General features: G+C 39.8%; 3 protein-coding genes, 2 non-coding genes and 5 pseudogenes across 5 annotated transcripts; 4 read left to right on the top strand and 6 right to left on the bottom strand.

Moving 5' to 3' along the window:
• Window positions 1-4085: 4085 nt before the first annotated feature.
• On the bottom strand, window positions 4086-342948 carry DNAH8 (dynein axonemal heavy chain 8). Its single transcript, XM_064360442.1, has 92 exons — window positions 342556-342948; window positions 342284-342418; window positions 326227-326311; window positions 321647-321798; window positions 319003-319192; window positions 317996-318159; window positions 305363-305539; window positions 300113-300226; window positions 293010-293117; window positions 290157-290258; window positions 281424-281570; window positions 275917-276114; window positions 273442-273518; window positions 271870-271969; window positions 270608-270727; window positions 268858-268993; window positions 264973-265160; window positions 256097-256177; window positions 255575-255691; window positions 254572-254691; window positions 238251-238386; window positions 235962-236077; window positions 233986-234092; window positions 227632-227707; window positions 226082-226271; window positions 214788-214984; window positions 214144-214270; window positions 211436-211671; window positions 209575-209679; window positions 205645-205758; window positions 203113-203175; window positions 199961-200061; window positions 188334-188471; window positions 187936-188176; window positions 185098-185297; window positions 182080-182233; window positions 180484-180647; window positions 179254-179356; window positions 178170-178274; window positions 177627-177788; window positions 174754-174978; window positions 171864-172036; window positions 170328-170506; window positions 168983-169170; window positions 166078-166164; window positions 165875-165982; window positions 164925-165059; window positions 162612-162773; window positions 160408-160654; window positions 160045-160286; window positions 159816-159956; window positions 157160-157397; window positions 150326-150468; window positions 149747-149881; window positions 149204-149326; window positions 146300-146513; window positions 142843-142952; window positions 138475-138638; window positions 137135-137327; window positions 134682-134804; window positions 132898-133028; window positions 127375-127528; window positions 125641-125805; window positions 124016-124242; window positions 121861-121979; window positions 119516-119619; window positions 118011-118187; window positions 115973-116140; window positions 115239-115454; window positions 111827-111964; window positions 110579-110706; window positions 109587-109758; window positions 107382-107537; window positions 103135-103290; window positions 100888-101070; window positions 97247-97352; window positions 95360-95612; window positions 94596-94786; window positions 87872-87993; window positions 84811-84929; window positions 83188-83390; window positions 68765-68838; window positions 66344-66496; window positions 65626-65781; window positions 54053-54169; window positions 52184-52285; window positions 46247-46407; window positions 26860-27016; window positions 23188-23340; window positions 22918-23107; window positions 8124-8245; window positions 4086-4373 (listed from the first exon to the last, which is right to left on the bottom strand). The coding sequence occupies exons 1-92, from the start codon at window positions 342946-342948 to the stop codon at window positions 4086-4088; spliced, it is 14130 nt and encodes a 4709-aa protein (XP_064216512.1).
• LOC135268577 (small nucleolar RNA SNORA8) lies at window positions 215716-215813 on the top strand. The gene has a single exon (XR_010336881.1). It is a non-coding gene; the product is annotated as a small nucleolar RNA SNORA8 (small nucleolar RNA).
• LOC105725308 (exportin-4-like) lies at window positions 219055-222769 on the bottom strand (annotated as a pseudogene).
• Window positions 287424-289951, bottom strand: LOC105725306 (dnaJ homolog subfamily C member 2-like; annotated as a pseudogene).
• Window positions 329911-330856, top strand: LOC105725305 (N-lysine methyltransferase KMT5A-like; annotated as a pseudogene).
• Window positions 342949-364284: 21336 nt separating the features above from the next.
• GLO1 (glyoxalase I) lies at window positions 364285-388934 on the top strand. Its single transcript, XM_021665519.2, has 6 exons — window positions 364285-364456; window positions 377926-378008; window positions 380170-380310; window positions 381485-381552; window positions 382533-382622; window positions 387448-388934. Exons 1-6 carry the CDS (start codon window positions 364373-364375, stop codon window positions 387534-387536), a joined length of 555 nt encoding a protein of 184 aa, XP_021521194.2. The 5' UTR covers window positions 364285-364372; the 3' UTR covers window positions 387537-388934.
• Window positions 388935-423743: 34809 nt separating this feature from the next.
• BTBD9 (BTB domain containing 9) lies at window positions 423744-900300 on the top strand. The gene is made up of 11 exons (XM_012464347.2): window positions 423744-423839; window positions 460771-460982; window positions 471072-471435; window positions 472561-472825; window positions 484582-484801; window positions 487549-487668; window positions 724766-724875; window positions 780599-780788; window positions 809750-809857; window positions 881893-881971; window positions 900080-900300. The coding sequence occupies exons 2-11, from the start codon at window positions 460798-460800 to the stop codon at window positions 900275-900277; spliced, it is 1839 nt and encodes a 612-aa protein (XP_012319770.2). The 5' UTR covers window positions 423744-423839; window positions 460771-460797; the 3' UTR covers window positions 900278-900300.
• LOC105725343 (protein TFG-like) lies at window positions 476827-478010 on the bottom strand (annotated as a pseudogene).
• On the bottom strand, window positions 609945-626577 carry LOC105725304 (small ribosomal subunit protein eS26-like; annotated as a pseudogene).
• On the bottom strand, window positions 867115-867187 carry LOC135268572 (small nucleolar RNA SNORD45). Its single transcript, XR_010336876.1, has one exon. It is a non-coding gene; the product is annotated as a small nucleolar RNA SNORD45 (small nucleolar RNA).
• Window positions 900301-925870: the final 25570 nt, after the last annotated feature.

The following is a 925870-nucleotide window of genomic DNA, read 5'->3' on the forward strand; positions in this document are numbered from 1 at the left end:
TGGTGAGCACACAGATCTTTAAGTCTCTCTTCAGAGACCCTGGTGGCTATTTATAAGCACAGGGCTAGCAAAATAGCTCCTTCCCCAAATGTTAATGATACAGGAAGCATCCAGCTGGACTCCCCAGTCTATAAACTTCTTTATCTTTAGACTCTGACTATTCTTCATCTCAGCTCAGTTTCTGAGTCCCCAGATTTTACTTTCACGCTGTCTTTTAAATGACTTGCTTTGCTTCTATTCTAATGATCATCTCTATAGTTCCAACACTCATTTTCTCAATTTTGTTCTAGAAGTCTTCTAGCTGACCTACTCACTTCCATTCCTTTAGCAGTCCAGAACCACCAATGACTCCCCACTGTCCTTCGTGGCACTCTAGACCCTCCCAACATGGCTCACACCTGGTGTTGCCTCCTTCCCCATCATTTCCCTACATTTACCAGTCAAATCGGGTTACCTGCTGTCCATTTATTCTTTCATTCAGTCTACACTTCCTAGAGTACTTTCCAAAATTTGCTATAGAGTGGAGAAACAGACGCATGTCATTACATCCTTGCATTAAAATTCTAGGATTGCAACCCAGATTACTAAACACAGTGCAGAAAGTGCAATGAATCTTGCCTGGAAGAGCAGTGAGGGGTCGTGGAAATCAAGAAGGGTGAGGAAAGGATCAGGTGCCATGGGAAGAGGTTTTCTTTACAGCTTTATTGATGTATAATTGAAGTACGATAAACTGCACACATTTAAAGTGTGCAAGTTGATAAGTTTTGACACCCATGAAATTATGACCACTATCAAGAGAATGAATGCATCTATCACCTTCCAACATTTTGTCCTGCCCCTGCTCCCTCCCTTCCCAGGCAACTTCTCATCTGCTTTCTGTCACTGGTGGTTAATTTGCATTTTCTAGAATTTTATATAAACAAAATTATACATTGTGCACTCTTTTCTGACTTCTTTCACTCAGCGTAATGAGATTCATCCAGTTTTAGTATGTATTAACAGTTTGTTCCTTTTTCTTGCAGAGAAGTATTCAATTGCAGGTATATACCATATTGTTTTTTCATTCATTAACTTGTTGATGGGCATTTGGATTGTTTCCAATTGTTGGCTATTCCAGTAAAGCTTCTATGAGCACAGGAATGTATGTCTTTGTGTGGACAAACACTTTCTCTAGGGTAATACCTAAGAGCGAAATGTCTGGGTCATATAGTAACCATATGTTTTACACCTAAGAAACTGCCCAACTGTTTTCCAAAATGGTCGTATCATTTGACAGTGCCTCCACAGTCATGCATGAAACTCCCAGTTGTTCCACACAACAGGGTTTTCTTTGATAAGGTAATTGCAGGATGTTAAACAGTATGTGTGATTTTTCAGAGAACATCAAGAACATCAGTCAGAGTGGCAGAAGCAGTTGAGCAAGTTGAGAGACAGGATGGATGATAAAGGAGAAATTTTGTTCTGGGCCAGCTTCTAGAGGGCTTTGGTATTTGGAGAGTTATTCCAGGCAATGGAAACTCATTGAAGGCTACATCTTCTGTCTCTGGACATTCCATGAGGTTTTCCACCTTTAGACTGTTCTCTTCCTCATGCCGCTCCCTTCCTTTGAACATATCCATCTATTGTGTTGGTAATAGCTACGAAAAGTTCAAGACCCAACTGAAATGCTACTTTGTCTTCCAGTTCATCCTCAACCATGAGTTTCCTTCACCATTCCTTTGAACTTCACCCATGGCCCTGAGTCACCTTGTGCCTCCAATCACAAGGAAGTGCCCTATTCATCCGGGGTCTCCGGTGGCAGAGATGGTGGCTCGTTCATGCAACATCACCCACAAGACCAATCCCTTTAGGAAGATGTATCTCTATACAAGTTTCTTTTGGTCTTATTTTTATGCAAAGTCCTAACTAAAGGAACATTTTGAATCAAGGAAGGTATAAATCTCATTGCTCATTTTGCCAAGACCAAAATGAGAAGATGTGGACTGATTCCAAGGAACAAGAACGATTACTTTGCCTCTCTCCCAGCTTCATTGGCTTAACCATTTCATGCTCTATCCTTTGCTCTTTTATGCACACCAGGTCTCCCTCACTCAAGTGGGGCAAATTATGTGATTAGTGAAAGAGCAACAATTTTGCAGAGAAAATGGTTATGTGCTTATGGAAGTTCAATAGCTTAAAACGTCCAAGGAAACCATTTACTGGGCCTAGAGAAAGAAAGCAGAACTGGACCCTGGCAAAGTTAGGGATAGCTGGGAAGTACTCACCAGAAAGAAGACCATTCTGAGGGACTGCCCCGGTGCCTGGTGCCCATCCTTGCTGGGTCTTAATGCCCATCTCTCTCTCTTCTGTGTTGACGTAGCGCAAAGTAACCAGCAACAGCAGAGAGTTCCCAGGAAATGGCACATGTGTGACGTTAACTGGTCTGATCAATGATCTTTACCAGATTTACATCTTCTTCACCTCTTTTCCCAGTTTTCCACAAGACATTCAAGTCATTAGAGAACACTGAACATAATTGTTATTCTTGGAAAATCTGTCATGATATCCAGGGGTCTCAACTATGCATTTGCCTTCAATTGTTTTAGCAACTGGACAGGGCTATCAATAAAACATGTGTGTTTTATTTTGGAACATGTAGTTTGGTTTGCTATGATGTCATGGTGCTTAAATTTCTCTGTGTCCACCCATACTGGCAGGTGCTTCTAAATTCTAGTCTCAGTTCAGGAGGACATTCTTTCTCGAGAATGCCATCCTTACTTTAGTGTATGTGTTGGCCAGGGAAAGTGCTAAAACACTTGGGTCAGGGGCTTGGCTACTTTATTTTTCAAACTGCCTTTATTTTTTTAAAGTTCTATGGTTTTGACATTGAATCAATATCAGGAAAATACCAGAGGCCACTGCTACAATTTGCATTTCATAATGTGTTTTCTACTCTTTGAAAGTACACTAGACTGTGGCAAAGTTTTCTCTGGGGTCTTTTCTACAAACCTTACCTGGGCTATTGCTTGGCTGCCTGGTTTTGTTTGTCATCAGCATTCCTGATCAAGGTGGCAGAAGGATGAGAGGGAAACAAGGCAACTTGAAACATTCCCTCCTTCAGAAGAGTCAGAAGGAATGAAGCTCATGCATTTAGCTGTGGGCAGGCACGAGGATTCTAGATGAGAAGACTGGTAGAGACACTTCTTCACTGTCCTGAAGCTGCGTGAGCATTCAATATAGGACCCCATCTGTTTTGTTAAATTGACAATTTCCTTTAGCAGGAAATCAAGGTTCAAACTGAGTTTCAGACTAGCTACAGAGTAAGAAATAGCTTCACTTTTTAAAGACTTTGCTTTTTAAGACATTCAGCATGTAACCTAATTTCATTTGATAGGGTTTGTTTTTCCCTTCTCCATTTGCTGCCTAGAAATGTGTTTCATTATCCCCTGCAGACCTGGAGTTGGGAGGGAGAGCAGGAGAGTTTAAGTTCTCTGGGCCTTAAAAGCAGTAAAAATTAAAATAAAACAAGATAAAATAAAATTAAAATAAATCACAAGAAAAGCCATCCCAGTGATTTTCTGTCTTAAGCACGTCATACTCAACAGCTGTACTACTGAGGCATACTGGCTGGATCTCTTCAGCTTCCATTTCAGAAACACAGAGAGAATACTAAACTCAAAAGAACAAAAGATAACACATTAGCACAAACATAGACATGGCTAGATTTTATTCAAGGGAAATTGGTACCTACTTGAGGGAAAAGTTGTCAACTACTAGGCTCTTTTTAGGATGAAACATATCAACACTCAGATTTTTAAAATTCAAAGCTTCCAAAGTGTTGTAACATTCAGACAGGGTTTTATCTTTAAAAAGTAATTATAATGAAATACGGTTTCCTGGAATAAAAAGCATTCGTTTAGAGTCATCTTTTTGAATATTGATATGTAAGGAAAACACACACACTAGCAAGTTTAGAACATCAACTTTTTAATTTAGAAGGAGTAACTAAGCAATTATTGGGAAGAAAAGACACACACATCACTGAGTCCCTCAATAGCACAGGCTGTCCACGTGGCTTCTGCTGCCCTCAGCAGATGGAACTGAACTTACTTGATGTCACACAAAAGGGCCACTCCTCTCAGGATCCAGTGATCCGGGGACAACACTGTTCGCAAATATACCACAGTGATGAAGGTCAAGTCAGTTCGCCTGGGTTTCTTGTAAATAGGACATACATACAGCTTGGGGTCCTTGGGTGCCGTGGAGTTAATGGCAAAGATGTGCAGCACAGGTAACTGTGTGAAGAGCACCTTGGGGGTGGATTCCGTGAGCTTCGCATTCCGTCTGTCCCAGGCTGCTCCATCCATGTACAGCCCATAAATATACACGCCTTCCTGGAAGGGTCAAGCATAAGGTAAGAGGATTTATTTTTTAAACTAGGTGCTACAAAATGGGTATGAGTGTAATAAAGGCTGTCAGTTTGGAAATAAAACACACACCAGTCTTAAAACACTACCAGAGGGAGAAAGCACCACTGGGCACATTGCATTAGTGAAATACTGAACCCAGTTTTCTCCTGCAGCCTGTGTTGAGGCTATGAGTGCTATAGAAATGTTCCTGTGTGTTATTAGTTATTTAAGTGTGAGGGTGGCGTGCCTAAGCAACAGACTTAGCCAGCAGCACCAAATCACCTCTACAGGGAGGTGAAAGTCTCTGAGAGGTCTGGATTGAGTTGGTGGAAGGTGGGACCATGGAACAGGATCTGGAGCTGGTGTCATGTGGGATCTCAGCCTGCCACTGGTCAAGTCAACCTGTGTCTCTACTTCATCTCAGTCACGGATGAAGTGAGGTTTTCACAGCCAGGCCCAGCTAGTAGGAGAGTCAGAGCGCCCCCAGAGGCCAGGCATGGTAGAGCCAGGGTAAGTATGGCAGGGGCATGGGTGGGGAGTGCTGCTTAGCAGCCAGCATCTGGCCACCCTCCCCAGTGTCTCCCTCATACAATAGGCCCTGCCCTGGGGGTCCTCACCATTAAATCGGGAAGATAAGATGCAAAGGTGCAGAAAAATTTTTTAAAGTTATGAATTGAATACACTTGTTACTGGGAGTGCCCGGTGAACTGTTCTGAGGGTGAGGGCAGTGACTTCTGAGGCAAGGTCTCTGTGGCTGGACTGCTTAGGGGCCTCTGTAGAAGGGATGGCCTTATTTGAGACGGAGTCTTGCTCTGTCACCTAGGCTGGAGTGCAGTGGCGGGATCTCAGTTCACTGCAACCTCCGCCTGCCGAGTTCAACCAATCTTCCCACCTAAGCCTCCCAAATAGCATGGATTATAGGTGCCTGCCACAACATCCAGCTAATTTTTGCATTTTTAGTAGAGATGGGTTTCACCATGTTGGCCAGGCTGGTTTCGAACTCCTGACCTCAAGTAATCCTCCCAAAGTGCTGAGATTACAGGCATGAGCCACTGTGCCTGGCCACAACTACCTTTAGTAAGGTTGAATTATCATGCTAATTTTGCAGATGGGCCTTGATGGCCTTGAAGCAGGGGGCTCTGTTTGGAAAGAGGAGAGAGCATAGGTATCACAAGCAGGAATAACACTACAAAGAAAGGCAGGGCAGCTGGAAAAGCTCCAGTATCTCCTTTATCAGAGGACTCAATGGTTGTAAAATAAGATAGGGCTTGACTGTGGAAGGATCTGGGTGCTAAGCTGAAAAGTTTAAACTGGATCCAGTAGGCAGTGGGTAGCCACAGAACATGTATTCACTAAAAAAAGAGAGGCTGAAGAAGAATCACAGGGGAGGCTCCAACAATCATGCCAGCTCACCAAATAGTTAAATGTAGAAGATGGTGACCATGTTTCCATTTCCAGGTTCGGATCAGGGGAACTAAATGTTCATTAGAAAAAAAGACAGTGAGATTCTCTTAGAGTGTTTTCTGGAATCCCTCCGGTGTGGGCTAACAGTGTAAGGACAATATTTTTTTGGAACCCAAAACTGAGGCAGTAAAACCATGGGCAGTCTCAGAAAATCAGGACATATGGTTACCATCATTAACTCAGTGGGTGACAATGAACTACATGAATAATGGAGCCACTTAAAAGCCATCGTATGGTAAATTATATCCCTCTCCAGGATGCGTTCAGCCTCTGAACCTTAAAAAGTCAGTGAGAAGGTATGGTAGATAGAATAGTGCCACCCAAAAATTCATGTCCACCCGGAACCTTGGAATGTAATTATTTGGAAATAGGGACTTTGCACACATTGTTTAGGTAAGGACATAGTGAATTAAGGTAGGTTCTAAATCCCATGTGACTGGTAACTTTATAAGAAGAGGAGAGGACACAGATATATATATAAATATATATATACACCTATAGAGACGAATGTGAGAATGGAGGTGGAGATTGGAATGAAGGAAAGCCAAAGATCCTCAGTAACCACCAGCAGCCAGGAGAGAGGCTTAGAACAAGATTCTGCCTTGGGGCCTCCAGTAGAATCCAGCCCTACCCTGATTTGACTTCTGGCCTCCTAAGCAGTGAGAGAATAGACCTCTGTTGTTTTTAGCCACCCAGGGTAATGCTACTTTGTTATGACAGCCTTTGGAACGGAACACGGATTTTGATTCCAGGGAGCAGGATGCTGCGGTCACAAATGCCTAAAGACGTGGAAGGGATTCTGATGTTACATAATGGAGAGAGGCTGGAGGAATTTTGAAATTGCCTTGAAGAGATTGTTGGTAGGAATCTGGAGGTTAAGGTGCTTCTGGTGAGGCCTCAGCCAGGAATGAGGAAGACAATATGGGAAACTGAAGGAAAGGCGGCCCTCGTTATGAGGTGACAGGGAACTTGGCTAGAACTTGGAAATCATCTGGTATAGCCCCCTTACTTGGCAAATGAGGGAATGAAAATCAGAGAAAGGGAAAGAGAGATGATTTATTGAGAGTCTACGTGGGGTCCAGCACCACGTGTAAATGATCACATTTAAATCCTCACAACTCCCTTTTTAAACTATTTATTTGTTTGTTTATTTATGTATTTGAGGCAGAGTCTCTCTCTCTGTCACCCAGGCTGGAATGCAGTGGCAGGATCTCCGTTCACTGCAACCTACACCTCCTGAGTTCAAGCAATCCTCTCACCTCAGCATCCCGAGTAGCTGGGATTATAGGCAGGCACCACCACACCTGGCTAATTTTTGTATTTTTAGTAGAGACGGGCTTTCACCATGTTGGCCAGGCTGGTCTGGAACTCCTGACCTCAAGTGATCACTCAGCCTCAGCCTCCCAAAGTGCTGGGATTACAGGTGTGAGCCACAATGCCTGGCCACAACTACCTTTAATAAGGTTGAATTATTATGCTCATTTTGCAGATAAAGACATTAGGGCTCAAAAAAGCCACAGAATTTGCCCACATTCATTGAGCAGATCAGTGTCCAGGCAGTGGGGGCTCTTCCCCCAGCCAGGTGCCTTTCCACTTGAAGCTTGAAGGGGACACCCCTGGAACTGTCCCTCGGCTCCAGCCTGCTAGTCCCCTTCGTCTCTGCTGCCCTCAGCACTGCTCGGAGATGTGTAGAAAAAGCCTTATTTATTTACTTATTTATTCATTCATTCATTCATTTATTGAGACAGAGTCTCACTTTGTCACCCAGGCTGGAGTCTGGTGGTGTGATTACTACTTACTGCAGCCTCAACCTCCTGGGCTCAAGCAATCGTCCCACCTCAGTCTCCCAAGTAGGTGGGACTACAGATGCATGCCACCAGTACTGGCTAATATTTTTTTTGGTAGAGACAGGATCTCCCTGTGTTGTCTAGACTGATCTTGAACTCCTCGACTCAAGTGATCCTCCTGCCTCAGTCTCCCAAGGTGCTAGGATTATAGGCATGAGCCACCACACCTGGCCAAAAAGCCTTTTTAGCAAGCACGAGTATAACTTGTAATGTTGTGGAAATGTGGTTTGAGTAGTTGCAAGAGCTTGTTAGACCTTGTCATTTATCTGGGCTTTGGCACTAAGGTCTCCTGGTTATAACGGAGGGAATCCTCGCTGCAAAGCAAATGGACCTAACCAAGGCACTCATAGCTCAGTTTTAAGCAGAACTTGAAACTTCAGCTCTGGCTCCAGAATGGTCCCTGATATTGTCCAGTAATGCCTACCCCAGGGGGTGATGTGATCTCCTCCTTGGTCTGTCGCAGAACTTCATTGTGGATGGTCACAGTGTCCAGTGCCCAGCCTTTGTGGGCACGGGTCACTTCTTGCCTCATTGCTGTGAGGAAGCCTTAAAGAAAAAAAGGAGATGTTGACACCTTGTTGCAATCCACTTTAAAAACAAGGAGGAAGCAATGTTAAGTGTTATTTGCTTATCAATCTCCAAACTACAGGCCCATCTCAAAAGGAGTTGAGGCCAAACCCCAGGGGAGACATTTCTCTCAGCATTTCGTTTGTTTCATTTCTGTGGGGACCTGCAATGAGCTAAATCTTTCTCGGCTGCTGACAGCAGGAAAGCAGCACCCTTTATGCTTCAGGCTGGGCCTTGGTTTGAAACTCTCTGGGATTTCAGCTGCTCAAGTCTTAAAGGCTTTTAACCCAGTTCTAGCTCATAGTATCTATTTGAAAATACAATATCCAGGAATAAGATCGGAATGGTGAAATATTCTGAGAACAGCGTTCCAATTAGACTTGAATCAAACCATTAACAAGCTTCTATTTGCTATAATGGAACAATTTCATTTAGTCTAGAGAAATAAGGCACAATGCCAAAATAGAAAACCTGACTTTCAATTCGACCAGACAAAGCAATCACCCTGGGGAAAAAAGCTACATGTTTTAATGTGCATAATACAGTGATTTTAAGACAATCTGCAGTTCCGTACATTGTTGCTTTTCTTTAAAGCTAATACTTGCAAACCATGCCATTCAATTCAATAAGATAAGCCTTTCTTGGAGAGTAACAATCGATGTTAGAAAAAAGTACCCTAAACTTCAAAATGGACTTCAAAACCTTAAGAAAACATATTTGTGACCTACATATTTTATTTTGACCTTCCTGTAAATATTAAAAATCATAAAGTTCTCCAGTGAGAAAAATTTTGGAATGTGCATGTTCCTGCAGATTAGTGAGTTCGGAGAACCAAACCAGCACATACCAACGTATGCACAAAACAACACAAAGGTAATAACATTTTACTGGGTTTGAATGGGAGTCGGGGGAGGGGAGAGTTGCAAGGCATAATTATAAGCACTGAGTTGAGATCTCTTGGAGTTGGAAAGAAAGAACAGGTCCTACCCTGGCTTTACTGAGAGTCAAGTTCTCCCCATTATTAAATGAGACACTTGGAGAGGCACTCATATGGTCATGCTTTCATTCATCTCTCAAATCTTGCTGAAGTGGCCACCATATACCAAGTCCTGCACCCTGTGGGATGACCACAAAGATGAAGAAGCCTTCCATGGGCCCCACATTCAAGAAGCTCAGTGACTGGGTGTGATGGCTCATGCCTGTAATCCCAGCACACTGGGAGGCTGAGGTGGGCACATCACAAGGTCAAGAGATCGAGATCATCCTGGCGAACATGTTGAAACCCCCCCATCTCTACTAAAAATACAAAAATTAGCTGAGCATTGTGGCAGGCACCTGTAGTCCCAGCCACTCAAGAAGCTGAGGCAGGAGAATCACTTGAACCCGGGAGGCAGAGGTTGCAGTGAGTGGAGATCGTGCCACTGCACTCCAGCCTGGCAACGGAAATAAGAAGCTAAGTCTAGAGGGAATGTGGAGGGATGCTGGACATTGACACAACATTGCCATTATGAACAAAGGCGCGAACAACGTTAACTACTCAGGAATCAACTCAGGGAAAGCGCAATTGAGAAAATGACTTCGAAGGTGACTCTTGAGAGCTATATAGGAGTTTGCCAGATGGGGCAATTCCAGGTAAGGAACAGCACATGCACCTACACGCATGGCTGGGAGAGGGTGGAGGTGGTGACAGCAGATAAGGTTAGAACAAAGACAGAGGAGTGATTTTTCAGGGTCAGAGTTTGGACTTGATTCTGTAGATAGACAGAAGCCACTGAAAACTCAAATAAAAGTTCACATGGTTTGGCTGTATTTGCATCTTGAAAAGCTTACTCAGAGCGCCCCCTAAAATAGAATTTGAGGTGGCAAAGAAGGGCTTTTGCATTAACCCAAAAGAAGAGTCGACCAACCAACCAAAGCAGCTGAGTGAAGGACTTTCATAGAAGATTCCTAAAAAGCTATCATTTCATGAAGCCGAGAGTGCCTAGTAGGAAAGACTGGTGTTATGATACCAAATGTTAAGCACAGGAGGCAGGAAATGTAGTAGAAGTTTGCCTGGCAGCAATTGCTGGTCAATGCCTGTGCTATATGTGGAGTCACTTGAGGGGATTGGATCAGCATGCGATTACGTTGACTTCCTTTTTTAAATTATTTTAGAGACAGGGTCTTGCTATGTTACTGAGGCTAGTCTCAAACTCTTGGGCTCAAGTGATCCTCCCGCCTCAGCCTCTTGAGTAGCTGGGATTACAGACGTGAGCCACTGTGCCAGGCAACTTCCATTTTAAACATCGAGGCTCCCATACTTTAGCAGTAAAACATTTTGTGTGTTTTTCAGTCAATGGTATATATGGCCAAAATAGTAAAACCAATTCTCCATTCTAAGGCACTCCATGAAAATATCATTTTCACCATTTAATTTAAGTATGCATCCATGTATTAAACACTGTATATCCTAGTAGGGTTATGTGAACTTGGAATTAAATCAGCCCTATTTTATGATACTTTAAGATTCATTACTGATCTATGAATCTACAAGGTCATAATATACAAGGCATGAATCCTGGTCTTAACCATTCATTTGCACAAGTTGAATAATTGAATTTTTCTATAACATTTAAAGTTCCAGCTAAACTGCAAATTTGACCTCACTCCTTGTGGCACTCAAGACAATGTCATAGGTGCCAGAGAAGAATAGAGATGGATTCTAGCTTATGTGGCACATCTACTTCAAAGACTTCAGCCATCATCAGAGCTCTGAAAATCTCTAGTGTGAATAAGGAGAGACTATTTCTTATCTTCTCTCTAATGGGGAGAGGCACTCCCTAATGGGAATGATGTTGGCCAGCTGACTTCAACCATAAACCTCCTAATGCTTAGGAATGCCAGGAGGTGGACTCTAGAATATAATTATGTTACCTTGTACTATTAGGAAAGGAAAACGTTAAATATATTTGCAGCCTGAGAGTGGAGGATTGGAAACGTTAATGGGCCATTCCCATGTTCAGAGAACATAGAGAAGATACATATTTTTCAAGTCTTGATGGTTTTGTTTCTGCTTCTTAAAGAGAGCATGATCCTTGTGGCATGCAAAGGGTAGAAAATCCAATGAGTTGTTCATTACTGAGTTTAAAAAAATGAATGGCCATCTTTCTTGTAGACTGATAACAAGTCTAATGGAATGAAAAAATGGTTTTTTGAAGCCTCTATAATTTTTAAAGACTATTGATACATTTTTCTTTATAAGAGCTTGAAATCACTACTTTTTTTTTGGCACAATTTAGTTTTAATAATTCCTAAACCAAATTTTAATCATCAGTGGTGAAAAAAAATGATTCATATGTTTGACTCCAAAGGGAGAAACAAAACGTTGGCGAAAGTCTTCAACAATAGTAACCTCTATTCTTCATGAGATTAAACCACCCTCATGAAAATAGGCAAGTTGATTATTTAAACATCTGAGTTACACGTGGTCTAAGTCAGATGCTTAAAAAAATTCTTCCCCCTCAAGCCGGTAAAGCATAATGAATTCTTAAAACATTTGTCAAGCTTGTTCCTTTTTAAAAAATCACAAGTTTAAAACACGCATCTAAAATACAATTTATAAAATGCTTACTCTGCCGATTTCGGAGTCCACAGTGCAGGGTGGCGTGGGGGTTGGCAGCTGCCCACTACATCAGCAGAGCAGGACTGCAGGGGTGTGGCCCTCCCTCCCATGCCCTTCTGTTCAGACACCCAAGGGGAACGTGTGTGTCTCTGGGATCACACGACCAGAAAATAAGACCCCAGAGGTTTCTTGAGTCTATGCTTACCAGAGAAGATGAGTGCAGCCATGCCAGCCCATGGATGGCATGGGACAAGGCTGGGTATGGCTGAACTGGGCAGGGCCCGGCTAGGCAGGGTGGGGCAGGCAGGTGGGCTCTGGAAGGGGCTGATGGTAGCAGACAGGGTATTGCCTCCTCCTGCCTGCAGGTAGGAAACACTCTGATTGAGTGGGCTGAGAAGGGTTGGTCACCAAGCCTGGACCCCCAGCTCCCTCAGTTATAGGCTGATATCAGAGTAGTGGCTCATGGGAAGCAGTTAGCTGAAAGGTCTGAGGCCTGGTCCATGGGGTCAGAGAGGAGCTGGGGGAAGAGGACAGTACTGTGAAGGCAGATAAAAAGGTAGCAGCGTCAGGTTTCTGGCCCCCACGCCCCTGGGGTTTTTCAACCCAAAGCCTGCAGTCTACTTTAAAAAGAGAAGAAAAGCACTTAATGAAAGTTATAGACAACTACCCCCCACTACCTCCTACACACAAAATCCAAATTGTTTTCTCATCTCCCCTCTGGCTTCCTCCCAATACAATAGTTTCCTGTTTTCTTTTCTTTCTTTCTAAAAATTCCCTTTTAAGCTAGGACTATACTTTAGAAACTCAGGTCTAAAGTAACACTTGTTCTGTGTTCATTCCTATAATAGTAGAAATCCAACAGTTCGACACACTCATGGCTGTTGTTTGACTTGTGCAATCAGTTGGCTTAAGGAAAGCTGAAGGGTGCTTTAAATATCATTTCGTACAAGTTCTTAGAAAAGAAGAAAGAAATAGCTCATCAGGAAGATTGCTCTTCTCAAATTTATAAGGAGTTGTTTGGTATTCTGCAATGATTTATACTAAAAATAAGCAACGTTTTCTTTTCTTTAATAAATGAACTGGTCCTTATGCAATAGGCCTTAGGCTGCGCAGTATTTCCTGTCTAATCAGTTACTAAGCTTGCCAGTAGCATCTTTGAAGATGAGGAGAAATGATGTTCCTGCCACGAGTTTACGACAGGCAGTTTTTCCCCCAAATGAGAAGCAAATGTAGTTCATTGGTAAATTAAACCAAAGGTCAGAAATCATTAAGCGAAGATAGGGTTGGTCAACCCAGTTGAATAAAAATGCAACAAGCACCTTTCCTGGTTCTTTGCTGTAAGGCAGGGACCTTAAACTGCTGAAAATCAGAGACAACCAGGAATCGTCTAAAATTCCCAATTCCCAAGTCACACAGCTCAGATAATAAAGTCAGAATCTCTGGAGGTGGAACCCAGGTACCAGCTTCATTTTAAGGCAGGGCTTCTCAGACCTTCATGTTCATGGGAATCACCTGGGGAGGGGGATGTACTAAAAGTGCACATTCGGATTCAGTGGGTAGGTCAAGGGTGGAGCCTGAGATTCTGCATTTCAATCAAGCTCCCAGGTGATACTGTTGCTGCTGGCTGGTGGACCACATACTGGGTAGCAAAGGTCCAAGGTCAAGGTTCTTCACTCATTAGAATGACCAAGGGAGCTTTTAAGAAAATTTATTGCTACCAAAAGTGTAATAATGGCTATTTCTCCATAGCCATTGTGAAGGACAGTGTGGCACTTCCTCAAGGATGTAGAACCAGAAATACCATTTGACCCAGCAATCCCATTACTAGGTATGTACCCAAAGGAATATTAATCACTCTGCTATAAAGACACACGCACATGTATGTTTACTGCAAGCAAAGACATGGAACCAACCCAAATGTCCATCAATGACAGACTGGAAAAAGAAAATGTGGTACATATACACCAGGGAATGCTAAGCAGTCATAAAAAGGAATGAGATCGTGTCCTCTGCAGGGACATGGATGAAGCTGGAAGCCATTATCCTCAGCAAACTAACACAGGAATAGAAAACCAAACACCACATGTTCTCACTCACAAGTGGGAGTTGAACAATGAGAACACATGGACACAGGAAGGTGAACACACACCAGGGCCTATCAGGGGGTTGGGAGGGCGAGGGGAGGGAGAGCATTAGGACAAATAGCTGATGCCTGCACGGCTTAAAACCTAGATGACAGATGCAGCAAACCACCATGGCACACGTATACCTATGTAACAAACCTTCATGTTCTGCACATGAACCCCGGAACTTAAAGTAAAATAAAGAAAAAAGAAATTTGATTGTGTGGACTCTAGAGGGCTTGTCCCCAGAGATTCTGATATACTTGTTCTGGGGCCCCAGGCAGTAGCATGCGTTAAAAGCTCCCCAGGTGATGTTACTGTGGAGGCAGGTGTGAGAACCACTTCTCTGTAAAGAGCTCTGCAGACAAATCATTGACAGTGACAATCACTGATCCACAGTTGTTTTAAGAACAAGTTTGACAAGTGGGAAGAGTACAAGCACAATATTAAGAAGACTGTCATAATACAAACTGACTCTTTCCAGTGCCCCTTGAGACACACACCTTCTCTGAAATGACTCTAATCTAGGACATAATTGGCCCCAGTAAAACTTCAGTATACAACTAACAAAGGATGTAAAGGATCTCTTTAAGGAAAACTACAAAGCACTGCTCAAGGAAATAAGAGAGGACACAAACAGATGGAAAACATCCCATGCTCATGGTTGGGAAGAATCAACATCATGAAAATGGTCATACTGCCCAAAGTGATTTATAGATTCGATACAATCCCCATCAAGCTACCAATGACCTTCTTCACAGAACTGGAAAAAAACCACTTCAAATTTCATATGGAACCAAAAGAGAGCCCGCACAGCCAAAACAGTCCTAAGCAAAAAGAACAAAGCTGGAAGCATCATGCTGCCTGACTTCAAACCATACAAGCCACAGTAATCAAAACACCATGGTACTGGTACCAAAACAGAGACATAGACCAATGGAACAGAACAGAGGCCTCAGAAGCAACACCACACATCTACAACCATCTGATCTTAAACAAACCTGACAAAAACAAGCAATGGGGAAATGATTCCCTGTTTAATAAATGGTGTTGGGAAAACTGGCTAGCCATGTGCAAAAAGCAGAAACTGGACCCCTTCCTGACACTTTACACTAAAATTAACTCCAGATGGATTAAAGACTTAAACATAACACCTAACACCATAAAAACCCTAGAAGAAAACCCTAGGTAATACCATTCAGGACATAGGCATAGGCAAGGACATGCACAATTATGTTCATTGCAGCACTGTTTACAATAGCAAAGACCTGGAACCAACCCAAATGTCCATCATCGATAGACTGGATAAAGAAAATGTGGCACATATACACCATGGAATACTACACAGCCATAAAAAACGATGAGTTTGTGTCCTTCATGGGGACATGGATGAATCTGGAAACCATCATTCTCAGCAAACTGACACAAGAACAGAAAACCAAACACTGTGTTACCACTCATAGGCAGGTGTTGAACAATTAGAACACGTGGACACAGGGAGGGAAGCATCACATGCTGTGGTCAGTAGGGGGCAGCTAGAGGAGGGGCAGCAGGGGTGGGGAGGGTGGGGAGGGATAATGAAGGGAGAAATACCAGATACAGGTGATGAGAGGATGAAGGCAGCAAACCACCTTGCCATGTATGTACCTATGCAACAATCCTGCATTATCTGCACATGTACCCCAGAACCTAAAGTAAAAAAAAACCCACAAAATTTCAGTATAAATGGGAGAGTTGGGACTACCTGTCTTAGCAAGGTTGGGATCAGCTAAACCCACCATGTCCCACATTTAAAAATGTAATTCCCTGCACTGAACTACCTTTTCCTTAAGCTAGTTTATTCTTCCTTTCCCTTTAACCAATCTCCCACTTCTCCTCTCTCTTCCAAACCTTTCCACTGTTCCCTCTGTTAACAAACTCTCAGATTTTCCACCTTTTCACAGGACATTCTTTCCACCTTCCACCAGGCTGCCCTGGCTCAACCTTAAAGACCTGGCCTTCCCAACTGTACGTCCACACTTTATGGGAATTTCTGCTGCATTGACAACCACAGCCTCTGGCAACATGCCCCTCCTCTCACTGTCCTTGCCATATACACAGCTGCTCCCACCCATTAAGCACTCTGACAATACCTGGGTCTCTCCAGTACCCCATTCAGCATTCTGACCTCTCAGACCCTTGGCCTCATCATTTTTTATGACCTTCTCCTCAACCCCACCCCTTTACTTCACTTCCTTCCCAGTTTAGTTCAGATCCATCCTTTTCACCTGGCAAAACTGCAATCCCAGATGAATCCAAATGTCCCCTCTCTCACATCTATACCAGGCTGCTGAATAAAACCAGAAATCGTCACACAGCCACCATTAGCACAGTTCACCATCGAGAGCCTCAACAGAATTCTCAAAGCCACTCCCTGTCCCCCTCATCGGCCCTCTTTCTCAAACTTCTGCCACTCTTTTAAAATCTCTCCACCAACACCTTCTTGCTCTCAAGAGGACCTCGCCTCCTTCTTCAGACAGAAAGTAGAAAGCATCAGATGGGAATGCCCTTAACTTCCTGCCAGCAAGCCTACCTATGCTCCATCACCATGAGCATCTATGCCCCTTCCTTCCTTATTACTCTTGTTACAACATGCAAGGTGTCGCCTGCCTAGAGCACTTCTCTCCACTTGTGAGTGCTGTGTCCACCCACTCCTGCCTCTTTTACCTCCTCCCTCAGATTGTTGGGCTCTCTCTCCCTCCCTCCATCCCTCCCCCAATCCTCTTTCTATCTTTCTTTCTCCTTCCCACCAGTATTTGAACAAGTTCAAGCCTCTCCTATCACTAAAAGAGAAAGAAAGAAAACACTTTATTCTTATACCTACTCCGCCAACTTGCTTGTCCCCTTCACAGCCAAATGTTTTGAGGGAATTATCCATGTTATCCATACTCACCCCATCCCCATTTCCTCATTTCACTCACGCACCCCAAAATCAGACTCCTGCACCTCTCTACCTATTCCACTGAGACTTCTGCCAGTGGTCTTATTGAAAATTCATCTGGCCATTTTTGACCATACTTGCTCTCTTGGAGCACCTGCCACTACTTACTTACTACTCTCCCTCTCCTTGCCTTCCACGACACCATGCTGTCCTGGTTTCCCTCTTTCACACTGTTTGACGTGAAGAGACCACTCACAAGAGTCCAGGTGACCTGAAGGATGGTACACAAGCACATTCAGCACAATCCTGGCAAGGATGGCTTGGGAAGAAGATGGGCAGATCATAGCTCTGGTGACATTCACAGGAGGATGAAATTCCTACCTTGGCAGCTGCAAGTGAGGAATGAGCATGCCACAGTGGGACACTGGTTGAGTCAGTCATAGGCTGAGGTCATCAACAAGGGGGTGGAGACCAAGGACAGAACTTGCCGAGAAGAGCACACAAAGTGAGCTCTGAGGGGTAGGAAGAGATCCAAGGAGGGGCATGGATGGAAACCAAGGCATGAGAGTTGCCAGAATCGGTATTCTAGCTCTAGTCAAGGGTAATGGTATCATCAGGGAGGTTTTTAGATATGAGGGCTGTGGAGAGAGCAGTTTCAGTACAGTGATGGATCCTGGCCAGATTATAAGGAACTGAGTGGTTGGTAAGCCAGGTAAACACATTCAGAGACTGGAATTACAAGAGATGTGATTGTGTCTAAGGCCAGTGCACAAAAGCCGCTTACACAAAAAGTCAAGGAGGACAGGTTGTTATTCACTCAGAGGCATTTCTATAGTTCTGTGATTTGGAGACAGGGCAGGTTAGTGCTATCACTCACGTTGAAGTTTAAGACCTTGAGGTCCACTCAACTAGATTTCCCAAGATGTTAAGGGTAGCTCTCATTCATCAAACAGCAGCACTGAGACATGCTTAGACTCACTACTAGATTAGAAGCTATCCCCCAGTCCCTTCCAATCCTAAAGTTCCATTAGTCCTTGGCAAAATTTTCCAGCTCCACAAACAGCAGGCTTTTATAACTCTTGAAGACAACCATTCAGATATTGTAGCTAGTTGATGATGTTTCCCTGAAAACACACACACAGGCAAGAGGTTGTAGATTATTTTTACAGAAATGCAAGATAACAAGACAAAAATGATCCATCTCTTTGATCCAGCAAAATTGCCTCTAACTGAAAAATCTTGATTTGCATTATGGAAGAAATTGTCATGGACATCTGCCACAACAGACTGTCATGGCTTGTCAAGACACTGAGAAAAAATAACAGAAAAAAGTGGGCACAGTTTGGCATCTAAATGGCATCAAGCTCCAGATCAAGCTGAAAATTCGGAAAATAACAAGACTGCATGGTTCAATCCATTACAGAGGTGTGAGACCTGGGGAACACACTCAGCCTCTGCGTCCATTTCATTGGCAGCCCCTGTGAGTCATACGTAACATCAAATGGCAAAGCATCGCTATCAATTAAGATGTTCTGAAAGGCAGTCAATACCTTGGCTTGAAGTCTGGCTTATTGCCAACTCATATTCTTTGAGTTTAAACACATCCCCACACACAGCACAGACATGTGCACACACCTGCAAGCTCATGCACCAGAATCTAAATCATGTTACGTGATGCACTGAAAAGGGACACCTATGAGAAAAAGAGACCAAGGCCGTCCTTTGTGACCCCTGAGAAAAACGATTTTAAATAACATGGGAAGATGTCCACTGACAACTGCTAGGAAAACTCAGTGAAGGACAAAGATTCCCCTGGCCTGAAGAACCCACTGAGAGACAAATCCACACACAGAAAAAAGCTGCACATTGAAAAAAACTGTCACAGGGTCACAGATATAGAGAGTTTGACTATTCTAATCATCCAATCTAATTGCCACAGGCTTGAGCTCATCAATTGTTACAGAAATGATTGTGAGGGGTGCTGAAAATGCCAGGTGAGCTCCACGGTGGCTGACTCAGCCTCTTCAAATATGACAGACAAAATATCAGGCCACCCATAAGGCAAACAGCAGTGCTACAAACAGCAGAAGCTCGGGTGCTGACCAGGGGCAAACGAAGCATGTCACTTGTCCTTGAGGTAGCACGGACCTCAAAGTCACTTAGGGCTGTGGAGCAGCCACCAGAGGGACAATGAAGGACACACACTAAACGGTATCAGATGCCACATTACATTATAAAATTATAAACTTTAGCAGTCATACATGAATAAAACCTTTGCAGGTGTTCTATAGTCTTTCTGGTCCAGGAGATTTTGATTACTGTAAATATGTTTGTGATCAAACTATGGCCTTTATGCAAACTGCATTGTGTTTTACTTAAATGTGTAAGGGTTTTTTTGGTTTTTTTTTAAGCCATTTACTTAAATGTTCTGAACCAAAGGAAGAAATTATTTCATTAGGGAGGACTGGGTAAAAGAACATAAAACCCAGGAGATACATTCATGTTGGGAAATCAATTGCTGATGTCACATAGTGTCCAGCAAGGCTTCCAGTTGGAAAAGACATTCTATCTGTTTGCACACTGCCTGGGAACATGTATGGAGTTGCTGTAATCTTTATTTGCCAGATTTGGCCAAGTGAGGTGGAACAGAAAGTAATTTTCTGTTCTCATGTCAAGAGAACGAAAGAGAGCAGAGAAGTGATAAGCACGTAGGAAGAGTTGACTTCCAGTCTTTTGTGCAACTAACAGAAAGCAGTCATGGATAATGGTATGTGTGTGCTTGTGTGTAAAGGGTAGGATGTGTGAATAAGTTAGGGCTTTCCAAGACATGGAGAGACCTGAGAGAAAGAATCAAAATCTAACTTGAAAGCAGAACTGAAGAAAAAAGATTAGTAATATTAACAAATGAAGGGAAGTAAGGCATTAACTAAAATGTGATGTATTAATCCCTTTTCACACTGCTATAAAGACATACCTGAAACTGGGTGGTTTATGATGGAAAGAGGTTTAAATTGACTCAGTTCTGCATGGCTGGGGATGCCTCAAGAAACTTATAATCATGGCAGAAGGGGAAGCAGGCACATCTTACATGGAGGCAGGAGAGAGAGAGTGAAGGAGGAACTGCCAAACACTATTAAACCATCAGATCTCGTGAGAACTCACTCACTATCATGAAAGCAGCATAGGGAAAACCACCAGGATTGCAATTTGAGATGAGTTTTGGGTGGAGACATAGAGCCTAACCATACCGTGCGAATCTACATTTGTATTTCTTTAAGTATTGTTCTGGTTTGTAACATTTTTAACAAATATTAACAATTAAAGATTAGTTCATATTAACGCTTTGCTTTTTTAAGTTACATTTTGAATGAAAAAGAAAAAATATCACTGAAAAAAATTATGTGCGTTCGTGTCTATGGAAAGCCAGGGATGAACCAACCCCACTCCCTTGGTTTCTAAATATCAAAAATACACTCAATAACCTCACACTTTTGAAAATCATTGGTCCTTACACCTCTCCCAACTCCAAGTCTTCCAACACACCTTTCCAGTGCTCCCTGCCTCTCTGCCCTACCTGTTCCTCTTCTCCCTCTTCGAACGCTCCGTCTTGTACCTTGCCTTCAGCCTACATTGTTCTCCTTGCTTTCTCAGGGAATCCTATTTAATCACTCCATCAAATCTGTTCCCTCCTCAGCACGTGGTTAAGGTCCCAGGCCCTCTTCCCTGAACCTAGCAAGAATCTCATTGCACTGGGCCTCCATATTCCAGTCTTTCATTTGCCTTCTCTGGGGATTACCTTCTGATATACAGCCCCAATCCCTGAGGCCCTGGAAGACTTTTCATACTACAGCCTCACTCTCCACTACCCTCAGCCCTGCTCCTGAGCCCTGGCCACACTGGTCTCCCTGTTCCCCTGAACAAGCCTTGTTTTTGCTCAGACCTCTGCCTGGAAAGCCCCTGCTCTTTTTTTGGCATCCTTGCTTCTGCAAACCCTACTCACTGCTTCCTGTGTGAAGCTCTTGGCAGAATTTATCTCTCTCCTCTGGGCTACCGTGGTACTTAGTTCTCATACAGTGGGGCACTTATCACATTACATTAAGGTTGCTGATGTGTCTGTCTTTACCAACCAGATTATAGGCTCCTTTAGGGCAGGAACCAGGTCTCAAATCTCTCTCTACTGAAAGTACCTAGCAGAGGGGCTGGCAAATGGAAGGTGGTCAAACAACCCTTATTAAGTTAAATGCTATTTCTTCAGGCTCCCCAGCCAGAAATAACCTGGTGACAACTTACTCAAATTGAGGCTCATACGGAGGAAAGAGACTCATAAGTAGACACACAAAATCTGAGAACCATAATAAAAAAATATTCCTACCCCAGTTCAATGGAAATTCTGGGAGAAAAATAGATAAGTGAAATCTGGGGGCTGCCCTTTACAATTTTAAAGTTACAGCTTTATAAAATATTATGTATAATTTGATATGTTCATAGAAATCACCATGGTTAGTGTTACAAATTTAAATATTTTTAAGGTATTGGAAAATGCATAAAGTGAATGAATGTACATACACAGAGGATAATTAAATGCATATTTTTCATGTATAATATTGATCAAAGTATGCTTTATACAAAAAAAAAAACCCTGAACAAATCATCAATATAGAGCAAACTCAAGGAATTTTCACCAAGGCAATGCAGCCACATAACCAGTATCCAGAGCAAGAAATGAAACATTCCTGGGCCCCAGAAGTCCCCTGTGTCTGTCTGTCTGTCTGTCTCTCTCTCTCTTTTTTTTTTAGATAGAGTCTCATTCTGTTGCCTAGGCTGGAGTGCAGTGGCATGATCACGGTTCACTGCAACCTTGATCTCCCATGATCAGGTGATCCTCCCACCACAGCCTCCCAAGTAGCTGGGACTGCAGGTACATGCCACCACACCCAGCTAATTTTGATTTTTGTAGAAATAAGTTTTCACCATGTTGTCTGGGCTGGTCTTAAACTCTTGGGCTTAGCAATTTGCCCACCTTGGCCTCCCAAAGTGCTGGGATTACAGGCATGAGCCACCGCCCCAGGCCCTTTGTGCCTTTTTCTAATCACTGCCCTCCTTCTATAGTCATTATCCTGACTTTGAACACTATAGAGCCATTGTGCCTATTCTTACTCTCTGTATAAATGGAACCATACCTCATCAAATGTTTTCTGTTTGGTTTCCTTTGCCCAACATTATTTTATGAGATGCATCCATATTGCTACAAGAAGCAATAATTCATCCTAAATCTGTAAGTGTGAATGTCTCTAAAATTTTATTACAAATGTAGCCATAAGCTGCTGAACCATAAGGAATTCAATATTTCTTCATTTTCACCAAGAATTACTTGAAGTAAATCTATCCATATTTTAGTAAGACAAAAAAGGTGTCATGTTTCTGAACCTTACAAACTCGATGACATCAAGCCATTAACTTTCTCAGTAAACATTTCTAGAAGGAAGGAATAAAGGAAGTGGAATTATAAAGCACTCTTTCAGGAAAAATGAAAAAGAAAACCAGAAAACTGAGTGGGTGTGGGGAAGACCCCCTGACATTCTCCGAATACTTTTGTCACAGTCATTTTTGAAATCAGTCTAGTTTTCTGAACCCTGGGAACAATTTTTGCCCTTTTGGTGCTTCATTTTTGACATTTCACAAACATTTAAAAGCTATAAGTTAGAGAGAAACTTGTTTTTACTCTTTCATGTGTCCTAACTCCAGAATGATGGTTTGCTGAAGTTGGTGAAAATAAAAAGGAAAGGTTTTGCCACCACATTGAAAGAACTGATAGGAAGAGTTTCAGATTGAATCTGTAAAACAAATGCAGAAGAATTACTTGTGTTCTTTTCCCTGTGGAAGGCTGTGTGCAGCACCCAGCAAGCTATGCTTTCATGTTATTTTATATCATATACATCTATCACACAATGCTACTATCCAACAACACACAAATTCCAAGTGTGCCGAAGCGCCTATGAGCACATACCTTGGGGATTAAAGAAACCAGTCATCCAAAACACATTAGGTCTTCCTTCAAATATCCACGCAGAAAACTGAGCATTTCTTTCCAAAAGCTCAGTGAACCAGAAGCCCAGTGTGGAGGAATCCCAAGACACTCTTTTCCAGAGCTGAGGTATACGAGCATCATACATGTTGTCCAGAGCATCTCTCAGGTTCTGGAGAAGAAAAAGTAAAAACACATGAATAAGAAACATCAACAAAGAAGAAAATGCCTACTGATGTAATAACAGCTCACCTCACTCATAATGATTGTTCCTTCAATGGCCAATTTTAGATCACTCAGGCTACTGCGGAGTATTGAAATGACTCTTTGCATTCTGTCAATTTCTTGTCTAAGAAATATGTTCATTGAATTAAGATGTCCCATCTTTATCAAACGAGATTTCACCTAAAACAAAGTAAACAATGTGATGAAGGAGATTTTATCATCTGCCATTTCTCTTCCAATGACCTCTTCTTTCTCAATTTTTTCTCTTTCTCTGGATGTATCTCTACCAACCCAAATGAACTCTAAAATATCTCTTGCAGAACCAAACTTGCCATTAAATTTCCCATTTCCTGGGTTTCAAAAACTACTGTTCAACTAAAGTGATTTTTATTTCCTACTGATTGTACTCAGCTGATAACTGAAAATGTACTTCAAAGAGCTGAAATAAAATTGTACCTTTTTTCCCTTTCACATGATTAAGTAATGGGTGTCAGTTAAATATTCTTTTTGCAATTTAACCTTCATAGGAATATAGTGGAATTTTTTCTTCATTATGCTTGCAGAGTTAATAGAAATGTCACAGAAAGTTAATATAGCAAAAATCTTCACGGAGCAGTTACCAATAAATAGGATTAGCTATAGTTTTCAAAGATCATTGTTGCCTTAGCTATGATGGCTAAAGAGAGAGTTCCTAATCTAATCAATGAGAATATTTGATTTTGTGGAAAAGCCAGTTAAATACCCGTCATTTTTTCCTTTTGATGTAGCACTTATTGACCATTTTGAAGAGATCAATACAAAAGCCTCTGGTTGTGGGAACAATAAAATACGACGATTACTGGAAAACAAGCCAATACCATATACGCATTTCAACTTGGTGACATATGCCCAAGAAAAGATTGACTACAAATACTGGCAGGAACTCATAAAGGGATTTGAACTTTCTGCTAGCCACAATCAAAGAGATGCCAGAATTGAAGGAAGAGGATGGGACATGTGGAGTGGGAGAGAACTTCAAGTGAGGTATCCACCCAAAGGATCACAGGAGGCCAGGAACTGCAGGGTTCTCTGCCAGAGACACCCACTGCCCCCTCGTAAGGCCTGGAATGTTAGAGACAGATGGGCTTCAGAGTCATCTGAACCATCCTCCTTTTATAGAACAGGCCTCTAGCGTGGTGCAGAAGTTTCCTTCCAGCAAGGGACACCTCTGTTTACTGCAATTGGGTTGTTTCTAGTCAGCAAGAGAGGAAGAGGGAAAACGCAAAAAGGAAGGAGATATAACACTGAGCTCAGATATAAAATAAGCGGCCTGAATAGGACTACCTATGCAGGTGGGAGAAATTATATTAAAATCACAATCAAATGTGCCAGTGGAGGTCCCTAAACCAGTCTGTAGCAACCTTCAGATACTCTCCCGAATGCTTGGTTCTAGAGCCTACATTTTTGCAGTTTCTAGTGCCTCGTTCTCAGCTGCATCCCAAGTCCTTCAACCTCCAGTGGCTGAATAACATATATATATTATATTTATACACACACACGCGCGCGCACACACACATATATATGTAATGACATATATATATATATATATATATATATATATATATATATATAATTCCCTTTAAATCAATCCATCTCAAAAGTGGAAATTCACTCTTAGGGAAAAGGAAAATTATAGAAATACTTTCACAATCCCATGAGTAGAAAATAAAGCGCAGGTATTGACTACAATATCAATTCAATAGCCCAGGTATCTCTAGTATATTAACAGTTTCAAACAAATCCCCTTGACCTGTTTAGAGTTTTAAAAGGAAAACTTTACTTGAGATAGAGACATGCTTAGGAAAATCTTAAACCCTAGAAAATGTAATTCTAATCCTGATTTTGAGTATAATTATTGCTCCAGCCTAAAATTGTCTTTTTATTAATAAAATTTAAGACTTACTATAGTCTTGTATAGCATTTTCATTATGTTTCTGGGGCCAGGTAGTTTTTTCTACAATAATGTAGCTTCATTTTTACTATAGAAGTCAATGGTATAATTATATTTTGATTTACAAAATTCACTTTACAGCCACACATTCAAGAGCAGATCTCTTCTATAAAATAAGGCACTAAAAAGTAAGTGATTTTGGAACAGCAAGTTTTAGATGTTTCTTAGTACAAACTCTTTCCCATATAGGAATACGTTTAATTACATCCCTGATGCTCAGTTTCTGCTGAAATAATTGCCAAGACAGAGGTCATGTTGGTGAAGTGGCCCCAACCAAGACTGGACAGCTTGAATTATCACAAGGTCTTAAACCTTTCCCCTGGCAACAGTAGCCCTGTGGTATAGTCACACAGAGTAAGTTTTATCTCACTTTCACATGCCAGTATTAAAAATCTTTGGAGGCAAGTATGCTGCCTTGTTTTTTTTTTAAATCACATCAATAAAAATATCGAAAGTATATACTTACAATATTTATCCATTTAAAAATAATTTTCTTGCCTGGGCGCAGTGGCTCACACCTGTAATCCCAGCACTTTGGGAGGCCAAGGCAGCAGGATCACGAGGTCAAGAGTTCGAGACCAACCTGGCCAATGTGGTGAAACCCCATCTCTACTAAAAATAAAAAAAATTAGCTGGGTGTGGTGGTATGCACCTGTAATCCCAGCTTCTTAGGAGGCTGAGGCAGGAAAATCACTTGAACCTGGGAGGCAGAGGTTGCAGTGAGCCAAGATCACACCACTGCCCTCCAGCCTGGGTGACAGAGCAAGACTCTGTCTGAAAAAAAAAAAAATTCTTCCCTTACTATAACTAACCCTACATGAAGCTATTGATTTCAATATATTTACCAAAGGTCTTGGTACCTATCTGTACAATGGAAACAAGAATTATTTTAAGAGGCAACAAAACACTTTTTATTGTTGGGACACTCGTTGCATGCTAAAACTAGTTAAGACTGCAGGTTCTAGAGTCAGATCACTATGTGTTCAAATTCTTGCTCTGACACTTAGCTTGGTTTCTGCTGGTGCTGTCCTGGGCACTGAGTGTCATAATGTGTATGGAGCACTCAGGACAGGACCTGGCTTGTAAGGAGTGCTCGAAAACACAGCTACTGTCCCATGCGACCCCATTCTAATGAAGCAATAAGTGTGGTTCTTAGAAAGCTTCAGATTGGTAATGGGGTGCTTATATGAATAATAATATCTCCAATAGTTATAATGTTATACCCTATTCAATGAGTTTCAGAAGTGATTAAAAATCAATGGAGTAAACGGGTGGGTCATCTACCTACAGTTAAAACACTTGGAACATCGCAAAGAATACCAAATCACCAACACCATTGCTTTTTGGCCATAAAGATTTTTTTAGTTGTTTTTTTAGCACAGCTTAAGGCATTGTAGAAATTGATACATAACTGGGTCACTGGGAAAACTTTGATTGAGGAGGAATTAACTTGTGAAGGAATTTTTAAAAGAATGCAACAAAAACACATCATGGAAAATGTTTTCTTCTGATGTTTTTAAGTTTTGAGAGAAAACTAGGTTACGTGAACAATGAGAGATGCAGAGGTTGGTAATATAGTTAAAATTTATCACACAGGTAATCTACCACATAGTCACTAACAGGTAGATTCTTGCTTTTCATGGTAATCAGACTTATTGTTTAAATGTACAAATAACCCTGCACACCAGTGGGAAAGCAGCAAGGCTTACCTCATGAGGAACATAATCAGGAGGCAGTTTACTCAGCATATCTTCAGATAATCTATAAACAATGGCTTCCCGGGTTTCTCCCACACCACCTCCACTCTCTTTGGGTTGAATGTTGGTAATTGTTTCAAGAACAGCAGAAGCAGTGTTACTCTGATACCTAGCAAAATGAGTGAACTGTTCAGAATGTAACAGGGAAATACATACGAGATAATTGTCAAAGCTAAAATGAACTGATAGAATCACTTAAATCAAAGCAAGTTACAAAAACGAAAAAAAGGGGGAGAAGAAAAGTTAACTACCATTAACCTAGAGGAATGAAAAAAACTAGAGATCCATTCTGCTGCCTCCTAATAGGACATCAAGAACATCAGTGAAATGAAACACTCTCCATCTTCAAGGAAAGAGATCTCAAAACATCCCTGGCTATCCAAATCAGTGCTTCACCATCTTGGTTGTAGCTAACCTAACCACCTCATGCTGAACAATGAGCACATCTCCTTTCATTCTTCCCTGCTATAGACTGGTCATGAGAGTCTATCATTATAGGACAGTTTGTTGGTTCAAAGAGGACCACTCAGATTTCCTCATGGTGTTATCAACTATTAAAAGTTTTTGGTCTTTTTTGTTTTGTTTTCTCATTTTTCTACTAGTTTTATGATTTCCAGGGAAATCTACTGGCATGCATCAGCTCCACTTGTTCAAATGCAGCCATGCATCTTTAAATCCATTTATTCAATAAAGATTTACTATGTTCCTGGCACTGAACTAAGTTCTAGAATATGGCAGGGAAGAGATATTGTTCTGTTTTCTAGTGGAGGGAAATAACAGGATGCTTTCATAGCGTTTTGATTCTCTCATTCTCACTGTCTAGCTTGCTTTCAGGTTGACCAGATACTCTGAGATGCATGACTTAGTCTCTGTCCCTGAGATCCTGGGTTGACCAGTTATCTGGACATTTGGGTAGGAATGCATGTGTGTGTATGGGAGCGGGGGTGGAGTGTGTGTGTGTGTGTGTTGGAGGAAATTTACACTAGAAGATCAGTGAAAGTTTAAAAGTCACATGTAAGCTGAGACCAGAAGGATGAACAGGTCAGCCAGAAAGTAGGGTCGGTTGGGAGGCAGAAAAGGACATTCAGATAAGAAGTAAGGGTAGGGGTGAAAAGGATTTCAGTGTATTTGAGGAACAGAGATAAGGCCAGTGAGATTGGAGCCAGTGAGTTAGGAGGAGTGATGAGGATGGAAAAGAGGCAGGGGCCAGACCGTGAAAAGTTATATGGGAATTTGCAGGATTCTGAATACCACCCTAAAGGCGATGGGCAGCTACTGAATATTTCCCTAACCAGGTGTGACATAGTCAGATTTAAAATTTTCAGCCTTTTCTGAACTCCTAATTTGCCATCTATAAACTTCACATAATTTTATTTTGGAGGGTTATTATTATTTTTTTTTGCTAATTTTGTCTCTTGTCTAGATGTCAACCACATTCATAGTTCCTTTTGTAGATGTGAGAGGCAAATCTAAAAGGGATTCAGAAAATACTTGAGATTAGTGACTTGTTTTTCTGTTCTTTTTTCTTGAACAGAAAACAAGCCATTGTAATATGGAAATATATACCTGAATTTCATACTTGCATACCTTTTAATGTAGCAATTCTATACCTAAGAATTCATCCGTAAAAAGAATGAGACATTTGACATTTCCATTTCTGACAGTATGGTGCAAATGTTACTGTGAACCACCCTTCTGAAACAACTAAAAATTCTGGAGCAGATATGAAAAACATCCTTTTAAAAACATTGCTGAACTGGAAGGCAATAAAAAAAATCCTCAGAGTCAAGTAAAATACAGAGTGAATGCTGGAAGCCAGAGAGATAAAGCCAGATTTTACCCTGGGGTAATAACTAACTCTGGTGTTTTTGAGTTTCTGTTTAGATAGTACAATGAGACAGGGGAGAAGCCCTCATACCTGAGGTGGAAAGTATAATAGAAAATTCCTACATAAATCTGAGACCCCACAGTGCTACAACCTCAGTATAAGGGTAAACTAGAAAGTAACCTCCACCTGTCAGAAGAAGAAGATAGGTAACTTGTTCTACCTAGTTTGGCACTAGGTGGGGAGAAAATCTTTTCTGAAAATTCTTAATTCACCATGTTTGTGACATTAGTTAACATTTATTCATATTACTTGTGCAATTTGGAAATGCTCAACCCAATAATTTATTTTAAGATGGTCCCAAGAAGTCTTAGGTGGCACCTGATGGAACCAAATGCAACTCTTTCCTGGAACCATATACCTTTGACTCAGGTCTCAAATAAGCCAACAGTTAATTTCCAATAGACATAAGTTCAAAGTCAAAAGTTAAAAACGTTATAAGGAAACGAGACACTGTGAGAAAAAGCCAGAAGAAACAACAGAAAGCAGAATCAGACCTGTAGAGATCTTAGTGACTTTTCAGATGCGTATCACAAAGTACTGTATTTGTGATATTGAAGAGTTTTAAAAGGGGACTGAAAATATAAATATTAAAGAGGAAACTATAAACATGAATAGCATATTTGAAAAGGAGCCAAAAAGAACTTCTAGAAATAAAACATAACTAAAATGTAAAACCTATACTGTGTATTGCTGCTGTAACAAATTGCCACAAAATCATCAGCTTAAAACAAGACAAATTTATTATTTTACAGTTCTGTAGGTGCTAAATATGACACAGGTCTCACTGGGCTAAAATCAACACATCAGCAAGGTTGGCTTCCTTTCCGTAGGATGTAGAAGATCCATTTCCTTGCTCATTTGGGTTGTTGGCAGAATTAACTTCCTTGAGGTTGCAGGGCTGAGGTACCCGATTCCTTGCTGGCTGTCAGCTGAAGGCCCTTCCCAGCTTCTAGAGGCCACCTGCACTTCTTGGCTTGTGGCTCACTTTCTATATTTCCAAAGCCAGTAATGGCAAGCCAAACCCCTCTCACACTTGGACTCTTTCCTCCTCCTGCTTCCATTTCATCTTCTCACCCGTTCTTCTGCTTCCCTCTCCCACTTTTAGGGGTCTTGTTATTATGTTGGGACTCCATGGATAGTCTAGGATTACACCCCTATTTCAAGGTCCTTAACCTAAATTACACCTATAAAGAAAGTCCTTTTTGCCACATAATGTCACATATTCAGAGGTTCTTTGGATTAGGATGTGGACATCTTTGGGATCCATGATGCTGCCTACCATAACAGCTTATGATGGGTTGAACAAAAGATTAGATACAGCCAAAGAGAGAAGAGGAAAACTGGAAAATAGATCTGAAGACTTTATATAGAACAATGCAGAGGATAAATAAATGGAAAATATGAAAGACAGATTAAGAGACATGTAGTCTAAGGTGAGAGGCTCTAATATACATCTTAGCAAAGTTTCAGAAAGATGGAGAATAAAAAAGAGAAAAATAAGTGATGAAATAATGACTAGGAATTGATGAAAGACTTGAATTCTCAAGTTCAGCAAAATCAATGAGTCAAAAATAGGACAAATAAACAAACAAAAAATAGAAATCTACATGTAGATGCATCACAGTAAAACTGTAGAATACCAAAAACAAAAAGAACATCTTAAAAGCAGCGAGAGAGAAAGAATAGATTATCTGGAAAGAAATAACAATTACACTGGTAGTCACTTCCTCAACAGCAGCAGTGAAATCCACACGAAAATGTCATAATGTCTTCTATGTGTTAGGATAAAATAACTATATACCTATAATTATGTGCCAAACAAAACTCTCTTTCAAAAATGAAGACAAGAAAAAATATTTAAATAAACATTTAACCAAAGAAGTAATACAGATGGTCAATAAGCACATGAAAAGATGTTCAGTCTCATTATTTATTAGGAAAAAGCAAATTAAAACCACAATGTAATATCACTTCACACTTACAAAGAATGATTAAGATCAAAAGATAGACAATAACAAATATTGGCAAGGATGTGGAGAAACTTGAACCTTTGTAATTGCCAGAGGGATTGTTTTGTTTTGTTTTTGAGACAGAGTCTTATTCTGTAGTGCAATAGTGCTCACTATAACCTCCATCTCCCCAGTTCAGGCAATTCTCATGCCTCAGTGTCCTAAGTAATGGGGACCAAAGGTGGGCACTACCACAAACAGCTAATTTTTTGTATTTTAGTAGAGGGGTTTTCACCATTTTTCCCAGGCTGGTCTTGAACTCCTAAGCTCAGGCAATTCACCCACCTTGGCCTCCCAAAGTGCTGGGATTACAGGCATGAACTGCTGCTCCCAGACTGGTGCAGTCACTTTGGAAAGCAGTTTTGCACTTTCTTAAAATGTTAAGAAGAGATTATGACCCAATGACCCAATAACCACATTCCTAGTTATCAACACAAGAGAAATGAAAAGACATGTCCACACAAAGCCTCGCACATGAATGTTCACAGCAGTATTGTTATTAATAGCCCCAAAGTAGAACACACCCAACTATTCATCAACTGGTGAACACATAAACAAAATGTGGTATATTTATGCACTGGAAAACTATTTGGCAATAAAAACCGAGGAAGTATTAATATATGCTACAACATGGATGAACTTCCAAAACATTATGTTAAGTGAAAGAATCCAGACATAAAAGACCACATAGTGTATAATTCTACTTATGCAAAATCTCCAGAAAAGGCAAATTTACAGAGACAGAAAGTAGAGTAGCAGTTGCCTGAGGCTGGGGATGACAGTTGGGCACAAATGAGCCCAACATTTCTTTTTAGAGTGATGGAAATGTTCTAACATTATATTGCAGTGGTAAACTTACTAGAAATCATTTATTTTCCACTTAAAATGAGACAATTTAAGATAGGCAGATTATATCTTCTAAAAGCTGTTTTTTAAAAAAGGAGGGCAAAATAAGGTATTTTCATACAAGAATAAAAGAGTTTATCTTCAATAAAAGAATGTCCCCCTCATGGGGGAAATTCTAAAGGATATACTTTAGAAAGGAGGAAAGTTATTTTACTGGAAGGTTTGAAGTATAGAAAAGAATGGGTCAATGCATAGGTAAGTCTAAGCATTATAGTATAAAACAATAATTATATATCCAATTATGAGATTATAAAAGAGAAAATTAAAATGCTAAAATGTCAGAAGGAGAGTGACTAAAGATAAAGTTATCTAAGATAAAGGAAAGTAAACATATTCATTATATTTATTATTTATTTATTTTAAAGAGACGGGTTCTCGCTATGTTGCCTAGGCTGGACTTACACGCCTAGTCAAGCAATTCTACTTCAGCCTCCCAAGGAGCTGGGACTACAAGTACATGCCACCATGCCCAGCATAAATATATTAATTTTAAGCCTAAATAAGAACTGATGTTAAGATTTCTAGGGTAACTAATAAAAGAATAGAAACAAAGTACATAAATTCCAAACTAGCAGAAGAGAAAAAAAAATGAAATGAAGAAAGTCTTATCTAGTAAAAGGCCAAAAAGGAAGAGGAAAAAGCAAAACATAGAAAGATTGGCACAAAAAAGTGAACATTTTCTATTTATCCTTTACATTTTATGTACATTATACATATTCTTTTGTATTTATTCAATGTTTAACAAAGCTGTTTTAGAAGCAATAATCAAACAAGTGTACAAAGATGTATGTATATGACTTTATAACAGTGTTTGTAATAACAAATCCTAGTAAAGCTCTATAAAAGTCTATATAGCCAATAAAAATGGTGATGTAGCTGTATATTCATTGATAACGTGAGGTGTCATTGGGGGATTATAGAATAAAATAACATGGCACCAAACCCAGTTATGGTATTATCTAATTTTGTTGTTAAGATTGTGCTTATAGGCACAGAAAAAATATTTTGCAGTAGGATTTTTATATGATAAACTCTTTCTGTAATAAGTTTCTTTTTGCTTTTTATTTTTCTGTATTGTTTATGTTTCTCAATAAGAATGTAGGACTTTTAGAATAAAGATAGGAAAAATCATTTTCATTTTGAAAAACAGAGAAAAATAAACCCCCATAGGCAAAGCCCATCACAGTTGTCAATAAGTTAACAGACATAAATCAGAGACAAATGTCTCAGGTTCACTGAGACACATCTTACAACTTACTCTTTTATGCCCCACCAGAAAGCGCCCTCTTCTGCCTTTTCTCTGCAGCACATGGAAAGAGAGAAGTACACCCTTCTCTCTCCTCCTTCCCTGGTGTGAGTTCCGCAGCCTTTTGTGGAACTTACCACATGAATTGGCAGAATCCTAAGAAGCCGCTGGGAAAGTTATCCAGGCTTCTTTGTTTATGAAAAAGCTGTGCTTGTGGAGACTACAGGGAATCCTATATGGCAGCCATTGGATTCATTTAGGAATAAAGCTGAAGAATGAAGGAGATGCTCTGTCTTCAGCATTTTTATTTGATTAGCAGCTAGAATATCATATCTGGACCCAAACATGCATACCTGAACACCAGCATTCTTTCCAAAAGTCATGCCGGGATAAATGCATAAGGTGTCAAGCTTCACATACTGAACTTCCAGTCAGATACAGTGATATGAGGGTCTAGTAAGTGTTTGTAACTCCATCCAGAGTTAGGGTATTAACTCCTTATTACCTTTAAATACATGAATTTCCCAGTAAGGATCAATAAAGTAAAAGCTTATTTTTAAAGAATGAAAATTGACTGTATAGTATATTTTAGACATAATTTAAAATTATTTTATTATTTTTGTGAACAACCTCTATTCAGATGTTGGGGATTTGGATATCCCAAAAGACATTTATTTTAAAAGTGGAAACATGCATGCAGTTGAATACAAGAAGACAGAACACAATATTCTAGTAAAATGACATAAAAGGCATTTGCAAACCATTCCTAAATTTTGAAATATGGCACAATCCCAATTTTAAAAAGTCATATAAAGTACTGTATAAGAAAAATACAAATAAGTCTGAAAGTTCAATGAAAATAGCTGATGAGACAACAAAATGAAATTAACAAAAGTCAAGGATCCACATGTTGCTATATACATTTTCAGAAATTTAAATCTGTATGTGATTCATATTACCCCATGAGTTCTCTCTAGCATTAGGTACACTACAGATAGAATATGTGGATGAATTGCTATGTTAGGAAAGACAGAGGTGTCACTATGGCTGACATCTTACAGAGAGCCATGAAATACCAGGTAAGCCTGGGTAACATTAAACCTCCGACTTCATCGTGAACTCTGCATCCACATTTCCCTGGAGCCCCAGAGCTCTTTGTTTCCTGTATCAAACAAATCCCAAACCTAATTAATTATTTTAGCTCTCCCTTATCCCTCACCTGGACTGTTCCTTGCCCCATCTACTTGAGTGACATCAATGTCTGCCCAGTTGTCCAACAGAGAACCCCCAGAGATGGCTTCCTCCTTATTCTGACTCCCCAGACCTTCTTCGTTTCCAAGCCCTCATTCCAAAACATTTTCAGCAGCCTTCATCACTGTCATCCCCCCTGCCTTCCATTCTGCCCCTAACTTCCTGATCATCCTCTCTGTGCGGCACTACCATCCCTTCTTAACACATCCTCCTGCCTCCATCCACTGTTCCAAGGTAAGTTTTGACATTTCAAAAAGTGATTATTAAATTTATGCAAAGATTCCCCATAACCTTCAGGATGAAATGTGAAGTTCTTCATGTGGCATACAAACCCTTTCATCACTAAGTCTTTTTCTATCTCCAGCTTCTGCTCTTGCTTCTTTCTTTCCACACTCTACCCTATGCTGTGAGCTACATGAAGCTAATCAAACATTCCATGACTCCCCTCGTACTTCTTTGACTATTCCCAAGCTACCTCCACTGCCTAGAATGCTCCACTCCCATTTATTCATCTGTTATAGCTCATTCCTAACAAGTTATTAATATTAAGCTCAGCTTAGATGTTTTCACCTCTAGACAGCCTTCCCTAGACATTTTCCCTATGTGTGCACATAGCTCTCAGTGCTTGCTTTTATTGTTGTACTTGTCATTCTGAATATGATGACATGCTTGTTTAGCTTTATTCCAACTTCAGCCTGAATCACTTGATGGCAGGAAAAGGTTTGAACTTCTGTATGCAAAATTACCATTCCCACCACCTCATGCAAGCAGAAATTGCCATGTAGAAGGTAGAGTGTGCTAGGTAGATTTAAATAAATGATTAAATAACCGTATTCCAATTTAAAAAATTGTCCCAAACTCTTTCAGCAAAACCTTCAAAAGCCGTACTCTGCATCGGCCCCTCCTCTCTTTAAGCACCCTGCCTCCGTCGTGCTTTAGGCATACTGGACCTGGTTCCTAGAACACCCCACACACTTTCACGTTTGCATTCACTTCCTTGCATTGTTCTTCGGTGTGTGCACCCCAGTCTCAGTCTTACTGCTCGTTATGTTCCTCTTACTTGCATTCTGTCCTTCTTGACCAGGTCCTGCACTCACTTCCTGCCCACCTCATCTCCAATCTGAGAAACTCCTGCACATCCTTTAAGACAGTGGCCCCCAACCTTTTTGGCACCAGGGACTGGTTTTGCTGAAGACATTTTTCCATGGACTGGAGGGGAGGGAGCGGGAAGGTTTTGGGATGATTCAAGTGCATTACTTTTATTGTACACTTTATTTCTATTATTATTACATTGTAATATATAATGAAATAATTATACAACTCACCAGCATGTAAAATCTGTGGCAGCCCTGAGCTCATTTTCCTGCAACTAGATGGTCCCATCTGGGGGTGATGGGAGACAGTGACAGATCATCAGGCATTAGATTCTCATAAGGAGCGTGCAACCTAGATCCCTCACATGCACAGCTCACAATAGGGTTCTTGCTCCTGTGAGAATCTAATGTTGCCACTGATTTGACAGGAGGCAGAGCTCAGGTGGTAGTGCTCACTCACCTGCCACTCACCTCCTGCTGTGTGGCCCAGTTTCAAACAGGCCATGGACTGGTACTGGTTTGTGGCCCAGGGTTGTGGACCCCTGCTTTAAGGCACAACTTAAATGGAGCCTCTCTCACTAGCTTTGTTTGATTTCTAAGTTGGAATTTATTGCCCCTTAACCTGTGTTATCATCGCAACGCATACATACCCTAATTTTAGAGTTTGCCATATTGTATGTCGTCAGCATTTGCCATTCATCATCTTCCCCAATAGATGATGTGCTCCAAGAGCAAGGACTGTCTCTTACTCATCTTTGTATCCCTGTGTTGGCCAGACAGCAGGTTCTCAGTCAATGTTTGTTTGTTGAATTTAGGCCAATTGGCTTTCATTTTATTAAACCAAAAGACAGCAATTCGTCAATATTTAAAGGGCATGAAAATTTATTCCTTCTTATAGTAAAAATGTAGTATATTGTTATTATTATTTTATTTCCTGGCACCTTTCCAGGAAATAAAATAATAATAAAATAATATTTTATTTACTATTTTATAAGGTATTTATATACACATTTATAAAAGTATATATAAATGTCTAGTTACAACTTTTGTATTCACTTCTAATAATGAATTAGAAGTATTCATTTCTAGTTACTACATATTTATTATATAACATAATAATATAATAAATGTATCTATAGATATTAGAAATATCTATCTATCTATCCATCTATCTGTCTCCTTGAGTCCTTGACAATCTCCTTGAGTCGTTGAAAATTGATAACTTTTGTTTTCATAGGTTATTTTCATAGGATTTCCCCCTCAGAGTTATTGGCATTTTTCTTATACTTTATATGACTTAAAAACTGGGATTGCATGCTACTTCAAAATTCAGGAATGGATTGCAAATGCCTTTTGTGCCATATATACATGGTCCTCAAAACACAGGAAAATCAGAAAGATATAATTTGAGAGTGAAGTAAAGCTATTCTTCTAATGTTATTTTATCAGTGCAGATCTTTAATGATTAAAGACAGGAAAACCACAGTAAATTTCTTTCATGCTAAGAAAAGCAGAGTTCATTCTTCCTACCTGTTCTAGCTACAAACAAAAAATAGAAAGCCCCCATATCCGAATTCTTGGGTGTTCTCTCGGTCACCTTCAGCTTTAGCCCTCTGTGGAAGCATGCTCAGCACCAGGAGCTAGGTGCCAACAGTGCACTGCAGAGATGACCATTTTGCTCTCTGCTGACTCCAGCTAAGTTCACTGGTGCTCCAAGGAGAGGCTGATGGAGATGCTGCTGCTGCTGCTGCTAGATCCCACCTAATAAATAACTTTCATGGTGGGTGATTAAATTTTTTGTGAGATGATCTGAACACAGGCCTCAAAACATAGATGCTGGGAAGCAGCTCTGGAAAGCTGATCCACTATGAATAAGAGCTAGCCAAGCTCTCCCCAACACACATTTTATTATGCACAGAATGTCATTCCCTGGTATTCCAGAACTCAACAACTCACATTTCTTTTTCCACAATGTGATTTTACGTTTGCAAAGATATGAAAGGCAGAAGCCTAGCTAGCTAGCTATAACAGAGAATTGCAAATCTCTCTATATGCCACAAAAGCCCAAGGGCTTTCAGGAGAACAGTCCTCATAAATGTTCTGAGATGAAGAACAAGAACTGTAAGAATCCTTGAGGTTTGGTTCTAAGTTATTTCTTGAAGAAAATTTCTCTTTAGAGTAAATATGGGAAGAAGCTCAGATTGCCCTTGTAGCTTGGTGGTTGTGGGAAGTCAGAGTCATAGATAATAGAAATGTGAAACAACTGAAAAACAGAGCTGTCTATGAAATAAACAACTACCTAATGAGATATTAGTGCACTGTAATATCCAAATCAGCCGGGATTTACATACATCTTTGCACATGAAATATCAATGAGCATACATTTTTTAAAAAATCTAAATCTCAAAAGTGTCAGCAAATACTCAAAAGATATATGTCAGTTTGTACTGCATAGAAATGAATATAAAAGTTGTAATAAGGCATTTGATAAATTTCAGAAGGTAAAGAAACATGTATAACCACTGACGAGAAAAAGAGTGAAAGTAAGCAATCCTTTTGACATTGAGAGAGTTAATTTGCAGAGTCTTTGGTACCTTATAAATCTACATTATAAAATGTGCATAAACTGTGTGTTTTCATGGTTCCTATCACTATGATATCTAAACTCTTGGGAGAGATTTTACTCATTTTAAAGCATTTATTCACCTTGATTTCCCCCTCCACTTCAGAGATTCTACATTCTTAAGCAAGGACTGAGGAGAGAGACTTGTGGTTCCCTATTCCCAAATTTCCCTCTTCTCTAAAATCATGGATGCTAACTTCAGAGTGAAGATTCCAATAAACAGGGGGCATTGAGTTCTCCATCATGGCCCAATTATAGCCTATCCTCGATGGCCAGGCATAGTGGCTCACGTCCGTAATCCCAGCACTTTGGGAAGCCGAGGCGGGTGGATCACTTGAGGACTAGCCTGGCCAACATGGCGAAACTCTGACTCTCCTAAAAATACAAAAATTAGCCAGGCACGATGGCATGTGCCTGTAATAGCTACTCAGGAGGCTGAGGCAGGAGAAACACTTGAGCCTGGGAGGTGGAAGTTGCAGTGAGCCAAGATCGCACCACTGCACTCCAGCCTGGGCAACAGAGTGAGACTGACTTAAGTAAAAAAAAAGAAAGAAGAATCAAGAATACTGTTGAACAGCATGGATGGTCAGATAAAGTAATGATTCCTCTGGCTAGGGACATTCACACACTTAGCCAGCATATCTTAGAGAGTCCTCTCTCATGGCTGAGGCTGTTATCTCTGCACACAGGCATTCAAATCTTTCACCTGGGCTCCGGTCCATATTTCTCACCCCATTCAGATACATCCCATGTTCTTTCCCAGCTCAACACACCCCCAACATGGCTCTGTAACTTCTCCTCTAACATACTCCTGTTCCCAACTCCTCCACTACCTCAGCTCCCAGACAAGCAATGTCAGGGGCATCTTTGACTACTTCTTTCATTTCACTCAAGAGGTTGGAAAGTTACATCTTGCTGGAGCTGGGTGGGTTTCAGCTGGGATGCTGCATCTGTTACGGCTTACTGCTTCCTGGTGGCTGGTGGGGGAACAGCAAGGGGCATAGCGAAGCCCTCCAAGAAGGCAAGCTCACTTGCCAGGATTCCATCCACCAGATATTTCAGAGCCAGAGGAAAGAATAATCAAACCTAGGACAAGGCTTACTCAGAGACCAAGAAAATTACCAAACACAAAGTTGCAGAACAGAGCCGACTGCCTGAGCAGGAACCAGAAATGGGCTAAGACATACTGGGGAAAGGGGAGCAGGGGTAGGTGGGAGAGACCCAAGGCCAAACCATATGGGAAGTTGAGGATGAAGAGCAATCAGAGGAGGATCACAGGTCTTACAAGTCTGCCAGTTGCCTCTAGTGGATATAATCCCCCATTGTAGGCAAGGGTCCAGGGCTTTCTACTTGACCTCACTAGTGTGGTGAAAGATTGCAAGATCCTGGCACTATTTTGGGAGACACTCGCTTATGGCATCCCACAGCATGCATGCCAGAGATGCCATGTGGGCATCTGGACAGAGCTGTAAAGAGATACTTGAGAAAACACAGAAGGCTTTCTGTGCCCTCTCTAAGCCACCAGTTCACAGCAAGAAACAGATAACAGCTACAGGAGAAGGTTCTCAGCCATTGCTCTGCATTCACTAAGTCCTATCAGTCCCCACTTGAGACCTGTCCTGCAGCTTCGCTCCCCACCATGATCATCTCTATTCTAGGCCTGCATCCTCACACACCTGGACTTACCCACAGGGTACCTAGGTGTTGATTAGTCACCACCACAGGTGCTTTACATGAGGTGGAGAGATAAGCCTTGTCAGTGATGGCAGAGAGCTTATCTTTTATTCTAAGCGCTGGGGGAAGCCATTGAGATGGAGGAGAAGCAGAGGGAATAAGGGATTCAGCTTGGGGCTTTTAAAGGTCAAGCTGTCTGAAAGACATGCTAGTAGATGTGAAATAGAAATTGTATAAATGACTGTGGAGCACAGAGGAAAGGTCTAGACAACATATATGTGGCATGCTGATTTTCGTTTTTTTGAGATGGAGTTTCGCTCTTGTTGCCCAGGCTAGAGTGCAATGACACAATCTCAGCTCACCACTTCTGCCTCCCAGGTTCAAGCGATTCTCCTGTCTCAACCTTCCAAGTAGCTGGGATTATAGCCATGCACCACCATGCCCCGCTAATTTTTAGGTGATCTGCCCACCTCAGCCTCCCAAAGTGCTGGGATTACAGGCATGAGCCACTGCGCCCAGCTGGCATACTGATGTTTTAAAGGCCATTGGCACAGATGAGCTCTACTCAGGAGTGAAGGTGGAAATGACTATTAAAGAAGTTAAAATGTGAGTAGAATATAGGCCATAGATTTATAGGCATGGGAAGGGGAGGCTCTTTAAAGCATGAGAGATACTAGATCACACTGCAATCTGGACCGTACACTGAAGGCTGATGCTATTAAAGTCATGCTTTGCAGCCATTTGCATTTTGTAACATATTTTGTTACTCTGTCACAATGTGATTTTGCCACTGATGACTGAGAACCTGCTGAGCCTGACAGCAGGAAAACCCTTTGAAGAGGAGCCCCTGGCTCTGGTGTGGTGTTCATCTGTGTCAATACTAAGTTCCTTCTTAGTATTAAGTAAGTATAATCATCATATAACAGTATAACCACTGTTTCTCAGTGGTTCCTCTGGGATGTGTTGGCAACACCATAGTGAAGCAGTTGAACGGAGCTGCCCTGATAGATTATATTAAGAAGGCTAGTACATTTCTTTTGGAGAGGCACCGGAGTGGCTTCAAGCTGTCATCAGATTTCAGACCAAGGTCTACAGAGCTAGAGTTACATCCATCCTTCTATAACAATTTTATTGAATATGTTGGACTCAGTATAGGGTAAGGAAAAAGTGATTTTACTCTTTACCACATTGTACTGAGTCCAGCTCATTAGAGCAGATTGAAGACTATTTTACATGCCTTTGTGAAAATAAATATGAAAACCTAGATGAAACAAATTCCTAGGAGAACACAACTGACAAAATATTGACTGCAGTGGTGACAGAGAAATATGAAAGATATCAAAGAGCTAGCACTGAGCCCAGACGGTTTCATGGGAGAATTCTACCAAACTTTAAAGTATCCAGTATTATATAAATTGTTCCAGAGCTTAGAAAAAATTCCAATTTTTTGTTTTGTTTTGTTTCCAAGATGGAGTCTCACTCTGTCACCCACGCTGGAGTGCAATGGAGCAGTCTCATCTCACTGCAACCTCCGCCTCCTGGGTTCAAGCAATTCTGGTGCCTCAGTCTCTGGAGTAGCTGGGACTACAGGTGCACACCACCATGCTGGCTAATTTTTTTTATTATTATTATCTTTTTTTGTCAAGACGGGGGTTTCACTATGTTGGCCAGGCTGTTCTCGAACTCCTGACCTCAGGTAATCTGCCCACTTCGGCCTCCCAAAGTGCTGGGATTACAGGCATAAGCCACCATGCCTGGCAAAACTTCCAAATTTTTACAAAGCAAATATAACATTGATTAGTAATTAAACTTGATAAAGATGCCACAAAAAACTCTAGGCCACCCTTATTTATGAATATCAATGCAAAATTCCCCAATGAACCATTAATAGAGTCTATCACTATATTAAGAGAGGAATAATACATCAGAACCAAGTGGTATTAATCTCAGATTATCTGTAGAAAATTTGAGTTAGGAAATCTATTAATATAATTCACCAACTTTTTAGGTGTTTGGGGAAAATCATGTGATTATTTCCATAAATGTTGAAAGGTATTCAACAAAATTCAACACCAATTTCCGACAACAATAGAAAAATACACATGCAACAATAGCTAGGACAAGCTTAGAAAAAAAAGAGCAATGAGGGGAGACTATAAAACTACCAGACAGAGCTCAATCTAAAACAGATTGCTACAAAGTAGAAAGGAAAATAGAATAGAAAGCCCAGAAATGGACCAAGTACCTATGAAGGAAATTCTATGTTAAAGGAAGCAGGAGGTCAAGGCTGGTAGATCACCTGAGGTCAAGAGTTCAAGAGCAGCCTGGCCAACATGGTGAAACCCTGTCACTACTAAAAATACAAAAATTAGCTGGGCATGGTGATGTGTGCCTGTAATCCCAGCTGCTCAGGAGGCTGAGGCAGGAGAATCACTTGAATCCAGGAGCTGGAGGTTGCAGTGAGCTCAGATCATGCCACAGCACTCCAGCCTGGGCAACAGAAGATGACTCCATCTCAAAATAATAATAGTAATAAAATCACTGGTGATAGGATAACTGGATTGCTACTTGGAAAAATAATTTCATCCCTATTTATACCACAATAAATTCCTAAAGGGTAAAAGAACTAAACGTAAAAAAGAAACTACACAAGCACTAAAATAAAATGTAGATAATTCCTTTATACCCTTATGTGAGAAAAAGCTTTCTTACTATTACTAAAATTCCAGATGTAACAACAGCAAGAAAAGAATTTATGTAGGCATAGATTTGACTGCATAAAAATAAAACAACAATAACACTTCTACCTGATCAATAGGGGGAAAATCACAAGCAAAGCTAAATAAACTGAGAAACATATTTGTAATGCACATCGCAAACAAAGGGTTGCTATCCCTAACGTATAAATGAGTCCTAAAATTAAATAAAAAGAATAAAAACCCTATTGGAAAGGAATGGACACACTACATATAAATACCTCTTAAGTATATGAAAATTTTCTAAATTTCACTCAAGAGAAGTGACCTAAAACTATGCTGAGATAACATTTGTCACTGTCATATTGGTGAATATTCAAATGCCTCATCAGTGCTCTGTTGATGAAATTCTGAAGAAACAGGCACTCTCACAAACTGCAAGTAAAAGTACAAAACAGTATAACCCTATATAAGGGAATTTGGCAATATTCACTAAATCTTGATCCAGCAATCTCACCCATAACAATTAACCCTGAAAATACATGTCTAATAATATGAGAGTCCAAAAGCATAAAGTTATTAACTGAAGAATTATTTGACATAGCAAAATATTAGAAGCAACCTAAATGCCCATCCAGAGGCAAATGGTTGCACAAGCGGCATGCAGCTGCAGAAAATAATGAGGAAGACATATCTATGACCGGATGTGAAGTGATTTACAGGATACATTGTTAAGTGAAAAAAGCAAGACAAATATAATAGATATAATATGGCAACCTTGTATAAGAAAGAAAGAGTAATAAGAATATGTATATATGTATGTACATGCAAAAATAAACACAAGGACAATAAACCAGAAACTGTACTTGGCTACCCATAAAAGAAGGGGGAAATGGGTTGAAAGGGTCTGAGACTTCTCGAAGAACAACTTGCTATTGAGGTGTAACTTTGGAACCATGTTCATATTTTACATTACTCAAAACTATAGCAAATATGGGGAGGAAACCCTTAAATGTAATACAAACAGAAACAAATAAACACAACTATATATCAATTGATAGCATAACCACACAGGAAATCATCATTAATCCAACTCACTTTTGAACACAGTACTCTGTATACTTAGTGGAATATATCCTACAGACAAAAAGAACTGCAAAGAAATCTTGACCTCTACTTAACAGGTTTGTTGCTGTTAGTGGTATTGGCATAGTAATTGCAAATAAAGGAATACACATATTGAAGTTGCTGGGAACCAGAGTTTTTACAGTGGGAGGAAAGAGATATCAATATGAAATGGGGAAGACAAAGAAGAACCCTGAGGTATGCAATTGGAATTGGAGTTATTTGTATTAACTCATGATGTTTTAAAAAAATACATGCTTCCTAGCTCTATCCACTGAGAGGGCATACAAGCACTCATACACAGAAATATATGTGATTATAGATAGATACAGCTGTAGATACATAAACATACAGAGATATGAATAGAGAAGGAGAAAAGCAAATGGATCAAAACGTTAACAATTGTTGGATCTCGGTGGAGGGTGTGGATGTTTACTGTACATGCAAGTTTTCTGAGAGTTTGTAATCATTCCAAATAAAAAGTCAAGGAAAAAATAGTTTGTCTTTGTCTCCAATCTCATTTGCATTTGAGTTGTACTTCTCTGGACCTTTTCTAGCCCTGGTTCATCTTTCTTTTGAGCTAGTGAGTGAAAAAGCCTACAGTGAACAAGGCATAGGCGCACCGTCACTCTGGGTGAGGGTGAGATGGTTTCATCTTAGTGGAATCCTCCAGGAACCAGCTCTCACAACTCCTCAGTCTCTTGCCAAGGATGGAATCAAAGTTCAGAGCCCTCATATGAGAACATTTTCAGTCACAAACTTTAAAGTGGATTAAGACTTATCAGTTGTTTCTCTGCCCACTCAAGTGAGCCTGTGGCATCTTTCTATGGACTCTCCTCATTGATCACATCCTTCACACTCTAGGAGAATTTAGCAGCACTGATTCGGTCCACAAATACTTCCCGAGCACCAGGCACTGCTGTAGCACAAGGGATGCAGCAGTGAAAACACATAAAAGTTTCAGATCTAGTGAAACTTATGGCTTAGGGGTGGTTGCTGGACAATAACAAATCAATAATTAAAGTGTAGAGTATGTCAGTGGGTGATACAAACTATAGAGAAGAGCAGGCCAGGAGGACAGGGTCTTGGGCAGGGTTTGGGGAATGGATTGCAGTCTTTAAATAGCACAGCCAGGGAAGGGATCATTGAAAAGGTAACATCTAAGCAAAGACCAGAAGAGGTAAAAGGGTGAGCCACAATGACATCTAGAGGGTGAGAGGTTCCAGGAAGTGCAAGCATCCTGTGACAGGCAGTCTGGCCTGTCTGAGTAACAGGAAGCTGTCTGGCCTAAGTAACAGGAGCTGAGAGGGCATGAAGGAGGGAGAGGACTGAAAGAGCCAGGGTGGGGAGGTAGAGGGCAGTGGCATCATTTAGTTTTGTAGGTCATCTATGTAGGTCACTGTCAGTCTTTGACCTTGACTCAGAGTGACATGGGAACCTTGGGAGGATTCTGCACAGAGGGTTGATATGGTCTGACTCACATTTTAAAAGTCTCAGCTAAAGCAAAACTCCTTTCCTGTGCTCCCTCTTTCATAGAATGTAAGAGTTGACTGTCAACCCAATCCCTGAGGAATCCTTTTTATTTCTTCACTTCTTTCCTGTCCCCAGAAAGCCTCCTTAAATAACAGCAAGAACTACCACCAACGAGCTTTCGCGGTTCCATCACAGAGGCAGAATGAAGCATTGGCATTTGTAGGTATTTTCAATCATGTCCAAATCTTTGAGGTTGAAAAGCAGCATGGATGGGATGAGAGGATACAGAGAAGGTGGAATCAATACAGGTGTGGGCCAAAAGTGCATGCCTCATGCTGGGAGCTAGAAGGGTGGTCAGAGGTGGGAAGACAATGTAATTGGCAGCAAACTTGGACTCCTGAGACATCTGGCAAGGCCAGGAAAATGTCCATGTCCAAACCCAGAGAATTATTAAAGTTACAACAGTAGGCCAGGGACTAGGAGAGAGGAATGCCCCATTCTTAGGGTATTCTTAGCTTAGAATCTGCCAGAGAAGCCCTGGTTTCTTCCATTTCCTGAAACCATTTTCCCAAATGTAAACCTTGTAGCTTTTCATCAGTGGGCTGCAGAGGAAATGTAGTCCATTCCAAAGGATTCCAGTTCAGGTGCTTGGGTTTCTCAAACCCTCCCTGTGGGCAGTCTTATTTTCTGGTAGGGATCTCTAAAGAGAGAAGGAGTGATACCTCATCCCAAGGGACTTGGGACTGGGGAGCATTTCTTCTCTAGGTGATGAGCAGCGACCTCATGAAGAGCTGAGTCCCTCCACTCTTTCCTCCCAGGGCTGTGCATCTGTTTTGGGTGCTAAGTGCTTACTGCACTGTGCCCACCATGAGCAGTGCATGACAGATGGATGCAGATGAGCAAGTGAGGGAGAGGGGCCATGAGAGAGAGGATCAGGCAGAAATATGACTCTTCACCCTCCCATCTGTTCTTGCCTGGCTTTTTAGATTCTATTTATGAGCATTATATTCTTAATGAGTTTTTGAAGAAAGACAGGAGGAGCTGGCAGACCACTCTCCTGTTGGTGGAGATCACCGCTACCACTAACACCAACCAGTTTTACGACATGACAGAGGAGAAATAATCAATGCATAAATTAGAGTTTAACATTGTCATAAACACTGGAGCATCAGGATTTAGTGAGACGAGAGCAGCCTAAGATATGACAAAGTTGTAATTGGGAGACAGGAAGCGACACTATTTTTCACAGTAAAGTAAAAAAAGGAGAGAGATTAGGAGAGAAAATGAAATGCACTGTCTTTGCCAGACTGAGTTACAAATGACCCCTTCAAATTAAAAAATGCCAGTGACTTACGTGATATCAGCATTAGGGTGAAGCCCAAAGACTTCAGGGTTATCTAACGAAGGCAGTGACTGGATGTATTCAAAATACTGGTCTAAGGTTTTGCACACAGGGATTTTATATCCAGTATAAAAGCAGAATGATGGTTCAAACATCTTCTCACTGAACCAGACCTGTATGTGAGAGAAAATAAAAGAAATAAAATTGATGAGCATCTAAATGAAAACTGCTACAAGAAAGGAGAGGGAGGCCACCTTATTTCCATTTTAATAGAGTTTTCAATATTGATTTTGAGAGTGCCTTAACAATACCACTGATAGAATAATTAGCACATATATGGAGAAAAGAGAGAGGTCAGAACACAATCCGACCTGGCCTCTGTTGAACACCAAAGAAGGCATTCGCTAAGAGTAAGGACAGGAGAGCGACTCCGCAAGCCCATTCTCTACTTGAGTCATTCGACAACCCTCAATTCCACTTTAGAAGAGGAGTAGGAACATACCACAAAGTCTGTGAGGCAATACCCACCCACACAAGAGAACATCTGCGCATTTTTTCACCCCACTTCTCCCCCATGTGGGGCTCATACCAGGAGACTGTGTTTGTGAACAGTTTCACTCACAGCACTGAGCACCAGCACATGGCCAGGAGAAATCAATGCTAACATCTCCCCTCCCACGCGGAGCTAAAGAGCTTCCTTTGCTAATTATGTCCCTGTCCACAAGAAGTAAATGTATTCAACTGCCTTGCTGTTCGCCTTAAGACATCCCTTTCTTATTCCATATGAATTGATTATCTTTAACAAAACAGTGAGAGAACAAATATATGGTTGGTGTGAATAGATTTACTCTGAGAAAGGAAAAAAAAATGATGCTGAATGCCTATGAGCCAGATTTGAGGCAAAGCAATTTTCCTAGTGGGGAAGGAAATAATAGCAAGACAGGAAGAGTTGAAATGCAAGCATGACGTCTGAATTACTAGGAGCAGTTGACGTGAAAGAGGGATGGTGCCTTACTCTGGTTGGTCACATGTTCTCTAGTACCTTCCCTCTATCTCCTTCCTCCAGCTCTTTTTAGATCCAGGGGTTGCTCTGAAATACCATGTGTACTGATTCTCTCTCTGTTTTATCCTATTCAACTCCTATGCACGAGCAGGCTGAGCTTAGAACCAGAACAGAATGCAAAGATAAGAGACACACAGTCCTTTCTTTCAAGGAGCTTGTAACCCAGTGGAGGGCTAAGCCATTTACTTAATAATCACAATACAAAGTGCACTAAGGCAAGAGCCAGAAGGAAATAAAAATAAGCAAAATACTAAGGAGGTTTACAGCAGGAACAAAGAACAGCCAGGTGGATGTCAGATGAGGCCTTCTCAAGGAGTTGATTTTTGGAGATAGGAGGTAAGCCTTGAAGGAGAAAGTTTTGACAGGAGAACTTGGAATGGGGAGGTCACATAAGCAAAGGTATAGAACAACTGATGCAAAAATGAGAAGCAAGTTAAGGGAATAATAAACTCTAGGGTGGACACAAGGTAGTCATAAGAGATAGGACAGGAAAGGTGAGGTGAGGTCATATCATGGATGACTGTTGATGTCAGGGTGAGGACTGGTGATTAATTTAAGAAATGGAGAGTAGTTGAAAGTTATTAAAGAGAACAGAGTTATGAGCATGGTCATTACTTAGAAATATTAGATTTTTCACAATGTGAATGACTTAAATTGCAGGAAGACACCCTAAGGGGACAAAGGCCATGGGTCCAGAGCACACAGACAGCAAATGACCACACTGAATTTTGTGTTGCCAGATGACATGCATGTGTAAAAGCAAAATGAAGTTTCTTCCTATTTTCCCAGCACTTTATACATACACAAATAGCTGAGATTCACCAAATTTGGAGGCTATTTTGGGGCAAAGTCAAAATATGAAATCTACATGGAACTACTTTGTGAGCCGTCATCCTCCACGAACACCCAATATAGTTCTGCAATTGTTGGTTTTAGCAGAGAGACTCCGTACGATGCTGAGAACGGAGAAAACAAGGTTCAAGGACAAGCCCTAAATTGAAAGTCAGAGGGACAGAGGATGCCATGTGCAGGCACGAGTTTACAGTGGAACTGCTTCTCCCATGGGCAACTCTGGATAACATGGTTGGGATAAAATGGAGGCAGTGCAGGCAGGTAGCTGGTCAGAAGGCAAGCCTAGGGCTGAGGACAAGATCAAACAGATGAAGGCAGGGTGTGGGGGTTGTGGGGGTTTTGTGCAGCCTTTCTCAAGAGGGTTGCTGCAGCCAGGTTCATGTGGTAAGCTCATGTCTTTAGGGCCAAAGATCCAAACTCACCTCTGGTTTTTGACGACCATCTGCAACAGGTCCAAGCTAGACAGAGAAATGAGTGAGGGAAAGCAACAAGTGAGACAGGAGGTTGGAGAGGATGTAGGGCAAAGAGAAGATTCAGTGGGATAAGGAAGTGGGGTGGTCAACAGTCAGAGAATTGAAGCCACTGAACGTTGTGCTACTCTTAGGGAAGTCCTGAGAGACAGGGAGGGAATGAGCCCACGGAAGCTACTCAGGGGCAAATGAACGGAAAAATGGTAGGATGAACTTTTGACTTCAGGCACCAATTGCTGAGAATGGAGTCCAGAGAAACCAGAATCAGATGATAGAAGGGAGTAACATAACTCAGGTGGGGAGAGAGCTGCTGTTCTTTGGGAACAGCTCCAATGAACTGGGGCCTGAATATGGAACCCTGTGCTTTCAGATCAGGAAGTCTGCACAACCCAGGCCCAGAGGACAGAGAATCTTGGGCTTCTAGGAGGGGGTTGTGGTCAGCTGACTAGTCCTCTGTGGTCCGAAATGCCAAATGTCAGGGTATAGGGAAGAAGTAGAAGAGGAAAAAAGGCAGGAGAGAGGTCAGAGAGAGGAATCCCCCTGCTTGATATCTTGAAGGTGGAGCAGGTTGAGAGCCGCACTTCTTCCTCCCCGTCCCCGGGCTCCTGGCTCAGACATCTCCCTGGAGGCTCTGGACCAACACAACAACTTTCCATTGTCACTATCTACATGCTGAAGAATTCCAGATCCTTATCTCCATGCTTGAGCTCCACCAAGACCTCTGAATCTGTAAATCCAGCTGCTTTGTTCACCTGCATTTATGCATTTGTTCTTTTATTCAACAAATTTTTATTGAGCACTGACAAGTGCTGGGCTCTGTTTCTGGTGCTCAGTTTGGCACTGATATAACAAGACAAAGTCCCTGCACTCAAGGCAGTTACAGTATTAGACAACTTGATTTGGATGTCTAATAGAAATCTCAAATGTTATGTGATCAAAACTGAACTCTTAATTTCCAGCCCTAGCCACTAAAACTCATTTCTGCTGCAGTCCTTCCTCTTCTCTGTAAATAGTCCTATTTTGCATCCAGTGGCTTAAGTCAAAACTAGGGGTAACCCTGACTCCCCTCTTCTTTCACCCATGCACTCGATCCCATCAGCATTCTACGGGTACTCTTGGTGAACTAATTCTGAAGCTAACCACATCTTAGACTCCACTGCTAAAACTCCAATTTTAGGTACTTTTACAATTATTCTAACAAAGTATACTTATTAACACATTGTTCTTTTCTCCTTTGAATCTCAAATACAGAGGTGAGTTTCTCATACTCCTGAGTTTATTATGTTTATGAATCTAGCCCCCTTTTATTTTTTATTGTTTATTTTTATTTTTATTTTTTTGAGACGGAGTTTCACTCTTGTTGCCCAGGCTGGAGTGCAATGGCGCAATCTCAGTTCACCACAACCTCCGCCTCCTGGGTTCAAGCAATTCTCCTGCCTCAGCCTCCTGAGTAGCTGGAACTACAGGCGCACACCACCAGGTCCAGCTATTTTTGTATTTTTAGTAGAGACGGGGTTTCACCATGTTGACCAGGATGGTCTCAATCTCTTGACCTTGTGATCCACCTGCCTTGGCCTCCCAAAGTGCTGGAATTATAGGCGTGAGCCACTGCGCCCGGCCAAGGTCCCTCTTATTTTAATTTTCCCCCATTCTGTTCTGATATCCACTCACTGTCTCCTTTTCCCTCTGAGGGCATCTATTTAAGTGTCCTTGAACATATTTTATCCTTGTGAACTAGGCATATATTCCTTGATAGATGTCATTTTATTTTTTTAAAGTTCTACATTCACCACTGTTTGTAAGACCTGTGCATGATGTCATATAGATCAATCCTTCCGAGTGCTGCATCGTAAACCACCATAGGCCTCTACAATAGGTAACTTCTCTATTTCCCCATGATGGATACCTAAGTTGCCTTCAACTTCCCACTACCACCAACAATGCTATGAATAATCTCTTTGTACATTCTGAGAATTTCTCTGGGACATATACTCAGGAGGAGGATTCTGGTTCAGAAGATAGTCATATCACACACTTAATGTGACTATGGCTACCAGGCTGCACCCCATAGGGGTGAGCAATAGTATGCCGTGGTGCTTACCCACCACATCTTACCTATTCTTTTAGGAGTCTTAGGTTTTTGTAGTGAATGCTGTGATGTCCCACCTAAATCCTCATTCAGGAGCAGGTACTCACTCACTCTCTCTGCTGTCTGGAGTATTGGCTACTGTGGGCTTATGGCGTTGTCCCTCCCCAGGAACTGCCCTAGCGGGAGGGAGCTGCCTCAGCGTAGGTCATGTCTGGGAGGAAGGGAGGGGAGGAGGCACTTGATGCAAATCACCACCTCTGTTTCCAGGAAGACAATCTATGATGCTTGCCTTCAGCTCCACATACAATGTTGCCATGAATATTTTTGTACATGTCCATTTATGGACTCTTTCTAGAAATGTTCTGGGACATACCTACCTGGGATACCTAATTTCAGTAAGTATTACTGGACTGCTTTCCAGGAGGTCTGTGTCCATTTGACCTCCCAGCAGCAGGGCTCCTACCTCCACACAACCTCATCAACCCTTATTATTTTCCACAGTTCTCCATATATAGCATCAAGAAAAACTTGCTAGAACATGTAAAGGTTAAAAATCAGTTTTCTGGTCAACCCCCAGCTTATCGAAATACTCCCAAAGCTTGTGCTTTGTTGTTGAGGCTTTAATTTTATCAAGAAAAAAAGATCATTTAAGCAGAGAATTACTGGTATAGGTCCCAACATAAAGAATTTAATAACCATAAAATACATCTGATTTTTTTCTACTCATGTGTTGTCTATTATTTCTCCAAAATGTAAAAAATTTTAAGAAGAGTTTGAGTCTGATAGGTGTTATTTATTATATTCATCCTTGATGTGAAAGCCACAATTGCTAAGAAATAATTTTCTCTAGAAAATGTTTATCAGCAGGTTACATGTGGATTTCACTTGGCACAGAGAAAAAGCGAACACTTCCTCAATTTTCAGTTGTCCAATCTAATAGAAGAGATGAGAAACTCAAATTATTATTAATCCCCCAATCATTTATTTGGGGGCCTGAAGTCACAATGAGACTTTCACTCAGAGGAAGAGGCATAGAAATGATGGCCAATGTTTTCCTCACAAGTGAGGTGCACAGGAATGGGGAATATGGAGGAGGGGCGGGGGGGGGGGGGAGAGGCCCTGGGCACTAGCAGTTTCATCTATACGGGAATAATATTGTTCTTTTATTCCCGTATAGATGAATACACGGGAATAAAAGTTCTAGACCAAAGATCTACGGGAAAGGAGTTCTAGACCAAAGAGAACTGACCACTGCTCTGCTCTGCACCACAAGTGATTGCTGGTTGTTTTGTGTGTGTGTTTGCGTGTGTGTGTGTGTGCGTGTGTGTGCATGTGCACACATGCGTTTGTTTCTTGGCTAATTCTTTGCAGCAGCTCTGCTGTATGCTTAAGTTTCGCAGACCTAGTCCAAACAATAAAATTGGAAAACACCGTGAAATGTGTTTCCAACCTTTATTTTTTCTAAATTGACTTACTCTGGCAAAGCAATTAAGTAGACGTTTATCAAAGTCGTCTGTCACTCTGCCTCCATATTGTACTTCTCCGATCATGTACCGAACCGTATTCCATGATACACCCTTTATTAAAAGTAAAGAAGTATTATTCACTGTCAACCCAAAAGCATCATTATAAACATTTCAGGTCTTTCCCTAGAGGAAAGGTCTGGAAAAGGAAGCACTCAATAGACTCGCATTTAAAATTATTCATCATCTTATATTAATAACTCTTTCACTATTACATGGCTGGAACCACTACAGTTTGTTCACCAAGGGAAAATCTACAATACTAAACACTGGTAAGTATATTGTACATACATTATTTAAAATAGGGAAAAAAGACTATTTTTCACTCTGGGGATGTAATTACCTATAATACTCATTGTAGTAATGCCAAGCTGTTACAGAGGGGAAAAGTGGTGTTTAGTGAAGAAAGAAGGAAAATCAAGTAATCATTGCTTTAATATGCTTTCTTAGTGATATATTTTCTGGAATCATTACAAGAATAACAAGAAAATTATTTATCCACAAGATTTTTCTACAATGCAATCCTCTGCCATCCTCTGCATCTCATTCTGTGTGCTAAAACTACATCAAAATATTTATTCATTTCTATAGCAATTTGTGAACTAGCAATATATTGCAGATATTAGTAGTTTTTTTTTTTAAACCCTTGATACATTTGGGATAGGAGAAAGAAGGATCTTTGCTTTTCGTTTACTTTTTCTTGGTTAAAATTTTATTTTTCAGCTTGGTTTCCTTTCAAAGCAACTATTTCAAGGTAAATAGTATTTGTATGTACCAAAACGATAAATGACTACAGAATATGAATACATAGAACACAACTTTTCATCAGACTGCCATACTTTTAACTTAATATCCCTTTGTCATTTCGAGGAAAAATGATAGTTTGGTTCTAGAGTAAACACTCATCATGGCTTACCATCTCCATCCTGAGGTTGCAGAATCTCTAATTACCTTGAAGCCCTACTCTGGAAAGGAAGACCAGACAGTAGAGAGTCATATTTAATGAGCCCTTATTATGCATTGTGCACTATGTTTTCACAAACACTAATTCATTTGTTCCTCACAGAAACAATGGCCATTTTATAGATAAGAAAACAGGATCCAAGGCTCATTAACAAGTCTCGTTAACTTGTTTTTCGTTATAGAATAAACAACTTCCAACCCTTTATATGTGTGAAAGGACAACAGAGTTGACGTTCCTCTGTGACCTTGAGGAAGTCTCTTAGTCTCTCTTCTCTGTTACCTCATCAGTAAAACGGGTAATACATAAATAAATAGTAATTCCTTTTTTTATTGCTCTCACAGAGTTGTGAAGGTAAAAATGAGATCCTGCATATATGAGAACTTTGAAAACTGCAAAGTGTCATATGATGATTAGTGACCATTACTAGAAAGTATTGTTATTCATATGCATAAGCTGAGCAGTTAAGAATTGACTTAAGGTGAAAAAGAACTTTCACGTGGGCTGGCAGATACCATCTTCACTTCTGAGGAGGCAGGAGTAGGACCAGTGAGGAGAAGCTTGGCCTAAGGCACACCTTCTCCAGAAGTGCATCGTGGCCCCTGAGTGTAATATGAGGAAGACTGCAGTATTTTGCAACGCACTGAGTCTCATCACAGATAGATTAGCTTCCGTGGTATGTGAGTACTGGGGGCAGGGACAGGCTGCACCAGCAGGTACCTGATTAGAACAACAAGTGCCTTCAAAGGGGGCTCCCTGGGGCTCAGCAAATTCACACCATATCATAGACTTAAAATGACTGTAGAACCCTGATTTAACAAGAGCAATAAAAATAGGAAAAAAGGCCCAATTTCACTCACTTTTTTAATATCGCATTCATCAAGGTGATTCTGAATAAACTGAACACTGGCTGAAAAGTCAGCAGAATTGAATTCGTATGGAATATTCCATCCTAAGGGGCCAAACTTTCGTCGCTCCTTAAAAACACCAAAAAAAAAAAAAAAAAAAACTTTTGAGTTTAAAAATTGTACGTACCTGATTACATTTTTATTACTATCAAAATACAGTAAAATTAAGGATATATTATCAAAATAAATTGACATTAGTTTAAAAGACTAGTATATACAATTTTGGATATACAGTCATGTTGCTTAACGATGGGCTTACCTTCTGAGAAATCATTAAGCAATTTCCCTATGCAAACATCTTAGAGGGTACTTACACAAACCTAAATGGCGCAGCCTACACACACCTAGGCTACATGATCTAGCCTATTGCTCCCAGGCTACAAACCTGTTCAGCATATTACTATACTGAATATTGTAGGCAACTGTAACACAATGGTAGGTATTTGTATCTAAACATATCTAACCACAGAAAAGATACAGTAAAAATACATCACAGTTTTATAGGACCACCACTATATTGATTGAAATGTTATGTGGCATATAGCCATATTAGAAATATTACTTCATGGCTCTATAGCTAAATGGTTTATAGAAACAAATCTCCAAAGATTTACCAAGTTAAAGTCTTTGGGTTTAAAAAAAAGTCCAGGAGACTGACAACTCAAAAAAATGCAGTAGATGCTCAACAAATACCTGTTGAAAAAACTGTTATTCTACACTGGACTCTTGAAAGTTTGAAATGTCAAATGCAAGGGTTTGATTTTTTTCAGTTGGATTACCTAAACCTCTCTCTAGAGCACTTCGATTCCATGATGGCTTCACTTTGCAATCTTGCCATTTCAGATTTTGAAAACTAAAAATTTCTGTCTTGAAACTTTCACATGACCTTCATTTGTTTCCCTCTACTTAATCAAAGAGGGCCTAAGAGACTCCTATGGAATAGTGGCTATTTACAACTGCCAAATCATTCATAAATAATCAAACTGGACTCAGAGCAAATGATTCAATTGCTTTGATGTTCCAGAGAGCATTTAAAAGTATGGCAAGTATTAGACCTGATAGCTCCGAGAACTGATCATCCAACAAACCACATAGATGAGTCCAAATGTTTCCATGCCACCAGCTTTTCCTATCCCAACACATAAACAGTCTCTAACGAGGGTCCAATGATGTATTAGATTAGTTCCTAGAACCTAATTCTAGTGCGTAAGGTGAGGACCCATGTGGAGAGTAGAATCCCTTATATGGGAATGTTTAATTCTGCTCTTTTACCTCTAAATATATAGTAACTTTTCTTTTTCTTTTCTGCCTTCCTTAACTACACACACACACACACACACACACACACACACACACAAACTGCCATTTTCAAAAGCCATTTGAATCTTTCTTGCTGCAGCTGTTCCATGCTTCAGATCCTAAATAATCCCACCATTTAAAAAAAATCTAAATAATTTTTTGCTTAGACAAGTTCACGAATAGGTCAGAGAAGGAATTCAGAAAATTCAAAGGTTTTAATTACTGAGTTTCAGGGTATGTTTTTAAAGTATTTAGTAAATTATTCACATTAATTTGGGTCTAGATATTCTGACCCTGGGAAATCAGACTAAGGGCAATAATAATAATAATAATAATAATAATAGGAGTAGTTCCTAAAAACATAAAATACTACTGTTACTTCTAGATCTAAGCTTCTTTAGTTTAGGTTGTCAGGCATTAGAGATTTGTACTATGTGACACCCACTCCTATCCGTTAGCTAATCTGATCTAAGGTCGACAGCCAGCCCAAAAGGAAATGACCAGATTCCTTCTCCCAGGAATTTGGACTTAGGGTTTGTAATTGCTATCTGGGGCTTATACTAGGAAAACTTGTAAACTCAGGAGCTGTGACGAACCATCTTCCCCCTTGTACTTAGAGGAGGTGAGGAGGAGCAGAGGCCACAGCCTTGAAGGGAGGAGAGACTGTGTTGTCCCAGGCACAGGGTGGGAGCCTTGTTCCCTAACACTGCTTCTCTTGACCTCTTTCTGCTTCCTACTCCCAGCATTCATGTTGCGATGGTTTTTAGTGTGTGTGTGTTTTCTTTTTAAATGTTTCATATTGAAATATGTGGTCCTGTAACCAGATTTTGAGCCTTGACAGTGAAAAAACATGTCTTCTATTTTTGTCTCCCCTTTTGCACCTTGGGGAAAGATTCATGTTTGCCTTATAAACACTGGTTGATTATCACCACAGCAAAAGGAACTCTTCCTCTGTGACAGATCAATGCCGAGGCTGACCCAGGGTTTGGAATTTCTGAAGTAGACCTCAGAAACATTCAGGTGAGCGTCTTCCAGATTATTCTAGGAGCAAGGGTGGGTTGAGAGGGTTGTGGGATATTAACATGAAAATTCATACAGCTAACCCTTTTAGTTCCTGGAATTTCTTCCATCTTGAGGACTTTGAAGAGGAGAACGCTAATCACTTATTAGTGAAATGTGAATGCTTTCCCATTTTTGAAAAAGAGGATCAAAATTTACACCATGAGTTTTGCCTATGTGTTTGACTGAATTTTTTAATTATAATGTTCAGGTAGATGGATGGCTGAATGAAAAATAACTCCAATTACTAAAGCTGATCAAATTGGCTCCATGGAAACACTCCTATTTATTATTTTTATTTGTATTTTTTTATTGTACTTCAGGTTCTGGGGTACATGTGCAGATCATGCAGGACTGTTGCATAGGTACACACATGGCAATGTGGTTTGCTGCCTCCATCCCCCTGTCACCTACATCTGGCATTTCTCCCCATGTAATCCTTCCCCAACCTCGCCATCCACTCGCTGTCCCTCCCTTGCCCTACCAACAGACTCCAGTGTGTGATGCTCCCCTTCCTGTGTCCATGTGTTCTCATTGTTCATCACCCACCTATGAGTGAGAACATGCAGTGTTTGACTTTCTGTTCTTGTGTCAGTTTGCTGAGAATTATGGTTTCCAGATTCATCCATGTCCCTACAAAGGACACAAACTCACCATTTTTTATGGCTGCATAGTATTCCATGGTGTAAATGTACCACATTTTCCTTGTCCAGTCTACCATCGATGGGCATTTGGGTTGGTTCCAGGTCTTTGCTATTGTAAACAGTGTCACAATGAACATTTGTGTGCATGTGTCTTTATAATAGAATAATTTGTAATCCTTTGGGTATATACTCAAATGGAATTTCTATTTCTAGGTCCTTGAGGAAGCGCCATACTGTCTTCCACAATGGTTGAACTAACTTACACTCCCACCAACAGTGTAAAAGTGTTCCTATTTCTCCACATCCTCTAGAGACAGCATCTGTCTCCAGATTTTTTAATGATTGCCATTCTAACTGGCGTGAGGTGGTATCTCAATGTGGTTTTGATTTATATTTCTCTAATAATCAGTGATGATGAGCATTTTTTCATATGTTTCTTGGCCTCATATATGTCTTTTTTTACCTTTTTATGTTTTATTATTATTATTTATTTATTTTTTATTATATATATATATATGTCTTCTTTTGAAAAGTGTCTGTTCATATCCTTCACCCACTTTTGAATGGGTTTGTTTGTTTTTTCTTGTAAATCTGTTTTAGTTCTTTGTAGATTCTGGATATTAGCCCTTTGTCAGATAGGTAGATTGCAAAAATTTTTTTCCATTCTGTTGGTTGCCGGTTCACGCTAATGATTGTTTCTTTTGCTGTACAGAAGCTGTGGAGTTTAATTAGGTCCCATTTGTCTATTTTGGCTTTTGTTGCCAGTGCTTTTGGTGTTTAGTCATGGAGTCCTTGCCTATGCCTATGTCCTGAATGGTTTTGCCTAGGTTTTCTTCTAGGGTTTTTATGGTGTTAGGTCTTATGTTTAAGTCTTTAATCCATCTGGAGTTAATTTTAGTGTAAGGTGTCAGGAAGGGGTCCAGTTTCTGCTTTCTGCACATTGCTAACCAGTTTTCCCCAATACCATTTATTAAACAGGGAATCCTTTCACCATGGCTTGTTTTTGTCAGGTTTGTCAAAGATCAGATGGTTGCAGATGTGGTAGATGTGTAGTACCCCTCCAGGGCCTCTGTTCCGTTCCATTGGTCTATATCTCTGTTTTGGTCTCAGTACCATGCTGTTTTGATTACTGTAGCCTTGTAGTATAGTTTGAAGTCCAGTAGTGTGATGCCTCCAGCTTTGTACTTTTTGCTTAGAATTGACTTGGCTATGCGGGGTCTCTTTTGATTCCATATGAAGTTTGAGGTGTTTTTTTCCAGTTCTGTGAAGAAGGTCATTGGTAGCTTGATGAGGATAGTGTTGAATCTGTAAATTACTTTGGGCAGTATGGCCATTTTCACGATATTGGTTCTTCCTAACCATGAACATGGAATGTTTCTCCATCTGTTTGTGTCCTCTCTTATTTCATTGAGCAGTGGTTTGTAGTTCTCCTTGAAGAGGTCCTTTACTTTCCTTGTTAGTTGTATTCCTAGGTATTTCATTCTCTTTGTAGCAATTGTGAATGGCAGTTCGTTCTTGATTTGGCTGTCCTTACGTCTGTTATTGGTATATAGGAATGCTTGTGATTTCTGCACATTGATTTCATATCCTGAGACTTTGCTGAAGTTGCTTATCAGTTTCAGGAGATTTTGGGCTGAGACAATGGGGTCTTCTAAATATACAATCATGTCATCTGCAAATAGAGACAATTTGACTTCCTGCTTTCCTAATTGAATACTCTTTAATTTTTTTTTCTTGCCTGATTGCTCTGGCTAGAACTTCCAATACTATATTGAATAGGAGTGGTGAGAGAGGGCATCCTTGTCTAGTGCCAGATTTCAAAGGGAATGCTTTCAGTTTTTGCCCATTCAGTATGATATTGGCTGTAGGTTTGTCATAAGTAGCTTTTATTGTTTTGAGATATGTTCTTTCAATATCTAGTTTATTGAGAGTTTTTATCATAAAGGCTGTTGAATTTTGTCGAAGGCCTTCTCTGCATCTATTGAGATAATCATGTGGTTTTTGCCTTTGATTCTCTTTGTGTGGTGGATTACATTTATAGACTTGTGTATGTTGAACCAGCCTTGCATCCCTGGAATGAAGCCTACTTGATCATGGTGGATAAGCTTTTTGATGTGCTGTTGCAATTGGTTTGCCAGTATTTTATTGAAGATTTCTGCATCTATGTTCATCATGGATATTGGCCTGAAGTTTTCTTTTCTTGTTGAGTTTCTTCCAGGTTTTGGTATCAGGATGATGTTGGTCTCATAAAATGATTTGGGAAGGATTCCCTCGTTTTGGATTGTTTGGAATGGTTTCAGAAGGAATAGTACCAGCTCCTCTTTGTATGTCTGGTAGAATTCAGCTGTGAAACCATCTGGACCTGGACTTTTTTTGGTTGGTAGGCTATTAATTGCTACCTCAACTTCAGCCCTTGTTATCGGTCTATTCAAGGTTTCAACTTCTTCCTGGTTTAGGCTTGGGAGTGTGCAAGTTTCCAGGAATTTATCCTTTTCTTCCAGGTTTACTGGTTTATGTGCATAGAGTTGTTTGTAGTAATCTCCGATTGTAGTTTGTATTTCTGTGGAATCAGTGGTGATATCCTCTTTATTGTTCTTTTTTGCAACTATTTGATTCTTCTCCCTTTTCTTTTTTATTAATCTGGCTAGTGGTCTGCCTATTTTGTTGATCTTTTCAAAAAACCAGCGTGTGGATTTATTGATTTTTTGAAGGTTTTTTTTGTGTCTCTTTCTCCTTCATTTCTGCTCTGATCTTAGTTATTTCTTGTCTTCTGCTAGCTTTTGAGATTTTTTGATCTTGCTCCTCTAGCTCTTTCAATTTTGATGATAGGGTGTCCATTTTAGATCTTTCCTCGCTTCTCATGTGAGCATTTTTTGCTATAAATTTCCCTCTAGACACTGCTTTAAATGTGTCCCAGAGATTCTGGTATGTTGTGTCTTCTTTCTCATTGGTTTCAAAGAACATCTTTATTTCTGCCTTCATTTCATTGTATATCCAGTAGACATTCAGGAGCCAGTTGTTTAGTTTCCATGAAGCTGTGCAGTTCTGAGTTAGTTTCTTAATTCTGAGTTCTAATTTGATTGCCCTCTAGTCTGAGCGACTGTTTGTTATGATTTCCGTTCTTTTGCATTTGCTGAGGAGTGATTTACTTCCAATTAGGTGGTCAATTTTAGAGTAGGTGCAATGTGGTGCTGAGAGGAATGTGTATTCTGTGGATTTGGGATGGAGTGTAGATGTCTATTAGGTCTGCTTGGTCCAGATCTGAGTTCAAGTCCTGGATATCCTTGTTAATTTTCTGTCTCATTGATCTGTCTAATATTGACAGTGGAGAAAAACTCCTATTTATATGCACTGAGCAATTGCAATTTAGTTGTTCCTTAAAATGTGTTTTGAAAATTGCCCTAATCCTAAGATTTGCTTCATGTTTATATTTCTTACTACCAATTTTCACCTAAAGCATTTACTTTTTAAGTTGATTCACTAAGGTTATAAACTGATTAGCTCATCTTGAGAAAAGAAAAGCCCAAAATCTTAGTGGGTGCCTTTTCTTTCACAAATAAAGTCATTTCATCTTCTTGATATATATTTTTAATCACCTTGGAATACTATCAGGAGAGACTCAAATAACTAGAACCTAATGACTCATTTGGAAGACCAAAGCAAGGGGCTTTGCTAGACTTATTTGGAATATTGAACTTCTTCAACTTAATTAACATTTTTGAAACCATGGGATGTGTCCTATGCAATACAATAAAAAATATTAAAAAGGATGCATTTTCAAGAAGTTTTAATCTGTTGCAAAAATAAGACTCAGAGACAAGAAAAGAACAATGTGATAGTGAATATAATTAACTGTAAAAATTCAATAGATGATAAGCCTGAAGGAGACGTTCAATCAGAGGCTTCTGGGAAGAATGAAACTGAAGCTGATCTTTGCAAACAGAGAGAAGAGACTTCCAGGCTTGGCAAAGGCCACGAGCAAAACTAGGAACACAAAGCCTATGACTCATGGCAAAGGCTGCAGACAGAAGGTTCTGCTGCAGTAGAGGACTAGCTCCGGTGAGTAGCAGCAACTATGTATTCACAGGCTTCAAGGCATGGAGTGCAGACAGATTTGAATGTTAAAACATCATTCGACAGAAGGGAGTTACTATACATCATTAAGCTGGTGAGTGATGATTTTGGCAAAACCAGTCCATTCCTCACTTAATTTGACTAATAACAGTTTCTTATTTTTATTTCGCAAAATATACAAAACTCTGAACTACCAGAGAAATATGGAAAACTTGGAAACATGAAAAAGTCCCTAGAACACTGATGAAAAGTTGCTCAATGGAGTCATCATTTTAATGATGTCAGAGCCATTTCCAATTTTATGGTAGGGTCTACCTCAGCAGTTCTCAAAGACCTGCAGAATCATTTCACATCTTCAAAACAAGACAACTGGAGTTAACTAACACCAATAACTGGAGCTTGTTATACAATGAAAAATACAAGCCTCACTAGACAACATAAGGGAAACTTTTCTAGGTAAAAATAGTTAACAGAAACAGCCAGAATCTCTGGGAAACACTATGGGGCAGAGTGTAAAAGATAAACCTGTATCATATTATCATATGGGGAATTTTACAATCATGTCTCCCCAAAGCAAGAACTTTACATACACTGATAAATTTGAAAGGAATGTTTATCAAGGCTGAAACTTGAGAAACAAAACAAAATGTAGGGGAAGTAAACACTTTTCTGAATGAAGAACTGTTAATAGTGAGATTCCTTGGGCCCTGTTGATAGGGCCCCTTTTATTTAATATCTAAATAATTTTTAAGGGCCATGATAAAATTACCAAGTTTGCAACTGCCACTACAAGCCCTTAGAGAGCCTAATCAATAAATTTAGTTATAAAAGGAAAATGAAAAACAAAAGAATGCCTTACCTCACAGAGTTATATATATGCTCTTTGAAAAGTCAGAAAGATATATACAGTTCAATATGGACAAAACAAGGTGATGGGGAGAAAAACCTCCAGACTATGGAATGGATGTAAAAATGATTTAAGACTCTTCCCTTAAGGGTTGTGGTCGTTTGGCCATCATTTTCAATTCTTGCTGCGTATTAGGATCACTTGGAAGTTTTTAAAAAGCCTGATCTCCTTCCTTTTGGCCTTCCAGGGATTCTGACTGAAGTGTCATGTCCTGGGGCCCAGGCATTGGCTGAGAAGACCATTGCTTAAGACATTTACTTGGTCCAATGCAAACCTCAAAGAATGCCACATTGACAATCAATAGGAAAAAAATAACCCATAGAACATTATTCTGATCTGCAGGAGCTGTTAGGAGGTGGCTAAAAATTTAATGATTGAGCTTCAAAAGACCAAGATTTTGGAGGAGAATGTGCTTAAAAATAATAATAAAATCCCAAAGGGTGAATGTGGGCTTGCTCTGAAATCCAGAACAATGCTATACTGAAGTGCCCAGGAAAGTGTAGAGACAGACTACTGAGGCCAGACAGAAGCTTCCCTCCTAGGTAATCTTCAAAAGGAGGCTGAACCGTTCTCAGGGAGTGGCAGCCAAACTGAGCCCAGGCACACACCAGGGTCCTTGGAGTAAAAGGCTCCCATGGGGAGAGCAGAAGGGCCACTGGCAAAGGCAGAGACATCACTGGACTGCAGCAGGGGTGGGGGCTTCAGCAGAAACTTCCCCTCTCAGGGTAGCTGCTAGTGCCCTATGTGGATAGTAAGTTGCTGGAGGAGAGGACGAGTGTAGGGGGAGCAGAGCTTAGTGCAGAGTTGCCTTGTACATCTATGCATGTTCCCATGGTAGCACCCAGGGCACCCTCCTCCTGGGATAGCCTGCTCCCACCTCAAGAATAAAGCAAACCACGCCCTCCTCTACAACTCTTCTGGCCCAAGTTATCCTTGACCAGCCAAATCTACTTCCCCTTCTCCCAGGAAAGGAGAGGTGCTCATTTTGCTCCCTACAACGGAAGTAGAATCCACATATCATGCCTATGAATTGGGGTAAGCTGATGGCATAATGCCACCCAAACCAGGATTCAATGGGAGAAATTACATTTTTTACTGGAGAGCAGGCAGGGAGTTGGCTGTTTTACTACTGGGTTCTGCATTGTCATGTGGGATGAACTCCAGCGTGAACGCCTCTGGAGCTTCAGATTCTGTGCCTACTTCTTTTTTCAATCTCTGCAAGAACAAAAGTACATATAACATGTTTGTCTAAAGCAAGGGATACCTGCTTTAATTTGGAGGACTCAATTAATTAATTAATAAATCAGATGTTTGGCTCTTATACTCATCACTAGAAAGAGAAAGAAACGTTAAGTCACAAACTACCTAATCCACAACATTCCTTTCTATAGCAGTTGAGTCTCAGATGTTCAGGTGCAGACAAATCACATAGGTGTCTTGGTACAATGCAGACTGATTCAGGAGAGTCTGAGGTGGGATCTGAGATCCACCTCCAACAAGGTACCAAGTGATGTTAATGCTTCTGGCCCAAGACAGCAAGTCTCTAAAGAATTTTGGATTTGTCTATCAAGCTGGCCCTATTCTAACCAAGGAAAAGAAAACATATTTAGACAAAATCACAGCAAACATTTCTGTGAAATTTCTGAAACACAGTTCTAAAATTCCTGGGAGATTTTGGAAATATCACAGTAAACACTTCTGAAATTGATGAAAAAGAATTACCTATACTCAATGTATTATCACAGAACTGGATGACAGAATTGTAGAAACTGAGAAAACCTTGAAAGCTTACCTACTTCTGCCTCTAACTGCGCAGATGGGGAAACAGAGGACCTGAGAGAGACATCACTTGATCAACTGACTTCAGCTAACTGATTTCATAGCAAGCACGAAAGTCCAGGCCTCCTGACTCTCAGTGAAGTGTTATTTCTAGCCTTCTATTATTTGATTTTGAGAAATATTCAGCCTTTTATTCTTGGACACTCCACTAGCAACTTTACCGCCCTAGCAGTGAAAATATTTTCTCTCCATTTTAACCCAAACACATGTGGTGTTAAGTGCAAGGGCACTTTAGCCCCATGACTGGACCATGGTCCTGTTGCTCTTCTTCCCCTTAGCACTTGGATAATGGCCACTAAAAACACAGGGCACTACATTAACCCTATGGAAAATACCCTCAACCAGCTCTCCATGATAAGCATAGTGGAAGAGTTGAATCATCACTACTGCGAAGAGAATCATAAAATACATTATTTATGAATTGGGAATGAAATAACAGAGTTAAAGCAATATTTGCATTACAGTGTGATAAAGTCTAGCAAAGCGAACAGTTCCCAGATAAGAATGTATGAAATAGGCTCCAGTGACTTGAAAGCTGTAATTGACAATCCAAAGGCCACAATGGAACTTAGTAAAGATAACCACCAGCAAAGCATTTAATTGGATTTTAACTCTCTCAGGGTTAGGAGAGGAACACCACAGCCCATTCTGTTGGGTAGCCAGGAACCTAGTAAAGTGGTAGGGATCATGAATCAGGGGTAAATGCACACAGTATTTTCTTGGGTGAGCAATAAGTTCCCCTCCATCTTTGGATAGGGCAGGGAGAGGTAATGTGAAGTCCTGCACATCACTGTGCACAGCTAGAAGCATGACTCCTGGGATATGCCAACTGATTTATTTTGTCCTTCATCCCAGCCTCATGAAAGAAAGAAATTCAGGAAGGGGTTAAAGGAATCTCTTCAATTCTCTGTGAAATAAAGGAATAAATCAAGTGCATTGAAAGTATATAGTTTTTGAATTACAGAACAAAATGTAAAATTCAGATGCAGAACAAAACACTAACAATAATTTTAAAAATCGTAACAGACAAGTTGCTTGGTAACCATAAAATTATTAAATTACCACATCAGTACTAAGACTGTAAAAGCAAACAGCAAATGACTTAAGAAAGACAAGGAGCTGCTGTTAATTCTCCTCCTCCAACATCACCACCACTTTTACTATCAGGTAATACAGAGTCACAACATACGTAAGTCAGAGCCAGCCACCCCTAGTTCAGCCAATCCTAGTCAACCACATTTAGAGAGTACTTAACATCTTTGAGATGGTGATAATCCTATCTTGAAATGTGGTTGTTAGTGTTACAGGAGATGGTGCACATAAAATTCTTGGCCAGCACAGACACTTTCAAAACCAAGCTCCTATCTTTATAATCCATTTGCTCATTCTACAAATATTTATTGGGCTCTGACCATCCCCTGTGTGCTGTTGTGACAGTGGGAGAGTCAGCAGTTACAAAAAAAGACAGTCTTCATCCTGGAGAATTTCACATTCCAATAGTCAGGTTTGGGGGTTGGGGCAGGGGGCACACACAAAATAAATAAACAAATATACATGATGCCAGGTGGGGAAAGTGCTATGAGGGAAAATACAGTAAGGAGAGAGAGTGGCAATGGATAGCAGCTTCCTGGAAGGCCTCTCCAATGAGGCCACAGCACATCACCAGCCATCCCCTGACTGTGAAAACTTCTTTTCTTAGTTACCTGCACAGTGGAGTGTAAAAATGCTACCGTGTAAAGCATCGGCTTCCACATGGGTAAATTGCTGATGTCCAGAAGGTCTTGATTAATTCCAGCAAATGTCCTTTTCAAACCTGCACGTACACCTTGGGGTGGCTCATTAGTGAATTTGAGAGAGGTCTGTCATGGAAAGAAAATGGTTGTTTTGTTTCTACAAATTACTATAAAGAATAAAATAGAAATTGCAATATTAGGCTGAGTATCTTTTATCTGACATGCTTGAGACTAGAAGTGTTTTGGATTTCAGATTTTTCTCAGATTTTGGAATATTAGCATTAAATTATTATATGGGCATTTCCTTTGAGCATTATGTTGGCACTGAGAATGTTTCAGATTTTGGAGCATTTCAGGTTTTGTGATCAGATTTAGGATGCTCAATCTGTACATCAGAAAACAATATGCTTATGGTACATGAAGTGCAGGCAAAGTTTAGCACTGTATAAACTAAGTACATCGATCAGGGCTGAAACTCAATAAATTGGTACTGAGTCTTAGAGCTCTTCTGTGGAAATAATTATTATAGTCTAACTTTGACGTCAAGAGTTTGACAGTTATAGTATAAGATTTTGCAGTCCAGATTCTACAGGACCAAAAAGCCCTGTTGTGTTCCCATCTTCCAACAGTGTCAATTATGCCATCTTTATTTCTATAACTCTCAATGAAAAGACATTTAGTAACAAACCTGAAGCAGTGTAATTGGAAATCTATCGTGGGGCTCTGTAGTTATCCATACTCGGAAAGAATCATCACTGACTTCAGTGGTAATTAGCGTCTCCAGTAACTCCTCCATGAATTCCAGGCCAAGGTGGCAATTTTGCAGTAATACCCAACCACCCTGTATCCAAAAACGAGTTCATATTTATTTCTTATAACTTTTTTGCTATGATTTTAATAAAACAAAATGCACAAATCTTTCTAAAAGCCATGTGAATAATCTTGAACACATTTTTTTAAATTATATGTTAATACAATCACTTCTGCTGTTGGTACAAGCTAATTACTTAGAATCAAGTGGGTTCAAAATGATTGTATTCTGCCACCCCTGATTCATAAAGGAACAGAAATTAAAACTTGAAGGCAGACTTGTGTGTAAGTACAGTGTGTGCACCATCTAATGGTGGGAACGGGTATTTTGGAATCAGTAACTTAAGTTGACCTGCCTAAGGTAAGTTAGAACTGACTCACTCCCAAAACCAAGAAGACTGGTTCATAGTCATTCATAGTTACAAAGAAAGATACACATAATCTCATGAAAGTTGGAGACAATACATTTGGTGACATTTACCACCATAATGCTAAGCTTTATTCTTTACCATCACTCTTCTCACACATTCCTGAAACCACAAAGCTTATTAAGCACTTTCTTACTTGATAAAACTACCTTAAACAGTATGTCACAAAACCATCACTGCCCTGGGAGAACATAGGTTCTTCCCCAGACACTTTAATACCCTTATATGAGAATCACCTGGCCGGGCGCGGTGGCTCACGCCTGTAATCCCAGCACGTGATCCCAGCCGAGGAGGGCGGCTCACGAGATCAACAGATCAAGACCATCCTGGCCAGCTTGGTGAAACCCCGTCTCTACTAAAAATACAAAAATTAGCTGGGCGTGGTAGCATGTGCCTGCAGTCCCAGCCACTCAGGAGGCTGAGGCAAGAGAATTGCTTGAACCTGGGAAGAGGAGGTTGCAGTGAGCCAAGATCACGCCACTGCACTCCAGCCTAGCGACAGAGTGAGACTCTGTCTAAAAAAAAAAAAGAATCAGCTATATTGAACGACATAAACTACAAAATAGCATGATAAATATGTAGCAAAGTGTATATACTTGTGTATCAAATGTAAGAGAAAATACAACTCACACCGGCTTAACTAGCAAAGGAGATGTGCTGTCTATACAACCAGGGTTTCAGAGGAAGATGGCATTCCAGATTCGTCTGTGTCATTATGGACCCACTTGCTTTCTGGTTTCCCACTGTGCGTTCCACAATGCTGGCTTTATCCTAAACGTGGTGTCCCTCAAGGCAGCAGCATGACTGCAACTGCTCATGTTTGGTTTTCTTTTCTGATTATGTCGTATTATGAATACTTACCCCATTTTGACAAACAGAGCATGGAAGTTATAAAGGCTAGTATTCCAAAGACGGTTAATGTGAACACAGTGTTTAAATTAAAAAGTTTTACAGTCACAGAAACTACAGAAATTTAAGGACCAAAATTAAACTGTCAAATCACTCAATAGAGTAAAAGAGTTGATCCAAGTAAAAATAATTATGTATAATTGCTTTGAGATATACAAGTATAAATTAAATAAATTATTGAATGTAATTAAGTGATAAAGATTAAGGCTTAGGGCATTTGGGAATTAATGACTAGCTGAAAAATTTGATGACCCAAGCAGAGTTTTAGCCCATTAACCCTCTCTGGTCATTAATTCCCGGGGAAAGGCTGCACCAAAGTTTGCACAGACATTCTGAGATCAAAAGCTTAAAAGTAAACCAAGATCTTATTTTATCTTTATAAATGGTATAATTTCTTATTACAGCTGAAATGGCTATCTACAGAGCATTTCTAGAAAATTAACAACCTGTGTATTTATTAGGTGTGATGGGAAATATTTCTCAACACTCCATTCAGCTTGCAATTTTCAGTGAAAACCATTATCAATATTTAAACATAACATCCTTAAATATTTCTTATTTGCCTGAAACTATCCATTAATGAAAAATGAAAGTCTGCCTTTAACTGAAAATGGAGATTTAACTGTCTCAATCTGTCACTTCTTAAGTACTACCTATTACTATTGATCATGAAATTCCAAGACCGCTAGAGCTGCGTTCTTAGAGACCAGAAGGTGCGTCTCCCAAATTATAAAACAAACAAAAAATCAGTGAAGATAAAACGGAGCATATACTACAGAAAATGGAATAAGCTTTCCACGGGAATATCAGGAGGAAACTAGATTGAGCTTTAAAATTCACAGGTATGATAAGCAAAAATGGAAAATCAGGATTGAGCATCATGGAAGAATGTGGTAGCATCCATTACTGTGGGGTTTCTCGCAATAATGTTGTGGCAGGAGCAGTTGTTTCTTGTCACACACCTGCTGCATTGACATCTGAATCAGCTTTCGGGCATGTACTTCTTGTCCTTGCCCCATGGAGATAGTTCTACATTCTGTAACATAGGAGAAAGTTCACTATGATCAAACATAAATCTTATAGCAGCATTAGAATGAAAAATTAATTTCTGAATGATTATAGACTCCTTCTATTGTTTCTAAGAAAAAAATATTTGCTGTTCAAACAGGCCTGGCCTTTGGTTTTGTGGATCAGAGAAATGCATGAAGCAGAAACCTGGAAAGGTGAGGGTAGGGGGCAGTCAGGAATGTTTTTTGGTAAACATACTTTTTTATGTACAAATTCATGTCACAATCATAGAGGCTATTTACTTCTTCCTTTCCAATACTGATGATTTTATTTTGTTGTCTGGTCTGATTGCCCTATCTACAACCTCCAATACAATGCTGAATACAAGTGGTGAGAGTAGACATATTCGTCTTTCTCCTGATCGTTGGGAGAAGGCATTCAGTCTTTTACCATTAAGTGTGATGTTAACTATGAGTTTTTTTTGTAGGTGCCTTTTATCAGGTTGAGAAAATTTCCTCTTTTCCTAGTTTTCTAAGCATATTTATCAATGTTTTCAATGCTTTTTTTTTTTTCATCTGCAATGGGGTAAATGTTTATGCTCCCCTAAACTTCTTATGTTGAAACCTAAATCCCAAGGTGATGGTACTAGGAATCAGTATTAAGAGTGGGATTAGTGACCTTATAAAAGATGCCCAAGAGAGGCCTCTTGTTCCTTCCACCGTGTAAAGACACAACGAGAAGGCATCTATGAAATAGGAAACAGGCCCTTATCAGATACTGAATCTGCCAGGGTCTTGATCTTGGACTCTCAACCTCCAGAACGTTGAGAAATAAATTTCTGTGGCTTATAAGCTACCCAGTCTATGGTATTTTGTTATAGCAGCTCAAACATACTAAGACAGCATCTAATGATATGATCATGTGGTTTTGGTGTGTTATTCTACTAATACGGTATATTACATTGATTGATATCCACATGTTTAACAAATCTTATACTCCTGGGATTATTCACTTTGTCATAGTGTGTAATGTTTTTATATGGTACTGCATTTGATTTGATGGTATTTTGTTGAGGATTTTGCTTCTTTGTTCCTAAGGAATAATGGTCTGTAGTTTTTTTGTGTGTGTGATGTCTTTGTCTGCATTTGGTATCATGGTAATATTGGTTTCAGAATGACTTAAAATGTGTTCCTTCCTCTTTTATTTTTCTAGAAAAGCTTGAGAAAAACTAGTGCTATTCTTTAAAAATTTGCTAGAATTCACCAATGAAGCCATCTGGGACTGAGATTCCTTTTGTGGAAATTTTTTGATTAATGAATCAAAAATCCATACTTCTTATGGCTCTATTCAGATTTTCTACTTCTTCTTGAGCCAGTTTCAATAGTTATCTCTTTCTAATAATTTTTCCATTTCATCAAGGTTATCTAATTTGTTGGCATAATTGTTCACAGTATTCCCTTAGGATTGTTTTAATTTTGGTGAGGTTAATATTACATCCCTCTTTCATTGCTGATTTTAGTAATCTTCACTTTCTCTTCTTCATTCTTGGTTAGTTTAGCTAAATATTTGTCAATTTTGTTGATTTTTCAAAAAAAGATACTTTTGGCTTCTTGATTCTTTATTTTTCTATTATCTGGCTTTTTTCACTCAAATATTTATTATTTCCTTTCTTTTGACTACTTTGAGTTTAGTTTGCTCTTCTTTTCTAAGTTTCTTAAGGTAGAAAGTTGTTATTAATTTGTAATCTTTCTTCATTTAATATAAGGTAATGAATATTTGATATCTTTTCTGAATGGCCTGGGGGGAAAAAAAGATTGATCGGCATTGAAAAAGTGAGAAATCTTCCCAACTCAAGTAAGGAAAGGGGCCAATGAGACAAGGCAGAATAGGCTGAGTTTTTAGAGGTGGGGAGCAAGAACTGCCAAGACATCATAAGAGGGACACTCCAGAGAAGCACGTCTGCAGGGAGCATTGGAGGAAGTGTTGCAGGTGATACAGTGTGATTAAACTTTGGTGGTTTGGGTTTGGTTTTAATTGTTTGTATTTGAAAGACTTTAGTAAAATTTTGACTGGTTTTATATTCCTTTCCAAAATTAGGCTTGTGTCCTTCTACATTTCTTCCTTTTTTGGACTTTTTATTTCTAATTAAATAATGTATGTTCACATTAAAAGGTTTGAAAAAATACAGGAGAGTATAAAGAAGGAAATGAAAATCAGCAGTATCCTTCCCTAGAGATCTTTATTCTAATCCTTTAACATGCATAATCCACAATCCCTTAACTTCATTTCAAAATTCAGAAAGGTCTGAAAATGGAAAATCAGCTTTTGGAGACAAAAGCTGACCCGAACAGACGTGAGGCTATGTGTAGTCTTTATTTATCCCTATCTTCCTGAATATTTATGTTCTTACCTGCAGTGTGTTACATAATACATGGAAAATCACCTTTCTAAAAATCAGAAAATTCTGATTTCTGAAACATATCTGGCCCCAAGAGTTTTGAATAAGGGTTTGTAGACTTATCTATATTAAATTTTATATACGTATATATGTATTATACATTATTTTATTTTATTTTATTTTGAGACAGAATCTTGCTCTGTCACCCAGGCTGGAGTGCAATGGTGCAATACGAGTTCACTGAAACCTCCACCTCCTGGGTTCAAGAGATTCTCATGCCTCAGCCTCCTGAGTAGCTGGGATTACAGTCATTCACCACCACACCCAGCTAATTTTGTATTTTTAGTAGAGATGGGGTTTCTCCATGTTGGTCAGTCTAGTCTCAACCTCCTGACCTCCGATGATCCACCCACCTAGGCCTCCCAAAGTGCAGGGATTAAAGGCGTGCGCCAGCGTGCCTGGCCCCAGTGTGTAGTCTTTTATTCCTCACCCCCCTCACACCTTTTCTCCTGAGTTCCCCAAGTCCATTGTATCATTCTTATGTTTTTGTGTCCTCATAGCTTAGTTCCCACTTATGAGTGAGAAGATATGATGTTTGGGTTTCCATTCCTGAGTTACTTCACTTAGAATAATGGTGTCCAATTCTATCAAGGTTGCTGCAAATGCCATTATTTCATTTCTTTTTCTACCATACAGATGTTTTAAAATTCATCCAGTTACAGTATGTATCTTGTCCCTTTGGTTTTAGACTCAGGTATTATGATTTTAAAAATCTTAGCCACTCAATAATATATAACTAATTGAGTATATTCTTTTCTTCTTTTATAGTTTAATTTAAAGCACTTAATGCCTTAATCAACCTAGAATTTATTTTAGAGTTTAATGTGAGGTAAAACTTTTATGTTTTCTAAAGTTAACCTGTTATCTCAACACTGTTTACTGTCTAACCCATTTTTCCTCCACTGACTGGAAATGCAAATCTTATCACATATTAAGCTATTGTATATACAGGAATCTAATTTTGGCACTTTCATTTTGCTCCATTGATTTGTTTATCTACTCTACACCAGTTACATGCTGATTAAATTATTGCCATTTGATAGATAACATTTAAAAAATGTGGTGGTGCTGGTTCCCCATTATTCTTCCCCCCCCCATTTCAAGCTTTCTTAGCTATTCTTGTCCATTTACAATTCTAGAAGATCTAATATCCCTCTACTATCCAACTAGAAAACAGTGCTGTTTGAGCTTCAATTAGAATCGCTTTCGATTTATAGATTAATTTAGGGAATTTTGACATCTTTACAATATTGAATCTCTGTACTGGGAATGCGGCTTACCTCTCCATTTGTTCTAACTACCTTTATGTCTCTAAGAAAGCTTTATAGTTTTCTTTAAATGAGTATTTTAAGAATTATTCCTCAGTTTTATTTTTTATTGCTATAATGAAGAGGAGTTTTACATCTTATTTTACAAGAAAGCATCATTTTTTATATATTTATTTTGTAAACAGTCACCTCACTGAACTATTAGACTATTAAGTCTAATAGTTTTTTCATTGATTCATTTGTTTTTCGTTAGACAATTATGTTGTCTAAGAATAATGTTGATTTTGTCCCTCCTTTCCAGTAGTTATATCTGTTATTTATGATTCTTTCAATACGTTAGCTATATCTTCTACAACACAATGCTAAATAACAGTGGCAATAGCAGACATCCATATCTGACTTTAATGGATATGTCTTTAGTTGTTCACCAATAAGTATGATATTGATATTTGGGGTTCACAATCATTACCATATAAATAAAATATCCTTCTGTTCCTACATTTCAAAAGTCAAATATAAGTGTTGAATTTCTATAAAATGCTTTCATAGCACCCATCAAGATAACAGTATGACAGCTTAAGGAAAATTCTTTCTCTTATTGTTGTGATGAGATTTCTTAATACTACATCTTCTTATATTTGTCCATGTGTTTGAACTTGGATAAGGCACGTTATTATTTGCAAGTTATTTTTTGATGTTCTACTGAATTATTTTTCAAAATCATATTCTGTTTTTCATTAACACATAATGATTGTACATATTTATGGGGTACAGTGTGATGTTTCAATACATGTATACATTGTGTAATGATCAAATTAGTTAATTAAGATATCCATCACAAAAATTTTCATTTCCCTGTGTTGAGAGCATTCAATATTCTGTCTTCTAGCTATTTTGAGCTATATAATACATTTTTTTACAATAAATTGTTGTTAACTATTCACTTTACTGTGCAATAAAACACCAGAAATCGTTCCTCCTCCCTACTACCCTCCCTCAGTTTCTGGTAGCCACTATTCTATTCTAATTCTAAGAGATCAAATGCGTTAGATTTCCAAGAGTGAGATCATGTGGTATTTGTCATTCTATGCTCAGCTTATTTCATTTAGCATAATGCCCTCCATATTCATCCATGTTATCACAAATGACCTAGTGCCATTCTTTTTTATGGCTGAATATTATTCCATTGTATATATGTACCACGTGTTTTAATCCATTCATTTGGTAATAGATACTTAGGTTGATTCTACATCTTGGCTATTATGAATAGTGCTGCAGTAAACATGGGAGTATAGATAGATACCTCTTCAACATACTGATTTCACTTCCTTTGTTTTTTTAAATTTTATATTTAAAACAAAAAAAAATCCTGTCAAAGTTTTCTTAATGATTCCATTTCTTTTGGATATATACTTAGTAGTAGGACTGCTGAATCATAGTGTAGTTCTATTTTTAGTTTTTTGAGGAACCTGTATAATACTCTCCAAAGTACTAATTTACATTTCCACCAATGCTATATGAGGGTTCATCTTTCTCCACATCATTGCCAGCATGTGTTACTGTTTTTTTTTCATACAAGCCATTTAAATTGGGGTGAGATGATATCTCACTGTAGTTTTGATTTGTATTTCTCTGATGACCAATTATGTTGAGCCCCTTTTCATTTATCTCTTTGCCATTTGTGTGTCTTCTTTTGAAGTGGTGAAAGTGGGCATCATTGTTGTATTCCTAATTTTAGAAGAAAAGTTTTCAACTTTTCCCAGTTTAATATGATGTTAGCTACAGGTTTGTCATGTATGACCTTTATTGTGTTGAGGTACATGCCTTCAATACCTAATGAGTTTAGGATTTTTCTCACAAAGGAATGCTGAATGCTTTTCTGTGTCTATTGAGATGATCATATGTTTTTTTCCTTCATTCTGTTACTGTGATGTATCACATTTATTGATTTACATATGTTGAAACATCCATGCATCCCATTTGATCAATGTGAATGATCTTTCTGATGTGCTGTTTGATTTGATTTGCTAGTATTTTGTTGATGATTTTACATCTATGTTCATCAGGGATATTGGCCTGTAGTTTTCTTTCCTTGCTGTGTCTTTGTGTTTTGATATTAGAGTAATGCTAGTCTCATAGAATGAGTTTGAAAAAAATTCCTAGCTACGTCAATTGTTTGGAATAATTTGAGAAGAATAGGTGTTATTTCTTTCTTAAATATTTGACAGAATTCCACAGTGAAGCCATCAGTTCCTGGATTTTTTTTGTTGTTGTTGTTATTGTTGTTTTGTTTTTGGATGGGAGACTTAAATTACTGATTAAATCTCATTCCTCATTATTGGCCGTTCAGGTTTTCTAATTCTTCATGATTCAATCTTGGTGGGTTATATTTGTCTGGAAATGTATCCATTTCTTCTAAGTTTTTCAATTTGGTGGCACGTAATTTTTTATAACAATCTTTAATCTTTAATGGTCTTTTGCATTTCTGTGGTATCAGTTATGTTGTTTCCTTTTTTTATCTCTCTTTGTTTTTTTAGTCATATCTCTTTTTTTCTTAGTCTGGCCAAAGATGTATTGATTTTATCATTTCAAAAATCATCGCTTCATTTTGTTGATCATTTGTATTTTTTAAAGTTTCTATTTCATTTATTTCTATTCCGATCTTTATTATTTCTTTCCTTCAAATTTTGAGTTGAATAATTCCTTGAAATGCAACATTAGGTTGTTCACTTGTGATCTTGTTACTTTTTGGTGAAGGCATTTATTGTTCTAAAATTCTTTCTTTGAAGTACTTTTGTTGAATTCTGTAGATTCTGGTGTGTTGTATTTCCATTTCCATTTGTCTCAAGAAATTGTTAAATCTCCTTTTAAATTTCTTCTTTGACTTACTTGTTATTCATGAACATACTGTTTAATTTCCTTGTATTTGTACAGTTTCCAAAGTTCCTATTGTTATTTTTAGTTTCATTCCATTGTGGTCAAGAAAGATACTTGGTAGGTTTCCAGTTGTTGTTTTTTTTTTATTTGTTAAGACTTGTTTTGTGGATTTACATATGATCTATCCTGGAGAATGTTCCATGTGCTGTTAAGAAAAATGTATATTTTACAGCTATTGGATGGAATGTTCTATAAATGTCTGTTAGGTCCCTTTGATTTAGAGCATGGCTTAACACTGTTTCTTTGTTGATTTTCTGTCTGGGTGATTTGTCCATTGCTGAAAGTGGGATGTTGAAGTCACCTACTATTATTGTACTGCAGTCTATCTCTCCCTTTAGGTCTATTAATACTGCTTTATATACTTAGGTGCTCTGATGTTGGGTGTGTGTGTGTGTGCAATGTGCACACACCCGTGTTGTATTTACCCTTAGTCACTTTATAATGGCCTTGTCTCTTTTACAGTATTTGGCTTATAGTATATTTCATCTGACAGAAGCATAGTTACTCCTGTTCTTTTTTTGGTGCCCATTTGCATAGAATATCTTTTTCCATCCCTTCGTTTTCAGTCTGTGTGTATCCTTACAGGTAAAATGAGTATCTTGTAGGCAGCATGTAGTTGGGTCTTTTTAAAAAAATCCATTAAGCCACTCTGTGTCTCTTAATGGTAGATTTTAATGCATTTACCTTCAATGCAATTATTGATAGGTAGGGACTTACTGCTGCCATTTTGTTACTTGTTTTCTAGTTGATTTGTAGATCCTTTCTTCTTCCATTCTTCCTCTCTTGCAGGCTTCCCTTGGTTGGGGTTAAGTGATTTTCTTTAGTAGTATGTTTTGATTTCTTACCCTTTAATTTTAGTGTATCTAATATAGGTTTTTGCTTTGTAGTTACCACGAGGCTTACCAAAAAATCTGATATTTATAACAAGTTTTATTTTGTTTTGTTTTGTTTTGTTTTTAGGGACATAGTCTCCCAGACTGAAATGCAGTGGCATGATCATGGCTCACTGCAGCATTAACCTCTGGGGCTCAAGCAGTCTTCCTGCCTCAGCCTCCTGAGGAGCTAAGACTACAGTCACACTCCACCATGCCTGGCTAATTTTTGTATTTTTTGTAGAGATGAGGTTTTGCCATGTTACACAGGCTGGTCTTGAACTTCTGGACTAAACTGATCTGCCTACCTTGGCCTCCCAAAGTGCTGGGATTACAGGTGTGAGTCACTGTGCCTGGCCAATTGTTATAAACTGATAACAATTTAACTTTGATTACAAAGAAGAAAAAAAGCTACATACCTTGACTTTATTCCCCTCACACATTTTGAATTTTTGATATTACAATTTACATTTCTATATTTCCTATTTCTTAACAAATTATTGTAGGTACTATTAATTTTAGTAGTTTTGCTTTTAGTCTTCATACTAAAGATATAAGTGGTTTACATGCCACAATTTCAGTATTGGAGTAAAAAATTATGTTAGCATTCTTTTCATTGGTTTGGAGAACTCCCTTTAGCACTTCCTGTAGGACAAGCCTGATAATAATAAAGTCCCTCAGCTTTGTTTGTCTGGGAAAGTCTATATCTGTCCTTCATTTCTGAATGATAGTTTTGCTGGGCATAGTATTCTTGGTTGGTGCTTTTTTTTCCTGTTAGCACTCTGAGTATATTGTTCCACTCCCTCTTGATCGGCAAGCTCTCTGCTGAGAAGTCCAATGACAGGTGTATTGAATCTCCCTTATATGTTATTTGATTTTCTTTCTCTCACTGCTTTCAGAATCCTCTAATTGTCTTTGATCTTTAAGAGTTATAATTATATAATCTTGTGGTATCCTTATTTGGGTTGAATCTGATGGATGACCTTTGACCTTCTTGTATCTGGATATTTGTATCTTTCTCCAGTTTTGGAAAGTTTTCTGTTATTATTTCTTTGAATCAACTTTCTACCCCTTTGCTTTTCTCAACTTCCCCTTGGGCTTCAATAACCTAAATATTTGCTCTTTTGCTGTGTCTCATAGATCCTATAGCTTTCTTGTTCCTTTTCTTTGTTTTTATTTCTCCTTTACTGTGTATTTTCAAATAGTGTATCTTTGAGCTCGCTGATTCTTCTGTTTGATCAGTTCTGCTGTTAATGCTTGCTATTGCATTTTTCATTTCATTCATCATATTTTTCACCTCCAGAATTCCTGGGTTTTTAGAAATATTTCAATCTGTTAAGTTTCTGAATTGTTTCTGTGTGCTTCCTTGAAATTTATTCAGCTTCCTCAAAACAGTCATTTTAATTTCTTTGAGAGGTCACATATCCCCCTCACTTTAGGGTTGGTTTCTATTGCCTTAGTTTGTCTGTTTGGTGGAACTGTATTTCCCTGCATATTCTCGATGCTTCTGAGTGTACAACAATGTCTGTGCATTGACAGATTAGGTATTTATTCCAGTCTTCACAATCTTGCTTTGTTGGTGCCTGCTCTTCTTAAAAACAGAAAAAAATTCTAATCAGAATGACTGTTGTGTTCCCTGAGCCTATGACTACTATAGTTGTCTTAGCACTGGAGGTTGCCCTAAGTCCGGGTTTGCCACAAGTCTCATGAGAGCTCAAAATTTGATGCAGCTCTCTGGCTCAGACAGACGTTAAGAATACCCAAGGAGGTTGCCTGAACTGTGTGAGAAAGTTGGTCAGGGACACAGGCCCAGAAGCCCATCCCAGTGGCCCAGATGGGTTGTTTTCCAGCAGGTCTCTGCACAGATGGAATAGTTTCCAATTGCAGCAGGAGGGGCCAGAGTTGAGACTGGACCCCTTCAGGACTTGATGTGGGGCAGCAGCTGGCAAACCCACCTCACTGGTTCAAATAGGAGTGTCTCCCAGCAGGTCTCTGCACAAATTGGATAGTTTCCTGACTACAGCAGGAGGGACTGGTGCTGAGACTGGGCCCTTTTGGGATCTGCTGGTGGATGATAGCAGAAGAGCTTATCTCATCGGCTCAGAAGAGCATGTATCTCCCAGTTGATCCCTGCACAGCTAGGACAGTTTATTGACTGCAGCAGGAGGGGCCAGAGCTGACAGCGGGCACATTTAGTATCTGCTGTGGTACAGAGGTTGATAAGCCTTTCTTGGAAGCTAAGATTCCCAGGCTGTTAGATATGAGCAAGCCTCCTTCTGGGCTCTTGCACATTTAGCTCTGAGTTGGGACCTCAGCAGAGGGGAGCTGGAGACAAGCCACAGGGCAACTTTCAGGTTCACTGCCAAGATTGATGTTGGCAGGCAGATAAGCCTCTCCACTGAGGCACTAGTGTGCCTGATTCCACCTACAACCCCTGGCAGTTGATTTTAGTTGCAGGCTTAAGGCCAAAAAGGGCTGTAGCCAAGCTCCTTGGCAAGCAGGGCCATTTCTAGACTTCAACCTGGAAGCATAATTGGCAGAGCTGCCATTTGGATGTCAGTTTGTACTCTCAAAACAACCCTCCTTAGAATTGGAGGATTCTAATATGGTTTCACAACCTTCTACCTATATCCCGAGGCTCTGAGAGACTGTCTGTAGATGGATACAGAATTCCTGATGTGGTGGTGGGATATTAGGGAGGGATATATAGAGGGATATGAGACATCTTGCTGATGTCACTATAAATTTATCTTGCTTGTGATTTGGTTAAGATCCTTACATTTATATTAAGTAGGACTAATCTGTGGTTTTCTTTTCTTTTCTTTTCTTTTTGAGACGGAGTTCCACTCAGTAGCCCAGGCTGGAGCGCAATGGCACGATCATGGCTCACTGCAACCTCTGCCTCTTGGGTTCAAGCTATTCTCATGTCTCGGCCTCCAGAGTAGCTGGATTACATGCACCCACCACCATGTCCAGCTAATTTTTGTATTTTTAGTAGAGATAGGTTTCACCATGTTGGTCAGGTTGGGCTCAAATTCCTAACCTCAGATGATCCACCCACTTCAGCTTCCCTCCCAAAGTGCTGGGATTATAGGCGTAAGCCACCACACCAGTACAATTTCTTTATTTTACATAGTTACTATCTGGGTCAGTTTACTATTTCAGAATAATGCAAATAAAGAAGAAAATGGGCCACATGAAGTGGTTCACATCTGTAATCCCAGCACTTTAGGAGGCCAAGGAGGGAGGATCACTTGAGCTAAGGAGTTCAAGACCAGCCTGGGCAACATAATGAGATCTCATTTCTACACACACACAAAAAATTGTTAGGAGTAGTGGTGTGTGCCTGTAGTCCCAACTACTCGGAAGGCTGAGGTGGGAGGATCACTTGAGCCTGGGAGGTCGAGGCTGTAGAGAGCCATGATTGCACCACCATACTCCAGTGAGACCCTGTCTCAAAAAAAAAAAAAAAAAAGGAAAATGTATTCTCTTTTTCCATCTTTTGGAACCGAATATACCATGTGAGCGTTCTTGAAAGTTTTAAAGGACTTATCAGAAAATTACCCAAGCCTAGAGCCTTTGCTGAGATAATAATTTTAAAACTTCTACTTTTTCTCTCCTTGATTATTGGTTTATTCAGGGTTTTCTACCTTTTCTGGGGAAATTTTCTAAATTCGTATGTTTCTATAAATTTGTCAATTTTAATGAGATGCTCTAATTTATTACCATAATTACAAACCATTCTCTCATTATTTAAAATATCAAAATATTTCATCTGTACACATTGTCATATCAGTTTTCCCACTTCTACTTTTGTGTACTTGTGGGTTTTTATGTATTTGTTCTCTTTTGTTTGTTTTCAGATGTTCTTTTTAAGCCCATCCTTCTTCTGAGACCTCCTTCCTCCCATATTCAGGTTCCTAGAAGGGCTCTCATGCTAAATCCATCTGCTTTCTCCACTTTGCCCAGGTACCCAGTACTTTGTGCAGTTTATCTGCTCCAAATTTCTCACTACAGATCTTGACCAGTACAAGACAATATCCATAACCTGAAGTTTTCCTTCTCCTCTTTTCCTACAAAAACGTATTTGATTCTGTCCCATCCTCATGTTACTTTCAGGTAATTGGTTAATTCATTCAATGAAAACAATGAGAAAAAATGAAAAAGAAAGACCAATGAGATCACTGAAGTGGGGTTCCTGAGATAAGTCCTGAACCAGATCTGCCACCAACTAGATCTGGGGCCTTATCTCCAGACCACAGTTTTTCCCAACTGTTAAAAAAAAAAAAAAAAAAAGTTGAATTTCAAGATTTCCAGTCTCATTCACCTTAAGCATTCTGCAATTATTTATTATCTGGATTTTCAAATAAAATATTTTTTATTATACTTTAGGTTCTGGAGTACATGTGCAGATCATGCAGGACTGTTACATAGGTATACACATGCCTTGGTGGTTTGCTGCATCCATCCCCCTGTCATCTACATTAGGTATTTCTCCTAATATTATCCCTCCCCAATTCCCCCAACCCCTGCTATCCCTCCTCTACCCACCCCCAACAGGCCCCGTGTGTGATGTTCCCCTCCCTGTGTCCATGTGTTCTGACTAAATTAACATGTTGCTCTGTCTGTGTAATAGTTCCATTTTAACAGCTGTCTTTGGGACTTTCAATCCAAAGCAGCAAGCAGCATGAGATTTCCTAATACTGCTAAAAATGATTTGGCAATAGGATTCATTTAATCCTTCAGTGTTAAAATCAAATCTATGCTGTTTCAGTATCCTAATAATCAATTAGGATTATTTGGGTGCCATTGCACTCCAGTCTGGGTGACAGAGTGAGACTCTGTCTTAAAAAAAAAAAAAGAATTGTTGTTGAAAAAGTAAAGTAGTAACAACAAATGGAAATCAGCAAATTGCCAAGCAAAGCAGTATGATAACACTAAAGGAGTAAAGGAGATAGTACGAGTCTGCCCTTTTGTATTCATTGAACGTCAGTTATAACTTTTCCCAAATGAGACCTTGAATTTCTTAATTATGTTCTTAAATGACAACATTTGGAATGGCAACTCTAGTTGAATACTCCTTCTTCTAGGAATTGTATCTTCTAAGAAATGCCCCCCATATCAGCTCCATACATAAGGTTTCTACTATGAACCTATCTCCAGAGCAACAGTTCATTGATTGGCCCAGAAAGGAGTGAATGACCAAAGCTAAGCCAAAGAGTTATTTCCCTGGATATTGGGACTTGGGACCAAGACAATAAGAGGAGTTTCCCTGAGAGTGCTGAACATTCTGAGCACGTAAGCAATGAAGCCCATGAGCCACCAGAAACCACACATTCTGCCATGTGGAGTAGAATGGTAAGTGGCAAGAGAGAAAAAAGACACCTGTGTGCAGAGAGAACTGAAGCACAGAGGCAGCTGGATAAACACTTATAGAGAAACAGATTTGAGAGAGATTTGCAAGCTATAAGGCTACTAGAGGGGCATCAATCTTAGATAAACTCAGACACCTGGTGTGCTACAGTAAATACTAGAGAAAAACTGCCTACTTTGAAGATAGCTAATGATACTCAACCATGAGCAATTGCCTATAGAACCTGGGAGCTCTTTGCATTGGTATCAGTGTTCAGATAGAAGACCATGGCCATTGAACACTGATCCACTGAGAACATAGAACAGTGTAGTGACAACAAATAGAGCAAAGTCAAGATGAGAAAAGATGACCTGAACATGGACCATGCTACCATAAGCTTATGATTTGTGCAGAGGGGCATGCGACTAGTACATGGACATGACTGAACTGACTTTATATCATGCTCATGTTGACTATGTAATAAATTCAATGTAATTTAACTTCACAGGATAGATTGAGTGATTCATAATCAATCACTTAAATACTCAAAAGGCATGAGTGGATTAACCCTACAAGGTATAGTTACAGATATCTGAACCTAGAAGATTGCAAATGGCAATGTCAACAACATTCAGATTTTTCAGAGTATGAATGAAACAAGAGATGAACAGTCCTTACACAATGGCTCAGTCCTGTCAAGATGTGCTCTGCATTCCTGTCCTTTAGTCCTACTGACTCAGTCACACTTATAAATACTTTTATGTTTGTAACTTCTTGCCCTGTCTCCTTCCCCTGGAGTAATTTTCTATCTCCCACCATCGCACCCTATCTATTTTTTAAGTTCCTACTCAAATATCATCAGTGTGATGTTTTCCCCTATACCCCAGGCAATCTGAGTAGCTTTGAATCCTGTGATCAGCCACTTCTATGAAACAATTTCTACAGTTGTCACATTGCCTTAAATTACATGTTTACATGCCTATCTTTCCCAACTATGTCGTATTCATCGCTGTACTTCTCAAATCTAGCACACTGCCCGTACTGAATGGTTACTGAGTGAAAGCATGAAATAATTAATCCCTAATTACTATGCATTATAATAATGATTATAGTTTCTCAATTTGTGACAAAATTAACTCTGCTGTAATTTTATATAGACATGGCAATAACATAAACTTTGGTTATTGTGTGTTCATTCTTGTTAGTCAGCTATCCATGCAATACAGCTATCTCTTTAGAACCTTAGAACTTAAAAACACAACCAATCAAAAAAACAGTATATGGTAGATGAGCACGTTCTTCTCTGAACAGATACCTATATCATACCCTCACTTTAGGGGGTATGAAAGAATGAAAGAGGAATACATTTGATATTTTTTGAATTCTGTTGTAAATATATTTCTAAGAATCAGCTATGAAATTACAAAAGGCAACATTTGGGGCAAAAAATATGGAAGTGTTGCTAAATTTTGTAGATTGCTAATCCTACCCAGTTTCAGTTTCTTGGCCAATGCATCAATTTGATTGGTGGGGTCAGATCCCATGGACAGCAAACATATCAGAGGTGTCCGGGTATCACTTTCTTCCCAAGTTTTCTCCAGATTTAAGATAACTGGTTCTGTGTACTTCTCCTCCAAAGAATCTGCAATATACTTTCTTGCTTGAAAAACAGTACGGTCTGGGCACCAAGACCTAAAAATGAATACAAGTTAGCCAAAATAAAGTAAATATGTTCTTTTTTAATTCTATCTAATTCTGAGTAAGTAAAAACACACATTTAATTAGCAAAAGGGCAATGAGCTAATTCTCACTTTTCCACATCTGTGTAAGAGGAATGGCAAGATTTCCTATCCATGGAGGAACACAAATTTAATTGCATGGTTTTGGTGCCAGCCAGGCATTGGCAAGAAGTAGGACAGAGCCCATAACAACACAGTGTCCTCTATCAGCTCCAATACATAGTAGGGGCTGACCTGCCACACACTCTGAAGCTCCACAACCTTCAGGGGAAGAACCAACGTGCCAAAAATGCCAAGAGTAAGTTGGTCAGCAAGCATTTGTGGCATACCATTTCTGTAGTGCACACCATAGTAAGTTCTACACACTTGGACACATTGGATAAGAGTCATTTAATACTGACATGATAAAGCACAGATTAGTCCCACAGACTCCTTTTTTTTTTTGCTACTAGATTGCACTATTTGACATAGATCTAATTTTAAAATGATGGATTAAATATAGACACATTTGGTCCAATAAAATCAAGTAGCCCTTTTATTCTCTGCAGACTGTGAGGTCGACATTAGTGTTGTTCTGGCCACTCTTGAAGGTGACAAGAGCTACAAAACAACTTTTCCTAAGAAGTGCAAACTTTAGTGTATAACATTAGGAAAGAAAAAAATGGCTTCACAATAACCCTACCTCTCTTCATTTTTCATTTGGGGGCCTCGTCTCCCCTGCTTTACTCTTCTGCCTTACCCACCCGTCATACACACACACACACACACACACACACACACACACACACACACAGCTTTTTTTCCAATGTGGAATGTCTCCTTGAGTTATAGGGTACTGAGAAAAGGTAAAAAGTGAAAAGAGAGGAGGATTTTCTTCTTTAATGTCAATTTCAAATTTTTGTTTCCATTTTAATAGCCAAAAATAGGATTATATATATTTCAAATTCAGTGCAATATTGGTTTTTTTTCTCAAATACAATTTAACTTTAGCTTATAAACTAATTGTCTTGTAACTGTGTGAGGTCTGTTTTTTTTAAAGAAGTAAATTTAATGATAAATGATTAACATTCAATGGTAAATCATGAACAAAGTGAATAATAAAAGCATATTTTTCACACTTTTTGCTAAAAACACTATCATTAATACATTGTCAAAATACAACATTCCCTGCCATCATCACCATTTTATTTAAGAACTGCCATCTAAAACCATAATCTGGAAGTACATACATTTCTTACAATATTAGATTTGTGCAAAAAGAATTGTGGTTTTTGCCATTACTTTCAATGACAGCAATATAGTGAAGTAAACTCAGTGAGATAAAATCTGTAATTTAGCGATATTTTGAGTGATGCTTCTAGGTCTACTCTCACCTGATAAGTAAAAGTTTATGGCAGGTATCTAGTGAATCGTTATATCCATCTGGGATAATTTCCTCCTCTGGAGCATCTTTATCAAACCAGCTTTTCCACCCCTTCTCATTACGAGATATCTAAAAGAAGCAAGCCAATTAGCAAGTCACAGAACTATATGTAATTGGAATATATTAGAAAGGATTCTAAATCACCTTAGAGGGTCATTCTTTACAGGCAGATAATTTTTCAAGCGTAACAACACAGTTTAAACCTTTCTTCAGGATCAATGACTTGAATAATGTGGATATTACTATTCTCTTTCAGTTCTTCTTCCATTATTTTCTACATTATTTGCTATGATTAGGATCATGTGTCGACTGCACCAAATGATTGGGCCAGAAGAAACACGAATCAAGGTTTCTCAAGCTTGGTATTATTGTCATTTGGATCTGAATATTTTTATGTCGGAGGGGCTGTCCTGGGCATTGTAGGATGTTTAGCAGTGTCCCTATCCACTAGATACCAGTAGCACCCTCCACCCAGGTCCCAACAATTGAAAATGTCTCCAGACATGGCCAAATGCCCCTGAGGGTGGGTAGATTATCCTCAGTTGAGTGCCGCTAACAGACCATTCTCATAACCCAGACTCTACATGTTGATCTCTACTTAAAAAATAGTGATAGGTGACAAAATCAAAACTTTTATTTTCCTAGTGATCCCCCACCTTGAGACCTAAAACTTAATAATGAAAGGAGTTTCTCCAAGAGCTGGTCTCAAATATTGTTCAGAAGCATGAAATAAGGTTTTAGAGCATGAAATCAGGTTTTTAGAGGCATTAAAATGTGTTCCCTGCAGCCCAAGTACCATCAAGACTAATTACAAAAACTACAGATTATTGAGCCAATCCCTGCTCTTCAGCAACAATCAGGCTGGGTTATTTAGACAGTGTTTGTAAGTGTGCTTTTAAAAAAGCCATGGCAAGCAATAATAGCAAATAGCAAAGGCTCATATAGCAGATACCATGTGCCAGACTTGAGGATTACACTTTTTCCTCTATTACCCCTACTTTTTATTGAGGCATAGAGAGGTCAGATAACTGTTCAAAGTCTCTTATCTATGATGTGAACAATTCATCATACAGGATACAGATAGAATATAAATTAATAACACAACAGTTACTCTATAACTCAGTTGTTCCCACTTTGTCCCTGGGTCACTAAAAGATGAAGGGGATTTCTGAAATATTTCACAACTGCCATCTATCTCCTGAAGATTGCAGCAGCTCTCTCTGGTTGGCTGCCCTCAAAGAAACTGCCTGCATGGCAGGGCCTGAATGTCGTCAGCCCTACCTTGCTGCACATGCACCTGTGCACTGCTGCCCACAGTGCCCCCCGCAGGCCTCCTCCACAACTGCAGCTGGAGAGAAGGAGGCACAGGAAGAAAAGTGGATGACTATTCTTCATCTACTGACCTTCCACCTGCTAATTTTGACTTGACCACACTAGAGCTTCTAGGGTGAGCTGCAGCCACGATGGGTGATAAGATGACTTCCAGCCCCTGGATGTCCACCTCCATTTCTCATTCATTTTCCTGGCCCTTGCCCTGGGATGCCAAGGTCAGGGCAGCTGCTCTTTGGGTTATTTTGTTTCAGTTCCTGACACTCACTCAACTGGGAGACTGATCTTCTGCTTCCTCCTTTCCTTCCCACAGGCAGGCCAGATTAATGGCTACCTGACTGCAGGTCTCCGCTGAACTTTTGCAACCTTCCTGAGAACTGCTCCTCACCCCACTTCTGGCCTGTCTGGTGGTGGAAGAGGAGTTGGATAGAAATAACTCATGATGCCATGGGAAAAGGATGAGCTTTGCCACTTATTGACGATGAGGTCTTGGGCAAGTACTTAACCTCTTTGTATCTCCATTTTCTCATCTACAAATTAGGGTTAATAACCCTGCCCTTCCATGGCAGGGTTGTAGTTGCGAAGTACCTATCCCATAGTAAGCAGTAATAGCTACTAGATTCTACATCATGGGTACTTAAAATCTAGTTGGCAGAGGCAAACAATAATAAATATCCTTGTATCAATATAAACCATCAGTAGAGGACATGGGTTTGAGTGATTTTTCTGATGGTTCTTGATGATCTCCATTCCCAATCTCTGACCAGGCCGAGATCACTTTCTTTTTCCAAGCATTTGTTTGTGCTTGGAGAACTCATCTGTGGTTGTACTACAAAGCTCACTATTCATCCACAGTTGGAACCCAGAGAGTTTAACCAATTGACTCTGGCCCGACCAGTCTGAATATGTAGAGTCTACACAATGTTTCAGAAATGCCACTGAACAAACAGAGGCAGCTAACACAGTACATTGGGTGAGGGGTTGGTGATTACAGTGTGAGGCTCTGCCAACCTGCAGTCTACCTATCGCCCTATCAGTCACTAGCAGCCACAGAAAAAAAATGATTATTGTCATTTGACACTGGGAAACTGCAGACTCCATCAGTAACAGGCAGTTGTAGCCAACAGACCCCAATAAGAAACAGCTATCTTTATTCTGAGTTGCATGATTGTTTTCTGGTGACAACTGACTCAACAATTGATCCACAGTAATCAGTGCACATTTTCAAATAAGAAAAAAGTCAACAGGTAAATCAGTACCTATTTCTCCATTTTCACCATTATATTTCACCACTAAAATAATTTTTTAGAGGGACTTCAACCTCTTAATTTGACTCACATTCAAATCCACATAAATTACTTAATCATAGGCAGAAGCATGAATTGTCTATAATAAAAGGATCCATCCACTGGTTCTGATTCCAGCAGCAACTCAAACAGGCACACAAAATGGCCCAAGCCCACCACACAGGAGGAAAACATAGTTGGCTGCACCTATGAAGAGGTTAATCCTGAGGTCCATCTGCCCAAGATCTCTCCCAGACAGCCAAAGAGCCTCAAATCCAAACATTGGGTAGAGTTTTTTAGGGTGAAGGAATTGCTGCCAGGAAGCCCTAGTTTAAGTGGCCCGGGTGTGTTTGGGTTTGCAGATCTGCACTTTTAACCAGCCCTTTATTGCATTACCTGGTTCATAATTTCTGCAAATTGTGGAAGTTTACTCAGCTCCACAAGATTCAGCCAAGTCATGTCAAGGATCCAGCGGAAGGGTTTGGGAGGGCAGGCTTTCAGATCCAGAGCTGCTCCCCCTGCAGAAGAGCATCAGACGGGGTAAATTAGGTGAGCCCGTACTTCATTTTTTCAAATTTATTTTCCAAATAATAAAAGCAAGATAGCCACATTACTGAAAATGTGGAAAATTAGAAAATAATATTACAGAAAATATGGGTTTTTTTAGTACATTTCCTTGAAGTCTTATTGTTTTATTTACTGATTTATACCATCTTATAAGGTACAAATAACAACTCTGTCATTTTTCCCTGCAAAGAATTTTTCTCAAGTGGTTATAACTGCTTGCTTTTTAATTTATTTTAAACAATATAAAATTTACAATTTTGATATAAATGAATATTTTCATGTGTGAGATTTTTAAATATCACTTGTTAGTCATTACTCCTCCAGAAGCTTGCCATTAAACACCACTTGTCACCAGGTCAAACAGACAGATAGATAAACAGATGGATGGGTTAGGGTTAGGGTTAGGGTTAGAGTTAGGGTTAGGGTTAGGGTTAGGGTTGGAGTTGTCATTAGGGAAGAAGGGTAGGAGAAAGGGAAGCTAGAGATAGAAAGAAAGAAGGAGGAAAGAAAGAAGTGAAGGAGGAAATGATGTAACAGATCTATGGGCTTTTAGTGGATGACTAATATTTAAATAATTTATCTATTCATTGATTGAACAAATATTTATTGAGCACCCTCTAGGTGTTTGGCATGTTCCAGGTACTGGGGGCACAGCAGAGAAAACCCAACCATGCCCTCGCATTTACAGAACTTGAATCCAGTAGACAATGAGTTATAACATTGGATCATATTCTGAAGCAAATCACAGGTCAAATGAGTATGGCCAGCATTATCCAATGAAATACATAATTATATTTACAATTACAAAATTCCTCTACTGCATGTCTTTAGGAATGTATTATAATAATTCCAGCTCCACTGTTGTTTAATTCAGATGTATGCAAAATAGTGATTCTTGAACTTATAAATCTTATCATCTTCCTTAGGAACTCATCATTCCTTCTAGTTCACAAATCAACTCATGGACCAAAAAAGAAGGATGAGGGAACTACACGTCTTTGCTCTCCCTATTTAGCATTGTCCTGAGTAGCTGTATGAACTAAAGTCCTTTTTTAATGTAAACCCTTTGCTCCACCACAGAGCACTTGGGAATCTGTGGCTCTGCGTGCAACACATTTACAACAACATGTAAACCTTCTTCTCACCGTCTGTCCTGCTGCAACCTGGAGACAGAGGAGGTCTCTCTGGAGCACCAGTATTGCTAATGTAAGAGTCACTCGTGTGAGAAGCAACCACTAGAGAGAGCCATCTGCAGCCCTAACAGATTCTGTTGCTCTAACACAGAGACAAACTCACCCCTTTTCTTCTTGGTTGTTTCCAAAGAAATGGTTTCATGTAATCCTGAGCCTTAGAGACAGAAGAAATCTAAGCTACCTTTGTGTTTCCAAACATATTGATCACCTAAACTAACCCAGAACAATGACAGCCCTTCCTATTCCCCAAATATCCTGGCTCTGTCACTTACTAGCTACATAAACTTGGACAAAAAACATGAATCCCTCTCAGTTTCCTCATCTGACAAATGGATGTCTAATAGAATCTACCAGATTGGTTGCTGTGACGGTTAAATATATTAATGTATCTAGAACAGTATAGAACCATAATAAAAGCTATGTAATCATTAGCTGTTGTTCTGACATTCCTTCCCTCTCTCTCTCTTTCCCTGCTTGGAAGGTCCAGGTCCAGTCCAATTTGGAAGGCAAGAAAAGAACCCCTAAGGTGTCTTTTTGTTCATAGTCCATGACAAAAAAAAAGATAATATCTTTCTAAAATAACCAGCCAGGGAAGAAAGGTGCATCCATTGCTCTATAATGCAGGATTGCCCCTGGTATCCATTTAATTTTTCAAAGTGTTCTGACATTTTTGGTTGAAGAAGAAAGTCAAAGGCACATTCCAAATATTGCAGAAAGCAAGTAGTAATTGAAACAAAAAAAAAATTGTCACTCTTGGAAAATCAAACATTTCTGCTACTCTTCCACTCTCCCCATTAAGTATTGAGTTCAAAATGATTTTTAAAAGTATCTATGATCTAAGGACCATATTTGTTAACTTTGTAAAAAGCATTAAAAACAAAGTCATACCATCTTTTAAAAAATAATTCAGTCAAAATGTAAGCTAGTTCAAAACTAAACCAAATTTTATAATAAACCTTTTTGCTTAAAAGGAAAAACTCTTATTGCTGAGCCAATTGTACTGCTGTCAATCAATCTAATATACGATCCCAAACTAATCTTTTTAAAGCACTGTTCTGTTCATGCCACATCCCTGCTCATAAAATGTTCGATGGCTCCCTACTGACAACTAAATTAAATCCAAACTCCTCTCACTTGCTCTCCTGGCCCTATACAATATAGTTCTCTCTGACTCCAGTTTTATGAAATGCGGTCACAAATGTGCTCACACCACAACCCATGTGTTCAGCCTTATTTTTCTGTAACAAATCTAACCCTCCCCAATGAATTCCCTCCCCACTGTGTTGCCATGTTTCTCAGTCTCCTCTGATTTACCCATCCTCTTTCAATAACCCAGTCTCTTTTGGGTAGCAGCTCTGGTCTGGCAGGTTGGTGGGTGGGAGAGGAGAGACAGGGCGGGATTCTGTCTTAGTGGAACCATGCCTCAGGTCTACAGGCTACTCTCCAGGCTCCACATGCCTCAGTTGCAAGCTGGGTCCCTGTACTGTATCCTCTGAGCTACGACAAGTGTTATCTGACCTGTCGGGGCCCTGGGCTGCAATCCACTGCCCCAGCACCTGGCTTTGGTCCTTTGTCTCCAGCTACAAAGTTCTTTTTCTCTGCAGCTTTTTGTTTGAACTCCAGTCTCTGCTGCATGCCAGCCCTCTCAACACTTGAATGTCACCACATTCCTACTTGCCAAACCTCAGGCTCACCAGTCCAGCCACTCCCCCGCTTCCATGGTGGGCATGGCACTGGGCAGAATGCAAGAGCATCTCCTATGTGGAAGTTTCTCCAGCACTCTCCTCTACTCACATCCCTCAAGAGGCAAGGAAGACATGAGATCTTGCACCCGAGCTCCTCTTTCTATCTCTGACCTCCTTTTTTCTTCCCACCATCCATTGTGGACCAAGGCACCAGGTTTCCCACTTCTTTCTATGTCATATGTGCCTCCTTCCCAGCAGATGGCATTCAGGAAGCAAAGTCAGCTCACCAGTAAGGAAAGCTTCAAAAGTATACTTCGCCTCCACTCGTATTGCACAGTATCTTAGTCCATTCAGCCGCTATCACAAAATACCATAGGCTGGGTGGTTTATAAATCATAGAAATTTATTTTCCACAGCTCTGGAGGCTGGGGAAACTAAGATCAAGACCCTGGCAAATTCACTGTCTGGTGAGGACCCATTTAGTGGTGCATAGATGGGTCCTTTCACTGAGTCCTGACGTGGTGGAAGGGGGAATCAGCTCTCTGGGGCCTCTTTCCTAAAGGCACCAATCCCATCCATGAGAGTTCTACACTCATGACCTAATCACCTTAGGCCTCATAATATCACCACCTTGGGAGATGAGACTTCAACAGATGAGTTTTGAGGGGACACAAACATTCAGACCGTAGTGCATAGATAGAAGGCTCCCCAAATTGTGGGGGCCATTTTGCTGCCACTGCTGCCTGGATTCCAATGTGCTTCAATGCCCCCCTACCCCTCTGCCCAGTGTCCTACAACACCAGGGCTGTAGCCCAAGTCCAAATGAGGGCTTAAAGATTTTTGAAACGAGGTAAAGTAGGTTTCTAGATTGGGTAAATTCATTTGTTTTACTTAAACATCCCCAAGACCAAAACCTCATACATCTGGACACTCGGGAGTGCCTCCTCCCCACCCCAGATAGTGCTCCTTGTACCGTACCACACTGCCTTAAGACACCAACTTCTCCAAGTGCATTAGACCTGCCAAAAAGTATGAACGAGATGATACATTTAAATGTCCTTTGAACTACCAGAAATAAAACCTGTGTTCACGAAAAAGGCACAAAGAAGAAATTTCAGAGACCATGAAAAATAGTTTGTAAAGTTTCCACAGTGGGTAATCTAACCTGAATCTGAGGAAGGAATTAAATGAAGTAGAGAAAGAGTAAGAAGTTACAGGTGACTGCCTGTTTATTATAAATAGGATGCAGAGGACAAAAGTGTAGCAGGTTCTATCACCTTGTAGGGTGGAAATACTCCACATTTTCCCCCTAGATTATCTTTCATTCCCATGGCTTTGGTTGTTATTTCAGTGCCCCATCTTTGTAACTGCCTGACTTCTCTCAGACCATCTAGGTTATCTTTTCTAATTGTTTTCTGGATAGCTCAAATTTCACATGTCTGTAGTCATCACAGCTGGTCACAAACCTGTTTCCTCGCCTTTCAAACACATGGGGAATTGCATTTCCCTGCTCTTTCTGAAGTTAGATGTGGCTGCGTGTCTTGCTTGGCTAAGAAAATAGGAGCGTGAGTGACATGTGTCACTCATGGGGTAACTTTTTTTTTTTTTTTTTTTTTAATAGAGAAAGGTTTCACCATGTTGGCCAGGATGGTCTCGATCTCTTGACCTCATGATCCGCCCGCCTCGGCCTCCCAAAGTGCTGGGATTCCAGGCGTGAGCCACTGCGCCCGGCCATCATGGGGTAACTTTTAAGGGCCAGTGTACAGTCTGCCACATTCTTGCCCCTCTGCCATAGTAGTTATGGAAGCAATTTGGATTTCAGCATGTTGGAGAGGTAACATGAATGAGAAGTACACCTTGGTTGTGTTAAGCCACTGAAATTTTGGGAATGTTTTTATAGCAGCAAAACCTGGCCTATTCTGCCTAAATAGGTCCTAAAATCACATCCAGCAATCCCCTACTCCATCCCTCCTCAATCCAGCTCCTTTTCCAACCAACCAGACCAGAAATCTCTGTATAGACTAGAAATCTTAGACTCATTTCTGCCTGCTCTCTTAGCTCTTGTATGCATCGGTTTTGCCATTTTACCTCCCTAATCTCTCATATCCTTATCTCCCTGTGTATTCCCATTGCCTTTACCCTAGGTTGGGAATGCATTCCTGCAGTTGGAAAGATTAAAAGAGACTCCCTTGAACCTCTTTTCTTTGATCCTTACACGTGTGCCAAGTTCATCTTCCTAAATGACCATAATGACACATCACCACCTTACACAATTCCGTTTCTTACCGGATCTAGAAAATCCTTCCTATAGGAATCCAAGCTCTCCACAGTACGTCACCAGTTTACATGTCCAGCTCTATTTCTCAGTATGCCTCCATATCCACCTTTCATTTTAACAAAACCAGATTGTTTCCTACAACTTAGATGTACTCCACTCATTCCCTTTTTCATACTGTTCCATTTCACTAGGGAATGTTTTCCTCATTTCTACCTCTTCAGGGTATGTTTTCCTCATTTCTACCACTTCAAATGCCACTTTCTTTTTGGGGTATGGGGAGCCAGAAGATAATTGCTTAAATCATATAGAGCAAAAAACACAAGAAAAAGATTGAAACATTTTATCATGTATCAGATAGTTCCCCAATTCATGGCTTAACCACAAAGGTATATTTTCTAAGAAACTTTTTTATTTCACCAACTACATGTAATCCCTCCCTCCTTTGCATCTTAGCTCTTATAGCAGGTGATTCTGCCTTACTTTGGAGTGGTTTTGTTTGTTTGTTTTGAGAAGGAGTCTCGCTCTGTTGCCTGGCTGGAATGCAGTGGCAAGATCTCGGCTCGCTGCAACCTCCGTCTCCTAGGTTCAAGCAATTCTCCTGTCTCAGCCTCCCGAGTAGCTGAGAATACAGGCACACCACCACAACCGGCTAATTTTTGTATTTTTAGTAGAGACAGGGTTTCACCATGTTGGCCAGGATAGTCTCTATCTCTTGACCCCATGATCTGCCCACCTCAGCCTCCCAAAAGGCTAGGATTACAGACATGAGCCACTGCACCCGGCCACTTTGGAGTGATTTTTAAATTATCTTTATCCCCATTATGAGGCTATTAATTCTTTGCAAGCAATATCTGGTTTATTCTTATATCCCCAAAGCTAGCGTGGTGGGTTTGCATAGCATGTGCTCAGTAAATACTTGTGTAACTAAACTGAAATGAAAATTCCATTCTTTTGTCTTCGTAATTATACTTTTAACATGGAGATATGCAATGAATAGGATTAACTTCAAATATGAAACACAAGCGAGCCTTTTCTTGCAGTCGGAAAAATCATTATACTCCCTTGCTGAAGGAGTGGCTCTCCTGCTAAAGAAAGCCATCACAGGCATCACTTTTCCTCACTCTGGCAATCGATTCTCCTAGGCATGGGCAGCAGTGAATAAACTGAATGAAATTATATCACTAAAAATCACAGAGTTGGTGCAGACCTGAATCTTAAGTAACCAGGGAAAAATGAATGAAAAACAGAAAAGGGGTATTAAAAATAATAAAACTTCATTAAATTTTTATTGGAACATCATTTCCCTACGGTATCACAGAAATGGGTTTACAGTATATCAAAGAGCATATCAAAAGCAACAACCTCCACACACCACATCTGTATCCCACACACTTTACCTTTAATCAGAGCTTGAAATTCTCTGTGCTTAACTGTCCCTCTCTGAAGGTCAATCTTTAAGGTCATAAGGAGTACAAACAGGAATTTGTGGTTTTCATATAGGCCTCTGACAGAGTATGTAAAAACTTCATATGTCAGATACTCAATAATATTTGTAATTCTCTTTTGAGGTAGTGGTGACTTTTCAGATCTGCAATACATTTTAAAAATCAAAGAAGCAAAGGGGAATTTCTTTTTTAAAAAAAACTTTTATGTTCAGGGGTATACGTGCAGGTTTGTTACATAGGTAAACCTATGTCATGGGGATTTGTTGCACAGATTATTTCATCACCCAGGTATTAAGCCTAGTACCCATTAGCTATTTTTCTTGATTCTCTCCCTCCTCCCAACCTCCACCCTCTGAGAGGCTACAATGTCTGTTGTTTCCCTCTATGTGTTCATGTGTTCTGAGCATTTAGTTCCCACTTATAAGCGAGAGCATGTGGTATTTGGTTTTTTGTTCCTGTGTTAGTTTGCTAGGGATAATGGCCCTCAGCTCCATCCATGTTTCTGCAAAGGACATGAGCTCATTCCTTTTTAGGGCTGCATAGTATCCCATGTTGTATAAGCACCACCTTTTCTCTATCCACTCTACTCTTCATGGGCATTTAGGTTGATTCCATGTCTTTGCTATTGTGAATAGTGAGAAAGCAATTTCTAAAAGAGTAGAAATACAAGCAAACTTCTAAGTTACCACTTTTGGGTGAAGGTAGTGAGGACTCACCTGGCCATGGACTGGTCAAATAACTTCAAGAACTGGGCCAGTGACGTCTGATACATGATGTTGACCATGCTCATCTCTGTGATGAGGAAGTAGAGGATACTTCCACGGGTGGCTGCAGGCCGGAACTCCTCCTGAGCCGTGTTGATCTTGATCTCAGTTTCTGCAGCCACATGTAACTTTTCACTTACCTCAGCTGCTGTCTGCTTGGTAGTTCGAAGGACACCAATGAGAGATTCGTCATCTACCAATGAGCCTAAAATTCAAAACAGGAAAACTGTAGTACACAGATGGAAAAGTTGCAAAGAAAGATACATCTCTTCTGAAAAAAAATACTGTTAGTTTTCAATTTGATGCCTCCAAAGTCAGGAAGACTACTGGTACAGTAGAATCTTAAGACACCAAAAAGCTTCTAGTCCAACTACCACCCAATGCCTGAATCCTTCTAAACATGCCCACTGACACACTATCCCCTGCTCTGCTTAAACATCTGCAAAAAAGCAAAAGACCCATTTGATTGGGTCTTTGCATGTCTCAAGACAATGATCATGTGGTCTCTGCTGTTCCCTGTGTGATAGGCTTTTCCCCCATTGTCATCTTGGTGGCTTGCCTCAAAGTGTCACAGCTTGTCCACCCCACTTTTCTCAGAGTGTGAGTTGACCTGAACGCTTCACACATGGGCTGACTTGCTGGTAGTGGAATGGTACACTCTTTCCTCACACTGATTTAGTAGAATAGTCATTGCTACAGAAAACTCTTATCCCTCTGTCCCTAACAAGAGCAAATCGAGGTATAGTGAAAATGTCTCACCAGGAAGAGAAACCCAAATTTTTAGTTTTGCCTTTCATTATTGTTTTTAATAGAAATAGTGGACGTTTATGACAATGAAGTTGGCTTTAAAATTAAAATCTAAGGAGACACTGGATGTACTAAGCTAACAGTCCCCGTATCTGCAAACAGCAGCACTGTGGCCTACCCTGGAGTTCTGGATGGCAGGCAAGTGCTGCAGGAAGGGCTGAGTTACTCTAATGGGCATGCTGTGTCTAAGGTGGAAGTCCAACTTGGGATTAACCTCACGGAAAGAGGTCTTCATCCAGACACCTTCACTAGCAGGAGCAGTGCAAGTCGGCAGATAAAAGGACTTTTCACTGAGCTCACCATAAAGGTACAGTTTTTCTGGAGGGTCAAACTTGTTTAAAAAACATTCTGGGATTAAGGTGCAGTTGGGAAGTATTCATTCACTGCTAATAAGGTACCAGAATTCAGGTTGCTGTGGTTTGCCTGCTACAGAACAATATGATATTTGTTTATTTTAATTTTCTTTGGATAAAATTTTCTTTTTATATACTGCAGAGAGAATACATCCTCAAATTGGGGTGTGACGTGATTATTTGGCTGCCCAGAGGAGAACCTATCTTTGCCATTGAAAGTGGGAGGTCAAGCCAAGTCAAGGGTAAGCTGGGCCATTGGTACCCAAGCTCCTCTGATGCAGATTACATGTGTCATAACCCATTGCAGTAACTGCATTTCAATGTCAAATGAAAGAGTCAATCTAAAAAAAAAAATAGATTGAGCACATTAGTTTCTTTGGGGCAAGCAAATTAACCTATAACGAGTTACCTAGCTCTATCAGGAGCCTTTATTTTTCTCAGGAGAGAGCAATTATATCAAGAAAACTGTTATTCTCAGATGTTCAGTCTCTATTTGCTAATTCAAAAATCAGATTCTCTGCCTCCCCTCTTTAATGTCCAGATGGAAATTGCCTTGCTTGTTTTTGTATTGATAACATGACTATTTCCTAACATCTATAGTCATGAGGGCATTGAAAAGAGCGTAAATGAAATCCTTATTCAGAATCCATTATTTTATTACTTCTTAATAACACAATACCTTTTGTGGCACTTAATTTATAGAGTAGATTATCTTCAAGTTCTTTCATCTTCCGCTTATTAAAAGTAACATCCTCCAAAAGTTTAACCCTTTCAGACTCTAACTCCTGTCATTAAAAAACAAAAAATAACATTGGAACTATAATTACAAGTTATTACAGCAAATCCAGCTCACTAGTGTTTATTAACAATTTTAAAAGTTCAAAGCAAAGTACCTTTTGACTGACAGAAGAAATTACTATCATTAACTAAATCTATATCCATATTTTTGTTTCTGTGGAAATTGTTTTTAAATTATGCCCACTGTCATTAAGGTTTCACTGTACTTATACTGGCAGGCATGAGATAAATCTACTAAATAATTTTGCCCAATTACCCCAAGCTCTCTTGCCAGCTTTAAGTTTATAAATAGCATGTCCTGTTCTCTTGGCCCTGTTTCCATACTGCTTCTGTAAGAAATGCTATCTTTATTTGCATTCAGAACAAGTAGAAACAAAAAGGCACTGATACCAAAAAACCAAGGGGTTACCCAGATTAAATGTGAGCTCTTGGCCTGGGACCTGCCTACGGGAACACCAGGTACCTGGTTTGGCACAGCCAGTTGTCAATACAAACCGATTTTCCATTTTATTTGTATCTCCTTCTACAGAGGGGCAAACTTGAATGTTTACAGGGTATTTTTTTCTTGCATAAAATGATATACTTTGAAAATTATATTTTGAAAAAAACTCAAGCATTCAAAAAATTTGCCAGACTAGTACAAGGAACTTTCATATAGCCTTCACCTAGATTCACCAAATAACATTTTGCTTTATCACTCTCTCTCTATAGAATACTTAATATTGTCATTATTGTTGTTATTATTATTATTTCTGCTGAATCACTTGTGGATGTCATGTCCTTTTACCCCTAAACACTTCGGCAAATCTCTGAAGAACCAGGTCACTCTCTTACACAAGCATAGTCCAGTATTCAAATTCAGGAAAATTAACAGTGATACCGATCTCGATAATATTCCCTACAATAGCTTTTTTCTGATCCTATACAGAATCACATGTTGCACTTTGAATTATGTTAAAAGAAGCTGTTTTAAAACTTCTTATTTGGGAAAGTTTCTGGGAAAACTGCTTCAGAAATTTCACCATTTTCAGAAAGTCTTCCTGGACCAGTCAATCAAAATCCATAGCACAGCCTTTATCTGTACATCTAATATGGTTTGTTTTGTTTTGTTAGGTTTTTTGTTTATTTGTTTGTTTGTTTGTTTTGAGACGGAGTTTCCCTCTGCTGCCCAGGCTGGAGTGCAGTGGCATGATCTGTGCTCACTGCAATCTCCGGTTCCCAGGTTCAAGCAATTCTCCTGCCTCTGCCTAATGGGTAGCTTGGACGATAGGCATGAACCACCATGCCAATTTTTGTATTTTTAGTAGACAGGGTTTCACCGTGTTGGCCAGTCTGGTTTTGAACTCTTGACTTCAGATAATTCACCCACCTCAGCCTCCCAAAGTGCTGGGATTACAGGCGTGAGCCACCACATCCATCCTCTAATATAGTTTGCATCACAATCTATCAGTAGGTTATTTCCCTCCAATTACAGTTTATGCATCTAGAAGGCAGATGCATAAACTTGTCCTATTTATTTTTGTATTACTGACAGTACTTATCTTGAGGCTTTGTAGAGAAGAAACTCAACCCAATAAATAATTGTCAAATTGAAATGTACTGAATTTAGTCCAATTTCTTTATTTTACAGTTGGGAAAACTAAGGGACCCAGAAATAGGAACTGTGAATAACAAGGGTATTAGGCTGGTCTCTGCCAGTAACTAGCTTAGCTGTATGTTATAACAGCCTACTACTTTTGTCCTCCAACTCCAAGACTAGTGTTATTGCCATTGTACTTACAGGGTGGCAGGATTTGATGGGGTAATGAAGAGTGTGGCTCTATTTGCAAGGAAATAACGAGTTAATCATTTTCATTAAAATGGTCACCCCTGGGTGGCAGTATAGGAATACATGGACAAAATGAAATCATGTTAGCTTCCTTTTTTGTATAATATGGAAAAATAGCTATCATAGCATAGTGGACTCTTGCTAAACTTCATAGCAGGACCTGTAAAGTTTATCTAGGAAGCTTGACAGGCTGCAAAGTCCATGTGCTATTATAGATGAAGACCCTTATTTTCTTTGGTCTATTTGCTCATCTGTAAAAATGTGGGTGTAATAGTAGGAGTGTTATGCGGGTTAATATAATGTTTAGAAGACCCTCCTGTGTATTAAATGTGCATTTTTTTTTTTCTTCAGCAAGGTTGCTATGTATATCTTAGCACACCTCTTGAAGAGGAAGCTAGGGAATAAGAAGAGTGGGTATGGGGAGCTCTGGGGACCTTTAGACAGTGGAGTTACTTGACTTCTGGAGGTTAGTGCAGCCTGCATGGAGATCTAGACCAGAGAGGAATCATCTCAAAATAAACCAACAGCACCAATTACACCACAAAGGACTAACTGTCAATAGTTAGCAGCATGTGATCCTGAGAGATGATGGGAACAGTGAATTGCCAGGCCAGGGACATCCTGCCTGGCTGTGGAAGAGGAACAGATTCCCTTCCTGGACTGCATAAGCCCCAGGTTTGTTGGAAACTAAGATCAAACAACTAAGAGAGTCAAAGCTAGGACTGTGCCCTTTTCACTCCACCAGATCGGCCACCTTTCAAGGGCCTGTGCGTAAGTGAACTGTCTATGAGCCAGGTAGGATGTTGCCTTTCACTGAGTCTGTTTCTTTGGTGTCTGTGTTATTTCCCTCTCCTTTCTTGGATGTCTTTCCTGTGTGTAGAACCCTGGACTCACACCTCCTCCTTTCTCTCCTCTGTTTACCTCTCGTCATTCTTTTTCTCACCCATCCACTTCATGCCTCGCCGCTCTTATTATTTCTAACCTTGCCTTTGCCTTGAATCTTTAATTATAAAATTAATTACCTTTAAACAGATACAAACTTTCTCATATTTTATGCAAATGGACTTTATAATGCAGATACATAAAATTATATTTTTAGGCAATTATATTTTATGCCTAAAACTTAAAGTTTTCTGAGCTTCAACTTAAAAATTAGCTTAATCTTATATCAGTCTCTTAAAATCTTCCAGTGCTAAGTTGTTCTTCATTTTATTAGAACCTGCAGTTAGACTTAATTTCTTGCTTTAGTGCAAATTTCATTTAACTAAAAATAAAGGTATGGCTCCCTATATTATTAGATTATTGGATTGTAGTAGTTGAATCTACTACAGTGGAAATAAGAGCCATTCAGAGCAATTTCTTTTTCTCTAAATCACTGTTTTATTGAATTTTTCAGGTGTCCCCAAGACAAGGGCTATAGATATGAGAGTCAGTATGCCTAAAGGTTTAAAGACAGAAGTAGAAAGAGGGGTGTGTGTGTGTGTGTGTGTGTGTGTGTGTGTGTGTTTGGTTGTAGGAGAGAAGATGAGTAAAATGATTTCCTGACAAGAATTAAGACTGCAAAAGAAATATTTATGTTAACAAGCGTGAATATAATTTTAAAATTTTTTTCTTTTTCACATACTTAGCAATTTCTCAATACATTTTAGGCATTTATTAGAAGCAGAAATTCTTTACCTTGAGAGAGAGATTACCTGTTTCTCTGTTAGAATGACTCTTCTTAGTAACTGATTCTCAAGTCCTTTTATTGTAACAGTGAAATCAATGACTGAAGTTTTAGCATTAATCTCTGGGGTAAAGGCAGGGTTTGGTAACTTTGTAGTAATGTAAAGTTTAAATGTATCCATGATATCACATTCCTTATCACCAACTTTCACCTATATAAATTCACATATAAAATTAAAAACAGCTTAAAGGACAGGGAAAGGAACTTAGGTTCAGTTTAGGAAAAAAATTGCCTGTCAGTGCTGTGAAGCTTGAATAAATTGGGAAAGAAAGTTATAAAATTTTAATCACTGATCTCAAATAACAAAGCCTATTCAATTTAGAAGAATTTAGAGTTGTAGTCCTGCCTGGAGATGTTTTTAGCAATGATACCAAGCAAATCAAATGAAAAAGTTATCCAAAACAAGTGGTGAATAAAGGAAAACTTAGATACAGCTAAGATTTGACTTTAAAATTTTAGCAAGTACTTATCACTCCCATCAATTATTTGTAGTATAGCTATTTTTCCCCCAGTTAAGAAAATTGGTTCCTACTGTGGAAATTTGCTGTGTTTCTAGGAAATTTTATTTTTTGAGTTTCATAGATATAGCTGAGGCATATTTGACAACAGAAAAAGTTAATGTAATTTTCAAAGAAAAATTCCAACTTTTTTCAAAAAGGTAACACTTACCTTCAACACTACTATTTGCAGTATGTCGAAAAAAAATTGGTTTTTGCTATCTAAAAATCAGGTGGCATCATAGAATTTTTAAATGACTTAAATCTCTGATTAATCTTAATTCTACATGTGATTGAAAACATCACTAAGGCCACCATCACATTGTAAGGCATTATGCCTTCATATTGCAGATAAAAATCTAGGATCTTTTAAAAGATCTTCAAGAATAGTGATTCTACAACCTCCTTTGGCATACTAAATATGGCATATAAGATAAGCCAGACACAGTAAATACTATATGATCTCACATGTGGAACTGAAAAAGTCAAACTCATACAAGCAGAGAATAGAACAGTAGTTGCCAGAGGGATAGGGGATGGGAGAAATGGGGAGACATTGGTCAAAGGGTACAAACTTTCCATTATAAGATGAGCAAATTCCAGGCATCTAAGGTACAGCATGCATGGTGATGGATGTGTTAATTAATTTGATTGTGGTAATCATCATACAATGTATATGTATACCAAATTATCATATTGTACAGTTTATACACATTCTTTACTTATAGTGTAAATATTTTTTAAATGCAGTTCAAAATTGTGAATGAGTCCATAATATCCAAGCAAATCACCAAAATTTTGTGCTTAGCTTCTTTTTATGAAAAAGAGAAATTCTACTCTCTAATCTCATAGACTAATGCTAACCTTCAGAACACTAACTGGGTTTTATTCATTTTTCCCCCTATAAACTCATAAAGGCTTAAGTATATATTGGATGCTCCATAAACCTTGGCTGAATGAATTATTTAAAATGTGGCATATAAAAGATTTCCATTATGAAAGAAAATTTTTCTGAATAAATCTGTCTTAGTCTAATGAGAAAATATTCATTCTTTACTTACTCAATGATATTCATGAAATTAAGTTGTCCAAAGTGAAAAACACCCAATCAGAAATGCTGCTATAAAACCAAAGAAGCCAAAAGGTAGAGAATGACACCAATTAAAAATGAAACCCTTACACATATTGAAAACAATTCACATTATCACCAACAATTGAGAACAATATTCCATAGCTTACAACAAAGTCAATGAGTTTAGACTGAAAATAAAGAGATAAATGAACAAATCAATCTCTATGGAGTTAATTAAAATATCATTTTCTCCAGGGAAGAACCCAGGTTATTTTGTTAAAATGTATACATATGTGGCTTGCAAAACCGGTATCAAGAGTTGCTTAAACATATATATATTGTGTGTTGTACTAATATATTAAAACCAGACAATGTGTTTCCTTAATATTACTTAGTTTGAGCCAAATGACTACTTTTATCAAAATATTGCCCCCCACCAGTAATTTTTATATACTATAAAAATTAAAGGAAACACTGACATATCAGTTTGGAAATAGTTTTTTCCAATGTACAAGTACTACTGCCTAAAGGAAATTGCATTTGCTGCTATGCTCAAAAAGATAAGTAGATGTCACCATTGTTCTTTTCTTTCTTAATTTTTTTTTTTTTTTTTTTTTTTTTTTTTTTTTTTTTTTACAAAGCTTACCTTGAAAGTGGTGCCAGATTTAATAAAATTCTTTTCTAATACATTATCCAAGGCTGGATCCAGCTCTTCATGAATGTCCTCAATGAGAAGGGGTCGGCCCAAGGAAAGGCTGTCCTCCAAGTGTGTGCGGAAATATTTATGGTTCAGAGATGTCACCTAAACAGAAAGAACCCTCGTTGGTTTACCAGTGTTACAAAGAATGTGCCCATCGCTAAGGGAAACCAAGAGATTTATTGGACAGGTAACTGTAAGGTCGGTTGCCTCACTAGGAGCTCGGACGCACACCCCCCTACCCTTTTGTCCGAAAGCTAGGACATGCTCAGGCATGTTTCCTTCTCCCTTTCTCGCACAGCCTGGCTTTCCCTTAAAGAATCAAGTATGCAAGCGGGGTCTTGTGATTCTAGCCAATAGTAGCCAAGTCTTTCTAGCCAATAGCAGCTGAGTCTTTCTAGCCAATAGCAGCCAAGTCCTGTATGCAAACAAAGGCTTGTAACCTTATCCAATAGTAGTCCTGCTCTCCCACAACCAATAGAGCTCCTTCACTCCCTGTAAAACCCCACGTCTAAGAGGAGTCCGTGCGACTTCTCCGGCCCCTCCTGTCGGACTGCAGAACCTCGCCTGGGAGCCTGAATAAATTCCTTCATATTGGATCTTCTTGTGTTGGCCTCAGTTTCTTCTTTTTAAACTCGGCAAGAACCCAAGAACAAACCTTACAGTAACCAAGAATTTTAAGGGTAATATAGGAACCCTTACCTTAAAAAATTAAAGCAACACACAAAAATTAATTTCTGAAACATGGTGAGTTATGATTTTGTTGAATGGAGTCTGGATGTGTAATGGGGTCTCTCCAATCAAAAGAAGAGCATCAAGGGGCATTGCTCTTATGGAATGTCAGGGTTCTGCTCCTGACAGATGGAAGAGAACAGTCAAGGATTAATCCTTTCAAACTTACATAGCTATAATTGCTCAGAGAAAGCAAAGCAACTTGCATATTTGGATATTCATTTATTTTCTCAAGACCCCTATGAGATGAATAAGTAACAAAAAGGAAATGTAAGAATATCAGAAACGATATATTGAGTCATACTGAGGGTCTGTCCATGTATTCTGTCTCCTATTGGCACTGGGAAGATTTTAATACTTAAAAGATTTAATACTTAAAAAAATTTAATACCTAAAGTCACCCTAAAAGACTATACATTCACTTTATATATGCTTACATTTTTTAAAGCTAAAACTCTGAATTCCTGGTTGGGTCCTCCATGTTTAAATTGATGTGTTTGTTATTAGTTAAAATAGACACACTATACTGGTTAATCTCTGCATGAACCAATTGGATTTAAACTCTTACTTCGCCTAGGATCCCTTCTTGCCCTCTGCCTAATTGTGAAGATTCCCAAAGGCTCATTTCTCAACTCTTTGTATCCTATCTTCTGAATCCAACTAATGCCTTATGCTATTGTGGGTGCAGGCCATAAGACACAAGGAAGAATCCACTGGGATAACAGGTTATTAGGAGAATAGAATTAAATATAGCTCTCTCAATTACTAAGATAAAAAAGAAGATATAAAATATAAAAACTAAATCAGCCTACTTTTGTCCTGTTTTGATTAAAAAGGAAATAACTAAAAAAAAAAAAAAAAAAATTTGGCCAGGTATGGTGGCTCACACATGTAATCTCAGTACTTTGGGAGGCCAAGGTGGTGGATCACCACCTTGGTGGTGAGTTTGAGACCAGGAGTTTGAGACCAGCCTGACCAATATGGTGAAACCCTCTCTCTACTAAAAATACAAAAATTAGCCAGACATGGTAGCACATGCCTGTAATCCCAGCTACTCAGGAGGCTGAGGTTCAATCGCTTGAACCTGGAAGGCAGGGTTGCAGTGAGCCAAAATTGCGCCATTGCATTCCAGCCTGGACAACAGAGCAAGACTCCATCTAAAAAATAAAAAATAAATAAATAAGATTCACACATGAAGGAAGTTGTTTCCCTGGATGGATAGCTTTCTTTATACAAATAATGTGCTGTAAAGGCCTTCCAATAAGTTAATAAAGTAAATGAATCTAAACAAAGAGCTTTAACAAACTGAATAAACAAGGTGAAGAAAAGCACCAGTAAGACTAAATTTGCTTATATCCTGTTTTATTTCTCAAGGGGTAAATTCTATTTTTGTGATTTCTTTCCCAAGTAAGGAGATAATTATCTTCAATCATCCTCAATGTCTTTTATAAACTTGAAAATAATATTTTGGAATCATAATTTTGAGTTTGTTTCACTTGATTTTTCTTGTGAAACACTTTGTGGTAGCCACCACCAGAGCCTGATTCACCTGCACAAAGACTGGTATTGGATCTTTACAAGATGGCCAATGAATTCCTCATAGGGAGGCTTGGTAAATGCATTCTCATTCCACAAGTCAGAGCTGTAAGTCCTGGACATGGCACTGAAGGTAGCCTTGGCAAAGCTGTCAAGATTGAGCACAGCCCTGGGCATATAAAGCATGCTTTGTTTTTCATTTGCATGTGTTTGTACATGTGCTTGTCCACATACTCAGAAAATAATGCTATCTGAGTAAGGAGAATACAATTCGGTCTATTTCCATCTCAGCAGTAGATGGTTTTTAAAATAAGCAAGTGTCTCAGGCATATTTCTGTTCCTTCAAGAAGGTTCCTAGGACTGGGTTCCATCAGGAAGGACATTACTGAAAACCATCAGTGAATGTAATCCTGAAATGGAGAGACAAAGCTATGATCAGAAAAAATAGCAGCATTCATGGCCAAGTGATACAGGAGATTGCATTGAGCTAAGGATGTCTAGGCAAGGTTCCAGGAATAAGATGAGCAGGGAGATTAACAGCCAGGGCAGCCAAGGGGAATGGGGCCAGGGACAAGTTATAGTTGACCTGGCTACAGAAACTAAGAACAGAAGTGTTCTGGTATACCACATTTGTGCACTCCTGAAAATGTGGCTCCTAAGAAGCTCTGTGGAAATGAACACTACTTCTTTTAACTCTTCTCTTCTGTTTATACTGCCTAGTCTATTCTAGGATTTCCCTGGGTTTTCTCAGTAAACATAGACTGACATATTGTGTTCTGGAGTATTGATGAGGTAGGGTACTTAGGTATGCTTCCCAGCACTAGGCTGTATCCACTTGCATGAGAAGCACTGATCTCAGGAGGAAATCTTTCAATATTCCACCACTAAATATGATGTTTGTTTCTAATTAAGGAAGATCCCTCCCAGTTTGCTGGAAATGTTATCATGAACGGGCATCGAATTTTACCAAGTGCTTTTTTTTTTTTCAATCTATCAAGATAACCAAAAGATTTTCCTGGCTCTTTTTTTCCATAATGGTGACATACTTTGATTAATACACTTAAATTCAATAAATATCAGAATTCCTACTCAAAAAGAGCAGTGCAGAACATGTAAAGATGAATAAAACTTGGCCAAAAAGGAGTTCATGGTACAACAGAAGTAAAAGATAAATGTGCAAAGAACAGTAATTTAAGACAGATTCTAAATCCACAACAGAAGTGCAAACAAGACATTGTGAGGATTCAGGACAGGCTATATTGAGCTGGGCACACAGAAAAGTCTTGATGGAGGTAGTGTTGGATGTGGACTTTGAAGAAGAGCTGAGATTTTTATCTGGGATATAAGTAGAGGTTGGAGAAAGACATTTGGTTAGTAGAAATAGTATAAGCAAGTAGGTTAACTCTGGGAACACTGAATATCCCACCTTGGTTGTTGAATTAAAATATCAATAACAACAGAATCCCTAAGGGAATCAGGAATGTTAGAGTCCTGCCCTTGTCTACCCCTACCTTAAAATTAACACCTTATTAGATGCCAGTTCCAAAGACGGATTCAGTAAGCTACATAGCACCAAGAGCCTGAGCAAGGTTGACATGAATGCTCTTGAACTGAGGGATCACAATGTTCTGTTTGCCACTTTCCGATAAGCCCAAACCCAAAGCCCAGAACAAAAGCCACATTCAACATTAGCAAAAGCAATGGTCTCAGGGGAGTGTACAAAGAGAGGGGGAGGGAGGATCCAAAGAGAGTAGAAAAGAGGAAAGAATCAGAGCTGTCGCCCCAAACTGCTGTTACAAAACTCAGGAGTGTGAATTAGCAAATATTTTGTCATGGAGATGACAACTTTATGACTGCAGATTCAACTGAAATTTTGAAAAAGTTTCATGATTTCAAGATTACTTTCCCATGCACCAAATGCTACATACCTGCAAATCATTTTCTTTTTCCTTTGATTTAATCCAAGTTTTGCCTTGAGTTTGTGGGTCTATGAGGAGTGGGTATCTGGTGGCCTTTGTCACAATAATGCCATTCTGAATTGAGAGATCATCTCCTGGTAATCCCTGCAGCCCCCACTCAACAATCTAAACAGGAAATTAATATCACCATTCAAAGGAGAACAGGAATGCTCTCAATAATTAAAAGTACCGTAAAGTAAAATAATTTAAAATTTGGACTTTTTTCCCTTTGAGACTATGCAACTTGTACTTTGAAAAAAGCAAACTTGTAAATGTGAACCCAATAACATTCACTTTAAAAAAACAAATTTATAATCTAATGAATACCTTCTATAATGACCTAAGACAAGGTTTATCCCTTTACATTGTATTTTCATACTTAGGGGAAACATAGTAAATTGATTGCATATTAAACCTGATTTGGAGTTAATGGGCATAGTAAATATAATGAGATGTCAGAGAAGAAGATAAGTCCCAAGCAATTAGCTCCTGATTGCTTCCTTTTCCTGCCCTTTGGTTCTGCCTACATGGTGTATGGGTAATTGCATAGTTGGAGATAAATTAGATGAGTTATTATATTGGCAAGAGCTCATCAATGACACTTTTGTGAATATTTCCTTCTGCAAATTTAACATGGATTGCCAGCCTCCTGTCACGTGATCAGTAAAATCACCAGGCTGGGCACAATGTTTCATGCCTATAATCCCAGCATTTGGGGAGGCCTGGGGGTTCATCTGAGCCCAGGAATTTAAGGCTGCAGTGAGCTATGATCATACCACTGCACTCCAGTCTGGGCTACAGAGTAAGACTTTGCCTCTAAAATAAAATAAAATAATCAGAGATCCAATGAGCCAACCAGCCTCCACCTTTGTTAAATTATCCCAGGACCTCCAAAGGCCATAATCAATAAAGAATATTCTGGCCCACTTTGCTTCACTAGTGTCCAGTGAGGGCGAATTCAACAATGTTTGAATTGGAAAAGATTAGTTTTTAACTTTTAAATACAGATAACATGAAATTAATAGCCTGGCATCCCCTAAGGAAACAGCAACTGGAGAGCAGATTTGCAAATCAAAAAAGCAACTCATGAATACAAATTGGCTGGAAAGCATTTATTACCACAGAAGCTCTGTAAGATATACTGGAAATTGACAGTGGCATCAAATTCCCAGCAAGGAAGGTTAGTATGAAAGGACTTGCTATTACTTAGGGTCACCAGAACATGCTATTGTGTTATGTTATTAGACACTAAAAAGGATAGCAAACAAAAATAAGGTTAATACAAGCATTGATCATGCCTACATTTGCCTAAAATGTTTGAAAGAGAATATGACTTCACAAGAGTGGTGTAAATAATGAAGAGTTATAAGAAGAGCCCAGCATTAGCAAGCCTATAACTCTCAAATGATCTTTCAGTTCATAGCTGTTAAGAAATGCTGAGTGTATGATTGCTGAGAAATGCTGAGTGTATGATAAAATATATTGTTTGCTAAGAATAGTGGCAAGGAAAACCTAGCCACTGACCCCGCCACCACTCCCACAAGTAGAAAACTACTTGGGGCGTTCTAAAGTGGCTAGGACAATACATAAATATTATACACTGGTTAAAACAATTCTTTAAACGTAGGACACCTGACCCTGTCCCCGTGGCTGCCTCATGAAGAATACTTTTTAGTTTGTCTGTGATCAGTGGTAAGCAGGCACCAGCTGCCTACTTGGTATATTTTTGTGTTATGAGAAAATACCAAACATCTGTTTGTTAATAATCATCACCTGTTCAGAGAGAATAAATGTGTGGGTCAGAGTCTGCTTGAGGCTTTCAGCCTGGAATGCTGTCAGCATCCTGAGGCTCTCAGCTTGGAAGGCTGTTGGTCCCCTGGTTTGCTGTTCTATCTGGGTGTCTGCTACTTAATTCCTTCAGTGCTGCCTGGGTGGGGGTCTCTACGGCCAACCTGGTTCTCGGTAAATTGGTCTTAATTTGGAAGCAAGATTACTTAAAACGCAAAGGAATGTTTATACCACAAAGAAAATTCTTTTTTAAAAACTCTTAAGCACTTTCAAAACAATCTTTCCAGTTAAATGAAAAAAGAAAAACTTAGGTGAACCTGGGTTTCTTAGTAAGTAAGAAATAAAGTGAGATTGAAATTCAAATATTATGGGGAAGGTAAAACTTACAGTTGGAGGATCCACCAACATTGAAATAAGATTCAGGTTTTCTGTGAAAGGAATTTTCCGTGCTCTCAACTCCATCTCCCACTGATCTTTAAGCAAATAGTTCCTAAATATCTGATTGAAAGGACCAAGGTAGGAAAGGAATCCCGTGCACAGCAGAATATCACCTACAAGTCTGTAAAGAAAAAACACACAGCCCCCTCGCCAAAGTGAGTCACCTGACATGTTTTAAGCTCTTCCATTAAGTTGTTTGAGAGGTCACAGTGCAGTTTTGCTTTGTTACTGGGTGAAATCCTTCTTTGCCCCTGCTTAATGCTTTGTTGCCAGGCGTGGAAAAGACCCATGCAAAGTAGAGCCCAAAAACCGAAAAGTGGGTGGGGGTGGCCACCTGTAGGGTGGTCAGGAAGCAAGAAAGAAGGTGTCCTCCTGAAGCCTACAGGTTCTGAGCATTGGTACCATGAGAGAAATATCTTCCCCCCATCCTGTGCCTTGGTCTTGTTCAGATTTCAGTCTTGTGTTAAACCATTTTTTCCTCCCCATCTCTTTTTATTTATTTTGCCATTTTCTTGCTCCTCTCTCGTTCCCCTCTCTGTTAAGTTTTCTAGGGACACCAACACATACCAGCAGAAGCTAGCCTTGCATTTAAGACAAACCACTGATCCACACTTTCAAAATCATTCAGGTGAAGCATAGAGAACTGGAGTGAGCATCTAGATGACTCTGGCAAATCCAAACAATATCAAAAGCACTCTCCTACCGAAAACCCACAATGCTGAACCACAGCTGAGATGTAAAATATTTCACAAAATTTTCTTCACTCTCTAGAGTATTTCACATGAGAGTGCATGTTTTAAGTTGTAAGCATTGTCATAGATGATGGGATTCAGAGATGAATATATGGAAACGAAGGAGAAAGAATTTAACCATGGAAATGGACTTTACGGTCTCTAATGTCACAAAGAAAGAGTGATTATGAAGAAGACCCAAATTCCCACCTATTAATGTGAGCTTTGAATTCTTTACTTTGCTGGGTCCATCGGACTTTTTCTCCACTCAGCCCATCGATGAGAGTGGAAGCTGCCTGCATCTTTTTCCGGCACATATCAGCATCATTAAGCAAATCCTGCAGCCATAATGGGAGAATGTCTCAAAAAACCTTTTTAAGTGCTTAACACAAATATCCATTTTATTCACACATAAAAATGGGGGATTTCTTAATTTGCAAAATAATCTAAAAATACAGTGTGCATGAAACTTCACATATTAAATCTTGATCATTCATAGTATAGTGATTTTACCTTGTGAAATTTCAAGGAAAGCAATTTTGTAAGACAGAATCCAAATCACATAATTTATCTTTTAATCAGATACATTAAAATTGTACTTCTATTGAATATTTTCAAAACAGAATCAAATCAATAAGATTTGCCATTTTGATGTCCTGAATTCAATAATAATCCTGAGTTCTTTTGCCATTTACAAAGTATTTTCTCCTGGAAAAATCCCAGACAACAGTAGCATGCAGCAGCCGGCTTGTACTAACACGTAAGAGCCAATTGTTAAATTTTTAGAGTATTTGTGAGCTGATGTTAAACACAGGCTTTATTAAAAATTAAACTAAGCTTACAATTAGGTTATATTAAAAGCAAAGGTAATAAATAACAGAAGCTTACTTCCTAATTATTCATATGTTAATATTCTCTATGCTCTTGAGGTTAAATCCTTTGTATCTGCATGGTGGAAATAGTATACAATGGTGTGTTGCCATGCACCTTCTCCCAAATTTGTGCTCAGTGGTGTTACATTGGCAGTTTAAAATTGCCAGTGATGAAAGTATTTACACCACAGAAATCAGCCAATATTACAAATCCAGGCTTTCCTCTCCCCGAATGGCACACTAGATTATTGAACATTTACCAGACCACCACTGCTTACAACCTAACTCAAGAGGTCATATTAGGATTCCCATTTTACAGACAGAGCTAGGTAGATTGCCCCAAACCACACAATTAACAAATGTCTGTGCTGGATCTTAAACTCAGTTTTCTAACCCTCAAATCAGTGACAGTACAACTTGAGCAGTGAAAACACAAAGAAGAATTTTTAGCGCCAAAGATCCAGAACAGGTAAGCATATTGGCCAACATTTTTTCATCATAACCATTTGCCTGGTTTCTAAACATAGAATGTACTTGTGTAAAGTTTCAGTACATTGTTTGGGGAATATTGTATATGTAATCTCACCATTTTCTCATTCATTGCTGCATCAAATTTTGCCTGTACTTTATCCAGCTCAGCTTGTTTCTCATCCAGCAGGGCTTGTGCCTTCCCTAACTCAGCATTAGCAACGGCTAACCGGCCTTCCTGCTTGGCCAGGTTTGCCTAAAAAGAAGATGTGGTTAGTGTACTAGCTGCACGAAACAGACATGATTGTAATTGGTAGGTAACACAAATTACATAATTTCTGCACTAGATGGGACTTTCAAGCTCATGTGTTTCGTTTTGAGCTCATCTGTTTCTAGCTCATCTGTTTCCAGCCTTCAGCTGGGAAAGCAGGGAGTCTTGGATATTATTTCATTATTTTTAAATGCTTAATTACTGGCCAGGTGTGGTGACTTATGCCTGTAATCCCAGAACTTTGGGAGGTTAAGGATCACTTGAGCCCAGTTCAAGACCAGCCTGGGCAAAATAATGAGATTTTGTTTCTACAAAAAAAATGTAAAAATTAGCTGGATGTGGTGGCATGCACCTGTAGTCCAAGCTACTCTGGAGGCTGAAGCAGAAGGATCGCTTGAGCTCTAGAGGTCGAGGCCTCAGTGAGCTGTGATCATAACACTGCACTCCAGCCCGGGTGACAGAGTGAAACTCTGTCTCAAAAAAATTTTTTTTAATTATTAATGCTCAATAAGAAAACACGGAAAATGCAGCAACGTATAGGAGGGAGAACAAAAGTTACCCTGATTTTACTCAGACATAACCTGTGAATATTGTGTTAGGAAGTTGATAATTGGCATTTTGATTTTTTCATTTCATTTAATTTCATGAAGTTCCCGTGTCCTTCAATATTTTTTCATGAACACTAGTTGTGTGACTGCATGATATTCTACATGTTGAATGTATCATAATTAACCTTTTTCCTGCTTGTATACATTTCTCCACCCCCCCATTTTTAATTATTGCAAATAATGTTATGATAAATACTATTGGATATGTAAATATTTAGGATTGTTACTTTGGTAACAATCCAATTTCAAAGATTCTTCGAAGTGAAATTACTGTAACAGTAGTTTTTCATATTTTTCTAAGTTCTCCAACATGGTAATGATCTGTGTCTTGTAAATTTCAAATAATCAGTAAAGTAATCTAGACCCAAAGCCCCTCTGGGGTAGAAGTTCTTTGATACCGTTCTTATTTTCTTTCTTAACGTTCATTTGAACTTAGCTCCTTTTCCCAGAAAACTTTTATTCATTTAGATTTTCTAATATATTGACATATAACTATGTAATATTTGCCGCCTGGCACAGTGGCTCACAGCTGTAATCCTGGCACTTTGGGAGACAAAAATAGGAGAATTGCTTACACCCAGGAATTCCAGGCTACAGTAAGATATGATTGCATCACTGCACTCCAACCTGGGGAACAGAGTGAAATCCAGTCTCCTAAAAAAAATGCTTTATATTATTTAAATCTTCACATCTAGAATTATATGAGTTTATCTTTCTATTTTCATTTGTTTTTCTTTTCTTCTTGATTAAATTTTCCAGGAAAATTTCTTAGAGTTTGTTTTTTGTTGTTGTTGTTACGTTTTGTTTTGTTTGCAAAGCATAGTTTCTTAGATTTGCTCATTAATTCTGCTACTTTTCTCTAATTTTTAATGTTATTTTTATTAGCTCTATTCTGTTTTCCTTAAATTTTGTGTGTATGTATGCTTATGAGTGAGTATATACTTTAACTCTTAAGTGGAATGTTTAGTTTCTTTGATCCATTTGAGGGCTAAGAATGTACCATTTTGTCCATATCACGAAAGCTTTGGTAACTAGCTTATTTTCATCATTTTCTATTAGGAATGATGGACTTCTTTTTCATGTAAACTTTCCAATATTATTGCTTATAATCAGAGAATGAGGCCCCAGGAATTTTTTTTTCTTTTGAGAATTTAATCAAGGTCTTCTTTTAGCATTGAATATAATCAATTTTTGTAAATGTTTCTTGTACTCAAGAAATAACTTCATATTCTTGGTTTACATTGAAGAAAGTTCAATGTAAAAGTTCAACCTGAAAAATAATATCATGTAAAATTTCTATATAATTATTAATTTATGCCTACTCAGGACTGGCTCTATAATTTACAGGGCCCAGTACAAAACAAAAATGTGAGACCCCTTGTCAAAAAAATTATTAAGAATCTGAGGAGGGCAACGGCAGAGCATTAACACAAGGCCCTGTGTGCACACCTAAGAAGCTGCCCCATGCCTACCAGGGTAGCCACAATCTCAAATTACAATGTTCTTTTTGTTAATTTGATAGTGTCTGCCACAATCTCAAATTACAAATATTCTTTTTGTTAATTTCTACTGAAAATACTAATGGATTTGGTTTATATAATTTGATACTATCTTATTTATTGCATGACACATTATTTTAATCATAATTTTTATCAATAAAGAATAGTCGTACTCTAATGTGTGTGTATGTTTTCTTTTTCTTAAATTCTACATTTATTGTAAGATTCTTCCCTTAGAATCTTTTTGAGTGTGTTTTCTGTATTTTTCCTATCATTTCTGTTTGTTAAAACTTTGTATTTTAAATTGATTTTCTATTTTTCTCAAAGTTTCTCATGCACAGATTTTAAAGAGGCAGCCATTTCTCTAAGTCTTATTATGAAAAACAGTAACCTCCTGCCCACCTGCTCATCATTATCCAATCCACAGAGCAACCACTTATAATACTTTTAGCTTTGTAGGGGTCGGGGATTGGGATGGGTCCCTGGAGGCAGTGTATATCTGAGTAATACATTTCACGAATCCTTGCACTCCTAAGAATATCGTTCTGTTCCCTCATACATGAAGATCAGCTTTCCCCATTACTGAGTGCTTGGACCTCAGCATTTTCCTTCTAAAAACTCTGCATATGTTTTTTTCATTATCTTCTAGCATTTAGGGTTGTGGGAAATCTGCAACATCTTATTTTGTCCTTTGTAAACAACCTTTTAGGTTTTGTTTGATTGTTTCTTAGATTGCACGTAAGGTTCTCTTTCTGTCTTTGAAATTTAAAACATTTCTAGGTGTCGAACCTAGTTTTTATAAGTTTTGTTTGAAATACAATAATCAAATTCAACCTCCAAACCTAATCTGCAAACTTCAAAAAGATGGCAAGTTTTTCTTCTTATGACAGTTTGATTATTATTCCCAAGAAATTCATTTCCTGTGTAAGTTAACACATCGGTTTCAGTTGCTTGTCTGCATTGTCAAGAAACATGTTGACAGATACAAAAAAGAAGGAGAAACTTTAAAGGACATAGAGAAAAAAGAAAAATTCGGTAACAGGGACATCTACCTTTATTGGTCTAAACTATGCATTGTCTTTTAATAGCAGTAATACTGATGACTGATTTTATGAAACATTGATTTACTGGGAGAAGAAGGGAAACTTTTACCTTCAGAGGCAACACTTCTCTATTGATGCCATAAAATGTTGCCATCGCAAGTGTCCAAGACAGGAGACCAGCCACATTCCCACATACTTTTTTGGCACTTTCAAAAGTATAATCGTCCATATTAAAATATGGCTGTAGTAACTCAACAGTCTCTTCATTTATAGTGTCTTTAGGGAACTGCTGAAGGCTCCACAGGAATCCTGTTGCACTCATCAACTGAAAAATAGCATTATAACCTGTAAGTTCTGGCAGAAAATAAGCACTTCCTTCTAAATATGTACTTCTAAATTGAATTTTCTCAAAGAAGTAACAGTCGATTTGCTCTAAATATACAAATTGAGACTATTGGCAGTAACCAGCCTAAATTTGTAAATCACAAATTGTCTTCCGGATTCCATGTGGAAAGAGTAAAGAAGAAAAGCTATGCAAGTTTTCTTTCTGGTAAGTGCATCTGAATGCCACCAACCACACAGGCCTCTTTTTGAAGACTGGGCTGGATTGACACCAAGGCTGTACCCATACTAGACACTGATTCTGGACAGATTTCATGAAAAGAAGGCATTCGGCTTTAACATCTATCCCTCTTTACATTTCAGGTGACGCAGTGTAAGATAAACTTTTCAATACACAGTGATCAGTTATTGTCTGCCAGTTTGTCTGGTCTATATGAAGCAGATTGCTATGAGCTGGTCTACATACAGCTCATAGGATTTACAAAGATAGATTTTACTTACCTTTAATGACTCTCCCCATGATGGCTTGCAGCAAGGTTTTTCTGGATCCATAGTAACAGGGTCAATTTTCTTTTGAAATAGTAACAGAACACAGTCCATGATTCTCATAATAAGATGTGGTGGTTTTGCAAGTTTCCTGACTGTGGCAATATCATTTGGCTTGATAGTCTATATTTGGGATCAGGAATCAATATTTTTTTTGTTGAGTGGTATTAATAGTTATATGGAAATCTAATACTTTTAAATAATTAAGATAGAAAACTTTAAAACATATTTTCTCCCAGTTCCAAGATTTTTGCTTAGTGGCTCTTTCATAGTTATTTTGGTATTTCTGTTTGTCTGTTTGTTTGTTTGTTTATTTGTATGTATTCTTTTTTTCCTCATTGCTCCCAACAAATTGGTTTAAATTATCACTGCCAGGCACTGCCATTGCAGACCTCTGTTAATAAGTCCCATTGATATGCAACATTTAGCTAACTTGCATCTTCAAAGCTAAGGGTCTATATTATGTGCAGATACTGAGAGAGGATACAAAGCCCTAAATATCAGAAACCTCACATTCAGCCTTCATTTCAAGGGCTTCCCTGTCTCTGGCAGGGGAGGAATTAGAAGGAGACATGAGAAGTTACTATAATATATGGCTCATAAAAATATTTTTGAAAGTTTCTATCCACCAGCTGGGTTTGGATTAAGATGCTGCCTGACCATCAAGGCAAAGTCTGGGAAACCATATGATCAATAACATATTCTAAGGCTCCTTTGATTCGATGATCTCTCCCTTTTGTACATTATAGTAAGACCCATAAAGGAAGTAGGGGTGCAGAATATGTCCTGGTCATTGTGAAAATTTTATTAAATGATTATCATAGATGTGTTCATTCATTTAACAATTGCAGGCATTCTCCCATATAAAACAAAACAAACAAATACAGTCTTGTTCTCATAACTCCTAAAAATGGCAAAGAAAATACAATTACTCTACCTAAGGATTTCTGCCATGACAGAAGCTTGTGAGTGATGGGAAAACAAAGGAAGGCCTAGAAGAACTGAAAACTTTCTGAGAGGAGTGAGGTCTGGGCCCAGATTTCAAGAACGACTCTAATTAGGCAATGAAAGTTAGGAAAAGCATTCTCGGCAGAGGAGGAGGCATGTTTAAAGGTAACAGACCTTGACCATTCTTCCAGAATCCTATACATGTTTCTGTATGACCAGATCACATTGTGTGTAGGGACAAAATGATCAGTGATCAAGTTCAAGAGATAGTCAGGGGCCAGGTCATCAGCAGGAACAGAAGCACTAATATTTATTGAGCACTTTCTATGTACCTAGCATTTCATATTAATTACTTTTAATGCTCACATTGATTCTTTAAGGATCAATGAGAAATTATAATCCCCATAGAAACCCAAGAAAGTTAATATACTCCAGATCATATACATGTGTACCTACATACGTATATGTGCGTATATTAGCAGCATGTATATATACACGCGTATATATGTGTGTATATATCCATACATATGTATACATGCACATATATGTGTTTGTGTGTGTGTGTGTGTGTGTGTGTGTATGTATGTATGTTATACATAGAGGTGAATGGCAGGTCTGCCTGTCTCCAAAGCTGTGCTCCTTTTGCCTCACAGCTGTGGATGTATAACTCAGGACATTATCCTAAGAGCAGTGGGAGCCACAGGAAGATTTTTAAAGGGGTCATGGCATAATCTGGAAGGGATGCTGGAGAAACTGAGCAGGCTCTCTATGTAATCTGAATTTCTCATAGTTTAGGCCATTAACCACTAGTGTTATTTCTCAGTTTTCACAGAAGGCTAATTTGTGGGATGAAAATAATGTAAGAGGTGAGGACTTTAAAAAATTTTAGAACTTAGAAAACTGAATAAATTGACATATTTGTTTCCAGACTTAGATTATCAATCACATTAAGAATTCAATTCAGTTTTCTGGTTATTTAATTTCATACAATGAAACATGATGCCTTCCAGACTCGTGTTGGAAAGGATAACAATCCACTGCTCACATTCAGGGCTGCTTCTGCTTCTTCCAATGCAGGTTTAGCTGCCTCGAGTTTGCTCTCAGCTTTTACTTTTTCACTATCAATTTCATCCACAATTTTTTGGGCTTTGTCTTTTACCTCCTGTACTTCATTTTTAATTTTGGCTGAAGCCTGAGCACTTACTGTGACTTCCGCTAATACCTGTTAAGTTGAGGAAACACATGAAAGCGAATAGAAACCTTTCAAGCATGTATAGATTTGAATAGTGAGAGAATATTTATTCAATATAATAGAAAACACAAATAAGAACAAATTTATTTCCCATCTAAGTTGTCTCTATTTTAAGGTTTATTAAAGTAAATTCCTTTGAGCAGTTCCTTGCAGTCTTCCATTTTCTAAGCTTTCCTTAGGCTTAGAATATATAAATAAATATTTAAAGCTTTCAGAAGAAATAGTATTTCCACTCTACAAATTTCTAGAAATTAAAACAATTCAAGTAAGTATAATAGAATGAGGGCAAAAAAATCATATTAAGCCTTGTGTAATAACAATAAAAGTAGCTAATTTTTATTGAGTGCTTACCATATGTGTTAGGACTATGCTTAAGTGCCTCCCCTATGTTAGCTCACTCATTTCAGTAACTGGCTAAGGATCAAGACTTAAGTATCTATTCTTAAGTGACTCTTGGTAACTGGAAGCTGAAAGTCTGAGATTGGAAGGTTGTATAATAGATTAAAAAAAAAAAAAGCAATACACATAATATCCCTGTCTCCTTGAGAGGACTATGATCTCTGTCCTTCCTTCCTTCCTTCTTTCCCTCCTTTCTTTCTTTCTCTTTCCTTTTTTTTCTAAAAAAGGGCCAGGGACGGTGGCTCACACCTGTAATCCCAGCATCTTGGGAGGCCAAAGCAGGCAAATCACAAGATCAGGAGATCAAGACCATACTGGCCAACATGGTGAAACCTGTCTCTACTAAAATACAAAAAATTAGCTGGGCATGGTGGTGCACGTCTGTAATCCCAGCTACTCAGGAGGCTGAGGCAGGAGAATCGTTTGAACCCAAGAGGCAGAGGTGGCAGTGAGCCGAGATCCCGCCATTGCACTCCAGCCCAGGAGACAGTACGAGACTCTATTAAAAAAAAAACTCCATCTTATTTTTTTCCCTCCTTGACACAAACTGTAAGTGAAATTTGGGCCATCCCAGAAACCTGGAACATACAGGGACCTTAAAGAGAAGACCAAATATAACTCATAGTCAAGCAGAAATTTCATAAACTAATGAAAAAGAACAAGAGAGACAGGCAGAGTGAGAGAAGAAATAATAATCTTAGGCCAAGTAGTGAAACTAATAGTTTAGATATACATGCTGGTATAAGTTAAACAAAAATATCTAATGGCTTTTGTGAACATTATCTTACCAGGAATTGCCCATAGGTTTATACCTTGCTTGTTTTTTATACCATTTTAAAATAATGCATTTTAATATGGAAAAATATTCCTCATCAGTGACAAAATAAATGCAAACTCACTTCATCTGCTTTTACGGAAGCCACTGCCAATTCCTTCTCCTTTACTGCAAGATCCTGAGAGAGTTTAGCAACAGATTCGCTTGCCTCCATTAGCTTATCAAGACCTTTACAAATACACATATATATACTTTTGCTGAGTATATATATATCCCTTCTTCAAATATTTATTCAACATTTACTATTTATAAGGCACTGTACATGTAATATAGCAAACACAAGACAGTATTTGTAGACAAAAGCTTTAAAAATATACATATCTTTTTTCCCAAAATATACATATCTTAAGAGCAACAATACTGACCATATTTCTGAGTTTCAACAGGATGGCAGAGAAAATAGCTCTGACTGAAGAATATCATGTAGCTACATTTAAGGGAAAGTCACAGTATCATATTGAATAAGATTAGTTTAGCTAGGAAATTTATTTGACAAATTTATGCTCTCTTTGGCTTTGTTAACCGTTTGTAGCTATCATTTTTTGCCTTTAAATCATATTGCAGCTGAGGTGGCAAATGAGATAGAAAACATATTAACATTGCAGAGGTTCTCTTTGCTATAAAAATGAAAGTAACTGTGAAAACTTATGTAACAGACTGCAACTTTTAGTACCATACAGAAAAAGAACTGGTTAACTGAATTGCTCACATTCCATTGGGCTCTAGGTAGTGGTATGTTGGTAAATATTTAACATCTGGGTCACTGGGGGAAGGGGAAGCCCTCATTTGTATATTGTCCAATTTCTGTAGTGTAAACACTCCAACCATGGCTGATTTCAAGCTACCATGAGATTCCCAGTAGCACACTGATACATAATATTCCTATCGTACAGACAGAAGTAAATAACCTCAAGAACATTGATATAAAAAAACAGAGTAGGCCAGATGCGGTGGCTCACCCCTGTAATTTCAGCATTCCTGATGTCCAGAATTTGAAACCAGCCTGACCAACATGGCAAAACCCCATCTCCACCAAAAATACAAAATAAACTGGGCGTGGTGCTGCATGCCTGTAATCCCAGCTACTTGGGAGGCTGAGGCAGGAGAACTGCTTGAACCTGGGAGGCAGAAGTTGCAGTGAGCCAAGATCGCACCATTGCACTCCAGCCTGGGTGACAGAACAAAACTTTGTCTCAAAGAAAAAAAAAAGTAAAACTAAGAAGGGATGAGTTTGAGCATTTATTGCCTGTATTTAAAATATAATTTATTTAATTGTAAGTATACATGAGTTAATTTTTAATAAAGGTTATGTTTAACAAGCAGATCACAAAATTACTAAAAATTTAACATTATGCTCTCAAAAGCCAATATGAATCGGTTTCAGCACACTACTGATCTAAAGTATCACATAGGAAAGCTACAAGAGGCTGAATCATGAGCAAATCACAGAAGATTTCTTTCACAGTCTTCTATCATCACTATGACTTCACAGATCTTGGCGCTCGGTTATGCTATGTGACGAGTGTTTTTTGTTTTGTTTTTTGCTGGAGACAGGGTCCCACTCTGTCACCTAGGCTGGAGTGTAGTGGTACAATCTCTGATCACTGCAGCCTTGATCTCCTGGGCTCAAGTGATTCTCCCACCTCAACCTCCCAAGTAGCTGGAACTACAAGCATGTGCCATCACCATGCCTGACTAATTTTTATACTTTTGTAGAGATAGGGTTTCACTATGTTGCCCAGGCTGGTCTTGAACTCCTGGGCTCAAGTGATCTGCTTGCCTTGGCCTCCCAAAGTGCTAAAATGAAAGGCATGAGCCACCATACCCAGCCCCTCAAGTTTTATTTAGAACTTGGAAAATAAGAACTAAGGTGTTTTAGATTGTTTGGGCCACATGTTTTCTGGACATAAAATCTGTTCCAGTGTTTACTTTTGCTAGTTATACTACACATACCAGACACTTGGAAGACTCTTGCTTAGGTACACACACTCTTTTTGTTTTTATTTGTTTTTGTTTCTATTTTGCCTTTTCCTTTATTAGAAATGTAGGGAACATTAACATGGCAAAGTTTACACAAATCAAGGCAAATCAAAATAAAACCAAAAACTGAAATTGTCATCCATTCCCAAAAGCTGGCTTTTCCGCATCTGCCAGCCATGCCTCAGTGACTCAGCACGGAGCACTCAGAGTTGAAAGAACCAAAAGAAATGGTTCTCCAGGGAAAATGGGCCACCTCTGTTTAGATTTTCTTCTGTTCAGAGTTTCTTGACAGGTCAAAATACCCACAAGGGCATCCTTTAAAATTACTAACAAAGTGAGCATTTTATTTTCACACAAAATGTCCACCAAACAAAATATTGAGATCCCTATCAAACAAATCCTAAAAAGATAAGATTCCATTTCTCTTACCAACATTCATACGTTCAGCTTGTTCATTAATGAATTTCACCTTTTCAGCATAGATGTTTTTATAGCCATTTACAAATGAAAGGTAAGATTTGGGAGTCACATGTGCTCTTCGGCGGTATCTGAAAGTAGAACATTAAAAGGACCATTTGGATCATCGTGGGTACTCCCATAAAATGGCACCTTTCCTAAGGTGAAACCAGTGTAATCATGTAGAGTGATTCACTAGCAGGAAGACAGGACTTGAACATGGTTTCCCAGAGATCTAAATTTGTCTGATGTTTCAACCCTGAGGGGTCTTTGACTTCACCCTTAACTCCAACTCTGTTTTCTCATCTGGAAAACTGAGAAAAAAATGTCTGCTCTACCCCTCCCAGAATTTTGTGAAGATCAAATAAAATCACGTATATGAATATATTATGTGAAAGCTGGTGTCAGCAGTGCAAAACTTTAGGGTTCTGGACAAATATTAGGGATAAGTGGTTGAAATGAATTTGTGTTGTGATCCACTGCTGGATATCAGTTGGATGGGTTTACAAAAGCAAAAACCAATGTCTCCCCATTTCACTGAATTGGCCTTGAAATCAAGGCAACTACACTTGATTCAAATTTCCACTTTATTGTGGGCTTTATTACAAAAGGTATAGTTTTATACAAAAGAAGCTCAAGTCAAAAAAAGAGCTCTTCACGTACTATAAAATTATTTAACCTTTTGTATTAATTTGAACTTTTGGAGTTTTGAAAATTTTTAATGTTTTTAAGGTTTTTTTTTTTTAAAGATCTTGGGCATATAGGTGATTTTCATTGAAGTGTTATAAAATATTACATTCAGAATAAATTTCAACAACCTAAGAAGATATAAAAAATTTAAAAAATATACCAAATTTTTCAAAGTAAAGAAATAATAGGTTTTTGTAGCTGTACAAAGGTAAAAGTTTATTTCCACAGATGACATTAGCAGGAGGAGTTCAAATAGAAAGAAAATCTTCTTAACAGTAAGAATTAATACACACTGATTCACCAAGAGAATTTGGGAGATCTTACCCAGAATTATTTAAAAGGGTAGTCTGAGGATGTTTGTGTTTTTTTTTTGTTTTGTTTTGTTTTGGTTTGGTTTTTGAGATGGAGTTTTTGCTCTGGCACCCAGGCTTGAGCACAATGGTGCAATCTCAGCTCACTGCAACCTCCCCTTCCTGGGCTCAAGTAATTCTTCTGCCTCAGCCTCCCGAGTAGCTGAGATTACAGGTGTCCGACACCACGCCTAGCTAATTTTTCTATATTTAATAGAGAAGGGGTCACACCATGTTGACCAGGTTGGTCTTGAACTCCTGACCTCAGGTGATCCACCCGCATCAGCCTCCCAAAGTGCTGGGATTATAGGCGTGAGCCACTGCACCCGGCCCCAGGGAATGGTTTTAAGTAAAGGAAAAGGTCTGGAATAAATATACTTTTGTGAAGCAGGAATCTCACTGAAAATCAATGAAAGTGTTACCCAAACTCTCTATGCAGAAAAACAGGATAGCTTTTCTGGGGATCCACGTTGGCCCATTTGTCAGTCTTATACAGTGACTGTCATGCTTTGGGGGAAAAAGCTGTGTTTTTGCACTGCTGATACCAGCTTTCACATAATGAACATACTATTGCTGCTTTTAGTGAGTGGTTTTCCTACAGTCAATATTTTGTTTCATAGTTACCTGGCATAGAAACATTGGTAAGACTAACACAAATATAAATTCTAAATACTCCCTTAACATAAGGCAATAAAGAAAAATTAGAAATAGTGTACTTCTTTAATCAAAATAAATAATGCATTTGAATAAGAAACTAATTTTAAACAGTTGATGATGAATTAGTTAAGTCATTTTCAAAACAAAATTAAGCAGATGAATTAAAACAATTCATTAAGTTATCTGTTATGATGAGGCTTGGAGGATAAAAAGGTATTTATGTGTGGACACTGGTTCATCTTTAAATCTTGTTTACTTGCCATATCTTCATACATAATCACTAGAAAATCAAAGCAAGAAAGATCTAAAAACACAGCTAGGACCTCGTGCTCAATCAATAGGAAGAGTCTTCTGTTGGATGTTACAATGCATTCCTCTTGGGAGTGCATGCTGTGGTTCCATAGCTACAGTGCTTATGTAATACCACTTACCTTTGGAAATAACTTTCACAGTTCTCTGAAACCATGTCATGAAACAGGCCCATTGTTTCTACAACTTGTCTTTTAATTTCACTAGAGCAGACAATACTATAGTCAGAAAGGAAGTAGGAGGCCACTGCAATCAGAGCCTCCCTCGGCCAGCGGCTGAACCAGTCCATAGTGCAACCTGATATCAAGCCAGGAAATTTCAAAGAACGGGCACGGAACTTCTCACCAACCTATTGACAGCAAAGTCAACAAACATTAGAAACACAGAGGGGTTATAAGTCAGCCAGAGAGAGATTTATGCACTCTGACCCAACAGTGTGACATCACAAATTTGAAAATGAATCTTCTTGGGCTGCAATCATATATAAATGTAATGGTCCAGTCAAGGGAGGAAATATACTCCACACTCTTCCCTGTCCTAGGACTACATCTACATTATTGCATTCAATTCTAGGAACTATCTTTTAAGAGAAAACTGACAAACTAGAACTCTTTTAGAGAGAGGGCCGGACAGTGAAAGGCCTGGACACTGGGACAAACAAGAACAGATGTTTGGTCTAAAAAGAAAACAATTTAGACAGATTTGCAAAAACTTTCTCCAAACAGCTAAAAAAAGTTTCAGTGGAAGAGGGATTGGGTTTGTTTTACAGTGCAGAATTGGAAAAGTACAGAGAGACAAAATTCAATTGGCTATAAATAAGAGCTTTTTGGCAATTAGACTATCCAAGAACGAAGCAGGCTGCCTTATAAATTAGTGAGACTCCCCAGAGCAGAGCTATCAGTAGAACTTTAAGTGATAATAAAAATGTTTTATATGTATGCATTCCAGTGTGGTAGCTATTAACCACACATGACTACTAAGCACTAGGAATGGAGCTAAGCAAGGCGCAGGAGCTCACGCCTGTAATCCCAGCACTTCGGGAAGCCTAGTCGGGTGAATTGCCTGAGTTCAGGAGTTCCAGACCAGCCTGGGCAACATGGCAAAACCCAATCTCTACAAAAAATACAAAAGTTAACTGGGCATGGTGGCACGTGCTTGTAGTCCCAGCTACTCGAGAGTCTAAGTTGAGAGCATGGCTTGAGCCTGGGAGGTTGACACTGCAGTGAACCATGATCATGCCACTGCACTCCAGTCTGGGCAACAGAGCAAGACCCTGTATCAAAAATAAACAAATAATAAGTAGAAATGGGGCTAGTGGGACTGGGGAATTAAATTTTTGTTTTTACTTAATTTTAATTAAAATTTAAGTGGCCGTATATGCCTAATGGCTACTATATTGGGCAGGACAATGAGATAGAGATTTTCAAACCCACATCAGGGACATTATGGTAAAGTTGATATGTCTACATTGGAGGTGGAGCTGGATGAGATTACATCACCAAGTCCCTTACAATTCAAACAACCCATGTCTCTAGGTAATTAATGAAAATTGCAGGTTATGTAATATTTTTAATGATATGAATATTTTAAATTATACTGGAAATGAGAATTTGGAGATTGGTGGTACAAAAGCATTAGGTTAATTCAGTGTAAAAATATTAATTTTTAAGATCATCATCTAATCAGAGAAGGTAAACTAAGTACTTTTAAATAAGGAACTCTTTCTACAGAGATATAAATAACTCACTGGAGAAAAGCAGAGAACAACATGTAAGTTCTTCTTTGATCTTGAAATGAAGTATTCATACAGATTATCAAAAGTAGGAGGATGGCGAGGCAGCTCCCTCTTCATCACTGAAATCAGACCTTGGGTGATTTCATCCATCTCATCTCGTGCAAACAAATTGGAGATCTTTAAGGAAGGGACAAGGAAGTGTTCTATATTTTAAGAGTTCTCCACAATGAATTCACTGCTAAAGTCCAGTCCCTTTTTTCTTTGCATGTCATCTTGTTTTACATTTTCTTTCTGCATCTCTACAGTCAAATCCCTGATTTGCCAGAGATTATCAAGACTGCAACTTTTTATTGAGCAGCTCAGTGAAGAACAAATTGTGTTTTCCTGTGTTCAAATAGCTTTCACCAAAAGCTATCTCCTCCACCACTTCAATCACCTCTTTAAAATGTCCAGGAGTGCCCTCTGTTTTTTGTTTTTTTGACCGAGTCAGTCTAATCAATTCTGGCTCCAAAATACTTAACTAATTTTTGCACCATTAAGCCTCTGGATACCATGGTGCAGGGAAGAGTTAACATAGCAGGCCTTATCTTGAGAAGGGTAAATTGCAGAGCTGACCCTTGGCTGTTATCAGGGAACTTGGCTTCTGGAAAGTCTCCTCCATTAGTAATTGATAAGGTTGCTTTGCAGTGCCAACTAGACTGTTTACACAAACCTTGTGATGTATGGTGAACATCTATGTGCTTTTCTTCTAGGAATCTGGAACTTTGGTAGTGTAGCTAGGCAGGAAGTGACTACCATGACCAGCCCTAAAAAAACCACTGAACTCTGAGTCTCAAATGTGCTTCCCTGAATGGAAACACAGTGTATGTGTTCCTGCCCTTCATACTGAAGGGAGAGGACTTTCTGTCTGGCCCCTTGGCAAAAGCATAGGAAGCTGGAACATCGATCCCATGTTCCTGGAACATCAATTACTCCACAAAATGAGTATTTTTCTCTACTGATCTGACTCGGTATCCTTACTGTGTCACCGCAATAAATCTCAGCCATGAGAATAACTATAGGTTGAGCATCCCTTATTCAAAATGCTTGGTGCCACAGTGTTTCAGATTTCAGGTTTTTTTCAGATTTTGGAATGTTTGCATTTAATTACTGGTTGAGCACCCCAAATCCAAAAATCTGAAATCTGAAATGCTCCAATAATGAGCATGGCCTTTGAGCATCATGTCAGTACTCAAAAAGTTTCAGAGTTTGGAGCATTTTGGATTCCAGATTTTTGGATTTGAGATGCTCAACCTGTATATACTGAGTCTGGTGAATCCTTCTACTGGAGTACTAAAGATGTGAGTGCTCATGGAAGTGCTGATACAAGTGGTATCAGAAGTGGTTGTGCAGACATCCATTTGCAACTAACAGAATTCTTTCAACCATTCTATACTCCTGACTAGTATGTAGATAGATGGACAGATACTTCACTTCTCCTAAAATAAATTATAAGACCAAAGTGAAGATTGAAGAGGCAAGTAAGGAACCATGTTCAAAAATTTTAAAAAAGCATATAAAGCATCTGGAGACGGGCAGCATTAATTTCACAAGAACGTCAGAAAATCTACTAAATCTCATACATAAACTATGTCTAAAATCAAAAATGTACTAAATAGCCTCACTTTTGAAAGGTTGCTACTTTTTCTATTCCAGTATAATTCATATTTTTACAACATGAGCTTTTTCTATACTTTTGAGACCTACCTCCCCTGAAGATAGCAAGTTGTTAAGGTATTCTAGAAATGCCTCATCTTTTATTTCATTGTCAGTAAAGATGAAGGTGATGCCTTTTCCATCAGCACCAGCAACTTTGTACAAAGCTTTTAAATCATCTGTTAGATTATTCACATTGTAAGACCTAAGAAGAAAAGTGATAGAAAATCTTAGATTAAAGAATCCATAGTCATAATTTACCCCAAAACACAATAGCCCATGATAATTAGAGCATAATCTGTACCTGCTCCAATAGATACTAAGTAATGGTGCCTGCTAGAAAATACAGAGGTTAGAGCTAAAGAGTGATTTGCTACCATTCAAAACAAATACGTTTTGTTTAAGTTGAGAACTGAGAAACAGAGAACTTACCAAAAGTGATCCATGAAGCATAATTGGGAATAGAGAAACGAACTTTTATTCCCTACACTCTGACAGCCCTCAGCAACAGATTTTGTCCGAGTAAATACATGTACAATATTACAATATCTAAAACTCATCTGAACTTTGGGTGAGTTTGGTTTGGTGAAAAAGTCACAATAAGTTATGAATAAAATTAGTGATAAATTGTATATAGTGGCAATTTGCCCAGCTCATTAAGTGGCTAGATACAAAAAAACCCCACAGAAAAGGGTGCATTATGCAATATGATATAAAAAATAAAAATGTTAGATGGTTACAGATTATGGAATGAAAAAATTTTGGTCTTCGTTTTTCTGTTTACTCTGTTTCTGGTTAAATGTATGTGCTACCAGAGGTGATGAGATGTGTAAAAATAAAGCAGACACTATCTGAAATGTTAATCTTCATGAGTAAATTAATGACAAGGATGAAAAGATAATCCTCCTGGAAGGAGGTGTTACAGTGCAAGTAATAGGGAGTAGGCCATGGGCTCTCACAGAAAGACTATGGGCACTGGAACCAGAAAGATCTACTGGACTGATGCTGTCAGAGTAATCCTCTCACTGACTGGCCAGTCTCTGAACTGATCAGCCAAAGATGTCAATTTGGCTGATTTTTTAAAGAATTAGAAGGACTGTTATGTATTGCTTTTGCAATACATAGAGACAGTCACAACACACCCCTTGTCCAGGTCCTGATCTCTCTTGTTTCTTTCTTTCAAGTTTTCTAAAAGTATTCTCTGTGCTTCTTCTCTTCCTAATGCAATGTGGCTTCTGCACCCATCCACTCCACTGAAAGTTTTATCATGTTGACTATCAGTTACCACTTTTCATGTCTTAACATTTTCAGATTAATTCCCTACCTGCTTAGTTTCTGGAAACCACTCTGGATTTCCTCCTCTCTGTATTGCCTCTTCTTCTCACTCTCCATCGCAAACCCTCTTTCTCTATGTTGGGAGACCCCAGAGTTCTTTCCACAGCCATCTTTTTTCCCAAGACACACCCTATTCATACACCCCATGATCATAAACGGGTTCTCTCTACTGAGACTTCTATATTGCTGTCTCCATAACCAGAACCCTCTCCTGAACTCCACATTCATGAGTCTTATCGTCAATGGAAACTGTTCTGCAGACACTGCAGGCTCAAATATACTGAACTAAATTCTCACTTTACCCTTCAAAGATGGCCATGTATTTATTTATTCAACACATCCTTTTATAGAATTGATTAAAAGAAAGCATTTAATAATAAAAATAAAGACAAAGATTAAAGTGGCCCATTCTCAGGGAGCTTACAGCTTAGTGAAGGAGATAGAAATAAGCACTTTTTTTTAATGCAGTGTGATAAGTACAGTCATGCATTGCTTAACGATGGGGACACATTCTGATAAATGCATCCTTAGAAAATATCATCACGTGCAAACATGATACAGTTTGGATGCTTGTCCCCTCCAACTCTCACGTTGAAATATAATCCCCAATGTTGGAGGTGGGGCTTGGTGGGAGGTCCCCACCTCCATGAATGGCTTAGCACCATCCCCTTAGTAATGAGTGAATTCTCACTCTGAGTTCATGTGAAATCTGGTTGTTTAAAGAAGTCTGAGACCTGCCCCCTCACTCTTTCAATTCAGCTCTCACAATATGACCACCTGCTTTCCCTTTGCCTCCCGCCATGATTGGAAGCTTCCCGAGACCCTCACCAGAAGCGGGTACCAGCACCACACTTCCTATACAGTCTGCAGAACGTTGAGCCAATGTAATTTATGTTTTTAAATAAATTACACAGCCTCAGGTATTCATAGCAATGCAAAAACTGACTGATACAGAACAGCATAGAGTATAGCTACACACACCTAGGCTATATGGAATGGCCTATTGCTCCTAAGCTGCAAACCTGAACAGCATGTTATTGCACTGAATACTATAGGAAATTCTAATGCAATGGTCCATATTTATGTATCTATCTAAACATAGAAAAGGTACAGTTAAAATACAGTTTAAAAGATTTTTAAAATGCTACTCCTGTATAGGGCAGTTCCATTACAATTTCATGGGACCACCATCATATATGCTGTCTGTTGTTGACCGAAATGTCAAAATGTCCTTATGGGGCACACAACTATACCACTAAAGAAATTAGAGTTTCATCCTGATCTTCTTGTTCTTGCCTCCTCTTCCTCCATATTGGGTCAGTTACTAAGTCCTATCAATCCTGCATACTTTAAACTGTCTCCACTGAGTCTTCCTCTCTATTCCCAGTTTGTCTGCTGTTATAAAATGTATCCAGAATTTTTTGTAATCAAGTTTGGTAAGACACGAAGACACAGGAATGACTGTCATGAAGGAAGATGTTTATACTCAAGGATCCCTAGAAACAGGAGGGGGCCTGTCATGCTAGGTAGGGTGACATGGGGAAACACCAGGGTCAATCAGGAGGCAAAAGGAGTGATGGGAAAACCCTGGTGAGAGTCTTTATTGTGGTTTCCATGAGAAAGGCAAGCAGGTAAGCAGATTTAGCATTCGCTAGTTTGAACAATTTCAGCAGGCTCTGGGGCATGTGGCCCTGGGGTGATTAGGGCAGAGGAATATCCTAATCCACCATGAGATCTCACTGGACACCCACCAGATAGAGGAGATGGTTGGGAGTAAGGACTCTGGATTGCTTGGTTTGCATATGAAAGGTGCTGTCCTGGAGGAGTTGTTTTAATCTCTAAGAATTGGCTACCCTGGAAGGGTCAGTCTCTCCCCAGTCAGCAGGGTCTCAGATGCCAGAGTATCAAGAATACAGAAATTAAGAAAATATAGTGAATAAATTTGCCTTCATTTAAGCCTCTGTCATTCCTGACTATAATCAGTGCAACACCACTTATCTCAGGATCACAAATGTAGATGCCTACAGGAATCAGAGAGATAATGCCAGTGGTGAAGCAGCGCTGGTGGGGTCTGTGAACTGGAGGATTGCATGCCCCATCCAAGGAGGCAGCTGCTACTGAGCTCTGCCACCTGGGAGTGTAGGCCCTAGGTTGCCAGATCTTTCAATTATTTCAAAAAAAGTCAGAAACATGCTTTTTTAAAATATGAAACCTCTCGATTTTTAAATGTTGACAACTAATTTACTTTTTTGAAGTAAAATTAAATTAATATCTACTTATTTGATGTTTTATGTCTTTAAAATACAATAAATTGTATCTCATTAAATATTTATTTTTCATTTGTTTGGCAGATGAAAATTTAGATCACTTTGCTAATTTATAAACAAACACACAGAATGATTTGTGTGTTTGTTTATAAATTAGCAAAGAGATCTGAATTTTATATGGGAATAAAAGGCCAAATGGACAAGATACTTCGAAGAACAACAGCAAAGTTAGAGATCTGACACTACCAAATATACATATGTTAAATTTAAATATATATTAAAGAACTACAGCAATTAATACAGCGGGTAATGATACAAAGATAGATAAGAAAGCCAGTGGAGGAGACTAAATAGTCACATATATGATCAGATGACTTAAGACAAAAAAATGACACTGTGATGTGACAGGAAAAAGATGACCTTTTTAATAAATGGAGCTGGATCAACTGGATATCAGTATTGAAAATAATCATCACAACTCCTGTATCAGACATTATAAGATAATTAATTTTAGGTCTGTTATAGTACTAAATGTGAAAGTAGTAAATTTTATGTGTAAATGTGAAGAAAATCATAAGAAAATATCTATGTGCCCTTAGGCCAAACAAAGATTTTTTAATAGAATACAAAGAGCACTGAATAGAAAGAAAAAAAAAATGGATGTTTCATTAAAATTAAGATCCGCTAAGAGAATGAAATGGCAAATCAATAACTGAGAGAAGATATTTGCAATATGCACTCTTTATATCCAAAACACATATAGAATTCCTTACAATCAATAAGGAAGAATCACAACCAAATTGAACAAAAATGGAGAAAGGACTTAAATAATTCACAAAAGAGCCTATCCAAATGGCCACTGAGAGATGAAAAGGTGCTCAACATCATTAGCCATTCAGGAAATGCAAACTGAAACCACAGTCAGCTATCACTCCACACCTCTTAGAATTGCTAAAATCGGCTGGTAAGGTGACTCATGCCTGTAATTTTGGGAGGCCGAGGCGGGTCGATCACTTGAGGTCAGGAGTTCAAGACCAACCTGGCCAACATGGTGAAACCCCGTCTCTACTAAAAATACAAAAGTTGACTGGGCATAGCAGCACACTCCTGTGATCCCAGCTACTCGGGAGGCTAAGGCAAGAGAATCGCTTGAACCTGGGAGGCGGAGGTTGCAGTGAGCCGAGATCGCACCACTGCACTCCAGCCTAGGTGGCAGAGCAAAACTCCATCTCAAAAAAAAAAAAATATAGCTAAAATGAAAAAGACACACAATGCCAAGAGGGGGCAAGGATGCGGAGTAAACAGAACTCTCATGACATGTTGGTGGAAGTGTAAACTGGTACAACTACATGAGAAAACTACTACGCAGATCAACTAAAGCTAAATACATGGATACCCTACATCCAGCAATTTTAATTCTAGGTGTATACTCAGACATATACAAGAATATTTACAGTAGCTCTATTTGCCCCAAACCAAATGTTTATCAAGAGTACCATGGATAAATTGTGCTAGTATCTGATAAAGTGGAAGATCATGCGGCAAAAAGAATGAACAACTCTTGCTACATGTAGCATCATGGATGAATCTCATAAACAATGCAATAATAGAAATGGGTTGCAAGGAGCAAATCCTGTATGATTCAACTGATACAAAATTCAAAACTAGGCAAAACGAATCAATGGGCTTACCCTTTGAATATGGTTACCTTAAGGAGGGTAATGACTGCAATGTAACATGGGGGTGCTTCTGGGGTACAAGTTGTGTTTTATTTCTTCATCTGTAGACTGGCTACATAGGTGTATTTACTTTGTGATACTCATGACTTGTGTAAACATCCTTACATATGTAATACTTAAAGTTTACTTTAAAAAGAAATACAGAAAAGTGTTGTTTCCTTTTGTCTAAAGCAAACATTTAACCTCAGAGAAATTAACTATAGAAAAACATACCGTGTTTTATTTCATCCTACCTGGTTAACGTTATCTGGAATATTTGATAGCCAGCAATAAAAGAGGCCAATCTTGAAAGACTTTGTTTTCCGGAACCACCAACACCCACCAGCAATGCATTTCCACAGGATGTTCGAATTATTCGTGAAATCTGTTTTGAGATTTAAAAAGTGCTTATTTGAAAAAAAAAAAAAGGATGCAGATGCTTACGAAATGAGTCCAAATTTTGATCATAAGTTTCTAGGCAATATTAGACTTTTTGCTTATTAATGGTCTATCTCAGAATCTTTAAAATTAAAGTTTAATATTGATTTGTTCAGCTGGAATCTTTCCTTTACCATCTATATTTACATCATGAAGAACAGAACAAACTGAATCTACTTCCATTTTAAAACTATTCTGTGTGTGTGTTCATGTGTGTGCCTGCATGTATAATTTTATTATTTTTAGAGCCAATGGGTAGTGGAGTTGCTCTTCCCAATCTGAAGAAGACATAAGAAATGTTTAGAATTGTTTTTGATTATTCATCAGCCTAACACACTGAACCATGTAGACATCAAACTCAACAATGAATACTAACTCTATCATATCTCTGCCAACAACTTTTTTCTTTTAGTACCACAATTCTATTTATAGTGGGGAAAGGGGGACATTTCTAGAAGCCAACTTGGAGAGACAGCCTTTCATCTGGGTTGCTTTTCTATGGTTGATTTCCTCAGTGAAGATAAGACTCAAATTGTGGTAAATTGAGGCAGGCAGATTGAAGACATTGCTAAAAAGCTGTCTTTTATATTACTGTCACTGATTAGGGAGAAAGTCTAGATGGATCACTAAATTCACTATCATCACTAAAAATAAAATTTTTAAAAGACAAATTTTATAGATGATGGATCAATAATGACACCCTGGTATATGTAAATTCTATCAGTATATTTTAAAATATATTAATCACTTATGGTTTTGCACTCAGAATAGCATCTCAGAACCCCAAGATCTAGCTATGGTGAATGCTGAATAATTACTTGTTGAATAGATGAGTGTGAAAACAGCCCTTTTTGGTGTTATCTCTAACTGGCTTCTAGTCTATTCTCTCACCAGTCCTGTATACCAACATTACCCCTGTCCCATCACCAGTAAGCCAGTCACAACACTAATACTTTTTAAAAAACAGAATCCCCATAATATCAAAATATAATTTGAGGGAAGTATATTTTTTCACAAGGTTCTCCATACTTTATTTTTTGAGATGGAGTGTCACTCTGTCACTCAGGCTGGAGTGCAGTGGTGCAATCTCAGCTCACTGAAACCACTGTCTCATGAGTTCAAGCAATTCTCTGCCTCAGCCTCCTGAGTAGCTGGGATTACAGGCACCTGCTACCATGATCAGCTAATTTTTGAATTTTTGGTAGAGATGGAGTTTCACCATGTTGGCCAGGCTGGTCTTGAACTCCTGACCTCGTGATCTACCTGCCTCACCTTCCCAAAATGTTGGGATTGCAGGGGTGAGACACTACACCTAACATACTTTCTAAACGTTCTCTGTACTTTCTTGTAGACTCAGTGTGCCAAAAGCTCTGAACCCAAAACCATCTATTTGCCCTTGAAAGACATTCGCTGTCATGTAGGTGGATTCAAATAAAGGGTTTCTTATTAAGCCTTTGTTTTCTGGACTGTGAACTGACCCAACCTATGTACACTCTTCTGTACGATACCTGACAGTATATTCTCTCAAAAAAATTATCTATGAAATATACTAAGCTTTTACATGATCTATATATATCAGTAAATAGGGAATAGTTAGAACCTTAATAAGATGAGTCATTGCATCTTTAAAAAACACCAGATCAAGAGATGTTCCTCTAATGAGTTCATTGAAGTGTCTCTGGTAAAACTGGAGTTTCTCAGACAGAAAGTCAAAGGATGGCACCTATGGGTGAGGAGAAAGAGAAAAACATAATATTTAAGATCCAAATATGTATTAAAGTAGCAATTGTAAAGACACTCAAAAGTAATTTTAAAATGTATACATCTTTTCTAAACTTTATGGATTTCCAGAGGTGTCTCACATATTAGTCTACTTTTAGTTATTTTCATTTTCTAAGGCCTGAAACTTAACTGCATTAGTTGGTTTCTAGTGCAAAATCATTTCTGACCCTTCCCTACCAACTCCTATCCATGGTAATTAACACATTCATATAAGAGATATTGGCCGGGCGCGGTGGCTCAAGCCTGTAATCCCAGCACTTTGGGAGGCCGAGGCGGGTGGATCACGAGGTCGAGAGATCGAGACCATCCTGGTCAACATTGCGAAACCCCGTCTCTATTAATACAAAAAAATTAGCTGGGCACGGTGGCGCGTGCCTGTAATCCCAGCTACTCAGGAGGCTGAGGCAGGAGAATTGCCTGAACCCAGGAGGCGGAGGTTGCGGTGAGCCGAGATCGTGCCATTGCACTCCAGCCTGGGTAACAAGAGTGAAACTCCGTCTCAAAAAAAAAAAAAAAAAAAAAAAAAAAAAAAAAAAAAAAAGAGATATTATTCTTATTTTTTATTTGCTTTTTAATATTGTTTGTGGCTTTCAAAAATATAAAGAAATTTTACATTATTTATGGAGTCAAATCCACAAGTCTTTGTTGTTCTGAAATAAATCCATACCCATTTTCTTTGTTTTGCAAATTGTTCCTCCCCATCTAATTCTTTGATCTACATACAACTTTATTTTTATTTTTTAGAGTCAAGGTCTCACTCTGTCACCCAGGCTGGAGTGCAGTGGCCCGATCATAGCTTACTGCAGCCTTGACTTCCCTGGCTCTGCGATCCTCCTACCTCAACTCCTCCACATTGCAGGAATTACAGGCATAAACCACTTCACCCGGTTCTACACACACTTCAGAATTACTTTGTTACTTATATATAACCTCGTTTTTAAAAGTCCTTCGAAATCTTGTTTCAAATTTCATTAAACCTATATATTAATTTAGAAAGAATGGTATATTGCTATTTAAGTTTTATCGTGTTCATTCCTAGATGTTTAATATTGTTGTTGCTGTTAAATGAAATATTTATGTTATATTTTCTGTCTTGTGATTGTTGGCAAGTGTTGGTAAATTTTTTCTGTACAGGACAAGATAGTAAATATTTTAGGCTTTGTGACCCATTCAGTCTCTACTCACCCCTGACATTGTAGTGCAAAAGCAGCTATGGCCAATATTTAAACCAATGGGTGCCTCAATAAAACCTTGTTAATGAACACTGAAATTTGAATTCTACATAATTTTTACATGTCACACAACATTATTTTATTTATTTATTTTTTGGTAACTATTTAAAAATGAAAAATCAGCCAAGCACAGTGGCTCACGCCTGTAATTCTAGCACTTTAGGAGGCTGAGATGGGTGGATCACTTGAGGTCAGGAGTTTGAAACCAGCCTGACCAACATGATGAAACCTTGTCTCTACTAAAAACACAAAAAATTAGCCAAATGTGATGGCAGACACCTGTAATCCCAGGACCAACATGGTGAAACCATGTCTCTGCTAAAAATACAAAAAATTAGCCAGGCGTGGTGGCAGGCACTTGTAATCCCAGCTACTAGGGAGGCTGAGGGAGGAGAAGCACTTAAACCCAGGAGGCAGAGGTTGCAGTGAGCCAAGATCACACCACTGCACTCCAGCCTGGGTAACAGAAAGAGACTCCATCTCATAAATAAATTAATAAAATCCTTCTCAGCTAATAAGTCTGATGAAAACAGGCCAGTGGGCTGGATCTGGCCTAGAAACTGTAATTTGCCAACCCCTGGTTTAGGTATAGAAGATAGTTATTTCATATTTATATAATGTGTGGTCACCTTGCTGAACTCTCCCTCTTTCTCTCTCTCTTCCTTTTTTTTTTTTTTTTTTTTTTTTTGAGACAGGTCTTATTCTGTCACCAGGCTAGAGTGCAGTGGCACAATCTCAGGTCATTGCAACCTCAAACTTCTGGGCTCAAGTGATCCTCCCACCTCCACCTGCTGAGTAATTGGGAGTACAGGAGCACGCCATCACACCCAGCTAATTTTTTTAATTTTTTTGTAGACACAGGGTCTCACTATGTTGTCCAGGCTGGTCTCAAACTCCTGGGCTCAAGAAATCCACCCACATCAGCCCCCTAAAGTGCTGGAATTATAGCAACTCCATGGTGGGGCTCTGGTACAAAGAGATAAATATCTAGTTAGGTGAGTGATCTGAAAACTTCTTTTTAAGAGATGAAAATAAATACCAATTCATATATTTTGGGTACTTCAAACACAGTGTCTTCAGATTCATCACCAGTTGGTTCTGGCATGTCACGGAGAAAATCCACAAAGTATGGTTCAGGAGGAATACACGATGCTGCATCAGAGCCAATATTTTCTTCAACTGCACGAATAAGATGGGCATTGAACCACTGCTCATCTTCAGGAGTTATAAATCTGAAAGGAAAATGTAGTAGTAAGAATGTGAAATATGAAAGCATCTTTTCTAACTGAACATGTCCCTTCATGTCTTCTCAGCCCCACCCTGCACCTTCTTAATTCAGGAAAGGGAAACAATATGTTCTGCTTTTTCATAAGAAGGGCATAACCCCATCCAAGAAAGTTATACCATTAATAGCATTACTTATAGGAAATACAGATGAATCACTTAGGTGGATCAAAAGTCCCTAAAACTTGCGATAGGAGTGCAGAAGTGACAGTCGGTAGTGGACGAGCGTCCTCTTTCTGGGTTGGTGGGTTCAGTGCACAAAGGTCCTTTTCGGGTTTACAATACCACAGGGGGAAGAAAGGACAAAGAGGGGTAACATTTGACAAGTATCACCCTTGTGTGAGACATGGTAGATACTTTACAACTTTGTGAAATTAGTATTATCATCCATGGTTTATAGATGAGGAAATGGAGGCCCAGAAAGATGACTAAATTTAACTTTAACGGGATTGCTTAACTTCAAAGGGAAGAAATCAGGTTTCCCCACATAAAACCTACAAACAGCTCACAATTTGTCGAAAATATGCACAACAAAAATGTGCCTCTGAATGTTAACTCTGATGATCTGGTGATTTATAAAGATGTATTGTTGAAGTCATACTCGAGTAAATTGGCAGAGCATTGTTTTAAGGCGGTGGGCGGGTGAGAGATGCCGTTAATGCTTCACAAGCCCCACAGCAAATTATGACAATGCTCCTTGCTCTACTTATCTGAGTAGACAACGCAAGAATTAACCAGCCAGGCACGGTGGCTCACGCCTGTAATCCCAACACTTAGGGAGGCCAAGGCAGGCGGATCACCTGAGGTCGAGAGTTTGAGACCAGCCTGAGCAACATGGAGAAACCCTGTCTCTACTAAAAATACAAAAAAAATTAGCTAAGCGTGGTGGTGCATGCCTGTAATCCCAGCTACTTGGGAGGCTGAGGCAGGAGAATCGCTTGAACTCAGGAGGCAGAAGTTGCAGTGAGCCGAGATCACGCCATTGAACTCCAGCCTGGGCAACAAGAGCAAAACTCCATCTCAAAAAAAAAGAATTAACTGAGTAGTATAAATTTCTCAGGTCGTACATTTAAACTCAAATGCCACAATACGCACCTGTCTGCAATTACTCTGTTGCACTCATGTTTGAAAAGTGACAAGAGAGTAGGGATTGAAGCGCACTCCTCAGCTTTTATGGTCAACATTCCTTGCCAAATTCTGGAAAGATCTCGAAGATTGAAGATGTAATGAAATTTAGAAGGAGTTGGCAGCATCTTCACCTAGAGACGAAAAAATGTAACACTCTCAACTAGTTTTCAGATACAACTAAAAGTAGAATTACTTTTAGAACCGTCTCACAAATCCTATTTTAGATAAAATCTGCTGAGTAAATAAATCAAGGTTAAGTTCATATTTTGTGACAACACTGACAGAAAAAACCTCATAAATAAACCAACTTGGGATTTAAAAGCCATAAGCTCTTGGATAGGATGGACTCAAGACCAATGCACTGGATGCAGATTCCAACGCCTTGTTCTACCACCATCAGTTGGCTTTGAAAAGTCACTTTCCCCAAGTTCTTAAAAACTATATGAATTGTGGGAATAATTATCCCTAATCATTGGTAGTGTATACGTGGAAATAGGTCATAACAAAAAACTGAATGTGAGTTGGTTGTCATCCAGGTAAGAACAATGAATGTTCACTTTTAAAGTTAATAATGACTGTCTTCTATAAATTGCTTTGATTAGGGTCCTTAATGTGTTAGGAGTTCCATAAATATATCTGCATATCATAACCTGGATTTTACTGTGTGGATCCAAACTCAGTTAACAGTCTTTCGTATATCTGTATATCCATAGTAAGTGGACAGGCAAGTCTGACATGCAGCTGTAAGTATAGTAATAGATGTTTTTTCTGTTAGAGCACAAAGACTGTATTCAGCTATGCTAACTTACTTTCTACCAACTTCTAGAATATAAAAAGGCAAAGCTGTAACAATAGCACATTTTTACCCAGAGAGATACCCGTTAAGGGGTAAACTTGAGGTACTCTAGATATGGAAGGCATTGATGGCCATGTATAAAGATCATAATTGATATCATTAGCATCATTTTTAAAAGTAAAAATAATGATAATTCTGGTGATACAAATTCCCCACACAACTATTTCACTAAAGCAAATGCTTTCTTTAGCATCTGTTCATAAATGAAGTTCTTTCTATACTGAAAAATTAGCCTATTGAGTATGTAATTTTTACAGGCTAATTCACAGTGCTAGTTAAAACAGCAAGTAGCATGGGGAGATGAAAAGAAAAGAAGTGTATTTTATCAACCACCTATCAACTTCCCTCTTTACTCAGTTCCATTGCAAGCTAAAATATTCATCCTACCCACTCAAATATAAAACATAGTTATATTACCAATATGCAAAAACATTCAAAGAGTAAGGTTATGTAAATATTGCTTTTTTTTTTAATGGGGTCTTGCTCTGTCGTCCAGGCTGGAGTGCAGTGGCGCAATCTCTGCTGACCGCAACCTCCGCCTCCTGGGTTCAAGCAATTCTCCTGCTTCAGTCCCTGAGTAGCTGGGATTACAGGCACGTGCCACCATGCCCAGCTAATTTTTGTATTTTTAGCAGAGATTGGGTTTCACCATGTTGGTCAGGCTGGTCTCAAACTCCTGACTTCGTGATCTTCCCGCCTTGGCCTCCTAAAGTGTTTGGATTATAGGCGTGAGCCACTGCACCCAGGTGAATATTGCTTTTTTTTTTTTTTTTAATGATAAAACACTACAACCATGATGGCAGCCATTGGCAATTTAAGCAGTCATTAAAGAGAATCGGTAAAAAATTATTTTCTTTCCTTCTTCTCATTATTTGTTAACCTGCTTCTTTTCTTCTCTTCTATTTCCCTCTACTTTTCATCACCTTCTTTCTTTTCTCACCTGCTTCTGCTTTAAAGCTATATAAAGTAATATGAAGTTGGGCTGATAGACAAGGCATGAATGGATTAAAAGATAGAGGGCTTTGTGAAGGTGAGAGATTTGAAGAAAAGATGCAAAGAAAGCTGCTTATGTAGAGGTGGGCAGAGGAGGAAGATTCATTCATTTTTCAATGACTAAGCACCTCCCCAGTACTTAAGAAGACACAGTGGTAAACAGAGGACAGCTAACTCTGCTGCATCAAGGAGGGTTTTATTTTAGTTGGGGGAGCCTGAGAATGAACAGGAAACAAATATATATGTAAAACAAATAATGATAGAAGCCATGGTTAAAAATCAGGGTCAGGAGACAGATAATGACTAGGAGAGGGACACAGGCAGTCACTTTAGAGGACAATCGAGGACAGTCCCTCTGAAGGCAAGAATGATGAGCATCAGCTAAAGTATGGCAGCCTAGCAGTGCAATAATCTTGGGGTGCTCAAGGAAATGTGAGCAGGGTGACTCAGCTGGAGCAGGATGATAGAGGGCAAGGGAAGTAAGCAGAGCCTGCTGATGTTGTAAGTGGAACTGGGAATCTACTGGTGGTTTTAAGAGGGTGTAAAGATCTCTGGTTTACTTTTTAAAAAGTATCATCTAGGACCGTGAAAAGAACAGACTCCAAGACAGCAAGAAGAAAGCAAGGAGACTGGTTGGGAAGTTACTGAAGGGACAGGGGACAGGTGATAGGAGCACTTATCAGGGTGGTCACAGGGGGATGGTGAGAAGGACTCAGCTTTGGGGTAGATTTTCAAGGGAAGGTACTGAGATTTACTGATGGACCGGATGTAAGCCATGAGAAAGACATAAATTAAGGATGATGCCCAGTATTTTTAGCCTAAGAAGCAGAATAATTGGTTTTGCTACTAAGATGCCAAAGTCTGAGGGAGGATTGTATTTAAGGACATTTAAGAGTTCTGTCTGGACATGGTAACTTTGAGATGAGTATCCGACATCAAACACTGATGTCTATTAAGCAGTTAGAAATCAGCCTGAAGGCAGGCAGAGAGGGCTGCGATGTAGATATCCATTTTGAAGTCATCGCCACAGGGATGGTGTTTAAAGCGCTGAAGCTGGATGAGGCCACCTAGGGAAAGAATGTAGATAGACAAGAGGGCCCAGCATCAAAACCAGGTACATTTCAGGATTTAGAGGAGGGGAAGAAGAAGGGGGACCTTAATGAAGCCGGTGAGCTAGGAAGAAAACCAAGAATATGGGGACCCTCTGAAGCCAAATGAAGAAAATATCTAGAGGGATTATTTAGGTCAAATGCTGCTAAAAAGTCAAGTAAGAGGAGGAAGAAAATTAACCTTGAGATGTGGCAAGATTGAGGTCTTTGGTGACCTTGACAAGAACATTGGGAATGAAAGCTTGTACAGAATGGGTCAAAGAGGTAAAAAAAAGACACAGGATGTGGAGCCAGGAAACATCCAAATAACAAAAGAAACTGATGGAGAGACACCTGGCAGGGCAAAGCCTTTCAGAAAACTACATATATAAGCACATTAAATTGAGCAACAGTCCTATTGGAAACCACATACATCTTACCACAGAAAACTATCTCAGACGCTCAGTCCTTGCCACTCATTTTGGAGTTTCTTTAAAAGAGGCACAATGGCACATGCAAAGGCCCTGTGTTGGCAAGGAGCAGGGCCCCACACTCATCACTGAAGGTGGCCACGTGGAAGAGCATCTCATAAAAAGCTCCAAATTCCTCTTCTAATAATTCTGTATCTAGAAACCCCCAAGTCTACCCAGGAATCTGAAAGGCTGGCACACTCCAGGTTTCCCAGGAGACAAGCACCTGCCCACATGTGTGTAATTGGCCTAATGGATGTGTAGTGAATTATGACAACTAATCCCTATCTCCTTCATGACTTTTTGTCAAATATATCAACCTCGTTTTTATCTCAGACCTATACCTAATTGCCTTTTAATGAGTACTGCCTTAAGTCATCTGGGGAAAGCTGCAGGTTTGCTGAGCTTTACTTAAGACACTGACTTGTGTATGCAAATCTAGCCAATTTTTGTTAAGAACACTTCCATCCATTTACTAACTCACGCTCCAGCTCAGAGAAACACACAAGTTAGACTTCAAGTCCTAGTTGGCTGAGAATATATGGAAATTCATGTATTCAGTCAGTCAATAAGCATTTGAGTGTCTGACATAGTTTGGTGGAGCGAGACAGATAATACAAACAAAGATTTACAAATCAGAATAGCAAGTGGAAATGCAGTGTTCTCATTTCAGCAAAATTCTACTTTGTCTTGGATGTCATGTCTGGTTTCCAGTAACATCTCATACATATGGAAAGCATCATTTAGTCAGAACATTTGCTCCCTGGAAGGAAAAGGTGTCATAAATCTATTTGAGCACCTAATTTGTCTTTTCCAAAAAAACACCACTACATATGATATTATGATAACTTAATGAGCCACAAGGTGAGAACTAGTGCTGAATAATAGTTGCCTTCTTAAAAGTTATTGACAACAAACCATTCTGTACCTTAGTCCATTGCCACAGCACTCTGCCCACTGAGACTAAATTCGCAATCATCGCACATATTTGAGGCTTGAAACTTCTACAAGGATCAAAGTATCCACATCCAATAATTCCTGAAAGATAAGCAGGATTGAAGGTATAAGCTTAGTAAAAGATTTCAAAGTATATGTTTATCCCAGTGAACAAATCATTACAAGGCTGACTGAGCTGGGTGTTGTTCAGAATCTCTCTCAAGGGATCAACTAAGACTGGGAATCAGTAGTGGATCCAGCCAAGCTTAGTATGCAGTGATAAGTGTTTTACATGTATTGACTCATTTAATCCCCCACCCAGCACCCTACAAGAAAGAATACAAGGTAGATATTATTATTACTAGTCCCATTTTAATATGAGCTTAGTAACTTGCTCAAGGTTACACAGCTTGCATGCACACAAATTTGAGATGTGAACCCAAGCAACCTGGCCCTAGAGTCTGGAAATCAGTATTCACCCTGAAGCATATGTGAGCTTAGAGATATCTCCCTCATCTTACAGAGAAGGAGACCAGACCCAGACAGGCGAAGTCGATTGTTCAAGATCACACGGATTAGTATTGGCAGAACTGGAATCAGGACCACTTTTTCCAGCCTACAGTCAGTCACCACCCTGGCCTGGGCTAGACATGTAACATTCCTAGGGAACACCCAACACAGTGATGGTCTGACTGTTATCATCTCTCTCAGAAAGACTGGGGTGTAGGTTTATAGACTCTTGTTAAAGTCTTAAAATATCTTTTAGACTGTAGAAAGATTTATTCTGCTTCACTCCAGTGAGACTACATGCTGCATAGTGCGTTCAGTTCTGAGCATGGTATTTTCAGAGAAATATAAATATGATTATCTCCTTAGAGATGCAGAACAGGTTTATGAAGAGTGGAGACTAAAGAACCTGGGGTTTGTTCACACTGATTGAAGAATCACCCTGGGGAAACGTGACGTTTTCCTCCAAATCATGATTGATTGTGCTAAATGCCTGTAAGGCCCTTTTGCTTCTTGAAATCCTATATTCTAGATTTTCAGCTTCCTGTGGGACAAACATGTTATAAGAAGCATGAGATGGGGATTAGCACCACCCCTCTGCCATGCACTAGCTAAAAGGCCTTGACTGGGCAGTTATTTCAATTCTCTGAGGCTCAGCTTCTGGTTGGTTTATTTTCCATATTTGTTTAAATGTATCAGTCATACCGAAGAGTATGTCAAATAAGCTTAACAAATAAGCAAACCCTCATGTACAGGCCACCAGACTGATAAATACAACCTTGCCCAGCACATTAGAAGCTCCTTTACGTTCATCCTTGCTCACAACTACTCCCTTCCACCAGAGGTCACCACTTCTTCAACTTGATTCTAATCAGTAACTAACTTGCTTTCCTTTATAGCTTCACCACTTAGGTTTTTGAACTTTTGAACTTTTTAAAAAAACTTTTGAACTTTTGAACTTTTTTAAAAAAAACTTTTGAAATAATAGTGGAATTATATTTTCCTGTGATTTGCTTCTTCCATTCAGCATTGTATTTCTGGGCTTCATCCATGGTGAAGCATGTAACTGTATTCATTCATTTTCACTGCTGCATAGCAGGCCACTGTGTGCCTGTGATGGAATGCATTTACCCAGTTTCACTGGTGATAAATAGCTGGATTATTTCACGTTTTTGCCATCATGCATACTGCACTATGAACATTCTTGTGTAAGTCTGCTGGCAGGCATGTGCAAAATCAACTACAAATGGATTGAGGCCCCAGATATGGAAGGCAAAACTATACAACGTCTGGAAGAAAACATAAGAGAATACTTGTATGATGTCTGGATAGAAAAGAACTTCTTGAGACTCAGAAAGCCCAAACCATTAAAAAAGTGATAATTTGGTATAAACCTAGAAGTGGAACCGCTAGGGATGGGCACGTGCCCTATTTTACCAGCAGTAATGCCAAATTGTTATCCAAAGGGTGTGTAGCAATTGACACTCCCACCAGCAGGCAATGAGAGTCTCAGTTGCTTCACATTCTCACCAATGCTTTATTTTGTCAGAATTTTTTATTTTTGCAAATCTAGTGGGTATGAAATGGTATTGCTTGGTGTTTCTCAACTGTATTTTCCTGAATACTAATGATGTTTACCAGTTTTACTTTGTTTATTGGCTATTTAGTTTCCTCTTTTTAAAGTGCCTTGTTTGCCCATTTTTTATATCAGGTTGTTCGCTTTTCTTGATTGATTTATAGGATTTCTCTAAATATTCAGAATATGAATTTTGTGTTAGTATATATGTTAAAATTTTTCTTCTACTTTGAGGCTTGTCTTTTCACTCTCTTAATGTTATTTTTTAATGTAGAGAAGTTTTACATTTCAATCTATTAACACTGTATATTTTTTCTTTATTTTTGTGCTTTCTGAGTCTCATTTATGAAGTCCTTTCTTACTTAGAGGTTACTCAGCTATTTCTGTATATTTTCTTCCAAATGTTTTATAGCCTTGCCGTCCATATTTAGGTCCTTAATCCATCTCTAGTTGATCTTGTTCTTGGCATGAGGTAGCTGTCTAAATTCAATTATTTCCCTATAAGAATTACTATGTATCCCAGAACTACTTATTAAAAATCTGCCCTTTCCCTTCTGACTACAGTACTTGCTGTATCAAATAATTAATATTCTTATATGCATGGGTCTGTTTCTCATGTATGTACGTAAGAGGTTTTGGGGGCCTGGGGGTTTGTTTCTTGGTTTTTTAGACAGGATCTTACTCTGCTACCCAGGCTGGAATATAGCAATATGATCATACCTCACTGCAGCCTTGACCTCCTAGGCTCAAGCAATCCTCCAGCCTCAGCCTCCCACGTAGCTAGGACTACAGACGTGTGCCACCACGCCCAGCTAATCTTTTAAACTTTCTGTAGAAATCAAGTCTCTCTATGTGCCCAGGCTGGTTGTGAACTCCTGACCTCCAGAAATCCTCCCACCTTGGTCTTCCAAAGTGCTAAGATTATAGGAGTGGCCTGGTCTATGCATAAGTTGTGATGGTACAATTTATGTGATTTGATATCACATTTGATGTCAAGAATCTAATTTTCATTAACATATCAAAGTGCTATATTTGACTTTGTATAATACAGCATTAATTTGTGATCTTTGTGCTGTCATTCATCAGCCCAAATTTCTCTGATTAACCATATCCTGAAAACCAAAACACGAAGGTTTCTTACGTCTAATGCTAACTTCAACAAGCCTATTTCTAAATATCTCTGAGGCTTAGAATAGGTTATAAAAATGGATCATCTTAGTATTTAGTCCCTCTTTCCTGGTATTTAGCTCTCCATTTCACATACCTAACCCACTTTAGACAGAGCCTGTCTCTTAAATGAAGTTCTGTGTGGTTTATTTCCATTATGTAATGCAATAAAATAATTAAACACTAAGAATATTCATACCAAAAATTTTGTCTATTGAAGCATTTGAAGGCAATGTACAATTAAACACAGTAAATTGTCTTTTTAAACGTTGTGGAATATCATTTCGACCACCTCCAGGGTGGATCATTGCTGCTATGAGCTGCACATCAACAATAGCAGTGAAGTCTCCAGGCTTGTCCAAGCTGTACATTCCTTCCATTTCCATCATCTGTCGCACAATCTCATTAGTTATCTGAAATTTCACACAGCAATATTTTTGTGACATATCACTATCATATTCCTCCATAACTTCAATAAAACAGTACAAATGAGATTAGAAGAAAACATTCAATTCTTATCAATGAAGTGTTTGTGAATGTCGATGATCACCTTCAAGGTAATTTAACTTACATGATGCCACCCATGAACTCTAGATTGTAAGTTAAACATGCACAGTTCAAGTCCAGGTGCCCTTCACCACACTGATCAAACTAATTTCCAAATAAATTTAGATATGTGAGTTATATTTGGTTAAACTACATTAGTAGTCTAAGTTACAGCAAGTTTTGCTGCATACATCTTTCATACTCAAAATTCAATACTTAAAAACCTTTAGATCAGAATGTAGGATGGTTTCAGTCCTGAGCTTTCAATATCATATTACTGACTCTTGGTTTTTGGTTCTATGTTCTCATCTTATCTTCTCTGCAGCCTCCAACACTGCCAACACCCCTCCTTGAAAATGATGCCTTTCTTGTTTTTAGAGAGTTGTTTCTTTCCAGGTCCATCTCAGGACTCCAGGATCACTTCCTAAGCCACTCTTTGTCCACCCATCCCTCACATGTAATGGTTCTCCGGGGTTCCATCCTGGGCTCTCTCCTCTTCTCATTATTCCAGGGAATGCCATCTCAACCCTACATTCTAAAGAATCTCAAATCTGTAACTCTAGCTTCAGATTCCTTTCTAAGCTCTACACCTGTATATTCAAGTCTCTATTGAGCATCTCTTAGTGAATATCACACAAGCACCTCAAATGTAACAATCATTCATTCAACCAACATTTCATGAATGACTACTGTGTGCCAGCCTCTCACTGTAGCATAAACAAAATTTTCTGTCTTCATGAAGCACACATTCTAATGGTGAGAGGCAAGATGTAGCGATGCATGTTGATATGTAAATAAAATGGTATACCCTCAGACCTCTGTAGAATATAGGAGGTGCTCAAGGATGTGACTCAAGGAGAGCAGGGGAGGCTTCACCTTACATGACATATAAGCCAAGACCTGAAGAAGGTGAGAAAACAGGCCAGTTCAATACCTAGGGGAAGAGCATTCTAGGCAGAGGAAACCGCAAATGCAGAGGTGCTTAGTGAACATCATATCCAGTGTATACAAAGATCAGCAAATGTGGTATAAGCAAAGAGTCATGGGAAGAGTGAGATGAGGTCAAAATGTGTAGGGTCTTGGGTCATGATAAGGATTTTGGTATTTATATTTTACAAGTCTCTTTGGAGGATGTCGAGCAGAAGAGTGTGTGGTGATCTGACTCTGATTTTAATTGGTTGATGATGTGAGAACAAGCTGAGAGGGGTAAGGGAAACAGGAGGCAGAGAGGAGGCATTTGCAATGATCAAGAAGAGAGCTGGTGGTTGCTGGCACCAGGTGGTAGCAATGGAGGTGATAAGCAGTGGTCAAATTTTAGATACAGTGTGAAGACAGAGTCAACATGATTTTCCCACACAGTGAATGTGGAGGTGCTATTTGCTGAGAGAGAGAAGACTGTTGGAGGGGCAGGTGTTGGAGGTGTTAAGTTTGCGATCCAACCAGACATCCCTAGTTGGATATGTGAGTTTGGAATTCAGGAGCACTTCAGCTTACAGAAGATAAGCCTGAACCTGATCTAAACATGCCTCCACCCTCCTTGCCTTCCAGGAACTGCTGAGGTCTATCTGCCTTGGAGCAGACAAAGGCCATACAGAACTGTTTGGTTTTTTGCCTCAGGATGAGTACTAAGCTTCTACAGTGTCTGAGGTGAACAGGGATAAAGAGCAGAATGGGATCCATCCTGGTAGAACTAAAGTAGATGGTGTCAATGAGGCAGTGTAGGTCAGTGGGAGGGAGGTATTGGGGATTCCACCAGGAGCATGAGAACTTCTGGCAACATAGGTGAGGTCTTCTAATGGGGAGTGACCTAGGTTAATAGATGATCACAACTAGGACCATGGTGTGTGGCACAGTTAAATAAATAAATAGTCGTTTGGTTTTCATTTTTTGTTTTTGTTTTTTTGAACATCAGGTGCTCCTCAGAGATTATGCAGAGGAAGAGGTTAGAGCAATGATAAAACCCTGGGGAAAGGCAGAAGAGAGGAGCTAAGATAAGATACTGAAGTCAAGTAGCCAAAGAGACAGGAGTCATTTGTTGCAGAAAAACACGTAGGAGCTGAGCATGCATGCATGGTGGCTCACGCCTGAAATCCCAGCACTTTGGGAGGCCCAGGCGGGAGGATCACCTGAAGTCAGGAGTTCGAGACCAGCTTGGCCAACATGATGAAACCCTGTCTCTACTAAAAATACAAAAATTAGCCAGGCGTGGTGGTGGGCACCTGTGATCCCAGTTACTCGGAAGGCTGAAGCAGGGAGAACTGTTTGAGCCCGGGAGGCAGAGGTTGCAGTGAGATGAGATCATGCCACTGCACTTGAGCCTGGACAACAGAGCAAGACTCTGTATCAAAAAAAAAAAAAAAAAAAGCATGCAGACATTTCAAGAAGGGAGAAAGTCAGCTAAAACAGAAAAGTCAAAAAAAGACTGAGGATTGACAGTAGACTTAAAAACATGACGTTTTCAACCACGTTATTAACATTTACATATATATATATATATATACACACACACATAAAAATACTAATTCGGGATCATCTATATAAGATATTTCGGTCATACCTGATCTCCCCACTCATTAATCACAGGCATATTAATATCATCAATAAATACAGTCATTTTTCTCCCTCCTGGTGGCCCATATGTGCTTCCCATTCGCTTATCCACATAGCTTTCAATTGTTCTCTAGAGAGAAGGAAATGGTTTGTCTTATGTGTTAGGTTTTAATCCATATTTCTAAAAATATTGAGTATTCTTGTCAAAGTAGAATATAATTTACTTATGCATTTAATAAGTATACATATAATTATTAAAATATATGTTGTTAAGTTTTTAAAAAATAAAGCATTGGAGTGTTATCCTTCATTTACATTACAATAGATATGCTCCAACATTCAGCTCCAGTCTCAATATTAGGTCAAACTAGGCTATTTGGATTTGGCTTCAACCTTAGCCTTAGGAAAGCTAAATAGCTGAATGCCAAGTGCAGCATGATTTCTTTTGAATATATAATACTGTTACATTTTATATGTGTACACATTTTATTGTAACCACTAATTTAAAATGTATTATGTTTATAATATTACAGCAAAGGATGGATTTTACCTGAAACATCATTGGTTCTGTGGCAGATGAAAAGTTTAAACTTTTAGATAGCTGTATTTCAGGATCGTATTTTTTCAAATAGGCCTTAACCATGACAGTTTTTGCAGTTCCCTGCTCTCCTGTGAGCAAAACAGCCTGAAATCATAGGATAATCGTGTTGAAATGTGTTACGTGTTTAGTTTCAAGTATCTTGTGATTCTGCGGTAGTCTTCTGTAAATTAACATAACTAATTTTTAATAACTTTTTAGAATTACATCTACATCAAAGTAAGTCCCAGTTGTATTATGGATTAAGCGTAAAACATGTACGATAAAAGTGCTGGAAGAAAACATGGTTGCATATTCCCATGGTCTCAGGAATATGAAAGAGACTTTGTAAGCAGACACCCACTTTCCTTAGCAACCTGGAGTCAGCAGTTCAGAGGCTATTAAGTTGGAGTGTCTCTTTGGTGTTTCCCTCAAATGACACCACCTACAGGCCCTTGTGTTGAAATTTGATTTTTCTATCTGTAATGTGTGAAAAGGGTTGTGTTTCTTATGTGGTTTGTGATCATTTAAGCAACTATCTATTAAACTTACTTTATGTTGTTTTGCAATGGTGTCTATCAAAAAATTTGTTCTAACATTGTCAACATTTGGAACCAAAATTGATGCATATTCTGGAACACTGTCAGTTGGATAATAATACGGCTGAAGTTTCTTATTCCAGTGCTCCCAATCACCTATAGAATAAGTAAAATTTCATCTTAATAGAACTATCTTCTGCAAACGTTATCTCATAATACAAAAATATTAAGTGCTATAAACAATCAATAGAATCATATAAACATTTAAAACGCTTTTCCTAAAACATGTTAACATATCTGCTTCTCTTATGTCTATGGCATTTGATAATTTTTTTCCCATTTTATAAAGTCAGCTTTTTAAAAAAAACTTTTAGGTTCAGTGATACACATGCAGGTTTGTTACATAGGCAAATTGCTTGTCACAGGGGTTTGGTGTACAGATTATTTCATCACCAGGTAATAAGCATAGTATCCAATAGGTAGTGTTTTGATCCTCACCCTCCTCCCACCCCCAACCCTCAAGTAGGCCCCAGTGTCTGTTGTTTCTTTCTTTGCATCCCCATGTACTCAATATTTAGCTCCCACTTGTAAGTGAAAATATGCGGTATTTGATTTTCTATTCCTGAGTTAGTCAGTTTAGGTTAATGGCTTCCAGCTTCACCCACGTTTCTTCAAAGGACATAATATACTTTTTATGGCTGCATAGTATTCCACGATGTATATATATCACATTTTCTTTATCCAGTCTACCACTGATGGGCATTTAAGTTGATTCCATGTCTTTTCTATTGTGAATAGTGCTGCAAAGAACAATTTACATTCCTTTGAGTATATGCCCAATAATGAGATTGGTGTGTCAGATGGTAGGTCTGGTTTAATCACCAAACTGCTTTCCACAATGGCTGAACTAATTTACATTCACACTAGCAGTGTAGAAGCATTCCTTTTTCTCTACAACCTCCCCAGCATCTGTTATATTTTGTAAAGTTGACTTTTAAATTGCTAAGTCACCCATCTAGAGAAATCCAGCCTGAAATGGAATTAAAATCAGCTGGTAGTAAAACCAATAATGTAATGGATACCTAGCAGAAAAGCCACATGAACTGAAAAGATGGGAAAGACCAAAAAAGAGTCAATCGTTTACTAGATAGCTATAGAATATTTGCCATAAGAAATTGATTTCAAAATTTATTTACATTTTAGCATCTCTGGATGTTCCTTACAATCTACAGTACCATACCATTGCTGTTGCTAGACAAATTGTATTAGTGTTATTCCTACCACTGTCATTCAGATTGAATTACTTTCATTGATAAGTTTAGCCTCTATTTTAAATGTCTTCAAAAAGAATATACAATGATTCAGAATTATGCCAAAAAGTTACTGTGTACACAGAATGCATGGAAAGAGAGCACACACTTGATATTGGCAAACCAAATATTCATCATTGGAGTAATAACCTCAATTTCATGTTTTCTTGATAAAGTAAGCAAAAATAAGTATGTTTAACTTCTAAAACTCTGCCAAACTCTTTTCCAAAGTGGCTGTGCCATTTTATAGCATATGAGAGCTCTGGATGCTCTATTACCTCGCCAATATTTGGCATTATTAACCTAAAAAGGTTAATAATACAGTTAAAAAACTGTAGACATTCCAGTGGCTGTGTGATGATATCCTATTGTGCGGATTTTTTGTTTTTGTTTTTGTTTTTTTGAGACAAGGTCTGGCTCTGCGGCCCAGGCTGGAGTGTAGTGGTGCCATCTCGGCTTACTGCAGTCTCTGCCTCCGGGTTCAAGTGATTTTCCTGCCTCAACCTCCCGAGTAGATGGGATTATAGGCACCCGCCACCATGCCTGGCTAGTTTTTGTGTTTTTAGTAGAGACAAGGTTTCACCATGTTGACCAGACTGGTGTCAAACTGCTGACTTCAAGTGATCTGTCCACCTTGGCCTCCCAAGGTGCTGGGATTACAGGAGTGAGTCACTGCACCAGGCCTCCATTATGGTTTTAATTTGCATTTCCCTGATGACCAATGATGTTGAATATCTTTCACATGCTTTCTTCACCTTTTATATATCTTATTTAGTGAAGTATCATTTGAAATTTCCCACCCATTTTAAAATTTAGATTGGTTGCCTATTGATAGTTATTGGATTATAAGAGTTCTTAACATATTCTGGATAACTTTTTTTTTTATCAGATATATATGTTTCAAATAGTTCTTTACAGTCTGTGGTTGGACTTTTCAATTTCTTAAGAGTGACTTTTAAATAGAAAAAGAGATATTTCCCCCATTGTACTGGCTAGATTTTGCTATTTAAAATAGCAAAACAATCTTTAAATAATGTTTAAATAAGATCTGTCCCCTTATTTAGGCCTTCTTTAATTTCTCTCAGTGTAGTTTTACAGTTTTAGTGTATGGATCGTACACATATTTTATTAAATTTACTCCTAAGTATTCTCTTTTAGATTCTATTTTTATTTATTTTTAAGACAGAGTCTCACTCTGCCTCCCAGGCTGGAGTGCAGTGGCACACTCTCAGCTCACTGCAACCTCCACCTCCTGGTTCAAGCAATTCTCGTGCCTCAGCCTCCTGAGTAGCTGGGATTACAGGAGTGCACCACAATGCCTAGCTAATTCTTTTATGTTTTTTTTAGCAGAGATGGGGTTTTACCATGTTGGCCAGATTGGTCTTAAACTCCTGACCTCAGGTGAGCCGCCCCCCTTGGCATCCCAAAGTTCTGGGATTATAGGTATAAACCACCATGCCTAGCCTTGGATTCTATTTTAACTGATGTTTTTAAACTTCAATTTTCAATTTTTGTTGTGAGCATATAGAAATATAACTTATCATACTATATGGCCCTTTTGTCCGGTGACCTTCTAAACTCCTTTAGTGGTTCTAATAACTTTTTGAAGATTCCACAGATGGTCATGTCATCTGCAAATAAAGAGAACTTTACTTGTTCTTTTCTAATCTATAGACACTTAATTTTTCCCCCCATTGCACTGTTGAATTTCTAGTAAGTGTTGAATAGAAATGAAGTTGAATAGAGGTAAGAAAGACAACCTTGTTTTGTTCCTGATCTTGGGAAGGATGTATTCAGTGGTTTACCATTATGTATAACATTAGCCTTAGGTTTTTTGCAGATGTTCTTTGTCCCAATAACAAAGTTCCTATTTTATCGCAAAAGAGAGTTAAATTTTGCCAAATGCTTTTCTTCATTCATTAAGGTGATTGTTTATAGCTTATTTAGTTTTTAGTCTAATATAGAAGATTAAATTGATCAGTTTTTGAATGTTGATCTTCCATTTCTAGAATAAAAGCCACAGTTGGACTTCATATGTTAGCCTTTTTGTATAGTACTAGATTTCTTATAATTTTATTTAAAAATTTGTGTCAATGTTCCTGAGGAATATTGGTCTGTGTTTTTTTTTCTTGGAATATCTTTCTCTGGTTTTGGTATCAGGGTAACACTGTCCATATGCAATGGGTTGGGAAGTGTTTCTTCCTAGTGTATGTTTTATATCTTTTGGAAGAGTTTGTGCACAGTTCGTATTATTTCTTCCTTAAATATTTGGTAGAATTCACCGATAAAATCATCTGAGCCTGGAGTTTTTCTTTGTGGGAAGGTTTTTTAACTACAAATTCAATTTCTTTAGTAGATATAGGGCTATTTAGGATATATATTTCTTCTTTTTAAATTTTATTGTAAATTGAAAAATTATAATTATATATATTTAGGAGGAGCAAAATAATGTTATGGTTTATGGATACAACGTGGAATTATTACAAGCAAATCAACATATCGATCACCTCAAATGCTTGTCATCTTTTGTGTTGAAAATATTTGAAATTTACTCTCTTAGCAATTTTGAAATGTACAACACATTGTTATTAACTTTATTCACCATGCTGCACAATATCTAGTTCTTCTTGATAATGTTTGGTAGTTTATATCTTTCAAGGAATGTGTCCATTTCATCTACATTGTCAAATATGTTTTTGTAAAGTTGTTTCTAATACTCACTTCATGTTTTTAATGTTTGTGGGGTCTGTAGTGATGTTCTCTCTTTCATCCTAGACTATGGTTGTGTATGTCTTCTCTTTGGTCTGATGTCTCTAATAAGAGATTTATTTGATTGATCTTTTCAGATCCATGTTTTGGTTTCACTGATTTTTTTCTGTTGCTGTTCTATTTTCTGTTTCATTGATTTCTGCTTTGATCATTGTTCTTTCTTCTGCTTACTTGGGTTTAATTTGCTCTTCTTTTTTTAACTTATTAAGGAAGAAGTTGAAATCATTGTTTTGAGACCTTTCTTCTTTTCTAATACAGACATAAAGTGCTGTAAATTCTCCCTATTGAAAATTATTATATGACCCAGAATATTTTGGTAACTGTTTAATGTGTACTTGAAAAGAATGTATATTCTGCTATTTTGGGCTGGAGCATTCTATAATTTTGAATTAGGGGTATTGATAGTGTCATTAAAATCTTGCATATACTACTAATTTTGTCTACTTGCTCTATCAGTTATTCAGAATATTGACACCTTTACTATAATTGTGGATTTGTCTCTCCATTTCTGTTGTTCTCTGAAGCTTCCTCTCTATGCAGATTCCTCCTCTCTCTGGTGCTCTGCCCTGAAAATTCCAGCCACCTTGGCCTCAAATCAACCTCTGCCTCCAAATTTTGGTGAGACAGCCAATTCTGTTTGATCTTCTTCCCCTCCCTGAGCTGCTGCTTCAAACTGCATCCATGCAGTAAACTAGCGCAATCATCTTGTTACACTTCCCCCCAAGATTTCAGTCCTGTGCTGCCTCTTGTCCAATGTCTGAAAAAAAATGTTTTACACATTCTGTCTAGTTTTCTATCTTTCTAATATAAGAGGTTGAACCCAGTCCTTATTATGCCATCTTGTCTGGAAGTATAAGTCTCCTTATTTAATTTTAAATCTAAAATAACATCTTCTCCAAAGATGTTAACATCCATGAAAAAATAAAAAGGATGGATGAAGAATGAGCTAAGAAAGGATTGGCTAGAAGTCATCTGGAGTGGACACGTTAGAGCCCTAAATAACCACTAAGTATGTACTATCTTAGTTCATTTCATGGCCACAAATGCTCAGGCAAATGAATTTCATCAGAAGTAGTTATCTAGAGTGGCAAGATTGAATGCCTACAACCCCGCAATATTTTAGTCAACAAAACATTACAGGACCATCCTGAAGAAGGAATATGAGTCTAGATTGTTATCAACCTTTTGTTAACACCGCCATTAAATATAAGAAAACACCATTGTCTAAACTTATGGAACCAGTTCTAGCTACTTGGAAGAAAATGCCACAAACATCAGTGGACTGCTCTTTAAGAAATGTAGCAGTGTATATTTTTGATGGCACAGAGAAAGGTAATTATCTTATTGGCATCCTTATTAGATGCCATCTCAATCCCCTAACCATTTTTCCAACCACGGTTGGAAAATTGCTGTTGATGGATTTCACTCTCTGTAACTTGGGGCCTGGGCTCTAAATAAGGACAAGGTGCTCAGAGGGAGGCAATCTGGGCCTTCAAACAGGATACAACTCTGTGCTGCTCAGAAGGCAGCTCTGTGGAGAGCTTGGCTCTGGATTCTAAGGGAGCGCATAACTAGATTTAAAGATTCCTTTAAGTTAGTTTGCATTTTGAGTTGGAGTTCCCGTTTGCCATCTCAAAGCTTTAGCAGCATCTAACACATGTAATAAAATTATTGGCCATTCTGGTTAAAGATGACCTGCTGAAAAAGTTTATTTATTTCAGTCCCTTTCAAACACAAATTTCCACTTAATCCCCAGTTTTAGTATGACTCTCCCACCCTTAAATGTGCTTGGTGTCCCCCAAGTCTAGGAAACCCTCTATTTTATACTATTCAAACAGTAACTCTTTATTTAGTCTTGCCAGTGTGGGGAAGGCCAATTGTCTGGCAGCAGGGCTTTGGAAAGCGGCCCAGGGGGTCTTTTTCTTCAACAGACTTACAACCAGCCCTGTGGTTTTTAGCTCAACCTTCACCCCAGTTTCCACTTCCGGAGCCCTTTGAAGGTCCTGTGATGTGCACTTCTCAGTTGTTTCTCAACTCTTCCCACTGCCAGTGTGCTAAATCGACTGCCACTTACCTTTCTGCTTTCTTGCTTTCAAAATTTTGTTATTGCTGTCTACTCTCCTGCTCTATTTATCCTTCAGTTTATTCATTAAAACAAACAAACAACCATTGCTGTTTTTGAGTTTTTAGGAAGAACCAGAGGTAATTATAGTTTTTAGGAAACATATTTTTTCCTCTTTGGAACTTAGAAGAATTGGGGCCTGGGCTCTGGACAAAAGCACCAAATTCAAGGGCATTGCTTTTAAGGAGCAGTGAACTGGGCTCGGCCATGCGTGGAAGGCTGGGGGGCTAAGGTGACAGCGCTGGACCTTGACGAATCTGCTACGTTCATGTCTACTCATTCCAGCATTTCCAACAGGGAAGGGTGGGGCTGATCTGCTCTGTATATTAGCATGCTTTGGATCATGAAGAATCTGTGTTCTCCATGCTGCTACCTTTCCTCTTCCAACATTAGAAAGTAGATGATGTACAAGGTATGACTAATTTATTTATGCCAGATTTTACCGAGGCTACTCCAAAAGGAGAAGTCAAGAGTCTCAATACCAGTTTCTGGCACAACTAACATGCAAAATTCCACTCTCTTTCAAATGCAAGCCTTTTTCTTAATTATTTTAATATCCCCTCACAGAACAGTTTATGAAAGCTTATATTTTTCTCATTTGAAAAAAAAAATTCATTTCATTTAAGGTATAATTCAGTGGGCTTACCATAATCAGTAACATAAAACTCATACATGGTTTGATTTGAGCCTTTAGGTATTTCTGGTAAGTCCAACTTGCTTTCATGCTGCCGTAAGAAGGCTTCCAGCTTTTCTCTGCTTTCCAGTTCCAGAAGGGCTCCTAAACTCCACATCAGGCCAAACACAAATAATTTATGAAGATGCTCAACACAGGAAACACCACCTTCTTCTTTAGAGGGAATTAACCCTTCCAGAAGATTGAGAGACTGAAAATGTTTTAAACAAAATAAATTTTTTAATTAAAATTTTGAAAATAAAAAATTGTAAATAATAATTAAATTAAAAAGGAGAAAGGAAGACAGAAGAAAACAGATATGTCTCAGGCTATTGCTTGATCACTGTCCTCAGCCAACAGCATATAAAAAAAGGCTATCCTGCATTAGACAGTCAGCATGGTCTAGCAGAAAGGAGGGTGAACTGGAAATCTGCTAGTGTGATTTCTACCCCCAGCTCATGCCACTGACCTGAGTCTCAGTTTCCTACTGGGAAAGCAAAAGGCCTAGACTGGATGTTAGCAGCTAAGGTAGCTACTGGTTCTTCTAAAGTTTGGTTATCCAAATTTTCGAGATCGAAGATTCTATTTCTTTGTAACATTTTGCAGGACTTAGCAAAATGTTTGGTAAATGAAGTTTTATTGCAGTACAGTCACACTCATTCAAAATGTTTGGTCAATAAAGTTTTATTGATGCACAGTCACACTCATTCACCTACGCATTGTCTCTAGCTGCTTTTGTGCCTGAGACAAAGAGTTGTACAAAATATTTATTAATACTATCTGGCCCTTAAAGAAAAAGTGTGCCAATGCCCTACAGCATCAGAAAGAAAACTACAGTAAGACATGCTTGGTCTTTGGAAACAAAATTATTTCAAAATAAAATATTTTCTTATGCATTTTAAAGTAATTACTATATAATTCACTGATTTGGGCCTTATATATTGTTCCTAATCTACCCACAAATGACTGACATCTCTTAACTGAGAATCAAAGCTCTAGAATGTCTAAGGAGAGATCACCTATAGACCAGGATTAGGAGAGCCCTTGAAGAGCTATGATTAGTTCTATTTTAACCCAAAGACTAACAAGGAAAACTGAATAGGAAAAAAAAGGAATGCTGGCTGGGCATGGTGGCTCATGCCTACAATCCTAGCACTTTGAGAGGCTGAGGCAGAAGGACTGCCTGAGTCCAGGAGCCTAGACCAACCTGGGCAACATAGGGAGACCCTGTCTCTACAAAAAAAATCCAAAAATTAGCTGGGCATGGAGGTGTGTGCCTGTAGCCCCAGCAACTGCAAAGGCTGAGGCAGAAGGATAGCTTGAGCCCAGGACTTCAAGGTTGCAATGAGTTATGATTGATTGCACCACTGAACTCCAGCCTGGGCAACAGAGCAAGACCTTGTCAAAAGAAGAGAAAGAAAGAAAAAGAGAGAGAGAAAGAAAAAAAGAGGGAGAGAGAGAGGGAGGGAGGAAGGCAGGAAGGAAGTGGAGGAAAGAAAAGGAAGGAAGGAAAGAAAGAAAGAGAAAGAAAGAGAGAGAAAGAGGGAGAGGAAGAAAGGAGGGAGAGAGGAGAAGAAAGAAAGAAGGGAGGGAAGAAAATAAAGAGAGGAAGGGAAGGGAGGAAGGAAGGAAGAAAGGAACAGATAGAAAGAAAAAGAGGACAGAAGGGAGAAAGAGAGGAAAGAAGGAAGGAGAAAGGAAGGAAGGGGAAAATAATGCTACAAATTACTTGTCAGATAAATTTTATGTAAAGGTTTTCCTTATCTGTTATATGCTAAATATGCAAAGCCAAGATTGCCTCCCAAGTTTTCTTGATTGCAACAGGCCTTGCTGTTCTTTTTCATGAAGCTATCTAATTTTATTTTATTTTATTTTATTTTATTTTTTAAGACAGGGTCTCACTCTGTCACCCCTGCTGGAATGCAGTGGTATGATCTTGGCTTATTGCAAACTTGAACTTCCAGGTTCAAGTGATCCTCCCACCTCAGCCTCCCGAGTAGCTGGGAGTACAGGCACTCACCACTACACCCGGCTGAATTTTGTAGAAACAGGGTTTCTCTGCATTGCTCATAGCTGATCTTGAACTCCTGAGCTCAATCAATCCACCCATCTTGGCCTCCCAAAGTGCTGGGATTACAGTTGTGAGCCATCACACCCAGCCAATGAAATCATTTTCTACTGTTGGGATGGAACCAGTATTCCAGTGTGTATGTGTGTGTGTGTGTGTGTGTCTGTGTGTGTGTGTGTATTTTAAAATTTACTTTAAACCAGTATTCCAGTATTTGTGTGTGCGTGTTGTTTTTTATTTAAAAATTTACTTTAATTAATTATTTCATTGACTGTCATTATTAGACCCACCCTCTGGGACAGGTCACTAAACCTGACAGTGGGAAAGACAGTTCATTCCCCTTCCTCTGACAACATCCCTCTGGGAAGTGAAAATAATAGTGAAAACAGTAAGATCATTAAGAAGATCTTTAATAGGAATCAAAATTCTCAGAGCTTTAACAGCCACATTATCAAATGATTCTTAGGGACTATCTGAACTTCCTATTTCAGATGGCTGTAAACTGCAACTGAGTGAAAAAAAAATCAAAATCTAGTAAAAAAAAAAAAAAAAAGATCTTACTTGCACAATATAGTTGCACTCCAAGAGCTGCATTTTGGGATTGAGACTTAGTTTCATGTATGTGTATGTATCTTCAAAGGCTTTCTCATACAGTGTGTGGAATACAGCAGCTTCCTGTGCAGTGCGTTTCTTCAACCATGCCTGCAGCGAAGAAACAGAATCTCTGTTTATTAAGAAAGTGAAACACGGAGAGACCCTGAAGGTTCTTCTACCCATCTCTCTGCCCCACCTGTAATATTGGCCTCCAGCTGAGAGCAGAGCTGCTGATATAGACCATGCCCATCCTAGAAACTGTGGCAGGAGACGCGTTCTCAATATTGTGGACTTCAAACAGAAGCTTACAACTAGGGGCCATGGGAATTCGATCACCATTAGCTAACGTCAGAGTTTTATTATCATCCAACACAGAATTTAAGTTCTCAATCCAGATGGCATCCACAGGACCATCTAAAATGAGGAAAATGTTTTCACCTGCAAATAATTGAAACAATCACTTTTCATCTGCAAATGATTAAAACGAAGCAATCAACAAATACTGTCTTCATAAGCTGGCAGGGAAAAAAAAAGATCACAAAGGAGGGTTTGTGCACACCTTTTTTAGCTTTTAGTGTTTTTCTCCACAGAGTAGAAAAAATTCCATCTGTCCAGTCATTGGTAGCCGCGTCCAGTCTGCCAAACATCTGAGGCGCAGTAATGGCTTTTGGATTCATTCGCATTTCTCTATGAGGCCTTCCGCATTCCGTTTGCGCCTTCATCAGAATCGTTATTACAGTTGTCTTTCCAGAACCACTGGGCCCCAGAGTCATCAAGCCATGCCGTACCAGAGATGTCTCATATAACTATACAATTAACCAGTAAATTAACAAATGTAATTTATGAGTCTGTTGTTGATATTCATAGCAGTTACCTGAAGTTTAAAGGCTTTAAATAAGCTCTTCATTAAAGTAACTAGTTCACTATTTTTAAGTTGTAAAAAGTGTTCTTTGTTTTACTAGAGGTGCATAGCAAATTAGCACCACGTTATAAAATGATATAAGTGATAAAGTAATGACAATGTAGAGCCTGAATTACATTTTGGAAATAATTAATTCAGGGTCTAGTTTTTGCTTCTTGCGTGATGATGATTTCCTGTGGTTTTGGTATGCTGGTCTATAACCAGCAGTTTTTCCATGCGCAAACTTTCTCGGCATCCAATGTGATGATATCGCCCCTTAGTGATGGAAAGCAGCAACGCAGAGCATCACAGTGAAGATCCCAGTTTCACAGGGGCCTTCTAATTCCCCAGAAGTACATCTTGAATGAGGATTCCCGTGCGCGTGCGTGCTCCCAGGAGAAACCAATAAGAGAAGAGGAAAGCAGGACAGGAATGGGAAGAAGGTGTGATTGAGGACAAAGCCCTGTAGAGGGCAGACTTGAGCCTGATCCCACGGGAGACTGGAGTGTAACTTACTCCTCAAAGATTGCTCCACCTGGAACAAGGCGAGCTTGACTTTCCTACTCCATCACCCAACAACTCTTAGAGAGGCTGATTTGGGGTGGGTGTGAAATAAACTCCCTTGCAGCACCTACTCTTTGTGCCTGCCAACAAAGTGGCTCCAGTCCTCCTTTTGCTGTGAGAAGCAAAACCACACAGAAGCTGGGCAAGGGACACGTGGAAATGGTAAAAGAGACTCAAGGAGACATTCTAAGAGCATGGACAGCTGCTGTTATACATCCTGTCTGTAGTTTTCTTGATAAAAAATAAGAAGTTGAAGGTCTGACAGCTGATCAGAGAGATAGAATGAGTAATTCTCCTAACATTTTGAATAGAAATGTATTACCATTGTAAACTAGAGTTTAAAAGCAACAGAGGCACCGTTCCTGACGTGTTCAAGAGCAATGTTATTGACATCAACAAAGAACCCAAAATTCTAGTCACCACCCATTGAGATGGCAAGAATTTTAGAACTCAGTATACTGTATGCATATCACATATAAAATCATGTTTCCCAGAATTTTTTTTTAACACTTAGTTTCTAGTACATGAATGATGAAAAAGACTTCTCCCATGCACATATTTCTTTGTCAGATTTGGATGTGTCTCAGATATGCGTACATCTTATAATCTGGCAAGAACAACAAGTTAAAATAAGAATTGTTAGATTAATATTTCATATGCAGTTTTTAACAATGTCCACAATTTCAGCTCCTTAATTTTCCAAAAGCCCTGGAAAATACTCCCAAATCATCAAGCTCATAGAGATTTAATCCTGTGTCTCTGCTACAAGTTCTTGATTCTCCTGGTAATCCAATCAAGTGGTTGGATGGTTGTCACAGGGGTGAAATGTAATCAACAGAAAGACACCAACGTATACAGTCAAAAGGCTCAGGTTTTAGTATAGGTGAAGGATATAGCATGTCCACCCAAAGCAGGAGCAAAGTAGCACTCCCGGATTCCTCAGGCTCTGCGCCCCACTGAGGCACCCAGCTGTGGTCAATACTGCCAGATTGGCACAAGAAGCCAGCTAAGTTGTTCCATTCCCTTAGAGTTTTCATAACCGTTCATTCCAACATTGTCAGCAGGTGTAAGTAACAACTGCAGTAAATTACTGCTTGATTACTGCGAGGCAGGGTAAATCCATACTATCTTCCTAGGACCACCACATCCCCCTGAGTATTCTTTTTTGCAATGATGTATATGTGGTGTTTTAATTTAACATTTACATCAAGTAAGACTAACCATTAGTTCTTCTCTTCAGATAGAAATATTTAACACATACTTGTCATTTTACTGATAATAGATTAAAATGTCTTTACCTGTACAAGTTTCAGGTTCCAGGGTGGATGGTTAATCAAACCTTCTATCTGAACTTGGTTAGCTACTGCGGCTTGCAGTTCCTCATAAGTACTACTATCCAGTTGCAGTCCTGGAAACAGGTCATTGATTAAGCTGAGGAATAGGGGTTCATCTTCATCAACCTAAGGTGGCATAGTTTAAAATAAATTTACTCATTCAGTCAATAAACATTTATCAACTAGCTGAAATGTGCATAGCACTTATCACTTCATGCCCAGAGAACCATTTATTACTCCCCTAATCAGGCTTGTATTCTCTAGTACTTTCTCTGGAATATCACTGATATGGTTTGGCTGTGTGCCCACCCAAATATCATCTTGAATTGTAGCCCTCATAACTCCCACCTGTCTTGGGAGGGACCCAGTGAGGCTTAATTGAATCATGTGGGCGGGTCTTTCCAGGCTCTTCACATGATAGTAAATAAGTCTCACAAGATCTGATGGTTTTATAAAGGGGAGTTACCCCGAATATGTTCTCTTGCCTGCCACCATGTAAGATGTGACTTTGCTTTTCATTCGCCTTCTGGCATGATTGTGAGGCCTCCCAAGGGATGTGGAACTGTGAGTCCATTAAAACTTTTTCCTTCATAAATTATGTCTTTATTAGCAGCATGAGAACAGACTAATACAATCACCACTGAATCCACATTGTACCCAAAGTTCCTTCCCATTCAATGTGTTCTACAATCTTGTCCCAGTCTATTGTTCCAAAGTACGACCTCATTACTTTATCACATAAATGCTCTGCTTCTCACAGAGTGGCATTTGCATTAACCTTAAAAATGATAATTTGTAGTTCCAACCCTATGAGATTAAATTACCAATATTTTATTTAAATTGGGAAAATACCCATAACCCTACATGATTTCATCCAACAATGGCTGGAGAACTCCATCAGGGCAGTCTTCTGAGCCTTTCTTATAAGCAGTAGGTTTGAGTACACTGACTCCAACCCTTATTTGCAATGTCTTTAATACATAGATTGCCCTGTTCCCAACATCTGGCCCCTTATGACTTCTCTTTACTCTCCAGGGATTTGTGATGCTTTCCTGAATACTTGTCTAGGAATTTCAAAAATACTGTCCCTACAGTCCATGTTGGTCATACAGGCAGTGAGGTATACTGCCAGGATCAGTGGATTTGGCATCAGAAAATCTTACACATTTTTGTCCCAGCTTCTCAGCTGATGGTGATTATGGGGGAATCCTACAACCTCTCAGTCTCCGTTCCCAGCAAGTGAAATGACAATAAGCAGACTAGGCATCCAGATGCCAGAGAATTGCTGTGAGGTTCAAACAAGAATACACCTGGAAAGACTTTGTAATAGTAACGAACTCCACAGATGTTACTTTTGTAATGAGAATGTAGCTTCCCAAGAACCATTTCTTCTTTAACCTTGTACACCCATGGCATGGGCACAATATCTGGCATGCAGAAATCCTTACATGCGACATGAACCTGTTCATCAGCTAGTTCAAAACAACCTGGCTGGGCTGGGCGTGGTGGCTCATGCCTGTAATCTCAGCACTTTGGGAGGCTGATGGGGGTGTGGATCATTTGCATCCAGGAGTTGGAGATCAGCCTGGGTGACATGTCAAAACCCTATCTCTACAAAACAGTACAAAAATTAGCCAGGCATGGTGGTGCACACTGGTAGTCCCAGCTACTCGGGAGGCTGAGACAGGAGTATAGCTTGAGCCTGGAAGGTGGAGGTTGCAGTGAGCCAAGATTGTACCACTGCACTCCAGCCTGGGAGACAAAGTGAGACTCTGTTTCAAAGAAAAAAAAAAAACCAACCGGGCTGTAACTGTGACAAGCATGAAAGTAGCATGCTCTCCGCAGCAAATTTTCAATGTGGTTTTGGAAAACAGAAACGGAGTTTATGTTTTGGGAGAGATATATCTGAGATAAGCTAGTCACATACAGAGAAAGCAAAAAGTTCTCATGGTTCCCTGGGAATCCAGATTCTTATGCTAAGAATTTGTGTCACTTTGTGAATAATGGTAGAGAACTAGGTTGAATCTTGGAGCTGGGGCCCACTGATGACCTGGTTCACCTGCACACAACTGATAAAAGGAGGCCCTTATAGTCCCTGTTGGTCACACAGAGTCATGGGGTCTTTTGCCTTCTTCTGGAAGCACAGTGGTAGCTTTGCCCATTATCCCTGTAATTATTAGTGCTCATAGCTCAACGTCAGCCTACCCCCACTTGTCCACCAAATAGAAAGAAACCACGTCAAAATTTTTGGAAAAGTAGAGAATTCAAAGAAGATACCAGTTTAGAAAGGTTCATATCTCTTAGTCCTCTCATGACAGTGCTTAATTCACTATCTTCTGGTCTGGCTCTTTTTTGAGATCCAAGAGTCCTTAATACAGATAGAATATTTCTCAACCCAAAGTCATAATGAACCTAAGATGGGAGAAGAGGGCAAAAAGATGGTTTAATTGAAAAACTAAACATAGACTCACAGCTCACTCTAGGCATGTAGGTCGATTCTGGTACTTTTATGCCATAGTTTTGGGGTGGCTAAGCTGCAAAGGTTTATTAGCTCAACTTTCCTCTGACTGAAATATGATCATTCCATGGGAAAATCCAAGCTGTATGATCAAATATTGACACCTTAAATATCTTTTGAGAATAATACAGTCCGATACAGTCCAAGCAACAAACAATACGTTTTAAATGCATAACCAAGAGGTTACACACTATGTGATTATGTTTACATAACATTCTTGTAATGAAATTCTAGACATGGAGAAAAGGTGAATGGGTTAGGGATTTGGGAGAGAGGTGGGTGTGGCTATAAAGACATAGCATGCGGGAACCTCATGGTGATGGAACAGAGCCGTATCTTACATATTCCATACAACTACATATACACACCAGTGCATGTATAACTGGTGAAACCGTAACAAACTCTGTGGACTGCTTCAGTGTCCATTTCTGATTTTGTTATTGTGCTGTAGTTACAAGATGTCAACAGCGGGCAAGGCAAGATGAAGGGTGCACACCTCCCTGTACATTCCTTTGCAACTTCCTGTGAATCTACAATTATTTCAAAATAAAAAGGCTTTAAAAATACACAACCAATAGGTCAAATTCTAAAACATTCTAGGAAAGAGTCAATGAGATTTTAACTCACCGATGAGCATTTATCAAGGGAAAATTACAAAGCAAAAAACCAAATTCTATTGCTGGTGGGGAAAGAAGACCTATAAAGTTACCTGTTTAGTAAGTTGCTCTTCACAGAGTTTGTAAAGAACATAAAATTTTTGAGCCAAGATAACATTTTCAAGAAAACCACAGCTTGCAAGTTTAACTCGCATAATGATCTGAAAATTAATAGAGTGAGATTTTTTTCAACAACTTTAGTGAAAAACAAGTAAAGAACATAAAATACATTATGCTTTTAAATCCTGGTACATACCTGTCTATCAGGAACCATCATAGCAACAGTTCTAAACTGGATTTTTAAGTTTTCTGGTAGTTCCTGGCGCCCAGCATATCCAGGGTTCTAAAAGTTAAAATATGTTTAATTTTTAATTGTTGATACAATAATCATTTCTGAATACAAATATATTTCAAACCCCTAATTCAGATTTTAAGATGGTATTGAAAAATATTAGATTCATAAAATCTTCTTGTTTTCTCAAAACAATGTGTATTGGACCATACATATTTATTAATATTCATATGCCCTTTTATACATTTCCATTTTCATTATATTAATACAGTCACACACAATTTTGTGTGGCAAAAATTAAGTATCTGTGTGTCTACTGGCTTAAAAAATAGAAAAGAACATGAAATAATCAAAGAGATAACTGAATAAATACCTGATTATGGTCTAAAGTGTGTTAATGAAAGAAGGGAAAAAAACTCAGGATTTTATACTGATAAGCTTACTTGGGCACTTTTCGTATTCCATCTCTTCAATTATTCTTTGCAGTTATAGTTATAGAGCTCTTTGGCTAACAAAAAACCATGAAAGTGAGGGGAAATAAAGATGGGAATGCTGGGAAAAACACTGAAAAGGACAAAAGTAGAGGCTGACAGGAAATGAAGGCCTCCTAAGAAGCAACAGGTTGAAGATAGGTCAGACTCAAGTCTCAAAGGGAAAGGTGGGGATTCAAAGACAAGTAAGGCCAACAGGGATGAGTTATTTTAGGCAAGTTTGTTAAAAACCTTCAGTCCCTGACCATTTACTGGGCACTGTCAATAGGCCAGGTACCTTGCTAGGGGCTGGAAATACAGAGATTGGTGCTACCTCTCAATATTCCGCTTATCCTTCCTTAGACACAGAAGCCCACTTGCAAGCTGGGTACATCAACACCTAGATTAAAAACTACATTTCCCAGCCTGCCTTGCAGCTTAAATTTTACACTGAGAGATGCAAAGGGGCACACACTGTATTGAAATATCCTTGTTGTTTGTTTGAAGGGAGTTGACTCAGTCAGTTGGCTGCAACACAAGAGAGATGCTTTCTGTAGCGTCTTGGGTCAAAAGTTGACCTTGAAGATGAAATTCACATGGAGTAGAACCATAAAAGGATCTTAGAGAATAAATCCTTATATGTTAAACTACAACATTTTTTAGGTTTCAGTTATTTACAGCTTAATGCAATATCTAATTGCTATTTCCAATATTACTCTTAATCCAGGGAGCATGTTAAGCTTTTTTTCTAAATTCTAGACCATAGTTTCACACTGAGTACATTTCTTCATCCTACTTCCTGAGTTATAACCAATACTTCCAGATTATTCGTATTTCCCCCTAACTGCTTTACTGGATGTTTGCTTATAATAAAGCATATCAGAATTCTTTCTGATTTTGCTTCCTATAATTTATCATCTCTATCCATGGGGACATTTAAAAATTCAGAGTGCTTTGTGTTATCTTGCAACTTCGAGATTTAACTTTATGGAAAACACATAAAAGCTTTAAAACTGGTAACACATAAAAGCAAAAAAACTCCTGTTTATTCATGCCCTTGGTTTTCTATCTTTACAACACTGAATCTCAAAGCTCACCCTTCATCACATAGTAACTGAATTTGTTACAGTTCTTTGGTATAGGACCTTGTTAAATTATTATAGAAATTTTAAGTCATTTCCTTTTATTCGTGTCAAAGAAAAACCAAGTGTGGAGGTTAAGCAGTCAGATTTTGATGTTAGAGAGACAATAACTTCTTTATCTTACTGGCTGGGTGACCTAGGAAGTTTTTAAGTCTCACTGAGCCTCAAGTAAGTCAGCTATATAACACCCACTTCAGAGAGCTATTGTAGCTATAAGATACAGTGTACATGTGAGAGAATATTTCAGGTCCTTTCTCTTTCTAGTTACATAATAGGACTGCACGTTTTCCCCCACCCCACCACTCCATGAAGTTAGGTCATGAAACTTGCTTTAGCCAATGACTCAGGACTTGTGGCACTTCTGGAAAGAAACTCGAAGAGTCAGAGCACAATTCTTCATGTTCTCTTTCTCCTTTGCTATAGCAAAGAGCAATGATTGAGAGAGTAGGTACCCTGTAAGGCCGAGTACCTGAGTAAGGGTATACAAAGCAGCCCTGGCCTCACACCCCTACTCTAGTCAACCCCGCAGTGGACATGTGGCATGACAGAGAGATACATCTTGTGGTTTTAAGCAATTAAGATTTAGAGATTGTTTGTTACTGCAGAATCACATGAGTTATGCCAACAGATACAGCACATAGAACATTTAGCCTGCACCTTACACATATTATACTAAGTGGTCAATAAACAGTAGCTATTATTATCATTAGCATATTAACCTCTGTAGATCTGGATCTGAATTTTTTTTAATTAAAAAAAATGTAGCTGGGCACAGTGGCTCACGCCTGTTATCCCAGCACTTTGGGAGGCCACAGTGGGTGGATCACGAGATAAGGAGTTTGAGACCCACCTGACCAACACGGTGAAACTCCGTCTCTACTAAAAATACAAAAAAAAAAAAAAATAGCCAGGTGTGGTAGCACACACCTGTAATCCCAGCTACTCAGGAGGCTGAGGCAGAAGAATCGCTTGAACCCTGGAGGTGAAGGTTGCAGTGAGCCAAAATCTCGCCACTGTACTTCAGCCTGGGCGACAGAGCAAAACTCCATCTCAAAAAAAAAGGAAAAAAATTTTACTATTTTATCTTCTGTCTGGGCTTCTATCTACTGACTACTCAAAAAAAAAAAATTATACAATAAGAGAGAACAGCTCATGACTCTTGGATAGTCGGTCATTTACCCACTAACACATTCTTTGTTTCATTTACATCTATAATAATTAAACTAATTAAATTGCATGTAAAGCCTTTTTTCTCACCATTGTTAAGAAGATTCCAAATTCTGGATTTAAATCAACACAATCACCATCAGAAAAAATGAACTGTTTCTTTCTCTCTTTTCTTGCTGTCAAAACAATATAAATTTGTTGTGCTGCCACTGATAATACAGGTAATTCAATTCTGTTAAACTCATCAAAACAGCCCCAGGAACCTGACTGTGCAAGACCTGGCATGAAAAACAGTCAATTTGTAAAGTTTTACTCTATAATATGCCTTCTTGATAACAATCATTTCTCCAGTATTCTCAAACCATTATACACTGAAACGTGATTATGTAAAGTTTCTTATCTGGCTGTTTGTAAATAAATATTTAATTCCAGTGATAAAGAGAGGTTTAATTGTTTGTATATTATCATCAAAACAATGGAAATAGTACACTGCCAAAATGAAAGTACAAATTTGGGGTGGATTTTGAAAATAGAACCCATGGTGTTTGCTGAAAGACTGGATCTGAGTATGAAAGAAAGGAGTAAAGGACAGGTCGAAGTTGTTTTGGGGGTGGTGGTTTTGTTCGTTTGTTGTTGTTGTTGTTGTTGTTGTTGTTGTGTCCGTGCACCTAGAAGACGGAAGTGACTGTTTAGTGGGATGGAGAAGGCTGAGGGAGGAGTAGATACAGGAAGAGAGATTGAGAGTTTGGTTTTAAACATAGTGAATCTAAACCTCTTAGACGTTTAAGTGGACATGCTCAATTAACAGTTGTACGTAATGCATCTAAAGTTTTAAGGAGAAGTCTGAGCTAGAGATATAATTTTGGAGTCATCATACAGATGGTATTTAAAGCTTGGGCTTACATAAGATCACCAAGGGAATGCATGTAGATTGAAAAGAGACTACCAAGGACTGAGCTCAGAGGCTGATGTGTCTTCAAATATTGTTTTTCTCTGTCCATCTGAAAACACCTTCTACCTACCTTTCAGGATTTTCTCAAAATTTTCCATCTTCTGATGGCTACCCACTACTTATTTTCCAGTGTTGCTACACTTTTTAAAAATCTTTCATTTCAGTGGGAGGGAGGCCACATGTGTCCCCCGTTTGCTATCTTGATCTTCTCTACTATTATTTCAGGCAACTATACATTGATTCCATGTTCATAATCTAACACACATTCAATGCATAGACTATAACACTAGCAATAGTATTGAACCATATGAGATTGTTATCTCCAGCCATTTTCGACCTAGAAGAATGGCAATATCATATGGATCAACCCATACTAATGTTGATTATGTGAGATAGTGTCACTTTAGATTTATATAAGAAAATAACATTAAAGGGCAATTAAAATAAATTCACCAAAAATAATCTATATTATTTGACACTTGCCTTTGAAAATCCTTCCTAGGCCTCTGAAATCCATTTGATCTGAGCAGTTAAACACAACCACATATTTTCCCAGACACCTTCCCATGTCTTTTGTGGTTTCTGTTTTGCCAGTGCCGGCAGGTCCTGCGGGAGCACCTCCCATGTTCATGCCCAAGGCCTGCGCTAACGTGATGTAGCATCTGTAAATGTCCATCCAGTAAAGCATTGTGAGCATGGGATGACACATGACAGGATGGCACAAACAAAAGTCTAATGTGATTGGAATGGGCCTGTTTATTTTAGAGTTTGCATAGCTTACATAAAAGAGGCAACCAAATAAGGCTGGGGTACTTGATATAAAAGTACTACAGTGAATACAAAGATTTCTTGAGACAAATTTCAAAACCCTTCGATCCTGACTTAAAACCTTCAGACCTTCCTCCCATTATGGTCAGGAGAACCAAATGGGCAGTGTTGTGTTGGCAGATGTTTAACAACCGGCTCTCCAGAAAAAAAATAATAAACCTGGTTTTCATGTTTGCCAATTTCTATTGTATAAATACCTCCACTCTGGTCAATGACAAGCTATCAGCATGATATCACAAAGTTAGGACAAAATGCACATAGACAGACACAGGGTAAGCACCACAGGTTGACACAAGTCAGCTCCGGCACACCACTGTAAATAGTCTCACTATGAAATAATTCACTAATTTAGAAAAGTGCAAAGAATAATAATATAATCTCTTTGTATCCATGTTCCAGCTTCTGTTGTATTTGTTTTGTATCTAAGTAAAACTTAAGATTAGTAAAGAGATTAGTAAAGCTTCATGAGACATGATGCTTAATATGTAAACACCAATAGAAGAGAAAACACACTGACAAATTTATGTTGCTATGGCACTGAGAATATGAAAGGGATTCAATAAATCAAAAGGAGGCTGAAGATGTAATTTGATTGTGTCATCATTTCACCTGGAGGCAGCCCTACTTAAAGTAACAGCAGAACTAAATATTAACCCAATTTAAGTCAATTCTAATAACATTTATTGAATGTTTTCCATGAGCAGCATATTTAACTGGGTGTCGTGGGATAAAAAAGACCCGGTAATTGCCTAGTGTCATATAATGGCAAGAACTGTGATGGGATCTGCCACTGACTAATTATTCATATTGGCCATGAAAATTCACTTTAGGTATCAATTTCCACATCTGAAAATCCAAAGAATTACATGCTCTCCAAGGTACCTTCCTTCTTTGCAATTTTAACTACTTTTGGGATTCTAGGAACATTTTTCCATTTTGCAATCTAAAATTAACCATTAAATTACTTACAGTCAACATTCAAACTTGCTTTTATTCTTTTATCTTTTTCTACTTCATAAAAATTCAATGCACATGTATGTTTAAGTGGTTATTTCATTGTTAGGCTGACTTTAATGAGCTAGCATATACCCAGCACAACAGCAATCTGCTTTTGTTAATATTTCAAATGCAACCTTAAATAATGTTAAGCACATTATTACAAAATGAAAAAACGAAAATTGGGTTTCCTACCTATCTGTTAATGGAGTGATAACGAGGCGATCAGTACATCCCAGAAATTCATTTTGGTAAATAAAATCAACATCTGTAATAGACACCACAGTCTGATCCAAATCTTCCTTAAAATAAAATCTACTCTGTTTTAGCCATTCAAAATCAGTAGCTGATTTGATATGCATTTTTACCTTAAAAACATAAGATACAAAAAAGTTATATACTGCATTGCAATAGCATAAAACACAAGCATGTGGGCAGTTTTCATTTCACTCATTGATGAACTGATTCTTTTTCGCTTAACAAATATTTATTGAGTTCCTTCCTGTGCTTCACACTGGGCTAGGCGAACAAAGATAGACATGGTTTCAGGCTTCCAGAGCTTACAGAAAAGGGAAAAAGGCAAACAGTGAAACACATCATTGCAATAAAGCACAAAAACCACCGCCAGAGAAATTTGGGGCTCATGAATATATGCAGCAGGAGGACCTAACTACCCCAAGGTATCTGAGAGGGGTACTCAGAGGAATAAAACATCTCAACTAAAACTCAGATAAATAGTAGAAATTGCCAGGCCCAGAAGGAGCAGGGAAAAAAATGGGTAATGAGGGAGTGGGAAGAGTAAGTGTTATAGGCAAATGCCCAGAAGATCTGGTTGGCATCTTCAAGGAACTGAAAAAAGGTCAGTATAGCTGGGGCATCCCGGGATCTGGAGAAAGAATGAGCATTGAGGCTTCACAGGGCCATGGGAAGGGGTTTAGGAATTGTCCTCATGGCAGTTGGAAGCCACTGAAGGGATTAAGCAGGGAAACATGTGATTATACATGCACATGTCTCCCTGCACCAGCACTATAGCCAAGCCACACAACCTGCCTGGTCATCAGCATATACAACTGAGGCAAGAGGTACTGGGCTCCCATCGCCATGGATGCAAGCTCTAGTACCCGGTCCATTCGAAGAGACAGAAACCAGGTAAGTGCCCTTAGAAACTCCATCCCACCACAACCACATTCTGAGGAGCTTCATGACTTTCTGGTGAAACTGGAAAAACCCCAGTCCTGCCCATTCAGAGGAATCAACACAGGAAGTGGCAGGTGGTCCCCTTCACTCTTCTTACACCCAATAGGCCCACTTCCAGGTCAATTGACACTAAAAAAATGGACTTACAGCTACTATACAACGTTCAGATCTCCATCTGACCAGGCCTACATACTCCTTGCTGTTTATAGTCTTGCTTTTTGTTATTGTTGTTTCTTGCTTTAGTTATGACCTTGTTTCCTCCTCTAGTTAAGGACTTGCTTCCCACCTAAAGCACAGTTTGTATTCATCACCTTGAGTTACTTTCAGGTAACAGTCTGGCACCACCCCCAGGGACTGCTCTGTAACACCGGACTCAAGGCCATGGGGATGCTCTCAGCCAGCTACTTTCAACCATCTGTTAAGTTGGTAAGGAGGAGGTGGAGAAGAAAAGAATAGTTAATGGATTTATTGAGTTCTTGCTGTGCATCAGGCTGTTCTAAGCATTGTACATGGAAAACTAAAATGCATATATGTTGGCCATGAGATCTGACTTAGTTGGGATGCAAACACTTCAACGGTGATTAAGATAAAAGAAAACAGTTTCATACTTTTCTTTGTGTACAGCGTTTTTTTTTTTTAAATCCATTCTAGATGTAAAGTAAAGCTTTGCTTGGCACTTAATTTTAAAAGAAACATCTTTTACAGGACTTCAGATTTAGGAGTCAGTGAGAGATGTATAGAAAACATCCTCAAAAGCATGCTTATAGTAGATATAAAATGAACTCCATACTAGCGTTTCTTGAGGTGGATGTCAATGAAAGTCAAAGTATAATAGTAATTGCAATTAGTAAAAGCAAGTCAGTGGAAGGCCAACACAATATAAGTGTGCAGCTTTCTGATATTAGCTTGATCCAGAGAAAAATTTTAGAGCATTATTTCTCAAGCTTCAATATGTGTATCAATCTCCTAAGAATCTTGTTAAAATGCAGATTCTGATTCAGTTGGTCTTGGATGGGAGGAGGGAGGCTGGAGAGTCTGCTCTTCTCACCAACTTCCAGGTGTTACCAAGGCACTGTTCACCATGTAATACTTTGAGAAGCAAGGATCTTGGTTGCAGGGGAATGGATGGACTGACTGCATGTCCTTCAACTAATCTTCAATAAATATAACTTATCTTATCATAACTTTTGATAGAAGTTTAAAACAGGTAGTCTATGATCATATTCCCTAAAACAGAACCCAACCTGCATGAATTATGTGTCTCTGATGAAGGAAAGAGATACCTTTAAGGTGTATCAAATCAAGTAGACTAAAGCAATGGGAGTTAAATGGTAGGTAAAGATTGTCAAATAGTGGCATTTCAAAACCACCTGGGGCTCCTAGCCTGTAACAGAAAATCCTTGCTTTAGGAGAACTTGGCCTTCGTCAAGGCCACTGGTTAGAGTCCTATTTCTAAAGGAATTCAAACACTTACCCTTCTTAGTCCTGCCCTAAAGAACTTTGCCCAGATCAAGCCCATGATCACCATCAACTGGATGAACAGCCACGAGAGTGCCCTGAAGCCTGATTCCATTCAATCTGTGTTCCTTTTACAATCAACCCAACAGAGCTTACGACCTAAATTATATCATGTTCCTGTTTATTTGGTTTAATGAAACAACTTGTTGACTCATATCACATCAGTTGGTTCCAGACTTTCAGAGTGCCAAATGAATATATATCATTGTTTAAACCACCCAATACAGGTATACAATATTGTGGACAAGATATTGATGGACACAGTTACATAAAAGGACCAAGTAAATGGAAATTTCACGTAAATTAGGCAATATATACAATTCTTAACTGTCCATTATTAGTACCCCTAATTAAGAAAAAAATACCTTACCAAGTCATCAAAAATGTCTCTCTGATGCACATGGATGGTAATTAGAGTTTCGAATTTCACTCTATCAAACTTGCTGAGATCATGTGTTGTCTGACTAATGAGAGTATTTAGAATATCCAGGAATTTCTGATTGGTCACTTGCATGATTTTCCTGTCATCTTTTGCATTATGTAAAGCCTCTTCTGAATCGTGTGTCCACAACATCTGAATTCCCAGAAGTCCAACCTACAGAGATCCAGCAGACAAATATTGAAATTTGCCAAATATTTAAAGTACATCTGCAATAAAATCTGGTGGTCACTTGTTCACATTTTAAAATAAAAATGAGATAGACTTGCATTTCTTCACTCCCAAAGGAGGGAAACAGTTAAAGTTTTAACAATTAATATTTAATTATTTCAAAGTAGATAGATTAATGATCATTAAAATACTGGCTACCATTTGTTGAATTATATGTGTGTTACTGAAGATGTTTAGGAAATTTTTCTACAGAGGGCCTGAGACTATTGTATACTTCCATGCAATGATTTTTCTTTCTCAAGAAAAGCAAATGAATTTATTTACTTGTTCTTGAGTATGGCTTTCTGAAGGTCTCTTTGTTCTTCTAAAAACAATATGCTGCCTAGCTCCTTTCTTGACTGCTCCCTCTCTCTGATATCCACGTCTTTATCAATGCCTACTTTTCTGTTTCTATATTTATCTATAGAAGAGAGAGGGAGACAGAAAGTGAGAAGAGGAGAAGCTTGTATTCTTTGTATCCTGATGAAGGCATAAAGACATTGTGGGAAGATGCCACCTTAAACTCCAATTTCTGCCCCAGAAAAGGTAATAAAAGTGTCTGAGCATGCCCCACCCTCATCCCTTCACTATTCATCAAGAGTCGAATAACAGATCCAACATCATTTGGACCAAAAAAGAGGACTGAAAGCAAGGTGGGCAGTATGTAGATACTGCTTGCCATGGGCTCAACAATGAGAAAAGGAAGACTAAAGCCCTCTTTCTGTCCCTGCCTTATCAGAGACTTTGATACTTTTCCTGCTAGAGCAGTGGCCAATCCTGGGGACTGAAGCTACAGATAAATGAAACTACCTGGTGAAAGTGAGCAATCGGATCTGGAGAAAATAGCCAGTGTCAGGAAGCCCCCAAAAGCAAGCAGATTCTGGCTCTGACAGCAGCAGATGATGGTCTAAGCGGGGAAAGACAAAGAGAAAAACTACAAAAGCATAGCAGCATAAGACTGCCTCACTTAAAGACAAATAGACCAGCAGACCCCAACATACACTGCATAATGGTGTCTATCCAAAAGCAAGTCTTTACAATCATTATCCTGAGTCACCAAGAACAACTTAAAATTATGTTATATACTCAGTCTAAAAAGGCATGCGACTTAAACAGTGAAAAACAGAGGATGTTTCATTAAAAAAAAAAAAAAAAAAAAAAAACAGAAAATAAGAATGCCCATTCTCATCAATATTATTCGACACCTATAATAAACACATTAAACAATACGAGAAGGCACCACATGTTCTCACGCACACATGGAAGCTAAAATAAAGCTGACCTCAGAAAAGTGAAAGCAGAATGAAGGCTACTAGAGGCTGGGAAAGGTAAGGAAAAGAGGAGGACAGGGACGGATTTGCTAAAGGTTACAAAATCACAGCTAGGTAGGAGGACTAAGTTTTAGTGATCTATACCAGTGATCCCCAGCCTTTTTGACACTAGGGACCGGTTTCGTGGAAGACAATTTTTCCATGGACAGGGATCGGGGGACGGTTTAGATTCTCATAAGGAGCATACAACCTAGATCCCTCACATGCACAGTTCACAACAGGGTTCCCTCTCCCAAGAGAATCTAAAGCTGCCGCTGATCTGACAGGAGGTAGAGCTGAGGCAGTAATACTCACTTGCCCGCCACTCACCTCCTGCTGTGCGGCCTAGTTCCTAATAGGCCCAGTTCTATACCACTGTAGGATAACTATAGTTAAGAATAACATATAGTTTCAAATAGCTAGGAGGAGGATATTGATTGTTCCCAACACAAAGAAATGATGTGTTTGAGATGATGAATATGCTAACTACTCTCACCCGATCATGAGACATGTGTATCAAAACATCACTATGCACCCCATAAATATGTACAATTGTTATATGTCAATTTAAAAAAAGAAAGGGAAAAACTGCAATAAACACATAAATATTAGAAGGGAATACACTAAAATATTAATATAGTCATGACTTTTAGGTGGTAGTAATATGGGAAATTCTTATTTCCACTTTTATTTTTATTTTATTTACGTTTTGGGATACATGTGCAGAACGTGCAGGTTTATTACATAGGTAAATGTGTGCCATGGTGGTTTGCTGCACCTATCAACCCATCACCCAAGTATTCCACTTTTATAATTTTTGCATTTTTCCAATTTTTGCAAGGATCCATTGCATTCAAATCTTTAAAACATATTTTAAAAGAAAGCAGAAGTGGAATTTTAAACAATTTCAGATAAAAATGTTAAATTAACTTGATAGTAAGTAAATGTCAGTCATTTAAAAAACCTTAAAAATAATGAATATATATATATGTATATACACACACACACATACACATTCATATGTATCTATTAGACTCAATGTACATATCCTTAATGAAGAGGATAGTAACATATCCTCTTCTGGCAGATGGGATGGGTTGGTCTAGAATGGTGTAGGTTGACAAGCAGGTGGCTGGGAGCTGAGGTTTAAATGAGCCTGGGTAGGCCACTCTAACTAGTTCAAAACTACAATTGCCTCACACCATCAGCCCAACAACCTCCTAAGCATCCTTCCCCTTTACTTCCATGTCTTTTCACAATTACTTAAGGATTGTGTATTCTCACCTGTGCTGGAAAGTGGTTGAGGAATGGTAAGAGTTGAAATCCTGTATCACTGATTTGATAGAAAGCGGATCTAATTATATTATGTAATGATGACATCTGCATTTTTAACAATTCCAGAAGCCAAATCTCCACAGGACCTTTGGCTATAACAGAATTATCCAACTAAAACAAAATTACAAATATATTATAAATTGATAATAATTTGGCATTTTTACAGATGTCCCATGCATACTTAATAAATCACAGTGCCCTATGACAAGCAAACAGTTTCATATTTTATACAAAATATTTTAAATATGGGTAAAATCATATAATACTATAGCTGGAAGGAACTATAGAGATCACCTAGTCTAAAACTTTCACTTTATAAATTACAAAATGAGTCTCAAGAGAAGTTAAAGGATTTATCTAAACTAGTTTTTAACAAAGCTATAGAACGAGAACTATCTCTCCTCCTGTTTTTTTCCATAAGAGAATTGCATTCTCCTCAACCTAAGTTTTTAAAGAAATTCTAGTAACAAAATTTAAAGCAAGGTAAATTACAACAATTTTTTCTCCTTCTCTTGATACGACGGCCATGATGCAATCGTAGTCTTTTGCATGAAATGTCACCTCATTGATGTTGTCAGATACTGCAGGGAGATGCGGCTGTAAGGCAGAGGAAAACATCACACATGAAGCTGAACACAAAAGCCTGAATATTTTGTATCTTTTTAAAAGGTTAAGAATTGAATTCATTGTCTCAAAAAATAGAGAGACTTGCTTTGACCCTTGACTGGCTTGGAGACCTACTTTGTAAAATCAAGCCCTACAGAATCTTTTATCCAAGTCTGCATATGGCTCCTTCTCATGCTATGCAGATTAGACTAAGGACTGCCACCTTCCTCCAGATGGAGACTGGACCATACCGCCTCACCCCTCCTCCCCCACAAGATACAGCTCACTCCTTCCCTCTCTCCACCTTTCACAGAGCCATTCCATTCTCTCTTCTCATCATTACAAGTCCCTGGAAACCAACAAGGAAATAACATTAGCCGTTTCCCAGATCCCCAAACAAGAATTGGCCCCAGGATGGGCCCTTCCGTGCCTCCCACTCTCAGTTCACTACGGTTTTTCTTTTCCTCTTCCAAAATATTGCTCTGAGAAATGGCTAAAAGCATTTGAGAAGTATCCTGGAAGAAAAAAAGGACAAATCCAAAATACAACCCCTATTTGGTTTAAGAATATTTAGAATAAAATACTCATAATGATAAATTCGATTTAATAAACACATACTGTGTGCTAGAGACTTTGCTATGCATGGTCTCATGTAACCCTCATGACAGTTTTGTGAGGTGAGAACCATCAATATCCTGATTTTACAGATGTGGAAATTGAGGCATGGGGAAATTAGGAAGCTTGACAAAGTCACACAGCTAGGAGTGGCGTAGTCAGTGACTTGCTTAACATGGCTGGACTGCTTCAGGATAACAGGCTCCAAATACACAGAAAATACATATTTTATGATCAATGTAATTTGTAGTACTCCTCTTTCCTGCCTGCATTTTTAATATTTTAACTTCACTTTTATTCTTGATTGTGTATGCTGTGGAAAAAGCAATTTAGATCACAGATTCTTGGATTATACCTGTATGGTGTGGGAATCACTGGCTTGTCCAAGAATTTCCAAGAGAACTGGATCAGATACAAAGAAGAACCTTGGAAATAGTAATCTTTTCTTCTCCAAATACCTACAAATAAAGTTGATAGTATGTTACCAAGTGGCTTTTCCCCCTAAATTATTATTTTTCTAGCCAAGACATAATTGCTAACATCTTTGCTAAGATAATAGCAAACACCTAAAGTCATTTATCACTTACCCCTGCATGTTTGGTGAAAACCAAAGTCCATGCTCTACCATGGATGGCACTTGGGAAAACATGAGAATCAGAGCAAGTCTGCCCCATCATCTGCTGTCCTCTCCTTTCTCAACAGATGCCCTCCTATGACTTTTCTAAGACTGTTGGAAACCTCATGGCTTAAACCAAGGGGAAACACAAACCTTATCTCCAAACCAACACATTTTGAGAGTGAAAGTGGGGACAACTAACCATTAAGCCAGGACAGAGGCATAAACTTGGACAAACCAGGATGTATTATCACCCTATTTCAAATAGAAATTGAAAATGAACTCCCTTAAAAAAATTATCCTGACAGCTATCCTCTTATGATGGTAAAAATAAAAATAAAATAAATAAAAATAAAAGTGAACGTGTCTGGTGAATTGTTCTCTTAGTGCACATGTCCATGTCTTTCCTATTCCCTGAATCTGTGAATGTGACCTTATTTGGAAAAAGGACTTTTGCAAAGGGGATGAAGGATCTTGAGATTAAGGATCTTGAAGAGCCCTGAATCCAATGACAAATATCATAAGAGACACACAGGAAGAAGAGGAGGAGGCCAGGTGAAGACAGCGAGAGATTGAAGTTATGTAGCCATGAGCCAAGAAACTCTTAGAGCCACAAGAAGCCAAAAGAGGCAACGGAAGATCCTCTCTTACAGTCTTCAGAGGGAGCCAACACCTTGATTTCAGACTTCTTGTCGCCACAAGTGTGAGAGAATGAATTTCTGTTGCTTTAAGCCAACCAGTCTGGGAAATTTGTTGCAGCAGCCCTCAGGAACTAATACAATGCCTTCACCCACCCACCCCTAAGTCAAAGATGTCTTCCTTGCAGAAAAGTTAAATCTATGTGAAATTTTAAGTTTCTATCCATACTTTAACGATCACTATCAAACCAGAAGTAGTCAATACTAGTAAGTTTGGGATAAAACACGGTCACATACAAAATGATATGTGATTTAAAAATTAAACTCTTACCCTGTCAGTGACTTCTGACATACTTCCAACTGCTCATGTAAATGAGGTAAAAGTTGTCCCATGGTCTCATCTCCAACACAGCAATTAATCACATTGGGATTCTCATGAGCTCGCTGCATTATTTTCATCCATGACTTGTCAATATTCTGAAAACGTTTTGCTTCCTGAAAACGAATCCATAGCCAGTAAAGATTAGTATTTGGATAACTGAAAAAAAGCAAAGCCTTCACCCTGGAATTTTCTATAGTTCTTCAAACCAGCTTCTATTAGTCTCAGGCTGCATAATTTAAACAGACAATTATTTTTTCATTTGAATTCATTCTGAATGACACAAACCCAAAGTTATAAAACTGCATATTAAAATGCTACCTTATCACAATAGGGCTTATTGCTTATTTGTTTCATTGCATTTAATATGTTTTTCAAAGTACCGTATGATTAATTTGCAGAGCTATCAACTTAAGTTTCCAGTCTAGTGTTTCAGCACCCCAGGTGTCTTGGTTTGATGAGCAAACTGAAGAAGCATGAAAATAATTTGATCTCAGGATTCTTGGAATAATTACAGCTCAATAGTACCCCAGGGCAGGGGGAAAAAAGAAAAAAACACAGTAAAACCACAAAACAAAGTTTCATTTACATTTTTGCAAGTGAAAATTTTCTATTTACTGTGAATGATATTAAACTTTGCACTCAATTGCAAAAATGCCTCTAGAAATTGGCATAATCTTGCCTCTTTTAAAAATACAGCCTTCTGATTAAAAAACAAAAATGATATATTTCAGTTTAATGCTTTAAAAATGTGCTATAGTACAAAGGAATTCGGCCATTTTCAAAAAAACTCTTTTATCTTTAATTTTTAACCTATATAGGTCCTATTTATAAATATAGAAGTTTAGGAAGAGCAGGATTGATTCTCTATGAGGAAAGTTACCTTCATAGACCAAAACTATCAGTTATTATAGTTAATGGAATTTATTTAAAGAACCCCAATAGAGCTGTTTTGAAGGTTTTTTACAGCCTCCCAAGGCTGTTTTCTTGCTCCACACTATGTTTCTGATCTGCTAGTAGTAGACTTACTAATCATTAAAGTTAATCTATGCTTACAGAATATAGGTTAATTTTAATGCTACTCTCAGAGGACTATTATGGGGTTAACTCTTAGAAGAGATGAGCTACTATAATTTTATAGTACTGTATTTGAATGTACTTCACATCCTCAAACAACCTCATGATTATTCGCTGTTTAAAACTATGTGAGTTTCTTCTTTCTGCTAATCAGAGGTCAGCACTTAAAAAAAAAAATTCCGTAAGGGGCCAGATAATAAAGTTTTTAGACATTTTGGGCCATATAATCTCAGTTATAACTACTCGGCTCTGCTGTTGTGGTGCTAAAGCAACCACAGACAATATATAAAGGAATGGATGTGGCTGTGTTCCAATAAAACTTTATTTACAAAAACAGGCAAGTCGGCCATAGTTTGCCAAACCTGGGCATAGCCAAGCCCTGACCATATATGTCTTTGTGAAGACTTTTACGGAGACCTAAAGGCAACATACACCAAATTATTTTATCAGTAATTACAACAGCGTATTTACCTGAGGCAGCTGTTTGGCAATATCTCCACCTACAAAGACGGCTTCAAGATAAACCCAAAGGTTCTGTACTACAAGCCACTCTTCAATTATATCTGAGGAAGTGGACAATTTATACACCCAATTCTGGATAGTTTTTTTAAATGGAGCATTGTATCTAAAAGGTAAGAACAGAAAAGATCACGTTTCAAAGATTCAGAAAATAGTACCGCCTTAGCGAAGTAAATTACAAAAGAAATACTACTTTTGGAATGAATGTTTTGTCCTAACAGGGCAGTTCCTACTAGCTCTCATACAGCTTATAAAAACTGTTGCTTTTTATGAATAAAACTCATATAATTCTGTGATTTTACTTATTGTTCCCATGTGTCAGTCATAGAATAGGAGAATGGGCCTAGTTTTATGGTACTTAGGTCCAGCAAAGGAGCTGTGCTAGTTGCTTCTGGGAGTAAATGGCAAACAAGGAATAAGATGGTTTTCCAAAACTTCTGTGAACCAAATCCAAGTGGGGACTGCCTGTGAGAGTAACACCTAAGACACTGTTATTGGTCCATGGAACTATTGAATCTAGGGAAAGAGACCACTATCCAGGGATTTTCCTTTTATGAATGGTCTTGAAGGTTTCATCCAGCAAGAGACAGACTATCTCTAAAAGGACAAGACAAATCAGATCCCTAAAGATCAGGAAAGGATTAGCTATCACCAGGTTCACCTGGAGAAAGATGACCACAAAGCCAAGGTCAAGCTTGAGGTCTGATGTTCACTTACAGGTGTGCTCTTCCCACCCACAGACAGCAAATTACACCAGGTATTGCAACTAAATTCTGCAGTGCTAGAGACCCAGGATTGCTGCCCCACAATAGCATGGCTCCTGTTTTCTGATTATTAGGGCTTGTTGAAGTGTTTATGAGAATACAAGGGGTCCAAAAAGCTGAGCACAACAGAGGAAGACAAGAAATAGAATGAATGTCTTGGAGGTAGCAATGAGAGGCTACAGGGTAAAAACCCCAACTACCTACAGTTAGAGCAAGAAGCTGACTGCTGTGTGTGCCAAGGGCAAGTAGTTTCAATGTGGTGCAGTGACATTTGCTGGTGAGAGGCACTTGTTGACTAGGATCTTCAAACTTGTCTTGATCTAGGACAGAGTGATTTGAAGATATTCATACATAGAATGAGTTTTTTCTGGGTACAGATTGATGCCTGAATACAACACATAACTTCCCTGAAAGCCTATGTTATACATGAAGTAACAGATGGAGTTGTACACAAATTGCTCCAAGGAGGTAGGTAATCCAGTTGTTCAGGCAGTAAGAGGCATTTTTCCCAACACTCAATTTATACTGTTTACCTGGCCACTGGTCTAGAGCTGAAAGGCAGTCAATATGCCAAAAACATCTTCCAAATAAAGACATGTAAACTAACATGGCATGGGCAGGCAGTTTAGCGAGATGAAGCAACTAGACAGACCAAAAATGATTCTGCACAGAGAATAAAAAAAGTCATCCTTGATGGTGCATAACTTCTAAAGATGGAAACGGGAGATCTGAAATAAAATCTAGCATAGCTAGTTTCTGTCCTTTGGCCAGATACCTGCATCATACAACTTTGTGTGGTCAAACCCACCAGGACCCATGAAGTCCCATGGAATCAGGGATCCACCAGGGAAGTGTCACAATCCAGGCAATATCTACAGTCAAGTCTCACCAAGAAGACATATAACTTCCTTCTGAAGTCACATCAAAGTAGTCTTAGAGATCCAGCAGGCACTACTCAGTACTAGGGCAGTCTGTGGTTAGTTCTGAAACATGCTTTCCAGACCTACTTGGCACTGCAAAGTTCTCTAGGAGGAGACTCTCCCAGAATGTGATGACTTCTTAGCAATCCTTATACTCTTTCTGGCAGGGCCTAGAAGTTTGTAAACATTGAGTTTACTAATACACAAATAGGTATTATACTAATCAGGTTATGTCCAAGTAAGTATGAATTTAAGAAAGCCTTCAAATCCTGAATTCCTTGGCTGCAGACACTGGCCAGGTGAATCTACAGCCCTCCTCTGACAGGCAGTCAGATGGCAAAATTTGCAATGAACCACAGGGAAGCAGTAGCCCATGAAGTCTAGGAACCACTGAATATCCTATGGTCACCTTTGCCTGAATTCCCTGAATGCAGAGGATGCATCTGAGGACCTTAACCTTTATAAATTCAACCCAGAACTCCCTGGACTGGCAGCTTTGTCATTATGCAAATACAAGACTGCCCCTGGGGGCAGAAGTCATGCAGGATGCCACTCACTAACCAGTGATCCCAACCTGAAGAAGGGATATTAAATATTTCTTAGGTGTGTTCAGGTGAAGAATCGTTGAGAACTACTGCACAGTCAGTGAGAGGAATGGAGGTTGCCAATGTCCAGATCAAAGACCTGACAGAATATTTAATTTAACTGAGTCCTATAGGAATTTCCTAAAGCTACACTTAAGATCATAGGCACCTTTGAGCTGGTCCATAGTTCAATGATGAACAGGTGACCTCATCAGGTCATAATGGTCTCAGCCTCTTTTCACCATAAAAAATGAAAGTCTCTAGGTAAGTGTCAAGCCCCTAATGGTAGATTGCTTTCACCTGTGGCCAGCAGGCTTTTCCCGGGCCATTGGGTGACTGCTTGAACAGGGTAAGCCAAGAGGTCAATGATGTCAAATCAGAGGAACAAAGAAGAGAAAAGATAAAATGAAGAGGTCATCTAAGTGGGGAGCCAAGACCTGCAAAGGACAAGCTGCCAGTTTGGGAAGGAATAATTAGGATGGGGCCCATCAGAAAAAATAGGGAAGGGTAGATGAGTAGCATCAAAGAAGAGATGGAGGCCATGTTTATTAGGGAAAACAGACAGTTCATATACGGACAGACAAGATCTAACAGTGTAGGGCAGAATCCTATCCAATGCCATAGCTTTAAAACTGAGCCTTTACTTAGAATTTTATAACCCTAAATATCCAATTTAAACCTCTCCCCAAATTATAAAATTACCTGTTGCTGAGTAAGGACCCTAAGACCATTAAACTATCCTCCATCAAAGTGATAATTTCTCCCGATTCGGTTCCTTTGAGCAGGAGCTCTCCTTTTCCCTTAAATGCTGCAAAACTCAGATTTTGGTTGGTCCAGTTCTCAATCACCTGAGTCAGCTTGGCTTCGATATCCTTCTCCTTAATGGCAGATATGCAAATATCCTTTGGAGGAAAAGCAAAGGATATGTCATGATGTTTTCAGCTACAAGTTAAGTACATCATAAAAATCATAGCATTTTTTTTAGCTTGAAAGGAACCTGGAAGTCACCCAGTTCATTAGTCACTTTACAGCCAAGAAAACCAAGGCTTCAAATCACTGTGCTGCATCTTGACACTAGAGCCCTGTGATTCGCTGACTACTAATTATTTTTCTGTACTATATACATGAAACAATGTAATTTAAATCATCATTTTTTATTATGTTTTCAATTGGAGGTTTTGGCTAAAATGGGGATAATGACAGCTGCCCTGTCTGTCCCAGATGTTAGCTATGAGAATCAAATGAGAATATACATGAGAGTCTTTTAAACTCTTTCAAGTAACATATAAATATTACTATATTCCTGCCTATTCTGGTCCTAATATGAATATCTCATTTGCTTAAACATCAATTATTTTTTTCTTATGGGTTTTTCTAATTTGTTTTGAGAATACTTAATAAGAAAGACTCACAAAAGAAAATAAAAGTAACATATTTTCCCCACAATGCCTCAACTTGTGTTCACAGTTAGAATCACAGAGATGAAAAAGAATTTAAATGTGTGAAATATTTGCACAAATGATCATGAAACAAATTAGGGTATAATAAATGTCCTAAGAATAATGTGAACCATGGTGATTTCTAAGGAGGGAGGCCTGTGCTGAGGAGGAAAGGATTTACAGATGGGGAGGTGGGATTCCAGCAGAGGCTGTCCAGAAGGAAGAGGAAATTCCGTACTGAAGGGAAGGCTTCCTTTAGAGGCAGTGAGTCCAGTAACAGCAGGAATCTAATTTAGCTAATGGTAGAGTATGTGTGGCTGAGCAACTAGACGTATCTGGGGTAGACTCTGTTTTGTGTACCAAGAGTCATTAACAGAATCCTGGAATTACTTGAAATTGTATAATAAAGCATAGCCTATGAATGGCTATATTATTAACTATAAAAACCTACTTATAAGAAGGAGATGGTCATCAAAGTGTTTCTAATTCTTTGTTTCTTAGTGACATTTACAAACAGGACAAAAATGCTTTGAAAGAAAAGCTTTCTGTGTACACATGTTATTAAAAAGAGGTTAGAGGAAAGCAGAAAACCCAAACCATATATTTGGGAGATTTATGGTTACATGGTACATTTTCTCAACTCCAAAAACATGGAATAATGGATAAAATAAATTTTTTTAAGTCAGTAAAAAAAGCAGAGCCAGGCTTAAAAACAAGATAAACATGTCCATGAACTGAAAGTGGAAAAGCTATGCAAACCAGTTGGTGGAGCTAAAACACAGGCCTGAGAGCCTGGGCCACGGGGGCCAGGCCTTTGGTTCCCATGGGGTGAAGAAGAGTAAAAGTCATCTATAGGAGAAGGAGCACCTGGCTGGGATCTAGAGCCCTCCATTCACAGAACTGTGAACACTGCCTCTAGCTGCCATCTAGGCCACCAGGTTAACTGGAACTATGGACCTGGGGGATGGGGTAACACAAAACCAGCCCTACAACCAGGACCTGAAACAGGTCAGCACGTGCCTGGATCCTCACACCATAGCACAGTAGGGGATGGCGACTCTTGTTACAACACCTGGCTCTGGACTTGGGGCTGAGGAGACATGGGCAGTGGAGGAGGCAACCACAAGGCCACTAGACAAGGCCACTTACAAGGAAAAGTAAGACACGAACTAAGATATAACACATTATATAAGCCAGATTTTTTGAAAGCCTTCCATTCAAAATGAGCCCTCCAACCTCAATAAAAATTACAAAACCCATGAAAAAAATATAAGGCTCAGAAGATAGCCAACATAAAAAACAATCACAGCAAAAATTCAGTCCAGATTAAATTAATCTTAAAGAAGAATCTGAAAAAAACTTTATGTTTAATTTAGAGTTGTTGAAGTACAGGAGGTACAGATTAAATAATATTGGCCATGAGTTGATAAATGTTAGAGCAAGGAGATCTTTACTTTCGTGTATGTTTAAAATTTTCCATAATTAAAAATTTTTGAATAATTATGTTTAATGTGCTCAAAGAGATAAGCAGAGATATCTATAAATCTATACATTTGAAACTTACAGGTCTAGGAATATATATAGATTTAAGACTCTGTAGACCTAATAATCTACAAAAAGGACAGAAAAAATTTTAATGTAAAAATTTTTTAAAAAGGTGGCCACAGAAAAAGAACCAATGAAAAATCTTAGAAAGGAAACATGTAATAACAGAAAATTCTAGAAACTTAATAGATTGAATAGGAAAAAGTATAAAATTAGAAATTTGGAAAATAGTTCAGAGATATCCACCAAGAATACAATATATAAATAAACAGGTATGTTTTTAAGTGGAAGTGCATTTTGGGGACAAGGAAGATGTATTGAAGAGCTCTAAAGCAAATGTATTTCAAATAATGTATTTCAAATAATCACATAATCTCACTGAGTCACAAGATTATTTCATAAGAAACCAAGAATGTTCAGGATCATTCCAAATTTTGAGGGCGCATTATAGAGGGCAATTAATCCAACCTCTCATAAAATATCTGTACAACTCTCAGAAAAGGAAAAGGAGGCATTCTTTAATGGATCACTGATAAGAATACATATACTTATGTACCTCAATATCATCCTTGTTTTTAAGGAGTGGTGCTTCCATGATATTTCTAAGGCAAAAAGAATCAGATTCCACATCAAATGGGGTTCCAGTTAACTCGGAGATTCTATCCCAGTGTCTCTGTTTCATGGCCTTATTGGTCATCATTTTCAGTAGAGGACATGACTCACTGAAATAATCAATTCTCTTTTTGAGATCCAAAAAAGCTTGCCAATCTTTAAGTCCTTTTGGAAGTTTACGACATCTTTCAGGAAAAAAAGGAGAAAAAAAATGCCACCTTTGCATTTCTTTGAAGAAGGTTTTATATATATACAGTGGTATATTAGGGAATAAATTAGCTTCTGAAATACCTATAGGATCCTAAGAAGATAGGCATTATAAAAAATTCCACTGAAACTCACCTGTTTTGAAATTCCTGCAGTTCTGCATTAATTTTTTCAATATCTACATCTCCCCAAAGTATTTCATAATAACCACTAATACCGCCCATTACGGTGTCATACAATCCATACAGCTTTTGCAGCAAGTTGAGTTCTTTTCTGGAAAACAAAGTAATTAAGTTATCACATCATGGATAATATTTAATAAATTCCATTATTGGAATGGCAGAGTTCATCCAATCAAATATTTTATACATTGTGTGTCTTTTAGATACCAAATGCATACAACTATATCCATTTCGATACAAAGATTTTGTTAAAGATCTGCCAGTAAGGTCAAGTTTATAGCTCCAAATATTTCAAATCATACTATACTTGACATTAGTAAATGGTTTGATTAATTTTTAAAGGAAAAAATCTTGCTATTTTTTCATGAGAAGGTTACTATACCAATCATTGCAAACAATGTGACCAACACTTGATGATAAGATCATAGCTATGGCTAAGGTTTTATTTGACTTTTTTTTCTTTCAAATACAAGTTGGATTTTATGAGAACATTTCCCTTGATTAAGTTCTGGTCTGCCTTTATGTCTGAGCTTAAACATCCTATTTCTACCAGAAGTTTTCCCTCATGTGGCCAGGTGTGGTGGCATGAGCCTGTAGTCCCAGCTACTTGGGAGGCTGATGTGAAAGGTCTGCTTGAGCCCAGTTCAAGGCTGCAGTGAGCTATGATTGCACCACTGCACTCCAGCCTGGGCAACAGAACAAGACCCTCTCTTAAAAAAAAAAAAAAAATCCCACATGTGCCCAGAAGAAGTAACTGTATTTAAAACAAGAATAAAAAATCTAAGTAAAGGAAACTTCTTAAATGCATAAAACACCAAATTAATCACTCAACAGAATTTGTGGATTCTCCCAGAAATTCCTCAGCTAAGGCATGCCATACCATAAGGTTCTACTAGATTCAATTTTAGTTTTCAAGTCTATTCATAAGAATTGATATTCACAACTTTTACTCTTTACTACAGATACTTCAAAAACCAAAACTAAAATTTACATTAATTTTTTAATGAAGTAAAAGTCGTGCTATCTTTTTTTTTTTTTTGAAACAGACTCTCGTTCTGTCACCCAGGTTGAAGTTCAGTGGTGTGATCTCAGCTCACCACAACCTCTGCCTCCTGGATTCAAGCAATTATCCTGCCTCAGCCTCCTAGGTAGCTGGGATTACAGGCAGGTACCACCCCGCCCAGCTAATTTTTGTATTTTTAGAAGAGACAGGGTTTCACCATGTTAGCCAGGCTGGTCTTGAACTCCTGACCTCAGATGATCCACTCACCTCGGCCTCCCAAAGTGCTGAGATTACATGCATGAGCCACTGAGCCCAGCCCATTCTATCTTCTAATTACCATGTAAGCATAGTGGACCCTTTTATAAATCTAAGATATATTCTGAAATCTTAGTTGTCTTCTTTTTCCAATTCTTGATTCATTTTTCATCATTAGAATAATTTCATTACTACTTACTGTTATTCTCAACTATGCTAAAAATGACTTAAAAAAATAAGAAAAGAGAATGATGACATTGCCTAAATGCAACATTGAAAAAAATGACTATTGCGTCATCCTCCAGGTTTCCTATTGTGTTACATAAAGTACTGCAAAATATTTTTTTAAGGTATACAAAAAGAATGCCAAAGACACCATTTTTGTAGTCTTTTAATTTTTGCTTGTTTGGCTTTTACTTAAAGCAGTTAAGAATTCAGAATTTTTTGATTAAGCAAAGATGGGCAAATAGGAACAGCTCTGGAGTACAGTTCCCAGTGAGAACACAGAGAGTGAGTGATCACTGCATTTCCAAACAAATTTTTACTGCCCACAGACCAGGAGATTCCTGGGCAGAAAAGTGCCATGAGTCTCCAGCACAGATATTTCAACTGGCGCCTGGAATGCCTGGGAGACAGAGTCACCCATTCGACTGAAAAAAAGGGGGCTGAAACGCAGCCAGGTGATCTGGCTCAGAGGGTCCCACCCCCACAAAGACCAGCAATCTGAAACACTCTGGATTGAGAGTTTCACAGCAAGCACAGCTGGACCTGGACAGTCCAGCTCTGTGGGGGGAAGGGTGTCTGTCATTACTGAGGCAGTCCACCATTACCAAGGCAGACTGCCATCACCAAGGCAGTTCTAACCACACCTCCATAAACAAAACCACAAGGAAGTTCACACAGTAGCTGGGCAGAGCCCATGGCAGCTCAGCAATGCCTCTGCTGGCAGACCATGACTAGGCTACCTCCTCTCTGGGCAGGGCATCTCCGAAAAAAGGCAGCAGCACATCAGGAACTTATAAATAAAGCCCCACCTTCCCAAGACAGAGCATCAAGGAAAAAAAGGTGGTTATGAGTTCCACTGCAGTATACTTAAACGTACCTGCCCAGCAGCTCTGAATGGAACAATGGAGCTCATAGCTCAGTACTTGAGAACCTATAAGGGACAGACTGTCTCCTCAAGCAGCTCCCCGACCCGCATATATCCAAAGAGACACCTTGTAAAGGAGAGCTCGGGCTGACATCTGGCAGGTATCCTTCTGAGACAAAGAATAGAGAAAAAGAAACTGGCAGCAACCCTTACTGTTCTGCAGCCACCGCAGGTGATCCCCAGGCAAGCAGGGTCTGGTGTGGACCTCCAGCAGGCCTACAGCAGAGGGGCCTGACTTTTAGAAGGAAAACTAAGAAACAGAAAGAAATAACCTCATCATCAACAAAAAGGACATCCACTCAGAGACCTCATCTGAAAGTCACCAACTACAAAGACCACAGGTAGATAAATCCACAAAGATGGGAAGAAATCAGTGCAAAAAGGATGAAAACACCCAAAACCAGAATGCCTCTCCTCTTCCAAGGGATCACAACTCCTCACCAGCAAGGGAAGAAGGCTGGATGGAGAATGAGTCTGATGAATTGACAGAAACAGGCTTCAGAAAGTGGGTAATAACTTCTCTGAGCTAAAAGAGCATGTTCTAACCCAATGCAAAGAAACTAAGAACGTTGACAAAAGGTTTGATGAAATGCTAATGAGAATGAACAGCTTAGAGAAGAATATAAATGAACTAATAGAGCTGAAAAACACAGCACGAGAACTTGGCAAAGCATACACAAGCTTCAACAGCCAAATCGACCAAGCAGAAGAAAGGATATCAGAGACTGAAGATCAACTCAATGAAATAAAATGAGAAGGCAAGATTAGAGAAAAAAGAGTAAAAAGAAAAGAACAAAGCCTCCAAGAAATACAGAAAAAACCTAATCTATGTTTGATAGGTGTAGCTGAATATGATGGAGAGAATGAATCCAAGCTGGAAAACACTCTTCGGGATATTATCCAGGAGAACTTCCCCAATCTAGCAAGGCAGGCCAATATTCAAGTCCAGGAAATACAGAGAACACCACAAAGATATTCCTCAAGAAAAGCAACCCCAAGGCACGTAATCATCAGATTCACCAGGGTTGAAATGAAGAAAAAAATGCTAAGGACAGCCAGAGAGAAAGGTCAGGTTACCCACAAAGGGAAGCCCATCAGATTCAAAGCAGATCTCTCAGCAGAAACCCTACAAGTCAGAAGAGAGTGAGGGCCAATATTCAACATCCTTAAAGAAAAGAATGTTCGGGCCGGGCATGGTGGCTCATGCCTGTAATCCCAGCACTTTGGGAGGCCGAGGCGGATGGATCATGAGGTCAAGAGATTGAGATCATCCTGGTCAACATGGTGAAACCCCGTCTCTACTAAAACTACAAAAAATTAGCTAGGCATGGTGGTGCATGCCTGTAATCCCATCTACTCAGGAGGCTGAGGCAGGAGAATTGCCTGAAACCAGGAGGCGGAGGTTGCGGTGAGCCAAGATCGCGCCATTGCACTCCAGCCTGCGTAACAAGAGCGAAACTCCGTCTCAAAAAAAAAAAGAAAAGAATGTTCAACCTAGAATTTCATATAAGCTTCACAAGCAAAGGAGAAATAAAATCCTTTATGAACAAGTAATTGCTCAAAGATTTCATCACCACCAGGCCTGCCTTGCAAGAGCTCCTGAAAGAAGCACTAGACATAGGAAGGAACAACCAGTACCAGCCACTCCAAAAACATACCAAATGGTAAAGAGCATCAGCACAATGAAGAAACTGCATCAATTAACGGGCAAAACAGCCAGCTAGCATCAAAATGGCAGGATCAAATTCACACATAGCAATATTAACCCTAAATGTAAATAGGCTAAATGCCCCAATCAAAAGACACAGACTGGCAAATTGGATAAAAAGTCAAAACCCATTGGTGTGCTGTATCCAGGAAACCCATTTCACATGCAAGGATACACATAGGCACAAAATAAAGGGATGGAGGAAGATTTACCAAACAAATGGAGAGCAAAAAAAAAGCAGGAGTTGCAATCCTAGTCTCTGATAAAATAGAATTTAAACCAACAAAGATCAAAAGAGACAAAGAAGGGTATTATATAATGGTAAAAGGATCAATGCAACAAGAAGAGCTAACGATCCTAAATATATACACACCCAATACAGGAGCACCCAGATACACAAAGCAAGTTCTTAATGACCTACAAAGAGACTTAGACTCCCACACAGTAATAGTGGGAGACTTTAACACTCCACTGTCAATATTAGACAGATCAACTAGACAGAAAATTAACAAGGATATCCAGGACTTGAACTCAGATCTGGACCAAGCAAACCTAATAGATATTTACAGAACTCTCCATCCCAAATCCACAGAATATACATTCTTCTCAGCACCACATCACACCTACTCTAAAACTGACCACGTAATTGGAAGTAAATCACTCCTCAGCAAATGCAAAGGAACAGAAATCATAACAAAGAGTCTCTCAGACCACAGTGCAATAAAATTAGAACTCGGGATTAAGAAACTAACTCAGAACCACACAACATTATGGAAACTGAAGAACTGGCTCTTGAATGTTGACTGGATAAACAATGAAATGAAGGCAGAAATAAAGATGTTCTTCAAAAGCAATGAGAGCAAACACACAATGTACCAGAATCTCTGGGACACATTTAAAGCAGTGTCTACAGGAAAATTTATAGCAATAAAGGCCCACATGAGAAGCAAGAAAAGATCTAAAATCGATACTCTATCATCAAAATTGAAAGAGCTGGAGGGGCAAGATCAAAAAAAATCAAAAGCTAGCAGTAGACAAGAAATAACTAAGATCAGAGCAGAACTGAAGGAGATAGAGACACAAAAAACCCTTCAAAAAATCAATAAATCCAGGAGCTGTTTTTTTGAAAAGATCAACAAAATAGACCACTAGCCAGATTAATAAAAAAGAAAAGAGAGAAGAACCAAATAGATGCAATAAAAAATGATAAAGGGGATGTCACCACAGATTCCACAGAAATACAAACTACCATCAGAGATTACTACAAACAACTCTATGCACATAAACCAGTAAACCTGGAAGAAATGGATAAATTCCTGGACACTTGCACCCTCCCAAGCCTAAACCAAGAAGAAGTCGAAACCCTGAATAGACCAATAACAAGGGCAGAAGTTGAGGCAGCAATTAAGAGTCTACTAACCAAAAAAAGCCCAGGTCCAGATGGGTTCACAGCCGAATTCTACCAGACATACAAAGAGGAGCTGGTATCACTCCTTCTGAACCTATTCCAACCAACCCAAAAAGAGGGAATCCTTCCCAAATCATTTTATGAGACCAACTTCATCCTGATACCAAAACCCAGCGGAGACTCAATAAGAAAAGAAAACTTCAGGACAATATCCATGATGAACACAAACGCAAAAATATTCAATAAAATACTGGCAAGCTGATTGCAACAGCACATCAAAAAGCTTATCCACCAACATCAAGTAGGATTCATCCCGGGGATGCAAGGCTGGTTCAACATACGAAAGTCTATAAACGTAATTCACCACATAAACAGAACCAAAGACAAAAACCACATGATTATTGCAATTGATGCAGAGAAGGCCTTCAACAAAATTCAACAGCCCTTTATGCTAAAAACCCTCAATAAACTAGGTATTGATGGAACATATCTCAAAATAATAAAAGCTATTTACAACAAACCAACAGCCAATATCATACTGAATGGGCAAAAACTGCAAGCATTCCCTATGAAATCTGGCATTAGACAAGGATGCCCTCTCTCGCCACTCCTATTCACTATAGTACTGGAAGTTCTAGCCAGAGCAATCAGGCAAGAAAAAGAAATAAAGGGTATTCAAATAGGAAAGGAGGAAGTCAAATTGTCTCTATTTGCAGACGACAGGATTGTATATCTAGAAGACCCCATCGTCTCAGCCCAAACTCTCCTGAAACTGATAAGCAATTTCAGCAAAGTCTCAGGATACAGAATCAATGTACAAAAATCACAAGCATTCCTATACACCAATAACAGACTTAAAGAGAGCCAAATCAAGAATGAACTGCCATTCACAATTGCTACAAAGAGAATAAAATACCTAGGAATACAACTAACAAGGAAAGTGAAGGACCTCTTCAAGGAGAGCTACAAACCACTGCTCAACGAAATAAGAGAGGACACAAACAGATGGAGAAACATTCCATGTTCATGGTTAGGAAGAACCAATATCGTGAAAATGGCCATACTGCCCAAAGTAATTTACAGATTCAATGCTATCACCATCAAGCTACCAATGACCTTCTTCACAGAACTGGAAAAAAGCACCTTAAACTTCATATGGAACCAAAAGCAAGCCCACATAGTCAAGTCAATTCTAAGCAAAAAGAACAAAGCGGGAGGCATCACACTACCAGACTTCAGACTATACTACAAGGCTACAGTAATCAAAACAGCATGGTACTGATACCAAAACAGAGGTATAGACCAATGGAACAGAACAGAGGACTCAGAGGCAACACAACATATCTACAACCATCCGATCTTTGACAAACCTGACAAAAACAAGCAATGGGGAAAGGATATCCTGTTTAATAAATGGTGTTGGGAAAACTAGCTAGCCATATGCAGAAAGCAGAAACTGGACCCCTTCCTGACAGCTTACACTAAAATTAACTCCAGATGGATTAAAGACTTAAACATAAGACCTAGCACCATAAACACCCTAGAAGAAAATCTAGGCAAAACCATTCAGGACATAGGCGTAGGCAAGGACTTCATGACCAAAACACCAAAAGCATTGGCAACAAAAGCCAAAATAGACAAATGGGACCTAATCAAAATCCACAGCTTCTGCACGGCAAAAGAAACAGTCATTAGAGTGAATCGGCAACCAACAGAATGGGAAAAAATTTTTGCAGCTTACCCATCTGACAAAGGGCTGATATCCAGAATTTACAAAGAACTAAAACAGATTTACAAGATAAAAACAAACAAGCCCATTCAAAAGTGGGCAAAGGATATGAACAGATACTTTACAAAAGAAGACATACGTGAGGCCAACAAACATATGAAAAAATGTTCATCATCACTGATCATTAGAGAAATGCAAATCTAAACTATATTGAGATACCATCTCACGCCAGTTAGAATGGCAATCATTAAAAAATCTGGAGACAACAGATGCTGGAGAGGATGTGGAGAAACAGGAACACTTTTACACTGTTGGTGAGAGTGTAAATTAGTTCAACCATTGTGGAAGACAGTGTGGCGATTCCTCAAGGACCTAGAAATAGAAATTCCATTTGACCCAGCAATCCCATTACTGGGTATAAATCCAAAGGATTATAAATCATTCTACTATAAGGACACATGCACATGAATGTTCATTGCAGCACAGTTTACAATAGCAAAGACCTGGAACCAACCCAAATGCCCATTGATGATAGACTGGACAGGGAAAATGTGGCACATATACACCATGGAATATTAAGCAGCCATCAAAAGCGATGAGTTCGTGTCCTTTGTAGGGACATGGATGAACCTAGAAACCATCATTCTCAGCGAACGGACACAAGAACACAAAATCAAACACCGCATGTTCTCACTCATAGGCGGGTGTTGAACAATGAGAACACATGGACACAGGGAGGGGAGTATCACACACTAGGATTTGTCGGGGGGAAATAGGGGAGGGACAGCGGGGGGTGGGGAGTTGGGGATAGATAGCATAAGGAGAAATGCCAGATATAGGTGATGGGAAGGAAGGCAGCAAATCACACTGCCATGTGTGTACCTATGCAACAATCTTGCATGTTCTTCACATGTACCCTAAAACCGAAAATGCAATAAAAAAATAAAAGATAATAAAAAAAAGAAAAAGTGAAACACAAAAAAAAAACAGCATAGTACCCAATCTGATAGGCAGTTTTTTGATCCTCACCCTCCTTAAAAAAAATAAAAAAATAAATGCTTATCATCATTGGTCATTAGAGAAATGCAAATCAAAACCACATTGAGATACAATCTCATGCCAGTTAGAATGGTGATCATTAAAAAATCTAGAGACAACAGATACTGGAGAGGATGTGGAGAAATAGGAACACTTTTACACTGTTGGTGGGATGTAAATTAGTTCAACCATTGTAGAAGACAGTCTGGTGATTCCTGAAGGATCTAGAAATAGAAATTCCATTTGACCCAGCAATCCTATTACTGGATATCTATCCAAAGGATTATAAATTGCTCTATTATAAAGACACATGCACAAGTATGCTCATTGCAGCCCTGTGTACAATAGCAAAGACATGAAACCAACCCAAATGCCCATCGATGATAGATTGGACAGGGAAAATGTGGCACATATACACCATGGAATACTATGCAGCCATAAAAAACGATGAGTTCATGTCCTTTGTAGGGACATGGATGAATTGGAAACCATCATTCTCAACAAACTGACACAAGAACAGAAAATCAAACACTGCATATTCTCACTCATAGGTGGGTGTTGAACAATGAGAACACATGGACACAGGGAGGAGAGCATCACACACTGGGGTCTGTTGGGGAGGACTAGAGGAGGGACAGCAGCAGGTAGAGAGTTGGGGAGGGATAATATGGGGAGAAATACCAGATATAGGTGATGGGGATGGAGGCAGCAAATCACATTGCCATGTATGTACCTATGCAACAACCCTTTATGTTCTTCACATGTACCCCAGAACCTAAAGTGCAATAATATATATATATATATATGTATATAAAAGAATTCAGAATTTTTCATTTTCTACCTAAAAGGGTAAAGAGAAAAAATTTGACAAAGGAATATGTTTTCCAAGTATTAAACAGAAAAGAGAAGCAGCACTCCCTTTTGATGATCAATTTCTTGGCTCACTGTAACCTCTACCTCCTGGGTTCAAGCGATTCACCTGTCTCACTCTCCCAAGCAGCTGGGATTACAATTTTGTGAAATTGATCAATATGCAAAATCTCATACTATGTCTTCAGATGATAACCTAGATGAATTTTATAAACTCCAGTAATTTATAAGTAAACAATATATTTCCAGAGACTTCAATAAAAGTAAGGCCCTTATCATGCAATATTTTGCAACAAGAACATAAGCTACCCCATTTTGTTAAAAAGATAAGTGACAGTGTTCCTTCATTATTTATGATATTTACATAAGTTTTATTTGACACATTTCATAAGTGGACAAATGTTGAAGTCAGATGTGTAATTAAGGAAATAGATGATTTAGAAATGTAAAGTTTCTTGGAATTGATCATTCAAATCTAAAAGTAAAGTCTTCCATATTTATAGAGCAAAAAAGATGATAGTCTTCTCTTAAAAAAAAAACTGAGTTTTCAACAGTTTTGAGTCTTGACAATGCAAGTGCAAGAAAAATCAGAAGTAATGATAAGCTAGAGATCCATTGGAGATTATTTAAAACATGAAATCCTTATTTACAACATGGGTATGCTCCAGGTTCACACATGACAGCTGATGAGAAATTAGTTTCATTCAATGCTGGTCCCCATTTTGCATACATATATCTTTAAATCAGGATATTACAAAATAAAATTTTGAGTTTACTCTGCTTAAATTCATATTAGATCTTCTAATAAAAGTGCTTCTCAGCCGGGCGTGGTGGCTCACGCCTGTAATACCAACATTTTGGGAGGCCAAGGCAGGCAGATCACCTGAGGTCAGGAGTTTGAGACCAGCCTGACCAACATGATGAAACCCTGCCTGTACTAAAAATACAAAATTAGACTGGTGTGGCAGTGCATGCCTGTAATCCCAGCTACTTGGGAGAGTGAGACAGCTGAATCGCTTGAACTCAGGAGGTAGAGGTTACAGTGAGCCGAGATCGTGCCATTGCACTCCAGCCTGGGCAACAAGAGTGAAACTCCGTCTCAAAAAAAAAAAAGTGTTTCTCAGACTGGTGCAGGGGCTCACACCTGAAATCCCAACACACTGGGAGGCTGAGGTGGGAGGATCACTTGAGTCTCAAAGTTTAAGACCAGCCTGAGCAACATAAGGAGACCCCTGTCTCTGTACAAATTTTTTAAAAACTAGCTGGGCCCAGTGGCAAGCCCCTGTAATCCCAGCTACCTGGGAGGCTGAGGCAGGAGGATCACTTGAACTCTGGAGGTCAAGTGATTCCACCACTGCACTCCAGTATTAGCAACAGAGCGAGATCCTGTGTCAAAAAATAAATAAATAAAAAAGCTTCAAAGCTTCTCGTCATTCTCACCACTTCGTAAATTATTCATAAAATTTAAAATATCAAAATGAAAATGATTCATTGGTCCAGTTGGTGAATGGTGATAACTATTTCTCCTGCTATCCTGAGGTTTTATGCATTGGATCTCAGACTGAGTGTGCATCACAATCACCTGGAGAGTGTGTAAAATGCAGACTTCCTAGGACCAAATCCTAAAGGTTTTAATTCAGCAAATCAGAAATGAGGACCAGACATCCGCAATTCTAACACAATTGGCTAATGGATTAAGTTTGGAGAATGACTGTTTTAGAAAGGAAATACAAACCACCTACTCTAAATGGCTAAAGCATTCATTTCTCTTCAGAAAATTTCATGTCTATTTTCATGAAATTTTCATGCTGTGGCTTTGAAGGAGGTCAACATAAAGTTATTTTCTAAAACCAAGACTCTAATGAGCTCACTGTATTAATGCTGCTCTTAAGGAAAGTTATATTTTAAATTATTTGAGAATATTCTAAAATTCTAAAATTCGATTGAAATACACTTGTTTATATCTGTGGTTTATAATCAATTAGGTTATTTGGCCTTCAATCTCAATAAATTCTATGTCTACCCAATGGGGAAGAGCATTTTACCATAAATGGAGTAAGAAGGCAATGGGATCCAGGAGGGTTATTCCTCTAAATAAACATAAGTTATTCAAAATTGCAGTGCTTCTGCATAATCGCTGACACTATGCAAAAATAGTCAAAAGAAAAAGCAAAGCATAGGCAAAATATAAACCATGCTCAAAATTTTAGCAACATATTTTCTACTCCTCTGGAACATTTCTTTTGTATAGGAGACTGTGTGTCCAATTTGTTACGAATAGCTGGAATAAGGAAAATATTCAGTTGTGCTCCAAGCCATGGTGTTCTTTGCATAATAAAGGATTTGATGGTGACATGATTCGTTTAATAGATAGTATTTAATTATTTGCATGTAATACTTGCCTATTTTCTGAACTCACCTGGTTTTGTGTAAAACCTCATAGTCAGTCACAGGCAATCCAAAAAGCTGTTCACCAGATGAATATGTAACAAATTTCCTCCACAGATCATCGAAATTGGCCTGTAAGAAAGGTTTTTAAATTGTACTAACATATAATTAATTCAGTAGAATTAAAGTAGACTTTATTATAATTGGGATAAAAGCAAGGCTGAGGTTTATTAAGTAATATCTATAAAATAAGGATTTGTGAAGCAAATTTATGCTGATACCAAGTTATCAGAGAAAAAGTTAAACACTTAGGAGAGTTAGCTTTCAAGCATTCTAAAAGCATTCATGTTATATAAAATTATTTCTTCTTCTCCCGAAGGCCTATATTTCGAGTTGCCATAAGTACATCTAAAAGTAATAAAGCTGCATTTTAAAAACTCTACAATTCAGAATTTTTCACTAATTTAGACTAGCCATCTCTATCCTACAGGGTTCAAATGAGCAAAGTGTTAGTCTAATCCATTCAGTGCTGTTTCCTTGACATGCAATGAAGTTTCTATAAAAAAGAAGATCCAATTTTAACACCATTTGAAATAATTCTAACAACTTAAATCAGCAAAGCTAATGCACATGTCTTTTAATTCTTCCTTTTGAACTGGAATTTGCATATCCTATATTTGGGTTGCTAAATATTAGCAATGTTCAAAGCACAAATGCCAACAGCAGTAACCCATCTGTGATGACATATGAGCTCTCTGTATAAGTGGTACAGCATATCCCTAGAACCCTAAAATCCCAGCCCTGGAGAATATCGAGCATCAGAGCTCACAAGGCTTAGACAAAAATACAGATCTGACAGATACATGACTGTATTTCACAAGACCCAGATCAGGAAGGCACAAAGATACTGGGGGAACTCGAATGAACTCTTAGTTCCTAGAGGGCAAGGGCCAGATTTTGTACTTTGTGTATTCCTTGGTGGTTGGCATGGTGATTACTCGATAAATGTACTGAATGAAGAGTCCATGGGACTATGTAAACACTAGGGAAGGCAAAATAATAATGTCAAAGTTAGAATGCCTTAAAATAATGGTGTTTAAAATCTTATCAATGTGTAAGGATTACTGATGGATGCCAATCACTCATCCCTCTTTTCCGTCAGGTTCCAAGTAATATAAAAAAACCCACAGCATTAGCCGAACAGGAACAAAGATCAGCTTTGTTAATAGGCCAGCAGGGTGCCCAAGAACTCCTCAAAACACATCTAAATTTGCATGAGAGAGCACCGTCAGGACCCAGGGCCCAACATAAGGCACCTCTACCTCCGCGGATCCAGACTTTGGCACCTGCTTTTTTTTTTTTTAGGGGGTTGGAGTACACCTGCTTTTGAAAAGTGTTGTGTCTACAAATCTGACCTAAAGTCACATATCCAACAAAGTGCATGGCAAACAGCCTGTTTGGCTCACACCCCAAGACACAGGCAGAATGGAAGGTACAGAAAGGCAAAAGATGTGCCCTACACTGTCTTTTCAATGAAGCAGCCACACTCCTGGGTAAAAGCTTGGCACATAATGTCCCAGTTGCTGACTAATCAATTGGTTTCCATCACATACTCTAAATTTTCTCTGTAAATTTGAAGACAAGGCATCCGCTCAAACAAATCCCAAAGCCACTCTTCCTACCACATTCCCTACTTCAATAAATAGCTCTACCTTTATCTAGTTGGCCAAGTTGGAAACCTTGGACTTTTTCCCTCAAACCAGGTTTCAGGCCTGTCAATTCTGCCTAAGAAACTCATGATCCATCCAGTTTTCTTCATTCTACAGGTGTCACTTGCTTGGTCTCAGTCTTTGCAATTTCTTGCTTATACTACCAAAACTGTTCTCAGTTTGATCATCATCTCCAAACCAGTCTTCATACTAATACCACTAAAATCTTTTAAAAACACAACTATTTTAAAAATTCAAGTATAATCATATCACTCCCTGCTTAGAACACTTCAACCCTCAAGATAGGATGCAGACTTCTTCTTATAGCCTACCGGGCCCTCCACTTGTGCTCACTGCCCACTCTGTTGCCTCATTCCTCATCACTATCCTCTTTGGTCTTGCATCCCAAAGGTGCACCACCCTACACTACACTCCTTACATCTCCCCAAATCACCCTAATACTTTCCTCTCTGCTGGGCCTTGGTATGAGTTGCAAATTCTGCCGAACTTGTTTTTTCTCCTCCTTCCCCTGGCTAAGTCTAATTGGTCCTTCAAAATGCAGCTTAGATTCTTACTCTTTCAGGAAGCCTTCTCCATCTGCCCCAACAGCCCATCTGGGTTGGGAGCCCCTTAAACCAGTTTCCATTACACAACTTCACATACCTAGGTCACAGCTCTCATCACACTTGCAATTCTTTCTAGCTTGCTATCTCGCTATCAGATTTTAGCAGCTTAGAGGTAAGAACCACTTCTTAATCAAATTTCTCCTGAGCAAGCCATATAGTAGGCATCTGATCATTTTTTTAATTATTAAGAATACAGATGAGAAAGAGGACATAAAGAGAACGTAACCAACATATTCAGCAACACTGGGAAATAGCAAAAAGAGCAGGAGCAAAGAACAGAATTGCCTGATGCTCCTGAGGAGTAAGTTTACATAGGAATCCATGAATTTGCAAAGTATTAATCCATGTGGATGTGCTCAGCAATCTGAGTGCAGAAAAAGATGGTGAATGGTTGGCCTGATCCAATGAGTATTGTACAGGCAGAGGAGATAGGACAAAGAAGTAGGGAAGTTTAAAGCAATGGATGCAAAAGGAAGACAAAATAATAAATACAGAGGAAAAGCAGAGGAAATATTTGCCAATATTTAAAATATTTTTTGATAAATGTTACTATACTATGATATTTAATTACTTTACGTATCAAATGTGATGCTTAGAACTAAAATAAGTTATATACTTAAGTTCAAAATCGGTCAGATTCTCTAAAAATGCAAAGAGCTATTCTGTGGAGAGGAGCATGGAGGGCTATAAAGGAGTCAATTGCACCATTTAGCAGATTAGAATGCAATTAAGGTCTAATGTACTTGAAACACAAACTTTTCTATTATAAAGCAAAACATACATCTTTCCCTAAAATCGTTTTTTAAAATTACACATTGTCAACGTAACAAAAAAAAATGTGGTTTCACCTGAAATATCTGTAGCCTGTTGCTAGCTTCTTGGGGTGGTATATTTGGAACCATGGGTCCTTCCTGTAAGGAAGAATATAATCTCCATTTTCATTCTTAATCATATGTCAGTTTGTTGGGTTTATCTATTATTTCCATTTAAATAAACAAACATTGTTTTTAATTTAAATGATCTAATTTTGTCCTGTACTTGAAGCTTTCATTTGTTTCTTTCTAACAGCTTTATTGAGAAGGAATTCACATACCATACAATTTATTCATTTAAAGTGTACAAGTCAATGATTTTTAGTACATTCACAGAGTTGTGCAACCATGACCACAATCATTTAGAACATTTTCATCACTCCATCTTCCATTCATTTTTAAAGGACCTTGACACCGCTAATAAAAAATGTGACAAAATTATATTCTGCATGGAGTGTATACCACAAGGGCTCTGCCAAATTTCATTTATGATTACAAATGATGATGTGTTTGTGCATTAGAATAACTGATATAGAGTTCTGAGAACGGCCTCCTTTTACTAATTGTTCAGCCCAATATGGAAATAAGGACACACGTAAGTTGGATATTTGGAAGAAGCAGAAAGCAGTCTCTGGTGGCTATGAACCAGAACACAGTTGCAAAATAATCCCCAAAAACAGTCCCCAAAACAGGAAAAGAAATAAAATAATATTTTATGTAGTCACAAATTAAAATAACAGGAGCTATTCCCAATGGAAAAATGAACGCTACTAAGCACATTAACATGGTCAATTATGATATGATGGATATAATAAATAATAGACCAGATTCCCAATATAATAGTGTTTAAAAGGTAAACTGAGGCACAATAATTTTTTTTTAGTTTTTCTGAGCACACAGCAATTCATAACTTGGGTCATTCCAGACTAGAATTGGTTTAGGGTCTCCACTGTAGAAGGCTTTTACAGAGTAAGCACAGAAGTAATATAAAGAAAATATTTGATTGATTTCAGTTATAAAGTTGTCTTCTTTGGTCTGTCCTGCTGGAAAGTCTCCAGTTATATAATTACAGGTTTGTTTGCTGCTTCTGATTAGTTGGGCTATTCTTAATATACACATTTATAAGAAATAGTATTCAGATTTGCTTATGTCTGCAAATTGTGCAAGGGTAAGGTAACTTAAGAAGCCTGACTGGCTGTGTCTGTTCAGGGATTCTTCAGACCTGGTCTCCCTTTTAAATGTACTTTAACAATAGAATGAGGGGGTGTATCAACAGATATATTTAGTACATGTTAAAAAAAAAGGTATTATATAAGTGACTGGCTGTGTCTGTTCAGAGATTCTTTAGACCTGGTCTCCATTTTAAATTTACTTTAATAGAATGAGCGGGCAAATCAGCAGTATGTTTAGTACATGTTGTTTAAAAAGCATTATATAAGTAGCACCAAGGGCTTAAATCATCTTATGAGTACAGATCCACTGTGACCACTAAAAGAAAGAATATTTCAAGGGAACATACTCAGTTTTGAGTTTAATTTCAAGGTCAACATTATTAGTCAGAATACCAGGTTGAGTTGCATACGAGACTGACCCAGTACGACATCTATTATTTATTCTCAGGGACCTTTTTGGTTCTCTAAGAGTTAGTGAGAATGCAAAGTCAATGGCCTAATATCCTGGTATTAGGCATTTATAGTTTCTCACAGCCTTCCAACAACTATATTACATTTTCTACCATGAGAATTCAGGCCCCGAGAAAGGACAAAACCAGACCCTTTCTTCCTTCTACAATCTCCAAAGTTGTTTCTCCTTTTAACAGCAAAGTCTGCTTTGTTTCTCTGTAAAATTTGCTTAAACCAAGCTTGTCCAACTCACAGCCCACAGGCCACATGAAGCCCAGGTCAGCTTTGAATGCAGCCCAACACAAATTCATAAACTTTCTTTCTTTTTTTTTTTTTTTTTTTTTTTTTGGAGACAGAGTCTCACTCCATCACCAGGCACCAGGCTGGAGTGCAGTGGCGCAATCTTGGCTCACTGCAACCTCCACCTCCTGGGTTCAAGCAATTCTCCTGCCTCAGTCTTCCGAGTAGCTGGGACTACAGGCATGTGCCACCATGACCAGCTAATTTTTATATTTTTCGTAGAGACAGGGTTTCACCATGTTGGCCAAGATGGTCTCGATCTCTTGACCTCGTGATCCACCCGCCTCAGCCTCCCAAAGTGCTGGGATTACAGGCGTGAGCCACCACGCCCGGTCAAATTCATAAACTTTCTTAAAACAATATGAGATTTTTCTGCAATTTTTTTACTGCTAATCAGCTATCATTAGTGTTAGGGTGTTTTATGTGTGACCCAGAACAATTCTTTTTCTTCCAATATGGCCAGGGAAGCCAAAAGATTGGACATCCCTGGTTTAAAAGATTAGCTCTCCCCTTTTTCTGATAGCTGCAAATATGCAAATATAGCCACTTACATGCAACATATCTATTTCTCAGGGTTCATCACTTTCATTTCATATAAACACATCACAGAACATTTTAACATACAGCAAGAAAATACTTAAATTACCAACTCATATTCATTTGCAAAGTTTATCACGTCCTCACGAAAAACTTCCACAGCCTCAAGTAAATTACTTTTAAACTTTGGCTGCACTTGAACTAGATCATCTTGTACAGAAACCTAGAATAAAAACAAATATTCAAGCTCAGAGTGAAAGTAACATATTAAAAACAAAAATTACAATTCTATTCCAACAAGTTTCTTATCTCACAGATATTCCATATGAACAAGGAAGTCTCTGATTGCTTGTAATAAAATATATTAACAACCCAAATGTACCTCTAAGAGTTAGTGAGAATGCAAAATCAATGGCATAATATCCTGGTATTAGGTGTTTATAGTTTCTCACAGCCTTCCAACAACTATATTACATTTTCTACCATGAGAATTCAGGCCCCGAATTCAATATAGAAGATTCAAATCATTCTAGTCTGTGACTCAAGAGGCAAAGTCATTTTCTCTGTAACTGCTTCTGGTTGATCCAGTTCAGGCCATCGCCGTGGCCTGGGAAAGTTACTGTTATTGCACAGTCTGGGTCACATATTGTCTGTGGGGCCAGGCCAAGATCTGGGATTAGCAATCTCTAATAAGTTCACATGCCTGCAGTGGTTGAAGTAATTTCCTAAAAGAAAGTGACATTATTCCAGGTATTAAAAAAATAGCAAATATCCCACACAATGGTCTTGAAAGCTTCTGCTTAAACCTTCAATAATAATAGCCAGCACTTAAATAATGCTTGCCATCTCCCATGCTCTTTACATATGTTAACTCTTTTAATCTTCGTAACAACCCTATGCAGAAAATTGTACTATGCTGATATGATATCCATTTTATAGGTGAGAAAACTGACGCGGAGAAAGGCTAAGTAACTTCCCCAAAGTCCCAGTGCCAGTATCAAAGTCAAGTTTCAAAACCTGGTTGTGTAGTTCCAAGGCCCCTGTTCTTATCTGCTCTCAACTGCTCTCAACAATAGCAGCTATCTTTAGATTGGAACATATACTACCTCAAGTTTAATGGTGATTATAGAATAGGACAGTCTATCTCTACTAAAGGATAGGTTAGTGGGTTTAACATTAGCCATTAAAGAGACAGAGGAACAACCTAAGTGAATCCTTTTTTCAGAGATAGGGTCTTACTCTGTCACCCAGACCAGAGACTGAAGTGCCAGTGGTGCAATCTCAGCTCACTGCAATCTCAACTGCCTGGGCTCAAGTGATCCTCTCACCTCAGCCTCCCAAGTAACCAGAAGTACAGGTGTGTGCTGCCATGTCCAGCCAATTTTTGTATTTTTTGTAGAGACAAGGTTTTGTCATGTTGCCCAGGCTGGTCTTGAACTCCTGGGCTCAAGTGATCCACCTATCTCAGCCTCTCAAAGTGCTGAGATTACAGGTGTTAGCCACCATGTTCAGCCATGAATCTTTTCCATTGAGTAACAGCAGAATATTGGGTTTCACTAAACCTCAATAGAGATTTCCTATTTCTTTTCTAAGACTCACTACTCTGACTAAACCAGCAAGCATTTTGTCAAAATAAACTATTAGTTAATATTGGATATGAATTTAAATAAACATGAGTTTATTTCTTTACAAAAAATATTTTATATACATTACTTCAAGTGAACCTCACAGACACATAAAAAAATTAGCCTTCCTAAATGACCCCAAGAAGAAATTGAAAAACAAATGTTATTAAATTGCATAAAATTATCCAATTGACTGGTGATAGAGCTGCAGTCACAAGCTGTGACCTCAACTTCAGTTTTGTGTCTCCTTGCTGTTGTGTCTTGCTTCAGTATAAGTGACAAGTATTTTCATAAACAAGAAATGTTAAAGCCAATAACCAATTTAATTAATATTCAGTAAAATTCAGCATAATTAAATAATAGAGGTCATCCTTTGGAGTTCATTTTTAATGTCTAACTTTTGGTGTACAAATGTTTATCAACTTCAAAAATGCTTAGAGAAATGTATAGCTATCAGGTTCTATATTAAAAGAAAAAAATCTCAAATTAGTAACCTCAACAAACTAAACGAAGAACAAATTAAACCCAGAGCAAAAAGAAATTATAAAAACTAGAGCACAAAAAATTGGTAAAGAAAATAGAAAATAGAGAAAATCAACAAACCAAAAGTTTTTTATTTGAAAAGACTGACAAAATTGACTATCTTTAACACAAACTAATCAAGAATAAAGGAGAGAAGATGCAAATTACTAAAATTAGAAATGAAAAAGGGGACATCACTACCAGCCTAACAGAAATAAAAAAGGACTATAAAGACACAATCAGCAGAGTGAACCTAGAAACGGGAGGGGAAAATGGAGAGTTGTTGTTTAATGGAGAGTTGTTGTCTAAATAGAGTTTAAGTTTTGCAAGATTTTTGCAAGTTCTGGAGAGTGGTTGTAAAACAATATGAATATACTTAACACTACTAAAATGGTTAAGATGGTAAATTTTATGTTAGCACAAAACTACCATAATCAAGACAATGTGGTACTGGCATAAGGATAGACATATAGATAAAAAGAATAGAACTGAGACTCTGAAATAAAGCCTATGTCTATGATCAATTGATTTTCAGCAAGGCTACCAAGACAATTTGTTGGTGAAAGGATAGTTTTTTTAGTAAACAATGTTGAGGCAATTGGATTATCTACACGCTTTTGTAGGAAGTTGGACTTCATACTTATGCCATATGCACAAATTAACTCAAAATGTATCAGAAACCAAAATGTAAGTACTAAAGTTATAAAACTCTCATAAGAAAACATGGGAATAAATCTTCATAACTCTAGATTGGACAACGGTTTCCCAGATAACATACCAAAAACACCACCAACAACAACAAAAAGATGAACTCGACTTCACCAAAGTAAAAACTTTGTGCATCAAAAGACACCATCAATAAAGTAAAAAGATAACCCACAGAAAAGGAGAAAGTATTTACAAATCATATATCTGATAAGAAACTTGTATCCATAATATATAAAGAATTCTTACAACTCAAAAATAAAAAGACAAAATTTCTTTTTAAAATCAAGCAAAGGATTTAAATTCACGTTTCTCCAAATAAGATATACAAATCACCAATAAAATGGCCACATGAAAACATGCTCTATCTCATTAGGCATAGGAAAATTAATTCCTGGCACATGGACAATATGGATCACTTTGAAAAATTACGCTAAGTGAAAGAATCAAGTTACAAAAGATCATATATTGTATGATTTAGTCTATATTAAATGTCCAGAAAAGGAAAATTCACAGAAACAGAAAGTAGATTAGTGGTTGCCAGGGCTGGGGCAGGAGATAGAATCAAGAGTGATTGCTAATGGGCATAGGGTTTCTTTTTGCGGGGGTGATAATGTTTTAAAATTAGATAATGATGGTGGTTATGCAACTATGTGAATATACTAAAAAACACTGAATTGTATACTTTAAAATAGTAAATTTTATGGTATGCATATTAATAAAACCATTAAATAAATTTATAGTCAGTAAAACCATTAAAATAATTTATAGTCTCACATTGCTTAATTATGGGGATAGATTGAGAAATGCGTCATTAGGTGATTTTGTCATTGTGTGACCATCATTGAGTGTACTTACACAAACATAGATGCGATAGCCTACTGCATCCCTAGGCTTTATGGTATGGCCTATTGCTCCTAGGCTACAAACCTGTACAGCATGTTGCTATACTGAATACTGAAGGCAGTTCTAGACAATGGTAAGCATTTGTGTATCTAAACATAGAAAAGGGTCAGTAAAAACACAGTATCATAATCTTATGAGACCACCATCGTATATGCAGTCTGTTGTTGACTGAAATGTTGTTAACTGGCACATGACTGTATATTAAGCTTTAAAAAGGTATAAAATACTTTTTTTTCGGAGATAGTGACTTAAAAAAATAAAGTAACTAAATTCGTACTTACAGCTTTGCTCTGCAATTTGTTGAAAGAATATCTTAAGGTATCAACTGTTTCTGATTCTTCTTTGGTTACTTCAACTTCAAATCTGTTTAAAATAGCATAGGCTTCCTGCAGAATGAAGGTGGAGTTTAGAAATATCAAAAGCCATTGCCAAATGATTTAGATGCCTTCTAGAAACACATTCCTATGTCTTAGAAGAAGACAGCATGTTCTAGAAGAGTGGTTTCCAAAATTAAAAGTGTATAAAAAGCACCTTTAGATTCTGACTTCCAGATACTAACTCTAGATCACAGGCTCTGAAATCTGCATTTAATAAGCACCTAGGTGATTCTGATGGAGATGTATATGTCTCTTTTTTCCTCCTTGACCTTGTGTCAACACAACATAAGATAATTTCTCAGACTGTATTAAAACAGGGGCTGACTATACAAGGAATGGAATGAAATGATGTGGGAGATACTTCAAAGAAAAGAAACTTGAATGATCCAAGGGATAACCGGTAATTATTTTCACCAAAAAAAAGTATGGTAAAGAATTAAGCTTCTGCAACCAGGAGAAAAAAATGATATGATAATTTATTATATCTTTAATACTGGCTGGCCAGCATCCAAAATCCCCAAATATCAAGATTTTTAAGGCAGTAAAAGTATAAAGTTCATTAGCTACCAAAGAGTATAAACTCTCAATGGGTTCAAGAAAGCATAAAATAGTCATAAATATTGGGTACCATAAGGAGGCAGTGGTGGTGTCAATTACCTAGATATTGCAGGCAATGAGGCAGTGCATTGTTTATAGAGAACAAAACAATAATGAAAAGAATCAAAAGCCTAATTTTTATCATAATGTATCAGAAATTCTAAATAATATTAGTTCTAAAACATTCTAAACACTAGTAATAGACAAAATAATAGCCTCACCAAGGTTATTCAAGTACTGATCCCCAAAGTCTGTGAATGTATTACCTTATATGGCAAAAGGGACTTTGCAGATATAATTATGTTAAGGATCTTGCTGTGGAGAGATTAGCCCGAATTAACCAGGTGGGCCCGATGTAATCAAAGAAGTCTACATAAAAGAAAGAGTGTGGAAGGAAAGTCGGCGTGAGAGAAGACATGACAGAAACAGGGTAAAAGTGATGGCATCACTGGAAGGGAACCATGAGTCAAAGCACATGGGCAGCCCCTAGAAGCTGGAAAAAGGAAGGAATGGATTCTCCCCTAGAGCCTCCAGGAGCAACACGGTCCTGCTGACATCTTGAGTTAGCCACATAAGACCCATTTTTGGACTTCTGATGTCTAGAACTGTAAAACAAGCTGTGTTGTTTGAAGCCATTAAGTTGGTGGTGATTTGTTACAGCAGCAATAGGAAACTCATACTGTTTCCTAAAAACGTCTTTCATTGATCTAAGTTTCAGCAATTTACTATTGAGCCTAGGGGAACTGTTTCTGCCATACTGCCCGTGGTACATCACCGGTCATGAGTGAAATCTATAATTGGTTTCTAAGGCAAGCCACAGATACCAGGAGAACTTGCCTAACATGTTGGGATTGACATGACAAGGGGCAATTATTCCTTTCCACAAAACGTTGGTGCCCGTATCAAAAATTAAACACTACCTACTCAGTATAGCATAATAAATATATTAATATTCCTTTGTATTACAACAGTGTCTTTTGTATAGTGTTTACTGTTGATAATTGCCAAAATTCTCCCAAAGACATCAACATCAGAGAGGAGAAACAGGCAGACTGTGCCACATAATAGATGAAGGAATATGTTAAAGAATCACTTTCTTAGCGTGCCTCTATTTCTTTTTGTTGTTGTTGTTGAAGAATTCCAAGAAAAAAATGCAATAATTTCTTACTTCAATTGGTCCCAATGTCATGTCCATTTGAATTTCATTATCACGGATGCAAGACAAGGCTTCCATTGCAAATCTGACATCATCTAAATCACGAATAGGTCTAGATAACTTTTTCAAGTATTCATTAATAAATGCTATCATGTCTGACATTTTCTTTTTGTATTCCTCATTCAAATATCGACAGAGTAACATCTTCCATGCCTTAGCCTCAATGGATAAGGCCAATTTCATGGGCTCTGGTGAAGACAAGAAGAGATTAAATTAGAATATAACTGTCATTCTGAAACTATAAGGGCATCTATAACTGCTCTGTCCAATTCAGGAGTCACTAACCACATGTGGCTTTCGGACACTTGAAATGTGGTTAATCTGAATTACATGTGATATAAGGTTACTAGATTTTGAAGACTTAATTCCTGTCCCCACAGAGCATGTAACCCCGTGGAGATGTGCATGAGTTCAACACCACAGTCCATGGGGGAGCATTTCTAAAATCAGTTCTATCACTGCTCTGTGTGACCCTTGCGCTTCTTCTGACCATCCCACTGGCAGCCCTCATTCATTCCCGCATTTTTCTCTAGGGACCCATGAGGTGGAGTGAAATCTATTGTTTGGTCTGTCAAGCCATGACTTTACAGGTTTCTTGTTTCTCTACTCCCCACATCATCCACATGGTCAGAGTATCTGTCTACCCTGACCCTGGACCCTGGACCTAGCCAGTTGTCCCTGGTCAACATGACCTCTATTATGGACCAATCAGAGTCCTTTCTTGAGAGTGGGAAATGAGGCTTGAGGAGGAGCCAAGTAGTCTGGGAAGCAGAAAAACTCATGCACAGAGGGAAGAAGAAATGAGAAGCAGAGAGAAAGAACTTCTTCAGTTTCCTACACTGTCCCTGCTTCGGGTCCATTCTGAAGGCCCAGTTGCACCTTGGATTCTGGGATAAATCTTCTCTCCCTTAACATAGCTCAAATGTGTTTCTGTTTCTTGAAAACAAAACAGCTCTAACTAGTCAACTCTGCCTTATCAATCCTTCCCCTTTTTCCTCTCAGTACCCCTCCACTCCCCAACTCTGCCAAACTTGAAACATGGCTGTTTCACTCTTACCTTCCAACCATTAAACCTAGAGGCCTGTGGAGCTGAAAAGAAAGTGTGGCCTGAGAACAACCATGCAGCCAGCTTGGAGATTGAGGCTGTGAGACCATGTCTTATGAGGTCCCCTGGGGGGTCTCTTTTCTTCAGACCTTACGGATTCAGCCCACCCTCTCTTTCTTTGTAACTACTGTCACCTCTTCATTTTTAGATTCCTCTCTCCAAAAACAAGCACGCCAGCCCAATCTATCAGTATACTACAGTTGCTTTTTATATTGTGGATCATAGTGCTAACCATTATGAGGAGACAAATGTGAACTTTTGAAAAATAATAGAGTACAGTTTCCAAAACACTACAGAAGTTCTTGTAATTATTGCCACTGATGCATAGTTTCTGATTTCCAGCTAACTAATCCCCCTCAAGTACTTGTGATTATTTGGTACTTGTGATTCTTCCTCACAGAATCTCAAGTACTTCCTTGGTAGATATAATAATAATATTTAATATTTATTCAACATCAATCATGCACCAGGTACCATGCTAAGCTTCTCATATAAAGCACTTCATGAGGTGGATACTGTCACTGTCATCAGCAGAGGAAATAGAGGTTAAAGAGGTCAAGTAACCCAAGTGGTCAAATTCAAGAGCCACAGTTACACTAACTTCTTGATAACGGACCTGAAAATCTACTTAAGGTAGATAATGAATGTAAAAAAGCTCATTCAAATATTATCTGAGAATAAAATCTTCCCACAAACTTAGGATAAGACTGATTGTTGTGGAACCATGGTAATAATGAGCTGCCACAACCAGCTTTAAACCCAAACCATAGACCAACTCAACATCAGTTCTCATACGTGTGCAACCTAATCAGTGCCAGGCCCTTTCCTCTGAATGTCAACTAGTCAAGAAAGACTTATTCCAATAAACCTGCCTCTGAGTGCCAACCACCCTACCAGCCTACACAGTCTCACCTGAGTAAGCACTCTTCTACAGTTATGTCAACCTGTCTGCATGCACAGTCCTTCAACTCCATGCTCCCCAGACACCCTGTATGAGACCAGCAGTCTGCCCTGCCAAGGACACTGTTGCCTGACCAATATAGCTCTCTGTCACCACAGCAAGAAATAAAGTCATCTTTGTATTTCAAACATTAATGATTGTCTCATCATCCTTTGATACTTTAATCCCAAATGGATCAACTTCTTGGCAGACTTCAAACTGTTTGATTCCCACCTCACGTTTACAAGCCCCTCCTCACTGTACGCTATGAGAGAATTTCACTTATAGTTTTAGTTGTTTGACTGCCAGTGGAGGAACTGGCCTGTGTAGTGTGTCTATGTATGTGTGTACAAAGACTATCAATGGCTCAGAACTATTTAACATTTATATTAGGTTCGTGCAAAAGTAATTGCAGTTTTTGCCATTACTTTTAATGGTATAGTAATAGTATAATGTATCTTGGTATAATACTATTATTATACCTTGATATATTATATTATTATTATATCTTGGTATAATATTATTATACCAAGATAGCTTAATACTGCTTGCTAAATAAAGTAACACTTCATGTGGAAATGTAGATACTTTACATAATAAATACTTTTTAAATACCTGTATGTAATTCAAGGGCTCCTACAACAACAATAGGCTTCAACTCATCAATCTCCTGTTCAAAAGTAGCATAGTGTAGAATTTCTGATCTGATTTCAGTCAGAGAGGGGTTGTTAGCCAAAAATTCCTGCAGTAAGAAAATAGTCAATATTTTCTTTGATTTTTTAGCAGTGTAAATCTTGCAATAGTTACAATAGAAAGCTGCATTTGCTCATATACTTTTACACTTGTGTGTGCAATGGGGCAAGTGGCTAAGTAAGAAATGGGGTGTCCACTGGGAGGCAAGGAATTTCACAGTCTGCCAGGCGTGGTTAGTCAGAGCTCTAAAGTTTCCTTGAGTCTCTAACTGAAATACAGCTGAGTCTACAGAAGTGTGACGCACCCTTGAGTACCTGGCAGTGGTGGCACATAATTGATACTCAATTGTTTAAGGAAATTGAACAAAATCTGTCTGATATCAGTAATATCAGTTGCCTCAGTGTATCCATGTGAGAATTACACCAGTTAGAAGGTGACAGGTACTTGGTATTTATAGGTTCTTGACCTCTGCTCATGAGTTCCTATCATTATCCCTGATACTCTCCTGGTCCACCCTCCAGAGTTAGACACAAAACCCAAACAACATCACAATAGTGGAAAGACACCTTCACTTTCACGTCGCGGTCCTCTGTCCAGAGAGTCTTGTACTTCTGAAAGTCCTGCAGGGCCTCATGAGCCGCCTTTCTTAGGGAATTTACAGAGGAAGAAAGGAGCAGGACCAACTTAGAAATATCCTTGTGCTCCGCTACACCTGGGTAAAAATTCTTGAGCTTCCTCGCAGGAATAACGTCTTCAAAAGATTCTGAAAACAGATGTTTTTACACTATAAATAACTTCTATATTCAACTTTAAATATGATCAGTTTTAATATTTGTGATTCTTTTTTCAAACTGTATTTTCTTTTTTTTTTTTTTTTTTTTTGAGATGGAATTTCACTCTTGTTACCCAAGCTGGAGTGCAATGGCACGATCTTGGCTCACCGCAACCTCCGCCTCCTGGGTTCAGGCAATTCTCCTGCCTCAGCCTCCTGAGTAGCTGGGATTACAGGCACGCACCACCATGCCCAGCTAATTTTTTGTATTTTTAGTAGAGACGGGGTTTCACCATGTTGACCAGGATGGTCTTGATCTCTTGACCTTGTGATCCACCTGCCTCGGCCTCCCAAAGTGCTGGGATTACAGGCATGAGCCACCACGCCTGGCTTAAACTGTATTTTCTTAAAGACTCTCCTTCCAAGTAACTAAGAGCTAGTCTCTTGCTATCTTCATGTATTCTCATTAAACTATGGTGTCAGATTTTGAGCTGTAGATTTCTTTAATCTAGAAGCACTGTTATTCAGAGGGGATAACTGGAAGACACTGGTTAAAATCCCCCAAAATGTTAAAGTCCTTTAGGAAAAGGTTAGAAGCATTGAAATTTCCACCCTGAGAAATAGCACAGTGGTTCAAGGAGAGACATTACATTTATTACCCAAATGACCTTGGGCCAGACATTTAGTCTTCATGGATATACTTGTGAGGATTAAAAGAGACAACCTCTGCTGGGGTATTTAAAGGTCAGTGCTGTAGATACTCAGCATCTGGCATCTTGGCTTCCTGCTTGTTAAACCTGATATTTCTACTGATACATTATTTGTGTAATTTTCTTAGATCGTTCAGTTTGATACAGTCTTCAATAGTCACCAATGCTTTTATTTTTCTAGGGTGTCAAGTTGAAAACTAGGCAAATCTACTTACTCTAAAAATCACCCTAAAACAAACTAGTTGAAGAAATTAGATCCCAAAGATACTTGGTGGAGAATTTCAAAGTTTTTATCAGTATATGCATATTCAAATAGAGATATAAAAGAAGCCAAAAATAAAAGAATCGTGGCAAGGCCAACAGGAGAACTGTGGACTAAGCATCAATTCTAATCATGGGGGCCAACTTGAAGATACATCTTTTGAAGATAAATTTTGACTCCAGCTGGCTGGGTACAGTTGCTCATTCCTGGAATCCCAGCACTTTGAGAGTCTGAGGCGGGCAGATCATTTGAATCCAGAAGTCCGCAACCAGCCTGGGCAACATGGCAAAACCTTCTCTCTACAGTAATACAAAAATTAGCTGAGCATGGTGGTGTGTGCCTGCAGTCCCATCTACTCAGGAGGCTGAGAGGGAAGGATTGCTTCAGCCGAGAAGGCAGAGGCTGCAGTGAGCTGAGACTGCGTCACCTCACTCCAGCCTGGGCAACAGAGTGGGACCTCATCTCTAAAAAAATAAGTAAATTAATAAGTAAAATCAAGGAGTGGTAGTCCTCCAGCTTTGTTCTTTTTCAAAATTTTTTGGTCATTATAGGTCCTCTGAATTCCCCTATTCTCTATTCAAATTTTAGGATCAACTTGTCAATTTCTGAAAAAAAAAAAAAACAAAAAAAAACCCCTCTGGGATTTTGATAGAGATTATATAAAATCCATAGATCAATTTGGGGAGAATTGCCAGCTTAATAATATTGGATCTTCCAACCCATAACCATGTTGTATCTCTTCATGGTATAAATTTAAGCAATGTTTTGCAGTTCCAGTGTACAGACCTTATACTTCTGTTAAATGTATTTCATTCTTCCTTTTGTGAATTTTTAAATTGTTTTATTTCATTTTCAGATGGTTCATTGCTAATATTTAGAAATACAGTTATCTGTATATTGATCTTGTATCCTGCAGTCTTACTGAATTCATTTATTAGTTCTAATAGTTTTTTGTGTGTGTGGGTGAGGGTTGATTCCTTAGGTTATTTTTATACACAAGACCATGTCATCTGCTAATAAAGACAGTTTAACTTTTTCCTTTCTAATCTGTATATCTTCAATTTAGTTCACTTCTCCTAATCCACTTGATAGAACCTCCAGGATAATGTTGAGTACATGTGGTGAGAGCTAGTATTCTTGACTTGTTCCTAATCTTAGGGAGAAAGAATTCAGGCTTTCAACATTCAGTATGATGCCTTTTATGAGGTTGAAGAAGTTCATTCTATTCTCAGATTGTTGAGCAGGTTTATCATGAAAGGGTGTTGGATTTTGTCAAATGTTTTTTCTATGTCTATTGAGATGATCATGAGTTTTTGTCCTTTATTCTATTCATATGGTGTACTTTAGGATGTTAAACCAAGCTTGCTTTTGTGGGATAAACTTCATTTGGTCACACTATACAATCCTTTTTACATACTGCTGGATTCAGTTTGCTAACATTTTCTAAAGGATTCCAGCATGGTTATTTAAATTTAAGGGTCCTTTAAAGATGTTTTAAATATAAAAAAGTCAAATTTAAACATCTTTTCTTCTACAGTTTGAGCTTTATATGTCTTGAGAATCCTTCCCTATATTGATGTTTTAAATATATTTGCTGTTTTATTCCAAAAGTGTTGTAAAATAGAATAATGTCATAGGATATAGAATAGTGGGTGTGATATGTATCTAACTTAAGATACTACTGTAAGTTTTTCCCATATGGAAAAACTCCTTAGCAACATTTATTAATAGTACATTCTTTCTCCACTGATTCATAAATCCACCTATATCATGTATTTTCATATATATGAGTGCTTCTGCACCCTCTGCCCTGTTCTGCTGTATGTTATCTATCTTTGGACCATTAAAAGACTGTCTTCATTAGTCTAGCATTGTAATACTCCTTGCTATTTGACAGGGCAGGGCCCCCTACTTTGCTTTTCTTCACTACCAATTTTTCTTGGCTATTTTTAACTCTTTTTATTTCCATATAATTTTACAATCAAATTTATAAATCAAGTTGACTTTGGAATTGTATTGAATTTATAGATTAATCGAAGAATTGACTTCTTCATGATGTGGACTTATTCTTGTCTTCCATTATCTCATTCAGTAATATTTTCTCCAAAAATGCTGTGCAATTTTTTTTTTACATTTATTTAATACATTATGGTTTGTGGCTAACAAAAAATATCTGTTTCTATCATATATTAATTGAATTACTGGTAAACGTAGAAATGCTGGAGTTTCTGTATGTTGATCTTTTATACATAAACATTGTTGAACATATTGGTTGTAACGATTCTTTGTAGATTTCCTGGATTTTCTATATATAATCTTTAAATAAGACCAATCTCAGTCTTTCTTTTCTTCTCTTTCTTCTTATTTCATGATGAAGATCTCTAGTAAACTAGCAAATAAAAAAAATTGTGGGCTTCCTTCTTTATTCTTCATTTTACTGATAATGGAATACTACTAAATATTTTTACAGATACCACTATTTGAAAATCTGTCATATTCCTAGTTTGCCAGGAGGTTGTATACTAAGCACCAGCTTGGCCGAGAGACCCCCACTCAGGCGGTGCTGAAGGCAATGAGAGGCAGACACCCAGAGAGAACAGCAAAGTGGGTCTATCCTGGGGGCCAGCAGCCTACGGAACTGAGAGCCTCAGAAGAGGCTCAGAAACTAAGAACCTCAGAAACTGACAGCATTCCAGGCTGAAGGCCCCAAGCAGATTCTGATCCATGCATTTATTCTTTTAACAGGTGATTATTATTAATAAACAGGTGTTCTGTATTTACTCATAACTCAGAAATATACCAAGTAGGCAGCTGTTACCTGACCACCACTAACTGCCAACTAAATGGTATTCTCCACAAGGGAGCCACGGCGGCAAGGCAAACTTAATGTTTCTCAACAGTTGTATTTATGTCTGTGTGTGGGTAACTGAAATATACTTACAAAAACATACATAAAACACATTGTTCAAGAAGAATAAGAAATAAATGTATATTAAAGAAGAAGAAAAAATGAATTCCAATGTACTCAACACCAAGTTAAGAATAGAATGTTAACAATATTCTAGTCCTCTCTAGGCCCCTGTCTAATCTCATTCCCTTTCCTTATTTTTATTTTTCATAAATTCTTCTAAGCTCTTTGAGAAGGCCATCTTCTGCTTCCGATCCAGCATAGGAGGAGTGCTGCTTGCAGTGAGCTTGTCAAAGGCATCTGCTGATCTCTGGTAAATAACTGGGCTTTGCTGACTTGACATTAATGTTTCAACCAGTTCAGAATATTCAGCCTGGTGCAAACACACCAATGTGTAGAAAGCTTCACCAGCCACAGTGGTCACCTCTGTGTTGTGCTTTTGCAAAACCAGCATATCAAAAACCAGCTTAAGAAAGCGCCATGTTGCTAGAAAAAGTGGTGAGTCTGTTTCTTGCGCTTTTGCACAGAGTTCAGCTAATGGTGTCAAGGCATCCAGGCAAGGCTGGCAAACCTCTGAACTCGTTGATGTCATTCCTAATTTTAGGGAGTACATCAGACTTTTAAACAGATCCTCAGGAAGCTGTGGTATTTTTTCAGGAAAAATCTCACAGATAAATGTGATTAATCTGTAGTATTGATTAAAAAGGGTTTGAAACTTCAAGCGATCCTGTGACATCATGGGCAGAATTAGTTTTACTCCATACAAACCAACATCTGCTGCTGACACAGATCTGTTCGTTGCTTGACCTGGCTCATGTCCTCTAAACACTTCACCTGTATCACTGAAATCTATGAATTCTTTTGACAGCAGGTTAGTAAGAAGTTCCATAATGAGAAGCAGGTCTTGGTATTGCTCTTCTTCCGCTGTAACATCTATTCTTTGCCACCCTAAATTATTCTTAGAATGTACTTGCATCAAAGTAAGGCAGGCTTCATATAAGTTCATAGCTTTGGACTCTTCAAGATAGCATATCTGTTTATGTGTAACGTCAATAAAAACTATAATGAGATTGACAGTCTCTGGGGTATTTTTGTAAACTTTCATCAACCCAATGCAATTGAGTAAGGAAGTCCAATAAAAAAATCAAACAGGATCGCTATGTTGTCTATCTGGGTAGCCTCAGCAATGCCACACAGGGCCTCCAGTGTGACAGTGATTTCCTGCTTGACTTCCTTGCTGTCACATCTGCTAGAAGTTTTCTTGGTTTGTCACTCTTAAGAATCACTGCTGAAGTGGCTGAAGAACCTCTGTCCAATACTGCTGTTTGGTTTCCGTGTCCATATGTGCTCTAGTCTAGACCTAAGACTAGAGCCTTCATCAATGTCCTCTGCACAGGACTTGACAAGAAATTAAGAGGTGGGCTTCAGCTTGCTTAGCTAAATTCCACCAGTTTTCACACTGGATTATTAAGATTGCCCTTCCTCTTCTTTCCATCAAAGTGACAAGGAGTTGCACAATGTCATTCACAAGGTCCTGCTTGCTACTCCAGACCGAAAACTTCAGATGACTTTTTGTAAGAGGTAGCCAATTATCCACTGAGAACCCTCTGTACCTGCTCTGAATGCTGTACTGAATGGCAGACTTATCCAATCATACAGTTTTTCATCTACCAGGAGATAAGTCTTTGGCCAGCGTTTTAAAAACAAAACAATATCTTTGCCCATTTGGGGACTTAGAAGATGAGTGAGATCTGCTCTTATTGCTTGAGATTCAACTTTTGAAACTCTGAGAAAGGCAGACAACAGCCTAATCACCGAATCTGTTCTGTTGTACCCTGGGATGGAAGAAGCCTTTTCTCCTGGAGATCCCAAAATTTGAAGTGTTATATTAATGTCAACTTCAAATGAATGCTTAATGGAATATTCCATTATTTCTGGAGGTATTAGCAGAGTCTCTCCCTGAGTATCATCAGTTAAGAGGTAGCCTGTAACTAAAATAAGCCAGTGAATATCCTTACAGTTATCATCAAGCATTTTGTTGTCAATAGTGGTTGAACCCGGTGAAGCAAGTAATCATTGCTGATGTTGTTGTAATTGACCATGGAGCCTTGTTACTCTTTCTTCTAATAAACTTGTCAGAAGAGGTATACAGTGTTCTGCAGCAATTCTTCCTAGCATTCCTACACTGGCCAGTTGATCAGAAAACTGGCCTTGCTAATCCTCTTGAAGTTCACTTATTTCTTCCTCCTCACAAGAGGCCACACCATTGGCAGTCAAATTCCTTGTGCCATCTGGAGCAGCTAGGTGGCATTGAATGTAGGAATTGAAAACTTAAACTGCACGTTGGGTAAAAAAGCCTTTGTGGAAATGTTTGTCATCTTGTACCAAAGTTAGCCAGGACTCCAACAATTTATCATATGCTTCCAAGTAAACCATGTCATCTTTATCAAGTACTTCTTCCAATGTAGCACTTCACCCAAAAGAACAAGTGAGGTGTTTGAGGCAGTTAAAGGAGGAGAAATGTTCACTTGGAATGGCAGTTAAAACATTTTGTCGGAACATGGTTATGAGGTTGCTGATAATGCTAGAGATCCCCACAGTTTCAGAATTTTCTATGTCAATTCCATTGATAATATTCAGTAATCCCTCAATGAAGTGTGCTAATCAACTGTGATCCTTCATCAGGGAAGATGAGTCCATGAAGAGAAGCTAAATGGGCAAGGTGCTGAAGAGAATCTTATGCCACATCTGAATTTTCTCTAATTTTTCAAAGTACTGTGAAGAAAAGCTCCATAACTCTGCTGTCCAGAAGAGTCTCCTGCCAGGACTCTGTTGGCTTCAACAGCACATTTTGCAAGGATTCAAACATAGCTATATAATGCCTGCCCAAATTTGGAGGAAGAAAGTTCCAGCTCAAGACTTGATTGGTGAGTGCAAGGAATGCTGAAATACTGAAGACATCTGAGCATTGAGGTTTTCCCACCTGCTGAACTCCTGCAGAACTTCAACAGTTAACATGAAGATCTAACAAGATCTTCTTCCTGAAAAACTCTTTTGCAGTTCCATGCTCAATCCAATGTTGCTAGTTTTACTTGAACTTGAAAATTCACTCAATAGTGTAGTCAGAATAGAACAGGCCTGAGTTTGCACAGTGGCATTGCCACTATTTATCAACTGGCTGACTTCATGAAAAATGCTTTTGCAGTCAAATGATTTATCTAATGATCCTCCATTTACAATTACTGCTACTGCTAGTAGAATCTGTTCTCGAACATGCTTTTGAAGGTTGGGCCTTTGTAAGACATAGGTTAAAAGGAATGTTCGCCAGGTGCAGTGGCTCACGCCTGCAATCCTAGCACTTTGGGAGGCCAAGGTGGGTGGATCACCTAGGTCAGGAGTTCAAGACCAGCCTGGCCATCATGATGAAACCCCACCTTAACAAAAAAAAAGAAAAGGAATGTTCACAGAGACTCCGTGCTACATTTTTCCAGGATAATCCTCTCTCAGACAACTGCTTCCATTATGGCTGTGGCAGCTTGCAAAAGGACATAGTCCACTTTACTAGTTTCTGATCTTTTTTTTAATTGAGTGACCTTGCTCTAGCACTACAAAGAGATTAGTTTCTATCAGAAGACACCTCAGGCAGGTGGCAGCTAATCACCAATCACAGTTTTCACAAACTTTCCTTACCTCTCTTCAACTGTTACTTCCAAAGCATGAAGAACTAAAATACGCTTGCACACTGCAAACGATGATTTTGGTTTCCTAAATGATAAGAATATGTGCTCTGCATGCTGGTGTTGTTCATTATTGACCATGGAAGGTGGTGCCATCAGAACGTTAGCCGCGTTCTCCAGCTGAGCGATTACTTCTGGAGGCCCCAGCACCGCCGCCATCATGGTCTTTCTTCAATGACGCGCCACGCGCTGCATTGTGGGAGCGAGCACAAATGGCCGCAGCTGCGACCCGGAAACCTCACGCGCTCCCAGGGCCGTCGCAGCCGATGTCGACGCCGGCGTCGCGGCCTTGGCAGGTCTGGCCCGACTGCCGGTTCCGGGCGGTGGGGAGCGGACTAGTGTTGAGCCAGGCCGCGCGCTGGGGCGAGGTCAGCCGTAGCAGGCGCCGGGCCAGGCAGGGGCAGTCTACCCAGACGCCGACAGCCGCGCCACCCAGCTCAGAATAGAATTCTTTTATGCAGGATTGTTGGTAAGTCCAAAAAGATTTTTGCACCTAACAATTTATAGTTTTACGTTTCACCTGCTGCAATAATAGAAAAATATATGGAATGGACTAGGGAGACAATAAAGAATAATGGCAAACGTTACACTAAAAGTAAGACAATTGAATACTAATCTTTGTATATGAATTCATTTCCAGCCCTCTCATTAGATTTGTGACTTCGGAAAAATTATTTAACCTCTCAGAAGAAAGACCTGGGTTTGATTCATAATCTCAGAAAACACAATCCCAAACACCGTAATCTCAAATGTTGAAATCCCAAAAGCTCAAAATCCCTAAAATCTAAATCCCAAAAGTATAAAATTCATGTCTAAACTTCCGAAAATCAAATCTCAAAATTAAATGTAAATAAACATATTTAAAAGAATTGTTTATTATTTTTTCCAGAATTATATTTTTGGGATTTTGATCTTTTGGGATTTCAGCATTTGAGATTATGGCACTGAATTGTGTCTTTCAGGATTATGATGAACCCCTGATGGAACTATTATTTCTCTTGCCAGGTATTTTATGTAAATTCATCAATGCATCCATGTGCTTTTTTCCTAACTCTTCTTGTCTCTGATTTTACAAAGTTGCTCTTTCTAGGTCCTGAACTAGGTCCCAAGAGTCCATGTATCTTTGTTTCTGACCATGGCTCCTTCCTTAAAAAGTTTATACTGCCTGAAGCTCTGCCCACTGTGGGGAATGTCCCTTAGTGCCACTCCTAAGTGAGCTGTAGTGCAATAGAAGTCCATTTCCAGCTGATACCAACATATTAAGCCATCGGATAGACCAGTCCTGAGATTTTTTCATCCTTTATTAGCTGATTATAGGAAACATCCCATGAGATAATAGATGTAAGCTGAGAAGGCAATGTTAGTACAACATAGAAAGGTGCCATAGGGGTCTAAGCCACCTGGTCATGTAACTTACCTGGTATCTTGGGGTTTGGGGTTTTTTTCTGTTTTTTATTTTTTTGAGACAGAGTCTCCCTCTGTCACCCAGGCAGGAGTGCAGTGGTGCAATCTCAGCTCACTGCAACCTCCCCACCTCTGCATTAGCTAGGATTACAGGTGCCCACTACCATGCTCTGCTAATTTTTTTGTATTTTTAGTAGAGACAGGGTTTCACTATGTTGGCCAGGCTGATCTCAAACACCCGACCTCAGGTGATCCACCCGCCTCAGCCTCCCAAAGCATTGGGATTACAGGTGTGAGCCACCACACTGGGCCTTACCTGGTATCTTGTTTTCAATTTGCCTTTCCCTGCTTCACAGTGGAAGCAACATAGTTTTGAGACCAGTTTCTCAACCCCATCAAAAAGTTAAAGAGACCAATTAAAGAGACCAGTTCCTTAACCCCATTAGAAAATGGACAAAGGACATGACTAGACACTTCACAAAAGAAGACATTTATGTGGCCAACCAACATGTGAAAAAAAGCTTAACATCAGTGATCATTAGAGAAATGCAAATCAAGACCACAATAAGATACCGTCTCATGCCAGTCAGAATGGCAATTAACAACAGATGCTGGCAAGGCTGCAGAGAAATAGAAATGCTTTTACACTGTTGGTGGGAATGTAAATTAGTTCAACCATTGTGGAAGACAGTGTGGTGATTCCTCAAAGACCTAGAATCAGAAATACCATTTGACCCAGCAATCCCATTACTGGATATATACCCAAAAGAATATAAATCATTCTGTTATAAAGATACATGCATGCCTATGTTCATTGCAGCACTATTCACAATAGCAGAGACTTGGAATCAACCCAAATGCCCATCAATGATAAACTGGATAAAGAAAATGTGGTACATATATACCATGAAATACTACACAGCCATAAAAAAGAATGAGATCATGTCCTTTGCAAGGACATGGCTGGAGCTGGAAGACCTTATCCTCAGCAAACTATTGCGGGAACAGAAAACCAAACACTGCATGTGGGAGCTGAACAATGTGAACTCATAGCCATAGAGAGGGGAACATCACACACTGGAGCCTGTTGGTGGGGGAGGCAGATAAGGGGAGGGAGAGCATCAGAAAAAATAGCTCATGCATGCTGGCTTAACACCTAGGTGATGGGTTGATAGGCTTAACACCTAGGTGATGGGTTGATGGCACATGTTTACCTATGTAACAAGCCTGCACATCCTGCACATGTACCCTGGAACTAAACTAAAATAAAGTAAAATAAAGTAAGAAACCAGTTTCTTTCTATACAGGAAGTATCAATGAAATTTTGGATCCCTTTCATATCATATTCATAATTACTTAAGGGACTAATTTATGTTTACCTTATATACAAAGAACACATGACTTAGTTCTTCTAAGAACCATGTTGTAACAAACTAAGTTTATCCAGCCTAATATAATGCTGAAAGTAAAATTAGTGCTAAGGCTTATTTTAATTTTTAACTTAAGAACATCATAGTAGAAAAGTGACAAAAATCCTTTTCACCCACCACCCCAAACTAGGAAAATACACCTGCATGTTATGTATAAGATGAAACATAAAACACTAGTTTTTAATGCAAAATGTATCAAACATATAAAATAATTTTAAAAGGATGAGTTCATGTCCTTTGCAGGTACATGGATGAAGCTGGAAACCATCATTCTCAGCAAACTAACACAAAAACAGAAAACCAAACTCTGCATGTTCTCACTTATAAGTGGGGGTTGAGCAATGAGAACACATGGACAGAACATATGGACACAGAGAGGGAGACATCACACATGGGAGCCTGTCGGGAGTGGGGGGCAAGGGGAGGGAGAGCATTAGGAGAAATACCTAATGTAGATGACGGGTTGATGGGTGCTGCAAACCACTATGGCACATGTATATCTATGTAACAAACCTGCACGTTCTGCTCATGTATCATAGAACTTAAAGAAATTAAAAAAATTAAAAAATTTAAAAATCTACATGCTATCAAATCCAAGAAGGATCAATAAGATCATTTACTAATTTTACATTCTTACTTTCTTCCTTCTTCAGCGGTTTCCCTGTGCTTTGATGGGTCAGGTCAGTAGTGGTGGGACTGGGAATGACAGACTTGATGGGGCGGATTTGCTGTTGCCCCCAGTGAGCCACTCCTCTGCTGACCTCCAGGGTTAACTGGATCATACGGTTAATGGCTTGTTGAATGTCATCCAAACTAGGAATCATTACCTGTGGAAAGAAGAAACAAATGTTAATACTGCCAGGGCATACAGTCCATCCCTCGATTTTCATCACCTCCATTCCCCACTGAGTGGGCCAAGCCTCGGCTGGCCCAGTAGAAGGCTGATTTGAGGGGAGGAGTGATAGAGGAGGATGTGGGGGGTGCAGATTTTCTCTATCCTGAAGTTTTCCTGTTCTGTCAATTCCTGCAGGCCTCATTACACCATGAGCTAATGCAGAAGTAACTTTTTAATAACAGATACAAATGACATTTTGATTTTATTAAAAAGGTCACACTAGTACTTGTACTTGTCATCCTTTTCCCAATGAGGGTGGCAGAATGCAGTGGGAAATTACAGACTACTGTTAGAGATCCGTGAAACAAAGTAACTGAAGAAACTACATCACCAAGATTCTTGGAAATGTGCCAAATTGTTGGCCTCAGTTCTTTGAAATGTGCCAAATAAGCTAAAAAGCTATCCTTCAGTAGGTCAGACCATGTAAAGGTGGTTTTAGGTGAGTCACAGGCCATTTCTGCCTGGCCTTATTCTTTGACCCATCACAGAATGCAGCTCAGCCATCCCATGTGGCTTGGAGTTCCAGATGCCCATCAGCAGCTGGGGTAGTTGTAGAGATAAGTGTCATGGGAAGACACGGGTGATTCAGATGCTCAGAGAACAGGCTCTTTCTGTCTTTATCTTCTGCCATCCTTAGTGGTTTGCCTCAGTCACGTGTTTGGGGTAGGGATCAGGACACCTGTGATGATTTTATTTAGATAATTTAATGTCTGAAGTAAGAAAAAGCAAGGCAATTTGTAGGGTACTTGCTAATTGTTGGCAGTACAGATGCCTAACTCAACTCTTATACTAGCCCTTGAATACGCCATGAGCTAATACAAAGTAACCCTTTTTTTTTTTTCTGAGACAGAGTCTCACTCTAACACCCAGGCTGGAGTGCAGTGGCATGATCTCGGCTCACTGCAACCTCCAACTCCTGGGTTCAGTCAGTTCTCCTGCCTCAGCCTCCTGAGTAGCTGGGATTACAGTGCCCACTACCAAGCCCAGCTAATTTTTGTATTTTTAGTAGAGACAGGGTTTTAACCATGTTGGCCAGGCAGGTCTCAAATTCTGGACCTCAGGTGATATGCCTGCCTCAGCCTGCCAAAGTGCTGGGATTACAGACATGAGCCACCACGTCAGCCCAGAAGTAACTTTAATAACAGATAGTAATGACATTTCCATTTTGTTAAACAGTGAGGGAAAGTAAAAAAATACATAGGACCGAAACATTACTCTAAATGAAAGCTCAGTTCTAATACCATACTTCTTAAGTACCTTACCAAAATATCAGTGTATTTAATAATACCTACCACATTAGGAATTGCAAGATGTACTTCACTTTTTATAAAGGAAATAGTATCTTCTGACCGCTTTCGTCCATAATGGCTGCAATGAGATGGACATTTAGCTGATGAACCTTAACCTAAAATTTCATTAATAGTTTATTATGCTACAAAATTCAATCTTAACAATAAGACCATTTTTAAAGGGCTAAATTACACAAAGAGAATATTACTTCTAATAGAACCCTAAATTGCAGAGAACTAAGAAAATACAATGACCTAATAGTTTTAGAAGTAAAATACTAATCTCATATACATTGTCTGCTATTTTAATGTTGTGCTTTCTCAGTAATAACCTTTAACGATGTTTACTAAAGGCATCCTTTGTTCACAGCCCTCCAAGAGATACAGGACAAGATTACCAACAAAAAGCATATACCTATCGAGACCATCCTGGTCAACATGGTGAAACCCTGTCTCTACTAATACAAAAAATTAGCTGGGCACGGTGGTGCGTGCCTGTAATCCCAGCTACTCAGGAGGCTGAGGCAGGAGAATTGCCTGAACCCAGGAGGCGGAGGTTGCGGTGAGTCAAGATCGCGCCATTGCACTCCAGCCTGGGTAACGAGCGAAACTCCGTCTCAAAAAAAAAGCATATACCTTTACATGCTTTTTAATCTATATTTTTACAAGATTAAACAGGAAGTTTCTGGTCCATGCCTTCCAAAAACTGCTTTGTTAAACAATATCACTCATGCACAGACAGCAGCACAGACGCCTGAGTCCAGTTATGAAGGACACACACAGAGCTGCAGATTAGTCTGGCTAGCATAGCTCCCTCTGTCTTAACCTCTACCCCTATCCCAGAGAAAATTACAATAAATGCAAACTCTCCATTCTCTTTTTCTCTGCGAGTGCAAGAAATACTGTCATTACTGAAAACCTTCATCTCCACTTCTAAATACAAGCAGATGGGAGTGGGAGGGGATCACAAGAAACATAGAGACCACAGGTCAAAAGTGAAGACCCAACATTTAGCACTCAGGGCCAGTGGTTCCCAGGTAAGCATATTATTGGAAAGGACTCTGAACAAAAAGCAAGCAAGCAGACAGAACCCCTCAATTCATAGTTTCCCAGTGAAATCCAAGATGTCACAATAAAATTGGTGTAGGCATTGATTAAAAGTGTGTAATTTGAGAATAAGAGTTTTCATAAAATATAAAGGAACAGATGAATAATAGAGGTAGTGAACAGCACATTAGATCTTTTGGTACTTTACACAGCAAATTAGAGAATCACCTTAAGGTATTCTCCAAAATTTCAGGTGCAAAATACAAAGAGAAGGTAAGAATAAGTAACATTTATTGAATGCTTAACGTATGCCAGGCAGTTTCCATAATTACCAGTTTATGTTCACAACAATTCTGTAAGGCAGATCCTATGATTACTGTTATTTCCACATTGTAGATAAGAAAATCAAGGTAGGGAGAGGTTAAGTAATTTCCAGAGGGTCGCTCCGCTCAGAGATGCTTACTACCTAGATACAGCATGTGAATACTGTGTAGATATGGGAAATTAAAGCAAAGCACTCCTTTCACCTTAAGAATAGGCTTGTTTTTTTCATCTTGAAAAGATTCTCTGTGTGCCTAAGATTCTCTGTGTGCCTGACAGGATTAATGAGGGAAGAAAATCAGCTACATCTAAATATACAATTTGTGAATTTCAAGAATAAAAGAGAAATCCTGTAAGCATCAAAACAAATACAGGTTGTTAGTTGGAAAGAAAAATTAGATCAGCAGAGAACTTTCCTCTAAAAATGGAAACCAAAGAAGCCAATGGAACAGCCTCTGTAGAGTATGAGGGAAAGGGATTATGATCCCAGAAGACAAAACTAGCATTCGTGTATGGGGATAAGAGAAAGACATTTTAGACAAGTAAGGATTTTGAGTATTATCCTCATGTATGGCTCCTCAAAAAATGCTGAATTTCCACAGAACTTGTAAGTCAACATGGCATAGTGAGTTCATCCCTCAAAAAGGCTTCTTTTTGTCAAACCCATCACAATCACAGATGGGAGATAAAGATGTGAGAATGCTCAAATACAAGGTAAATATCTCCATGGAGTAGAAAAGTAGAGAGACACAAGACAGCCTGGCCAGGGTTCTGGGCTAGAAAGAGGCAGCGACCATGGGGAGGTTGGCTCTAATGGAATGTAGAGGAGGAACAAGACTCCATGCAGGATGGGGGCTCAGCCAGCCTCACTACTTGAGGCCAAAAACTAAGATGATGCTCTCCTACCTGTCTTGCAGATGATGCTGCAAGACAAGGGCTGTCAACCTACTACCTGTAGCTAAGGCTTTTCCAGAAGATGTGGACGTGGGGCAAAAGAAGCACATCCACAGCTTCCCTGATAAGCACCTAAGTCAGGCCACCCGTGTGCTCCCTGGCCAAACCTGCCATACCCCCAGTATGTCTTCCAGGGGCCAGTAACTGTGAAGAAATAAGACCTGGTTCTGCACTCAGGATTCCAAGTGTTATTTGGAGGCAAAAGTAAAACTCCTAGATAGGGAGGGAGAGAAGGAAAAAGAAACACAAAAACAAAGCTCTCACTCAAAGAGAGCCTGCACATTAAATCCAAGAATGCATGTATACGTCTAAGGGTAAGAAAGAGAGCTAATGAAATCCAAAATTGAAACAGAAACTCACTCCAGATAAAAATTATTGTCCAGATAACAAGCTCTAAAGTAAGGATATTGAAAATGTTCAAAGAGATGTATGAAGACAATCTTCCAAAAAAATTTTAAAAAATTGCTTAACTAAAAAGGCAGAAATAATACCATATCTGAAGGATAAGGAAAAAGTATTTTTTCTTGAAATATTTAAGATGTCACAGATGATAAAATCCTTAGAATAGATACAGAGATACTTGCCCATAATGTATTTCAGAAAGGCAAGAAGATAACATAGGTGACAGAATCATTAGGTGACAAGGAGAAGAGACTGAGAAGCCCCAACGTATGAAATGACCACACGTCCAGTGTGCCCAGGACAGTTCCAGATTCACCGTGTCCTGGCACCTCATCTGAACAATGCCCCTTCACTCACAGAAGTGTCAAAGTTGGAACAATAAATTATGTGGTTGCTCTGTTCAACATTCCATTAATAGGAGTTCCAGAAGAAGACAATGAAAGAATATCCTAGAAGCAATAACTAAAGGGGAAATTGCTGAGGTTTTTTCCAGTGTTAAGGAAAGCTATAAATCCTCAAATAGAAAGTATACTCTGAGAACAAAGCAGGATTAAATAAAGACAAATCCACATGGGGTCAGAAAACTGCAGAAACATTAAGGATTAAAAGAGAATATTCAGTTAGACTCATGCAGACTTCTCATCAGCAGCAACATAGCTCAGAAAAAAATGAATATTTACCAAATGCTAAAAGACAAAGAAAAATTTTATATCCAGCCAAAATATTAGAAAGTATGAGGGAAAAACATTTTCAGACTTACAAAGAAGGATAAGAGTGTATACTTCTCACAAATCCTCACTAAAGAACCAATGGAATACAAAAGAAGTAAATGAGAACCTGGAGATTTTAATAAAATATGCCAGTAAATAAATTATTTTAATATATTATGTTTGAGTGTTCACACAAAGGTAAAACTAAAACATCAAACAGCAATAAGGTACGTATGGTTCAGTGAGTAAAGCCTGCCAAGGCCCTTGTAGTCAGAAATAAGACTAGGAACTGCAAAACTAAGGACAGTACTTTTTTTTTGTTTTTTTATTTGAGACAAAGTCTCACTCTGTCACCCAGGCTAGAGTGCAGTGGTGCAATTTCAGCTCACTGCAACCTTTGCCTCCCAGGTTCAAGCAATTCTCCTGCCTCAGCCTCCCTAGTAGCTGGGACTACAAGTGTGCATCCCCACATCTGGCTAATTTTTGATGTTTCACCATGTTGGCCAGGCTGGTCTCAAACTTCTGACCTCAGTGATTCACCTGCCTTGGCCTCCCAGAGTGCTGGGATTACAAGCCTGAGCCACTGCGCCTGGCCAGTACTTTTTTTAGTTGGAGCAAAACATGTGCATTCTAAAGTTAAGGGTAATCACTTAAAGAACTAAAGTACAGAAAAGAGAATAAATGGTGAAAATTATCTACCCCAAAGACAACAGTCATAATAAAATGAACAGATACTGAGATAGATACACAGAAAAAGGATACTGAGAAGAAAACACAAACTAAGATGTCATAAATTAAGTGCAACTATATCAAAAATCACAATAAGTGCAAATAGATTAAACTCACTAAGACAGAGATAATGAGATTGAAGGAAAATGATCACATATACAATGTTTTCAAAAGGTAAAACTAAAAAATATAGAGAAAGGTTTAAGTAAAGAGACTGAAACAATTATACAAAAAAGTTGGGAAAGTAAATTAATGACAAACTAAGGAGAATTGTGAGGAATCAGGATTAATGTAGATAAAGGGATTCATCAAACAAAAATAAAAGGAATAGTCCTCTTAAGCAGATTTAACTACTATAATCTTGTATGCACCTAACAACACAGCCATAAAATACATAAAACGAACTGACCAAAACAAGGAAAATTTAATAAATTCACAATCACACTGGGAGAGTTGAACAGGACAAAATCAGCAATGAATAGCCAAGGAATAAATCTTAAAAACGTGCAGAACCGGCCGGGCGCGGTGGCTTATGCCTGTAATCCCAGCACTTTGGGAGGCTGAGGCAGGTGGATCACTAGGTCAAGAGATCAAGACCATCCTGGTCAACATGGTGAAACCCCGTCTCTACTAAAAATACAAAAAAAATAGCTGGGCGTGGTGGTGTGTGCCTGTAATCCCAGCTACTCAGGAGGCTGAGGCAGGAGAATTGCCTGAACCCAGGAGGCAGAGGTTGCGGTGAGCTGAGATCGCACCATTGCACTCCAGCCTGGGTAACAAGAGCAAAACTCCGTCTCAAAAAAAAAAAAAAAAAAAGACGTGCAGAACCTTTACACAGAGAATTATAAAACATCACAGATAGATATTAAAGAAGACTTATACCAATGCAGAGATAATACATAATTCTGAATAGAAGATTCAATATTTGTAAGGATGCTAATTCACTCCAAATTGATCTATAGATTCAATGAAGCTTAAATAACTCCCCCACCCGACCTCACAACTAAGTTGATTTTTCAATGACTTTTGCTTAGTCAACTAATTAACCATATGGAAAAAATATATATTAATTTGCTGCCTCACACTAAGCATAAAAATCAATACCATGTAAATTAAATCCCTAAATATAAAGGTCAAAGCTACAAAACTTTTGGAAGACATTATGAAGTAGGAAAGAGTTGGTTTCTTTAAAAAGACCACAAATCACTAAGATTGATAAACTTGAATATTTTTAAAACTCAGCAATGGAAAACGAAAATAAGGAAAATGAAAAGATAAGGCAAAACTGATAAAAGACATTTGTTATGTTATCATCAATAATGGTGGATAAATATATATATTAAAAATACTTATTAATTAATCCAATTCAATAGAAAAACAGGCCAAAAAAGGAACACAAATTTTAAGGAAGAGAAACAACAAATGACCCATAAACACAAGAAACTATATTTAATCTCATCAGTAACCAGGAAAATGCAAGCTAATCCCGATGAGATGCCATTTCACACCCTCTATGTTGGCAACAATATTTTAATCTAATAATACTGTCTGAAGGGATTGGGGCCGTGGGCACTCTCACTAGGCACTGCCTGATAAAATGAGGCATGCAGATACCCTAGGACCCAGCAAACCCACTCTTAGCAGGTGCAGCAGGAGACAGGTACAAGATGCTCACAGAGGCTTTATTCATGATAGCACAAACTGAAGCAGCCCAAATCACCATCACCAGTAGAATGGATAAACAGACTGTGTATACTCCAACTACACAGAAGTGTAAAAAACTATACCCCATGGATTAATCTCAAAAACATTATATTGAGCACAGTTCAAATACAAGCAAACTTAACTGATACATGGGTTGGGAACACAAAAACGTAGTAAACCATGAGGAAAACCAAGACAATGATAAATGCCAAGTTCAGGATAGTGGTTACCTTTGAGTGAGAAGGAAGAGGACCCATTAAAGGGACTAGTAGCCTTTTTTTTAATCTCAGGCAGGGTGTTGGGAACATGAGTGTTCATTTGACCACAGTTCTTGCAGTATTACGCAAGTATTTTCATACAGGTTTTTAATGAATGCTAATATTTTAAATTTTATAGTTTTTTAAAAATTAATAAATTTGTAAGAGGTGCTATTCACATTTTAGTATGATAAGTATAATTACCAGACATAATTAGCATATTTTCAACTTACCTTGCAACAAATATTCTTCTTTTCATTGTGTCCAGAGATAACCGTGTAGCTTTTTGAAGACTGTCTAGTAATTGATGAGAGAAAAAAGCAAAGACCTCTTTACACTCCTGTAATAAGAAATCAGATTAAATTTGGTATCTCTCCTCCAAAAACACCTTGAGCATCCCCAAAACAATGATACAATATCAGAAGTGACATGTGAAAGGCAAAAAATAATAAACTATACAATTTCAATCCTAAATTATTTGTCTGGTGTTTTTAGACAAATAAGAATATATGAAAACTGTGTTTGCATAAACACCCTAACAAACCAGAGGGACTTACTCAAAAGCCAAAATTCACAAACAGTATGTTCAGAATAATCCCGGTTTGCTCAACACTCAATTTTCACCTAACAAAACTGAAACACTTTAAATGTGATACATTTCTCAATGATTAAGGGTGTGGGCACAAGAAGATAACTGGTCTCCATTGCAAAAAGCTCAGCTTAGTGGATAAATGTATTTTAAAATGTACAATACCCAAATACATGAGATAAAAATTCCACCCTCTGGGACCATACTTTGACCCTCTCTTCACACCCTTCCTTCCCTTGGAAGAAGTAACCAAGTTTACCGATCAAAGCACAGGACAGGTTTTGAGCCTGGTAGGCAAAGATGTGGGCCCATGTCTTGCTTATACAATGAGTCACACATCGAGGCAAGGCTCTGACCATACTGCTCCTCACTGCTCTAGAACCCAACGCCTCTGAAACTGGGTTGGTGAGGCAAGTTGATTGGGATCATAAGAGAGAGCAATAAGGCATGAACAAAGAGGAATATCAAGCTTTTCCGTGTGGCAATGAGGTACAGTCAGGGCTGGTGAATTATCAAGCTAAAGATATGACATAATCAGATTTTTATGTTGGACCATTCTGGCACCAATGTGGGAGATGAATTTGAGAGGCAGAGGCTATTTAGGAAGTGACCACTAATGCAGCTCCAGTGATTTCCCAACTGGAGAATTTCTGTATGTACTCGGTGATGCTCTAAGGACTTCAGCCAGTGTCAAAAGGGAATGCAAACAGAAGACAAGGACTTCTGAGAAGGGAGTACTCCAGCTGACACCCACTGGTTGCTAACAGCTGCCTGGTGCATGGTACTGAGAAGAAGCCTAAACTCTGCAGAAATCTAGATGCTGCAGAAAAGTGTTTCCCAATTATCTGGCAATATCATCCTTGAGCAAGAAGGTGAAAGTGGAATAAATGTGTGCCATTTATTTATAAAACTGTATCAGAGTGTGTAAAAGTGGGTAAAATAGAGAAAGAATGAAAAGAAGGTGGGTATGAAGGATTAAAAGAAAACTACTTGAGGAAGAGAAAGCAGGAATGGGTGTAAATGTGGGAGTGACATTCAGAGTTCATGCATGACCAGATGCATGACCAGAAGGGTAAGGCCTCAGAAGGAAAAAGAAACCCGAAGACACCTTCTGAAACTTTATTCTCAACACATTTCAACACAGTGTGAAAATCTACCTATCTAGGGCTTCTCCTGGGGGAGAGTCCAGAGTGGTCATCCGTAGTGCTAATTTAAAATGCAAATCCTGGGCCCCAAGTGAACCACAATTGGACTTGCAGTACAGATAGCCATTAAACACAGTAACTGAGAACAGAGTTCTCCATTCTGAGTCAAACTGATTGCTGCTCCAATCCCTGAAGTCACATTTACTATACGAGAAAACATGGTCAATCACAATAAGGGGAGCTGACTACATAAACTGTAACTGACAGAATCACATCAAAAGCTATAATATTTGGGAAAGCTTAAAGGATTGCCTGATTCTACAGTATAAAATTGAAAAATATACTTCCTGAATTTTATTATAAATTAGATACAGATTGGTTGCAGAACTGCCTGGAAGAAGCACTATATGGGGTTATCTATAATCCTATAAGTCATAATTCTGTGAATTGCAAGAAGTTGTTCCACAATAAATACCTTTTTAAATTCATCTTCTTTATCATTAGTATCAACCTCATTCACAATATTAGCTTCATAGTCAGTGCTTTCGCCTTCTTCTGTTTCACTCCCAAAAACAACGTGTTTCCGCTGTTCTACAGACAAAAGACAAAACAAAAATATAACATTTGACTTTTTAGCATGATGTGTATTCTCCACAGCCAAATCCTCTTAGGAAGCTCCTTTTTAAAAAGCTCTTACTTTAAAAATTGTATTATGAAAAATGGTTTTTTGCATTTGTTCCTGTAGGAGTCATCCTTGATTTCAATTTAAATTATCCACCTCAATAGAATCATCATTGTACTGAGAAATAACTCTGTAAATATTACAATCTAGATTTTAGAAAAGTTTTAAGAAAGTTTTATCTATTATCCTTCTAAATTATCTGTTTACCTTTTGAGTTCTCTAACTTGAATGAAATGATATTTTTGTGTTTTTTGACACTTGTAATGAAAACTAATTAAACTAAGTGGAAAAACTCTAAGAGGAAAGATGTGATGTGTATACTCATTCTAAGCTCAGACTTTCTCATCCTCAGCACTACTGACATCTTGGGTGCAACAATTCTTTGTTGCTGGGGGCTGTCCTGTAGAATGTTTAACAGCATCCCTGGCCTGTATCCACCAGAAGTCAGTAGCAAACCCCCTCCCCATACTGTGTGACAACCAAAAATATATCCAGACCTTGCCAGATATTCCTTTAGGGGAAAAATCCCTTCCAGCCCCATTGAGAACCACTGTGCCAGGCACAGATTTATCTCTTTCTCTCTCTCTCTCTCTCTCTCTCTCTCTCTCCCCCTCCCTCGCTCCCTCCCTCCCTCCTTGCTATGTCACTTCCATGGGATCTCTGCTTGACTAGAATGTTCTCTCACTCCAAAAAGTCAACTTCACACAGATTGCCTACTTCAAGTATGTTGGTAATTAGCTAATTAACTTCCTCCCTGTTAGGCAGAGCCATCTCTCAGGTCTCCTTGGAGAGTCTAGGTGGCACACTCTGTGTCAGTGACCCTCTCCTGGTGCACTCAGTGGCTTCCCTTGCTTGAAGCCAGCCTCACCCTACTTCCCTGAGCAGCAGTTGGAGAGAAGAGCAGGTATGTAGCAAACAGGAATTGTGATTGACAGGCACATCCCCTTACAATACTAACAAGTAAAACCTCCAACTACAAAGTTTTACCTAATAAGTTCTTATTTAGAGCTTGAAAACAAAACTTTAAAATGACATACATCTTTCTCTTCCAATTTATCTAAAGATTTGAGATCTCTAGGACAGGACAAGCTGAGCAAAGCTAAAAGTCCCATGTTCTTAAACCATAATCCAGGAAGCGAAACACTCCCATACTAGGGAATCTTTTCCTAAAATTCCCTGCCTCTGATAAAGAGGATTCAAATTCAATAGCTTCTCTCTCGGGCTTATTAATAAAACTGAAACTATTAGAACCTATTGAGAGAACAGGAAATTCAATAGGGTAAAAATTATTTCATCCACTTGAAATAATCCAGGCACCTTGTCATACAAATTTGCCTGAACAGATGTGAAGAAGTAAGGAAGTTTCTCTTGGTCCCAGTGAGGAAAACTGAATGAAGGTTATAAGGGCATGCATAGAATCAAAAGTTAGAGTTATGACACAGCCTTTTAGGCCATTCTTTAAATCATGGGAGGAGGAATGGATGGTGGAAAATACATGCTTCAGGATAATGCTTTCTTCCTTGGTAGTGCACTCTTCAACTAGGCACCATTTATCTGTACCGAAACCCCAAAGACGGTTCTAAGTAGGAATACACAGCTTACTCTACACAGAGAAAAACCTAGGAAAAGAAAAAAAAGTCTTAAAAAGTGGTCTCACTCAAATTAAGTTTTCCAGATTCAAGAAAATTATAGAATTAACCTTTTCCTGGTTCATTTTTCCCCCCAAAAGAAGGAAAATAAATCAAATAGTCAAAGTGACTTGATTAGAACACTGCACCAGAAAAAATAATAATAATAATAGAGTTAGCATAGCTGGCCTAAGACTGCTATCCATAGAAAGGCCAACTTGCAAGGATGGTCCTGGGTTGGAAACTTGGATTTGAGAGGGGTTCCCACCATTCCCTAACTAACAAAAAGAACTCTCTGGGCTTAAACTCTTTGTACAATGTGATTTATGCTGAACTCCTTCTTTACTTCTGGGGAAGGGAGAGTCTGGAATTCAGCACCTGCTAAGCAGAAGGTGCATACATAAGAACATATCTGTAGATCTTGTAATTCAAACATAATAACAAGAAAAGTTACCTGTTGGCTGTTTTGCTGCTTTCCCAGTGTATTTCACTTCATAAATTTGCTCAAATATTGATATAAGTTCTCTGACAGCTTCTTCCACATGCTTGCTTTTGTGGTTTAGAATGTCAGCCCATTCTTTTGTGTATGTCTGTTAAGTAAAGAAATGACTATTATTTTCCAGATACTTAAAAGTAACACTGTGAAAATTAGTTCTATTACTTTAATTTATAAAACTGTAATTAACTTTACTTGAAAACAAAGTTGGAGATAGTTGAAAATGGCATAATGTTTCAGATCCAAAATTGTCAATGGCTAAAAGCACAGCTGCTAAGGCCTAAAGAACAGCAAAAAGATGAAAAAGTCCATCTTTGACCTACCTATACCTGACTCAATCACACATAGAAATCTACCTTGACATATGGGTGAAAAGAAAGAAGGCTGAAGGAGTAGAGAGAAGATGATGTCAGAAATTGAAAATGCAATGTGGTTTTAAAAGAAGACAATCCAGAGTATTGGTTTGGAGAGTTAAATTAGATAAAGCTTTTACCTGAGCATGGTGTTGCGTGACAGGCATCAATTTAAGAGCTTTACACATATTAACTCATGTAACTAAACACTGATCTTGGGATGAGTAATATTATGGTCCCCATTTCACAGCAGAGAAAACTGAGGCTCAGAAAGAATAAGAAATTTTCCCAGGTCACACAGTAGTTGGAAAGAACTTGATTTGAAACCAGTTTTGTCTGGTTCGAAACACCTGTGCTTTGTCTTTCTAAATTCTTCTAATAGCAAATGCTTTACAAAGAAGTTGAGAACTAGTCAAATTCAGAAAAGAAAACTGGTTTATAAAGTTCAGTAAGTCTTTTGACATGTCCACAAAATATACTCATTTTAGGAAAAGGAAAAGTAGTTGGATGCAGTGGCTTGTGCCTGTAATCCTAGCTGGGAGGCTGAAGCAAGAGGATCGCTCATGCCCAGGAGTTCAAGGCAGCAGTGAGCCATGATCATACCACTGCACTCCAGCCTAGGTGACAGCACAAGATCTCATCTCTGAAAAGAAAGAAAAAAAAAAAGTAAAAGTAAATCAGGGCCAGGTGCAGTGGCTCCTACCTGTAATCACAGCACTTTGGGAGGCTGAAGAGGGAAGATTGCTTGAGCCCAGGAATTTGAGACCAGCCTGGGCAACATAGCAAGAACCCCATCTCTACAATACATTTTTTAGAAATTAGCCAGGCATGGTGGTGTGTGTCTGTGGTCCCACCTACTCAGGAGGTTGAGGCAAGAGGATTGCTTGAGCCCAGGAGGCAGCAGTGAGCCATGTTTGCACCACTGCATTCTGGCCTGGGCAACAGAGCAAGACCCTGTCTCAAAAAAAAAAATGGAAATATGAGCAGCCACTTTGAGCCTTCAAGAATACATATGCAGGGAGAAGATCCAAGATAGCTAATTAGGAACAGCTCAGGATTGCAGCTCCCAGTGAAAGCGCAGAGGGCGAGTGGACGCCGCATTTCCAGACAGATTTTTATTGCCTACAGACCAGGAGATTCCCATGCAGAGGAGCCCCATGGGTCGCCAGCATGGCTGTTTTGCTGGCGCCCCGGCGCAGCAGTTCTCCATACAAAATACACTGGTCTAGGTGCCCTTTTAGCTGGTGAGTAGAGCTCCGGGAAGGCAGAGTCGCCCATTCATCTGATTTTAAAAAAGGGGACTGAAACAGGGAGCCAGGCCAGGAGATTCCCAGGCAAAAAAGTGCCACGAATCTCAGCGCTGCTGTTTCAGCTGGTGCAATGAGTCGCCACACAGGAAATCACACCGATCCCCGTGCCTTTTCAACAGGTGACTGTAACACCTGGGTGAGAATCGACCATTCAACTGAAAAAAAAAGGCTCTGAGGCAGGAAACCAGGTGATCAGGCTTGGCTGATCCCACCCCCACAAAAAAAAAAAAAAAAAAAAAACAGCAATTGGAAACACTCTGGGTTGAGAGTTTCACAGCAAGCACAGCTGAACCCGGGACGGTCCAGCTCTGTGGGGGAGGGGCGTCTGCCATTACCGAGGCACTCCACCACCATGGAGGTAGTCCGCCATTGCTGAGGCAGCCTGCCATTGCCGAGGCAACCTGCCATTACAAAGAGAGTCTGCTATTACAGAGGTGGGCCACCATTGCCGAGGCAGTTCTAACTACACCCATATAAACAGGACTGCAGGGAAGTTCACACGGCAGCTGGGCGGAGCCCACAGCAGCTCAGCAAAGCCTCTGCAGGCAGACAGTGACTAGGCTGCCTCCTTGCTGGGCAGGGCAGCCCTGAAAAAAAAGGCAACAGCACAATGGAAACTCATAAATACAGCCCTAACTCCCCGGGACAAAACACCTGGGGAAAAAAAAAGGATTTATGAGTTCTGCTGCAGCAGACTTAAATGTACCTGCCCAGCAGCTCTGAATGAACAACAGAGCTCACAACTCAGCACTTGAGCTCCTATAAAGGACAGACTGCCTCCTCAAGCAGCTCCCTGATCCCCATATATCCAAAGAGTCACCTCATAAAGGAGAGCTCAGACTGACATTTGGTGGGTATCCTTCTGGGACAAAGACAGCAGAAGAAGAAACTGGTAGCAACCCTTACTGTTCTGCAGCTGCTGCAGGTGATCCCCAGGCAAGCAGGACCTGGAGTGGACCTCAGCAGTCCTACAGCAGAGGGGCCAGACTATTAGAAGGAAAACTAAGAAACAGAAATAACTTCATCATCAACAAACTGGACATCCACTCAGAGACCCAATCTGAAAGCAACTACAAAGACGACAGGTGGATAAATCCACAAAGATGGGAAGAAACCAGTGCAAAAAGGATGAAAACACCCGAAACCAGAACACCTCTCCTCCTACAAGGGAACACAAGTCCTCATCAACAAGGGAACAAGACTGGATGGAGAATGAGTGTGATGAAATGACAGAATCAGGCTTCAGAAGGTGGGTAATAAGAAACTTGTGAGAGCTAAAAGAACATGTTCTAACCCAGTGCAAAGAAACTAAGAACTTTGAAAAAAGATTTGACAAAATGCTAATGAGAATGGACAACTTATAGAGGAATATAAGTGAATTGATGGAGCTGAAAAACACAACACGAGAACTTCGCGAAGCACGCACAAGTTTCAACAGCTGAATTGACCAAGCAGAAGAAAGGATATCAGAGGTCGAAGATCAATTCAATGAAATAAAATGAGAAGGCAAGATTAGAGAAAAAGGGTAAAAACGAATGAACAAAGTCAACAAGAAATATGGGACTATGTGAAAAGACCTAATCTATGTTTGATAGGTGTACCTGAATGTGACGAAGAAAATGAATCCAAGCTGGAAAATACTCTTCAGGATATTATCCAGGAAAACTTCCCCAACCTAGCAAGGCAGGCCAATATTCAAGTCCAGGAAATACAGAGAACACTACAAAGATATTCCTCAAGAAGAGCAACCCCAAGGCACATAATCATCAGATTCACCAGGGTTGAAATGAAGCAGACAATGCTAAGGGCAGCCAGAGAGAAGGGTCAGGTTACCCACAAAGGAAAGCCCATCAGACTCACAGCAGATCTCTCAGCAGAAACCCTACAAGCCAGAAGAGAGTGGAGGCCAATATTCGACAACCTTAAAGAAAAGAACTTTCAACCCAGAACTTCATATCCAGCCAAACTAAGCTTCATAAGTGAAGGAAAAATAAAATCCTTTGTGAACAAGCAAGTACTCAGAGATTTCATCACCACCAGGCCTTCTTTACAAGAGCTCCTGAAAGAGGCACTACACATAGAAAGGAACAACCAGTACCAGCCACTCCAAAAACATACCAAATGGTAAAGAGCATCAACACGATGAAGAATCTGCATCAACTAATGGGCAAAACAGCCAGCTAGCATTAAAATGGCAGTATCAAATTCACACATAACAATATTAACCCTAAATGTAAATGGACTAAATGCCCCAATCAAAAGACACAGACTGGCAAATTGGATAAAAAGCAAAACCCATCAGTGAGCTGTATCCAGGAAACCCATCTCACGTGCAAGGATACACAAAGGCTCAAAATAAATGGATGGAGGAAGATTTACCAAGCAAATGGAGAGCAAAAAAAAGCAGGAGTTGCAATTCTCATCTCTGATAAAATAGACTTTAAAGCAACAAAGATCAAAAGAGACAAACAAGGACATTACATAATGGTAAAAGGATCAATGCAACAAGAAGAGCTGACAATCCTAAATATATATGCGCCCAATACAGGAGCATCCAGATACATAAGGCAAGTTCTTAATGAATCACAAAGAGACGTAGACTCCCACACCATACTAGTGGGAGACTTTAACACCCCATTGTCAATATTAGACAGATCAACTAGACAGAAAATTAACAAGGGTATCCAGCACTTGAACTCAGACCTGGAACAAGCAAACCTAATAGACATTTACAGAACTCTCCACCCCAAATCCACAAAATATACATTCTTCTCAGCACCACATCACACCTACTCTAAAATTGACCATGTAATTGGAAGTAAATCACTCCTCAGCAAATGCAAAAGAACAGAAATCATAACAAACAATCTCTCAGACCACAGTGCAATCAAGTTAGAACTCAGAATTCAGAAACTAACTCAGAACCACACAGCTTCATGGAAACTGAACAACTGGCTCTTGAATGTTGACTGGATAGACAATGAAATGAAGGCAGAAATAAAAATGTTCTTCGAAACCAATGAGAACGAAGATACAACATACCAGAATCTCTGGGATACATTTAAAGCAGTCTGTAGAGGAAAATATATAGCAATAAGTGCCCACATGAGAAGCAAGGAGAGATCTAAAATTGGCACCCTGTCATCAAAATTGAAAGAGCTAGAGGAGCAAGATCAAAAAAACTCAAAACCTAGCAGAAGACAAGAAATAACTAAGATCAGAGCAGAACTGAAGGATACAGAGACACAAAAAAACCCTTCAAAAAATCAATAAATCCACACGCTGGTTTTTTGAAAAGATCAAAAAAATAGGCAGACCACTAGCCAGATTAATAAAAAAGAAAAGAGAGAATAACCAAATAGATGCAATAAAAAACGATAAAGGGGATATAACCACAGATTCCACAGAAATTCAAACCATCATCAGAGATTATTACAAACAACTCTATGCACATAAACCAGTAAACCTGAAAGAAATGGATAAATTCCTGGACAGTTGCTTCCTCCCAAGCCTGAACCAGGAAGAAGTCGAAACCCTGAATAGACCAATAACAAGGTCTGAAGTTGAGGCAATTCAATTAACAGCCTACCACCCAAAAAAAGCCCAGGTCCAGATGGGTTCACAGACAAATTCTACCAGACATACAAAGAGGAGCTGGTACCATTCCTTCTGAAACTATTCCAAATAATCCAAAAAGAGGGAATCCTTCCCAAATCATTTTATGAGACCAACATCATCCTGATACCAAAACCCGGCAGAGACTCAACAAGAAAAGAAAATTACAGGCCAATATCCATGATGAACATAGATGCAAAAATCTTCAATAAAATACTGGCAAGCCAATTGCAACAGCACATCAAAAAGCTTATCCACCATGATCAAGTAGGATTCATCCCGGGAATGCAAGGCTGGTTCAACATAGGCAAGTCTGTAAACGTAATTCACCACATAAACAGAACCAAAGACAAAAACCACATGATTATCTCAATTGATGCAGAGAAGGCCTCTAACAAAATTCAACAGCCCTTTATGCTAAAAACCCTCAATAAACTAGGTATCGACAGAACGTATCTCAAAATAATGAAAGCTATTTATGACAAACCAACAGCAAATATCATACTGAATGGGCAAAAACTGGGCAAAACCTGGAAGCATTCCCTTTGAAATCTGGCATTAGATAAGGATGCCCTCTCTCACCACTCCTATTCAATATAGTACTGGAAGTTCTAGTCAGAGCAATCAGGCAAGAAAAAGAAATAAAGGGTATTCAAATAGGAAAGGAGGCAGTCAAATTGTCTCTATTTGCAGATGACATGATTGTATATCTAGAAGACCCCATCGTCTCAGCCCAAACTCTCCTGAAACTGATAAGCAACTTCAGCAAAGTCTCAGGATACAGAATCAATGTGCAAAAATCACAAGCATTCCTATACACCAATAACAGACTTAAAGAGAGCCAAATCAAGAACGAACTGCCATTCACAACTGCTACAAAGAGAATAAAATATCTAGGAATACAACTAACAAGGAATGTAAAGGACCTCTTCAAGGAGAACTACAAACCACTGCTCAATGAAATAAGAGAGGACACAAACAGATGGAGAAACATCCCATGTTCATGGTTAGGAAGAATCAATATCGTGAAAATGACCATACTGCCAGAAGTAATTTACAGATTCAATGCTATCACCATCAAGCTACCAATGACCTTCTTCACAGAACTGGAAAAAACCACCTTAAACTTCATATGGAACCAAAAGAGAGCCCGCATAGCCAAGTCAATTCTAAGCAAAAAGAACAAAGCGGGAGGCATCACACTACTGGACTTCAAACTCTACTACAAGGCTACAGTAATCAAAACAGCATGGTACTGGTACCAAAACAGAGATATAGACCAACGGAACAGAACAGAGGCCTCGGAGGCCATCCGATCTTTGTCAAACCTGACAAAAACAAGCAATGGGGAAAGGATATCCTGTTTAATAAATGGTGTTGGAAAACTGGCTAGCCATGTGCAGAAAGCAGAAACTGGACCCCTTCCTGACTCCTTACACTAAAATTAATTCCAGATGGATTAAAGACTTAAACATAAGACCTAACAGCATAAAGAACCCTAGAAGAAAATCTAGGCAAAACCATTCAGGACATAGGTATAGGCAAGGACTTCATGACCAAAACACTGAAAGCATTGGCAACAAAAGCCACAATAGACAAATGGGACCTAATCAAACTCCACAGCTTCTGCACAGCAAAAGAAACAGCCATTAGAGTGAATCGGCAACCAACAGAATGTGAAAAACATTTTGCAGCTTACCCATCTGACAAAAGGCTGATATCCAGAATTTACAAAGAACTAAAACAGATTTACAAGAAAAAAACCAAACAAGCCCATTCAAAAGTGGGTGAAGGATATGAACAGACACTTTACAAAAGAAGACATACATGAGGCCAACAAACATATGAAAAAATGCTCATCATTACTGGTCATTAGAGAAATGCGAATCAAAACTACATTGAGATACCATCTCACGGCAGTTAGAATGACAACCATTAAAAAATCTGGAGACAACAGATGCTGGAGAGGATGTGGAGAAATAGGAACACTTTTACACTGTTGGTGGGAGTGTAAATTAGTTCAACCATTGTGGAAGACAGTGTGGTGATTCCTCAAGGACCTAGAAATTGAAATTCCATTTGACCCAGCAATCCCATTACTGGGTATACATCCAAAGGATTATAAATCATTCTACTATAAGGACACATGCACACGGATGTTCATTGCAGCACAGTTTACAATAGCAAAGACATGGAACCAACCCAAATGCCCATCGATGATGGACTGGACAAGGAAAATGTGGCACATATACACCATGGAATATTATGCAGCCATCAAAAACGATGAGTTTGTGTCCTTTGTAAGGACATGGATGAATTGGAAACCATCATTCTCAGCAAACTGACACGAGAACAGAAAATCAAACACTGCATGTTCTCACTCATAGGCGGGTGTTGAACAATGAGAACACATGGACACAGGGAGGGGAGCACTACACACTGGGATCTGTTGGGGGGATATAGGGGAGGGAGTGCAGGGGGTGGGGAGTTGGGGAGAGATAGCATGGGGAGAAATGCCAGATATAGGTGAAGGGGAGGAAGACAGCAAATCACACTGCCACATGTGTACCTATGCAACAATCTTGCATGTTTTTCACATGTACCCCAAAACCTAAAATGCAATTTAAAAAAAAAAAAGAATACATATGCAGAGGATCCTAAGTCTGTCCATGCAAACTCCTCTCCAGAAAAGCTTTGGGAAGTTCCATATTCCCATGTTCTGCCCCCATGTATTCCTTTCTTGACCATCTAATCTGTATCTGAATGCATTCTCATCATTTTTTGGTCCCAAGGGACATAGTGTTCCTCCTTCTATCCAAAGACTTGCTCTGATCCCCTCCATGCCCACCAACCCTTCTGACCTTGCTCCATCATTCATTCACTTTGTCCTTTTTAATTTATTCAGTGCAGTGCTAAACATTGGAATGGTAATGGAGGCTGGAAGCCACTTCAGTCTAACAGGGAAAATGAATGTGAAACAAGTAAACAATTCCAGTTGATTATGGCAGATTGGACATATGTGTTTATATATCCAAGCCTCGAAATCCCCTCAGGAACCAGACACTGTAGTTAACTTGGCAGATTGAACACATTTATCTTGGCATCCCCATGATATATCCAGAAACCTTGACAAAATAACATATAGTAATCTTTTGAAAAGAATATACCCACAAGAACAAATGGGAGAATGTCATATAAGTTCTTCCATATGTCTCCAATACCATATAATAGTAACGTTAATGGGATTCAACAACTGGTGCTGGGACAACTGAATATCCACTTGCAAAAGAATGAAATGGGACCTTCTCCTTACACCATACGAACAGATCAACTCAAAATGGATCATAGACCTAAAATTTCAGAACTAAAACTAAAAAAAACTCTGAGAGGAAAATATAGGCATAAATCTTCATGACCTTGGATTAGGCAAAGGTATCTTAGATATGACACCAAAAGCGGAACAAAAAAAGAAAAATTTGATAAATTGGACTGCATCAAAATTAAACACTTCTGTGTCAAAGAACACTATAAAGAAATTGAAAAGACAACCGAAGGAGTGGGAGAAAGAAATGTAAATCATATATCTGATAAGGAACTAGTATCTATAAAACATTATCACAACCCAAAAATAAGACGAATATCCAATTTAAAAATGAGCAAAGGATCTGAATACAGCTTCTGAAGGAAAGCATATAAAAGGTTAATAAGCACATGAGATTGTGGACAGTGGCTCATGCTTGTAATCCTGGCACTTTAGGAGGCCTAGGCTGGTGGATGATTTGAGATCAGGGGTTTGAGACCAGTCTGGCCAGCATGGCAAAACCTCATCTCTACTGAAAATACAAACATTAGCGGGTGTGGTGGCATGCGTCTGTAATTCCAGCTACTTGGGAGGCTGGCCCCAAGCTGATTTTGTTGACAGAATTTTTAATATCCTTTAATTATTTAACAGTGTTTTCTTATCATAACTTGGATCACAACATTTCCCTGATTTTCTATTCCATTGGTACATCTGTTGAGACACAAGTATCAGTTGGCTCCAGTGAGGAAAACAGAAGAGACATCAGCTATTGTAACAAATAGAATTGGAGAATTTAATATGGAGAATGGGTTAAACACAGTTAAAGGACCCAAAATGCTAACAGGGACACTGACAGCACACAGAGATATAATAGTAACAGTAGGAAACAGCAAGCATCCCTAGACTTAGGAGGAGGATGGAGTTATTAAAACCTGGAGAGAGAAGTGAGGGGGCTGCCCAGCTGGCACTGCTACCTCAGGAGCTCAGAGAGGGACCTCATGATGCTGGCACCATGAAGGGCCCATGGAGCTAGTTCTGGAAGGGCTGGGAAAGTCAGCACTGGGGCTAAGTGCTGTTGCCAGAGTGAAGAACTGTTGTGGGTGCAATAGTCAGGAACAGGAGGCAAATCAGGAAAGAGCAAGTCCCTTCTCTCTCCTCCAACATTCTTCTAGACACCCACTGGCAGCCTAAAAGGGAGCCAGCTGGCCAAGGAGAAAAGTCCTGTCGGCCCTAGGATCACAGGACAGAAGGAATAATTGGAAATTAACAGAAGAAAGCTTGTTAATAATTCACATAATCTGTCTTAAACCACCCTTGTATGCTCCAAGACAAGGAACACTGCCCTGACTGCAAATAGCCCTGGTCCCCAAGTATTATCTTCAGATAATGACAATCAACTTTGTCTCAAAAAATTAGTGTTATGTATGTTGTGTTTCCAAAACTGATTGCTGTCCGGAGGGCGATCGACTTGCTCTGTCATGACAAATCATACTCTGCCTTCACTATCATGGCCACCTGATGGTAAGTTTGTGAGAAGACAGCCCAACTGTTACTAGATCTTAGATCACTCCAGGGTACGTGACTGGGCATACTGCTTGGCAAGCATGCTCTTCAGAATTCTGCCTCCTGCATCTTGACTCACACTATTGAGACTTAGCACTACCACTAGAGAATTATTGTATAATTGGTAGAGAGTTTTAGTTTGAGATGATGAAAAAGTTTGGGAAATAGGTAATTGTAATGGTTATACAACATTGTGAATGTAACTAATGCCACTAAATTGTACAGTTAAAATGGTAAATTTTATATTAGTATATTTTATCACAGTAAAAAAGTTTCCAGCCAAAACGAAGAGTGGGGAATGGGAAATGATTTTTAAAACTTAAAGAGACATATCAATCAAATGTAATGCATGAACTTGTCTGGCCCCTAGTTCAGAGACAAACTCTAAAAACACAATTTCTATTAAAGATAAATAGGAGAGAGATCCAAGATGGCTGATCACTGGCAGCTCGGGCTCGTAGTTCCCAGTGAAAGTGCAGAGAATGAGAGGACGCCACACTTTCAGACGAATATTTGTTGCTCACGGACCAGGAGATTCCCAGCAGAGGAGCCCCACGGGTCACCAGGGCGACTCTTGTGGCCAGCGCGGTGGTTTTGCTGGTGCCTTAGCGCGGCAGTTTTTGGTGCAGAGTCCAGAGATTCCCGGGCAGAAAAGCACCATCCATCTTAACACCACTGTTTTGGCCGGCGCAGTGGATTGCTCAGATTTCGGCACTGGGAATCAACAAGTTGGACGTCTGCTCAGAGACCTAGTTAGAAAGTCAGTAATTAGAAAGACAACAGATGGATAAACATATAATGAAGGGAAGAAATCAGCGTAAAAAGGCAGAGAATACTCAAAATCAGAATGCCTCTCCCTCTACAGGGGATCACAATTCCTCATCAGTAATGGAACAAGGCTTAATGGAGAATGAGTGTGTTCCAATAACAGAAGCAGGTTTCAAAACGTGGGTGATAAGAAACTTCTGTGAATTAAAAGAACTTGTTCTAACCCAATGCAAAGAAACTAAGAACCTTGAAAAAAGGTTTGACGAAATGTTAACGAGAATGGACAATTTAGAGAGGAATATAAGTGAATTGATGGAGCTGAAAAACACAACACGAGAACTTCATGAAGCATGCACAAGTTTAAACAGTCGAATGGATCAAGTAGAAGAAAGGATATTAGAAGTCGAGAACCAGCTCAGTGAAATGAAATGAGAAGACAAGATTGGAGAAAAAAGGATGAAAAGGAATGAGCAAAGTCTCCAGGAAATATGGGACTATGTGAAAAGACCTAATTTACGTTTGATAGGTGTACCTGAATGTGACGAAGAGAATGAATCCAAGTTGGAAAATACTCTTCAGGATATCATTTAGGAAAACTTTCCCAACCTGGCAAGGCAGGGTAATATTCAACTCCAGGTAATACAGAGAACACCACAAAGATATTCTTCAAGAAGACCAACCCCAAGGCACATAATTGCCAGATTTATTAGGGTTGAAATGAAGGAGAAAACACTAAGGGCAGCCAGAGAGAAAGGTCAGGTTACCCATAAAGGGAAACCTATCAGACTTACAGCAGATCTCTCAGCAGAAACTCTACAAGGCAGAAAAGAGTGGGAACCAATATTTAACATCCTTAAAGAAAAGAACTTTCAACCCAGAATTTCCTATCCAGCCAAACTAAGCTTTATAATCGAAGGAAAAATTAAATCTTTTGTGAACAAACAAGTACTTAGAGAGTTCACCACCACCAGGCCTGCTTTACAAGAGCTTCTGCAAGAAGCACTATACATATAAAGGAACAACCAATATCAGCCTTTCCAAAAATATATCAAAAAGAAAAGAACATTAACACAACGAAAAATTTACACTAACTAATGGGCAAAACAGCCAGCTAGCATCAAATGCCAGTATTAAAGTTATATATATTCTAATCGGATAAAAAGCCAAAACCCATTGGTATGCTGCATCCAGACCCATCTCACATGCAACGATACACAAAGACTCAAAACAAAGAGAAGGAGGAAGATTTATCAACCAATCAGAGAGTAAAAATAAACAAATAAACAAAAAGCAGGAGATGCAATTCTCACCTCTGATAAAGTAGACTTTAAAGCAACAAAGAGCAAAAGAGACAAAGAAGGACATTACATAATGGCAAAAGGATCAATGTAACAAGAAGAGCTAATGATTCTATAGATCAATGAGACAGAAAATTAACAAGGACATTCAGGACTTGAACTCAGACCCGGAACAAGTAAACTTAATAAACATTTATAGAACTCTCCACTTCAAATACATAAAACATACATTACCACCTCACACCTATTCCATAAGTGACTACATAATTGGAAGTAAATCACTCCTCAGTAATCGCATAGCATTTCATAGGTTTAAATGAAATATTGGTTGGCTGCTCATTTGTTATTTTCTTCCCTTATTCCTTCCTGTTTACATCAAGTATAATTATTGGTATAAAAGAGGTTTTCAATACCCATTACTAAACTGCATTCTAGCCTGGGCAAGAAAGCAATACTCCCATTCTCTCTCTCTCTTTCTCTTCCTTTTTCTTCCTCTTCTTTATTCTTTTTCTTTCTTTTTTTCTTTCTTTCTTTCTTTCAAAAAAAAAAAAAAAGATGGCCATAATGATGCTATTTATAACAGAATGTTGATGTATGCCTTAAAAAATTTCTGAAGGGATATATATTTCAAATATTTTTCTTTGGTGACAGAGGTCAGGAAAGAAAATATGGGTAATTTTCACTATTTTAACAGATCTTAAATATTTGAATTTTTTAAATTAGCAGGCAATATCCTATAGTCCCTCATCAATGACATAAAGATACACACACAAAAAAAAAAGATAAATAAATTCATAATCTATGACTCAGCAATTTCCCTTTGGGGTATATACCCACCAAATTAGTGCTTAAGCCCACACAAAAAAATTTACAAGAATGCTTAGTGTATAACCAAAAGCTGTAAACAATCTAAATGCTCTCAATGGTAGAATGAATAAATAAATTATACTAAATCCATATTATGGAATACTACACAGCAATGAGAAGTTGAAATGAAAGAACGAATAGGTCACAACTGCAAAGATGAATCTCATAAATATAACACATTCCATTTATATGAAGTTCAAAAACAGGCAAAACTAATATACATTGATAGAAGTCAAATGGTGATGACTTTTAGGGGCGAGAAGGAGGTGTTACTGGCTGGAATAAAACACAAAGGAATCATTTGGGACAAAGAAAGTGTTCCATATCTTGATCATGGAGATAGTTACAAGGGTGTATTATATGTAAACATTCATTGAATGGTGCACTTAAGATTTGTGTACTTTTCTGAGTATATATGTTAATTTTTTAAGTATAGAAACTAAAATAAAAAGCAAGCTGAAACCATAGCTTCTATGGAGCTTTTTTTTTTTCATAACCAAAAAAAAAAAAAAACCAAATAAGGTCTTGGATCTCTCACAAGGGTGAGAGGCTGGAACTGAGACCTACCCCATTATCATCCTCGCTTAATATCAGGTGAATCAAGGGCTATTCCCTCAGATAAAGAGTGGACTAGAAAGGAAAGTCAGCTACCTTGGTTGAGGCGTGGGCTAGGGGAACAAATTCTCCCCTGAGAATTTACAACTAGCTTACCCTTACATAGTTTTGGGGCTTGAGTTTATACAATATATGAAGTTTTGGAAATTCTATCCTCTGAGAAACTAACATAAAGTTGTCCCAAGTTGGTAAAATTCCTAGGCACCACATAGGAATAAATAAAAAGAAACAGGTTCTCAACCAAGGCTGTCCAGCATTCCCAGAAATAGATGTGTGTGCATTAGCTCACAATCCAAAAATGTAAAAAACACGAAGAAAGAAACCACTCTGGGCAAGAGTTGGTAGAAACAGCACAGAGCAGAATTAGACTCCCCCAGTTTTTTCAGATAATGAAGTTATGTTGTAAAATATAGAATATTTTTTAATTTCTAAAGAAAATTAGAATAAAGACATGAGAAAAAGATTAAATAAAAATATCAGACATATTTGAAAAAGAATTCAAAATAACTTCTAGAAATAGATAAGTAAATGGAGTAAATTTTAAAAAGAGGGCAAGGAATAGAAGTATATCCAAAAATATTGAGAGTTAAAATTAATGTAAATAGGTCAAAATTACCAGTTTTTAAAAACAGACTTTCAGAATAGATTTAAAAGAAGACATAGTTAAATGTTCTTTATAAGAACAAAACCTAAAATAGGAAAACCCAAAAAGGATGAAAGTAATGAAATGGAAAAAGACACATCTGAAAAATAGTAACCTGAAAAAAGCTGATATAATTACATCAATATCAAACAAAATAAAATGTCAGGATAAAAAGCTTAATCAATAATGATGGAGGAACAACCATTCAGGAAGATATAATCATCTTAAACTTGGACACACCAAGAACAGGGTATTAAAATGGGTAATCTGTTGGGCAAGGTGGCTTATACTTACAATCCCAGCACTTTGGGAGGATGAGGTAGAATGGCATAAGCCCAGGAATTCTAGTCTGCAGTGAGCCATGATCTTGCCACTGAACTCCAGGCTGGGTTGCAGACTCCATCTCAATAAACTAATTAATTAATTTAATTTAATGGGTTGTTTAGTGTTGTCTCGGTTACAGCCAAAACCCCAAAACTGAGAACACATAATTTTAAGGCTGGGCATGGTGGCTCACACCTGTAATCCCAGCACTTTGGGAGGCCAAAGTGGGTGGATTGCTTGAGCTCAGGAGTTCAAGACCAGCCTGGGCAACATGGTGAAACCCTGTCTTCCCCCACCTCCAAAATTTTTTTAATTAGCAAGGTGTGGTAGTATGCACCTATAATTTCAGCTACTTGAAAGACTGAAATGGGAGGATCACTTGAGCCCAGCATGTCAAGGCTGCAGTGAGCCATGGCCACACCACTGCAAAACAGCCTGGGCGACAGAGCAAGACCCTGTCTCAAAAAAAGAAGAAAGAAAAGTTCAGTTCAAGACATAAATTTAGTGCTCTTGAGAGAGGTTGCATTATGTGCTGGGCCTTGAAAATGATTAGACAGGGTTCCTGTCTTTGTGCCTTTGAATCACTGGAGGATGAATAGGTATCCAAATAGTTACAATATAATACAGTGCTGAAGAGGTTAGATTTTATCCTGCAAGGACGAGGTGCCACTACCAACAAGGATTTAAGCTGGGGCGTTTCACAATCAGATTTAATGGCAATGCGGATGGATGTGTTTGTGCAAACATGGAAGCAGACAGACCAGTTAGATCACCACATGAATTGCTAAAGTCAAAATGCTCAGTAAGGGCCTGACCTAGAAAGGGAAAAGAACAGGCTGAAATTCAAGCAAAATCTGAGTAAGAAAACAATCCTAGGCCGGGTGCAGTGGCTCATGCCTGTAATCCCAGCACTTTGGGAGGCCAAGGTGGTGGATCACCTGAGGTCAGGAGTTAGAGACCAGCCTGACCAACATGGCAAAACCCTGTCTCTACTGAAAATACAAAAATTAGCCGGGTGTGGTGGTGTGTGCCTGTAATCCCAGCTACTCCAGAGGCTGAGGCAGGAGAATCGCTTGAATCTGGGAGGCAGAGGTTGCAGTGAGCCAAGATTGCATCATTGCACACCAGCCTGAGTAGTAAGAGTGAAACCTCATCTCAAAAAAAAAAAAAAAAAAAAAAAAAAAAAAATCCTTAAGCCTCTCAGGACTGGCTGGATATAGGAAATGAACGTGAGGAAAGGAGTCCAGATGATTCCCAGTTTCTGAGTGACTTACAGGGAAAGTATGTTGTAGTTAAAGCCATGAAAGAGATGATATGGCCCTGGTAGCCAAGTGCAGTGGAAGAAGAGCCGTGAACCACTTACAGAGCCCCAGGAAATGCCAGCATTAGGTTGAGGATATCGAGGATATCAACAAAATGTTAGTCTAGGGTGTGGCCGGGGCTTTTGCTGTTGAAGCCGTGAAAGTCCTTAGAGTAGCGAAAGGAAAAAAAAAAAAAAAAAAAAAAAAATGCGAAGATGTCTAAATGCTACTGACCAAATTTCTACTGTTAGACAGAAATTTCACATTTTAGGTTTATAAGCCAATATTTTTGTGATTACAATTTAGTGAACAAATGCATACCTCATTGAGGGTCAACATATCTTCTACTTTGGTAGCACCACTTTCAGGCAGAGAAATCAACACAGTTTTGGCTATCTCTTTTAGAACTGTATCAATACGCATTTCACACAAGTCACTGATCTACAAGGAAGAAAAATGTAAGGAAAAAAAAAACCTTGTTTCCTTTAAAGCGGGTTTTCATCCAAAAGAAGCTTGAGTTATAAATTAATTTAGGAGGCTAAATCTAGAAACTTTAATCTTGAGCCAAGCATAATTTGGTGAACATTTTAGGAGGACATCTGCAAAGAAAGCTTGACATAAAACTAAATTTTTCTTGAGCACTAACATGTGCCATAACCTTATATGTGTTATCTCCTTTAATCCTGATTCCAGCACAGGAGGCATTGATATCCCAGTTTTACAGCTAAAGACACCAAGGCTCTGAGAAGTAAAGTAACCTGGGAAGGAACACATAGTTAGTAAAAGGCAGAGAATCCTACCCAGGTTTGTCTAACTCCAAAGCCTCTGACTTTGTCTGTTACACCATGCTGCCATCACAGACTAGCACATCTAAAATGACAGGCATGTTCTATGTAAACAACATGTCAGAAATCAATAGACAATCTTCAATTTGATGATCCTCTCATCTAGTTTATAGTAAATGCATTAATATTAATATTTAAGTACTCTCCTCTGCCACCTTTGACAGTCTACAATTATCCCATATTCTAAGCTACAGTGTGAAGTTGAACTGTCATTTTAATATATTAAAGGCAAGGTAATTCAGGGATAAGAACAAAGCAACCTTAAATGAAGACACTGATCCAGTAAAAGAAACATAAAGCATTATATTTTAAACCTAGTGGATGTCCTTTTGGTTAAAAGTCACACCCTTTAAATAATAATCAAACTATTACTTATATCCTGAGTATTCATAATAATCAATATTACTTTCATAATAATCAAAATATTACTTATATCCTGAGTATTAATGTTGATAGCTTTTTAAATGTATAGATCATACCTTCTTTAAAAGTTGATTGAACATATCCAAAACTGATTCAACTTCTCGAAAGAAGCTTTCCAGTGTTAAAGACGACCATGTTAACACTGTGAGTCCTTGCCTCAACACAGATTCCACCTAGAAACGGCACAAACACAACAGCTTCTATTATTAACAGGAGCATCTGCACTTATAGAAAAGGATTTATCACCTGCAAATATTACATGTTCTGTTTTTTACATATATTTTCCCTCTATCACACCTAATAAAGATGACTTTTTATTTTTAACCATCTTTCGCTGTCCGGGAAACAATCATGAATTTTCAGAAAAAGTGTTCATGATTTAAATTTAGTTGTTTTTTCAAAGGCAACTAAACTTTGACAAGAAACTCTTTAGAAAAAAAAAAAACAGAGCTATAAAATTGAACTAGAAAGATAGAGAGCCTAAAGAAGAATAGATGTTCCAAAATCTGTAGATTTATAGAACCAAAATCTAATTTTAAATAACAGGAAAATCAATATAAACCTTCAGCAATACCAACCTTTTTCATTTTAGGGGTCATCAGATTGACAAACACAGAAGGGACTTCCTGACATAACTCATCATAATTTTGCAGAAGACCCTGTAAGAAGTTGAAATAGCATGTTTTATTTTAATTCATTTAAAGTAGCAGTCACATTTTGATTCATGCCAGGAAGGTTTCATTATCCCTGTTTCCTCATAGTCCTGCCATCGTGACAGCTGCCTACTTAAACTTATGCTGATTTACCATACTTTGGCTGTGCCTATAAATTACCTGAGCATCTCTTTTAAACAAGTCAATAGCAATCTCTAGATCTTCATTTTTCATATTTACTATTTGTCTTTCTATATGTATATTAAGTAATTTGAATGATTTTTTGTGATATCTGTCATTATACATTTCTCCTTTCTGTTTCTTATCTTCTGACACATTAAAATATACTCATCATTGATGCCACACTTGATTTCTTGAATCAAAATAAATTAGCTTCTCTACACAAACAGAATAAGCTTTTATATTATCTCTTAGATTTTTTTTAGAGCTAATCTATGATTAACAATTTTTAGCTATTTTGTAATTTACTACATTCTGGGGTGGGAAATGCGGATTCAAGTTACTTTACTTCCAAATTAATAATCCTAAAACTGTTTCAATTTTTACCTAATAGCTTCAAAGCTCTTGATTACTCTTTCCTCTTTATATGTTACTTGTAGTTGGAAGTTTTATTTATACTTGACACTTGCTAAAGAACTTTGACCTTCTTGACATTGTTCAATACTAACTAAAATCCTATAAAACAGAATGTAAACTATACTAGCTTCAATTTATAACAGTACTTTTAAACCCAATCCTCCAAAGTCACAGCTAGCCAGTACAAAAGCCCATGCCTGGCTTTTGATGCCAAATCCAGTTTCCACAATGCCAATGTCACTCCAGTGTTTTTTAAAAAAAATAATTAAATACTATTTTGGTAAGAGCTAAAGCTATTAAACTGTTGGAAGACAACATGGCATAAATCTTCATGACTTTGGATTCGAGAAAGGATTCTTAGATACGACACCAAAAACACAAAAGACAAAGTAGATCAATTGGACTTCAGCAAAATTTAAAATATTCATACTTCAAAGAACACCATCAAGAAAATGAGAATACAATCCAAAAATGGGAGAAAAAATTTGCAAATCATATATCTGATACAGGACTAGTATTAAAACCAAAAATGAACTTTATAATGAAAAAAATAGACAAATACTCAATTTAAAAATGAGCAAACGATCTGAATAGATGCTGCTGAAGGAAAGTATGCAAAGGGTTAGTAAGCACATGAAAAGATGCTCAACCATCACTAGCCATTAGAGAAACAAAAACAAAATCAAAAGGAGATACCACTCACACTCACTAGGATGGCTATCATAAAAATGACAACTAATAACAAGTGTCAGCAAGGATGGAGAGAAATTGGAACTCTCATACACTGCTGGCAGGAATGTAAAATGATAGTCACTTTGGAAAACAGTCTGGCAGTGCTTCAAAAGGTTAAACATGGAGTTACCAAGTTATTGAAGCCCTCCTTTCAGTATATATCCAAGAGAATGAAAACATACATTCACACAAAAACTTGTATATAAATGCTGACAACAGCATTACTAATAATAGCCAAAAATTATCTAATAGAAACAACTCAAATGACAATCAACTGATAGAATAGGTAACTAAAATGTGGTACACTATAACCATACAATCAAATATTATTCAGTCATAAAAAGGAATAAAGTATTGAGACATAAAATGGTATGAATAAACTTAGAAAATACTAAGTGAAAGAAGCCAGTCACAAAAGACATAAATTTTTTGATTCTATTTGTATGAAATGTCCAAAATAGGCAAATTCATAGAGACAGAAAGGAGATTAGTGGTTGCCAGGGACTGGGTGTGGGGACAATTGAGGGAAAATGGGGAATTAATGCTAATGGGTTAGGGAGCTTCTTTCTGGGGTGATGAAAATGTTCTGATTGTGGTGATGGTTATGCAACTTCATGAACATAGGCAGACCCAGAAATATTGCAGGTTCAGTTCTGGACCATCACAATAAATCAAATACCACAATAAAGTCAGTCACACAAATGTTTTGTTCGCCAGGGCATATAAAAGTTATGTTGAAAAAGATGTAAAGGACCTCTTCAAGGAGAACTACAAACCACTGCTCAAGGAAGTAAGAGAGGACATAAACAGATGGAAAAACATTTCATGCTAATGGTTAGGAAGAATCAGTATCGTGAAAATGGCCATACTGCCCAAAGTAATTTACAGATTCAACAGTATCCCCATCAAGCTACCAATGACCTTCTTCACAGAACTGGAAAAAAACACCTTAAACTTCATATGGAACCAAAAGAGAACCCACATAGACAAGACAATCCTAAGTAAAAAGAACAAAGCTGGAGGCATCACGCAACCTGACTTCACACTATACTACAAGACTACAGTAATCAAAACAGCATGGTACTGGTACCAAAACAGAAATATAGACCAATGGAACAGAACAGAGGCCTTGGAGGCAATGCCACACATCTACAACCAGCTAATCTTTGACAAACCTCACAAAAACAAGCAATGGAGAAAGGATTCCCTGTTTAGTAAATGGTGTTGGGAAAACCAGCTAGCCATGGGCAGAAAGCAGAAACTGGACACCTTCCTGACACCTTACACTAAAATTAACTCCAGATGTATTAAAGACAAATATAATACCTAACACCATAAAAACCCTAGAAGAAAGCTTAAGCAAAACCATTCAGGGCATAGGCATAGGCAAGGACTTCATGACTAAAACACCAAAAGCATTGGCAATAAAAGCCAAAATAGGCAAATGGGATCTAATAAACTCCAGAGCTTCTGTGCAGCAAAAGAAACAATCATTAGAGCGAACCGAAAATCAACAGAATGGGAAAAACTTTTGCAATCTACCCATCTGACAAAGGACTAGTATCCAGAATCTAAAAAGAACTACAACAGATTTACAAGAAAAAAACAAACAACCCCATTCAAAAGTGGCCAAAGGATATGAACAGACACTTTTCAAAAGAAGACATATATAGGACCAACAAATATATTTTAAAATGCTCATCATCACTGGTCATTAGATAAATGCAAATCAAAACCACATTGAGACATCATCTCATGCCAGTTAGAATGGTGATCATTAAAAAATCTAGAGACAACAGATGCTGGAGAGGATGTGGAGAAATAGGAACGCTTTTACACTGTTGGTTGGGGTGTAAATTAGTTCAACCATTGTGGAAGACAGTGTGGCAATTCCTCAAGAATCTAGAAATAGAAATTCCATTTGACCCAGCAATCCCATTACTGGGTATATACCCAAAGGATCATAAATCGTTCCATTATAAAGACACATGCACACATATATTCATTGTGGCACTGTTTACAATAGCAAAGACCTGGAACCAACCCAAATGCCCATCAATGATAGATTGGACAAGGAAAATGTAGCACATATACACCATGGAATACTATGCAGCCATAAAAAATGATGAGTTTGTGTCCTTGGTAGGGACATGGATGAATCTGGAAACCATCATTCTCAGCAAACTGACACAAGAACAGAAAATCAAACACTGCATGTTCTCGCTCATAGGTGGATGATGAACAATGAGAACACATGGACACAGGAAGGGGAGCATCACACACTGGGGTCTGTTGGGGGGGGCTAGGGGAGGGACAGTGGGGTTGGGGAGGCTGGGGAGGGATAACTGGGGGAGAAATGCCAGATATAGGTGACGGGGGATGGAGACAGCAAACCACCTTGCCATGTAAGTACCTATGCAACAACCCAGCATGATCTGCACATGTACCCCAGAACCTAAAGTACAATTAAAAAAAAAAAAGAAAAAAGGCATATTGATACTGTAATGTAGCCTATTAAGTGTGCAATAGTATTATTTCTTTAAAAAATGTACACACCTAGGCTGGGCGTGGTGGCTCACACCTGTAATCCCAGCACTTTTGGAGGCCAAGGCAGGTGGATCATGAGGTCCGGAGTTCAAGACCAGCCTGGCCAAGATGGTGAAACCCTGTCTCTACTAAAAATACAAAAATTAGCTGGGTGTGGTGGCATGTGCCTGTAATCCCAGCTACTCAGGAGGCTGAGGCAGAGAAATGCTTGAACCTGGGAGGCGGAGGTTGCAGTGAGCTGAGATCACTCCACTGCACTCTAGCCTGGGCAACAGAGCAAGACTCCATCTCAAAAAAAAATGTACATACCTTAATTTAAAAATACTTTATTGCTGAAATATGCTAACAATCATCTGAGCCTTCAGTGAGTTGTAATCTTTTTGCTGATGGAGGGTCTTCCTTCAATGTTGATGGCTGCTGACTAATCAGGATGGTGGCTGCTTAAGGGTGAAGTGGCTAAACGAGAACAATGACATTTGCTGTATCAATTGACTCTTCCTTTCACAAAAGATGATTCTGCAAGCATGCCATGGTGTTTGATAGCATTTTACCTACAGTCGAACTTTCAAAATTGGAATCTCTCATCTCAAACCATGCCCCTACTTTATCAACTAAGTTTATGGAATATTCAAAATCCTTTGTTGTCATTTGACAAGGTTCACAACATCTTCACCAACAGTAAATTCCACCTCAAGAAACAACTTTCTTTCCATGTTTAACTCCTGGCTGGCAAAAAATCAAAATGAAAAACCACTTTGCTTATCCATAAGAAGCAACTCTTCCTTTGTTCAAGTTGTATCATGAGATTGCAGCAATCCAGTCACATGTTCAGGCTCTACCTTTAATTCTAGTTCTCTTGCTGTTTCCACCACACCTGCCATTACATGGAAGTCTTGAACCCCTCAAAATCATCCGTAAGTTTAGGAATCAACTTTTTCCAAACTCCTGTTAATGTTGATATTTTGACCTCTTTGCATAAATTACTGTTTTTAATGACATCTAGAATAGTGAATCCTTTCCAGAAAGTTTTCAATTTGCTTTGCCCGAACCATAAGAGAAATCATTATCTATGGCTGCTATAGCCTTATAAATTTATTTCTTAACTAATAAGACTGGAAAGTCAAAATTACTTCCTGATTCATGGGCTGCAGAATAGATGTGTTTGTAGGCATGAAAACAACATTCATCTCCTTGCACAGCTCCATCAAAGCTCTTGAATAACCAGGTGCATTGTGGATGAGCAGTAATATTTTGAAAGGAATTTTTTCTTTCTCAGCTAAAGGTCTCAACAGTGGGCTTAAAATATTCAGTACACTATACTGTAAACAGATGGGCTGTCATCCAGGCTTTGTTGTTCTACTTATAAAGCACAGGCAGAGTAGATTTAACATAATTCTTAAAGGCGCTAGGATTTTCAGAATGGTAAATGTGCACAGGTTTCAACTTCAGGTCAGCAGTTGCATAAGTCTCTAACAAAAGAGTCAGCCTGTCCTTCATAGCTTTGAAGCTAGGCATTGACTTTTCCTCTCTAGCTATGAAAGTCCTAGATGGCATCTTCCTTCAATAGAAGGCTGTTCTATCTACCTTGAAAATCTGCTGTTTAGTGTGGTCACCTTCATCAATGATCTTAGCTAGGTCATTGGATAACTTGCTGGAGCTTCTACATCAGCACTTGCTGCCTCACCTTGCATTTTTATGTTGTGGAGATGACTTCTTTCGTTAAACCGTTAAACTCTTCTTCTGCAACTTCCTCACTTTTCGCAGCCTTTATAGAATTGAAGAGAATTAGAGCCTTGCTCTGGATTAGGCTCTGGCTTAAGGGAATGTTGTGGCTGGTTTGATCTTCTATTCAGAACACACAAACTTTCTCCACATGAACAATAAGACCATCTTTCAGTTTTGGGGTTTTTGTGGGGCAGGGGGTTGAGGCAGGGTCTCATTTTGTCACCCAGGCTGGAAGGTAGTGGATGGTTCACTGCAGCCTCGACCTCCTGGGCTCAAGTGATCCTCTCACCTTAGCCTCTTCCAAGTAGCTGGGACTACAGGCATGCACCACCACCTGGCTAATTTTCATATTTTTTATAGAGACAGGGTCTCATCATGTTGCCCAGGCTAGTCTCAAACTCCCGAACTCAAGCGATTCACCCGCCTGGGCCTCCCAAAGTGCTGGGGTTATAGGTGTGAGTCACCATTCCCAGCCTTGTTTTACTATCATATCACTCATATGTTCACTGGAGTAACACTTCTAATATCCTTCAAGAACTTTTCTTTGTATTCATAACTTGGTTAACAGTTTGGCACAAGAGGTTGAGCTTTTGTCTGTCTTGGCTTTCAACATGCCTTCCTCACTAAGCGTAATCACTTATAGCTCTTTATTTCAAATGAAAGATGAGATTCTTCCTTTCACTTGTACATTTAGAGGCCAATGTAGGGTTATTAATTAGCCCAATTTCAATATTGTTGTGTCTCAGGGAGTAAGGAGGCCAAAGAGAGAGCAAGAGATGGGGGAATGGCTGGTCAGTGAGCCAGTCAGAACACACAACATTCACCAGTTAAGTTTGTGGTCTTATGGGGGCATGGTTCATGGCATCCTAAAAGATTATGAAAGTAACATCAAAGATCATGATCACAGATCACCATAACAAAACCATAATAAATTTTAAAATTGAAATATTGTGAGAATTACCAAAATGTAATAGATGTGAAAAGAGCACATGTTGTTGGGAAAATGGTGCCAACAGACTTGCTCCACACTGAGTTGCCACCAACCATCTATTTGTAAAGAAAGAATGAAATAACCACAAACGGCAACAAAGCAAAGTGCAGTAAAATGAGTTGTCCCTGCATACTAAGACCATTGAATTGTATACTTTAACTGGGTGAATTGTACAGCATGTGAATTATAGTCAATAAAGCTGTTCCTTTTAAAAACTGTTTTGGATGTGTATACGTGGATAAAGACAGTGGAATGATGACAGCGGAGACTCAGAAGAGAGAGTGGGTGGGAGGCAGGTGGATGATGAGAAATTAATGGATACAATGTAAATTATTCATACATTGACTTCTCCTCTCTAGCTATAAAAGTCCTAGATGGATACCCTAAAAGCCCTGACTCCACCACTGTACAATCTACATATGTAACAAAATTGCACATGCACCTCATAAATTTGTACACATAAATTTTGTTGCTAAAATTTTTTTAAACTCTTCAGAGCATCTCTATTCTAATACTTTTACCTTTTTTTACTATTGCTCTTAATGTTAAATATTAATATAATTGTCATTTTAAGTATAACTTCTTGTGGGAAAATTTTTTGAAATATTCTTTGATATTCTTCTTAGATTAGTTTCCAGAAGAACTTCAATATCAAGCTGTCCATATGTTCAGACATGGACTTTTACTAAACCAAGAGAATTAAATATAATGACTATTAAAATGGCAGATTAATATTACTCTTCCCATCAAGAACCAGGAAAAGTCCACAATTTATTTATTATATTATTGATTATAAAAGTAGATTATAAAATTATACATTTTGTACCACAGGAATAGAGTTCATTTTCTCATTGAATAATCAATTGTTCCATTAATTATCTTATAACCGATATTTAATCAGTTCTCTATTATTAGAAGACTCCAGTCCTTTACTATTACCAATTGTACTGAGAAAAAAAGTCCTTGCATTTATATTTTTCTCTGCATTCCCAAAATACACGTCCACAGCCTTCCAAGAAAAGAAGAGTTAGTACAGCTTGCTGTTTTAACTGGCTTTCTAAAGAAATTCTCATGTTACTTAACTCTTGTTAAACATTTTTAGAAACTGTGTGTTAGGATTTGAATAGACTTTGATTCCACCTTTTTTTTTTTTAATGGAGGCGGAGTCTCATTCTGTCATGCAGGCTGGAATGCAGTGGCACAATCTCGGCTCACTGCAACCTCCACCTCTCAGGTCCAAGTGATTCTCCTGCCTCAGCCTCTCAAGTAGCTGGATTTACAGGTTCACGCCACCACACCTGGGTAATTTTTCTATTTTTAGTAGAGACCATGTTGGCCAGGCTGGCCTCGAACTCCTGACCTCGAGTGATCCACCCACCTTGGCCTCCCAAAGTTCTGGGATTACAGGCGTGAGCCACCATGGCCAGCAGCACATTTTAATGTCAGTTTTTGCCTGCTGTTTTCATTTTGTTAGATTTTAATTTGCCACACTATTGAACTTTAATTGAAATAATGCTCCTTTTTACCCCACAATGTTGAGAATCATCACTACTTATATAGTCACCCCACTTTATTAATTTATATCTTATAAGTACTCTAGGATAAGTATATTATAAAATTTAATGCATAAGGTCTATAAAATCACATTAAGAATATTTTTTAAAACTTGCTATTTCATCACTGTCATTATCTGGAAACCTAAATCTGATTTCTGATAATTTTCTCACTTTTTGCTTTCCATTTTCAATCTTTTCTTTGGTTTGCAAGTCAGTGTTTTATTTCTATCAAGAATCAACATATTAACAAATTTTCCCTCAATGCCATGAAGCATAACTTCAGGGATATATTTTTCTTTTCTTTTTTTCCTCTTGAGATGGAGTCTCGCTCTGTTACCCAGGCTGGAGTGCAGTGGTGTGATCTTGGCTCAATGCAACCTCCGCCTCCTGGGTTCAAGCGATTCTCCTGCCTCAGCCTCATTAGTAGTTGGCACTACAGGCGCATGCCACCACGCCCAGCTAATTTTCATTTTTTGTATTTTTAGTAGAGACAGGGTGTTTCACTGTGTTAGCCAGGATGGTCTCGATCTCCTGACCTCGTGATCTGCCCGCTTCAGCCTCCTAAAGTGCTGGGTGAGCCACTGTGCCCAGCCAATTTTTATTTTACCAAAAAAATTCCTTCAAAAATAATTCCAAAACATAATCTATCTTACCTGCAAATACAGTTTATCGGCTTTCAATTTGCTTTCCAACTTTAGCAATCTCTTTGCCTTTTCTGGTACATCCAACTTCATTTTTATCATGCACTTAGTTTCCTGAACAACTTCCAAAATTTTGGGATCAAAATTAACCAGCAACTTTCCTGTTTCTGGATGTCGCACAAAAAGTGTGGCTTGTAAAGCTACAAATAAATAATGATTGACATTACTCATTCTGGATTTCCTTTCTGCTTCCAGCTCTGTTTATATTTCTGTCTTGCCCTCTGGACTAACTTCTTGAGGGCAAAGGAAACATTTTGGATGCCCCAGGTGCTAAGGCACAGTGTCTGGCACATACTGAGTACTCAAAACTTAGATAAATGAATGAAGAGTGTCTGCAAAGCCATAAAATCAGATTCAGGGAGAGAAAAATTGACCAGGAATGGTGCTTTGTGCTGTGAACTGCAATATTTTTCTGAGTGGGTCGAAGAGATCTATAACACAATGTTAGTTTATCTTCTGGAATATGACTTGACCCCTGGGAAAGAACCAGAAGATGGTTAGAATCACAAAAGATGCCACACCTCATTTCAAACCCTTTCCCACTCAGACTCCAAACTGGCTTCTTTAAAGAGGTTTATTTAAATTAAATCTCCATCCTGAATTTCTGATAATTAGACTCAATATCAGTAAGAAATATTTATTTAACACCATTGAGTTGTGAACTCCTAGAATGGAGGGGAAGATGTTTTACACTACATCTCACATAAACATCATTAATAAAAATAGGCATTTTCAGATACGCATTTTATTATAAATTGAAATACATAAGCCCAAGCAGTTCTTAGTGGGTAGCCTTCCATTATTTGTTAGCCTAACACGAAGAACTTCTTCGGACATAATAATAAAACACTTATAGATGAGTATGTGCTAGCTTGAATTACATCTTGTATTAATAAACACTACTAACATGAGAATTTTATCACGATCACCGAATCTTCCAAACCTCACATTGTTTTGTTGAATATGGTCACATCAACAAAACAAGGTGAGGTTTGGAAGATTCGGTGATCGTGATAAAATTCTCTAGTAAAATAAAATAGTCTGTATATCTCTTTGAAGTTAGTTGAGTTTTGCTCATCAGATAAACTCAGTCTTGACATGGCTCTTAATGATGCAGGTTTCATGACAATTTCAACTAAAAATGTTACCCAACTCATATGGAATCTTTCTAAGATGGGTTAGAAATCACTTATCCTAACAGAAAACGAAGCACTGCATGTTCTCACTCATAAGTAGGAGTTGAACAATGAGAACAGATGGACACAGGGAGGGGAACAGCACACATCAGGGCCTGAGGAGGCAAGGGGAGGGAGCGCATTAGGACAAATTTGTAATGCATGCAGGGCTTAAAACCTAGATAACAGGTTGGATAGGTGCAGCAAATCACCATGGTACATGTAACAAACCTGCACGTTCATACATATATCCCAGAAATCCCAGAACTTAAAGTTATTATAAAAACAAAGAAGTCACTTGTCCTCCCCTAAAAATTCCAAAAGAACTTTAAACATTGAAATCTGTCTTCCTTAAAACTGTAATGAACTTGCTTGAAAAGGCAAAAAGGTCAACAAGACAACTAAAACAGACCAATATTGACAGCCGGGAAGTCTGCTCCGGGCACGAAAGACGAGCATTTCATCCTGTGTGAATCACCATCAGGGAAACTACAGAGCAACCAACTAAAGGAGGCTGATGCTACGTATCCAGTTATTACTACAAGCTCCTATGTGGCTGAGTACAGTCACATCAATAGAGCAAAGGAAGCCTTCCAGAACAATTCATTTCTGAAATGAAATGAAAGAAATTAAGAATTCTACTGACTGTTTTGCTGGTGAAAAGAAATATGAAAAAATTTCACTTTGTATTGAAAGTGTGAAAGACTTCTACTTCATATTGTTCATACGTAACCACTTCTCCTGGGCATCAACTCATTGCAGTGAGTATACTGCACCCAATAGGGGCCAACCAAGGTTCTCAAGGGGAACAAACTCTTCAGAAAACTTGATAAAATTATTATTCATCAAAATTATCTCATCTCTACTTACTGGACATTTTAAAAATATTTTAAGAGCCGTAAGCATGCCTGGCACCATTCTTGTCACTGTTAGAAACAGTACGATATAATGGTTACGAGAACGGATTTGGGAGCCAGACTATCTGAATTTGAATCTTGTCTCTGCCATTTACTAGCTGTGTGATCTTGGGCAAGCCACTTAACGTGTCTGTGCCTCAGTTTTCTCATCTGTAAAACAAGGCTAATAATAGTTCCTTGTAGGGTTGCTGTTAGGATTAAAGGAATTTGCATAATACCTGTAACGTGCTGAGACAAAGCCTGGCACACAGTGAGCACTGTATAAATGTTACCTGTGACCATTATTCAAAGGATATAAGATGAAACAGACATACAGGATAAGCTTGGAATGTGTAAGGGAGACAAGATAGATCTATAAAGCAGTAAGAGTATGAGAAAGAGTTACAGAAAAAGTGTGTGGAGGACTCTGAAGGAACAAATTATTTTCTGCCAGGAAGAATAAGGAAAAGCTGTATGAAACAGGTGACTGTTGAGCTTCTTTTTGAATATGTGCAGATAAGCGAAAGGGCATCAGGGGCAGAAAAACCAGCAGGAGAATAAATTTTTAAGTGCACAGCATTGCAGAACTAAAAAACAGCATATCCTTCAGTTGTTAAAATTCTCTTTTACCTTTTCCCATAGTGTGAGTTTTAAGCTCCTCTCGAAGCTCCTTTGAGAGTGTTGCTCCATAAACAAGCTTTCTTTAGAATCCACAGGGTCCTACCATACAGCACAGCACCCAGAAACAGCTGGCCTGATAAAAGTGGCTTATTAAAGGCTTAACTGTGGTTCCCGTTAGGGACCACACCCTACAGGGCTGGGACACTGTCCTCGAGGATGCAGGTATGCTCTGAATCAATGGCCTGTAGATAACTGCCATGTCTCCACACAGCAAAAATACATGAGTTGGAACCAAGAGGCAGAAGTAGGAGTGACTCCTCTCACCATCATTCCAGTAACCCACCTACAGAGCTTATGCTTCCTGTGCCTGCATGCTGTGCTCTGCTGAGGTGGAGATCCTGGTTTGGAAGGGAGAAACCTTTCTACAGGGGACACAGTAAGCGTTCCACCATGGTCACAGGTTAGAGTTTACAGTTGAGATTATGACTAAGAACTTAAGGTTAAGATGAGAAAAGCAGGAATCTGAACTGACCAACCACTGAGACCACACAAAAACAACATCTCTGATGGCTGGATGGTGGCTAGAACCATTCCCTGTCTCACATTTAACTCTGCCTAAAGCCTTGGCAACACGTAAATCCTCCCCTCAGAGGCACTCAGACACAGTGCACTAAAACTCTTCACATCCTGGAGCTCAAATCTGAAATTAAATTCAGTTATTAAAAAAGGGAGAAAGGAAAGGAGGGACACAGGAAGGAAGGGAAACAGGGAGAGAGGAAGGAAAGTAGGATACAATTTTTTCTCCCCAGAATGGGACTGAGATTTGAATCTATAACATGATACAACTAAATAGTAACACCTTCATAAACGATGGAGAAATATCCCTAAAGATATTTTTACTTTCAGATACTGTTTTTCAGTGGAAAGTCATCAGTTAAGTATGTCAACTTCAAGGTCATGATCATTTTCACTTATAAAATCAGCATATTATTAACAGCTGTAAATAAACCAGTGTAGCATCCCTAAATCTAAATTGTACTATCCTAAGATTATGTGGAAGGGATGGAAAAAGTTCTCCAGAACTATGAGCTCCTTCAAAATCACCTAATCCCTACTTTGTAGGTTCACTGCAGTCTTATACACACCGTAATGTAACTGTGAAATCTCTCTGATCCAGGCTGTGTGATAGACCACTTCGAATTCCACCAGCACATAAGCGATCTTGTTATACTGACGGATGACAGCTTTACCTTCTGGACTTGACAAAATGTCTGAGTTTTTCTGTTTTTTTAAGGGAAAAGAAAGATTTACTTTAAAAGATTGCTTCATTTTTTTTCTATTCAAATAATGAAAGTATTTATATGTAAAATGATATCACATAATTATGCTACCAGTTTAGATTCTGCCTCAGAGTAAAGCAGACATGAGGAAGGCCATATCAGCAAGAGGCAGAAAACATTATCAGTATATAGAGGGAAGACTGGAAAAGGAAAGAAAAGGTTTAAAAAGAGAGAGGTCTCGAGCCCCACAGCCTGCCCCAGGCATTCAGAGTCTCTACCTCCTTTTCTAATCCCATCCCACTGTTCAGGACAAGATATAATTGACTGATGTTCCTTGAACCCTGACTATCAGGGCAAATTCCTAAATTCCAGCACACAAAAAAAGGTAGCCATGTATCAAAGGATAAAAATAAAATTTCTTGGCCAGGTGCAGTGGCTTATGCCTGTAATCCCAGCACTTTGGGAGGCCAAGGTGGATGGTCACGTGAGGTCAGGAGTCGGAGACCAGCCTGGCCAACATGGAGAAACCCCGTCTCTACTAAAAATACAAAAAATTAACCAAGCATGGTGGCGGGTGCCTGTAATCCCAGCTACTCCAGAGGCTGAGGCAGGAGAATTGCTTGAACCCAGGAGGCAGAGGTTGCAGTGAGCTGAGATTGTGCCACTGCACTCCAGCCTGGGCAACAAGAGCGAGACTCTGTCTCAAAATAAATATTTAAAAAATAAATAGAATTTCTTTATGTAAAAATCAAAAGATATAGGTTTTGATTCACAGGTCAAACAGGGCAATCTCTGCCCTCCCACTACAAAGTCAATCAGCAACTGAGTCCCCCGAGTAGGGACTCAAGGTTTTAATTTTTCTTAACTACTCAGAACAATGACATAAATGATGGCAGCAAAAGAGAAACAACAGCATCTTCATATTTAATAATGCTTAAATAATACAATTATTTGCAAAACTACTGTTCTGTAGTTATGTTGTTGTATATCTAGGCAAAAGACATAAGATCAAGCAAACCAACTCCACCTTGCAACTCTATCTCTTAAATAAAATTTAAGAAAATAACAAGGACAAAGAAAAGACAAACTGGCAGTTTCAGAATGCCAACAGGGCCCAAGACTGTCCTGTTTTTCAGAAATCTAATAATCTCAAGGACATAGAGAATGAATCAACTGTATTATACTTCGCTCTCAGTGGCAGTTCTTCATACAGGAATACACTCTTTGGGTTTATCTTCACCTTCATTGCGTACATATCAGTGACTTATCTGCCCATACACAGAAGTAAGCTTCCATGCTACGCCTGTACTTTATTGTGTTTTCAGATTTTTTATTTTTTAAAAGGTTTTTACAAAGTGTCCTGTGTTATTAAAAGGCATAAAGTTATAAGATTCACTGACTTTGAGACAACTGTAATTAGACTGGCTTATCTACTGAACCTGAAAGAATTGACTTTGTCTCTCTCAAGTATATTTATGCACTAAATTTTCCTTGCCTGGTAAAATAATTGGCTCTTCGTTGGCTACTTTAGTGGACACAAATAATAGAGGAGAAAATATATTTGTTATATTAAAACCACCAAAATCCACATACTAAAATTTAATTATTGGCTTACAAAGAAGTAATTGATGGGCTCACTTATCCGGCGGTAGAGCTGCCTCACCCAGAGGATTTTCCCTGCTATAGGGGGCATGTTGCGAGCAAGTGGGGGGTCATCTTTCTGAGAATGATAAAGCTGTAATTAAAAATCTGGTGTTAATGTTTGAATTCAACACAAGGGAGAAGGCAAAGTATATATGCAGCTATATATGTATACAGTAGGTAATATATATGTAAATGTACATCAGAGATAACCTGCGACTTTGAAACAATGATGTTGATCATATATGACACTTAATTTTCTCCTCACCTTTATTTCCTATTACATGTATTTTTTTTCTGCCCTTATCCCAAATTTCAAGGAGTTATTCAAAAGGAGCACATAGCTACATAATATTAATATCTGCCCTAATAGTATCTAAAGCCCATATTTCTAGAGGCAAAAATACTAACTTAAATGGGCTTTGCTATACTCACACCAGAAAACAGTGGCAATAAGACAGTTTTTTTTAACTTTTATTTTAAGTTCAGGAGTACATGTTTTTGTAAGTTTGTTATATAGGTAAACTCATGTCATGGGGATTTGTTGTACAGATTTTTTCATCACCCAGGTGTTAAGCCTAGTGTCCATTGGTGTTTTTCCTGATCCTCTCCCTCCTCCTGCCCTCCAGTAGGCCCTAGTGTCTGTTGTTCCCTTCTTTGTGTCCATGTGTACTCAACGTTTAGCTCCCACTTATACGTGAGAAAATGTGGTATTTGGTTTTCTGTTCCTGCATTAGCTGGCTTAGGATAATAGCCTCCAGCTTCCTCCATGTTCCTGAAAAGGACATGATCTCGTTCTTGTTCTGGCTGCGTAATATTCCATGGTGTATATGTACCACTTTTTCTTTATCCAGTCTACCACGATGGGCATTTGGGTTGATTCCATGTCTCTGCTATTGTGAATAGTGCTGCAGTGAACATACGCATGCGTGTGTCTTTATGACAGAACTATTTATATTCTTTTGGGTGTACTTAGTAATAACAAAAACAAGCAATGAGGAAAGGACTTCCTAATCAATAAATGATGGTGGGATAACTGGCAAGACAGTTCAGAGGAAAAAGGTGTAAATCTGGTTGTCCAGCAATATACACTGTCAAGCACCTTCCCACACAGAAGGGAGCATCAGCACTCCTTAGCAGTGAAATGATCACTCCGAAAAGCTTGACATGAGACAATGATGGCAAATACTTTCAGAATTTTTTTCTTTTTATTTTATTTATGAACATGACACTTACCTTCTTAATAGCATCAAGTTCAGCCACATAGTACTGAAGAATAAGCTCAATTGTATGGTTTATTTCCAGTTGAAGACAGGGAATCTTCAGCTTCTGAAATCTAAAAGTTATTGAAGCTGAATAATTAAAAACTAAATGGAAATATACTTAAGAATTGCTGTCATAATAAACATCCATTCACTCATTTGACATATATTCATATCAGGCCTCATGCATTGTCCTAGGATAAAGCAATGAACAAGATAGGAGGTACAGTCCTAGCTCTCCTGGAACCTACAGTTATCTTGTGGAAAAGAGACATCCGCATGAGTTACAAAAATAATTATTTAAATTACAAATGAATCAAAAATACCTATAACAGGGAGACCTAGACAAATCTGGGGATTCAAATAAGACATCCTGAGAAAATGACAAACAGATTACAAGATGAGTGAGTAGATGACTTAGCAAAGATGGAAGAGAACACATTGACTGTCCCTCTGCTAGTGATAATGCTCACATAATTCCAAATAGCCATAATCATAATTACGACTTTGTCAACCAAGTGTCACTTCCTCTCAGAGACTGAATGACACACAGGAAATACTAAAAACTGCAACATTCGGGTAATAAAACCAATGGAAACCAGCATACTACAGGTGAAAAGAGAGAGACAGAGAGAGAGAAAGAGAGCCAGAGCCCGAAGTCGCCGAGAAAATGGTACCTGCCATCTATGCAGTACTGTCACATGTCACAATCAAGTTATTTCTGTTTTGACTTTATTTACAAAGATCTTACCAGGTCTCCATCATTACAGTCATGGAATTATGCAAAGCCAGACCCAAACCCAGTTCTGCTGGCTCTCAGGGAAGAGTTCCACAAGTGTCCCTGACACGGGTCTTGACCCTTTCCTGTGCTGAAAGGGAAAGGCTTCTAGTCCAGCTCAGCCCTCTGATCTGGGATTCCCCACCCTTTGAGAGTAGTGCTGTTAGCATAGAGGGAAAAGAAGCTAAAGGAGAGAAGATTCCAGGTGCTAATACCACAAAAAATGTGGGGGACAGATAACTGGATGAGATGATGAATGTGTTATTTGAATTGGTTGTAGCAACCATTTCACTACATATATAAAAATATCATGTTGTACACCTTAAATATACACAATTTTTTTTTAAGGTGCAGGAGCCCTCAGGAAGGAAAATGGAAAGTTTTGTTATCTATTACTCTTAGATAATCTCACTTTTAGAAATTCTTTCAGCATGTAGAAGTAAACATTATTTGTTCCCTTTCCAATAATACCTATAAAATTAACCGCAAACATATTACATGGCTGGGGTCAGGGAGGGGAAACATGAAATAATTTCATTTTCTTGCCGAAAGACTTTCAGCTACCAAAAAAAAAAAAAAAATGCAATTAAAACATATCATTCTTTATTTCAAATTTTTATCAGTCTATTTAGTGATAAGTGAAAGGTTTCTGTTTGTAGGTTTTAAGGTTTATGTAGGAGAGATTTCCAACATCTTAATTTGAAATTGTATTTTCAGACTTAAAGTTATCCCACCTAGAAACTACACTGTTTGAAGTGTTATGAATACCTTTGAAGCAGCTGAAGAGCTTGCTGAGAAGATAAGATTTTCCCAAAAGTACTGTTCATAAATGCCTGTATTTGTACCTAAAATGAAATATTAATATTTAAATGATTTTTGGTGTTAAAGAGACTTTTTTAGCAACAATTAATGACTTTTCTACAGAATTAAGATAGCCTCAAGCCTCAAACACATCTACCTTCTAAGCATTGACAGCTGCATTGTCCAGTATGATGGCCTTTGGCCACTTGAAATGTCACTACTTAGAAGCAAGATGTCTGTAAATGTAAAATCATGCCAGATTTCAAAGACTTAGTACAAAAAAGAGAATGCAATATATCTCATTAATGATTTTATATTAATGACATGTTAAAATATTTAATATATTGGGTTGAATAGAGTCCTTATTAAAATTAATTTCACCTGCTTCTTTTTACTTTTATTCGTGTGGCTACTAGAAAAATTAAAGTGACATATGTGGTTTCCCTTTGCAGCTCATTATCAATTGGATATTTCTGATCTAGAGAATTTATGAAAGGAGTGAAGATCCCTTACAAGCATTTTTCTTTGGGGATATATAGAATGCCTGGTAGAGTAGTGTAATGACACTGTAGACACCAGGGCGAGCGGGTGTCATTTTCTAACACTGCTGCTCTCAGAAATCTCTGTGCTGCTATTAAGGAGGTGCAAGAAGTAGAAAATGTTCTTTCAAGAGTCCCACCACTGGCCAAGAGTGGTGATTCATGCCTGTAGTCTCAGCACTTTTGAGGCGCGAGATGGGAGGATCACTTGGGGCCAGGAGTTCAAGACCAGCCTGGGCAACATAGCAAGACCCCATTTGCTATAAAAATAAAAATAAATATTCCCACCATCCCTAGCAGTGAACTCCAAACTCCTGGTACCCCAAAGATGGAACTAAATCATTCTTTGCAAATTATTTATATGAGTAGATCATATTGGTATGGTCTACTAATATATACCACACCCATAAATCAAATATTGGAAAAAGAAGAAAAATTAAAACACTAATGCCTAAATTATTTAACTATTAAAAGGTTAATATTGCTCTAAATTTACTAAAAGCTAAAATTTGTATCTAAAAGCCTTAATAACATATAATCTTTCTTAATAAATTATAAAAATAATTTAATAGATAGCGAGTTTTTCAAAAATTTCCATTGCCATAAAGATTTAATTTTCAAAGCATTTTGGAAGCAAACTCCACCCTACCTAACCAGACAAACACTAAAAGTAATAACTAAAATATATCTTAGTATCAGAGAATCTAAGTTTCAAAAACTGAAAGGAAATCTATGCCAAAAAATGAAACGTGTTATCGTTAGAGTGGTAGAATTTTAGAATATTTCTTGGGTATTTATACTGCCCAGGTTACATATAATGTCGTTTTCAAAGAATTTTTTAAATACATGAGAAAAACATCTGATTTTCCTCACTTTCATGGCAAGGATGTCAGACTCAAAAAGTGTACAGAGTAAATTCATATCCCTGCTTGTGTCTCCAGGAAATTCTGCAGCAAAGAGGAGACCATTCACTTGGGCTAAACATAGGTTAACAGTAGTTTCAGTTAACAGTAGAGAGTAACTGAGGTCATATAGCCCAAAAGGTGAGAGAAAAACTTCTTGCAGTCTCATCTGACATGCTTTCTGACTACCCTTCATCCCTCTTGTGTTCCTTAATCTATTGCACACAGGATCTGAGTGTCTCTTCAGAGCTGCCCTTTATAACTGCAGAGAGAATGCAAGCATAAAGTATAGAGCCACAGGGAGAGTGACCCATCTTCCTAATCAGTTCTCAAATCTTTTCACACTTGATAAAGAATAACATTTACAAATTCTCTCTTGAGCTGGAAAAATGATATTGGTTCCCTGGCACAACAAGAATCGAATACAAATTTTAACATAAATTAAAAATGAGGCCGGCTCAGTGCCTCAAGCCTATAATCCCAGCAGTTTGGGAGGCTGAGGTGGGTGGATCACCTGAGGTTAGGAGTTCAAGACAAGCCTGGCCAACATGGTGAAACCCCATCTCTACTAAAATACAAAAATCAGGTGGGCACCTGTAATCCCAGTTACTTGGGATGCTGAGGCAGGAGAATCACTTGAACTCAGGAGGTGGAGGTGGCAGTGAGCCGAGATCGTTCCACTGCACCACTCCAGCCTGGGCAACAGAGTGAGACTCTGTCTCAAAAAAAAAAAGAAAGAAGTAAAAAGAAAAAAGAATCCTACCTATAAAAAGCCCTTTGGGCTTCTAGTTATTCTCTGATGTCTTTTATTGGATATCCTCATTATTCATTTAAAAAAAAAAAAACCTTTAGGGGAGTAGTTTAAAAGTTACTCACACTGCAAATATGTTTGATCAATGTGAAAGAGGCACTTAAATAGTAAATATAGAAACACTAGATGTGAATATTTACTACTGACTACTTTTTAGTTTTACTAAGTAAAAGTAGGTATAATTACTTACCTCTAAACCATTGATTTTTGTCATGAAATCTAAGAAATCTGTGTCAAATTCTGTCCTTCTTGGATCCAGAATGTCATATTGCTTTTTCTTAACCCCTTGGTATATATTTCGGAATTTTATTGCCATAATGTCTATTCCTTCTATGGTAGAATTACTCAAGGATGAATATGTTTGCACAACAGTTATCATTTCTGTAATCTTAAAAAGAGAAATGTTATTTTGTCTTTTTAAATGAGATAGTAGGAAACTTCCTACTTACTTCTTCCTGAGAAATAAGTTCTTAATGAATCATTGATATAAAACACAAACCATTAAACAGGACCTAGAATAATTTAGCTAAAACCAAACAGAGGAGATAAAACAGAAAACAAATCTCTGTCACCCGTCGTTATTACTCTTAGACTAAGACGTTATTACTCTTAGACTTAGACTAAGAGAAGACATTATTACTCTTAGAAGACTAAGACAAATTTTATTGCCACAATATCTATTCCTTCTATGGTAGAATTACTCAAGGATGAATATGTTTGCACAACAGTTATCATTTCTGTAATCTTAAAAAGAGAAATGTTATTTTTTTTTAAATGAAAGAGTAAGAAAATTCCTACTTATTTCTTCCTAAGAAATAAGTTCTTAATGAATCATTGATATAAAACACAAACCATTAAACGGGACCTAGAATAATTTAGCTAAAACCAAACAGAGGAGATAAAACAGAAAACAAATCTCTGTCACCCATCATTATTACTCTTAGACTAAGACAGAAGACATTATTACTCTTAGACTAAGTTTTATCATATCCAGAGGAAGTTCATCACCTTTTTCAGTTTAATCACCTTGTCTTTCAAGAGTAGCAGGGAACTTGATGACATAGCTTCATCCTGTGGTCTCTTGAGGATTTTCTGAAAATCATTTCCTGGATTACTGGACTCAACAGCTCTACCATTCTTTTTGGCCCTCACTATAGTTCTGATAACTAACATTAGCATATATCCATTTGTGTTCCCTCTTTGACACCTGCGTTCAGGTAAAAGACTAGACCAAGAAGCCTGAACAATGGCAGCAATCATTCCTGACCCCTGAAGAGACCTGGGAAACCCTCACAATGGACTTTATTTCAGCAACCTAACACCACTTACTTCACCAAAACAAACAAATAAAACACTACTGTTCACAGGCTACTCCTTCCTTAATCTTCATCAGTGAGTCCCCATTTTCACTTCTGCTCCAGAGAACAATCCTCAGGACTCTCCAGTGCTGACCCCTTTGTCCAATAGCGAGAAAGGGAATCAACATGTTTTCAGAGAATCTTCCAAATACCACACACATCGTCATGAAGACAACACTACAGATCCACCTACACAGCCAGCAGAATTCCCATCAATCCCTGTGTATGGCAACCCAGAAGAACTATTTTGAAAGCAACTGTTGCTCTTACTCCACTATTTCCATATACTTTCAAAAACTATTATCATCCTAGAAGCCACTCTAAACCTAAAGGAAATATGGGCCACTGGGATTTACAGCATGCTGAGCATGCTCTATATAAACACAGAAACTATCTAGGTCCCATCCTAACACATATGCTCCACTCACCTACTTTTAAGAGCAAAAGCAAACTACTGCTGGCTTGCTCTGTTATTCTAACCTGCTAAGACTGTTTCCTTTACCCCTTAACTCATTACTCTACCACCTGGCTCCAACAGCCAGAGACTAGGACAAAATTCCTGTCACTAACACGTCCTCTATTTTGTTGATGGGTTGGATGAGGGGTCATCTGAGGTAGCCATGGTGGTCAGTCCCATGCTTGCCCTTCAAACTTAGCCAGTGTATCCTGCCCCCATACCGCATAGAGGAACATAAAGCCAGTTGTGGGAATCAACCAAGACCATGCTCCTGCTAGTTAGTCCTGGCCCTGGATCTTTCAATATCTTTATCAATTTTCAATCCCTCAGTTTACCACCAATTTATAGTCTCTCCTCCAGCTCACTAACCTTGTACCCTTTCCAGTTCTTGACTTGCTGTGATCCCTCATCTCAGCGTCACCATAAGTGAAGACCGTATCTCATCTATTTGCTCCAGATCCTCAAATCTCCCCCAGCAATAACAGCTCTCCACCTTTTCTCTTCTCTCCCACAAATGTTCAGAATGAGAAGAAAACAAAACTGAAGGTAGGGCTCTTGGAAACACCAATATTCACCAAAATTTACATGGCAGGAAGAGGAAGAAGCAAAGACTATTGCACACATTTAATTCTGGCTCTTTAGGACTCAATGCACCATCAAGTCTCTACCTGCCATAAAAAGTGTGTTTCAGGCATCCTAACACTGGCACACTAGAACCTTCTTCACTTACTCCTCAAAGGACCCCAACATGTCTGTCTAACTCTGAAATCTTAGCTCTCCAACTCCAGCCTCAGCCTTGTCTGCCCATTGACTTTATCACTTGGTCATGCCGACTTTGAATCTCAGCTTTCCATAATAGGCTCTGACATAGTGCACCCTTCTGGCTCTCCTCTTCATCTATGTAAGAGTTCACAAGGGTAGTCAAACAGTGGCCCTTTCTGTACCCCATTCATCAGAGGAAGCCCAACTAGGCAGCTCAGTAACCACCTCTTGTGGGTTATGTAAAATCCTGGACACACTTCAGTGTTAAGTTTGACAGCCCCACCTTTGAGAGTCTGGACACCAATACCCACCAATTATCCAATGAAATAGATGCCAGTAGGTCAAGGGGTTCTTAGTACAGAGGAGTTGAGATAACCTAGCAATCAGGCTGCATTTCAGATAAGGCCTCTAGGGGGTGCTATCTTAGCTCTGGTCGCCAAACACTTGTGGCTTAAATTATATTCTTCAAACCAGAGGCAGGGCTTCTCCAGAGACCAGAGTGGGTGCAGCTGCAGCTGGTCATTATAGTCCACTTTCTCTAGCGTCAGAGGAATTCCTGGGCTGCTATTTCACAGATAGATGACCGTCTACTCAGCATTAGACCCTCCCCCAAAGATCTTTACCACTAACAAGGTAACCACTAAAGTTTAGTCCTGAAACTACCAATTTCAAAATAGCACCCAAGTTGGCAAGGGTTCTGGCTCCTAGAAAATAAGGGTAATTGAGACCCACCTCCAGATCTATGCTCTAGTGGAGTCAGAGCATTAAGCATCTTTGTCCTGACCAATGTGGCCTGTTTATTAATTTGACTTGTGCTAATAGCCTTCTAATTGAACATTTGCCCCCCACCAAAAAAAATCCCTACTGGCTGAGCACAGTGGCTCATGCCTATAATTCCAGCACTTTGGGAGGCCAAAGCAGGAGGATTGCTTGAGGCCAGGAGTTCAAGACCAGCTCATCAACATAGCAAGACCCCATCTCTTCCAGAAAAAAAAAAAAAAAAGTTTAATTAGCTAGGCTTGGTGGTACATGCCTGTAGTCCCAGTTACTCAGGGGGCTGAAGAGTTCAAGGCTAGAGTGAGCTATGATCATGCCACTACACACCAGCCTGAGTAATACAACAAGATCTCATCTCAATTTTTTTAATTTAAAAAATAAAAATAAAATGTTAAAAAAAACTCTATTGCTCATAAAACAGCCCCATACAACAGATTTTCAGAAACACAGGAAAACAAAATAAAAATGTGATAAATTGAACTTCATTAAAATTTAAAACTATTGTACTTCAAATGACACCATCAAGAAAGTGAAAAGATAACCCACAAATAAGAGAAAATACTTGTAAATCATATATCTGATAAGGAAGTTATACCCAGAATATATAAAGAACTCCTACAACTCAACAACAAAAAGACAAATAACTCAGTTAAATATATGCAAAGAATTTGAATAGATGTTTTTTCAAAGAAGATATACAAATGGGCAATAGCACATGAAAAGATGCTCCACATCATTAGCCATCAGGGAAATGCCAATCAAAACCTTAACGAGATGCCATTTCACACCCAGTAGTATGGCTAAATTCAAAACGACAGGTAATAACAAGTGTTGGCAAGGATGTGAAGAAATCATAAACCTCATATTTTGCTGGTTAGAATGTAAAATGATGCAGCTACTTTGATAAATAGGGTTATCATCAAAAAGTTAAACATGGAGTTGCCATATGACCTAGCAATTCTGCTGCATATATACCCAAGAGAAATGACAACATATGCCCACACAAACTCTTGCACACAAATGTTCATAGCAACATTATTCATAATAGCCAAAAAGAGGAAATAATCCTAATGTCAATCAACTGATGAGTAGAAAAATAAACTGTGATAGTATCCATGCAATGGAATATTATCCAATGATGAATGGAATGAAGTTCTGAAAAATGGTATAACATAGATGAGCTTTGAAAACATCATGCTAAGTGAAATAGCCACAAAAGACCACATATTGTGTGATTCCACTTATATAAAGTGTCCAGAATAAGCACATCTATAGAGACATAAAGTAGATCAGTGGTTGCTTAAAACTGGGGCGAGCAGAGAATGGGGTATGACTGCTAATGGGTGTAAGGTTTCTTTTAGTGGGAATGAAAATGTTCTAAAATTAGATTGTGGTAATGATTGCACAGCCCTGTGAATATACTAGAAAACACTGACTTGTACACTTTAAGTGGGTAAATAGTATAGTATATGGATTGTGTCTCAATAAAGCTGTTAAAGAAACAAATTTAAAAAAAAAAAAAAAAAAAAAAAACAGCATCAAAGAAGTATGTATGAAGGACCCCAGTCAGCAACTTGTTTCTCTTCATTACCCATACTTTCCTGTCCTGGCTGGACCAGAAAGTTACTAATAAAAATAGGTTTCCAAACATGTCTAGGAAATGCTCTTCAACCTATGTAATGTCCTGCACTACTTTTCAACAAATGATGAACAAGATTCTAAATACTAGCAGGATCCAAGGAACTGGTGAAGTTGGGGGAGGAATTTCTAGATGATATCTTTATAGACTTGTCAAAGGATGACTCCAAGAAGTCTCTGGTATGGGCTGGGCCTATATCCCCCCAAAAAAAAATCACTCCTTCCCAACCAGTCCTAATAAAGGAATCAAACCCACGTCTGTCCAGCAAAGCTGTCACCCACACAGTATTTATATATACACCACATACACTGGCTCAGAAAGAGCCATGTGCTTTTACATCCAGATATTCCACAACTACTGAGTTCTACCAGGCATTGCAGGTATTTCATCTCATACTTTTTCTCAGCCTAATATAATGGTTAAGAGCAGAGCCTTTTAAGTTCAAGTTCCATAGGTAGGTAAATTGAGGTCTTAAGAGATGTGAAAGTTGGCCATACCTTTTGTGTTACTGGCAGAAGGCAGTAACCAGGAATGAAAAAAATTAGTTATAATAAAATGCAGTGATCTGTAAGTAATATTAGATGACTCATAACAATAGTGAGACAAGAGATCAGAAACAATAATTCCCAGTGGCACAACATAAAGTACAAAAACACCAAAAAGGTGTAGTGTGGAGGAGGGTACTGTGACTGCATAATGCTTACCTTCTCCAGTCTTTTACAAAAAGCTTCAAATTTTCCAAATATATACATTTCTGAAACTTCAAAAGATTTTTCCCCTGAGGAGTCTAAAATCTGTCTCCTTGTTTTGTGAAAAGATGTCTGATATTCCTTAAACAGAAAAATGCAGTCCTATGAGAAAAGTAAAAGAAGCAGGGAAAAGAAAGTGAGACATTTGTTCAGGAATCAAAAATTCAAAAACTCTACCCTTACACAGAACTGATCAAACTGTGAAAATCTGTACAGTTTTTTTAAATTTATAATGTATTTTCATCCTCATTTCAACCTCACTTTTCTTCATCCTCTCTGTTTTCCTTTAAATCTTATCCTACATCAAAGCATACCATATGCTGTTTTGTTTTGTTTTGCTTTGTTTTTTTTGAGATGGAGTCTCAGTCTGTCACCCAGGTTGGAGTGCAGTAGCATGATCTCAGCTCATTGCAACCTCCGCCTCCCGTGTTCAAGCGATTCTCCTTCCTCAGCCTCCCCAGTAGCTGGGACTACAGACGTATGCCACCACGCCCATCTAATTTTCTGTATTTTTAGTAGAGATAGAATTTCACCATGTTGGGCAGGATGGTCTTGATCTCCTGACCTTGTGATCTGCCCACCTCGGCCTCCCAAAGTGCTGGGATTACAGGCGTGAGCCACCACACTTGGCCTACTATTTGTTTTTACATTTTCATGACTAATTAGAACTCCCAAGAGGTCCAGAAATAATCTATCAAGACACCTCTATTCAGTTTGCATCCATCTTTGAATCAGCATTCTTTATGCACAGGTATATAGAATATGAAGTTTCTGTCATACAGAGCTATCATCTGACAATCATTTTGCCAAAAGAAGATCATGAAGTCTTTGATGAGTACATTGCTGAAATCCAAATATTTGACTACAGATATACTGGTCTGGTTTGTGAATGTAATAGAATTAAAAAAGAGAATATGGTTGCTGGGTACAGTAGGAATTAACTATCGTGTCAAGCTAACATTTCCTAAACACCAAATCTTTTTTTTAATGTTAAACTTTTTTGAAACCATCAATCAATAGCCAGTCAAATGGTTCTGACTCTTCTGCCTCTCTCTTGCCCATATTAGGAGCCTTAAACATTGGGCTCACTTGGGTAATTCCCATATCAGCTGATCAGCACTTTCATTCCATTTGCAACCTTAATTACCCCTTGCCATATGTAACCTATGGATAGGTTCTGAGGATAAGCACACAGACATCTTTGGGGGCCGTTATTCTGCCCACCATAGCCACTAAATCAGAATTTCTGCAAGTGGGACCCAGAAATCTATGTTTTTTCTCCTATAGTAATTCCTATAAATCTTCACGTTTGATAATAACTGGTCTCATTCCCTCCTCTACAAAACAATTATCATTGCTCTCTTTGAGGGCCCTGATTATTTTTCACTCATTCAACAAAAATGAGTTAGCTCTGAATAACAGTTGTTCTCAGATAAGATTCTGAATAACAATTCTCATTGTTTCCTCCAACTCATCCAAAAACTATTCCTACAAAGTATGCACTGAAAGTTTTCTGAAAACATTTCAGATGTGATAAAAACATTGAACTAGAATTCAGAAAACCAAGCTTCCATTTCTAATTGAGTCAGTAAATGGCTAGTAATCTTGAGGATCTTAAAAGAATAATGAGACTACATTGCTAAATTCTATGTAAACAGTGATGGTTCCTGACAATTGGCAAATCTGGGGTAATTTCTGATTTCTATTTCCAAAAATAACAAGAGAAACTCTAGAGGGAAACATGGAATCCTGCAAGTAATAATAAAAACAACAGACATAAGAAACTCATTCAAAACAAGTTGTTTTGACTCTGGGAATGAGGGGAACAAGAATGATTAGGAAAACAGAAAGAAGATAAATAATATTCGTAAATAAGGGGACATGTTATATAGTAAGACAAATATTAGTAAGAGAAAATTATGAATATTTAGTCAATAAATTACAAATTTTAGAAAAGTTGGGGAAATTACCCAAGAATATCAACTTACAAAAACTGACTCAAGAAGAAAAAGAAAGTATAGCCAAATAGTTTTTTTAAATAAACAGGCTGGGTGTGGTGGCTTATGACTGTAATCCCAACACTTTGGGAGGTCAAGGCAGGATGATTGCTTAAGCTCAGAAGTTCGAGACCAACTGAGCAACATAGCAAAACGTTGTCTCTACAAAAATACAAAAATTACCTGGGTGTGGTGGCATGCACCTGTGGTCCCAGCTACGTAGGAGGCAGAGGTGGGAAGATCTCTTGAGCCCAGGACTTCAAGCATGCAGTGAGCTTGATCATGCTACTGCACTAGAGCCTGGGTGACAGAGTGAGACTTGGTCTCAAAACCAACAAGCAAAATAAATAAACAATAGTATATCTGCAAAGCATATATATGATAAGGAATTAATATCCAGAATATATAAAGAAATCCTACAACTTAATAATAAAAAAAAATTCAAAATGGACCTGAGTAAATATTTCTCCAGAGGTATACGAAGGGCCAATAAGCATATAAAAAAATGCTCAGCCATCACTAGCCACTAGAGAAATGAAAATCAAAACAACAATGAGACATCGCTGTACTCCATACACATTAGGATGGCTTTTATCAAAATAATAGAAAATAAAAAGTGTTGGCAAGGAAATGAAGAAATGTAAAATGGTACAGCCACTGTGGTAAACTGTTTGGCAAGAACTCAAAAAGTTGAACGCAGAACTACCATACGACCCAACAATTTCCCTTCTAGGTATACACCCAGCAGAATTGAAAGCAGGGACTCCAACAGATACTTACCCACCAGTGTTCATAGCCACATTATTCACAATAGCCAAAAGGTAGTAACAAACCAAATGTGCATCAGTAGAGGAATGGATAAAAATATATGGGCTATACAAACAATGGAATATCACTCAGCCATGAAAGGGAATGAAATTCTGATACATGCTACAACATAGATGAAAATATTACGCTAAGTGAAACAAACCAGACAAAAAAGAACAAATATTGTTTAATTCCACTTATATGAGGTACTTAGAATAGGCAAATTCATAAAGACAATTAATACAAGTTACTAGGGGCTGGGGTAGAGAGTTTGGGGAATTTTTTTTTCCAAGACAGAGTTTTGCTCTTTTTCACCCAGGCTGGAGTGCAATGATGTAATCTCAGCTCACTGCAACCTCTGCCTCCCAGGTTCGAGTGATTCTCCTGCCTCAGCCTCCTGAGTAGCTGGGACTACAGGCGCCCTCCACCATACCCAGCTAATATTTGTATTTTTAGTAGAGACAGGATTTCACCATGTTGCCCAGGCTGGTCTCAAACTCTTAACCTCAGGTGATCCCGCCCACCTCAGCCTCCCAAAGTGTTGGGATTACAGGCGTGAGCCATCGTGCCCAGCCTGAGTTTGGGGAATTATTTAATGGCTACAGAATTTCAGTTTAGAATGATGAAAAAGTTCTGAAATGGACAGCGGTGATGGTTGCAAAACAATGTGAATGTATTTAATGCCACTGAACTGTATGGTTTAAATGGTAAATTTTATGCTATTTTTATCTTAATTTAAAATGTTTAATTATAAAATAAAAGAGAAGCAGGCAATTAAAAATCTCACAAAGAACACGTCAACCCTAGATGAATAACAGATGAGTTCTATCAGACTTGCTTTTTGTACAGTATTTCCAGTTTATTTTTTTCCAGCTTTATTGAGATATAATTGACCCAAAAAATTGCATATATTTAAGGTACACAATATGATGTCTTGAAAGATTTTTACATTGTGAATATTTACCAAAATGAAGCTAATTAGCATATCCTCAGCTCACATAGTTACTTTGTGGGGTGGAGGGTGTGAGAACACTTAAGATCTACTGTCTTAGCAAATGTCAAGTATACAATACATGGTGTATGCCTGTAGTCCCAGCTACTAGGGAGGCGGAGGTGGGAGGATGGCTGGAGCCGAGGAAGTGGAGTTTGCATTAAGCTGAGATGGCATCACTGCACTCCAGCCTGGGAAATAGAGCCATACCTTGTCTCAAAAAACAAAAACAAAATAGTATTGTGAACCATAGTCACCATACAGTACGTTAGATCTCCAGAATTTATTTATCCTGCCTAACTGAAAATTTGTACTCTTCCACCAACATCTCATCATTGTGCCATCCCTCTCCAGCCCTGGTAACCACCATTCTACTCTCTGCTTCTAAGAATTTGACTTTTTTAGATTCCACATGTAAGTTTTAAAATGCAGTATTTGTCTTTCTGTTTCTGGCTTATTTCACTTAGCATAATGAAATAAAGGACAGCCACATTGTCAAAAATGACAATATTTCCTTCTTTGTAAAGACTGAATAATATTCCATTATATATGTATCCATACACACACATACAAACACATACATATACACATACATACCCTGTATACCACATTTTCTTTATCCATTCATGTGTCAACAGGCACTTAGGTTGTTTCCATATCCTGGCTATTGTGAATAATGTTGCAATGAATGTGAGAATGCAGATATCTCTTTGAGATAGTTACATCATTTCCTTTAAATATTTATCCAGAAATTAGATTGCTGGATCAAATGGTAGTTCTATTTTTAATTTTAGGGGAGCCTCTATACCATGTTTCATAACAGCTACACGAATTTACATTCCTACCAAGAGCATGCACATCCTCACTCCCAACACGATATCATTTGTCTTTTTTTTGTAGTAGGCATTCTAACAGGTGTGAGCTGATACTTCATTGTGGTTTTAAATTTGCAAAGCTAGAGGTATCACACTGCTTGATTTTATACTGTAGTATATTTTGATACACTACAAAGCTATAGTAATCAAAACAGTATGGTACTGACATTAAAAACAGATACATAGACCAATGAAACAGAATAGAGAACCCAGAAATAAATCCATGCATTATGGTCGATTTATCTTTGACAAAAGTGCCAAGAACACACAATGAGGAAAGGGCAGTCTCTTCAATAATGGTCTTGGGAAAACCAGATATCCACATGCAAAAGAATAAAATTGGACCCTCATTTCACATGTCATGCAAAAGTCAACTTAAAGTGGATTAAAGATGTAAAGATAAGACCTGAAACTGTAAAATTACTAGAAGAAAATGTCAGGGCAAAGCTACTTGGCAATAATTTTTGTGAATGTAACCCCAAAAGTACAGGCAACAAAAGCAAAAATAACAAATGAGATTGTATCAAACTAAAAAGCTTCTACACAGAAAACAGAGTGAAGAGACAACCTATAGATTGGAAGACAATATTTGCAAACCATATATCCAGTAAGAGGTTTATTCTCAAAATATGTGAGGAACTCCAACAACTCAATAGGAAAAAAATAAATAACCTGATTTTAAAATGGGCAAATAAGGCCGAGCACAGTGGCTCACGTCTGTAATACCAGAACTTGGGAGGCCGAGGTGAGAGGATCTCTTGAGGTCAGGAGTTCAAGACCAGCCTGGCCAATATGGTGAAACCGTGTCTCTACTAAAAATACAAAAATTAGCTGAGTGTGATGGCAGACGTCTGTAATCCCAGCTACTCAGGAGGCTGAGACAGGAGAATTGCTTGAACCTGAGAGGTGGAGGTTGCAGTGAGCCAAGATTGCACCCCTGCACTCCAGCCTAGACGACAGAGCCAGACTCCATCTCAAAAAAAATATATTTTTAAATGGCCAAAGGAACTGAAAAGACATTTCTCAAAAGAAAACATACAAATGGCCAGGAGGCATTCCAGCATCTCCAATTGTCAGTTTTATTTTTTAAGTGTACACTCAACAAAGACAGTCAGTAAGTCATTTCTCAGCTCCATTTGCATTCAGCAGTTACTCCCGGGCATTTCATTGCCTTTACCATCTCATCAACTTCCTTATATCGTTTCTTGAGGTCCTCTTTTGTCCTGCCAAGCACCGCTCCCTCTATTTTTCCTCATGTTTCAGGTGCATTTGAAGGAGACCTACTTCATGTACTTGAGGGACTACTCCATGTTCTTTTAAAAATTATCCACAAGCTTTTTGTCATTCTTTTTTTATGAGGGTCAAGTTTTTGGAGGCTCAATTTTCTTTGCCGATAAGTTCTCTTGACTCCAAAAAAAGAATGTACACCCATATAATTGGTAATAACTTCCCATATTGAATTTATTCAAGCAGAAAAGGGGCTTATGGCTTTAATTAGTAACTGTAGACCAATCCTCTTCTGACCAATTTTTACTGCCATTTTCACCTTTGACAGTTGATTCCTCTGCATTCTTAGATGCTTGTTACACCCAAGCCTCCCCCACTTCTTCCTCTTTCTCTGTTCTAATTGGCTCATTTATTTCTTCCCTTTTTACCAGAGCAGCCATTCCGAGTTTTGTAGATGAGGTATTTCACTCAAGTGCTGTAAACTTGCTAGTTCAGACCTATCACAAAGTTTTTCCATTTCTTCCGCCTTTTTAAGCTGCTCCACTTAGTGTCAGAAAAAGTGATTTCAGATCTTCCTTGAATTTTGAAGGTTTGTCTTCTCCTTTTAATGACTCTTTTCTGGATATCTTTTCCCCTTCTTTGCTAGCAATGCTTGTTATTTAACTTCCTCTTCTTTCTCCTTAGCTATTTAGGCAGCTTCCAATTCAGCTTGTCTTTGTTTTTCTTTAGCCTCTTGCTTCTTCCATCTTGCTCCTTTCTTGGCTTTCTCTTTTTTTTATGTTGAGACAGAGTCTTGCTCTGTCACCCAAACTGGAGTGCAGTGGCGTGATCACGGCTCACCTCACTGCAATCTCAGCCTCCCAGGCTCAAACAATTCTCCCAGCTCAGCCTCCCAAGTCGCTGGGACTACAGGCGCACACCAACACACCTGGCTAATTTTTTGTAGAGACAGGGTTTCATCATGTTGCCCATGCTGGTCTCAAACTCCTGGGCTCAAGCGATCCACTCGCCTTAGCCTCCCAAAGTGCCGGAATCACAGGCATGCGCCTGGCCTTGGCTTTTTCTTCTTTGAATTTTTTATCCTTGTATCACAGCTATGTGCATTATTATCCACTAATGTTCTTTTCAATTCATTTCTTCTTTCTTTCTTTGTGCTCTTGTTGCTCTGTTCTCCTTTTCAATCCCTCTCTTGTCACAATATTCTGTTTTTCTTTTTTCTTCCATATTTAAATAAAAAAAAACTGTCCAAGCACAAAAATTATACCAGAAGGAAGAAAATGATAAATTCATATCACCAGGTTTAGAAACTTTTTTTTTGGACCATCCATAATTATTTTTGAATAGTGGGAAAAACACTTCAAAGAAATTATCCCTTGCTTCACTTTGAGAAGGAACTGAGTTACCAAATGTATGATCTACACTGTTAAATGCTCCTCTTTTCACTGGGTCATACATTTTGTAATTTTCATGATGCAAGTGAAGTAGTTGTTATCCCTTTCTTATATTGGTTCACTGGCTGTTTTCCATGATGTTTTCAAACCACTGCTTTATGAGCTGCTTCAATCTGTCTCTGTGTAGCTTGTATCTTACATGGCTAAGTCCAAGAACTGCATAATGATCCTGGTTCTTCCAGTCCTTGGGATCAACTGTTTTCAGCATGAGAAACACTAACTGCAATTCTTCCTCTGCTTATCCTCCATTTCAGAGGTCAGAGCAAGGGTGATAGCAGTGCCCTGTCCAGGATAGCGGTCAGCACCAGGCCTGCAGGAATAGTGGTTCCCACCCTGGATAGAGGGCACTGGGTCAATTTTCAAATGTGACCTCCCAGTTCAAGCCACATACCTTGGCTCAAGACCAAGGAGCCTGCGCACAGGGATGACCAATAACCACTTCCAGATGGAGCCTTCCTGCTGTGGCCATTTCTTTCAAACTTTCAAAAAACAGGTCACTTTAATTTTATACAGACTTTTTCACAAAATAGAAAAAGGAGGAATACGTTCCCCCACCCTCCATTCATTCTGAGACATTGAGGCCATAAACATAGACAAGGTCAGTATAAGAAAAATTACATGATCTCTCCCTACCAATACAGTTTCCAAAATCCTAAACAAAATTGTAGCAAACCGAACTTGAGGGTTTTTAAAAAGATAATTACACCATGACCAAGTTGAGTTTACCCCAGAAACGTTAAGACACTTTTAGAAAGTCTAAAAATGTCATCTATCACATTAACAGACTGAGGAGCAAAATTCTATAAGCATCTCAATAAATATATGCAGAAGAAAATTTTTCAAAACCCATTCATAACTTAAAAAAATATCTCTTGGTACTAAACTAATCTGATCAAAGATATATTTAAAACTTACAAAAGCATCCAACTAAATGGGGGAAATGTTAGAAACATTGTCTTCTAAACCAGGATCAAAATTAGGATGCCAACTACCACCGTGTCTATTTAAGGATACATGGTAATCCCAACCAATGCAGAAAAAGGCAAAACAAAATTTAATTATAACAGGGGCTTGAATGAGATGTAAGGGCCAGAGCATATGAAATGGCATATAGGAATCTAACACAGGCAGCCATGTAGAATCTTCATCAGAATTAAATTATACCTTAAAAGAAGCACTAAATATAAAGAGAAATAGATCATAAGAATTGCATTCTTTTTCTAGTCTCAACACTACTCAGTAGGAAGTTTTTCAGTTAACGTATTTTGTGAATAAACAAAGTAAAATTGGGCAGGATGGGAAAAGATTTAGTTTATGAAAATAAAAGTACTTCTACAAACCTGAATTTTCTTTAGCACAACTGGTGTTTCCTGATCCCATACATGATTTAATCCTCCATCAGTGATATATGCTTTACATGCTGTCACCATCTGATTAGTTACCTAAAATAAATATAGGTACAAAATAATTATATGTAAAAAGAGAAATAACATTTATGTAAAAATTTCAACCACAAGCATAAACATATGATAAAGAATAAACTTAAGGCCAAGTGCAGTGTGGCTCATGCCTGTAATCCCAGCACTTTGGAAGGCCAAGGTGGGAGGATCACTTGAGACCAGGAGTTCAAGGCCAGCCTGGGAAACAGAATGAGACTCTGTCTTTAAAAATAAAAAATAATAAAAATAAAATTAAAAAATAACTAGAGAACTTGGAAATTGGAATTTTCATTGTCGAAATTTTAAAAGAAATTCTTTTGATGAACTGACCATCAACTGGTACAAAAATGAAGAGCAAATGAGTGAGCCAGAAAAGGGCAAAGATGGAAGAAAAAAATTAAAAGAAATGGAAGTTAGATTCAAGGGAAGAGGATAAATTGAATGGGTAGGTGAGTTAGTCCATTTACATTGCTATCAAGGAATACCTGAGAATGGGTAATTTATAAAGAAAAGAGTTTATTTGGCTCACAGCTCTGTAGGCTGTACACGGACAGCCCCAGGAAGCTTACAGTCATGGTTGAAGGCAAAGTGGGAACTCCTATGAAAGCAAGCAAAAGAGAGATGCCAGGATCTTTTAAACAATCAGCTGTCACATGAACTCATTACCACAAGGAGGGCACCAAATCATTCATGAGGGATCCACCCCCATGACCCAGACACTTCCTGCCAGCCCCCACCTCCAACACTGAGTATCACATTTCAACATGAGATTTGGAAGGGGACAAATACCCAAACCATATCAGTGAGCTAAGAATAATCCAAGGCAAAAGAGGAATGTTTCCCACGAATAAAGAGAAAGGAAATTCTTTGGATTGGGACAACTAAGCAAGTGTAGAACAAGATAAATGTTAAAAAAAAAAAAAAAAAAAGGTTGAGATTTTAGAAATTCAAACATAAAAAAAAATCCTAAAAACTTCCTGGGAGAATAAAACCAGTTACCTAAAAAGGAAACAAGAATCAGATTGGCACCAAGCTTCTCATCAACAATATTGAATGATTGAGCAATATCTCCAACATCTCAGGAGAAAATGATGTTGAATTTAAAATCCAACTCACACTAGCATTTGAGTGATCAGACAAAATGAAAATGATTTTCAGACATGTAGAAATTCAGGAAGTTCACCAGCCTGAAACCCTCCCTGAAAGAATTTTTTTCACCAAAAGAAATAATGAATCTAAGAAAGAGAAAGATGTGGGAATTACAAAACAGTGGTGATAAATTAACTAGCAATATTTGGATTTTAGTCTGAATAATTGTTGATTCACAATGTTGAAAAAATGTTAACAGTAATATGGAACTGTTAAAGAAAAAATTATTCGGTGATACTTGCACAGCAAGGGACTTTATTCAGGACCATTGTGGTAGGTGTCAGGACCACTGCAATGGGATCTTGCAGCAGGAAAGAGAGATGGGGCTCAACTCTGAACACAGCATGGGCAAGTAGGAATGTATAGCCAAGGGGCAGGACGGGGATCAGTGCGTGGAAAATTATTAAGAGGAAACATCAGAGAGGTAAGGGAGGTTTTGGCTAAACTGACCTACAGGATTCCTGCTGAAGATAGGCCAAAGTGATCAGACAACATCTAGGGGATTGATGGGGTTGAAAACCTGATCAGATATCTAGAGTCATCAGATATTGAGAATGGGGGATTCTTGCTCAACTGGCTTAGCAAGGTTCTTTGCTCAAACTAGATTTTACTAGAAAGTGAACAGATGGGCCTACCAGAAGATTCAGAAGCCAAGCAAAGAATCTTCATCAGAACTAAAACTGATCTCAATATGGGACATATATGGCAAGAATGAGAGAGTCAGGTAAAGAGGAAGGATTCTGAGAGTCTTGTCTTATTTAGGACACAGTGATCAAACCTATACTTTGCTTTATTTAAAAAGTTAAAATGTGACTGTGACTTTAGATATTTAGTTATGCTTGAATAATTTACAAATAAATTCTGTTCATGTGGGTGTTGTGTGTGTGTGTGTGTGTGTGTGTGTTTTTAGACAGGGTCTTACTCTCTTACCAGGCTGAGAGGCCATGGTGTGATCACAGCTCACCACATTCTCGAACTCCCAGGCTCAAGGGATCCTCCTGCCTCAGACTTTGGAATAGCTGGGACTACAGGCACATACCACCATGCCCAGCTAACTTTTAAAAATTTTTTTGTAGAGCCAGGGTCTCACTATGTTGCCCAAGCTAGTCTCAAACTCGTGAGCTCCAGCGATCCTCCCACCTTGGCCTCCCAAAGTGCTGGGATTACAGCCTGAGCCACCATGCTTGGCCTCATATGTTGCTTGAGTAAATCTTCAAATTATTTTAAATAATTAGCCATGTGGTGCTACACAGGAAGAGCTTACACCAACTATAGTGCTGATGGGAATAGCTACAGAAGCACTGTTAATAGTAGACACACTCCTATCTCTTGGGTAGAATCAAACTATTTGAAATGAATAAATTAGAAAACCACCAGGCACATTTTCTTTAAGTATTGGGCCTTACATACGATAAATAGAAAAGTGCCAGTCACTCCCTTCAATTAAATACAACTGAGTCCAGTCAACACCCTTCTCTTCTTGCCCACTGGAAGTATTAAAACTCTAAGAGGTACTCAGGCTTCCCAATTCCCTTCCTAGAGCTCAGAAGGAAAGTCTTAACTTTTTCACAGGATGACATGCAATTTCCTCTCATAGAAACTTACCTTAATAAACAATGAGGTCATTCTCTCTGAGGTATTATAATACTTCGACACACCGTGAATCATTCTGATGGCATTAATCAAATTTTGTATCCCATGTGCCATGGAAACCTAACATTGAAACAAATTAAGTGAATTCCATCATATGCTTATAGGTTTAATAACCAATAGTCTTTAATACTCACGACTCTAAATGTACACAAAATAGTAGAGCATTTTTATCTTAAAGTCAAATTTTACTAAATGCAGTATTCTAGACTAGACCCTGGAACAGAAAATAGGACATTAGTTTTGACAAACAAAGATAATACAAGATGTTAACAGGAGAAACTGGGTGAAAAGAATTCTGCACTATCATTGCAACTTTTCTGTAAATCTGAATTAAAAGTTATCTAAAAATTAAATTTTAGAGGTGAGACCGATTTTAAGGTTAATAGTTTATCCTGCTCTTTTTTAAAGATAAAGAAACTGATACCTTGAGGGGTAAATTGACTTACTTATGGTCAGAAGACCAGCTAAAATAGAAATCAGACTAGCATTCATTTTCTTTTATGCAATTCACTTCACCTTTTAGCAATCCTACTAAGTGCCAGTAGGTTCTGAAGATATTGGGAGAAATCCAGACCTATTCCCGAGTAGCTCACAGCAGAGCGGAGGAGATAAACACAAACAAGTAAAACAAGTAGGACAAGGTAGAGCAAAGCAGAACAATTACAACAAGGACATAAAACAACCGCTAACGTAAACTGAACGCTTACTGTATTCCAGGCTTTAGGCTAAACGCGTTAGCATATTATCCTAACATATGCTGACAACAACCGTTTAAGGTAGGTTTGATTACAACAGATATAAAACATCACTGATTGTAAGATTGCACCATTGTTTCCTGTGCTATTGAGGAGGAAAAAAGACACCCAAGGTGAGGAATGTAACTCCTACATAATACTAGGCCACCAGTGGGCCCCCCCTGTCAAGGTAAACATGAAATAAACCAACCTTGGAGAAAAAGAGAGAAATAAAATTTACATGCTAGTAGGAGAACGAAGAAAACCAAACTTCTTTGAGAATGTGTGCACAGGTACTCAACTGCAGTCTGAATTCATGAATGATACCAAAATCAAAAGCAAAACCAACAAGCCAACAAAAACACCCTCAAGGAGAGAACTAATAATTTAAGGCAATGTCAAGTCGCGTCCACAATCATTCATTAAACCCGACTGACTAAAGTATGTCCTGAGTACAGAGATATTAAAATGTGAAAAAATGTCTTAGGATCTATAAAATAAAGTATTATCATTATTCCCATTTTGCCAATGAGAAAACAGAGAGATAGAGAAGTTAAGTCCCTTGCCTAAGACTCAACAGCTGTTATGTAGCAGAGATGCTGAGACCCTGCTTGTAACCATAATGCAAATCACTATGGAAGAACAGATAAAGCCAATGGCATCCTTGTCTTCAAGGAACTTTCCTTTTAATTGATGGGACAAGATAAAATATATAAAACATCTTTTTAATGGTGATGGAAGAAATACAGCCAAGAAAAACAACTACTGATTAGTGTATGGTATGTCCTAGGTGTGGGGTGTAACTATGGAATAATTAAATCAATTTTATGTGGCTTATGGAAATTAACATTATTACTTTATAGTTAACGTTGTATGTCAGAATTTATATTATATATGGTATCTGTAGATCAAAAAGATCCTAATAAAAATATGCCTAGAAGGAGCCCCTTTCACCCTTGCTAAGTCATGTCTACAAAGTACCACTAAACTTCAATAAAGAGGGTTCAGGGATGGCATCAAATGGGTCCTTCAGAAAAATGTCCTTCATCTGAACTTTAAACATCATTATTTATAATAGTAGCTCCTTGAGTGCACTGTTCTTGTCCATCTATATATAATAGTAAGCTATGCCTAAAGCACAATACCAGGGTGATTTTAAAAAAATGAAACTTACGTAAACTTAAGAGTCAGAAATGGAAGCACAAATCCCCTGCACTTTTCCTACCCAAATGACAGTTATAAACTAAACAACAATTGCTGGTTACTTTTAACCAGAATAAAGAAATGAGGGGGAAAAAAGGAATTTTTGAAAGTACAGATATAGTGGGTGTATGAGTGGGAAGCAATTATATGACTCGATACTATTAGCACTTCTGTCGTTTCAAAAGGTAATGCTTGAAACCTTCCTACATAAGAGAATATAAAAAGCTCAACAACAACAAAATAACAATAATAAGGCACATCCATGGTTAGAATAATTGAACAAAGTTTTTTAAAATTACTAGGATGTAAAAAACATCAGAACTAAATGATTTTTAAATTATATGAATTAAAACAAGTCTTTTGAATCAAGAAGTTGAAATCAGTATTCCTTAAAATTTGGAGTCTTGATAGCAATAAAGTATTCCATCTTTCTTTCCAGTTTACTTTTTATGATAAAAAGCTTTAAATATATAGAAAAGTACAGCGAATAGTTTAATGACCAACTACTCCCATCACTAGATTTGACAAATGTGAACATTGTGCTGTATTCACTTCATCTATTATTTTTCACATCAAGAGCTACTTTTGGTAGCCTGGGAGTAGGCTTTAGGTATTATATGTATTTCATATTTGCATCTTAAAATCTGTGAGCAACCCAAAATGCTTGTGACATGTAATAATTTTAACTTTTCTTGGATAGAAATTTTAATTGCTCATATTGTAAAGGAATTAAGCCATTGAGCTACCAAGTAAGCCAAGCAATGGCCCTATTTCTCCAACACCATACACTTTGATTTTCTTTACTTGGGGTCATTGCATAGAAATACCTAAGAAATGATATAAATGTTCTTATATTAAACAAATTTTACAAAGGTTCCCGACAGAAATCCAGCTACTAGTAGTAGGGGTACAAGTGAGAAGAATGAAGTTGAAGAAAGTCATAATTCTTGGTGGGGAGGAAGGGAAAGAGGTGTGAGCTGAAAAACTTCCTATTGTGTACTGGACTCACCACCTGGGTGACAGGATCCATACCCCAAACCTCAGCATCATGTCATATACCCATGTAACAAACCTGTACATGTACCCCCGAATCTAAAATAAAGCTGGAATTATTTTAGAAGTCATAACTCTTTGCAAATAGCACAAATAAGTTTTAAATAAAATCTAACATGTCTTGGTGGAATCGATTAAAAGACTCTGCTTCTAAAGACTTCCTGTCCCCTCTCATGGTACTCCCTGATGGATGATGGATTACTCATGGCAGTAAGAAATGCGCTTGCCCAATACTCTCAGCCAAGATTTTCCCTCCCCTTCCATATTAAACTTCTTGACTACTAATGCTCCTTTGGGATGTTTATGAACTGCCTCTACACCTCCTTCTTCTTCAAATCTAAGTGATATAGCCTTAACCTCTTTCCCTCTCCCTGCCTCTAGAAAGAAACCTGCACTGACCCAAGAAGATTGGTCAACAAAACCACGTGGCCAGTGCTGCCACCTGTATGGAAGATTTGACTACCTCTTCAAAAATTAGAATGAGGAATACCGAACAAAGATACCAGACACAAACTAAATTAATTTGAAAGCACTGGGCCGAGCATGGTGGTTCATGCCTATATTCCCAGCACTTTGGGAGGCTGAGGTGGGCGGATCACTTGAGGTCAGCAGTGTGAGACCAGCCTGGTCAACATGGTAAAACCTCGTCTCTACTAAAAATACAAAAATTTGCCAGGTGTGGTAGCGCGCACCTGTAATCACAGCTACTCAGGAGGTTGAGTCAGGAGAATTGCTTGAACCCAGGAGGCGAAGGTTGCAGTGAGTGGATATCGCGCCACCACACTCCAGCCTGGGCGACAGAGAGAGAGTCCGTACCAGGGGTGGGGGGGAGAAGCATTTTAACTTAGGGGTACGGGGGAGAAGCATTTTAACTTAGAGAATACCTTGAAGAAGCAACGTGGTAAAGTGGAAAAATAATACAACCCATAATGCTAGAGATAGCTAGATTCAGATTTGGTCCCACCATGGATCATTGTAGAAATGCTCAAACTCAGTTTCCTAATCTTTGAAATGAGGATCAATGTACATACAGAATGAAAACATATGTAAAGCATGTACTACAATGCCTATAACAAAAGGTCAAGGATGCTCAAGCCTGGAAACATCTTTAAAAATGCAGTTGTCTGGGCAGCCCTCCTGCCTATAAGTGATTTACAAAAGAAGTAACACTCAGGCAAAATGGGGAAATACTGCCCTAAGCTCTCAACAAGTACTAGCTTCCTCGATTTCTCCTTCTATTAAATAAAGGATAGTCCTTTTAATTTTCATATTTTATATGAAATATGAAATACCAGATTATTAATTTGATGTTAATATAAACTTTAAAAAAATAAAAGCAAATGGTAGTGCTAACATGTTCTTTAAAGGATCTCTATGGAAATATAATGAGTAGGCTAGAAATTAGAAGATGGGTTCTGTTCGCATCCCTGATTAGCTGAGTGATGGTGGCAAAGTCACTACACTATGATGAGTTTTGGCTTCCTAATCTGTAGACTGGGAATAGGCAGCCCAGAAGATGGCCCCAGTGATGCTCACCCACATGGTAATCACACCCTTGTATACTCCCCTACCTGCCCAGAGTGAACCAGACCCACTTGCTTCTAGCCAGTAGAATACAATAGAAATAATGGGCTGTCACTTCAGAAATTAGGTTACAAAAAGATCACTTCCAACTTGGGTGTTCTCTCACTCTCTTGCTCACTCTTGGATCACTCACCCCAAGGGAAGCAAGTTGCCAGGGGGAGAGGCCCACGTGGCTAGAGACTGGGGCCTGCCAATAACCACATGAGGGAGCTAAGAAAAGGACTCTCCCCAGTCAGCCTCCTCCACTTCAGAAGAGACCACAGCCCCACTTAGCCTGTGGGCAACCTTATGAGAGACCTTGAAGCAGAAGCACTTAGCTATGCCTTGCCCAGATTCCTGAGCCACAGAAACTCTGACATAATGAATGCTCATTGTTTGTTTTTTTATATATACTTTAAGTTCTGGGGTACATGTGCAGATCTTGCAGGATTGTTACATAGGTTTACTATGCCATGTTGGTTTGCTGCGTCCACCACCATCAGGTATTTCTCCTAATGTTATCCCTCCCCTATCTCTGTACCGACCTATCCCTCCCCTAGCCCTCCACCCCACAACAGACCCCAGTGTGTGATGTTCCCCTCCCTGTGTCCATGTGTTCTCATTGTTCAACACCCACTTATGAGTGAGAACATGAGGTGTTTGGTTTTCTGTTCTTTTGTCAGTTTGCTGAGAATGATGGTTTCCAGATTCATCCATGTCCCTGCAAAGGACATGAGCTCATCCTTTTTTATGGCTACATAGTAATCCATGGTGTATGTGTGCCACATTTTCTTTATCCAGTCTATCCTTGATGGGCATTTGGGTTGGTTCCAGGTCTTTGCTATTGTAAACAGTGCCGCAATTAACATACATGTGCATGTGTCTTTATAATAGAACAATTTATAATCTTTTGGGTATATACCCAGTGATGGGATTACTGGGTCAAATGGAATTTCTATTTCTAGGTCCTTGAGGAATCACCATACTGTCTTTCACAATGGTTGCACTAATTTATGCTCTCACCAACAGTAAAAGCATTCCAATTTCTCCACATCCTCTCCAGCATCTGTTGTCTCGATTTTTTGATGATTACCATTCTAACTGGCATGAGATGGTATCTCAATGTGGTTTTGATTTGCATTTTTCTAATGACCAGTGATGATGAGCATTTTTTTCATATGTTTGTTGACCGCATAAATGTCTTCTTTTGAAAAGTGCCTGTTCATATCCTTTGCTCACTTTTTGATGGAGTTGTTTTTCTCTTGTAAATCTGTTTTAGTTCTTTGTAGATTCTGGATATTAGCCCTTTGTCATATGGATAGCTTGCAAAAATTTTTTCCCATCCTGTTGGTTGCCAGTTCACTCTAATGATTGTTTCTTTTGCTGTGCAGAAACTCTTAAGTTTAATTAGATCCCATCTGTCTATTTTGGCTTTTGTTGCCAATGCTTTTGGTGTTTTAGTCATGAAGTCCTTGCCTATGCCTATGTCCTGAATGGTATTGCCTAGGTTTTCTTCTAGGGTTTTTCTGGTGTTAAGTCTTATGTTTAAATCTTTAATCCATCAGGAGCTATTTTTTGTATAAGATTTAAGGAAGGGGTTCAGTTTCAGCTTTCTGCACATGGCTAGCCAGTTTCTTGGCACCATTTATTAAACAGGGAATCCTTTCCCCATTGCTTATTTTTGTCAGGTTTGTCAAAGATCAGATGGTTGTAGATGTGTGGCATTACTTCCAAGGCCTCTGTTCTGTTCCATTGGTCTATATGTCTGTTTTGGTACCGGTACCATGCTGTTTTGATTACTATAGCCTTGTAGTATAGTTTGCAGTCGGGGAGCATGATGCCTCCAGCTTTGTTCTTTTTGCTTAGGATTGCCTTGGCTATGTGGGCTCTCTTTTGGTTCCATATGAAGTTTAAGGTGTTTTTTTCCAGTTCTGTGAAGAAGGTCACTGGTAGCTTGATGGGGATAGCGTTGAATCTATAAATTACTTTGGACAGTATGGTCATTTTCATGATATTGATTCTTCCTAACCATGTGAATGCTAACCGTTTTTAAGCCACTCAGTTCTGGGGTAATTTGTTAGGCAGCAAAGGATAAATCATATATTAATATTTATCTTGCTTAATTCACAAATGAAGGCATACTAATGATATGCTACATGTTTAAATATGGGTTAAAATATTAAATATAATTTATCATTCTTCATAAATATGTAATAGGAAAATATATATTTTAAGTAACTTTTGGCAGGATGTTTTCCCCAATATACACATATTAAAGATTTTTAATGCATTAATTATATGAGTCAATTTCTTGAATTGTACTTTTTTTTTTTAGAGATGGCATCTTGCTCTGTCACCCAGGCTGGAATGCAGTGGCACAACTCACTGCAGCCTTGCGCTCCTGGGCTCAAGCAATCCTTCCACCTCAGTCTTCTGAGTAGCTAGAATTACAGGTGCAAGCCAATGCACTCAGTTTAAAACTGTACTTTAAAGCATACTTACTAGGTCATGGTTATAGAGAGGCTGACACACTTTTTCCAAAGTATATAAATATCTGACATTATCTTTTGATTCATTTGCTGTATCAGTGATTCTTGCATCCAAATCACGCCAATTCTAAGAAAAAAATGTATAAGAATTCTATGAAACATCCAGCTATATCAGTGTGCTAAAGTTTACTCAAGAAATTCAGTCTTCCCTAATCATACATATACTAAAATCATAGATATTTAAGTGTAATTAATATATATTTTTCTTATAATATTTAAGACAAAGTTATTGCAAGCACCTTAAATGATTTACTAAAACTGAAGACTCATTCTGTTTGTAATTAAAATCCTGTCTGTAGGCTTGAACTACACTTGCTTCTATCAGGAATGACTTTTCCAGGTTAATTATTTGTGACATTATATTACTCTGGGTCTTCAAGAATGGGTCAAGTTATTAAGACAGAACATTATTAAAAAAAAAAAAAAACCCTACTAGCAAAGTGAAGTCAATCTGAACTCAACACTTTCTTGTAAGTGATCATCAAATATTGCCTGCTTAGATAACTGATTATGAGAAAGATCTTCCTTATATTGAGAAGAAAAATCTATCTTCCTATAATCTCTGCTCACTTGGTATAGTTTTGCCTAATGGAACCTTAGCAAACACACAGCATCCCTTCAAATATTTGAAGACATTTACCATATCATCACTAAGTCTTTTTTTTTCCTTCTTCCTCAATTCAGAAATTACTAAGGCTTTTATTCAAAGATGAACACTCTGTGTGCCTTTAGTCATTTAATAAGACGTCTTTTTTTTTAACTCTAAATTTCGGAATACAAGCGCAGAATGCGTAGGTTTGTTATGCAGGTATACACGTGCCATGGTGGTTTGTTGCCCCTATCAACCCATCATCTAAGTTTTAAGCCCTGCATGTATTAGCTATTTGTCCTAATGCTCTCCCTCCCTCACACCACCCCCCAAGAGGCTCCAGCATGTGCTGTTCCTCTCCCTGTGTCCATGTGTTCTCATTGTTCAACTCCCACTTGTGAGTGAGAACATGCAGTTTGGCTTTCTGTTCCTGTGTTAGTTTGCTGAGAATTATGGCTTCCAGCTTCATCCATGTCCCTGCAAAGGACATGATCTCATTCCTTTTTACAGCTGCATAGTATTCTATGGTGTATATGTACCACATTTTCTTTATCCAGTCTATCATTGATGGATATTTGGGTTGGTTCGAAGGACATGGTCTTAATAGCTTCAACTTCTTGGCCTTTCTACTCTGGATACACACAACATCACTCTAAACACATGTACCTCAGAAATGAAAGGAAACCTTCAGAGTGATCTGGCCAATGCTGAGAAGAGCCAAAACATCACCTTCCTTTTTTTCTGAAAATTATACCTCTCATAAAGCAGCCTAGGATCAAGTTGACTCGTATCAGTAATATTCTACCAAATGATTCAACTAAAACTGTTAAGTCTTCATCCAAACTTTACTTGATCAATTTCTCTCCTTCGAATTCTTTCAGGATTTTTAAACTATTCTTAATAAATGTTATCTTATTATTAACTGACCACTCTTACATATGAGGGATGATAAAATCAAGTGCCTGCTTGAGAATTGGTCAGAGATTAAGAGAACATAGAATGGAGAGGTCTACCAGCAAAAACAGAAATAACATGCTCTGGACAAAACCATTTTAAAAAATAATGGGAGCCAAACAGTTTGTCTACAAACCCATCCAACAAAGAGGTGGGGCTATCAGTATGGCACCGCACTCTTACCACTGAAGACCTTCTTGGATCTTTATGTTATCATCCTATATATTTTTTTCCCTCCGTCCTCAATGTCGTTCATAGATTTGCTACCACATTTGCTTTGCATCCTTTCTAAAGACTACAGGTTAGTATTTTTAACATGAAAAAAAGTCTGAAGGTCACTATGGCAGATCATTAAAGATCTTTCTCCAAGAGTTTAAATTGTATATCACCTTTGATCCACAAATTCATAAATTCTCTCCTAGAAAAATGCCTTAGAGAAATTCTCACACATGTACACCAAGAGACATGAACAAGAATATTCACTGAATCATTGCTTGCAATAACCCCAAACTAGAAACAATCCAAATGTCCATTCTGGGATGATAGATTAAAAAATTGTGGTGCATCCATGCCACAGAATATGATACAAAAATAAAAACAAAGGAAGCAAATGAATAATAATGCATACATTAATATGATGAATTCTCACAAATAATGTTGAGTAAAAGTTGGTTGCAGAATATATGATACGACTCCATTTATATACATTTCAAAAATATATAAAGCTAAGTATCAAAATTTGGTATTTTGGAAAAAAAAAAATGGCATAAGCTTATTTGAAAATATATACCAAAGGATGAAAATACATGAATTGTTAAGACAAATCAGGAAAAGAAGAACAAAGAATAGATGTACAAAAATTAATTATGATTAAAAGAAAATGACAAACAGTGCTGGGAAAATTAGCCAGCCATTTGGGAAAAAGAGGTAAGAGCATGACCTTATATCCTGCTTCCCCTCTTACTAACTCTGTAATCTTGAACAAGAAACTTAATCTCCCACTGTTCTCTATACAAAATGGGGAAGAGAATAATAAGATCCATTTGATCCAGCTGATGTGAGGATTAAATGAAATGTTATAGATAAGATACTAAACATAATCCTTGGCACATAGTAAGCACACAATAAATGTTAGCTGCTATTATTATCATTATTATTAAATCTGACATGATTTACACAAATTCCAAGTTAACTGAGGAATGAAGTACAAAGAAATAAAATCCTAGAAATAGAAGAAAAGGGTAATTCTATTTTAAATTTAGGTTAACCTTGACTTATTCTTCTTAAGAGGGTCTTTTTAAACAATACATTAAGGACAAAAGCAATAAAAGACTGAAAAAATGTAATTCATTTAAATATAAAAAATTAATTATAAATGATTCCTTTTTAAAAAATTAAAATACAAGCAACAAATAAGCACATCTAGTATCCAGATTTAGTTTCTAAATACTACTCTCCAAAAAAATAAACCTAGGCTCCTCGGAGAAGTGTTGATCCCAGGACTAGGGCAGGACAAATGCAAAATGAGCCTTGAGCATTTATCTAGTGGTAGAGAGTAAATAAGTGCTCCAAACAGAGTAGGGGGATCAGAAGGAAATAGGAGCCAACCTGAAAGATTTCCTGATGGCCAAAGAGGAAACAATTTGAGCAACAAATTAAATCATGAAAGTATTCAGCTATAACCCAAACCATGAAATAAATACCTATCAGGCTATATTAATGTAAATAAATGATCAAATACATAACTAAAATGAGAGAAGAGACAACTTTTTCTTACATAAGAATTCTGATTCATAAACATGGATCCAGAAAATCAAGGAAACTAGAAAACACCATTAGCATAACCACAGTAATAACTGCCACAGTCAAGATTCACCTATGAAAGCTACTCATGTAGTTTAAAGTTGTCTTCCACAAGATGCAATATGTGTACAGCACAGAGACCTAACAAATCCCAACCTAACTAAATTATCCATTTTAGGTCAACAGTAACAAGGTTCATCAATATAATGTACCCCCGATAAGTCACACTGGGAAGAGCACATCAAGTCTGGCGTTCTGACCAAAGGTACATAACCTCAGTGTATTCAAGAGAAACCATCAGACAAACCCAAATTGAAAACATTCTTCTAAATAACTGACCATTACTATGCAAAAGTATCAAGGTCTTGAAATAGAAGTATAGACTAAGGAACTGTTATACTGGAGGAGACTAAAGACACATGACAATCAAATGTAACATAGGATCCTGGATTGGATCCCAGAACAGATCAGAATATATAAGTGGAGGCTGGGCGTGGTGGCTCAGGCCTGTAATTCCAGCACTTTGGGAGCCCAAGGCTGGCGGACAACTTGAGGTCAGGAGTTCGAAACCAGCCTGGCCAACATGGTGAAACCCTGTCTCTATTAACAAAATTTTAAAAACCTGGGGAAATATAAATTGTGTGTAGCATCATTGATAGTATTGTACCAATGTTACCCCTTCATTTTGATCATTGTACAATACAGTTTTAACAGGTTAACATTAAGAGAAGCTAGATGAAGAGCAGGCAGGAACTCTCTGTACTATACTGGTTGACTCTTCTGTAAGTCTAAAATGATTTCAAGTTTTCAAGTTTTAAAAAATGTAAGCCACAGACTAGGAAAAAGTTTGCACTGTAATTGTCAAGGTCCTTACAGGGTCTGGGATTTTACCCTGCTTAGAAGTTAATGCATCATCCTTTTGCTGTTTTACGGATGATGGGAGAAAACATGAGATTTTGAGTGAGAGACAAGGATTTTATTGTATCACAGCAAATGGCATGAGCATTATGTTGCATTTGTTCCCCCATGACCCTAAATATCCACAAACTGATGCTTGCACCTGCAATAGGTTGTGTTACAGGTGAAGAACACTGAGTTTAGGGGAATTTATCCTTTCTACAGTAAGTGTTAAGTCTGCTCTTTGTCTGGGTGACACAGTAAGTGGTAAGTCTGCTCTTTGTCTGGGGGTCACATTAACTGACCCCTCAAGGTTACTCACTGAAAACACAACTCTGAGAGATATTCGGGTAAAGAGCAGTATGGACCTTGCATTCTTTTCACATATAGTGAAAATGTGCAGAGATGCTCAGGATGGGAGGGGAGGGGACGGGAGGGGAGGGGAGGGGAGGGGAAGGAAAGGGAGTGGAGGGGAGGGAAGGGAAGGGAAGAAGGGAAGGGAAGGGGAGAGAAGAAGGGGAGGGAAGAAGAGAAGGGGAGGGGAGGGGAGGGTCTAGAATAAAGCCATATTGTAAATAAAGATGACCTCTAGGAAAGGAGATAGAATTGTAGGGATGAGATGTATTTTGCTTTTGACTCTATATGCAGTTGTTTACCTCAATGACCCTATATTGATTTCTTCATTGATTTATAATTTCAAAAACAATTTAAAAATAAAAAATGATCACTTCCCTACAAATCACCCCATAGCAGTATGGTCAAAATTGGTCTGTGAAATACTGAGAAATAAATCTTCATTTCTTCTTCTGGAAATAACTGTGATATATGTAAAAGCCTTACTCAAAGGTTGACACTTCTAAACATGATTCTAGTATATTACACTAAGAAGTAGTTCAAGAAGGATAATTTTCTACTTGCTTGTTCTGAAGTATACCAAACTTTAAATAAAAGGCCTTTTACCTTTAGAATTTTGGAGTGTGCAACATTTAGCACATTTATGACAGCCTTACAACTTGGCCCTTTAATCTGTTCAATGATATAGTTGAACTTGGCCGACATGCGTTTCCAGTGTTCCAGTTCAGTGAGTGGACCTGAATCATCAGCTTCTTTTCTCATCTGCTCACTCTCAATAAGTATCTGAAATAAAAAATATATACAAAATATAGAAATGTTACATTCTTCTTTGTTAAAATCGGATTGCCTGGATTCAAAGGGTGCTAAAAGTATAAATAATGTTCAACACCAAATAATATTTAAAAATTCTTAATAAATGAAGACCAGAGGAGAACTTCTTCAAATGGATAAATACTCTCTACCAAGATTCTCCAGCAAGCATAATACTTAAAGGTGACAGTTAATCTGATTTATTTTGGGGTTTTTTGCAGGTGGGGTGTTTTTTTGTTTTTTGGATCTTGGGGTTTTTTTGAGACCGAGTCTTCCTCTGTTGCCTACGCTGGAGTTCAGTGGCACAATCACAGTGCACTGCAGCCTCAACCTCCTGGGCTCAAGCAATCCTCCTGCCTCAGCTTCCCAAAGTGTTGGGATTACAAGCATGAGTCACCATACCTGGCCAAAGGTGATATTTTAGAAAATATCACTTTCAAACCAAAGACATGAAAAGTTTGCCACAATCACCACCCACTTCTATTCCACCTGGTAGTAGAAGTCTCAGAACAAGATAACTAAAGAAATAGAAGGTATAAGAATTGGAAATTTAAAAAAAGCAAAAATGGCATAATCACAGATGACATAGTTTGCTACATTTTTAAAATTCAGGCATATCTAAGGCCAGGCACAGTGGCTCGCACCTGTAATCCCAGCACTTTGGAAGGCTGAGGTGGAGGATCAGTTGAGCCCAGGAGTTCAAGACCAGCCTGGGCAACAAAGCAAGACCTCTTCTCTACAGAATTTTTTTAAATTAGTTGGATGTGGTGGCACATGCCTGTAGTCCCAGCTACTCAGGAGGCTGAGGTGGGAGGATCACTTAAGCCTAGAAGTTGGAGACTGCAGTGAGCTATGAACATGCCACTTCACTACAGCCTGGGTGACAGAATGAGACCCTGTCTCTTAAGAAAAAAAGACTAAAGACAAACTTTTTACAATTAATAAACGTGAACAATTTAGTAAAGTTGCCAGATCTATACATAAAAATTAGTACCACTTCCTTAACAAGCTATTTTGTAATCTGAAAATGTAATTTTCAAAAAGATACAATTTGCAACAGCAAAGAAAAACAGTAATAAGATAAGTAGAAATTAATCTAATGAAAGATGCGCAAGACCTTTTTGGAGAGAATTTTAAAACTTATTCTACACACACAAAAGATCTACTAAATGGGGAGGTATATCATGTTCATGGATGGAAAATTCAATAATATAAAGATGGCAGTTTTCTTTAAATTAATGTACACATTCAGTGAAATTCTAATAAAATCTCAATAGAGTTTTTCATAATACTTTAAAAATTAGTCTTAAAATTAATTTTGAAAAACAATTATCCAGAAATAGTCAACATAATTTTGAGGAAAAACAAAGAAAGGGCTTGGCATGCCAAATGTTGGTTTAGTAAAAAGCTACAGAAATTAAAGCAGCTCAGCATAGTATAAAAAATAAATAAATAGACCAGTGAGATAAACGAAGGCGTCTAACAACTTTATGTATGACAGAGGTGATATTACAAATTTGTTAGGAGAAAATGGACTATTAAACAATTTAACAGAGAACATTAAATTGAGACAATTAGCTAATTACAGATACACAAAAAACACAAAATTAGATTTCTACCTCACATCACACACACACACACTTCCAGATGGAGTAAAAACCTAAATGTTAAAAATAAAATGGTAATATTTCTAAAAGAAAATGTAGGAGATGGGATAAAACTAGAAAGAAAAGCATGGAACTGAATAGCATAATTGTCAAGGTAATAGTTACCACTAGGGGGAAGAAAAGGTGTTTAAAACTGAGAAGAGAAATGCAAAGGCATGTTAAGGCACTGATAATGTTCTATTTTCTTTCTTTTCTTTCTTTCTTTCTTTCTTCCTTCCTTCCTTCCTTTCTTTCTTTCCTTCTTTCTTTCTTTCTTTCAGGCCGAGTCTGGCCATGTTGCCCAGGCTGGTCCTGTACTCCTGAGCTCATGCGATCCTCTTGCCTTGAGCTCCCAAAGTGTTGGGATTACAGGTGCCAGCCATGTTCTATTTCTTAACTTGTGCAAAGGTTACACAGGTGTTCATTTTACAGTTTGTTCCTTTCATCGTATTGATTTTGTGTTATATTCCCTATTTAGAATAAATAATTTAAGAGAATGTCTTCATAACACTGGAGTAGGAAAGGGTTTCATAAGTAAAATACAAAAAGCACAGAGTTTGTAGTCACTAGGGATAGCTAGGTTGAGACTGGATTAATATTTGTAATTAATATATTTATCTGCATTAAAAACTTAAATTTCCACATGACTAGCAACACCATACCAAATGAAACATGACACAGTGGGGACCAACATAGGATTAATATCTGGAAAATATTATTTAACCTCCAACAATGTAGTCAGATAGCATCAAGGCATCCAAATGAAGGAGTGGATGATATGGGTAGATGATATGAACAGGCAGTGATATGGGTAAATGATATTAACAGGCAATTCAACACAGAGGAAAACAAAATAGCCATTAAATATGCTCAATAGTATTTAGGGTAATGCAAAGTAAACCAAGATATCATTTCACACTCAACTGGCAACAATTAAAAATCTGGCAATTCCAAGTATAACCAAAGATTTAAAAAAAAAAAAAAATAGGAAGTCTTGGCGGGGCACAGTGGCTCACACCTGTAATCCTAGCACTTTGGGAGGCCGAAGTAGATGGATCACTTGAGCCCAGGAGGTCGAGACCAGCCTGAGCAACATGGCAAAACCCTATCTCCACAAAAAAATACAAAAATCAGCCTGGCATTCTGGTATGCCGGTAGTCTCAACTACTCAGAAGACTAAGAAGTGGGAGGATGATTCGAGCCTGGGAGGTCAAGGCTGCAGTGAGCCATAATCATGCCACTGCATTCCAGTCTGGGTGACAGAGCAAGACCAAGAAAAGAGGAGAGGAAAGGAGAAAGGGGAAGGGAGGCAAGGGGAGGGGAGGGGAGGGGAGGGGAGGGGAGCGGAGGCGAGGGGAGGGGAGGGGAGAAAGAAAAAGAAGGAAGGAAGGAAGAAAGGGAGGGAAGAAAAGGAAGAAAGAAAGAAAGAAAGAGAAAGAAAGGGAGAGAAAGAAAGAAAGGGAGAGAAAGAAAAAGAAAGAAAGAGAAAGAAAGAAAGGGAGAGAAAGAGGAAAGAGAAAGAATGAATGAAAGAAAGAAAGAAAGAAGGAAAGAAAGAAAGAAAGTCTCATGTGCTCCTTTTAAAACTATAGATTAATATAACCACTATTTGGAGGGCTTGGTAAAATCCAATGTAAGATTCATATCCTATTGCTCCCAGCAATTCCATTGAGAAACTCTGGAGCATGTGCAAAGGTGTCTGGGACAAAGAAGTTTTCATATATATAGGTTATATATATGCAAATGCAATAGAAGTGCAAAACATTCAAGGGAACAGGAGACAATAACATCAGGATAGTACTAATATTGAGGAAGGGAGAAGAAAGTGATGGAGGCTTTAGCTAAAATAAAAGAGATTTAAAGAAAACATAGAAAATGATTAGCATCTGTTTCACCTCAGTGGTAGTTACATGGGTGAGTGTTATTTTCCATACTTTTTAATGTACAAAAATGCTTATGTACAGTTAAATTTATAACTCCTCATAATTTAAATCATGACGGAATTTTTAAGACTATAATTGCAGTTAAATATACCATGAATTTTTTAAACCCCTGAAGGTTCTATCTTAAGTCCATGAAATACTTTTAATTTTAACCATGGTTTATGAAGTTCTTTCTCTTTTTTTTCCAATACAAATGACTTATTTATTTATTTATCTATTTTTATTTCCATAGATTTTGGGGGAACAAGTGGTATTTTGTTACATGAATAAGTTCTTCAGTGGTGATTTCTGAGATTTTGGTGCACCCACCACCCAAGCCATATACACTGTACCCAATTTGTAGTCTTTTATCCTTCACCCACTCCCACCATTCCCAACTTACCAACCCTCAGAGTCCCCAAAGCTTACTGTATCATTCTTACGCCTTTGCATCCTCATAGCTTAGCTTCCACTTATGAGTGAGATCATATAATGTCTGGTTTTCCATTCCTGAGTTACTTCACTTAGAATAATGGTCACCAGTGCCATCCAGGTCACTATGAATGCCATTATTTTGTTCCTTTTTATAGCTGAGTAGTATTCCATGGTATACCACAATTTCTTTATCCACTTGTGGATTGATGGGCCTTTGGGCTAGTTCTATATTTTTGCAATTGCGAGTTATGCTGCTGTAAACATGTGTGTGCCAGTATCTTTTTCTAATGAATGACTTCTTTTCCTCTGGGTAGATATCGAGTAGTGGGATTGCTGAATCAAATGGTAGTTCTACTTTTAGTTCTTTAAGTAATCTCCATACTGTTTTCCATAGTGGTTGTACTAGTTTACATTCCCACCAGCAGTGTAAAATGCTCCCTTTTTACCACATCTACGCCAAACATCTATTATATTTTTATTATGGCCATTCTTGCAGGAGTAAAGTGGTACTGCATTGTGGTTTTGATTTGCATTTCCCTGATCATTAGTGATGTTGAACATTTTTTCATGTTCGTTGACCATTTGTATACATTCTTTTGCAAACTGTCTATTCATGTCCTTAGCCTACTTTTTTTTATTGGATTGTTTACTTTTTCTTTTCTTTTCTTTTCTTTTTTTTGCTAATTTGTTTGAGTTCCTTGTAGATTCTGGATATTAGTCCTTTGGCAGATGTATAGATTGTGAAGATTTTCTCCCACTCTGCTGATTGTTTCTTTTGCTGAGCAGATGCTTTTTAGTTTAAGTCTCATCTATTTATCTTTGTTGCATTTGCTTTTGGGTTCTTGGTCATGAAGTCTTTGCCCAAGCCGATGTCTAGAAGGGTTTTTCTAATGGTATCTTCTAGAAGTTTTATGGTTTTAGGTCTTAGATTCAAGTCCTTCCTCCATCTTGGGTTGATTTTTTGTATAAGGTGAGCGATGAGGATCCAGTTTCATTCTCCTGCCAATTATCCCAGCACCATTTGTTGAATAGGGTGTCCTTTCTCCACTTTATGTTTTTGTCTGCTTTGTTGAAGATCAGTTAACTGTAAGTATTTGGCTTTATTTCTGGATTCTCTGTTCTGTTCCATTAATCTATGTGCCTATTTTTATACCAGTACCATGATGTTTTGGTGACTATGGCCTTATTGCATAGCTTGAAGTTGGGTAATGTGTTGCCTCCAGATTTGTTCTTTTTGAGTTAGTCTTGCTTTGGTCATCCAGGCTCCTTTTTTTGGTTCCATATGAATTTTAGGATTTTTTTTTTCTAGTTCTGTGAAGAATTATGGTGGTATTTTGATGGGAATTGCATTGAATTTGTAGATTGCTTTTGGCAGTATGGTCATTTTCAATATATTGATTCCACCCATCCATAGCATGGGATGTGTTTCCATTTGTTTGTGTTGTCTACAATTTCTTTCAGCAGTGTTTTGTAGTTTTCCTTTTAGAGGTCTTTCACTGGCGTGATTAGGTGTATTCCTAAATATTTTACTTCTTTTCCAGCTACTATAAAAGGGGTTAAGTTCTTGATTTGATTCTCAGCTTGGTCATTCTTGGTGTATAGCAGAACTATTGATTTGTGTATGTTAATTTTGTATCCTGAAACTTTGCTGAATTCATTAATAAGTTCTAGGAGCTTTTTGGAGGAGTCTTTAGGGTTTTTGAGTTATACAATCGTATCATCAGCAAACAGCAACAGTTTGACTTCCTTTTTACTAATTTGGATGCCCTTTATTTCTTCCTCTTGTCAATTATGGAGCTCTTAATCAATTTACATGTTCCTCTCCCTCCTTAGAGGATCCTAGACATAATTTAAACTTTTCCTAAATGTCTAAAAGTCTGTATAATTTGGGGAATTAAAAATTTTAAATGCACTTTGAAATTAACTAAATCTTGCCGAGCACAGTGGCTCATGCCTGTAATCCCAACACTTTGGGAGGCAGGGGTGGGAGGATTGCTTGAGCCTAGGAGTTAGAAGCTGTAGTGACCTATGACTGCACCACCACTGTACTCCAGCCTGGGCAACAGAGTGAGCCCCTGTTTCCAAGAAAAAAAAATCTACAAACATTAACTAAATCCAAACATCTTTTGATGTGTTAATTCCTGTTATAACATTATGCATAGATGGTAATCTAGGCTTAAATTGGTACTTTCAAGGATGCTGCATTTTCCATTTTCAAGGGTAGGGGACTGGGAAACACTGTGAGAAAGTTATCCCAATTTCATAATAAAATATCTCTCCTTATAACCATCACAGTCTGTCTGGTCTTACTTCTGCCTTTTCAGAACGTACCGTACATGTTTAATTTCTTATAAAATGCCATCAAGTATTTGAGAATATGAACTTCTAAATCCACTTTTCCACCAGATCAAAAATCTACATCTACATTCCTTGAATAGCATCGTTCATATACTTGGCCTATTTTTCTCTGAATCATTCATTTCCCATTGGTTTATAGAAGCTCTTTCTATGTTATGGAAACTAGCTCTTTGTTATATATGCTGATAAAATTTTCTTCCAAAAGGTCATTTATCTTTTAACTTTGTTTATGTGGGCAGGGAAGGGTTGCCATATGGAAATTACTAATTTTTTTTTATGTAGTCAAATCTGTTGGTTTTTCTTTTGTGGCTTCTGGGTTTGGCATCTTGCGTAAGAAGATATTAAAACAGTCATACAGTGTATTATGATTCACTTATAGTTTTTGTTTTGTTTTCCACAAATTTTTTTAAACAAGCTTCTTTTTTTTTTAATTGCATTTTAGGTTTGGGGGTACATGTGAAGAACATGCAAGCTTGTTGCATAGGTACACACATGGCAGTGTGATTTGCTGCCTTCCTCCCCTTCACCTATATCTGGCATTTCTCCCCATGCTATCTCTCCCCAACTCCTCATGCCCCACTGTCGCTCCCCTATTTCCCCCCAACAGACCCTTTGAAACCAACGAGAATGAAGACACAACATACCAGAATCACTGGGACACATTTAAAGCAGTCTCTAGAGGAAAATATATAGCAATAAGTGCCCACATGAGAAGCAAGGAGAGATCTAAAATGGACACCCTATCATCAAAATTGAAAGAGCTAGAGGAGCAAGATCAAAAAAACTCAAAACCTAGCAGAAGACAAGAAATAACTAAGATCAGAGCAGAACTGAAGGAGATAGAGACACAAAAAAACCCTCAAAAATCAATAAATCCAGGAGCTGGTTTTTCAAAAAGATTAACAAAATAGACCACTAGCCAGATTAATAAAAAGAAAAGAGAGAATAACCAAATAGATGCAATAAAAAACAATAAAGGGGATATCACCACAGATGCCACAGAAATTCAAACCATCATCAGAGATTATTATGAACAACTCTATGCACAAAAACTAGGAAACCTGGAAGAAATGGATAAATTCCTGGACACTTGCATCCTCCCAAGCCTAAACCAGGAAGAAGTTGAAACCCTGAATAGACCAATAACAAGGTCTGAAGTTGAGGCAGGAATTAAGAGCCTACCACCCAAAAAAAGCCCAGGTCCAGATGGGTTCACAGCCGAATTCCACCAGACATACAAAAAGGAGCTGGTACCATTCCTTCTGAAACTATTCCAAATAATTCAAAAAGAGGGAATCCTTCCCAAATCATTTTATGAGACCAACATCATCCTGATACCAAAACCCGGCAGAGACTCAACAAGAAAAGAAAACTTCAGGCCAATATCCATGATGAACATAGATGCAAAAATCTTCAATAAAATACTGGCAAGCTGATTGCAACAGCACATCAAAAAGCTTATTCACCATGATCAAGTAGGATTCATCCCGGGGATGTAAGGCTGGTTCAACATATGCAAGTCTATAAACGTAATTCACCATATAAACAGAACCAAAGACAAAAACCACATGATTATCTCAATTGATGCAGAGAAGTCCTTTGACAAAATTCAACAGCCCTTTATGCTAAAAACCCTCAATAAACTAGGTATTTACGGAATGTATCTCAAAATAATAAAAGCTATTTATGACAAACCAACAGTCAATATCATACTGAATGGGCAAAAACTGAAAGCATTCCCTTTGAAATCTGGCACTAGACAAGGATGCCCTGTCTCGCCACTCCTATTCAATATAGTATTGGCAGTTCTAGCCAGAGCAATTAGGCAAGAAAAACAAATAAAGGGTATTCAAATAGGAAAGGAGGAAGTCAAATTGTCTCTATTTGCAGACGACAGGATTGTATATCTAGAAGACCCCATCGTCTCAGCCCAAACTCTCCTGAAACTGATAAGCAACTTCAGCAAAGTCTCAGGATACAGAATCAATGTACAAAAATCACAAGCATTCCTATACACCAATAACAGACTTAAAGAGAGCCAAATCAAGAATGAACTGCCATTCACAATTACTACAAAGAGAATAAAATACCTAGGAATACAACTAACAAGGAATGTAAAGGACCTCTTCAAGGAGAACTACAAACCACAGCTCAACGAAATAAGAGAGGACACAAACAGATGGAGAAACATTCCATGCTCATGGTTAGGAAGAATCAATATTGTGAAAATGGCCATACTGCCCAAAGTAATTTACAGATTCAACGTTATCCCCATCAAGCTACCAATGACCTTCACGGAACTGGAAAATAACACCTTAAACTTCATATGGAACCAAAAGAGAGCCCACATAGCCAAGTCAATTCTAAGCAAAAAGAACAAAGCGGGAGGCATCACACTACCAGACTTCAAACTATACTACAAGGCTACAGTAATCAAAACAGCATGGTACTGGTACCAAAACAGAGATATAGACCAATGGAACAGAACAGAGGCCTCGGAGGCAACACAACATATCTACAACCATCCGATCCTTGACAAACCTGACAAAAATAAGCAATGGGGAAAGGATTCCCTGTTTAATAAATGGTGTTGGGAAAACTAGCTAGCCATATGCAGAAAGCAGAAACTGGACCCCTTCCTGACAGCTTACACTAAAATTAACTCCAAATGGATTAAAGATTTAAACATAAGACCTAACACCATAAAAACCCTAGAAGAAAATCTAGGCAAAACCATTCAGGACATAGGTGTAGGCAAGGACCTCATGACCGAAACACCAAAAGCATTGGCAACAAAAGCCAAAATAGACAAATGGGACCTAATCAAAATCCACAGCTTCTGCACGGCGAAAGAAACAGTCATTAGAGTGAATTGGCAACCAACAGAATGGGAAAAAAAATTTGCAGTTTATTCATCTGACAAAGGACTGATATCCACAATTTACAAAGAACTAACACAGATTTACAAGAAAAAAGCCCATTCAAAAGTGGGTGAAGGATATGAACAGACACTTTATGAAAGAAGACATACATGAGGCCAACAAACATATGAAAAAATGCTCATCATCACTGGTCATTAGAGAAATGCAAATCAAAACTACATTGAGATACCATCTCATGCCAGTCAGAATGGCGATCATTAAAAAATCTGGAGACAACAGATGCTGGAGAGGATGTGGAGAAATAGGAACACTTTTACACTGTTGGTGGGAGTGTAAATTAGTTCAACCATTGTGGAAGACAGTGTGGTGATTCCTCAAGGATGTAGAAATAGAAATTCTATTTGACCCAACAATCCTATTACTGGGTATGTATCCAAAGGATTATAAATCGTTCTACTATAAGGACACATGCACACGAGTGTTCATTGCAGCACAGTTTACAATAGCAAAGACCTGGAACCAACCCAAATGCCCATCGATGATAGACTGGACAGGGAAAATGTGGCACATATACACCATGGAATATTATGCAGCCATCAAAAACAATGAGTTCGTGTCCTTTGTAGGGACATGGATGAACCTGGAAACCATCATTCTCAGCAAACTGACACAAGAACAGAAAATCAAACTCCGCATGTTCTCACTCATAGGTGGGTGTTAAACAATAAGAACACATGGACACAGGGAGGGGAGCACCACATACCAGGAAAGAAGCTTCTTTTACTCAACAGGTTTTTAAGATCCACCCATGTCATTGCATGTATCAACAGTAATACTCCAGTTACATTCCACTGTATGAGTGTCCCACAAATTTTTTATTTTCCATTTTGATTAATCCAGCATTTGGTGATTACTATTAAGGCCACTGTAAACATACTTATATAAGTCTTTTTCAGGGATATGTTATTCATTTTTCTCAGATGTATACAGAGGAGTGGAAATGCTGGCTACCACAAGGTAGCTAGCTATATACTTCATTTTATAAGAAGTCGCTAAATGGTTTTCTAAATTTCTACCATGTTACACTCCCACCAGGATAGTATGAGAGCATCAATTCTCTGCAACTTCATTTTAATGTTAAAAAGTCTTTTTAAATGTTAGCCATTTAGTGAGTGAGCAGTAATACCTCACTGTGGTTTTATCTTACATTTCCCTGGTATTAATAACTAGTGATGTGAAATATGTGAAATGCCTCCTCACATGCTTATTTCGATCATCTTTGTAATGTTGATATGATTTGTCTCTGTGTTCCCACACAAATCTCATCTTGAATTGTAGCTCCCATAATTCGTACATGTTGTGGGAGGGACCTGGTGGGAGATCATTTGAATCATGGGGGCGGTTTCCCCCATACTGTTCTCGTGGTAGTGAATAAGTCTCAGGAGATCTGATGGTTTTATCAGGGGTTTCCACTTTTCATCTTCCTCATTTTCTCTTGCCTCTGCCATGTAAGAAGGGCCTTTTGCCTCCTGCCGTGATTCTGAGGCCTCCCCAGCCATGTGAAATTGTAAGTCCAATTAAACCTCTTTTTCTTCCCAGTCTCGGATATGTCTTTATCAGCAGCGTAAAAACAGACTAATACACTTGTCCAAATTTTTGGCACATTTTTAAAAATTGAGTTATCTTTTTATTACTTATTTGCTGGAAGTCTTTATATATTCCAGGTACAAGTTATTTGATACATGTTCTGCAAATATTGTCTCCCAGTCTGTAGCTCGCCTTTTCATTTTTCTTAGGGTGTCTTTTCAAATGAAGATATTTTAAATGTTTCTGAACTTTAGTTTGTCAAATTTTCTTTTATGATTAATTATTTTTGCATCACATCTAAGAACTCTTCGCCTATACAGAGATTACGAAGACAGTCTCCTATGGTTTCTCGAAGAAACTTTTTAGTTCTAGCTTTTGTATATATGTCTACAATTCATCTCGGATTAACTTTTATGTATGACAAGAGGTCAAGATTAAGATATATTTTAGACGTAATGTTTTAAGATCTCTCCCGTTTCCTGCATTGATTCTCTTTAATTAGAGGTTATTTGCTGCAATTGCTGAACTTCGTTTCCTTCTTTCAGATGGTTAAATCCCTTTATATCAAATTATTTTCCTTTGTTTGCTCATTTTTATGAAAGATCTATATTCTTTGACATAATAATTGGAAAGGGTCTCCCCAGCCACTGTGTAGGACAGGGCTTGACTCCCTCAGTGGGTTACAACCTCCCTTCCTTTACCATAGTGGGTAGCTACAAGAGTTATCCGGTGGGCAATTACCCATTTCAGTCCTCTAGTGACACCTGGAAGCAAACTCTGTGGCCTGCACTTTAGACCCTAGGGGAGTCCTCCAATTTTTACCACTCCAACTGCACAGCCCTCCTCCTGACATAGTTCTAAAAAGGTAAAACTGAAAACGCTTTTCTGCACCTCCTGCCTGGTCAAGATTTTTTCCCCTCATCCTCACACAACTGAAGATTTTCTTGTCTAGTTCTGCCGTCCTGTGCTGATGAACTAGAGATCTAGGGGGTGGTTCGTAGACTCCTCTTTCTGTTTAGGGCAATTATGTAATATCTGATTTTCTTTCACAGTGTTTATAGTGTATGTTGGAGCCCCGCATAATTTTAACATATGTTATTTTCCTATCACTGCTTTTCTTACTGCCAGAAAAAAATTGACTGTAGAGCTGAAGGCTTGCCACTGTGATACTGATATGAAAAAGCCTAGTCTGAACTTCTTTGACAGCACAGACAACTCCATTGATCGACCACGAGGTACTTATTTAGTGTCTAGCACTCTGGCTCTTTACTGTGTCTTTTCCCTCTCTCTTTTATGAAAAGTATCAACAATTTAAACACTGGGGATAAATGATGGCTATTCCTGATTCTTCATTCTTTCATTCTCACCTCATATTGTTACGGTTTCTTCCTTGAAGTGAGAAATACCTTAAAATTGATTTTAAGTGATCCACAAAGAAGAATGATTTTTCTCTAGAGCCAAAAATAGGCTGAGTTTCAAACCAGATTCAGGAAGAAAGTCAAAGGAGACTCTTCTTCCCTTTACTTTTAGAGACAAAATACAATGGCTAGGATGCACGTGAAACTACTAGTCCAGATGCAATTGTTCGAGTCAATTCACCTGTTCGATCTGTTTGTACCATATCATCAACACGTCCTCTAGCTGATGAACAGTTTCTGAATTGCTGGCTGCAGCAGTCACTTCTTCAAAGGTGCACAGTTTGGAAAAATCAATATTGTCTATTGTCTTTAGCTTCACTGTTCCCTCAATACTTATTCTAGCACCTAAAAAGGAAACAAAATCAAGACATTTAATACTAATTTACATATTAAATATTTTAAATATTAATAAATATTAAAAATATTTAATATTAAGTGTTTAATGTCAATGTGTTAAATGTCAATGTACTTTTAAGGTCTAATTGCTTAAATGTTAAAGATCTAATACTTTACATAAATATAATTCTAATTAATCATTAGATTATGAGTTAATTTATTGATAAAATTATACATTTTAATAATATGAAAAAATTAAAGTATCAATTTTAAAGAGTTCATAATAAAGTATATATATTTTAATATGGTAAAAATTTTCATTAAGATTATAGGAAGAGATTCCTCATGCTATAATATAAAATTTAAAAGAAAATATATCTGCCAGGCGCGGTGGCTCACGCCTGTAATCCCAGCACTTTGGGAGGCCAAGGCGGGCAAATCACGAGGTCAAGAGATCAAGACCATCCTGGCCAACATGGTGAAACCCTGTCTACTAAAAATACAAAAATTAGCTGGACATGGTGGCACGCACCTGTAGGCCCAGCTACTCGGGAGGCTGAGGCAGGAGAATTGCTTGAACCCGGTAGGCAGAGGTTGCAGTGGGCCGAATCACGCCACTGCACTCCAGCCTGGTGCCTGGTGACGGAGTGAGACTCCGTCTCAAAAAAAAAAGAAAATATATCTTACTCCAGCAAAGATCCCCAAAAATGAGTTCTAGTGATTTCATTTCTTACTTCTAAGTCTCATAATTACTTTGATTAACATCTTTTTAGAAACTTTTTCTCTAATGTTTATAAAATATCTTAATTTGCTCCTTTTTGCAATTTGCTAAACATTAAATTTTATACTTACCATCTAAAAATGAAAGGTATCTGTTGATGGTTTCAGTGAAAATATGTTTTTCAGATTCTCCCTGGTTGGACTGGTTTAAAGCACCCCAGTTGTTTGTTGCAAGAACAGCTGGTAGAAATATATTTGCCAACATATCCCTAATTCCATTTAAGAGTCCTTTCGATGCATCCAGAACAGTAAATAGCACTTCCTGAAAGAGTGGAGTTTAAATGTTATTTTACATGCTAATCCCACTAAAGAACTGAAAATCATAACCTATTTTATATTGCAATAAACATAAACAACTAATACATTTTATATAACTATTAGGGAATCTTAAGTGGATGAACCTTAGAGTTCTAAAGTCAACAAACTTATATTCTGCCCCCACTTTAGTTATTCCCATATTTGCTCATTAAAGTGATGCTTTATTCGGTGCTTTTATTTCTGCATAGGAAAGGAGCAATAGCCTGGAGCCTATTCAAGGTGAGGTACATGGAACCAAACCTCCGTAAAGAAAATCTCAGTGGAAAGTTGCCCTGTCCATGAATTGTATTTTTTTCTGTTGAAAAGCCCTTGCCCAGAAGTTTGGTGGAATAAATCACCAGCCATAAGAAACCAAAAGCCCACCAGCCATGCATGACATTTCAATTAATACATCTTAAGTGACTTGGAAATCCCAAGCCAAAAAAATTTAGATTAAAAAATTTGTCTAAGGCCACAAAAAATTGACTGCTGGTTTTTTAACTGCGAATGTGTGGCAATAAAGTATACAATGACTCATACAGTTTGGTGTCATTGTCTTGATTTGTGTTAAAGAATCAGTAGTTTTTCCAACCATTGCTTCTGCACCATCAGTCAAATGTCAACATGGTGAAAAGGGCAACTAGCATCTTAGTATTAAGATGAAAATAGGCTTGGCTTTAAGAACCACAGGTATATTACATGGCTCACCTGTGATTACATTTACTTCATTATAATGATGTAAACAAATATTTAGCTAAGTGAAATAGAATATAACTATGTTGGAAGAATAGACAGATGGATAAACAAGGGTCGGAGGGTAAAAACAGCACTAAATTATCACCTTCCAGAGAGAAGAGAGAAAAGTCCTCAGAAAATGTCTTTTTTTTTTTTTCTTTGAGACGAAGTCTCACTCTGTAGCCCAAGCTGAAGTGCAGGGGCGTGTTCTCGGCTCACTGCAACCTCTGCCTCGGGGGCTCAAGCAATTCTCATGCCTCAGCCTCCTGAGTAGCTGGGACCTCAGGAGCATGCCATCATACCCCGCCAATTTTTTGTATTTTAGTAGAGACAGGGTTTCACCCTGTTTCCCTGGGTGGTCTCGAACTCCTGAGCTCAGGCAATCTGCCCACCTCAGCCTCCCAAAGTGCTGGGATTACAGGTGTAAGCGACCGCACCTGGCCACAGATAATGTCTAAACTGACAAAAAGGGCAATCAGAGCATATTGTTTAGAGATATACAGGTAAATAAAAGAATCCATTAAAAGGGCTTTATAGCTGCTTCTGGAGAATAGGATAGAAGTCAGTTTTTCAGTTATGAAAGGCTTATACTATTTCATAAAAGGACCTTTTCTCCTTTTATATGCACATATAACTGAGCTAAAACAAAAGCTAAATTATAAAAATAAATGGATTAAATCATGGATAAGTTGAAGAAAGAATTAATGAAATGGAAGATACGTTGAGGAAACATCCATACATAGAGGCATCATGGTGAAACTACAGGATTTTGAAGACAAAGAGCAAAAGCAAACAAAGAAAAAAAGACAGATTACCTATGAATTACACTAACAGGAGTGCTCTCATCATCCACAAGAAATACCATGAAATATTTACAAGGGGTGAGGGAAAAATAACTGCCAACCTAGAATCTTAAACCAATCTAAACAAGCTCTCTTCAAGCAGTCTCTTATCGTGTACAGAAAAGGAACAAGATTAGACTTCAGTTCCCTTTCCTATTGTAAAAGGTATTAAGACTCTCTAAGAATAACAAAGAGAACTAATATTTGTTGAGAGCCTACTGTATGTCAGGCAATATAATAATAATTTACTTATAATTTAGTGTCACTACAGTCCTTCCAGGTGTTTATTATTATTCCCAATTTAAGAATGTAGAGACCTAAGTCTCGGAAAGAATGAGCAACTTTCCAGAGGATACACTTAAATGATTAGTCAGTGGAGAAGCTAAGAAGCAAATTTGGGTCTATCTGGCTAAAATTCTTGCTTTTCCTATTCCATCATCTTCCCTTCCCAGAGCTAGGTTAGCGATGTCCAGGCTCTAGGACAACTCTCCCTTCTTTTAAAACCATAAAAGAGTTAAAATATTGAGTGAAGAGGAAGTTGAATAAAGTAACTAATACTTTGTATCAACAAAATTAAATGTGTTCCTAGTGAATGGGAGGATAAAAATTATTTGCGCACCATCAAGAAATGAAATTTTCATGAAATTAAAAGCAGTATCTAAAGTATCAATATAACTAAGGTCTGTTATAGTCAATCCCTCAGTTTCTTTGAATATATGAATACGTTTATTTTCTTGAACTCAATTCAGTCCTATATTTAAAAGAGGGAAGCAAGTAAAGCCTAAGTACAACTATGAAAATACATTCAATGTTTATCCATTTGGGGACATTTTTAAACATACCTCTTGAATAGTTTTAACATTTATGGCAACATCATTACGACAACGAACAAAAAATATACACAGTCCTTTTAGTTTATCTGGGGCTGCATTGTCTATATACAATTTCATCATTTTTGCCCCTTTAGTTGCTCCAGGAATAGTTCGACCACATTCTGAAAACAAAAGTCAAGAACTTAGCATATGATCACATAACTAATCAAATGAGATAAACTACTGTGGCTCTTACACTAGTGTTTCCTGTTTTACTTTGTTGTAAGAAGTTTCCAATATGATCATAGAATAGTTTTTTGGGGGGTCTACTAGAAGATGTCAATAACTGCATCTTTTTTTTTTTTTAAGATGGAGTCTTGCTCTGTTGCCCAGGCTGGAGTGCAGTGGTGTGATCTCAGCTCACTGCAACCTTCACCTCCCTGGTTCAAGCCATTCTCCTGCCTCAGCCTCCCGAGTAGCTGGGACTACAGGCACACACCATCACACCGGGCTAATTTTTGCATTTTTTTAGTAGAGATGGGGTTTCACTATGTTGACCAGGCTGGCCTCAAACTCCTGACCTCAGGTGATTCACCCGCCTCGGCCTCCCAAAGCGCGGGGATTACAGGTGTAAGCCACTATACCCAGCATCTTTTTTTACTTTGTTGAGACAGAGTCTCGCTGTATCTCCCAGCCTTGACTGCAGTGGCACAATCTCGGCTCACTGCAACCTCTGCCTCCCAGGTTCAAGCAATTCTCATGCCTCAGCCTCCCAAGTAGCTGGGATTACAAGCATGTACCACCATGCCTGGCTAATTTTTGTATTTTTAGTAGAAACGGGGTTTTACCATGTTGGCCAGCCTGGTCTCGAACTTCTGACCTAGTGATCTGCCCGCCTCAGCCTCCCACTGTGCTGGGATTACAGGCATGAGCTACAAGCCTGGCCAATAATTGCATTATAAATTGCAGCCTCCTCTGGGTACCTTTCCCAGAACTCTGCATTTCACTTTTTTTGGTCTGGTCTCAGGGCCTTATACAAGCTGTTCTCCTATCCCATCCCCAACCTTTTACCTACCAAATTCCTACTCACCTTTCAGATCTCAGCTGAAATGCCACCATCTCAGGAAACCTTCACTGACTCCCCAAGAAGGTCCAGTTCCTGTACTAAATACACTCATTGTATCTACCTCATATTAAATCCTTCCTTGAACTAATTTCAGTGAAAATTAAACATTTAATTATCAATCTTGCTTTGGTTAGAAAAACTATTAAAAATATGAGAATTATGTTAGATAGTGGTTGCAATATAAATTTGCAAAAATCAACAGCCTTCTATTTGCAACAATAACCAATTTAAAATGTAATAAAAGAAATAGAAAATCTTCCAGGTACAGTAACTCACGCCTATAATCCCAGCACTTTGGGAGGCCAGGGCGGGAGGATTGCCTGAACCCAGGAGTTTGAGACCTACCTGGGCAACATAGTAAGACCTTATCTCTACAAATAATGTTTAAACATTAGCCTGGTGTGGTGGTGTGTGCCTATAGTCCCAAGTACTCTGGAAGCTGAGGCGGGAGAATCACTTGAGCCTGGAAGATAGAGACTGCAATAAGCCATGATCATACTACTGCACTCCAGCCTAGGCAACCTAGTGAGACCCCATCAAAAGAAAGAGAGAAAAAGAGAGAAAGAGAGAAGACAGAGAGCGAGAGCAGGTGGGAAAATCCACATCACAAAGCCACAGAAATATTTTGTCTGCCTAGCCTTTCTTTTTGGGAGGTTGGGAGAGTCCTCCTGCCCTGTGATTCTGGAGAATACCAGTGCCAAGTCTCTGTAGAAGTGGGCATGTAGAATTAGACTGATTAGACTCTGCGAGAATGAATGGAGACACACAAAGAAAAAAAGGGATTTGAGAGATGGAAATCTACTGATGAATCTTAAAGAAACTGCCTGAAATCTGTGGAAATGCTCCATTCTTGTCCTTCCCAAGGCCTGATTGTTCAACTAGTTCTAAATTTTGTTATCCAACTTTCCCCTCCCAAAAGAGGGTTCTTTTGCTTGTAGCCAAAGAACCCCGATACATGGTATGTAGCAGTATAAGAGCCCAAATGCCCATGCATAGAGGCTGCACAGGTTTTACTACCCTCCCCTTTTTCCTTGGTAAGAGAACTTGACTTTGTCCCATTGTGTACATCCCTAGAAAGAAAACTGCACTCTCAGCCTCCCTGGCCCCCAGGGTAGCCATGTGACACAGTTCTGGCTGGTAAGACATAAGACAAGCTTGAGTTTTCCTGATGAAGAGGAAAGATGTGGCCATCAATAGGGAATGATTTCTAAAAATCACACTGCAAGCTGTATAATGGAATGTTATACTATTCAGAATTATTTGAATGAAGTAAATCTTTATGGGATGACATAGAAAAATGTCTAGGCTACACTGTCAAATGCAAACATCAAGTCAATAATAAAATGTATTATCAAACTACATTTTTAACTGATAATAAGCATTTGTATGTTAACACATGCATATAAGAAAGAAATGTGTCCGGATGTGGTGGTTCATGCCTATAATCCCAGCACTTTGGGAGGCCGAGGTGGGCAGATCACCTGAGGTCAGGAGTTCAAGACCAGCCTGGCAAACATGCTGAAACCCCGTCCTTACTAAAAATGCAAAACATTAGCCAGACGTGGTGGTGTGTGCCTGTAATCCCAGCTACTGGGTAGGCTGAAGCAGGAGAATCATTTGAACCTGGGAGGTGGAGGCTGCAGTGGGCCGAAATCACACCATTGCACTCCAGCCTGGGTGACAGAGTAAGATGCTGCCTCAACAACAACAACAAAAAGAGAAAGAAAGAAAAGAAGGAAGAAAGGAAAGAAATGTAGATGAATATTTACCAAACTGATAAATGTACTACCTTTGTAAGTAGCAAAAATAATGATTAAAAATATGTGTACCCTCTGCTCTGACAATTCCCCTTCTGAGAATTCTTCCTAAAATTTATTCCTAATCCACATAGATTTGTATTCAGTGATATTCACTAAAGCATTGTTTCAGAAAGCAAGAAGTTGTAAACAACCTAAATTCTACTGAGAGATCAGTTTTGAAAATTATAGTTAATCAGCCTAACAAAATAAAATGCAAATGTTAACATTTTAATTGGATAAATGTATTTATTGGCATAAAGAAGACGATATTATCAAATTTAAACAGCCACTATAGAATGATATGTAGAATTGGATCCCATTTTTGTAAAATATATATATAAACCAGTTATAGAGAAATATTCATTAAGGAGTTAACAGTCCTTTCTTCAACTGAGTGGAACTGTGAATCATTTGTATTTTGCTTCTAATTATAGATATTTTATCTTTCTATAATTTTCAGCTATTGTTTTAATTTTTAACAAGTTATAAAAATGTAGACTACACAATAATCCTCCCACAATAAGAACTGTGAGAGACAGAAAATCCATGAAGCCAACCTAGTCACTAATTGCGAGTTTACATATTTTGTCCAAGAATCAAGACTTTATATTAAACAATTAGAGGAAGGTAGAAGAACACAATCAAGAGCTATATATACAATGGATGATGTAAACGAGACAGGAATCTGAGAACAGTGATGGATGTGGATTGGAACACCCTGGGAAGGACTCTGCAGGAGGTGTTGTGAGGGAGGGATAGGGTATGCTGAGTGGAGAGAAGAAAGGCAATCTGAAAGAGCCAGGAGACCAGAGAAGGGCAAAGAAATAACTCTGGTATACAGAAAACAATGAAAAGGGGCTTGAAGGGAGCAGCAAATTTACATCTGGAAGAGTGGAAGATCAAACTAGACAAGTACTGTGTATCCAGATGACAGCAGGCCTTGAATAAATGAGATCTGGACCCAATCCAATAAATATCAGAACAATAAAAGATATACTTGGCAGGAATAAACAGTACAAATTTCAGAGGGAGAATCTGATTACAGAGATACTGGTTTTCAATCTGAAACACCAGGGAAGGCCTAGCCTAAGGCAGCATCGGAACAAAGTGAGAAAGAACCAACGGGAGGGATGTGTTGAAGGTAAGTCCACAGGACTTTGATGATGAGTAGTCTAAGACCAAATGGGTAACCTACATATCTAGTCATTAAAACAAAGGTTTAACAAGCTGGTAGCGTGTTAATTATTTCAGGCAGAATATGCACCATAGGGAAAACCAGCGATTCCAAATGACAGCTGCAGCAGGCACAAGATGCTGAGACAGGACCACGGCGGGCAGCAGCTGCGGGGCTCTGGAGTGGTTTCACAACCACTTATAATTATCTGGACAAAATGGCTCCACCTGTTTCGGGAACAATGCAATTAAATTCTAATGAAAATGTGTATTCCCAGTAGAGGTCAATGATTTCTACAAGGATGTTTTCTCCTTAAGACATTATAGCAAGGCCTGAAATATATATTTGGGCTGAGAATGTATTGTTCTTAAGACACTGCATTTCTTATATGTAAACTTCTGGTAAAATTTTCTTTATAAATGAAGGATTATCTATGTATAAGAGAAAAAATATGCTGCACTTTAACGTTCATTAACTAATTACTGGCATATTGCCTTCATAAAATTCTTACCAATACCAGGTACATCTCCTTCTTGGTACAAAAATTTCAGTGTCTTACAACCATCTTTCACAAAAAACTTAGCAAATGCTTCCAGCTGTTAAATAAAAGAGAAAATGAGAATCAATAAAATGACTAAGGAAAAATCCTCAGTGTTTTGTAGATGCAGAAGATGAAGCTCAAAGAATTTATTCAAGGTACACAGAGGCAAGATTAGAACCCAAACTAATTTAACTCCAAAATCACTGTGCAATATAGGTTGAATTCTATTTCTGAACCTACATTAATGACCTACATATATAGTTTTGGGCAGCCACTTACCTGACCCTGCCCCACAGAATCACAGAGAGGTAAATAGGTGAGTCCAACTGGAGGTAAATATTTAATAAAAGATATATTATTAACATAAACACTTCTTAAAAGATTACTTGGGGAACAGAAAACTTGCCTTATTGTCTGTTTTATTGATAAATTATTTGAGCGATTATGTTTTTAGCTGTTGTAATTTGACCCATATTATAGTAAAACTAAAGTAAAAACAAATTATTATATTGAGATTCTTCCATATTTATGAGCATGAAGTTTTTATTCAATTACTTAGGAGTCAGTGTAATATCTTAGTAAATAGAAAACTAAATAGATCACATAAACAAAAGCCCGGAAATATCCTATGGGAAATACAAAGTCATATACCCACTCACCTAATGCCACTGATTCCCATACAGGAGGCTTTCTCTTGGGTAGTGGTGTCTTTGTTTGTTTGCTTGTTTGTTTGTTGTTTGTTTTTTTTGAGATGGAGTCTTGCTCTGTCACCCAGGTGGGTGTGCAATGGCGCTATCTCGGCTCACTGCAACCTCTGCCTCCCAGGCTCAACAGATTCTCCTGCATCAGCCACCCAAGTAGCTGAGATTACAGGCATCTGCCACCACACCTAGCTAATTTTTGTATTTTTAGTAAAGATGGGATTTCACCATATTGGCCAGAAGGGTCTTGAACCCCTGACCTCAAGTAATGCTCCCACCTCGGGCTCCCAAAATGCCGGGATTACAGGTGTTAGCCACCACACCTGGCAGTGAGTATCTCTTAATTTACTGACTGCCTAGGGGAAGTATCCCAAGTGTAGCAAACCCACTCCTCTTAGAACAGTGGTTCTCAAAAGTTAGTGTGCATCAGAGAATCACACAGAGGGCTTTTTAAAAACACAAAATGATTTACATTCCTAACAAGTTCTAGGTGATTCTGATGCAGCTGGTCCTGGGACCATATTTGAGAACCTCCACCCTGGGAGATGAAACAGAGCCACTGAGATGTGCGTAACTCTAGCCCTTAGTTCTCTGCTCTTCCACCTCCCGTATATACTTGGGTGTCACATAATTACCACCTAAAAGGGACAAAAGCTGTCAGCATAGTTCTTCTGGCACAGCTCCATCAATACTTTCTTGCTGACCCTTAGGCTTTGAAAGCATACAAATTCTCAAAAGTAGAGCACATGACTGGGATAAAAAGACATCAAAATGCCAAATGCAATGAATCCTTGCATTTTAGATACATCGTACTCATGAGACTAGCAAAGTAAATGTGACATTATGGGCCAAAATCATGACTGTGAATTTAAAATTCACTTATATTACATAACCTTTTACCAACTGCTCATCTGAGCATCACCTAGGTAAAGTGGCATTATTTATACCCTTCTTGTGGAAGAGAAAATTAAGCTAAAAATAATTTAAATAGGCCAGGCTCAGTGGCTCACACCTAATTCCAGCACTTTTGGAGGCCCAGGCGGGCAGATTGCTTGAGCCCAAGAGTTCAAGACTAGCCTGAGAAACATGGAAAAAATCTCCTCTTTATTAAAAATACCAAAAAATTAGCTGGGTGTGGTGGTATGTGCCAGTGGTCCCAGCTACATGGGATGATAAAGTGGAAGGATGGCCTGAGCCCTGGAAGTTGAGGCTGCAGTGAGCTATAATCACACCACTGCACTCCAGCCAGGCTCAAAAGAAAAAAAAATTTAAGTGAAGGACCCAAAACACACAAGCACAGCACAGAACCTAGGATTGGACCTCAGCCTTGGGTCTCCAAACCTGTGCTCCTTCCACAGTACCACACCCCTGCCACCCAATCACTGGAAAACATTGCCAGTAAGCCAGAAAAGAGATTATCTTGAGCAGTGCTGAATGAAGGGGGCAGGAAAGGCGGAAGGGGCAAAAGTGCCAGTGTTGCAGAAACATCGGTATTGGTCAGGGTCCTAACAAGAAAAGGAGTCACATCCAAAGGGGTTTTTGAAAAAACTTTATAAATTAAAAGGCTATTTTATTTATAAAATAAAAGGCTATTTCTAGAGGCCTGAGGGTTAAGGGAAGCTGTGGCACTAGCAGCAACAATGGGACTAGCAACAAAGGAAAATCATGATCCTCCCATGGCCTAAAGAGTTGAGGGCTAGGAAGAATAGAATGACTTTGGCCGGGTTGAGAACTGGAGATACGGGCTGCTCAGGGGGCTGTAATTTTGGGAGCAACAACCACAGTCAGGAACATGGCCAAGTGGGGAGCTTCTCTCCCCTTCTGCCCTCACATCTCCTGCTGTGCCTCCCCATGGCTGAACCAAGTGGAAGCCAGAGAGCAATGGAGCTCAGGTCATACATTCCATAGAGTTCAGCTTTCTAGGCCACAGAGCAGGGCAGATACAGAGAATGGATCCAGAGGCAAACAAAGTAACCATCATACCCTCTGTTGTCCATTTTTTTGTGATGCCTTTACTGAGCTGCTTTCATCCTGGATTGCATACCAGGCTTCACGTTAAAAGAATACTTTTCAGCTGGGCACAGCAGCTCATGCATGTAATCCCAGCACTTTGGGAGGCCGAGGTGGGTGGATTATGAGGTCAGGAGTTCGAGACCAACCTGACCAACATGGTGAAACCCCATCTCTGCTAAAAATAGAAAAATTAGCCAGGCATTGTGGTGTGCACCTATAATCCCAGCTACTCAGGAGGCTGGGGCAGGAGAATAGCTTGAACCTGGGAGGCAGAGGTTGCAGTGAGCTGAGATCATGCCACTGCACTCCAGTCTGGGGGACAAAGCAAGACTCTGTCTTAAAAAAATAATAATAATACTTTCCCAGGCCCAGCATGGTGGCTCACACCTATAATCCCAGCACTTTGGGAGGTCAAGGCTGGTGGATCACTTGAGGTCAAGAGTTCAAGACCAGCCTGGCCAAGATGGTAAAACTCTGTCTCTACAAAAAATACAAAAATTACCCAGGCATGGTGGTGCATACCCGTAGTCCCAGCTACTCAAGAGGCTGATGCAGGAGAATTGTTTGAGCCTAGGAGATGGAGGTTACAGTGAGCTGAGATCACCCCACTGCACTCCAGCCTGGGTAACAGAGGAAGACTCCTCAAAAAAAAAAATACTTTTCCGAGGACGGTGGGCGGCGGCGAGCGAGTGGGCCTGCGGGCGGGCCGCGGAGGACGCGCCGCCTGCGCCTTCCTCCCTGCTTGCCTCGCTCCCGGCAGCCCGGGGTTGCCGCGGTGCGCCGGTGCCGGGCCCTGTCTCGCCGGCCACGGGGGAAGGGGGCGCCGCGGCGGCGCTGGTGGCGGGGGCGGAGGCGGCGGCAGCAGCAGCAGCAGCAGCGGCAGCGGCAGCGGTGGTGGCCAAGCCGCGGCGATGGCGGCGAGGGCACAGGGTGCACCGCCATGGGCCTGGCGGGGCTGCAGGAGAATGTATTTATCGGGCAGTCAAAGATCTATTCCTACATGAGCCTGAACAAATGCTCTGGAATGCGTTTCCCCCTTCAGGAAGAGAACTCAGTTACACATCATGAAGTCAAATGCCAGGGGAAACCATTAGCTGGAATCTATAGGAAACGAGAAGAGAAAAGAAATGCTGGGCACGCCGTACGGAGGGCCATGAAGTCCGAGGAACAGAAGATCAAAGATGCCAGGAGAGGTCCCCTGGCACCTTTTCCAAACCAAAAATCTGAAGCAGCAGAATCTCCAAAAACTCCGCCCTCGTCTTGTGATTCCGCCAATGCAGCCGTCGCCAAGCAAGCCCTGAAAAAGCTGATTAAGGGCAAACAGGCCCCCGGAAATAAGCTCAAGGAAAAACGCAACAGAATCGCAAACTTAACGGATTTCTACCCTGTCCAAAGGAGCTCCAGGAAGAGCAAAGCTGAACTGCAGTCTGAAGAAAGGAAAAGAATAGATGAATTGGTTGAAAGTGGGAAAGAAGAAGGAATGAACATTGACCTCATCGATGGCAAAGGCAGGGGTGTGATTGCCACCAAGCAGTTCTCCCGCGGTAACTTTGTGGTGGAATACCACGGGGACCTCATTGAGATCACTGACGCCAAGAAGCGAGAGGCTCTGTATGCACAGGACCCTTCCACGGGCTGCTACATATACTATTTTCAGTATCTGAGCAAAACCTACTGCGTGGATGCAACTAGAGAGACAAATCGCCTAGGAAGACTGATCAATCACAGCAAATGTGGGAACTGCCAAACCAAACCACGACATCGAAGGTGTATCTCACCTCATCCTCATCGCCTCCCGAGACATCGCGGCTGGGGAGGATCTCCTGTATGACTATGGGGTCCGCAGCAAGGCTTCCATGGAAGCCCACCCATGGCTGAAGTATTAACCGGCCAGCCCTGCGCCCTCCCACCCCACCTTCCCTTCTTCAAAGGACAAAGTGCCCTCAAAGGGAATTGATTTTTTTTGTTTACACACTTAATCTTAGCAGAATACTTCAGATGTTTTTAAAAAGTATATTAAGATGCCTTTTCACTATAGTATTTAAATATCTGTTACAGGTTTCCAAGGTGGACTTGAACAGATGGCCTTATATTACCGAAACTTTTATATTCTAATTGTTTTTGTACATTTTTTGCATACAAGTCGAATGTTTGTGCTTCCCGTGCATGCAGTCCAAGATTCAGCACAGGTTTTAGAGGAAAGAGTCAGACATGAACTAGGAAGCCAGGCGAGTCTCCTTTCTCCAGTGGAAGAGCCAGGACCGTCCCCCTGCACCCCGACGACCAGGGACTGGGTGCGAGGAAGACGCTGCCTCCCAATGGCCTGGACGGGATGTTTCCAAGCTCTTGTTCTCCTAACGTCTCAACAGGCGCTCACTGAAGTGTATGGATATTTTTTTAAAAGGTTTCGCAGTAAGCTAGTCTTCCCCTCTGCTTTCTCAAAAGCTTCCTGAGCCCCAGGCCCTGAGCACAGGCCAGGATAGATTTCCTCTTCCATAAGCTGCTGCTTTTCTGGGCACCTTGAAGCATCAGGGTGTGAAATCAAACTAGATGTGGACAAGGAGAGTGTTGCTTACCTGCCCTGCCGGGGCAGGGTTTCCTGAAACTGGGTTAATTCTTTATAGAAATGTGAACACTGAATTTATTTTTTAAAAATAATAAAAATTTTAAAAAATCAAAAAGAAAAAAGATTTTTTAAAGAAAACACAGAAAACAACTTAAATGTATATAGATCTTGAAGTGACTGAAGTGGCTGCTTTTTTTTTTTTTTTTTTTTTTTTTTTTTTTGGCTTTTTGTAGAAGAGATTGAGAATGGTACTCTATTCAAAAATAAAGTTTTGGAGGAATGATCCAAGATGGCCACTTAGGAGGAAGTCAGGATTGCAGCTCCGAGAGAAGGCGCAGAGGGTGAGTGGACGCTGCATTTCCAGACGGATTTTTACTGCCCAGAGACCAGGAGATTCACAGGAGGAGAAGCCCCACGGGTCGCCAGTGCCGCTGGTTTGAGCGGTGTGGCCACTCAGCCTACGCCCTGGGGCAGGGGGCAGTGGCTTCTTATGCAGAGCGAGACAGACAGAGTTCCCTCTGAGCCAGCAAGGGGAGCTGAAGCAGGGAGTCAAGCCCAGAGAGCCCCGGGCAAGGGCGTGCCATGAATCTCAGAGCCGCTTCGGCTGACGCAGCAGCACACAGGGCAGCGGATTTTAACTGCCCACAGACCAGGAGATTCACAGGCAGAGAAGCTCCACAGGTTCTCAGCACCGCTGGTTGGACCGGAGCAGCCGCTCGGCCTGCACCAGGGGCAGGGAGCAGCAGCTCCTTGAGCAAAGTGAACGAGACTGTGTCCCCTCTGGGCCAGCAAGGGGAGCTGAGGCAAGGAGGCAAGCCAAGAGATTCCCGGGCAAAGAGGGCACCACTGGAAACACGGCTGAACTCGGGAAGGTCCAGCACTGTGGGGGAGGGGCGTCCTCCATAGGGAAACACCCTGCAGTTCCTGGGGCAATTTGCCATAACCAAGACAACCCGCCACTACAGAGACTCCATCACTACAGGGGCGGGCCAGCATAGTGGAAGCAGTTCTAACTACACCCATATAAACAGGACTGCAGGGAAGCTCACATGGAAGCTGGGCGGAGCCCACAGCAGCTCAGCGAAGCCTCTGCAGGCTGAGTGTGACTAGACTGCCACCTTGTGGGCAGGGAAAACGGTAGCAACACAGCTGAAAAGCATAAAGCCCTAACTCCCTGGGACAGAACACCTGGGAGGAAGAAAAGGGGGTTTATGAGTTCAGCTGCTGCAGACTTAAAATTACCAAAATCAGAAAGACAGCAACTACAAAGTCAATAGGTGGATAAATCCACAAAGATGGGAAGAAACCAGGGCAAAAAGGATGAAAACACCCAAAACCAGAACACCTCTCCTCCTACAAGGGAGCATAACTCCTCACCAGCACGGGAACAAGACTGGACGGAGAATGAGTGTGATGAAATGACAGAATCAGCTTTCAGAAAATGGATAATAAGAAACTTCTGTGAGCTAAAAGAACACGTTCTAACCCAATGCAAAGAAACTAAGAACCTTGAAAAAAGACTTGATGAAATGCTAACGAGAATGGACAACTTAGAGAGGAATATAAGTGAATTGATGGAGCTGAAAAACACAACACGAGAACTTCGCGAAGCATGCACAAGTTTCAACAGCAGAATTGACCAAGCAGAAGAAAGGATATCAGAGGTCGAAGATCAACTCAATGAAATAAAACGAGAAGGGAAGATTAGAGAAAACAAGGTAAAAAGGAATGAACAGAGTCAACAAGAAATATGGGACTACGTGAAAAGACCTAATCTACGTTTGATAGGTGTACCTGAATTTGACGAAGAGAATGCATCCAAGCTGGAAAATACTCTTCAGGATATTATCCAGGAAAACTTCCCCAACCTAGCAAGGCAGGCCAATATTCAAGTCCAGGAAATACAGAGAACACCACAAAGATATTCCTCTAGAAGAGCAACCCCAAGGCACATAATCATCAGATTCACCAGGGTTGAAATGAAGGAGAAAATACTAAGGGCAGCCAGAGAGAAAGGTCGGGTTACCCACAAAGGGAAACCCATCAGACTCACAGCAGATCTCTCAGCAGAAACCCTACAGGCCAGAAGAGAGTGGGGGCCGATATTCAACATCCTTAAAGAAAAGAACTTTCAACCCAGAATTTCATATCCAGCCAAACTAAGCTTCATAAGTGAAGGAAAAATAAAATCCTTTGTGAACAAGCAAGTACTCACAGATTTCATCACCACCAGACCAGCTTTACAAGAGCTCCTGAAGGACACACTACACATAGAAAAAAACAACCAGCACCAGCCACTCCAAAAACGCACGAAATGGTAAAGAGCAGCAACACAATGAAGAATCTGCATCAACCAATGGGCAAAACAGCCAGCTAGCATCAAAATGACAGGATCAAATTCACACATAACAATATTAACCCTAAATGTAAATGGACTAAATGCCCCAATCAAAAGACACAGACTGGCATATTGGATAAAAAGCCAAAACCCATCAGTGTGCTGTATCCAGGAAACCCACCTCACATGCAAGGATACACAAAGGCTCAAAATAAAGGGATGGAGGAAGATTTACCAAGCAAACGGAGAGCAAAAAAAAGCAGGAGTTGCAATTCTCATCTCTGATAAAATAGACTTTAAAGCAACAAAGATCAAAAGAGACAAAGAAGGACATTACATAATGGTAAAAGGATCAATGCAACAAGAAGAGCTAACGATCCTAAATATATATGCACCTAATACAGGAGCACCAAGATACATAAGGCAAGTTCTTAAATACTTGAAAAGAGACTTAGACTCCCACACATTAATAGTGGGAGACTTCAACACACCATTGTCAATATTAGACAGATCAACGAGACAGAAAATCAATAAGGATATCCAGGACTTGAACTCAGACCTGGAACAAGCAAACCTAATAGACATTTACAGAACTCTCCACCCCAAATCCACAGAATATACATTCTTCTCAGCACCACATCACACTTACTCTAAAATTGACCACATAATTGGAAGTAAATCACCCCTCAGCAAATGCAAAAGAACGGAAACCATAACAAACAGTCTCTCAGACCACAGTGCAATCAAGTTAGAACTCAGAATTCAGAAGCCAACCCAGAACCGCACAGCCTCATGGAAATTGAACAACTTTCTCCTGAATGTTGACTGGATAAACACTGAAATGAAGGCAGAAATAAAAATGTTCTTCGAAACCAACAAGAACGAAGACACCACATACCAGAATCTCTGGGACACATTTAAAGCAGTCTCTAGAGGAAAATATATAGCAATAAGTGCCCACATGAGAAGAAAGGAGAGAACTAAAATTGACACCCTATCATCAAAATTGAAAGAGCTAGAGGAGCAAGATCAAAAAAGCTCAAACCCTAGCAGAAGACAAGAAATAACTAAGATCAAAGCAGAATTGAAGGAGATAGAGACACGAAAAACCCTACAAAAAATCAATAAATCCAGGAGCTGGTTTTTTGAAAAGATCAACAAAATAGACAGACCACTAGCCAGACTAATAAAAAAGAAAAGAGAGAATAACCAAATAGATGCAATAAAAAATGATAAAGGGGATATCACCACAGATGCCACAGAAATTCAAACCATCATCAGAGATTATTACAAACAACTCTATGCACATAAATTAGAAAACCTGGAAGCAATGGATAAATTCCTGGACAGTAGCCTCCTCCCATGCCTAAACCAGGAAGAAGTCGAAACCCTGAATAGACCAATAACAAGGTCTGAAGTCGAGGCAGCAATTAAGAGCCTACCACCCAAAAAAAGCCCAGGCCCAGATGGTTTCACAGCTGAATTCTACCAGACATACAAAGAGGAACTGGTATCATTCCTACTGAAACTATTCCAAATAATCCAAAAAGAGGGAATCCTTCCCAAATCATTTTATGAGACCAACATCATCCTAATACCAAAACCTGGCAGAGACTCAACAAGAAAAGAAAACTACAGGCCAATATCCATGATGAACATAGATGCAAAAATCTTTAATAAAATACTGGCAAGCTGATTACAACAGCACATCAAAAAGCTTATCCACCATGATCAAGTAGGATTCATCCTGGGGATGCAAGGCTGGTTCAATATACGCAAGTCTATAAATGTAATTCACCACATAAACAGAACCAAAGACAAAAACCACATGATTATCTCAATTGATGCGGAGAAGGCCTTCGACAAAATTCAACAGCCCTTTATGCTAAAAACTCTCAATAAACTAGATATCGACAGAACGTATCTCAAAATAATAAAAGCTATTTATGACAAACTGACAGCCAATATCATACTGAATGGGCAAAAACTGAAAGCATTCCCTTTGAAATCTGGCACTAGACAAGGATGCCCTCTCTCACCACTCCTATTCAATATAGTACTGGAAGTTCTAGCCAGAGCAATCAGGCAAGAAAAAGAAATAAAGGGTATTCAATTAGGAAAGGAGGAAGTCAAATTGTCTCTATTTGCAGACGATATGATTGTATATCTAGAAGACCCCATCGTCTCAGCCCAAACTCTCCTGAAACTGATAAGCAACTTCAGCAAAGTCTCAGGATACAAAATCAATGTGCAAACATCACAAGCATTCCTATACACCAATAACAGACTTAAAGAGAGCCAAATCAAGAATGAACTGCCATTCACAATTGCTACAAAGAGAATAAAATACCTAGGAATACAACTAACAAGGAACGTAAAGGACCTCTTCAAGGAGAACTACAAATCACTGCTCAACGAAATAAGAGAGGACACAAACAGATGGAGAAACATTCCATGTTCATGGTTAGGAAGAATTAATATCATGAAAATGGCCATACTGCCCAAAGTAATTTACAGATTCAACGCTATCTCCATCAAGCTACCAATGACCTTCCTCACAGAACTGGAGAAAACCACCTTAAACTTCATATGGAACCAAAAGAGAGCCCGCATAGCCAAGTCAATTCTAAGCAAAAAGAACAAAGCGGGAGGCATCACACTACCGGACATCAAACTCTACTACAAGGCTACAGTAATCAAAACAGCATGGTACTGGTACCAAAACAGAGATATAGACCAATGGAACAGAACAGAGGCATCGGAGGCAACACAACATATCTACAACCACCCAATCTTTGACAAACCTGAAAAAAACAAGCAATCGGGAAAGGATTCCCTGTTTAATAAATGGTGTTGGGAAAACTGGCTAGCCATATGCAGAAAGCAGAAACTGGACCCCTTCCTGACACCTTACACTAAAATTGACTCCAGATGGATTAAAGACTTAAACATAAGACGTAACACCATAAAAACCCTAGAAGAAAACCTAGGCAAAACCATTCAGGACATAGGCATAGGCAAGGACTTTATGACCAAAACACCAAAAGCATTGGCAACAAAAGCCAAAATAGACAAATGGGACCTAATCAAACTCCACAGCTTCTGCACGGCAAAAGAAACAGTCAATAGAGTGAATCGGCAACCAACAGAATGGGAAAAAATTTTTGCAGCCTACCCATCTGACAAAGGGCTGATATCCAGAATTTACAACGAGCTAAAAAAGATTTACAAGAAAAAAACAAACAAGCCCATTCAAAAATGGGCGAAGGATATGAACAGGTACTTTACAAAAGAAGACATACATGAGGCCAAGAAGCATATGAAAAAATGCTCACCATCACTGGTCATTAGAGAAATGCAAATCAAAACTACATTGAGATACCATCTCACGCCAGTTAGAATGGCGATCATTAAAAAATCTGGAGAAAACAGATGCTGGAGAGGATGTGGAGAAATAGGAACACTTTTACACTGTTGGTGGGAGTGTAAATTAGTTCAACCACTGTGGAAAACAGTGTGGCAATTCCTCAAGGACCTAGAAATAGAAATTCTATTTGACCCAGCAATCCTATTACTGGGCATATATCCAAAGGATTGTAAATCGTTCTACTATAAGGACATATGCACACGAATGTTCACTGCAGCACAGTTTACAATAGCAAAGACCTGGAACCAGCCCAAATGCCCATCGATGATAGACTGGACAGGAAAAATGTGGCACATATACACCATGGAATATTGTGAAGCCATTAACAACGAGGAGTTCACGTCCTTTGTAGGGACATGGATGAACCTGGAAAACATCATTCTCAGCAAACTAACACAAGAACACAAAATGAAACACCACATGTTCTCACTCATAGGTGGATGTTGAACAAGGAGAACACATGGACACAGGGAGGGGAGCACTATACACGGGGGTCTGTTGGGGTGGAGGGGGGGACAACAGGGGGGTGGGGAGTTGGGGAGGGATAGCATGGGGAGAAATGCCAGATATAGGTGAAGGGGAGGGAGGCAGCAAATCATACTGCCACGTATGCACCTATGCAACAACCTTGCATGTTTTTCACATGTACCCCAAAACCTAAAATGCAATAAAAAAAAATAAAATAAAGTTTTGTAGTGGGACCAGAAATTACCTAACATCTACCCCCATTTCCCCGCGTCCTACTGAGGTTGAAAGTTCCAGACCTCCTGTCGAAGCCTTGTGTTTGACAGACACCTGGCGGCCCTCCTGTAAGGCTGCAGCCATGAGCTGAGGTGTGAGCCTAGGAGCCCAGGACCCCTGACCCCAGCCACTTTCTGCCAGCTTCAGAAAGGCACCCAGGTGTGCAGGGGAGTACATAGGGCCCGGCAGCTCCCAGGAATCAATGATAGGGCTAAGGTTTTCACCTTGACTATGAGGGTAGGAGGAATAAGTGGCTGCCTCCTCCCTCCCTTCACAGAACTGATTCTCACTCACTGTTCCTTCAGTCCAGGAGGCCGGGGCTCAGGAGCCATGACCTGGTGTCTCCTGCCCACCCTGGTCCCAAGTAAATGTGAATGGAGACAGGTATGAGAGCCTGTCCTCATCTTTGATTCCCCCCAACCTCACCCCAGGCCTCACGACGGTGCTACCTAAGAAAGTCTTCCCTCCCACCCACCCCACCGCTAGCCTGGTCAGTGGTCAGCGAATTGGACGAGGATCCGACAGGAGTGTAAATGTGAGATACAATGTCTTGATTGTACCTGTTTGTGGTTTAGCTTTGTATTTAAACAAACAAGGAAATAAACTTGAAAATTATTTGTCATCATAAAAATGAAGCAAAAATTAAAATATTTATTGCCAGGCAAGAAAAAAAAAGATACTTTTCCATATGCCTCTAATTTCCTAAGTTGCACCACACCAAACCATGCCACCCCTTATGCCTTGTTCCATCTTCTTACTCACCTGGTCACCAACCTTGATGCGAACTTATCATGTGTCCTTACCTTTTCCCTTCAACCAAATAAGCATTCTAATCTTTCAGATTTTGACACTGGTTTCCCTACTGGGTCCACAATTTTCCCTCCACCATGGTTTTGCACACTCACAAGCAACTCTTAAGGAAATACCTTTTCCAGCTTGATTCTTCCCTAAATGCCTGCATTTCCCATTCCTTGCAGCCTAAGCAGTGTCTGGCCCAGACCATAATGGTCTTAAAGGTAGAATCTAACCACATGGACCCAAAGTCTGAGACGTACCCCAGGAATAGCAAATAGAAGGGTTTGCAGACACATAGCACTTCTACTGCCTGACTAGCATGCTAGCCAGTAAGAATTCCTCCAAACAGAGAATACCAACCCAGAAATCCAGATGGCAAATACTTAAAGTGGAATTACCAGTTCTGCAGGTGCCCACCACCCCATCTTAGTTCTAGCAGTTACCATTTCATGAAGACAGGATCTGGCCACAATGCCTTGCCTATACCATTTGCAGAGGGTATAGGGATTTCAGCTGTGGTGTTATCCAAATTTGTGGCCCAGCAATTTTCAGGTGAAACAAGATTGATCATTTTTCTGGCTTCCTCCCTAACCAAATGCAGGAATGATCCTCGGGACAGGCCTGAAGCCTGGTCCTATAAGAAATGACTTTTTAGAAATTGGTCTTCCCTTCATCTCATTGTCATCATCTCAGAGATACCTATAAGATTGCTTTGCACCAATTGCTTAGAGAGACTAGAAAGACATGTAGTAGCCAGAGTCACCACAGTAACTAGAATAGTCATTGGGGAAGGGACAAACAAACTAACCAACCCAATTTGAGAATGGCAAAGAAAATCCTCTTACTATTTGGTTGGTATTGTCCACAGTCAAGACCAGTTATAGAATTTGATGAACTCAGTGCAAAATGAAAATGCAAGACATTTACTAAAAAATTATCAAGAACTTCAAAATGGTGACAAAAGATCATCAAACCAAGCACAGTGCCATTCTAAGCAGAGAGGCCTCTGTAACTACACAGCCCATATGTCCATGAAGCCAGCCTTGATCACAGCAGAAAATTCCAACAGGAAACTTTGGTGACCTGGGAAACCACAGCCTACTTCCAGTTGCTTGCTATGGCACCTCTTGTTTTATATACACATCTCCATGCACTCTCTATGCTTTGTCATTATTATGATGTCTTTGCATCAGTCACATCCCCCATCTCACTGTTACAACTACACACCAGGACCAGGAAAATAAGCAATCCCCTTCATACTGTCAGAGAACTGCCAGGACCACATTCTTAGAAGGATACTGGACAACATGAAGTGCAGACAGTTTTGCAGAACTTAGCAACGCACTGTATCAGGCAAGAGAGTAGCTCTTTTTTTTTTTTAATTTGAGTCTAAGTCTCACTTTATCACCCAGTGTGAAGTGTAGTGGCCCAATCTCAGCTTACTGCAACCTCTGCCTCCCAAGTCCAAGCGATCTTCCTGCCTCAGTCTCCGTAGTAGCTGGGATTACAGGTGCATGCCACCGCACCCGGCTAATTTTTGTATTTTTAGTAGAGACGAGGTCTCACCATTTTGGTCAGGCTGTTCTCGAACTTCCAACCTCAGGTGATCCACCCGCCTCGGCCTCCCAAAGTGCTGGGATTACAGGCGTGAGCCACCGTGCCCAGCCGTTAGTAGCTCTTTTAGGCACTATTCCATAGAACCCTGGCTCCTAGAGCAAGCTAAAGAATTTTGCCCATGTTTCATGACCCCTAGAAAAAAGCAGGGGATATGGCCCTCATAGTGACGACCTCACTACAACCCCACCTCACCCCAACACTCTCACCAGTGCATTCAGTGAGACAATCAGCTCAGCAGCAGTCTGCACCTGCTCACTGGTCTTTCTGGGATACCAGCCCCATTCACTCCCAGGGTTGAGAAAAAGCCCAAGAAGCTAATGGTAGTTTTATTGAAAATTATCTTGTAACCAGAGCTATCAGGAGGGAAGCTATAACAAGTGCATCATATGTTTTTGCAATTAGAGTGACCATATCAATTTATCCAAAATTTTTAGTAGTGTCAGGAGGCACTGTTAATGATGCCAGGAAAATAAGCATAATCCAGAACTGTCCCCGGCACCCTGAGATATATGGTAACCTGACCTGCAGTCACATCACTATTTTTTGCCCCACCTTCATTTTCTATCCCCTCCCATCCTGCCCAACTACACATCACTATTTTCTACTACTGTATACTCATACAATAGTCACTGTTCCCTGACTTATTTTTGCAGTTTTTCTCTACAAGTGATTGGCATTTGTAGTTCATATAACCTATACTTGTAAAATATTACCCTACCGTCACTCAACAAGCCCTCTAACTTCTGACATCATTTTGAGTTAGAAGTTTAGCCCAAATTCTAGTTGCTAACTCTTCTCTTCTTCCTCCACAACAGTAGACCCGACTAGAAATACCATTCAACTGACTATAATTATATAAAATAAAGCTTCTTCTCTGGTTAGTAAAATGCCAACCTTTGTCTTTTTCTTTTTTCTTTCTTTCACTTTTTTTTTCAGACAGAATCTTACTCTGTTAGCCAGGCTGGAGTACTTACTGCATCCTCCACTGCCCAGACTCAAGGGATCCTCCCACCCCAGCCTCCTGAGTAGCTGGGACTACAGGTTTGGACCACCATGCCCAGCTAATTTTTGTATTTTTTGAGAGACAGGAGTTTTCCCATGTTGTCCAGGCTAGTCTCAAACTCCTGGCCTCAAGCAATCCTCAAGCCTCAGCCTCCCAAAGTGCTAGGATTACAGGCGTGAGCCACTGTGCCCTGCCCCAACTTTGTCTTTCTAAATGATTTTTGGGTGGGGCGCCAGTGGTTCACTACTGTAATCCCAGCACTTTGGGAGGCCAAGGAGGGGTGAATCACAAGGTCAGGAGTTCCAGACCAGCCTGGCCAATATGGTGAAATCCCATCTCTACTAAAAATGCAAGAAAACTAGCCGGGCATGATGGCACATGCCTGTAGTCCCAGCTACTTGGGAGGCTGAGGCAGAGGAATTGCTTGAACCTGGGAGGCAGACGTTGCAGTGAGCCGAGATCGCACCACTGCACTCCAGCCTGCGCAATAGAGGGATACTCCGTCTCAAAAAAAATGAATAAATAAATGATTTTTTGTTGTTGTTGTTGTTTATGACAAGTCTATTTTCTTAAGTTAATCTCTTTCTCAAAGTCTGTTGGGGGTAAGGGGCTAGGGGAGGGATAGCAGGGGGTGGGGAGATTGAGGAGGGCTAACACTAGGAGAAATACCTAATGTAGATGACGGGGGCTGGAGGGGGAACGGATGGATACAGCAGCAAAACACCATGGCATGTGTATACCTATGTAACAATTCTGCAAGATCTGCACATGTACCCCATAACTTAAAACGTATATATATGTATAAAATGATAAGACTTAAACTTACAGATGGGCAATCCAAAATTAATTCTTCAACAGTTACTATGTCCAGGCCAAGATTTTCTGCTAGAATTTCAAACATATATTTGTATGAAGGGTCAATTTTCAGTCTTCGGCTTTCCCTTGCTTCTCTAAATCTTGCCTAAGGAACGAAAACCAAGTGTAAAAATTGCAATTCTGAAGAAAAAACATCAAACTATTTCATATTTTGTAAAGTAAAAGTATTTCGCATTTGTAAAGGAAAAGTCGTAGGCATGAAAAATCTTATTAGAAGCAAACCTGTTTCTCTTTTAATGTTTCCTGTAGATTTTGAATGCCACTCATGCTCCGACGGTATCGGGAGGACCGCCGGGAAGACGGAGAGGACAGCACTTCTGAAATCACTGACTGAACCGATCGCGGTCCAAGCCTCGGTCGAACTCTATTCAGAACCGGCTCATGATCATCTGGAAGAACTATCCCTTCTTCAGAAGAAATGAGATCCTGATAATCCTCCGCAGGAGGAACAGCATCTTCTGGGGAAAGAGAGAAATTATCTTCTGCCGGAGCCTCCACTGTTGAAGGGCGCGCAGCCTCGTCCTCTTCTGAACGGGGAGGGGCAGCCTCTTCTGTAGAGGGAGAAGCCTCTGCTCCCGCAGGAGGGGCGCCATCTTCTTCAGCATCCTTCTCCATCCTCCGTCGTGCAGAACGCCTTATACTTCAAAACCTAGAATTATAACATAGGTTCATTTAAAACTACAGTAAATGGAGTGTTGTATGTTTTTATTCCTCCCCTTTTAGCTAGACAAGTAGCAAAATCATCAAGTTTTCCCTTGCCATATTATCTGAGGAAGCTTAGTTTATGGGGCTGGAGAGGTGATATTTTTAGGGGGAACAGCACACACACACACCTGGGAGCTTTTTCACATTTTAAATGCTACTCCTGATAATGCTATGGCCCTAGAGGACTGTCCCTCCACCCACATCCCATCCCTGCCATAGTCACCACAGCAATTCGTTGGAGGGCACGTGTCCTCAGGTGTCTTAAAAAAGATTGAGAGCCACTGCATTAGAGGACCGACTGGAGATCACTGCCAAGATACTCACCGTGCAAGAGACTGAGCAAAGAACTTCGTGGACTCTAAATGTTCTTTGCTTCAAGGAACTCTGTGATAAAATACAGTTCATCAATCAGACATTGTACTGTCTGCCATCTCATCTATATGGGCATAGCCTCAAACCCATAAAAGCATCCTCTTAGCAGCCAAAATAAGTAACTCCAAGTCTAAACAGAAAGTTCACACTGAAAAGTGATTGTGACTATTTACTGAGGCAACAATACTACAGAAAGCATAAATCTAGCCTACCTAATCAGAAAAGCTCTAATAATAAAAAAGTGTAGAAGTTATGAGCACATAACCATGAAAATTAGGGGACACCAGTGGAACAGGAGATGTCAGTTACAGACAAAAATCATATTGTAGGACAATAATGATGCGTCCAGCAAAATATACATGTTTTTAGGATGTGGTTAAAATCCAGAAACCAGAATAATAGTAAATACTTGGAGAAGAAAAGGATACATTCCCAAACACATTAAGACAGAGGAAGAGGCTTTCTAGTGAGAAATTCTGAAGACACAGATGCAGACCTGGCCTAAGTAAGATGAAGCCTCTTAGGATGGATCACCGGCAGACACAACACAGAGGCAGCCCGTCACCTATGCCCCACAATGGCCCTCTCCAAGTTTTCCAGAGAACTCATAAACAGCTATCATTGTTTTGTTTGATACCCTTAGTTGGCCTACTGAAGGACAAACTGATCTATCTTTCAGCTGCCAGCTAACCAGCTAACCCACCTGCCTCTAGATGTGTCAACATGAACCATTGTTCCCAGACTATCACCAGGGTTTTTAAATCTTCCCTCTCCCTACCCTCTTCTCTCTCTCTTTCTCTCTCTCTCTCTCTCTCATTCTCATTCTCTCTCTTTCTCCCTCTTTCTCTCACTCTCTCTTTTGTAACAGTGCCTCATTTTGCCACCCAGGCTAGACTGCAATGGCATGATCATATCTCACTGCAGCTTTGACCTCCCAGGCTTAAGTGACCCTCCCACCTCAGCACTCCAAGTAGCTAAGACTACAGGTGCATGCCACCAGCCTGGCTTGCTTATTTATTTATTTATTTATTTATTTATTTATTTATTTATAGAGACAAGGTCTCACTATGTTGCTAAGGCTGGTCTCAAGCTCCTGGGCTCAGGCACTCTTCCCACCTCAGCCTTCTGAATAGCTGGGACAACAGGAATGCACCACCATGCATGTCTGTTGGGGTTTACACAGGATGGTGGCAGAAATATTAAAGGAAAGTTATAGAATATAGTCACAAATCCTTTTGGAAGGCCTAAGGGTTATTACTTGGCTGAAGGCAGCTTTGTCCCTTTAGTTAAATAATTAAACTCCCCACATTTCGTTGTCTCTAACTAGCTTGTTGACTCATGTAAACTTTGAGCCAAATGGTCCTCTCAGGAGTAGGTTGACCAGGAAAATTGTCCTTTATGGTGTTTGCTCTGGGCATTGGTACCTGAGCTTTAATCTTCCAAAGAACTACTCTCTTAACCATGTTAATTATCCACAAGTATATTTACTCAAAGCCTTTGTTGTTAAAGCTATACTGAATAAATTCGAGGAGGGAGAACTAGTGGGTGTCATGTAGCTGCGATCTCACTCTGTGGGATGGGCACAATCCCCTAGTCCACTCATTCACTGTGCTCTGTGTTTCAGTGTATTTATTCATCCGTCATGGAATCATGATCTGCAGGACAGACCCCCACAGGTGGTGACCCTGATGTGACCAATGTCACACATGGATAATATTTTTATATTTTATTTTTACAGACAGGGTCTGACTCTGTTGCTCAGGCTGGTCACAAACGCAATAATTCTTAAATTTGATCTTTTGAGGTAATTTTCTATATCTTTGTTCCCCTTCATTGTTTTTCCTTTTGTCTCCTCTGTACATTTTCAAATAACCTGTCTGAGTTAGTGATTCTTTCTTTGTTTGATCTGCTGTTGAGAACCTCTAATAAGTTTTTTAGTTCAGCAAAGGTATTTAATTCCAACATTTAATTCCAATCTCAATCTTTTTGTTAATCTTCTCTGATAAATTTCTGAATTTTTTTGTGTGTGCTATCTTGGAGATCACTGAGTTCTAAAACTGCTATTTTGAACTCTTGGTCAGAGGGTTCCCAATATTGCCTTTGGTTAGTCACTGCTTTCCTGCTTTGTCCTTTTGAAGAGGTCGCGTTCCCCTGTTTGCTATTGTTTCTTCTGAATATATGTCTATGTCTTTGTGTTGAAGGATTATTTACTCCAGTCTTCTCTGTCTGGCTGGCTTTGGTTTTTATTGGATGTGTCTCCTTAGAGTCTTTATAACTTACCTGTAGATTTTCTTTTCTTTTTCACCAAGTCACTGGCTCATTTCCAGCACTAGATGTCAGCCTAAGCCCAAGTTTGCCTCCGTTCTGGTAAACAATCTGATTGCTGCCCATCCAAAATGGGGGAAGTCCTAAAGGGATTATTCCCGCAATGCAGGAATGCTGGCTAGGGGTTCATGCCTAGGGGACTTGTGGGATAAGTGTCCTACAGCATGGTACTGCCAAACAGCAACTCTGATTTGGTGTATTAAGTTACAGAGCAGAGTTTCCAGGGCTGGGGATGGTAGTCCTACCTCCCTCCTTTGTCTCTGGCTGTCCTCAGGGATATTTCTCCCTTTAGCACTGCCGATGCTTCCTGTGGATCAAGGTAATAACAGGTCTCCTGCCACATAACCCAAGATGATAAGAAAGTTGGTTGTCTACTTCATTCTCACTTTTCCCATTAGAGAAACCATAAGTCTGGGAGAAATTTTCCATTTGCCTGGTGCCAGGCGGAATGGAGTAAGGAGTGCCATTATATGGAAGTCCAATCTCTTACCATCCTCTTAGAGGTTTTTGCCCTTCTCTGTGGTACTGGGAATGATCTCATCCTTATATCTGAGTTTTGGGATATTGCTCGTGATAATCTTAACATTGAGTATTTGTTTCCATTTTCTGGTAGTAAGGGAGAAGCAGCAACCAGCTTGTTTATATGCCACCATTTTGAAACATAATGTCAGGGTGCATTTTTGATCTTGGTAGGTCTTTATGGCTGCACCTTAATGGTTAGCCCTTTCGAAGTAAAAATCTTTGGTGGCAAGTCTAATGCTGAGCAGAATAAGCATCCATCTGTGAAACGGCAGCCCAGGCATTCCTCTATCGCTAGAGGGGGTGGGCTGTAATGATCAGCTGCATTAGCTACATCCTCTCCTGGTCTCTGGAGAAGCCCTGCCTCTTGTCTTAAAAATACAATTTCACAGTGGATTGGATAAAAAATATACACCATGGAATGCTATGCAGCCATAAAAAAATAATGTCCTCTGAAGCAACATGAATGCAGCTAGAGGCCATCATCCTAAGTGAACTAGCACAGAAACAGAAAACCAAATACCGCATGTTCACACTTATAAGTAGGGACTAAACACTGGCTATCCATGGACATAAAGATGGAAATAATACACACTGGGTGTACAAGAGGGGAAAGGGAAGAATGAGGGTAGGATTGAAAAACTACCTATTGAGTACTATGCTCACTATTTTGGTGACAGATTTAATCATACTCCAAACCTCAGCTTCATGCAATATACCTTTGTAAGAAATCTTCACATGTATCCTCTGAATCCAAAATAAAAGTTGAAAAACAAAAGGCTACTTCAAGCCACAAGTGCTCAGCAACCAGAGCTAATGTAGCACCTTAGATGCCTGAAATGCAGCTAAGACAAGAAGTCCTGAAGAATTCCGTCTCATTTAGGAGATAAAGTAACCTATATGAATCAATCAAGAATGTGAAATTGTGAGGTTCTGCTGGAATTTTTAAAAGGAAGAGATAAATGTGGACAAAATAGACAAAGAGGATTTCATGGAGGATCTGAACATTAGTTGGCCTTAAAGGATGAGTAGGAGTCAGTAAAAGCAGAGGGAAGAAATTTAAACAGTGAGGTAAAGAGGTAAGCTATAAAAAGCTATGAACAGGTCAAATTAGCGAGAATTTAGTTGGGAAAAAAAAGTTCAGAACTACATCATATCATATTCATTCTTCCAGAAGACCACAAACAGCAAGGATTCAAAATCAGTTAAAATAAATAAATAATAAGTGTGGTTTTTATACAAGCAGACTTTTGTGACTATGAGCACTGACATACAGACTTGTTTCTGTGAATACTGAAAATTGATAATCAGGGATTAATCCCTTTTGTGACTAAGAAAAAAATAAATTATAAATAATTTGGTATAGTTTGAATTTTGTTAAAATAGATCATATACCTAAGATATCCAAAATAAATATATAAATACATGATCACTGCCATTTTAGAGAGATGTTGCTTAAGGAAGTTGTAGGATTTTCCCTCTAATAAAATACTGTAATTTGAGATGCATTTTCTACATGGTTTTTGAGTGTCAGATCTTACTTGGCATGTAACAAACTCTAAATACTAAAAGATAAACTTACGACTTCCAAAGAGTGATGCAATTATGTGATTTTAAGTTAGAAAATATATGCAATTACTTTATATAGAGGAATTCCTAAAAACTATAACAAAAATGAAAAAATCTTACCAACTATATATATAGATACATATACATATACTATATATATACACATACACATACACACTAGGTTGGCAGTTCACTGCGACATGTTTGTAATAGCAAAAACAAGCAAGAAAACACACAGACACACACACACCTTAGAAACAACCAAGATGTCCCTTAATGAAGGGCCCACTAGTTGTACTATACTACCCTTGTTCAATAAAATTTTAATGCATCATTATTGATACGAAGAATGAGGTAGGGCTATATATGCAGATATGTTAAACTCTCCAAGAGACATATCGTTACATAAAAAAGCAAGATACATTACATAATAGCACCACCTGTATATATTTTGTGAAGTATGTATATGCATATATGCAGTATTTCATCAATTCTAAGATGAACACTTTAAAAAGGTTTAATCAGCAGAATTTTTTGTTTCTCACCATTTTTTTCTTCAGAAATTTTATTAGAGGTGACATCACTAATACTTTCTATATGTCTAATGTCTTTCACTTTTTTTAAAGAAAGTCTGATTTACTAAAGTAAAATTTACATAAATTAAATTCACCAATTTTAAGTGTACATTCTATGAGTTTTGACAAATGTATATAGTCTGATCACCACTCACCACATCAGATCTTTTTTTTTTTTTTTAAAGAAAGAAAGAGGAAGAGAAAGGGGGAGAGAGAAGAGGAGTTTTGCTCTATTGCCCAGGCTGGAATGCAATCTAAAAATAGGTATTAAAAACCTCTTTTATGCCGATAATTGTGCTTAACAGCGAAGAAAGAAAGGAATAAGGGAAGAAAATAACAAACAAACAGCCAACCAATATTTCATTTAAGTCTGTGAAATGCTACGCAAATGCTGAAGAGTGATTTACTTCCAATTATATGATCACTTTCAAAATAAGTGTAATGTGATACTGAGAAAAATGTATGTTCTGTGGACCTGGGGTGAAAAATTCTATAAATATTCACTGAGTTTACTTGTTCCAGGTCTGAATTCTAATCATAGATGTCTCTGTTAATTTTCTATCTCATTGACCTGTCGAATATTAACAATGTGGTATCAAAGTCTCCCACTATTATTGTGTGGGAGTCCAAGTCTCTTTATAAGTCATTAAGAACTTGTCTTATGTATCTGGGTACTCCTATATTGGGTGCATATATATTTATGATCATTGACTCCTGTTCTTGCATTGATACTTTTACCATTATGTAAGGTCCTTCTTTGTTTCTTTTAGTCTTTGTTACTATTAAAGCCTATTTTGTCAGAGACGAAAGTTACAACTCTTGTTTTGTTTTGTTTTGTTTTGTTTTTTCTCTCCATTTGATTGGTGAGTCTTCCTCCAATCCTTTATTTGAAGTCTTTGTGTGTCCTTGCTTATGAGATGGATCTGGATACAGCGTACCGATGGGTTTTGACTTTCTATTCAATTTGCCTGTCTGTGTCTTTGATTGGGGCATTTAATCCATTTAAATTTAGGATTAATATTGATATTTGTGAGTTTAATATTGTCATTTAATGCTATCTGGCTATTTTGCCCATTAGTTGATATAGATTCTTCATTATGGAGATACTCTTTACCTTTTGTTAAGTTTTTGGGATGACTGTTTGTTTCTTTCTGTGTGTAATGCTTCTTTCAGAAGCTCTTGTAAAGCAGGCCTGGTGGTGATGAAATCTCTGAATGCTTGCTTGTTCATGAAAAGTTTTATTTTTCCTTCATTTATGAAGCGTAGTTTGGCTGGATATGAGATTCTGGGTTGAAAATTCTTTTCTTTGAGGATATTGAATATTGACCCTCACTCTCTTCTAGTTTGTAGGGTTTCCACTGAGAGATCTGCTGTGAGTCTGATATGCTTCCCTTTATGGGTAACCTGACCTTTCTCTCTAGCTGCCCTTAGAATTTTCTCCTTTATTTCAACCATAGTGAATCTAACAATTATGTGTCTTGGGGTTGCTCTACTTGAGGACTATCTCTGTGGTGTTCTCTGTATTACCTGGAGTTGAGTATTGTCCTGTCTTACTAGATTAGGAAAGTTTTCCTGAATAATATCCTGAAGAATATTTTCTAGCTTGGATTCATTCTCTTCATGACATTCAGGTACGCCTATCAAATGTAAATTAGGTCTTTTCACATAGTCCCATATTTCTTGGAGACTTTGCTCATTCGTTTTTACTCTTTCTTCTCTAATCTTGTCTTCTCATTTCGTTTCATTAAGTTGGTCTTCGACCTCTGATATCCTTTCTTCTGCTTGATCAATTGGACTGTTAAAACCTGTGCATACTTCATGGAGTTCTCGTATTGTATTCTTCAGTTCCATTAATTCACTTATATTCCTCTCTAAATTGTCTATTCTCTTTAGGATTTCATCAAACCTTTTTTCAAGGTTCTTAGTTTCTTTATGTTGGGCTAGCACATGTTCTTTTAACTCATAGAAGTTTCTTATTATCCACCTTCTGAAGCCTAATCCTGTTAATGGAACGCACTCATTCTCCATCAGGCCTTGTTCCCCTGTTGATGAGGAACTGTGATCCCCTGCAGAGGGAGAGGCATTCTGATTTTGGGTATTCTCAGCCTTTTTACACTGGTTTCTTCCATCATTGTAAATTTATCCACCTGTCGTCTTTGTAATTACCGACTTTTGAATTAGGTCTCTGAGTGGACATCAAACTTGTTGATTGCCAGCACCGGAAACTGAGCCACTGCGCCAGCTAAAACAGCTGCATTAAGATTCATAGTGCTTTTCTGCCCAGGAATCTCTTGTCTGGCTTCCCTCTTGAGTCCCTTTTTCAATCAGCTGAATGGGTGACTCTGCCTTCCCGGAGCTCCAAACGTCGACCAGAAGGGGACCCAGTCCCATTTACTCTGCACCGAGAACTGCTGTCCCAGCCACAAGAGTCGCGCTGGCGACCCGTGGGGCTCCTCCGCTGGGAATCTCCTGGTCCATGAGCAACAAAAATTCATCTGAAAGTGTGGCGTCCTCTCGTTCTCTGCACTTTTACTGGGAGCTACAATCCTGAGCTGCTAGTAATCAGCCATCTTGGATCTCTCTCCTCACCATTTTTAATGCAATTACGTAAAATACCTAATTTGCATGTATAGAATTTCAAAAAAATTGTAATCAGTAATAGTTCAGATTTGATAAAGTACATTATAAGCTTTCCAGAGAGAATACACAATAATTATTCACAAGAATCACTTTGGGTGAAAGAGATTGCAGAAGGGAAGTAGAAGAATTTTTACTTTCTAATTTTCTAACTTTCTGTATGGTTCTTTTCTAAAAAAAATCATGTGTATATTTTAGTTGTATTATATGTGTGCATATCATATACGGTAACATACAATATGTGTGTGGTTTTTTTTCTTTTTGTAAGGTTTGAATGAAGCAAGCGAGGTTTGAATGAGGCAACTGAGGCCAGTTATTGGAATAAAGAAATTTAATTGGCTCCTGGGCGAGGTTCTGCAGTCCGACAGGAGGGGCCGGAGAAGTCGCACGGACTCCTCTCAGATGTGGGGTTTTATAGGGAGTGGAAGAGCTCGATTGGTTGTGGGATAGCAAGACTACTATTGGATAAGGTTACAAGCCTTTGTTTGCATACAGGACTTGGCTGCTATTGGTTAGAATTACTCAGCTGCTATTGGCTAGAAAGACTTGGCTACTATTGGCTAGAATCACAAGACCCCGCTTGCATACTGGGTTCTTTAAGGGAAAGCCAGGCTGTACAAGAAGGGGAAAAGGGAACAACCCGAGCATGTTCGAGCTTTCGGGAAAAAGGGCGGGGGGTGTGTCCGAGCTCCCAGCGAGGCAACCGGCCTTACACTTTTGTCAATATATCTTAGGAGTTAAAAATTTAGGACCTAAGGTTAGGCACGGTGGCTCATACCTGTAATCCCACCACTTTGGGAAGCCAAGGAGGGCAGCTTGCTTGAGCTCAGGAGTTTGAGACCAGCCTGGACAACATGGAGAAACCCAGCCCTGACAACAAATGCAAGAAATTAGATGGGCATGGTGGTGTGCACCTGTAGTCCCAGCTACTTGGAGGGCTGAGGAAGGAGGATAGCTTGAGCCTAGGAATTCGAGGCTGCAGTGAGTCGAGATGGCATCACTGCACTCCAGCCTGGGTAACAAAGTAAGAACCTGTCTTTTAAAAAATAAACATTAAAAAATTAGGACCTAAAATTCCCTATGAATCTATCCCCAAGCATTCACATTCTGCTGGCCCAAAGGACACAGAGTGACTGTGGCATCAACACTTGTTCACTTTCTCTGGGTCCTTGTCTCCGTCACTGACAACTTGCTCTGTTGCACAAGCTGGAGCACAGTCATGCAAGCACAGTTCACTGCAGTCCTCACCTCCTGGGCTCAAACGATCCTCCTACCTCAGCCTCCTGAGCAGCTAGGACTAAAGGTGTATACTGTCACACTTGGCTGTTCTTTTTTGGTTTTGGTTTTGGTTTTTCTGTATAGACAGAGTCTCACTATGCTGCCCAGGTTGGATGCAATCATTTTCAATTCCCACCATCCCATCTCCTTAAGTTCAATTTTAAGGATTCAGTGAACTTCCACAAAGTCATCCCTGGTTATTTTCAGGAGCATTTCTAGGTGTTGGACTCCTCCACACCTAGGAATACTACAGTAAGTGAGCAAGTTGCACACCTGTGTGCTGGGTACAGCCAATTCAACCACACCCTTTTCTCTTGTACCCATTTCTGTAACCCCATCCCTGAATGCATTAGTTCATTAAATATCTGTAACCCTATCCCTGAATGCATTAGTTCATTCAACATTATTGAGTGTCTTCTGCATGCCTGGCCACTGTGGCTACGTAAAAGATTGAGGACTTCTTCAACGCAAAATGCAGAATCAAACTGGTGTTTGCTTCTATTGGCTATTGAATACAACACAAGATGGTCAATGTCAATAATAGGTGAATTAACGAAGGGCTAAGGGAGTTTAGCAGGCAGCAAAACTTCCTTTAAAGAAGCTTGACAGTGAAGGTGTCACCTGAATCAAGTCTAAAGAAGAGCTGTCAGGAGAGGATGGGAGAGAGAAACATTCTAGGCAGAAGATGGAGACAGTGAGGAGGTACAAAAGCAGAGAAGCAAAAACAGCCACAACTAGTTTGGGAAAAGTGGTAAATTCAGTGATGAGACTTTTGGGCTAGAGGGGAATGAGAAAGGTAGAAGAATGGAAAATAAGCCTGGAGGAATTAGGTATTTTTTTCTGTTTTACTTTTTAATTTTTGAAAATATATAGGTATATCTTTTTTATTTTAATAGCTTTTGGGGTGCAGGTGGCTTTTGGCTACATGGATGCATTAGATAGTGGTGAAGTCTGAAATTTCAGGGTCACCCAGGTAGTCTACATTGCATGCGACACGTAGTTTTTGTTTTGTTTTGTTTTTGAGACGAAGTCTCACTCTGTCACCTAGGCAATGGCAAGATCTCAGTTCACTGCAACCTCCACCTCCCGGGTTCAAGCCATTCTTCTGCCTCAGCCTTCTGAGTAGCTGGGACTACAGGTGTCTGCCACCATGCCCGGCTAATTGTTGTATTTTTATCAGAGATGGGGGTTTCTCCATGTTGGTCAGGCTGGTCTCGAACTCCTGATCTCGTGATTCTCCCGCCTCCGCCTCCCAAAGTGCTGGGATTACAGGCGTGAGCTTCCGCGCCCGGCTGCGATATGTCGTTGTTTTGTTTTAATCCCTCACCCCTTCCCATCTTTTCTCTTCTGAGTCTCCAAATTCCACTATACCCCTCTGCATGCCTTTGCATAGCAATAGCTTAGCTCCCACTCATAGGTGAGAGCATGAGGTATTTGGTTTTCCATTCTCAAAACGGGGAGTGGGTGTGAAGTCACTTAGATGTCCAGCGAAGAGACTGACCAAGGGCAGTGACTCAGCTGAGGTTTTGAAGCAGGAGACCCTGGGTTCAACTAACAGAGGCGGGGGACTGACTTGTAGCGTGGATTCCAGTCCCCCAAAAGAAGGAAAGTGGGCGGGGAACCCGGCTGCTGCAGGGCCTCCGGGGCAAGGGCCGGCCGCTCCCAGCGCTCCCCGACCTCGCACTCACCAGCCGCGCCCCGGGTCCCGACCAACCGACCACTCAGCACACCGAGGCCGGGCCGGCGGCTGCGCTGCCCCAGGGGAGCTGCTCTGGCCTCCGCGGCCCCGAGCGAGGCTGGCGGTTGGGAATCCGAGACAGGCTCGCTCCGGGGCGCCCCGCGAGGGCTCCGCAACACGCCGCTCCCTTCGGCTGGAGGGGCACGGGCAGCCTCCGCGCTCCCTAATAAAGGACGCACCCACCCCACGGAGCCCGAGGACTGAAACATTGTTTAGGGGACCCCGGGCACTGAAGGGCTGCTTCCTGGAGATTTGGGGTGCGGTGTCAGGGGCTTGGGAGGATTCCCGCGTATTCGTGGAAATACGTAAATATATAAAATAATGTTTTCTGTGACCTTTACAGTTTCTGAAGTTACTGAGTATTTTCCTTGAGAAAATAAAAAATGTTTCCTGGTGAGTCAGTGTGTTCAGAAACCTGACTGATGCGAGAGAAAGATTCTGGGGGAAATGTGACTTCTTTCCCAAGTCCACCCCTCCCCTCTCCAGTATGTTTCTGCTTTTGCTATAACTGCCTGACATGGTGTGAGCGGTCAGTTTCTAGTTGGGTGTCTTTAAAGAAAAAAATTCAGTCTTTCAAATAATTAAAATTAGTTTTATTCAGCTGTCTTACTGAGGATTGCAATTCGGGAGAGTCTCTCAGAGAGTTTCTTTGAGAGTGCTTAAGCTTAGGTGCAGGGGGTGGCATGTGATGGGAAGTGGCATCAGATGTGCTCAGCAGTTACATCAAATGAGCTCAGAAGTTACATTAGAGCAAAAATCTCATCAAGGTTGGGGTTCGAGGGTACATCCAGTTATAGATTATAGAAGCATAATCATTAATCCTATCAGCTATTATCTTATGTACAGGAAGAGACATGAGTTGGGATCTTTGAACTTTGGCAAGAAAAGATTCATGCAACAGATGTTATCATCTTCAGGGGCATTCCTCTGGGGGGCCGCACTTAGTCACTGAGTTAGGGGATTTGTGAAATTTGGCTGGCAAAGGATTCTCTGACATTCTGCTGGTAAGCAGAATGAGCAAACATAGCTTCTTACATAAACTATTTTGTCTGGCAGTTGTTTAAAGTCAGTCTTTGAATGTAGAGCAGATCAATGTGGAATGAAGACTGAAAGGTCTGTCAACTGGAAAAAAAAAAGCAATAAATATAAAAAATCACAACTTAAACTGGTTCATCCATATTAACAGACATTACTCAGTGATTATACCATATGAGCTTATGGGGCAGGCAGTTCCTGCACATCCTTGCCGAGTATGCCAAAATGCAAGACCTACCTGGCCTCTAACCCTGAGCCGCTTCTTAGCTAATCTGTAAGCAACTAAGGAGGCCACAGCGACCATGCATGACAAGGCACAATTCCTCACTTCCCAGGGGAGAGGGACTAGCTTGTTTACTGCTCGATACAAAAGATGCTGAGAACTTAGTCCTAGATTCTTTACCTGACTCCCAGTCCACTGCCTGCATCTGAGCCCATGGGTTGCCCAGTGGGACTTGGGGTTGGAGGAACTGGCCTCCTACGTGATACTCCTACCATTTGTTGGCCTGTAAGGAAAAAGTGCTCTCTCTCATCCATCGAATCTTGTTTACTTTTGGCACTGAAGGAGCTGGGGCAGGTTTTATACTTGCCGTCTTTTCCTGTCTCTATTATCTCTCTATTCTCACAGTAAGAAACAAAACAGAATATCATATCCCTTAATAAAGAGCCTTAAATATACTCATTCATTTGCTTTAACCTACAAATGCCTCTTCTGAAAATATATACTAAATATGGGACAGAGCTTTGGTTCTAAAAACATGTGTTGCTGTATTCGGTTTGTAGCACTGTGATCCATGCAATAGATTCATTAACTCTGGCAGAAAACTAGCTTCTGGAATACTGCCAAATGATAGCACCCCTGAGAATCCCTGAGATACAGGAAAAGTGTACCTTCCACAGAGTTCTCTTAAGGCTTAATAGAAAGTAAACCCCATGCAGCACTTACATAAGACATTAAGTGCCCATGATCCTGAGAATTAAGTGTCCCTGAAAATACAAGGAAGGAACACACTTAAAAACACTTAGCACAGTAGTACATGGTAATGACTAAATCAATGCTAGCTGTTATTTGTAGTCATTTAGCATTAGTGTGTGCAGTAAAGAAGAGCACTGAACTGGTAATCAGGGAAACTGAGTTAGTCCTGTGACTGTGCTACCCAATAAATAACTGGTTGACCAACCCTTGGATGTGAAACTGCTCTATGACTGGATGTCCTCATTTGTAAAAAAAAAAAAAATGGAGGAGTTGAGATAATCTCTAAGTTTCCTTCCAGTTCCAAAAATGTCTAACTCTATGATGAGTTTGGTTTCAAGCCTCATCGATTGAGAGAAAGAGGATACTATTGACAGAAATAAAAATGTCAAAACAACCAACTGGAAATGTCTCGGTGTTGTAGGGAAGATGCAATTAAGGTGCACAGATTATCAATATTTGTTATGTTATAATTGTCCGAAAGTACCACATGATCATATTATCAAATAACAATTTAAGTAGCCAGTTATTCAAGTAAAACATATACAAATATTGAATAACTATCCACGGCTCATTCCCTTGAGGTTTTCTTGAAGGATTGTCTGTTTGTGGCTATAATGGCACATTTATATCTTATTTATTGGTCCATTTTACTTGCAAACAAAAAGCTCTGCCAATGCAGAAACCCAAAACACCTGACAACAAGAACCTAAACAACTGTGAACCCAAAAGTATCTGAGACACGTAGCAATCAATTTAGAAAGTTTATTTTGGAAATATTTTGCCAAGGTTAAGTATGCACCCATGACACAGCCTCAGGAAGTCCTGACAACATGTGCCCAAGATGGCCAGGGGACAGCTTGCTTTATACGTTTTAGGGAGATATAATACATGGGGGTGGGCCTTCTAGGCCATAGGTAGATTTTAAAATTTTCTGATTAGCAATTGGTTGAAAGAGTTATTATCAATGGAAAGAAATGTGTGCATTACAATAAGGGGTTGTGGAGACCAAGGTTTTATTATGCAGTTGAAATCTCCAGGTATAGTAGGCTTCAGAGAAAACAGATTGTAAATGTTTCTTATCAGACTTAAAGAGTGTCCTAGGGCCGGGCGCGGTGGCTCACGCCTGTAATCCCAGCACTTTGGGAGGCCGAGGCGGGTGGATCACGAGGTCAAGAGATCAAGACCATCCTGGTCAACACGGTGAAACCCCGTCTCTACTAAAAATACAAAAATTAGCTGGGCACGGTGGCGCGTGCCTGTAATCCCAGCTACTCAGGAGGCTGAGGCAGGAGAATTGCCTGAACCCAGGAGGCGGAGGTTGTGGTGAGCCGAGATCGCGCCATTGCACTCCAGCCTGGGTAACAAGAGCAAAACTCCGTCTCAAAAAAAAAAAAAAAAAAAAAAAAAGAGTGTCCTATCAGTAATTCCAAGAGGGAGGAGGGTATAATGAGGCATGTCCAACCTCTCTTTCCATCATGGCCTGTGCTAGTTTTCAATCTGTCTATTTTCCTACAGTTGGACATTTGGGCTTTATCATTTTTTTCTTTTTTCTTTTTTCTTTTCTTTTTTTTTTTTTTTTGCTGTTCAAACCATGTCTCTTATATGTGTCTCATGGAGTGCAGACACAATAACCCTTTTCATGCCCTTGGCCAAGAGGAGGGGTCCATTCAGATGGTTGGCAGGGGGAGCAGGGGCTTACAATTTTATTTTTGGTTTACACAACTAATATAATGATGTTCATTAAGGAAAATAAATGTAATCATAAAAGTATTTTAAACATATTCTCAGATTTCCTAATCTTAAATCATTACCAACAAAAAAAAGCCATGTATATATCTCTTGTAATGGGTTGAATTGTGTAACCCCCAAAAAATATGTCCAAGGCTTAACTTCCATGACCTGTGAATGTGCCCTTATTTGGGGAAAAAAAAAATCTTGGCTGATGTAATTAAGTCAAAAATCTCAAGGTGAAATCATCCTGATTTAGGGTAGATCCTAAATCTATGACTAGAGTCCTTATCAAAGAAAGCGGAGAGAAATTATAGACATCAAGACAGGGAGGAAGGCCATGTGAAGATGAAGGCAGAGATTAGAGATACATTTCCACAAACTAGGGAACTCCAGGAGCCACCACAAGCTGGAAGAGGCAAGGAAGGATTATCTGCAGAGCCTGTAAGTGGAGATGGCCCAGCTAACACCTTGATTTCACACTTTTTGCCTCCAGAATTGTGAGAAAATAAGTTTCTGCTGTCACCAAGTTTGCAGTAATGTGTTACATTGTCCCTGGGAAAATTAACACACCCCTTCTACCAAAAAGGAGAATGTGAAAGTTTTCATGTCAGTGTGAAGTGTTTTATAAAAATCCTAAAATCTAGAGTTGAGAAGGCCTGTGAAAAAAGGGTATCATGCTTGTATGCCTGATAACAAAACTATCACAGAAGACTCTGTGAAACTACAACCTTGTACAAAGGCCAACACAACCTGATGCAAAAAAATACTTCTGCAAGGACATCTGCCCAGGAACTCTGTCCTTCCTTAGACGGACATCACCTTTACCGTTGATCATTGTAGCCAAGAATAATTAAATCAATTACATAATCTTCCTTATTTTTCATTTAAAAACTTTTATTTTCTTTTATCTCCCTGAGTATGCACGTAGTTTAATATGGCACACATATTCCCATTGTGATGCCCTACGTTCAAATACCCCCTTTTTTTTTTAGAGAGAACCTCTCTCTGTTTTTGTTTGTTTGTTTGAGATAGAGTCTCACTCTGTTGCCCAGGCTGGAGTGCAGTGGTGTGGTCTTGGCTTACTGCAACCTCTGCCTCCCAGGTTCAAGCAATTCTCCTGCCTCAGCCACCCAAGTAGCAGGGATTACAGGTGTGTGCCACCACACCCAGCTAATTTTGTATTTTTAGTAGAGATGGGTTTTCACTATGTTGGCCAGGCTGGTCTTGAACTCCTGACCTTGTGATCCACCCGCCTCGCCTCTCCAAGTGCTAGGATTACAGGTGTGAGCTACCATGCCCAGCCTCTCTCCATTTTTTAGTTTGACAAAGCACTTCTAAACTCTTTGGAATTTGTGTCTTCTCAAACAAGACCATTTCTAAACTTTTCCTTCCCCACTATCACTGTCTTCCCTTTTGTTTCTATATGTGGTGCCTGTTACTTTTTAGTTCTTAAAAAATGTGCGATAAAATATTTAAAATATACAGAGAGTTATAAAGAATAATACAACTCTCCATTTGCTCAACATCCAGCTTAAGTTATAAGACATTGTAAACACAGTGAAATCCATGGTACATCCCTCCCCTATGTCTTCCTCTGCTGCCCCTTAGAGGAAATCATGTTTCTGAATTTGTTTATTCCCAGGCACTTCCTGTACCATTATTAGATGTGTATTTAGCCCTAGGGAATACATTATGTCATTCTGCATATTTTTAAACTTTACAAAAATGGCATTGTGCTATGTGTATTCTTCTGCAACTTGTAATTTTTTTTCTTTTCTATTATGAGATTTATCTGTGTTGGAATAGTACCTCTGGTTCATTCATTTTTACTTATGTGTAGTAGTCCACTCAATGAAAATAACACAATCTATTTTCCTACAGTTAGACATTTAGGCTTTATCATTTTTTTTTCTTTTTTTTTTTTTTTTTTGCTATTCAAACCATGTCTCTTATACATGTCTGATGGAGTGCAGACACAATAACCCTCTAGGATACATACTTAGCAGCGGATCCCAGGATGTACTCGCTTCAACTTCACTCGATACTGTCAAATTACTTTCCAACGTGTGTCAAGCAGTAAGTGTTTATGCACTTCAGTTGTTCTACATCCACACCAACTCTTGATAGTGACAGGTTTTTAATTTTTTAATTTCTGTCCCTCTCAAGAGCATTAAAAACCCTCATTTTTATATTAAATTGCGTTTCCCTATTTACCAGAAAATTAGAGCGATTTTTTTTTTTTTGATGGAGTCTCACTCTGTCGCCCAGACTGGAGTGCAGTGGCACGATCTCGGCTCACTGCAACCTCCACCTCCTGGGTTCAAGTGTTTCTCCTGCCTCAGCATCCTGAGTAGCTGGGATTATAGGTGCACACCACCATGCCTGGCTAATTTTTGTATTTTTAGTAGAGATGGGGTTTCGCCATGTTGGTCAGGCTGGTCTCGAACTCCTGACCTCATGATCTACCCGCCTTGGCCTCCCAAAGTGCTGGGATTACAGGTGTGAGCCATCACAGCTGGCTGTCTTTTTATTTGTTTCTTTTTTTCTTTTCTTTTCTTTTTTTTTCTTGAGACAAGGTCTCATTCTGTTGCCCAGGCTGGAGTGCAGTGGCATGATTTCACCTCATTGCAACATCCACCAGGTTCAAGTGATTCTCCCATCTTAGCCTCCTGAGTAGCTGGGATTACAGGCATGTGCCACCATACCCAACTAATTTTTGTACTTTTAGTAGAGATGGGGTTGGGCAGGCTTGGAGCAATTTTTCATGTGCCTATATGTTATTTCTGTTCTCTCTTTTGTAAACTGCCTATTCTTCTCTTTGCCATTTTTTTCTATTGAGTTGTGTGTCTTTTTCTCATTGATTTCTAACAGTTTTTACATATTCTGGATACTGAACCTTCGTTGGCCATGTATGTTGCCCATACTTTCTCCTGGTCTGTGGTTTAATTTTTACCTTTTAGGATGTGTTTTAGCTTTCTTTTATACTTTGTGCTTTTACATCTCATTAAGAAACTTCTACCACGAATTCACAAAGGCATTTTCTAGTATTTTATTCTTCAAGGTTTTAAGTTTTGCCTTTTCACATTTATGTCTGTAATCCTCTTGGACTTCTGTTTTCCTTTATAGTATGAAATGGAGATCTTTTTATCATATACATAATCAATTGTCCTTAACCCATTCATTGAAAAATTATTAATCTTTTCCCCACTAGCACTAACATAACATATATCAAGTTTATGTGTGTGCGTGTATATATATATACACACACACACACACACACAGAGACACAAACATGGTGTCTGTGTGTATATTGGTTGCCTATTAATGCACAACGAATTATTCCAAAACTTAGCAGCTGAAAACAATAAACATTTATTATCTCACAGTTTCTGTGGTTTAAGAATCTGGGAATGGTCTAGCTAGGTAGTTCTGGATCAGGGTCTCTCATAAGACAGTGATTAAGGGGTTGACCAAAGCAGCAGTCATTTCGAAGCTCTACTGAAAAAAGGATCCACTTGCAATTTCACTGTGTAGCTGATGGCAGGCGTGTGGCCCTCACTGGCTGTTGACCAGAGACGTTGGTTCCTTGCCACATGCATCTCTCCTTAGTGTAGATCACAATGTGACAACTTGCTTACCCTCCAAGTGAGAGATCAAAGAAAGTGACAGAGCTCCCAAAAGAAGAATCACAGCTTTTCATTCTCTAATCTCAGAAGTGACACAAAGTGACACCTTATCATGTCTGTCATGCTGTTTGTATAAGAAGTGAGCCACTAAATCCAGCCCATATTCAAGGTTAGGGAAGTCGACAAGACTGTCAGTACCCAGAGGTGGGGATCATTGGGGTTATCTTAGAGCTGTCTACTGCAGTTTCCATGTGTTGATCTACACCAGGATCCCCACCATACTGTCTTTTTTTCATACTGTCTTCATTTCTGTAGCTTGTACAAAGTCTTGTTATCTGGTAGAGAATGTTCCCTACTTAATTATTATTCAGTATGTCTTGCCTATTTGGGACCCTAAAAATAGAATCTAGAATCTGTGTGTTCATTTTAATTGAAAATCCCTGGGCCAGGCACTATGGCTCATACCTGTAATTCCATTTTGGGAGGCCAAGGTGGGAGGATCACTTAAGCTCAGGAGTTCAAGAGCAGTCTGGGCAACATAGCGAGATACTGTCTCCACAAAAAATAAAATAAAATAAATTATCTGGGTGTGGTGGTGCATGCCTATAGTCTCAGCTACTTGGGAGGCTGAGGTGGGTGGATGGCTTGAGCCTGAGAGGTCAAGGCTGCAGTAAGCTGAGACTGCACCACTGCACTCCAGACTGGGCAACAGAGTGAGACCCTATCTCAAAAAAAAAAAAAGAAAGAAAGAAAGAAAAGAGAAAAAGAAAAACTCTGTTGATATTTTTATTGGAATTTCAGTACATGAACAGATTAGTAAATGAATTTATAATTTATGATATTGAGTCTTCCTATTCATTTACATGCTTTATATCTCACATATTCTGAGAAACTCACCAGAAAGATTAATGCAAAAGAGCTGGGCACAGTGTCTCATGCCTGTAATCCCAGTACTTTGGGAGCCCAAGGTGGATGGATCACGTGAGGTCAAGTTCAAGACCAGCCTGGCCAACATGGTGAAACTTTGTCTCTACTAAAAATACAAAAATTAGCCAGGCGTGGTGGCACGTGCCTGTAATCCCACTACTCAGGAGGCTGAGGCAGGAGAATCGCTTGAACCCGGGAGGCGGAGGTTGCAGCAAGCCAAGATCATACCACTGCACTCCAGCCTGGGTGACAGAGGAAGACTCCATCTAAAAAAAAAAAAAAGATTAATGCAAAAGAAGACAATTTGAGTGTCTTTTCAATAATTCAGTGGTAAAGTACAGTATATGGAGAGTTTGTCTATTGCCCCAGTTCATAGGTTTAAAAGGTTTAAGGTCTAGGTCCATATAGAAGTTCTGTAGTTCTAATAGACTGTGTTTTGATGAAATACCCTCAATAAGTTTGAGGTATGCACAACATTTCTGCTGAAATCCGTAATCCTGCCTATCCTTTTGCAGTGGACATCTCTGGTCCAGTTTGCCCAGCAATTCTCCCTTCTTATAAAAATATAATTCCTCTTCTTTTGGGGAACGGATCTTCCCCAAACTCCAACCAAGTGGTTCTAATCCAGGTTTCCAATCACAGTGCTCCAATCACAGGAGTAAGCACAGGTCCTAGGCCAGGCCAATCACAGCTCCTTCCTGGATTTTCCAACTCGATAAAATCCAGGCTGACTGGATAAAATCCAGAGGAAGAATTTACTCCCTCTCCTAGTGAGAGGATAGCTGCCAAATTTCTAGTCTCATGAAGTTCGTGTCTGACAAAATGAAGCTGAGATGCAGAAAAAAGCTGAGATGAGAGACACAGACATCTTGGCAGTGGCCAGGTGGTTAGTGCCACACACATCCCTGCCCAACCTCATTTTGGTTAGGTGAGCACTAGTCATTCTCATTTATTCTTTTCACAGCAGGAAGTATTTAATGAGCATCTACTATGAGCCAGTCATTGAAGACACAGTGATGACTAAGCCTTCCAGTGAACACAAAATATGTTAATGTAAAAAGTATTGCAAGTCGTGGACTTTTGGAACCTAAGTAGGCAAACCATGACTTATATCTCGTTTAGGCTGGGCCCAGTGGCTACACCTGTAATCCTAGCACTTTGGGAGGCTAAGGTGGGAGGATCACTTGCGCCCAGGAGTTAGCAGCCTGGGCAGCATGGTGAAACCCCAACTCTACAAAAAATACAAAAATTAACTGGGCGTGGTTTTGCAGCCTGTATTCCCAGCTAATTAGGAGAGTGAGGCAGGAGGATTGCTTAAGCCCAGGAAGTCGAGGCTGCAGTGACTGCAGTAAGCTGAGATCACACCACTGCACTCTAGTCTGGGTGACAGAGCCAGACACTGTCTTAAAAAAAAAGAAGAAGAAAAAGAAAACTAATTTAGTTCTCACTAAATCCTGTTAGGAAGCTCAGAGAGGGTCAGTAATTATTGCAAGCTTCTAGCGCTAATACATAGCAGAACCAAGACTTGAACATATGTTTTTGACTCAATTGTTTTAATTACTCTGTCCTGCTTAAACTGAGAAGCCTCTGAATCCTTACAATTTTAGAAGAACAACTCACACTCACTTTCCATCAGATTCTAATTTTCTACCAAACTGCAGCCCTGAGGTATGAATGGTTACCAAACTTCAGTTAAACAAACACAATTAGGTCATCAAGAAACAGAAAAACCACTCTTCCCAGCCTGCCTTTTTTCGTTTGTTTAACGAGTTTGCCTTTTTAAGGGCAAGGCTCCTTGGGAGTTGTAGTCTGAGACATAGTCCTGTGGGTGGAGGCGCTAACTCACTGGGACCCAATGAGCAGAGAGTCAACTTGCTCTCCGCTCGGCGATTGGCTAGAAGTCAGCGGTCGCCCGCCCCGCGGCGCCGACGCGCATTCCCTAGTTAAGGTGGCACAGGGCCGAAGCGGAGTGTGGGAAGCTGCTCCGTTCTTTGGGTCGGGTCGTCTGTGATACTGCAGCGCAGCCATGGCAGAACCGCAGCCCGCGTCCGGCGGCCTCACCGACGAGGCTGCTCTCAGTTGCTGCTCCGACGCGGACCCCAGTACCAAGGTGGGCACAGGACGGAAGGGAACGGCTCCCCGAACTCCGCTGGGCCGGGACCGGGCCGTATTCTATCCACCTCCATCCCGCCGCCGCTGCAGGTCCGCCGGCCTCTGGCGGATCGGGAGTGTGCTGGGAAGAGGGATAATGGTGTTCGATGGGGGGATCCGTGGGGCCCTCGAAGTGTGGAGGGGATCCGTTGCCTTAGCCAGTTTCAAAGACTGCGACCCTCTTTTGAATTAACTTACATTGCGACGCCAGGCCAACCCAGAGTCAGGTTTCCCAAATCAATCGCCAAGGCCCACAACAGCGGTTTCAAAACTCCCAGAAAGAGGTTCAAAGGTCCCTGCCCTGTGCCAGCCCTGCCCAGCCTTGTCCAGCCTTGTTTTTCCTTACCACCCTGACTCCAGTCTTAACTCCTGCAAACTGATTTGATCTAAGTTTAACCGCGCCCAGAATTTCACATTTGCTTGCTTGGCCTTTGCTATCGCTCGCAGCCGCGCTTCTTGCCTTCCTTGCCGTCGTGGGGCCCAGGAGAGAGTACAGAATCATAGAGTCTGGATCTGAAAGGAATCTTAGAAATTCCTTCTCTTACCGTCTCGTTCTACAATAATAGACCAGTAAGAGAAATGACCTGTTGCATATGAAGGCTTTCACTTACCGAACATGTCTTTACTGAGTAACAGTAACTCACTCAGGTGTGGTGTCTCCGTTGCATTATGATCAGACACCGTAACTGCTGTTTATTCCAGTGAAATCAGTATCTGTAAATGCCTTTGTATTTATTCATTTGACAGCATCATTTGTAAATTCCTTGAAGATTGAATGTGTGCTTCCTGCAGACCTCTAAAAGGGATAGGTAGATAAGTGGTCCATGACTCGGGCCCCTGCTTGTTCTTTACCTTTAGGGCAAAGAGTCAGACACCTCTCATTGCTAAAACTTGACTAGCACCTGGTACTTGGCTTAGGAAGAATGTTAGTCATTGCAAAATTAAGGGGGGAAGGTAAAAAAATTCCCTGTCACACTCATCTGACTTGTATATACCTTAATATTAATACCTGGTTATTTCATATAAATTGAGTGACTCAGTGTAAAATAATTTCTTAGATACCTGGGGATTTTATGTAATAGGTTATTTCAAATAAACAAGAAAGATTCCTGGGAGATTTTTAGAAAATATACTAAGCAAATGTCCTTGCATCTTAATTTACATTCTATAGTATCTAAATTTCTCTTGATGATTTGGAGTAATTTTTGAGATCAGTAATTTTTGGCCACGGAAATACCACGTGGAGACATAAAATGGAATACATAATAATAGCTGGTATCTATTGAGTATGGCAGGCCCTGGCTTGGTGTTTTAAGTACATTGTTTAATCCTAACAACAACCCTATGAAGAAAGCATAATTATGATCTCCATTTTACAAATAAGGACACTCAGGTGCATAGAGGTGTTGAGTGATTCGCCCAGGGAGGAGCCCTCACTTCAGCCTCCACCCTGTTCTGCTTCTGGGGTGCTGACTCCAGCAGTAATTTTGGAGTTTCCCATGAAGGAAAATAAAAAACCTCAATGAAGGCCGGATGTGGTGGCTCACACCTGTAATCCCAGCACTTTGGGAGGCCAAGGCGGGTGGATCACCTGAGGTCAGGAGTTCGAGACCAGCCTGGCCAACGTGGCAAAACTCTGTCTTTACTGAAAATACAAAAATTAGCCGGGTGTAGTAGTGGGCGCCTGTAATCCCAGCTACTCTGGAGGCTGAGGCAGGAGAATCACTTGAACCTGGGAGGCAGAGGTTTCAGGGAGCCAAGATCATGCCACTGCACTCCAGCCTGGGCAACAAAATAAGACTCTGAATTTAAAAAAAAAAAAAAAACCCTAAATGAATTCAATTCAGTTTGATCACTTGATACATTTACACTATATGTAAAGAAGATAGTAAGTACTTCGTGGATACTGGGATAAGCAAGATGAGGTCCCCTCCCTTCACCTACTTATATCAACTCAAATACACAATGCACCTGGGATTAGTGTGCTATTGAAATTATAAATCACCCTGGGAGCACAGAAGAGGTAGAGGTTTTTAAAGGTAGCATCAGTGGTATGGTGTATGCACAGGGTATTTGGAGCCTGAAGACCTGCATTTGAATCCCCACTTCTGTCATTGGCTGCAGTGACCTTGGCAGGGCAGTTGGGCTGAGTTTGTAGAAGGAGCATAAAGATATCTTAGAGAGCAGCTATGAGGATAAAAATGACATGTATTATGTTCTCTAAACTATGAAGAGTGATACAGACAATTCAAGGTTGTATTTCAGCTGTGTATTTCAGGAAAAATGTGGTTTTAGGATGGCAGAATTGCAATGCAGGGCAGGTCCTGGAGGGTTATTGGTGTTATGGTTGCAGTTATTATGTTATTGGTTGCAGTTCAGGTAATCCAGGCAGTGGTGGGAAAGGCTAACATGGTAGGTTGGGGCCAGATACTGGAGACAGCTTTGGGTATCACATCTAAGGAAGTTAGATTTTCTACAGATACTAGGGAATGAGACAGGATTTTGAAGCATTCTATATAGTAGATTGGAGGGATCCAAGTCTGGAGGTGATTAGGCCATTTAAAAAGCTCTTCCGGAAGGTGAGTTAAGTGTTGAGGGTCTCGTTTGTAAAGAAGAGAGTAGCAGTGGCACAGAGTTAACTTGGTTTTTGATCATTTGCGTCTTCATTAAGTCCAAAGAATGTATGGCTATACCACATTTTAGGCAATCTTTCTTGGCTAACTTTCTTCAAAAGGTCAGATTCTCCTTCCAAATGGTGATCTACTGGAGATCTTTTATTTTTTACTATCTGTATCAGTGTCCACTGATACAGTAGACAATGTCCTCAGTGTTGACATTATTTCTACCACCACTACCAATGTCTGCTTTCACATGATTCCATATATATGTATGAATGATGGGGCCCCTGTCCCATTGAAGTAGCTGGTAGAATTGAATGCAGAAGAAGGGAGAATAGGGAATGGAAAAGAGGAAGAAGGACAGTGGCCAGATAAATGGCTGACTATTCTAGGCACTATTCTATCTAGACATAGAGAATCATAATATATATAAAGGCATAGTGACATCAGAGGACTGAGGCAGGGACTTATAGGTAACACAGTGAATGAAGTTATAAGCAGGGGGACTTGAGAAAAGGGCGAGCAAAACAATCATTGGGGTACTCAAAGAAAAAATGAGAACTCCCATTATATTCATTTGTTTTTCTCACCCTGTAATGATTTCTATTTAAATGATAAGGGTATGAAATGGAAAATGTTTGAGATGACCAGTTGAGGGGAGTGGTGATAACTGTTGGTGTTAGAGAAGTATACAGCTACATATGTGCCTGCTTTTGGGACTGTCTCTCAAACATATTGAGGAACCTCTGAGGTATTGATTTTTAACCCAGAAAAGACATGACAGGGTTTCTTTATAGAAAGATCACTCAAAATTGCCTGTAGATAAGCCTATGAAAAGCAAAGAGATAATAGTCTAGGCAGGAAGTAGTGAGGACTTCTTGCTTTCCTCAAGATATACTGAAAGCAGTTGAAAAGCTCACTTTTAAAAGTCTGGAGAACAATTTTGTTCATTTTTGTTTTGTGGAAGATATGACACCTAGTAATAAAGAGTTAACCCTTTCGCCTTTTATGAAAATTTGACTTTTTGTTAACTCCCTAGTTTTCCAAGAAACAATGACAAAATGTGTTTATTGCTTGTGGTAAAAATAACCCAGTCGGTAAATTGCATCTGGAGAGGGAGAATTGTCAATACTTGACAGGGAGAATTGTCAATACCTGACAGGAAGTCATAGCTTTGGACTTCCTTGCATGTAGTGACTTTTTTGTTTTTTTTTTTTGTTTTTTTTTTTTTTAGACGGAGTCTTGCTCTGTCGCTAGGCTGGAGTGGTGCAGTAGCGTGACCTCGGCTCACTGCAACCGCTGCTTCCCGGGTTCAAGTGATTCTCCTGCCTCAGCCTCCTAAGTAGCTGGCACTACAGGTGCGCACCACCATGCCCAGCTAATTTTTGTTTTATTAGAGATGGGGTTTTACCACATTGGCCAGGATGGTCTTGATCTCTTGACCTCATGATCCGCCTGCCTTGGCCTCCCAGAGTATTGGGATTATAGGCGTGAGCCACTACACCCAGCCTGTAGTGACTCTTATAACTGTCCCTTATGGAGATTCTGGAAGCTGTGCCTATGGAGTTGCTACTAGAGATACTAGCTCCTGTGGTACATGGGGCCTTCTGCCTTAGGGTGATTCTCGTTCATACCCAGTGTGAATCTTCTTTCATACCTGATTTGTGTAGACTCCTGTAAGGAGTCCCACTGAAGAGGAACACCTGATACTTCTTTGTTGGCAGTCTATGTTTTCCTAATTGATACCCTTTTGAGTAAACTGGCACCATGTATGGCCTATGGCTATGGTTGTCTTGTAAGTCTGGATGTTTAATTGAGCCTTAAGAAGACTTTCTGTTGGGGACAATGTAACACCTTTAAAAGTTCTTTGAGAGACAGAGTAGATGGTCTCTAAAAGGAATTGGGTCAGTCTTATTAAGGCCAAAACACAACACTTTTTAAACCAGAGAAATTTTTGAATTTCTGAAAATATGGCTAATGCAAGTGTGGAACTTCTCCTTTCTGAAGACTGAAGGTAATAGAGGTGCTATGGTCTGAATGTTTGTGTCCCCTCAGAATTCATATGTTGAAATCCTAATCCCTGAGGCAATGGTATTAAGAGGTGGGGCCTTTTTGAAAGTGATTAGGTAGGACATGTGGACAAAGTCTTCAGGATTAGGATTAGTACCCTAGAAAAGAGACTGTAAAGAATGATCAAGCCCTTCTGCTATGTGAGGTCACAGTGCAATCTATGATGACAGACACTAAATCTGCAACTGCCTTGATCTTGGACTTTCCAGCCTTCAAACCTGTGAGAAATAAATGTTTGTTGTTTATAAGCCCCCAGTTTATGGAATTTAGTTACAGCAGCATAAATGGACTAAGATACGAAGCAATGAAGTTTTTAACTTTGAGTAAGATGTAACCTCTTACAAAGCTCTTTAGTAATACTCCTAGAGAAATAATCTTCATCACTAGAAGAGAACTTGAGATTTCCTAGGTAGAAAACACAACGTCAAACAACGTTTTTTATCATTGTTATGGCTTTTTGACCAGTTTTTATTCATCCTGAAAATAGACATATAGTAACCAAACACACTCATATCCCATTGTGGAAGGCAATTGTATAAAATTTATTTAGGGACTCTGCTTCTGGCAAAATGAAATAGACATACTTTTCCTTATTCCTCCTGCTAAGTGCACCTAAAAACTCTGGACATGATATATAAGACAAACATTGGAAGACTCTGAAAGGTAGTGAGAAGAAGGTAGACTGGCTAGGGACCTTGAGACCCTAGGAACAACATGGTGATGAGTTTCCTGTTTTCTTTTGGCCTCATACAGCCCAAACTTGAAGCTGAAGAAGCTAGCAACCTGGAAATGCCAATGGACACAGACCAAAAAAAGCCTAATGAAAGCCTGCTCTCTAGCCACAGGACCTGGAAATGGGCAGTATTTCCTGGCAAGACAAAACTTTTAGACAATAACTGCTCTACTCCAACTAAACACCATAGAAAAAACTGTGGCCTCAGTCCCGCCCATACCAGCAAAAGCTGAGTGGGAAGGCTAGATTTTCACCCAACAAGATGTAATGAGCTGCCCAGTCTTCCCTTGCCAAATTGATGCTGGGGAAGACTGAGTAGGGAGCCAGGACTTTCATCCTGCCAGGCTTTCTCCTCTTGACATATCAGTGGAGACACATGAGGAACCTAAAATTCCACCCCAACCCAGCAGTGGAAATATTTAAGACAATTGTAAGTGGGAGAGGGTACATGGATGTTAAGAGATGTGAGGTTTCTGTACCTTGTTCAAACTAATAAATTGATGTCACCAAATGACTGTGATAAGTTATATTTGTGTGTATATACATATACACATGTATATGTATATAGATATATACATGTATGTCTGTATGTATATGTGTATTTATGTATATATACACCATATGTATATATATACATAGTAACACCTAGAGCCACCACTAAAAAAGCAAAGAGATACATATAAAAATACTGTAGTTAAATCAAAATTGAATTTTAGAAATGTTCCAGTGACCCAGAGAAAGGCAAAAAAAGAAAGAAAACATTAAAAAAGAAAGAACAAACAGAAAACAAACATGAATAAAATGGCCAACTTAAGCCCTAACATTGCAGTAATTATAGTAGATATAAATACGTTAATTAAGAGACAGTGATTGATAGAGTGGATTAAAAAACATGCCCCAGCTGTATGCTGTCTACATGAAACTCACTTCCAATATGATAGAGACAAGTTAAAAGTGAAGATAGAAAAGATACGTCATTCAGATATTCATCAAAAGAAAGCAGGAGTGGCTATCTTGATATCAGATAAAGTAGACTTTGGAGCAAAGAAAATTACCGGAGATAAGAAGTACATTACATAGTGTTAAAAGAGTTGTGATTGACCAAGAAGACACAGCAATCATAAATGTATGTTACTAAACAACAGAGCTATGAAATACATGAAGCAAAACTGATATAATGGAAAGGAGAAACAGAAAAATCTAAAATTATAGTTGGAGACTTCAACACTACTCTTTCTTTTTTTGAGAAAGGGTGTCACTCCTGTCACCCAGGCTGGAGTGCAGTGGTGCATTCGGCTCACTACAACCTCTGCTTCCCAGGTACAAGGGCTCCTCCTACCTCAGCCTCCTAAGAAGCTGGGGCTACATGTGTGCACCACCACACCCAGCTAATTTTTGTATTTTTTGTAGAAATGGAGTCTCACTATATTGCCCAGGCTGGTCTTGAACTCCTAGGCTCAAGCAGTCCACCCACCTCGACCTCCCAAAGTCCTGGGATTACAAGCATGAGCCACAATGCCCGACCAACACTCCTCTTTCAACAACTGATAGAACTAGACAGAAAATTAACAAGGAAACAGAAGAACTCAACAATACCATCAACAAATAAGATTTAATTGGTATTTATAGAATGTTCCACCCAGCAACAACAACAGAATTCCCCTTTTTTTTCAAATGTCCATACAACATATACCAAAGTAGACCATGACCTGGGTCCTAAAGCCAACTTCAGCAAATTTAAAAGAATTGAATCATGTATGCTTTAGCCACAATAGAATCAAACTAGAAATCAGTAGCAGAAACCTAACAGGAAAATCTTTAAGCACTGGGAAACTAAATAGCACACTTCTAAATACATAATCCATGGATCAAAAAGGAAGTCTTGGGAAATTTTTTTAAATGTTTTGAGCTGAATGAAAATGAAAAAGGGATCTTAGATAACAGTGCAAAGGCGGAAATTTATAGCACTGACTGCATACATTATAAAAGAATAAAGGATCTCAAATTAATAACTTAAGCTTCCTCCTAAGAAACTAGGAAAAGAAGAGCAAAATAAACCCAAAGGAAGGAAATAAAGAGCAGAAATTAATGAAATTAAAAACAAAATCAGTGAAACAGAGCTGGTTCTTTGAAAAGACCAGTAGAATTGACAAACCTGCAGCAAGACTGACAATGAACAAAAGAAGACACAAACTACCAATATCAGGAATGAAATGGGATACACCACAGAACTTTCTGACATAAGAAATATTAAAAACAACTTTGTATACATAAATTTGACAACTTAACCTGAATCGGACCAATTCCTTGAAAAACTACCACAACTCGCCCAATATGAACTAATATGATGAGTCTTATAACTTTTTTCCTTTCCTTCATTTTCTTTCTTTCTTTTTTTTTTTTTTTTTTCCTGAGATGGAGTTTTTGCTCTTGTTGCCCAGGCTGGAGTGCAGTGGCACAATCTCAACTCACTGCAACCTCCGCATCCTGGGTTCAAGCGATTCTCCTGCCTCAGCCTCCTGAGTAGCTGGGATTACAGGCACACGTCACCACACCCAGCTACTTTTTTTGTATTTTTAGTAGAGACGGGGTTTTATTATGTTGGCCAGGCTGTTCTCAAACTCCTGACCTCAGATGATCCACCCACTTTGGCCTCCCAAGGTGCAGGGATTACAGGCGTGAACCACCACACCTGGCTGAGTCCTATAACTTAAGGCAATTGAATTTATGATTAACAAACTTCCAAAGAAGAGCTCTCCAGACCCAGGTGATTTCACTGGAGAATTCTACCAAATGTAAAAGAAGAATTAACATCAGATACACAATCACTTCCAGAAAACTGAAAAGGAGAGAACACTTCCCAATTCATTTTATAAAGCTAATATTGCCCTGATACCAAAAACAAATGAAGACAGTACAAGAAAACTACATACCAATATCTCTAATGAATATAAATGTAAAAAGCCTTGACAAAATATTAATAAACAGAATTCAACAATATATATAGAAAGAATTTACATCTTGACCAAGTGGGGTTTATATCTAGGATGCTAGGCTGGTTCAGTATACAGAAATCAGTCCGTATAATCCACTCTATTAAGAGGGTAAAGAAGAATCACATGATCATATCAGTTGATACAGAAAAGGCTTGACAAAATTCAAGACTCATTCATTATTTTTTTAAGTTCAGAAAAAATAGGAATAGAAGGGCATTTCTTTAACTTGATGAATGCTTCTCTTAAAAAGTTAGAGCTAATATTACACTCAATGGTGATGCTTTCTCCCTAATTTTGGTAATAAGACAAGGATGTCTGCTGTTATCACTCTTATTTGACAAAGTGCTGAAAGTTGTAGCCAGTGCAGTAAGGCAAGAAAAGGAAATAAGAGACACATAGGTTGGAAAGGAAGAAATCAAACTGCCCTTATTTGAAGATGACATGACTGTCTACATAGGGATTAATAAGTAATTTACAGGAAGCTCCCAGAATTCATATGTGAGTTCAGCAAGGTTGCAGGGTATAAAATACACAGTCGCAGAATCAGTCACATTTCTATGCACTAGCAAAGAACACACAGTCACCAAAAATTAAAGAATGCAGTACCATCTACAATTGCCCAATAAAATGAAATACTTAGATGTAATTCTAATAAACATTTACTGAAAACAGCAATGGCGATGCAAGAAGTCATAAATCTAAGTAAATGGAGAGATCTATTGTGTACATGATTGGAAGACTCAGCATAGTAAAGATGTCGTTTCTCCCCAAATCAATATACATATTTAACACACTCCTTATCAAACTTTTTTTGGATAGTGACAAGGTTAGAGACTGAGAAGCAAAAGCAAACAAACAACAACAAAAAAAACTAGAATAACAATTTTGGAAAAGAATAAAATGGGAAGAATTTGTCTACCTGATTTTAAGATTTACATAGCTACAGTAATCACTAATCTGTGGTATTGGCAGAGAGATAGACACATAGAACATTGAAGCAGAATAGAGAACCCCAAAATACACCCACACTAGTATGCCCAACAGCTTTTTGACAAAGATGAAAAAGCAGTTCACTGGAGGAAGTGTAACCTCAACAAATGGTGCTGACACAATTGGACATCCTTAGGTTAAAAATGAAACTCTACCCAATTCTCATTCCTTATACCAAAAAAATCCATTTACTGGTGCTTAAAGGGGCCTTTGTCCTTTGGTTCACATCCCTGCTTCATTTTTACAGTTTTGTAAGGATTGTATTGTAGGCATGTTGGACAGGCACTAGAAACATCCTTGATTGTACCTTTAAAGTTTTCTTACAGTAGTTTTGTTAATTAAATTTGGAGAATGACACTTCCCCCACCCCACCCCCCAAAAATCTCTTATTATTTCTATTATCCCACTTTTTGATAAGACACAGGAGCAAATCTTTGTCACCTAGTATCCATCCCAGTAAAACCAAAGATAGTTTAGGCATAAAAGATGTCTTATTTTTATTGTTCTAAATTTAGAGCATGATAAGGGAAACACAAAGTTAAGGATTATCAGGTGAGACAAGTCTTACTTTTTAAAACAGGAGATACATGTATTTTAAACAATATTTTAGAACCATAATACACAGCAATAATTTTTAGGAGTTTTTTAAAATGAACTTTTTCTCAAGATCACACAAGTGTTTACAAGAGGTACAGGGAGTTAACAGAATCTTTTGGTGATAAAAATAAAACTCTGTTATCTGAGCATAGAATAAGTTGATCTTTTTTTTTTTTAAAAAAAAAGCCCTACTTGTTTTTATATCATCCATATAACAATTTGTGGCAAAAGATTTGTAAGCCTCTATTTTAGATAAATTCACTAACATTGACTATATCTTACTTTTTTGGCCATGGATAGACTTTTTAAAGTTAAATTTAATATTCTTTTATGTATATGTATTTAAGCAGATATACATAGCTCTCTTAATAATAAAGGCTGTAACATTAATTTTAAGATATAATTCATCTCAATAGCATATTAAGTGATATTTTCATATGCATGTGTGTATATATATATTCTGTTTTTTAAAATTCAATATACTGTTGTGTAAATTCCCATGCCATTAGATTTAATATACCATCTGTATGTATCTCCATGCCATTTAATATACCCTAAGCAGCATTTTAAATATTTTTCATAATATTCTATTATGCCTGTGTCATACTATCTAACGATTCCTTTGTTGTTAGAGGAAACTAGTGGTTAAAAGCAGACTTTGGAATCAGATTGCTTGGGCTGGAATTTTTTCTCTGCCACTTACTTTCTCAGCAGTAAAATTGGGATGATAATAATATGCATCTCAAGGGGTTGTCGTGAAGATGACATGAATTAGCTTTTGTAACTCTTAGAACAGCATCTGGCACATAGTTATTGTGTAAGTGTTGTGATGGATGCCTTTGTACATAAATCTTTATCAGAGTAATTATTTCCTTAGAATTTTAGAAAGAGAACATCTTGGTCAAAGAATATGAATTCTTGAATACTCTTGAGATTCTAGTTGTTTTCCAGAAAGATTGTAAGATAAGGATATGATAGACTATGGGATAGAATAGCTAGGGTTGTCCAACTTTGGCACGTACTTGGCATGGCATCTATACCAAAAAATAAATTCTTTGCCTAAGATATATGGATTTGAGTATAGCCTGTATGGCCTGGACGGAAGTAATGATAAAGTCATTATCTCTTAATTCCATAGGTTAGAGGTCCGACGTGGGTCTGTCCCACTGTATTGACAGGACTGAGTTCCTTACTTAGAGGCTCTGGAGAAGAATCTGCATGTAAATCCATTTAAATTGTTCCCAGAATTCAGTTTCTTGACATTGTAGGATAGGGGTCTCAGTTTCCTTGCTGGCTGTCAGCTGTAGGTGGGTGTGGTGGGGCGGGAGCAGAGGGGCATCTGCCTTTAACCCCTGGCACATATGCCCATATGTCTCAGAGCCAGTACCTGCAGGTTGGCTCCTTCTCACACTCAGAATCTGTCCAACTTCCCCGTATGCCACACGCCTCTTCTACTTTCTTTGCCATCTCTCTCTCTCTCTGTCTTCTGCTTTTAAGGTTTCGTGTGATTACATTGAATCCACCTCACTAATCCAGGCTAATCCCATTTTAAGGTCCTCTGATTAGTGACCTTAATTCCATCTCAGAGTTTCTCACAGCAACACCTAGGTTAGTGTTTGAGAGAATAAGGAGGGACATCTTTAGAATTTAGTCCTTCCCTGCAAGGATTGCAGTGCACTGGCTGATTACCAGTGCTGGGAGGACAGCTTTCCCCCATGAGGCCTTCCAGCTAAAGTTTGTGTGATTGTGTGTGATCAGGCCCGAAAGATCATACATGTGACTTTGCCCTGCAGATGGCTTCCTCAAGCAAACATTGTAACCAATAGAGAAGCAGCTACCACTCATATTAGCTGGGGAAAAAAAGGATGTTTGTTATTTTTGTAGTGTTCACAGTGCCTTGTTTTAACATATGCTTAGACCAGAATGTGAAGTGGATGTGGTCTTGCTGCTTTAAGATTTTTTTTTTTTTAATTTTGGTATCACTTCATGGCAGCCACAGAGTGACTTTATGTATGTTCAACAGGAGAAAACCAAGGCCCAGCTGGGAGTATCAGGCCAGCACCTGGATGTACAGAGTTACTTTTCTCTTTCTCAGCTGCTTGATAAAACTGAGACCTTTAGGACTGTAGCATCTGACTGAGAAAAGCAACTCAAATGTTCTAGAAACATGTAACCTGCCTGGTATGTGATGATAATCTGTGAATAAAGAATTTAATTATTATATTCACTAAGATCAGTTTTAATAAGATAAAGTAGTTTTTAGGCTACCTTTGTTTTAAGTGAGAATTTTAACGCTTAAGAATATATTTCAGTTATTTAAAATTTAGCAAAAGGGAAAAATGTAATTTCCTAATGATGCTCAATGAATTATATTTTGTATTTTATATGATATAAGTTATATAGGAGAAAGATACCATGTGGCTGCAAACGAAGTGGTCAGAATTTTCAGGCCTGTTTTGTCAAGCCATGGGTATAACAGAAAAATCAGTTAGGAAGCACCAGTGAGGTTCACAGACTCATGGTCTAGAAGGTACATACCAACAGTAAAGGGAGACCGAAACTTAGAGGCCTTGGACAGTTACTCAGCGTCAGCTTCTCATCTGTAAAATAGGGTATGAATATCTATCAATAGTAATACCTCACAGAGTTATTGTACCTGGTTAAGTCCTAAGTAGAATTATTAATACTATTGATAATCTTAACCCCATGAATTTACATACTTTCTACCCTTTTCTCAGTCAAGCCCTCTGTTTCCTGATAAGTTAGTTGAACAGTTTCCCAAAGGTGTTAGCAACAGTGACTTTTTACCCTTTTAGTTGTTTAGGAGTCTAGGATCTTGTGAGTAACTCTTTGCTCATTTGCATGGTTACCAGTAAATGGTTCTGAAAGGGCATTTATGCCTTCATTCGACAAATATTACAGTGAACAAACTCTTTATGTGTAAAATCAGTGTCTTAGTTTGGGTAGCCTCAAAGCAGACTAGAGATATAGGTATGGTTTTAAGTAGTTTATATGAGAGGTGGTCACAGAGAGCTCTGTGGAGTTGGGGAGAGAGGGTGGTAATAGGTGTACACAAGTGGGTTACCACTGTGGGCAACTGAGGTTCAATCCTGCTGGGGATTCTCTGAGGGACTTTGTGGTACTTGCCTCCGAATTGTCCCACCAAGGGACAAGGATGCCAGGTTTTTTATCCACCATTGGTTGAAGGTCTCCTGGGGTGGAAACTTCCTGACACTTTGGACTTGCCCCACCCAGGGGCCTGCAACCAGAAAACACCGCTTGGCAGAGAGCCCTACCAAGTTGCAGGCGGTAGGTTAACAATTGGGTTGTAATGGTGGACTGTTTTTGTATCTTGTTACAGAAAGCACAATTAATGCTGGTAATACGTGGTAAAAGTTAAAGATGTTTAAATATTTTTCCTTAGGATTTCCTATTGCAGCAGACCATGCTACGAGTTAAGGATCCCAAGAAGTCGCTGGATTTTTATACTAGAGTTCTTGGAATGACGTAAGTACTTATTGGCACCTGAATGTTTAAATATATAGCTTTGCAAATGTAGAGAATGTTTTCAGATACATCTTAAAGTTTGTTTCAGAAGTAGCAAAAGTTCTTTGGCCAGGAGTCTGTGATTAGGCCTGACGAGGCAGGGCTTATCCCTATCCCTTAAGTTGTTTTTCTTCTCTATCCCAGACAGCCTCAAAGGGCAAAACAAGACACAAATACTTGGATTTTCTCCAATCTCCCTTCTCTCTGAGAGCTCCCAGCTAAATCCTTAACATGTTTAGACCCCTTTTGATGTTCTGGCCACTTTTAGCCTCTTGTTTACTTCAGAAAAGTTATAGATAATAAGGACTTATTACTCAGAAAACGAATGAGTTTACTTAAAAAGTGACCATCTGTTCCATTTTTCTAGGCTGTGTTTTCTTCTGCTGAACAGTTAATATCCACTGATCTTGCAATCCTAAAGCATATTTATTTGTTTGTTTTCCTTTTTTTCCTCCAGCTTTATTGAGGTATATTGAGAAATAATGTTGTTATATTGTTGATTCGTTTCCCTAAGTTATATGAGCATTTTGTTTGTTTTTGATCATATAGATATATGAATAATAAAATAATCTTCAAATTTGGTGCCTAGATAACTTCCTTCACATTGAGAGAAAGATTTAAGTAATATATGTCAATATTGAGAAAATTTGACCAGTTCAGGAAAATACAAAATGAAAAATGATGGCTTCTCTCCCCAAGTTCTTCTCTCAGAATTAACTGCTGTTCAGTTTCTTGTGATTTTTTTCCATTCATTGTCTGATCCGCTCTAATGCTGACTTTGTGTTCAGGTCCCCAAATAGGGTACAAGTTGACAATAAACTGGAAGATAGGCACAGCTGAGAAAAGCCAGTTGCAACAGTTCCACTTCCTTCGGTCCCATCCGATTGGTCCATAAAGTTTGTGTAGTCTGCTTTAGTAGATGCAGAGATTGTTTTTCACGATTGGAGTATTTGAGGTGTTTGATACTTTATTATAAACATATTAGAGTAAATCTTATTTATGATAAGTCAATGCATGGATCTAAGTGGGCCAAGGCATATTATATAGCAGTGATCATGAAATAAAAGATTTGAAGCAGAATTCTAGAAACTTTCCATTTGTTATCTGCTTCAGCCATTTGCTCTTATTGATTATGAACAAGGTCATCTTAGAGCATTTAATCCTGAATAATCTAAAGAAAATCATATTATATGCATTCTCATTCCACCTTGCTCCTTGCAGAATAATCCTACTCCATTTAAAGTCACTTAAAGTTAATTACTTCGGTTATCTTTTTTAAAACCTCAGGATTCATAATTCATTCACTTTTTCTCTCATATCAGTTTCTTCTTTTCCACAGTCTCTTTCCCCTCAGAGAAGCTTGAGTCTTCTCTGTTCTGGAATATTTCTTGCACTCTGCTCACTTGCCCATCTCCCCACTGTCAGCGACCATGCTTGCTGCTGTTTTACCTGCTCACCTGCCGTTCTCTCCCTAGTACAACACAGGCCAGCTTATGCTTCCCCACGCTGCTGACATTGCTGTCACGGGACCTTTCCATATCTCATGACCTTTTCTCAGGCTTAATACTGTTTGACCTTTATGTAGTGTCTGATACCCTTAGCCACCTTAATTGACATTCACCTCTTCTGTGATATTAGTCTGTCCTTCTTCCTGCTTTCTTACCACCTATCCTTAACTTCCTTTCCTAGATGTTTTGGCATAGTAAGAACTCAATAAATGTGTTTATTTAACTGAGTGACATATTTATAAATGTGTTTGTATGTGTGTATGTATATGAAATAACAAGGTCCTTTATATTTTTTCACTACAAATAAACAAAATTCTCTTTTGGAGATAGCTGTTCCTATATATAAACAAGTACCATAATTTCAGCTAAATTTTATTATATTTAAATAATTTATGAATTACAGAAGTTTTTAGTTTTTTTATTTAGAATATTTACAGATATATTTTTTAAATGATATTTTTTCACTGATTTTTTTTCTCCTGCTTATCCCATTAAAATAGGCTTACTACATATAGCTCTTCTTTTTAGTAAAACTTGAATATTAGGTTATGTTGATTTTAGTATGAGTAAGCCTTTCCTGTTAATGATTTAGGATTTTTTTTTTTTCATTGCAGGCTAATCCAAAAATGTGATTTTCCTTCTATGAAGTTTTCACTCTATTTCTTAGCTTACGAGGATAAAAATGACATCCCTAAAGATAAAGATGAAAAAAGAGCCTGGGCATTCTCTAGAAAAGCTACACTTGAGCTGACACAGTGAGTATGAGTTTCTGTATTTGTATATATTCTAGATTTTGTAAGGTAGTTTTTAAAAATCTTTTTCGTTTTGTTTACTTACCAGTATAATTCAAACCAGGTCTGCCTAATCACCTCACATTTGTAATAATATATTGAAGTGTTTTTTATGCATCTTTCGATCTTTGTATTGTTCTTGAGAAAATGAGATTCTTTTCTTAGAGACAGGTTCTCTGAAGCCTGTTAACTTCTAGCAATCTTCCTGCCTCAGCCTTCTGAGCAGCTTGGACTACAAGTGTGTGCCACCACACTCAGCTTACTTTGTTTGTTTGTTTTTGGTAGAGGCATAGAGGCAAAGTCTCACTATGTTGCCCAGGCTGGTCTCATACTCCTGGCTTCAAGTGATCTGCCCACCTTGGCCTCCCAGACTGCTGGGATTATAGGTATGAGCCACCAAGCCTGGCCCATTTGTCTTTTAGATAGAGAATATAAGACCCTGAAATTGTAAGATATTTGCCATATTGTCACTAACTAATGTTTAGGTACTGTAATTAGTCTTTTAGCATCCAAAATTTTGTTCTTTTATTATTTTGCTACATTTTTGATCCAGAAATGTGATATCATATGTTCCTTTAAAAACTCTTCAAACCATTTTGTAATAATTAACATTCAAATTTGGTATTTTTATAACTTGAGCATTTTAAAATGTAGGCAATTTCATTATGTTGTTTATCTGCACACTTTAACAACTACCAAAAGAGCATTTCTTTCAGAGTGTGTGATTTTGTGTGTCCCTGGATTCAAAATAAAGCTTTGGAATCAGGCAGACTTAGATATGAGTCTGTGACTCTAAACAAGTAAGTGGTAGTTTCATCAATAAAATGGAGATATTCACATCTAGCCCATGGAGCTGTTTTAAGGGTTTAAGTTAAATATGAAGTACTTACCACAACACATGAGTATTATTATTCTCATTATTGTTCTTATCCAGTACCTGTATTTACTGACTCCGTAGTCTAATTAAAAATCATACTTTGCCCATTTACGCCTTCTATAGTTGAAAACTTAATATTTTTGTAGCAAGGGTTAGGCTAATTATGTAAAGTAGCATATAAACATGGTAAGATTTCAAAGATGTTACTTTCTTTTCAGAATATCTATTCCATAGGACATTATGTTTTCTTTCCTTTTGTAGCAATTGGGGCACTGAAGATGATGAGACCCAGAGTTACCACAATGGCAATTCAGACCCTCGAGGATTTGGTAAGTTTGTCTGTTTGTATGTGATATATGTAGATTTGTGTGATTTTGTATTATGTATATAATTTTGATTTTTATAAACCTAAAACATTAATGACCTAATTAAGTATGATCAATTTATTAGAAATATGATTATTTTTATTTTCCACAAATAATCTTATTTAGGAGTTAATTTCAGAGTCTCAATCTAAACATTACATTTACTCTCTCATGATGATTTACTTTTAAGTCTCAGAATTAATTTCCAGTAGACTTTTAAAAAAAAAAACTATAGTTAATACTAATCCCAGTTTGTGCTAGCACATACACTTCTGCCTTATCTCCAATCTCTCAATCAAAATGACAGTATTCCAGGCTTCAGCTGGCTGCTACAGTCAATGCCAACCACAAACCTATTAAGTATGAGTAAATGATTACTGTTTTTTGGTGTAGATTATTCTTTTTTTTTTTTTTTTGAGATAGAATCTTGCTCTGTTGCCAGGCTGGAGTGCAGTGGCATGATCTCGGCTCACTGCAACCTCTGCCTCCTGGGTTCAAGTGATTCTCCTGCCTCAGCCTCCCAAGTAGATGGGACTACAGGCACGTGCCACCACACCCAGCTAATTTTTGTATTTTTAGTAGAGACAGGGTTTCACCATGTTGGCCAGGATGGTCTCAATCTCTTGACCTTGTGATCTCTCCACCTCGGACTCCCAAAGTGCTGGGATTACAGGCATGAGCCACCACACCCAGCCTGGTATAGATTATTCTTAACTAATTGTATTGTGTATGAGCTGATATTGGTTAATTTTACATAAGTTATAATTAAGGGCAACTAATTAACTTATTATACCCAGCTCATTAGACCTATATTTGTTCTTTAATGTATTATAGATTTTGAACCTACCTAAGTCTGTTGTTCTGGAAGCTACTTGTGGTACTTGGACACCCTGTTGTAATTCTTTCTTCCTTCTTTGTGCTTTTTTCGGGGGATATCATGTAAGGTCACATTGGAATTGCTGTTCCTGATGTACACAGTGCTTGTAAAAGATTTGAAGAACTGGGAGTCAAATTTGTGAAGAAACCTGATGATGGTGAGTCTACTACTTACTGTGTTCAGGCCTGTCTCTAGTCAGTATTTACTAAGCACCCACAGAGGGCACTGTTGTAGTAAAACCCTTTTGGCTACAAGTAACAGAAGTCTACACTTCAACCAGATTTTTAAAAAAGAGGGTGCCTTTAAAAAAGGCCGGGTGCAGTGACTCATGCCTGCAATCCCAGCACTTTTGGAAGCCAAGACGGGCAGATCATGATCTCGGGAGATTGAGACCATTCTGGCCAACATGGTGAAACCCCATCTTTCCTAAAAATACAAAAATTAGCTGGGTGTGGTGGCGGGCACCTGTAGTCCCAGCTACTCAGGAGGCTGAGGCAGGAGAATCATTTGAACCCGGGGGCAGAGGTTGCAGTGGGCAGAGATCATGCCACTGCACTCCAGCCTGGGGACAGAGTGAGACTCTGTCTCAAAAAAAAAAAAAAAAAGAAAGAGAGAAATGACTGGAAAACTATCTGAGTATCCAAGGGACTAGACATAGAACCGGGAGAGCCATCAAAACCCTGGGCTCCCTCTCCCACTCCCCAAACCTGCCACTTTCTTCATTGGCCACCAGCTTTCACTATTTCAGGGTTTATCTTTCCACCCAAAAATAAGTTCCTTAAAGTCCATTTTATCTGATATTCATGTAACAACACCAGCATTCTTTAGTTTATAATTACATGGTATTTCTTTTTCATCTTTTACAACCTTTGTATGTCCTAATGTTTTAAGTAGGTTTTTTGAAATAGCATATATATGGATTTTGCTGGGATTACATGTATTGTAATTATTTTACTTAGATCTCTTTCTGAAATATTTCAAATTAAAATTGAAATATTAAATATTTCAGAGTCTCAATTTAAAAATTTGAAATATTTCGCTGTTTCATTTTAATCTTTTTTTTTAATTGAGATATTTAATATCTGGCCAGGTGCAGTGGCTCACGCCTGTAATCCCAGCACTTTGGGAGGCCAAGGCAGGCAGGCAGATCACGAGGTCAAGAGATCAAGACCATCCTGGCCAACATGGTGAAACCCCATCTCTACTAAAAAATACAAAAATTAGCTAGATGTGGTGATGCGCACCTGTAGTCCCAGCTACTCAAGAGGCTGAGGCAGGAGAATTGCTTGAACCTGGGAGGTGGAGGTTGCAGTGAGCCAAGATCATGCCACTGCACTCCAACCTGGCACCTGGTGACAGAGCAAGACTCTGTCTCAAAAAAATAATAATAATAAATAAAATAAAATATTTAATATCCAGATCTTCTCCCCAAAAAGGAAGAAACTTGCTCTACTCTACCCTCATTGTGTCACTATTACCTAGACTGGGATAGTATTGATTTTATTTTTTAAAGATAATAATAAATATATCAAGGTGTTTGATCACCTTTTCTTCATATATCTCTTGTAGTGTCTCCTTTGAGACAGGATCTCACTCACATCCAGGCTGGGCTGCTGCAGTGGCACTGTCATAGCTCACTGCAGCCTTGAACTCCTGGGCTCAAACAATCCTCCTGCCATAGACTCCTCCTAAGTAGCTAAGACCACAGGCACGTGCCACCACACCCAGCTAATTGTTTTATTTTTTTTTTGTAGAGATGAGGTCCTGCCATGTCCAGGCATGTCTCAAACTCCTGAGCTCAAGCAATTCTCCCACCTTGGCCTCCCAAAGCATTAGGATTATAGGTGTGAGCCACTACACCCAGCCTCTTGTAGCATCTTTTGGAGTTTTCTGTCCTTTTATTTAAATACCTCAACCAAAATGGTCTTTAAGGAGTTTGTTTGTTTGTTTGTTTGTTTGTTTGTTTGTTTGTTTTTGAGACACAGTTTTGCCCTTGTCCAGGCTAGAGTGCAATGGCGTGATCTCGGCTCATTGCAACTTCCACCTCCTGGGTTCAAGCGATTTTCCTGCCTCAGCCTCCCGAGTAGCTGGGATTACAGGCATAGGCCACCACGCCCAGCTAATTTTGTATTTGTAGTAGAGATGGGGTTTCTCTGTGTTGGTCAGGCTGGTCTCTAAATCTCAACCTCAGGTGATCTGCCCACCCCGGCCTCCCAAACGGCCCTTTAAAGGGTTTTTAAGGCAAAACTTTTGAGACTGTATAACTGAGAACAGTGCCTTTATGTGTGAAGGACAGTTTTAAGGAAAAGCCTACATTTAATTTCCTTCAATCTTGAAAATACTCTTCCATTTTCTTTTTGCATGTGATGTTGCTGTTGAAAAATCTGTCAATCTCCATTCCTTTGTATATTCTTCTGTTTTGTTCTAGAAGCTTTTTATATTATTTCTTTGTCCTTGCCTGCGTTCTAGGAGATTTCCTCAAACTGGAATACCAGTTAGCTAATTTTCTCCCAAATGTGTCTGTTCTGATATTTAATTCATCTTTTTGTTTTTAAACGCTTGTTATAATTTTGATCTCTAATTTGTGCTTAGTTTCCTTATTATGTTCTTGTTCTTTTTTTCATATTGTTAATATTTCATATTGCTTATTTTATTTATTTATTTTTTTGAGATGGAGTCTTGCCCTGTTGCCCAGGCTGGAGTGCAGTGGTGTGATAGCTCACTGCAACCTCAAACTCCTGGGCTCAGGCAGTAATCCACGTCAGCCTCTTGAGTAGCTGGGACTAGAGGCAAATGCCACTATGTATGGCTAATTTTTTATTTTTTGTAGAGACAGGGTCTCACTATGTATCTCAGGCTGGTCTCAAACTCCTGCACTCAAGTGATTCTTTTGCCTCAGCCTCCCAAAGTGTTAGGATTACAGATAAGAACCACCACACCAGGCCAGTCATTACTTTTACATGTATAGATAGTCCTTGGGGCTGGGCCTGTAATTGCAGCACTTTGGGAGGCTGAGGCAGGAAGATTGGGAGAATCACTTGAGACTAGCAGTTCAAGGCTGCAGTGAGCTATGATTGTGCCATTGCATTCCAGCCTGGGTGACACAGCAAGACTTTGTCTCTACAAAAAGGTTTTTTAAAAATTATCGGAGCATGGTGGCACATGCCTGTAGTCTGCATGCCTAGCTACTCCGGAGGCTGAGGTGGGAGAATGCTTGAGCCCAGGAGTTGGAGGCTGCAGTGAGCTATGATCACACCACTGTACTTCATTCCAGTATGAGTGACAGAGCAAGACCTTGTCTCCAGAAAAAAAAACAAATAGTTCTTGGTCCGTTATTCTAATATTTCTTCTGTTTGAATCTATAATCCTTTGCCTTGGAGTTTTTTTTATGGTTGTTTCTCAAATTCTTACTATGTTGGCCTCTGAGCTTTTTTCCCTTGCAGCTGTTAGTTATTCTAACACATCAAGCAGTGTGAATAGGAGAATGGCCAGATCCCTGTCCTTAGCAACCCACATGATCTCAGGACGATGGGCTAGATAAGCCTAGGCCAGAGATCCCTAGGCACCTAGAAATGGGACTTAAACATTTCACCTTCCACAAAACAACTCTTCAGGTCAGATCTTCCCACTTCATCTCTCAGGGAAGCAGTATTAGTAGGAGACACTTCTGATAGTGTCATTCCCTAGCCCTGGGTGTGGAGAGAGGGCTGGGGAGATCATTCGGCCCCTACCCATTTTTCTCGTTTTTTTACAAGCACAAGCCTCCTGTACTGCCCTTGTTTACTGCTAAGGACATCTGAACAAGCGAGAGGTCAGGTGCTGATGCACTCGGCAGTGAGGGAGGAGCAAGAGCAAAACTGTCTTTATTCTCCCACAGCGATTATGCACTGCCTTCTGGTCCAGGCCAGAACTACCACCTCCCACACAGCCCAAGTTAAAACTGTCACCCCACCCCATCCTCACTCATTCTTCTCCCCAGCCATCATCAGCAGGGTTTCTTTTTTTTCTTTTTTTTTCCTCGCATTTTCCATCTGTGTTCCTCTCGGATTGATGTTGGGGAAAGGAGCCAGAGATAGAGTCAAACCAATTCAACATACTGGTCCCCAAATAAATTTCTGAGGCCACATTTTTCCAAGCAATGTGTTTGCTTCCAAGCAAGCTGTTTGCTTGTTTGTCAAGCAAATCGCTCTGACATACTAGACTCTCAGTCCCAGTTATGAATTCCTGAGAGAAAGATTCTTGCAGAGCTTGAGTTGCCTAGGATAGTGTTTAAAAGGGTTTATATGACCCAAGCATCTGGGTCTTTTGTTCATGGGGGTAAGCCATGCTACCAGCTTCCTTCAGCACCTACCTATTTTCTTTTTCTTCTTTAAAATACGACAATTTCTGTAACTACTGAACTGGTAGCATGGTATCATGAAGGTGAGGCAAATGCCTGAAACCTAAAAGATGCAGCCAGTCCCACAGTTTATTTCAGGAGGGCTGGTAAGAAATATTCACAATGTGTGCAAGATAACATTTTAGTCATGAAAAGTATGCATTTGGGTGACACTGACAGTAAGAATTTTAAAACATTAAAACAATAAAGTAATATACTTCATTAAAATGCAAAGTACAATTTTAATTAATAAAAGTTTTTAAGGCCAGGTACAGTAGTTTGTGCTTGTTATCCCAGCACTTTGGGAGGCAAGGCAAGAGGATTGCTTAAGGACAGGAGTTCGATACCAGCCTGGGCAGTACATTGAGATCCTGCCTCTACAAAATCAAAAGATTGGCCAGGCCTGGTGTTGTCGCCCCGGCTACTTGGCAGGCTGAGGCAGGAGGATCACTTGAGCCCAGGAGGTCAAGCCTGCCTTGAGCCATGATCATCCCATGCACTGCAGCCTGACATTCAGAGCAAGACCCTGTCTCAAAGAAAGGAAAACATTTTTAAGGTGTTTTCTTTTCTAGTCTTTTCAATAACAAAAAATTTCATTTTACAGGTAAAATGAAAGGCCTGGCATTTATTCAAGATCCTGATGGCTACTGGATTGAAATTTTGAATCCTAACAAAATGGCAACTATAATTTAGTGCTGTGAGAATTCTTCTTTGAGATTTCAGAGAAAAGGAAACAATGTGATTCAAGATATTTACATACCAGAAGGCAGAAGCATCTAGGACTGATGGATCACTGTCCCAATTCAAATTATTCTTCAGTCCATTTCCCCTTCCTATTTCTCCTGTTCTTTTCACCTAACTGTTAAGTCGTTCTGGTTTTCAAGTAGTGCTTTATCTTATGTCCTTGAATATAGTTGTATGACTTTACTTTTTAGGCAATAATTAGAACAGTTCCCTTCAGAGGCTGCATTTATCTTCTTCTGCCTCCCAAATATTACTTCTCTTCAAGTCTGCCTTTGAATTATCATTTTCAAAAAAAAAACATTTAACATATTTTTGTTGTGGTTATCTTCTGGGGTTTCAATTCCTTAGAAACAACTTTTTTCACTATGGAAAGTAAAGAACACTGAAAGTGTTCTTTCAGTAAAGTACAAAGTATTTATTTTACAAAAGAGAAGGTACTCTTGAGAACAATTCAGAATCATGCTGACAAGTATGCTGATAGAAAAGTATACTGATAGAAAAAGTAATTTCTTCTTATTTGTAAAGTACATTTAAAGTTCAAGGACTGACCTCATTTATTTGGGAAAGGGGAGGAGGAAGGAAATGATACGGTGCCCAGACACTGGGCTAGGCTGCAGCTTTATCTCATTTACTCCTCGCAGCTGTCGTGTGAGGAAGAAAGCAGGCTAGACATGCGAAATAGCGTTCATGGATAATTAATGGATTTAAGATAGCATAAATCGGCTCAACTCCTCAAGATTTCATCATCATTTTTAGTATTTAGACTGTGCCTCAAAGTTGTAGTACCTCACAAGACCTCCTTTACTGGTTTCTTGTTGTAAAAACCTTCAGTGAGTTTGACCCTTGTGCTCTTGGCTCTTGGGCCTGAGTACCATGGCGAGGGAATAAACATTACAACTCCTTAGTACAGAACTGTTCTACGGACACCTGGTGATTCCTACATAAGTGATGTTTATATTTCTCATAAAGAGGCTTCCCACCCCAAGGTCTTCATGATGCCAGTAGCCATATTTGATAAATTATGTTCAGTAATAACTTAGTTATCAGAAATCAGCTCAGTGGTCTTCCCTGCCATGATTGACTTTTGATGGGTTTTTAAAAATCAAAATCAAAGTGAGTTTTGAAACTCTCTTTAATGACACAGAAAATGAAAACATCCAGTTTGTGGTTGACTATATTTAGATTTTCTCTAGACTCTAGTGGAAAACCTTTGGAAAGGCCATGCCAACCGTGCTTGTACTGCTAGAAGCACTTTACGTTTCCTTTTTGGGTGAAATGGATTTATGTGAGTGCTTTAAACAAATAACAATACTTATAGACTGAAATAAAATGAAACTTCAAATAAGACTATGTATAATTTGTAAACCTTTGTCCATCATGTTCTTTCTTTAAAAAAAAGAAAAAGAGCTGCCCTTAGGGAGTACTGAAAGGAGTTGAAAAGGCCTGTAGGCTCATTCTGAGCAGAGAACAAATGTGATTCTGCACAGCCTGTAAAACCGTACATACTTTATGAAAAGTATGCATTTGGGTGACACAATAAGAATTTTTAAAAATTCAAACTATAAACAAGATAATGTACTTTATTAAAATGAAGTACAAGAAGTAAGCTGTAGTGTCTGGATAAGGAAGGGTGGGAAGAAGAAAGTGAATAAGGAATAGAGGATTGAAACTACAGACAGAAGAAAGGCCAAATATCAAAAGGCAAGTAACTTATGAAGACCAATTTCACATGTTGAATACTAGAACTGACAAATAGGAGGGCTAATACATTCACAAATTCAGTAATTTAAGCTGTATTTCCAGGGAAAGAAGCCTTCTCCTTTGCTTAGTAAAACTTGCCAAAAGATAGCCCTTCTCATGCTTTAAATTCACTCCTATATGCATTTTTTTTTAAATGTGCAGTTGGCCCTTGAACAACATGGGTTTGAACTCCACTGGTTTATTTATACAAGGATTTTTTGTCATACAAATATGGGTTGAAAATACAGTACACAGAGCTCCGACTTTTCATATGCCCACTGTGGGACTTACTTAAGTATGCACAGATTTTGGTATCCATGGGCAGTCCTGGAACCAAAGGACAACTGTATATGATAACACTACACCTTGTTAGGGAAAAGAACATTCATTTCCAAATTCACTTACCTGAGAAGTTGTATGAAAGTACAGCGTGGGTCACAAGAAGTAAGTTTTCTTATTTTCTGTGATCATGGTCAATGTAAAACAAGTCAGTCTCCTGTGAGCCCTACATACTCAGGCTAGAACTGTTACAGTACAGGTGATTTGAATGAAGAGCAGATGGCTGAAAGGGAATCACTTGTGGCTTTCCTACACAGTATTTCGACCAGGATTGCATGGAGTGTGTCTTAGTTAAGGCAATTGTAACAAAAATGCCATAGACTGGGTGGTATAAACAAACATCTATGACTCACAGTTCTGGAGGCTGGGAAGTCCAAGATCAAGGCACCAGCAGATCCAGTGTCTGGTGAGGACCCACTTCCTGACTTGTAGACAGGCACCTTTTCACTGTGTTCTCACACATGCAAGAGAAATCATCTCTTAAAGAGGCACTAATTCCATTCATGAGGGTTCTACCCTCATGACATAACCTTCCAAAGCCCTCACCTCCAACTACCATCACATTGAGGATTAGCCTTAAACATATGTATGGGAGGGAGCCACAGGACACAGTCAGTCTATAGTACACACATATAAATAATCCTCAGCCATACAACTGCTTATGAAGAGTGTTATATCAGTAAGGGTGCTTGCTATTGGCAATAAGAAAAAAAGCAAGCTCTCTGATGTAGCAGGCACTTAAGAGATTCTAAAATGGGTTGGTGAGGCAGGCACAGTGGCTCATTCCTGTAATTCCAGCACTTTGGGAAGCTGAGGCAGGTGGATCACTTGAGGTCAGGAGTTTGAGACCAGCCTGACCAACATGATGAAACCCCGCCTCTACTAAAAATACAAAATTAGCCGGGCATGGTGGTGGGCGTTTGCAATCCCAGCTACTTGTGAGGCTGAGGCAGGAGAATCACTTGAACCCAGGAGGTGAGCCAAGATCGTGCCATTGCACTCCAGCCTGGACAACAAGGGCAAAACTCTGTCTCAAAAAATAAATAAACAAAATGGGATAGTAGAAGGTTCAAAGATAACAAGAACCCCAGAATCTTTCCGTCTTTCCCATCCTGTCATTTTTAGCATTTTTCTTGCTGGACCAATAATACAATCAAAGATGCTTACCATGATTCCAGGTGTCATGTGTAGACCAACAATGTTTAAATAGAGTTTGGCTGTGTTCCCACCCAAATCTCATCTTGAATTGTAGTTCCCATAATCCCGCACATTGCTGGAAGGACCCGGTAGGAGGTAATTGAATCATGGGCGTGATTTCCCCCATGCTATTCTCGTGACAGTAAGTTCTCATGAGATCTGATGGTTTGATAAGGGGCTTCCCCCTTCTCCTTCCTGCCACCCTGTGAAGAATGATGTATTTGCTTCCCCTTCCACCATGATTGTAAGTTTCCTGAAACTTTTCCAGCCCTGCAGAACTGTGAGTCAATTAAACCTCTTTCCTTTATAAATTACCCAGTCTCGGGTATGTCTTTATAGCAGCGTGAGAATGAACTAACAAAAATGTCCAGTGAAAGAAAATAATCTTTTATTCCTCATGTGCCTTTAATGAGTGAGGAACCTTACTCTGAGCTCCTCAGCAAAATTCCCCTCATATCTCAACCTGTACTGGGTCACTTGCTTGTCTAATCACTGGCAAAGGGGGTGAGAAGACTCTGACTTAGATGGATCATATTTACCCAAGTTGGCTGCATGGTAGTGGACAGTGAATCAAAATTGAGACTGCCAGAATGGAGGAGCAAATAGGGGCTTCTGGGTAGATGTAAACAGAAACTGCACCCAGAGTCAAATTAGATATCGAGAAAGAGATATTAGGTGCAGACTGCTGTAAGAAATGAAACATTTCTTGCCCTCAGAGCTGAGGTCTAAGATTGTGGTTCTCAATTATATTAGATTTAGCTGACCCTGTTTATAATAACATTGTAACGTAATATCTATCACACCCACTATCCTGCAATGGCATTCACATGACATAACCTACTTATTGACACCATATCAAGAAAGGTCAGTCAATACCTTTATGGTAATATGAAGGAGAAATATCAGGTTGTAATAAAATTGTGCATTTTAGTATTTCAGTGCTCACATACTCTTTCACTAGAAGACAATGGAGTAGTCAGGTGCTTGCACTTATGTATGGAAGAAGAAAAATTTCAAAGAGTAATGTTAACACTCTTCAATATTTTAAATAAAGACTGATTTATGATTCATGAAGAGCTACAGTTTTGCAACTCTAAATACATATTCATAACAGGTGTGTTTTACTGATAACTCAAAAACATGATTGATTTGCTACTGTTGGAAACATTCTCCAAAATGTTGATCAATTCTTGCTAAAGTTTTGAATAAAAGAGTAACTTTTTTGTTTATAGAATAGTTTTGTCCCTAGCAAATATTCAAATTATAAATGCAAATAAAATAAAGTTCTATGTTTAGATAATAAAAAGTAGGCTTCAATTTTTTTAAATTTTAGAATAGTTTTAGATTTACAGAAATGGTGCAAAGATAGTGCAGAATTCACATATACCTCATACCTAGTTTCCCCTATTTTTAAAATGTTAACATTAATATGGGACATTTGTCACAATTAATGAACCTATATTGATGTTATTAACTAAAGTCCATATTTCTTCAGATTTCCTTCATTTTTACCTGCTTTTTCCTTACAGGATGCCATCCAGAAAACCACATTCCACTTAGTCACCATGTATCCTTAGATTCCTCTAGACTGTGAGTTTTTCAGAACTTTCCTTGTTTTTGATTACTTTGAGCGCTTTGAGCAGTACTAACTAGGTATTTTCCAAAACGTTTTTCAACTGGGATTTTCTGATTTATTATTATTATTTTTTTTTGTCATGATAAAACTGGGGTAATTGCTTTTTGGAGGAATACCACAAAGACAAAGTGCTCACACATCAAGGGGACGTACTATCAACATGACGTGTCACTGATCTAACTAGGTTAACCTTAAGCACCCAGGGTAGTGATGAGGAAGAAACTTATTGTGTGAAGCCCACACTGGCTGGGGAGTTATGCTCCACCTCCTTGAAGGGAAAAGTAGGCTTTTTATCTATTTGAATACTTTCCAAAGTTATACAGGTCATTACACATGTCTAACATCCCTGCTCACCGTCCACTGAATAACTACCAGAAGTGGAACGCAAACAAAAATGCCCCTCAAATCTCTAAAGTAACCCCTAGGGGTCAGTACTGCTCTATTGAGAACCACTAGTCTAAGATTTCCCATTCAGACTTCCTTAGAGTGTGAACTTAAAGCATTTATAAAGAAATTTGAGTACAGAATTCCTAATTTTATGCTTTCCTCCTTATTTACAGATGCTTTTTTCCTGCCTCTAATTCTATTTTCCTTTGAGTGCTCTTCTTTTACATAACTTTATTTTTTAAAAACCTCATATTTTACATAAACTCATTTTCTTTTTACATGAACTCATATTCTGTTGCTTTATATAATATTTCACTAAATTATATATTCAAAATTACAAGGATGATTGGATTGAGCATGTTGGTAATAGACACGATTGACTTGACAAGTAACTCTTCTGAGGAAGTAGAAATGCACAGAGTGGCCAACTGGTTATAGTTACTCAACCTGCCAGGGCAACAGTTCTTTACTGAGGAAATGGTGAGTCAGGTTAATCCAATAACAGGTTAAGTGGAAATTGGTTAAGAGAATTTCTATTGTAAATATATCGATCTGAGTCCCATTGATATTAACAAAGAAAGGCTGAATGCGGGGTGTCTCATGCCTGTAATCGTAACACTTTGGGAAGCCAAGGCGGGTGGATCACTTGAGCCCAGCATTTCAAGACCAGCCTGGGAAACACAGGGAGGCCCTCATCTCTAGAAAACACACAAAAAATTAGCCGGGTGTGGTGGTGTGCATCTGTGGTCTGAGCTATTTGGTAGCTGAGGTGAGAGGATCTCTTGAGCCCAGGAGATCAAGGCTGCAGTGAGCTATGATTGCCACTGCACTACAGTTTGGGTGACAGAGTGAGACTCTGTCTCTGAACATATATAGATATAAGAAAATATGACAAGAGATTGTTTAAATGCCAGTACCTAGGATTGCTGTAGTTGTAATGAAATAGGCACTTTTATAGACTTCATCCAAACCACACATCAATTTTATAATAGGTTTCAAGAGTTATAAAGACTTAAAAGGTTCATATCTTATCTGGAAATATTATGATATTCTGGGAATTCTGTATCCTAAAAAAAAATCAGAGAGAGTTTAGTTTTTAAACTATGTACAATTTATTGCTTGTGTCACTTTTCATAATTGCAAAAAATAAACAACTTAAATGTCCAAAACTGAGGAAATTGTTAACTTTTACAGTACCCACAATGATACAATATTATCTATTCTGCTTAAACACCATTAAATTGTGTCTTCAAAGAACACTTAAAGATGTAGAAAAATGCTCATGAGATATTAAGTGGGAAAAGCAAGCTTATGCACATTATGCTTTTGTTAGAAAAAATACATGTACATGGCTGGGCGCAGTGGCTCACGCCTGTAATCCCAGTGCTTTGGGAGGCCAAGGTGGGCAGATCACAAGGTCAGGAGATGGAGACCATCCTGGCCAACATGGTGAAACCCCATCTCTACTAAAATACAAAAAATTAGCCAGGCATGGTGGCGCATACCTGTAGTTCCAGCTACTGGGGAGGCTGAGGCAGGGGAATTGCTTGAACCTGGGAGGTAGAGGTTGCAGTGAGCTGAGATTGTGCCACTGAACTCCAGCCTGGTGACAGAGTGAGACTGTCTCAAAAAAAAAAAAAAAAAAAAAAAAAAAAAAAAAAAATACCTGTACACATAGAAATGACTAGAAGAAAATATAGAAATTTTGATTATTGCTGGCTGCTGGGGTTACCAATGATTTTATTTCCTTCATTATATTTTTCTGTATTTTCCAAATTCTCTAAAATGAACAAGTGTCACTTTTATAATATGGATTAATTAAGTAATATTGCTTAATTTGCTAACATTTACTTTTTTACCTTTTAAGTAAAATGAGGTATTTTAACAAACATGTGTTGTCTGCTACCCAAACTTCTATTCAGGATGGTAGCATAGTCAAGATTAGTTCGAGATTCAAAATATAACTTTTATATATTAAGTTATTTAAAACTCTGTATGGTTAAAATGACTTATAACTCAAAATGATCAAGTTCAATTTAGTGACATTCAAAATTTCTTTAATCATTTAAGAATAATGTTTAGTTAGTTTTTTTTTAAGTTGACACAGGTAAGTAAAAGTTCATGAAGGAAGTTAGCATTGTATTTTTATCTACACTGCCTTCTCTTAGCTGATTCTGAAGGAACTTTCTTTGTTACTTTATATTCATTGTGTATTTTAAAACTGTAGTCTAAAGTTGTACCATAAACCTATGATATAATTTGGCACAAGTACCACCCTGTGTTTATGCCAGTGCATGTTGAAACCCAGCACAGTATAGTTACCTTATCAGTATTTTGAACAGCCTTGCTACTCCAAGGGTGGCCCCTGTACCAGCAGCATTGGCGTCACCTGGGAGCTGGTGAAAAATTAAGAATTTCGGGCTCCATCTCAGACCTCTGAATCAGAATTTGTATTTTCAAAGGATCCGCAGGCGATCTGTATGCACAATAAGGTTTGAGAAGCACTGTGGTAGACTCCTTTTTAGAAGTCACTAGCATCAGCAGAGAAGCACATTTATGTCCAAAATATGATTTTTTTTCTTCCCACTCTTTAAATATAGTAAAACTCTTGTTATTTGTGGTAATAAATGTAAGGGTTTTATGTATATAATCCAGAAACACAAGAATGTAACAAGTGGAATTTTTATTTTATTCTAATTCTAATTTTAAAGCCCCCTCCCTCCCCATTTTCTGAGAGGTTAGAAATTGAATCTCAAGAAAGTCAGGATTTCTCCTGCTGCTTTTCTTTGGGGTAAAGTTTTGTTTGTTTGTTTGAGACAGGTTCTCATTCTGCTGCCCAGGCTGCTGGAGTGCAGTGGTGCAATCTCGGCTCACTGCAGCTTCCGCCTCCTGGGTTCAAGCAATTCTCCCACCTCAGCCTCCCAGTAGCTGGGATTACAGGGGATGTGCCACCACACCTGGCTAATTTTTGTATTTTTAGTAGAGACGGGGTTTCACTGTGTTGGCCAGGCTGGTCTTGAACTCCTGACCTCAGGTGATCCTCCTGCCTCGGCCTCCCAAAATGCTGGGATTACAGACATGCGCCACTGTGCCCAGCCTTAATTTAAAGTCTTAAATTCCTGTAATGTCTAGATGGTTGGAGGGAGATGAGCATCTAGTCTTCCAAAGGTGACCCCAATGTCAAATATCCCATTTGGTCCTTTGTTGTCAGTCTATATAGATTGCTGTTATACCATCATTCATTCTTATTGTTGAGGTTATCTCAAGTCTCCCTTGCTATTTGATTCTGCTATTTCCATGCTATGTCAACATACAGAGAAATCTTTGGGGCTTAGATTTCTTCTCTACAACATTCACCCACAGAGCACTGAATCGGTTGCTCTAACAGCAAACAAGACCATGGGAAACTAACTCTATGAGATTTATAAAAGGTCTTGCTTAACAGACACATTTCATAGCCATTCTCAGGGATCTTGCTGAGTTCCAAGGGTTCTACCTGGGAAGTCACATATGAGGCCCCTCTTCTTTTATTTTTATGTATTTATCTATTTATTTTTAGAGATAGGGTCTCACTCTGTCACCCAGGGTTGGAGTGCAGTGGCATCACCTTAGCTGACTGCAGCCTCAGATTCCTAGTCTTAAGTGATCCTTCCACCCCAGCTTCCCAAGTAGCTGGGACTACAGGTGTGTGCCACCGTGCTTGGTTAATTTTTAATTTTTTTTTTGTAGAGACGAGGTCTCACTGTGTTGTCCAGGCTTGTCCTGGACTCCTGGGTTCAAGTGATCCTCCTACCTCAGCCTCCCAAAGTGCTGTTATTAGTCATGAGCCACTGCTCCTGACCACCCCCTCCTTTTAGATCCCCAGACACTTATGTCTCCAGACTCCATGATTTCTCTTATTTTAAACCACAGGTGCAGACGAAGGTAACATCTCTTCATAGGAACTCATTGGACCTAGGGGCTCTACCCACTGACTCACCTCCCTACAACTCAGAGCTTGAAGGTTTAGATTTAGATTTTTGGAAGTCAAAGGCTTTTTTTTTCCCTTTGGTAACGTCCTTGGACCCATGGTCTAGCTGCCTGAATGGGGATGGGCCTTGTGTTACAAAGAAATGCAGGAAGAAAATATTTTAAAATATCCTATCATGCGAATAATAGGATAAAGGACTTAGTGGACTACGCACAGCATGATTGAGAGCACACAATCACATGAAATGTTCTTATAGAGCCAGAGGGCTGCAAGTATGAGACGTGGATTCTATACTGAGAATATCATAATCTACAGAAGCAAACTGCATAAAACAAAGACACATCCGCAAAATATAAACAAGAATAAAGTAGGTTTAAAAGCAATACTAACTACCCTATTTGAGACTCTTCATGAGGCTCTTGGTGGCAAGTTATAGCACCTGAAGGAATAGTTTGAGGCGTTTACTCCTAAATCGACAGTTCTCAAAATTTGGCATGCATCAGAATCCCCTGGAGGGTGTGCCTAAATACAGGTGTCTGGGTCCCACTCTGATTCCGTGGCTCTGAGATGGGCTCTAGAATTCACATTTCTAACAAGTTCCCAGGTGATGCTGATGCTTGTATGTACCACACTGAGAAAAACTGCACTGAATATCAACATTTTCTATAGATTTGTGGGTTCCACTCTACAAACTCACTATAAAATCATCTATTCAGCAGCCCTTCCTGATATCCCTCATCCTTTCACCTGCAGACCCACCCAACATCATTAAAATGTGTCCTTCAGTTAGTCCCAATTCCCCTTCTAAAAATGGCATAAATGAAATCGCTATTCTTTTTTTTTTTTTTTTTAACGAGACAGTCTTGCTAGGTTGCCCCAGGTGGAGTGCAATGGCTGTTCACAGGTGCAATCACAGTGCATTACAGCCTGGCTTTAAACAATTCTCTGCCTCAGCCTCCTGAGTAGCTGGGACTACAGGTGTGTACCACCGTGCCCATCTGAAGTCTATTCTTGATAGCTCCTCTTCTATGCATTGCTTTAACGTTAAGAAACATCTCCTTGCTCTGTTGTTTTTCCTCCGTTTCCTGTTTGTTCCTCCCAGCATACCCCATGGAAACTTTGTTCCACTGTAAACATATTTTCCCACATTCTCAGCATTTCATTTCTACCTGCTCTCCTTGTTCAATAAGATTTCCAGAATCTGCTTCAAGAGATCTACCTCAATATGATGCTTGTTAATAGACTGGAGACCAGAGGATGAGGAATGAATAAGTGAATTTAGCAAGATTGCTGGATATAGACTCAATATATAAAAATCTGTTGCATTTCTTCTTTTTTTCTCTTGAGATGGAGTCTTGCTCTGTTGCCCAGGCTGGAGTGCAATGGCGTGATCTTGGCTCACTGCAACCACTGCCTCCTAGGTTTAAGCAATTCTGCCTCAGCCTCCCAAGTAACTGGGACTACAGGCGCGTGCCACCATGTCTGGCTAATTTTTGTATTTTTAGTAGAAACAGGGTTTTGCCATTTTGGCCAGGCTGGTCTCGAACTCCTGACTTCAGATGATCTGTCCAGCCTTGGCCTTCCAAAGTGCTGGGATTACAGGCATGAGTCACTGCTCTGGCCAAAAATCTATTGCATTTCAATAAAACAATGATAAACAATTAGGCAATAACAGTTTAAAAATAATTTCTGGCTGGGTGCAGTGGCTCACACGGGTAATCCCAGCACTTTGGGAGGATCACCTGAGGTCAGGAGTTTGAGACCAGCCTGGCCAACATGGTGAAACCCCATCTCTACTAAAAATACAAAACTTAACTGGGCATGGTGGCGCATGCCTGTAATCCCAGCTACACGAGAGGCTGAGATAGGAGAATCGCTTGAACTCAGGAGGTGGAGGTTGCAGTGAGCCAAGATGGCACCACTGCACTCCAGCCTGGGCAACAGGGCAAGACTCCCTCTCAAAGTAAAAAATAAAATAAATAATAATTTTATGTCCAGGCACGGTGGCTCACACCTATAATCCCAGCACTTTGGGAGGCCAAGGCAGGTGGATCACTTTATGTCAGGAGTTTGAAACCAGCCTGGCCAACATGGTGAAACCCCATCTCTACTAAAAATACAAAAATTAACCAGGTGTGGTGCCATGTGTCTATAATCCCAACCACTCACAGGCTGAGGCAGGAGAATCTCTTGAACCCAGGAGGCAGAGGTTGCAGTGATCTAAGATTGCACCACTGTACTCCAGACTGGACAACACAGTGAGACTCTATCTCAAAAAAAATTTATTTAAAACAATATCTAAATGTCAAATACCTAGGGATAAATCTAACAAGATATGCAAGACCTCTATAAACCACAGAACTGTAAAACTGTAATGACAGAAATTAAAGACATAAAGGAATGGATGGATATATCATTTTTATAAATTGGAAGTTAACAAGAAGTAAATTCTTCTGAAATCTAGCTTTAGATTGAATGAAATTCCAATCAAACTTACAGAAAGATTTTTATGGAAATTAACAAGCTGATTCTAAAGTGTATATGGAAATGCAAAGGACCAAAATAGTCCTTTTGGTCTGATCAAAGCAAATTGGATCACATCTGATCTGAAATTGGAACTGATCAAGCAAATTGGATAACTTTCTCTGCCAGATATCAAGACTTATGACATTATAATAATTGAGGCAGGGTGGTATTGACAAATCAAAGGGACAGAATAGAAAGTCTAGGAACAGATCTTCATGTAATCTATGTACAACAAAGATTTAAAACAAAGCAGGCCGGCATGGCAGCCTGTAATCCCAGCATTTTGGGAGGCTAAGGTAGGTGGATCACTTGAAGCCAGGAGTTTGAGACCTGCCTGGCCAACATGGTGAAACTGTCTCCACTAAAAATACAAAAAGTAGCTGGAGTGGTGACACACGCCTGGATTCTCAGCTACTCGGAAGGCTAAGGTTCGAGAATCGCTTGAACTTGGGAGGTGCAGGCTGCAGTGAGCCAAGATCACGACACTGCATCTGGGTGACAGAGTGAGACCCTATCTCAAAATTAATTAATTTAATCTAATTAAAACAAAGGTAGCACTGCAGAGATATAGGTAAAGGACAATGCTATAGGCAGGTTCCCAGGAAACAGGCTTCAAGATGGAGACTCACATGCAGATGTTTTATGGGGGAGTGCTTTCAGGAACAACACCTGTAAGGAAATAAAGCACAATTGAGCAGGAAAGATTTAACTGTAATGCAGTTGCATCAGAGGCCTCAGCCAATCCCAGTGACCTCGTAGAGAGACTACAGTTTGAGACAAGGGGACCATCCTTGGTCTTTGTACCCCTACACGATCCAGTCATTGGATGCAAGCAAGGGAACTTAACTTTGGATGATGCAGCTCCCTTCTACCAGGGAAAATTCCTGGGGAAAGACTCAGTTATAAGCTATCAGCAGGCAACACTTCCAGTAGTTGGAGGAATGGGTATCTTGGTCCTGAAACAGGGATCTGGGAAGCTCACCACAGCCAACAATAAGTATACCCCTTGTACCACTCGGATCCTCCCTTTATATAATAAATTTCATCTATCTGGAAGCCATTACTCTAGGATTCTGATTGTTTTTTTCTAGAGAAACTTACTATAAGAGAAAGATTAAGTGGAATTAACTACTGATCCTACTTCTGCAGCTGATTTTGTGACCACAACTGATACTCATCATATCTCTCTTCTACTGCCACTGTAGATTCTCTTCATCCTTGGCTAACATCTACACTAGTCTGTGTAGCTCACCTGATGGTAACCCAGACTGTCATTTCTGGAGGGTCAAGCCCATGGTCACCATATCTCTCTGGGGCAAGCCAGGGTTCCTACATTTGTCCATTTGCTATCAAAATTAAGCATGGGAATACCACGACCTAGGTGGATACCAAGACCAAGGAATGCTAAGCATATTACTTACTAACTGCTCCATTGTTCATCTACCATAGAAGATGCATTAAACAACCAAGTTTATACCAGCTAGCCTCTGTCATAGCCATCGGTTTTGGACAACACAAATGAACTGGTCTCAGGGGCAGAGATGAAAGCCATTCATGGGTTCCATAGCATTGGCGCTCACTTTCCAAGCTGATGTAGTTACTGCCACTTAACTCTGCAGACCTGTCAGCAGCAGAGACCAGTGCTGAGCCCCTGATATGACACCGTACCTTGAGGAAAACAATCAGCTACTTGGTGGCAAGTTGATTTCATTAAGCCATCTCCATCTGTTAGGGGCAGTAATGCATCTTGACTGGAATCAGCATGTATTCTGGGTATGTTCTCACCTTTCTGACCACAGGACCTCGGCCAGCATGAGTGTCCAAGGGCCTAGAGAGTGTTTGATTTAGCAACACAAGATTTTACATAATGTTTCATTAGACTGAGAGGCCCATTTTACAAAAAGATGTATGAGGTTGTTGCAAAGGTAATCATGGTTTTTGTCATTACTTTCAATGGAAAAAACTGCAATTACTTTTGCACCAACTTAATAGTAACGGGTACATGACCATGGGATCTACTGGGCCTACCACATACTGCACTACCCAGAAGCTGCTGGTCTTTTCAAGGTACAGTTGAGGTACCATCTTGGAGACCATACTCTGTGATGATGAGGTGCTATCTTCCAGGACACATTAAATACCCTAAATAAATGATCATTATTAGTGCTGTATTCCCAACAGGTATTATACATGGGTTTAGAAATATGAGTAGCCCCCTTATCACCATTGCCCCTAGTTATCCACTCAGGGCCTTTGTGCCTCCCAGCCCCACAACTCTGGGCTCTGCTTGTCTAGATGTCCTGGTTCCCAACAGGGACCAATATGATGAGTACTATTCATTTTTAAGCTATGATTGCTGCCCTTCTACTTCAGGCAAAAAGAATAATCACCATTCTGGCAGAAGTAAGTGATCCTAATCCTTAGGAAGAAGTGGAGCTGCTGCCCTTACCTGCTGCACTGCCTATTCCTACTTTGGGCTCAACTCAGCTGGCAGCCTTGTGAGGTACTCAATAAATGAGTCTGGGCAATATTCACAAGTATGGGATATGCTGCCCTCATACTCCAAAGAGGCTTTCCTGATGTTGTGCTTTGGTTTTTTTGGTTATTGTTGTTTTTTGTTAGTTTGTTTTTGAGACAGGGTCTCATTCTGTCACCCAAGCTGGAGTGCCGTGGTGCAATCATGGCTCACTGCAGCCTTGATCTCACAGGCTCAAGTGATCCTCCCAGCTCAGCCTCCTAAGTAGCTGGGACTACAGGTGCACGCCACCACACCCGGCTAATTTTTGTATTTTTTGAAGAGACGGGGTCTCACCATGTTGCCCAGGCTGGTCTTAAACTCCTGGGCTCAAGCAATCTGCCCACCGCAGCCTCCCAAAGTGTTGGGATTACAGGTGTGAGCCACTGTGCCCAGCCTGTTCTCTGCTTTGGAGTGGATGACCTGTCATACCATAGACCCTGGAATTCCTAAAAACATCAGTGATATGTTGGGCTCCTGAATCTTTGTATGGTTTATTCATGCTTTTTGGAGTTCCTGTGTCTTACAAAGACCTTAAATATATTTGTCATTTCTTGCTCATCCAATTCAGTGAACATAGTGTCATTGATAAAGTGAACTAATGTGGTGTTCTACAGAACGTCCAGGTGGTCCAGGTCACTTCAAATTATGACACAGGGTGAAAGTCGCCATAGCCTTAGAACAAGATAGTAAACGTATTATCTTGTCCATCCCATGAAAATGTAAACTTGCATCTAGTCCTCCGGAAAAATACATCCAGATCAAATGGCTTCATACTGTCTAACTGAAGCTGTGTTAATCTGCCTAAACAAAGATTCCACATCTGGTAGAGCATCCATAATTGGGCTACTGCTTGTTGAACTTACGTTACAACACAGTTATCCTACAGGATGGACTTGGTGTTTACATAGGCCAGACTGCTGAATTATATGATAAGATGGGGTTTACCACCCTTGCATCCCTTAGATCTTTAAGGCTGGCGTAAAGTTTTGCCATTCCTCCCAGGATGTGATATTGTTTTTTTATTTACTATTTTGGCCAGAGTGGGGTATGTTGCAGAAATTTCTACATGGCCTACCCCACTAGGATAGCTCTTACCCCACAGTTCAAGGAAATAATGTGGGCGTTCTGTCAAATATAAAGTGTGTTCCAATTACATAGCCAGAGATTTTTTCATTATCTTTGATTTCTTTTAATTGTATAAATTAATACATTTTTTTTGTTCTGCTTGACATAATTCTTTTAATTACATTAATAGATTGAGCAACACTTTTGTTTGCTGCCCGTCTATTTTCCTTCTAGGGAGTCCATATTCTATTAATCTTCTCCATAGCTCTCTCCAGATGATCCTCCTCTCCTCACACTTTCACCCTGACCTCACTGCTCATTACGATAATTGCACCCACCTTGTTTCTGAAGGCTAAGTGCATGACCTCTATTATTATGAGACCTTTCATCCCCATTATTGTCAGACAGCTCAGTTCTGCAACAGCATGTTTTGCCATCAGCTTTACAGAGTACAGTGACCACTGAGTTTTCAATGACACCAGTGTCATCACTGGCACTCTTTATTGTTTTGGTAAGTGGAATGTATCACAGGCATTTCTGTGGGGCACACTCAACTGATAGGTTTTCTGGCCATACATAGACCATTCACTCTGGCATGCCCTCTTCTCAAAATAATCCATTATATTAGAAGTCAGGAAAATGGTTATTTTTGGGGAAGAGGGAAAGATAGTCACTGGAAGAGAGAGAATAGGGGTTTTCTGGAGTGATGGTAATGTTCTATTTCTTGATCTGGATTGCAAAAATCCAACAAGCTATATGGTTATTTGTGTACCTCACTCTATGTCTGTCAGACTTCAATTAAAAACGAAAGTGCTAAGAGGAACACTTTGTAGGTTAGAACCAAGACAAAGCATGTTCTTCCCAGGTTATTCACGTGGATACCCCTTTACTACAGAGTATGATGGGTCACTCAATAAAGAACACACTGTTTTCATTAAAAGAATTTTTTTTTTTTAATTCAATGGAACAAATGAGATGGCCTTCCTTGAAACACTCCTTCCTTTGCTTCCATGAAACTGTACCCACCTCATTCTGATCCTTCCTTCCTGATTGTCCCTTCTGTCTCTAGTTCTCCCTCTCCCCTTTGAATACAGATAAGAAATACTGAGTAGAGAAGAAACCTTGACTCAATCACTCAACATGACACCCTGAGCAAATTACATTCCTGTGAGGAATCACGTCTTAACTATGGAGTCCAGATAGCGATATTCATTTTACTTCCTAACAGGGTTATGGCTAGATTCAAGGGAGGAAGTGCATATGAACCATTTTGAAAACTGCAGCATAGGAAAGGGAGATATTCCCCAATATTCTATCCTCAGCAATAGCCTTTTATTTTCTGTAATATCTTCCTCCTTGGACAGTCTCACCTACTTTCGTGGCTTTAACTATCATCTGTTTGATCATTATTTAAGGAGATAAAAGATTAAAGCTATAATATAGGCAGATCAAAACATAAATATAACATGTAGTTATATTTGGCCTCAGCGTTGGTCTTCCTGGACATTGGGAACAAAGCTGGTAACTTATTTTCCCACATGGAAAAAACTGCCTTTCACCTTTTGCTGTTAATGTCCTTCTGGTGTCACTGCTTTTCTCTATCTCATGACTGGGGGCATTCTGGTTTTTCATGCTCTCTCTGACTACTTCCTTTCCATTTCTACCCTAGGACAGCCGTTCTCATATTTTAGCAGATCAGAATTTACAGAGAAAAACATTATGCTTAGTGAAAGATGCCACAGAGGACTGCATGGTGTATGATTCCATTTCTATGAAATGTCTAGAATAGAAAAATCTGTAGAGATAGAAAGCAGATTAGGTGTTGCCTGGGGCTGGGGATGGTGGTTTGGGGGATGAGGAATTACTGACAGCAGGAATGAGATTGCTTTTTGTGGTTATGTTTGCACAACTCTGTGAAATACTAAAAACCACTAAGCTGCACATTTTAAACAGGCGACTTACATCTCACAGTTGTTAGGAAAAAAAAAAAAAATCACAGGAAGGGTTTGTTAAAACACAGATTCCTGGGCCTCACCCCAAAGTTTCTCATTCAGCAGGCATGATTCAGTAGATCTCTAATTCAGAGTTTCTGATTTAGTAGAAATTTGCATTTCCAACAAGTTCCTAATTGATGCTGATGCTGCTGGTCCAGACCACACTGTGAGAACCACCACAGTGGAGTAGCACTGTCCAATAGAAAGGTAACACAAGCTATATGTAGAATTAAACATCTTTTCTAGGAGCCAGATAAAAATACACAAAGAAACAAATAGACCGAGCATGGTAGCTCCTGCCTGTAATCCCAGCACTCTGAGAGGCCAAGGTGAGAGGATCACTTGAGGCTGAGAGTTTGTGACCAGCATAGGCAACATAGCAAGACCTTGTCTCGACATTAAAAATTTAAAAAAATTATCCAGGAGTGGTGCTGCACACCTGCAGTCCCAGTTATGTAGGAGACTGAGGTGGGAGGATCACTGGAGCCCAAGGGGTCAAGGCCGCAGTGAGCTATGATTGTGCCACTGTACTTCAGCTGGGAGGCCTGATGAGACCCTGTCTCTTAAAAGAAAAAAGTAAAATTAATTTAATATGCTTTTACGGAATATATAAAAAATATTTTCAATAGGCTAGGCACAGTGGCTCACACCTGTAATCCCAGCATTTTGGGAGGCTGAGGTGGGCAGATCACTGAGGTCAGGAGTTCAAGACCTGTGTGGCCGACATGGTGAAGCCCCATCTCTAACTAAAAATACAAAAATTAGTTGGGTGTCCTGGTGCATTCCTATAATCCCAGCTACTCGGGAGGCTGAGGCAGGAGAATTGCTTGAACCCGGGAGGTGAAGGTTGCACTGAGCCAAGATCGCACCACTGCACTCCAGCCTGGGCAACAGAGAGAGATTCTGTCTCAAAAAAAAAAAAAGATTATATACATATATATATAGAACATTTATATATATATTCAATAGTCAACATGATATACTTATTAATGAGATATTTTGTATTCTTTTATTTGTACAAAGTCTTTGAAATCTGCTGTGTATAGCACTACAGTTAGACCACATTTCACTTCAAGTGCTCAGAAGCCACAGTTGGTGGCTAGTGGATGCTGTACTGTAATATATTATTCTCATATTTTCCTTTCTTGAAATGGGCTGGGGTTAAACCTCATCTGTAGGAGAGAGATCCAAGATGGCTGATCACTAGCAGCTCGGGCTCCTAGCTCCCAGTGAAAGCGCAGAGAACGAGAGGACGCCACACTTTCAGATGAATATTTGTTGCTCACAGACCAAGAGATTCCCAGCGGAGGAGCCCCATGGGTCACCAGGGCGACTCTTGTGGCCGGCGCGGCGGTTTTGCTGGCGCCTTAGTGTGGCAGTTCTTGGTGCAGAGTCCGGAGATTCCCGGGCAGAAAAGCACCATCAATCTTAACACCGCTGTTTTGGCCGGCGCAGTGGATTGCTCAGATTTCGGCGCTGGGAATCAAAAGTTGGACATCAACTCAGAGACCTAGTTAGAAAGTCGGTAATTACAAAGACGACAGAGGGATAAATATATAATGAAGGGAAGAAACCAGCCTAAAAAGGCAGAGAATACTCAAAATGAGAATGCCTCTCCCTCTACAGGGGATCGCAATTCCTCATCAGTAATGGAACAAGGCTTAATGGAGAATGAGTGTGTTCCAATAACAGAAGCAGGTTTCAAAAGGTGGGTGATAAGAAACTTCTGTGAATTAAAACAACTTGTTCTAACCCAATGCAAAGAAACTAAGAACCTTGAAAAAAGGTTTGATGAAATGTTAACGAGAATGGACAATTTAGAGAGGAATATAAGTGAATTGATGGAGCTGAAAAACACAACACAAGAACTTCGTGAAGTATGCACAAGTTTAAACAGTCGAATTGATCAAGCAGAAGAAAGGATATCAGAAGTTGTGGACCAGCTCAGTGAAATGAAACGAGAAGACAAGATTGGAGAAAAAAGAATAAAAAGGAATGAGCAAAGTCTCCAGGAAATATGGGACTATGTGAAAAGACCTAATTTACGTTTGATAGGTGTACCTGAATGTGATGAAGAGAATGAATCCAAGTTGGAAAATACTCTTCAGGATATCATTCAGGAAAACTTTCCCAACCTAGCAAGGCAGGGTAATATTCAACTCCAGGTAATACAGAGAACACCACAAAGATATTCCTCAAGAAGACCAACCCCAAGGCACATAATCGCCAGATTTATTAGGGTTGAAATGAAGGAGAAAATACTAAGGGCAGCCAGAGAGAAAGGTCAGGTTACCCATAAAGGGAAACCTATCAGACTTACAGTAGATCTCTCAGCAGAAATCCTACAAGCCAGAAAAGAGTGGGGACCAATATTTAACATCCTTAAAGAAAAGAACTTTCAACCCAGAATTTCCTAACCAGCCAAACTAAGCTTTATAAGCAAAGGAAAAATTAAATCTTTTGCAAATAAACAAATACTTAGAGACTTCACCACCACCAGGCCTGCTTTACAAGAGCTTTTGAAAGAAGCACTATACATATAAAGGAACAACCAATATCAGCCTTTCCAAAAATATATCAAAAAGCAAAGAGCATTAACACAATGAAAAATTTACACCAACTAATGGGCAAAACAGCCAGCTAGCATCAAATGGCAGTATTAAACTTATATATATCCTAATTGGATAAAAAGCGAAAACCTATCGGTATGCTGCATCCAGACCCATCTCACATGCAACGATACACAAAGATTCAAAACAAAGAGAAGGAGGAAGATTTACCAACCAAACAGAGAGTAAAAATAAACAAATAAACAAAAAGCAGGAGATGCAATTCTCGCCTCTGATAAAGTAGACTTTAAAGCAACAAAGATCAAAAGAGGCAAAGAAGGACATTACATAATGGCAAAAGGATCAATGTAACAAGAAGAGCTAACGATTCTATAGATCAACGAGACAGAAAATTAACAAGGACATCCAGGACTTGAACTCAGACCCGGAACAAGTAAACTTAATAAACATTTATAGAACTCTCCACTTCAGATACACAAAACACACATTACCACCTCACACCTATTCCAAAAGTGACTACATAATTGGAAGTAAATCACTCCTCAGTAATCGCATAGCATTTCATAGGTTTAAATGAAATATTGGTTGGCTGCTTGTTTGTTATTTTCTTCCCTTATTCCTTCCTGTCTGCATCATTAAGTATAATTATTGGTATAAAAGAGGTTTCCAATACCCATTACTAAACTGCATTCTAGCCTAGGCAAGAAAGCAATACTCCCATTCTCTCTCTCTCTTTCTCTTCCTTTTTCTTCCTCTTCTTCATTCTTTTTTTTTCTTTCTTTCTTTCTAAAAAAAAAAAAAACCTCATCTGTAAAATGGTGATTAATAATATCCTATATCTCATGGGATTGTTGAAGATGTGAAATGAGTTAATAGATGTAAAAATGCTGAAAATAGTTTCAGGCATGTAATAAACAGCATTATCTATTATTATTTCTTTAATAATAGTCATCAAATGAAAGAAAATAATATCTGGCTTGGTGAATTTTGAATAAAATTAAAAAAAAAAGACATGTTAGCTATTTCAAGTTCTGACCTAAATCACTGAAATAAAATAATGATAGATTTTAACCTGTTTGTATCAGATTGAATGTTTTTGCCTCAAGAAACAGAAAAATCAATTAAATCAGATTTAATAATGAAGAAACTAAAAGCTCATGTAATTGGGGTACAGAGGGAAAGTACATTTCAGTTTTCGTTAACACAGTTTAAACAATAATGTAATCAAAAGGTGTCAGGCTCTTTCTCTTTACTCTGAACTCCAGTATTGTTTTTTTACATTCTACAGCTGGTATTACCCTTGGTTTGAGGATGGGTGTTAAATGCAACTAGGATTAAATGCTTCTTGATTTTCATCTGGCAGGAGACACAGAGAGAATGAATCTCCTCCAACGACTGAACAAAATCCTTTTCTTCAGTATCATAGGGGCTACCTGGTAAGGCCAGGTGCAGTGGCTCATGCCTATAATCTCAGCACTTCGGAAGGCCGAGGCAGGAGAATCCCATGAGCCCAGGAGTTGGAGATCAGCCTGGGAAACAAAGTGAGACCCCATCTCTACAAAAAAATTCAAAAATTAGCCAAACTCAGTGGTGCATGCCTGTGGTTCTAGCTACTTGGGAGGCCGCAATGGGAGAATCACTTGGGCCTGAGAGGTTAAGCCTGCAGTGCCATGATCACATCAGTGCACTCCAGCCTGGGTGACATAGGAAGACCCTGTCTCAACAAGTAAAAATAAAAATAAAATAATAATAATAGGGCTATCTGGGGTGCTGGCGATGTTCTGTTTCTTGACCTGTGCTTGCTTTGTGAAAATCCAATAAGCTGCATAATAATTATTTGTACATTTTACTCTATATATGTTAGACTTCAATTAAAAAAAAAAGGTTAACCAGGTGCGGTGGTCCATGCCTGTAATCCCAGCACTTTGGGAGGCTGAGGTGGGTGGATCATTTGAGGTCAGGGGTTCAAGACCAGCCCAGCCAACATGGTGAAACCCTGTCTCTACTAAAATTACAAGAATTAGCTGAATGGCAGTGGGGCACACCTGTAATCCCAGCTACTCGGAAGTCTGAGACAGGAGAATCGCTTGAGCCTCAGAGGTGGAGGTTGCAGTGAGCTGAGATTATGCCACAACAGTCCAGTGTGGGTGACAGAGTGAGACCCTATCTCAAAAAAAAAAAAAGTTTGTTTTTGAAAGAAAACAATTATAAATGGGGAAAAAATGAGCAAGAGAAACACTTTCATTTTGTTTTGTTTTTTGAGACAGGGTCTCACTCTGGTCACCCAGGCTGGAGTGCAGTGGTGTAGTCTCAGTTTACTGCAGCGGGTTATCTCAGCTCTCTGCAGGCTTGACTTCCCAAATTTGGGTGATCCTCTCACCTCAGCCTCCTAAGTATTTGGGAGTACAGGCACATGACACCATACCTGGCTAATGTTTTGTCTTCTTAGTAAAGATGGGGTTTCACCATATTGCCCAGGCTGGTCTCAAACTCCTGGACTCAAGTGATCAGCCCACCTCAGCCTCCCGAAATGCTAGGATTATAGGCTTGAGCCACAGCACACAGCCAATAGGAACACTTTTGGTTAGGAGCAAGATGAAGAGTGTTCTGTTCTTAGCAATCTATAATATTATTTTGCTTTTTAAAAAACGTATGTGGCCAGGCCCAGTGGCTCACGCCTGTAATCCCAGGACTTTGGGAGGCCGAGGCGGGCGGATCACGAGGTCAAGAGATCGAGACTATCCTGGCCAAAAATAATAAAAAATAAAATAAAATAAAATAAAATAAAATAAAATAAAATTAGCCGGGCGTGGTGGCTGAGGCAGAAGAATCGCTTGAACCCGGGAGGCGGAGGTTGCAGTGAGCCGAAATTGCACCACTGTGCTCCAGCCTAGTTACAGAGCAAGACACCGTCTCAAAAAAAAAAGTATGCAAAATATATGCTTGCTTCTTAAAACTCATTATACTGAAGTTAATCTATGTTGATATGTATATGCTAGATAATTCATATTCCCTGTTGTATACTGTTTTATTTTGTAAAATATCACGATTTATTCATTCTTCTGTTTCTAGATATTAAAGACTTCATATTTTTCTTATTGAAGCAACACTACTATGAACATGCTTGTACATGTCTCCATAAATAGATATGGGGGAACTATTTCTTTTTCTTTCTTTCTTTTCTTTTCTTTTTTTTTTTCCTGAGACTGAGTTTCACTCTTGTTGCCCTGGCTGGAGTGCAATGGCGCGAGCTCAGTTGACGCCGCAACCTCCTCCTCCCAGGTTCAAGCGATTCTTCCGCCTCAGCCTTCCGAGTAGCTGGGATTACAGGCATGCACCACCACGCCTGACTCATTTTGTATTTTGTATTTTTAGTAGAGACAAGGTTTCTCCATGTTGGTCTCCCATATCAATAGATAAGGGAGAACTGTTTCTTTTTCTTTTCTTTCTTTTTTTTTTTTTTTTTGAGACGGTGTTTCGCTCTTGTTGCTCAGGCTGGAGTGCAATGGCACATCTCAGCTCACGCTGCAACCTTCGCCTCTCAGGTTCAAGCGATTTTTCTGCCTCAACCTCCCAAATAGCTGGGATACAGGCATGTGCCACTGCACCTGGCTGATGTTTTTTTTGTGTGTTTTCAGTATAGACAGGGTTTCACCATGTTGGCCAGGCTGATCTCGAACTCCTGACTTCAGGTAATCCACCCACCTCAGCCTCCCAAAGGGCTGGAATTACAAGCATGAGCCACTGCGCCTGGTCTCAAAAGTTCATTTATTATTTTTTTTCTCTAATTGTTTTGGTTACACAAGACAGCTTTTGATATATAAAGTGCCCATTCTTTTTTAATTAAAAAAATAGGATCTTCAGAAAAGATAACGATTGAGTGACGGGCTTAATATCTGGGTGATGAAATAATCTGTACAACAAACCCCTGTGATATGAGTTTACCTATGTACAAACCTTTACATGTACCCCTAAACCTAAAAGTTAAAAGAAAATAATTGCAGTTTATATTTCCTCTATCTCAAAAAGATAATTTTTATTTTACAATTTTTTAATATTCTAATTTAACTGTGGCTAGAGAACTGTATCATTTCTTCTCTTTGAAATGTACTGTTTTAAAATTTTCTTTGTGAACAAGCATATGATTGACTTTTGTGAATGTTCCTGGGAAAAGAATAGTTGTATTTTCTATTACAGGATACTAAGTTCTATTTAAAACTATTATATCAAGATCATTGAGGATTTAATTAAAATCCTCCATAGCCTTGTTACTATTATTAGTTTATTTGGTACATCAAATTTTAAGAAACACATATTAAAGCCTCCTAAGAAAATTATAGTTTTATGAAAATCTTGCATTTTAAAAAAGTTTTTGCCTTATGTAGTTTGCTACTAAACTGCTTGATGTATCAAGATTTGTAACAATTATATCTTCTTCTTCTTCTTTTTGTTTTTTGAGACTTGTTTCACTCTTGTTGCCCAGGCTGGAGTGCAATCTCGGCTCACTGTGACCTCCACCTCCTGGGTTCAAGTGATTCTCCTGCCTCAGCCTCCCAAGTAGCTGGGATTACAGGCACGTGCCACCACGCCTGGCTAATTTTTGTAGAGACGGAATTTCCCCATGTTGGCCAGGCTGGTCTCGAACTCCTGACCTCAGGTGATGCACCCGCTTTGGCCTCCCAAAATGCTGGGATTACAGGTGTGAGCCACTGTGCCCAGCCCAATTATGTCTTTTTCATTTGGCTTTTTATCATTATAAAACAGTATCTGGGAACATACATTTCTCCCTTATCTTTCATTCTAATCTACCATTGCCTGATAGATCTCAATGGCCTAATCTGCACAGATAGTGACAGAATCCACGTAATATCAGTTAGTATGGGCTAGGTTATGCTACAGTAACAATGATCCCCCAAATCAGTGGCTTACAACAATAGAGATGTATTTCTCCTCACACCACACAGGCCACTGAGGGTCTCAGCAACAACCAATGGCACAGTCTTTCTCTGGAACACTGTTGCTTATCTTGGCAGAGGAACAGAGAGCATAAAAACTTCAGCTAGAACTAATACACATTAGTTTCATTCAGATTTCACTGGCCAAAATTAGTGTTCACATGATCTTGCTTCACTAGAGCAAGAGAGTGAAATCCTTTTACAAGGTGAGTTACTGAATATTTATGAGTTATACAATTTATGATACACACACTGATGTATGCAGACAATAGAAAAATTATAGTTATATAGGGGTATTCAATAGCTTGAAGAAAGTAAACCAAGACCCCGCCCCCCAACAAAAAAAACCAGAACAGCTGACTCTTACTATCAGTGGAATTAAATGGCTTCTCCTGGAGCTACTCTTCTCCTTCTACATCAGGGTCTACTGCCCTGGGCCCTTCAGGTAGCATTGCACTGAACATTCTTCTCCCCAGATTAGACAGAAGTAGGACTCTTTTGAGACTGCTGGCTCTTTGATCCTTCTCTGACATAGTACTGCAGGCTTACAGATGTGTCCCTTTGCCTGTATCGTAATATTTTACATCATCCACTCAAGAAACCAAAGCTTCAGGCTGGACATTGTGGCTCATGCCTGTAATCTCAGCACTTAGGGAGGCAGAGGCAGGAGGACTGCTTGTGCCCAGGAGTTCCAGACCAGGCTGGGCAACATAGCGAGACCTCACCTCTGCAAATAACAATTTAAAAGACATTAGCTGGGCACAGTAGCACACGCCTGCAGTTCCAGCTACTCAGGAGGCTGAGACAGGAGGACTGCTTGAGCCCAGAGGGTTGAGGTTGCAGTGAGCTGTGACTGAGCTACTGCACTTCAACTTAGGTGACACAGCGAGACCCTGTCTCAAAACAAAACAAAACCCAAAACCTTAGATTAAGATCCCTCTCAGGATCAAGCCTTTCTCTTAAAGAGAGAGGTAGTCAAGGGTGTTTGTCTACAAAACACTCTAACTCAACCTTCAGTTCTTCATCATTTTGTCTTGGCTTCTTTCTCTAAGCAAGAATTTCTCTAAAACTCATCCTAGCCTTCACATCTCTGGCATTCACCACCACTATGTGTGTCTGGAGGTCTCATCTGTCTTGCAGCATGATCACCATATTTCCTTTACCATCATTTTTGTAATCATTGGTGCTGCTCACCTTTATCTGGTTCTGTTTCTCTTTTGGACACATGGTAGGACTGCACTTTCTGGCTTCCTTAAGGTTGGTTCTGTGTTGAGTTCTGACATGTATTGTGAGTAGAAGTGATGTCTGTTTTTTCTGGACTATTGTTAGTGTGAGATCCTTTAGAGTTCTCTCTTTCCCTTTTGGAAAAATACATTGATGTTTTTGGATTTTTAACGTTGCATAACTAGCCTATCGTGAATGAAACATATCCTTTTTAAGTATCCAAAATGTACATGACAGATTAAAGACACTTATAATCTTTGATATGCCATTAAACACTTAAAAGAGTACAAAATGCTCCACAACACTTGAGGTACAAATGTACTCAAAGCACTCTTATCTTGCTAAGTCAAAATTAAATTGGCTCAAGCACCAGATGCCATTTAAGTGGAAGTTCAGAATCATTCTACTAGGTGATTGCCACTTACCCTACCTGATTTTTCTGTGTAGTCCACACACCTTCTGCATCAGAATCACCTGGGATATTTGTTAAAAACACAGTCTCTCCTGGTACCTCTTATGTGAGAATATCTGGCAGCAGAAATCAACATACCAACCCCCCCAGTCATTCTTATGCATACTTCACACACCATCTTTCTGTCTGAAATTGCCTTGCCCTACTTTGTGTGTCTGATTCTTATATGACTTTTAGACAACACAATTCAGAAGTACTTTCTGCAATAATAGAAATGCTGTACACATGCACTGTCCAATAAAGTAACTATTGTGGCTATTGACAATTTTTTTTTTGAGATGGGGTCTCCTCTGTTGGTTGGGCTGGAGTGCAGCGGTGAGATCTTCGCTTACTGCAGCCTCAAACTCCTGGGCTCAAGTGATTCTTCTACCTCAGCCTCCCAAGTAGCTTAGACTAGAGGCACACACTACTGCACCCTGCTATTTTTTTTTTTTTAATGTACTTTTTCAGACATGCGGTCTCACTATTTTGCCAGGCTGGTCTCAAACTCCTGGGCTCAAACAATCCTACGGCCTCGGATTCTCAAAGTGCTGGGATTACAGGTGTGAGCCACAGTGCCTGCCCACTATTGACTTCTTGAAATGTGGCTAGTGTGACCAAGAAACTGAATTTCTAATTAAATTAAAATAGCCTAAAGTGGCATGTTCTGAGGTGGTATACTGACCACCTAAAAAATAAAAATAAAATAAAAAATAAAATAAATAAAATAGCCACATGTGACTAAAGGCTACCATACTGGACAGTGCAGTTCTACATGGTTAGTTCCTTTATATTATAAACTATATCTTCAATCTCTGTATCTCCTCTGTGCCTGGCACAAAGTAACCAAGTAAATGAAAATTGAAGTAGGAAATAGCCTTGGCTATTTTTATTGTTGTTGTTTCTTTTGTTTTGGTTTGGTTCAGGGTATATTAAACAAAAAACACAAAAATAGGACTACAAAACTTCTAGTATATTTGAAATGTTTATATTTACAAAACAGCTTAACTGTACGATTCTCAAGATAATTACAGTATTAAAATATTAAATCAGACACATTGGTGTTGATGACAATGCCTAAGAATACTCATAGTACTCAGCTACCTTTCTGCCTTCAGTTTAGCAAATATAAAAGATGTATTAAGACAACAATGAATCTGCTTTAGAATCTTCCATGTGCCTTCAGTTAAAGTACGTGGAAATGGATACACTAGTGAATACTATCAGATCATTAATATTTGAAATAAAAGAGTTTAAAACAAGGAATAGGATTTAGATTAGATATATAGAGAGCTAATCCTTCAAATTCCAGCCTATTAGAAGAGAATACTGAGTGAGATTATGAGAAAATGATTTGATTAGAAAATCTGGGACTTGAAGCTTCCCACTTAACGCTTGTCAACCATTATTTCACCTATCCATCTCCCTCAGCGGGGGGAAAAAAGCAAAGTTAAAAGAATGACATGCTGCAGCGTTGCAATAACATTAAAAGACAATTCATTGTTTTAGCTCTATTTATTTTATGTAAAATGCTGGAGAACTCATAAACAAGGTATATTCTTATCAGCATAGAAGGGTGTATAAGTTGTTTTTTGAGAAGAGTCTTGCTGTCTCCCAGGCTGGAATGCTGTGGCACAATCTCAGCTCACTGCAACATCTGTCTCCCAGGCTCAAACAATTCTCATGCCTCAGCCTCCCGAGTAGTTGGGATTACAGATACACACCATCATGTCTGGCTAATTTTTGTACTTTTAGTAGAGAAGGAGTTTTACCCTGTTGGCCAGGCTGGTCTCAAGCTCTTGGTCTCGAGTTGATCTGCCTGCCTTGGCCACCCAAAGTGCTGCAATTACAGGTGTGAGTCACTGTGCCTGGCCAGGTGTATAAGATTTAAGTCTTGCCTGAAGTGAGGGCAAGGGACTAGGAATAAGACAGTCATCATAAACATATTTACCATTCATTTTTCTAGTTTTTTCACAAACAACTTGAAGTGGCTAGTGAAATTATAAATAGAATGTAGAAAATTATAGACAAAGCAGAGAAGAAGAAAACCCAAATTAAGTACAAGATTCAGTAAAAGTAGAAAACAAATTAGAGTGCAGATATACAGAACACAGGTTTCTACTTGGACACTAAAATTGAGCCACACATTAGACTCAGAGCTTCATGGCAGCTAAGGCGAAAAGGAACACATATCCAGTTACACAATTCACTTACCGTAAGCAAGACACATCAGTTATTCAAGAGTAGCCAAGCATTTAATGATATCTGGCTCTGAAAAAAAATTCCTGTGTGATCAAGTACATAATAACAATCCTATAGTAAATACTGTAGGAGCTTAGAAAATGATACCCCAATATATTGCACTTTGAAGTACTAAAGCAGCAGCTTCAAAGTCTGACACCCCTTCACCCACACCCCATTTCTAATCTTCTCTCTCCTAAAGCTCAGGATGAGGTTCTTCTCTAAAGTTCCCTTATATACCTATAAATTGGACCCACCAAAGAGGAACACAATTACCTTTGATCCCCTCTCTGAAATTTCATTAACTAGAGATTAAACCTCATATCAGAGGAAGAGACTGAAAATTAAATGGCACATGCAGAGCCCCAAACTTTGTCCCTTCTTCCATCCTACCCAATTCCCAAACAGAATCATTTACTAACCATTGCCTGAGCTTTGGGCCCATTTATTCCTCCTAAAAACAACTTACTGTCCCTTAAAATTACCACATCTCCCCCATCTCTCCTTCTCTTGTGAAGAAGGGAATATAAGTATCTGGACCTCATTTTGTTACTGGATAATCATTCTCCTGTGATTCCTCTGTGCTTATGCATATTAATAAATTTGTATACCCTTTTCTCCTAATCTGCATATTGTCAGTTTATTTTCAGCAAATCTTCAGAGGGCAGAGGGGAAGCTCTGCCTGTTTGCCCACACAATTGCACTGGTGGGCTCTGTGGAGTTGTGTCTTTCAGGATTGCTTAACATATGCAGAAAACACAATACTCAAAATACAAGCCATGAAAACACTCCTGGTGGTGGATGAGGAAGGTTTGTGTGTGTGCTCAGGACAATATGGTCATGTATGCAATGTCCTGACAGACCAGCTAATATTGTGTGGCTGACTAAAGGCAGATATATATTGTTTAGAATTCAGTAATCTAATCAGCAGATGGTAGAGGGCTGACAGCCTTTTGTGAAGAGTGAGTCACCCTATTAAGATTCTCACCTAAATAGGAACATTCCTCTCCATATGGTACTGAATAGAAGGAGCCCCTGCAGGCAATCCAGAATTTTCCTTAAAAAACAACTCTTCAAAAATAAGAAAAAAATAAGTGTTCAAGACCATCAAATTCCACCCAATAGAGCAAGAGGTCTGCAAACTCACAGACAACTCATGTTTTTCTTTCTTTTAAAAAAATTCCCATTAGTTACCATTATTTAGAGGTCAACAGATTTTAAATCTGGCAACTTTGGATGCTCATACCACATGGCAAATCTGCTGGGCTGAGTACAGAGTACTTACCCACCTGCCTGGATCGTTTAGCATTAGAACGTTCTGTTGGAGAATGATCATAATTTGGACTGAAATTTTTCAAAGGAATGATCAGTTGCTCACTTGACCAAAGGAAAATATGACTAATGCTCCCATAAAATGTATGGCTTTTAGTAAAGTGGCTGGCCATTAAATCTACCTGGAAGAATTACTTGCAAAACATACCCTTAGGTAAATAAATCAATCTGGTATTTAGTTACTGGATCTAAGCCAGTTAAATTTGAGGACATGTGCCGAAAAAATTATTTTAGTTTTGGAACAGGTGATCTTGATCTATTCTTTCGACAAATGGTGAGCAACAAGATCAGCTTTGAAGTTTATTATAATAAGATATCATCAGCATATAGGAAGATAATAAGGTTTCTTATTTCTAAAGCAAGGGAGAATGTGTCCAAATAACCTAAAAGTGGTTTCAAATTACTTAGACATAAGTTAAAAACAAGAAGGGCTACAACTATTTTATACTACTTAAAATACTTTTTGATCCATTTGAACAATTCTACTGATCTGGACTTTCAAGATCACATAGAAGTCTTGGTTTTATATGAAGCTGGATTCTATATTTAACTCTTGCAACTTAACCTGAAACCAGCTCTTATTCAGAGTCAAAGCGTGAGAAATCATTTGAAGCTGCAAACATTCTTTTAAGAGCAAAATTTATTTTTCTAATTATAAAAATTATCATTGTACATTGTCAACAATTTGGAAAATAAAGAAAAATTTACATAATTTTTCTCCCAACTATTTCTTAAAATTTCAAAGCAACAGAATACAGATATGCAAGCCAATCCACCCACTTACAAACACCAAGCCAACAAATTTACTCAGAGCTTCTTGGCAGTCAAAGTGAAAAGGGAAAAACAGGCAGTTATATAATTCACATTGCCTAAAAAGAGAAAAACACATCAGTTACTCAAGGGTAGCCAAATATTTAATGACTCGTGGCTCAGGGAGAAAGTTCTCTTGTGTTCTTATGAGGAACACAGAGTGATATCACACACAACAACTTGTAAGCTATGCCTTCTAGAATCCCCCAGTGTAAGGGAAAGGGTACATAGTATGAAGCCTGGGGGTTAAAAGCATGGACTTGAATCCTTGCTTTATCACTTATTAATTGTACCTTGAGTAATTACTTAACCTTTCTATACCTTAGCTTCCTGTTTTATAAATTATTGTGAATAATATCACCTACTTCAAAGGGCAGTTATGAGGCTTAAATGAACTAATGCCTACAAAACACTGGAACAGAGGTAACATAGGTACAGGTACTATGTACCTGGCACACTGTAAACATCCTTATTATTAAAGCAAATGCTAAAATGAATGTGTGCATATGTTAACAGTACAGAGAGAGGGCACTTAAACCAACTAAGGGCCAGTTTCCTGGAAAGAGGATGCTTGTGCTGGGTCTAAATCTTGGTCTACTATGACCTCGGCGAAATTATTTAAACTTTGTACTCCATCTGCTAAAACAGATATTTTGTCAGTGGGCTATACAATAAACTAATGTTTACAAAATTAAGTGAGATAACATGAAGATTAGATAAGCAAATGTATCAAAGCATGGCATTAGTGACAATAAATGTTTCCTCTTGGATCTACTGAGATAAATTATTCTTGCATTTAACTTTTGTGTTCATTTTAACAATTAAATGATTTTAGTTTAGAAACAGTTGTATGTAAATATTCATTTAGATCACAACAAAACTACCTAGAAGGAATGTTAGGTGACATCACTGGTTTTGCACAATTCTCCTGGTCTTTTTTTATCTCCATGGAAATGCCTTAATGTATTAGTGTCCATTTTTGAGGCATACTGTGCCTACCTGACAGTGTAGGTAAGTACAATACCCTTGACTTCCATTACATAGAACTGACTGCTCCCTTATCTGTATCACTTTATATAGCTCTCATTTTACTTCATATAGATTCTATTATAGTATATTGTATTATAATTACAATATTTATATCTAGTTTTTAAACTTACTTTATTTTTTGAGACAGGGTCTTGTTCTGTTGCCCAGGCTGAAGTGCACTGGCAAAGTCGTAGCTCACTGTAACCTCAAACTCCTGGGGTCACACAATCCTCCTGCCTCAGCCTCCCAAGTAGTTAGGACTGCAGGTGCCTGCCACCACACCTGCTAATTTTTAGAACATTTTTGTAGAGATCGGTGTCTGGCTATGTTGCCCAAGCTGGTCTCAAACTCCTGGCCTCAGATGATCTTCCCATCTTGGCCTTCCAAAGTGCTGGGATTACAGGCATCAGCCACCACAACCAGGTCTATCTTATTCTTTCTTTCTTTATTTTTTTGAGACAGAGTTTAACCCTTGTTGCCCAGGCTGGAGTGCAATGGCGCGATCTCAGCTCACTGCAACCTCTGCCTCCTGGGTTCAAGCCATTCTCCTGTCTCAACCTCTGAGTAGCTGGGATTACAGGCGCATGCCACCATGCCTGGATAATTTTTGTATTTTTAGTAGAGATGGGGTTCCATCATGTTGGTCAGGCTGGTCTCCAACTCCTGACCTCAAGTGATCCGCCTGCCCTGGCCTCCCAAAGTGCTGGGACTACGTCACTGCTCCCGGCTTTATGTGTATATGTATATGTATATGTATATATATATATATATATATATATATATATATATATATATATATATATTTTTTTTTTTTCCCTTAAAAAGAACTACAACAACTAGTTATATACTTAGTATTTTTTTCTCTCTCTCTCCAAATTGTGAGTTCCTTGAAAACTGTGTCATAGCCATAGTATCTAGGACAGAAGCTGGCATGTAATACTGGTTCTTACTGGTTGGTAAAATGATATGAGAAGGATTTGAAGTGTGCTGTTACAAGCAAGTGAGTCTGATATAAATTGGGGGGATTATTTAGGAATTAATGTGAAAATTACAGACTCAGCTTGATCCCATCCTTTGCCAGATGAGAAAACTAAAGCCTGGAATAGTTGAGGGATTTGTTCAGTTACCTAGCTAATCAATGGCCAGAATCAAGACTAAAATCTCAAAACTGCAATCAACCCAGTCCAGAGGCCAATCCACTATGTTGGTCTGCCTTTCAGACCTCAGTGATTTGGTATCTATCTCCACTATCCCACTGAAGTTTGCTATTGTTGGTTACCAATCAATCACTTTTCTGTTGCTAAATCCAGTGAATGGTTTCCAGTTCTTGACATACTTGACCTATCTGTGGTCTCTGAGTCTGCTGACCCCTCTCCACCTTGTGTGCAGGGCTTCAGAGGCATTAGGCTCACCTATTCTCCTTTTCTCTCTCTGGCCATTCCTCCTCAGACTTCTTTTTGGGTTTCTGATCATCTGTACCTCCTTCTAAAGTTAGTGCTCCCCAGGTGCCCTATCCTTGGTTCTCATTATTTCTTCTGTATTTTCTCATGTATTCATCTCATCCATGCCTTGGGCTTAAATTACCAATTATAAATTTATTTCTTCCAAACCTGTTTTAACTCAACCTCTTTCCTCATTCATAGACCTGTATAGTTTGACTGTTTACTGGACATTTTTCTCTAGATTTGGAGGTTCCCTCCATCAGGGCACAGTCATATTGCTACAGTCTCTGAGGGGACCTACTGAATTGTACCCTTCTTTTCCAGATAAAGGAGAAAGCTGCAGGAAACCAACTATTGTCTTTATTACTGACTTATTAGTTTCCTATTGCTGCTGTAACAAGTTACCACAAACTTGGTAGCTTAAAACATACAAGTTTATTATCTTACAGTTCAAGAAGTCAGAAGTCCTAAAATCAAGATGTTGGCAGGGCTGTATTCCCAGGGTGCTAGAGAAGAATCCATTTCCTTGCCTTCTCCAGCTTCTACAATTTGCTTGCATTTCTTGGGTCCATCTTCAAAGCCAACAGTACAGCATCTTCAGATTTCTCTGTCTGACCCCTGCTTCCATCATCACATCTCCTTCTCTGACTCTGACCCTCCTGCCTCCAGCCAAGTCAGACAATCCAGTATAATCTCCCTAGATGCATCATTTAATCATATCTGCAAAGTACCCTTTACCATATAACAAATTCACAGGTTCTGGGTATTAGGATGTGGTCATGTTTTTTTGGGGGGGATCATTATTAGTGTAACACAGCTGATAAAGCTGGTATTAAATATTACCTGTTGACAGACAGCTTCCTAATGCCAAACTCTGGAATTAAACACATTTACTCTCTTTGTAGCCCTGGACTAGGCACCCTTGTCCCCACCCATAGGCCCTGCTCCAGGAGAAACGGAAGAGAACACCAGGACAGTTCCCTGAAGATAGCTCTCTTTTAAGAGAAAAAGAATGGGATAGATGTCACATGCCCAGTTTATTCACCAATCAGGAAGTCACTCCTTTAGGGAAGAGTGAGTTGGGGACAGGTACAGTGAGAAGCCAGGAGAGTATTACACTAATGGATGTCATTCCATACAGGAGACATTGTTGAGTGGAGAGGAAATGTTTCCCCAACAAACATATCCATATTTGAAATCATCATCATACTCCACATATCCAATCATCCTCCTAAGGAATGTCACCATCACTATCTATAATAGTAACTTAGACACCTGTGGATAACTAACACTCATGTAGCTTGCCATCTTGCTAAATGTTACCACTATCTCCCTTAGGACTTATACTAGAAAGCTGGCCTACTCAAACCTGGCTGTGAATTCTAACACCTTAACGGCGCCAACATCTATCCCCTCTTCTATTCCCACTGCCAATGTCTTGTTCAATGTTCTTACCGCTTGTCTGGAGTACTGCAATATGACTTAAAAATAGGTCTCCCTACCCCAAGCCTTGCTTTTCCTGACCATTTTTAATTCCTACTTTTACTCATGAAGTTTCCTTTGCCTGGAATTAAGTCCTTGCCAATTTGTCTCCTCCAACACCCGCCCGGGGGGAGGGGTCCCCTAGCTTGCCCCAGCGCCAAGGGTAATTGACTCTCCCACATCAGCTAGTCAGTTCTGACTAGCTGCACCGGATTTCTAGGACTCTTATCTATCTGAATAGATACTTTTTTTTTTACACGGAGTCTTGCTCTGTCGCCAAGCTGGAGGGCAGTGGCGCGATCTCGGCTCACAGTAACCCCCACCTCCCGGGTTCAAGTGATTCCCCTGCCTCAGAGATACATTTTTTTTTGACAGTGTCTTGCTCTCATCGCAGAGGCTGGAGTGCAGCGACACTATCACGGTTCACTGCAATCTCGAACTATCCAGTTCCGAGCGATCATCCCACCTCAGCCTCCAGAGTATCTGTGACTACAGGCGCGCTCGCGCCACCATACCCGTCTAGTTTTTGTCTTTTTTGTACAGTCGGGGTTTCACTATGTTGCCCCAGGCTGATCTCGAACTCCCGAGCTCAAGCGATCCACCCAACTCGGCCTCCCAAAAGTGCTGGGATTACAGGCGTGAGCCACCAAGTCAAATGGGCTTTATACTTACAAAGTACCTTTACAGACTTATTTCATTTTCACCTCACAACTCTCCAGCGTAGGCTGGACCGGTATTATTATGTATGCCCTTTTACTGAAAGAGGAAACTGAGAGTCAAGGTTGGGGCAGTTAACGAGCGTCACTTAGCAGCCTCGACATTAACCACGCTCTCAGCCCTTTCTGGTCCTACTCCTAGGAGAAGCTTCCTGCACCTCCAAGAACTTGCCGATGGGGTCTGCGGCGGTCTGGACGAGGTCACTCCACAGGCGCCCAGGACCTTCCCATCCGTAGTGACGCGCGCCGGTGACGCCATACAGTGACGTATGGTGACGCGACTTACCGGGAGCCAGGTGCCGGCAGGACAGCCACACCCTGGGGCCCCCTGTCTCGAGGCGCAGAGGGTCGGGCCGGTGCGGAAAAGCCGCAGAAGCCGCTTCTGGCGACCTTCCGGGCCTGCACCCCCGGACCCAGCGGCCGGCTGTCGATCGATTGCTAAGTGACGCCAGCGCGCACTGGCGCGTGCGCGGCCACCGCGGAGTGCGTGAGGGCGGACGCGCGCCGCGGCGGCGGCGAGGACGGCGGCCACGGCAGCGGCCAAGGGGGCGGTGGCAAAGAGAGGGGTGCGGAGCAGGCGGAAGAGGCGTCTGTGCCGGCGGCTAGGTCGCAGAGGAACATCGTTGGGGTGAGTAGCCGGGGCCTCGCAGGGGAGGTGGGGCCTAGCCGCACCTGCTGCGCGGGCCCGGGGCGCGGGGAGGCGCGCCCCCGCGGTATCCGCGCGCGCCGCTCCCCGCCCCTCCGCCGCTTTTTCCGGGGGCGGGGAAGGAGCGGGGACGGGGACTGACGAGGGTCAGTCTCTGGGCCCGGTGCTTTGGGAAGCGGTAGCCGGGGGTTGGGGAGGGCTTGCAGTCCACGAAGGTGTAGTGGGAAGTAGATGTCTCGGGGATTCGGGGTGACTCTCCTAGCCTCCCAAAGAAAGGAGTTCGAATCAGGACAGCCCAGATTCCCTAGTAGCCTCGCATCTTGTCTGAGACGACGTTGCCCGGGACCGAGAGGAGGCGAAACCCCGGCCTCCGGGGTGGGGGTTCGGAAAGTTTGGGACTGATGGTCCCTCATCTCCCCTGCCATGGCCAGCCTCTGAGTAGGAGCTGGTTGTTATGGAGAGAGTTGTGAATCAGTGCTTGCGTGCAGCGTCAGACACACCCACGACCTAGAGAGGCTGACCTGTCAGTGTAGATCCGGGGCAGCCAACCTGTTGCCTAAAGTTTCCAACTTCACATGCATGTGCATCTGTTTCCTTGGCGTTTTAGTGTATTGTTGCTACAGATTTTTAGACCAAGGTGCTGATAGGCATCCTCGTTTGTTACTTCCTCTTAGACTCAAATCTCTTGCTAAATTTCCCAGAACCGTGTCATTATTAGTAGGGCCAAGGAAGTATGGAAGCATGTTTTGTTTGTTTGTTTGTTTTCCCTAAAGGTAGTACAGGCTGCCATTTTCTGGGCAGAAAATACGGATTCTGTTCACTGTGTGGGCTGGAAACTGTTGATGATGGGAGAACCAGAGTGTAAAGGTGCAGCACATCATCAGCCCGGTGCTCTCTTCTTAGTGCTCCGGACTCTATCATGGGTAGATGTATGGTGGTTGTAGTACCATACTTGGGAGCAAGGAGTATTGGAGATAGGGAAGAAGCCAATCTTTTCTTTCTGTTGATTAAGGCAATTAGAACCAGTGAAAAGATAGACTGTACTGAAATCTAATGTTTTGTGCAAGAGGATTGAGGAAAATAAGTTCAAGGTTCTCATGTAGGTATAAAATTGTATGATTCAGTTTCGTAACTGAGAATCTGTAAAATATGTTGCCTCTTGGAACCAGTAATAACCTTGCTTTGTAACACTTAGTACTCGAAATTCAAAGTGTCTTCCTCCTTGCACTATAATAGCTTTAGGACAGAAGTCACCTGTGTTTTCTTCCTTGCCCTATGTCCAACATATAGGAAAAAGGTGCTTGCCACAGAGTAGGCATGCAATGGCTATTTGTTATATATCACACTGTGCTCAAGTGGTGTATCTATTTATAGAAAGCATTTAGTTCAGTCCATCAAGTACTTAATACAAGTGCCTCCCTCTGCCCAGTATCATGATAGATGTGGGAAGAGGATTATGGAGTTACAAATAACATAGAAGATCAGTCTTTTTCTTTTTTCCTTTGAGAGCAGTAGTCTATCTAGGAGATATATATAAAATAATTATAAAACCAAGTTAAGTAGCCTGTAACCAGTGCTGTTTGAGGACTATAAATGTGGTAGAAAAATCAGAAAAGATAGGATGTGTACGCTGAGTTAGGGAACTCTTTGAAAGGGGTAAGATTTGAGTTGGTCTCTGAAAGAAGTGTAAAATTTGAATTAGAAAAGAAATAAACCAGGGTCTGAGAAAATAATAATGTGAATTTGGTTGTTGGAGGATATACCAAAAAGACTTTTGTGTCTGGTATCTGGAGCAGAAGGTCTCTTATAGCAGAATACTGGAGAGAGATGGCTTAGCAGGTTGGGAAGGCAAAGTGTTAAGGACTAAGGCAGGCTTATTAGGATCCCACTGTTAACAAGATAGAGCCTTCTTGTAAGGTGGGATAAAGGTTGTATTAATCAGAGTATAGTCTTTGACAAGAGTAAGTGTTATCCTTACTTGAAAGTAAAGGATATTACACTTGAACCAATATCAGGGTGTTAATATACTTTTGATTTCAGTTACTAATTGGGATAAATATCTCGCTAATATGCATGTATTTTAGGTAGTCAGTGATGCATGTCTCAGTTTCTAAAATCTACCTGATGTACTTGGACTGTTCTATTGGAAATTTACTGAAATGATGTACCAGTAATCATCCAGTCACACTCAGTGACATAGTTTTACTTGGGTTTATCTCTCTGAGGTTTGTCATTACTGCTGATCCTGTAAAAAATACAAATGTTAGTTGGGAAGGAGTCTTTCTGATGAAGGATACCTAAAAATACTGACAAAAGAGTTTTCCGAATAATTAAAGACGCTGATGCTGAATGTTGAACCCTTGGTCTTTATTCATAACATCTTCTGTTAAGTGAAAGTTCTTTTGAGTGGTGTGTAAACCTGAAGTTGAATTGCCAACCAAGGTGTGTAAAATTACAGCTGCAAATGTTGCATTATTTAACAACTCAGCAAATATTTACTGGGTGCTGGCTATGGCTTGCTACTCTATTGGGTGCTGGGAAGACAAAAAGAGGTTAAGACACAGTATATCCTCAACATACTAAGTGTTCTTTAGAAGAGATAAACCACTAACCATTATATGTTGTGATAAACTAATCACTTTTGGAATGAATAATGTGTTGAGGGAGCAGAGCACTTGGGCTGGAGAAAAATTGATGGGGAACACATTGAGAAGAAGGGGATGGCGCTTAGCTCTGAGGGTTAAATAGAGTTTTGCCACATGTAGAGGGGGAAGAGAGCATCCCAGGCAGAGGGGCCAGCATAAGCAAAGTTGCTGAATATTAAAATTAAATGGCACTTTTGGAAATATCTTGAGTTGTTTTTTGTAAGCAAGAGAGAGGGGAGAGGGCTAAACTCAAGAACCCATTCCTGAGATAATGAACCCATTCCTGCTATAATGACATTAATCCATTCATGAGGGCCTAATCACTTCTTATTGCATGGGAGAAGTGATGAGGCATGAAGTTATTTTTGGAGCCAAATTGTGAGGGGGTCTTCTACTCCATCCTAAAAAGTCTAGACTCCTCCCATCCGTTGGCAATGGAGAGCCAACAAGAGCCATAATCAGAAAGTTGACAGTTTGTGGGAGAGGCAGGGAGACTAGAATGTAGATGAGAAACATTGGACAATAGGATTGGATAGATTTTGGAGACATTTTTAGATGTTAAAATCTCTAAATTTGTGACCAGCTAGAGGTGAGGAAGAGTGAGAAGTCGTTTGAGCAGCTGTTTGCTTATGATGACATTAAGTTAGAAAACACAGGAAGAGGAACGGGTTTGAAGTGAAGAGAAGAAATAATGGCAGTGTTAATTTTGAGGTTTCTATGGGGTGTTTAAATAGAGAGATACACTAAGTAACTGGAAATTCTACTTCAGAGTTTATGAGATGGTTAGGGACAATCGTAATATAAATGACAGCTGAGGTTATGGGAGTAGCAACCTTGTAGGAGGCATGTTAGTATAGTAGTTAACTTAGTGTACTTTGCGGTTAGGAAGATGGCAGGTCAAATCTGTTATGCTGTTTATTGGTTGGCTGTCCTTGGGCAAGTTATTTAACATCTCTAAACCTAGGTTTCCTATTTGAATTAAATAATTGTTGTAGAGATTAAGAAAGGTACTATGTGCACAGTGATTAACACAATGCCTGTCTTATAAATGCTTATGATAAATGGCAGCTGTTGCTGTTATTGTTAGCAGTAGTAATAGATGTAGAGATAGTAGGAGAGGGCCCAACTACCCAGAATAATGGAGAATGAGAACTGAAAAAGATGGTGTATGGAACTTTTGGACACTTAAATCAGTATTTAAACTTAGATCAGTTCTTGTCTTAGTTTGTTTTGTGCTATTTCATATTTCGTAATAGCATCACAAAACAAACTAAGACAAGAACTGATCTAAGTTTAATTTATAAAGAACAGACTGGTTAATTTATAAAGAACAGAAATTTATTTCCTGATGGTTCTGGAGGCTAGGAAGTCCAAGATCAATGCACCAGTATCTGGTGAGGGCCTTCTTGCTGCGTCATAACATGGCAGAAGGCATCACGTGGGTAAGAGAGAGAGGGAAGGGGGCTGAACTCATCTTGTGAACCTATTCCCACTCTAATGGCATTAATTTATTTGTGAGAGTGGAACCTTCATGATCTAATCACTAAAGATCCCACTGCTCACTGCTGTTGCATTGGGGATCGAATCTCCTCCAACACATGGACTTTGCAGGATACATGCAAACCATAGCATTTCTAAAACTTGAAAATGCATTAGAAAGAGCTGGAGGTGGCCAGGCATGGTGGCTCCTGCCTGTAATCTCAGCACTTTGGGAGGCTGAGGTGGGTGGATCACTTGAGGTCAGGATTTGAGACTAGCCTGACCAATATGGTGAAATGCCATCTCTACCAAAAATACAAAAATTAATTGGGTATGGTGGTGCCCGCCTGTAATCCCAGCTACTCAGAAGGCTGAAGCAGGAGAATCACTTGAACCCAGGAGGCGGATGTTGCAGTGAGCCGTGATCAGGCCACTGCACTCCAGCTTGGGCGACAGAGCGAGACTCCATCTCAAAAAAAAAAAAAAAGAAAGAAAGAAAGAAAAGAAAGAAATGGCTGATGGCCTTGGTAAAGCACAGATTTCTGGGTCCCGCCGCCATAGTTTCTGATTAAGTAGGTGTGGACTGGGGCTTGAAAATTTGTGTTTTGAACAAGTTCCCAGATAATGCTGATGCTGCTGTTCCTGGGGCCACACTTTGAGAACCACTGTCTTAGAGGATAGATGAAAGAAAAGGAACCAACACTAACAAAGTGGTTGGAGTTTATGGAGAACCAGGAGATAGTTTAGAGAAGAATAGGAATTTAACAGCCTCCAGACTCTCTAGGTCCACCAGTGTGATTTCCAATTCCATAGACCTTATCTCATTCTTATTTTTGTTTTCTCCAGAATCTTTTATAATGCCTGATACATAGCAATAACCTTTGAAGCTGCTTAATACTGTCCTGGTGCATGATTGCATGTACCTAACACACAGATTTCATTTATCCTCTTTTATCTCTGATGAGTCATGAGGAGGATATGATTTCTAATTTTACACACACAAAATACAGAGTATTTCTTTCATATATCTGATGTGCAGCTATGTGCATTTGACTTTGTGTTAGATGCCCTCTCCCTTCTTTTTTTAAAAAAATGACAATCCAGTTTGCAAAATAATTGTTAATAATGTGTGCCAGGATTCCAGTCTGTGTCCTGTGTTAGGCACCTTGAGTCTTACAAGGGAAGCAAATAATATATTCCCTGTTCCTGGGAAGTTTACAAATAAGATGGGTGAAATGAGCAAAACCCACAGGAAAGAAACAGGAAAAGGTATAATCACAGAAATGTGGATGTAGAAGAATCTGAATCTAAGGGCATATTCCTTGCTTGCCAATATTCTTTGGGTTTTACATGTTGCATGTACTGAAGACTTTTGTCATATAGCACACATATTAGTCCTAGTTTCTAAGAGGAAGTTATAAAGAGTTCCACCATATAAGGAAGTAAAACAGTAACTGTGCAAAATTATAAACACATTTGTAAAAGGAGTGAAATTGGAGTCAAATTGGAGCTTCATGACTGACAGGTTAGCTACTCACTATTCTGCCTAGATGCTTGTTCTCTTTCATTTATCTCTCAGCTAACATTCATTAAACATTTACAATGTGCCAGAAATCGTGTGAAGTGCTGAGCATAGAGAAAATGATAATTGCCTTGCGCACCTAAGACTGGTTTTAGTTGGGGAAATGAGTGTGCACACATGTATGCATATTGTCAGGGCAAAGATGCCTGACTTTTAAAATCTTAAGATTATATTGAAAGAAGAGACATTGAGGACTTGAAGTTGAGTTCATTCAGCCTTATGTATTCAAGGAGCCATGAAGACTATAGAGATGTATCTTTTTTTTTTTTTAGCCATCAAATTTGTAATTTGATAGAAGAGAAAGAACACATTTGGAGTAATACAAAGACTATGATAAGTGCTGCATAAATATTGATTACAAACTAGGTATTCCTGCTTCTTAAGTAGCTAAGTGTTCGGTTTTAATGGCAACTCATAAGCTGTTGTAATGTTTCAGAAATTATAACATGTCGTAAGTCCACATTAACCTCCTGGGCTGCCTTTGCATCTGCATATGAGACACAAAAATATTCTGGCAGTCTGTGTCTCTGTTTTCTTCACTTGGGAAGTATATTCATAATGCATATAAGTAAAAGAGTCATTAAAGACAAGCTGCTATTTATCTGATGGCTGTATTATGCAAGGCCCTTTCTATATACTGTTTAATCCTTATAATGACAACCTTGTAAATCTGACATTATCTCCATTTTTTTTCTGTTTTTGAGATGGAGTCTTGCTCTGTTGCTCAGGCTGGAGTGCATTAGCGCAATCTCAGCTCACTGCAGCCTCCCCCTCCCAGGTTCAAGTGATCCTCTTGCCTCAGCCTCCCGAGTAGCTGGGACTACAGGTGCGTGCCACCACACCCAGCTAATTTTTTGTATTTTTAGTAGAGATGGGGTTTCACTGTGTTAGCTAGGATGGTCTCTATCTCCTGTCCTTGTGATCCACCTGCGTTGGCCTCCCAAAGTGCTGGGATTACAGGCATGAGCCACCATGTCTGGTCCATTATCTCCACTTTGCTAATAAGGTAACTGAATTCCAGAATGGGAACTGTTTGTCTGTAGTTTGTGGCCAGTGAGAGGTGGGACGAGGCTCCAGTCCAGACCCAGGTGTGGAGTCTGCAGCCTATGCTTTTTTTATTTCATATCAATTCCTTATGTCACCATGGGTCTTCAGCATGTCAGTGTCCTAATGAAGTCCAGTCTCATTTCTGCTGTTTTAGGAAAAGTTACTGGAGGAAGTTAGAGTTTTAGTAACTGTCTAAATGTTTGAAGACAATTTGATAATGTTGTTAGGGATGGAAGGGAATAGTGGCTGGACAATTAAAGGCCCCAGTGCTGATTCTCCTGTGAAGACATGCTGTATTTGACCCCAATTTTTTTTTAGTTGACTCACAGGAGATCTTACATAAATATTTAGATTTCCCACTCTTTTTATTTATCCTTATTTTTTTTTTTTAGAGACAGGATCTGACTCTCTTGCCCAGGCTAGAGTACAATGGTGTGGTCCTAGCTCACTGTAACCGTGATCTCTTGGGCTCAAGCAATTCTCCCTTCTCAGACTCCTGAGTAGCTGGGATGACAGATGCATGCCACCATAGCTGACTAATTTGTTTTTATTTCTATGTAGACAGGGTCTCACTACTTGCCTAGGCTGGTCTTGAACTCCTGGGCTCAAGGGATCCTCCCACCTTGGCTTCCCAAAGCACTGGGATTACAGGCATGAGTCACTGCACCCAGCCCCACTTCTTTAAGTATAGGTGCAAAGTTTTCTAGAGAAAGAATTGTACTTTTTCAAGCTAATGACGTTTATAGCAAAGTCAACTCTTTTTAAAAAATCTGTTAAAACCTCACTCCAAACAATGTATACCTGAAATTTCCCAACTAATCTCCCTTCTCTCCACACTACTTATTCCCTCCACTTAGGTGTTTATTTTTAAATCTATTTACAAAATTAATACATTCTATGTATGGTTCAGTGTAGTTATTCTGACTTGCAAGGTTTTCATTCCTTGCATTTTGACTGAGTCCCTCTTTGGTCCTATTTTATACATTCCTGGAAATATAGACTGTAATTATCTTTGTAAATGGTAGTTAATTTCAGTTAATTTTACAGTAAATATTTTTATAAATTTATAATTCTGCAAATGGAATAACTGTTAAGTCAAATTGTCTGTTATCTATTGCTATGTAACAAATCATCCCAAAATTTAGCTGCTTAAGACAACATTTTTTAATCTCATGATTTCTGTGGGTCAGGAATTCAGGACCAGCTTAGCTAGGTGGTTCTGGCTGAGTCACTAATGAGATGCAATCAAGCTTTTGACCAGCGCTACAGCAGTCATCTGAAGGCTTGACTGGGGCTGGGACTGGGGCTGGGGCTGGAGCTGGAAGATCTGCTTTCGAAATGGTGCACTCACATGGCTGTTGATGTGCATTCACAAGGAGGCTTCAGTTCCTTGCTGGCTATTGGCAGGGGACCTCAGAACTTTCATAGAGTTCCATGAGTATCCTTACAACATGTCAGCTAGCTTATCAGAGCAAGTGATGCAAGAGAGAGCAAGGAGGAAACCATGTGCTTTTTATGTCTGTTTTGAATATATACACTGTTACTTCTTCTATATTCCATTTGTTATAAGGAGGCACTAAGTCCAACCCATACTCAAGGAGGAAGGCAGTTAGATTCCACCTTTTTTGAGGGGAAAGTCAAATAATTTGTGGGCATATTTTAAAACAACCATAAATCCTTTTTCCCATGGAGCCATTTCTTCGGTTGAAGTTGATTGTCTCTGTTTTAGCACATGCTATAATTTTTCTGACTTGTATATTCACAGTATTTTCTGGAAATGCCCTGAAGAAAAGGTAGTGGTTTTTAAATTTTAAGGAAAGTTTTCATAAATTACAGATTTGCTGTGGATTCCTTGAAGTTTTATATCCATCCCATTAGCTTTAGTACTAATGCAGCCAGAATGTTTTCATTTTTATCCTATTCTATACATTTATTCTTATACAATTGTATTCATACTTAATGATTTTAAATTAATCTAAAATAGAACCAAACATTTCTAAGTAAGGTAATTCACTTTCCACACTTTTAGAAGAAAAATGCTTGCTCAACCACTGTCTGAAGGCACATTTCCATTTCCAGATGGTACAGTGACATTGGGTTACACGGCTTAGATGAATCTGCTGATTTATAATCCAGTCCTTTGGGTACTTTACTAACTTTTCTCCTTGAGTAAGCTCCTAAGTAGATCCATTTTATTTCAAATCTCATTCTTTAGAAGGTGTATGTAGGACATAATTGTTTTAGTCAGACAACCTTTTCAGAACATACTGCAGTTAGGTTTATATTTTGGCACTTTATGTCAGATGTTAACTTCACTATTCTTACCCCTAACAAGTATAAATTACCTGCTTATCTCTTCTAGCTTTGTATTTTAGTCTAATTTTAGACATACAGAAAAATGGCAGGAATAGTACAAAGAATTCTTTTATAACCTTCACCATATCTCCCAAATGTTAACATTTTACGACATTTGTTTTATCCTTCTCTCTCTCTCCTTTTCCCCCACTGAACTGTTCAAGAGAAAGTTGCAGATATATACCCAGTCCTTCAGTGTGCATTTCCTGAAAACAAGGATATTCTCTTATTAACTCTTATAATCATTAATACTACCATTGTAGCTAACCTACAGGTTTTATTCATATTTCATCAATTATCCCAATTGAGTTATCCATGAATACCCTTTACAGCAACAAAAACAATAAAAATCCAACACACAAGAACAAAATGAAACAAAAAACCAGGCATGTGGTACATTCAGTTTTTCCTTTTCTTTTGGCCTCCTTTTTTTTTTTTGAGACACAATTTCACTCTTGTCACCCAGGAGTGCAGTGGCACCATCTTGGCTCATTGCAACCTGTCTCCCAGGTTTAAGTGATTCTCCTGCCTCAGCCTCCCAAATAGCTGGGATTACAGGCATGTGCCACCATGGTCAGCTAATTTTGTATTTTTAGTAGAGACAGGGTTTTCACCATGTGGCCAGGCTGGTCTCGAACTCTTGACCTCAGGTGATCCACCCGCCTCGGCCTCCCAAAGTGCTGGGATTACAGGCATGAACCACCACGCCCAGCCTGGTCTCCTTTAATCTAGAATAGTGCCTCAATTTTTGTCTTTATAACACTGACATTTTATAAGGGTTTAGGCCAGTATTGTTTTTATTTGTTCATTTTAATAGTTTGTCTCTCACTTGAGGTTTATCTGGTTATGATTAGATCCACATTATGCATTTTTGGCAGTAATATCATAGATGTGATGTATTTTTTTCAGTGCTTCATTTCAAGAGGCTAATGTTGATTTGTTCTGTTATTGGTGATGTTAATTTTGATCACTTAGTTAAGATGGATTATGCCTGGTTTCTCCAGTGTCAAGTTTCTGCCTTTCCTTTGTATATAGTATCTTCTGGGAGATACTTTGAGAGTATGTAAATATTTTGTTACTCCTAAAACTTTCACCCACTGGCTTTGGGCTCCATTGATGACTGTTTCCTGAATCCTTTATTGTCATGATTGTTGCCACATGAAGATTTTCTAATTCCATCACTCCTTTTACATTTATTAGTTGGCTTGCTCCCATTAATTAACTAGTTAATTAATATCTCAATGATCTCATGGGTTCTTCTTCTTCTTTTTTTTTTTTTTAAGACAGAGTATTGCTCTGTTGCCCAGGCTGAAGTGCAGTGGCTCCATCTTGGCTCACTGCAAACTCCTGAGGAGCTTGGATTACAGGCACATGCCACCACGCCTGGCTACTTTTTGTATTTTTAGTAGAGACGGTGTTTCACCGTATTGGCCAGGCTGATCTCGAGCTCCTGACCTCGTGATCTGCCCACCTCGGCCTCCCAAAGTGCTGGGATTACAGGCATGAGCCACTGCACCTGGCCTGATCTCGTGGATTTTATGTTATTCAATGGGTGTACTTTTTTACTATTTTTTTTTTAACTCACATTGTCTCATATTTGACCAGTGGGAACCCTTTCAAGCTGGCTCTGTGCCTTTCTGTCATGTCCCCTTGATTCTTTGATCACTTTCTTATTTTCTGCCACAACAAGATAGTCCATGTTTATCTCATATTTTCCCCATCCCTGCCCTGGAATTAGCTATTTCTCCAAGGAACACTTGGTGGAAAATTTTATTTAGAAACAAGGTCTCAGTGCTAGGAATGCTCACAGCTACGAGGGTATCATTGCTTCTAGGCCCTCTTAGCAAATAGATGTTACGGGTTGCACATGCATATGTGTGTGTATATTCCACACATTTCTATATTTTCGTATATCTGCATTAAAAACCATGAGTTCATACTGACACCTCCAGTTTCAATGTGTATATTCCATACATTTCTATATTTTTGTGTATCTATGTTAAAAACCATGACTTCATACTGACACTTCCAGTTTCAACCCTACACTACAGAGTTTGTTAAATCCAATCGCCTTTTCATATTTGTAACACCTTTGTCCAACAGTGAGAACCTGACTCCCTTTGTTGACAACATATTTACTTATTTGCATACTCCTAATGTGCCCAGAAAGTAGGTTCAATATTGTTAGTCCATACCTTTGTGAAAAAGAAACCCACTAACTAGAGTTTAGCATTTTAAAAAACGTTAGCGTCAGGGCCTGTATTCAAAGTTATAGGAGTTAGTACTTCCCTCCTCCCCCACTTTCTTCTGTGTGGTTATGTTATTCATTTGAAATACAGTTTGGTTCATTTGATTCTTTTTTGTGTTTCATGTTAGGCTCCCCTCTCTCCATTTCAAATTTTATTTATTGTCCTTTTCTGAGTATGTGAAATGTTAACATGGTTCCAAAAAAATCAAAGTTATTCTGAGGAGTGTCACTCCCATTTCTTCTGTCCCTTCTACCTTGCTCCTAGCCACTCCCAGGTAGATAATATGTTTATCAATAAAAAAGTTATGACCTTTTTGCACATGCCTCACAAACACACCTTACTGTAGGATATATGGAGCAGTTCTACAATTGCTTAGTCATATGATAGGCAGAGCTTCAATTTTAGTAAATAGTAGCAAACTGTTTTCTAAGGTGGCTAAACCAGTTAAAATTTTCTAGTTATTATTGATCCTTTTTATTAACAGCATGTGCATCACTCCTATCAAGCCTGCTAATACTCATGCTGCAGTTTTTAGTTAGTACCTTGATAAAGTCCTGGAGATGAAAGTTCAACCTAATAAATCTTTGTAACATCTCATCTAACAACTTATTTGTTTAAAAAATGACTTTTTAAGGAGATGATTCATAAACATGGCACAGAATTTTAAAATATGAAACTGTTTACGTGGAGATTAAGTCCCTCTCCCGTCCTGACTTCACAGAGGTCCAGTTCCTCCTCTTTGAAACAGCTAAACATTGGTTCACTGCCAACTCTGGTGCTGTTCTAGTGTTTGAGGATGCAGGGGTGAACAAAATAGGCCAAGGTCTGCCTTAATGGAGCTTCCATTGTACTGGGGGAGATTGAAAATAATAAAGTTTCTTGCATATCTATTCAGAAATATGCCACATATATATGGCTTATTCTAATGTTTATTCTTAAGCACATATGTATTGTACTGCATCTTGCTTTTCTCTCATTATATCTTGAAGGCTGTTCCATATCAGTACCTTAATGCCTACAGAGTTCCATGTCATGGATTTCTTAATACAAGCTTGTCTAAAAATGAGCTAGTTTGGATTATGAGAATTTTATTTTACTAGTTTTATGTGACACTCCAAATCTGGCTTATCAGCACCTCACTTCATGAGTGCCACCTTTATTTTCCAACCTGCATTACAAGCACCATTGTGAAGTCGTCTTTGCCATGGTGTAATTGGTGGGTTGGTGAAGTTCTGTCAGATAATTCATTTGCTGCCTTAAAGTAGTAATAACCCTGTATGCATTTGCATTGTTTTCATTGATTTCTTTGCTTTCTTTACTGTTCTGTCACTCCTAGATTAAAGGTTTAATTACCTAAACATTAAAATCTGTACACTTTACTGAAGTAATTGTGTGCCATTTATTTCAGTGGTAATTAAATTCTTTTGATGTGGAGAAATCACCAGCTGAGTTTTTTAAGGAAGGTTAATTCTCCCAAGGTGGGATGTCTATGTTCTACTACCTCTGTAGCTCTTTGTGGTCAGTGCTGCTTTAGGTCCTTCAATTAATTCCTCACTTGTTTACCAGCAATAGAGAAACTTCTAAAATCACTTACACCTTTAGTTTTAGGCTTGATTACAGCAAGGAGCTTGTAGTCACTGAGTGGAGTGTTGAGTAGCTCCCACTGTTTCTAACTTCTTCCATATAAATAGTTAAATTCATATAAGTTGAATTCGAGTATGGTTTGGCTCCTTGATGATAAGAATTGACCTAATTCAGGTAGAACTAGGAAGGAGATGCCCAGGCAGCTTCTCTTTCATCCATGCAAACATGTGTTGACCTGTTGCTCGGTAATATTAGGTGCTTTGGATCCAAATAAGAATAACTTGTGGTTCCTGCCCACAAAATCTTGTAATCTAGTGGGAGATGGTTAATGGGTACAAACAAACAAAAAATAGAATATGACTTAGTATTTGAAAACAAAACAGGATGACTGTAGCCAATAATAATTTAATTGTACATTTAAAAATAACTAAAAAGAGTATAATTGGATTGTTTGTAACACAAAGGATAAATGCTTGGGGTGATGAATACCCCGTTTTCCATGATGTGAATATTATGCATTGCATGCTTGTATCAAAACATCTCATGTACCCCATAAATGTATATACCTATATGTACCCACAAAGATTAAAAAATTGTTTAAAAAGTATGTGTGGAGCACAGGGTTGAGCAGTTGGCTCTAAACTTGCATACTCTCAACCCTGGGGAAGTTGGCTTGGGCTCAGTCCAACAAATTGAAAGTCCTTAAAACTTCTGGGGAGTATAGACTTAAGAGAGTTGGGGTCAGGTGCTTCCTCTGTAGCCTTCAGGTGACTCCTATTCCTGAATGGAGTATAATTTGTTGTCAATGCAATATACATGTCAGAAAATCATCACCAAAGTGCATCATCCTAAATTATATTTTGGCCAAAACAAAAACAAAAAAAATGACCGACCCATGATTGGGGGGATTGTGGAGGAAACTGTGAGGAGGAAAATGACAGTATGAAATGACTGTTGCATGTGAAGCACTGTACTATGTCCCTCATGTGATTGATTGATTGATTGTTTGGTTGATTGAGACAGATTCTTGCTCTTGTCACCCAGGGTGGAGTGCAGTGATACAATCTCAGCTCACTGCAGCCTCCACCTCCCTGGTTCTAGCGATTCTCCTTCCTCAGCCTCCCAAGTGACTGAGATTACAGGCGCCTGCCACCACGCCCAGCTAATTTTTGTATTTTTAGTAAAGATGGGGTTTCGCCATATTGGCCAAGGTGGTCTTGAACTCCTGACCTTGTGATCTGCCCGCCTCGGCCTCCCAAAGTGCTGGGATTACAGGCATGAGCTACCACGGCCAGCCATGTGTTTTATTTTACCTTCATAGTTACCCTGTGGGGGCAGCTGGTTATGCCCATTTTCTAAATGAGGAAGTTGAGATGCGGTATCTCTCCTTATCTTATCCCAGGTTCTGCCTTTGAATGGCTGTGACTTTGAACAAGTCCCTCAGTTTTCTCATCTGTAAAAGGTCCTAGTTATGATGCTCAAGTTCTTTCCAGCTCTAGGTTCTAGGACTCTGTGAACATTTACTAATAGTGTTCTTATTTGGGCTGGCAAAGGGCTATTCAGGGAATTACTCCCCCTTAGTGAATTAATAACTTAATAGTAATACTGTCAGGTTGTCCAGACCAAATAATTTATTTTCCCATCACAAAGTGAGTACACATTATGTATGTGGCCTTAGAAGGCTACTGTAAAATAAATCAAGTAAATAGGCTTGGTGACAGGCTCTCCATCAATTGTTACTAGCCCTGGGCACATGGGCAAATAGCTACCTGCAAGATTGTGTGGTGATTTTAAAGTGTGTTATAGGTTAAGTGCTAAGTATTTTTATTAATTTAGGAAGTACTTTGGCATGTGGCCTTTAAAATTACATTATTATATTATCATAAATCTTAACTAAGGCAACAAAATATATTTACTATGGCCAACTTCACAGCTGGGGTGAAATATTTTATAGCATGTATAATGAGCCACTAGATGATGATGATTTTCTCTTCATATCTGAAAAACGTGAGTTGGGAAATGAATTAGAAGTTTTAAAGGTCTACTTAATTGTGAGAATTAATTTCAAGGAATAGTGTCATGTACTCAGTGAGTACTTAATAATTGCGGAGGAGAAGGACAAAAGGGAAATTATGAAGCTTTCAAACCCAAGTCCATTTTGGAAAAAGGTTAGAATAAAAATACAATACTAATGTAACTATCAAAATTGCCTTACAACATGATATAAAAGAAACAAACTTAGCAAATACTAGACATTTTAAGATTAAATATTCTCCTCAATTGAAGTCCATGTATTCTAGGTACACTACCCCTTGAAACCAGTTCTTATTAGACATGGAATCTCCCCTCATAGGGTGTTATGAAAATTTATGGGAGCATCTTTGTCTTCTAATGTAATTTTATGAGAAAACATTATTTCATTATAAATGATTTTCTTTTATTTTTGCCTTATAGTTAGTGTTTTTTTTAGGAGGGGTTAGGATTTTGTGTACCATTCTGTTGCATACTTAGTGTATTTTGTTTTTATTTTTACTATACTTGATTTTAGCCAAAAGGCTGAGAAGCAAGTTTTAATTTTTTTAAAGATGGGAGTCTCACTATGTTGCCCAAGTGAGTCTCAAACTCTTGGGCTCAAGCAATCCTCCCACCTCAGCATTCCGAATAGCTGGAACTATTAGACATATGCCTGGCTTGCTAGTGCATTTTTTAAAAAAGTGTTTAGTAGGTTATATATCTCTGAATCTTATTTCAGAATAATAGGTCGGTATAATAAAATATTTGTTATAAAAAGGGGGCATTGGGTCTGATAGCACTGATGGCCATTATATAAGTAAAAGTCCAAGCGTGACACAACTGGCTTCTCTGCTCAGGATCTCACTAGGCCAAAATCAAAGTGTCAGCAGGGCTGTGATCTCATCTGAGGCTCAGGGTTCTCTATTAAGCTCAGTGGTTGGTAGCAGAATTTGGTTCTGATTATACCACTGAGATCCACATTTTCTTGCTGCTGTCAGCTAGAGGTTGCTTTCAGCTCCTAGAGGCCACCCCCAAGTCCTAGTCAATGGGCCTCTCACAACATGGCAGCTTGCTTCTTAAAGGCTATTTGGAGAATCTCCTTCTGGTCAGCTACAAGAATTTATATAAAGTAAATGGAGTAACTATCCCATATTTCCAAGTCCTGCTCACTCTCAAGGGGAGGGGATTATATAGGTGGTATGTGTACCAGGAAGCAGGGATCTTGGGAGCCATCTTACATTTCTGCCTACCATGGTCAATATTATCTCATCTTCATATCTGTAACTCTTCACTGTCAGTGGAGTTCAGTTATTTGAAAAAGGACAGCAATAATTAGGCATTCACACAGGTATTGAGTACCTACTCTCTATGCCAGGTACTTTTCTCGGCACTGAGGTGAATAGGGCAGAACCCTTGCTCTCATGGAGGTTATCTTCTAGGGCTGAGAGCAGTGAAGAAATTCAACTGGAGTAGAATGTTAGAAACAGTATGAGAGTGAAGGATGTAGTAGGGTATGTAGGGTGGTCAGGGAGCCAAGACCTGAATGGTGAGTGGCCAGTAGTGTGAAGCTTTGGGAACAAAACATTCTGGTAGAGGGAAGGTAATGAGTAATAAGCTTTGACTGTGTTTAAGGAACAGGAAGGCCAGTGTGGCTGGAGCAGAATGTGCAGGGAGAGGAGTTGGAAATGAGTTCAGGGAGGTGTTTGGTTTGCAGAGCTGTAGATCTTGGTGGAATATGATTTTTTATTCAGCATGAGATAGGAAGGCATTGAAGTGTTTTAAGCAATGGAGTGACTGACCTGATTTATATTTTCAAAAGATTTGGGTGGAGAAATGGCATGTAAGGGTGGAAATGTATAAATACAGAAGAGATACAATTTGTGAAGGAAAAGAACAGCCTTATAATGCAGAGGACAAGAGCACTGGCTAGACCGGGGTCAAGAAAGGCTGCCTGAGGAAATGGCAGCGGAGTTGCACTTGATAATGGAAGATGAAAAGAGGAAGGGTGGTCCCAACACAAGATCAACTTCGGCCAAGGCCCTGTGGCATAAAGGAGCATGTCAGTGCTAGGGAACATCAGGGGAATGATTAGAGTTAGGCAAGGCCCAGATTCCACAGGCCTTGCAGGCCCAGTTAAGTGTTTTTTTCTGTGGTTCTTTTAAGAGCCTTGGGATACCACTGAAGGGTTTTAAATAGGGACAGGAGTGCTGGAGGGAGAGGCTAAGGAAAAAAGTTCATAGTTTTGTAATTTAAGAAATTCTGTCTGCTGCATGGAGGACAGTTTAGAGGAGGTCTGAGTGGAAGGCGGTTGATCACGTAGGAGCTACATGAGGGTCCAAGTGAGAGGTGAAGGCGGAGTGAACTAGAATGGTAGCATGGAAGTTGCAAAGAAGTAACTCAATTTGAGAGCTATCTTAGGAGGTAAAAACAAAAGACTTGCTGATGGATTCAGTTGGGGGGTGAGATGGAAGGCTTCCACAGCTGGATTCACTGAGCTAGGGAACATTGCATAAGAATAGGCTTTTACTGGGGTGGGGCATAGAGAGTGTGAATTGCGTTTTGAAGTACCTTTGAGAAAAGTAAGTGCAAATGTAAAAGTAGGCAGTGGTATATAGGGGTCTGGAATTCGGAAAAGTGGTCTGTTAATATCTATATGGCCTCTTTTGTTAATTTTGAGGACTTCAATATGCCAGTCACTGTAAGGTATTGGGGATGTAAAGATGAGTAAGATGTTATTCAGCATTAGTTGAGTGCCTACAGTCTCTCTGGTTATTGTCCTCTGGGAGCTTACTTACCAACAAGACAGGTCAGTAACAAAATCATAGCAAGGTATGATAGGGCAGTGCTGGTGGAAACAATCTGACTGGAGAGCTGACCTAGATTGGCAGCATCAGCAAAGGCTTCTGCTGAAGGGCTTGAAGCCTGTTATGAGGCTTAAAAGAGGCAGAATTAGCCAGATGAGCAGCATACAAAAAGTTCCAATAGTAAAAGACATGGAGGTATGAGAGGAGAGACTTGACAACTCAGAAGAGCCAGCAGCTCCATATCCCTGGCTCTCACTAACCGGCAGTGAGCAAACAGGAGGGCTCCTCACCAGCAGAATCTACTTAAGTTGGATGTTTTTATGGTGGTAAGGGTTGTGGTGAGACTTGACATAGCTGTTTGGAAGGAGAGGAAAAGAATATTCATAGCTGGAAGGGACTTCAGAGAACTTTTAGCCCTGTTTTCTAATTTACAAATGAGATTACCAAAAGCCAAAGAGGACAGCTGTTTTGCTGAGAGGAAAGGTAGGGCCCACATCTCCCAGAGTCGAGGTTCTTTACATTGCTACAGGAATGTCAGTACCCCTTAATCGTTTATTCCCTTGCTTTCTCTGACATATAGAAACAAAATGTGCAGGAAATACACAGAATGGTGTCATTGAGTAATGCATGTGTCTATATGAGCTGTGTTTTCTGGATCTGATGTCAGCTATATATTCTTCATGTATATGTTGAATGGACCTGTTCTTTAATGGGTCCCCTTCGATTTAAATGGAGTGTTCTCTCTGAGCTGCCAATATTTGGGCCCTCTCTGCATCAGACTTCCAGCTATTTGTACCTTTGTCTTTTTCTTCATCATATACTAGTAGTGAACAATAATCTTAGTTGTTGTAATAGTGACAATAGTGGTAATTCCTGAGTGTTTATTATATTCCAGGTACAATATTAATTGCTTTACTTTGCCTCATTTAATTCTACCAACAGCCCTCTGAGGTAGCATTTTATCATTATCCACATTTTATAGAAGAGAAAAGTGAGTCTAGAAAGAAGCTAAATAATGTATCAAAGGTTGCAGAGTAGTAAGTGGTGGTGCCAAGGTTTTGTTTTGTTTTGTTTTGTTTTTTAAGATAGGGTCTTACTCTGTTGCCAGGCTGGAGTGCTGCACGATGTTGGCTCACTGCAGCCTCCACCTCCGGGTTCAAGCAATTTCCATGCCTCAGCCTCCCGAGTAGCTGAGATTACAAGGGGCTCGCCACCATGTCTAGCTAATTTTTGTATTTTTAGTAGGGACGGGGTTTCACCATGTTGGCCAAACTGGTCTCAAACTCCTGACCTCAGGTGATCCACCTGCCTTGGCCTCCCAAAGTTCTGAGATTACAAGTGTGAGTCACCCACCACGCCTGGCCTGAGATTTTAGTTCTGGCAGTGTGACTTTGGATACCCTTTACTGCCTTTCCTAAGACAATCTCTAAAGCAGTGCTGTCCAACAGCACTATAACGTGAGATACAAATGCAAACCTTGTATATAATTTTAAAACTTCTAATAGCTACTCTGGAGAAAAAAGTAGAAAGGACCAGTTGAAATTCATTTAATATATTTCATGAAGCCTAATATATTACCATTTTGACAACTACTTAATTAAAAAAAAATTTTAAGTAAGTCTGAAATACAATTTGTATTTTACACTTACAGCTCATCTCAGTTTGGACTTGCCATATTTCAGTGCTTAGTACCCACATGTGGCAAGTGGCCACCATTGTGGCCATTGCAGCTCCAAAGGGACAGGAGAGTAGATGAAAAGTCAGACCCTGCATTTCTATTGCCTCATGAGCCCGAGAGAGCAAACTTTGCTGAAAATCGGCAGATGAGGCAATTGAAAGGAAAGAAGGTAAGAGTGGTAATTTCTGGGTCTGATACAGTGACTGCCCCCAGGTCCCTTTGTCTCAGACTTGAAGGGATTTGGGGGTGGGGAGAGTGTGGAGAGTGGAAAAGAGTTTGCCCTTTTATTGCAGGGAGGCTAGTAAGGTTTTTCTCTTTCTAAATTGAGACTCTGCATTTCCCCACATTGTTACTCATCATGGTTAATTTCCATAGTACTCCATTCCTTAAGTCACCTTGGAAATAAATAGGCATTTGTGGGCTGGCCACCAGATGTTGCAACATTGCTTCAAAGGAAAAGACTTACGAATTCTAAGGCTTATATAGAATTTGTTTTTGGAATGTCATCTTTTATTGATCGTGGAGGGAGTGTTTGAAGAAGGAATCATAGTTATCTTTTGCCTTATGATCTCTAAGTTACAGCACAAGAGAAGGATAATAAACTTTGTTAGTTGGTATCTGGGGTATCACCTGCTCTTTATGCCACTGTGGCCAGGCTGGGCTTGGCTCAGAGTAGGCCTTTACCAATTGTTGGCTTGAATATTAGTTGAAAAGCAGACATTCTTGGAACTCAGCTATGTGAATCATTTACTTCATGAACTTCCATTCTTAAACACTTGCTTTTCATAGATTCCTACTCATTGTAACTAAACTAACATAGCAGTATAGAAAGAACAGAGTCCTAGCCTTCCTGTGTTCTGAAAATGCATATGTGTGCACTGTCTAGAAACACCTGACCATGAGTTTTATATTTTTGTGAATGGAAAAATTGAATAATAATATGTCAGAGATTTTAAGGTGTTGATTTTCAGGATAATATCATTATTAAGGTTTGTTTACATTACACTCAAAGTATGTATAAACTTAACAGTTGAAAAACAAAAACTAATGTAATCGCTAGAGACTTTGAGAGAAAGGTGTGGTATGATAATTAAGTGGTTTTGTAAGTTTAAATACATTTGGGAAAAAATGAGAAACATAAAAAGTGTGATAAGAGAGTAAAGTAGAAATGAGGAAACTAAATACCCACTGAATACGAGGGGAATGGTGAACTTCGTAATGAAAATATTTGATGATAAATAGTTGAGAGATATTTTTAAGATGGACACATATATTTTATAATCAACTTGAGACTCACATGGAGTCTCACTTTTGTGTTTAGTGTCACAAACTTGTTTATTACATCCTTGTGGGACACCAGGAATAAAGACCTAGTCACTGCCCTCCAGGATTTGCATTTGGGCACATATTTAGCTAATTCTAAAAAGTCTCTTGTTAACTAGAATTCTGTCTGCATCAGTGTTTGCTCATGTCTCATTGCATTGTTTCTTGGCACAAGTAGGAGGTCACCTATATTTTTAAGAAAATGCATTTTTAAAAATGCATCCTTTTGATCCTCTTTTAATAATTTCCACTGTTTAAATTTTTCAAAATGTCATTTATGTAAAACAAATCCATTCTTGTTCTAAAAGAAGGAAACACTTCAGAAATACATTAAGTTTAATCATAAAACTTCCCAATTATTCCCTGTCTTACCACATTCCCACTTCCCCCTCAGGAGGTTACTGCTGTAAATAGTATGATGTATGTACTTGCAGTTCTTTTTTCTAAGTATGCTTGCTTAATACTTAATAAATATTTAGGTACCTTCTAGATGCCAGGCATGTACATATACATATATGTATTTAGATACACGTATATCCTCCCATGTATTCCATATATTTAAATAAATGGATCCTATTGTACTGAGATCTGCTTGCTCATGTCACTTACCATGCTTTGGCGCTCAAGTTAGAACGTACAGATCTATTCCATTCTTATTGATGGCTGTACTGTGTGGATGCATTGTAATATATTTTCCATTCACTGTATTGATGAACATTTAGTCCCCCCAGCTTTTTGCAGTTACAAGCAATGCTGTAATTAATAACCTTATGTATTTTTAGAAACACAATTGCTGGGCCATAGGAAATGTATATTTACAATTTTGATAGACTGTGCCAAACTGACCTCCAAAAAGCTGAACTAGTTTATACTTACAGCAGTATACAAGAACATTGTTTCCTACATACATGATTTTGTTACAGTTTTAGAGCTTGAAGGACTACAGGATGTGGCTTAACCTTCCTTTCCCTTTTTTAAGGGGCTTAAAATGATATCCCCAGATCTTACCCCCACAGAACTATGAGTACTTCTCCATTTCTGATCTTTGTTCCTATGAAGACATGATAGTTTAGGCACATTTTATATTGCAGGGTTCTACCACAGTGTTTATTTGTTTTTGTCTCTTCTCTGTTGTTACTCAAAGCAAACTTCCTTTTCAGTCTCACATTTTCCATTAGTGCCACTGAGTGTCTCCTCCCCTGGCTGTGTTGTCTGCATAGAACATCTTTCATTTAATATCCTTAAAAAGCTACCTTCTTTAATTATTTAAACCTCACTTTATCCACAGGGCGTATGGGTTGCTTTAGAATTACCGTGGCTACAGCAAAGAGAGAATTTTATGAATCTTATTTCGTCATTAGCAGCTGATTCCTGTTAGCCAAGTAAAATATAAACTTCTTGGTTTATATAAACTCTGAGAAGTTGGCATTTGTCTGTTACAACATTTCTGCTGGCATTTGTCTTTTACAACATTTCTGCTACACTTGATAGCTTTATGTTTGTCAAATAGTGTGATGCCATTTCAACTAATGAAATCTAACATTTAAAAAATTTATTAACCACATTTTATTTTTTCTTTTACAAATGACCTTCAGAAAGTATTCTGCTTATGAAGTATAAATAGGTTCTCTTCTTCTTGTGTCAGTATATTTATTTGTAAGGTGCCTATATTGTAAGCTTCTGTTATAAATCCATAGTTCCAGTATCTTCTTTTGATGGGCTGTGAGAATTTGTGTCAGTGACATCCCAAGTTGGTGCTTTAGCTGAGTTGGTCACGTACCAAGATTATGACTTCAGGTAAAGAATCAACTGATGAAATTCTAAGGAACAGAGATCAGCCTTGATGCATATTTCAATCATGATAAAAGAAAGAGAATTCAATATTAGATGTGAATTAAATTTTGTCCATGAATGTTGTTCAAAACTGAGGATAGCAGTCTAATCATAAGCTCATCAATTATTCATTAGTGTCTTGAGGGTATTAGTGCACAGAATACAGAAGAACCATCTACTACCCTTTAGCATTTTTGTTCTAAAACAGAAGGAAAAAAAATATTATTCTCTCTTTTTTTAAATTGGATTTTATCCTCCCACACTGTAGGTGAAGTGTATGTGTGGACAGAAGGCGGCGAAAGGCAGGCCACAAATTTGCTTATTCGTGGGGGTTTGTGGAAGTTTAGTGGAAAAATTAAGTTTGAAACATGAAAGGCTGACAGTTTTATAGGAAAAGTCTATTTTCCTAATACTAGGAGAGACATAGACTTCTTGGACTTAAACTCTTTTTTTATTTTTATTTTTTTGGGACAAGGTCTTGCTTGGTCACCCAGGCTGGGGTGCAGTGGAATGATGTGCAGTGGAGTAATTATGGCTCACTGCAGCCTTGACTTCCAGGGCTCATGTGAACCTCCTGCTTCAGCCTCCAGTGTAGCTAGGACCACAGGTGTGCACTACCACGCTTAGCTAATATTTTCTTCGTTTGTTTTGAAGAGACGAGGTTTCACTTTGTTGCCCATGCTGTAAACTCTTTTTGCCTAAGCTTTTTTGTTCCTAAGATGGAAGTTGTTGGCTTGAGTTGTGCTTGTTCATTACTTTATTCTTACATACACACTATAGATTTGGATTTGGAAGCATTCTTGGTCAATTTGGTGGCCCCTTAGTTCAGCCAGTCAATAGCTATAATTTTTGGACAGCCAGTAACTGGCTCCTAAACTGTCATTTTGGACTCCTAGACTGCATGGGGATACTTGTTTCTGAATTTCTTTTTCTTCTGCTGCTGCTTTTTTTTAAAATCACAGTAGAGAATGTTATGTTGGAGTTGGCATAAAGTCAACGTTCATAAAACAAATGGGGAAGAGGTTATATGGGGGAAAAAGAGCAAAATACTAGTATAATTTGTGGAACATTTCCTTTGGATTATATTCTAGAATGGCACAAATACACTTATAAATCAAGATTTTATGTTGTACAAATTTCTGAGTTGATCTTTTTTTATTTTACGATTCCACGGAAAATAGCCAAGATACCGGGTTTAACAAACAGTAGTCAAAGTAGGCACAGTAGAACATTTTTACAACATTCTACAAATGAAAAGCCAATTTCCTTTACACAGACAGTAATGCAAATGTTCACAGTAGCTTTGCTACAAAGAAATTATATTGCTGCAATTGATGATTCCACTGCTTTAATGGGAGTTCATGCTATAATAACCTTTATTAATTAGGAAAATATCATATAATTTAAATCTGAGCAAGAATATTACAGACCCATAAGTTGCCACTGAAGAAATTAAACAGAAATGGCTTGTCTTGTGTTTTCAAATATTATTACAACTAATAACCTTTGCACTCATCATGACTTTTTCATTGCTTTTTGGCTGTAGGTGCATATATTTTTCTGTTCCCAGAATACAGATCATGCAGTTTTTCAGTGACTCGGGACCAATAAGGCTGAGAGTATGAAAAAGGATAGTTATATAATCTCTGAAATACATAAGTGATAGCAACTTCTTAGAGTTGCAATCTATGACTTGTCATTCCTAAAAGTCATCTTATTTTATGGGAGATTGCCTTATAAGGAGTCACATACTAGAGCAAATGAGAAGTAAAAGACAGGAGAATGTTTGGTGGCTGAATGAGGTAGGTTATAGGTAAACATTTAGAACTTAGATTATGAAAAGCTGATCAGTTTTTGCACCTGATCATTTCTGAAGGGAAGGAAGAAGAAAGCTTCAGGATTTTAGTGGGGCTTAAAAGCAGAATGAAGCTCAGTTGGGTCATTTGATATTTATTTTGTTGGAAGATACCTGATTTGAATGATTTTGTTGTTTTTTTTCACAGTTACTTGGGAAAGGTTAAACATAAGAGATTGAATCCAGAGAGACTGAAAAAGGCTTGAATTTAATAGAAAATAAAAATAATTTGGCAAATTATAAATTGGGCCTTTTTTTTTTTTTGCCTTGGGAGTCTTGATATTTTGTGATTAAATAATAAATAATAAAGGAGTAGCTTCTCCCAGCCACCACAGAGTTAGTTATTATACAAAGTGAGCCTGGAGCATTTCATAGTCCAGAAGAACACGTCTCAAAAGATGGCCCAAGGCCACTGGTCCAAAACACATTGGCAAATAGCAGGAAATCTCATAGTCTTTCATTTATGTATATCCTTTAGCAACTTACTGATAACCAATCAAGTGAAGCATTAAGAGTATGCAAAATGTGGCATACATAAACCTACATTAGCATAATATTACAGTTTATAAAGGATTCTAATTTAAGTTTTCCACTAAGAAGTTTGGATACTGTGCAATGCGTAGCAACTTTGCAAAGCTTCACATACAAACCTATGAACATGCATAAGTTGGAATTACTTTACATTTTAGAAAGACATATACCATCAGTATATGTTGAGTTGAGTTTTTCATTGGTTTCAGTTATTTTTTCATTTAAATTACTGTTTAGTTTTCATTTAAGTTTCTTATAGGTTGTTCACTTAACCCTGTAGTATATATTGATGCATATATATATCAAAGGTATTCTTATTCTGTAACTTTTAAGTAACTAGATTGTATATTGCAGTTCCAATATGAATTATTCTCCTTGTATTAGCGAGGCACATCTATATGTAATCTTCCCAAAGTGGAGTGAAAAATAGCATTTCTTTTTTTTTTTTGAAGAAAAAAAAGGAAGAAAGAAAGAGAGAAAGAAAAAAAGAATGAAGAAGAGGAAGAAAAAGGAAGAGAAAGAGGGAGAGAGGATGGGAATATTGCTTTATTGCCCAGGCCAGAATGCAGTCTAAAAATGGGAATTGAAAACCTCTTTTATGCCAATAATTGTGCTTAACAATGGAAACAGGAAGGAATAAGGGAAGAAAATAACAAACAAGCAGTCAACCAATATTTCATTTAAACCCTTGAAATGCTATGCAATTATTGAGAAGTGATTTACTTCCAATTATATAGTCACTTTTGGAATAGCTGTGATATGGTACTGATAAGAATGTGTGTTTTGTGTATTTGAAGTGGAGAGTTCTATAAATGTTTATTAAGTTTACTTGTTCCGGATCTGAGTTCAAGTCCTGGATGTCCTTGTTAATTTTCTATCTCGTTGATCAGTCGTGTATATTTAGGATCGTTAGCTCTTCTTGTTGCATTGATCCTTTTACCATTATGTAATGTCCTTCTTTGCCTCTTTTTATCTTTGTTGCTTTAAAGTCTATTTTATCAGAGGTGAGAATTGCAACTCCTGCTTTTTATTTATTTACTAATTTTTGCTCTCCGTTTTGTTGGTAAATCTTCCTCCGTCCCTTTGTTTTGAGTCTTTGTGTATCGTTGCATGTGAGATGGGTCTGGATACAGCATAGCGATGGGTTTTGGCTTTTTATCCAGTTAATAATATATGTGAGTTTAATACTGCCATTTGATGCTAGCTGGCTGTTTTGCCCATTAGTTGATGTAAGTTCTTCATTATGTTAATGCTCTTTACTTTTTGATATATTTTTGGAAAGGCTGATACTGGTTGTTCCTTTATATGTGTAGTGTTTCTTTCAGAAGCTCTTGTAAAGCAGGCCTGGTGATGGTGAAATCTCTAAGTACTTGCTTGTTCGCAAAAGATTTTATTTTTCCTTCGCTTGTGAAGCTTAGTTTGGCTGGATATAAAATTCTGGGTTGAAAGTTCTTTTCTTTAAGGATGTTGAATAGTGGCCCCCACTCTTTTCTGGCTTGTAGGGTTTCTGCTGAGAGATCTACTGTAAGTCTGATAGGCTTCCCTTTGTGGGTAACCTGACCTTTCTCTCTGGTTGCTCTTAGTATTTTCTCCTTCATTTCAACCCTAATGAATCTGATGATTATGTGCCTTGGGGTTGGTCTTCTTGAGGAATATCTTTGTGGTGTTCTCTGTATTACCTGGAGTTGAATATTGTCCTGCCTTACCAGGTTGGAAAAGTTTTCCTGAATAATCTCCTGAAGAGTATTTTCCAACTTGGATTCATTCTCTTCGTCACATTCAGGTACACCTATCAAATGTAGATTAGGTCTTTTCACATAGTCCCATATTTCTTGGAGACTTTGCTCATTCGTTTTTATCCTTTTTTCTCTAATCTTGACTTCTTGTTTTATTTCATTAAGTTGGTCTTCGACCTCTGATATCCTTTCTTCTGCTTGATCAATTTGACTGTTAAAACTTGTGCATACTTCGCGAAGTTCTTGTGTTGTGTTTTTCAGCTCCATTAATTCACTTATATTCCTCTCTCAATTGTCTATTCTCGTTAGCATTTAGTCAAACCTTTTTTCAAAGTTCTAAGTTTCTTTGCATTGGGTTAGAACAAGTTCTTTTAATTCACAGAAGTTTCTTATCATCCACCTTCTGAAGCCTACTTCTGTTAATGGAATGCACTCGTTCTCCATCAGGGCTTGTTCCATTGCTGATGAGGAACTGTGATCCACTGTAGAGGGAGAGGCATTCTGATTTTGGGTATTCTTAGCCTTTTTACACTGGTTTCTTCCCATCATTGTAAATTTATCCACCTGTAGTCTTTGTGATTACCGACTTTCAAATTAGACCTCTGAGTGGACGCTCAACTTGTTGATTCCCAGTGCCAAAATCCGAGCAATCAACTGCGCTGGCCAAAACAGCAGCGTTAAGATTGGTGGTGCTTTTCTGCCCGGGAATCTCTGGTCTAGCTCCCCTCTTGAGTCCGTCCTTCAATCAGCTGAATAGGCGACTCTGTCTTCCTGGAGCTTCAAACAACATCGGCCAAAAGGGGACCCAGTCCCGCTCACTCTGCACCAAGAACCGCTGCGCTGGCCACAAGAGTCGCGCTGGCAACCCGTGGGCCTCCTCCGCTGGGAATCCCCTGGTCCGTGAGCAACAAAAATTCATCTGAAAATGTGGCGTCCTCTCGTTCTCTGCACTTTCACTGAGAGCTACAATCCCGAGCTGCTAGTGATCAGCCATTTTGGATCTCTCTCCGAAAAATAGCATTTCATTCTTATCACCCTTGGCATATTTTACCTGCTCTGAAGATGGTATGTTAAAGTTTGAGAAGTGCTGCTCTGAGGAGTTAGCTGGCAGATCTAGAAGTCAGAGTCAGAATCATTTCTGATATCTTACATTCACTGTAGAAAGGTCTTTTAAGTTCAGGACCTTGACAAACCCTTTCTGAATCCACTTCTTACTGGGTATGGACAAGTTGAATATTAAGTAAGATGATACATATAAAATGCTAGGACAGTGTCTGGCTTATAGTAAGTATTCAATAAATAGTAGCCATTATTGTTAGATAAGAAATCCTTTCAGTGTCTCTACTGTAAAATGGTCCATTTGTTACCAGATTCTAATTTTGTTTTAAGCTTGTTTTCAGATTAAAACACCCAACAAATATATATTTTTTCAAGAAATATTTTAACGCTTTTTGTGTGGAAGTTCATTGTTCATTATATTGTATGTTTCAAATGATTTATTTAATCATTTAAAATAATCAAGTGTCACTTTCTTATAAAATCTTTACTACTGATAAGTAGTAAAGTTGTCATATTGGCCATTTTCTTATTATTTGCTTATGTTGACAATGTTACCTTCAATCATTGGTTTCGTTGTGGGAAACTTTTTCATTTTTTAAGATAGGGTGCATTAGGGTTCTCTAGAGGGACAGGACTAATAGGATAGATGTATATATGAAGGGGCGTTTATTTGGGAGTATTGACCCACAAGATCACAATGCAAAGTTCCACATTAGGCCATCTGCAAGCTGAGGAGCAAGGAAGCCAGTCCGAGTCTCAAAACTTCAAAAGTAGGGAACCTGACAGTGCAGCCTTTTGTCTGTGGCCAAAGGCTGGAGAGCCCCTGGCAAACCACTGATGTAGGTTCAAGAGTACAAAACCTGATGAACTTGGGGTCTGATGTTCAAGGGCAGTAAGTATCCAGAGTGGGAGAAAGATGGAGGCCAGAAGACTCAGCAAGTTGGCTGTTTGCATTCCTGCTTTTATGCCGGCAGCTGATTAGATGGTGCCCACCCAGATTGAGGGTAGGTCTGCCTCTCTTAGTCCGCTGACTCAAATGTTAATCTCCTTTGGCAACATGCTCCCAAACACACCCAGGAACAATACTTGCATCTTTCAATCCAATCAAATTGACACTCAATATTAACCATCACACAGGGTCTTGTTCTGTCACCCATGCTGGATTGTAGTGGCATGAAACATGGCTCACTGCTGCCTCAACTTCTTGGGCTCAACCAATCCTCCTGCTTCAGCTCTCTAGTAGCTGGGACCACATGTCCACACCATCATGCCACGCTAATTTCAAAACAAAAAGTTTTGTAGAGAAAGGGTCTTGCTGTGTTGCCCAGACTGTGGAAACCTTTTTATAATTCACTTGCCATTTTGTGAGAAAGAATTTATTAAAACCAGGTAACGTTTAGAAAATTCATTTAAGCAAGCACATGTTAACTTAATACTTCCCATGAACTACTTTTAGCCCTGCCTCTTTAAGGAATTCTCACTCTTTTCTCAAGTCACCTATTTATGACACAAATGACTGTTTTTCACATGTAGATTATGAGATGGAGGCAGTACTATCCATTTATTCAGAATTAGTAAAGCTGGCTGAGTGTGGTGGCTCACACCTGTAATCCCAAGCACTTGGGAGGCCGAGGCGGGCCAATCACCTGAGGTCCGGAGTTTGAGACCAGCCTGGCCAACATGGTGAAACCTCGTCTCTACTAAAAATACAAAAATTAACCAGGCATAGTGGTGTGTGCCTGTAATCCCAGCTACCTGGGAGGCTGAGGCAGGAGAACGGAGGTTGTAGTGAGCCGAGATTGCACCACTGCAGTGCAGCCTGGGTGACAAAGCAAGATTCCCTCAGAAGAAGAAGAAGAAAGAAGAAGAAGAAAGAAGGAGAAAGAGAAGAAGAAGAAGAAGGGGAGGAAGAGGAAGAAAGAGGAAGAAGAAGAAAGAAGAAGAAGAAGGGGAGGAAGAGGAAGAAAGAGGAAGAAGAAAGAAGAAGAAGAGGAAGAAGAAAAGAATTAGCAAAGTTGATTTTTATTCTCATTTTTCTAGGTTAAAAATTAATATCACTCCAGGTATGGTTGTGTGCACCTGTAGTCCCACCTACTTGAAAGGCTAAGGCAGGAAGAGAACTTGAGCCTAGGAGTCTAGCCTGGGCAGCATAGCATGACCTCATCTCTGAAATACATACGTACAAACACATCAATATAAGTGTTAATATTTTCTTTCTAAATTCCTGTGGTTTGTCTCCCTGGAATATGAGCAGCGCACTTTGGAGAGCATGTAGGCAATTATTTGAATATTCACGCTTACTCTCATATAAGAATATAATTGGTAATTTCTGAGTTCCTGTTCATTTAATATTCTACTTAGCATCTTTGTGGTTGTTTTGGTATGGTACTTACGGAAGTATTTGACTTTCTAAATCTCATAAAATCATGGCCTGGCCTACGAGTTTTGGAATTTACATTATTTGTTATCTAGTCCTACTTTCCTTAGTAGACAATGGGTTCTTCAAAGGTAGAGACTTTCATTGATCTTTGTGTTTCTGTCACCTAGCACTGAGCCTGTATTGTAGAGAGAGCTTAAGTCTTTTATTGAACGAATTATATACATATTCAGAAACTAGTTTGTCCATTGTCAATGAAGTGGAGAATCAATGTGGTAACTGGTAATTGGAATTACATGCATGCTCAATAAAATAATCTTGTGAAATATTTTTTATGATACAATTCTTTAGTGGTCAAACCTGATCATATCTGTAAACATTTATTTACAAACATAAAATTATAGAATGACAAGACTTTGGAGCTGAACTGGACACTCAGTCTTTCCCAGAGAAAAAGATATGTCAGGAATCCTGTCACGTGAACTCCAGTCATGTCTTTACTGTAGCACTTTACTGAATGATCATTCTCTTCTGCAAGGTTTCGAATTGGTTTGCAAAATATCAGAGCCAAGGTTATGTCTAGCAGTATGGTCAGTCTTCACTTGTTTCCTTAGACTTTTGGATGACAAGGGCAGAGTATATATCAAAAGAAGTGAAGTACCCTTCCTGTGAGAAGTAGAATGTGATTTTTTTTTTTTTTGAGGGGGAGAGTGTTTAAGATGCAGACAGGACATCATTTATCTCCCCAAGCGATATTAATTTGAAGTTTAAGGAATACTACTTCAAATTACACACCACATGGGTACCAAGAGCAGAAAGAAATTGCTAAACCATATGCTTGTAAATGCCATCTCTTTCCTCAAGAGAAAGATCATTTATATTTTGCAATTAAAGAGCAGAAGGTCTTTTTTCCCATAAAGGCTTTTCAGTCAGGAAATACACCAGGCAAAGAGGGCTTCCCAGGGGAGATTTATACAGTGTTCAAGGACTCTTTGGCGTTTCCGCCTTGCGGAACTTTGCTCTTTGACTATTTCCTTCTTAAACACTGGAGAATAAACTTTAATTCTAAAAAATGTAGTTAGCCCTGGTTAAAGTAAAGTTTGTAAACAGATAAGTGAGCTTTAGTAAAGAAATTGTGTTTGGGTGAACTTGGTTTTTTCCTCTTTAAGGGGCATTTATAACATTACAGCATTATGTACTACATATGGTACTCTCAGTTTACTGATGGACATTGTTTATTATTTTGGTTAGAACGAATGAGTGTTGGTTTCTTACTGCATAATAAGCAGACAATAACCCTCAGGATTTTAGTATTGCTGCTTTAGTCATTTTTGATTTTTAATGCATTTGAATTCATGAAAGTTAACTAGACAAGAAAAATAGTATAGTTTCTATACCACCATCCCTAATAAATAAATTCATATGAGGTCCCAGAATCCAAAACTAATAATTGTATATGGTACCATGAAAGGCACCATTTCCTGGTTCAGATACTTATGTCCTCTCTAAGTCCCTTGTCCCCCTGCCTTTCCACTGTTCTTCCCCCCACCTTGAAGGAACAGTTTGAGTAAATAGATTACCCTTGCTTTATGCTGTGAGGATAAGCAAGTTTAGACTTCAGGACTGTCAGTCAGTAGGAGCAAATTGAAGAACATTTTGCATCTGAGAAAGTCTGCCTTAAGTCTAGAAAAAGTCACACTGAAACTCTCTTAGGTGAAGATCTTTAGTTGGCATATGTCAGATGGAGTGTCCTAGTAGGCCATGCTGCCCAGGTATCTGATTTACCTGTCTTAGTGTAATGAACTTTTTTTTCCTTGCCGATTTTAGTGTAATGAACTCTATGTCCTTGCCTTCAAGTTGTTAATTAATTTTTCTCTGTGCAGATAATATATAGTCCCTCTGCTTGCCATTTCTGTCTTAGTCACTAAATCAGGTTCTATTGCTTGTGTCAAATCCAAACACTTGTTATCTTGTACACAAACCAATTTATTTTGTAATTTTAGTGGCCAAACTTACTGAAATATTTGTTTACAGTTTTACTACAAATAAACACTTTAAAATTTGTAAACATTACAGAAGTATGTAGCACACTATGTAAAATTTTCCCACAGCCCCAATCTAGTTAACCCTTGGTTAATAATTTGATGTATATTCTTGCTTTTTCAGTGTTTTTTTTTAAACAAAATATTTTACTATTGTTTTGTCTTTTGCATGTAAATGCACATACTTAAGATTTTTTCAGTTCATTAGTATCTAACTTTATTCTTTTTAAATCATATATAATATTTCATTATATAGATGTACCATTATTTGTTTAACCAGTTCTCTTTAAATGAGCCTTCAGGGCTTTTTTTCCAGTTTTTTTTTTTTTTTTTTGCTGTTACAGAAAGTGCTGAAGCTGACATCCATGTATATTTCATTTTGTACTTTAATGTGAATATTCAGCTTACTTTTTTCCAAATGGCTAGCCAATACCTTTTATTGAAAAAATTCATATTTTCTCCCATTCAATTGAAATGCCACATTTATATAAATGATGCTCCTAGACTTACAATACCGTTACTTCCTGATAAACCCATGGTAAGTTGAAAATATGGATCTCTTTATCATATTGGATCATTCTGTCCCCAAACAACTTATGTCTCTCTATTTTTCTTAAATCTTTCAGTAGAGTTTTATGATTTCCTTACATGTCCTATGAGTTTATTGCTATGTGTTACATGTGTTTTACAGTTACAAATTGCAGATCTTTTTACTAATATTTTCTGGCTGGTTGTTTTTGGCATGGAAGAATGCTATATATTTTTAGATAATTATTTTATGTGGTCACTTTAGTGAACCACTCTTATTTTGTCTAATACCTTTTTAGTTGATTCTCATGGATTTTTCATGTCAGCAGTCATTATCTGCAAATATTGATTATTTTGCCTCTTTGTTTCCTAATCCATTTAACTTTAATTTGGTTTTCTTTTCTTTTCTTTCTTTTGTTTTTCTTTTTTGAGACAGGGTCTTGCCCTGTTGCCCAGGATGGAGTGCAATGGCACAATCATAGCTCACTGCAGCCTTTAACTCCTGGGCTCAAGTAATCCTCCTGACTCAGCCTCCAGTTAGCTAAGATTACAGCCTCATGCCACCATGCCTGGCTAATTTGTAAATTTTTTTGCTGAGATGGGGTCCTGAACTCCTGGCATGAAACAATCTTCGCATCTTAGCCTCCTAAAGTGCTGGGATTACAGACATGGGCTACTGTGCCTAGCAAGCATACTTTTAAAAATACATATAGGTAGACTGAAACTATCACTTTGTAGATAAACTATCCCATTAGTGAAAAAAATACTCATTTTCTGTATAAAGTTGTGGTATTGGTAACTTTGTCTGTACCATTTGCATCTTTGCAATAAGATTCAAATTAAATTATATCCTAAATGAATTTTTTCTGTGTTTTTTTTTTGTATACTTGCACACCTGAGCAAGAGATGGAAACCTACAACAATAGGAGTCTAAATCAGTGGCTATTTTTCTGAGTTGCTTAGTTGAAGCACTTTAGAACGGTGATTCCAGTGCCTTGGCCCCATTCTAGACTAGTTAAATACAAGTCTCTGAGGAGTGGGACTCAAACATCTTTTTTTTTTTTATTTTGTGCTTTTGAAAGTCACTGTTTTATAGACAATGAGAGTGCAGCTTAGAGAATAACTTGCCCAAGTCATGCAGCTACTAGTAAGTGAAAAAGGCAGGATCTGACTCTAGCCTGTTCCACTCCAAAACTGTGCCCTTAATTGGTGCTTTGAACTTTTTGGTACATACAAATCACTTTGAAAACCTTGCTAAAATGTAAGCTCCCCATGTGATTTTTTTTTTAAGCTCCCCATGTGATTCCAATGTTTGGCAAGCTTATTGAGAATCACTAGTCTAATTAAAATTCCATACGCCAATAAAATTGTGTTTATTTTATCCTAAGTGGCTATTTTCTGTACACGAAACAGTTTCATGTCTCCATTTGGAAAAACATAATTAAAATCAAATGAAATTAGATATATTGAGAAGTAAAGATCTGGAGAACTTATTGTGGTAGATACATACATATATAATATTGTTTATGATATATCAGTTTAAGAATTATAAATTTCCCTTCTGAGCTGGTTAACCAAAAAACAATCATTGTTCATCAAGAGTCATTTAGTAAGTAATTTGAGTATTAGCTATGACATGGATAAAATATTAAGAAAGTATTATACCAGAGAATATATTTACTGGGTATATACATTGCGCCTTTTCAGACAGGGAAAGTGTTTTGTTTAGAGTCATGCACAATCATTGAAATGTTGGATAGTGATGTGAGAGTTTGTATTGAAGGGGAATGAGGTTTTGAAGTCAGGTACCAGTAGCTTTCTGAATTTCCTGATCAACATAGGAAATGATCATAGGAACATCAATTGGGTAACCTAGCAAAAAACAAACAAACAAAATTCCAAGTCTGATCGTTTGCCTGAAGTACAGTCGGTCCTTGAGGTCAGTCCTTGATCACGGGTTATACCAGGTGTTAGCAAACTATGACCTGTGAGTCTAATCTAGATCTTTTCTAGAAATAGTTTTACTGGACATAGCCATCGTTTATTCATTTTCTTATTGTCTATGGCTGCCTTTAGGCTCCTACCATAGAGCTGAATCATTTGACATAGATTGTATAACCTGCAAAGCTTTATGTACTGTCTGACCCTTTATAGAATGTTTGCCAACTCCTGTATTACACTGTTGTTGTATATACACATTAAGACTATTGTATCACACATTACTTGCTCATACTCTCAAATAGATTCTCTTAAGTTGAATTTGGTCTTTCATACACAAGTGACTAGAGATCTTTCTGTTTTTAGAGCTTTCAAATGAAGGCTGCAGTTGAGGGAGAGGGATTCCGTAGTTAGGGGATTATACTGCTAGTTCTCTGATGTTCCTACTGTAGGTAATCAGGACTTTGCTCACTTACCTGGGGCAGGTGTCTTATTGCCTAGCTCATTTTCCACGTTCTTCTGCATCACTGCTGTTGCTCCCTCTTTTGAGGGTCGGTGTATGGTAGTAGGTTAACTGAAGCAGGCAGATTTGGAACCTGGTCCATGAAGATCTTCTGTTGCAGTCACAGGAGAAAAAGACCATTTTGTACACACCTTGCTAATAATGGAACTGGATGTGGAAGATTAAAGATTAGGAGCTGTTCAACCTTTAATTGTGGCTCAAGTGGAGAGTTAAAAAAGATGTGGCGGTCTAGTAGAGGAAACATATCTGCCTCAATTTCTCTAGTCTTGGATGCAGCAGAGGAGTAGCTGGCTACCTCTGAGCTATCAGCCACCTCTTCACCTGGGGCATATGAATGCTAGCCAAGGCTCTGATGTACTTGCCCGTTACTTACACTTATCAAAGCAGTACCTTCAATTAGCTGGCCATGATGGCACACACCTTTTAGTCCCAGCTATTTGGTGGGCTGAGGTGGGAGGATCACTTGAGCTGAGGAGTTCAAGGTTACAGTAAGCAGCGATTGCACTACTGCACTACAGCCTGGGCAACAGAGCAAACAGAGTAAGACCAACTTTTTTTTGAGACGGAATCTCACTCTGTCGCCAGGCTGGAGTGCAGTGGTGCGATCTCTGCTCACTACAGACTCCGTCTCCTGGGTTCAAGTGGTTCTCCTGCCTCAGTCTCCCAAGTAGCTGGGACTAAAGGTGCACGCCACCAGACCCAGTTCATTTTTGCATTTTTATTAGAGATGGGTTTCACTATGTTAGCCAGGATAGTCTTGATCTCCTGACCTTGTGATCTACCCGCCTCAGCCTCCCAGAGTGCTGGGATTACAGGCGTGAGCCACTGCACCTGGCCAACTTTTTTTTTTTAAAAACAGTACCTGCAAGTACATTCAGTATTAAAAAATATAAACATTTTTAGCTTTCTAAGAATATACCCCACCCCTTCTTACATGTAAAGCTGTTAATAATGTTTTAGCCCTTTGATTTTCAGGTACTTTTGTAGAAAGGCATTGCATACAAAAGCAAGGAAGGTGCCTGTAAATGAGACAAAATATAATGATGTGCTGGTAAACACTGGCAGACTGATCATCAGAGCAACAAGTTTGGAATAGAAGCTATAGTCTTGAGAAAAATGTTGGAGTTATTCTTTTGTTGAATGTGAGAAGCTTAGGACGCTACTGCAAACGTTCATTAATAAATGTCAAGTTATTTTTGTGACTCGAGAAGATTGTTATTTTTTTAAATAAAATATTTGAGATGGTTTCAGACCAAAACTTCTTATTTGAAATCTCATTATTTCATCTATTCTGTTTGTAATTTAGGCCTAGATCTGTGCCTGAATGACTTTTCTATTGGGTATAATTGTACCCAACCTTACTCAATATATCTATGTAAAAGAGAAGTTATTCTGATTGTTGGTTTTTCTTTTCCTGAGGTACTGTAAGGAATATGGGACCTGTGTTTGGGCTCAGTTTTCTAGACTGTGATGGTGCCAAGTGCTGTTAGTGTTTGGAGACCCTGGCATTTTTGCTTTCCTAGTGTGATAAGGCAATGAAGGGAGTACATTTAAGGGAAGCAGGCCGAATTGCTTCTTAGAATAATTGAGTTAATAAAGATACCACTGATTAACTCTCTCTCATGTGAATTTTTCTAAGCACTTTAAATTTTTACTTAGCTATGTTTATGGTATGTGATTTTCTAAGTGTACTCCCCTCCCCCACTAACTCTCTTCCTTCTTTATATGATAGATCAACGGCTATCGTCTATTCCACAAGATGAGTAACAGCCACCCTCTTCGCCCCTTTACTGCAGTGGGGGAAATTGATCATGTGCACATTTTGTCTGAACATATTGGTGCCTTGTTGATTGGGGAAGAATATGGCGATGTCACATTTGTTGTGGAAAAGAAACGTTTTCCTGCCCACAGGGTGATTTTAGCAGCCAGGTGCCAATATTTTCGGTAAGTGTGTAATACTTTTTTGAAAATTCAGTTCACCTGTAGAAAACACTGGTATTTTCTGCTCTGTGAAAAATATGTAACCAAGCATAATGACAAATTCTTGCATCCTTCAATTGAATATCTATAAAGATTTCATCTTTGTAGACTTTGTTATTTTTTGAGAATTGCCTTTTCCTTTAGGAGCCACCTTAAAATTAAAGGGTTGGAAGATTTCCCAGACCAGATAGTGCCCAATCAACCATTTTTCAAGGTCTCAAGAATGTTTCTCAGGCTGAGTCTTTGTTGTCCTCACCTTCTCCTCACAGTAGATGGCTAATGGGACTTAAGCTTCTTTTTGTATAGGTAGACTGACCTCTGGACCTGCTAATAGGCACATATACCCCCTTGGTTTGAGACTGCTGAGGTCTAGGACCTGTTAGTAACCCAGCAGGTCTAAGAGGTGTACTTATCTGTAGCTATTGTTTGTTACTTGAGTCCTTAATTTCCAGGGTTATACATCTTAAGCTGATCTTTAACTACTCTACATTTTACCTAATATTTGTCAAAATTGAGTCATCACTGAATTACTGAGTTATAATTTATGCTTGATAATGGATCTTCTATTTGTAAGGACAAAGATAGTCCACAGAGTTAGAGATTTATCTGGGAAACTTGGTACCTGAAATGGAGATGCCATTGGCTTAGAGAACATTTTAGTTACCTTCTAGTGATAACCGCAGTCTAGCTTTTATCATCAGAATTAAGAGAGACAGCAACACCTAGAGTCAGACATGTTGTGGTAAAGTGTGTCTCCTGGAAATATTTACTCTATAGCTAGAGCTCTTATGGTTTTTCATAAACTTCTTATCTTATACATGTAAAATGCCACTGTAGGTAAAACTAGGAGCTTAGAAAAATGAGGAGTCTGTTAAAACTTCTAACACTCTCCTCTTCTTCCTAGTAGTCAACTCTACCAAGGCATCTGACCTTGGTCTAGCCATTATTTCTTACCAGCCTCTGTCCTCTGCACACTTTTCCTTTTGTGTTTATTTCCCTTTTAAAATGTTTGGTCCAGTCATTACTATTAAAGTGTTTTACAAGAGTCCACTTTTTATTAAGTCAGAACTTCTCAGCCTGTGGTGTTTTTTTTTGTTTGTTTGTTTTTTATTGCATTTTAGGTTTTGGGGTACCTGTGAAAAACATGCAAGATTGTTGCATAGGTGCATACGTGGCAGTATGGTTTACTGCCTTCCTCCCCTTCAGCTATATGTGGCATTTCTCCCCTTACTCTCTCTCCCCAACTCCCCACCCCCCACTGTCCCCCCCACTCCCCCCCAACAGACCCCAGTGTATAGTGCTCTCCTCCCTGTGTTCATGCGTTCCCATTGTTCAACACCTGTCTATGAGTGAGAACATGTGATGTTTGATTTTGTGTTCTTGTGTCAGTTTGCTGAGAATGATGGTTTCCAGGTTCATCCATGTCCCTACAAAGGACGCGAACTCATCATTTTTGATGGCTGCATAATATTCCATGGTGTATATGTGCCACATTTTTCCTGTCCAGTCTATCATTGATGGACATTTGGGTTGGTTCCAGGTCTTTGCTATTGTAAACTGTGCTGCAATGAACATTCGTGTGCATGTGTCCTTATAGTAGAACGATTTATAATCCTTTGGATATATACTCAGTAATGGGATTGCTGGGTCAAATGGAATTTCTATTTCTAGGTCCTTGAGGAATCACCACACTGTCTTCCACAATGGTTGAACTAATTTACACTCCCACCAACAGTGTAAAAGTGTTCCTATTTCTCCACATCCTCTCCAGCATCTGTTGTCTCTAGATTTTTTAATGATTGCCGTTCCAACTCAGCCTGTGTTTATTATTTATTAATACTGTATACCTTGCCCTCTTTCAAAAATAAATTGAAACAACTCTATGTGGGTATCGTTTCAGTGATTAGTATATTCTTAAAAGAAACTCAAATACTTTTAGAAAGTTGAAGATCGTACTGAGTGAATGGAATATACTACCCCCACTTACTGACCTTGTTCTTGATGTCTTTGTAGATATTTAACCTTTGTAATATTTGATGGCTCACTAAGCTAAGCTTAGAGTCTACCTTCGACTACCTTAGAGCTAAGCTTTACCTCTAAGTCTACCTTAGAGCTAAGCTCAATGCTGCCTTACTTAGATTCTCAATGCTGACAGTATTCATATGCAAAGGAATGTTAACTGTCAGCTGTCAGAAGACGCCTGAGTACTGTCATAATAGCCTGTCAATTCCCAGATGAGGAACTGTATAGGAGGAAACTTTTCATAATAAACATCGAACCTCTGTGCTTGTCTTGGGGGTTCATATTTATTGTTCCAAGGGAGCCTCATCAAAACCACTTTTAAAGCATTGAGAATCCAGATAAATACCACAGATCATACAGGACTAGAGTTAAGTCTTGTTGAGGTCTCCCCAAAAAGGAGAAGTTATTTAATTTGGTAATTTTAGAGTAATGATTGGATGCTCTCTGGATTAATGGAAACCTTCAAGGGTATTTTTAGGCAGAGTATAACCCAGTGAAGAGGTGTGCTCAGAATATTCATGAATCTTTGCTGGATGGTTTCAGCTATTTTCCTGGGGCAAGCAAGAATGCTAGGTTCTTGGGGAGTGTGGGACAAGTTCCAGATAGGTGACCCTGAAATGCTAGTCCTACTCTGAGAATTTTAGGAACAGAGAGAATATCTTTCTTGCTTCCAGTCTCTTCCTGTCACTTTTGCATCTTTTCTTACTCATTCTGTATTCTTCTTTCCCTTTTCTGCACTTCTCCCTTATCCTGTTCCTCCTTTCTTACCTGATAGGTTGGAAGTTTAATTGGTTCATATTATTCCTGCTTGATTAATAGAGGTAGAAATTCAACACTTGATCTTAGCCAAAAGGCCGAGAAGCGGTAATAGAGGTAGAAATTCAAATTCATTATCTGACTGAATTGTCTAGTTTTCATTTTTTTAAATAAGCAATAATGTAGGGCTTTTTGTTTAATCTGAAAGGAAAAAAATAAAAAATCACCCTAATCCTATCAGTAATTTCATTTTTAATTTATAAAGTAACAAATGAAAGTCTTTGTCTCTCCACCATCTAATACCATTTCCCAGAGATGTGATGTTAACAGTTTAATATGAATTTCCTCTGATTTTAAAAAAATCTTTAAATCGGAGAGAGATCCAAGATGGCCGCTTAGGAGGAACTCGGGAATGCAGCTCCAAGAGAAAGCACAGAGGGTGAGTGGACGCCGTATTTCCAGACTGATTTTTACTGCCCACAGACCAGGAGATTCACACGCAGAGAAGCCACACGGGTCGCCAGCGCCGCTGGTGCCGCTGGCTTGAACGGCGCAGCCGCTGGGCCGGCACCCTGAGGCAACGGCTCACTGTACAAAGTGAGAGAGTCTGAGTCCCCTATAAGCCAGCAAGGGGAGCTGAAACGGGGAGCCAGGCCAGCGCCACGAATCTCAGAGCCGCGGCTTTAGCCAACGCAGCGGCTCCGGAGGCAGATCAGATGAGACGGTGTCCCCTCTTACCCAGCAAGAAGACCTGAAACACAACTGAAACCGGGACGGTCCAGCTCTGTGGAGGAGGGGCATTCTCCATAGGCACCCTGCTGTTCCCAGGGCAATCTAACAAGGCAATCCGCCACTACAGAGACTCCGTCACTACAGGGGCGGGCCAACATCGCGGAAGCAGTTCTAACTACACCCAGAAGTTCACACGGAAGCTGGGTGGAGCCCACAGCAGCTTAGCGAAGCCTCTGCAAACTGAGTGTGACTAGGCTGCCACCTTGTGGGCAGGGAAAACAGCAACCGCACAGGGGAACACCATAAAACCGTAACTCCCTGGGACAGAACACCTGGGGGGAAGAGCAGGGGGTTTATGAGTTCTGCCACAGCAGACTTAAAATTACCAAAATCAGAAAGACAACAACTACAAAGTCAACAGGTGGATAAATCCACAAAGATGGGAAGAAACCAGCGCAAAAAGGATGAAAACACCCAAAACCAGAACACTTCTCCTCCTACAAGGGATCACAACTCCTCACCAGCAAGGGAACAAGACTGGATGGAGAATGAGTGTGATGAAATGACAGAATCAGCTTTCAGAAAGTGGATAATAAGAAACTTCCGTGAGCTAAAAGAACATGTTCTAACCCAATGCAAAGAAACTAAGAACCTTGAAAAAAGACTTGACGAAATGCTAACAAGAATGGACAACTTAGAGAGGAATATGAGCGAATTGATGGAGCTGAAAAACACAACACGAGAACTTCGTGAAGCATGCACAAGTTTCAACAGCCGAATTGACCAAGCAGAAGAAAGGATATCAGAGGTCGAAGATCAACTGAATGAAATAAAACGAGAAGGGAAGATCAGAGAAAACAAGGTAAAAAGGAATGAACAAAGTCAACAAGAAATATGGGACTATGTGAAAAGACCTAATCTACGTTTGATAGGTGTACCTGAATGTGACGAAGAGAATGCATCCAAGCTGGAAAATACTCTTCAGGATATTATCCAGGAAAACTTCCCCAACCTAACAAGGCAGGCCAAGATTCAAGTCCAGGAAATACAGAGAACACCACAAAGATACTCCTCTAGAAGAGCAACCCCAAGACACATAATCATCAGATTCACCAGGGTTGAAATGAAGGAGAAAATACTAAGGGCAGCCAGAGAGAAAGGTCGGGTTACCCACAAAGGGAAGCCCATCAGACTCACTGCAGATCTCTCAGCAGAAACCCTACAGGCCAGAAGAGAGTGGGGGCTGATATTCAACATCCTTAAGGAAAAGAACTTTCAACCCAGAATTTCGTATCCAGCCAAACTAAGCTTCATAAGTGAAGGAAAAATAAAATCCTTTGTGAACAAGCAAGAACTCAGAGAGTTCATCACCACCAGACCAGCTCTACAAGAGCTCCTGAAGGAGGCACTACACATAGAAAAGAACAACCAGTACCAGCCACTCCAAAAACACACGAAAAGGTAAAGAGCATCAACACAATGAAGAATCTGCATCAACCAAAGGGCAAAACAGCCACCTAGCACCAAAATGACAGGATCGAATTCACACATAACAATATTAACCCTAAATGTAAACGGACTAAATGCCCCAATCAAAAGACACAGACTGGCAAATTGGATAAAAAGCCAAAACCCATCAGTGTGCTGTATCCAGGAAACCCATCTCGCATGCAAGGATACACAAAGGCTCAAAATAAAGGGATGGAGGAAGATTTACCAAGCAAATGGAGAGCAAAAAAAAGCAGGAGTTGCAATTCTCATCTCTGATAAAATAGACTTTAAAGCAACAAAGATCAAAAGAGACAAAGAAGGACATTACATAATGGTAAAAGGATCAATGCAGCAAGAAGAGCTAACGATCCTAAATATATATGCACCTAATACAGGAGCACCCAGATACATAAGGCAAGTTCTTAAAGACTTACAAAGAGACTTAGACTCCCACACAATAATAGTGGGAGACTTCAACACACCATTGTCAATATTAGACAGATCAACGAGACAGAAAATTAACAAGGATATCCAGGACTTGAACTCAGACCTGGAACAAGCAAACCTAATAGACATTTACAGAACTCTCCACCCCAAATCCACAGAATATACATTCTTCTCAGCACCACATCACACCTACTCTAAAATTGACCACATAATTGGAAGTAAATCACTCCTCAGCAAATGCAAAAGAACGGAAACCATAACAAACAGTCTCTCAGACCACAGTGCAATCAAGTTAGAACTCAGAATTCAGAAACCAACCCAGAACCGCACAGCCTCATGGAAAATGAACAACTTTCTCCTGAATGTTGACTGGATAAACAATGAAATGAAGGCAGAAATAAAGACGTTCTTCGAAACCAACGAGAATGAAGACACCACATACCAGAATCTCTGGGACACATTTAAAGCAGTCTCTAGAGGAAAATATATAGCAATAAGTGCCCACATGAGAAGAAGGGAGAGATCTAAAATTGACACCCTATCGTCAAAATTGAAAGAGCTAGAGGAGCAAGATCAAAAAAACTCAAAACCTAGCAGAAGACAAGAAATAACTAAGATCAAAGCAGAATTGAAGGAGATAGAGACACGAAAAACCCTTCAAAAAATCAAGAAATCCAGGAGCTGGTTTTTTGAAAAGATCAACAAAATAGACAGACCACTAGCCAGACTAATAAAAAAGAAAAGAGAGAATAATCAAATAGATGCAATAAAAAATGACAAAGGGGATATCACCACAGATTCCACAGAAATTCAAACCATCATCAGAGATTATTACAAACAACTCTATGCACATAAATTAGAAAACCTGGAGGAAATGGATAAATTCCTGGACAGCTGCCTGCTCCCAAGCCTAAACCAGGAAGAAGCCGAAACCCTGAATAGACCAATAACAAGGTCTGAAGTCGAGGCAGCAATTAAGAGCCTACCACCCAAAAAAAGCCCAGGTCCAGATGGGTTCACAGCCGAATTCTACCAGACATACAAAGAGGAACTGGTACCATTCCTACTGAAACTATTCCAAATAATCCAAAAAGAGGGAATCCTTCCCAAATCATTTTATGAGACCAACATCATCCTAATACCAAAACCTGGCAGAGACTCAACAAGAAAAGAAAACTACAGGCCAATATCCATGATGAACATAGATGCAAAAATCTTCAATAAAATAATGGCAAGCCGATTACAACAGCACATCAAAAAGCTTATCCACCATGATCAAGTAGGATTCATCCCGGGGATGCAAGGCTGGTTCAATATACGCAAGTCTATAAATGTAATTCACCACATAAACAGAACCAAAGACAAAAACCACATGATTATCTCAATCGATGCAGAGAAGGCCTTCGACAAAATTCAACAGCCCTTTATGCTAAAAACCCTCAATAAACTAGGTATCGATGGAACGTATCTCAAAATAATAAAAGCTATTTATGACAAACCAACAGCCAATATCATACTGAACGGGCAAAAACTGGAAGCATTCCCTTTGAAATCTGGCACTAGACAAGGATGCCCTCTCTCACCACTCCTATTCAATATAGTACTGGAAGTTCTAGGCAGAGCAATCAGGCAAGAAAAAGAAATAAAGGGTATTCAATTAGGAAAGGAGGAAGTCAAATTGTCTCTATTTGCAGACGACATGATTGTATATCTAGAAGACCCCCTCATCTCAGCCCAAAAGCTCCTGAAACTGATAAGCAACTTCAGCAAAGTCTCAGGATACAAAATCAATGTGCAAAAATCACAGGCATTCCTATACACCAATAACAGACTTAAAGAGAGCCAAATCAAGAACGAACTGCCATTCACAATTGCTACAAAGAGAATAAAATACCTAGGAATACAACTAACAAGGAATGTAAAGGACCTCTTCAAGGAGAACTACAAATCACTGCTCAACGAAATAAGAGAGGACACAAACAGATGGAGAAACATTCCATGTTCATGGTTAGGAAGAATTAATATCGTGAAAATGGCCATACTGCCCAAAGTAATATACAGATTCAATGCTATCCCCATCAAGCTACCAATGACCTTCTTCACAGAACTGGAAAAAACCACCTTAAACTTCATATGGAACCAAAAGAGAGCCCGCATAGCCAAGTCAATTCTAAGCAAAAAGAACAAAGCAGGAGGCATCACACTACCAGACATCAAACTCTACTACAAGGCTACAGTAATCAAAACAGCATGGTACTGGTACCAAAACAGAGATATAGACCAATGGAACAGAACAGAGGCGTCGGAGGCAACACAACATATCTACAACCACCCGATCTTTGACAAACCTGATAAAAACAAGCAATGGGGAAAGGATTCCCTGTTCAATAAGTGGTGTTGGGAAAACTGGCTAGCCATATGCAGAAAGCAGAAACTCTACCCCTTCCTGACACCTTACACTAAAATTGACTCCAGATGGATTAAAGACTTAAACATAAGGCCTAACACCATAAAAACACTAGAAGGAAACCTAGGCAAAACCATTCAGGACATAGGCGTAGGCAAGGACTTCATGACCAAAACACCAAAAGCATTGGCAACAAAAGCCAAAATAGACAAATGGGACCTAATCAAACTCCACAGCTTCTGCACAGCAAAAGAAACAGTCAATAGAGTGAATCGGCAACCAACAGAATGGGAAAAAATTTTTGCAGCCTACCCATCTGACAAAGGGCTGATATCCAGAATTTACAACGAGCTAAAAAAGATTTACAAGAAAAAAACAAACAAGCCCATTCAAAAGTGGGCGAAGGATATGAACAGATACTTTACAAAAGAAGACATACATGAGGCCAACAAGCATATGAAAAAATGCTCATCATCACTGGCCATTAGAGAAATGCAAATCAAAACTACATTGAGATACCATCTCACACCAGTTAGAATGGCAATCATTAAAAAATCTGGAGACAACAGATGCTGGAGAGGATGTGGAGAAATAGGAACACTTTTACACTGTTGGTGGGAGTGTAAATTAGTTCAACCATTGTGGAAAACAGTGTGGCGATTCCTCAAGGACCTAGAAATAGAAATTCCATTTGACCCAGCAATCCCATTACTGGGCATATATCCAAAGGATTATAAATCGTTCTACTATAAGGACACATGCACACGAATGTTCATAGCAGCACAGTTTACAATAGCAAAGACCTGGAACCAACCCAAATGCCCATCGATGATAGACTGGACAGGAAAAATGTGGCACATATACACCATGGAATATTATGCAGCCATTAAAAACGAGGAGTTCGCGTCCTTTGTAGGGACATGGATGAACCTGGAAACCATCATTCTCAGCAAACTGACACAAGAACACAAAATCAAACACCACATGTTCTCACTCATAGGCGGGTGTTGAACAAGGAGAACATATGGACACAGGGAGGGGAGCACTATACATGGGGGTCTGTTGTGGGGGAGTGGGGGGGGACAGCGGGGGGGTGGGGAATTGGGGAGGGACAGCATGGGGAGAAACGCCAGATATGGGTGAAGGGGAGGAAGGCAGCAAATCACACTGCCACGTATGCACCTATGCAACAACCTTGCATGTTTTTCACATGTACCCCAAAACCTAAAATGCAATAAATAAATAAAAAAAAAAAAAAAATCTTTAAATCTAATCTGATTTCCTCTGATTTAATTTAAAGAAATATCTGTACAGACGTATGTGCATAAACATGTAAATATGTGGTAATATACTTTTTTCATGCAGTACATATGGATCTGCAATTTTACTTACTCAACTACCATACCCTGGACATCTTTTCAAAACAGTACATGTTGATCTCTGTTGATCTTTCTAAAGGCTGCATAGAATGTGTATATCACAGTTTTTTTTAACCATGTTGCTGTTGATGGACATTTAGATTTGTTCCATTGTTTCAGTGTGCATTCTTACACATTTTTCTTTACTGTATTATTTCTCTAGAAATGAGTCCTAAAAGAGATTACTGAGTTGAAGGGTATGCACATTTTAGATTTGACTGTATGCTACTAAATTTCTTTCCATAAAGGGCTGCACATTTGTACTCTCAAAGCAGTGCATCAAACAACCTGTTCAACCTGTTTTTCCATTGCTTTTGCAGCACTGATATTAACAAGCCTTTTAATTTCTGCCACTCTTACAGGGGAGAATGATATCATATTAGTGTTCGTCTTTATCTGGTTATATCTTTTCCTATAGAGTTTTACTTTTTAAATTGCTTTATTGACCTTTAACATCTTTTTATCAACTTCATTGTGCCTCTCAAAAGATCACACTCATCTTTCTATTTAATACCTATCACATATCTTGAGCTTTCAGAATATCTCAGAAAAAATTTCAGAATATTTCAGTGGTTTATAGAATTAACTCAGATAGTTTTAAAATCATTCCTCTTGCTTCCTTTAAAGAACTATTTTATATGATTACTTTGCTTTTTTTCATTTGATCTTTGTGTCATTAAGCAAATTTATATTTGCATAATGTTGATAACTGTTATTTCCAATATTTTGTAGCAAATCCTATTTGAAGGTTTCTTCATGTGTTTCTTCCCTGATGTGCAGAGCATTATTGTATGGTGGAATGCGAGAGTCTCAGCCTGAAGCAGAAATTCCTCTCCAAGACACCACTGCAGAAGCATTCACAATGCTACTCAAGTATATCTACACAGGGCGGGCAACGCTGACTGATGAGAAGGAGGAGGTGCTGCTGGACTTTTTAAGCCTGGCTCATAAATATGGATTTCCAGAGCTAGAGGATTCTACTTCTGAGTATCTCTGCACCATACTTAACATTCAGAATGTCTGTATGACTTTTGATGTTGCCAGTCTGTACTCACTTCCCAAGTTAACTTGTATGTGCTGCATGTTTATGGACAGGAATGCTCAGGAGGTGCTCTCAAGTGAAGGTTTCCTCTCTCTTTCTAAGGTGTGTGTCATTTGTCTACAAGTAATTTATAGGCATGCATTGTTTTATTTATACCTATAAAGCAGAAGTATAGCAATGGACTAAGAATAGAAAAATAAAAATCATTGGTATCAAAGAGGTTATCTGGTCCAGCCACTTGCCTCCAGCTACTAGGACTCTAGATCATAAAAGAGAGGGGCTGGTTGTTTATGTTTTCTTTTAAGGTTCTTCTGGTAAGTTTTATGTGTAAAAGAGACTGTGCTGCTGAGTAGTTGTTTTCAGTGTAGTAACAACCAAATAGGATCCTTTGTGGTCTTGCATACTACCTTTTGGTTTTGTTTCTCTCTGACAGAGAGTGTGACTAATACTTCCTTAGAGCAAACAGGCAAATTCATAAAAGAGATCTAATGCATCATTTGATGTCTTTAAGTCACTGCTTTTTTTTGCTGGCTTAAAATTCAGTATTATAGCTAGAGTAAAACTGATTTGCTCAAATCTTCCTTTGAACTCGGGTAGTGATTATCTCTCCATTTCTCTTGTTGTGTTCCTTCTAGAACCTGGATATTTCTAATGAGAAAACCTATTGAAAAGCTACATATCTTGATTTGAGTGTAGATTAAGATTTGTGTTATCCTATTTCTTTTTTTCTACTTGATTTTTAAAGACAATGATCTTTGAGGGTTGCACCATTATTGCTGGAGGTCAGTTTGGAGATCTGAGAGCCAAAAATATGGTAGTGAAGTAATACTGTAAAACAAAACACTTTGAATTTTAAATGCCAGATGTATCTTTCTAACTTAACAATGTACAGTTTCTTGAAGAATTTGTATGTATTGACAGCTTTTCACTTTGGCATTTTTCTTTTTGCTGTTTTAAAAAAGATGGATGCAGATATGTTTGGAAAGACTAGATGTTTGTTGTAGTGGTACAAGATAGCTGAGCATAAAAGAAAGGTGCTACCATCCTTGTTATTTACACAGCCATAATGAGCAGGAGAATATGTGGCACAAAGCATAAGGGAAGAAGGGGGTCAAAAAGAGTTAATTGGCTAAATATAAGTTATACTTGTTCTGTAAGCTTTTACTGATTGATCATGCAATGGTTGAACTTCATATGACTGGAATTTTACCTTTCTATCCTTTTCAGACAGCACTTTTAAGTATCGTGTTAAGAGATTCATTTGCAGCTCCCGAAAAAGATATTTTCCTAGCCTTACTAAACTGGTGTAAGCACAATTCAAAGGAGAATCATGCTGAAATCATGCAGGCTGTGCGTTTACCTCTCATGAGCCTCACTGAACTTCTGAATGTTGTGAGGCCTTCAGGACTGTTGTCTCCTGATGCCATTCTGGATGCCATTAAAGTGCGATCTGAGAGCCGGGATATGGACCTCAATTACAGAGGCATGCTCAGTAAGTACCTGTCTATCCTAAACTCACCAAGAAACTTTACATGCCTGTTACGCTGTTCACAACTACAGAGCTACTACAGAACTGTATAATGCAGGTGTACATGAAATATGTACATTTATAAACAGCTAGCTTTGCTTCCTGTGAAATGTCTTTCCTTGTCATTTTCCTGTCAATTCCTCCTGAGATTGATTAGCCTTTATAGACCCTAAAATAGATACTTCTTTCCATTCCTGGACAGATTTCTCAACTGCTCCCCCAGAATGTCAGAAATAGACACTTTGCTAAAAAGCTGCTTCTCATGTTAAGACCTTTTCTTCCTTCCTCCATCAAGTAAATACTGAGTACATGATGCGTTCTTATTATTTTGGGTACCATGAACATGGAGATTCTTTTTTTTTTTTTTGAGACGGAGTTTCACTCTTGTTACCCAGGCTGGAGTGCAATGGTGCAATCTTGGCTCACTGCAACCTCCAGGTTCAAGCAATTCTCCTGCCTCAGCCTCCCAAGTAGCTGGGATTACGGGTGCCTGCCACCATGCTCGGCTATTTTTTGAGTCTGGCTTGTAAATATGGATTTCCAGAGCTAGGGGATTCTACCTCTGAGTGTCTCTGCACCATACTTAATATTCGGAATGTCTGTATGACATTTGTATAATAGCTTTTGTCTGCATAATAGCTAACACTTATGTAGTATTTCCAATACTTAACCACCACTTAAGTGGTAATTTTTCTTATTAACAAATTCATAGCAATTAACACTTACAGAGTGCATAGTATGTATCAAGAACAGGTCCTACATGACCATTTAATTCTTACAACTCTTTGAGGTATATACTGTCATTGACTCCATTTTACAAAATGAAACAGAGAAATTAAGTAACTGCTCAAGGTCACACAGAATTATGGCAGAGATGAGAGTCAAACCTATGTAGTTTGGCCCCAGAAGCTGTGTAATTAACCGCTGAACTATGCTGCATAGTTGTTACATATAGTCTCTGCTTTTGATCCTTTTAATTTCATTGTGGAAATAAGACATAAACTCCCATGAAAAGTTAAATACAACAATATTCAAGGGAGTACATGTTATAGAACTTCAGAAGAAGAAGAAATGGCTTGGCATGATTGAGGGAGATTTCATGGAGGTTACGAAGCTTGAGTTGAGCCTTGACATTTGATTCAAATAGTGTAAGAGTTGGGTGAATTTCAGTTGGAAAGAATCATGAAGTTAATAGACAGAGGTTAGAGTATTTGAAGAGACCATGAATAGAAGAGCTTGATTAGAGTAGAAGGCTTTTATTGATTAATAGCAGAAAAACTATGTGAAGGTCAGCTTAGGCTAGTTTATGGAAGTCTTTGAAACTAGATTGGAATCTCCCTTATATGCAGTGTGGAACCAATTTGAGAGAGGAAGAGTGGTATGCATACAGTGGTGGTTTTGAAAAACTGATTCATAGTGCTGTATTTGAGGATTTAGAATAGGTAGGGGGAAACTGATTCAGGGAGACCAGTGAGGAGGGTATTTAATCTGTGCACAATTGATACTACCTTAAACTAGATTGGTGGCAGGGAAATTGAAAATAATGGATGATTAGAATGGATATTATGGAAAAAAATAGAACTTGGTGATTCAAGTGATTTAAATTTGGGAATTAAATTTAGGAGAGAGTCACCATTTGTTATCACATCTAAGAAGTCGGAAATTCTCAGGCACCATTATCTTATGTTCCACTAAGGAAAGAAACAATACTGCCAATTAACCGTGACACACTATGATGTCTACATCGCAATTTCAGAAATTTTAAAATTGATCACCAAGCGTGTCTTAGTAATGAAATACAGTACAGTACTTCTTTGAAGAAGATGCTGAGCTTGTTTTAGATTGAGTTTGAGGGTTTGAGGGACATGCAAGTTGTAAGTTCTGTCCTGTGCTAGTCATTTTCCTGAGTGTTCTCTTCTTGACTATGCCTTTGAGCACTCTCTGGAAATACTTATTGATCTTAAATAGATGTCCTTAACAGACCTCTCTCCTGACTTATCAGGTCTAGATTTCTTTTCACTGATTATAGAAGAAAAAACATAAGTTTTGGCTCAGACACATTTGACCTCAAATCCTGAATTAGTCACTTACTAGTTGTACGATCTGGTATTAAATTATTTAAAGAGTTTTACCTTTTACTTCCTAGTATTGTTATGAGACTTAATTGAAATAATGTGTGCAAATAATGTGTATTAGCTCCGTATAGGAACCCATTGTTACCATATATCATTTCGATGTGTTTTTTTCTTTTCTCTGTACATCTGTGTGAGAATTATCACATTGATCACATTGTTTTAAACATTTTTGTTTACTTGTCTTTGATCCTTGAAGGCAGAGGTGATCTTTGTAGGCCTTATTGATCTCTATATCCTCAACATTTAACACACTTAATAGCATATAACTGGTACTTGGTGAATGCTTAGGGAATGAATGCAGGGAGAAATGTCTAATACGAAGTAGGAACACATTACTGTTTAGGAAGCGGTCAGATCTGGTGATAAAAGACTTGAAACCTGAGCCAGAGTATAGAGAAAGAAGTAAAAATCTAAGTCTGAGACTTGGAAAAAACCTATAGCTAGGGCACTTAAGGTAGAGAAGAAAGAAGGAAGACATTTGGGACTGAAGAGAGTTACAGAGGACAACCACAGGAGAGAGCTTTCATATGGATTCAGTGGTCAGTGGTCTCATGATGGGGAGGTCAAGAAAATTCAGAGACAACTTTTGGATCTAAATCATGATTAGTTGGTAAGTAATCTGGACAGAAGACTGGCTTCCAGGGAATTAGGCCATGGATGTTTGAAAACGTAATAGAGATAGCATACTGCCTCTCTGATTTGTGAATTGGATTGAAAGGTAGTAAAAAAATAGTATGGTAGCTAGAGAGATCAGGCTGGGAGAGTCCAGAAAGAAATCAGAGGTGCTAGAGAATGGTATGAGTTAAGGGTCAGCTTTGGATAAAGTGTGGGAGGATGGCAAGTGAAGAGGTAGTAAGATGAGTCATTAGTGTTAGGCTTTTCAAATTCTCATGTTGAATCCTGTCTTATATCAGTTCATTTCCCTTACTTGCCCTAGATTTGATTTGAAGTGCTGAAAAGGCCCTAGAACTGGATTCACAATAGGGACAGTCTTGGAACATGTTTGCAGGAGTGAGGATTTGTTTTGGACATTTCACATGGTTACTGGTAGCTTGGAATGATCAACTGGTCAGTATAAGGGTAGTACCTGGGTTATAAGAAACTCATGAGATTAGTTGCGAAAGGGAGTACTTAGCCAGATGAGGCACCCAGTTCTGGAATGATACATACACTGAGATTGTTGTTCATCAATGTTAAATTCTTCACTTTGGAGTAAATGAGGGGAAGCTCAAGGAAGAGGTTATGTAAATATTTGGGAATCCTTTATCTCACTTCTAAACTTGAGTAATGATTAAGTAACAGTCTGTTTTTCCCGACTTTTAAAGCATATGAATAATAAAATCAATAATATAAATACAAGAAAGCATAACACTTTCCTGTCAGACCTGAAAAAAGTTTTTTTTTAAATTCAACCATCTTTATTAATCTATCAGTGTTACATTTTATACGTAACATCTAGTTGTATTCTCAAAGGACTTACTTTAGTACAGCATCTTAATAGCAGAAAGCCAAGTAAGATGGCCAAACCTCACACTAGCATTTTGATATCCTCTGGACAAGGGAAGCTAGAAAGTCAGTCACTTTACAGATATGTAAGAGTAGTGTTCCAAAATAAGTAAGAAGCTGCTGCATTTTTAAGCAGGGAGGAAAAAACTTTCATTTTGGTCTTTGTGTTCCAGCAAATTATACTTTCAATTAACAGCAACAAAGATACCATAAAAAATGCTTTGCTTTTAAAATTTCTGAACTTTAGTACAAATTAAAATAGTCCTAGAGTCTTTTGGGAGGCCAATAGCTAGCAGCTACATTAACTGGTGTAGATGAGCCTTCTTATCGATAACCAGATCCAGATTGGGTATAGCCCCTGACAAAGAGATTAGGATTAGGAAAGGATAAGGATTAGGCCTGCTTGGAGGAAAGGTCATGGTACTTACAGGATGTGAAGTAAAACCTGGTCTTGGTCGATAGACCCCGAGGTTGGCTTGGAGCCATTCCAGGTTTAGAGGCGGGGAGGTGGGGAGCCCAGTATAATTAGTAGGCTGAGAAGTTTGGATAGTATAAATTTGTGCAGGATAATTGCTCTCTTGGTATTGCTGTGGCGGCTGAGCAGGCAATTGTTGAGGCTGACCAGAAAGGCAGGAGCTGGTGCCTGGGTAGTTGGTTGCTGGCCATATTTCTGGAACTGCTGAGGTTGTTGGGGTCCAGTCTGCTAACTATGGCTTGTTGAATACTGAATACCGTACTGTTGAGGCTGCTGAGGTGGAGCCTGCAGCTGCTGCGCACCATTGCTGACCTGTTACTGGTACTGTTGGTATAGGACTTTCAGTCTGACCTGCTTGTATCTCAGCTCCTGTATATGGTGGTTGCTGTGGCTGAACTCCTGGTGGGTGAGCTGCTGCTGCTGAGGAGGAGGTGGCGATGCTGTCAGGTGTTCCTGAACAGTCTTCTGCAGGAGCACTGGGTTGCCCTGAAACCTGATCATCTGTTAAGCCAAACGACAACGTAACATTATTATTGATTTCATCTTGGTTTTTTAAAAGGATCAAAAACTGACATACTTGCTGCCATAACCTGAGTAGACTGTTTTCCAGAAGAATCTGAAGAAGCAGTCTTTTCTTCCTTGCCATCCACAGTGTCGTTTTCAGGAATATTGGTGAAAGGTCCTGGTTCTTTATTTCAAAGTTCTGTTAGTTCTCGACAGAGATACTTCACCTGACTTGATTCAAGGGATCTTTGTTGGCCATTAACAAATAATGTCAGTTTCAGTATCCTACCACACTGAATTGCAAAGGGGAAGGTCAGAACTATCAAAAATTGTTATAAGATCTTTATCTTTATACTTTCGTTACTTCATCATTACTCAGAAGCTTTCCCCTGAAAACTCATTGCATCATTAGCACTAATTCATCATAAGTAATATTAATGTCTTCATTATGAATAGGAATTTGTGGAATATGCTCCCCAAGTTGAGCTTTCATGATTAGCTTCCCACTTAGGTCCAACTGTCCATTCATGGTGGACTCCGGGATGTTCTATATATTCAGCTCTAGAGAAAGAGGGCTTGTGGAGGTCACTGCCACCACCTTTCTACAGGTCTCCACTGACTGGGCCAACACCAGGCCGCCAGGCTAGGGTGTTGCGGGGAGACTGTGGTCACCGCCCACTCAGTTGCCCTCCATGGCTGCCGCACCTTGCTTGTAGGCTCATGTGGGCCCACCCGATTGCCACAAATAGGTTATTTTCTAAGTAAATGTTATCTTACCATTCCTATTATTATTTTCTTTTATCAGAGTTCTTCACTACTAGGGGAGAAAAAGGATATAAAATTTCAGAACTATTCCTGGACTGATGACTTGAAAAGATAGGTCTGTTTATTTTGAAATTATTGATAGAATTTGGTTTTGAGGTGGTTGTTCTTCTTCCCTGGATATAGATTCTGTGTCTTTGGGGACTTTTCATGAAATGTAGAGAGGTTTTATCTTGGGACAGGGATATAAAGACTAATACTTTTTCTTTGAGTTCATTATCATTGGTTACTGTAAAGTTTAATTCTTAGAGCTGCATGTCCTAAGGCTTTTTACCAAATTACAGGGATTTTTTTCCCCCTTAAAAAAAAAAAGAGGATCCAAAGGGTATTTTAAACTTAACTCTGATGGTCTTTCTGGAAAGTAGTTTAGACTAGTTTTATGCATATATAATGATGAACATTTTTCTATACAGCTGGGGAAAGAGAATTAACTTTTTAATGAAAAATTTTTTTCTTGGGGTATTTGAACTACCTATACCTCTGCCTGACATTTAGCTTTGTCTTAGCTTGTGGAGATATTTCTATCTGTCCTAAAAGTTAGTGCTTTTTTTAAGTTAAGGCTGAGTTATATTTTACTTTGTATATCTCAGGTTTAATTTGGGGAAATTAAATTACATTTAGATTTGGGGAAAGAGTAATTTCTTGTTTCTGTATGTTTATAGTAGGGAACATATCACAAATTCTATCCTCAAGCTTTCTTTATTGAATAAAAAGTTAATCTGTTCATAGGACTGCTAAGTTACACTATTAGTTAGTACATAAATGTGTGTGTGTGTGTGTGTGTGTGTGTGTGAGAAGTCTGTCCTGTTTACATAAATGTGTGTGTGTGTGTGAAGTCTGTCCTCTTTACCCTGTACCTGCCTGTCTCTGTAGTTTTCATTCCTCAGACTGAGGGAGCTTGCTACTGTGGTATTATAATTCTTGGTTTATTTGCCTAGACTTCTACTAGGTTGAGCTTGTTGAGCAATATAATTACGCCATTTTGCCTTTGTTTTTCCAGCACATCCCTAGCACAGTGCCTGAATCTAGACCTTTTTTTTAAGTGATAAATGAGTGGCTGAATTAATCCATCCCTTGCTTCTAAACTAGAATTTAAAATTGTCTCATCTATCACATAAAGACAGTAATACAACAGTGAACCTGTAATACTTTCAAAACTCTTTGAGCTAGGTGCAGTGACTCACACCTGTAATGCCAGCACTTTGGGAGGACAAGGCAGGAGGACCACTTGAGGCAAGGGGTTGGAGATCAGCCTGGTCAATATAGTGAGATGCAGTCTCTAAAAATTTTTTTTTTAATTAGCTTGGTGTGATGGGCCATGCCTGTAGTCCCAGCTGTTCGGGAAGCTGAGACAGAAGAATTGCTTGAGCCCAGTAGTTTGAGACTGCAATGAGCTATAATTGTGCCACTGCACTCCAGTCTAGGTGACAGAGCAAGCCCCTGTCTCTAAAAAAATACAAATAAATAAAACTCGTTGACTTTGTATCTTCAAAGATAGAAGATACTATTTTTATCTTCCCAACTCTGGTTTATTGTGACAGAGAAAGTCTCATCTGTAAATAGGGTGTGTATAAATGATCTCTAATGAGTATTCCTCCATGGGAGTGTGTAGTATCTGTGTATGTGCTCTTGTCTCCTGAGATGGTGAGCTACGGAGGGCTTAGTCTAGTACAGAGAGCAGCACATAGGAAGCACCTTAGGATTTTTTTCTTTAATAGGATTAAGGTCCCTTTCAGCTCTGTGTTCTAAGTAACTTGCTTAAATTACCAAGTGAATTCAGTGCCAGAATTGGAAGCAAAGTGCTGGTCTTCTGACTCACCAGGCAAATGGTCTTCCATAGATTCTTCTGCCTGGGTTATTTTTTATTTCAATTTTGTGGAGTGTTTGAGTACCAGTACTGTCAAATGTGGAAAGGAGGCCTGCAGAGAGTGGGAAAAAGCGGGAGATAAAGTTAAGGTAAGACAGGAATTGTCAAGAAAGTCATTTGTAATGCTGCAGTTCTTGGGGATTATTCATAGGAAGGGAGCATCCATCCATTTCCTGGGGAAGTTGGGATGGGAAGTAGAAAATGATTTAGGTGAGAGAATTGGGTAAGTAGATTGCATTGGGCAGAAAACTAAGTCTGGATCCAGATGTTCCACTGGGGTGAACGACCATGTCAACCTACATGTAATAGAGAGTTCGATAAAAGATAATTAAGAACATAAAGCAATGAAAGAAAAGCACAAGGTAATTAACCCAGCACTCCTCTCAGATCTTGGCACTGTTAGCTAGGGGTAGGTCCTGCTTCATTTCTCTTTATTTTTCTTTCTAATAATTAGCTAATTTCTAACTGGCTGTAGAACTTTAAAGCGTAATATTTTTCTTGATGCTTGTAAAATGCATTAAAATTGTGTGTAAAACATTATGATTATCTACTATGTTGTTTATTCTCTACCACCTTGTTTTTTTTGACAGTCTTACCCTGTCGCCCAGGCTGGAGTGCATTGGCACAATCTTGGCTCATTGCAACCTCCACCTCCTAGGTTCAAGTGATTCTCATGCCTCAGCCACCTAGATGGCTGGGATTACAGGCATGTAGCACCACGCTCAGCTAATTTTTTGTATTTTTAGTAGAGATGAGGTTTTGCCATGTTTGCCAGGATGGTCTCAAACTCCTGTACTCAAGTGATCCACCTGCCTTGGCCTCCCAAAGTGCTGGGGTTACAGGCGTGAGCCACCATGCCTGGCCAGCACTTTGTATTTTTTCAAGAGCTTTTTCTCTACTGATAGACAGATATAGAGGCACTAAGAATATTTATGGTTTGATTTATTTTATTATGATTTGAATTTTCTCATGATCATTCTTCCTATTAAATTCATCACTTAATTATAGATTTTGCAGAAAAATTCTTGGAGTTATATTTTTATACTATGAGATACTCACATTATTGTTACCATGAGAGAATTTCCACTTGTGTAGATGTTCTCTGTTTTGAAGTGAAAAATATTCTCAGGAATGAATCTGTATCAAGAGTGGTTAGGAAAGTTTTCAAGTACCCTTGAAATAAACTTCGAAAGAAGACTTAGATTTGTGGTAGAAATTTCATTTCCATTTTAGACTTTAGTCACAGTCACTTGAAACTGTTGTGCCTGGTATGTTATCCCTAGCTTGATAAGTTTTAGTGTTGAAGAAGCTTATGTTTAGAGAAAATCCAGAGGTGGCATATTAGGTGGCATTAGTTTCTAAATCTGAGAGCTTGATGTTCCTGTCTTGGGCTTGGTTTTTTTATTTTTTATTTTGAGATGGAATCTCAGCTCTGTCACCCAGGCTGGAGTGCAGTGGCACAATCTCAGCTCATTGCAACCTCTGCCACCCAGGTTCAAGTGATTCTCCTGTCTCACCCTCCCAAGTAGCAGGATTGCAGGCTCATGCCACCACACCTGGCTAATTTTGTATTTTTAGTAGAGACAGGGTTTCATCGTGTTGGTCAGGTTGGTGTCGAACTCCTGACCTCAGGTGATCCACCTGCCTCAGCCTCCCAAAGTGCTGAGATTACAGTTGTGAGCCACTGTGACCAGCCTTTGGCTTAGTTTTGACTTGTGGTGTCAGGACTGCAGGAGATGGTTCTAGGGATCAGCAGCAACAGACTTTGCACCTCCACATTTTATACCTAGCAAGAAGGGAAAACATGTTTATTTTTACCAAGTAATTATGTATCACTGATTTCTGAAAAGCGTGGATTTGAAGGTTTTGTTTGCCTGCTTGCTTATAAAGTGCTTCATCTCTATATTGGAGGTGTCAGGAGGGCAGGACCTATCTCTCTGGAGTTCACTAATTACTCCCAATACCTTGCACATGGTACCTGGTACAGAATGAGTCCTCAGAAAAATGCTTTTTGATTGAATGAATGCTTTATGTTACTTTAGCATATATTATCTGTAGTGTAATTTTTATGGTACCCTTATGAGGTTGATTGGACAAAGTATTCTTTTTAGATGAGAGACAGATTCAGAGAGACTAACATGCCTTACTCAAGGGGAGTTAATGATAGAGCCTGAATCTTAAGCTTAGGTTTTTTCACTTTAACATTTTTTTTCTCTGTCAGACTATTTGTTTCTTTCCTCTGGGTCTAAGGCAATCTTAGAGGGAAGTGGGGATTAGAAGGAGGGGGAAGATATGGCCATCCATCAGAAACCCTTCAAGAGGGAAGGAGCAGAATATTCTGTTAAAAACAGGGACCCTGCAGGCAGCCTGCTTGGATTCTGATCTCAGCTCTGCTACTTGCTGGCCCTGTGACCTGGGGCAAGTAAGTCAGTCTAATTTTTCTCTGCCTCTACTTCTTATCTGTGAAATGGAAGTGATAGTAGTATTGTACTCAAAGGATTATTGTTAGGAATAAATCAAAGGAGTTAATATTTGCTAAGTGCTTAGAACAGTGTCTAGCACATCATGTATTATAGAAGATTTGTTAAATAGGAAGAAGGATGATTATCACACACTACTAGAATTTAGAAAGTTATAAATTGGTAACAGTTAAACTTCTGATGGTAAGAAGTTACTGGGATATTTTCTATATTTTTGCTGGGTTGCCACAGACTTTTGCTTCCATTTTAAACTTCCATTTTTCAGCTGCAATTTATTGTCCTCTTCTGGTGCCACTCTCATCTTTATTTGAAATTTAAAAAAAAAACCAAATTTTCAAGAAATCTCAATGATGAATTACTATCTTTTTACCAAGAACCTGATTATAGCCCACACTTTCCGCTATTCAAATCACACAGCCAAGATATATGTGTACTGTGAGAATTTGGCATTTTTTTTACAGTCTGTAAATTTGCATATTTCTCTTATGTGCTTTTTAATATGTTTTCTTAATAGTAATGGCTATATATTTTGAAAAGCTTATATGTATGAGCAGAGCTCATAATATGCTTTACAAACATCATCTCATTTAATTCTTTTTTTTTTTTTTTTTTTTTGAGACGGAGTTTCGCTCTTGTTACCCAGGCTGGAGTGCAATGGCGCAATCGCGGCTCACTGCAACCTCCGCCTCCTGGGTTCAGGCAATTCTCCCGCCTCAGCCTCCTGAGTAGCTGGGATTACAGGCACGTGCCACCATGCCCAGCTAATTTTTTGTATTTATAGTAGAGATGGGGTTTCACCATGTTGACCAGGATGGTCTCGATCTCTTGACCTCTTGATCCACCCGCCTCAGCCTCCCAAAGTGTCATTTAATTCTTAAAGAGAAACACTTGGTGGATAGACTTGGCCCTATTGAGAGATGGAAGTTGAGAGAGGGAAACTTCTCCAAAGTGATGCACCTGGCTGAAGGTGGAGCCAGTGTTTAATCTCTGACTCTTCAAGCTCTTAACATCTTTCTGTAGCCTCTTGTCTTTCCATGGAGAGTGTCAGTATTAGAATGTTAGTACCTGGAAGATAGGTTCCAGATCTGTGAAGCATAATTTACATAGAGGACTTCAGAGTCCCAGGCACGATTGGTACTTAATAAATGTAATGTTGGTGAGGGAGGGGATTTAATAATAACCATAATACTGATTTTCATGACAGACTATCAGTTTTCATTTTTAAAAATTCTCAAGTGAAGAAAAAATATATCTTCCTTTAAACAAGCTTGTTTTATAAGCTAGATTAATTGATTCAGCATATTCATGTATGACTAACAGCTATGCTATATGGAACCTTTCTTTTTCTGTTGTTTTATCAGATATCTGACCTGTTTGCTTTGCTTTTATACATTGTCCTCAGTCCAGATGGCAGGCACAGGTCATCTTACATGCTATTTTTATTTAGTAGATATTAAAGTTACTAATAGAATGAACTCAGCAGAGCTGATTTATTTGTCCTGTTACATGCCTTTTCTAGTTTTATTAACTTTTGAAAAATAACATTAGTCTCAAGCACTTTGTGGTTGTAATACTAATACTAAATTTAAACTCTGAACAGTGTTCTGTTTTGTTTTGTTTTGTTGTGAAAAGGGACAGGGTCTTCCCATGTTGCCCAGGCTGCTCTCAAACTCCTGGGCTCAAGCAGTCTACCTGCCTCGGCCTCCCAAAGTGCTGGGATTACAGGCCTCAACCACTGCACCTGGCCTCTGAATGGTGTCTTAATCCTCATAGATGTTCTGTATTTTCTATCCTCATAAACTTGCCTGTCCTGTTCTTAAATGCAGATGCTAGAATAAACTGGAATGCTAGAATTGTATCTTTTTTCAAAAAATATAGAATAATTTATTAAATAGTCACTAACCTTGGGTTTTTTCTATTTTTAACTGTAGTACCAGAAGAAAACATTGCAACTATGAAGTATGGAGCCCAGGTTGTAAAGGGGGAATTGAAATCGGCCTTATTAGATGGTGATACTCAAAATTATGATTTGGATCATGGATTTTCGAGGCACCCAATTGATGATGATTGCCGTTCCGGCATTGAGATTAAGCTAGGTCAGCCATCCATTATCAATCACATACGGATACTCCTGTGGGACCGAGATAGCCGGTAAGTGATTAGCATGATTTAGAGAGAAAATGACATTACGTTTGACTGAGATGACCTAACTTTGTGGTCATCTACTTTGGTTTTACATATATGATGGTTTATTTCTTTGTGATCATTCTGCCATCTCTTGAAGGTTAGTTTTGGGGAAAGAGTTAAAGGGTATATTTCTTTAAAAGAAATATGCTTTTTAAATTATTATTGTAAAAATAATATGTGTTTATTTTAGAAACTGTAGAAAATATAGAAAAGCACATAGAAGAAAATAAAAATTGCTAGTAATCTCATTACCCATTATCTTCATATGTATCTACCTAGTGTTTTTTTCAGTTACGTGTGGACATACAGACAAAACAGAAACCTGCACATAGTTTTATAAAATGGAGATTAGACATACAAAAAGTTAATTTTACTTTTAAATTAATACATTGTAAACATTCTACCCTTTAAAAAAATTCCTCTAAAATGTATTTTTAATAGTTATTTGGTATTCTACCATGAGTTAATATTATTTACTTGATTCATTACTTTTGGCTATTACAACCTTTTAAGTGCATTTTACCCTATGGTGAAGGGAAACATTGTCTTTTAGTGTATAGATAAGTATTATCCTCAAAACAAAAGAAATTTGTGAAAAAATCCAGTGAACTCCAGTTTGGAAACCCACTCAGTTTCTCAGGGGCATCAGGATTCTGCCTTTCTTCCAGCCACTGTGATGCTTCCACCCACTGTTGCCTGTGGGTTCATCCTTAGTGGCAAAAGTACCAGAGCAGTATGGGCGACAAGGACTGAACTGTTTTCCTCATTGCGTTACTGTTTATCATAAACCTAAAACCTGCATACCCAGAAACTGTGTCCCACATATACCTCTTTAGATCTGGGCATGAAGGGCTTAAATAGTAATCGTGGTGATGCCCTGAAAACCTTACAATATGGTAGTGTGTTTCTTCTGTTAGCACCACTGCCACCACACTGGCCTTTTGGGCCATTTGAGCCAAGTATGAGGGGAAGTGTTATGAAGTGTGAATCAGCATTTTCCGTGTGTGTGGGTGTGTGAGATCCCCAGGTTATCTTTTCCTGTTTCCTTTTTATTAAGAATATATTTTCTGATATGTATCTTATTGGATATAATTTGATGTTTTTAATTGGCAAAATGGAGCCAATCCACATATCTCATTTCCAAGAGTCTCTGATTAATAACTGCATAATCATAATACATATATTGCAATAGTTTCATTATGTATTATGTGGTAGACACTGTTCTAAAAGCTTTACATATTTCACTCATTTAATAGTGAAATTATTTAGTATGTTTGAAACAAAGTGGTTGTCATCATTTCTGTGACGTTAAATATTTATAGGCCACTTTGTTTTAGTATGTGCGTTACATTCACAGGGGATTTAACTTTACCACCTAACTGTTCTTTCCTTACACAAGTTGTTATCATTCTAAACAAAGGTGAAAAATTCAGAATCTGAAGCCAAAAAGATTCTGACGTGTTGTAAAATTATATCCTGCGTTACTGATAACCCAGAGAGGTTCAATGAAAGGTTATAACCAGTTTGAGACTGAGCAATAAAATGAATGGGAGTGAGGGGACAGCAAAGAAAATGAGGGGATGACACAAAATAAGCTGACCTTTTCTGGTCACTACTGTGGGTTGCAGGCTGACATTTATGGTTACCTAAATCTTCCAAGATTGTTCCTGTTGATATTACAGTACAAGTAATAACTGCATCTCAAATTTAAATTTGGCTTATGACAGGGGAATATAGATTTGTTCAGGATGGGACCTGCATGTAATGGCTCAGAGTGGCTGACTAGGGGAGGATGATAGGCTGTTTTCATTACTGCCAGATTATCAGCTGGCAAGTTTTAAGTTGTACCCACGCATTATCTCTTGATCGGTGTCATTTATGTTTTTTTTTTTTTGCAGGTAGCTTGTATGTGTGGGAGGGTAGGAGACTGGGAGGCAGCAGGAGATAAGCTGCCTTCTGTGGGGGAACCATTCCAAGTTGGCTTTCTTCCTTAGGAGGGTGGCTGAACACCGTGGCCAGGGAAGGTAGAGAGAGAAGTTATACCTTCTGCTTCTCTATTTTCTGTTCTTTCTCTCTCTCCTGGCTTCATTAATCTTCAAATATGGTATAGGTGAGGCATCCTGACCATGTTTGAAAAGGAGTAAATATCTTGCTTGACTGATGTGCCAAGCATTGTGTGGAACCCTGGGAATATGAATATAAATACAGTATGGCCTTTGTTCTTAAGCAGCTTATGATTTGAGAAGGCAGACAGACCACCTGAGAGATAATTTCAGTGCACTGTAGGTGAAGGCTATAATAACATTCTCTTGTTATTAGAATTTGATTATGTAGAAAATGTAATTAGTGAATTCTGTATTTTTTGTACCCTTTAACATTTTATTTTATTTGTTAACCACTAACCTAGAGAAAAAACAGATAATCAGAACATGCATACTGGCATTCAAAAATCTCCTTCATTCCTGGCCATTGCCAGGGAAGACTTCAGAAATATGTCTCATGGCCTGCATAAGAAGAATGCAGCCTCTAACAATAATTCTACTTTCAGTGTATCACAATGAATATATTACCATTCACTGTATAGCCCAGAGTTTAAAAAGCATTCCACTTCTCAAATGTTCCCTGTCCCTTCTCATTCATTCAGTATAGCTTTGTATTGTGATTTTAATGTGGTATTTTTTTTTTTTCTGCTTTCTCCTTTTGATTCACAGGTCTTATTCATACTTCATTGAAGTGTCAATGGATGAACTTGATTGGGTCAGAGTGATAGATCATTCACAATATCTGTGTCGTTCTTGGCAGAAATTATATTTTCCAGCCCGTGTCTGCAGGTTAGTTCTCAGTGGTTAATACATGATTTTTATTTTTATATAAGGAGATTTGTACTTTGAGAAGCAGAACTGCATTTTTCATCTTGAAAAAAGAGTTTTTCAGGATGTCAACTAATAAACATATCCTAAGTAAAAAAAAAACTTAAGAATGTGGAAAATGATGCATCTTAGTATTTACAGTGTGTTGTGGAACTATTTATATAGCATGTCTTGTATGACATATATATGTAGTACACACATGAATGAATGAGAAGGGACAGGGAACATTTGAGAAGTGGAATGCTTTTTAAACTCTGGGCTATACAGTGAATGGTAATATTCATTGTGATACTTTGAAAGCATAATTATTGTTAGAGGCTGCATTCTTCTTATTAAGGCCGTGAGACATATTTCTGGAGTCTTCCCTGGCAGTGGCCAGGACTGGAGGAGATTTTTGAATGCCAGTGTGCATGTTCTGGATATCTGTTTTTTCTCTGTGTTAGTGGTTAACAAATGGGGTTTGACAGAAGAGGTGTTTCAAGTGGGGTTGCATTTGGGGCAAATGATGCTTAGCTAGTGGGGCTCTAGGCTCAGACTGTCTCTTCAGCCAGAGCACCTCTGCTTTTATTGTTGTTATGTGTTGTAGCCCTCGGTATGGTTGTCTTTTAAAAGTATCAAAAAGCTACTGTTTTAATATTTTATCTTCTCCCTTTAGGTATAATACATCATTTAAAATTTCTGAAATTTTATAAAGCCTATACAAATTAGTGAATTTGTTTAGGTGATTAAAGGCCCCCGAAGTTCTGTTGTTTTTTTCTGTTGTAGTTTTCTCACTGGAAATTGCCCTTAGATATTCTTTACCTTAAAATCAAAAGATTAAAGGTAGAAAGTGATTGTTTGCTCAGGTGTGGCAGGAAGATAAGGGAAGGGATATGGTGAGTTTAAACCAGGGAGAATGTGGGGCTGGCCCCTCACCCAGTGCCCTCCCCACCCTCACCCATGACCCCATCTGATCTCCCACTGTGGCTGATTGGGAGCAGATGGGAAGGCACCATAGCACTTAGTCTCTTGGTCAAAGTTACTCTTACACTGGTGAAACTTATGGTCTAACAGCAAGAGGCTGAATTTTTTTCCTCCACTTAGGAACCTCACAAAACTGTTCAGCCTCTGGTACAGCAAAGAATGTTGCCTACATTTTTTTTTTATTGGTATGACTGGACACAATATTGTTATCCAGGGATCCTCTTGTGTGAAAATGAAGAAAATCAATTTTGTTTCCCCAAAGACAGACTAAAGTGTCTCAGGTCTGGCAGGTGCTCTTTTATCAGAGGAGTTTTGAATGGGTTAAAATAAGAGGGACAAGAAATTGAGTGAAGATTCCATATCTCAGAGCTGCCTAGGGATACTTCCGGAGTGATGGAGGGATCCCCACGTGGAGGAGGAGATTGAGTCTGCATTGACTCAGGTTATTACCATTGTATCTGATTAAAACACAGGCAGCATAACAAAGTGTCTGATATGGATTGAAGGACTGTGTGTTTGCATTTAATTTGAAGCAACAGGAACATGACTCCTACAAAAAATCATCATGAATATAATAACACCAGCCATGACAGTCTATGTGCTTTACCCACCTGAAAGCTCATTGTATGTATGAAAACATGTGCCTTCGATCATGATCTCTGGCTTTTAGAAAATATACTTTACCTTTATATATTAGTAAGCATTATGATACTCTTCTTTCCTTAGTTTGTCTTTCCTGTATGGCCTTGACTTTGTTTAGGGGGTTGACTGTATTCATGATACTCGTTTTTGTCTTGGTATAGCCAGCTCCCTATTCTGGTTGAAAAAAACTGAGCCACGGTGATGTTAGAGATGAAGATGACTAGAAAAGTAAGGAGTCTTGATATCCATGTTAATGTTTAAAAATTATAACCACTTTATTATATTAATTACTATTTTCTTTAGTAAACTACCTTTTTTACTAGATTATAGTTTTGATAGTATTTAAAAATAAACCTAAGAATATGTCTCTATTGATTATCTGAGGATGTCTTGGTGTTTCTTACCTTCACAATTATTTATTGTCTACCTAAACAATGTACTAACTACACTTCTTCCAAGAACTTCTCTGGGCAAATACATTCTTTACTTTATCTCCTTAGCACGTAAGTGTTCAATTTGCATTATGTTAGTTAATTTGCATGTTTGTATGTCAGCTTTGTTCTTTAGTGTCCTTTGCGTGTTTGTCTTGCCTCTGATACTAAAATTACAGCTCCTGGAGGCCAGGAGTATGGATTCTAATCTTTTAGTATTCTTGCACAGTGCTCAGACTGTGACCTCGTATGCAGTAGGTACTCGATAAATGTTAGCACAGGTTTCATGGTGCCAAGGCAATGACTGTGCAATGAAGAGAGATTGATTGAACATTAATATGTACATTATTCATTGGGACTTTTTATCAATGTATTCATTAATACATATATGAGTGCTGAAAAATTCTCTGTAATAGTAAATGGATCTGAACTGTTTGCAAAGGTTACTTTGTTTTTTACTTCACGAAACCGAATTTGGAGGTTAATCCTGAAGGATGTTAGTGTCATGTGTTGATGAAAGATTACATCTAATACATTCACAAAAATGATAACTTATGAATGGGAAATCTGAGATTACCCCGTCCTCTCTCTGAGTTAGGCTAAACTGCATGTAAATCAGAATCATGTAGTAGAAAAACAATGGACTATGGAGTTAGGTAGAGCTCTTCTCAAATTCTTGTTTAAAACAATAAACTGTGGAGTTAGGTAGAGCTCCTGTCAAATCTTTGTTTCACCTCATCATTTGTGTTATGATAAGATTGTGCCTCTCTGAGCCCCGGTATTTGCATCTATAAAGAACAGGAATAACAACACCTCTTCATGGGGTTTGATGTGAGAATTAGATGACAGCGTATTGACATCTACGGGGCACAGTTCCTGGTAGAAAGGAGGGGCTTAATAAGTTGCAGTCATTTTTATTATTTTTACTAATTTTAGAAACTCCCTGGTGTTTGACCTTCAAAGAGAGTCATCCCTGCCATCCTTGTTGGTCATAGTGGCTCTCATTGTGGGGTGACTCTCACCTCAGGAGCCTAGCCTTTTTGGTACTTTGTATTGCCAATCCATATGTACAATCCCAAACATGCCTTAAACAGTTTTATCTTAACAAGCTGCCCATCTTAGTATGTGTCTAGCAGTTTTCATGTATTTTGGTTGGTAAAACATATATAACATAAGATTTGCCATTCATCTATCTTCTGGAATGTAATTTAGTCAGCATTCACCTCACCAAGACAGTCGTTGTTATCAAATGGCAGATAACGTCAGGCTTCAAAGCCAGTGTGATCCTGCCCAGCCATGGTAATGAATGCAGGGAAATGGTCTGCTTTGCCTTTCTGGACTCTTTAGGAATGTTTGTGGGTTAAGTGGGGATTGTTCTGTGTAGCCAGAAGCTTAGACCAGTTACTCCCTTCAGCCTTTAACTGGAGATGGAGAAAAGGGACTCATCAATTCATGTTCAATCTTTCATATGCTTTGAGAACCAAGTTATGTCTTATCAGTCTTTTCTTTCTCAGGAAATGCAATTTCCACTTTACCCATAATCTGTAACCTTCAAATTGCCTTCTTGGCTATTGGTAAACTCTCTCCCAGTCCTTTCCACAGCTTTCTTAGATGATCGAGCCTAGTATTCAAAAGAAAGCACTAGTAAGGAATGGTGAATATTGAGTACCCTGTGGGTGCTTTTAAAATTTGGAGCTGTTCCTCAACATGGTGCTGTTAATTTGCAGCCATGCAATATTGCTGAAAAATGAGAAAACTTGAAAACATGAGTGTGAATGGATAGAAGTAGAGTTCAAAGTGTGCATGTGACTGGTGGCTGGAATTGCAAGTGGGATCTTGGTCTAAAACCTGGGAGTTGGGAGAGAAGAAAGCAGGGCTGAAAGCAAAGTTCTCAAGGTTATGTCTATTGAGAGAGGGAAGAAGAGAGTAGGTGGGAGAGGTATTTACCTCAGGGGCTGGTCAGAGATTAGAGGAGGAGTAGGAGCATTGTTTACTGGAGAAAAGGCCAGACAGGATGTTGAGATGGGTGTAAATTGACAATTTAGAGCATGGCATCAGAGAGATGAACTTGGTTAATACAAAACTGGGTTTCTTTATTTCCTTTTTTAAAAAAATTATCAAAATGGAAATATCTCTCATTATAAAGTTATAATGTAGTATATATTTTAAATATTGATAAAACTTGCCCTCTGGAAATGTTGTACCCAATTTTTATCAATTGCATGTAAAAATGCCCCTGTCTGTGAACCTTCACCAGTGCAGACACTGTCACCATTTTACCAATGTAATATATAATTTGTTTAAAACAAAAGTCCTGTTTTACTTTGAATTTATTTATTGGTGAGTTAAAGTATCTTTTAATACTGGCCATTTGTTTATTTGTTATTTATGAAAAGCCTGTTTTTGTCTTCTGCATATTTTTCTTCTGAGATAGTTATCTTTTTCTTTTTGTCTTGTGAGAAATTTCTATCAATACATACATATGACATCCTTTTGCTTGTCGTATGTGAAGTTTGTCATTCATTTTTAGTGTTTTATTGGTACTTTTTGCTATGTAAAATTTTACTTTTTAAAAAATACATTCAAATCTGTCATCTTTTTAATGATTTCTGGCTTGGTATGATTAGAAGACTATTCCTCACTCTAATATTAAAGAATGTTAAATATATGTATATTTTTTCCACTACTTATTTTTTTTAAAAGCTTTATGTCTAAGTATTTAATACAGTCAGGATATTTTGTATATATCTTTTCAGGTAAGGATAATGAGTTGACTAAAATCATTTATTTAATAATCATTTCTTCTTATCCTAATGTGATCATCCATATTTATCATGAGCTGGATTCTAGCATGTATTTTACTTAGTTCCGCTAATTTATTTGATTCTTGCTGAAAGCATTTTAGTTATTGTAGTTGCTTTCCCTCCTTTTTCTTCTTTTCTTAGAATGAGAAATTGTAGTGTGCCATATGTATCATAGAAAAAAGAAGGGTATCATAGAGCATCTGCTAGCCTGTCTTCTGGTTGCAGTGGTCACATTAGAGGCCATAAGTGATGATAAACATCTCACCAGAATGGTTCTACTTTCACTAACAACAAGAAATTTAGGCATGCTTCACCAGCTAAGGAAATAGATTTCTCTTTATTTATTCACTTGTCACCTATTCAACAAATAAGTGCCTACTTTGTGCTATTGGTGTACTTGATATTGAGGCCACAGCACTGAAGAGGACTGCCAAGGTTTCTATGCTCTTGGACTTTGGGAGAAACAGATACAAACAAACAAATGATAAGAGCACATCAGGTAATTTTAAGTGTTGCGAAGATGGTACTGTGATAGTAATGGAGGTCAGCAGCGAAGGGTTATTTTAAATAGGGTGGTTAGGGAAGGCCAGAGACAGGGGGTAGGTGTTTTAAGCTGAGATGAAGGAGGTGATATTTTCTGGTCATTGGTTTATTTATTTATTTTTGTTTGTTTGTTTTTTAGATGAGCTTGCCCTGTCACCCAGGTTGGAGTGTAGTAGTAAAATCTTGGCTCACTGCAACCTCTGCCTCCTGGGCTCAAGTGATTCTTCCACCTCAGCCTCCTGAGTGGCTGGGACTACAGGCATGTGGTACCACACCCAAATAGTTTTTTGTATTTTTAGTGGAGATGGGGTCTTTCCATGTTGCCCAGGTTGGTCGTCAACTCCTGGACTCAAGCGATCTGCCTGCTTCAGCCTCCCAAAGTGCTAGGATTACAGGTGTTAGCCACCATGCCTGGCCCATTGTATTAAATATTTACACAGTATGTGAATATTTTCTTTGGTGTACACTTAATGTTATTTGGAAGCAGCTGGTCTACTGTAGGAGACCTCATTAGATGAATACCCTAAGTTTACTGTGTGTTGGTATATGGCATTTTAATCTCATTTATTGCTACTATACATTCTTCTAGGCCCCCCTCATTCCTGCTGTCAATAGATACAGCATATTTTTTTTCATCTGTTCTCATTAGATTATAGTACCTACACAGTGCGATAGATCTACATAAAACAAGTGAGAAAACAAGCATTGCTGTTTATGGAAGCATTCTTTCCCTACCATATTAACACTTGTATAATGTGTGTCTTCTTTCATTTCTCTTTTGTTCCCTACATCTCCACCCATAAGTGGGCATTGATATATTTATTTACTTTTAAAGGCAGACACTCTTACATTATTCATTATTCACTAGGTTGCTTTAGAATCCTAGCGAGAATAACACTGAGCCTTTACTTGCTTCTTGTGACTGGAGAGCTTCACAATTCAAGAAATGCCTTATTCAGATGTAAAAGAAACAGGAATAGTTTCATTTTTTAAAAAATAATCGTTTTAGTTCATACTTAGTTTGAATTGCCCATCTGCCTACAACCTTGATATTATAATTGAACTAGCAAGTGCAACCCTGAATAGAGGAACATTTTTCTTCTAAGAATGCAAAGCAAAATGTAGCCACATGGTGTCACTAAATTATAACACTTTTACTCTAAGCTAAAGAGAATTTAAAAATTGCTTTTTTACACCATCATATTTAAATATAAATTGTTCTGAAGGTCTGTGATTTGTGAAATAACATGTGAAACTATTTGTACTATTTAAGTCTTCCTGCTGATGTGGAGCATTAATTATGCCCAAAGTCTAGAGGTATATATTTAGGTGCTTGCTAGCTAGCTCTTGAGTTGTCATCTGCAAGGCATAGGAGAAATGTGGGCTTCTGTAGTCCAGTTGTTCAGTTTCATGCAAATAAGTTTTTTTTAACCTTCCTTTGGAATTTTGAAATAGAGGAGTAACTCAAAGGAGATAGGAGATAGATGATCTAAATATTTAAAAGGAATCAGAAAACAGAAGAAAGGAGGAATAAGGATAGAGAGAAACAAGATTACAGGACCTCAGAAAAGGGATAGGAAGGGAACAGTGTAACATTTATTGAACATCGTGTATGGGTCAGGCACATCTCATTACCTTGTGTAATTCTTAAAATAGCCCTGTAGAAGAAAAATCACTACCTTAATTTTACAGATGAGGAAATTGAACCTTAGAAAAGCTAAATTTGTAACCAGGTCTGTCTGACTCCACATTACATTGCTGCTTCAAGAATCATGGCAAAGAAATAGCTCTACCTTAGAGTCGGAGAAGAAGACATTGAGCCCAGATGAAGCTCTCTTGCTGCCTCTTTGGAAGGAACAGTTTCCAGCAGTCCTATAGGGGAGGGCCTGCTGTGGCCAAATTCTGCTAGGGCAGGTCACAGCCACCCAGACTACACACACACGTGTACTAGTAATGATGACGAACAACCTCTGGGGATGTTTTCTGTTTTAAAATGCTCCAAAGGGAGTGCAGCAATCCTTTATCTAGGTATGTTTTGTCAGTTTGGCTGTAGAGCTTTGAATTTTCCTGCCCCTTAGTTCTCCATAAGATCATTTAAAAATATTATTACAGAGTGAACCTAATGTTCTTAAATCCTGGCTTGTTTTGATTCAGCCGTTTAGAAACAAATTGCACATATTTTGAAATTTTTCTTTACAAGATCTCTTCACATCTCAAATTGCTTTTTTCTTCAGTTGGGAAATTTTCTGTTTATTATTTTTACCTAGAACCCTTTTATTAGGGGGGAAAACACAATAATAACAACAAAAAATAAAAAAACCCACCATGTTTTATATTTAGTAAGACCTTTGAGAAATGACTGTTTGTCCTTAAGTTATTCAGTTGAATCCAAGCTTTTTTGTTTTGTTTTGTTTAAAGGATAATAGCATGTTAAGCTTCTTTTATATGAGAAAATAGAACGGGGTTGCCCTTTTCCCTTGCGTTGTATAATTTTAGAATATAAATTAATGTCTTAATAAGCTTATTGCATGAGATGATGTTACTAACACTAATAACCTGTTGTTATTACCACAAATAACCATTGTCTATTTTTCATTCTGAAAAGGCAAAAACTATATTTGCTTCTGCTAACAGTTGCTTCCCAAGCAGTTAGGCCCAGGATTAAGTTTAGGTAGCACCTTCCATGTTGACCATCAAACATCTTTTTTCTCAAATTTTTCTTCTTCTCAATACTCCTTTATTACTTATGAGACTTATTCATTCAGTCATTCATGCAAGAAACCTTTATTGAGCACATGCTGTATTGCAGGCACCTTGTTTAGGTGCCAGGCATAAAAAGATAAGCAAGACACAGTGGCTGTTCTCAAGAATTTTATGATATAGTTTTTGCCCTTCTAGGCAACATAGTGAATAAAGACTGTTCTGTGTATTCAGGACACTTAACCTAAGGTAGACTCTGCACTGGACTTGGTCAAATCTAAACCCTTTTCTCAAAGCTCTCCATCATTAGGTCCTTCTGCTTCTATAGTGTCATACTTGGTTCTTACAAAAATACCTTTTTTGTCTCACTAATCAAAACTGTCTATTTACTATGTAAATACTCAGAGAATGTATGTAAATGACAACCTTCTCTTTCTGTGTTACCTTGTATAACTGTGTCAGGTATCTAGGAGTTACTTGGTTTTATTTAAAGCTATCCCTTTTAAGACTTCTTTCTACAAGATTAAAAGACTCCCTGTGAAGAACTGTAAATTAGGTTGTCACGTAAAATAGTAAAAATTCCCAAGAAGTAAATAAAGTCCCCCACTTTGGAGCCAGGACTTGAGCTACTGTCTTTTGCTTAGAAAAATAATACATTTCATAGATATTTCATTGTTGGGTACATGCTGCAATGTGAGGAAATGAATGTGAGTCTATCAGGTTTCCTATGCGAAATCTCCTTTAGGAGTCCGTTTTGGTGTACTGCAACTCTCCCCACACTTATTTATGAAACTTAGGAAATCCTGAAGCAAGGAAGGAATAGAATGCAAAGCCATCTAGGACTTGGCAGCTTTTAAATATGAGCCGAGAGCCTCCAGCACAAGGAACACAGACAAGAGTGAGCTATGGATCTGGGAATGGAACCCAGGAATTAATGAAACTGGTGAGGAAGTTTCCAGGACCTTCAATCCAGCTTCTGAAGTGAGTAAGAAAAGGCAGTCCATGAAATAAAACTTCATTGATTGCTTTTTGGATAACCAAGAAGATGGAAGGACAATTAAATCTTGTAGATAAACAAACTTAGATACAGATTTTGTGTGTGTGAATTACATTGTCATTTTTCTATCCTGCTCACTTTGGAAATGGTACTCTTAAAAAGATATTGTTGAGTAAGTAGTAATTCTCTCAGTGGAGAGTTAAATCTCGTACATTCAAATTTCACCCCATACTACTTAACAATGATTGCTCTGACCTTTCATAGTATTTATAGCTTGAATCACCCAATTAGCCATTAATTATATATCTTGTATACTGTTAAAATCATTTTGCAGTTCCTGGACCTTGCTTTATATTCCTTTGATAGTAGTGGCTCATTAGATAACTCGTTGAATTTCTTTAGCTCTCTGAAATCCCTGAACACAAGTGCGTGGATAATAATCTATTTTTCTGGAAAATATCCTTTTAACACTGCTATTTTTTGCCAGTGTGAGAAGAAAATAATAGGAAACAACATTTTATATTTTTTTCCACAGAAAATATGTTTAAAGAAAACTGTGTGTACAAATACCATGGTTAATAAAATCATCAGAGCTTTCTCAGTTATCGTTATAAATGGTAGACGTTCCCTAGATCAGGGTGCTGTCTATGGATACAAGGTTAGCTCAGGGGAGAGTAGACCAGAAGTAAAACCAGATTGCTTGTCGGCTGCCAGAAAATCTGGGCAGAGTGCCAGGCCTAGTTCACCTTCTAAAAATTCATCTCCCATTATGAAAATAGAGGACTCAATCCCTGCAAGGAATGGTGGTAGCATGAACACTTGGACTTCCTTCAGCCCAAAGCACTTTATAGATGCGAAGAACGGTGTAGGGAATGGATTGGAGTGGACTGTTGGCGTTGACCTCATTTAAGAGCTGTAATATTTTCTTTAGTGGCCTTACTTAATTATGTTTTAAATTATAATTTCATAAGTTAATAATCGTTCTTCCAAATAATGTGGGTCATATGTACACATGAATATGTTCTTCTTGATAGGAAGCTATAGGTTTAATTTCTAATAGTCATAGAAATTCTGTGCACATTATGAAGCTATTAGAATGTAACAGCTGTTTTAGTTCATCTCATCCTGCAAAAGAAATGTGATGCACACTAAAATGATCAGTAATTATGTATTTTGAAAGTTAAACCTTCAGTTATAGAAAGAACTAATTTACACATTAGTTACTGATAAAACTACAGTATGCTGTGAGTTTCAAAGTTAGTGTTACCTCCTGCCTAAGACTATGAAAGTGAAATCTGTGCCAAAAGACGTTTTTCCTTCTTTGAAATCCTCTTTTGTATTGCCCATTGTAATTTTGGACTTGCAAATCAACAGTAACGAAAAACTGCTTGATATTTTTCTAAGGAAAAAATTAGAAGACTGTTAGAGGGAGTAGGATTTAGAAGGACTTTATTTTATGTCTGTTGATCATTGGCTACCATCTGCCTTCCATTTAATGTTGTAGAAGCATGCATGCGTTTCCCAGTTCTGAACAGATGATGTGCATGGTTTGTTGAGATATATGTGTATTCTGGATGTGTGTGTGTATGTACACCTACAGTGCTTAAAATCACACTTGAAGTGTAAAACAGATAATGAGTCTCCATTTTGGGCTCATTTGCATATTCAGCTCTTGTACACAAAAGACTACAATGACACTGATTTTCTTTTTTACTTGAGAATCAGCACTAACCAGCTGTCAACACATATTTTGATTAAACACTTTTCTTTATTGGGGAACTTTGGGGCACATTCTTTGTATAAACATATTGTTTTCTTTGATTTCAAGGGACATATTTTCAGTATGATTCATGGGTACATCACACCGGTAAGCTGTCATGCACAAAAATATATTTTTCTCTGTAAACTTCCTTTTAACTATTGATTTCTCTAGGGCAAAAGTATGGTTAGGAAAAAAATTTCAACTGAAGATATTTGCCTGAAATAAAAGTGGAGAATATACCTGCTTTAAGTAAACTGAAGATTTTAAAGTATAGATTCATAAACTTGACTTCTCTAAGATTTTTCAAGAAGATTTAGCAGTTCTTTTAATACTTAAAATATGATTTGACTATAGAAACTTTGTTAATATTTTGATATATATTCTAGCCTTCTATGTGTAATCATGCATAAACATGTTGTTTACAAAAATGGTATTATGCAGTACATGTTATTTTGAACCGTTACATATATATCTTTATATATATTGTGGTTGTCATTCTATATCAGTAAAATCTACTTTCTCTTTAAAATTTTTTTATCTTTAATTTTTTTTTTAGTCAAGTGCAGTACTGAGAAGTGGAGAAAGAGTAGAATAAGGATTTCAATCTGTAACTGACTGTGAACAATCAATTGAGATAATTCACTACCTTCAGACCAGCCTGCTTTATCCTTTTAAACAATAGCACAGTATTTTAAATGTATTGTTGCTTGTTGCTTACCAAACCAGTCCCCTATTAAGGGACCTTCAGGATGTTTCCAGTTTTGCAATTGCAGAACAACGTAGTCTTTGCCCATTTGTCTGATCTAAACAAGCAGAGTCAAAGTATTATAATCCTCTCAAAGTGTGAAACATTTTACTAAATGCTATCTACAAATATTGTGCCAGTATATTTCTCTCCACCAATGATAGTTTCTATTTTCCTACATCCTTATCAACAATGGGCATTATCATTATTTTTAATCTTTGTTTGGACTGATAAGCACATCATGGTCTCGTTTGTTTTATTATGCAGATTTTTGATTATTTGTAAAAATTAACTGTGCACTTGTTGTTGGTAGACATCAGAATTTCACAGAAAAGGTGAAAGTTGAGTTAGCTTCAAAGGATATTTGAGTTTTGATCAGATGGTTTTATAGGGCTTTCCCCATGAGGTGTCATCTCATAGGAACAGTGGTTCTCAACTGGGGGTGAATTTGCTCCCCAAAGGTATATTTGGCAATATCTGGAGACAGTTTTGAGGGGGTGCATACTACTGGTATCTAGTAAATAGAAACCAGAGATACTGTTAAACGTCTTACAATGTCCTGTGTATTGTAAGATGTTTAACAGCATCTCTGGTTTCTACTCACTAGAAACCATCTGTGGTTTTTCCCTACAACAAAGAATTATCCATCTGTAAATGTCAGTAGTGTCAAGGTTGAGAAACTCTGTTTAGGAAATGTTTACAGTAATGTGATTAGTGAAGGGGGCTTGAATTAGAGTGTCTTTGGTTAAAGTGGTGAAAGTAAATAGTTGTGTAAGATAGTTCAGAAGAAAAGCCATTCAAACTTTACGACTGATTGAATATGGAGAAAAAAATCAAGAAGTTGAGCCCAAGAGAATTTTGAAGTTTCTAAGTGGTTAGGAAATGGGATGACATAGGTAGACAGAAATTGTGAAGGAGTCAGTTTAAGCTAGTTGCAGAATTATTATTTAAGAAAAAAAATGGTGACATTTGCTATTTTGTCTGCTTTGTTTTTATATATAGTGAGATTCTTATTTTATGCTTGGTGCCAGGATTGAGTTGGATCTTGGATTACAAAATCTCTAACTAGTACCAAACATGTGGTCTCAGTTCCTCTTTCTGAAATGTTCTCTCATCTCCACTCCTGAAATCCCATCTATTGATTTAGCAAGCTGAAATGCCACTTCTTCCAGGGAATTTTTGATCTCCCAAATGAAATAAAGTTATTTTTTCCTCATTTATTCAACAAATACATACTGAGTGCCTGCTACATGACAGGAACTGTACTGCTACTGGAACTACAGTGGGGAATTTCAAACACACATCCCCTACCCTTATAGCTAACAGCTTAGTAGAAGAGTCAGATGTTAAACAAAATAATTACAAGTAAAGAAAGAATTATAATATGTGGCCGGGTGCGGTGGCTCACGCCTGTAATCCCAGAACTTTGGGAGGCCAAGGCGGGTGGATCACGAGGTCAAGAGATCGAGACCATCCTGGTCAACATGGTGAAATCCCGTCTCTACTAAAAAAAATACAAAAAATTAGCTGGACATAGTGGTGCGTGCCTGTAATCCCAGCTACTCAGGAGACTGAGGCAGGAGAATTGCCTGAACCCAGGAGGCGGAGGTTGCGATGAGCCGAGATCGCGCCATTGCACTCCAGCCTGGGTAACAAGTGCGAAACTCCGTCTCCAAAAAAAAAAAAAAATGTGATAAATGTGGAGAGAGAAAAGCACAAGTGGGCAGTAAAGGTATAATACCAATACTTTTTTTTTTTTTGAGATGGAGTCTTGCTCTGTTGCCCAGGCTGGAGTGCAGTGGTGCAATCTTAGCTCACTGCAACCTCTGCCTCCTGGGTTCAAGCAATTCTCTTACCTCATCCTACCTAGTAGCTGGGACTACAGCGCCTGCCACCATGCCCAGCTAATTTTTGTATTTTTAATAGAGATGGGGTTTCACCATATTGTCCAGGCTGGTCTTGAACTCCTGACATTGTGATCCGCCTGCCTCAGCCTCCCAAAGTGCTAGGATTACAGGCGTGAGCCACTGTGCCTCACCAACAGGAATACAATTGAAACTGGGGAGTCAGGGGAGGTTCTTTAGGGAAGAGCTCTTTGAGACCTCAGTGATGATTAAGAGTTAGATAGGCAAAGACAAAAGGAGAAAGCATCTGGAGCAGGGACAGGTAGGAAAATCTTGAGGGAGGAAAGAACTTGGCTTGCTTAAGGAAATGAAAAGAAATCAGTGTGCTAGGAGTGGCAGCGAGGTAGAGGGAGAAGGGTGGGTATTGACTGGGTTGTTCAGGTTTGCACGTGTGTCAGGGGCACATTAAAGCGCTTGTAGTAATCTATCAAAAGTGCAGCCCCTGGGAAGGTATTGAGGGATATCACATGATCTGACTTTAGTTTTTTAAAGACTTCTTGTGGGGAATGGATTGAGGTGGGTGGGAATGGAAGGGAGGAGACCAGTTCGGAGACCTCTGTTGTAGTGTAAGAGAGATGTGGTGGTCTTGTGTAAGGATGGTGTCAGTGGAGTCAGAGAAACAAGTGGATTTGAGATGTGTTCTTCAGCTTATGCGACTTCTAGGTAGCACTGTTAGATACAGGCTTGAAGATGAAAAAGGAGGTCTGGGCTAGAAATAGAGACTTAAGGGTTGTTGTCATAGAGGATGATACTTGAAGCCATTGGAGCCAATTAGATCCAAAAGAAATAGAATGTAGGAAAGTGTAGAAGAAAAAGAAAAGAGGACATAGGACTGAGTCTGAAATGCATCAAAATTTGCTCAAGTAGAAGAGGAAAAGTTGTAAAATGAAATGGGGAGGAAATAGCTAGCAAGAAAAGGACAGTCAAGAGTGTGTGGCTTCAAGAAGGAGGGACAGGTCATCAATGCCAGGTGTTGCTGAGAGATCAAGTAGATGAGGAATGGGAAGTATCCATTGGCCCTGACAACACAGAGCACTGTTCACCTTGGCAGGAGCAGTTTTACTGATACAGGAGTGATGGAAGTCAGATTAGAGTGGATTAAAGAAGTAAATGTATACTTTATAATAAAATTAAACATAAATACACCCATTGAGCCAGAAATCCCCTGTTTGCAAAATTCATTCAAAGAAACTGTGTATGTAAGCATGCTTATTGTAGCATTGCTTATAGCTTCAGAAAACTGAAAACTACCAAAATGCCCATCAACAAGGGAATTAATTAAAATTAGAAAGAATTAATTGTATCCATATGAATCAACCTAGAAGGATTTTAACAAAAATTGTTAAATGAAAAACTCATATTAGAGATACTTGTCAGTGAAAAAACAACTATATATATATGTAAATGTTTATTTGGATTTATATGAGAATAGAGAATGGTGTGGAAGGATATACACCAAACTTTAATATTGATTAAGCAAGTAATATTAGATTTTTATTTGTCTTTTGTTAAACTTGCTATACTATTGTTTTTAAAAATAAATAGGGTGTTGAAGTTACTTTTTGAAAGTTCTGAGAGATGAGGAAATGAAGAAAAAAAGAAAAGATAACTTTTTTTGAGAAACTTTACCATGAAGGTAAATAAAGGTACCTGGTGGACACTAGAAATGTATATGCTTTTGAAAGATGAGAGGTGCTAAAGCGTGTTTAAATACTGATTAAATGGATCCAGGAGGAAGAAACTGAAGAGGGAGGGAGAAAGACAGTCAGTGGAATAAGAAACACCTCCATTTTGTGTAACAGAAAGAAAGAAAGAATGTTATATTTTTTTATTATGATGACTTCTGTTTCCCTATGCAATCTTCAAGACTGCAAGGCACATGTTTTTAAATGTATCCTACAGAATCTGGGTCTGAAGGAGTCCAAATCACAACTTGATCTTTGCAGATTTTGGCTTTTTCAGAAAAATACAAATTATTACATATCTTGTTTTGAAAATGGCGTTATATGTGGGGTATTGGTAATAAGGATAGATGCCTTATAGTACTGGGTGCGGTTGCATGCTCTCTCTTCCTCTCTCTCTCTAATGTCAACTTTTATTTTACATTCAGAGGGCACATAGGCATGTTTGTTACATGGGCATATTGTGTTTTGCTGAGGTTTAGGTTACAAATGGTCCTGTCACCCAGGTAGTGAGCATAGTACCCAATAAGTAGTTTTTCAGCCCTTGCCCCCCGCCACCAGTAGTCCCCAGTGTCTGTTGTTCTCATCTTTATGTACATATGCACCCACACTTTAGCTCCCACTCATGAGTTAAGAACATGTGGTATTTAGTTTTCTGTTCCTGCATTAATTCACTTAGGAGGATGACCTCTAGCTGCATTCATGTTGCTGCAAAGGACATGATTTCATTCCTTTTTATGACTGTGTATTATTCCATGGTGTATATGTACTACATTTTCTTTATCCAGTCCACTGTTGACTGACACCTAGATTGAGTCTACATCTTTGCTATTGTGAATAGTGCTGTAGTGCACATGTGAGTGCGTGTATCTATTTTGTAAAACAATTTCTTTTTCTTTGGGTATATAACAAATAAAAGGATTCCTGGATTGAATGGTAGTTCTAAGTTCCTTGAGAAATTTCCAAACCACTTTCCACAGTGGCTGAACTAATTTACATTCCCATGAACAGTATGTAATCCTTCCCTGTTTTTCCACAGCCTCACCAGCATCTGTTATTTTTACTAATGGCCATTCTGTATTAAAAAGTAAAAAAGTAACAGATGCTGGTGAGATTGTGGAGAAAAGGGGACACTTATACACTGCTAGTGGGAGTGTAAATTAGTTCAACCACTGTGCAAAGCAGTGTGGCAATTTCTCAAAGAAGTAAAAACAGAATTACCATTCAACCCAGCAATCCCATTACTGAGTATATACCCAAAGGATTATAAATTGCTCTACCACAAAGACATATGTATGCATATGTTCATTGCAGCATTATTTACAATAGCAAAGACATGGAATCAGTCTAACTGCCCATCAGTGGTAGACTTGATAAAGAAAATGTGGTACATATACAGCATGGACTACTATGCAGCCATAAAAAAGAATGAGATCGTGTCCCTTGTAGGAACATGGATGGAGCTGGAGGCCATTATCTTTAACAAACTAACCCAGTAGCAGAAAACCAAATGTTGCGTGTTCTCACTTATAAGTGGGAGCTAAATAACGGACACAAAGAGGGGAATAGCAGACACTGGGGTCTACCTGAGTGGGGAGGGTGGGAAGAGGGAGAGGATCAGAAAAATAACTATTGGATACTATGCTTAGTACCAGAGTGATAATCTGTGCATCCAACCCCTGTAACATGAATTTACCTATATAAAGAAACCTGCACGTGTATCCCTGAACCTAAATTAAAAGTTAAAAAAAATAAAAAATAAATTTCAAAAAAGGGAAAGCAAAATATTGTGTAGTTTTCCTTTAAGGTCCTTTAATCATTTAAAGGATTATATTTAGCAGGAATGTTATGTTTTTATTAATTTGCAAATATTTTGTGTACAAAAAGATTTTGGCTTTGCATATATACAAATAAAACATTTTATTGATTTCTCACGTTAAAAATAATAGTAATAGCTATTATGACTAATGTGAGAGATGGTATCATATTGTGGTTTTGATTTGCATTTCTCTCATTATTAGTGATGTTCAACATTTTTATCATATGTTTTTTGGCCACTTGCAGGTCTTTTGAGAGTGTCTGTTCATGTCCTTTGCCTACTCTTTAATGGAGCTATTTGTTTTTTGCTTGTTGTGTTATTTAATTTCCTTATAGATTCCGGGTATTAGACCTTTGTCAGATGCATAGTTTGCAAATATTTTTACCCATTCTGTGGATTATTTGTTTACTCTGTTGATAGTTTTTTTTGTTGTGCAAAAGCTCGTTAGGTCCTGCATGTCAGTTTTTGTTGCTATTGCTTTTGAGGACTTAGTCATAAATTCTTTGCCAAGGCTGATGTATTGATAAATGGTATTTCCTAGGTTTTCTCTTATGCTTTTTCTAGTTTGAGATCTTACATTTAAGTCATTAATTCATCTTTAGTTAATTTTTGTATATAATGAAGGGGAGAAGTCTCGTTTCATTTTTCTGCATATGGCCAGCCAGTTATCCCAGCACTGTTTATTGAATAGGGAGTTCTTTCCTCTTTGTTTGTTTTTCTCGATTTCTTTGAAGATCAGATGGTTGTAGGTGTGTGGCTTTATTTCTGGTTTCTCAGTTCTGTTCCATTGATCTACATGTCTGTTTTTGTACTAGCACCATGCTGTTTTAGTTACTGTAACCTTATAGTGTTGTTTGAAGTCAGGTAATGTGATGCCTCCAGCTTTGTTCTTTTTGCTTAGGATTGCTTTAGCTATTCAGCCTCTTTTTTGGTTCCATATGAATTTTAGAACAGTTTTTTTATAATTCTGTGAAAGTGATGTTGATAGTTTGATAGAAATAGTATCGAATCTGTAGATTGCATGGGTCAGTATGGTTATTTTCACAATAGTAATTCTTCTAGTCCATGAGCATGAAATGTTTTTCCATTCATTTATGTCATCTCTAACTTCTTTCAGCAGTGTTTTATAGTTATCTTTCACCTCCTTATTTAGATGTATTCCTAGTGGTGTTTTTGTTTTTGTTTTTGCCTCTGTATGTGTGTGACTATTATAAATGGGATTGCATTCTTGGTTTGGCTCTCAGCCTGAGTGTTATCATTGTCTGGAAATGCCACTGATTTTCGTACATGGATTTTGTATGCTGAAACTATGATGAACACCTCTATGCACACAAACTAGAAAATCCAGAAGAAACGGATAAATTTCTTGGAAACACACAACTTCCCAAGATTGAATCAGATAGAAATTGAAACCCTGAAAAAAAATCATTATCAAGTTTTGAAATGGAATCAGTAATAGTAAACTTAGCAACCAACCAAAAAAAACAAAACAAACCCAAAAAACAAAAAACCCTGGACCAGATGGATTCACAGCCAAATTCTACCAGTCATACAGAAAAGAGCTGGTGGTACCCATTCTACTGAAATGATTCCAAACAGTGGAAGAGGGGAGACTCCTCCCTACCTCATTCTCTGAAGTTAGCATCACCCTAATATCCTGGCAAAGACACAGGAAAAAAGAAAACTGCAGGCCAATATCCTTGGTGAACATAGATGCAAAAATCTTCAACAAAATACTAGCAAACCAAATACAGCACCACATCAAAAAGTTAATTCCCCATGATCAAGTAGGCTTTATTCCTGGGATGCATGGTTGGTTCAACATATGCAAATCATTAAATGTGATTTACCACATAAGCAGAATTTAAAACATATGATCATCTTAATAGATGCATAGAAAGCTTCTGATAAAATCCAACATCTCTTTATGATAAAAACCCTCAACAAACTAGGCATCAAAGGAACATACCTCAAAATAATACAGGCCATTTATGACAAACCCATAGCCAGCATCATACTGAATGGGCAAAAGCTGGAAGAATTCTCCTTGACAACAGTAAAAGACAGATGTCCACTCTCACCACTCCTATTCAACGTAGTACTGAAGTCCTAGCCAGAGCAGTCAAGCAAGAGAAATAAATAATAGGCATTCAAATAGGAAGAGAGGAAGTCAAATTATCTCTTTTCATTGACAATGATTCTATACCTAGAAAACCCTACAGACTCCACCAAAAAGTTCCTTAGACCTGATAGTTTTTTTTGTTTTGTTTTGTTTTGTTTTAAGAAAGTCAGGGTCTCATTCTGTCGTTCAGGCTGGAGTACAGTGGCAAAATCATGCTCCACTTTACTCTGGAACTCTTATTCTCAAGTTATCCTCCAACCTCTGGAGTAGCTAGGACTGCAGGCACACACCATCACACTTGACTGGTTTTCTTTTTTCCTTTTTCTAGAGACAGGGTCTCACTCTGTTGCCCAGGCTGGTCTCAAACTCCTGGGCTAAAGTGATTGTCCTGCCTTGACCTCCCAGAGTTCTGGGATTATAGGCATGAGCCACCAAGAGTTCTTAAAACAACTCTTGGAGGCAGTCTTTATTTATTTTCTTCATTTCACACAGCCTCAGAAAGGTTAAGTAATTTCTCTAAGATCTCAAAATCAGAAAGTTTAGGATTCTAACTTGCCTTTGTCCAGCTTTGTAATTGGTTATGTTATACATTGTCACTGAGAAGGAACCTACTCTCATATCTAAATAACTTTCCCCCCTCATTTGTAAGCCTTAGAAGATATATGCCTTGCCTGGAACCTCTTTGTTTTTTGGGAAGCTTTGTTTTTAATATTGGCATTATTAGGGGATTCTGACAAAGTCCTCATGGTGATATTCTTTTTTTTTTTTTTAATTGCATTTTAGGTTTTGGGGTACATGTGAAAATCATGCAAGGTTGTTGCATAGGTGCATATGTGGCAGTGTGATTTGCTGCCTTCCTCCCCTTCACCTATATCTGGCATTTCTCCCCATGCTATCCCTCCCCAACTCCCCACCCCCCTCTGTCCCCCCCACTCCCCCACAACAGACCCCAGTGTATAGTGCTCCCCTCCCTGTGTCCATGTGTTCTCATTGTTCAACACCCACTTATGAGTGAGAACATGTGGTGTTTGATTTTGTGTTCTTGTGTCAGTTTGCTGAGAATGATGGTTTCCAGGTTCATCCATGTCCCTACAAAGGACGCAAACTCATCGTTTTTGATGGCTGCATAATATTCCATGGTGTGTATGTGCCACATTTTTCCTGTCCAGTCTATCATTGATGGACATTTGGGTTGGTTCCAGGTCTTTGATATTGTAAACTGTGCTGCAATGAACATTCGTGTGCATGTGTCCTTATAGTAGAACGATTTATAATCCTTTGGATATATACCCAGTAATGGGATTGCTGGGTCAAATGGAATTTCTATTTCTAGGTCCTTGAGGAATCGCCACACTGTTTTCCACAATGGTTGAACTAATTTACACTCCCACCAACAGTGTAAAAGTGTTCCTATTTCTCCACATCCTCTCCAGCATCTGTTGTCTCCAGATTTTTTAATGATCGCCATTCTAACTGGTGTGAGATGGTATCTCAATGTAGTTTTGATTTGCATTTCCCTAATGACCAGTGATGATGAGCATTTTTTCATATGCTTGTTGGCCTCATGTATGTCTTCTTTTGTAAAGTACCTGTTCATATCCTTCGCCCATTTTTGAATGGGCTTGTTTGTTTTTTTCTTGTAAATCTTTTTTAGCTCGTTGTAAATTCTGGATATCAGCCCTTTGTCAGACAGGTAGGCTGCAAAAATTTTTTCCCATTCTGTTGGTTGCCGATTCACTCTATTGACTGTTTCTTTTGCCGTGCAGAAGCTGTGGAGTTTGATCAGGTCCCATTTGTCTATTTTGGCTTTTGTTGCCAATGCTTTTGGTGTTTTGGTCATAAAGTCCTTGCCTACGCCTATGTCCTGAATGGTTTTGCCTAGGTTTCCTTCTAGTGTTTTTATGGTGTTACGTCTTATGTTTAAGTCTTTAATCCATCTGTAGTCAATTTTAGTGTAAGGTGTCAGGAAGGGGTCGAGTTTCTGCTTTCTGCATATGGCTAGCCGGTTTTCCCAACACCACTTATTGAACAGGGATTCCTTTCCCCATTGCTTGTTTTTGTCGGGTTTGTCAAAAATCAGGTGGTTGTAGATATGTTGTGTCGCCTCTGGCGCCTCTGTTCTGTTTCTTTGGTCTATATCTCTGTTTTGGTACCAGTACCATGCTGTTTTGATTACTGTAGCCTTGTAGTATAGTTTGATATCCGGTAGTGTGATGCCTCCCACTTTGTTCTTTTTGCTTAGAATTGACTTGGCTATGCGGGCTCTCTTTTGGTTCCATATGAAGTTTAAGGTGGCTTTCTCCAGTTCTGTGAAGAAAGTCATTGGTAGCCTGATGGGGATAGCTTTGAATCTGTAAATTACTTTGGGCACTATGGCCATTTTCACGATATTGATTCTTCCTAACCATGAACATGGAATGTTTCTCCATCTGTTTGTGTCCTCTCTTATTTCGTTGAGCAGTGATTTGTAGTTCTCCTTGAAGAGGTCCTTTACGTTCCTTGTTAGTTGTATTACTAGATATTTTATTCTCTTTGTAGCAATTGTGAATGGCAGTTCGTTCTTGATTTGGCTCTCTTTAAGTCTGTTATTGGTGTGTAGAAATGCTTGTGATTTTTGCACATTGATTTTGTATCCTGAGACTTTGCTGAAGTTGCTTATCAGTTTCAGGAGATTTTGGGCTGAGATGATTGGGTCTTCTAGATATACAATCATGTCTGCAAATAGAGACAATTTGACTTCCTCCTTTCCTAATTGAATACCCTTTATTTCCTTTTCTTGCCTGATTGCTCTGGCTAGAACTTCCAGTACTATATTGAATAGGAGTGGTGAGAGAGGGCATCCTTGTCCAGTGCCAGATTTCAAAGGGAATGCTTCCAGTTTTTGCCCATTCAGTATGATATTGGCTGTCGGTTTGTCGTAAATAGCTTTTATTATTTTGAGGTACGTTCCGTCGATACCTAGTTTATTGAGAGTTTTTAGCATAAAGGGCTGTTGAATTTTGTCGAAGGCCTTCTCCGCATCAATTGAGATAATCATGTGGTTTTTGTCTTTGGTTCTGTTTATGTGGTGAATTACATTTATAGACTTGCGTATATTGAACCAGCCTTGCATCCCCGGGGTGAATCCTACTTGATCATGGTGGATAAGCTTTTTGATGTGCTGTTGCAATTGGCTTGCCAGTATTTTATTGAAGATTTTTGCATCTATGTTCATCATGGATATTGGCCTGTAGTTTTCTTTTCTTGTTGAGTCTCTGCCGGGTTTTGGTATTAGGATGATGTTGGTCTCATAAAATGATTTGGGAAGGATTCCCTCTTTTTGGATTATTTGGAATAGTTTCAGTAGGAATGGTACCAGTTCCTCTTTGTATGTCTGGTAGAATTCAGCTGTGAACCCATCTGGACCTGGGCTTTTTTTGGGTGGTAGGCTCTTAATTGCTGCCTCGACTTCAGACCTTGTTATTGGTCTATTCAGGGTTTCGACTTCTTTCTGGTTTAGGCTTGGGAGGAGGCAACTGTTCAGGAATTTATCCATTTTTTCCCAGTTTTCTAGTTTATGTGCATAGAGTTGCTTGTAATAATCTCTGATGATGGTTTGAATTTCTGTGGAATCTGTGGTGATATCCCCTTTATCATTTTTTATTGCATCTATTTGGTTATTCTCTCTTTTCTTTTTTATTAGTCTGGCTAGTGGTCTATTTTGTTGATCTTTTCAAAAAACCAGCTCCTGGATTTATTGATTTTTTGTAGGGTTTTTCGTGTCTCTATCTCCTTCAATTCTGCTTTGATCTTAGTTATTTCTTGTCTTCTGCTAGGTTTTGAGTTTTTTTGATCTTGCTCCTCTAGCTCTTTCAATTTTGACGATAGGGTGTCAATTTTAGATCTCTCCTTTCTTCTCATGTGGGCACTTACTGCTATATATTTTCCTCTAGAGACTGCTTTAAATGTGTCCCAGAGATTCTGGTATGTGGTGTCTTCGTTCTCTTTGGTTTCGAAGAACATCTTTATTTCTGCCTTCATTTCAGTGTTTATCCAGTCTACATTCAGGGGAAAGTTGTTCATTTTACATGAAGCTGTGCGGTTCCGGGGTGGTTTCTGAATTCTGAGTTCTAACTTGATTGCACTGTGGTCTGAGAGACTGTTTGTTATGGTTTCCGTTCTTTTGCATTTTCTGAGGAGTGATTTACTTCCAATTATGTGGTCAATTTTAGAGTAGGTGTGATGTGGTGCTGAGAAGAATGTATATTCTGTGGATTTGGGGTGGAGAGTTCTATAAATGTCTATTAGGTTTGCTTGTTCCAGGTCCGAGTTCAAGTCCTGGATATCCTTGTTAGTTTTCTGTCTCTATCTGTCTAATATTGACAATGGGGTGTTGAAGTCTCCCACTATTATTGTGTGGGAGTCTAGGTCTCTTTGTAATTCTTTAAGAACTTGCCTTATGTATTTGGGTGCTCCTGTATTAGGTGCATATGTATTTAGGATCGTTAGCTTTTCTTGTTGCATTGATCCCTTTACCATTATGTAATGTCCTTCTTTGTCTCTTTTGATCTTTGTTGCTTTAAAGGCTATTTTATCAGAGATGAGAATTGCAACTCCTGCTTTTTTTTTCTCTCCGTTTGCTTGGTAAATCTTCCTCCATCCCTTTATTTTGAGCCTTTGTGTATCCTTGCATGTGAGGTGGGTTTCCTGGATACAGCACACTGATGGGTTTTGGCTTTTTATCCAATTTGCCAGTCTGTGTCTTTTGATTGGGGCATTTAATCCGTTTACATTTAGGGTTAATATTGTTATTTGTGAATTTGATCCTGTCATTTTGATGCTAGCTGGCTGTTTTGCCCATTGGTTGATGCAGATTCTTCATTGTGTTGATGCTCTTTACCATTTCGTGTGTTTTTGGAGTGGCTGGTTCTGGTTGTTCTTTTCTATGTGTAGCGCCTCCTTCAGGAGCTCTTGTAAAGCTGGTCTGGTGGTGATGAAATCTCTGAGTTCTTGCTTGTTCACAAAGGATTTTATTTTTCCTTCACTTATGAAGCTTAGTTTGGCTGGATATGAAATTCTGGGTTGAAAGTTCTTTTCTTTAAGGATGTTGAATATCGGCCCCCACTCTCTTCTGGCCTGTAAGGTTTCTGCTGAGAGATCTGCTGTGAGTCTGATGGGCTTCCCTTTGTGGGTAACCCGACCTTTCTCTCTGGCTGCCCTTAGTATTTTCTCCTTCATTTCAACTCTGATGAATCTGATGATTATGTGCCTTGGGGTTGCTCTTCTAGAGGAATGTCTTTGTGGTCTTCTCTGTATTTCCTGGACTTGAATATTGGCCTGCCTTGCTAGGTTGGGGAAGTTTTCCTGGATAATATCCTAGAGAGTATTTTCCAGCTTGGATGCATTCTCTTCATCACATTCAGGTACCCCTATCAAACGTAGATTAGGTCTTTTCACATAGTCCCATATTTCTTGTTGGCTTTGTTTATTCCTTTTTACCCTGTTTTCTCTAATCTTGCCTTCTCGTTTTATTTCATTGAGTTTATCTTCTACCTCTGATATCCTTTCTTCTGCTTGGTCAATTCGGCTGTTGAAACTTGTGCATGCTTCGCGAAGTTCTCGTGTTGTGTTTTTCAGCTCCATCAATTCACTCATATTCCTCTCTAAGTTGTCCATTCTCGTTAGCATTTCATCAAGTCTTTTTTCAAGGTTCTTAGTTTCTTTGCATTGGGTTAGAGCATGTTCTTTTAGCTCACGAAAGTTTCTTATTATCCACTTTCTGAAAGCTGATTCTGTCATTTCATCACACTCATTCTCCATCCAGTCTTGTTCCCTTGCTGGTGGGGAGTTGTGCTCCCTTGTAGGAGGAGAAGTGTTCTGATTTTGGGTGTTTTCATCCTTTTTGCGCTGGTTTCTTCCCATCTTTGTGGATTTATCTGCCTGTCGACTTTGTAGTTGCTGTCTTTCTGATTTTGGTAATTTTAAGTCTGTAGCAGCAGAACTCATAAACCCCCTTTTTCTTCCCTCCTGGTGTTCTGTCCCAGGGAGTTAGGGCTTTATGATTTTCCACTGTCTTGCTGTTGCTTTCCCTGCCCACAAGGTGGCAGCCTAGTCGCACTCAGCCTGCAGAGGCTTCGCTGAGCTGCTGTGGGCTCCGCCCAGCTTCCTTGTGAACTTCCATGCAGTCCTATTTATATGGGTGTAGTTAGAACTACTTCTGCTATGTTGGCCCGCCCCTGTAGTGATGGAGTCTCTGTAGTGGCGGGTTGCCTTGGTTACGGCAAATTGCCCTGGGAACTGCAGGGTGTGTCCTAATGGAGGACGCCCCTCCCCCACAGAGCTGGACCGACCCGGGTTCAGTTGTGTTTCCTGTGGCGCTTTCTTTGCCCAGGAATCTCCTGGCTTGACTCCCTGTTTCAGCTCCCCTTGCTGGCTTACAGGGGACTTGGTCACACTCACTCTGCAGAAGGAGCCGCTGCTCCCTGCCTCAGGGTGAAGGCCTAGCGGCCGCGCCACTCAAGCCAACAACACTGGCGACCTGTGGTGCTCTTCCGCCTGTGAATCTCCTGGTCTGTGGGCAGTAAAAATCCGTCTGGAAAAGCAGCGTCCACTCACCCTCTGCGCTTTCTCTCGGAGCTGCAATCCCGAGTTCCTCCTATTCGGCCATCTTGGATCCTCTCCCTCATGGTGATATTCTAATACCTTATTTTTCTAAACAGGTAGAAGGCTTACATTGTTGTCATAATGCCTGGAGGAAGGAGGAAAATTATTGTTTATTAGCTAAGATATGGTTTATTAAGTAATGCCCACAATTCTCCAGACACTGAGTATTTCATTTGGTCTTACCCAGGAGATACATATTATTGTCCAACTTTTGTGTTTCACAAATGAGGAAACTGAGGCTTAGAGAGCATATTGAACTTAAAATCACACAGCTAGAACATAACAGCTGGGATTGAAGCTGAGGTCTCTGTGACTCTAGAGGTCTTTTTAAACATACAATACTGTCTTTTCCATCTCTGTTTATCATCTTGTGGCAATATCTTTGTTTTTTGTGAGGCTTCAAATATTTTTTAAAATGTTTTATTTTGGACTTTGGATTCTGAAGCAATAGCTTTTACTCCAGGACGATCAAATCTCTCTCTTTCAACTCTGTCTCTCTTTCTCTAACACACACACACACACACACACACACAGACACACACACACTCTTCATAGGACAAAAATAATATCCATATGCTTGCTGTTTATCTCTTAATGTTCCAAAAGCATTTGCCATTTGACTTTCCAGACCCTTAGTAGGTCTGGAATCTGAGAGTTGTCAGATATACATTTGGATGCTTAAATTAATAAGTCAGAATTTTAATTTTGCTGTTATAGTTAGTAAATGGTGCCAGATTGAAAACATTTTCATGATCAAAGAGTGGGATGCATACTAGTTATCATTGTATTTAGTCTATTTATACTGCGATGATAGGCCATGCAGACAGGAAATATTAAAATGTAGAATGTTAGGATGTATCTCTGGGATGTGAATCTAGTCCCCTGAGAAACTTTTCTAGTTCCCAGAGACAGAGGCATTTCCATGATGACCATGGCCTTTTGTATATGATGCCCTTGTTAGCTGAATATTCATTACCTCAAGCCTTGCAATTTTGAAGGTTGCATAGGGAAACAGAAGTAATCATAGTATAAAAATGTTCACTAATGAACTGTCCACGTGTAAAATTAGTTCCCACTCAAACATTCATCCCTGATGAATTCTATTCCTGCCTATCCCATTAGTTATAGTGTTTTACTGATTGTTGGAAAGATGTAAAATCAGTGTACTCAATTGCAAAGTCAAATGGAAGATTTTGCAAAAATGTGAGAAATAAAGATTTCATGAAATAGAGAAAAGTGAGGTTGAAGAGCTGCCAGACTGACATACGAAGCCATTGGCAAATAAAATTCTGGCATTATTAGACCAGTGAATAATTGAAAAAGAGAAAATACAACAAAATGATGACATGGTAGGCATTTCAAAAGAAGAATCTGACAATTAAAAATTGAGGGAATGTTGGTGATGTCCAGGTATTTTTGGAGGAATATTCTTCACTATAATTGTGCTGGGAAAGTTAGTAAATGCTAGAAAAACTAAAAGATATCTAACAACTGTTTATCACTGCTGCTACTACTATTACTATTTTGGTTAGCACATAGTTACATTTATTAATACATTTTGTTAAGCATAAAATTTAATATATACTTACATTTAATCTCAATTTTTAATGTAATGAAACCCCTTTTCCACATTCACTATGGAATTTTGGTCCTTATTTTAAGTGAATTCACTTTAAATGTCCATTTTCAGATAACTGTTGTTCTGGAGTAATGAGAACCTCCTGTAATGGGTTATATATTTGTCTTTATGTGTCTATATGCCTTCCCTCTCCAGTTTTGTTGGTAATGAACAGCAGCAACAAACACTGGCAAGGAGAGTTAGAGAAGGGGTGAGTCATCCTTAATAAAATTTTCTTTTAACCAGTGAGGCAAAGAAACAGAACCTTGTTGAGCAATAATCTTTTCTGAAGAATAGCTAACCAGCAGATTATACTTTTATATTGGAGAAAGGACTCCAGGTCATTCATTAAATCAAAAGGCATTGCATAAATAAAGATTTCCAGTTTGGGGGTACTTCAGGAGACTGTAGCACTATTGTTTTTGAAGTCTTTGTTTCTCTTTAGTAGCATCATACATAGCTTTGATGTTACTCAGACTCTAAGATGAATACATTTTGGAGCTTCTAATCCATTTGAAAAGGAAAATGTGTTTGTAACTTTACCAGCCCTAATTTGGCCTGCTGGTAGATTTGGCAGGCTCCGCTGCAACAGCAAGAGTGGAGTCTGATGTACCCTGCTGGCTGCTTTCACTGCAGCCAAGGTTCTGGAAGCCCATTATTTCTGAGGATAACATTCCTTTTTGGACTTTTTTTTTTTTTTTAAAGTTAAAGTCTGGGGAATACCCCAAGGTTGTGATAGTATCCAAGTATTCAGTATTTTGGGGATTTTGAAATCTGTGAAAAGAACATATATTACTTGAAACTGTAATGCACAGTTGATTTTCTGGTAACTTCCAAACAGTATGCAAGCCTCGACCTAATAAAATCAGAAGATTATTTTTGGGGGACTTGAAAAGTAAATGTATACCTTAAAGCCATTCTCTAAATAGAGCTCATTCATTATGACCCACATTTGCATTCATGCCTCCCTTGAACTTAGGCCAGAATATTTATCTGCAATTTAACTAGCAACACGTTAGCTAAGTGCTTGATTTAAAGTAGTTGGCATTTCCATTTATTTTTCTTTTATTGGAAAAGTTCATACCTCTGAGAGGGCTTGAATTAGTCATTATGAAGTTTAGATAAGTCCCTTGATCTGGAGACAAAACATTCACAGGATTTGTTTGGCTGTCTATATAGCACCTGTGTGAAGGGCACATCATCAATCTCTTAATAGTTGTGAGATTGCTTTTCACTGAAAAGTATGATGTGTGACTGACTCCTTCTCCTCCACTTTATGGCAAATCATGTAGCTTGTATATCATGCTAACTGTAAATCTTAATTTATGTTTGTCAGAGGATTTGACACTGAGATTTACCTTCTTAGAAGCTGAAAAGATTCAATACCATATGGTTTCTTTTATTAGTATGATCAAGAATATGTTTTCATCAAAATGTTGAAAAGTTGACACTGAGACGGCTAAACTAGTAACTAGTATATTTTGTTTAATGTCTTTCATGTGCCCAGTATGAAAAAAATATATAGAAATTCATTGAACCCAGAACTTCCTGTTCCCAATGGTTTAGTAATCAGTGTTAGAATTTTTGTTTTTTTTTAAGAGATAAGGTTTTGCTCTGTCATCCAGACTGGAGTGCAGTGGCATGGTCATAGCTCACTGTAGCCTTGAACTACTGAGCTCAAGTGATCTTCCCACCTCAGCCTCCCAAGTAGCTGGGACTACACATGTCACAATGCTTAGCTAGTAAAAGATCTTTAAAATTCTATCATTTAGCTAGATTATTAATGGAAAGTCTTACCATTATCTCTTTTTTCTAAGGATGGAAGGATTATTTCTGTTGGCTCTGGCTCTTATAGCAGAGAATATCCTACATTGTCTAGAATCTTTTAAAAAGGCTTTTTAGGGAGGTCTCCCCTCAACAAGTATTAGGGACTGTAATGTAAGGAATAACCAGTTTGTTCTTTCCCAACACTCAAACCTTCAGGCTTAAAGATGCTAGAATTAAGTTAAGCTGGCTGAGATGACAGCTTTGTGTTGAATCTGTTTTAGTGACCAGCGTGTCCCATCTAAATCTAATCAATTTCAAGTGAAATTATATTCCCTCACCACTATCTTGGCATTAATTTGACTTTCAGATTGACCCATCATGGTGTGGTAATCCAGTTTGTCTTCTGCTCCCTTCATCTCGTCATACTTAGAGTCTGATGGCTTTTTCTAATACAGTCAGCCCTGTATATCCACACATAGAACCAACTGCAGATCAAAAATATTTGGGAAAAACAAAATTAAAATAACAATACAGTTAAAAATACATATTTAAAAATATATAGGGCAACAACTATATACATAGCATTTAGATTGTATTAGGTGTAAGTCATCTAGAGGTGATTTAAAGTATACAGGATTTGACTGATGTGGGTTGAAGAAAAAATGTATACAGGAGGTCGCGTGTAGGTTATACTGTACAAATACTGTGTCGATTGATGTAAGGGACTTGAGTGTTTGTGAATTTTGATATCCTCAGTGGCAGTATAGGGGTCCTGGAACCAATCCCCCAAGCATGCAAAGAGATGAACGTATATTAACAATATGCTCATCTAGTCAGAGTCCAGGATACTGATCTGGCTGTATTTACCATGCAGCCATTGCTGCCCGCTCTTGCTGCCTTCTTCCTTCCTTCCTTCCTTCCTTCCGTCCCTCCCTCCCTCCCTCCCTTTTTTAAATTTTTTTTTTAAACGGAGTTTTTGCTGTTGTTGCTCATGTTGGAGTACAATGGTATGACCTTGGCTCACTGCAACCTCCGCCTCCCAGGTTCAAGCAATTCTCCTGCGTCAGCCTCCTGAGTAGCTGAGATTACAGGCTCCCACCACCACACCCAGCTAATTTTGGATTTTTAGTAGAGATGGGGTTTCACTGTGTTGGCTAGCCTGGTCTCAAACTCCTGACCTCAGGTGATCCACCTGCCTCGGCCTCCCAAAGTGCTGGGATTACAGGAGTGAGCCACTGCGCCCAGCCCATTTTTTTGTTTTGTTTTGTTTTAATCCTTGGGATTGGCCCAACTTTGCCATCTTGTTCTTCTCAAGAGTATCTTGCCTTCATGAGGTAGTCCTGCCATTACTTCCTCTTTCTGGACTACTTTTTACTTTTTCTTTCCATATAGTCAGTGTAGTAAGTTCAACCAGAACACTTTGTGCAACCCAGGCATTCATCTCGTTGATCTCATTCTTGTTCTGTCTTTGCATGAAGCCTACGTATGCTGGACACCGCTTCCGATTTCTGTACTGTGTGGTTGACTCGAAGATAGGAAAATTCCAAGATACAGAATTGGACTTAAGCAAAGATGCCCTTAATTGCATCTTGATCCTAAGCCAAATGCTCCAGTCCAGCTTTACTATATTCCTGCTATTTGGATGATATTTAGATCCTATTCCTGATGTTTGGATGCTGAGCCACCTTATAGAATCACACTTTGATTTTCATTCAGCTTATGATTTCTTATTCTTTTCTGTAAATGTAAATGCCTATGGAGTGAATGGTAAATGGCAGAGTAGGAATTCCTGGGTCTTCGGCCACCACACTGAAAATCCCTAATAATTTCTACATTCTGGGTGTTTGTAAAATCTTCCTTCCTGGGTATTTGTAAAGTCTTCGTTTCTTTATACCCCCTGCCTTAAACCCTGCCTTCAACATCTCTAGCTTGGACCCTGCAAGTCTCTTTACCCTTTTCTAGTCCATTCTCCACATTGCCGTGACCCTAAAATGTGGACTAAACCTGTTGTTCACCAGTGTAAAACCTTTGAGTGGCTCCTCCTTGTCTACCATGAAACCCAAAATTCATAGCACAGAGGCAATATAGTACATTGGTTAAGGGTGCAGTTCTAGAGTCAGTCTGCCTGGCTTTGAATTTGGCTTTCATTTAGTAGCTGAGTGATTTTGGCCAAGTTACTTACCCTCTCTGTCATCAGTTTGCACACCTGTAAAATGGAGATAACAGTAGTGGCTTCTTTGTAGGAGAAGGTTTGCTATAATGAATAAATTGCATAAAAATAGTATAAAGGAATTAAAACAATGCCTGGCATAGAGTAACGCTTACTAAGTGTTAGATGCCAGCTTACTTTACTAGTCTCTTTTCCTGCTGAAACATTAAGCTCCAACCAAACCAAACTGCTTCTAGATTCCAAGTGCACAGTATGCTAGTCCATTGTTCGGTATCTTTAAACATGATAATGCCCTTTGCCGGAATGACCCTTGCCCTGCCTGATGCCTGAGCATTGTGTTCCCTCTGAAGATTTCCCAGACCAGTCTGAATAACCTGAGTACTGTAGGTATTGAGGATTCAGTGAAATACAGATTGTACATGTCTGTCTTCATGGAAATTGTGTTCTAATGAGGAGAGAGAGAGAGACAACAAAATAAATAAATAAATCAGGGAAGAGGATGTTTACAGGGTGGGTTTGCAATTTCAAATAGACAAGGCCTCATTATAAAGGTGATATCTGAGTAAAGACCTGAAGATTAATGAACAAGCCAATGTGGACAAAGAGTGTTCCTGGCTGAGGGGACAGCAACTGGCCCTGATGTGAGAACATGCCTGCTATGCTCCTGGAATAGTAAGGAGGCCACTAGGGGTGAAGCTGAAGAGAACGTAGTATAAGACGGTGTCAGAAAAGAAATGGGGTCAGATTGCATAGCACTTGATTGAGTGAGATTGACAGCCATTGGGGGGTATTGAGCCAAGGAATCTTGTGATTTGATTGTTCTAACTGCTAGGTAGACCATAGGTTGTATAAGGGCAGACACATTCTAACAAGAATAATTTAGACAAAAGATAGTGGTGGCTTGGATGAGGGTAGAAGCAGTGGAGGTAGAGATTGCTTTAGATTCTGATATATTTTGAAGGTAGAGCCAATGGCTTAGCCAATAGATTTGATATGGGTAAGAAAAAAAGAAAGGAGTCAAGGATTATATCAAGATCTTTGGCCTGAACAACTGAAAGGACAGAACTATAGTAGACTGAGATAAGAAGGACAGTGAAGAATAGGTTTTGGAGTGGCTCATTTTGGACATTTTAGATACGAGATGCCTTTTAGATGTCCAGGTGGAGATGTTGATGAGGAAGTTGAATATATGTCTAACGTCCAAGGGAGAAGTCTACACTGGTTACATAAATTTAGGAGTTATTAAGCAATGAGAGGTTCAGGACTGGAGGAAGATGCAGTATGCAAGATTGAGAAAGAGCTGCCTGTGAGGCAGGGGCAAAGTGGTGGCTTGGTGAGGATAGTTTTTGAAAGCCAAGGAGGGAAGTGTTTTCACAGAGGGTGGAGTGATCAACTGTGTCGGGTGCCAAGGTCATGTAAGATGAAAATTGATGATTGATGACTGAATTTGGCAAAATGGAGATCCTGAATGCCCTTGAGAAGCAGTTTTAGAGGAGTGGTGGGAGGAAAGCTGAATAGGAGTGGGTTCAAAATGGAGAGAGGAACTGGGAACAGCATGTATAGACAACTATTTTGAGAAATTTACCTGTGAAAGAAAGGAAAGCAGGGTGGTGGTTCCCTACTTTCCGAAGGCTTAGCTGTGCAGTCACTTCTGGTATCAACTGTCTGGGAAAAGTTATTTTTGTAGAAACCTTGTTATTACCATTAAGTTTTTTTTTTTTTTTTTCTCCTGACAGCTGTCATTTTGGATTGCTTTTCTCCTTTAGTTTGACAGTTCCTAAGTCAGGACCTACTGAAATCTCACTTTCTTCTTGAAAAATACTGAGCCCAGCCTGTTTGGGGACAAACATACTACCCTCCAAAGCAGGTTGCCAGGGCTCTCAGTTTAGAGACATCACATTTCCTAAGACTTGGGGCAATGCCATATGAACAAAGGATAACTAATATATATTGAGATGCTTCTGTGTTAGTGCAGTGTTGGGTGTTTTATATCCATTATCTATTTAACCATTATAGCTGTTTGGGTGATAGAGATTCATAAACAGAATCTTACAGGTAAATAACTGGAATTTAGCATCATGTTTTATCTTACCAGATTTGATAGCTAATTGGAATACTGATGGATGTTTTATGAATGTCTCTGAGTGCGAGGGACATTTATGAAACTGGGCATTAAAAGGAGTCACATTATAGGTTACTTTTAAAAAATATTATGAACTTCTGATTAAGAATATAGTCTTCACTTGTTTACACTGAAATGCTGGATTTGGGAAAAAACAGCCCAATCCAATGGAAACCCTCCAAAAGATCTTAAATCCTTAGAATTTACAAGTCAGCTTTACCCATGGGTTCTGTTGTCCCTTTCTGCAGTTATTGATTTTTCCTGGTGCCTTTTCTATAATGTCTGCCTGGCTGTATCCATTTCCTTATGGATTTATTGCTCATCTTTTTACATTGCTCTCTTCAGAGGAATACTATGTCAAACTTTTATCCCTTTTATCAGGTTACAACAATTTAAAAGTACATTGTGCTCTTGGCCTAAACATATTGACAATGACCCTTAACAATATTTGAATTATAGTGCGGTTTTCAGATAAACATCTTAGTACATTGTTTCTTTTTATGTATGGGCCTCACTTCTTTACCTATTTACATATCTCTAGGGAAAGATTAATGTGTGAGTTGGGAAAAAAAAAGATGTTTTACTTTGAAATTGCTCTATTCTTTCTTCCAAGATGCCATCTAGGAATGCACTATTTTGAACTTTGTAGGCACATTTTCATTTTAAAAGGAGAGGAAAAATGACTTGAAAAAATGTGTTGGCGAAACCTGAAAAGAAAGCTCTACAAAAAAAGAACTCTAGCCCTACAAGAGAACAGGAAGAAATGATTACTGATGATTTCAATTTTCAGTAAATTACAAAGCATACGTAATAGACTTCGAAGAGAGATGATTCGTATGGCGTACTTCATGCTGCCTTCACAGATAAGTGTGTAAATGAAAGCGAAATGAATTGTTTCAGCCTGGCAAATCTATACCATTTTGGTGGAGTGAAAATGAGTGAAATTGAAATAATTCTATTACTTCTTACTGAAAATATAACATATAAATGTTTTTGATGTATTTCTAGAGAATGGTATACTTATAGATGTGCTGCAAAGAAACATAATTTTGAATCAGAGATAACTAAATGAATATAAAAAATAAAGATATATTTATGTAATTTACACTGCAAAATTTGAAAATTTGAAATATTTCTGTGTAGGCAGGAATGCTTTTCTTTTTAACTCCTTAGAAATTAGCAAAATTTTCACAATAGAAAAGAAACTCATTCATGTATTCATTTAACACATAATTACTGAGAGCCTACAGTGTGCCAGATAAGTCCCTGCCACCAAGGAACTTATATTTTAGAAGTAAAGATGGATAATAAATAAGCAATTATATAGCTGATTCTACTTTTTCACTTATCATGTGATATGTGCTGTGAAGTTTAGGATTCTTTGAGGGTTCCTCCCTGAGGAAATGATGTTTAAGCTGAGACCTGAGGAAAGACAGGAGGTAACCAGGTGAAGGGGAGGGAGAGGTGGCGCAGGAAGAAGGAACAGCATGCACAGAGACCCTGAGATGAGAAGGAACTTGATGGGTTCAAAGAACTGAATGTGGATGGAGCAAGTGAACAAGGGTAGAGAAGCTGAAAGTGCTGTGGATTTTGAACTTTATTATGAGAACAAGGAAAAGCTATTAAAGGATTTTTTAGAGCAGGTTTATATTTATTTTACCTTATTATTATTATTATTATTATTTGAGACAGGGTCTTGTTCTGTCACTCAGGTTGGAGTGCAGAATCATGATCATGGCTCACTGCAGCCTCCACCTCCTGGGCTTAAGTGAGCCTCCCACCTCAGCTTCCTGCGTAGCTGGGACTGCTGGCATGTGCCACCACACCCAGCTAATTATTTGTATTTTTTTGTAGAGAGGAGGTTTTGCCATATTGCTCAGTGAGAGATGTATCACTCTTCCTTTCACTTGAACACTTAGAGGGCATTGTCACATTATTAATTGGCCTAGTTTCAATATTGTCATGTTTCAGGGAATAGGGAGGCCCGAGGAGAGAGAGGGACGTGGAGAAACAGCCAATTGATGGAGGAATCAGATAAATGGAGTAACATTTATCCTTTGAGTTCACCATTTTATATGGGTGAGGCTCGTGACGCTCCAAATACAATTACAGTGGTAACATCAAAGATCACTGATAATAGATCGCCATAACAGATATAATAATAATGAAAAGGTTTGAAATATTGCAAGAATTACCAAAACATGAGAGAGATATGAAGCGAGCATACTCTGTTGAAAATACGGTGCTAACAGACTTGCTCAACATAGAGTTGCTACAAACCTTCAATTTTTGAAAATCACAGTATCTACAAAGTGTCATAAATCAAAGAGAAATAGAACGAAGTATATTTGCATTAAAAACATCACCATGTATATCAGTTAGGGATACATTTTAGTACAAATCACAGGAAATTTTGGCTTAAATAATTGGGGTGTTTTTTCTTATCAGATAATAGGTTGGTATAGGAGTTCCACAGTACCTTCAGAAGCCAGACTACTTCTGTCTTTCCAATCTGATATTCTTGGTATGTTGGCATTTGTCCTCATTCTTGTCTTTGTAGATCCACCCCTAGCCCCTTGTCAGTTTCCCAGGCAGTAAGAACAAGAAAGTCTAGCAGGAAGGGGCAAGACCTGTTTCAGGAAAGAGAAAGCTCCTTGAATAGAACCTTTGTGTCATCCTACATCCCTTTTTCTCATGTACCACCTCTAATCCATCAGCAAATCCTAGGGCCCTACCTTCAGAATATATAGAGAATTGTAACCACTTTTTGCCATATCCATTACTACTATCTTATCCAAGGCATCACCTTCTCTGTTAGATTATTGCCGTGGCTTGATACCTTGTCTGCCTGTTTCCATTCTCACATTCTGAGAGTCTTTACTCAATCCCTGGAGCATTTTGTGTTTTTTTAAAAAACATTAAGACATAATTCACATGTAAAATTCATCCTTTTAAAGTGTGCAATTCAGTGTTTCTTAGTATATTCCCAAAGTTGTGCAGCCATCGCCACTATCTAAACCCAGAGATTGTTCCTTTCTGAACATAAGTCAAAACCTTCTTAAAACTGTCCAATCATGGCCAGGCATGGTGGCTTATGCCTGTAATCCCAGCACTCTGGTAGGCCGAGGCAGGTGGATCACCAGAGGTCAAGAGGTCAAGACCAGCCTGGCCAACATGGTGAAACCTGTCTCTACTAAAAACACAAAATTTAGTTGGGTGTGGTGGCACATGCCTGTAATCCCAGCTATTTGGGTGTAGGCTGAGGCAGGAGAATTGCTTGAGCCTGGGAGGCGGAGGTTGCAGTGAGCCGAGATTGCACCACTGCATTTCAGCCTGGGAGACAGAGCAAGATTCTGTCTCAGAAAACAAACAAACAAACAAAAAACCTGTCCAATCATTCTTCATCTCAGAGTAAAAACCAAACTTCTTGAATGGTCTGCAGTGCCCTACATGATCTGGCTTCCTCTTACCTCTCAAACTTCATCTCCTACAACTGTCTCCCCTTATCACTCTTCTTTTTCTTTTTTTTTTTTTGAGATGGAGTCTTGCTCTGTTGCCCAGGCTAAAGTGCAATGGTATAGTCTTCAGCTCACTGCAACCTCCATCTCCTGGGTTCAAGTGATTATCCTGACTCAACCTCCCTTGCAGCTGGGATTATAGGTGCTCGGCACCACTCCTGACTAATTTTTGTATTTTTAATAGAGGCGGGATTTCACCATGTTGGCCAGGCTGGTCTCGAACTCCTGACCTCAGATGATCCACCTGCCTCGGCCTCCCAAAGTGCTGGGATTACAGGAGCAAGCCACCATGCTGGGCCCACCCCCTCAGCACTCTTCAACTGCATTGGCCTCCTTGCTGTCCCACACCAGATGAGCTCCTGCGTTGGATCCTCTACACTTGCTGTTTCCTCCACCTGGAATGCTTCCTTTCTCACCTCCTTCTAGTTTTCCTCAGATGACACCCTTTCAGTGGGCCCTTTCCTGACCACTCTATTTAAAATTGTAGCACCCTTCCCGTATACATACATACACACACATACACACTGACTGACACACATTCACAGCACTCCCTCTTTCCCCTTATATTTTTATTCAGTTTTTATCAGCTTATAATATATAGTTGTATCACATGGATACTAAAATCCACAGATACTCAAGTCTCTTATATAAAATGGTATAATATTTGCCCTTAACCTATGCGTATCCTCCTGTATACTTAAAGTCATCTCAAGAATACTTATAATACTTAATATGATGTGCATACTATGTAAATAGCTGTTATACTGTAATGGTTTTTAGGTTTGTACAATTTTTATTGTTATTTTTTAAAAATATTTTTGATCTACAGTTGGTTGGTTGAATCCATGGATGTGGAATCTATGGATGTGCAGGGCTGACTTACTATATATAATTTACTAACTTTTTTGTTTATCATCCATCCCTCCCTATTAGATTATGAATTCCTTCAGGGCAAGGTTTTTGGTTGTTTGATCTGAGTACCTTGAACAAGTGCAATGTATAGTTTCTGAATGAGTAAATGAACTCTGTCATGGCACCCCAACCTGCAAAAAAGGCTAGCCTATAGATTAGAAAAAATGAGAAATGAATTGTAAATGGGTATTGACTGAGCCCATTGGAAATTGTAAGAGTGGTTATCGTAGTGCATTGTTTATTTGACAAACATTTATTACTAAGTGCCAATCACTGGAATTACAATGGCAAGTAAGACATTCATGGTCCCTGCATCATTTACATTCTAGAGGGGTGATATATACAATAGGTAAATAAATCAGTAAGCAAGGTAATGTTAAAGAACAATGATTGCTATGAAGAAAATAAGACAAGGTGATAGAAAGTGAACATGTTGAGGGTGGGTTATAAGCTTTGGTGGGGAAGTAGGAAAATACCTTTGTAGTCAGAGGAGACGTTTTTAGAGGGTCATATTTGAGCTAACACCTGAATGACAAGGAAGAGTCACCCATGTGGATATCTGTGAGAAGAGCCTTCCTAGTTTGGTAACAAGGACAAGAAAGAAGGCTTGTACAGATGGAGCATGGTGTGTCAGGGGAGGGGCAGGAGATGAGACTGGATAGGTCAGATTATACAGGGCCTTTTAGGTAAGAGTTTAGATTTTTATTTTAAGACAATATGAAGTCATTAGAGGATTTAATCAGGGGAGTAATATGATCTGGTTCACATTTTAAAGAATTAAAGAAGTAAAATAGAATGTAGTTCACAAACTCATTTGCTTTCAGTGGCCAGGTAGCATAAAAGCATAAAATAGATCTTTATAAGCAAAATAATATTGCAACTGCATTGATAATAGCAACTTCTTTTGGCCTAAGTGTTAGGAGACAATAGAGAGCATAGACCCTGCGTTAAGAAGTGTAACCTCTCCTGAGTCCCACCCAGATTAGGCCAAGTGGAATCATATGCCCAGTGTTGCCAGCTTTTTAAATTTTCCAAGAAAAGGAATCTAGAGTGTTTTTGTTAAACTCTTCAATTTATAAATATTATCATTTAATTTAAGTAGTTTATAAAAATACTCTGGGCCAGATGGATAGCCTTGCCGGTCAGATAGTATCTCGTAGATGGTACTTTGCAATCTCTGGATTAGAGTGATGGCAGTGGAAATGCAGGGGGAAAATGAGATTGAGGTATATTTTGAGGGTGATAATGACAAACATGATGGATAGAGTGGCTGTGGAAGAGAATGGGTAAAGGAGAGAGTGAGAGAGGGAGACATCCTTGACACTGGGATTTTGGCATGAACAACTGGATGAATGGGGTACCTTTTACTGAGATAGGGAAACATGGAAAAAAGACATATTGTGGGTGTGGGAAGACCAAACATTTAGTTGAGACTTACCAAGTTTGAGATGCATATAAGTCATCAAATGGAAGTTTCCAGAGAGAGTTGGATACACAAGACTTGTTCTTAGAAAACAGGTCTTGTGTATATGCATGAGATAACAGATTGAGAGCTACTGACATATAGTTTGGTTGAAGCTGTTGGGGTAGATGAAATCAGTTAGGGAGAGAGTAGAGAAGGCCATATGTCCAGCTGTAGAGGCATAACTGTACTCTCTTGATAACCATCTCTGCTCTCTCCTCTCTGTGTATTCTCTGTATAAATTTATGGGTTAATTATGTAGTCAAGTTCATATAAGTTTCCTATTTCAGCAATACCTTTTTAGGTAAGCATGACAGAGATCCTAGGAATCTTAGAATTTCTACTCATATACAAATGGAAGAGATGGCTGGCTTTATATTAAGCTTTCTAGAAGCAGAGGAAGAAAGCAGCTCTGACTAATTCTTAGTAGAGATTTCAGTGTGGGTCAATCCCAGAATGAAAGTTTTATAATTGGCTTCTATGTCCATCTTCCAGTTATAATACCCTCCTATTTGAATTCTTCCCTCTTCCTGTTCTTATTCCCATATTCTCTTCCCTTCTTTCCTCAAATATTTTGAGTACCTTCTCTATGTAGGGCATTGTATATGCATAGGTAATATACTAGTAAAACAAAAAACAAAACCATTGGTCTTATTGTCTGTTGTCAGTAATAACATGTTCAAATATTCTATTATTCTGACATTCTTTTTTTTCATGCTTTTTATATGGGGGAGGCTTAAAAACAAACATTTGAATAAATATGAATCATATGTACTTTAGGAGTCTTTCATCTGAGTTGACCAGAAATATTGTCTTTAAGTTTCTATTCATCGTTATACCTGTGTCCAGCATTAAGACAGCTACTGTGTTTTCCTGACTTGACGTCCTAATCATCAAGCTGTGAATGTATGTGAAAGAGAAGGTCCTTGTTTAGTACAGACCACGGGAAGGAAATGCTGTGTATAAAGTATTGCCACTCTAGCATGTAGCATCATAGAACGCAGCATGAGATACTTCACAGCTCTACTTTGCTTTGGACTTAAATTCAGAGTAGTGATTTTATGTTGTTAAAAAATTTATACTTAAACCCTTAGGTATCTTAACATTCGCTTCCAGTGAGGCACTGCTGAAGCTCTCCTGCTAGTCAGCACAAGTCTTTGCTGTCCAGGGATAGCAGTGTTTTCTTGAGATAGACTTTTTATTCTATAAATCCTTATAAGGTTTGCACTTTGGATTGACCTTCAGGTATAAGACATACTGCCTTTGTTTAGTGCTTAAAAAAGAACAAAAAGTAAATCTGAACAGAGCCAGCCTTTTCTTTTTCTTAGAATTTTGTATCTGCTTTTATACCATATAAGTGCCCAGAGGCATCTTAAGATGGACATGATTTTATCAATCTTAAATAAAAAATAAATGCTTTATAGGTTTGGGATTTGCAAGTCTGTAATATGCTGTAAGCCACCAGAATCTGTTGTAATACAATAAAGTTTATTGTAACATAAACCAATTTATCAAAAATATGGCTCATGGATTACTAGCCTAATCCATAAAATTGGAGCCCCTATGGAGCATTTCATATAAATTTATTATACCTCCACCATTTGTATTATTACTTAACACTTATTACATGCCAGTGATTTCTTAGGCACTGAACAAAATCAAAAGATGGAACTTGACCCAGGCCAAAAAGTTGTTTGATCTTTGGCACAGTAGCAAGGTAGAAGAAGAAAAGTCCTACTTTTCTATATGCCCCCTTTTGGTGCCTGTGCCCCTAGTATGCTTTTGAGTCCTAAACTATTTCAGTCCCATTTTAAAATTTGGAGTACATATAGAAATGCTTATGACTCACATGTTCCATTCATTTTAGGTATTGATAAAGAGCCTTGACTTTTAAGGAAAAAGCACTAATAACATCAACATCCCTACTCTGTGAGAAACCTTTAAGATTGGCAGTCCAACCATCTGGAAGTTTCTAGAAATATTTATTTCTCTTAGCCTGTGAACTCTAATAGAGCACTATTTTTCTTTAGTTGAACACCTATGAGCCTAACACAGAATCACGTTTTAAAATATTTTAATGCCTACAGTCAAATCTCATTTATCCTTACAATTGGTTTACTTTCTATTTTATTTGTGGTGGGTTTTTGCACCCAAATTGAATTGGTTTAACCACTAGTTTTGCTTTCATCATTTGGCTTGTACCCAAGGAATATAGGTCATTTTTCATATTATCCTGAGAAAAATATAATCAAATAAATCTCTTTTAAAAATTAATAGACCATTTAAAGCCAACTAGTAGTGATTTGCAAATTATTTTTGATCATCTGTGTATCTGCCTTTGGTTAATATCAAAAGTTGGCTGTGGCACAATATAATTCTTGAGTAGAACAGTGGTCTTCTGGTTATAAATACTTGTAACATCAGCCACCTGGCCTACATGAATTCAGACACCAGTGTCTCAGATTCTTTACTGAATGTCCAGCCATATTTGAGATTAGTATTAACCCCAAGTTCGTTTGGTTAGAGGAATAAATATACTTAATAAGACTGAAGTTGGTATTAGTGGGTTGAACCAAGATACAGTCATTATTGTTTACATTAAATATTGCAAATGTTATTAAAAATTTGGTAAACAGGTCTGGGTGCAGTGTCTCATGCCTGTAATCCTAGCGCTTTGAGATGCCATGACGGGAGGATTGCTTGAGGCTAGGAGTTTGAGAGTTTGCCCAGGCAACATAGTGAAACTCTGTCTCTATGAAATACTTAAAAATTAGTTAGGTTTGCTTTAATCCCAGCACTTTGGGAGGTCAAGGTTGGTGAATCACTTGAGCTCAGGAGTTCAAAACCATCCTGGGCAACATGGTCAAGACCCTGTCTCAAAACAAAAAAAACAAAACAACCCCCCACCAAATTAGCTGGGTGTGGTGTTATGTACCTATAGTCCCAGCTACTCAGGAGGCTGAGGTGTAGAGAACACATGAGCCTGGGAGGCAGAGGTTGCAGTGAGCTGAGATTGCGTTGGTGCACTCTGGCCTTGGCAACAGAGCAAGACTCTGCCTCAAAAGAAAAAAAAAAAAAAGAAAAAGAAAGAAAGAAAAAAGAATTAGCTAGCTATGGTGGCACATGGCTGTAGTCCCAGCTCCTCTGGAGTCTAAGGTGGAAGGGTGGCTCAAGTCAAAGTGTTTGAGGTGACTTTGAACTATGATTGAGCCACTGCACCCAGGCTGGGTGTTTCTTTAAAGAAAAAAAAAAAAAAGATAAACAAAGGCTATTTACTAAGGTAAATTTTGATGAAAAACTAATCTAGATAATAATTTGGGAGTATTGAAATCACTCCTGCTTATGAATAAGAAATGTTAAAAGAAATTGCTTCTGCTTATATATAAGAATGTTAAAATATTATGTAGATAATACCTGTCAGTCCCAGAATGTACTTGGGTTGCAGAATTAAAATCACAATGAATACTTTTTGTGTCTCCCACTCCTCCCACTCCCATTTGCCTTTTATTGTTAGTGTTGACAATGCATGTGTTCCTCAGAAACCCCTTAATTTCCCCAAAGTAATTTGCAATTCTGTCTCTCGGGTTTAACACTATGGACTTAACCATTACTTTTTTCTCTTAAAAAACGAATGAACTCCTAGGCATCAAGTGTGTAGGAATAGATTTATACTGAGATATTCTTTCTGACAAATTAGTACTTCAGTACTACAAATTTGCAAAGAGTGGTTTTGGATTCTAACATATGGGTCTGATGTTTAATTTTATCAGTAACTATTAGTAAAAGTACAGATTAATCAATTGCATCAAAGAGACCCAAGGACTTTGATAAGAGTAGAAGGCTATTTTTCTTTCACTTAACAGTCCAGGGCTGGTAGGCAGGCTCTTTTTCATGACCTCATGGTACTCAGGCTGGTAGGTTGGCTCTGCCATCCTTCAGGGTGACTTCTATGGTTCCTTTGGTGGACTCTATGATAGCAGAGGAGAGTGTGCCCAGTGTATTAAGACTAAGGCTTGAAAGTGTTATATATCACTACCACTCGTGTTTCTTTGGTGAGAACTTAGCTACTGGCTGTACTTACTGGCAAAGGAAAATGGAAAGTGTAGTCTTAAGTTCCGTAGCCATGTGCCAGCTAAAATTTGCTGTAGAACAAGAGAGGACAAGTTTTAAACGTCTACCATTCAGTCTTTTATCCAATGTTTTCTTTGTGCAGATCATAAAATTCCATGTCATGTTGTCAATACCTGGGAACCAAAGTGAAGCACTTTCCCTAACTCCCCATTCTCACCTCTCAAAATTAAATAAAAATTAAAGAGAAACACTTGCCTTGTGTTAAAATGGAAGATTAACCAGACACATTAGTTTGCAAAATCTGCAGAAATTGATAGAATTCTGTCCTGCCCTGCCGGAGTCTTTGATAATCTGTGTATATTTACATATCCACAAAAATACATCCATCAGAAGGCCTGCTGGCCATTTGTGGAAGATAATAAAAGGAAATTCAAACTGAAATAAATTCTGAGAGAGTATAGCTAAGCACTTTATAGGGGAGTCTGAGGTTAAGAGTATGGCCATTGTAGTCTGATGCCTTTGTTCATTTGGATCATTTAACTCGGTTTTTTGGAGTACAGACTTATCAAGCACCGCCTTAATTCCTGTGTAATTCTCTATACACAAAACAATGCAACAATTCTACAGTCTATAAGTATTTCCAGTTAAATTTTTAAAAAAATTTTTGTGGGTATGTAGTATATGTATATGTTTGTGAGTTACATAAGATATTTGATACAGGCATACAATGTGTAACAATCATGTCAGGGTAAATGGGATATCCATCATCTCAAGCATTTGTTCTTTTCTCTGTGTTACAAACAATCCAGTGATACTCTTTTAGCTATTTTAACATGTGTAATAAATTATTGTTGACTGTAGTCACCCTATTGTGCTGTCAAATGCTACATTTTATTCATTCTGTCTAACTAGATTTTTGTACCTATTAACCATCCCCACTTTCCTCCACTCCACCACTCTTCTCAGCCTCTGGTAACCATGACTCTACTTTCTATCTCCATGAATTCAATTGTTTTCATTTTTTTAGCTCTCATAAATAAGTGAGCACATGTGAGGTTTGTCTTTTTGTGCCTGGCTTATTTACTTAACATAGTAACTTCATCCATGTTGTGCAAATGATAGATCTTACTCTTTTTTATGGCTGAATATTACTCCACCGTGTACCTCATTTTCTTTATCCATTTGTCAGCTGAGGGACATTTCAGTTGCTTCCAAATCTCTGCTATTGTGAATAGTGCTATAGTAAATATAGGAGGGCAGATAAATTTTTGGTATACTGATTTCCTTTCTTTTGGGTATATACCTAGCAGTAGAGTTGCTGAATCATGTGGTAGTTTTATGTTTAGTTTTATGAAGAACCTCCAAACTGGTCTCTATAGTGGTTTGTACTAATGTACGTTTCCACCAACAGTGTACAGGGGTTCCCTTTTCTCCATGTCCTTGACAACATTTATTATTGCCTGTCTTTTGGATAAAAGCCATTTTAACTAGGATGAGATGATACCTCATTTCAATTTTTATTAGCATTTCTCTGATGATCAATGATGTTGAACACCTTTCCATAAACCTGTTTGCCATTTGTATGTCTTCTTTTGAGACATGTCTATTCAATGAATTATTAGATTTTTTTCTTATAGAGTGTTTGAGGTTCCTATTTATTCTAGTTATTAATTGCTTGTCAGATGGATAGTTTGCAAATATTTTTACCCATTATGTGGGTTGTTTCTTCACTTTGTTGGTTGTTTCTTTTGCTGTGCAGAAATTTTTTAATTTGGTGTGATCCCATTTATCCATTTTTGCTTTGCTTGCCTATGCTTTTAGAGTATTACTCAAGAAATCTTTGCCCACTTCAATGTCCTGGAGAGTTTCCTCAGTGTTTTCTTTTAGTAGTTTCAAAGTTTGAGATAGTATATTTAAGTCTTTAATCCATTTTGATTTGGTTTTTGATGTGGACAGATTTTCATTTTCTGCATATGGATATTCAGTTTTCCCAGTACCATTTGTTGAAGATACTATCCTTTTCCCAGTGTATGTTTTTGGCATCTTTGTTGAAAAGGCTTTCACTGTAGATGTGTTGATTTGTTTCTGGGTTCTCAGTTCTGTTCCATTGGTCTGTGTATCTTTTGTTTTATGCCAGTAACATGCTGTTTTGGTTACTATAGCTTTGTCATATAATTTGAAGTCAGGTAATGTGATTCCCTTCAGTTTTGTCCTCTTTGGTTAGGATAGCTTTGGCTTCTGTGAGTCTCTTATGGTTCCATATTAACTTTAGGATTGCTATTTCTATTTCTGTAAAGAATGTCATTGGTATTTTGATAGTGATTGCATTGAATCTGTAGATTGTTTTGGGTAATGTGGACATTTTAACAATATTGATTATTCTATTCTATGAACATGAAATATCTTTGCATTTTTTGTGTCCTCTTCAATTTCTTGCATCATTGTTTTATAGTTTTCATTGTAGATATCTTTTACTTCCTTGGTTAAGTTAATTCCTAGATATTTAATTTTATGTGTAGCTGTTATAAATGGGATTACTTTCTTGTTTTCTTTTTCAGATTGTTTGCCGTTGATGTATAGAAATGCTACTGATTCTTGTATGTTGATTTTTCTGTCTTGCAAGTCTACTGAATTGATCAGTTCTAATAGGTTTTTTTTGGTGGAGTCTTTAGATTTTTCCAAGTATAAGATCATACCCTCTTCAAACAAGGATAATTTGATTTCTTCATTTCCAAATTGGATGTTCTTTTTTTCTTTCTCTTGTCTGATTGCTCTGGCTAGGGCTTCCACTACTACATTGAATAACAGTGGTGAAAGTGAGCATCCTTGTCATGTTCCAGATCTTCGAAGAAATGATTTCAGTTTTTCCCCATTTAGTATGATACTAGCTGCAGGTCTGTCTTATTTGGCTTTTGTTATGTTGAAGTCTCTTCCTTCTGCAACCAATTTCTTGAGGATTTTTCTCATGAAGGGATATTGAATTTTATCAAATGCTTTTTCAGCTTCAATTGAAATGATGATATGGTTTTTGTCCTTCATTCTGTTGAAGTGATGTTCACATTGATTGATTTGCATATGGCAAATCAGCTCATCCCTGGGATAAGCTTCAGACTTCAGTCATGATGAATGACATTTTTAATGTGGTGTTCTATTCATTTTGCTAGTATTTTGTTGTGTATTTTTGCATCAGTGTTCACCAGGGATATTGACTTGTAGTTTTATTTTTTTGATTTGTCTTTGTCTGGTTTTGGTATCAGGGTAATACTGGTCTTGTACAATGAGTTTGGAAGTATTCCCTCCTCCTTTTTTTGGTGGGGGGAATAGTTTGAGTAGAATTGGTATCAGTTAAGCCATTGAGTCCCAGGCTATTCTTTGCTAAGAGAATTTTGTTTTGTTTTGTTTTGTTTTTGAGGCAGAGTCTCACTCTTGTCACCCAGATCGGAGTGCAGTGGTGCCATCTTGGCTCACTGCAACCTCCGCCTCCCAAGTTCAAGAGATTCTCCTGCCTCAGCCTCCTGAGTAGCTGGGATTACAGTTGCCTGCCACTATGCATGGCTAATTTTTATACTTTTAGTAGATACAGGGTTTTGTCATGTTGGTCAGGCTGGTCTCAAATTTCTGACCTCAGGTGGTCCACCTGCCTCAGCCTCCCAAAGTGCTGGGATTACAGGGATGAGCCACTGTACCCGGCCTGCTGGGAGAATTTTTAATGGATTTGATCGCATTACTTCTTATTGGTCTGTTTAAGTTTTGGATTTCTTCATGGTTCAATCTTGGTAGGTTTTATGTGTCTAGGGATTGATGCATTTCTTCTAGGTTTTCCAATTTATTGGCATATGATTGATTGCTCATAGCAGCCTCTAATGATCCTTTGAATTTCTGCGATATCAGTTGTAAAGTCTCATTTTTCATCTCTGATTTGTAAAACAAATTTTATCTTTTCTCTTTTTTTCTTAGGTTAAAGGTCTGTCAATTTTCTTTTTGAAAAACTAACTCTTTGTTTAATCTTTCATCAATCTTTCCAATTAGTTTGTTTGTGTCAATTTCATTTATTTCTGTTATGATCTTTATTATTTCTTTTCTTCCACTCATTTTTGGTTTGATTTGCTCTTACTTTTCTAATTCTTTAAGATGCATCATTAGGTTGTTTATTTGAAGTTTTTCTTTTTTGATGTAGGCACTTATATCTGTAAACTTTCCTCTTACTACTGCTTTCATCAAATGCCGTAGGTTTTGGTATTTTCATTATCATTTGTTTGAAGAAGTTTTTCAATTTCCTTTTTTCATTTCTTCATTGACTCACTGGTCATTCGGGAGCATATTGTTTAATTTGTATATGTTTGTATAGTTTCCAAAATTCTTTTGTTACTGATTTATTACATCGTGATCAGAAAAGATGATTGATATTATTTCAGTTTTTTAAATGTTTTAAGACTTGTGACTTAACATATGGTCTATCCTTGATAACGTTCCATATGCTGTGGAAAAGAATGTGTATTCTGCAGCCATTAGATGATATTTTGTGTAAGTATCTATTAGATCATTTGGTCATAAGTACAGATTGAGCCTGACATTTCTTTGTTGATTTTCTATTTGGAAGATCTGTTCAGTGTTGGATGTGGGGTGTTAAAGTCTCCAGCTATTATTCTGTTAGAGTATCTCTCTTTAATATTTGTTTTATATATCTGGGTACTCCAGTGTTTGGTGCATATCTATTTACAATTGTTATATTCTTTTACTGAATTGACCCCTTTATCATATATAGTGACCTCTTTGTGTCTTAATAGTTTTCGTTTTGAAATATCCTTTGTCTGATATAATTATAGCTACTTCTGTTCTTTTTGGTTTCCATTAGCAGGGAATGTCTTTTTCCATCCCTTTATTTTCAGTCTCTGTGTGTTTTTATAGGTGAAGTATGTTTCTTGTAGGTTACAGATTGTTGGATCTTGTTTTTTTGTTTGTTTGTTTTTTGATTTGTTTTGTTTTAATCCAGTCATTCTGTGTCTTGATTGGAGAGTTTAGTCCATTTACATTCAGTGTTATCATTGATAAGTAATTACTTACTCCTGCCATTTTGTTATTTGTTTCCTGGGTGTTCTGTGTTCTTCTCTTCATTCCTGTCTTCCTTTTAGTGAAGGTGCTCGCTTGGTGCTCTACTCCCCTGTGGCCAAGGTGGTACCTAAAGTGCAAGACAAAGCCCCTCTTACTTTTCCTTTCACTTTTCTCAAGCAGAAGGAGACTCTCCCTATAGCCACCACAGCTGGGGATATGCTGATGGTATACTGCCTGGGTATTGCTGCTGGTTGTTCAGGGCCCAAGGACTCTTTAGTCAGCAGGTGATGGATCCTGTGAGAACTGTGTCCTTCCCTTCAAGGCAGCAGGTTACCTTCTTGGCCAGGGTACGTCTAGAAATATCATTGGAGAGCTAGGGCCTGGAAAAGGGGCCTGAGGACTCTGACTGGTGTCCTTTGCTACTGCGACTGAGCTGGTATCCAAGATGCAAGACACAGTCCTCTTTATGGTGCCCTCTCCTCAGTTCAAGTGGAAGGAAGGGGTCTCTTTGGAGCAATAAGCTGTGCAGCCTGTGGTTGGGGAAGGGATGGCAAAAACACTCCCTTAGCTGCCCTGGCTAGTGTCTCAGTAGGTCACTTGACCCCTCAGTCCCTTGGCTCTGAGTCTGGTTCAGCACTAGAACTCACCTAGGAGTATAGTCTCTTATGGCCTAGACCGCCTTTCAATTTATTTAGGATCCCAGAGAACTTAAGCCCACATTGGTGAGACTTGCTGAAACTCAAGTTCTGACTGCTGGGATTGGCAATTTCCCTCTGGCTAGGGCTTGTCTAAATGTTCCTCACTGTAGGTGGGCATCAGCTGATTTCAGCCGAGTTTTGCTTTCTGCTATGACAGGACACCACTGAGTTTAATATAATGCCTTGCCGCTGCTGCTCTCCTTCTCCTAAGTGCACAGATTCTTTCTCTGAATCATGTGGCTACTGCCAGGGGATGGGGAGTGGGTGGTGTTGGCCATTCAAGACTTCCTCCTATCCTCTTTGTACCTCTTTCAATTATAGGAAGTTAAAACCAGGTACTGTGAATGCTCACCTGAGTTTTGGTTCTTAGGAAAGTCCTTTTTCTGTGTAGATAGTTGTTAAACTGATATCCTTGCAGGAGCAAGGGTGGAGATGATCAGTGGAGCCTTTTATTCATCCATCTAGCTCTGCCTTCTCCCTACCTCTCCCTGTTGTAGGTTTTTTGATTTGAGGTTGTCATGAGGCTTAAAAATAATATAACCCATTATTTTAAACTGAGGACAACTTAGTAGTGATTGCATAATTGCATAAACAAATACACAGACATAGAAAAAACTCATAAAAACTTTACCTCCTTACTTTTTTTTAAACTTTGTTTTTTCTATTTATATCTTCTTATACTGTCTGTCTTCAAAAGTTGTTGTAGTTTCTATTTTTGATCAGTTCATCTTTTAGTCTTTCTACTCAAGATGTGAATAGTTTACATACCACAATTACAGTGTTATAGTATTCTATTTTTCTGTGTGCTCTCTATCAGTGAGTTTTGTACCTTCAGATGATTTCTTGTTGCTCATTAACATTTTTTTCTTTCAAATTGAAGAACTTCCTTTGGCATTTCTTGTAGGAAAGTTCAGGTGTTGATTAAATCCTTCAGCTTTTGTTTTCTGTAAATGTCTATTTATCCTTTATGTTTGAATGATATTTTTGCTGAGTATACTATTTTAGGATAGACGTTTTTCTCCTTCAGTACTTTAAATGTGTCATGCCACTCTCTCCTGGCCTGTGAGGTTTCTTCTGAGAAGTCTTCTGCCAGACCTATTGGAACTCCTTTGTATGTTGTTTCTTTCTTTATCCTTGACCTTTGAAAGTTTCATTATTAAATGTGTTAAGGTAATCTCCTTTGGGTTAAATCTGCTTGGTGTTCTATAACCGTCTTGTTCTTGAATATTCCTGTCTTTCTGTAGGTTTGGAAAGTTCAGTTATTAATCCCTTTGAATAAATCTTCTACCCCTCCCCCCCCACCCCTGCCCCTTAAAGCTTGTAACTCTTAGATTTTCCCTTTTGAGGCTGTTTTCTAGATCTTGTAGGTGTGCTTCATTCTTTCTGAATTATTTTTCATTTGTTTCCTCTGATTGTATATTTTCAAATAGTCTGTTTTCAAGCTCACCAATTCTTCTGCTTGATCAGTTCTGTTAAGAGACTCTGATGCATTCTTCAGTATGTCAGTTGTACTTTTCAACTTCAGAATTTCTGCTTGATTCTTTTGGTTTCAATGTCTTCGTTAAATTTATCTGGTAGAATTCTGAATTCCTTCTGTTTCATCTGGGATTTCACTGAGCTTCCTCAAAACAGCTATTTTGAATTCTCTTTTTGAAAGGTCACCTATTTCTGTCTCTCCAGGATTGGCTTCTGGTGCCTCATTTAGTTTGTTTTATGAGGTCATGTTTTTCTGGATAGTCTTAATGCTTGTGGGTGTTCACCAGTGTCTGGACACTGAAACTAGTTATTTGTTGTAGTCTTTATAGTCTGGGCTTGTTTGTATCTGTCCTTCTTGGGAAGGCTTCCAAGATAGTCAGCGGGATCTACGTCTTTGATCACTGCAGCTATATCTGCTTTAGGGGGTACCTCAAGCGCAGTAACACTGTGGCTCTTGCAGACTCATAGAGGTACCACTTTGGTGGTCTTGGGTAATATCCAGGAGAATTTCTTGGATTACCAGGCAGAGACTCTTCTTTTCTTTCCCCAAAACAAATGGAGTCTCTCTGTGCTGAAATGCCTGGAACTGGAGGAGGGGTGATACAGGCATCCCTGTGGCCACCACCTGGACTAGATCAGACCTGAAGCCAGCTTAGCAATTGGTCTTGCCCAAGGCCCACAGTAACCACTGCCTGGCTATGGCTGATGTTCACTCAAGGCCCAAGGGCTTGTCAGTAAACTTGTGGTGAATGCTGCCAGTCCTGAGTCTCTTCCTTCAGGGCAGTGAGCTCCCTTCAGGCCCAACACAGTTCCAGAAATGCCACCCAGTAGTCAAGGCCTAGAACTGGGGGCTCCAGGTGCCTGCTTGATCTTCTATCCCATTGTGGTCAAGCCAGCACCCAAGCTGCAAGACAAAGTCACCTTTACTCTTCTGTCTTTTTCTTAAGCAGAAAGAATCTCTTCCTGTAGCCACCATAGCTGGGAATGTGGTAGGTCACACACCTGAAGCCAGCACAGTTCTTACTCTTACCTAAGGCCCACAAAGAGTACTACCTGCCTGGCTATTCCTGTTGTTTATGCAGGGCCCAAGGGCTCCTTAGTCAGCAGATGATGAATTCTGCCAGGACTGGGTCCTTCCCTTCAAGGGAACAGTTCCTTTCCGGCTCAAGATGTGTTTAGAAGTATCTTCTGGGTGCTGGCACCTGTAATGGGGGCCTCAGGATTCTGCATGGTGCCATATTCTACTATGGCTACGCTGGTATTCATGTTGCAAGATAAAATACTCTCCCTTTTCCTCTCCTCAAACAGAGGGAAGAAGTCTCTCTCAGAGCTGCAAGCTGTGCTGGTTGGGACTGGGGGAGGGTTGTTGCAAGCACTCCCTTGGCCACCCTGGCTGGTGTCTCACTGAGTTATGTGCCCCGCCAGGTCCACTGGCTTCAAGCCCAGCACAGCACCAGGACTTGCATAGAAATTGCAGTCCTTGTGGTCTAGACTGCCTTTCCAGTTCATTGAAGGCCCCGGAACACTTTAGCCTATAGTGGCAGGGCTTGCCAGGACTTAGGTTCTGAGCCCTGGGGTAGGCAATTTCTATCTGGCTAGGGCTAGTCTAAATGCTCCCTCTATAGGTGCCAACTGAGTTCTGCCCAGTGCTGCTTTCCATTGTGACAGAATAGCACTGAGTTCCAATGCAAGTCCCATAGTCACTATACTCTGCCTCCCTCCAAGTGCACAGATTCTCACTTTGTGCAACATGGCCACTATTGGAGAATTGGGGAGGGGTGTTGTAGGCAATTCAAGACTGTGTTTCCTATCCTCTTCAGTGCCTCTTTACTTAATATAATGTTATTATAAAACGAGATATTGTGATCTCTTACCTGATTTTTTTATCTTATGAAGGTACTTTTTTATGTGGATAGTTGTTCAATATAGTGTTCTTGCTGGAGGGACAATCACTGGAGGCTTCTATTCAGCAATTTAATTCTACCTCCCTATTTCTGATTTTCACGAGAGTGATTTGTCATGATTAAAAAAAAGTGGGATTCATGGTGCTACAGTGTGTCCCTTCCTGGGAAATTAGTTTCTGATTATGATTCTGACTTATATTGATGTGGTTTAACTACAAGGTAGAATGTGCTTGTATTAGTCCCTTTCATACTGCTATAAAGATACTACCCAAGACTGGGTAATTTATAAGGGAAAGAGATATAATTGACTCATAGTTCTGCATGGCTGGGAGGCCTCAGGAAATGTACAGTCATGACAGAAAGGGAAACAGGCACCTTCTTCATAAGGTTACAGGAGAGAGAGCAAGCAAGAGCAGGGAAAACTGCCTTATAAAACCATCAACTCTCGTGAGAACTCACTAGCATGAGAACAGCATGGGGGATACTGCCCCTGTGATCCAGTCACCTCTCTCCCTCAACACCTGGGGATTACAGTTCCCTCCCTTGACACATGGGAATTACAATTAGAAATGAGATTTGGGTGAGAACACAGAGCCAAATCATATCATTCTGCCCCTGCCTCTCCACCACAAATCACGTCTTTTTTTTTTTTTTGAGGTGGGAGTCTTGCTCTGTCACCCAGGCTGTAGTGCAGTGGCATGATCTTGGCTCACTGCATGTCTGCCTCCTGGGTTCCTGCAATTCTCTTGCCTCAGCCTCCTGAGTAGCTGGGATTATAGACATGTGCTACCATGCCCAGCTAATGTTTATATTTTTAGTAGAGACACGGTTTCACCATGTTGGCTAGGCTGGTATCAAACTCCTGACCTCAGATGATCCACCCTCTTTTGCCTCCCAAAGTGCTAGGATTACAGGCGTGAGCCACCATGCCCAGCCATCTTTTCACATTTCAAAACCAATCATGCCTTCTCCACAGTCCCCCAAAGTCTTATTTCAGTGTTAATTGAAAAGTCCATAGTTTATAATCCAAAGTCTCATCTGAAACAGGGCACACCCTTCTGCTTATGTGCCTATAAAGTCAGAAGCAAGTTAGTTACTTCCTAGATACAATGGGAATATAGGCATTGGGTAAAGACACCTATTCCAAATGGGAGAAATTGGCCAAAACATAGGGGTTACAGGCTCCATGCAAGTCCAAAATCCAGTGGGGCAGTCATTAAATCTTAAAGCTCTGAAATGATCTTTAACTCCTCATCTGGGGCATGTTTATGGAAGGGGTGCATTCCCACAGCCTTGGGCAGCTCCTTCATGGGCTGGCATAGAGTATCTGTGGCTTTTCCAGGTGCATGGTGCAAGCTGTCAGTGCATCTACCCTACTGGGGTCTGGAGGACAGTGGCCCTCTTCTCACAACTCCAGTAGGTAGTGCCCCAGTGAGGACTTTGTGTGTGGGGAGGTCCAACCCCACATTTCCTTTATACATTGCCCTAGTACAGGTTCTCCATGAGCGCTGTGCCCCTGTAGCAGACTTCTACCTGGACATCCAGATATTTCCATACATCCTGTGAAATCTAGGTGCGGGTTCCCAGGCCTCAACTCTTGCCCTCTGCACACCCACAGGCTTAACACCACTTGGAAGCTGCCAATGCTTGGGGCTTGCATCCTCTGAAGCAACCAAGCTGTATCTTGGCCCCTTTTAGCCATCGCTGGAGCTGGAGTAATTGCAGTGCAGGGCACCGTGTCCCAAGGCTGCACAGAGCAACAGGGCCCCAGACCTGGCTCACAAAACGGTTCTCTCCCAGGTCTCCAGGTCTGTGATGGGAGGTTTGCTGTGACGGTCTCTGAAATGCCTTGGAGGCTTTTTCCCCATTGTTTTTGCTATTAACATTTGCTCTTCTTTACTTATGCACATTTCTGCAGCCAGCTTTTATATCTCACTAGAAAATGGGTTTTTCTTTTCTACCACATGGCCAGGCTGCAAATTTTCCAAACCTTTATGCTATTCTCTTTTAAATATTAGTTCCAGTTTCAGATAATCTCTTTGTTCATGCATATGAGCATACATGATTAGAAGCAGCCAGGCCATATCTTGAATGCTTTGCTGCTTAGAAATTTCTTCCTCCAGAAGAAATAATCTCTCTCAAGTTCAAAGTTCAATAGATCCCTAAAGCAGGGGCACAGTGCTGTCAGTCTCTTTGCTAAAGCATAGCAAGAGTGACCTGTACTCCAGTTCCCAATAAGTTCTTCATCTCTATCTGAGACCACCTCAGCCTGTACTTTATTGTCCATATCACTATTAGCAATTTGGTGGAAACCATTTAACAAGTCTCTAGGAAGTTCCAAACTTGCCCTCATCTTCCTGTCTTCTTCTGAGCCCTCCAGATTGTTCTAGCCTCTGCCCATTACCCAGTTCCAAAGTCACTTCCACATTTTCTGTATCTTTATACCAGTACCCCACTACCTTGGTACCAATTAACTGTATTAAGTTCATTTTCACACTGCTATGAAGATACTACAGGACAGAGGTTTAATTGACTCATAGTTCTGCATGACTAGGGAGGCCTCAGGAAACTTACAATCATGGCAGAAGGGGAAGCAGGCACCTTCTTCACAAGGTGGCAGAAGAGAGAGTAAGCAAGAGCAGGGAAAACTGTCTTATAAAACCATCAGATCTCTTTAGAATTCACTCACTATCATTAGAACAGCATGGGGGAAACTACCCCTGTGTTCTAATCAACCCTCTCCCTCGACATGTGGGGATTACAATTCAAGATGAGGTTTGGGTGGGGACACGGCCATCCATATCAGTGCTGATCATGCCATCATGACATCCCCCATGTGACAAAATTTTAAATTAATAAATCATTCTAGTGCCTATGTCAGTCTTAAATGAATTTTACTAAGGGTGAGTCGTATCAAAGGGACTGATCACCCAGACACTAACCAGCTAGCCAGATTTTCCTGGCTTTCCTTTGTATGACACTACCACCTATTCCAGATACAGAGAGATAAAGGGAGGGAGGAAGGAAAGGAAGGAAGGACCAGAGAAGGGAAGAGTGTTTCTGATCTCTGTTGACTCCTTCATTGTGAGTCTTGAAAAATTTAGCTAGAGGGCAGAGTTCAGAACTCTTTATGGGTTTATTTTATAATGTTTATCAAGCAAGGGTGGCTTCAAGAAATAACTGAATTTGTTACTTAAATATTGCCAAAATGAATATCAGCTATGACAAAACTAAAACCAGTTTCTAAATGAATGGAACTAGATAACCCCATGTTATTTAGTCATTGTGTACATTTTTCAGAAGACTCATAATGTTGGACTTACTGGACTGCAGTTCTGCATTAAAATCATGTTCTGTAAGAGACGACAGATAATTTTGTGGTCAAGGTAGCTCATTCATTTATTAAATAAACATTGATTTAATTCTTGCTATGTGCTTACTTTTCTAATACTAATCTATTTCTCTACAGGCAAGACTACTCAATTTTTTCTAGGCTTTTTTTTAACTTCTTAGGATTGCTAAGGAGAAGACAATTTTTTTTTACTATATCTTATACTTCATAATATATAATCATTAAATAGTTTTTTCTTGATATTTTTCTATCATTTGGAAATGGAAACTCAGCTAAAATCAGCTTTCCTTTAATTAGACCTTCTACATACTTAAAAAATGGTTTGAAGTCACCTCTCAGATTTTAAAATCTTGGCTAGTTACTCTTATTTCTGTCACTTTCTTAAATTTTTTATTTAATCTATAAATTAATATTTATTGATAGTGATTAGTAACTGTGGAGGAATCAAAATAATTAAAGGTTTACCCTCTGCTTTCTAAGAAATTTTTCAAGTTGGGGAGAAAAGGCATAAGTATGTCTTGTAACCTAATAATTGAAGAGATGTCTCAAAGCAGCTTATTGACAAATGAACAGCATAGTCAAAAATGCCAAAGGATTCAGTATAGGCAGCAGAACACAGTGGTTTAAGAACACAGACTTTGGAACCACACTGGTGGGTGTGAACTGTGAATCTGCCATTCATCAGCTCTATGTCTGAGCAGTTGCTTAGCTTTTCTGTGCCTCTATTTCCCTATCTGTTAAATATAGATAATGATAGTACCTAACTTATAGCATTTTTGTGAGATTTAAATAAAGTTAGCTACTATCTATAAAGAGCTTAGAACAGTGCCTGCTAATCATGATGATTGAAAAAAAAATACTATAGGCTAAAATGTTGTTGGGAGAACTTACGGTGGGATTAAGCAGAAATCTGAAGAACAGATAGCATTTGAATTGTCTTAGAGGAGGGGAGAGACCTGTCCATGCAAGGCAGGGAGACTACAGGGTGTGTAGAGGGCACTGGGTGGATTGGTTTGGTTGGGACAGGGTTCTCTGAAACATGAGGGTTTGAAGGCAGGGCACAAAGGTAGTAGGCTTTGACCCAAATCTCAAAGACTTCCTGACAGTCCAAACTGTCTGGAGTTAATCTTTGTAAGTGGTACAGTACAAGCAGTATTTAATTTTGATATAAGATAGATTGCTAGATTGGGGAGATGGGTGGTGAATGGTGACAGGGTGGCCAGTTAGGATGTTATAGTACAGAGCTAGACCGGGATGGTACAGTAAAAATGGAGAAGAAGAGGTGTCTGCAAGAGGCATCATCATGGAAAATTCAAAGGATTTTGCCTGCCTCTATATTTTTTTAAGTGAGACGAAGTCCCACTCTGTCACTCAGGCTGGAGTACAGTGGGCGCAATCTTGGCTCACTGTAATCTCCATCTCCCGGGTTCAGGTAATTCTCCTGCCTTAGCCTCCCAAGTAGCTGAGATTACAGGCACGTGCCACCATGCCTCGCTAATTTGTATTTTTAGTAGAAAGAGGGTTTCATCATGTTGTCTAGGCTGGTCTTGAACTCCTAACCTCAGGTTATCCACTTGCCTCAGCCTCCCAAAGTGCTGGGATTACAGGCATGAGCCACTGTACCTTGCCCTGACTCTATTTTTTGAGCAGATTTCTCCTGCCTAGTATGCAATCTCCCCCCACTTGGTATCTTTCACTACAGAAGGACAATCAGAATAGGGTACTGTCTGTGGGTGGAATATCAGACTTTTCAGACACTGTTAGATTGAAAGACCAATTGTAAATGCCTGACCAGTAGTTGGAAATGAATGGCTAAAGCTTAAGAAGAAGGACTGAAACTGAGAAATCAGGACTGGACTTAGATATATGGTCATCTCCTTAGAGCTAATATTTGAAGCCATAGATAGGAAGCCTTAATATCTCCAAGAGAGGGAATAGGAAGAGCTGGGCTTATTTGTTGAAAAGCATCTGGTTTGAAAGAATGTGACAAAGCAGCCAAAGAACTGGAAGAAGACCCAGATGATGTCAAAGAAGCATTTGCAAACAGAGCAGTGTCAGAGGCTGCAGAACAAACAGAATACGCCTAAAATAGTTATTGAATCTGGCAATAAGAAGGCCATTAGTAGTCTTGTTAAGTGAAGTATGAATAGAGTATAGGGAACCAGGTTGTGAGACGTTAATTTGAGAAGTATAAATGTGAAAGGAAGAAGAAATACAGGATGGCTCTAATAGGTTCAATTTTTTTTTTTCCCAAAAAATGGCACATATGTACATTTTCAGCCAGAAAGAGAAAAGCCAATAGAAAACAAAGCCTTAGCAGGCACTGTTCTAAGCACTTTAAAGATTGCGGAGAGGGAGGTGGAATGAACTGGCAGGGAACTGGAGCAGATGGGAAGGATAAGACGGAGCCTGCGAGCTTAGCTTCAGAAAGGAGGAGGCCCACATTCGGATGATGGGATGATATCTTGTGCCTAGGACAAGGCATGACTAAAGGAGGGAATAAGCCTGATGTAAAAACTGATACTTAGAAATAGAGAGGAGGGGCTGGGCACAGTGGCTCATGACTGTAATCCCAGCACTTTGGGAGGCCAAGGTGGTCAGATCACCTGAGGTCAGGAGTTCGAGACCAGCCTGGCCAACGTGGTGAAACCCCATCTCTACTAAACATACAAAAATTAGCTGAGCATGGTGGCAGGCACCTATTATCCCAGCTACTTGGGAGGCTGAGGCAGGAGAATTGCTTGAACCCAGGAGGCGGAGATTGCAGTGAGCCGAAATCGCACCATTGCACTCCAGAATGACAAGAGCAAAACTCTGTCTCAAAAAAAAAAAAAAAAAAAAAAGGAAGTAGAGAGGAGGTAGAAATGAGTGAATTTGTAATGCCTGAGGAGTTAAATTCTGTTACAGGTAAGCCTCTCACATCTGAAATTCTAAAATCTGAATGCTCCCTAATCTGAAACTTTTGAACACTAAAGCTTTTTGATGCTCAAAGGAAATGCTTATTGGAGCATTTGAGATTTCAGATTTTTTAATTTGGGATGTTCATCCAGTAAGTATCATGTATATATTCTAAAATCTGAAAAAAATCTTAAATCTGAATCACCTCTGGTCTCAAGCATTTCAGATAAGGGATCCCCAGCCTGTATTAAAGTAGGAAAGCTGTTAATAAGAATGATAATAATGATGGTTAACATCTGCTGTGCTTCAAGCATCGTTTTAAATGTCTGTATGTATTGCCTCATTTATTTCTCAAACTTGATAATAGTAAGGTACTATTTCCCCATTTTGTAGATAGAGAAATTAAGGCAAAAAAGATTAATTGATTTTCCCTAAACCATACATTTAGTAAAGGGCAGAGTGGGGATTTGAACTGAGGTACTGTGACTTCACAAGTCATGATCTTTTTTTAAAAAAATGATTTTCAATTTTCATGGATACATAGTGGAGGTAAGGTCATGATTTTAGCTCCTGCATCCCCAGCCCTGGGAAATAAATGGGAGATTTAAGACATATATGAATATTTAGATCATTTATGGTGGGAATGGTGCCTAGGAATCAACCCATAAAATAAATCTTTAAACATCTTTTTTTTTTTTTTTTTGAGACAAGGTTTCACTCTGTCACCCAGGCTGGAGTGCAGTGATGCATTTATGGCACCCTGCAGCCTCTTTCTCCTGAGCTCAAGCAATTCTCAGCTTCCCAAGTAGCAGGGACTACAAGCATGCACCACCAGGCCTGGCTTTTATATATATATATATATTTAGTAGAGATGAGGTTTCTCTATGTTGCCCAGACTGGTCTCGAACTCCTGAGCTCAAGCAGTCCTCCCACCTGAACCTTACAAAGTGCTGGGATTATAGGGGTGAGCCACCATGCCTGGCCTTTTAAATATGTAATGGCAGTAAATTTTTTTAAAAACTTTCTTTTTGGTTATTCTAAAAGTAATATATGGTTATTGAAGAAAATTTAGTAAGTAAAGTATAAATTTAAACAAAATCATCCTAAACCCAGAGATAACCAAAGTTGACAATTTTGTTTCTTTTCTTTTCTTTCTTTTTTTTTTTTTTTTGAGATGGAGTCTTGCTCTGTCGCTCAGGCTAGAGTGCAGTGGTGTGATCTTGGCTCACTGCAGCTTCTGCCTCCTGGGTTCAAGTGATTCTCCTGCCTCAGCCTTCTGAGTAGCTGGGACTACAGATGTGTGTCACTACACCCAGCTAATTTCATTTTATTTTGTATATTTAGTAGAAATGGGGTTTCACAGTGTTGGCCAGGCTGGTCACGAACTCCTGACCTCAGGTTACCCACCCACCTTGACCTCCCAGATGCCTAGGATTACAGGCATGAGCCACTGTACCTGGCTGATAATTTTGTGTATTTTCATGTGACTTTTTTTCTGTCAGTTTTTTTCTTTTGCAAAATTGGATCATAATGTATATGTATGTGTGTATGCATATGTGTGCATATGTATATAGTTTTATACATATAGTTTTGTGAGATTTTCATTTAATACTGTATCCAGGGTGTTATATAATATCATCAAAAACACCATAAAGTTTTCACCATCTTTCTTTTATTCAATGATCAGGTAATTTATGTGTTTTGTTTTTATAAGTAATGCTACAGTGGTCATCTTTCTTTGTCTGCAATGCTTATTATTACCTTAGGCTAGTATATTAGTCAAGACTGTGATTGTAAGCAGTAGGAACTCACCTTGATGTAGCTTAGGTGCAAACCAGAAGTTCTTGGCTTCCATAACAGCCGAAATGGCAGGGATGCAACTAGGCCTCAAGGGTAGCTGGAGCTGGAGACAACTTAGACAACTCAAAACTCTTCCTCTCCTTGTTTCTGATTCTTTCTGCATGCTTGTTTACTGAAACAAGTTACTTCCATACCCTGGAAAACATGACCAGAGAGAGCTCCTGCGCTACTGCTCACAGCATTGCCAGCAGAGTGGGACTGCAGCTTGAGTTCCTCCCACACCCAAATTTTATTAGGAAGTTTTTCAAATGAAAAAGCAATGTTGAAAGGATTTTAAAATGACACTTTACTATACATTACAGTACAGGTATGTATAAATACAAGTATGTTACTCTGCTTGCTGTTTCATATATCTATCAATCAGTCCCTCATCTGTCACTGCATCTTTAAAAAATATGCTTCAAAATAAATTGCAGCTATCAGTATGCTTTCTCCTAAATACTTCAGCATCAGTATTATAGAGAGTTCAATACTTACTTACCTTTTTCTTTTGATACAAAATGTACAGAGAAATACACAAGTCTTAGGACAAGTCCATACAACTGTGTAACCCAAATCCTTATGAGCCCTTTTCATCCCAAGTTTTTAAAAGTCTAAGGAAATGACTCCGACGAGCTCACCTTGGGTCTGGTGCCCATCCCTGAGCTCAAAAAGAATAAAAGAAGTCACATTTCCCACATGCAAGAGAATGCTGTGCTCAAGTGATAGAACTATAGATATCTGGAGCAGAAAGCTTCCTGGAAGTTGAATTATACTAATTGAATGTAGTGCTACACAAGAAGCGTATGTATTGGTTTTATCTCTTTTAGAAAACTGCCTCTAATGTCCCTCACTGATGATTTCTTTATTCTTTGTACCTGTTGCTCCTTTATTTTTTCTTTAATTGACCTATCACTTTTTCCCAATTTGTTTTATATCTCTTTTAAAAAATAGATTGTAAGCTCTTGAGAGTGAAGACCAGTTCTTTTCAAATCTAACCTTATCCCTTGTATAGTGGCACGTTATAGTAGCTATTCACATGCCTCTCCAACCAGCCAGGTGCTTTATGCAGTTAGTGAAGGTGCTTGTAGCTACAAAGAAGAGGAAACTGACTCAAAGAGCCTTAAATAATAAGGAAGTATTTTACATATCCTTATGTAAAAGCACAGAGATTGGCCAGCTCAGGGCTAGTTAATTTGGTGGTTTAATGATATTGTCAAGGATCTGGGCTTTTCTATTCTTTAGACCCTGCCATCATCATTATGTAAGCTTTGTGCTCAAACTGGATCCTTTCATGATCACAGTGTGACTGTTACAGGTCCAGGCATAAGGTCCAAATGCAATAACATCTCTTCCCCTTATTGAAAGAGCTAAGAAACCTTTCCCAGAATCTCCCTAGAGATCTCCATATATAATTGGCTAGAGCTAGTTGTAATTATCAGTCCCATATCAATCATTGGTGAAGATAATTCAACCATGGTGATTATGATTCAAGATCTATGCTTGGAAAGGGCATTCCTTTCTTTTCACATTGGGAGGAGAGAATACTGTACAATTAAGATTGATACAATTAGTAAGACAATTCTGTAGGCAACATCTGTTACTCAGCAGTATTCCTTAATGAAAATGCCTGAACTGGTCCTCTGAAGTTGGTTCGGGGGGCACATTAAAGAAATTCTATATGTAATTCTTGCTGCTGCCTCAATGGTTTCTCAGTGACATTTGCTAGGGTATTGGCCCTGGTCTTTTAGGTTTTTAGGTGTTTAATATTTTTTACTTCTTTTTAGTATTTGTCATTCTTTGACTCTTAATATATTTTGAAAATGTGCATTTTAATGATTTCTTCTTAATTGCTTCTGGAATTAATGCCTATAAGCCTAGTGGCTAAGCCTTGGGTTCTCTGGAAAACAGAACCTGAGGCAAGTGTTAAGGTGTTAATGCTTTCTTGGAGGGTTGCAGGTATAGTTCTATAAGGGTAAGGGCAAAAAGAAGCAAGGAAAGATGCAAAGAAATGGATTTGGTATGTTATTAGAGCCAGCTAGCTTTTGCTTTACAACAAGCTATGAAGAGACACGGCAGGTAACAAAGCAGCCATGCAGCTTTTCTCCGAAAAGTTTGCAAGGAGGAACTCAGAGTAGTCCTTGGAAAAGAAAAAGAAGGGGAGGGGTTAGAATTTATCTGCCTGATTTCTTCCTGTCTCCTGTTCCTAGTTAATAGGAGTTTACTGCATAGGAAGCTAACTCCTGTGCATGACCAAGCTGTGTCGTTCTGATTCTCTATGGCTACTCAGGATACTAGATCCCATGTATTACAGTGTGGTTTTTCATACAAGTCCAAAAGTGACTTGGATGGGGCACCAACTAAGAGAAGGAGAGGGGAAGGTGGCCAGGCAAAGGGTGGGGGAGGCAGAGAAGGAGTTGGCTACAGGTAGCTGAGAAGATATACAAGGTTTGTGTCCCAATATACCTAAGAAGGTTGAAGTCAAACTTTTTTTTGCTCTAGCATTACTTTGATATTTAATTACTCAGAAGCATAATTTCAAAGTAAGCCAGATACTGCTTTTGTTATCCAAAGCTCTAAAGTTTAATGTAATCACCTTATGGACTGGTTTACTTTCTCTGATCTGGAAATCTCTTATAAGAAGTGTTGGCAGTGTTCCAGAGCTTACAATTCATCTTGGTTGTTGTGGTCAACACTGACTTCTTTGTAGTCATTCTGAAATATGACCGAGGTAGAATGGAGTGGCTTTGTGTACCCTTAGATTGTCCAGTCTCTCCAAGTGTATCAGGATTGATGGGCTCTTTGGAGCTCTGGACACTTGGAAAGCCTCTGAATATTAGCTTTGAATTCTGTAAGTTCTTACAAGGCCAACTTCATTTTAAAGAGAGCAATTTTCACATTTTATTCAGAGTGCAGTGAGACAATTGTGTTGAGTTGGTGGCAGAAGAGGCACAATTTGATGGAATGAAGGAAAGAATGTCTATTCTTGGTTAGTCTGGTCTTGCATTCCTCTATGTGTCTTCCATTTTTCTTTGGTTAAATATCTCTTTATTTCTTCAATTGATATACCTTACTGAGACTACTGTGACTGCTTAATAGATATTACAGAGTAATAGTAGCTGTTTTTGTGTGGGAGATAAAAGGATGAACTTATCAGAGATGAATGTTAATTGGGTGCACCTAATTAGCCTGAGATTTCCTGCTTCTGTGTCATCATGGGAACCGGGGCAGAGCATTTGGATCTTTCCAGCATGTCACTGGCTGAATGCTCTTTACTTGTTCTAAATTGCCTACACTGGGGAGCACAGGCATGACAGAGTCTCGGACCATGTAGACCTTCAAGCAGCATTGGAAGTGTGGAAATTCTTTGCTAGTCTCTAGTTTGTGCCATCCAGATTTTTTAAAGTGTTCTGAAGGGATCTGTGTTCTTTCACCTGATTTTCGTTCCTGGCCTTAATTTAGGGACATAAAGTCACATTGGCTCTATTGGTGTTTAAACACATAGCTCTACATGTATCTGGTTAGTTGAACACTTCTATTTTTTTTTTTAATTCATGGAATGACTGACTTATTTATTTCATTTAATGTAACTTTGAAAATACAGAGTTTTCTCCTTCCTATTTTCTAGTCCAATGAGGTGATCACTTTTCTCTTTCATTTACCTTGGTACTCGTTTTCTTCCCTGAGGTATGAGGCTACTTGTAGGGCTGATTAAGGTGAGATATTTTCTCCTTTTTGAGGCTCTACTTATGAGCTAGAATCATAAAAATTCAAGAATTGTGCCAAACTTTTTTTTGTTGATGACTGTGATTTAGTCTGTTATGTAACTACAATGTATAATTTACACATCCTGAAGATCATCAGTCTCTGTACAGAGCGACTATATTTAACCCTCACTTCTTTGGAAAAAGAGAACATTACCAATTATCTTCAAAACTGTGTTTGTGAGACAATGCACATCGATCCACCCTCTGTCTCCATTTTTAATTTTTGGTGCATCAAGTAGTGCTTTATGATTTATTCTGTGCTTTTCATGTATAAAGGCTAAAAAGAGAGAGAGCTTAGTAGCTAGTGACTCTATATTGAGGCCTCCCATTGCTTATTTTGTCTAAACCAAGAATAATAGACATAATATCTCTGTCATCTCTCTTAATATGCAGGTCCAGAGAGAACAAAAGAGTAAATCTCTTCCCACTATTATCTTTTAGTTGTGGGAGAGGAGTGTGGAGAGAGGATATTGAAATAAATTATTTAATGCTGGACAGTTCTATGCTTAGTAGAAGAAAATAACACTTCTTTTTTCTATGTCATGCTGCCATTAGTTCCTGTGTGATTTGAGGAGTTTTTGAGATAGAAAATAGTATTTTCTTTCTGGTAGCCTTTTAAAGTCTAGTCCAGTTTTAAGCTCAAATTCCATAGTGATATCTTTTAAGCAAATTCACTTATTTACCACCCAGCATTTTGCTTCATTGCCTTGCCCCAGGCTCTGTTTGTATGAAGTTGTCATGATGTAAGAGGAAATGTTGACTGTTTTCATATAGGACTATGTTCCCTTAAGAAAGCAAGCCTTGAATAAGAAAATGATGTTCTCATTAAATCAGCTCTTTAAGAGTAGGTGGGAGGAATTGCTATCGATCTAATGGATTTAATAGTTCATATAGAAAGTCTGTGGAATAGAAGTAATATTCTGCAGCTGAGTAACTGTAGATTAATCCGTCTTCAGACAGAATTCTGGAAGCATCTGTAAAACTGGAAAATTGCTTTTTTTTTTCCCAGGCACAACTGGACTAAATGTATTTCCCAAATACTTTGGAATTAAATTATATCCACATAAGTAGATCTACTAAAAATTATATGAAAAATTAAAATAAAATCATAAAATATAAATAATGTTAGGTTCTTCTTGGCTACATTTACTCTTGTGCCAGTCTGTTTAGAAGGGCTGCGGTGTTGAAGGGTAACCAGAGGTCACTTGTAAAAATTCTTTCTTTGTTAGATGGTTCTCTAATAGCTAGTGATGGTCCATTTTAGTTTCTAGTTGGATGAAGTAGTCCTTTTAAGGTGGGTGGTGAAGTCAGACATTTAATGTTCTCTTCAAGCTCTTCCTCTGACCCTTTTAAAACCTTTTTATTTTATTCCACTCACTGAGAGCACATCACCAAGCCCTCCTTCTTTGTCAAGAAAGGGCAGCTGTTTCTTTTCCCCTTCCTACCCTAACCTTTAATGAGTGGCTGGTTCTGTGAAGATATGGGGACTCCCAGGACATATGAGAATTTTAATAGGTATGAGTGACATTTTATGAACATGTTTGTAAGACATGAAAGGGGGTGGACTTTGTTCATGTTTCATTCTGATATAAATTACATATTTCATTCATACTTTATACCTATAAGATATTCAATTTAAGCAGCATATATTATTTGAAGTTTCTTGAAGAAATAAAGTAAAATAACAATGGTATTGACAATTACTTCTCTTTATTGGAAATGAAAAAATGAACAAAGAATTGGGACTTTAAAAAATAAGTTTACAATTAAAGGAAAAATAGATGTATATTAGGAATAATAGCAGTAGGATGTATTTCTGTAGAGCATTGTAGTTTACAAAGCAGTTTCACATACAATGTCTGAGTTTAGTTATACAATAACAGGGGTGCATTGGTTGGACCCCCATGGTTTCTTTAGCCTTCAGTTCTCTAGATCTGCATCCTTACACCAGCCATTTAATTGGTATTCTTACTGCACCATAAGACTGGTCAAATTGTTGGATAGTCTGCTGTTGATAGCAGCTGTTCTTCATGTTTAATCCTTTCCCTCTTCTGCTTCTCTCATCACTGTCACTTTCTGGTTTGAAAACTAGAGCATATGTAGCCATCTTTATTTACTTTTGTTCTGTGCTAGCATTTGCCTTCTACTAAATGAGGTTGTCCTTTATGTGACAGCTGGCAATTTGTTTCTACAGTCAAGACTCATATCCTACATTTTGGAACCTGGAATATGTTAGTAAGGCTACAGAAATAAAAATATCTGAGTGAGCCTGCACTGGTGCACACAGACAGCCTTCCTCTCACCTGATTCCCCAAAAAAGCCACCACTGAGGTGTGTCTAGTCACGGCATTGGTACTTTTGCTTGTCTACCCCACCTCTGCTGGTAGTTTTACAATTAATAATAGACTCTGAAAATAGCTATAAATGATGTGTGTATGTGTGTGTGTCTTCATATTAATCTTTTTCTCCAAAGCAGAATCATTGCTTGGGTTCATTTTCATGAGTAGTAGTCCTAATTTGATTTTACTATTAACCCAAGGAACATCTCTTTCATTTACTTTGGAGTTGTTGGAAGTGCTGTGGGATTCTCTGTAACCAAGATGGGAGGACTTCGTTTTTTTTTTTTTTTTGAGATGGAGTCTCGCTCTGTTGCCCAGGCTGGATGCAGTGGCTCGTTCTCAGCTCACTGAAATTTTCACCTCCCAGGTTCAAGCGATTCTCCTGCCTCAGCCTCCCAAGTAAGTGGGACTACAGGCATACGCCACCACGCCCGGCTAATTTTTTTGTATTTTTAGTAGAGACGGGGTTTCACCATGTTGGTCAGGCTCGTCTCGGGCTCTTGACCTCAGTGATCTGCCTGCCTTGGCCTCCCAAAGTGCTGGGATTACAGACATGAGCCACTGTGCCCAGCTGGGAGCACTTCTTAAAATGAGCTTTTGTTAAATGAACCTTATAAGAAAAATTTTGTAAGCCAAGTAAACCTTATGATTGCCTGGACATTAATGAGTTTTATGGTTAGGGATTGGGGTAAGGGTGGGGCACTAAGAACTCCTTGGAATTTATACTAGGAGTGTGTGGTCCAACCCATTTAAGAACCACTGTACTTGTTAGCATAGCTTCTTTACCAGCTTATTGTTATACTTTTGCTAACTTCAGTATTTTCAGGCTATACCTATCTTAATGCCTTATTTTTACATTACATATACCATAATGTTAAACTTTAGCATTAAGCCTTATGGAAATACTTAGATCTCAACTGCAAAATTCTATCAATATAATAGTTAAACACATTTATATAAAGAACAGTTTATAATACATATGAATTTATTAAGAATCTGCCCCTTCAGAGTTAAAAAGTCACTTCTTAAAGGTAATGAAGATAGTTGGTGAAATTTATTAAACTAGTGATGGCTGCCTCTAAAAGAATTATTTGTGTGTTTGTTTTTGTGTGTCTGAAAGGGCCGTCAAAATGGTTTACCTCCCAGCACAGTCCTCCTTGTTGTGGAAGCTGGTAATGCTTTTGCAGGGCATGTTACTTAAAGGTGTGAAAGAATTCAGTTCAGTTCAGTCAGCAAGCTCCCACACTTTTCTTGGCATTGGAGATAATACAGTGGTGAATGAGCCTGCATCCTTATTGTTAAATAGCTCATAGTTTACTGGAAGAGTGAATTTTACATGAGTCATTTAAATGTTGACACCTAATTAATAGTCACCATATGGTGTTTGGTATGCACATGTTCCACAGGAATTCTCTGATTAAATGAGTGATGCAAACTATAGTATCCCTTTCCTTTTTTAAAACATAGTGGTAGGTTTTCATTGCTCTATGGATGAAACTCAAAATTCCCACTCTGAGCTTTCAAGAGGGCCCTAGATTATTTCATTCCCTTTCCTCACATGTATATGTGTAAGGTTAAGTCCTTCCTAGAAGTGCACTGTATGTGTGAAATGCCCTTCCTGTCATCTATCCAAGCAAATCTTTACCCTCTGCCCTTCCATGTGAAACTTTTCCATATCTGTAAGAAAAAAATGACCCAAATATATGGTTTCCCCTCATTCTTTGAATTGTTCCTGAATATGAAGTTAATCGTCGTAATTTAGATAAGTTTCAAGCTACATCAAAGGTATTTGCAGCCAGGAGCAGTGGCTCACGCCTGTAATTTCAACACTTTGGGAGGCCAAGGCGGGCAGTTCGCTTGCGCCCAGGAGTTCAAGACCACCCTGGGTAACATAGGGATATCTTGTCTGTACAAAAAACAAAATAATTAGCCAGCCGTGGTGGCAGTGCCTGTCATCCCAGCTACTCGGGAGGCTGAGGCAGAGGGATCACTTGAGCCCAGGAGGTCAAGGTTGCAGTGAGCCACAATCATGCTGCTGCACTCCAGCCTGGGTGACAGAGTGAGACCCTGTCTCAAAAAAAAAAAAAAGGTATTTCCAAAATACTATGGGAATATGGGAACGGGCACAGAGGAGGAAATGATTATGTCTGGGGAATTGAGACAATGTTTTGTAAAGAAGATGACATTTTTCTAGGTCTTGAAGGATAAGTCGGAGTTTTTCAGGTAAGAAGGTTATTTGGGGCAGAGAGAACAGTAACAATTATGTGCTGCATAATAATCTTTCCATCAACAACAAGCCACATATAAAACAGTGATCCCATAAGATTATAATGGAACTGAGAAATTTCTACTTCCTGGTGATGTCATAGCCATTACAACATTGTAGTACAACACATTACTCATGTGTTTGTGGTGATGCTGGTGTAAACCCTATATATAAAAGTATAGCATATATAATTCACTAATATATAATTTTTAGAGTTATTTTAGAGCATACTCCTTCTACTTATATTTAAAAAAATAGCTGGAAAATGGCCTCAGGCAGTTCCTTCAGGAGGTATTTCAGAAGAAGGCATTGTTGGCTGGGCTTGGTGGCTCATGCCTATAATCCCAGCACTTTGAGAGGCTGAGGCAAATGGATCATGAGATCAGGAGTTCGAGGCCAGCCTGGCCAAGATGGTGAAACCCTGTCTCTACTAAAAATACAAAAACTAGTTGGGCACAGTGGCAGGCGCCTGTAATCCCGGCTACTTGGGAGGCTGAGGCAGAAGGATCGCTTGAACACAGACAGGTGGAAGTTGCAGTGAACGGAGATCACACCACTGCACTCTAGCCTGGGCGACAGAGCAAGACTCCGTCTCACATTAAAAAAAGAAAAAGAAAGAAAAAGAAGAAGGAGAAGGAGAAGGAGGCATTGTTACCACAGGAGATGACAGCTCCATGCATGTTTCTGCCCCTGGAGGCCTTCCAGTGGGACAAGATGGGGAGGTGGAAGACACAGATATTGATAATCCTGACCCTGTATAGGCCTAGGCTAATATATATGTTTATGTCCTAGTATTTAACAAAAAAGTTGAAAAAGTTAAAAAAATGTAAATAGAAAAAAACTTATAGAATAAGGATATAATTTTTTTGTATAGCCATGCAGTGTGTTTATGTGTTAAACTATTATTTTTAAAGATTCAAAAAGTTAAAATATTAAAAGTTTATAAAGTATTAAAGTTTCAGTAAGCTAAGGTTAATTTACTACTGAAGAAAGAAAATTTTAAAAATGAATTAAGTGTAGCCTAAGTGTATAATATTTATAAAGTCAGTTGTAGTGTTCAGTAATGTCCTAGGCCTTCACATTCACTCACCACTCACTCGCTAACTCACCTAGAACAACTTCCATTCCTACGAGCTCTGTGCATGTTAAGTGCTGATTGTATTTTTACTATCCTCTTCTATGTTGAGATATACAAATACTATTGTGTTACAGTTACCTGCAGTCTTCAGTACAGTTACATGCTGTACTGGTTTGTAGGCTAGAAGCAATAGGCTAGACCATCTAGCCTAGGTATATAGTAGGCTATAGCATCCAGGTTTGTGTAAGTATACTCCATGATGTTCGTGCCATGATGAAATTGCATTTCTCAGAATGTATGCCAGTTGTTAAGCATGAGTATATATGAAAACTGATGGCATCATGAAAGAACATGGTATGTTTAGGGAATGTGGCTAGACTATAGAACGTATGTGCTTATTTGTGGTGCTAGTGCTGGGAGACAAAGCCAACAGTAGGATTTGTATAATAATCTTGGAAATGCAAAAGCCAAGCTTATTTGGTTCTTTTGGTATGCTGCGTGCTAGCACATTACCAGGTAGGTTTAGGCACTTGGTAAATATTTTTTTGATGAAACATGAAGCTGGGGGTAACTGGCTTTTTGATCAGGATAGGAAAATGTGAGTAATCCTTTCAGAACTCTTGTTTATTTATCATTTATCAAGCATTCATTCAGCAAATATATATTGAGGCTGCTGTGTTCAGGGCAACGAGGGAGATATAAAGATGTTTTTTCCCTGTTTGTGCAATGCCTCTTCCCTGAGTTCAGTTTTATTAGATTTTTCTTTTTGGAAGTGTTAATTCTATGCCATTTTATTATATTTCATACATGCTTGCTACTAAAGTACTGTGTTATTGCTGTCTCTGAAAGGTTCAGAACCATTTTAACTCACTTCACTGCTTTGTTTCAGGAGTTCTCACTGTGTTTTGAGGAAAGTACAGATGCTCAAATAGCTGGTGTTTTTCTGTGGCTTGTGCCTTTCCAGCCAGTATTTATAAGATCAAGAAGGCAAAGTATGCAGAATTATAGATGTGAAAGTTGGTTTTTACTGAACCTTTTAGGCCTAACATATCTTAGCTGCCATTCTTATGATGCAAAGAGAACACTGTTTAGCAGTAGCAAAGAAAAACTGTAACACTGAAAGCAAAATAGAAATTTCATTCTTAAAAACTGCATACCTGGTAGTATGTTCTTTTACCCTTGTGCTGAAGAACATGGAAATCTGTTCTTGAGGATTATTTTAAACGTATAGTCATTTCCCCCTTTCTCCTATTAAGTAACCTCCATGTGTCAGCACCATGGTCGGTATTGGGTTACGACAGTAAACACCACACTTCCTGTCTTCAGGGAAGTAAAACAGTTATCCTCAATGCTGGCTGTGCATTAGCTATACAGATAAGTCTTTAAAAAGTACAGATGCTGTAGTCCCTATCCTGGAGACTCTGACTCACTGGGGTTCTAAGGTGTGTAGGTAAGATTACTGACAAGTTAATAGGAAATTACAGTTCTCTGAAATAGGGCTCCGAGATAGTTCATGAGCACAGAACAGGATTGCCTAGCTTAGTCTTAGAAGGTTAGGGTTGATAGAGGGGTGGGGAGGGTATGAATACAGAATGTAAGTCAAAAGCCTGTCTTGGATTTTGGGGAATAACATGTATGAACTGCAAGAAGAAAAAGCATGGGAAATTGGTAGTTGTTTGTGAGTGGAACGTAGAAGAGGAGGTAAGGAGTAGTGAGAAGGGAGACTGGAGAAGCAAGCAAGTCCAAGTCATTCAGGGCTTTGTCCGCCAGGCCAGGAAATCTGAATTTTATCTTGTAGACATTTGTAGCCATTGGTGGGTTTTAAGTAGTGGGGTGATGTGATAAGATTTATTATGCTTTCATATAATCACTCCTGCTGCTCCGTGAAAAATGGCTTTGAGAGGAATATGAAGAGAATTTCAAGACTTGCAAAAGTCTAGGCAAGAAGTGCCAGTGGCAAGGGAAATGAAGAGAAGTGGACAAATTTAAGAAATACTTTGTTAGTAGAACATACTAAACTTGGTTAAAAGTAAATGTGTCTGTCTGGGGGAGGGGTTGAGGATATGAAGAATCAAAGACTGGGTTCTTAGCCTGGGTTCATGGGAGGGATGGAGGTACTATTCACTAAGATGGGAACACAAGAAAAGGCAAATTTGACAGAGGAAGGCGATACATTCACTTTTAAATATGTTGAGTTGGTAATGGCAAAAAGACATCTAAATAGAGCTGTCAGCTAGATATTTGAGCAAATGATCTGAAGCATGGAAGCAGCATCTGGGCTAAAGATTTGGGAGACATGTTCATATTGATAGTAACTGAAACTCTACAAGTACTTGAAATAATTTAGCATGTATATAGACAGAAGCTCTAGGATAGAACCCTTAGAAGCACTAACATTTCAGTAAAAGAGAAGAGGGGGCCTTACAAGACTGAGAAGGAGTGGGAAAGGTAAGAGGAACATCAAGAGAGTGAATTGTTATTTAACTCAAGAACTTTTCAAGAAGGAAAGAGTGATGAACAGGGATTAAATGTCACAGAGAGGTCAGTAGGACATTTCCATTTGCTTTAACAACAAGCATGTCGTGTCAGACGGGAGAGCAGTTGCATGGTATGGCGAGAAGAGGGTTGAAGAGTGTGAAGTAAAATAATCATGAATAGGCAATTGTTTCAAAAAGTTTCAGAAAACAGAACAGATGGATAGTTGGTAGCTGGGGGTGGAGGGGTTGAAGAATTGCTGAGATGGGAGAAATTTGATCATTCTGTTCATTTCTTCCTGGAGTAATCTTTTAGTAAAAGTCCTCTGTGAGACACACTCTGTGTTACATGCTGAGAATAGATCCCAGTCCACATGGATCTTAATTTTAGGGGAGTAGCTACCCAATAAAAGAATAGCAAACAAATAAAGAATAAGAAGGGCTCTGAAGGAAGTAAGCAGCATGCTGTGGTCAGGAATAACAGTGAGGCCCCACTTAAGATTGTGTGGGGCCGGGCACGGTGGCTTACACTTGTCATCCCAGTACTTCGGGAGGCTGAGGTGGGCAGATCACTTGAGGTCAGGAGTTTGAGACCAGCCTAGCCAACAGAGTGAAACCACATCTCTACTAAAATACAAAAATTAGCCAGGTGTGGTGGTGCATGCCTGTAATCCCATCTACTCAGGAGGCTAAGGCAAGAGAATCACTTGAACCTGGGAGGCAAAGGTTGCAGTGAACTGAGATCGTGCCACTGCACTCCAGCCTGGGCGACAGAGTGACACTCTGCCTCAAAAAAGAAAAAAAAAATTGTATGGTCAGAAAAGGCCTTTTTGAGGAGGTGTCATTTTAAAATGAGATCGGAAGAATGCAAAGGAGACAAGTGTGAAGCACCTAGGAAAGAGTATTTCATGCAGAGAGAGCATCAGTGCATTAGCTCTGGGATGGGAAAGAGCTTGGGGTATTCTAGAAGCCAGCAGGAACAGAAGATTTTTATGACCATAGTGAGGTGAGTTAGGGAAAAATAGTATGAATTAGATGGTGCTGAAGAGATAGGCAATTATGAGACCAATTGGGTCATTTATGCCATAGTATTAGTTTGTATTTTATTCAGGAAAAATGGAAAGCCTTTGGAAGGTTTTAAGCAGAGTGACACAGTCTGATATACATTCTAAAAAAAGTCACAATGACTTTTTGGAGAATGGATTATAAATGGAGATGGGTCAAGAACAGAAGCAGAGAGATGGTGGCAATGGAGGTGGAGAGAGGCTGGCTAGTAAAATACAGATAGTCTCCAGTTTACAATGGTTCAACTTAAGATTTTTTGGCATTACAATGATGTGAAAGCAGTATGTGTTTAGTGGAAACTGTCTTTGACTTTTGAATTTTCATCTTTTACCAGGTTAGTGATACATGATATAATATTCTCTCATGCTGCTGGGCAGTGGCAGCAAGCCCCGCAGCTCAGCCAGCACGGGATCACAAGGCTAACAGCCGATACTCTGCAGTTTACTTTGTTCAGTAAATTACATGAGATATCCAACACTGTTTATAGAACAGGCTTTGTGTTAGATGACTTTGCCCACTGTAGGCTAATATAACTATTCTGAACACATTTAGGGTAGGATAGATAGGCTAAGCTATGATGTTTGGTAAGTTAGGTGTATTAAACACATTTTTGACTTATGATATTTTCAACTTATGATGGGTTTATTGGAACGTAACTCATTGTAAATCAAGGATCATCTGTCTAATGTATAGAATCAAGATGATTTGGCTAATGTCTGAGGGATCAAGAGACAGGGAGGAAGGAATACTTTCATGTCTAGTTTTAGTGTCAGCAGAAATGGTGGCACCATTTACTAAGGCAGGAAAAATGAGAGGGACCCAGAGTTTCAGCGCAGGTTAGAGCTAGGTGGAAATACAGAATTAAGAGTTCCCATTTTATATATACTGAAATTCAGTTGCATGGGGATTTTTTTTTTTTTTGTCATCCAGGCTAGAGTGCAGTGGTGTGATCTCGGCTCACTGCAACCTCTGCCTCCCAGGTTCAAGTGATTCTCCTGACTCAGCCTCCCGAGTAGCTGGGATTACAGGTGCCCACCACCACACCCAGCTAATTTTTGCATTTTTAGTAGAGATGAGGTTTCACCATGCTGGCCAGGCTGATTTCAAACTCCTGACCTCAAGTGAGCCACCTGCCTTGGCCTTGGCCTCCAAAGTGCTAGGATTACCGGTGTAAGCCACCACACCTGGCCTGCAAAGGGGATTTTAAGTTGGCAACTGAATGTAGACATGTGGAATGTAGACATGGGGAAATTAGAGGAGAGGTTTGGTCTATGGATAGATACTTAAAATTTGTTGGCATGTAGATTTGCTTAAAGCCATGAAAATGAATGAGATCACCTGAGAAGAGGATACAGGACTAAGCCCTGAGGAATTTAGAGGTCAAACAAAGGAGATATAACTTTTAAGAAAAAAATTGAGAAAGCAGCTTATGAAGGAGGAAGAAACTCAGGAGAAGGTGGTATTGTGGAAGCTGAGTGGGGGTCCTTCAGGAATCTACACTAGTATAGACCTAATTCATTCTTTTAAAGGCTGTATGATGGTTCATAGATGGTTCTACCATAATTTATTCAACCTTTCACTATTGATGAACATTTACTTTGTTTTTATTTTTGTCACTGAAAATAATACTACAGTGAACATTCTTGTCTCTCTGTTCATCCTTACACACTGGTACATGTATTTATATAGGAAATATTCTAGGAATGGGCTTCCTGTGTTGAAAGATACATGTATTTTATGTAATCTTAACTGGTATTGTTAATAACTTTTCCACAAGTCTAAAACAATTCACATTTCACCAGCAGTTTATGAGAGATTGATGATACAGGAGAAGAGGGATCTAACTGACCAATGACAGTGCAAAGTCCTCAAAGGGTGAGAGGAGACGTGGTCTAAAGTTCAGTGGAGGGATTGGACTTTCATAGGGAAAGGGAGAAAGGAAAATTATAGATGCCCATAATTTTGTAGTTTGGGTGGTAGTAACATGAGGAAGTTCTGTAATCTCAGTAAAAGAAGATATGGCAAATCATCAGTTGAAGAGGAAGTTACTTAGAAGGCTCAAAGTATAAAAGAGTTCCTAGAAAGTAGGAGCGGGAGTGTAGTAGGATTGCTGAGCAGTGTTGCATTTGAAATGAGGTTCAATTGTGTGGTTTTTCTCTAGCTGTGTGCAGTTACTTGGGCTTGTGCCCAGAGAAGATGGATACTTGAGATCATCTAGGGCTGGAGTTTGCCAGGAGAGTGTGATGGAAAGAGATGGACAGGGAAGTGAGGGTACACCACAAGGAAATGATTATGTATAGACCATAGAATCTAAGCTGAACAGAAGAGGGAAATGAGGGCAGAAAGGGGTTGTTAGACCATGATGAGATCAGTGAATTAGAAGGTTCAGTGAGGGGCAAGAATTTTTAGCAGTGGGGACACTAAAGCAAGTGAATAGGAAGGATGGGGAAGGGATGTTAAGTGTAGTATGTTTGCATTTAGATTTTGGCAGAGTTACGAATTTTCTTGACCAACTGAAGGAGTTGTCCATGCATTTGAATCACTGAGGTATAGTGGAAGAACGCGTTCCTGTAGCTGAGGAAATGAAGAAGCTGGGAGGCCAGTATATTTTTTGCATAGTGTACATTATTGTTGGCGTGTGATGCCAGCAGTAGGAGTGGAGGAAAAGTGAGCCATGAGTATAAGTTTGGTGGGATGAGTGTGAAGTTGATAGGTAATGGAGACAGGTGTGGGTGGGGCTAGGGCTGTGAATGGCAGGGAGAATTGCAAGCAAAGGGAAAGTGGTTTGAGAGTAGTAAGCAGGAACAAAGACAGCTGCCTCCCCATCTCCTGGCCCTGAGATTTATGCGGCATTAAGAGAAAAAAATAGTAACTTGAGAGGGCTGTTAGGGAAGCATGTTTAACTGCTAGTGATAAGAAATCAGGAGAGACAGAGGTTGGAGATGGAGAGATTGAAGAGCAGAGGTGCCTAAAAAGGGAGAACAGGTAGATGGGCTGTAAAGTCTTGCTGGAGAGATTAGCCTAAGCCTTCTCCTGGAGTGAAGGGGGAGGGCAGCAGCCCTGTTTGTGGATTGTTGGCTAGACGCTGCCGCTCCTCTTTCATTTCTGCAGAAGGCAGCGGGAACAGCAGCTGAAAGTTGGGCAATAGGGGATTGGGTAGGAGACATGAGAGGCATGGAGGAGGTCTGATGTAGCAGCTGTGGAGCATGGGATAATAGAAGTGACACGTAGAAAGAGCATCAGGAGATAGCAAGAGCTCAGCTGAGATTGGAGAATGAATTAGGCATGAACTCACTTCCCTCCCTTTCATTACACATATAATGTCAGTTCCCCCCGTTTCCACCAGACTGAATTAATTGCTTTCTCATCAGTTTCCATAGTATGGAGCACCTACTTTTATATAACTTATCACATTGTGTTACAGTGATTTACCTGTTTTCCCTTTCAGAGTGTGAGTTCTTGGACAGTAAGGCTTATTTATCCTCTCTTCATGATCACCTAGAATAATGACTAGAATATAACAGACACTCAGTTAACGTTCATTCAATTGAATCAAATTGCACAAGTATGGTCATTTTATTTTCCTAATAGCTCTTTCCCTTCATGAATCTGATGCCATATATTCTAAACAACTTACTCATTTCCATGGGCACAGTGTGCTCATTAAGGATAAGCCATCCTATTTCTGTGTTACGCAAGAGTAAGACCTGTGTAGAAGATGAAGATATCCCACTCATCTCTGCAGGTTTGGTATTAATGTATTTGCCTTAGGGATTTCTGTCAGCGGAATGTTTGCCTCGTTATTGACCTTGGTCAATAGGACATTCTCGGAGTCCTCTTCCCTTAGCATTCTTTCCCTTCAGAGCAAATGATACTGGTCTTTGTTATTTGAACGTTATAGGAGGCTGGACATGAAAGAGAGAGCTTTTCTTGTAATAAAAACCCAACAAGCAAAATTTTAAAATCACCTATCTTCCAAAATGTTGACATATTGTACCAACATGAAGAGAATATACCATGGGAAAAACATTAATTTGCCCATAATGTGCTCATATTGTTTCGTGGGTAGGAAAATGAAGATAAATTAAGTGTTATTCATATTCCATGTCAGTAGCCAAAGCTCTGAAAGGCTTCTTTAGGTTCTTTCTCAGACAGAATTATAGAATCTTATGTTAGAATGGACCATGGTGAGCAGCTGGCCCAGCCACCCAAGCCAACACTTGAATCCCCTTTGCAACATCCGCATCTGGCAGTGTCCAGCATCAACATCTCTAGGGATTAGCAGAGTTTTTGACAATAGAAACCAGCTTCTGCATTGACACCAGAATACTGCAGATTGCTGTCTTATAACAGTAGTTTTCAAACTCTTGTTCCCAGGAGACCTTTATATTCTCAAAATTTTTTGAGGACCCCAAAGAGCTTTTGTTTATGCAGGGTATATCAGTATTTATTTATTTGTTTTCTTAAACCCACAGTAAACCCATTACATGTCAATATATATATCATTTTTGATGGAAAATAACTATATTTAAAAAATAAATTTAGTGGAGAGAGTGGCCTTGCAAATCTCCTTAATGTCTGGCATAATAAATAGAAAACTGCTGGATTCTCTGTTTCTCGTTCAGTCTGTTGTGATAGAACAGGTGATGGAGCCTGTGGAAAGCCCAACTGCACAGATGTGGGAGGCAAATAGTTTCTTCAAATTAAGAAGTTTTGACCTCACAGACTTCCCAGAAGGGGAACTCCCTGGACTCCCAGGAGTCCACAAACCACATTTTGAGAACTGTTGCTCTCTTATATACCAAGAGATGGGATGAACTGGTGATGTAAATTGATAGGGACTGCAGTGAAAGAAAACCTACATGTAAAAAGAGGCCAAGAAAAATATACTTACATCTGTGATAACAAGTACTGGGTGTTTACTTGTGCCCGAGTGCAAAGCACTGAAGATACAGGTTGAGTATCCCTTCTCTGAAATGCTTGGGACCAGAAGTGTTAAGGATTTTGAACTTTTTTGGATTTTGGAATATTTGTATTATACCTACTGGTTGAGCATTCCTAATCTGGAAATTTTAAATCTGAAATGCTCTAGTGAGCATTTTCTTTGAGCATCATGTTGGCACTCAAGAAGTTTCAGATTCTGGAGGATCTTAGATGTTTGGATCAGGGACACTCGCATCAGTTGTTCTCTGTCTTCAATGTGAAGACTCATTTTGACCTAAAAAAAATTTCAGAACTGTAAGTTAACTCTTTTACTTACAGGATCCATTGAGAAAGTAACAAAAAGCAACTGTGAATTTAGTTCTGGTTTTAATAAATTTCTGTTTTATTCATCACAGCAATATATATGAACATTAGATAAAAAATTAATTAGAAGATGAATACTCTGTCTGTGTTTTATACATTATACCTTTGGTCTTCAGCCAGTGCTTTGTACCCATGGGGATTGCAGAACCTTTGCAGATATATCTGTGTTTGACCTAGGTACCTGCCATGCCACCTATGACCCACAGGTTGCGAACTGAATTCACTCATCTGTTCTTGTCACCAGCATTAAAGGCGTTGAGTGATGGATTTGTTTTGGGGTTACTTTTAAGCCATTAAGACTTTTGATGCCTTCAGTTAAGATGGCCAGGTATCATACAGAAAAGCCAAAGATGAATGTGTGTGCTTCCAGGGCTTCTGGTCTCTTCACTTATCCTTATCTCTCTGAGAGCAATGGATAGGCATTTGAAGATCAGGCACTCTCACCTGCCCTGTAAGATGTTGCTCAGGGTTAATGGAAGAGACTTGTGTTGAGAGAGTTAATACTGAGTTAGAGAAAAGTGGAAGTGTGGCAATAGTGCAAAGGGAGGAGTGAGAAATTAAATGGTATCTTTTTAGAAGTCTGCCTTATTGCAGTCTGCATTGCTCCTTGGGGATTTTTCTACTGAGTACAAGAAAATCAGCAAGCACTTTTTGAAAAACCCAGATGAAATTACTGCCATAAATTTTTATTTTTTTTATCATGGTATAAAACCCTTAATTTAGATGGGGAGGGTTTATTACAAGTGTTTTCTTGGCATGGCTAAGTTCAATTAATTTCAGATGACAAGCTCCAGGTCCCCCCTACTACCACCCCTCTGCTGCCTTTTCCTCCCCTCTCCAAGCCCCCAATACGTGGAAAATGCAATTTGTTATTGGTTTGCCTTTGGCTCTGGAGACCTCATTAAGGGCCAGAGAAAGAGATTCTATCTCTCTCTCTTTGACACCTTTCTATTTTCTGCTGGATTCAGACCATTTGCATTGCCACATGGAAAGTATGTGTGGTGTATGTGAGGGGAAGGTTAGCAGACAAATAGTAATGATTATACCTTTTAAATATTGATTTGAAATGCCTATTGCAAGTTAAGAAATTGTTAACCACAGTATTCAACTACGATATGGAGCTCAGCTGAAGATGATGTCTCTGAAAAGAATGTGGGCACATTTATATCATAAAACTTGCTCAGCTGCTGTGACAGTTCATATGTAACCTACCTGGTTGTTTGAAAGCAGGAACAAGATGTCAACAGAATCTCACATTTACTCACAGTCCTAAGACATAGCATGCTGCACCTTCAAGTTCTTGTTCCTATCAGAATAGTGTGAGCAAACAAGGGAAGTAATCTATGGTGTTTTGTTTTGTTTTTCTCTGCATGGTAATACAGAATCTATTGCAGTGTGAATAAAAGGAGTCACAAGAGATTCATTACTGTTTAAGAAGTGTACTGTCTGGGTCTTTCTGCATGGGATTCTTTATTTTACTTACAAAGCAGATATAAAAATTAGAATTGAGATGATAGAGAATATATATTGCATAAATAAGCAATTTAAACATAAGTTTTACCATTATAACATATAAATAACGCTGCTTCAGAGGCTGGAGATTAGAATCCTGTTACATTAAACGCTTGACAATAGCTATTGTCTATAAAGTTCCCAAGATGACAAGTTACTTAAACACTATTATTAGGAGTAGCTGGATTAGTAATAATAATGTTCAAGTGCCATGAGCAACAATGAGGAGATTTTAAAAATAAAGAGAAATGCGTGTGATCACAGTCAGAGTGATTTGTGTGCTGAATGCCGAGCGGGCGGTCCCTGTGAGCAGGGTTTTCTTACACTGCAGTGTGCAATGGGCAGTACTTGGCAGTGTGCTGAGGAGGATGAGACCAAAGTGCTTAACTTGTTAATATTTTTTCTCTGGTTTTTTGTGTACTGCTTAACCTCTTGTCAAAATAGTGTTCACTTAGCAAAATTAAAGAGAAAATAAGAAAGCTGACAGAAAATAGGCTCAGCAAAAGACCAAGTATAAAAGATGAACCTCTAGCGGTTGCTGACAGGCATTGTTTAGACTCCAGTTATGTTAGATCATTCATTACTGTGGCTTTTTCTCTTTTAAATGGCACATAATTGATGTGGATAAAAATGTGTGAGGATTTAACTTGATTGTACAGGTTTTTGTTCTGTGGAATTTGTATATCTTTAGGGCTCCATTTGTTTTGAATGTAATTTGGTGAGAAAATCAACATGGAACTGAGGTCTGGCTCAGTATCAGTTGGGGTCGGGCGAGGGGGATTACTGAAGTAGAGGATACACACATCCTTGGTATGGATAGTGAAGCTTACAAGAGGAATGGAATGAGACTCCTTGGTTTCTAGAATCAAATACTTTTGAAATTGGATGGTGTGTAGAAGAAGTGGTGCTCACCACATATTTCATGTGTCCCCTTACATTACCCAGCCTTTGTTACTGTTAGGTTTGGGCTTTGTGACTTGCCCAGGCCAATAAGCTGTGAGTGGAAGGGACATAAGGCACTTCTGAGCCAAGGCATTTAAAAGCTAGTGTTCCTCTTCCATCCCTTTCAGAGTTACTTCTTGCTTTGTTTTTTATTTTTATTTTTATTTTTATTTCAGTGCTAGGTAGAAAAAGATAGAACCATGCAAATTTTGAAATATATGTGTCTCTAAATAATGAAAGAAATTTAGCTTATGTTATGTAGAGCTGTTTAGTACAGTCTGTTTAGAAATGTGCATAACATTCCCTTGCCCATGAACACCAGACTCCAGCTCTGGTGTTGTGACTCGTCCTTGATACCTCACCAGTCCTGGAACAACCTAGTTGTGGAAAAACTGGGATAGGTTGGATTTGGGTTTAGATGTTATAGACATGTGCCTCAGGCAGCTGAATTTGTACAGTAAACCACTTTTGTAAATGATCAGATTCTGTGTCTGATAATTTGTTGGGAATCACTTGAATGTTGGTCATGTTAGAAATTCTTATTAATGTGAAAGACACTTTATAGTTATTGTTTCCAAAACGCCAACAAAATTCAAACAAAACAGAGCATCTCAGCCTTAAATCCATTTGTTTTCAGCACGCCTAACACACATTATTCTTATAAATGCCTCTTTCTATAAACCTAGCTATTGCTACCTCAGTGGGTTGCTTGCAGTTTGACTCTAGCCTAGCTTACTTAATTAAGACTTAAAATAATACCTTCAGTTCTGCCTGGGACCTGAGAGAATAGCCAGCTCTGAAGCCTTTGCTTGCTGAATGGTTATTCAGTAGTTGGAGTTTTGTAGCAACAAGGTTTGGAAATCCTCTAGTATACAATGGTTTTATTGTTAATAGGTCTAGTTGTAAGTAGTCATCCTGATTGACATTAGTTCCTTCTTGCTGTATACTTTATTCTTAATTTTCTTTTCCTCTCCATCTTTTCTGCTCTGTCCTTTCCTCTCCATTCCTCCCCTTTCCTCCCCTTCACTCCCTTTCTCATTCTCTTTCTTTCCATATAATGAACTGGCAAATTTGCAAAAAGGAACTCCGTACTGCTGCCATCTGTAGGGTCCGAGAAACCTGATCATTTTGAAGAGCTAGCCCATTCTAACCCTGTAGTTAGCAAACATCTTACTGAATGTTGCATCTTTTGTGATGGGTGAAATGACAGAGGGAATAGTTTTGGGGGAAAAATATAATCTTGGGTCCTGCATTAGAGAATATACATCACAGATCAAGATAAAGTTCAGATAATACTAGATCATATACAGTAACTGCATATGACAGCAATAGGAGGTAGGAAAAATCCCCTCCATGTGTGCATTTTGAGAAATACACTGTTTTTATTTGGTACAGTTGCATATTCATTTCTAACAGACTGCATCCTAAAAGAATTGGACTTTTATAGATTTCGTGAATATTCAGAGAGTCACCAAAACCAATTTTGTCCTTTACCTTATGTGTCTAGACCCATCTGTCATTTGCTTGCTAGATGGTTGTAGTTCTCTATTGTGACATTTGCCTTTTGATAAAAAGGTATTTTCTGTGTTGATAAGGGGACATGCTGGTACCTTTGCTTCCCTGCTTGCAAGTTTCCACCCTCAGGGTAGATCTTGGAGAGAGCATGTGTGTGTAGCCAGGCCCTGGCTACTTGGCTGTCTGGCACCAGCTCTCTTAAGCTTTTAGGGCATTGTTTTAGACACTGATGGAGCAAGGGAAGGCATGATGGCTGTTGCCACTAGTAAGTCATCAGGGTACTTGGCAAGCTGGCAAAAGCTAGAAGCCTTATTCATTTGCATTTTAATTGGAAGGACCATTAGCCAAAAGCCCGAATTTTAAAAATTGTCCCACGAGTCCTTTTTCCCTTTCCCCTTTCATTTTCCTGCAGCTGATTTCCATCTGTTTTTTTAAGAGACAGGGTCTTGCTCTGTCACCCAGGCTACAGTGCAGTGCAGTGGTATGATCACGGCTTGCTGCAGCCTCAACCTCCTGGGCTCAAGCAATCCTCCTGCCCCAGCCTCCTGAGGAGTTGGGACTACATGTGTGTGCCATCATGCCCAGCTAATTTTAAAAAAATTATTTTTTTTTGGTAGATACAGAGTCTCACTGTGTTACCCAGGCTGGTCTTGAACTCCTGGGCTCAAGCAGCCCTCTTACCTCGGCCTCCCAAAGTACTGAGGTTACAGGTGTGAACCACTGCGCCTGGCTGATTTGCATCGTTAGAAAAATGTGTTTCTCAACATTAAAAAACTCATCTCTTGTATAAACTTAGAAATCTTACATCTCCTTTAATATTATTTAAAATATTATAAAAAGTAAGAACTGTAATAAAAGAAGGCAGTGATGGCCTTAGAAGGATGCCCTTTCTTTTCTTCAGTCATGTGAGTCATGTGTGAAAGTGGGGCTGGCTTGCTTGCCCCAAGTGTTTTTCCTGTTCTTGCCAGTGGCAGAGCAGAGAGGAAGTCACTTTCACATCAAGCCTCTAAAACTGCTTTGTTTTTATGGTCACAATGGGAAGAAAGCCTGCCTTGCAAATGTTGTGTATTGTATTATAATTTTGAAAATGCTTTTTCAGATGACATATGTGCTCATCTCTTCCCTCCAAAAGATTCTGATAGGACTTCCATACCATTTCTCATCACCTCACTGCCCTTAATACTTAAATATGAAGAGAGAAACAGATGAAAGTAATTAAGATGGATAAGTAAGATGTTCTTATTCATGAGCATATTGTCTCTCTGCCACCATCCCCATGGGGCTGTGCTATTGCACTTCCTCTTCACTGTCTTACCCTCCTCCAGATATACCTGCATGGTCATTTGGGCCCTGTCCTCCAGTCTTGAATAAGAGGAAGCCAGCCTCACTGGTTCCCATCACAGTTGTAACTGCTCTGTAGAGTCCTGTGGTGCCTTAAGTAATACGATTATGTATAGAAAGGCTGGGTGCATGAAACATGTAACAAATTCCGGTTCTGTTCCTTTTCCTCCCCTTTCCAGAATTCAGTGTTTTTGCTTCCAGAACGATCTTTGGATCTTCTAATGTGTAATAAAGGAGGATGGGCTTTTCCTAGATGAAATTTTGAGTGAGTTTTATTGATTTACCCATGTTACTCCATACCTACTAACTCTGGTTCCAGTCCTTTTTCTGGTGAGAATAGATCTGGTTTCTTTTGTTGGTAAGAATGGATGAAGAAGAGAACTAACATTCTTTGAAGATCTCCTATGTGAGTTTCAGGCAGTCAGGCTTAGTATTTCACTTGTATCATTACAATGAATCCTCATCACATTCATTTCATAGACGAAGAAACTAAGCACAGAGATGTTATTTGCCTCTCTTGGTCTGTAACAGTGGAAACAAGATGCAAGGCCAAAGCCATTGTTCTTGACATTATGTAGAGTTGCTTTGTCAGTTTCAGGGAAAGGAAAGATTCTTTCAAACGTGCTTAAACTTTTCTATTCTTTGGGTAGGCAGAAGATGGAAAAAATAGCTAATCATTATTATCCTTTTGACAATAAACTCCCTCATTCTACCTAGTAACTATTTGGTATAGGATCTGGGGCAGTGCTTGTACACCCCCAGATGCCTTGCAGTTTTTACTTGGCAGACCAAGGATATTATAAGCGTTTACTCTATTGCAGTAGTTATTTGAAGTGGAATTTTGATCTCTTTTCATGTGAGAAATCAGTGTCTTTTCAAGAATAGAAGTATTTTAAATTGGCCTAAGGGAACTTTTCTGGTAACTTGCAAAGGTAACCAAAGGGTTATCTTTTCCTACCTCTACAGAAAAGTATTTGGAGCTCTTTACTTTGGATTCATTTTAATAGACGTTGTAATAGTGAAAGAATGTGCATACAATGAAATCTTCTACACTGTTATCTAAAAACAGAAATGTTCACATGTAGAAAAAAATGAGTAAAAGATATACTTACAACTTTGAACTCACCCTATGTGCTCATCATGATGTAGATCAGGCAAAGTAACTGTATAATCTTACTCTGTAGTTTGGATTTTAACATTTAAAAATTTATTATTACTACTCTAGTGCTGGCATTTGCCATTATCTGGGGCTTATAGAGAATTCACTCTCATTGCAATTGTCCGAGTCCACGTTAGGATTGTTTTGTTTTGTTTTGCTTTGATTTCTTTTTTACTTTTCAGAATATTTCTGAGGAAAAACAAATCAGATTTGAATAGAATAATTTAAATTTGGTGAAGGAAATTTTGCAATACAAAGATGGTTTGATATTGAAAATATGTGCTGAAATAAACAATTATATTAAAAGAGAAAATAAAAGAAAAAGGAGCTAATGTTATCAGCTAACACCATTGAGCAGGAAAAGATTTGCTCCGTTTGTCCACTGCATTTTGAAAATTTGGCCACTGGAGGGTGCTGTGCTACTGCAAACCACTTAAGTCAGAAGTCATCAAATCTCTTCATTTTTTCTTAGTAAAAAGATAAAGGATTTATATTCTTGTAATGCCAAATCAGTTCATACTTAACATTCAGCCTTTACTGTGGAAACTTGTTTGAATGACAGTAATGACTTCATTTCAAGTTATTTAAATGTTTAATGCTGTGTAATTTACTCAAATGTGTGTAATCCTTTATTTAACTAGATGAAAATAATACACTGTTAACATTGTTTTTAGCATTAATTAATGCGACCAATTAAAGTTAAAAACACTAAAACCAATTTCCCTGTTTTGTTGCATGATGAGACTAGAGAGTTTTCCTCTGGCCCAGGCTGATTTGGGTTCAGTGCTCATCTCCCCACAGCCTGCTCTATCCCCACACCTATCCCTGATGTTTTTGTAGTTAATTCAATTTCAGTGTATCAACGGCTACTGTTGGTAGCAAAACTGATTAACTGTAGATGCCTTTCTTCCTAAAACTTGTCTTCATAATGACAGGAATCTCTCAACATGACTTTGTTATTCCAAAATGAATGTAGCAGTGATTGAAATCACTAAATTACTACCAGCACTTAAACAGAGAGAAAACAGACCAACACATGTGCTGACATCATTAGTCTTGGCAAATAGGAGATGGATGAGAACTCATTTTCCTCAGGAAAAGGTAGAACCTCAGTATTTCTGCCCGAAGACGCTGTCAGCACAAATATTGTTGCCATCCACTGTCAATAATAAGGAAAAACAAAACCAAAAGCCCCTGCTGTTTTCAAAGCCTTAGTCTAGTCTTGGAAATTGAGTATAAGTCAAAACCAGGTAACACGTTTCTGGCTGCCTGTGTGTACTACTGTGATGTGTTACATTAAAACTACCCATTACGTTCTGTGTTTGTAGGCATAAATAATTCTTTCTCATTAAACATTGCTCCTCCAGGGTTTCGGACAAAGGAACATTTTTACTCAGTGTAATTGTTGATAAATATCCTTTACTCAAAGTAATTGGTAGGTTATAGCACACTTTCTTATTATTTTAAACTCTGTGGAGTTTTTGTCTTTAAGTTGGATAATTTTTTTTTCTTTATTGCATAGCATTGAATGGGCAATTTTTTAAGGGTTAAAAATGCAGAAGTATCTCATTTTTAGATCAAATTCTAGATTAGAATTGTCTAAGTTTAAAGAACAGCTATAAACATAATTTGCCAACTCCACGTAATATTTTATATCATCATGTAATTTTTTAATGCAGTGGTACTATTTTATTTTGTGAATAAAATCTTAAATCGAAAATATACATTTAATTTAGAGCAAAATGCAATTTTATTATTATTTGGCATATCGACACTGTTTTTTGGTTTATCAACAATTTTAAAAAAGAATTTATATGCTATTTGTGCCACATCATAATTTCCCTTACCATAAAATTTAAATATTATACATACATACAAAATACTTCTCTCAGTTGATTCAAACAAATAATTGAAACAAAAAATTATGCTTATTCTTACATGTATGCCATGTAGCATTTTTAGGAGATGAGGTTATGAAATTCATGAATGAGAGAGTAATGTAAGTTTAAAAATCATTATCTTCGTTGTTTTATTCTTCTCTTTTAAATTCATAAATAACATGAGTGGCCTGTACTTGAAAAGAGCTGGTTTCTCCATTTGAACTTTATAAACAGTGTGTTAGGTATAGGTATAAATATTATTTCCATTTTATATTGATGGAAATGGAGGCATAGGAATATGAAAATTACTTTCCCGAGATCGTAGAAATAGGTTACAATGGGCTAAGCTAGGGCTGAGCTTCAGTTACCTGCACCTGGTCAGTGTTCTTTCCTGCACTCCTCCCTCCTTTGAAAACTTAGGGGACAGTCCTGAAGGGGTGCTGCTGAACCCTGAATGGACACTATGAACCGAGATCCTAGGAGAGGCCTTTGGATGGGAAGGCTGCCTTTGCTTCTCTGTGTATTACAGACTGACTTAGGCTGTTTCTGTGGGCCCATTTTCTCATCTCTAAAGTGGGACCCAGTTAATCTTTTTTCAGTTTTATCCACAGCAAAGTAAACAATAATGGAGTTTTAATTTACCGAGAAATTTGAGCCTGAGGGTAAAAGCTATTTGGAGTGTAGTTTTTGCCCTTTTGTGTTTTTTGGAAAAGGAAAGTTACTCTTTTTATTTACATGAAAGTCATATTTTCAGCAAGCTTGAAAAAAGAAAGTATTGGAAGTGAACAGTTAGATGAGGCATCCTTCGTCACAGAAACACAAAGAAATATTACTTTAATAATTCTTAATACACTCCTTAATTATTCTTAATACACCCTGTTGGGCCAGGTGAAAAACTCAGGATTTGTTTTTCTTCCTTCATTGACTCCTTACTTTGTGATTTTTTTCTCATTTGAGCATGAGTTTTATTAAAGAATTATATTTTATATAATATTTTATATTATATATTAAAGAATATATTTATTGGTGTGATAATAGGCTAATTTTTTAAAGAGATGCAATGTCTTCAGTGTTTGACTGCTAAGATTAAATTAAGCCATAAATTAGGACATAACATTTCCTAAAGACATTTTATGTTTTAATCGGTGCTAAAATGGAAAAGATAAATAACTACTAAAGTAACAATAAAGTGAAGAAAACGAACAGGTGTTATTAATTAATTTATGCAAAAAAAATAATGAATTGTTAAATACACATAAATAAATACTAGTTAGTTAACAATCATTAATGTGATTTCTCATGACCCTGTGTCACCTGGACTCAGGGTTTTGTTAGTGGCACCCACAACACGATGCCACTTTTATGTAACTATCACCTTGCCTTTCTTGCCAGCACCTTAATACTTCAAAGCACATATTATTATTTAACAATATTGTGTTTGCAGGTATTTCCAGGGGACAGAGGACATCCCTTTCATCTCTCCTACAAACCTACAAACCTGCCAAACTGTCTTGAGACCATTTCTTCCCCATGCTTGAGTTTCGTTGTCTTTTGTCGTTTTTGTTTTTATGATCTGATAAATATCTGCCCTCAAAGAGATGTCTCTCAACATGATGACCCTCACGAACAGCTTTTCCCTTTTACCTCAAAACCTGCACCACTTTTGTCATCCACATCCCTTTTGGATCTTTTCATTCTGGCTTTTATGCCCATATCCAACATTTATAGTCCCCCAACTGGCTTAGTTGATTGGCACAGTCAGATTACCTAGTGCCTTTTCCGGGGAAAGTCTGTGCACTAGAAGTAAGCCCTTTTTCAGTTTTAGTTCTCTGCTGCCTTTCACCTTCCAGATCATGCTGATTTACTTGAAATAAATTCTATAAGCTGAATGTCAAAAAGGCTGCAAGTTTTCTCCTGTCAGACATTCGTTTTTACTGTCTCTCACCTTCGTCCCTCTTCTCGTTGACAGGTCTCTCTGGGGTTGTGGATTCTGACTAGCCTGGAACATCTAGCACTGAGTTCCCTTCTTTCACATGTCAAATAAGAATGAGCATTAGAACTGGAAGTGTCAGCCAGGTGCAGTGGCTCATGCCTGTAATCCCAGCACTATGGGAGGCTGAGGCAGGTGGATCACCTGAGGTCAGGAGTTTGAGACCAGCCTGGTCAACATGGTGAAACCTGGTCTCTACTAAAAATACAAAAATTAGCCAGGCCTGGTGGTACACACGTGTAATCTCAGCTACTTGGGAGGCTGAGGCAGGAGGATCGTTTGAACCTGAGTGGCAGAGGTTGCAGTGAGCCAAGACCGCACCATTGCACTCCAGCCTGGGCAACAGAGCAAAACTCTGTCTTAAAAAAAAGAAAACCAGAAAAGGTTGTGTCCCTTGAGATTGCAGCGTCCACACTTTTCATTTTGTTGATAGAGGGATATGGTACCCAGAGAGACTGGGAGATTTGCCTAAGGACTTGCAGCAACCAAGTAGCAAACCCAGGACTAGCATCTGGGCCTCCTGACTCGTAGCCCATCTGGCAGCGTTTCTACTCCACATTCTTCCATCTGGCCACCATTGAGTGGAACCTCTGTGGGCTGTACAGATTTGGGGGCTTTACTCTGGCTGTTTATTTTGAGACTAGTAGGTCATTAGCTAGCTTCAGTAGATTGTTCCTTACATGTCATTACAAAGGACAAATGCAGGGGATTTGACTAGCCTAAAATGCTACATTTCTGGATTAAAACAGCAACAAATTAAAAAGACAAAAGGCAAATGGCAAAGTGGGAAACATACAATATTTATGATAGAAAAAAAGGTTAAAATCTTTTCTGTTTGGCTCTTATCATCGAAAAGAAGATGAACGCCTCAGAAGAAAAATGGGAATAGGACATGTGACATTGGGAACAAAAAATTTATAAAAGATGGGATATAAATGCCATGTGAAGAAAGGATCAATGTCAGTGTGAAACAAAGAGAAACCATTTTGTGCTTATCAAATGGAAAAATACTTTGAATAATACTCAGAGTCAGTGTTGCTGAGGGTGAGGTAAAACATTCTTTTTATAAGCTGGTCCTGGAAGTTACAGAAATTATTATACATATACACAATGCAATTGTATAATGTTAAAAGGTTTTAGGAAAATTTACATGATGCAAAAATGCTGATGTTAAGTGAAAAAAAAAATACTATAGTTATTTATTTATTTATTTTTGAGACAGGGTCTCCTCACTCTTGTCACCCAGGCTGGAGTGCAGTGGCACAGTTGTAGCTTATTGCAATTTTGAACTATTGGGCTTAAGCTATCCTCCCACCTGAGCTTCTCTAGTAGCTGGGACTACAGGCATGTGCCACCATGCCCAACTAATTTTTAAACTTTTTGGAGGGATGGAGTCTTGTTATATTTCCCAAGCTGGTCTCAAACTTCTGGGAATATTCTAATTTTTCAAATGGCATATGTATATCTGTATTTTTAAAAAAGCTGTAAGGGCTAGGCACAGTGGTTCACGCCTATAATTCCATTTCTTTGGGAAGCAAAGGCAGGCGGATCACTTGAGCACAGGAATTCAAGACCAGCCTGGAAAACATGGTGAAACCCCATTTCTACAAAAATACAAAAATTAATCAGGCATAGTGGAGCATGCCTGTAGTCCCAGCTACTTGGGAAGCTGAGGCAGGAGGATCACGTGCCTGGGAGGTCGAGGCTGCAGTGAGCCCTGATCATGCTATTGTACTCCAGTCTGGGTGACAGAGTGAGACTCTTATCTCAAAAAAAAAAAAAAAAAAGCTGTAAGGAAATAATAAAATGTTGAAAATATTTTATTATTGTATTGAGAGATTATGAATAATTATTCTCTTTAAATTTTTTGCATTTTCTTGAAAAATAATTTTCTTAATGAAAATTCTATAATGAATGTGTACCACTTTGGAAATTCAAAAAAGCATTATAAAAAAAGAAACATTAATTTTTCTTAATAAAATGGGTTGGGACTTCACCTTCAGATCACACATTCTTTGCAGAGCTGCTGGTTTTTGTTTGACCTTTTAAAAAGCTGTCCACCACACCTTGGTTTGCAGAGCATGTCTCTGTAATAAGGTAAAGGCCTCCTGGCACAGTGAGAATAGACCTGGCCCAGGAGCCTGGAGACAGGACTGTGCTATGCCAACACAGCGCAGCCTGAAGTCACTGCCCTGTCCCTGGGTGTTTCTTCATTTACAGAGCTAGAGGACACTGGTCCATAGTTTCCATATGGTTCCTCGCAGCTCTAAAACTGGATAATTCTGATTCTTACTCAAGCTTCTCAGCATCTTCTTTTTCTTTTTTTGGCCCCTGCTATCTCATTGATGCTAAGTTGGGAGGCCAGATTGATTTTAAAATCTGAGTCTGGGAATCTTCGTTGTTGATATTTTAAAAAAATCCCTTGGACACTTTGAAAACCTACAGGGGCTGGGCATGGTGGCTCACACCTTTGGGAGGCCAAGGTGGGAGAATTGCTTGAAGCCGGGAGTTCAAGACCAACAGCACAGCAAGACGCTATCTCTATGGAAAGGATAAAAATTAGCCAGGGGTGATGGCATGCACCTATAGTCCCAGCCCCTCAGGAGGCTGAAGTGGGAGAATTGCTTGATCCCTTGCCTCAAAAAAAAAAAAAAGCAACCTTTAGGGAATTGCTTTTTCTAACTAGGGACTTCATTCTCTATTACACCTATTTCATACTTTGCGTACCCATTTTTAAGATCTAGACCAGAGGTCAACAAACTTTTTTGGTAAAAGACCAGATAATATTAAAATTTCAGGCTTTGTGGGGCACATAAAGTCTCTGTTTCATATTCTTCCTTTTCTAAACAATACTTTAAAAGTGTAAAATTTATTTGTGGCTCGCAGGCCATAGTTTTCTGACCTGTGTTCAGAACCTTAAAGGAGCAAGTAATTGTTTGAGTTATGCCTGGTGATACTTGCAAACTTGATTTTTCCCCCACCTACCTACCTTCCTACCTTTTCTTTCCTTCCTTCCTTCCTTCCTTCCTTCCTTCCTTCCTTCTTTGTTTCCCTTTCCTTCCCTGCCTCCCTCCCTCCCTCTTTCCTTCCTTCCTTCCTTCCGTCCTTCCGTCCTTCCATCCTTCCGTCCTTCCGTCCTTCCATCCTTCCTTGGTCTGGCTCTTTCACGCAGGCTGGAGTGCAGTGGCGCAATCTCGGCTTATGCAGCCTTGACCTCCCTGGACTCTGGTGATCCTCCCACCTCAGCCTCCAGAGTAGCTGGGATTACAGGCGTTTGCCACCATGCCCAGCTAATTTTTGCATTTTTTTTGTAGAGATGGGGTTTCACCACATTGCCCAAGCTCGTCTTGAATTCTAGTGATCTGCCCTCCTCAGTCTCCCAAAGTGCTGGTATTATAGGCGTGAGCCGCCACACCCAGCCTCCCCCCACAAATAGACCCTAAGATAGGTCTTCAGATTAATATAAATAAAATAATCCTTCAGAATGACAGAAGATAATTTATATAATGGATAACCACAAGCACATAAATTTTTCTCATTCCTCAAATGTCTTTATAACCAAAAGCTCAAAGATGGAATCAAAATTGTTCTTCATGTTGTATCCTTTGTACTGTTCCTGAAAATATGTTAGAATCCTAGATTCGGGTACAAGTTCAGATGGTTAACTCTCCTGCTCTCAGCAGGGCCCATCTAAACTCTCTCTTGTAAGCATAAGTGTAAGCACAGATTTTAGAGTTAAATGGACTGAATTAGGTCCCAAGTTGGTCATTTATCAACTGTGTGACCATTCGAAGTTAAAATGAGAACAGTAGTGCTACAAGCATACCCCTTTTTGTTACACTTTGCAGATACTGTGGTGTTTTGTTTTGTTTTGTTCTGACCAACCGAAGGTTGTGGCAACCCTGTATTCAACAAGTCTGTTGGCCCTATTTTTCCAACAGCGTGTGCTTACTTAATGTGTCTGTGTCACATTTCGGTAATTCTCACAATATTTCAAACCTTTTCATTGTTATTACATCTGTTGTAGTGATCTGAAATTGATGATTTTTGATGTTACTGTTGTAATCGTTTCAGACTGTCACAAGCCACACTCATATAAGACAATTTGATAGATAAATGTGTGTATTCTGACTGCTCCACCAACTGGTTGTTCCTCCATCTCTCACCTCCAGCCTCCCTATTCCCTGAGACACAACAATATTGAAAGTAGGCTAACTATTAACCCTACAGTAGACTCTTAAGTGTTCAAGTGAAAGGAAGAGCCACATCTCTCTCGCTTTAACTCAAAAGCTAGAAATGATTAAGCTTTAGTGAAGAAGGCATGTTGAGAGCTGAGACAGGCTGAAGGCTAAGCCTCTTAAGACAGTTTGGCAAGCCACGAAGGCAAAAGAAACGTTCTTAAAGGAAAGTCCAGGCACTCTAGTGAACACAGGAATGATAAGAAAGCAAAGCAGCCATTGCTGATACAGAGAAGGTTTGAGTGGTCTGGATGGAAGAGCAAACCAGCCCTAAAGCCATTCCCTAAAGCCAAAGCCTGATTCAGAGCAAGGCCCTAACTCTTCAGTTCTGTGAAGACTGAGAGAGGTGAGGAAGGTGTGGAAGAAAAGCTTGGAACTAGCAGAGGTTGATTCATAAGAGAAAGAAGCCATCTCCATAACGTAAAAACGCAAGGCGAAGCGGCAACTGCTGATGTGGAAGCTGCAGCAAGTCACCCAGAAGACCTAGCTAAGGTTATTGATGAAGGTGGCTTACGTTATAATGCAGCTTACATTATAGTAGGAGAGATGGAAAAAACGAGATGTGAAGAAATAAATATGATACTGACTAGTCATGTTTTGACGAAATTGGAATGGGGGAATAAGCCAGCCAGTGGTTGAATCTGGGGAAGGAGCACTTGAGCAGAATGGTCAGGGAAGGCCTCTCTGAGGAAGTCAGTTGAGCCAAAATTTGAATTACAAGAAGTTGGCGATGCAGTAATCTAAGGGAAAAGTGTGAACAGCAAGAGTAAAGACTGTGAAGTGGGAACTAGCTTAGGGTGCTTGAGGAACAGAAAGAAGGCCCTGCGTGTCTGAAGTCTGGTGGATAGTCTGTAGGGTATTGGGAGGAAGGTATGTTTAGCAATGAGGGCAGACAAGTAGACAGGAGCCATGTCCTACAGGGACTTGATAGTGTGGAATTCTAAGGGTGATGGGAAACCATAGAAAGGTTTAAACCAGGTGTTGAAATAACTTAGTTTAGATTTTTGAAAGATAACTCGAGTGTGATCTAGTGTGAGAATGGACTGTAGGGAAGACTAGGTGGCAGGTGGGCAAGGAAACGTGAATATAAGAGACTGGGAAGGAGCTGCCAGTGAGGCAGGAAGAAAGCAAGGACAGAATTTGCATGCAAGTCTCAAAAAGTCAGTCTTTCAGTAAGGGCAGAGGGAGGATGGGAGTGGGCAGTAGGTAACAGAAAATCGACTCGTGGATGTAGCAGGAGAGAGCTTAGTGGTGTCCTTTAAGAGCCATTTCAGTGGAGTCAAGGGAGACGGGAATGGAGGCTGAGGAAGTAGGGGTAGCAATACCTGTAGAAGATAAAGTATCACTGAAAGGGGAAGCAGAGAATGATGAAGAGGATGAGGGGGACTTAGGGTCAAGGGAGGATTATGTAAAGGTATGTGTGTGGATTGAAATGATACCACAGGGAGGGATGATTTGATAATGCAGGAGAGTGGATCTTTGCAGGGGCTGTTACCTGATTATGGGAGAGGGGCTGGATCCCTAACTCAAGTAGAAGATTGGCTTTAGGTAGAAGTGAGGTTCCTTCTTTTCCTATAACACAGGGAAAGGCAGAGTATATAGAATAAATGTGCACAGATTGAAAGAGGCAAAAATGGAAGCCTTACCTTCATGTTGACAGTGCTTGTGTCTTGCTGATTCATTGTGGTATGTCATGGCCTCAAGTTCTGTTTTTCAGGTCCAACGAGTTATTTGTGCTGTATGTATTCTTTTCCTACCCAGGCCATCTATCTCAGATACAGATCTGTTTACATGTCTGTCTCCCCCCCTAAACTGGCATCTCTTCAACAAGTGTAGTTATTTGTTTCTCTAGACATAGCTCAGTGTTTGGCAAGAACTGAGTTGAAGGAATGACAGCTACATCAGTAGAAAGGACTCATATAACAGCTACACAAATGTGGTAGAAAGCACAGTAATTCAAGAGCAGGAATAAAGTTAAGTATTTGTATCTTAGAATAATTAATATGATTTCTCTTTCTTACATGGAATAAATTGTTACTGATCACCAGAATTGAGATGTAGCTAAAAGGAAAAAAAAGAAAAAGGATCACTTGACTACCATTTGGAAGAAGATGGGCTTTTAACAGCCCCTTTCAGTAGGAATGAGTTAGTTCCTGGCATGCTTTGGTGGGAAGCACAGTTCTAGGTTCAGGAGAAAGTGAGAACCAACCGTGTATGGGAAAAGCAAATCCCAGTGTGATCAGCTTGCTTGTGGAAGATTAGCGGGCGTGGTCGGGGGGACTAGAGGGCTTAGAGCAAGAGTAAATGTTAGTGAGAGATGGCCTAGGCAGCCTTGTGCCAAAACGAGTGAGAACAATTTGACAGGAAGTTCAGTTGAACGTACGTAGCTCTTCTCCAAATGCTTAAGAAACACAATGAAAAAAAATAGTTACTTTCCCCTTCAACATTATACAGCACATCCTAAATGAAACATTACTTTCTGAGTTACAAGCTGCCCCTGGCAAAGAGGCTGGTTGTAATCTCAATGCGTGCCCTGAAATTAATGTTCCGTGGGCACTCCAGATTTGTGTGACGTACTGTAAGTTATATCTAACCGAACTGTTCTTTTAACTGCCTGCATTAAGCATCGTGAAATGAGTTGCACTGAAAGGAACCACCTGAATAAAAGAGCTTTTATACCTTTATAAGTCCTCACTGCATGACCCCAGGTCACTGCTGTTGAACTTGGGAGCTTTCTCTCCCACTTTTCACTCTCTTGCCTTTAATGGATGGAGGTCTCCACACCAGGTTTTATTTCTCTCTTAGCTGCCAGGTGCTAGCAAATGGTGCTACCAGCCTCATTAGGGGAGGGAGGGGGGATGGTGTGGAGGCAGGCACCGGCCCCTCCGTCATGTGCCCCGCTTTCCAGAGGCCTATGGGATACCAACTGAAAAGAGGTCGCTAGCAGAGCTGCTCACCCCGGAGTTCATTTTCTCTAGACTCATTAAAATGCCGTCTTCATATTTCCCTTGGATTTTTACTTTTCAAAACACTTGACGATGTGCAGCCTCATTTTATTTTACATTAAGCTGACAACCTAACATCTCACCAAGTATCAACTGGGAATACAATTTTGCACTGACTGTGCTGTGCCATCTTGCCAAGTTTTGTCTTTGTTACTCAGCTCCATTCAGAAAGGAATTAATTTGAATTGTATGATGCTATGGTTGTCTCCTTGAAGAAGGGCTAGAATCTTGCACACCTTGGGAAAGTATCTATCTGTGAATGTACTTGAATCTTCCAGGTTATATGCCATTCTTCTCTCATCTTTCCCTTTCACATCATCATGGGTTCCTCTCACGTTAGAATAAATCTTTCCATTTTGCCTCTCCCTACTCAGTGGGATTTTCAAGGGTCTATTGTTTCTGTCTTCACTTCCTTTTACCTGGGAGAAGCTGATACTGATGGAAAGGCATTTTTGAGTCTACATATAAAGCTCTTTGTTTAAAGGGCATTTTTAAAAGAAGAGAATTTTTACATTGCCAAAAGTACCCAGGTGTTGCCTTCCTTCCCCATGAGGATTTTGAACAGAGCACACATTTATACCCATTATCTCTTAATGTCCACCTGTGTGATGGCTATATGCTGTCTACCAACAGTATAATCTGTTCAGGAAGTGCCAAATCTTGGATGGGCACTGGGTCTAAAACTGGCACTGGAGTCATCCACTCAGAGGAAGAAAGATTGAGGACAGGTGGGGAGTCAAACAGGCAAGTTGTCAGGCTTCTTTTCAGATGGTTCTCAGGGTACACTTCCATTACGTAGAACAGTGGATTTGGTGGGGAGTTTTGGCATGTTCTATAGTGGAGCAGCAAGCAAAATTAGAGCTTTTTACTTGTATACTTCTTTGCACGGAGATAGTCTCAGGGTCCCAGTTAAAGCACTGATTTCTTGAAAAGAGTTTGATGTTCTGGCCCATGCATCATTTAAATGAGAGGATAAAAGCAGATTGTGTAACCCACCAATGCCCCTGTGATAGGACTTGCACCCATCTCCTCTACACTTTCATAAAAGCTCCTAAGCAGAGTGCTGTAAGAGTATTATTTATGGGTCTTCTGCCTTAACTCTAGGTGTAGCAGAGATAAGCTACTGTTTATTGAGCACCAACAAAGGGCAGGTACTCTAAGTGTTGAATGCATGCTGTCTTTCAGCCCACAAGAGCCCTGCAAAGGAAGTGCATCACTCCCTGTATTTATGGATGAGGAAGCTGAGTATCAAGAAACTTGCCCAGAGTCATGCAGCTAGCAAGAAGCAAGGCAGGATTTCAGAGCTACTTTTATCTGCTTCTAAAGAGTATACTCTCCCCTCAATTCCCAGTGGTGCTTCTGAAGTACTGTATTGCTTTTTTTCCCTTCTGTTCCTCTTAGCAGTCTTTTGAAAAGAGCATTTATTTAAAGATTTTAGTGCTCAGCTGGGTACAGTGACTCATGCCTGTAATCTCAGCACCTTGGGAGGCTGAGGTGGGAGGATCGCTCGAGCCCAGGAGTTCCAGACCAGCCTGGGCAACATGACCTAACCCCTTCTCTTCCAAAAATGTAAAAGTTAGCTGGGCATGGTGGTGTGCACCTGTAGTCCCAGCTACTCAGGAGGCTGAGGCAGGAGGATCACTTGAGCCTGGGAGGTGGAGGTTGCAGTGAGCTGAGATTGCGCCACTGCACTCCAGCCTGGGCAACAGAGCCAGGTCCTGTCTTAAAAACAAAAAGAAAAAGATTTTAGTGCCCCCTATAACCTCAGGCTTGGGTTCTGAAATGAAAGCTGCTGTTCTGAGATGTTTTGATTGAGCAGTAGTAATACAACTACATCAATGTGACTTGGTGGCCCAGTCACACAGAATTGGTCAGAAAGGGAGTGTTACCTCATACAGCAGTGATTCAAGCCTGGGCTTGGATTTTAAAATGTTGGAAAGTTTTGAAGAAATGGGATTTTTTTTTTCTTCCAAAGATTGTAATAACTTTGCCATCGTACCATTAACGTAATCACCACCTCCTGTTTGTCATGTAACCAATTTATGTTTTTACTAACGTTGAGGAAAGAAATTTTTTTATGCTTCCTCCTCTCTGTCTTTCAGTTCTTTCCCATGTACACTGTGTGGATCATTGATAAACTTAAGCAGGAAGGTCAGTGCTTGCTTCCCTGGGGTTTGGACGGTGCTCAGTGAGTGGGAAGCCATCATGAGAGGAGCCGGGCAGGTTGTGTGTCTGAACCCTTGTCATTTTGCTGTGCTCCTCATTGGGTCATGTCAGCTTCCACTGACTTTTCATTGCATGTTTGGAAACTCTCATAACCAGGGCAAAGCCCAGGGAAATCTCCACTCTTATGGTGTTGGTCTCGTTCTTGTAGTTTCCATGTGATAGCAGCATAGTTTACAGATAACTTTTTGAGCTTTTGGAGAACTCCTGAGACTTATTTTGTCTTTGCCTGCAGCCAAAATAATTGAAGCTTTGTCAGTCTATTTCAGCAGCACTTCTTCAGGTAGAATGTGATACTATTTGGGATGTTCAGACAGACCAAAGAGAACACAGATTGTAGCTCCTCCTGGAGCTATAATCCTGGTTTTATATATGATAAAAGTGAAATGGAATTTTAGTTCACAAGACATACCAAGGCAACTTGGTCATTATATAGTAGCAGCCTCGCTTATAATTTCCAAAGTTTCCTCTGAGTTTTAATCTGACGTTTGTTTATTCCATTCTCCAAGGAAAACAGGATTTCTCAGCTCTTCCCTGTAGCTGCTGAAATAAATTTAAACAGAATTTGAAGGCAAGTGAAGTAGGTCAGAATCCATCCAGAAGCCAAGAACCCACCTCTCTTCCCTCCTCTAGTTTTCTGCTTTGTCTGCCCATCCGCATTTCCTCTTAAGTCCTCTAAGGAGAGTATGGGAAGAAAGAGAGTCAAATTCAATGATGCAGAAAGTTTCAGAGAAAGTGGTTGTAGATGACTGATGAAATTTGATGCCATCCTCACTGCTGGCCCTGTAATTCTCTAAAAAAAATAGGAGACACGATAGACATAGTCAAATCATACTAATAAACTATTTTTCAAGCATCCACATGCCCAGAGATGCTTAAAAGACCAGTAAATGGACGTGTCAGATGATATATGTGAGTAAACTAATATGATACTCAAATCAATAAAATAAAAACAAAATATTTTAAAGGTGGCAAACCTCATGAGAGCACAGTACTCACAAGTATATAACCTTCTTTTGCACATATTTCTCCTCACATATATATGCACATAATCAGATAGTGGTAGGAAAATTTTTGAACCTCTGACCCCCTCCCCCTTCCTAGTAGGAAGCATTTGAGGGAAAAGAGAGGAAACAGCATGTATTGACCACATGCTACTTCCTCTTAGGCACTCACACATGCTTTTTGTCTTACCTAATCCTGTATAACATCCCTGTACAGCAGGGGTATTCTCATTTTTACAGATGAAGAAATTGAAGCTCAGAGAGGTCACACAGTTTTAAAAAGTGATGGGACCAGATTTCAAAAACAGGTTCACCTGACTCTAAAGACCTTGTGTGAATTCTCTTTCCACTAAACCCTGCTGCCTCACCAGAGAGCCACTGATGTCTTTACTTGATGCGTTCATGGCATCTTTGCTCGGTTTGAGTTAAGTGAGTAATTCTTAAATGACTGTAGGATAAGAAGACCTCCCGTAGAGGCTTTACAAAAAACAAATATCCCCAGTCGTATTGCTTTCATCCTCGCTCTCTTAACTATAATCAGCATTGATTCTTTCCTATTCCCTGATACCATTAAGTTATGATAACATTAGGGTGACGGAAAATAAAATCAGCAAATATGGATACTGCTCATTAGCTCAGTAAAATGTGAGAATTGGCAGTAAAGTAGGTCTTATCTAAAAGGTAGGGACATAAATACAAAGCACAGGTTTAAAAGCATTTCAGATAAAGATAACTCTGCTAAACAAGCTTTTTTAGGTGTAAAGGAAAAGACAGTCTTGCTTCTGAGCATCCTATTGTAAGCATGATTCTGCCCCTATGGATGAGAGTGTTCTTATAAAATAAGCCATGTCTGTTCAATTGTATTCAGATGTTACATCTAGTACATAGTAGGTACTGGGTAACAGTTGAAGTGAATCACTCTTAGTCTCTAATAAAATGTCTTTTAACTGCTTCATTTTGCTTCTGTTCCTTGTACATCTGGATTACTTTACTCTCTTCTAATTTTGACTGTCATCCCCAGCGATTAGAGAAAGAAAGCACAGATTAAGCTTTCTCATTTCATTTCCCCAACTTCTGCCTCAGTGGAATTCATGCCATTTCAGGAACTCTTCCTTTTTAGGAAAGACATCTGTCTTTGTCATGCATCCCCTGGTCCTCAGTCCTTATTAATCTTCGAAATCCCACCCATCCCAGGTGTCACCTCACTGAAGCCTGAATGTCACTGTCAGGGCCCCACGAAGTGTTATTGCTCTCCTCACTCCCTGTGCATATTTTAAAAATCACTTAACAAAAAATTTAAAAGCTCCAAGGGAAAATTAGGTATAGTAATAACATTTTCATATTATTATTTGCCATATTGGCATTGAGGCAGAGAAATCTGTTAGAAAAACTGTTTGCTCTTTTCCCATGTGTCTATATTGAATAATATAAAGCTGGATATGCTCTCTCTATTCTGAAGCTGTCATGTGTTATAACAACTGGTTTGACACTTATTATCTTTTTTAATGCAAAGAGGAAATTGTCAGAGTTCACAACAGTAAAATAGATCTTTTGTTATTTGTACTATTTTCACTTGAAAGTATTTTTTACTATCTTTGCCTTGATAAAACTGAAGTTTATATGGTAAAAGACGATTGTGTGACGTGAAATGCCAGAATTTGGACAGTATCAGAGCAAAGCAGGATTCAAATGAATCATTAATTGGTATTTTTTAGAACCAATGTTTATAAGCAAAGCTGTCAACTCAGATCACAGCCTAACCTCATAGAATCTGAGTTTTTTATCAGAATAATTATTCATCAGTGACTTTAATATGTCTTCCTGACATTGTTAAATGTGTACTTTTCATGCTGGTTCATAAGCATATATTATGCACCCTGGCTTCACTCAGGTCTGCATTCATTCATTCCAGGGGTATGAAAAGGGAAGAGAAAGCCTCACAAATACACTGAATTATGCTTTTAATTTTATATCCCTGGGAGGAATTTGTGATCAGATGATTCTGGCCTTTGTGCTGTGCTGCCTTGAAAACAATTTTTAAAGTACTTAACAGTTAAGCTTAAAAACTACTTTCATCTACTTTCAATGAACCTTTGATATTTAATAGTGAAATTATACAGAGTGAGAAACACAATGACAGCCCCAAATTAATTTTTTCCAGCCTGCCAAATGGACATTCAGGAAATGAATGGACATTTCCAGACTTAATTTGCCAGTTTACATTCTTTGAAGAGTTAGGGAGAAGAACTCTCAGAGTGAGCTGCCATAGAACAGACTGGGAATGAGACCATTGAATCTAGAGCCATCATGTTTCCAGGCCTGGCTCTGCTGCTGCCACTTCCTCCCCTAGAGACCCTCAGAGAGTCTCTCTGCACCTTCAGAACTCAATGTTAATTTCAGGGGTCAAGCTAGACCTCACTTCATCTCCAGTCTCTTCCCTGCCCTAACAGTCTGTGATTCAAACTGAGAAGTATGACAGCAGCTTTCGGCCTTTTAAAAAACAGCAGAGACCCAAGAGATTCTGGGTATGCTGTTTTTCTCAGAACCAAGTAGTGGCCCTTATATTGGAATAACTTGTTCATTCTGGACAGTCAAGAAATATTACATGCCTGTATAGGAGATGCTCTGCTTGGTGCTGTTGGGAAGGACAAAAATCAGAAAACAGTGAATTGGACAGAGAAGATGAGAGTAAAGGCAGCATATGTCCTGTCAGATTAGTGCTTTCTGTAGTAAATGTTGAGAGCAGACTTTGGGATGCTAAGGGAAGCCTCACAGATCCATAGCTGCAGAGCAGGAGTATGCTATGTGCAGGCAATGGTAGAAGTGGGGCTGTAGGAAACACAGCCACAGGTTTGAACAAAGATGGGTACGGCAATATGGATCTAGCTAAATACTTTTTTTCCTATTAAATGTAACTGTTACTAGGAGATTTTCTGAGAATAAAAGTATTACTATTGCAGAAAATTTGGAAAATAGAAAAACATATTGAGATGGTAAAAATCACCCATAATCTTACAGTCAGTAGATCACTAATTCAGTAGTACTTTATTTGATTTCTTTTTGGCCATGTGTATGTGTGTGTATTCTTTTTAAAATTGAACTTCAGATCATATTATGTATGTTTTATATTCTGCTTATTTCATTTAACATTGTTTTACTTTTCCCTACATTATTAAATGTTCCTTGAAAACATTTTCAAGGGGTGTGTAGTATTTCATTATATAGAGGTACCATAATTTGACTTTTTCTGTATTGAAGCACATATTGATTGTTTCTGTTTTGCTGTTGCAAATAACACTCTGATGAATATTCTTGTATAGAAATTTTTGCTTACTTATCTGATGGAGATTTTTTTAAAGCATACTTTACTTTCATATGGAGTTTAATGTGGCAGTTGAGTTTGAACTTTAAATTATAGGCATTAGAAATCACTTAATTTTTTATCATGATATGGACTAAAACTTTGGCTCTAGAAATGAATGTAATTATATCTAAGAGACTGGAGGATATCTCTATGCTGGGACAAGTAGGAATACTATGAAAAAAGAGCTTTGAGAACTGATGCTGGTATTGATTCATTTATTTATATGAACCAGGAGCTCTGCTAGGCCCTGGGAATTGAAGATGACTTTGATTAGTTCAGGTCACTCTCAGCTATTTCCTCTTTCTCTTTTCTTTTCTGTTCTGTTTCTTTCTTTCTTTTTTTTATTTTTGGCAGAATCTCACTTTGTTGCCTAGGCTGGAGTAATGGTGCGATCTCAGCCCCCTACAATTTCTGCCTCCCGGGTTCCAGCGATTCTCCTGCCTCAGCCACCCGAGTAGCTGGGATTATAGTGATGCACCACCTTGCCTGGCTAATTTCGTATTTTTAGTAGAGACGGGGTTTCACCATGTTGGCCAGGATAGTCTCAAACTCTTGACCTCAGTTGATCCACCCACCTCAATCTCCCAAAGTGCTGGGATTACAGGTGTGACCTACCACGACTGGCCTCATCTCTTTCCATAACTACTGCAGTTCTACTCATAACTAGTTTTCCTGTTTCTACCCTTTCTTCTCTCTGTTTTCTACCCAGCCGTTAGAGTGTTCTTTTTAAGACATAAATCAGACTATGTACATAACATCCGTTAGCTTCTCGTTATATGGAAGTATGGAATAAAACCCAGCTTCTTAATATGGTCTGCAAAGGCCAGTGTACTGCCCATTTATTACCTCCAGCTTTACTGGCGTTTTGTGCATTTCCTAAAATGTGCCAAGCTCTTTCCTATCCTAGGGTTTCCCCATACATTGCCTTTCTTCCTGAATACTCTTCCCCCAGTCTTCACCTAGCTATCTCATGCTTACTGTTTAGTCTCAGGTCAGTTTTCACTATCAGAGAGAAGCCTTTTTGACTACCATCACCCCTTAATTAATTCCCCCATACCAAGTATTTTTCTTTCAAGTACTTATCACAATTTATTATTATATCTTTATTTAATGTATGACTTCTCCACTAGACTGTAAGCTCGATGAAGGCAGGGATCATGACTGTCTTGTTCACTTTTACCCGGTACCTATCACTGTCATTGTCATATGGTAGGGGTGAAAGAATGAATTAAAGGTGAATAAGAGACACCATCCCAGTGTACTTAGGATTTATACTCTTATTGAGCTTCCATGTTGGTTGAATGAATAAGAGAAGAGTATGAATCAGAAGTGATGAATGATGGCTTTAGTTTAGATGGTTGGTAGAATAAAAATAGCATTGACAGAAATGGTTAGGCAAAGAGATAAGTCAGATTGGGAAAGAAATGAATCTGGTGTTAGGCATGTAGAATTTAAGGATGAAAACTGGATAATTCACTGGAAAAATTCATCATGCCAGTACCAGTCTCTTGCCTTCATAAAACAAAGCCATAACCCAAAACTATTGTTTGTTTCTTATTTGGGGACATTATTCATGAATCAGAGAACTCATTTATTTTTATTGAGGTTCTGGAACCCAAATTTTAAAAAGAATATTGCATTTGTCCTACTGAATTGCAGATGGATAAACAGAAGAGAGAAAGCTATCATTTTATTTTCACTTGAAGACATGGCATTCTGCCATCTCTATTACAGAATTCCTGATGACTTCTTATTCTGTTTGGAAGAGAAACAGAAGTTGGACCTTTCCTTCCTTCCTCACCTCCCTGGCCAATCCTCACTTCCCATCAACTCTCACTTTATTATTTTGGAAAAATATCTAAATTATTAATTTGAGGAGCTTCCATGGTGTTTTCACATACTTCATAGGATCCAACCATAGTATCAGGGTTACAGTATTAGATTTTTGAATACAGTGTTAAAATCTTGGTATTTTTCAGAATTGCAAAGATACATTTAAATTAGAAGCTTATTTTCCCCAAGGAATAGTAGAAATAGTCTTTGCTCTGTGAAATGTGAGTAATGCAAGAGTGGGCTTGATTATGACTTGAGCAGGATTATAGATCTTAGAAAGGCCTACCTAGATATAAGCTCATCTTTTCGCATTATAGGCCAAGCATATTTTTAGAAAACGAATAAAGATAGGAACCAAAATCCCATCTCCGGTAGGTGCCTTTTGGCCTTTTGTCTGTAGAAGTTGCAAACTTTTATTGCTGGACTGGTTGGTTGTTTTATTTGTTTTCAACAAGTAAATCTGGGTTTCAAATATAATTTTTTTTAAGTTATGTAAAAGACTGAGGAATTATCTTGCTGCTTGAGCACCTTTCTATGACAGTGCCCAACTCTCCTTTTCAGTAACCAACTCAGCCTGACACAGTTATACTCTGCTTAACAGTCTGTAAAATGTTATTTAAATATTTCTAACTTATTGTTTCATGCTGGGTTTTATGGAACATAAATTTCTATTTAGGCCACTAATTTACAGTAGAAGTTTGTTACTAATATCACTGCAGGCTCCATCCATCTAAAAATATTGCTCATAACCTATGCTAAAAATATGTTATATATTTGCACTGTATGTAAACATTGTTGTGTTTTATTAGTGTGCAGTGCTTTGTCTATGGAAATGTTGGTATTGCAGCATATATTTAGCGGGATAGGATATAAGTGTGGTGGAAAGGCTACAGAAAAGTGAAATCCCTGCAGGATGGGATTTATGGAATTTTCAGAGCACTTTGCAGAAAATCTACATGTAATACCCACATTTTCTACAGAAGCAAAGTGGAATCTTGCAGAATGTTCAGAGAAGCCCTGTTATTTCATGTATTCTCTGTATTTCTAACTGGCTAATGGAAGACTGAAATTGCAAATATATTCAACTCAAAAGAGGCAATCATTATTGCTTCAATGACCATGTTTTTACCTTCAAAAAATATATTTTAAATAGGCCAGAAATAACATAAGTTGGATCTTCTTTTTGGTAATGAAGAGACATAATTCCAAGTAATGACATTTTGGTTTATTTCTCTGAGTGACCTTGAGCTGGAAAAGATGATTCAGGGATGGAAAGTGTAAGACTTTGGAAGAATTTCCTTGGATCATTTTGAGTAAACTTCAGTCACAGCTGGGGCACTATGGCTCATACCTGTAATCCCAGCACTCTGGGAGGCTGAGGTGGAGGATCTCTTGAGGCCAGGAGTTTCAGACCAGCCTGGGCAACATAGTGAGACCTCATCTGTACTTGACAACAACAACGAAAAACCTTTAGTGACTACAAGTCACTTAGACTTGTTACCTTTATTTATTCTGAGCTCTAAATCTGCCTTTTATTAGTAAAAATGAGGGAAAGAGTGGATTAATTGTGGGTTAATCCTAGTTTATAAAAGTTAGTTTTGTTCTTGAGGTCCTGGCAGGTTGGATTCCTTGCGTGAGGCAAACTGTGCACTGATATGATCTTCCTTGCTTTGACAGAAGCATCACTGCTGTGTACCACCTGGTAAACCCAAAGTTGCTACTTGTTGGCCAGTTGAAAAGATTATTGTGCTTTAAAAATAGACTGATTTAAGTTGCCAATTAGGTCACCCAAAGCTGAGCTTTTATCACTTTTCAAGGGTATGTTAAGATTTGATAACCATTTTTATAAATGGAGTATCTTACAACTTGTTTAACATTTGCAGAAAATTAAGGCCACTGGTTCTTCCCCTAAAATAGTGATGCAATGGTAAGTTTACCATCCTATATTTACATGTTCCCTAGAGCTCCAAAAGTCATCATCTTGTGATGAAGATTTTTTTATAAACAACTCCCAAGGAATTTTAATGTAGCAAATGAATCTTGGAAAACTGTTCTTTTCTAATTTACTACTTCATTCAGTGCATGTTAAAGAAGCAGCAGTGAATCGTATAATTAAATATGATTTTAAAGGCTTCTGAGGTGGCACTTGCCAGTTGATACTCATGGCATTTTGCTTGGCCTGTTGGACTGAGGCAGGAGGGCTTCTAATGCTCTTCTCTTCTTAAGGCAGACTAAGTGTAAAGGATGCTTTATTGGCAGAGTGCTGGTCACCATGCCTTTAGACGTCTCATGCTATCATCACCTGCTCTGCAGAGGCACACACTCTTTTCTTGCTGAGAAGAAGGCCAGTTCTTCTCCTGTTGGTTGTTTTACTTAGAAACCAAAAATGTTCCCATTCAAACGCTAAAGCATTTTCTGAAAGCTAACCAGTAGATCACTAGGATAAATGGGATGCAATCTGAGTGATAAAGGATTTCTACAAAGGTCCTTTATTCTGAGTTCACAATAAAACCAACCCTCCCTAACCAGCCTTTATATCCACAGACAGGGCATTGCGTGCAATTCCTTTAACTGTAATCCAGTCCATCTTCAACCTATGCTTCCATTTTCAAGACCAAGACATCTTTTGACTAGATAAACTTCTGTGGCCAGGATCATGGTTGTCCTCCCATCTCAGCTTGGCCAGTGCATACACAGGCCTGTACCAGCCTGGATGATAAATGTGAAGACTGGACTGCATTTCATGGCTAGGTTCTCCTCTTTGTTATTTTCTCTCCTCCTGTGGTTATTTTTTCTGTTCTTGTAGAAAAGAGAACAAAGCCCATTTAACAACTGCAAAGCACATAGTCTGCAGAGACCTTAAGGATTACTGGCAACAAAACATATTTATGTCTTTAATAAGGAATTGAAATTTACCACTCACTAAAAATTTTCCTTCTCTTTGCTTTCTCTGTTTTCTCTTTGGAAATTGTTGGAAATTTAGGAGGATAAGTTTGGTCTCCAGGATGTTATTTTGATGTCTTTTGTTTTCTGAGGAAGTATTTTATAGTATTTTCTGACAGTGATACAATTTTGAGGTAATTCTAAATTCATGTGTACACGCTCAATTTTGAATTAAGTATTAAAATACTTTGTATGGCTTCCAACTATCTCAAGTCTGAAATAGTATGTGGCATATAATAAATGAAAGTAAGAGTGAGAGTTTATTGAAAGGGCAAAATATGTGGCTGTGGAATAGAGGTGCTGTATTTCAAGGTGAAAATTAAGTGATATTTGTACAATTCAAATTAAAACTACTCAGATGACAAAATCCTGGTGTCTGTGTAATGGTCCTCTAACAAAGTCTCTTAAAAGACAGGGAGACTTTGATGCCACGAATCATGCAGGGTATTTTAAGAGTGGGTTCCTAAAGTGCCCTGATCCCCCTTTTTGTACTCCTCAGGACACATGGTTAAGGAAGTTCCTAGAGACTTGTATTTGGAGCTGAGGGATATAAAAGCACTATTGAAAGTCAGTGAAATATGGTGAGGTAGGTCATCCACGCTTTCGCCTCATTCAAATTATTTACTTGTTCATCATTTATACGTTTCTAAATAAGCCTTTTTTTGATGCAACTTTAGATTTTTACAAACATCCCACCAAGATTAGTAGAACTGACATATGATATCTTATTTCCTTCTTAGGGATTGGAATTCTTTTCATTGTTTTTTCAAAATGTTTTAATAGTCCTCTGAGTCCCAAATCTATCCTCTGGGGATTTTCCCTACATAGTTGAAGTTAACTATTTTGGTTGGGGAGTGAGGCTGAGAGAAGCTTTGCTCAGAGAGAGGTAAAGCAAACTTTGAGGAGGGATATAGAAACTGTATTTCTATCTGTACATGCTATTTTATTTAAAAAGTTTTATATTCTAAGGCTATGATATTCATTCATCGGTTCATTCACCAAATGTTTGAGTATCTTTTCTGGGTGTACTGTGTATAGTAGATGATTTGATCTCTTTTGAGTTGAATTTTAAAGGATTATCCTAGGGAAACTTGAGAGTTACAGAGGAGACTAAAACATGATTTCTGCCTTCAAGGGGCTTACACTTTGATAGATGTAAAATAACAAAGCAGTATGAATTAAGTGAGGTAACAGAAATACAAATGCCATAGGAGTTTAGAGGAAGGAAGCCCCTATTGCAGGTACGGTTTCCTAACATTATTTGTACTAGACCTTGAAAGATGCATGGGATTTCTTTAGACAGGTGAGGCAGAGAAATATATTTCTGGAAAAAGTGATAGGAGTAAGAAAGGACATATTTAGGAAATGGCAAGTGCTTCAGTTTGGCTGCAATATAAGGTGCATGTGAGGTATGCAGGGAAGAGTAGGAAATAAGGTTGATATATAGGTTGGGGTCAGAATAGAACTTTGAATGTGCCACACAAGAGGGATTGAATTTATGTGATAGCTGATCTTGAAGATTGAAAACTAGGAAATTACCCAGTCAGACTGTGCTTTAGAAGGATGTGCTGTGGGGCTGGGCATAGTGTACACCTGTAATCTTAGCACTTTGGGAGGCCGAGGTGGGAAAATTGAGGCCAAGAGTTTAAGAAAGATGTACTGGAAAGCCATGAATAAAACAGGTTAGAATGAAGGATAAAGGGCACAGAGAAACTGGAATTCAGAAATTCTATTGGAATTACCTATAAAAAACAAAGGTAGAGCCACTTTAAATATGTACAGTTTATATATGCCAGTAACAGCTAAATAAAGCTGTTTAAAGAAAAAAAATGTAAGGTATTATAATGAGGCCCTGAACTTGGAAATATGGAGGAAAGTTCAGATTTGAATGACATTTTGGAAATAGAACCTACAGAGGAGGAAGGAAAGAGTGAAGAAGTTGGAGTGGAGTCAAAGATGATGAAGTTTTTAAGCTTGGGTAATTTAGGAAAATTTTGGAGCCAGAATAGAAATAGAGAAGTCAAGAGGAGGGAGGAGAAAGCATTCTGATGAATCTCTTGGACATATTGTAACTGAAGTATCCACAAGATATCAGTGATTTTGTCCAGGAGGCAGGTAAGAATGTGGAGTGGTGGTGCATGGCATAGGTCACCTTCTCAGCTGATGCTGTGCAAGCTGAAGCTATGGATATGGATGGAATAAATTGCTTAGCAATTTCTTGTAACTCTAACTTTCTGTGACCTGAGTTAAACTATCTCTAGTGTACTTGAATAGTATCTAAGTTGGTATTGTGGCCTAATATGGGGGGAGGTAATTTCTGTGATTTTTACATTGGTTTTATTACTAAGGTATTTGTATACATAGACTGTAACAGAACATAAATTCCAAAACAGATAAATAGTTTTTATATTTGTTCACATGAAAATGACAAGCATCCTCTCTCCTAGGTGTAGGGGGAGAAACTTTGAGAAAAAGAAGGGTCTGGGGGTTTCTGAAAACCAAAGCTAAAAGGGACAAAAATAGAATGAGATCCTTTTCTATAGCATTCTTTCTCTGTGATTTTAGGAAATCATCTTAAAAATTTCTTTTAATTCTGTAATTCTTTTTGTTTGTTTTAATTCAGGACCACAAATAGGAAAATCTGCCATTTGTATTTTTTGTTTAATCAGTTCTCTCATTAGCACATTCTAATGTCAGTATTCCCTGATTTATTGACTGAAGTTTAGTGGATTCTCCATGTATGTTTGGTTATTTGTTGCTGTTAATTGCTCTTGAATTTTGGGATTTTTAATTTATCAATAATAGAGCTCCTCTAGGCATGAGTGATGTTCCAGATATCTAGTTGTCTTGAAAATGTAATTGAGGAAGGGCACGGTGGCTCACACCTGTAATTCCAGCACTTTGGCAGATCACTTGAGATCAGGACTTCGAGACCAGCCTGGCCAACATGGTATAAAACCCCTTCTCTACTAAAAATACAAAAATCAGCCGGGCATGGTGGCAGGTACCTGAGATCCCAACTACTCAGGAGGCTGAGGCAGGAGAATCTCTTAAACCCAGGAGACAGAGCTTGAAGTGAGCTGAGATTGCACCACTGCACTCCAACCTGGGCAGCAGAACAAAACTTCATCTCAAAAAAAATAAAAAAGGTGATTGAAAAATGCCAGATTTTTCAATGAGTGGCAGGTATTTATTTCTGCTCTATTCATTCAAGGTGACTATTCATTCTTTGGGGTTAGCACTATTCCACCCCACAACTCTACCTATTTGGCTTTTCTACCTTGATTTTTGTATTTTTTAAATATTAGACCATTACAGTTTAGTACATAAATTATGTGCATATTCTAAAATATTTTATCCAGTTTTGTAACAGAATTGTACCTATAGAGAAATACTTTGAAGTTTTAGTTCAAGACCATAAACCAACAAAAGGGGCCAGGTGTGGTGGCTTATGCCTGTAATCCCAGCAGTTTGGAAGGCTGAGGAGGGCGGATCACCTGAGGTCATGAGTTTGAGACCAGCCCCGCTAACATGGTGAAACCCTGTCTCTACTAAAAAAATATAAATTAGTTGGGCTTAAATGATGCATGCCTGTAGTCCCAGCTACTCGGGAAGCTGAGGCAGGAGAATCACTTGAATCTGGGAGGTGGAAGCTGCAGTGAGCCAACATGGTTTCATCGCACTCCAGCCTGGGTGACAAGAGTAAAACTCTGTCTCAAAAAAAAAAAAAAAAAAGGAAAAGGAAGTGTGGAGCTCAGATTTTCAGTCAACTTTAGAGATTTTGACATTAGTACAGATTCCATAGATATTAAAAGACTACTAAAGAGTAATTTGAACAACTTTATGCTAATAAATTAGACATCGTAGTTATAATGGAGAGATTTATTAAAAGATAAAAATTATTGTATGGGCATAGTGGGTGACATGCATGTAGTCCAGCACTTTGGGAATATGAGACAGGAGGATCACTTGAAACCAGGAGCTCAAGACCAGCCTGGACAGCATAGTGAGACCCCCATCTTAGCCGGGCATGGTGACATGTACCTATAGTCCCAGCTACTCTGGAGGCTGAGATGGGAGGATTGCTTGAGCCTGGGAGGTTGAAGCTGCAGTGAGCCATGATCACGCCACTGCACTCTGACCTGGACAACAGAGTGAGATTCTGTCTCAAAAAAAAAAAAAAAAAAAAGGAAGAGAAAGAAATAAAAATTACATAAATCACTCAGGAAGAAATAAATAACTGAAATAACCACATATGTTAAAGAAATTGGGCCAGGCCCAGTGGTGCACGCCTGTAATCTCAGCACTTTGGGAGGCCAAGGCAGGTAGATCACAAGGACAAGAGATAGAGACCATCCTGGCCAACATGCTGAAACCCCGTCTCTACTAAAAATTCAAAAATTAGCTGGGCATGATGGCACGTCCCTGTAGTCCCAGCTACTCGGGAGGCTGAGGCAGGAGAATTTCTTGAAGCCAGGAGGCGGAGGTTGCAGTGAGCCAAGATTGCACCACTGCACTCCAGCCTGGCGACAGAGCAAGACTCTGTCCAAAAAAAAAAAAATTGACTTTTTGTGTTTTTGAGACAGAGTCTCTGTCTGTTGCCCAGACTGAGTGCAGTAGCACAACGAGGGCTCACTGAGCCTCAACCTCCCAGGCTCAAGTTGTCCCTCTGCCTCAGCCTCCCAAGTAGCTGGGACTACAGGCACACACCACTACACCCAGCTATTTTTTTTATTTTTAAGCAGAGATGAGGTCTCACTATGTTGCCTAGGCTAGTCTGGACCTGCTGAATTCAAACCTTGACCTCCCAAAGTGCTGGGATTATAGGCATGAGCCACCACACATGGACAAGAAATTGAATTTAAAGCTATAAGATTTTCCACCGAGAAACACCAGGCTTAGATGGCTTTACTGATGAATTCTGCTAAACATTTAAGGAAGAAATGATATTAATTCTACATAAACTCTTCCAGAAAAATTGAACAGAAGGCAATATTTCCCAGTTCAGCCTCTGAGCCCAGCATTACCCTACTTCCAAAACTAGACAAAGATATTACACAAAAAGAAAATTATAGGTCAGGCGAGGTGGCTGATGTTCAAGACTGGCCTGACTAACATGGCAAAACCCCATCACTACTAAAAATACAAAAATTAGCCAGGCATGGTGGCGGGCATCTGTAATCCAAGATCGTGCCACTGCATTCCAGCCTGGGCTACAGAGTGAGACTCTATCTTAAAAAAAAAAAAAAAAAGAAAGAAAAGAAAAGAAAAGAAAAAGAAAATTATAGACCAGTATTCCTCATGGAACACAGAATTTTAAAATTTTAACAAATTGAATCCAACAATCCATAAAAAGGACAACTCTTTCAAGTGTTGTTTTTTTTTTTTTTCATGGAATGCAAAGCTGGTTTAACAACCAGTGTAACTTAATATATTTAAAAAAAAACTGTTAGTTTGCCATGGCTACCATAACAATAAATCATAAATTAGATAGATACAACAACAGAAATTTATTTTCTCACAACTCTGGAGTTTAGAAGTCCAAAATTAAGGCATTGGCAAGTTTGATCTCTTCTGTGTTCTCTCTCCTTGGCTTGCAAGTGGCTGCCTTCCTCCTGTACTCTCACATGGTCACTCCTGTGTGTGTGACTTTCTGTGTCTTAATTGCTTCTTATAAGGACACTTCTCATATTAGATTAGAGGCCACCCTAACGAGGTCATTTTAAGTTAATTACTTTTATTTTTTTTTTGAGACAAGGTCTCACTCTGTTCCCTAGGCTGGAGTTCAGTAGTACAATCTTGGCTCACTGCAACCCCTGAATCCCTGGCTCAGATGATCCTTCTGCCTCAACCTCCCAAGTAGTTGGGACTACAGGAATACACCACCATGCCTGGCTAATTTTTGTATTTTTTGTAGAGATGGGATTTTGCCATGTTGGCCAGGCTGGTCTCCAACTCTTGGACTCAAGTGACCTGCCTTCCTCGGCCTCCTAAAGTGCTGGGATTGTAGGCATGAGCCACCATGCCCAGCCTAGTTACCTTTTAAAGTCTGTCACAAATACAGTCACTTTCTCAGGTACCAGGGTTTAAGACTATAACGAATGAATGAGGGGGTAGAAGGAACACAGTTTAACTTATTTGTAACATAAACTAAACATTGTGTGATCTTCTTAATAGAAGCAAAAAAATAATTTTGTAAAATCTAATACCTACTCCTGATAAATACCAGCAAATGAGAAACATAAGAAAACTTCCTAAAACTGATAAAGGGCTCTATAAAAATCCAGCAGTTAACTTAATGGCAAAAGACTGAATACTCTGCTCCTAATGTCAGGACTATGTTAGGGATATCCACTTTCATGTCTTCCATTCAGCATTGTACTGGAATAGAATTTCTAGCTAATGCAGTGAGGCAAGGAAGAGAAGTAAAAGGCATCCAAATTGAAAAGGAAGAAATAAAACTGTTTTTAATTCTTAGACATCATCATCTATGCAGAAAATCCAGTGGAATCCACAAAATTAATAAGTGAATTTAGCAAGTGGCAGGATACAAATCATTGTACAAAAATCAGTTGTATTTCTGTATACTATCCACAAACAATCAACAATTATAATTGTTAAAAACTACGATAGCATCAAAAGATTTGAAATACTTAGGGGAAAAATCTGATAAAAGATGTGCAAGTCCAGGCGCATTGGCTCATGCCTGTAATCCCAGCACTTTGGGAGGCTGTGGCAAGCAGATCACTTGAGCTTAGGAGTTAGAGACCAGCCTTGACGACATAGCACAACCCTGTTTCTGCAAAAGATAAAAAAACTAGCTGGTTGTGGTGGCATGCGCCTGTAGTCCTAACTGCTCAGGAGTCTGAGGTGGGAGAATAGCTTGAGTCTGGGAGGTAGAGGTTACAGTGAGCTGAGATAGCGCCACTGCACTCCAGCCTGAGTGACAGAGTGAGACCGTGTCTCAGGGAAAACAAACAAACAAACAAAAAAACGACCAGGCACAGTGGCTCACGCTTGTAATCCTAGCACTTTGGGAGGCTGAGGCAGGTAGATCACAAGGTCAAGAGTTGGAGATCATCCTGGCCATCATGGTGAAACCCCATCTCTACTAAAAATACAAAAATTAGCTGGGCGTGGTGGCGGGCGCCTATAGTCCCAGCTACTCGGGAGGTTGAGGCAGGAGAATTGCCTGAACCCAGGAGGTGGAGGTTGCAGTGAGCCGAGATCACCCTATTGCACTCCAGCCTGGTAACAAAGCAAGACTCCATCTCAAAAAAAAAAAAAAATACTTGGAGAAATAAAGAGATTGTGTATGGGTCAGAAGATTCAATATTATAAAGTTTTTGGCTCTCCCGGTATTTATCCATAGATTCAATATGATTCCAGTTAAATCCCAGCAGGCATTGTTGAAGAAAATGATAAGCTTATTTTCAAATTTATATGGAAATGCAAAGAAGTCAGATTAGTCAAAATGAATTTGAAAAAAACAAACTAGTGACCTAACATTTACCTGACTTGAAGATTTATTGTAAACCTACCTTACTCAAAACACTATAGTATTCATATAAAAGGTAATGGAACAGAATAGAGAGCCTAGAGGTAGACCTGCACAATTATGGACAACTGATTTTCAACAAAGGTACAAAGGCAGTGGAAAAAAGAAAATCTTTTCAACAAATGGATATTCATATGTAAAAATGAACTTCAAATTCATGCCTTGTACTATAGACGAAAGTTGACCCCAACTGGATTATTGATCTAAATGTAAAACCTAAAATTATAAACTTTCTTTAGGAAAAAGAAAATGTAAGAGAAAACCTTTGTTTTCTCTTACTTAGGCAAACATATTTAAGATATAGCATCAAAAGAACAATTCATAAAAGAAAAAAATTGAAAAATTGAACTTCATCAAATGTAAAAGCTTTTGCTCCTCCAAAGACACTTTTAAGAGAATGAAAAGATAAGTTACAAACTGGGGGAAAACATTTGCAAATCATAAATGAACATTGATAACATCATAAGTTACAAACTGAGGGAAAACATTTGCAAATCTAATAGAGAACATATGAAGAATGCTTACATTCAACAACATAAACACCTCGGGAAAAAAAGGCAAAATGTTTGAACTGATTCTTCACCCAAAAGGATATATAAGTGGCAAATAAACAGATAAAAAGGTATTCAACATCATTAGATGTTAGGGAAATGCAAATTAAGGCTAAAATATGATACCACTATGTACCTATTAGTGTTTTTTAAACTGAGCATGCTAAATGTTGGAGAGGATATGAAGGAACTGTAACTGTTAACACTCTGCTGCTCTGTTGATGGGAATCTAAAATGATATAGCTGCATTGGAAAACAGTTTGGCAGTTTCCTAAAAAGTTAAACATATGCCTACATATGATTCAGCCATTTCACTCTTATGTATTTAGAAAGAGAAAGCATATACCCATACAGAGACTTACATATAAATGTTCATAGCAGCTTCATTTTTAACAGGCAAAACTAGAACCAACCCAAAATGTTCATCAACAGATAAATGGAAAAATGAATTGTGTTATAATTTTATCGAGTATAATAAAATACTAAATGATAAAAAAGAATGAACTATTGATTCATGCAACAGTATGGATGAACCTCAAAATAATTATATTGAGCGAAATAAGCCAAACAAAAAATAATACATACTGTATGATTCATTTATATAACATTTTAGAAACCTCACAATAACCTATAGTGTCAGAAAGCACTACAGATTGGAAACAGAGGTAGGGAGTGGCGAGATATGAGAAGGGAGCATTACAGAATGGCACAAGGAAGCTTCTAGGGGTGGTGGATATATTCATTATCCTGATTGTGGTGATGGTTTTACTTGTCAAAAAGTAACAAATTGTTCACCTCAAATATGTGCAGTTTACTTCCTTTAATCCTTAATAAAGTTGTTAAAAGCAAACAAAAACTTCACTTTCCTTAAGAAGGGAATATGAGATCTATAACAATAAAACATACTGTGCCATTCCCTTTACCCCAAGAGGGTAAACGGAGTGAGCATGAAATGTCTGGTTAGAACCAGGGACTCAATTTCTTGAAGAACCAAATTTAATTACTTTCATAGTTAGATGACAAACATTAAAGATTTCATTAATTATTAAAGTTATCCAGCCTTTAAAAACCCTGACTGTGAAATGATCAGTAACACATTCGGTGGGTTGGCTGAGTGTCTATATGGTATATGAAGAAACATTTCTTTTTGTTTATTATAAATTCACTAGCTATTAGTTTAGAGTGTCCTATTGTTCTTATATTACACTAGTAAATTCTTTTTTCTCTTGGAAGGGGAAATAAATACACAACTGCAGTGTGCATAATGATGTTCAGACTAATGTTGTTACTAATCAGAAAACAAACAGGAATGTGTTGTCAGATTCCTGGGTAGAAATGACATAAGGGGCAGACTGGGTTTATCATTTCTCGGATCCAGCCGTTTGATGATTGCTGTGATATTGCTAAATTGGAAAGGAAGAAAACACAGAACTTAAATATGCAGTACAGAGAAACTCATGTATTATAGAAATATGATTGTTTACCTTTTCTTACTGCCTAAGATTTAGATGCAGATACTTGGAAGTTTAGTGTTGTAACAGAGAAGTCTGTTAACTTATGTGTTAAAATACAAATAGATTATCTCCCTGAAATAGTTGTGTTAGCATTGACTTCCCACTCTATTAAATAGACTGTTTTGCTAGGATTTTCTAATTGAAATTTATATCATAAGCTAGCTTGAGATGATCCTCTAAGATGATGAAACAAATGAAGTAATATAAAGCTCAAACTCTATCCACTTAATGTTGTAAATGACAATAGGCAAATCAATTTTGGAGATCACAATAAGAAATAAAATGACTCTTTTAAAATCAAAGACTACATATTGACTTCTTTAAAAGAAATAGTCTTTGTAAATAATTATACTTGCAAATTAAATGTACGTGTGTAGTGTGAAGTGGGTTTTTTGACCAAATTATGAACATAGTTTTCAACTATGAAGGTATGTTGGTAAGGATAGACTAAGCTGTGTTGTAATAACAGCAGCAAAAACAAAATCTCAGTAACTTAGCATAACAAAAGTCTTTCTTGTTGACACTACACATCTGCCATAGGTCAAGGATTCTGTTCCTCATAGTCTCTCAGGGACCCAGGCTGATGGAGGCTCTACCCTCTTATAGCTGTAGCAACTAGAACATGTAGCTTCCTTCAGCACTGCAGCATGGGAAGCCAGAGTTGATGATTTGTACACCAGCATTTAAATTTTTCAGCATGAAAGTGACATGTTCTTTAACTCGCAGCCCATTGGCCAGAACCAGTAACGGCTTCACCTAACTGCAAGCTAGCTGGAGAATTGTGGGAGAGCTCATGGATTTTCACGGATAAATTTCTTTGTTATAAAAGGATGGTCATGGCCAGGCACATGGCTCACGCCTGTAATCCGAGCACTTTGGGAGTCTGAGGCGGGGAATCACTGAGGTCAGAAGTTTGAGACCAGCCCGGCCAACATGGTGAAACACCATCTCTACTAAAAATACTAAATTAGCCGGGTGTGATGGTGGGTGCCTATTATCCCAGCTACTTGGGAGGCTGAGGCAGGAGAATCACTTGAACCCAGGAGACAGAGGTTGCAGTGAGCCGAGATCGTGCCATTGAACCAACTCCAGCCTGGGCAACAGAGTGAGACTCTGTCTTCCAAAAATAAAAATAAATGAAAAATAAAACCATGGTCAGACTTTTACATAATATGAATTCCACTTTGCCTGGCATCTTTGAAATAATACCTTAAATAGGACATTTAATGTCATATAATTAAAGTATTCGACTGGTAAAGATGCTCATAAAATGGCCTTTTTATGTCATAAATTTTTTGTGTATTCTCATTTGTTATAAAGAGGGGGAAAAGAGAATCAGTATATTCTTCAATTTACCATTATTCATGTAAGAGGTAAATTGCCATTTTCCATTTTTCAAATAATCAAGATGGCCTTGCTTCTGATCACAAAGTGAGATTTTTTGTGTGTGTTGTTTGTATAGAAATATGTTGCTACAATGAAAACTCACAGTATATTTTGAAAACTGCTAGAATGATTTCAGTTATTTTGGTTAGGAGTTTCTCCTGTTAGGGATCTATTTTATTTTTTGCTGAGTTATTATGTTACATTTTTCCTTCCAGTAAAGCTAAACTGTTGAGGAGGGGAATCTTACATCATGATAGGATTATCCTGAGCTTTTGTTTAGGCTATTTTCTAAGCCTTTTAGGGAAGGCTATTTCCTGAGTCTTTTGAGAGGACAAATCAAATGTGAAAGGAATGCAGGGTAGCAGTGCAGGGACTACTGGGTCCTTTTGTATTCTTAGGAACACGAGAGGCTGTTCATACTCAGATCATCAAATCGAAGACATTCAGTCTCAATTTAGCCCAGTTATCTGACCTATTAGCTTGTAAACTCTAGTAAAAGAACTCATTTTGCAGGTAGTAATTTAAAATTAGTAGAAAAGAGAACCCTCAGAATAGTTCTAGGTGAAAAGTGATTTGTTTTACTTGCAAACAAATATTTTAATCTGTTTTTTTTTTCCAATCGTGTTATAGGAAACAATAATCTGCTGTTTTGAAGGGTTCCTTTTAGCTTGAGAGACTAGTTGCCCATCATGGATATGGCATGTAAAGCTTGCTCTCTGGGACTACAGTCTCCTTAGGGTTGCTTGTCTTCACCGATCCTTATACACCACATACATGATGATGCCACCTTCCCTATCATGCCTCTGTGAGTTCCATAACACTTAATAATTACTTGTTAAGTATCAGGCAACAGGATTCATTAATTACAGATATGAAAAAGACATGATCTGTGCATCGGAAGAACTAACAGACCAGTTGGGGGAGAGACATGTAAACCGATATTTCAGTATGATGTTGGAGTGCTTAAGGGCTTGACTAAACTCCCTATTTTCTCTACTTATATTCTCCTTTCTTATACTTGTATATGCTTCCAGCTGTCAAATTTAATCTCTCCAGCCAGGCCTCTCTCCATTGTGTTCTAACCATTGACTTAAAATCTCTACTATGCTATCTCTTAGGCATCCAAAACTTCCCAAATGGAAGTCTTGATTTTTTCACTCCTCCAATCAGTTATTCTCCATCCCACTAAATGTCACTATTATTTATCCTATATTTTGGTCCCTGAGCCTAGGACTCATGATTGATTGATCCTACCTTTAAAGAAAAAAAAAGGCCGGCACGGTGGCCCGTGCCTGTAATCCCAGCACTTTGGGAAGCCAAGGCAGGTGGATCATGAGGTCAGGAGTTTTTAAGACCAGCTGGCCAACATGGTGAAACACCATGTGTACTAAAAATATCAAAATTAGCGGGGCATGGTGGTGCATACCTGTAATCCCAGTTACTTGGGAGGCTGAGGCAGGAGAATCGCTTGAACCTGGGAGGCAGAGGTTGCGGTGAGCCGAGATTGTGCCGTTGCACTCAAGCCCAGCCAACATGTGAAACTGTGTCTCTACTAAAGATACCAAAATTAGCCAGGCGCAGTGGTGGGTGCCTGTAATCCCAGCTACTCAGGAGGCTGAGACAGGAGAATTGCTTGATCCTTGGTGGTGGAGGCTGGAGTGTGCCTAGATTGTGCCACTGCACTCCAGTCTGGGCTACAGAGCGAGATTTTGTCTCAAAAAAAAAAAAAAAGAAAAAAGAAAAAAGGGCCAGGCATGGTGGCTCACGCTTGTAATCCCAGCACACTTTGAGAGGCCGAAGTGGTGGATCACATGAGGTCAAGTGTTCAAAATCAGCCTGGCCAACATGGCAAAACCCTGTCTCTATTAAAAATATAAATATTAGCCGGGCATGGTTGTGGGTGCCTGTAATCCCAGGTATTCGGGAGGCTGAGGCAGGAGAATTGCTTGAACACAGAAAGCGGAGGTTGCAGTGAGCTGAGATTGCACTATTATACTCTAGCCTGGGTGACAAGAGTGAGACTTCATCTTGAGAAAAAAAAAAAAAAAAAAAAAGTTGACAAAAACTGGATATAACCTAAATACCCTTTCAATTGATAAATGGATGAACAATCTCAATAATTGGATAAACAATCTGTGGTATATCCCTATTATGGAATACTACTCACAATAAAAAGGAATGAGCAGCCACAACAGCATGGATGAATCTAAGTGAAAAAAGCAAGATTCAAAAGGCTACATACCATATGATTCCATTTATATATCATTCTATACAAGGCAAAATAAGGCCAGGCTCGGTGGCTCACACCTGTAATCCCAATGCTTCCAGAGGCTGAGTTAGGAAGATCACCTGAGCACAACAGTTCAAGACCAGCTTGGGCAATAAAGCAAGACCCCATCTCAAAAGAAAAAAAATGAGGCAAAATGATAGCAATGGAAAGCAGATCAGTGTTTGCCAGAGTTAAGGGTGAGGTGAGAATTTCACTACCAAAAGGCAGCACAAGTTTTGGGGTAATAGAGCAGTATTGTGATTGTTGTGGTGGTAAGTATATGAGTCTGTGCATTTTTTAAACTCATAGAATAGTACACCAAAAGGAGGACTTTTGCTATCTGTAAATTTTAAAATAAACTTAAAACAAAAGCAAAAAGATCATGGACAATCCTCTTTACATATTGAGTAAATCTTAATTTTTGTTTGTTTGTTTGTTTCATTATAATGCTTGTTGTGCTGGCAGGCCAACAAAAATCAGTTTTATTCTTCTTTCCAAAAAAGAGGTGTCTTGTTATAGGAAGTGTTGGTTCTTCTTGGACAGTCCAGATGACAATGACATTCTTTAAGCTGATAATGTGTGAATTCTCTTCATTTATATTAGCTTTTGTTAAATGAGGTTTCATTTTATCATGAACTTGAATTATTATTTCCAATATTTAATTTAATTTAATTTTTTTAAAGAGACAATCTTGCTCTGTCTTCTAGGCTGGAATGCAGTGGCATGATCATTCATAACTCACTGCAGCCTCAAACCTCTGGGTTCAAGTGGTTCTCCTGTCTTAGCCTCCCAGGTAGCCAGGACAACAGGCACACACCACCATGCCCCACTAGTTTTTAAAATTTTTTGTAGAGATGAGGTTTTGCTGTTTTGCCCGGGCTGGTCTCGAACTTGTGGCCTCAAGCGAGCCTCATGTGTCCTCCTCCTAAGTGCTAGGATTACAGGCATGAGCCACCACATATAATATATTTAATTATGGTAATGATACTTCTTAAAAACCACTGTGAATATATATATTTATTTTTTTTTTTAAGTACAATTTCCATTTTATTTTTCTCTAGGTAATAGTCCATCTTCAGTCTTTCAAGGACTCAGCTCCTTACATGGGTTTTGGTGGGGCTCGTGGGGCAGCACCTGCAGGTCCAATTTGGGGTTGGGATGTTTGGTCCTTGCGGGCTTCACGAAATCGATTCCTGACGACTTTGCTGTGAATTGCACAACTCACACAGTAATGTAGCTTCACTTACAACTTGGGAAGTGCATAGGCATCAAAGACGCTCGCTTCAGAAATGTTCCTGACTGCTTTGGCCTCCACTATGTTTCGAATGACGAATTTCTTAATGACCTTGTCCTTGGGCACGCATCAGGCACAGTTCATGCAGCGAATAGGCTGCACGTGGGCACCGCCCTTTTTGGCACGACCATTTTACTTCTTTTCTTTGTCATCTTGGAGGCAGGAACTGGAGAGAGCAAAAGATGTCTTTAAAGGTGAATTTTCTTAAGAGTGGGACAATTTTCTGTGCTTTATGATTCAGCATTCCATATGTAAACTTTAAGCTCTTTAGCCTTAAAAATAATTCAACTATTAAGGTATATAATAAAATATTTCTCCCGTTTTTTAAGAATTTGTCCTCATATGCAATCAATAAAATATCTGTGTCCACTAGAGGACATAAACATTGAGTTAACATTTATAAAACAGTGTTTTATACTTCATTATATTTTGTGACAATCCATTGTTCAAGTGTTAGGTTAATTACTTAAAACCCAGACCTACTTGCTTGAAGAATTTTCATTTTGAAGTACATCAGAGTCATTAATCACTGCACCTTTTGATCTCCTTTGAAAAACTTCCTAGCATTTATTTTTCTATTATCTCCCTCAACAAAAAGGAACCACTTTTGTCCTGATGCATGACCTGGTGTATATGGCTCTATTTCTTGAATATATAGAATACAAGTTTGGATTTGGAATGTTTCTTCAACATTCTTGCACTATTTGAAACTTATTCCATTTTTTTGTTTGTTTGTTTGTTTGTTTTTTGAGACGGAGTTTCACTCTTGTTACCCAGGCTGGAGTGCAATAAGGCGATCTCGGCTCAGCTCACCGCAACCTCCGCCTCCTGGGTTCAAGCAATTCTCCTACCTCAGCCTCCCGAGTAGCTGGGACTACAGGCGCGCACCACCATGCCCAGCTAATTTTTGTATTTTTAGTAGAGACGGGATTTCACCATGTTGACCAGGATGGTCTCGATCTCTCGACCTCATGATCCACCCGCCTCGACCTCCCAAAGTGCTGGGATTATAGGCCTGAGCCACCGCGCCTGGCCGGCAGTTGTAGCACTTTAATTCCTTCTATCATCTTCTCTCTCCATTTGGGATGATATGCAGAGGGACATTTGATGTTCCAGTGGATATCATAAGAGAATGTTGAAGAGCTAAGTAACTAAGGGGCATTCTTCCCATAGAATCTATCCAGTCATCAGCCTGTCCTCGGTCAGAGGGGTGTTGCCGTAGCTACATCCTCAACTACATCATAGCATTTTTTTTTTAAACTTGTCATTTAAAAACGATAAAACCAAATACTTAAAAGCACTCTGGATGTTTACTTTGCTGAGCCTTACTGGTGATTTTGTTGTTTTATGGAATGCCGTAGAGGAGTCCATTGTTAATCACTTCCTAACCCTATAAAATATGTAACAAGCTGCTAAGCAGAATGATGACAACAGAGAACAGAGCTTCATTTGAATTCATGCAAATATAGAGGTTTCCCAGAAAGCCTTTTTAAAAGTATGAGCCACATTTTGAAAATAAAACAAAGAATAATGCCTTAGAATAGAAATCCATAATGAAACCCATAATAGCTGAAAGATGACGATAAATTCTACGGGGAGAGCTTTCTATTTTCTGTTCCTTTTCAAATTCTAATACTAAACTCTATTAGTGGTCTGTATAAAATAATGAGACATGAAGCCCTGCTGGTGTAAAACTATTACTAATCTGTTACTTTGCATAAATTTTCACTCAAACTATTGTCTGTGGTCTTCTTATGAAGGACCTGTTACACGCTTTCTAGCTAAACAGATGAGACCTATTAGCTATCTCTTTTGAATGAATGGTGTTGGAATTTGCAGGCATTGCACTTTTTACAAGTTAGGAAGAGAAAGGGACTGCATACAAGGAAAACAGTAGTATTTGCTCCAGTCAGAGATCTGTGTTCTTAGGTGAATTGGTATCCTTTTCCTCACTTTCAGCATCATATTAAGGAAAAGGCAGAACAGTGTTTTTACTCTTATTTTAAAGATAGATGTATTGTAAAGGGATCACCTTCCTACATCTAAGTCATATCATTGTTTTACTTTCAATAATAGTAATAAGAAATTTATCACTTTTCTCCCCCATAAACTCTGATCTTATCCTTGTTTTACTGATTTCACTTCATGGCACTCCTTTTGTTTCTTAGTCACACAGACTTATAATTTAAATCAGCTTTGATTCCTTTCCTCTCTTCATGTGTTTAAGCAGTTGCCAAGTTCTTTTGATTCATCTCTCATAATTTCTCCTATATCCATCTTTTTTTTTTTCCATTCTCATTGCCAGCATCCTAGTGTAGACCATTATGGACTCATGCCTAAATTATTACATCTTTAATTGGTTTTCCAACCTCCAGTTAATTTCCTTCCGATCCATCTTGAACATCACCACTAGATTTATCTTACTAAAACATGGCTTTTGTTAAACTTAGCAATTTCAAAGTTTCAAAATGATTACAATAGTAATTAAAGTTATTAATGTTATTAAGAGACAGCATAGTATAGTGGTATACTGTATTGGCTTTGGAACTAAATAGATATGGGTTGGAATCCCAGATTAATCCCTTAGTAAAGGTGTACTTTTGGGGACTGAGTTACCTGACCTTTTGGGGTCATAAGAATCCTCATTTGAAAATAGGGAGAATAGAGAGAGATCCAAGATGGCTGATGATTAGCAGCTCGGGCACGTACCTCCCAGTGAAAGCACAAAGAACGAGAGGACGCCACACTTTCAGACGAATATTAGTTGTTCACGGACCAGGAGATTCCCAGTGGAGGAGCCCCACGGGTCGCCAGGGCGACTCTTGTGGCTGGCGTGGCGGTTTTGCTGGTGCCTTAGCACGCCAGTTCTTGGTGCAGAGTCCGGAGATTCCCGGGCAGAAAAGCACCATCAATCTTAACACCGCTGTTTTGGCCGGCTCAGTGGATTGCTCAGATCTCGGCGCAGGGAATCAACAAGTTGGACGTCAGAGACCCAGTTAGAAAGCCGGTAATTATAAAGACGACAGACGGACAAATATATAATGAAGGGAAGAAACCAGCGTAAAAAGGTAGAGAATACTCAAAATCAGAATGCCTCTCCCTCTACAGGGGATTGCAATTCCTCATCAGTAACGGAACAAGGCTTAATAGATTACACGTGTGTTCCAATAACAGCAGCAGGTTTCAAAACGTGGGTGATAAGAAACTTCTGTGAATTAAAAGAACTTGTTCTAACCCAATGCAAAGAAACTAAGAACCTTGAAAAAAGGTTTGACGAAATGTTAACGAGAATGGACAATTTAGAGAAGAATATAAGTGAATTGATGGAGCTGAAAAACACAACACGAGAACTTCGCGAAGCATGCACAAGTTTAAACAGTCGAATTGATCAAGCAGAAGGAAGGATATCAGAAGTCGAGGACCAGCTCAGTGAAATGAAACGAGAAGACAAGAATGCAGAAAAAAGGATGAAAAGGAATGAGCAAAGTCTCCAGGAAATATGGGACTATGTGAAAAGACCTAATTTACGTTTGATAGGTGTACCTGAATGTGATGAAGAGGATGAATCCAAGTTGGAAAATACTCTTCAGGATATCATTCAGGAAAATTTTCCCAACCTGGCAAGGCAGGGTAATATTCAACTCCAGGTAATACAGAGAACACCACAAAGATATTCCTCAAGAAGACCAACCCCAAGGCACATAATCGCCAGATTTATTAGGGTTGAAATGAAGGAGAAAATACTAAGGGCAGCCAGAGAGAAAGGTCAGGTTACCCATAAAGGGAAACCTATCAGACTTACAGCAGATCTCTCAGCAGAAACCCTACAAGCCAGAAAAGAGTGGGGACCAATATTTAACATCCTTAAAGAAAAGAACTTTCAACCCAGAATTTCCTATCCAGCCAAACTAAGCTTTATGAGCGAAGGAAAAATTAAATCTTTTGTGAACAAACAAGTACTTAGAGAGTTCACCACCACCAGGCCTGCTTTACAAGAGCTTCTGAAAGAAGCACTATACATATAAAGGAACAACCAATATCAGTCTTTCCAAAAGTATATAAAAAAGCAAAGAACTTTAACACAATAAAAAATTTACATCAACTAATGGGCAAAACAGCCAGCTAGCATCAAACACCGGTATTAAACTTATATATATTTTAATTGGATAAAAAGCCAAAACCCATCGGTATGCTGCATCTGGGCCCATCTTACATGCAACAATACACAAAGACTCAGAGGGAAGGAGGAAGATTTACCAATCAAACAGAGAGTAAAAATAAACTAATAAACAAAAAGCAGGAGATGCAATTCTCGCCTCTGATAAAGTAGACTTTAAAGCAACAAAGATCAAAAGAGGCGAGGAATGACATTACATAATGGCAAAAGGATCAATGCAACAAGAAGAGCTAACGATTCTATAGATCAACGAGATGGAAAATTAACAAGGATATTCAGAACTTGAACTCAGACCCGGAACAAATAAACTTAATAAACATTTATAGAACTCTCCACTTCAAATACACAAAACATACATTACCACCTCACACCTATTCCAAGGGTGACTATATAATTGGAGGTGGATCACTCCTCGGTAATCGCATGGCATTTCATGGGTTTGAATTGAATATTGGTTGGCTGTTTGTTTGTTATCTTCTTCCCTTATTCCTTCCTGACTACATCGTTGGGTATAATTGTCGGTATGGAAGAGGTTTTCGATGCCCATTACTAAATTGCATTCTAGCCTGGGCAAGAAAGCAATGCTCCCATTCTCTCTCCCTCTTTCTTTTCCTTCTCCCTCCTCCCCATTCTCTCTCTCTCTTTCTCTTCCTTTTTCCTCCTTCCTATTCTCTCTTTCTCTTTCTCTTTAAAAAAAAAAAAAAAAAAGAAAAGAAAATAGGGAGAATAATACGATAGTCTTATAAAAAATTAACCAGTTTGTAAAATACGTAGTTTAGTGATATCAATTAATGATAGTTATTATTAGTGGAAGTATTGTTCCTGTTATTGTTATCTGTAAGGACAAAATGGAGTAAGGGAACAGAGAGTAGAGGATGGAACCGGATAGAATGGTTCCAATTAAAAGCATAAGGTAAAAGAGCCCTTCTACATTGGAAGGGCTGAGGACTTTTTAAGGTTTTGAAAGAATGAAGACTTTTTAAATTTTTAGTTCTTAAGATACGTACATTGTAAAATACATCTAGGTCTTCTCTCCTCAAGGACACTACAGGCAATATTTTTCAGGTACGTGAACTAAAACTTCTTTGCAAGCCCAAGGATCAATGACCACTGGTTTTGATTATTAGAAACTTGATGGTGACTTTCCAGAGTGCAGGTCATAGAACAGTCAGTGTCAGATGAGAATGAAAAAGGTGGATAGAAAATAAATTATCAAGGATGAATCAAGACTTGGCAACAAATACCAGTAGTAGAGTAAACATGGCACTTGGGCCCTATCATTGTCTTCATATGTGGTCACCACCATCCTTGTTCTATAGAAAGGAGTCTTTACTCTTTTGCCTCTCTTCTGCAACAGTGTTTGCCATTTTCAAACAGTATTAAGGTACGCATTTAAGGCTAGTGGGAGTTATAAGAGGTAATAGTGGGTACTATCTGAGACAACTGTTTGTAAAAACTGTTTATTACCTGAGAACCCCAAAAGAAAATGTCAGTTACTCATCAGTTAGTTTAAGTCAAGGTTTATCAGACCTTCTTGTCTATCTATGCACTGTGCTAGGACCACAGTGATAGAGATGAGCACCTGTCTTCAAATAACTTACACTTTAGTAAGAACAAAATATCTACAAGACATTTATTCATTGAGCAAATATTTGTCAAGTTATGTTTATAACAAAGTATGTGGCTAGGCAATGACAATAAAATGGGGAATGAGACAGAGATCCTTCCCTCAAAGTATTTATAGTGATGGGTGAGTATTATTAACTTCATTGTGCAGTAAGAAGTTCCGTTGATGTAGTACAAAGTAGTGATACACAGGTTTAGAGTCATCGGGGATCATATGTGATTGGAAAAGCAGAAAAGAATCACTTATTCATTTTAGCTCATCTTGAAGGAGTGGGTAGACTTTCAATAGACAGAGAAGAAGTTAGTGAAACCTGAGTTAGGGTAAGTTTCTCCCAGAAGCCACAAATAAAATGATCAAAGCAGAGAAACTATTGGACAGCTTAGTGATATTAGAGGATAAGTGATAGATGAAGCTTCAAAGGTCAACTAGTCTAGTTATTAATCTTGGGTGTACGTTAGAATCACCTGGCAAACTTGTTAAAATGCACATTCTCAAGTATTGTCCCCTTCTGAGTCACAGAACCCAGAGAGTGATTCCGGAACTTGCATTATTTTCTGAACTTCTAAGCCAGCGGTTCTAATTTAGTTTGTCCTTAAACGATACTTAGAGAAGCACTAACCTGATCCCAGACATTCAGTTAGTACTTAAACCTCTCTCTAAGCACCTCTGCACTTTGTCATCATCGTCTTTTTTTATTTATTTTTGGTTGACCCATAAAATTGTGTGTATTTATCATGCACAGCATGATATTTTGAAGTATTATACCTAATGGAATAGTAAATCGAGCTAACTAATGCATTATCTTACATAGTTATCATTTTTGTGGTGAGAACACATGACATCCACTCTCTCGACATTTTTCAAGAATGCCATAAATCATCATTAACTGTAGTTATGCTATGCAGTAGATCTCTTGACCTTTTTCTGTTTGTCTAACTGTAAATATGTATTCTTTGATCAACATTTCCCCATCTCCTCTTCCCTGCTAAACACCCCAGCCTCTGGTAGTCACCATTTTACTCCATACTTCTATAAGATCACTTTTTTAGATTCCACATGAGTGAGATCCTGCAGTATTTGTCTTTTTGCCTGGCTTATTTCACTTAACATAATGTCCTTCAGACTCATCCAAATACTAGGATTTCCTTCTTTTTATGGGTGAATACTATTCCATTTATTTATCTATCTATCTATCTATCTATCTATCTATCTATGTCTATATCTATCTATCTATCTATATATATATGTCTATATCTATCTATCTATCTATATATATGTCTATATATATATGTCTATATATATATGTCTATATATATATATGTCTACATATATATGTCTATATATATATATGTCTACATATATATGTATAGATATATCACATTTTTTATCCATTCATTTGTTGATGGACGCTTAGGTTAATTCCATATCTTGGCTATTATGAATAGTGCTGGAATGAACACAGGAGTGGAGAAGGAGCTTTTTAGTTTGATGCAGTCCCATTTGTCTATATTTATTTACCTTTGTCGGCTGTGGTTTTGAGGTCATATCTAGAAAATCATTGCCCAGACTGATGTCATGGAGCTTTGCCCTTATGTTTTCTTCTAGTAGTTTTATCATTTCAGGTCCTACATTTAAATCTTCAATCCATTTTGAGTTGATCTTTGTCTGTTTTTTTCTTTTTTAAAAAAATAGAGACAAGGTCTCACTATGTTGCCCAGGCTGGTCTCAAACTCCTAGGCTCAAGCGATCCTCCCACCTTGTCCTCTCAAAGTGTTGTGATTACATGCATAAGCTACTGCATCCAGCTGAGTTTATTTTTATATGTGGTGAGAAATAAGGGTCTAATTTCATTGTTCTGTGTGTGGATATCTAGTTTTCTCAGCATCATTTTTTTTTAAAGAGACTGCCCTTTCCCCAATATATATTCTTGCCACTTTAGTCAAAAATTTGTTGGCTGTAAATGCGTGGATTTATTTCTGGGGTCTCTATTCTGTTCCACTGGTCTATGTGTCTATTTTTATGCCAGTATCATGCTGTTTTGGTTACTGTAGCTTTGTAGTATATTTTGAAGTCAGGTAGTGTGATGCCTCCAGTGTTGTTTTTTTTGCTCAAGATTGCTTTGGCTATTCTAGGTGAGAATCTGTCTTTTGAGGCATCCTATTCTTTCTTTGAGTAGACTTCCTGCTTAGAAAGCTTTTTCCTTTTATTGAGCTGAAACTTGTCTTTCTCTTCTACCTGTGATTTTAGCTCTCCCACCCTTGAGGATACAGAAAACAGTAACCAGGTTATTCTTTTATGAGAGCCCTTCAAGTGTTGGAGGGCCTCTTTTCTCCTCTTTTCTCCAAGTGAACATATTCGGGTCCTCACTTGTTTTGGTTTTGAGTTCTTTTCCTGTCCTCAACATTTGCCTCTTGAGTATATTCCAGTTTTTTTTTATGACCTTTGTAAAGTGTAGCACCCAGAAGTGAACACTATTACTGGATGGTCTCTGAGTTGTAAGTGAATAGTGCCCAGATGGGCCATGTGGTTATATCAATTATTTTCTCATATGGTCCTCATAAATACTGTAATGGAAATCTGGGGACAAGGGGCTAAATGAAATAATCTTTATTAAGAGATTATATGCCGCCAAAAAGGACCGGGTGTGGTGGCTCATGCCTGTAATCCCAGCACTTTGGGAGGCCAAGGCTGGTGGATCACTTGAGGCCAGGAGTTCGAGACCAGCCTGGCCAACATGGCGAAACCCTGTCTCTACTAAAAATACAAAAATTAGCAGAGCATGATGGTGCACACCTATAATCCCAGCTACTCAGGAGGCTGCCGCGTGAGAATCGCTCGAACCCAAGAGGCAGAGGTTGCAGTGAGCTAAGATCGCACCACTGCACTCCAGCCTGTTGTACAGAGACAGAACAAGACTCTGTCTCCAAAAAAAGAAAAGTTTATATGCCTGCAAAAAAAAGAATGGGATAGAAACTGGCCTTTAGTGTGCTTGGTAGTTGTCAGGTACTAAATTTTAGAATGGAATATAATGAGCTAGAATACTGTCTTTGTCCTTTTTCCTTCCACATTTAACTTTACTCTGTATGTTGGCTTATAAAAATATTTATCTACCACCTTCATCTTCCCTCTTACATTGTATTCTTTCTCCCTTCTCCTTCTCTTCCCCCCCCCTTTTCTCATTTGATAAGGATTTTGCATGTGTCAGGTTAGAGAGGTTATCTGTGCTTTCCCCTCATTCTAGGTGCTTTCAAGTGGGACAAAATGATGCACTATTCTGGAGAACTTTGGTTGCAGAAGAGGGGCTTTGGATGGGAATGAAGCAAAGTTTGCCATTTCCATCCCTTTGGTTCCTCCCGTGTGACCCTTGACACACCCTGATTACTGTAACAAAGCTTGAGCTCTGCAGTTAACCAGAGCTGCAACTGAACAAGCTGAATTTAAATCATAAACTACCTTTTGGAGAGTTACGTGAATATAGGTCCAGAGGTCCATTTTAAAGCTATTGAACAAGGACTAAAGAATGTTCACGTATCTTCCTTCAGTCGTCACTCATCCTGTGACTAAAACTTTAATTTACTTTTTGTATCCCACCAGCTTCCTTAATTTCACCTGGAAAAGCTTAAATATCAATCGTGTCAAGATGGGATGTTTTTCTGACATAATAAACTATATTGTACAGCCTTCTTCCAATAAAGAGGCTGGTGAATAGGGCAAAAGAAGGAAGAGATACAGGGTTTTTTCTTTTTCCTGAGGCATGCAGCTCCATATTTTTTATTGCTTTGTAATCTTAATTATTGAGAAAAGATGTCTAGTAATTAGCTCTTTTGTGTCAAAGTTCAGTATGATTGCACAGTCTATACTGTAACATCCTTGGATTTTTCCACTTTCTCGCTCTTTAGCAACATGGTAATTTGTTGATGACTGTTAGAGCTCTTGTTTCTTCTCCTACTGGTGGTTTTCTTCTAGAATACGAATGTCAGTGGGCTTAACATGAACTCAGTCATAGTTGCCAAATATTACTAATGTTTAAGGTTCTTTTTGACTTTGCTGAATTATGTCTTTTGTTTGTTGCTTGTTATATCAGGTGATTGAAAAGTCCCTTGAGCCTCTTCTCATTTTTCTCATCCCAAAATTGACAGCCAAATTGTAACAAATTGCTATATATACTGACCTAAATTCTGTATCTGTAATTGATGGGTCATGTATGTTTCCATGTTGACAAACCAGCAGGATTTTTCTGAGTCTTCACCCTACTGAAGCATTTTCCTTCAGTACTAGTCAACATTTACAGATCTTGATATAAAAAACTGTGGTCAAGTACTCTTGGCAAAAATCCAGGCAATGACAATTGTTTGATGAGTTATAAAATGCTATTAAAGAAGAAAAATATGAATGGTGCATTGAAGAATTATTACTATTGATTTTTTTAAAACCAGGGAGTTTTTGAGGATCATTTAGACTTTCTAATTAGCCATGTGCACAGGAATTTTGCCTGCCCTGGTTTAATTTGTCTAGATTTTTATGCAGGCTTTCACTTTAGGACTTTGCAGTACATGCTAGAGAGATTGATCTCACTCTCCCTAACTATTTAGTGCAGTATAGTGAGCATTTGCTTTGACGTCCAACAAACCGGGTTCAAGTTCAACTCTGTAACCTTAGGTAAGCTACTTGTTTAAGCCTCAGTTTCCCTGTCTATAAAATATGGCTAAAGCTGGACCCTGCCTCATAATTATTGCCAGGATTAGGTGAAATCATAAATGTAAAAGTTTATAACAATGCTTGACATAGAGTTACCACTCAATAAATGAAGTGTCAGTGGTGAGTAGGATTGTTCCATGAAACAACGGGAAATACGAGTGGACATGCTGAAATAAGGGGAGAGAGAGAAAGGGGCAGGGCATGCCTCGCGAAATGAATGTGAAAACACATGACCGAAACAAAAGTGAACAGCTACCTCACATTCCACTGCTAGAGACAGACTCTCAACAAATCCTTATAAAACTAGTTGTTTAGTTATGATTACCTGTGCTACATGGCAGAAGTACAGGGTGCATCTAAAAAGGCTGCCTTTCTGTGATCAGTCTCTTGTGATGGTTTACACTGACTGAATGTACTGTGTCTTCAGCTGGCCACATACTTCTGCTAGAAAGTGGCAAGTCCTCAGTTATCTGAGCCATGTGACTGGAGCTCTCACTACTCACGTGTCTCACTTATTATTTTGCTCTAATGTTTTACCCTTGGGTTTAGTGAGAACTTTCCTCAGAGGATCAGCAAGGCCTCTGTCTAGGGGCATAGAAATTGCATTAAAAACATTTAATATACTCTTTCAACTACCATCTAAATTGTGTGCTTCTAGAAATAAGTTTTCTAATTTTTTTTCCTTTTCAGCAGTACTTGGCTCGATAGGCTATATTTAGCCTCTCAGTAACTTATATTAGTCAAAAGATAAGCATGTAGCCTTTTGTCCCTCCCACCATACTCATCTTACTAGATTGTATGGTAACAGTATCAATACAAATGTCTTCTGGAATTGTAAATTCCACATATTCATTTTTAATATCTGATGATGCCATTTTTTATTTCAATATGTAGTCATTTAGACATTTTTCTTTTTCAATTCATGTCTGTATTTAATGAAAAAACTGCGATGAGACAGATACCCCAAAATAAGGTTTTTTTTTAACAAGTCTATTTTAGGATTGTCTTTCATAAACAGATAGAATCTCCCATATTCTTTGAATATGTAATACTTAAGAATAATAATGATAATACTAGACAGTATGACTTGGAGGAGACTTTGCTGGATCACACTAACTCTCTTTCAGGCTGACACATCTTACCTTACCTTGATAGCCACTGGTTGGTGAGTACCCTTCCTGGTAGACTTTGACTTTCTCCAGCCTTTTATTAAACTCTTCAGCTTGACTCTGGTCAAGTATGAGGGCAGTCAACGGAAAAATTGTTAAGACCAAAGAATCCTATCCAGGTTTCCTCTCCTATGGATTAAGAAAGTAATCACCTGCAGATGTTATTATATCAGTCAGAATAGGCCAGGTTATATGGTAGTTACATACAATTCTAAAATCTTAGTGCCATATTTCTCAGTCATGCAACATAGAATTGGTAGGGTCTTTGCTCATTGTAGTTACTCAGGGACCCATGCTGATAGAGACTCAATACATGCTTCCATGATCACAGAGCTAGGGGAAGAAGAGCTCTGGAGGATCTCACTCTGGCAATTAAATATTCCAGCTCAGACATGACTCCCGCCCCCTCCTACTCACAATTTACATGGCCCTAGCCAGCCAAAGAGGAATAGGAAATTCAGTCTTCCTTGTGTCCAAAGGGAAGAGAACTAGATGTAGATATCAGTAAGTAGAAATAATGAGTCTAATTATGTATGAATAAATGAATGAATTTTCTTTTAGTTAGTGAAAAGTTACTATGGGGGGCAAGTAACTTTTTAGCACTGTATTTGACAAGATAGCCCATTTCCATAAAGCTCTTTTAACATGTAAATTGTGGCATACACATAATATAAAACCAAGTAATAATAATAGTAGCTAACACCAACATAACAGTCTATATAATCCTCTTGGCAGCCCTATGAAAAAGGTACCATTTTATCCCCATTTTACAGATGTGGAATTTGAAGCACAGAGGGGTTAAGTAAGAAACCCAAAATCACATAACTAGTAAGTAGAAAAGTCAGGATTTTAACTCAGGTGGTCTGGCTCCAGAGTCCAAGCTCATAATCACTAAGCTATAGGGTACTTTACATTTTTTTATAGCAGACCATTTTCTTTATTACTATTTGTTAACTAATTATTCTGTATGCTATAAGAAAGACTCCAATTCTGTAGAGGAGGAGGATTGAAGTATCTATCAGCAAAGGGCTAGACTAAGTAACCAAGAAATTTCCATCCAGCCATATGATTCTTTTATGATTCTGGAATAAGCTCACAAAATATCTATCAGGCATGCCAGGCACCATGCTGACTCTAGGTATTTACCGTAGTGAGTAAGACAGACATGACTGATCCCTGTTCTCAGAGTTTTTGTTCCCATGAAATAGACAGTCATTGAAGGACAGCACAAAACGTCCAATGGAGGCATATGGCCAGGTGATTTAACCTCTTCTAGATGGTTAATGCTGGCTCTTTGTCATTAGAGCTGAGATAGACAAAGAAGGGCGAAAGGTACGGACAAAGAAGGCCTGGCACTTAGTGAGCAGGTACCCCGTGTGAAGAACTGGGAGAAGCCTGTTAAGAACAGAGCACAGAGACCAAAGGCAAGAGCAGATGAGGTCACATTGATGCAACCGGTAGAGGCAGGAAACCACATTAAGCAGGGGAATGACACAAGCAGATTTGTGTCTTTCAAAACCACTCTGTTTTGAAGAATTATGCCTCTGGGCAGAGGTGTGGAGTGGATGAGAGAGAACTAGGAGTGGATCGGGGAGACCAGTAAGGAGAATGCTGAGTAATTTTGGTGAGAGAAGAGGTGCTAGCTAGGGGACTAACTAAGGTGGTAGCAATAGAGGCAGGAGATGTAAATAGATTTGAGAGATTTAGAAGGAAGCCAGTTTAGGACTTGGTAATTAATTGGATGTGTGCATGTGGGTAAGAGGTGGAAATGAGAGCGGGTGCACGCGCGAGCGAGCGAGAGAGAGAGACAGACAGATAGACAGACAGACAGACAAAGAGAGACAGAGTGTGTTCAGGGCCAATTTCCTGATTTTTGGCTTGAGCAGCTGAATGCTTGCTAATTCCTATGAGAGAGAATGGTGGAGAAGCTGTGTTGGAGGAGAGAGGAAGAGGTAGCACTGTATAGTGGGAAGTTGGGAAATATGAGTGGATATGCCAGAATAAGGGTAGAGTGAGAACAGCGGCAGGGTATGCATTGTGAAATAAACATGAAAACACATGACAGAAACAAAAGTGAACAGTTAGGTGGTAACACATCTCTAGGCAGTGAGGTGTGGAAAGTTGATCCAGGGAAAACATATTCTCACCCCCTTTACCTAGAAGCAGGACCATTCTAAACTAATTTTAAGTGTGTTATATATTTGCTTTTCTGTTTACAAAGAACATTTGTCTGTCAATGTCAGGGTTTCAGGCTCTGTTGATTCCCCTCACAGCAGCCTGAATTTTTCTTCTTCTCTGATAAAGTTAGTATAGAATTCCAGTTTTGTTTGTTAAATTGTTCATGTGGTCCATTGTGTTACAAAGTCATACCACCACAACTCATTTGCCTGCTAAGTCAATATTTGCTTCACAAACACAGCAGAAATTAAGATGATTCTGTCTAGCTTAAGTTTCTTACAATTTTTTTTTTAATCCTTGATCCTTTTATGTTTAAGAGCACAAATGGGCTGGGCTCGGTGGCTCACGCCTATAATCCCAGCACTTTGGGAGGCCAAGGTGAGCGGATCACCTGAGGTCAGGAGTTCAAGACCAGCCTGACCAACATGGAGAAACCCCATCTCTACTAAAAATACAAAATTAGCCAGGCGTGGTGGCATGCACCTGTAACCCCGGCTGCTCTGGAGGCTGAGGCAGGAGAATCACTTGAACCCTGGAAGCGGAGGTTGTGTGAGCCGAGATTGTGCCATTGCCTTCCAGCCTGGGCAACAAGAGCAAAACTCTGTCTCAAAAAACAAAACAAAACAAAAAAAACAAGCCAGGCACAGTGGCTCACACCTGGCACTTTGGGAGGCCGAGGTGGGCGGATCACCTGAGGTTGGGAGTTTGAGACTAGCCTGACCAACGTGGAGAAACCCTGTCTCTACTAAAAATACAAAATTAGCTGAGCATGGTGGTGCATGCCTATAATCCCAGTTACTCGGGAAGGTGAGGAAAGAGAATCGCTTGAACCCGGGAGGCAGAGGTTGCAGTGAGCTGAGATGGCGCTGTTGCACTCCAGCCTGGGCAACAAGAGTGAAACTCCATCAAAAAAAAAAAAGCAGCACAAATGAGACTGTTCTATATGACTTCCAACTTTCCTTCTTCACAGGAGAGACATTTGTTGTTGAACAATGTGGACTGGCTGAAGCTTCTGGGGGCATCATATTAACATCATTGGGTGTATTCTTCCTCTTCATGTACTTACTACTTCAGTTTTTATTTTAAATATATATAGTAAGACTCAATGGTTTTTTTGGTTTTTTTGTTTTTCTGAGATGGCGCCTCACTCTGTTGCCCAGGCTAGAGTATAGTGGTGGGATTTCAGCTCATTGCAACCTCTGCCTCCTAGGTTCAAGCAATTCTCCTGCCTCAGCTTCCCATGTAGCTGGGACCACAGGCATGCACCACCATGCCCGGCTAATTTTTGCATTTTTAGTAGAGATGGGGTTTCACTCTGTTGGCCAGGCTGGCATGAACTCCTGACCTAGTGATCTGCCTGCCTTGGCCTCCCAAAGTGTAGGGATTACAGGTGTGAGCCACTACACCCTGCCAAGACTCTGTTATATGAGTTCACAGACTAAACGTAGTCCCCACAATATAGCGATGGAGTCTAACAAAAACCATCTCACCAACATCAGCATCATGAAGACACTGTGATTTTGTGTATGTATTTCTACGCATTCAGGTACTGGGAAGCTATTCTCTCTTGCTATGGTTTTGTCTGGTCCCTTTAAATAGGAACTTGTACCGTCTCAGGAATTTTCAGAGGAAGGCTTCATGCATAAAAGAGGGCTGTAGAACCAGACTGGGTTATCTCTCAGCTCTGTACTATCTTGTTGTTTACCTTTAGGTATAACTATATGACTTTAACTTTTGTTTGTGCCATATGTAAAATTGGACTATTGATAACATCTCCTTCATAGGTTGTTGTCAGGAATAATGAGGTAATATGTGTAAAGCACTTAGAATAGTATCTGGCACACAGTAAAAGCTCAATAAATGCCAACTATTATTGCTTTCTTAATATCTCCCAGAGGCCGGGTGTGGTGGCTCATACCTTTAATCCCAATGCTTTTGGAGACCAAGGTGGGAGGATCACTTGAGACCAGGAGTTTAAGACCAGCCTGAGCAACAAAGTGAGATCCGTTTCTATGAAAAAAATTTTTTTTTTTAACGAGCCAGGCATTAGCATGTGCCTGTAGTCCTAGCTACTCCTGAAGCTGAGGTGGGAGGATCTCTAGTACCCAGATGTTCAAGGCTGCGGTGAGCCATGATTGGCTCGTGTTGTCCAGCTCAGGTGACAGAGCAAGACCCCGTCTGTAAAACAAAAAATTCTCCCAGGACAAGGTGATAAGTTTTCTTCTCTGTAACTCTCTATAGCATCTCGTATAGGATTCTGTATTCATAAGCCTCCTGCAGCCATCTCCCGACCCACAAAATTGTAGGAATCAGCAAACAAGTGGGGAGGGGCTAGGTCCCTCCAGAGGATCTACTGCCACCCAAGAGAACACATTCTTACCCATTCACCTAGAAGCAGGACCTCTAACGTGACCCTTTTGGGGTCACAGGCTACCTTGGCCAGCAGCCCCATAACACTTTAGGCCTGGAATTGGGTCATCCAGTGTTTCTGTGCTCATTAGAAGGTTTCTCTTTTACCTTAGTGTTGGCTCTAAGTTCTATGGAATTTACCCTCGAGGTTGTGATTCTGTTTATGGCCAGCTTCTCCATTTCTCCACAGGGTGTTTCTGGGAAGCATATGATAAAATGGATTATGTTTTCCTAGAGGAAAAAATAAGTGCAAATTACTTTGCTAACTTAGTACTCAATATCAAAAAAATTCTAGATTTGACCAATGCTGTATTAGAAAACCCAGATCTCCTGGCTCCCTGACCAATGTTATATCTACTATTGCTCATTATCTGTGCCTTAAAAGTTTTATAAAATATCCATAAATCTTTAATTAGTATTGTGGTACAGAAGGCCCTAATGCACTATAAAGTAGACGTTCAACACATTAAAATATGTCTGTTATGCCATAAATTTGACCTACCTAAAAGTAATATGTTACTATAATATACACTAAACATTTAATTAATATTAATGTTGCTTGCTTTTTACAATTTGTAAGGGACTTGATGGAAGAATTTAAAAAGCTTATCTAAGAATGTTTGAAAAAGAAAGTTGTCCAGAAATTGTCATGTTCTCTCTGAAACCTATTTCAAACAGGCCTCCCCTCATCTTACGCCTTTACACTGCCCTTGTCAAGGTCACCAATTATTATTACAGTGCTGAGCCCAGTAGTCTGTTCCGCGTCCTTGTCCTGCTTCACTTAGCAGCAGCACAGGATTCAGTTGTTAACACCCTGCTCCTTGAAAGATGTCATTTACCTGACTTCCAGGACACCAGTCTTCCCTGGTTTCCTCCTACCCCACTGGCTGTTCCTACATAGTCTGTTTTGCCAGTTCCTCCTTCTCCCGAGACCTCTAAAACTGTAAGTGCCCTGGCCTTCATCTGTGACCCTCTTTTCTTCTCTATATACACTTGCTCAAATTTGGTGATCTCAATCAAGTCTCAAGGCCTTTAAACCATTTCTATGCTGAACACTCCCAAATCTATATATCCAGCTCGGACTTCTCCCTTGAACTCCAGCTTCATAAATTCAGCAGCCTATTTGACACTTTTACTTGAATGTTTAATAGGAATCTGAAACTTAACATAAACAAGGCCATACTCCTGAGCTAGTCTCTACAATCCCCTATCTTCTGCAGTCTTCAGGAGTTTGCTAGATAGTAATTCCAATGTCTTACTTGGGCCATCATTCTGTCATATCCCTCATCTAATCTGCCAGCAAGTCCTGTTAGTTCTCACCTTCAGAATATTTCCAGAACATGTCACAGTAGCATGTGCCTATAGTACCAGCTACTCAGGAGGTTGAAGAGAGAGGATCCCTTGAGCCCAGGAGTTTGAGGCTGCAATGAGCTGTTAAAATTGAAGCCCAAATTAAAAGTCACAGTTGCGGCCAAGCACAATAGCTCACACCTATAATCCCAGCACTTTGGGAGACTGAGGCAGCGGATCATTTGAGGTCAGGAGTTCGAAACCAGCCTGGCCAACGTGATGAAACCCCATCCGTACTAAAAATACAAAAATTAGATGGGCGTGGTCGTGGGTGCCTGTAATCCCAGCTACTTGGAAGACTGAGGCAGGAGAATCGCTTGAGCCCAGGAGGCAGAGGTTGCAGTGAACAGAGATTGTGTCACTGCCTTCCAGCCTAGGCAGCAGAGCGAGACTGTCTCAAAAACAAAACAAAACAAAACAGGCTGGGCGTAGTGGCTCACACTTGTAATCCCAGCACTCTGGGAGGCTGAGACAGGCGCATCACTGGAGGTCAGGAGTTCGACACCAGTCTGACCAACATGGTGAAACCCCGTTTCTACTAAAAATACAAAAAAAAAAAATTAGCCGGGAGTGGTGGCATGCACCTGTAATCCCAGCTACTTGGGAGACTGAGGCAGGAGAATCGCTTGAACCTGGGAGGTGGAGGTTGCAGTGAGCCGAGATTGCACCATTCCACTCCAGCCTGGGCGACAAAAGCAAAACTCAGTCTCAAAAAAACAAAATAAACAAAATAAAAGTCACAGTTGCTACATGAGCCTACAAGACCCCACATTATCAGGTACGCTGTCTTCTCTTACACTGTCCTACTCCACTCTCTTCCTTGTTTTCTTCACTCCAGGACATGCTTTGCTGTTCCTGAACACACAAGGAATAGAGTTTTGCCGCAGGACCTTTGAACGTGCTGTTCCCTCTGTTGGCAGCTTTTTTCTCCAGATATCTTCATGGCTTGTTTCCTCACTTCCTTCAGGTCTCTACTTCTATTCTGTGTTCTCAGTGAGGCCTTAGTAAGGCCAAGCACCTGTCTTCCTTCAGTTTTGTTTTTCTTCATAATATTAATCACCACATACCAAATATATTTTACTAATTTATTTTGTCTTTTTAATCTATTGTCTCTATCTTTCCCCACTAAAATGAAGTTCTCTAGCACCTAGAACTGTACCTGGTACATAGTGAATGCTCATTAAATATACTTGTAAGATTGAAAGAATAAACTTTCACCCTTCCTCGTAGTTTCCAAAGGAAAGGAATCTATTCATATAATTGAGACCTGAATGACTAAAAGGTTTATTTTCTAGTAGTGTTTATATTTGAAAGTGTTGCCTTGTTGGTAGAAACAGGAGATGTTTTGATTAGTGCTTTTTATTTCTTCCTCCACTGAACTCATGCGCTCGCTGTCCCATCACTCACATGCTCCTGCCAGAGAATTAGAATTATCTGCTTGCCATCTTAGCTCTGAAAGACTATCAGCTACAGTCTACACCTTGTACCATGTCTCCTCTTCAACGGTTTTTCTGCTGCCCGGGCTTATGCTGAGGATCAAAAGTATGTGAAAGCAGTTTTTTATGTACGAAATTGCCATATTGCTTTTTCTTTCTTTCTCTTTCCTCCTTCCTTCCTTCCTTCCTTCCTTCCTTCCTTCCTTCCTCCCTCCCTCCCTCCCTCCCTCCCTCCCTCTCTCCCCCCTCTCCCATTTCCTTCCTTCCTTCCCTCCTTCCTTCCTTCCTTCCTCCTTTCTCTTCTTCTCTCTCTCTTTTCTTCTTTCCTGTTTGTCCTTACTGAATCAAGTAGTAGTATTCTTCAAGTTAGATCCTTTCTGCAAATTTTTTCAAGCTTTAGTAAGTGCTGTTGATGTGGATGAAAATGTCCTCCCTTCGTATCCTAGGAGATCCCTGGGTTTTGAAACTAGTAGGCTTTGTTTAAATTAGAATTCCATCTTCAGCACTTATATAGCTCTATGTGACCTTGAAAAGATTTCTTAAAATCTGAGACTGAGTCTGACATGTCACCTTTCAACATAGGTTAGTTTCCTTTTCCTTTCCTTCCCCTTTTCTTTTTGTTTTCCCATTCCCCACCCAGAAAAGAGACTTGACCACTGGATTTTTCAAAACCTAAATACAGAGATCCTATTTCAGTGCTGTCCTCTGCTTAAAAATTGTATTTTAGTTTACTCTTGAATATTTCATATAATCTTCAACCTTAATTATCATTAATGAAACGTTCTTCTCTATGTGAACTCTGTACTAAGTAGAAAGCCTGGAATCTTTACAAGCATTACAGAGTAAGACAGATATGTCTTGGGTATAAGATTAAAGATGAAACACATCAGAAAACTTGTAGGAAGGGTATTACAGTTTTCACAGTCTTTCTCAAAATGTCTTTCCTTTTCAGAGAAATAACAATAAACCCAGAAAAAGATATATATTATTTTCACGTCTTCTTTTCAGTGAATAGAAGTAAAAATTAATAATAATGGGAAAGAACATGAATCTAAATAAGGTATTTGCATCATTCTGTATTTCTTCCTCTGAAAACTGTTGTGAGCTGACAAATCCTGTAGTTAATAAACTCCAGAGCCATGGGGGACAGGGGTAAGATACTGATTAAGACCACCCCCCTTCTCTATTGTCAGGAGTTACCAGCTGCTGTGACCCTCCCATGGCTACCCTGAGGCAGTGCGGCACATCCAAGGGAGCTTTGTCATTAGCATCTTTGGTTTCCCTCTGTCTTTTTATCACATTGACCTTTCAATCTTAAACATATACACATAGTCATAGTTTACTCTGATTTATGTATTCATACTCTTTAAGCCTTGGATTTATTGTAATTTGTATTAATTAGAAAAATGCTTAATATGCATTATCACCAACCCACCCCTTTTTGTTACTGTGTTTGATTCTGCATCTTTATGAGGATAAGGAAAAACTGACTTGCTTTAGATATCACAGAAAGCCACAAGAAAGCTGAGTGATTGAAGAGTGGTGCACATATACATATTCCGATGACTACAACTATCATCATTGTAGACTTGTAATTTATAGCACTTTCTGTTTACAGATACTGAGAGAGGATCACTCTGTGACTTGAATAATGCCGACAACCATCAGTCAGAGATGCTGTTCTTACTGATGGTAAAGCTGAGGGGTGGAGAGCGCAAGCAAGGCATTCAAACCTGTCTGCTCCCTTCTTTTTATAAAAAACTCCTTGAATGAGAATGTTAATGTCAACATGTATTCAAATTAGAATTGGGGCCAAGTATGGTGGCTCATGCCTGTAATCCCAGCACTTTGGTAGGCCAAGGCAGGCAGATCACCTGAGGTCGGGAGTTTGAGACCAGCCTGGCCAACATAGTGAAGCCACGTCTCTACTAAAAATACAAAAATTAGCTGGTCATAGTGGCACACACTTGTAATCCCAACTACTCAGGAGGCCGAGGCAGGAGAATCGCTTGAACCTGGGAGGCAGAGGTTGCTGTCAGCCAAGATTGTGCTGTTGCAGTGAGCCAAGACTGTGTCATTGCGTTCCAGCCTGGACAACAAGACTGAAACTCGGTCTCAAAAAGGAAAAAAAAAAAGAATAGGGATAGATATTTATTGCTTCATTAGTTTCACATACAGAAGATTCTATAGCTTTTCTTCTTAGTGTTGGACAATAAAGTATTTATAGGAGGTGAAGTGGGAGATTTGGATTTAAGACAGGAAATTGGAATGTGTCTATTTAGGTGTTCCTCATTCTACTGCTTATGTTGACTATAGACGGGAATCTTTACTTCTCAACCTCATTTTTTACATTTGATGAAATGGTACTTTCTATTTATCTATTTATCAGTACTGGGCAGATTCTGTATAACTTTCAGTTTCAAGATACTTAAGAAATTTATGATATTTAATGATTTTGCTCCAAATTGTTAACTTTGTACTTAGAATGTTAATATTGAATGTCCCCATAGCCTGTGGTTATACCAGGATACTCTCTGGGCCAGGTGCAGTGGCTCACGCCTGTAATCCCAGTACTTTGGGAGGCCAAGAAAGGCAGATCACGAGGTCAGGAGTTCAAGACCAGCCTGGCCAACGTGGTGAAACCCTGTCTCTACTAAAAATACAAAAATGAGCCTGGCGTGGTGGCAGGCACCTGTAATCCCAGCTACTCAGGAGGCTGAGGCAGGAGAATCGCTTGAACCTGGAAGGTAGAGGTTGCAGTGAGCCAAGATCACACCACTGCACTCTGGCCTGGGTGACAGAGTGAGATTCAGTCTCCAAGAAAAAAAGAAAGAAAGGTCTATGTGTTTTTTTGGTGTAAAAGTTGGCTGTATTTTCTTTTCTAGTGTGTTCTAGATTTTTTTAGGAACAAAACTTTAACCATGCTTTATATATATATATTTTTTTTGACATGGAGTCTCGCTGTGATGCCCAGGCTGGAGTGCAATGGTGCAGTCTCAGCTCACTGCAACCTCTGCTTCCCAGGTTCAAGTGATTCTCCTACCTCAGCCTCCCAAGCAGCTGGGATTACAGGCACCTGCCACCACACCTGGCTAATTTTTGTATTTTTAGTAGAGACAGAGTTTCACCATATTGGCCAGGCTGGTCTGAATTCCTGACCTCAAGTGATCTGCCCACCTCGGCTTCCCAAAGTGCTGGGATTATAGGTGTGAGCCTCCACGCGTGGACTTACCATGCTTTTTCTAGGTTTAAATTTAATAGTCTTCTGTGTCTCATGCTTTTAAAAGGCTGGGAGGAAAAGTGTGTGTACATGAGGCTGATAGCATTACTCTGGACTCACAGTGAGTGGTGACAAAAGAAGTCAAACCTATATTAAACATTGTATGTGTTCCTAGAACTTTTGGGATACAGAAGAAGTAAAACATATTTCCTATTCTCTGAAAGTTTCTACATTGAGAGATAGATATAGATATAAAGCTAGCCCTCTGTATCTGTGTATTCTGCATCTATGGATTCAACCAACTATGGCTCAAAAATATTTGGGAAAGAAAATCTATACAACAGTAAAATTAACACAAATCAAAAACAATACAGTAAAATTATTTAGAGAGCATTTTACATTGTATTAGATATTATAAGTAATCTAGAGATTATTTAAAATATACAAGAAGATATGCATAAGTTATATACAAATACACCATTTTATTTATTTATTTATTTATTTTGAGACAGTTTCGCTCTTGTTGCCCAGGCTGGAGTACAATGGCGCAATCTCGACTCACCGCAGTCTCCACCTCTCAGGTTCAAGGGATTCTCCTGCCTCAGTCTCCCAAGTAGCTGAGATTATAGGCGTGCGCCACCACACCCAGCTAATTTTGTATTTTTAGTAGAGACAAGGTTTCTCCATGTTGGTCAGGCTGGTCTTGAACTCCTGACCTCAGGTGATCCGCCTGTCTTGGCCTCCCAAAGTGCTGGGATTACAGGTGTGAGCCAGCCAACCCGGCCAGATACACCATATTATATAAGGGACTTCAACATCTGCAGATTTTGTTATCTGCAGGGGTCCTGAAACCAATCTCCAATGGATACCGAAGGACTACAATATACATACCTCTGTCTCTATAAAACAACTAAAACAAAATTTAGTGTATAGTCACAAATTTTCTGAATGATAGACTACTACTAGGGAGAGCATGTGAGAGAAGGCTATTTGGATTTCAGTTTAGCCTTTTCTTGACAAAGAGTCAAACGATGTAAAATATTTTGAAGAGATTTATTTTGAGCCAAATATGAGTGACCATGGCCCGTGACACAGCCCTTAGGAGATCCTGAGAACATATGCCCAAGGTGGTTGGGGTGCAGCTTGGTTTTATACATTTTAGGGAGGCATGAGACGTCAATCAAATATGTTTAAGAAATACATCAGTTTGGTCCAGAAAGGCGGGACAACTCAAAGCGGGGCTATAGGTACATTTAAACATTTTCTGGTTGACAATTGGTTGAGTTTGTCTAAAGACCTGGGATCAATAGAAAGAAATGTTCAGGTTACAATAAAAGATTGTAGACACCAGGGTTCCTTTGAAGTCTTATAGTGGCTGCCATTAGAGACAATAGATTACAAATGTTTTCTATTCAAACCTTTAAAAGATGCTAGACTGTCTGTTAATCTCTTCGGGATTGGGAGAGCCTAGAAAAAGATCTAGCTATGTTAATAGAGATTCTTTACAGAAGCACATTTTGCCCCACAAAAGATGGCTTTGCAGGGCCATTTCAAAATATGGCAGAGAAACATGTTTTGGGGTAAAATATTTTGATTTTCTTCTTTGTCACATAATGTTATACCAGAGTCATATTGGAAAGTAAGCCACAATATATAGGGTTAAGTAAAATGCATCTGGTGAGAAAATATGGTTTGTAGGACATGAATGCCCAGACCCCTTAGAGAAGAATTTGTCCAGGGTGAGAAAAATCAGAGCTTAGTTCTCATTTTCAACAAATATTGATTGAGTGTCAGGCACTGTTCGTCACTGAGTATGCAGCAGTGAACGCAACAGACATGGTCTCTGTTGTTGTGGAACTTACATATTGTGGTGGAGGAAGGGAAGACAGTAAATAAACAAATAAACATGGCAGTTTCAGATATGATGAATGCTAGAAGAAAATAAAACATGGTAGAGGGATGAGAAACTTTTGAGTTGGTTCATCATAAAAGGTAAAGTTTGAGCTGAATGTTAAATGACAGGAAGGAATCAGGCAAGTAAAAATCTCAAGGGGAAGTATTCCAAGCAAAGGGAGAACTTGCAGAATCCTCAAGGATGGAATGAACTTGGAACAATCAAGGCATAGAGGAAGGCCTGTTTGTGCAAGAGGACAAACAAGTGGTGGTATGTGAGGCTGAAGATGTGGTTGAGAGCCTGATCATATAGGGCTATCTTATTCAGGTGTCTGTTGCTATAACAGAATACCTGAGACTGGGTAATTTATAAAGAAAAGAAGTGTAATCACCTAATGGGTTCTTCCTGCCTGCTGCACAGAGAAAACCAATTCACTGAGACTGTTCTATTGTAGTAGAGAACGAGTTTCATTAACATGAGGCTGGCCATGCAACAGAACTGGAGGTACCACTCAAAGCAGAAGTTAGGGTTTTTCAAGGATAGTTTGGTGGGCAGGGGGACTAGGGAATGGATGCTGCTGATTGGGGATGTAATCATAGGAGTGTGGAAAATGTTCCTCATACACTGAATCTGCCTCTAGGTGGGGAGGGTGGGTGCCACAAGACCTGTTGAATCATAAGTCATGAGTCCTGCGGTCAGTGGGTTGCCAGAATGCAAAAGTCAGAAAAACATCTCAGAAGACCAATCTTAGATTCTGCAATAGTGATGTTATATATAGGATCAATTGTAGAATTCACAAATCTTATGACCTCTGTCCACATGATTCCTGGGCAGTAAGGAGATTATAGAAACTATGCCTACATTTTAGCAGAATTCAGGACCCTCCCATAATCCCAATCTTGTGGCCTTTCATTAGTCTTACAGAGGCTGTCTTAGCCTCAAATAAGAAGGGGTTGTTTTAGGGAAGGGCTGCTATCATACTTGATTCCAAATTCCTCCCATGGTTAGCTTGACCTATGCTCAGGAATGAGTGAGGACAGCCAACCTGTGAGGCTAGAGGCAAGATGAAGTCAGCAATACTAGATTTTTCTCACAGTCATGATCTTTGCAAAGGCAGTTTCACAACTGTATTTGACTTAGAGTGCTGGAGGCTGGGAAATCCAAGGGTATGGTAGCAGCTTCTGGCAAGGGCTTTTTACTACATCATAACATGGTGAAAAACAGAAGGGCAAGAAAGTTTGTGCAAAAGAGACAAAACATGATAGCCTCTCCTCAAAACAACCTACTCTTGAGGTAGCTAATCCATTCCCATGAGAGGAAGAATTCACTGCCTTCCACAAGAGTTAACCCAGGCCCAGAGAGCAACATTAGTCCCTCTTAAAGATCTAATCATCTCTTAAAGGCCTCATCTCCCAACACCACCATACCAGGCACCAGATTTCCGACACATGAATTCTGAGGGACACACTCAAACCATAGCAAGACCCCTGTAGGCCATGTCACAGGGTTGAATTTTATTCCAAATTAGATGGGATGCTATTAGATTTTAAGCAGCTTTTTAAAAACTAAAAAAGGGTTTCACTTTTGCTGTAATATGGATATAGACACACAAGAGTAGAAGCAGAGAGACCAGTAAGGAGGTACACTATTCTTTTATCGCTCTAGAGAAGAAGTGTTAAGGGATGTGCATTGGGTGCTAGCAGTAGAAATAAAGAGCTGTGGTCAAAGTCAGGTCATGTTCAGAATTTGCTGACACAGTAGATAGAGATTAGGAGAGAAACTTTTTTGTTTGAGCAAGGGTGTGAACCATGGTAGGTAAGACAATGGGGAGGAGCAGATTTGAGGGATGGGAATCTAGGGGTTTTTTAGGCTATCTTAGTTTTTAAGTGCATGGTTCTAGCATTTATTACTTGTAGAATATTGAACAAATTGTTACAACTTCCTCATCTGTGAAACGGGGTTGGTAATAGTATGTATGCTGTATGGTTGACATGAAAAGTAAATGAATTAATGCCCTGAAGCATTTAAAACACAATTGGACACGTATTATGTGTTCAGTAAATGTTAGCTATTGTTGCTGCTACTGTTATTATTAATATTATTACTATTACCCATAATCATAGTATTAGTGTATATCCAAATGAAATATTGAAGAGGCAGTAGGATTTATGATTCTGGAACTCAGGAGAGAAGTCAGGACTGGAGACAAACTTTGAGAGTTATTAAGATACAGATGAGTATTTAAAACCATAGGATTGGATGAGATTTCCTATGGAGAGAGGAAAGAAGAGAAGAGAGACAAGGACTGAGGAATGGGGCCCTCCACCTTTATATATCAAGACAAAGAGGCAGAGTCAACAACAAAATGAGAAGGAGCTGTCAAGAGACAGGAGGTAAACTTGAAGGATGCGGCATCGTGGAAGCAAAGTATAGAAGGCATTAAAAGACAGAAGTCAACCATGTCAAATGATGCTGAGAAGAGTAAGACCAGGACAGACCTGACCATCGAGTTGGCAAAGGGTTAACTGATGGCATCCTTGACAGGAACCATTTCAGTGGAGTAATGGGAATGAAAACCCCATTGGAGTAGTTCACACTGTAATCCCAGCGCTTTGAAAGACAGGCCTGAGGATCACTTGAGGCTAGGAATTAGATACCAGCCTGGTCAACATAGGGAGACCCTGTCTCTACAAACAATTAAAAAACAAAATTAGCCAGGACTACTTAGGATAGTCCCAGCTACTCAGGAGGCCTAGGCAGGAGGATCACTTGAGCCCAGAAGTTGAAGGCTGCAATGAGCTGTGATCATGCATCTGCACTCCAGCCTGGGCAGCAGAGCAAGACTCTGTCTCAAAAAAAATTTTTTTTGTTAATTGGTCAGCTGTGGTGGGTCACACCTAGCTCTTTGTGAGACCAAAGTGGGAGAACTGCTTGAGGATGGGTGTTTAAAATGATCCTGGGCGGCATAGTGAGACCCTGTCTCTAAACAAAACTCTTAAAAAATGAGCTGGGTGTGGTCATGGCACAAGCCTGTGGTCCCAGCTAGTTGGGAAGCTGAAGCAGGAGGATCCCTTGAGCCCAGGTGTTCAAAGCTGCAGTGAGCTGTGATCATGCCACTGCACTCCAGCCTGGACAACAGAGTGAGGCCCTATTTCTAGAAAAATAAAATAATTAAAAAAAAATTAAAGCCATATTTTGAATAATAAGGGGGAAAAAATAAGGAAAAGGATAGTCCCCACCTAGGAAAAATCATCTGATATTTTTTGCTATCAATGACAAAGCAGAATTATAATCTCCTATCTTACTTTACTTTTCTTCAGTAAGGAGTTTGGCCTTCAAACAGGAAAGGCAAAAACAAACATGTTTGAGAAGGTATTTGGAGCCCAGGGTGGGTAAGAGAGTCAAAGGGAGAGTAAATGAGTATCTGCCACTTTAAATTATTTCTCATATCTAAGTTCTGCTGAATTACATCCCAGGGAGCTCAGAGAACTTTCAAATCTGATTTTGGAATTTTCATTCAGCATTATTTCTAGCAAGATGGCTAATATTATAGGTGATTTTTCCCCCCAAAAGGAGAAATTCTCTATGCAAAGAGTAATAGACTTAGCTTTTATCCCTGGCAGTCATTCTAGAACCAGTGATTAACCTGATGGTTTGAGCATTTGAGGAAAAATGCATAACACTAGTAACCAGTTTGAATTTTCTAAAAATAAGTCATTCCCAAGTAGATTTTCCTTTAGTGTTTTGTTGTTGAAAAATTAGAACAACACTGTAGATACAGTGTATCTTCATTTTAGCCAAGTATTTGATGGAGTTTCTTAGGACATTTTGCAGATAAGAGGAAGGATACGTTAACATTTAAGTACCTATATGTGCAGAATGCTCAATAAGATGGTAAAATTATATTCGTAGTCATTGGATTTTTTTTTTTTTTTTATTTGTGACAGAATCTCGCTCTTGTCACTCAGGCTGGAGTGCAGTGGAGCGATCTCGGCTCATTGCAACCTCTGCCTCCTGGGTTCGAGCGATTCTCCTGCCTCAGCCTCCTAAGTAGCTGGGATTACAGGCACCTGCCACCATGCCTGGCTAATGTTTGTATTTTTAGTAGAGACAGGGTTTTGGGGTTTCACCATGTTGGCCAGGCTGGTCTCAAACTCCTGATCTCAAATATCCACCCATCTCAGCCTCCCAAAGTGCTGGTATTACAGGCGTGAGCCACTGTACCCGGCCCAGTTGTTGGTTCTTGAATCAGTGACACCCATGAGGTATCTAATGGGGTATCATGGGTATCTAATGGGGTATCATTTGCTCTTGGCTCTCTCCTGACCAGAAACGAAGAAGAAAACATAATAGGCAAGTGGAAAGAACTAATGCAGTATGAGGCAGGAGAATCCATTGAACAGGGGAAGCGGAGGTTGCAGTGAGCCAAGATTGCACCACTGCACTCCAGCCTGGGCGATAGAGTGAGACTCCGTCTCAAAAATAAATAAATAAATAAATAGAACAAATGCAGTAGATGACAGAGTCAAATGAAAAATCATTTCAATGCCTCAATAAGCTGTATTATTTTGTTTGGGAACTGTTCATTGGTTCATTCATTTACTCATTTTTACTGAGAGCTTTGTGTTAAATACTGTTCTTGGTATTGAGAATACATGAGAAAACAGAAAGAAGTCATGGACTCTGTGTCTTCAAGGATCTTACAGAGTGTGCCAAAAAAATGTGTTAATATGGATCAAGAGAGCCCAGGAGTTCGAGGCTGCAGTGAGCCACAATCATGCCACTCACTCCACCCTGGGCAACAGAGACCATAGTTTTAGTGGGGAGTGGAGGGAGGGCATTAATAGAGCAAGAGCTAATATGCTAACATAGAGTTATGTACAAAGGTTTTGGGGGTCCTAAAGATGGAGTGGTCAGTTCAACCAGGGTGTTATTCTACTGCATGCTGCTTTTCCTTACAAGTGCCTGACTCCTGAAGGAGTGTGAGTTACCACTTCAAACTTATCAGTCCCCTTTTAGAAAGTCCTTCATGAAGCACCTCTTGATGTTTTAAATGTCAGGGATGTATCTCATTAATTTTTGGTGCCGGTTATGCCCCATTGTTAACCCTATCACCCAAGAAGCTCCCTTCCTAGAAACTCCAGCCCTCAGAGTAGCTGCTCCTTTTGTTCCTCATTCCTTTGAAGGGGTCTGCTTACCTCTTTCTATGCAAATATAGAAAAGTACCTTCACTTATGCAAATGTTGAACATTAACACTTCCTTGTGCCCAGGAGCAATGTTACCTCAAACATTACACTGTTCAGGAGTAACAAACTATGAAGGTTAAGCGCACAGGAACAGTTTAATCTTGTAATCAAATAAAACTTACTCTAGTTAACGCAGCACAGGTAATAACATACCTCATCGTTATTGTGCTGCATTGTAATTAGTCAAGTAGAGAATGGTTGACCTAAGAGAATGCAATTAGTATTTCTTTAATACAGTGAAAGCAGATCTTTGTGAGTTTTCTCTTCTTTTTGTTAGTTCTCCATTATCTATAATTATCTTTACTGTTGACAGTTTTTTTTTTTTTTGAGACCACTATAATTTAATCTTTTTGGTTCACTGATAAACACACACGAAAATACTTTGACACACAGGTTAGAAAAACAAAACTCCAGCATTTCTAGCTGCAGGGATTTCCTCTTTTCCTTTCTAGGGAGTTTTCTTTTCTGTGCATGGCTAGCCCATGCAGTATATGGTTGCTTTTGCTCCCTGATACGTACTTTTCTCAGCTTCAGCTGTGTACTGGAATCATTTGGGGAGCTTTTATAAAAGCCCAGTGCCTAGAGCTCACCTCACAGAGAACCTAATGAAACTGGTCTTGGGTGGATCTGCAATCAGTATTTCTTTTTCTTTTTTGAAATGGAGGTCTTGCTATGTTGCCCAGGCTGGTCTCAAACTCCTGGGCTCAAGCAATCTTCCTGCCTCAGCCTCCTGAGTAGCTGAGATTATAGGTGGGAGCCACCGTACTCAACATGGCATCAGTTTTTTGTTTTTTTTTTTAAAACCCCTCAAATGATTTAAATATTCAGCTAGGGTTGAATTGCACTGCCACAAAGGGATACAGACAGGTACAGTGGTTTCTTGGTAAATTGTCCACGAGAATGGACGTGGATAGCAGGGTGCTGTGGAGGGCAGAGAGGTGGTAAAGCCCTAGAATGTAAGATACAGAACATAGAGTCCCTACCTGGGAATCTGGGGAGATGGGGAATTGAAGCTTCATTCAGGCATTTCAGGGGGCACTGGAGGCTGGATGGTGTCTCTCTCTTAGTCCAGACATGACACCACATCAAACATTCTTCATTAATTACTGCATCCCCTGGGAACAGGCTTGAAGCAGCTCAGGACAGCCCCTCCTCACCATCTGGAGATCCATCCTGATCCTGCTTTTTGTAAAGACATCAAGAATTATATCACAGTGAGCTTCTGGACTGGACTTGCTTTTGTTTTTGTTTTTGTTTTTGTTTGAGAGGGGTCTCACTCTATCACCCAAGTTGGAGGGCAATGGCTGAATTATGTCTTGCTGCAGCCTCAACCTCCCAGGCTGAAGCAATCCTCCCACTTCCACTTCCTGAGTAGCTGAGACTACAGGTACACACCACCAAGCCCTGCAATTTTTTTTTTTTTTTTAATTTTTGGTAGAGATGGGGTCTCACTATGTTGTCCCCAAACTGATTTCAAACTCCTGTGCCCAAATGATCCTTCCACCTCAGCCTCCCAAAGTGCTGGGATTACAAGTGTAAGCTATCATGTCCAACCTGGGTTTATCGTAATATGTGATTGTAAGGGACAAACTAGAACTCTGTCTCCTACTCCCTCTCCCTGTGTGTACCTTACATGTAGAATCTCAGAGCTTAAAATGAAGCCCACATAATTCCTTTCATTTTTAGGTGAGATACTGAAACTGGTAGAATTAAATGTGCTGCCTACTGTCACATTAGTGTTATAAGTGTTAGACCTAGGACTGGGCACAGTGGCTTACAGTGCCTGAATAGCTGAGATCCCAGCACTTTGGGAGGCTGAGATGGGCAAATCATGAGGTCAGGAGTTTGAGATCAGCCTGGCCAAAATAGCGAAACCCCATCTCTACTAAAAATACAAAATTTAACTGGGCGTGGTGGCATTCATCTGTTATTCCAGCTACTCAGGAGGTTGAGGCAGGAGAATCACTTGAACTTGAGAGGTGGAGGTTGCAGTGAGCCGAGATCGTGCCACTGCACTCCAGCCTGGATGACAGAGCAACACTTCATCTCAAAAAAAAAAAAAAAAAAAAAAAAAAAAAATAGGCTGGGCACAGTGGCTCACGCCTGTAATCCCAGCACTTTGGGAGGCTGAGGTGAGTGGATCACCATGACCAGCCTGGCCAACATGGTGAAACCTTATCTCTACTAAGAATACAAAATTAGCCAGGTATGGTGATGTGTGCCTGTAATCCCAGCTATAGGAGGCTAAGGGAGGAGAATCGCTTGAACCCGAGAGGTGGAGGTGGCAGTGAGTCGAGATCGTGCCACTGTACTCCAGCCTGGGCAGCAAAGTGAGACTCTGTCTCAAAATAATAATAATAAAAAAATAAAAACATAATTAAAAAGTAGGCTGGGTGTGGTAGTACACACATGTAATCACAGCACTTTGGGAAGCCAAGGTGGGTGGATCACCTTAGGTCAGGAGTTCAAGATCAGCCTGACCAACATGGTGAAACCCCATCTCTACTAAATATACAAAAATTAGCCAGGCGTGGTACCACACACCTGTAATCCCACCTACTTGGGAGGCTGAGGCAGCAGACTCACTTGAACCCAGGAGGCAGAGGTTGCAGTGAACCAAGATTGCACCACTGTACTCCAGCCTGGGCAACAGAGCAAAGATTTTCTATCTGACAGAGACGCCATCTCTAAAAGAATAAAAAATAAAAATTTACATATATTAGCTGGGCATGGTGGCAAGCACCTGTAGCCCAGCTACTCTGGAGGCTGAGACATAAGGATTGCTTGAAACTGGGAGGCAGAGGTTGCAGTGAGCTGAGATTGCACCACTGCACCCCAGCCTGGGCGACAGAGTAAGACAATGTCTCAAGAAAAAAGGCTATTTATAGCTTTTATAACTCATTCAGATTCAAGCCTAGTAGGCTGAGAGATCTACCTAATATTTGTGGCCCATAATTAATTAAAAATTTACAGTGAGCTGGATCATTGTCATTGAGCCAATTGTTAGGTGGTATTATATTTTTTCTGTATCACAGAGAATTTCTCAATTGCTTTCAGATTTCTTCCTTATAAACTGAATGGACCATATGACCTTGTGAGATGAATTTTCAATGAACTGTGCTATCTGCTTGCTGATACCTGAAGTTTCTTTTAAGGAGACAGAAATTTGTATTCCGAAATGAGAAGTAAAAGGCTAAAATGCAAATGCCTTGGAGATATAATCCATGTGAAACTCATTCAGTCATTCACAAGTTTTCCTTAGTCAATGAATGAGTATAAAATTCATGCTAATAGCCATCACTTCTTTAGTTCCTTTTGGGTACTTAGCTCCTAGATGTGTTGAATATTACATATCTCCAATAATTCATACAAAAGGTTGAATGCCATATTATTTTCATTTTGCAGAGAAGGAAACCAGGCCTCTGAAAGGTCAAGTAACTTGCCCATAGTCCTGTAGCCAGGAAGTGAAAAAGCTGAACATGGCATGGGCCCTGTCATGAACTACTTAAAAATATAGTCATTTATTCATCTTAGACCACCAAGACTGAATTGAATTTTTAATTCTGAAGGCATTCTTTTAATCCATTTTATCTGACTTGCCATTTTTTATTGTATGATTTAACTACAAAATCCCAATACTAACTTTTATGCTTTGACCTGGTGGATTTCAAGTTTCGTTAATTATTTTGGTTCTAATTCCCAAGATGAAGGATTTACTCATAATAACCTATTTGGCATTAATATTTGTGTCCTTTGATCATTTTATGATAACTTGTAAAAAAGATGGTCAGGTATAGTTGTTCACACCTGTAATCCCAGCACTTTGGGAGGCCAAGGTGGAGGATTGCTTGAGCCCATGAGTTTAGACCACTCTGGGCAATATAGTGAGACCTCATCGCTACAAAAAATCAAAAAATTAGCCAAGCATGGTGGCAAGTGCCTGTAGTCCCAATTTTGTGGGAGGCTTAGGTGGGAGGATCACTTGAGCCTGGGAAGCGAAGGTTGCAGTGAGCGAGATTGTGCCACTGCACTGCAGCCTGGGTGACATAACAAGACCTTATTTCAGAAAAAAAGGTTTTTATATATTTTGTTTTGTTTATTTTTTGAGACACAGTCTGTCTCTGTTGCCCAAGGTGGAGTGCACTGGAGAAATCTTAGCTCACTGCAACCTCCACCTCCCAGGTTCAAGCAATTCTCATGCCTCAGTCTCCTTAGTAGCTGGGATTACAGACATGCACCACCAAGCCTGGTTAATTTTTGTGTTTTTAGTAGCAATGAGGTTTTATCATGTTTGCCAGGCTGGTCTTGAACTCCTAGCCACATGTGATCTGCCCACCTCAGCCGCCCAAAGTGCTGGGATTACAGGCATGAGCCACCACACCCCACCTATTTTTTAAAAATATATAAATAGAGATGGAGTCTCACTATGTTGACCAGGCTGATCACGAACTCCTGGCCTCAAGCAGTCCTCCCATCTCGGTCTCCCAAAGTGCTGAGATTACAAGTATGAGCCACCATGCCCGGTCAAAAAGAAGATTTATAAAGGGATTAAAGGATTTTGATAAAGGACATCAAAATATAACCTATGCCCAGAAAACCCTGTGTAAAATAATTAGGGAGGCAAATCATGACATCCGAGAAAGGTTTTTAAATAGAGATTTTCTTAGTGATCATCTTGAGTTTTATTTTTCATAGAAGATACAGTCTTAGAATGTTAGATCCCTATTCTGTAGGGATCCCTATTTACATTTTCATTTCATTGGTTCTTATCCCTATCAGCACCAGTATTCCCTTTTTAAAAGAAATATTATCCCATGCCCTTTACTGTCCTGAAATAAAATTTATAGAAAATATAACCTGCCCACACACGTAAACTTTTTTTAAAAAATCAATATAACCCCAACTATTTTTAGTGGAATTTAATAGTCTTATTCTAAAATGTATAAAATACAAAGATTAAAAGTAGCCAAGTTACCCATGAAGGAAAATAACAGGGTACAGGAAGGGGCACATGAGGGGTTCTGAGATGCTGGGTAGGAGTTCATTTTACAGTAGCTTGCTAACTTATACCTTTATGCTTTATCCATTTTTGTGTATATTGGTTGTATCACAGAAAGGGTGTTTGAATGAATCAATATTATGTTCTAGCTATGCCATAAAGGAGAAATGAAAGGAAATAATTAGACTAGAAGGGTACAGTGCTCCAACAGATTTCAGAATGCTCCCCAGAATGATACTACTCCCAATGAAAACCTCTGATTTAGAAAATTAACTTGGTATGGAGGTTTACAATTGCATTTGAAGGCACTGGCTTTTTGTTTAACAAATTGAAAATCTGTTTTTAATTAGTTATCCTAAATCCCTCATGCTTCATTCTGAACCTGTTATCAGTGAATTTAATGGAATCTAAGAGCAGCTGATCATTACTTTCAGTCAGAGACATGCATATATTTTGCCAAGTTTTATGCATTTCATATTTGTAGTCTCTATTTACTTTTCTTTCTTTGCTTCTTTTGCATTACTGATGTACCCTGTACTTGTCATTAATAAGCTTAATGATTTCATTGATAATTTAACTTTGATCATATCTTCTACTGTCTGGCTAATGCCTAACTCTTTGTTGTCATCTCAAAATTCAGTGGAGTCTACCTCTCATCCATTTATCTGGTCATGGATGAAATGTTAGACATACAGCATGATTATGACTAACTGTATTACTATGAACCACTGAAATCCGCCGCTCCATACCCTTTTATCCTGAGGCCAACATACAGAAGCAGGCATCTTTGAGATGGGCTGTTACCAGTCTTAGACATATACATACAAAGGAAGACTGAAATCAGGCTTAAAAATTATTAAATTATTAGTATATAAAAATTGTGAAACTAAAATGTATGTTCAAAAACAAATGAATCAAATAATATTGTCTACTAAATAATCTTGCTTCCTATAACTGTTTCCTTTTTTGTTTGTTTGAGATGGAGTCTTACTGTCTCCCAGGCTGGAGTGCAGTGGCACTATATTAGCTCACTGCAACCTCTGCTTCCTGGGTTCAAGTGATTCTCATGTCTAAGCCTCCCTAGTAGCTGGGATTACTGGCTCCCACCACCATGCCTGACTAATTTATTTTTGTTTTTAGTGGAGATGGGGTTTCACCATGTTGTCTAGGCTGATTTTGAATTCCTGACCTCAGGTGATACACTTGCCTCAACCTTGCAAAGTGTTGGGATTACAGGCATGAGCCACTGTGCCCGGCCCTATAATTGTTTTCTAAAACATTTTTATTATTACATACCCTTTAAAACATTATAAAATAAAAGAATCTTACAAGCTTTAGACAATCTTATCTCTGTAACATTTTAATTTTTTACTGTATTTGACAGTTATAAAATGCACGTTATAAAATGCGTAAATTTTTTTTAAATGTGCTTTTATTTTTCTTTTATAACATTATTTATTGATTGTGTTATTCTAGGCTGTTATTTTTTTAAGCCTTCTCTGTGTAGCCATCACAGGTACCAGTTTTAATGGTTGTATGATATTCCATTGTTTTTAAACTCGACTGTTGGATTTGGATTTAACAAGTGGGAAACATTCACAAAGGTCCATGACCCAGGGATTTTATTGATGCACAGGTTTGAGTCACTGCTGGTATTGCCCCATGTGTGCCAAATGCATTTCTCAGCTTGTGAGTGTAGTTTCTTGCCCAGTAAAAGCGTTTCAGTGCCCCTCTGTTGTTTTCTACTGGTCTTTAATATGCACAATAACTCTTTATAAAGTTATTAAAGAAAAATATCTTCAGAGAGTTATATAAGTTCCTGGATATCAGTCATAGTAATGATGCAGAACAGTGTTCATTTTAGTGGCAAAATTGGCATTATTAGTATTATAAATTGTTGTAGTCTTTTACTTATAGAATAATTAAAAGCTTAGAAGGATTGATTTTTTTTTATTACTGATTTGTCAGGAAATGAGATGTTGTCAGTGTTTTTTTCAGAATTTGTAGATTTATGAGTACCTTGGGATGAATCAGTTTTGACTATTTCAGATGTAGTATCATTTATTTATATTCCCTTGTTGTTAAACATTTAGTCTGTTGAAAGGAAGGTTGTTTTGAATGCCTTAAAAAAAATGTTAAAATAGTTTCCCTTAGTATTTTTAAGCAAGTATTTTAGAGTCTTTCTAAATTAGCATTTTCCCTTCTTTTTCAAATAGATCATATCCTGATTCTTTTAATTACAATGAATTTTAAGTTTCAGATCAAGTAAGAGATTGACAGGTCTCATAAATGAAATGTACAAATATTTTTAAATTATAAGTACTATTTTTTTGTAACAGTTTTATTGAGATATAGTTTATATACCATACAACTCACTTGTTTAAAGCATACAGTTCAGTGGTTTACAGTGCCATAGTAAATTTTAGAACATTTTCATCCCCTCAGAAAGCAACCTCAGAGGTTTAATGTAATAGTGGCCCATGTCCTCTGGGCAGTATTTCAATAGACCTTAAGAAAAGAGACAGAGTCAACACCTAGAAAGATTATAAAATATGTGCATTAAAATAGTGAACTATTAATAGCAGTATTCTAAATAAAGGTAATCCTATACTATAATTTCATCTGCTTTTATTTTCCTTAAATACAAACGCACAGCTCTTTACTGATCTTTAGCCTGCCTATCTTGCTGTTTTGTAAGAATGGGCTGGCCGGGCATGGTGGCTCACGCCTGTAATCCAAGCACTTTGGAGGCCAAGGTGGGTGGATCACCTGAGGTTGGAAGTTCAAGACCAGCCTAACCAACGTTGTGAAACCTCGTCTTTAAAAGAAAAATAATAAAATTAAAAAAATTTAAAAAAGAATGGGCTTAGTGATCTTTGGCGTACCTTGCTTTGGAACAGTGGTTGTCATAGTTATATCCTCTAGTCCATACATTCCCTTTTCATTTATTTTTATTTTTAGAGACAGGGTCTCACTTGTTATCCAGGTTGGACCCAAACTCCTGGGCATAAGCAATCCTTCTGCCTTAGCCTCCCCAATAGCTGCTGGGATGATAGGCACACGCCACTGTGCCCAGTTACTCTTCTAGTCCATGCATTCTCATCCAAGGCGCTATCACTCCAAGGAAGTAAAAATTCATTCCTGAGGTCTAAAAGAATTTATTCTTTTTATGTATAAAATACAGATATATATATAGTACATAAACGGATATACAATATAGCTGTGGGACTAAAATTTCTTGGGGGGTAGGGAGCAATTGGGGAAAAAATGTTTTAAAAAAACTCCTTAGGGTGGTCATAATTAAAAACAGGTTGAATAATACTGCTCTAGGGAGAAAACTCATTACTTTAGAGGAACCTGAGAAATTTCAGGTTCCATTAGAAGATTTTCCTAAGGTTCTCCTATAGCAACCAGCAAAGTCACTCACGTACTCACTCACTCATTCATATTGGTACACACATACATTCTCTTCTCCTCTCTGCATCCTTTTTTTCTCTTTGGTTGGGGAGGAGCAGAGTGGAAGTGGTAGAGACAAAGAGGAAAAATGTCCAGTGTACACTTGGTAGATAAGTCCAGACTGTCTGATTTGTAAATGGACAGGCTTATATACAATTAGGCCAATTTCTGCATCTGAGCCTTAACACGTTTACATGGTAGTTGTGCAACCCTAAACATATTTATCCTTGTATTTAGAGTCAGAAAAAATGATTTCGTGTAATTTATTTCTCTTGGAAGGCTCATCTCATACCAACGCTTTTGTTTCATCAAGATCTTTTATATTTTTCCCTTAAATTTCCAATGCAGTTAAATCTGACTGACTTTTTATGGGCCATAAGCAAGACATAAATGATAATAGAAAAAAGCATTCTTCAGTTTTAGGAGGCAAGAGTTCTAGGGTACATTGTTCAGCTGCTTTCTTTCCCATGGTACAAAGCTGATAAATGAATGACTTTTAAAAGGTGTGCCTTTTAAAAAATCTTCCCCTTTGTTAGCCATGATGATTGGTTATCCAAAACAAAGACTGCTTCATATTACGGGAAAATGAAAGTCAACTTTCATTAATATTCATATACTTGTTTATTTGAAAAATACCAGTTATATGTCAATACTTTTTTTTTCTTCCCTTGAGACAGGGTGTTGCTCTGTTGCCCAGGCTGGAATGCAGTGGTGCAATCAGGGCCCACTGTAACCTCAACCTCCCAGGCTCCTGTGATCCTCCTACCTCAGCCCCGCAAGTAGCTGAGACTATAGGCACATGCTACCATACCCAGCTTATTTTTGTATTTTTTTATAGAGATGTGGTTTTGCCATGTTTCCCAGGCTAGTCTTGAACTCCCAGACTCAAGTGATCCACTAAGCTCCATCTCCCAAAGTTCTAGGATTACAGATGTGAGCCACTGCACTGACCTATGTGTCAACACTTTATTAGGTGGTAGGGCACAGAGTAAGACACCTCTTTAGTAGCCTTACCCTTTAGGAGATTGCATTCTAGGCAGAGGATATGGATTTAAAAACAATTAACTGTTACATGCAAATTAGGTAAGTACAATATTAGAGCATGTCCCAGGTGATGTAAGAGTACAAAGGGGGACACCTGACTTGTCTACAGAACTAACTACAGCACTATTTCTTAGGAGCTACCCTTACAAATAGAAGAGGTCAGGGTGGGCAGGGTAACTCAAGCCTGTAATCCTAGTGCTTTGGGAGGCCAAGGATCACTTGAGGCCAAAAGTTTAAGACTAGCCTGTGCAGCATAATGAGACCCTGTCTCCACAAAAAAATTTAAAAAGAATAATTAGCAAGGTGTGGTGGCATGTGCTATAGTCCTAGCTACTTGGGAGGCTGAGGCACAGAGCATCTTGTTTGAGCCCAGGAGATCAAGGTTTCAGAGAGCTGTGATTGCACACCTGCACTGCAGCCTGGGCAACAGAGTGTGACTTGGTCTCAAAACAAAAAACAAAACAAAAACCACAAGGTTTGTGGGAAAAGGATGGGACCTGCACGTCACACATAGAGCAATGTAGTTTCCAGATCTTGGACAGACCAGTAATTTGGCACCCATTCTGGAAATGTTATTTAATAGTACTTAAGAGATACTGAGGGCTGGAAAGGACAAGGACTGAGCCCTTTGGTGACTGCGTCCCAAAGTGTAGAGCCTCCTCAGCCATGTTTTGTAGTTAAGTACAGAGACTGAAAGATGTGAGTAAGATAAGTGTGACATTAGAGAGTGGCCCCAGGCAATGTAACAGTACAGAGGGGGACACCTGACTCCTCCACAGAGCTGACTACAGCACTACCTCTTAGGAGCTACCCTTACAAATAAAGAGGTTAGGGTAGGTAGAGTAGCTCATGCCTGTTATCCCAGCTATCTACAACTCAACACTCGACATCTATCTGTGCCATTGAAGACTCTCTCTGGGGCTTTCATTCCACCCTACCCTACCCCACCCACCTCCCAGTGGCTAATTAGAAGTGTTTTCCTCCAGTCTCATGGAGTACTTGGTACTATGGAATTCTGCTAAGTGTAATTTTCCTCTCTTTCTTTACATTTCTAGCAATGTATAGTGCCTCAGCAATGTTTTGGTGCTACATCTAGCCAATCTGTCTGGTTCTAGCCAACTTCTCTGGCTCTGTTAGGACTTGATAGGCTCCGTTAGGGTGTTTGAACTTGATTCTGAAGTCAGTGAGGAGTCATTTAAAGGAGTAAGAGTGGGGCAGAATTATTTTTTTAAGGATTCCAGCCTGGGCAGCCTAGCAAGAATAGACGATCAATGGATAGGAATGGAGCTAGACGGGAGTGCCAAACTAAAGACAACCAGTAGGAGGTTGTGATAGTCTAAATAAAATAGTGCCACGTTGCAGTAATGGGGATGAAAAAGAAGAAGAGGAATTGGATTTGAAAGTTATTTCAGTAATAACTGCCACAATGCTTAGAGAGGGGTGATTGAATAGAAGTAGAGGATAACTCTCCACCTTCTGCCTTGGTTGCTGTATTAGTTTCCTATTGCTGCTGTAACAAATTACCACAAACTTAGTGGCTTAAAACAACATGAAATAATTATCTTGGAGTTCTGGAAGTCAGAATTCCAAAATGGGTCTCACTGGGCTAAAATCAAGGTGTCAGGACTGCATTCCTTTCTGGAGGCTCTAAGGGAGAAACCATTTTCTCTCCATTTCCAAATTCTAGAGGCTGTCCATGTTCCTTGATTCATGGCTCCCTTCCCTCTTCAAAGCTAGCAATCTCTGCTGTCCTCTTCCACTTTTAAAGTCCTTTGTGATTACATTGTTCCCACCTAGATAATCCAGGCTAAAAAATCTCCTAAAAGTCAACTGATTAGCAACTTTAATTCCATCTGCAACTTTAATTCTCTTTACCGTATAATCTGATATACTCACAGATTCTGGGGAGTAGGACATGGACATGTTTGGGGAGGGTCATTATGCTTCCTACACAAGGTATGCCTTCATAAGCTATGCCTATGTTGATAATGATGCCATTTGCTAAGTTAGAAAGGGAAAAAAAAGCAATTTAGAGTGGGAGCATTGAGATGATAACTTTTATTTTAAATGTTTAGGGTTTAAAGTACCTGTAGAACCTTTTAGGGGAAGTGTCTAGTAGGCAATTGAAAATGTGGTTCTGGAGCTTAGTAATTACGTAATAATTTGGGTGTTAGTAGCTTAAGGAGAGTAGCTAAAATCATGATATAGACGAGATACCTAGGTCAGGTATATAAAGTAAAAGGAGAAAGCCAGGCATGACTCTTAAATAGCACCCATGTTTATGGGACAGCATAAAGGGAGAGGACCATGCATAAAAGAGAGGTATACTGATGAAGAGCATAGGAGAGGCAGGAAGGAAAAAAAAGAAAGAGTGATGTCACAGGAGAAAGGTGTAGTCAGTCACATTAAGAGTGCACAGCAGCCAGCAGGGCTGAAAAATATCTGAACAGATCCCATGGAGTAGTGGAGGTGGAAGACCAATGACAGCATGCTGAGGAATAAATGGGAAGAAAGAAAGTGGAGATTGATGCGAAGGAAAAAAAAAAAGAGAGAGAGAGAGAGAGAAGGGGCAGTAGCCAGAGGGAGAAAAGGGTCATTTTGGTGGTTGTTTTTAAAAAGTAATATATGATTTGGGGAAAAATGATGAATTCAAATCATCAGGGCCTTGCGACTTACATCCTTCATTATTCAAAGAATGAGAAATTTATTGGGAGAGCTACTATTAGCTATTGTGTTTGAGATGCCATGGAACACAAAAGACAGCTGTAAGAATGAGAGAATACCTTCTAATGACCCCAGTAGTTATGGATGTCTTCCTAGTCCTGGTAGCAGGGAGAGTATTACAACATATTATCAAGTAATCCACTTAAAATAAGCACTTTGACAAGCACAAGGCACTGAATAGCAATGAGTTTGTTTTTGCAAATGGCGAATTTTGCCAGTGCTGTCTCTTTTAGTGATAGACGTCCGCAAACATAAAGATAAGGTAATAAATGTAACACCTAAACTTCTGTGAAACTTTTGGGGGTTCTCCAAACTGTGTTAAATGTGCATATTGCTGCATAATAGCTACAATAATAGCACTTGTCACTTTGCGGGTGCCAGGCATTGTGCAGAATACTTTACACATAACAAATCATTCAATCTTCACAAAAAACCCATCAATAGACACGTTATTACAACCATTTATGGATTATTATTATTATATATATATTTTTTCGAGACAGAGTCTCGCTCTGTTGCCAGGTACCAGGCTGAGTGCAGTGGCACAATCTCGGCTCACTGCAACCTCCGCCGCCCCAGTTCAAGCAATTCTCCTGCCTCAGCCTCCTGCGTAGCTGGAACTACAGATGCATGCCACCATGCCCAGCTAATTTTTGTATTTTTTAGTAGAGATGGGGTTTCACCTTGTTGGTTTCATCCCAGGATGGTCTCGATCTCTTGACCTCATGAGCCACCCTCCTTGGCCTCCCAAAGTGCTGGGATTACAGGCGTGAGCCACCATGCCCAGCCATGGATTATTATTATTCTCATTTCATGGATGGGGAACTTGAAGGTTACACAGTAGGTCAGTGAGACAGAAGGACTGAACCAGGCATCAAAGGAATTGCTTTCTAATTAGAATGCTGTTTTTAAAAAATAATAATTGTGTGAACCGTGGGCAAGTTCCAGCATAGGATGGGATATACTACTCTAAAAAAAGCATGAGGTCCCAGAATGCTTGTACAGGAAGGTGACATGTGAAACAGAGATGTCATACTGTGCACCAGTCACATCACATTCTTAGAAAATTTTGTCCCTTTTGATCTCTGTGTTTTGAAAGTGATGAGTAATGGCTGGTCAACCAGTTACTGAAGAGCAACCTAGATGATTAATTGGTTAAAAATAAGCCTGCTGAGAAAAGATTTAAAACAGGCCTTACAACCTAGAGGTCTAAACAGTGGCATTTTTGTTTGGCCTATACAGTGTAAGGAAATCAAAATTGGATGTCAGCTCTTAAAAATTGGGAAATTTCTCATAAAAATATCCAAATCACCAGCTGCTCTTGGAAAATAGGAAACTTTCTCAACGTCAGATCTACAGCCCCCGCTGCCTCACTGTACTGAGTATAAGCATATGTTCTCCAGTCTGTCCTTTTCCAGTTCCCATGCCACCTACGTGGACATTTCAGTTTGTCTTTCCTAGTTTAAGCCACGCTACTGAAGAGGAGTCTAGGTTTGGGAAAGAATACTTTTTAAAAGAGGGATGCTATTGTCCTCCCCGAGGGCATAGTTAAGAAAAAAGAAGGAAGGCAGGAGAGAAGGAAAGGATGGAGACGGAGGACTAAACTTAATTTCAATCAAAAAAAAGAGTTTGGTAGGAAGGAAATATTTCCTAAGGATAGGCACTTGGTAGCAGGGCAACACATTGAACAGTTCCAATAAGTACCACTTTATGTAGTCCATGTGAAAGTCACCCTCGGGGTTGCACCTACTCATCATACTTGACTATATACAGTAGGTTAGACTGGGAATTTCTAAGGCAGTTTACAAATTTTGCAACTGTGATTTTTTTTTTTTTTTTAAGACAGTCTTGCTCTGTCGCCCAGTCTGGAATGCAGTGGCCTGATCTCGGCTCACTGCAACCTCTACCTCCTGGGTTTAGGCGATTCTCATGTCTCGGCCTCCTGAATAGCTGGGATTACAGGCACATGCCACTACAGCTGGCTAATTTTTGTATTTTTAGTAGAGATGGGGTTTTACCATGTTGGCCAGGCTGGTGTCGAACTCCTGACCTCAGGTGATCCACCTGCCTCAACCTCTCAAAGTGCTGGGATTACAGGTGTGAGCCGCCATGCCTGGCTTACATTATTTTTTATAGAGTCAAGGTTTCACTATGTTACCCAGGCTAGTCTTGAATTCCCGGACTCAAGTGATCCTCCCACCTCAACCTCCCAAAATGTTGAGATTATAGGTATTAGCCACTGTGCCCAGCCCTCATGACTTCACATTTTCACTGTTGTACACTGTTGCATCGTTAATCATTCAATATTATTCTCTAAGGAACTTCCTCACTGAAATGTTTAATTCATAGTTGATATATGACCATGGAACATTTTCATGTTTTCTTATAAATGAAGGTAATTTTAGAGCTGCTCATTTAAAAATCTTGCATTGCACAATTCTTTCATTTCATGGAATAAAAAAATGCTAAGTTTTTGAGATTGTTCTATTGACATTTTTTTCCTTTTTTTTTTTGTTTTTTTGTTTTTTTTTTTTTTTTTGAGACAAGGTCTCACTCGGTTGCCCAGGCTTGAGTGCAGTGGTGTGATCATGGCTCACTGCAGCCTCAGCCTCCTGGGCTCAAGTGATCTTCCCACCTCAGCCTCCTGAGTAGCAGAGACTACAGGTACATGCCACCATGCTTGGCTAATTTTTAATTTTTTTGTAGATGTGAGGGTCTCACTCAGTTGCCCAGGCTGGTCTCAAATTCCTGGGCTCAAGTGATCCTGCCACCTCAGCCTCCCAAAGTCCTGGAATTACAGGTGTGAGGCCCTCATGCCTGGCCAACTAGATTTTTATTTCTAATTCTAAGAAAAAAAGGTAGATGTTTTGGATTTTCTCAACTATGTAAAAATATTCAAGTAAAAACCCTTGATATTGTTTAAGTCTTTAATTTCTTTGAGCAAGTGGAGTGATGATTTTTTTAAATAAAAACTCATTGATATGCTATAACCCAGAAAATTTAATGATTTAACTCTAGAAAATGATTACAGAATTGGGTTCATGCTAGGGAGATGACTGACTGGATGAATGTTTGAATTATGCCATGTTTTTGGTTTTATACTCAGAAAATTACACATATGTACAACCACCCATAAGGTCACATATTTTAGAATGGCCTTTTCAAGAAATCCTTAATCAGTTAACAGGAGTTTATAAACATGTGTTCTCTTGAATTTTGGACATGTAAATTAGAAATAAGTATTTTAAAAACTGCAGGCTACTCTATCTTACATCTTATCTTCCATTTCAAAACTAATGAACACTTATTAAGCCCTTATAGAATATCTCAGAAAAGTATGCAGATTAAGCTTGCTTAAGAAATTAATATACATTATGTTCTAGGCTACAAATTACTTCTCTTGGATTTTGTTTTGTTTTGAGATGGAGTCTCTGTCACCTAGGCTGGACTACAGCGATGTGATGTTGGCTCACTGCAACCTCCACCTCCCTAATTCAGGCAATTCTCCTGCCTCTGCCTCCCAAGTAGCTGGGATCACAGGCACCTGCCACCACGCCCTGACTAATTTTTGTATTTTTAGTAGAGACAGGGTTTCACCATGTTGGCCTGGCTGGTCTCAAACTCCTGGCCTCATGTGATCTGCCCTGCCTGGACCTCCCAAAGTGCTAGGATTACAGGCGTGAGCCACTATGCCTGGCCCACCAATCATTTTTCTTTGGTCTTTTTCTATAGCACTGGTACCTAAAGTAGTACCTAAGCATTAGAATTTCATATCACTTTGCCTTTGGATACTTCCTATGGGCTCTGTGTTTCCTGAGAATGGACTAGGTGAAGGAGGGGTGGTAGAAATACTACTGCTTTCAGCTTTAGTTTTTCAGACAAAGAGGGGTAAAGACAAAATTAATTTGGAAGCCTATTGTTGGTAAGACTTGGGAAATAATAAAAGGTGCTCCCTCTTTGCATACATCTCTTTCTTTTTCTGTTGATTTTACACAGCAGCTGTTTACTTTGGAGTATTTATAGTTTGCATGTTGAATGGTTTTTTGGGGATTTTTCTTGTTAAGCCAACATGCAAATGTAGTGACCCTTACACCTATATCTCTTGATGTAGGGCTAAGGTGTCAGTGTGGCAGTCTGGGAATTATTTCAGCCCCGCCAAAGGAAAAAAAAACATTGGTGGGTTCATCCCCTCTCCATATCACAAAGCTTTGGATTCTTTTTGGATTCTCTTCAGTGTATTTAACCTTTGAACATCAGAATAGTGGGCAAAGGGAGTAAGAGAATGTGAGAACTGTTTTTTTGTTTTGTTTGTTTTGTTTAGAGACAGGGTCTTGCTCTGTTGCTGGAATGCAGTGGCACGATTCTAGCCTTGAACTTGTGGGTTCAAGTGATCCTCCTGCCTCAGCTTCCCAAGTAACTGGGACTGCAGGTGCATGCCACTACACCTGGCTAATTTTTCTATTTTATTTTGAGATACGGTCTCACTATGTTGCCCAAGCTAATCTCGAACTCCAGGCCTCATGTGATCCTCCTGCCTCAGTTTCTCAAAGTATTGAGATTACAGGCATCCACCACGCTTTGTCAATGCCATGATTTTAAATCATGTCTATCAAGTGTTAGTAAAATGGCTTAATTTTAGGTTATATATCAGCTGTTTCATTGGGATTCCATTTTTAGGAAAAATAAATACATGATCTCCAGAAAGAAAGCAAAAAACAGCTTTCTTTTGATCTGATTATATATCAGAATTGGTCCATTGAGGAACCTTAAATGCAGGAATTCTTTAATTTATCTGGATGGGAAGGCAAGCATGATAGATTTTGTTAGTCTTCTAATTAATTCCAGTTTTGATAATTATTTCCATAGCTATTTCAGGATTTAGTATTGATCATGTTTATAGTCATGAATATAGGAAAACATTGTGAAAAATACCCTTGGAAAATGAAATAGTTTGGTTTTGTTGAAAGCAGTCACTTAACTGATTTTATCTTGCATATTTCCCCACATTTAACTTTTTTTTTTTTTTGAGGCAAAGTTTCGCTCTTGTTGCCCAGGCTGGAGCACAGTGGCACTCTGTCTCAGCTCACTGTAACCTCTGCCTCCTGAGTTCAAGCGATTCTCCTGCCTCAGCCTCCCAAGTAGCTGGGATTACAGGCACCCACCACCAGGCCCAGCTAATTTTTGTATATTTAGTAGAGATGGGGCTTCACCATGTTGACCAGGCTAGTCTTGAACTCCTGACCTCAGGTGATCCACCTGCCTCGGCCTCCCAAAGTGCTGGTATCATAGGCGTGAGCCACAATGCCCAGCCTTCCCCTCATTTAACTTTACCCAACTTAGCTCCCTTTTTCTAAGTTAGAACTGAAGTCTAGCACATTGGGAAAATGACTTTTATTAAATGCATGACTAGAATTCTTCAGAACCCCAGCCAAACTCTGCAAGGGGCTGCTGCAGGTTGCATACAGGAAGAACTGTGGCTAATCTGCTTCTCATCCTGATCTGGGCATAGCCAGGTTTGTGCACAAGCGTACTGGATAATTAATTGGTCTTGAACATAACATTTCAAAGAACCAAAACTCAAAAGTGATTCCCTACTGAAAGAGCTTCCTCTTTTATTTCTCTGAAATGGTCTTTAAATTTGTGCTCATTCTGAAAGCTGCCATTTGAATTGGACTGGGAACAAAAGTTGGAATTTATTGAAAACAACTCATTGCTTAATCTCTGGAAATTTCATTTTCTATGTTATCAACAGATGTGCTGCAAGTTGGAATTGAAAGGAAAATAAAAGTTTAAACAGTTAAAATGTGGTCATCAAATACTTTTCCAAACCTGTAGGAAAATAAAATTAAAGTCTATTTGAGAAATACTCAGGTGCAACATAGATTTTTATTCTGCTTTCTTCTTGTTCACTCCCATCTCTGCCTCCCATTCTTCTTCTGCTTGCATGTTTGTTTACAAAAGACAGCCAGGTAGTGGAAACAGAACAAGGAATTTGAACTCTAAAGACTTCACTTCCAGACCTGGTTCTGCTGCTTACTAACCATGTGAATCCTTCTTCGCAGACTGGTCATTGAGCTTCCCTGAGCATGGTTTTAATTCTAGTCAGGCATAGTGGCACTCACTTACCGTTCCAGCTACTTAGGAGGCTGAAGCAGCAGGATTGCTAGAGCCCAGGAGTTTGAGGGGAGTTTGAGGCTGTGGTGTACTGTGATCATGTCTGTGAATAGGGACTGCACTCCAGCCTGGGCAGTAAAGCGTGATCCCCATTAAAAAATCATAATAGCCTGGGCATGGTGGCTCATGCCCATAATCCCAGCACTTTGGGAGGCCGAGGCAGGCAGGAGTTCAAGACCAGCCTGGCCAATGTGGTGAAACCCCATCTCTAAAAAGAAAAGAAATCATAATAGTAAAGTACTTTGTCCTACCTTCCTCACCAATGCAATTATTGATTTCAGATGATATGATACCTGTAGAAACTGTAATTTCCCCCAGTGTAATTCTTTGTATTGAGATTGCACATCCAGGACTAGTCTTTTAATCTTCTGACATTGTTTTTGAGAGTAAGAGTATCAAAATATTTTTCCAATTCTTCTAGTACTTCCACTGGGAATTGGGAATGCCAAGTCCTTACTGTAAATGAAAATGTAATTCCCTAATCTAAGAGGTCTTTTCCAAGTACTAATTCTGACAAGAAATTTGATGGAATGGTAATGTATGTATATTCCTATACAGTGTGATGTGGGGCTTGCTTAAACTTGCTGATAGTCAGTAGAATTTGGAGACTTAAAAAAAAAACAACAATCAATTCTCAGGCTGTAGATCAAAATCTCAACAGCACTTACAGCTTGGCAAAGAATTTTGCCTTTGGCCTATGCTGATGCTCCTTATGGTTACTCTTTTCTGAGACTCTAAAATGTTAGATCTGTGTAGGAGCCAATGATTTATAAGAAGGTGCTAGTTCCCTCTCCCACAGAGTTGTGAAGAATATCTTTCCTTATCTTCCCCTGCCTTTCACCTAAGGACGCAGGAATGTGTGTTGGATCTAAGCTCAGGTTTTGGGTTTAGAGGCCTAAAATTGAGCCCACTTGAATGGTAGCTTACCAATACATGTCTCTGCTGACACCTTAGCTCTTTACCATTCTCTCCACTATTGTTGATCTCTGAAACACCTACATTCACTGCCCCTCCCCACAGCATCTTCACAAAGATTTCTTCAAAATTTACTCCCCCAGAGAATTTTTCAAAATTTCATTTGTAACTGTTGTGCACAGCTGACATGAAGAATTATTCTAAGTGCTGAGTTGTTTATAACTAGAATATTTAGACCACTAGAATATCTGTGATTAGTATGGAAACTCAAATAGGCTTTATGGCTACTTTTCCTAATTGCATTGACTTCTACTTGTTTGAGAATAGTTTAAAAAAATTATAGAACACATCTGGATAAAATAATTTGAAGTTTTGCCATCAAAAAACTACATAGCATTTGCACTGAGAATGTAACACTAGCTGTGTGTTATTGGAGTTTTTTTTAACAACAGAACCAATAAAATGATTAATATGTGTTTTTGCAGGAGCTTATTTCTCATTATAGCTTCAATATTGAGGAGAGATTAAATTTCTGAATATGAATCTGATTTTTCAGACTTCCAACTTTCTATAAGGTTTTATGTGCTGATGCAGAGTTGCTGTTTTTAGGTCATAGCAATTTGGCTTTTCTAGAAGCTATTCTTTTTCTAAGTGACTGGCAGGAATCATTACTCTCTATGGCAAGAAACCAGAAGTTGGCAGAAGCCTTACAATGACTGTCCAGTTGATTTTTTTTTTTTAACTGTTCTGCCAGTTTCCAAATTTTCTTCATATGTCTTACAGGGTATCAGGTTCAAAGCGAGTAATACACATGTAGTTACGGACCTGCCCAGGTCAGTTGTGAGGGTCAGGCCCTTCCTCAGATAGATTGTCTATTTAGCACTCTGGACAGAAGCCAGAGATCATGGTACGTTCCCAGAATTGCACACCTCAAAGCCACAACCATCAGGCAAGTTTTATATTTGTTCCTGAAACTCTTACATTGTGACTTTGATTTCTCCTGATTGTTTAGAGGTATGACTCAGACAAGGATTGCTTCGTAATGATTGACAATAAGCACTAAAAGCCTCAGTGATTACAGTAATATTTCCTACCTCAGCCTCTTCCCAGTATTAATTTTACAACACTGAAAAGGGCTAGGGCTCTTACCTGAAGAGATTTCTGAATTTGCCTCTTTTCTGACAATTAATTGAAGTAGTAAGTATTTCAAGGGAGCCACTCTGGAACTGAGCTCTACCATTTTAAACTGTCCTAATTTTATCCTCCTCTGTCCAGGGCCAATTTGATAATAACAAGCCCAGAATGAAACACAGCTGTTTATCCCTTATCTGTAGTAACAACTAGAAGTGCTTTGCCCTCCCTAGAATCTTGGTATTTGTTTTGAATTTGGTTTTTGGCAGAATGAGATCCCATGCATGCCAGGCAGGCTCAGGGATGTATAGTTAGCAGTTTGAGGCTTTGTTTTTTTATTGACTTGCTCTGGGCAGAATGTTTCAGTTTTTAAATGTGTGATTCTTCTATTGTCCTAGCTGTGCTGTCAGTAATGAATGCATCCTCTATTTTGGAACTGAGCCAGATAAAGTGCAAATTTGTCTATTCTACTTCTTTATCAAGTAAGGTTACCTAACTGGGTCTACTACTGCTTTAAGATATTAGACTCACAAAATCATGCTATGGTAAATGAAGAGTACTGTTTTCTAAGACTGTTGAGGAAATAAAATGGGCTAGTGTGCTGAAGAAATGGTTTCATACTAGCTACTTGTTTTGGAATTTTAAACATTGAGATATAGTTAATATGTCATAAATTCACTAAGGTGTACAATTAAGTGGTCTTTAGAATATTCAGAAGGTTGTGCATCTGTCACCACTAACAGTTATATCACCCCAAAAAGAAACCCTGTACCCATAAGCAGTCACTTCCCAATTCCTTCTCCCCCCATCCCCTGGCCACCACTAACTAATGTACTCTGTGTCTTTATGGATTTATGTATTCTGGACATTTCATGTAAATAGAGTCATACAGGATGTGGCTTTTTGTGTCTGGCTTATTTTACTTCACATAATCTTCTCAAAGTTCATTTGTGTTATAGCATATATAAGTACTTCATTTCATATGATGTTCCATTGTATGAATATACAATATTTTATGTATCCATCATCAGTCGATGGATATTTGGCCCATTTTAATCTTTTGGCTGCTATGAATAATACTACACATTTATGTACATGGCCTTGTATGGACATATGTTTTCAGATTTGTTGCGTACATAACTAGGAGTAGAATTGCTGGGCCATATGGAAATTCTATTAACTTTTTGAGGATCTGCCACATTGTTTTCCATAGAAACTGTACCATTTTACATTCCCACTAGCAGTATGGAATGGTTCTAATTTCTCAACATCCTTATCAACACTCATTGTTGTTATCAGGCATTTTTGATTATAGCCATCCTTGTGAATATATCAGTTGTGGTTTTGATTTATATTACCTGATGGCTAATGACACTGAGTGTCTTTTTATGTGCTTATTGGGTATTTATGTTTTTTTTTTTTTTTTGGAAAATGTCTTATCCAGATGCTTTACCCCTTTTTAAATTGAATTGGTTTTTCTTTGTGTGCCCATAGTTTAATTGGATTATTTGTTTCTTTAATTGTTGGGTTTTAAGATATATCTATATATTTATATATAGATATAATTTATATATCTATTTATATGTTTATATATTATAGAAGATATCTATATATATTTATATTTATATATATATATTTCCCCTTTCCCCTTTCCTTTCCTTTTTTGAGACAGGGTTTCACTCTATTACCCAGGTTGGAATGCAGTGGTACCATGATAGCTCACTGCAGTCTCTGTGTCCCAGGCTTAAGTGATTCTCCCACCTTAACCGGCAGAGTAGCTGGGATGACAGGTACACACCACCATGTCCAGCTAATGTTTTTTTCTAATTTTAGTGGAGATGGAATCTCACTATGGTACCCGCACTGGTGGCGAACTCCTGAGCTCAAGCAATCCTCCTTCCTTGGCCTCCCAAAGTGCTGGGATGATAGGCATGAGCCACCAAGTCTTGTCGATTTATGTTTCATTGCTAAGAAACTATTGCTTAATCTAAGGTTATAATAATATACACTTATATTTTCTTCTAAACGTTTTATGGTTTTAGCTCTTAGGTTTAGGTCTTTGGTCTATTATGAGTTACTTTTTATATATGGTATGAGGTAAGTCTAAATTCATTCTTTTGTATGTGGACATCCAGTTGTCCCAGGAACATTTGTTGAAAAGACTATTTTCCCCTCTGAATTGTCTTGGCAGCTTTGTTAAAAATCAGTTGATCATAGATATTTGGGTTTATTTCTGTACTCTCAATTTTATTCTATTGGTTTATATGTCTATCCTTATGCAGTGTTACACTATCTTGATTACTGTGATTTGTCATACGTTTTCTAATCAGGAAATGTGAGTCTTCTAATTATTTTGAGGATGGGGGATTGTTTTAGCTATTCTGGGTTCTTTCCATATGAATTTTAGGATCAGGTTATCAGTTTCTACAAATAAGTGTGTTGGGATTTTTTTTTTTTTTTTGAGACAGAGTCTTGCTCTGTCGCCCAGGCTGGAGTGCAATGGCATGATCTTGGCTCACTGCAACCTCTACCTCACGGGTTCAAGCGATTCTCCTCCCTCAGCCTCCCAAGTAGCTGGGATTACAGGCGCATACTACCACGCCTGTCTAATTTTTGTATTTTTAGTAGAGACAGGGTTTCATCATGTTGGTCAGACTGGTCTCAAACTCCTGACCTCGTTATCCGCCCACCTCAGTCTCCCGAAGTGCTGGGATTACAGGCATGTGCCACTGCGCCCAGCAAGTGTGTTGGGATTTTGAAATAGATTGCATTGAATCTATAGATCACTTTGGGAAGTATTGCCACCTTAACATATTAAATCTTTTAATTCATGAAAACAGAATGTCTTTCCATTTATTTAGGATTTCTTTCAACAATACTTTATAGTTTTCAAGGTACTAGTCTTACATATTTGCTAAATATATTTCTAAATATTTAATTCTTTTTATATTTTTGAGATGCAGTCTCACTCTGTCACCCAGGCTGGAGTGCAGTGGCGTGATCTCGACTCACTGCAACCTCCGACTCCCAGGTTCAAGCGATTCTCCTGCCTCAGCCTCTTGAGTAGCTGGGACTATAAGCACGCACCACCATGCCTAACTAATTTTTGTATTTTTAGTAGAGACAGGGTTTCACCACGTTGGCCAGGATGGTCTTGATCTCTTGACCTTGTGATCTACCCACCTCGGACTCCCAAAGTGCTGGGATTACAGGCATGAGCCACTGTGCCCTCGCATTTTATTCTTTTTGATGTTATTGTCAATGAAAATGTTTTCTTATTTGTATTTTTATTTTTTCATTGCTCATATAGAGAAATACAATTGATTTTTATATATTGATTATATTAGCAATTTTAAAGAACATCTTCTTGTTATAATTTCAAATATATTGGAACCAATATGCAAAGCCAATCGTAGTCTTCCTTGGGATTCTTTTAAAGAAAATAATATGTATAGTTAACATTTGCTGAACACTTATTAGGTGACAGGCATTAAACTACTATGTATGTTACAACGAATTATTCTCATTTAATGCTAACTTCTATCTTCATTTTACAATGACGAATCCTTGTTGGTGAACCTATATAGGGAATTCATTTATTATTTACTGGTAACCTCATTTTATTGACAGGTAAACTGACACTTACAAAGGAAGGTTAAGTAAGCTGTGACAATTCATACAATGAGTAGAAAACAGCAGAAACAAAAGTCTTCATACTCCCAAGTCCAGCATTCTTTCACTTGCACTGTTGCCTTTCTTTTTTTTTTTTTGAGACGGAGTTTCGCTCTTGTTACCCAGGCTGGAGTGCAATGGCGCGATCTCGGCTCACCGCAACCTCCGCCTCCTGGGTTCAGGCAATTCTCCTGCCTCAGCCTCCTGAGTAGCTGGGATTACAGGCACGCGCCACCATGCCCAGCTAATTTTTTATATTTTTAGTGGAGACGGGGTTTCACCATGTTGACCAGGATGATCTCGATCTCTTGACCTCGTGATCCACCCGCCTCGGCCTCCCAAAGTGCTGGAATTACAGGCGTGAGCCACCGCGCACGGCTGTTGCCTTTCATGTGATTATACATGTATAGCATTTATAGTTAAACTAGTAGACAGTTTTAAGATTTAGAGATTTACTTCCAGATATCGTAAATATTCTAAATCTAAGTAGTATTAGGTGCATTATATTAAAGTCTAGAAAGATTAAGAAGTCAGTGGGATTTAGATGTAGTCCATTGAAAAGCTTTTCATAATGGATTTAATTTAGTTTTTGTTCAAAAACTCATTTGGCTGTTGAGACACAGTCATTTCTCAGTGTTTTTGCAAGGTATTTGCAAATTCTTCTCACCATAGGACCTGCTATTATATCATAAGGAACACTGTTGAAAGCTATTCCTGAACACCATTTATTTTAAAAACAAACCTTTTCTAGTAAAACAAATGTTTCCCCCTCTTAGTGTTATGAAATGTTTCATCTTAGAAAACCCAGGATGAAATGAAAGTAGTGTGATAGCAAAAGGCTCTGAACTGAGGGCAGGGAGTGTGTATCTCCACAAGTTACTTCTTCTGGCCACAAATTAAATAATTACATTTTTAAATGAGTGTGAGAATAATTTAGGAAAAAATAGTAAGTGCTTTGTTGAAATAAAGTTGGAACCAACGGCTAATGTTAAACTCTGTTTCAGCCATTAGCTAATTTTCTTATCCTTTGTTGTCATAGCTAACTTCTTTGGGTGTTTCCTTCTTTTCTGGACCTGTGTGCCTATGAGGGGAGGGTGAGTGGGCAATGGAATCATTAAGAGTGAATGAACAGGTAGACAGAGGATGGTGAAGGGGCCTGGATGAGGCCATTGCAGAATAATCAGGCTGTGACTTGTATTGTCTCTTTTTAGTTTGGATGGTTTTTAGTTTGGATGGTTTGTATTGTCTCTTTTTAGTTTGGATGCCCTCAGGAGGGTATTTACTTCCTCCTTCCCATGTATTTTTGTCTGAATATGTGACATTAATTCCTTGGTAGGGCCTCATATTCCTAATATTCAGGCTTGCTCTGTACTCAGTTATCTGAGTGTGAATGAGGGGAGGATTGGGAGGGACCGAGAAGAGAGACTTGTGAACCTAGCACAAGTACAATTTAATTTTATTTTATTAATTAATTTTTTGAGATGGAGTTTTGCTCTTGTCACCCAGAGTGTAGTGCAATGGCGCAATATTGGTGCACTGCAACCTCCACTTCCCGGGCTCAAGCGATTCTCCTGCCTCAGCCTCCCTAGAAGCTGGGATTACAGGTATGCGCCACCATGCCCGGCTAATTTTGTATTTTTAGTAGAGATGTTGGTCAGGCTGGTCTCAAACTCCTAACCTCAGGTGATCCACCCGCCTCCACCTCCCAAAGTGCTGGGATTACAGGCATGAGCCACCGCGCCCAGCCACAAGTACAATTTTATATTTCTCTCACTGATCTTTTAACCGTAGACTGTTTAGGTTTAAAGCCTAGAGAAGTCATTTAATGTAGTGTTTTTAAAATTGTCCTCCATGGAACCCAGTGATATGTAAGAACCAAGTGGATGAGGTTCCTTGTAGTTAAGAACATGTACCTTGAAGAAAGTTGTAAAAATCGAATGAAGTCATGTCACTCCTCTACTAAAACTTCTCAGGGCTCCTCTTTGTCTATGGCAAAGTCCAGATCCACAGCTTAAAATGCAGAGCCTTTTGCGATCTGCCCACTCTGTGCCCATGCAGTTTTTCTCCTGTTCCATGCCTCCTACTCTGTTATGTATTCCAATAGAACCAGACTCCTGCTCCTTCCATAAACCTGTCAGGCTGTTTATAATTTTTGGCATTTGCACTTGATGTTTCCTCCACAAAGAATCTGCTTTCTGTCCAGTGTACTTCCTTGCTCCCATCTCATTTATTCCCAAATTTAACCACTCGGCCCTATCCCATCACTCACTATCTTGAGATTCTGCTCTGTTTTCTGTGTAACACCTATCACAATCTAAAACGATATTTTTAATGTGTTTATGTCCTCCACTTTTCTTATTCTGCACACCCTTTCTTAGCAATTTCATGGGCTCACGTGGCATCTGTTAAGAACACATCTTCATCTCCTGCCTAGTTCTCTCTCCTGTGCTTGTGATTAGCATGCTGAAATATGGCCACTGCATAGCTTCACCAGAGTGATGCACAGGCACCCGAAATTCACAACAGAATGCCTTAAGATAACTAATCCTGCCTTCCAACATGTTCGTCTTCCGAAGTTCTCATTTCAGTGAGTTGTCCCATACACAAAGCTGGGCATCATGTTTCATTCCTCCCCTCTTCCACAGCCAGTCATTTCTATTTGGCAGTGCTTTGTCCTTAAATTCTTTTTCAGTCTTCTTTTCTACATCTACATTGCAATAACTAGTTGCCCTTTTCTGGCTTAACTTGTATACTGTCTTATTCTAGGTCCTCTAGAACAGTGCTATTTAATAGAAATATTGTGTTATTTTAAATTTTCTAGTAGCCATTGAGGTGGTGCAGAGGCTCACACCTGTAATCCCGGCACTTTGGGAAGCCAAGGTGGGCAAATCACTTGAGGCCAGGAGTTCAAGACCAGCCTGGCCAACATGGCCAAACCCCATCTCTACTAAAAATACAAAAATTAGCTGAGTGTGGTGGTGCATGCCTATAATCTTAGCTACTTGGGAAGCTGGGGCACGAGAATCACTTGCACCCAGGTGGCAGAGGTTGCAGTGAGCCAAGATCGTGCCGCTACACTCCAGCCTGGATGACAGAGTGAGACCTTGTCTCAAAAAAAAAAAGGGGGGGTGAAATTAATTTAATAATGTATTTTATTTAAACCAATGTGTTCAGAGTATCAATTCAACATTGAATCAACATAAAAGCGATGTGTTTAAAATTTCATTTTAAATACTAGTCTTCAAAATCCACTTTACACTTACAGCTCATCTTAATTTAGATTAACCACATTTCTTTCTTTCTTTCTTTCTTCTTTTCTTTTCTGTTTTTTTTTTTTTTTTTTTTTTTGAGACAGAGTGATACTCTGTCTCCAGGCTGGAGTACTATGCTATGATCTCAGCTCACTGCAACTTCCGACTCCCTGGTTCAAGCAATTCTCCTGCCTTAGGCTCCTGAGTAGCTGGGATTACAGGCACGTGCCACGACACCCAGCTAATTTTTGTATTTTTAGTAGAGACGGTTTCACCATGTTGGCCAGGATGGTCCCGATCTCCTGGCCTCGTGATCCGCCCACATCGGCCTCCCAAAGTGCTGGGATTACAGGCATGAGCCACCACACCCAGCTAGATTAACCACATTTCTACCTCTAAATAGGTAACTGTGGCCAGTGACTACTACAGGTGACATCGCAGCTGTAGGACATAGAGCTGAAGCAAGAATTAAAGTGCTGTCATTTCCTTTGGTAACCTCCAGCCCAAGGTGGTGAGGGTAAAGGATAAAGGAAAATCAAGGAGGGAAAAGTATAATATAGCACCTTACCTTGCTGGCCATGGCAAGACACACAGCAGGGTGTTCAGACATGGCTTTCTCCTAATTTTCTGTTTCCCATTGACTTCCTCCAACCCCTTTGCAACTGTTCAGAAAGCAGTATGACATTTTATCCAAGTTCACAGATAGAAGGGTGACTTAACATACAATAAAGGGAAAGTTGGTGGAGGTTGAGGGATTCTTAGAGACGTAGTAAGTTCACCTTCAGTACACTGACTCAGCTTTTTGGTTTTAGTTTTATCTTTCTTCAATTCAGTTCCCAAACAAGAACAATGTAGCCAGATATTTTTGCTAATTGTAGATCTGTCATTTCACTCTTTTAAAACCTCCAGTGACTCCCCGTTGTTTTCATGATAAAGACCAATATTCTTTCATTAAAATTTTTACTTGATCTGACCCTATCTTTTTAGCTTCTTACCTCAGTCACCTTCCTTCCTCTCATCTTAAATGCTGTGTGTATTAGTTATATTTAGCTGTGTAACAGATTGCCCCAAGCATAGTGACTTAAAACAACAGTCAGCATTTGTTATCTCACAGTTTCTAGGGATTAGGAATTTGAGAGTAGTTTAGCTGAGTGCTTTTGGCTTAAGGTCGCTGTCTTAGTCTGTTCAGGCTGTTACTAACAAATATTATCAACTGGGCAGCTTATAAACAACAGAAATTTATTTCTCACAGTTATGGAGGCTAAGAAGTCCAAATTCAACTTCAAGGTGCCAACAATTTTGGTATCTGGTGAGGGCTGTTTACTGATTTATAGGTGGCGCTTTTTAGCAGTGGCCTCACATGATAGAAGGGACAAAGAAGCTTTCTCTGGCTTATTTTTTTTTTTTTTTTTTTGAGACAGGCTAACACGATCATGGCTCATTGTAGCCTTGAACCTCCCAAGTCTAAGCAATCTTTCCACCTCAGCCACCTGAGTAGCTGACACTACAAGTGCAAACCAACACGCCCTGTTAACTTAAACAATTTTTTTTTGTAGAGGCAGAGTCCCACTATATTGCTCAGGCTAGTCTCTAACTTTTGGGCTCAAGTATTCCTCCCGCCTCAACCTCCGAAAGTATTAGGATTACAGGTGTGAACCACCACACCTGGCTCTCTGGCAACTAATCTCATTCATGACCTCCTAACTCATGACCTAATCACCTCCCCAAAGGCCCCACCTCCTAATTCTGTCCCGTTGGGGGTTAGTATTTCAAGGTATGAATTTTAGGGGCGAGAAACAAACATTCAGATCTTCATAGTTTCTTTTTCTTTTGTTTTTTTCTTCTTCTCTCTCTCTTTTTTTGTTATATCATCTGTCAGCTCATACCTACATCACAGTCTCTCATAGGATTAAAGTCAAGATGTCAGCCAAAGCTATAGTCATCTGAAGTTATGAATAGGCTTTTCATTTTTCAAGGTGGCCCATTTGCATGGTTGTCAAGTTGACACTGGCCGTTGGCAGAGGCCTTAAGGTCTTTCCACATTGTCCTATACAGAGGGTTGCTGGAGTGTCCCCTGCAGCATGGTGGCTGCTGTCCTCCAGAGAAAGTGATCCAAGAGAAAGCAAAGCAGAAACTGCAGTGTTTTGGTTTTTTTTTTCCTAGACTTGAAAGTCAGATATTGTCATTTTGGACTGACCTTTGTAACCAATAGGATATTAGTATGAGAAGGAACCACATGAAGGATGAATAACAGAAAGCAACCATTGGGTGCCATTTTGGAGGCTGACTACCACTGTACGATGCACCTGTAGAATTCCTTTTTAGCCCCTCTGGCGTGCCCTGACTTGTCTCTGGACATTCCTACATATTGTTCTGTCTTACCACAAAAAACTTCTCTTCTGTTTCTCTTCTTCTATTTATCCCTCAAGTTTCAATCTGGATATGTCTTACTGTGAGAAGCATTTTTTTTTTTTTTTTGAGACAGAGTTTCGCTCTTGTTACCCAGGCTGGAGTGCGATGGCGTGATCTCGGCTCACCGCAACCTCCGCCTCCTGGGTTCAGGCAATTCTCCTGCCTCAGCCTCCTGAGTAGCTGGGATTACAGGTAGCATTTTTTTTTTTTTAACCAGGACAGCCCCACCCCATCACCACCCTCAACACCAATGACCTGCTTATTCTATGCTATTAGAATGCCCTGTATTTCTCCTCTCAAACAGGCAAGTATGATAAAATGTATTACATTTTATCATAAATTTATTTATTACATTTTATCATACTTGCCTGTTTTCTGGCCTGACTTCCCCACTGGACTCTTAATTTCATGAGGAAAGGTTTATTGTTATATTCCCAGTACCCAGCATAGTGCTTGATAACACATCATAGGTTCTCAGTAAATAGTTGTTGGTTGGAAAAATGAAGGAAGGGACGGATGGGTGAATGGATGGATGGATGAATGACCAGACATCTGTCTTTTCTACTAAACTCTGAACTCTTAGAGAACTGTGTCCTCATCTTTTCGTTTTGGTGTCCCCAGGATATTATATAGTGCCAGCACATAATAGGCCTCTATTAAACAACCCTTTCTCCTTTCTTCTCTTTCTCCCAATTCTTTTTAATAGAATGAAGATTTTGAGAGGCTCCACATCTCCATCTGTCTGTCATTAGTGGTACATCTGATTATGTCAAAAATTCACCTTTCAGTTATTTTTGTTTTCAAATATTGCAGACATTCCCCTGTAAGTCAACATGTACTACTATTTCAGATAATTTGTACTTATAATGAGAGGCTTTAATAACCCTAGCAGTGTTTATTCAGACTTAAGCAAGTACCTTGATCATGAAAGGAGTTTTGTGAATGATTGGTGAATACATTCAATATACTGCTAAGTGCTTTTTATTAAATAACTATGATTACTCCAGAAACTCAGAGCTGGGATGTGGCTTAATATGAGAAGTAAAAAGTTTTTCATAGATTTTTGTTGTTGTTGTTGTTAAACCAAGGAATTACTTACTGGCATAGAAGTTGAGTAAGTTCTTTCTGTTTCTGAATTTGAAATTTAAGAGAAAATTGACGTACTATTGTGACTTTGGTTGTTTCTAAGACCAGCTCTCTTCTAGTTCTGCTAGCTATGTGGAAAGGCAGCAAGCAAAAGGGAGACTTGTTGGCAATGTTGGCCCTGCCTCCTCCCCTCAGAATGTGTGAACCCAGAGTTAATTTGCAGGAACCCTTAGAATGAAAGCAATAATCTTAAATATGGCTATATGTTCCTCCTACTCTGTTTATTCTCATTAAAAATTATTGTCTTGGCTCAGCACGGTGGCTCACGCCTATAATCCCAGCACTTTGGGAGGCTGAGGCAGGCAGATCACCTGAGGTCAAGAGTTCAGAACCAGGCTAGCCAACATGGCGAAACCTTGTCTCTACTAAAAAATACAAAAATTAGCTGGGCATGGTGGTGTGTGCCTGTAATCCAAGCTACTTGGGAGGCTGAGGCAGGAGAATCGCTTGAACCTGGAGGCAGAAGTTGTAGTGAGCCGAGATTGTGCCACTGCACTCCAGCCTGGGCAATAGAGCAAGACTCCGTCTCAAAAAAAACAATTGTTGTCTTAAGGATGAGCAAAATAAATAAATTTTTAAAAATTATCTTATTTTATTTTTTTTTATTTTTTGTGCTTTATAAATTAATTCTGTATTTTGGGGGTTTTTTTGTTTTCAATTTCCTTCCTAGAAGTTCATTAAAAGGGCAGGGTCTTTGGAATTAATCAGAACTATATTTAGATTCTGACTGCCATTTCTTGCTATGTGTTATTGGACAGGTTACTTTATATCTCTGAACCTAATTTTTCTTTTTAATATGGCAAATGAGGATAAAATTAACTCCTTCATAAGATTGTCATCAGATTCAGTGAGATAGCTTATACAAACTACCTAACAAGGTCCTTGGTAGATAGTAGATGCCCAGTCAAGATTGGGTAGTACCCCCTTTTCCTAGGCTGCATTCCCTAGCTTGAAAAGAAGTTGCTGTGTTTCTAGTGGTGTCGTTGTTGCCCCAGGAATGAGGGACTCACCCATTCTAGCAGAGAGGCAGTTCCTAGGCCTTCTGACAAAACTCCTAGTCTATTCTCTTTCTTGGGTCATTTCCCAACTAACCAAAGTAACACAGTCTGAATATATTGTGTTTTTTCTGTGAGTTTTTTCTCTTTTTTTGCATTCCCTTTTCCTCTTTGACTCTGTTTTTCCCTGTTTCTGTCTGATGATGATTGATATTTTTAACCCTCTTTGCTTCCTCTTGCTGGTCTGTGCCATAGAATCTAGACTCTGGGAGGAGGACTCTCCTCTTGGAAGCCTTTATTCCAGAAACTCAGAGCTGGGATTAGCCATTCTGGACTTTACTTGGTGTCTTGCCAGAAAGTGGTCTTTCGTATGATGTGTACACATTTTTTTCTCCATAACATCTTCAGAGACATCTGTCTGGGAAGAATGTGATGAACCCCACAAATAGACTGTCTGGGGTATCCAAACCTTGAGTTGTGTGGCCTGTTAAAACAGGTCTGTGTCAAAAGTGATAAATAGTTTTTGTGGATTTTGAGCAAGTTGCCAATCGATCAGCTACTGTTTAATGAGAGCGAGGCCCTGTCAGAGGAGCAAAAGCCCAGCTGCCTGTTCAGGAGCCACCTGCCTTTTCTCTTCACTTCATTTTCTTGCTAATGAAGGAACCAATTGGTTTAGAGCGATCAATGCTGACCTATTAGGATCAGACATTGTTTTGGCATTGCCAAGGCAATTAAATTCAGCAGGGTAAGGATTAGAGAGAGAATGGCTATGAAAAAGAAAGAGAAACAAGCAACTTTTTATTCAGAAACAACCACTCTGATGTTTGAGGTATCACAAAGATTAGTTAAAAGAGAATTAATCATTACAGCATTTTCTTTCTTGGTAAAATAATCAGAAGATTTGTTGACATTAGTTCTTAGATTTAAGAAGATAGGAAGCTCTGCTTCCCTGATCTGACTTAAGGTACAACCTTTATTATTGCCTTCTTTCCTATTTAAAGCTGTGACTCATCCAGAAAGCCTTCTCTAAGAGACTATGTATCGTGTAATGGGTACTGTAACCTGTATGTGCTAGATTTTCCAGAGCAGCTGTGATTTAAAATAGTCTGGCCCCTCATCATTCTATTAACAGATGATGTGATTAGGAAATTGTTAACCAGTCTATAACTGAAGACTTGATAAAGAAGATAGTATGTAAAACCCTTGAGAGTAAAGTTCATGAGCTAATCATCTTGACATACATTCCTCTCCTTAATTCTGTTCCCCTCAGCGTGATGCCTTCCACTTAGATACTCAGTAAATATTTGAGTAAACTGACTAACTGAATGAATAAGACATGAAGTCTTTAAAAATTGGTAAGATTTGAAGCTTTGATATTCCAGGATTAGGGAGACAATAAATATAAGCATATAAAAGCAGGAATGATAGAGTAAATTAGGGAGACCTAAGGTCTTTCCTAGAGTGGAAGGTGTGTACTAAAGGAGGAGTTCCCAGACTTTTGGATTTCACAGACCAGTGCAATTTCCAAAAGGAATTTTGCTAAGTAAATATGTTGACTGTCACTGTTGTTCTGTAACGTCAAAAAGGACAGTTATTTAAATTGCTTATGATTGTATTAAGGAAGTGACTAAAGCATCACCATCTATCTCTTTGTAATGAGAGTGGAGCCATGTATCAGTTTAAGCAGTGGTGACAATGTAGGTGATACTGTATATGTTTCTTAGAGTTGTTTTAATCTCCTGAATTTGGAGGTATTGTCTAGACATCCATGTCTGGTTGATCTTTGGTCCTCCACTGGTTTCCCATGCTTTTTGTCTTAATTTCACCTATCAGTGTTCTTTTTTATTGTTCATGAAGATTTCAGTATCTTGAATATTAGCTATTATTGTTTCTTCAGAATGCTCTCTGGGGTTTATATTGGATAACTGTTGCTGAAATTGCTAGAGAACTTTATGCTAGTGGTCTCACACCTTTTTTGCATTGTGTACCCATTAGTAAAAAAATTTACATGTGGGCCAGGCAAGGTGGCTCATGCCTATAATGCCAGCACTTTGGGAGGCTGAGGTGGGTGGATCACTTGACGTTAGGAGTTCAAGACCAGCCTGGCCAACATGGTGAAACCTTGTCTCTACTAAAAATGCAAAAATTAGTTGAGCATGGTGGCATGTGCCTGTAATTCCAGCTACTCAGGAGGCTGAGGCAGGAGAATTGCTTGAGCATGAGAGGCAGAGGTTGCAGTCAGCTGAGATCGTGCCACTGCACTCTAGCCTGGGTGACAGAGTGAGACTCCATTAAAAAAAAAAAATCTACACATGAAGAAGTGATCAACATCATTAGTCATGAGAAAAATGTAAATCAGAATTTGTGAGATACCACTTCAACCCAGGAGGATGGTTAGAATCAAAAAGTCTGATAACAAGTGTCGGCAAGGATATGGAGAAATTAGAACCCCCATAAACTGCAGGTTAGAATGAAAAAAATGGTACAGCTACTTTGGAAATAGTCTGACAGTTCCTCAAAATTTAAATATAGAGTTATTTGACTCAGCAGTTCCACCTCTAGCTGTATACTTGAGAAATAAAAACACATATCCACATAAAAACTCGACATAAATGTTTATAGCAACACTATAGTAATTACCAAAAAATGGAAACAATCCAAATGTCCACCAATTGATGAATAAATAAAATGCGGTATATCCATCCAATGGAATATTATTTGGCAATTAAAATGAATGAAGTACTGATACATGCTACAATGTAGGTAAACCTTGAAAGGTTTATGCTAAGTGAAAGAAGTCAGTTACAGAAGATCACACATTACATGATTTCATTTATATGAAATGTCTAGAATAGGTAATCTAGAGGGACAGAAAATAGATTAGTGGTTACTTAGGTCTGAAAGAATGAGGAAGTGACAGCTAAAGGATACAGGTCTTTCTGAGATAATTAAAATGTTCTAAATTGTGGTGATAGTTGTCCAACTCTGTGAATATACTATAAACCATTGAATTGTATACTTAAGTGGGTGAATTGTATAGTATATAAATTGTATCTTACAAAAACTGTTACAGAAAAGATTTTTGAATGGGGTCTGCTGATGTATTTATTCATTTATAAATTATATATGTGTACTCCTAAACTAACATGTACATTATAAAACATTTTTTAAAAGGCATTTTAAAAGTATACAATAGAAGTAATGATAAGAGAAATTCTGGTATTTTCTTTTTATAACCAGTGAATCAGAATCTTACAAACCCCTGGAGTGTATGCACCCCACTTTGGAAACCATTCTCTTTGACCGTGTGATAGAGATTAGTCTGTATGAAACAAGCCCTTCTAGGTAAGCTAGGTTTGCCAAGTCCAAAGAGCCTGATGTGTTGGTACTCTGAAAATCTTTTAGTGGCTCATGCTTGTAATCCCAGAACTTTGGAAGGCCGAGGTAGGTGGATCACCTGGGGTCAGGAGTTCAAGACCAGCCTGGTCAACGTGGTGAAACCCCATCTCTACTAAAAATACAAAAATTAGCTGGGCATGGTGGCAGGTGCCTACTCAGGAGGCTGAGGAAGACTCAAAAAAAAAGGAAAGAAAATCTTCGAAAGTGTTTCTACATCTTGAGGAGAATGAAAGCTTCCTATGTTGTAGCCTAGCACACTCTGAGGTATGTGATGGCACCAGCAGAAAGGTATTTTCAATCACTTCATCTACCATCAGGAAGAAGTTTGAGTGGCATATGATGACAATCAGTGATGGCCCTATAACCTCGTATTTCATAATTACCACTAGAATATATTCAGTATGTATGTGGGACTCTATGGAGAGAGAAAGGAAAAAATTCTATTCCCAGCTGCATAACATAAAGCTGTATTTTCATTAAGAGCTTTGACTGACAATATAAATCATAAATCACTAACATAAAGCTTAAGGCACCAGAAGCCAGAGAGAAAATATAACCTTTAAAATGTACAATATTGGTATAGTTTAATATCCACAGCACCCAGGATTTTAAAACAATTACATACCAAATTAAGACAGCTAATTTTTTTTTTATTCCATATTTCCTTTTTTCAGGTAAGCTAGTCTTCTTGATCCTTTGTGCCAGTTGTGTCATGTCAGCTGACAACAATCAATTTGGATATATACGCGTTTGAGTAATTCATTCTTGAAAAATGGTGGTAAAAAAATTACAGCACATGGCCAGGCACTGTGGCTCACGCCTGGAATCCCAGCACTTTGGGAGGCCTAGGCGGGCGGATCACGAGGTCAAGAGATCGAGACCATCCTGGCCAACATGGTGAAACCCCGTCTCTACTAAAAGTACAAAAAATTAGCTGGGCATGGTGGTGCGTGCCTCTAGTCCCAGCTACTTGGGAGGCTGAGGCAGGAGAATTGCTTGAAACTGAAAAACGGAACTTGCGGTGAGCCGGGAGCGCACCACTGCACTCCAGCCTGACGATAGAGCGAGACTCTGTCAAAAAAAAAAAAAATTACAACACATTTGCTGTGAAATCTTTATATACCATGAAGTAACTGTAAGGCATAGTCAGTTGTGAATGAAAGTGAATGCCCAACACCATCCAGCATGGGGCTGTATGTGTGGTACAGGTGTTTCAGACGTGTTTACTACTGGCGACTTTGATGTTGAAGGGTTAAAGGGAGAGTATTTTGAAATTTCCTCGTTCCTTTTGGAATGTACAAAGAAGATGGTATTGCATTTGCCTGTTTTTTGATGCAGTAAGGTATCATTAACAATTTATTGTGGTGTATCAAGCCATGAAACAGACCACATCTGAGCATATTTCTCTGACAGACAAAGGTGCTGATTTTATGAGTTCAGTTAAAGGAAATGAAACTTTCCCAGCAAGGGTAAGTAGAAAGAAATTTGGCCGTAGATATAATATATGTCTTTAAAATGTGGTGAAAATAAGTTTAAAAGATTCTTTGTTAAATCCTCACCTCTATTAATTAATCTCTATACTATAAATTATCACAGATTTCCTGCCAGTTAAAGACAGTTAAAAGATCTAGTGGAAAGTTGGGTACATTACATAGTGCTAAAAATAAATTATTATTGTACTGTTGTCATTTTACCCCTTTATTTAAAAAGCTCTCTTGTTAGTATAAAACCTGTGGTATAACAAAACTCAGATTTCTTTCTTGAGAAAAGGTAAGATGACACATCATAAAACACAATTTATTAACCTATTTTAAAAAGTAGCTTTTACAATTACATTTTAATGTTTCAGAAGCCCTGAAAGTTTAACCTTAGGTTTCAGTTAAATGACCCTCAGGTTTTTGGTATTAGTATTTCAAGGTTAAAGTTTAGAAACAGAATAGATGTGTTTGTACATATACAAAAAACTACTGGCCAAAGGATTGATGGACACTGTCATTTTCAACATACTTCATTTGAAAATGGCTATATTGAATCTATAAACACACTAAATTCAGTTGATATATTTCCTTTCAGTCAATATGAACTCTGGTAATACAGTGAGGCAATAGGAAAATCTAATATACCATGTGCAGAAAATATACAAATAGCTCCCTATTCCAAAGCATTTTAGTTCCCTTCTCTTCAGTGGAACACGTAAAGCTGAAAACAAATCATTAGAAAAGTCTAAGTGGACTGTAATTCTAACAGCTAATACAGGTACTAAGTTATACCATCTTTTTTTCTTTCTTTTGAAAACAGAGCAAAACAGCTATTAATGTTAGAGAGGTGATGCTGCTGTTGGTGTACAAGTCAAATAGGAGACGGGCCATAGTTACCAACAACATGGTCTGGCTGCAGCCAATTAGACTGTGAACCTCGAAGCTGTTGTAATAAAGTGGACTTTTTTGTCAGGGGCAGTTATACCAGAAGCATTTTCTTGGAACAAAGTGCGCATCTGAACATTTAAATCCAGATATGTTAACAGATGTCTCTTGAGGAAGAGCATCATAAAACCAGATTTCACTTGAGTAAGGAAAATACTTTTTCCATCATTTTTTAATTTTTCACTTGGAGATTACATTTCACTCTAGACTACAGTCCTAGGAACTGTGATTAGAAAGGGTATCTGAGAAGGTAGAATTGGTGTCTCCTATCAGTGTGAGGTGAGTACATGCATTTCAAATTGATGCTACCTAGTTCTGAGAACATGGAATGCTAATGAAACGGGCCATTATTTTTCTCTTGGTTTTCAAGCCTCTTTACCACAAAGGTCTGACACCCTGTGAATTAGCTCTTCTCCTTTATGATTCTACATGGATCTGTTTGGCATCTGGGCAAGTCCCTTTCCCAAGAATTTATCTATTGGCTGATTTCTTTTCTAGGCACAAATGGAACAAAATGAATGATACACTTTTAGAAGATTTCTCCCAAATCCATGTGTTATATCTTGTGGCCATTACTCAAAATGTCTGTCATACTGACTAGATACCAACTGCTGAATCATGCATATTTGATACATAATGCCTTCATATGGCTTTTGTCTTATTTATTTATTTATTATTGTTTTGGGTTTTTTTGAGATGAAGTTTCACTCTTTTTGCTCAGGCTGGAGTGCAGTGGTGCGAGCTTGGCTCACTGCAACCTCTGCCTCCCAGGTTCAAGCGATTCTCCTGCCTCAACCTCCCACGTAGCTGGGATTACAGGCATGCACCACCACACCTGGCTAATTTTGTATTTTCAGTAGAGATGAGGTTTCACTATGTTGGCCAGGCTGGTCTTGAACTCCTGACTTCAGGTGATCCACCCACTTCGGCCTCCCAAAGTGCTGTGATTACAGGCGTTAAGCCACCAGGCCCACCAAGTTTTTGTCTTATTATTATAGACTTACTATAGTCACTCCCTACAACAAACAAATATGTAAAGATTTATATTCAGAAACATAATTATAGTTGAAAAAGAAACATGATTTGATTATTTAATTTGAAGTTTCTAGGAAGGTGAATGTCCAAGAGTGAATTCTTAAGTGCTTCCTTGTTCTATCTGCAAGCATCCTTTCTTACTATATGATATAGAATGTCACATTAGAGGTGCATCAAATACACATTTGGCCAAATGGGGAATTGAGACCAGTAATATTACCAACACAGAGGGGACTTTTGGGAAACGAGTGAATTGGGCCAGATGCGTTGGCTCATGTCTGTAATTCCAGCACTTTGGGAGGCTGAGGTGGGTAGATGGATTGAACTGGGGAGTTTAAGACTAGTCTGGGCAACGTGATGAAACCTTGTCTCTACAAAAAAATACAAAAATTAGCTGGATGCTGTGCATACACCTGTAGTCCCAGCTTCTTGGGAGGCTGGGTGAGAAGATTGCTTGAGCCTGGGAGGCAGAGGTTGCAGTGCGCCAAGATCATACTTCAGCCTGGCTGATGGAACAAGACCCTGTCCCACTCCCTCCAAAAAAGAGAATAAGTTGGAAAGTGTATCCCAAATATAATATCATTATAATTTTATTACATTTATATTGATCAGAATTTTAATATTTGACCTTACATTGCAGGAACCAGAATTCTTGGCACTCAGCACCTGTTAAATTAGCCTGTGAGCGCTAGATTGCATATTTGTGACAGTAGACATTCACTTTCAACTGAAATCTTTGGGAGGAGCAATATATTATGTTTTGGAGCATCTCACATTTCTTTAATCTTATGTTATTTTCTTCATTCTTCTTATATTTATTCCATTTAAATTGAAGATAATTTATCATGGATGTTGTTATATATTACTTTGGAGTTTTTCCTTCTTATGAAATTTTGGGGTGGCAGAGTTGACATCCTACCTTAAATTTATCCTGACATGAAGATTTCTGAAATAGAATTGTTTCTTGAAATACGTAGTCTTAGTGGAATGAAATAACAAAAATTAAATAGAGGATTTTCATTTAGGGTTATAAATAATAATATTCTTACCAAATAATATGATAAAGATTGGAAATATGATATTATTGTTGGGTGTGGTGGCTCATCCCGGTAATCTCAGCACTTTGGGAGGCCGAGTTGGGCGGATCACTTGAGGCCAGGAGTGTGAGACCAGCCTGTCCAACATGGCAAAATCCTATCTGTACTAAAAATACAAAAATTAGCCAGGCATAGTGGTGCGCACCTGTAGTTCCACCTACTCAGGAGGCTGAGGCATAAGAATTCCTTGAACCTGAGAGATAGAGGTTGCAGTGATTTGAGCTGGCACCACTGCACTCAAGCTTTGAAACAAGAGTTTCAAGTTTTTTGAAACTCTGTCCCAAAAAAAAAAAAAAAGAAGTATGATATTATTTAATCTCTAATAGTCTGCTTGTTTTTTAAAAAAATGTTGTAGGCATGTTGATTCAAAAAACATATAATGTTCTTCTTAAAGATATCTAGCCAATCTACTATTTCTTAATATTTGTTTTATTAACCTGTCTCCCCATTTATTTAAGCACTCTAGTTTTTAATAATTAACTTTGAAAAAAGTTAGTAATTTTTATATAATCACCATGATTATTGTAACATTTTACTTTTGCAATAATAAATACACATTCAAACTTCAGCTGACTGTTAAGATTTTAATGTCAAAAGTACATAAGGGGCCTGGTGTGGTGGCTCACACCTGTAATCCCAGCACTTTGGGAGGCCAAAGCAGGTGGATCACATGAGGTTAGGAGTTCAAGACCAGCCTGGCTAACATGGTGAAACCTGCTACTAAAAATACAAAAATTAGCAAGGTGTGGTAGCAGATTTTTATAATCCCAGCTACTTGGGAGGCTGAGACAAGAGAATTGCTTGAGCCCGGCGGCGGAGATTGCAATAAACCGAGATTGAGCCACAGCACTCCAGCCTGGGCAACAGAGCGAGACTCCATCTCAAAAGAAAAAAAAGTACATAAGATTTTCACACCCAGTTGTATCTAGAATACTTACAAAAGGAAGTGAAATAACAGATATTAACCCTAGATCTAAATAGCATACCTTGTTCATAATTCTGTGGTTATTATGCTAGTTGGATATGGTAGGAACCTATGTGATTGCATGATCACTGATCATGAACACATTCATGGATACCAGAATTGACACTGAAGCAGACCTTAGGCTCTCAGAACCCCTTCAGAATCCAAGGCTGAAGCCAAATGACAGATAGCTACAGTTAAAGCTGAACTGGATTATATTCCTACACTAACACTGGACTTGGTTTGCCTATGTTGCTATTCATACTAAAAAAAACCCTGAACATTCCTGATACAGAGCAAGTATATTTTTGTCAATATATTACATACAGGATGAGACAAAATTCCCTGTGCACCCTAGAGACCTTTTATCCTGGCAATGTTTTTCTCGGCCACCATATTTAAGCATTGTGTTCTTGTGAAATGATAGGTTATTCAGGAGTTATTACATATTACCCCAATCAAATTGTTTTCCAGTCTTCTGAGGCCTGAAAGCACTGTGATTTTCCTTATTATATGACTCCTAGGAAATACTAGTTGTGAAGACCTTCTAATATGTATTTCACAGAGATGGGTTATTGTAGTTTGTAAGTGCTGACTGGTCTAACTTCTGTATGAACTAAGCAGGCTTTTGTTGGAGGAATGTATTTTGCACATCCAAGGAACCATTTGCCAAAGGCCCAGGCTCAGAGGAAAGATAAAAAGGGATTTATATCTGATAGCAGTCTTTGTCTCTTTTAATACCATTTTATTGAATTCTTCATAAGGTAAAACCTACTCAGTGAGTCTAAAGATATACAAATTAGGTCTAGAGAATCAAGCATATTTGTTGTTATAGCAGAGAAGCAGTAAAACTTTATATAATGCAGTGTGCTTTATTTTTATATACCCTAATTCACAGTATCACAAGACACTTTACAGAAAGAATCAATTGCAAGCTTAAAAGAAAAAGGAAGTTTTTAAAGGTGAGATTTAAGGGCAAAATATACTCCAATTTTGCACTTAGCTTGGAACTGAGTCAGAATCACTGTGCCTTATGTGCTACCATTATTAAAGTGAGGCTTAAGGTTTTCCCGCCAAGGCCTATGCTGCCAGCCTGCCAAAGGAAGATAATGTATGACTGAGGAGGAGTGCATGTTCCCATGCAACTTGTCAGCTATCCAGTACAAAAGGCACTGTCTGCCACAGCCCACTCAGTCATCCTCGGACTTAGACAAAATTCTATCCAAAATCACCTCCCCAGTTTGTAAATACCATCAGCTTCAGGGGGTTAAGATGTCAACATATGAATTTGGAGGAAGGATAGACACAAACATTCAATCTATAGCAATGAGTTTCAATAAAATGAGGACCCATTACTCACCATTTAGGGTAACAGATGGAATGTTACCAGTTCTTTTGGCACCTTTATAATGTTGGGTCCTCGTATATGTGAAAATGGTGTGTTCCTCCATTTACTTTGGTCTTCTTTACAGTCATTCAACAAAATTTTATAATTTTCTCCATATCATCTACATCTTTTGTTAGGTTTATTTCTAGATGTAGCATCTATTTTTGTTGCTATTGTGTAGCGTATCTTTTAATTCGATCTATTCTACTTGCTTACTACAAAATGTGTAGAAATGCAGTTGAACAGAAGGAGCAATGGTGATCATCCTTCTCATGTTTGCTTGTTAATTTTAGAGGGAATGTTTCTATCATTTTACCATTGAGAAAGACATTTGTTATAGGATTTTGATAGATGTTCTTTAACAAGTTAAGGAGATTGCCTTATATTCCTGCTTTGCTGTTTGTTAAATTTTTAAATAGTGGTTGGATTTATCAAATGTTTTTACTGGAAATATTGTGACAATCACAGGGTTTTTCTCATTTAATGTGTGAATTACATTATAAGTTTTTCTAATGTTGAATATACCTAGCATTCCTGGAATAAACCTAATTTGGTTATAATGATTATTTATATATCATTGAATTTGTTTGGCTGAAATTTTTTTAGGATTTTGTGTTTGTGTTTATGAGGTCCACTAGAATTTTCCTGTACTTGTCTGATTTTGTTTTCAGGTTATATCATCCTCATAAAATATGTTGAGGAGTATTCTTTTTATTTCCCCTGGAGGGATTTGTATATATTAAAATTGTCTGTTTCTTGAATGTTTGGTAGAATTCTCCTATAAAACCTTCTGGGCCTTGTGGGAAAACTATTAACTGTTGATTAAATATCTTAATATTTAGAGCACCACACTGGTTTTCTATTTCTTATTGAGTTGGTTTCAATAATTCATGTTTTTCTAGAAATTTGTCCATTTCAACTAGGATTTCAAATTTATTGACTTAAAGTTATTTATAATTTATTATCTTTTTAATCTCTTTAGCATCCGTAATTATATTCTTTTCCTCATGCCTAAAATTGTTTGTCCTTTCTCTCTTTTATTGATCCATCTCTCTTAAATTTTGTCAGTTAGCCTTTTCAAATGAACTTCTTTGGGTTTAAAATTCTCTGTATTGTATTATTGTTTCCCGTTTCAGTATTTTTTGCTGTTATCCTTATTATTTCCTCTTTCTGCTGCAGTTGTTTTCTTTTCTCTTTTATTTTCTTTCTTTCTTTCTTTCTTTTTTGAGACAAGGTCTGTATCTGTTGTCCAGGCTGTAGTGCAATGGCACAATCTTGGCTCACTGCAACCTCCACTTCCCAAACTCAAGTGATCCTCCCACCTCAGCCTCCTAAGTAGCTGAGACTACACACATTTTGCCACCATGCCTTGCTAATTTTTGTATTTTGTGGTAGAGACACGGCTTCACCATGTTGCCTAGGCTGGTCTCGAACTCCTGGGCTCAAGTGATCCTCCCACCTTGGCTTCCCAAAGTGCTGGGATTACAGGCATGAGCCACCACTCCTGGCTGTACTGCAGTTGTTTTTCTAACAATTTTAATAGTAAATTTATTAGTCAAATGCCTAATTCAGTAATTTTTATGTTTTCTTATTTTCTAATACAAATATTTTAGACTATAAATTTCCCACCAGTGACCACAATAGCTGTAGCCTACAACTTTTAAAGTCTTTGTCTAGTAAGTCCAATGCCTGGGTTTCCTCTTGAACAGTTCCTGTTAATTTTGGTGGGGCTTTTTTGTTTGTTTGTTTTTTACCTGTGAATGGACCATGTTTTCTTGTTTCTTTGTGAGTCTCATAATTGTTTTTTTTTTTTAAACTGGATATTCTGAATATTATAATAATGTGAAAACTCTGGAAATCAGTTTCTCTTCCCTCCCTAGGGTTTGTTGTTGCTGTTGTTGTGGGTTGTTGTTGGCTTGTTTAGTGACTTTTAAACCTATTTTTGTAGAGTCTGTACTCTTTGTTGTGTGTAGCCACTGAAGTCTGTGTTGTGTTAGCTTAGTGGACATTAGTATTTTGACAGAGTTTTATTAAATGCTTAGGAGTGAAAAAAACAAAAACACTCTCCCAGGCTTTACAGATTGGCTCTATGTGAGGCACTACTTCAACACCTAGCCAGGATGTTGACAACTTTGCCTTAGCCTTTACTTCCTGCTGTCATAGAACCTGAAGGCCAGATCGACATGAAAGCTTAGGAGCCTAGTAGGCCTTTCTAAGCATGCACCAGTTGTGTGAATGCACATGGCCTTCTCTATTTCCCTATATTCTTGGGAGCTTTTACAAGTCTCCCATGTGTCTCCTAGCTCAACCACTTCCTTCCCAGGGTTCTCAGTCTATCTATTAATTGTCTTAACTTGTGTCCCTTGCCCCAGGCTGCTGTGACCAATAATTGTGCCTTTAAATGCATTCTGTAAAAGCTACTTGGGAAGCCACCCAACTCCTGGGAAGGATCTGAGGCTGGCAGAACGAAGGCACACCTTAAGGGAGCTACCAGATAGGTCAAAATCCAAAACTACGATTAGTTGAGAATAAGGTTCATATTGTTCCCTGTGGCACTGGACACCTGCACCAGCAGTGTGGGCTGCTGTCCTTACAGCCACCATGAATCTAAGGTGTTGTGGAAGATAGTAGGTGGGCAATTTAAAACACCATGTGCTCTCTTACTGCAGCAGCTTCCTTCTTCACTAAGCCTTCCCCTAATGGTGGCAGAGTTTTAATTAGGTTTCATAGTTCTCCAAAAGTTGATTCTGACAGTTTTTGCCAGTACTTTAGTTGATTTTTGTGAAGAGATGGAACTCTAGAGTCCCTTACTTCACTATTTTTACTGATGTCATCCCACAAGTTTTAGTAATTGTTATTTTCGTTATTGTTCTTATATTATCTAAGTATTTTCTAATTTCTATTATTAGTTTTTCTTTGACCTATGGATTCTTTGGAAATGTATTTAGCTTGCAGTCATATGTGTGTTTTTGGCATTATTTTTGGTGTATATAGAGTTGTTAATTGTTTTCCAGTTGATTGATTGTGATCAGAGAATGTGATCTGTGTGGTACTGATCCTTTAAAATTTGTTGATGCTTGCCTAGAGCATAGTCTTTACAAATAAAATCCTTTGTGTACTTGAAAAGAATGTATATTTTCCAGTTATTGAGAGCATTATTCTCTTTATGTTCATGTTATTTTAGTTATGTTGCTCAAATATGCTATATTTTTTTCTGACTTTTTGTCTGCTTGATCTATCAATTGCTGAGAGAAAGCAGTTAAAATGTGCAACTGATAGTGAATTTCCCAGTTTCTCAGTTTGTTATTTTTTGCTTAGTGTATTTTGAAGCTATATTAGCTGCCTATACACTTAGAATTGTTATATATTTCTGATTAAATGAACCTTTTATCAATATATAGTTACTCTCTTTCTTGAGTAGTGCTTTTTACTTTAATGTCTGTTTTTTCTGATAACTTTTGTTTTTTGAGACAGAGTCTCTGTTGCCCGGGCTTGGAGTACAGTGGTGCGATCTTGGCTTACTGCATCCTCTGCCTCCTGGGCTCAAGCAATTCTCCTGTCTCAGCTGCCTGAGTAGCTGGGACTACAGGCGCATACCACCACGCCTGGCTAATTTTTTTGTATTTTTAGTAGAGGTGGGGTTTCACTGTGTTAGCCAGGATGGTCTTGATCTCCCGACCCTGTGATCTGCCCTCCTCGGCCTCCCAAAGTGCTGGGACTACAGGCATGAGCCACAGCACCAGGCCGATATTATTTTAACCTTTGCATCTACGTTTGGTTTATGTTTTTCCATACTTTTAGTTTCAGGCTTCCTTTGCCCTTATATTTTATTGTTTCTTGTAAATAGCATGTCATAGGATTTTAATTTTCTTTAATTTGGTTATCTGTCTTTTAAACTATAGAATTTAGTCGACGTACATTGATTATGATTCCTAATACATTTGATCTATTCCTCCTATATGATTTTTGCTATATGTTGAATTTTTTAAAATTTTACTTCTTTTATTCTTTCCCCCTTTTATATTGACTTTTATATTGTTGTTTTTCTTCATTCTGGTTCCTGATCCCCGCTTACTATACTGGAAGTTATACATTCTGTTTCTATTTTAGTGGTTATACTAGATTTCAGAAATTTTAACATGCATTTTTAATTTACTGTTCTAAAGTTAAACCATTTTTTTAACCCTCTTTCCTTTTTCTTTTTAGAGACAGTCTCATTTTGTTGCCCAGGCTGAAGTGCAGTGTCATGATCTTAGCTCACTGCAGCCTGTGCTCAAGGGATCCTCCCACCTCCGCCTCCTGAATAGCTGGAACTACAGCGCACACTACCATTTCCAGCTGTGTTTTTAAAAACTCTTTCCTTTTCCTTTTTAGAGACAAGGACTTGCTGTGTTTCCCAGGTTGATCTCAAACTCCTGGCCTCAAGCAGTTCTTCTGCCTCAGCCTCCCAAAATGCTGGGATTAGAGATGTGAGCCACCTTGCCCAGCCTACCCTCTTCTTAGACTCTATAAGGATGTTAGAAGAGATTTATTTCCCATCGCCCTTGATCTAGCCTATATGCTGTTCTTTCCTAGAATTTTATTTCATTTTTAACCCTCAAGTGGGACAATATTATTGTTTTATCTAGTCAATGTGTGTTTAGCATCATCCATAAATATTTCCTATTCGTGGCTCACCATTGCTTCTTGCATCTCAGATCTTCCTTCTGGGATCATTTTTCTTTTTCCTGAAATATATCTTTCAGAATTTCCTTTAGTAAGAATCTGTTGGTGATGAATTCTTTTACTTTTCTTTGTCTGGAAATTCCTTATTTTGACATTATGAAAGTTCTGTCTTTATTTCACCCTTATTCTTGAAAATAATTTCATTTGATATATGTTTACAATTATTTTCTTTTTATTTTTATTAAAGTAATACAGGCATATAGTTTAAAAAGTCAAATAGTACTAAAAAGCATGTAGTATATAACAAATACAGCAATTCCCACACTCACCTTTCTTCATTTACTCCAGTCTCCACCTCCAAAGGCAATGACTTTCCACTCGTTTAGCTCTTTCTTTGGACATTTTCACATACCTATAATTTCCTATGTGGGACATCTTTCTTTTGATTAATCCATTGTAGTCGTTTTCTATTAATTTCCTATTATGACAATAGATGACTGTTTGGCTCTTTTATACTGCCATCTCCCATGCATTCCTTCCCTATCCTCCCAATATAGTTACCTTACAATTTGTAGTAAAATCAGTTTTCACGGTGATCAAGCAGATATAACTCATATTTGAGCATATGTAGTATGATTGTTTCCCTTCTTGTTTGTTTTTCCTGAATTTAGTTTTTAATACCTATTGATGATCTTTTTTTACACCTTTCAGTAGCATCTAAATACAGTTTTCTTCTGGCACTCTGTTTCATTTTCTTCTTAGAGATATCCTTCCTAGAACCTTCTTTCTCTTCTTGCTTTCTCAGCCTTATGCACAGCTGTCAGTCTGAGCCTCTATTTTGTTGCTATCCTTGGAATTCTCTTTGCCTGTCTCCCAAGTTGAATTTCCTGCTACTTTGATTTCTTCTCTTCCATTTCTTGGATTAATCCCTTGTTTCAGTAGAGCAAATCCCCTAGAATATTTGTCAGATTACAGAGATTACAATGGTAATGAGAGCCTTTAATATTCAAGTCTTTTGAATTAAGTTACTTCAATCTGAACTGGCTTCCCTCTAAACTTTCACCCCATTCTCACCTGTATTTCAATCCTAGTTCCAGAGGCATCAACAGTTACTGGTTTCTGAGACTTTTCAGGGTTCAATAGCTTAACAAAGATTGATTTCCTTTGGCACTTGCTTTTAAAAACCAGCTTTCTTAGATCCATCTACTAAGCCAGTTTCCAGCCTCCAAAATTTTGTCATTACCATTTTTCCTTTTTTTCTATCTTTTTACTTTGAGTGTTTTAAAGAATTTCAGTAGGATTGAACTCTTCGTCAGTGATTATTTTCTTCTGAGCTCTTTGATATTATTCTGCTGTCTTCCATTGTTGCTCATCAGATGTAAACTGTCAGTCTTATGATCTGGCATAATGTCGTCTTTGTCTGGCTGCTTTCCAGAACGACATTTTGGCTTCGATGTTCTGCAGTTTTACTACTGTGTGTTTAGGTATGGATTTTTTTTATTTATTCTGCTTGGGGTTCTTTGGAGTTTTTTTATCTGAGGATTAGTGTCTTTCAGAAGTTCTGAAAAAATGTTCATCTACTAGTTCATTGAATTTTCCTCTCATTCTTTATATTTGCTCTTTCTAGAATCTTCATTAGATTAGATGTTAGACTTCCTTGCATCATTCTTCATAGATCTTAATATTGCTTTTGTATTTTCCATTTCTTTGTGTCTCTATACAGCATTCTGAGTGATTTTTTTTTTTTTTTTTTTTTTTTTTTTTTTTGAGACAGGGTCTCACTCTGTTGCCTCAGGCTGGAGTGCAGTGGCAGGTCTGGGCTCACTGCAACCTCCACCTCCCAGGTTCCAGCGATTCTCCTGCCTCAGCCTCCCAAATAGCTGGGATTACAGGTACCCACCACCACACCCAGCTAATTTTTTGTATTTTTAGTAGAGATGGGGTTTCACCATGTTGCCTAGGCTGGTCTCAAACTCCTGTGCTCAAGTGATCTACTTGCCTTTGCCTCTCAAAGTGCTGGGATTACAGTTGTGAGCCACTGCACACAGGCTTTAGCTTTATTTTCTATTTTATTCTATTTGTGTATTTATTTAGTTTGTTTGTTTATTTATTTTGAGATGGAGTTTAGCTCTTGTTGCCCAGGCTGGAGTGTAATGGAGCAATCTTGGCTCACTGCAACCTCCGTCTCCCAGGTTCAAGTGATTCTCCTGCCACAACCTTCCGAGTAGCTGGGATTACAGGCATGCACTACCATGCCCAGCTAATTTTGTTTTTTTGGTTTTTTTTGAGACAGAGTCTCACTCTGTCGCCAGGCACCAGGCTGGAGTGCAGTGGCATGATCTCAGCTCACTGCAACCTCCACCTCCCGGGTTCAAGCAATTCTCCTGTCTCAGCCTCCCAAGAAGCTAGGACTATAGGCACACACCAGTATGCTCAGCTAATTTTTGTATTTTTAGTAGAGATGGGGTTTCACCATGTTGACCAGGATAGTCTCGATCTCTTGACCTCGTGATCTGCCCACCTCAGCCTCCCAGAGTGCTGAGATTACAGGCGTGAGCCACCACGCCCAGCCTAATTTTGTATTTTTAGTAGAGATGGGGTTTCTCCATGTTGTCAGGCTGTTCTTGAATTCCCAACCACAGGTGATCCACCCGCCTGGACCTCCCAAAGTACTGGGATTACAGGTGTGAGCCACCGTGCCCGGCCTTATTTTCTATTTTAGTATTTATCTCCAGCGGTCTTTGATCTTCTGGATAACTCATTCAATAGATTTCAATATAAATTTTTTTTTATTTCTGTAAGTATTATGTGCCTTTTCCCCTTAACTGTGCTTTGCCAACTTTGATAGTCTGGTGTTGCATTGTCATACTTTCAAACTCTTCTTTCTTTAAATATATATGTGTGAGCATATGTACATTCTTTAATAATTCTAGGATCTGCAGTAGTTGTTAGCATCTGATTATGCCATTTGTTATTTCTGCTCTCACTCATGGAGGCTTGTTTATTCGTGTTTTTAGTGATTCTTTTTATTGTGAGCTCCTATTTCTTGGACATTTGGCCAGGGCAGGGGTTGTAGATTATTTGAGACTTTCATGTAAGTGTGTCCCTCCATGGATGACTAGTTCCTCTCCAGTGCTTAAGAATAGACTACCAACCAAAGATCATTTGAAACTTAATATTTAATTTTGGGGTTTTCAGGCTATCTTGATAGTATAGGTTCTGGCCTAAAACTTGAAAGAGAGTAAACTTCTGCTTAGGAGTTCTCAAGGGACTTTCTTCTCCTTTATTTGTTTGTGTATGTGTATTTTCCCCCTGTTCTACTCACAGTCAAGTCCCAGTTAAACAAACCTATCTTCTTTTGCAAGATAGATTTCTTTCTTTTTTTAAAGTCAGCAACTAAAAATGTTGCCTTTTGGGAGTCTGGACTTTCTTCAGGAGCCTGTGGTTCAGCGTCTCTCCCTGTTCAGACCTCAGGCTTTATCTCCTTTCCCCAAGCCTACATGTGGCCTGTTAAAATCCAAACTGCTACTGGGGATCAGCAAATGACCTCAGGGTAGAGTGATCATGTATCTTGGTATGCCTGGAAAATTATTAATTTACTGCAGCCTAGTTATTCATACTCAGAAGTGTCTGGGTTTGGGCAATAAATTATATGGTCACCCTACATTAGAGCAAACACCAGCTCTAAGTCTTATTCATCCTGGGGAATGGTTTCTTTTCAAAGATTCTTGCCTCCACTTATTTCTTGTACTTTACTGCTAACTTTGTTTTTGTTCTTGTTTTTTGAGATGCAGTCTTGCTCTGTCACCCAGGCTGGAGTGCAGTGGTGCCATCTTGGCTCACTGCAACCTCTGCCTCCTGGGTTCAAACAATTCTCCTGCCTCAGCCTCCCAAGTAGCTGTGATTACAAGTGCCTGCCATCCTGCCTGGCTAATTTTCGCATTTTTAGTAGAGGCAGGGTTTCACCGTGTTGGTCAGGCTGGTCTTGAACTCCTGACCTCAAGCAGTCTACCTGCCTCCCAAAGTGCTGGGATTACAGGCATGAGCCACTACACCTGGCCTTTACTGCCAACTTAACCATGATTTTAAGAGAATTTAAGTTTAAATGTTTTGTTTAGGGCTGGTGCCGTGGCTCACACCTATAATCCCAGCACTTTGGGAGACTGAGCAGGTAGATTACCTGAGGTCAGGAGTTCAACACCAGCCTGGCCAACATGGTGAAAACCCATCTCTACTAAAAATACAAAAATTAGCCAGGCATAGTGGTGCATGCCTGTAGTCCCAGCTACTAGGGAGGCTAAGGTAGGAGAATCACTTAAACCTGGGAGATGGAGGTTGCAGTGAGCCAAGATCACACCACTGCACGCCAGCCTGGGCAACAGAGCAAGACTCCATCTCAAAAAAAAAAAATGTTTTGCTTGTTATTTTTAGATGTTTTTCACGAGGTGGGGTTTCTCTGCACATAAGTTAACTATGTAGCTGGATAAGGATATCCTGTCAATGATAGATGCAGGAGGCATATAAGGGGGAAAGTCCCCCAAGAGTCTTCAACCAGTCTGTGCACTCCACTGGGAGGACAGGGTGGAGCCACGGGAAGTTCAGAAGTTCACACTGTTTGCCAGGAGGAAGATCACAAAACCAGGAAAATTTAGGTACTGCAGACATACTGAAGAGTGAGTAGAGCAGGATTTTAGCTGAACCAAGGAACAAAATTCTGCAACACCTGTATATTTTAAAAGATCTTTTTCAAGAAGGAATCTAAAGATTTCTTTTTTAGGAAGAACTTAGGACATTCCATTCTTATGCCAGCCTATTGATTATATAACAATTCCTAGATTAGAAAAAATAGTAATTCTATTAACAAGAAAGAAAAATACTATGTGGAAAATTAATGTTTTGGGTGATTATGATTATGAAAAAAAGAGAGAAGAGAGGAACATCTAGTTAAAAAATAGCCTTCTCAAATAGTGTAACTGAGAATTTCAAGGAGAGTCCAGAGTTATTAAAGTGAGTGAGGGATAGTTCTGGGTAGATCTGCTAGAAGGTATGTGTGTGTGTCGGTGTATGTGCACGCCTGTGTGCACATGTGCATGTCCTTAATTTGTGAGAACCCAAGAGTGAAATGCACAGTGAATTGAGAAATACCAAAGTAGACGTTAAATCTTGTTCCTTTTATTTGGGTAATAGATTGCTTTGGCCTCAGCTGTAACAGTTACTTACTATCTTTCATTTCTGATATTCTTAAAAGGTACTATAATGAATAATATCTGTCCTTTCATCCCTAAATAGAGAAGATTATTTCATTCTGTTGTGAGTAATTGTTTCCAATGGAAACACTAGTCCTAGCCCCAGAGTAGCTTCCTTGCTGTGACCAACATGGTTTCTTCCAAGAAGAATGTATTAGGTAGTAATATACAGTTATATAATAAACTTCAGCTTCTGTAAAGGAGTATGAAAGCATTATGTAAAATGTTTACTTTTTATTTATCTAGAAATTGAAATTGACTAGCAACACTTTGAATGAGAAATTTATATACTTTCTTAACAGAATAAGATGATTATAAATGAAATACAGTAGGTTCAGGTAAGTGAACCTTATGAAATACTAGAGACCTCATCTATCAACTTAAGAAATTAGTTTAGATAAGCCTAACTTTGCTCAAGGAACCTGTGTCCGCCTTGGAAGGCAGTCTTTAATATCATGCCAGGGAAAGGGCAGGTGTATCATCAAGTAGAATAATGTACTTAAAGGAAATTATGACACAGTATATTCAGATGGCAGTCATTGTAATTCTAATTATCCAGTCTGTTTGAGGTACTGGATAGCTTTTTAGGAGTATAACCACTCCAAGAAGGACAAATATAACATAATAAGCACACAGAGTTCTTGGGTACCCAGAGTACATAGACTAGCTAAAATGAGTGATATCAGAATACATCAGCTTGTCTCCAGTTTTCTTTGTACATAATTGCAATAAAATTTGATGTGCATTGCAGGGTGTTAGGAGGATTCTTAATGGTTAATGATTTATATAATGATTTCTCTTTTATCAGAATGTTAACACAGCTTTTGTTTCTAGATTTAGAATAATTTTATTACAGCTTTCATTCTATTTAACTTGAATGCTTATCTGCCTACATGCCTTTATCATTTGAGATGTGTGTATTTTATACATTAACTTCCTTATGTGGTATTGAAATCACATAGATTGTGAGAAAGTTCTAGCATTTAGGATACATTTTCCTTCTTTTAATTTTATTTGTATTTTTTCTCAATTCCTTGTTTCCTACCACATTAATAAATATTACTCCAAAAATTAATTTTCATCCTTGGAATACTCTTCAGCATTATATGTAGAGAGCAGGTTCATATTTAGTTGACCCTTACCCACTTGTCTGTGTTGAACTTTTGCAGTCTTTCAGCTTAAGTCATTCCTTGTGAGCCTTTCTTCACATGTATTTTTCCCTAATTTTTCTTTACTTTGTATAACATCTTTCTTTCTCTTTTTTTGAGACTGAGCCTCACTCTGTCATCAGGCTGGAGTGCAATGGCATGATCTTAGCTCACTGCAACCTCCACCACCTGGGTTCAAGGGATTCTCCTGCCTCAGCCTCCTGAGTAGCTGGGATTACAGGCACCTGCCACCACACCCAGCTAATTTTTTTTTGTATTTTTAGTAGAGACAGGGTTTCACCATGTTGGTCAGGCTGGTCTTGAACTCCTGACCTGATGATCCTCTTGCCTCAGCCTCCCAAAGTGCTGAAATTATAGGCACAAGCCATCGCGCCCAGCCCGTATAACATCTTTCTTTTGTAGGGGGGAAAAAGACACATGGGGAATTTTTCTTTTGTGGCTTCCCATACTCATTAAGCAGCAAGGGATAATTTAGAGTTAGCTTTTTGCTCCGAAGTTTTGGGTATGCTTTCTGGTTGTATTGAACATGATATATAAGACTACAGACTTAGCTTAATTTTCTTGTCATTGTTACCCCTACACTTTTTTCTTTTTTTTTTCTTTTGTGGTTGACTCAAGATTGATTACTTTGGGAAAGTTTTAGTTAAGTCCAAATTTACTTTTTTTTTAAGATGGAGTCTTGCCCTGTCTCCAGGCTGGAGTGTGATGGCGTGATCTCGGCTCACTGCAGCCTCCACCTCCCAGGTTCAAGTGATTCTCCTGCCTCAGCCTCCTGAGTAGCTGGGACCATAGGTGCATGCCACCATACCCAGCTAATTTTTGTATTTTTAATAGAGATGGGGTTTCACCATGTTGGCCAGGATGGTCTTGATCTCTTGACCTCATGATCTGCCTGCCTCAGCCTTCCAAAGTGCTGGGTTTACAGGTGTGAGTCACTGTGCCTGACCCATTTTTATTTTAGTGATAAACTGATGTCCAAAACATAGTACTTGTATTTTAAAAGAATGTTGCACAGTGTGCAGTGTCTATGTGTTCATCTGTAGCAACCCAACCATAGCTAGATTTTCCAACTTGCCCTTTTCCACAGACCTTGTCTTCCTTGAAGAAATCTATTCAATAATTCAGATAGTTAAATTCCTCTGAGCAAGAAAAGATCTGATACTGTTATCAGAGTTCAGATATCTGGTAGATACTATGGTTAGCAAGTGATAGGCAAAAATGTGGAATATGTTCCCAGACTCAACTGTCTGACTTTAATCCTTGCTGACTTTTCATCCTCTGTAGTTAATGGTTGCAGTGCCTAGAATTTGGTTCTGAAAATTGTAAGCATCTTCAGGGCATGCAGACTTTCTAACTAACTCACACTAAAACTTCTTAATGCCAAGCCCCTAACACAATAGTATGCATCTTATGATTGCTTAGTAAATATTTGATGCTGGGGTCAGGGAAAGAAGACAAATATTTGATGGTAATAAAAAGCAAGATACAAGCAATTTAGTTGTCCAAATAAACCTTGAGCATGATTTTGACCAAGTCTGCATTTTTTTATTACATTGATTGTCAGTGCTTTACATTTTGAGGAAAAGATCATGTGGACAACTCAACAACATTTCTTCCATTAACTTTCCTGGCACTTATCTAGTCCTGGCACATCTTGCCTCCTGACTTCTTCACTGCTGGTTTTTTTTTTGGAGACGGAGTTTCGCTCTTGTTTCCCAGGCTGGAGTGCAATGGCGTGATCTCGGCTTACTGCAACCTCTGCCTCCTAGGTTCAAGCAATTCACCTGCCTCAGCCTCCCAAGTAGCTGGGACTACAGGCGTGCGCCACCATGCCCAGCTAATTTTTGTATTTTTAGTAGAGACAGGGTTTCACTTTGTTGACCAGGATGGTCTCAATCTCTTGACCTCGTGATCCACCGGCCTCGGCCTCCCAAAGTGCTGGGATTATAGGCGTGAGCCACCGCGCCCGGCCCTCACTGCTGGTTTTATCAGGGGACTTAGAATTCCGTAGATGGAAGGAATATTGAGAATGATTCGGTATATACTCCTGTCTTAAAGACAGAAACATACGAAAGACTGTAAGCCTCTTTTTCCCCCCTCAAATCTCCAGAGTGATGGCTATCACATCTCAGCTACTCCTAGTAACTGCCTTGTGTTTTTCGGACATTGTGTTCCAAAGATCACTAAAATGTTACTGCCAACTCTGACTCCCTTTCCTCACCACTATAGTCAGGGAAAAAAAGCCAGTGTACTTCTCTAAGACACAGTAGGTGTATCCATAGGTCTATCAGTGCTTTCAGGGCCACATAAAAGGTATTGATTTGATGATGATTTCTATGTAGGGTTAGTTATCTCTGAAGCTGTCTATTGTGTATGTGCAGGATCTGGGGGTAGGTAATGTCTGAATGTATGCAGAATTTTTTTTTATATAATTTGTTTTAAATTGAAAACAATTGGTTTGTTCATTTTATTGATTATGCTAAAAAAGAGATGTCTCAGCTGGGCATAGTGGCTGACACCTGTAATCCCAGAACTTTGGGAGGCTGAAGTGTCAGGGAGACAGTTGTTTTATTAGGACACAATAAGTTAAAATACTCGATTTAAAAATAACAATTTGATTCTTTAAAATTTTCTGAAAATAAATCTAGCTCTGAAAGTTTACAGAATATAACTTTTGTGTGCTGTCTCTCCTTACTCTTATGTAGTTTGAATGTATGTGTGTATATATATACATATATATATGTGTGTGTATATATATAATATACATGTATATATATATATATGTGTGTGTATATATATAATATACATGTATATATATATATATATATATTTTTTTTTTTGAGACAAGTTCTCACTCTTTTGCCTAGGCTGGGGTACAGTAGCACAATCTCCACTCACTGCAACCTCCACCTCCAGGGTTCAAGCAATTCTCCTGCCTCAGCTTCCTGAGTGGCACGCACCACCACACCTGGCTAATTTTTGTATTTTTAGTAGAGATGGATTTCACCATGTTGGCCGGGTTGGTCTCAAACTACTGACCCAGCTGAGTGTAGATATTTAAAAAGATAAATTTTCAGGAAGATGCTAGGCATGGAAGCAGAGTTAAATGTTGCTTGCCTTAATATCTGTATATTCCTTTTTCAGTTTTGATTTTTAATGATACAAACTTTTAAACTTGCATTTTAAACCAATATTAACAAGTTTTGCTTGGTCAGGTAGTGGCTGACACCTATAACCTTGGCACTTTGGGAGCCTGAGGCAGGTGGTTCAGTTGAGTTCAGGAGTTTGAGACCAGCCAGGGCAACACAGTGAAACCCTGTCTATACAAAAAATAAAAAAGCTAGATGTGGTGGTGTGCACCTGTAGTCCTACCTCCTCTGGAAGCTGAGCTGGGAGGATTGCTTGAGCCCGGCAGGTCAAGGGTACAGTGAGCTGGGATCATGCCACTACACTCCAACCCTGGTGACAGTGAGACCTTGTCTTCAAAAAACAAGTTTACCTGTACCTTCCAACACTAGATACAGCAGAATGCCTTCTGAAGTGCATATTTCATGGTTTATTTAAAAGGAAACTGTCACAATAAGTTTCCTTCAATATATAATGGGTCTTTAAGTAATATACTAAGAATATGGGAAATACAGAGATTATTTAATCACAATTCCTATATTCAGTTAACTTAAAATCAGGTTCAATAGAGAAAAATAGATCAGTGTACAGAATAATATGTCCCAAAAGCAACAGATTGGCACAAGTAGTCCATGACTAATTATTTATAATACTACTTGAAATGTACAGTCTGTCTACTAATCAGCTTCATCAGGGATTATTTTGAATCCTAGATTATTTTCATTGCTGTTCAGGAAATCACTGGAAAGAGCAAAATGACACATTTTATACTCTTCTCATCTCTTATGGATATGTAGCCACCAGGGACCATGGTTCTTGTCAAATAATGGTCCCTAAGTGCTTGCTTATGGTCATCACACAGCCAGCAGACCTCAAGCTGCAGAAAAGCTAATAAAATGACCTCACTCTGCCCCTCCCCCATAGAAAAGGAAATGCATGCTTCCGGGACATACAGAGAAACCTAGGATTGGGGAGGAATACATGGAGAAAGAAACGGAAAAACAAGTCCAGCTGAGAATTTGTATAGAATTCAGTAGACCTTTGCTGTACATGTTTCATGGCAAGTATAAGATTGTTGTGGTTGGAATGGAAGGCATTTGGATGTGTCAGAGGTAGAAAGTGGTAGAAATCATGTAAGATTTGGGAAAATTGTTGGAGGAAGACTGGAAAGAGGCACTCATGTTGTCTGAGTGGACAGTACAGAGGGACAAGTCAGGGAGTCTGAGCAGCCATTCTAGGACCTTCTCACACCAGATGGGTAGGCCACCGTCTCAGTGCTGAAAACAACAAGAACATAGCCCCTAAAGAGGGAAAGTAAACACAGAAAATGATTAACTTGTTGTTCCTGAAAATGTGGATGCAAGGGTTTTATCCTGCTCTGCTGCATACTTAAAAGTGTTATTTTTTTCTTGAAGGATGTGTAGATTGACCGAGAGGGATTTTCTTCTAGTTGCTGTAGCACTGTTTGATTTTTAGAAAATGTGTTACGTCAGACCACATTAACCCACTAAAACCCCAACTGACAGCTGCAGAAATAGCCTTAGGAAGTGACAAATTAGTGTACCTCGTCATACTGCAATTAGGCTTAACGTCTTTTAATAATGAGTGTGACTCCACATGGCAAGAGAATAAACTAGCAGTTTGTACAAATATATTATCTCCCAGGAATTGGGGTGACATTTAAATTTTAATTACTTTAGATTTTGGTTTATGAGTGAGCTGAGGTGTATCTAAAAATTCTGTCACTCAAGGCCCAAAGACACTTGTTTCATTGTTGGCACATGTGACTGATGGCCCAGGAGATGGTGAATTATGTGAATTGTGTGATTCCCCTGAGATCCTGGGAGGAGTGGTGGGAGGAGGACATCTAATTGAACCTACTTCTTTTACACTGAAGTGTTGTGATTTGTTATAGTTGTTACTCTGTGGATAAAACTGCCTTTCACTGTTTTATTTGGCTTGTCTAAAACTAGTACGTACAAATCTTCCCTTCAGTTTTTTAAAAATTGGAAATTGACACTGAGGACATAAAAGGTACAAGAATTTTAAAATTTTATTAATGTCCCTGGTTGTAATCACAGATTAGATATTGATGTAAACAGTTTGGAGACATTAACGAAGAACAGTCACATCATACTTACTGGACTCACTATGGGTCTATGCCTTATTTTGTGAGCTGACCTTGTTTACATTATTTTCAATGTGCTGGTGTACAGATTACAGAAAGATTGGGAAGCTGAGAGATTTATTATTTACAGAAGGTGGACAGTAGAGTCTATTGCTTTAGGAAAACACAGCTCAAAGCAGCAGCCTGGCCTACATTAATGAATCATGGCTATGGCAGTGACCTTGAGAAGTCATCCATCTCGTTCACCCCGTGGCTCTGCACAGGGCTGTGTCTCACAAACACCCCTGGGCAGAATGGGCCTGTCTGTCATGTGCTGGATGAGATGCTGGGAAGGAGGGCTCATGGTCTCCCCTAGTCCTCCCAGCCAGTGATCGTCTGGTAATCCTTAGTGTTCTTAGCATCCATCACAGTCACACTGGGTTGATTTTATTCATTGCTGCCTGATTGTTGGAACACTTTCAGAGTTTAAATTTCTTTGTCTTTTGGAGAGAGGGCCAAAGTTAAACTCTAACAAAATAAAAGGTCTCATCTGTGCACAATACACAGAATGGTAAATTGTCCCAGACAGACTGGATCGTCTTTCAGTAAACGAATACTGCTGAGACCCATTAAAGCAATGGGGGGCTGCCAAGTACTCACATCCCAGACTCATCAACTTATTTTTTTGCTGACCACTCAGTCAGTCAGCAAGAGCAATATGATAAGTCCTTGATGATAAACATGGTTCTGTTGCAGAGACAAAATGGATCACAGCAGAGAAGAAAAAATTTCTCAGATGAGAAAAACAAATGCCAGGAGCAAGGTCCTTTTAGGTGAGAGCAAGTGTTTTGAGATCTAAGAGAGTCTCATTTCCCATGTGGAAACCGGAGGGAAAAAAAAATTTTTTAAATGTCCCACACCAGGCCCTCAGCCTCAGATACCTGCACATTTGCAGACATCTCCAGGGAAACCCATGACTCTGTGACATGTTAAGGGCAAACTTCAGTACTTGCTTAATAGAGTAGAGACATTTGTTGCAATGAAATGCAGATCTGCTGTTAGTGTGAATTTATTGTGCTGCTATAGCATCTTTATTATTTCCTATAAAATACAATCTGATTTAAAAATAACTGGTCCTATGACACTTACAAGGTTGAATCTGATGGGATGTCCATTGCAGATGAATAGCTGTGTAAATAATTTATGTCTTTTGTCATTTGTGTGTTGATTCTCTTAGACCTACAGTAATTAGCAATAAGTTCTGGGGTAAACTGGAGAGTGAAAGTACCAGAAAGTCATGTAGGTTAGTGAGTTCTATTGATTCTTTAAAATAATTTTATAGTAACGACCATGGGAAAGAAGCCAGTATCTTTCCAAGTCTGATTAATAGCTGATTTAATTCATAAGCCTTAAAGCCCAAAGCACAGATTCATTTGTTTTCAATTCTGTTTTATGTTTTTTGGAGCATTGAAGCTTGGATAGTTTATTTAAATGAGGTACATTTATGACTTTTAATATGATTGCCCTACCATTTACACAAAAAGTAATATATTATATTCAAAGAGGCAGGTTGAGTGAGTAATACTAGCTATGAAACAAAAGAAGACGATCTGGATTCCATACTGGATGTCACGTCTCTACTAATGCTGACATAATCAAGTCCCTTATATTGCAAGGAACAGAAATCTGCTCAGACTGGCTGAAACAAACTGGAATTTACAATCAGGATACAGAGATCGTTGGTGGGACCAAGGAAGGAAAAGATTGTCAGGCCTTAGTAGAGACCAGAATAAGGACTGGAAAGTGGTCATGAGCTGATGTTATTTTTGTTGTCCTTCCAGGGCTGTGTGGTCTCCTATCTCTCATTACTGTTTTATCCACAGACATCCTCTTCTTCAGTGAGAAGACATAGCCAATGATAGTTGCCTTCATTTCAGGTTTATATTACTTCCCAATTCAAGAAACACCAACCAACTAACTAGAATCCTGATTGCTGATTCCAAATTCCTGGAAATAGAACCTGATTGGCCCAGCTTTGTCAGGTACCCAAAGAGCTCTCACCAACAGATTGTAGCCCAGCACCAGAAGGGCAGCAGAGCTAAAGCTCCAATTTTGCCCAAGATATTTCTCATATTCCTTCTCTCTTCCTCTCCTTACCTACTTCTCTTCTTCTGTATTACAAACATCTTTCCTCGAAATTACTTTTCAGAGACGTTCTGTTCACAAGAGCAATCACTTCACAAGGTGTGGAAGGGGAGAAAAGGTGATGAAGTTGTTTCAGGCACTGGAAGTGGTGGGAATGTGAAGCTGCACAATGTCTAGAGTGAACTGTCCTCAGCTGGGTATTAACAGAGCATCAAGTAGGGAGCAGAGGATGGCATGAAAAGAAGACTTGAGGGGCAGGTGATTCAGAGATTCTATTAGGAATCTAGGACTTTACTTGGAAGGCCATTACTATATCTGTGTTTCTTCAGGGGGTTGGTCATTGAAGTATTTTAAGCAAAAATAGTCAGATTTTGTATTCTCAGAAGCTTCTAGGGAGAATTTTGAAGAATGGAGTGAATGGAGGAGGACAAGAGTAGAGGCAGTAGTACTGCCTCTACTCATTTGAGTGTTTCAGGTAGGAGATGATAAGCCCTGAACTAGGGCAGTGTACTGAAAAAGAGGCATGGATTTGAGAAATACCAAGTTAAGACAGTGGGAAGGACTTGTTGATTGGCTGTGAAGTGAGGAGAAAGGAATCAAATATAACCCACATTTTTCTCTGAGAAACTAGAAAGTTATGGTGGCATGAATTTAGCTGGAATCTGGAAGCAGGTTCGAGTAGAAGATGATGAATTCAGAGTTGGCCAATTGAGGTTGAAGTGTCTGTGGGACATCTAAATGGCTATATGTCTTCAGCCTAAGCATCTGAGCCTAAAACTGACGTTGGTGATCAAGCTGTGAATTGTGATTGAAGAATATCCAGAAGGTATTGAAGAATACCCAGAAGTTAGACGGTGAAAATGTATGCAGTCACCTAAGGAGAGCGTACAGAGCAGGGACCCTTAGCCTGGGCTCCATGGGTAGGCTCTAGGGGATCCAGTGAATGCTCTGATTGTGTATAAAATTTTGTACATATTTTGGACAGGGGAATGAGAAAAGGGTCCATACCTTTCATCAGATTCTTAAAGGAATACATGAGTCAAAAAAAGGTCAAGGAGCTCTAGTATAGCGTATGCATCAAAAGGGGCAGTGTTTTTCCCCAAAGGGATGGAAATTGGTTTGGGGGGCGTGAAAAAAGTCTCAATCTTTTTTATGTATAAAGTGCAGATATACATGTGGTACATAGGCAGATATACAGTATATCTGTAGTATTAAAATTTCAAGGTGGGGTGTGATTAAAAATGTTTTAAAAGGTTCCTTAGGGAAGTAATAATAAAGAAAGAGGTACAAAACATTGGTGTGGAGTAAGGTGCACTGGGTTCTCTTCTGTTTTACTGTTAGTGTCTAAAAGCTAAGAACAAAAAGAATCTATAGTTTTTATTGCTGACAGCACTGTTGCTATACCACACTTTTCTTCCTTTCTATTATCGCATCACCATCACCACCACCACCACACACATAATACTCTCTGAAAAGTTTATTACAGTGAATTGGGTTTACTATGGATACATAGAATAAGGGAAAAACATGGAGCTTTTCAGGCAGGGGTGGTTTCTGTTTTTGTCATTTCTGGTGCAACACTCTTGCAAGATGACATACAAAATTGCTTTTACGAGTATCTAGAGTTGGAAGCACATTTTAAAATCAGTCTTGCACATTAATAGATATGTTACTTACCCCATCTGCCCACTGATAAAGAAATCACCATTTGTGGTCTGAAAGGGCTTGAAACTTCCAAGGACTGTACTCTCCAGGGTTTTTTTCTCTATCTCCTCGTATATAGCTAATAATTTTCCCCACTGAATAATTACTGAGCCCTCACTGCAAACATGACACCAGATCTAAATGTTGGGTCATTTTAGAGTTCAAAGAGGGCCCAATCCAGTCCTTGAGGAGCTTCTCTTCCCCCAAAAGTAGAAACAGCAGTTCATTTCAGAGGTACGCAGTTGCTATGGTGTAACTGTCAGAAATCGTGCTCTAAGTCCTCCTTCTCAAGAAAACCTAAGTCACTATAAAGTATCAAGAGGCTGCCACTTCACTGTGTAATGTATTATGTATATTTCTAATCTTAATTCTTTTATATGTTGCTTATGAAAAAAGATGGAAAAATTAACCAAATTTTACTAATCTTCCAGTATTTTATTTTAATGTAAGTTATAGGCCACCCTCAGGGCCAGAGCTGAGAGCAGCAAGTTTTGGAAGGCGAAAGCAAGATCAGCAGGTTTCTGGCCACTGTGGTTCATTAAGTCAGAAATGATTTATCTGTATTAACTCTTATTCTAAAGTATTTACATTTTTGGGCGAGGGTCTTCTTAGGGTGTCTACTTCGTGCACTTCAAGAAAAACAACTTGGCCCTTTGAATCTGTATTCTCCTTGAAGCCTTGTTACTGAAACTGGAGCCTTCATCAGGTCTCTATAGTCAGGACATTGGAAGCGCACTTTGTGTGCTTACCTTCCCTACCAAAGACCAGATGCAGCAAAATTGCAGTAGCAACAATAAAGGGATGCTAGAAGAAAGTGAGTATATATCATGTGAAGAAAAGATCAGTCTTCTTTCCATTCCTAGTGAATGGTCATAAAGCTGAAAGCCTTCCCTTTTTTATTCTTCCAAAAAGGCCCCATAAGATGGATCACCATTACATTCATCATTCTTTTCCGTTTCCTTCATGGGACCAATCACAGTTGTGTGCCTGAAACTATTTAGGAGCATTTCAATGTTTAGCAGCTTCCAGAATATTTGGTTTTAAATATGTCTTTTGGCCTTAATTCATAAACCAACAATTCTCTTTTGTTAAGGAAAGCCCAGGCCTCTGTTTTACTCTTGGGTTCTGCCCTGTTACAAAGTATACAGTATATATATATATATGTGCTTTGTATAACATGCTTAGGGGACAGCTTTCCTTTTCAAAACCTGCTTCTTGTGTCAGCTGACGGGTACCCGATGTGCTGGGGAAATGGAGTAGTTTCTTGGTGACCCTAGATAGCTGTCAGAATTAATCCATAAACAAGAAAAGATTTTCCTTGAAAGGAAGCTAGAGGCAGAGCAATGCCTGTGTATGTTATTTTAAGGGGACACTTAGGCTATGATGGAAGCAAGGAAGGGGGTACTTATTTTGCAAATTAAAATTGTGACCCTCTTATCTAGACAAGTGAAAATCAGATTCAATAGATTTTTTAAAATGAACTTCTAAGTTCTTTACATTTTGATAAATCAAACCTATATACTTATGAAGCAGGTCATACTCTTCTTTTAATTCTGAGTTCATAAAGCTGGTATTTCTCACCCTGAAGCACTGGAGAACTAGATACCTTTAGGAAGCAAAGACGAGAGCCAGAGTTAACATTTTCATTCTTTTGAATGAGAAGTACCCAGTTAACATGGAAATGAAAATCTGTTTTCTGTTGTTTCTTCTGAACCTTGTTTTTGAAAAACAGCAGTTGTCTACTTTGTGAGCAGTTTCTCCTTCCAGTTTTTAAATACAGAAATTATTTTTCCATAATTTATCTTCAAATTATTTATTGTGGGCCATACAGAAATTGAGAGATTGTACCATCAGTATCTTTTTGAGTCAGGATCATGCTCTGTTGCCCAGGCTGAAGTACAGCAGCATGAACTTAATTCACTGCAACCTCAATCTCCTGGACTCAAACAGTCCTCCCACCTCAGTCTTCTGAGTAACTGAGACTACAGGCATGTACCACCATGTCCTGCAAATTTTCTTATTTTTAAAATTTTTGGTAGAGACAAAAATTTTGTCTCCCTATATTGCCCAAGCTGGTCCCTGAACTCCTGAGCTCAAGCAATCCTCCCTCCTTGGCCTCCCAAAGTGCTGGGATTACAGGTGTGAGCCACCACACCCAGCCAGTATCTTGAGTAGCCTGTTACTCTTGCTGGTATGGATGGTTCCAGCAATGTCACATTTTTTTCTCCGGTTATTTTTACTTCAGTTATACTGTTCTGAAATACAACCTTGCTATTCAGCCAGGCCCAAAGCATAGCTCATCGCTTCCAAGCTTATGAGCTTGAATGAGTTAGTTAAACACTCTGATTATGCCTTACTTTACTCATCTGTAGAATGTGGATAGTAATATTGCCTACTTCATAAATTAAGAGAATTTAATGAGTAAAAACAGGTAAGGTACTTAGCAGATAGACTAAGTTTTAATAAATATTAATCACTTTTTAAAAACTTGTAAATATTGGCCGGGTGCCGTGGCTCATGCCTGTAATCTCGGCACTTTGGGAGGCTGAGGCAGGTGGATAATGAGGTCAAGAGATCAAGACCATCCTGGCCAACATGGTGAAACCTTGTCTCTACTGAAAATACAAAAATTAGCTAGGCTTGGTAGCGTGCGCCTGTAGTCCCAACTACTCAGGAGGCTGAGGCAGGAGAATCGCTTGAACCCGAGAGGCAGAGGTTGCAGTGAGTCAAGATCACACCACTGCACTCCAGCCTGGCGACAGAAACGAGACTCTGTCGCAAAAAAAAAAAAAAAAAAAAAAAACTTGTCATAAATATTATATTATTACAAACCATTCAACATTGCCTTGATGTTAAAAGTGTTACTATTTAGCCTAGTCCTAAAAAACACGTTTGGAGACTGGAATATTCACAGTCTGCCCCAAGCACTTTGGAACATCTGCTGTCACAGGACTCCAATGTCCTAGGATGTGACTCATTTACACAAAGCTAGTACTGTGCTGAGTGATACTGAAAATCTCCAGAAGTCTCAGAACAGAGAAAATCTCTCTTCCCAAGATCCAGGGCCTTGTCTTATTCATCAATCTAGTTGGTTTAGTTTTTCTCCAGGGTATGATATGTTAGTATTTTCCATTTTATCCTGTTAGACACACTAAAAAAGAGTAAGGTTAAAGGATTTGCTCTAGGTTACCTGGGTTTGGTAGCAGAACTAGACACAAAACCATTTTGACTACTATTTGTGGATGTGATTTATTGTATAAAGTTCTGTAACATGTGCTATATCACATTAGCTGCCAAGGTCAGGCAAGGAATATTGCAGTTTTTTAATCTCCTGAATTGAGTTGCTTAAGTGTTAATTCTAAATACTTTGTCATAAATATTTAAAGCAAATAACCAATTTCCACTTAATCATAAAAAACAACTCTTGTTAGTCTGAAAACATTTGCATAGAAAATTACATATCACTTTAATGTATTTTCTGTCTGGTTTTGTGTTCATACAAAAATAACAAACTGCAGATGCATGATGACATCATCATCACTGAACCAAAGAAGGGAGCAATGGAAATCATTTTGTGAGCTAGGGATTTAAACTGTTCCCTCTCAGCTTGGCAGTGCTTTTCTTAATATTTTCATGAGGGTGTTCCTGTGTGTAGAGTCATCTGCAAGATCAAGGACAGTTGACACTCATTCCTGCAAAATGAGCCCCAAATTTAAACAGAGTGTCCTCCAAATGTCCCTTGGCACCAATGAATGTGATTTTTTTTTTTAATGCTACATTAGGTTCTCTAGTTCATCCCACTCGGCTCCATTGCATTTTCTCTAATGTTGTGTCCAATTTTAAATGACTTGAATGATGGGCCTTCCATCTTTTACCTGACTAATGTAACCCCCAAGTGCCCAGGATTCTCCAGGCCTCATTCCCTGTGATAGCCATACTGCTGCAGAACTCAGAGAGGAGAAGCAGAGCCCACAAGATTTGAATTGTTGTCTAATAGGCCATAGCAACCTGAACATTTTATTAAGAGGGCATTTACAATTAGCATTATTATTCCAGAAGATGCTTTCATACTACGGTAAAAATCATGTAGAGAGAATTCTGATATGTAACCTAATTTTGCCATTTTCTTAATTTCTTCCCATTACTCCTAGTAATATACCTCTCAAGCCATTTTATACTCTTCTCTTTGTTCTTCTCTGATTACATAAATAATTTGATCTCTTCCCTTTCTATTTTTTCCCAAAGTAGTTATGATAAGTATAATCCTGCCAATAGAATTAGAGTGTATTACATGCAGGTTCTCCAGAGTTAGAGTAACTTTTTCTTGAGACAGGGTCTCGGTCACCTAAGCTGTAGTGCAGTGGTGCAATCATAGCTCACTGCAGCCTCCAGCTTCTAGGCTCAAGCCATCCTTCCTCCCCAGCCTCTGGAGTATCTGGAGCTACAGATGTGCACCACCATGCCCGACTAATATTTTAGGGTTTTGTTTGTTTGTTTTTATAGAGACAGGGGTCTCAATATGTTGCGAGGGCTCTTCTTGAACTCCTGGCCTCAAGCATTCCTCCTGCCTTGGCCTCCCCAACGTACTGGGATACTAAAAAAGTTTACTCTCAGCCTACAGAAACTTTTTAAAAAGTTGATTGACTGGGTGTGATGGCTCATGCCTGTAATCCCAACACTTTGAGTGGATCTCCTGAAGTCAGAAGTTCGAGACCAGCCTGGCTAGTGAAACCCTTTTCTCTACTAAAAATACAAAAATTAGCCAGGTGTGGTGGTGTGCACCTGTAGTCCCAGCTACTCTGGAAGCTGAGGCAGGAGAATCGCTTGAACTCGGCGGGCAGAGGTTGCAGTGAGCCGAGATCACACCATTGTACTCCAGCCTAGGCAAGAAGAGTGAAACGCCATCTCAAAAAAAAAAAAAAAAAAAAAAAAAAAATGTTGATACTGGCCAGGCAAAGGTGCACACCTGTAATCCCAGCTACTCTGGAGGCTGAAACAGGTGGAATCCTTGAGCCCAGGAGTTGGAGGTGGCAGTAAGCTTCGATCACACTACTGTACTCTAGCCTGGGCAACAGAGCAAGACCTGTCTCTAAAAATAAAATAAAGTAAAATAAAATAATAGTTGATGCTGATGAATTCCATGAAAGCAGGCAATTTACACCTTCTCAGAGCAATAATTGGGATATTTTTGATTTACAGCCTCCTTTTTTCCCATTGTCTTCTATCATGTGGTTCTATCATTTCTCCTATTACTGAGATTCCCATGAGTAAAAACTAGATTTCAATAATATTATCCTTCTAGAGAGGAATTTTTATCTCTTCAGTGATTATATTTGAATAACTCTGCCATCATACCATGGTTATTTAATTCTGTTGTATTTATAAGCAGTTATCCAGCCTGCTGACAGTTGTCACTTAGAAACCTTACTGCTGGTTTTCCTTTCTTCTGCTATACTCATCAAATTCTGCTGCCACTGTACATTGTAATGTTATCCTATCAATATATGGGTACCTTATAAAAAGGATTTTTGAAATAAAAGACATTGTCTAATTAAGATTTATATGTACCAAGCCTTAGGCATCAAGTTTCATACTCTATACCACTGGGAAAATTATTTGTTCTGTGGGAGTAATTTATATTCTTCTAAGAAATAATTTCACGTAAATATTATTTGCTGTGATGAATCTTAGCAATCTTTTAAAATTATTGTATTCTTCAGTGCAGTTCTTACAATGATTACCATTTGTTTACCCACATTGATTCATTCATTTAGTAAACATTTGAGTGCATTCCATGTACTGTACTGATACTGTATGGGTACTTTGAAAAGGAAAATGAACAAGGAATGGTCTCTGCGTTCAGAAAGATCACGGTCCAGTGGAAGAAGCTGAAAAGTAGACACTTAACTTTCATCCAACGTGAGACACACCATACTAGAAGTTATATGAGCACTGATGACGGAGAAATTAATGCTTCTTGGGATGTATCAGCACTCATGAGAAATAACATAAAATATGTGTCATTTGAGCTGGGCAAAAGTTATGGTTCACTATGAGATTAAGGAGAGAAAGGCATACCCAGGAACAGAATCCATATGAGTAAGGCAAGACACCTGAAGTACTTTGGGGAATTACCCATGATTCAAACATAGAGCATGTGATAGAATAGCTAGTAATAGAGCCAGAAAAGTAAGTGGAGGCACGTTGGGTCCTCTACATTGAAAAGGTGGACCAGCCATCCATTAATCCAAAGGACCTTTGACCTCAGAGTAATTAATCTTTGCTTTTGAAATACATGTGGAGTGTTCTGGGGGGTGTGTGTGTGTATGTGTGTATGTATGTGTGTGTGTGTGGTGGTGGTAGTGTTTGTTTTTTAAGAGACAAGATCTCGTTCTGTTACCCAGGCTGGGATGCAGTGGCATGAGCACAGCTCTCTGCAGCCTCCAACTCTTGGGCTCAATTGATCCTGCCACCTCAACCTCCAGAGTAGCTAGGACTACAGGCATGTGCCACCACACCTAGCAATTTTTTTTAATTTATGTTTTTGTAAAGACAGGGTCTTGCTATGTTTAAGACCTAGGCTGGTCTTAAACTCCTGGCCTCAAGCAGTCCTCCCGCTTCAGCCTCCCAGAGTGCTGGGATTACAAGCATGAGCCACTGCTCCCAGCTGAAATACGTGTTTTTATTTATATCTGACTATGGCTGTCTATTATGATTCAGACTAATAGTCCCCAACCCCGAGCTACATATTAGACTTTCTGCCTCATTTCCGTTAAATCACAGTCTCTAAGGGTAGCATGCATATATTTCTAAAGTCCCCCACATGATTCTGATACACAACCAGCGTTGAGAAACACTGACCCAGACCCCTCGACACTTGAACATGTTCACAGAGGCACCGAGGGATACTCTCATTAACAGCAGAAAGGGGTGCCATTAGGTCAGATCCTCTTCCTCTCTTACACTGATAGGAAGCAGCAACCTTCATCTCTTTGTTCGTGGCTCTTTTCTTTGCAGCATTTAAACTTGCTGAAATCACTTCCAGCTACTAATAAAACAAATCCCTCTCTTGACTCTACAGTCTCCCTCTAGCTGTTATCTTGTCATTCCAACCTATTGTTCTCACAGCCACACCCTGTGATTCGGCCTTTACTTCTCCATCCCAGTTGGGCATAGACTCCAGTCCTACTGCACTCCCCTGTCTTCCCAGGCTCCTAGGGTCACATTCCTAGAGTTTACACATGTTACTCTTCTGCCTGGATTTTCCTTTTCCATACATTTATTTCTGGCATCTCCTCCATCCCCCACTCATCTTTCAACACTTAGCAGTCACATCTGAGAAGCCTTTCCTGGTTGTCTCTGTCTAGATTATGCACCATTCCTATGTGCTGCTATGCTATTTGTATGGAATTTGTATAACAGCATTTATTAATGTGTATTATAATTTCCTGTTTGCATTAAAAGAGTGGGCCTTTTAGAGATTGACTTGTTCATATTCGTTTTCATATCTAGTGCCTAAAAGTGCTCAGCATATAGTAGTTGCTCAATAAAAATGCTAATACATTATTATATATTTATTTAACATTTTTGAGACCTACTATATGCTTGCTACCATTTATTGAGCACTTTGTATGTGCCTGGTAAAGTGCTGACCACTTAACACATGTATTATTTAATACCACAAACTCCCCACAAAGTTAGGTTATTTTCCCCTTTAGAGATGAAGAAATTGAGAAGTGAAGTGAATAAACTAAAACTAGATTGCTCTTTCTGGTATCTTTCCCAAATTAGTATTTCACACTTAATCTGGATTGGGGGACTTCTTTAAGCTGTAAAAATGTTAAAGCACAGTATATAATGATCCAATTATATTTATCTTGTAAATTGTTAGCATTGCCAGTTCTTTCTAGTGTTTGTCAAATGACTTTTTAAAAAGATAGGCTCTCGTATGGTTTAGTAAATAGATAGATATTTTTTATCTAACATTTGTAATTTTGCTAGCCTTTCAATGAAAACAGAGGTCCAACAGTTCATTCTGTTTGAGAATTAGGAGAGATGAAGTGATGAAAATCAACAAATTGTGCCCCAACCCCCAATGCTCAATCTTCTATCCCCACCAAAGAACCTCTTGAGCTGATAGTTTGAACACCTTTCCTAGGAAACCTGCTCATAAATAGAAAAATTGGCTGGTTCCACTTCCCCCACCTTTCTTTCCTCCTCTTCCCTGCTGATGAGCAGTGAAATGGCCTAATAACTGGGGCCAGAGGGAGGGGAGAGTGGAGCAGAGAGCCTGAGTAATCTACACACTGAATTATCAGCCTTGTGTAATTGAGTTTTCTTTGGCTTCCTTTTCAGAGTTCAGCATTTTAAAGTTATTGAGGGATGCACTGTATCTCTAGGCACTAGACGTTTCTGCCATGATCATTTTGATTCAGTTCTATTGGGCTAGATGGCTTGTGTTTCTGACAGGACTCCAGAAGACAAGCTGGGAGAACTCAGAATGACACAGTTGCCTTTCTGCTGAGAGTCAAACATAGAATGGCCTTTTAATGCCCCCGTCTGTTAGACTGAAGAGTGTTAAGGCTGAGGAGAGTTTGTGTGGCAGGAGCAGCCCTGAAAGAAAAGGAAGGTGCCGTGTAGAATTTGAATGCTGCCCAGTTTCACATAGATCCCAGAAGGGGAAACGGCTGTTGGTGGCATAGGACGAGCAACTATCCTGGTTTGCCTGAGACTGAGTGGTTTCCTAGCATAGGGAGGCATTCAGTGCTAAAACCAGGACAGTTCCAGGCAAACCTGGATAGTTGGCCATCCTGTGGGTTTAACTTAACTTTCCTTAGCTTAACAAAAAGGTCACAGTCCACTGAAATCATTTATTATTGTCTTAAATCCTGTCTGACTCATTGAATGACTCAGGAAAACAAACAAAAAAACAGAGAATTTCCTTGGCCTCCCTGGAGTAAGCAGTAAAATGGAATGGACCCTTGTTGAAAGCTTTCTTCCTACTCATCTGCATCTTGCTCTCTACTCCTCTGACTTGGAACCCTTGGCCACCCTGCTCCCCATGCCTATGAGGTATTTATTTGTTCTTCCTTCCCCTTTGCTGCAGTAACTGCGTGGATTAAAGAGGATGTACAGTATGTACTTTCTCCTACTTTGGCACTCAATTCCCGTACCTCTGCTTAGATGCAGCTGGCTGAGCTGGGGCATTAGGAAGCCTCCAGGGGATCCACAGCTGAATCTATCAGGTCCTTCTGAAGCAGCTGTTATCTGAAGCGATTGGGCTGTGCCAACAGAAGCAAAGGAAAGGTGCAGTGTGGATGTGCAGGAAGAACCCCAGACAAGCCCGTCTCTGCTTGAGAGGATTGAAATCACCCCATCTGCATGTGGAACACAGTGATTGTTCTGGAGAGGGGAGGAGATGATGTTTTTCTACAGTTATCAAGATAAACAGAGCAGCCAGTGCTGTCTGTGCAGCTGTTTCAGTGTGAGGATGAACTGAGTTATTTTATTTTCACTCAGTAGGAATTAACACACCCTCTCTTTCTTTTGGAGAGAGAGAGAGAGAGACTGGCTAACAAAATTACTCAATGATTTGAATCTTTCTTCAGAATGGTGATAATTTGTGGGATTGTCTGGACATATCCTTGTTTGGAATTTAATTAGTGAAAAAACAAGTTCAGAAGATAAAATAGCTAAGTAATCTGAGACAGCCATTTGAAGACCTGGTAGCAGCAATGGGACGAGGGGGATGGAGGAGCAGCAACAAGGTGAAATGTTATTTTAAGACAAGAAGGAATAAAGAGTTGTAGCCCTCAGGCTGAATGGGAAAGGAAGTGAGGAGAAATGGTTATTGTCTCCTGTATTGTTGTCACAGTGCTACACAGTCTCAGTGGTTGTACCCCAGCGCTAGCAGCCTAGAAAGGCCAAGATCTCAGACTCAGTAAGTCCAGCAAAGATCCCTGCTCAAACTTTGATTTTTACAGGAATAACCAGAGGGACGGGGAGAGTGGAGCAGAGAGCCTGAATAATCCATTTTGCTCTTGTGAAAAACAGTTAAGGTTTCAGGTTATGATGGCAAATTCTTATTCCCTTCAGAACATTCCCTTCAGAACAAAACTCCACTAAAATAACAGTAAAGAGATTTTCTTTTAGGTATAAACACACAAGGATAAAGAAAATGGGAAGAGGAGGCAAAAATGTGGAAGAGGAAGATGTAAAGCAGATGAACAAGTGGTAAATGACTTAACAGGCCCCAAAAAACTGATTCCTAAGCTATTGAATCCTCAAAGGCTTAGGAATTAAAGGCGCCAGGTACCTCTGAAACTGTGATGAATGAAGTGGATAGGGAAGGGCTGCTATGAGGAGGACTGATTAACTACATGTTTATGAAACAGTCAAGAGCTCTAGATCCTCTCCCCTATTTCATAGAACTCTGACTGCTTCTTTCTCATCCTGATGGAAAATTGAAAATTTATTCTCTGATGACGATAAAACAGAGTGTCTGTAAACCAGGAGAGATAACATGCACAATTAAGAAAGGTCATACCATAGGAGGATTAAGTGGTCATTTGTTGAGACCCCCACCTCTCAGTAACACCTCCAACTCACATAACCACCCCTCAGCTCCCCCAGTCCACAGACAAATTCTTCTGTCCTGTTTCAGCACTTAGCTTCTAGAATTCCAGTAGTCAGGCCCATGCCTTCCATGCATGGATTAGAGACATCTTCCTAGTATAATCTGACCATCCCAAGAGGAAGAGCTAAAGAATCTAAAAGTGGAGTTTTCCTAACAGTGAACCCATTTAGGTGATCCTAACATGAAGCTAAAAGTCTATGATGCTAACTGTATTCCTAGAACCTTCATTGCATTTCTAGTTTCCTTCCTGACAACCAGACGTGTGAAGAAACTAATATGAAACAAAAACACAAATAGAGGGAACCTATATAAGGAGATGGAAACTTAAAAAAAAAAAATTGCTATCTTTAAAGAGATTGAAGTACATGTGGCAACCCTAGACCAAAAAGAAAGGAACATTTAGAGAATGAGAAGTACAATTAGAAATTTAAAATATTAAAACAGAAATGGAAAGCTCAGGAGGCAGCACAGATGATAAAATTGAGGAACTCTCTCAGAAAGTAGAACAAGATGACAAAAATATGGCAAATAGAGAAAATATAAAAATGCAGGTCAAGATAAGGAATCCAATATTTAAAACTAAGAGATTCATAAAGAAAAATTAGAAAAAATCCAGGAGAATAAATTAATAACAATTCAAGAAAATTTGCTAAAACTAAACATGGATTTCAAAATTGCTAGGGCCTTCTGAGTGCTCAGCTCACTGGAAGAAAATAGACCCACAGCAAGCCACGTCATCATTGTCATGAAATTTCAGAATACAAGGGACATAGAGAAAATCTACATACTTCCAGAGCAGGGCATGGTTTTTTAAAAAAAAGACAAAAGGAAGAAAATAACCCAGTCAGGTATCATAGTGGCTTCTCAAAAGCTAAACTAGAAGCTTGACAGGCAGTAAAACAATACATTCAGAGTCCTGAAGGAAATCTGTTTCCAACCTAAGATTCTGTACCCAGCCAAACAACCAGTCAGATACAAAGGTGGACTAAGGATACTGTTCAGACAACGTCTTAAAAATTGTGTCTCCTAGAAACCATTTCTCAGGAAACTGTAAATGTACTCCACCAAAATGAGAGAGTACACCAAGAAAGAAGCAAGTGTGAGATGCAGGGTACAGGCTATTTACCGCAGGAGAGAGATTAAAGAATCCCTAGAATGAAGGGGAAGGTAGATCCCTGGATGATAGCTTGCTGCAAGCTTAGAGGGCAACTTGACTTGACTGAAACTGTTCAGAAGGCCCAAGAAGACTTCTTCAAGAAGAAGAAATTATAAAAAATGCCTGATGTGTCAGAATGTCTTGAGAAGAGCTCAGTCGACTGAGAGTTAGAAGAAGGAGGTGAATTAGTGTTGAGCTCATACTAAACTAAGCAAAACAAAAATCAAGATTACTTTTAATTCTTGCCAGAAAAAAAATTGTGCAGGAAAGAAAAATACTCCATATATTCATTGTGAATAACATTTACATAATCATAATGTGAACACTGAATATTGATCCAACCAAAGTCATAGAACAGTCTATCTTGAGGGGATGGGAAAGGGTACATGTGGAGAGGGAAAGCTAAATCCTCATCTTCTATAGTAGTAGGTTGGTAGATAAAACCTAAAATTGAAGATCAAGATATAACATTAGAAGCATGTTAATTATAGGTGTGAGACAAATCCTAAAAGAATAAATTTAAACAGGTAAAAATTATTGCCTCTTGAGGTGGGGAGGAAATGGAGAATGGAGGCATATTTTTCATAATAAACCTTATAGGCTGCTTGACTTCTTAAACTATGTTCCTATATAACATTATTTTAAAAAATAAAAGAAGAAAAAGAAATAGTGAAACCAGCTTTGTTTTAATGAAGAGGCCAAGCACCACAGCAGTAGCAGCGACTATTAGTAATATGATAGAATCTTCTTGCTTATTAAAAAAAGTCCTCTCTTACAAAGTACACAGTTTACTTTCTGTTCATTCCACTCATTAAGTTTTCCCTTTTTTGAATTTCTGAAACAAGTATGAGGATTGACATTTTCTTTCTGATCACTGGCTTAGCACTAATTCTGTATCAGCAATGTCTAGGTCATGAATGGTTGAACCCTCAAGAAGCTTGGGGAAGGGGAAAAAAGCAACCTTGCCAAACTACTCCCTCTCCCAACCTGCTTGTGAATCCACCAGAAATATGGATTAGAGACAGGCTTCAAAATTGAACTTCAGCAGTGCATAGGACTCCTAACACATAAAGTGTACATAGTGGGAAGTGTCTTTTTAAATGATTGGGCAGACTGTTAGATTTGAATCCCACGTCTGCTCAGCCCCTACTATAAGCAGACTCTGTAGACCACCAAATAGTGCCACTTGGAGCATCTTGCTATTTTGGTTTCTGTTTTGCTTGCGTTAAAGTTCTAACACATTGACAGATTTCAGCAGCAAAATTTCTTATACCAGTAGTGCTGAAATTAGTAATTCTTCATGCTATTTGGAAACTGGAGTACAGGCTTCTACAGTGAAATTGGTCATGCACTTCCAGCTTTAACAATCCCTGAGATAGTGTATTATACATATCTGTACTAGTTTTGACACACAACACAAAAATACTTGTGTATGTCTTCTCTCTCTCTCTGTCTCTCTCTCTTTCTTTCTCTTTCTTTCTCTCCCTTTCTCTCTCTTTCTCTCCCTTTCTCTCCCTCCCTCTACCCCCCCCCCCGCTGTTATTGCTTGCATTTCTGTGCTGTGGTGAGCATTTTCCTCAAGCTTTCTGTAGTATTTTTATTTACTTTGACTATTCTGATTTTTTGTAGCTTAATGCATAATTTTATTGATGGTCAGTATTTCCCAAGGGGAAAAGGAGGGTCCTTGAAATTTTCTGTGAACATTGAAGCAGTCTAGGGATAGTAGGTAGCATAGATGAGACTTTAATGCACCTGGCTTGTTTTCTGTAAATACATTTCATTTAGTTCTCTGAGAAGCGATTGCCTGGAACACAGGTTTCGTTACATAGCTTATAGAGAATACAGAGGCTTCAAGGGCCATATATTTTGTCAAGCTTTGAAATCTCTAGCCTGAAAATAAACCTATGTTATTATATATAATAATGCTATATTCATTAGATATATATATGAACATATAACACAACTGGTTGTATAAGTGTGCAGAGTATGGGTTTTCCATGAAAGGAAATAATGCCTGCAGAGGCTGTTTGTGTAACATGCAGAAGTAATTAGCTTTTATTTTAATTCCAGTGCTAGTTTCTCAGGAGTCTAGAGTAGGGATTTGTGATTTTCTCACTCCCTATGCTCTCTTTATTACTCTCTTGGTTTTGATGCTTAGTTTTCACTTCTGTTTTTTAAGCCATTTGGACAATTCCTGTCTCATTTCTCAGAGTATATAATGTTTACATTCTTAGAAGGATTCTTAGATTTTTCTGTGGGGAGAGACTAATTCCTTTTCCTTCTTTTGCCTCTCTTCCTCCTCTATTAATCCTCTACTCTAAAAGGAAAAAAAGAAAAGAGAAAAACAGTTTCTTCCAAACCTTAACATTTTAAGTTACAATTAATGGCATATGCCCACCATAGTCTTAGGTTAAAACAAGGAGAATCTTTCCTTACCCTGATACTAAGTAGCAGGCATGTTACAGGTCATAGTCACCAAATGAGTTCTTATAGATTTGTAGGGAAACTAACAAATTTAATTTTCTTCCGCTTTTTCTCTAGTTCACAATTCCATTAGACTCATTTGTCTACATTCATGGAAATGCATAGCTTATTGGATAAACTGAAAAAGATAATGCAGACATTTTGAAGATAAAACTAGTGAAATTCTTTCCCCCGCCCCCAGCATCTTGGGCTTGGGGAAAAGTTAATGAAAAAATGCAAATTTTGAACTTTCGGTAATTTAATTCTATTTCTTAAAGTATACTTCGTGTTGGTTTCAAATGTTTTATTGAGTAATAAAATTGGTTAAAATTATTCCCATATGGGAATTTGTTCATATTAGCACATAACAGAGACAGAGAAGAGATTGGTTTGTTCATATTTGTTTTTCTCTTTCTCCCTCTCTCCTTCCTTTCTCTATCCCTTTCTCTTTTTTCTCCCCCTCTCCTTCCCCTCTCCCGTATTCATTTTTTATTTTATGTACTCCATGCCTCATTTTCTCTCTCTATAATCCCTTGAAAATTACAATCTGAAAAAAATGGAAAGAATAAAAAGAAAACTAAACTATGAAATAAGCAAGACTTTGCTTGAAATTCAAATCAGTTCTTTTTTCCAGGTGCTAAGAAGCCTACTTAATTAGATTTTTGCCTGTATCATGCTAAATAGCTATAATAGGTGCACTATGTCCACTTCTCAGACTCATTTACATTATAGCCATGCTTTTAGACAGAGCTCGTTGTACCTTCCCATTTGATCCTTTTTTATTCCAGAAGGTGGAAGTTTTATGTCTGTTTATCCTTCTAATTTAGCAACTTTGTCTATAAAGTTCAGTGCTAAATAGATCATCTATCAACCAGTGGATAATTACTTGATTTTTAAAATTTGTTGTCTCAACTTTTAATGTAAGTTCTGTGAGAGAGGGATTCAGTCCCATATCCCAGCACCCAGCAACAATAGCTACTATATAGTAAGTGCCCGGTTAATATTTGTTGGATGAATCAGTGATCATGAGTTGGGAAGAGGGGGTAGAGAGAGAATTAATTCTCCTTTAGCTATGTTTGTTTTATTTTGGTCTTTGAAGCAAGAGTAGTTCCTGGGAGAACTTTTAATATTCATGTTGCTAAATTCAGTGTTTTGAGATTAAGCTACCATATGGGAATAGGTAATAAGCTCTTACACCTTTCTCTCTACCACTACCACACATGTGGAGCCTGGGATTGAGAAAAATTAAGGAACTTACCTTATTTGTTTATCTAATGCATTATGGAGCTCTGACTAGAACTGTGTCTTACTTTTGATTCAGTTCTGTCAAGTCATATAGTTTGATGTGTTTTTGTCTTGCTTTCCAAACTGTATTATAAACTTGTCCAGATGAATGCTTATGTCTGGTCCTTCTGGCCGATTCCTCATGGGGCTTAGGATTATCTCCTATACCTAGTAGGCTTTTTTCTTTTGAGGCAGAGTTTCGCTGTCACCCAGGCTGGAGTGCAGTGGTGTGATCATGGCTCACTACAGCCTGGACCTCCTGGGCTTAAATGATCCTCCCGCTTCAGCCTCCTGAGTAGCCAGAACTACAGGCATGCACCACCATGCCTGGCTAATTTTTAAATTTTTAGTAGAAACAGGGTCTCCCTCTCTTGCCCAGGCTGGTCTTGAACTCCTAGGCTCAAAGGATCCTCCCACCTTGGCCTCCTAAAGTGCTAGGATGACAGACATGAGCCACAGCACCTGGTCCCTAGTTGATTTTTATTAAGTCTTGCTAATAGCAGATTTACCCAGTATACCTTAAAGGCTATTGTCTGGTATATGTGCAAGTAAAAAATGTACATGAATTAAATACATTTTGGATCTTATGTCATTTTTATATGATTTATGTAAATATTATTTTTGTGATATTAATTCAATATATAATTTCATACACTGAAGACATATCATGGCAAGTTTTAGATTGTGCATGTTTGGTGAACAGGAAAAGCCTACTGTTCAAAGTTCACTTTTCCCCCAAATAAAAAATAACAAATATTTATCTCTAGTATTGGAATGACTTTCTGTATTAGTAATTATTTCTACACATCTCATCCCTTCCATATACTTGATTCTATGTAGCATGAGTTTTCTCTGAAAAACAAGACCTCCTGTTTTGTTTGCCCTTCAGGTTGAATAGCGGAGGTGCCAGGACATGATTGCTCCCTCTGTAGGGCAAATGGTCAGATAGCATCAGGGCTGCTTTCTGAGACAGTAGTCTCTGCTTACACCTGTGTGCAGTGTTTAACCTTTCAATAATCCTTCCTCTCCCAAATAAGCAAATACTGCTGGAGCCCTTTGCTAAAGTCAGTACAGGAGAATCTATAGCTCCACAGATCAGCCAGAGGGAAGGTTTTCTAAGAGTAACAAATCTTTTCTTTGTAACATGCTTTTTCTAGAAGCTTTTTGTCATTCTGGCAGTAAACTTGTTTTCCACTTGCTGCCTTAGCAACAAGGCCTAAAGTCACTCCCCCTCCAGTCACTGGCTTGATTATGAGAGCACTAACATCATACACAAAACTAGAAGAAAATTTTATACTGGGGAAACCCATGGGCATTACCTACTTCTTAGGTTAGAGAATTATTTATGTATATTCTTAGTATCTCCTTAAAGGAAAGGATCAAATAGGAATCTTGGAAATGATGCATCTAAACCTTGGGTGAGCCCAAATCTCTACTGAATGCTGTGGCTTAAGGTCTTGTTAGGTCCCTGCCTCTGGCCACAACAAAGAACAGTGTTTCTCTGCAGAGTCCTCTATGTCTACTTGAAGGAAAAGCCAAATGTTAAGGTTCCCTTCTTTTGTACCAGTCTCAGGCTAACTCTAGTTTTCAAGATTGTTTAATCCAAGAATATAAAGTTCAATTGGAGAATAAATATTTATTTACCAAAGAATAGAATTCGGATGGATTTTAGCTTTAGTAGATCCCTTGAGAGCTCATTTAAATATTTCTTGCCAAATTCAAGTTTATGTTGTAATAAAATGTTCTCAGTACAGAAGTTAAGTGATCCCATAACTGAGGCGAGGTTAAGGATTAACTATAACCACAGATAGGCTTGTGCTGAAAAACTGAAGACTACAGAATACCAGGGGTTTAAAGTTGGAATGCACATGTTGCTGTTTTTCTATATTTTCTTTAGTATGTTAAAGATGTACAGTATGTGCCTTAGAAATTAAATCTGGTAGCATCCTGATAAACAATGATGGAAAGCTTGATTAAGAAAATGAATTCGTACCTTCCCAGAACAGGCAGAGAATACTGTCAAATCTCCAAAGCAGAATTTGTTTAGGTCACAGTACTACGCTGTCTCTCTGTAAAGCAGTGCATTTTTTTCTTAATAGATTCAAATTCCTGACTTCCAGGGCTTACACAAAAAGAAATATATAAGTGCATATGGGTAGCTGGACCATGTGGCCCTGAGCAGTCTCCCTGGATTTCACATTCTCTTCCAAGAAGGGATCCTGGGTTGGAGGAAGGGAGGAGAAGATACTTTAAACTTTAAATCCAAATTTGGTCAGAAGATTCTTCCCTTGCGTCCTCATGCTTAGCTAAGACAGATCAAGAACATTTTTTAAAAATCAGAGGATTAAAGCAAGAAGTGCCACATAGCCAGGAAATCTACATTGGGAACGTTGCTTGCTTTCTGTGGTCCGTAGTCCCCATACTGTGGTGCCCTAAGAGGAAGGACAAGCCCCTCCCTGTGTTCCTGAAGTCTTCTCCTTGGCCTGCCTCCCCATAGATGCACCATTTTAGCATCTAAAGTCAGTAATACAGTAGTCCCCTCCTTATCCTCAGGGGATAAATTTCAAGACCTTCAGTGGATGCCTGAAACTCTGCATAGTACTGAACCCTATATATACACTGTATGTTTTTCTATGCATACATACCTATGGTAAAGTTTAAGTTATAAATTAAGCACAGTAAGAGATTAACAACAATAACTAATAATAAAATAGGACAATTATAACAATATACTGTGAAAAAAGTTATGGAAATGTGGTCTCTCTCTCGCTGTCTCCAAATATTGTACTGTACTGCAGGTAACTGAAACTATAGAAAGCAGAACCACAGATAAAGGGGACTAACTACTCTCCAAGAAAACCAGTGTTCTCAAAGTCCTAACCACGAAATTCTGTATCCTATCATCTACTCTTTGAATTTTTGTCTAATGGTATCCTACTCTGCCAAGCACTGCATTAGATATTTAAAATACTTGTCTCATTTAAATACCCTGAAAAGTTTGTTATTGACCTCATTTTATAGAGGGGGAAACTTAAGTTAAAAAAAAAAATTGGGGGGTGGGGCAGATGCAGTGGGTCACACCTATAATCCCAGCACTTTGGGAAGCTGAGGCAGGTGGATCTTTTCAGCCCGGAAATTTGAGACCAGTGTGGGCAACATCTCTAGAAAAAATTAGCTAGGCATGGTGATGCACACCTGTAGTTCCAGCTACTTGGGAGGCTGAGGTGGGAGAATCACTTAAGCCCAGAAGTTGAGGCTGTAATGAGGCATGATCATGCCACTGGACTCCAGTCTGGGCAACAGAATGAGACTGTCTCAAAAAAAATTATATATATATATATATATATATATATATGCATATATATGTATATATATATGCATATATATATGCATATATATATAATTATATATTATATAATTATATATTTTAATATATAATTTATATCTATATATAATATACATAATTTTATATTTTTTTTCTTTTCTCCCTTTAAGTGACACAATTAAGTGATGGAGCTGGGCTACACAACTGATTCTGTTGAACTCTAAAAGCCACGTTGTGTCAAAACTCTGTAGTGCCTTTCAGTTTTCGAGTGCTGTCCTTGGAGGGTTTCAGTTTTATTTTGTTAAAGAAGACAGAATCTCATTCACCCACAGTCTTATAGCTCCTAGGAATTTCTGTACTGAAACATTCTGTTCTGAGCGATGTTCAGTATCCATTCTTTGTCAGCTACTTGAAGATAGCTAACATAGGAAAGGGAGGAGAATATTGGAAACAGACTATTACACTACGGCTCACGTGGACAGCAATCATCCTCATCAGAAATGGCCAATCTGTTGCATATCTGCCTTCCTCTGCACTGTTTAAGTTTTAATTATCTCCCAACTGTCTGAGCTGCTGTTGGGGACCTCAGCAAGAACAAAGGATATCTGTTCTATTTTTCAGCAGTTCTCCTCTCTATACACTGATGAAGTCACTAGCTGCCTCTGCCCTTATTATCTGGTTAAATCAGAGTCTGACTTGCGCTGAAAAGACAAAGAAATAAATCTTAAACTTTACCTATATTGAGGATTTCTTGTGACAGAGAAAATGTGATACCTGCTTCTCCTGTTTTGGTGTTTAGAACCAAGTTTAGTTTTGTCTTTGAAAAAAAGCAAAAAGAGAGAAGACTCCCATTCCTGTCCCTTGGATTTTTCAATAACTTGGGTGGTAGCAACTTCTTTTACCTTGGGATGCTCCATTTTTTTTTCTTTTTTTTGTGAGCCCCATTAAGGAAATATGCTCATGGTCAAGGGTGGTACCTGTGCTACCTCTTCCCCTTTTTAGTCATTGCTCATGGATCAAGGCACTACTCCTGTGCTGGATAGGGCCTCTTTTTTTCTTTTTCTTTTTTTTGAGACAGAGTCTTACTCTGTCACCCACTCTAGAGTGCAGTGGCACCATCTCAGCTCACTCCAACCTCCGCTTCCTGGTTTCAAGCGATTCTCCTGCCTCAGCCACCTAAGTAGCAGGGGTTACAGGAGCGTGTCACCATGCCTGGCTAATTTTTGTATTTTTAGTATAAATGGGGTTTTGCCATCTTGGCCAGACTGGTCTTGAACTCCTGACCTTGTAATCCACCCACCCAGACCTCCCAATGTGCTGGGATTACAGCACTACCTTGCCCAGCCCTGAATTCTTAACGTAGAGCTTCAGGCCACTCCTACTAGTCATTGATGTCAGGCCATTAGTTGAAGCCTTTTGTCATTTCTAGTCTAGATCTTTAGACTGGGGAAAAGTCCAGGATATTTACAGCTTTTTGCTTGAGAAGAAGGAGCTTGACTTCTTTCTTTTGATGTCACATGTTTTTAAATGTGTATTTGAGTAGGGACTTTATGCCATTTTTGCAAATTATGCTATAATTTTCTAGAGACTTAGAAAGCATTGTATAACTAGAATAATTAAACTTGTTATGAGCATTGCATATAACAGGCTGATCAAAAAGTGTGGTGTACAATGGCAAATTGCTAATTTGACCTCAGAATTATGCAGCAGAGATAACATTATCTTCATTTATACAAAACTTTTTATCTGGAGGCATCTCTCAATGCTTTTCCAACCATATATATTATTTTGTTTGTTATCACAAATGCTATCATTAAGGGTATAAAATGTATTCCAATATAACTTTTTATTCTCAGTTGCCTATAACTGGCGGGTGAAGGAGAGGAAGTTTGCATATTTTCTCTCATTCCTTATGTTTGCACTAGGTAAAATTCAGGAAATTAGTTATCTAAACTGGAAAACCTGATTCCACACAGTCTTTTAAAAAGAAAGAACAGGGGGAAGGAATGTTATTGCATCCCCTTAGGTCAGCCTGGACTATATTAACCTTGAGAACCGCCAGTGGGAAAAGGTCCTGTTAGTCACTTCCTGGCTCTTCTGTACACAGTGGGAGAGCTGCCTCTCCTTTGGTAGAGACTTGAGCTAGAGAATAGCAAAATGATCTGATCAAATTCCACTGAACCACATTCCCTCTTTTCCCTCCAAGGTTGCAGACAGCAGCACTCAGGCTGCCACAGCCACATGCAGTTGAAAATGCTATGATGGTTGAGTTCCTGTGGGTTTTAGGAAATGGACAAAATTAGATTCAGGCCAAGGTGCCAGAATTAATACATCCCTTCCCTTCCAGAAAGCACCAAGGAGACTGTTGCCGCCAAAGTGAAGGACAATATAATCTTTACTACCCAGACCATTAAGAACTTATGTTGAATGAACCCACCCACCCACCCAAACTCAGTAAAATCAGCACCTTTTGTCTGCCTTGAGGGCTCAAAGGAAGAGATTAGGGCCAACTTCCTACTTAACCAGTTGGCTCTGGTACATGTAGCAGTTACCCTGATTCTCAATACAGGAAGAATGGTGTCTCCCTGCAGTAGGTGTGAGCACACTGAACAGTCAGTTCAGGAGATAGCATTAATATTGGTTATGAAGATGAGTGAGCAGCTCGTGTCAAGGAGCAGATGGCTAAATGAGGTGCACAGGGAATGCCATGAGAGTTAGGCTTGAAGAACCAGGAGAGAAAATAGCCCATGATATAAAAACCCCAGATAGAGTCTCCTTAATGTAAATTTTCTAAATCAGCATTTACATTATACAGTTAACTTGGACTGATGAGAAATGTAAGGAAATTACCAAATTAGTGAACAGCGATTAACTCAGAAGTAAAATTATATCGTCTAAATTGAAGGTTGTTTTACATAGCAGAGGGGAAGATATTACTAAAACCTTGCCCAGTCTGTCATATCCTAATTGAAATCTGTTCATTTGATATGCCCCATCCTTCAGAGTGCATAGTTCATAATTTGGGAGAGCATTATCTGTTAATCTAGTTATTTTTCCTGGTTCTTCCTTTGAATTCCAGTAAGACAGTGTGTGGCAGATCCCCCATGGAACTGTGCTACATTCAGAAGAGTGAATTTGTTTGTTCATTAACCTGTGAACTGTCAGGTCCCTTTGGAGAGCGAAGAGAGCAAGTTACTCCAAGGTTAATGCTTGTTTGTTGGAGATGAAGTCTCTAGGGAGTTAAAGAGAATGAACAGCCCAAGATGCTCAAGGGCTGCCCAGTGAAACTCTGCACTGTGTGCAGATGCCAGATTCATGTGGCCAGGAGGGAGGCTGCAGAGCAGTCTGGGCCATCTCTGCAGATCACTTCCTCTGGTCAGGAGACCTCCCAGCAGTCAAGTAGGGGGCTGGCGTAAGTATATAAGGTTAACTTCCTAACAAAGATTTAGGAAAAATATTAAAAGAAATTATGAGTAGTTTTCAGTAGTTTCTGGAATTTTCCTTTTAAACAATGAAGTAGTATGGATTTCATGCATTCATCTCCAATTGATAAAATCTCCCATTGAGCTGGAAAGCATTTGATTCTGCACATGTGCTTAGGTGGATTCCTAACCATGAGTAGAAGCTATTTGTTATTCTCTGGTATAAATGTCTTATGGTCATGTACCTGACTGACAGTCAAGGGTTGAACTGAACAGTACCTGGTTTGGTTTTCTGAATAAATCAAATTAATATAAGTTCTACTTAATTCTCTGCAAAATGACCTCTCCCTTATTTTGGTATAATTCTTCTAGTTTCAATTGGGGCTACCCAAAAGGAGCAGATACAGGTTTTGAAGACAAGCTCAGAGTCTCCTTTGATCTATATTCTTGTGCACTATATGTTTAAGTGACGTGTCTTATTCTGTTATCCTTGGATTGGTTGTGGTGGGAGCTCATTTTCAACAGATTTTCTTTCCTTTTTACCATCAGGTATATTCGAATTGTTGGGACTCACAACACAGTGAACAAGATTTTTCACATTGTGGCTTTTGAATGTATGTTTACAAACAAAACCTTCACTCTTGAGAAGGGGCTGATAGGTAAGTATTACAATTACATTTTTTGTATATATATTTAGATACTTTATCTTCAAATATTTGTTACTCTGTTAACTCATCGTAATCAGTTCTAAGGACTCTGGTTTATTTGAATGCCTTATTGCTGAGTGACATAGGGAATGGCTTACATTTTTAGAAGTATTCAAAATAGTAATTCCAATGAACTTAAAAGAATGAATGTAAATATTGTACTAGTGGTTAAGAATTGAAAATATTTTAGTAATTCATTCAGATTTGCTATGTAGGGAATGCTTGTGATAGTCAGGTGAAGCCCTTCACACCAAGGGATTTAATGATAGGTGAGTTTGAAGAGAAATCTGTATCATATTGATTGGATGTTCAGACTTTCCATGGCTGTGCAGGTATTTTGGCCTTTGATTTGATAGGAGTGGTATGCTTAGCTATGAGGGTATCTTCTTTTCATGGATATTCATATTTGCCTGATTTAGCCTCAAGAAAGTTCATTTCACAGAAGTACCTCTATATAATTTAAATAAGACCAAAGTGACTGAATTGTCACTTTTGAATTGTCATTGCAAAAGTCAAGTAAGTGGGTGGGAAATACTGCCTGACTGATATTTGGAAAGAGGAATTTAACTTTTGGTGTAATCCTTTGCTTGGTGTTCTGTCTTGTTTTGTTTTTATTTTCAGTAGATGGGTAGTCTAGGCGTTGTGTACAGTCCATCCCAGCTCTTGACATTCCAGATATCATGAGTGGCTTTGCCATTCCAGACTGCTTATTCTGCTTTTTTTCCCATGCCCATAGGTTTTCAGTCACCTGCTGCAAAGATCATGCTTAGATCAATTAGATCCTTGATTCTGTCCCTTTATTGCAGTTTTCTTTGAGAAGGGACTTCGTATGTTCCGGTGCTGGGGGATAAGATGGCCCTGCCTTGTGGTCTAAAACAGAATTCTGTACCTTTACAAAGGGACTGATTTCTCTTCTCCTTCCCAAGTTTTGTTCATGTTAGCACACGTGTCCATATTGACCTATGTCCTAAAAACATGGAAATAACTATAATGGGAAAGATGAGTGTAACTTGCAAATGTTTATTAACTCTGAATGGTCACAACCTAAATCTTCCTAACATCTGCTGTATCTAAAACCTAATCCTTTACTTATGGAGAATAATATTAATTTGGGGAATAATATTAATAAAGTAGCAAGAGTGGAAAATGTTCCAATATAGAGTGTGTTTAGAGCACAACTGAAATAGCTGCCTCTGTTTTAATTTTGTTGTGAATATAATTTTAACATTAAATATAAATGTTAATAATTTGTGTGGCTTTTAGGTAATTTGGAAGTTAGCAAGTTTAAAGAATTACCTGATATTAGTGTTTTTTACTTCTGTAGGCTGTATAGAATTGTGATGGAGGGTTGTGGGGAGGGCATTCTTTTTCACCTGTTGTCCAGGCCCTTCTATAGACTGTAGGCCTCACTGTGTATCTGACTGTCCCTTCTATAGACTGTAGGCCTCACTGTGTATCTGACTGTCCCTTCTATAGACTGTAGGCCTCACTGTGTATCTGACTGTCCCTTCTATAGACTGTAGGCCTCACTGTGTATCTGACTGTCCCTTCTATAGACTGTAGGCCTCACTGTGTGTCTGACTGTCCCTTCTATAGACTATAGGCCTCACTGTGTAGTTGGGAGAGCCCTCAGTGAAAAGAATCTTAGAAACCAGGACCTTTCATATTTACAAGATGCGTAACATTTGGCTACTCATTTCAGCTCAGTGCACTGCATTTTTGAACATGCTGCATGGAAGGTACCGTCTACATCAGTCATCTCCCTCTTCTTAGTAGAGGAAAAACAGGTTTGTGGACACTGTAATTATCAAGGAAACAAGCTTATCTGACATAAAAGGCCGTTACGAGAATGAAACTCAGGATTGGTTGTAATTAGGGGTGCTGTTGTTGGTATGCATGTTTTGTCTAAATCAAACTAGTCAGCATCATCAGAAGCCATAACAGTCTCAGACATGTTGGTGATGAAAGAAAATTACAGAGATACAAGAAGCGTTTTTGGTGTCTAGTTAAACACTCTTCTCCAAGCACTCTTCTCTGATGCTCACGAGTTTGACTCCAAAGAGCACTGTAATCATCTGTCTGTCATTGTCCCTCAGCCGAGTGGGAGCAGTGGTGCTGGTAGGCACATATGTACATGTGCTTGCCAGCAGATGGCCTGCAGTGGAACCCCCTGTGACCCTCCTTGGACCATCCTCACAGCTCAGATCTGCTCATCCTGGGCAGTGATGGAGTGGTGAGGGAGTTGCAGGTCTGCTTAGCTTACAGAGGTGTTTAAAACAGTTATGGCCAACTTACCATGTTGATTATCTCAGGTGCATTTTAGCAGCACACAGGCCTTGGCCAGTCACCCTACTGGTCCTCGACTGGTCATCTCCAGGGGTACAGGTATGTCAAAATCACCTGGAGTTATTTTTAAATTGCAGATGCTTACTTCTTACACTTTTATATCCTGTAAATATGCACTTCCTTCCTGAGAATCACTGATATGAACTCCATATTTTCTTGGGGAAAAAAAGTAAAGGGAATGTTATCATAAGTAATTTGAGTATCAAATCCTAACTTTGTTTCTAGATTCAGAATGTTTTTCTTTCACAGTTCCTGGTCTTCTTTTCAAAGTGCAGGCTCCTTTACGTATTCTTCTGTAGGCCTTAAAAATCACTTTTATGATATCTGTAATTTTAAAAAACCAGATTCTAATGTTATTTAAAATATATAATGATGACAAAAAATGACATAAGTAAAAATAAGCACATCCACTGTATAAGATTTTAGTCTTCCTTTCCCACCAAAGAGGTTCTTTCCCATTTTTGATGACAGTGTGTCATGTCTCACTCAGCTTCACTTGCACAGATTCGTGGGAGGCATTGAAGTCCTTGGGTTCATGAAGCCATGAGAACAGGCCATAGCTCAACCACATTGCCCAGAGCTGGGCCTTTCTCCCACCTTGCTGCTACCACCACAGCCTCTTCTCATTTGGTGGCTGCATCTGGATCTTGCTGAAATGTATTCTTTCTGGGAGAGTCACTCTGTGAAGACTGTCTCCTCTGTGTTAGGAGGCATTTGTAAGAAACCTTAACCTGTCTTACCAATGAGGCCTGGAAGAGTTAATTAGAAGAGATGTGACTGCTATTTCATAAACATTCAACCTCCCAAAGAACGTATTTAGTTGGCCTCAGCACTCCACTTTGGTGATACTTGCATAGCATTTGCTAAGTCCTTCTGCTTTTCGTAATGATTTCCAGATCTTCCTTTTCATTTAATCTTGTGTTTAAATTCACTTTTTAATGCCCTACTAGTTATCCAAGTAGAGAGAATAGTACCTATCACCCAGCTTTAAATAATTATCAATTCACAGCTAACCCAGTTTTATCTGTATGTGATCTACTTTGTCCCTATCAGATTATTTTGAAATTAATCTCAGACATTTTATCATTTCATCCATAAATGCAAATCTAAGAGTAAGGCCTCCTTTTTGTAGCCATAAGCACAATACCATCATACTACCCTAAAATTGAGCAGTAATTCCTTAAGAGCATTAAATATGCAGTCAGTGTTCCAATTTCCCTAATTGTTTCAAAGTCTGGAGTGAGAATTTGTTTTTATAGGCTGAGTAAATCAGAATTCAGATAAGGTCCATATTATGCAAATAGCTGTGATTCTTAAATCTCTTTAAATTCATAGGATCCCTTCTATTTATCTGTCTATGTTTGTCTCTTTTTCTCTAATCATTTATTTGTTGAAGAAACAAGGTTTTTCTCATGTAGAGTGTCTACCACTCTGGGTTTTGGTCATTGAATTTCCATGGTAACATTTAGCATGTTTATCTGTTGCATTTCTTGTAACTTGGTAGTTAGATAAAGGCTTCATCAGATTCAACTATTATTTTTTTGGTAACAATGCTCCATAGGTAGTGTTATTTGTATCTATCAAGAAGCAGAGAAAACCTCTAGTTGTCTCTCTCTTTTGTATGTTCACATCCATTGATGGTTATTTCCTAGATTCATTATTTCGTAATTTTGTATTGCAAAATGGTTATTTTCCAAGTATGTCATTCCTTCTTCATTTAGTCCCTAGAAGGAGAAAATTTTCTTCAATGCTCATTTAGTAACGCTGAGATACAATTTGCTCAGGAAAAGAAGGATAGATGTTACGTTCTTTCCCTTTGTTTGCCAGTTTTCAAAATAAAGAGGTGGTTCCCTAGCAGCCTCCAAGGGTGACAAAGGAAGTTTGTGAGATTTCTTAGCGGGAGATACTACGTATCATTTTGAATTTGTGGGAATAAACACAATTGAAATCTTTTAATCACTTGCAGTTATTAGTCATGGTATTCAAATCATTGTATCTTTAGCCTCTTCAAATTGTTTTTTTTTTTTTTAGTCCTTTTGATAAGACTTTAGTAGTCCTTGATAGTTCTGTGCTTTCTGGCATAACAAGATGTGCTGGGTTTATCTTGTACATTTCCTACCCTTGATCTGGAATCAGCCATTTCTTCATGAGGGCTTGGTACTGTATAGTAGAAAATGACATTTGGAAACCTCAGTGTAGATACTATAGATGATCCTTGCTACTCTGTCACTATTTCTAGACCCTTCAGTAGACAGAGAACTAGGAAATACATGCACATATACTTAATTATTTATATGACATATATTTAGCAGATGAAACATATCATGAGTATATGCTGACACTTCTAATTCAGATTCAATACTACAAGATTTTTAGTTTAAGCTTTTGATCTTTCTTTCATCTCTTTTTCTTCATAGGTGAAATCTTGGTTATCAGTGATAAGTGCAATATTCATTTGCTCTATCTCCAGTACATACAGAATATCTATGAACCATATGATTACTGAAAATAGTTTTCAGATTTTTGTTACTGTTTTTTAGGTCCTTCTATCTCTAGAAATGTACAGTAAAATGACTATGTTTTAAAATCACTTGAAATGATTCCCTGTGTAGTTATGCCACTATTTCAATATACACTGAGGTTCATCTGTTCCATTTTGCTTTCAATATTTAGGTATTGCCTTTAAAAAACTTTTGTTTCATAACTTTGTGAAATACTTTGTTCCAAAATCAAATCTACAAAAGTGCTATATTCAGAGAAATGAAGTGTCTATTCCTGCCCGCTATACCTCTGTAAATAATCTCTTTTTTTCCCTCTTTTAGCTTTTTGTTGTTGTTATCCTTCTATTTAAAAGTGGAAAAAATATGTTTATTTCTATATTTATATTTTGTATCCTCCCAGTGTCTTTAAATAATTGGTAGCATACTATACATATTATATATATTTTTGGCTTGCCTTTCTTGTTATTCTTTCTTTCCTTTTTTCTTTTTTTCCTTTTTTTTTTTTTTGAGACAGGGTCTTGCTCTATTGCACAGGCTGTTTTAGAACTCCTGGGCTCTAGACATCATCATGAATAGCAAATAGGCACATACCACCACACTTAGTTTCACCTTGCTTTTCTGTACTTAACACTTACTTTGGAGCTAGCTAGCTACAGAGAAAAATATTATTTGTTTCTTTTTATAGCTGCGTGGTCCTCATTAGTGTAGGTATATCATTGTTTATTTAACCAGTTTTCTATTGATGAATCATTTGGGTTGTTTTCAGTCTTCCACTACTACAAATAGTGCTCTTGCCTTGTGTATTGTCTTTTCCTATTTTTGCCAGTATGTCTTTGGGATAGATTCCTAGAGAAGAGATTGTATGATCAAAGAGTAAATGCATGTGGAATTTTCCTAGATATTGCCAAATTCACTTTCGTATGGATTATAACATTTTTAAATTCTCACTGGTATTGTATGATAAAAACTGTTTCCTCATAGCCTTGCCACTGGAGCATATCGTCAAATTTCTGGACTTCTGCCAGTCTGATAGATGAGAAATGGTATCTCAGTGCAGTTTTAACTGCATTTCTCTTATGAGAGAAATAGAGCATCTTTTCATATGTTTAAGGGCCATTTGCATTTTTTTTCTTTTTTAAATGACTCTTCTCTTCTTATGAGTCTTGTAGATGAATAGAGAATATGCTTTTAGTAAGACTTACGGGAGCAGTAAACACTTTACACGGAAATTAGAGTGTGGTATTCAGCATTACAGAAGTCTGGTTGTGCTTCCTAAGGTCTCCTGGTTCTTCTGGAAAATATACGTTCTCACATCCCTCTCCATCCTTGTCCCTGGTTCTACCTCTCTGCTTAAGAGATAATAACCAGGGCATAGAGCTCTAGGTTCAAAATTATGGTTTCTTTAATCCTTTCAAAGAATAGGAATAAGATTCTATTATCAGCTTCAGGTTAAAGTGTTACTGTTGTGTCTTGCCAGCATGGGTCCAGGAAGACTGGTCACTTTTTGTTCTAGTTTCTTGTTAGTACAGTAGACCCCCTTACCTGTGGTTTTGCTTTCCATGGTTTCATTTACCCGTAGTCAACCCTGGTCCAAAAATATGAAACGGAAAACCCCGGAAATAAACAATTCATAAGTTTTAAAGTGCATGCCATTCTGAGTAACATGATGAAATCTTGTGCCATCCCGCTCTGCCCACCAGGGACGTGAATCATCTGTTTGTCCAGTGTATCCATGCTGTATATGCTAGCTGCCTGTGAATGTGAAGTTTTAAAAAAGTGTATATAGAATTTGGTACTCTCTGAAGTTTCAGACATCCACTGGGGATCTTGGAACATACCCCCTGCAGATAAGGGAGGACTACTGGGATTGATCTAGGGCAACGAAAATCAGCAGCATAAGCACAAGAACTCTGTTGCTGAAGCTGTCGGTACACTCACTACTGCTGTCACCGCTGGAACTGTGCTATCTGAACAGAAACACTGGAGTCCATATTCACGGGCTGCTACCTTCAGTACCACCAGAAACAGATAGACAAGAACATGTCTTTTTCCTTCCTCCTATATTGCAGTCTCCCGTCAGGCTCTTCTGTTGGCAGAACAAAAAACCAGGCTGGTGGGGGGAGTCTAGGAAACTACAGTTTTCAAAGATTTAGCCTCTGAGATGCAGTGTAAAACAAAGGAAGGAATAGAGCTGAAAGCAAACAGATGACTGGCACAAAGACAGGAAGACAGGGAGTAAAGGGGGCTCCTTCCAACAGGAAACTTACCATCTGATTCAAAGTAGCTGGACAGGCACATTGACAAGGTATGGAAATAAGCGGAGTGGAGAATAATAGACAGAGGCATAAATGGGCATGGAGAAAGGTTAAGTATTGATTTTGGCTGCAAAGGAACCTAACATATCTCTTGCCTAGAAAGATAAGGCTTCACGAAGGATGGTAGTTTGAGGTAGGCCTTGAAGGATTCAGTAAATATTAAGGAGCATTACAGAAGTGCTGATTTACATAGCAACAACACTGTTGCCCTCAGAGCAGCTGAAGGTGGTAAATAGAAATAGGTTGCCTGTGGTTGCTACTGTCATTTAAAACTATTTTAAGATTGTAACAGTATGTTTAGAACACTGTAAAATTTCTGGGAAAGTAAACAGAGTTGGAAATCTGGGCTGTGAAGGGTTTTTGGCATCCAGTGACCTAGGAATATAATACGACTTCTGTGCTTCACAGCTATGTTTAGTAAAGTGAATGTCCTCTAGAGCAGAAACAGATTTGGGAGTGAGGGAGCTCATTAGCAGATGAAGGTGTAAGAATGTGGCAAAGAAGCAAACTTCCTGGCTTGGGGGCGGGGCTTTAAAGGCCTTAATGCAGATAGTTTCCTACAGTGGCACTAGTGAGTCTGAACTAGTCTAGACCAGGAGGCTGTGCTTTTCCCAGACCTGTTTCTCTAACCAGATGTTAAGGCTGGTTCTACTTGTCAGTAAAGCTTAACTTCTTTAGCTACTGTAAATTTCTTGGCATTAAACAGACATTTATTAAGAGGCTGCTGAGTGTATCTTAGACACAGGGGAAAGAAAGACACATGGGTGTAGTTTCTGCCTTGAAGGATCTTAAGAGCTAATAGAAGAGAAAGACACTTAAACAGAAGGTGGCAATCCAGTAAAATAAGTCATCGTATTGGGAAGTTTCAGCAGATGCTGCAGGAATGCCAAACAGGGGGCACTAACCTGAGCTGGGGGAATGGCATCAGGAAGACTTCCTAGTGGAGGGAATAATTCGGGTCAGGGATATGGTTTGGTGGTGTTCCCACTCAAATCTCATCTTGAATTGTACTTTCCATAATCCCTCATGTCGTGGGAGGGATCCAGTGGGAGGTAATTGAATCATGGGGGCGGTTACCCTCATGCTGTTCTTGTGATAGTGAGTGAGTTCTCATGAGAGCTAATGGTTTTATCAGGGGCTTTTCCCCCTTTACTCAGCACTTCTCTTCTGCCATGTGAAGAAGGTGCCTTTCTTCCCCTTCTGCCATGATTATAAGTTTCTTGAGGCCTTCCCAGCCATGTAGAACTGTGAGTCAATTAAACCTCTTTTCTTTATAAATTACTCAGTCTCGGGTATTTCTTCACAGCACCATGAGAATGGACCAATACAATCAGTCCTTAAGGAAGGGAAGAGCGGAGAAGCTCAGGGGAGACCCAAACAAAATGGTCAATGTGTGCAACAGCTTATCTCTGACCCATTCCACAGGCAGAGCCCCTTCTAGTGGACCACCTTGCACCTGATAGAGGAATTGGAGTAGAAGTTACAGTTAGCTGTAGTCTTTTACTTTTCCTCTGCTGAACATACAGCATTATTTTCTCACAAGATCTTAGTTTTTAGAAAAATTCTGAAAAGGAAATATCCCACAGTGTTGCATACAGAATATCATACAGTTAGTTTGTTTGCCTTCCTCCCTGGGGAGCCCATGTTCTTAAACAAGAATGGATATGATTCTTACATGGCAAAGAGTGTAGAGGGGATGATTAGAAAATGGCTTCCTCACAATCTTCTAGGTTCTCAACTTAGTGTGTGGTCAGTGTGTGGGTATGTGTATTAGTCCACTTTCAAACTGCTATAGAGAACTACCTGGAGGCTGGGCACAGTGGCTCACACCTGTAATACCAGCAGTTTGGGAGGCCAAGGTTGGTGAATCACCTGAGGTTAGGAGTTTGAGACCAGCCTGGCCAACATGGTGAAACCCTGTCTCTAAAAATAAAAAATTAGCTGGGCATGGTGGCGCATGCCTGTAGTCTGAGCTACTTGGGAGACTGAAACAGGAGAATTTCTTGAACCTGGGAGGCAGAGGTTGCAGTGAGTCGAGATCACTGCACTCCAGCCCAGGTGACAGAGCAAGACTCCATCAAAAAGAAAGAAAGAGAAGAACTACCTGAAGGCTGGGCACAGTGGCTCATGCCTGTAATCCCAGCAGTTTGGGAGGCCAAGGCAGGTAGATTGCTTGAAACCAGGAGTTTGAGACCAGCCTGGCCAACATGGCAAAGCCCTGTCTCTACTAAAAATACAAAAATTAAACAGGTGTGGTGGTGCGTGCCTGTAGTTCCAGCTGCTCAGGAGACTGAGCCATGAGAATCACTTGATCCTAGGAGGTGGAGGTTGCAGTGAGCCAAGGTTGAGCTACTACACTCCAGCCTGGGTAATAGAGTGAGACTCTGTCTCAAAAAAAAAAAAAAGAAAAAGAAAAGAACTACTTGGGACTGGATAATTTATAAAGAAAAGAGGTTTCAACCCAAATGCCCATTAATGATAGACTGGACAGGGAAAATGTGGCACATATACACCATGGAATATTATGCAGCCATCAAAAACGATGAGTTCGCGTCCTTTGTAGGGACATGGATGAACCTGGAAACCATCATTCTCAGCAAACTGACACAAGAACACAAAATGAAACACCACATGTTCTCACTCATAGGTGGATGTTGAACAATGAGACCACATGGACACAGGGAGGGGAGCACTATACAGGGGTCTGTTGGGGGGGAGTTGGGGGGCAGGGAGGGGAGCACTACACACTGGGGTCTGTTGGGGGGAAATAGGGAAGGGACAGCAGGGGGTGGGGAGTTGGGGAGAGATAGCATGGGGAGAAATGCCAGATATAGCATTTCTGTTATAGATGAAAGGGAGGAAGGCAGCAAATCACACTGCCACATATGCACCTATGCAGCAATCTTGCATCTTCTTCACATGTACCCCAAAACCTAAAATGCAATTTAAAAAAAAAAAAAGAAAAGAGGTTTAATTGATTCACAGTTCTGCATGACTTGGGAGGCCTCAGGAAACTTACATTCATGGCAGAAGGCAAAGGAGACAACAGGCACGTCTTACATGGCAGCAGGAGAGAGAGCAAGAGAGCAAGGAAGTGCCACACTTTTAAACCATCAGATATCATGAGAACTCACTCACTATAACGAGAACAGCACGGGGAAATTCCACCCCTGTGATCACCTCCCACCGCGTCCCTCCCTCAACACTTGGGGACTACAATTCAAGATAAGATTTGGGACACAAAGCCAAACCATATCAATATTATCCTCTCCTTTTTTTTTTTTTTTTAAAGAATAAAGACTGCCTGGAAAAAAAAATTTCCTGCTCTTGTTTTATAGGATTTACTTCATTTTACAGGATTGAATTTTTGGACTCTACTTATATTTTCCCATATTATCATAAGGATAGATATAGTAGTGTGGATGTGTGTGTCAAGGTTTTTTTATTTTATTTTTGAGATGGAGTCTTGCTCTGTCGCCCAGGCTAGAGTGCAGTGGCGCAATCTCGCCTCACTCACTGCAACCTCTGCATCCCGGGTTCAAGCGATTCTCCTGCCTCAGCCTCCCAAGTAGCTGAGATTACAGATGTGTACCACCATGCCTGGCTAATTTTTGTATTGTTAGTAGAGACAGTTTCACCACGTTGGCCAGGCCTGTCTTGAACTCCTGACCACAAGTGATCCACCCACCTTGGCCTCCCAAAATGCTGGGATTATAGGCATGAGCCACCGTGACCAGCTGTTAAATATAAGTCCTAGTTTCAGATAATCTCTTTGTTCACACCTACGAGCATACAGTATTAGAAGCAGCCAGGACATATCTTGAATACATTGTTGTTTAGAAATGTCTTCTGCCAGATACCCTAACTCATCTCTCTCAAGTTTGCAGTTCAACAGATCGCTAGAGCAGGGGGCATAGTGATGCCAGTCTCTTTGCTAAAGCATAGCAAAAATGACCTTTACTCTAGTTCCCAGTAAGTTCCTCATCTGCATCTGAGACCCCCTCAGCCTGGACTTCATTTTTCATATCACTATCAGCATTTTGGTCACAATAATTTAACAAGTCTCTAAGAAGTTCCAAACCTTCCCTCATTTCCTTTCTTCTTCTGAGCCCTCCAAGCTGTTCCAACCTCTACCCATTGCTCAGTTTATTTGACTCATGTTTTTGTGGGCTATATGGACTTCTGCTTCTGCAGAGGCTTCAGGAAACTTACAGTCATGGCAGAAGGTGAAGGGAAAGCAGGAACATATTTACATGGCCAGCAGGAGAGAGAGAGAGACTGAGGAAGAGGTGCCACATACTTTCAAACAACGAGATCTTGTGAGAACTGTATCATGAAAACAGCAAAGGAGAGGTCTGCCCCCATGATTCAGTCACCTCCCACCAGGCCCCTCCTCCAACACTGGGAGTTACAATTTGACATGAGATTTGGGTGCGGACACAGATTGAAACCATATCATACATGTATGTAAATTTTTACCAGAAGAATGGAAATGCTGCGTGAAACTAACTTAACTGTTTTTATTTCACTTTCTAATACTTGCACATTTTACTGATACCTTTGGCTTTTTGATGAGTAAGGAAGGACTTAAGGGAAGGGACCTATGGGTTGCCCTATCTTGCCCTTTCTACGTCGTTATTTTCAACATGTGTATTTGGCTAATACGGGGTAATAAGAGTGAAAAAGGATATGATAGAAGCAGGCACATCTTTACATGGCCAGCATCTGCATCTGAGATTGGTCATTGGTGCTTCTTGGAATGCCTTTGCCTTCTTTCTACTTCATCACTAGCCATATTACCAAGAATTATCTACCCCTGACCTACCTCATGCCATTAGAGATGGGATAACGGTCTGGAACAATGTGGGGGTAATAGGATGGTGTGCTCTCACAAATACTGTTGCTATGAAGTGAGCATGACAAGATCTGCTGGAATTTTTAAACTTTTTCTCCACAAACAGTGAATGCCCATCTGGGAATAAAGTTAATAAATCCAAAGACTTTAATATAAAGAAACTATATATTCTCCTGATTATGGTTTTAAAAAATATTAAAAAAAGAAGAAGAAGAAAAGAAACTATATAAATCTTTAAGGAGCACTTAATAATGGAAATACTGACCTATTATTTGGATAATGTTTTGAATAATTATTTAAATATTCAAATATTGGAATTATTTGAATATTCCATTATTGAATAATAGAATAATGACATATCCTGGATAGGAAAATTTAATATTGAAAAGATATTGGTTCTTCCCATTTTAATCTGTAAATTTAATACAGTACTACTCAAAATCCCACTGTTTTTTTTTTAAATATTTTGCTTAGTTATTTTAAAATATTTTCCAAGAGAATAAATAAGTAGAAATATTTTCTTCTTCTCCCTACCCTCTCAAAAAAAGCCTGAAAATAATAAAAAATAAACAAATAAATGAGGGGTCTATTCCCAGCAGGTATTAAAATTAGTGCTGCATAGTAATGTGTCATTAATGCAGGAACAAACTGGTAGATAAATAAAGCAATCATCCAGATTCTGAATTAGATCCCAGTATGTGTAAGAATGTAATGTGAGATGAAGGTGACATCTCACATCAGTTAAGAACAGAAGATAACACAGCAAATGATGCTGAAGCAGTTAACAGCTGCAAACAGTTACATGAAATTTTTTCCTCATACTAGATACAAAAACATTTTCTTGTTAAGAGGTAGATTTTACAATGTGACTCCAAAAGAGCTGTAGGAAACTGTATTAATAAGTATTTATTTTATCTCAAGGTGAGGAACAACTTCCTCAGCACAAAAGCAAAGGCAGAAACAGAATTCAAAGGTGTTTGACAAACTGGGAAAAAATAATTGCAACATACATGACAAAATAAGTATGAAGAAAAGATGATTCCCTTACAGAAAAATGTATACAAACAGCTGTTATTAAAAAAGAAGGAAAAACTTAGTGGTCCATAAACTTGAAAGTATTTGGCCTCGCTAATAATTAAATAAGTGCTTATTAAAACAAGATACCATTATTTGGCTTAACTGGCAGATATTTTTCATTAAAAATTTTTTTATATATGTAACACAAAATCATGTCTCATCAGAAATCAAACAATACAGGACAGGCTGAGCGTGGTGGCTCACGCCTGTAATTCTAACACTTTGGGAGGCTGAGGCAGGCAGATCACCTGAGGTCAGGAGTTTGAGACCAGCCTGGCCAACATGGTGAAATCTCGTCTCTACTAAAAATCAGCCAGGCATGGTGGCAGATGCCTGTGCTCCCAGCTACTCGGGAGGCTGAGGCAGGAGAATTGCTTGAACCCTGGAGGTGGAGGTTGTAGTGAGCTGAGATTGTGCCATTGCACTCCAGCCTGGGTAACAAGAGCAAGGTTTCATCTCACTTAACAAAATAATAAGTAAAATATTTCTTTTTTTGCTTTTTTTTTTTTTTTCAAGACAGGGTCTCTCTCTGTCACCCAGGCTAGAGTGCAGTGATACAGCCATAGCTCACTTCAGCCTTGACCTCCTGGGCTCAAGTGATCCTCCTGCCTCAGCCTCCCAAGTAGCTGGGAGCACAGGCATGCACCACCACACTCAGCTATTTTTGTTATTATTGTTGAGACAGGGGTCCCATTATGTTTGCCCAATTGGTCTTGAACTCCTGGGCTGAAGCCATCCTCCCAACTTGGCCTCCCAAAGTGCTGGGATTCCAGGTGTAAGCCACTGCACCTGGCCAAAATAAAATAGTTTTGTGTTTCAACTTGCATTAGCCTAGTTATTACTAAAATTGAGTATTTTAAAATATTTCTTGGCCTTTTTTTTTTTTTTTTTTTGATAGAGAGTCTCACTCTGTTGCCCAGGCTGGTGTGCAATGGCTTGATCTCAGCTCATTGCAACCTCCACTACTGGGTTCAAGTGATTCTCGTACCTCAGCCTCCTGAGTAGCTGGGCTTATAGGCATGTGCCACCGTGCCCAGTTAATTTTTGTAATTTTAGTAGAGATAGGGTTTTACCATGTTGGCCAGGCTGTCTCAAACTCCTGGCTTCAAGTGAACCTCCCACCTCAGCCTCCCAAAGTGCTGGGATTACAGGCATAAGCTGCCACTATACCTGGCCTCTTGCTTCTTTCTTATTATTAATTTGTGGATTATGTTTATTTATTCCTTGCCTTTTATATGCATTGCAAATATCTTCTCTCAGACTGTTAGTTAACTTTTAAACTTTATGTTGCCTTTCTGCATAGATGTTTTTAATTTTGAGTTATTCTTATCATTTTTTTTTGTCTTCTGATTTTGTGATTTGCTTAGAAACTCCCTCCCCACTTCAAAATCTAAGAACACGCTCTTCTGCAGTAGTTGTCAGTGATTCGTTGTTGTTTTGTTATTGTTGGGGTATGTGTAAGCATCTTTACTCCATTTAAAATTTCTTTTGTATTTGGTCTAACATAAGGGTTTAACTTTTATTTCCAAAATTTGTGGCCAACTGTCTTGAAATTCTTTCTTGCTTATTTTATTCTTTGTTTCATTGAGTTAAAGTAGCGTATATCATGGATTTGTATATCTGTTGTAGCTTCTGCGCCACATCATTTAAATCACAGCATCTTCATCATCTATTTTGCTCTCTAGTGCTGCAAATCTACATTCGTAGTTACTCTTTTTCTAAGTTTTCTAGGCTGTTCTTTTCAATTTTCTTTTCCAATGAACTTGAAAATCGGCTTGTCAAGTTTCATTTAAAATTTTTTTTTTTAGAGATGGAGTCTCTAATAATTCGATGGTATTTTATTTTTTATGAGACAAGGTCTTGCTCTGTTGCCCAGGCTGTCCTCAAACTCCTGGGCTTAAGTGATCCTCTCACCTCAGCCTCCCAAGTGGCTGGGACTATAGTTGCACACCAGTGCACTTGACTCAAGTTTCATTTTCAAAATCCTGTTGGCAACGACAATTTAAATGAAAATACTGGCCAGGCATGGTGGCTCACACCTGTCATCCCAGCACTTTGGGAGGCCAAGGCAGGTGGATCACCTAAGGTCAGGAGTTTGTGACCATCTTGGCCAACATGGTGAAACCCCGTCTCTACTAAAAATACAAAAATTAGCTGGGTGTGGTGGCACACCTGTAATCTCAGCTATTCAGGAGTCTGAGGTGGGAGAATTGCTAGAACCCTGGAGGCACGGGTTGCGGTGAGCCAATGTTGCACCACTGCACTCCAGCCTGGGTGACAGAGCCAGACTCTGTCTCAAAAAAATAGAAAAGAAAACATGTACCATCCTGTACCATCCACATCTTGGCAGCATATGAGACTGCCTATTTCTTATCAGCCTCAGTAATACTAAGTATTTTCTTTATTTTTCTTTTTTTGAGATGGAGTTTTGCTCTTGTTGCCCAGGCTGTAGTGCAATGGTGCTATCTTGGCTCACTGCAACCTCCACTTCCCAGGATCAAGCGATCCTCTCGCCTCAGCCTCCTGAGTAGCTGGGATCATAGGCGCCCACCACCATGCCCAGCTTATGTTTCGTATTTTTAGTAGAGTGGGAGTTTTGCCATATTGCCCAGGCCAGTCTCGAACCCCTGACCTCAAGTGATCTACCCACCTCAACCTCCCAAAGTGTTGAGATTACAAGTGTGAGCCACTACGCCCAGCTGGTACATGTTTTCTAGAAGACAATCTGGCAATATCTATTAAGAGTCTGGGCCAGGCACGGTGGCTCACACCTGCAAGCCCAGCACTTTGGGAGACTGAGGCAGGCGAATCTCCTGAGGTCAGGAGTTCAAAACCAGCCTGGCCAACATGTTGAAACCCCATCTCTACTAAAAATATAAAAATTAGCCAGGCATGGTGGTGGGCACCTGTAATCCCAGCTACTTGGAAGGCCGAGGAAGGAGAATCACTTGAACCCAGGAGGCAGACGATGCAGTGAGCCGAGATCGCACCATTACACTCCAGCCTGGGTGACAGAGCAAGACTCTGTCTCAAAAAAAAAAAAAAAAAAAAGTCTTCAGACCAGGCACAGTGGCTCACACCTGTAATCCCAGCACTTTGGGAGGCTGAGGCGGGCACGTAACTTGAGGTCAGGAGTTCAAGACTGGCCTATTCAACATGACGAAATTCCATCTCTACTAAAAATACAAAAATTATCTGGGTGAGGTGGCACACCACTGTAATCCCAACTGCTCCAGAGAATTCGGCAGGAGAGTCTCTTGAAACCGGGAGGCGGAGGTTTCGGTGAGCCGAGATCATGCCACTGCACTCCAGCCTGGGTGACACAGCCAGACTGTGTCTCAAATAAAAAAAAAAGAGTCTCTAAAATACTCCTTGATCTACCGCTTTGACCTTTAATAATTCATCCTAAAGGAATATTCAGGAACAGCATTTCTTCTACATAAATGTTCAGCACAGTGTTATTTATAATAACCCAAAAAGAGGAACATTAGAAATGTCTAATAATATGGCATAACAAAATAAATTGTGGCACACTCACACATCAAAATTTCTGAATATTCATATATTTCATAATACAGGGAAATAACCATAATAGAATATAAAATAGAAGTAGGATGCCATCTTTATAGCCAGATTGATGCCAATATTTTTAAATTAAATATAATATATGTGTTTTTAATTGCATGTATGAATTTGCTAGGACAGCCATAAAACACACCACACCACACACACACACAGACACACACACACACACACACACCAGCTTAAATGACTGAAATATGTTTTTTCACAGTTCTGGAGGCTGAAAGTCCAAGATCAAGGTATTTCCAGGTTTGGTTTCTTCTAAGGCCTCTCTCCTTGGCATGTAAATGGCCACCTTCTTGCTGTGCCCTCACATGGCCTTTCCTCTGTCTGAGTGGATCTGTGGTGTTTCTTCCTCTTCTTCTAAGGACATCAGTCATATTGCATTAGTGCCCTACCCTTATGACCTCATTTTACCTTAATTGCCTTTTTAAAGGACCTGTCTCCTAAAGCAGTCATGTTCTAAGTCAGGGGTGAAGCTTCAATGTATGAATTCTGGAAGGACATAGTTCAGTCCATAATAATGCATAAAAATGTAAGGAAGAACATCAAAATATTGACACGTTTTCTAGATTATAGGAATACCTGAGATGATTGGGGTTTTATTACGTTTTTCTGTTTTTATGTTTCCTATGAATGAAAATATTACATATTTTTAGTGCATATGTGTTACTTTTATAATCAGAAAAAAAGTTAATTTTAAAAAAGTTATTTCCACATCACCTGTCTTAAGTGAAGGACAAAGCAGGGTGAGCAGGGCCACCAGTGCCTTCTGGTGCACCTCAGCACTCCATGTGCTCCAAAATATACCCACTAAACTAAGAAAAGTCCTATTTCGACCGGCATGGTGGCTCACACCTGTAATCCCAGCACTTTGGGAGGCCAAGGTGGGCAGATCACAAGGTCAGGAGATTGAGAGCATCCTGGCCAACATGGTGAAACCCCGTATCTACTAAAAATACACACACCAAAAAAAGCTGGGCAGCTGGGTGTGGTGGTATGCACCTGTAGTCCCAGCTACTTGGGAGGCTGAGGCAGGGGAATCGCTTGAACCCAGGCAGTGGAGGTTGCAGTGAGCCAAGATCTTGCCACTGCACTCCAGCTGGACGACAGAGCAAGACTCTGTCTTAAGAAAAAAAAAAAAAAGGAAAGTCCTATTTCTGGGTGGCAGAGTAATTTCTTCATGAAATGTGGTGATACACCTGATGATTCTGCTGAATAAACAAAGAGTAGAGAATCTACATGATAGATACCAAATGCAAAAGTATGCATTGTGTGATTCTCTTTATGTACAATTCTAAGTAATGAAAACTAATCTGTTTCATTACAATGAATGTAGATCTACAGATCTCTGAAGCTAGGGGGAGGAATTACAAATGGGCAGGGGATGATAGAAAGCTTCGTTACCTGAATTGTACTGATGGTTTCATGAGTGTCAAGGTACATATACTGGGACTCAAACTGTACGCTTAAAATATGTGCAGTTTATTATATGTCAGTTATGTCTCAGGAAAGATGTTCAAAATGGGAGAGGGCACTGGAAGGAAAGATTTCTGTAGCCTTTGGGGCATTACAGTGTTGTTTGTTTATTAAAATAGTGATGTGGGGCTGTGCTTTACGAACTAAAAGAAACCTTTAGAATTTGGAGGCTATTGGGGTAGACTGCTGTATACAGTTTTGGGAAGGGGCCTCTACACCTGCCAGCCCTTTTCTGCCTCATAATCCAACATAGCAGGGCTTGGGCTTGCCACTGTTTTGCATAAAAAGAAATGATTGAATGGGAGTAGAAGCCTGGTGAGCGAGCCAGTCTGGGACACGACAATCTTTTTAAATTTATTGGCTCGTTAATATTGTGAAGATGGGTATGTTTCTTTTATAGCTGCATTAGATACTTATTTTTTTAAAGACAGGAATTGGTACAGTGCTACAAGAGGGAAATATACTTCAAAATCACAACATTACCTGTGGTAAAATTATCATAAAAACTACCTAGTGCTCAAGCAGGGGATTACTTCAATTCTGCCCCTGTAATGACAGGAAATGGTCCTTGGTGAAGTTGTTTTCCATGAAGCTGTGATGAAATCAACTAAAGTGGTAATAAAGCAGAGTGTAAAAGTGAGGGACTCAAGTGAGGTGTAAAAGTGCAGAAGGTGCTAGAATGTTTGAATTGGAATCTTCAGGAAATGATTCTGTAAAATATCAAACATGAATTGATTGAGTTCTCAATTCAGAACTGTCAGTAGTACAGGCAGGCTCCACAGCTGTGGTGAAAGTAGAGGAGGCGGACACCCCTACCCCAGCACCAGCCCCAACTAGGCAGCTACCATTTAGCTCATGGTCAGAGGCGTAAGGCAGAGAAATGGACTTTGGTGGCAAATGATAGTTTAGGGAAGGGCTTAAAGCCCTTAAAAAGCATGATCATGCTTTCTTGGTTTTTTTTTTTTTTGGCAGTGATTCTTTGATGAATTAATATTCAGTAGATGCCTGTTATAAAAAATCGGAAGCACATATACATGATCAGAAATATTTTCTAATTATAGAATAACTTTTATATTGATACTGTATTCCAAATGACAACCTGTTCCTCTTGTCACCACTGCTACTGCCACCCTAGTGCAAGCCACCACCTCTCCTCACCATTGTCATTTCTGTCTGCTTACTGGTCTCACGTCCTCTCTAGTCTTTCTCACTGTTCTCCACACTCCAGCCATTGTTATCTTGTCAGGACACTCTTTTAGGAAAAATCACTCAGAGACTTTTCATTGCCCTTAGGAGAAAGTTCAGAATCTTCACCATGGTGCTCAAGGCCCTGCATGGTATGGTGCCCACATATTTGCTTCATCTTCTATCAGTTCTCATCTAGCTTTCTATATTCCTGCCACACAAGACTTTCCATTCTGAGAAAATACCATTCATTCTCTGACCACAGGGTCTTTGCACTTGCTGTTCTCTCTGGAATGCCCCTCACCCTCTCCTCATCCTTACTCTCACTTCCTCAAACCCCACCCCCTTCATTTAGATAATCTTCCATTAAACCTTTAAATTTCAGATTACTGTCACTTCAGAAAAGGCTTCGCTGACTCCCCTACCCCTAGTCTCGGTAAAGTTTCTTAATATGATGCTCATAGATGGGGAGTTTTTTCTTTCAGAGCACTTAGTTTCATTTGTAACTATACATTTGTTTACATGGTTTGATAATAGAAGAGACTGTTTTTGTTCCTGGTGTATTCTCAGCACTTGGAACCCTGATACTCCTTTAAGTGTTGAATGAATGAGAAAGTGGAATGATGTCTTGCATTCTGAGGACCAGAAGATCAACCCAAATCCTGGTTTCCACTCTGCTGCTCATTTACTATGTAATAAATAAGACAATCCTTCTGAGCCTCAGATTTCTCAGCTATAAAATGAAAAAAACTAACCTAATGAGCTGGGGCTTTTTGTTGTTTTTAAAAAGGTATCCTTTAGGTATAGAGAATTGTGTTAATCATATATGCCATCCTCAGTGGTCCATGCAATACCTTCTCTTTTATTCATATTTTTCTTCTTTGAACCTTGCTCCTGTTCCCTTCTCTTTATGATACCATCTCTAGTATGTTTATTTCCTTTATATACACCTATTCTTGTAAAATCTATAATATTGGGCAATTTTGTATATGTGTTTTAATTTTCAAAAATGTTTTTATGTTATGGATCTTATTTTTTTTATACTTTCTCACCCAGTATTAAGACTTATACATCATATGTCTTAATGTTACTTAATATTCCATCATAATAATTATAAATATTAGCAAATCTATATAGTTTTTACTGTGTGTCATCACTGTTGTAAGCAATTTACATAAAGTCATTTAACCCTTGCAACAGTCTTGCAAGGTAGGTACTGTTATTTTTCTCATATTTCATTTATTCATTCCCCTGGTGATGGAAACCTAGGTTGTCTTCAGCTTTCTGTCCTCAAAAATAGGACTGCAATGAATTTCCTTGTATCTGTCTCCTTTGCACCTGTGTGATAGTTTCTCTGGGACCTTTATCCAAAAGTGAGATGCCCGAGTACCCAAGTATGCCCATATTTAATTTTGCTTCATGCTTTCAGATTGTTTTCATGCCAGTTCATACTCTCAGGGCCAGGAGTACAAAAGAGCCCTTTTCCTACCATGTCCTCTTTGCAATTATGCAGGCCATAAAGTGGTATATCACTGCTGTGATTCCTGGTCAGTTTCTCACCACCACCACTGCTATCACTCTAGTGCAAGCTACCACCACTTCTTCTGTCCATTGCCATAGTCTTAGCGGGCCCTGCATCTTCTCTAGTCCTCATCCTTCTCCACACTTCAGTCAGAATAATCTTACTGGAACACGCTTTTGCTCAAAATCACTGAGCATTTTTTCTTTAACCCATTGAAATGACAGATGTTCTAATGATGATCCACACTTGCATTCCTAGGACATTTGCTACCTAGACATGACATTTTCTGTAATTATTGGCTTTGCTTGGCTAATATGTATTTTAGAGTTTTTGTATCTGTTTCCTTAAATAAAATGGGCCTGTAAATTTCTTTTCTTGACCTATCTCTAAGCTGTTTTTATAAACAAAGCTATATCAAAATAGCTTGAACAGCTTTCCCTCCTTTTCTGTTTTCTGGACCAATGTATAACAAGATGTAAATTATCTGTTTATTGAACTAAGTGCTCCCCAAAGTTCTTCCCCGCCCTCCCCTCCCCCTGCGAGACAAGGACTCACACTATCACCCAGGCTGGAGTTCAGTTCAAAGCTCACTGCAGCCTCTACCTCCTAGGCTCAAGCAACCCTCCCACCTCAGCCTTCTGTGTAGGTGGGAGTACAGGCACATGTTACCACATGTGAGTATTTTTAAGAAAAATAGAAGTGTAGAGACAGAATCTCCTTATGTTGCTCAGGCTAGTCTTGAACTCCTGGGCTCCAGCAACCTCCCACTTTGGCCTCCTAAAGTGCTGGAATTACAGGTGTGAGCCACCACACCTTGCATTTACAAAGTTATTTTCTAACTATTAATTTCATGATTTGGTGAATCACATACCTATGGGATTCTTACCAGGCCTTCACCAGTTGTGTGGATTGGCCAAGCAAATTAACATATATCCAAAACCTCAGTGATGCTAGGGAGAGTTAACCTACTATAAGTACAAAATGGTGTGTTTTCTCTCCCGTGCCCATTGGCAACTGTAAACAGAAGTTCAATAGTCCTCTGATATCTATTGTCACTCATTTATTTGTTTTACTAAATTTTTTGCCACAAAATATTTGATGTATAAGTTCTAGCTAATAGAATTTTAAGGAGCATTCCTGACCTCACACTCACCCTCACCCAGCTGACTTCTTGGCTCTTCTTTCCTTCCCCTTGGAGACACACTGCTTTTTTTTACTCCTGCTTTGTCCCTTCTCTCCCTCTGCACTCTTTTTCTTCCCATCTGTTTGATTTTTATGGCTCTAGGAGAAAACTGAGTTCTTTGAACCTAAAGACAAGGGGACTGCCAGAAGGGGTAGGTTTGGCAAAATTGGATTCATGGGTAGCAGAGGGAGGGGATTTGTTCTCTGTAAATTTGGCAGGTGGTGGGGAAAAAATTATCATGCTGCTGTGTAGTTTCATGACCCAAAGATTTTAGAGTAGATACGTAATGTTATTGTAGACACGTAGCAGCTTTGGAGAACTTGGGCATTGCACACCCAGTCTTGTTAGCTTAAACTACTTCGATAAGCTTTGTGTCATGATTCCCTGAATCTCAGTCTCAGCTAGAATGAAATCAGAACACATGACGTTACTATTCAGACATCTCCCATTCTTCTGAGTACATATTACTTTAAACCATATTAGTAATTTTCATATCATGCTATTTTTATTTTTCACTTGTCTTGAGGACACAGTACGTGCAGAGAAGATTATTTATCAGACAGTAACTGTCTGGCACACACAGGCTACATTATGGTAGTTAAGCTGAGATCCAGAGACTGACAAACAAGCTATAAAAGCTAAAAGACAGGATTTCTTGTGGTAAATCAGTTATAATAATTTTATATCTCAGTGCTTTACATATGTGGCATTTTGTATAATAAACAATTAACTGCCTGCTTTTGACATTTCAAAGTTAATGTGAAGTGAGTTATAAAACAGACACTGTAAACGTCACTTTCAAAAATGAAGTGGTAAATGGCTATTGGCCTCTGGGCAGGTAAGACCTAATTATTCCTCACTGTACCCTCTGTACCTTTTTACTACCAGTTGGTGTTTCATTGTCTTTGATAAACAAGATAATTGATATAAATGAATGCAATCCTGTAAAATGGTTCCCCAATTGCAGATTTTCATGCTGGAGGTATAATTTTCCTTATGGCACATTGCTGTTAATCTTTAAAGCGGTAGGTTAGTTAATCTGCCTTCCACAAGAATGCATTAGGTCAGTCACAGCTGACAAAAACATTAGGTGTAACTAGGGCACAGGAAAAAATGACTAATGGTCACATTAATGAGCAAGAGCATGTGGATTTTTCAGCGGGAGGTTTAGAGTTGGAAATAACAGAAGAGTATCTTGGAGATGCAATCCTCCCCAGGGAGAGGACCAAGGCAATGCACAGTGAGAAGAGATACAGCTTGGCTGTCTCTTCTCCTTCCTCATCCCCGCCCTTATCCTCCAGAATGCTGATTTTGCTGCACTGACTGACTTACTGGCTGAGGATCCTAAACAAGGAATCCTTAATGTGCTTTCTTCCTTCTCATTTGGTGGAAAAGGGCTAGGGCTTTGCAAAACTACCATTTTGTCTCATGTACTAATACTCAGCATTCTCAATCCTTTGTTAGAAGGCTCTTTTTAGGAAATGTCAAGGACAGAGCAAGCAGAAGAGCAATGTAAGTTTGCACCCAGTTGGGAGGACTGGGATGAACAAATTGACAGTGACTGCTTTGAAAAAACTGTTTCTCTTTATATATATGTAAATATGTGTGTGTATAGATTTGTGTGTGTGTGTGTATGTGTGTGTGTATAAAACATGAAAGAATGAATGAAAAAGAAGGTAGGCAAACAGGAGAAAGTGTAATATGGCATACCCATGGCTTCCCTTAGAGGAGTGTTGTGTGACTTATCACTTGGAGTCATGGTGCTATGACAAATAATAATCATCATTTACTATCTAAGGAGCTCTAATATTTAGTGTTAGAAACAAATTTAAACTCATGACAAGGAAAACCATAGTGAAATGAGATTTCTCCCAGAACAGTTTTCTTTGCCAGTGTTATCACACAGCCTTTCAAAGATCCAGCATGTTAAGGGTGGTTTGCTGTCCAGTTTAATGTCATCCCTTCACCGAATGGATGGGCCGCTTCCCTCTCCCTCTTCCTCTCTTGAAAGGTTAGCCTTTCTTCAGAATAGTACAGGTTTTTCCTGCAACATCTGTCAACTTGGCAACGAGCACACCCTAAGGAAATTATGAACATTTGAAGACCATCTAAATCCTGTAGGGAACCTTTCCTTCTTTCTCTCCTCTCTCCCACTTCTCCCTCCTGCCTCTCCTCATGAAGAGTGGAGCAGCCACATGGCAATGTCACTGTCTGCCTCACTGATAAATTATAAGCCCATTGTGTCTGTGATTTGTTTAATATGTTTTCATTTGCTCATTGCTTTGTGATAGCTCTTGAAACCTTAAAGCACTGACAGTCCTAAAAGGCAGATTGTGGGAAGACCCCTTTGTTTAATGAAAAGAGACCTCCCCTAGGACACTGTACAACATGTTAGCACAGAGAGGCTACTTTGGTCAAATGACTCAGATGATCTTGATCTGATTCAGTAGGTCAGAAACTGCTGTCCCCAGCAAATATCGACCAGAAGGAACTGCTTTCTCGGTTATTCTGAAACTGCCAGCTGCATATTACACTAGGAGGTGCTAATAGTTTTTTGCAGGTCGGTAGAATTGTTATTGGTTCTTCTCTTGCCTCTTATCCTTTTACAATTACAAGGTGGCTTGTCTCCCATCTTGTGTAATACCCATATTTATGAAACGCTGGTCCCACCTACCCATTCCACATGGGGAAAAATCTGGCTTTCTGTGTCTGGGGAAGTACCAAGCCCAGGTCTTATGTTTCTCTGAAACTCTTAAAATTCTTTTGAAAACATTATCTAACTTATTCTGTCAATATTCATAAAAAGGTAGGGAGAAGAAGGGATTATCTTTTTTTTTTTTTTTTGAGACGTAGTCTCGCTCTTGTTGCCCAGGCTCGAGTGCAATGGAACGATCTCGGCTCATTGCAACCTCCGTCTCCCAGGTTTAAGCGATTCTCCTGCCTCAGCCTCCCGAGTAGCTGGTATTACAGGCATATGCCACCATGCCTGGCTAATTTTGCGTTTTTAGTAGAGACAGGGTTTCTCCTTGTTGGTCAGGCTGGTCTTGAACTCCTGACCTCAGGTGATCTGCCTGCCTTGACCTCCCAAAGTGCTGGGATTACAGGCATGAGCCACTGCGCCCAGTAGGGATTATCTTTATAGGTAGAGAAACAGAGTCACAGAATGGTTAAATGGCTTCCTTGACATTGCCTGGGAAGCTCTTTACAGAACTAAGCTTAGTTCTCTGAGTGCCTGCTTTCTAGTGCATTGCCTTGTCCAGTGGACTTTCAAGCAGAATTTGGGAAGGGAAGAGCAGCTGTTTTCTCCCCTCATAATTAATATGTAGATATGATGAAAAGAGAGTTAAAAATGCAGAAATGAGGTATTCCTTAAAAGGCAGATATGAAAATATTTATAGTGAAGTATCATTTAAAAATACTTGTATTGAGAAGGAGACAGAGCAAGATGGCCAAATAGAAGCTTCCACTGGTCTTCCTCCCAGAAGGAACACCAAATCTGACAAGTATCTACAGAAAAAGCACCTTAATGAGAACAAAAAATCAGGTGAGCAGTCACAGTGCCTGGTTAACTCAATATCACTGGAAGAGGCACTGAAAAGGATAGGAATGACAGTTTCGAATTGCTGATGCCACCTCTCCTTCAGTAGCCACATGGCTTGGAGAGAGAATCTGTGCATTTGCGGGAGAGAGAATGCTGGGATTGTGGGGCTTTGCACTGGAACTTAGTGCTGCCAGCACTGAGCAGCACACAGCCAATGCCCATGGAGGGGGCATTTAGACGAGTCCTAGCCAGAGGGAAATCTCCCATCCCAGCAGTGAGAACTTGAGTTTCGGCATGCCTCACCACCACAGGATAAATTGCTCTGGGATTCTAAATAAACTTGAAAGGCTGTTTAGGCCACAAGGACTGGAACTCCTAGGCAAGTCCTAGTGCTATGCTGGGGTAAGAGCCAGTGACTTGGGGAGCATGCAACCTAGTGAGACACCAACCAGGGCAGCTAAGGGAATGCTTGCACCACCCTTCTGCCAGCCCCAGGCAGCACTACTCACAGCAATGAAAGTGACCCTTTTCTTCTGCTTGAGGAGAGGAGAGGGAAGAGTAAAGAGGACTTTGTTTTGCAACTTGAATACAAGCGCAGCCACAGTAGAACAGGACACTGGGCAGAGTCGTGAGGGCTCCATTCCAGGCCCTAGCTCCCAGATGACATTTCTAGACACACCCTGGGCCAGAAGGGAAACTGCTGCCTTGTTGGGAAGGTCCCAGTCCTGGCAGGATTCATCACCTGCTGACTAAAGTGCCCGTGGACTCTGAATAGTCAGCAGTGGTAACCAGTAGTACACAGTGTGAGCCTTGGGTGAGACTAAGACATGCTGGCTTTGGGTGTGAACCAGCATATTCACAGCTGTGGTGGGTATGAGGAGAGATTCCTACTGCTTGAGAAAAGGAGAGGGAATAATAAAGGGGTGATTATCTTTATTTTATAGGTAGAGAAACATCTTGCAGTTTAGGTACCAGCTTGGCCACAGTGAAGAAGAGTACCAAGTGGGCTCTTTGGGTGCCCAATTCCAGGTCTTGGCTCTTGGACGACATTTCTGGACCTACTCTGGCCCAGAGGGGAGCCTCCTGCCATTAAGGGTGAGTCCCAGGCTTGGCAGCATGCACCACAAACTGACTGAGGAGCCCTTGGGCCAGAAGTGAACATCAGCAGTGCCCTGGCAATACTCCCTATGGGCTTGTGGTGGTGGTGGACATGGGGAGAGACCCCTCTGCCTAGGGTAAGGGATGGGAAGCACTTTGTCTTGTGGTTTCACTGCCAGCTTAGTCACAGTAGAATAGAGCACCAGGTAGATTTCTAAGGTTTCTGATTCCAGGCCCTGGCTCCTACACAGCCTCTCTGGGCCTGCCTGGAACCTCGGGGAACTCACCGCCCTGAAAGTAAGAGGACACAAGACTGGCTGGCTTCACTGCCTGCTGATTGCAGAGCCCTAGGGCCTTGCGCAAACATAGGTGGTAGCCAGGTAGTTGTTACAGTGGTCCTTGGGCAAGACCCATTTCTCTGCTGGCTTCAGGTCTGACCCAGCATAGCCCCAGTGGTAGTAGCCACAGGGATGTTTGTGTCACCCTTTTCCCAGCGTGAAGCAGAGAGGAAGAGAGAGACTACATTTGTTTGAGAGAAAGTAAGGGAAAAGAATGAGCCTCTGTCTAGCAATACAGAGAATTATTCTGGATCTTATCGACACCCACCAAGGCAGTACCGCTTTGAGTCTATAACAACTGTAGCATTAGGGTCTTGGGGTTCCCCTAATGTAGATATGGCTGCAGTGACCAAAAACTTAGATCACAATACCTAAGTCCCTTAGAATACCTGGAAAGCCTTCCCAAGAAGGATGGGTACAAACAAGTCTAGACTACAAAGACTGCAATAAATACCTAATTCTTCAATGCTCAGACACTGACAAATATCTACAAGTATCAATACCATTCAGGAAAACAATTTCACCAAATGAACTAAATAAGGCACCAGGGCCCAATCCTGGACAGATAGAGATATTTGACCTTTCAGACAGAGAATTCAAAATAGCTGTTAGCCTGTAATCCCAACTACTCAGGAGGCTGAGGCAGAAGAATCACTTGAACCCAGGAGGTGGAGATTTCAGTGAGCCAAGATCACGCCACTGCACTCCAGCCTGGGCAACACGACAAAGACTTCATCTCAAAAAAGAAAAGCTGTTTTGAGGAAATGCAAAGAAATTCAAAATAACACAGAGATGGAATTCAGAATCCTATCAGATACATTGAACAAAGAAAATAATAAAAAAGAATCAAGCAGACATTCTGGATTGCAAAATGCAATTGACATACTGAAGAATGCATTTTAGAGTCTCTTACTAGCAACATTGATCAAGCAGAAGTAAGAAAAGCCTGAGCTTGAAGACAGGCTATTTGAAATTACACAGTCAGAGAAGACTAAAGAAAACAGGGTAAAAAAGAATAAAGAATGCTTACAAGATCTGGAAAGTAGCCTCAAAAGGACAAATCTAAGAGTTACTGGCCTTAAAAAGGGGGTAGAGATAGTGGTAAAAAGTCAGTTTAAAGAGATAACAATAAAAACTTCCCAAACTCAGAGAAAAATGTCAATATTCAAGTACAGAAAGGTTTAGAACACTAAGCAGATTTAACCCAAAGAAAATTGCCTCATGGTATTTAATAATCAAATTCCCAAAGGTTAAGGGTAAAGAAAGGATCCTAAAAGCAGTAAGAGAAGAGAAGCAACATGCAGTGGAGCCCCAATACATCTGGCGGTAGACTTTTCAATGGAAACCTTACAGGCCAGAAGAGAGTGGCATGACATATTTAACATGCTGAAGGAAAAACCTTTTAGTCTAGAATAGTATATCCAGCAAAAAATATCCCTTAAACGTGAAGGAAAAATAAATACTTTCCCAGACAAACAAAAGGCAAGGGATTTCATCAACACCAGACCTGCCCTACAGGAAATGCTAAAGGGAGTTCTTTAGTCTGAATGGAAAGGATACTAATGAGCAATAAGAAGTCATTTGAAGACACAGAACTCACTGGTAATAATAGTACACAGAAAAAGACTATTTTAAGACTGTGATTATGGTATATAAACCACTCATATCTTAAGTAGAAAGATGAAAAGATGAACTGATTAAAATAATAAGTACAACAACTTTTGAAGATACATACAGTACAATAATATATAAATAGAAACCACAGAAATTTAAAAAGTGGGGAGATGAAGTTAAACTGTAGAGTTTTTATTAGTTTTCTTTTTTGCTTGTTTGTTTATGTAATCAGTGTTGTCATCAGTTTAAAATAATGGGTCGTATTACTTGCAAGTCTCACAGTAAACTCAAATCTAAAAATATATAATAGATACAAAAAATAAAGAGCAAGAAATTAAAACATAGCACCAGAAAAAAAATCACCTTCACTAAAAAGAAGACAGAAAGGAAGATAAGACCGCAGAGTAACCAGGAAGCAAATAATAAAATGACAAGAGTAAGTCATTACTCATCAGTAATAGCACTGAATATAAATAGACTAAACTCTCCAAAGGACATAGAGTGAGTGAATGGATTAAAAAAACAAGACCCAACAATCTGTTGTCTACAAATAACACACTTCACCCATAAAGAAATACATAGACTGAAACTAAAGTGATGGAAAAATACATTCCATGCAAGTGGAAACCAGAAAAGAACAGGAGTAGCTATTCTTTTATCAAGCAAAATTAGATCAAGGCAAAAACTGTAAAAAGAGACAAAGAAGGTTATATATAGTGATAAAGGGGTCAACTCAGTAAGAGGATATGACAATTATAAATATATATGCACCCAACACTGGAGCACCCCAATATATAAAGCAAATATTATTAGAGCTGAAGTGAGAGATAGACTCTAATACAATAATAGCTAGAGACTTCAGCACCCCACTTTCAGCATTGGACCGATCATTCAGACAGAAAATCAATAAAGAAACATCAGACTTACTCTATGCTATAGACCAAATGGACCTAATAGATATTTACAGAACGTTTCATCCAACAGCTGCAGAATACACATTCTTCTGCTCAACACATGGATTATTCTCAAGGACAGACCATATGTTAGGCCACAAAACAAGTCTCAAAACATTAAAAAAAAAACCTAAAATAATATCGGATCTCTTCTGTGACCACAATGAAATAAAACTAGAAAACAATAACAAGAGAACTTTTAGAAACTATCCAAACACATGGAAACTAAACAGTATGCCTCTGAATGACCAGTGGGTCAAGGAAAAGATTAAGAGGGAAATTGAAAATATTTTTTGAAACAAAAGTTAATGGAAACACAACATGCCAAAACCTGTAGGATTTAAAAAAAAAAAAAAAAAAAAAAAAAAAAAAAAAAAAAAAGTGAGATACAGAGAAAGCAGTACTAAGACAGTTTATAGCTATAAGTGCCTGCATCAAAAGAAAAAAAAGAAGAAAAACTTCAAATAAACTACCTAGTGATACATCTTAAAGAACTAAAAGAACAAGAGCCAACCAAATCTAAAGTTAGTAGAAGAAAAGAAAGAATAAAGATCATAGCAGAAGTAAATGAAATTGAAATAAAGAAAACAATACAAAAGATCAACGAAACAAAAACTTGTTTTTTTGAAAAGATAAAAATGACAAATCTTTAGCTAGGCTAACTTAGAAAAACAGGGAGATTTTCTTTATTTCAAAAAAAAAAATAAAATCAAAGTTGAATACGAAGACAATTACAGGCAATACTGCAGAAATTCAAAGGATCATTAGAGGCTGCTATGACCAAATATATGCCAATAAATTGGAAAACATAGAAGAAATGGATAAATTCCTAGAAAATCAGAGTTGAATATGAAGACGTTACAACCAATACTGCAGAAATTCAAAGAAGCATTAGACTCCTATAAGCAAACATGTGCCAATAAACTGGAAAACCTAGAAGACAGCTTACTAAGACTGAACCATGAGATATCCAAAACCTGAACAGACCAATAACAAGTAACAAGATTGAAGCCGTAGTACAAAGTCTCCCAGCAAAGATAAGCCTAGGACCCAATGACTTCACTGCTGAATTTTACCAAATACATAAAGAAGAACTAATACTAATTCTACTCATATTATTTTGAAAAATAAAGATGAAGGGAATACTTCCAAACTCATTCTATAAGGCCAGTGTAACTCTGTTATCAAAACCAGACAAAGACACATAAAAAATAAAATAAAATTACAGGCCAATATCTCTGATGTAAACATCCTCAACAAAATACTAACAAACAACAAATGTGATGTTTCTAGTATTTTGTATTTAAAATACATAAATATTTTAAATAAAAAATATTAGCAAAAAATATTAGCAACATCACATTAAAAGGTCATTCACCAGGTGCAGTGGCTCAAGCCTATATTCCCACCACTTTGGGAGGCCAAGGCAGGTGGCTCACCTGAGGTTAGGAATTTGAGACCAGCCTGGTGAAACCTCGTCTGTACTAAAAATACAAAAATTAGCCAGGTGTGGTGTCACGCACCTGTAGTCTCAGCTACTTGAGAGGCTGAGGCAGGAGAATCACTTGAAGCTGGGAGGCAGAGGTTGCAGTGAGTCAAGATGATGCCCCTGCACTCCAGCCTAAGCAACAGAATGAACTCCATCTCAAAAAAAAAAAGATATTGAACATAACCAAGTGGGATTTATCCCAAGGATGCAAAGATGGTTCAACAACACATGCAAATCAATCAACATGATACATCATATCAGTAGAATAAAGGACAACTATGTAATTATTTCAATTGATACTGAAAAAGCATTTGATAAAATTCAACATCCCTTTATTATAAGGCTCAAGAAACTGGGTGTAGAAGTAACATACCCCAACATAATAAAAACCATATAAAACAGACCCACAACTAGTATCATATTGAATGGGGAATACTGAAATTATTTCCTTTAAGATTGGGAACATGACAAGGATGCCCACTTTCACCACTTAGGGCTTTCAACATAGTAGTGGAGGTCCTAGCCAGAGTAATCAGATGAGAGAAAGAAATAAAGAGCATCCAATTTGGAAATGAAGAAGTCAAGTTACCCTTGTTTGAAGATGATATGATCCTATATTTGGAAAAACCTAAAGACTCCACCAAAAAACTGTTAGAACTGATTAGGACAGTAAAGTTGTAAGATAGAAAATCGCCAGTAGCATTTCTATATGCTAACGGCAAACAAGCTGAAAAAGAAATCAAGAAAGTAATCTTTTTTTTTTTTTTGAGATGGAATTTCGCTCTTGTTACCCAGGCTGGAGTGCAATGGCGCGATCTCGGCTCATCACAACCTCCGCCTCCTGGGTTCAGGCAATTCTCCTGCCTCAGCCTCCTGAGTAGCTGGGATTACAGGCACGCGCCACCATGCCCAGCTAATTTTTTGTATTTTTAGTAGAGACGGGGTTTCACCATGTTGACCAGGATGGTCTCGATCTCTTGACCTCATGATCCACCAGCCTCGGCCTCCCAAAGTGCTGGGATTACAGGTGTGAGCCACCGCGCCCGGCCTGAAAGTAATCTTATTTACAACTACAAATAAAATTACATACTTGGGAATTAATCAAAGAAATGAAAGATTTCTACAATGAAAACTGTAAAACATTGGTGAAAGAAATTGAAGAGGATGTAAACAAATGTGTAAAGATATTTTATGTCCATGGATTGAAAGAATCAATATTGTTAAAATGTCTATACTACTGAAATCAGTCTACAGATTCAATGCAATCCCTATCAAAATATCAGTGACATTCTTCAAGAAATAGGAAGACTATCCCAAAATTTATACGGAACCACAAAAGACTTGGAATAGCCAAAGCTATCCTGAACAAAAATAACAAAACTGGAAGAATCACATTACCCAACTTCAAATTATACTACGGAACTGTGGTAAGCAAAACAGCATAGTACTGGCATAAAAACAGACACATAGACCAAAAAAGCAGAATAGAGAACCCAGAAATAAATCCACACAACTACAGTGAATAAATACCCAGAAATAAATCCACACAACTCATTTCGACAAAGGTGCCAGGAATATATACTGGAGAAAAGATAGTCTTCAATAAATGGTGCTGGGAAAACTGTATATCCACATGTGGAAGAATGAAACTAGACCCCTATCTTTCTCTCTCTCCGTATACAAATATCAAATCAAAATGGATTAAAGACATAAATTTACTATCTAAAACTATGAAACTAGTAAAAGAAAACGTTGAGGAACTCTCTGGGCCATTGAAATGAGCAAAGATTTCTTGAGTAATAACTTACAAGCACAGACAACCAAAGCAAAAATGGATGATGTGATCACATCAAGTTAAAAAGCTCTGCGCAGCAAAAGAAACAATCAACAAAGAAACAGTCCACAGAATGGGAGAAAATACTTGCAAAGGACTTATCTGACAAGGAATTAATTACCAAGATATATAAGGAATGCAAACAACTCTATAGGGAAAAAAAATCTAACAATCCGATTAAAAATGGGCAAAAGATCTGAAGAGACATTTCTCAAGAGAAGACATACAAATAGAAAACAGGCATATGAAAAGGTGCTCAGGTACTCAGCATTATTGATCGTCAGAAAAATGCACATTAAAACTACAATGGGATAGCATATCATACCAGTTAAAATGGCTTTTATCCAAAAGACAGATAATAACAAATGTTGGTGAAGATGTGGAGGAAAGGGAACCCTTGTACACTGTTAGTGGGAATATAAACTAGTACAGCCGCTATGGAGAACAGTTTGGAGGTTCCTCAAAAAACTAAAAATAGAGCTGTCATATGATCGAGCAATCTCACTGCTAGATATATACCCAAAAGAAAGGAAATCAGTGTATTGAAAAAGATACCTACTCTCCCCTGTTTATTTATTGCAGCACTGTTCACAGTAGCCAAGATTTGGAAGCAGTGTAAGTGTCCATCAATAGATGGGTGGATAAAGAAAATGTGGTGCATATACACAGTGGAGCACTATTCAGCCATAAACAAGAATTATATCCTGTCATTTGCAACAACATGGATGGAACTAGAGGTCATTATATTAAGTGAAATAAGCCAGGCTCTCACTTATTTGTGGGAGCTAAAAATTAAAGCAATTAAACTCATAGAGATAGACAGTAGAATGAGTGTTACCAGAGGCTGGGAAAGGTAGTGGTTGGGTGGGGAGAACTGGGGTTGGTTAATAGGTACAAAAACATAGAAAGAATGAATAAGATCTAGCATTTCATAGCGTAGCAACGCGACTATAGTCAATAATATTTGTACATTTAAAAATAACTAGAAGGGTATAATTGAATTGTTTCTAACACAAAGGATAAATGCTTAAGGTGATGGATACCCTGTACCAAAATATCTCTCAAATAACCCCATAAATATGTATACCTACTATGTTTCCACAAAAATTAAAAATTAAACAGGGTATCCATTTTTCATTTTCAAAAGCACTGAATGTAGATCATTGAAAGAATTTAAAACAAGAGTAAAAGTTTCTTTTAAAATCACCTTTTATTGTACTTTTTTCATCATGCTCTGAAAGTCTACTGAGAAACATAGCATAATTTTGTTTTCTCAGTCTAGATTAATTTTGGCCTCCAGAAGGTAGTATAAATTGTTAATTTTGTCCAGACTTTTTTTTCTGAAACTACCTCAGAAGTCTGATTAGGGTCATTCCAGGTGACTTGGAAGAATTTGCCTGCCTTTGAAGCCAAACTGCCCCAGGTCTCCAATTTCACAGCTCAGGAGGCATTCTTCACACTCAGGGGTTTGCCCAGTTTACCCACAAGCCTGGACTGGTGCCTCAGGGTAGAACTGAGAGTGCCCAGTGGGACAGGTTGTTCCCTCAGGCATCCTTCATGGTTTGATTAAGGAGTCTCAATTCTGAACGCAGTTTTCAGAAGTTTATACTCACTCCCCCACTCCACTATGTTTCTTCTATGTTCCAGTCTTGCTTTCATAAGATCTGCAGAGATTCTTTCCTTCTCACACCTCTCACTCAATCCAGGATGGTTTGTGGGGGTTAAGACATATAAGAATTTGGTGTTATATCTCACCTTTTTCTCTCTGCCTCCAAAGGCTCTGTCAGGAAGATTCTGCCAAAGTGGGATTATAGGAGCATACTTGCCACAGATCTGATGGGGACATTTTCTCTGTAACATACCCAGCTCCATTTAATGTTTAAATATCTCACTGTTACTACTACTTTTAGAAAAAACTCAAATTTTATAGTTATTGATGCATTGTAAAGAAATGTTAATGTTTGAACCAGATGCAGCCTCTAGCTTAAAAAAAAAAAGGCTACTACTTTATTACTTTACTAAAGGATCGTTTAAAAAAATATTAAATAAACCACCACTTTTTTGTAGGATTTTGTTTTGTTTTGTTTTGCTTTTTGAGATGGAGTCTCACTCTGTCACCCAGGCTGGGATGCAGTGGTGTGATCTCAGCTCACTGCAACCTCTGCCTCCTGAGTTCAAGCGATTCTCTTGCCTCAGCCTACCAAATAGCTGGGATTATAGGTGCCTGCCACCACGCCCAGCTAATTTTTGTATTTTTAGTAGAGTTGGGTTTCACCATGTTGGCCAGGATGGTCTCAAACTCCTGGCCTCAGGTGATCCACCCACCTCAACCTCCCAAAGTGCTGGGATTACAGGCATGAGCCACCACACATGGCCTTTTTGTGGGATTTTTAACAACTTTTTACATATCCTCTGTTCTCTGCTCAATGTGAATGAGAAATACTCCCCAAGCTCTGGTGACATCTCTGCTCTTGAGTCATGAAATTGTGACCTGACAAGCCCTTTAAACTCATAGTGTGGTACAAAAATAACTCTGTTGGCCAAGGTGCAGTGGCTTAAGCCTGTAATCCCAGCACTTTGGGAGGCTGAGGCAGGAGAAATGCTTGAATTGCAAAACCCCATTTCTACAAAATACACACACACACACACACACACACGCACACGCGCACGCACACACACACACACACACACACGCCAGGCTTGGTGGCGCATACCTGTAGTCCCAGCTACTCCAAAGGCTGAGGTGGGAGGATCACCTCAGCCTCTGAGAGGTTGAGGCTGTGATGCGCCACGATCATACCACTGCACTCCAGCCTGGGCGACAGAGTGAGACTCTGCCTCAAAAAAAAACAAAAAACAAAACAAAACTCTGTTTATTTTAACTAGCAATCCTGCAACAATGTCAACATCTTTTAGGGAATAAGGAAAAAAAAATGCATGTGAAACTTACACTACTACTCACAGAAAAAGATGTCCTTTGTATTAAAACTTCTTAGTGTTTTTTGAGAAATAGTTTCTAAAACTGCAAAACCAGGTTAAGTGACTATTTGTATGTTGGTTATAACTTTTCCTGTGTTTGTATAAATAACTTGTTGTGTTTACAGTGCAGATGTAAAGTCTGTTCCCTGACAAGTTATGTCTGGAGGAAAGGAAAAAAAAAATCACCCATAGAGATATTGCCTATTAGTTCAAACACAGAATTTGATGTTTAGGGTATCTTTTTTCTTTATACTTGGGAATGCCTGTGTCCTCAGTTTCAGGGCCTCACCTTCGGAGTGAATCCCTCTTTGATACACTGCAATGGTTATTGCTGCTAACATCTGATGCTTGATTCTTTGAGGCCTTTTTGATTTGATTTTCTCAGCTAAAACCTCCAGCATGTAAACTACAGGATTGTCAAACTACACATAAGAGAGTAAACTATACCGTTATTTTTGAAATGTGCTTTCATTCAAAGGCCCCAGTGTGAGGAGAGAGAGAAAATGCACTGATACTTGTGAACTTGTACATTTGAGATGTGCTGTTCCCACATCACCTCACCTCTGTCCCTGGGGATAACCATCTCTAATTTCTTATCTTCTAGAAAACAGGCCACTTCCTCTGAAGTGTTTAGAGCTATAGCTTCATAAAATTTGCATGTCTTTGAGGGGCAAAAGGTGGAAGGAAACACATCTAAGTTTAGGAAAGTGTTAACCTCTTCTTATCACTGGCTAAAATTGACTCAGTATGATTTCCGGAGCCCTTATAATCTCAAGATAAGATGTGATTTAGGCAACCTCGGTGATGTAAAAATTGGAGCTAGAACAGGAAGGATCAGAATACCGAGATTAATGCTAAGTAAACAGACAAAATAGAAAGCAAAGCAAGAAGGAAAAATCTCTTAGGGAAAAGGGGCTCCAGCTTTCAAAAGGCATGGCCTGTTTTCTACCCATGGGCGGGCTTCACCCACAGGTATGGAGAGGTGATCAGGACTGAATCCTCTGGAAGTGCGTTCGAAAGCGGCCTTCTCACAGAAGCAGTTGAGGGAAACTTTGGGAAAGGAAACGCTTAAAAACTATATGCCATATATAACCCATGATTTTTCTTTGGTGATGTGATGTATGATTGAAAAGTTATATTCTTAACTTGATAGATAAAACTAGGAATTAATGTAACTGAGTGCCTGTGTCATAGAATGCATTTTTCCAGCTTTTTGATAGTTTCCAAGAAAGATGGGCTTGTTCTCTAATTAGCTATTGTTCTTTTACAGCTGTTAAGACATAACAGCTGTGGATATTTTTTTCCTTTTGAATAATTTGACAGAAGATTGGATTAGAGTTGTGTTAGAGGCTTGCCTGATCAGCAACAAATTTCTGTGTAGGCCTGGGGCTAGGACCCTAGGGTGTTTTCCCCTTTAAAAAAAGAAGCCATAGGTCTGTGGTTGGATATCTAGGTAGAACCTTAAGCTAACAGTTATCTTCTTAAACAGGAAATACTTTATATCTCTATGAAAATCTTGGCAATAGAAAGTCATCTCCACTGAGATTATTAACCATTTGTTTGCTGCATGAACCACTGTGCTATTAGAAAACAATTTTGTAATGAAAACAGCTAGGGAAACATTGAAGAAAGCCCAGCACAGCACAGTTTTTGAAGATGACAGTCCTCTGTAACTGCTAAGTGTTATTTCCTTTTACAAAATCCGCTTCAAGTGGGCTTTTTTCCCCCATCTCTCAGAGGTGATCTCTGGAGACAGTTAAATAACATGTCAGTCTTATCTTTAAATATAGCTGGTACAGGTGGCCCTCAGGTCATGTCCTACTGAATTAATACTGCCTTTTAAAAAATTTATTACTCCCGCATTAAATTTACTGGCAAGTCGTTGGCCACCCCTGGTGCTGTGTAAGAACAGAGAGCAGTAAAATTGTTTTCACGTCCCTTTTTCTGCAGTTCCCTGTAGTCTGAGTCATTCCAATATTCATACTTTGCAAAAATGTATATACTTTGTTAACATGCAACTTTTGCTTTCAGAAGCAGCAGATTAAATTTGTCTGAGCAGAATTGCTATATGCACAGAGGGGGAAAACTAATTTCTGTCCAGGCAGTTCCCCTTTGCCTTTTGCTCTTAGCACAGGCTGTTGTAATGGGATGTAGGTGAAAGATGGCAGAGACACACCAGAAAGAGACAGACGCAAGACGCTGGGTTTTGGCAGCATGGTTTTGTAAATAAAGTGACACAAATTGGGGCAGAAATTCCAGTGGGACAAGGGAGGAAACTGGAAGACTAGAAATACAGCAGAAAGCTCAGTCCCATCCAGATGGTGTTTTTAATAAATTTATCAGATGCATATGAAAGACGATAATGAACATTCAAAATGGGGAGTGGCCCAGTCCCTCTGGGAAGAAAAACAGTATGGAACCTTCTGTGTGCTGCAGTCAGATATAGAATCATTCTCTAATTTTTCTCAGTAAAAAAGACCACATTGAGTAATTATTTAAGGCAGTCCCACTAGGTAGGCTGAGGTTTGTGTTTCTAGGAAGAAAAATTCTTAACAGAATTATTCCCTGCTGAAATGGAGAATGTTGCCTATGTATATTAGTAAACCAGTGGTGACATTTGGGACAAACATCTTCTGTCGCAACTACCATAACTGTGACTAAAGCAAACATTTCTCCCCCTTGGGCATAAAAGACCTTTTATAGCCTAACAGCTAGGCATGGTGGCTCACACCTGTAATCTTAGCAGTTTTAGAGGCTGAGGCAGGTGGATCACTTGAGGTCACAAGTTTGAGACCAGCTTGGCCAAGATGATAAAACCCCATCCCTACTAAAAATAAAAAAACTAGCCGAGTGTGGTGGCATGTGTCTGTAGTCCCAGCTACTTGGGAGGCTGAGACAGGAGAATCACTTCAACCTGGGAGGTGGAGGTTACAGTGAGTCAAGATGGTGCCACTGTACTCCAGCCTGGTCAACAGGGTAAGACTCTGTCTCAAAAAGAAACAAACAAAAACAATAATCTCTTGTAGTCTTTAAAAGCTACATGTTATCTATATTCCTCTTCTCACTTTTGCCCCCTAAAATGTTTTCTCCATCAAAAAATAGCTTAGTCTACCATGAGTGACCAAACCTTCTGTATGTGGCGCACACTTTTAGGCGGGAAGTTGAGAGAGCAGAAGGTGTGGATAATGCTTAGATAGCAACTCCTCTGCCATGGGCATATTTATTTTCTTTTTAAAGTTTAGGTCAAGACCTAGAGATTGATCATATTTTACTTTTCTAAGAAAACTTCCACTGATAAAGCAATTTTTTTCTGCTTTATTCAGTAACTTTTAGATTTTCTTAGCTTTTGGTAAGGAGTTATGTTAAGCAAGGTTAAGCGCCACAACCTCACATAGGCATCGTTTTCTAGCTTCGATTCATTTACTCAACAAATATTTATTGAGTGCCTACCATGGGCTAGGCATTATTTCTTTGCAGTGGGAATACAGCTGCAGAAAAGCAAAACAAAACAAAAGTTCCTGCCTTTATGAAACTCACATTCTGAATCTCTGATTGTCAGGTTAGATCATATTGAAGTACTGATGTGGGTATTAAGAATTGGGACAGTGCTAGAATGATTGTCTCATCTTGTTGATTTACAGAAGGTAAATCCACTGGGCTTGTGCCTTAGGTCCTTTTCTTCTTCCAGTTGTCAGCATTATTTGGTCATCATACCATTAATTTGACTTATTAGCAAAAAGCAGGAATCCGAATTAAGAGAAGGCCTGGCCTATAGTCCTAGCACTTTGAGAGGCCAAGGTGGGGGGATCGCTTGAGCCCAGGAGTCTGGGTCACCTAGTGAGACCCTGTCTTTATAAACAAAGAAATAAAAAAAGAATTAAGAGAGGTAGTACTCTTTTGATTTTGTTTTGTTTTATTTTTTGAAACGAAGTCTCACTCTGTCACCCAGGCTGGAGTACAGTGGCACGGTCTCGGCTCGCCACCTTTGCCTCCCGGATTCAAGCAAGTCTCCTAGCTGAGATTACAGGTGTCCGCCACCATGCCCAGCTAATTTTTGTATTTTTAGTAGAGATGGGGTTCCACCAGGTTGGCCAGGCTGGTCTTGAACTCCTGACCTCAGGTGATCCATCCACCTTAGCCTCCCAAAGTGCTGGGATTACAGGCGTGAGCCACCTCACCCAGCCTTCTTTTGATGTTTTACCTTATGAATTAGATAGTAGAGTTGATTATCAAATTGCTAGTTGATTTCTAGTAAAAACTGTTTCTTGAAAGGAAATTTGGGACTTGGGATAGATTTCCCTGATATACACATATCCATATGCATATATGTCACTGATATGTATATATATAGCACTCATATATATACATATGTGTGAGTGTGTGAAGTGTGTCTGTATGTGTCTCTGTTGGGCTCCTTTTGTAGATCCATACTTTGGCTAATAAACATTAATGAATAATTATGTTAAGATCAAAGTATAAACAGTAGTATGCTATTCACCAGCACATAGATATAGAATTCCTTCTTTTTTATGCCATAAGACTTAAGTGTTCCTTCTTAAGAAGACAAAATTCTGGTTTTTTGTTTGTTTGTTTTTGAGACGAGGTCTCACTCTGTTGCCCAGACTGGAGTGTAGTAGCACCATCAGGTCTCACTGCCACCTCAAACTCCCATGATCAAGTGATCTACCTGCCTTAGCCTCCTGAGTAGCTGGGGCTACAGGCATGTGCCACCATTTCTTGTATTTTTTTTTGTAGAGATAGGATTCTCCCTATGTTGCCCAGGCTGGTCTCAAATTCCTGGCCTCAAATGATCCTCCTTCCTTGACCTCCCAAAGTGCTGGGATTATAGGCATAAGCCACCATCCCTGGCCACAAGATTCTTTAATGTAGCAGCATTTTAGACCACCTCAAGATTCCAGAGGGTCAGAGGGTGATATTACTACATATTACCAGCTTAGAAAATATATTAGGGACAGAAATAATCTGTGTAATAAATCTGTTTATAAATGTGTCTGTAGAAAAGGAATTCTGAGTTCTTATCCCAGCCTTTTTCTTTCCCAAAGAGCTTGAAAGCATGATACTAATGATTTTGTGATAGTCTGTGGTGTCGATGCTCTAATTGAATTAGATTACCTAGGGATAAAATTGTGAAGCAGTAAGGTATAGCATAGGTGGAAATTGACAAATGAACAGAGTCAACAGAGACAACTGGTGAGACCAAGTTGTCTACAAAGGAGATCAGCATTCAAAATAATCATAAAAGGTTTTCTACTTTCGGAGGCTTACCATCTTTCTGGTTTTCATAAAAACAGTATTAAGAGATGTATATATGTAAAGTTTGATGAACAGGAACACTCGCATACTCATCATGCAGCCTAAGAAATAGGACGTTACCTATACAAAAATAAACTCAAAATGAGTTAAAGACTTAAAGGTAAGACCTGAAGCAGTGAAACTACTGGAAGAAAACATGGGGGAAATGCTTTATGACATTGGTCTGAGCAAGAATTTTTTGGGTGAGACCCCAAAACATAGGCAGCAATAGCGAATATAGATAAATGGGATTACACCAAACTAAAAAGCTTCTGCACAGCAAAAGCAACAGTCAACAGTGAATAGACAGTCTACAGAATGGGAGAATATATTTGCAAAGTATGCATCTAATAATGGGTTAACATTCACAATATATAAGAAACTAAACTCAATGGCAAAATAAATAAATAATCCAGTGAAAAATGGGCAAAAGATCTGAATAGATAGTTCTCCAGAAAAGACACACAAATGACCAATGGGTATATGAAAAAAGACACCACATCACTAATCATCAGGGAAATGCAAATCACAACTGCAGGGACATATTACTTCACCTGAATTAGAATGGATAGTATCAAAAAGACAAAAAATAACAAATGCAGGCATGGATGTGGAGAAAGGGGGAACCCTTATACACTGTTGATGGGAATGTAAATTAGTACAGCCATTGTGGAAAACAGTATGGAATTTCCTCAGAAAACTAAAAATAAAACAACCGTATGACCCAGCAATCCCACTACTGGGTATCTATCTAAAGGAAATGAAATCTATGACAGAGATGTCTTCACTCCCATGTTTATTACAGCATAATTCACAATAGCCAAGACATAAAATCAACCTAAGTGTCCATCAGTGTGTGAATGCATAAAGAAAATGTGATATATATATACACAATGGAATATTATTCAGCCATTAAAAGAATGAAATGCTGTCATTTGCAGCAATATGAAGGAACCTGTAAATAATTAAATGAAATAAGAAAGCCAGGTACAGGAAGACAAACACTGCATGATCTCATTCATATGTGAAGTCCAAAGAAGTCGATCTCATCGCTATGAGAGTAGAATAGTGGTTACCAGAGGCTGAGAAGCGTTAGGAGTTAAGAAGAAACTGGTCTACTGGTACAGAGTTACAGTTAGAGAGGAGGAGTAAGTTCTGGTGTTGTATTGCACAGTAGGGTGACTATGGTTAACAATGTTGTACTGTATATTTTAAGATAAATAGAAGAGAGGATTTTGAATGTTTCACTACAAAGAAATGTTAAATGTATGAGGCAGTGTATCCTGAAGATCTTGATTTGATTTTACACAGTGTATACATGTATTGAAACATCACACTGTACCCCATAGATATGTACAATTACAATGTGTCAGTTTTAAAAAAAAGAAACTGCACATTATGAAACCTTTGAAGCCCTTTGTGTGTTCCTCCCCCAGTTGCATCCCCACTCTCTTTCTACCCAGAGGTAACCACTAATCTGAATTTTAGTGTCTACTATTCCCTAGCTTTCCTTTCTAACTCATCACATATGTATGTGTCACTAAACAATATAAATGGAATTGTTTTCTATGTAGTTTTCTGTCACTTTTGCTTTGTAACAGTTTAATTTGTGAGATTGACCCTTGTTGATACATGTATTTGAAAAACAACAAACACTTTTTCTTTCTTTACATAGTTAACACTACACACTTGCAGTCACCAAAATGTGTGTAGGGGACGTATTTTCCCCCACATTAAGCAGTTCTCCAGCAGACAACAGCAGGGTGTTCTATAGTTCAATTATAGCAATAATTTGGAATCAACCTAAGTGTCTATCAACAGATGAATGAATAAAGATGTTGCTTATATACACAATGGAATACTATTTAGCCATAATAAAGAATGAAATCCTGTCATTTGCAGCAACATGGAGGGAACTGGAGGTTATCATGTTAAGTGAAAGAAACCAGGTATAGATAGGCAAATATCATATGTTCTTACTCATAAGTGGGAGCTTAAAAAGTTGATCTCATGGAGGTAGGGAGTAAAATAATAGGCACCAGAGGCTGGGAAGGTTTTCTGTGTTTGGGGGGTAGGAGGATGAAGGGATAAAGAGAGATTGGTTAATGGATATAAACACACAATTAGATAGAAGGAATAAGTTACAATGTTTGATAGTAGAGTAGGGTGACTATAGTAAATAACAATGTGTTGTGTATTTTAAATTAATTAAAAGAGAGGACTTGAAATGTTCTCAGTATATAGAAACAACAGATACTTGAGGTGATGGATACCCTGACTTGATCATTGCACATTCTATGCAGGTAGCAAAATATCACATGTACCCCGTAAATAGATACAAATATTATGTGTCACAAATATTTTTAATTGCAAAAAATGTGTTAAGGTCTTTTATATTGGTCAGGAGAAGGAGTATATAATTATTAATTTTAGCAATTATTAAATCTGGTATGCTTGCCTAAAATTTAAGAGCAGTAAAAAGATAGAAATGTAATATATAACTTCCACACCAAATCAATCAGGATAGCTGGTGGGCGAAATGAAAGAATCTGCACATTCATTAGAAAACTGGAGCAGAATAGGCATAAAGGTAAGGAGAGAGCAAAGAAGAAACATCTAAATAGAAAATAAAAGGGAGTTCAAATAAATTAGTAACAATAATTAAGGTGAGTAATGTAAATCTGCCAGTTAAAACACACACTGCCAGTTAAGGACACTGACTCTCAAAAATCTATTATATGTTATTTGCAAGAGACCAGAAGAATACAAAGTGACATGATACTGAGGAAATAGTAGACAATACAAAGGTGTTATAGTTACTTGACATCAGACAATGTAGATTTTAGGGCAAAAACATTAAGAATAAAGAACAATACACAATGAAGAAAAGTTCAACCTACCAGGAAGAAATAATTTCTAAAATGATGTACATGATATGATGTAGTCTCAAAATATATAAAGCAAGAATTGACAGAAATAGAAGGAGAAACTAACAAATCTATATTCATAGCAGGCGATTTTAATAGACATCTCCCAGTAATTAGTAAGCATATAAATATTTGAATAATACAATTGTCAGGTTTGATCTAATAAATATATATAGAACCATTCTTCCCCTAAATTAGAGAATATACATTATTTTCAGAAAAACATAAGACATTAATAAAAACTAGCCATGTACTAGACCACAAAGTAAATCTGAGATTTTACAAAGTCGTATCAGACACACCACAGTTTTTTGTCCACATTGCAATTTAATTAAAAATCAGTAACAGAAAGATAACTTCAAAAATGATATTTAGAAAGTTGAAAACATGCTTCTCAATATTTCGTGTGTCAAAGGAAAAATGATGAAGTTAGAAATTATTTAGAAATGATTAACTTTTAAAATACTATATATCAGACAAACCCAAATTGAGGGACATTCTACACGATACCTGACTGGTACTCTTCAAAACACTAAATATCAAAGCTTAATTGTAGAGGTAAAACAGGAGTTAAGAGTAAAATACTATATTAGCTTTAAATACGTTTTTTAGAAAAGAAAGAGATTAGTGAGTTAGGCATTTGTTTCAAGTAGTTAGGAAAAAATAGAATAAACCCAAAGGAGCAGGAGGAAGAAAATAATAAAGAGAGAGAGGAATTTAGTAAAATAGGAAATAAAGAAAAGAATCAACAAAATCCAACACTGATTCTATAAGAGCACTAATAAAATAGACAAACCTGTATAGAGCAAGGCAAAAAAGAAAGGCAAGTACAATAAAGAATAGTTTGAATGAAAAAGAGCTATACTGTGAAATACTGTATGCCAATATGTTTGTTTGTTTTTCAAGACAGAGTCTCACTCTGTTGCCCGGGCTAGAGTGCATTGGTGCAATCTTGGCTCACTGCAACCTCTGCCTCCCCGGTTCAAGTGATTCTCCTGCCTCAGCCTCCCAAGTAGCTGGGATTAAAGGCACATGCCACCATAACTGGCTAATTTTTTTTATTTTTAGTAGAGATGGGCTTTCACCATCTTGGTCAGGCTGGTCTCAAACTCCTGACCTTGCAATCTGCGTGCCTTGGCCTCCCAAAGTGTTGAGATTACAGTTGTGAGCCACTGCACCTGGGTGTATGCCAGTATGTTTGAAAACTTAAACAAAATGAAAAATTTTCCTAGAAGGGCCAAGAATATATGACAATGTCAGAGAGAAAAGAGAAGGGAAAGGAGGGGGAGGAGAGGAGCTAACTAAGATTTACGATTACCATAAAATTATAGTAATTAAGAGATCATGGTAAGGCACAAGACTAGTCAAATCAACCAGTGAAACAGAATACAGATCTTTTTTGTTTTTTTGTTTTTTGAGACAGAGTCCCACTCTGTTGCCCGGACTGGAGTGCAGTGACATGACCTCGGCTCGCTGAAGCCTTTCCCTCCCGGGTTCAAGCGATTCTCCTGCCTCAGCCCCTGAATAGCTGGGATTACAGGTGTGCCCCACCATACCCACCTAATTTTTGTATTTTTAGTAGAAATGGGGTTTCACCATGTTAGCCAAGCTGGTCTCAAACTTCTGGCCTCAAGTGTTCTGCCTGCCTCTGCCTCCCAAGGAGCTAGAATTATTACAGGCATGAGCCACTGTGTCCAGCCTCAGAATACAGATCTTAAATGGAGATGCAAATATATACAAAAACTTCTGTGTTACTAAAGTAACATAAATTAGTGGGGGAAAGGATGGGCTCTTCATTAAGTGCTTTTTATCCTTATAAATAAAAGATAAAAATAATCCCCATCTCACAGCATAGTAAAAATAAATTCTGAATAAAGAACCAAACATAAAAAGAAAAATTGAGAACTTTTAGGAGAAAATTAGGAAATATCTTTGTGAATTTGGTGTAGGAAAGAACTTATAATCAAGAATGGAAAAGTTTGCTAGGCGTGGTGGCTCATGCCTATAACCCCAGCACTTTGGGAGGCTGAGGTGGGAGGATTGCTTGAACTCAGGAGTTCAAGACCAGCCTGGGCAACAAAGTGGGACCTTGTCTCTACAAAAAAATTAAAAAATTAGCCAGGAATGGTGGCACATGCCTGTGGTCCCAGCTACTCTAGTGGCTGAGGCAGGAGGATTGCTTGAGCCTGGGAGTTCAAGGCTGCAGTGAACCATGATCACACCACAGTACTCCAGACTGGGTGACACAGTGAGACCCTGTCTCAACAACGACAACAACAACAACGATAATAAAATTTTTTGGAGGATACAATCCAAGATGGCTGATCACTAGCAGCTTGGGATTGTAGCTCCCAGAGAAAGCACATAGAACGAGAGAACACCACACTTTCAGACGAATTTTTGTTACCCACGGACCGGAAGATTCCCAGCAGAGGAGCCTCATGGGACGCCAGGGCGACTCTTGTGGCCAGCGTCATGGTTTTGCCGGTGCCCTGGCACAGCGGTTCTTGGGGCAGAGTAAACGGGACTGGGTCCCCTTTTGATCGACGTTTGGAGCTTCGGGAAGGCAGAGTCGCCCATTTACCTGATTGAAGAAAGGACTCAAGAGGGAAGCCAGACTGGAGATTCCCGGGCAGAAAAGCACCACGAATCTTAATACCGCTATTTTGGCCGGCGCAGTGGGTTGCTCGGATTCCGGCGCTGGGAATCAACAAGTTGGAAGTCCACTCAGAGACTTAACTTGAAAGTAGGCAATTACAAAGACAACAGGTGGATGAACTTACAATGATGGAAAGAAACCAGCATAAAAAGGCTGAGAATACCCAAGATCAGAATCCCTCTCCTTCTACAGGTGATCACAGTTCCTCATCAACAAGAGAACAAGGCCTGATGGAGAATGAGTGCGTTCCATTAACAGATTTAGGCTTCAGAAAGTGGATAATAAGGAACTTTAGTGAGCTAAAAGAACATGTTCGAGCCCAATGTAAAGAAACTAAGAACTTTGAAAAATGGTTTGATGAAATGCTAACGAGAATTGACAACTTAGAGAGGAATATAAGTGAATTAATGGAACTGAAGAACACAATACGAGAACTTCGCAAAGTATGCACAGGTTTTAACAGTTGAATTGATCAAGCAGAAGAAAGGATATCAGAGGTCAAAGACCAACTTAATGAAATGAAATGAGAAGGCAAGATTAGAGAAGAAAGAGTGAAAAGGAATGAGCAAAGTCTCCAAGAAATATGGGACTATCTGAAAAGACCTAATTTACGATTGATAGGTATACCTGAATGTCATGAAGAGAATGAATCCAAGTTGGAAAACTTTCCTAATCTAGTAAGGCAGGACAATACTCAACTCCAGCTAATCCAGAGAACACCACAAAGATATTCCTCAAGTAGAGCAACTCCAAGACACATAATCGCTAGATTCACTAGGGTTGAAATAAAAGAGAAAATTCTAAGGGCAGCTAGAGAGAAAGGTCACATTACCCATAAAGGGAAGCCTGTCAGACTCACAGCAGACCTCTCACCAGAAACCCTACAAACTAGAAGAGAGTGGGGGTCAATATTCAATATCCTCAAAGAAAAGAATTTTCAACCCAGAATCTCATATCCAGCCAAACTAAGCTTCATAAGTGAAGGAAAAAGAAAATTTTTTGTGAACAAGCAAGCACTCAGAGATTTCATCACCACCAGGCCTGCTTTACAAGAGCTTCTGAAAGAAGCACTACAAACAGAAAGGAACAACCAGTATCAGTCATCCCAAAAACTTACCAAAACGTAAAGAGTATCCCTATAATGAAGAATCTACATCAACTAATGGGCAAAGTAGCCAGCTAGCATTAAATGACAATATTGAACTCACAAATATTAATATTAATTCTAAATTTAAATGGATTAAATGCCCCAATCAAAGACACAGACAGGTAAATTGAATAAAAAGTCAAAACCCATCGGTACACTGTATCCAGATCTATTTCACAAGCAACAACATACAAAGACTCAAAACAAAGGGATGGAGGAAGATTCACCAATTAAATGGAGAGCAAAAAAAAAAAAAAACAGGAGTTGTAACTTTCGTCTCTCGGAAAATAGACTTTAATAGTAACAGAGACTAAAAGAAACAAAGAAGGACATTACATAATGGTAAAAGGATCGATGCAACAATAGGAGTTAATGATTATAAACATATAAGCACCCAATACAGGAGCACCCAGATACGTAAGACAAGTTCTTAATGACTTATAAAGAGACCTGGACTCCCGCACAATAATAGCGGGAGATTTTGACACCACATTGTTAATATTTGATGGATCAACGACATAGAAAATTAATAGGGACATCTATGATTTGAACTTAGACCTGGAATAAGTAAACTTAGTGAATATTTATAGAATTCTCCACCCCAGGTCCACAGAACATACATTTTTCTCAGTATCACATTACACCTATTTTGAAAGTGACCACATAATTAGAAGTAAATCACTCTTCAGCATTTGCATAGCATTTCACAGACTTAAAAAAAATATTGGTTGGCTGTTTGTTTTTTTTCTTCCCTTATTCCTTCCTGTCTCCGTTGTTAAGCACAATTATCAGCATAAAAGAGGTTTTTAATACCTATTTTTAGACTGCATTCCAGCCCAGGCAATAGAGCAAGAATCCTGTTCTCTCTCCCCACTTTTCTTTCTCTTTCTTTCTTTCTCTCATTAAAAAATAAATAAATAAATAATAAAAACAAAACACCTAAAAAATTCCAGAGGAAAATTTAGGAGACTAAAAAAAAAAAAAAAAAAGATTAGCCTAAAGCTGTATCCTTACGTATTTTAAGTTCAGCTTAAAGGTTTCTCTGTACATCAAAAATAAATAAATAAATAAATAAAATAAATAAAATTTTTTTTTGAAAAGGGAAAAGCACAAGTCATAAAGAAAAAGATTAAGTTTTTCAACTCCATATATTGACCTACAAAGGCTTGGCATACTGAAAATCAGTGAGAAATATAATTTTAAAAATAGGCAAAAGATAAAAATGTACAGTTTACAAAAGAGAAATTGAAAATGATTCCAGAGGGAAAAACAGGGGAAAATGTTCAACTTCACCTAACAAAAAAGTTAAAAACTGAAATCACATTGAGATCCCATTTCACACTCATCTGTCTGACATTACCAGAAGTTGGTGAGGTTGTGGAGCAATCAGTTGAGAGTATAAACTTTTTTTGGCACAAAATTTTACTGTTTTTGTTATACTTTAAGTTCTGGAGTACATGTACAGAACGTGTAGGTTTGTCACATAGGTATACACATGCCATGGTGGTTTACTGTACCCATCAACCCATCATCTATATTAGGTGTTTCTCCTAATGTTATCTCTTCTTTAGCCCCCCACCCCCCAACAAGCCCTGGTGTGTGATGTTCCCCTCCCTGTGTCCATGTGTGCTCATTGTTCAACTCCCACTTGAGTGAGAACATGCGGTGTTTGGTTTTCTGTTCCTGTGTTAGTTTGCTGAGAATGATGGTTTCCAGCTTCATCTATGTCCTTGCAAAGACATGAACTCATCCTCTTTTATGTCTGCATAGGATTCCATGGTATATGTGTGCCACATTTTCTTTATCCATTCTATCATGAATGGGCATTTGGCTTGGTTCCAAGTCTTTGCTATTGTGAATAGTTCTGCAATAAACCTATGTGTGCGTGTGTCTTTATACTAGTATAAAGACACATACCCAGTAATAGTATTGTGGGTCGAATGGTATTTCTGGTTCTAGATCCTTGAGAAATCTCCACACTGTCTTCCACAATGGTTGAACTCATTTACACTCCCAACAGTGTAAAAGTGTTCTTATTTCTCTACATCCTCTTTAGCATCTGTTATTTCCTGACTTTTTAATGATCGCCATTCTAACTGGTGTGAGATGGTATCTCATTGGGGTTTTGATTTGCAGTTCTCTCTCTCTTTTTTTTTGAGACGGAGTCTCACTCTGTTGCTCAGGCTGGAGAGCAGTAGTAGGATATTGGCTCATTGCAATCTCTGCCTCCTGGGTTCAAGTAATTCTCCTGCCTCAGTCTCCCAAGTAACTGGGACTACAGACACCCACCACCACGCCCAGCTAATTTTTGTATTTTTGGTAGAGATGATATTTCACCCTATTGACCAGGCTGGTCTTGAACTCCTGACCTTGTAATCCGCTCACCTTGGCCTCCCAAAGTGCTGGGATTACAGGCATGAGCCACTGCACCTGGCCTGATTTGCATTTTTCTAATGACCAGTGATGATGAGCTTTTTTTCATGTTTGTTGGCGGCCTAAATGTCTTCTTTTGATAAGTGTCTGTTCATATCCTTTGCTTACTTTTTGTTGGGGTTCTTTGTGTTTTCTTTTTTTTTTTTTTTTGTAAATTTGTTTAAGTTCTTTGTAGATTTTGGATATTAGCCCATTGTCAGATGGATAGATTGCAAAAATTTTCTCCCATTCTGTGAGTCACCTGTTCACTCTGATAATAGTTTGTTTTGCTGTACAAAAGTTCTTTAGTTATATTAGATCCCATTTGTCAAATTTGGATTTTGTTGTCATTGCTTTGATGTTTTAGTAATGAAGTCTTTGCCCATGCTTATGTCCTGAATGGTATTGCCTAGGTTTTCTTCTAGGGTTTTTATGGTTTTAGGTCTTATGTTTAAGTCTTTAGTCCATCTTGAGTTAATTTTTGTATAAGGTGTAAGGTCCGTTTTCTGCATATGGCTAGCCAGTTTTCCCAACACCATTTATTAAATAGGGAATCCTTTCCCCATTGCTTGTTTTTGTCAGATTTGTCAAAGATCAGATGATTGTAGATGTGTAGTGTTATTTCTGAGGCCTCTGTTCTGTTCCATTGGTCTATATATCTGTTTTAGTACCAATACCATGCTGTTTTGGTTATTGTAGCCTTGTATTATAGTTTGAAGTTAGGTAGCGTGATGCCTCCTGTTTTATTCTTTTTGCTTAGGATTGTCTTGTCTATATGGGCTCTTTTTTGGTTCCATATGAAATTTAAAGCAGTTTTTTTCTAATTCTATGAAGAAAGTCAATGGTAGCTTGATGGGGATAGGATTGAATCCATAAATTACTTTGGGCAGTATGGCCATTTTCATGATATTAATGCCTCCTATCCATGAGCATGGAATGTTATTTCCTTAAGCAGTGGAGAAACTCACTCAAAACTGTACAGCTGCGTGGAAATTGAACAATCTTCTCCTGAATGACTACTGGGTAAATAATGAAATTAAGGCAGAAATAAAGAAGTTATTTGAAACCAATGAGAACAAAGACACAACATACCAGAAGCTCTGGGACACGGCTAAAGGAGTGTTTAGTGGGAAATTTATAGCAGTAAATGCCCATGGGAGAAAATGGGAAAGATCTAAAATTGACACCCTAACATCACAATTAAAAGAACTAGAGAAGCAAGAGCAGACAAATTCAAAAGCTAGTAGAAAACAAAAAATAATTAAGATCAGAGCAGAACTGAAGGAGATAGAGACACAAAAAACCCTTTAAAAAAGTAAATGAATCCAGCAGCTGGTTTTTTGAAAAGATTAGCAAAATAGATAGACCACTAGCCAGACTAATAAAGAAGAAAAGAGAGAAGAATCAAATAGACACAATAAAAAAATGATAAAAGGGAATATCACCACTGATCTCACAGAAATACAAACTACCATCAGAGAACACTATAAACACCTCTATGCTAATAAACTAGAAAATCTAGAAGAAATGAATGAATTCCTGGACACATACACGCTCCCAAGACTAAAGCAGGAAGAAGTCGAATCCCTGAATAGACCAATAACAAGTTCTGAAATTCAGGCAGTAATTAATAGCCTACCAGTCAAAAAATGCCCAGGACTAGATGGATTCACAGCCAAATTCTGCCAGAGGTACGAAGAGGAGCTGCTACCATTCCTTCTGAAACTTCCAAACAACAGAAAAAGAGGGACTCCTCCCTTACTTTATGAGGCCAACATCATTCTGATACCAAAACCTGGCAGAGACACAACAAAAAAAGAAAATTTCAGGCCAATATCCCTGATGAACATCAATGTGCAAATCCTCAATAAAATACTGGCAAACCAAATCCAGCAGCACATCAAAAAACTTATCTACCACGATCAAGTCGGCTTCATCCCTGGGATTCAGGGCTGGTTCAACATATACAAATCAATAAATGTAATCCATCACATAAACAGAACCAATGACAAAAACCATGTGATTATCTCAATAGATGCAGAAAAGGCCTTCAATAAAATTCAGTACCTCTTCATGCTAAAAACTCTGAATAAACTAGGTATTGATGGAATGTATCTCAAAATAATAAGAGCTATTTGTGACAAATCCACAGCCGATATCATACTGAATGGGCAAAAGCTAGAAGCATTCACTTTGAAAACAGGTACAAGACAAGGATGGCCTCTGTCACCACTCCTGTTTAGCATAGTATTGGAAGTTCTGGCCAGGGCAATCAGGCAAGAAAAAGAAATAAAGCATATTCAAATAGGAAGAGAGGAAGTCAAATTGTCTCTGTTTGCAGATGACATGATTATATATTTAGAAAACCCCATTATCTCAGCCCCAAATCTCCTTTAGCTGATAAGCAACTTCAGCAGAGTCTTAGGATATAAAATCAATGTCCAAAAATCACAAGCACTCCTATACACCAAGAATAGACTAACAGAGAGCTAAATCATGAGTGAACTCCCATTCACAATTGCTACAAAGAATAAAATACCTAGGAATACAACTGAAAAGGGCTGTTCTGAAGGACCTCTTCAAGGAGAGAGTGTAAAGCTTTACAACCACTTTGGTGAATAATTTGGCAATATCTAGGGAAGTTCAATTTAAGTCATAGCCATGAGTGTAATTCCACTTCCACATACATAGAAATCTTAAGTATTCCTTTAAGAAACTCTTACTTGGGAATACAAGAAGACACCTTTGTTTGTAATGGCAAAGAAAACAATGGTAACAATCTAAATGTCCCTCAGCAAGAGAATAGATACATAAATTTTGGAATATTAATACATTGAAATACTTTATATACTTGAAACCGATGACCAGATGTACTGTGTGTTAAATGTTTTTTCATCCAGGCTTAATGTTTGCAGTAGGCATTAAATGTTGTTCACCAAATACTCCTTTTTTTTTTTTCTCCCTGGTGCTTTTCCCAGGCACATAGCAGGTTTGTGCTTTCTAGTCCCCTTTGAAGTTAGGTAAGGCCATGTGACCTGTCTTAGACAATGAAATTTGTGCAAAGTTACATGTGTTACTTTTGGGGAAGAGTTTTAGGAGCCAGTGCCCAGCTTACTCTCTTCCCACTGCTGCTGTGATTGGGGAAGCACATGTCACTATGAAGCCTCTGTCACTGGGATCCCTGAGTGATACAATGAGCAGAACCTCCTGGCTGATTGTATTGAATAAATGTGTTCTATGTGAAGCCACTGAGAGAGTAGGGGCTTGTCAGTTGCTGCAGTATAACCTGTCTACAGTGTTATCCCTCAGCTCAATTTACTGTACATCTTGTGCCATTTCCTTTCATTCTCTCTTCCAAATCAAAGAATACTGCCCTTTTTCCAGGAGACAGAAGTACCATAGCTTACCTTCTAAATTTAGTCCACTTCTTTTTCTTTCCAAAGTCACAGGGAGTTTCTCTCTGAGCTCCTTCTCTGCCAGGAAACTGTCCTTACAGGTGATTTCACCAGTGTTTTTGCATGTTGCTTTGGAGTTAAGCTTTATAATCAAGGAATTCATCACCAGAAAAATTAATCCTCTTTCTCTCCCTTCTCTCCCTTCCTTTCTTCTCTGTGGGTGGCTTTACTCAGCTACAGAAAGCAAAGCAATTAGTGAAGGCATATGAGATGAGGGCTTAAGTACGAGCATGTCCAACTTTGGAAAATAAATGAGTTGCGTAGAAGATATATGTAGAATTACATTTTCTTTTCCAATCTACTTTTAAATTATCTGAAGTAAGCTACAAACCTTGAATATAAGTAGGTTTTGGTTAAATAACTTAAATGTCTGGAGAAAATTATAGGTTTTTGTTTTAAATGCACAGAAAAGGTCCCAGGGGACTTAAAAGGCCCTTACCTTTTATTCTCTTCTCAGTGTTTAAAGAATTTACATCATCCTGAGCATCCATCATTTTGTATAGGTTCTTGACTTTTATAAATGAGCAGGTTGATGTAGATTTGAAGTACAGGAAGAGAGACTAAAAATCAGAACACCTGGGTTTTTAAGATGAAGCAGTTCACGAACAATGGGAAGAGCGTATATATTGCAATGCACAGAATAGTAGACAAACAAAAAAAAATCAATCATGGCTGAGGGCAACTGTATATTCTGAAATGGGTTTGGTGCCACGTCCTGGATCACTTTCCTATTATGTGAATTTCAGAATTCTGAATTAAACATGTTTCTTTAAGCAGACTTTCAGAAGAATAGATTAAATATCTGTATTAGACATAAAATCTTTTTTTTTGTTTGTTTTTGAGAGGGAGTTTCACTGTGTTTCCAAGGCTGGAGTGCAGTGGTGTGATCTTGGCTCACTGCAACCATTGCCTCCCAGGTCCAAGCAATCCTCCCACCTCAGTAGACCGAGTCGCTGGAACCACAGATATGTGCTATGACGCCTGGCTAATTTTTTATATTTTTGGTAGAGATGGGGTTTCACCACATTGTCCCAGCTGGTCTTGAACTCCTGAACTCAAGCAATCTCCTCTCCTCAGCCTCCTAAAGTGCTGGGGTTACAGGCGTGAGCCACTGCACCTGACCCAGTTAATATTTAGAACTTTTGGTTGGGGTCGGGGGGCTTCCAACATTTCATCTTCCCTCTTCCCAAGCTATTTTATTTTTCTGTATTAATTTCCTAGATGCCCTTTTTAGTTTTACATTTATGTATATAGCTCTAAACAAAGTATGTTTTATTTTGACTTTGTTGAAAACTTTGTATAAATGAAAACATAGCCTGTATTTTTCTATACCTTGCTTTTCCTTTTCCCTTTTCTTTTCTTCTCTTTTCTTTTCTTTTCTTTTTTCTTTTCTTTTCTTTTTGAGGCAGAGTCTTGCTCTGTCACCCAGGCTGGAGTGCAGTGATGTGATCTTGGCTCACTGCAACCTGTGCCTTCTGGGTTCAAGCGATTCTCCTGCCTCAGCCTTCCGAGTAGCTGGGACTACAGGCTCGTGCTGCCATGCCTGGCTAATTTTTTGTATTTTTATAGAGATGGATTTTCACCATGCTGGCCAGGCTGGTCTCAAACTCCTGACCTCAAGTGATCTGCTCGCCTCAGCCTCCCAAAGTGCTGGGATTACAAATGTGAGCCACCGTGCCCAGTGGGTTTAACTTTTTTTTAAAGCTATTTGCCATGGAAAATGTATTCATATCTGAAGATGATCAAAATGTTCTAATTTTTCTTTTACCATTGATTTGAGATAGCAGTTAATTAATTTTGTTCTGAGCACACTATCAAGATATATTTGGCTTCCCTTATCCTGATGCCAAATCTTGTTTTCGGATTCACAGTTCCTATGGAGAACATTGCAACAATTGCTGATTGTGCCAGCGTGATCGAAGGAGTCAGTCGGAGCCGAAATGCCTTGCTGAATGGGGACACTAAGAATTATGATTGGGATTCTGGCTACACATGTCACCAGCTAGGAAGTGGTGCGATTGTGGTTCAGCTGGCACAGCCATACATGATTGGGTCAATACGGTAAGAAGATTACTCCTCATTCATTAGTTTTAAAATGGAAGATACACATACAGGTTGTATTTTGATAAAATGAAAATCTGAATAACTTTAGTGAAGAAACACTACTGTTCTTTGCTCTAAGTATCAAGAAAGGAGTGGGAGCCAAAGGAAGGGACAACAATGAGATATAGGGTGCTTGTTTGGATTTTCCGCTGGGGCAGTACACAGAAGTTAGACTCATGGAGGAACTAGACAAGAGGCTTCTCGCTGGGTGGCTTGTGTCCTTCTCAAAGGTCAGTTTGTATTGGTTAGAGACTTACAGGATAATGTCAAGATAGATTATATAGAATGAAAAATCATTTTCAACTTTAATAAATTACATATGAACCAAACAGGTCTGAAGTTGAGATCTGGTTCTGAACCATCTTAGTGATCTTGGTGTCTGGGCTTTTCGTCGTTCCTTTTTGTTTTGTTTTAAGAAGGGAACTAACCTTGCTTGATTTATAGGATTATATAATTTTTAAATGTGAGACTGGTGATATCCCTCAAAGGATATACACACATGCATTGCTTAATGGCAGAGATACAGTGTAAGAAATGCACTGTCAGCCAATTTTGTCATTGTGGAAACATCATAGAGTGTCCTTTCACAAACCTAGATGGTATAGCCTACCACATACCTAGGTTAGATGGCGTATCCTATTGTTCCTAGGCTACAAACCTGTACAGCATGTTACTGTACTGAAGACTGACTTATAACACAGTGGTAAGTATTTATGTATCTGAACATGTCTAAACATAGAAAAGGTACAATAAAAATGTATGAAAGATAAAAAAATGGTGGCTGGGCACCATGGCTCATGCCTGTAATCCCAGCACTTTGGAAGGCAGAGGTGGGTGGATGACTTGAAAGCTCAGGAATTCAGGTTCAGCCTGGGCAACATTATGAGATTTCCATCTCAATTAAAAAAAAAAAAGAAGATTACAAAATGGTACACCTGTGTAGGGCATGTACCATGAATGGAGCTTGCAGGATAAGAAGTTGCTCTGGGTGAGTCAGGGAGTGAGTGATAGGTGAATGTGAAGGCCTAGGACATTACTGTATACTACTGTAGACTTTAAAACATTGTACACTTACACTACACACTCTTTCTCTCTCTCTCTCTCTCTCTCTCTCTCTATATATATATATATATATATATTTTTTTTTTTTTTTTTTTTTTTTTTTTGGCGGGGAAGGGGAAACAGAGTCTCTCTCTTGTCACCCAGGCTGGCGTGCAACCTCTGCCTCCCAGGTTCAAGCGATTCTCCTGCCTCAGCCTCCCGAGTAGCTGGGATTATAGGTACCTGCCACCACACTTGGCCACTTTTTGTATTTTTAGTAGAGACAAGATTTCACCATATTGGCCAGGCTGCTCTCGAACTCCTGACCTCAGGTGATCTGCCTGCCTTGGCCTCCCAAAGTGCTGAATTACAAGCATGAGCCACAGCGCCTGGCCAACCCTCTATTTTTTTAATGAAGTAATAGTGCTACAACATTATGATGTCATTAGGCGATTGGAATTTTTCAGCTCTATTATCTCTTGTGAGATGATCATAGATGCAGTTTGTCCTTGAATGAAACATCATTATGCAGTGCATGCCTGTACTTTTAGTTCAAGAGAGCCATCTGGGTCTTAAGTAGGCAGCTTTTTCTTTTCTCTTCATCTTTTTTTTTTTTTTTAACATTCTAAGAAGGTATCTGAAGGGCTAATGAAAAAAATGTAATGTGCATATGTATATGTGTATCTTAGCCCACCTGAAGTAAAGGTGTTGGCAAGGCATAACTGCCTTTCCCCCGTAATGTTTCACCACATTTGCTTGTTGTTTCCTGTTCTTATTTTAGAGTTAGTATGTGTACAGAAAGAAATAGCACAAAAATAAGGTAGTAATTTTCTAATAAGCAAAGGTTTATTGATGTTTAGGCTAATAACCACAGAGGTTAATGCTGCTTGCCGGTTTCCCGGGGCACCGTAAGTAGCTGATGCTGGGTTTCTTGGAGAATTCAGACTGTGAATTTTTCGTTTAAATCGTCAGCCCTTTTTTATAAAGGGTCACACTACAGGCTAAGTACCATAGACAACCAGTCACAGATAGAGAAGCCTCGAGTTCATACCACAGGCCAGACCAACTTACTTTGTTCTTAGGAAGGGGAAGAGACAGGCCATATCAGCTATGGGTACAAATCAACTTCCGTCAAATAGCAAACAACACCCCACCTTCCTTTCTCTTATTTGTATGCATTAACTAAAGTACTCGTAAACCATCTATTTAATAAGCTATTCAAGAATTTTTGTTGAAGAGGATGTGAAACTTATCTCTGTATTTTCCATTACAATCTATCCCTCTTTACTTTAAAAATCTGGAAAACAGTTGTCTGTCTTTTGTCTACTGGCACTCCTGATAGCCTCCACAATTTCTTGAAGATTACCAGTCGTGGCTCTGAGATTACATCTGCAATTTCTTTCAGCAGGCTTGGGGTGTAACTCATCTGAGTCAGGAGACTCAAAATCATTTAAATTGACTAGATACTCTCTTTCACTTCACCTATTTGGGACTTCAATTTTCTCTTTATTATGTTTGTTCTGACATATCTAATTTGAAGACCAGTCTCCTTGCCAGTGAAGATTGAAATAAACGGGAACTTAGTAGCTCTGCCCACTCTCTTTTAATGTTCTCCGTATTCCATTTGCTTACCTGTTACCCCACACCTCCCTCCCCACCACTGCCACCATCTAACAGTGCTCTATGCACATCTCAAACCAAGATGTCTAAAATGGAATTCCATTGTTCTTCCCTCCCTGTTCAAGTCACATTATATCATGATTCCCCATCTCATTCAGTGGCACCATCCATTTGTCCATTACTGGAGCCAAAAACATGGGAATCTCCCTGATTTCCTTCCTCTCCTTCACTTTCCTCTCTCATCCAGTCAGCCATAAAGTTCTGTCAATATGGCCTAAACATCTCACAAATTCTTTTCCTCTTCTCTGTCCCACTACATTACTATAGTTGTTTCAGTTTTCTACCTGATTTCCAGACCTCCACTGGGCCCCCCACTTCCCCATCCACAACCATCCCTCCCTCACATCTGATATGACCACAACCTCCTCTCAAAGGATTCATGGTTATTACTTGCCTTCTGGAGAACGTTCAGACTAAGGCATTTAGGAACTATCTGACCTACCTCTGTCTATACAGCCTTGTGTCCTGCGTCAGCACCCTTCCCCATCCTACCCAACCCTGTGCTACTCTGGACTCTGTCACAACCTATCCAGCTATTGAGAGCATCTTACCTTTGTGCCTTTAATTCTTTGACCATGCTGATATCATTGTTTGCGTCTCTCACTACCTTCTCGTTACCTCCCTTTCTACCTGGCTCTTTTTTTTTCCCCCACTTTAAGGCTTCACTCCTTTGGGAATGCTTCTCTAACCATCCGTTATCTCCTGGCCTTATTGATAGATCCCTCTTCAATGATCCCATATATTTTGTATACAGTTTATGTCAGAGCATTGGTATTATAAATGTTCACTCGCTGCCTCCTCCTAGTCTTACTTGATATATAAAAACCTGTGGCAACTCGGAATAAGCTTCCCTTGAAAGATTCAATGTACTGATGAGGTAGTCTATCAAGAAAGAAAGGGAAACTGGGAGGAGAGTACAGTAGGAAGTCTGGAATTTTAAATCTAATGTGGACTGCATGAGGTTGTTATCAGAGTGACAACTCAGAGAGATAAACAGGCTCTTCATGTGGCAAGGCCACCTTGGCCTCTAGCTGTACTCAGAGAATCAGAGACGTTGAATCTGACTCCAGAAAAGGCTGTCACTGGGACTTAACGCAAGAGAGAACAGTGTCCACTTTGGTTTTCCTTAATGTAGAATGAAAGTGGTTCTCCCAAACAATCTTTCTTTTCTTGACTCAGAGTGGGGATGATGAGCATGAACACACCAAAGGCAGAATTGTGTATCTCAGCACAGTATGAAGCCTCCAGCCTCCTTAAGCCTGCTTTTTGTTTTTTTTCCAGGGAAAAAAAATCCATGCAATTGAAGCTCTATATAACTGGCTGAGCCTTCAAAGAGACACGTCTCTGTGAAACTAACATTATGTTGTCAGGAACTGCATTTGCCTCTTCTGTGACATTATTAAGAGGAAAGGGAGAGAGATTTCTTAGCCACCAGTGCTTGTGGACAACGCTGGAGATCTTGGCAGGCTGCAGTTAGCGACAGTTGATGTGGCCAGATAGACATTTATTGACAGGAAACTAAATGAGTGGCACCCCTTCATAGGGATGGGTAATTGACCACTGACAGGTTGATTAGTCAGTGACATTTGACCCACAGCTTCTATTGCTTGTGATGGCTGACTTGCTTTCCTAGGCATTGTATCTGAAAAAACCCAGTGATTCTGAATCAACACCAGAGGGAGAGTATTAGACAGCCCAGTGACTTTACAGTTTCCCCATCTAGGAGGAAGGAGAGCTAGAAATCCTGGAAGCCCTCTCTTACCCTGGCTGAGGTAGGGCCCAATCAATGGTATATTGGCGTTAAGTATTCAAGTTCCTTTATATTTGGTGACTACAAAGGCAAAAGTCTCAAACATGATGGCGCGATCATGGCTCACTGCGGCCTTGACCTCCTGGGCTCAAGCAATCCTCTCACTTCAGCCTCCTGAGCAGCTGGGACTACAGGCATGCACCACCACAGCTGACTACTTTTTAGGATTTTTTTGTGGAGACAGGGTCTTGCTTTGTTGCTTAGGCTGGTCTCAAACTCCTGGGCTCAAGTGATCCTACTGACTCAACCTCCGGAAGTGCTGGGATTACAGGCGTGAGCCCCTGCACCTGGCCAGACATGAATTATTTGGTCACTGCATTTGCTGTTGCTAAGTGAAGGACATAATTGCCTTGTGACTAAGGATTTATTTTGTTTGGCTGGTTTCATCAACAGAAGCCATTTCTTCCTTTTCTGAGAGTTTACTCTGTAGCTGGGTAGGCAATAGAGCCTTCTTTCTTGACAGAAAATGCTTGGGTCTAACCAAGCATGGTCAGTGTCAGTCTAATCCTCTTAGGGAGTAAGATACCAATATCCTGTGGGGTGTGTGTGTGTGTGTGTGTGTGTGTGTGTGTGTGTGTGTGTATATGTATACATATATATAGTATATATCTCTATATATATGTATGTGTGTGTGTATAAGTGGTATACTAGAGAGGGTGGACTCAAAACATGATATCTGACCCTCTCTCTATACCCGCATTTTCTTTCGTTCATTCAACAAAATTTACTAAGCCCTTTTCTGTGTGCTAGGCACTATTGTAGGCACCGAGGCTAGGGCATTGAATAAACAAAATAAACATTGGTGCTCTCACGGAACTGACATTCTAGTGGGGTTGAGGGGAGATAATAAATGCTATTTGTAAGATGGCTGATATTTAGAAATGTTATGGGAAGTCAGGAGGAAAAACCAGCCAGGAGACGCAGTCCAGTTTTAGATTGGGTGGTCAGGAAGGCCTCACTAAGAAGGGTGAAGTGTAAGCACATCCCAAAGGGTGGGGAGAGTAAGCCCTCTGAGGATGAGCATCACAGGCAGTGCCAAGCCCTGGAGTGGAGATTGCCTGGCAGGCGATAGGAACAGCTAGGAGGCCAGTGTGGCTGAAGCAGAAAGAGGGAGGGGAGAGTACGGTCAGCTGGGAGATAGCTTTGAGAGGTGACAGCCTGAGATGTTTCCATGCCACCCACCAACTACCACCCTCGTTCCAATGTTTCTTCAGCGCCATCAGAGCAGAGGAGGGGCAAGGATGGGGATGCCCTCATGCCTTTAGAAGCCACCGTCTCTGCTCCTGACCTTCCTTGATCTAGGCCCCTCCTAGAAAAGAAACAGCAGGAGGCGTCTAACTTTTACCATTTAACAGGAACCTCTCTTGTCTCTTGCATTTCTTTCTCATTCCCAAGGTAGCATAACTGGGAAATAAAGGAGTTTGTCCTTAGTGTTGCTAGGTTTACAAGCACAGCAAAAGTTACTCATTTTATTTTCAAGAAAAGTGAGAGAAATTACCTGAAATGTACCTTAAAAGTGGATAATTGAGTAGTAATTATATCATCTTCATGCCATTTTAAAAACATTAAAATTTAAATAACAGGAAATCTTTAGAGGCTTGACCACATAAAAAGACCAAAGTAGAGTCGTAATAACTAACCAAATCCACCTAATGTCTTAGTTTATAGTTCCTTTGTCGCCTTAGTTTAAGACTTATTATCTTTCTACTTGCTAATTGTGATATCCTTTTTAGTGTTTTCAGGCTAGTATAAGAAATCAAATATGCTATGCATTAAGTGTATCTATCATCCAGTCTTTCCCGGCTAATAAATGACAGCACTTTGTTGAAACTCCAATTATAAGATAGTCAATTAAATTAACAATTTTTACATCGGCTTGAACAATGGTATTGATATGTGCAATTGATATGTGCAATAGTATAAGTAAAATACCCCAAATCCTTTAAATAACAAACCTAATAGTAAGTAGGCTGCCAAAAGATGGGACTGTGTAGATGGATGCAGCTAGATAAACCCATTGTCTCTCTGGGTGTTAGGAGTATTAAAAAGTTAATGACACAAAAGTATTTTGAGTTCCTCAATTGGAAAATGTCATATAAATGCAATATTAGGACAAAAATATCTAGCCTAAAGTAGGTTCTTGATGGGTATTCATAAGCTTTTTAGTCTGTGGGATGAAGGTTTTTGTTTTGCAAAAGGAAAAAATACAGTTCTACCACTTTAAAAAGTTAATCTGACACAGAATGTCTGAACCACAAATCAGTTTATGTCTTACAGTTATTAAGTAGATAAAAAGAAGTAATAGCAAGTTGATCCTAAAAAAAAAAAAAAGAATTACATATGCCACTGTGGTCCTTATTCATCTGGTATATTTTTCTTTCTCTGTGAACTGTCAAGCCCATGGCAAGTTTAATTGTCCTTTCACTATTGTGTGGCTACAAGCAACTCTAGGTTGTCTATTCAGTTTGTAAATTACCACGACCTCCTTTAGACTGCTATTTTTTCTTCTTCCTGCTGTTTACCACCCTGCCTAACTGTTGCTCATCCACTTCCCTTCAGAAGCATAAGTGCAGAAAAGAAAAAGGAGAGGAATCGTAAAAAATTCTATTTTTTTTTCCTACTTAATAGCCAAATGAAGGCTTAGTCGATAAGGTGGGTAGAGGAATTGAAGCTAATGACTCAAATAATGTTTTGTAATTATTTGAGTATTTTCTACATCTGTGCTGCCCTCAGTGTCTAGTAGGACCACAGATAATCGCAAATTGAAGATAGTGTTTTTTAACATTGTGATGGGCTTGAGTCTTTGCAACAGTTTCCAAATGCCTAGTATGCTTCTTTGTGCTGTGAGTACTCAATAAACATTCATTGACTAAACTGACAACATAGATGCTAGTGTAACTAAAGGGAGTTCTATCTATCAACTAAATTGGACATCATATTTGCTCAGTGTGTCTCATCTAAGTGTATGTGAGGAAACTGCTAAAGATCTGGCATCTCCAGCAAATGACTGAGATTGAGCTCCAGAGTTAGGCGCTGACATTAGCACAGGTGAGAAGGTAAGAATGCTTGCCTCACTTGTTCCATGCCACTTCCATTTCATTCTGTCTGAGTGCTGCACAGGCAAGCAGTACATCTGTTTACATTAAGACAGCCTTCGTTGCAACCTAGAGAGCTAGAAATTTCCTTTTTATAGTCTGAAGAATACAACCAGCATCTAAATAGATGACTCTTCTGGCTTGGATTAAGATTGCCTATAATTCTAGTCACAATTGGAAAGATATTTTACAAAATGTGCTTCATATCAGTCATGCTGAGTGTCATCTGTCACAGCCCTGAACCAAGAAATTCTTCCTTGTCTCACTGATATGTGATTTATTACTAAGTGCTGTTTCTCTCTGAGCCTATCTGCATCACACTAAAGTCTTCTTTTATCACCCTCAGACGGCAGAGCTCTGGTTCCCAGAAAAATCGTAGAGTAAATAATTATATCTATGGTTCCCAGTAGGTGCTGAAGTCTGAACTGTGCGAACGCTTAGAGGGCCAGAAATCCTGGATCCTGGGAACAGATAGCAGGATAGTTTGGGGGCATGGTAAATATGCCTCAGCCAGTTTCATCCTAGAGGTATTTCAAGACCAGAAAGTATTGCTATGGCAACTAAGTTGTATGTTAAAAATACAGGAGGGGTGCTAGAATTCAGATGTTCTTTGGAAAAGCAAGAAAGGTCAAATGCCAAAAATATATATGTGTTTGTGTGTTCATGTGTGTGATTTACCTCGCATGTCAACCATTTACCTCTCTTGAGTGATTGGAGAACTTGGCAAGTAGTCATCATAACGTAGCTGGATATATGAAAACAATAATCCTTTTAGCTTTCTAAGATTTTAACCCATCAAGAAGACGTTTTTTACACAGGATTTCAGCCCCATCTGACCCAGTATTTCATGCACACATGGGTGTTTAGTAATTATCTAGAATTGTTAAGAACTGTTTAAAACAAATACTTAGTGATTTCAGCAATCATTTCAAAAACCAGAATCATTCACCTTGGAAAACGAAATGAGTGGAAAGCATCAGCCTCCTCCTTCTGTGGCAGATGTTTTATGTGCTGCTGCCCCAGGATGGGCCACATGGGGTCACAGAAATGCGGCTGTTCTCATGAGGGCTAACAGAAGCATAGGACTTTGAGCAAAGTGAAATTTCTACACATTTAATACATCAAATTGCTTTAATATAGCTTTTGAGTATTAAATGAATAAAGCTCTTCTGAAAAAACTGATGAAGGGTCACAGTCATTTAAGGTTAATTCTTGAATTAATTCAAAGCAGTAATCTACCTTTGAAAATCTTCATATTCTTTCCCCAAGTATCCTTAAATCGGAGACTCTTTTCCCAAGAACCCAATTTTGTCACTTTGTTCAGATACTTTTGGTACATCTCTTGATAGCTACCTGATGTCAGTGTATGTCTCTTTTTAAAAAGCTTAGGCCTTTGTACATTAGTAACCACAGAGGCACTTGACCAAAACATACTTGTATATCTGCTTAAGAACAAGCAGAAGCACTGAGACCAAGAAAAACTCTTCCACGTCCTCTTCTTGCCCCTCCTCTCTGTCCACCTCCATTTCTGCATTCTTCTCCTAGGAAAGATGATTATGATGACCAGCTGGTTGGTGTCCGTCAAAGACTCCTTTCAGCAACTTTCCTGGACACTCAGGGGCTTAGCTCTAGCTGAGGAATCATTTTTTGCCTGCTGCATTGCCTCTTTCAGCAATGTATCAGGTTCAGCATAAGGGGGATTGGTTACATAGACAAATGCAGAGTGTGCTTTTACTTCTCCCTGGATTTTCTTTCCTTGCTGCCCTTAAGACTTAATGGTCAGGATCCTCTTTCTTCCTTTTACCTTATTATGTCTGAAATGAAGTCCCTCGATGATGACATTACCTGCCTTGCCACATTATTCTTTTACTGTAACCAAATACCAGCCAAGATTGTTTAGACCTTCTGTACAGTTTAATGTTTAGAAATGGCTAATGGTTCTTTTAGTCGCCATATCTTACAGTGGTTCTGGAGCTTTAGCTGCTCTTACTGTCTTCATTTACAAGATGAAGAAATCAAAGTATAGTTTGAGTTTCATCCCTTTCTCTCCATCAGAAGTAGGACAACACAACCCATGCTTAAACTCCAGCTCCAAAGATTCTAATTTGTTGCATGATCTTGCAGAACCTCCTATAGCCTTAAAAAGAAAATGAGAGGAGCCATCACATCTTATGGTTCAGCCTACCCTTGTTTTCTATGGCCATAAATTATGAAAACTGCCATTATATGTTGCAACTCAGACTTTACATTTGTTGAACTAGTGGTCATTTGCTCCAAAGGAGTTTGCATTTGGCTGCAAATAACAATCTCAGTGAGAAAGACATCTTTTTTGGGGTTTTATTTTTTGTTTTGTTTGTTTGTTTTAGTGTTACATAACAAAAAGTCCACAAGGCCATGGCTGCCCATACTGGTTCTGCGTTTCAGTGATCTCTGCAATTTTCTTGGTCTTTTCCATGTGTATTTTTGCCCCCAGAGAAACAAGATAGGAACTACAGCTTTAACTACCATGTCTGTGTTTAGGCAGGAAGAAGGAGAAGAACAAAGGAATACAAGGATAAAAGCCTACCAGCCAAGTTTGTTTGTTTTTATTAGGAAAATCCAAAGCTTTATTTGAAGCCCTACCCTGCCAACTTTCACTTAGAATTATTAGGTAGAACTGTGTCATACGGTCAGCCCTAGCAAGGTTGGCTAAGAAACTGAGGGTCATGGTAAGGGGGTGGACTTATCTAGCCAACGGCTCTGCCACGAAACACTACCTCCTGCTTGACATTTCACGTGTATGTGCTTTGGAATTTTAACAGGTCTCCATATTTCATGTATTTTTGTTTATTTTTAAAAACTGCTTTATTGAAATATAATTCACATGCCATATAATTCACCCATTTAAAGTATATAATTCAGTGGGGGCTTTTTCCCATTTATTTTTAAAAGCTTCCCTTAGAATTCATAGCTTCTGGATATATCTTAAACAGTACTATAATATATTTTCTATTATTCTCAGCTTCAAAAAGTTCTGTAGCTGGTCAGGTGTGGTGGCTCACACCTGTAATCCAGCACTTTGGAAGGCTGAGGCAGGCAGATCACCTGAGGTCAGGAGTTCGAGACCAGCCTGGCCAACATGGTGAAACCCTGTCTCTAGTAAAAATACAAAAATTAGCCAGGTGTGGTGGCGGGCACCTTTAATCTCAACTACTCAGGAGGCCGAGGCAGGAGAATCACTTGAGCACAGGAGGTGGAGGTTGCAGTGAGCCGAGATTGCACCACTGCACTCCAGAATATAAATAAAAGCCTATGTCTGCTTATTGCATAATTCCAACCCAAAGTAAAAGGCATTATTGACTATATATGTTTGATTTCATATTCATGACACTTACTTCTTGGCAAAAACTTCAAGCTTCTGTTGCAAACACTTAATATACTGGCTTTCTGTAACTGGTCTCCTGTGCTTTGCTAGCATAGTGATAATTCATGCCACAATGAAATTTGGGAGGCAGGGTGAGATCACCAGTACCTCCTGATCGAGCAAAATCAGAATAAATTTTATTTGGTTTGGTTTTACTATAGTTAAATATAGTTTATCATATCCAAACTCTTACCTAAATTGTCAGTTAAAGTGGAGTCTGTTAACCAGATGTGTTTGGTCAACCAAAGCAGAGTTGACTATTCTTGTATACATACAAAATTCCAAAATCAGAAATTTCACTGCATGTCTATATTACTTTGTAGTGACAGATGAATTATAACAAAAGTACCACTAGAAATAGTATTTTCAGTCTTTAAGATCTGGAGTTGAAAAAGTTAAGTCTATCTTCCTTGGAATGAAATGACAGATTTTTTTTTTTAAAGACCTCTTACTTTCAAAGAAGATCCAGTTAATGACTGTCATACTATCTCCGGTCTTTTCCTCTTCTAACTTCTTGGTTAGTGTGGTTGGTTTTTTGGTAGGATTATAATGAGTATTTCTGACTTTGGGGACATTTGAAACAAGAAGTACGGTCCATGGGAGGGTAATTATAGCAATAGGACAATTTCGAATCTTCGGAGAAGAAGTACAAATACACTCTGCTTTTCCTCCCGCCATTTCTTTGTGCCTTCCCCTATACCCATCTTCACTGCTTCCTAAAATTGTGGTCAAGAAGATGCTGATCAGATTAGTCTGTTTGCAACACTCAGATTAGGCTCAGAATAGTTCAGTGGAATCACTTGTGTCTTTGGTCTCCCACTGGGCCCTAAGTGGCATGAGCCAGGATCACTACAGCCTAGAAGGAGGCCCTGCCTTCCTGCTTTGTACTTCCCTCTCCTCCATCTCTCCTGACTGTTCTCCTCTGTGTTGTTCTTTACGACAAAGTGGTAAGCTGATCCATCCTTTTATCTCCTTGGATACTCTTACTTTCTCTTTCCTAGGGCAGTAAGGGTAAGAATCTTTAATGAAACCAATTTCTAACAGGGTTTATCTATTTCTTTTTTTTTTTTTTAATTGCATTTTAGGTTTTGGGGTACATATGAAGAACATGCAAGATTGTTGCATAGGTACACACATGGCAGCGTGATTTGCTGCCTTCCTCCCCTTCACCTATATCTGACATTTCTCTATTTCTAACTCAGCTCAGGGGCAGCTCAGTGCTAGGCAGTGGGGGGCAATGATCTCCTCATATTTACTCTGATTATCTGGAATGGTCATTCCCTTTTATCTGTGGTTTTGCTTTCTGTGGTTTTAGTTACCTGCAGTCAACTGTGGTGCACAATATTAAATGGAAAATTCCAGAAATAAACAATTCAAACGTTTTAAATTGCATGTCGTTATCTCTACTTTTGAATTGTGTGACTGTGTGATGAGATTTCACACTGACCTGCTCCATCCTGCCTGGAAGTTGAATCATCCCCTTGTCCAGCATGTCCAGTTGGACAGTAGTCCAGCATATCCAGCCAGTAGTCACTTACAGCTATCTGGCTGGGACAGCTATCTCAGTTATCAGATCAAAAATACGTAGTATACAGTATATAGGGTTGTATACTGTCTGTGGATTCAGGCATCCACCGAGGATCTTGGAATGTACCCCACATGGTTAAAAGGACATTACTGTATTAAAAAGTGTACTGGGTTGATTTTTCCTAACATTATAGTGGTAAGTACCAAGAATAAGCTTTGGATGTTGACAAAAGGACAGAGAAGGCCTCCTGGCTTGCTTTGGTTTGAAGCTGTTCAGGCATAACAAACTTGCGAATAGGGAGTGCTCCATATCCTATATCCTTTGCATTAGGTTTTTGGGCCAAAAATTGTACTAGTGCTAACAATAAAGTATCCCTTTTGCTTCTCATTTGCTGGAACTTTCCTCGGCTTATACTTACCTCAAGAACCTTGTGGGAAGGGTCGGTTGGGATCTAGAACATTATCTCTAATTCCTTTAGATAATTATATACCATTTAATTGTCCTCTGAGGTCCAGTACAAATCTCTTGTCATTTATTTTCCTGATATCTGACCTTTCTGTATCCATCTCTTTTCTGAGGTTAAGAGATAATAAAGATCATATAATCAAGTACTGTTTTTATTAGAAAGTTCATAGTAACCCTGTTAGAAATAGATAAACCATTATCTGTAGAGAATTGCTTGAGAATTGGTGGTAACCAGATAAATAATATTTTGTTGATAATAGCCCTATTAGCAAAATAGGAAAATGGCTTTGTCACGATTGTGTTCACTGTAGTGAGATTTTAGCTGTACACGTTAGACTCAGAAACAAGCAGAAAATTCATGGAGATTAGTTGCATCTATTTGGGAAGAACGTGTTAAACAGAGTCATCCATTTAAAATTGGTTTCATGAAAGATTCTAAATGAGTAGTTCTGTTAAAATGCCAAGTACTATAAGATTTTTATTGTTCTGTGGTCATAGACTGCCCTGGCCAGCTATCTTGTAAAATGCTTTTTATAATCACAATAGACAGAGCTGGCAACAGGACAGATCTGTACAAATCCGTTTTCTCCTAGTGACCAACAAACAACTCAGCACTGTGTGCTTAATTGGTGTGTTTTAGTCTATAGTGTCATCTTCCGCTGTAACTGATATATTATTATTTTACTACTCTCATATTAACTGCCTTATCAGTGAGTATAAAACTTTGTTTTTTTGACATAGTTTATCGACTTTAAATGTCTCTATAATTTCTTCACCCTGCCCTACTACTTCCATCCCCTCTAGTAGGGATCTGGAGCACAGTGCTCAATGACTATCCTGTTTGCACATCTTCAGTTTCAGAATGTAGCTCCTGGGCACTTTATCAGTTCAGGGAGTAAGGAGGGTTTGGGAATGGTTTTCATTTTTAATTGGAGCTGCTGCTGCTGCTGCTTTTTTTTTTTTTTTTTTTAATCCCATTTTCTTTGTAGTTCTTTTACTCTTAGGAGAAATACCAGAAATTTAGGGTGAAAGGCAAGCCAAGAATTGCCAGTACAGTTCTCACAGTAACAAAAATGAGATTGTGACTACAGCACAATCTAAAAGCTCCATGTAGAATTCGCTGCATTAAAATCTATTGAAACAACAGAAGAAAGGGAATTTAGACATTTCTAGGCCAAGCTCAGCCTTAGTTTAAACTGTATCTTTATTTCTTACCTTGGCACTGTAGCCCTTTACTGCTCAAATAGAACAGCTTTAGTTTTCTGTCTATGCCTGGGGTTGGTAAACTTTTCCACAAAGGGACAAGTAGTAGATATTTTAGGTTTTGTAGGCCATACAGTCTCTGTGGTGCAACTGTTCAACTCTGCTGAGGGGCATGGCTGTGTTCCAATAAAACTTTATTTACAAAAATAGGCATCCACAGGCCATGGATTACCAATGCCTAATTCATTCAGCTCCTTTCCTCACTAACATCTCTGGCCCATACAGGCAAAAGTGAAGAATTAGAGAAGTTCATTTGCCCCTCATGGTTTAAAAAACGCGAATAATAATAATAAGCCTATTATTAAAAAATGTGAATATTAAAAATCACCATTTAGTTTGGGGACAAGACATAATACCATGACCACTGGGTTTTCCCTACTGTGTTTTGTCATTGAATGGGCCTTATGGGCTGCCACAAGTTGGGGCCAATAGGAAGTCCTTGCAGATGAGGCTTCAGTCCTGAACTCTGAGCTCAGAAGAGCAGTTCTACTTTTAGCTGTTTTAGATACTGAGATTCTTCCAAGATGTTGTTTGGAAAAGAGATTCTTTTGCTAAAGAATGTTTTTTAAAATATTGATTTATATTTCTTTGCAAGTTGTATAATGCCTCTTTATAATGGATACTTTATAAAAGTGCCAAAGATTTATCATATATCACTTTGTAATTAAAAGGAAAAAATAGTCTTGAAAAAGGAATCACAAATCACGTAAATTAAAATCCATCTCCCTCCCTTCCTCTATCCCCCTACCTACCACTTCCTGGATTATAAATCTGAGAGAATACAGTTGTGGAGCAAGACAGAGGCAGAGTTGGGACTCCTGCCTCCCATCTGATGCCACTGCTGTTCATTACACAATGCCTTGAAATGTGTAATGAATAACAGTGGCATCAGATGGGAGACAGGAGCCTTGTGTACATCAGAGGCTCAAGGAGAGTCATTGGAACCCTCTGTGGTCCTAATAAGCTAAGGGGATAACTAGTAACCTCACTGTTTTCTTCTTACCTGCTCATGCTACCTCTTCCCTTTGGCTGCTAAGAGCCTCCAAGCTCTCAGTTCCCCCCAGGATATTCATGTGTATCCTGTGCACATAGTTCCAGCACCAGCTTCTTGGAGGTGACCTCAGGGATATTTCCCAGCCCCAGACACCTGTTGATTTTCCAGACACTCTCATGCGTGACTCAGATAGGCTGGGGTCCTCTTCTGCCCCACTGCAGAAATAGCAATGCTGGCTCTTGGGGATTCAGTGCCAGAGTGGGAGGATCCTGAGAAATCTGAGATCTCACCCACTTTTGGCATGATTTCTTTCCTGGCTTGTGAAAATTCCTGATCTTTTTTGTCCATACCTTCCTGAATGGGAGTCAGGGCAGTGATGCAGAGGGGTGTGAGGGGTGTGTGTTTGCATGCACATTGGATGCCTGCATGGCATCAGGACAGTGTTCTCAGGATGCCCATGTAGGTCCTATCAGCCAAAATAAGAAGAAAATTAAAGGGGTCCAGCAAATAGGATTATGAGGCATAGGGGACATAAACGTTTGTTCTTGATGAGGAAGAGTGAACTGGCTGAACAAAAGAAACAGTTTAATTTGCAGAGAGCAATATTCTAATGAAGCTTCATGCTGTGCTTGAGTGAATGTCGCAAGGTCTAGCTGCAGCAGGGCCTTGGATAGCTAGAAGTGATTTATTCATCTCTGCTTCCATCACTCAGATTTCTTTCCCTCAGTCATCCAGTGTCTATCACCAGAAAGCCTGGTTTCTGTATAGGAGTTTACCCTGGTAGCTTGCCTGGAATACATTTTGAAGGATTAGTGTACATGGCACGGAGACTGGCCTCTGTGCCCAGTACACTCTGGTGAATATTCATGTCGGCACCTGGGAGAATTATTTCTAGAAAGGCAATTCTTGCAGAATCCATTCCAAAGAAGGAATGCTTTTCTTGTGTTACGATCCCTCAACCAAACAAATGTGGAAGAGGGGAAGCTACTCTGCAGTTCTGGGGAGTATTCATGAGACAGAAACAACATCCTCACATCTCTGGCAATGGTGAGGAGAACTGCAGACCCTCCCTTTACAGAGTCTTTGCCTGGGCCTCCTGTTCAGTATAGGTGATTGCAGGAAAAAAAGAAAGCAACTGCCCAGTTAGCCTTGGGTCCTATAACCCACACCAGTTTGGTTTAATTACAGCTGTTTAGCAGTTAGGAAAGCTAGCGTTATTAATGTTCAGCTGAAAACGTTTGAATTAAAACGTGTGATCCCAGCTTTGAAGACTTGGATCAAGAAAACTATACTGAGTGGCCAGTGATCAAAAGAATTGCACTAAAAAACTTAATTAGCCGTTTTTTCCTCTAGCTGTTACAAAAAAATACATAAAATATTGCTTTATTTTTCTGGCTTCTCACCATTCTTCAAAAGATTTATCACATAGTTACATACTAAATTGATTAATTATCTTTTGTTTATAAGAATTTATAGTTAGTAGTTAGGATTTTCACCTTTATATATTGGTGGAGATATTGCTGTTATTATTCTCATTAATGTTGTCTCTTTTTTAATGGTAAGTCGTGTACCACATGGAATTATGATTTATTAGACATCTCAGCTTTCAAACAGAATAACGTACTTATTCTAAGTGTTTAAATTTTATAGCACTTGCAACTTATTATAGTTTTGTGTTTTAGAGGGTAGTTGTTTTCATGTGAGAGCCTTCACAAACTATTTCATGAAAGAAGTCCATGAGAGAAGGGACTAACAGGAAGGCAATTCCAGAACAAGTAGATAGAGACACAGACAGCATTTCACTGTCCCTGCCCCACCGGGATGAACAGATTTGGGAATGCAGTGGGAGGAGGGCAGTAGTAACTCCGCCAAGCGAGAACCTGAAGGAGGAATGAACCACAGCTCGCACTGGTGGTAAGGCTGAAGGAGGTCTGACTTGGATGGGCAAGTGTTTTCAAATCATTTCTAGCAAGAGCTCTAGACTTTGTAGATTGTGCCCTGTGGGGAAAAGAAGATGATTTAAAGCTGGAGCAAAGGTTGAAACCCAGATCTGATTTGGGTGAAAAGGTCAGTCTGATAAGAAAGAGAAAGAGGTGTGGGAAAATAGTACTGGCTGTGTTAAGAGAGACCAGAGAAGAGATTTGGTAAGAACAAAAATAGAGAGATTACATGATTGAATAGGAAGAGTTTTGCCTGTCGTTCATCCGTGTGGGAACATTCTCCTGACTGTATTATTCAGAGGTGAGCCTTCCCACCTGCTTTGCCCTTCCAGTCTTTCCCTTTATCACCAGGTCAAGAGAATGCAAAGATCTGCATGTAGCTAAATCGTGAGTTCTCCCACAGATAGAGATTCCTGTGAAAACGTGACCCAAGGGAACAGGAAGGAGCCATGGCTCTTACTAAATTTCTCTTTGGTGCTGCCTCTTAGTGTGTTGTAGGCTGTGTGCATGTGAGCACAAATTAGCCTGTGGTCAGAGGAGGGGCAGGAGAACAAGCTCAAAGGATGAAATCGCAGTCAGAATGGATATTTTTCACAAATTATCCTTATATGAGACTCTCCAAAATGGTGTTGGGGCTGGGGTGGAGTACTGGCAGGGGGAGATTGTTTTTGGATTGAAACATCATTTCAGAACACTGAAAATACCGTGGTGGAATAAGTGACCCAGGTTTTGTAAGAAGGTTGATTTATCTATAGTTCGCTTTCCGCCTCTCCTCTTTCCATCCTAACACAGCTCTCCTGCTCCCCATTTCTCCTTCGGTTGAACTCTGTAGAGCGTCTGATGTGTATGGCATTGTGCTGGGGAATACCAAGATAATTAACCATGCATGATCCCTGCACTCTAGAAGCATGGTCCAGTGGGTTCTCCTGAATGGACTTGGTCTGAAGAGCTGAAGGGAGGGGCCACTGGATGGTGTTATGCAGGGAACCTGGATCCCAGGTGACTGTACTTCCCTACCTGTTGGATGAAGGCCCACACTGGGGCTATTTTGTTTCACAGGAATCATAAACGTTAAGTAAAAATCCAAGAATTCTTAACACTCAGCTGTAGATGAGTACATTTTGAGCTCTTCAATGTGTCTGTTATCACCTTCCTAATAATTTCATAGAATTGAGGACAGAGAACAGAAAAGCTCACACAAATGCATATTGCCCTTAGCTATTAACAGAAGAAACTGATTCAGGCCTTTTAAATTCACAACAGCCCGTAATAGCCTTCCTAGCAAATGAAGCTAAAAGCCAGCTGGACCTGATGCCTGGGAGCTAAGACTTATGGTCTGGGCAAGACCTTGGCATTTCTGTCTCTTAAACATCCTTTTCTTTCTTTTTTTCTTTCTTTCTTTTTTTTCTTCTTTTGAGATGGAGTTTTGATCTTGTTGCTCAGGCTGGAGTGCAATGGCGCATACTCAGCTCACTGCAGCCTCCGCCTCCCGGGTTCAAGCAATTCTCCTGCCTCAGCCTCCCAAGTAGCTGGGACTACAGACATTCGCCAACACTCCCGGCTAATTTTTTGTATTTTTGGTAGAGATGGGGTTTCACCATGTTGGCCAGAATGGTCTCCATCTCTTGACCTCGTGATCCACCCGCCTTGGCCTCCTAAAGTGCTGGGATTACAGGCGTGAGGCACCGCACCCAGCCTAGACATCCTTTTCTAATCCTGCTGGTGAGCCAAATCAGGCTGATCTCACTGATTGTATATACTCATCATGAGGAGAAAGCTGCTAGGATCAAGGCAGATGGCCTTGCTGCGGAGAGGGAAATTGGTGATGCCAAATTTAAACACGAGAAAGATCGGTAAAAGCTGCATACCTGCCTAGTGTGTCACTGCAGTGCCCAAAAGGTCTGTAATATATTGTGACTTCACCTATTAAAATATCATAAGACTTGCCTTCGCATCATCATTGCAAAATTTTAAAAAAATACCATTTGAAGGGTTCCCAATATTTTTGATGCCAACATTTTGCTTAAGGAAGGGGCTGTATTACAGTCACTTTGCAAAATATGAGAATGCTTTTCTTCTCAAGAACTGTTTGGCCTGGACAAATTTTTATCATATTTCCACGTTGAAATTTCTCTCTCTCTCTCTCTCTCTCGGTTCAACTGATTCTCCTGCCTCAGCTTCCTGAGTAGCTGGGATTACAGGTGCCCGCCACCACACCCAGCTAATTTTTGTATTTTTAGTAGAGACAGGGTTTTGCCATTTTGGCCAGGCTGGTCTTGAACTCCTGACCTTAGGTGATCCACCTGCCTCGGCCTCCCAAAGTGCTGGGAGTACAGGCATGAGCCACCATGCCCAGCTGAGAATTTTCATTAAATTGGACTGTGTAGTATGAAGTCTAGATCATAAGCCTGGGGCAAAACTTATTTGTTAAAAGAAAAAAAAGAGTTTGTCAAGTGATTAAATAATCTGTAAAAGATTGCTTGGGCAGTGTTTAGCCCATGTAAGAAAATTAAGCAGGAAACTTAGAAAAATAGATTTGCATTGAAAGCAGGAAGTGTGCTGATTATAAATTGTTTTTTTTTTCAAATGTGATAATGTATGCAAAAACATTTTGAAACTAGTGAGGTCTGTGTGAATGTGAGGTGGGACTATGATTAATTGTTCACCATTCATTCCACACTCAGTATCTAATGAATAATGCAGCTGCAGCCATGCTATTTGGTAATGTAGTGTTAGCTTTTATGTTATCACCTAAAACTTGAAATTAAAAACTTAATCCCTCTAAGAACTGAAAAGATAGTCTTAGTTAGCTGTTAAAACTTGGTGGTTTGGGGCCAGGCATGGTGGCTCACCCCTGTAATCCCAACACTTTGGGAGGCCAAAGGCGCGTGAATCACTCCTGAGGCCAGGAGTTTGAGACTGGCCTGACCAACATGGTAAAACCCCGTCTCTACTAAAAATAGAAAATTAGCCGGTCCTGGTGGCGCATGCCTGTCATCACAGCTACTCAGGATGCTGAGGCAGGAGAATCACTTGAACCTGGGAGGCGGAGGTTGCAGTGAGCCGAGATTGTGCCATTGCACTCCAGCTGGGGCAACAAGAGTGAAATTCCATCTCAGAAAATAAAAAGTTGGTAGTTTTAGTCAGGTGTGGTGGCTTACGCCTGTAATCCCAGCACTGTGGAAGGCTGAGGCAGGCAGGTCGCTTGAGCTCAGGAGTTTGAGACCAGACTGGGCAACTTGGCAAATCCCCTTCTCTACAAAAAAAATACAAAAAAATTAGCTGGGCATGGTGGCATGCACCTGTAGTCCCAGCTACTTGGGAGGCTGAGGTAGGAGGATCACCTGAGCCCAGGAGGCCCAAGATTGCACCACTGAACTCTAGCCTTGGCAACAGATTGAGACTCTGTCTAAAGAAAAGAAAAAAAAAAAAGGTTGGTAGTTTTGTATTGTCTCCATGTTTTGGAAAGTTTTGCCCCATCCAGCTATCCATAGTTACATCCTCCAGGTAGAGTCTCCACTGATATTTTTCCACTTTCAGGTAATTTACCTAGATTATACCATATCTCTCATGGTGTGTGGGCTTTAAATAAGTGAAATGATTATACTATATTGAATATAAGATTTGATGAGAAAGAAAATCCGTCCTTAAATTTCCCCCTTTCTCTATGAGCCAGCCTACACAGTGGAGCCAAAGTGTATACTTTGCCACCTCCTCACATGTTTGTAATCCTGGGCTTCAGTTGACTAAACAGGGAAACTACATATAGCAGACAACCAAGAGCTTCTGCTTGCCTTTTCCCTGGCTAGCTGCAAGAGAATATTGTTAGCCAGTGTCATTGTTTCCTCCCCTGTTAGAAAAGTCACCCTCCACGTCCCAGCTGTGAGAGATTAAACACTAGGAGACAGGAGGTAGACTCTCTGATGTCCTTTGACTAACGCACTTCCCAAGAACCCACTCCATCTGATGAGCAGCCGGTTTTTCCCTTCTCCTGCTGGTGGGACACTGGTGTTCCCTTTGCCCTGGAAGGTCATGACCCATGCAGAGGCAGGCCCCTGCGGTGGCAACACCTCAGGAGTTCTCATGTATGGAATCTGCAGGGCAGCCGCCTGGTCTACTTCACACACTTTTGAGAAAACATTGTTACTGGGCTCTAGGCTCCTGCTGAGAATCTCATTTTGGACTCAGTGTCCTCCCGCAGCTCTTCTCAGCTGGACCTTGCTCCCCACCTGAGGGTGAAGCTACATCATCGAACTCTGTGACAGCTGACAATAAGGAGCCCTCTCATCTTTGGGAAAGTCCCTCTTTCTCACCAGTAAAGTTGTTTCTCTGAAGCTGTAGTAATTCCTTCTGGCAGCTGTTACAGGCTCCCTCCTGCCTCTCAGTAGCAGAGATTAGAATAGAGCCCCTACCTTGTTTGTCTTTCTGCTTCTCATCTGGAGGAGCAGGAACTGGACTTTTCTGAATAAGGTGAAAGTGCTGAAGTTTCCCTTTGTCACCACAACTCCTTGCCTTTCTCCCTCAGCTTTACAGCTGTCGCATCTGTTCTTTGCATCCTGACCTCTGATCCCTCTCTGTTCTGAACATTAGTCTACCATCTCTGATCCCGCTTACCTCCTCAGCAGCCTACAAGTGGTCATTACTTTTCCTGGCCCTTCATTCCCTGACCCTGGCCTGTATCCTCCTTGTCACTGTTGGCTCTGCTTCCCCAGTGCCACTGCTCAGGAGAGTTATAAACTACACTGACTGTTCTGTCTTTGCAAGGCTCTCTCCCTGCGGCTCCACTGATGCCACTGAGCCCACTCCAAAGCCTGTTTTGCCTTGCCACCGCATACCACAGTCTTACCACTCTCAGCTTCTACATAGAATCTTCTTTCATACTTGAACGAAAAGACTGCCATCATAAGGGAGCGTTCCCACCATCCCTGCTCTTTACTTCGTTGTCTCTCTGGTCCTGTAGCCATAATGGTACCATTTCCATCCTCATTGCTGTAACATCTACTCTTGTTGAATACCTTTTCTCAGTGCCCTCTGCTAGGAGCTTATCTTTGGCCCTTTTAGTTCCAAGTAACAGAAACCAAATAAAGATAGCTTAAGCCACAAATGGGGACTTTAGTTAAGTGACTAGAAGATCTCTCATGGAATACTAGGGCAGAAACTCAGAGGGCCCTGTAGGTTCTAAAACCAGACATTGGAATCTGTCAGCACCCCAGGCAGCCCTCCTTGGGCTGCACAGCCTGTGGTCTCTGCTTCTCATTGCAGATGTCTCTCTGCTTCTGTACACCTGTGATCAAAGAGGGTCGCACCAGAATGCCTGTATTTTCATCATCTCATTTTAAGTGAACGGGACACATTAAGCTAGAATCTCACATAATTCTAAATTTTCTAGAAAGGAAATCTGATTAGCCCAGCATGGATTGGGCAGCTTCCTAGGATGCAGCAAATCCAGAGGATAAACTGAGCTCAGGAACCTCCCACGTCCACCTTGAGGTTGGGCTGGACAAACAGTTGTCAAAGATAGGAGTTACTGTGTAATGAACAGACATACCCCAAAAAACCTCTGCATATGCTGTAACAGAATTATTACATGTTAGAACTGGAAGAGTACTGAGAAGCCATCAAATCTCGACATTTAATGTCACAAAGGATGAAACCAAAGTATACATTAAGTGATTTGCCTAATATTATTTAGTAGTTATTAAGTAAATATTTTTTGAATTGTTGAATGGAAGACAATTATTTCTGAAGAACTTAAAGGATCCCTAACAAAGAATAGCTGTATAAATTGTCATCACATGCATAATGCAGACTTTCCAATTAGAATGGTACAATTTGGATCTTTCTTCACAGACTAATGAGAGAGCAACTGTTTTAAAGACTGGAAAACTCAGTCCACTGGGTTTTCCTTGAGTCGCTTCTGACTCAAGCCACAAAGACAAGAATTTTGAAAACATATTCACTATTGAATTTTGTATCAAAACACCAGCAAGGAGAGCAATTAGTTGCTGTAAACTGAACCCCTGGTAATCAATGTTATGCAGTCAGCCAGAGCATTTATGGAAGATGTAAGCAAAATCACATCTGCTAATCAATTAAAAAAAAAAAAAGCCCAGCACTTCACTGCTTTTAGGGAAACTTCACAATGAGAATAAGGGAAGATGGAGGAGACAACATATATAATACCACCAGGCATTTCATGCTGTGCTCATTAGTTAGAGAGGTTGTGGCAACAGCTAAACACCGACCTGATCTGCATCAATAAATCTTGGCCAGCAACTTCCTTTATTCAGCCCCTTTTGAAAATGGCTTCTGATCTATGGGTGGATGTGTGCAGTATGTGTTTAAGGAGCTCATCTCAGTTAAGGTCATAGAGAATGTCTGTCCTGGGCGAAGCAAGCTCACTATGCAAACATTCCCAGCTAGTTTACAAGTCAGAAATAGCTCTATGTTGTTGCAGGCACAAAGACAGAAGAATATACTTTTCAGGCAGCCAAAGAAGTGAAGGGAGTTGGTAGAATAAAATTCCTCTCAGTAGAAAAGCAGAGATTGTATCCATTTTTTCTTTAGTGTTTTTCAGCTGCGGTTGCTTTTTTCAATCAAATCAACAAAGGGGTTTAATTCCTGGCTAAGCCTAAATTCCAAGCAAATGTTCATCCTGGCGCATGAGTTAGAAGTTCTTTTTAAAACTTCAGCGTGTAGGTTGTCTGAGCCCTAGGCTCAATGACCTGAGATCCATCAGTGTCCCTTTTCCACTCAGGAGTCACTATGACCCCACATCTCCAGCCCCTAGGGACTCTTAATAGAGGAATAGAGAGGGGATGTCTCAACCACTATGAGCACTTGGCTGCTGTTCAGAAAAAAAAGAATTTAGGCCAGGAGATATTATTGAGGTAAAGATCGATAGACTAGGCTAATAAAAATTAATACCTTCAGCATACAAACTATGATAGGCAGTGGATTAATATCCTTTAAATATAGAGGACATTTTGTAAGTCATTAATAAAAACATAAATATAAGTAGAAAATGGGTAAAATGTTCAAGCTCAGTAAGTTAAAAATTACAGATTAATGAGATACTTCAACTATCAAATTAGCAGTATTTTTAAACATAATATATAATATTGGTGATGATGCACAGAAACAGGCATTTGTTATACAATGCTGGTAGTGTTAATATAAATTGGTATAGATTTTTGCTTGGGGTTGGGGGGAATAGAAGAAGTCTACAGCTATTTTGTGATATATATCAAAGCCTCAAAGTGTTTATATGCCCTGCTCCAGGAGTTTCACTTACAGAATCATTCAAAGACAATAATCATAGATTTAGCTTAAGAATGTTTATCACAAAATTTTCATAATAGGCTGGACTCAGTGCCTCATGCCTTTAATCCCAACACTTTGGGAAGCTGAGGTGGAAGTATTGCTTAAGGCCAGGAGTTGGAGACTAGCCTAGGCAACAAAAAACTTTTTTTTGTAAATATCAGCTGGACGTGGTGGTATGCACCTGTAGTCCTAGCTACTCAGGAGGCTGAAGCAGGAGGATCACTTGAGCTCATGAAATCAAGGCTGCAGTGAGCTACAACTGTGCCACTGCATTCTCCAGCCTGGGCAACAGAGCAAAACCCTGTTTCCAAAGGAAAAAAAAAAAAGAATTTTCGTAACAGTGAACTATTATCAACTATTAAGTGCCTAATAATAAGAGATTGATTAAAGTGTGGAACATCCTTACAGTGAAATACTATGAAGTCAGTACATATGATATAGAAGAATATTTGATGATACAAAAAGTATTCATAACAGACCATTAAGCAAAAGTAGCAAGTTACAAACCATATGCACTGTGTGTGTATGTTTTAAAAGTTACTGGAATTTCAGATATCTTCATTTTAAAATAATAATTTGCCTTGAAACAAATTAGAGGACTTTTATAGAATAAGCTACTTATAGAGCATGATATGTACAACTTAAAATGTTCCTCAAATATGTTATCACTCCAAGAATATCTACTAGAGCATTTATGATACTCATAATTTGTCTTCCTTTTTTAATCTTCTCCATATCCTGTATCTTCAAGGCAGTCATTTTCCATGAAATATTTTCAGATCTGGTCAGGTTCTATCCCAAAAGGGACTGACTGTTTTCACTTCGATCCTCTGTAGAAACACTAGTTTATGATTACCTAGAAGGATAATTATGATAACCCTGGCTCTCCATACATAATTAAAAATTCCATTGGGGAAAATAACCTCAACATTATCTTCCAACAAACCTGTTTCTACCAGAGCTGTTAAATGAAGAGAATGATTAATTGATTGGACCTTTTCCCCTAGTTTTAGTCTACTGTGTCAGAGTTACGAATGATTTCAATCCAGAACATGTTTGGAACATATGCCATGAACAGAGCCCACATGTCTGAAGCAGAGTTTTTAAAAAGAGAAAGATCAAATGTCTTTCTAAAGTTCTTATAATCGAAGTGAGAGCCAAACATAGAAGCAAAAAATACACTTTTAAAAGTTACTCAAAATAAATATAAATTAGCATAGGCTAACTGCATAAAAGTGCTAAGAGACTAGGATAATATTCGAGGAAATGACTAATGAAGGAAATGATTCACTTTCTTATAAGCAAATTAGTGTAATCTAAGAGTAGAATTTTGGGACACTCAAGAACAACAGAGTGGCATCCTTTGTGATTCATTCAGGGTACTTTGAGAGAAGAGATTAAACACCAAGGCGTATTAACGGGAATCAGTAGGTATCATCTGTGTGTGCCTTCCAAACACATTTAACAGTTTTCTCTACTTACAAGATGAGCTCAAAAATACTAGGTAGTATGGGTTTAACTGATTGCAAACAGAATTACAATAGAAAATAAAGAATGAAAGGCAAGGCGAGACCTTTAGGAGGCCAGGCAAGAGGGTAGATGGGGGCCACATGTTTGACCTCGCCTGGCCAATACAGTGAGACCCTATCTCTACAAAATAATCTGTGGGTTTTTTTTAATTAGCTGGATGTGGTAATCCCAGCTACTTGGGAGGCTGAGGCAGGAGGATTGCTTCAGCCCAGGAATTTGAGGCTGCAGTGAGCTATGATTGCACCACTACACTCCAGCCTGAGCAACAGTGTGAGAAACTGTCCCCACAAACTCCTCCCCCTTGCAACACACACACACAAACAGACAATAGTAAAGGAAAACGGGAAATACAGGCAGTCCTCGTCCTCGGTAATAGCTTTATATGTGACACTAAACTGAATTTGTTGTGCAAAGGATTTTCACTGATTATAATCATAAGATTAAGGAAAAATAATACAAACGACTTTTATAGAGTGTTAGGCTAGAGGCTGTAAATTATGAACCAGATATATAAAGTGAGAGTAATGGAAACATTTGGCAGTGGGATTACAGAAATGGGCTTCTGGTGAAGGTACCAGCTTAGAACCTTGTATCATTTCCACCACTCAGTCACTGTATGAGTTTAGAAAAGTTACTGAATAAGCTTTAATCCTCACTTGCAACGTCTGTAATTTCCTAAGGGTAATAGTGCTTGCTAAGAGAATATTTAGAAGGATTTTAATAAGACAAATTGTATAGAGAACTTAACATAGGGCCTGATATACAGTAAACATTAAAGAAATGTTGGCCATCATAATCATTATTACTGGTGTTGTTACAAAGAATGTATTTGCTCAGCAAGCACTGACTGAGTTTAAGCTCCATGTGAGACATGATGTCAATGGTGTAGAAAAAATCAGTAAGACATAGGCATTGCCTTCAAGGAGCTGACTATCTATGCCAGCTGGTAGAGGAAGCAAACACACCTGACCAACTATAAAGAAAAAGATTCACAGTTTGTATAGGAAGGGCTTTTAAGGCCGAAATAATAGAAAACAATATCTGTCTCCCCTGTGGCACTGTCAGAAGCAAAATACTAATCCTGTATTGTAATGCTCAGATTCTTTTTTTTTAAGAAGCAGAGTCTCGCTCTATTGCCCAAACTGGAGTGCAATGGTGCGATTTCGGCTCACTGCAACCTCTGCCTCCTGGGTTCTAGCAGTTCTCCTGTCTGAGCCTCTCAAATAGCTGGGATTACAGGTGCACACCTCCATGCCTGGCTAATTTTTTGTATTTTAGTAGAGACGGGGTTTCGCCGTGTTGCCCAGGCTGGTCTCAAACTCCTGAGCTCAGGCAGTCCACCTGCCTCGGCCTCCCCAAGTGCTAGGATTACAGGCATGAGCCACCATGCCCCACCAGATTCTTTTTTAAAATTATTTTTTAGATTGAGGAATAACACACAGAGTGAACGGATCTTTTATGATTAGCTCAACTAATATTTACATGCATATATACCCGTGTAACTATCACTCAGATCAAAATTAGCACTCTTCCAGGATTCTAGAAAGTTCCCTTGTACCCTTTCCTAGTTAATATCTCCCCTGAGCTAACCACTATTCTGATTCCTGTCACCAACAGATAAATTGCTTTGAGCTTCATGTAAATGGAATTACACAGTTAATGCTTAAGTTCCTATCTGGGCAGAAAAGGGGCATAAGAACTGGACCAAGATAATCAATTTCTAAATAATGAAAGTTGTGCAAATGAATGTGTGTTTGCCTGTATCTCCAAATCAGATAACCCTACTACAGCTCTGTAAAAATCCAGGTGAGAATAAGAAGGAAGCTAAAACATGATTATAAAGGTCATGGGGTTATCACCAATTAGAAAATACTATAAGAAAAATTAATTGGACCAGCACAGCAGCTCACACCTGTAATCCTAGCACTTCGGGAGGCTGAGGTGGGAGGATCACTTGAGGCTAGAAGTTTCAGATCAGCCTGGGCAACATAGCGAGACCCTATCTCTACATAAAATTTAAAAATAGCCAGGCATGGTGGTGCATGCCTATAGCCGTAACTACTTGGGGGGCTAAGGCAGAAGGATCACTTGAGCCCAAGAGTTGAAGGCTGCAGTGAGCTGTGATCACACCACTGCATTGCAGTCTGGGCAGCAGTGAGAACTTATCTCTAAAAAAAAAATGTCAATTAGGCTGGGCATGGTGGCTCACACCTATAATCTCAGCACTTTAGAAGGCAAAGGTAGGAGAATCACTTGAGGCCAGGAGTTCAGGACCTGCCTGGGCAACATAGTGAGACTGTGCCTCTACCAAATAAAAAACAAAAATAGTGTGCACCAGTAGTCCCAGCTACTCAGGAGGCTGAGGTGGGAGGATCACTTGAGCCTAGGAGTTGGAGGCTACAGTGAGCTATGATTACAGCACTGCACTCCAGTCAAGATGACAGAGAAATACCTTGTCTCTAAAAATAAAAAATAAAAATAAATTAGAAATTACATATTCTCCCATGAGCAGTGGTTAGCCAAGCCAACTGGAGAGGAGAGCTAGAAGAAGCTGGAAGGGTGATCTGGGGACATCTTCTTTCTCCTAAACCAGTCTGAAGAACTTTGCCACCAATGGGGCAGAGGCTGCCTGGGCTTAGGTGACTTGTGAAAAAAACTAAAGATCAAAAGCCTCTCACTGCAGACCAGCTCTGCCTGTTCTCCTCATACTTTTGTTGGGATTCACTACTTTGTCCAGTCCTAGAAATGTGCTGGACAAAGGAGGTGGGTGGGAGGGAGATGCCCACAGCCTAAGGAAACAACCAGTTAGAATGTTTACAGCAATCTTATTTTTTCCCCTTTGTTCAGGTTACTACTTTGGGATTGTGATGATCGAAGCTATAGCTACTACGTTGAGGTTTCTACCAACCAGCAACAGTGGACCATGGTTGCTGACAGAACTAAAGTCTCCTGCAAGTAAGTTGTGTCTTTTTAGGAATTGATTCCTATTGAAAATACAGTCTTCCCACTGGATTCAGAGGTTCCAAAGAAGATTCATAGAATCACCAAATTACATTCTTATTTCAAGGTTGAAAACATACTCCAGTGATCTTCTCTTCAGTTTTGACTATTAAATACTTATAAGAAATTTACTTGATGTCACCAAACAAGGTTTCTCTATTCTGTGGTGTGAATTTGACTCACACTTTTGAAAATGACATGTGTACCTTAATAGGGAAAAGAAAGATACTTTCCTTATGCAGTCCTCTCTCAGACCCCCCTCCTGCACCACATCTCACACTACTTTTTAGGATTGTTTTCTCCCTTAGAGAACTTTGCTGAAGCAGTACATACTTTAGTAGTTATTATGGGGCTCTATCCTATTCCCCACCCTCATAGCATTCTCAGAGCTAGTGTCAATATTTGTCTCAGCTCAGTGTTAACTATGCTGTTACTCTAACTAAGGAAAGCCCTGTGCCTTATTTCTCCACAGGCAAACAGAGGCACTTAATGCATATGGCACTGGGGCTGTTTGGACTTGTCTGCTTTCAGCAGAAGATAGGAGAAAGGAGTCTGTGGGTTCCTAGCAGCCTGGAATCATGATACATGAAAAGAGCTCAGTGCCTCTTTGTGTAGAGCCAGAATCTCTAAGAGACAAGGTGGAGCACATGGAATTCTCTTTTTCTTTTTTAAATTGAGATATAATTCACATACCATAAAATTCACCCTTTTAAAGTGTATAATTGAGGGGGTTTTTAGTATATTCACAGCGTTGTGCAACCATCACTGCTGTCTAATGTTCTAGAACATTTTTATCACTCCAGAAAGAAACATCTTCCCCATTAACAGTCATTCCCTATTTCCCTCCAGCTCTCCCAGCCCCAGCATCCAATAATCTACTTTCTGTCTTTTCTTTATGGAACTGCATACTGTGGACATTTCATATAAATGGAATCACATAGTATGTGACCTTTGTTCCTACCTATTTCATTCACTTAGCATAATATTTTCAAGGTTCATTCATGTTATAGCATATATCTGAATTTCATTTCCTTTTATGGCTGAATAATATTCCGTTGTGTGCATATACCACATTTTGTTTATCTGTTCTTCAGTTGATAAACATTTGAATTGTTTTCATTTCTTGCCTATTATGAATAATACTGCTATGAACATTGCTGTACAAGTTTTTACGTGAACATATATTTTCAATTCCTTTGGATAGACACCTGAGAGTAGAATTGCTGGGTCATAGGATAAGTCTGTGTTTAACTTTCTGAGGAACTGCCGAATTTTTCACAGCAGCTGTACCATTTTACATTCCCACCAGCAATGTTTGAGGGTTCGCATTTTTCCACATTCTCACAAGCACTTGCTATTGCCCATGTTTTTGACCATAGCCATCCTAGTGGGGTGGAATAGCATATCATCAAGGTGTTCATGTGCATTTCCCTCATGGCTAATGGTGTTGAGCATCTTTTTGTGTGCTTACTTGGGGTGGGGGTAGGGTCTCACTCTGTTGCCCAGACTTGAATGTAGTGGTCCGATCAAGGTTCACTGTAACCTCAAATTCCTGGGCTTAAGCCTTCCTCCCAGCTCAGTCTCCCAGGTAACTGGGACTATAGTTGTGTGCCACCATGGCCAGCTAATTTTTTTTTTTGTAGACATGGCACCTCACCATTGCCTAGGCTGGGCCAGAATTTCTTAACAGTATTACTGATGGATTGTTTGATGCAATGTCTGACACCATCACCATTACTATTGTAGTAATTACCAGCATATATATATATATATGTATATTGGTTAGGTTAACTCTTGCTACTGTAACAAATAAGCTTCAATATTTCAGTGGCTTAACACAATAATTTATTTCTCAGTCACGGGACAGTCAGTGTGGTGTTCTAGTTAAGTGAATTTCCCAGAAGTGACTGAGGAACTCAGGCAGCTTCTTTCTTGTGGTTCTGCCATCTAGGTCCTTTTCAGCATCAGCTGCATTTAGCTGGCAGGAGAAAGAACAGAGAAGGTATACCTAGTTCTGAAAAGTCTTGCTCTAGGAGTAGCATACATGCCTTCCACTCACATGCCACTGAGGTGAACTAGTCACCTTGCCATACTGATGCTAATATGACTGGGAAATAGAGTCAGTTCCTGCCTGGGTAGCCACTTCCCAGTGGAGCACAGATCTTGTTACCATCTCAGCCTCTTCTTCCAGAAGCAGAGGGAAGATTTAAACCCAGGTTCTTGCCACTATACCACATTGCTTCTTAGGACTCAAAACACTACTAAAGAGGACTGTACTAACCTAGATGGTGAAAAGGGGGAAACAGAGTGGTTAACTTATTCCAAGCTCCTGGAACCTTTTTTATGTAACAGGAAGGCCTCCACGGCCCATGAACAACTAACTGTGCATCTGTCTTTCCAGTCTTTGCTTATTAGGTCCATAGCTCTCAGACCAGACCTTGTGCTTCCTGAGAGCTTGTCATCTTGTACATGTCTTAATGCTTACTGCCACCCATCTCTTGTCATTTCATGTTGTAAACTGGATTCCTCTTCTTGTTTATGTCCCTCTGTTAAAGGTTGACATGGTTTGGCTCTGCGTCCCCACCCAAATCTCATCTCGAATTATAATCCCCACATGTCGAGGGAGAGAACCTGTAATCCCCACGTGTTGAGGGAAGTGACTAGATCGTGGGGCAGTTTCCCACTTGCTGTCCTCATGATAGTGAGTGAGTTCTCATGAGATCTGGGTGTGTTATAAGTGTTTGGAAGTTCTTCACTCTTCTCTCTCCTGCTGCCTTGTGAAAAAGGTCCTTGCTTCCCCTTAGCCTTCTGCCATGATTGTAAGTTTCCTGAGGCCTCTCCAGCCATGTGGAACTGTGAGTCAATTAAAACTCTTGTTTGTAAGTTACCCAGTCTCAGATATTTCTTTATAGTAGTGTGAAAACAGACTAACACAAAGGTGCTATACAGTGTGGGCTTTCTTTTTTTTTTTTTTTTTTTTTTTTGAGATAGAGTCTTACTCTGTCACCCAGGCTGGAGTGCAGTGGTGTCACCTTAGTTCACTGCAACCTCCGCCTCCCGGGTTCAAGTGATTCTTCTGCCTCAGCCTCCCAAGTAGCTGGGACTACAGGTGTGTGCCACTGCACCAGGCTAATTTTTATATTTTTAGTAGAGACAGGGTTTCACCATGTTGGCCAGGCTTGTCTTGAATTCCTGACCTCAGGTAATCCGCCCACCTCTGCCTCCCAAAGTGCTGGGATTACAGGCGTGAGCCACTGGGCCCCCCCACAGTGTGGGTTTTTAACAAGGGCTGGTTGACTAACTATTGACCAGGTACATGTCATATTCGTTTTGTATTTAGTTAAATGGGACTTTTTTGGTTTCAAAGTCTTGTTCACTTACTAGATCCTCTTCTAGTAGCTTTGCGTTAAGTTAACATCTTTTTCCCTTTTTAAATTTTTTGTTTTCATTGGTGGATTTAAATAATTTATATGTTTTTAAGTTTGTATTTTAGCATTTAGATGCGATAGCAGTGTTTTACAAATTAATAAGTAATACATTAGAAGAACAAATGTAGTAATAAGAAGGCAAATGCCCGTTAACTCTCTAAGAATCAATGGAACCAGAGGTTATGATTTGATGTTTATGAGTGTAACTTGAATGTATTGTACCTCCCCTTTGCAAGTTAGGCCTTAAGAAATATAGAAAACATGCAAATGATAAAAGGCAAAAGGTTTTTCTTTTTAACTAATATGCTACAGAGCAGACCTCAAGAGAGGACTCTCTTATAGTTTCAAGAATTACAGTCTGCTCTTTATTGAAATAGAGTGCATGAGTTTATAAATGAAGTTATATGGAGTCTTGAAAGATCATAGCTCCACCACTTGATAGCATTCTGCCTAGTCAAGAAATCAGAACATAGATTTTTGCTGTCCTCTGAAAAGTCCCTGGGGAATGAGGTTCTCCAATGTCTCTGTTAGTCTCTTTGCTCCAGGCGTGGGATATTTTCCTTCAGAGCTCTCGTAAGTCTGCTATAGTTGAGGCTTCTCTTCGTTTGTTTTCAGGATAAGCAGTCATTTTCTATTACAGATAACTATATTTTTATAGTAACTAATTTTTTAAAATTACATTTTACCCCTCTTTCTTTATACAACCTAATCCTGTATCCTTTGACAGGTTCCCTTTATTTTAAAAGCTATTTATTTTAATTAATTAATTCATTCATTCATTTAGAGATGGAGTCTCGATCTGTCACCCAGGCTGGAGTCCAGTGGCACAACCTTGGCTCACCGCAACCTCCGCCTCCCACTGATTCTCTGGCCTCCGCCTTCCAACTAGCTGGGATTACAGGCACATGCTACCACACCCAGCTGATTTTTTTTTTTTATTAGAGATAGGGGTTCACCATGTTGGCCAGGCTGGTCTCGAACTCCTGACCTCAGGTGATCCACTCACCTCAGCCTCCCAAAGTGCTGGGATTACAGGTGTGAGTCATTGTGCCCAGCCAAAAGCCCTGACTTTCTAATCATCACTTTCTTTTCTCTGCTGTCCTCTAAATTATTGAACCCTAAAGTGTTTTTTTTAAATTATTTTTTCTTATTAAAAATTTTTTTTCTTAATCCTTTTAATTATTTCTTCTGTTAGGAGGTAGTCTCATCTGATAAAACTGGTTTTTAACTTCAGTTTTTAAACTATAAATTGTAAAACGTGAACATGGAAAGTTAATTTAAAAATACAGAAGGATGTAAGTAAAAAGTTAAATTTTACCTTCCTATCTTTTGTTCCACTTCTTAGAAGAAACTTCTTTTTTTTTCTTTTTGAGACAGAGTCTTACTCTGTCATTCAGGCTGGAGTGCCGTGGCACAATCTCTGCTCCCTGCAGCCTCCGGAGGCCTCCTATGTTCAAGCAGTTCTTCTGCCTCAGTCTCCCGAGTAGCTGGGATTACAGGCACCCACTACCACACCTGGCTAATTTTTGTATTTTTAGTAGAGACGGAGTTTTACCATGTTGGCCAGGCTGGTCTTGAACTCCTGACCTCAGGTGATCCACCTGCCTCGACCTCCCAAAGTGCTGGGATTACAGGAGTGAGCCACCACACCCGGCCAGAATATTTTTATAGTTGACAAGTTTTAAAAACTAAGAAAAATGGTCAAAAGCAGGTAGTGCCTGCTTTGGGTGAAAACCCGTCTCTACTAAAAATACAAAAATTAGCCAGGCATGGTGGCAGGCGCCTGTAATCCCAGCCACTCGGGAGACTGAGGCAGAAGAATCACTTAAATCAGGGAGGCAGAGGCTGCAGTGAGCAGAGATGGCACCACTGCACTCTAGCCTGGGCGATAGAGCACTAGCTGCTCTTTAAAAAAAAAAAAAATTTACACCTCTTTTATTAATTTATTAACTTTACTAATTTCTTGCTATAAAAAAATGAGAAATTTAGCTCTCTTAACCACTCCTCATTTTTGTTAGTTATGTTTTTAGTTTTAGTTTTGTTAGTATTTATCTTTTAAAATTAAACAATATACTTAAACCTCTATTTTTTGATCCATCAGTTATAGACAGTATTTCTTGACTCTTTACTACCTTGATGAAGTTGGTACACTACATTTCCCTCTATTTTTCCCTTTCCACTTCCCGTCTTCCGTTAGCTGTTTTACCATACTGACATTGTTTATGATACTGATTTTTTGTTCTATAACTTAAAGTTAAATCATCTATGTGTGGACTATACATTGATCCTGAAAAGGGAAAAACGCTAAGAACTCATTATAATATAATGATTGTATAAACATTGTTCACGGCAGATCTAGTGATTTTTTGGATCTAGAGTTAGGGAAATATTATAGAGTTAGGGAAATATGCTATGTCAGTAAACTTGTTCCCCTCTTGGAAGAATTGTACTGTTCTGATCAAACAGATTAGATTTTCTTACAAGTGCTCAGAATTATTCAACATATTAAGTAGCTTCCTATTAGACAGCTTTTTGTTTTCTTGAAGTTCATGATTAGTTTTTTCCTTTTGCAGAAGCTTCTAAAGCATAATGTTTGTTCATTGGTTGATTTCGAACAGATTGTTTATGTTTGTGATCCTGAAATTTCTTCTTCTTTTCTATCATTGGTAACACTGTTTCCTCAATTTCTTTTTCTTTTTGTGGGATATAGGTAAATGGTTTAAAACAAAACAAACAAACAAAAAAACCCTTTTCTTGAGCTATTGACCTCAGACCCATTACTTTTTTAGACCTATTCTCCTGAAAATCTGATTATAGTGAAATGTCTACTGTGTTATAAGCAACACTGCTTGTGATTTTAAAAAATTATCCCTGAATGGTAAATTGCATCTGGCCTGGGAGAATTGTAAATATCTGGTCAGAAACTATATCCTTATGCTTCCCTGAGTGCAGAGACTTGTAATCGGCTTATTCCTTGTGATTCTGGGATCTGTGCTTAAGGAGCTGTCACAAGAAGTATTAATTTCTGTTTGAAATGTGAGGATTCTAAACCAGAGCAGCTCCACATTCACTTATTGTTGAGTCTTGTATATTCTTTTTTTTCCTTAAGTCTTATTTACTCTTTTTTTTTTTGATTCTTAATACTCTTATTTGAACTGTCACCTGCAGGCCAAAATGAATAGCTCCCAGACATTTGTGTAGATTGCTACAAAGACTTCTAAAGGGAAGAAATACCTGGTGCTGTCCTGGTGGCTTACTGTGTTTCTCATCCTCTCTCCTAGGTGAATCTAAAGCCAAGTATGGCTTGTTTTGGTCTGTTGAGCCTGAATATTTGGTTAAAAAGATTGCTGTAATCCTAGCACTTTGGGAGGCTGAGGCAGAAGGATTTCTTGAGGCCAGGAGTTCAAGACCAGCCCAAGCAACATTCGTGAGACCTGTCTCTACCAAATAAATAAAATGTGAAAATAAAAAAATTAGCCAGGTATCGTGGCACACACCTGTAGTTCCAGCTACTTAGGAGGCCCAGGGGGAGGATTGCTGAAGCCAAGGAGTTTGAGGTTACAGTGAGCTAAGATCACACCACTGCAATCCAGCCTGGGTGACAGAATAGGACCCTATCTCAAAAAAATAAAGAAGATCACTTATGGCCATTACAGAGAGTAAATCTATAGGTAATTTTTCTTTTCAGAAAAGGGATATAGAAAACAAATTTTTAGAACCTCTGCATATCTGAATCATAGTTTGACTGGGTATGGAATTCAGTTTTTTCAGAAGTCTGACATTTTGGATTTATTGCTATCTAGTATCTAATGTTGTAGATGAGAAATCTGATGTCAATCTGATTCATGTTCTTTATCGTAATTTATTTTTCTCTATAGAAGCCTTTAAGATCTTCTCTTCATCCTTCGTAGTCTGAAATTTCACAATGACTTGGCTGGATATGAGTCATTTGTCATTCATCCTGCTCAGTTTATTTTTGGTATGGAAATCTGCCCAGTTCTCCTCAGTTTATAAATGAGTAATATTTGATGTGCATATCATTTTCTAGAAATTCACCAAAAATTTTAATTTACTAATGTCCTCTCCAATTTGCAGCTTTTTTGAATGTATCATCTTTGTATTTCTTTGACAGCATGTCAGTGGTTTCCAGGAAGGGAGAGAGAACTGTGCCTACAATGTCAGCCATCTTGGGCCTGAATTCCCAAAAGCACTGCAGCTTGGGCTGACTTGTAGTCAGCTGTTGATAGTCCCCAGTGACCCCAAGTCATTTTCCTTTCCTTTTGTGTGCTTGACTGTGCCTCTGCCATGTTATATAGCTGTCTTGTTTCCTGTCAGAGTATAATCCCTCACATATTGACCTCAATTACATTCATTTTTTAAACAATTTCTTTGCTTTGTCATGGTCCTGTTGAATAGTAATTCTGCCTACCAAAGTATTAGTGACCTCAGCCAGCATCTGGCCAAAACCCTACCCTTCACACACATTTTAGCAAATACAAATGATCACATAAAAATAATTGGGTAATGAAAATTTTCTTTTTCCACTTGAGAATTCTGTAGTCCTAGTATGGAACTACCTTATCTTTCTAGCTTTTAACTTCTAATTTTATCACAAACTTCCTATTTCCTGCCAGATTTACCATCCAAATTCCTTTCTGAATAAATTTTTTCCCCAACCTACATGTTTACTAAAAATGATGCTGCAAAGTGTTTTCTTTAATAACTTAAGGAAATACATAAATAAGATATTTTAAAAGCAGTGTATAAAATTATGGAAGTATTATAAGTAGGGAAAAATATGGAAGAAGAAAACCAAAAGGAAATATGCCAAAATATTAATCATAGTTGACTTTGTATAGGGGATTATGGAAATTATTTCTAATATTCAGCATTTTTCTGACCAATTTACATGTATTTCTTTTAAAATCTAAAAACACTTTATTATTTGAAAAAAAATTTTTTTGCTAGAGCCTTAAGTGTTTTACAGATGCTTGTCCTTGCCATTAGAGTAGCATATGCTGGCAGAGTGGCATGGTTTATTCACTGCCAGCAGTAAATCAACAAAATTAAGTGCTATACATAGAAATATCCCAGCAGCTCTTCAGAACCTTGCCATTTAGCCCAAGCACGAATGTGCTTCCCTGAAAAGGACACTCCAGCCACATTTTCCTTATGTTTCTCTTTGTGGGCTCCTTAAGGCCTTCTGCCTTTCCCCGGGACTCCTAAAGTTCATTTGCATCTGAGTTTGCCCTCTCAAAGGAGCCTAGCCTACTTGGGAGGTTGACATACCCCTTCGGAGCAGGCAATCGCTACAGTATCCTGATGTTGGGAAGTTTATCCCCTGCGCCTTCCCTGAGAAGCATTGACTGTCTCTGTCACCTGGAAAGACCTGTGCCTGGTCTTCAGCATGATTACAGTCATATCCGAGAAGCATTGTGTGTCCCCTTGCTGAATGCACTGCCACTTAGTCATGGTATCTGTGTCTGTATCTGGTGTTATTTATTCCCTAGGAATCTTAGAAAGAGGAACATGTTTCTTCTTCTAAGAGTTGCAGTGGCTGAGGACAACAGGATAAATTAAAGGTAGAAAGTTATAGCCTCAGTAAAGTCTTCCAAAGTATAACAAGATTGAAAAATGGTACATTTAAACCTAGAGACAGTTTACTTTGCCTGTGATATTTTTGCATCTTCTTTGCCATTGTTAGTGACAAAGTTGAGAAAGGTTTTTTGTTTGTTTTTTGGCCTGCTTTGTTTCTTAATCTCACACTTACAAAAACTTTGGGTTGGTTCCAGGAGGTCACTGCTAACCATGTGATTTGGAGGTTTGTGTAAAGAACTTGATGTCATATATGAGATACAACAGAAAGGCAGTCGATTATAAAGGAGGAAATGTCTTTCTCATTGATACTAATCATGAGACGTGGTTCATAGTTGGATGACGTGTTAGTTTCCAAGAAGATTGAAGCACTTGACTGTTGCACAGATCCTATATTGATGACAGACAGAGCTGTTCTCCTCAGGTTTTTCTGCCCTACAGGGTTGGAGGAGTATATTTGCTTGTTCCTTCTAGAAGTGTGAGCCAGTTAATGAGCTCTGGTTGTGTAATTGTCACTTCTGAAATGCTCGACGAAGATTATATTTTTCTCTTTTCATACTTAATTCCATTTTTCTACACAGCATTTGACAGTAATGCAAAACCAGTCATGTTCTTTTCTGTTTTTTTTTTTAAAGGGCAAACATTGGTGTTAATTTTATCAAGAGTTTTAGAACTTGAACAATGAAGAAACATGGACCTGTAAGAGGAATGGTTTTAAAAAATGGAAAATGAAGAAAATAGCAGAAGTTAGACAACACATACGTGTTGTCTAACCCCAGACATGTGTCACGTCTGACCCTAGACAGATCCTTGTGTTGATGATGGGATATCAGCAGGCTTGCCCTATAGAAGTCACCTATGCATTAGGCCACACTTGGAGACACCAGTTATTCACACTTGTTTATGGTGTTATGAAGTACCTAAAGCTGATGATTATTTTGGAATAGAAAATAGCAGTAAGGAGTCCCCCACTCATACCTGCACATTTAAAGGGCTCTTTTGTATTGAAGAAAGTTTTTCTTAAAAATTAACCCAACATTGAGAGGCATGTGGAAAATAGATTTTGATGCTAAATATGTGAATTGCCTGAGTTCTAAATTTAGAGCTATCAGCAGATCCTGTGGACCCCCAGTGGGAGACTCCTCTCCATCCAGAACATTTGGAAGTTAAAGGAGCTAGAAGGAAATGAAATCCTTTTGGGTAGCAAATGATCAGGAAGAAGAATCTGAGAGCTCCCATTTCCCTCTTTCTTACTTAACCTAGGAGCCACATTAGTGGCTAGGAAGTACAGGACTAGCTTTTCCCATTCTGTGAGAGTAATGATTTTTTCCATGCCTGTTTTTAAAAAATGAAGCATACCTCAATAAGACTTTCTCAGTGAGCTGTGTGAGCACACAAAATGTACATGGTCAAAGATTTTTATTTTATTATGAAAATAACTTTTTTATTAATATTACATTCCAAATGATAAAAATAAATCAAGATCACATTAGTTCACCTATCATTATCATGAAGCCCAATCGGGAAGTTTGTCCATTCCAGCTCAGATGCTGTCACATGAAGCCAGGAAGAGCTTATGGGAGAGAGTAAGAGTTGCCCCGATGATACAGTCCTTGTAAACTTACACATGTGTCTTCCTAACTTCTCTTTATTAATCCATTATTGATCTGTCATCCTTGGCTCATTTATAGCATTATTCCACAAATTTTAATTCAGTATTGCCAGAGGCTCAGTTTTCTTTGGTTTCTCCATCTGTCATTGCCCCTCGCATTAATGATTTGGATCCCCTAGTAACAGTTTATCACTTCAAGTTGGTTACTGGCTGGAAGTCCATTACCTTTATTTTTAACCACTCTTAGAGAGAGTAAAGCTTATTTTTATGGAGGGGCCAAGTGCTTTTAAAACTCCTTGCCAGCTGTGCCCCTTTCAGTTCAGAAATTGATTTGATTTAAAATCCTGAGTTTGTCTGGTTAATGTTTCAATTGCTTCTCTGGAGTTTTAGAGTAAAAGTTTTAAAAAAAAAAAAAAAAACTCAACCTTAAACTTTGAAGAGGGACTCTAAACTGTTTGCCAGAGCATCACATGTTCCTCTCTTAGCAAGAAAGAGGAATCCTAGAGCTCTCTGTACCACCTCTCATGGTCTCAGGATGGCTGCAGAGGGTCCAGCCCAGCACCATCCAGAGAGGTGCTCAGTCAGCACCCTTACCATAACCAAGCCTTGATTAACCCCTTCCCCGAGATGGGCAGTACAGACGTGGGACCTGCTGCCCATAGTCAGTTAGTCACATAATCCCAAGGTAAGTAAGCAAACTGAGCAGCAGACACTGCAATAACAGTCAGCATGGGCGTCTGCAAAGAAAGGAAAGTAGAGCCTACTTGCTGGTCAGTGAATAAAGGTAACAGAAAGGAAAAGGTATGAAACTTTTTATTTTATCTTTTTAAAGTGGCTGCCTCAGTTTACTAAATTATAATCAGAAGTGAGCAGCCAGCCTCTGGATCTCATGAGAAGGCTCTGTTTTGGTAATTCTGCTATGATTGATGCTTGCTCAGCTCTATCCCAGAGCACTAAGAGTCTCATGTTTTCTTCCTATGTTTAAAAAAGGAGGAAAAACGCATTTTTATGAATTCAGGGATCTAGCATGCATATAGAATCACCATCTAGCTCATTCTCTTGGCTTCAGCTGTCTCTTTAATTCATATTTTCCATTGGCTCCTTCTAGAATGGTTTCTCAAATACAACTTGTCTCAGACTAAACTCATCATTGTCTTTCTCTGTGAAGCAGCCCCGCTCCTTTGGTGTCCCTGCTTTTGTTGCTGTAGCTCCCTTCTCCTGGGCGTCTCTTACCCCTCTGAGTCTTTCTTCTTTGCCCTCCACAGCCAGTCGGGTGCTATATATCCTTTCTGTTATATCCTTTCATCTTTTATTTATATTCCCATTGCCTCCATCATTATTCAGACCTTCATACTTCTTTCCTGGAGTGTTTATAGTAGCTTTTATTGAGGTTTTCTCAATACTATTGCAGAGAATTTCTATACACTGTATCTGTTGCTGTTCTAGATTCTAGAACACTGTTGCTGGGTTGTCGTTGCTCTGATTCCCTAATCCCTGTACAAAGACCTCCAGTGATCTACTGAGGAATGCCTCAAGATCCTTACCTAGCTCATCTTGTATCTCTACACGACCAGTTCTCCCTAAACATCTTGCTTTTAAATATTCTTCCTCCTGTCAAACAACATGTCCAGATTTCACATCTATAATGACCATATATCTCTGACTCTAACCAGACTTTCTAACCTTTATCTCTGTAATTCTCTCTTTACAGTCCTTGTATTCCTACTTTCTCTTCAGTCTGGCCCAATCACTACTGTTAAATGAGCCCATGCTTTAGGTCAGCTAATTATTTTTATTTGCTCTGGCTGATCTTCAAGTCTCTGCCTATTCAGTGTTCTCCTCAAGACCCAGCCAAATGCTCTGTGAGTTATTCCTATCTTTCCCTTCCCAAACACAAGTGACTGGTCCATAATAAATACTGCTCCACTGTAATTGGCTTACATATGACTTGATACATGTATTGTTTCTTGGGTCTGTTTCAGAAAGGGAAGAAATAAGTGCCTAGTCTGGGAGAAAGGTTACTTCTTTTTTTTTTTTTGAGACAGAGTCTTGCTCTGTCTCCCAGGCTGGAGTGCAGTGGTGCAATCTTGGCTCACTGCAACCTCCACCTCCCGGGTTCAAGCGATTCTCCTGCCTCACCCTCCCGAGTAGCTGGGACTACAGGTGCGCACCACCACACCCAGCTATAATTTCTGTATTTTTAGTAGAGACGGGATTTCACCATATTAGCCAGGCTGGTCTCAAACTCCTGACCTTGTGATCTACCCACCTCAGCCTCCCAAAGTGCTGGGATTACAGGCCTGCACCACCACGCCAGCCATACTTTTAAAAAATCTAGCCGTTTTTCAAGGTACTTTGGGATTTATCCCCTTGGAAGTACAGGACTAGCTTTTCCCAGAGTAGCCTCTGTAGGTCTGTAATCAAATGCACAACTTTGATTCAGTCTAATATTTGTTCAGTGACCCTAGTAGGTAGAGGCTCATACTGTTAATACATTGTGAAGGAAAATTCTGAGAAGACAGAAGACATTTCTTCTCTGAAAGAACTTAAAGGCGAAACAGAATATTTGGGAACCATCTTGCGCATGCACACACACATACAGACACACAGTGTAAAATACAAAACAAGATCCTAGAATCAAACAATATTGTAACTGGTAGAAGTACCTTGGAAATCATAGTCCAAGCCTCTCATTTTACAGATGAGACAGCAGGCACAGGTGCCTTTCCCAAGTTCTCATCTACTGGCAAGCACTGGATTAGAACCCAGGTCTCCTAAGTCTGAGTCCCTTTTTCCCAGAATTTTGCATGGCCTATAAGACCACAGTAAATATTAAAAAATGAGTGATATAAGTACTGTAAGTATATAAACATTATCAGAGTACAGGATGGAGTTAGGGAAGTTTTTCTGGAAAGATGCGTTTTGAGCCTACCCACCTTCTACTGGCTCATGTTGTGACTGGGACCACTGGTAATTTCCCAACCCAAGGAACCTGTGAACTTCAGATTTTAAAATCGCATGAAGGTACAAGTGAAATATCCACCTTCCAGAGGTATGATGAAGACAATGGATTACAAAGAAATCCACCTTTATGTTTATATGATTCCCTACCTTGCTCTCACTACTACTTCCACAGAATATTAATTTGTCCAGCCTATTAGCTGTATCATAATTCATACTTTAAAAATTGGTTTTAAAAGTACAGCTTCTACACCAGTGGTCAAATCTAAATTATCTAAGGATTCATTATTCAGGTTGTAGAGTATATTAGCCTGTTTTTCTTCCCTTTCCTTCCTATTGCCTACTTAAAAAAAAATCATTACACTGTTCATTAGGCCATTTATTAGACTATTTCCTTCTACCAAAAGAGACTTGCATGTGTGATTTTTTCCCTCTGTTTTAAGCCAAGCTCTATAAAGCGTATTTCCCCCACAGTTGACATTTTCTTTTCACTATCCCTTGAAATGGAATGTAAGTGAATTTCACCATGGTGTTGTAAATTATGTACTGAGTATCAGTAATAAACATTTCTTACAAGGTTTTAAAGTGTAGTTTCAGAGTGGTGATCGTCTGGAATTGAACACATTTACCAGCTGCTTTGGAGGGAGTTCATGAGTGCTTTCTGCTCGTACACTTTTCACTTCTTTATCCAAATTTGTACAACAGTATGGAGCCCATGTAATAAACCAAAAGAATATTTGTATTCCTAGTAATGTAGCTTAGCAATCTTGACCTGATGAGTGGTCATCTTGTTCAGCCTTCTACTTCCAGGCAATGTTGCACATCAGATTTGTCCCAGAGAGTTTGTGGTTTTCCTCAGATGAGGAAGACTGGATAATACCCCTTGCTTCCTCATCTCCGGTTCTCAGAGCCTTAGTGTAAATTTCTGCTGTGAGGTGATTCTCAGGCAAAGGAAGATAGCACTTGTTGGTACTGCTCTATTAGAGGAGAGTAACTGGTTTATACTGTTCTTTTTCCCTTCCTAATTCTCTAGGGAGTTACTGAATTCTCTGTTGGATTTAGCAGTGGATATATAAGCTTAATAGAAATTCTGACCGCTGGAGCTTTGAAATATATAGTCTTTTTCTCTAGGGTATGCTAAGGGTGGGAGAAGGAGGGGCTCCTGGAAGCTTGTTTGTTTGTTTCATATTTCTGAATCTTCAGAATTCATTTTTCCTAATTAAAATCAAAACCCCAAATCTATGTTAATCTAGTGTCAGGGTCACAGATTTAAACCAACAGGACTTCAAATTCGGTGTTCTCAGAGCACCATTGAGCCCCTCATATCACCACCTCTGCCTGTTTGAGGGTGAATCTAGTAGGCTAATTGAAAGCCCCAATTGCCCTGTGAAGACAGAGCCACAATAACATTAAGAAGTAATCAAGTTTTTAGTAGGACATGGCACGTACTGTGAATCTACAATTACAAATGCCTTCATTTTTGAATGTCTAGTCTGATTTTCAAATTTATACCTTCACATTGCATTAATATAGTGTTCTTACATTAATATTAATTAACTTTATAAATTTCTGAGGAGATGAGAAGGGAACACAGGGCACAAGTTTCTAAGCTTTTCATATTTGGGAATAGAACCACTGATATTTTCAGGCAGTAGTTTCTTCTTTTGCCATTTCCCTAATTAAAATAATCATTCAGCAACTATTGAATCTTGTCCCTGCCAGGAACCCTAAACTGTGGGGCATGGGCTTATGTTAACTAAAAAATCTAGTATTTATCTAGGCATTAGTTTAGTGGACATAGTTTGAACCACTGCTGTAGGTCAGGCTCTGTGATGGGCACTTCCCTCCTCTCATGGGCTCACTAATTAATAATTAAGCCTTCCCAATTGGCTCAGGACGAGCTGAGACTGAGGGGCCGTGATCCAAATGCAGATAGAAGCATTTGTGGATTCTGACACATGTAGTTAGACCAAATCTTCTCTGAGAGAATCAGCAGGGTTAACATTTATGGGAGCAGGAAGCATGCTAAATCTGGAAGCACATATTACCTAGACAGAATGGGCCTGGCCTTGGCGGACCCACAAAAATCACTGGTTCTCTCTTCAGCCTGCTGGAGGGAAGTTCAAATGTGCCGTGCCTTGAGCTCAGATCTTCCCAGAGATGGCAGGATGGCAACCTGCACACTCAGCCAGTCCACACCTTTGTTACCTTTTGTATTGCCAACAATGACCTTAGCCACCGGGAGGCTTAGTAAATTGACCGTGTTTGGTTGCACTCCTGTGCCAGAGCCAGGCTGCTCTTTCTGATAAGGTAAGTGTGGCGTTCAGTTTGTGATGAGCACTTGCACTTTCTGTAAATGTAATACTATGTAATAGGCAGTAATTTTCCACTGATCCTTGATAACAGGAGGTTTCTGTTTAGCTTTTAGTGACAGCCAAAATGTAGGTGTTTTCTCCCCCTCACCAATATGATGAATTTCCAGAGGCATCTTTTTTTCACAAGATAGATTAGCAAGTTGTTTCCTAAGCTTGACCAAAATGTGTAATGGTTAATCTTGCTTTTAAAAAGTCAAAGTCAAATATATTCGCTCTGAAGTAGCCATTTATAATAAAACCACTATTTACATTCTTAAGCTCATTTTAGCTGTCTCCTGGCTGTGCTTTTACTCAAGAGTTTGGTATCTTGAAGCTTAGCCCACTAACTTGGGTGATAAAACTGCTATGTCTCAAGTTATTGTTTTAAATTTCCTATAACAGATTATATCTTAAGTGTAAAGTGTACTTGCCCTAGATGACTTTGTGCCCTTCCCTGGGAGAAGAAGAGGGCCTTTTATGTACTGTACTCTTCTCCCGAGTCCCACCCTGTTAAGATTCAATGGCATAACCATCCGAATGGACCCCTCCTCTCAGCCAAGGGCGTTCAAAAGTTAACCTAAAAAACTTGCTCAGGCCATGATGGAAGCAGGGGTTGGACATGTCTCATTATACCCTCTTCCCAAAAGCAGACCAGCATTAGCATCAACAGAGTTCTCAAGTCTGATAAGAAACATTTACAGTCTCTTCTGTATGAAGCCTACTACTTGGAGGCTTCATCTGCATGATAAAACCTTGGTCTCCACAACCCCTTATTGTGAAGCATACATTCCTTTCTGTTGGTAATAACTCTTAACCAATTGCCAATCAGAAACTTTTAAAGTCTATTCATGACTGACCTGGAAGCACCCATGCATGAGTTGCCCTGCCCTTCCAGATGGAACCAGTGTAAATCTTACATGTATTTGATTGATGGCTCATGTCTCCCTAAAATATACAAAACTAGGCTGTGCCCCAACTGACCACCTTGAGCACATGTTCTTGGGACCTCTTGAGGGTTGTATCACAGGTCATTGGTCACTCATATTTGGCTCAGAATAAATTTCTTCAAATGTTTTGTTTAAAAAAGATTGAATGAAGTGCTTGCTGATTTTGTTTTGTTTTGCTATGTTTTGTTAGAGGCAAAATTCCGCTCTGTCATCTAGGCTTCCAACTCCTAGCCTCAAGCGATCCTCCTGCTTCAGTCTCCTAAGTAGCTAGGACTAAAGGCACATGCCACCACACCCAACTAATTTTTCTAAATTTTTTTTTTTTTTTTTTAAAGAGAGACAGGGACTCTCTTTGTTGCCCAGGCTGGTCTCGAACTCCTGTCCTCAAGCAGCCATCCCACCTTAGCCTCCCAAAGTGCTGGGATTACAGGCATGAGCTACCATACCTGGCTGATACTTTTTTTTTTTTTTTTTGCACTGGAAAATATAATTGAAAAGGAAATAGACAAATGCTTTACATTGTAACCCTCCCCACCTCTGTTTAAAGTCATCTATTCTTTCTTGACACTTGGAACAGCATAGGATTCAGTACTTTTCTGTAAGGAATTAAGATTGTTTTCTCATCAGATCATCTTTTCTTCTTTCTGAGATATGGCTGGCATTATCTATTCATTTATTAACTTCTGTAGGCATCTTGGTAACCATTTACTCCTATCAGATGGCTTAAGCAAGACCAGCAACTGTTGATTTTGTGATATCATGTGATTTTATGAATCGTGGTGATGGGAGGTCTGGTACTTCCATGATCACTGAGCACTGCCGTGTATCTGCACACAGGTGGCCTTCCTGGAGATTTCTTCCTGATACTTCGGTGCATCTAAATTGCTAAAACCAGGATATTAGTGAATGGTGACAACTAAGATGCAGAAGTTGTTTGAACTGATCTAACATTTAAGAAGTTATTTTTCCCTTTTGGCACAAAAAGTTGGATTTGCTGATCAGAACGATAGGTTTCCTCTGTGTGTGGAGCTCAGTGTGGAGTTAGGAAGAAACGAAAAGATAGACTACTTGCCTGTAGTCTGATTTGAAAACAACATAAACCTCAAAAAGACTCTCCAGTATGCTGACTCTTCCTAAATGTCACCTACAAAGCAAACCGAAGTTGAATGGTTGTTTGCTTTCCATGTCTGCTTAAAAATCTGTCCAAATCACAGACAAGTGTGCAATTTATGAAGACAGAACTAAAAAGCAAGTGAGTTGCACCTTTACAGAGTTCAACTACTGGGCAGTGAGGTGTGGGAAAAGTGTGTGCTTGGCCTGAGCCCAGGCTTCCCCTGGGCCCCGTCGCAGTGATGCTCGGGGACATTGCATCCTGTCCATTTGGCACAGCCATCTCTCATAGTTCTTTGTTTCTCAGATCTGAACCTGGACACACCATTCAATGACTATGGGTTTGGGGAGCTATTGTTTTCTCCCTCCCACTGTGCCTTCCATTGAAACTTTTATTCTGCATGCAGAACTGAATCTACTCTGCACATGAAATGCACTGACCCAGGTGGAAGCAGATTTTTAATCAAATGTCATTAGAACAATTCATTTGCTACAGAAATCTCTGGAGTCCTCGTATTACTGTGCCCACATTTTCCAGTTGTTTACTGGGATTTGATTTCTAGCCCAGCAGGTTTCTTTGGGATTTACTTAGATTGACTGAATTAAATTAGGATTTATAGCTCTTGTGACCCCTTTACTTAAGAATTTTATATGGAGATATCCCCCATTACAGACCTACCTGTGTTAGCTAACTGTTATAATCCAAATGAGAGTTTTTCCTTCAAAACAAAAGTGGTTTGCCCTACACTGGATTTGTGCTTTATTCTTTAGCCTCTGTTAGGATGTTGGCTATTTGGATTTGTTATTTTACTGCAGATGAAAAGTAAAGTGGGAAAAGGGAGCTATGGAGAACTGAGAATTGTGTTTTCAGAGAGGACCTAAAGTCTATACCACTGTTGCTAGTTCCTGGTCTCCATTGTATTTGGAAAAGGGGATGAAGAAGAGAAAAGCACCTAACAGAGGACATGGAAAAGTAGTGTTAAAGCTGTTGCTGTTTTCATTATTTCTTAAGTGAGGCATTCCTTTCCTACATAAGAACATGTAACTTAGGTTTTCTTGGAAAATAAGAGTTCTGGCTGTAAAGAGATCCATAGTCTCAGTTTCCTGACTCTGATGTCTTGTCCCATGCAGCCCCGTTTTTGCAGCTGATAAAGCCTACCCTTTCTACCTCTGGCCAGGGCTCTTCTATTGTCACTGTGCCCAAGGGGTCTGTGGACACAACTGTACTTCATTAACATTGGTTTCCTTGTGTGTTCTATTTTACATATTCGAAAAGCTCCGAGAAGGGATTCATAGGCTTCACAGAGTGCCAGAGAGATCCATGGCACAAAAAAGGGAAGATCAAAGGGTCAGCTGAATGCTCACATGTGAAAACATTTGGGTAAAGCAGACATTTCGGTGAAAATAGGAAGTGTTAGTTACAGATATCTCTGTTATTGTGTCATTCCTTTACCTGATTTCTGTTGGTCTCCTATGACCTTTTCCATTTGGTGTGCACCCTACATCTGGGGCCATGTGCTGTTAAGATGAGCACATCAAGCTCATCTTTGTCACTGACTGTCCCTATGTTAAACCTTGAAATGTGATGATCTCACTTGTTAAACTTCAGCCAGTGGTACTGGAAGCCACATGGAGTTTGCAGCAAAACCTGAGCCCTCCTCACCAGCTCAGGTTTCAGAATCATTTCTCTCTTTGTAGCTTAGTTTGCACATCATTCCTGAAGGTTTGTTCTAAAAGTTTGGGTCTGGGAAATGTGGCCAGCCCTTGGCTTTCCTTTAGCCCTTGCTCTGACCTTCCAGTCTTGACTATACCTTCTCTCAAGACTCCCTTTTTACTGATAAGAAAATGTAATATCTACCTGCAGGAAGTGTATGCAAACCTTTCTTCATTCATTCAACCCATTTTTATCAAGTAACTACTTCATATGAGTTCAGTACCGTGGCAGGCAGAAATCTACCTGACCACAAAATTAAAGAGCCCATGGTGATTGCCAGAGTGTAAAGTGCAGGCTCTCTGTAGAACAAGAGCTGCAAACCCCCTGTGGTTTGGCAATTTACTGTGTACCCACTATGTACTAGAACTTTACTGGTGGAGGGCTCAGAGCCTGTCCCCAGGAGAAGTACAGGCTCATTACTGGAATAAGGTGTGCATGTATGAAAGTGAAAATCTGTGTTGGAATTGTGTTTAATGTAGAATTATTTCAATCTTAGACTTTATACTAGGGATTATGTTCTTGGACTCTATACTAGTATCTTGCCACCAGCAAGAAAAGTGTGAAATACGGCAGCATTATCTGTACATGAGTAAAGTTAAAAAGGCAAAATAGAAATCCCTGGGCTGAAAATCAGGAGGCTTGGTTCTTAGCCATGGTTCTGCCACCGACTAGCCGAGTATCCTTGGGCAAGGCGTTGACTCTCTCCGTGCCTCTGTGTCCACGTCTGTAAGATGCCATTCCTAAAACAAGGCTTGGTGCTAGGCTCCAAGGGCTGTTTTTATTAAAATAATTCCATTTGTTGTTATTTTATCAGTAAATAATGTATAATAGTTATGTAAAACATAAAATATAATGGATTTACTTCTGAAGTTTCCTCTAATGTGTGTTGCCTTGACAGATGTACAGACACCCACATGCATGAATGCTATATATATAAAATGTATGTGTGAGCATTCAACTCTTCCACGTGAGGTTGAACCAACCCCTGTAACTGCTTCTCCCTACCTCCTTAGCCCCTTGAAACTGTCATTAACTGTCACATACTTGGGCCCAAGCAGCTGCAGTGTGATAGCTCCACCTCTAGAGCAAAGCCTGCACCCTCAGATGTTCTTTGCGGAAAGTGAGAAAACAAAATAACAAACTGAAATATATTAAACACCTTGAGCTTCCTGGAGATGAAGGCTGTGACAGGCATAGTTATATATTTGAAAGAAATAGAGTCAGACAGAACAACAAATAGAGGTGCTGAAGCACAAGGTCAGATGAGTTTGTATTTAAAGAAGGGTCAGGAAGTTAGTCTTTTCCTTTTAAAATCACAAAGTACATACCTCATGACTGGAAGCCTTTTCCTAATGAAATATTAACATCCATTAGATGTTGGGTATGCATTAAAAATGTCTTCACATTTGTATTTTTAGCATGGACACAGTGGTATCAGTTAAAATAATTAGCCTTTGCCTGTAATCTAAAAGCCTTATCTCTTTACTCTTACTTTTTTAGAAGGCAGATGTTTTAAAACTGATTTGAAAATCAAATTTGCCCTTCAGTGATTTCATTTGGAAGAAACAGAGAAGTAAACATGATAAAGAAGGCTTTTCAGTACATTATGCATGCAAATGTGGCAGCCGAATTCAGGTTCACAAGTGGAGGTAGATGACTGTTCTGGTTGAGAAAGGTTGAGATGTTGAAATTAATACAAAGGTCATCAACCCTCAGATTGTGTTCTTCTGTCATTTGGTAGCAGGGCTATTGCTTCCTGTTAAACTCTACCTGCCAAAAAGGTAGGCACTGAAAGGCGCTGGCAGGCCAAGTGAGGCCACAGTCATAGCGCAGCGGCTGTGTTGAAACTTCCGGGGTAGGCTGCTGCTGAGAACCTTGCTTTCTGCCAGCCTTGTGCTGGATGCAGCAGAATGGGCATAGGGGTGTGTGCTCTTTCCAGAATACTGAACTGTTGGAGAATTTGAAGGCTATGGTCACAGGCATTACATATGTGCCGCAAAGAACTGCTCTGATATATGGGTTTACCTGATATCTCTTCAAGGGTCAGGGACTATATCTTATTTATGTTTGAATCGCCACAACTTGGCACAGAGCCTGACGTGTGGTAGGAGCTTAAACATGGTTTTAAGGAGCAACTTGTCTTTTTTAAAAAATTGAATTGCAACACAGATTTTGTCCAACTTATAGTGAATTAGATAAAGGTTATCACTAGGGAAGGGCAGAAAATGAGATTTAAACTAATCCAAATTAAATTCTTGCTCACTATCCTGAAGATCAAATACTTGAGCCCTCCCACAAGTATCTGGAGAGAAAAGGTCTCCCACCAAGGAAGCATGACCATCCTGCCTAAAATTTGAATTAAAAATCCAACCGGTGGCCAGGCACGGTGGCTTATGCCTGTAATCCCAGCACTTTGAGGGGCCAAGGCGGGTGGATCACAAGGTCAGGAGTTCAAGACCAGACTGACCAACATGGTGAAACCCCGTCTCTACTAAAAAATACAAAAATTAGTTGGGCATGGTGGCTCGTGCCTGTAATCCCAGCGACCTGGGAGGCTGATGGAGAATTGCTTGAACCAGGACCTGGGAGGCAGAGGTTGCTGTGAGCCGAGATCACACCATTGCACTCCAGCTTGGGCTACAGAGCGAGACTCCATCTCAAAAAAAAAAAAAATCCAATTGGCGCAGCTTCTCAGTGGGCAGATTCCAGACAGGGATGGTTACCCAGGGTGAACACAGTATCCTCTGGGAAGGGCTTGCTGGAATTGGCCAGGTTCAGCCTGCGCTGTAAGAGGAAGCCTGGCCTCTTATGTGTTACTAATCCGTGACCCAGAGAGTCTCATTTAAAAAGGCCTCAGCCAAGCTCAGTGATGCACGCCTGTAATCTTAGCTACTTGGAAGGCTGTGGTGGGAAGATTGCTTGAGCCCAGGAGTCTGAAACTGCTGGGCAACATAGCGAGACCTTATCTCCAGAAAAAAAAAAAAGCTGCTAAAGGTTTATGTTAAAATCATAATAATAAAATAAATAAAAGTGAATTGTAGCTAGAAAGTCCAAGGACAGAAATCTTTTGGGAAGATCTTCGGGCTACACTACATCTCTCTTGTATCTTTTAATCTCTTTTCTGTTTGAGTCTTTATGTCAGGTTCTTAGGGAATGTGATGAAAACATCTCTAAGCTATTCTAGTTTCCACCCTCCTTTTTTGCTAGGAGGATTCAGATGAGGCAAGAGGTCTGTTCCATTTGATTCCCTTGCTGCTTTCTCCTAGCACACCCCTCGGCCGCAGACAATATTGCAGTCACCTCTGGGTTTGAACTGCTGCTGATGGCTCCCAGAGTTTTTCTGAATACATCAGGCTGAAGCTGTAGTGTCATCAGATATTATAAAAGGGCTTTCTTTCAACAAGTATTTGAACAGCCACTGCATGCAAGGCACAGAGTCAGGTACCACATTTGTACTTGTCCTGTGTCCTGGGTCAGGTTGAGAATTCACTGAACTCATTCCTGCAACCTAGAAAGTATACTTTCTACATCATAGACCCCCTCCCTCCCGGGACACCTTTGGAGGCAAGATACTCAGCAGCCTATCAACAAACAAACCAAAAAGTCAGATCTTACAAAAAACAGTAAGAAATCTTCTCAAGCTTTCTTAATAGCTTAGCCAATCAGGAAAGAAAAAGAGGTGGGGTGGAGAACCTGGGGGTGTGCCTGCCAGTTGTGCAGAGACTGATCTGTTAGGAAGTCAACTATTCCAGTCCTACTAATATGTCTTTATGTCTCTCAAAGTCTGGTATGTGTAGGAATGGTGAAGGAGATTAGGCACTCTAGTGGGTGCAAGCCAAGAGAGGTAGCACCAGTGTTCCCCATTTACACCTGCCCCTGAGGGGGGCCCCTATCACCAAGTGACAGTGGCAGCCTGTGGGACTCCACATTTCCAGAGAAGGGGAATGAGGAGCCCCCATGGCCAGCTTCATGAGATGACCTACAGTGTCTTCTAGCATGAAGCCCTCAGTGAGCTGTCTCACAGGCACCTTGTGCTCATCCTGACCTCCTTCCCCCTCCCTTCCACATGAGCCAATGCCTTTTTCTATATTCACATCCATGTATTCACCTAACCTAGAAACATCTAGTCATTCTCAACTCTGTTCTTTCCATTGTGCAGGTAATTCTGTCTGCTTCTGTCCTCTCATTGACTCTCAGCTGGTCTCCCCTCAGCCTGTCTCTCTAACTCCAGTGTCTTCTATTCTGCCTTTCAAGTTACTGCTTTAAAACAGAACTATCCTACCAGCACTTGCTCACAATTCCAGTGCCTCAGCCTGACTGTATAAGATGTAAGATCTTACACAGTCTGACCCCAGACATCCTAACTACCTCATCTTTTCTTGCTTCCATATCTACCCTCTGCTTCCCCTGCTGTGGACCATTTTGTTCTCAGTAACAGTCTACACTTCCGCATCTTTGAGAAATTTCCATATGCCACTACCTGGAATGCTGTTTTTTTGGCCCTTCCCTACCCTCTGGCCCTTCTGTAACTGGTGAATTTTAGGTCATCATTTAAGCCCAGCTCAAAGTTACCTCTTCTGTGAATCCCATCCTGACAACTCCAGACTAAGAATAACTAGAATTCCCGACTCAGGCTAAATGTGGGGAAGACCTTCTGCTTGATCCATCCAGAAACTGAACCCAAAGACTTGGGGAGAGGGAGAGGAGGGTTTCAGGTCTGGCTAAATGATAAAACCACTGAAAGGGTTTGAGGGAAAGCATTCTAATTGCTTATCTCTTCTCTGGTGATGAGAGCAGGAGGTGGATCTGGTTTGTTCACCACTGCTTTCCTGCCGTTTGGTAGAGGCTCAGTATATGCTAATGTGGGTGAATGACCCAGGAGATCATCTGTTCCTAATCTAGAACTTAAGAGTTACAACTGGAACTTGAGGAACTCATAGGTAACATAATCAGTAAAAAGTAACTATGGGACCCAGAAATTCTACTCCAAGGTATATACTCAAGAGAAATAAAATCATATGTCCATATTAAAATTTGTGTAGGAATGTTCATAGCAGCATTAGTCATAATAACTCAAAAGTGGAAACTGGAAACAATTCAGATATCCATCACCTGATGAATGATAAAATGTGGTGTATCCTGGAATATTATTTGGCAATAAAAAGGAATGAAGGACTAATACATGCTACAACATGGGCAAACTTTGAAAATATTCTGCCGAGTGAAAGAAGGCAGTCACAAAAGATGATACATTGTATGATCCCATGTGTAGGAAATGTCCGTACTAAGTAGACTGTTGGTTTCCCGGGGCCCTGGGGTTGGGGAGGAATAAGGAATGAGTGCTAAAGGGTTCAGGGCGATGTACCCTGTTTTTGGGTGATGAAAATATTCCAAAATTGGTTGTGGTCTCAGTGAATATACTAAATGCCATTGAATTGCACACTGTAAAAAGCGTGTGAATTATATCACAATAAAAATGTTATTAAAAAAGAAAAAAGAGACTATGGGACATTTCCAGACCAGGGCTGAAACTACCCTTACAAGAAGGACTGTCCATGCCAGGGAGCAGGGCAGCTCTGTGCAGTAGGAAGGCCCTCACTTTGTCCTATTTTGTGACCATGAATACTCCAGATTATAGAACCCCTGCAGCTTTTGGCTGGCAAAAGGTCCACATGCTTTACATGGGGCTAAACTGAAACTGTAGCAGAGAAACATAACTCCTCTGCTTTTTCCTTACAATTCCTTTGAGAAGGAGGAAGAGAGGTATGGTAAAGATTCCCTTTTCCCTGTTTCTTGCCCCTGCCCACCCTTTTCTTATTTCTCATGGTTCTCTTTCCACAAATATGTGGCTGGATCAGGGATTACTTCTGAAATACATTTTAATTTGTGTGTTCAAATTGAAAGAGTTCATTCTACAGGTGAGAGAAGGGCAAAACACAGACTAGAATGCCCTGCTGTCATTGTAGGAAATTTGGTCCTATCTTGCTCCCATGTGGCTAGGCCACAGCACTGCTGGGTGCCAGTGCAGGTTCAGGTGAGTGGGCCAGGTGGCTTTGGGTTGATGAGCTGCCAGGCTCTTGGTGGGCCATTCTAGCCTCTTTAATGACCCACTTCATGTGTTGACCACTGGGTCAACAGTATGAGTTTCTACTGTAAATAGAGTCTTCTACTGGCATCATGATGAAATTCTAAGTAAATGAAATTCAGAGTTTTGAAATCAGAATTATCCCTGCCCTTAATGTTATATTGGGCATAAGTATTTATAAATGCAGGAGTTAGAGACATTGGCATGAACTTCACCTGATTGAGCAGCAACTCTCTTAAATGGTTCTTTTCATATGAAAACAGTCTAATCCGGTAGCCACACAGCTGCATGTGAGATGTTAATTCTACACCGGCAATGTAGAGGTCTCTCATAGTGCATGGTTTTTAAGTAGCATGTCTGTGTTATCCCACATAATACATTTTTACTACCAATTATTGTCTGACCTAACTCAATGCTGATAATTCAGTTTGATTCTTTGATGGCATCATAAAATATTGATAACAAAGTAGATAATAATAGTGGTATAAAAATGGAACCCAGAGCCATTTTTATTAATGCAAGTTAGGTCATAGCAAATGTATTTGATTTCTCCCGATTCTGTAATTCTCACCATTATGCATTCATTCAACAAATAATAATTGAGCAATTATGAAGTCTTAGGCACTGAACAAGACAGACAGGATGCTACTTTCATCAGTTTACATCCTAGTAGGGAGAAATAACAGATAAATAGGGAATTTTCAACTACTGATAAATGCTATGAAGAAAACGAAATGGAGAGGTAATCAGATAGTAACTAGGCTCTGGTAAGCAAGAAGCAGCTACTCTAGGCCAGAAAGGCCTGTCTGAGAAAGTGACAATTTGAACTGAGATAAGTGGTACATAGAAGCCAGCCTTCCAAAGGCTTGAGAAAAGAGAATCTAAGGAAGAGTTAAGGCCCTGAAGGGGGAATTAACATGTGTGCAGAACAGGAAAATGGTTTGTGCTGCTCAAGCCAGTGAAGGAAGCAGAGGATGAGATGAGATGAGATGAAGAGGCCAGTAGATCTCAGATCATATATGACCTTTAGGTTTGGTAAGTAGTGTGAATTTTATTCTAGGAACAATGGAGAGTTGTTGGAGGGTTTTAAGCAAGGGAGTAGTAAGAACTTACGTCTGCCTTTTATTTTTTTGAGATGGAGTTTTGCTCTTCTTGCCCAGGCTGGAGTGCGATGACACAATCTCGGCTCACTGCGACCTCTGCCTCCTGGGTTCAAGCAATTGTCCTGCCTCAGCCTCCTGAGTAGCTAGGTTTACAGGGATGCACCACCACGCCCAGTTAATTTTGTATTTTTAGTACAGACAGGGTTTCTCCATGTTGGTCAGGCTGGTCTTGAACTCCTGACCTTAGGTGATCCACCCCCGTCAGCCTCCCAAAGTGCTGGGATAACAGGCATGAACCACTGCACCCAGCCCCTTAAGTCTGCTTTTTAGCATTCATACTGGTTGCTGTGTAGAGAAAGAATGGGAAGGGGGGTAAATATGGAACTGTGAGATCAGTAAGGAAGCTGTTGTTATAAGAAAGATGAGAGATGACTTGAACTAGGGCAGTTACAGTGGAGATGATGATAAATGGCTGGCTGTGGAAAACTATTGCTGATGGAATGGACTGGGGATAGGGTGGGGATGAGGGAGAGGAGAGAAAGGTCTTGTTAAGTGTTTCTGACTCTGTCCTTGGTCCTGAACACTTCACTCTTTTTATCAATGCCCTGAAAGGCATGCTTCTTGGGTTTCTGGGTGAGACAAAGCTAGGAGGGATGACTAATGTGATAGATGACAGACATGAAATTCAAAATGATCTCTCCAGGCCCTAATGTGAGACCATACCAACAGGATGGAATTTAATGGGGATAAATATGATGCTCTCCATTTAGGTTCAGAAAATCAATTCTCCAAGTACAGGATGGGGACAGTCAAGCTTGAGAGAAGTTTATGGGAAAAAGAACTGTGGTTTTGGTTGGCCTCAAACTCAATATGGGCTAAGAGTTAGGTGGGGCTGCTACAAACCTTCAGCAGTCTCAGTTTACACTGCCTGTCCAGTGATCACACACATCCATATGACCTTCCTGTTGTGCTCTGTGTTGGTCAAGACACTTGGTCAAGCACCTGTGCCAAGGCAGATGATGAAAGTTCAGGAAACTGTTTCACGGGGAGACCAATTAAAGTAACTAGGGATAAAACTAGATCCAGGTAAACCATCAAAGGGGCTGTAGGGTCATGATAATTATCTTTAAATATAATTTAAAGAGCTGTCTTGTGGGAAAGAGACCCTGCATTCTGTTAACCCAGAAGTTTGCACTTAACAAGATTTCTTTCATACTCTCAACACTCATGTAGTGAACATCTGTATACCGTTTGCCAGTTACTATTTTTTGTGTTTACCAGATGAAGTACCTAATTAATATGTTTTCAGGATTTTTAGAGACTGTTTTTTTAAGAGCAGTTTTAAGTTCGCAGAAAAGTTGAGAGGAAGGTACAGAGATTTTCCATGTGCCTTCTGCCCCTCTACATGCATAGCCTCCTGGATTATCAACATCCTCCACCAGAGGGGGACATTTGTTACATTTGATGAACCTACGTTGACACATCATAATCAACCAAAGTCCATAGGTTCACTCTCCCTCTCTTTTTTTTTTTTCGAGATAGAGTCTTGCTTTGTTACCCAGGCTGAGTGCAGTGGTGTTATCATACCTCACTGTTAGCCTCAAACAGTCCTCCCACCTCAGCCTCCCAAGTAGCTGGGACTAAAGGCATGGCTACCATGCCTGGCTAATTTTTGTATTTTTTGTAGAGACAGGGTTTCCCCATTTTACCCTGACTGGTGTCAAACTTATAGACTCAAGCAGTCCACCCACCTTGGCCTCCCAAAGTACTGGGAACCACTGTGCCTGGCCATGGTTCACTCTTGGTGTTACACATTTTATGGGTTTGGACAAATGTATAATGACATCTGTTGTTATAGTATCATATAGAGTATGTGTTCCACCTGTTCATCCCTACCCTCCAACTCCCCACTGCCAGCCTCTGGCAACCACTGATCCTTTTGCTACCTCCATAGTTTTGCATTTTCCAGAATGTCATGTAAGTTAGGATCATATAGTGTGTAGGAACTTATGGCACTCACATATGGTCCAGATAGACAGATCTGTAAGTAGTAAGTGTAGTACTATGTTCTAGATGCCACCATGGAAGTATGCATTCAGTGTATTAGGGACATGGCAGAGGGAGTGGCCATTCTACCTAAGAAGGGTTGAGAAAGGTCTCTTGGTGGGAATATCACATATGCTGAGTGTGAAACAACAAGTGGACGGATGGATGCTGGCCAGGGCACTATCTGTGGTGGGGAAGGATGCCTGGAAGTGCTTCATGTAGAAGGGGCAGCATGTGCAAAGACATGAGGTGTGAAATAGCTGGGTACATTCTGGTAACTAAGTGTGGTTTGGCGTGACTGGAGAGTCAGGTGGCAGGTACAGAGACTGCCTCTTCCTGGTTCGAGGGTGAGAAGGGCTCATCCAACAGTATAGTATACGCTGGGCAACACTGCCGAAGGGGAAGGGGCTGGAGAGGTGGTTGGAAGGGCAACCTAGGACCAGATTGTGGAAATCCCCAGATGCTATGTCAGGAAACTAAACTATATTCTTTTATTTTTTTGGCAGTGGGGCAGGGGACAGAGTGGAGCTCTGTCGCCCAGGCTAGAGTGCAGTGGCGCAGTCTTGACTCACTGCAACATCCACCTCCTAGGTTCAAGTGATCCGCCAGCCTCAGCCTCCTGAATAGCTGGGATTACAGGCTCCCGCCACCATACCTGGCTAATTTTTGTATTTTTTAGTAGAGATGGCATTTTGCCACTTTGGCCAGGCTGGTCTCGAACTGCTGACCTCAGGTGATCTGCCTGCCTTGGCCTCCCAAAGCACTGGGATTACAGATGTGAGCCACCGTGCCTGGCCTTAAACATATTCTTTAGGTAGTGAGAGAGGATCGATAAAGGTGTGATTTATTTAGGTGGATTCTGGTAACAATAAGTAGAATGAATGGGTTCTCTAGAGACAGGAAAACCAAGGAGCAGCTGTTACAGAAGAGAGATCATCAGAGTCCAAACTGGAGCTATGGCCTTCAGAATAGAAAGTGTTCTGGGAGAAGCCAAAGTTGGGGAAGGGAGTCCCTTTAGGGAGGGCAAGAAAATCCCTTTATGACCCTGTGCCCTAGTGCTGAGGAGCAGAGAGTGGAGCAGAGTTGGGGCAACCAGTGAACAGGCTGAGCAGCTGAGGTCAAAATGGTCAGAAGCAGAATTTCTTCAGGAGAAAATACTACACAGCGTTCCAGAAGTGCCCATTGCAGCAGAACTCACTGTTCTCCCATCTGGCTGCTAATCAGATCATGAGATACCTGAGTTCTTGGCAAGGAAAGACCATTAATCCCAGGCCACCTTCTCCATTATACTCTCAGAGCTCTGTCAGCAGCAGGAGCTGCACACATAAAGGAAAGTGATCCCTTGTTTCTTCCTAGGTAGGGAGCTGTGACCTTCTCATGGAGTCTTTATGGCCTCTCTGAAGCACTCTTGAACCTATTCCTCAGGCTGCCACTGTTGCCAGCCAATCCGCCCTGCCATCTCAGCCGCCTTCTGATCACCTTCCTTCCCAGTCCCATCAGGCAGAAGGGGCAGGGACGATCACTGACATGTTTGTCTGGGGCTCTGTAGCACTTTGCTGACCTCATTGTGTGCCTCTTTATTCTCCTGTTTTTGAGAGGTTCATTGTTTTGGCCTTCTAGCATCTTTGGATTTGAGATCCAAGGAATTCAAAGCCAGGATATAGATGAATGCACCTACTAAATATGTGCTCCTACAACAAGACCAAGTGGCAGCACTAATGACTGCAGCCAGAACTTCAATGTACAAACCCCAAAAGTGGTCTCATTTGGAGGTAAATCGGAATCCCAGAATCCTCAGAAAACTCGAAAGAACATGTCTGACCTGCTCTAAACAGTGTTGTGCATCTCCTTGCAGTATAGCATCTGGCGTCCCTCTCTAGTGACTCTGCACGGGGGGACTAGAGGCACACAGTGGATGAGGACGCCTCCCCAGGACGTACTTGTTAAGTGTAACCCTCACACTGCCCCAGCCTCTGCTTGTTGCCGCTGTAAAATCCTGGGTCAAACTGTGGTTATAAAGTCGATTACTTCCAGAGTAAACCTGCTGTCTTTGGATCTTTGTTTTATTCAGGGCTGCTCTGTCAGCTGTAGCTTGCCTTTGATAGGCCGCAGCAGTGGTTTTCATGTCTAACTAGGGTTTTAATGTTTGTGAGAGACTGTAGTTAATTGGATCCCCATGGTACCACAAATGACTTTAGAAGCCTCTTATGTCAGTGGAGGTAACTCTGTGTGTGTGTGTGTGTGTCTGTGTGTCTGTGTGTGTCTATGTGTGTCTGTGTGTCTACGTCTACACATGGGTCCTTTCCCCTGAGCAAGCACCTTGAGATTTAAGTGTTCTTGAGCCCAAATCTCAGGTTTGAGGGTTTTTCATACTTGTTTTTCCAAAGCAAAAATCTTGCCATCACCCCTAGATTCTTAACCTTTCTCTTTGCCTACTCTTCAGTTGTGTGTGTTGTTTTGGCGGCAGTCGGAGCAGACCAGCCAGATTCATCTGTGTCTCATCTGCAGTCACAGAACTAGATGTTCTCTGTGAACGTCTGCCATCTTGCTGGCTGCTGCATGCCATCCAAGCCCCATTTCCTGACTCTTTTTGCATAGCTGGAGCAGCTGCAAGGAACCCCTGCCCCCACTCTGTTGTCACTGGACAGCTCTGTTCAGTTACTGTAAGATCTGCTGAGTCCTGCCTGTTCCCCTGCTGTCATAAGAAGGGTGGCCACACAGTTGCTTATACATAGGTTGCCATGCTTTGAATTGTGCGGTCCGACCACCTAGGCGGGGATCCGTATCTTATCAGTTCTCCACAAAAAAGGTGGTTTCACACTCCCATCCCCTCTCTGAAACCTGAGGGGACCTCTCCTGGTAACCTGAACAAGCCTAACATTCCTGTGGCTGGAGCAGAGAAACAGAGAGGGCAGGTGAGGGCAAGTGTTATTATAAGAAAATAAGCAAGGCACAGGAAGAGCTAAGTACTTCGGAGCAAAAAAGGCTAGTGTACCTTAGATTTGGGAACCCTGGAAAATAGAGAAGCTAATCTACCTTTGGCCTTTGGCCTCGCATTTCACTTTTGCCAATGAACTGTGCTCAGTCATCAAGTACCAGTATTGTTAGTCTTCTCTATGTGTGTGTCATATCTGCCTTATAAATTGATGCGGTGAAAGTAATCTGCAAGTAGTAAAACTCTATATAAGCATCAGATGTCATTAGGTCTCTTCAACTAGATTGTAGGTGCCTTGAAGTCCCGGGTTGCCCCGATGCTTCTTTTTCCTCTCATAGGTAGTCCCTCATATCCCTGCTCTTTGCCTGGCTGGTTAAGTGACCCTTTCCAGCCAAGCTAGAGTTGGCCTCTCCTGTTATTCTCTTTCAGAGCACTGTATTCTTTTCCTTCATAACAGCTGTCACAATTTATAATTTAAAGTTATTTGTAACTTACACTTTTCCATTAGGCTTTAAGTTCCTTAAAAGTGGAGACCAGGCCAGGCGCGGTGGCTCACGCCTGTAATCCCAGCACTTTGGGAGGTCGAGGCGGGTGGATTATGAGGTCAAGAGATCGAGACCATCCTGGTCAACATGGTGAAACCCCGTCTCTACTAAAAATACAAAAAATTAGCTGGGCATAGTGGCGCGTGCCTGTAATCTCAGCTACTCAGGAGGCTGAGGCAGGAGAATTACCTGAACCTAGGAGGCAGAGGTTGCGGTGAGCTGAGATCGCGCCATTGCACTCCAGCCTGGGTAACAAGAGTGAAACTCCGTCTCAAAAAATAAAAAAGTGGAGACCATGCCTGCTTTGTTCATATCTACATTCTTAGCACCTATAAAATGCCTGTCACATATTAACAGTTTTTTATTAATGGTTACTAAAGGAACGGTTCCCCAGGAGGACATTAGTAAGTTTAGGCCCAGAGAATGTCCCTCCTCTCCTATAACTTAACATGGGGAAGCTTTTTGCCTTCCCCTTCAGGGTCTGCGAGGCTAGCTTTCTAATGTCTCCTGAGCATTTTGCATCTTCCCATTACCTGTGAATTTCACTGCTGGTGACTTCATTCAAATGAATCTCAGGGCCTCTAGGACACATCATTGGGCAAGACATGGCACTACCTTTGCTGATTTGTTTCTATTCCGTTTGTCCATGGCACTGTGGGAGAAGAGATAGATGGCTTTGGGGCCCTAGCTGGAGAGAGGTAGGTAAGAAAACTTCTGACCAAGCATTTCTGCCCTTTGAATTTTGGTACAAATGCAAAGGCTGCTTTGGGGGGCCCCCACAGAGAGAGCATGCTTTTGCATATTTTCCTGTCCATGGTAATGGTAAGTGCCCCTCTCATAGGAGAGCTCATTAAGACCTACATTCACCATCTACCAGCAAGAATTTCATTAGATGTTAGTTACCTTAAACTAAGCGTGACTTTCTGACTTACATTTATGGATATACCCAATTAGATTGTAGAATTGCAACGTCATACTTATTACCTTGAAATTACATTTTTGTTCTGAATGACCAAGCCTTGTAAACAGTGTAAGCACTACCTAACACACATATTCTAAAACAAGCTCCACGTTAAGCTTGGGTTTATAATGGGTGATATTTGGATAGTGCTGATTAAATATATAAATTATGAAAATCACAAGTGGGAAAAAAAGTTAGCTTTGTGCTTGAACCAGCTACGTATTGATCTTTGGCTCAGTAATGGATCATTCTCTCTCTTGTAGATCTTGGTCTCACACAAGTTTTTTCTTTTCTATTTTTACTCTTCATGTATGGTTTCCTTACTCTTGTTCAGACTTGCCAGTTGATAAAGCTTCTCCATTGTGTGTATTTTGGATGGTAATCTCTCAAAAGCCTTTGTGTGAGATTTTTAAGTATTTTTCGTCCAACATTGGTTTTGCCCCAAGGATCCTCTTCCCCGAAGCAGTGGCATTGGATTCGGACAGTCCTTTTCTTTCTCATCATAATGAGATGGCCCTCATCCAGAAATACGCTCATGGCTATATCTGAGATTAGGAGTATTACTCAGGCCAGGCACTTGCCAACTGAGCCCGGAAGATAGACAAATCCAAGAGGAATGAAAACATAGAAAAGGAGGTCGTGCAGACCGTGAGACTCAGTCTTATTACTGAATTGTTCATACCTCGTAAATTTTTTTCTTTTGAGACAGTCTTGCTCTGTCACCCAGGCTGGAGTGCAGTGGCGTAATCTCGGCTCACTGCACCCTTTACTTCCCAGGCTCAAGTGATCCTCCTACCTCAGCCCCCAAAGTAGCTGGGACTACAGGCACGTACCATCTTGCCTAGCTAATTTTTGTATTTTTTAGTAAAAATGGGTTTTCACTATGTTGACCAGGCTGGTCTTGAACTCCTGGCCTCAAACAGCTGGCCTGCCTTGGCCTCCAAAAATTCTGGGGTTACAGATGTGAGCCACTGTGTGGGCCATGCCTAATTATTTTAAAGAATTTCTAGTCACTCCAGAACACTATAGAAAGAAGTAAACCTAGAACAGGGGTTTCTAGAGCAAGATAAGAAATTGGAAAAGTTTAGGGGAGATGTTAGGGCTGGATGTAACCAATTTTTTATTTAAAAAAAACACAAAGGAAATTTTTAAAAAATGGGAATGAAAGCAAATGTTTGGCAGAAATGTAAAATTGAGTATGACAGCTTGAGGGCAGACCTGTGGATGGGTGCAAAATTGAACAGGGAGGAAGGGGACTGATGTTAAATTCAGAACTCTGGCTGAGTGCAGTGGTTCACGCCTATAATCCCAGCACTTTGGGTAGTCAAGGTGGGAGGATCACTGGAGGCCAGGAGTTTGAATCCAGCCTGGGCAACATAGGGAGACTTCATCTCTCCAAAACAATAAATAAAAATTATCCAGACATGGTTGCTCGTGCCTGTAGTCCCAGCTACTTGGATACTGAGTTGGAAGGATTGCTTGAGCCCAGGAGTTTGAGGCTGCAGTGAACTATGATTGCCCTACTGCACTCCAGCCTGGGACACAGAGTAAGATCCTGTCTCTAAAAAAATAAAAAGAACTTCACAATTCCTGTTCAGGAAAGCCTTTCCATATTTAGAAGGGTGATTATTTAATGCTATAGTTTCATGGGATTGACTGTTAAGTTGCTGTTCAGTTGTTTGTTGTGGTAATCTAAAAATCTTCCTCTAGCCCCGGCACAGTGGCTCATGCCTGTAATCTTAACACCTCGGGAGGCCGAGACAAGTGGATCACCTGAGGTCAGGAGTTCGAGACCAGTCTGGCCAACATGGTGAAACCTTGTCTCTATTAAAAATACAAAAAAAATTAGCTGGGCGTGGTGGCAGGAGCCTGTTAACCCAGCTACTCCGGAGGCTGAGGCAGGAGAATTGCTTGAACCCGGGAGGTGGAGGTTGCAGTGAGCAGAGATCACGCCATTGGGCAACAAGCAAAGCTCTGTCTCAAAAAAATAAATAAATAAATAAAATCTTCCCCCAAACTCAGGATTGGAACTTCTGGAATAGGACACCAGAAAGAACATGTGTGGCTGCAAACCTTCTTACATGTGTGTAACGTGTTTCACTCTAAATAGGTTTTACCTGTTTGTCTGTCTACATTTATTTTTTGTTTTTGCTAAATAGTTCCCATGCCCTGCCTACCTTTTACCTCTATGTGTAAGAGTACAAATGTGGGTGTTTCTGTTTTTGAGAGACAGAGATGAGTGTACATATTCTGCAACTAGAACCTTTACCATCCATGGTGCCTCCTCCCACAGTGATGTATAGTACATCTCATGTTGTCTATTATTAAAATCAGGGTTCTTTGTTAAGTAAACAAACTGAATGAATTATTAATGCTAATTTAGTCCTTTCTCTCTTCACCAATATGATTTTTAATCATTTTTATTAAAAGAATTTTAAGAGTTATATTTGAGTAGCTAAGAGCCCTGTGATTTAAGACAAATCTTATATTTCAGTGTCAGACATATCCAATTCATGATAAGTATTTAGACCAGTCTCTTCCTTGGCTGGACTTCAGTGAATAACTATTCCAGCTCCTCCCTACCCTGTAGGGATATTTGGAAGAAAATGAGATCATATCTCTTACCACATTGCTTACTCTTCAGAGGGAAGTCTGTAATACTGTTATTAGGTTGTTACTACGGTTCTCTTCCATACTATACGGCACACAATGCTTGTGGTATTCACAGTCTAGCTGGGCTTCCAGTGGCAAAGTTATTTCAGTGCATTGGCTCATTGAGGGGCTGCACTCAGGGATCACTGTGACATTCTGTGAGGAGGAACTTAGTGGTACTCTTAGCCCATGTGTCCGTTTATCCGGGGTGCTGGGATGTCTGAGACTGAAGGGAAGATGGTGGTGGTGGCTCCCTGTGGGGAGGCTTTTGGGCAGGAGATGGCTGGGTGATTACAGGAGGGCAGGTGCTGATTTACCTTTTTGCCTGTTTATTTTCTTTTGGGAGGCAGTGTTTCGATTTACTGCATTCCTTGGAGGTTTGACATATCAATTAGATGTTATCGACAGTAATAGAGGGGCAGTTGCTGTAGATGTGAAGTTTTTACTGGTAGGCCATGAAATGATACCCCAAGGGACTGTAACAGAGTGGCATGATAAATATTGTGTTACCTGCACATGGGCAGAGGGACTGATTAATTGGGAAGGATGATTCTGTCTCCTGCTCTAAAATGTTATTTATTCATTTGCTGTCAATCAAACCTTCTGTTCTAATTGGCTGAAAGGTTAAATCATCAAGATCTGCTCATAAACCTGGTTAAGGTAGAAAGAAAAGCAGTGCTAAATCATAATCAGTGGCTTGTTTATTTACTGCATCCTTGCATCTATATGACCTTGGCGAGCCTTTCTCTACCCTCTGGTTACAGTAGCAGCCCTGAGCTTAGACTCACATACATGGGTGGAGGGAGCTGGAAAGGAGAATATATTTGCTAGGCCTGGTAGCATCCCCAGAATCTCAAGAAGGCGGTGATGGTCCTTGGTGTGACATTGCCTTGGCACAATTAGACCGCTGCTATTCTTTCTGCTGCATTTTTAATGTATGGTTCTTGTGTTGCACGACACTTGTAAAAGGAAGAATTATTTTAGAAAAGAAAAATATATTTCCACACTAACAGTTTTATAAAGATGTCAGCAAATAAGTATAGGCATCATTAAATCACATCTTAAAGGCAGCCTTCTCATTGTGATAAATCTGCATTATCAAGTCTCATTCCTGAAATGAATCATACATTGTAAAACTTTATGAGAGTTGAGTAAAAGATCCCTGTTGGCCAGTACAAATGTATATTTTCAAACCATGCATAAAGGATAGCTTCAAGTCCTAGTGAAAACAGTGATAGGGTTATACTAGTTTCTTAGAAGCTGTATTTCAAGTACAAGCTACTTTGAGATGGGGTGGAGCTTTTTTCACTGCCAAATTAGCTTATTCAAAGACAGCCCAGAGTAAACTCGCATTCAAAGAACCTTTGTATTCAGTTTGGAGCTGTCAGAACACAGCCTGCTTTGCAGTGGGACTGCTGAACCTCAGGTGCTGAGGAAAGTGGGGCCATGCCCTGAGAGGGCACACTCACCGTCTAGGGCAGTTCCCCCAACGCCATCATCCACTGCCACATTCTCTGCCTCACGCTCCCTGCACCCACCTCCACTGCCAGCAGCCCAGAGAGGCAAAACACATCAGCCTAAGAGGTAGGCACACTTTTTCATTATCTTGATAATTAACAAATTTACTTCCAGGGTTGGTTGAGTATTTTAAGCACAGAAAGCCACATCAACATGTGACTCAGATATACCATATTGCCATATTAAATAACATGAAATATTACTGATAGACCATATTAAAAATATATTCACCAAAGAGGATCTAATTTTCCAGCTCTTCCGAGAGCATCTCTGAGGAAAGATGGCAGAGGTAGCCAAATGCCTTCCTCAGTGTTTGAAATGATTTATAATTATATATGTATTTTCGGTTATCATGTTGCAGAAGAGTGTAACAAATGTTTATTGGTGGCTCGTATGGCAAAACGAGCCAACAGTATCTGCTTTCTCATCTTTTTAGTGACTGCTGAGTTCATTTTACTATAGGAACATATACCCATCTTGAGACCATCTGGCTTTATGTATTCCTAGTGAATAACAAAACTTTGCTGTTGTGTTTCATAATATCTCAGGTAGGATGCATGACAACCCAGCACCTAGGTGATATGACGAAAGTGGAACAATTTCAAGTCAGAGACTCAGAAAGATGAAAGTGGAGAAGTGAACTTAGGGGTGATTCAGTAAAGAGAGAGTATTTAGTCTAAAAAAGAGAAAGTGGTAGTAATGACTTAGTAATATCTGTCCCTCTCGTCATCCTCCCGCTGAAGAAACAGTCTGAGCAGCACTTGGGCATGTATTGCTCCTTTCTAGACCCTATACAAAGAGCTAGTCAGTCATCAGTAGCTGTCAGTATCACCAAACCTGGCACACAGCCTGGCCGGGCACACTACAAAAGGGTACTGGAGATGGTCTCTCTAAAAGTCACCCTCAATAAATGGATTGTTTTTCCACATCAGATGAAATGCCATGTAGAACTAGAAATTCTCATTAAATTTTTATGCCTGAGAAATACACAGTTGATCAGTTGGATTTTTTTTTTTTTGAAATGGAGTCTCCCACTGCCGCCTGGGCTGGAGTGCAGTGGCATGATCCCAGCTCACTGCAACCTCCACTTCCCAGGTTCAAGTGATTCTCCTGCCTCAGTCTCCCAAGTAGCTGAGATTACAGGTGGCTGCTACCACACCTGGCTAAGTTTTTGTATTTTTAGCAGAGATGGGATTTCACCATGTTGGCCAGGCTGGTCTCAAACTCCTGACCTTGTGATTCGCCCACTTTGGCCTCCCAAAGTGCTGGGATTACAGGCGTGAGCCACCACACCTGGCTGACCAGTTGGGATTTGAGAATAAAGAAAATTAAGTCAAGTTGACCAGCATTTCCTTTATGAAGTTGCCCCATCATAACCTCAGTACACTGTCCATCTTATGAGCTTCTATGTATTCCACACACATTTGACCTAACGGTTTAGAACTTACGCAGTTGGGGGTAGACATTCCAGACCAGGAAAGTCAGGGCCTGGACATGGGCCACACCTACTGGAATGGAGCAGAACATTTGAGAAGGGATCTAAAGTTGAAGTGAGTGAAAGTCGAGATAAGAAATCCCAGGGGATGTCTGTCTGGTCCAGGAGGTTGGGTTGTTCAGGACAACAGGTAAATAGCACAGCATAGAATCTGACACTTTGTGTTCCAGGCAAGTGGTAGCAGGTACAGAAAACAGACTGCCACGCAAAGAAGGTTGGAAAGTTACAACAGGAACTTAGGCCTTTCAGAAGTTCAAAGGATTGGGTAGAACAGGAATTAGGGCCAAAGTTGTCCACAGTCTGCTTTAGTACAAAGCTAAGAATGGTTTTTACATTTTTAAAGGGTCGGAAAACATAAAGTGATAGTAATGACTTAATATCTGTTATCGTGTTGCAGAAGAGTGTAACAAATGTTTATTGGTGGCTCATATGGCAAAACCAGCCAACAGTATCTGCTTTTTCATCTTTTATGGAGAGACCTGTGTGGCCTGCATGACCTAAAATATTTACTCTCTGGCTCTTTACAGAAAATACTTGCCACCCCTGGGGGTAGGCATAGACTTGAATGTAGAATAATTATTGGAACCAGAGGTATGACATACTGGTGAATTACCAGGAACCAGTGAGAGCCAGTTCCTAGGACCGAACTGCACAACCACAGCAGGATCCAGAGCAAGGCTCACCTGACTGCCGAGTTAGTTCTCATATTCCTCCTTCCTAGGGATTAGATTGAAGGCAGAGCCCTGGGTAGTCTTAGCACGTAAGAAAGGGTCAGTTGGCCCTGGGTAGGACATCCCTCGGGGCCACTGGGGCAGCAGCAGGGTAATGCCTTACCTTCATAGGGATAGTTTATAGCAGCCTCTGCCAGCCTCTACATCATTTGACTTGCACAACTACCTGCAGCATAGGGTTTTCCAGGTGTGACAGCAGAGACTCAAGTGATCAAGTGATTTGCCCAAGGCCATGCAGCTAGTAAGGGGCAAAACCTGGGCCCGTCTGTTGGCTATCTAGCTCAGTTAAAAAAAAAAAAAAAAGAAGAAGAAGAAAATAATTTTTAGAAACCAAACTGGGCCCAAACCCAAATGTTGTGATTCCTACTCTGGTGGACATTGTGTTCCATCACAGCCCTCTCCCATCCTAGTAATCCTGGACCCACAAACCTCTCTGCCTGACCAGGATACCTGTGGAATACTTTTGAGAGCTACATTTGGAACTTTCTTGCCCACAGTATTATATTCATGTCAGTCCCTCATCCTCACTGCCACTAAAATTATCTTCCTAAGTCTTCCTTACTTTCTTGTTCTTAAAGCCTGCATTGATTTTTTCCAACTTGCTGCCTTCTACCTGGTGGGGAATAGGCTTGGCCTCTTTGTTGTAGAGCAGGGATTCTTAAAGTGTGGCTCCCAGGCCATCGGCATCACCTAGGAACATATTAGAAATGCGAATTCTCAGGCCCCACCTCGTCCACCTACTGAATCTGAAACTCCAAAGGTGGACCAGCAGTCTGTGTTTAGCATCCCCCACAGGTGATGCTGAACTTCGTGTTTGAGAACCCCTGGAATAGTGCATCAGAACGTGCATCAGAATCACTTATGGGTGCATACCCCTCCCCCACCGATGGGAAGTCCTGGACTAGAGCAGCACTGGAGCTCTGTCCAGAAGGTGGTTGCTGTGTTCTTCACTGACTCTGAAGGTGTTAGTGACAGCTGCAACACAGATTGTTGTACAGTAGTTCTGTTAGGAGGACCAGTGAGAGTTTCACTGCCATGACAAATTCTTTAGATGCTTTTACCAGCTGCCAACCACTCTTGGTCCAGAGGGAAATAACAGAGTTTAGGAGGATGGGACATAAAACTGCTATTATACATGCAGAAAATCCACTTCTCCAGGGACTCAGACTTGGGAGTTCTAACATCTAAGATCTTCAGAGGGAACCTGTGTTTCCCAAATGCTTACCATTTCTGCAGAAGGCTGATAGACTTGCTTGGCCACCTAGCCAAGGCCTCTCAGGAGTGCTCCATGGATCCTGCACCAGTCTGCTGGTCCACAGGTCTACCTGCTAATTAGGGCATTTTGACCAAAAGTTGGGAGTCATGGTTTTTCTTTCTCATGAAGATTATAAAATTGAAGGTGAAAATCATAAAAACAAAGATGGATACCCCAAGGGTACAGCTATCACTCAGTTAGAGACCCAGTCACCTGCTCTGAGTCAACAAACTGTCCAGTGTCAGAGTTGCATTCTTAATTGAGTGTGTTTCCCCTTTCTCATGTTTTGTTATATCCGAAAGGAATGGCCCCAAAAGAATACTTGTCATCTCTAATTATAGAACAGAGCCGTGGTTTTTCACAAGGAGTGAAGGGTGAAAATATAGATATCCTCCTCAAAGCCTTAAAATTGATATTTAGGCAAGGGATGGAATGGAACAGAACGATTAGTGGCAGTGGCGTGGGGGGGCGCAGCAGGTGGGGAGGGTTTGGTTTGATTATTTGTCCCTCTTTTTTTTTTTGGTTGATCTCTAAAGGCTCCTCAGTATAGAGTTTCAAATCTAGTGTTCTGCTGATTTGATGGGGAAAAAAAAGAGCTGAAATTTCATCTGTCTCTGTGTCTCCTGCCCCACACCCGGTCAGGGCTGCCCAGCAGGACACCAGTGTGATTCTGATGGCAGCAGAGCCATCACAAAGTGGGGAGATGAGTACATCATCTGATAACTTCAGGAAAATCTACTTTGTGCTTTCACACACTTGGTTGAACTTTTCAAAAATATTGACTAAACAACTTGCCAGCTGTGATTACCAACAGCTCTATTTGACAATCTTTGACAGAAAGCCAATGGGCATGTGCGACGTCATCTAGCGCTAACAGGGCCTTCATTAGCAGCTCTTGAGGGGATAAGTGCTCTCCTGGACTGGGAAGAGTGATTCCTGTCCCCTGGTGCTGTTCACTCGAGCGTGGGTAAACTGTTTGCTTAGCAAGCCCAGAGGCAGACACTGAAGCTTGCCTGTATGTCTCCATCACTCTGAGGGCTTTTTATGTTCAGATCTGCAGGAACACAAATAATATTCTTTCTAAGCTGCTCCAAAATACAAGTGATAGAAAATATCATGGAAAAGGTGAATTGCCAGACAGTAAGCCCTCATGACCGAGAGCTTATTCATAAAACGATGACAAATTTATTGCACACATTCACTGCTGGCTTTCTGAGATTAATAGCTGATCTATCCGATTTTAAAGGCTGACAGTAGAATCAGAAAGAGTTACTGGTCACTTTTCTCACCCATCCCCTTCACCCAGCAACCTTCCTCCCCAAGAAATAATACAGAAAAATCAGCTGATGTAGCTTCAGCAAGTGCCTTATGTTATTTTATTGTAGGAGATTTCCATGTGCCAAAGAAAACTTTTAACCTTGTTGAATGCAATTTGACTTCTTGGCATCTGCCTTCAACTCGGCAGAACCGTTAGGGCAGGGGACTAGTACGTGAATAGCTAGGGGTAGACTGAAACACAGTCTGAAAGGAAGCCATATTTTCTTGTGTCTTATGGCTGCTTGTTTACTATGAAGTAGTAAAGAAGCCATTGCTTGATATCTTAGCCTTGAGAGCATGAGCAAAATTCAAAGCAGGCATAAAGAAATACATGGCATTAAACCTTGGGCACACACATACACAGGAAGCCCAGGCTGGCAAAATATGGGTTGGGAATCTCTGGGGTTGCTGGTTTGAGGGGAATTAGGATTCCTCACAAAGAGCGAGTGACCTCCCTTGCATCCTCCTTCTCCCTGTTTTTGCTCTTCTGGCCAATTAAAGTGACCTGCAGATTCTCCCTGGCCTGCCACACCTTTAGCCTCTCTCAGTGCCCATCTAATCCCCCTGTCTGTCTTGGCACCTGATTTTTGTGTCAAATGATTTACGTTTTTTTATTATTATTTATTTATTTATTTTATTGTACTTTAGGTTCTAGGGTATATGTGCAGATCATACAGGATTGTTGCATAGGTGCATACATAACCAGGTGGTTTGCTGCCTCCATCCCCGTGTCACCTACATCTGTTGTTTCTCCCCATGGTATCCCTTCCTGACTTCATGCCCCTCCACTGTCCCTCCCTTGGCCCCCCACAACAGACCCCAGTGGTGATGCTCCCCTCCCTGTGTCCATGTGTTCTCATTGTTCAATACCTGCCTATGAGTGAGAACATGTGGTGTTTGATTTTCTGTTCTTGTGTCAGTTTGCTGAGAATTATGGTTTCCAGATTCATCCATGTCCCTACAAAGGACACGAACTCATCGTTTTTTATGGCTGCATGGTATTCCATGCTGTATATGTGCCACATTTTCCTTGTCCAGTCTATCATTGATGGACATTTTGGTTGGTTCCAGGTGTTTGCTATTGTAAACAGTACCACTATGAACATACGTGTGCATGTGTCTTTATAGTAGAATGATTTATAATCCTTTGGGTATATACCCAGTAATGGGATTGCTGGGTCAAATGGAATTTCTATTTCTAGGTCCTTGAGGAATTGCCACACTGTCTTCCACAATGGTTGAACTAATTTACACTCCTACCAACAGTGTAAAAGTGTTCCTATTTTTCCACATCCTCTCCAGCATCTGTTGTCTCCAGATTTTTTAATGATCACCATTCTAACTGGCCTGAGATGGTATCTCAATGTGGTTTTGATTTGCATTTCTCTAATAATCAGTGATGATTAGCATTTTTTCATGTGTTTGTTGGCCTCATATATGTCTTTTTTTGAAAAGTGTCTGTTCATATCCTTTGCACACTTTTGGATGGATTTGTTTGTTTTTTTCTTGTAAATCTGCTCTTTGTAGATTCTGGATATTAGCCCTTGGTCAGATAGGTAGACTGCAAAAAATTTTTCCCATTCTGTTGGTTGCCAGTTCACTCTAATGATTGTTTCTTTTGCTGTACAGAAGCTCTGGAGTTTAATTAGGTATCATTTTGGCTTTTGTTGCCAGTGCTTTTGGTGTTTTAGTCATGAAGTCCTTGCCTATGCCTATGTCCTGAATGGTTTTACTTAGATTTTCTTCTAGGGTTTTTATGGTGTTAGGTCGTATGTTTAGTCTTTAAACCATCTGGATTTAATTTCAGTGTAAGGTGTCAGGAAGAGGTCCAGTTTCTGCTTTCTGCACACGGCTAGCCAGTTTTCCCAACACCATTTATTAAACAGGGAATCCTTTCCCCATTGCCTGTTTTTGTCAGGTTTGTCAAAGATCAGATGGTTGTAGATGTGTGGTGTTGCCTCCAGGGCCTCTTTTCTGTTCCATTGGTCTATATCTCTGTTTTGGTACCAGCACCATGCTGTTTTGTTTGCTGTAGCTTTGTAGTATAGTTTGAAATCAGGTAGCTTGATGCCTCCAGCTTTGTTCTCTTTGCTTAGGATTGTCTTGGCTATGCAGGTGCTCTTTTGGTTCATATGAAGTTTAAGGTGTTTTTTTTTCCAGTTCTGTGAAGAAGGTCATTGGTAGCTTGATGGGGATAGCATTGAATCTATAAATTACTTTGGGCAGTATGGCCATTTTCACGATATTGATTCTTCCTAACCATGAGCATGGAATGTTTCTCCATCTGTTTGTGTCTTCTCTTATTTCGTTGAGCAGTGGTTTGTAGTTCTCCTTGAAGAGGTCCTTTACATCCTTTGTTAGTTGTATTCCTAGGTATTTTATTCTTTGTAGCAATTGTGAATGGGAGTTTGCTCATGATTTGGCTCTCTGTTAGTCTGTTATTGGTGCATAGAAATGCTTGTGATTTCTGCACATTGATTTTGTATCCTGAGACTTTGCTGAAGTTGCTTATCAGTTTAAGGAGATTTTGGGCTGAGATGATAGGGTCTTCTAAATATACAATTATGTTGTCTGCAAATAGAGACAATTTGATTTCCTCTTTTCCTAATTGAATACCCTTTATTTTTTTTTCTTGCCTAATTGCTCTGGCTAGAGCTTCCAATACTATATTGAATAGGAGTGGTGAGAGAGGGCATCCTTGTCTAGTGCCGGATTTCAAAGGGAATGTTTCCAGTTTTTGCCCATTCAGTATGATATTGGCTGTAGGTTTGTCATAAATAGCTTTTGTTTTGAGATATGTTCCTTCAATACCTAGTTTATTGAGAGTTTTTAGCATAAAGTGCTGTTGAATTTTGTCAAAGGCCTTCTCTGCATCTATTGAGATAATCATGTAGTTTTTGTCTTTGGTTCTGTTTATGTGGTGGATTACATTTATAGACTTGCATATGTTGAACCAGCCTTGCATCCCTGGAATGAAGACTGCTTGATCGTGATGGATAAGCTTTTTGATGCGCTGTTGCAATCGGTTTGCCAGTATTTTATTGAAGATTTTTGCATCTATGTTCATCATGGATATTGGCCTGAAGTTTTCTTGTCTCTGCCGGGTTTTGGTATCAGGATGATGTTGGTCTCATAAAATGATTTGGGAAGGATTCCCTTTTGGATTGTTTGGAATAGTTTCAGAAGGAATGGTACCAACTCCTCTTTGTACATCTGGTAGAATTCGGCTGTGAACCTGTCTGGACCTGGACTTATTTTGGTTGATAGGCTATTAATTGCTGCCTCAACTTCAGCCCTTGTTATTGGTCTATTCAAGGTTTCAACTTCTTGCTGGTTTAGGCTTGGGAGGGTGCAAGTGTCCAGGAATTTATCCATTTCTTCCAGGTTTACTGGTTTATGTGCATAGAGTTGTTTGTAGTAATCTCTGATTGTAGTTTGTATTTCTGTGGAATCAGTGGTGATATCCCCTTTATCCTTTTTTATTGTATCTATTTGATTCTTCTCCCTTTTCTTTTTTATTAATCTGGTTAGCGGTCTATTTTGTTGATCTTTTCAAAAAACCAGCTCCTGGATTTATTGATTTTTTGAAGGATTTTTTGTGTCTCGTCTCCTTCAGTTCTGATCTGTTCTTAGTTATTTCTTGTCTTCTGCTAGCTTTTGAGTCTTTTTGATCTTGCTCCTCTAGCTCTTTCAATTTTGATGATAGAGTGTCAATTATAGATCTTTCCTCGCTTCTCATGTGGGCATTTATTGCTATAAATTTCCCTCTAGACACTGCTTTAAATGTGTCCTAGATATTCTGGTATGTTATGTCTTCGTTCTCAGTTTCAAAGAACATCTTTATATCTGCCTTCATTTCATTGTTTATCCAGTCGACATTCAGGAGCAAGTTGTTCAGTTTCCATGAAGCTGTGTGGTTCTGAGTTAGTTTCTTAATTCTGAGTTCTAATTTGATTGCCCTGTGTCTGAGACACTGTTATGATTTCCATTCTTTTGCATTTGCTGAGGAGTGCTTTACTTCCAATCATGTGGTCAATTTTAGAATAGGTGCAGTGCGGTGCTGAGAAGAATGTATATTCTGTGGATTTGGGGTGGAGATTTCTGTAGATATCTATTAGGTCTGCTTGGTCCAGATCTGAGTTCAAGTCCTGGATATCCTTGTTAATTATCTGTCTCGTTGATCTGTCTAATATTGACAGTGGGGTGTTAAAGTCTCCCACTATTATTGTGTGGGAGTCTAAGTCTCTTTGTAGGTCATTAAGAACTTGCTTTATGTACTTGGGTGCTCCTGTATTGGGTGCATATATATTTAGGATCGTTAGCTCTTCTTTATGCATTGATCCTTTTACCATTATGTAATGTCCTTCTTTGTCTCTTTTGATCTTTGTTGGTTTAAAGTCCATTTTATCAGAGACTAGGATTGCAACTCCTGCTTTTTTTTTGCTTCCATATGCTTGATAAATCTTCCTCCATCTCTTTATTTTGAGCCTATGTGTGTCCTTGCACGTGAGATGGGTTTCCTGAATACAGCACACCAGTGGGTTTTGACTTTTTATCCAATTTGCCAATCTGTGTCTTTTGATTGGGGCATTTAATCCATTTACATTTAAGGTTAATATTGTTATGTGTGAATTTTGATGCTAGCTGGATGTTTTGCCTCTTAATTGATGCAGTTTCTTCATTGTGTCGATGGTCTTTACCATTTGGTACGTTTTTGGAGTGGCTGGTACTGGTTGTTCCTTTCTATGTTTAGTGCTTCTTTCAGGAGCTCTTGTAAGGCAGGCCTGGTGATGAAATCTCTCAGCAATTGCTTGTCCATAAAGGATTTTCTTTCTCCTTCGCTCATGAAGGTTAGTTTGGCTGGATATGAAATTCTAGGTTGAAAATTCTTTTTTTTTTTTTTTTTTGAGACAGAGTCTCACTCCGTCGCCAGGTGCCAGACTGGAGTGCAGTGGCGCGATCTCGGCTCACTGCAACCTCCACCTCCTGGGTTCAAGCAATTCTTCTGCCTCAGCCTCCTGAGTAGCTGGGATTACAGGCATGAGCCACCATGCCCAGCTAATTTTTGTATTTTTAGTAGAGATGGGGTTTCACCATGTTGGCCAGGATGGCCTCGATCTCCTGACCTTGTGATCCGCCCGCCTCGGCCTCCCAAAGTGCTGGGATTACAGGCATGAGCCACTACACCCGGCCTGAAAATTCTTTTCTTTAAGGAGGTTGAATACAGGCCCCCACTCTCTTCTGGCTTGTAGGGTTTCTGCAGAGAGATCCACTGTGAGTCTGATGGGCTTCCCTTTGTGGGTAACCTGACCTTTCTCTCTGGCTGCCCTTAGCATTTTTTCCTTCATTTCAACCCTGGTGAATCTGACGATTATGTGCCTTGGGGTTGTTCTTCTTGAGAAATATCTTTGTGGTGTTCTCTGTATTTCCTGGACTTGAATGGTGGCCTGGCTTGCTAGGTTGGGGAAGTTCTCCTTGATAATATCCTGAAGAATGTTTTACAGCTTGGATTCATTCTCTCCATCACATTCAGGTACACCTATCAAACGTAGATTAGGTCTTTTCACATAATCCCATATTTCTTGGAGGCTTTGTTCATTTCTTTTCACTCTTTTTTCTCTATTCTTGCCTTCTCATTTTATTTCATTGAGTTGATCTTCAATCTCTGATATCCTTTATTCTGCTTGGTCGATTCAGCTATTGAAATTTGTGTATGCTTCGTGAAGTTCTCGTGCTGTGTTTTTCAGCTCCATCAAGTCATTTATATTCTTCTGTAAGCTGTTTATTCTCATTAGCATCTCATCTAACCTTTTTTCTAGGTTCTTAGTTTCTTTGCATTGGGTTAGCACATGTTCTTTTAGCTCTGAGAAGTTTATTATTACCCACCTTCTGAAGCTCGTTTCTGTCAATTCATCAGATTCATTCTCCATCCATCTTTGATCCCTATCTCGTAATGAGTTGTGATCCTTTGGAGGAGGAGAGGCATTCTGGTTTTTGGTGTTTTTATCCTTTTTGTGCTGGTTTCTTCCCATCTTAGTGGTTTTACCTACCTGTGGTCTTTGTAGTTGGTGACTTTTGGATGGGGTCTCTGAGTGTTCGTCCTTTTTTGTTAAAGATTTGGCCGGGCGCGGTGGCTCAAGCCTGTAATCCCAGCACTTTGGGAGGCCGAGGCGGGTGGATCACGAGGTCAAGAGATCGAGACCATCCTGGTCAACATGGTGAAACCCCGTCTCTACTAATACAAAAAAAAAAAAATTAGCTGGGCACGGTGGCGCGTGCCTGTAATCCCAGCTACTCAGGAGGCTGAGGCAAGAGAATTGCCTGAACCCAGGAGGCGGAGGTTGCGGTGAGCCGAGATCGCGCCATTGCACTCCAGCATGGGTATCAAGAGCGAAACTCCGTCTCAAAAAAAAAAAAAAAAAAAAAAAAAAGATTAAATTATTTCTTTTTCTTAGTTTTCCTGCTAACAGTCAGGCCGCCTCCAAGACCCTGCTTGCGTGGGGATCACCAGCAGGGGCTGCAGAACAGTAAGGGTTGCTGCCGGTTTCTTCTTCTGTTATCTTCATCCCAGAAGGGTACCCGCCAGATGTCAGCCTGAGCTCTCCTTTATGAGGTGTCTCTTTGGGTATATGGGGGTCAGGAAACTGCTTGAGGAGACAGTCTGTCCCTTATAGGAGCTCAAGTGCAGTGCTGGGAGCTCCATTGTTCTGTGCAGAGCTGCTGGGCAGGTACTTTTAATTCTGCTGCAGTGGAACTTATAACCACCTGTTTTCCCAAGTGCTCTGTCCTAGAAAGGTTGGCTTTATTTATAAGTTCCTGTCATGCTGCTGCCTTTTTTCATAGATGCCCTGCCCCGCTCGGAGTAGTCTAGTCACAATCTGCCAGCAGAGGTGTTGCTGAGCTGCCGCAGGCTCTGCCCTGCTGCTGTGTGAACTGCCTCGGTAGTGGTGGTCGCCCTTCCCCTCACTGAGCTGGACCATCCTGGGTCCAGCTACGCTTGCAGGGAAACTCTCCATCCAGAGCGTTTCGGATTGCTTGTTTTGTGGGGGTGGTACCCACCAAGCCAGATCACCTGGCTCCCTGTATCTGCTCCCTCCCTTTCAGTTGAATGGGTGGCTCTGTCTCCCAGGCGTTCCAGGCACCAGTCGAAATGGCTGCCCAGATTTGTGTGAGTTTCTGTGCACCAACCTGGCACCAGCTGAAACCGCCATGCTGAAAACTCGTGGCGCTTTTCGGCTCTGGAATCTCCTGCTCTATGGGCAGTGAAAATTTATTTGGAAATGTGGTGGGCACTCACCCTGTGCATTGCTCTTGGTGAGAACTGCACTCCGGAGCTGTTCCTATTCAGCCATCTTGGATCCTTCCCCAGATGATTTAAATTATTTAACTTAATGTATATACTGAGCATATACCCTTGTCACCTGACCTGTCTCATTGTCCACCTACTTTGTGAGCTCACAGGGAGCCAGTGGGCTGGGTCAATCCTTGCTACACTCTGGCACCAGCATCAGTCCACATGACAGCCTGGCTAAGGGCGCTGAGATGTACAGGAAAAAGCAGGGTTGCAGAGAAAGCTCATTCTTGCCTGCATCTAGGCCAGTGTATGGCAGGAATCTAGGGGAGGGGCCAGAGAGTGACTTGGAACCAGCCAGTGGGGAGCCAGGGGCCTTGGAGAGAACATGCACCTTTTGTAAGCCTAAGAGAGTTCTAGGCTCACACAGACGGATCCAAAAGTCATCAACACCAGGGAGTGCTAGTGGTGACTTCTTTTTAATCAAGAAAATGTTTGAAAGAGGGAAAAATGATTTTTTTAAGTTCATCTTTTTTACTGACAGAAAGTGTCCCCAGAAGAAAGATTGTTACATGCCATACTGCCTCACATTGGCTTGCAGATCATTCATTGTCTTGAATGTTCACATAGAAAGCAGTGCTTTAATCGTGTTGAATACGACAGTTAATGCAGATCCTGGGAAGGGCCTTTATGGGGCCTGCCTCGAAGACTTGTCACCTGTTTTATTACAGAACTCATATTCAGAGATTCCAGTGCGTTAAATAGCTCTAGGCTAATCTTGGGCGGCTCCATGCAAAGAGCAATAGTTTTCATCATAGAAAAACTTTTTTTTTTTAACTCCAGAGATTTTTTTAAGTTCTCTCCAGTGCCCCTAATTTCTTATCTGTTCAGCTGCAAATATCAGCCCTTTAATGGCTGGAGAGGGAGAGTCTATTTTTAAAGTTTTTACTGAATATCTCCCCAGTGTCAGGTGCTGAACGAATTTGGCATGTCATCAGATCTGGAGTACCCACAGGGGTTTAGTGTCATTTTTAGGTTTGAAATTGATCAGGTTTGATTCTGAGACTGTCTGGTGATCCTTCTGGAAGGCCACTGGCTTGCTTAGCTGTGTGTGATGTCATAGGTCAGGGCTAGGTTTTGTTTTGCATGGGCTTTTGACATTAATTTCCACAAAAGCAGCCTTAAAAAAAAAAAACACCTGAAATTCCAGAGCCAGTTGGTCCTCATTGTGTTCTAAATCCCTTTGGTATTTAAAACATTAGGAAATGAAATTGCCAAATTCTTAACATTTGAAAATTGGCTCCTGCCCATCCCTAGTCCTCACATTTCCAGGGTGCCTCTGGGAGGGAGTGTGCTGCTAGGGAAGAAGGGGGTGGTATTGGACAGACACACGGAGTCAAGGGAAGGAAGCTGTCTCCTTGGAGGTAGCAGCCTTTTCAGAGCTAGCCTGCCCTGCTCACAGGCTGAAAGGAGCCGCTGACGTCATTAAATCCATAACTTTGTCGCATTGTATTTCCTGGGGGCAGGAAATCCTCTGGGGAACAACAGACTGAAGTTTCTCCCTCCCCTCGCCAGCCTCCAGAGATGCCTGCTGGCAGGGAGCGTGGCCGAGCTGCTGCCTCTTCTGCCATTGCCATTCAGTGGAGACCTACACCCTGGTTTTTGTTACTTTTCAGGCAAATTTCAGCAAAATTCCCAAGCTCCTAAGCTATGTACTGAGAGGTCAAAAGTAGGAACAACCTTCTGAGCCACAGGGAACAAATTAAAGTTTATGGAGCCTGTGCAGGGTCATGTCCCATAGTCCTATGTCACCCCTTCTCAACCCTCCTGTCCCCCAGCACAGCCTGGCCCAGAGTAGCCCAGCCTGTTCTATATAGGAATTTCACACATGTGAAACCACAGCCCCAGGCAGGCCCCTCCGCACAGACCAGTGTTGCCCAGTGTTGCTTCCAGGTCACTCTACCCAGCAGCCATCACTGAGGAATGGGAGTGATTAGCGCAGAGCCTGTACCGTGGATGGAGAGCCCTTGCTCAGAAAGAGTTCCAGGCTTTCCTGTTCTCCTGGCCACCAAGGGAGGGCCACTTCTGTGCCCCTCTTTAACATCATCAAGGACAGGACCCCACAGCCTGTCCTGGGACCACGGTGTAAGGGTTATTGCCGAGTTTAAAATGAGGAAACTAGCCGGGCGCGGTGGCTCACGCCTGTAATCCCAGCACTTTGGGAGGCCGAGGCGGGTGGACCACGAGGTCAAGAGATCGAGACCATCCTGGTCAACATGGTGAAACCCCATCTCTACTAAAAATACAAAAAATTAGCTGGGCGCGGTGGCACGTGCCTGTAATCGCAGCTACTCAGGAGGCTGAGGCAGGAGAATTGCCAGAACCCAGGAGGCGAAGGTTGCGGTGAGCTGAGATTGCGCCATTGCACTCCAGCCTGGGTAACAAGAGCGAAACTCCATCTCAGAAAAAAAAAAAATAAATAAAAAATAAAATAAAATGAGGAAACTGAGGCCAGCACAAGAAGATTGAATGTGAATTTATTAAGCTCCCAGGCAAAGTTCTGCGGTCTGACAGGAGGGGCCGAAGAAGTCGTGCTTGACTCCTCTCAGACGTGGGGTTTTATGGGGAGTGGACGCATCTTGATTGGTTGTGGGGAAGCAGGTCATGGGCAGGGCAAGCTGCCGTTGGCAGGTAAGCGGGATGCAAAATGCTATTGGGCAGGTTTTGGCGGGACTTCTTTTAAATTTTGGCGGGATTCTTCAACGGCTGGCTAGGTGCTGAGTGCAGAGCCTAGTGCCGAGTGCAGAAGTGGGCGTGGGATGATGATGTGGTTTCTAGGTGCGGAGGGGGGTGGGCGTGTCCAGGCTCCTGGAGGGGGAGTGGGCGTGTCCGAGCTCCCTGCGAGGCAACCAGCCTTACACATGATAAGTGGTTTCTATAATCATTTTTCTAGTGGGCCAACAGGTTACTACACAGTTGCCAGAACCAGGAAATTGCTGATTTCCCTTCCCCACATCAGCCAACCATGGGCCAGTCACACAAGAAGGGTCAGTTGGTGGGCTCAACACAGTGGTGGCAAAATGTAGGCCAAGACACTCTGCCTAGGTCCTGAAATCTACTCTGAGTGTTTATTTCCAAGGACAGCTAAGAATTTGGGCCTCCCAAGCAAGTGACAGCAAGAGTTTATTTCTTAACTACACAAATACAGCCCTGTAGCCCTGTTCAACATCAGACAAGTTTGAACCAGAGTGACTTTTTTTTTTTTTTTTTGAGACAGAATCTCACTCTGTTTCCCAGACTGGAGTGCAGTGGTGTCATCTCAGCTCACTGCAACCTCCACCTCCCAGCTTCAAGCGATTCTCGTGCCTCAGCCTCCTGAGTAACTAGGATTTTATAGGCATGAACCACCACACCCTCCCTAATTTCTGTATTTTTTAGTAGAAACAGGCTTTTGCCCTGTTGGCCAGTCTGTTCTCAAGCTCCTGGCCTCAAGTGATCCACCCACCTTGGCCTCCAACAGTGCTGGGATTACAGGCATGAGCCACTGCACCCAGCCCAGAGTGAATGTTTTATACAAAATCCATATTTATTGGAGCCTTTGAGAGCTCCAAGGACACAGACCAAACCTGGATAATCTGGGGATAAAGACCCCTAACCTCCCATCTCCACACTGTATCATATTAATTGATTTGTTATTTTAGGCTCTGGGTCCCCAAACTTTGAGCAAGGTTAGCTTGGATAATAGCTATTTATTAACCCATTTCTTATTCCCTTATTTGTTCAGAATCTTCTCAGAGACCTGAGCTTTGCAACATAAAAATATTTATACCTGAAGAGCTCAGCTACAATGACCAGCTACTCTAGGAAAACCAACAAAGGCTCAGGAATACCTTTTGCCCAGAATGGGGAAGGGGAGGGGAGCTGTTAGGCCGAGGAAATCAGATGTGCGTGACCCACTTGGCGTTCAGGAGGGCCTGGGACTCCTGGTAACGTGTAGCACTGTGTTCAAGACACTCGCCCTAAAGTCCCAGTTTCTCTCTCATACCTGATGGTCTCTTGGAGAAGGCAGATAATAGACAAAGGTAAAGGACATTAATTATAAGATCCAAGCATGACAGAAACCCTATTGGAAAGAACACATCTCTTCAAAAGACTTACTAGACATTTAGAACTGTTTGAATAGAGTTTAAATTTGGGAGCGAAACCATTAAACCTTGTAAGAAAGAAATGCCAGACCAAGAGGGTACTTTATAGACACTAATTTGATTGACTAGGTATCCCCTGTTTCTGTACTACACAAAAGCTCTTTCCTAGATGCAGACACTCTCTCTCTCTCTCTCTCTCTCTCTCTCTCTCTCTCTCTCTCTCTCCCCCCCACCACTTGTGTACAAACATGAGACAGGAAGAAACACAAATTCGCTTTTTTTCTGCATGATACTCAAAACCATTGCGTTTCTAGCACAGCTGCTGCTGCAGGAGAAAGAAAAGCACTTGGCCCCGGAGTCTGTTTATGTGTTTGAGCCGAGAAAGCGATTTTTGTTGCAAGAAGCTCTAAGTGAGACAGAGTCAGAGAATAAGAGAGAGAGAGATAATTATCTAAATTATGTTCGTGCTATTATCGAAGACGAATATAGTTAAAATGTAATTAAATATGACGGGCTAGCAGGATGTAAGCCAAGCTTTGGAATGCTAATCATCAATTACTGCATCCCCTTAGGGGAATCAAGGAGGCTGTATGGCAGAGTGGGAGCGGGTTTGGGGCTGGGGGACTGAGTGAGACATCGATTATTAAAACAGCCCGCTTCCCTGTCTCCCCACGTAGTCATTCAGACCGCCATGAATGTTCCTGGGACACATGCCTTTCTTTAGCTGCCAAAGTGTTAAGACAATGAGGAGCTGGTGGGAGGGTCCTCCCCACTCTTTAAGAGGCAAACCCTCTAAAAGGGAAAATTATGCTATGAGCACAGAAGCTAAAACCCGAGACTGGCTTATGTTAGAGCAGTAGATGCAAGTGCATTTACCAGACAGAGGTCTGAAGTTCCTCCTCTGCCAGAAAGCATCAAATGCTCACCTACCTAGATCCAGGAATCCCAGGAGGGAAGTCAGGCAGGGAGGTGGAAGTGGACTGTAGTCGGGACAGAAAATGCCACATGTCCATGCTAGCAAGCTGCTCCTACCACTCAGTCCCCAACCTGGCAAGAGGCCCACCTTGGCCATACACTGAAATCACCTGAGGAGTTTAAAAAGGACTCGACCGGGGTTCCCCCCACCCCGAGATTCTGAGTTTTAATTGTTGTGGGCTATGGTCTGGGAGTTCAAAAGTTTAGCTCTACGGGTTCTTCTGATGTGCAGCCAAGGTTAAGACCCACTGGTCCGGCTATAACCAGATTTGTGCTAACCACAGCCAAGGGGAAGGCAGGCAGCAGGAACTGAGGACTGTGTTAGTTCTTATGTACTTCCACAAACCTCTTCTGTACCTGTCTCGAGGCCAAGAAGAAAACAGTATAAGGATTTACTTTTCTTAATCCTAAAACGTAATTTGTGTGTCAGTTCTGGTGGTAAATCTCCAAAGAATTTTGAACTTGATGGGATTACTGTACAAGAATCCATTTTAACACAGAGCTCTATCTAAGGCTGGGATAAAAACTTGGCCACCTCCTTGGACCAGATGAGTGATGTGAGGGAGTGCAGCAGGCCAGGGCAGGCTGCAGGGAGTAAGAGAGACCACCAGAAGCTCTCCTCAGCCTCAGCTGTTGTCAGGCAGGGAAAAGGACTCATGCATGGTAGATCTTCTGGTTTTCAAGAGAAGCGAGGCATCTGTGTTTTGATGTGAAATCTCCCAGTGTTTAAGTGGCAGCTAACTCAACTTTTTAAAACATACTCAGTAAACCAGCAGAGTATGTCTGTGAGGCTCCCATGTGCGACTTTTGATCTTAGTGAGCCTTTTGCTAGTCAGCATGTGGCCAATCACTAATTCCCATAGTTCCTAGGGCGGTTTTCTGCTGCCTCAGGTCTGCAGTCAGGTTAGACCAACTTGGCCCCATTTTTCCTAAGCCTGACACATAGAGAGAGGGTCTCAATACATAGTTGTTGAATGGACAAACAGGGTGAATGGAGCGAACCCAGAATTCCCTGTAAGTCTGGGCAGCCAGACAGCTGTTAAATCCAGTTAAGCATCATACAGAACAAAAGAATTTACTCCTGGGGTGCCAGATTAGACAGAGGCCTGCACACGGAGTCTTCACTTTAGACTGATATCAGAGATCTGGAGCCAAGGAAGCTCTTCAGAAGGGAATAAACAGGATCTGGGCTGATTTTGTGTCTCTGCCACATGGGACACCCTCTCTAGCTCTGCCTTTGGGGACCCAGCGGAAACAGACATGCAGGCCTGGTTTCAGGGCTATTAAAACGCAGTAATTCCCACCTCACCCAGTGTTCTGGAAAATGCTGTCTCTCTCATATCCCCAGTCCATAGATTATCTTTAGATATGATTAAAGAGATGAATGTGGTCCTTGGCCCATCACTACAATGCGCCAGACAATAAGAACAGCATGCTTGGAGGGACGACGGGCAGCTATGGGGTCAGCACAATAGGCTCACTCATAAAGAACTGTCAGAGAGATCTTCAGGCAAGTCTCGATGCTCACTCAAGGCCCTTAATACCTATCACGGCTCAGTGCCACGCGACTTAGAGAGGGCACCACTGTCACTGCTGTAAGCTGAGTTGACAGGGGACAGCTTTTATTATTTCCTCCCTTTTCAAGACTCTGTTCCAAAGGTTCATGTCTGCCTTCCAGCCCTGCTCCAAAGGCTGTAAATACATCTGCTTCTTCCCATGTACCTTTTCTGCTCCTTGTTACCACAGACTCTGCTCCCTTTCTTAGGCTCTGCTTTTGTTTAATTGTAATTTTAAAAAATTCTATCAAAGTTATACATGGACAGAGTTTTGAGAGTGAAGTAGAACCACAAGACTTAACAACAAAAAGAATCAGTCCTCTGCTTCACCATCCCTACCCCAAGTTCCACTCTCCAAAGGCAACTGCTTTGCTTTTTCTTCTTCTAAAAATTTATTTTAAAAAAACAATATATTCCAAAAAATAACATTTAATGTGATTTAAAAATCTAAAACTGTAGACAGTGAAATGTTTCCCTCCTACCCACCTCTTCCTCCAGAGATAGTTTATGCATAAACAAGTATATATATTCTTCCCATTTACTTTTTTTTCCTCCAAAGTTTCAGTGTAATTTTATTTTATTTTTAATGTTTATTTATTTATTTTTGAGATAGGGTCTCGCTCTGTCGCCCAGGCTGTAATGCAGTTGTGCAGTCACGGCTCACTGCAGCCTTGATCCCCCAGACTCAGGTGATCCTCCCACCTCAGCCTCCCAAGTAGCTGGGACTACAGGCCTGTGCCACCACACCTACCTAATTTTATAGTTTTTGTAGAGACAGGGTCTCACTATATTACCCAGGCTGATCTTGAATTCCTGGGCTCCAGGAATCCTCCTGCCTTGGCCTCCCAAAGTGCTGGGATTACAGGCATGAACCACTGTGCCCAACTTCAGTGTAATTTTAGAACTCTTACCAACTTTGGATTCAGCTGATAACATGCCATTACATCATTGACCTAATTTTCTTTTAATACAGATTTTTCTGTACCTTGAAGATCTCTTGAGTTTCCTCCCTCTCCCCATCTCCCACTCCCCAGCTCGTAGTCCTTCATTATAAGGATAGGGATCTACCATAATTTACTTAACTGAGTCCCCAGGGATGAGCATTTAGGTTGTTCTCTTGCTGTTCAAATGCTGCTGCAGTGCAATCCCTATTCCTGCTTCTTCCCTATGCTGCAAACACATCGTAAGTTAAAGCAGTAAAAGGGAATTGCTAGCTCTAGGGGTATGTGTATTTAACATTTTGCTAGTTGAGGATATGTCAACTTGTACTTCCTCTGGCAGTGTATCAGAGTGCATGTGTCCCCCACACCTTGTCCAACATAACACGTGATCAGACTTTTAGATTTTGAGGCCAACATAGTCATCTCTTTTAGACTTTTTTTTTTGGTCTGTACCTTCATATTCTAAACTATATGCTTATTCTACTATTTCTTAATTACATTACTGGGATTATCTATTGTGTTCCTACTTTGAAAGACAGGATTTAGCTTCATTGCCCTTCTCCCTTGCAAGTACATGCATGCTCCTGTCTGCTCCATCCTCCTGTTTAGTTAAATCACAATTTTTCTTTGTATCAGATTTCTTGTTGGCATTAGGATGACTGTGTAACTATTGTTCAGAACCAAGCCATGTAGTGTACTACGATCACCTTTTTTTTGTCATTTGTTTTTCCTGGAGTTAAAAATTGCTTAGTTTTCTGTATAACTACCATTCATTAATTTTCTATGTACTTATCACTGATTCTTCCCCCTAACTTTTGTCAGAGCAACACAAATTCTTATAACCTGGCCTAACACATCTTGGTCAGTTATTTTCTCTTTCTCTCTTGAGATGTTCCCATGAGCTGCCCACCTTACCTCTCCAACCTGGACTAGTTGTTCTGTGGGCCCGTTTTACAGCTCTCGTCCTGGGATCTCCCATCCCACTATCTTAGGAATTTCTCTTGCCTTTATTCCATGTCACATTCTGTTTTGTGGATCCCATAACTTTCTTTTTTTTTTTTAAGACAGAGTCCTTCTCTGTCATCCAGGTTGGAGTGCAGTCACCCAGGTTGGAGTGCAGTACCACAGTCTTGGCTCAGTGCAACCTCCACCTCTTAGGTTCAAGCAATTCTCGTGCCTCAGCCTCCTGAGTAGCTGGTACTACAGGTTTGCATCACCATACCTAATTTTTGTATTTTTAGTAAAGACACAGTTTCACCAGGTTGGCCAGGCTGGTCTCGAACTCTTGTCCTAAAGCGATAGGATCCTGTAACTTTCTTTGTCTTAAGTTAGTCCCTTTTTTTGGTGGAACACATTTTCTGTTAGTTTCTTATGAATGCATTAGAGGTGAAGTTTTTATTTTTACTTTTTTAAAATTTTTCTTCACAGAAATACAAAGAGAAAGGATGGAGGTAAATTTTTTTTTATGCCTGAATGAAAATTTCTTTATTCAGTTCTCACACTTGGCTTCGTTTTTCTGGGAATAGTCCTATGGCTGGGAACAGTCCCATGGCTGGGAACAAATTTTTCTCACAGCATTTGGAAGGAAGTGATTCATTGTCTTCTGACCCCCAATGTTGTTGCTTTTGAAAAATTTATGTGAACTTGATTCCCAGGTCTTTGTGATGACCTGCTTTTTCCACCTTCAGAACTTTTAAGATCTTCTAAAGTTCCTAAATAATATACTTCAGTGTGGATCTTCTCTCATTTCTTGTAATGGCTACTTAGTGGGATCTTTAACCTAGAAACTTATGTCCTTCATATCTGGGAAAATTTCATGTGGCTTTGGCAATTTCCTAGCTCGTATTTTCTCTGGACATTATATTTTTTACTGGAACATCTAATTAGATGATGGAACCCCTCATTTGATTCTTTATTCTCTTATACTTTTTCTTCTGTTTTTTATCTTTGTCATTTGATTTGACATTCTGGGAAATTTCCTCAACTTAACTTTCTAACCCATTTGTTGAATTATTTATGTCGCTTATAGTTTTAATTTACAGGAGCACTTTCTTGTTCACTAAAATGTCCCTTTCCATATCATTTTATTTATTCCTATTTCAAAGATGGAATAATGCTTACTTTTATCTTTCTGAGGATAATGTAGGGTTTTTTTCCTGAAGCTTTATTCTGCTTACTGAATTGTATTGTCCTCTGAGTTATTATTTTTCTTTATTTGCTGTTAGTTTTTATCTTTCATATTACAGTCTTTCTTTGGTGATCCTTGACTGGCTGTTTCCACCCTTTTTTGGAACATTTTGAACAGCTTTATTGAGATACAATTTATATACCATACAATTCACCCATTGAAAGTATACAATTCCATGGCTTTAGTACATTCACAGAGTTTGTAATCCATCACCACAATCAATTTTTGAACATTTTCATTACTCCAAAAAGAAACCACATACCCAGTAGCTATCACCTCCCAATCCCTCCAGTTAATTCCCCAGCCCTAGGCAACCCCTAATCTACTTTCTGGCTCTATATTCTGTACATTTTATATAATGGAATCATACAATACATGATCCTTTGTAATTGGCTTCTTTCACTTAGCAGATTCATCAGTATTATATTAATAGCATAATACACCATGGAATATTATGCAGCCATCAAAAATGATGAGTTCGTGTCCTTTGTAGGGACATGCATGAACCTGGAAACCATCATTCTCAGCAAACTGAAACAAGAACACAAAATCAAACACCGCATGTTCTCACTCATAGGCAGGTGTTGAACAATGAGAACACATGGACACAGGGAGGGGAGCACTACGCACTGGGGTCTGTTGGGGGGAAATAGGGGAGGGACAGCGGGGAGTGGGGAGTTGGGGAGAGATATCATGGGGAGAAATGCCAGATATAGGTGAAGGGGAGGAAGGCAGCACATCACACTGCCATGTGTGTACCTATGCAAGAATCTTGCATGTTCTTCACATGTACCCCAAAACCTAAAATGCAATAAAAAAAAATTAAAATTAAAAAAATATATTAATAGCATATAATTAAAACCCTTATTGTTGCTGAATAATATTCCAATGTATAGATATACTACATTTTATCTATTCATTCATCAGTTAATGGACATTTGTTTCCATTTTTTTATTATGATAATACTGCTGTGAACATTTGTGAACAAGTTTTTGTGTGGACATGTGTTTTCATTTCTCTTGGGAATATACCTAGAAGTAGAATTTTTGGATCATATTGCACCTATTGAGCCATTTGAGGAAGTGGCAGGTTGTTTTCCGAAGTGGCTACACCATTGACAATCCCATGAGCAGTATATAAGGGTCCAATTTCTTCACATTTTCATCAACGCTTGTTATTATCTTTTTTATTTTTTTCTTTTATTGATACATAGTTTTACATATTTATGGGGTACATATGAATGTTTTTTACATGCATAGAATGTGTAATGATCAAGTCAGGTTATTTGGGGTGTTCATCACCTTGAGTAGTTATCATTTCTATGTGTTGAGTAACATTTCAAGTCCCTTTTAGCTCCTTCGAAATAGACATTATGTTGTTGCTAACTGTAGTCACCCTGGTCTGTTATGGAACATTAGAACTTACTTCTTCTATCTAACTGTGAGGTCCTACCCATTCACCTCCCTTTCTTCATTTCCCCCTCCCACCCTCACACCTTTCCCACCCTTTGGCATCTGTCATTCTGTTATCTATCTCCATATGATCAAGTTTTTTTAGTTCCTACATATGAGTAAAAACATGTGGGATTCGTCTTTCTGGGCTTGAATTATATCACTTAACATAATGACCTTCAGTTTCATCCATGTTGCTTCAAATGACATGATTTCATTATTTTTTATGGCCAAATGGTATTGCATTATGTAAATATAGCACATTTTCTTTACCCTTCCATCCATTGATGGACACTTAGGTTGATACTGTATCTCTCCTATTGTGAATAGTGTCACATTAACATCTGAGTTCAGGTATCCCTTTGAAAATGCTGACTTCTTTTCCTTTGCTTAGATAGCCAGAAGTGAAATTGCTGGATCATTTGGTAAATTGTATGTTTCCAGGAATTTATTCATTTCTTCTAGTTCTATTTTTAGATTTTTAAAAATTTCTCACCTTGAAAAATAGTTGCAGTTTTTTAAGAAATCGCCACTCTATACTGTTTTCCATGGTGGCTTTACTAAATTAATTTACATTCCCACCAGCAGTGTATAAGGGTTCCTTTTTCTCTGCATTCTTGCCAACATCTGTTATTTTTTGTCTTTTTAATAATAGCATTCTAACTGGGGTAAGATGATACCTCATTGTGGTTTTTATTTACGTTTTCCCAATGCTTAGTGATTTTGAGCAATTTTTCGTATACCTCTTGGCTATTTGCATGTCTTCTTTTGAGAACTATCTATTCATGTCCTTTGCCGACTTTCTAATGAGATTTTATTTTTTGTACATTCTGGATATTAGTCCCTTGTTGGGTGAATAGTTTGCAGATACTTTCTTCCATTCAGCAGATTACCTTATCACTCTGTAGATTATTTACCTTGCTGTGCATAAATGTTTAAATTTAATATAGTCCCATTTGGCTAGACCAGTATCCTGAACTGTTTTCTATATGTTTTTTTCTAGCATTTTTATAGTTTCAGGTCTTACATTTAAGTCTTAATCAATCTTGAATTGATTTTTAAATATGATGAGAGATAGGGGTTGAGTTTGCATATGGATATCCAATTTTCCCAGCATCATTTATTGAAGAGGGTGTCCTTTCCCTGGTGTAAGTTCTGTGTTCCTTTGTCAAATATCAGTTGGCTGTAAATATGTGGATTTATTTCTGGGTGTTCTAGTACACTCTGTTGGTCTTTGTGTCTGTTTTTATACTCATACCAACTGTTTTGATTACTATAACCTTGTAATATATTTTGAAGCCAGGTAGTGTGATACCTCCAGCTTTGTCCTTTTTTCTTAGGATTGCTTTAGCTCTACTGGCTCTTTTTTGGTTCTACATGAATTTTAGGATTTTTTTTCTATTTCTGTAAAAAAAAAAAAATGACATTTTTGATGGGGATTGTATTGAATCTGTATATTGCTTTAGGAAGTATGGTCATTTAATGATATTAATTATTCTAATCCGTGAGGATGAGATGAGTTTCCATGTGTTTGTATTCTTTTCAGTTTCTTTCATCAGTGTTTTGTAGTTTTCCTGGTAGAGCTCTTCCACCTCCTTGGTTAAATTTATTCCTAGGTATTTTTTTCCATGGTAGCTATTGTAAATGTGATTGCCTTCTTGATTTCCTTTTTGGCTATTTCATTATTGGTGTATAGAAATGCTACTGAATTTTGTGTGATGGTCTTGTATCCTGCAACTTTACTGAATTTGCTTATCACCTCTAAGAGTTTTTTGGTGGAATCCTTTGGTCTTTCTAACTATAAGATGTCATCTGCAAAGACGGACGGTTTGATGTCCTCTTTTCCAATTTGGATGCCTTTTATTTCTTTCTCTTGTTTGATTGCCCTGCCTATGACTTCTACTACTGTATTTAATAGGAGTGGTGAGAGTGGGCACCCTTGTCTTGTTCCAGTTCTTACGGAAAAGAATTTCAACTTTTCCCCATTCAGTACCATGTTAGCTACGGGTTTGTCATAGGTGGCCTTTATTATTTTGAGGTATATTCCTTATGTGGCTAATTTGTTGAGACTTCTTATTATGAAAGTGATGTTGAAGTTTATTAAATGCTTTTTCTGTGTCTGTCGAAATGATCATATGGTTTTTGTCCTCTATTTTGTTGATCTAATGTATCATGTTTATTGATTTGTGTCTGTTAAACCATCCTTGCATCCCTGGGTTAGATCCTACTTGATCATGGTGTGTTTTTTTTTGATGTTCTGTTAAATTTGGTTTGCTAGTATTTTGTTGAGAAGTTTTGTGTCTGTGTTCATCGAGGATACTGGCCTGTAGTTTTCTTTTGTTGTTGTGTTCCTGTCTGGTTTTGGTGTCAGGGTAATGCTGGATGCTGGTCTTGTAGAATGAGTTAGGGAGTATTCCCTCCTCTTCACTTTTGGGGGTTTTCTTGTTTTGTTTTTTGGGGTTTGTTTTTTTTTTTTTTTTTTTTTTTAAGAGACAGAGTATTGCTCTGTTGCCCAGACTGACATCCATGGCACAATCATAGCTCACTGTCGAACTCCCAGACTCAAACGATTCTCCTGCCTCAGCCTCCCAAGTAGCTGGGACTACAGGCATGTGCCACCCAATTTTTTAGGATAGTTTGAAGAGGATTGGTATTAGTTCTTCTTTATATGTTTGGTAGAATTTGGCAGTGAATCCATCAGGTCCTGAGTTTTTCTTTGTTGGGAGACTTTTTATTATGGTCCATTTCACATTACTCATTATTGGTCTGTTCAGGTTTTCTATTTCTTCTTGATTCAATCTTGATAGATTGCATGTTTCCTGGAATTTATCCACTTCCTCTAAGTTTTCTAGGTGGTTACCATATAGTTGTTCAGAATAGTCTCTGATGATCTTTTGTATTTCTGTGTTATCAATTGTAATGTCATTTCTAATTTTGTTAATTTGGGTCTTCTCTCTTCTTGGCTAGTCTGGCTAGCAGTTTATCAATTTTGTTTTATCTTTTCTAAGAATCAATTTTCCATTTCATTGATCCTTTGTATCTTTATTTAATCTCTGTTTCACTTAATTCTGCTCTGATCTTTATTTCTTTCCTCCTGCTAATTTAGGAGTTTGGTTTGTTCTTGCTTTTCCAGTTTCTTGAGGTACGTTGTTACACTGTTTATTTGAAACTTTCTACTTTTTGGATATAGGCACTTAAATCTTTAAACTTCCCTCTGAGTACTGCTTTTGCAGTGTCCCACAGGTTTTGGTCTGTTGTGTTTTTATTTTCATTTGTTTCCCTGGAGAGGGCAGTACCACCTTCAGTGACAGTAGCCTAGGCCTGCAGGTGGGAAATGCCCGTGGTGCTCATCCCTCCGCCCCTGCTGTGGTAGCCAGCACCTTGGTTGCACCTCAGCCCTGGGTGCATAGCCTCCGCACATCTAAGCCCTGAGGACAGCAGGCCATGCTTCTCCTGACCTCAGGTCCAGCTCCACTGGGCTCCAGGACAGTGTGCAGTCTGTAGGGGCAGGCCCTAAAATAGAGCCTTGTTTGTGCCTCCACTTCAAGCCTTGAGGGTGGTAGCCCGTGGTCACCCCTGCCTACATTCTAGGGGCAGCAGCCCAGGATTTTCTTGCCATCATTCCCCTTTAAATGTTAGGCATTGTGAAAGCTGGCTGGAAGCTTCTAGAATATGGATGGGTTTGTGGGCTTCATTGAGTGTTATCAGGCAGGGATTAGATGTTTCACTGGGATACCCGTGCCCAGCGCACTGGTGCTTTCTGTGCCTTCTCGCTGGAATGCGCTTTCAGATCTGCATGGCCCTGTCTTCCATCTGTGTAGGTGTTAGCTCATTTGTCACTTTCCAAAGAGACCGTCCCTAAATGTGTTAACTAAAGCCATGCGTTCCTCCCAGTCCACTTAACACTGTTTTGTGTTTCTCCATAGCCCCCTTTTAACTCTGATAAATTTGTTGTTGTTGTTTTTTCTGTCTCCTTCTCATTAGAACATAAGCTCTTTGAGGGCAGGGACTTTGTTGTGTGCTATATCCTCAGGATCTAAAATGGGCTTATTCCATAGTAAGGTAATATTTATGGAAGAAAGGAGAGAGGGACAGAGAGAAGGAAGGTCATTCAGTATCTGTACCTCTTTCCTCTTGGGCTGGTCAGCGGCTCCTGAAAGGGACTCTCCAGTCTTTTGCCTAGGGTTTAAGACTATCACAGTGGCCTGGAAGCCAAGGGAGGGAATGGAACTAGGGGTCTTACCATCTGGGATATGACTTCCATGTAACTCCTTTGCTCTCACCTGCTGCAGGATTCTACTCTCTGCTGTGCCTAGGGCCCCAGAGTTCAGATCTTCTCTGTTCATGGTATCCAGAGGGAAATATGTGTCTCCTGTCAAAGTGAAAGAATGCTTGTCCCCACTATGCAGGAAGGAAGGGAAGGGATTTGAGGAGTGCACCTGCTCCTTTTTCCTGCTTTCAACCAGTCTTCCTGGTTCAGCCCCCTGCACACCTCCACTTTCAGAGGTAGCTGGTGACTTGAGGACCTGAGCCTTTCTAGGGTTCTGTGGTGTGAATCCACTTGCTTCCTGTGTGCCATCTCTCTGAGGTGCCGATGCAGAGAGATGGTCACACCTCCTCATCCTTCCTCTTTGTTTTGTGGTCATGCATGTGTCTGCATGTATTAATTAATATATAACATATATTTGATGGGAAACGTATATTTCTTTACTGCCCTTTGAGTGGAGAGACTAGAGACTATGCCAATGTGTTGAGTCTGCTGTGTTTACCTGCCAGTCTGGCCTTGGCCAAATGGTTTCCTGTCTCCGTCTCCCCAGTGTTCAACAGGTCTGCTGCAGAAAAGTTCTGATATGTGCATTCTCTTTACAGCATGTGCAGTAGAGTCACATAATCTTCCAGATTCAAGAAGACTAGGCACCCTCACCCTTGGATCCTGAATCCCCAGAGAAGGCAGAACAAGGCTCAGGACAGAGAACTGCTCCCCACTGAGCTATGGTCACCCTTTCTCCCATCACCGGTGGGCTGGTGCAGTGTCCTCGTCATCCAGAGCCACTCACATAAACCCTGCCCATACTGATGGCGACTGCACATTCCTCCCACCCGGTGGCTCTTCTGTCCTCTACTTCCTTCTGATGGTGACACAGCTGGCTGGAGCCAGCAGCACCACCCGCCAAATCCACACTGCTACTGCAGGACCAACTCCACTTTTCCCCCAAATTTTTATGTTTGCAGTTTAGCTAATTCTATCTCTGGCAAATTCCTGCCCACATGAACGCAGACGCAGTTTTAATCCATTTCTCCTCTTCTCTTTATTTATTTCAAGAACTGTTTAAAATACATAAGATAATAAAAGTAATATAACATTTGCTCACATACTTATCCCCAGAATTGACCATATGTAATATTTTTTGTATATACTTCGTCTTTTTTATTTTAATCAAAGAAATGAAGCATTCTAGTTAATGTTGAAATTGCCTTTGTTCCCCATCAGCAGTCCCAGTCCTTGCCCCCTCCTCAAAGATAGTCACTGTCATGAATTTAGCATCCATCCTACCAGAATATTTCCCAATGTTTCACAGACCTGTATGTTTTCCTGAGTCACGCATACAGTTTAGTGTGTATAATCCCATATTGTACATCTTGTCCTCTCACTTGCTTTTGAGCACAGCCTTCTGTCTTAGATCTTTCTCCATATTGATCTTTTTGTAGAGAGAGCACCTGCTGAGCCTCTCTTCTTTCCAGTTTGCCATATGTGTGAATGTGATGTGAGAGTAATAGCTAACAGTTAATTTGCTTTCATCATGTGCCATGCTGTTTGTGTTTTCTCCTTGAGTCCTCACAACCCCAAATGGTAAATACTGTACTGCTATCACCCCTACCTCACACGGGAAATGGAGACTTCAGCGGACTGTCACTTACCTGAGGCCACCTTATGATCCACTCGTGTGTATAATCCATATGGTTCTGGCCACTGTGATTTCTGGCTCTGGAGTCATGGCATAGACATGTAAGTGAGGTGTCAGTACTATCTGGGAGCCAGGAAAATAAAACCCAGGGGACAGTGACTAGTCGGTGCTTTGGCCTCTAAATTATTGGAAAGGTCCTCATCTTGCCCTCTGGTGGAAAGAACCTAAACTAATAGTCATTAAATCTGGCTTCTGTTGCTGACTATCCTGACAGCTCTAAGATGTCCCATAGATTACTTCTCTTTGCCTCAGTTTCCTCGCCTCTGAAATGGAATTCAGATTGGCTGGCTCCCTACCTAAAAGATTGTGTCGGGAACCAAATGAGATAGATCACGACTCTAAGATACTTTGTAAACCACCCAGTGGTCTGTGGATGGAAAGGCCTTTTAGGATGACAAACTTGGCCCATTTTTTAACATTCCTTATTAACAGACCACCTTCCATGTTCCAGCTACATCCCCATGATTTCATTTGCATTACAGAATTGAATCCTCATTCCTCAAGCAGCAGCTTTAGAAGGATTGTTTTAAATCCCTTGTTTTTCTGGGTTATGCTTAATTACTACTCTGGCAACAATATCTCTTTTCTTTCCTTTTTTTTTTGAGACAGAGTTTTGCTCCGTCACCAGGCACCAGGCTGGAGTGCAATGGCGCCATCTTGGCTCACTGCAACCTCCACCTCCCGGGTTCAAGCAATTCTCCTGCCTCAGCCTCCCGAGTAGCTGGGACTACAGGCACGCACCACCACACCCAGCTAATTTTTTTTATTTTTAGTAGAGACAGGGTTTCACCGTGTTGGCCAGGATGGTCTCGATCTCTCGTGATTTGCCCGCCTTGGCCTCCCAAAGTGCTGGGATTACAGGCGTGAGCCACTACGCCTGGCCTTTTTTTTTTTTTCCTTTTTAAAATTCTATACATAGTATTTTAGCTTCATTATGGGTTAAATTGAGTTTTTAACTCAATTTAGAGGGTGCCTGGGCACCCTCTCAAAATTTACAGCTTTATTCTATGGAAAAACTGTTTCTAAGCATCAGACAACCAATGACAAAGCAAGTTATGGAACAGCACGGGTCTGTAAGTTGGGACCACTGTAGTGTTTGCATTGTTCTCTAATTAGTCTGTGGAAGGATAGCTAATCTCCCTGGCGAGATCACAGACAGCTTAAGGAAGGGGCACTACATCTTGCCTGTGTCTTCCATAACACCCAGCAGGTGCCAAGCTCAAGAACATACTCAAAAAAATACTTGTTTAATTCTTCCAAAGCCCAGCTGCTTGTCTGCCTCCAAGACATGGCTGCTGATGGGAGTCGCCTTGGGTGCCCCCGGAACTTAGTCATTGAATCATACACTGTCAAACTTGACAACTCACAGATGAGGCCCAGGAACCCCGTGTATCTTGTCCAGGCTTATTAGCTGAATGCAATTATAGTGGTAATAATAATATCAACTAATTTTTTAGTACTTAATATATGCCAATACTTTTCTAGATGTTTTACGTTTGTTAATGTACTTAATCTTTACAAAAAATTTGAGGTAGTTATTCCTATTACTCCCATTTTACAGATCAAGAGACTCTGACCTAGAGAGGTTAAGCAACTTGCTTAAGGTCCTAGAACTGTTAAAAGTACAAGATAAAGATTCAGTCACTGGCAGCCTGGGTACAGGGCTCATGCTCTCCACCCCTGTGCCACATTGCCCCTAGTCCTGAAAGACCAGGAGTGAAGCCTGCTGTCTTGACTGTCATCCGTGATCCTCTCTGCTGGAATACTTTGCATAATAATACAGTGCTGCCATTCTCACTGGCTCCTTGCTGTGTGATCTGTATTATTAAATCCTTGGGCAATAGGCAAGATAGGTACTTTTGTTTAATGCTTACATTGTACATTGTACCAAGTTCAAACAGTACAGAAAAGCACCAAAGTAAACCAAATGTCTCGAAATTCTTTCATCCAAAGCTAAAATCTGGATCAACATTTTGGCAAACATTCTTATAGACATCTCTGTTTTAATACATATGTGTATGGTTCCGCACATGTGTGCATGGGAGAGAATAAACAAAAAATTTAAAAAGTAAGTTTAAAATTTTTTATTAAACAAAAAATAAAAATTTAAAAGTGACACATATGTGTATAGATACATATTTACAGTTGGACATCATTGGGACCTCATTCTAGATGCGTTTCTGTGAGCAGGTGAGCGGTGTTATTTCTGTCAACATTGCTTAAATGAGGAAATTGCACTCAGGAGATGGTAACAGTTCATCCAGTCAGAGCCAGTACGGGGGTGTTGGGACTTCAGTCCTGTGTGGGGTTTTTTATTTTATTAAGCTCTCAAAGCAAAGACCACGTTTATTTTTTGACATTCATTGTTCCTGTTCAAACACCTTCCTCTCAGTGCCCTGCCCTGGCTCTGGAGTGGGTAGGCTGCCAGGCCTCTAGTGGTCTGTTGTCTTTCCTGGAAGAACTGCCTACTAGAGAAGAGATTCTGGGTACCTGGTGAGTTGGAATGTTTATGCAGCCATCAATAAAGCCCAATAAAAGCTTTTGCATTGACTAAACAATGCTGGTGGTTTTCTGGCCCTGTGAAATCTCAGCTGAGGCAGCTCCTTTGAGGTTTCACAGTGATTGTAAATGTGGCGCACAGTCACAGTGGTGACCACTCCAATGCCACCTTGTCATTTCCCCTTCAAGCAGCATGGCAAGTTATTTTGAAGAAGTTCAGGGGAAGTAGAATCTGATACAGGAGAGAGATCCTCATTTCCTCATCCTAACCAACTTCCCTTTCTACTGATACTTTGGTCTTAGAATTGGTATCCAGCTCTGCTGAAAATGAAATCATATATTCAACTCTCAGGCTGAAGTCCAGTGTGATTAGATATTAATGCACTGTAATGGGGGATTGGTATTAAATTGAGACCTTCTGATCTTGTTACTCTTCAAATGTTCCCTCGCGCTCGGGCTGCTGCACTGCCAGCCCTGCCTCCCCTGCTTCCCCAAGCATAAGCAAGGGCAGTGGGGCCAGAGCCCCAGAGCCCTAAGCCCACTGCAGCAGCCTAGTGTAGGGAGAGGGGGAGTGGAGGCAAGAGGAGTAGCAAGGGAGAGAGGAGAGGGAGACCCAGGCTCAGGCTGGCTCTGCCTAGGATGGCTCCCAGCGAGACCGTGTCACTGCCTGTACTCCTTGAGCCTCTTCTACATCATGGAGGGAGGAATGCTTGGGACCACAGGGCCATGATTCTGGGCCTGCCTTCATTCTCAGAGCCACACGCATGTTGTTGAGGACCAAGAGCTTCCAACTGTCAACTTGTACCTTTATGTCCAGAATCACCTGGAGATTTGACAGGCATCGAGCTGGAAGGCTGAGAAGTATAAAATCTTTGCTTAGCTTCTTCCCTTCCCGCTGCTTCCCCATGCCAGTCCTTTTTGTGAAACTGCGACTTGACCCTAATAGCTGTCACCAGCTATTGTCAGTCACAATAGTTTCCCTTTCCTGGAGGCGTGGCCCAAGAAGCAGCCAGTGGGCCAGCTTTAGTGTACTCTTTAGCTTCCTTTAGGGACAAGGATGGGACTCTGATGTCCCAAATAGTGTGAACGTTGGCCAGGGGTGGCTCCCTTCATTCCCCTCACCTGCTGGAGGAAGGACGTGAGTGTGTGTTGAGTTCCACTGCTTGGCTCACGAGAGACAGCTAGGCCTGTGGAAACCCCATAGCGCCTTGCAGGTCCTCCTGCTGGCCCACGGGCTGCAACCCATCTAGCAGACCTTCCCCAAGACGGCTGGGGGTCTGAGAGGACAGCAGTCGCCCACTAAGAAAATAGGCCACCAGTGCAAGCCCTGGGCATGTTCAGATGGTATCACCTTCATGTGTGAAGAATCGCATTTTTACAGAGAGAGTGATTGTTCTTATTCTGTTTCCAGAAAACTGCTTTCAGGGACATAGACTTTGCACACAAGATGGTAATGACTTTTTAATGACCTTAAGGGGACTGGTGTCCAGGCGGTAGTGAATCAATCTCAGTGGGAGGTTCATAGTGAGAGGGAAGATGGAACACCTGAAACCAAAGGGGAAAAACAAACTGCAAATACCATATATATTTTCTTTGCTAGCATTACTTGGTAATTAGACAATTACAGGAAACAGCTTCCCAGCAGCTGGCATTTCCACTGTGAGAGCGGAGGAGGGATGGCAACAACTGTGAACTCCTCACATTTATTACAGAAAATATTATTGGAGTTTACAGTCGTGGGTGCCATGCACTCCTCCGGTGCATTCTGATGAGCTGCTGAGCGTTCAACCAAGAGCAGAACTCCTCCTCTCAGGGTCTGTTCAGGGCCTGCTCTGCTGAGTCTTAAATGAGCTGGCCTGGCCCATGCTGATCAATGAGGAATTGCCTTTAAAATATTGGGGATGCTTTTGAAACCACCCAGACAGAGGCCAGTCTTGAGAAAAGACGGTGTCGGGGGCAGCATTTGGAAGCAGGAAAGCAAGGGGTAGAGGCCTGTGGAGAACTTGCCACCGCCCCCATGTGCCGTCACTCACATGTGGGGGTCAGATGGTAGGGCAGGACCCCTGCTGCTCCAACCTGAGTCCTGGAACTCTGCAGCCCTCCCACATCCCTGCCCTCTTCAAAGCTCTTCTCCTTCCAGAAGCCTCCCGTGCTGAGTAACTGCTCCCCATTGGATATACGTCTGATGAATCACTGAGGTCATTCTGCCAACAGCCCTGAGGTTGGCCCCGTCATGGCCCCATCTTATAGATGGGGAGATGTATTTATGAACTCCTGCCACTGTGATTACATTTATTTGTCTGAACTCTTATTGTAATGAGGGCTTGGTCTGCACTCTGTGCTTGTTTATGGAGGGCTTTGTAAGAACCCTAAGTGACATTCACAGATGGGGAGGAGTGCTTTCTGTGATGGGACTGTAGGCTCCTGAATAGGGACACTATATCCTGCATCTCTCAGCCATACATTAGGTGCAGTCCCAACCCCGACCCCCCTACAGTGCAGGTCCCCAAGGACAGGAAGCCCTCCCTCCTCTGTGGATGTGACTTCACCAGCCACACTGTCAGAGGGTTAACTGCACCATCTAACCAGGCAAATGGTTGTTTCCTGTCACAGGTCCTGGCAGTCAGTAACTTTTGAAAGGCAGCCTGCCTCCTTCATCCGGATCGTTGGGACACACAACACAGCAAATGAGGTAAGGGGCTCTTTTCATGAGAGGTGCTGTGAGATTCATGATGTACAGGTAAATGCTACACCCTGAGTTAAGTGGAACTGTTTGTTCTGCCTGCTAATGGCCTGTTGTTCAGACAGCTTGGTATGGAGAAAGTCCTGCAATTGCACAGTGGGGATATCATTATCATTTCTGGATATCTCTTCACTAGCAAATGAAAGCCAGCTCCTACTGCTTTGCTAATTCCTACAGCTCTCTGTGGAATCGGCCAACCACAGAGGCCTTGAGAGGTCAAACACATCCCTTGTGTCTGAGTCCTCAGCCCTCCCAGATGACAGCAATTGTATGAGATTCCTTGCCCCTCTGAGCTTGGTGTCTAGCAGGTGGCCGTGCTGCTGACTTATCACTCCCGTGCTGTTATGTAGTCATATTGTGTCAAGCGTGTACCTCCAAAGAACCTCCGGTTTAAGACAGGCAGCATAGGGAATGATGGTTCGAAATCCAAGAGGTAGATAAGAAACATAAAAATATTAATAGTTCTGCAATTGTACCTTTCCATGATCCTTCTCAGGTATATGCAGGATTGGCTCTGTGGTGTGCCACCAGGACAGTCACATGGGACCCACCACTTGAGGTGTAATGCTCTATGGCACTATCTTGAAATCTTAGGGTCTTTTTACCTTTGAATTGTTTTATAAGTGAAGTTCCATCGCACAGTGGAACACACACCAGGACCTTGGGGCCTCAGCCCACACACAATCCCGTCTCCTGCCCCTTCCCACCTTCCTGCGATAAGCTCTCAGCCACCTACTCCCTGAGCCAGGATGCCTGGGTTCTACTTGGCCTCCCCCTCCTCATCTCACCCATGATCACTGCCTCCTTCACCCCCAGTGGGGTCCCTGGCACAGGGAGGGGTGGGGCCAGGGTCTGGTGTGAGTCCTGAGCTTAAGTCACAGGATAGGGCCCTGGGTGCCCATGAGGGGCCATACTGCGGGGGGATGTTTGTCCCTGTGCCTGAGGGAGCACAACATTAAGTAGCAAGTAATAACTAGCGTGAAAGCTTGAGAGAGAGACCCTAGAGGAAAGCAGAAAGCTTTTTTCTGCTTTCTGAACACAGGGCTCCACCTTTTCATCTAGCAAATGGGCCCTGTGCTTGGGATTCATGTGTGGTCTTCATGGAATTAAAATTTTCTCAGAACACATCAAGGTGTTTCTGGTACTTCAGCATTTTTAAAAGTGAAAATATTGTAATAATTAAAATTCATTTTGCTTTTTTGTTTATTTAGAATAAAAGTGGCCCACATCTACAATGTGTTTCTTGCAGAGAGGAGCTTGTAAACAGAAACTTGGAACTTTTCCTCTTGCCTCTTTATTTCAAAACAAACCTGAAAACTATAAAAGTAAACCAACTGATATTTTCTAAAGAAAAATTTGAGAATTATAAACATCAGGTCATAAACAATTAAAATTTTTACATAGTAACATATTGAAATAGAATTAACTATTTTTCATTTGCAGTTCTTGCTTTTTATACTGTGCATCCCCCAGTTTTCTTCTTTAATTCCTAAATGGAATTCTGAAATTTTGTATCATAACAGAAGGAATGCTCAAGTCAGAAGAGGCTAAGCAGCAGCAAGGCAAGTCTGCTCAGAGCCTTCTTCCAGGGCTGCCCTCAGTCCCAGTCCCATCACCTCAGTGACCAAGGAAGAAGAAAATCTTGGACATTTGTTTTCCAAGTTATTCTAGTTCAGGAATGATTTCCCATTACAGAGCTCTGAAGTTGGAGTGTAAGATCTCTCTTTCATGATGAATTTCCCAAAAATAACCTGTGCAAGGGGCCCCAACCACTTTGGTGGAGACTGGCCCATTTTAAATGGGTTGGATAGTAGGTCACTAGTTAACTTGTGATCCATCCTATTTGGCTAGTGAATAACTTGCTCAGTTGGATTGACCAATAATGGTCAATCCATTATTGACCGGGGGAAAAAAAGCCTCAAAGTAGTGTTGCCAATTGGGAAACATCTTTTTTTTTTTTTTTTTTTGAAATAATGGGAGTTTCCCTCTTGTTGCCCAGGCTGGAGTGCAGTGGCGCAATCTTGGCTCACAGCAACCTCCACCTCCTGGTTCAAGCGATCCTCCTGCCTCAGTCTCCTGAGTATATGGGATTACAGGCATGTGCCATCACGCCCGGCTAATTTTGTATTTTTAGTAGAGACGGGGTTTCTCCATGTTGGTCAGGCTGGTCTAGAACTCCTGACCTCAGGTGATCTGTCTGCCTCGGCCTCCCAAAGTGCTGGGATTACAGGCGTGAGCCACCATGCCCGGCCTTTTTTTTTTAGACAGATTCTCACTCCATCACCCAGGCTGGAGCGTAGTGGCTCAATCTCAGCTCACTGCAACCTCCACCCGCTGTGTTCAAGTGATTCTCCTGCCTCAGCCTCCTAAGTAGCTGGAACTATAGACACCCACCACCACGCCCAGCTGATTTTTTATTTTTTTTTTATTTTTAGTAGAGACAGGTTTCACCATGTTGGCCAGTCTGGTCTCAAACTCCTGACCTCAGGTGATCCACCCCTCTTGGCCTCGCAAAGTGCTAGGATTACAGGCATGAGCTACTGCACTGGACCAGGAAACATCTTAAGTCATAAAATAAATAATGAACAGGATCTCATTCTCAGAGTACACAAAAAGGCACAGTAAGCTGGGTGCATTGGCTCACTCCTGTAATCCCAACACTTTGGGAGGCTGAGGCCAGAGGTTTGCTTGAGCTCAGGAGTTCAAGACCAACCTGGGAAACATAGTGAGACCTTGTCTCTACTTTAAAAAAAAAAAAAAAAATGGCCAGACGTGGTGGTTCATGCCTTTAATCCTAGCTCTTTGGAAGGCCAAGGCAAGTGGATCACTTGAGATCAGAAGTTCCATGGTAAAACCTCATCTCTGCTAAAAATACAAAAATTAGCCAGGAATGGTTATACATGCCTCCAATCCCAGCTACATAGGGGGCTGAGGCAGGAGGATCACTTGAACCCAAGTGGCGGAGGTTGCAGTGAGTTGAGATTGTGCCACTACATACCAATCTGGGCAACAGAACAAGACTCTGTCTCAAAAAAAGAACCAATTAGTAGGCATTGTGGCATGCACCTGTAGTCCCAGCTACCCAGGAGGCTGAGGCAGGAGGATCGCTTGAACCCAGGAGTTCAAGGCTGGAGTGAGCTATGATTACAGCACTGTACTCCAGCCTGCGTAACAGAGTGAGACCCTGACTCAAAACACAAAAAATGTACAATAAAGGTGAACTTTACTGGGCATCAAAAATATAGCAAACCCCCAGAGAATGTTCTTTACTACAGCATACTGGGTTCTGGGACATTATTTGAAAAAAGTCATAAAGGCTTAGAGAACAGTGGAAATGTGTGTAAGCCAGTATGGCAAGGTTTAGAGGTGTGAGGGACAGAGGTCACATCAGGGAAGGAGAATGGCTTGGCTTGGTCAGGCAGGATTCCTGGGAGAAACAGCTCTAGAGGAGTACATGACCGCATGGACAGGAGCGCTTCATGGAGCTGGGGAGGGCCGCAGCAGGGGAGAGGAGGCTGGAGATGCGAGTGCAGCACTTCCCTGATTCCCGGTCCCATGGGAGCCAGAACTCCGGAACTGTAGAGAAAAAGGGGTCAGGGCACCTCTCTCACTATGGAGGGTGGCCGGGAGGGCAGAGGATGTAGGGTTTCCTCAGTGTGTCCCTGCTTGTTTGCTAAATAACAGCAGCAGCTGTCTCAGCTGGCTGTTCCATTGACTAAAGTCACACATTGATTTCTCACAGTCCTGCAGGCTGGGACTCTGAGATCAGGGTGCCCGCAAGCTGGATCTTGGTGAGGGCCGTCTTCTGGGTTGTGTCCTCACATGGCCTTCTTAGGTGTGTGCACTCCCACGAGAGAAAGAGAGAGAGCAGGCACGAGTGCTCAGTCAGCACTTTTCCTATGAGGACACCAGTCCCATCATCGGGGCTCCACCCTCATGACGTCAGCTGAACTTAATCACTTCCCAAAGACCCCACTTCTAATCCCATTCCATTAGGGGTCAGGGCTTCCACAGAGTAATTTGGGAGGGACACAAGCATCAGACCGTAACAGCAGCCTTCAAGTCAGAGCAAGAGAAACACTGTTTCCCTTTAGCTTCGCAGTGTTTGTGAACCCAGATACTTTGTACTCGCTTCAGAAAGCATAGATGGAATTGGTCTATGGCATGGAGAGGTAATACTGTCTGTGTGTGTACAATAAAGGGAAATCTGGGTGAACAAACCCTTCGCCAAATGGCCCAGGTAGGCCCGTCCTCTACAGGTGCTTCCCCATCCAGAGAGGGGCGGGCAGAGCAGGGGCTGGTAGGGAAGTGCAGCATGGAGGCTCCTGTGGGAGAGTATTCAAGAGGAGACCGTGGCTGGGCAGTTTGGCAAAAGGTGGGAAGTGTCCTGGACAGTGAATAAGTAGCAGCCTGCAGAGCGGCCGGCTGTTTAGAGAGACCTGAAGTCATTCTTGGGGCCAAGAACCCAGTGAGTTGATAGCTCTGTGACAGTGACCATGGAAACTGCCCCGACCTCCAAACACTCTGGCTGCTGCTGGAATAGGAAAAGGCGGACAGCAGGTGGTGTGTGGAAGCAGGCCCCCAGGCTGAGCTGTCTGAGCTAAAGCGGACTGGGATTTCTTGCCCGCTGTAGGTGTGTGTCTGTCTTGCTCCAGTCAGCCAGGCCTTCCTGCATCCAAAGGCTCAGCCTCCGTCTGCTGCATGTTAATTTTCCCCACTTCCCTCCCATCCGTCCAGCTCTCAGGCGACGGCCGCCTCGGCAGTCTGTGGGTTTAGATTTCTTGATCACCTGCTCTGGCACGCTTCTGATTTCCTGCAGCATTCCATCCCTGTCCTCTGGGAAGTGTACGTCTGCTACTGGCATCTGTCTCTCATCTTCCTTTGTGAGCACCACAGCAACAAATTCATTTAATTTTTTAGCTACGTTTACGACTTCTGTCAATAAATTCCCCCAATGCTTACCTCTTAAAGAAAGACTCCACCACTTCCTTCTGTGACCCCCTGCTCCTTGTGTACTCAGCATCATCCTTATCATTTATCTTAACTCATCAGAGCCCTCCGCTTTCACTTCCCACCAGTGTGCTTCTGCGTCCGCTGCTCCCTGCTCGCCTGGCTCTGTAAGCTCCCCTGTGCTTGGCCCGGTGCTCACACGTGTCTCTGCTTTACCCTCGAACGCTTTCCCCCTCCTTTGTCTTCCTCCCATGCTCAGCACTAGATGGCAGACATATGTCGGTTTGTCTTTCAGCACATCCGCCTTCTGCTTCATTGTTTTCCGTTCCTCTGGTTCTCCCCAGTGCCTGTGGCCAAGGAGGTCCTTCTTGGCCATTTCCTCAGTCACTTTATGATGGTCTCAGTTGCCAGCTTAGCAAGCTCGCGGTCGTTCCTGTGTGGGTGCCCATCTGCCTTCAGTGAGCCGCTGGGGAGACAGATGTGCTCCTCTTCTAAGCCTCTCATGTCTTAGATAAACTGGACCTTGTCAACAGCATTACAAATGTCGACGGAACCTTCTTTAGTTTCAGCACCAACAACTGTGCTCAGAACCACATTGGTTCTGATGTGCAGGGTTTCCCAGCAACCCTTCCATTTCATTTTGTTATCTTAGCAAGTAACAAAGGCACATACCTACATCCTTAAACACAGCTGGGAATGAATGAGATCAAGTCTATGCACCCATGAAAATCAGTCAGTGGTGTTCAAGAGATAGAAGGTATGCCTGTTTCTTTTTATGGCTTTTATGAAAACCTAGGTTCGAAAGTTCTGGAGTGATTTTTTCAGTAGGCATTGAGCTCAGGGGCCCACAAGCAGTCTTGAGGGTTAAAAAGGACTGTAGGAAAAGCAAACTCTCTGCAACGTATTACAGAAAGACAGGGCTTCTGCTCACAAGAATCTACATGAAAGTTTTTGCCAAGTCAATAACAGAAACTGAGGATGGTATTGACAGGCTTTAGGCAGCTCTGAGGGTTCCATTTTACTTACTGAATTTATATAGTGAGGAGGGAGGCTGTGTCATATTCATCATCTTTGTATCCCTGGCACCTAGCATGGTGCCTGGCACATGAAAGCATAGAGGACCTGTTAGCTGAATGAATGAGTGAGTGATCTGATCTGTACATCCCCCTCCCCGCTCCCAGTCAATGAAAGCTATAAAGGAAAAGATGTAGTAAACCAACTTTTCATTATTGAGAAGCTGTGACATTCCAAGACAGAGTTTCTATAGTCAGATGAAGGATTTCCTTAAGCCAGAAACATTTATAAATTGGAAAGTATGCATACCAAATACCTCAGCATCTCCTAGGTTAGGACCCTTAAAATAATAATCATTATTACTAATTACAATAATAGTAGCTAGTATTTGCTGAGCACTTACTGTGTGTCAGGTTCTCTTCCAGCCCTTTATATTTATTACATTATTTAATCCTCATATGTGAAGTAGGTTCCACTCTTACCCTCATTTTAAAGATGAGGAAACTCAATACTAAAAGTGTTGGCAGAATTGTGGAGCAGGGGGGCAGTTTTCCAGTGCTGTGGGTGGATGGACTGACCCTGTCACTCTGCAGAAGAGTTTGGTGTTTTGTTCTAAAGGAGCATGTGTACACATTCACCCTATGGCTGAGCATTCACTTCCACGCCTATGTATATTCTCCAGTGAAGCTCTTGTACCAGTTTAGGATGCAAGAGTGAGGATGCTCTCACTGCAGCCTTGTTCATCCTGGACCCAACGGGACACCATGAGCATCCATCTACGGAGATGATGGAAAAGCAAAGTGTAGCATCTCATACAGTGGACTGCAGGGACTGTAGGTGGATGAACATCACAGCATGTTGAAGGAAAAGTGCCAGACACCAAAGAACACCATATACTAGGATTACATTTGTGGAAAGTTCAAAAGCAGGCAAAGCTTCACTATAACATGCATGCATATACAAGTGATAAAACTGCTAAGAAAAAGGAAACAAGGGGATGTCTCTTATCTGAGCCAGAATTGGGGTTTCCTCAGTGTGGGGGAGGCACTGCTGGTTCTTGCCCCACATGCTATTTCTATGGGAAAACTGTGCCTTTTAGCATATGGTTTTTGTAGTAAAGCATTTGGTTTTAAGCAAAGAGGCAACTGAGGCCAAGAGACGTTAACTAATTTGTACGAGATCACCACAGTCTTGAGGAGTGGCAGAATCAGAATGTGAATCCAGGCAGTCTGATTGTAACACCCAGGCCGCTGCGTCTCCCAGAGAGGTATAATAATAGATGGCAGTGTGCAAAATGAACCCAGCTGCACCCTGGCCCAGAACTGAGTCAGGCATGTAAGCAGGTGGCTCCTCTGGGCATGCTGTGTACACCAGTTTGTGCTAGATCTTGGGGAGAAACTGAGGCAGGACCCTTCCTTAAGGGGATGGCAGCTTCACCACCTGATAGAAATTATTCCCCATAAAAAGCCCCTTAACGCTGGGTGACATTTCAAATGGCTGTACCTGACTGATGGCAGAGCCATCAGCAAATGAAAACAGCAGCCAGCCCTGAAGGAGAAGGGTGAGTTGTTCTGATCTGTAAAACGGACCAAGTGATCCTGGCCCTTGGAGTTTGGGAGCCATGAATGAGTTTAAATCTTAAAGGGCTTGGGAGGGTGGGAGGTTGCAAACCACTCTGCACACTCACCGCTCCTTATGCCAGGGAAAGTGATCAGCCCGTGAGCGTGTTGGAGGGGCATCTGCACGAGCTGACTGCAGGACAGAAAGTCTGCAAGTGGCTGCTTGAACTGCCCTCCAGGACCACTCAGCTCAGGGCCTGGAATGAGGCAGAATTTATTTACGGGCTTCTGTCAAGGCTAGTGAGTGGCTCTGGGCTCCCATGCCATCCTCGTTCCCATAGCAACATGTGGCTCTAGTGGAAAAAAACAACAGGGAAACAGACTCTTCAAAAAAAAAAAAAAAAACGAACCAAATGCTGCTTCCTGGTGTGGCGATAATTATTTCCCAGGCACCCTGCCCCAGGTCTGATTCCACTCTCTCTGGCTCCCCGAGGACCATCGTCTCAGCCCAGAAGCAACTCAAAGCAATCACGTGCTGGCTCCCAGGGCCAGAACTCCCAGTGGACCAGCAGCAGCATGAAGCAGACGTCCCAGTGGCAGAGCGCAGAGAGAGCAAGTGGAGAGGCAGGCCCTTCCCTGCAGAAGCTCCTGGTCTTCAGAGAACGTCAGTTCCAGCCTTCAGACTCCACTTCTGTGTGGGAGAGAACGACCAGGGGCTTCATGTCCCAGCAGCTGGGAATGGATGCCCACAAAGAAAACCTGCTTGGAAATAGAAATAATGGAAACAAACTTCCTCAGGTTTCAGATGGCAACATGGAGGCCCTGTCTGGTGTATGTCAGGTACTGGGCCAGACAGGAGGCAGCGCAGGGACAGCAGGGATAGTCAGGTCCAGCAGGCAGCCTGGCACCTGTGAATCTGCATAATAGTCCTAGTGGGAGGCTCTGACTAGGTCCCCACCACACTGCCGTTCTTGAGAGCAGAGACTGTGTTGTGGCATCTTTATCACTTAAAACGGCCTGAAGCCAGATCAAGGAATAAGTGAAGTTCGCACCAAGGCTGACTGCCATGCCCTTGGAGAATGGTGGAACTGTGATGGTTATCTGGAAGCATTTGGTTGCACAAAAATACAGGCTGGGGGAGAGGCAGGGAAAGGTTAGCCATCCAAAGAAAAACTTGGATTTAAGGATTATACCTGCAGATAATGATCAAAGCCAGGTGCCTCAGAAGATCCAGGCTAAGAAGAAAGTGGGGTGGAGGCTCTAGAAACTGGCTCCACGAAACAGCACCAGGCAGGCAGGGAGGTGGAGGACGCACTGAGGGGAGCATGCAGTGAGGGGAAGGAAGGGAGGGGACCTCAGCACTGGTGCCAGCCTCACCTTCAGACAGCTGTGTGGCCTCAGTGTCACTTCACCTCCCTGTCCCTCAGGTCGCTTGCTTTTGAAATAAGGAGACTGAACTGGATCCTAAAGCTTCCCTTCTCAGTGAGACAGGAAAAAAGGCAGAAAAATACTTAGTTTGTTTCATAATGATAAAAGACCTATTGTGGGCATCTTTATATTTAAATGCTTGTTATGGAAGATTTTATTGGAAGAAAAGAGGAAAAGCAGCACAATATTGAGCACATGTTTCAGACACTGCAGTCCTTCTACCTGTCATACTGGGGCAGCAATAATTCTCCATCCTCAACTGTTCTGGGAGAAAGTGCCCCCAGACCTGGGCAGATGAGCCCCGCAGCAGTGAGACGCATGGAAGCAGCAGCTTATGAGGGTCCCCTCAGATGAGTCCCATTGCTGAGCCAGCAGTGAGAGGTGAGGCTGGAAGCCTCCACGCAGCTAGAGCCCTTTGAGACAGAAGGAACACACTGAGCCTGGTCACACAAAGTGAAGAACAGCCCAGGCAGCTGGGGCTGCACGGGCCAGCGATGTGGGGAGAGCAGGGCCATGGTCAGTGGCCATGGTCAGCTCTCCTGGTGCCTGTTCAGTGTAGGAAGTGGGCCCTGGTGAGGCATCCCAGAAGCCTGCAAACAAGAACACTTCCTTTTTTTTGTTTTTGTTTTTTAAAATAAATAAATAAAAGACACCTCTACCACTCTGTGGCCAAATCCATTAAGACAAGAGAGTAACACTCTCTCTGGAACTCTGGAGTCTACACACATAAAAAACAGAGGGCAGGAATTCCAGGGCTGCCTGAGGTGATACTGATTGGAAAGGCTCTTCTTCTAGAACCTTCCAAGCAGCAGAGTTCCAATTATCTGTGGGTATCCTGGCTTATGTGAATATGAGAAAATGACACTGGAAAGTTGTTGTAAAAAAAAGTTGCCGGCCAGATGCGGTGGCTTACACCTGTAATCCCAGCACTTTGGGAGGCCGAGGCAGGCGGATCATGAGGTCAAGAGATCGAGACCATCCTGGCCAACATGGTGAAACCCCATCTCTACTAAAAAAAAAAAAATACAAAAATTAGCCAGGCGTGGTGGCACGCGCCTGTGGTCCCAGCTACTCGGGAGGCTGAGGCGGAAGAATTGCTTGAACCCAGGAGGCCAAGATTGCGCCACTGCACTCCAGCCTGGTGACAGAGCAAGACTCCGTCTCTCCAAAAAAAAAAAAGTTGCCATATATAAAAATTGTCACCCAGACACTTACTTCCATACCTAGTAGCAATAAGTACTTGTGCAAAAATATTTGGGTATCCTATCACCCTAAGCAGTACTGAAAATTTGCTGCTCACAACTTGGAAATGTCTTCCTATGAAGTGATTCTTTTTTTGGAGACAGTGTCTCGCTGTGTCTCCAGGCTGGATTGCAGTGATGCGATCTCGGCTCACTACAACCTCTGCCTCCCAGGTTGAAGCCATTCTCCTGCCTCAGCCTCCCGAGCAGCTGGGATTACAAGGCATGCGTACTCCACCACACCTGGCTAATTTTTATATTTTTAATAGAGACAGGGTTTCAACATGTTGGCCAAGCTGGTCTTGAACTCTTGACCTTAAGTGATCTGCCTGCCTCGGTCTCCCAAAGTGCTGTGATTACAAGGTGTGAGCCACCATGCCTGGCCCTGTGAAATGATTCTTTAACTGAAAACAATGTGTTGGGCTGTTCAGATGCACATATAAAACCAAGGTTATAAAGAGGAATATTTTGTCGGAAGCACTTCATTTTTAAAGGAACAAAAACAAAACATCTCCGTAGTCTCTAGATAGACTGTTAATTTCAGAACAGAGGCCTCAGAAATAACGCCACACATCTACAATTATCTGATCTTTGACAAACCTGACAAAAACAAGCAATGGGGAAAGGATTCCCTATTTAATTAATGGTGTTGGGAAAACTGGCTAGCCATGTGCAGAAAGCTGAGACTGGATCCCCTCCTTACATCTTATACAAAAATTAACAATGGATTAAACATAAGACCTAACACCATAAAAACCCTAGAAGAAAAACTAGGCAATGCCATTCAGGATGTAGGCATAAGCAAGGACTTCATGACCAAAACACCAAAAGCGATGGCAGCAAAAGCCAAAATAGACAAATGGGACCGAATTGAACTTAAGAGCTTCTGCACAGCAAAAGAAACTATCATTAGAGTGCACTGGCAACCAACAGAATGGGAAAAAATTTTTGCAACCTACCCATTTGACAAAGGGCTAATATCCAGAATCTACAAAGAACTGAAACAAATTTACAAGAAAAAAACAAGCCCATCACAAATTGGACAAAGGATATGAAGAGATACTTTTCAAAAGAAGACATTTATGCAGCCAACAAACATAGGAAAAAATGCTCATCATCACTGGTCATTAGAGAAACGCAAATCAAAACCACATTGAGATACCATCTCACGCCAGTTAGAATGGCGATCATTAAAAAATCAGGAGACAACAGATGCTGGAGAGGATGTGGAGAGATAGGAAACATTTTTACACTGTTGGTGGGAGTGTAAATTAGTTCAACCATTGTGGAAGACAGTGTGGTGATTCCTCAAGAATCTAGAAATACCATTTGACCCAGCAATCCCATTACTCAGTATATACCCAAAGGATTATAAATCATTCTATTGTAAAGACACATGTACACATATGTTTATTGCGGCACTGTTCACAATAGCAAAGATTTGGAACCAACCCAAATGCCCATCAATGACAGACTGAATAAAGAAAATGTGGCACATATACACCATGGAATACTATAATATTATGCAGCCATAAAAAAGGATGAGTCCATGTTCTTTGCAGGGACATGGATGAGGCTGGAAACCATCATTCTCAGCAAACTGACACAAGAAGAGAAAACCAAACACTGCATGTTCTCACTCATAAGTGGGTGTTGAACAATGAGAACACATGGACACAGAGAGGGGAACATCACACACCGGGGCCTGCCGGGGGGTGGTGGGCTAAGGGAGGGATAGCAGGGGGTAGGGGGATTGAGGAGGGATAGCATTAGAAGAAATATCTAATGTAGATGATGGGGTGATGGATGCAGCAAACCACCATGGCGTGTGTATACCTTTGTAACAACCCTGCATGTTCTGCACATGTACCCCAGAACTTAAAGTATAATAAAAAAATAAAAAGAGATGTTAATGGTGACCATCAGCAGGATCTACTGTCACTGAATGCTGGATAGGTGTGTGATGCCCCCCCAGCCAGCCACTGTGAAAGGGAAATAGCCAGCCACTGTGTAAGTTACACTCCTCTAACTTACACTTTAGAGGAGTGTAAGTTAGAAGCCACGGCTTTACATCTGACTTACGGACAGACATCAAGAAGTAGGCATTTATTTTATAGAGATTTGTCAACTTGTATTTGTGAGTTGAAAGCTTGGATCAGAAATCCTGTTTGTATCAGTTGGCATGGAAGCAGTCTGTGGAAATTACTCAGGAGGAACCAGGAAAGCAAGGCAGAGTCATTGATCAACAATTATTAAATTTTCCCAATTTCTGCTACAGTTCACAATGGACTCTTAGGCCAACTTGGGAAAATTAGCAGAGGCTGCTGCTTTTAAAAATCTTGAAAATTTGTCAAGCAAATAGTGCTCAGGGAATCCCTCTGATGAGAGGCAGCAGCCAACTACCAACTGCAGAAATAGCCTGGTCACCAAGAAGGGGCTAGCCCATTTGTGTACGTGCTGTCCAGGGTTCACAGAGAAAGGAACACCCAGACTATCTCCAGTATGTCATGAATTACGGCTCCCAGAGAGGCAAGGCAAAGTGATCATAAACAGCAGCTACAAAAAAGGACACCCGATTGTGACTGAGGCTGTGTCGGATTCATACACACGACCACATTCCAAATTAGCCGGCTCCTCTCGGGGGAGAGATCGAGAGGCCATTGAAGACGGTTCAGCGAAGGTGCCCCTTTGTGAGCAGCGGCAATCAAACAGGCTAATGGGATACATGATTGCTGGAAAGGGGAAGGGAGGATGAGGCGGCTGCCGGAGTAATGGTTTTGCATAAATCAGTAGTGCGGCTCTGCCCAGTATGCCTCATCCACTTTCGGTCACATCATTGCCAAGAGGTATTGCAGTCTTGGGAAGGTTTGGAGAAAAGAAATGGAACCTCATGAGCTTCTGAGCAGAGACTCAGGACTTGGCTGTTCCATCTAGAGGGAGGCCCAGAGGTGCCTGACGGAAAGAAGTGGGCTGAGGAGCTTGGGGTTCCGGTGGGAGGGGGAAGGGTACATTCCCAGTATTTCCAGATTTCCCCACACCATGGTAGCGATGACTTCCTCCAAGCTGCCATCACCCTCCTCCAGCTCCCATGTATAAAAAGCACTGCCGCCTCCCTTCCCTCACACTCCTCTCCCGGGGCCGGAGGCAGCTTCACGCCCCGCCGCAGCAGCATGGCCACCAGTGAAGGTGCCAGTTTCCCCATGACAGGTTTGCTTTTCACTCCTGCTCCCAAGAACAGAATTGGGACCACCTACAGGCCCCCATCTAAATGCTCATTTGTACTGTGTGCAAATCTGAGGATTTCTGGGGTCCCAGAAGAAGTCACCCCAGCCTCATACGTGTTGATGGGCATCTGAGTGGTCCAGGAGCTAGCCGGGTTTTGGCCTACACAGTTGCCATATTTGGCTGAAGGCTGCTAGGCTTAAATCATCAACAGAGACGACTGAGCCAGGCACACTGCTCCATAGAGGGGTGACCAGAGTGAATGGGGAGAGGCTGCCAGGAGCGAGGTGCCAGGGCCTCGATCTTTATGTGGAAGTCCTCTCCTCATTCACTCTGCCTCCCAACCCCTCAAGGCCTCGCCTGTGCAAACCTTCCTCTCTGTAGCCTTCTCTGACCTCTCTTCCAGGCAAAATGAGTTTTTCATACACCTCCGATGTATTAAATATTACTGACCCCGTGCTGGTAGAATGATGAGTGTGAGGCAGGCATGTTGATACAGTGGAAAGGTCCAGGCTTAGGGGCTGCACAGCCCTGAGGTTCAGTCCCAGCTTGCCCACTCGACATTTGCAGAAGAGGAAGACAGACCCCAGCACAGAGGTGCCTCTGCCCCTGTCTGTCCGAGAGGTCCTGAGGGCAGGAACCACATTGTGGACACACCTGCTAGAGTCTGCACTCAGTGAAGTCATTGCAGAGAAAGGATCTGGAGAGTCCTTGGCATGAGTGCAGGTCTGAGCTGCTGTGCCTGGAGCCCCGGGACCTGCTGGTGCCACCTTCTGTAGCACCATGGTACACCTGTGCCTGTCCCTTCCAGGGAACCCCGAGAGTCACTGTGGGCCCTTTCCTTTATCAGTCTCATCCAGTCCATTACTGAATTCTGCTCTTTTTTTATTTGAAAATGACTCCTTCCTATTGATTCCAAATTGCTAAATCAGGAGATTCCAAGGTTTAAAGGTTTGTTGTCATTTACTTTTTTAAAACACTTCTTATTTGAATTTGTTACCACAAATGTACATTCCTTTTAAAATAACTTTTTAGTTTAAGAAAGATCAGTTTTTAAAGGCTCTCCTTTGTCCAAGAGTATCGGGCTCCCTGCCCAGGCCCTCACCCCGTTGCATTGTGTGTGGCCTCTGCCCCCACCCCTCCACCCCACACCCTGCTGCACTCCAGGCTTCCCAGGCCCTCCTTGCTCTGTTGCTACCCTTTCGCTTGAGAATCTGTGTAGTTCTTCCCTTTTTCCTTCCACACCAAGTCCTCCCTCCTCCATCCTCTCTAGCTTGGCTGCCTTCTTCCTTCCAGACTCACCTTAGATGTCTCCTCCCCTAGGAAGCCTTCCCTGACTCCCTGCCTGGCTGTGCTCCCCTCCTCTGTTCCCCTGGGGCTCCTTCTCCCTGGCTTAAGTGTCTGCTGGCCTCATTGGACTGTGTACCCTCTGAGGGCAGCTGGGACCTCACCCAGTCAGGCACATAGGAGGTCCCTCATGCTTGTGGCATGCGTGCACCTTCTGACCCTGCTCACGCATGCAGTGTCATCCTCTGGCTATGTATGCTGCATACGTGACGCTCATCCAGTGCTGTGTGTGCAGAGGCCTGTTCCCTCCCGACCTGTCGCCTGTAGCTTGCCCACTCCAACCCATGGCATGCTCTGCCTCTTCCCCCATCGGTCCATTTGTAAAAACACTTTTTCACTGAGAATCTTCCTCACAGTTTGTGTTTAATAAAGTTGCCCTTTGTATTGCCTTTGAATCTGCAGCGCCTGCGCGGCTTCTTGGAGATGCTCAGGGAAATTGCTCTCCAGTTAGTTGGGATTTTGGGGGACACAGACTGGGACACAGCTCTGAGATGACCCCAATTCCTTACAGAGCCACAGGGGAGCTCAGTCAGGCAATAACGGCCTAGGGCTTCCAAGGGCTTCTAAGGTCCCCTAACTTGAAGGAAGAGCCTGCTGTGAAAGCTCTGTGGTGTCAGGGAGAGAGAGAGTTTATGAGATCTTTAGGAGAAACAGCCATAGGAAAACACAGAAACAGTTGAGATTGGCTGTCAGTCTTGTTAGGTGTGTTGGGAATAACAGCCATTTGCATTATTATCTGAAAACAAATTGGCTAATGGGCTAAACACAGTTGTGCCCTTAACACTGCCCGAGTTAGACAAGAGATAAATGCAGCTGGAAATGAGAATAACAGTGAGAACCAGGGCACCGACAGGTCCGTGGAAGGTCTATCACGTGCTCACTACAGACGGCATCTCTTCCCAGCCTCTCACTAACACAGTGCGGAGCAGAGACCCACCCTGATCCCTCTTCCAGTGAGGGGCTGGCTCTGAAGAGCAAGCTGTAGCACTAGGCCACTCTGAGGTCTTTTTAAACTTTATTTCTCAATCCAGGGTTTTTATCGATTTGTTTATTCTTGTGCAAGAACCCGAGCAGGTAGAAGGACGACTAAGCCTTGGTCCTTGAGTCAGATCGGAGCTGACAGATCAGTAGGAGGCAGGCAGGTGGGTGGGCTGAGGAGCAGGAGGCACCCTGAAGGCTTGCGGGGCTGGTGGGGGAAGAGCTAGCCTGGAAATGTAACAGGACAGTAGAGAACCTTCCAAGAGCAAAAGGAGAGAAAAGCCATTCAATACCAGAGGAGAGAGCTTGAAGAAAGGTAATAAGGAGTAGGACAAATGTAAGTCAATTCTAGGATTAGTGTCAGCCTGAGGCTCTGGAGAGCAGCCCGGAGATATTGACAGAGCAGGGAGAGCAGGGATTACACAAATAACCGATTAAAGAACATGATGGGGCGGGATAAAGAGCTCCAATGTCAGCAGGGGAGGGAGCAGTAAAATGCAGCCTGTCCTGAAAAGTCCTGTGCCTGGGTGTGGGAACAGAATCTGGCTCTGGGTCATATTGCAAAAGAGAATGGCATATTTTCTGGGTTACAGGAGGCTTCAGTGGAGGCCTGTTGAGGACTGGGGCTGCACTCTCCCGCAGACCCTGACCTCACCTATCCCTGGGTGTGGAAGGAGGAGCACTCACAAGGCAAGTGATCCATGAGTGGCGACCTGCCCAGGGTGGTGTTCTTACAGAAAAGGTGCAAGAATGGGAAGCTGGTAGAGGAGTGGATTAACAGTTGTCACTAGAGGATGATTCTCAGATTCACCGGGCCTAGCCCAGAGCAGAGCTGATGCCCCAAAGAGTGTTTAGATCTCCACATAAGGCCTTCCCTTAGGACTTGCCCCTCTGGCTGTTGACCAGTAAGCCCTGCAGATGAGCCCACAAAGGAGATTTTATAAAGGAAGGAAGGAAGGAAAGGAAAAGGAGGGAGACATAGGCTAAGTGTGGGCCGCTTCAGCCGTGAGGCAGTGAGGAGTCTGCAGGAGGCGAGGACAGTGGCTGAGCGCCCGCCCTGTAAGGAGAAAAATCAGTTCCCTCTAAGACAAAATAGCAGCTGCCAAAACAGAGTGGACCCAAGAAGACACGGTCTCAGTCTTCATGTGAGGAAATGTGAGATTTAAAACAGCAGTCAATAAATAACTGAAGTGGGAATATGGAAAAAATAGTGATGCAGGGAGGTGAGCATGGAATTTGTATTTTCAATCGAATTCCGTGGTTGATAACTACATTTGTCTCCTCTGTGAACTTGATTCTACAGTGGAAGGACGTGTGTATGTGTGTGCACACATGCTCGTGCTGTGGCAACAAGAGCCCCCGCCCTTCTCTCCTGCACCCCACGGCTCACACATGCACATCAGATCCCCCGCAAGCACGTGGTCTACTCTCCAGGTCGGGGCCATGGCTCACCCTTGCTTGTAGGGCACTGAGCTCTGCACGGTGCTGGCATGGCACAGAGCTCATGATACTTCCAGGCTGACCTATTGCCAGGTATGCACACTTTGCTCCTACAGGGTGACTGTCGGCCATGTGGCTGGTTCTACACGTTGGGGGCATTTGTTCCAGGCTGGCTTGAGTCCTATGACGTTGAAGTCCACTCCCCAACACAGCTCCCTCAGCAAGGTCTGTGCTCAGCCATTGCAGGGCCAGGGAGAATTATGCATCAGGACCCAGCCCAGGACAGACACCATCCCGTTGCAGGGCACTCTGACACACATCCACATGCACTCAGACTGGGACCCTGCAGACGCACCTGAACATCACATGCACAGCTTTGGGATGCGGAAGAAAACCAGAGTACCAGAGACAACCCACGCAGGCACAGGGAGAAGGTGCAGCCGCCACAGACCGTGGACATTATCTGTGGACCTGCTCGCCCCAGCCTCACAGACTTGAACAACCTCCACCACAGTCAACTCCTATTGACTTTTAACCCAACTGCCAGATACAAAAAACTAAAAAAGAAAAAAGAGCCCACCAGACAAAGGTTCGCAAAAACGGAATAATCCAGCGTGAAGATTTTGTAGGAATCCATGTCATGGTGTCTAACTTTCGGGCGACTGGCTCATTTCCTTTCATCCTGACTAAAATGTATTTACAGCATGCCAGTTGCCATCAGGTGTCTGTGCCAGGGCAGGCATGGGCAGTGGGAAGAACCTCCTCTAACTCCCACCTGGTAGCCCCCAAAGCTGGGCAGGGCAGAATCCTGACTTGTGGCAGCTCCAGGGTCGCACGCTGACCCTTCACTCATCAGGTCTTTTCCTTCTCTCTCCCAGGTGTTCCACTGTGTCCACTTTGAGTGTCCAGAGCAGCAGAGCAGCCAGAAGGAGGAAAACAGTGAGGAATCAGGGACAGGGGACACCAGCCTGGCCGGTCAGCAGCTTGACCCCCATGCCCTGCGGGCACCCAGTGGCAGCTCGCTGCCCTCCAGCCCAGGCTCCAGCTCACGCTCCCCCAACCGGCAGCACCAATAAAGGAGGCAGCAGGCCTGGTGTGACTTGGTGGGCTCCAGCGACCACAGGAAATGATCTCCTCCCTGAGCAGCGGTCTTTGGTTTCCGCCCCCGCCCCTTCCCAGGGAGAAGCAACCTGGCTGCAAAAGCGGACACAGAACAGGGTTTCTCCCAAGGACAGAAAGGGGCTGCTTTGTTCTCAATTTGTCCAAATCAGGCTGGTCTCCAGGGGGAGAAAATGGGTCTTCAATCTTCATCAAGTCCACCATTAACACCCTACCTCTCTAATCTAACCCAGGCGCAGGGAACAGGGGGAAGTAATAGACAGGCCTGTGTTGGAATACAAAAATGGCACACGAACGCTTAGGCGGAGGAGGAAACATCAGGCCTTTGTTACCTGGAGGCACCCTTTAGCAAACGGGCTTCCACAGAGTGCGTACTCTTACGGAATACATTGCCCTGGCAACTAAATAATTTTTTTTCTTTTAGTTGTTCTCATTCAGTGAATCGTAGGTGTTCCAGATCTATTTGAAATGCTCAAACAGCAAATCACTTGTTTTAATCCCTTTTGATGCTGTAATTTTCCTTCCTTGGTTTTGAACAGTTCAGCTTGTGGGGACAGAGACCCATCATGCGTGTCTCCTAAATGAGACACAGATGCAGCTCATCCTGGCACCTGGGCTGCAGAGGAAAGCCTCTGAGGAAGTTCATCAAATGCACATGAGCAAATCAACCTGTGGACACTGGAGTTAACAGTCACTCACATGGCTGAGTTATTCACCTGTCATTCCTGAAATGTATTCAGCCTTTATGCTTGGGAGGCTGACGATGAAACAGTTACTATGCCCGCTGCTAATTCACCATTCAGAAGTCCATGTAGATAAACATACACTGAGTTCTGGTGTGGCCCAACCCGCCCGGGACTGCCATGGCTTTGCCGCCCCTCCGGGTGTGTTTAGCGGAGTATCAGAGAGGCAGCTGCCTGCCCATCAGTGCTGGGAATGCAGAACTGGGACTCCGTGCTTTCCCCACACCACAGTACTCAACTGGGGATTGAAAAATAGCAGTTCTAAGAAGCTTTTCTCCTAATCCTCATTGAAAGGACCTCATTTGACAGTGGTGGCTTGATCTGGCTCCCTCTCTTACTTAGTGATTTCCTTTCCAGTTCTGACTGCCCTGGGTAACTGCACACATCATTGCTTGCCCCTCCGCTGTCTCCAGAGCTCCGGCCTCTGTGGCCATCAGTGTCTGCCCGGGAGTCTCCCCAGGATGACACAGCATGCGAGCAGCATCTCAGTCCCTGGGTCCTTAGTGCCAACCTGCAGTCCTGATCAGAGGAAGGTGAAAGCGCGGAGTTTCCTTTCTGCTGTCTCAAAGACATATCGGCTGGGTCTAGAAAGAGCCAATGGGTGCGCGCCTGTAGTCCCAGCTACTTGGGAGGCTGAGGCAGGAGAATTGCCTGAACCCAGGGGGCGGAGGTTGCGGTGAGCCGAGGTCGCGCCATTGCACTCCAACCTGGGTAACAAGAGCGAACAACTCCATCTCAAAAAAAAAAAGAGCCAACGGGTCAGCTACTTCCTCCTAGTTTTAACTTGGTTTTGAGTGATTGATTGTCCATATTGAAATAGTAGGGTAGCATCAAACTGCATGACTAAATTGGAAGGCTGTCTTTCCATATGAACACAGGATGGCAGACATCAGAGGGCCACCTGGGCAGAGCAGACAGGTTCCTGGGGAGAAGCCGGGGTCCCCGGTTCTCTGTCCTCAGTGGCTCCAGCTGCAGGGCTGAGCTGCTTCCTATCCCCTCAGCTCTGATCTCTGCCACTTCCCTGTTGTGTGGGTGAGCGGAACGCCCCCAGGGTTTCAGGCAATTCAAAATGTGAGGAGGTTTCTGTAAGGAACGGTGGGTGCCTGCTCATGGTGGGGGGCCCTCCAGCATGGTCGCTCACTCTGTCAGCCTCCAGCCCCAGGTTGCCAATTAGCCAGAGAGCTCCTGTGCACTCAGCACTTCCTTCCCCAGTGCGTTTTCTACCCAGATGGGGACAGAGGAGCCAGATCAGTCATATCAAGGGCAGAGTTCAAACGTTTTGAAAGAGCCATTCAAGTGCTTCTTTTTAAACATGGGTATCGCCTATCCAGAGGCCCCAGGCCTGGAGCAGCATGCTGCTGACCTGGGGAAGAGAGGGTGGGCTGGTGGAGGGGTTGGAGGAGCTGCCCGGTCCTGCATCTGCAGCCCTCCAGCCCCCTGCCCACAGAGCACACAGGGCCCTCCTATGCTCTGGGAACTAGATGCCAGCTTGGCAGCTCGCCCTCGCATCTGAACAGGAACATGCTGCAAAGCCTCACCCCTAGACCCATATCTGCAGTTCCCGGACCCGTGGGGCACTTTCCTTTGGGGCATGCGCCTCCAGATCTCTGTCCTTCCTGTCTTCCAGCACTTTAAAGATGCCCCTTATTATCAGATAAAGAGAAGTAAGGGGAAGATGGGGCATCGCTAGCAACAGATGTCTCATTCTCCCATAGCCGCGCTGCCAGCTTGCCTCCCTCGCTTTGCTGGGAGCCTGCCTCGGACTCCAGGAGAACTCCCAGGCAGGAGGGGCACTGCCCTTTCCCAAAGGGGCCTTCCGACTTGGGCAGGAACTCTTTTTGTGTGTCCAGCTGGGCCTGGAGGCTATAGTCAAGGTGTGCCACACCACACACCAGGGCAGGGCCCTGATCTCCGAACAGGGATAAGTGAGCAGCTACCAGAAAGTCCCCAGCAGCCCGGAGTTCCCCAGAGCCTGGCTGGTCCTACGGAGCACTTCTCCCCTGGCCACCTGGACCAAAGTGACCTAAAAACTTGAAGCTAAAAGCAAGTGCTGGCCGGGCGCGGTGGCTCACACCTGTAATCCCAGCACTTTGGGAGGCCGAGGCGGGCGGATCACGAGGTCAAGAGATCGAGACCATCCTGGTCAACATGGTGAAACCCCGTCTCTACTAAAAATACAAAAAATTAGCTGGGCATGGTGGCGCGTGCCTGTAATCCCAGCTACTCAGGAGGCTGAGGCAGGAGAATTGCCTGAACCCAGGAGGCGGAGGTTGCGGTGAGCCGAGATCGCGCCATTGCACTCCAGCCTGGGTAACAAGAGTGAAACTCTGTCTCCAAATAAATAAATAAATAAATAAATAAATAAATAAATAAATAAATAAAAGCAAGTGCTGATGATGGGATGGTCTGGCACATGGCTGGGAGGATTCCTGGGCACCACAGAGCCCTCAGCCCAGCAGAGAGTGGGGGCTGAGTCCTCGGGGAGCGGAGGGCTGTGAGGAAGGAGACAGGCTGGCACCCAGCAAGACAGTCTCACAGACAGGGCACCGCGAGCACTTTGGACCTGGAGCAACTGTGAACCCCTCCCCACCCCCACACACAGACACATGTTTTGCCATTTTCTCAGTGCTTTTTCCGCTTTCATTGTTTTGATTTTAGTTAGAACCACGAGCCATGATGGATGTGAGACTCTTCTCAATTGCTCTTTAAATTGTCACTTTTTAAATCTTATTAAATGAAGTGTCGATTCCTGACAAATACATTAAAAGTGTTTTATTCCTAGAAGAGTTGGGAAAAGAAATTATTTTCAGCAAGAGTAGGATGTGTTTGTTAGACTGATTCCTTGGCAAAAAGAGAAAAAAAGCTTTTGAATTGTGCAAAAAATTGCCCAGTAGTTATGCTGTCGCCCCAGTTGTCAAACTGCTGTGCAGACGGCTCCAACCCAGTCAACTTCACCTTCTTTTTAATTTAGAAGATAACAAAATTGTACTCACTTATCCTTTCCAGAGCCAAGGGGGAAAAGGAAGGTAAAATCTACAACAAAAAGCGCGCGTTCTGTGTGCTGAGGCCACTCGGTAATAAAGAGACGGATCGTTCCCCCTCGCAGACTTCAATTAAGAACCTCCCTTTGGACAGGGAAGAAAGGTGTCAAAGAGGAAAAGAAAATTAAATTTGCCTCCTTCTAGGAGTTTTTCCTCCTTAGCGCTTGGTTGTCGGTGTTATTGTTTTAATCTTGCTTTCTGCGTGGTGCCCAGCTCCTCCAAGCGATGCCCAGCTCAGGTGCAGGTCGGGCAGGGCAGGTCTGCAGCAATGCCACGGCAGATGTGGGCGAGCTCCATTTATTTTGGCAACTCCAGCCATTGATTCTGTGTGTTTATCCTGACAACAGCTCCAGCGGGAGTTCAGTTAGGAATTGAAAATGCAGTTCATGGTTCTGTGCCGCTGTGGCTTTATTATTACAATATTAAATTAGAAGTTGTCCTAGTGCCTGGTGTTTGCTGAGGAGTTTCCAGAAGAGAGTGAAGGGAATGGTTTAAACGGCATGCAGGACAACTGGAACGCTCCCATCTCTCTCTCTGACACGGACCCAGTCATACCTGGGGCTGGACAGGCTTTGGAGGCCCTGGTCATTTGCAGAATGAATGCTTGGAGGGAAGACCAGTTGCAGATAATGCCCAGCCAGTGCCAGTGCGAGGCAAGGCCAGGGGAGAAGGAGCGGATGCAGTAGGTCTTTGTGGTAGGTCTCTGGCTTCCTTTGGATCAGAGAGAGGAGGCTTTGCCCTTCTTGGCTCTTGGCTGCACCACTGAGGATGCTCCGAGGGACAGCATGCTCACCCTGCCTGTGGATAGTGCTGGCCCCAAGCCCCACAGCCCTCCAGCTAGGACTTCCTACTGGGTTCATGCAGAGGCAGGGGACAGGTGCACGGACGAGGCCCCCCACACACACTTGTTTGAAAATCACTGTTCTCTTTACTCACTTAAAAAAGTGTACAGGGAACACCTGCTCCTGGCATAATGCTCCAACCTCACAGAAGGGGCCAGGGTGCCCCTCATCTGGCTCTGGCTGCTTCCAACCTGGGCCTGCACCATTGTTTGCTTTCTCTCTGACCACTGCTGGTCGTGGTGCTGCCTGGCCCTCACCCTGCCTCCGACCCACCCAGCACCCTGACCTCTCCCCATGCCAGTCTGCTGCACCCAGCAAGCTCCCAGTCTGAAGCCAGGCTGAACGGCCTCCTGCCCCATCGGGTTAGTGTTTTCTTTTTTTTTCAAAGAACTGAAATATTCCCCCAGAGGTCTCATGGCCTAAAGACTCACAATCATCCACCTGTAATTTATGATAAATGTCTGGGAGCATTTACCATTTGCGTCGTGAGTATTTATAGCCCTGAGTGGGGAGGGTGGAGGAGGCCCTGCAGCCAGGAGCCACACACCTGTCTCTGCTATTGTCTCCTGCTTGGCAGAGCCCCCCAGCCTCCCCAAGGCTGTCCTGCAGCTCTGAAAGCTGAGTGCCACCTTTGAAAGCCAGTGGAGAGTCACTCGGCTAGGGAGAAGGCGCCGAAGCAGAGGCCCAGGCCCTGGCACAGAAGAGGTGTCTTGAGGCTGGACATGGGCTGGAGAGACTGAGCAGCCTTCAGGGCAGGGACTGGGCCCTGGGTCACTGGAGACATTGATATTAGTCCATCTGTCTGCTGCCAACTTGTCTGCTCCCCCCGCACCGTGAACCCCAGGGGTTTATGTCCCGGGAAGGTGAGGGGACCCATCTGGATAGAATTGGGAGGGGAGTGCACCAGCTCGTCTCCCTTGGGGCCTGCGCCTCCTGGTGCTGCCCTGGCGGCTGCTCCTGCACCACAGCCCCTGAGGGCTGCTAGTCCCAAATTCCCAGGTTTACTCCCAGCCCACATCTCCCACCCAGGCCTCAGGGTGCGGGCAGTGCCCTAGTCCTAGCCGTAAGGTCTTTTAGGCTGACGGCACCATGGACTGCATGGTAACCTCTGTCACCTGCACGTACACCTCCAGATGAGTTCCTGGAAATAGAAAACCACAAAAGGGAAGAATGACCAACCCCTGTACACCTAATTAACTTTGAGACATTCTCTATTGTTCCTTATCAATTGATAAGTCAGGCAATTGGACTTTGTAACCGATCTTGGTCAACCTCATGACCCCAGACCCTATGACAACCCCCTCCCAGCTTGCAAAAAACCTCCCTAAACTGTAACTTCTGTAACTTTCCACATCCTACCCCAAACCTATAAAACCAACTCCGATTCCTCCGCCCTCTGCTGACTCTCTTTTCAGACTCAGCCCGCCGCACAGGGTGAATAAACAGCCCTGTTGCTCACACAAAGCCTGTTTGGGGGGTCACTTCATTCAAAGCGTGTGTTTTAACATTTGGTGCCAAAATCCAGGATGGGTTCTCCTCTGGGGAGCCCAGCCCCCTGTCCTCGGTCCCCATCTGGGAAGAGACCCACCTGAGACCTCAACACATTAGACTAGAGCAGCAGCTCACGCTTAGCGGGCCGAGCAGCTCTCTCACCACCTTCAGATCAGCTAAGCAGTCTCTCTCTCTCCCTCTTTCTTTTTTCCTTTAGAGAAAAGGAGACAAGTCTTGGAGTCTTGGAGACTTGTCTTGGAGTCTCTCCCTTTTCCTTTAAATCCCAAAGAAACAAGTCTCCCTCTCCAAGTAGAGGCAAAGGGGACACTTTATCCATGGGCTCAAAAACTCCAACGTCAGTCGTGGACTCGGGACCCGACGGTCTTCCCTTGGTGACTGGTCAGTCGAGGGACGCCTGTCTTGATCACTCACCCATGTTACAGCCCGGGAATCAGTCAGGGACGCCTACTGAAAACCTGGTACTGCTCACTCCATCTCCTCGTCTCTACTTCTCATCCTTAAAACTTACCTCCTTCACCAGGGGCAATATTGCGCCCTCTATTCCTCTGTCTTTGCCTCTAGCCTGCGTCCTAAAACCTCTTCAACTATCGCCCGATCTGAAACCTAAACGTCTCATTTTTCTTTTCTGTAACACAGCCTGGCCTCAGTACAAATTAGGCAATGGTTCCAAATGGCCAGAAAAGAGCACTTTCAATTTTTCTATTCTGTGAGACCTGAACCATTTTTGTCAACGAATGGGCAGGTGGTCTGAGGTGCCCGATGTCCAGGCATTTTTTTTTACACTCCAATCCCTCCCTAATCTCTGCTCTCAATGCAACCCGTCCCAAAGTTTCCTTCTCTCCTGCCCACCCCTCCTGCCTCTGCCAGTAACCCAGAATCCTCCTTGTCTATCGACCCTTCCAACCTTTCTTCTCCACCCCATTCCAAACCAGACCCCAGTCCAGGCCCTAACCCCCACCCCAGAGCCTCCCTTCTCTTTCTCTGCCGACAACCCACCTCCTTATGCCCCTCCTGTCACCTCCCAACCTCACACCCGGTCCGGCTTACAGTTGAGTCCCGAGGCTACCTCCTCCACCCCGACCAGTTCCAGAGGTGGCTGGAGCCAAAGGCATAGTCAGGGTGCACATTTCTTTCTCTTTATCTGACCTTTCCCGAATCGGCAATGGTTAGGCTCCTTTTCATCAGATCCTCAGTACTTAACCCAGTCCTATAATCTCACCTGGAGTGGCTTAAATGTCATCCCTACTTCCACTCATCCCTGAAGAACACCTAACAGGCATTTTATCACCCAACCGGCCCCTGACATTAAAAAAGCTACAGAAATTAAAATCTGGCCCTCAAACCCCACAACAGGAATTAATCAACCTCGCCTTCAAGGTGTTCAGTAATAGGGAAGAAGCTGCCTGGCGGCAGCACATCTCAAAACTACAGATGCTGCCTCTGCCGTAAGACAAACCCCAGCCACACCACCGGCTCACAAAGACTTCAAAGCACCCAGACTGCAGGGTCCAGCCTCCCCTCCCAGACCTTGCTTCAACGGTCAGAAACCTGGCCACTGGGCCAAGGAATGCCCGCAGCCTGAGATTCCTCCTAAGCCCTGCCCCGTCTGTGCGGGGCCCCCTTTGGAAGCTGGACTGTCCTACTCATGTCCCTGCTCCCAGAGCTCCTGGAGCCCCAACCCAGAGCTCCTGGACCGAATCCTTCCCAGATCTCCTCAGCTTGGTGGCTGAAGACTGACGCTGCCCGGACATCTCGGAGGCCCCCTGGACCATCACAGACGCCAAGCTTCGGGTAACTCTTACGGTGGAGGATAAGTCCATCCCCTTCTTAATCAACACGGGGCCACCCACTCCATGCTGCCTTCTTTTCAAGGACCTGTCTCCTTGGCCTCCATAACTGTTGTGGGAATTGATGGCAAGGCCTCCAGGCCTCTCAAAACTCCCCAAGTCTGGTGTCAATCAGGCCAGCACTCCTTTCCCATTCTTTCCTAATCATCCCCGCTTCTCCAGGCCCCGTTAGGCTGAGATATCTTAGCAAAACTGTCTGCCTCCTTAACTATTCCTGGGCTACAGCCACACCTCATCGCAACCCTCCTCCCCAAACCCATACCTCCCTCAATAGCTCCCCTTATGTCCCCCTACCTTAACCCTAGGGTGCGGGACACCACCTCCCCATCGCTTGCTGCTAGCCACTCACCCCTCATCATCCCCTTAAAACCTAAGCACCCTTATCCCACCCAGCACCAGTACCCCATCCCAGCACAAGCCTTCAAAGGCCTAAAGCCTGTTATTACTCACTTACTGCAACATGGCCTTTTAGTTCCTACAAACTCTCCTTAAAATTCCCCTATCCTAGCTGTCCAAAAGCCAGACAAATTCTACAAACTAGTCCAAGACCTCCACCTCATCAGATTGTACTTCCCATCCACCTGGTTGTACCAAACCCTTATACTCTATCTTCCTACCCGCTTCCATAGCTCACTATTCTGTTCTCGGCCTCAAAAATGCCTTTTTCTAAAGCCCAAATTTCTTCCCCATCTGTTACAATCCTTTGCCAGCATACACGCGCTCTCCCTGCCAGCCGTATCCAGTTGATTTCCCAAACCCAGCCCCAGCCACTGAACAACAGCTTCTCTCTTTCCTAGGCGTTGTAGGGTACTTTCGCCTCTGGATACCAGGTTTCGCCCCCCTAACCAACCACTTCATGAACTTACAAAAGGAAACTTAGCTGACCCCACAGACCAAAAATCCTTCCCCCATTCTTCCTTCCATTTCTAAAAAAGGCCTTAGAGACTGCTCCTACTTTAGCGCCCCTAACTCCTCTCAACCCCTCTCCCTCTACACAGCAGAAATAAAAGACCGTGCTGTCAGAATTCTTACCCGGGAGCTGGGCCCACAGCCAGTAGCCTTTTTACCCAAACAACTTAACCTCACGGTCCTGGGCTGGCCCTCATGCCTACACCGGCAATCCCTCAAAATCACAGGCCGTGCCCCACTTACCCTCTATAGCTCTCACAACCTCCAAGGTTTAGTTTCTTCTTCACACCTCACACACTCACTTTCAGCCCCTCGCCTTCTCCAGCTTTATGCACTCTTTATTGAAACCCCCACAGTAACCATTGCTCTTGGACCTGACTTCAACCCAGCCTCTTACTTAATACCCAACACAAACCCTGAACCCATGACTGTATCTCCCTAATCCAAACAGCATCCTCCCCACTTCCCCATCTTTCTCTCTTTCCTATTCCAGACCCAGACCACACATGGTTTATTGCTGGCAGTTCCTGCAAGCCCAGTCGGTTGGCACTGGCCAAAGCTGGCTAAGCTGTTGGACCTCACTCATCTGTTACTGAGGCTGCCACACTCCCCTCTTCCACCACTTCTCAGCAAGCTGAACTGATTCCTTGACCCGTGCTCTTACTCCTGCCAAAGGACTGCAGTAGTTAATATCTATACTGACTCTGAATACGCCTTCCACATCCTACACCACCATGCTGCCATATAGGCAGAAAGACGTTTTCTCACCACACAGGGGTCCTCTGTTTTCATTGCCCCCTTAATAAAGGCCCTCCTTAACGCCACTGTCCCCCCAGCCGTGGCCGGAGTTATCCACTGCAGAGGATTCAGGATTCGAGCCACTCCAAAAGAACCCACAGGGTGTAGCCCTTTGAACTCTTATATGGCCGCACCTTTCTGCTTAGGCCTAACCTTACTCCAGACACCAGTACAAATGCTCCCTCTAACAATCCCACAATATCCCCTTGCCCCTAGATCTCCCAGCAGTCTAAATTCTTTCCCATTTCCACTCAAAGAAGCCCTGAGAAACATCGCCCCATCACCCCTCTGCCAGCCTTCCTAATATTCTACTTCTTTTTCCTTTATATCACTATATAAAAAGACAGGAATGTAAGGTCTTTTAGGCTGACGGCACCATGGACTGCCTGGTAATCTCTGTGACCTGCACGTACACCTCCAGATGAGTTCCTGGAAATACGAAGTCTGAAGTAACTAGAAAACCACAGAAGGGAAGAATGACCAGCCCCCGCGTGCCTGATTAACTTTGAGACATTCTCTATTGTTCGTTATTCCCACCTCAACTGATAAGGCAATTGGATTTTGTAACCCATCTTGGTCAACCCCTTCCCAGCTTGCAAAAACCACCCTAAACTGTAACTTCTGTAACTTTCCACTGTGTAACACCAAATCCTATTCCTCCGCCCTCCGCTGACTGTCTTTTCAGACTCAAGCCTGCCTGCACCCATGTGAATAAACAGCCATTTTGCTCACACAAAGCCTGTTTAGGGGGTGGGTCTCTTCATTCAGAGCGTGCGTTTTAATACTAGCCACTACAGGAGTCCTTCTGAGACCCGCTGGAGGCCCTGGGGTCTTCCCAGGCCCCTCAATCAGCTGCTGCTGCCAGTAGGGACCGCAGGAAGCACAGCCCAGCCGCCCAGGCCCGGGGAACCTGAGACTGGCACAGGGCTTCCAGGGCAGTGGGGCCTGACCTCCCCAGGGTGCTCCAGGCTACAGGGTGCCCTCCACAGTGACCTTCAGAGGCGCACTTGCTCAGGAGAACAGCAAGACATCTCCCCACCGCACTCTCCCTGGTCCTTATGTCCCTGAGGCCACCGTTCCCCATCCCCAGTGCCTGGAAAAGCAGGATCAGAGTGGCCCAGGCAGCCTCCAGAGTGCGCTCCCAGGGGTCAGGGCTCCTCAGGGCCAGGCCTGCAGCTCGGCTCAAGAGGTGCTTTTGCCAAGCTTGTCTCGAATCTGGATTCACCAGAGAACAAGAGCCTCCCAGCCTTTGGGGTTTCTGGGCCCGTAAAGACGTGTGTGCCTCTCAGGCCTCTCTGATGCAAGGGCAGGGACCATACTAGGCCTGGGCTGGGAATGGCTCTGCGACTCCAGAAGCTCCATCCAAAACTCCAAAGACGCCCAAAGGGCTGTGCTGCTGTGTGGAATGTGTATTATTTGTGAGCACGATGCGGCTTCTTCCTCATTGTGCAGAGCAACCCAAGCAGGCAGATGTACAAACCGTGTGTGTTCAAAACCCGAGCCCATGTGTGTGAGAACGCAGCTGTGGGTTTTCTCTTAGAAATAAAGTGGTGACTTGTGCTGTATTTGAGTCGTCACTCTCTGCAGCAACCCCTCTTGGCACCCAGGGACAAGCAGGGGGCCCAGGCCAGGGTCAGCCCCTCCACCCCAGTGCCCTCATGTGGGCACTGCCATCTGGCCCTCTCTGCAGGCCCAGGCACTCAGAGGCATCTGCCCAGGCTCCTGCTCACTTCCTCTGGCTCATGGAGGGAGGCAGACAGCCCTGGAGCCAGGCTGGTCACAGGGGCACAGCCAGGAGCCAGGCACAGAGAGGCGGGCTTGCTCCAGGGTGGCGAGGAGGGCGGGATTCAGGCCACACTGTCATCGGCTGTACAAGGCCTTCGCTCAGGGTGGAGGGGCCATCCAGCTCCCTTCCGCCCCCTGTGGCGCCCTGTCCACTCCACCCATGACCTAGTTAGTGCCATTTCTAGGGGGTTAGGAAGTATCACCTTGAACCCGGTTTCCCTTCCCTTGTCATTTCTCCTGCTCTGAGCTCAGACCCAGCTGTTTTCTTCCTCATGTCTTGCTTCTACCTGACAAGCCCATGAGTATTTGGTAGCAAGTTCCCCCCATTTATCTTGCTTCCTGGGGGAGACACTGGGAAGGGAACCAGTGAGCCAGGAGCCAGCCCCTTGCAGGCACTGCTGCTCTCCCTGGCACAGCTCAACGTGTGAGCCTGCCGTCTCAGAGCCAGTGCCCGCTCCTCTGTGCGGCCCCACAACTGGGCCTGAGTCTCCAGCAACTCTGCTGGCACATGTGGGACCCAAGACTCCATGCACTGAACATGAGGGACCCCTGGAGCCCTGGCCGCCGCCTCAGCTGTTGTCATGTGGAACCAGGCAGGTGCCCCCTCTTCTCAGTGTAATTTCTTCTTGGAACCTAAACTAGGGACTTGCCATGTTTTTGGTTTTAACTTCACCCAGTGGCTTTAGCCGAGCACTGGAGCCCCAAGTCTGGAGCTCCATTTCGAAATGATGTAGGCATCTTCTCAGGAGCACACCCTCCTAGCTTCGGATCTTCCAGAACTGACATGTTTCCAATAATGGCTGACATGAGTGTTGAACAAGACAAAACCCAATCCGGAGAGCACTGGGCTTTGTCCTGCCACTGCCCCAGGCCCCAGGCCCCAGGTCATAGCCCCTCGGCCTGCCAAGTGCTGGGGATGGAGCAGGGATACTGCCCCTGCTGTGCCCCTCACTGACCTTCCAGGGAGCAGACACCAGCATCAGTGTGAATGTGGCCCAGCAGAGGATGCCTGTCTGGTCATGCAGGTTGAAGTTTGTGGCCCAGGGAGGCTTCCAGAGAAGGTGACAGCTGAGTAAAGCCCTGAGGGGTGGGGAACAAGACTCGTGGTCCCCTGGGGGAGACGTCCAGGAGGAGGGGGCCAAGGGAAGGCTCAGTGCCTCCTGGCTGGTTTATTTGCTCTGCTGATATCTGAAGACAAGGCTGATCCTGTGGCTTGGGATAATGTGAGGAAGTTGCTGTTTTTTCATCACAGACAGACTAGTGTGGACTTTAATTTGTGTCATTTTATTAAACTGCTTGTTGGGGTTTGTGTTTGGGATCAAATTCACACATAACAATATTAACCTTAAATGTGAATGGGCTAAATGCCCCAATCAAAAGACACAGACTGGCAAACTGGATAAAGAGTCAAGACCCATCGGTGTGCTGTATTCAGGAGACCCATCTCACATGCAAAGACACACATAGGCTCAAAATAAAGGGATGGAGGAAGATTTACCAAGCAAATGGAGAGCAAAAAAAAAAAAAAAAAAAAAAAAAAAAAAAGTGGGGGTAGGGAGGGCTGCAATCCTAGTCTCTGGTAAAACAGACTTTAAACCAACAAAGATCAAAAGAGACATGAAGGGCATTAGATAATGGTAAAGGGATCAGTGCAACAAGAAGAGCTAACTATCCTAAATATATATGCACCCAATACAGGAGCACCCAGATACATAAAGCAAGTTCTTAACGACCTACAAAGAGACTCAGACTCCCACACAATAATAGTGGGAGACTTTAACATGCCACTGTCAACATTAGACAGATCAACGAGAGAAAATTAACAAGGATATCCAGGACTTGAACTCAGATCTGGACCAAGTGGACCTAATAGACATTTACAGAACTCTCCACCCCAAATCCACAGAATATACATTCTTCTCAGCACCACATTGCACTTGTTCTAAGATCTTTAAAATTAAACTAGCTGAAATGAGTAGAAATACAAAATATTGGCCAGGCATGGTGGTAGGTGCCTGTAGTCCCAGCTACTTGGGAGGGAAAGGCAGGAGAATCACTTGAACCCAGAAGGCAGAGGTCGCAGTGAGCCAAGATCACACCACTGCACTCCAGCCTGGGCGACAGAGTGAGACTCCATCTCAAAAAAAATGCCACCTCTGGGTCCACAGCAGCCCCCTGAATCCGAACCTGTAGGGGCGGGTGGTGTGGACATGTCACTTTATCAAGTTCCCAGGTGATTCTTACCCACCACAGAGTTTGAGAACTACTTCTCTAATAGTCACTGAAAATGTAAACACACTGATGCAGGTGTCTGCTCCCTGGAAGGTGAGGGAGGGCAGGAAGGGCAGTGCCCCTGCTCCATTCCCAGCACTTGGCAGGCCAGTGGGCTGTGACCTGGGGCTGGGGGCGGGGCAGTGTCAAGACAAAGCCAGTGCTCTCTGGATTGGGTTTTGTCTTGTTCAACACCCATGGCAGCCAATTATTGGAAGTTTTATGGTCTCAGGTGAGGCAACAGTGGAATGTGGAGCCACTTCAGAAGAGTCTATCCTGCCACGTCCTGGGCCAGTGAATCCTGGTATGGAAGATGCAGGGTGGCTATGGGGCACTGGTGGGAAACTTTGTCAATGGAAGAAATGCTAAGACTCTAGAGGCGGGCAAAGGCTGTCTTAGAGTCTGTCATCAGTCCCCCAAAATGAAAGACCAGTGTGTTAGAAAGCCTGCAACTTCAGAAAAGGAAAATGGGGTCCCAGAGCCCAGACAGGAGCTTACAATGAGCCTCAGGGACTGTCCCAAAGAAGGGCAACTTCAAAAACCACATGAGCGCCCACCAGAGCCAGGTGTTGCCCAGGGGCCTGGCTGGCCCTCAGCCTCCTCTTGCTTGAGCCAACATCATCCTGATACCAAAACCTGGCAGAGAAACTACTAAAAAAGAAAATTTCAGGCCAGTATCCCTGATGAACATTGATATGAAAATCCTCAATAAAATACTGGCAAACCGAATCCAACAGCACATCAAAAAGCTTATACATCATGATCAAGTAGGCTTTATCCTTGGGATGCAAGGCTGGTTCAACATACACGAATCTATAAATGTAATCCATCACATAAACAGAACCAAAGACAAAAGCCACATGATTATCTCAATAGATGCAGAGAAGGATTTTGACAAAATTCAACAGCCCTTTATGATAAAAACTCTCAATAAACTAGGTATCAATGGAACATATCTCAAAATAATAAGAGCAATTTATGACAAACCCACAGCCAATATCATACTGAATGGGCAAAAACTGGAAGAATTTCCTTTGAAAACTGGCACAAGACAAGGATGCCCTCTCTCACTACTCCTATTCAACATAGTATTGGAAGTTCTGGCCGGGCAATCGGGCAAGAAAAAGAAATAAAAGATATTCAATTAGGAAAAGAGGAAGTCAAATTGTCTCTATTTGCAGACAACATGATTGTATATTTAGAAGACCCCATCGTCTCAGCCCCAAATCTCCTTAAGCTGATAAGCAACTTCAGCAAAGCCTCAGGATACAAAATCAGTGTGCAGAAATCACAAGCATTTCTATACATCAGTAACAGAGAGCCAAATCATGAGGGAACTCCCATTCACAATTGCTACAAAGAGAATAAAATACCTAGGAAGACAACTAAGAAGGGATGTGAAGAACCTCTTCAAGAACAACTACCAAGCACTGCCCAAAGAAGTAAGAGAGGACACAAACATTACATGCTCATGATTAGGAAGAAGCTATATCGTGAAAATGGCCAAACTGCCCAGCGTAATTTATAGATTCAATGCTATCCCCATCAAGCTACCATGGACTTTCTTCACAGAATTGGAAAAAACTACCGTAAACTTCATATGGAACCAAAAAAGAGCCCATATAGTCAAGACAATCCTAAGCAAAAACAACAACAATAGCAACAAAACAAAAACAAAAACAAAGCTGGAGGCATCACATTATGTGACTTCAAGCTACACTACAAGGCTACAGTAATCAAAACAGCATGGTACTGGTACCAAAACAGAGATATAGACCAATGGAGCAGAACAGAGCCCTCAGAAATAACACCACACATCTACAACCATCTGATCTTTGACAAACCTCACAAAAACAAGCAATGGGGAAAGGATTCCCTGTTTAATAAATGGTGTTGGGAAAACCGGCTAGCCATGTGCAGAAAGCAGAAACTGGACCCCTTCCTGACTCCTTACACTAAAATTAACTCCAGATGGATTAAAGACTTAAACATAAGACCTAATACCATAAAAACCCTAGAAGAAAACCTAGGCAAAACCATTCAGGACATAGGCATAGGCAAGGACCTCATGACTAAAACACCAAAAGCACTGGCAACAAAAGCCAAAATAGACAAATGAGACCTAATTAAACTCCAGAGCTTCTGCACAGCAAAAGACACAGTCATTAGAGTGAACTGGCAACCAACAGAATGGAAAAAAATTTTTGCAATCTACCTATCTGACAAAGGGCTAATATCCAGACTCTACAAAGAACTAAAACAGATTTACAAGAAAAAAAACAAGCCCATTCAAAAGTGGGCAAAGGATATGAACAGACACTTTTCAAAAGAAGACATAGATGAGGCCAATAAACATGAAAAAATGCTTATCATCACTGGTCATTAGAGAAATACGAATCAAAACCACATTGAGATACCATCTCACACCAGTTAGAATGGCAGTCATTAAAAAAATCAGGAGACAACAGATGCTGGAGAGGATGTGGAGAGATAGGAACACTTTTACACTGTTGGTGGGAGTGTAAATTAGTTCAACCATTGTGGAAGACAGTGTGGCAATTCCTCAAGAATCTAGAACTAGAAATACCATTTGACCCAGCAATCCCATTACTGGGTATATACCCAAAGAATTATAAATCATTTTATTATAAAGACAGATGTACATGTGTGTTTATTGCGGCACTGTTTGCAATAGCAAAGACTTGGAACCAACCCAAATGCCCATCGATGATAGACTGGACAAGGAAAATATGGCACATATACACCATGGTATACTATGCAGCCATAAAAAAGGATTAGTCCATGTATTTTTTAGGGACATGGATGAGGCTAGAAACCATCATTCTCAGCAAACTGACACAAGAACAGAAAACCAAACACCACATGTTCTTACTCATAAGTGGGTGTTGAACAATGAGAACACATGGACACAGGGAGGGAACATCACACATTGGGGCTTGTTGGGGGTGAAGGGCTAGAGGAGGGATAGCAGGGGGTGGGGGGATTGAGGAGGGGTAACATTAGGAGAAATACGTAATGCAGATGACAGGGTGATGGGTGCAGCAAACCACCATGACACGTGTATACCTATGTAACAAACCTGCACGCTTTGCACATGTACCCTGGAACTTAAAGTATAATAAATACATTTTTTAAAAAAACGGAATGGAAAACAAGACGGGGTGTCAGCAGCTCAGGAAATGGTGGAAGCCAAGAAACAGAGGATGACCCAAAGCCCTGGGCAGGCTGAACTGGACATTTCCATACCGGACCCGATGGATGTACAACTGATAGATGACACAGCGCTCCTCAGACACGCGAGCAATTCAGAGTGACTGCACCTCTGCCAGGGCAGGCCCCACCTGCTCCAAGGCAAAGAACGCCATGGGGCTTCCTCCCATCCCGCACCCGCCCAGCAGCCTTGGTTTTCTCTTCTGTCCAGTGGAGCTAACACTAGCACCTTTTGGGACTATGAGGATTAAATGAGCCTGGGGTGGGTGGGGGTGGGGTTGTGGGGTGGGTGAGTGTGTGAGTGTATGTGAGAGAGGAGGCCAGCTGTCTCCATGATGATAACATTTTCTGGGTCTACACCAGTGGCCCTTTCTGCCTGCATTTTTCTTATTACAACATAGTCCCAATACTGCACTTCACCGTCCGGCGCCTCCGTCCACTCCACTCCTTGGCTTTCCTCCTGCTGTTTCTCCTGTCTTTTCTGGGTCCCCTTTGGAAATGTGGGCTTCTCAAGAGTATCTGGAGCCACCTTCCCCCCAGCACCTCTACCTCTAGGGACCTGGTCCTTTGGGAGTGGGCAGGGCCCTGGGGCACCCTGCTGGCCTCCAGCAGTTGTTGGGGAGACACCCAGGGAAGCCTGAGGGGCAGCAGTGCTGGGTACAGGGCGGACAGGCCTGAGCTGAGAGGCCCTTCCATGGACCACAGACACTTGTCCTGATCGACAACTCTGCAGATGTGAGCGAGGACCAAGGGCACTGCTCAGATGCCCTGAGGTACACAAGGGCAGCTCAGGAGCTTGCAGGGGCTGGGGGACAGAAACGCAAGAGGGAGGTGGCAGCCCGGCCACCCCTGACCGCTGGACCAATGGGAGCAAGGCACAGATGTGGTGGGACATCTGCTGTATTTCTGCCATTCTCAGTGATGCCCTGATGACTGCCCGTCACCACGGCCCTCCTGGGCCAGCCAATCACTAAGAGACAAGGATGCAAGAAGGTGATAGCTACTGCTCCCAGCAAACATGAGCATCCCCTCGCAGCTGCTAGAGGCCAGAGGTGTGCCCCAGGGCCCTGCCTGGAGGTGAAGGTGCCCAGGGGCCTATGAAATGCACCAAACACCCACAGAAGACAGTGACACCATGTGGGCCCAAGTCCGATGTCCTCCAGCACCCACCATTGCCCAGCTTCCATGGACTCTGCAAGTTTAAGAGGAAAAAAGACGGGAAGCCATTTTTGAGAAAATCCACCTGGGACTCTCTGTCTGGGGCGCTCCAGTTGGAGAATGCATGTGTCAAGGTTCCAGATTCAGGCTTTCATGCCTTTGTGCAGCAAGGCAGCAGCGAGGCTGCATTAGGGAGGTGGCTTCGATCTGGCTGCACCCTGGAATCACCTGTAGAGCTTTGTGAGGATCCACCCCTGACCAGTCACCCCAGAGACTGACTTGGTGTTGGGTGGATCCAGGCACAGACATTTTAAAAAACTCTGCAGGTGATTCTAAAGGCAATCATGGCTGAGAGCCACTAGGCAGGGGTCTGAGATGCTGGAACCTTCCACATTCCCCAGCTGGGGAACGGATGAGAGGGCGTTAGAGCTCTCCCAGCCTGGGAGAGGCCCAGCTGGCCCAGAACTGCATTCTGACTCCAGGCCCAGGGCTCCCTTCCCTGCCGCCAGAGCTGACCAAGTGGAGGGGGAGCCTGGGGCCTGGGAGGGGCAGGTCTTCCTTTGAGGGCCTCCCAGAAGGTGCCAGAACTCTCCCTCCTCCTGCTGTCCACTATCCCACCCATACCTCCTGCCTTGAGTCCACCAGGACTGCTGACGTCACACACTTTGTCCCTGCTCATCTCGGTCCCCCAGGAGGGCCCAATCCCCGATCCAGTCCCCCAACAGCTCTCTAGTACCGTCCTCACCTGGCACAGCCACCTGGGAGGCCCAGCAACACCCTCTGGAACCTGGCTGATTGAGCCCACTCTCAACCCATGACTGCTGCGGGGCTGAGGGCTCCTGTAAGTCCTCCGATACAGAGCCACCCCTGCAGGACTTGGTGGCCTAAAACAACATTTGTTTTGCTCGGGAACCTGCAGTTTGGCCGGGGCTTGGCAGGGACGGCTCCTATCCACTCCACTTGGCACCACCGGGTCAGCCCTAAGGCTGAGGTGGATCATCTGGAGCCTTGCTCACTCGCCATGCGTGCGGCCCATGCACAGCTGGGCACCTGGGCACCACTGTCTCCGTCTGGTATCTCCACATAGACTCTTCGGCATGGAAATACTGCTCAAAGGAGCAATTTTTTTTCTTTAACTGAGGTGAAATTCACAGAACATAAAATTCACCATTTAAAAGGAACAATTTTGTGGCATTTGGCATCAGAGTGCTGTGCAACCACCACTTCCAGAACATTCTCATCAGCACGTTCCTCACCCCAAAAGGAAACCCCACACCCATTAGGCAGTTGCTCTTATCCTCTCCTCCCCCAACTCTTGGTGACGGCCAACCTGCTGTCCGTCTCTACAGTGTTCCCTACTCTCCGGCTGCATATACGTGGAATCACACATTCACCTTCATGTCTGGCTTCTCTCACTTTGCAGAACATTTCTGAGGCTCACCCGGGCTACAGCTGGTGTCAGCACTTTACTTCATTTATGGCAATCTGAATTGCATGACCGCACCAGGCTTTGTTCATCCTTCCATCCCTTGAGGGACACTTGGGTTGTTTCTACTTTGGGTTGTCGTGAACAGGGCTGCCTCAAACGTGGGGGGACTTGTGTGGGTCCCGGGTATATGCCTAGCAGTGGCATTGCTGGGTCACGTGGTAATTCATTGCTGGGTCACGCCAGCAGGGTGTCTACACAGCGGCCGCACCCGTTTTACTTTCTGCCAGCGAAACATAAGCCTTCCAACCCCTCCACATCTTTGCTGTCACTTACTTTCCATTTTTTAATTCTCGCCAACTATTGATGTGAATGGCCAGACTTCCTTTGCATCAGCCCACGTTCCCAAGGCACATGTCACCTGAGAGCGCCAGATGGGTCTCTCATGCACCTTTCAGATGTAGCCTCATGGCCAGGAAGCATCACCTCCACCACACGCGCTCCTGGTTGCAAGCGTCACCAAGGCCTGCCCATGTCCAAGGGGACAGGCTCCACTTTTCCATGAGAGGAGCATCAGAGAATTTAGGGAAAGAATATGTTTCACAGTCATGACATCTCCCATCACTCTCTCAGACCAGCGCTACACAAAGTGTCATCTGGTGACAAGATAAGGATCTTATGCCAGAAGAGGCATCGGCACGCAGCTCCTTCGTCAGGACGGTCTTGCCAGCTCATCCAGCTGTGCTGCCTCTCACTCAGGGGCCTGGGACACAGTGAAAGACCTGTGTCCCCCGGGGGTGGGGCTCTGAGCCTCCCCAGGGTACACAGGGCCGGAAGTTTATACAGTTTGGAAGCCGCCCTTTAAGAAAAATAAATGTGACTCCAAAATTAGGTACAAAATGGGAAAAGAAACTTCACAGCAAATGACGCGTTTTAAAGTCGATAAATACTCTAAGGTCTGCAGTCCAGCCTCACTGACAGTGACACCTGTCACACCGTTCCTAGGTCGCTTGGCTGTGTCTTCTTTGATCACCCCTTCCATGATAATGATCTTGTAATATGTGGGAATAGAAAGATTCCTCAATCTTTCTGCTAGCATGGTTGGTCTCTGTTTTGAATTATTGATACTTTAGAAAGTTTCTTTCATCTTCACAACTCTTATTGGCATAGTCATGTAAATTTTTAGGACTTGTCAAATGTGGGAGAACGGCTATCAAGTTTCTTTCATGTCTGAGCTGCAAGATTCTAGAGCACGCCCAGCACTCCCCAACTCATCTTCAATGCTCTGACAAGAGGGTGGTGTGCTTCCGATGGGCTGTGCGGCCCTGTCGAGCGTGTTCCTGGCAAGAGCGAATGTCTGTATCAAGCAGGTATTGATGAGAATCAAATCATCCTGGTTTAAGTTCACACACCTGCTGGCGGGAAGAATCTTCCAGACTTCCGGCTCCCCACATTTCAAGCCTCCTCCTCCTCCTCCATGACCCATACTCCCTGTTCCAGGTCCTGTAGGACAGGTTCCTATCACAGTACAACCGTGGCCCTGCTCCTTCCGGTGGCCACACCAGGTGACAGGCAGTGGACAAGGAGCATGTTCTTGAAGCCAGCCCTACCCCAGGATGACTGGCGATGACCTACTGAATGCGGAAGTGACTGTGAACTGCACAAATAGAACCCACTAACCTCAAAAGAATCATGTCCCCAACTCTGCTAACCCTCAGCCAGATCCCAAAAGTGCCATGTGGCCTCAAGACCATCCAACAGAAGAGGGAGTGTGAAGGAAGAAAGTTAGGATGGAAGGAGGGAATGGTTTTAACCAGTGGCAGTTAAAGTATCTTGCTTTTGCAAATTTTGTAAGATCTTGGGAACAAGCGAACACACTGCCAAGGCCTAATCACAAGGGAGGGGCTCAGGCACAGGCTCTGTCTCCCAGTAAACACCACCAGTGCCCCACCAAACCCTTGCTCCCCCTCACCCAACCTCACATACTCCTCACAACCCTGTTCCCTATGTCTAAACACAGAGCAGAAGGATCCCATCCCCACCTGCCTGCCCCGTGCCCTCACCTGCCAGCCTGTGCACTACGGCCCATCATGGACATCGCTCCCAAATTTCTCCCTCGCTATGGGATCATTCCAACAGCACAAAAATATGCAGCAACTTCTCCTTATTCAAAAATAAGCTCCCTCATCCCCACATCCACTCTGCTGCCCATTTGTTTGCTTCCACTGCAGCAAAACTCCTTGAAAAAGAGGTCCAGCTGGCCAGCCTTCCCACTCTCCCTCCCCAGGAGTCAGTCCCCGGTGCCAAGGTGGTTGGTGCCTGGAGAGCATGTCCCAGAAGGGGCCACTCCCTGCTCCTTGAAACGCTCCTTTCCCTGCTTTGCTGGCGGCTCCTTTGGGTCTCCTCTGCAGGTTCCACCTTGTCTCCTTGGATGGCGTCCCCAGGCACAGCCTCCATCTGTCTCTTCTCCATTTACACCCCCCAGCTCGTGGCCTTAAATACTAGCTGTATGCAGGTGACTCAGAACTGCTTATCTCATTTGCCCACCGACAGCCACAGCAGCCTTATTCACAATAACTACAACATGGAGTCAGCCCCAGCGCCCCTGACTGAGGGGCGGGCAAGCACAGTGTGGTTTGTCACACAGCGCAGTAGCACCAGCCTTAAGAAAGGACACAGACACGTCCGCCACGCGGGTGAGCCCGGAGCACATCATGCTAGGTGAAATCAGCCAGACACAGACAAGCACCGTGTGATTCCACTTCGAGTCCTGGAGGTGGATGGTGGCTCTGGTTGTACCACATTATGAACAGATTGGGTAACACTAAACTGCAAAGACAGTTCAGGCGGCAAACTGCACATTCTGTGTATTTTACTACCATAAAAATTATTGGAAAATAAATGCCCATGTCTAGCCAGGACCCGTCCACGGAGCCCTGGAACTGTGTATCCAGGCACCCGCCCACCACACGCATTTCTATCTGGGTGCCTCGTCTACACCTCAGCAGTCTGCTCTGACCCAACCCCCTTTCACGTTCCTGCCCATCGTTCATTAACGGCCTCTCTGTCTTTCCAGTGGCTCACAGTCAAAACTAGAAGTTGTTTACCGTTCCTCTTTTCTCTCACTCACACAGCCCCAAAAATCACTCCAGGATCCGGCTCTTCTCACCACCTCCCCGCCACCTTGGGGCACTGAGTCTTCCCACTGACCTCCCAGACCAGCCAGCAGCGGCCTCTGGTCTGCCTCCTTCGCGCTCCCTGCAGGCTGTTCTTCCCACAGTGGCTGCCTGACCGAACCCCCAGGTGGCAGGCAGGGCCCTCCATGCCCACCACAGAGAAAGGCCCTCAGACTCTATGCTTCTCCCCGTGTGTCATGTATGGCTGTCACCCCTCTAATATTCTCTGCACGTCCCTTATTTTGCTCCCTCTAGCTGTAGGCTGTCATTTGGGTCACCACTATATCCGGTGTCTGGGACGGTGCCTGGCAGATAGCAGGTGTTGAATGAACGTCACCCTAGCCAGGGCTGTGGGGTGGAAGACACCTAATGGGGCTCTCAAGGCACAGAGTCAGAGCTTCCACCTCTGGGGTCTGTCTTGTCCCCACCCGTGCCCCGAACTTGAGTACCTTGTCACGCAGAGCGAATCCCTCTCCTACTCCGGGACTCCCTCCTCTTCAGCTCCTCCTGGTGCTTGGTAGGCGTGGCCTCAGGACTCCAGAGACCACTCCAGCTCCCTGTCAGTGAGTTCTCCCACTGAATCCTGTAATGTGTCCCCCAGGCCTCTTCAACTCACACTCCTCACCGCACGAATTCACGGGGCTGCCTGGAAGAGGTGGCCAGGAGGGGAGCCCGAGGTGTGGAGTTCTTCCCAGCCAAAACTCAAAAAGCCTTTTAATTAGGTCCGGGTGTGGGGAGCTGGCTCATTTACCAAGAGTTCAATCACCCAAACCTGTGTGATGCCCCAGATGGTGTGCAGGTGTGTAGTGGGAGGGCCAGGCCTGGGCCCGGCACACACTTGAGGTCGCCCACCCTCCTGCTCCAGGCACTTTATCCATCCCAGACTCTCTCCAGTGACGGGTAGGAAACAGCCTTCTGTGCTTGTGTCAATTGGGGCACAGCAGTTAAGCCAAGGGAAAGCTGACATTCCATGCGTCTGCCCAGCCAGGCATCTGGGTTGCTGGATATCACACCGTAGAAGCCCAGAGACAGGAACTTCTGGGCCGACCTGATTCAGGGAGTGAATTTGATTACTCTAAGTACCAAGTGGAACCACAGGACCACGGGAGAGTTCTTCAGGTGTTTGGCACACAGTTAAGTGCTCAATGAACCAGGGCAACTTTTCTCAAGGTGTGCTAATTAAGAAAAGCCATCTGGGTAACAATAAACTTGGTGTTGCCACAGCCACCTTTCCCAGGGTTTTTCAACTAAAAAAAAAAAAATATATATATATATATATATATATTTGTTTAGATATGGACTCTCAGGCTGTTGCCCACGCTGGAGTGCAGTAGCACAATCCTAGCTCACTGCAGCCTCCAATTCCCAGGCTCAAGCAATCCTCCCGCCTCCACCTCCCCACTAGCTGGGACTGTTTGGCATGTACCACCAAACACCACCCCAAGCCCACAGCTATTAAAAATTTTCTTTGCATCACATGCCACATGTTTGAAAAGAAAAAAAAATATTTTTTCATAGAGATGAGGTCTCACCATGTGGCCTGGTCTTGAACTTCTAGGCTCAAGGGATCCTCCCAGATTGGCCTCCCAAAGTGCTGGGATTATAAGCATGAGTCACTGCCCTTGGCCTTCCCCATTTTAAACGTATGCTGTGTTGTGATGTGCCAGCTGCTGCATCTTCCAAAGCAGCTCTGACGAAAACCAGCACTCCACGTTGCATCTCAGAGACCTGAACTTCCTGAAACCTACTTTCAGAGAACAATGAGACAGGTTTCTGAAGACTAGGCCTCCCAATTCCCAAGAAGGGCTCCCATCATTCACTTATTAAAGCGTTTCAATTTTTCAGTCAATGTTACACGTTTAACTGTAGTTGTAAATGTAAGGCCTACTGCATTCCCATCTCCTACCCCAAAGAAAACCAATTTGAACTTTTTGCTTCTTCCTCATTTACCTCCATATTTCTAAGTAACATACTGCTCTCTAGTTTTCAGCTTTGGACATCCTTTGTTGATTTCCTACTAAGAAAGAACAAGAACTTGGCTCTCTTACCCTCTACCAATACACAGGCACATTCTTTCCCTCTTCCAGTCTCCTCCGTGAGATCCTGGTACATTTCACCAGAGCAATATTCACTATTGTTTGTATGTGTTTACATTATTTGTATATAAAGATTATTCACAGCTGAGTGACAGGATTTGTGGCTCCTCTTCCTGGGTATTTCTGGTTGGGCACTAATATGTTATTTGCTTAATTGTCTGTATCTATCTCTGATTCTTCGACCTTCTCCAGGCCCTCTGACAGGCCCCAGTGGTGACAAGACATGGGGCCACCTTACAGGCCTGGTGCTGTGTGCTGAGTCCCCCCAGAGCGTGCCCCGGGTCCCAAGGCTCCGTATGTCTTTCTCCACTCACTTCTCCCTTGCTGGAGCCTCCCCACTCGTAGCTGAGAACAGCTGCACGGGAAGTCAGTTTTTGAGACTCCTGCAGACTTCTCCTGGTTATTTCTGTGACTGTTGTGCCCATCTGGGGCCCTCTCTCGGTGACCCCCTTCTTGGGGCTAGAGGGGCTGCTCACAGTTCCTTGAATGTGCTGCTGATGGCTCCCTTGAAGACCACGGCCCCCTCCCACCCCTGGTTTCCTGTTTCTCACACCACCCAGCAAGAAGGTTTCTCCTCCTCTTCCCACCATTCCCTCTTCTTGCCGTGGATTTTTTTTTTTTTTTTGAAACGGAGTTTTGCTCGTTATCCAGGCTGGAGTGCAGTGGCGTGACCTCTGCTCACTTGCAGTGTTTTCATTGGCATACAAGCCTTTCT

The sequence above is a fragment of the Aotus nancymaae genome, unplaced genomic scaffold (assembly GCF_030222135.1).
Source record: "Aotus nancymaae isolate 86718 unplaced genomic scaffold, 86718_ANA_hifiasm-v0.15.2.pri h1tg000040l, whole genome shotgun sequence".
Lineage (NCBI taxonomy): Eukaryota > Metazoa > Chordata > Mammalia > Primates > Aotidae > Aotus > Aotus nancymaae.

Excerpts from the sequence above, each read along its gene's own strand:
- DNAH8 (XM_064360442.1), bottom strand. The coding sequence starts at position 342,948 with ATGGAGAAGGATGCTGAAGAAGATGGCGCCCCTCCTGCGGGAGCAGAG. Across the intron at positions 115,455-115,972 it reads CATGGGGAGAGTCATTAAAG|TTGATGAGTGCAACAGGATT; the intron begins GTAAGTAAAATC and ends GCTATTTTTCAG. Across the intron at positions 65,782-66,343 it reads TTCCAATTACACTGCTTCAG|ACCTCTCTCAAATTCACTAA; the intron begins GTTTGTTACTAA and ends TTTCCATGACAG.
- GLO1 (XM_021665519.2), top strand. The coding sequence starts at position 364,373 with ATGGCAGAACCGCAGCCCGCGTCCGGCGGCCTCACCGACGAGGCTGCT. Across the intron at positions 378,009-380,169 it reads ACTAGAGTTCTTGGAATGAC|GCTAATCCAAAAATGTGATT; the intron begins GTAAGTACTTAT and ends TTTTCATTGCAG. Across the intron at positions 382,623-387,447 it reads TGTGAAGAAACCTGATGATG|GTAAAATGAAAGGCCTGGCA; the intron begins GTGAGTCTACTA and ends TTCATTTTACAG.
- BTBD9 (XM_012464347.2), top strand. The coding sequence starts at position 460,798 with ATGAGTAACAGCCACCCTCTTCGCCCCTTTACTGCAGTGGGGGAAATT. Across the intron at positions 460,983-471,071 it reads GCCAGGTGCCAATATTTTCG|AGCATTATTGTATGGTGGAA; the intron begins GTAAGTGTGTAA and ends CCTGATGTGCAG. Across the intron at positions 484,802-487,548 it reads CTGTGGGACCGAGATAGCCG|GTCTTATTCATACTTCATTG; the intron begins GTAAGTGATTAG and ends TTTGATTCACAG.